Below are 1,032,726 nucleotides of genomic sequence, written 5' to 3'. Positions count from 1 at the left end.
CTTGGATAATATACTAGCCAAAATACTGGAAAATTCTATAAGCAACTTGCTCATAAGGCTCCATTTTCCTTAGCTATAGAAAGAAGATACATGGTCACCAAAGTGTAGTGTTAGGGTAGACAGTTGGGCAAAACAAGTTTTAACATAATGTCATTGGGTTGTATTCACAGAACATTTTCCCCTTCTCCTCCCCCCGTGCACCAATTAAATATGTTCTGTGGCTTTCCCTAATACTTTGAAGTATATTTTGGTTAGGGAGGGGGAGGGAAAGTCCTGTTGCCCAGGTGGAACTTGGGCTTGCACAGTTACTTAATTTAATACCACCCATTAATTGTAGAAATTATTAAACCTCTGCAAGTCTTGCCTCTTCCTCTTGAGCTATTCAATAGCGCAGGCCAATGAAGAGCCCATTGACAAGATGTGAGGAAGTAAGAGGAGGGCAACCAAAATGGTCAAAGGCCTGGAAACGATGCCTTATGAGGAACGGCTGAGGGAGCTGGGCATGTTTAGCCTGGAGAAGAGGAGGTTAAGGGGTGATATGATAGCCATGTTCAAATATATAAAAGGATGTCACATAGAGGAGGGTGAAAGGTTGTTTTCTGCTGCTCCAGAAAAGCGGACACGGAGCAATGGATCCAAACTACAAGAAAGAAGATTCCACCTAAACATTAGGAAGAACTTCCTGACAGTAAGAGCTGTTCGACAGTGGAATTTGCTGCCAAGGAGTGTGGTGGAGTCTCCTTCTTTGGAGGTCTTTAAGCAGAGGCTTGACAACCATATGTCAGGAGTGCTCTGATGGTGTTTCCTGCTTGGCAGGGGGTTGGACTCGATGGCCCTTGTGGTCTTTTCCAATTCTATGATTCTAAGATAAGACAATAAATATGTAGGAAATCTGCAACCTTTCATCTGGCAAATAGTGTCTCCCCCCTGTCTATTTAGCACCTTTGCTAAATGCTACTTGAGGGAGACCCTGCCTTTTCATATTCATGGTCATTACACTACACCTGACCCTCACTTCCTACCCATTTAGGTATCAAACAGGTGATGCATAGGAAGGAAAGGGGTCTGTGACTTGCATTAACAAGCCACAAAGTAAAGGATAAAGAATTGAAGCTGGGCATTCAAATGAGATGGCTATTGTCTGGAAGTACTATCTCAGGCTTGGACAATGCAGTAGTTACTTTGCTAACAAATTGAAGGTGGGTTCTATTTGAATAGGAAACAGCTAAGAGCAGCAGATGTATGCAAGTGAAGGAACCAATGGGAAAATCACAGGCTAAGGAAAAGAAAGTGGTGTGGGAGCTAGCTTTAAAGGGAACCTGAATTTGCACTATCCCTCCCACTCGGGTGCAGCTCTTTTCTCCTTATATACACACACACAGAGCACACTTGGTGGGCATTTTATGTATTTATTCAAAGCATTTATAGCCCACTCTTCAGCCAGAAAAACTGCCAGAGTGGCTTACAAGTAAACAGAAATAACATCTATATATAATCCTACTTTGAATACTGTTAAAACTCTATTATAATAAAGATCAAATTCAAACTACACATAACATTGTGTAGAACATAACATTTGTCAGAACGTTCTCAGAGGGTTAGAGTAGGGTCACATATGTCCACAGCCCTTAGCCTTAACACCGGCTCACCACAGGGTTGTGTGTTGAGTCCCCTGCTCTATACTCTCTATACGTATGATTGTACAGCCATTTATTCCAGCAACAAAATCATCAAGTTTGCTGATGACACTACGGTGGTGGGGCTCATTTCAGGAGGGGATGAGTCCGCCTATCGGGACGAGGTGGAGCGGCTTTGTGCTTGGTGTGGAGAGAACAATCTGGCTCTTAATACGGCTAAGACCAAGGAATTGGTGGTGGATTACAGGAAAAAAAAGGCGGACATTCAGCCCTTGTATATCAACAGGGAACGGGTGGAGAGGGTGGCGGAATTCAGGTTTTTGGGAGTGACTATCGATCAGGGCATGACTTGGAGCGCAAATACCACTGCTCTGGTGAAGAAGGCCCAGCAGAGAATTTATTTCCTCAGACTTTTAAAGAAGAACAATCTGAGTGAGAGACTGCTGGTGTCCTTCTACCGAGGTTTCATAGAGAGCGTTCTTACATACTGTATTTGTGCCTGGTTCTCCAGTTGTACAGCTAGGAAGAGGAAGGTGCTCCAGAAGGTCATAACCACAGCCCAAAGGATTATTGGTCATCCCCTCCCATCTTTGGAAGAACTGTACGGTTCCCGTTGTCTTAGGAAAGCAAACAATATCCTGCAGGATGTATCTCACCCGGGATACAGTCTGTTTGTACTACTGCCTTCTGGCAGGAGATACAGAAACATCAAGTCAAGGACAAACAGACTGAAAAATAGTTTCTACCCAAGAGCTGTGGCCTTCTTAAATGCTGTAACTCGATAGTGTGATCTGGGAGTTTGATGGGTGTGGGTGTGGGTGTGGCTGGAATGTGGTTTGTTTGGTTGTTGTTGTTTTGCTTTTGTTTTTAAGGGATGGCATCCAATTTCGTTGCACTTGTGCAATGTTGCACTTGTGTAATGACAATAAAGAATCTATCTATCTATCTAACATGGTTTGAGGTGAAACTGGTGACTGGCTCAAGAGATTCTTGCACTTGCTGCATCTCTTCACTGTGGTTTTGACTTCTACAACTCTTGCATTTATTAGATCTTGTATGAGTTTTTGCAACGGCACGGTTTCCTCACATTTCCTTTTCTTGTATTTGATACCCCTATTTCAGTTCTCCTGGGACCTTTTATCTGATTATCACCTTAATAGTGGGAGGCTTTCTGCTTGGTGCGTAGTTCTTCTATATTGCAAAGATCAGTGTGTTTGGCTTTCCAAACAGAAGAACATTTCAGGTGTTGGTGTCAAGTGGCATTTGGCATTTTCTGAGTTAAATTTTTCCTTCCTCGTGAGCCATAAAACTGAAATACAAAAAGCAAATTCTTGTCATATGAAAGGCAATCAAAGTTGCAATAGCAAGAAACATGTTAAAGAGTAAAATCAGAGACAAGTGGGACAAATTTAAAACAAAATAAGGCTAAAATTCAATCATGAACCTAGAGCAGCATCCATCCTTTTTTTTGCCTGCACTAGAGAATTTACGGATATATCCATTACCTTATTCTACCACTTTAGTTGATCATGTTTAATTTTGTGCTCATAATCTTGTCTCTGTTCATGTCCTCTCCTTTCATAACTAACCTGATAATAATTAACCTGAGATTTGTAGGTGCTAAATTAAATTAAGTTACTGATTATTTAAACAGATAGCAATTAGGAAGATAAACACAGGACAGTCCTGCCATAAGGAAATACTGGACTGTCTTTTAACACTAGCAGACAAGACATTTGCCAGAGAACTGGATTTCAGAATGCCGTCAGAACACTGGATGGTAACACTAAATAAAGTGTTCTATCCACTTCTAGCAATAATCGGGATCCCATGTAAGTATGCTGGACGCAAGCAGCAATTAGAAATGTCTTCCAAAATTGGGCTGTCTTCCTGAGCAAGGGATGCAACCACAGAAGCAACAAAGATTTAATGTCTGGTAGAGCAACAGCCAGCGATGCGGGGGGGGGGGGGGGCTTCTCACTGAAAGGGGAGAAGAAAAATACAGTTTTGAATGAGGAGAGAAAAACAGTCCTTAAAGCTGGGTCGTGCGTTAGAAGCTGCTCTCCCTCTTGTGTCCTTGGGATTTCTGACAGCCTGTATAATGTCTGTAAGTGATTCTCATGCAGTTCTTCCATCTTCTGACAGCCATTAGAGATGTTTACAAATCAGTATTCCAGCTGAGCCTGCTTTGAGCTTATTTCTTGGTGATCTTCAGCTGACATATCATGACTTGCAACTGTCTTGAAATTTACTTCAAATGTGTTTACACTGATAGCATTGGAACCATTTAAAAATAATATGAGAGAAACAGTCATAGATGTTATAGGATGCTGAATGATAATCTAAATAACTCTTCTTCCCAATTTGCAGGGGATAGAACAGGGTAGAATTTAGCTCCTGGAGGACCACCAGTGGCCTGAGAAAATTCTGTTGACTTACTCCACAGTTGTAGTGTCAGAACATAAAAAGTGCCTTTCTGCCAATGTATTCACACAAGGTGGTTTGGTATCTTTATTTTAGATACCTTGTGTGAGTACATTGGCAGAAATGCACTTTTATATTCTGACTCTACAACTGGAGAACTTGTTGAAAAGCTTACTCGGTTGGATGCCAAATGCTGGATACAACCCCTTAGCATAGTGCTATGAAAGAGGAAGCTCTATTGGCTTTATTTTCTCTTGGAACCTGATCCTTGGTTGCCAGCTGAGCAATAGTTTACCCAACATGTACGATGGACTTATCTGCAGTAATAATTGCAATGGGGAAGCCAATTGAGTGAGCTGATGGGACAGTGTTTCCAAATATTTGAATTGCTCAGGGAGAAGGAAACAGCAACGGAATGTTTGTAGCTCAACATCTATGAGAGAGGAGAATGTCATATATTTGGAATCCATACTTCATACAGATTTTGGGGAGGTATGTGGAGAGTAAACGGGCTGCTAAACTGAGACGAGATCCTCAGTTGAGGTGAAGGGTAGCTGAAGGAATAAACAGAAGAAGCAGATATAAGGGTTAGCGGAGGAAACAGGTCTAGGGAACGGCAGAGTGGAGGGGACACAAGAAGACAAAAGTGTTGTGAAAATACAGGGCCAAGGCACAAAGCGGGTGGGGTCAGGGCTACACTGACGTGTATTAGGCATACGGTTTATTGATTACAGGCTTCCAGGTACGGAATTTGGTCCTGGTTCTTGGGTTACATGGTCTTGTTTTTCATTGCAGCAAATATTATGACATTGTTCATCTTGTGGCGAAAGAACTGTCGTATTGCCCCTTCCAGTCGGTACCACCTCATGGCCATGTCCTTCTCAGACACAGTGGTCCTTGTTCTTTTCGTCCTCCTTGAGATGGTCACAGAACATTTCAGTGAAAGACCATTCTGGTACAGTGACCCCTGGTGTACCCTGCGGGATGTTTTCTGTTATGGCGCAGTCAACACTTCTGTCTGGCTGGTGGTCTCCTTCACCACTGAGCGCTTTATCACTATCAACACCTTCAGGCTAAAGATGAGAATCTGTTCTGCCAGGAACACACTGTATGCTATTGGTGTGATCCATGTCTGCAGCTACATTGTGGCCATCCCCCATTACTGGTCAAACTATTCGGCGGTGGAGAATGCTACAGGACTTTCTATCTGCAAGTATAACCCTAAGCTCTCCAGAACATATGTTGAAGCGCTTGTGTGGTTTCAGACTTCTCTGCTCTATATTATCCCATACACCATCATCATCACCTTGAACAGCCTCATTCTAAGACAGATAATGCGCCATAACAAAGTGCACTGTCTCTCTCGAGAGATGTTGCATAGAACCCCACCTAAAACCCACTTGGGGAAACCAAAAAAGAAGTCCGTGATCCTCCTGGTGACAGTTTCAATGACATTTGCCTATCTCTGTACCACAAGGTTTGTTACCCAAATCATCATCAAGACCTGCTACTATGACATAGAAAGGAAAGATTACTCCAAGACCATAAACATTGTGGCAGATATAGGGACCATGCTGGAAATGACCAACACTGCTGCCAATATGTATCTCTATGCCTGCACCCAATCTGCCTTCCGAAGGGAGCTTATCAGGTATCTGAAGATCATTGTGCATCCCTGGCAAGCAAAAAGAAAAACCCTACCTGTTGTTTTCCAGGCATAGAACAACATACCATCCAACAGAGATGTTAGGATACATCTATTTTGCAGCTGAGTCAGGCCACCTGAGCTCTGCCTTCAGTGCTCTTGCAAGTGGGAAAATGCAACTGGTTCCATGTCCCAATGGCTCACAGCTTCAGCCTACCTGGATGCCTGCTTTTCAGTGACATAGAATCATAGAATCATAGAGTTGGAAGAGACCACAAGGGCCATCGAGTCCAACCCCCTGCCAAGCAGGAAACACCATCAGAGCACTCCTGACATATGGTTGTCAAGCCTCTGCTTAAAGACCTCCAAAGAAGGAGACTCCACCACACTCCTTGGCAGCAAATTCCACTGTCGAACAGCTCTTACTGTCAGGAAGTTCTTCCTAATGTTTAGGTGGAATCTTCTTTCTTGTAGTTTGGAACCATTGCTCCGTGTCCGCTTCTCTGGAGCAGCAGAAAACAACCTTTCTCCCTCCTCTATGTGACATCCTTTTATATATTTGAACATGGCTATCATATCACCCCTTAACCTCCTCTTCTCCAGGCTAAACATGCCCAGCTCCCTTAGCCGTTCCTCATAAGGCATCGTTTCCAGGCCTTGGACCATTTTGGTTGCCCTCCTCTGGACACGTTCCAGTTTGTCAGTGTCCTTCTTGAACTATGGTGCCCAGAACTGGACACAGTACTCCAGGTGAGGTCTGACCAGAGCAGAATACAGTGGCACTATGACTTCCCTTGATCTAGATGCTATAGTGACAGCAGCATAGGCACCCAAATGGATGAGTTTCTCCCATGATTTTGAAAGAATTTGCTGGACCATTACCAATCCACTGATATATATATATATATTCACACTGCCTCCCATTATTTAAACAGCCTCTGCACGTACACACACACACACCACATGTACCAGCACCGTCTGCTTCATTTGATCACCAGCCTCCTACTCTTTCAGGCAGAGAGAAGGGTCTTTATTTGTGAACCGCCCTGAGATCTTTTGATGAATGGTGGTATATAAATTGAATAAATAACAGCAGCAGCAGCAACAACAACAGTACTGTTGTTACAGTACAGTGGTACCTCAGGTTACATACGCTTCTGGTTACATACACTTCAGGTTACAGACTCCGCTAACCCAGAAATAGTGCTTCAGGTTAAGAACTTTGCTTCAGGATGAGAACAAAAATCGTGCTCTGGTGGCAGCAGGAGGCCCCATTAGCTAAAGTGGTGCTTCAGGTTAAGAACAGTTTCAGGTTAAGAATGGACCTCCGGAACGAATTAAATACTTAACCCGAGGTACCACTGTAAGTGCATTTTAACATTTTCCGGGGGGGGGGGGTGTTGGTACTGCATACCCTTGTGTACCCCCAGAAAAAAGCACTGAATAATAATAACTATAATTGTGCATTCTGTGTAGCTGAAGCCCAGCCTAAAATAGCAACAGCCCACTGCCTGAAGTAGCAGAAGCCAATAGCGCTGACTTTGCTTCTTGTAGAGAAATCTGTTTCTTCCTCCCACACACTACTAATAACCCTTACATTTGCTCAGTAATGTGTACCTTTCTGAATCTAGCAGAATTCTACTGCTTAGTTCTGCTTTGCCTTGGTGTCAAATTGTGTACGGTAAAACGCTGCACTTGGTAAGCTTGTCCAACCTTGTGGTGGATTGGACATCTGTATCATTTCAGAGCCACAATACAGATCTAAACAGCACAGCCCTGACACTGGAAGCAGAAATCATGGATTAAATGGCCGCCTCTCTGCCCTTGTACTTGATTCCTGTGAGATTTAACACCCACATGCTTTATTAATGCTGAACAAACATACAGGGAAGCGGGGAGGGAAATATATTTGTACTATCAGTTCCCCATACATTTAATTTCCTGTAAGACTGCCGTTCTTTCCTCTGTTGCCAAGAATATGCTTGCTGGGAAACACGAAGGAAAAGATGGTTATTGGCATTGTGAAAGGAAGGAAGAAGGGGTGCTGCTAGAACCTGGCACAATTTGTAAACAGGGATGCGAACTTAGGCTTTCAGGGAGGGCAGGGGATGACAGATGCTGGTTCTCATCCTGAACTATGGGACATGAACAGGATTTTCTGCTCCCAGTACGTATGTGGATTGAGACCTCTGCAAATTAAAGTGGTGAGTGGCTCAGTTCTCACTGGCACTGAGCTTTGCAGCACGCCCAGCAGCTCTGTAAGTATTTTAAAATATCTATCAATAAACAACATGTTTTTAAAAGGCAGCAAAAGCTCTGGGGCCTGGTGCAAGAGATCTAGAGGCGGGGGGCGGGGGTTGGCAACAACATCCCTGAAGACATGTTCATTGTATGTATATCTTATGCTTGAAACAGCTGCTTTGCTCTTGCACAAAACAGCTGTATCAAAAATACAGCAGGAGTGCGGTGAGAGGGACCATCTACTGAAACATCACCAGACACATGAAAAACCATCAACCCGCCCCCAAATGTGCCAAAGGTTTCCCCACCAGCAGCTACTGCAGATGTGTCACAGATTATTTTTGCTTAACAGTTTTTCTGTAGTAAATGGAAATCTGAATTAAGAGCACTGTTGCCAGTCAGTTTAAACAACACTTACCTAGATGGACCAGTAACTAGATGGACGAGTGACGAGGCATAAAGCTTACTCTGATGGGTCATTGGTTGTTAACAAGTATACAAAAACCCGAAAGGTCTCTCTCTCTTCATTTGGTACAACCTAGGGTTGGCATACATCCGGAATTTCCTTGACATAGCTAGAATACTGCAGTCGGAAGCAGTGTCCAGGCGGAAATCTCAAAAAATGTCCGGGAAAATCTGGATGCATGGCAACTCACGTTGACAGTGTCATTTTTGGCGATTTCCCTTAAAAATAGCTCAAAAACTTCTCTTTTACACTTTTGTGCCCGGATTTGCACTGGATATGGCAACCCTAGCACTACCTGTTTTGTTTTGTTTATTTCTTAAATTTATACACCACGTTTTCCTGCAAGGAGCCCAAGGTGGCGTATATGGTTCTCCCCTCCCCACAACAACCCTGTGAGGTAGGTTAGGCTGAGAGACAGTGACTGGCCCAAGGTCGCCTAGGGAGCTTCATGGCATATAGCAATATAGTTGGGAAGGAACTTAATTTAAAAGAGAGAGAGAGTTTTTCAAAACAACCCATTGCGGGGGGTGGGGGGGGGACAATAACCAACAACCACTTGCTTAGCCATCTAGAAAATGCACCAAATTATCTTGCATTCCCTAACATAACTTACTCCTGAAGGTCAGGCCTGTAAATGGAGGAGCCTAGAATGTGCCCCCTGGTCATGGCTTTCTCTGGATTAGTGGACAATGTGATGCCTAGTCTTCTTCCCCTTTACCACGGTGCTCATTCATTTTATTTTCCTGACTGCACTCCTAGACAGGCTGGGGAGCTTGAATAATGGATAGGGGTAAGGTCAGCTGTAACCTGATTCAAGGGTGCTGCATTCCTCCAGAGTCTCTTTCCAGCTTTCATCTTATCTGCTCTTATCCCTACTTTTGTGGGATCAGGTTAGTCTATTGTCTTTGTGAGTTCTAGTGAAGGAGCAGACTGAGTGCTTGGGGCTGCAACGTGATGCTGCCTCTAAACTCAAACTGCTCCTGTGATGCATACCAAAACAGCCCTGGAGGCTGGAGAATTCCTGGAGGCTGCCGAACTGCATTTCTTAACATTCCTGGCAGCAACACCCAATAGCCCAGTGGGAAAAATTGAAGTTCAGGAGCTCATCGTGGCAGCCTTCATAGCAGCGCTTCAAAGGTAAGTCCCAAAATGCAAGCAAGATCCACTCATGCATGCATGCATATAAATCACAAATAAACAATTTATTATTAATCATAATAATTTATAATTTATATCCCACCCATCTGGCTGGGTTTCCCCAGCCACTCTAGGCGGCTCCCAACAGAATATTAAAACATGATAAAGCATCAAACATTAAAAACTTCCCTAAACAGGGCTGCCTTCAGATGCCTTCTAAAAGTCTGATACAGTAGTTTATTTCCTTGAAATCTGATGGGAGGGTGTTCCACAGGGCAGGCGCCACCACCAAGAAGGCCCTCTTCCTAGTTCCCTCACAGTGAGGGAACCACCAGAAGGCCCTCAGTGCTGGACCTCAGTGTCCGCGCTGAACAATGGGGGTGGAGACGCTCCTTCAGGTATACTGGGCCGAGGCTGTGTAGGGCTTTAAAAGGTCAGCACCAACACTTTGAACTGTGCTCGGAAATGTACTGGGAGCCAATGTAGGTCTTTAGAGACTTGAGACAGCCATGCTGAAATCCATCACTCCATGGTGTTAGAATCAAGTTGGTTAGAGTGTGGTGGTGGTGGTAATGCCAAGGTTGCAGACTCGATCCCCTTAAGGGACAGTTGTGTGGCATTGCATGGGGTTGGATGAGGGTTCCTTCCAACTCTGTGATTCTAAGAAGTGGGTCTGCACCTTCACCAAGGCTGAATAATTTTTTACTAGCAGCGTCCAGCATGGAGGGGTGCAATGCAAGCACATGGACTAGAGCACTAAATGAGCTCCACCAGTGTATCTGGTCACCATTCCCTCCACCCTGCCCCTCCTGGTAAGCAGCAGAAACTGCTGCAGGGAGACCAGGTGCATGGCAGGGCTCCTCCAGACCAGGCACTGCTTGTTTCTGCAGTTTTTGATAGACCCTGTATGAAGCATGCCTGCACATCCTCCGTGAGTTCAGTTTGGCACTTTGGAGGAGACCTGGAGAAGTTGGAAGCAAATGTTATCTATGCAAACCGGAAGATTATAATAATGCGGTTTTGCTGCATTGCACTGGTGACGAAGCATTTGAGCAGTGCCAGCCCCGTCCATGAGGCGGGGTGAAGCTGTTGCCTCAGGACTGCCAGGCTCCAGATAATTGGGAGAGGTGGCAGATCCATCTCCTGCACATGTCAGCCCCCTCCTCCTCTGCACACGCACCCTTATCTGCACACCCACCACTGCTACCTCCCTTGAGTATCTGTTGCAGTTGGCAGGTGGTGCACAGCAGAGGAGGAGGAGGGGGCGGCTGTGAGGGAGCACATTTTCCTCCAGCAGCAACAGCTTGTCCTGTATTCCAATCTTACAAGCATCGCTGGCAAAATACTGCTCCAGAAGATGGCGCCATTGCTCCTACTATGAAAAATAGAATTTCGCCTCACTGAGGAAATTCCCTTCCTCAGTGACAACTCTGCATGGAGACGCTCCCTCACATGGATTTCTATGTCTTTTACATTACTGTATATTGTTGGGCAGGCATGGAGGAGGAGAAGGAGGAGGCTGGGTCCTGTGGGACTCAAGGACCCCAAAATTGTTAGCCCGCTCCATCCCCTGTGCCAATCTAATTAAGAGCCAAAGGAAGGAGAGTCTCCAAAGGGCACTGCTGTCCCAAAACCTATTTATTTACATTTATTCTTTCTCACCTTTCCTCCAATGAGCTAATGCAGCACGCAAGGTGTTTTCACACCCCTTTCCCCTCACAACAACCCTGTGAGGTAGGTTAGACTAAGATACAGTGACTGTCCAAAGGTTGCCCAGTGAGCTTTATGGCTGAGTGGAGATTTGAATCCGTGTCTCCTGCACCCACAGCTCCACAAGGGACTGGATTTTCCCTAGGATTCACCCACAGTCGTGCCAGGGTGATTTTGAGAAACAGCAGTCCCCACAAATGCAGGTTGTGGGATACTGTTGGTTACTACTGGGATCTCTTAAAGATATCGTTACACTTTTCAGAGAATGCAAGTAGCCATTAAGCAATGGAGTCTGTGTGGAGTCGGGTCTCTGCATTACGGCTTCTCTCCCACTCAAGTAGTTTAAAATATATTCCTTATCTGAGATGCTGCTTGCATGGAAGAATGGGGCAATAATCAATCACTTGGGATTGACTTCGTTCTCCGACTGCTTCAGCTAAGTATGTAGCAGCCACTCTGTTAGCTGTGCAATATAGAACCACAACCCATTACTCAATCTTGCTTTGTGGCTGGGGCTGGAAGGAATACTCCTAAGTATTCAGGGTCATTTGAACATGTTTTAAAAACGAGGCAGGTAATATATAGAGTGCATATATTAAGTGACTGTGCAGCGTAAGTGACTTTTCTTACATTCAACAGTCTATCTGTCTGTATGTCTGGCTCCAGGCGAGTTAAGTCTATAATCTGAGGTGACATTTGCAAGCTTCACTTTGCAACCAGCAGGAAGAAAACCCTGTTAAAAAGTCCTTTAGAGTCATAAAGGCTTTCAGAAGCACTTGAGACTGGGACAGTTCAGGGCTGCCAACCTAGCCTGCTTAATTGTCTCTGAATATCTTTGGCCTTTCATTCTTGTCTGACGATCATAGGGCGTAAGCATTGTGGTGTTTTTCCAGGAGCTAGTGCTGTAAACTGATCCTTGCAATTTGGTTTTACAGTGACTCTGTTCACATAAAAGTAAGCGCTTCCTCTCAATTGTCCAGGCAACTGGGTCATGTGAAGCAGACAAGGCAGTTTCATTAGGCAACAGCAGATGGCCAGCTGGAAATGTTTAAGGGTAAGCCAGCCTCCTTGATATGTATTAATTGCCTTTCTAATAATGGCTTTGTGTGTGCGTGCATTTTAATAGATTTATATTTTGGTTTTTAAAACCACACAAGTGGGGGACAGTGATCACATTTGATTTCCAGAATGTTTGTGAAGATTAAATACGCACTGTTTCAGAAATTAAAGCAAAGATTCCCCTTCTTTCTATTGTTTTGTTGAGTACAGTTAGGGAGACTGGAAATACAAACAACTGTCATCTCAGTGACTTTTGACTTTAAACACCCACCTAGTTTAAGGGAAGTTTATTTCAACAAAAGCTGCATGGCCGGAAAGATCTGTGGCACTGACACACTAACACCACAGTCATTGAATAGCGCTACTTGCTCCTTTACTGTAAAAGAAAGGAAGTTCCACTTCTCAGGCCTGTAATATCACGAAAGGAAGGGGCGGAGGTGAGTCTAAAATAATTCATGTCAGGAAGTTTAATACACTACACAGCAAGAGATCAGCCCTGCAGGCATTCCCAAACAAGACGCTGACAAGCCCTTTCCAGGTAAGTTACAATTTCATTCAAGAGAAGCAACAAGGACTGATGTGGCACATTAAAGACCAACAAATCTACTATGGCATAAATTTTGTGAACTGCATTTCCTCAGAGTCATGAAGTGTTATGCTAGGTTCCAGGAGACTAACACAGCTTCCCCCTGGAAACGATTCAACAAAAGGGGATGCAACACAGAAATAAGACTCAACATGCAACTACATCACTTTTGGAGGTTTTTTTGAAACCAGTTAAGGTATTTGCCAGGTTACAAAGTAGCACCAGCTGTCACAAGAAGTCTGATTTTTTGCAACATAGATCAAATGCCACACACACACAAAGAGAACAAAAAACCTTTAGAACCTGTCTCCGGATCTCTGGCTAGGAAATACATTTTTTATGTCAGTAGGGGGGTTTTTTCCTGCTAAGTGTATTGTCAGTCATTTAAACTTTTTAAAGGCATATTTCCTGTATTTTTATTGCTGTGTGTGTGTGTGTGTGTGTGTGTGTATAAAATATATACCGGTAATTGTGTTGTGCTTTTAAGTAGTTGTTAATTGCCCCAAGTGGTGTACAGACACCAGAAGGGTGGCACAGAGCTCTTAAACAATATATACAATAATTAAAAAGGTGTGGCAGGCATTGCTGGTTTGCAAAAAGCTGGTTTATTCTGTGGCTCTGAATTATGAAGGATGCCTGATTCTGTCAGGAAGATGATGAAGTAGATTCTTTATTCATCCTGAAACCTCCAAACTCCAGTGTGAAAGAGAAGAGTTTAAGCCCAACTGGGTCAATGTTGCTGGTGATGAGCACGCAGTGTGCACATGGGACTTAAGCAGGATTTTGCATGATGTGGTGTTGATTTGTCACTGTGCTGCACTTCCTTGATTGTCAAGCCGTTTTAAAAAAACAAGCACATTTGATATCATTTGCTCTTATGCTGTCCCTCGTTCTGTTGTTCTTGCCAATCTCTACATTATGTTCATGATTTTGTGATGAAAATCGCCTCACTTCTTACCTCCGCTGTGCTTGACTTGACAGCTGCCTCCTTTGAAACAAACTTCCCTACCCATGCTTTGTACCTAATTCAGTTTACTGAAGGTGCACTCAGTGATATAACCGATAAGAGGGTGCAAATGCATATTTGCAGAAAAGATTTTCCAGGTCTCTGACGCAAATTCACAGCAACCCGTGTGCAGTTTTTGCCATGGCTTGTCAAACAATCCTGAGCCTTCTTTCAATTTTAACAAATCTTACATTACTCTATGCTATAGACTTGATCTGGTTGGATATATTCCGCTGAATAACTGAGTACAGGACATAATAATGGCTTCTTCAACTGCATCAGATGGCTGGATGAACACAATGCAGGGAGGGGTGTCACCCCTCTCAGCTCCCCTAGGCAGAGTTTGGTGAAGGGTTGTGGGTGGAGCTAGTGAGCAGAGTTGTTTCTGAAGGCACATAAAAAGTAAAGGCAGCAGTGTTAGTCCATGTGGGGGAGAGCGGAACCATGCATGTAGCCAAGGGGGGCAGGGGGGCAGATGCCCCCCCCATCAAGTAAAACAATAGAAATACTTAACTGACCAATCACTTCAGTTCTGCCCCCCCCCAACAAAAGTCTTGCCCCCCAAAAATATATTGGCTACGCTCATGAGGGGAACCTTCCAAAATCCACAGTTGAGCAGTACCTTTATTAAAACCAAGCAAACTGTCATGAAATAGTGGTATGTGGAGATGAGGACAAAGGAAGTAAGGAAGGAATGCTTTAAAAAAAAAAAAAAACCCACCTCAAATTTCCTGCTTTGTGCATGATGTTGCTTGGTGTTCTGGAGAACTTGAAGACATGCCACCATTTGGGACATTTTGGTTGGTCCTTATAAAGGTCCTTGCCTATTTGTAGATTTTACAGCTACTTTTGGTGGGTCTGAGGGCACAGCCCAAAGGGTTTTGGTGAGCCTAGGAGGAGCACCCATTTCTCTAGCATATTTGGGCAGCACCTTGATGAACCCAGCACAAAAGGTGCATATTTACCATAAATGTACATCTGTTTTTAAACACTGCTATAAGCATGGGATACGGGTGGAGCTGTGGGTTAAACCACAGAGCCTAGGACTTGCCGATCAGAAGGTCGGCGGTTCGAATCCCCGCAATGGGGTGAGCTCCCGTTGCTCGGTCCCTGCTCCTGCCCACCTAGCAGTTCGAAAGCACATCAAAGTGCAAGTAGATAAATTGGTACCACTCCGGCGGGAAGATAAATGGCGTTTCCGTGCACTGCTCTGATTCACCAGAAGTGGCTTAGTCATGCTGGCCACATGACCCAGAAACTGTACGCCGGCTCCCTCGGCCAGTAAAGCGAGATGAGCACCGCAACCCCAGAGTTGGTCACGACTGGACCTAATGGTCAGGGGTCCCTTTACCTTTATAAAGCAGGGTGGGGAGGGGGACAGCCTTGTCCCTTTCTTTCCTGGCAAATGGCCTCAAGCTGGTTGACAGGAGCCAGGGGGGCAGAGGGGGGGGGAGAGCACAAAATACTTACTGTGCCAGTTTTTTGTGGTTGCTTGGCAACAAATTCAGACGTTTGTTTTTCTGGTATATTGCACACCCTTTGGATTATGTACGTAGGTAATTGGACCTCTTCCCCACCACATGCTCCTCATTTATAACTTGACCTTGCTGGTTTTGCTGACATGACTCACAGGAAAGTCAGTTTATGAACAGGGAGTGTTGAGGAAACTTTGAACTACAAGGTTACCCCATGTAGAACCAAGAGCCACCAAGCTGGAACAGGTACCTGGGAGATTACTCAGACCTACCCTAATCCTGTAGCAATGTCAAAGAGACAGTGCCAGAAGCTCTGCAGGAAGAGAGAAATAGAATTTTTAAAACCGCTTTCTTGGATTTCCTCACCACCATCTAAGCTTCATACTGTTGCACACCTCCCCCGTCTCTGACTAGTGCAAGATTTCTGGGGTTCCAGACTCAAAGTTTGTGTCGCCTTTTGGGAGGCACAGCAGAAACTGGGGTGTCTTTATGAAATATGGTTTATTTACACACATATATATAACCTACGAAGGAGGGGTTCACAGCATCAATAGCCCCAAAGGGTCTTGTTTCTCCCATAGTCACAGCCTTGGACTCCAGCAGAAATCAGCAGACTCCAGCAGAAATCTACTAGAAGGGCTGCCTAGTGGCTCCAATGCTAAACAAAGATAAGAGCAGGAGTCTTGAAGCTGTTCATCAATGGTTAACACCTAATGAACAGACTGAGAAGCCATGGGCAAGTCACTTGCAAGTCACTTGCTCACAGACTTGCAAACCTGCCACTTTTCATTTGTGATATATAGTGTGCATACTCTATTCTTCTGTGGTCTTTCAAGTCTGGACTGGACCTGGTACCATCTGCAAGCCTAGCTGTGCCATGCCACTGAGCTGCAGCCTTTCCCCGAAGCATTGTAAAAGAAAAAAGACTAGTGAGCTATAAAACTAGTCCATGAGAATGGTTTTGATCTAGAAAGCTTTGTTACCTCTGTCCTGAAACAAAACAAATTCTGGTGGAAAGTTGTGCAGCCCTTGGAGTTACAAAGAATGCTTGTCAGCCGGAATAGAAATCTCAACCCAGAACCAGAATCTGCTTTAGAGCAGGTTCCCAGCATATGCAGATTGAAAGAATAAATAGACTTTACTCATTATGCTACAGGGCCCTACTACCGCTCATGACATTTCTGATTCCCTCGCTTTCACTCATTCATCTCAAGAATGGAAGTTGTGACTCACATTCTCAACCAGCCCACATTCTTTCCGGTGAGATAACAAGAACTGTATTTGTTCCCAAACATTTTGTAAAGGAATCTCTGGAGGCGGGTAGGGATAACAATGAAATTGCACAGAGTATATGAGAAAAGAGCTGCCTTTGGCGCTCAGGAGAGGTGTCAGATCAGAATGCAAGAGGCAGTAGGAGTGCTATGGCTTTGTGGCAGAGGCCCAGGGGCCTCACTCCACAGAATGCGTAGGAGGGTCCTCAAACAAGGTACCGTACACACCAGACTGGCTCATCACACTTTGAAGAAAGTGATGTAATACACATTACCATGGAGGGTGGGTGAAGACCGTTTAAGAAAAACAAAACACATTAGCATCTAAAGAGTCTCCTCCTATTATGTCCAGAGTCTACACACACCGTTGATTTAAAGCACCCCCAAAGAATCCTGGGAATTGTAGTTAAGGATGCTGGGAATTGTAGCTCTGTGAGTGGTGTACTATAGTTCCCAGGATTCTCTGGGATGGGGCTTTAAATACACACCATATATCTAAAGTTCATTTACAGCAGACCCTGTCCCTGGCCCCCATTAGCCTAGCCTGACCCCCCCAGCTTGCATTAATCAGAGTGGCAGCTGCCCACATGGAAGAGAATTAGGCAACCCATTGAAGTAATTTTATAGGAGGGGATCTAGGAGTGATTTGGAGTTTTAAAATGATTTATTCCTTGCACAATGTTAGTATTTCTATGCTAAATTTCATATACACATATATGCTGTTTTTTTAAACAATACAAGCAGTAATAATTTTGGAAATGCAAGTGTGGGGAGAAGCAGTTTCTTCTTGCTTTAGACCAACTTATCATTTGTCTCTCGGTGAAGGATCTACTTCCCCATATTTTTTGTGTTTGCAACTGTGGTCTCTTTAAATCGTTGCTTTCGGATGTGCTCCCCCACCTTTTCAACCCTGCTGTGAGCAAAAGGGCTTCCTCCCAGCATGCGGAGAGCATGGCTGCCTCCACAGAGGAGGATGGTAGCAGGAGTCCTGGGGACAGCACAGGCAGGCAGTCAGTGGGTGGCTCAGCCTGGGCTAATCACTCAGGAAGGAGTGGAGTCTGGGGGAAGCAGAAACAGATGCTTGATTGAACAAAAATGGCGAGAGAGGGAGATGGATAAATAAGAGAAAGTGTAAACAAGTGCTGGACAGGTGAATTGAGTCCTATTCACCCACGCATCTGCCGCTATATAAATATTACAAAAAGTGGCCAGCTCCCTTTGTGGTGGTTCCGGTCCTGCTTAGATAGCGGTTTCCAGAGGGGGATGCTTTTCAGCCCTGTGGAGCATTCAGTGTGGGGTTCCTCAGGGTTTGATTTTATCCCTCATGCTGTTTAACATCAATATGAAACCACAGAGTGAGCTTATCCAGAGTTTTGGAGTATCTGGTCAGCAATATGCTGGTGACACACAGCTCTACTTCTCCTTTACATCTGCAAGTGTGACTACTGGATGTGCTGGACTGTTGTCTTACCTCAGTAATGGACTGGATGAGAGCCAACAAACTGAAGCTCAGATGATGATGATGATCATGATTTATATACTGCCCTATACCCAGAGGTCTCAGGGAGGTTCACCTAAAAGGATCACAGTACATAAAATTAAAATAAAAGCAATAAACCAATACAGTGGTACCTCAGGTTACATACGCTTCAGGTTACATACGCTTCAGGTTACAGACTCCGCTAACCCAGAAATAGTGCTTCAGGTTAAGAACTTTGCTTCAGGATGAGAACAGAAATCGTGCTCTGGCGGCACGGCAGCAGGAGGAGGCCCCATTGGCTAAAGTGGTGCTTCAGGTTAAGAACAGTTTCAGGTTAAGAACGGACCTCCGGAACGAATTAAGTACTTAACCCGAGGTACCACTGTAATACTCCCCCCAAAAAAGAGCCACATCTAAAAGGGTATGGGATGTTGATCAGGTCAACCAAAGGCCTGGTTAAAAAGGAACGTTATTGCCTGGGGACAAAAGGTGTATAGTGAAGGCACCAGGTGAACTTCTCTGGGGAGAGCATTCCACAGACAGGGAGTCACTGAAGAGAAGGCCCGTTCTTGTGTTGCCACTTTCTGGACCTCTTGAGGAGACGGCACATGAAGGAGTGCCTCAGAAGATGATTATCAGGATCCAGGTAGGTTCATATGGAAAGAGGTGGTCCTTGAGGTATTGTGGTCCTGAGCCATTTAAGGCTTTATAGGTCAAAACCAGCAATTTGAATTGGGCCTGGAAACTAAGCCAGTACAGTTGGACCAGGATCAGTGTAATATGCTCAAACCGTCTTGCTCCAAAGAGCAACCTGGCTGCTGAATTCTGCACCAGCTGAAGTTTTCGAACCATCTTTAGAGGCAGCCCTACATATAACGCATCACAGTTATCTAACTTTGAAGTTTCCCTCTGAAGGAGTAGCATGGAGGTGCCACTGGATCCATTGCTGTCACTTGAGGTTCAAGTAGCTTTGCTGGCATGGAGTGCCTTCCATCAACTTCAGCTAGTGGTCCAGCTGTGCTCCTATCTGGATAGGGATAGCCTGTTGTCTACACTCTTGTAACCTCTGTGTTAGATTATTGCAATGTGTTTTACTTGGGGCTACCTCTGAAGTTGGTTCAGAACATGGGCGTAGCCAGGATTTATGGGGAGGGAGCAGAACCAAGCTATCTGCAACTCTATTGGTCAGTTAGTAAAGTATTTTTTTTATTGATTTGATTTTAGGGGGGAAGCTTCCTCTCCCCCACCTATGCCCATGGTTCAAAAACTTCACCTGGTGCAGAATTCAGTGGCCAGCTTGCTCACTAGGGCAAGACAATCCTGGTCTGACTGCACTGGCTGCTAATCAGTCTCCCAGCCCAATTCAAAGTGCTGGTTTTGGCCTAGTAAAGGTAAAGATACCCCTGACAGTTAAGTCCAGTCGCGAATGACTCCGGGGTTGCGGCACTCATCTCGCTTTACAGGCCGAGGGAGCCGGCATTTGTGGCATGTGCCCAGCATGACTGACCTATGAAGCTTTAAATGGCTCAGGACTGCAATATCTCAAGGATTGCCTCTGCCCGTATGAAATTTTCTTTATCCACTTTCTTCATGTCACGCATAACTTTATAATATTATATCCTGTCATCTCTTTCTCACCCTTTATATAAAGGTCCCAAATGCTGCAACCTTTGCTCCACTTTGGGATTTTTTTCTACTGGAAATTGGGGGCACAGGTGATCAGTGACTTCTCATCTTTTCCCTGAAAGAATCTGTCAGTGGTTCAAAAATATGGCTTGAGAGCTATCTGTGTACATTTAAAGCACACCCTCCCTCCCTGGGAGTCCTAGGAAATGTAGCTTACCCCTCAGAAAGTTACAAGTCCCAGCATCCTTAACAAGCTACATTTCCCAGAATTATTGGGTGTGTGCACACTTTAAATGTATGTTTAAATGTATTTTAAATGTATTTAAATGTATGTTTACACAGACCTAGTTTGTAACCCATGTTCCTCAATACCTGCTGAATAGGTATGGACAACGCACCTAACAAAATTCCCAGAGATCTGATCGCTCAGCTCAGATCTCACTACCTCATTGCCTTTGGAGTTTTGATAGCTCTTTAAGTGACATGCAAGCTGCATGTTGCAGAAGGGACCATCTCTCCATTCCTGTTGCAATAACTCACCCACAAGGCAAACCATTCCTATCCTACAGTTATGTCTTCCAAATGTCGGTTTTGTCCATATTTATGGAGGATGGAATTTTATGCCCACTCACCTGGGAGTAAGGACACTTTCAGACAGTTGCTATTTTCTGTTGGGATTCAACTGCAAATTCACGTTGCACAATTGATGTTGATTTGGTGTTCTTGCACAACAAGCCTGCTTTCCCCACCCACCCAGAATCAGACTTTTTGCAAACAGGGAAGCAATGCACAAGGAAGTGTAGGACAGCACTTGGTTGCCACAACTTGCTTGTTTAATATCCCTGCAAATGAATCAGAATGAGTGCTCAATAAACTGGATTGGCCAGAATCTCACACAATTCAGTGGGGCTTACTTCTTCTGAGTAGGTACGCGTAAGATCGTGTTCTTCTAAATACACAAGTGCAGGCTGCAGATGTTTATCCTGCTCTGGGTTTCAGTGTCTTGAGAGTTGCTTCCTCCAATTCTTTCTGTATTTGCTTTCCTTTCTTCAATGTACAACAAAGGCCTTATTGACTGGCTCTGCCTTGGGCCAATGGGGAGGCTTCTGACCACACATCTGTTCACTGATTTGTCATGGATAGTCTCTGCTGAAACTGCCGGGAAGTGGTTAAGCAATAAAAGCTAAGTGGAAAGAGCATTAGCTGTGCTGACTCTGTAGTATAAATAATATATGGAGAGAGCTCTATAGGTGTATAATGTTTCTGAGACAAACATTTGCTTTCTCCGCAGGCATTTCCCCTCGTATTATCTGCCTAAGACTGGGGCAAAGAGCCACCTGATGTGGAGAAGAGAGCAAATGATGAGAGAATCTTGAAAATACCTGGGTCCTTGCCAGCTGCCAGTGGAAAGGATGGTTGTGGAAGTCTGGTTGCATCACTCGGCTCTTGGAAGAGCATTCTGAATCCTGTGCTTTGCTGGAAAGCACTTGTCCCTCCCTTGGCTAGGATGATGCCTTTCTCTATAGCCAACCTATCTGGGAGACTTTGAAGACTGGGGTCCTTCACAATACATCACTTCTCAATGGAGCATGACTTTCAGGTTCCTTCTTTTGCTGCTGTCACTTCCAGCCACCTGCTCAGCCACACCCATGACAGGAACCCACTGGATGAAGAAATAGAGAGGTGCACTCTGCCCTGCTGGGACGGGACAAAGGTCTGTGAAAAGGTAGGCTGAGTAGTGCTTAGGCTATGCTAGTTTGCATCTCATTTTGGTGCTAAATGGAAACACTAACGTCTGATTGCCAAATGCACTGAGCAGGAAGTGGCTGGGTAAGAGCAGCACTGATTTTGCTTTCGGGCTGGGAGATCTTATTAAAGAAAGGAGAGCTTGCCTTGTGTGAGTGTTGGCTGCACAGGGAATAGTATTGTGGGCAGATGTGCAGCCCTGTCCTGTGCTTTTTTTACTTTGAAGCAGAGTCGTTGAATTCAGTGGGACTTCCTCCCGACTTGAAAGGGGGTGTAGAGTTACAATCTTAAACCTCTCTAGCATCACTTTAAAAGGTGAGGTGCAGATATTAGGCCAATCAGAATTAATTGATATTTTTGGATGTTTTATGGCTGTTTTATTAGTATTTTGTTGACATTATCCTGATGTTTTGTACTCTGCCTTGTTTCATATTTATAAATGTGCAGATTATCAATTTATAGAAAAAATAAAATAAATGAAAATATTCTACCATATACTTTGTTTGTGGTCTAACCTATTTTGCTTTCATTCCCTTCTGTTTATTTTCTTTACAGGGAGTTTCCCAGTGTCAGCCACATACTAGTTCAGGTAGATATTTATAAAGAGAGTTGGGTAAAGGAACCTTAAACTTACGTTGTTTCAGGGTTACTATATATGGCAATGTGAAATTCTGCATTTTATCTGATCCATCCACTGCATTTATTAAGTTTGCAGATGATATCACCATAATGGGTCTAATTACAGGTGGAGATGAATCAGCGTATAGGGAGCAGGTTCAAAAAGTCTCCACATGGTGGCTAGAGAAGAACTTGCACCTAAATATCAGCAAGACAAAGGAGATGGTGTTGGACTTTTGGAGGAAGAGAGAGGAACTAGCCCGTTGTATATCGGGGGGGGGGGTGTGGAGAGAGTCTCTTCCTTTAAATTCCTGGGAGTTTACCTTAGTGAAGACCTCACTTGGAAAATCAATACAACCCAGGTGGTTAGGAAGGCCCAACAGAGACTCCATTTCCTCAGGGTCTTGCAAAAGAACAATGTCAAACAAAAATTGATGATCTCCTTCTACCGGGCCACAATAGAAAGTGTCCTTTCATACTGTATAACAATGTGGTATGCTGGTTTGACAGCCACGGACAGGAAGTCCCTACGGAGGGTGGTGAATACAGCACATGACATCATGGGCTGTCCTCAGAGTTCACTAGATGACATCGTGGGAGACCGCTGCCTCAGGAGAGCGAGGAAAATTCTTAGAGACGACTCACACCCTGGCCAGCACTTCTTTAATCTCCTACCTTTGGGCAGGAGATACAGAAGTATAGTCAGCCGCACCAAGAGATTAGAGAACAGTTTGGGCTGTTGGGCTGCTGAATGGAAAAAAAAAATAGTGGTGTAATTGACTTCCGACAAGCACACAGAGCGTGAACAACACTGAGTGTATAGTGGGACTTGTTTAATTTCACTGCACACAGGTGGTGTAGTGACAATAAAGGTTTATTATTATTATTATTATTATTATTACTACTACTACTACTACTACTACTATTTATTAGAAGAAAAGAAAAGAACACAGATCTCAGCCTTTCTACTCAGATCTTCATTACCACCCCCCAGGTAACAGCGTGAGGACCCAGGGCCTGTGGAGTTGCCAGCCTCTAGGAAGGAGCCCTCATATCCAGGCTTCCAGTTGCCATGCGGTTCTTCTTAAGGCGTTCACTTGCAGCAGCTATTTCCCTGCTTGTGTTCCTGCTCCTCGTAAGTCTGTCTCCTTGGACCCAAGAGGATTCTGAGACGGTGAGTATAGCATAAACCACATGTTCTGGGCAGAATAAAAGGAAACTGATACCCAACAGGCCTTGCTGCTCCCATCCTGTTGTTCTGCTGTTTGGCTAGAAGCCAGGGATTCTGTCGAGACATTTCTGCAAAATATCTTCAGGGATTATAGGGACCTGACTCCCCACGCCCACCCCCGTCTTTGTGGCAGGGGGGTGGGGATCCAGATTCTTACATTTAACTGGTGACACGTCCTTCATTGGGGAGAGGGGATCAAAGGCAGCTGTGGACACTCTGATGACTGAGGCAGAAAAGCCAAAAGGTGCTTCATTGGGGATAAACAATTAATAACTGATGGGATTGAAAATGTTAAGCCTTTGTAATGGTACCCTGAAATCAGATGTAGGGTCTTCTTCCTCTTTTCCTCAGAAACTGGTCTTGCACCCACTCTCTCACTCGATAGCAGGAACATGGATTGAACGTGACAAGCATCAAATCACCATATATATGTTGGATTCTGATTCCTCATTCTAATCCTTCCAAGTGATTCCTACAAAAATACATTGTGGTGAATCCCCACCCCCTAAGAAAAGTACTCTTGTTCAGGGCTGCTTAGACCTCTTGGGACAGGGGGAGGTTTTGAAAGGTAGAAGGGACTCCTACATCCACCTGTGTTATGTAGCTCTAGAGGGCTCAGGTTGCAGCGGGCAGGCAGTGGGGGAGGGGGAGGCTGCCAACCCTAAACTTCACATTGTATTGCTAAATAGCAGCCGGTGGAGTGTGACTGGCTCTAAAGACTAGGAAAGGCAAAAGGTGTCATTTCCTTCTTTTCTCCCTCCTGAAACATGCCACAATATATTGCAGGGAAGGCTTGTACTGTACCCAACAACCTCTCCTCCAGCATTCTTTCTCAACTGCAAGCAGCTCGAACAAACCATTCCCTCTGCTACCCATTTTCTTCCTACTCCTCTGAAAATTAACACCCAACATTATTATGTGTGTCGACTTCCCTTGGTGGTTTATGTCATTGATAGGCACACATAATCAGCTGTTCATTACAGATAATGGAGAAACCCGGGGTTTTCATGTAGCTGTAGCTAGGAAGCAAGTATGCTTACACACAACAACAACAACAACAGGAGTTTATGCTGACTGCATACACACCATACATTTAAGGCAGGTCCCTCTCTGCAATTCTATGATTCTACAAACTTATCATTCCGCATACCTTGGGAGTCCCTTGAGTATGAAGCCCATTTTCCACCTTGGACCTGGGGGCAGGTCCCATACTCACCACCACAACTTATAAGGCTCCAAGGAGGCCTCGGGGTGTGATGGATGTTTAGTCGGGTGTGGGAATTTGTTTAATTTTGGTGTGTTTGTATCTTTTACTGTTTTTGGTTTTTATTGTTTTGTTGTTGTTGTTGTATAGGTTTTAATTTGATTTTAAGGGGTGGGGTCAGGGCTGCCTGGGAGTGGGTCCCAGCCAACAAAATGGCTGGGGCAGGTTCCACAGGGGGGGATGCACTGGGACAACCGATCTCAGTGATCACGGGTAGGAGGAGGAGTTACGCTAAGACCAGACCACGTCATTACCGAGGAGGCAGGCTTAGTCGTTGTTTGAGGACTATCCCTGCCTCCAGGTCTGGTCTTGACCGGACGGTTACTGAAATCAGCAAGGGATACCCACACGACCTGAAGGTGCTGCTGTGCAATAACAGGTCAATGATCCATAAAACCATTGTGATCCATCACTTGATTGTGGATGGAGGACTTGATCTGGCATGTGTAACAGAGACTTGGTTGGATGAAGCAGATGGGCCTGTCCTAGCTGCTGCTTGTCCATCAGGTTTCTCCTATGCACAGCAACCCAGGCCTTGTGGGTGGGGGGGGGGGTTGCAGTGATTTTTAGGAAGTCATTAGTTTGCACCAGGTGTCCTATTGGGAAGATCCAGTTCTCTGAGTGCATGTTCTGGAGGTTGGGCAATAGGGACTACTGCAATGTGCTCTATGTGGGGCTACCTTTGAAGGTGACCCGGAAGTTAATCCAGAATGCTAATCCAGAATGCAGCAGCCAGACTGGTGACTGGGTGCAGCTGCTGAGACCACATAACTCCAGTCTTGAAAAACCTACATTGGCTCCCAGTACATTTCTAAGCACAAATCAAAGTGTTGGTGCTGACCTTTAAAGCCCTAAATGGCCTCAGTCCAGTATACCTGAAGGAGCGTCTCCACCCCCATCGTTCTACCTGGACACTGAGGTCCAGCGCCAAGGGCCTTCTGGCAGTTCCCTCACTGCGAGAAGCCAAGTTACAGGGAACCAGGTAAAGGGCCTTCTCAGTAGTGGCACCTGCCCTGTGGAACGCCCTCCCACCAGATGTCAAAGAGAACAACAATCAGACTTTTAGAAGACATCCGAAGGCAGCCCTGTTTAGGGAAGCTTAATATTTTCTTGGAAGCCGCTAAGAGTGGCCGGAGAAGCCCAGCCAGAAGGGCAGGGTATAAATAAATTATTATTATTATTATTAGCCATCCCCTTTCTGCTTCCAAACTGATAGGCACTCAGCTACCCTGTTTTGAGCAGTGATAGTGGTAACGTTGGGAGTTGCCAAGAACCTACCTTGCTTGTTGTCTCCATATCTAGAGATGTAGAGCCCATTGTGTTGGTCCACAGATGTGCTCCGGAACATATACTTTCTTCTAAGTGTTGTTGTCCTGTTTTTTCACAGAGGGAAGTACGACAGTGGGCCCAGGATGTAGGGCTACAGCAATTGCACACTGACTGGAACCAACGTAGCCTCCAAAAGCTAGGGAATGCCACCAACTTCCCGAACATCTCTTATCGCTATCTTGCTGGCATCCCCCCACCCCAGAAAAGTGAGTACAGCACACCTCCCAAAGGGCAGATCAAAATTAGAAGGTGCAAAGCAGGCAATGGGTCCATTTCAGAAGTCCATGTTTGCATAGAAGAAATTTGCATTTCAGGCTGTCGCAAGAGAATGTGGACTGTGCATGCACAGATCTGTCACATCGGCACCATGCCTTTTATGTATTCTTGTACCACTTTAACAGTCATAGCTCTCACCCAAAGAATCCTGGGAACTGCAGGTCTTTGTGGTCAGTGCCCTTAACAGACCACAGCTCCCAGGAGTCTTTGGAGGAAGTCATGACAGCTAAAGTTCCATGAGAGTGCTTTAAATTTATGGTGCGGATGTGATCAGAGAGAACTGGGAATGTGGGGTGCCTTTGTGGGCTCACTACTAGGACTTCATCTTTTGCTAAGCTCAGACTTCTGCAGTGGAACCATGTTTCTGCCTTTAATTCTAGGGCAAGGGTCAGCAAACTTTTTAAGCAGGGGGCTGGTCCACCGTCCCTCAGACCTTGTGGGGGGCCAGACTATATTTTTTGGGGGGGAAATATGAACGAATTTCTATGCCCCACAAATAACTCAGAGATGCATTTTAAATAAAAGTACACATTCTACTCATGTAAAAACACGCTGATTCCCGGACATTCTGCGGGCCAGATTTAGAAGGTGATTGGGCCTTAGTTTGCCTTTGTTGCTGTTTAGTTGTTTAGTCATGTCCAAGTCTTTGTGACCCCATGGACCAGAGCACGCCAGGCACTTCTGTCTTCCACTGCCTCCCGCAGTTTGGTCAAACTCATGTTAGTAGCTTTGAGAACACTGTCCAACCATCACGTCCTCTGTTGTCCCCTTCTCTTTGTGCCCTCCATCTTTCCCAACATTAGGGCCTTTTCCAGGGAGTCTTCTCTTCTCATGAGGTGGCCAAAGTATTGGAGCCTCAGCTTCATGATCTGTCCTTCCAGTGAGCACTCAGGGCTGATTTCCTTCAGAATGGAGAGGTTTGATCTTCTTGCAGTCCATGGGACTCTCAAGAGTCTCCTCCAGCAACATAATTCAAAAGCATCAATTCTTTGGTGATCAGCCTTCTTTATGGTCCAGCTCTCACTTCCATACATCACTACTGGGAAAAGCATAGCTTTAACTATGCGGACCTTTGTCAGCAAGGTGATGTCTCTGCTTTTTAAGATGCTGTCTAGGTTTGTCATTGCTTTTCTCCCAAGAAGCAGGCGTCTTTTAATTTTGTGGCTGCTGTCACCATCTGCAGTGATCATGGAACCCGAGAAAGTAAAATCTCTCACTGCCTCCATTTCTTCTCCTTCTATTTGCCAGGAGGTGATGGGACCAGTGGCCATGATCTTAGTTTTTTTGATGTTGAGCTTCAGACCATATTTTGTGCTCTCTTCTTTCACTCTCTCATTAAAAGGTTCTTTAATTCCTCCTCACTTTCTGCCAGCAAGGTTGTAAATCTGAGACAGAAGAGAGCCCCTTGTGGCTGCTTCCTTCTTTACCTGGATGGGTTTTCTGTTCATTTCTGGCCTTACACTGCCACCCAGTGGGGAAATAGAGCTGGAAGCTTACAGTGTACAGGAACGCATAGCTTTCCTCAACTATTGTGCTTGCTATCAGGGAAAGAAGGAAAGGGGCAATTGCCCCTTCTGTCCATTTGCTCATTTTCCAAGGCAACAGGTGAGGATGTGGTTGATGCATCTCATAAGAACGGAAGGCAAGCCTGATGGATCAGGCCTGTTCCCATCTAGAACATCATCCTGTTCTCACAGTGGCTGACCTGTGGGAAACCTGTAAATTGAACATGGGTGTATCAGCACTCTGCCCACCTGCAATTCACAGCAATTGGTATTCAGAGGCATAGTGGCTCAGACAATGGAAAATCTTTCTTCCCATCCAAAAAACATATTTTTGCTCACCTGCCTTCCTTGTCCACCGTACTCAGGAGGCCACTGGGTTCCTATAGTACCACAGATGTGGGGAAGGAAATGGAGGGAGAGGCAGTGGAAAGGGGTATGAGGCACTGCAGCTATATCCTCTCCCACTGCCTCGGTGTTGGAGGATCACTGGCTTGCAATGCACCAAAAGTAGTCAGGTGTGCATGGGCACAAACAACAACACCTTCATGTCCTCTTTGTGTGCACGCACATTCAAGGCAACCTATGCCCTGCATAGACGCATGATGGTCCCTCACCTCCCTTCTCAGCAAATGGAAATGATAGCGGAACAAACCTGGGCCATCCTCTCAGCCTTATGCTCACCTGTGCTTTGCTGTCACTTCATGTGTGGGTGATTTTTCCTATGTTTTCTGATTTGATGCTGGGACAGGTACAGAAACATTCGTGCTGCTGTACCACAGGTAAAATTCACAGGGTGTGTTTTTTTAAGAGAGCGAAGGAGCATATATATCATATTCTTTTCACTTTTGCTCAGATTGCCCAGATCTTCCAGGCAACCTCGTTTCAAAACTTCTAATTGTCGTGTTTCCTAAAACATTCTGATTTTTAAAATCCCATTGGCACTCAACAATGTTGTTGTGAACCCAAGCCGCAGGCTCCGAGCTGGAAAAAAGCCTATGGGGGTTTGCGAGAAGCAGGAGTTCCAAGAAGAGTCTTAACCACCAGAGTTCTGAGGCTTTATTGAAGACAGGTATGGGCTTACAGCAAAGCAGCCTGCCTGTTCCCCTTGCCCTGGCTCAAAGCCTTCTGTGGGACGGACTCTACAGCAAGGAGACAGCTTGTCTGCACCCAAGCAAAGATATATACAGTATTTATACAGCAGGGCAGTCTGTGTCAGCCACCTAACCAAGTTGCAGATAGCCAATACTCAAAACATGATAGGTAGTTCTTCTTCTGGGCTCTGCGCCCAACATCCCAGTTCCCACTGATAAGGGTACCATCAAAGCAAACCAATTAGGATATCAAATCAGGCATGTGTAAACATATATGAGCTCAGAGCCATAGCAACTACCAATTAATTGTAGGCGTATCGTGAGTGCCAAGATTATGTAAGCATAGCTTCCAGAGCCGTCCACCTTTGGTACAACACAACCATCTTATGGGTCAAAAGTGCACACTATCACTTTCTTGCTACTAGTGAATAGGACTTGTGCAACAAACATGTCTATGTTAGCCAGGACCTATCTAAATTTGAAATTTAGGATTTCAGAACATTCTGAAATTAACAGAAGAATTCATCTCCAGGCGAGTTACATAAAAGCCAGTTGAAGATGTAGAGCACAAAGGTTTTGATCTGGGCTGATCATTTCATACACAAAGATGGTCATTTGTTGGCCTCATCCAGGCGCATGTTGAGTGAGCAGAGTTTGAAATCCAAACTCATAAAGCTAACAGGGTGGGAAAAATCATCCCCAGACATGCAACCCTTTAATGGTCAAGTTTATTTTTAATATACTAAGCTGACCTTGAATTCTTCATATATTCCAAGTCCGTTTTGTCAACTTCAGCAAAAAATTATGGTCAGAAATGTCCTGAGATGACATTTTAGCAGAAATTGAATAACTCTGCATCAAACAGTAACAACACTGTACTTAGCCTTTTCTATTCTGCAACTCTAAACAACAGTTTTGCTAAATGTTGGTCTGACATTAGCTAGAGATTTTTCCAGAATAAAATCCTGGATTCACAAATGCATGCTTTGAAAGAAGCCTACTTCAGTGAAAAAGCACTTTCATTTGTCTGTCTTGAATTTACTGCCAGCCACTTTGATTTAGCGATGTTCTTGCGGATTTGTGTAGATGCAAGGAACTGCTTTTCCCATTGATTGGAAACAATATGCCTGTTATAATCTGCTGTCTTGCGTTCATGAGGTGTCTCCCCTTTGGCTCCTGATTTCAGAGTTTCTGACTGTGGGGCTGTGTTCTGTCAAGCGGAAGCAAGAGAACTACCTTCTGGAAACCCTGCAGTCCATCTTTCAACAATCAACGCGTGAAGAGCTGAGAGAGATGGTGGTGGTGGTCCACTTAGCTGATCCAGACCAGGAGTGGAATTCTCAAGCACTGGAGAAAATTGCCAAGAGGTTTGCTCCGCAAGTCTTGCTGGGCCGCCTGCTGGTCATCCATGCGCCTTCTGAATACTACCCTCCCTTGGAAGGCCTGAAACGGAATTTCAACGATGCCGAAGACCGTGTGCGATTCAGATCGAAGCAGAATGTGGATTACGCCTACCTCATGAACTTTGCAGCCAACCTCTCCACCTACTTTCTCATGATTGAGGATGACGTCCGTTGTTCCAAGTCCTTCTCCACGGCCATCAGAAAGTCTGTGGTATCTCGGGAAGGCTCCCCCTGGGTTACCCTGGAGTTCTCCAAGCTTGGCTACATTGGCAAGCTTTACCACTCCAGCGACCTGCCCCGTCTCGCTCAGTTCCTTCTGCTCTTTTACCAAGAGATGCCCTGCGACTGGCTTTTCGTGCATTTCCGCCTCCTTCTTACCCAGAAGGACGCAATCCGTTTCAAGCCATCCCTCTTTCAGCACATTGGCCACTACTCTTCCTTCCAGGGCACAGTAAACAAGCTGAAAGATGAAGACTTTGAAGAGGACCTCTCCACACACCCCGACAACCCTCCTGCAGATATGACTACAGATATTAAGACGTTTGAGAATTACCTTCCCAGCAAGGCTTACAGCAACATGGAAGACTACTTCTGGGGCAAGGACCCCTCTGCTGGGAATTCATTCACGATTGTTTTTAAGCAAGCTACCCAAATCTTCCGCATCCAGATCCTCACAGGCTCCAAACAGCGCCCAGGAGACTATCTCCGGGCGGGGATTGTGGAGTTGGGCACCCAGAAGGGCCGGGGTGGCTTGCGCTGTACTAGCTACACCCCAATTGGACACTTTGAGCATGGAAGCTTTGACAAGCAAGGCCTGGAAGGCAGGACTGCCTCTGCCCCTGAGTGTGTGCGCATTACAGTAACTACGACTCAGAGTGAGTGGCTGATCATAAGCAGCATAAGCATCTGGACAAAGGCTGGTCCCTGAACTGGATGACAATTTTAGTTCAAGCGCTCTCATGACAATCTTGTGATACTAAGGGTGGTAGACCGATGGGGTTTTAATTTAGCCAAAGCCAGTAATTAAACATCCTACACCAGATCTGTAATTCAACAGAGGGGAGATTAGCCTCCAAGCGCAAAAAAGCATTTGGAACACAGGATGGAACAGAGAATTTTTTTTGCCTTAGGAACTTAGATTTTCAGATGGCAATCAACATGATGGACAGTACTAGAGCTAGAGAACTGGTGGACAGTGTCCTTCCTCCACTCTTTTGCCTCCCTGATGCACAGATGTGATTGCAAAATCACAGCTCACTTCCTTCCTAGGCTGAGTAGCTATGGGTGGCAGTAAGCCAAGAAAAGTCCTGTGAGGTGGTTTCTCTCTTTCATCCTCCAGTTACGTTAACATTTCTATGTGCAGCTACACACTATTTTTAAAAAAGGGAATGTCAATGGGATCATGAATATGAAGATGGGCACAAGCTGTGCCAATCTGGTGACACAGAGAACTTAAGGAGAGAATATCACTCTTTGGGTGCAGTTCAAAATACTGCATGATTGGTGAATGCAAAGATTTGTAACTACCATAGCAGCTTTATTATGACCAAGAATGCAAACTCTGATGTTGATGATGATGATGATTTATTACTTATATCCCACCCATCTGACTGGGTTGCTGCAGCCACGCTGGGTGGCTTCCAATAGAATATAAAAACCATCAAGCATCAAAAACTTCCTGAAACAGATGTTACCTTCAGATGTCTTCTGAAAGTCATGTAGTTGTTTATCTCTTTGACATCTGATGGGAGGGCATTCCACAGGGTGGATGTCACTACCGAGAAGGCCCTCTGCCTGGTTCCCTGTAACCTCACTTCTCTCAGTGAGTGGAAAGACACTTATGCCCATTTGGAGATGGCAATATTGAGTCTGTAGTTCATGTGCTTCTAGCTTGCACTCTTTATAAAGATTTCAGGAGTGAGGTTACTACTATCCATACCAGGTCACTCAACCATTGCTATTGTGTCCTTTCTTCTAGCAGATCAAGATCATCAGGTGACAGCAAAAACTGCCAAGTTTTTACCAGGGGCAATCAGAATAAGATCTATTATTTGATTATTAATGCAAACTTCCAGAATGTATTTTGTATAGTTAAGTTTTTACCTCTGTCTTCAGTACATTGTCTTTTACTTTATTGCTACGGCTACCGGCTGATGCAAATAAAGATTATTCTGATTCTGGCACCTGATACAATGTACTAGGGTCAAAAATGTAGCACAGCGACCCCACCAATGACAGTGCAACAAGACAGTAGCAGTGAGTGGTATCGTACTTCTCATCAAAATGACTTGAAGAACATTTTTGCAAAAAAAAATTGTCTCTAAAGATGCTTCCCCTAAACAGCCATGTTTGTTCACGTGTGTTATCCTTGCTGCATTTAAGATTTCCCATTATTTAGCCAGATAGGCTCTATGGTTCAGTGGGGTAACGAGATTTAACTTTTTAAATTCTATCATATTATCTGCCTTTTAATTCATCTGCTCGACTAGTGCTCAAAATGCAGTCCTGAACTAAGCCACTACCAGTTTTGATCAACATGAAATAGTATGTCATTGTACCTTAAATCTATGTCATTGTACTGTAAATCTGAGAAACCCCTTCCTACAAAGGACATACGGTACTTCAGTCTCGTATATCTAAAAAAACTCTTGATGACCAGGAGACTTTCCTTTGGAAGAATATATGTTAATGGCACAGAATGACTGCTAGATTTTTAGAATGCATGGGACCTGAAACAAAAAGTTTTAAGTATGGAGTGTTCCTGCTCAATGCCAGCCAGCCAATCCTGCCCTATTCTAGGGTGCTCCATTCCATCCCCCCTTCCAGATTTCCTTTCCCATTCCCCTCAAACACCACTCAGCATTGTGTGGCCTTTGGGCACCATTTTGGAACTCCCCGTACACAAAGTTGTTTGTACTTCTGCACACCCAAAACCTGCTGCTACCTCTCTTGTGCACATATGGAACCACACCCAGTGATCTTTGCTATTTGTATCTATGATGGTTGAGCAGATATCAACTCTGAAATGCAAAAGCTCCCTCCCTGGACTAATGGTAGGTCTCTCTGTGTGAAGTAACAACTCAAGCAGTTTCACAGAATCATAAAATTGTAGAGTTGGAAGGGACCATAAGGGTCATCTGATTCAACCCCTGCAATGCAGGAATCTCTTGCCCAATGTGGGGCTTGAACCCACAACTCTGACATTAAGAGAATCATGCTCAACCAACTGAGCAAAGAGAAGGAGGCAGAGAATTAGCAAAGAACCTAGGAGTATTTTGGGGTGCAGTGTGCCTCTCTGAGGATCTGATGTGGGACAGTGGACTATGAATGCAGTGGTGCTTGTAGCCATCTATGTTCTACTACGTCTATGTTTTTGTGAATAAACCAAATATTCCAACATGCTGTAAGTATCCAGTGTTCCTTCAGGAGCTTACTCTCACTTAGGGAAGTCATAATTGGGAGGTATAGTCCAATAATGTATTGAGGACATCATGTTGGCCATTAGTGCTCTAGGCCAAACTCATGCCACCTGCTTCCATGTCAGCCATTTTCTGTGGATTAGCCACACTTTGTTCACTCACTTCTATGAGGCGTTAGCATGACATTGTGCTCAAAAACATCCCTCTCCCTTGTTTTCCCTGTTCAGTTTTCTCCAGAGCTTATAAAAGCCAACATTTTCAACACTACGGAACAACTGCATGATTTTCTCAGGTGCAGGCAATCCATTGCATAGCTATTCTGTAGGTTTGGGGCTAGTTATGGGCCTATATGGATTGCTCTTGCCTGATCTGTGTCGTCTCTTTAGAAATCCGCTCTTATCGTTTTTACCATTCCCTTTCCAAAGACTAGTTTATCTGAAAGCCATGTGGATTTATCTGGGGCTAGAGTCTGACAATATTGCTTGCCCCTCTTGCCATGCCAAAGGGCAGGCTAGTGAGTGAGATCCACACAAGGTTTCCTCCCAATGCTGGAGCCATAAAGGGGGGGGTGATGCCAATTCCCTCCGCAGCCCCCAAATTTGTATCTCTGCACTTGCTGAGAGCCAAAACAAACCTCTAATTGACTTGGCTTCTGAAGCTTTTCACCTTGTACGTTCAAGTTCTTCATTCACATAATTAGGTCAAAGACAAATGACATTTATAAATAACCACATTTAATGGAAAAGCACGGTCAGTAACGAGGAACACTGAACAATGCTGAATGTCTGGAATAGCAGGAGTATTTCAGCTTGTTCAATTTTCCACATTTATAGACACCTGCAAACAGATTTTAATTTAGGCAAAAGTAATCATCATTGATCCAGTTAAGAAGACTGTGGATGTCAATTCATATTGGGATGTGGAAAGTCCATTCAAAGTGTTAAAGAGATATTCAGGCTGTGCAAGTGTTGAATATGTTTTGGGGGTAATAGATTTACTCTGAATACTTCTCTTGTTTGAGAAGTAGACCCTACAATGTGCAAATTACACCATAAAATGATCAACATTCCACTCTTACATTAATATGTGAATTACATACAAGATCTAATTGTAAAGGATGAAAAATGGCCATTCAAACTTGAGTGTCCTGTAGCCCGGGACAACTCTGGAGAAAGCAAACTGAAGTCCTTAGGTAGTCTGCAAAGAAATGGTAGAATTTTTATGAACTATCTTCAGTAGTTCTGCTATGAATATATCCCTTTGAGTGCTTATGTTGGACCACTGTATTAAGAAAAATAATTACCACCTCTCACACCTGTCTGTGCATTAAAGATAGTAAGGAGGAGGAAGAAAATAAATACTCCCTATTCACTTCTGTCCCTAATTCCAATTGTCTAGCATAAAACTGAAAGCAGACAGCCTCATTTGCCCTGATACTAGTCCACTCTTTGTGGAAGACATCAGATCTTGGGCTAGGCAGCTCTGTAGCAGTATGACTGTTCTTTTCCTTAAAATTGGGGCACCAGTGTGATAAATGCTACACTGTAAAGGCCACAGATTCCTTTCTTTCTGTAATACATTGCTTGATGCTCTTACCACAAGGCTTAATTAGAGAGTTTTTCAAGCACCTCATGTCCACTTTGCAATAATAGAATCCTACTATTCATAATTATCTTTTAAATATTGTGAAAAGTACAGAAAACCAATGTGCACACATCCAACGAAAAGTCTTCAAATAATGCTGCATTTTGCTCGTTCATAAAGGATGACAATTTGTTGTACCGCACAAAATCATTGATACTGCCTATAGTCCCCAAATGGAGAGGGCTGCAACTGAGATGGGTCTTCTGTAAACTGAGGGCCTGCATTTGAAACACAAAACAAAATTAAGTATTCAATGCTCTGCGGCATGTTAACAGTGGGTATGTCTTCAGATCAAGCATTTATAACTTATTCTACACACTTGTTTTAAGTACCTACTAGTAGACCAAACATAAACCGCAAACACAGACTGAGATTAATCTGTTTCATACCCAGTGCTGTGCAATAGGAGATTTTGAGTATGAAAAGGGGCATGGATTAGCTCCTCAGCACTGTAAAATAACACTGGAGCTGACAGAAAGGAAGCCAGGCCATAGAGCCCACAAAGCATCTAGAGGATCTACGGTGCAGGCTCTATGGCTGGAAACAGGAAGAAGGAAGATCAGACGGGGCAGCAGGATCAAATATGAGTTTAGTGCAGCAATGAACCACCCCTAAAACTTCTGAGTGGGAGGGAAAGCAAGCAGAAGATCTTTTATGTTGAACTTGGCTGCTGCAGCAGCAAGTATGGCAGTAATGGTGGCAATGGGGAACTGGCAGGCCACACCACATGAGGGGTACATGCAACTTACTGGTTGCTCACGTATGCCCTATCAGCTTATAGTAAGGATCTTGAAGGTGGGAATTACGGTCAGGAGGATATAGTGCAGGAGGTTAGTGGAGAAATAGTGGACTTTCAGCTACAAGCTGTATATTTCAGTGGGAAGTTAAATGCACATGGACATTTGCAAGTTGCCAAGGAAACATTCACAGTCCTGATTGTAGGAGTGCAAATATCCAGAGTGTGGGGTCAGGTGGGATTACTATGAGGAATTATAAAATATGCATCAAGCCATTGTGTCCACGATGAATGCGTTGTGTTGACTGGGTTTAATTCATTGACAAGAATTTCTGATCAAATCCCACAGCCCTCTGCATCTCTGGCCATTTCCTCTACTGCCCATTTCTCTTTCTTGACAAGTCAGGTACACAGCATACACAGCCCAGTTGCTTTGGCAGGCATGCATCCTGGGCTGTGAAAGATAGTGGGCAGCTTCTTTTGATGTAGCTTTTCTGATATGTTAATCTTATGATGTTAATCTTAGGGCCAGGAAACAGATCTCACCTGAAGGTGATAATGATCGCTGTCTTCCTGGCCATCCTTCTTATCATGTGTATTGCTTGTTTCTGACCTCAGGGGTTGCCAGATGGCACTCCTTTGTAGTTCTGTTCTTTATTTACCCCAGAAGTGCATGCTTAATTAGTGTTTGTAGTTTAACTTTGTCCCCACGTGGGGTTTGTTGAAATGCTCAGAAGAAATCTGATTGGTTCTTACGAACACTCTGTAAAAAGCTCTTTTGTTAATAAAATGACCTGGGCCGGAGATTATTATACACACTCTTCCCAGAGTCTTGCTGGTTCAAGCCTCTGTATGTATTCTTATTAATCAGAGTTCAATCCTTCCTTTACTTTGAGAACGCCTCACTGATGAAGCAGGTAAGACTCAATGAAATCAACTGGACTACTCCTGGGTAAATCTGCATACTTGGACAATTTAGGCTATTCATACATATCTTTCCAAAGCATCTTTGCTGCTTTGGCTAAACAGATCCCATTACTGATTTTCATAGGCACTACACATGCCATTGTGGGCATCTTCCCATCAACTGTAAGCACAACCACTTATCCCACTGTATCCTCATGAAAGCCTAGGATAAAACCTGAAAAGTTTTTCTTTCTGACCATTTCTGTTGATAACCCAAGCTTTAGTGTAAATCATTAAAAGTTTAACGGTGTGCATAAAGGCAACCACCTCACTGAGAATTAATCCATATATGGTTCAAGAACCATGGTTCTTAATAGTTTGTTTATATCAGTTTTCATTTCCCAATTCTGTGAAGATCTCAAGATATAAATCTTATGGATTAATCCATAATTCATAAGAAAACTCATCTTGTCACACTCCTGGTCTCCCAGATTCCTCAATATTATACCATCTTAATTTCCATAACAAACCATTTGGTTTAAAGATCTTTACATAGTTTAGAATAGCCTTCCCTCAGATAAACAGAATTCAAATGGCTAAACAGCGGAAAGTCTCAAGGAATCATGACTAACACCTTGTGTTGCATCCCAAGCTGTGGTAGGCATCTTACCATTTGGAAACTGTGTAGACGCAAACCTCGTTAATAGAATACCAGCTCCTTCAATTAAAGCCAGAAGAATTCCTCCCATAGCTGCAGACCCAACCATGGCAACTGGCCCATCTGAAAAGAGGTAGAATATGAAAAAGGTTGCTTTTAAAAATATTTTATAATGGTACAGCAGATTATTTCACAAACACTATTGGAAATGTCAGCTATGTGTTATGTGCGCATCTTTGCTAGGAGAATAATTGAGCTAATACAGGAAAGAAATAGCAGTACGGATTGTTTACCAAATAAAAGGCATTCAATGATTCTATTCTTGAGTGAATTTACAACTCAATTTTTTCCCCTCTCAATGCTAAAATTGTCGAAGTTCCTATCTTAGCAATATTGATGCAATCATGTGTTCATTATAAATTCTTACTTTTATAAACAATACAACCCTTACCGCGGAAAGAATGGTCAAGCGCATATGTGCACATAAGACTGTCTAACATTTTTTTAAAGTGACATTAAAATATTTTCAATGAAATATTTCCAATAAACATTCACTCCAAACTGGTGTTCTTACTTCTTGCAGCTAATATAGCTCCGGTTAAGGCACCACTAGTGATGGAATTCCAAGGATCTTCTTTTCCTCTTGCTTTCACCATACTGCAGTCAATCATGGAGAAGAGACCACCCCACACAGCAAAGCTACCTATTTGAAGGGGAAAGATACCTGGGTTCAGAACTGGCAAAAACAGTACTTAACAGCAGTTTCCTTATTTGGGTTTCTGGATATTAGTTTCATGTTCCCAGCAAAGGCAATGGTTACTGTAGATATTCCGCTTATAGCCCACAACAGAAGCAAAGGCAAATTCACGACAAAATCTGCCAATAATTATTCAGGAAGCTGACAATACACAAATGTCTTCATAAGTATAATTCCTAAAAAGATAAAGGACCCCTGACTGGGGTTGCGGCGCTCATCTCGCTTTACTGGCCGAGGGAGCCGACGTTTGTCCATAGACATATAGCCAGCATGACTAAGCTGCTTCTGGCGAAACCAGAGCAGAATACAGAAACACCGTTTACCTTCCCGTTGGAGTGGTAGCTATTTATCTACTTGCACTTTGATGTGCTTTCGAACTGCTAGGTTGGCAGGAGCAGGGACCAAACAACAGGAGCTCACCCCGTTGCGGGGATTCGAACTGCCAACCTTCCGACCGGCAAGCCCAAGGCTCAGTGGTTTACACCACAGCGCCACCCGCGTCCCATAATTCCTATCACGTTAACTAAAATTCCTGAAATAACAATAAAGCCTCTCACTATTCAGATTCTCCTTTCCTAACAGATTCTATTCACTGCACTCTACAACTGAATCTACTGGCCGCCACCAGTCATTTCCCATCAACAGTTCAAAGCTCTGGAGTACTATATTATGTGCAAGTCCTCAATCTGCTTAGAAATATTAATAAAATGCAATTAGTATGTGAAAAACCAGGCACTTCAAAACAAAATCAGTTGAAACAAGACAATTGTTTTATTTGGCTGCCTGCCCAGTGGCAGGAGAACAGGAGCAAATGCCTGATGTTGGCTGTGCTTGCACATTGCACTAAACCACAGTTTGGCATGACATGCATGAGTTACGAGACGTTGATTTTTAAAAACAAACAAACATGAGAAAAGGCACCCTGCTCATTTTCAGAAAAGCACCAAGTAGATATTTTGGTCAGGGCCACAATCCCACACACATCCTTAAAATGTGTGCAGGTGCCTCTGATTTCCATAGATTCTACGTACAATTACCTGTGCACATTAGATTCTTTCATTTTAAAAAATGGAAGCATAACCCTGAACAAGTCTCATCCGCACTTTTTCCAGACCGTGCAACAGTACATATTATTAAGTACCTCATAAAGTTGGAGAACAAGCTATGTAAAGCCCAAGATAGGCTTACAGAGCTAAAAACTGGTATTGGATATGGGTTGTGTTTTCAAAAAGGGAAATGTTAAGAGGTAGCAGTGAGGGGAAACATAGAAAGCAGAAAACAACATAGTCCATAAGAAACCAGTTGTATGAATCAATACGCATGTGCTCTTGAAACAGAAATGTTTCATCATCACATTCATTTCAGAATGATTATGTACTGAAGGTAAACTAATGGAAGTGAGAACTGTTACCAATATCCCTTTAAAAACAGAATAGAAAAAGATTATGTAAATAGTGCAATTACCTCCCAACTGTGGTGCTCTGGTTTTAATAGCTGTCAAACTACCCCGCAACCGATAATTTACACCCTGCAACAGATAAAAGAACGAAATTGGAACAATTTCAATAGTTGAAGCTCTTCACATACTGAATTTAGGATGCATTTAGCCTGAAAACAACACACTTCATATTTTGCTTGCTGCAAGTTGCATGTTTTGTCAGTAAATAGGGTTGTTGGTTGTTGTTGTTTTTTTTAAAAAAACCCCTGTTTTTATTTGCATATTGGTGTCATCTTCTGAGCTAAGCTCAAGAGGTTCTAAGCATCTAATTTTCTCTCTCATGGAAGGCCCTTCTATGCCTGATTCTGCCACATCCTGAAATAGACCTTGATAGAGTTGTCTCCGTTTAAAAAAAATAAGTGCATTAATTTTCACTATCACTAAAATAAATATCATCATAAACCTTACCCACAATAAATCATTTTAACTCACCACTGGAGAATTTCTGAATCCTTTGACAGCTTGAAAGATGCCACCGCCAATGGCTCCCATTGTGAAAGCGCCACCGCAGTCGTCCACTATTCTCCAAGGGCTAAATGAAAGAACACATACATTAATATACTCAGTCACGCAAACATCACAGCATAGTAAAACAAACAAATGGATCACTTCATTATTTTATAACCTTATTCACTAAACCTAAAAAAGATTATCTACCTAAAAGACTGTCTCACCTCTTGCATATTCAAGAGATCACTGCGCTCTGCAGGAGAGGGCCTACTGCAGATTACATCTCATCAAGGCATCTGTTCTGTATAATGTCATAATTGGCCATTTCGTGTGGCAGTGCCCACCATTTACAATACTTTCCCATTACATATCAGGCAGGCGCTGTCTCTATTGTCTTTTTGGCACCTACTGAAGACTCTTCTTTTTCCACAATCCTTTTAAGTGGAGATCCCCCCCCACCAGGTCTGGTTTTAAACATTGATGTTATTATTGCTAATTGCTTTGTTATGTTTCATAGGAAGCTATTCATAAATGGAAATAAATGAAGGAAGGACATATGACATTGTAAAAGTATAACAGCAATTTCCCATTAACTATATAATCAAAATCTCTCCTCCGTTTTTTGCCATTGCAGAAAATTATTGGGTCTGGAACACTTAAGCTTTAAACTATACTTCAGAGCTCAACAACCAGTTTGGACTCATCTGTAAACTAGAGAAGCTCCTGTGGGCACAACACACCACGAAGCAGACATATGTATTATACTGGCTATAATTTCAGGACTATTTTTTTCCAAGAGGGGGGAAACCTGTGGGTGCCAGGGAAGGTCTTTGAAGGTGATGTCTGTCTGCGCACCCTGTGTCTCTCCAATTCTCCATCCACTATGGTCCGTCCGTCCCATTCATTAACACAGGTCAGAACTGATGACTTGCAGAGGTTTCCCTTCTTCCATTGCTCCAAGCACTTCAATTGTCCCCCTTCCATTCTCCTTCTCTCCCCTCCAATACTAGGTCAAAGGCTGCATGCTCCTCATGAATGATTTACAAATGCAAGCCATCTCCCCACCCCAACCCATGTACAGTGAATCTAGCAACCTCATCCATAAAGTGCTGGCAAGGTGTGCGCTGTTCTGCAGTATTATATTTTTTGTTTGCATAATCCTACAATGTCTTTTTAATCTTATAAAGCAAAAGTGTACACTCAGCATCTCTTAAACCAACCCGCTTTTAAGTGTAAGCTGAGCATGCACCATGTTGCTGAAGAATACACATAATGCACTGGTGGTATCAGCCCAGCAATTTCCTACAAAGCCTCAGCAAATTGGAAGCAACATGGGTGAAGGACGCACGAGAAACTGGCCAGTATTGCCCCCATGGACCTGCAGAGCACCTTCTCTTATAGCCAGTTATAAACCCGAGTTGCCACATGGGAGATTAAAAGGGCACTCCGAGGAGCTTCCGGTTTAGCAAAAAGACGCCCTCCTTTCTGCAATTGCGTTCCGCCAAAGGACAAGATGGACCTGCCCATTTTGCCCGGGCACAGGGAGCTTCAGCCCATCCCGCGTCTCTGGGATCCCTTGGGATCGGGTACTTCATCCACCCGCCAGGGAGCTGGCCAAGGCAGAAGCAAGGCGCTCCCCGCCGCCCCGGCCAAGAGAGGCTTCCCCGGCCCCTGCAACCGGTCAGGCGGCGGCGGCGGCTGACCCACTCGCGGCTCCCCAAGGTCACTTGCCCGCCGCCGGTCCCGAAGAAAGGGAGGCTAAGCAAGTCTGCCAGCCCTGCCTGCTAAGGACCACACCCGCCGCCCCTCCGTCTCGCTCTTCGTCTCTCCCGGGAGAAGCGGGAGGCGGAAATGCGGCTCCTCACCAAGGCTCGCGCGCGTACTCCTCCATCTTGGCTCCCGGCTTCCGTACCTCACGCGCTCGCTCAGCCGGCTGCCGGCATGCGAGTCACGTGGGCTCCGCACCTCCGCTTCCCCGCGAGACTCCTCTGAGCAAGGCCATTGGTCGTCCGGCTTCCAGGAGCCGAGCCAATAGGAATGAGGAGAAGGGGGGGGGAAGAGAGCGACACACTGTAGAATGATACGTATCTAGACAGCATCTTAAAAAGCAGAGACATCACTTTGCCAACAAAGGTCCCTATAGTTAAAGCTCTGGTTTTCCCAGTAGTGATGTATGGAAGTGAGAGCTGGAGCATCAAGAAGGCTGATCGCCAAAGAATGGATGCTTTTGAATTATGGTGCCGGAGGAGACTCTTGAGAGTCCATTCCTATCCCTTCTTAAGGAAATCAGCCCTGAGTGCTCACTGGAAGGACAGATAGTGAAGCTGAGGCTCCAATACTTTGGCCACCTCATGAGAAGAGAAGACTCCCTGGAAAAGACCCTGATGTTGGGAAAGATGGAGGGCACAAGGAGAAGGGGATGACAGGGGAAGAGATGGTTGGACAGTGTTATAGAAGCTACAAACATGAGTCTGACCAAACTGCGGGAGGCAGTGGAAGACAGGAGTGCCTGGCGTGCTCTGGTCCATGGGGTCATGAAGAGTCGGACACGGCTAAACAACAACAAATTAACATTTGGTGAAGGACGCGGGCTGGGGGGCGGGAACGGTCATAATTCTGGCAAGTGTGGTGTCTCTCACGTATGTGGTACACCAAGAGAGTAACTTTCTGTACTTTGCAGAGTGGGACACTAGTCCGATTTGAGAGCAAGAGTGCCGATTATGTCTGCGAAAGAGCGTGACTCTACCTTTATATCTCTATGTTTACAAACGAGGAGCGCCTCCTGAAGAGACGGCAAAGTGGGGGCGAGAGGCTAACACGGAGTCTCTTTTGAAATTCCGCCATAGAACTAGAAATAGTATTTCTTCCTTGGTTTTCCACTTGCTCTTCCAAAGCAAAAGACAGAGAAGTCTCCGACGGTGGAGATGCTGCGGCAGAACAACTCTGAGTCAATGTCGGCAGTTTTTTATGGGGAGTTCATTTCGTGCGCCGCTTTAAATATTCAAAAAGCAACAAATGATGTTTTACTAACGCATTTATTATGACATAAACCTTCCTGGATTACAGCCTATTTCATCAGATGTAGGAAGATATATCCTGAGTATCTGGCGCCCAAATACATGGGGCGGGTTAGTGTAGAAAGTGAGGTGGTGCGGGAGGAGGGAGGGAAGGAAGAAAAGCACAAACAGGAGTACCGTAATTACGTGGCAATTCACGAAACAGTTGAGTGAAAAAGCAATGTTAAAACAAAGCAAAACAAAAAAATACTTTGAGATCCAAACCAGGTATCCTCAAATGATCATAAAAAGCTGTGGATGGGGTCCAGTGGGTTTCTGTTTGCTTCTTTTTTCAGAAGAAAAAATAAAATAACAATAATAAAAACAAAAAATAACAAAAGCCGCCAGCAGATGGGGCACATAGTTTGTATTGCTTCTGGGCTCGTCCACACTGGAATTTAATGAGTGTTTGCAGCTGTTTGCTTTTCCGTTTAATTTGTGTAGCCTACAAAGTGTTGGTGCTGACCTTTAAAGCCCTAAATGGCCTCGGTCCAGTATATCTGAAGGAGCGTCTCCTCCCCCATCGTTCTGCCGGACACTGAGGTCCAGCTCCGAGGGCCTTCTGGCGGTTCCCTCACTGCGAGAGGCCAAGTTACAGGGAACCAGGCAGAGGGCCTTCTCGGTAGTGGCGCTCCCCCTGTGGAACACCCTCCCATCAGATGTCAAAGCGATAAACAACTACCTGACATTCAGAAGACATCTGAAGGCAGCCCTGTTCAGGGAAGTTTTTAATATGTGACATTTTAGTGTATTTTTCATCTCTGTTGGAAGCCGCCCAGAGTGGCTGGGGAAACCCAGCCAGATGGGCAGGGTACAAATAATAAATTATTATTATTATTATTATTATACCTCAAGCAACACCAGCACCAGTGTTGACGCTTTGCTCCTAAAAAATCAGGATTACTCAAAACAGGGATAATCTGATAAGGAGGGGGGAAATCAGGCTCTAAACTGTTCTACTATGGATTGCAGGCTATTTGTTTTGGTGTTTTGAGTTGGTGGTTTAGTTGTCACTTTCTGCTACTCCTGTTTCTGTGCCCACTCAATGCTTTCATTTCTTTTCCAGCTTTGCTCATAACTATCTCCAGTATGTTCCTGATTGGAGGATTTTTATTTTTTTATTCCTCCGATTTGCACAAAACCAGAAAACTGCACAAGCAAACCACAAAGTCCTACACCAAAAATATTGAGCAGCAATCTGAAAGCGAGTGCTGAGAATTTACAGTTAATTTCTTTTTCACTGGTCAGGAGCTTAGCCTTTTGGTGCCTAAGATTTGCAGAAAACTGGAAAACTGCAAAAGCAAATTTACCAGAAGGGAGAAGTAAGCAGAACTCCATGAGCACTGGATGGGAGAGGCTGAACCAAGAGGTCAGGAACCGTAGCTGGCTGCTGCTTTATACCCAAGCTTACTGAAACTATGAGAGGAGCAAGGAGAGACACTCTTGCGGTGTAATTTTGTGTGCCTGCTCCATTGAAGGCTTCAGGTGTAAATATGAGTAAAATAACCATATTTATCTGTGATTCTTGCACTGCAGGGTCTTGAACTAGATGACCCCTGGGGTCTCTTCCCGCTCTATAGTTCTATGATTTTATAATTCCTTTGTAAATCTAAATAACAAATGTAATGAGCCAGATTCAACTACCAGGTCCCAAGAGCCTCAGAATGCAGAAACAGATTGGATGGATGATCTGCAGTTGTGATTGGTGGGGGAGGACAGTGGCATTAACCTAACCTCCCATCTCCTGCATCACTGAAGCTTACTGGTAGCAAAAGGGGCCAAGCAGTGCAAGGTCAGTACAGTGGAAACACACCAGTGGTTCCAGACTGATTCTACTGGTGTGTCAGCACCACACCAGTCTTGCCGCTGTCTTGCCCCTCTTCCTACTGGTATCCTGCACTGATGCCTGTGACAGGAGGTCAGGTACCGTAAGTGCCACTGCTCCACTCCCTTGACCACTACTGCAGATCATCCAAACCATTTCTGTGTTCTGAGGCAGTAGGAGAAGATGCAACTGTCACACCTTCTTCATTGTACACCCTCTCCTCTTGCTTGCTGTAGTAGCAAAGTAGGACTCCAGTTTTGTTCCACAGCAGCAGGCAAAACAGGAAGACAAGCAAAGGAAACTCTGGGGAAATGGGACAGGAAGGGGACCTTTTGCTTTTAAATGGCGTATGAGGAACCTGTGGCCATCCAGATGTTGTTGGACTCCAAATTCTTTCAACCCTACTGAAATATACTCAGAGTCGCAAAGTGATTTCATGCTCTTTATTCAGCTCATAGTGGTGAGGAGGAATGAATGTCCCCTCAAGTATCTGCTTTATATACATTATTTACACAATGGGCTGCACATGATTGGCTAATTCCGGAATTCTACTGTAAGCCAATCAGGTTGTGGATTCACTTCAATCTGGAGCATGATTGGGTGGTTCCTGCCAACCAATCATACTGCTGCATTGTTCTAGGACCAATCAGATTGCTGCATTCTGAATCCTATTGTTCTAGGACCAATCAGACTGCTGCCTTTTGGATCCTATTGTTCTAGGACCAATCAGACTGCTGCAGTTTGGGTCCTATTCGACTCAGTACATAACACCCCTCCCCTCTAAGTTCCAGTCCTGCCCGGGAGGTCGCATTCATAGTCCTCAAGGTACGCTGGCGGCCTACGTGTGCGTTGTGGCCTGGGGTGTTCCCTCGTCCGGGGTTCAGGTTCTGGCTCGTGTTCCAAGGATGCTGGCTGTGATGGGGCTGTTTGGTCTGGTGCAACCGACTCGCTCAGTCGTGGTTCTGGTTCCGGTGTCCTTTCGGCCTCACGGGTCCTCTCTGTATTTACTGATTCTGCCTCTCCTGCTGGCCCCTGCTGCTCTATGAGCCTCACTGCCCCACTGTTCCCTTGGGACTCCTCTGACCCGTCCTCCTCCTCCTGGTTTTCTCCCGGGAATCGTCGGCGTATCTGGTCGCAGTGGCGGCGCCAGCATTGCCCCCCATCTGTTAGCACCTCGTACGACACGGGGCCAGTGACTCTGGTGACTGTGGCGGGTACCCATGCAGGGCCTGCCCCAAAATTCTTTGCGTACACTGGGTCCTGGGCCTCAAAGGTCCGGGGGTTCCAGCCTTCCCCCACCACTACCTCATCCTGAGCTCTATCGGGGTGAAGGCGGTCCAATCTGATTGCAAGGCGCCGACCCATTAGTAGTTCAGCGGGGCTCCGGCCAGTCGTTGAGCTGGGGGTGCTGTGCTGTGCTAGGAGGAATGTGGCAAGGCGGTACTCCCAATCCCCTTGTGTCATGCGGCGAAGGGTGTCCTTGGTGGTCCGCACCATGCGTTCTGCTTGGCCATTGGTGGCAGGGTGGAATGGCGCCGAACGGATGTGGCGGATGGCGTTCTGCGCTGTGAAGGTTTGGAATTCTCCTGACGTAAATGCAGTCCCGTTGTCTGAGACGAGAGTGTCAGGGAGCCCGTGGGTTGCAAACAGCTTACGTAGTACCCGGATGGCTGCAGACGTAGAAGTGGATGGTACCAGTGCGACTTCCAGCCATTTGGTGTAGGAGTCCACCACTATGAAGAATGTTTTCCCCTGAAAGGGGCCAGCGAAGTCCACATGCAGGCGTGACCATGGTGCTCGGGCGGACTCCCAGGACTGGACTGGGGCCCTTGGGGGATCTGGGCGGGATTCTTGGCAGGCCTGGCAGTGTTTGACCCAGGCCTCTATCTCTCCGTCGATCCCCGGCCACCACACATAACTCCTGGCCAGGGCCTTCATTCTTACTACCCCTGGGTGTGTCTCGTGTAGGGCTGTGAGGACCCTTTTGCGGAGGGGCTGGGGAACAACGACCCTGCTTCCCCATAACAGGCACCCCTTGTGGGCCGACAGTTCATGTTTGCGGGTTGTGTAGCCGGCGAATTCTGGCCCAGGGCTGCTGCTGGGCCATCCCCTCCACACCCAGTCCAGGACCCGGGAGATGACCCTATCTTTCTTGGAATGGTGTGCAACTTCTTGTGCCTGAATAGGGCGGTCGGGAAGCAGCTCCAGGCTCATAACCTCTTGTGCTGGTGCTGGGTCGGGGCCTGTTTCCGGTAGTGGTAGCCTGCTGAGGGCGTCCGCATGGCCCATCGCCTTCCCAGGGCGGTGAATCAGTGCATACTGGTAGCTGGCAAGGAAAATTGACCACCTGAGGACACGAGGAGACAGCACTTGGGGGGTCTGCTTTTCGGGGGCAAACAAGCCAAGCAACGGTTTGTGGTCAGTCACCACGGTGAAGGGCCGCCCGTACAAGAAATCATGGAATTTTTTAACTCCCTTCACGATTGCCAGACCCTCCTTGTCGATTTGTGAGTAGTTCCGCTCGGTTGCGTTGAGTGTCTGGGAAAAGTATGCCACCGGTACCTCTCTTCCATCTGGGAGTTGGTGTCCCAGGACAGCGCCAATGCCATAGGGCGAGGCGTCGCATGCTAGCACCACCGGCAGCCTCTCGTCGAAGTGTGCCAAGACCGAGTTTGAGACAAGCAAGTCCTTGACTGCCTGGAATGCGGCCTCCTGGCGCTGGCCCCACACCCAAGGGGCCCGCTTGTCCAGGAGCCTGTGTAGGGGCTCCGCTACCGCCGCCTTGTGGGGAAGGAAGGAATGGTAAAAGTTCAATAGTCCCAAGAAGGCCTGCAGTTCAGTCTTGTTCTTGGGCGCTGGGGCATCACAAATGGCCCGTACCTTGTCCCCAGTCGGGTGGACCCCTTCTGCGTCCACCATAAATCCCAGAAAGTCCACCTGGGGCACTCCAAGTAGACATTTTTCCCGCTTCACCTTGAGGCCCGCTGTCTGGAAACGGTGCAGAACGGTGCGGAGGCGGTCCTCAAACTCCTCTGGTGTGGGCCCGGCAATCAACACATCATCGAAGAAGGGGGTGACGCCAGGAATCCCTTTAAGAAGAGAGTCCATTAGATTCTGGAAGATGCCTGGCGCCACGCTGACACCGAATTGCAGCCGCTTTACCCTGAATGCTCCTCTGTGCGTCACAATTGTCTGTGCCTCTGCTGTGGCCTCATCTACTGGCAGCTGTTGATATGCTTGGGCCAAGTCCAGCTTGCCAAAAATTTTCGACCCAGCCAGGGTGGCAAGGACATGGCTGACCACTGGCACTGGGTATGCATGGGCCATGAGGGCCTTGTTTATGGTACATTTGTAGTCTGCGCAGATGCGGACTGAACCATTAGGCTTGACAGGTGTGACGATTGGGGTTTCCCAGGGGGCATTAGGCACCGGTTCCAACACTCCTTGCTCCATGAGCCGGTCCAATTCCTCGTCGATACGGGGTTTCAGGGCGAACGGGACCCGGCGGGCCTTGAGCCTGACCGGTCGTACTGCGGGGTCAAGCTGTAGAGCAATGGGGGGGCCCGTATACTGTCCCAATTTCCCGTCGAAAACCCCCGGAAATTCCTTGCATATGGCATCCACGTCCACTTGTAAGCTAGTGTGGTTCACCCTAGTGACAGCTAGCCCCAGTGGTCCAAACCATGCCAATCCCAGTAGGCTAATGTAGGGGCCCTTGACCACAAGTAAGTCCAGTTGCCGCGTCCGCCCTCGGTATTGCACCCTGAAGGTCCCCACCCCCATTGTGGGGACCTTGCGTTTCTGGAAGTCCCGGAGGGTGAATGGGGCCGGCCTGAGTTTGGGACCCCCAGTAGGACACAGTTTCCTTAAGGTCCTTGCCGAGATTATGGATAGAGTTGAACCCGTGTCAAGCTCCATGCGGCATGGGGCCCCCTCTATCTTTACCTCTACATAAATTTTCTCTACATTGGGGTGGGGCAACTGGTATACCTGAAAGTCCGTGAGCTCCGTCGAGTTGCCTTGGTGCGTTGGGCCCCGGGACCTGGGGTTCTTGGATTGGTCATCTGATGCCTGGCGTCGGGTGGGCCGAGCCCGACACACCCGGGCGATGTGTCCCACTTTTCTGCACTGCCTGCACTCTGCGTTGCGGAAACGGCAGGTCCTCCTCTCGTGACTTTCACCACAGCTTGCGCAGTTCCCTCCTTCTCGTCGAGGCAGCTGTGGTATGTGGGCTGCTTGAGTGCGCTGCTGTACTCGGTGCACCTCCTCCCTGTCAGATCCTGAGTCGTCGGTGAGGTCTTCGTGGTGGACCCTCGGTTGGGATGGCTGGCTCGGCCGTGCCTCTTGCGTCGACCTCTCGGCAGCTTCCGTTGCCAGGGCCTCCTCCAGAGCGACCTGGAACGTTAGGTTCTTCTTAGCGTAGAGGCGTCGTTGCAGCTTCTCATCCCTCAGGCCACCGACGAGGCGGTCACGAAGCATGTTCTCCAGCTCTGAGAAGTTGCAGAACCGGGCGGCTTGGCGGAGAGAGGTCACAAACCCAGTTATGGTTTCCCCAGGGGCTTGCCGCTTTGCGTAGAAGGCATTTCGACGAGCCACCACTGAGGGCTGTGGCGAAAAGTGCCCCTTCAGCTGTTCCATTATTGTTTTGTATGGAACAGTAGCAACGTCTTCAGGCGCAAGGAGAGCCCGGGCGATTTCAAATGTCTCCTCTCCGCAAACGCTGAAGAATATTGCCCTCTTCTTGGCGTCTTCCTCATCGGTGACCCCTTTGGCTTCTAGGAGGAAGGCGAAACGGGAGGCGTACGCTTCCCAGTCTCCAGATGCTGGGTTGAACGGTGTGAAGCTGCTGTCAGTGGCCATTCTGAGTTCCTTGGGTCCCGGAGCTGAAGCCTGGATACACGGTGCGAGGCAGCGGTGCGGCAGGTGGCGGTGCTGCGGTGCTGTGTGTGGCAGTCAGCTCAGCGGGATCCCATCCTCGTCGCCAGTGAAATATACTCAGAGTCGCAAAGTGATTTCATGCTCTTTATTCAGCTCATAGTGGTGAGGAGGAATGAATGTCCCCTCAAGTATCTGCTTTATATACATTATTTACACAATGGGCTGCACATGATTGGCTAATTCCGGAATTCTACTGTAAGCCAATCAGGTTGTGGATTCACTTCAATCTGGAGCATGATTGGGTGGTTCCTGCCAACCAATCATACTGCTGCATTGTTCTAGGACCAATCAGATTGCTGCATTCTGAATCCTATTGTTCTAGGACCAATCAGACTGCTGCCTTTTGGATCCTATTGTTCTAGGACCAATCAGACTGCTGCAGTTTGGGTCCTATTCGACTCAGTACATAACACCTACCCAGCATGGCCAAAGGTCAGAGAGGGTGGGACCTGCAGTCTTAACAAGATCAGGAGGGTCACAAGTTCCCTATCCCTGATTTAAAGGCATAGGCACCTTAGGTTAGCTTAAGGCCCAGCAACCTGCAGGGTAGAAGAGATGCACCATTTAATTTGCTCTTCATCTCACCAGATCAGAAAACCATATCAAAATACGTTTGACAATGTGAATTAAACCATGTTCAAAGGAAGACTGAATGATCTAATTTGTATTTTCACATGCACATAGTGACAATGTGCTAGAAATGTGTAATCTAATATTACAGCCTAATCTGTGTGCTTGGTTGGAGTATGTGTGTGCTTTGCAGTGCTTTGAAAGTGTGCCATACCATACATAGCAGAGAAATGGCTGTCATTTTCTACAGAGGAAACTGCCTTATACTGAATCCATCAGTCCTCCAGTCCTAGCTTAGCATCCATGGACAGGCAGCAGCTCTCCAGGATTTTAGACCTACCTGTAGGTCCCACCCAACCCTACCTAGAGATGCCAGATTGAAGGAGGAAATGCTTGCATGCAAAGCAGAGGCTGAACTATGGCCCTCCCCCAATTGTTTGTTTCGTTCATAGAAGCACATTGTGTTGCATAACATTCCACAGAAAGACCCAGATGCTCATATACTATAAAGAGCAGAGCATGTGTTATTCTTTTTAAAATGGAAACATTTAGTGAAAATGAAAGCTACAAGCATGTCCTGGATCTCCTACATTCTCTTGCAAATTGACTGTTAATTAAAAGGATGCTAAGTGCCAACAATACTTTGTGAATAAATGTGATGTTGAAGTAGAGGATGTCCTGCAAACAGTTCTGATACTTTTCATGCAGCGTTTGTTTAATCTCTTGTTTGGGGGTGGGGGTTTTTTCTTCTTCTTTTTCTTTTTTACATGTTTTCTTTCCCATTTAAAAAGCTAAATGTGCAGGACTAAATTTGGTCATGCAGCACTTGAAGATTCCCTGGAATGTCCTCAGGTTTCAAACTCCTCTGATAGACACCAGCTCCGCCTCCTGCCATGTCTGATTGGCCTATCTGAACCAGGCCGCACCGCTTTGACTCTCATTGGCCAACTGTTCTTCAACTGCATATCCATTATACTCAAGGCTGTGGGGAAGTCACAGCTGCTTTCATGTAACATCTCAACACCTCCAAAGTAAGAGAAAGAAGAACCTGGTTTCACTGGACTGCTTCCCCTGAAAGCCTATTAATTTGGCACTTTTCCTTTTCAATATATAGACATACTGTGCTTCAGCTGCAAGCTACCAAAATGTCTAGGGTAGCAAGATTCCGAAGTCAAGTCAGTGAGGATCCAGATATTGACAACTTATTGTCCACGCTCTCTGCTGAGGAGATGGAAGAGCTAGAAAAAGAGCTGGATGCCTCTGATACAGATGCAAACATTCCTGTGGGGTTGCGGCAGAGAGACCAAACTGACAAGCAACCAAGTGGCAAATACAATCGAGAGGCAATGCTCAATTATTGTGAGAAGGAGAGCAAGAAAATTCTTCAGAGGGAACAATCAATGGATGTAAGTTGTTGCTCTTACTGAGTGTTGGGAAAGGGAGTATTTGTGCAGTTTGAGGGGGTGGGGAGGCAGGAACAGGACTTATGTGTTATGAAAACCACTTAAGGGTCACTAGCAGATCAATGAGTCAAAAGCTGAACACTGTCCCTCCTAGAGAATAGTAATGAGCATGGTGAGATGCAGCAGAATTAATACAACCGTCTTTTAAATGTTAGCTCTTCCAAAAGGGGATAATCAAGAAACCCAGCAGGGAACATCAAGGTGTCAGTGTTTTACTGCTAACCGTTACCTCTATTATTAATATTATTTCATTGTATTAGTTAGTGCTTCACACATAAAGAGTCTCCAAGTGGCTTCAGAATTTTTAAAGCATAACATGAACTCAGCAAGGAAAGAACAATGCATCACAATAAAAGGCACACAATAAGCTGCAAAACAAGTCCAATAGAACAGCAGCAAAACATTCAGCAACATACACATGCCGTATATAGATAGCAATAATCCATCAAATGGCTGGGAGAAGGGGTGCGTTTTAACTTGGTGCCAAAAGGATGCTTATGATTGTGTCAGGAGAATCTTGTTGCCTTCCACTCTCGCAAATATGTCCCCAAGAGTTATGAAATATAAGTCACAGTCACAATACAGTATCTTTGTTTCTGCCATTTGGACTCTGCTGCTCTGTGTCCTCCAGCCCAGCAGGCGGCAGGAACATATAAGGGTCAGGAGGCCATTCTGTCTCAGGCCTGACTGGGGTTCCAGGTCTGTTTGCTTCCTGCCACATTCCTTACTAAAGGCTGTGATACTGACCTTGGGAATCTAGCCTCAATGTTTGTACCAGCTGTGCCTGAGAGCAGAAACTGAGGCAATGGCACATGGGTACTTTCTGGTACTCTGATGGGGTGGAGCATGTTGTGGTGAGGATGGCACAAGCACCAAGTTGGCAGAGGTGGCAGGTTCTCATGCATCTGTGCCCACCACTGCCAGCACTGCTACCCCTCCATCCCTACCACTGCTGTGCCTCATCCTGGTCCTGGCAAATGGCAGCATCAACACAGCTGGGGGGGCAGTGCAGTTGCAGTGACACTCAATTTCATACACACTAAAATGGTAAATAAATGGGATAAAACAGCAAAATGAGAAAGGAAAGCAAGGCCATGGAGGAGTCTGACAGCAAGAGGAAGAAATCTGAGAACAGACAGGAAGCCAGGGCAGGAATAAAAACTGGTGTAAAATAAATGTTCTACCTTCATTATTGTTGGTGTATTTTATAAAATTAGATAATATTGTGTGCATAGCAGTAGCCTTTGCAAGCTGTCCAGTTCTATATTCTGATAGGATGCCTCCTCCTGCTGCTGCTTTGATGCTGGAATTTGACTTGGGGTAGCATAGGCCACTGAGCAAGAAAAGCTGGAGAAAGGAGATGTGTTTATTATTAGTGGTGATTTGCTTCACAAAATCAGAGCCACAGTAATGTTGACTTCACACAACTAAAAAGTTGCAATATTTTGTCTTGGAGGGGTTGCTACCAGTCTGTGCAGGGTTGTCCATGGTTTTTTTAAATAATTGCATAGCAGGCAGAAATTCATCAGGTTAAGTAATTCCCATAATTGAACCTCCGTGCTTAGCGAAGCGGGACCTGTTCTATTTCTGTCTGCCATGGAGCTGGAAAAAGTGGCTTGATCTCTCCCCACTGCACGCACACTGATCACTTTTGCAGAACTAAGTGTTCACTACACAAGCGTGTGGTTGTGGGGGCTCAAAAGAATTTAGTTACTTGCGAGGGAAGTGGGGAATTGTAAGAGTTTTCAGGGGCATAGGCTTATCTTTAACATTAACATCAGTAGTCGTGCGAAATTCTGTTTGTAATTTGGGGCACAATGCCGCGTTGAAACATGCTTTTTTCTGTTTAAAAGCAACAACAGAAAAACTTACGAAATGTAACAGACAACTTATAAAAAACCATTTTCAGTGACTTGGTCTCTGTTGAATTTGTTTTGAGACAACAGGGAGCAATCCTCCCCGCAGATCTTCAGTGCCCATGATGGATAGGCATTATAGCTTGAAATCATCAACACTGAGTGGCAGTGACTGTACAGGCAGGCGTCTTTCCCAGCCGTACCTGGAGAACCCAGGCATTGGTTGGCATCTATCTGTCTCGGGAGACAATAGAGGAGTGTGCTTTTCAAGGTGAAGTCAAACTGTTTGAAGGTTGCAGCGCCTGCTGTGGCTGTAGAGACTGGTGGGGGAAAGACATGTTTTGTTGCAGCTGGGGCAGAAGAAGGCATTCGGTTGTTCTGCTGCAGATGCACCATGGCGTTTCTTCTCTCTGCGCTCCATCCAGCAGTCATTCCTCCTAGGCTGGGCTTTTGCATGCAAAGAATGGATGTCCTCTTCCACTGAGCTTGGACCCTGTGTTCATGCATACGAATAAAGTTGGCAATAGTTAATTGATTTCGAGTATCAAAATATATAAAACGTGTTTTTCTTTGCACTGGCTGTTCTGTTTGGAAACTAAAACATGTGATGTGTATGAAACTAGCAACAAGGAAAATGTGGCTTTTAAAGTGCAGGTTCTGTATTTGTTTGTATTTAGACTGCTAGGCTATTTGGTCCAGCCTAGAGGCTTGGAGCATGTAACTGGGAATGCATGCCTGTTTTTCTGCTCCAGGATGAGCTGAACGAAAGCCAGAACAACAACAACACAACTGTGGTATTTCAATGAACAGTCATTCTTGACAGTTCATTTTTCAGTCTCACCCTAGATCAACAGGAAGTATTCTGAACTGCAAAGCTGATGAAAACCAATGAGACAAACAGAAAACATAGCTGCTTGTGGATGGGGCCTTGCATGGCTTGTGACCCACCGGACTCAATCTAGCCCACCAGCCATCCTTGTCAGCCAGGTGCTTGATAAATCCCCTGTGTGTTTTCAGTCCCAGGAAGCAGCAACAAGTTCATTGAGCCCCTGGGACTGTGGGCTGATTGGCTGTCTTTTGGTGAGTCACAGGCTCTTTCATGTATGCACAGTTCATGCCTCCTTTATAGCTCTAGTCCTGCAAATAATTATGCAGTGTTTCTCTTTATTTCTTTGGTTTCCCACTAGATAAAGTTAAGCACACTGTGTATGCAGCACAATTCTTTGTAAGCATCCAGTTTAAGGGCATCTTCTTAAAAAATGAGTTTAACTAGAGCATGCAGGATGATTAAAAAAAAACCTCCGTAATAGGAGGTAGACAGTTAAAGGCACTGTTAACCCTTATTATTATTTTTATTTGTAGCTCAGGGTTGAATTGAATGCTATGGAGAAAATACATCTCTCCTAGAGAGTGTTTCTTTAGCAGAGGAGCTTCATGAACACTGTCCTGCCAAGTTGTGTGCTGCAAAGAGTGCACAAGCAGTTCAATCCTATTTAAAGCTTCCATCATTGTAGCCAAACATTTCCTTCCACCCAGTTGCTAAAGCAGCTGTGCCACCCTTTGCCAGGCAAACAGGGCAGGTGGACAGCTCTGTCCCACTTGCCTCTCCTTAAAACTACGCATGACATTAGGAGATTTGTGATGGTAAGAAACTAAGAGGAGCCTGTTAGAAGAGGCAAATCACCCATTTAGCCCAGCATCACTATTCCCACAGTGGCCACCCAGACACCTGTGGGAAACCCATGAGCAGAACCATACACAAGAGCAGTCTCCCCCGCTCCTCCATGGGTTCCAGTATCTGGTATTCTGAAGCATTACTGCCTCTGACCATGAAGGCAGAGCACAGTAATCACCAATAGCCTTAAGCTCCACAACTTGTCCAGTCTATAGTGGTACCTCGGGTTAAGTACTTAATTCATTCCGGAGGTCCGTTCTTAACCTGAAACTGTTCTTAACCTGAAGCACCACTTTAGCTAATGGGGCCTCCTGCTGCCGCCGCACAGCTGGAGCACGATTTCTGTTCTCATCCTGAAGCAAAGTTCTTAACCTGAAGCACTATTTCTGGGTTAGCAGAGTCTGTAACCTGAAGCGTATGTAACCTGAGGTACACTGCACTTTTAAAGTCATCCAAGTTGGTGGCCATCAGTGCCCCCTGTGGGGAGTGAGTTCCACAGTTTATGCACTGAGTAATGAAGTACTTTCTTTTATCTGCCCTGAATTCTCCAGAGTTCAGCTCCATGGAAATTATCAATCTCATGTTTCTTTGTTTGTAGGGAAATTCATCATTCAGATTGGGGAAATTCATCATTCAGATTGGGGTATGTGTGTGGAAATTTGACCACAGCCACAGCATTAGTGAACATAACAGCAAAAAATTTGAGTTTATTTAAGGATAATTATGAGAAATGTTGGCTAGAAATTAAGAGAGATTTAGAAAGTTGGTCAAGACTGAAACTTTCCTTGTTAGGCCGGATTGCTGCTATAAAGATGAATGTATTGCCAAAAATGCTGTTTTTGTTTCAAACTTTACAGATTGTGGACAAAACAGAGTGCTTTGGGAAGTGGCAGAGAGATATTTCTAAATTTGTCTGGCAGGGCAAAAAGCCCAGAATCAAGTTTAAGATATTAACTGATGCGAAAGAAAGAGGGGGCTTTGCCCTGCCAGACTTAAGGTTGTACTACGAATCAGCAGCTTTCTGCTGGCTAAAAGATTGGCTGCTTCTCGAAAACACTGATGTACTGGATTTGGAAGGTTTTAATAATGCTTTTGGTTGGCATGCATATCTGTGGTATGACAAGGTTAAGATTAACAAGGCTTTCAAGAACCATATTGTCAGAAAAGCAGTGTTTAATGTCTGGACAAAATACAAAGACTTATTGGAAAATAAAACTCCAAGGTGGCTCTCACCATTGGAAGCTAAGGCCCGGAAAAGACTCAATATGGAGGCCGAATGGCCGAAGTATTGGGAAATATTAGAAAAAGATGGAGATAATTGGAAATGGCAGAGTATGGAAAAAATGAAAGACAAAGTGCGAGATTGGCTACATTACGCTCAGATTAAAGAAGTTTTTAAACTTGATAAAAAGTTAGGATTCCAGGTGGAAAAATCGAAGTTGGAAACAGAATTGTTAGAGCCTAAGACTAAGGTACTTTCAAGAATGTATAACTTGCTGTTAAAATGGAATACACAAGATGAAACGGTCAAATCGACTATGATAAAGTGGGCACAGGACATTGGGTATAATATCATGTTTGAAGACTGGGAAAGGTTGTGGACCGTTGGGTTGAACTTCACTGCATGTAATGCTTTGAAAGAAAATGTTATGAAAATGATATATAGATGGTACATGACCCCAGTCAAACTTGCAATCAGATAGCTTTAGTTGAGATCCCTGCATTGCAGCAGATTGGAGTAGATGATCCTCAAAGTCCTTTCCAACTCTACAATTCTATAATTTTCCTACAGACCATTTTTGTGATCACTTTTTTTTTTTTTAAATATCTTTATTAGACAGTTTAAAAAAAAAAAAAAAACACATACCAAGAAGAAAATACACACACCAAAAAGCAAAAAGGAAAAAAGAAAAGAAACTTAAACAGACTTATACAAACTTGTACAAACAGTAGACCTCCATCCACTCGATTTAGGGTTATGTAATCTTGTATAGTTTCTGCAGTTGTTCTAACAGTAGCTCTAAACGTCGCAGGTATTAATTATCGTCTGCTGTTAAATTATTAATTCCCAGATTAATCTCAATATAACTTAAAAATTTAGTCCATTCACCTTTTATTTTTGCCAAATTATGATGCCTAATTCTTTGTGTTAATCTCGCTAGTTCTATGTATTGAAACAACCTCACCTGCCTCATTTTTGTGATCACAATTGTACACATACACCCAGCTGGTTTCCCGTTGGTCAGTGTCTCTCTGTGTGTGCGTGCGCATGTATATGCACACACAAACACACACAAACACACACTTGTGCGCAGGGAACTTCTTTACTAACACCAACTTATGTTGGTGCCAAGATTGTGAGGTTGCTATCAGCCCTCCTGATTGGGTTCAAAATGTTTCTTATTCTACCTGCCCACGACCTGGTCAAAAATCAAACACACATAGGACAGAAGAAGAGCCTTTCTAGATCAGATCAAATGTCCATCTGATCCAACATCCTGTTTCTCACAGTGACCAGTCCAGGGATGGAGAACCTGTGGCCCTCCAGATGTTGCTGAACTAACTTCCATCGTCCCTGACCATTGGCCATGCTGGAAGAACCTTATGGAAGTCTCAGCAACATCTGGAGGGCCACAGGTTCCCCATACTTGGTCAGGTTAGATTCTTCTAGGAACATAAATGCAATAGCTTTCCCCTCGTGTTTTCCTATCTGAATACTGAGGTTCCATTTAACTATTGTTGCTAATAGCTATTGACAAGACTACTATGAATTTGCCTCCATGCCTTTTTAAAGCTCCTGAACCACAGAGACGTCCCCCTAGGATCAATGCTGTAGTGTCAATGGTTGGTGCTACCCCAGTGTTACTTTTATATTTGTGCACCATGGGAAGTCATAAGCTTTGCTCTGTGATTGTTTGTTGCTGTGAAGCAATAACATAGGGTTGGTTTCAACATTGTTCTGGACTTAAGAGCCAGCTATAGAGAATCAGTTAATGTAAAGCAACCAAAGTCCAAGGAATAAATACTTACAATATAGTGAGAGTAAAAAGGGAGTTAGAAGAGCCAGCGGAAAGGCATTTAAAAAGTGCCAATTGTAGCTACTCTTTGTTTAGTAGATTTTTGTTACTTCAGGTGATCAACCTCCCTGCCTGTTTATTGCTCCATCGTTTGTCTTTGATGAAATCAGTTTCATGTGTAGTCCTACAAAAAGTACAGTGGTACCTCGGGTTACATACGCTTCAGGTTACATACGCTTCAGGTTACAGACTCCACTAACCCAGAAATTGTGCTTCAGGTTAAGAACTTTGCTTCAGGATGAGAACAGAAATGGTGCTCTGGCGGTGTGGCAGCCGCAGGAGGCCCCATTAGCTAAAGTGGTGCTTCAGGTTAAGAACAGTTTCAGGTTAAGAACAGACCTCCGGAAGAAATTAAGTACTTAACCCGAGGTACCACTGTACTTATTATTTCATTGAGGTTTTGTTCATAGTAATAATACTGATTAAAATAAGCTGCTCAAGGGGTTAGGTAATACAGTATAAGAAGGGCTCCTTTCAAGACTTCAACTGTTCAGCAAGTTATTTAAGGTATGACAGCTAAATTTTGCTGAAGGTGAACCAGGTAAGTGTAAAATGTAAAGCTTTTGAAGTAAGAGAGAAATCTGGGGTTGCATCCAATGTCAACCCTACTCAAAGCAGACCCATTACACAACTAACTTTGCTCCATTAAATTCACTGGATCTACTCTGAGTAGGACAATCTGTACACATTTTTTAAAAAAATCTGTCTCAAGGGCACTCCCACCTCTGGTGTTTGGAGTCATCAGGTGCATAGAATGTAAGCTGCCATCCATACGTATCCTGTAGTTTCTTGAGAAATACCGCTGGTTGGTGCCCTTTCTCTCAAACTTCCATCCAATTTGAAAATGTAAGCCACATTCACTTCTCAGTTCAGCTGAGGTGTGCACATTTGAGGTAGCTGTTCTGTGTGCACAGATGACAGCTCTCGTGCAGATGACAGCTTTGTGAATAGGAGTTCGGGGTTTTGTGTGCAGCGAAACCAAACGGATAATGTGCATTGGGTGAAAGTGTCCAAACCCCCTCTCCAGTGTGTACAGCAATGGGCAAATGCAACTTGAAACATAATGAAAGGAAACAACCTCATTGCATTTTAGGCCACTAATGTATACATAGCCTTAGTTGGATACAGCCCCTACTAAGGTCCCCATGTAGACAGCACATGTGTGCCTTCATGGTACCTTGAATAATATAACCCTATCCACACAATAAATGTGTACTGAATCATCACATGGAGGATGGGGCCAGGATCATACCTGATGCCCCCCACCCCAATATCCTCATATAGATTATCAATGCTAGAGGTCAGTGAAGCATTATTTGTTATTTTTAACAATGTTCCCTCCTCGCCCCCCAAAAAAGTTTGTTCCTAAGAAATGATAATGGTGTGCCTTTGGATCATATGGTTTTGTTCCTTTTTTCTTTGAATGGTGAGTCCAAGGGTAAGGTTAAATGCCACCAAATAAACTGGTCATTTGGATTTGTTTTATTGCTCTTAAAAGCCTGGGAACCTCACCTTAAGATATCCTTTGCCAGAGGACATCTGCAGCCTATTAAGAAAAGAATGCATATGGCACAATCGGATTTCCAAGTTTTTGCTTTCTAAAATCCATTTAATAACAGTATCTGAAAGAAAGCACATTTCCAAATAACATACCCAGTTTCACTGGATTTACTTCCATTGTAGTGCAAAGCTCTGCAAAGAGTAGATTTCATGGAATAGTTATTTCATGGACCAAGCTAAAGAAAGGCCCCAAATACACATTTTTAAAATATTGAACAGCATCAGCATCTTCAAAGAGTTACCAACTTGCTTAATTTGATGTATGTCCTACAGAGCTAAACTGTAGAAGACAAAGAACTTATGCTGGTGGTCAAGCTGCCTGGTAAATCTGCCCCTTCAGATCATGTTGCAGTAATAAGATCTTGCCTAGCTGACTCTCTTCTCTTTCCATCCCCGGAGAGAAAGAAAAAATACCCTGTCCAATCCCTTCCTCCTCCTTGGGCTTGTTAGTAATAGGGGGATTAACACTCCTGAAACCCCAGATCCCAGCAGCAGCGGGGCTGAAACCAGGGCCAAATTTCTTATGACATGAAGATCTCTCACAGGCTGAGAAGTTCATCATCCGAATGCAGTCTTCCTTGTGCTCCTCTGGTTCTTCCATAAGTAGAGGAGGGACTTTAGCATTCTTCTCTTGTTTCAGCCGAACCCTTTTGAATGGTTGGAACTTTTTAAGTTCTGTTAGTTTGGAATTTTCTCAAGGCTGAAATTAATTCTGGGCTACTTCAATCTAGTCACAGCTGAGATTCTAGTGTCACTATTTGGCATGTTGCTATCGTCTCCTCCCACCCTTAGCTCCACCCCCGGTATGCAGAACCTCCCATCTCCCCTGGGTTATACAAGAATAACATGTGAATCAGTCTTTGTTAATGCTGTGACTTCTGTCATGATCATCTGAGACACTGGACTGTATTTTGAGCAGGGATGGGCAACCTGTGGCCCTCCAGCTGTTTGTTTATATATTTATTGTATTCATACCTTGCTTTTCTCCCAAATTGGAGTTTAAGGTGGCTCACAGCATTTTAAAACACCATTATAAAATACATAGTACTATAGTATAAACAAACTAGTTAAAAACAATACAATACCTTGGTTCTCAAACTTAATCCATTCCAGGAGTCTGTTCAACTCCTGAAACTGTTCGAAAACCAAGGCACAACTTCCGATTGGCTCCAGGAGCTTCCTGTACTCAATTGGAAGCCGTGTCGGACAGTCGGCTTCTGAAAAACGTTCGCAAACCAGAACACTTACTTCCGGGTTTGTGGTGTTCGGGAGCTGATTTGTTCAGGAACTAAGCCATTTGAGTGCCAAGATACCACTGTAGTTGAAATATATTGAAACACATGTAACATTATAGTTGTTCTATAGTTTGTAATAACATGAAGATCTCTCACACATTGAGATCATCATCCCATTTCTCTTGACCGGAGACCCACAGATTCCCCATCAGTTTTTCTTACCTCATGGAAATGCAATATGTCAAACCAGAGAGCTTTTAGTCCTGTGTCAATGGTTTGTTCTCGACAGCTGATTAAGTGAATTAATACAATAATGAAACAGATGTAGAAGTCCAGAGTGAAGGCTTGGTTGAAGGCCTGCTTAGCAGGTGACAGTGCTCAGGCTGAGACTCAAAGCATCCTTAGAGCTGAGGGATGGTCCATAGAGCTGCCCAGTTCACGGCTACTTCCTTTTCTCTTAGCCCATGCAAATCACCACTTGTGGCAATGCATTTGCCTGAAGGAAATATTTCCTCATTGATTTGCCAGGAGCGACCCTCCAGTTATGCTGCAATAATCTGTCTAAATGCTCTGCTTGTAAGTTCCCCAAAGGCATCTTACTAGTGCTGTTGGTGACAGAGTGTGAGATTAAGTGGAGGTTTGATCTGATCCATCAAGGCAGTTCTTTCATATTCAGTTTTGCATGCCAACAATTGACAGGCCTTTGGGTGGTATTTATAATGTGCTTATTACATTTTTATCACACCCTGCAAGGCAGTGCACCTACAAGGAGCCCAGGGCAGCATATACTGTTCCTTCTTGTCCCTGCTTGTATGCTCACAACAAATCTGGAAGGTAGGTTAAGCCGAGATATAATGATGAACCAACAGCAAGTTTCGTGGCTGGAAAGGGATTTGAGCTGACAGCTCCCCCAACCTAGTCCAACATGCTAAGCACCATACAACACGGGAGAAGCAGCACCTTCTGCTTGTGGCAGATGAGTTCATTGCAAGCAGAGATGCCCTAGGTGGAGAATAAAGCCACTGCCGCAACTCAGGATAGCCACATGCTTTGCCTCTGCCTTCAAGTCACCGAAGTCTGTGTGATAAATGCACACAGGAGCTTCTTAAAGTCCTTAGTTGGCAAATCAAAATCAAACCAGACATGCCGGAAGCAATACCTCACAAAAAGGCACCATGTTGAATGGTGCTTTATACACACTATTCTTCTGGGTGGACCATGCAACTTGCATGTACTCCACAATCCCATCATTTGCTTGAACTGCCCCATCACAGCATCCTTGCTCCCTTTCCCAACTCTGTGCACGCATGCACAAGGGCCATAGTTTAGTGGTGGAACAACTGCTTTCCATACAGAAGATCCCAGGTCCCATCGTTGGCATCTCCATGTACTGCTGAGAGACACTCCTTGTCTGAAACCTGAAGAGACACTGCCAGTCGGTGTTGACAGTCCAGAGCTGATGGACCAATGATCTAACATAGTAGAAACCAGCTTCCTGTGTTCCTCTGTTTGCCTCATGTTTCCACCTCCACGCTGGATGTCAGTCTGTAGCCTTTTCTTCTGTGTAGGTATATGAGTTGAAGGAACCCCATATATTATTGTGATGTTTTCAGATGCTGTTTGGTTAACAAGGCAAAATATTGAAGGGCTGAGAGATACTTCACAGTAAGCTGACTAATCTGGAGTTTACGACTTTGCTGCTATCTAAAATATGCACCTTTGATCAGACCAGACATCCACAATCCAATACCTGCCAGCTGTGCTGGAGATTGCTAACCCAATGTCCATTCCTCCCAAACAGCTTTACCTACTCTGCTCCTTTGAGCTGGTGGAGGAACGGGGGTGGTCTTGCATCTGCTTAACCTTGTATGGGAAATACCAATCATTTTCCTGGAATGAAAGAAAAAGACAGAAGCCAGGTCCATGAGGTTCATTTGGAATTTATCAGGGATGGGAAAGTAGCAGGCATTTATGATCTTGGTTCTCTACTGAATCTCAGAAGAGCAAGTTATATTTGGAACTACTTTGACTACATAATAACAGGTCTTCTTTTTCTCTGATGGTTAGGACAACCATAGGTAACCAAGAAGCTGTTTATAAACAACCTAAAATAGAAATGAGCATCTCTATGACTTCTTCATACTCAAGGAGCCAAATGCACACAGCTCAGGAGGCGTCAATTAACCTTATTGGTAGTGAAAGGATTGCTATTATAATTGTGTTTATTCATCACTAACTACATAAAATGTTTCAAAGCCTTTCCGCTGTGGACAAACACCGGCTCCCTCTGCCTGAAGCGAGATGAGCACCGCACTCCACAGTTGACTATGACTGGACTTAATCGTCCAGGGGTCATTTACCTTTACCTTTTACCTTTTACCTTACCTAGTTATCAATGAAGTTTAACTCAGAACAGACCCATTAAAATTAAAGCACATTAGGTCTGTTACTTCTAGTGGGTCTACTACTTCATTTCATAACATCTGCAGAATACAAAACTTAAATCATCAAAAAGATAAAATTCACCCAGCAACGTTATAAAAAGACAAATCTACCCCAACCCACTAAAGGAGGAACATGATAAAATTATTTAGTAAAAGAGCTTATCCTGCAATAAAGGGTGAATTGTGCCATACCCTATTAAAAGACTGGTCCAGACTAGAGTAACATACCGTATGATCCCGGTTAAGAACTGAATGCTACAGTAAACAAGAATGTATTTGCCTGGTGTCTAAAAGCTGATGATGATGGTGCTAGGGACATCTCTCTAGAGATGACCCTCTCACTCCCCAATTTTAGCAAAGCGTCTCTCTAGGAAAGGACCATAACAGCTCTCAGATCTGCAAAGAAAATCAGGCCCAAGGGAAACCTAAGAGGTGAACAGGTTGTGTAGCATCTACACCAGAGCTTTCCAAACTGTGTGTCACGACATGTTAGTGTGTTGGCTGCAGTGTGTAGGTGTGTCGCACAAACGCTCCCCGTGCTCCTCCCAGGGCTGGAAAGGGATTAGTTTAATCTCCGGTTTGCTAGTAAAACTGAATTACTGTGTCGCAAAATTATGCATGTGCATCACCGACATGAAAAGTTCGGAAAGCACTGTTCTAATTATTTCCTCTAATAGCAAACTCAGGCAGTGAGTTCCTATTCAGGCATATAGCCCAAACTGGAGAAACAAAAGGAAGATATTTGATTAGAAGCAGGACCTAAACAGCCTTTCTCTGTGGAACCAGTGAACATAAGAATTTACGTAAGTACTTAAGTAATTCTCTAATACCTGTACTTGTTACAATCCAGGAAAAGAAGCCAAGAGAGGTACCCGAAAGCATATTCTGTTGTGTGTGATCAGGGTCAGAATGAGGAACAGAGTTAACCTCTGTGACATCTCTGGCTGATGCTGGTGTGGCAGCCAATGTCAATTCACCATTCCCATAATCACACTATGTCCAGCCAGAAAGTCCAAAGACATGAGTCAGCTGGAGCCTGTGAATTGCTTTGTTGGGGGGGGGGATAGAAGGACCATAAAAGGAAACTTCTCAACGAAAAAGGACAATTGAGGTTAGTGGTAGCGTATAGGAATCTGGAAGGGGTTTATCAGTTACTTGTCCAATAGGTTGTTGCTTATAGAGCCTACAAACGTGGTGATGCATAAGGAGAAGAAAGTGTAAGTAATGCTTGCCGAGGACAAAAATCTTGATTTCTCATATATACTCATTGTGGTGACTGACTGGGAATGAGACCTAGGGGTCATAGTGGCCACCCCAATAAAGATGCCAACCTGGTAAGGCTTCAGAAGTCATGCTTCTGAATCAATGGCTACCAACTGCAGTGGCATTGTTCTGCCTTCACTGCTGGAGGCAGTATGCTTGGAGGATATCAGTTGGTGGAAACCACAAGAGGAGAAATTGTCCCTGTGCTTGGCTCCTGCCTGAGGGTTTCCCTATGAGAGCAGGATGCTGGACTGGAGGGGCCCAGCAGGGTCTTCTTATGTTCCTAGTGACAGGTGTCTGCCCCAGGTTTAGTTGCTCTGTTAGCTCTTTCACAATATCCATTGTCTGCAAAGTCATTCAGGCAGAGAATGAGCAAGTTACAGTATTTGAATAGGGGTAAACAGCTGGATTCAGAGAGAGCACAAAAACCAGCAAGTGAATTTTGCACCTGACAAAATGATGAAGACATCAAGTTGATCATCCTCAAGTTTGTTTTGGGGCAACAATGTTATTTAGCCATATTCTTTTTTTCACACCGTCTGAACGGTTCACATTGAAAGGTAATTGAATATCAGTTGACATTTGAGGAACTGTTGACACCTTCAAGTTGAGAGATGCAGTTGGCACTGCATAAGCTGTTGCTAACTGCATAATCTTTCTGCAGCTTGGCACCACCAACTCATCTATGATGGAAGTGCATTGATCTGAATGCGGTAGTTTAGCTGGATGCTGCACAATTGAAATGTTTCTTCATGGAAATAGGCTTTTGGATGTTACGGAGCTAGTTCTGTGGTCAACATTATCCGCAGTCATGTTTCTGAATGCATCTCTTCTCAGAGAAGAAGAATAAGCTGCACTTTCTTGTTAGCAATGTTCATAAATAGCATTAGAGAGATCTGTTGTGATTGTGAGTAGTCATATAAAATACAGTGGTACCTCAGGTTACATACGCTTCAGGTTACATACGCTTCAGATTACAGATTCCGCTAACCCAGAAATAGTGCTTCAGGTTAAGAACTTTGCTTCAGGATGAGAACAGAAATCGTGCTCCGGCGGTGTGGCGGCAGCAGGAGGCCCCATTAGCTAAAGTGGTGCTTCAGGTTAAGAACAGTTTCAGGTTAAGTACGGACCTCCGGAACGAATTAAGTACTTAACCTGAGGTACCACTGTACATAGACCAAGATGAGTTATAGAATTAGTTTTCATGACTTAGATACACTTTGCCTCCTTTGAGTCCTCCTGTAATGAACATCCTCAGATACTGTGTATCATGCCCCTTTTCCCAATGTGAAGTGGTGTTTCATTTTCTGCTGTGCCATGTGGTGTGTGACTGGCTTACTTCCTTGGATTATTTAGATTGTTTTACTGAATTATTCCTCACAAATCCTTTTCTTTAGAAAAAAAATATCCTGCAGCCAATGAAGTTTTCCATCTCTATGCTGAGAAAATGCCTGTTGAGTTTTGGTCTTACATCTGTTAAAAGCAAATCTTTTCCTTTGTAAAAGACTTATTCTTATTTGCTCGCCCTTTTTTGGGGGGGGGGCGAACCTCACATTTTTAATAGCAACTGGAGACTACCAGAAAATCTTTAGCAAAGGAAATAGAATAGAATCTCAAACTGGGAGCAGTCCTAAGCATAGTGCATTAGTGTCAGATTTATTCTGGACTGTCCACACATCATTCTGCTTTATTAGTTGTTCTGTGATGCTTTGCCAATGTCACTATATTGTTGCAGTTGAGAGGGACGCTCTTGCACCATAATGTAACAAAGAAGGACAATGAACTCACTCTGGAACATTTGTGGTCTGAAAAGTTTCAGGGATTCAGCAAGAAGTACACATGTACTGACTGGAAACGAAGTAGTATGTCTGCCCCAAAACTTGCAGATGCAAACAGTATTGAAATCAGGATCCCGTATAACCACCTCCATACCATCATGAGCACAAATCCTTGTAAGTAAAAAGATGTCCAGAGGGAACAACAAGGAGAGGCAGGACTGAGATTTGGAAATATGCTTCAGAGGTCCAGACTATGGGGAGCCCCCCAAAAAATCAACAATTATAATTTGGATTATAATTTGGTCTTTTTATTTTAATTGGATTATGATTGGATATGTTAATTGGATTTTTTTATTGGAAAATTAATAAAAAAGATTTTTTTAAAAAAGATGTCCAGAGGGGCCTTTCTTCTTTGTTTAGAATTGGTGCCTGCCTTGCGTCTGCATTGCAGAGATGGGTGGGATAGATATTATTATTATTAAATACATAATTAGAGGGTTAATGTGGAATACAGAGATGCTTGTTGGGGTGTGTTTATATGTGACAGCATACATTTTTTCCTTGGGTGCTCTTATAAACCCTCTGATTATAGTCCTCTGATAAATGACTAGGTTGGATCGGGTCAGTCAAGGTATGTTCCCATTACCATTTACTCCACATCAGCGCATTCCCGCTGTTAGTTTTTGCAGCAACTTTCACATGACGATCGATATTGATCCCGTAGTTCCCTCTGCAAAGGTGTTTTGGCTTGGAGAAGTAGAAGAATCATAGAGGTGGAAGTGACCGTGAGGGCCATCTAGTCCAACCCCCTGCAATGCAGGAATCCCACCCACAGCCATCCCTGGGTGGACTCGAACCACCAGCATTCTGCTTAATAGCCAGATGCACTGACCTATGGTGGCACTGGGTAGTAAGTGGCAGGTGATGTGGTAGAGGGTGCATGCCTCTTGCTCAAAGGGTTCCACGCAACCCAACACAAATGTGGCCTGTATCTGAGGAAACCATTTTGAGCTCCTCAGTTTCAAATGTTTGCCCTGTGCCTACTTCAGATCCCAGTTGTAAGCCAAGCAACAATGTGGAAAGCCCAATTTAAGACAGGAATGAAGACCAGGAAGGAGATCAGATTCATGTTTTCCAGACATATGCTTAATGTGCACACGCCATTCCAGAAATAGTAATGCTTTTGGGGGGGAGGAAATCCCTGCCCAACCATCCCTGCGCAGGCACTTCTTAGAGTAAAGGAATCATTGGCAAGATTTGATGCCTGCCATAATTACCCCTAGGAGTTATTTCCTGTCCCATGTGGGCCGAGCTGGTGGCTCCTGGGATTCTGGGTTTCCTGACCTTCAGAATTTTGCCAAGGTCATGTCTTTTCAGGCTACAGCTTGGGCTGTGTACACATTACCATTTACTCTGGCTCTTGCGTGCTCCCACCACTGGTGTTTAAAGTCGAGTACCCATGACCTTGGCCACAATCCATATAGTTGTAGTTTCTCGAGGAATACTCCTAATGGGTTGCAGCTTCAATCTGATTTGAAAATGCAAGAAAGGCTTAAGCAGTGTTCAGACACTTGTGCAGACGATGATTTCTTTGAATAGGAGTGCAGGGGGTGTTTGGGCACATGGAAACAAATAGGGTAATGTACATCGAGTGAAGACCCTCCCTCTCTGGTGTGTACAGCAAGTGCAATTGCAACTTGAAAGATATACACCCTTTCTTGCACTGTGTACACACACACACACCTTTTGGTTTTTTTTACTCTGCATCCATTATGCTCCAGCTGCTAGTTTGGGAAGCAATGTACACACGGTGTTAGCCACAATCCTGCATCTATACTATCCTGCATCTATCCTGTCACTCCTTACAAAATACTGCATTTTTATATGTTCTTCCTCAAACCAGCATCAATCCGAATTGAGAGAAAGAACTACCTAGCTGTGTTTTAAGCTGGTCCTGTGTCCACAGCCTTGATTTAAGGATAATTGCTTGAGGGTTATTGAGGACTGTTTTAGTGTAGTACTGTCTTCCACTGGATGTTTAATGCAAATAATCTTTTCTTCTCTGTGACCAATCTAGATTTGCTGCTAGGGGTTGCATTCATACTTACATAGTCGTTGTTACTGACTCTCTGCAAGGCTGAAGAGCAGAGATGTCGCTTAGTAAGTATTGGCTGTTAACAACCCTCGAACCCAAGTGTGCCTTTCACATCCCTTGCCAAACACCTGCCAAGCTCTGCAGCTCAGTTAAGTCACTCTGTTGGTACCTGCTGAATAATACCACTTGCACACAGCCACCCCTGGGCACCAGTCCAGCAGGCTAGCTGCACCAGCGAGAGGACCAAGGAGGGGATCATTAGTGCCTCAATGCCCAGATTCCAAACAAGAAGTTCCCAAGTCTCCTTTTCCTTTTAAGGAAACATCTGAGTGGGGCTGCGGAACAGTAATTGCCAGCAAGCAGCAGCAATGCTCATTTTAGTATGTTTAGGAGGAACTTGAAGCGCTTTAGTTTGTCAAAACATTTGTGATTAATCGGCGCAAGCAACAGGCTGGTTCTTTTTAAAGAAAGGCCAGGGTCAGAGCATAATAAGTTTGTGCCAATCGCTGCAAGGCATGGTGACTAGGGAGACATTTTGTCCACTCATGGGATGGTATAAGAGGGTAGGTCAGAGGTAGGGCTGCAAGTGAATTGCATAGCCTCCAGCATTTCTCCGATGAAAATAGGGACGTCCTTTTCAGCGACGACAACAACAATTGTATTAATTTATACCCCACCCATCTGACTGGGTTGCCCAGCCACTCTGGGTGGCTTCCAACTTATATAAAAACACAATAAATTACTGTTTACTGTCAAAGCTACCAATATAGGTTCTTGCCTGTTGTCCCTCTCTGCTTTTTCACTTTGGCATTTTTTTTTTAAAAAAAGGAATTATCCTATTTCCTTTCTTGTTTTTAAATTTAAAAATAATTGTAAAGGCTAGCAAGAGAAAGGGCTGTTGTTGCATTTATAGGTGGCATGGGGCTATAGGTTGCCTTTCTGACCCAGCAGCAAACCATGTCTGAGGGTTTGGTCCACTTGTTTGCATTCCAGTCCTGGAAGGGCAGCTCTACATACTGGACTCAAATGAGTCTCGTAATCTCTTAACTAAATACAGGGATCCTTGCTTTTTCAAAAGGGAGTCTGTTTATGGCCATAATGTAAATAATGTCTTAAGGCAAATTTGTTTTAACTATGTGCTGGGTTGTTGTTTTTCCAGATTTCTTAGACCAAAGTCATATAAAAGATTGCCTTTTCTATGGGTGTCCTTATCTAGAGGGCATGTTGAAGCTGGATATGCAGATTCTAGAAAGTTTGGGTCCTGGCCATGCCAGAAATGAAATCCGTGTAAGCCAAAGAGATTCAGATGTAGGATTTTGGCTCATAAGGGACAGCAAGACCTGATGTTTATAGAAATGCTCATTGAGATCCAAAGGGCAAGTTCATTATGTGGAGGGTTTGGCATGAGCTGATTGTGGATCCACGTCAGAGTCAAATGAGTGTTAATAAGATCTCTCTCTAGTTTTCATTGTACACATTCCTATCTTAAAATGCATCTAGGTTATTCTTCTTCTCAATTCTAATTAAAGCTGATTTGGGGAGGAAATGGATAGGCTCTCCTTAACCACTGTCATTTTCTCCTATTAAATATGACAAACATAGCCTCCAGGAGCAAACTGCATTTTTGCTGCTTCGTCGGCATGCTATTGTCTCAACAAACATTTCTTTCTGCATTTCTCCCCTTGCTCTAGGAAGAGAAAGCAGCAGAGAGGAAGAAAGATGTGAAGATTGTCGAAGAAAAACGAAAGGAAACCCATGGTAGAGATCTGAAAAGAAACAAATCTTCTGATCTCGGAAAAGAAGGGGGGAAAGAAGAAAACGTCCAGAAAGCTAATCAGAAAGGGAAGGATGAACTGGACACTACTAAGAACACTGGGCCAGTCAATGAAGAGAAGAAGGAGGCAAAGAAGTTACCCAAAGACAAATACAAAGCCATCTCAGTGGACAACAATGAAATTAAAGGAAGATGGGAAGAAAAGGGCCTGGCAGCCAAGATCAAAGAAGTTGAGGAAAAAAGGAAAGAAGAAAAGGCTACAGAGCTGAAGAGGGGGACTGAAAAGGACAAAAAGATGGGGGAGAAAAAAGAACCCGAAAAAACAGGAGCAAAGGTCTCAGCTTTAAAGTCAGGCTTAGACAGAAAGGGAGAAGACAAAAAGGAACCTGAAAAAACTGGAGAAAAAGGTTCCGCTTTAAAGTCAGGCTTAGACAGAAAGGGAGATGATAAAAAGGCATCTGAAAAAACAGGAGAAAAAGATTCCGCTTTAAAGTCAGGCTTAGACAGAAAGGGAGACGACAAAAAGGAATCTGAAAAAACAGGAGAAAAAGGTTCCGCTTTAAAGTCTGGCTTAGACAGGCGGAGAGATGACAAAAAGGAATCGGAGAGAAATGGAGGGAAAAGTCCAGCTTTAAAGCAAGGATCAAAGGTTGGCAGTGAGGCAAAATCCCCAACAGATAGCAAAGGAACCTCTGAGGGGAAAACCTCAATGTCAGGGCAAGAGAAAGGGACAACAGAGGCTCCTGAGAGCAGCCCCTCTAAACTGGCAGACGGCTCTTCCAGCCAGGGCACGGAAGAGGAAGCCACCAGCATCTTTGATGAGCCCTTGGAGAAAGTGAAGAATAACGACCCAGAGATGATAGAGATCAATGTCAATAACTCCGACTGCATCAACAACGAGATCCTGGTGCGTTTTGCCGAGGCCTTGGAATTCAACACCGTCGCCAAGGTCTTTGCCCTGGCCAACACACGCGCAGATGACCATGTTGCTTTTGCCATTGCCATCATGCTGAAGGCCAACAAGACGCTGACCAGCATCAACCTGGATTCCAATCACATCACGGGCAAAGGGATCCTGGCCATCTTCCGTGCTCTGCTGCAGAACAACACTCTGACCGAGCTCCGCTTTCACAACCAGAGGCATATCTGCGGAGGGAAGACGGAGATGGAGATAGCCACTCTGCTGAAGGAAAACACCACCCTCCTGAAGCTGGGCTACCACTTTGAACTGGCAGGGCCCCGGATGACTGTGACCAACCTGCTGAGCCGCAACATGGACAAGCAGCGGCAGAAGCGCCTGCAGGAGCAGAAGCAGGCTCAGGGAAAAGGGGAGAAGAAAGACTTATTGGAGGTGCCAAAGGCAGGAGGCCTGCCAGCTGCTTCTTCACCTAAGGCCTCACCAAAGCCATCCCCCAAAACATCCCCTAAAGTTTCCCCTAAGAAAGCTGGAGCCCCAGAAGTACCACCTCCACCTCCTCTGGCTCCTCCTCTGGCTCCTCTCCTGGCTCCTCCCCTGATCAATGAAAACTTACGGTTGTCGCTCTCTCCGGCATCTCAGAGGAAGATGGTAGAGAAAGCTCTCCCACCGCAAGAGAAGAACTCCAGAGACCAGCTTCTGGCAGCCATTCGCTCCACCAATGTCAAACAGCTGAAGAAGGCAAGTAAAGGGCAAATGTAGGAAGCATCCTGGGGTGAAGTCCTTGCTGGGTTCATTGAAGCTACACTCTTAATAATGCCAGCTATCTAGGATTAGTGCTACATACACACACTCCCCCTAGCCCATCCCAATCTCCTGTGTTTGATAAAAGGCATATTTTCCATCACTTGCGTTCTAAAGAAGTATGGAGTGTTGTTGAGAACTGCCCAATGAGTACCAAGCCCAGAATGGCTCATTACTGTTAAATAACATGTGCATTTATTTATTAATAGTATTTGTAGGCCACCTTGCTCTAAAAGCAGCTCACAACTTATGATATTCTTCTGGAAGCTGCCCAGAGTAGCTGGCAAAACCTAGCCAGATGGGCGGGGTATAAACAATAGTAATAATTATTATTAAAGATAAAGCCACTGAAAACTCAATAACAATTGAACAAGCACAAGTGTTGTGCAGAGACAAAAAAACACCTTAAAGCTGAGACAGCTTAAAAGGCCTGGGAAAATTAAAAGGTACCAAAATGGCAACAAAATAAAAGGAAATGAGCCTCTCTGGGGTCCTTGCAAGGATGATAGCTGGATTATCAGGTTCACACTGGGAACTGATTTCATAGAATACCGGTAATTTAAAGGAAGGAAGAGGGGAAGAGGTGAGAACTGGAAACAAACATGATCCCTTTTTGATACATGAAACGTTTCTTGCACTGATGTAAAATCCACAAAATATGTAGACATATATGACAGTTTTGTGACATCTATGCATCTGCTCAGCTTTCCAGTATGTGAACTCAGGGCTAAATAGATACTTTCATACTTCACCATTGATGCACTACACACTTCATACATTGCTTCCTAGTTCAGACAACATGCCAAACCATGGTAAAGGAAGCTTTGCCATGTTTGAACACCATTGTTTGCAATTGACAAAAGAAACAGAATCATAAATTACTGAATTGACAAACTAGACTTTGTGCAAACAAGGTTCAATTGATAAGCTATAGTTACCGTGGTAGTTCTGTCTTCAGAGACTGCTGTGCAGTTGAGATAAGAGTGTCATTGTGGATCTTAGGTGCTTAAAGAATGGAAAATGAAAGCAGACAAATACTTCTTAACCATGGTTTGCTGTACATTTGGAAGCTCAGACCATGGTTTGGGATGTTCAAATCAAATCTGGTATGATGCCTGAACTAAGTCATTGTACAAAATATGTAAACTAAAATATGAGGAACCACTATGAGGAATCTACTTTGCCAGTATTATGCATGTTGTGATGCTCATGCACCAATAGGCTTCTTAAAACATTTCCAGGACATATTTAATCTTTAAAACCCTAACTGATAATGAACCTGGGTTCCTAAATGACCACCTGCACTCACATGGACTTCTTGGTTATTAAGATAATCCCCGAAAATAAGAGGTGCCCCCCCCACAGTGCCCCCCCAAACAGGGATATGAACTATCAGGTGGTGGCTCCCTTTGTTTTGAATGCTTTCCTGGTGAATATTACCTTGAACCAAGTTTCATGTTCTTTGTATGGGTAAATCAATTATTTACCTAGGTCTTGTGGAGGTTTTATTATATTATGCCCTGTTAACACTATTTTTTTCTGCTTTGGTGTTATACTGTATATACTTTCAAAAATACTGCATTGGTTTAGTTATGCTCTGGGAGTTTTAACTGAAGAGCAGCTTATAATATCTCAGACCACTAACCAGCCAAATCCATAATAATCATAACAACAACAACAACAACAACAACAACAACAACAACAACAACAAGTTTATTATTTCTACCCTGCCCATCTGACACTCTGGGCGGCTTCCAACAGAAGGTTTAAAATACATTAAAACATTAGTCATTAAAAACTTTCCTAAACAGGGCTGCCTTCAGATGTCTTCTAAATGTCATATAGTTGTTTATTTCTTTGACATCTGGTGGGAGGGCGTTCCACAGGGCGGGCACCACTACTGAGAAGGCCCTCTGCCTGGTTCCCAGTAACCTGGCTTCTCACAGTGAGGGAACCACCAGAAGGCCATTGGAGCTGGGCCTCAGTGTCCAGGCTGAATGATGGGGGTGGAGACTCTCCTTCAGGCATACTGGACCGAGGCTGTTTAGGGCTTTAAAGGTCAGCACCAACACTTTCAGTTGTGCTCGGAAACATACTGGGAGCATATCCATGGCATATACCTCAGAGACTGTGTTCTTAAATATATGTTGTAGATGCTTGTAGATCCATGCAGGAAAAAACACATACAGAAAAATAAAATGAACGGCCCTTCATATGTGAAGCAAGGTTCACATAGATGCAATTAACAAGCACATTTTTATAATGTAAATAGCAGATGTGGTGCACATGGGGAGCACTACTAGAATTGCAGGTCTGGATGAAAATTGCTCCCCCTTCCTGCAAGCTGCTATTTGCATCACCAATAGCTTTCTTTGGTCTTAGATCTTGCATTAACAAGCACACCTTTTATCTTGGCAGGTGGAGGTTCCCAAGATACTGCAATAGGGAGCAGAATCCAGATTTCCCTGGAAGGATGAGATTGCCAAGGCTGAATCACTATGTTTGTCTCTCAGGTGACTGTTTACACGAGAAGGACTCAGCTGGAGCAGGAAGCTGCTTTGCTCCAGTCCCAAATGAGCAGTGTTCTCTACGGGGTTGAACTGAATTGGATGGAAGGACTGAATGAGCTGCCAAGGAGACGTTGTGGCAGGAAGAAGCAATATTTTTATTTTTATTTTTAGAGCTTTTCAACCACGAAACTTTTTTTCCCCATGAGAGGAGAGGTCTGCAGATGCTCAGAGTGTTATGTAGCTGGGTTAATTGTCCAATTCCCTCCCCCCTTTTCCGAGTTTTGAAAGAAAAGTGGGAAGTATTGAAGAAGCCTATATTTGCAGCATCCCTGCTTATCTTAAGACAGCACGGCAATCACTTGCCACTAGAAATATATACAAGAGTAAAGCCACACTGGGGTAGCAGCACAGAAGAAGAAAACTGCCAGGCTCATCTTCAGCACAAAATGACTCCAAAATTGTGTGTGTTTGCGCACGCACACACAAAGCAGCAGCATGTTCTTGCCATTTGCTGCTAAATCTAACTGGTAGCACCAATGTTACTCTACCTGGAATATTATGAAGCAGAAGGTTGGAGGAGAAATCACTGGGCCAAATCTAATTTCCTAATGTCTCTGTGATCTCAAGGATTCCATTTCTCTGATAGATGATCGTGCAAAGGCTGGCTTTGTTCCCTGAAGAAGCATGAAAAGCATTGCATGTTTCTGTGTTTTGAATGTGTGTGTATGTAAATGGCTTCTCACCCTACTGCAATCAAACCTTTAAGCACACGCGTGGGCAATGGCTCTGAAAGGATTACGGATTGTGCTGCCGTGATGGGGGGAGGGGGGAGCTACATGGTGCTTGAACCTCTGACATAAGCAGCATCTTCCAAACTATTATTGTGATGCCTAATCTTAAGAGGCCTGATGGGAGGGAAGGTGCACATTATGGTTGGCCATGTAATGGAGGTGATGGCAAACGCAAGCAGTGGCTGTTATGTGTACAACAGAATGGGGCGGAGGGAGCTTGAAAGCTTGCACTGGGAAACCTTCATTCAGAATCTCCAGTGCTCAGGGCACACAAGTTCTCATTCATATATTTCTGGCACTTGGGACTTGATAGTCAAGATCAGGCTTCCTCAATCTCGGCCCTCCATATGTTTTTGGCCTACAACTCCCATTACCCCTAGCTAGCAGGACCAGTGGTCAGGGATGATGGGAATTGTAGTCTCAAAACATCTGGAGGGCCGAGGTTGAGGAAGCCTGGTCAAGATGACAGTAACCTAGCAGAGAGTACAGAACTCCTGCTTCACTCGTTTGCTACAGAAACAGCATAAGGCTTGTTTTTGGGACCAGAAGGTTTCTGTGCCAATTCAGAACTTTTCAAAATAGCTCAACATCTGCTCATTTGAAGTGAAAGAGGCACTCCCAAGGGAGTAGCATTTGTGGCCTGTTGACCAATGTCTCCTGAACTATGGTCAACAAGCCATGGCATGTGGGCTGTGAAGATACTATGTCTTCCAACCAACCTATGTGTCAGAGTCAGCTTCCGTGTCTCTTCTCTTTGCAGGCAAGCGGAGCCCAGCTCATACGTTACCTTTGCAGCATGGTGGCTGCCCAATGCTCTCCTGAGGTTGCTTCCCATTATGCACTGGTAACATGTTGGTGTTCTGCATCTCCACAGATAGCCTGGATTGCAGGAGTATTTCCCATGCCAGCAACAGCAGTTCCAGTGGAGGGGCACTGCCAAGGGAGACTCCATGTGTAGCGTGCAGGAACATCCATATGCTGCTGATAGGCATTTGGGTCAACCACATGGAAGCACTTTTGAAGTAGCAAATGTGCCACAAAGAGAATGTATGGAGGGGGCCTGCAAGAAGAAGAGTAACCAATGCCATCATCTTTCTTCCTTACTCCTGCATGGAGTGAATGATGGATAATAGAGCAGCTGTAGCTGTATACCAGTTCAGCTACAAGGATGTTGCCCAGTTCAGTTCCCTGCAGCTTAACTAGTTTGTGGCTCAGCCTGTACATAAAGAAAGATTATCTATGCATTTGTGTGGCTGTAAGAGTTTAATATATAGACAGATGGATATATATCTTAATAGATGTACTCTCTAAGGAGCAGAGTTTTATTTCTCACACAAACTGCCAAAGCTTGTCTGCACTGAGATGGTGCCAAGTGACTGGGAAGTGATTTGCTTACCGGTCTGTTTAAATCAGTTTCCAGATCAGGAAACTCATTCATGGTTCCTCTGCGGTAGGAGAGAAACCAGCAAGATTTCTCACCCAGGAACAGGTAGTATAGAACACTCTCTCCCCCAAGCTGCACATGTGTTCATCCTTCCATGAAGGACAAGTGGAACTCCTGTTAATGTGTCTATGGAGATCCTCGCAACTCAAAAAGGCTTTCCCTGCCTCTTCTCTTATCCAGCTGAGCATGCAAACTCTGCAGTTAGAGGGGTCCTAATAAGTGAGGGTAAAATACAGGAGGGGGTTTATGTAGCACTTGAAAGAGAACTGTTCTTTGTGGGTTTTAGTTTTTTAAAATCAGTCTTTGGAGAGGGAATCTGTGCTTGCTTACTGAAAAAGAAAGTAGTATTGGATTTAGATCTGTAGCACATTTTGGACAAATGTTGGAGGAGGAGAGAGAAATAACAAGAGACAAATCGCTTGAGCAGGTGATCTCGGGTGCAGAAGCTGCTGCAGTTTTCAGTTCCAACTCATGAATGTAAATCTTATTTGAAATATGTACAAAATCACCCACACTTTCATTAATAAAGCTCACAAAATGCTGCTGATGGCGAGTAGTGGAAAATTCTGAGGCTGTGGGCAGTGAATACCTTTAGACTTATGCAAGTACGTGCAGATTTGGGCAGCCTTGTAGGTGTGTCAACGGGCATCTGGCATCAGAATCATGTTTCAAATACCCCATGAACTCATTTGTTACTGATACCCACTTGACACGTGGGCAACTGAGGTTAAGAAGCAATGGTTTTCTTGCAATTGTAGTTGCTGTGATCACAGAGTCCAGAATTTGCATTTCGGGTCAGGCTCAAAATAGGTGATAAAATAAGTGGAGAATTGGTTCCTTTTCTCTGTTCTTTTTAAAAACTAACCAGAGCATGTCAGGAACTTGCAGAAATCCACAGCTGGGATGGAACGTTTCTCTTTGTGTACAAACACAAGAAGCCCACCCTGCAGCCTGAGTGTGTTGGGCACTGGGCCAGAGAGGAGCTTCTCCCTCCTGTTGCTGCCAGTTCAGAGGGTTGCCTGCCAGCTCTGTGAAGAAGTCAATCACTGCTGACGAGGGTCTGGCTGACTCCAAAGGCAGCTGAACTGCTCCTCAAGAGTCCAGAGAAATGTCTATATTTGGGCATTTTGCATAGACTAGCCCAAGCAAAACTTCATTCCTTTGCTCTTCCTAATAGTGGGAAGCCTTCCAACTGCCCAGAGCGGCCAAGAAGAGGAGAGAAAACAAGGCTTAGTTCACAAGGACCTCTTCCTTGGTTACCAAGCTACACTCACAGCAGCACTGCGGTCCTCCCTCATCTGGCGCTTCTTCCACCTGTGGTTCTCCTGTCATTGCCACCAGGTTCTTTGCCATCAGCACACAGCTGTCCTCGGTCATAAGAGCACCCGGCAGTCTCTGCTATCCTATCACAGATGCCCCTTGACTTCTGTAAGTCGGTGCCACATTGCAAACAGTCCCACAGGTGGCAGATGAAAATAGAAAAGAAGGGCAAGTGATGTGAAAGCAAAGGAGGAGATTTACTTTCATGCTATTGGGTTGCATGACCCGCCTAAAACGACCGGCTGATGAAGTCACAAAGACTTCATTTCCCACCCACCTAGAAAGCAATCCCCCCCCCTACAAATCCTCAGTATGGGTCTGAATTTCATGGTGTCACACAAATTATCCCGTTTCTCCCACACTGCTACAGTGATATCCAAGACCAAAATGTTGTCTGGTATTGTCCCAGCCAATGAGGTGAAGTTGGAGAAAATGCCACAATATTAGAAACAGATTCAGTGCACACCACCAGCCATATTCTGAGGTATTTCAATAAACATAAAATTGGAAGACTGAGCACTCGGTGGCATGAGGAATTTGCAAGTAAGCCAGGCTTAAACACTCATATGGGGTGTTCCTATTTGCAGACCCAGACTTCATTTTTTCATACAGTTTCGTAAATGGAATTGCTTATATTTCTATGATATCAGTGAGTTTACACTGTTTTGCACACAAAACAACCATGAAAAATTGTGGCTAATGTTGAGAAAGGTAGTGGAGGAAAAGAGGGATGCCTAACTGATTATTTGGGGGGCGGACTTTTCAGTCTGTGCAGGCCAAATAACTTGTGCCATAGTATTTGTGTCTGCAATCTGCACAGAACTTGGGAACTTAATAAATGAAGATGTTTATACTTAAAACAGTTTTACATGAGCATCTATGAGGGAGCCATTCCAGCCGTGACTCAGAGCCAGATAACAATGTCTCGGGGCTACGGGAAACCATAAATGCTAATTGCTTGAGTGGCGCAGTCCCTGAACGGAGCAACTGTAGTCACTTAAAGAGGAATTTCTGTGCTCTTCCCTTCCCTCTAATATTAAAAATGTAATAATAATAATAATAATAATAATAATAATAATACCTTAAGATACCTTGAGATGAGGACAATTCCCTACCCTTGGTGGTCTCTCTCTGCACTGCAGTGCATAAAATGAAGCAATTTGGAGTCATAGCACCATCACTTCCCCTTGGCCACTCAGAGCTGTGGAACTTCTGCTTTCCACTGAAAATAATAAAAAATGGATGGCCTTGTCTTTCCTCGGTAAACACTATGGATTTCTCCATCTAATGCTGGAAAGTATACAAGGGGACTTTAGCACCCTTTGTTATTTATGGCACTGAATTATGCTGTCCCAGGATTACTAGAGGGATTTCCAAAGGATTCGCCATGCTGGTTTGTTGCAGCAGAAACAACAAAGGTGCCTTAAAGACCAAAAAATGTTATTACGGCATAAGCTTTCATGAACCGCAGCCCACATCATCAGATGCAGGGCAAGTGGTCCTCAGTTGTCGGGTATACTGTATATACACACGGACAAGGGTTATGTAGGAGTTATATGGCAACTGAATTTTAAAAGTACAGTCTGTGACAATTCAGTTAGATCACAAATGTATGCAAAATGACCCCAGCAGGAATGATTGGGGATGGACTCATCTTAGCATTGTGGGTAATTTAATACTTTAAGTGAGGCAGAAAACCACAATCTCTATTCAGACTCAGAACAGAATTGAATGTTTTGATAATTTAATTTGGAAAAGAGATCCTGTTCTTTGGTTTGATCAGTGACAATCTCTTCTGCCCCTTTTCTGGGTGGATATCTGCAAGTTCCCTGGAATGCAAAATATAGCTTGGAAGTGGGAATACTGATCATGAAAACAGTAGGAGGAAAGGAGTTATCCTTTCCAACACCACTGTCCCAAATGCACAATTTTTAAATTTTAAAAAGAATGAGGATTATTGGATCATGGATCTCCCAATGTCTCAGGAGCTCAACATGACATAGCCATGGTCTTTTCATCTCTGATGCTCAATTACTGATTAAAAAACAAACAAACAAAATGGGCAGAAACCTGCATTCCAGGAAGCTTTCTGTCCTCCCAAGTGCAACCACCCCATGTACATCCAAAATCTGTTTCATAGACTCATAGAGTTGGAAGAGGCCACAAGGGTCATCTAGTCCAACCCCCTGAAATGAAGAATACTTTGCCCAACATGGGGCTTGAACACATGACCCTCAGATGAAGAGACCCTCAGATGAAGAGCTCTACTGACTGAGCTATCCCAATCCTCCAGACCAAATTTTGAGGGCACACAGAGGGTGCAGGGAGAGGAAAGGAACATGGGCGTAGCCAGAATTTTTGTTAGGACGGGAAACCTCAGATTTGTATTGATTTTTATCAGTACAACCCCCTTGACTACACCCATGGAGAGGAAGGTGAAGTTCAATGGGGCTAGCGCACTGTTTAATCAGTTATCACTTTTTTTCTTTTTTCCAGAACTGATTAAAATGTGCAGGGTTGCCAGCTCTTTCTGAGTGAATATTGTCTGCCAAATTCCAGACAAATAGATACATTTGTTTTTCTGCTGGGCACCTTTTAAGTAGGGGTTGTTGTTGTTTTTTGTTGTTGTTTTTGCAGGGGGCAGTAAAAATGGAATCATCTGTAAAGGGGCCTGCTTTTTATTGGGAAGAGGGCAGAAATAAAAGAAATATATGGGAATTCTTGTTCAGCTTCATTTCCACATTCATCTCCTGGTGAAAGGATCAGTAGAAAGATCAGGGTCCTTAGATCCCACTTTCATTAGAGCACCAGTAGTAGTAACCATTATCACAAGTTGTGGAACACAACACTTAGGGGAAAAACACAAGTGGCAGGGGCAGAGCAATGGATTTTAATCAAGGCTGGACACTGTCTTACTCCAGTGTTAGTTAATCTTGAATAACTATCATCAACCCCGACACTTTGATTTCACCAATCAGCATGCACTGAAAGGATGGAGAAATAGTCTGGGACTTCGCTTTCCGCTTGGCTAATGCAGCCCTGCCCTCAAGTGGTGGGATTCTTGCCTCACATGCTCAAGGAAAAGCACATTGCTATTAGTTGAAGGGCGGTGGTTTTGTTTTGTTGTTGTTGTTTTTTAAATGGTTTGCAGAGGTATTTTGGTTTTAATATTCTGGGATTCAATTAAGGCACAATCCAGGCACAATTAAGGAATTTTAAGACCTATTAAGCACATGTTTACCTGTGCAAATGATGGGAATTTATTGAACCAAGTGATAGCCCTAATGCACGTAATGTACGACGAAGGAAATCCTTAACGAACCTGCTCCTGGCTAGAGCTGAAGGAAGTTGAAGCCCAAAACAGTGGCGGCTGCAGAACACCAGGTAAGCTAAAGCGGAAGTAAGTTCATCTCTACGCACCAGACAAGCGGGGTTCCCTTGTCAACAAAAGTTTATGTCACAATATATTAATTAGTCTTTAAGATGGGATTCCGGGCCTTTTACTACACGTGTGATGTGCAGGAGAAATTACAGCAGGGAGCACCTTTCACATCACTGCCTCTCCGTGAAAAGCATCACCTGCTGAGCTTCTGCCCGCCACGTGGGAGAACTTCTGCCGGGTGGGAGAGCGGGGATTCCACATGGATCAGATTTAGCCTGCAGGGGGACAGAGCCGGGGTCCAGCTCCTTTAGAGGAGCAAACACAAACACGCGCACGCCGATTCCCACGCCGCCCATCTCCTTTCTCTGCGCCAAGTGCCTCCGCCAGGGGGCGAGAGACGGGCTGGCCCGGCGCAGCCAGCAGCAGACAAAAGGCCCTTGCGCTCTCGCTCTCTCTCCGCGCCGCCGCCCGCGCGTTTGTCCTGCCGGCGGCGGAGAGCGATGTGTCTGGGGCCGGCGCGCCGCCGGGCGGAGGCCGCGCAATGGCCGGGCGCCGCGGGCTGCTGAAGCGCAAGCCCAACTTCACGCTGCAGGAGATCGACGTGCTGATGAGCGAGGTGCTCCGCTACGAGCAGCTGCTCTTCGGCGCCGCCACCGTCAACGCCTACGAGAAGCAGAAGATCTGGTGGCGCATCACCCACAAGATCAACGCGGCTGGGCGCAACCAGCGCGACATCGGCGAGGTCAAGAACCGCTGGCGGGGACTGCGGCGCCGCGCCAACGACAAGATCGCCCGGCACCGCCTCCTGCAACGCCAGGCCCTGGCCGGGGGGCGACCCCGCCTCGCCCACCTCCCCGGCAGCGACGGCAGCAGCAGCAGCAGCAGCAGCGAGCCCCACAGCTCACCGGAGCTCGGCCCCGAGTGGGCCTCGCCCAGCGTGCGCCCCTCGGATGCGCCGCCGTCGCCTGCCGCTATGGAGGTTGTGGCTCTTCAGGGTGAGTGTTCTCCGCCCACAGCCAAAGGTGGGGGAACCCTCAGGCGCAGGGACCCAATGAGGCCTCTCCATTTGGCCCGCTGGATGCCATTTGGCCCTCGGGATGCTCTGGTTTAGCACCGCCCCCTCCGTAGGCCACGCCCCTCGCAGACCCTGTCACGCCTTCTCATATGTCTTTCTGGAATGTGTGTCCTTTGGGAGTGACGAATACCTTTTGCTTGCCCGAATAGATGTATGAGTGTGTGATATGCCCTGTGCATTTAAAAGTGCATGTGGTGTGCTTTTAAAGCACATGGCTTCCCCCCAAAATAATCCTGGGAACGATTGTTTCCCACCCACAAACCTCACATTCCCAGTACGCTCAACAGAGTTCTGAGGATTCTATGTGTGTGTGTGTAGAAACCTCTGGATTTCATCTCTAGAATGTAGCTTTCCTCTCAAACTAGAAATCACAGCCATTGGCCCACTCATCACTGACATGTGGCTCCTGGAAGGTTGGCCCACAAAGCTTCCCCACCTCTGAACTGACCAGTGACCCTTTTCATCCACCCAGTGGTGACACCAGAAAAAAACGTTTCTGGGTAGGAGGCACAGAACGGGCAAAGTATATTTTTAGATGGGCAAGTTGTAACCCACATCACTGAAAGAAAATCAACAGCATATATTGATGACAGGAGTCCAGCAATGGGAGTGGGGCTTGTTTGGAGGGTGATTGCCCCCCCACCCCTCTCTGGCGCCACCCATGTAGCAGCCTCATGAAAGTTGAGTCATCGCTCTAGCAGCACTTAACTCCATTTGGGCTAGCATACTCACGGCATGCCCATAAGACACATGTATCCAATGCACATTTAAAGCACATGACTTCCCTCAAAGAATGCTAGGAGCTGTAGTTTAAGGGCACTGTGAATTTTAACTCTGGGAGGGGGAAAACTACAATTCCCAGGAGTCTTGGGGGGCAGGAGCCATGTGCTTTAAATGTACAGTGGTACCTCGGGTTAATTCATTCTGGAGGTCCGTTCTTAACCTGAAACTGTTCTTAACCTGAAGCACCACTTTAGCTAATGGGGCTTCCTGCTACTGACGTGCCGCTGGAGCACAATTTCTGTTCTCATCCTGTAGCAAAGTTCTTAACCCGAGGTGCTATTTCTGAGTTAGCAGAGTCTGTAACCTGAAGCGTATGTAACCTGAAGCGTATGTAACCCGAGGTACCTCTGTATGGTGTGGAATTGCCCCTGGACAGGTTTAAAACAGGGATGGGGAGCTTGCAGGCCTCCACACATTGAATTACAGTTCCCATCATCCCTCACCAATGACATTGCTGGCTGAGGCTGGTAGGAATTGGGCATAAAGGCACCTGACCACTGATGTAAAAAGTCACCTGGGGTGTATTTGTTGGACCAGCAAAACAAGATTTTGGTATAGCTAAGAAACACGAGCATCCACTTAGCGATGAGAAGTATTTTGATAATAGGTTTACAGTTGCTGAAATTAGAGAAGCAAATATATTTTCCCATGTATCCATTTGTGCAATAAAAATCAATCCAAAATCTCTTTAGTAGTTCCATTATTGCACACCCAACATAAATTTGTTATTGCTGCTTGCAGACACTGTGGGGAGGCGTGTGAAATCAAAGCCCTATCAAAGGGCTAAGCTGCACTGGGAATAACACATTTAAATACCTCTGCTTACACAAAGCCTACCAAACTGGAGGCATGTGGGGAAACAGAACTGTAATTAACTAGCAAGTTGTTATCACATTTGCCACTAGTTTATATATACCGGTATAAAAATATAAAAAGTTCTCTTACTGCTGGAGTGTGAACTCTGGAAGTCTCATTGCACTTTATATTATTGGGATGTTGGGTGAAGGCAATTATTTTTCCAAACAGAGGCCACATCCGCACCCTGATTTAAAGCGGTATCATCCCACTATAAGCAGTCATGGCTTCCCCCAGAGAATCCTGGGAAACGTCATTTGTTAAGGGATGTTAAGATTTGTTAAGAGATGCCTATTCCCCTCACAAAATTATAATTCCAATAATACTCTGGGAAGAGGACTTGACTGTTTAGCCACCCTGCCAATTGCAGCACCCTTAACAAACTACACTTCTCAGAATTCTTTGGTGTGACTAAGGTGGCACCGTAGCACTTTAAATGTATGGTGCGAATATGGCCAGCATTTGCTTTCATAGCCTGCTCTTTCAGCTTTCTGTTCATTTGTGCCGCCGCCGCCTCTGCCTTGATGTATTTCCTGTTCTTTTGCCCTCTTGGCCTTCAGGCTAGGTTCATTTTTATCAAAATCACTATTTTTAACAGCATGGATTGGTCTTTGAAGTGCTGACATTGCCATGCATATCACATGACAAGATAGGAAGAAGTTGCATTGATGATACAATGTAGTAGAGAGTGGTATCCTGATAATGCGGAGAGTTATTTCTTCACAGCAACAACGGATAAGGGAAGTTATATACAGCAAGACAAGAGCCTTTTAGATTGAGGGGGAAAGCATTTCTTCCTATGGCTATGTACACATATTTTTGTCAAACTGTTTTTACAGGTTGTTGACATAGTGGAAAGCTCGTGGTTTTTTCCCAGAGGTAAAAATGGCCCAAGGACATGCATACAATTAGAAATCCCTCTTTCAAGCTACCTTTGACTGCCTGAAAAAAAAACCTATTACAAGGACCAGTGGTCTAACGTGGTACAAGGCAGCTTCTTATACTCCATCTTGCAGTGCATATTTTTCTTTTCCACTTTCTTGTCTCCCTGTACCAAAACATTTCTGTATGATGATAGAGCCTTTGATATAGGTTCTTGGGACAACTTGAAGTTGGCTTTCTCTCTCTACACCAGTGTGGTGTAGTGGTTAAGAGCGGTGGACTCGTAATCTGGGGAACCAGGTTTGCATCTCCGCTCCTCCACATGCAGCTGCTGGGTGACCTTGGGCCAGTCACACTTCTCTGAAGTCTCTCAGCCCCACTCACCTCACAGAGTGTTTGTTGTGGGGGAGGAAGGGAAAGGAGAATGTTAGCCGCTTTGAGACTCCTTCAGGTAGTGATAAAGCGGGATATCAAATCCAAACTCATCTTCTTCTCTCTCTTTTTAACTGCATGTTCGGATGTCAGGAAAGCCCTGAAAGGGCTCGTGGTTCTAGCTGGCTGCTACTTTGAGTTAACCTGATCTGTCCTCTCTGCTCTGGGCAGGTGTGAAGGAGGAGCCAGTGAAAGAAGAACCAGTAGATGTGAAGTCAGAGCCATCCCACTTCCTTCCCACTAAGGCCATCCACCAGCGTGGGAGCCAGGGGGCTGAGACGCAGCTGCTCAGGAGCTCTGCCCATGCCCCCAATGATCCTTGTGAGGGCTGGAGGAGAAGCCCCTCAAATTCCTCACAGACTGAGCTCTCAGAGGCCCTGGGTTCAGATTATGCAAGCATCACATTTGACCATGAGTCACCACCACCTGGGCACCTAAGCGACTGCAACATAGGAGATATGGTTGCTCCTGAGACTGTGCCGATTCAGGAAGGGCTGTCAGAAAGCAGCCATCTGAGCCTAGCAGAGAGGCGGATTGTCCAGTCAAATGAGCAGCTGGCACAGGAGGTGCGTGCCTTCCGGCAGGAATATACTGAGAGCCACAGGGAGACTGCCTCCATCTTGCACAGCATTGCTGAAGCCCTGAGTGGTGTCTGCAGCAGCCTGTCCGAGATCCGGGACCTCTACCTCCGCCAGCAGGTGGTACCCAAGCAATGAGGGGTCCACCGGCAGAAGATCCCGAGCAATCTGGATGCACATGCCCTTTCGCGGAAAGGTGCCAGCTACTCCAGAAGTGACTAATATGGGGAAGAATTTATTCAGCTATTGTGGAGTTACAGGTTTGTTTGTTTTCAGGACAGGTTTTCCTTTGGATTCTCCTTCCATTCCCAGCTCAATAAAACAGTGAAATTGATATCTCTGCTTAAGAATCAGTTACCATATTTTTCGCTCTATAAGACGCACCAGACCACAAGACGCACCTAGTTTTTGAGGAGGAAAACAAGAAAAAAAAATATTCTGAATATCAGAAGCCAGAACAGTAAGAGGGATCGCTGTGCAGTGAAAGCAGCAATCCCTCTTGCTGTTCTGGCTTCTGTGATAGCTGTGCAGCCTGCATTCGCTCCATAAGACGCACACACATTTCCCCTTACTTTTTAGGAGGGAAAAAAGTGAGTCTTACAGAGCAAAAAATACGGTACCAAGCAGAGCATGTCTGTGCTATTGGTGGACCATCTAGCTAAACAGTAGTTTGTGCACTGCGTCACCCTGCTTCTGTCTCCACTGAAAATCCAGAGTCCTTTTTCTAAGGGGTGAACAACCCTGATTTTTCTACCTCCATTTTACTTACTTGGTCTTATTGCTCCAACTGCCCCTCCACAGTGCTCTTTTTTTTGCCTCTGCCGATCACAGTTATCAGCAGAAGGGGCTTGGTTTGCCCTGCTGAAAATCATCAAAAGCTAAAACTTGTTGTGGAGTCCACTTATGGTTGCCCTGGGGGCAAGAACAGTGGCCACTACAACAGAATTATTGATTGTTGATCTAGATGGCAACATACAGTACTTTTAAGCTTACAGCCTCAGATTGAAGTGGCAGTGGCAGGAATACAGAAATCCAGTTAGATTCCTATGGCTGGGTAAGACACCATTCAGAGGCAGAAGAAAGATTTCTCATGACAAAATTTGATCCAAAATTAAAACGTCTGTTAAGTGGTTGTCCTTGCAAATGAAGTCAGTTACATGGGGGAAATGTGTGCCCACTTGGGAAGGAATGCTTCAGGGGGAGAGAAAGAGAAAGCTCTGAGGGTCAAGGAGGAGAGCAAACCTGTACCTCTGTGATGGGGAACATGAGTGCCTTCACCTATTGTTGAACTGTCAACGCCCATCAGCCCAACTGGGGAGACTGATGAGTTGCAGTCCAGTAACATCCGAAGGTCTACAGGTTTCTCAAACAGTGCTGTAATTAAAACATGGGGCTGCAGTTCAGGGAAACGCTGTAGGGATATTTTTGTACACCAAGAGCACTGTTCCAAATTCAAGCCTGTGTTACCATGGCAACCAGGCTTTAGTTAGCTATTTTATACTGGCTGGGCTACTTTGGCCTATATTCCCCCCCCCAGCTTGCTTGAGAATTTACACTTTAGAAGTGGGAGAAGCTTACCTTTGCAGCTGTTTGTAAACATTAATACTCTGAGTGGCCTGTGAGTGCACACCTCAGTGCAGAATCACACTGACTCACTTTCCTTCCTTTCTCCAACATACTCGTATTTTCCCCATATCAAGCTCTTAATCCTTCCAAAAGTGAGAAAAGCGCTCTTAAGTGTTGTTATTCTCCCAGAACCAGCTTCAGGTTTATGTACCATCCTGTACGCCTCACAGAGAGGAAGAACACACACGTAAAACAGTTGCTTTATCAGTATTTACAAGTTTAATCCACATTTTAGCCAACATTTTGTGATGCCAACACTTGTCATTCTGACTATAACATGAGCTCCCAGAAAATAGCAGGGCCATGCCCCCCACACAGTGGGAACAAGGCTTGACCTAGGGTAGGGGTGGGGAACCTGGGGTCCTCCAGATCATCCTTTGCCAACTTTGGATTCCCAGCTGGTTGGACTACAATTCCCATCATCCCTGACCACTGGCTTTGGCTGATGGGAGTTGTAGTCCAGCAACGTTTGGGGACTCAAGGTGGGGGCAGGCTGTGCTAGATGTTGCTAGACTACTGCTTCCATCATCCCTGCCTATTAGCCATGTTAGCTGGTGTTGATGGAGTCCAGCAGTGGAGGGCACAGGTTATTTATTTAAGCTATTTCTATACTGCCCCATACTTCAAATAAATATTTGCGAGATTCCCCACCCTAGAGACAGAGGTCTGAGCTCTCTCCTGAGATGTACTCCCAGACAACGTTCTCGGCAGCCCAGCTCCATAAGACAGCAACACACCATGTAAAGTTGTGCTCTGGTCTTGCAGTAAAGGTCACATGCATGGTGCATTTTCCCTCTTGACAATGGGCCCGTTGGCCTCATCCGTTCCTAAGAGCCATGAGCTCAAGGGGAACTGCTTCACTGCTGTGACATCAACATTTTCTTTTTTGCACACAATGACCGCCTTTGTACCCTGACTGGTATATTGTGCCTTTGTTCCACACTCTTGCCTTGCTCCCTGTGCCATGATTCTACTCCAGAGAATTAAAATGTAAGAGTCAGTTTCCAATGCTATCCGCTCCAAAGGTTGGCGTCAATGAATCAGGAGAGAGACATCACCCTGGACCTTGCATCCTCATCTCCACAGACCGAAGGTTGCTATCGTTTGAGAAGAAGGGCTGGTTTAAGCCTGCAGGAGCAAATTGGTGAGCTGCTCAGCCAAGACAAAGAGCCATGCAGCCAGAATACGGGCAAAGCTGCAGGGAGCACCAATAACTTCCTGGGGAAAATGTGAAATAATGGCTACGCTGCAAAGAACCTCATTTAAAGTAGATGCTCTAAGCTCCACCCACCCCTCAAAGGCCACAGACAAAGCTGAAGTGGAAAGGGTTTGGGTAAGGGATGCTGGATAAGTACCCAGCTTAGCTGTTTTTGTAAAAAAAGAAGGGACACTGGGTGAGTAAGTTTAATGGCGTATAACAGCCACATGTGGTATCAGGCTCCTGGGGTATTTGCGTATCCTCCCATCCCCTTTACCCAAAGTTTCAGGACTTCCTTAAGAGACAAAACTTCAACCTGGGGCCATGAACAGCAGGCGTAATGGATCCTTGTGCTTTGTCAGGGAACAGGGTGGACCAATGTCCTTCTGTGAGATACAGACCATTGCACTTTGCTCTTCGTTGCCACCTTGAGACACCTCTTCCTTTCCCATCGAAGAGCCTCAGCTGAACAGTCAATGGAACAGTCAAGTGACACATATGGCATTTGTGGCAGTCTTAACACATGCTCTTTCCTGAGCCCAGGTGGAAAGCAAGGGGGACTATCAGCTTCCCCACAGTGACACAGGCAGGAATTGCAAGAATTGGGGGTGGCGGGTGCGCAGGCAAAGATGTAGAGAGTCATGATGCCTCCTACCATGCAGAGCAAAAGGTAACTAGTAGGGACACTGGCAAATGCTGAAGCTTGGGCTGGAGTTTCAGTGCAGCGGGAAACCCAATATAGGTTCTGTGGAAACAGCAGACCCAGAGAGAAAGGGCTCCTTTGGATAGTCTCTGCAAGGTCCTCCTCAGGTGCTGGGCTGTGACGGCTGTGTTGGGATGTAGGGTGGGGGAGCTGCAGCAGAAAGAGAGGGGCAATCAGGATGTGGCCAGAGGCATGGAAGGTTAAAGTGAGACTAGCCTCAGAGGGAGGGGTGGATGTGAAAGTCATCATTCAGCAGATGCATACTGCATAAGGATAAGGGAGGTGTTGTCCCCCCACATCTCAGGAACAACCAGAAGAAGCTCTTGCGCAACATTCACACCACAGATTTAAAGCACTATGATACCGTTTTAAAGAGTCATGGCTTCCCCTAAAGAATACTGGGAGCTGAAGTGTGCTGAGAGTCATGAGAAGACCCAGATTCTGCCTCCAGAGCTACAATTCCCAGAGCTCTCTGTGAAGAGGAATTTATCATTAAACCACCCTGGTAGTGATGGCTAGTGCGCCCATTGGGACTGGTAAGACAGAAGGCAGGGAGGCCAACAACACATGGAGCCAGAGCCAAGTACAGTCGTACCTTGGAAGTTGAACGGAATCCGTTTCAGAAGTCCGCTTGACTTCCAAAATGTTCAGAAATCAAAGCGTGGCTTCTGATTGGCTGCAGAAAGCTCCTGCAGCCAATCAGAAGCTGCAGAAGCCCCATCAGACATTCGGATTCACTTGCGGGTTTGCGGCGTTTGGGAGCCAAAACTTTCGAGAACTAAGCTGTTCAAAAACCAAGGTACAACTGCAGAGCCAACTAATTTGAGTTTCCCACCTCCCCAACCTCCTCCCTGCTGAGTTGGCAATGGCTGAAATGCAGCCTACTCTACAGATGTAGGAGTCAATAGCAACCCTGATACTTGGGAGGAGACAGTGCCACCCCCTGGAATGAATGTAAGTTAAGAAGGCAGGCAGAGGCTAGCCAATGTTGGTAGAAGAGTTCACCATTCGCCCTGTTGGACCATCTTCCACTTCCCGGTAGTAACCTCTGTTCTGGAGATGTTGGTCTAGAATGGGGCGGCTAATCTCAGAAACCTGCAGAAGTTTCTGGACCACAATTGCCGTGATCCCTGAGTATTGTCCATGGTAGCTGAGGGAGATGGGAGTTTATGTCTAACAAAACCTGAAGGTTCCCAACACCAGCCCCCTCTTTCCCCATTTGGTGGCTGAATGAAATGTAACACTTCAATTCCTAAGGCAGGTTCTCTATACAGAAGGAGAGGATAAGACAAACCTTTAACTAAGGCCCACTTGTCTTCAAGTCTGATTTCCCCCTCCTTTCTTACCTGCAGGGTTGTAGTATGGTGGCCCAGGTGGGTATAGAGGATACTGTGCAGCTGGTGCTGTGGGAGGATAGGAAACAACTGGTGTATAGCCAGGATGATACGGTGCTGGCCCAGCTTTGGGATCCATAGGGTAAGGCCCTGGAGGCTGGGCAGGGTAGCCAGAAAGTGGGATCTCTTGACCTGGGACAAAGGAAACAGACTCTGTGAGCATATGCTGGGCTGATGAGTCTACAAGTCAGGCAAGGAGAACCTGTGGTGCTCTAGATGTGGTTGGACTGCAGCTCCCTTCACATTTGGCATGCTGGTTAGTGTTGATAGGACTTTGGAATGTGAAGAGCCACAGATTCACCTCCATGCCTCCCCTAACTTGCTTTCCACCCCCCTAAACTAAACAGCCCCAGACACTGTACCTCTTAGGGGAGGTGTTCTAGCCTCTGGTCTTTTGGGAGTCTGGTCCTGCAACTTTTTGAGATGTCCTGTATTGTTTCTTAAGTGCACAGATCAGAACTGTGCACAGTATTCTTAGTGTGGTCTCACCATGGATTTGTATTAAGGCATTATGATATCAGCAGGCTTGTTTTCAAACCCTTTCCTAAGCTTTCCTAACATGAAATTTACTATTATTATTATTATTACTATTATTATTATTAAAGTGGCATACTGAGCCAATGTTTTCATTGAGCTTTCCTGGTCAGTCACTTGCCAGCTCAGACCATATCGGTGTAAACATGAATGTAGGATGTTCATCATTTTACACACATTTTGGAATTATTTATTTTGGGGGACCAAAGCTTTCCCATTTAATCCCCATAGCTTCATTTGCTGTTGTTTATGCTTTCACATAAGCTTTTCAGGGAAAGACCCTGATGCTGGGAAAGATTGAGGGCACAAGGAGAAGGGGACGACAGAGGACGAGATGGTGAGACAGTGTTCTCGAAGCTACCAACATGAGTCTGACCAAACTGCAGGAGGCAGTGGAAGACAAGAGTGCCTGGCATGCTCTGGTCCATGGGGTCACGAAGAGTCGGACACGACTAAATGACTAAACAACAAGCATGCTTTCACAGTCCACACATGCAAAGAAAAGCACAGCTAAGTGCCCCAATCTACTAATGTGTAGGTCTTCTCTTGCAGGTCAGTTGTCTTGATAAATATCCTTGCAGAAGAGGCTACATAGCATATTTAACTGGGCAACAAACACAGTATGCTATAGATAGATTAACATCTCCAAGACAGAGAACATCAAGGTTTAAGCCAAATGTTCTGTAAGGCCTGCCTTGCTGGATCTGACCAAAGTTCCATTTACTCTAACACTCTCTGTCTTCCACAGTAGCTAGTCAAATGCCACAGGAAAGATTCCCCATTGGAAAGCACATCTGAACTGTAAAAGTCCCATTGCAAATATGAATGCATTTTATAGAAAATGGGCTGATCCCCAGCTGAAGCCCTCTCTGCGTGTTATATGCTCCATTATGAGACATGAATATATCTTGTTATCCAGAACAGGTTTAAAACCAAAGAAAATTTGATTTGTTTTTGCTTTGCATGACCTTGCACATCCAATTGCTGCCTTAAGAAAAATAAAAAACATTGATATTATCAGACCTGCAGCTTACCAGAAGACTTCCACAAAAGCATATAAACAGTATCTGCATAAGAATTTGCAGATTGTGGAGATTCATATCATCTCTAATCCTGAGCTACTTGTGAGAAAGAAGGTCATGGCCCACATCACCAGGACTTCTCCTACCTTGATAGGGTGTCTGAAGGTGATGCCGTCGCTGGTACAAGTAGCAACAGGAGCACAGGAAGCAGCAGACAATTGTGGCAACAATAGCCACAAAGAGAATCACAGCTGAAGCGATGCCAGCAATGGTTTTGGGGCTATAGGATACAGACAGAGGTGATAAATGAGCTGTGTATACAATAGCATCTGATACCAAACCAGACACCGGAGATTCCAGAAGTAGACTTGATTGAGGTAGAAATAAATGGAGTTTTTCTTAATAATAACAGGAGGAAATTGTGTTGTCAATATAGATGAGCTAAGTGACAGATTACTTTTAGCTGTACGTAAAAAAAAAAGCGCTCTCCCTCTACCCTATACCTATAATTACATGATTAAGAATAACAGTTTCATGTATTAGCCTGCATTAAATGTGTAGTCAAATGCTTCTTCTAGTTTTTAGCTACCCTGATTGTGGGTTAAATGGAATAAATAGTTAACTCACCAGGGCATCAACAGGAAGCCTTGATAAGCTAACTGGAAGCTGATAAGGGCAGAGTAGAACCCTACTGGATCCAACAACCTTTGGGGCAGAAAATTTTAATATATGTGTGTAGAGAGACTATAGAAACTATGCCAGGAGTGGAGAACATTTTATAGTCAAAAGGTTGCAATCCTTCCTGGGCACCCTTTGGAGGGAGCAGGGCACATGCCATTGATGGACAGGGGCAGAGGCAAAAAGTAGGTGGGGTCAGAGGCTAAAAATGGGTGGAGCAACCTTTGCATAGTAGGCTGCACTCCAGCCGCACAAATGTCAGAAGTTGCTCATACAGCTCTCCATCTTCTAGCCAGGCAATCCAGAGGTAATATCAGAATTCAAGGATATGTTCCAGCTAGGCAGAAGTACTTAAGGAGGACATGGAGCAGACCTGAGGGCCAGACAGAGAGGCCTGGCGGGCCACATTCAGCCCTTGGGCTTGTGGTTTTCCAACTCTGGAGTAGGAGATCCCATGAGGTTCACCTCCACTAGGGATTGATCTTACCTATATCCATGATTTCTAACTGAGGTATGAGCTCTGTACTTTATGCTCAAATCAGTGAGGTGTGTTGATCACAGTGTGTGTATACATGCACGTGTCTGCAGTAGGGATGTTATTCCTCTCGCTGTCCATTGTAGCGAATTTATGTAACTTACATCATTTATGTAATTAATTAAGTAAATTATGCCATTACCTTGTCACTGCATTACTCCACCCCGATCATTTCAATGCAAAGAGATGCAATGCAAATAGGGGGAGGGATGTAATTAATTGCTTATCGTTTGAGGATGGAAAGCAGCAGCAGCAGCAAATAACAATCATGTTCACTGGATGGATGTTTGTTTTGGACATGAGGCAAATAAATGAACCTTGGCAAATCCCACTCCCATTTCTGTTTTGTCAGAATTTTCCAGCATCCCTCAGGGGCCATCTCCATGGTGAAAGCCATTCCCACCTGCACAGCAGGAATTTTGATTATAAAAACCACTCAGAGGAGATTATTCCCCTACCCCCCCCACAGCCACTATTATGATCTGATCAAATTTGCAACCCCTCCATGGCTGCATATCAGGAACAAAAAGGAGTGGGGGATAATAAGAAGTCTGCTCACTTCTTTCCTCCTCAGCTCCATCTGGTTTAGCCTTTTCAAGTATTGAAGCACAACCTTGACCCTTTCTTCCTCTCTCTCTTTTTCTCCCAGCCCCTCCTTCCCTTTCTTGGCACACATCTTGCCTGTTCTTACCCAAATGCTATGCAGTGCTTTTGTTGCCGTTCAGTGAGGAGTTTCCTGAGGTCAATGCAGCAGTAACGCTGATAGCAGTCACCACAGCAGAAGGAGGGGAAGTGGCAGTCGAAGCCGGGATGCCATGAGCCATTTCGGTCCATGTACCACTTGCAGTCCTCATCAGCTGAGACTGTAGGGAGGTTGAATAAGTCATTTGTTAGTCTTTACCTGCCTCTGAACATGTGCAGAGTACATTTCCCTCACCACTTGTCAACTGCAACCTGTCTGCTTCCCTACCCACATGCTTAAAATAAATGGCAGTGATGCCATATAACAGCACAACTTTATCACTGCTAGCATTCATACCAGAAATAAAACCAACCATCTATTTTCTTTCACCACTGGAACACAGCCTAAGGAATGCACTAGAATGCAATCCAATAATACAAGATGAAGTCTTTGTAATCTAGCTATTCCCTTCTCAAGATCCACTTTTACAAGGACCAGGATATAGGATATACTGCACATCTTCTTCTAAATGCAGTATAAATTTCCTGCATGAATGCATACAAATGGAAAATTCGTATCGCAATTCCATATCACAATTCTCTGTTCTTTCTCTGCGATTGCTTTCAGACGTGGACAATTTAGCAGCAACCAAAACGCTGATGCTTGAAGTAGAACAGCAAATCTGTTTCCAAACTTCTAACACTCTTCAGCCAAGGGGACACTCCGCTTTTCCACAGCCCAAATGTTGGAGTGGGGCCATTTTCCTTGGGGCCATTATGTGTGAGGGAATACTCCCCTTTCACTGCACTGCCAATCATGATTGCCTCTCCACCATAGAAATGGAGGGGTTAATGTGATAGTGTTTATTCCTGACAGAGAAGAAAATGACTAGGACAATATATGCAGGCCATAAGTGGCCAAAATAGCCACCCAGCAGGTCATCTACACATGGGGAAATTATGCACCTATTCTATAGAGCTTTAAAAAGTTGGATTTTAGGACTGCTGGGAGGAAAACAAACAAACCAGAAGCTAAACAGACAAAACATGAGATAGGGGTATTTTGTTCACTGTGCAGATACCTTCATTAAAAAAAAGTGACTATTTCACAGTAAATTCCCTACCAAAGTAAGAACAGCCAGGTCACACTAAGTGAGACAGCAACACTTTCAAATTCTCTGTGGCTAAAGAAGTCCCATAAATAGAAATGGTGTGCAACATAATAACATAATAACATAAAGGGTACTTTAACCAAAAACTTCCATTTCCACTGAAGGGAGCTAGTAAAGATATAGCAGGCCAAGATAAAATGCACTTGAAAGTTTCCACTGAAGCCCTCTGTTTAAATGGACAAGGCAGTATTGACACCCTCTATACATTGGCTGGGACTCCTAAAATAGCTAATGATTAATCTTCATCCAGTTTCCAATCCAATCAAAGCAACACTGTATCACCTAACAAGTGATCAAGAGTCCTAATGCTAGTAGTGTCCTTTGCAATAAATGCACTAAACCTCACATGAACTCCTCTCCTTTGTAAACCAGGTAAAGGTAATAGTCTTTATTCCACACTGGAGGGGAGCCCCATCTGATGAAGGATCTTGGGCCCAGTGGCAAAGCTTCAAAGTGACAGGTGAGGTGGGAAGCTGGGCAAGGAGACCAGGGCAGGCTATTCTCTCCAACCTGCTATTCTCTCTGTAACAAATCCCAAGCTCCAAAACAAATTAGCATAACAAACCATAATATCAGAGATGAAGCAAGGATGTTAGGCCTATTCAGAATGTCAGAAGTATGACTGTCTGCCTGCTGGACAGATGTTGTGGGTGCTCAATGCAATGAGCTCCTGGCCTCCAGGTAACATGTTTGTTGTTCTAGAGCAGGGATGTCCAACCTGTAGATCACCGGGGTGCTCCAGGTAGATTGCGGGACAATAGAAAGTGATCACTGAGAAACAACTCTGGCCTCCCCCCCCCAAAAAAAAAGCTAAACAACCCTTGGCAAATCTCCCCCATTTAGTTGCCACCTTTGATAGATCACTGCCAGTTTTTTTATACTGGGAGTAGGATCACAGTCTCTTGGGAGTTGGACCTGTCTGTTCTAGAGTAAACATCTCCCAATGGGGATATGTAAGAAGCCTTTGGCACACTTTCGCCCTCTTCACTTTTTCAATTCCTACTTCAATTCCCTTCTCCTTTTCCCTCGGAAGCAGAAACAATTAACCAGACAGCCTCCAATTCCCTATGTCCTGAGCAAAAGAAGTAACAGATCACTGGGACTGTCCAATAAAGCCAAATGTTGGAAGGACAGACACAGCACATAGTTAAACAGCCCACTGTTGAAAGGTGTTGTGATGGCCACCAGTCTGAATGGTTTTAAAAGGAAATAAGACAAATTCACGCAGACAACTCTATGGCAATGCTTGCTAGCCATTATGGATATCAGAAGGAGTGTGCTTTGGCATACCAGTTGCTGAACATTGCAAGTTGCGGGAAAGAGTGCTGTAGACTAGGTGGGGCTTTGGTCTGATCCCGCAGGCTCTTCTTTTATTTTTTTCATGGGCTGTATTAACTCATTGTCACCCCTTATCTGCAGTTGAACAAAATGTAGGACAAAACTACTTTTCCTGTTGTCCAGACAACATGGTGCACATGTAGCCATTCTGCTTTTAAAATAAATAGACGAGGGGGCAGGTGCTGAAGTCACATGCATGTCCTTCCTTCTTGGAAATGTAGATGAGCATGCATATATAAAGCCTGTCGCAGGCGAGAAAAATCAGGCACACATAGATCATATTACATCAGACCTGGCCGTGAGTCAGGGCAGCAGGGGAACAGGAAACTGAAACTCCTCCGCTCTTTGAGACATGTAGACTGGGCAGCTGCCGTGGTTTTATATTGCCACCTAGAGTATCATGTTTTGGGAGTTCACACTCACGCTCCAAGTCCCCTTCTCTTCCAAATGTAATCTCCACATATGGAACATGATCAGCCGCGTTGGAATGGATGGAAATGATGCATGCCCTGCTCTATACACACAGTGCGGCTTTGATTCATGAAACCTGCCTTATCCAGCCAGGTCCAGCTCCTTACTCAGGAATCCCACCCTCCTGTCGTTCTGCCTGTGACCTTTGGGCCATAGCAACTGTCATAAGCTCTCAAATCTTTTAGGAAGCTGTATCGATGCATGAGGTGCACGCAGGGTCTGCTTGTATTTTAGCAGTGAGGAAACTATCTAGTACTTTTGGGCAATGATGGGGCAAATTGGTAAATCCATCCAGTTCAAGCTTATTTCAATGCCCTCATAATGACCTGCACTTAAACCATAAGTTATTTTAATACATTTTGTTTTCAAACTATGCTGAGCTTCTGAAGGAACCCCCACTGTCCCACCCACAATACAGACTGACTGAGAAACATTAGCTAGAAGTTGCATGGGTTTGTGGGTTAAGAAAGTTGAAAAACAGCCATGAGACCACAGAACTACAGGGCTGACAGACACCTAAAGGTCATAGACACCTGGTCCAAAAAAAAGAAAAAGAAATGGAAATATACTGGGTCTCAGGGAAAACAATCTCATCAAGGGCCCATATTTGCTGTGCTCACTCATTGAGCCAAGACTAGCAGCTAGGATAGGCAATATGTAAGTTTTGTGGTTTTTTTGTAAGCGGAACAGCTGCACCTCCCTTTCTCTCTCTCTCTGCAGACCACAGCATCACTCTTTCCCCTGGCACTGGAAGCCCAGAAAAAGAGAAAAGGGTGTGCATAGACACCATTAACACTCTCATATTACTTCTTCTATAGGGTTTGAGGCATGCAGTAGGAATAGCTCTGCGGTGACAGGATGGAAAGGTAGAAAAGCAAACTAATACAAGCGTAGCCTTCTAACATGTAAGCTATCCATCTGTAGGAAGATTTGGACATCGGAAAGGAATTTCTTCAGTGTCTTCCAACCAGAAATCTGAATCATATACCTCCCTGTCTATTTCAATATGATCTTAGAGACGCTCGTACAACAGACTTGTTTTTGGCTAGATAGTCGATTTACTGAGTTTAATCACTCTTTAGTATTTTGTGGAGAGATATTGCCAAGCATGGAAAAAGCACTCTTGCAACAGAGCTTGAATAATTAACGTTTCTGGCACCAACTCCTTTAGTGCAGTAAAAACATCTCTTCCTTATACAAAACTGGAAAAAAGGAAAAACCACCCTCCTAGTATTATTGGGGTCATAAGCAACACAGATCCAAGACAGAAACAAATGTCTATAGAAAGATAAGTGTAGGTATGGACATTTTTAACAGAAGCATCTAGCCAGATCCACTCATAAATTTTTCAGAATAAAAAGGTCTTCACCACCCACCCAAAGACTAAGACAGATCCAATCAACTTGTTAAAAAAATTCTGCTTCTACAGCTTGCAGATCACAAGTGCACAGAATGTGGGGGTGGGAGTAGGAACCTCAATATGGAAGTTGCCCCACGTTGGCTCTGAAGCAATACCTCACAGTACTGTACCTGGTCATTAAAATGGTACCACAGATGGTACCATGGACAGCACCACCAAGATGCAAGAAACTCACATTAAATCTAATACAGTGGTACCTCGGGTTACAAACTTAATTCATTCCGGAGGTCCGTTCTTAACCCAAAACCATTCTTAACCTGAGGTGCGTTTTTGCTAATGGGGCCTCCCGTTGCCACTGCGCCATGATTTCCGTTCTCATCCTGGGGCAAAGATCGCAACCCAAGGTACTACTTCGGGGTTAGTGGAGTTTGTAACCCCAAGTGTTTGTAACCTGAAGTACCACTGTACTGAGGTAAAGAGCAAGAGACCCTGGCAATCATTATATGACTGGCAGATGGATGGATAGATAAATTCAACCAAACTCATGACAGTGGCAACCTTCTTAAGGCAATTCAGCACTTGACCTCTTACAAGGCTTCTGTCATGAGCCATGATCTCAAATGTCATATTTCTGCTCAGTCTCCCCCTTAGAAGCATAAACTGGTAGTATTGGGAGGACTCACAAGGGTCATCTAGTCCAACTCCCTGCAATGCAGGGATCTCTTGCCAGATGTGGGACTTGAACCACAACACTGAGATTAAAAGTTTCGTGCTCTGCTCTGCCAACTGATATCTGCCTTCTTTCATGCCTCTCCCATGCTTTATTTTTCCTCCCTTGCTGATTTCCCTCCCTTTCTGGGAACCCTTAAAGCTTCCCCCAGCTTCCCCCACCCCCAACAGCAATTTTTCATTCAGCCTTTCACATTTAGCTAGCTACAAAAGAATCCACTCTTGTTACTGTAAGTAGATTCATTTCCTGTACTGTCTCCACCATGGGATTATCTTGTCTTCCTTTGATTAATATTTGTCTGATATACATCTTCATCTGATTATCCTCAATTAAAGCATTTAGCTCTGAAGCCACCAACTCTCTCTCTCCCTCCCCAAGCACACACCAACAGCAAATGAATACATCCGTGATCCTCTAAGAAGGTGACAAGGAGCAGCTCAGCTGCAAGAACATAGGCATCATTTAATGACTAGAAGTCTCTTATCTTCCAGATAGTTTTGGACAACACAAAGCATCTGTTTTTCAAGAATTCCAAGTTTTTGTTCTGATTCTTCCTTCTCTTTCAATTCCATTATTTTTTGGTGTTGCTACAGATAATGAGGGGGGAAATAAACCGTTATCAAAACAAAACAAAACAGAAAACCCAGACAACCAATCTGTAGAAAGGACTCTATGAATTGCAAACAGATATGCTGTACAGTATGTACTTTTGTTATCCAAGAAAATATTTTAATGTTTAATTGTTATTAAACAGGAAACCCACACAAGTGGCACTGCATTGTACATATAATTCTAGAGGCTGAGTTCTTTAACCAGCTTTTAAATGTATCTGACAGAGGGGAATCTCAAATCTATAACTTCTATGCAGTATTTCAAATAGTTATTTAGCAAGGAAAAGATGGAACAGCTACTTTTGAAATCTGTGGGATAGTGAACAGAAGAAGAATGTTTGCTTTAGAAAAAATACAGTTCTAATGAAAGATTACACTGAGCCCACTTAAGGCACCTGCTTTTGTGTGCTGGTGATAGGGGTGATGTGTTTCTCCTCGGGGGGGGGGGCTGCTTCCTCCTCTGGCCTTTTTATCAGTAAGTTAGCCCCTGTTAGGGACGCGGGTGGCGCCGTGGGTTAAACCACAGAGCCTAGGACTTGCTGATCAGAAGGTCGGCAGTTCGAATCCCCGCGACAGGGTGAGCTCCCGTTGCTCGGTCCCTGCTCCTGCCAACCTAGCAGTTCAAAAGCACGTCAAAGTGCAAGTAGATAAATAGGTACCGCTCCAGCAGGAAGATAAACGGCGTTTCCGTGTGCTGCTCTGGTTTGCCAGAAGCGGCTTAGTCATGCTGGCCACATGACCCGGAAGCTGTACGCCGGCTCCCTCAGCCAATAAAGCGAGATGAGCACCGCAACCCCAGAGTGGGTCACGAGTGGACCTAATGGTCAGGGGTCCCTTTACCTTTACCTTTAAGCCCCTGCTGCCCAAGCTGCTTTTCTACCCAAGAAAGGAAAGAAATATAGGTATCACAGATGAAAAAGCAGTCAAAAGAATAATTTTGAACAGTAAAATGGCCATGGTTAAAAAGACTCTTCTACTCTTGATCACAGCCTTCCATGGCTGATTTGATTTTTAAAGGAAGAGGCTATCATTGATCCAGAGACCAACCCTCCAGATGTTGCTGGACTACAATTCCCATCATTCCTGACAGCCAGATATGGTTGGAGTTGATGGGAGTTGGAGTCCAACAACAACTGGAGGATCATAGGCTCTCCTTCCTGTCTGGCCTACACCCCACCCGCACACTCTTTGTGCTCTATAAATTAGGTCTTCACCCCCTCCTTTTTGGGCAATGAGGAGAGCCCCTGGTTTTAAACTGATTGGTCTGCCACCATTATGCGTAGTTTGAGCCTCAGTAACTTAGATTTGTGGCTCACATTTTCTCCTACCACGCTGACTTGCTCTTGCCAGAACCTTTCCTTGATTTTTTTTATTAAAAAGCCCATCTCTTTGCAGCTGTATTTTGTGTTGGGAATAGCAGCATAACTTCTGTATGTGTTTTTAATTGTCGCAAATTGAAAACTGCTTTGAAAACTTTTTTTAATCTCAAGTGTGAGGCAGAGACTGTGGGTGGAACTCAATTCAATGTAGCACTAATAGAGGAAACAAGGATTACTTACACAGTGGGACATTTTCCCCTGCACAGTCCCTAAATCTGTTCTGGGATTCCCGCCCCCAACCCTCCAGAGAAGATTTAGGGGGCAGAGGGGATAGGAAAGGAGGGAAATCCCACTGCATGAGCAGAGCTCATTCCATGCATGCAATGCCTCCATTGAATTCCACCCTATATCTAGATCTAAGGCAGAGTCATCTGACTTGCCATAGATCTTAGATTACTCCTCTACTGAACAAAACTACTGCCACAGACCAAACACAACAGACTGTTACAGAGAGAGCCCCTAACACTCCATCTGCCAAAGCACTGGAGAGGTTTTTCTGCCCAGTAAGTACTGTAGCTTCAAGAATAAAGGGTTTTTCTGCTCCTCAGTAGGAAAACAGGACTAATAAACATTGGGGTGCAAGAAAAATAAGCTTTCTTCTGTCTCTAGGAACTGTTATGGAACTGTTTATTTACATAAAGAAGCTGGGTAGAAATCAGTGTCTGAAATCAGCAGTAAAATTGTGACTTACTAGTAAGTCAGTTTGGTGGTTGGACGGTAAAATAAAAAAAAGGTAAAGGACCCCTGGGTGGTTGAGTCCAGTCAAAAGCAACTGTGGGGTGCAGTGCTCATCTCGCTTCAGGCCAAGGGAGCCAGCGTTTGTCCACAGACAGCTTTCCAGATCATGTGGCCAGGGTGACTAAACCGCTACTGGCGCAATGGAACACAGTGATGGAAACCAGAGCGCACAGAAAAGTCATTTACCTTTCTGCCACAGAGGTACCTATTTATGTACTTGCACTGGTGTGCCTTCCAACTGCTAGGTTGGTCGAAGCCGGGACAGAGCAACAGGAGCTCACCCCGTCGCACGGATTCAAACCGCTGATCTTCCGATTGGCAAGCCCAAGAGACTCAGTGGTTTGGACTGGGACCCGGGAGATCAGGGTTCAAATCTCCATTCATGAGACTCACTGGGGGACCTTGGGCCAGAGTTGTTGTGAGGTCGGAATGAGGAGGGGAAGAACCATGTATGGCACCCTTAATTCCTTAGAGGAGAGTTGGGATATAAATGTAACAAACAAGTACCAGTAATAACTCTAATGGGTATGTTAAGGGATAAGTAATCTATATTAAGTTAATCTGAGACAGCAGTCTGGGACAACACTCTGAGGAGAGACCATTTTTCAGGATTGAGGAATCAATTCTGTATCTCTCTCTTGTAAATATCACTGCTGGCATTTACTTTGTTAATCACAGGCCCATCATAGTTATCAGCACAATTTTGAAAATGGCACCCCACAAGAGAGACAGAGTTTATAGATTCCATACAGATACTGTTTTCATAAAACATGCAGAAATATATTTGAGGCTCTCAGTACTACTTGTTCCATATAGCAATAGTTGTTACCATAGGATAAAACATGTAAAAGAAATAAGAAGTGCATTCCTGCCGATACAGGCTTTCCATTTGCTTCAGATTTAAGGAAAAGCAACTACAGGCAAATTATTGGAGGGGCCTTAGTTCAGTGACAGAGCACGTAACTGGTACATAGAAAGCCTCATCAACCCCTGGCACCTCCAGTTAAGCAGAAATACTTCTGCCTTAAAACAGCGGAGAGTTGCAGCCAGTCAGAATAGACAGTATTGGGGTCATAGGAGCCATTTCCTAGGGGCTGTGGGGGCTTCGGCCCCCACAATAAAATATTTTAGGGGGCCAGGTCCCTGCAAAGTTGATGGGCATTCCCATTCAAATGGTGTGCCTGCATGGTATCATGTGATCAAGAGCCTAAGGCTTGCCGATCGGAAGGTTGGCGGTTCGAATCCCTGCGACGGGATGAGCTCCCGTTGCTTGGTCCCTGCTCTTCCCAACCTAGCAGTTCGAAAGCACCTCAAAGTGCAAGTAGATAAATAGGTACCACTCTGGCGGGAAGGTAAACGGTGTTTCTGTGCGCTGCTCTGGTTTGCCAGAAGTGGCTTAGTCATGCTGGCCACATGACCTGGAAGCTGTACGCCGGCTCCCTCGGCCAATAAAGCGAGATGAGCGCCGCAACCCCAGAGTCGGCCACGACTGGACCTAACGGTCAGGGGTCCCTTTACCTATACCTTACCTGGGCCCCCACAATATTTTATTCAAGTTGGCACCCCTGGTTGGGGTAGATGGCCCAATGCTCTGAATAAGGCAGCTTCATATGGTCACAGAGGCACCTAATGTGGAAATGCTCGGCGTTTCAAGCGTACAAAAGTACGCTTAGTATGTTTCACTCCCAGTTCTTCCATAACATCGAACATGTTAGCTTTCAATAAGCTTTCAGTGTGGGAGTGTATTAAAATATGTGGTCCCCCACTTCTACATTCTGAAGTGGTACATTATGTGGTAAGTAGCATTGGGAAGTGCCACAGCTCAGCAGTTCAGAGTCCGATTTGCAAGCAGAAGGCTCCAGGTTCAATCTCTAGCATCTCCAAGTAGGGCTGAGAGCCCCCCCCCAAGTCTGAAACTAGGAGAGTTGCTGCCAGTCAGTGTAGACAATACTGAGCCAGATGAACCAGTGGTCTGACTCAGTATCTGGCTGTTTCCTGTGTCACAATTTTTTTCCTGAGTATTTGAATCAGCTCTGCAAACCTCAAACTGCAAAGCAACAATCTGAATAGTCAATTAAAAGAGCATTAGCAATTACACTCTGGCTGTTTCTATAGTATAATCAGATAACCCCACTTTTTGGGAAAATAGAAAGGAATTATTGAGAGAATCAGTCAGCAGCATGTTCAGCTGCCAGGGATAAGTTACTACATGCACTCAAGTCAATGCACAAATCCACATTTCTAAAAAAAGAAAGGCATGGTTATTTTTGAAACTCACACTGAATAAGACATTTAATTCTCTTGGTCCCCTCTAATTACAGGTTCAACATCCTTCCTTAGCCACAGACAAAAACTACCCACAAAGAACTCAATGGGGACGTGGCAGGAAATGGAAAAAGGGTTCATCAGGTAGGCATTGGTATTGTATGTGCATTTTCAGTGGCTTCCAAGAGGAGCCCAAGATGCAGCAACAGAATGCATGGATTGGTGGCAGTGATCACAATACCTACAAAGTGCAAATACCATTTAAAGTTTTTCCCTGCACAAACTCCACTGAGATGAATGCTCACATTCTTGCACAGCTCCCATTCACTTCAATGGAGCACACTCAGAAATTTTCAGTGTTTAGTACGGCAAGTTTCTTCTAGTATTTGACTCTTTTCTGGCTCCTAAAACCAATCCATGAATTCTACTTGTTTACTTGGGAAGATTATATACCATTTAATACAAAAAATAAGGATTGTACTGGTAATTCAGTGACAGAGCATTTGCTGTGCATGCAGAAGGAGCCTGGTTCAATCCCTGACATCTCCAGGTAGGCCTGGGAATGTCTGAAGTCCTGGAGATCCACATTGTGGATGATACTGAGCAAGATGGACCCATGTTCTGGCTTGGTATAATGTAGCTTCTTAATATATATAAAAGTGGTTTAAGATCCTCAGTTTAAAAATAATAATAATGTTTCCTGCTTGGCAGGGGGTTGGACTCGATGGCCCTTGTGGTCTCTTCCAACTCTTATGATTCTATGATTCTATGATTCTAATTGAGGGAATACATAGTTTTAAGTCAAAACTCTAAGAAGACTTAGTAGATTCCTGTTGGGTTTGTTTCTAGGCAATCCATATGGTCAAGGACCAGTTTGGGCGTGATACTCTCCATAGGGTGTCTGCCTCCATAGGAACAAATCCAGAGAAATTCTACAGAGGCAAACATCACAACACATATAGGAACATAAGAAGAGCTGTGCTGGATCAGACCAAAGGCCCATCAAGTCCAGCATTTTGCCCCTACAAGGGCCAGCCATATGCTTATAGGAAGTCAACAAGCAGGACATGAGTGCATTGTGATAGCCCTTTCCCCAGGGCTCTGATTCTCCAGCAAGTGAGTTTCAGAGGCTTATTGCCTCTGACAATGGAGGCAATAGATAGTCATCATTAGCAGCCATTGACAGCCCTATCCACTACTATCTATTGTTCCTCTGGTACCCCTTTTAAAGCCGTCCAGATTGGTGGCCATCACCACATCTACCTGTACCAGCGGTTCTCAACCTGTGGGGTCCCCAGATGTTGTTGGACTACAACTCCCATCATCCCTGAGCTCTGGCCTTGCTAGCTAGGGGTGATGGGAGTTGTAGTTCAACAACATCTGGGGACCCAAAGGTTGAGAAAGGTTGCGTGCAACCAATTCCAGTTTTAACTATCTGTGCTTTCAAAAGCGCTTCCTCTCTGCAGTGGCGTAGCGTGGGGGGTGCAGGGGGGGCCGGCCGCACCGGGCGCAACATCTGGGGGTTAGGGTTAGGGATAGGGTTAGGGGGCGCAAATCCAGGGTTAGGGGGCGCAAATTACTTGCCTTGCCCCGGGTGCTGACAACCCACGCTACGCCACTGCCTCTCTGTCCTGAATCTCCTACCACCCAGCTTCCTATACTCAGAGAGGGGTTAGGAAACTTCTCTAGATCCACTTTCTCGCCACACCAATCCATACACAACTCTGGTTAGCTTCAGTCTAAGACGTAACTCCCAAGGCAGAAAACCTTGAGGAATATATGGGGTGCGGGCAGCCTACAATTCACAAGCAAGCAGCAGCAAAGGGCACACAGACAGAGCCACCAAGTGGGGATCCGCTGGCCTCCAGGCTTCCTCCCAACTAATGAGAGCTGGGGGCTGAGAGCTGGGGGAACAGAGGAACAATAGATAGTAGTGGATAGGGCCGTCAATGGCTACTAATGATGACTATCTATTGCCTCCATTGTCAGAGGCAATAAGCCTCTGAAACTCACTTGCTGGAGACTCAAAGCCCTGGGGAAAAGGTTATCACAATGTACTCATGTCCTGCTTGTCCTGCTATAAACATATGGCTGGCCACTGTAGGGGCTGGCGGGCTTCTTTAACCCAGTCGCGATATAGGCATTTTGCACATGCTCAGAGGCGTGGCTTCTCAGGTTGAAAAAAACAATCTGGGGAACAACTTGCCCCGGGTTCGAATTCCGGGGAAGAAACAGGTTTCCCCCCCCCGCAAGCTTTTCCTCCTCCCAGCAGAGGGGAGCCCAGACCCGTGACCCATATTTCCAGGGGGCGCCAGGACAAGGCAGGGCTTCGGCTCCACAGGTCGGGCCCGAAGCAGGCGCGCCCCCCAGCGCCCCTGTTGTTCTCCTGGGGCGGGAGGAGGAGAAAGGCACCTCGGGCGGGGCAGCGTGTAGCCCTGGGGCGGCCCATCCTCCTGCCCCCCTCCCCACCTCGCCCGGGCCCCCTTGCCTTCCCTTCCCCTCGCTTCTCTCGCCTCCACCGCCTCACCGAAGCTTGCAGCAGCCAGACTGCAGAGCACCATCGCCGCCAGGCCCCAGGCTCCCATCGCGGCAGCTCCCGACGGCTCAGACCAGCTCGGCGCGCCCCAGGGCGACGCTGCGGGAGAGGGCGGGAGCCGAGAAACCGGATCCGGGGGGGGGGGGGCGGGAGGCGACGCCTCCTCCTCCTCTTTTCCCGGGAAGGGCGGAGATCCTCACCCCACCCCACTGGCGAGCACGACGACCGGCCTTGGGGAGCCAGACGCGCAGGCTGCTCCGCGGTGCTTCCCCTCGGTGTGTCTCCTTGGCGCCGCTGGTGGCGGGGGGCGAGATCGGGGGGGGGGGGGAGAGAGAAGGACTAGTCTACTCGGCAGCGGAAGGCTGGGAATCGATGGCGAGAGGTTGGAAACTGGAGGGCTCTTAGAGCCCCACGTTTTGCTAGGTATGCGAGAGAAGAGAGCTGTGGAGGGCGGGAAGGATGTCCCCCCCCCCCCACTGCAGAATTTATAGTATACCTACTGCGATTTTTGCGCGTCGTGCGTTAGTTGGCGACGTGTAATAGCACCATCAAACACCATAGAAAACTAACACAATTACGGTCGAGTCCAGTCAACATGCTGAACATTTCCACAGCCGCCAGCATCAACAGCGGGCAAAGGCTGTGTTGAACAAGGGAGAGTTTTAACGTGCGCCGAAATTGTATCCACGCATCATTTTCTAAGTGCTTGCAGACTGTTTAATTCTCTGTTCTAGGACCTTTCCTGGTATGAACGTCAAGCTAACCAGTTGGTAGTTGCTTGGTCGTCGTCCCTCCTCCTCCTCCTCCTTCTCCTTCTTCTTCTTTTGGAAGATGGGGACATTTGCCTGCCTTCAGCCCACAGGAACCCCAAAGAATTCTCAAAGAATATGGAGCCTATAAAATTGCATCTGCAAGTTCCTTTAGTATCCCTGGGAGCAGTTTATCAGGCCCTGGAGGTACGAATTCATTTACAGTAGCTAGGTGTTCTCTTATCACCTCCTGGGCTGCAGCTCCCCTTATGAATAATTTATTCTATCATCACCGGTTGTTGGGGACTGTTTTCTTTTTGGGCAAAGCAAAGGCAGAGGCAAAGTAGGTTTTGAGCAGTTCCACTTTCTCCTCTGCCACTCAGTAGCATCTCTCCATGCTTAAGAGTCACCTGTGTGGCACACATACACCTAGGTCCCCAGGTACATACTTGGGAGCATCAGACTTGAGAACAACCAAAACCCTCCCCACTATGGTTCCTTAGTATCATCTCACCATGGCCTGAAAGAAATGTATTCAGCTCAGTTATCAGAGGGCAAGGTCCTTTGTTGCAGAAGGAGCTTCTGAAGTCATCCAGGTGAACCAAGCTTACCAAGCTTCCACCAAACCTATTCTCATTCACATACTAAGCCTGTGGGCAAAATCATCCAAAACAATGAATTCTACAGTTCCTTGATCATATTACAAAAGCCCAGGTCCTTATTCTGGGTAAAATGAGAATTTCAACTTTTATTTGAAAATATATAGCTAGCCCTTAAAGCAGAAATGGCTAGTTCATGGGCAGTATGTGGCCTGCCAAGATAATTTTGCTGGCCCATAGGACCCCCAACATTTATTGGTGGCAAATTCAGTGGTGCTGGTTGGGGGGGGGGATTTTCCTAGGTTTCCCCAAGAACCCTTGGGTATAATATGGGTAATTTTCATCTCTGTAATTTTCTAAATACACCCCCAAAATGGCTCCCTTTTAGCTCTTTATAGTTCCATGTTGTAAAGAATGCTTTGCCTTAATTTCTGGCAGCACTATTAACAGTGATACTTACTGCGTTCAATAAATGAAACAGTCCAAATATTTTCTTTGCACCATCTACATCTGTTGTTGCTGCTTTTTGGTACTGTTTCTATTCTTTTGCATGCGCACACACAAGATAAGATAAAAATAAACACAGCACTACTCAGTAGCTGCCTGCGATGCTGTCAGCAGCCAAAGTGTGGACCTTCAGCAATCTGTCCAGAGTTCTGCTGAATACATCAGAGTGGGGACAAGCAGTTGCAGCCAGCAGCACCACTTTAGCACTTAACAATAAGCACTGGTGAGCAAATTGTGTGTTGTGATTTGTAGTCTTTGTAATGCAGAACAAATGGTGTTGGGTAGGGAGGGGCAGTTGGACTGCTGTCAAATAAGCTTGAAGGCAAGGAAATGAATTTTGGAAGAAGAGATTTATTAAATAACTTTTAGAGGGAAGAGGAAGTTAAATGTATTAAATTCATTGGGGAGGGGGAGAATAGAAGTCAAGAATTTAATTCTTGACCTGGAAAGTTAATGGAATGAATTTGGGTAAAGGATGGAGCATAAATTGGTGTCCTTTTGGAGGTTTAGACAGCATGTTTTGGTGAGTTTTGGTTGTACTCCAATGATTTTAGAGGGGTGGGATTTTGCTAGCAAGGTACTGTTAGAGTAGTAGGGAATTAAAAAAAAACATTGATGTTCAGGCAATTCACCAGAAACATCACCTACACATCCCCCAATCCAGAATTATATACAAAATTGTTTCAACCAAAGTAACACCATGTACATCTCTAACTGCTGTTAAAATAATCCACATTGTAACCCGATTCAAAAAGCAAGTAAGAACAGTGCAAAAACATTGTTGAGATGGATATACTTTGAGCCAAGCATCTTCTCATGCACCCACCCCCAGGCTTGGTTTGTACATGTTGAGAAACGGAGTGGCAATGTAAACCATAGGAAGGTTGAGAAGCTAGGAAGCTCCTTTGTTTCTTAACCTCATAGTAAGACCAGAAGCTTTCCTGGCCCATTTAAAATGTGCAGGAGGCAGGAACACACACTGATGCGGAACTAGTGCAAAACTTGAAGGTGAGCCCATAAACAAGGGCTCACCTTCCCAGCTGTGGCACCCAGTATTTCACAGCAGACTCCTACAGGAGTCATCTTGCAAGAGAGCAATCCTAACTGTAGGAATTCTGCGCCAATTACACCAGCATAAATTGCATTGGCACAATTTAGCCCCTATTCCATTCTGGAAGCATTTGATTTACACCACCCTTTCTGCTGGTTACGTCCTGCTGCGCCACATGATGGAGCTGAAAGCGGTTTCCCAGGGGTGCCAACTTGAATAAAATATTGGGGAGGAGTTGTGATGATACATTGGGCTAAAGCAGGCATAGGCAACCTTCGGCCCTCCAGATGTTTTGGCCTGCAACTCCCATGATTCCCAGGTAACAGGACCAGTGGTCAGGGATGATGGGAATTGTAGTTCAAAACATCTGGAGGGCCGAAGGTTGCTTATGCCTGGGCTAAAGATTTTGGATATAATATTCAATTAGAATCATGGGAATGGTTATGGAAGGAAGGTATTAATTTTACTGCATGCAGCGCACTTAAAGAAAATGTTATGAAAATGATGTATAGATGGTATTTAACATCAGCTCAACTTGCCAAAATGTATAGGACAAGAACTAATGAGTGCTGGAAATGTAAAGAAAAGGAAGGTATCTTTTTCCACATGTGGTGGACTTGTAAGGAAGTAAATGCTTTCTGGGAAATTATATATAATGAGTTAAAGAAAATGTTTAAAAATATTTTTGTTTAAAAACCAGAAGCCTTTTTATTGGGTTTAGTGGGTGAAGAGATATCAAGGGAAGATGAAAGACTGTTTATGTATGCAACAACTGCAGCAAGAATTCTTCTTAGCTCAAAAATGGAGACAACAAGAAGTAGCAACGAAAGAAGAGTGGCAGATGAAGATGATGGACTTTGCAGAACTGGCAAAGCTGACAGGAAAAATCCAAAACAAGCAAGATCAAGTATTCCAAAAGGACTAGAGTAAATTCATACAATATTTGAAAGATTATTGTAAGCAGTTAACATCACTGGCAGGGTTGTTTGAAGACTTGTAATGAGAAGCTTTCTACATTCATTTAAATTTTGAGTTATTTTGTAATGTGTGCAATTAGAACTGGAAAAGGTACAAAATGCAAAGATATAAAGGTTAATTTTGAAAGCCATGAGGCGGGAAGGAAGTTGACAGCCTCTATAGAGCCAGGGACGTAAAGTGGGGTGGCGTGTAATGATGTGAACATATATTATTACATGGAAAATAAAGAAAAATTGTGTGTGTGTGTATAATATATAATATATATAATTAATATAACATAATATAATATAATATAGGGGGAGGACAGGTAAGCCCCGCCCCACATAATCGATCACATGATACGGCACATGCACACTATTTGAATGGCAATGCCCATCAACTTGGGGGGGGGGGAGGCGTCCCAAAGTTTTATTTGGAGGGACCTCGGCCCCTAGGAGTAGGCTCCTATGGGTTTGACACGGATGCGAATCTCTCCTTGCTCCTTCCCACCACGATGTTGCCGTGAGAGCAGCGCGGGATTGGGGGGCGGGAAGGCCATGACATCCAGCCAGCTGTCGAGGAGTTAAGCGTAGGGATGCAGAAAGGTATTGCCCAGGCTCCTCCTGATCCTCGCACCCGCGAGCTGCTCCCTCTCCCCTCCCGGCCCGCTAGCCCCACTTCCCCCAAGGCTGCACCGCCATCCACGTGGTCCCTTGCGCCCTCCGCGCCTTTCTGCTCCGCCCCCCGCCTCGACGCTCCCTGATTGGCTCCGCCCTCTCCAGAATGCCGGCCACGAGGGAAGGAACCGGCCCAATGCGCAGAAGTGCTCGCCTCTCCTCGAGGCCTGCTGGGGGGCGAGGTCACGTGGAGGACCCGGTCCCTCCTGCAAATCGCCTCGCATATCTCACGTCGGTTATAGCAGCTTTTTATTTCATGCATGCACCCCAAAGCACTTCTCTGGGAAATGCAGTGAAGTGCCACATGAGACAATAGGAGAGCATCATAAAAGTTTTTGTTTTTATTTTTAAGGGAAATCCTTGGCCACCCAAGGATGGATCATGCCTGAGGTGTCATGAGCCAGAATTCGGGAGCTTAAACGGAACTAGTTCTCCGTCCTGAAAACTGAACAGCAGGGCATGCAGAGCAAGCCAACTGTCAGACAAGAAGAAAGGGACTTAGCACACATGCAAAATGTGTTCTCCCCCCCTTCTTCAATGAATAAGCACTGTTAGCTAGTGTAGCCCTTTTAATCCATGGGTAGGAATAATTGTTGCACCCGAGCAGAGACAAAAGGAGTCAAACAACACCAAGGGGTTAATCCAGAGAAAGAGCGTTTTATTCTGCCATGGGGCACCTGTGTGATTCAGTTCACAAAAGACAGGCCGCACCGAAAACATTTTACAAGCAGGTTTTATCCTTTTTTCAAACCCCTTTTTTCCTCTCCCACTTCACAGATTCTTACATAGAAATGTTGCTTTTCGGTCTCTGGCCCTGTTCCCGGAAGTATGTTGCAAATCAATGTACCAGGACAAGGTTATCTGGGATCTGGGAAGCGAAAGCTTTTACTGTTCTCAGCTATGGGTTTGTTACAGTGTTTTTGTTACAGAGGACTGCTTAGCTCGTGCTTTTTGTCTTAGAGGAAAATGCAGTTTTTAAAATGCGTACGCCGAGGCCTGGCTGGGGGGGGGGGAATTCACAAACAGGGTTTTTTTTAGGGCTTTCTGGGGTAACCCTAACTGTACCCCTTCATTCCATACCTCTCAAATGGGGTATGGAATGAAGGGGTACAGTTAGGGTTACCCCTGACATTACAGACTTGTGCATATGTGCATTCTCAACTAGGCTTGAACCTAGCACCCATGTGGGGTTTTTTTTATTTCCAGAAAGTAAGCATTGCCATGATTGTATGCCACAAAATTATGTTCTCTTTCAGTTTACTTGTTTATTCAGTTTCATAGGCAGTATCAACTATCAATTTGTGAGCAGCGACTGCTGCAGTAACTAGCAGCCTCTTATGCCCAGATTTTCTGGCTCTTCATCGAAAGCTGATGGCATTTCCTAGGCAAGCAAAATGTGTGAGACACCCCCAATCCTAGATGGTTTGTGAACAAGTTAAAAAGCAGATGTCCCACTACTGATCCTGTCTTAGAAAAGGTAAAGCTCTGAATAGGACCAAAGCTTTTCTTCCAGGTACAGTCTAGAATTATTTATAGTGTATTTATATTACTAATCTTGTTGTTGTTGTTTAGTCGTTTCCGACTCTTTGTGATGCCATGGACCAGAGCACGCCAGGCCCTCCTGTCTTCCACTGCCTCCCGCAGTTTGGTCAAACTCATGTTGGTAGCCAGCCATATCATCAGCTCTGAATCTACTTGTACTTGTCCTCCGCTCCTCCTCACTAGCATGTTGGGTGCCTTTCAACTTGAGGGGCTCATCTTCTAGCATCACAACTTTTATATGCCTGTTGTCTTTGTCCATGGAGTTTTCTTGGCAGGGATACTTACCAGTTCCCACTCCAGGTGGATCACATTTAGTCAAAACTCTCCACTATGACCTGTCCATCTTGGGTGGCCCGGGACAGCATAGCTCATAGCTTCTCTGAGTTATTCAAACCCCTTCACCACGACAAGGCAGTGATCCATTAAGGAGTTACTAATCTTACTGAATGGCTGGAATAGCACAAATGTTATTAAACTTACTTTCTTTCTCTCTTTCTCTCTTTCTTTCTTTCTTGTCTACAATGTCTCTCCCTCTCCCAGTCAACCAAGAAAGTGTTTTGCTAAATTTGTACAGCTAAATGTGAAACAATTAGGAAAGTCTGCCATCTTCTGGAAGAAAAAGGGATTCCCAAGTTGGTAATTTCCAGAATAGTAGCATGTTGCCGCAAAAACAACAATATTGTGGCACTATCAGTGTGGGTCCATGGGGGTGGGAGAGGGTGTGTGGGTGTTTGTTTGTTTAATTAATTAATTTCTATCCTGCTTTTTCTTCCAGAGGAGCCCACACCAAAGTAGTAAAACAGTACAATTAGGACTGTGTGACTTGTTATCATTTCTATTATATAAAAAGTCTGGAATGTGTTACTGATGTCTCTGGCCTGCTTTTTGTCTCTTTTTCAAATTTCATACCTGTTTTCTGTGATAATTTTGTTCTGTGCTTGCTTTTGAATTTTAATATATACCAGAGTCACTAAAGACAAACAAAAATCATTTGGCCTCCCAATTAGGAAGATGTGACAGAACAGAACATGCTGATTAGCTCCCTCCCTCCATCAAATTAGCATCTCATTTGTATGCATAAGGTCACAGGTCCAGGTAGTACTGTCAGAAGCCCCTGTCAGCTGTTGTCAGTCAGTGTAATGGTGAGCTAAATGGACCAGTGGTCTGACTCAGTAGAAGACAACTCCCCATGTTACCCTCCATGTGTTTGACGGGTAACTTCTGCATTGGGGAGGCTATTATACTGCTGTATGATTTAGAACCCCAATAACCCAATGAATACAGCAGGCTCCCCATTACATAAGTTGCCCCTCCAATGTATAGAGAGCAAAATAAGTACAATGGGGGTGGTAATAAGCACATCTCCACTCAGGAACTCTGTCTCTAGTTTCGGATGTCATGTATCTGATCCTGCAAGGAAAAATCAGTCATGAACGTCCATCCAGCAATATGTGGTGTAGGATCAAAGTACATGTCTAGAAAAATGAGTCATGTGAAGCCCTGATCCAGATCAGAACCATGCTGCACAGCCAAGGAGTGAGCCTACACTTCCCTCCACTTACTGTTCTCCCACTAAAAGGTCCCCCAGTTGTTGCTAACACCCAAAGGTGCTTTGCCAAAAAGAAAAAAGAAAAGAAAACCAAAACATCAAAAAAAGCAGTCACTGGGGAAAGGCATGGGGCAGCAGGAAAACAGCATTTGGAGGAAAGGGTGAAATCTCCATTATCCAAATCCTAAGTGGGATCCACACGGTTTGTTGTTTTTAAAGTGGTCTGAGAATATTGTTTTTAAATGCACACTTAGTATGCAGATTAGGCCCTTAGTGGTTCACCAACATGGTAACTGCACTCCCCATTACCTTCTCTCCATGGTGAGAGTGTATCATACTGGGCTAGATTAATAGTTTCCCCTGCAACACCTGAAAGATTCATTTATTTAAAACAACAACAATAACAGTAATAATAATGAGTTTGACCAAACTGCGGGAGCCAGTGGAAGACAGAAGTGCCTGGCGTGCTCTGGTCCATGGGGTCACGAAGAGTCGGACACGACTAAACAACAACAAAAGTCGTGGCTTTTTCCATGCCTCTGCATGCAATCTGACCAGCCCGGAAATTGAGGCTGCTTTTTTTTTTTTGCAAATTCTCCCCCAAAATGAAGTTTTTTACCTATTTTTAGGAAAATCGCAAAAAAAAAAAAAGAAAATCAACACTTCTTATTTGGGCTGCCATATGCCCGTTAACCGCTTTTCCAAAACTCCGCTCGACGATTACTAGTTATGTCCGGGAAATTCGGGACGTATGGCAGACCAACGACGGCAAGAAAAGAACAGCCTTTTTTATTTCTTTTTCTTTTGCAGCGTTCGGGCGGAGTTATCCAACGGGCGGGAGCTGACATCGCACAGCTTCGTTGTGAATCTCTGTTGCCTAGCAACCGAGGCGGAGCCGAATCCATCCGCCGCCGCGCTTCTTCCTATTTAAAAGATGGTTCCCGAAGCCTGAGGCTTGGCGTCCACCATAGTGACGTCATCGAGGCGCGCCAGATGCGAAGGAGGAAGGAGACGTGTGGGCCTGAGGAGCCGAGCCGGGAATCTCTCCCCTCACGGGGAGGGTGCGGCGGTGAGTTTGGACGGGGGAGGAGGCCCCGAGGGCAGAAATGCTGCGCGGCCCGCCCCCTTCCATGTGCTGCTGAGCGGAGCTCCTGAGCCCCCGCTCCCTCCGAGGGCTTCCAGGGGAAGAGGTCCATGAAGCCCAGGGGAAGCTTCCCTTTTCGCTGAGCCACAGCTCCCTTCCCAGCCGCTGCTGCTGAATAGCCAAATCTATAGGTACCAGTATTTCAAAATAGAGGTCTTGCCCTGCTGTGGGTTTTGGCGACCGCACCGGGAATAGTACCAAATTGAGTACCTAAACCTTATCCTAAGCACTGATGGTTGTGGTAGGTCAGGAGTGGGAGCCCCTTTCAGTCAGAGGGCCATATTTATTGCCTTCTGGGCAACCTTCTGGGAGCCGCATGCCTGTGGTGGGTGGGGCCAAAGGGGGCAAAGTAGCAAATTTAAATTTTGCCTTTGTACTTTTAGGCTAGTTTATACTGTAGCTCTCAACTTTTACCTTTTTAAAAGGGAAATTCCCTTATTCCAAATAGGATTCCTTGCAAGAAGAGGGAAAAGTTGACAGGTATGGTTTATACACACACTCACACGGCTCTCCAACCGCCACCCGGAAAAGCATGAGGCATGATCAGGGGTGAGTTCCGACTAGGATAAATACTTGGGTGTGAAGCAGGGGAATTGGCAGGTGTGGCATGGCGAGGCACCTGAAGGTCCAACTGAGAGAGCCCTGGGGAACTGCATTTGGCCTCTGGGCTGAGATTCCCCAATTTAGTGCTAGGTAATGGGACCCATTGCTTGAGCTGAGGTCTATGTATCTCATTTAGGAATGCCCAAGAATTGCAATGTTATGAGGGAAGTTCTGTAGGTTCATTGGAGAATTCAACTCCAAGAGAATATTATTCCCACACTGGAATGCCACTGGAATGGTCAATAAATCTCTTCAGTTAACAACTGTTTGTGGTAGGGAGCAGAATTAGCTCTGAAGTGGATGTTCTCTGCTCACATTATTTCCAAATGCATATGTCTTTGAACCATTACTTCAGTTGCTGCAACTAAACACCAAGTAAAACATGTGTGCACAGTAAGTTACCTGTCATTATACTGATAAGCTAGGGGTGGCTAGGAGGTATAGCCTTAACATCCTTTGAAACAAGAAAGATTAGGCTACTATATTCTGAGTTGTGCACCCTTGTTTTGGAGTGAGTTCCATCAGATTCAGTGGTACTTGCTTCTAAGAAATTACTACAGCAGATAATGATTTTTTGAGTATCTGCTATAGTAAGTTCTTGAAGGTTTATTAACATACATCTATACACTTTATAAAACAAAGGCAGAGGCTTTCATTGTAGAAGTCTTGTTCTATTGATCTACATTAGGATATATTCATATATTTGTCTTTTTTAATTTCCAAATAAAATTGAAGTAATTGACATGGGGGAAAGTTAAATAGGTGGCAATATATGGTTTAACTTTGGCCACACTGTTGTGCTTTCCTGGACAGGTGGTGCTCCACCATTGTCCTTGCACTTAATCTTGTCTTTGTCTTTATTAGTCTGTAGTTCTGAAATGCTTTGATGTTCTACAGTTTGCCTAGCACACATCTCAGTGTAAATAAATGTGTACTGTTCTGAGATTTTACTGTATTAAAACATAGAATTTCTATGTTTTGTGGTATGCCTATGCTTCTGTTAAGTAGGGATGGTGGTCATCTGAATGTAGTTGAGTAGCACAATTAGAAGTGAATCAAGGTAGATGACAGGCTCATGGGATAGAAGAACCGGCAGAAACCAAGATCCTCATTCTCCACCTCTTTCAAGCTTGATGCCATTAGTGAAGCAGACTCTTCTCTTAACAGGTTACTCAAACTCTGAACCTACCTTCTCAACGCTATTGTTGACTGGAGTAATTCACTATGGCTCCTAAAGATATAATGACTAATTCTCATGCCAAGTCCATTCTCAATGCAATGAACTCTCTACGAAAAAGTAACACACTTTGTGATGTGACCCTTCGTGTGGAGCAGAAAGACTTTCCAGCCCATCGTATTGTGTTAGCTGCTTGCAGTGACTACTTCTGTGCTATGTTCACCAGTGAGGTAGGCAAGATGCAGAGTACACACATTTTTGTTTTTATTCATGCAAATAAGAAAGTAGCTTGTAATACAACTTAGAAGTGCAAAAATGTCATTAAGGTTGCAATTCTGTATGCATTTATAGCTTGCTCTTCACCAAGCAGCCCTAATGCACATTATGCACAAAGCTATGTAATGCTTTTCACTTACTTAGCAATTAAATCCATCTTAAATTGCAATCAAGGTCAACAACAGCACTGCAGTAGGGAACATCAGGTCTTATCCTGTACCCCTAAAGATCTAGACACCTGCCATCAAAAATCATACTAAGACAAGGCTATTTGCCCCTTGGATGGGGGCATTCCACAGCCTGGGGGCCACCACAGAATTGGCCCTCTCCCGCACTGCCACAAGAATCATATGGTGGCAGTGTTGTTAGCAGATCTCAACATCCCAGTATAAGAAAAGTTAAATTGTAGGCTTCCTAATGTTTCAACTTTATATACAATTTAGCTTTCTTGGATATCTAGGCTTAAAAAAATATTATCTCTGTTGCAAATCCACACTATTAAATTGTTACTAAGCTGGCTGGCAAATGTGTTTTGTCTTCTGGTCTACTAAGAAGGAAGCTTTACAAATGTTGGTGGTTCTTTTTTAATTTGGTTGTAAGTGACCCATGTAAGTACATAATGGGTAAACAAGCCATGCAGAATTTTTGTAGGATAGAAAGGCATTACTATGTTCTCCTCTCAACCCTGAACTCAGTGTAATGAGGACATTGCTGTAATTTATATATAGAGGTGCATGTTAATTACTTTTGGTGAATTAATTTGCCTGCCCCTTGACAGAATATATTTAAGGCATGTTATTAAAGTTTTTGTTTCTCTGATATTTAAAATAACACTTTTCAAAGTCGAAACAAAATAAATAAAAATTCCTTCCAGTAGCACCTTGGAGACCAGCTAAGTTTGTTATTGGTACGAGCTTTCGTGTGCATGCACACTTCTTCAGATACATGCACACGAAAGCTTGTACCAATAACAAGCTTAGCTGGTCTCCAAGGTGCTACTGGAAGGAATTTTTATTTATTTATTTTGTTTCAACTACAGCAGACCAACACAGCTACCTACCTGTAACTAGAACTTTTCAAAGTATTATCCTTGCACCAAAATGTCTGTAGGGTATTTGTTATATGTTCCATTTGCTGAAATATTCATGTGAGATTATTAATGCTTTATATCTCTTCTCCATTGCCCACACTGTAGTTTTCCAGGTTATGTTTTGGAACCCTATAAAACCCAGAGAATAAAAAAGTACTTCCCTTGTTTATAATTCACAGCTTTCAGAGAAGGATAAACCCTATGTGGATATTCAAGGGCTAACAGCATCAACTATGGAAATATTGCTGGACTTCGTGTACACAGAGACCGTTCATGTGACAGTGGAGAATGTTCAGGAGTTGCTTCCAGCAGCCTGTTTGCTTCAGCTGAAAGGTAATGACAAAAACATACAGTGTAGATCAGGAGCAAAGAGCTTCTGAGAATCCTTGATCTGTATTGCCCATTTTTTAAGAGATTTACAAAGTGGTGAACACAATAAGAAAACAAATATATTTAGACTAATAAACAAATATAAAACCAGCAGCTTCTAATACAACATGAGCCTAACCTTGTCTAAAAGCCCACATGAACAAAAGCATTGTAGCTTGAGTGAACCTATTCAATTGAATGTGTCAACCACTCGGGTAATATGATTGAAAATGCCACATTGCAGGTACCAGTGGGTGATACTTTAGTGGGCTGGGGTCTGAAGAAATATTTTGAACCATGCTCTCAACGGGCAGAAGGTTTTCCAAGGATTCACCAGAAGTGTAGCTTGATTAATAAGGAAAGCCAAGAACAATATAAAAGTCAAGGAGGGTTCCTTTTTAAAAGTAGAAATTTTGCCATAATGAATAAAAGGATCACAAACATCTCTGCTTGTTCTTATTCAAGCACAGTAAAACATTCAGGTGATGTTGGTGGGGATGTGGTATTTCTGTGGTTTCATGCCTCATGCATTGATTTTGTAATTGGACAGCAAATAGGAACTGTTCTCTAGTGCCACACTTTTTATATAGAAACTGAAACTTATAAACTGACAATCATAATGCATTCAGAGGCAATGTACAGAAAATTATACTGCCAGCATTACATATAAAATCATTAAAACCCAGATTACACCATAGTAAAAGGTATATACTTTTGCAAATTTTTATACAGGGACTCTTTAGTGAGAGAGTCTCCCCATTTTAAGATTGTTAAACTTGAAAGTATATGCATACTAGGAACTGCATCCCTGCTAGCACTTCTCGCCAGCCCCACTGCTCCTTACCAACCACCCTCCTTTTAAGCCTGGCCAAACCCCCCTCCCTTTTATGTCACATTTTGCATGGCTGCCCATTGGCCACACAGACTTTAGCTTGATGACATCCTTACAATTTTATTATATACTAAGATACTGAACAGTCAGTTATCTGAGTTCTGGCGGAAATGCAATCGTGAGAACAAATGAAAATATAAAATTGTAAAACTGCTGTTGATTAGTACAGTGGTACCTCGGGTTACATACGCTTCAGCTTACAGACTCCGCTAACCCAGAAATAGTACCTCGGGTTTAGAACGTTTTCTCAGGATGAGAAAAGAAATTGCACGACGGCGACGTGGTGGCAGCAGAAGGCCCCATTAGCTAAAGTGGTGCTTCAGGTTAAGAACAGTTTCAGGTTAAGAACGGACCTCCGGAACGAATTAAGTACTTAACCCAAGGTACCACTGTAGTTTGGGAGCGTTTTCTGGGTAGTAAGATATTTATGTCTTTGTGAAAGGGTAGATGCTGTTTTTGTAATATGAATAAAATACAATAGTTAATTAAGAATGTATTTTACTGATGTCACACCATTTTTAGAATTTATTACCACCAAAAAGAGCCTCAATATTAACTACCAAGGAAAATGACAGGCTGGTTAAGATAAAAAGATGGCTTTTTATTTACCAGATTTGGTGTTTGTTAGGAAAATGGATGGATTTGTTAAGCACAGTTTCCCCCCCCCCCCCTCTTAAACACTTTTCAGAACAGTGACTTAGCCCTCTGAAGTGCAAATCATGTCATTTCTCACAGGAGTGAAGCAGGCTTGCTGTGAGTTCCTGGAAAGCCAGCTGGATCCTTCCAACTGTTTGGGGATTCGAGATTTTGCTGAAACACACAATTGTGTTGACTTAATGCAGGCAGCTGAAGTTTTTAGCCAGAAGCACTTCCCAGATGTAGTTCAACATGAAGAATTTATTCTCCTAAATCAAGAAGAAGTGGAAAAGCTAATAAAATGTGATGAGATTCAGGTAAAATATGCCTTCTTGTTGTCCAAAGCAATGCTATTAAGTTCTAGTATTTGATACAGGAACCAAACACAACCTAGGAATTAACCAGTAAAATACTGTGGAGCTGACCGATGGAATTCATACTTTGGAGGTTAGCAATTTACAATCCATGAGCACTTGTAAGATCTTACTAGAATTCTGAGAATCCTAGTTTTCATTTCAATAGAAAAGCAAGTTGGTAGCCTTTACAGTTACCAAGATCTGTTTAAAGAAGCAATGGCAAAAGAGAATGTGAACAAAAAGGGGTTAGAATGGATGGAAGGCTAAAATTCAGAATTCATGGCAGAAAGGGGGGCAGGGTGTAGGAGGATGTACAAGATGGAAGTCTGGAATAATCAATACAGATTTGCAAGGAAAGTCCCTGGAAGACCTAGAGAAGAGCTCTGCACTCAAGAGGAGCCCTTACTTGCTTCTCCAGGAATGCTCCCTGTGACACAATGTGGGGTGGTGTCTCCACAAGTACAGGAGGTTTCCTGTTGCAAACAGTAGCCCTTGAACTCTCAGAGGAACATGGGGGTGACCAGAGCTCATGCCCTTGTGCCCCTTTTCCCACCGTGTGTGTGTGTTAAACCAAGATTCTGAATGTTCAAACAGGGCTTTTGAGGCACAGGGTGTGGGGGTTTTTTTAACAGTTGGTCCATCCTCTTAAATAGTTATAAATCAATACTTAATTTTGTGCTACAAAATCATTGGCAGTAAATGAATGATTTAAAATTTGTGGAAGCTGTTGAGGAATGTTAAAGTGAGAAGTGCAGTCTTGTTAGTTACTTTGAAAGATTTTGGAGCATTTTGTAAGGCACCAACCAGATCTTAAGCACATTTGTGCTTGTAAATATGATCACCCTTTTATCAGTGGGAAAGAGCTCTCTTTGCACTACACTCATGCTAACCCTATCTTGTTAAATATATGTTTGTCAAGGTTAACATTATGGGAGATATTTGCTTTATGAACAAAACCCTTAAAAGAGCAAACCCAAAGTTGAGTTGGGTGTGTGTGTGTTATTTTTTTTTACTTTGATATGGATTTTTGTGTTTTTATGTTGTAAACTGCCATGAGATCCTCAGACAGAGGTTTAGTATAGAAATTTAATAAAGAATAAAAATAAAAGTGACTGCACTTTCTTCAGAGAAAATGCTTTTTAAAAGAAAAAAATTTGCATGGTCATGGTGAGGAATGTGTGCTGGTCTTGGGTTAGGGTACTGTTTATGGAGGGTTGCAGGGGTGTTTGTTGCTGTTAACTGATTATTATTTTTACCCTTATTTTTAAATCTTGCTGTGATTTATGTGGAAATTGTTCAATTTGGTTGTGTACTTTTTGATGTGTTTATTGTTTTTGACTGCTATGGTTATATTTGTAACTATGTAATTTGTTTCATGCTGTAAGCCACCTTGAGCATGGTTTTAGCTATGGAAAGGCGGCATACAAATAAAAGGATGCATATCACATCATTGACATTGCACATTATATGCTTGTCACAGTTACACGATAAAGTTACACATTTCCCCCTCTAGAGAGCTGCCTGTGCTTGCTTTGCAAGGTGGATCTTCCTTTCCAACCACCATAATTTTCTGTGCAAATGCAGCTTCCCCACACCAGAAGTACAATCTATGCTGCACTGCCCTTAAGGCAATTCCTCCTCCCGTGTCATAGCCATCTATTTTTCAAAAGACTGATTAATTCCATGCCTTTTCTTATAGGTGGATTCTGAAGAGCCTGTCTTTGAGGCTGTTATCAATTGGGTAAAGCATTCAAAGAAGGAACGGGAAGCATCCCTGCCAGAGCTTCTGCAGTATGTGCGCATGCCACTACTCACCCCACGCTACATTACCGATGTCATAGACACTGAGGTAGGGCCAGTTGCCCTATTAAGCAGCTCATGGAATAAGTCCTGCAGAACAACTGCTGTATTTAGGAAAACCTCACTTATAATAGTACCTTTGTAATGTGTTCTTGCTGATTCTTTTCATATATACATGTTAGAATATGAAAACAAAGATTAGTACCCCTACAATTCCTCCTTAAGAGAAACCCTAACCCCAAACCCATCTACTTTACTGTGTAAGAACTTGAAAAATTATCTAAAGCAAGTCAGCTGAACATTCCTCTCAGCAGTGAAATGAATGACCCAGCCTAACTGCTCCCCATTTCCCCGCCTTCCTTCAGTAACATGTGTTAATACTGGAGGTAGCCATGAGTTTTGTGATGCCTAAATATAGAAATGAGAAAGACAATCCAATTCTGGTGTAGCCTTTGTGCAGAAAAAGGGGGAAACTCTGGTCTGTACATCATTAGTTGTGTATTTTTAATTTCCCCATCCATGTAAAAAAAACCCCCATAATTTTCAGTTATTTAGCCACATGCCTTAGCTATTCAGATGACTTAATATAACAAAATAACATCAGTTTTAATAAATGTAATACAGCTAATTTGCAATCTACTACACAAGTCAAGGTTCCTTTGACAAATATTTGCAGCTGCCATAGAAAAGTTAGGCTGCTTTCAGAGTGGCCTTCTTTTTAGTATTAGCAAGTAGGTAAACAATATTTTTGAAATTTTGGCCAATGGGTTCTTCCCTCCAGTAACTGAGGAAGGAATTTCTGTGCTGTATCCTTGAAAATTAGGACAATAGAAGGAAGCTCACAGAAGGCTACCTGCTACCCTACCCCAGGCAGTCCTTTGCATTGCCTCAAAAAGGGGACCTTCCTGAGTGGTGTGGGATAAGGCACAGGGCTTAGCTAAAGGATGAGAGAATGGGCCAAAATCAAATTCACAAATCAGTATCCTTGGTATATAATTTTACATTCAAACCAATTAAGTTAATGCAAAGGTCTTCTGGAACCAGTGTTTTAAGTTTTAATCCTGGAAACTGTATTTGAATAAAGAGTTCTATTGCATGCTCCACCAGCTTGATTTTTCCATATCTTTTATATTGCAGTACTTGAATTAATGTAACTGGACTAATTTTAGATTAATTTCATTAAATATTAGGGTTTTTTGCAGTGGGTCATAATGTGCAAGTATATCCATTCTTCTACTAGCTATAGGGTATTTTGAAGAGTTGTAAAAGTGTATAAAGAATTGGATAAAGTGAAAATAATGCCTGTATGTCTTCTGCAGCCTTTTATTCGATGTAGTTTGCAATGCAGAGACCTTGTAGATGAAGCAAAGAAGTTTCATCTAAGACCTGAACTTCGGAGTCAGATGCAAGGTCCCAGAACCAGAGCACGTTTGGGTAAGCATCAGAGAAGTGCATATAAAAATAGCTGGGAAAGAGTATGGTTTAATGTCTTCTGCCAATTGGCAGGCTCAGAATGAAGCAATGCTTCAAGTTTATAAGGAGTCTGTTCTCTAGTGTACCTGAACTTTGGAACTCCCTGCCTGTTGACATTACACAGGTACTGTGTCACTGTAATCCTTTAGATGCCTGTTGAAAACTTTTGTTTCAGTGGGCCTATCCAGACATATAATTTTGATACGTAATCTGTTCTTAATTTGTTATGCTTTTATTGCTTTTAGATGTTTTAACCATTCTTGAAATATTTTAAATATGTGTTATTTTATGTTTAATAATGTTTTTATTATGGAAATGTTTGCCGCCCAGGACCTTTTGGGAGGAAGGGCAGGATATGATTTTTAAAAGTAAATAAAGCTGTGCCTTCAGACCATCCCCCGGAGATATAGGGAAGGATGTGGGGGGATGCTGCTCGTTTGCACAGACCTAATAAACATGTGGGTACAAAGACCCAGATAGCAGCTGTATGATACAAAAGAAGCACCTTCACAGCTTCGTCTAAATAACTGCTTTATAAGAATAACCAGTTCTTTTTTTCTAAAAAAAAAATGTTTAGGGGTACTCTCATTTTGACTTAAGAAAATCACCATTTTCTAGTTCAAATTGGGGAAAATAAACACAGTAAATGGACACAAGTACAAAGATTCACAAAATGTTTAGGGGTATGTTTATCCTTGTGTATCCCCAGAAAAAAGCACTGGGAATAGCAGCTGTTGCCCCAAACACACCTTTGGGGAAGTAAAATTGTTGAAAGCTACCTGTAGTTAGCCAACATATTCATTTACATACCTCAGGTCCTGCACAAACATAAACAATGCTCAGAAAGCAAATAATTGTCAGCTAGGTCTTTTAATTACTTGGATTAGTGTGTCTCTATGTGTGGTATAGATGGATGTTAACTGCCTTGCAAATACTTCTACAAACTGTCTAGCCTCAGAAAATTTTGCTAGCCTGTCTGTCCATACTTGCCCACATAGCATATGTGACTTAAAAGAGAATGAAATTGGTTAATACTAGCTTGCTTGCTTGCTTGCATGCATGCCTGGAAGCTATTGTTAATCATGAAAGACAGCCATATAAATTGCATCTTTCAAACCTGGTATAAATGATAAATATAATTCTTAACATGTGTTCCAAGCAAAAGAGAATCTCTGTATATGATAAGCAAGCATATAAAAATACTTCTGCTGCAGTGTGGTATTTAATATTACTCTCAACTGAAGCATTGTGTAATGAAGGCTTGTTAGAAGAAAATGGAAGTAAGTTATTAGATGATATTACAGCTCAGTGGTAATTTTCAGATACTCAAGCCTTTGCCTATGACAGGCATACAGATACTTACTATTCTTAGATTCTGTATAAAGCTGAAAATTCAACATAAATTTGTTAATGACAAACTGATGATGCTGAGAGAAAGTCAAAGCATATTTTTTTAAGACAAAATGTTCAGGATGTTCTGGAAAGTGAGCAGAAAGGCTTCTCATGTGGTATGACAAACATCCTTGAAGCTTCACTATTATCTTCTGGATTGGAGCAATTAACTGGAAATTAATAGAATGGACTTGCCAAGGGCAAATATGGTTGGGAAACAAAGCCCAAGTGCACAGCTGCAAAATGGGCTGTAAGGTTGTCAAGAGAGAGAGATGAAGATTATATGGCACAAGCTAAGCATGAGTCATCTGTGGTGGTGGTGTTGAAAAGAAAAGAGCAAGGGTTATTGGCTTGGATTCACAGACATAGGATATTAATACAGTTCAGTTTGGCGTTAAACCAAAACTAGATTCTTATTGTCACATTTATCTAGCCTTTAGTAGATTGATGGGCAAAATAGAAATCTTAAGGCTGTTGTTAAAACAGGATTAACTATTCCTCACAATTATGTAAGAAAAAGCAAAATGCAGTGAAATACAGCAACTCGTAGATAGGTTTGCTTAGATGCTATTGAAATATTTTTTTTAAAAAAATGCTTAAGCTTCATGATTTGCAAATTATGTCCTGTGTTTAAAATGGAAGCAGTATAGATTTAGGCATAATTCAAGGGTGGCAAGTGGAGGGGGGGACTACTAAGACTACAAAGTGCAATGAAATCAGTTGCTTAATAAAATAGTCAGGTGTCTCTTGCTGGAGAGTTTGAAAAGGTTAGGCAATCTGTCAAGAGTGGCTTAAGAATATGTAGCCTTATATTTAACAACTTACCTAGCAGCCATAGGAATTCTATGTAGATGTGTTAAAGGCCTGACTGAGAGACGGATTTCTCCATCCTCCTCAGCCAGCCCACTTGGTTTCCAGTCTAGCAACAGAGGAAGGAAAGTCTCTTCCTCCACAACCATCACAGAAATGCAGTGGGAGAATGAAACACCCTATCCTTTCACCAGTCTGCAGTGTTTTTAGTAGCGTGCATTTCCATGCTGACCACGGGTGATGGACTTCTGTTCTCCACAGCTGGCATGAAAATGCAGGCCACTTAGCAAGTTATCAAAAAATAAAACAAAGGCTAGTAGCACTTGTGCTTTTATTTTCAAGGCTGAACTAGTGTGTCACTCAGTTCTACTATTCTTGACCCACTACTTAGAGTTAAAGTGAGGATCAGTACACCAATAATGGAAATAAAAAGTATATACTCTAGGATATTAACCTTAAAGTGGTCCGTTTTTATTCAGGTGCCAATGAGGTTCTCTTAGTAATTGGGGGCTTTGGAAGTCAGCAGTCACCTATTGATGTGGTGGAGAAATATGATCCGAAGACACAGGAGTGGAGTTTCCTACCAGTATGTAATTGTTTGCTTTATCACATTTTTTTTGCAACAGTAAAATACCAGGTATATACTTTAATAACACATGTTTGACCAGTCTGATTAAGCTTACTAAGGGGCTAACTGCACTTACTAGCTGATGCATGTAAGTGCCTCAACACCTTTTTTAAAAAAAGAGATGAGGGAATTTAAAACAGGGAAGCAGCAGCTGGGAGTGCTTTACCATCTCCCTGCCCTCTGTTTTTCCTCTCAGATTGCTTTTCCTCTGTGGGGTGGACATACGTTTGCAATTGGAAATGCTTCTTTAAAACCTTGTGGTTGGAAGAGTTGCTGCAGGGAGGGCTTCACAAAGATGTTTATAATGCAGGCATCTTCTTCACGTAGGAAAATGGATAAACCCTGTAGTCCCGCTGTTGTGAAATTGTGGGCTGGATTCGGCCTGCTAAACCAATGCAGGTAGCTCACCACACATTGGCAAAATCTAACCATCCCTTGCAGCCCTGGGCTGAGAGGTGTTTAACTCTCTGCAATGTGTGTATCTCACATCTGTGTCTCAGTAGCATGGAGCTGGCTAACATCTGGCTGAAAAAAGGGTTAGCCAGCTCTGCTGTACAGCATCATCTGTGGGCAATAATACATGTGTCTCTGACCAGGAGCTGGATGGTGACTTCACAACAAGCATGTGGGTGGCAACATAGTCTTGCACACATGCTAGGATAATAATTACCAAGAACGAACTGCGAGTCAGAAGTCCCCAGTTCAAATCTCATCTCTTCCTTGAATTTACTGGGTAATCTTGCGCAAGCCACACTCTTCCATTCCCTCCAACACTCCCCTAATAATTTCCACCATCAACTCTTTTGGGAGGAAGAGTGACATAGGCTTTTAATGAAATACTGCCCTTTTTTGCCTTCATAGGGCTATTATAAGGATTGTCCAGAAAAGGCATGTGAAACTATTTGAACCTACGAAAGCATTGTACGTACATAAATGTTAGGCCTCTTGTGTAAAGTAGTCTGAGATGAAGAATTGGGGAGGTTCTGGATGATGACTCACAGAGCCACCTGAAATTTAAATTAATGGAAAAAGGAACACGACAAGGCTGCCCTATTTCCCCTTTGTTATTTATTTCGGTTCTGGAGGTGCTCTTGAATATGATTAGAGGGGACCGGTTGGTGGAAGGAATTCAGGTCGGAGCGAAACAATATAAACTTAAAGCTTTTGCAGATGACCTAGTTTTGACCCTGCAGGAGCCAGAATCTAGTACGAAAAGAGTATTACAATTGATTCAGGACTTTGGTCGGGTGGCGGGATTTAAATTAAACAAACAGAAAACCAAGGTGTTGGAAAAAAACTTGACAGATACAGAGTCAGAACGGTTTCAGAGAGAGACAGAATTAAATGTGGTTAAAAAAGTAAAGTACCTAGGGGTAAACATAACAGCAAAAAATCTGAGTCTATTTAAGGATAACTATGAAAAATGTTGGTCAGAAATTAAGAGAGACTTAGACAGTTGGACAAAATTGAAACTTTCTTTGTTAGGCCGAATTGCTGCTATTAAGATGAATGTATTGCCAAAAATGTTGTTTTTGTTTCAAACACTACAGATTGTGGACAAGACGGAGTGCTTCTGGAAGTGGCAGAGAGATATCTCTAAGTTTGTCTGGCAGGGCAAAAAGCCCAGAATTAAGTTTAAGATATTAACTGATGCGAAAGAAAGAGGGGGCTTTGCCCTGCCAGACTTAAAGTTGTATTACGAGGCCGCAGCTTTCTGCTGGCTAAAAGATTCGCTACTTCTTGAAGACACTGATGTACTGGATTTGGAAGGTTTTAACAATGCTTTTGGTTGGCATGCATACTTATGGTACGACAAAGTTAAGATCAATAAGGCCTTTAAGAACCATATTGTCAGAAAAGCAGTGTTCAATGTCTGGACAAAATATAAAGACTTATTGGAAAACAAAACTCCAAGGTGGCTATCACCTCTGGAAGCTAAGGCCCGAAAAAGACCCAATATGGAGGCCAAATGGCCAAAATATTGGGAAATATTAGAAAAAGATGGAGACAATTGGAAATTGCAGAGTTTGGAGAAAATGAAGGATAAAGTGCGAGACTGGCTACACTACGCTCAGATTAAAGAAGTCTTTAAAAATGACAAAAAGTTAGGGTTCCAGGTGGAGAAATCGAAATTGGAAACAGAATTGTTAGAACCTAAGACTAAGGTAATCTCAAGAATGTATAACTTGCTGTTAAAATGGAACACACAAGACGAAATGGTTAAATCAGCTATGATAAAGTGGGCACAGGATATTGGCTATAACATCATGTTTGAGGACTGGGAAAGGTTGTGGACCACTGGGTTGAACTTCACTGCATGTAATGCTTTGAAGGAAAATGTAATGAAAATGATATATAGATGGTACATGACCCCAGTTAAACTTGCCAAAATATACCATTTGTCTGACAACAAATGTTGGAAATGTAAAGGAAATGAAGGAACATTCTTTCACCTCTGGTGGACCTGCCCTAGAGTGAAGGCCTTCTGGGAAATGATATATAATGAGTTGAAAAAGGTATTTAAGTATACTTTCCCCAAGAAACCAGAGGCCTTCCTCCTGGGTATTGTCGGCCAGAGGGTGATAAAGAAGGACAGAACTTTTTTCCTGTACGCAACAACAGCAGCAAGGATACTCATCGCTAAGCATTGGAAAACCAAAGATCTACCCACCCTGGAAGAATGGCAGATGCAACTGATAGACTATATGGAACTAGCCGAGATGACCGGCAGAATCCGAGACCTGGGAGAGGAGAGGGTTGAAGAAGATTGGAAGAAATTTAAGATGTATTTGCAAAAATACTGTAATTTGGTTGAATGTTAAGAAGGATGCTAGATCATAAATAATTGAGCACCACTAAATTAGATGGAATTGGGATGACAAGTGAGAAATATAAATCTTCCGGAGAACTATTAGACTATATTTAAATGAATGGGGCACAAGAATGTAAACAAGATGATAAATTGCTGGTAAAAATTTACAATGATGTAAGTGGGAGCGGGAGACGTGAGGGAGTTCAAAGAAGTTATGAAACTATGCTACGATACATGTTATATTGGTTATTATGTTTATACTTGTATTTAAAAATCTTAATAAACATTTTTAAAAAAAAGAAATTTAAATTAATGTTTTCTAAATCCCCTGGTGAGCTGTTTGCTTTCTGTATGTCAAAACCTTTTGATACTGCATTCCATTGAGGCTCTTCTCGTCTCATGCAGAGAACCTCAAAAGTGTGCTGCGTACTGAAGATGTGAGCGTGTGAAATTGAATATATTGAACATATTGTTGTAGATAAACAGAATATATAGAAATGATAAGCCCTGACACATTAGTGCAGCATTGTCTGTATTGATCGCACTATCTCTGTATGGCATCACTAGGAAATTGCAGGTGCCCATCATACCTAAAGATACCCAAAAAAATTGCTTCCATTTTTTTCTTTATGCATAGAGTATCAGCCGTAAAAGACGCTATGTTGCCACAGTTTCCTTGCATGATCGGATATATGTAATAGGTGGTTATGATGGCCGTTCTCGCCTCAGTTCTGTGGAATGCTTGGATTATACATCTGATGAAGACAGTATCTGGTACTCTGTGGCTCCCATGAACGTTCGTCGGGGCCTAGCAGGGGCTACAACCCTAGGAGGTATGTATTGGTAAATGTATTCTAATTCCACTACTGATAATCATTGCTGGAAACAATCTTAAGTACATTCATTTTGTGGGGAAATTAATTCATTTATTCAACCAACGTAAGTGCATATTTGTAAAATACTGATTTCAAATACTGTGATTTCTTTAATTCAGTTAACTGTTGTGTTACAGACATGATCTATGTTTCTGGAGGTTTTGATGGAAGTCGGCGCCACACCAGTATGGAAAGATATGATCCCAACATTGATCAGTGGAGTATGTTGGGAGATATGCAGACAGCTCGAGAAGGAGCAGGACTGGTGGTTGCTAATAATGTTATCTATTGTCTTGGTAGGTAACCTCCGTGTATTTACAAATTTTTATATGGTAGTGCCTCAGCTGCAGTCTGGTGAAAAGACTATGCAAGAAGCTGTAATTAGGAAGTGATCTTGCAAATTTCACAGCATTTGTAAGTTCTGTTTTGCCCTGGAATGCCCATCAAGTATGAAAGGTTTCTTCCGTGGAAAGCCTTTAAATTCAGAATTCCAATATCTGAAAGCAGTAGGCTCCATATATAAACGTAGAAACAGAGCAAAGGCAATGAATTTTGCAGGACAGAGCTCAGAAATTGTTGCACTGCATTGGTCCTGTATCTTTTGGTTTTTAAGAGGTGACTTAATATTTAAGAAACCATCCCAAAGAAATCCTTAGTAGGTGCTTGAGTTGTTCAGCACAGTAGATGCAGCAGCCCTCAGCTCCACAGGCTTCTCAGTCTACCAACCCTGAAGCCTCTGCCTCCAGGATCCAGATGCCCAAGCCAGCCACTGCCACTACTGGCCACCTTACTTCGCCAGCCAGCTTGGGGATCTGCTGCTTCTTCTACTGCTGCCAGCTGGCCAGTTAGGAGTCAGTCTGACAGGAGGAGTGTGGGAACAAGGAAAGTTGGTAGAAGCAGTGGACAGCTGGCCTGATAATCCACTGCTGCAGTCGCCACCGCCAATCCCTAGGCTGGCTTGCTGCTGCCTTCCTCTTCCTGCAGTCCTCCTCCTGCCAGTCTGACTCTTCATTCGAAAACGTTTTGGCAACAGCACAAGAAAGTCTAAGCCTTTCATGATCCTCCCTGCACTCTTCCTTTGCACCTCTTGACATCAGGAGAGGCAAAGGAGAAGTGGTGGCAACCAAGGCTTTTGGTGAGCTCTTAAGGAGATGTGGGTGTTTTTTGTGCAGAGGTTGGCTTGGTGAGTGAAGTGAAGCGAGCAGGGGCAATAGCCCCTCGTAAAAGTAATACAAGTAATTTAATGGGTTCCTCTGTTTTCAGGTGGTTATGATGGTCTGAACATCTTAAATTCTGTGGAGCGATATGATCCCCACACTGGGCACTGGACAAATGTCACTCCAATGGCCACAAAGCGCTCAGGTGAGAGTCCTGATCAAGGTGGGGAGCCGTTGGCAGTATACCAGCTGTCTGGTTTAATAGGGACCATCTGATTAGAGTGAGAATTTTGTTCTTGCTTCTCCCTGCAACTGTACTCCTACAGAGTAGAGCTCCTGAAGCTTCCAAATAATGAATGTGGAATTTGCCTAGGACACCAGGAACCAGCCCTCTCTTCCCAGCAGCTCTCCAACTACCACAGGGTTGTATCAAACAGTGCATGGAGTTCTGCTCATGCAATGTGGGGTCCACTTCTCCTCTCCCTGCATGCTCCCAACATCTGCTCCAGACTTCCTGGAGCAGATTTTTTTTTGGGTAGTGGTGGTTAGGATTAGGGTTAGAGAAGATGTCCTATTACACTGCACAAGCCTGTTTTGTGAGGACTGTTAGATACAATTCATACTATCTGAATAGCCTTCACAATATAAAACATCTGTTTGCTCTCATTCCTTTATACAGTGAAGACAGTTTGCATGCTGTCTTTAAATGTATATAAATATATACTTTTCTTGGATATCTTTAAGCAACTTTGACATCCTGTGCAAACATTACAGTTCTGGGAAGATTACTTTCCCCCTGTCACCTTTGCAGTGAGAGACTGTGACTATTAAAAGAGGCAGGCATTATGATAACTTCACCCACCAAGGGGCTTGTTCATTTTCAGAAGGTGTCCAGATATGCCTTATTGTGGGATTTGGTGCTACATTCCATGGTTTTTCTTTCCCAGGAGCTGGAGTAGCCTTGCTGAATGATCATATCTATGTGGTTGGAGGATTTGATGGAACAGCACATCTCTCCTCTGTGGAGGCGTATAACATTCGCACAGACTCATGGACCACAGTGACCAGCATGACAACCCCCCGCTGTTATGTGGGAGCAACAGTCCTGAGGGGACGCCTTTATGCCATAGCAGGGTAAGGGGGCCAAGCTTCACTCAGAAATACCTTTAAGCCCTAGCATAGCTGGGGCAGTCTATCTATACTTTTATATAAGTGTATTAGATGCCCAGTATCAAGGCAAAAGGCCCATCTGATAGTGTTTGTTTTTGCGCACTGAGGCACATGATCAAGATAAAAAATGCAGGCAGGGTGAATGCTGTTGGCTAAGGCCTTGCTTGCAGCCTCCCTATAGGTATCTGTGAGAACAGGATGCCGAAATAGATGAGCTACCGGCATACCAGGCGTGAGTCTTCCTTCTGTGAAATTGTAAGCTGTGGATTGGTCCATAGGGTGGGTTTGTGGTAACATGATCAAAGATGGACATGGTAAGTGTTTCCTTGCACTGACCTCTCACAAAATACAAGAGTTCTGTCATTGTATAACTTAATAGGGATGGGTGTGCCACCGCTCCAAACTATTATCAAGTCATCATCTCCTTTTTAAGAGTTCCAGACTTCAACATGTTCTCATCAGTAATCTTCTCTCACGTGTAGGTACGATGGGAACTCGCTTCTGAGCAGTATTGAGTGCTATGACCCTATCATTGACAGCTGGGAAGTGGTGACATCACTGGGAACCCAACGGTGTGATGCTGGCGTTTGTGTGCTGCGTGAGAAGTGACTTTAGGGGGAAGGCCTTGCGAGAGCACTTCTGTGGAACAGAGACTATGGGAGAAAGTACTGGCTCACTTGCAGCTATTGCTCTTGTAGCTGTGGATGCAGTGACCATTGCTACCTGGCCTGCGCTGCAGACCTCCAGGCTCATCTTCAAAGCTACTGATTCCATTTAAAAAACAATCCACACACAAGGCACTTTGAACCGAAAACAGAGAAATCACATCCTCATGTAATGATAACCCTGTGAAAGTGAGTTGCCTAAAGCAGTAAAGATGTCTGTGCTTTCTGGCCTTCTGCATCTCTAGAACATTGGCACATACAAGGAAGTTAGAGCATGGCACCAACGATTTGTGCCTGAATGTTTCCATGTACCAAATATGCTGCAGTGCAGACATACTGTTAGTGAGCATTGTGTGGGCACACTGTGTTTGTTTTTGGACACTTTTTAAGTTCTGCACAGACTTGCCCATGGTGCTGGGGAAAAGAGCCAGAGGCTGATGCATGCAACTGATAAAGACTCTGTGTGTTGGTATAAGCAACCTGGCCTTCCACCATAACGGAAAAGGGGGCAGCGGAGACTATACCCTGCTGGAATATTCAGTCTTAACTGCTGGGAAGAAAGGCAAGCAGACAGGAAGAAAATACTGAATTTCGTGTTTTTACCAATTTTACCTGAAGAGAGGGTGTGTGTTCTAGTACTTGTGAACAAAAACCTGTTTACATCTGCTATCTAAGCCAAGTTTTTTTTTAGTGTTAGTGGAGCAGTGAAGTAGCAAATCTTGACATATTGGCGGGAAAGCGTATAATGTGCTCTGGAAAGGGTGCATCTGCCCAGGCCACTTAGGCTGCATTGTGAATGTCCCTTCAATCTCCACAAATCACTGAACATCTCTTCTCAACCCCACACTGGTCTTAAGCCTGATACCCTGTGCAGGCCTTCTGCATGAGCATTGTCAGCACAGGTTGTCTTACACTCAGCTTTTATTGTGCTTCTGCTTTAGCTTCAAAGTAGGAGCATGATACGTTATATTTCGTTAAAAGCACACTAATGTTTACAGTGCATTGTAGGTTTACCTGGTGTCATTTCTCTCCAGACCCAGTTACAACAAGGCATTTCACATGAACTGGAACATTTGCTCAAGGCATCTCTTTCATGGCATATTTATGATTCTCCTTGCCTATTTTAATACCCCTCTGGTGTGTTATGCAGCTTGTACTAGATATGTGAATTCACACCACATTGCTGAAATGGACACCTGAGCCTGTGGATAATGCGCCTCCAACCCCTCATGGATGTGCCCTAAACTTTCAGCATGATCCTGGAGCTCTCTCTCTCCCATGACCCACTGAGCCTCTTCCTGTGTCACACAGCTCTATTGGGAGCCAAGGGGTGAATGTATTTATTTGCTGGGTGATATTGACTCCTTGCTTTGGGGATATGGTAGCATGGGAGAATGATGCACTTTCGAATAACACTGAGTTTATAAGTCCTGTCCTATCACATCAGTGTTTGTGATTCATTTCTTACGTATTTTTTTTAATAAAAGTATCTCTGGTACATGTGAACATTTGGTTTCTCCAAGTGGGTTGCCTTTATTATTGCAGTAGCATTTATTATTTAAACCATTTTAAAAAATCTAAAGTATTTGTTGAAGTGTGCCTTTTATGTAGGCTTCTTCTGAAGAGGTGCCAACTGGGCATTGGTGGAGTCTACATTTGCCCACTTTTCTCTTAAGTCCCTCTTTTTTTTACAGCTTATTTCTTAAAGAGAAAGTAAAGTGATGGGAATTAAGAAAATGTTTATAGAGTAATAGAATTGTAGAGTTGGAAGGGACCTTGAGGATCATCTAGTCCAACCCCCTGCAATGCAGGAATATGCAGCTGCCCCATATGGGGATCGAACCTGCAGCCTTGGCGTTATCAGCACCACACTCTTAACTGAAGATTATTTTTACTTTGATGCGCAAACTGCATTTGCAGCTTTCTTAATCTTGCATATCTTCAGATCTCCCTTTCCACTCCTGCTTACATTATAGTATGACCCCATTGCTCCTTTCAGGGAGGGAGCTGTCATCTATTGAGGCAGGCTCTAAATGAAATGAATAATGCATCTCATCATCTGGTAAAGAAGTTGCCAAGAAATAATTCTGTGTCTTTTCCTACTCTTTTCAGCCCTTCCACTTTTCTCTGTAATATCTTACCATAAAAGGGAGGCAGGGAGCTTTAGCCAGGTATCAATCTCCTTACACAAGAAGCCATATTCTTCCTCTTTAGTACTGTATTTTAATCGAACTCAGTAAAAGACATTACAGGAGAGAAAACTGAGTAGTATTCTGAACAGAGAACCCATGAGCACAATGAGTTGTTTGGAAGGCGCAATGGCCGCATGTGTGAATGGAGTCACGTTTTATTTTGGGACAACTCTTTCCTTTCGGTTACTTACATCTACCCCTCTAATCCCACCCGCCTAAACACACACGCGCACACACACACACACACACACACATATTACGGCATCTATGCCAGCCTTCAATAATTCCCCAGTTAGCAAACACGAACAAAGAAGAATCGGCACTAGCAGGGCGTTCTTCCCAAAACGAAAGTGGGATGTGCGCGCTACCACCTTTCCTGGCATAACGGGAAGCTGCCTTCCATCCACGCAGACGTGTTCCTAACATCTTGCAAGCTGCCGGTACTGTGAACAAGGGCGCAGAGCCATTTGCTCATCTTCCCCCCCCCCCCCCACTGGGTTCGTAGCTGATGAATTCAGCCGGCGTCTACTTTTACTATTTCCGTTCGATATTATATTAGTACTAAAACAAAAACAAAAACCCGAACTGGTGCAATGGCAGGATTGCAAAAGGAAGAAAAGAGCTTTAGCGTTGAGGAGCGCTGGACTGCGCCGCTCGCTCGGTCTCCTCTCCGCTTTCCCGTTCCAGAGCCGCCGCGCAAATTGCGCGCGCGCCTTGCAGAGCCGGCCGAGGGGAACAAAGCGGGGCGCCTCGCTCGTCCCCGCTGGTGTCGCCCCGCCCTCGCCCTCGTGCGCCTGCGTGGCTATGGCGGCGCCCGGTTCGGAGATGGAGGCGGCGGGCGCGGCGGGGCCGGAGGAGCTGGTGTGCGCGCGGGGCCGGAACCGCAAGGCCGTCCTGTGCCAGCGCTGCAGCTCCCGCGTGCTTCTGCCTGGCACCGCCACCTTCACCCGCCGGGAGGTAGGCAGCGGGCGGGAGAAGGGCTTGCTGGGCGCCGCGAGACCGGCTTGCCAAGGCCAGGGCGGGGTTTTCGGAGGAGCTGCCCCGGAAATCTCCCGTTCCTCCGGTGGTGCTTTGCTTAATAAGAGCCAGAGGTAGAAATCTCTGCCTAGCCCTGAAGATCCCTCCGTTATTTGGGGCCAGTCATTCTCTCAGACTCAACTATGCTACATTGCAGGCAGGTTGCGAGTTAAAAATGGGATATATTGCGGTGGGGGGGGGGTTTGATATCTGCAATATTGAGCTTGTTAAAGTCCGAGGTATAAGTGAAAATAATGGCTATGAAAGGAAAGGCGCTTGGCGACTTGTCTGGCTGCAGAATGGGAAGAGACACCCTGCAGATCCTAAGAGGCATACTTATTATTAACACGTGCAGATCCTAAGAGGCATACTTGTTATTAACACATGCTTTACAGTTATGAAGATAAGTCTTGCCTAAAATGAAGCTCTGAATCCAAAATCTAGATGGAGAGCCAACTTTGCAGCCAGAGGCCTACCCAGGCTCCCTTGCACCCTTTGCAGTGAGCTGTCTCGCCCCTGTCTTCCCTTGCACCCTTGGCAAAGAGATCTATTGGTGTGGAGAGGCACAATTTTTGCACCCTCCCGGGCCTGCACCCTTGGCAGGGGCCAATCTGCCCAGCCCCTAGGTACGCCCCTGTTTGCAGCTAGTCACCTTGTGTATGCTAGGGGAGGCTAACTAGTGTTACTGGACTCCAATTCCCATCAGCCCCAGCCAGCATGGTCAGTAGTCAGGGGTGATGGGAGCTGTAGTCCAACAACACCTGGAGGGCCACAAGTTAGCCACTCTTGATGCATATTCAAAGTAACAGTGAAGAGACAGGGAGTTGTGTGCTTGGGAAACTGTAGAGAGCTCTAACTATCCCATAGTAAGTACCAGCATATCATGCCAGCCCTGTCGCTACTTTCACGATAAAAGCAGCTGACTTGCTTGTTTTGTTGCCTGACAGCTTTTCCTCCCTGCTATGAAGAAGAAGACCGCCCTGGTGGGTAACAGTGACTTGGATGGGGATGTCCTACAGGACCACTGGCTGGTTGATGACATGTTCTCTTTTGAAAATGTTGGCTTCACCAAGGATGTTGGAAATATAAAGTTCCTGATCTGTGCAGACTGTGAAATCGGTCCTATTGGCTGGCACTGCTTGGATGACAAAAAGAGTTTTTACGTGGCCTTGGACCGTGTGTCCCATGAATGATGTGCTGGCTGGTGACCAAAAGATCAATGATCTTCCTGTCGGCTGGTTCAGACATGTTATAGCTACTCTTCTCTCTAGCAGACTAATGTCTACTTTGTAATGCCAACATGCAGCCTTGAAAACAGCTCAAGAATGGTGCCCTAACATGTTGCATTGAAAGAAGTGTCTGCTTATATTGCTTGTCAAGTGACTTACGACTCCCTTGAACCCCTTCTTCCCCATTTAATTATTGCAGATTACATTGGCGTAGTTTGAAGCAAAGACCTCGCTTTATTTAATTATTGAGTGAAAGAAAAATATTGAGATACACTGAACCATCTATCCCCTGTAAAGTGAGCATATTAATGCAACTGGAATAATTCTTCTAGCCTTTTTTTCTTTTCTTTTTTTTTTGCTTTTGGGCAGTATCATATCCAGATTTATGGTTTTCTGCTGTATTTTGGACCAAAGGGTGCATACTTTTGACTTTAATGTTTACAGACTTGACTGCTATATCTCTGTCAATTGACATTTTATAATTGACATTTTATAATTTCTATCTTATAACTGTTATTGAAAGCCAAGTCTTGGTTGCGGGACTTTTTAAATGTGGGAAAATAAAACGAAGCTTTTGAGAGTGCAGAAGAAAAGTACAAGAAAAGAATGTCCTTGGATGAGCTAACCTTCTAATCCTTTACAAATATTTGTATTTAATTAAATGTAAACCAAGCTTTTCAATTTGTATGTTGTGATCTTTCTATAAAATGTTGCCAGAGATAATGAACCTAATGAATCTTAGCTAATTAAAAACACAGCAAATCTTGACAAAGAAAGAATGCTTCAGTTGGATTTACTTCCACTTCTCCGCATAGTCCTTTTCGATTTTTATCCATTTTCCTTGCCAAAAATGACCCACTAGTTCTATAGAAACAGAATTCTGATGTTAAAACAAAACAATTATCTGATAATATATATTAAATGAAAATCTCACTACTTTTGTGGAAATGAGAATTATGTTCAATAACAGTGATGGATAAAAACAAAGTAGCACATGTAGAAACACCCATCAGAGGAAGGGTTGAGGGAGTTGAGACTGTTTAACCTGGAGAAGAGGAGACTGAGAGGAGAGATGATATCCATCTTTAAATATCTAAAGGGCTGTCACATGGAGGATGGAGCACACTTGTTTCCTTCTCCCAAAGCTAGGACCTGAACCAATGGATTCAAGTTACAAGAAATGAGATTCCAACTAAACATCAGGAAGAACTTTCTGAGAGTAAGAGCTGTTTGACAGTGCAAGGACTCCCTCAAGAGGGTGTGGACTCTCCCTCCTTGGAGGTTTTTAAGCAGAGATTGGGTGGCCACCTGTCATGGATGCTTTAGTTGAGATTCCTGCGTTGCAGGGGGTTAGGACTAGATGACCCTCGGGATCCCTTCCAATGCTATGATTCTGTGATAGATCAAAGGAACTGTTTGTAAATTAGAACTACAAAACATTGCTAAAGGACTTCATGAAGAGAAATGTCCAATGCTTTTGTTAGGCAAAAATATCCTAGACCAGCAATAGCCAATGTGCTGTTTTCTAGCTATTGCTGGACTACAACTCCCATAATCCCTGACTGCTGACCATATTGGCAGGGGTGGTGGCAGTTGGGAGCAACATCTGGATTTTGGGCTACCCCTGTCTAGTGAGTAGATTTCTAGTGCCAACACCCTGCTTAGTTGAGAAAACCCAGCTTTAGAGCATCCCCAACCTCTCCTCTAGCCCTCTAAGGAATTAGTTCTATTGTTGACATGCTCTTAACCATCAAAACATTTCTCCTAATTTAGTTAAAGTCTGTCCTCCTATCGTTTAAACCCATTAGATCTTGCCCTGTCCTCTGGGACACCAGAGAAGAAGCCATTGCCCTTCTTGGCAAGCATCTGAAATGACCTGGAAAGTAAAACGGAGAGGGCATGATGACATTTCCATTTCAAATGTACACCTCATGGTGGCACCACTGCTCCAGGGCTGTAGTATGGATTTTTTTGCTTCTGGGATCCAGCACTTGTCTTGCAAATAAGTGAATGTGTCGTCGTTAAAGCAGTGGTTATTTCCAGTGCAGCTTCTTCCTTCGTACCTCTTTACTACATTTCCTTAAGTGGCTGATTCTCCTTGACCTGTCAGTGGCCTTTGATACCGTTGGCCATGTTATCCTTCTGGGCCATCTGTGGGAGGTAGGAAGCACTCCTTTGCAGGGCTTCCATTCATATTCTGTGGCAGCTTCAGACAATAGCCCTGGGTGACTTCTGCTTGGGCCAGAGCTAGCTTTCTTGCGGAGTCACGCACGGTTTACTCTTAATTGTCCATGCTGTTTGTACGAAGCCACTGGAAGCAGCCATCAGGATTGGAGCACCAAGTCATCAATATGGTGATCTCACACACAGGGTTCTCTTTTCCACTTGTACCATGCAAGGCACTGCAACTGCTCAGTCAGGGCCTGGTGGTGGTAGTGAGCTAGATCTGGCCCAATAATTCATCCTCAGTGTAGTGTAGTAGTTACAGTGTTGGACTGGGACCTGGGAGATGGGCTCAAATCCCCAATCAGCCATGAAGTTCACTGAGTAGCCTTGGACCAGTTCACTGTTTCTCAGCCTAACCTACCTCACAGGGTTGTGAGGATAAAATGGAGACCCAATATATCTGCTGCCTTGATTTCCTTGGAGGAAAGATGGGATAGAAATGTAATACAGTGGTACCTCGGGTTAAGTACTTAATTTGTTCAGGAGGTCCGGTCTTAACCTGAAACTGTTCTTAACCTGAAGACCACTTTAGCTAATGGGGCCTCCTGCTGCTGCTGTGCCGCCGGAGCCCGATTTCTGTACTTATCCTGAAGCAAAGTTCTTAACCTGAAGGACTATTTCTGGGTTAGCGGAGTGTGTAACCTGAAGCATATGTAACCTGAAGCGTATGTAACTCGAGGTACCACTGTATAAATAAATTGAAGCTGACTCCAAACAAGGCAAAAGTGCTCTGGGTGTCCAGGAGGTGGCAGAATTAGCTGTTCTTGATAGGGTGCCTTCTTTTGAAGAGTGTGTATTTTGGGGACTCCTGGAATCGTCTTTTGTCACTCAGGGCCAATGTGGCCGTGGCTAAGAAAGCCTATGTCCAGCTTCAGCTTATGTACCAACATAGCCATTTCTGGATAGGAATACCTTGGCCGTAGTTATTCACAATCTGATAAGCTACAACCTGATTTGCTGTGCATGGGGCTGTCTTTGAAAACTGTCTCGAAATCACAACTAATGAAAAATGTTGCAGTAATAATATTAATTGGAACAGCAGGCCGTAAGCACATTACTCCTATCTTGAAAAAACTACACTGGTTGCCAGTTGTTTTCTGGGCCAGAATCAAGGTGCTTACTCTGATGTTTGAAGGCCGAAATGGCGTGGGACCCAAATAGCTGCAGGAATGCCTCCTTTCAACTCAACCTACCTGTGTTTTAAGATCAGCAGGTGACACCCTCTTGGTGGTCCCTAAGCAAGACTGTGAGTGGCCCAGGGAAGGGCCTTTTCTATGGTGGTGCCTTGCAAGTGGACACCTTTCCTAAAAAGGTACACCTGGCCCCACCTCTTTATAGTTTTAGGCACCTGGTTAAGATGCACCTCTTTCAGTAGGCATTTGGAAGATAAATGGATTACAGTGCTACCTCAGGTTAAGTACTTAATTCGTTCCAGAGGTCTGTTCTTAACCTGAAACTGTTCTTAACCTGAAGCACTACTTTAGCTAATGGGGCCTCCCGCTGCGCCGCCTGATTTCTGTTCTCATCCTGAAGCAAAGTTCTTAACCCGAGGTACTATTTCTGGGTCTGTAACCTGAAGCGTATGTAACCTGAGGCGTTTGTAACTCAAGGTACCACAGTATTGGCAATATTATCATCATCATCATCATCATCATCATTATTTATTATTTATACCCCACCCATCTGGCTTAATTTCTGCAAGCAAATTAGTTCAGGCCTCTAACAAGAGTGATGTGCCCCTCTTACAGCAGCCTGCTGGACAGGCAACAGTGGGATAGAGAGAACAGAGTGGCCTCCCACCAGCTGCTTGTTCAGCCCTACCCATAGTCAACATGTGGCCCCAGACAGACTACCCTCAAGGGAATGTGGCCTTTGAGAGGAAGCTGTTTGGCCGCTCCTGTTTGAACTGAACTGGACTGGTGCACCATAGTGTGTTTGTCCCCCAGCCAAAAGAGCTGCCTCTAAGAACAGTGAGGAAAGGGATGCCATATCAACAGTTTTCAGCGCAGGCACCTGTCAGGGGAGGCTGCTTCAGGCAGCACCATCCTGCGATGGAACAAAAGGCCCCTAGCTACTGTTTAGTGCTAGCCGGAGAACATTCCTTCACGAGATACGATGTGTGGAGCATCAGGAAATTTTTCCTTTCCTTCATTATGGAATGATTCCTGTTTCTCCTTTCTATGCAGATCATGACTTGGCTCATTCTGCCAGGACAGGCTGAAGAAGAGGAAGTAGTACTGGCTCTTTAGGCAGTGAGTACCAAAGGAAAATTTGGCAGGCGGAGGGTTATTATAAGGGAACTAGATTTGAAGAACATTGCAGTGGGCCAGATTCAACTAAGTAGGTCTGCTGGCTGGAGCCAGTGCCAGGACTTCTGCTAGCACAATGGGGCTTTGATTTCAGTGGGAAGCATGTTTAGAATTGGAGTTTTACTCCCAATCAACCAAGTTTCCCTTGTTTTCAGTGGAACTTAACTCATGACTAACATTTGCTAGACTGGGGACTTCTTCTTTAACAACAACAAAAAAAAGGAATATCAAATATCAAGCAGCTTTCCTTTAAAACAAGTTTATCATATTTTTAATCAATACTTTTTATATGCTCATGAACCATTGCATATACATCCATTTATGACAGGCTACAGTTCTAAGTGCCTAAAAGGAAGCCCCACTGACCCCGGCTTAAAGTGGAATTATAAAGTAGCCATGCTAGCCCATTTAAAGGTTTTGTGTGAGAGAGGCATTGGGATGCAACTCATCTTGCTTTGTAGACTGGCATGGGAAGGGTAAATAGGGAGGAACCTCCAGTCTTCCTTTTGCTGATCTATTTATTCAGTATTATACTGATACTCTCAGAGCCCCTGGCCTCATTTCCTACTTCCTTTTCTTCATGCTCATCCTGGGAGATGAGACATCTTCATGAGTCTCTCCAGCAGACATCAGTGAGCAAACATAGCTCTATGTATCTCCAACTGAGTGAGAACTAGGATCTTTCCTATCAAGAATGTGTTTCCTTTAATAAGCCTAGCTTTCTTATATTCAAAACTCAAGAGTCTCAGTGTAAAGTGTGCTTCTTCACCAGTGTTTCAGTTAAGCTTCCAAGTTGCATGTTAACGCCAAATACCATGAGAAAGTTTCTTATTGACCTTGGAGCAGCAAGGCATAAGAGCAAATTTAAAGCATGCATTATGGTATTGCAATAAAAAACTTTTATTAACTATTAAATTCTACCCCTAGAGACAGAGATCTATTTGTGTACTAGCGCTCTATTTGTGAACTGGCAGAAATCCAAGAACATGTTAACTCCTGGGCTGTCTCCTTTGACAGCCACCTATTACAATACTGAATTTGAAGAAGAAGAAGAAGAAGAAGAAGAAGAAGAAGAAGAAGAAGAAGAAGAAGAGTTGTTGTTAAGCAATAGGTATATGTGGGGAACATCTGGTACGATTAAATTTAGAAGGGATACTTAAAACATGCTATCAGATAAGAAAAAAGTACACTGTCCACTGCACAACATAAAAATACAAAATGAAAATGCAAAATACATAACATTATAACATAAAAATTAAAGACAACATAAAAAAACCCCTCCTACAAGCACATTTAAAAGCCCATCTTTCTTTGGCAATCACTTGTAGCCGAATAAGATTGTTTTCCAATAAAACAGTCTTAACAGTGAGTGTGTAAGTGACTGTGGAGGCCAATTCTGGATCCACACGTCCTTCCACAGTGGGGACATAGATTTCCGCTGAGGGTTTGCCAAAAGTGCTTTATTCTTGGCTCCTTTCTCCTTTTTGCCCTGTGTTCGTGCTTCTTCAAAATCCATGGCGCCTTTGGTAAAGTATATTCTCCAATTGGAATGCTTGCAGGCCAGTGTTCCCCAGTTATCTTTTTTTCTAAATCATTTTTATTAAGTTTTCCATTTTAACAATCCAATCAAATCACATTAAATATTCCAAATTATACGTATACATATCAAATAATCCAAATATTCTGCCGAATTATAATTTTTTTATTGGGACTTCCCATGCTTCAAGTTTGGCAGGGCTCTGATCATCTCATATCTCTACTGCTTTTAATAGTAATTTCTAATAGTTCCTTTAAATCTTCCTGTTGTTTTCCTTCTTTCATGGCCTCTGAGTTGTTTCCACAAGCAAAATGATGTGTTTCTGTGTGAATTTTATGTGTATGATTCCCCTCTGTCTGTTGCAGCATCTCCTCACACACTGGTGTTTCTGCCAAATCAATCCAAAAGTCTTTTCACTGCTGGCAGCTGCCATCTTCTCTCAGTCCCAATGAAATCAATTCTAGGCGTCTGCTCATTAATTTTCCCAGACCAGTTGCATCAAACATTAGCCTTTCCCGGGGAGATTTACCAAATTGGACTTGAAATACAAATATAACAACATATTAAAGGCTCACCTCCCCCTATGACTATTTATAATTCTGCAGCTCGGTCTTATTCCATCATGGCGGATTTCAAATTAAAAAGTGTTCCCCAGTTATCAGTGTTTATACTACATTTTTAAAGATTTGCCTTAAGAGCATCTTTAAACTTCTTTTGTTGTCCATTTTGCTTTCCATTCTTAAGTTGGGAATAGAGTAGTTGCTTTGGAAGGCATCCGAACAACGTGACCAGTCCAACGAAGTTGATGTTGAGGAATCATTGCTTCAACACTGGTGATTGTTGCTTCTTCCGGTACATTGTCATTAGTTCTCCTGTCTTCCCAAGTGATGTGTAAAACTTTTCGGAGACACAGTTGATGGAATCTTTCGAGGAATTGGAGATGGAGTTTATAAGTGGTCCATGTTTCGATTATTTAATCAGGCAAAGACCTAACGGAAGAGGAACAATTTGGCCTGGTGCCTAAAGATATGTAATGAAGGCACCAGGTGATTCCCACTGGGGAGAGCTTGCACAAATGCAGAGCCACCACCGAAAAGGCCCTTTCTCTTGTTGGCACATGAAGAATATCAGCTTCAGTAAGAAGTAGATTCAGCTAAAGAAGTACCACATTGTATTTATTAAAATGTGTTACCTGTTGCTTTTTATTACAAAATAATCCCAAAGTGGAGGTGCAGTACCATAAAACACCATAAAACCATGCAAGCCATCAACAAACAGTAAAACCAGACCCCAACTCTATCTGAGGAATAACCAGAGTGCCCTTGCTTGGGTTGCAGCATTTTCAATCCCTGACAAGTGTGGCGCTGTCAAGAGGGTGCCCCTATTAGCACTTAATACTTGGGCAGGCCCATAAGTTAGAAGCTGCTCCCTCAGGTATCCAAGTTCTAAGCCAGGGTGAAGAACCTTTTTGGCTTGGCAAACCAGATCTTTATCTCCCTACCCCACCCCTGTGCAGGCCAGCTTTGACTAGTGAACATTACTACCCACCTGTCAGTCACTGGACATCATTGCTGGTATGCAGCCCCTGGAGGGCTGCCCAAGGTTAGCCAAATATGGTTAGCCACCCCTAGTTTACTGCATACTCAAATGTTTATTCATTTTTGCATTGCATTTATTACCTGGACAATATACCTTAATTTATTGATGGATATATAGAGATTTTGGGAACAATGTCCGTCCCCCCCCCCCCCCGTAATAACAAAGAAAGGAAAAAAGTGAGGAAAGATGAAAGACCCGCGGACATCTTATTTACAGCTAGCAGCATTGTGTCCTCTGCTGCTCAGTAATTCTAAGAAACCGAAACATCAGCGCTGGTTTGAAAAGTTCAGTCTGCTATTTTGATCGAAACTGCCATCCCATTGCATCCAAACATATTTGAAAACCTGCTCCTTGCTCTCCGCAATTCCATGTAAAATTTGGTTATGATATCTTGAGCTGTATCTAAATGCATAGCAAAGCAGGCAACATTGCAAAGTATTTAGTAGATTGGGAGGTAAATCTCTGTTCACTCAAAAATCAGGTATCTACTTTACCAATTTAATATAATATTTATACTATTGTTCAGAATTCTTTGCCATTTGTGAAAATTGTGCATCAGAAACATTCATTACAATGATCAACTTCTTTAGAAGTTCTTTAGAAATCTATAATGTCCTTATGTAATATTAAAGGGGAACCTTATGTAATATTAAAGGGGAAAGTGGGGAATTTATAAATAATTAAAAACACAGAGGAAGTGCTGATTCGTTATGGAGTGATATCTGTATCTGTCATAGATTCCTAAAACCCACTGATGAAACTAGACACCATTTTGGCACAATAAATGCAAATCATATGTAAAAATTAGACCCAGGCATATCTCCACTATGATATACGCCAGAGAATTTCACCTCATCATTCTTCTTGCAAACTCAGAACATCTGGTTGAACAGAAAGAGGCCCTTTGCAAGATATCACTATCTTGCAGAAGGAAGTATATAATTATGCATTGCCTGGAGAGAATGGAGAGAGAAAAGCTTTACTCCCTCCTCTTGTAATATTAGAACCTGGAGACATCCCATAGTGTTGGAAGATTCGGGATAGCCAAACGAAAGTACTTCTTCACACACACATAGCATTTATCCACACTTAACTTTCCTCCATGCTTTCAAGGCACAGACTGCGCCTTAAAGCTCTGTGCCTAAGCACCCTTTTTCCACTCTAGATCTTTCCCCGTGAAAACCCACTCTTTAAAGCTCAATCGGAGCAAGCGAAAATCCACAGAAAACCTAAATTGACGTCTGCTCTGATTATGCACTAAAGGGCAGATTTCTGTGGGGAAAGCTCCGGGGTAGGGGGACAATCCAACTTGGACACTGAGCTTTTAAGCGTGGGCCTGTGCCTGGAAAGAGAAGGGCAAAAGCTAAGTGTGGATAATAGTTAAACTATAGAATTCGCTCCCACAAGAAGTAGTGATGGCCACCAGCTTGGCTGGCTTAAAAAATGGATTAGGCAAATTCGTGCGGGATAAGGCAAACAACATCTACTTGCCACCTTCACTGTTGGAAGCAGTATGCCTCTGAATTCCAGTTACTGAACCATGTGGCAGTCCTGAAGTGACAGGTTTAGTGTGGTTACCAGGGGTCAGCAAACTTTTTCAGCTGTGGGCCGGTCCACTGTCCCTCAGACCTTGTGGGGGGCTGGACTATATTTTGGAGGGGGGAAATGAACAAATTCCTATGCTCCACAAATAACCAGAGATGCATTTTAAATAAAAGCATAAGTTCTACTCATGTAAAAACAGGCTGATTCCCAGACCGTTTGTGGGCCAGATTTAGAAAGCGATTGGGCCAGATCCAACCCCGGGCCTTAGTTTGCCTAACCATGGCTTAGATATTGCATTCAGGTTTGCTACCTGTTGGCCACTGTGCGAACAGAGACACTGGCCTGGATGTGCCATTAGTCAGAACCAGCAGGCTTTTCTCATGTTCTTCTGAAAGAGCAGCAATTTCACTCAGAGAGCCCATGCAGACAGATAAGCTATTTTGTCACGTATTCACTCAAGTGTATTATATTGCCAATTAATTAGGGAATGTGCAAACTTCAGGTGCAAACGTGTTTTAAATTTGCATTGAATGTGCTTGAAATGTGTGGATCCATGTAACAACTGTGCTTTCCTTCTGCAACAAAGCAGTCATGTGATATATGTTGAACCCTAAATGTTGCAATTCATTCCTAATTATGGTTAACATTGTTGTAGGGATTAAGACATATTTAAAAGAGCAGGTTTTCTGAAATACATTTGATGGAGTTTTTGTACTGGATGAAAGACTAAAAAGACATTTGGTAATGAATGGATTAAGAAATATTATGATGCAATTACGTAGGCCCGATTCCTTCCTAACAGGTTAAACAAGAAATAAAATTCTGCAGTCTTTGGTATGCAAAATAATATGGTACGGTTGCAAGTCTCATTTTTAAATATAGTGGAAATCTCTTAAAATCATGCATTAAAATTTAAATTAAAGAGAAGCTGTCTATACTCTTTGATTTTCAGCTGACAAGATAAAATTAGGTGTTTGATAGTGATATATAAATATTTTATATGCCGAGAGGAAATGTCCACATGGAATCATAGCTTAAACACTCCACATGAGAGCCAAAGTTCAATGCTCTCACTTCAGGACTCCAGCCAGGGGGGGGGAACTAGCACTCCAAAACACTGCCAGCTTACAAAGTCCAAAAGCTAAGCAGTTCTGTGTCTCTGGGCTTTTCTGAAAACTCTGGTCTCACTCAAAACTGCAGTCAACTGTTCTTCTCACAGAGAGACACCTTGTCATGCTTCCCTTGACTAAAAGGAAGAAAATTTCCCAAGGCTCACTTAGTTTTCTTGGGCTATCTTAGTTAACACAGATACACACCATCTTAATATAGCTATCAATTGTCTTGTCAAATCTAAGAGGCTAGTCAGGTATTTCTTCAAGGCAACTCACATGGGCAGAAAACCCACTCATAGTGATCTAATAGAAAACCCATAACAATCCAGCATTGCTGTTTTACACCTCATAAATCACACATTTATTATATCAACTCTTGCAATGATTAAATTGAGGAAGACTGTCCTGCAAACAGCCAAGAGTGCCCTGGGGCCCTGTTTTTGTCATGGAATATTTCTCAAGTTTGAGCTGGATATAGCCCAATGTAAGTGTAAAGTTCACATTGCAGAGTATAGTCAAACCTCAGTTTTTGAACGTCTCGGCTGCCGAATGCCGAAAACCCAGAAGTGAATGCTTCCATTTTCGAACACACCTCAGAAGTCAAATGTCTTCTGAGGCACATTTCTCCATTTTTTTCAATGGTTTTTGCTGCCAGCCCTTTGATCCTCAGTTTTCGAACGTTTCAGAAGTCGAATGGACTTCTGGAACAGAATACATTCGAAAACCGAGGTTCCACTGTACCAGAGGCTGATCAAGAATGTGAGAAGAGAGCCAGGTCTAGCATCAAGGTAACTCAAACCTCCCGGTCTGCAATAGCAAAAGTCTGAAGAGAAATTAAACAGTTATGCTAGCTGAAGCTGATGGGAGTTGTCGTCTAAAACACACAGAGGGCACCAGACTGGGAAATTCTGCAGTAAGACATATTCAAATGTATTTCATTGGCCAATATTTACTCCCAGTTGCATCTTCTCTACTACACAAACCCATGTATTGGGAGCTCATGTAGTTCAAAACAGGCACATCAGTTATTCACACATGTGGTGGCAAACTTGCGCGTAAAACCAGTTACCATTGCTATAAACGTTTAGGGTGCACAAAGATAGCAGACACACAAAATATTCCCTGAGAAAAATTACACTTTATTTTAGCAGACAGAACAATCCCAAAAAGCCATCTTGGCTTTCCTAATGATACCAAATATTTCCTCTGTAGAAGGAAATGTATTGGGGAAATCTTTCCCAACAGTTTTTTCACTTACAAATCCTTCAAATCCTGTCTTGAGGGCATATTTTGTGTATGAATAGGGTATGCCTGTTACCTAGATTCGAGAACTAAAGTATTTACCATCTCAAAAGCATGGTCAGGCTGTCCAGGTAATGCAGTCAGTAAAACATTATAGGGTATCTTGACAGACAGGAGAGAAGTCATGTACTCAAATTTCTGCTGTGGACAGCCTCCTTCTGTGATGTATGTATGGTGCTTTTGGGGTGGTCTTTGGCTAAGGGGTTGGGCAATTTCAAAAGTCTTTAAAGGGGCTTGCACACCTTTGTTCTTGGGTGCTCATCTCCTTGCAAAGGGTGGAGGGGAGGACTCTGTTGCAACAGAAAAATAAATATCTTCCTTCTTTCACTGGATTTTGCCGCCATCCATTCTTCTCTGACCAATCATAGTCTTAGAGGGCTCTAAGTCTATTTGGAATTTGGGTTGCAAAAGCCAACCCCAATTTTTCTAAAACACCATGCACAGATTCAAGCAGACTCATAAATAAAATCTACAGCCAAAAAAGTAGCCAGATGCCATCAAAAATTGATTTATTTGTTCACCCAATGGCTCTGAAACCAAAGGGGAAAAACCACTGAAATGTATTATGTGGGTGTTTAAAAATCCCTCAGCCTTACCTAACACACTCAAGAATGCAAAATAATCCCTGGTCTATCTTGCCTGGCCTGTCTGACTGGTTAATAAGTAAGTCACATACAGCAATTACAGCAGGCAGGCAACTCCCAGAGCTGTAAATACTCCTCCTGTGTTTCTCTTGCCAATACCAACCCACATTCCCCTTGCACACACACATACCATGTTAATTCCTGGTCAGGTTCCTTCCTTCCAGAAACCATGAAGCAATAATTAAATTCTCTATAGTAAGAGTCTCCTACTGGGAAAAAGCCAAGGACAAACCAGGTTACATTTGCTGGGCTGCTTTAAACGAGAAAGAGGCTTGCTCTCACACACAAAAACAATCAAGAACAGAGTCTTTGGAAATCTTGCATTCAAATTCTGCTGTGACCTCATTAGGCTATCTTGAACAATCTATTATTATCTTAGCCTCTTGTACAAATCCCTTCTGCAGTATAGGGATAATAATTCTGATCTCCCTAAAGATGGTTATTGTAAGGAGGATTTTTGAGATAATGTTTGGGAAGTGCTAAATATCATTGAAAAATGATATTTAAATACTTCTGTTATCATTTACAGTGATTATGGCTCCTCCATAACCATGGTGCAGAAACTGGTGGTATTGTTGCTAAATGCCAGGTCTGTCCAGAAAAAAACATCAAGCATCCATGATTTGATTGTGGATGAAGGGGCAGACTTGGTATATTTAACTGAGACCTGGGTGGATGGGTTGGGTGGCCCTGTGCTAATACAGACATGCCCATTCCAGAATTAGTCAGGAGATAAAAACCTATAACAGGCCCAGCTGCAAGATGTTACTAGTTAGGAATAGGTGGGTGTCCTAGAAACTTGGGTACCAGCCTTGAGATAAGGCGCTGTAAATCTCCAGAAGCTGGCAGCTATTTCATGAGACATTCAATTCCCAAGAGCCCTTGATCTACCCAGACCTCCCCTGCTGCTGCCAATGAACCTCAATTTGTCCAAAGTAAATAATAAAACATAACTACCCTAACTAATATTTACATATCACAGGATTTTACTAAATGGTGACAGGGAGCTACTACCAAAAAATCCATTCTCTTATTATCATTCCTGGATATAATAGTTTATCTATCAGCATAATCCTATACATGTTTACTTTGACAGGTATGTATTCCCAAACTCAATGGGACTTACTAGTTAGTAAGTGTGTTTGGAATGACAATTCACAGTATGTAACATATTGGCACAACATCAGTTATATTGTATCCGTTTTCTATCAGATTTCTGTCAGCTGTCTGTGTTGCCCTGAGGCAATAAGTAGACTTGACAAGAGTGCTGGTAATGTGTTGGCATGGGAACTAATAAATAATTAGCCAACTGATTGTTGATTTGGACAACTATCAGAGAAGATGCTAGCTAAGGATGTGTCAATCCATGTGTAAACATACACTGCAGTTTGAGGAAAAACAGAGAAATATACAGAGAACTCAGCTTCGGCTTTAGCAATATTTTAGGGTGCTACACCTGCCTCCCTGCTACAAGTGTAGGGAACCTTTGACCCTTGAGATGCCACTGAACTACAATTTCTATCATCCCTGGGCTTTTGCTGTGCTAGCTGGGGCTCATGGAAATCATAGCTTAGGAACATCTGGGAGGCTGAAGGTTCCCCACACCTGTCTTACTAGATGAAAGAGTGGACAAGACTCCAACACCTTTAATAGTTATGTAGGAGAGAGAATTTTGGCATGTGTAACTTGCATGGCAAGCCCAACCTGCTGAATTCCCTACACAATTATTAACAGAGTGGGAGCTCTGCCTGATATTTCACGCAAGAGCCCAGCTAGATCAGAGTAAATATCTTATAGTTCAGCATCTTGTTTCCCACAGATGCCCAGAGGAAGCCCACAAGCAGGGCAAAAGCACAATCTTTATCTTCTGCTTGGGCTCCCCAGTGAATGACACTGAAAAGCAGGAAGCCTCAGATTCTAGAGGGAGAAATACTACACAGCCACCATGACTAGTAGCCAATGGCAGCTTTATTCTCTTGTTGAGTTGTCCAATTCTTTTTTTAAAGTTCTCTAAGCTGGTTGCCATCACCATAGTTGTGGTAGCTAAATTCCATGGTTTAGTATTGTGCGGAAAAAGTAGCCCCTCTTCTCTGTCCCAAATCTTCCACTATTCAAGCTTCTAGTATGGGGTTGGCGGGGGCGGGGAGAGACTTCCCTCTATCCATTTTCTCTATACTGTGCATACATTTATACACCTTTATCATATACACCCCCAACACACACACCTTACTCTTCTTTTCTCCCAACCTTAAAAAAAGGTCCAAATTGTGTTAGGGTATTTACTCCAGTTCCCTGATGATATTGGTTATCCCTTCCTTCAACTCTGCAAACTTCTTTTTGGAATACAGCAATGGGAACTATATGCAGTATGGCTCTACCATAGATTTCCATCAAGGGCAGTTTTTTTTTCTCTTTCCTAATGATCGCTGATATAGAGTTAAGCCACCCACCCTGCTCTCATTCTTGGAGACCTCACACGAGAGCAGCGGCCTTTGTGTGCCTGCTGGAGTGTTTAAACTGGGCAGCGGGCAAATTTGTCCCCAAATGCAAATGTTACAAAGTGCCAGTGAGCCTCTAGTAACCTCCTCCCAAAAGGGACCCAAACCTGGCAACTCTTGGAGAAGTTCATCACAACCATATAGAGCGCTGGGTTCAACCTAATTTAAAGTGGATTTGTTTCCCAATAGCATCGATGGTTCAAAGTGTGTCGGGAATGAATCGATCAGTGTGCATCTCTTGGCACCCGTCCGATTCACGTCCAACCCACCTCCCGCCGGCTTTCATTCTTCAACCTGATCCGTCTCGCAAGCTCGCGGGATGTCGCCAAGTTGTGCAGAAAAGCGCAGCCAAAACAGGAGCGCCAGCGGTTCGGCACAAGGTGGGCGGAAGGTTTGCCTGCTCGAGGGACACGTCCAGAAACAACTGACCAACCCCCAGCCTCTGGGGGACGACGCACTTGGAAATTTTCCAAAATCAAGGAAGCAACGCCTTGTGCCGGACTCCGCAAGGCCGCAGTCAACCCCAGGTATATGAACCTGACATAGAAGCAGGTTCTGCCAGTGATGGAAATAGCACGAGAGAGCGAGAGCTTGCGGGGTTCGCTCCTATCCCGATCATTTGGGATTTGGCGGGAACTCGTCTCCCAGTTTTGCCTCGTTACGAATTATCCTATGGCTGTCCGCGAATGGGCAAATTCATATCCGCTGCCCAATGGCGGCGGGCCGGGGGCGTCTCCCTTTGGCTCCCTATTCAATGGGGCGCGTGGGGCGGGGCAAGGGGACTCTGGCGCTGTCCAATCGGCTGCGAGGAGAGAAGCGCTCCTTCGGAGCCCCTTATATAAGGGATGCCCGGTCCTCAGAGCAGCTGTTTCGTGGTGCTGATCAGACCCGTAGCGCGTCTGCTGAAGCCAGAGCACCGACAACCTCACAGACTCCTCGTAGCCTGGCGGAGACATGGTGAGGGTTGCTTGGTTTTTCCTTCCCGCCGGGTTCCTGCCTCTCCCCTCGGTGCCTATTAAGAAAGGCGCGCGTTATGGGGGGGGGGGTTTGCCTTACGTAATGTCATGCCGTCGGGCTTTCCAACATCTCCCTTTCCGTTTTCTGTGCCGCGCTAGCGACGTTGGGGCGAGTGGGGACGTCGCAGGGCTTCTCCGCGTCCTTCGGGGCGCTTCTTTCTGCTGTGCGGGGAAGAGGGCTGTAGATCGGTGTGTAATGAGCGGAAAGTCTTTGCTAAGACAACGACCCTATCCCCGCTTACACAGGAGGAAGCCCTGCTTAACGCAGCGGGCCTTACTTCTGAGTAGACGCGGTTAGGACCGCAGCTACGACAGAGATGCGGGACTATTCAGAGCGGGGGGGGGGTCCCCTCGATCTCGGAAGGCCCACAGGTTTCCCCAAGGGTGCCCTCTGTGAAGCTAGTAAAGTAGGATCGGGCCCTTCTTCGTTTCCTGGTTCCCCGCCCGAGTCGCGCGTCCAGCTGGTGTAGGCTGAGTTGGCGGGGTGAGTTTCGGGTTTTTGCAAAAGGTCAGTGTCCAAAGTCCTCGCGTGGGAGACCAGCCAACAGCTGCTGCTGCACTTGGACTCTTCGATTCAGTGTCTCGTTTTGCCTCAACCTCGAGTTGTCCCGCATGTCCTTTCTGCCAGCTCCTCTTGAAACCTCCGCTGCTGAGATTCTCAGTCTTAATCGTCTCTGGGCCTAGACATGCATTTGGGGATATGCAAGAGATGCCTACATGCCCTCAAATCAAATCAAAGGACAAAAAAAAGGAAGCTGAGACTTAAAATGGCTTGGGCATGACTCATTTGTCTGGGAGACTTCGAGCTGACATCTCCGAGCCCCCTTCCTTTGTCTGGAATGGGAAGGAGGGGCAGCAGGGGCGAGAGTTTTTGATCCACCACCCTCTGTCCTGCTTGCCTCCGTTTTAAGTCCTTCAAGACTTAATTGGTTATTTTTGACCAGGTAGTGGTTTTTTGTGGTTTTTTAAAGAATGCTGGAAGCTTTCTTGGGTATCAGAACTAGTTTGATGCTGCGTTGGCCACTCACTGCACTCCCCTTTTTACAAGTTTATAAAGCAGCATTGCTGCAAAATGGTGGGAAGTTTTTAAAGAAGATGGCTGCCTCTCTCAGTCCTTCCCTTCCCTGGTATTTCAACATCCTGGGGTTTTAGGGTTGTTGTTTTTAAGTCTGTCTCTTTGATTTTTAGCCCAAAGTTCACATTGCTATTTTGTGTTATCCCTTAATGTGAATTGCTCCATCCTGTCAAACTGACGTGTGTGTGTGTGTGTGTGTGTGTGTGTACACGTACACACATGCACAATTACACACTTCATTCTTTCAAAATTGGCACCAGGGCTTTCTTGTTATGTTCCATCCTTTTTTGCTAGTGAGTTCTCCAAGTACAACTTTGTGAACACACACCAAAAAACCCCAAAAGGCAAGAGAAACATTGCTGTGATGGTGATAGACACTAAATCTTGAAATGACTACAGAGACCTGAATTCTGTCTTAGAGGGCATTTCTTAACATCTGGCTAAAGTGCTGTACTCTGTCCATCAAAATTATGGCCTTAGTTGAATTTTATATTACAAATGTCTTGCATCAAGAGTGACTTGCCAACAATTCTGATTATGCCAGTTAAATAACTGCAGTAAGAGATGTGTTCCCCCCCCCCCGCCCTGCAGACACGAAATAGCAGGGAGCAGTGTAACAGGTAGCAGAAATTATTGATCATTCCTCCTCATGATTCCTTAGGCAAAGAAATCAACAACTGAAGATTTTATCTGCTGTCCTAATATTCTTGAGAGTATATTCCATTATGAAGCCAGTAAGCCTCATACACAAGCACACACACTCAGGGTTGCAGTTTTGATATGCTTTAACTCCCATGTATGATATTTTGACTGAACTAATGTTTGCAGGTTTCCACTATAGCTACAGCCACTGCCAGCTAGCTGTGGACCTATTTCCCTTACTTTGATTACAGCATCTTTCTGTCTGTGATTCATATTTTTCATTCTGCCTTAGCTGAGGTGTGCCTGCGTTCCATCGACAGCTGTCCCTGACTTTGGGGGTGTGCAGTAAAAGACTTGGGGTTGTAAACCAATGTTAGTTCCACTCAGATAAAAACTTGAGTACAAACCTTGAATGTGCACAGATGTCTGAGAACTAAATCTCCAGATTTTTTTGTTGTGGATGCAAATCCTGACAATGCTGCTGGATTGCCCAGTAAGCCACCACCACTCTCGATGGGTGTCCTATGAAGTGCACTGCTTAAGAGATGAAAGGCAGATAGCAGGAACATGAATCAGCCATGAGGCTGTTTTCTCAGTGTTGGCAAGCCAGGGACTGGATGTTCCTGTTCTGTGCCTCCCAGCTTGCTGCTGAAATGAAGTGAGAATCCTGTGGCACTTTTTACACTAAGCAAATACTCAGCTTGAAAGATGGTGGGGGCATTAAACCTCATGCACTATATCCTTGGCCATTTATCCAGGAACCACTAATAAGGTGTCAGCAATGTGGAAGGTGGAAAGACAGAGACCTTCTGAAAGGGGAGACAAGTTTTGATGGGGAAAGAGCAGAATGAGATTTAAGGCACTTACTAACATTAAAAATATATACAATTAAGTTATTAACTGCTGCTTAAGCTAAAACTGAAATACCGTTGGGAGCTGTATAATTTAGATCATTATCCTTCTGTGGTAGAAGAAAATTACCTAGTATGGATAATTGATGAGAGAAATATCTAAATGTAAGAACTGGAGGGATATCTCAAAATAGGTCTTACAAGAGAGCATCACCTGAGCTTTGAGACACAAGGGAGTAAAGTTAACAAATTAGGACAGCTAATTAATAGCTTGCTAATTGAGTTAGCTTCATCATTATTTCTAGATAAAGAATACTTTTGGGGACAAGCTTAACTTCTTTTTTGTATTAAAAATCAATAAACCAAGAAAAAGCATCAGTCAACAAGTAGTATGAGAGATGAATATTTAAATTACATTGGGGGGGAGGACCTTGAAAAAAACAGTAACTGGAATGGGGAAAACCTTAACTAGGGTAGATTTAGGACTTGTGTTAGCCCAATTGAAACATAATTTCTGTATGGCAACATATCACCATCTGGCTTGATGTTTGCACATGAACATCACAATCCAAACTGATGACAACTTCCTTGGAAAAAGACCACTTTTCTCTTTAAATGGACTAATCTGAGCTTTAAAGGTACCCCTGCCCGTATGGGCCAGTCGTGTCCGACTCTAGGGTTGTGCGCCCATCTCACTTAAAAGGCCGGGGGCGAGCGCTGTCCGGAGACACTTCCGGGTCACGTGGCCAGCGTGACGAAGCTGCTCTGGCGAGCCAGCACCAGCGCAGCACACGGAAACGCCGTTTACCTTCCTGCTATAAAGCGGTACCTATTTATCTACTTGCACTTAGGGGTGCTTTCGAACTGCTAGGTGGGCAGGAGCTGGGACCGAAAGACGGGAGCTCACCCCGCCGTGGGGATTCGAACCGCCGACCATGCGATCGGCATGCCCTAGGCGCTAAGTATTTACCCACAGCGCCACCCGCGTCCCTAATCTGAGCTTTATTTGGCATATTTGTATACCATTCTTTAGTCAAGGCTCCCTGGGTGACTCACAATAAAAAATTATTAATGCTGTACACAGTGCATTATAGGAATGTATATAGGAATCTAATTACAAAGCTCAAGCATCTTGGGTTTCTAATATTGTTCTCTTGATTGGTTCTAGAAAAGCAGAGCTGCCAGATATTCTAGATGGCCATGGACCTTTTCTACTTCCTTCTTGGGCAAGATAGTAACTGGGAAATAATTTGAGCAGTAGACATCCTATACCCTTTTAAAATGTGGCTCTTTGGGGGGGTGTTATTGGGTTATTTTATTTTATTTTGTATACATTGTGATCTTTTCTGTGAACCACCCTGAGACCTCTAGGTACAGGGCGGTATATAAATTCAAAATTAATTGTACAGTTGGAAGAAAATATGAGGTTCACCTAGTCCAACCCCCTGCAATGTAGGAATCTTTTGTCCAGTGTGGGGCTTGAACCCACAACCCTGAGATTAAGAGTCTCAACTGAGCTGCACACCAGCTAGAGAGGTGGTTATTGGCAAGCTGAGTTTTCAACCTAAATTAGATGGGTTTATTTGTTTTCAACTGAATAATTCATATGTTGTATATGCATTCAATGATGGACCATCTGCTATCAGTACTATTTCAACAGTGACTAGGTTGGCAGTTACGGGACACAGAGACTATTGAAACTTTTTTTTTTTTAATCCCACAGGACATTGGTAACTGTAAATTGAATTGTGCTTGGCAGCTTCTCTTTAAGTGCATGTTCCCCTTTTAATGGGTTTGGTGGCAGTTTGCATTTCAGTTTCAGTAAAGAACAAAGGAGGAGGAAACTGGGCACTAACCTTTTCTGTCTGTCTCCCTTCCCCATAGCGTGAGTGCATCTCAATTCACGTTGGCCAAGCTGGTGTGCAAATCGGCAATGGATGCTGGGAACTCTACTGCTTGGAGCATGGGATCCAGCCTAATGGCACCATGCCAAGTGACAAAACAATTGGTGGTGGAGATGACTCATTCAACACCTTCTTCAGTGAAACTGGTGCAGGAAAACATGTCCCTCGTGCTGTGTTTGTGGATTTGGAGCCAGCAGTGATAGGTAAAGTAAATACAGCCTGTGTGGTTGGAATGGATGTGAGATGGGATGTGGGACAGTTGTATAATAAAAAGTCTGGAACGTGAGGATTCAGTTTTTCTCTGTTGTATTTTAGATTCTGTATTAAACACATTGCATGACCTTAACTGTAGACATAGCCAGAGCAAGGCACAGTATTTCTAAACATGTGGTTAACATATTTATCATTATTTAAGTTTAGATACAGTAATCCTTGAGAAATTAGGTAGTACTTTGCTGTGACTTGGATGGAAGTGAAGCCTGGGTTAAGATGTTACTTATGAATATCTGTAATGCTTGGTATGTGAAATACTGGATTGCAGGACTTTTGCATCAGTTTTTACAAGAAAGTGTTTACAGATGGGGGGGCGGGATAATTCTTGTGGTGAAAGGTTATATCCAAGTAATTATTACTCAGAGTAGACCAATTTACATTACTGGACTATGTCATGCCCATTTATTTCAGTGGATTTACTCTGAGTGTAACTAACGGGTAAAACACTTAACATACTTACTAATCTTTAAGGCAGGCATAGCCAAACTTGGCTCTCCAGATGTTTTAGGACTACAACTCCCATCATCCTTAGCTAACAGGACCAGTGGTCAGGGATGATGGGAATTGTATTCCCAAAACATCTGGAGGGCCAAGTTTGGCCATGCCTGCTTTAAGGTGTTTCAAGACTCTGTTCCACTCTGCTACAACAGACTAGCATGGCTACCCTGTGGAAATTGTAGCTGGAAAAACATTTTAACCCACATACTGGATACTGTTGCCAGCTGCTTATACTTCTATGTATATTGTTTAAAAATCAGTTGTTCTTGTACTAACAAAACCTGTTCTAGGCAATCACTAGCAGTGCCTGTCAGTAGAAAAAAAAGTTCTCTTCAAGTTCTATAAACCTGCAAAACTACTTAGGGTGCTTCAAGCACAAGCAAAATTGTAAATTTTATTTGTTTCATTTTTATTGTACAATAACTTGTGGTTTTGTTTTCAGACGAAGTGCGGACTGGGACATATAAACAGCTCTTTCACCCAGAACAGCTGATTTCTGGCAAGGAAGATGCTGCTAATAATTATGCAAGAGGTCACTACACTGTAGGCAAAGAAATAATTGATCTCGTACTGGAGCGCGTCAGGAAACTGGTAAGTTCTGTTGCTTTTGCACAGTCAAACTTGCATTGAAACATTTTGCCCTGTTTAAAAATTAATTCTGAATGTTCAGTGTTCACTTGTCAATCTGTGCCTGTCAAAATGTAAATATCCTCGAGCTCTTTTGTACCTCCATCTAAATTTCTTGGGGGGGGGTATTTAACTTTTGATGCTACTAGAACACGGACTGTTGCTTCATGTATTTTTTACTCTGGTTAGAACCATGTGGCAGTCCTGAAGTGACCGGTTTGGTGTGGTTGCCAGGGGTCAGCAAACTTTTTCAGCAGGTGGCCGGTCCACTGCCCCTCAGACCTTATGGGGGGCGGACTATATTTTTGGGGGGGACATGAACAAATTCCTATGCCCCACCAATAACCCAGAGGTGCATTTTAAATAAAAATAGACATTCTACTCATGTAAAAACACCAGGCAGGCCCCAGAAATAACCCAGAGATATATTTTAAATAAAAGGACACATTCTACTCATGTAAAAACACACTAAATCAGCAGGCCAGATTTAGAAGGCGATTGGGCCATATCCGGCCCCTGGGCCTTAGTTTGCCTATGTTTTGAGCAAACATACCCTCTTCCTTCCCTAGCCACTGTACAACCTCTTTGTCTAGGAGGTCCATGTAAGGACTAATGCAATGTTTTACATTGGTTTCTGCCATTTGTTATGGATTTGGTCTCATCTCTCATGGTTTTAGAATTGAGTCAGAGGAATGAGGCTATAGCTAACTACAGCAAGAGAATTCTGGGAGCTATGGCTTTCTTACTCTCTAAAATATTTAGATTGCAATCTTTGTTGGTCTGGTATAGATTTTCGCTTTCTCAATTTTTATGTATAAAATAGTATTGGGTTAGAGAACTGAAGCAGGGTGGGTGTGTGGGTGTATTTTGTGAGTTTAAAAAATATTTTTCGGCTGTGATTGCCCAAAGAATGTAAGTTATTGGGTGACTGAAATACACTAAATAAATAAAACTACATATGGCCTGCTCAGTCGATGAACTTGCAAAATTTTCTTGTGACCTCCATGTAATAAGAAATATCTACCTCCGACTGGCAGATCTGTTTGGTTGGTGTGGGAACTGCTCACAGTTCCTGCTGATGAGTTCTACATTTGGTCTCTGCTTTTTTCTTACAAATGCTTAGTGGTTGAGTTGAACGATAAATAAACTTTTTGTTGCTGGGCAGAATAGTACACAAGAAGGTATAAAAGTGAATCGGCAAAACCCATTCTCAAATATTAGGATTACTAGCCTGCTATAATGTCCTTTCCCCCCTCCCCAGGCTGACCAGTGTACTGGCTTGCAAGGATTCCTGATCTTCCACAGCTTTGGAGGTGGCACTGGGTCAGGATTCACTTCTCTGCTGATGGAACGCCTCTCAGTCGACTATGGAAAGAAATCAAAATTGGAATTTGCCATATACCCAGCTCCCCAAGTTTCAACTGCTGTTGTCGAGCCATATAACTCCATCCTGACAACCCACACCACCCTCGAACATTCTGACTGTGCCTTCATGGTTGATAACGAAGCAATCTATGACATTTGTCGTAGGAATCTGGACATCGAACGCCCAACCTACACTAACCTCAACCGCCTCATTGGTCAGATTGTTTCTTCAATCACCGCCTCTCTCAGATTTGATGGTGCCTTAAATGTGGATCTGACAGAGTTCCAGACAAACCTGGTGCCTTACCCCAGGATCCACTTCCCTCTGGTAACCTATTCCCCCATTATCTCAGCAGAGAAGGCCTACCATGAGCAGCTCTCTGTCTCTGAGATCACCAATGCCTGCTTTGAGCCATCCAACCAGATGGTGAAATGTGATCCCCGCCATGGCAAGTACATGGCTTGTTGTATGCTGTATCGTGGAGATGTTGTCCCCAAGGATGTCAATGTTGCTATTGCCGCTATCAAAACGAAGCGTACCATTCAATTTGTTGACTGGTGTCCTACTGGTTTTAAGGTAAGCACTGCTGATTGCATTCAAAATGGTCTTGTTTCATGTCAAGATTTATAGGTGGTTGAATAAGCACATCTCAAGTATATAATTTTACAAATGGTGTAGGCAGGCTTAATTAACTGTATTTCAGTTGTAAGATGACCTAAAGGCATGCAGCCATCCCCTGAACTGGATGGTTGATCACAACCTTGGTGGAAGGGCATCTACCATTTCATGCTTTTGCAGAACCTACATGAAGGAGGTTGGAAATACTCAGTCAATACTCAGCTTGCCATATATATGAACTAACTAAAGCTGATTCGAACGTTAACAATCAGGACTTTTCAATATAAAAATGCCTTCTAACGTTAGTCATGGTAGATTAATGTACTGTTTGTGAAGGCAGTTTAAAATGGGAGCACTAGCTCCTAACAAAATTATAAAATGATGTAGGCCTGTAGAGAAAAGAGAATTATGTTGATGACTAATGATGTTTCAGCTTCTAATGTAGGAGTTGGAAACCTGCATCCCTCGTGAGAGGTGCCACATGAGAGAAGTGGGCAGGAAACAAAGGAAAGCTAAAATGGAAGGTGGTAGAAAATCTCTCTGTTCTGACTTCTGCCAAGAGCTATTTGTCAGTCCTTCCCACTGGGTCAGGAGAAAAGGGTGCAAGAAAGAACATGCAGCCTTTGGAAAAAGAGATCCCCCCCACTTTGCTCTAATAGGTATCTGAAAGTCCCAACCATGTGTCAGTTATCAGAGCTGCCCACTATGCTAGCTGTGAAGAAGAATAGCAGCGCAAAATACTGCACTTTGCAAATGGGTAAAAGGTTCCCCATAACACAAATTCTACTTTGTTGGGAACGTATCAGGATGCCCCCGGGAAATGGATATAGCTAGACATCTCTTACATTTAAATGTGAAGTTCTACACTCCCAGTGTTCTTAATGCAGGGTGATCTTGACCTTGAGCTTGCTGGCCTTGTGTACAGATGCAGCTCCTTTCTGACTTGCAAATACACACAAATTAGATATGATTGTGATATAGGAAACTTTACATTGTCTGCATATCTATTGATTGTTTTCTAGGTGGGCATTAATTACCAGCCTCCGACCGTTGTTCCTGGTGGTGACTTGGCCAAAGTCCAGCGTGCGGTCTGTATGCTCAGTAACACCACAGCCATTGCGGAGGCCTGGGCCCGCCTGGACCACAAATTCGACTTGATGTATGCCAAGCGTGCTTTTGTCCATTGGTATGTTGGAGAAGGAATGGAGGAAGGGGAGTTTTCGGAGGCCCGAGAAGATCTGGCTGCACTTGAGAAGGATTATGAAGAAGTGGGCACAGACTCCTTGGATGGTGATGATGAAGGCGAGGAGTATTAGACTTGCACACATGTCTGTTGTATGGCTGTTACCATTTGCTACTTTGTAATAAAGTAAATGGGGAGCAAATCTCAAATGTAAACAGAACACCTGGTATTCCATGCCAGAGCGCTTGGAATAAACACTTTTATAACTGAGGTTTCTTGCCAGTTGATGATGATGATGATGCAAGCATTAAAGCATCCAGCTGGATGCAAACAAATAAACCCACCTTGCTATTTACTAACACGGAGTACTTGTCTCATTGCTGCATGCCCTAAACACCTGAAGCAGGCAGATTTTAGGGAGAGGAGATACATCACTGGGAAGAAGTTGGGTTACGTTGGTGGCTTAGCCACTAACAAACTTCGGTAGTCAATTTGCTTGCTCCTGCACTAGCAAGTAGCTGTTAACAAACAAACAAAAAGCCAAGCTGTTTTCAAACGTGCTTGAAAATTTTAATCATTGTTGTGAGTAGTGCATATAAATTCTACTTGTAGCTAATGAAATACTCCAGTCCTAGACGTGCTTATTTGGAATTGCAAAATGCTAAATAACCAAAACTTTTAAATATTGTAATTGGTCTAATTAAAAGCAGCAACAAAAGAATAAATGGCTAGCCCCTCACAACCTGCCCACCCACTGGAGGGAAAATACACCTCCAGAAAAAGATACCACATGCGATAGGATGAAAGAGGGTGTAGAAGATGAGAAAAGGGGAAGAGAAGCTGCAGAGGAATCCAGGTAAGATGAAATTGCTGGTTGAAATGAAAATTTGGATATACTGTATCAACTGCAGAGCTGCTCCCCTAATTATGTGAACCACTTGATGCCTGTTCGTATTGTATGAAGATGGCATATTTTAGCAGCCTACCTATTATTTGTAAAGAGTTTTGCTTAGCTACAGGTGGCAATCTAAAGTAATCTGATAGTATTGAAGGTCTGTCTGTTTGTGGCACATGGCTGCTCAAATTATACTTAGTTATATAAAATGTCTGAGGAGGCAGGAGATAGGCCTTAAAATCACATATATTTACTAGATCACTTAAATAGTGGAGTTCTGCCACTGGTTACTGTTTGGCAATGTGCCAGAAATGTAATAAATTTGGTATTTGTTACTATTGCTAACCAATTCCTGATGTTAAAAAATATGGAATATTTTAAAAACTATTTGTTAATGGGGGTTGTGGGAGGAGAAAACTAAATTTCTGATCAGATCTACTTTTGTAAACACATCATGCTATTGGTGTGTATTTATATTTCCACATTTCACAGAGCTATGATGTGATGGTGTGGGTACAGTCTGAGTTCCCTGTTTATAATTTTCTGTCATTGCCTAAAGCAGGCAAGGCCTTTTTTAATATGTCACTTTCCAGTCACATGCTGTTCCTGGCACAAAAAGAAAAAAGCTTAAGACTCCCGAAAATAGGTCATGCTCTTATTTGCCCAAGCTTCAGTGGAGGCATGGAACAGAATGGGTTTGATGTATGTTTAGTCTTGTATGTTTGGCCTTGACTACCAGTAACAGACATTTTGCAGAAAGCTATGGGGAGTTCATGATTGTAGTAATTTTGTAGGCATCTTTATTTTTCCTTTAGCTTATTTTATGGGGAGAGATACTTCTCTGTCACAGGGAGCATTGATGCCTTCATAGGAAATACTTTGGCAAAACAGTCTGCCTAGATTAAATTGGCATATACTGCAGGATCCTGTTCTTAAACCTTGCAGATCAAAGAGGCATGATATCCCTAAATTACTTTATATGGCAATACACTTGTCAATACAGTGGTACCTCAGGTTACAGACGCTTCAGGTTACAGACTCTGCTAACCCAGAAATAGTACCTCGGGTTAAGAACTTTCCTTCAGGATGAGAGCAGAAATCGTGCAGCCCCATTAGCTAAAGTGGTACCTCAGGTTAAGAACAGTTTCAGGTTAAGTACAGACCTCCAGAACGAATTAAATTCTTAACCCGAGGTACCACTGTAAAGTAAAGCATGCTGGGACTCAGTGTTGGGTCAGCTGGGGGCTAGGATGACCCCCAGGCATACGACAGGAACGTTTCCAGCCTGACTCTCCCTTCAGCGTTCAGCATTCAGCTCTAGGAAGTTTCTACAGCCTTCCCTGACGATTTATAACGACTCAAGTCCTGGAGACACTGAGCACATATTCAGAGTCCAGCAGAGATAAACGCAGACAGCTAGGCTGGAGTTGTGAGCACTAAAAGCTACTGTATTAAGCATTATGCAGAACAAAAGAAAAACATGTCTCCTCTCTCTCACTCATCTTCCTCAGAGAGAAGTCAGAAGTGAAAGCAAAAACAAATGGAAACAGTACAGTAAACATCCGTTCCGCTGATTCCAACAATTGGTGCTGGAATGCATAACACAGACATGTGATGAGCCAATCCTACACACTATCTGCACGGTGAAAGGAATAGAAATCCAACACTGAGTAGGTGGGTCCTAAGCAAAAAAAAAAGTGGGGTCAGAGCAAAAGGGAAGCCAGCCAACCCCTTCTCTCAATAACTGCTGGCCACTGCCCTATGTGGTGAGCTGCATGAGCCTCTTTGAGAAGAATCTTCTAGTTCTGACCTGGTTCTCTCAGCCCAGGCTTCCCATTAGACTCTTTCCAGCCTAAGAGGAGCCAAAGGACTTCTTTTTCCAGTTGGATTAGCTCATGGGAAGCCCTGCTTGTGACCTGTAGGCATCAAGTTGGCCACAGTAAGGCCACTGTTATGTTCCTTCTTGAACAAGGCCTACCAGAGCTCTAGCATGTCCTACATTTCTCACCATGCTGCTCTAGCAGAGTCCTGCTGTCTTGTGGTTTGATCTCTGATCCTGATTTTTCTTCAGCATTCCTTACTTTGTTTTCCAGCTCAGCCACTTGATCACTTTTGGATCCTGGTAAGTCATCTGACACTGGACTCTTGTTCCTGGCTTTTGATATTCTCCAGACTGCTGCCCATTGGCATACTCTGGCACCCTTGCCTTGGCCCCTGCTCACCACCACCACTCCAGCCCTATTTGAGGCCAGTGTGGTATAGTGGTTAAGAGCGGTGGACTCGTAATCTGGTGAACTGGGTTCGTGTCTCTGCTCCTCCACATGCAGCTGCTGGGTGACCTTGGGCTAGCCACACTTCTCTGAAGTCTCTCAGCCTCACTCACCTCACAGAGTGTTTGTTGTGGGGGAGGAAGGGAAAGGAGATTGTTAGCCGCTTAGAGACTCCTTAGGGTAGTGATAAAGCGGAATATCAAATACAAACTCTACGAAACTAGGCCACATGTTGCAAGCTGCCCACCCTGTCCTAGGGCCTATGTTTGTAATAATAATAATTGTACCCCACCCATCTGACTGGGCTTCCCCAGCCACTCTGGGCGGCTTCCAACAAAGATTAAAAACACACTAAAACACCAGTCATTAAAAACCTCCCTAAACAGGGCTGCCTTCAGATGTCTTCTAAACGTCAGATAGTTGTTTATCTCTTTGACATCTGATGAGAGGGCATTCCACAGTGCAGGCACCACTACCAAGAAAGCCCTCTGCCTGGTTCCCTGTAACTTGGCTTCTCAGAGTGAGGGAACTACCAGAAGGCCCTCAGCACTGGATATCAGTGTCCGGGCAGAACAATGGGGGTGGAGATGCTCCTTCAGGTATACTGGGCCGAGGCCATTTAGGGCTTTAAAGGTGAACACCAACACTATGAATTGTGCTCGGAAATGAACTGGGAGCCAATATAGGTCTTTCAAGACCGGAGTTATGTGGTCTCAGTGGCTGCTCCCAGTCACCAGTCTGGCTGCTGCATTCTGGATTAGCTGTAGATTCCGGGTCACCTTCAAAGGTAGCCCCACGTAGAGCGTGTTGCAGTAGTCCAAGCGGGAGATAACTAGAGCATGCACCACTCTGGTGAGACAGTCTGCGGGCAGGTAGGGTCTCTACCTGCATATCAGATGGAGCTGGTAGACAGCTGCCCTGGACACATAATTGACCTGTGCCTCCATGAACAGCTGTGAGTCCAAAATGACTCCTAGGCTGAGCACCTGGTCCTTCAGGGGCACAGTTGCCCCATTCAGGAACAGGGAGTCCTCCACACCCGCCTGCCTCCTGTCCCCCCAAAATACTACTTCTGTCTTGTCAGGATTCAACCTCAATCTGTTAGCTGCCATCCATCCTCCAACCACCTCCAGACACTCACACAGGACCTTCACTGCCTTCACTGGTTCCAATTTGAAAGAGGCATAGCGCTGGGTATCATCCACATACTGATAGTAGTATGTAGTAACAGTGTAGATTTCGGCACGTCTACACAGAAGTATGTGCCACCGTGTGGGGTTCCTCCCAGGGAAAGGTGTATAGTGGTGATCCTTACAGCTTCAAAATCTGGCTAAAGCTGAAGCAAACCTGAAGCCCAATTATTACTTCCAAAAAGTAATGACTGTTGTTTTAGAAACGTTGATACTTTTTAAAACACACAAATACTCACACTGGAGGCCCTTTTGGACATTGTTTTGTGTTGGTTTTTATAACTGTTTACAGACTGCTGCCAAAAGCATGATAGGACTTCCTTCCTGTGTTGATCATTTCCCGACAAGTCTTTTTTTGCCGCTGTTGCTTCTTGTTCCATGACCCATGTGGTCTGGTTTCTTGTCGCCCACATTAATTCAAGAGAGTTTCGTGCCGTGGTGATAGATGGCTGCAACTAGGTTCCTTTGAAGGTCTAGAATCCCAGACCAGCATATTAAACATCAGTCGTCAGAGCTTAACAAAGAAACTGAATTTGAACTAGAAGGGGGAAGGAAAGGAAACTGCAAACTTAATCCTTCTTGCCATACAAATGACTAAAGCAGGGTTGGTGAACCTGTGAGCCTCCCTTTTTTTTTTATCCTCTTACTCCAAGGAGTGCAGGGATCCAGAACTGGCCTCCACAGTCACTGATGGACTCACTGTTAAAACCGTGTTTATGGAAGACAATCTTACTCGGCTATGAGTGATCGCCAAACAAGAAGAAGATGATATTTCCACATTGCTCCCCACAACAATAACCCTCTGGAGTCCATTAGCCAGAGTGACTGGCCCAAGGGCACTACATGAGCTCTGTGACTGAGAAGAAATGTGAAGCTGGGTCACCCTTGCCTAAGTAAAACACTTTAGCCATTACTTCACACTGGCTCTCTTTTTGCATCTCTGCACTTGCTGTCTACCTCTTAATGCATCCAGACCTTTTAATACATTGGGGGGGGATCCAGCACCCAGTTAAGCTCTAGTACAGTGGTTCTCAACCTGTGGGTCTTCATATGTTGTTGGACTACAACTCCCATCATTCCTGGGCTCTGGCCTTGCTAGCTAGGGGTGATGGGAGTTGTAGTTCAACAACATCTGGGGACCCACGGGTTGAGAAAGGCTGCTCTAGTACAAGGCCAGAAGCCAGTTTTGGCTCTTGATCCTCATTCAGTGGGACTACATCAGTTTACAGAGGGGAATGAGAAATCCTCTTTCTTCATGTGCGTGTATGCATTGAATTATGCAGCATACATGTTTCATTAATGCACATCTGAAGCTGCAGCAGCCTTAAAGAAAAAAGAGGAGGAGAGAAATGAGTGGCCAAAAAATAATTTCAGCTGCCTTAAACTGAAGACAGCGTGCCTAAAGTGCTGCCTGTAGAAACTGTTGAATTGGCGCAGTGCAATCAACCTCCTCAGAAAGCAATGCAAGCAGACAAACTCTGACCACAAGCCGCCTTGTGATCCACAATCAGCTATTAGGGGACCAACTACCAGCTCAGCTGTGATTGGGCCAGAGCAATGGTTTCTGCCAGAGGTTAATATGGGTGTTAACACCAGTGGTGGAGCTTCAAGCTCCAGAGAAAGGGGAGGAGAGCAGGCAGGGGCGTGGCTGGTGTGCATCCCCGGGGGCATAGAACACTACCTGCAGGGGCGTGTCATGTGTCCTGGTGGTGTGGCGTGCTGCCTGCAGGGCATGGCGCCCAGCATGGGTGGGGGGCAGCTATGATGGTACCCCACCGGGATCGTGCCACCGGGGGCGGTGTGCTCCCCCCCCACCCCTGTTCCTCCACCAGTGGTTAACACCAGTCTCAATAGTATGTCTTGCCATGGCTCATGGCTCTTTGGTTGGTTGTGAAGTCTCTGGATGCTATCTATGTTTGGGGTTTGCAGACTTTGAAGGTGCCAGGGAGGTATCAGTGCACTGTGCAACAATTACAGATTATGCTTCTAGATAAAACTCATCCAGTCCTTTTAGAAGTTAAAAGCTGAGGTCCTGTTGAGGTGCAAAGTCTGAAATGAAAGCTGTTAACTGCCATTCCGTATGATAGATGGTGAAAGTACAAGGGAAACTTATGCCACAGCTGATGACTCAGTGCTATGTGGGAAAAGGTATGTGTAGGTAGGTTGTGTGCCTAGCAAAACTGGTCTGGCCTGATCAGAAACAGATGCTCTTCATTTCTAAATTAATTTGTTCCCAGGAGGCTATTTGGCAGAATGAGTTTTCTAAAATTCCATGTGCATTGTGGCAATTGAATGCCCTTACTTGCAAATTTATTTAAGCCCCCAAGTGGACAGAGAGAATACTTTTGATGTTTGGTCTCAGATAACTGGGTTCCATTCATACAAACAATCAGCTACTTGGTAGTTGGTTGAACTTCCTGCATGAAGGCTGCTCTGCTTAACAAGCATTTTATTTTCTGATGGTTGCTGGATAAATCAGCTACTTGCCATCACAAAGCCAATGCAAACAGTCTCTTATGATGTGTAGAGCAGTGTTTTTCAACCTTTTCTGGGCAAAGGCACACTTGTTTCATGAAAAAAATCACGAGGCACACCACCATTAGAAAATGTTAAAAAATTTAACTCTGTGCCTATATTGACTATATATAAAGTAATTCTCTTGAATAGGAATCAAATAAACACAAAGAAAGTATTTTATAATTACTTTATTATGAAATAGTAAGTAAACAGAAATATGAAAAATTATAAAATACTTTATTTTTAAATCTTTCGAATTTTTCAATTTTTCCCACGGCACACCAGGCAACATCTCGCGGCACACTAGTGTGCCGCGGAACAGTGGTTGAAAAACACTGGTGTAGAGACATGCAGTTGATGGAACTACTTGGTAATTTAACTGGCTACAAACAGACTTCTCCCATATAAAGCATCATACATGCAGTCACAAATTTAAGTAGCCACAAAATGCGTGTTTTCTTAGTTGTGTAAAGGTACATCTCAATCTTTCTATATTGCAGAGATATTTGTGGAATACTATGTGAGATCTGGCCTCTTTTTCTTTGTACACAGCATAGGGGTTTGCAGAAGGGAGATACTTGGTTACTGGAATTAATTGCTATCTCACAGCCTTCTCCAAGTTGGTGCTCTCCAGATGTTTTGAACCACAGCTCCCATCAGCTGTGCTGGCTGGGCCCATGTAAAACTTTCACCTGCTGGTTTTAACAGAACAGGCTGCTGTTGAAAGTACACATGCAACCCTGGCTGCTCTTTTCTGGTTAATTGGCAAACCTACATTGTGTATGTCATGTCTGTTTTCTCTACAATAACTACCAACCCCCTTGCCAAAAAATAAATAAATAGAAATGCAATACATATTAAAAACTAATATTTATAGTGCAGCATTTAAGATGTTGAGATTATTTATTTGCCACACTTATACACCTTTCCGCCAAAGCAGAACAAGCATTATGGGAATCATAGAATGAGAAAAGGAAATAAATTCCTTGAATCACACAGCCAGAAAATAAGTTCCAGACATTCAAAAACTTTCCTAAGAGATAACCTATCCCTCTCTTAAGCAGAGACCACTTTAAGGGGAAGATTATTTGAGCTGTTACAAGAGAGATATCAGAACAGAAATATAGATGTGTTTGCATAGCTTGTTGCAGATGGCAGGAGCTTTAAAGAGAATCTTGTGTCCTGCCAGGGTAGATACATATCTGGCTGCCGATAAAAACTCCCTCCACAAATCCAAGTCCTGATAAAAGCATGTGAAAGAGGATGTTGTCTGTATGTGTGGCTTGTTTGATTCTTAGATGTTTGTTTCTTATTGCCATTGAATATTCTTTCTTCCCCAATCTGAGGCTGCTGTGTTTGTGTGTGAGAGACAGAGAGCAAACTCTCACTGCCTAACATCCCATTCCATTTGTCACTCAGCTTGCTTTGTGCTGGCCTGTATTCCAAGCAAACTTTTTGTGTCCTATCTTTTGACCATTAGAGGCAAATGCATCCTGTTTTATATGTTGCCATCTAGTGGAACATGTGAATAAGAACAGATCTGGTATATGAGGAGTTTATATGATGAGTTGGCTAGTTTGCCAGAAATCGTCATTTTACTATAAACACTACAAATGGTTTCCTGTGGATTCTTGTTGCCTGGCCGTTGCTAGTCCCAAATCTGCAAAGAAATCAAGATTGGATTATTTTCGGTTTGGTTTCAGATTCTATGCATAAATTTGTCCTCCAAGGATGGATCTTTATGTAGTAGCCAAAATAGCACCATCCACACATGAGTGTGAGATTATGAGTAGGCATGTAGGCTTGGGGGAACCAATATCTATATATAGATAAAATGATCACACCATTTTACTCTGAATACCCAGCATCCTTTCAGGATTTGGTCTGAAGGCATATGGCACAGCCTCTTTAGTGATATTTTGCACATCTCAGTCTGGTGAGATCTAACTGTGGCCTGGATAGGAGACTGCCTGCGAATCCCATTACGTTGCTGCGATTTCTGTAATGGAAGAAAGGTGGGATAGAAATGTAATAAAATAATGTCAGACATTCACTGGCCGCCCTTTTGGCCCTTTTTGCGTGCTTTAACTTGGATGGAATGTGTCCGTGAACTGTGATAATGCCTCTTGCATGTGTAGATGGCAAGACTGGCCTGCCCATGAGGAAGACTGAAGCAGCCGCCTCGGGCGACGGAATCCTGTGGGTGGCATGACTGCAAACTCCTTGCCTACCACCTCACAAGATCTCACCAGAAGACACTGCTGCTTAACCTCAGTAAGCATGACCTTGACAGGAGGTGGCATCTTTCTGTTTCGCTTCAGGCAGCAAAATGGGACAGGTGGAGAGATGTATGTAGAGACACATTGATTTTTTAGTGGTTGGCATTTAGCCTTTTGTGTAAAGCTAAGAGTTGTATCCATTGCTCTGCCCCCTTTTACTTATGTTCCCCATAATGTTCTGGTCTAAGGACACAGAACAGAGTGAAGAAGTCTGGCTAGAATTTGAAGGCCATTCTGGTCCATTATATAGGAGTTGTAGGGAACCAGTCAGTGGGGGAAGTGGATTATCAAGAATATGTTGGTCGTTTCTTTTTGCTATGTTTTTTTATTGCAGGAGGAGATTGCCTTGGAATTATTCAAGCCTTGGAGTCAGCTGGGAAGATGTTTGCAAGAGAGCTGAAACAGAATTTCTCAAGATGTCAATGGCTGTTGAAATTTAAAAATTCAGCTTTGATTTTGAAATTTTATTTCAAAACGTGTGTGCTTTAGACTGTGGGCTGCATGCTTTTTTTTACTGGCAATGCAGACAATGTTTCTTGATTGGTTCCTTAATCCTACTTTACCCCTTTCAAGAGTGGCCGATTTTGCTTTGTTGCTCTATTACAGTTATTTCTGCTGCTTTTTCTGCGGCTTTTCTATTGCTTTTAGATGTTCTATGGTGGTTTTGTATTTTTATCAAATATGATTCTGTATTTGTCTAATGGAAGTTGCCTTGTCAGGATCCTAGTCCTAAAAGACAGCCTAAAATATCTTAACGGATAAATATTGAATGCCAAATATCAAGTAGCATTAAATATTGTATACAGAAGTGCTGAGCATTGGATCAGTATAAGGTCTACAGAGGAGGAATAGGATTTTAAGGCTGTGGATTTGTTTTTAATGCAGGCACATATATTTGACCTTTATCATGATCATACAAAAGCCTTCTTAGCATAATGCATTTGATGAAAGCTTTCTTTACATCTGTTTAATTCTGTGCATTCTCACTTGGAAATAAGCCACACTGAAATCATTAGCATTGGCTTCTGTGGTTAGAATTGTGCTGTTACCTGGGCCTTACTTTCGGGCATAATGGCCCTTACTTCTGAGCAAACATACAAAGGATTGTGCTCCACTGTAGCTTTTAATACACACATGCCCTTTTTGCTAATTTTTTTATTTATCCATCATAAAAACAAACCACTCCCTGATTCTGTAGACACAGCAACTAACTTAGATTACAGCTGTGCTGAACTTCACCCACAGCGTGTACTGGGAGGTGGGGCAACGCCTTGCTTTCCGTAACTCCGTAACTTCCTCGCGAAGATGACCCGCGAGGATAAAAGGCCCACGCTTTAGAGCTGGCAAACCCGGCCCCGCAGTGTAGAAACGACGTCCCCTCGAAATTCAGGGTGGCGCTGTAAGTTAAAAGACCTGATCCCATGTGGCTCGACGGCAAAGGCTCCCCTTAAGCTGTTGCTATGCTGGAGAAGTTGCCTAGCGCATACTTAGAGAAGGGCGCGGGGCAATGGAGAAGTCGGGATAATAGAGGGGGCGGTGTCAGGACCGCGGAGAAAGAGGAGTGATGGCTGCAAGGTTGGACGGCGGCGGGGGGGGGGTGTGGAGGGAGGAGGAGCAGGCTGGCCCAGAAATGCGGGAGCGAATACACGTGTGCTACGTGCAGCGCCGGCTGCTCCCCTGGGTCCTAGAGAGTTCCTCAATGGGGAGCCACCTCCGTGGGGTGCGGTGGGGTGGCTGCCTTGTCGATCGGCTTTTTGGCTCCACCATCCCACTTTGCTGGAGCGACCCCCGAGGGGAGCCTCATGCCCCCCCGCCAGCCCAACACGCCCTCCCTCCCTTTGGTAATAATGCTCGATGTGTTTCTTCACCAATGGAGGCGCTTCCTTCGACTCCCCTCGCCGGCCTCCATAAGGCAGACCCCTGCCAGATGCGGAGGGGGTGGGGAGGGGGCCTGGCTGCGTCCGGGGTGGGTTGCGCCTCCCTTGGAGAAGCTGACACCAGAGGGGGCTTGCCCCTTCCCTTTGTCCTCTTCAGCGGCCTCGACGGGGGCAGTGGCCGGAGTAGGGGCCCGAGGGGGTGTCTGTTTGCTAACCTGCACGCCTTTAGGGCTGCTCACCCCCCAGGATCGCCCGGCCGAACCCCAAGATCCTCACCCTCTCCCAGTAATGAAATTGGGGGTGCGGAGGCAGGATTAGAGTAGCATGGAAGACTACACAAGGGGGGAGCGATACTCATCCGGAGGGTTGGGACAGCTGCTGCAGGATTGCTGGAAGTGATACAGGGGTAGGTGTGGGGTAGGTAGCGGAACCCATGAGCTTTGTGCAATACTAAAGGAGGGAGGCATAACTACTAAGGAGTTCAGGGTGGGAAGAGATTACAATGGGCGTCTCCAGATTTGGAGTGTGTGTGTGTTGGGGTACTATTGAGAAGATGGCTTGATCTGTTTTCTCTTAAGGGTAGGAAACAGTACAGCCACCTCCGCCCCCGCCCACCTCTGAGGACACACCATGGGTGCTGAAGGAGGAGGTCTGGAGCGGACCCCCTCAGCAACCTTTGTCAGTGGCTCCATTTGGGGATGGGGGGGGCGAGAAGAGGAGGAACCTCTTTTGTGCACAACTTTTGGAACAGTTCCAATATCTCCCCCACCCCCTTGGAAGGGAGCCCGGTCTTTGCTGGAAGCGAAGGGGTTCTGCTGGGGAAGGAAGGATTATAAAACGGGGGGCGGGGGTGACGGTGTCAGTTCATCTCATGGAGAATGTATGGGGCGGGGAGGGGAAAGGTTGTGGCCCGGTGTGGGGAGAGGAGCAGCGACAAAGCTACCTTTTTTGGGGGGGGGGGAGCCCCAGCAGGGAGAACAGATCAGTGGGCGGAGCACTGTTAACAACTGCCAGCTCCCCGGTGGATCACCGCCCCTCCCCCTGAAGCGTGGCACCGTTTATCAAAATAGCCTAGACGTTAAGGCTGCAGCCTTACGCTGGAGAATAAATGCTCTTGAGCTCAGTGGGGTGGTAGGATTGTACGATAGTTGCGCCGAGCAATGCCCCCCCGCCCCCTTCCTCCCATCCAACCATCAATTCCCATTGTCCTGGGGACTCCAGTGATCTGCCTACAGTCCCCTCTGAACCAAGGGGCCTCCACGTCTTGTATGAGAGCTAGGAAGCGACGGGGATAGCAGCGTTACAGTGCGGTCCCCCCCCCCCTTTGCCCCACGCACTGCTTTGCACTGGAAAGGGAAGGCTTCCCCACTGCACAGAGCCAGGCGCGGACAATGAAACAGCTCGGCCTCCCTCCCCCTCTGACGTCCCCCCAAGCCCTGGCCTATCCCAGAGAATAGAGAGGCTCTTTAAAAAAAGAAGTGCCGGCACTGAGGTGGCTGTCAGCTGTGAAGGATCCCTCCGCACATGTAAACATAGATCATAAAGGCGAAGAAGGTGGATTAGAGAGTAGAGACCCATGTGGTTGGCGTTCTCTGCATGGAGCTCATTAGCTTAGAGGCCTCTAGTGATCCCCCTGTTGCTGGCGAAACTGAAGGGAATCTGTCATTGCAGCAGTCACGTTGTACGTCCCCACCCCCACGCCACAAAGACAAATCCTAAAGTTTTGCACAACAGGACTAAACGAGGAGATTGTGCCAATCCTGCGGTACTCTTGCTCTACTTGATTTAATAAGAAGTTTGGAAAAAGGCCTCTATCTTCTGGTTGAGGAGCCATTAACTTATACAGAACATAATATTTTAGGGATAAAATAATTCTTGTGGTTTAATACTGGAGTCCTCTCTCTCTCTCTCTCTCTCACACACACACACACACACACGGGATAGATTATATGTATCATTTCATTCCTCATTAGTTCTAAATTTAAAACAGCAGTATTACTCTGAAGGAAATGGACTAAAGATTGCAGTCTTGTAACAAAATGCATGGTACTAAAAAATGATCCATACCTACTTGAAAGGCCACCCACAATTTATATCCTGTGATGTTGACTATGGTGATCAAATGTATAATCTGTGCATGACTTAAAATGTACAAGCCACACAATAAACTTCCCTCAGTGCACATGGTATCCTCCCCCACCCCACTATTAGAGCTAAAATGCAAGCATAAACGTATATACCCAGAAGGAAGTCCTACTGAGTTAAATGGGGATTACTCCCAAGTAAATAAGTTATAATTGCAGCCTTAAGCATTCTCTTGGAAGCAATACAAAACCACCTGATTTTGATCATTGCTTTAGACAGAACTTCCCCAATTTTTCATGTTGGTGATACACTTCTTAGACATGCATCATTTAGAGAAACAGTGATCCAGTTTTCCTAGCAAACCTGAGGTTAAACTAACCCCTTTCCAGCCCCAGCAGAAGCACTGGGAGCGTTTGTGCGGACACACCTACACACTGCAGCCAACACACTAACGTTTTGCAACACACAATTTGGAAAGCTCTAGCTTTAGAAGTCAAGATCAAGAAATAATTGGGTTATGGGAAGTTACAAAATTAAACAAATAACTGAAGTTGGTGGGCTTTACCCATACAATATACGTAATCAGGCTGTTATTTGGTTTAATTTAAAAAAAGCAAAGGTAATATTAGAAATGCATGAGAAATAAATAAAACTAATGTGAGAGAAAACATACTGCTAACCCTATTGGCTCAATCTCCATTTTGAATTAGGAATGGTTTGCACATAAAGAAACCAAAATTCTATCTATGAAACAGTATAAAGTATGAATATAAAGCAAACCCAAATTCAGTTTTAAATGTCAGACTATTATTTGTTTCATGTACTGTACCTTGCTGAGACACATTAATATATTTTTACAATGAAGTATTTTTAAAACAATGCATGGCTAAATAAAACCACGGAGTCCTAATCTTCCTTGCACGTGCCTTATTCTCTTGTAGAATTAACTACTGCATCTGAAAACACATGTGGATTTGTTGTAAGTTTATAAAAAAATGTAAGAATCCTGCCTAATGAAGCATATTTAAACATGTGAAGCATATTTAGGCATATTTAAGTATTTCAACAATAGCACATTTAAAACATTTAAAGTTTTTCCGAATTAAGTAATTGCTAATCATTTGGCAGTATCAATGTGAGAATACAGCATCCTTATAAAACAAAATGTGATTTTCATCCCACCATATGTGAAACAAACTTAATTTAAATGCAGAAATATGTTGTGCTTTGTTTTAAAGGTGCCTCGGGCTGGCAAAATTAAAGCTACTTCACTTAAAACCAGCAAGAAAATATGCTCATAATCAGAATGTCAATCTTTGCACATTTGGGTGTTATCACATAAAAATGGACATTTTCCTGTTATGGACAAACCGTTCTGTCGTAATAAGTGCCGAGTAAGTCAGAAACAGATATTTAAAGCACAGCTAGTTGAAGCATTTTATTAGTTATTAATTGTTGAAAAAACGATTAAATTAAGTTATAAATAGATTTTAGAGTGGAAGGCATGTAATGAAGAAGATTGTTAGGGGTTCCTGGTTTTGTCAGAGAAACAAAATGGAGTGACTATGTTGAGTGTACTGTGTACCCTGAAACAAAATAATGGGTACCCAAGCGAAGAACGTCCAGATCCTTAGCGAACTGCAAAGGTGGCTCCTTTTTCCTCAGTCCCATTTTGTCAGCAAACAGGAGTCCAAATGGACTCCTGGAACACTGGATCGATCCCACCAAAACAATGAAAGCCTACCATGGGGCTGAAGGCCTAACCTCGTAGGGAGAACACGCTCCCTCTTTCCAAAACAGACACATTCCCTTTGGGGGACGGAGAAAGAAACCCAGCTGAACTAGTCCCGGCTGCAACACTTTCTCTGCTCCTGCTGCAGCCCCATTACTTTTCACGCATATGGGCCCCGTGGGCGTAGCCAAGACGGGCCCTATACTCGGCCGTCCCAGAAGAGGCCTTTCTGCAAAGAGCAGCGAGCACGCCCGCACGCAGGCAACCCGTGTTTTGCGCAAGCTCTTTCGGACGAGAGAGTTGGGCGTCCGCGAGCCAACCCGAACAAAGGGGTGCGGCGGAGAAAAGGGGCTGGCCCCCCATGTGGCGTGGGGGAGCGGACGGGCGGGTCCCTCAGGAGGCACTTTCCATAGGGCCGGGCCTCCTCCTCCTCCTCGGGACTCTTTTTCTCCCCCTCCCCTCCGCCCTCGCTTTGGCGGAGGCACACAGGCCGTTCCAGCGGCGCTCGGCGACGCTTTGGCTGTTGGGGGATTGTTCGGAACGGCTGCCTGACTCGGCGCTGCCCGTCCTGCCGGCGACCCAGGGCTGACCATGGCCGAGTTCCTGCCGCCGCCCGAGTGCCCCGTCTTCGAGCCCAGCTGGGAGGAGTTCGCCGACCCCTTCGCCTTCATCCACAAGATCCGGCCCATCGCCGAGCAGACCGGGATCTGCAAGGTGCGGCCGCCGCCGGTGAGTGAGCCTGGGCGACCGACCTGTGCGCCGCCTTCAACCCCCCAGCAGCGACGCCGCAGACGGCCGAGCAGGAACTTGGGGGGGGGGGCGCCTGCGTGCAGAGTCTGGGGGCAACAACAACATCTCTTTCCCCCCTTCGAGCCTTTTGCCCCCCCCCCGCCGTCCAAGTTCCTAAAAACTCCCGGTCCCTGCATGGGGGGGGGGCAGGTATCATTTAACACATCCCCACTCTAAGTAAACTTGTACATCTTCCGTCGGTCCCCCTCCCCCCTTTAATCTTCAGCGCGTCTCGGGGGGCTTCCATTCCCCCCCCCGCACGCCTTCATGGGGGGAAAGAGCCCCCCACCTCCACCCATTGACCCTTCAATGATGGGCAAGCGTTGGGTTTCTGGACGAGCTCAGAGAGAGTCCTCAAAGGCGTCCTTGTCCCCATATGGACTCGCTTTGGAGGCCAGGCTGGCGTTTACCCCACAGAAATGGGGTCATGGGTTGGAGTGCAGAATGGCCCTCTTGTGTCGCTTCAGCCCAGCGGACTTTTGAGGTTTGGCTCCCCGAGGGAGACCCACTCTAATATGGCTGCCAGTGAGCTTTCTGCCTCTCTCTCTCTCTCTCTCGCCTCCCTCCCTCCCTCCTTTCCTCCCCCCCCCTCTCTCGCCCCCATGGCTCTTCTCTCACTTTGGCCCCTGGCTCACTTTCCACTCCCGCGTCTCCCCCATCTCCTCCTCTTCCACGACCCAGATAAAGTTGCCTTGTGTGTCGTATCCCGCGGGTTGGAAAAAAGAGAGAGAAAAAGCAAGAAACGCACACCGTTCACACAATGAGGCACGTTTCTTCAGCTGCTAGTTTTCCAAATCAAACCGGGAAGTTGGTCCCGAAGTGCTTCCTTTGGGATAACTCGTGCTAGTGTAGCTCCAGTGGCAAAAGCCTCTCAAGACCCAGTTGAGGCTTTTGTTTCTCTGCACAGGATCATATTAGGAGCTAGTTAAGTAATAAGAGTGTAGCTTTTAGAATGAGTGAGGAAGGGGGAGGTGGAAGAAACTTTATTAAGGCTCAAAACCTGCCTTGCAAGCCCACTTTTAAATTGAGGGAACAAGTTTTACCTCACAGGCAACTACAGTGAAGAAAGAACACATTATTTATTTATTTCCTAAAGACTTAATGCAGCAGAAGTAGTTGATTTTTTTTATGGCTAGAAAGAGGCAGCCATTGTCACCGTTTTATCTTTTTTATAGTAGGGTATTTTGAAGGTAAATAAGTGTTTGTTCCACATAGTTTGTCTAACAAAGTTTAAGCATTGTCAAATTCTTGGGGACTGGGCTACTAATATCAAGAGAAATACTTTATAGCAGTCACTGTGTTAAAACCTGAGACAGCTGCTTGGGTGTTGCCCTCCATGTTGGCATTGTGGTTGAGCTAGGACTGTGGATTTTCTTATTTCCATGTTTTCTGTACCCACAAAAAGCTTTTCTGTGGCCACTTTAGTTCCATCTGGGTTAATTTTAATACTGGCACCCATATTTTAAAGTTGGGAATATATAAATAGAAGCCATTGAGTTTTCAGAGATATTTTCTTTCAGAATCCTAGGCAGACATGGCCACCATTTTAGAGTGCGATACATAGTGGGAAGGGTGATAAGTCTTCATCATTACCAGTATAAACAGACACTACAGAGGGCTATAGAAGGGGTGATTTTGAGCCACTAACTCAATTCAGTTTTTAAAAAATTGTTTCTCAGTATAATTTACTTCAGTTTTATTACCCCAGTTATTTGCACTTCCTTTTTAAAAAAGGTAAACTGTGATTGAGGAAGGATTTGAAGAAACAAAGATTTGTTTGTTACAAGGGGTATACACTACTTTCACTAAAAAGAAGGCAATCTTCATTTAGGGAGATGTATTGGTAAATATGGATTCAAACAACTTACATTCTAGTTAAATACTTGAAATGTTAATTTGGAGCTGTGTATAAATCAGACATATTGCTGAACTTGAGTTCTGCAATGAAACTTGAATTTTATTCATTCTCTGTATCCAGTTACATTTCAGTATGACTTTCAGTCCTAACTGGAAAACATAACTGAAGATTGACCCTTGACTGAAGAAAGTAGCTTGTAGGAACTTTCCTTATTCTACTAGGTGAAATCTTGTCAACCTTTGTTCCTGTTAAATTCCATTTATTTCACTAAGGTTTGGGTGCAAAGAGTGATTGGTGGGTGGAACTCACATATACACTTAAGTAGGGCAGCCTTTTGATTTGAAAGTAACTCCGTTTAATATATGATCTTTTAAAGTTTCTCTTCAGTTTCATTTTTATGTTTTAATTGTACATGTGTATGCATTAAAAAGTCTGTGGCTGAACAAGATAAAAACTGCACCTAAGATTGTGTATCATACCTACCTACATGACATCCATTTTAAATTCCTGTGTTTGTAAAATTATTGTTGGTGGTTGGTTGTAGTTTTAGCGCCTTTGAATAGGGTGGAGGTAAAGTATGTGTGTGTTATGTATGTTGTTAATGCTGAGATGGCCTGGCTTGATTGTTTGGTCCCAGTGGTCCTACCAATCAAGATTTACTTTTTAGGAAAATAAGTCATGAGACATGCATTTCACAGAAATTACCAAGCTTAGGTGCATTCTAGAAAGGTAAAGTATTGCCAGGCTGCCCTTTGAGGTGATTTTTTTAGGAAGCACATACCACAGGCCTTTTATCATATAAAAGCATTGTGTCCCATACATTTGAGATCCTTGCTGGTAGGTGACACCATATTTATAAAAGGGCCTGCTCATCCCTGAGTGGGTCAGAGCGCACAAAATATTGATGGCCCATGGATTAGTATCTAGACTATAATATGACCCTCAAGGACACAAGTTGGCCATCTCTGTTCCAAAGGATTCATTGCTGGGTGTTTGCCTGGGTTTTTTTTTTGTCACTTAATTTTGGCAGCGCTTGGTAGCAAATAATTGTTTATAGGAGCCTGCTTTCTTGCTTCCAGCTCTACAGAGACAAAATGACATCCCTTTTGTTTCTGTTGCCTTGATGAAGAGCTTTTTAAAAAAAGGGGGGGGGAGGAGCAATGAGAATTGTATGTATGTAATAATCCCTCCAACCCATAACACTAATGCTTTGTTCTGACTCAAGATGCAGTCTGCTGCCATTTTGAATGAGGTACACACTACCACCATGTTCTTTGAGTGTGTTTCTTTTAAACTTGTTACTCCAACTTTTGTTGGTTATATAAGCAGACAAATATTTTTTAAAAGAGTGACATTTGTGAGAATTGTATGTTTTCAAATGAAGGTGTTGAATAATGAAGCACACAAATAATGATGTACAAGACAAAATGCCCATGGAATTTAATGTCGCCAAATAATGCTACTCATATTGGTGTATTTGATGTGAAATTAAACTCTGGACCGTAGGTTCCATCTGCTTTTAAACCGAAGATTTTTTTGCACTGGTCTCAGAATACTTAATATTATAGGCTGCAGTCCAGCACACAGCCTGATTGTGTGCTTAGGCATGCCTAAGACCATGGATTTCAAAGGGTTTAGATGATCCTAACTCTGATCAGGGTGATTGTTACGGATAATTGAGTCTCACTGAAATTAGTGCAACTTGTGTACTGAATTAAATCTACAGACTTAAAATCCTATACACCAAGGAGGGAGGGGGGGATAAAGGAAGCCAAAAAAGAAAAAATGGGGTGGTAACCTTTCTATTTTTTAAAAAGAAAAGAAATGCTCACACCATAAATTACCAGTCCAAAATGCCACCCAAAGGATAGTGGGTTTTGTGGACACCATCTGCTAAATGCCTACTTGTTGTAGAGATGCTGTAAAGTTAAGTGGGATGGATGATTGTTTCTCTGGAGCTCTATCCAGAAGGCAGATGAATCTTCACTCCCAGGCCTTCCCTGGAAAAGGTGCTGTAGCAAGCGATGTTCTGAAAATTAAAGCTTGTTCCCAGCTGTAATTGTGTTGATGTCTAGCAGGCAGGTAAAATGACTTCCAGATCTCCAAATGTTTCTTTCCATCTGCACCAGAACTATAAAGGCAATGTTGAAGAAGTGTGCATGCACACGAAAGCTCATACCAAGAACTGACTTAGTTGGTCTTTAAGGTGCTACTGGAAGGAATTTGTTTTGTTTTGACTATGGCAGACCAACACGGCTACCTATCTGTAATGTTGATAATGTAACTGAAAACCTCCTTTCTGGACTAAGAATTCGTTTTCCTAATAGCCCAACCAGAACTCATCAAATGGGAATGTTTGGATTCAAATAATGTTCATTTCACAGAAAAAAGAGAGTTAAAATGGCTTAAATGTACACATTTCAGCATTTGACATTGCCTTCTTGGTGGCGGCACAGAAGTAGGTTGTTGTTACTTGAATGAGCTGGCACAAGCCTTGGATCAGACCCAGGTTTTGAGCCTAACTTATTAACAAACCACCATTTGCCAAGTTTGTAAACCAACAAACCACAATTTGTTTCTAACCAGGAATAGAAGCTTTACATCTTTATTTTTTTTGTATGAAGGGGAAAGGAAGTGCACATACCTAAGATTTGTTTGAGCTTGTTCATGTAACAACACACTATGGTTTTTTTATTACCCCTGATGAAGCCCTTACTCTGAACATAAAGAATATGCATCTTGCTTCCAATTTTATTTATTATCAAATGATCCTTTGATGTGAACAACTTTTATTTAACTGGGATAGCAGAATCACTCTCAACATCACATGCTTTATTCCTTCCAGTTGTAGAAGACTTAATATACATACCTTCATAAAAAGGTGAAACTTAGTCTGTTTCTTAGGCATTTTGCTTCCTGAAATGAGGTTATGATAGTATTGTTTACTATTCTGTATGAAGTGTCATATCTATAGCAGCATGGAGTACAGTCTTCTAGCATTACCATAAGACGATAGCTTTCAATCAAGCTTGTGACCTCTTGACTGTATTTGCCTGGCATAGACATTGTACTTTTGACAGCAAAAAAGGAATTCAACAGGTGCTTCTCTTGGAATGGAGTTAGGAGGTCATGCATATTAGATTTTTGCTGTCAAAAGGGCATGATCTTTGCCAAGAAAAACACTTTCACCAGACTTAAACTTGCCAAAGCTTGGCACACTGGTACTTTGATTAAGTTCTAGCAGTTCCCTGTGTCTATACATTCAGGTGGTATAAATGTTAATTTCAAAATATATGCATAGCTGTCAACTTACAGATTTGAAAATAAGGGACCAGCAGCCAAAATAAGGGACCTGCAGTCTCACCTGTTCCAGGCACTCCAGTCTTCCTGTCCTCCTGCCGTCTGGTCAAACTCATGCTGGGTAGCTTCGAGAACACTGTCCAACCAACTTTGTAACCAGAGGTTCAGCTGAATAGAATCTGAATCATATGCACCACAAGGCCTATGCAGCCTCAACTTAACGTGGCTCCCCGGCCTGGCTTTGCACTGCAAAGTTTGCTGTAGCACATGCAACAAAATGGCGTCCAGCATTCAAAAACCTCCTCAGCTTCCATTAACTAGCCACACACAAGGCATGCAAGCTCCACCCCCCAGTCGTTCTTAGACTTCTTACTGGGTGAGCAACGCAGCCAAGCAACACAGTTGGAGCCTCCCTCCTCCCTGGCTGGCAGGGAGGGAGGGAGAGGAGCTGCTTCCTTTGAAATTTAAGGGACATCCATCAATAAGGGACAGCAGCGGGACATGGTGCTGGAATAAGGGACTGTCCCTTCAAATAAGGGACACTTGACAGCTATGATATATGCCTTTCAAAATATGAACATTTGGAAAATCTGAAGCAGGGACCTACCTGCTGATGATGGACATTACCTTAAATCTAATCTGTATCTTAGTTTTCATATTCTACTGTTGGGATGGCACAATCAGATGAAAAACTTGTAATTCTGGAATAGTTTTCAACAGTTTTCTTGTGCATGCTATTGGTCTCAAGAGTACACTCTTATTTTTGGGAGGTCCAACAAAGGGATGTGGGAATCAACTCTACATTGCATGACTTTAAATTGGGGCTGTGCAATTTTGCAAATGATAGCTTCTGTTTCTCTAAGAAAATTTGTAACATGGTCCTTTTAAGTTTTCTTTTCAAGCCATTGTTAGTAAAGGATCACCAGTTGCATTGCAGTTCATTTGCTAAATACCACTTCTCTGAACTTGCTTCTTAGTAGTCTCAATTTGGTTGACTAGTTGTGAAAATCTGCAGTTCTTGGTGAAGGAGGTTTTTCCCAATTGCTTTCTTGTCCTTGGAAAGTCCTCATAAACCCAACATCCTACCTGAAGAAATTCCAGCCAACCTCTACCTTCAGGTTATATCCCCAATCTTGGTCTAACTATAAAAAACTTTTAGGAGTTTGGTCTAGGGCTTGATCAGTGATGCCTTATTGAACATCAGTCCTCCCCTCTTTCTCAGAGACCTAGAAGTGAATTTTGCAGAGACTATACCTTACATGTCTGATTTATATTAATGTAATTTAATATTGCAATTTCATTCCCAAGAGAAACTTCAACTGGTAATACACAAGTCTTGCTAAAAGGGCATACATAGATCAAAGTGATTTCTTGTGCAAAACCTGTGCATTATTATCACATCCCTGTAGAAACATGTAGAAACCAATCTGGTTATTTGTATGAACTGTGGCATGCTGAGGCATGCCTAATGTGTTATGAACCAGACAGAGACAAGTGAATGTACCTAAGGCAGTGAACACAGCCTGGAGTTGGTGTACTGCACAAACTAAGAAGCTTGGTGTACATACACACCTTAAAACAACCTGGGCTGGAGAGTTCAGTATGAAGCACTAATTGGGTAGTACTTGTAAGATGGCACTTGAATACAAAGTACTTTTTGAATGATCAAGCTTTTTTGGGTTATCTGTGTGGGGCAATTTTTTTTTTTAAAAAAGGCAAATTTAGTATTTGAAATGCTGGATTTATGCAGGTAATGAAGTCTTCAAGACTTCATTGACCCTTTTCAATGCTATTAAAACAATTCCAGAGCATGCCATCAAATATATCTTTTAGATATTCCTACCAGTAATTACCCTTATTATTATTATCTTTAAGTTGGCACATCACTGTTTTATACCATGGACCATGTATTTTCATGTTTTCTTATCTTGAAGGAACATACTAGAAAAATAATTTCATCACTGTACCACAGTCCCTCTCTGTCTGATGTTCATACAGCAAGACTCAGTTCTGTGAAGGAAAACAACAGTTTATCATTAATCCTTCTATATTAAGGAAAAGGACTCAAGCAAATTTTTGATTAATTTCATGGCTTTGTGATGAGCTAGAAATTATACACACAATATTGTTGTAGCTGATTTATAACTCATTCCAAAGTAGTTGTGGGAGTGACAGCTACTTTGCATAAGTGAAGAGAAAAGGGAGAACAAATGTAGAGAAAATTAACATAAATCAGCATTGGAAAAGTTAGCAATATTTTAAAATCCAAGTCAGGAAAAGGGATGATAGGTTTGCTAAATTTTCAGTGTGGTAACATGTGTGAAAAGGTTATGTAGCAGAGAAAAATAGCACTTGCAGTCTACAGAATTGGAAAACCTTATGGAGATTTCAGAACATACACTTAACAGGAAACAGAGAGTTACCAGAGTGGGCTTGTATCAGGACCACTTTCCATACGTCTGCTTCACAAGTCACATTAAACCACACTTCAATTTTTTTAAAAAAATGAATGCACTGTAGTGAATGCCACTGGAAAGTTTTTGTTCTCTTTGCTTGCTCCTGATGAACCATTAGGAAACAAGCAATGTTGGCCACTGCTTGTGCTTTTGAAAGAACCAGGAATCCTTGTTTGGATATAATCACAAGCCAGACTCTGGCAGGAGCTGGGAAGGTAGAGTGAGAAATCCTTAGCTGCATGTGATAGCATGATGAGCATTCATATTAAACCATAGTTAACTTTGAACTATGGCTTAATGTGATGTGTGAACTAGACCATTTGAAAGCCATCTTTATATAGGGGGGGGGGGGAAATGCCATGTGTGAAGTGGGCCAAACCTGATATTATGGGAGAAAAACTAGTTTTCCAGTATTTTCCCTTCTAAGGCAATGTGGACTAGGGAATATTTGCAGAAGAAAACTAGTGGGTTGTTGTGTATGGGGTGGGGTGTTCTTACCCATCGGTTCTCTCCTGTAGATACTGTCTGGGCACTTACTTTCCCTCTCTGATTTTTGATTTTAGGACTTGCAGAGGGGGAGGAGAAAATTACGTTGTGGGTAGCATTTGTAGGAGAAATTGGCAGGTCTTGGAGAGGTTACATAGCCCTCCTTTCTGCTTTCTGATCAGCACCTCCTGTGTTCCCCACTCTATCAGAAAATTTGGGATTGGAACCTTATTGTTCCTGAGAATGTATACTTTAGCCCTTAATGTCAGTATGCTTGCTGTAGCAGAGAAGTGGTAGCTGTTGGATTCACTTTCACCAGTATGGGACTAGATTAATTCTTAAATCTGTAGCTCTTATACAGAGGGTTGGGGAGAAACATAAGTGATGTAGCCATCTTGAGTTTAAATAGATCCACCTCTGATTTCTAGTTTAGGCTGTCCTTACATATTAGTGTGGCAGTTGTGTAACTCTCCCCTTAAATTTAAATTTCTGCTGCCTTGTCTTTCTGGATGACAACAGAGGCTAACTATACTTCCTTCTCCTTCCATATTTATGGCTAGAGAAGGTTAAGATGGGATTGTGATGCTTCTCTGCTGGCCTCTGACATTAGAGTGAAGCACAGTTAGTGGGAGAGGTAGCTGTGTTCAGCCTGGTGGAAGGCTCCCACTGATGGTTCTCCCATTGGCAGAAGCAGGCAGTACATTCTGAAATGAGGTATTTTGAGGTTGGGTCCACAAATTCCCTGAGGAGTTTAATCCTAAGGCTCTTTTGGCTGCTTGAGCAGTGGATCCACCACTCCATCACTCATTGAAAAGATCACAAAGCAGTATGCAAAGAAAAAGCAAAAAATACAATAAAAATAGATACATTATGGAAAATACCAAAATCTATAAATAATACAATATAAGCGAATATAAGAGATCAACCTCCAAAATGTAGAATTGCACTCACTCAGTACACTTATCCTCTCTCAGTATCCACATCTACAAACTCCTCTGTACATCAGTCAGCCTACTGCTGCACACGTTCACTCATAGAATCTATGTTCTCTATATAGATTTCCATACTTCAAAATATTTCCATATAAATACATATTTACTTTGACTTGGTACAGATTGTTTTACTTTTAATTTTTATTACTAAATTTTAGAGAGCATTATAAAAAAAAATTAAAACAAGGAAACAGTGAGTTGTATCCAACTTAATCACTGTGCAAGTGAAACAATTTCTACCCGCACGGTGCAACTTCTCTTTCCTCTCCTCTCTCCACGTGCCCTCCCTACTCGCACCTGTTCTGGGCCTTCCCCTGGAACAGATTTGGGGGTGGTGTGTGGTTGGAGAAGGATGAGAGGTTCCATTATGCAAGCTAAAGTTCTGCTCATGCAATGACTTGGATTAATTCCAGTGTTTGAAAAGATTAAAAAGGTAGTAATATTGGTGATGACAGCATTCTACTGTATTTGACTAGATTTCCAGCACTAGTGGTTTTTGGCATGCATTTTCTAATGCCAATGAGATCTGCACTGTATGGTGTGAGGTAGCATTTTTACCCCATATAATATTTGTGTTTGTAGTAGCGGATGAAGTGTGCTCAGCAGAACCCAAACACCCAGAGCCAGAAAACATATTCATGGGATATTGTATAAACAAGAAAGTAATGTTTTTAATTTAAATTGCAAACAATTCCAAAGTGCAAAAACTATATTTTAAAAATGTTCTGGAAATACTGTAAAATGTCTAGAAAATGCTGTAAAATGTCTAGAAATTACAACTGAGAATTAACATTAATTTTTTTTGGGGGGGGGAGGGAATGATTTTCTTACCCCATTTAGAAACCTACAAGAAAACTCTTTCTGGTTAGAGAAAGGTCCCCCAAACGGTGTTAACATAGTTTGTGCCAACCGACTGACATTTGCTTGACCTTTCCATGACCATTTGTCTATGAAAAAACAGTGAAGTGTTTTACTACCCCAATCCACTAAATTGGCTGGAGTAATAAACACACCCCAGTGGCAAAATTCAATGCTTTTCTGGGCCATTTTATGCTGCAGGTGGTTTTTGTTTACACTACTAAATCAGTAAGTGGTAACTGGCTCAAACTTGGGAATGCTGTACAGCTGACAATTTGTGTGTGGTTTTGTGTGTGAGTAAATTGCACAGTTAGAAATGTGCCTGCAGTAAGTGTCTTACCCTGCAAAGCTGGATGAAGGTTAATGCTAGTAAGAAGTAACTGTGAACTATTTTTTTCTGTTAGATTTTTCTACATCTGAAAATAAAGTGAACAAGATCTTTTAAATTGTATATCAGTTTTGGTCTGTCAAACAATTCTCTTCTCTGTACTGAATTATTTTTCCCCCCTTTCCTAGGATTGGCAGCCTCCATTTGCATGTGATGTTGATAAACTTCACTTTACTCCACGGATCCAAAGGCTGAATGAGTTGGAGGTAATGAATTAACTAATCGTAAATACTTCCCAGTGGCCACTGATGGATTGGGTGCCTAAAACTGTTGAGAAAAATGCAGTATTTTAAATTAAAATAGCAGATCTCCTTTTCAGACAAAAAGAGGAAACAGGTGTGGTGATTAGCCACCATTCTGTTGTGATCTGTAAGGCTGCATAGAGAAGTTCTAGAATGCTACTTCTCCCTCAACAGTTTGAGGATCTGACAAAGACATAAATTCTAGCTGGAGAGCCTCAGCTGCTAGCTCTCTGACTGGCTTCTCAAACATTTTGACCTTTTAAAGATGTCTCTTTGGAGACAGTATACACCATATTTTTCTGCCTAATGTTCAGCTTCCCGGGGATATATTATTTAAGTATGCTTTCTTTCATTTGGCATCTCATGGTATATACAAAGGTATAAACAGATTAAACAATTAAGAACAATTAAAATCAGTAAAGATCCATTCCCAAAATATTAAAAATACAAAAGTGATCCAAGGAAAATTAAAGTTTGATACCCTATAGTGGAATCAAACACCAACAAAAGCCTGGGGGCATTGGTATGTTTTTTATGAGTGCTGAAATACACTAGTGTTGGTCTGCAGAAGATGTAAATAGTTCCATAGGGAAGGTGCTGCTACAGAGAAGGCCCTCTTCCTGGTTACTGCCAAATTCACCTCTCTAAAGTGTAACGCAACCAAGAGGGCCTCCTCATCTAAGTGTAATGAACATGAGGATATCCTAAAATAATATCCGCGTAGGAGTGAGATGGGAAATAAGATACAGAAAAGTGGAAAGTTTCAAATGTTCTAGAAATGTGAAGAAGGGGTACTTCATAAGCCTGGAAAAACCACACTACTTATATTCATCTGGGAAGGACTTCAGGAGAAGTCAATCTTAGATTGTATTTCTACCACTTTTCCTCTAAATATCTTGGCTGTTACATGTTTTATGTGACATTGAATCATGCCTACCCCGTTCCAGTGGTTAAGATGTGGAGGTGCTTTAGAAGTGCCAGTTGATGCATTTTGTTGGTGTGTTGACAGCTATTTTGTTTTGAACAGTCATTAAGCTTGTTCTGCTCATTCTTCAAGCTCCTTTTGACTACTTTTAACGTTCTATTCTACCAAAAATATCAGATGATTATTATTTTTGTCATTTTAAAGAAGCACGAGTAATTTAAATAAATATATGTAGTGTGTATTAAAATGCTATACAGTATTTGCATTTGTTCACAAGTCTTTTCCTGTGCATGCAAGACATCAGGTGGGACTTAAATGCCACCTAGTGGTAGCAGGCAGAATTCACTGTTTTAAAATTCTGAATGCTCTGGAGCGTTAATTCTCTCATGGACCTGGTCTAAAATTCTATCTCGCCACTGTGGAAGCATTTTTTTGACCTCTTCTGATTGCATGGTTCAAGCCTTCCATTGCAGCACATTCTTCATCTGGGAGCCCTGGTGGACTCTGTTGTGGAAACAATGTCCTTGTCTCCAGAGAGGATAGGCAAGGTCAAAGCGGCACTCAGTTCTGTCAAAATCATGAGTGAACCTCATGGTGCAAATTCTGGGTCTCATGGCAATACCTCTTCAGTGGCTGCTGCTCTCTCATCAAAGTTCCATAGCTGCCAAGTGACATATCCTCATTTCCCTGCCAAGATTGGTGTGTCACTCTTTTCAGTGGTGGCTTCAGAAATCCTCCCTTCACCAGGGATTCCCTCTCAGACAACCCCCTTGGACAGTCAAAAGGATTGAAAATGCTCAAGCCAGCTGACTGAACAGGGAGCACCTCCTTTGTGGAGAATGAATGCTTCATCTTGAGGTGTTTAGAAAAATTGTGTCCCGCTTTTGGGACAGTCCAGGTGGACCTCTTCACCTCTGTCCTCACCATGGCCTCCAGGAATGCTTTATGCCTTCCCCCCATTCCTACTCCTCTCCCAAGTCTTGAAGAAGGTGAGAAAAGAGTGGGTTCAGTTCACTTTGTGACCCCATACTGGCCTTAAAGGCCATGGTTTTCCGAGATGGGGACGGCATTCCCATTGACTCTTCTTTTGCATGACAACCTCTTGACTTAGGGAGAGCTTCATTATCCAGTTCCAGTGTGGCAGAACCTGCATGTTTGAAGACTGAGTGGAAGTATCTCAATCAGGTTGGGCCTTTCTCCCAGCAGCTGATACCATGTTGACCTCCAGCATCCTTCTTCCTTGGATATATCAAAGCACTTGGAAAGTGCTCTCTAAATGGTGTAATAAGAAAGGGCTCTTGCACGCACACAAAAGGTTGGAATCTCTGAATTGTTATTACCTCTAGTCGGTTTGAGCACGGGCTTCAAACCTAACACCTTACAGTCCTTTCAGCTGTGCTGTCAGAGAATCTGAGCAAGACTCAAAGCTCTCATCCATATGTCAAACATTTCCTTTGTGGTGCTTTGCTCAAATGTTCTTCTACTCACCATAGATTCTACCCATCTATGGGAATCCACATGGTGCTCCTAGCTCTTCAAAGATCTAGCTTCATGAAAGGACTAGAGCTCTAGAACATTCAGAATTTTAAAACAGCATATTCTGCTTGCTACAGGTAGGTAGAGCTCAAGTCCCACCAGATGTAGTTTTTACATGCACCGAGAACAACTCACATTTGGGTGGTGTACATGGTTGCTTAAAAGCACAGTAGATTCTTCTTCCATACTTCTGCTTGCATCCCAGGATAATGAGTGCTTCTTAACCTGAAGAGACAGTAATCACCTTTATTTTCACTTTCTTTGTTCATTATGCATAATAGATTGGAGAATATTAAATTGGTACTTGAAAATAATAACTAAACTGTATAATAAATCCACACTCTGAACAGGCTCAGACCCGCGTAAAACTGAATTTTCTGGACCAGATTGCAAAGTTTTGGGAACTTCAGGGATGCACACTGAAAATTCCACATGTAGAAAGAAAGATCTTGGATTTATTCCAGCTTAATAGGGTAAGTTTCACATGCTTTTAGGTGATTTGCTAATTTTCAGTCGTAAGCAAGTAAAAATAAACTTGTTTGTTCCTGAAGGCCCTTGCGTTGATAAATATTTTACAATGTAGTATCTAGATAAACGGGGATTAAGTAGTTGTATTAATTACTTAAAGCTTTGTTTTTGTCTGATACACAGTAATTGTGTTAAGGTAATAACTTCCTCTGGATCTAACATTTATTTATAAGATAGCACCTGCTCACTGGAGCTAAGCAGTTTCCTTTTCTGAGTTATATTTGTCGAAAATGACCCTGTAAATTTGTAAATCTTGATGTGCAATCCTTTTCATTTGCAGCTAGTTGCAGAAGAAGGTGGATTTGACTTGGTGTGTAAGGACAGAAAATGGACTAAAATAGCTACTAAAATGGGGTTTGCTCCTGGAAAAGCTGTGGGCTCACATATTCGTGCTCATTATGAGCGCATTCTTTACCCTTACAATTTATTTCAGACTGGAGCTAGTCTGCTGGTGAGTATTGACTACTTTTCCTAGATTGTGTACTTCTTTACAAATTGACTGTTTTCCATTGTGGGAAAGAGTTCTCCAATGTTTCAACATTGCTTTCAATTTTCTTTTTTAGTGAATGCTTTTAGAGTTCTAAAAAAGACTTACTACAGCAGAGTCATGGAAATTTTAATATAATTTTTTAAGGTTTCACTGAACACAAAGACATAGTTGTATATTAGCTGCTGTTTTTAGGGTTTTTATCTTCTTGCTTGATCAAGAAGTTGATACTTACAATGGCTATTCTTGCCTAGTAGAAAGGAAGTGGTTTAGACTGCTTTGCTCCTTCCTCACAGTTAGAAACAAGGTAGTTAGCTTTTGAACCACATCTAAAGCTGTACTTTGCTTTGAGGGCTCTATGCAGCAGTTTTTTACAGTACACATTTTCAGTGTGCTAGTCTTCTTAGCTTACATTTGTGCAGTTCTAGCCTGCTTGGGTTCCTTCCCTACCTTCCATTGAATGGGAGTAAGCTTCTTACTTTATCAGACCCCAAAGTGGTTAAAGTTTATCTGCAGTTTCTGAGGAAGTTGTGCAGTTGGTATATAGAAAGCTGGTATGTCTGAAAAGACATGACACTGCTTTACTGAAAGAGTAGAAATGTATGTAGAAAGGATAGGCTTCATCTGATCAAAAACCAGTTTAGACCATCTATAGGAACATAGGCAGCTGTCCTATCCTTAGGCCATTGGGCCATTTAACTACAGCAGCTGGCAGCAGCTCTCCAGGGGTTCTGACAGGACAATACCAGCCCTATGTGGAGATTCTGGAGATTGAACCTGGGACTTTCTGCTTGCAAAGCAGATGCTATATTTCACTGAGCTGCAGTTCTTTTATGGCCAAGAACTCAATACACATGCACTGGGTACATCCAGACTAGACTACTGTAATTTTCTGTATGTATTGTTTCTGAAGACAGTCTGGAAACAGATGCCAGGATGCTTGTGAGGATTAGGCAGTTTGATTATATAACACTAATTTTGTATTGGTTGCGTTGGTTTACCTTTTTGTTTCTGGACTTAGTGTTGGTGCTGATTTCTAAAGTCCTATCTCAGCCCCATCATTCAGGCAGCAAGGTCCCAGGGACATGGCCTATATAGTGATGTCCCTACCCTTGTAGAATTCCTTCTCCCTAGAACTCTTTAATTGGGTCCTAAATATTTATTCTGTCTAGATTTTGATTTTTTGTTCCCTTCCCATCAACTTTATCAAATGCTATTTTTGTTATGCTGTATGTCAGTTCTGTTCTAAAATTGTTTATTGCAAGCCCTAAAACGCAGGGTAGAAATTTATCCGATAAATAAGTGAACAGAAGGGGAAGAACTTCATGACCCAGGCAGATTTCCCAGACACCTCTCTCTCTCTCTCTCTCTCTCTCTCTCTCTGTCTGTCTCTCTGTCTCTCTGTCTCTCTGTCTCTTGTCAAATGAAAATCATAAAGGGTTCCCCCCTTACCCACAAATACAGGAGTTTTAAAGATTTACAAATCACTTCTGGCAATTTCTAAATAATTGAAGTATTTTGAGCAAAAGGAGAGATCCAAATTATATATGTAACACTAGCTTTAAAACTAGTTTGGTCTGCTAAAAGGCATTTTTATTTTGGAATTTGAGAGAAGTTGTATCCCTGTCTGTACATACAGACTCCTCTGTACCCTTCCTTCCTTTCTTTTACACTGATCTTGTTTTCTTTCTCCTTAAAAAAAAGAAAAATAAGTTGAAATTATTTGGTTTGATATAAATTCAGAAGGTGGATAGGCTTTTAAACTGAAGTCTGAAGTTGCAAGGAAAGCTGCACATTTTAGTGCAAGGTTTCTTTATCACAATTAAAAGACTGTGCTTGCATTACCTCCCATCTTGAGAATAGCTTACTTTGAATTAGTCTTTGTTTATTCTTCATAGTAGTTGTGCTGTTTGATAGCACATTAGAGGTCATTCTAAATATCCATAGTATTGTTTTTTAGAATTTGTCTTTTAAGACATTTACTAACCTATCTGTAGGTCTGTGTGGCACTGTGGTGCTTATTCACTAAGTCAGCCTACACAGGAAAGGCTATGGGTGTATGGTAGTAATCAAAATAGCCGTCAAACTCTAGCTGTGTCTGTAATAACAGGGATCTCTTCATATTCAAGGATCGTGCAGAAAGCTGTTGTTACTAAGTTTATCCCATTCTCCAATATGATAGGCCCTTTAAACTTGATGGTCTTTGTGTCATAAGCTTACTTACAGTGGCTGTGTTTGCACAACATGCATAGAACCACCTCATTCTGGGGGGACTGTAATAGGCCAACTGAAACATAGCTGCTGATGAGCTAAAAGGTTTAATTAACTCATAGAAAGTAGATTCCTTTGTTTCTACTAAATAACCATAATGGTATATTGTAGGTTGTAAAAATAAAACTCATATTTTCTCAATTAAGTATATCTATATGTGGTTTTTTTCAAAGTTCTGAATGTTTTGGTTATTAATTTGTAAAAATGCTAATGATGCAAGGACAAAACCTTTGAAGTAAAAATACTAGATTTTTGTATCAGAAAAGCAATTTTAGTGTTTCTGTCATTATCTTTGTTAATACATTCCTATTGTTTGTCCAGCAGAAGCCAGTAAATCATTGCAGTCTGTGTTTTGCTCTAAAGGCTATATAGTCATGTTAGCATCTTACGAAGATCTGCTGCTTTGGCCTTGTGTAATCAGGTTTTTATAGTTATTGTAATAGGAACTTATAGAAGAGGATCTTTTCGTTCCATCTTAAAGCAGGGCTGTCTTAATGCCCATGTACTTACTGAAAATCTAGTCCTGGTATAGGTGTCTTTATATTCCTGAAATGAAAACTTGCAGCTTTTCAGAAAAGGACCACTTAGAAGGAAATGACTTTCAAATAGCTACTTGTGACCCCACTTCACAGGGTCACAAATTCTTTAAATTGTAACTCTCCAAGCTCTCTCTTGCAATAGGCGCCAGACATTTGTTCCAAACTGATGTGTTTAGTGGATGATGCAGTTCTGGAAAAGGTATGTTCAACATTTTTTTAAATGATGATCCTTTCCCGTTTCTCTTCTAAGCTGTTTTAGGTGCTTCCTCTATATCCACCTGTGCAAAATAGTTCTATATTCTGTGAAGTGTATCAAGGAATTGTGTGAATCTGTGTTTTGGGCACAGGATTTCAATTATATGCTTTTCAATAATGTTTCTATAAAAGCATGTTACATTAACTTGGTTTATCCTTGATCCATTGACTCAGGCCTATTCACTGTATTTTAATTTAGTGTGGAGTGTTCATTGCCTAACACAGACAGTATTTCCTGTATTCCGTGATTGTGTGTTAGTGTATAATACAGAGAGGGAGAACTGGAGGCAAATGCTGTATAAAAAATTAGTTGCCTTTTATTAATATCTTGCATTCATTTTTAAGCAGCTATATATTTATGATATTATGGAGTATTGTGGTATTTGTTGTTGTATATACCTTTGCAATTATTTGCAATACTTAAGATTTTATTTTTTCATATGTAAAGCTTCTACCCTTCAAGCAAGTGCTGTTGTTGGATGCAAAATGATTCTTTAGCAGCTATGATTATTCTTCTCTCCTGTCTATTACTTGTATCTTCATAGCTTTTCGTTTGAAGTCTAAATGTTCCTCAGGAGAACAATTAGCATTGTGATGAGAATGGACAACCTTCTATGGAATTTTGTTTTATTGGTGCTTCTGTAACTTTTGGATTCTTGAAAGCTGTGTGGAAAAAAGTTAAATGCCATTTTGTGCATGTAGAGGTTTATAAGTAGTTTGGTGAATGATTAAAATTATGGTTATTTAAAAGGCATGGTGTACATGGTCAGGCAGAGAGAGAACTTTCAGATGCATCCAGGCCATTTTGCCTTTTTCCTTGTCTGGGCATCCCTGTGCTACCACCATGTGGTATTTACCTATGTACCACATTTGATCAGGCAACACTTCAGTTCAATTGTAGATTTGTAAGTTCAGTTGTAGATTTGCTAGGAAACATTTCAATGCACACCTGGCAGAAGAGGAATGATCAAAAGGTTGAGAACTGTTTCTTACTGTCTCTGTTAAATCTACAAAGAATTCAGGTTTAGCTTTTTATGACAATGGCACCTTGGTGTCAAAACAGATGTGCATTTCTTTCTTTCTTTCTTTTTAATACTGGGAAAAACAACACTCTCTGTTTAATATCCCCCTGCTGCAAATCTGCTGCTAATCATGCTGGGGGAAGGTACAGGTACATGTACGTTGACTTAATCTTCCCCTCCATTAGAATAGCAGTCAATATTTTTTTATTTTTAAAAGTGTATTTCTACATCAAGCGGTATATAACTTTAGTGAAATAAATAAATATAAATATTGTTCTCTTTTTTTCCTAGCAGTAAAACATTTATGCTTGGTAACTGCTTGTGTTCTTTGCTTCTTCAGCAAAACATTTAATGATTTGTGCCTACCTGAGAGCCAGTGGTTGGAGGGCTGCAGTTAGTATGTTGTACCAGGACTGACCCAATTTCAGATTCCTTTCTCTTTCATGACACTCCTTGGGAGACCTTGGGCCAGTCACCACTCTATTCCTAACCTTATCTCACAGCATTGTTGTGACAATAAAATCTGCATGGTAGGGAATAAATGTACACTATCCTTCTCTCTAGGAATGAAAAAAACATGTAATACTTCAGTATATTCATAGCAGATTTGTATTTTCTTCCTGCTGCCCAGAAAACTCAAATGTTATTATCAATAGCAATCCACAGAAATGGTGAAATTGTCAAGAATTCTATTGCAGGTCCCATGCAGAGTACCTTGGATGTAAATGATTGCAATCTACTTCTCTTCTATCCACTGTCATTAGTCGCCACCACTGCAAAACTGCCAGATTGTTGGATCCAGATTTACTTCTGCAGTTACTGTTGGAATGCCGTATAGAACACAAAACTTGTAACAGATTTATTTTCAAAAAAAATTGCCATTATTAAACCATTTTAGAAAGTACAGATTGGTCATTCCAATCCATCTGTAGTGAATATAATCACATATGGTTTTTTATTTTAGCTACTAAAAATACTTTACATTGGGAGTTTGTTTTTTTTAATGTGTGAAATATTTGTTAGAAAATATAGAGAGGAAAAAATCACTTTTGCTTGTTTTTTTAGTGTCTTCAGAAGCCAGATATTACCAGTGGCACAAAGGACAAGGAATATAAACCACATGATATTCCTCAAAGACAGTCTGTTCAGCTGTCTGAAACTTGTCCACCTGCTCGTCGAGCAAAACGCATGAGAGCAGAGGTAGGATTGACTTTTCATGTATTGATTTCTAAAATGACCATAATTCAAAGCCACAGAAGAACTTTATAAGTAGTTATTTTCCTTGCCAGAAATTAAAAAGCAGTTCCAATATTTCCACATCATCTCTGCCTATGGTTCTGAGGAGCACATACAGTTTTATTTATGGACTGATGCAGACATACTCTTTAATGTGGTTAAGAGATTATGAGTGGGCTGTAGGATCACATTGCCTTTCCTTGTGGAAACAAATCTTTCAGCCTTAACCACAGTGAAGTCTTGTGTTGGCACTAGCAGTAACTGGATAATAAGGGTTCCCATTTAACAAGGATTTGAAACTAGGATCTAGATTTCACTAGCATTTCCTCCTATTGTCTGAAGCTGTTGACATCTTAAATAATACAGTTTATATTCATACAACATTTCTGATACACATTGGGGTTTAGAATCTCTGGTAGTCATCTATACAACAGCTCTGTAGAATATATGTCATAATTTCCACTTTTGAGTAAACTGAGGCTGAGAAATACTATCCAGAAATCATGAGTCACACACAATTTTTGTTGCCCTTGAAAGCCAAAGGCCTTAAGCAACATAACATTCTTTTGAATTCCTACTAGAATCTAGTTTAGGAAAAACTTCCATTTGGGTGCCTTAGATTAAGTGTAGCATCCCTGAAGCTTTACATTTCTCTGGAGAACCACCAAAGGTGACTTATCAATTGTCTGAATTTTTTTTTTGTAATTTTAATAATATACTAGCACATCTGTTTTAAAGCAGCTGAATCTAAACTTTCTGAATAGTCTAGGATGCAGCTTTAGCCTGGATTGTGTGAATTGCCTTGACTTTGACTTAGGCATCCACCTACAGCTGTGCAGGAGCAATATCAGTACATGAAACTCCTACCTACTTTTAGTAGGGAACAAAATGTCTATGAATGGGACTTCTTCATTCTTCTAGTTTATCAGTAAAATATTAATTGTAGGTGTTGGATACTTAAGGCAAACATTCCTCAGCATTGTCGTTACTGTGCTTCCATAAGAGAAAATCAAATGCCAGCAGTTGAGGAAGGAGTCAGATGCACTCCTTCCTTTTCACCTTTGCATAATCTTACTATTGTCATCAATAAGTTATGGGGCAGACTATACATTTGAACACATCCAAATAACTATTCCAGCAGTGGTCTACTGTTGCATATTATAAGCTCATGACAGGTAATTCTGTACTGAACAAAAAGGAAGAATAAAAAAAGATTAAGCTTAATTCCCCTCCCCTCTAGGCTACTAATATTAAAACTGATTTGGAGGAAACTACAGAAACCAAAACTCACAATTTGAGACGTAGAATGGGAACCACACCTCCAAAGCTTGAACCTGAAAGTGGTAAGTGTATCAATGGGGTGGGGGTGGGGAATAAAATAGTAGGCATTTGCTTTTTAACATCCAAATTATAGCTTGACCAGTATTCATTTGGATGTAGTATTTGCCAAAATGGTGGTGGCTTTGAAGCAAAATATTTTATTTTAAAATAAAGCTTTGAAATTTATGAACTTGCTGACCTTTAACAAGAGAAAATACATTGCTGAGACTGTTGGTTTTTTAAAATGTAACTTCTGTAAAAAAAATTAATTAACAAATTGTAAGTAGGTTGGTAGGCACCATCTTAGAAGAACCTATTCCCTTTCTCTTTCTCTTTGTTTTTACCTGACTTGCAGATTTAATAAATTAATAAATATTCACACAATTTAATCACTTAAGGATTCTTTAAGTGGGTGACAGCCCCATTTAAACTCTTTTAAAAGCAGTTCTATTTTGTCTCAAACACTTCTGAGTAATATTTTCTAAATGTATTTTGCTGAATCAGATAAAGAGTCTCAAGGCCTTGTGAAACGGGAAACTGTTGAAAAAAAACAACCCATCTGGGAAACAGAAAGAGAAAAACCAAAGGGACGTTCTAAGAAAAGCTTTAATGCAGTGAGTACTCTTCTCCCCCGCCCCCTTTAATGCTGATTGTAGAAAATTATGGGCTTGTAGTTTGAACTTAGTAGTCAGAAGAAAAATAATTTCTTGGTATTTTGTATTGTGAAATACAGTGATGCAATACTTTTGATTCTTGGTTAATATAGAAAAGATATTATGTGTTAACTGTAACAGGTTTTTGCAAAAAGTTGATCCAAATGAGGTTCTACAATTACCTCATTCATTTAGAATGAGATCTCAATTTTGGCATTCAGCTGTCCAGTAGCCATATGGCAAATTCCATCTGATATCTGTGTCATGTGCTCCATCTTGCTATGCAATGGGAAAGCTGCTTTTTCTGAAAAGCTGAGATGCAGGAAGCTTTGTAACTGTCACTGGATCCTTTTTCTGTTCTAGGAGACGGACTGACTGCATATTTCTTTATAGCAGCCACAGCTGAGATGATAAAATGAGATGGCCCATGCATCCCATTGTGCTCCTTGATGGAAGGGTGGGATAACTATTAGAAAATAAGGGTGTTTTTGATGGTAGCCCACCAGGTTTTCTTTACTCTTTTTTTTATCCATCTATTCATAGATAACACACTCCAAACAACTGGGCCATTAATGGTGCAATGCAAACCTGGCCTGGCAGGAGTAGGGTTTAATGAAGTGGCAGGATGCTTCTGCATCCCTGCCACTCAAGCTGCCCAGGACCGAAGGTTGCACCAGTTGGGAGTTGGCACAGCTATCAGGCTTGAGCCCAGTGCCATCAAGTCACAGCAGTGAAGTCCTGGGGCAACACAACTGTTTTGTGCCCTGTTTTGGAGCTTTCTGTGGAGCGCTGCTAGTAGGTTATACTTCTTCTCAAACATTCAGTTCATGAATCTTCTCACCAGTTCAAAGGGTGTTTGGATCACAGTGCTTCTAGCTTGAGATGTTTGTAAGAATAAATAAATGAAATGTGTTTCTGCATACACATGACATGCCTACATCATATCTATCTGTCAAGTGTTTTCTTACCAAGAACCATGCATAGAAGTAAGCAAGGTAATGATGGGACGAATCCCCCATCCCTCACTTTGGCAATTTTTTTTACAGGTGGATTTGTATGTCTGTCTCTTGTGCGGCAGTGGTAATGATGAGGATCGTCTGCTCCTATGTGATGGCTGTGATGACAGTTACCATACCTTTTGCTTAATACCACCTCTTCATGATGTTCCCAAGGGAGACTGGAGATGCCCCCAATGTCTAGCTCAGGTAATAATAAAATATGGGTGAAATGTTCCCCCCCCCCTCAGGTCTCACAAATATAAAGGGTCAGCACCCAAGTAGACTAAAATACATTAAGCAAAAATCTGTTTTTCTTTGACTTCTCCTCTACCTTGGAGGTTACTGAGTGGTATCCAAGTAATATGTCCCATCAACACAAGGGTTTCCAGAGGTACTTTATCTGCACAAGTGCCTTGTGCCTTCCCCAGATCTGCTGTACAGGGTGTATGGAGGTGTGGGGGGAGGAGTTCTGTTGCACAAGTAGTAATCCAAGTAGTAATCCTTCTTCTGATGGGACTGCAACTTAAGGCTACTCTGGAGACAATCCACTGTTGTACACCTTCATCCTACCCAACCCCATGGTGCAATTACTCATTCAGTATAAGAGTTCGTTTAGATTCAGCATACTCCTAGAGCCCCATACCCTTCTTATCATTCAACAAAGGGTTCTGGTGGCTCCATTGTTCCTCCTGGAGACAATTTAAGATTCTTCTCATCATAGGGCACCTGCACATATCTAATATAGTGTGTGTCTGCCTGGGACTTGTTACAAAACCCCTTCCAATACTGTCCTGTATTTATGGAGTTAATTTCACTCCTCTCATCAGTAGCTTTCCCACTTACCTTTTAGGCAGTTCCCTCTCCAAGGTTAATTTATGGGTCTGGGATGTTAAAAGTGGCCTTCTACTAATTAACTTTTAAAGTCAGTTGCTCTGTGTCCCGGTCCAGCCTCATTCTCTCCACACACACCCCAGCCACACTATTTTATGTTGTCAGAAGGGTACAGAACATGTGCATGCTTGACATCTTCTCTTACTCAGGTGATTTGTTTTACCACTATGGTAAATGTACACTGCTGCACTCCATCCAGTTATGGTTAGTTTTTAATACATGCCTCACAGGGACCTTTGGTTTAGATAATTAGATGTGAGTGATTGAACCCTGTGACCCAGGATTGATGGGAAGCTCCCACTGTCAGCCCTCTGTCCCCCAAACTGCCAATGAGCATTCTCCCCAATGGTTTGTACTCATTTTGAGAAAAAGGTGGTGGGGCTTTTGAAGACCACCATCTACATTTCTCTACTCCTTGTTTATCCTTGTAGTGTAACCTGCAGTTCCTTTTGTCAACCTGTAAAAATGGATCCATGCTAGTCCATCTTGGATGAAGTCCATTTTGTTGTTTGTTTAAAAAAAATACTTTATGTATGGTATGTTTTCTCTTTGTTAATTCAGTGCTGTATTTTAATTACACAGGAGTGTAATAAACCACAAGAAGCATTTGGTTTTGAACAGGCAGCAAGAGACTACACACTTCGCACATTTGGAGAAATGGCAGATGCCTTCAAGTCAGATTATTTCAATATGCCAGTGCATGTATGTTCACACTTCTAATGAGTCTGTTAACTTGGGTTTCATTATTGGGTTTATTAAAATTTGCATTCGGGGGAAACTCTTGTGTTGGTATCTAGAAAACAAAAATGGAGAATTTAGTTATGAATTTGGAGTGGGAAACTAAACGCTGGCAGTAGGGTTTCTATCTCATCCTTATAAAGTGGGTGGCGATGCGATTATTTATAAGACAGAATGGCAGCTGTTTCCCATTTGGTTTTTTACGTGATAAAGTTGAAGATTCAGAATTGACACTCCCTGGGCAGAACCAGTGTGGGGAAGGAGTTAAGGTGTCGAAAGATTCTTGCCTCCCTCTCCCACTGCTATCCTGGCATTTTAAAGGAATTCAGTGTAACTTGCATTTTAATGAACAGGTGGCTACTTTAACAACTTGACGGCCCCAGAAAGGATTTATATCCTGCTTGGTACTTATTTATTTGCCATGACACTTCCATACTGCCCATCAGCTAAGTCCTTTGGTACTAGTTACTACCTGACAAACTTATCTTGTCACCTTTTCTAATGTTTTCTCTAGCATTTATTCTGATTTAATGCATTTGTTAAAAGAGTTTAACACTGAGTTGTGGAGTACAATATCTTCTAACAGTACCAATGTAAATAATAATTTTTTTTTACTGACTCCCTAAAACTGCATGTGTTTGTAGTAACAGAAAGCGAGTACTGACCCCTGCAAAATGTTGAAATGACCAGTGATACTTGCATGCATGTATAATTCTTATTGATGCCCATTAGAGACTATTAAATCTATGACCCTAGGAATAGGATTCCCCCAACCTAAAATATTTTAACTATTAACCTGAGATACCTGAATCATCCACTGGTCCATCTCATCTTTCTCATTGGCATGTCTCTATTCATGCAAGGACCCCCAAGTTTCTTTCTATGTGGCACTTCAACTGGTCCAGGGAAAGTATGAAAGTGGTATTTTCCTTTGTTTTCATGGTTTTCACCACTAAGGTGCACTTCTAGTTCCTTTCCAGCTCTCTTTGTCTGTCTTGTTTCATTGTGGCCTCTCCTACTTATATTTGCAGCATACCTGCTACATTCCCCCTGTTTTTTGATAGGGGATGGCATTCTGTGTTAAGGATAGTAACACTTAACCCTCACCACCTTACAATTCCGTTTCGACCCTTTATATTTATAACATGCTGCTGTTTTATTTTTTGTTAGTGAGTAACTTTTACCTGCCTCTTGTTCAGATGGTTCCTACAGAATTGGTTGAGAAAGAGTTTTGGCGTCTTGTTAGCACAATTGAAGAAGATGTTACAGTGGAATATGGTGCTGATATTGCTTCAAAGGAGTTTGGCAGTGGGTTTCCTGTGAGAGGTGGGAAAATCAAATTAAAACCAGAAGAAGAGGTAAGATTTGATTATTAACTAATATTTGGCATGTAGGCTGTTAGGAAACATATATAAAATTTCATGGATTCAAAGTAAGAAATGAGCAACTCAGACTGGCCCCAGCCTTTTGGCGGTTTCTCTGCTTGTGAATTAGGTGGTGGTTATGGTATTTTTCAGTTCCAAAATGACCATCTTGCTGATTCTTCAAGAGGAGGGAGGAAAGCACTTTGCTATCACTTTAGACGTGAATGAAATTCTGGAACAACAATATACTCCCCCAGATCAAGTACTTCCTTCCAATGTGGTAAAATAAGCCAAAAATTTCCCAGATGGGAATAATTTGAAGCCAATTGCTTAGCTGCTCAGAGTTTCTATGCTTATTTCAACCATGAAAGCTTTTAAACTAGCTATTTAGTCCAAAATCACAATCTTTTGTTCACATACTATTTTTTTAACAAATCATCCAGATGACTTGGCCATCAAATTTTTGTTCTTTTGGCTTTGTCTTGTTTGTCTTTCATTCCTTTTTGGAGCACATAAATTCCAACTGTTGCAAAGGGGGGCGGGAATCAGAAGACCATTGTAGCCCTGGCTGGTGTACATCACCTTTGTCCTACAGTCCCATACCTCCCTTCATTACATTTTTAGCCCAGGTTTCCCACCCACCCTTCCTTGTTGCACTGGAATAGAACTACTGTCATAATTCCACCCGACCCCCTGCCCTTAGACTCCAATTTGAAGGAAGAGGACTTTGTGTGGCACAAAGCTGGGGAGGTTTGCAAAACAGTGAAATACCTTTTGCAAATGATTCAAGGTAAAGGTAAAGGTACCGCTGCCCGTACGGGCCAGTCGTGTCCGACTCTAGGGTTGTGCACCCATCTCACTTAAGAGGCCGGCGGCCAGCGCTGTCCGGTGACACTTCGGGGTCATGTGACCAGCATGACAAAGCTGCTCTGGCGAGCCAGCACCAGTGCAGCACATGGAAACACCGTTTACCTTCCCGCTAGAAAGTGGTACCTATTTATCTACTTGCACTTAGGGGTGCTTTCGAACTGCTAGGTGGGGGGTGCTTTCGAACTGCTAGGTGGGCAGGAGCTGGGACCGAAAGACGGGAGCTCACCCCGCCGCAGGGATTCGAACCGCCGACCATGCGATTGGCAAGCCCTAGGTGCTGAGGTTTTACCCACAGTGCCACACGCGATTCAAAGACACTATGAAATCCCCCTCCTTTCTCTGATTCACATGGCACCGGAATTAGTGGTGCCCGCCCTGTGGAACACCCTCCCATCAGATACCAAGGAAATAAACAACTATCTGACTTTTAGAAGACATCTGAAGGCAGCCCTGCTTATAGAAGTTTTTAATGTTTAATGTTTTATCGTGCTTTTAATATTCTGTTGGGAGCCACCCAGAGTGACTGGGGAAACCTAGTCAGATGGATGGGGTATAAATAATAATGTTGTTTGTTTGTTTGTTTGTTTGTTTGTTTGTTTGTTTGTTTGTTTGTTTGTTTGCTTGTTTGTTGAAATCAGTAAGAGGTCCTGCTGCTTTTCAAGGCTGAGAAGGGAAGATCTCGCTCTGTCTTGCACTGGGCTGTGATGGAAAGCAGCAGGATCTCTTGTTGCTTTCTGATTTCTGCAGCTTCATGTGAGTTAGAAAAGGCAGGGGGAAATCCATGCCATCTGCACTGAGAGATATTTTACTGTTCTGATGTTCAGCACACCAAGGAAATGTGGGAGGAAGGAGTAATCCAGGGTGGGAAAACCTGTGGCTCTTCTGATGTTATTGGATTCCCATCAGCCTCAGTCAGTATGGCTTGTGGCATGGGATTATGGGAGTTGGAGCCCAGAGAAACACAATTTTCCTGCTCCTGGATGAACGCTTCTTGCATCCCCTTCTCTTCATAAGTTCTGTAAAATTACAGTTGTGTGTGGACATCCACATGTACCCATCTTCATTTGGCCCTTCAGCATACGGGTGGGCATTCCTGGATGCTAATGGAAATGAAGTACATAACTGCAGTATGGAACCATTATTTTTATTTTATTTTACAGCTGAGAATTATGCCTCAGCAATGCTAAGACATCCTACTTCCAAGCAGCCCAGGTGATCTGTAATACATGTATTAGGACACAAGTGCAATCAGAACTTAATAGGAATATAAATTTATTTTACTGGAAAAGCTAATGTTAAAGCAATAGCTAGACTTAGGGTGGTAAAGTACCCATGCAATATTCTTATGGCATTTTTTAGAGTTACGAAATTAGAAAAATGTCCTCCTCAAATAGAAAACTGCTTTTAAAATGTGGTTTATATTAAACCTGTGGACTCTTCCATTTGCTTTGCTTTCAGGAGTATCTTGATAGTGGATGGAATTTGAACAATATGCCTGTGATGGAACAGTCTGTACTTGCTCACATCACTGCAGATATATGTGGAATGAAGTTGCCTTGGCTATATGTAGGGATGTGCTTTTCCTCATTTTGCTGGCATATTGAGGATCACTGGAGCTATTCCATCAACTATCTGCACTGGTGAGTTTATAGGGAATGGAGCATATAGATATGTTTGTGCAACCTGATATTTATAGGTCACCAGACTATAATGTTTCCTTTCCTTTTAACATTAATATCTAGGTATTTGTATCTCTGCATACCTAAATTGTCTCCCCACTTATAGGGCATAATTATGATCCTAAAACCTGCAAATGGTTGATTATTGTAGTTTATCTGCTTTTTTTATGTTTGCAGGGGGGAGCCTAAAACATGGTATGGAGCCCCAGGATATGCAGCTGAGCAACTGGAAGATGTAATGAAGAAGTTGGCTCCTGAGCTATTTGAATCTCAGCCAGACCTTTTACACCAGCTGGTTACAATTATGAATCCCAATACATTAATGTCTCATGGTGTGCCTGTATGTCATTGAGCTTTTGTTTTCACCCCCTACCCCTTCTAGTGTAAGGTTCATAGTTTAAGCAGTTGTTTTGTAGTACCTGACAAACTTCAAGCTTTTTTGCAAACACTAATAGTTGTGATGTTTCATGAGCTATAGCTATAGAAAGAGCAATACTGTCCTTGCTTCTCAATAATTGATTTGAAACTAGCAAAACCAATTTTTGTTTGCTGTTCCAAGCTCGTATTGTGCACAAAAATGAGCACAATTCGATAGTGGATGATTATTAATTCCTCTGTTGCATATTGCTTGCTTTTTGTGCAAATTATAGTCTCCAGGTAGGAATTCTGTGTCTGTAAAATGATGTAATGAATTTTCTTCAAGGGCACTACTTTGGAGTAATTCCTATAAAGGAATAAATGTGGAAAGTTACATCAGAATGGAAAATCTAAATGGAAAGAGTTATTACCGTATATACTTGAGTATAAGCCAACCTGGATATAAGCTGAGGCACCTTATTTTAGCACAAAAAAATGGGAAAACTTACTGACTCTAATATAAACTGGTTCACCACACCACAAACCTGGTGGTAGCAGCATTGGTGGAGGAAGAACAAGTAGTCTGAAAGGGCTGCTTTCAGGCTGCTCGTTCCTCCTCTGCTGCCGCTGACAGCGGCAAAGGTGGAGGAGGAGGAGGAAGGAGCAGCCCGCTCGTCCCTCCGTCACCGCCTCTGCCGCTCGCAAGAGCAGGCATAGGAGCTGCGGTTGGGAGAGGCACGTGCACCGCCTCTCCCAACCGTGGCTCCTGTGCCTGCCCTTGAGAAAGGCAGGCGGTGGCGGCGGGACCAGTGGCGAGAAAGGGCTCCTTTTGGGGCGCTCCACCCTCCGCCTCCTGCCTTGAATATAAGCCAAGGGGGGCCTTTTCAGCATTAAAAATGTGCTGAAAATTTGGCTTATACTTGAGTATATACGGTATTAGTCTTTCTTCTCCCTCTCCCTCACCAGATACTACAAAGCTTTAAAGGTGACTTGCAGCAAAGAAGTAAGATATAAACATTCTATGCAACAAAACATCTGTGTGGATAATACTGAGCTAGATGGACCAGTGCTCTGACTTTATGTGAAGATAGAAGCATCCTTATAACAGTGATTATATACCAATTATGAGCTATTGAAATCCCCTTCCCCAGCTGCAACAGTAAGATAACCATTACAACAGGGAGCTAACAAAACTCTTCAAGCAGCGGAAGGAAACATTTTACAATAAAATGCCGAGGTGTCTTGGCCTGGTGCCAAAAGATGTGGAGTTATGGGTTGTTTACATACCACTTTTTGGCTCAAAACCCCCCAAAGCAGTGAATGACGTGGTAGTACAAAAGAAATATACAATAGGTAAATCAAAACAATATAAAATAGCTAAAGCACCAAACACTCCTGATCACATTTGAGAGCTGCATTCATGTTTTCGCCACAAAAGCAGCTCCACAGCATTACGCATCTCATTTAATTTGCATCTTGTGCAGCACCAGTAGCATGTTGTCACTGGAAAACAGGTTGTAGGCTGGGTAAAACAGGTTGTGTCCAACTTGGTTTTACTCGTAGCAGAGACATTGATTACTTACTTTATTTGAATGTTCTCTTTGTACTATTACAAAACTTTAATAAACATGTTTAAATAAAAAAGAGCAAACCTGTTGCAATGACTAGCTCTGGGCTAGTCATGTTCATTAATTTCAGTGGCTCTACGCTGAGTAAAAGCTTAGTTGAATAGCTTCCTTAATATTTAGCCCCTTTATGTTTGCCAACATAATGTGACAGAGAGCGTATTAGAGTTAGAGGCTGAATCACCTGGATAATTGAACCCCTCAGGATCCATGGGTTTCGACAGCTGTCCCATTTTGTGAGCAGCAATGACTTATTTCTGACGGTGATGATGATGATGGCTGTCATCATAGATAGCTTGAAAAAAAGGCTTGGACAAACTCACGGGATATTTCTGTCAGCACCAAATAGATTTGATAGGTAAATGTACAGAAGCAGTCCATACTTCTGGACACCAGATGGTGGGGACAAAGAACATGGAGGGTTGTTTCTCCCTTTACACCACATTTATGGGTTTCCTGGATGCAACTGAGTAACTATGGTTAGAATCCAAATGGATACTTGGTCTGATCTAGATGGCTTTTTAAAAGATTCCTAAAAATTCTAAATTTTCAACTTCAGCATTTTCTGGTTTGCTTTGCTTTGCCATAGATTTACCGTACCAACCAGTGTGCTGGTGAATTTGTGATTACATTTCCAAGAGCCTATCATAGTGGCTTTAATCAAGGTTTCAACTTTGCTGAAGCTGTTAATTTTTGCACTGTTGACTGGGTAAGTTTTCCATTTTATTGCCATCTTGTTAGAAAGCATATTCTGAAATGTGAAGGTATGGCCATTGTTTCCTTTAACCTTCAAAACACTTCTGTGAGTTGGATCACGGTGTGGATAGTATGAGTTTTATTCTTTTTTTAGAATATGAAATCAGGTTTTAAAAGATCTTGCTGTATTCTTTGGACACCTTGTCATCATCTCACCTTAAGAAGCAAACTAATGTTATACATTTTGTTTCTGATTCAAAATTTTGTAGAAGGGCTTCATTGTGCATATAGCATTCTTGACTGCTGAGGTCTTCCAATCCACTGAAGTAAAATGGATATATCCTTGCCGATGTATTCCAAATGCTGTGAATGGTTGAAACATTTCAGCTGGAAGTGTGCTGCCAAGTTTCTGGTTATGCTTCAGTTTTACACATAGCACTGTACAATCTTAATTAGCATTGAATTCCTTTCTGCAGAGAATGGTTTTAAATACTTATTTGTACAGGGTCCTAGAATGGACTGTGCTTACTTTGTTTATTCTGGATCAAGTGGACTGCATTAATTTAATAATTTGGCCAGTGATGTATTGGCAAGAATCTGTTGCTTTATACAGCTTCACCTCTCCTGAGAACATTAAGAAAATCTGTTTATTGTATTTTTTCTTCTAGTTGCCATTGGGACGTCAGTGTGTGGAGCACTATCGTTTATTAAACCGCTACTGTGTGTTTTCTCATGATGAGATGATATGCAGAATGGCTGCCAAAGCAGAGACTCTTGATGTAGTGGTAGCGTCTACTGTTGAGAAAGACATGGCTATTATGATTGAAGATGAAAAGGCTTTACGGGAGGCTGTGTGTAAACTGGTATGTTTTATGAAGTTAAGCGATTAGCAGTGAAATTGTTTCAAAGCAAGCAGCTCAGTGGTAGCCACCTACTTTGCTTGCAGGTCTCTCTAAGCAAGCCATCTCAAAGCCCTGAGCCACTTACAAACTTTTGAGGCCCCCTAGCCAGTGGTGGCCTCTCTCCTTTATTATTCGACCGATAGTCAGAAATAAACATTACACAATACAGAGTTATAAACTAAACATCATAGGGGTACATAAATAAGGTAGGGCCACAATACTAGACCGCCAGTGGTGGCTTACTTCTGAGACCCACTGAGTTCCATGGGGATTGTTCTCTGATAAGTATGTACAAGATTGCAGCCTGAAACCGCTAGTGTTAAAGGTGCCCCATGAACTTCCAAGCTATGGGGGGGGGGATTCCTCCCAAGGTATTCACTTCAATACTTAAACTGGTGTTGAATATTGAGTGGAATGGGACTTGGGAGATAAAGGGTTAAAAACACAGCTCAGATGGATGAGACCTCCTGGCCATAGCAGTACTTTTGGACTGAGTGACTGTGTTGTGCAGAGAGTTGATAGGCCAGTGAACAGGAGCTGGAGAAGGTCCTCCTGGAGAATACACACTTCTCTCAGAGTTTAAATTGGTTGTGGAAGAATATATGGAACAGGAAAAAATGTGCCTTTGCAAAAAAAATTGGGAGGGGTGTTAAAAAGCACTTGGTGTTTTAAGCCCTGGTTGCCCTAATGGCTCCACTGCCCCAGCCATAATAACTATGAAACATGACAACAAACAAAAACAAAATAAGGAACCACAACAGAAAAATAGACATATTTTGATTTTTTTAAATTTAGGCTTTTCTACCCTTTTCCTGTGGAAATGCATAAATTACTGAGGTAAAATAGTAGTTTCATGTAAAACGGCAGTTGATATTAAGCATATGACAGAACTCCATATCAGTTAACCAAAAATGGTGTCTTTTAGCAAATCATCCATTTGTTTAAATTTGCATTTCTAAGCTGGGAGGGTGTGTCGCAATCTGGTCCAATGTACATAAAAACGAGTTGTGAAACATCAAATTTCCCCAAAATAACAAGTGTTGAATTAAATTTGAGGCTTCCTTTGAACTTGAGGCCTCGGGGCAAATGGCCCTCCTAGGTACCTCTCTGTTTGGCCCTGCTTCCAGGTTCAATTTCAGCATCTCTAGGTATGGCAGGGAATGTCCCTTCTCTCAAATATGCCAACAGTAATGAGGTAGATGGATCAATGTTCTGACACTGCATAAGGCAGCTTCCTACATTTCTATGTCCTGTACTCTCAACTAGCAAGGAGAGAGATTCCTACTTCTATTGCTTGCATAGTAGCTGCCTCATGGGTAGTCCATATTAGAAAAAACAATCAGAATGTTTGGTCGTTAATGCAGGTAACGTTTATTTTTTTTGAAAAGTTTAATTATTTGTTTACTAACTTTGGTAAGGTAATTAATGTCTTAGCTGTTTAACTTCACTATTTAAAATCCTTAATTCCAAAAAATGATAATAATTTTAATTTGCATGATGGGGTAATTTACTCATAAATGTACAGTTTACATGCAGTGAATCAATTTATTTTTATGGAAAGTAGCTATGCCTGAATCTCTCAGGATGGTACCTTGCCATTCTTGAAATTTACTAACATCCATGAACTGTTTTGTTTTTACTTTCCTATGAAGTGAATGACTGTTGTTTATTACAGGGGGTTACAGATTTAGAGAGAGTGAATTTGGAAATATTGCCCGATGATGAACGACAGTGCATAAAGTGTAAAACCACTTGTTACATGTCTGCAGTCTACTGTTCTTGTAATCCTGACTTATTGGCATGCCTGTATCATGTAGAGGACCTCTGCACATGTCCCGCTTATAAATACAAAATGGGGTAAGATTTTGTTTGCAAAATCTATTCCGAGGAATAGAAATGTTTTTCTTAAAGTATAATTGCATTTCTTTTTCCTGCTTTTGCTGAATATTGTGTGTAGTAAAAGATTGCATATTAGAAGCTTAAACAACAAATTTTGTTTGGTTTCTTATCACAGCCAATAATAGGTTAGATTTTTAAATAAACAGCAACAGAGCATAGTTGTATGTATAGGAGGGAGGGAAGTTACAGAAGCATAGCTTTTTCTGGGGTAGTTCTAGGTGAATTCTTTGCATTTTCAGTTTCATTTGGGGACAGGCAGTGTATCTTTTGGATTTGCTCCCCCCTCAGTGTTTAGCTAATAAATACCTTAATATTGTAATACATTATTTTGGAAGAAGCTGTTGGATTGAAAAAATGATATGCTTGGTCCTTTCTAGCTTATGTCACTTAAGTTATGTATAGCTTTTCTCTGTAGTTGATTTTATGACTTCCTTCCCAAGTTTTCCCCATCCTTATTGCTCTAAAATACTGTATCTCTGAAAAGCAGGTACAAACTACCAGGAAGTGTTTCCATGCTGCTGTTTGCCACTGTGTAGGTTATGGGGGGGGGTGTTATATAGACATGGTTGTGTTGCACACCTGTTGCTGCGGCTATCACACTTTAGGTATACATATATATATACCTGCATATATATATGCAGCCCTGCCATTTGATTTACCTGTTATCCCTTCCTTCTAAAGCAGGGGTTGAGGAGAAATTTAAAGAGTAGAGTGACGCATCATCTCCAGAGGAGGAAAAAACTTAAACACGTAGCAGAGTTCCCATAAAATAGACCAGAGGCAATTGTACTTCATCCAGCAGAGCTTTACTTGCTACTGAAGGCAAATGGGCATAATCTCATTTGCATGGAATAATAATAATTTTATTATTTATACCCCGCCCATCTGGCTGGGTTTCCCCAGCCACTCTGGGTGGCTTATAGCACATATAAAAACGTCGTAGAATGTCAGACATTAAAAAATTTCCTGATACATGGCTGCCTTCAGATGTCTTCTAAAAGTTGTATGGTTCTTTATCTCCTTGACATCTGATGGGAGGGTGTTCCACAGGGAGGGCAAAGGTGAAAGCAAATCCCTCCCCATCCCATTGTTTTCGGAATCACTTCTCCACAGCTGTCTGGACCTTTGGACCACTTCTGTGGTCAGAAGTAACTCTTGATGAGAGAAGAATAGATGGGGGAAACTGTACAGCCAAGTTCAGTTCCCTGTTGTCCTGCACTTTAAAACTTGTCCTACCCCATAGGGAATTGACAGAGTGTGGTCAACCCCACATCTTTTCTCCTTTCCTTTTCCTCCCCCATCAATTAGTAAATAAAAATGTGTCAATATGACGAAACTGCATCACAGGCTCAGTGATCCCCAGTTCACATTATTGAATTCTGGCTGTGGAGGTGGGAAAGCTTTAAAACACAGTGACATTGCATCATTCATTTTTGTTTCTTAGCTCTTAGAAAGGGGAGAAGTGGGGCTGCTACCTTTGGCAGTGGCTACAGTCTCCGTAACATTTCAGCTTACTGTGCAGATTGTAGTAGAATAGTACATGCCAAAATGCTTCACTTAGAATTTCAAATTTGCAAGTATTTATAGAAATTCTGTTCTATTTCCAGATATCGTTACACATTAGATGAACTCTATCCAATGATGAATGCACTTAAGCTGCGGGCTGAATCCTACAATGAATGGGCTTCTAATGTAAATGAAGCTTTGGAGGCAAAAGTTAATAATAAAAAAAGTATGTATCTTTACCTTTTTGTTTTTGTGCTATGACTACATATTGTCAAATGTTGTTAGTTTGATATTATCAGGCTGTTATTTATCACATGTACCCAGAAATACCACTAAGTTCAGTGATACTTACTTTCCACTAAATGTACATATGACTGCAGCCTAGTTCTGTATAGGTTGAAGATGAGCAACCTCATCTGTTACCAAGCCAGGTTCAAGCTTTTTGTATTAATTTACAAAGCCCGGAACAACTTAGGTCGAGGGTACCCCAGAGCTCTCCTGAACCCTTTCCCCCCAGCTCAGTCACTGAAATCAACTGCAGGAATGCCATTGGTCGTTCGCAAAGTTAATGAAGGCTCATTTTACAACTATCAAAGGCCCAATCCTGTGGAATACTTTGCTAATAGAGATTCACCAGGCCACGTAGGCAACTAAGAATACATTCTTCCACAGGGTTTATTTAATGTCTGTTTTATACTTTTTTTATATGGTTTTTATTGTACAGTTTTATATTTTATTGCTGTAAACTGCTTTGATAAACCATATTTCACAGTGTATAAGACTAGGTTTTTTCCTAAAAAATAATGTCAAAATTTAGGAGGCGTCTTATAAATCTGAGTCCCCCAAAATAGGGGGGGGGGGTCTTATACATGGGGGCATCTTACAGACGGAAAAATATGGGATATATTTTTAAGACTTTGCAGTATTTTAAATAAATAAATAAAATAAATAAATAAATAAATAAATAAGAAAGTAGAATAGTTTACTATAAAAGTGCAGACCCAAAACAGCGCACTTTACTATTCTAATTACCAAAAATTTTGGTTCTCCCAAAGGTCTCATGAATTTCAAAGCTTTAATTGAAGAATCTGAAATGAGGAAGTTTCCAGACAATGATTTGCTGCGACACCTTCGTTTAGTTACTCAGGACGCAGAGAAATGTGCCTCAGTTGCACAACAGCTTCTTAATGGCAAACGGCAAACTAGGTATGTTTAATATGTGTCTTGTAGCTTGATTTCAAATTCCCAGGGGGTTTATTAGGAAAACTTGCTTCATGTCTTTAAATTATTGTGAGTGTTTAAACATTTTTTGCTTCTAAAAATGCTGAATACAACCCTACAGCATAAAGTGCTGAAAATAGCTAAATTACCTACATTTTTATTGAGGTTAAATGTGATAGAAACGTGCATATCTATGCTTGGCATCATCAGTTACTATGATGATGGGCATTAAAGGTAAAGGGACCCCTGACCATTAGGTCCAGTCGTGACCGACTCTGGGGTTGCGGCGCTCATCTCGCTTTATTGGCCAAGGGAGCCGGCGTACAGCATGACTAAGCAGCTTCTGGCGAAGCAGAGCAGCACACGGAAACGGCGTTTACCTTCCCGCCGGAGCGGTACCTATTTATCTACTTGCACTTTGACGTGCTTTTGAACTGCTAGGTTGGCAGGAGCAGGGACTGAGCAACGGGAGCTCACCCTGTCGCGGGGATTTGAACGGCTGACCTTCTGATCGGCAAGCCCTAGGCTCTGTGGTTTAACCCACAGCACCACCCGCGTTGGTGATGGGCATTACCTGGAGCTATAAGAGAGCTGAGCAATGTTCAGTTTTCCTTTGGGAGGAGTGCATGTTTGCAGCAAATAACACAATGAAGTAATTGTTTGTTCGTTCTGCTGTTCTCAGATAGCCACATTGACCTAATTAATAGGAAATAGCTGCAGACAGTCCTGCATTATCAAAGGAACCTTGGTGGCAATCTCCCATATCTTGAGGGGAGGGGTGTTGGCAGGAACAGAGTGTAACTTTCTTAGGCTTCTTTTAGCAATGGTAAACACCAAAGGAGATTAGAAGGAGCAAAACGCGAGTGGGAAAAGACATAGAGGCAAGCATCACATGGTGCTGAAGAAAATACTTTCTTTCAAAAGCACTCAAGTTTTCTATTTTTACACTTAATGTATTTTGAGTGCACCAGTTCTTTCAGTGGCAGAAGCAGCTTCTCAGTTTTTGAATGAGGAATTTATGTTTGGTGTAGCAGTAGACAATTGGAATGAGCATGGTAAGCAGTAAGATGGCCAACAGCAACACCAAATTATTCAAGGTAGTAAAAATAAAAGATATGTCTCCTAACAGGGCATTAAAATGGGAAATACAGCTCAGTGCATGTAAGTTTAAGGTAACACACATTGGCACTAAATAAAACGTCACCAGTGATGTCAGCTGATGGGCGGTTGGACGGGGTTTAGAGAAAATGGCCTTGTAGACCAGTTTTGACTCAGTAGTGGACCAGGTTTGGCCTGCAAACTGGATGTTCTCCACCCCTAGTGTACAGAAAGTGGAGAGATGTCATCCAATGAGGCTAAATGATGGGAGGTTCAAGACAGATAAAAGGGAGTACTTCATATAGCTAAACCTTGGAATTCACCATTGCAGGATCTGATGGTGGCCATCAGTTTAGCTTTTAAAGGAGATTAGGCAGATACATGGACAATAGGACTTGTAATGGCTACTACTCATGGCTACATGCTGTCTGCAGGTTCCAAGGGTGGCATGCCTCTAAATATTAATAATTGTGGGGTAACATGTGACTGAGAACTTTCCCCATGATGTCCTCCTTGTGGGCTACCCATAGACACTGGGTTGGCCACAGTGGGAAACAGGATTCTGGACTAATAGACTTTTGGTCTGATCCAGCAGGCTTCTTCTAATGTTCATGTGTTGCAGTGTTTGTAAAAAAAATTAGACCATTTTCTTCTGCACCTTTAAGATTTGCTATTGTTGTATGAAACTTGTGTTGGCTTCATTATTCTCTCAGAAGAGTAAAATTAACACATTCACACTTAACTTGGCATTGACCACATGCTGTTCCCCACCCCTAGCTTATAGTAAGTTTAAATAGCAGGTGAAAAAGTATCAATTGCAACAAAATTCCATCTGCTGTAGGAATTTCATTGAACAGTGGGGCAGAAATCCCTTTTTTAAAAAAATCATTTCTGATTATGCAAATAATTGGAAGCATGTTGTAATTATGTCTGTGCGATTGCAGGTATCGGTCTGGAGGAGGAAAATCTCAAAATCAGCTGACTGTGAATGAACTCCGTTTATTTGTTAGGCAGCTCTATGCTTTACCATGTGTCATCAGCCAAACAACATTGCTGAAGGTAAATTAGAGCATTCCAGATAATAAATCCTAAGAAAACAGACTCAGATTTCTGAATGTTCCAAGAATTTGGATAGAGAAACAAATGCCACTAGAGCCAACAACTTATTGGGACTAAACAAACCGTAGTTAAGCTTGTTGGGCAGGGTTCGGGCAATCAAGCAGTCAAGTCAAGTAACCTTTATTGGCATCACATAAGAACATTCAGAATACATTTAGACTAGATAGGCCAGTACGATCTCGTCGCCACCCCAACAGCACAGTCGCCTGCCAAAGGGCAGAAGAGGCGAGCAATCTGCCTCATCTCTGTGGGTTTCCAGCAAGGGCAGGATCCTGTAGCATACTTCGGCAACAAAAAATCAAATAGAGGAACTTTGCTACTGTCTTGGTGAGCTCCTGGTCTCTCCCCTGTAATAATATGTGCTCGATTCAGCAGCACATATACTAAAATTGGAACGATACAGAGAAGATTAGCATGGCCCCTGCGCAATCAAACAAAGAGTGGTTTTAATAAACGATGGGTTAGTGTTTTGTGAAAACCAGACATATATCATATTTTGGTGTATGTATTTGAACATAGTTTTAAATGAATGTAAATTGGCAGGTCTGCATTTCTGATTTTCTATGCTTTCTTGGTGTAGAAACCTTACCCCAGGGAGTTGTCACTTCCTAAGAACAGGAAGAATATGAATTCCTATTGGAGCTCTCCCTGACCAAAATCCAAATCTAATAAAGTTGACTTGGTTAACTCATACAAAATTCTGAAACACATCAGAATTTTTGGTCATTATTTATTTAAGCAGATCTTGGCAAAGTTGATAAGCTCTTAAAATGAGATTTGTTCAGAAATCTTAAAATCTGAGGAATTGTTATTTTTTTACTTCTTGGAAACAAATACGCCTGGCATTCTGAAAAACCTGCTAGGTGGCTTGCTGTTCAGGTGAAAATGACAGAATAGATTTCATGATATTTTGGTGGGAGAGTTTTAAACCCTTGACATATTTTTCTGCTTTATATTTCAGGATCTTCTTAATCGTGTGGAAGACTTTCAGAAGTATAGCCAAAAACTCCTCTCTGAAGAAATTCCCAGTGCTTCAGAAATACAGGAACTGTTGGATGTCAGTTTTGACTTTGATGTTGATCTTCCCCAGCTAAGTGAATTACGGATACGTCTAGAGCAAGCCCACTGGCTGGAAGATGTGCAGCATGTTTGCTTGGACCAAAATTCTCTTACTCTGGATGATATGAGAAGACTTATAGACTCTGGTGTTGGGCTCGCTCCTCATCCTGCTGTTGAGAAGGCAATGGCTAAGCTGCAAGAGCTGTTGACAGTATCTGAACACTGGGATGACAAGGCTAGAACCCTGATAAAAGCCAGGTAAAAACTGAATCTTCCTCTTTCAGAACTATTGCAGTTACCACACACTGCTTTCAAGTAATTATTTTCCCAAACTTTCACAAAAATGAGGAAAGGTGAGTCTGTAGCACTCTGTGTATAGGAAAGAAAGTGAGATGGTATATTCTCTGTCCCAGCAGGCAGGAAATGGCTACCCCATCTTCCTCTTGAAGGCATTTGGGTGAAGACGAGTCCTACAATAATGTATTGAGCCTAGTTTTAACTACAGGCATTAACTTGTTTCTGACCTGTACCACTTTAGACTTCAAGATGAAGCCTTATGTGTCTCCATGCTTCTCTGTATGTATGTACAGTATACATGCATACAGAATCTCTGCACATAAAAAACTGTTGTCAGGAAAGTGACCAGGCTAGAACTCTGCCCCGATTCAGGTAACCATGTGCACTAGTGAAGACCAGCACAAGGGCTCTCACTAGTGTATATGCTTCGCTCCTCCCCCACTTCCCCAAATCCACTCAGAAGGGTCAGGAATACTCCCCAGAGCAGCACATAGGACGAGGAAAGATCAGAAGAGTGCAATGTTGAATTCCTCCCACTTATGTTTATGTTATCACCATTGGGCTGAGAGGATCCTCCAACGCTTGGTCCCCATTCCCCTGGTTAAAATGTAAAAATTGCATCTGTGGGGGATATTTTCCTTAGCAAAAAAGCGTTTTGGGGTGGGGGAATGGAGTCTGTGTGTGTATGCATGTGTTTGCTGAACTGCCTTGCAAGCAGCATATGCAGGCAAAGAGAGCATGGAAGGAGACAGCTGCTTTGGCTTGCTCCTGCTCCCCAGCTGGACAAGGCAGTGGCAGCCCAGTAGCAGCATCACAACAGAGCCCTTGCACTGCCTTCAGGGCACTCTGATGCAAATGCTGGGCTGCCTCTGCCTTGCCCAACCCATGTACCAAGCCGGCCTTGGATGGGGGAAGTGCGCTGGCCTGTCTCAGCTGCTGCTGCCTGTGGGGGGGGGTCTAATGGATCCCCCACCCAGTCTGCCGGAGACATGGTGGGGGTCTCCTTTAAACTTCTCCATTGAGAGGCAGGCAGCTGCACACCCCCAGTGGGGAAGTTTAAAGGAGCCCCCACCTCCCCATAATCCCTCCCCCCGCGTCCTCCTTATTGGCCTTCAAGATATGGGAACCTTATGCAGGCAGTTCTCAATTTGTGCATGTTCAGCGTTGGAAGAGAAGCAGGGTGGGCTTACACGTGTGATGACCTGGAATGTGACCCCCACATAAATGGGGGATTGCCTGTAAATTAAACTGAATTATATATTCATTTAATTTGTCTGTTGACATCCCATACTGACAATAAGTGCCTTATGATACTATAATTGTAGCAATTTTGCACTAGTGTTTGAGTAATAATACAACATTGTGATCATATATGTTTGTTTATTTTAAGACCACGGCAGTCATTAAGTAGTCTTGAAGCAGCAGTGAAGGGGATTGAGGAAATTCCTGCTTACCTTCCAAATGGCATAGCTCTGAAAGAGGCTGTAAAAAAGGCCAGAGACTGGCTACAGGAAGTGGAGGGCTTACAGGTAGGAAAGATATATTTACTCATCATCAGTGATGTTCATTAGTGATTTCACTCTGACTTCATTTGTTTCCGTAGACTGTGTGGTCTTCAACTGCTGGCAGAAATTTAAGTTGTACAACTGATGTTTCCTTAGGGTAGGGATGGGGAGCCTGTGATCCTTCAGATCTTGTTGGGACTCCCATCAACCCCAGCCAGCATGTAGTCCAGCAATATCAGGAGTCCCACAAGTTCTCCGTATCTGCCTTAGGTAGGCATGCAGCAGAATAATACAATTACTTTAATGTTTTTTTTAAATAATGTTTCTACACTGTTAGGTTGGTGGACGTGTGCCTGTGTTAGATACACTTGTGGAACTTGTGTCTAGAAGTCGCTCTATTCCAGTACATCTTGAATATCTGCCAAGATTAGAATCATTAGTTGCTGAGGTTCAAACTTGGAAAGAGTGTGCAAGCAATACTTTTTTGACTGAGAATTCACCTTATTCTCTTCTTGAGGTAAGCAGTTTATGGTGTATACATGTTTGCTTTCAATTCAGTATTTGTGATATATACCCACCACATAGAAATTAAGAGTCAAAGGCTGACTGAAATACCACAAGTATCTTGTTCACATCCACAGGGTACATCAACTGAAACTATCCCACAAAACTGGACAAGACACCTGACATAGATTTGTCCCAACTATGGTATTTGGATCACTATGAAATCAGTAATTTTGGCCTAAAATTGCCTAGCAAAACTCCCATAGCAGGCTTCTGAGGGTTCCAGCATACTGTTTCCTGTGGCAGATATCAGCAAACCTTTCACCTCTTTCAAAAGCTCTGCTGGACAGCTACTCGAGGATTTGATGGAGGCTGCAAACTAAGCCTTAATTGTTGCCTTCACCACTATGCAGTAGGCAGAATTATGTGTTCTAGTAGTAAATGTTCAGTTACCCTCACAGCAGGCCTTATGCCTATTGTGCTTAAGCCATTGTCTGGCCTGAAGCTCCACAGAAAACCACAGGGGCATTCAGGCTCCATTGTGCCAATGGCCTGTCACATCTCACCATTCCACAGTGAAACTAAGGCCTCCACATCTTATGCTGCCAGGAATTCACCTAGAATGCAAGAATCCATATTGACAAGTTCCTCACCAAGGCAAAGACAAAAGTATATGCTTTCTGTGTCAGGCCAGTGACAAACTTATGACTGATCCATGGTTGTCATGGAAGCCATGAAGTCCTGAGCTGGACCACATTAATCCTAATTGCCCCTCCAAAAGGTGGCTTTCATGGTTCAGAGAGGTCTATCAGGACGATGTTATACATGACTGTGTGCAGTAACTAGTTTGGCCCTTGAGATTCCCAGATAACTATGATATGGGAAGTGGGATTATACAAGAAGTAAGTGCTGGAACTGACCGCCCTCAAGGTTCAGGTGACTGATGACTATCAGATTTTAAAAGATGTATTTGCAATCTTCTGTTTAGTGTATGCCCCCTCCCATGTTTGTTCTTGGCTACAGCTCATGTTTAGTGATCAGTTAGCTTAACCATGAGTAAAAGGTAAGGTAAAGGTAAAGGACCCCTGGACCATGAGTAGCACTTCTGGTAAAGCATTAAGCCAAACCTTGGTTTAACGAGGTGTGGCACAATAGTAAAAAGTACTTGGGAGGAGTAAAATTATTGTGAGCTCCTCTCCAGGAGCCTACAAGTTTGTCTTGCTGTGTTTAGCTAAACAGGTCAGTGTCTTGTTGCATCTCTCTTTTTTTGACAGCGTGACCTTGCATAGAACATCCTGATTCGGATGGATCTTTATTGCTTTTGCCACAACAGACTAACACAGCTACTGTGGGTTGGTCATTTACAAGGAGGATACGATTATGTTGTTTTACACCAGGATGAATAATGGTTGTTCTGACTCTTCACCAGGTGTTGTGTCCAAGATGTGATATTGGAACATTGGGATTTAAAAGAAAAATGAAGAAATTAAAAGAGCCTGTCCCAAATGGAAAAAAGAAGAACACCAAATTAGAGAGTTTAAATGATTTGGAAAGAGCTTTATCTGAGAGTAAGGAAACTGCTGCTGCGGTATGTATACTGTTAGAAATGGGTTTGGAAATAGGTGTTCAGTAGATTAAGCTTTTCTCTTGCTTTGTTCTTTTATGATGCTTCATTTCTTCCATTTCCTTCGGTGTGGAGATGCACACTAATCCTTTTTTGTCTAGTACAGTCATACCTTGGGTCGTGAACGTGATCCATGCAGGAGGCACATTTGCAACCTGCAGCACCACGTCTGCTCATGCTCATGAGGCGATTTGGCGCTTCTGTGCATGACGTCATTTTGTGCTTCTGCACGAGCGCCAAAACCTGGAAGTAACCCGTTCCGGTACTTCTGGGTTCGGCACGGTTCGGAGCATTCGTAACCCGAGGTATGACTGTATATCTTTTTGTTTTCTCTCCCAAATAAAGAGGGCATGTTTTAATACATTTTTAAAAATGGACTTTCTGAGGATTGAGATAAGATGTGTTTGGGATGGATCTTCTGTTAATGAAAGTCAAGCCTCTTACTCTACATGTAAGAGTATCCCTTAACATTTGATGAAGTGTCAGACAATATGCCATTAAAAAAAAAGGTTCAAAAAGAATGCATCTGGTTTGACTACCTAGTTGGAATCATAGAATTGTAGAGTTTGCAGGGACCCTGAGGATCATCTAAAGCTTTCTTGCAAGATTTGGAGAAAATTATAGTTGAGCCCTTCAGTTTAAAAACCTTGCTCTGAGGAATTTGACTGTTTTCATCTCATTTTCTTCCAGATGGCCACACTTGGTGAAGCCCGCTTAAAGGAGATGGAAGCACTGCATTCGCTTAGAGCAGCAAATGAAAAAAAAATATTCTCCACTGAACAGGATGTAGAGATCAAAGTTTGTCTCTGCCAGAGTGAGCCCGCAGCACCAATGATACAGTGTGAACTATGCAGAGCGGTCTTCCATACCAGCTGTGTTTCAGTGCCCAGAACTTTGCAGGAACCTCGGGTGTGGCTCTGCCCTCACTGTCATAGATCTGAAAAGCCACCTTTAGAAAAGATTCTACCTTTACTGGCTTCCTTGCAGCGTATTCGAGTGAGACTGCCTGAGGGAGATGCTTTACGGTATATGATAGAGAGAACCGTGAACTGGCAACATAGAGCACAGCAGATGTTGTCCTCAGGGAATATAAAACTTATACAAGACAAAGTGGGCTCAGGTATACTGTACAGCAGATGGCAAACCATGGCAGGCCAGTTGCAAGAGACAAGTAAGGTAAGGTTCTCCTTGATAAGGGGAGCTCACCAGGATGTGTTGCGCAACATCCAACTGACACATTTATCTAAACTCTGAGCTAACAATACTGTGGTAAATTATTAAGGAATAAATTCCTTAATATGCTAATTCCCAGCCTTGGTTCACACACATTACTTAATGGATTGTCCTATTAGGCCATGAATTCTACTCTCCCTCCTTGATACGTAGCCTTGTTGTGGATTTAAGCTGCCTTATGTTCCTGTCCTAAACTGTATCATTTAGAATAAAGTAAATCCTCCTTATCAGTCTTGCATCTCTGGCCCTTCATCAGCTCCTCTGTCATGGACCTCCAGTCTGCTTGTGGACAAGCTGATCTGATGTCAGTCTGTTTAGCTGGGTTGGGATGAAACTTGTTTGACTATTTGTCTTGGGGGGGGGGTAACACCCCCTCCCCCAAGGTCTAATTAGATTTGACTATGTGGTATCACAAGGCCAAACTGGAGAGAAGGCAAAAATTTGCCATCATTTTAAAGTGGTGTAAATGTTGACCGCTCTAGTGTCTTCCCGAAATGAAATGGTTATGTGTTTTTCATGGAAAATGAGGCTCCTTTCTCCCCTACCTTAATGTGATAGTCTTTTGTCTGCAAAGGACAGGCACATCTTGCATGGCAATGTGAGATAAGCTTTGCTCAATCAGACTAAAGGTCTAGTGTGGTATCCTGTGTAGTACTTAATTTTGTATGTCATGAATCTACTGCCAAGGAATTTCATTGAGTTACCCCAATTTCTGATGTTATAAGAGAGAGTAAAAAATAAAACACTTTCACTTTCTCCATAACGTACAGTATAACATTGTTAACTTCTGTCACATTCCCATTTAATCATTTATTCTTATCTAAAAAGCCCCAAATCCATTCAGGAAGGTGATCAACAATGTTGGTTGCCCTTTTCTTTCCTGTTTTCTATGTGCCTTTTTTGAGACGAGGCAATCATAACATGGAATTTGCTTTTGTTACTTCTACACACAAGAGTTGACATTTTTCATTAGTTGTCTCTTTAACCCCCTAAAACTTTTTCCCCCAAGTCACAGACAGATTAGACCCTGTTACTGAATGTGTGGTTAGAATGTTTTGCCCCTTCACATTTCAATGGCTTTTCATTTGCTACTTTTTGCTGGCCGTCCACCCAGTTTGGTGAGATGCTTTTTGGAGTTCCTCACATGTTTGTTGAGTTTTCACAATCCTGGATAAATTGGTACTGTATTTACTGCAAACTTTGCTACGTCACCCCTAACTCCAGATCACTTATGACTAAATTAAATAGCATCTGCTCCAATACTGATAATGCCTACATGCATTACTCTGTTGTGGAAAATTGTTTATTCTTCACTTCTGCTTCCTGTTCCTTAATCAGTTTCCAGTCCAAAAGAGGACCTAATCCAGTGACTTCAGTTTGTTTTAGATGGTTATAATATTGTGTTTTAAATTGTTGTAGCCAGACATAGCACCTTATGGTGAAGAGTGGCTAATAAATTGAAATAATAATAATAGAACTTTCTAAAACTAAGATATTGGGCATGTCATTTTAATCAATTGTCAATTTAAAGTTACGTTTTAACACCATGATCATTCAAGTTCACAGCATGTTAAAGAAATAAGGTGGTGTTTAATTGCTTCTCTTTAATTAGGTTTCACAGACAATTGGTGCGACATCTTTCTCTTTGCCACATGACTGGAATAACAGACCCATGCATTTACACTCTCCTTTCTCTACAGGACAAAACTGCATCCCCCTTCATGGTAAGTATGCTGTACTTATCATTCATCAGTGTGAAATCCTAAACATAACATTATGAGCTCCTTTGTGTAGGGTCTTGTAGGCAGAGAGTTTGTAAAAATAATTTCAATTTGCTTGATGTGCTTTGGAAAGAAAAGTTTTAAAGCTTCACCATTTTTAAACTTCACCACTGATAATTAAAAATTATTTTGTTTGTCACTCTAGCCATTAGTGCAGAGCTGAATGAACTGATGATGGAAGCCCAACTACTACAGGTTTCACTACCCGAAATACAAGAGTTGTATGAGATCTTATTCACAAAGCAAAGCCCAGTTGCAAAGACAGAACAGAGGTCACCAGTAGGACCAACAAGTGAAAAGGTAAGCATTTAGGACTGGGGGCCATCTCAGAAAGGGAGTGATTGCTTGAATCTGCTGGTTTTGAAAATCTTGTTTTAATTGCTGTAATGTAAATATAGGCTCCCCCCCCCCTCATCAACAGTGCACATGCACACACAGAAGCATTTTCCTGTGTATCACTTTTATTTCTCCCCTCCCTCAACATCAGCCACCAGGAGATGATAGAGAGGGCACACTAGAAATCCAGCTCAGTTGTTTCTCTGTACCCCTTCCCCCCAAAAAAACATACCAGATGTGCAGTTGCAATGGAATTCTTACAAATGTTCTGTTGCATAAGCTTTGCCAAACCAAAGCTCTAATGTCCAGGTTTTTGTGACATTGCTCACAAGCTCCAAAAGTGGTTAGGGATAGCTTGCATGCTGTGGCAGTTCACAGCCGATATGTGTGCTCTCAATATTAATTCCCTTGCACTTAAAAGGTGACAGGAGGTTTTTTGTGTCTGTGTTGAAAAAATGGTAAAACTTTTCAAAAAAAAAATCTCATTCTTAAGTGCTATAAGAAAGAGATGCTGAAGTATTATGCTTAATATGTGCTTCTCATTAAATGTGTGAATGGTTACTGCATAGCATGCAGAAGTATAAGGAACTGGCTACGTGGTACTTTATGAACTTCTAATGCATGTTTCTTGTAGACTGATTTTTGTCGAGGGAAGAGAGATGGAATTTGCTCTGTGGAAAGGAAGCTGAAGAGACATTTTGAGAGAGGAGATTTCTGCGGTGAGATGAGAACACGAGTCAGAAAAATAGCTCCCAACAAGAAAAAACTGAAATTATCTCATTTGAGGGAACTGGGTACTAGCAAGCTGGAAAGAAACAGGTTGTTTGACATACAGCGGTCTGGTGAAAGCCAGTTGCTTCTTTCGGATATGTCCTTTTCTGAACAAGAAGAATCTGAAGATGAGGATGCCATCTGCCCAGCTGTCAACTGCCTGCAACCTGAAGGTGATGAGGTAAGTTGAAGGAAATATCTGTAAAGGATGTAAAAATGCATGGTTTGGTAGAATCATAGAGATGGAGGGGACATTGTAGGCCACCCAGGGCAAACAAACCCAGTTCTTTCAGCCTTTCACCCTAAGACTATTTTCTGAACACCAGTTTTTCTATCTCCTCAAAGTATTGTGCCCAGTACAGGATATGGTACTAGTAGACTGCTAGACTTGTAGCTACAGAAAACTTGCTAGCAAACAGATATAAAAGTGATGTACTATATTTGTTGTTGTGTGAAGACTTTTAACTCTCTCTTTGTGTCTAGGTGGACTGGGTCCAGTGTGATGGCTGCTGCAATCAGTGGTTCCATCAAGTATGTGTGGGTGTCTCTCCAGAAATGGCAGAAAAAGAAGACTACATATGTGTGAGCTGTACGGGAAAGGACTCCCCATATCGAAAGTAACATGCCTGATGAACATAAGGACTCTACAACAGAAGATTAGCTTTTTTCCCCCTCCATAAAGCCACTGGGCTGGTTTTAGAGCCAAGTTGCAAATGGTGCTACTTCTATCCTAATGGGATCATTTTTCAGACCTTAAAACAATTTGACACTTTTGTATTTTTATCCTTTAAGCTGTTTGTGGTTATTGAGGTTTGAAATGCTGACTGTTCAGACAGGGGTTTTTCGCCAGTTTGAAGGCATCAAAACATGCACCTTTTCATGTATAGCATTAAATTACCTCTTTGAAATTTACCAGCACATTTAATCAACTCTGTTTAGGTGCAAAACACTGCACTAAGAATTCCCATAATTCCTCTTTTTGAAGAAATCCCTGTTTACTCTTTTGAACATTTTTGAAAACTTTAGATTCCCCCCCCCCCTTTGATTTTGTAGACTAGGTTTATTTATCTGAGCAATAACTTCTGTGTCTGGTTTCAGTGACTGGAATTCTATTTCTGAACAGCGTGTGGTGCTTTTAGCATTGGTTAATGTACAGAAAGCAAATGTTTAGGTTCTAGTGTCACTGATGGACTAGTGATGTAGGAGACAAGAAAGCTCTGTAAAGTAATGGCCACAGCTGTATTTTGGCTTTTTCTTCTTTTTTGGTAGCTTGTATCAAATGTTGCAGTTTATATTGTGGAATAAACCCTTGGTTATGTTACAAAATTCAATGCTGGTGTCTTCAAAGATGTTGCATTGCAGCCGTTTCCCACCTTGATCACTTTTATGATGCATGTTTTCACATAATTATGTTTTTAAAAGCATCCATGCCATTGCATTTTGAGACGTCTTTCTTTCCTTAATCCCACAGAGCCTAGATCTGCCTTGTAAAAACCTACTTCTTCATTACCTGTGGCAAATAGGTGTAGAAACTTAACAAATCTGTTTTTTTTCTAAGACCACGAATGTGTAGGCAAGTGGGTTTTATGAGGTAGTAACTTTTGTAGATCTGTTTTACAAAGGTCTCTCAGATGATATAAATGATGGAAGGGCCTTGCTCAGTGTAGAGTCCATGCTCTGCAGGCAAAACATCCCAGGTTCAGTCCTCAGCATCTCTAGACTTGTCACAGAATTCTGATGGAAATTGGTGTGGAAAATGCCAATGTTCACTTATTTGTCCCATGTCTGAAACAGAAATCAATTCAGTGAATATGATTGGTATTTGCTCTTGTTTTGAGTTCGCCAGTGGTGCATGATTGATTGAGTCTTTCCCCATTTGTATTGAGTTCCCTGTGTATTGAAATGAATGACCATTGCATTGAAATGGTGTGTAATAACGTAATAATAGCAATTAATGTAAAACTCTGCCAAATTGGAAAGTGAGTCTAATAATGCAGTTTGTGTCAGAAGACAAACTGCAGCAGAATGGACATAAATGTCTTCTTCCATCCCTAGCATCTCCAGGTATGGGTGGGAGAGACCACTGCTTTAAACCCTGAGTGCCACTGCTAGTCAATACCTGAGCTAGATGGACTAATGGTCTGATTCAATATGAGAGTCAGGATTCATCTGTGAGCTTTGTCAGTACAAGCCCTGCCCAAGGCTATCTTATGTATTGGACTGGTGTTCCTTTTGGTGTCAATTCCTCATGGTATATATTTGCTCACTTCTGACTTCGGTAAGTTTTTGGACAGCAGTCTTCACAACCAGATGCCATTCTTTCCCAATTCATGGGTGACGAGAATACAGTTTGGAACTCTTGACCAGTGAGAAAAAGGACAGAAATATTCCTATCAGCTTTGATCTTCTTGCTTCTATCTCTATATAACTGCCACTACTAACATGTCCGACTGAGTTCAGAATCAATGTTATGTTAGATGATAGCTCAGTCAGCGGAGAATGAGACTCTTGACATACATTTGGCCTAAAATGTAACTTGCTAGCAGAACGAAAAAACATTGGCTGGCTGTTATTATTTTTTTTTAATGCCAAAAAATGCCAATACATTTAAAGCATAAAACATATTTGTAACACAAAAATCAAAAACTGGAATTCTTATTTACAGGCTTCTTATTTCATTTTAACTTCTGGAATTAGTGGTGGGAATATGCTATGGGATTAGTTCTTAAGACTTGCGCTGAATCTGACAGCTAGTGAGTACAAGCAGTACAAATTATGGATGCTATAGTCCAGGAGTTTCTTCTGTCTACCTTCAGCCCTTGTATTGGTTCCAGAATAGCAATGGAAACTGTGTTTTATAATAAAGTATTGTCCCAACTGCAATGGGTTGGCTGCACTGACCAGTAGCACTTTCAGAATTCCCATTACTTGAGAACAAAGCATATTAAGACAGCCTTCCCCAGCCTGGCACTTGCCAAATGTTGGGACTGCAGTTCTCATAATCCTTTACCCATTGTCGTGATGGCTGGGGTTGAGGGCAATTGGGAGTCTCAACATTTGGAGCACCAGCCTGAGGAAGGCTACCTGAGGGAAAGCCTTTCCTTGAAAGCCATGCCCAAAACAATCCTAATGCCACATTTATTTATTTATTTTAATAAATAAAGAGCATATTGATCAACACTTGGGCGGAGGGGCAGAATGAAAAATATTTTGCTCCTTTATGAAGAAACCTGTTCCAGAACTGTGTAGAAAAAGATTGTGTGTGAGAGAAATACTGTCCTAGGTGTGTTCCTTTCCAAAATGCTGTGTTGCTTGGGTGGAAAATCAGTGGACACCTCTGCTAGCAGATTCTGAGGGAACGTGATTTTTGCAGACTAGCTCTTCCTGCTGTAGTCAACCTATGCCACCTCCCATATTTTCAGAAGTGTCCCTCAACATTCGCTCTGATTTTGGGGAAATGCTTGTACCTGTGGGGGCAAGGAGGAAATGGTGAACAACCCCCTCTGTGATCATCCATTGGCTTAGCAGGAGCACCTGCTGAATCAAAAGTCCTCTTGTGAGCTTAAGAACACCAACGCGTATCTTTGAGTTGGCACAACTCATCCAAGTTATACAGTGGTACCTCGGGTTACAGACGCTTCAGGTTACAGACTCCGCTAACCCAGAAATAGTACCTTGGGTTAAGAACTTTGCTTCAGGATGAGAACAGAAATCACATGGCTGCGGCTTGGCAGCAGTTGGAGGCCCCATTAGCTAAAGTGATACCTCTAGGTTAAGAACGGACCTCCAGAACGAATTAAGTTCTTAACCGAAGGTACCACTGTACCATGAAAACACAAAGTAGCAGCATCAATAGAGTAGTAACAAAAGTTTTGTAGACTGTTCAGCCCTTAGATTTTCAGAAATGTACCCTCTTCGGACCAATAAACATCTCATTTCAATCAACAATGTTACCTTGGAGCCAGTGCTGCCAGCCTTTCCCCTTATGAGAGATGCATGTTTAAAGGTAAAAACATTATTTGCCCATGACAGTGTTTTTATTTTGGGGAGAGGGGAGCACCTATTGTATGGGAGTGTGAGAAAGAGTGGCCAATATTACATTGTTTTGCCAAGTTCCTGCAAAGGCCCTCAGCTTTGAAAGCACTGCATTGTGGGAAGGAAACAAAAAACCAGACTTTATCATATCACCACTGCACAGCCAGCATGAGATTGGGTTACATACAGTGGTCTGGTTGGTTCCCTGTACAATAGTGAGGTTATTACAGAGAGATTGCCATCATTTTGACAGAGTCAGATCTAGAACATAAGGACGCTGGTATAAGAAAACACTGTGATCTTTCATATGGAAGCACTTAAATAGGGTTGTTTTGTCACCATGCCGGTCTATGCAAAGCAGTGTTTTCAAGCATTTACTCTAGAACGCATGGGTGCTGATGTAACAAGCCAGTGCTGGAAACATTTAAATTGTCACCGTGTTGATCTGTGCAAAGCGTTGTCCTCTCAGGCATTCTCTTTTGTGAAAGCCATTGCACAACAAAGCCAGTTAGGGAGCTTTGTCTTAAAATAGCAACAATGAAATTGGGTTAGTACAAACACTGTATTGGTAATAGGCCAGAAATAATAATGTCTCTGTTCATCTGGATGTTTATAGGCTCTGTCATGCACTTCACTGGCATGACACATGTCTCACTACTGCCTGCTCATGAGATCTGAACTGGCATATTTAATTCTGGCTACAACCCAACTTTACCTCAGAATGTGCTAGTTCAAAAGAAAGATGCCTATAGTCAGACCATGCTTGTGGTTTCATGCATCCATCTGCAGGACAAACAATGGGATATTTATAGGACATGTTGGATTTGTGAAAAATCCACACATTTTTGTCTGTGGTTTTTGCATGTTTAATTAAATGCATTTCAGCCACTCTCAGAAGAGCATTGCAAGCCCTTCAGCAGTTTGCTTCAGCATGCAATGGGGGGTGGGGTGGAGGAAAAAGAACTTTGCTACGTATTGATGCTGCAGGACATTTGTTAAACGTGCCACATAATACTTGTTCTGCACTTGTAATAAATCTGTCTTTTAGTGTGGCAGCACATACATTGGAACTTCCTGTGAATGAGGTCAGGTAGTAGGCACTTTCACTGTAATCTTAATGGTGCCTGTTTGAAACATCTTTTGTTTAGGCAAGCCCTCCAGGCATGTAGAAGTTGCAAGTATTTTTTTCTTTTCAGCTCTGATTAATAAAAGTCTCTCATCATCATCATTATTATATTTATATATCAACTTCGATTTGAAATTACAAGGCAATGTACAATAAAAAACACACAGTACAAAATAAATCAGCAGACAATAGACAAGGACAGACATAAAATTTATAAATGCAACCACATTCTGGTCAATTCTTAGGGCCTCTTGGTGCAGCCTTTGTATTTTGTATCCTCCATAGCACCCGTCCAATCCATATAAGGGAAGTCAGCTGTGGCAATACAGTGTAGCCCTTCAGTTCTCCTGTTCTTCCAGGGCTGTATGAGCAGTTGGCTTAAGAAAGCAGCCCTTATTGGGCTTTCAGCAATCTTCTCTCTTTACTGCCTCACCACTATGTGAAGTACAGTCAAGAGAATCATGCCAAGCTACAGCTCTGCTTGCTTTTAGCTCATAGTTCACTACTGAGAAGGATGGGTGAGTGGGAGGGCATTTTAATTCTGATGGTGGCAGTGAGGGGAAAAATGCTTGGTTTTTTAGAGACACAATATTGTGTATGCACAGTGATGGCTGTTCATTAATAGCAATCATGCATGCTATCCAGCAGGGGCCCATGACATGTATACAACCATGTGCCATCTCAAATAAATTTTTTTTCTGGTCACCACTGACCTAACTTTTGATATCAGGGACACCCAGAGGAGCTCTGATTACCTTAATATCCAGACAGTGGGAGCTTGCAGTCCTTTCAGATGCCCCTTCAGTACATCTCCACATTTTACCACTGCTCAGCTGACTGTCCAGAGCTTTGCAATGGCCAGAACAAATCAGAATGAATGTAAAGAATGAGAGTAAGCCCATTTCAATCAGGGTTCCCTAACTGGTCAGAAATAAGTTCGTATAGTCCCTCGGCAGTCAAGAAGCAAGGTCATTTCTCCTCCCTTTTGTCTTGTTATTTATTTTAAATTTTATTGATTAAATTTGTATACCACCCTTCATCTGATGATCGCAGGGCCGTTTGCAACATACAAAATGAAAACAAAAAACACATCATAATTATCCTCATTCTCATCAACAAACAAACCAATAACCAGTAGGGAGGAACATGTGATCTTCGTTGGACTCCAACTCCCACCATTCCCAGCCAGCGTAACCAATGGTCAGGGGGTGAAGGAAGCAAAACATTCCCCACCCCCTGCTTTAAGATGTAGGTGAACAGTCAATTTTTGTATTGTATCTGCCCATCCCTGTTTCCAGCAAAAGCTATTGAGCTGGACCCCTAAGCCAGGCAAAAATGGATGGATCCCACCGTCCATTTTTTTATTTCAAAAGTCAGCCTGTTCAGTCAAGGCGGGCGAGTCTGAATGGGGTCAAGAAAGGAGCATGGTAGCGGGGACATGCTGGAGACCTGCGAAAGGGGATCCATCTTCACCCTGGACAAAGTGGTGAAGCGAAACACCAACAAGGAGACCTGGCTGGTCATCAGTGGGCGTGTGTACAACGTCACCCGCTTCCTCAGTGAGCATCCAGGTGGAGAGGAGATTCTGCTCTCAATGCCATTGAGAACTTTGAAGATGTTGGCCACTCTTTGGATGCCCGAGAGATGCTTGACCAATGCCTTATAGGAGAGTTTCGTCCGTATGGCAGTAATCCTAATGCCTCCAAGGTTCCAAACAAGTCTTCCTCGAAAGAATGAAGTTTCTGGACAGTCTGGCTGATCCCTGTTTTGGGAGCCATAGTCTTGGGACTGATGTATCCCTACTACATGATGGATGGGAAATTCTGATTTGACCTTGCTGAACCTTTAGGACTGGAAACCATGCCTTGCCACTAAAAATGGGGTTTTACTAAATTTGATGAACATAGATTTTGTCCTTCACTTGCACCAGCCAGTCCAGCAGCCCTGCTGTCTGCAAAGCTAAGCAGGAATTTGGTGGGGCTCACTGCTATCTTTCTTGTAACTGCAGAAACAGCAACTTCCTGCCATTCCATGGCATGGCATTTCTGTCACCATTGACCATGAGTCACTTTTCATCCAGCAGCTTCTGGCTTGTCGTGATGGTGCCTCTGACCCATGCCAGCCTGTCCCATTAAGTACCAGCAGAATGAGATGACATGCTGTCAACATTTCTCTTTAGCAGACCAGCAAGAGAAATAGCTTCACCAGCACAGCGCAGACTGGGAACAGCGGTACACCTGCCTCTTCTCGGGTGTTTTCCTTCAGCTTCTTTCCGTACATGGTTTTTTGAAACGGTTAAATGGGTACATTTTTCTTTCAGTCTTCTGCTTTACATAGTCTACCTTTTTAATCTGCCTGATCTGTAATAAAGGACTCCTCCAATTTTTTTTTTAAAAAGTAAAAGTTGTCAGCCTAAGGATGCGATGCTTCCATCCGAGCTGCAGGGGGCGTTCTCCGAGAACCGGTTCCGGCGGGATCCTCGCCGGCGCCGCTCTCCGCGCGAGAGCACGTCGTTGCGTGCGCGTTTGGCGCGCGGTGGCGGCAGCAGCCGCGGCCCTCAGCCCGCCTAGTGCCGCCTCACCCGCACCCGCTGCTGCCTTTCCTCCCGCCTCGCGCTTCCTCCCCGCCCCCCCCCAGCCCCGCGGAGCTTCTCCCTCGCCCTTGCTGCTGCTCTCCTCAGGGGCGCGGCGGGATGGCGGGCGTCGCGTCGGGCGTGGGGCCGGGCCCTGTGGCTCAGGGGCTGAAGGAGGCGCTGGTGGAGACCCTGAACGGCATCCTGTGCCCGGTGCAAGGGGTGCGCGCCGCTGCCGAGGAGCAGGTGAAGGTGCTGGAGGTCACGGAGGGTGAGTGTGGGGGCAGCAACGGCCGACCGGGCGGCGGGGGGGGGGAGGCTCTGAGGGGAGCCGAGCCTCCCGCTTCTTCCCTTTTGTGGGCCTCGGGTCTCCCCGGCCAGGGCGATGGGCAGAGGAGGAGATGGAGCTGCTCCTCGGTTTCCCAGTTCTGGATTAACTCCTTTTTTTGGGATGGCCTTTTGTGGGGCAGGGGCTGGAAGGGACTTTTCGCAGAGCTCGAGGTGGGCGGGGAAACTCGGGTCCTGCCTCTGCTGCCACCGGTTCCGCGCTCTCTTCAGGGTCCTGCCCCAGTCTCGCCTCTTCTTCGGCACCGGAGATGCCGAGGCTTCCTTTCCAAGTCGTCCGGAGTTTATATGTCTCGGAGTGGGCTTCCTCCGGCGGCCCCGCTCCTCCTTTCGTGCCCATTGTGTATGTAAGGCATAAATCGGCCTTCGTCTGGTGAGTGTCGTCGGCCAGACCCTAAGGGGCGCCGCAGCTGTGCGACCACACAACTACTACAGGGTGCAGTTAAAAAGTGGCTCCCTCCCTTTTGTGCTAACGGCGGGTCCTTGGTCAGAAAAGGTTGAAGAGGGTTCCTCATGGGATAAGGTTGGGTGATGGGGGAGGAGGGGGCTTTGTCTGGGCGCCTTGCTGAAGTTCGCCTATAAAGCAGCCTTAAGGGTTTCCAAGCTAAATTATTCAGACTTTAAAGAGCAACACTGAACTGAGTGAGATAGTAATATCTCTGTAGTAAAATTGGTTGGCCTAAAGGGTTGCGTACAGCCGGGTTTTAATGAGAAAAAGCTGTGCTCATTAAGTGTAATAGAATTAAATAGAGATGTAGATCTTAAAGCCTTCTGCAGAAATGTTTCTAAAAGGTGTTCTCTCCTACTTAAGACTAGCTTAGGTGTATACAGTACCTGTCACAGGGTATACTGTCTTTCTCCCACTTCTCCTCTGGAGCATTGTTATGCTCACTGTGATAAGCTAGCTGTGGGAGTGCCTGGTATGTAAATATTCCCACACAGATTGTGATCTACCATGTGAACTGGTGAAGATCAACAAGGTCTGAAGCATTGCATGTCTGAATTGCAGAGTCTGAATGTGTTGATACTTCACTCCATAATTTCCAAATTAGGCTTTTTAAATGTCCTCTAAAACCCATTTAAACTCCATAGATTTAGACATAGCAGTTCCATAAACATAATAAATTACTTCAGTTTAATGTAGAGAGTTATAATAAGTTCTGAATTCTGTGTGGTTATCAGTTGTTTGTGTGTGTGTTATATGTGTTGATATATACCCATATGCATACATACATACATACATACATGTGTGCTTATATGTGGTTAGATCCAACTCCCACCAGTCTCAGCCAGGACAATCAGTCATCAGGGGTAATAAGACGTGTATTCCAACCATTAGCTGATGGACACCATGTGTCCCAACCCTGTTCTAAGGAAATTAATTTCTCCTGCCAAAATACCACAATAGAAAAAAAATCTGCTTTAGCTTTATTTATCGATTTTTGAATTATTTATGTGCTTATACGTTAGGAATATTTTGTTAAAATATTTAAAAACTATGTTTTCCATAGCAAATTCAAGTTAAATAAGCCTTTAAGAAATTTATCTCCTTTCCCTCTCTTGCCACCCCCAGTCTGGTAACTTAAATGACTAATGAGAAGAAAATTCCTGAGATTGTAGTATGTAATGTGTTGTGGGCAGATAGGATTGCTACTTGGTCACTGTTGTGCAAACGTGTTATGCAGGCAAGTGGAGCTATATGGGGGTGGGAGGCATAACTACCTACCGTATTTTTTGCTCTATAGGGTGCACCGGACCATAGGGCGCGCCTAGTTTTTAGGGGGGGAAATAAAGGAAAAAAATTATCCCCCCCCCCAGCCCCAAAGAGCAAAGAAGCCAAGACAGCGAGCAGGATCCATCCCGCTGGCTGTTTTGGCTTCCTCCGAAGACTTGCGGATAGCTGCCTGAAGCCTGGAGAGCGAGAGGGGTTGGTGCGCACCGACCCCTCTTGCTCTCCAGGCTTCAGCGAAAGCCTGCATTCGCTCCATAGGACGCACCATAGGACGCACACAAATTTCCCCTTCATTTTTGGAGGGGAAAAAGTGCGTCCTATAGATTGAAAAATACGGTACTTTCAGAAGCAAGTTATGAACAATATAGCACTTTTGTGATGCTGTTCTTGTTGTTTGAAAGCTGTCATTGCTTGAAGGAGAAGTACCAATATTTATGCGTATTTGTACTATATTTTCTGGTTTTGTCTGTTTTAAGCAGTTTGATTATGTCACTTCAAAGGGAACTTCCTTCAGACACCCAACCCAGCTGAAGCTTCTCCCAATGTGGTTTCTTTCAGTTGATGAACTTTTATCTCTGGCACAACTTAATTGGAGATGTCTGCTGAGTAAAGTACAAATGTGTGTTGAGGTATTGGTGGAGAGGGCAGAAAGATTAATCGTACAAAGAGGACAGAGATGGCACTATTAAAGTGTCACTAATTATTGCAATAAAAGAAATCAGTTGTATAGCCTTCTGAGAAGGCTTATCCATGAGGCTTCTTCACATAGGATTAAGCTTTAATGATGTATATTTTAAGATCAGAAGTAAGTTGTGCATGTTTTCTTTGTAACTTAGCTTTATCCGTACCTATCCTGCAAGCCAGCCCACTTTTTTTGCTTAATTCTTACATTTCAAGAGCTGATTGCACTAAGGAATGCTGGATTGAAGAGAATTTATAGCAAACTATTGTGTATGAAAGTATGAGAGTGCCATAGGTCATCACAATAGGATAATACTAGCCTGCTGAAAACTCTAGGCTGCCTCATTATTTTTTTTGAGAGCTCGTAAAAATATTAAACAGGAAACAGCTTTGGACTCACTTTTCCAATGCTTAGAGTACACCAAGTCATAAACTATCCTTAAAACACAAAACTTAACCATATTCTTGAGCATGTGGGGAAGAGACATTATGAGACACTCCAGATAATGGCCTTTTAAAACAATTGAAGCCAAATGTCAAACTATATGAAATTTCATTTGGTGAAAGGTGGGGAGAAAGAAAAGGGAAGGCAAAAACACACAGAGAGACTTAAAATGAACTAAGTAAATATCTTGACTTAGCTAGTTAGATATTTCAGAGCACCTAGCAGAAAAGAGATTCAGAGAGAAATCATCTGTGGTCACCTGGCTGAAAGGTTTCAAAACACTGTTGATGGAAACTTATTTTTTTATATATATAATTTTTATTAAATTTTATTTTTAAAAATTGACAAAACGTCCATCTTACATATAATATATAAAAACCACTTCACCATCTTTGCTTAAGACTTCCCTCCTACTTAACTAATGGTTTTCCTAATTATACTCTGATATTGCATTTTGTCCCTTCATGGATCACTGCCTTGTTGTGGTGCAGGGGCTTGAATACTCAGAGATGCTATGAGCTATGCCATGCAGGGCCACCCAAGATGGACAGCTCATAGTGGAGAGTTTTGACCAAACGTGATCCACCTGGAGCAGGAACCGGCAAGCCACTCCAGTATCCCTGCCAAGAAAACTCCATGTACAAAGACAACAGACATATAAAAGTTATGACGCTGGAAGATGAGCCCCTCAGGTCAGAAGGCGTCTAACATGCTACTGAGGAAGAGCAGAGGACAAGTACAAGTAGATTCAGAGCTGATGAAGCGGCTGGACCAAAGCTGAAAGGTCGCTCAGTTGCGGATATGCTTGGAAGCAAAAGGAAAATCCAATGCTGTAAAGAAAAATATTGCATAGGAACCTGGAATTTAAGAACCATGAACCTTGGTAAGTTGGATGTGGTCAAAAATGAGATGGCAAGAATAAATATTGATATCCTGGGCATCAGTGAACTAAAATGGACGGGAATGGGCGAATTCAGTTCGGATTACCACCATATCTACTACTGTGGGCAAGAATCCCGTAAAAGAAATGGAGTGACCCTCATAGTCAACAAAAGAGTGGCAAAAGCTGTACTGGGATGCAATCTCCAAAATGATAGAAAGATCTTGATATAAATCTAAGGCAGACCTTTTAACATCACAGTAATCCAAGTTTATGCACCAACCACTGGTGCTAAAGAAACTGAAATTGACCAATTCTATGAAGACTTACAACACCTTCTAGAAATGACACCAAAGAAGGATGTTCTTCTCATTATAGGGGATTGGAATGCTAAAGTAGGGAGTCAAGAGATAAAAGGAACAACTTTTCCAACAACACAAGAGACAACTCTACAAATGGACATCACCAGATGGGCAGCATTGAAATCAGATTGATTATATTCTCTGCAGCCAAAGATGGAGAAGCTCTATACAATCAGCAAAAACAAAACCTGGAGCTGACTGTGGCTCAGATCATCAGCTTCTTATAGCAAAATTCAAGCTTAAACTGAAGAAAGTAGGAAAAACCACTGGGCCGGTAAGATACAATCTAAATCAAAATCCCCGGCATGTAATGCCTTAAGAGAGAATATTATGAAAATGATATACAGGTGGTACATGACACCAGTCAAGCTTGCAAAAATATATCATTTGCCCGAGAATAAATGTTGGAAATGTAAAGAAAATGAAGGTACATTCTTTCACCTTTGGTGGACATGCCCAAGGATTAAGGCTTTCTGGGAGATGATTTATAACGAAATGAAAAAGATATTTAAATATACTTTCTTGAAAAAACCAGAGGCCTTTCTCCTGGGCATGGTTGGCCAATTGGTGCCAAAGAAGGATAGAACTTTCTTTATGTATGCTACAACAGCAGCAAGAATACTCATTGCGAAGTATTGGAAGACACAAGATCTACCCACCCGGGAAGAATGGCAGATGAAGGTGATGGAGTACATGGAACTGGCGGAAATGACTGGCAGAATCCGAGACCAGGGAGAAGAGTCGGTAGAAGAAGATTGGAAGAAATTTAAAGTCTATTTACAGAAGCACTGTAAAATTAAGGAATGTTAGAGGGAGGTTGGAATGAAGTTAAGTGGTTTTAGCAATAATGTTGTTAAGGGGTACGTAAAAATGGATTGCTAACATGTAAAAATGTAAAATTATAATTTATTTTGATAAAGTATCAAGATAAATGTAAAAAGGGTAAGAACTTGTTGAAACAACTATTGAACTAGAATACAAAAGAGGGAGGTGCGAGGAGGTCAGGGAAATAAGTAAATGAAAGACAAGATATGGAAAGATTGAAATGTTTTTAATTGTGTTTTTTTTACTCTTTTTGTACTTTGTATTTTTTTGTTTTCTTTTTTTCTCTTTTTTCAATTTTGTAATCTTTTTGAAACTTTAATAAATATTATTATTAAAAAAAAAAAACAAATCCCTTATGAATACACCGTGGAAGTGAGGAATAGGTTTAAGGATTTAGATTTGGTGGTCAGGGTGCCTGAAGAACTATGGATGGAGGCTCGTAACATTATACAGGAGGCAGCAACGAAAACCATCCCAATGAAAAGGAAATGCAAGAAAGCAAAGTGGCTGTCCAACGAGGCCTTACAAATAGTGGGGGAGAGAAGGCAAGCGAAATGCAAGGGAAGATAGTGAAAGATACAGGAAATTGAATGCAGATTTCAAAAAATAGCCAAGAGAGACAAGAAGGCCTTCTTAAACGAGCAATGCAAAGAAATAGAGGAAAAAAATAGAATGGGAAAAACCAGAGATCTGTTAAAAAAAATTGGAGATATGAAAGGAACATTTCGTACAAAGATTACCATAATAAAGGACAAAAGTGGTAAGGACCTAACAGAAGCAGAAGACATCAAGAAGAGGTGGCAAGAATACACAGAGGAATTATACCAGAAAGATATGGATGGCTCGTACACCCCAGGTAGTCTGGTTGCTGACCTTGAGCCAGACATCCTGGAGAGTGACGTCAAATGGGCCTTAGAAAGCACTGCAAATAACAAGGCCAGTGGAAGTGATGGTATTCCAGCTGAACTATTTAAAATTTTAAAAGATGATGCTGTTAGGGTGCTACACTCAATACACCAGCAAATTTGGAAAACTCAGCAGTGGCCAGAGGATTGGAGAAGATCAGTCTACATCCCAATCCCAAAGAAGGGCAGTGCCAAAGAATGCTCCAACTACCGCACAATTGCACTCATTTCACATGCTAGCAAGATTATGCTTAAAATTCTACAAGGCAGCCTTAAGCAGTATGTGGACCGAGAACTCCCAGAAGTGCAAGCTGGATTTCGAAGGGGCAGAGGAACCAGAGACCAAATTGCAAACATGCGCTGGATTATGGAGAAAGCTAGAGAGTTCCAGAAAGACATCTACTTCTGCTTCATTGACTGCAAAAGCCTTTGACTGTGTCGACCACAGCAAACTATGGCAAGTTCTTAAAGAAATGGGAGTGCCTGATCACCTCATCTGTCTCCTGAGAAATCTCTATGTGGGACAAGAAGCTACAGTTAGAACTGGATATGGAACAACTGATTGGTTCAAAATTGGGAAAGGAGTATGACAAGGCTGTATATTGTCTCCCTGCTTATTTAACTTACATGCAGAATTCATCATGCGAAAGGCTGGGCTGGATGAATCCCAAGCCAGAATTAAGATTGCCGGAAGAAATATTAACAACCTCACATATGCAGATGACACAACCTTGATGGCAGAAAGTGAGGAGGAATTAAAGAACCTTTTAATGAGGGTGAAAGAGGAGAGTGCAAAATATGGTCTGAAGCTCAACATCGAAAAAACGAAGATCATGGCCACTGGGCCCATCACCTCCTGGCAAATGGAGGCAGTGAGAGATTTTACTTTCCTGGGCTCCATGATCACTGCAGATGGTGACAGCCTGTTTCTTGGGAGAAAAGCAATGACAAACCTAGACAGCATCTTAAAAAGCAGAGACATCACCTTGCCAACGAAGGTCCGTATAGTTAAAGCCATGGTTTTCCCAGTAGTGATGTATGGAAGTGAGAGCTGGACCATAAAGAAGGCTGGTCACTGAAGAATTGATGTTTTTGAATTATGGTGCTGGACTCTTGAGAGTCCCATGGACTGCAAGAAGATCAAACCTATCCATTCTGAAGGAAATCAGCCCTGAGTGCTCACTGGAAGGACAGATCCTGAAGCTGAGGCTCCAATATTTTGGCCACCACATGAGAAGAGAAGACTCCCTGGAAAAGACCCTGATGTTGGGAAAGATTGAGGGCACAAGGAGAAGGGGATGACAGAGGACGAGATGGTTGGACAGTGTTCTCGAAGCGACCAGCATGAGTTTGACCAAACTGCGGGAGGCAGTGGAAGACAGGAGTGCCTGGCGTGCTCTGGTCCATGGGGTCACGAAGAGTCGGACACGACTAAAGAACAATTGCATTTTGTTATTACGCATTGTTTTTACCCTTAAATCCAAATCTTAAATACACCATTTAAACATCATATTGATAATAATTGATATCTCTAACCTTACAAAACTTCTTGTAGCCCTACTAACGATGTCAATTGTTTACAGTTGTCTCTCAAATACAATGTAAATTTATTCCAGTCTTTTGTAAATGTCTGGTCCTGCTGGTTCCGAATTTTCCCAGTTAGTTTCACCAACACGGCATAGTCCATTAACTTCATCTGCCACTCTTCTTTTGTTGGGATCTCTTCCCGTTTCCATTTTTGGGCTAATAATATCTTTGCTGCAGTTGTTGCATACAAAAGCAATATTTTATCTTGCTTATGTATTTATCTACAATGCCCAATAGAAAGGCTTCTGGTTTCTTTACAAATGTATATTTCAACATTATTTAAAGTTCATTATATATTATTTCCCGGAAAGCCTTCACTTTCTTACAAACCCACCACATATGGTAGAACGTTCCTTCTTTTTCTTTAGATTTCCAACATTGATTATTTCGTCTGTACATTTTTGCTAACTTCACTGGTGTTATATACCTCCTATACATCATTTCCATTACATTTTCTTAAACGAACTGCAAGCTGTAAAATTTATTTCATCTTTCCAAAGTTTTCCCCAATCCTCTAATTGTATATTATAACCAGTATCCTTTGCCCAGTGTATCATAACTGATTTAACTTCCTCATCTTTCACATGCCATTCTAAAAGTAGTTTATACATTTTTGACAATATTTAAATTTTAGAACTCAACAAATCTACTTCAAACCTTGATTTTGTATATTCAAATCCATTGTTTTTCTTATCTTCTTTAAATATTTCACTTATTTGACAATAATGCAACCAATCTTTCACGAAGTTTTAATTTCTTCATAGATTTTAATTTCCTCTGATTCTCTATTTCGATCACCAAATCTTCATAGGTGGCCCAATTTCCTTCCATATTTAACTTTTTTTACACTTGTAGCCTCCAATGGTGATAACCACCATGGTGTTTTATGTTCTAACAAACTCTCATATCTACTTATTGGTGGAAACTTAAACCCATATAAACCATTCTCTTAATGAGGGCTGATGGTCGTTTGGCCCAATCATGAGTTAATGCTCCTGATGATAGTGATGACTGGTCATAAATTTATTTAGACACTGGGTCCACCTCAACAGCACTGAACTTATATTACATAAGGCAAGCCACTTCAGATTAGCTGACCCACTGGAAATACAGTGGTCAGGTTAAGTACTTAATTCGTTCTGGAGGTCCGTTCTTAACCTGAAACTGTTCTTAACCTGAAGCACCACTTTAGCTAATGGGGCCTCCAGCTGCCGCCGCGCCGCTGGAGCACAATTTCTGTTCTTATCCTGAAGCAAAGTTCTTAACCTGAAGCACTATTTCTGGGTTAGCGGAGTGTGTAACCTGAAGCGTATGTAACCTGAAGCGTATGTAACCCAAGGTACCACTGTAAAGGATTAATCTGAGTATGTACTATTGAAAATTAAACGCAGTATATATTCAGGGGCTGTAGGCAAATTGACAGAGGTGCAGGATTTCAGACTCTTGAAAGGATAGTATTGGTCTGTTCACACACACTCTTACCCTCCTCCCCATATAAATTCAACAATTCCTAACCTATTTCTCACATAACCCAAGTGTCAGGTGCTCGCACCTACAGGGAAAATTTATATGCAGCTTGTAGTATCAAATATGAGCTGATAGCTGCTTTGAAGATCTGAGGTCAGCCCTCCTGTTACAGAGCAAATGAGAATTGCTCATTCTAGGAGTGGCTGCTTCAAGCAAGCTTGGGGACATGTCACACTTCTACTTTTAGCAGCAAGCCCAGACTCTTTCGCATTATATGATCATGTAATTATGGGGTGAACAACCACCATTGGGCCCTCTGATGTGTTGTAGCTTACATACATCATTCAAAACTGTCACATTTTCATCCTGTGCCTTCTGAATAGGTTATTTATTTTAAAAGTAGTAGTAGTAGTAGTATTTGGCAGAACCTGCAGATTTTGTTATGCTGAAACTGGAAACACAGGCAAATTAACACTAGTTTGCCCTAGCAATTATTCAAGTAGTTTCTTTTCCGCCCTAGCAATTATTCAGGTAGTTATTTCCTATCCAAAGGGCTCTGAGTTGAATTTTAAGAGTTGTGAACCTATTGCTAGCTGAGGTGGGCCCTGAATCTTTTTCAGGTTTGAAAACGGGGGCATTTTTGACCCATATCACAGCCAAAGATACCTCTTCACAGAGTCCATTTGATGGGAAAGCAATGGCTGTGAGATTGCAATTTAGTGAAAATAGTTAATGGTTTTAAGTAATAACCTTGAGAATAGGCTAGTGTGAAGCTTTCTACATAGCATTGCTCAGGAAGAGTTTTGCAAGCTTCAGTTGAGATAGCATATGACAGTATCACTGTCAGAGCACTTAGATTATGTGAAAGAGCATGTCACACGAGATGTATCTCAGTGGCCACCCCTATTTCCCTGGAGACTTTCTAGGACTGCCCTCAGTCTTGACTCACCGCAAATCACCAATATGTTTTAAACATATAAAACAAGGGTGGCTAACCCGAGATCCTCCAGATGCTGGACTACAGCTTCCATCATTCCTGACCATTGACCATACTGATTGAGGCTAATGGAATTGAGAGTCCAAAGCCATGTGGAGAGTCACTGGTTAGTCACCTCTGGTCTAAATCAAGTCTGCATAATTAATCTGTGCTATATGATCCTGAGTATGCACTTTTTATGACAGCATAGGAAGCTGCCTTATACCATGGTTGGGCCATTATTTCATCTAGCTCAGTATTGTCTACACTGACTGGCAGTGGCTCTCCAGATTTCAGGCAGGAGTCTCTCTCAACCCTAACTGGTAGTGCCAGGGATTGAACCTGGGACTTTCTGCTTGCAAGCCAAACCATGTACCACTGAGCTAGGTTTTGCTGGATTAGATCAAGGTCCATGCAAGAATGTCAACAATCAGCATTAAGGATGTCATCTTCTGCTGTTATGTGAATAAGTTAAAGTACTTAGTTTCATTTAAAACAGTTTGAATGCAGTATTGCTTCTCAGTAGTTATGTCTTTGCTTCATTATATATGTTTGTCTGCAGTGATAGCATAGTTTGAACTTTACAGTAAACAAATATCTTTTTCAAAATATTTTTGTCTTTTGTTTCTGTCTTAGGTAAATATTCAGCTGCTAACAAAATATAATCAAATTGAAGTATACATTTAAATTAAAAAACAAATGTAACCACAATTTTAAAATATTAGGAATCAGTATTTTTTTAAATGGCAGTATCAGCACCCTATAATTAAAGTGTAGCGCCCAAAAAGTCTTTTGTAAGGATGTATGTTTACATATTTTGTACATACCTTTTTGGGGAGGGTGTTCAGTATTCTTTGCGGCACAACAGAAGATCCTGTCCCTAATGTCCACCAGCTTCACTTCTTATGGTAGAGGGGCATAGAGTTGGGATTCTGAAGTTGACTTCTGTGTTCAGCTGGATTCTTAAGACTGTTCTTAGTATCTGGTCCTATGCTGTTTAACATCAAAAGCAGAACTTTGAATTTAGCCCAGGGACAAATTGGTAACCAATGGAAATCAGATGATAATAGAGAGATGATCCAAACTGTGAGTCCTACATAATGCCTTGGTTCACAGTGTAGCTGCCCATTTACTACAGCATGAATGAAAGAGGCCATGTGCCAGCTGAAACCATAAAATGCATTCTACCCACCCTCACTATCTGGCTTCTAGGCACAGAGCTGAATCCAGGAGCACTCCAGTATTGAGTCTGATGTTCAGGGTGGTGCAGTCCCATCCAAAACAAGTTTTACACCTACCTCCCAGTTTCCAATCTCCTCACCCAACAATATTTCCACTTTGTCTGGATTAAGTTGCAGCTTGTTTGCTCACTGCCAATCCAAAATTGACACCAAGCAGTGCTTTAAATCCTCCTCAGTCTTCCTGAGTTCAGATTACTCCTATGGTTACAAGACTAGGTAACCATAGTGGTCATATAATGATTCCACTAACTTGGAATTGGAGGGGGAAATTGCTTTCCTATTCTCACTTGAGGTTTTCTGGATCTCTTCCAGTATAGCCTAAACAATGTTCTTCTGCGAAGGGAGAACCCTCGGGGATCAAGACTCAGTCCTGAGCATGTGGTGTTCACTGAGCCTAGCTGATGGAGCCTGTACTTGGATAAAGGCCAGTTTTGCAGTTTTTTACTACTAGTATTGGCTTTGGTTCCACAAGTAGTTTGAGAAAATATTTCTGAACAAAAGAAACATTTAACATTGCTTCTTCTTTTAATTAGGATGCTCCTGCTTTTATAGGAACTGTGCCCCATAAAAATTCAGGAGCAAGAAAGAAAGATTGACTCATTTTGAATTTTGCATTGCATTCTCTATATCAGGGTGGGGAACCTACAGCCCATGGGCCTCCCTGTATGTCCTGCCAGGCAATTTTGATCGATGCATGCGTATCTGCTCTTCTGGTGTCAAATGTGGGACACGTAAAGTCACCACTGGGCCAGAAAGGTGCCAGCAAAGCCCTCTTCATGGTGCTTTGAAGTCCCAATTATCAGCTGATTGTTGGGGTTTTGAAGCACAGCTTAGGGCTCTCTGCAGTCACAGATGATCAGTTAATATTTTGGTGTTGGAGAGAGCCCTGCACAGCTGCAGCCTATACATTCAGCTGGAAATAGCTGCACAGAAAGCCTTGTTAGAGAGTGCTAGAAGAAGTGATTTGAATACAAAAGTGTTCTCTGCAGAGGAAAAGGTGCTCAGTTTTTAGGATCATTTACCCCTCCTTCCTGCATAATGGTCAGCATATTTTGAATGTTGATGGCTGTCAGTCACCTGACATAATGATGTGAGGCAGGGCAGTCCAACTTTTCATACCAAATGGGCTACAAGAGTACTTTGACACGGAACCCATGGGCTGCACACTGCCTTGTCATGCAGGGTTGTAGGAATGAGGCCAATCTTGATGTTGGGAAATCTTTTTTGCCCCCCAAGGGCCTCATTCTTTTGGGGAAAACCTGTCTAATGCTGGAGCCAAGAAGTGGATAGGTAAACAGGGAAGCATGACTTGATTGAATGACTCTTTCAGTTACCCTATCCCCCCTCTCTCTCTCTCTCTCTCTCTCTCTCTCTCTCTCTCTCTCTCCCCCTCTCCCCCTCTCCCCCTCCCTCCCTCCCTCCCTCCCTCCTACCCCATCTATCTCTGCTTAGATGTGTGGAGTAGAGGAAAAGTTATGGTTAAGGTTTGCATCAGCAAAAGGGGAACCATTTCTCTGATTTGTGGGGAAGTGATTAAAGTCCATTTACAAACAAAAGGGTTGTTTTGTTGGAAAGCTCAGCATACAAATTACATTTCCTGCAAAGATATCACATATCTTGGCAAAAGAAAGAATTAGTACACAGGTTGGGGAGCAGAAATACTTAACAGCTCTGCTGCAAAGCAACATCTTCCCATTTTTCTTTGTGAAATTGTGGGAATTGCAAAGGGGGTGACTGGATGGGAACACCCTGTGAGCCAGAAGTCCCACCCCTGAATTAAAAAACTACATATATAAATTTGAATAATATGTCTTATTGGAGAGGGAGATAAGAAACTGCAGAGATGATGTTGGTGGAAATATTGAGGGACTGTACTAGCACTGCATCAATCATCAGTGGATTTTGCATAGGATAATTACAGGATGTGAACGTGATCAGTACATACCTGCTGCAATGGTGTCCAAGTGCAGAAGCTTCTCTTGTGCCATAGAACTGGCAGAACTGGAATCTAGCCATAGAACTGGGAGACATTAGGAATTATTTGTTTTAATTGAATGTTTACAGTTTTAAACTCATATTTATGTTAGTATAGTTATAAGTTCCTTTGTGAAGCTTTTTACCTTATAAAGGAGGTAGAAATACAAAATTAGGGTGGGGAATCTCACACCTCAAGGCCACATGTGACTCTCCAGGCCCTTTGATTTCTTCTTGGGCCACATAGCCTAGCAACCATGCTCCATTTCCTCCTTGTGAGTTGATGCTTGACTGGAATGCTTGTTTATCTGGATGGATGATTGAGAAAGGTGATATATATGCATGTGCTTGTGGAAACTTAAGCATTTTGTGTGACTGGGTCATGTTTGTTGCTCTACGTACTTCTGCTTTTAGCCCCACTCACTACTGGCATGTGGCCCTCCACCTGAAAGCAGTTTGCTGTCTCTGATCTAAATAAATAAAATATTTACTGCTTAGATACACACAGGATTGTAATTTTAAAGCTTCACTTTCAAATTGTATGAGCTTATTGCTTTGTAATGACCTTTTTGCTTTGTAAATCATTTGGTTGGGATGTCTGGTCCAACCAGACATTTTTATCATCTATATTTGTGTATTAGTGGCAAAGTAACGACAAAGTGTTATTTTCTTCAAATGGTTCAAATTTCTAGATGTCCCCTCTTTTCTCCAACTTTCTGCTATAACCCACTGATTGAAAATATCTTTTGTTCATAGGATTTTTGAATTAAAAGGTTGGTGGAGAGAAGCTAGGAACTATAGGGAATGGACTGTGCAAGGAATAAAGGGTCACACATGAAAAATGACAGTGTAGTTTCCCCAGCGTTATAACCTCTGAAACATGATATTGTGTTACCAGTAGCTTACTTTTTTTTCTTTTAATTTCAGAATTTGGTGTTCACTTGGCAGAATTGACTGTAGATCCCCAAGGAGCACTGGCCATTCGTCAGGTCAGTCTCAAATAATTTAAAGTTAAAGTATTTGTTTGCTGAGCAGCTTCCTGTTATCCCTATAACCAGGTGAGCAATTATTTTGGTACAGAGGATGTTCACTTTCATGTATTACGACTCACTTCTCCCTGCCGCTTCCAGAGATTTTAAAACCACAGAGCTGAGTAGGAGTCCCTTAGCACCACTTTCTAGAAACAGCTGCCCAAATAGGAGTAGAACCACTGTAAAACAGTGCCCCAGTCTTCAACCTAGAGAACCAGTGCAGAAGAATGCAGTCATCAGAACCTTGCCCAAGAAGGGAGTATTAGCTACGTTGAGATAGAAGCAGAACATACATATTACAAAATAGTAAGCTACTGCTGAAGTACGTCACATTTTCTGGTATAATCATGATGTCTTTCTTAAAATAGACAGACTGACATGAATAAAGACATTCAATTTCTAGCATTTTAAAATTAAGCACATTTAAGTCCCATTAAATCAAATGAGAGAGAGAGCACATGCTTAAATTTCTCTCCTTGAAAACAAAAGTGCTTAACTTAGGAAGGATCATGCCAGTCCAAAGGCGAGTGACTTCACTGGAATGTTGATACTGGCAGTCCTTATCTCCCTTGTCAGAGTGAAGAATGTAAGAAAGCTAACTCTTGAACATGGTATCATGTAAGACAGGATGGTGTCCTTGTAAAAAGTGTTCTTTTTGTCTATTGAAAAGTGCATTTATTGCCTTGCCTCTGAATGTTTACATTGTTTTATTACTGAAGCACAGACCACAACAAAATCCTCACTCTTTGCACATACCGTAGATTCTGGTGTATAAGACTACTTTTTAACCGCGGAAAAGAGGTGTGTGTGGAGCTGCCCAGCATATTAAGCGACTGAGCTTATAAGATGAACCCCCAAATTGCAGCTGCCAATTTGGGGGGGGGGGCGTCTAATACGCCCAGTCGCCTAATACGCCAGAATCTACGGTATCTATGATGGCTGACATTCCTTTTCTTGTACTTTGACACCAAAGAAGCAGGCATCTTCTGAATTAGCATGTTTATCTAATGTTGAGAGCTTTGCGCTTTCTGTGGGCAATCTAAGAGATAAAAAGGACCTTTGAAGACCTAAATTTCAACAGCTCAGTTTTGTTTTATCTTCCTTGCTTTCCTTCGCAGCTGGCTTCTGTGATCTTGAAACAATATGTGGAAACTCATTGGTGTTCCCAGTCAGACAAGTTTAGACCTCCCGAGACTACAGAAAGGGTAATACTTTCATTAATTGCTCAGTTACATAATGCTCAAGTTTGGAAGAGAGATGTGTTTCCTTGATTTCCAAGTTAAAGCCATTTATAAATGTATAGAGAACTTTTTGTATAGGATACATCTCAGCTGGATATTTACTGATATGTGACTTGGAATAGTATATCATCTGTACATCCTACTGTGTTGTGCAAATGATTGGTGTCCCTTGCTAAGTTCCTCCACCATTCATTTTCCACAGGCAAAAGCTGCCATTAGGGAACTGCTTCCCAATGGGTTGCGAGAATCTATTAGCAAAGTACGTTCAAGTGTTGCGTATGCCGTTTCAGCGATAGCTCATTGGGATTGGCCTGAAGCTTGGCCTGAGCTTTTCAATCTGTTGATGGAAATGCTTGTCAGTGGGGATCTGAATGCAGTGCATGGAGCTATGCGAGTGCTTACAGGTATGTGAGGATTGTGTCGTCTTAACTGAGTAGTTCTTCCCAACTTGTTTTGGGGCTTCCAAACCATTTTAATATGTTGACTTTTTTTTTAGAAAGGAAACTTGATGTTGCCTTCTTTCTTTGCCTTATAAATTACATTGTTCATACTGCAGCTTGTAATATTGGAAATACTTTTAGTTCCCCGCTCCTTGTACAAATTTCTGGAAGCTGCATAATGATAAAAGAATTTAGGTGTAGTAGTAGATGAGACTGTTGATTCCAGTAAATCTTCAGCAAATAATCCACTCTAGCCATCTCCCTTGCACGTAGTCACTACTTCATCTGTCTAGCAGGGTACATATAACTATGGTGTTCATAAATGTTAAATTAAAACAGAAAAAAATCCAGTAGAACTGGGATTTATTTTTTATTACCTCTGCAGGGTTGGGTTTTTACAGAAGATTGTAATATAGCATCAGGCTAACAGCATTTTTTTGTCAAATTTGTTCCCAATTGAATCTTGTAGTCCCCTGTGCCGTTTCAACTACACTGAATTCTTGAAACTCTGTTGAGTGAAATAAGGATGTTAGATACTTTGGGTTTACTCAAAGGGCAATCAGTGATTGCTCTGTTCATGGACGCCACCATCCTCTTTTTGCGGATTTTCATAATGAACCTCTGTAGTGCTATCAAGCCTGAGCCTTGGCTATACAATATGAGAATTAGGGTGAATGTTAAGTGGATAATTTCAAAGCAGTTGCGTGTAACTCCTTAGAGAAAATTAATGCTGAATTCTGAATGACTCCTGTACTGGATATAAGCCTAGTTCTCACTGAGGTTGTAAAACTATGGCTGGTTTAGATGTTGGGGAGAAGGCTAGGCTAGAACTCTTCAGCCTCATAGTTTAGTCCTCTGTGTACAAATATTTGTTATCTGAGCAACCACCTGTAGTCTGAAACAATACAACCCAGATGCAGTTTAACACCTCAGAAGGAAGTTGACTTCTGCTTTATGTAATCCTAAAAGGAAACTTAACCCTTGCTCATTTGTGAATGTGTGTGTCTTTAGACTGAACAATATGGAAGTGAGAATTTACTCTGAATAATCTCTAAATAAGTACTTTGCTACTTTTCTTTTTTCTAGAGTTTACTCGGGAGGTGACAGATACACAGATGCCCCTTGTAGCTCCTGTTATTCTTCCAGAGATGTACAAGATTTTTACAATGGCAGAGGTACGGGTGAAAATGGATGACTTCCATCTAGTAGGAACCATCCTACTAAGTACAGTCATACCTCAGGTTGAATGTGCTTCGGGATGAGCGTGTTCGAGTTGTGCTCTGCGGCAACCCGGAAGCAACGGAGTGCATTACTTCCAGGTTTCGCCGCTTGCGCATGCGCAGACGCTCAAAATGATGTCACGCGCATGCACAGAAGCGGCGAAAAGCAACGCATGTGCGCGCAGACGTGCCGTCGCTGGTTATGTTTGCTTCTAGATGCAAACGGGGTTCTGGAACAGATCCCGTTCGCATCTAGAGGTACCACTGTACTGATATGTTTAGATCTATGCTCTTGCATAGTTAACATATACTTCCTCTAGCTTCTCTTCTAAATATGTACTTAGAGGATCCCTAGACAAGTTAAAATGTGGATGTATGGCATGGGTGTAGCCAGGATTTTTATTAGAGGGGACAGGCCCTTTGTTGGAGGGGGGCAGAACCTCAGTTAGCTATGTATTTTTATTGATGGGGGGCAGCTGCCCCTCCCTGTCCCCCCTTGACTACGCTCATGGTGCGTGGCAAGAACTATCCTCTAGGTGTGTTTTTGGCTCTGCTACAAGAAGCTGGTAGCCACTATGTAGTAGTTTCTGCATAATATAGACAGAGAAGATGCCTTTGGGCTTTGTTTTCATATTTCCAGGTCTAGAGTGATATTTATAAATATACTATTAGCTACATGCTATATCAAGGATTACACCAACACAAGTTGTATATAATGGTTTCTTCAATGCTTATCTGCCTCCTAAGCCAATTCTCACAGAGTGTGGTGTAGTGGTTAAGAGCAGTGGACTCGTAATCTGGTGAAACGGGTTCGATTCCCTGCTCTTCCACATGCAACTGCTGGGTTAGTCACACCTTGGGCTAGTCACACCTTGGGCTAGTCTCTCAGCCTCACTCACCTCACAGTGTTTGTTGTGAGGGAGGAAGGGAAAAGGAGATTGTTAGCCGCTTTGAGACTCCTTAGGGTAGTGATAAAGTGGGATATCAAATCCAAAGTCGTCGTCGTCGTCGTCGTCCTCCTCCTCCTCCTCCTCCTCCTCTTCTTCTTCTTCTTCTTCTTCTCCTCCTCCTCCTCCTCCTCTAAACATCCCAGTCTTCAGTTATGTGATAATTCTAGATGAATATCTTACAAAAGGGAAATTTCTTACAAAAATGAGTGTTTTGCTTATTTTGGTTGTACAAGGAAATGATTTTCTCTCTCAATAGAAACAAAGTATGCTTGATAGAAAATTAAATGTCAGAACATTTCAGTTAGGAGTGCTTTGAAAGGCTAGTTTGAAAGTATATATTATTCTATCTTAAAATATCTATTGAGGAAAATCTAGTACTAATTTTAGGTTGTCTGCACAGTGAAAAATTAGAAAGCTAACTACTTTTTACTAGATACAATTCTGCAGTATTGTGAAGCAGGGAGAACTAGTATTGTGGGGGGCAGCTGCTGATAACACATTAACAAACGCTAGTTGTTTTCATATTTTGACAAGTTGCTTTTCCTGTTAGGTTTACGGTATTCGTACAAGATCACGTGCTGTGGAAATCTTCACTACTTGTGCCCATATGATCTGTAACATGGAGGAGTTAGAAAAGGTAAATTCTTGATTCCTTATCTATGAGTTGTGTTGATTGTAGTAGTATAATATTCTTTCCATTATACTTGACACAGGGTTGTACTAACTCTGTGATAGGTTAGAAAAGAGGTGACAAGATCAAAAATTTATTCTAGCATCATGACTGAAAGGAAATCTGAATGTGAATTTTTATGTCCAAACCCTCTGATCTATACCCTGCATTGTATAAGACTAGAGTGTATGGAAGGTGGCCTGTCGGTGCAAAATGTGTTGCCAAATTGAGAGACTGGTAATTTTTATAATTTTTAGCATGACAGTCAAGGAACCTTTAACTTGGTTATAATGTGGGGCAAGGGGAGACCTCCAGCAGTCTCCCAGGAATGGCAGCTGGTATGCTTAGTCCATTTTTAGAGCCCATCTTGAGAGTAAAAAGGTAAAGGGACCCCTGACCGTTAGGTCTAGTCACGGACGACTGTGCGGTTGCAGTGCTCATCTCGCATTACTGGCCGAGGGAGCCGGCGTACAGCTTCCACGTCATGTGGCCAGCATGACTAAGCCGCTTCTGGCAAACCAGAGCAGCACACGGAAACACCGTTTACCTTCCCGCCGGAGCGGTACCTATTAATCTACTTGCACTTCGTGCTTTTGAACTACTAGGTTGGCAGGAGCAGGGACCGAGCAATGGGAGCTCACCCTGTGGCGGAGATTCAAACCGCCAACCTTCTGATCAGCAAGCCCTGGGCTCTGTAGTTTAACCCACAGTGCCACCCGCGTGCCTTCATCTTGAGAGTAGTTGGATTCAAATGAGGCTTGCTGAATATGCAATCCAATTGGTTGATGATATTTGAGTGTACTGTATTGTGTTTGGGGGTATAGGGAGAAGCCAAGTAATTGAGGGTTTATAAAGGCAGCTGCTGGAACACCAAGAGAGAGGGGGAAGCCAAGGGCAAGCTGAGCCATTTTGGGTGGGATTCAACCAACATAGGTGGGTCTACTGTAAGTCTTAGTTGCATACAAAGCTTGGAAGCTAAGTGACAAATAAATGAGATGTAGAGATTATGTGTAGTTTTAAAATCTGCAGCAATTAGAACCAGTTAGTTGTTTTTAAGGAGGAGGGAGACCATGAAGAGCTTTGGGGCATATGAGTCACAAGTTTCCTTCACTGTTTTTTCCAGGGATAAGCAGTTTACACATTGCTGTAACTGAAAACCAAATGATACTTTTTATTCTGGTAGGGAGCAGCCAAAGTCCTTATTTTCCCTGTGGTGCAGCAATTCACTGAAGCCTTTGTTCAGGCCCTACAACTGCCTGATGGACCTACATCAGATAGTGGACTTAAAATGGAGGTTTTAAAGGTAAGTATATAAAATACACCTGCATGTAAGCAGAGAACCTTTTTTTGAAAGTCTTGCTGTAGTGGGCAACAAAAATTGTGTTCTTAAGCTTTGTTTTTATTTACATGGTATGTGACATTATAACAATACTAATATAGCAGTTAATAACAGGTGCCATTAAATTTAGGTAAACAAAACACAACAGAACAGAGTTACAGGAAATATCTTTCTTTAGAAACCCTTACATAGGAGTAAAATAGCTCTGTTAGGGATCAAAAATAAGTATTCATTTTACAAATGCTACTCCTGCCGAAGTGGTATGCATGCCTTGTTAGAAATTACTCCAGGATATTTTATAATATAGTTAATTTATCTAGAATGAGATTGGAGCTTATAAGGCTAGGGGTTTGTGTGCAACCCTTTGCTCGTCCTTTTGTCAGAACCCATGAATTAGCTTTTTGTAAGCCTGTAATATGTTTCCGGTTGGGTTCTTAAAGATGGACATGGCTTTCTAGATCTCCCATCAATTGTCATCTGCTACCTCCTAATGACATAAATGAATCTATGGGTCATACTATGTCTATGGATCATAGAATCAGAGAATAATTCACGTTTGTGTTCATTTAATTACCCATTTCAGTATTAATATTCACTTGCATATATATATTAGACAAGTCTATTCTTCAGATGGAGAAATGTGAATATAGTGGTTTTTAGAGGGAAAATTACTAATTTTGTAAAAAAAATGATTCTAAGGATCCTTTCCTTCTGCAGGCAGTGACAGCCTTAGTGAAAAACTACCCAAGGCATATGATTTCCTCCATGCAACAGATCCTTCCTATTGTGTGGAATACGCTTACAGAAAGTGCAGCCTTATATCCTTTTTTCTGCATTTTGAAATAAGAGAAGATTTTCTAGAAAGAAGTACTAAGGCAGGAAAAAGTAAATAGCAGTGGTGGTGTAAATTTGAACATGCAACAAGCATTTTACTCACAAGCAAATGAGTGCTGTTGAAAGAATTAGTTCAGTGGCATTTCTGAATAATATATCTTACTGAGAAGATTGACATGAGAAGGTGAAGGCATGCTTGAATATTTTGGCTACTGGAACAAATAGCAGCTTTGAGGGGACACCCTCAACCTAGGTCTGGTACAGAATGGGCCTCCTCAAAGAACATAGATGCATCTGTGTCATAACTTGTTGTTTGGATCTTAGATTATCTCATTATCACTTTCTTTGTATATTGCCTCTTCACAAAAAGATTATGCTCTAAGTGGCTTACAACCCTGAGAAAAAAGTATCACATAATTAACAGTTGCAAGAAAAAAAATCATTTTAACGTCTGTAATAAAGATGGCTGTGATATGCAGCCAGTTTGTCTATTTTTTAAAAAATAATTACCCACAATATGGTATTGATTTCCTGTTCAAGGGGTATTGTTGCTCACTTACGCTGACTGAAGTATAGTAATTTCATTGCAAAGGATTTGGTCCTAAAAAAAGGTGCCATGATCTGGTAGTATGTCAACTGAATCTATTTTTCCTTAACTAACATACCTATGTGAGAACAGAAGTAAATTACACAGAAGAAGTAGAAGACCCAGTGGATTCTGATGGTAAGAAACTCACTGTTACAGGTGTGATTGAAATGCTATCTAAACATCTATAAGAAACATCTGTAAGAAACTCACAGCACATGGATCGCTAGAAGAAAGAAGTCATCCTTGAAAAGCATGCTGTGTGAATATTATAAGATTAAGTACTATTTGCTGAAAACCTTGGAAAAAAATTAAAAACTGACTAACTTAGGTGAAGCCAATAATTTTTAATATATTTCTATATAACTATAGTTGAGATTTTAAATGTTAAAACAGCAACATAAACAACAAGATACTTGCTGTTGGCAAAGATTTGAAACTGTAAAAAAAAAAAAAGAAATAGTTCGACTGTCATGCAATAAGTTGAGTTAATTTTGAAAACTATTCATAATTTTTTCCTATCACAGAATAAGTTTGACTTTAACAATCTTTACTTTTTTCAAATTTAGGTGAAGTTTTGGGCTTTGAAAACCTAGTATTCAGCATATTTGAGTTTGTTCATGCTCTGTTGGAAAACCACAAATTTAAAAGCACAGTGAAGAAAGCGTTGCCAGAGCTAATATATTACATCATTCTCTATATGCAGATTACAGAAGAGCAGGTAAATATATTTACTGTACATTATTATTTAGAAAATGATTTTTTAACGCTTTGGTATACAGCCTTTAAAGCTGGTTAGAACTTAGTGGTAGAAGAAACAATATTTATGATTATTGAATCAGTTCCTTTGTAATAGTCTCCAGTGATCTGAAAAATAACATTGGAACCTTTCTGCATGTTTTGGTTAATTTAGTTGCATGTATTCCTGAATAGGCTAAGGGTTTCCTATAAGTTACTGACGTATTGTGCTCTCCTTCTTAGATAAAAGTCTGGACTGCAAACCCACAACAGTTTGTTGAAGATGAAGATGATGATACATTTTCCTACACAGTTAGGATTGCTGCACAGGACTTACTGCTGGTAAGAAATAATATGCAGTGTTTTTGCAGTAATGGTAAATAGTAGTGATTTTTCACATGCAGCTTATACACAAATACAAACCCTATATACATGGAACTTAAGTATTTTCTTTAGAGCCACTTCATGTATGATTTAGTTGAGATTCCTACATTGCAGGTGGTTGTATTAGATGGCCCTTAAAATCCCTTCCAACTCGTATGATTCTGTGATTTCATTCTCTTTGGATATTCCACTAAGCATCTTGGAAAAAGTCAATCTGAAACAGAGAATGAAGAGTTGAGGGCATTTCTACCATGCCCAGATTCTCTGTGTTCTGGGACTATGTACTTAAACATCTAGCTTGATTTTCAACAAGGTGTAGTGTGAAATGAGTTCCCTTTTTTCTTGTCTGCAAAATGTATCTTATTGTCATATTTCTGTGTAGGCTGTTGCGACTGATTTCCAGAATGAGAGTGCAACAGCATTGGCTGCAGCAGCTACAAGACACTTGCAGGAAGCTGAGCAAGCTAAAAACAGTGGTGCTGAGCATTGGTAAGACTGGGTGGCAGCTATTCATTTGATGGTACTATCTCAGATTATTTAGCAGGCAACGAAAACAAATCAGTTTCATTGATTGATGTAGTCAGAAATGATATTAACTGACAGTCTTAACTATTCCAGTTTCCAGCTGTTAAATTTGTATTTATAGTGCATGTGCACTATATTGGTACTATTCAAATGCCAGTCAGATTATCCAAATTATTGTAGGATTTTTTTGGGGGGGGGGAACTATGCATCTTATAATCTAAATTCCCAATTGGGGGTCCATGTAATACACCTAGTGGGTCTGTGACACCATTCACATAACAAAAGCTACCATAGAGATATCAAAATTTTCAAGAGTAGGGGTTCAGTGGCTTGACTCTTGAAAACGGGGCCCTCAGTACTTAGCTAATTGGGAACCACTGATCTGATTAAATCTATTAATGGAGTCAGATTAATAGAGAAGCATAAATTCATTCATAATATAATTTACAGCCGTTTTGAATGGCTTAACTTTCCTCCAGTCCCCCCCAGTACAGCATTTTATAGAAATTCTTTTCCACTTTCTTTTTCATTATACAGTACTCCATGTTTACAGTTAATATATACAAATATTTACCTTTTGTGTTATTAAGGGTAACAAAAGATATTTGTATAATTTCTCCAGAAGTAAAATAGAAAAATGAATATTGGAAGACCTAAGTAACTTATTTATTTATTACAGGTGGAAGATACATGAAGCTTGCATGCTGGCTTTAGGTTCTGTCAAATCTCTTATCACAGACAGTGTGAAGAATGGTAGAATACACTTTGATATGCATGGATTTCTAACAAATGTAGTTCTTGCAGACCTCAACCTGTCAGGTACTTCATCATTTGGTTTACTGATTGGTTCCTAGAAAATAACCTGAAACTCAAGCTGTATTGGAGAAATTGTTACCCATAGATTTCTAAACTTAAAAAAGATAAACTAGCCTAAAACATTAACATCAAAATATTAACGCAGGAGGGAGACATTTGCTAAAATGAAGTCCATAAAATGTAAACAGCGGGAGCTTCAGTGTGGGAGAGGCGCTTTACTCTGAGTAGACCCATTGCAATTCATGAAGATGACTAATTTAAGTCCATTAATTTCAGTAAAGTTACAATGAGCAAACAGTTGAAGACCATTCTGTAACTCTGTTATACAGCTCTTCTCAATAATATATTGGATCCTTCTGTTTAATGGTAATGAGGGAGAAATGCAGGAACACTTTTTTCCTTCTTCCAGTGTCTCCTTTCCTCCTTGGTCGTGCTCTTTGGGCTGCCAGTCGTTTCACAGTCGCAATGTCTCCAGAGCTCATCCAGCAGTTCCTACAAGCCACAGTTAGTGGTCTTCATGAAACTCAACCCCCTTCTGTTCGAATTTCTGCAGTACGGGCTATTTGGGGGTAAGTAGGTCAAGAAATAGAACCTATATTAGTTTATTGTAGGCTGATAGAAGGAAATGTTCACAATTTCTTGCTGTGACAGGTGAAATGTTGAAGCTGTAATCTTGACACTGTGATTATGACAGTGCATATGTACTCAGAAATAAGCCCTAACCAGACTTATGTCTGGATAAGTATGGATAGGATTGCAGCCTGAAAGAAATATTGGATACCATTACTGTATTACTGACTGTTGATTTTTTTTGGGTTTTCCCTCCTAGGTACTGTGACCAGTTGAAGATATCTGAAAGCACCCACGTCTTGCAGCCTTTCCTTCCCAGTATCCTTGATGGACTAATTCACTTAGCAGCTCAGTTTAGTTCTGAGGTCCTCAATCTTGTGATGGAAACACTTTGCATTGTTTGCACAGTAGATCCAGCCTTTACAGCAAGCGTAGAGAACAAGATCTGCCCCTTCACCATTGCCATCTTTCTCAAATATAGTAATGGTATGTGCTCAGGCAAAACTATTAATGATCATATTATGGATACAGATAATCTTCATGAAACTATCTTCAGTTAACAGGGTTATGTATGTGTTGGCTGTCCCAATGCCTTGTTGTGAAAGAACAGTGAAATTTCCATGGATAGGAAAATCCATCAAGAAATTGTATTTGACATGCTTGGTGAACTTGTAGAGCTTGGTGAACTTGTAGTTATAATAATTAGAGCTATATATTATTTCAATCCTGTTTTCTCGTAAATAATGCCAGAAATTTTGAGGTGTGGTTGATCAGAATCTCTGCATCTTTCTTCACCCAGTTCTGGTAGCACCTCTTCCGCCCTTTGCATTTAATAATTACTGTTAGTAGCTAGGAGCAAGGGACATATTTTAAGTATGTGGAAATCAAGCATTCTTTCCCACTGTTTAGTCTTTTACTCTTGATTGTTGATACTTCTAACCAGATATCATGACATTGGGACTGCAGATGAGTCAAGCTAAGGCATCCCCACATATAATGCATGAATCACCAAAGGCAAACATCACAGCTGTGACTTTCTTTCCGACCTTTATAATTTAAAATAAACTGCTTTGTTTAGGCAGAAAGGAGGAACCCAGATATAATGGAATATATAATCTTTCACATATAATGGAAGACTATCATATTTGATCTAGGAGGATTTAAAATTAGCACGCCTCATTTCCTTACTTCAGTAATATAATTTGATGTAATTTTATACTCTTGGTAATTGGGCATTTTTCTTGCTTTAGATCCTGTTGTGGCCTCACTTGCCCAAGATATCTTTAAGGAATTAGCGCAAATAGAAGCCTGCCAAGATGCAATGCAGATGCGATTGATCCCAACCCTTGTCAGCATCATGCAGGCTCCTGCTGATAAGATTCCAGCAGGGCTTTGTGCAGTAAGTATGAGGGTATCTTCTCAGAACATGAAATGCTTTATATAGCCTAATGTGGTTTATAAAAACAAATACTTTTTATTACTGAAAAATACATAATCATGGAAGAGAAGGGCATACAGTTGGATCATGTCTTATGTGTGGGTTTGGTTTCTGACAAAGCACATATACACAAAATTGTGTACAGGCAATTCCCAACTTGCACGCAATCTACTTGCGTACAACCGCACACATGCACAGTGCCAGGAACCTGAAAGTAGTGGGAGAGACCTGGAAAGTCTGGCTCACAGGGAGACTCCAGAGCCCCAAAAGGACGACCTCTTTGCGCTCTGGGGATGGTCTCTTTGCAAGCCACAAGGACTCTCCAGGGTGCTCCCCACTTATGCGCATTTCACTTATGCATGCAGGGGCTCGGAACATAACCCCTGTGTAAGTGGAGAGTTGCCTGTAGGAAGAAGAACCTCCATCACCAGCAGCAACAGGTCATTCTTCCTCTCACTGGCAGCAACAAGCACTTGAGCAACCCGCAACTGCTGCTACAACCCAGCAGCCTTTCCCAGCTTCTTTGGCACTTGCAGATGTGCCCTGCCTCTTCATCCCTTCTCCCTGTCCCCTGCCACTATGAACCCTAGCACCTCCAGCTACCTAATGGCTTCCAGAAGTACAGCACTGCTGGGTTCACCTTCTCTTTTATTGGCAGCCAGCAGGGTGGCAGAGGCTCGGCACCGCTGCTCTCCCACCTTCCAAACACAGCATGTTGCTGGCACATACTGGAGGAAGTGAGGCAGGGATAAGGTGCTGTGAGTTCAGTATTGTACAATAAAGTGGAACCAGTCTTTGCACAGCTACACAGTGCCGAGCTCCCTGTGCCTCTCCCTCCCATTCAAGCAACATGCTATGTTTGGAAGCCAGGAGAGCAGTGGTACCTCACCTCTGTTGCCAAGGCACATGTGGAGAGGGATAGAGTGATGGGGCCAGGTGGGGTGGGCCATTGCTAACTGGGAAGCCCCCGGAGGTGCCCTTCTCCACTGGGAGCTATTCGTTGTGGAGAAGTGATGGGAACACCATTTTGAAACGGGATCCCCCCCTCCGCTCCCCACTTGAGGAAGACCCACTGCAGCTGGATCTGCATAAACAGAATGCATGTAAGATGTGCTCCCACTGTATATATTTTGAGAACAATGCACATACCTTGTCTTTGTTCCTTTAGGTATCACAGTTAGTTATTTCAGTAACTGTTTCTTTGTGAAAAATGAACTATTAACCAGATTGAGAGGATTTTTCACAGTGTTTGGACCAGGACATGTTAGTTGAATTTAAATATAATTTATTTCCATGAGAGCTAGTCATGACTAATGTAACACTTCAAGTTCAACAGGACCTAAGTTCAACATCTTAATTTGGTTCCAGCTGGCACACTAAAACTACCACTCTTCTGACTACTCTTGATGTGACCATCTGGAAGAATGTCTGCAAGAATATTTTGCAGATGACAAAAATGTTTTCTGCAAATTGATCTGCTCCTTTCCTGACTTTGTGCTGTGTCTCCTTATTCCAAAACTACTCACCATCTATCTGAATTTTTCTTTTTCAGACTTCAATAGACATATTAACAACTGTTGTGAGGAATACTAAACCTCCCCTTTCACAGCTCCTAATTTGCCAAGCTTTTCCTGCTGTGGCTCAGTGTAGTCTGCACACAGATGACCATGCTACCATGCAGGTAATCATTTTTTGGAAGAGGGAAGTTTTAGTTAGATCTTACATTGTCTGTAAGCTTCTGAGGTGAAGCCAGCCACTTCATACTGCATATCATGTTTAGGTTTATGGACTGGAAATTGCAACTGGATCTGTTATTGAAAGCACAAGTATCTTGTTTTTATTATAATTCTTGGTCATGGTAACTTGAAATTTACCTTGCTTAAGCCCCCAAAATACTAGAGCGAGTGAGTACCTTGTGCTCCTCTCTTTTTCTTTTGGTAATTTATAATAGAATGAATTAAGAGAAATAAATGGGTTTTATAGTACTCTGAGAATATTTTTAGTAGCTTTTTATTGTAGACTGATACAACTTTTCATAGGAGACTTAGACTATTAACACAACTCAAATTATATGAATGAATTGGAGAGAAGCAAGAAACCTAAAGACGTAATATATTCACAGAAGAATATTTGAAAGGAGGTTGTGAGTTAAGTCCAAGCTCCTCACATAAACCAACCTGGACATTGTGATCATCATCTGAGACCCTTCTCCATGTACCCCTTCCACAGAAATTCTGAAGGGTGGAAACATGAGAATGGGCCTTTTCAGTGGTGGCTCCTGTTTGTGGAATGCTCCCAGAGGCTTGCCTGGCATCATCTTTATCTATTTTTAGGTGGCAGGCAAAAACGTTCCTTTTTACATGGGCTTTTGACCATTAATTTGAGTGTTATTAAGTACTTACGATTTCTTGTAGTGGGGCAGGATCTTTAAGATCTGTCTTCTGTTTATGTAGATTTTAAAAATAGTTTTTTGTTGTTTTTGGTTGTGCTCTTGTAATTGGTTTAAGTAGGTCACTTTTGTGAGCAAAGTGATGAATAAATAAAATAAATAATACATAATAGAGTTTGCATGTACTTGGGGCAAGCTTCACTGACCTTGATTTCCTAGGAAAGGTAGTTCCCATTCAAATCCAAAACAATAACTCATAAAGCACAAACTAATGAATTATGGGGTCCTGTCCATCATGTCTTTGTTGGCACTGGTACTACTGTGCCTGCAATACAGGTAAGTTGTCATTGCTTAATAAGTAACATTTCCCCAGTTGAGTCCTTCATAGCTGGCTGGCTGTAGTTCATGTTTATATTCAGATATAGTTCCAGGATTTGTCTCCCATGTATGCAGCAGCTAACAGGACCAGAAATGCATCCTGTGTTTTCATAGCACTCTCTCAATGTTAAGTGCATGAGCTCAGAATATTGTCATCATAACAGATTGTTCCCAAGTACAAGTTTTGCCAGATAAAAATGTTTTGGTGGCACTCAGGACTATTTCCTAGCCCTCGCATAAAAGGAAAGGAGCAAGTTTGCATGAAAAAAATATTCCACATACAGTGGTGCCTCGCAAGACGAAATTAATCCGTTCCGTGAGGCTCTTCGTATAGCGGTTTTTTGTCTTGCGAAGCAAGCCCATTGACAGTTTAGCGGATTAGCGCTATTAGCGGTTTAGCGGCTTTTAGCGGATCAGCTGATAAGCGGCTTAGGGCTTAGGAAAAGGGGGGAAAAACCCCACAGGAACTCGCAAGACATTTTCGTCTTGCGAAGCAAGCCCATAGGGAAATTCGTTTTGCGAAGCGCCTCCAAAACGGAAAACCCTTTCGTCTAGCGGGTTTTCCGTCTTGCGAGGCGTTCGTCTTGCAGGGCACCACTGTACAATTTTTGACTCGTACAATCTCTTGCCAGTTAATTTGTTTCCTTTGGGCCTATAATGCTGTTTGTTAAATGTCTGAAGCACTTGGTAGGTTGAAGTGTGTGTTCTCACGTGCTTTGTTCTTTCAGAATGGTGGTGAGTGTCTTCGTGCATATATTTCAGTCGCTCTGGAGCAAATTGCACAGTGGCATGATGAGCAAGGCCACAATGGACTGTGGTATGTGATGCAGGTGGTGAGCCAGCTTCTTGATCCACGCACTTCAGAATTCACAGCTGCCTTTGTAGGCAGATTAGTTTCCACGTTGATTTCTAAAGCAGGGAGTGAATTAGGAGAGAATCTCGACCAGATTCTGAGAGCAATTCTTAGTAAAATGCAGCAAGCAGAAACACTCACTGTAATGCAGGTAAGAGGCTCAAAACTTAAATTGATAAAATGAGTTGCCTTGCCCAAACCCCTTGATGTATTTAGCTATCCTGTAGTTTTATACATGAAGATGATCTGGCTTAGAGCAAAGCCAATTTGGTGAGGGATATGTTCACTAATGCCTGGCGGGATGGCATTCCAGTTGTAAGTGGGTGTTCTGAACTGAACTCACTAGTTTGTTTATCCATTGCTTATCAAACAGTATATTCCCTATGATTACCACAAATATTGTATTAGCGTACAAAACAACTTGTATTCATTACTGCTACTTAAGCAGAGAACTTCTAAAATTCTAAAATTATATTTGAGATGCATCATGAAAGATGACTAAGCTTCTTAGCAGGGTGCATGGGGACTAGGTGCTTTGTAACTTTTTCAGTCAAGTTCAGTGACTGATCCTGCAATTCCTTTTTGGTTTTGCAGCATGTTATTGTTGAGTTCAGTTTCAAGCATTGGTAAAACCACTGAAATTCCCAAAATACAAAAGTCAAAATGTCTATCTTACTTTATCTCTCTTGCAGTCTTTGATCATGGTATTTGCTCACCTGGTTCATTCTCAACTTGAACCACTACTAGAGTTTCTTTGTAGTCTACCTGGGCCAACAGGCAAGCCTGCCCTGGAGTTTGTAATGTCAGAGTGGATGAGTCGACAACATTTGTTCTATGGACAATATGAAGGCAAGGTTAGGTAAGGTGTCCCTTGATCACATGTATGCCTTGAAATACTTGAGCATGCTCATACCTTTCATTTTAAAAGACTCCTATGTCATTGTAGATAGTTGTTTGTTCCTGGTTTTGTTTTAATAACCTGCTCTTTGAACAAACCACTCTGCCCCAAATTTGTAGATAAGGGGAAACTATAGTTCTAAAGTCTATCATCTAAATAGGATGATAGTAAGAATGGAGCTGATCTTCAAGTATGTGACTCTTAAAATTTTCAGCTCTGTAGCCCTGTGTAAACTCCTCCAGCATGGTATCAATACAGATGACAAGCGACTGCAGGATATCAGGGTAAAGGGAGAAGAAATATTTAATATGGAAGAAGGAATACGCACACGCTCAAAAGCAGCTAAAAGTAAGTGTTAAAATATTATTTCAAGATTGAATCAGCCAGAAGTAAGAGGCATAGAAAGTCCATTAAAATATGCTACAACTCCCATCAAAACCAGTGGGACTTAAGTGCCACTGACAGAGAATTAAAAGCTTTGAAAGTTATGACATGTACATCTTTTTCTGGTCTTTTTCAGACTAATGTACAATGCAAGGCTTACATAGACATAAGAGATTTGATAGTAGTTGAATGCATTAAATGCATGTTGGTCAGAAACAGTGAACAATTGCTGACTTATAAATAGCAATCGTATATAGAAGAGTGCCATCTTTTAAACAATAAGATAAAGTGATGGTGACTGTGCAAAGGATTGGCATTTAGTCATCCAGTTCTCTTTGATGCTGCAAATGTAACTGCTCAACAGGATGTATACTCAGTCATTAGTTTAGAAAACAATGTTAAAGGGATCATTTGTTGTTTAGTCATTTAGTCATGTCCGACTCTTTGTGACCCCATGGACCAGTGCATACCAGGCACTCCTGTCTTCCACTGCCTCCCGCAGCTTGGTCAAACTCATGGGATCATAGTGAATGTATAGTGTTGAAAAGAGTTGACTACTGCTGCTTTTTGTGACAACTTTAAAAACTGAAGAGTTTAACAGATTTGGGATGCCTCTTCAGACAGTTGTGAACGTTTACGTAATTGCATTGAGTTTCCTAAATTCTTAGCTGTATGTATAGATTTTTTTTTCTCTCTGTTCCTCTCAGATCCTGAACGCTGGACAAACATTCCCTTGTTAGTTAAAATCTTAAAACTGATAATAAATGAACTTTCTAATGCAATGGAAGCAAGCTCTTCTCGACAAACTGCTGCAGAATGGAGTCAAGGTACAACACTGATTTGACTTTTTATCATTTGGTGCCATCCAATATGTTGCAGTGGTAAAGAGTTTCGGACTAGGCCTAGGAAGACCAGGTTCATGTTTCTATTCAGACATGAATCTCACACTAGGGCCCGTCACTGTCTCTCAACCTAGCCTACCTCACAAGGTAGTGGTGATGATAAAATGGAGGGATAGGGACCCAAGTATGCTGCAATGAGCTCCTTGGTAAGATATAAATGTAATACATTAAAATATATGACTGTTGCTTCTGTAGCACAAAATGTCAACTATGCCCGCATGGGTGTGTGTGTGTCTGTCTTTGGTTTTAATTTTTTAACCCATAAATCATAGAGAATGCTCACATGCTGTGGACAATCTTAGATTTGCACTAAGCTGCATGAAAGTTCAGGTGTTTAGAGAATAGGAGTTCTGGGTATAGGTCTTCTTACTTAGCAGTGAGAGCTCTGCCCCCTTTCTATGTCCCAATTCTATGTAATTTTCCTCAGTGACTAGAAATACTAAGTATTCCATGGAACAAATATTTTCAATTAGAAGTATGTGAATTACTAACCAAAATAATATAACAAATTTTCTTGGAAATAAATACAATTTTAAAATAGTACTTAATTGTAGGTATATGTGCTTAGAATTGAGTTTTCTATGTACCTATATAGAGCATTCCATTGTCAACCATGGCACTTTCAGTATATTTTTCTTTTTGGTGAGAATTGCAGCTTCCTTGGTAATATTCTGCTTGCTTAGAAATGTACAGCTCTGTCCAAATTGAAATTTCCAGTATGCCCCCTAGTTAAAAAGGGATGTCCAGGTGGTGAACATCAAAGAAAAAAAAAAACACTCCTCATGGCAAAACTATTCTCTCTTAATCAACAGAGGAATCCAATGATATGTGGGAAGATCAAGAAGAGGAAGAGGAGGAGGAGGAAGAAGGGTTAACAGGGCAGCTATTGTCTGATATTCTTGCTACAAACAAGTATGGTGAGCAAAGCTGTTCTAAACTTGTGAAGATTATTTGTGCAGGGAGCGGTAGACCCAAACCTTTAGTAAAAGTATTTTACAAACCACTTTCACTGTGTTGCTTAGAAATGCGACTTGTATAAGAACTGAAATAACACCAATTTATTTCTTCTTTCAAATGTATTCAGTGTCTAAATAAAAGTGTTGTAGTTCATTTCACTGCAAAAAGTGTATGCAAAAAAGACAGATTTCTGTAATTCTGCATCTTGGTGTTTTCTTGCCAATATGATGGATCACATATCACATTGTTTGTTTACAGATGACGATTATTATGAAGATGATGATGAAGACGATCCGGATGCGCTGAAGGATCCTTTGTATCAGATAGACCTACAGGTAGGTTGAATGATCAAGGTTTCATTGCTGTTTACTAATCTTTTTAAATACTTATTCTAATAAATACTTACTCTAATCTTTTAAAATACTTATTCAAATACCTGAAATACAGTTAATACTGTTGAATGCTGACTTGAATATTTATTCTCATCTGTTTAACATGCCCTCACAACAGCATGAAGCTACTGTAATTACCTTTATAATAATAATAATTTATTATTTATACCCCGCCCATCTGGCTAAGCCTCCCCAGCCACTCTGGGGAGCTTTATCTCACAGTAATGCATAGCACCACACATAAGGCTGTAGACAAAAATCAGTACATCCACCTGGTGGTCAGTAAATAAGGGGACTCGGAAAGAACAATCTAGATTTCTCTGGGTTGCCAACCAGTGGTCCTGAATATTGGGATGTAATAGTGCTCTGCTGCTGTTCTTTAAAGAGGGAGGCTTTTTAAATTTTGGGACAGGAAGCATCTGGAGTTCTAATTTTGAGTGGGAAAATGATTGGAAAAGGTTCTGCTTCTTTCCCCCTTCCCAAACTGCTTTGCTGTTATATTATCCCAACACAAATTTTGTAACTGATGATTAATGCCATAGAGTTGTTGTAGTCAGTGGAGGGTATGTATTTGGAGAGGAAGGTTCATCTTTCAGGAAAGTTTCTTTTAACAGCAAGAGAGCTATATAAAACTGAGTCTGATGTATAAGAAAATGAAATACGTAAATCAAAATTGAAATTAGAATTCAATAAAACTCCTCTTTGGGGTTAAAATGCAATCATTTATTTTAAAATAACTGGTAAAATCACCAAAACAAAATAAACTAAAACAACAGAAGCAATAAAAGCAATAAAAGCAAAGCAGTGACAGATTAGTATTAGTATTAGTATTAGTATTAGTATTAGTATCTGACAGGGAGCAATTCAGGTGGAAAAATAAAAAGGTATTTTGCCTGGCATGAAAAGAACATTGCAGTAGGCACAAGGCTTAAGGTTTTAAGACCTTTAAACTAAGGTCTTGAGCATTTTATATTGTTATCACTCTCTTGCATTAATATATTGTTCTTCTGCATTATAGAATAATTTCACGTATAAATAATTGTGCAGTATCCTGTGGAAATGAATTGACAACTATTTGTCTTCCTTATAGGCTTACCTTACAAACTTCTTATGTCAGTTTGCACAGCAGCCTTGCTATGCAATGTTCTCAGACCACCTCAATGAGAATGAAAGAAGAGTTCTTCAGACCATTGGCTTATAAATCCTGAGCATTGTGAACATATCTGGAAAATATTTTTCTGGTTTATTTCACGTTTTGTGACTTGAAACATGAAACATCTTCCATTATTCACCAGATGTGATTATCTTTATTTTGAGGAACTGTTCCTTATCTTATCATGATGTAGGGTTAAGAGAAGGATTGTTGAAGGCAACAAGAGGCAGATGTGCATAGAATTTTGCACACTGGATTTGCACAACGGGAACACTATTCTTCAGATCAGCTTTTCAGGAGAAATAAGTATCGTGCCCTAAAGCCAACTTTCTCTCCTCCACTGAAAAAGCACTTCACTGACTTTACTGAAATGAGGAAGACATCGCCATTCGTTCGGATGTGTATTGAAACTGGAAGTTTTGTCCCACTTTGCACTTCTGTTACACAGGGTAAATTATCTTGATCTTACCATATGGCATCTTTTTACCGACACTTGAGTGGAAATGGAATCCAGTTACAATACAAGAGCTTGGATTAAAACCTGAAAAATAAAATTGTTTACCGTTCATATATAGAAGTAAACGACTCCTATGTGAGCTCCATTATTCTCATGATTCTTTACTAAAGCTATCATGAACCCATTCTCAGCAGCCTTGCTAAAAACTCAGTTCCTGTGGTTACTGATGACTGGTTTTGCAACCAAACACTTTTATACAAAATCTTGATTGTATTTACCTTGTCTATTTACTCCATGAATACAGCTTTCATATACTTTTTGCTTCCTTCACATGCACAAATCACACAATATGGCTAAGCTGTAGTCCACAAATTAGTATGTGTATTTTTATAGGGCCATAAAATTAACATTTACTGGCTAATCTTCAAGTACAGTGATGCATCTCACAACACCTCTTTGCCTTTTTCCTCCCTTTTTGGGAAAGAAATTAAAAATAAAACTGTTCAAACCTCCATTGTTATCATTCTTTTTAAAATATCCAGGTAACAAAGTTACATCCTTTGGTAATCTCTTTAAAATTCACGTGTGAAAAGCATACCAGCCTTTAATTGCCACTGCATTGAACGAGGTATAGGCATCTTTAATTTAAGGTATTGCACAGCTTGTTTCACTGGTTTTTATGTTAAAGGTTATATGAGTCTTCCAAAATTAAACCCAGAGTTAATGATGTAATTTAGTCATGATCTATCAACTTTATAAAAATACAGTAGAGACAAAACAAAATAAAAAAATTCCTTCCAGTAGCACCTTAAAGACCAACTGAGTTAGTTCTAGGTATGAGCTTTCGTGTGCATGCACACTTCTTCAGATACGCACACGAAAGCTCATACCTAGAACTAACTCAGTTGGTCTTTAAGGTGCTACTGGAAGGAATTTTTTTATTTTGTTTTGACCATGGCAGACCAACACGGCTACCTATCTGTAACAGTAGAGACAGTTCATGTGTGTATTACAACAGTTTGGATGAGATACTGTATGATGGAGGAGAGTGATGGCTGCCAGGTCTGAAAACTGGATTTATAATACTTTATTCATGTTCAATGGATAAAATTTAATGAATCATGAGAAGCTGGAGGTTTGGGGAGTGTTTCAGTTTAATAGCTGTCAGATCTTTCAGCCCCAACTTGAGACTTCAACTGCGTAATTGCAGGACACTGCCAAGGAGGAAAAAGCAGGGGTTCAGCAAGGGAAATAAGATCTCAAACGTGCTGTGGCCAAGCTTAGCTTTGCATGCTGAGTGTAAAAAAACAGACTGTTAATTGAGGGACCAATATTAACTGTAGTTCCACCCTCCCCGTAATTCAATCGGAATGTATGAGCACATTTGGACCAGGTTATTATTTATTCATCAATGAATTGCTGTTTGCATATGCCTTAAGGCAATTTACAAATATACCATAAAACCAGCTAAAATAGTTTTAAGAACAGTACAAAAAACAATTGAAGGTAAGTTTATTTTGTATTTTTGTTAAATCTAATTGAGATACAGTATGTAGGATGCATGTCTCTCCAACTCAAGTTGTTTCCTGACAGCATTTTTATACTCAAGCCTAATTTGCCAGTAAGAAGCAGTCTCATTGAAGTTCTGTTCTGCATTAGAGGCTGTTGCCTGAGTTACAGAGTTTTACAAAATAATAAACTTTTTTAAAAATCTACAGAGCAACAATGTCTAATTTTCTTTGTAGCATCAGAAGCTATAACTTCACTTTCTTATTGTCAGTCCATACCAACTTAATCTATTACTGCACAACATGATTTTTTAAAAAAATGCTTATTGCATGAAGATTTAAAAAAAATAACCTGTTTGCTATGTATCCACTTCCAGAAAATTGCGAAAATAGCAGTTAACCACATGTGTATCTTCAGGCAAATATTAGGCTAGGGCAAAGAAGCTGAAGTGAAAGCAATGGTCTGACCTATCAGTCATCTCTCTCATAGTCGTATATGAGAGAGTGGCATAAAACATGCAATTTCTAGCACTCCATAAATTTAGGACCACTGTGCCTAGACAAATCATATAGATAGCTGACATTCTTGTGAAGTTAGCGATCTTAAATGTCTTCCTAATAAAAACCTATGTATATATGTTAAGTATAGTGAGGGGTATTCCTCCTCCTTATTCCTGTAACAACCATCTAGGCGGCAAGACTGGAGATAGCTGAGAAAAATATTTTTTTTTAATAGTTATAAACCATTTCTAAATTGAAGCTGAATTTAGACTATTTTATGGAAATGGTGTCAAATAATGACACCAACTTCTTGAAGAGGGCAGTATCGAAAGCTACGACATTTGCAATTCTTTAAAAGATAATCTTTGTTTTTATTGTCTTGCCAAAAATATTCTGTTGAACTGTAAAAAATAAATGCCTTAAGGCTTTTTTGTGCAAGTTAGGAAACTTGAAAAAAGACCAGTTAGCTGAGAACAATCTTGTGAAACAACCAACTTTAAAGACTACAGATGGGATTCAACTACCATGCCCTGCTAGCACAAGGATTTTTGCTTGTGCAACAGGAATCTCCCCAAAAATGTTCTAGAGTACATGGGGTGGGGAGAGGAAGAAGAGGTTCCATTGTGCAAGATTTAGTGCTATGTTTGGTTCTACCCCAAGTGTGAAACATCCACTTGAATGGTTTCCCTTCTGTTTCCTTTTCTAAGGTATGTCTATAAAATGTGTTTTACATAGGAGAACTGTAAAAATCACAACATCCTGTGTTTGAAGTACATAAAGCTAAAATGTAAACTCAGGAGTTAATAGCTCAGGATAGCATATTAAACTATTATTTAGGATACTAGAAACAGCTTATGTCTCATACATTCATCAAAAAATCATCCTGTAACCTTAAACTATCTTTGCACACTAAAGGATGGACTTTGAGTACCTCATGTTTTTATTGCTCCTTAAAATGAATGCCTGCTATACATCTATGCCAGACTCCTTGATGAAAAAAAATGCAAGCAGCTAACCCCTTTTTATATGTATTTATCTTGCTGAGGAACTCTCCGAGCTTCATATAAATTGAACAGAGGTTAGATCTGGTCAAATGCAATTTTAGAAACTGAGCTAAAGCTATCCATAAATATTGTTTGTGTCTTGATTCTATGTAGATAAAATTTAATAAACACTATAAATGTTCAGTGTCTGCTTTATTCTACACACAAAAGCCTTCCTGTGCTACTATGCATCTATTTGCTTAAATGATGCAGGAACTGCCTGCCTGCATTCTGACGACTAATCCTGGATATGTTCTATATTTAGTTTTACAACAAGGCTTACCGTTTGGTTAACTTTGCACTGTTGTCTGGCCAGCATCTGTACATGTGCATGTTGCCTTATCAATCTAGCAGGTAAAGAATCATAACAAGCAATTTAGAGTGGAATTCTATTCATGTTTACTCAGAAGTCCTGCATTGAATGCGTATTACTCCCAGCTAAGTACATAGGACTGCTGCCTTAGTTCCTGATGTTCTTTAGCCCTGGCAGGGAGAAGCATAATACAATCCAGGCTACATAAGGGCTCTCAGGAAAAGATAACTGGAAGGATGTATTTATCCAATAGAGAATTTAATTGCCATAAAATTGTTAAATACAAGGATGCGGTATCTTGCCCTCCAGATGTATCTCCCATCAACCTCAACCACCATGGCCAGTGATCCGCTGCCGGAAAGCCATTAGTTCCTCAGCCCTGGTTTACCGGCTACTAGCTATCTGATATTAGAAGGTGTGGCACTGGTGCCTAAAAATTACATCTATTTGTTGCCATACACCCACAATATTTGGCAAGCACTGCATTTCTAGCTATCATGCCTGGTTTGCAAGCTTTTTCCAGGGCATCTGCCTGCCCTTTTAAAAAGCAGTCTGCGACTAACTATTGTTCTACTATTCTAATGCAGGGAAAATGCTTGCCAATCTTGATCTTTCCAAGACTCAAAATTCCAATCCTTTTTTTTTTTTTAATAATAATTTTTATTAGGTTTTCACATTTTACACACAAAAATAATCAAAAACAAAACATGTATAATTTCATAACTTTCTTAACCCCCCTCCCTGACTTCCCCCCACCCCCCCTTCATACATCCCAATTCCAACAATTGACTCAGCAAATTCTTATCTCTCATCCTTAACATATTATTATTATTTTTACAGTTGGTTCTTATTACTTGGCCAAATTTTACTTATCCAATTTTCTTATGAATAATAAATTCTTTTCTAAGGTCGACCCAAATTCCCTTCCATGAATTCCCTTTCATATATTAAATGTAGGTCATAATAGACAAACATAGAAATCATAAAAATTTTAAAATTCTGTTTCCCCCCCCCCCTCCCTACCCCGGTTTCTGTCCCTTCCCAACTGAATGTCCGCAAAACAGTTCCTAGCCTGGATTCCTCACATCAGAGGCCTTCAAGTCAGTCTCTCTGCCGGTTTTGTTGGTAGCCCTCTTTGTTGATCCTCGGGTCTCGAAGGAGCTCAAACACAGTCTCATCAAATTTTCTCCCATCCAAGAAACTTGGTAACAACTGCTGCAAAAGGTCAACTGATCTCCCATGCACAAAGAGGAAGCCCCAATCATATTTCTTATTTCTTTTAAGCTCCAATATTCCAAGTGTTCCAGGGGCTTCCTCTTTCCTCTTTCGCATCTTTCGCAGGTTGGTAATCCCAAAATCATCTTCTTTATATTCTAACAATGTAGGCTTGAAGTTGGTACTCTCCTGTACTTTCTTAGCTCCTTCTTCCCTCTCCCCTAGTTCCAAAGATGTCTCTTCTTGTTCAGCTACAGCTTCTGTTTCAGTCATATCCTTTGTGCATTCAGCAGAGTTGCTTGTTTTAGAGTTCAAGGTTATAAGTTGTTTGTTCATAGCCGTGCTCTGCTCCTGCAGTATTCCCACGAGAAAGAACATTCTTTCTATCTCTGCCTGTAGTTTTCCATCTGTAGCCATTGCAATGTTTCAAAGTTTCCCCTAGGGGGATTCTGGTTACTTAATAGTCCTTTCCCAACAGTCTGATACTTTGTTGTTTATAACTTTTTTGTTCCCAAACACTTTAATTCAAATGTAACAAATTTAGTCCAGAGAGATGTTAAACAATAAAATTTTTAACTTTAACTGCCCGTTTGACAGCTCTTTTGACAGCTGTCAAACTCCTTGTTCCTTTTCCTCCAGCTCACACACAGGGCGCTCCCGGGTCTAGGGGGGGGGGGGTTAAACAAAAGCTTCTAAAATTCGACTCTTACTCTCCAACACAAATCTTCTTCTGTCAAATTCGTGGAATTAATGTCTTTTGACTCATACCAAAAAAGAGATCTCTCCACCTTAGTTCTCCTATCTTTGCTTTAAGTCTTTTTGTAGATAGAGGGGGTGCGGACTTCCCTTTATCACATCCCCCGGTCGTACCGAATTCAAAGGTGAAAATTTTTAAAGTCCAAATTCCCTTCGACTCACGGGTTGCTTCAAGTCCAAATTTCAGGGGGAAAAGTCAGCGCTCTCCGGCCATGGCTCGCGGCTTCGCTTCACTGCAGTAGCGGTCTACTCACAGCACCACGCCACTCTCCGTACCCTCTCTGTAGCCTTTAAAAAGGCTCTTCGTGGGTCGGGGGGGCGCTTGAGGTGCCCACCGAGTCACCAAGTCCGCAGGCTTCCGCGCCTGCGGTTTCTGAGGGTCCCCGCTTCGCCGTCGCGGTAAGACCCGTCTGCAGCAAAGCCGATTCCCTCCGGAGCTCGGAGGGAATCTGCCATTAGCCGATCGCGCTAACCCGGAAGTCTCCTCAAAATTCCAATCCTGAGTGTGCTGCATCATCAAGATTTTGCCTAGTGTTAGCTAATGCTCTTGATAACAGTTCCACAAATAATACAACTTGATTAGGTACAATTTGATTAGGTACAACTCTGATTCTGTGCATTCTAACGAAACAGGGCTGCAGGAGGCACACAGCCTCCAACGGCTCTTAATCTTATCTCCTCTATTCACAAGAACTTGATACCTGTTTCATGTGATTCTTTTGCCTTACTGGACATAGGGAAGCTTGATAAGCACTAGTTAAATGCTATCCGGAGTCTTAGTGAGAAATAAATAAATAAATTAAAAAACCGTCCAGTAGCACCTGGAAAGTATAAGCTTTCGTGTGCATGCAGAAGTGTGCATGCACACCAAAGCTTATACTCAGAACAAACTTAGTTGGTCTCTAAGGTGCTACTGGACAATTTCTTAATTTATTTCGACTGCATCAGACCAGCACCTGAATCTTAGTGAGAAAATTCAAGTTAAGACTGGTTTTTCTGGATTTGCTTCTTAAGGGTTTTAGCACCAGTGTGGAAAGCAGGCTGTCTTTCTCGGGGCTTACAGAGCAGAGCAGAGTTTTCTGTTTGCTAAAGATGGTTAAATGCTTCTTAAGAACGTTCGAAGAGCCCGAATTAAAATAAAGGCGCATGTAGTCCAGCATCCTGCGCTCACAAGGGCCAGCCAGCTGCGCTCTTCTCTCCCAGCTTACGATTCCTAAACTGCCTCCGATACTAGTAGGCATGGAAAGCCCTGTTCTCCATGATTTTGGCTAACGCCCTTTTAAATGTTTGTGGCTGAATGCCACAGTTAAACCAAGAGCTACGTTTCTTGCATTAACTCTCCACCACAGTGCTCTTATTTATCTTTATGACCATTTCTGAAGCAAACATCCAGGTCTTGTCTGGCGCGCTGGGAAGAAAGTGCTGCACGTCTGGCCCGGTAGGACCTTCAATGTGGCAGTTCCTAAGATTTTTATTAAAGCTCGGGGTCTTCTTCGTTGTGTCTGTTCTTTGGGGCAACTCTGAAACCGACAGAGCCAAGAAAGGCCATTTCCAGGCGACGTTTCTGCGCGGCTGCTTTATTCCGCGTTCTAGTTTACGGCCCGGCCCTCCGAATGCCTGCCTCAGAACGCGCTTGGCATGCTGGGGATGGTAGTCTCACGTGGCCACGACGACGACGACGACGAAAAGCGCTCCTGGGTAGCGTCAGTTCCTCTGAGGCGAGACGGGAATGCCGGGAAGTGTAGTTTCTGCTCCGCCCGGGCCTCTACCGGCCGTCGTTGGCCCTCCTCCTCCTCTCTTGCCCGGGCCATGGCGGATGCGGCCGGCTCGGGCGGGCGCTCCAAAGTGGCGCCCAGCGTGGATTTCGACCACAGCTGCTCGGACAGCGTCGAATACCTGACTCTGAACTTCGGGCCCTTCGAGGCCGTGCACCGGTGGCGCCGCCTCCCGCCCTGCGACGAGTTCGTCGGGGCTCGGTGAGGAGGCTGCTGGGCGGCGGTGTGAGCGGGGGGGGGGGGCGTTGTCGCTGAGGGGGAGCCCTGAGGGGGCGGCGGCGGCGGCTGACGAGTTATTGGAGGGATCAATAAGGCCGTTTTTTCTTCTTCGTCCTCTCAGCCGCAGCAAACACACCGTGGTCGCCTATCGAGACGCCATCTACGTCTTCGGCGGGGATAATGGGTGAGTCCTCCTGCCGGGAATTGCGGATACCCCGTTGCAGCCGGCAGTTCATAATCCCCAGGTCGCCTTCGCGTAGGCGAGGCTGATGCCGCCGTCGCTTTCTCTCTCCCTTCCCTCTGTGCCTTTTAGCAGAGCGATGGGGGGAAAGGTTTTCACAAACTCCCCAGCCTTCCCTATCACTGTCTCTCTACCAGAAAGGCTCCCCTGTGGAACTGTTGCTTGTCACACGCTTATATTCGCAGGAGCCCCGCTAGGGAGAAGAAAAAAAGTGAGTAGCAACCCTAAACCCAACTGGAAAGTGTGGGGTGATTGATGGGGAAGGGTTTTTTTTTTGCCGGAGAGATTTGCCGTGGAAATCAAAAGCTACGCATGCAAATAAAAATACTTTGGTTTCTGATGTTTGGTATCTAAAACAGGAAATAGGAAAAAACAAAGAGCAGCCCAGAGGAGCTGAATTTTCTGTTGCTTGCTGTTGTGATTTGGGGGTTAGGGTAGGGGAAAATATATACAGTGTGTATATATATATATATATATATACACACACACACACATCATTATTTCATTTTATAATGTATATAAAACTAAGAGAACAGTTATAACAACAGACAAAAATTAAAATACGAAAAACAAAGCTATAAAATAGGCATGTAGCAGTTGCATGTGAGTTAAAATAACAAATAAAGACTTATCCACTTTATCAGATCATTAAGCATCCTTCCAGCTTTGCTAGGCTTGTGACAGGGGTTGTCCTGAAAATGATGGTTCCTCTTTATGTGTCATATAAGAATGCCAAATCATATTATAAGTGTCTAGAGGTTCTTGGGTGGGGGTGTTACTGGATTGTTGTTTTTATTTTGATTATATATTTTGTGGTTTTATATTTTGATTTTGTTCTGTGAACCGCCCTGAGACCTCCAGTTATAGGGCGGTATATAAATTAATTAATTAAATAAATAAATAGTCCTTGTCAAAAGCTCAAATTATGTGTGATTTTAGAAACTGTTTTCACAAATTACAGTTAACAGAGATCAACCTCTAGTTTTGCTTTCTGCTGAATATAAAGAAGTTCTGACACAAACTCCACTAAGGAAGCAAAAAACCAAAAGCCTACTTATTATCTTTTGGTTTCTTATGTTTGGTATCTAAAATCTCTGTTTCAGAGCAAATCCAGGCAATATGGGAATAATAACAATGTTATTATGGGTAGTGTTATTATGGGTACCAGGATTATATTCCTCTGATCCTGCGTTGACTGCCAATTTGCTACTGAGCCACATTCAGAGTATTAGTACTGTGATGACTTGTCAAGTCCTGTACAACTTGGGATTTAAGTATTTGGAGCATCGCCTTACATATTGACTTGCTGATGTGGTAAGATCATTGGTGGGGGACAATAGAAGTCTACTATGCAGGAAGCTGGGAAAGAGCCCGCTCTGTGGTGGCACCTCAACTATAAAATGCTTGAGGGTTGGGGATGATGCCTGCAAATTACTAAAATCATGAATTTTCCTTCAGTCTCTCGTATGATAAGCTGTCATTATTGCCACTGTAATAAAGAGAAGGCAAAGGCTTCAAAGATAGCTAGGAAAAATCATTTGCAAACAAAATAACCCTCTGTCCTGGTGTTGTCATATCTCTCCCGTAACTGCTGAAACTTGGTAAGATATTAGAAGTGGATACGCTGGAAGAAATTTATGTTTAATAACATTTTGATTATAAAATTGGATCTTGATTATGGGATTCAAAGCGAGTGGTAGAATTATTGTGGGAGAAAATTGTAATCTTGACTTAGTCCACGTTGAGGGATGGCAGATCTGTATAATTTCTCAAAGCAATTTACTAATAGAGACAAATGCACATTATATGTGTGTGGCAAATTAGTTAACAGTAATTAAATCCAAATTACGATAGGCATAGCCAGGACAGTTTCAGCAAATAATAAATGTGTAATATTTTAGCAAATCAGTGTAATAGCTGGTAAAGTTAATTGTAATATAAACAAGTGCTATAAATAGCAACATTCACATATATTGCTTAGCCATTTTTTGGGTTAACAATGGTTCAGCAAACCATCTCACAGATGAGAAAACACACTATGGCTTGTTTCACCAAATCTTGGTTTGTGTTTTGTCTGCTCTTGTCTTATGCCCCTGTAGCTTGGCAAAGTCTGGGCCAGAGTAGCCAAACAAACCAATGTTCATCAAGATGGTTGTATTCAGACATAATGATAGGCCATAGTTTAAAAAAGCCAAGATTTGTAACCCACCAACAAACAATGGTTCAATATTTTGGCTTGTTACCAGAAAACAAATCCTGGTAGGCCCATAGGCTGGTTCAAATATTCAAACAAACTATACTCTGGTTAAACAAACCAAGGCTTTGTGTTGTGAGTGAACCAGGCCAGTGTGAATTACTGTGTTTGCTCTCATTTATTTTGGGTACAAAGCATCTCTTTTGTACTGTCTGCTGCTTGGAATGGTTGGAGACTAAAAACTAAATAATGTGGAGGTTGGCATTATGCCTGTATATTTCATCTTATATCTGAAGATAACTGTATATATTATTTCCCTTATTCTGAAGGAAAACCATGTTGAATGACCTATTGAGATTTGACGTGAAGGACTGTTCTTGGTGCAGGTACAGCTATATTTCTAGTGAATATTTCATATATTATTTTGGCATCTATTTTAAAGCCTAACCACTTAGACCTTCTAAATGGCTGACAAAATTAGATATTATTGGCATGCGGCATTTTTTTAATGGCTAATGTATACTTGATAACTATCTACTTTGGGTTTGTAATCAAATTATGTTGAAGTGCTATAGATGGGGAAAGAAGGCAATTTTGAAACTTGTAATAAGGCCTCAACCCTTTGTTTATAAAATTAGGATACAATCCTAAACTTGGAAGTTTGCTAAAAATCTATATTTACAATAATGCTTTCTTATAGTAAAACAAAATATATCTAGTGGCTGCTGTTTTCTGCAGTTCAAAGACTCTAAAATGTTCTAAGAAAATTCTCAAAATACCACAAATTGCATGCATCTGTAACAGTGTGAAATGAACAAATTATTTAATGAGTTTAGAGTCAATAGTGCAATAGAAAATGCACTTAAAATCCACACCAAACTATGAATAATTAAATATCCTTACAAATAAAATATTGTCACATTAATGAGTACTCTTGCATTTGTACTGCTTTGTGTTACATTGCGCAGGGCTTTTACTACAGGGACCCCTCCAGCTCCCAGATATCACCATTCAGCAGTAGTCTATGGAAGCAGTATGTTTGTATTTGGTAAGTTATTAGTAAGCTACATCATTATCTGTGAGCAAGTCTGAATAAATATACGTTTGAGGTCTTGCTGGATTTGTGAAAGTGCTGTCCAGCAAATACTAGTGCAAGAACTGACAAGTGGAATCATAAAAGTGTTTGTGTCATCATATAGTAGATAATTGCCAATTTGCCAGTTTTGTAGAGAGGGCACACAACTTAATTCAAACAGGTAGCATGAATATGGATATCCAAACGAACAGCTTAATTCTTGATAATTTATGTACAGTGTTCAGGATACTAAAATATATGAATAATGCTGTATTGAGCAATGGAAATTATAGGTGGTTATGAAATCATATAGATGCAGTAGATCAAAACTCTGTGTGTGTGTGTGTGTGTGTTTTAAAAAAGCATCAAAGTTGAATTTTGGGCTGTGTTCTCTACTGATAGCTATATAGCGGTCTGCACCCCAGTTGGTTTGCCTTGTTCAGCTCCATAATTTTATTAAATAATATTTTCAATCTGAAATTGTGCCTAATATCCCTTTTACTGCAACCACATTATCATCATCTAGGTGGCTATACTGGAGACATTTATTCCAATTCCAATTTGAAGAATAAAAATGACCTTTTTGAATACAAGCTTGCAACTGGTCAGTGGACTGAGTGGAAGATTGAAGGAAGGTAAAAGCCTGTGCATCAGTGTAAACCTTTTAAAAGGAGATTGTTATTATACTATAGTGAATATGATTGTAAAGCCTGCAAAGATACTTGCAATTTATTGTCCTTTTAAAAAAAGGTTTTTAGGACCCCACCCCCAGTGCTATGCACCACAGCCTAACCCATTCAGCAGGGTTCCTGACCCTCAAGCAGTAGCATAGTGTGGGGGCCCCAGGGGGGCAATGCCCCTATGCCTGCCTGTCAACTGATAGGGTGAGTGCAGAGAGTGCTGTTCACCCTCTGTGCCCCTGCTCTGATCTAGCAGCGGTGAGGGCTGTGTTGGTGCTCTCCATCCCTGCTGGCGGGGGGGGGGGGGGGGCAAGCACACGCTCCTGCACCCGGTGCCGGCAGACAGCACTTTGGCACTGCCCTTGAGAGCCTTATGTGGGGACTGCCATGTTGTGAGTAGGGGGACACGAATGTTACCTTTTCCCTTCTTCTAGCATTTCTCTAGATCCAGTTATTAAAGTTTAGATACTATTAACCACTTCTTTAGGCATCAAGGCAAATATTGGGGGGTGGCGAGATATTCATTGGAAGTTTACTCAGTGGACTAATTGAAAATAATGGATCTAACTCAGATGTGTTCATTTATTTCATTGGGTATGTTCAGAGAAAAACTTAGTTGAATACCACATATTGCCTTTATTATAAATGTGTGTTCACGTTGTCATGTAAAATGATTGATAGGTCTGTTCTTATTTCAGATTACCTGTTGCCCGGTCAGCTCATGGTGCAACAGTCTATAGTGACAAATTGTGGATCTTTGCAGGATATGATGGGAATGCACGGTAGGTAGCATTTTTCTGGTCTCTTCTGGTTCACACACAATAATCCAGCTTCAGTATTGCTAAATATGAAACAGGGTTTCTTGTCTTTCTGAGTTGTAACAAAAACTCTTCTCTCTTAGGCCATCTGTGCTAGAGCCTACTGTTTTCTTAATTAGTATTTTAAGTTTAGAGTCGGACCATGATGACATCTAGAAACTTGTAGTTAATAAGACCTGATCTGGCATGTGTGCAGCTTATTGAGCAACTGAAACCGATGTGAAGGAAGATCAAATAACATGTTTAAAGTAGTTTTGAAATATTTTCATTGTTGGTAATTGATAATTCCCATCCTTTAGAGCCTCTTGTACAGACAAGAACAAACTAGAAGTAATATACTTTGTGCCAAATGCCTTGCTAAGCACTTTTATTTATTTAAACATTAGAAACCACATTTTCATAACATACAGAAAGGCAGTGTAACTCATAAAATGAGGCGAGAGTATGAGTTCCACAGGACAGGGTTTGCCACACTTAAGGCTCAGTCCCTAATAAAAGGCTTGCTGACGTCAGGAGTGTGGGGAGCAGCACAAAGGAAGTGGCTAATTCCCATACTGTCTCTCCATTTCATATTCCCCTCTCCCCACAGCTGCTTTTTGTAGGGGGAAAGGTGAGAGAGGTTTGCTGTATGCATGTATCTGTAATGTCTAGGTTGGTCTTTATTCAGTCTCCAAATTGGAAGGAATCTTATTATATATGTGAAAGGAGTAAAATATACTCCAGTCTGGTTGTGATCAGCTTTTAAAGAGTATTTTAAAATTGATCTTTCTTCTTGATGCAGACTCAATGACATGTGGACCATTAGTTTACAAGACAGGGATTTAACTTGTTGGGAAGAGGTAAGAGGAATTGATATTTTAAAAACTAACTATTCATTTTAATGCTTGATATGGTTTGTGTCACTTATGTGATCTAGAAAAGCTTAGTCTTGTCAAAATAAAATTCCTCGGTAACAGTGAAGGTTAACCATTTCTCCAGAACACCCTGATGGCTTTGATATACATTTATAATGGAGCATTTGCCACACATTCTTTATTGAATCCAAGGGCCCACAAATTGTGATTTGGGTTATCACAGAGCCTTCTCATAGAATTTTAAAGTTGGAAGGACCCCAAGGGTCATCTAGTCCAACTCCCTGCAACGCAGAAATCTCAGCTAAAGCATCTATGAGAGATGGCCATCCATTCTCTTCTTCCAAGTTCTTTGCACTTGCCAGAGAATTGGGGAAGAGGGAGCTTATTGTATCAAGAGCTTAGCAGCACAGCATGAGTAGCCTTTCTCTTCCCCTGCCTCCTTCATGTGGAGAGGAAGGTGTCTTTTAGTGCTGAGCAAGGGTTCTTGCTAGAGAACCATGGATACAGAAGGCTGTTTGGATCATTCCCAGGTTGGAGAAAATATGGAATAGCATACTTTTTAATTTTAATAAAAGGGGAGATGCATTCAGATGGACCCAAATAACCTGAGCCACCAATAGATATTGCTTACATACTTTCAACATTTCTTCATAATAACAAGGGCTATGAACTTACTAAAGCTGAATGTTTTCAAAGCTTAAAACTTTTTCAGGATTCGGAAATCTACTCCTGCATATTTGCATGACCTAAACTCTTACATTTTCATACAACCGAACACCTGTGCTGCTATCCTTCTCAGTTGATGTCTTTACTACTTAACTCAGTAGTTTAAGTTAAATAATGACTGAATTTTATATGTTTTGGTGTAGTAGTAAACAATGAATAGTTGAATTTGCCAAGAATATTCTTGATCCATATGCGTCATTGTTACAATATAATTTATCACCAACATTCAGTGCAAAAACTGTTGGCAATATCTTATTAGTGAAGTTTCCAAAGTTTCAAACTTAGTTCATCATGTGACACTGATAGTAGAGAACCAATGTTCATAACTAGGTGTGTGCAGTTACTTCCATTCCACCTATGTATTTCCTGGTAGATTGTACCTTAAGTAAACAAGGCTGCAGTCCTATGCCTGCTTACATGAGAGTAAACCTCGTTGACCTCAGTGGCTCATATTTCTTAGTGAATATGTATAGGATTGTATTGCAAGATATTAGTAAGGTTTATGTTTTTAATACATTTGGGGCATGTTAACAATTGCATGGTTTGCTAAGAACATAGTTGTTGTATATGTTTTGTATATGTATTTGTTTTGAGTGAGCAGTCCAAACTTGAAATTGACCTTTGACTTAATTTCAAGATGAAATATGGTCTATTTTGTGTTGCTGCTTTTCAGATTAAGCAAACAGGTGAGATTCCTCCTTCGTGTTGCAATTTTCCTGTAGCTGTTTGCAAAGAGAAGATGTTTGTCTTCTCTGGTCAGAGCGGAGCAAAGATCACCAATAATCTTTTTCAGTTTGAATTCAAGGAAAAAATGTGAGTATCAAAATACCCAACCCAATCCAAATTGTGGCTGAATTAAAAATAATACAGGAACAACCATTTTGTGCATGTTCAAAGCACATGTGATGGTGCATGTGTGTGTCATTTTTGGACCCAGACGAGGGTGTAAAAGGCAGGGTGCTCTGCCATCGCACGTGACAACCAGGAAGAAAACCCCCACTCAAATTGGGGGTTGCCTGTACTGTGAAATAGAAGCAGTTGAAGTATTTAATGTGATTTTTATAATGTGCCCACAAAAATATTGGGGGGGGGAGGTTTTCAATTCAATAGGAAAAAGTATGAAAATACTAATAAAAATGTAAAGGGGGCTGTAGCTGCTGCTGATTGTCATTTGGACTGGGTGGAGCAGTTTTAAGCCTCTTCTTCCTACCCCAGCACTGTGTCTGCTTTTATATTTTTTCTGCTCCCATCAAAGTTAGTGGGACCGTGAGAGTATAAACACTTTTTTGGGTACTGAATTAGGCCCCCAGTTTGGGAGTAGCCACCCCTGCTTTTGTGTAATAATATTGTGAGATGACATCATGCATTGTTAATGCATTTGACACACCAGGTTGGGGCCAGAAAGCCAAAGCACTGTAGCTCTCCTCGCTCATGAAGGGCAAGGATTGTCATTACAGACTGTTGTTCTGCTCTCTTGATGTATATTGGGGCACCTATAATATATGCACCTACTAAAGTCACTTACTCAGACAAAAGCTTGTACTTCTTTCCCATATGTTGCAAATGTTTACATTATTGCTTACAAGCAAAATTTATTGTACCAATGCATTTAAAATAAGTTTAAAAGAAATAGCACAATCGTATGTCTGTTCAGAAATAATCCCACTGTATTCAGAATTGTCATTAGGATTGCAGTCTGAGTGACTATTGCATCTTAGACAAGACAACAGATCCAAAACACATAATATACACATAAAAAAAAGCTATAGAATTGATATCATACTACAGCTTCTGGTATGCTATGAGAATGAAAGATAACATAGTTGTGTATATGGATTCATGTGTGTCTTTAGGGACTGAGCCACTAAAACCTTTTGTTTTCTACTTCAGTTGGACAAGAATTCCGACTGAGCATTTACTACGGGGCTCTCCTCCTCCCCCACAGCGGAGATATGGTCACACAATGGTTGCCTTCGATCGCCATCTCTATGTGTTTGGTGGCGCTGCGGACAACACATTGCCTAATGAACTTCACTGCTATGATGTAGATTCTCAGACATGGGAAGTTATCCAGCCAAGCCCAGATAGCGAGGTAAAAAATATATTAAGATTTAAATCTGGTGTGGGGAACCTTTAGCCCTCCAGATGTTGCTGAATAACCCCCCCCAGAAAGTTGCCATCAGGGAAATGTGGCCTTTGGGTTGAAAAATCTCTGTTTTATATATTTGACAGATACAATGTCTGCTCATGTTGTGTGTCTTCCCCCCAACCTCCCCTTCTAGCTACCAACTGGAAGACTTTTTCATGCTGCAGCAGTCATCTGTGATGCAATGTACATCTTTGGTGGAACAGTGGATAACAACATTAGGAGTGGAGAAATGTACAGATTTCAGGTAACACGTTAAAACCACTGGTGTTCATTTCATTTAAGATTATGATAACTATTATTTTTTCCCAATGACCAAGTTTAACAGCAAAGAACAATTTATTTTAAAAGTTTTTATGTTTGGCTTCATTCTAAATTATAACGTGAAACTTTAATCAATGTAAGTTCGACCATTTCATCAACATTTCAAACAATGTTCTTTAAATAACTCATCTTGAAGCATGGCCCTGTGACCAGGAAGAGAGTGCCACATATATGTCAACATTCATATCCATAACAATAGCATTAGGCAGCTCTCCAAAATAGTTGCCAGTATGAGTTTGCACCCATATGAATCGAAAACAAAGATGCTTAAATGTAACAGGAGCTTCATATTAATTTTTGCTGCACCTGGCTGATATATGCAAACTTCCCAGCCAGAGCATATATCCTTCTACCTGAGCACATTGCATCTCATCATAGAATCACAAGTACATCATGGAAATGTGTTATCCTCTGCCTACTTAGCGAAAACCTGATTTGCAAATATAAGAAGTGATGTGGGTGGCTGCTTGAACACAGCTATTCTGAGATGGCTCAGTGCAACAAGCTGTTCATGTGAAATACTTTTATTCTAGCTATTCATATATTCCTGATTTTTTTATTTTTTTATTTTGTATATTTGTGTTGATGTATGTTGAAATTCACTAATACTACACACATTTCAGATAGCTTTCCATGCAGAGTTGCCCCCACTTGGTTATATTTCAAGTGGCCACCTACACCGCTGTTGGCACCTGTGAATTAGGCCTGGATGCTTCTTTCGCTCTGTTCCTGTTCAAATGTTGTAAGTCATTCTACAGCTGGCTGCTATATACTGCAACAAAACATTGGTTCCAATGGCAACTTTAATAATTACACTTTTGTAATACGGCAACACAACGACAGAACCTTTCCATTTCAGACTTTTAACAGGACTTCAACTCTCATTTTCAGTTTTCTTGTTATCCCAAATGCACTTTACATGATGACTATGGAAGACTGTGGGAAAACAGGCAATTCAGTGACCTGGAATTTGTTCTTGGAGAGGTGAGTGTGTTCTAATGGAAATGTTGAGCAGAAGTTGTTTCCTTCCTGGCTAAAGAGATACAGTTGTGATACAATACTACATCAGATACTTTTAATTATATACAGTACTTTGATGGAGAGGGAGAGAAACAGATGTTGCAAATTGGCTTTTTATGTGCTTTTTCACTGAAGAGTTTTCTCTATGTATAGGTTATAGGGGTACGTATGATAGTGGCACATTCCACTGTTATTTAGGAAATAGGGAAATGGAGTAGTACATTGAGTGAGGTCCAGTCAGAGTAGACCCATTGAACTTAAATGCATTGATTTCTGTGGATATACTTGTAGTATCCTTAACTGGATATTGCCCATTATCTCTGCTTGTCACTTTTTATACCCCTGGTTTCAGGATTTAAAAGTTGCCAGCAAGAATATGTTAACATTTGCATGATATCAACATGGATGGTGTAATATTGATGTTGGAAAATGTTGAAATAATGTTAGGTTTATACTAGCTATTGCACATCTGTAGCAATCTCCTCATTTTGTACAGGTACCTCCCCATTTCGCACAGTTGGCATGTGCGTCGCCGCTGATGCACGTGCCATTTTTGGCACTGCAAAGGGGCAGCATGGGGTGGGCTTATGGGCTTCCCGGTGCCTTGGAACATAACTCCCATGTAAATGGAGAATTGCATGTATTTAAAAATGAATATAAGGGGTTTTTTTGCTGTGTTGCCTCTCATCAGCTGTTACTGCAGCAAGTTAAAAGATTTTAAAATTCAGCTATCTGTCAAATCCTATAACTGTCAAAGAATGCAATTCTTTTTCTCTCGACTGTTTGACAGAAGGAAGAAAGAGTGCGAGGACATACAGCCATTGTCACAGCCCGCTGTAAGTGGCTCAGGAAGAAAATTACACAGGCAAGAGAGAGATTGAAGCAGGTATGATTTGCTGAGAAGGTTTCCTTGTGGGACGATTAGCTATTATAGCAGTCATTGTCATGGCATGCATTCTGAAAAACATTTTGAAGAATTGATTCTGTGATTAATCTCATGACTTCCAGATTTGCAGTTTCATTGACATGGCACAGCAATATCTATCATAAGTTTGTCTTGATAAATTGAAAGACAGAGGCTGTGATTGGATTCCGTTAACCTGGATGAGCACCTATGTCAGAATTGTTTGTTTTGTTTAAGAAACAGGATGTTCTAGGTGAGGGATAGCTAGCATGATTACCTGAATGCTGTTGGACTATAACTGTCATTATCCCTGCACACTGGCCATCCTGGCTGGGGTTGATAGGAGTTCTAGCCTAACAACATCTGGAGAGCACAACATTGGTGACCCCATTCTAGGTTTTTAGTACTGAAGTTACGTTAAAAACAAAAGTTGGTTTGTGTGATATTGTCTGTACATGGTTAAATGCATGAATGGTTTTGGGGTGCTGTTGTGCTGTAAGATTGCCCAGATGGTTCAGTCTTTCCTTGTTCCCATTGTGATGTTAGAAATCTAAGCAAGATGTTGATGAAGAAGGAGAAGGGACACCCCAGATGGAGACAGCAGGCAACAATGTCAAGCTGTGCCGCCTGCAGCCGCTGCTGGAGGTGACCATCCGGGAAGCTGAAGCCCAGCCTTTTGAGGTGCTCATGCAGTTCCTGTACACCGACAAAATCAAATACCCACGCAGAGGTAGGGTAGCAGAATGGCTTCCTGGGAGAAGAAGTGTAAATTTTCTGTCTCAGCCTCTTTCAGAGTTTCTTCACATAATAACTATGTAGTTTCAATCCATAAACACATTGTTATTTATCTGTGCTTCAAGGGCATTTTAATACTATGCTAGTAGAGCCCAATTAAGTTGTTCTTAATACTGGAACAGGGAACCTTTCCCTGCCTGCTGTCACACTTTTCTCTCTGTCTTCAGTACATTAAATTAAATTATTTTATATATATATTTTTGTGTTGTACAGGGCATGTGCAAGATGTATTGCTAATCATGGATGTGTACAAATTGGCCCTTAACTTCAAACTCTCACGATTGGAACAGCTGTGTGTCCAGTATATTGAGGCCTCAGTCGATCTGCAGAATGTGCTTGTTGTGTGCGAAAATGCGAACAAACTTCAGTTAGATCAGCTAAAGGTAGGTGTGTGCAAGACTGAGTAAGATTTCATTAAAAAACCCTAGTCCAAATAGAACCAACCTAATTGGTTAAATCCCATTCTAGAACATTCTGAGGGAGAATAGACTTGCTGGTAGATTCTTCAAAGATAACTTGCAGGAGAAATATGACAGACTTGTGTTTTTCTTAAAGTGGTGGTGGTTCTTCAGATGACAAGCAACTATTTGTTTCCTTTAGGAACACTGCCTGAATTTTGTAGTAAAAGAATCACACTTTAATCAAGTAATAATGATGAAAGAATTTGAACACCTTTCCTCAGCTTTGATCGTGGAGATAGTACGAAGAAAACAGCAACCTCCACTTCGAACACATTCCGATCAGCCTCTCGATATTGGTAACGCACCTTTCATCTTGAATGAAAGATAGTTTGTGGCTCTTGATGAATGTAAATAATGACCCAGGTCCTGAACATGACTGACTCCAGTTGTTGCTGTCATTTAATTCTGCTTGCACAACTACTTTAACTCTTTCAAGAGTTGATAGAGGGATGTAGAACAAAATTCAGTAAAAAAGTTATTTTGAAATAAAATGTATCTTAAGAGGATAGTGTAATAATAATAATAATAATAATAATAATAATAATAATAATAAAATTTATTTATATCCCACCCTCCCCAGCCGAAGCCGGGCTCAGGGCGGCTAAAAACAATAATAGTGTAGTGGCACTTCATAGTTTTTAGCGGGGAGAGAATGGAAATCTTATTGTTGGCTAGCTCTTATTGATGGGCTGACAAGAGGTTACCATCCACTAAAGGGTCATGAAGACCAGAGACCTTGTTGCTGGTCTTAGTAGCTGGGTTGAGTGATGGTGTAACTTTTACCCAGATTGAGAACTGGAGTACCTATCAGTATCTGGTTCTGCATACATAGTTAGTTCCATTGCATTTTATTGCATAATGCTGGTAGAGGGCCGTCCTTAAAATAAAACTCAGTGGCTTGCTGAAGAGAATCATTTGACCAAACTATAGGATAGGAAAGAGTGAAACTCTTGGATACCAATTTTCTGTTTGCAAATTCTATTTTTAATCCATGCAAGTCCCCCTCATTACTGATGGTGATCAATTTGGTTGATTTGAGGTGATTATCTCTCAACACCCCTAGCAGTTGTGCTAAGGGGGATCACAGTGTACTCTCCTATTTAATATCTACATGAAGCTGTTGTGAGTGGTCATTAGGGGATCTGGAGTGAGGTGTCATGTGTATGCTAATGGTTCCAGTTCTTTTTCTCTCTAACATCTGATTTGGGAGAGGCTGGGCAAACCTTGGACTGGCACCTGGATTTGGCAGTGAGCTGGACAAACTAAGTCAGAATTCTGACAAGACAGAAACACTGTTGGTAGGGTGGTTTCCGATACCGGATCTGTGGATGTGCCTGCATCCATCTCTTTCACTAGAGACCCAGGTGACCTTGATGCCTTGTGCTTTCAGCTGGTAATACATTTACAACCATTTCTAGAATGGGGTAGTCTGACACCCACGTGTGGAAAATCCAGTTTGGATTGCTGCAGTGCACTCTACATGGAGCTGCCCTTTAGGTTGACCCAGAAGCTGCAACTCGTGTAAAATGTGGTGGCTTCCTACCATCATATTACACCACTTCTGAAAGAATTTCGCTGGTGGCCAGTTAGTTTCCAGGCTAAGTTCAGGATGCTGGTACAAAGTCCTAAACAGCTTGGGACCAGGATACGTAAAAGACTCCTTACATACCCAATCAGTCACTGTGCTCTGCAGATGAGGGCATCCTGCAAATACCATCTTATCAGGAGGTCTGTTCTGCACAACGTTGAAATCTGGCCTTTAGTCTGGTGGCACCTAGCCTTTGGAACTCCCTCCCCACCTTTCATATCAAAGAGGCACTGTTTGTTGTTTTTTTTAGTTCCTGTTGAAAACTTTCCTCTTTCAAAAAACTTTCTAAGTGGAGATTTTTATCCCAAACAGTGTCTATATTGGCTTTGAAACTGTTTTATATATATAATTATTGTTTGTATACATGCAGTATTGTGAAGCCACTTTGAGATGCTTCATAGGAAGTTAAATGAAATAAGTACTAATAATTTTGGACTAAATTTTCCTTTAATGTGATATTTTGCTTACTTCCTCCTTCAAAGGAAAGCAGTATACAACTGTGACTCATTATTATTTTTATTTTATTTTATATTTTATATTTTATATTTTATATTTTATATTTTATATATTTTATATATTTTATATATTTTATTTTATTTTATTTTATTTTTATTTTATTTTTATTTTATTTTATTTTATACTGCCCTATACCCAGGGGTCTCAGGGCGGTTCACAGAAAAGATAAAAGATTCATATTCATTTGAACTGTACATTGATCCATTCTTGTGTGTTACATTTATTCTCTGTGTGTTCATGTTCAGGAACCTCATTGATTCAGGATATGAAGGCCTATCTGGAAGGTGCTGGACTAGAATTCTGTGATATAACTCTACTCTTAGATGGTCACCCAAGACCAGCTCATAAAGCTATTCTTGCAGCCCGCTCCAGGTATGTTCACTTAGATGTTTTATTATGTTTTTGTATATGCTAGAAGCTGCCCAGAGTGGCTGGGGCAACCCAGTCACATGGGCAAGGTGCAAATAATAACATTATTATTAATTATTATTGCTAAATCAGTCATTCAGTGGTACAGAGTTATACTTTCAGCTGTTGGGGCTTTACTTTCTCCTTTCATTTCTCTTAGGTTTCTGTTTCCTTTCTGTTCTCCTTGTTCTTTTTATGGCAAGTTCCTGAATGGAGGGAGTTCCTGAGTGGAGTTCCGCTGCTGTTGGAATGGGGATCTCCCTTGATGTGTTATGGATATTGAATACACAGTGCAAAACAGATTTGATATCCAGGAACATCGGAGATCCATGTTAAAATAATTGTGACCTCTGCCCCAGTTTGGATGTTGGCTTATATGCAGAGATTGGGGGGGGGGGGGAGTATACTGAAATCTGCTCCTGTTCTCACAATCAGGAGTAATGTCAAACAGTCTCTAAGAAAGATAGTATCTTACCATAGTCTTTAAGATGCCACAGGACTATTGCTTTTGCTGCAACATACTAACCAGGCTACCTGTCTGGAAAGCATACGTAACTTTGATTGTAAATTTGACTGGATACCTGTGCCACTACCACACTTAAACTACCAACTTTTGATGGAATGTTTTGCTAAGAGAGGTTGCAGAAATTATTGGGGAATGAGAAATACAAAAGTAACTTTTTTCTCTGGGATATCCAACTTAGTGTGTTGCAGGGGAAACAACACTGTCTTGTTGCACCTTAGAAGATTAGCATATTTATTACAGTGGAATCTCGGGTTATGTACCATCCTCCTTATGAATGGTCCGGGTAACGAGCTCCGCTAACCCGGAAGTAGGTGCTCCCAGTAGCGAAGTTTGCCCCAGCATGTGAGCGGAATTCGCGTGGCAGTGGGAAGCCCCATTAGCGAAAGCGCAGCTCAGGTTAAGAATGGTTTTGGGTTAAGAACGGACCTCCGGAACAAATTAAGTTTGTAACTGGAGGTACCACTGTATAGCAAAGGCTTTTTTGGACCCGAGTCCACTTCATCGGGTGTTTGATGTAAATTGGTCAGCTTGTGCACACATGTGGGGAAGAGTGAAGTTAGAGGGGAACCAAATGCAAAAACAATATTAAGAATTATGTAAAAGCAAAACAGATCAAGTGGCAATTGACAAAACAGCGTTGGTTATAACACAAACATCCTGGCACTGGTACAATAATCAACACATTGTGATAAAAATCCGTAAGGTTGTATCTAAAGCAACACTAAATAACTTACTGCATGAGTCGAACAACAGATTTGTAGGTGGCACAGGGGGAGGATGAGGGCATTGTTCAAGTCACATTGTCAAGTGGAAGTCATTCTGCTTATGCAGTGATTTAGTTTGAAACCCACTTTCTGAAGTCAAGCTACAAGGGACAGCGTTGAATTTCTTGAAGAATTGTAATACGGCATAAGCTTTCTTAGAGCAGAGGCTACTTTATAGATGCATGTAGTATAATCCTAAAGCAAATTTGCTGAAGGAAAGTATAGGGAAATAGGTTATTAAGAAATAAATTTAGAAATGCTAGTTAGTTGGTATTCATTAATCATTGTTTGTTCAAGACATGATATGGGATGTGTTTCTGAAACAGCTTGTTAAAATTCTGCATTTTGATAAGCCTAGACTTAAGCAATTTAATATATAAAAGAGGCATTTAGAAATGCCTTAGGCCTCCCACCATCCACTTTTTTTCTTGCTGGCTAAAAATTAGTGAAACAATCTTATGAAAAGCAGACAGTAGCAGAAAAATGCCTTAATTATTTTGGCTGACCCTGTTTCTTCTTGCATCACCACATTTGCATTTTTTCCAGTTACTTTGAAGCTATGTTTCGTTCTTTTATGCCAGAAGATGGGCAAGTTAATATTTCAATAGGTGAGATGGTTCCAAGCAAACAAGCATTTGAGTCTATGCTAAGATATATTTATTATGGTGAAGTGAACATGCCTCCTGAAGATTCTCTGTATCCTTTATCTGACTATATAGGCTGGATCTATTTCCTTGATACTTTTATAAAAATGTACTTAACATTTTAGTGTTTCCATTTCACACATTTTTCTCAGCTATAAATATGCAAAAACCATACTGAGGTGAACAGTAATTCTTTGTCAATCAATATATTGTACATCTAGGCTAAGTCTTTGAATGAATCTTAAAGGGTATAATAGGATTTTGTGGAAAGGGCTAGCTTTGCATAGTCAAACGGAACAGTAAATAGAATATGTTTTTTTGTGAGCATTAACCTAAAAGCTCAGATGAGTTCATTTTTCTTTTGTGTCTCAGCATATTCCAAACACAGTTAAGACTGTAGAATCACTGAATATTTGCTTTGGTTCTCCCATCTGGTGTAAAAATATAGGGTAGTTTTCCCAGGGCACCTTTCCCAGACTTTTTGTATAGTTTATTATTTTCCTTAGTGCTGTTCCTGGCCAAAATCCTTGGACAGACAAACAGATAGTTTCAGTTCAGGAAGCCAGTTAGTTGGCAGTTTACTATAAGAATTGATCCTCTTCAAGGACACCAGTTCTGTTTTTTTGTTCCACTTTTTGCTTATTCTGTCTCTCCAGAATGTTTGAGTTCACAGAAAACCTGGAAACAGCTGCTGCATATATAGCATGGTTGATGTGGCAGTGCTATGCATGGCCCAGAGCCAAAGACAACTTTCAAGGAGGCAGCCAGCAGCAATTATAACAATAACACATTAGAGAGAATGCAGCAGACAGAGGTCAAATCTCTGTTCATCCTTATTGCCATTCCATTTAGGTTTATGGTACCTCTGTTCCTTGCAACTTGAAACATGAATTCTCTTTAACTGGCTTTTTTAAGCTACCTCTTTGCTGCCCCTTATTATTATGGATTCTACAATAACCGACTCCAGGCATATTGTAAGCAGAACCTAGAAATGAATGTTACTGTGGAAAACGTGCTCCAGGTACTTATTACCACCTAATCAGGAACTAACTGTAATTACAATTACAATTAATAACTGTAATTACAATTAGCTCCTAACGTATTTTTTTCTATGGAAACTTGTCAAATAAAAGACCCATAAATTTTTGTCTTGGAGGCTTGTAAGATGAATTCACATTCCCAGATGAACATTACGGCCACTGCCCAAAGAGGGTTAAATGCACTCCTTCCCATAGAAAATGGTGCATAGGTTGGGATTGCATCCTACTGGCCCCATGGTGTAAAGACACCCTACAAAGTGGCTAAATCCTTAATATATTTCTACAACAGACTTGAGCTGATGCAGTATCATAGGAATTGCCCCAATTACTATTTTATTTTCTAAATGAAAACTTTTTAAATAAAGTTTTGTGGTTGTTGTTTTTAAAATGTTTGTTTGTTTGTTTGTTTGTTTGTTAAGTTTTATGGAAGTGCCCCAATTACTTTATGACTGCCATAAGATTAAAAATGGAAGGTGCATAATCAGTATCTAGTTCTATGCTGTTTTCTGCCTCAAATACAAGAAAACACGAAAATCCTGGGAGCGATCCTATACACAAGAAGCTGGAATAAAGCATGCCTGGCGTAAATTAAGCCAGTGCAAATACACTAGGATTCAAACTCATTTCAGGAGTCAGGCTACAGCTGGCTGAGGCAGCCTAAGCCTAGCAGAGGGAAAACAAGCTTTTAAAGCCTAGCAGAGGGAAAACAAGCTTTTTAGTGTGTTACACCACCCTTTTGATGGCTTAATTTACACTCAGTTGCCAGTTTCCTTGACTGAGCTGTATGCAACTCCCCTTTCTCAGGGCTTACATTGGCTTAAGAGTCACTGGGCTTGTCTCAGCCAGCTGGGTCCTGGTTCTGTTGGTGTCTCTGTACCTGAGCTGCAGATGGGGGAAGCCAGTGTAGCCAGTCTGTACTGGGAACCTCTCAGCACAGCTGGAGATCTTTTGGATCCTAATCCTGCTCACCCCAGTGGATCTTACAATAGGATTGCACCATTAATCTATAAAGACTGCTCTTAAACAATTAAACATTTAAAGTGGTTTGGTTTGTTGTTGTTTTTAACATAGTAAAAATGTAGAAACTCTGTTTCAGATTTTAGAGGCAGCTGACAAGACCCAGGCTCTGGATATGAAGAGACACTGCCTGCATATCATTGTTCACCAGTTCACCAAGGTTGGTTGGATGTTTTCTTGGGTTCTGGGCATCTGCTGTCCCCTTTCACTGCCATGGTTGAAAACAGCTTAAGGTAGTCCTCCATTTCATTCTTGTTCCTCCCTTTGGACTGTGTGCTATGCTTTTATAACTTGTCTTTAACACTGATAAATATATAGTCACTAACATTATTTTTACATGTTTGTGGTTGTGTTTTCCATTTCTTCAGTGCCTCTTTACCTTTTATTTGTTGTCTTCTTAAATACTGACTGTTCTATGTACCTTGTTTCCATGTGTTTCATTTGGCCATATAGCATACAATGTCCTTTCTGGTAATGAATGTAAATAGAACTCTCAGTTTTCTATCCCAGGGAAAAGATCTTCTGCAACTTTGCAAAATGCTATTTTCATGGAACTGCAATATACTTTTGTGTTGGTCAAGATTTTTTAAAAAATCTCTGAAAATATTCTGAGAATCTAAGGAGACTTTAGATATGTGTTTCACAAGCAGGAGCTCTGCCACCCACCCCCAGACACACAGCATGACAACCTGCTCTTGAAATGCAGGGAATGTGATATGTCATAGAAAGGTCACCTGCTCAAAGGAACAAATCCTCAAAATTCCATATTGCTACCTCTAGCCCATTTCAAGAGCCCAATAAGGATGAATAAATGCATAGCATTTAACAGCAGTGAAGCTGATTTGAAGTACCTTTGCAGTGTTTAATCCAAACATGCCTTTCCTTTCTCAGGGGTGTTGTTGTTGTTGTTGTTTTTTTTTTTTTTTTTTTTTGGTGGGGGGGAGAATCTACAGGGCTGTAGTAGAAGCTGTTGTGCATTGGGCTGATGGGCTAGTGTCTGTGATGTCAGTAATAAACTGCCTGTCCAACCGCAGACCAGTTTTATATATATATATATATTTACATTTTTACAGTGTTTTGAAATATTTATAAAACCTCTTTCTGTTGACTTCTGAAAAATATCATAAAGAGTTCCAGAAGCACCCTCTGCTTAGTCGCAGAGGGATGAAAACTAGAAGAGACGAAGGGAGATGCTTTTGTGGGGGGGGTGGAGGTTCCATCTTCACTAAACCCGCTTGCTTAACAAGTAAAAAGTGTTTCATTATATTGGAATTCTGTTTCCTGAACAGATCAGTTTTATTAAGCTAAAGAAAGGTTGGTTTTTTAAGAATAAAGCTTTATGCCTCATTACAAAATCTTGTTCAGAGTTTAGTAAGTGTTAAATTGTGTGTCGTTGCCCCCCCCCCCCCCGGAGTTTTATGTTCTGTCATTTCTTTGTGTTGGAGACCTAACTGTCCAGTACAATGCAGTACCTTTTTTCCTCCTTGGTAAATGGCAGATTTCCATCGATGTTAACAGCACTACTCTCTTTTATCCCTTGATAATGCTACTGTCCCCTTTTTGGGGACCTTTAAAGTCAAATACATATGCTGAGGGTATATTAGATTCCTGAAATAGAATTTTTATATATGAATAAGCCAATGTATTGTAATCTTAGTGAAAAGCCTTTTCCACCCTTGATGCAGAAATTGGTGGATGAAACTAGCAATATTTAATGGTCAAGAGGGTATTATGAGTTTCTTGTGATTTCAGTGGCGGGGTTTTTTGGGGGGTAAAGCTTTTTATTATAATGTATAGAAAACACAGTATAATTATAACAACAGAAGAAAATTAAAAGATGAAAGCTATAAAATAAGCAAGTAGAATGAGTAGTTGCATGTGAGTTTAAATAACAAAGTCCAAGTAAAGACACTTGTGATTTCAGTTTGAGAAGCAGAATGCGTTATTACTTTACACATACCCACACTCTTTTATTATGAATATTAGGTATTGACACATAAGAAAAATGTAAAATGTTTTTGATGCTGTTTGCTTGCTTGCTTGCTTGCTTGCTTGCTTGCTTACTTCAGAAGTGAGATTGTACTGTCTACTAGGAAAAGTATGGCTGTTGCTCAGAATTTAAAAGGAGTCAATTAAAAGCAAGTCTGTTGCAAGTGCTGTGGTCTTTTGAAACTGGTTGCAAATGACACCAATGTGAGGACTTTTTAAAGTAGGGAAAAGAATACAAAGTTTCAAAATACAAGGGTGCACACTTGCTTTTTTAAAAACAACAACAACCCTACAGAATCTTTCATGTTGCTTCCAATATTTAATTTTGAGATGTTTGGAAACCTAATCCCTGACTATGTAAATATTCTGGTACACAATGCTTAGTGCTCTTGTGTGTATGTTTTTGAACAAATTAAGTGCTGTATTATATTAAAACTAATAATAAAAATGTACCTGTACAAACAGGATACAATGAGGCTGAAAGAAGGCATTACAAAACTTGCCCATATGCCCTTGACGTTCATCAGTTCCAGCACAGCTCTGTGAGCGTGGGCTGATTAGAGTTGTAGTCCAAAACATTTGTAGGGCATCAGATGGGCATGGGCTATGGTGCCTACAAAATAAACTAATATTGTTTTTATTATTCTATGTGTTTCAAACATTGTTGTGTTACAGTGAAAACTAATTCTCTCCCCCTCTTTTTTCCTCTTGAAGGTTTCAAAATTGCCAAACCTTCGGTCCCTCGGTCAGCCTCTCTTACTTGACATCATAGAATCATTAGCAAATCACATATCAGACAAGCAATGTGCTGAACTTGGCTCAGATATCTAGGATTTCCCGTATTCTTCATATTGCACTTTTTCTTCAAGAGATGGCACTTTTCCTACCTGTACCACCAGTCTGTCTAACCTTTGTTACCATTCCACGTTGATCTGGTGAAGAACGTCCTCAAAGCATGAAAACCTTTGAATGTGTGAAAGGTAAATTTGAACCTGAACTTGACCACAGGGATACAAAGAGAAGATGATACGACAGTTCTCAAGCATGTTGGCACTACTAAGAAACAAGCCTGATATTTACTTAACTTTATTACTGATAATGCCTCTTTGATTCTTTGTCCTTGAGAGCATCACATTTGAACTACGACAAGATGGTTTTATTCAAACACAGAAGTTGCTTCCTTTTCCCATCAGTACTGCCTGGCACATTTAATCAGGTGGACTGAGATATAGAAGCTGAAGGAAAAACGATTCAGTGCCTGATGGTTTCAGGTAATTATGAATGCAGTAGAGCAGCCAAAACTGTGTTCTGCTTCTCCGTCAGTGTAACAAGTCACTACATGGAGCATCTGTTGACAAGGTGCATCCAGCATATATTTGTCAAGTCGTAGATGTTTTTCCTTTCCCAGCATCTAAGCAGATGTCACCAAAGACTCTTTTCGAAACAATGTTATCCCTTTCATTGTGTCTGTTTGTAGTTTAAAGGTTGAATATACTTTCTGAAAAGCAGAGTGGCAAAGAAATGTAAATGTATATTGGAATGTGGTGTACTCTCGAAAGCCTTTGACGCAATCTTTTAATTAGGGAACATTAATGCCTGATATTTTGCACACTTAAGTTCTCAGTATACCTTGAAACATTCACATAGAAATTGATCAAATAAAAGTTGTCTCCTTGTTTGTCTGCATTTTTTTTAATTAAATGTGTTTTCATTAGCAACCTCAACATTCCCCCCCTCCCCCCGCCGCAAAGGGAGTATAGCTGAATTGCTGGCTTGCTTTCTTTTTGGTTGCTTCTCTACTCTCACTGTACTGCTTTTGGAAACAAAAATGTATTTGAATAAAGCAGACCTTTCAATTAACTAATAGAGCATGTTTTGCAGTTGAATCAAAATGTCAGTTACAAGTTTCAGTAACAGAGGCATGCACAGGTATGCCATATTGGAGAACTCAGAAGGTGATCTCAGGGTCTGGGTAGGTTCATATGGAAATAGGTATCTTGAGGTATTGTGGTGCTGAGCCATTTAAGGCTTTATAGGTCAAAGCCAGCACTTTGAATTGGGCCCGTCTTAATTCTGCACAAACCGTCTTAATTCTGCATAGGCTGAAGTTTCCGAACCGTCTTCAGAGACAGCCCTATGTATAATGCATTGAAGTTATCTAACTTTGAGGTTACCAGAGCATAGACAACAGTAGTTAGGCTATCCCTGTCCAGATAGGGGTGTAGCTGGGCCACCAGCCGAAGCTGATGGAAGGCACTCTGGCTCACTGAGGCCACCTGACCCTCGAGCAACAGCAATGGATCCGGGAGTACCCCCAAGCTAGAAACCTGCTTCTTCAGAGGAAGTGTAACCCCATCAAGAGGCAGGCGATCTCCCACCCATCTGGTCTAGGGAACCACCCGCTAACAGTGCCTCAGTCTTATCTGGATTGAGTTCCTGTTTATTGGCTCTCATCCAGTCCATTACCGAGGCAAGACACTGGTCCAGTACTTCCACTGCCTCACCTGCAGATGTGAGAAATAGTGCTGAGGGCCATCAGCATACTGCTGACAACGTACTCTGAACCTCTGGATAACCCCACCCATCAACCTGTGAGAGAGATAACTTATTATCCAATTGTAACCATTACTTGAGCAAAGCACTTATTTTTAATAGGTGGGGTTTCCACTAGATCTGACTAAGTGTCATCCATGCCAAGGTGACTGGCTCTGGAGTGATTCTGCTGAAAACTAGCAGTCACAGCTGGCTAGGCAGGGAGGTGATGAATGCCTCCTTGTGAGAGGGAGTAGTCCCTGCCTGCTTGAAGGAGGCAGTGGTAAAACCACTCCTCAAGAAACCCTGGACTTGGAAAATCTAAGTAACTACTGGCCAGTTGCCAATTTCTCCTCCTTGGGCAAGGTTCTTGAGTGGGTGGTTGCAGACCACATCCATGTGCTCTTGGAGGAAACTGATTTTCTAGATCTATTTCAATAGGTTTAACACCGAAAAACTCCTCAGAGTGCCCGATCGGTACCTTTAAAGTCCCAATACATTGTTACATGAAAAAAAAAGTGTGACCGTGATACCTATTGGTCACATACATGCGTGATCATAGAAATACATAAATGATTGTCTAAAAACAAGCATTCAACTTGTTAATTAGCATCCATCTTAGACATGGGTATCAAAATGGAAAAAACACTGTGGTCAGCATTCAGTTAGGACTAGGCTTAGGTCCCTAAAAAGCAGGCTTCCACAGGTTTCTACCATCTCCTTGGACGTTGCCTTTTTGACACTGACAGTAAACTTCCAACCACAAAGTGTTGGTTAACAGTGTAGCTTTTTCTAAGACCACAAAGTGTTGGTTAACAGTGTAGCTTTTTCTAAGAAGGGCAGGTACCAGCTAAATAGGTCATGCTGCTTGCGAGCAAAGTCTGACTGAGAGAGAAGCAATCATGGCTGAACTTACCGTACATCAAGACGGTCTCTCTCTGTCTCTTTCAACACAATTGGTCCTCCAGGCCACCTTTAAGAGAATTGGAAAACTGGAGTGGTGGTCCCATCACTCCTCCCTGGGCTCTGAGCCTTCTCTTGGTGGTTCTCCAGCTCGTTCCTCCCACCATTCGTCTGCGTCCAACCAGACCATGACATTGTGGCACAGTCATCATAGATCTCTAACCTGCTAATTTAGCATTCCATATCTAGAATGAAAAAGCTAAAGGATATTTCTCAGAACTTGGTTTACCCCTGCTTTCTCACTTGGTATGAGAGCCACAAGTTTGCACATTTAAAATTACTTAGGTTACCTCTTAATACACTTAAACCTCAGTGGGGGGTGGGGTGGGGGGTCATAATACTCAGTACCAGCACTGCACCTTTTTTTCTAGGGAAAAAAAGCACTGGTCATAATAATTAGGGAGATGGAAGTGATAAGCATGACCTTGAAGCAAATTTACTAGTAAATAAAGGGATTCTGAGACACAAGTAAAAAGGATAATAATGGGAAAAAATCACTTGAAAGTTAGCCCCATACAATGTTATACAATGTTACTTAGTCATTGTGTTTAATAGAATTGGGTTGTAATTCAAGTCTGCATGTATTAAAAAATAAAAAATAAAAATACCAAAGACGCCAGTGGTGGATAATTTCAGATTGAATAATCCAAGATAACAGCATCAGGAACTTTCACACGGTGACCACCTGCAATCAAGACACTTGATATCTAAGGTTGCAAGCGCCACTGAATTCAAAAGGACTGACTTCCAAGTAGGCATGGTGAGGATTGCGCGCCAAAAGAACTTTAGAGCCCGTTCTGTTGCTGATACTCCCCCCCCCATGCTTTGGCGAGCATCTTGGAGCCCTTCAGCCTTATTTTTTCTTTTCTTTTTTGAGTGCCGTCTTTCCAACCCGGTCTAAGACCAAACCTCGCCCGCCCGCCCTTCTCCTCAAGCGGCGCCGCGTTTGCCACCCATGGTGCCCACCCTTGGCGAGCTTCTCCAAGGCGCGCCCTTCAGACAGGGAGACCTGGAACGGAAATCTTTCTTTCCCGCCACCTGGGAAGGAGGCTCCCAGGGCGGGCGGTGGGCACTGTCTGCGTGTGCGTCTCTCTCTCTCTGTGTGTGTGTCCCTGGGTTTGCGCGCGCGCGCGAAATTACCTCAAGGAACCAGCGGGGTTGAGTTGCATCGCGTCCCCTTCCCACCTCTGTGGCCGGGCGCATGCGCGGTCGGCCAGGCCCTGCTCTCCCTGCCTGAGCAGGTGCAGGGATGGGCCCCGCCATGGAGCGGAGGCAGCGGGGATGCCGTGGAGCCCCTGCCTGGGGGTGCCGCCGCCTGCTCCTCCTCCTCCTCCTCTGCGCCCCCCTGCTCTGCGCTTCTGGGGACACCAGCGTCGGCCCGGTAGGGACAGGGAGCGGCGAGCCGCCTGGCTGGGTGGGTGCCGTGAGGGAGACAAATGGGAAGCTGCTCCTTCCTCTCCATCCCCGGGCGTCGCCCCCGCTCCCAGCCCCCGGGCACGGAAACCTGGGCGGGGGGGGGGCGGCCTGCTGGGTCGCCCCCCGGCTGAAGGGGAGGGCAGGTGGAGGCGAGGTGGAGCTGGACCTTGCCCAGCCTGGCAAGGCTGGCAAGGCTGGCAGAGACAGGGAGGGGCTGCTGGGGTGCCCCCCTTCCTCGCTCTCCTCCTGGCACGGCAGCGTTGTCTCCAATTAAATGAAGGTGGACGCGGGTCGAGGGGCTCCTCCCGGCGCCTGGGGGGTGTTGTTGGCTGTTTTCCTTCCCCCAGAGGAAGGAGTGGGGATCTCCAGGAAGGCTGCTGATGGGGGGAGATATGTTTGGGTGCCGCTGCCTCGGAGGTCTGGCGTGGGGTCCTCAGGGGAAGGGGCCTGAGCTGCTCTCTTCCGCCTGCAGGGAATCAGGGACGGCGGCGGCGATTGTGGGGGTCAGGGGCAATGCCATGATGCCATGGAGGACGGTGGCTAGGATGCGCGAGGGAGGAAAAGGTGAATCGGGGTGCCCTGGTCTAATGGAAATGGGCACTTGAAACATGTGAGCCAGCTTCTCCCGGGGGGGGGGGGGGGGACGACGACGACTCGAAAATGTTCTTTCTTTTACGCCCCTAATGGTGCGTTCATGGGAAAGATCTGCCAGTATGTAAGAACGTGCATACATGTTATTGAGCAGCATGCACCGCTTTTGTGGCCAGCAGCGCAGGCACAGAGGGAGAAGCACGGCGCTGCCTAAACGTTAATGGTGCTGTTGATTTTGGGTCTGTAAATTATATTCCTGTACCCTTTTCCTTTTGCTAGCTTTTTATGGTGTTGTTTGGTACATGTCTCAGTGTTAATGCCTTCCATCAATAATAGGAATAATAGAAAAACATGGTGTGAAAATGCAACCAGGCACAACTTTTAAGGACGAAGATACGCATGGTTGACAATGCACATTTTAGCGTTTAGGATGCGGTTGGCCAGTTAAATGAGGTGTGCAGTTTTGTTTGTCAATATAGCTGAGTGTTATTACCTACTCCGTCTTGAATATACCGATTTAGAAGGGTTAAATTAATGAGGTGGGTAGGAGGTAAGGACAGTCCAGTTAACTGCAACTGTAGAACCTTCACAGAGCAGTGACAGGCTAGCAAACCTGTGCATAAAACTTCTGATACATGGGAACTGCTGGTCTGTTTGTTAACATTGACTGCTACTGACCAATGGCTGCTGGTGAGATGCCCCAAGGATCTTGTAGCTGACATTGCTCTAACAGCAGCAGCAGCCCCTCACATCACATGCTAAACCACTATTGACCCTGAGATAGGACTGGGGAAGACATTTTTATTGTTTGCATTTAAGAGCAAATCTGCCTAATCCACGTTTTCTGCAGCAATACATGAACAACCATTCTTCGAAATAAGCACTTTCTCAGATCTTGCAGTGCTGTCCTTCAGACAAGTACTATGTACAGAAATGCATATACTCTAGTAAAATGTGCATTCAGATATATATATTCTTGAAAATAATATACAAAATGCATTAGGGAAATTTGTTTGGCAAAAAAGGTATATTTTAGGCAATATTACCCGGAAGCTGTATGCCGTCTCAATTGGTCAATAAAGCAAGATGAGTGCCGCAACCCCAGAGTTGGTCATGACTGGACCTAATGGTCAGGGGTTCCTTTACCTTTTTTACATACAAGAGTGTATACTGTATTAGGAGAAATTTGTACAAAAAGGCCAAATTTTCATGAACTTTTAAAAATAAATAAATCTCAAGCTGCTGTGAGGATATGGATAACTGAATTTAAGACTGGAAGAAAGTGGAATTGGCAGGTTTACACATCCATAGACTGAGGAAACTTTCTAAAGTAATTTGGGAGAGGGGTGGGGATGTTGTATCATTATGGGTGCAGCCAAGCATTTGGGCATGCCTCAAGTAGCTGAAATAAGTTCCACTAGTTCCATCATCCCTGGCCACTGGTCCTACTAGCTAGGGTTAATGGGTGTTGTAGTCCAACATCTGGGGACCCAAGGCTGAGAAAGGCTGATCTGTAGAGTTGGGTGTGTATGTGCAGGTGAATGTTCCTGTAATGAAGGAGCTTGTGCTAATTACATTTAATATGCTACAGTTCCGTGGCCCCAATTTGGAGAAAGTTACATTTTGGCCATTTGAAATCAATGGGACAAGTGGATCACATCACAGCTAATGTTAAGTGAAACAAATAGTGCATTCTTAAAGATGTTTCCTTAGAAGGAATTCCATTCAGTTCAATAGGATTTACTCCCATGTAAGTGTGTGTAGGACTGTAGCCTAACATTCTCTGGATAGGATTCTATGAGCAGAGAAACTACCATGGCATGTGTGCACCCCCAGTGGTAGTGCTGCTGTGTGATAGCTGTGGATGCATTCCTGCCCTTAATTATGCATGGTTAAGTTTCCTTTAATTTAATGAGTTCTGTACCCGAGTAACTAGATGCAGGGTTGCAATTGCAGAGAGATCCTCCTTTATAGTGAAATATATGCATATCTGTTCAGAAGTAATTCCCATCCAAGTTCAGTTGGATGTGCCCCAAGGTAAGTGGGTATAGGATTGCAGTCTTATACTGTATTCCCAACCCCATTTAACTGTGAGTAAACCCCATTGAATTAAATGGGACTGACTTCTGAGTAGCTGTGGTTAGGATTTATATATTTATTTAGAGCGTTTGTACCCTGCTCTTTAGCCAAAAAGGCTCCCATACAATACATTTTAATATATATATAGTCCCTTCCTGCACACAGAATCAAACTCAGGCCCCAATTCTTAAACAGCTGTTCTTATAATGACCAGCTTCTGGTACAATTCAGAGGTAGGATGTGCCTGATAGCAATGAGCCCTGCTTCCTATCTTTCTCACAGAGGCAGTCTGATGAAATGGCTGCTTCAAGGTGAAAGTTGAGGGAGAGGAGTCCTGATGGAGCTGGTCTGTCACAGCAGAGCTGATGGAGTGAGCTCTGCTTTCCATCTCCCACTGACAAGCAGAAGGGGACAGATGGATTACAGCCTTAGTTGCAAACATAGGCTAATGGAGCCAAGTTTAATTGACAATGTGAATGATCAATAGATTAATTACATGCTATGCAATCAATAAATATATGTAAAACTATGCAGTTATGCTATCTGGATTTATGATATGGAGCAGGGGAAGAGTAGAGGAGAGCAATGAAAGCTAGAAACATAGATGTAAAGAAGCATAAAATGAATTGAAACAATAGAGTCATTAACAGCATTTACCCAAGTATTTTTAAACTAGATTTTGGGAAGAACTATGGTCCTCCTGGGTGCCATTTTTCATGAAGTTTGAACCATTAGTTCTCAAGCCATTTGAACTAGGAGTAGCTACCATTCTCAAGTTCATTCAAATGATAGAAAATAATATGACATAATTTGCTCGAGTTTTATAGAAGCATTTACGATAAATCTATTTGAATATAGAAATATTTGAACGAATAGTTGGGTCTCTAGCCCAGAATTATATTGTTAATGGGCAAGGTTGTACACACTACCTGGCACAGGTTCATACTGGTTGTTGTTGTTGTTGTTGTTGTTGTTGCGTTGTATTGTGGAGGCAGCATAGCCGTGTATGAAAAGTATAGAGAAAAGCCATCCTCATAAGCAATTCATAAGCAATAAAAATGAGAAGCAAATATACTACAGGTACCATTAGACATGCAATTTTCAAGTAAATGTATAGCTCCTCCCCCCCCCCTTGGGTTTGACAGTTAGTCTACAGATGCATGAAGTCCCTGGTGCTTTACTTTATATTCACTTGCTAAGTACTGAAGTACTAAGTACTTTGTGGACTTCAGCATCAGATCAATGAACACAAGGTGCAGATACTGTGTAGGGTGACATTAACTAGTCTCCTTGCAGAGAATGTAATTCTGGGTTAGAAATGAGTAGTTGCAAAGTAGCTTTCTGGCATTTTTGAGTAAGACCCATTTGTATACAGGTAAATCCTGCTATTTCCATAAATGATATTTCTACTAGGCACTTATGTGAATTGTTGAAACAGGCCCACAACCTAAAAGGTAAATACAAAGATATGTATATATTGCCATTTTAGGGCAATTGTCTGTTTGCTTTGAGCCTTAATTCAAATCTCTGAATATTTATTCTAAAGTTCAGTTTACATTGCTAGACATTTGTTCATGGTTGGTAGTCCTTTGAAACAAAAATATTTCTCCCCTTACACAAACTCTTGAGTTTGTCTTGAGTGACAATAGCAGAAAGATTTCATCCAACAGAAATTACACCATAGTTCTTCCCAAAATCCAAACACGGATGTGAACCAAAGTCAGTTTAGGTGATAATGAATTTTTTTATCTGCCCAGATCCTTTTTGTGATATGTTGAAACAGCAGTCAATATATTCCATCTGAAGGAATTGTTTGCTGATGCAGCAAGTGTTGAGATTGGGCTGTTAGTCATTTGAGGCATGCATTGTAGAACTCATAGAAGCTTTCCTTCAGGTATCGGTTTGTCTGCTCATAATTAAAATATAATGCAAGATAATATAAATTATTTAAATCTCCATGAAACTGAAATTGTTGCAGAGCAGTTATGGCTGTCCTGCTTCAAGCTACTGGTCAACTGAGGCAATCCTTATGGGGAATACAAAATGTTGGAAGGAGTGTTTAGCACAGGTGTATGGAGCCAGCTCTGTGGTTTTTTAGATCATAGCCATTTTACTCTAACCATAAGATTCAATATCATGCAGTTTCTAACACTAATTGTAGAGTGAAAAGATGATCATGTTAAAATATTCTGTTGGATCATTAGGCGTCCATGTCTCAGCTTCTATTTTAAAGGAGTAAATAAATACTGTAACTGTAACTTTCTCCATAATCACAGTAATGTTATGTGGTTACTGCTCTCTCCTTTATGGTTCAGTTGTTTATTTCTGTTCTTAATGTATCTTGAGAAGCTTTAAACATTGTCCTCTACTCTATTGACTTGATGTCTTCATAAAAATAATTTTCACATTTAAGTTTGGTTTTCTTTGACTTTGAAGTAGCTTTGACTTTAGTAGTTTTGAAGAAGCTACTAAAAGTGTTATTAAATACCTTTCCTCCACAGCAAGCTCTGTTTAATGTTTCCAAAATTATAGGCAGCATCAAAAATAAGTTGCATTAGCACAAGGATTTGTGTTTGTGCAATGGAGCTCCCCTTCCTCTCTTTCCCCCTCTTACACACCACAAATCTTCTCCAGAGGGTTGGGGGGGGGATGACACAGAATAGGTTTAGGGGTGTAGGGGGAGGAGGGGGTGGAGAAGTTCTGTTATACAACCCGAAATCCTTGCACTAACATAACTAATTCATTGGATATTGTCCTATGTTACTTCTTTTTCTTTTGGGAAATGTTTGTACATAGCATACGTGTGTGTATGAATAGCATGATCAATTAGGCTGCAATGTATGCTAACGTCTATCATAGTTTGTCTAATATCAATCTAAATTGGATACATCAGTTTACCAGTTTTTGGCAGTTCACCAAAGACCTCCACTAAACACATTCTTATTATGTAGTCCATGTTCTTTCACCTTGCCATAATCTGTTATAATTTTGATATTGAATTCCTGTCTACTGTATCAATGACTGAATATTTAAAACATTGGGCATTTGGGGGGCAATAAGTTAAAGATAGATCCAAGCATTAGCGTAGCCAGGATTTTTGTGGGGGGGGGGGCAGGCCTTTTGTTAGCAGCAGGGGGAGGCAGAACCTCAGTTTGCCATGTATTTTTATTGAATTTTATTGATGGGGGCAGCTGCCCCGCCCTGCCACCCTTGGCTGATCTGCTTCACATGCAACACTAAGCTATGGCTCGTATAAGAAACCATGAGTTACTGTAGCTACCAGTTGTCCCACAGTCAATCAACAAACCATGGCTTATTTATTTGAAGCTTGGTTTGTTTTTCAGCTACTTGAACCTTTGTAAGCGTGATGAGCTCTGAGGTTAGGTGGCCAAACATCTCATGGTTAAGGAAGGGTGCTAGTTTTCCACATAATATCAAGTCATAGTTAAAACAAATCAAGATTCATAAGCCAACAACAAGCCATGGCGTCAGATTGTGGTTTGTTGGCTATAATCACGCCATAGTTGAGCCACTGGGCAATGTTCACACAGAACACTAAAAAATGACTTAATAATCCATGTGAATCAGGTCAGTGTTAGCTGGTTTACCCCTTTTCATCTATCCAACAGGAAAAGTGAGTTCTGTTCACTGAATTGAGATTCTTACAGAGGCAACACTAATATTAGAAAATTATTTAATATAGCCAACTAAGGAATTAAATAGTGTTTCATAGCTGAAGCTAGAAAAAATTGAAACAAAGTGAGAAACATTTTTCCGATGACAGCAAAAGGCTTTTTGACCACTGTCTTCCAGGGTGGTACATAAAATGCCAACTGTTTCAATTTCCCAGTACAGAGATGAGTTTTCTAGAATATTTGTTCCACCTATAGTTTTAATGTGAGAAATCCAGTGAACTGTTTCAGGCAGGCATTAGGATTCTCAGTTTTTTCCCCGTTTTTCTTCTGTTAACATTTTGTTTGAGTACATTTCCCCATACATTTCTGGCAGTATCATTTATATGAACTCATGCACCTGAATGTTTTAAGTTCTCTGCTTTCTGAAAAGTTAATCAGATTAAAAGTATATAGAAGAGGGGGAAAATGCTTTGTGCATATTAAAATACCTTGGTCCTATAATTCAGACCTCAAAACTCATAAATGAGTTTTTATTATTGAATCCAAAAGAAATACTGTAACCCTGGGGGGGGGGGAGTTTCAGATGTTTGGGTGAAACACGAGTTTCTGCCTTAGCTCTGCCACTGCAGGAATCAAAGTACTAAATTGGTCATTTTCCTAGGTTTCAGGGAAAACTGTAAGAAATGTTAATGCACTGTGGGGTTTTGAATGCCACTTTACTGATTCTGAAGGGGAAGCTGTCAATCCTGTCAAAAAACTCATTTTAACCCATTTTATATGGCTATTCTTTTTTATATAGTTTATGGTCACCTGAAGACTGAAAAAAACAAACATATTCTCACTTTCAAGCTTTCTTTTGCAGTGTCTAATCATCCTTGATATGCTGTTGTTGGCATTTGTCTGTGTTGGTAGATGGGGCAGAGTGTGCCTTTGGCGGTGAAGTCACTGTTAGAAATTTACAGCACCTGCTGTGGCTGTAGAGACCGATACAGGAGAGACATGTTTTGTTGCAGTTGGGGCAGATGAAGGTATCTGGTTATGATGCCGTAGATGCACCATGACGTTTCTTCTCTGCACTCCTCCCAGTGGTCATTCCCCCTCTGGTGGCTGCGATGGATGCACAACCTGACTGCCTGTCTCCAGGCACTGCGGTTGTTGATGCTGCCAGCCTTCAAATCACGTTTGCAGACATCTTTGTAACACAGAGGTGGTCTGCCAATGGGTTTGGTGCCACCCATAATAATCCTCTAACTTAAATGTGTTATAGTTTTGGAAATTGTCTTCCTGCAGTTGTTCTGCTAGAGTTGGAGAAAGTAATGATGTGCCTAGTAAACAGAGGCAAATTTTTAAACATCCTAAGAAAGCTGAAAGATTTCTGAGACCCGTCTTAAGGTCAAAAGCGAGTGCAGGTAAAATCAATCTTTTGCATCCTGAAATAATGGGCATAATTCTTAGTTCTCCAAAATGTACAGTTACAGGAGAGTAACAAGGGGAGAGAATATGGGGGATCCATCTGTGTGGAATGCCAACTGCCTTGAAGGCAAGGCCAGCCTGCAACACTGCCATTTATGTCTACCATTACCTTTATGGGTTGATTTTCTGCCTGGGAGGGTGCAGCTATACAATTCCCTTGTCATCACTAAGTGATTTCAGCCTGCTTTCTCTTGTCTCCCCTTGTCGCCTAGCTCTGCCCAATAATTGCTTTAAGTGCTTTTTATTTTTGCTCTCTTGTTTGATTATCACACACACACAAATGTGAAGAGAGATGCTAAAAGTTTAAAGCTGAAATTAAAAGGGAAACTCGTAGTGGTGGGGGAAGTAGCCCAGTAAAATGCAACTTACCAGGAAAGTCATGCCTTTTTAGTTGGTGCTAAAACACCAACAATTATTTTAATAATTAAACAAGCAAAAGTGCGTTTTAGTGCAAATAAGACAGATTTTTAAAATTATCATCATCATCATCACACTCACAAAAATGGCATGCATCGGGTGTACCAGGAATGGGGAACCTGTGGCCCTTTGGATACTGCTAGACTACAACTCCCATCACCCCTCACCACTGGCCATGTTTGCTGAAACTGAGGGCAGCTGGAGTCCAACAATATTTTTTATGGCTGCAGGTTCTCCATCTCCTAGTATAGATGCATGGGGATAGCCTCACTTGCTCGATAAAGCACTGCACATATTACAGCTAAGGGCTGTATCCGTACCACCCGACTTTTTCAGACTCAAGACAGGGACATACATCTTCTGAGATGATCTTCTGGGTGAGTCACATGACCCATGCCTTGCTCTTGCCACCCCCAAAAGGCAAGGGCAAGGGTATGGCACTCAAAAGGGTTGCCGCAATCTTGCATGAAAAAATGGGATATCCCATTTTCTTCTGGGGCACGTACTGTAGCAGGTTTCTGGTGCTGTGCATGTTTCTGGTGCTAGCATAAAGGGGCTTAACATTTCCTTTCCTCCGCAAATCTGCTCTGCAGGGTCCCCAGCCCTTTGGAGGGTGCACGTGAGGGCTGGAAGGAACAGGGTAGGAAGAAGAACGTCTGTTCCACAGGTAGAACTGCATTGTTGTTCAATACAATCAGGTTTTCTGCAGAAAAAAAGATGGGGAAATCCTACAAAATGATGATAACGACATATAGATGCCCCAATTAAAAAATGAGTTCCAAAAACATGATAATTTGGCTTGGTAATTTGGTAAAATGTTGGTGTGAAAGAATTCTAATACTTCCTGCTTTTAATAAACACACCTTGAAAAAATATGAAGGGCCCAGCTTCTTTCTCTGAGGAATAAGGTTGCCTACCATTGATGTGTTTTTATTTATTTATATTTTAATAACCACTTACACACAGTTCTCAATGTGATGTGAAATAAAAGCACCTTAAAAACAATCAAACAATTGAAGATAAACACACAAATAACATATATCCCAATACAGAATAGACACCCATGGCAGAAACCCATTCATGTAGCTGGAATAAAAATGTCCTCAATTGTTTCCAGAAAGTGTAGCCAGTGGGCACTTGCTGTATCTTGTCAGGAATACTGTAACACAGAGCAGGGCTTTCAGTGTGGCTGCCCCTGTTCAGAATTACTGTGGAGCAGGCCTCTGATAGCTTTGGAACTTGCAGAATAAGCCCTCTCACAGATCACAGTGACCTAATAGGGGCATAAAAGATAAAGGTGTATTGGTTTCTCCTCTTGTATGGTTAGAGGAAGCTTACCCAAGCCCTGAGAGAAGAAGGCTTGTTGACATTGTTGTTGAGCTGGATTTGTGGTAAATTGAGATCAATATGTCAGAACTTTTTGGATTGAAAAATTGGGCTTTTGTGATCAAAGATACCTATGATCTTAGTTTGGAGTGTTTAGCAATTGAGATCCTAGATAATTAGCAGAGACAAATAAAGTAGGATTTTAGTTTTGAAAGCATACCCCAAGAACAATCCTCCTTGATGAGCAATATAGGAGAACACTGCCTTTCAATGGAACCAACAGCTAGCCCTAAAATTGATGATACCTTATCCTGGAAGCCCCCAAAATTATTTGTGTAGCTAACTGATGAGCAGATGTTGTGTCTGCCTAATAGCCTTTCTATGGCTTAATGACTCAGGATTTTGTTTTTGTCATTTTAATACATCTGGAATCTAAAAACTGGCTGGCTGATACCTCTGCCCACCCCCACCCCTTTTTACTGCCTTTATATATTTTCAATAATGCAAAACGAGAATCAAAGGAAAAAGAAAAACCCATAACAATAAAGCACCTCTGCCTTGAAAAAAACAAGGGCATTTTCATGTAGGAATCCTACCAGTATGTAGATTTGATTCACAAGACCTCAGGTATATTCAGGTGCTTGAGGCACTTATAGTAGTGCTGCATGAATTTTGTGTTTTGTCCATTAAGACCAGAGCTTTTAGTGTCATGATACCTGCCCTTCAAAATGTGCTTGCAATGAACACTAGGCAGAGACCTACAATATGGCATTTAGGTACCTGCTTAACATATACCTCTTCTCCCAAGCTTTCCCTGAGAGGTGATCCACCTATATTGACATACTAATTGGTTTATCCTGTATTCTGCAGTGTAGGTGATAATGGAAATGGCTGCAAATAAATAAATATGTGGTCACCCTGGGCTGTCATTTAGTAAATCCTCTTAAATGGATGCAAGTCAGCGTTGCGACACCATTGTGCATTATTATTTTTTATAAAATCTGTCTTATTAGACCTAATGACATAAATTGAGACAACTTGTGTATTTTTATGTATTAAGTTAACAGCAGAGCAGGATTATGCAGCTTTCAAATTAAAGCAAAATACATTTCTAAAATATACTCAACAATGTGCAAATTACCTAGGTGGGCTGGCTGTATAGTTGAGGCAGAGGGACCAATGCCTTTCAGAATGTATTGGCTCAAATCAATGAAGTTTTGTTTCTCAGGCTTCGGGTGAGACATTTGTTTAGGATTTCATTAAATTGAACTGTCTTTAAATATTTTTCATTGTTAACTGCAAATATAAAATCATGTTGCAAATGGCTCAAGTGATTATGATCAGTGCCTACCTACTGAAAATTAGTGGCCATGTATCCAATGGGTGTAAGTTTTAATCTAGATTGTTATGGTACGGTAATTCCTCTATATGTCTAACCCCATTTAATTTTTTATTTCTTCAACTCTTTGCCATATCATTATTTGCTGTTATTTTTGTCCTGGACTGTTGTTCTGGGATTGAGTTATTTAGCATTTTAAATACAACATAAATATATTAATATATGTGTGTGTGTATATATATATATATATATATATATATATATATATGAACAAAGTCATGCGAGTGAAAATCCATTGCACGAGTAGATGCGCACAACTGGATATTGCTATGTATTTATGAAAGAGAAAATACAAGTATAATTGGAGAAATGTTGCAGTATATAACAGCTTTGTGGGGATATTTTATATAGAAACAGTATGGAAGAAAGAGTTCAATCCTAACCCTCTTTCCAAGTCCCAAGCATGATCTCTTCCCTGCCTCTTCTCACCCTGTCCTTCTCCTGGTGTGGCTGCTTTTTGTTAAGAAAGAAAGGTCCTAAGCATGCTATTTTTAAAAAATGTCATCAACGCAACATTTTTAGTCCTCAGAATGTAGACTATTTTGAGTAAATTACTACTGTAGTCTGTAATAGTTGTGCAATAGAGTTACATTGGTTGATGTCAAAACCTAAGACATTACTGCTACATTGAAAATATGTTGAATTGGTTTAACTTGTGAGCTCTGCTCTATACATGACAGGTCTGTAAACATCTTATCATCAGAATTTGCAAACATTGTGTGTGTTATGCTGGTAAATCCTATTAGGTAGCAACACCAGTTAAGGTTGCTTTATGACTTACTTTCAATAGAGAACTAACTTTTTCACTTTTTAATCTAATATCAAATTTTAATCCTAGCTGTTTACCTAAGAGTACATATTCCTTTTAGAATTCTATGGACTAATGGTGACTTTATTCCCTTCCCCCATTTTATATGCAGTAGAGGGAGATCTTGAACAGGCACTGTCACATATAGTTTGAACCAAAGCTTTGTTTGGAAACAGGACAGTCCTTTGCTTGAGGCTTCCTCCAGTCAGACTGGACAGCCATGGTCGAGACTAGAGGAACAAATAGTCTGATCTGTTATAAGACAATGTTTTAATTTTTTCCTTTGAATGTGTTCTTAAAGTCTTTCAAATATTGGTCATATTTAAATGCATTAATTTCCTACATTGTCTTGTCACACCCTAATTTGATTCTCATTGGAACTCTATGTAGTCTGCAGCACTTTGATAACACAAAAACCATGCGGACTACTATTGTAAACAGGTTTATACATTTTGGGTATGACAAAAAAAAAACACAAGAGTGTGAAACAAAAATGTGTGGGCAATCTACCCTCCACCCTCAGAACCACCTGGCATATACTTTAAAATAAGCACATCAGCTGAAATTGAGATATGTACACTAATGACCTGTATGCAGACAAAAGAGATAAATTTGCACACAAACTGTAATTCAACCACCCCTGGGAGGTTAGCAAACTAGCACTGATTATGGCAATCAGGCTTTGCTCATGTTGTACTTTTATTGTTATCCTCAAAACAGCATGTATTCAGATATACCAAGCAGAATGAATGAGCTCAAAATATGCAGCAAAATGTTTCAGCTTTGGATTTACAGTGGTACCTCGGGTTAAGTACTTAATTCGTTCCGGAGGTCCGTTCTTAACCTGAAACTGTTCTTAACCTGAAGCACCACTTTAGCTAATGGGGCCTCCTGCTGCTGCCATGCCGCCGGAGCACTATTTCTGTTCTCATCCTGAAACAAATTCTTAACCTGAAGCACTATTTCTGGGTCAGCGGAGTCTGTAACCTGAAGCGTCTGTAACCCAAGGTACCACTGTACATTAAAACTAATAGAGTGTAACACTTTAAAAATAACACATCTAACCTGCTTATATATACTGTCAAATCAGACTATGTTGTAAACGTGGTTTCGCTTTACCATATTTTTCAGAGCTGGTTAAAAACCTATGGTTATCTGCTCCCTTCTGACACCCGAATGTCTGCTCTGCACTCAGGAAAAGTTATGCAGTCTGCAGTCACCACTATGCAGCAGTTTTATGGCATCCCTGTGACAGGAGTGTTGGACCCAACGACTATTGAGTAAGAGTTACTTTTGTAAACAGTTGAAAGCATTGTATTCACCAAAATCATCATTAATTGCTGGATGAAATCCTGTATAATGTGGACCTGCATAAATTCACGTGGTGCTTATGTATTCTCTGGAACAGAACATGTCTCTGACTCCTGGCTCAAATGGCCAACCAAGCCCCATTTCTTGCTAAATAAATTTAACTGGAAATGAACTGATCAACTAACATAATCCATGTTAAATCCAAAATAAGTGTGTTCATACAGGGATTTGTGCTGGTTTAATTAAATCGGTTTAACAACTGGAACTCTGTGCATCACAGAGACATGCAAAAATAACATTGTGTGCAATGTATAATATAACCATTATTGTGTTTTGTCTAAATCCCATATATACAGAGGTATTGCAGTTCTATATCTTAAACCATTCTATATTCTGGAAGATATGCTATTTCAAAATGCGTCTCTGACATAATCTGAGCCTGATCTTTACTGATTTGTGTAGTGCCAAACTGCATGAGATGTTATTAATGCACACACAATTTTTCTTGCAGAAATAACTAGCAGAGCAGGACGGTTGTGGGGAGTGATGTTCCATATTGGAACTCTGGCATGGAGCGGAGAGTTCTTTAGCCCTCTAGTGTGCTGCAATTGCAATCTGGAACAGGGGAACCCCATTCCTGAAATTTACATGGGCAGAGGAGCATTAGCTACTTCTGAAAGAAAAATCACACATTAAGAGCAAATAGTTTGGCTCTTATGTACACATAGTTATATGAATGTCAACTTTCCTCCCTTCCTGCTTCCTACAGCTCAGAATGTAGATAAACTGATTGGTAAATGTATTGGTATTTTTACTTTTGTCTAATCTATAATGGAGGGACGCAGGTGGCGCTGTGGGTTAAACCACAGAGCCTAGGACTTGCCGATCAGAAGGTCAGCGGTTCGAATCCCCGCGACGGGGTGAGCTCCTGTTGCTCAGTCCCTGCTCCTGCCAACCTAGCAGTTTGAAAGCACATCAAAGTGCAAGTAGATAAATAGGTACCGCTCTGGCGGAAAGGTAAACAGCGTTTCCTTGTGCTGCTCTGGTTCACCGGAAGCGGCTTAGTCATGCTGGCCACACGACAACGGAAGCTGTATGCCAGCTCCCTCGGCCAATAAAGCGAGATGAGCACCGCAACCCCAGAGTCGGCCATGACTGGACCTAATGGTCAGGGTCCTTTAATCTATAATGGATCCAAGTCATTGTTAAAATATTGTTTTAAGCTCCCTCCCCACTTTCCTGAGTGATTTGGAAATTCCAGAGACAGGTGCTTTTTTTGTTTGTTGTTGCTGTTGTTTTGCAGTTTCCCTGTGAAGAAAGAGAATCCTGAAAATGTGTGGAGCCTTGAAAGGATAGGAGAAACTGCATGCATGAAAGTGGCACTAGTTCTTAAACATCTTCAGTCTCCAAAAGCAACAGCAAGCCCTCAAGATTGCTTCTTGCTACCCTGCTTCAAAAACTCTAAAAGCTCTTTTTCTGGCCCAGTTCAAGCTGCCCTTTTCTTTATTCCATTTCAGCGCCGGCCCTCCGGGCAGAACACCCTTAGGCAGGCAGGTGTAATCTGCATTCCTAGTTTATCTCGGTTGCCCATTAATTAGCATTCATTATTTGTAGCTGAACCACCAAACAGGACAGCCTAGCTCATAACCATGTCATTTAGCATATTTCCCAGACTCACTAGGGAATATTTCGCTTTCTAGGTGGATGAAGAAGCCTCGCTGTGGTGTTCCTGATCATCCCCACCTAAGCCATAGACGAAGGAGCAAGCGATATGCACTAACTGGACAAAAGTGGAGGCAGAAGCATATCACATACAGGTGTGTATAATCCAGTATTTTAAAGTTCAATACATAGATATTCAACTGAGTTCTATAGGGTGCATGTTTGTATGTTATGTAGCAATCAATATCCCTAGGTAATTTTGACTTATTTAATAGCCTGCTGCATATAAATGCCCAGGATACACATTTTCAGTAAGGATAAGCAATTGGAGGCACCTAGTCCAAATCTCTTCCCTTCAGAGATACTGCCTACTCCCAAATTGCCCCAGAAGACATGTGACAGGAGTGGCAAGTCAAACCACTGTCTCCCAGCTTCTGTTTCCTATCTATAAAATGAAAATACAAACAATTATGGAAGCATTATATTATATTGTATTATATTAGTCACCATAGCATGGGTTTGAGTCCCACAAAAGATTCCTGCATTGCAGGGGGTTGGATTGGATGACCCTTGTGGGCCCTTCCAACTCTACCATTCTGTGATTCTAAGCATTCACACAAAAATGATATAACTCTTTAAAAATATTTATTTGTTTATACTTATAAAATTGTGCTGCCTCCACTGTCAGAGGCAGTATGCTTCTGAATTCTAGTTGTTGGAAGGGAGAGTGCTGTTGCACTCGGGTTCTGCTTGTGGGTTTCCCAGGGGCATCTGGTGGGCCACTGTGAGAACAAGGCTGTGTCACTAGATGGGCCACTGCCTGGTCCAAAAGGGCATTTATTATGTCTTATGCAAATATAGCACCACACGGGGCTTGATACTTTTATGTGTTATACATATTGTATACATAGAGATGTGGGCGGCAATGTGGTCTAAACCACGGAGCCTCTTGGGCTTGCCAATCAGAAGGTCGTGGTTCAGATCCCCACGACGGTGTGAGCTCCCGTTGCTCTGCCCCAACTCCTGCCAACCTAGCAGTTTGAAAGCATACCAGTGCAAGTAGATAAACAGGTACCACTGTGGCGGGAAGGTAAATGGCATTTCTGTGTGCTCTGGCTTCCGTCATAGTATTCTGTGCACCAGAAGCGGTTTAGTCATGCTGGTCACATGATCTGGAAAGCTGTCTGTGGACAAACACCAGCTCCCTTGGCCTGAAAGTGAGATGAGCACCGCAACCACATTGGCCTTTGATTGGACTTAACTGTCCAGGGGTCCTTTACCTTTACCTTTACCTTTACCCATTTATTTTTTTTGCTCACATTTTTTGGATATACTTAGTCAGACATTTTGTTAAAAAACAACACAATTAATGAGTGACTTGGACATAAGCGGGCATTCAATGCAGCAGGTAGTCTGACCCAGGCAAAGCTTGACTGTCAAATTCCATGTATAAAATTAGCTTAAAATGGATTTCTCCTTCATTGCTAACTGCAAAGGAATTTATAAGTAAAAAGACAACAGGGTATTTTCTTTCTTTCTTTCTTTCTTTCTTTCTTTCTTTAAAGCCCGTTAATCATTTATTTTTGCTATCTTTAATCTGATGTCTGACACACTTACTCCCTCTAAACTTAGCTGAAAAGGTGACTTTGTTAGTTATTTTATCTTAATTTATTCCAACCTTGCAAGATGGAAGTGATTGCAAAGTCTGCTTCAGGGAGAATGCTACATTTCAGTCTGCCTAAGTGATGAATTTCAATAGATAATGGTATTTTTAGCTTACTTTATTAAAAAAAAAAAAAGTAGGAGCCAAAAGTTCCATGTTAAAATTGGACTTAAATTAGGCTCTCCATTCCCCTGTATTCTTTGCTTAGTTATTGGTAGAATGTCCATGAATGCATTCCTTTGTGTGTGTTGCCCCTTTCATTGAAGTAAATGGGGAAATCCCTTTGAAGTCTGACAGCTCCATATGTACCTTTACAATTTGCCAATTCCTTCCTCGGCCTCCAAGCATGCAGCAATATGGCTTCGCCACGCTTCTCTCAAGCTTGCTGTGGCACAAGCAGAGAGTGTTGTTTGCCTGTTTGTTACCCTGGATTGGGATGAAAGTGGACAAATTGAACACTGTCCAAGAGCCAAAGATTCATACAGATTTTCTGTACTGGTGTTCTTAAAGCAACAGATTGAGATTTGGGATTCTTCAAGATTTGGGATTCTTTAGGACACCTGAAAGACTTTGTACACACCTCTAGTATGGACACAGCTATCAATCTAATGATAGCTGCTATAGTAACAAGATCCTTCTTTTAGAAAAGAAATAGATTGCTCCACCTCTCTTGGGTTGTGTTCAGGTTTAGAATCATAGTTTGGTGGCCAGGAACAAAATAGGACAGGGCCCCTGCACCTTTACACCTGCTGAAATTTAGCCTTCTATACAATTATCAAAAGCGCTGAACCCCTGCTTTCTTTTGCATCTGGCGACCCTAAACTCATCATGTGATAAGATAAGCCACTTAGTACAGATCAGAGAAGGACAAGCACTAGACTACAGTTTCATGCAAAAGTGCTTACTTACTGTTTGTAACGCGTTGGTGCTTCTGGAAATAGATGTCTGTGTTTGTTATTTATTTGTGCATGCTTTATGTTGTTTATGGGATGGCATTAAATGGTATCAGCCCACATGTGCAACTGGCTTCCACTCCATGTGCAACACAGGACTTCCATTCTATTTCCTTCCCTGTACTTCTAGCAAAAAGCGTGCTAGAATGTCCCTGTTTTCTGAGGAATGTTGGAGGCTATGTGTTCGTAAAGAAATTGCCATCTTGTATGCATTACCATAGTGTGATACAAGTTTTACAGAAATGTTTGTATTTAAAACTATTTGGAATTTTTAAATGCAGATTAGGGTTATTTGCATAAGTCAATTTGTATTGGAACATTTTAAAATTTTCTGATGCCCTAGATTTGAACATGATCTAATTTAGTACTATTTTTATTTTACTTGCATTTGGTAAACCAGAGATGGCTAAGCTCTAACTCTCTGGACCTTGCTCAACTATAGGTCCCAAAACTAAAGATAATAGCAATGAAAATAATTAATTACAACCTTGAGACTGCTAAACTTGCCTAATACTGCATTTACAGTCGGAAAAATAAAGCTCTGGACCCCACACCACCGTTTATATGGAGATAATCTTTTCCTTTTAGTTGCCTTGATAGGCAGCTATTGATTTAGTCCCCTGTTGATAATTCCTTGTACAATTTCAGGCTGCAGCTACTTTTTAACTAGAGACTGACAACTACTAATGTATAGCCATGCTTCCCTCTAGTGGTTGATGCTGGTGACTACAACAAATTTTTAAGTGCTGGTATTTTAAAGGTTTTCAGACTTTGCTTTGGTTTCTGTGTTTATTCTTTTAATTAGGAACTCTTGGGCATGCCATGGAACATTAAGTATTGCTGAGGATTCAAAGATATGGAGGTGTGACCATGTCTGTTGTTGGCTCTGCCTTTAGTGAGCAGAGTGTGTTCCAGAGATTATGCCTGTTGTCCATGAATGCATGGAGCTAACAAAGGCTGGAAGTCAACATGGTTCTACAGCAATCCTTCCATCAGCACAAACATTTCAGCTTGCCAGGTGGAACACTCTCTGGCCTCTTCCCCCTGCATGTTGTTCTGGTGGTTCTCCTGTCCTCCACAGAGCCAAATGGGGGGTACGGAGGGGGGAGGGAAGACTCAATGCACTAGCAGCACTTCTTGTGCTGACTGCTCCTAGTGCAACTGCTTAGTTTAATCCAGGCCAGAATATTTTAATAGGTAGTCTAAAATAAAATATTATAGAGTCAAATTGATCAATTGTAACTATTTTTAGTTACAATTAATTGCAATTTAAGGGCCATTACAGACCCAATCCTTTTCATTCAGGTCCAAAGAATGTTGGCCATATTGATAAAATAGGAGTTTCCACCCTGAAGGGTTATAAAGTTGGCTTATTGAACAAACCATGCTTTAAGGTTAAGCTGTATTGCAAAACTATGATTAAACAAACAAAAAAAAAAAGGAGTGAAAACCTCTGACCTCATGCCTATGTCATCTGAATGTCAGAAAACTCGTTCCTGTAAAGATGTCATCTATCCTTTCTTTCTTGTAATTCACTGTACCTTACTTTGCATGTGAGGTGATTTCCCAGTCTCCCTTTCCTGTCACCTAACATTGTTTTTTATCAACATTTATTAATTTTTGCCTTTCTGGTTTTCCTAAACCCTGATTCTTCTCTCTCTTACTCTTCTCGTGTTAGAATCTATCAACATTCTCATCCTTTACTGTCATTACTCTAATTCTGTGATATCCTGTGGTTAAATCATCTGTGCTAATCACAGTATTCTAGATGAAGGCAATCCATTGATTTTGTACAATGGTGTAACATTTCATATGCCTTTTCCACCCCGCACATTATCAATGGCAACATGCTTTTTAGACTATAGTCTGCTAACATTCCTGACCTGGTTTGAATAAAGACATTGGATTCTTATCTCATTATACATGACAAAGCCATTTTTCACCTTCTCACCCCTTGCTTTTTCCTGTTAGACCTATTGCAGTCGTTAAGAGTCGTCAACAGGCTCATCACAGCTATCTGCCAATCACCCATTCCCACCACCCTTCTGAGTAATACCCCTCCCCACCTTCTCACTATATAGAAAGGTCCGGTGACTTCTGTTTCAGTGTATCTGAAGAAGTGTGCATGCACACGAAAGCTCATACCTAAAACTAACTCAGTTGGTCTTTAAGGTGCTACTGGAAGGAATTTTTTTATTTTGTTTTGACCATGGCAGACCAACACGGCTACCTATCTGTAACTGATTCCTGAGTCAGTCACTTTTACCCATATAAGAAGCAAATGGTACTAGTAATAGATTCTGCAGTCGTTGTGGACAAAGTTGAGCATTCCGGTAGGATGGGATGCTAAGCAGTTACACTATAGAGACAGTTCTGTATTACATATGGGGATTATCTGGGATTAATTCCACCAAGTGACCACACTGACAAGCTGATTGGCTTTCTGTATAGCAGCTTGTGGAGTTTATCCCACTGCCAGGTTTGCTGCTGTGTAGGGTTTTGAATAGAGAGATGATGTATTGGGGCCTCTAAACTATAGCCAAATAGGTTCCTGTTTCTGGGCTGAGACAACATTGCGAGGAGAGGTTACACTGAATCAACCCGTCCAGTCTCCAGTATTCAGAAATGCTTTGCCAGTCTGGTAGCCGAAAGGGTTGAGCACAGCCTTCATAATTTGCATTCCAGATTCAGTGCAGAACTGTGATTAGGAAATAAAGGTATATTACTGTGTTCAGTTGCGAGTTCAGGAACCTGTCCAGTTGAGAGCTCAGGAACCTGTCATCTGACCAAGCCTTGAGTATTCATATTGAGAGGACAGTAAATGGCTCTTATCAGTGGTGGCCTTGTTGTTGTGGATTAGCTGTTGGAATGCAATACTTTTAAGTCATTATGTTTTCTGAATTTTGTTAACTCTCTAGTTATTATTATGTAGGAAATATTTGTAAACCTCATAATGTGTACCGTACCTGAAAGGACTCTCAAAAGATATCAAAGTGCTCAAAATGTAGTATTACGGTTGTGTCGATCTGAGTCCTGAAACATGTTTGTTAACATCAGAGAATATGAAATTCTCAGAATGAATCCTCCTAAATAAACCCCTTCTCATCTTCTTCACAGTGTTCACAACTACACCCCCAAGGTTGGAGAGCTTGACACAAGGAAAGCCATCCGGCAAGCATTTGATGTTTGGCAGAGGGTGACTCCGCTCACCTTTGAAGAAGTTCCTTACCATGAAATTAAAAGTGACAGAAAAGAGGCAGATATTATGATATTTTTTGCTTCTGGTTTCCATGGTGACAGCTCTCCTTTTGATGGGGAGGGTGGATTCCTAGCCCATGCCTATTTTCCTGGACCAGGGATAGGAGGCGATACTCATTTTGATTCAGATGAACCATGGACACTGGGAAATTCTAACCATGATGGTAAGATGACGTGGGGTTTTTATAACAGTATTTTTGATATGATATTTCATGAGGCAGTTGGCTTGCAGAAAGGAAGAGGTGTCATCACAGGACTTCCTGTAAGAATGTGGTCCAAAGTTTGGTGATACTGAGGTGGACAAAAATCCGTGCTCCGCCCAAGAACATGAGTTTGCCCTCCAAAAAATAATGCCAGTTTTGCTTATAAATCCAAAGCAATATGAACCGACAGATGAAATTTAAATGGCACTCTGATCTAGCTGCCTGAGAAACTAGAACAATTCTCAGGGAAAAGGGAAAAGGGAAAAGGGAAAAGAGAGAAAATTGGTGAAATTAAGTTTACACAAAAAGATTAATTATTGTAAGTACTAAGTAGATATTATATCAAATGTTTCAGATGCATTTGAGATCCAAACTGCACTCAGATCTGTGTAATTGACATTTGAACAGGATGTACATTTCTAACACCCTACATACAACAGTCCAAATAGAAGAATTAATTCCTGGATTTGGGGATCTGTGTCTATGCTAGTTGGACTTTAGGGATGTGCAATCTGTTCAAACATCATTCTTGTGCATCAATGTTCAGAAGACTCTTGGGATAAAACAACCCATTAGTTGGGGCAAAAAGGCCCATTGATGGTAGAAAAGACTGTTGTCCAATCTGGGTTCAAATAAATTTTAAGTGAGTGATTCTGTAGCCCAAGGTCTGATGATAGCATCTTTTGCAGAGACGATGCTGTGCAGTGATGCTTTTCCAGTAAAGTCCGTGCTATAAATACAATTATTATTTTTTAACAAGGCTTCACTGTGAAATGTTCTCCTCTAATTATGGTGATTATGTGGGAAATACAAATATTTTAAATCCCAGTATATTCTTCAAGTAGGTAATACCACAGTATGAAGCCACCCACCCTCTGAGGCTGTTACCCAGAGGCTGGGGGGAAATAACTGGATGTAGAGTGCTCAGCTGTGATGAGGGTACTTGGAGAAAATAGATACACTACTTGATTGTTTCAGGGATTTTGTTAAAACAATGGTTCTCAGAAGTCTCTCTCTCTATATATATTTGTACCGATTCTTCTGATTTTGTATTATTGTTCCCCACCACTGTATTTTTCTGGTTTCATGTTGTGTGATGAGGTTGCCTTACTCCACTGTAGAAATTACATAAATATAACATAAACATAGTATCTCCTCCATGAATGTGGGGCTGTGGTTGCTCCTAAAATTGGCTTCTGCATGGTTGGGACGCCACAGGACTCTCATTATATATACAATTGCTTAAGAAGCCACTGTGGGAGTCTTAGTGTCCTATGGAGTTGCAGTGCTAGTATGGGGACTTGCTATACATTTCAGTTGCTTCATGTAGGAAGCCTGATATAAGTGGAAAGGCAGTGGTATAGTTACTGCCCAAAACTGCTTTCAGGGCTCCTTGTGAATGCTGTAATATGGATATTAAGCATTTGTTGTTTATGTACTACTCACACTTCGTATCAGATCATTGTGAAGTTGCCATTTCTCAGCTACCTCGAGTTAATGAAACCATATCCTATTTTACCACCACATTGAGCCATTATCATTTAAAAAATATTTTGTATGCCCCAATCCTAAGCATCTTACTTTGGTGCCTCTCCCAGTAAGCAGGGAGCTCCTCATGTTTAATTATTGAAAATGAAAATGTATTTTTAAAGATTAGAGAGAAGGCAGAATAAATATGGAACAACTGCACAGCAAAATAAACTACAAATTCAGAGTTCTTAAGTGCATTGGTTAACTCCTATATGCCATCCTGGTTGAGACAGAGGTGGCACCCCCCACCCATGATAAAGTAGACTTTCAAAATCTGTATCCCAGGCAGGTGAACCCTTGTCCTCAGTTTCCTCAAATAATATCCTTTCAAAACTGGCAGTGAAGTCCCTTTCTCCCTTGCTTTGAAAATTATACTGATTACCAAATCATACTTCTTTAGCCCCCACCGCTTCCATCAGCTATACAGCCAAACATACAGGGAAGGGCTGTAGCTCAGTGGTAAAACAGCTCCAGGTTCTGCTGGTACAGACTCCTGCTGGAAATATTGGAGAGCAGTCAGTGAAGCCAAACTAGATGGAACAATGGTCTCACGCGGTATAATGCAGATTTTGATGGTCCTGGACCTAGATCCACAGCAGGCTGAATCCTGGGCATTGACATTTGCATTGATTTTATATAAATATATATATGCAGGCTGTTGTTGGTGTGGCAGGTATAGAGATTTATTTGATTAACCTGACTGCTGGTGACCTGAGATGAATTCTGGATCACTTAGTACTTTTGAAAGGTGGTGAAAAGCATGAAAAGCCCAGTGTGTAATTAGGGGCTCCAGGTGCTCTGCAACAAAATTGTTCTATTACACAAACCAGTCATTTAATGGATTATTAGCTTCTCATGAACAATTGGGTACAGAGAAATCCTGGGCCTCCGCAGCCTTCCTGTAACTCAAGATGGCTTTGCTTCACCCATAATGCCCCAAGGACTGTTGATTGGGGGTGGTATCTTAACTAAGGCTGTGTGAACCATTTACTCAGCACTCACTATGTTTCTGGTGCTAGGCTGTAATTCCATGTTCACATGGCATTATCCAAAATGCATTCGTATCCTGTGCTTTGCCATGAAATATTACTGTCTGGTGTGTTTTTTCTCAAATCAGCCTCTCTCCGTCTGGAATCCTTAAGTCATTCCTAATTCATCTCTAGCCAAGCTGTGAAACATCTTGGCATACAAATCTGAAACAAATGAAGCCATGAAGCTGTGCTAATGTGAACAGTTGGGGTGGCATTGGGGAAGGGGGAGAGCCGTGAAATGCACAATAGTGGTATGGGGGGGGGACACTCACTGCAGTCTGAGCCAGTAATGTCAGCACCCCCAAACTATACTTGGAGAAGTCCATTGATGTTAGGGAGTCTATTCTTAGTATGATTTCATTGGGTACCACACCACATGATTTAGATAAGGCTGTTCCACATTTTGCTGTCATACCCTAAATTCAGATAGCAACTGTACTTTATTCAAACATTATACTGCAAGAACTAAAAAAGACAGTCACTAGTGACAAAATAAATGCCTATGTCTTGACGCTATACTAAATTAGGAGCTTTTCTTCAGACCTTACCGCACCTTTCAGAGGACACATCAGTTTTTTTGCAGTTCCTAAACAATTTTGATTTCTCAGGTTGTTTTAAGATCTGCTCTTAGAACTCTCCTCTGTTGCCTTTCTGAAAATCAGGCAGCTATTACAACAGAAAAAAAATTGACTTAAGTGGATGAAACCATTTCAACATTCTATCCACTTTCTTTTATCTACTTTGCTATATTATCTGCTTTGCTATCCTATTAAAGGGGCTCATTTAATCTTTGCCATCGTATTAAAACTATCTCCCTTGTGTCATCCCTACTTGTTTAGACCCCGGTCACATGTTTGTTTCATTTCTCTTACTTTTCAATGTGCTGCTACACGGTTAGGACTGCCTTTCACTTATTTTCAACTTACAGAACTGAAATAAATGAAGTGTGTCTCATTAATAATATTGTTGCCATGCTGGCAAAGCTTAATTCTCAGTTTAATAACAAAGTAGGGCAGTTATAGACAGATTAGGATCAGCCACATTTTACTTTAAATAATCATGGTTTTGTTGTCATTACTCTCAACCACACATGTGATTAATTTATGGCCTACTTGTTTAATAACCTTGTCTTTATTTATCAGATTACTCCTGTTTTGACCGCTAACCACCCCTCACTCTTTGAGGACATCCATTTTCATGTTGATAAGAATCAGTCCTCCCGATTTCCTAAATGAAACTGTTGTACTGTTTGTAACTGTTTATTTGATTTTATTTGCTCTGATCCCTAGACTCCAAATTGATTTTTTAAAGGCACAATTTTGTACTGAAAAACAGAATTCCAAAATCCATAGCCACAAAACTTTTAATACCCTTTGCCTCAGTCCTTTGCTTCATGAGATGTCATTGAGCAACAAAGCCATTTGATGCAAGAAAGGGCATGTCTAGGATGCATTTTTGCCTCCCTTATTTTGATGCTGTTCTGACTCTCATTAGTTTCTAGTCATTACTTTCCCTAAACTCCAAAAGCCCAGTGCTACATATTTTACTTTTAAGATGCTGATCAGGGACTTCTTCACAAACAGTTAATTGAATCTGGGGCACATGTCTTTAGACTGAGGTTTTATATTCTCTCTCTCTCTCTCTCTCTCTCTCTCTCTCTCTCTCTCTGACTTCTCAAAATATATTCTCTCAATTTTGCAGAGTGATTCAGTCATTGTCTCTTTTGCTGGTTTAATTACACATTGTCAACAGTCTTTTGCAAACTCCTATCACATTATATTTAGCGGACAACAAAGAATCTGTTGGTGCCTTAAAAGATGAATGTGTCTGTTGTACCATAAATATGAACCAGGGACTTCCTGGTCATACTCTTACCAATTGCAATGCACCAGCTACTGCATCTGATGTTCATCTAATTAGACCAGGTGCATTGCAAGACTTATTTTTAAAAGTATTCCTGCTGAGCCTCTATAGTTGTTGGATAAACTGCTTTATCTTCTTCTTTAGAATTTTGTTAAGCTTGTTTGTTAATGTTGTTAACAGCCTATGGATGTTGACACTGATGCTTGTAACATCTTGTCTCTGTAGGAAATGACCTCTTTCTCGTTGCGGTGCATGAACTGGGCCATGCCCTAGGCCTTGAGCACTCCAATGACCCCAGCGCCATCATGGCTCCTTTTTATCAATATATGGAAACGCACAACTTTAAGTTACCACAGGATGACCTTCAAGGAATCCAGAAGATCTATGGTAAGATGGAACCTGGTTTATTAATTGCCATTGGCAGGATGCCAATTCCTCATCGCCTCCCATAAGCTCAGGCAACTTAAGTTACTGAAATATACAGATGTATATATTTATCTGGGATGTGTGAGCATGTGGTGACTGTGCCCATGTTTTTGTTTTTTAAATAAAGCTTATAGCAAGGGAAAGCGCCCTTAAAATAACTCCCACTTATTTTTCATTACCAATCAATTGTTCATGTAAATAAACCTCTTCAGGAAAATGATCAAGGTCTGGGTTTGACACACTGCAGTAAAAACAAAGTTGACTTCCAAAGCTGAAAGGCAGTCACCGAAAACTGCCTCTTCCCATGTCTTGCATCTTGGTAACTGATAAACAGGGCACTCTTAGAATACTGTCATCAGGGAACCTTGAGGCCTTTCCAGATGTTCACTGTGAGCAATGAACAGGTCACAGAGCAGGTGAGCAGGATGCATATGAAGTGACTTTCCCTTGTAATTGCATGGGGAAATTGCATTCCCCCCCTACTGTAATATGCTGCTGACTGGTAATATTCCATTTCCATCCTGCGCAACTGTTGTGAGTATAACCAACCAGTAGAATAGTTGCTCAAGTCTGATAAATATTTCAGTGTTCAATCTTCCTCTTTTACTCCCCCCCTTCCCCCAAACTGTCAGCATTTTAAGAAGTATTTCAGACTGCAATATCAATACGGAAAGGAATTCTTAGCCAGATTTTAAAATGAAATCATTTACATAGTGCCAATTCCAGCGATGCTGCCCTTTCTCCCACAGCAACACTCTGCCACTGTTTGATTCTTTGCCTCCTTTTTCTGTTTCCATGTAGTTCTATGGACTCCCCCTTTCCAGTACTGGAACACACATCTTTACTGACAACCACCCCCTTAAATTAACAATGAAGAGAAGAGCAGCAAAACACACACAAACACACACACACGAGCCATGAAAAGAGCTCTCCCTTTCAGTGTTATCCTACTTGCAGCAAGGCCACACCCTTCCAATGGGATATTGTGGTGCTGGTACCATGTAACAGTGTTCCAAAAAACAAACAAAAAAACAAAAAAACTAACTTGTGAGGGTTTCTAATACCTCAGTGATTATGACATGAGAAGCAGCATAAAAATGAGAACTCAGTCAAGATGAAGAGTGTTCCACTGTCAGGATGTCACCACCGAGAAGGTTTTCCCCCTGGCAGCCAGTTCTGCTGTCTTTTGGATGTTGAAGAATAAGGAAAACGAATAATAGATTACAGCCAACATGTGGAGACAGGCAGTCCTTCAGGTACCCTAGCCCCAAGTTGTGAAGAGCTTTAAAAACCCAAACTGGCACTTTGACGTAGGAGTTAGTGCAGTTGAACCACCAACATATGACCTTAATGCCTAGTCTCAGTTAGCTCAAGAGTACCAGGGGCTAGCTAGATTGCCAATGCAGTCAATGTCTGAGCAATCGTCAGAGGCGGACGCATGTATGAGATACTTCAGTGGCCTAATGAGGATACTAGAATGCAGGAAAATAAATTGGTAAGAATTTACCATGTGTGAATCAGCCCTCTTTATCATGCTGCCAAGTTGCCGGGGTGCAGAGTGGGGAGAGACTTATGATACACCCAGTGCAGTTGTGTGGTTAAATGGTCACCTGTATCCAACCAGATACACTACTCCTTTTGCAAAGGGCCCAACACTTTTTTCTTTGGCTCCAGCCTGAGACAGCTTCAATTTGCAGAATCTGGAGCTGGCTCCTACTGTTCACCACCTGAAAATAGCCACTTCCACCTTATACAGCTCTCCTGACTCCAGCTATAGGACATTCCTTTACAAGGTTTGTGGCGAAGGAATAGAAAGTATATGTATAAACTATGTGAATTTGATGTATGCTTTTGCAGAGGGTTGCTTCTGAGGGCCTTATTGCTATGCAGTGAGAGCAGTTAGCTCTCATTGGGATTTTAGATCCTGATATTCTATACAGCAGATACAACAGCAAATTTTGGAAACAGCAACCTAGACAAGCGGAACTTTAAAAACCTAGATTACTTGGGGGGAACCTTTAGGTTAGACTCTTGGATTAAGTTTTTGAGGTACTGGGATGCAAAGGAGTAAAATAGAGTGGCTTTGGGGACAAGTTAGAGTCTTATCATTTATTAGATTTCCTACCTATCCTTCACCATGAGGTCCAGGGTAGGAAAGAGATCTAATAATAATTAACTATGAGGTCCCAGGCAAATGGACAGGCCAATTCCAATGCAAAGGTCAGGTGCTGTTGCTAGATGATGTTACACAAAAGTAGGAGCATGATTGGGATGAGAGAGCAGGAGACTCTTAATTTCAGGGTCTTGGCTTCAAGCCCCACATTGGAAAAAGATTCCTGCATTGCCGGGGTTGGACTAGATGACCCTCGTGATCCCTTCCAACTCTACAATTCTATGATTCTGTGATCTACAGCCAATAATTTTGACAGCAAGTTGAGGATGGTGAATATGTCTGTGGTGGAAGGAAAGATTTTGAGAAAAAAATGAGGAGTGTTCAAGCTTTGTGATGGTCTTTCAAATGATGGGTACAATATTCAAGCTGCTAATCAGTTTTCTCTCTTCCCTCTTTTTTTATTATTTAGGCCCACCTGCTGAGCCACTAGAACCCACTAGACCTTTACCAACTCTTCCTGTTCGTAGAATCCATTCTACTTCAGAAAGAAAGCATGACAGACATTCGAGACCTCCCAGACCTCCTCTAGGAGACAGGCCTTCTACCCCAGGCAGTAAACCAAACATTTGTGATGGGAACTTCAATACTGTGGCTCTCTTCAGAGGAGAAATGTTTGTTTTTAAGGTAGTGAAAATCATCCTGTCAAAGCTGTTTTCATTAATCTTTATATATTACAAATGCATGTATTATTAATTAAATGCCACCAAAATTTCTTGGTATTTTAATCTCTGCAGTTTTTTTATTGGTAGATGTCTTGGTTTGAAGAAATGATAATAAAGTAGAATGTTTGTTGTGATAGCTGAAAGAATGTGTTTCCTTCAGTAACACTTAAATTAAGTGAAACTTCTTAAATCTAGGACAAAAATATATATCAATTTTTCACTTGCTTCCAAATGAGCTCTGCAGATGTAGTTCCTGTTTTCAGCATTTGTCCTGATCAAGGAATCTTCTCTAGTATTCCAGAATTCTACCTTCTTAATGAACAGTGTGTGTATATCAGACGTGTGTGAGACTCTTTGGATTGTATTCAATTATCTTTTACTCAGAGTAGACCCATTGGTCTGCTCAGAGTAAAAGATGAACACATCCCTCTGTGATTCACTCTGGTGCTGCTACTGAATTTTATTTTGAGACTTTAAACATATGTTTATCATGTTTAAACGTATCGAACATAATAAAGTACACTATTATTTTGTCTGGGGTAATGATTTGGTCGCAGGAATAGTGAGAGAAGTTCTGAGCAGGGCAGGAAATTACAGCTTTTGGAGGTGGCAGTTAGTGGCACTCTGGCATTTTTTTGAGGTGTCAGTTATTGCTTAGTAAGACTGGTTTTTTTATGACTGGTGCCAAATATAAGATAACAAAGCAGAGGAGGAGTCTAATTCTGCCTGAGAGGAACACTGAGTGATCTGAAAGTTAAAGGGATGTCTGACGTTAGTAAATCTGTGGGTGCTGTGATATTATAAAATGAACTTCATCACTTCATGTTGGAATCTGATGTAGGCATTTAACAAGACTCTTCTTTTTCCTTCTTCTTTTTCTTTTAGGACCGCTGGTTTTGGCGTCTCCGTAACAACCGAGTGCAAGAAGGCTACCCCATGCAGATCGAACAGTTCTGGAAAGGGCTCCCTGCAAAAATTGATGCTGCCTATGAAAGATCTGATGGGAAATTTGTTTTCTTTAAAGGTAAACATTTTGAGGTTATATCCAATGCTGCGTGAGTGAACTTCCCCTTCCTGTTGTCCCTCAAACCTGCTCCAGAGGAAGGCAAAGTCTCATTGACTGTTTCTGATTATAGCTGTCTTACCTACCCTCCTCTGCTGCTTTCTTGCCTAGGAGATAAATACTGGGTTTTCAAGGAGGTGACTGCAGAGCCAGGGTACCCCCACAACCTAGTGGAATTGGGCAGCTGTCTTCCCCGGGAAGGGATCGACACAGCTTTAAGGTGGGAGCCTGTAGGCAAAACCTATTTCTTCAAAGGAGACCGATATTGGAGGTATAACGAAGACAAGAGAGCAACAGATCCCGGCTACCCCAAACCCATCACTGTGTGGAAAGGAATCCCACAAGCCCCGCAAGGAGCTTTTGTTAGTAAAGAAGGCTGTAAGTATTAAGCTTATTTAGCAGCTTAGTAGTGTTTAATAATCCTCCATGTGTTGAACTTTGCATTCAGATTGCATTAAAGCCTGAACATTTACAAGATTACAGACACATATAGTCATGGACATTTTCTTGCCCTTATAACACGTATCCACCCACCTCAAAGTAAACTTGAGGCAGATATTTCTTTCATAGCACATGATATTCTTCCTAAACTGGGTGATTGATTGGTTTTCATCTGAGTTTTTCTCTGATTTTAATAATAATAAAAATATATATCAGTTTTTCTTATCCCCATGAATGCAAGTACAGAAGCAAAAGTTATTTTCTTTGCATAAGGTAAGATAGATTTCCCTCCCTGCTGTTATCCAATAAATATCATACAAACCATCTGTATTTCCAACATAACCACTCCTGCCATATACAGAATATTTTCTCTTCGCTGCATACCTCCAGAATATGTGAATGGCACAGAATGGAATAATATCTGTTTTCTTTTCCAGTTTATACCTACTTTTATAAAGGTAAGGAATACTGGAAGTTTGATAACCAGAGGCTGACTGTGGAGCCGGGATACCCCAGGTCAATCCTCAAAGACTGGATGGGCTGCAACCAAAAGGAGGTTGAAAGGAGCAAAGACCGGCGGCTCTCTCACGAAGATGTGGATATTATGGTGACTATAAACGATGTGCCTAGCACTGTCAATGCAATTGCAGTCGTGATCCCCTGCATTTTATCGCTGTGTATCCTTGTCCTGGTATACACAATCTTCCAGTTCAAGAACAAAGAGGTCCAGCAAAGTGTGACCTATTACAGACGACCCGTACAAGAGTGGGTATGACAGGCTCACCAGCTCGTTGGGGCTGACAAGATGGAAGAAGACTTAGACGACTATTGAGGATGGTGGCAACAGGCTGCAGACATTTTGAAAAAGGGGGAGATTGAAGGATAGCCTGCCAAACAAACATACATAACTCTTCAAGAGACTTAGATGAGTCAGAGAGAATTCTGGGACTGAAAGAACAGGAACAAAATTCAATTAAACCCAGGTGGCCTTGCACGGTGGAGCCGCTTTCCTTCTGACTGACTGACTGCCTCAGTGCCGTTTATGTCTTGGTGTGACATTTTTCACCAACCCACTCAGTGAGTGTCAGAGACCTCAAGAGGAGTTTGCTTCAACCTTTTTTCAACTCACCCAAGCAATCTTCTTCAGTGCCCTCTTTCAAACCCAGCATTTGCCAGTGTAGCCAAACACCTCTCAACAAATTGTTTTTTTCTACACTTGTCTCATCCAAAAGAGAGATAATACTGTGGGACACAAAAGGAACACTTCAGGACCTTGTGAAGAAGACATTCTGAGGCTGAGTCATTCTGAAATATTTTAATTTATTACAGGAACCAGGCAATTACCTGGATACCGTTTTTTTCCAATACCTGCTGGTCAGATGTTTTGTACATTCATGGTAATTAGCTGATGTTTCCACTCTGCAATGGCAGACACACATAAAGAGCTCTTAGGAGATAATTCTGTGTAGACCACGACTTCAAACAGCTCTAAAGCCAGATCAAATCACAACAGCAACTAGGAACCGAAATTTGTGAATACAACCAGTCTGCAAGACTAAGCAATTGGGTTTGAACACTAACATGAATGCAGCCCTTAAAACTCTTTGTTTTTAAGAACCTGTCATGTACTAAATATTTAAATGTCATATTACCACTATTTTAAGTTGGCAACAATAAATTGTTACCATTATAAGATTAAAGGCAAATTCTGTGATATTTAAGAATGTAAGAAGGTTCCTGCTGAATAAGGCCAAAGGTCCATCCAGCCCAACATTGTTCTTACAGTGGCCAACCAGATGCAAGCCACAAGGACATGCAGGTTCCCCAGTGATTGGCACTCGGAAACATACCACCTTTGATACTGTATATGGTACTCTGCAAATACAAGTCCCCTTGATCCTTTTTCTTTTATAAATGGAGGCCAAGTGGCATGTACATTAGGATGCTTGATATTCTTTAACAATATTATGATGAGAATTGTAGTTGCAGTAGTGCAGGAAAGGAGTGGCATTTAGAAGGAAATTCATGTTTTTAAAATCTGATTTGTTTATTCAAGAGACACTTAATCATGAGTGGGAGGTTATCCTAAAGGTTGCAATTTAAAAATTTTAATCTGACAAATTCTCCAAAATGTATAAAGTAAATTGCAATATTTTATAGTATCGGTGCTTAAATGATCTTGGTGTGCCACATGTATCTTTAAAACAAGAGAGAAAGCTGCACGTATCTTTTAGGCTACTACAGCGGATGGCATTCACTAGTTGTGCTCTTGATGTCCTGGTAGAAACTATCCAACTCTGCTTTCCAGGTAGGTATAAAAACTAAGTATTTCTGGTTTATTCATAGGCTAGACAAACCAAGGTGGTTTATTTTGATGCAGTATATTTTTGTCATTCCTGTTGGCAATACATCAATCTTTTTTACCTTTTCAGGAGATTCTCTACTTGCTGTTATGCTAGAGACCTATTGGAAATTACGGTATAGGAATGTAATAAGAGAAAAACCTTTTGGGGTTTTAATTTTTATTTTCATTATCACAAGTTCATGTTGCCAAAACTCTTCAGGACGACACCCATCACAGAGACCTTCCTTTCCTAAATTTCCCCAAAATCTGCTATGAAGGGTTCCCCAATCCTCTGGACCTGATTTTGAGATGGGACAATCCATTCTGCCAACTGTGTCTGTTCTGCTAGTGGCCTGATCCCAACCTTTTTTATGCAAAAATAATGGAGATGCAGGGTCCACTTGTGAGGAGAGGTGCTTATCCCATGTCCACTGACTGTAGTCTGCACATCCACTCTAGGCTTTCCACCCCCTCAAATTGGGGCAAAAATCATCAACTATTCAAGGTGGGGTTTCCATTCCTTTCCCTCCTCCACAACTATCCCAAATCCATCAAATTGGTATTATGGGTGAGACACTGGATTGTCCCAGTTTCAGCATGTAACAGTAACTAGAAGATACTTCCCTTATATTACCTTCACTTTCAGGTGAAAGTTTAGAAAAGCAAAGCCATGTCATACTTAAAAGCCGATACACTTAATACATTTGATGTTGCCTTGAAAGCTCATGCCACAAAAAGGCAGTCTGTAAGGTGCTACAGCATTTTGCCTTTTTTGCAGCTATTGATTAAGTATCAACTCAGGGGAGGATGGCAAGCATGGTTTTTAGATAGGCTATGTTGACTTTTAGCAGTGCATGCAAGGAGTTGCTTCTGTGAACCAACATAAACCTCAGTAAATTGTGTGTGGTTTGCATGCAATCACTATTAATACAATGAACCTGAACAGATGTGAAAGTGCTACAAACAGTGAAATGCAGGTTGACAGGACTTGCTCATATGCATTTTGCCACCCCCAAATACTGATTTATATGTGAATTTAATTGTAGCACTGCAAAGGCTTCAAAGAGTTGGGCAGAGTAAAATATTCATACAAGTTGCAAGCTTGGGACTCGGCTATTCTATGGAACTCTTAATATGGTTTTGTTGTGCACCCAGGAATAACTTTCACACTATCAAGCTTTTTTTCAGCACAATTCCAAACACTTGTCCAGTAGCACCTTAGAAACCAACTAAGTTTGTTCTGGGTATAAGATTTTGTGTGCATGCACACTTCTTCAGATACCATCTGAAGTGTGCATGCAATGAAAGCTTATACCCAGAACAAACTTAGTTGGTCTCCAGGGTGCTACTGGACAATTTTTTAATTTATTTCAACTGTGTCAGACCAACACAGCTACCCACCTTAATCTAATTCCAAACACTGCTACTGTTCTGAAATTACTCACCTGAGAAGCATAAAATTTCCAGAGCAAATACTTGATATAATCTAGAAGTTGCATAACTGTCTTATGGTGATCCATTTTTGCTTTAAAAATAATTAAAATTGCCCCTAAAGCTTTATCTGCTTTCAACATCTTAGAAGCCTCCTGCTAATAGCTGAGTGGTCCCTATGTAACACATCATCAAGATCACATATGGTATTAACTAGATTTACAGTTTTGCCCCATATCTAATTCTGTCAGACTATCCACTTATTTAAAAGATGCTGCCATCATACGGACTCAATAGGATTTCATCCTTGTCTTGCAGCTCTGCTTTGAAAACACCTCCTTGCTGATACTTGATCTTACCCTAGTACCTAAAATTTTTATCTTACTCAATCTATTATAATGTCCCATCTTATTATTATTTGAGTCAGATCTAAATTTGATAAAATCACATTATTTATTAATTCCTTATCTACACTGTTATGTATCTAAATCTACTTGTTACAATGCAAATCGACACATTTATTAAAGGAGTTTGTCATTTTGCCATACCACACAAAGTGCTCATGAAATCAAACACCAGCACATTCATTAAAGGAGTTTGTCATCTTGTCATACATTTTTAAATGAATGCTTGTCAGGACACTTGAACAGCATCTGTTGTTTCCAAACTCTCTAAAAATTTGAGACTGGCCAGTTTATTAATATTCCAATAAATCTGCCAGCTCCTAAGGTGTTACATTTCTGGTTCTCCTGGATTTCAGAGTTTTTGTTTTTTGCTATTTTCAGGAAGAAATATTTTGCTTTTCTAATCTGTTGATGGGAGCTTGTTTCTAGATTCCACACTTAAGGTGTTAAATGTATTTTCCATTTCTTCCATATTCATAATAGATTTTTTAAAAAACCAAGTAGTCTCTTTCCAACTGGTTACTGCGCAAGTTATTTGTTCCCCTTTTCTTAAACATTCTACCCATCACTTTTGCTAACATTTAAAGGCTGCTGCAGAAGGTTACATTTGCTTCACAGAGCAGTCTGGCTACTCTCAGAAAAACAGCCACATGGCAGAAGAAAATGTCTAGTCCTCTGTGCACACTCAATCTCTTAGTTGTCATCTGTGGGTCAGATAGCTAAATCAAATGCCACTGCACTCACATCTGGGATACAGTGGTTTAGCAATTATTATTCAATGTGGCTGCACTTCAAGGCATAGTCATATGGATGCTAGATATTTACAAGATGTTCCAATGCAAGCACGTATGGTGAGTGCAAGTTTTATATATATATAAACATGCTTGAAAGCTGTTGCAGCAGGGCATTTTGCGTAACGTCAGTAAGGAAGTACTATAGCTATAAAGGAGCTTTCAATAGCCTATGCTAAGAACTTGTTACCTTTTATTTATTTATTACTGCCTTGGACCACTACAGTTCATAAAGAAAATATGTTGTGAGCTGAACAATTTATTGTCGCACTAGATTCCCTTAACATCATCAACACGTTAAGAACTGCAAAACCCCACTATTGTGGGAGGTGGGGAAAGTAATATATTTGGGAAATAAATGTAAGCAAATAGTGTAAGACTGGAGGATTAAATGTGTAATACAGGAGCAAGAAACCCGTGGCCCTCTAGATGTTACTGAACTCCCAACTCCTGCCAGCCTAGCCAATAATCAGAGATGATGGGAGCTGTATTTTAGAACTGTCTGGAGGATCAAAGATTCCCCACTCCAGTGTAATACACCTTCAGCTGCTTTTAACTTGCACCATGCTTCATTACTGGGATGTGTTTGAGCTAGATGTAGTAAAACATGGAGTAGAGCGTGCTGAATCACCTTACAGAGGAAGACAAGAGTGATTTTGTGATAGCCAGGAACAATGAGAAAAGACAGATGGCACAATTGAAACAGGTACTTTGGCCAGTAAACTGTAGCAGGGGAAAAAAAGCTATGAAATCATAAAGTAGCTATGGAAAGCTTTCAAGTAAAAGCCAGATTGTTTAACAAAACATGTGTTCTTTCAAAACTCTTAAGTTTGATGCAGCCCTTATCCCTTATATTGAATTCCAGTATCAATGTCCAGAACAACGGTTTCTAGCTTTAAGGTTTATTAGTTTTAACTGCCTTTGGCATTAAGCTTCAACCAAGTGACACCATCACCTACTTCCAAGGATTGCTTCTATCGCTGCGCAACAAAGCAGAGCCTCATAAGAGGCTTAAGATACAGGTTGCAAAGTAGTTTCTTATGACTGAATTGTTAAGGAAGTGTGCATTCAACGAAGAGGTCAAAATAAATTATTTCCACCCAGGCTATTTCCTCTAAAGTAAATGCTCTTCATAACTTCAGCAGATGGATGGATTGGTCTTTCACCTGGTCTTCCTCCACAGATAAAGGCCAGTGCCGTTTCAGAGAACTGCTAGCACATGTTGGCTTTACAGAATTATAGGAATATGGCAAAAAGCTCCATGGCTTATTTCAGTCCTTTTAACAGGCAGTGTCTGACTACCAAATTTACATAAGACAGCTACATTAATCTAGGCTGCAGGCTATGTAAAAATGATCCAGTAGAAATCCCAGCTGTGTCTGATCGAGAAATGATAGCTGGTTCAGGCACATGCCGGTGAATGCAGAAGGAGAAAACCATTTTTTAAAAACCATTATTACATGTAATGACATCTTTAAACATTTTTCTAAAACATACACTCGCAATTTGAAAATTATGAATTAATGAAAGCAGGCCATATTAGCAGAAGTAACAAAAAGGGACACAGGTGTGTAACATTGTAGTTTAGAAATGCTGATTGTTGTATACCCTTCCTGGTCTAGGTCTGCAGAGTAATAAACAGAGCATTTACTTCAGTGAGCAATCAAGATCATAATCTGGCCTTCAGTGCTTCTGTGGTGGTCAGGAAGCAGCAGATCATGTCAAGCTAAAAAAGGAAACAGAAATGAAGGTTAGCCAAAAATACTTTTGGGGCTCCAGCACGGCTGTCTTATTTTCATCTCCGTAATCTAAAAAACCAGGCAAGGTGCAACAGAGAATTCAAAACCTGTCACACTAATTGGACTGCATTGTGAAGGTCACTAACTGGATGCATGTAGAAATATCAGCTATACAGCCATGTCAGTACTGAATTCTCACAATGGTCAAGAGATTAGACATGCCACATAAAGGCAAAGAGTACAGTGACCTCCCACTTTATTCACTGCCCCTTTTGGCGATTCTGTAAGCCAGTAGCAAAGCACAATGTGCTCACACAGGTACAGTGGTGCCCCGCAAGACAAACGCCTCGCAAGACGGAAAACCCGCTAGACGAAAGGGTTTTCCATTTTGGAGGCGCTTCGCTAAACAAATTTCCCTATGGGCTTGCTTTGCAAGACGAAATGTCTTGCAAGTTCCTGCGGGTTCCCCCCCCTTTTCCTAAGCCGCTTATCAGCTGATCCGCTAAAAGCCGCTAAACCGCTAATAGCGCTAATCCGCTAAGCTGTCAATGGGCTTGCTTCGCAAGACGAAAAAACCGAAATACGAAGAGCCTCACGGAACGGATTAATTTTGTCTTGCGAGGCACCACTGTAGCAGATGCACGAGAAGCTGCAAGTTGTTTTTTTAAAAAAAAACTGACAAAGTTTATTATTGTTGAATCGAGTCGTGGATCAAGTCACTGCAAATATTAATTACAGGCACTTTGCCTGGATACACACTTACACGCATCCCACTTGCATGCCTCACAATCTTTTTGCAACACAAAATCAATGTTTACGCGGGTCGTCACAAAATAAATAGGCCTTGCCTCACTCTGGGCTGCTGCCTGGAAGTTGCTCTGGGCTGCTGCCTTGAGTGAGGGAAGGTGGCCTTTCACTGGCCAGCATCATGGGGCAGGAGGTGCCTTCTCCCCACCTCTACACACCCATCCTGGCAACAGTTCTGCTGGGCGTCCTTCTCAGCCCTCGTCCTCTGTGGCCATCCACCACCACGTGTACTAGCTCCCCTTAGGCAGTGGCCCCAAACGATTTCCAGGATGAGTCTCTCTCTCTCGCTCCTCCCTGTGCTCCCCCCCATTAAAGTGGTTTGCTCCCCACTTTATGCAATTTCACTTATGTGCATGAGCCCCCAAAATGTAACCCTCATGTAAGTGGAGTGAAAATGGTGAGTGGGATATATAGAAAAAGTGTTCCCTTTGCAAATGATGAAAGTGGTACTAGAACTTCTAGCAGATCAGTTTCACAGACCGTGACAAGCAGGTGAAAGTACTGAGACAACTGAAGAAAATGAACTATCATCACCACCAATTGTGATTAATCACAGGAAAGTTATAATAAGCAAAATGAGAATCCAGGCAGTCACCGACCTTGAGGCATTTACTGGATTTGCGAGAAAACAAGTGTCAAACCTACCTGTCAATCAAAGAATCTCTCATAGTAGTAGCAATGGTACTTGGCTGTGATTCATTGAGTTTAAAGACACTCTCAATAACAGATAACTCTGTGCTGGTTGTGTCCAGGCCACAGAAGGCACACCAGTCATTCACAACCATTCCAGCTGCAATCACCTCACTGCCACGGTTAACAGTTCCAGCCTGGTAAAAAAAGAGAGAGACATTCATGACAATACCTCTGGCTAAGAGAGATTTTTTTTCCTTCCCCTCATCTATAACAGGAATACCCAATGCACTAACATCAGAGTTAATACCTCCCACCACCCAGGGTTGGATGTATTATGAGCCAGAAGTAAAGTATATGTAACTGATAATTTAGTTTGGAACCAGTAGCCTTGAATACTTTTTAGTGGAAAGGCAGGATAGAAATATTTTAAGTAAAATATTTGAAAAGGCAATAGAAGCCAAGCCCTCCAGAACCAGGAAGGCATATGTAAGTTAGCTCTTTATGTTTTATCATTATTTCAAAAATATAGCCCAGCATTCAGAAATGTCAGAAAAGCCAGGCCCCAATTCTCCAGCCCACAATTCTCATTGAGTGGCCTTGGGGAAACCACTGGGTCTTTGCAAACAATTTACAGCACAAGTGCTCATCTACTGTGTGGAATTTAAACACAGGGTGTGTTTCTGTTTTGGGATTCTGCATTTCCACACCCCACTCCACGTAGGCTCCAACTACACATAACATAGATTTCTCTATGTTATTCTCCACTTGTTTCAATCCTTTAAGACTGGAACCAGTTCCACCTATGCAGAAAATGGGTGGCTTAACCCCTTACAGCTTAAAACCACACTATGTCAGCTTTTTTTTTTCCAGCTTAGGGGACAAATATACTGGTACATGTAAGATATGGAAACTTCATATCACAACCCCATCCCCTGACTCCCATGGCTGAGAAAGCAACTTGCTAAGAAGGGACCAGAGAGGATAGAGTTAACCTCATTTTCCTCACACCCACTTTTGCTCAGAAACAGGCTGCCCTGGCTGCTGATTAATATGTAGAAATAATCATCAATATATGTGATCAACATAACTGTTAATGTACACATCACTTTTCAGTGTTAGCTATAGTAACTGATAGGATTCTTTTTACAGTGTGTGGATTCTAAAAGGCAGACAATGTGGGTAAGTGAAGAGTTGAATCAAAAGAAGACTGGCAAAACACGAAATCACTTTCTAACGCCAGTTCTAACCATTCCTAAATTAAACTATTTCTTAGTATGATGCTAGTAGTATTTAATCAATGTTATTCCCAAAGCACATTTCAAACCCCTCTCCCCAAGACACTCTAAAACACTCAGTCTTGGATGTCTTTCAAGTCATTAAGCATTTCTTGTTAATGTAAACATTCACTCAAATTCTTCATTGCTCTTCATATTCTTCTCCCAACCCCACCCATACTCTTAATTTAGGAATGGTTAGAACTGGCGTTAGAAAGTGATTTCGTGTTTTGAATTGGCCAGGGTGTGGCTATGGTAACTCAGTCATAAATACAGAGGGTATGGTCTCTGATCTCAGTCTTCTGAGACCACTAGGTGTGTGGGGGGGGGGGGCGGCAGCAGACAACTCAAACTCAGCCTGTTAACTTTTTCACAGTGTAAGAAAAATGGGCACTCAAAAATAAATAAATAAATAAATAAATAAATAAATAAATAAATCAGCAAAAGAGTAGTTACCACAAGTGGGACTTGTAGCAATGAGGAGAGCTCATCCTGGTCTTCAATGGAAGTCTTGGGGTGCACAAGTCCTCCCTGGTTGCTGAAAGCACAATAACTTCCCACCAACACTTGTTCTGCTACCGTCTGCCTAAATACTTCCACTTTTAGTACGTCTGCTAAAATCTCTTCTGTCTCCTGTAAAAAAATAAAATGAAATGTTTAAAACCAGCACTGTGAACACATTAAACCTTTCCTAATTAATTAAAAGCAAATGCCAAATAAATTTAGCTCATTAAGAAATGTATACATGATCACAATATTAATATAAAGGCCTTTTTGAGAACTAAACTCTCAGTTTAATAAACAAAAACCACCACTCATGTTTAGAAGAGCCTGTGTTTAGATACTGGCCATGGAAGGGTTGTTGCTCTGTGCCAGTGCACCACCAGAGACATCCAGGTCTCAGATTCAATTCAGGGCTGAGGAAGACTCTTGCCTTCAACAATGGACAGCCACTGACAGACAGTACAGACAGTACTGACTTCTGTGAACCAATGAAATAAAACAGCTTCCTAGGTTGCTAGGTGATTTCAACTGAGCATGATCAGTTTCCATTGCCTCTGACCATAGAATCTCAAGTCAGTAGCGATCAATAGCACACAGCATATAGTTCTTACTGCTGGAAGGAAAGCCATATTAAAAGCATTTACTACAACTAGAATAGAATTAGCATGCTGCTGCCACCAACTTTTTTGTGTTTTTATATTGTAAATCATCCTGTGATCCTCAGTTGAAGGGCAGTATAGAAATTTAATAAAATAAAAAATAATAGTTTAAATGATAACTCCTTTCTTCCATTCTGCCAACTGTCTCTGTAACTATGTCTCTGGCATCCTGCCTTCCAGTTGTTGTAAAATTCAGCTGATGGTGTCAAGAGCCTGGAAGAGAGGATGTCAAAGTTCGCAGGCAGCTCAGCTACTGAACCTTGTGTGGAAGAAGGAGGCTCCTTTAACTACTATCACTACTTAACATAAGTAGCGGTAGCATGCCAATTTCTGAAAAATTCAGATCAAAATGAACTCATTTACTCTGTCAATGTCTGGATGGACAAGTGCTACATAGTCATTGCACGTAGTGACATTGCCCAAGGCAGAGAGGCGCTCTTCCACTCGCTGAATTCGTACGGAGTCTGGAAGACTGTTTCGGATGTGCTGAAGCTCCTGGTCCGTGGTATTGTTTGGGACTAACAAGCCATGCCGGTTTCCTAAAAGAAAAGGGATGGGGGAGAAAAGAGACACAATTCAAGATTCAGAAGTAACAGGTCTTTCATTTTCTTTCTCCCCCAAACCTGGATGCCATAAAGCAATGAATGAAAAAAATCACTGGTTGAGTTCACAGGTCATAGTAAACAATACTTAACTGTTTACCATGAACACACAGATGGCTTCACTCCTCCCCTAGTGGTAGCAGAAACAAACCATGATCCCTGGCTTACGTAGGGACTGGGATGTGTAGTTTCTTTTGCTCAAACAATTGGGAAGACAAGAACAAACTGACTTAAGATCATGGTTTGTTTGAAGAAACACAAACAGCCACTACCCAGAAAACAAATCCTGGGATCATGGTTTGAAGGTCCCATTTGCACTAGGGGAGAAGAAAAGTGGGGCCACCTGCATGTTCACAGTAAACTATTAACTGTGTGAACTCTGCCACAGAATCACAGAAATGGATCTAACCCAACTTCCTATGACACCTTTCTTGCTTTTAATGGAGTACAGAAATACATTCACAAAGCAAATAACTACAGACAGCGAATGCAAGTAAACTAAGCCATATACTCCCGCCCCAGTATAGGGTCACCGAATACTCATTCAGATATGTAAAATTTTATATAATAAATGCAATATATCTAGCTAACAAACTAGTGCCAGGAGAACTAAATTCTTTTTTAAAAAATAATTTTTATTAACCGGCCAATCAAATCAAATCAAATCAAATCAAATCAAATCACATAAATTCCGAATTACAAAGCCGAATTTTAAATTTTGTTGAGGGAACCCATATTTCAAGATCCGAAGAACTAAATTCTTAATTTACATAACTTAAACAAGTTTATATTATTTTTTAAAAAATATATCGTCTTTCTGCTAGATAACAGGTTTCTAAGGTACAAAAAACATTTTTTTTAAATAGAAAGCAGTGAAAATAGTCTCCACCTTTAATTTTTATTCCTGGACCTGGAGTACCTCCTCTTGGGAATTGGACATTCTGCAGCTGCTAGATATTCCTGGAAACAGTGGTGACTTAAGTCGCAAGAGGACAGTGATATTAGCTATCTGCTTCCCAGCTCTTAGATAACATTATGTAAGAGCACTTTAACAGTAATAATAACCATCAGTTCACATTGCTGTTTACTGTTAATATTAATATTGTCTGAAAATTATTTTTCTCTTCCTTTTTCCATCCAGCTCAGTGTTGTCTACATTAACCAGTGGCGGCTTTCCAGAGTTTCAGGCAGGGGACATTCCCTGCCCTACCTGAAGATGGTGGAGATCGAATCTGGGAAGCAGATGCTGTATCACTGAGCTACAGCATTTATATTTTAAGAAGGATTAAGACAACCCAATTGGAGAATGCAACTTACCCACACACATTCTGCCAATGATTCGACATCCGGCAATTGAAGCATGAACTACAGGGATGGTATCCGAAAGCTCCCCTTCAAAAACACTAAAGCACAGCAGAATGAAAATTGTAAAACGGTACCAAATTCAACATGACTACATTGTTAAGGAATCAAATAAAGGAGAAACTTTCACAAGGATAGTCAGTCACATGAGCCTCTTGCAGCAAATACAAATAGCTCTCGCAGCATCTTAACCAGTAACAGATTTATCCTGGCATATGGCTTTATTGTGGCATAAACCAACATGGCATGACATGAGCTTGTTGCTAAACTGGAAGAACAATTTATCAACTGAAGAGGCAAACAGCCTTTGATGAAAACGGAGAAACCAACCAACAATAATAATGGGTCAGTGACTCTTTTTCAATGCTGGAGATGGACTCTGAATTCCATTCCATCTCTTGCCATTCTCCAAGGCTCAAAAAAAGAAGAGAAGATACTAAATTGCAGGTATATAACAACAACAATTTATTTCTTATACCCCACCCATCTGACTGGGTTGCCGCAGCCACTATGGGCAGCTTCCAACAAAACACAGGGGTCGATGACGCATCAAACATTAAAAGCTTCCCCAAACAAGGGCTGCCTTCAGATGTCTATGAAAAGTCATACAGCTGTTTATCACTTTAACATCTGACGGGAGAAAATTACATAAAGCCAAAACGTTGCTACAGCTCCTTTACAGATCCTTTCTGGGCCCGCCTCCCTCCTCATTCATTCCCCTTGAAAGAGTGCAATCCAAACTCCTCAGAGCCCTTCTACAAGTTCCTAGATGCATTTCAAATCCATGGGTCAGACTAAAAATAGGGATGATGAAGCTCATATCAGTCTAACATCAATAGATAAGTGGCTAACTCTGAAACTGCTCCCCCGAGGAATAGCCCCATTGATTCTGAGTGACCAGTTTCAGTCTGGCTGGCAGACAGCAGTCGTAAACACTCTTCAGAAACTGGGCCTTGCTCCCCAAACCCTCATAACTATGGGTCTGGGCCAAGCTAGATCCGTGGTTAGGCAAATAATCATGGACATAGAGAGACAACAGGACTGTACAAGGGTCCCCGATTATAAAATCATAGAAAATGGGAGATAAGTAGCCGCTCCAGCTACATATCTCGTATTTCCTCGCATCCAGAAAAACAAGAAGGGCTTTCACTCTTGCTAGAAGCTTGGCCTTGCCCTCACCGGTTCTGGAAGGCTCCTATAGAAGAGTCCCATACGCACAGAGACTTCGCGCCTGCTCATTAGGGGAAATAGGAAGCCCCGACCATATATTTTTTAGATGTCCTTTTTACGCTGAGATTCATAGAGACACCACTGATCCTTTGCTGAAGAGGCTCGCCAATCTTTCAGACAAGTTTAAAGTTAAGTCTCTCCTCTTAGGCAAAGACCACAAGACGACCTGGCTGGTAGCCAGATTCTGCTCCCAGATTTGTAGGCACAAATCTAGAATAAAATAGCTTACTAGGGAAAAGCTTAAGTCGCCCTTTGGGGTGCCTCAGGGTCAATTTTTATGGTAGCCCAAATCTCAGTTTTACAGGTTATGTATATATCTCAATTTTAACTCATGAGCTACTGCTGCAATCCGATCTAATTGTATATTTTATCTTTATGAACACTGTTTTTATTGTGTTATGCGAGCTGGTCTTTGACCTTAATAAATTATCTCATCTGAGGGGAGGATGTGCCACTGGGGGATGTGTGACTACTGAGAAGGCCTCCTCGCAATGAGGAAACAGCCAGAAGGCCCTCAGTGTCCTTCGGATATACAGGGCGCTGGCCATTTAGGGCTTTAATGGTCATCACCAGTACTTTGAGTGGTGCTTGGAAACAGGCCGGGAGAGCCAATAATAGATCTTTTAGGACTGGTGTGATGTGGTCCCACAGTCACCAGTGCGGAAGCTGCATTGGGGATTAAGAACAGTTCAAAACCTGCCACCCATAACTTGCCCAGGGCCTTAATGGATTCCCTCATAGTTTTAGCAATATTTGGGGGGGGGGGAGGGAAAGAAGCCCGGCTTCCGAGCGGCAGCTTCCTTTTCACGGACCAGGCCTGGCTCCTGGTTTCAGGGTCCGAGTCCGGAGTTCGAAGGGCAGGAGAAAAGGGTGACAGAAATAGCCTGGAGAGACTCGAGGTGCGGCCAGGCTGAGGGGAAGGCCTTTTTTTGGGGGGGTTACCTGTAGAAGCCCTCTGAGCCCCCGATGGCCACCAGGCAGTAGGCGTTCGTGAGCTTGGCGAAACAGCCGATCTCGTTGTTATTCTCGAAGCTGGCCCGCACCGCCATTGCTGTCAAGGAGCCCCCGAGCAGAAAGCAGAGAGAAAGGGGGAAACCGCCCAACGTCGCCCTCCGTCCGTTGCCTTAGACACGCGGACAGGCCGCAAGCCCCGTCGCCCGGAAACGCAACGCGCCGCGACGTCACTTCCGCTTCTTCACAGTCTCGCGCCGCCGTCACGCACAGACGCAGAAGCACGTCGTGCGTACGGAGGCCGCCTCCCGGTGGGGGCACTTCGGAGATTGGGTTCCTCGCTTCCTCAGTAACTCGAAGAAAACAGCGGAGAAGTCCTGGGTCCCCCCCCCCGTGTTTGTGACTGGGCATTAACGTGTCTCACATCCCCAGTAAAAAAAGAAAAGTTCCAAGTTTTAATTTTATGTGGAAAAAAACACGGCAGTATGCAAATGAGCGCTGGATTCGGGCGCCGAGAGGGCGCGAGGGGGAAATGTAAGGAGGCCGGTCTTCGTTGCAATTTGATGGGACCTTCCTGTGAGGGATTTTTTTTGTTGGGCATCCTCATCAGTCTAGCCCCGCAATAATAGTAATGGGTTGCACTCCAGGGCTGTTAGCCGCTCTTTCAACCCCTACAACCTGTAGTTGTGGAAATAATGGACTTCGTTTGTACTGGTAGGGATTGTTCCTTTAAATGTTTACAAGCCCCAGAATTGTTTTTACCACATGAATAAGATCTAGGTTTGAAAAAGCAGACACTTCCTGTTGCTATATATTTTATTTTTCAGTGCTGCTGACCAATCGCAGTTATGCTAAAATCCTTTCTACTCCCATCGATTTCTGTAGCAGCTCCCATCTCCACCCCACAGGAGAGGCTGCAGTTCAAACCTGGAAATTCCCCAATCCAGATGAATCACTTTTCAGTGTCTCTGATTGCCACCTGCCTTCAGGTTGCCAGAGGCCATGACCCTTTCCCAGCGCCACTTGGTGCTGAAAAGGCTTTCTCTCAATGTTGGGTAATGGAAAGAAGCAAGGCTTTTTTTCAGTCAAAACTTGCTGGAACTCAGTTCCAGCACATCTCAGGTGGGTGTCATTGCCATTATAAGAGAACGAAGGAGGTGTTCCTGGTGAGTTCCGGCACCTCTTTCTCTAGAAAAATAGCACTGGAAAGTAGGACATTAAGCATCATATTGTTTGGTCTGTGTAGTAGGCAGAAGACCAGAGGTCTGCCTTAAAAGGAGTGGTGAGGGACTTTGTTGTCCCAGAGTGGTTGCAACTCAATGTTCTCCTCTGAGGCGTTGTCCACACTGGAGTTTAATGGGAATTTAAGGTTGCTTATGTCTCTGTTAATTTAGCAATGCCCTCATGATGCCCTCCCCACTCAGCCCCTATCTCACACATTCTCACTTGTAAATCCGGGTTTTCCCAATCTGAGAATAAGCCAAAAATTGGGAATGGTGTGTGTGTTGCCAAACCAATCACGGCCAAAGGGATTGGGATGGGGCAGTGGTGGTGGTGTTGCACTCAGTAAGACACCCAGTCCCTATAATCTAGTGGTTCTTGCAAGGGCACAATGCACTAGATGTTAATTCGTTAGCATTATTTCTGATGTCTAAAAGTCGGAACACCTGAGAACTGTAGCACCTTTGCTTCCCCAGAGCCTCCTGCATCTGCTAGCAGCAGCCCAGTAGCAAAGCCTTGACTTCAAAGGGAGAAACATCTGGCTGTTTCAGCATCTGTTTTCAAGCCAGAAGATTAAGCAGCAGAGAAGTTACTGGTATCATGGGCCAGGAGTCAGCTTTGCCTGCTGAACAGCCTGAAAAGGGAGAAGGTGGAGTGACTCTACTTGCAGCTGATCAGCTTTCAAGGATACAGAGGAGAAGGCACTGATGAGAAACAGCTGGCTTCCGCCTTCTTAAGCAGAGCATCCAGCTGCAGTCAGTAGTGCCTGGCCCTACTTTGCTGCTCCTGTTCACCTTGATCCTTGATCATTGGATTCCCTGGCCCCTGGACCATTTGACCACATGGATTGCTGTTCACCTGACCCTAGGACTGGACCTGACTTTGGATGATGACCCTGCCTACAGGCAAGTAAACCGTTGAGACTCTTCTGGTTCACTGGTCTCCCATTCCATTGAGCTCTGCACGTTGTTGCTCAGTATGAGACTGTGACAGTTGGAACATTTGAAAACTGTAAGGAAAATTATCCCATACATAAACCTTTATTCTACTCTAGTAACTCCTACTCTAGTGATGGCCCAGTTTGCACATCACTTTAAGCCATATTTAAATTATCATTTAAAGGTGAATGCACAGTGTGCTGCTGTACAGGCAGAAAATCATGGCTGCTCCACTCCTCTGCTGTTGCACCCTCCCAAAAATCTCTCCCATCAATCCCAGAAAACTTTGCTGAACTAGTGCAACTCTCAAGCAGCACATCCAGTCTTGATTTTGAGAAATAACAGGCATCGGTGGTGACAGCCTGCTTCTCTCTACTAAGTAAGGGTTTAAGTTAGTCAAAGCTAAATGTGTGTCACTGATTTCAGATTGGTAAGCATGCAATTAATCCTCCCACTGAAATCAGTGGAACTTCCAAGTGCGTAACTTTGGACTGTGACCTAATTCTGTTCCATTGACTCAGGTGGAATGAGGTATTCTAGGATTGTGTAAACCCTTTATTAAAATCTGGTTGACCACCTATTTGGGATAAATACAACATGTGTTCATGTAATTAAACACACACGGACACACACACACAGAGCACAGTCTCAAGGAATTCAGAATTCAGGTTGTATAGGCTGCTGTTCAGGACATTTCCAGGCATCTGCATCAAACTTTGGAAAGGCTTCTTGTATATGTGACACCAGTGCTCAGTACTCAGAGGCCCAACTTGTGCAACACAAAAGTGTTTATTAAACACAAAGAGTCAATAATTATAGCCCTTCCCATGCTATCTTTCATCACAGGGTTCACAGGCTATTTTTCAGAGATACAATCAAAGCAAACCAATGTATTCTCGGTGTTTTCTTCCTGCAAGAGCAGATTTATTTATTTTTACAGGAGCAAAACCTATGACTGACAAGGCACTGGGATTTATACAGTAGCTTTGCATAATTTCATATGATGAATCCCCCTACCACTAAGCATTTTTCATATTATCTGCTGCTTCATCCATTAGAATTAATAGCTTTATGCAGGGCTGGCCCAAAACATTTTGGCACTTGAGGCAAACCTCAAAATGGCGCCTCCTTGCCACCATGGAAGAATGGCTGAGTGAAGATCTACATTGGGAACAAGGGGGGAATAAAGACCTATATTGGAAATGAGTGGGAGGAGACCAGGAGCACCTTCTATTCACCAAGAGGGTGCTGCAGAGGTAGCAGTTCCAGCCTCCACAGAGTGCACCGTAGCTGTTGCTGCTACTGTGGCGGCGGCAGCGGGCAATGCATTAATTGGAGGCCAGATATTCTGCCCCTGTGGATCCTGCTGCCTGATCACATTGCCTCATGCATGGGTCAGCCCTGACTGACATTTCTGGGGGAGAAGGAAAGAGAAGTGGGCAAGTAACAACTGGGAGGTGGTGGGAGCATAGCTTTTACTTTGGCTTCTGCTGATCTTTACAACTTTTAACTCTGTGAACTCTTCCCCTTGGTAGCAATGATTTCTCGCAGCTCTGACTAGAGAGTTCTTCTGATTCCACTAACAAGCTGCACTGAAGTCTCTCTACCAGTATTTTAAAGTGGGTGGTTTGTGTGCCTCATGTTACTTTTTTATGGATTGATTACATTTTTATCCTGTTTTCCTCCACTGAGCTTGGTATGACATACAGGTCCACTCTACTCCCTCATTTACCCTAACAACAACCCTACATTTTGCTGAGAGATAGCAGTTGGTTCAAGATCCCCAATGAATCTCACCAAAGAGACTTCCTAGTCATGATTCAATACTCTTAACTTCTACAAATGAGAGATTTAGTCAACCCCACCCATTATTTCAGGAGTCACTACTTATGCAATGGTGCAGAAGTACAGATTAACCATTTTTCCAGCTTTCAGAATATGCCATCCTTTATATTACCGTATTTTTTGCTCTATAAGACTCACTTTTTCCCTCCTAAAAAGTAAGGGGAAATGTGTGTGCGTCTTATGGAGCAAATGCAGGCTGCGCAACTATCCCAGAAGCCAGAACAGCAAGAGGGATTTCTGCTTTCACTGCGCAGCGATCCCTCTTGCTGTTCTGGCTTCTGAGATTCAGAATATTTTTTTCTTGTTTTCCTCCTCCAAAAACTAGGTGCATATTGTGGTCTGGTGCGTCTTATAGTGCGAAAAATACAGCAATTCTAGCACCCTACAATATCAAGAGTTCATCCTATAGCTGTCACATAGCTATGGGTTTATATTTCTGGACTCCTTTTTAAGACTATTCAGGTTTTTTGTTTTTTAAAACTAAGTCTGATACACCCAACTATGAATGGGAGATTTGGGACTTCCATATTTTTGTATTATTACAGATATAATTAACCATTTGAATCAGGTCATATGTTTTTGCTAAAATGATAATACAAAATTACATCTCAAATCGACTGTGAACTAGCTTTGGTTTTGACTTGTTATAGTTGGTAATGAGATCCAATTTACTGTGACCAAGAGTCATTCTTTTTTCATCCCTGTGTATTTTGCTGCTGTTTTTCGTTGGCACATCATCAGAGGAGCAATAGGAACTAGAATCCGTGGTCTTCGGCTCAAAATGTACTGATTTAGTAGGCTTGTTACTGAGATCTAGTCTGCTGTAGCCATGAGATGCTGGTTTTTCATCCTTCTGTATTTTGTTTACATCTTCCATAGCTTGAACAGTATAAGGGAACTTTTTGTTGACTTTCATTCCTATACTCTCAGGCAGAAGCTTCAAATCGTGCCCATTTCTTGTGTTGTTGCTTAGTATTGGTGAAGATGTTGACAGCAAAGATGTCTTAAGTCTTAGTAGATTAGGTGCATCATTTAATTTAGCTGATGCACTGCAGCTAGAGTCCAGCAGCTCCCTGGGCTGGTATTTCAAGTCATTAAGTCCCAGGAAGCCTGAAACATTCATTCTTGTTTCACCGGGAGTCCATTCTTTAATTTCACAGTGTGCATTAGAAGTTGTCAGGTCTAGATATGGTGATCTCCTTATGCTTACTACGCTTGAATTTGAGAGGCTAGTTGAGGGGCTTGTGGTCTCGCTCTCATTCATTTGAATACGCTTAGAAACTGGCTCAAGTTTCTGCAACAGTCTGTGGGGAGAGGTGGTGGATTTTTCAGCTTTGGGGATGCTGAGTTTGTTCACAGATCTAGACTCGGCATATATGCATCGGAACTCTCTGTCAAAGTCCTCAACAATTTTTCCTTTGAAGTGTGTCACCAGGCCAGTGTGGACGTGACTGCACAGCCACGTAAAACTGAAAAGGAAAGGATTCAGAGACCCTGTGAATCATCAACATACCAAATAACTCTGATTTCAAATAGTTATCTATTTGGATACTATGGAAATGCATTGGACAGGATAGTTAGTTGAACACATCAGTATTATTTCAGTGCATGAAAATAATGGGTGGAGCAGTTTGAGGAGCAGTGATTCAGGATGAGTTCACAAGCATTAGGTTTGTTGGGCAATAATTGAAGCTATTACCTAAAAATGCCAAGCTATTATATTTCATGGTTGTTATAAGATCCTAGTAACAGATATGGGGGAAAAGCTGGTAGGTTTGTTTGTTGTTGTCATATATTCAGTATGTCACAGAAAAAGACCTTGCGGGCCATTCCATCCACACCAGTATTCCCTAGATTTGTTTTTGATTTGCTCCCCAGTCTACAGTGTAAGGAAATATCATTGGCCCTACCACTTGGCAACTCCAGGTGGTGCTGTGTTGGCAGCACATGTTACAGAGGTGACTGTTCAGAAATAGAAATCGAAGCAAAAATGGGATGTTTGCTGCAGAATGTGAATAATCCTTTACAAGGGTTTAGCCCTGGACTTTATTTTCAATATTAAGGGCCAGCTCTGGGATATGAAAAAGTAATGGGTGTTCCTGAACATGTGTAAAGCACTTTCTGCTCAAGATGAGTTACTGGAGCTAATCTCCATATACAGTGGTACCTCGCAAGACGAATGCCTCGCAAGACGAAAAACGTGCAAGACGAAAGAGTTTTCCATTTTTTGAGTCGTTCCACAAGACGAATTTCCCTATGGGCTTGCTTCGCAAGACGAAACGTCTTGTGAGTTCTTGCGAGTTTGTTTCCTTTTTCTTAAAGCCGCTAAGCCGCTAATAGCCGCTAAGCCGCTAATAGCCGTGCTTCGCAAGACGAAAAAACCGCAAGACTAAGAGACGACTCGCGGAACGGATTAATTTCGTCTTGCGAGGCACTACTGTATATTGGTATAAAATTTAGTTTAGAGGACAAGGTGTCTAGGGAGGCTTGACCTCCATCTTCCTCCAAAAGGTTTGCTCCAGGTCTGTGTGCCGTTGGGGTTACAGTGGAAATCATCAGCTTACGATATGGCATTCTTACAATGGCAGCACCCTGTCAGAGAAGCTCACTCCATCTCCGCTCTAATTATCTTTCAGATTCTGAGTTTGGGACTCTTGAGTTTTTTGGTTCACTGTTCCCGTTGGTTGTTTCCTGCTGCTGAATTGAATTAGTTAACAGTGTTCTGCTGTGATTTACAGTTTATTTTATCATGTTATTATTTTTGTTCTTATTTACTGTTGTATTATGCATTTTTAAATTTTTTTTTAGCCATTTTCCAGAACTTTTTATAAAGAAACCGTTTCTTTTAGAGATTTCCCACTGGCCTGGCATTGTGGGCAAACAAGGGAAGGACAACATGTGAATAATCCCACAAGTATTGTTGGGATGAGGGGCTAGTGCAGGGGTCAGCAAACTTTTTTAGCAGGGGGCCGGTCCACTGTCCCTCAGACCTTGTGGTGGTGGGACTGGACTATTTTTTTGGGGGGTGGATGAACAAATTCCTATGCCCCACAAATAACCCAGAGATGTATTGTTTTTAATACTGATTGGGAGCCGCCCAGAGTGGCTGGGGAAACTCAGCCAGATGGGCGGGGTATAAATAATAAATTATTATTATTATTATTATTATTATTATTATTATTATTATTATTATTATTATGTGTTTTAAATAAAAGCATACAGTCTACTCATGTAAAAACACACTGATTCCTGGACCGGATTTAGAAGACAGTTGGGCCGGATCTGGCACCCGGGCCTTAGTTTGCCTACCCATGGGGTAGTGGATCCAGGACCTGATGCGAGGCAGGAATAGATTAGTAGCATCAGTTGCTCCCTCTTCTAACTGGGGATCATTGAAATGCAAGGAGGAGGGTTAGTGAACCAAGAGCCCCAAAAGAGTGGCATCGGAGGGTGGAACTTCTGGACCCTTAATAATGATGTAGAAGAAGGGATTTCAGGAGTTGTAGGTTTTCAGCTCTGGATGACAAGCTGCAATTGCTAAAACATCCTCTTCTACATAAATATTAAAGGTACAGGAGACTTGTCCCGTTTTGTCTGGTTTATTTGAAATTGGAAATGGGTAAATGGATTCTGAGTAGAATACCGGTAGTTGAAGTGCAACTAATCCCAGCAACACAAGAATCCAGTGGGTGGGGTTTTAATACTGCATCAATGGTGTCTTGTGCTGGTGCAATAAGTTACCCTGTTCCTAAATGCCCTTGACAATTAACAGGTCTGACTGCCAAGTTATTATAAACTTCCACACCCAAGTATCCCTTCCTATTAAAAGCCATTAAGAAAAAAAATGCCATTTTGGAATGCATGCATTGTAGTTCTTTGAGATGGCTTCATGATATGGGAACATTCCACTGGGTTCCCAGGCTTCCTGTAAGTTAAAATGAGAGGGAAAGGCAGCTATTAAAGTGTTGATGAATCTGTCTGGGTGGAAAGGAGTGAGTTGTATCAGTCAAGGAAGTCCTCTTGGCAGCAGTTAAAACAAGACAGGGCTGTTTCCTCCTGAAGGCAAAGCCAAGGGATTGGCATGTGTGGCAGGGTAATTGAGGCATGCAGATAAAAAGGAAGCTGCACTTACTGATGATGAAATACAGATGCTATGGCATCAGCAAGGAAAGGGACAAGATCAATGAGTGGACAGTCAACTTGTGAAACTTATCTCTTTTATATAAATGTTTGTGTCAGTGTCACATTATCTCTGTTTACTTGGAAGAAGATTAGAGAGAGCCATGTTCAACCACAATGTCTGGGTCAGTCATACTCTCAACACAATCTATTTCTGTGGAAGAACTGCCCTGCAAAATTCTGAGAAGTGTGAATTTCAAAGGATTGGCTGTGTTTTGGTTCTCATATACCCCACTGCCAAATTGCATGAACGAAGTAGCAAGCATATCAATCCTATTCACAGGGCCTAAAATAGCACTGGTCCTAAAGAAAGAGGTGGCCATATCTTAGATGCATTGTTCATGATATCTCACCTGTAGGTCCCTGCAAGGACTTCTTCGCCATCTATCAACACAAATTTCTCAAGTGCTTGTCCTGTAAGCTTCTTGCCAGCTTTGCTGTAGTATGTGTCTCCACTCACACAGCGTATGCGCATATTCTGAAATGGGAACAAGGCACAGTAGAGATCAAAGGGAGCAAAGACAAATATCCCGTCTTTTCTGTGCTGAGCTTAAATATGTATGCAATATGTATAGATTAATATGAAACTTGGAATTTGCCATTGCAATATATATATATCTACATCAACAGTGTGTTTGGATTTAAGGGAATGTTTCTTTAAAAAATCCCATGTACATGTTTCCTTACCCCATGAAGATTAACAGCACAATTATATACAGTAAATATCAACTTGGAAGTAGGGCTCAGTGAGTTCATTGGGGCTTAATCCCAGGTGAGGATGCATAGTTGCAGTTTAAATATATATCTCAAAATATAATAACTGCTGCAGATATGAAAGACCAGGAGCTGTTTTGCCTCAGGTTTTGAGGCAAAATACTCTAAAATTATAAAATACTGGAAACCGGTTGTAGGGCCTCTATCATTTGACTCCTTTCAAATCCTATTTAGATATTTGAAAACTATAGTAGCTGTAGGCATAACTCTTTATCAATAAATGTGCAATACGTTCGAACAGCCAAAATTGCAGTAACCCAAAAGTGACAGAAAAGAAAAACCTCTATGATACAGAATGGTTATTAAGAGTGATGGATCAGGCTCATATTGACAAATATAGTATAGGTTAAATAATGTAGACAAGCAGGCTATTTGATTATTAGAAAATGGAAATAGAATGCTGTTGAACTGGATGAACTTGGTCTGATCCACCAAGGCAGAACTTGTATTTTAATTCCTGAAGAAAGTGCTTTGAAGAAGAACATAGTTTCAGAAGACAAAGGGCACAATTAGACATGACACCAGCAGGCCCATAAGTTTAGCCTGCTGTTTGCCCCAATTGTATTTAAAATATTTTCAATTGTATTGCTCCCTCAGGCAGTTTTCTTTTCAGTTGAGTTACCATACCAGAAATGAGCATAGATGGAAGAAAAGGGATGTGTGTGTGTGATTCACTCTCTGGCCCCATGTGCTTCAAGCACGAGCTTTCCATAAATCCGTCTTTATATGTGATCAAGGCATATAAACAAATGTTTCTGTTGCCATCCTATCTGGTTTCACCCAAAATGGATGGATGGAAATATTTGGGTAAAGACCTCACAGTGTGTCACTGAGCCTGATGCATGGTATGTGCCTTTGTGACTTAGCCCTGATAATTGTCACTGTCTCTGCTCTTGGGGTGTTCAGCTGCTCCTGAGTGGTAGAAATGACATGTGAAGCCTCCTCTGCGAAAGCACAACCTCTGCTTTAAAGGCTGTACTTGTCCTGTTTGCTTTTCTGTCTGTCATCCAGCTGAACAAACATTCGGCAACACATTGTACTTTTTCACCTACATTGTAAGGAGGCAGGGATCAAAATTCAATTTTCTTTTTTAAATGACAGTATAGCAAAACTGCAAACTCATATTGGTGTTATACAAGTTTAACTGTTAAGTCTTCCAAAAAAGCCTGGGGTTTAGGTCTGGTGAGGATGCTAAGAATTGTTAGAGGTCTCTAGCCCCCACCCCCTCTCACAGCACTAGAATGACAGGCATATAACTGTCTTCCCCCTTTAATGTCCATATATTTTCTCACAGGTTGTTTTAACTTAGTAGTACTATACTAGCAAAACTAACTAGAAACGTACTGGGAAGTCATCCATAGTGAGTTCCATTTTATTGCACATTTCTGCAAAGTGCCTCAAGTTCTTTTCATCAAGGATCAGGTAAACCGGAACACGCCGTCTGCTTGATGCCTCCATCAGGTCACTGAGGATCTCCATATCTGTGAAGAGATCCATCATAATCGCAATCACCTGCACAGATGGGGGTGAAAGTGATAGGAGACATGTTAAAAAATACCAGCAGTAGATCTGTACTATTAAAAATTATTTTCAAAACATAGCAATGAGTTCCAGTATCTCTATAAGTGATTTAGTTTGCTTTGGGGAAATGGAAGAGCAAGAGTACTTTGCAGATAAAGTGAGACAGACAAAGTGAGATTCTTCTGGCCCTTTATCCTAGGCTGCTCCCACACTACCTCTTTTGTATGGAATATCGGTCCTTTGGTCACTCACTTTTTATGGAGAGCCTATGCAATACCGCTGACAAATAGGTACATCTTAGTGTTCTCTCTGCTGTTCATTCATGGTGGGTTTTTTTTTCTTTCTTTCTAGATTTGACTTAGCAGTGTTGTTGTTTGCAATAAAATACCACTGCAGCACCAGTCTTTCGGATAATCCTGGGATTTATGTATTATCCAAACAGTGAGCATTAGAAAGCATTTTGGCTAAGTGTAATTTCCAGACACACTTCAAGGGAAGCCCCATGTAGAACACATTGTGGTGATATGACTGAGGCATGTGTCACTGTGGCTAGATTTGCCTTCTCAGCTTGAGCAAAGGCACTCCTAGCCACAGCAGCTGCCTGGATAGCCAGGTGTAATGCTAGGCCAGGAGCTACAAGCCTGGGGCTTCAGGTAAAGGCCATCCCCATCACAACAGGTCATATTTCTGTTCCCAAATCACTTTATCTACTAACCATCATTAATGCTATCTTGGATGCATTAGAATCACAGAATAAGAATTGTAGAGTTGGAAGCTACATACACCCAGGAATTTCCGTGTTTGGCACAGTTTAATCAAACTTTGATTCTAACTTTTATTTATTATAAGAATTATGGGTGCCTTGCACCCACAAAACTCTGGTACCCCAACACATATCAGTATACAATGCCACATTAAGCAATTGTTTCTCTACAGTTTTCAGTTCATTTCCTCAACACTCCTTATAGCAGAAAGTTCAGGGCTTGTTTGTTTTGCAAGCGGGTTGGGTGTGCAGTCTGAATTTGTCAGTATGCAATAGAATCCTGCCCACAAAATGGTGACAATCTGGAAATGCCCCAAGGCTTGCATGTGGAGGGAGTTTCATAACTCAGTTTGGCAGGCCAGGACCTGATGGGAATCCTGTACTTCAAAGTTCTTCTCATATCAAATAGATGGATTAATCTAAAGTATTTGTATGCTGCCTTTCATTCAAATATATCCCAGACTGGTTCCTAATAGTAAATTACAATAAAACACAATTACTTAATGAAATACCAGGGTGGGGGTGGAGCCAACAATAACTCTATAAATAAAAACCACCCCACAAATTAACCACAACTTTAAAACAAATTCAGGGAGGATAATGGAAGTCTCAATTACAGTGTTTCAAATATAACATCTTTTACCATAAGAGCGAAACCATCCATTTTATATACAGTACCTGAGGGAATTAAAAATGCCTTAACCTGGCAACAGTATAGATGAAGAGTAATACTTTACATATGAAGTATTTCTGTTTCACCATGAGTATTAAATATTAATTTAATAGAGTTAAATATTAATATTAGGAGATTGGCCATAGCTCAATGATAGCGCGCACACAGGAGTTATAGCCGTGAAGGAGGAGTATGAGCTGAAAAGTCCCATTGTCTAGCTCCCTTGGTATATTTGCTTGTAGAGTTGGTAGGGACCCCGAGGATCATTTAGTTTAGTCCAACCCCCTGTAATGCAGCTGTCCCATATGGGGATCAAACCTGCAGACTTGATGTTATCAGCACCATTTTCTAACCAGCTGAGCGATCTAGAGCACAAGTGATCTTCACGTATTTTTTGGATTTAGTTATATTTACAGTTTTGGAATGTGCTTCTTGTATGTTATTGTTTTTCTATGTTATTTTGAAATTGTTTTTGTAGTGTTTGAAACGCCTTCCCATTTCTTTGTTGTAAGTGCTTTGAGCATGTTTTTGTGTATGGAAAAATGGCAGACAAATAAAATGAAATGAGTGGCTTAGAACAAGTGATATGTGGATTATATATGCATGCGTGTGCGCATGTGCATACATGCATTTGTAATCATGGGTTTGTAAGCCACCCTCGGAACTGTCCTGTCTCATCTGCTTCAAATGCAAAAGTGTACAACACATGTACAGTCAATCTGTGATATGCAAAGCTGCTATAAGAATTGAATAGAAATATTAATTTCTCAAGGTGTGTCTTTCCCACCACAATGATAGTGACATTTCTTCTCTTCTATTCAATTCTTTAGCATCCATAGATCTGGCAGCCCTGCCAACTAATGAGCTTAATTTCAGTGTCACACTCTTATTTCTGTAGGGGTTTTGTTATGACACCAATATTACAACAACATTCCAGTAAGCAGCTGAATTAACTGATCTCAACCATAAATGTCGATTAGCACTAAGTATTTGTACAAACTGGGAGTGCACTTCATCCTTCCACCCGTCATGTGTCCTTGCCACCTCTTCCTCAGGCAATACAGTCACACAGCTCTTGTCGGTTCTTATTATTGTTGGCATCTGAGACAATGGAGGAGTGCACCTTTGGGGGTGAAGCCAAACCACACTGGAGACTTACAGCGCCTGCTGTGACTGTATGGATTGTTATATTCCTCCAGAGAATCATGGGAGTTGTGATCTGTTTAGCGCCTCCTCACAACTCTCAGTGCCTTTAACAAACTACAGTTTTTAGGATTCTTTGGGGAAAACCATCAATGTTAAAGTGGTAGTGTTTGGTGTGAATGTCATAGACGATTAAAGGGAAATTAATTCTGTTCAAATGAATAACAGATCTACATGTAAATGTATTTAGGAAACAAATCTATTCACAGATGTGTTGCAAGCTCTGTTAAGTACTTTCAGCAGTTACCAGAGCACGGTCTGTAGACATCTTGACATAGCACACACATGCACAAACACTTTGGAATTACGCCTTTGAGAGAATAAACATCAAACATTTTACACTGAAGAGGAAAAACTACTATGGAGGCAAGTTTTGAGGAGATATCCTAGAAAATGAACTAGCAGGAACCTGGCATCCTATTCATGGTTCTTTCCTAGAAAAGCCACATGGACTGTGGTATAACATTTTCCACATACAATTCTTGACTGACTCATCCCAAATAACTCTCCTGTCTTGAGATTCTGCTGGGCTACAGTTTAGGAATGGCCAAGAGGAGACTGAAGGGCTAGGTATGGTCCGGGAAGCCATTTTATTTGGTCCTTGGAGACCACACCAAATTTAATGATTGTATGATAACCATTTTCTCTACTGTTTCATGCTTTAGGGAAAACATTTTCAGAAGCTGGGAGAGATTATTTACAGTTTAATGTTGCTTCTGTTTTTGAGTTTTGCACGTAATACCTGGGCCATGCATACACCCATCTACTCCATGATGGTGAAGTTCTCACTTCTAGGTTGCAAGGATGACTTTATACTAAAGAATAATATAAGTGAATCTAATAATTTCTAAGGTGTGCAGCAAAATATTATTCTTCTGCTAGAATTCTTATAATGGTGTTGAAAATATAGACTGGCCACTTCTGCAATAGCTAAATATGACATACTTTCTACTACAATACTGAGCAATCGAGCGTCAAAGCCTGTCATGTAACCCATCAGATAAAAAACTCATACAAGGTTAAAATACTAACACACAAACACACATGGAGTTGACATAATACATAAATAATTGTATCCAATGCTGTCCAAATCCAAACCAAAATCCCAACCATCTGGAGTAGAGGTGCTGTTTGGGAGACTGCTGGGCACATGAAAGGAGGGAGAAGTTCAGATGTGGAAGTTGAAATCTGCTGCGTGAGCAGAGCAGTGGTGTTGGCTTTAACCCAAAAATTCTAAGTAGGATATCATAAAAATGGGAGCAAACTACCAGGACTGGCCAAAGACAGTTTTCTGTCAGAGATGAAGGACAAAAAGGCACCCCACTCTTGCTCCACCTGCAGAAGGCAGCTGCATTTTACTACAATATTAGGAACAGGATGGTGTCCCCCACCACACCTGGGACAGACTGTAGGGCACATGCAGCTTTGTTTGCCAACAGAAAAGTACAGAAATGGGGCTCAGAGGGAACAGGAGGGGGAACTGCTCACTTGAAGCAGTCAACTTATTCTTCCTAATGGTAGGACTAGCCTTGCAAACATATAAGTACAGTGGTACCTCAGGTTACATACGCTTCAGGTTACAGACTCCACTAACCCAGAAATAGTACCTTGGGTTAAGAACTTTGCTTCAGGATGAGAACAGAAATCGGGCTCCAGTGGCACGGCAGCAGCAGGAGGCCCCATAAGCTAAAGTGGTGCTTCAGGTTAAGAACAGTTTCAGGTTAAGAACAGACCTCTGGAACGAATTAAGTACTTAACCCGAGGTACCACTGTAATTCCAGTGCAACACCAGAACCCCAATGATCAGCCCCATCTTCCCCTTTTGGATTATATATCAAATGCTCTACTTACTGTCTTGGCCTTGCCTATCAGAGACCGAAGTAATTCCTTTACATTGTGTGTCTTGTCCCTTTGGAAATACAAAGTGACTTCTGTTTGGCCAAATGATGAGACTGTGGGAACCTCTGGCCAACCGAGCTCCAGATCTGGGGGATCGATGTCTGACATAAATGGGAAGTATGTCCCAGATGTGACTTCAGAGAGGAGGGAAGCCCCGTCACCACTGTCTTCTCTCGTCAGCCCTGCCTCTCGTCTTTTAATCGGAGACCCTGTGATGCTTTGACTGTGTTGGCTCATGTAATCCATATCTAAGGTGGAAAGAAATGACAGCTCCTTTTCCTTAGTAATGGCTTGCCGGTAGCCACCTTCTCCCTGTTCCAGAAAGGCATCCACAGCCAGCCTGGCTGTCTCGCTATGCTGCAGCATTGAAGGGGTGATTTCCACCCTCCAGGGCTTTTTCAGATCATCCAGACGGCTTTTCAGTTGCCCTGTGGTCCCTTGGGAGCTCCCATAGCCCCTGTGGAGCCAGCTCATTGCCTCTGCTGTTGGGTAGCCAAACATGATAGTACTCAGAGTTGCCCCTCTTGAGAAAAATTCTGCTGCTTTTTCAGTCAGGAGTCCTCCTGTTTGTTGTTTGGTTTTTGCTGGGTTCTTCGACAACGTAGCTCACAACGACTCTCTAGCTCCTGAGGATCCGTATCCTTTGTCCTCCTCAGCCTCTTCTAAACATCCATTCCTTCCAGGAAGAAGGAAACTTCTCTGGTTGTTCCAATTTGTCTGCTGAAGGAAGAAGTAGTTGCTGGAAATTTTGGTGTCCAGGGCCTGTTTCGATGTTGCCTTCCTCATGGAAATGTCAAGAAGGATTTCCCCATCTTTTCTGCAGTAGCTGCTTTTAGATATGCTTCTTCAAGCAGTGAGACTCAAATAAGTTCCCGCCCTAACTAACCGTGAACAAATTTCTCTGTTGCAGTCAAAACCCTGAAACCTGTTCAGGCAGTTCTCATGCCTCGAGAGGAAAGAGGAATGCTGGGACCTGTTCTAAGGTCAGTGTGGATTTATGTGACTATAATAACTATACACAAATGAAAAAAGAATGTAGTAACACTGAGCCAGGCTCGAAATAGGAAGGAAGATGATAGTGCATTCTTTAGTGTACATTAGTATTCTTTTTTTCTTTTGGTGTTAATGGGTGCACACCTGTGCAATAAATTCTGCAAATTGCTGTAATTCAGGGCAGGGCAGTGGTTGCTTAGGGTCTCCGGAGCACATATTTTCTTTGAAGTGCACCAGAAAAGTATTAGGCAAACTTATTTTTTCACAATGTTTTAATAACCATGGTTTTTAGATTTAGGACAAGTGTAGTCAGCATTCTGACTATTTCTAGGTTATTTCATCTGAAGCTTTCCTCTGGAACTTATTCTGAGGGAAACTTGGAGGGTGATGTTGAGTTAGGGCCTTTTTGGCTGTGGCTCCTTGTCTCTGGAATGCTCTTCCCAGTGAGGTCTGTCTGGCTCCTTCACTGACATATTTTTGATGTTAGGTAAAGACTTAGCTTTTGCTCAGCTTTTGACAGTCTGAGTCGATTTTGTTCTGGTGCTAGTGTGCTGCTAAAACTTCCTGCAGCTGTTACAGGCTGCGTGTGCTGTTTTTTTAAAAAGGAATTGTAGGTGTTCGCTTGAAAATTAAAGTTTGATATGACGTTTAAATGATATTATGTATTTATGTGTATTTTAAAAAATGTAAGCTTCTTGAAAACATTTTAAGTAACAAGCAACTAATATGTCTAAACAATGTTGATAATGTGGTGGTGGGGGGGGATGCATAAGTAGCTTCTGCTAATACTTTCAGGGTCAGCCCAAGACATTTTGTTGCCTGAGGCAAAGGCCAAAATGGTGCTGCTCCCCATTTAATGTACAGAACCTCATTGAACTGGCAACTGAATCTTATTTCTGCACTGACAATGGTATAGCCTCCTGCACTGTATCTGAGGCAGCAGGCCAGTTTAGGGGTCCCAGTGGAGGCCATGAGTCATACCCAGTGGCATCCTCCAGCTAGGAAGAGGGAACATTTGGTGGGCTTAAGAGAAACAGCCAGAGGGCTGCCATTGCTACTCTACAGCACCTTCTGCCTGAGGCAGTTGCCTCTCTCTGCCTAATGGTAGGGCCAGCCTTGATCAATTTGTATTTGTTCATTGTTATATCATACTGTTCTCATGGGCTAATAATATTGATATATAAATAGCATACATTATGCATTATATGAAAATGCCCATAAGAGCAAGCATTGCCCCCGAGGATATTCAGTGTTCCTTACTTAGTAACAAATGTTTATGTTATGAACTGCCCTGAGATCTACAGGTACAGGGCGGTATATAAAATTTAGTAATAGTAATAATAGTAATAGAAATACAAAAAAGGAAGGGCAGAATATACACTGTGAAGTTGCATTGGTTTCAACGAGAGAGTTGAATGTATGCTTGTATATTTCCTATTGAAGTAAATGGAACTTTACTATACTTTTTTTGACTGGATCATTACCTAAGGATCAGCCATGGTTGAATTCCATTTGTGTGTATGTGTGTGTGTGTGTTTATTGCATCCTTCCCCAGTTTGGTACCCTCCAGACGTTTTCGACTACATCTCCAATCAACCCCAGCCAGTATAGCTAATTGTCAGAGACAATGTGAATTATAGTTCAAAATATCTAGACAGCACCAAGTTGGAGAATAAAACCTATTTGAAGTATTTTCTAGTCTTTAACTAATATTCCAGATACATTTTCTTAATAATAACAACCTAATTTTAAGGTTTGCAAAGCATATTGCCTTTGGATACGAGAGCAGCAATTAATCCTCGCAGCTGACAGTTAGAACTGACATGTAGCTACTTAAAACTATTGCATTTTTATCAATGTTTCTGAACTGTGGGCATTACAAAAATATGGTGGTGCGTGATTGCCGATTGTTACACATGTAGAAATGTTCATTTTTCAACGGTGACATCTGGAATCAGAGTAACCCAAGTGTACTTTGGCTTACAAAGCTATCTGTTTTCCTGCTTCCTCCTTTGTCCTTTGTCCCGCTTTCCCCCAAGGCTACTCCTAAAGGCCAACAACACTCTGGGATGTGATGCAATGGTTTCAGTGGGGGTAGAAATCTGGGCGGCAGGGAGGCAGGGCTGACGTGTCTTCTCTTCACTCAATAAGCTCTTTGGACCCCAGACACTGATTTGCTTTAGCAGTTTGCATTCATTTTAATAAGAACATGAGATGAGCCTGCTGCATCAAGCCAATTGGCCATCTCATCCATCATCATCTTCTCCTAGTGGCCCAGCAGATGCCTGTGGGAAGCCCACAAGCTGGATTCAACCAGAAGAGCACTCTCCCCTCCTGTGGGTTCCAGCAACTGGTACACAGAAGCATTGCTATGGAAGCAGAGCAGATCCATCATGACTAGTAGCTATTGATAGCCCTCTTCTACATGAATTTGGAAGACCACATTTAAATACTGCTTCTGAGCACAAGCTTCTGCCTCTTTCTCCTCCTTTGTTGCCACCACAGGCACTGTACTCATCATAAAGGGGGCTGGAGCTGCAGAATTACTAATGGTGTCCTGGTGATGTGACCTAGCCTAAAAAAGGGAAGCCATATCTAGAGGCATGTTTGCCAGGTGCTACTTTGGTCAGGATGGCTTTTGTTAGGGGAAACATCATTTTAATTTCTAAGCCTTCCAAGTCCACCTAGCTTATGGTCAAACGAGACATGAAATTTGGAGATCTATGATTAGATTCCTCCATTGCTATAATGATGATAATAGTCCCACTAGTGTGGTGGTAATGGGGGGTGCAATATTGTTGGGGTTGTGGTGCTGGATCAGAGAACTTAACTCTTTCTTCCATTTTTCTCTTGGCTTGAGGCCAAGCTTGTGAGCTGAATCAGCCTTGCTCTTCACCCAAGGGGAGATAGAAGCAGTAGGAAGGAAGGGCTGCAGGGTAGGGTGATGTGGAGAGCTTTGTTGCCACGCTGCAAGCAAGAGGAGAGGTCAGATCCAGCCCTGCTCACTTCAACACAGCAACAGTGTCAGGGATGAAGGTACAGCGGGAGAGCATAGCAATAACTCTGTCTTCTTCCTAGGGCCATTTTCTCCTATCCAGTGTTCAACAACCTTAGGTCCCCAGATGTTGTTGGGACTACAACTCCCATCAACCATCACTGGCTAAACTGGGTAGAGTTTATGAGAGATGTGGTCCAACAATAGCCAAGGACCCAAAGTTTAAGAACACTGCCCTAATGAAGATAATTGAGCAATTGAAAGAAGCAGGCTTGGAGAGTAAGTAGATCCTAGCTTTGCTTGTGAGTCTGGCAGGTATAAGAAGAGATGAAGGCAGAAAGAAAGAGAAAGCAAGCAAGCAAGCAAGCAAGCAAGCAAGCATACACCAATGTAGCAGCTTGGAGCTTCCCCATTGAATTGATGCTAGATAAATAGATATGCATGCAGTTGTGAGTTGCAATATTAAAATATTGCAGAATCCCTAATGAGAGGAAGAGAGTCCCAGCCGTGAAGGAGACACGCACTGCTCACAACATATTGTTGTTAGAGATTTTTGCAAACATCTGGGTGTGTATAGTTACAGCCCTGGTGGCACATTCGAAAACAGTATTAATAAGGATAATAATAGTAATTAGAAATAATAGGCAGTATTATCTACTGCCCTGCAGTCACTGCTCTGCAGTGATACTCTTGGGGTGGTCTTGACCAAGTTTAGCTATGATTCCTGCATTGTAGGGGTTTGGACTAGATGACCCTTGGGGTCCCTATGATTCTATGTGATAAAAATTCTGTGATTAAAAATTAGGAAGAAGTACATGGTGGCTAACTCCATGGGATGTCTTTTCTAATGTTGGACCTATATCAAATCCCTACAATAGCCTACTTTGCAGGGTTGTTGAAACCATGCACAGAAAGACTGTACAGCACCATTAAATTAAAAGTACAAAAAATGCCAAAAGAAATTAATCTATTGATATAGTTTCCGGTTATGATAAAGCCCTTTCTACTGGAACTTTCTAAACAAAAACTCAGTCACACCCTCTGATTCATTTTGAAAAGTGCTGCTGTGTGAAATTAGTTTCTGCCTGTCATCTTGGCAAGCATGCAGTGACTATTTATTTTTCAACTACCTTCTCGGTAGTAATTGCGACATCAACTTTCCCCCCAACCAAGTCCCGTTCCAGGAAGCTTTGAGGCTATTTTATCACAAGAGAAAACATTTTTGTAGCCAAACAGTGGGATAGAAATCTTCTAAATAACAATAAACGTTTGAGGAAAAACATAACTACATATTCACATATCGGAACCCTAAACCTAAAAGGAAACATTCGTCTAAAGTGAACAGACATGGGAGCACAGTTGAATGTACTGTCTACTGACTGCTGTAGGAAATGGAACAGGCTTGCTTCAAAGACATGTTGCAACAGACACCTTTCAATTATAGATTGCAGTTGTTTGCACAGGAGGAGGTATGATGCATATAGCGCTCTTAATGTGCCAACTGTTTCATGATCTCCATTTTACATGCCTTCACAGTGAACCTCTTCCTCTATTCTAATGAGATTAAATCATAGAGCCTTATCTAGATATCTAAGGAAATTCATGACTATGCTAGGATTTGCCCCCAGGTGTTGCAGAACCACCTGCACTCAATGTGTTGGACTCAAGCTGGAAAGACTAAAGTTCAAATCCCCCACTTGGTTGTGAAGGGCCCAGCCTTTTCAACCCAAAACCCCTGTCCAGGCCATCAGAGCCTTCTGCTAAAGCACTCTGGGTAAGGGAGGAGGATAACATGCATTTGCCTCAAAAGTGTGGTCCTCCCTGGATCTAGCCTGTCTCTAATATTCCCTTCTGGATCCAGTGGGTGGTAGCTGACAGCTGCAGGTACACCTGGAGAAAATAAGTTATCTAGATATATTCAACTTTCAGGCCTGATTTTGCCACCAATGCAGCCTTGGTCACCCTGACTGATGACCTTTCTTGGGAGAAAAAGGGGACTGTGATCCTTCTTGACCGCTCAGGAACCTTTTGACATTATTGACCATGGTGACCTGGAGGGACTCAGGGAGGTGGAAACTGGAAGCACTACATTAAAGTGGTTTTACTCCTACCTGCTGAGTTGCTGCCTACTGTTGCTTGGCCCCATGGCTTTTGAGCTGTGGGGTCCTGCAAGGGTACATTATGTCCATTATGTATATGAAAATGTTGAGAACTGTCACCCAGGGATTTGGAGCCTGGTGCCATCAATATTCTGATGACATGCAGTTCTCTCTCTCCTCTCCCCATTCCATCACAACCAGCAGAGGCTGTGATGGCTGGATGGGGGTCAATAAACTGAGGCTGAATCCTGACAAGAAGGTGGTCTGTGGGTCTGGGACTTAGGCACTGCACTCCCCCTGAAAGAACAGGTTTGTAGTCCATGACTACCGTATTTTTCGCACCATAGGACGCACCGGACAATAGGATGCACCTTGTTTTAGAGGGGGGAGAACAAGAAAAAAAAATTCTCCCCCTCTCTGCCCAGCGCGCCTTCAGTGAAGCAGCAGGAGGCGCTGCGCAGAGAGGGGGAGAATTTCCCCCCTCTTGTTTTCCCGCTCTAAAACAAGGTGCCGTTCAGGCGGCTACCTTGGAAGCCTGGAGAGCGAGAGGGCTCGGTGTGCACTGACCCCTCTCACTCTCCAGGTTTCAGGTTCCTTTCGACCTGCTCTTTGGGGCTGGCGGGGGAAGCCCATCACCAGCCCCAAAGAGCAGGTCAGGGAGCAGCGGAAAGGCGCAGTGGAGAGGCTGCTGCCATAGTCGCGCGTCACCTCTCCAGCTGGGAGAGGGTCATGGGGCTATGGCTTCTTTAGCCCCTCACGCGCTCTCCCAGCTGGAGCGGTGGCGTCCAGCTAAAGAGGATCCTGCCATAGCCGCGCATCACCTCTCCAGCTAGGAGAGGGTCGTGGGGCTATGGCTTCTTTAGCCCCGCGCGCGCTCTCCTGGCTGGAGAGGTGACGCGCGGCTATAGAGGCTCCAGCCATAGCCGCGCATCACCTCTCCAGCCGGGAGAGGGTCGCGGGGCTATGGCGTCTTCGCTCCATAGGATGCACACACATTTCCCCTTCATTTTTGAAGGGGAAAAAGTGCGTCCTATAGAGCGAAAAATACGGTACTTCTGGATTCCAACCTGTCACAGGAGTCTCAAGTGGCTTCTGTGGCTAGGGGTGCTAGCTCAGCTTAGGTTGGTTCATCAGCTATGGCCAGCCCTGGATTGTGATAGCCTGGCTTCAGTGGTCCAGGCTTTGGTGACCTCCAACCTGGACTACTGTAATGTGCTCTACATGGTGCTACCCTTGAAGACAGTATGGAGGTTTCAGCTAGTGCAGAATGTGGCTGCCAGGTTGGGACAGCCCAATGGGACCATTGTCTTCAGAGCAGTGCACTGACTACCAATGAGCTACCGTGCCCAATTCAAGGTATGAGCAGATAAAGCCCTAAATGGCTTGGGACCCAACACCAGCCATCTTGGCTCCTATACTTAGCAGGGGAGACCCTGTTGGTGATTACCTGTGAGAGGGCCTTTTTGGTGGCGGCTCCCCATTTGTAGAATGTCTTCCTTAGTGAGATCTATCAATTTCCCTCGTTATTAACTTTAGGAAGAATTGTGAAGCATTTCAGTTTACTCAGGCATTTGATGGCTGAAAGTCCTATCCCTGTCAACCCCGAAATTATTGGTAGCTGTAGGGTTCCAAATATTAGATGGCTCACTGTCGGATTGTGTGCTGTGTTGGGCCCACTGTAAATATGTGAGACAAATTAACAATCTGTGCAGTGTTTCTTGCAACCCAATTGTCACAGGATTCTACCAATGAGTAATCACACTGTTCAAAGTTGGAGTTAACTCTTTTTTGGCTGGGGCAACTGTCAGATGGGCAACATATAAATTGTTGTTGTTAGCAAATACATGATCTCTACAGACTTGGTTGAGTGTCAGGAATAATGAGCAGAGCAGGCATTCCCAGAGCTCTTGCTCCATGAAAATTTATGGAGTAAATTGATGAAAATTAGTTGCTGAGACTAAAAGTCCCCACCTCCTCACAGCCGTCTTAAGTCTCCTCTCAAGGGATTTCCCCAAGCAACCAGAGACTCTGCCTGCAGGCAGCCAACCTTTCCTCTGCCCTTTTCAGGCCTCTTCTGGTTCTGGGAGAAAAGAGGGGAGCTTGTCGCAGCAGGAGGGGGAGACACCCATGACTCTTCACCAGCCTGGCTCATCTTTGCCTCTTGGCCTCCCTCTTCCCACTTCAGCCTCTGCCTCTGATTCTAGACTTCTCTCTGCCACAGACCCTCCCTGCTCACTAAGCCCTGTTACCTCTTCAGCTTCCAACCCCTCGTCTTCCCATTAGTCTCCCTCTGACCACTCATCATTGTCCCACCACCATTCCCCAGGCTCTAAGCCTTCTTCCCTTGGTCTTTCCCCAGCTGGTTCTTCCTGCCACTCATCTGTATACAACCAGTCCACGTCACCAGTATCTTACCTTCCTCTGTTGACTGCAACTGTACACTGACAGCCAAGATAACACTGTCATGGTTCATTTCTTTTTTGCCTCCATTTGCAGCTCAACCGCCATGTGGCATTTTCTGGGGCCATAGAATATTAATATGGATCTAGAACTTGACACTCAATTCACTAAGAGAGGTGCCAATATTTGAGTAGCCAATAACAAAACCAATAGTATTTAAATATGCTGAGGTCAGGGTCCCCTGGGCTCCACATGGTCCCATGGCTTAGAAGTAAGACTTCAACAATTCTAGACTGTAAACTGTGTATCTGATGCATGACAACTTTGTACATCCCAGGCCTCCACTAAGGTTGGCTGGCAGTATTGTGCTCCCATGGCATTGCCGGATGACAAGACAGTCCTGGGTTCAGGAGTGGGGGTTAATGTTTAAGTGAGTATTTTGAATATGAATTAATGTATGTAGCTTTGTGCCAAAATATCTACCATTACTTTTTCCATCTATTCCAGGAGCAGCAAGATACACACAGTAAAGTTTATTTTGGTCCTAGGTATACTTCACTCCCATTAAAAATAAATTAATCAGCAAATTCCTACACAGCTAAGCCTTCTTTTATGTAAATACAACACAGCTGTAATGAATTACAAGGTGTTATTATCTCTCTCACACACACTGCATAATACTTCACACATAAGAGGTTTTCTCTCCTTAGCTCAGTTTGCAACAAAAGCATCTTAAATAAACTGAGAAAAAAATGTTTGGTTTGTAATGTTTTCACAGAAGTGGAATATACCTCACACATATAAAGTTTCTTTATATGACTCATTTTATAACAAGTTAAACTGAGGAAGTTTGCTTTGGGGAAAAAAATAACAAATTGACTTTTTTTTGTACAAAGAAAATTGGTAGCTGTTGCTGGAGCAGAGGCCTAAGGGTACATTCAGAGCAGCCAGCTTGTTGTACTTCATTTCATTGTAGTTTTGTTCGTTCTTGTCTTCATACTAATTTGCACACATCTCCCATGCATGCCTGCTTCCCGAGCTTGGAGTTGGGGCTTTGGTTTTCAGTTTCCCCCTAACACATTGAATTTGTAGAGTTACCAGTGTACTCAGACACCCCCCCTCCTCCAACAGAGTCGATTCAGTGTGTCTCAGCAAGGGATAGTGGTGTTGCAAGCTTTTAAAAGAAGCTAATTTCCATTAATAGGTACACAGGTGCAACAGATTTAATACAACACTTTTTCAAAAAAAATACAGGGATTGGGTTGGTAACCTGTGACAAATGTTGTTAGACTCCCATCATCCCTGATATTGGGCAATGCTGGCTGGGGTTGCTGGGAGGGTTGAAGGTTCCCCATCCCTACAATAATGAATGAGGAGAGGAGCAGGACAATTACCAGGAAGGCAGCTAAGGTGAAACTTCTATGAAAGCCAGTCATTGAAAGACGTCTGCCTTTACTTAAAAGAAGTACAAGCTTCTTTCATGCAACCACCTCCCCAGGAATAATAGCACTAAATAATGCATTTTCTAGTCCACCCCATCACATAATTATCTGCCAGTAGCAAATACTGCTTGCCATAAGACTGCTTGCCTGGATGCACCCACTGAAGAGCAGGTTTGTGTGCTGGGGGTCATATTTGAGTCTCCCCAAGAGGATTAAACTTGACAGCCCTTTGGAAGGTATGAGGAAGAGCACAGACACATGCATGGACCTGGTTAAGCATCAAAAGCCAACTTCTGTGAATGCGCATGCTGCACAAAATGAAAGACTTATTTCTATATTGTTTTCAGTACATTTATTTGGACCAAATTTTAAAATGTGTGTGGAGAACTATTCTCCAGGTTTTCAGCAAAGGCATTACATGGTAAGGAAAAACATGAGAATTGTTTCTCGGGTTACATGTTGTACCATAAGAGAAACAAAATAGGTTGTGCCTCCAGAATGGAATAATGCGCTAACCTTAATGCAGCACATACAAGGGCTGTTTTGAAGCGAATGAACTCTTGTTAGTCACGTAGGATCTTGAGCCACTATTTTATAAAGAGGTGAGCAAAACAAACCCATGAATAGGAAATGTTGCTCATACTGCAAAAACCTTCAGAACAGAGTGTGGAGACATGGAACCCTGAAGTGTTTTTTAGTCACAAGTCTCAGGCCCAAACCAGCCTGACATGACAAGCATAATGTGCAGCTTTAAAAAATGCAAATAGCATCAGCTAGGGTGGGGCTGACAATAATCAAGATTGCATCAGGCATGGAGGAGAAATGTAACACCTTCCTCCCATGCTGTAATCCTCAGGTAAATTTCTCAAATGCAAATGGAACATTCAGTGGAAAGAAATTCCCAATTAATGCCAGCCGATGTTCTGCATTTTTTAAAACCTGCACATTACTATCATGCCTAGTTTGGCTCTCTGCCTCCCATGGGGTCATTTAAAAAAGAAACAAAAACTCTTCCATCTATTGGGTCATAAAAACTATTACAGAGGCAAGGAAGGAAACTGTCCCTCACTATTTGGATCAGCGTCATACTAACCTTAGTTGGGAAAGGGCAGGCAATCCTTTCAAAAACTTCCGCATTTTTTCAAGCTTTGGAATTCTAGTTTCTCATTTGTCCCAAGACGCACAATACTTGTACCGAAGAACATCTTTCACATCCATGCTTGTGCTTACGAGTTTTATGGAAGACAGAATTATGGTATGTTTAGACAGCTGATCCCCTCTTACTAGATGAAAAGCATATTGCCTGTCACTTTGGTAAACTATTTTGCTCTCAAGAAAAGGAAGCTCCATTCAAGAACCTGTGTGTTGGAACAGCCAGATAATGGAACTGAGAGGGATTCCTGAAATGAACTAGCAGCATTTAACCACAGATATAATACTATAAAAGTAGCATGTTAATATTTCTAAGGTGAAAATAATTACAAAAAGAGGAGTTCTAATCACTCTTTCAAACAGCAAATACAGCATTTATTCCTTTCTTTCCTGGAAATCCCCACATTATAAATCAAGTCTCACTTCCAGGAATTGTTCCACATATAGAATTAAACACAGTCAGCAGCAAACGTTTTCAAGCAGGGTGATGAAGATTTCAGAGTCCTTCATCATTATACGTGGGTAAAGCAGGTTTCACGATGCTTTGAGCATTTGTTTCCACAAGGGGGCGCCAGGTCACTTCACCAGACAGCAGCAGGTCTTCTCCAGGAATAGCATCCAGGTGCTGCACCTGACAATCACAACAAAATAATGCAAGTCACCCAAGAGAGATTCTAAATATGATACCACTCATCAGAAGTCTACCTGTGCAACCACTAAGGAAGTAAAGAGAGGGAATTTGGGATCTCATGGTATTTCAGGATAAAAAAAAGGTAAAGGACCCCTGACAGTTAAGTCCAGTCGCGAACGACTCGGGGGTTGCGGCGCTGATCTCACTTTACAAGCCAAGGGAGCCGATGTTTGTCCACAGGCAGTTTTTCTGGGTCATGTGGCCAGCATGACTAAGCCGCTTCTGGCAAAACCAGAGCGGCACATGGAAACGCCGTTTACCTTCCCGCCGGAGCGGTACCTATTTATCTACTTGCACTTTGATGAGCTTTTGAACTGCTAGGTTGGCAGGAGCTGGGACCAAGCAACGGGAACCCACCCCATTGTTGTGGGGATTTGAACCGCTGACCTTCCGATCGGCAAGCCCTAGGCTCAGTGGTTTAGACCACAGCGCCACCAGGTGTTAGTAAGTAAACCAGACATTTGTAAGATAAATAGGTAAAGGTAAAAGGTAAAGGACCCCTGGACAGTTAAGTTCAGTCAAATGCGACAATGGGGTGCGGCGCTCTTCAGTCTTCAGGCCAAGGGAGTCAGCATTTGTCCAGACAGCTTTCTAGGTCATGTGACCAGCATGACTAAACTTCTGGTGCAACAGGACACTGTGATGGAAACCAGAGCACACAGAAATGCCGTTTACCTTCCCGCTGCAGCGCTACCTATATAGGTACTTGCACTAGCATGCTTTCGAACTGCTAGGTTGACAGGAGTTGGGACAGAGCAACGGGAGCTCACCCCATCGCGAGGATTCGAAGTCTAATGATGATCAGAAGTCTAAGGACTGACCTGCTTCTCTCCACCTAGTTTGAGGCTCCATAAAGGACTATTGCTGCTGCTGGGCAGAGAGGCCTCTGTTGTTTTTGGTTTTTTTTAATTGCTATTATTTTTTATCTATATCATTTTAAAATTGTGATTGATATTAATATTGTATTCTTAGTTTTAGATTTTATGATTTATGTGGAAATTGTTTTCCATTTGGTTGTGTACTTTTGATGTGTTCTATTTATTGTTTATGACTTTTGTTATGTTGGTAATTATGTAAATCTTGTCATGTTGTAATCCGCCTTGAGCATTGTTTTAACTATGGAAAGGCGGCATACAAATAAAATGATAATGATGATTGTGATTTCTCCAATATGCCTTCTTGGTCCAGGTCCTACACTCTAACCATTATGCCAATTGCCTGTGTGCAAGTGATTGGCATCTAGAGTAACCAAAACCACAGATCTTATTCTTTATGTATCAGTTTTCATTTATAGTGGTAGGGATCATTCAAATGCCATTTCCTTTTTGCTTCTATGGGTGGTTTTTCTTTCTACAAAGCAAAAACTCTAACTATCTCATTAAAATGAATATATCTCATTTTGGTTTAATGATGTTTGCAACCCCCCACCCCTGCAAAAACGCTTTACATTTAGAAAAGCATTTCTACTGGGTATTAGGGTACTGAAATATATGGTTAGTAGGATGGTAAAATTATTGCTAGGTGTGACTGGACAATTTCCATATGGCTTTGAATCTTTGTTTGTTTTATAATTGCCCTTACATGAGCCTATGTAGGTTGACAAAAACTTGATCCCTTAACCACAGTTAAGGAATTGGAACTATGTACCGTATTTTTCTGTGTACAAGACAATATCCCTTTAGTCAAAAATTGGAGGTCATCTTATACACAGATTTATACAATAAGTACTGGGTGATCTGACTGGAGAAACAAGGCTGTTCCGAGGTGCGGTGGATCAAAAAAAGCTCAACAGCTTTTGGGGTGATTTCCCCCAAAACTGAACAACTTTAAAATAATGATTTCTATCTTTTGGGCTCCCTTAAGTAGGGGTCGTCTTATACATGGGTCGTGTTATACATGGGAAAATAAGGTATTTCTACATGCTTTCCCCTGGTTAAGGATTGTGTCAATGCTGCCCATAACCATGTTTGAAAATAAGTGCCTGTAAACTAGTGTTTGAAGCAGATTTCAAAGGCTTAACAATGGTTAAGGAATTTGGGTGTGTGTGTGAAGAAAGGCCATTATTCCACAGTTGCAAGTACACCAAGCATGCATATTGTTTTAAGTGTAGTGAGAACATCCACATTATAAATAGTTGCCCACCTGCTTGCGTATATATTCCACCATTATTTCCAGCTGCCTTGGGTCTTCACAATGCTTGTTGAACAGATTTCTCCAGATGGCTGCTGCAAGCACATGATCATCTGATAAAATTCCCTAAAACGAAAGAAAAACAGCAAATTAGGAAAATGTAAACACTAAATAGGAAGTGGTTTGACCTTACAAATGGCTATTTAGCTGGACATTCCCTCTAGACTCTAAAGTGTAGCAATGTACGAATACAGCTTCAAACTTTCAAATAATAACAGTTTAAATGTTATGCTTTTAAACTAGCTTTTTATTGTGTAGTTTAATTGTGTGTAGATATTTTATAATTGATTTTATACTTGTAAACAGATCGGAAGCCGTTTTGGCTTGTAAGTGGCATATGAATACTACTACTATTACTGCTTTTTTATGGTGTGTACATTGCCTTCCTTTATTGGTAGGAGAAGACAAAGCATCAGAGAACTTATTAGCAGAGGAAAAACAAGCAGCAGATATAGTGATGAAACCAATGAAAACTTGAGCACAGTTCTGAGAAGCAGATTCAGTAGCCTCAGGGATCAGGTGCTGATACTCTATATTTCAAAAAAAAAATTAAACAAGTTGTACAAAAGTCTGCATGAGGCACAAAATCTTTACCCAGATTCATGCTACCTATGAACAACACATTCCCCACTAACATGCAGCACGATATGGGCAAAAGACAGCTCCCTTATGACCTCATCGCACTCCCTAGCTTTAGTCAATGAGCATCATTAGCAGAAGCAGAACAAATTAGCCAAGACAAGCAAGTATGCACAAACACACTTCCATTGGAATAATCTCTATGGTTTGGAAAACACAGTATATTCAGCACAGAAATAATGCATCTTTTTTGTAGTGCGTAATATGCGCCTGCCATTTATCTTGTCTGCATACATTAGTATTACCTCATCATATCCAAAAATAGCTGCATAGAAATTTTCTGTCATGCTTCTCATACTCGTTTTCAGGGCAACAGAATCAATCTGAAAAATAAAACAGCAGTCAATAGTAGTACTGGGGAAATCAGAAGTGAGCAGTTTCTTGCTTATCCAACCCACATCTAGATAGAACAGAACAAGCACCCTTGTTGGCCAGGGTTTGGTGGAAACATGTCTGGATAAACGAATTTCACAGAAGAGCCTTGGAATACATAAGGAAGGAGGAAGGTGCATGTTCAGCACCACATTCTGCATGTATTTGCAATGCATGGGCAATATACTACTAAACAAAACTAAGGCAGGAAGAGTATCTTCCAAATATGGCTCCTAATATGGCAAGTAAACTACATGAAGCCACTTGGAGAACTCAACATTGACAGGGTGGGATACCTGTGGTGGTCCTGATTTTGCTAGGCTACAACTCCCACCATTGCTGACTATTGGTTATGATGGCTGGGCCTGACAAGAGATGGAATCCAGCAATGTTTGAAGGGGCAGCAGATTACTGTTGGGCCACCTTTTACTATAAGTAAAAGGGAGACCGAGCAGAATTTGAATGTCTAGCCCCCAAAGATCATGCTGGACCATCAGTTGCTGAATCTGACACACAAAAGAAAGCTATGAATAACACCATACACAAATCTCAACACTTTGATAAAAGAAACCAGTACTGCTTCATCAATGATGTCATCAAAGCCCTATTAATATGCATATAGCCCTGCGGTTACTGCCTTGTAATAATTTCCCCCTCCAACAGCTAATTAGTTCATGTCATACTATCAAACCTATGGCTTATATATAGTCCTCCATTAAACTGTTATCCTTCATAACATTATTTTTATAATACACGCATACAGTGGAACCACAAGGAAAAAGTTCTTTTATGTCAGTTACTCATATTTTTCCATTTATATAAACTATGAAAATTCATGCATATATTTTATAGGCCATCAAGATTTGGTCACTGGCTATTACTGAATGTTTAATGAAAAAAGCGCTAAATAGAAGAAATCACAGGGTTAAATGATGACTGCAACCTCTGTAATGACTTAATTAAATTTTTATTGAGTACATAAACTATGATGTCACTTTTAGCCAACCAGGCTTGTACTTTCTAGGCATGTCAGAGACCATGGCTTTTCTCAATAGAACATACTCCTAAATAAGCAGCATTTCTATACTCTAATAAGGGGGAGCAGCTCTCATGTAACACACTCAATAAATTATCCTTCCATTTTTAAAACAAACAAATTCCATGAGTTATAATATATTTGCCATGCACTTTTTATGACATAATAAAAATGTTACCTTAAGGATTACTTAACACATACTACAAATGTTACAGCAGGCAATTGCAAGGGGGCAAAGAAAATAAACAGCACCATTACAGGGACAGGTCCTGGACTTTGTATCCCTAGGGGAGCAGCTCACTATATAAAAGCAAAAAGCAGCAGCTTTAAGAAAGAGATTAATAAGGAGATAACAAAGCTAAATAAACATGGCAATAAATAAAAATATGACTCTTACATTGGAGGGGGGGCAGTATCCTTGATAACATCACATTTTTTAAGAGGGCTATCGTAGTATTTGGAGGAAACTGGTTAATACTAGAGAAACACCATCTCATTAAAATAAGTAAATAAACTTAAAGAAGGGTTCTTTAGAAACATTCTTTTCTCAATCCCGTCTTCCCAGCACTGGCAATTCTCAACACCTGGCTTTCAATAGAAATGACTTCACTGACTACAAGCTTGTCTCAAGTGTCAAGGGCACTAGAAAAGTTTAAACTGCTACTCAATGCTAATGCTGCTAATAGCCACTGGATTTCTCCTGTAAATTTAAGCTCCTTCACACTTTGTCAAAAAACAGACCTTGGACTCCAGTACCTGCTTTGGTTCAAAATAGACAAGGATTCTTAGGAGCGATGAACAACAAATACAGTGGTACTTCAGGTTACAGACGCTTCCGGTTACATACGCTTCAGGTTACAGACTCCACTAACCCAGAAATATTACCTCGGGTTAAGAACTTTGCTTCAGGATGAGAACAGAAATCGTGCAGCAGCAGCGCAGCGGCAGTGGGAGGCCCCATTAGCTAAAGTGGTGCTTCAGGTTAAGAACAGTTTCAGGTTAAGAACGGACCTCTGGAACGAATTAAGTACTTAACCCGAGGTATCACTGTACTAGGTGTATGGAATCTTCAGAATTTCACCAAAGGGTATATATTAAAGGTTATATTCAAGAATCTCATAGCAATTTTGGAGTATACCTGCATATAAGACCACTGAGATCTATTTAGTTTTGAAAGAAGCCATTTAGTTTTAAGCAAGTCACTCAGAAGTAAGTTCCACTAATTCACCTGGACTTACTCCTAGGTAAATGTGTAGAGCTCCAGGTCTTAAGAACTATTCCCAGTCTCTAAGCCTAAGGATTTCAATGGCACTCATTTAAAATTTATTTTTGTTTCTTAGCAGTATGGTATCTATCAAGGACAATATAGAGGGACACCTTAGCTGCATTCAGGCATAGCAAGATCTCAAGCTCTCATGCTTTCCCCTCCACTGTCTTCCTCAGGCACGGCTGTAAGAAGACTGGAAGCTTTTCCTTCCACTCTGTATTAACTGTCTTTTTCCTCTACAACTAAATGTGAACAAAGTGTAGTTAACTTTAACTATGGTTTATTGAAATAAGCCACCTTCAAACCTTGGGCTATGAAGCTGGTTTCTTTTAATACACCATAGCGAAGTTTAACCACAGTGTAGGGTTCTGGTGCAATGCTAAACTGCTGTTAATCAAAAACAGAAACAAAAGTTTCCTATAGCTTCCTCATGGTTGTAGTACTAGAAGAAGGGGGGGGGGAGGGGGAAGCCTGGGAGCCCAAGGACCGTTATGGATTGTTCCTGTAACAATAAATAATAGTTTATTGATACATCTGAATACAGTGGTACCTCGGGTTACATACACTTCAGGTTACATACGCTTCAGGTTAAAGAAGTTATTTCATGCTCCAATATATAACTATATCATAAGATACTGAATACAGTGGTACCTTGGATTACATACACTTCAGGTTACAGACTCTGCTAACCCAGAAATAGTACCTCGGGTTAAGAACTTTGTTTCAGGATGAGAACAGAAATCATGCTCCGGCGGCGCAGCAGCAGCGGGAGGCCCCATTAGCTAAAGTGGTGCTTCAGGTTAAGAACAGTTTCAGGTTAAGTACGGACCTCCGGAACGAATTAAGTACTTAACCCAAGGTACCACTGTACAGTGTTTTATCAAAGTTTTCACCTAATGTCTTCTGGTGTCATACATTTGTCTTAACCGTTTCAATCTCTAGTCACATTACAATGTTTGCCCATAACGTTTGTTATATTTGAACATTGCATTTGTAAAAGTGAAAGTTTCATATGTAGCCTTGAAATATTGTCATATACACTGCAGGATTTCCCCCTCCTCTCTCAAATGTAGAGGGATTTCTAGATCAAATAAAGCTTAGCTCCCCTTAAGCGCTCCTTCTACCCAAGGCATCATATTCATGCTTGCCACAAAACAGTTAACAGTTAAATATTTTCTTGCCAATATTTTAAGAGTGCAGAAGGTTCCAAATTGCTGGTAAAATAAACAATGCCAGACTGTGAAAACTCCTGGCTGCCATGCTCTCTGATGTTAACAAGAGTTCCTTTATTACTATAACCTTTCTGAAGTGAATAAAAATTACTTCTCTGCCCTACTTCTGCCCTCAACTAAAAGGAAAAGAAGGAAAGTGAACCACAAAAAAGTTACACAGTAAGATGTTGAGAATCCTGGAGGATTCTTAAGTTTTAAACATTTGTTTATATGTTATGTAAACACATTGTACCTTTGTTGCAAAATGTATGTCCCACCAATGCAACAGTTTCTGCAAATCTCCAAAATGTTTGTTCAATTCCGTTGAAAAAAATTATGTGCAAAGGACCCTTTATGATAAAGTGTTCATCTGCTCTTTAGCTGTGTTCATCTTTTGGCGGTACAGTGGTACCTCAGGTTACATACGCTTCAGGTTACAGACTCCACTAACTCAGAAATAGTGCTTCAGGTTAAGAACTTTGCTTCAGGATGAGAACAGAAATCGTGCTCCAGCGGCGTGGCGGCAGCAGGAGGCCCCATTAGCTAAAGTGGTGCTTCAGGTTAAGAACAGTTTCAGGTTAAGTACGGACCTCCGGAATGAATTAAGTACTTAACCTGAGGTACCACTGTATGTGATTCTTAATTTGTAGCAAAAATTGCCACAACAAAATAAAGATTGCCAGTGCCAAAATACCAACTGCGTTTTATTTGCTGGGCTTTCTTAACAGGCCTCAAACTTGCACATTTGTGGTTCAATCTAGCCAAGTTTAAGCACCTTAAACCACTGCAGAGTTCGGTGACAGAGTTAAGCACATGCTTAATATCCCATTTAAATGAATGGGACTGGCAGTGAGAAGCACAGAGTGACAATTCATAACATCTTTGAGGGGAAGGTAAGAAAAGAGTACACATGGCTAAGCTAGGAAAGTATATCATCATTATCAGGGAAAACAAATGAGATAACATTTATGATAAATTGGTTGTCTTTCATTGATTCACTTGCAGAACTAACTGCTTACTTAAAGCTTTGCTTTAAGATGTTATAGCTAAATTACTTTATGTCCTCAGTTTATAGATGGGGGATATAAGTGATTAGCACATAACACTGACATGTAGTCTTTTGCATGTTATCTGGATCTCATTTAATGATATGATATACTTTTAGGCAGCTGATTGATACCACCACCACAATCCCAGAGAGAAGGATCATCTTCCCCAGCTATTTTTCTTAAGCAATAACATAATTGAGCTCAAGTGGTTCAGAATACAGCTGCAATTTGCAAGTTTGTTCTCTCTTTCTCTCTCTTAAAATACTCTGCTGTATAATTTACCATACGTTATCTGTACATCATGGTATTTGCTGACAAATGTTTTATTTAACAGTTGAGATTTCTATGTCATGTTGTATTTGCTGGTATTTAATGGTGTGGATGAAATACGTATAAGCAAGAGGTGGGCAAATAGTGGCTTGTAACATCTGGCCTGCAGCAGCTTGAGAAACACTCAGCTCCTCCTGCTGGCTCATTCCTGGGCCACTTTCAGTGGACAAGGAAGGACAGCAGCCTCCTTCCTGTTCTCTTGTAAAGCTGGCCTGTCTATTTCAAAAATGAAATTCAGAAGCTAACAAATGAAAAGCATCAGAACACAGGCTAAATTTCAGATCTCAACCTAAAATTCAAAAACCATTTTCAAAACCTGAAGAGCAGAATTAGAAATTTTGGCAAATGCTGTATATTTGTAATACTTGTTCTAGGTCTCTACAGGGCTATAACATTGCAGCAGGTCCCAACCCATCAGCTGAAAATCTATTATCTAGAACACATCCTGCAGAAAAAGAGTGGTGAGATCTTGGAGTTTGGTTAGCTATATAAATGAAGGGGCAGCTATGTTAGGAATTTAAATGTACCAACAGAAGTAGTGGGATGGATGCTGGGAGGTAATTTAATGATATGTAACAGAAAGTGGGAAACAGTGCAGTCAGGAAAGGGAGGATTAAAGACATGCAGACACACACACACACACACACACAAGCAAGCGAAACAATACATTTGGATGTCAAAAGAAGTTGAGAGCACAACTGGAGAATTACTGGGGAAATGCGAGACCTTAAGAATGAATGAGTTAAGAAACTTTAGAAAGGAAAAAGAAGTAGCAACAAGGGAGGGTATGGAAAGGCAGAGATATGAAGAGCATCGTATGGACAGCAGATTGATGGAGGTACAAGAAGAGTACTATCAACATTGAATGACAGTATGGTTGAGCTCTAGGAGCAAGATCTTCTCTGGGATAGCTCAGTCAATAATAAATAGTAATAATAATAATAATAATAATAATAATAATAATAATAAATTTTATTTATATCCCACCCTCCCCAGCCGAAGCCGGGCTCAGGGCGGCTAACAACAATCAAATAATCAAACAATCAAATAATCCAACATTCTAAAAACATTTCATTATAAAAATTAATTAAAATCAAATTAATGGCAACCGTTAAGCAAAATTCTGTGCAGGTTGCCAGAGGAGGGAGTCAGGCTGCGCCCTGACCAAAGGCCTGGTGGAACAACTCTGTCTTGCAGGCCCTGCGGAAAGATGTCAGGTCCCGCAGGGCCCTAGTCTCTTGTGACAGAGCGTTCCACCAGATTGGAGCCTCAGCCGAGAAAGCCCTGGCTCTAGTTGAGGCCAGCCTAACCTCTCTGAGGCCTGGGACTTTCAGGATGTTTTTATTTGCAGACCGTAGGTTCCTCTGTGGGGCATACCAGGAGAGGCGGCCCCGTAGGTATGAGGGTCCTAGGCCGTATAGGGCTTTAAAGGTTAAAACCAGCACCTTAAACCTGATCCTGTACTCCACCGGGAGCCAGTGCAGCTGGTATAGTACCAGATGAATGTGATCTCGCAGCGAAGACCCCATAAGGAGTCTCGCCGCGGCATTCTGCACCCGCTGGAGTTTCTGGGTCAGTCTCAAGGGCAGCCCCACGTAGAGCGAGTTACAATAATTCAGTCTGGAGGTGACCGTCGCGTGGATCACAGTGGCTAGGTCAGGGCGAGAGAGATAAGGGGCCAACTGCTTAGCTTGGCGGAGATGAAAAAATGTCGCCTTTGTTATAGCTGTAATCTGCGCCTCCATAGAGAGGGAGGTATCAAAAATTACACCCAAACTCTTAACGGACGGTGCTGGCACTAATTGCACCCCCGCAAGAGATGGGAGTTGCCCCCTCAATCCCATATCGTCCCGTCCCAGCCAGAGGACTTTTGTCTTCGAAGGATTTAACTTCAGTACTGTATGAGACTCTTAATCTCATGAGTTGAGGGTTCAAGCCCTGCGTTGAGCAAGAAGATTCCTGCATTGCAGGGGGCTGGCCGCTTCCAACTCTTCAATTCTAGGATTCTACAACAGTTCACAAGAGGGAGGGTCATGGCACTTCTGAAAAAATGAATCTGAGGGCTCAATCATGATACCCTGATGCTAAATCAGGAGAACCCAGGGTGATCAGAAGCAGTATGTGGAACATCACCTCAGAGCACCTTCTCATGTGGCTATACCTCTGTCATAGTTTCCCATAATTTTCAATGATGTAAATTCTATTTGACCTTTCATAGACAAGTTACCAATGAAAAGCCCTTTCACAGTAACCAATGAGCTACCCACTACTGTTTATACCAGCCCATCTTCCCACCACTAGGAACTGACCTTTTGAAGCATGGAATCTCTTTCATACAAATATGTGGCTTTGGGTGGAGGCAATTCCAAGAAATCTATATAAGCCACCCTCGCTATACTGACTTACTGAGATGTATTGGCACTCCTAATGAACATTATAGCCTCTGACCACAAGTAAGAGAAGAGTAGCACAAAAGACAGAACTGTAAGAAGTGGATGTTTGGAATATAGTCTATGAGCCTACAACTCTCACAGTCCCCCTTTGATTGGTATACTATCTCCTGTATGTGCTCATTAGCTGCAATTTTGGAGTTGGAATTGCCATTCCCATAGTAAATATACCCAATAGAAACCTGCAGTGAAGTGAGAGCAGATCTGTGGGCTTTGACTGGCATTTTTGGTATAAAAAATAAAAAACCAAGGCTGTTTGGGCTGAATAGAAGAGACTGGTGGAAGCATTTTGCATCCAGGGGACCTTTACCTTTACCTTTTACATGCAAAATCTAACACTAGATTAGTTTTCTGTGCCAGACATGCACCTTCATTGGGATGCAGACCAGGAGGGACTAAGAATAACAGACATGAGCTCTCCTCAAGCTGTATGTTGAGAGAAGTGGCACTGTGGCTGTTTGTCCCACAACCTCCACGTATTGGGTACAATGTGAGAACAGGTATGTGAACACGGTTTCACATCATTCATAAAGGCCCTACATCTGTAAAATTGTGTATGCAGGACCTGTTCTCATCTCTCACACAGTGTTTGAAGGTTGTGGGAAAGAACAGTAAATGTGCAGAGCTCAGAGCCAGCTAGGGTGATCCTGATTTCCCTCCAGGGTTTTATTAAATGCATGAAGAATAAGGTAAGATCTTGGGGCTAACTCAAAGAAGAAAACCAACGAATGAGAAATAGTTTCCATACTTTGTCAAGTTGAGAGAACAACTCAAATACTGTATCTTCAATAGTGAAGATTTGTTTATTGAATCCATACCTCACCTCTCCTCCTGAAAACTCAGGGTGGCAAACATACCCACATTTCAAAAAAGAATTCTAAAACAGTTAAAGCATTCTAAAAACAGCTACAGTTATAAATATTATTCCTTCCAGTGATCTCAGGGTTGTTGCAAACAGTATTCTTTAGTATTCACCAAATGCCTGGGTAAACAAGAATGTTTTCAAATTCCTTCTAAATATTAATGATGGAGAGAGGGAGACACACCTCAAAGTTCTACCCCAAAATGGACTTAATTCGTGTTCAGTTCACCTGCAAATTATGGGAACTGCTTTCAGATGTAGTTCTGAGATTTTAAAATGAATTTTGGGAACTTGGTTAAACCGAACTAGTTCATTCCAAGCACCACAAATGGCCAAATTCACACAAGCAGTCACTCTGCCACTATTTTAAATTAAACTACGTAGAAGTTTTTTATGCACTCTGTTGTTCATATGCAGTGACTCACTGCATGGGTCCAAATGTTTCCCTTGTTAAACTTACCCTCCTTTTATTTCGAGGGCTGAAAACTCTCCAGATATGTATTGCTAACTTACCACATGGAAGGGTTTCCATAAATTTAGCTGGAGTTTAAAGTCACCGTTATCCCATTGTTTCTGTGCATTAGTCTAGTCTTTCACTGGGATCAAACATGAGGGAACACAGTGACCATGTTTTCCTGTCACCATATGTCAAGATTGTTGGCTTATCATAGTTTACCAGAAATGAGCAATGTGTTCCTGCATGCTGCCCAACTGTTCCTATTTCACTGCTATGCAGCATGCTGTCCGAACCCTGGACCCTAGTCTGTTGCTCTTTAAGAAGTCAGCAATTTCAAGCTTTTTAAAAATGACATGGTAGAGAGCAACAATAATAATAATAATAATAAATAATAAAAAAATTTATTTATATCCCGCCCTCCCCAGCCGAAGCCGGGCTCAGCTTCCAAACTAGGATCCTGGGTTGGATGTAATGGGAAGCCAAGCTTAATTGCGGCTTCCTGGTGTTTTGCTCCTCCCTTAGCGTGAGCAAGTGAGAACAACTGGAAAGCATGCACTAGCACACTGCCTGTTTCTGATAAGCCAGCAATAATGGCTTACTGTGACATGTGAATTAGGCAGTTTTTACTCTCTTGCTCATACAGAGAAAAGCAACAGTACTATCAATTAAGTGGTTCTGGGTTACATTGTTTGGTCCTGTGATTCCTTTCCTTGCTATCATTGGATCTGTTTGTAACCAGGAGAGATCCTTCTGAATTGGAAGTGTGGCATCTATGAAATAGATTAAGACTGTGATTTGTATACTAACCTCTAGTGCCATTATAGTCTAGTGTTACTAGAAATTAATCCTCAATGTACTGGTGGGGGAGAAGAAAGAAAGAAAGAAAGAAAGAAAGAAAGAAAGAAAGAAGCATGAGTTTTATTTCAATTAATTGCAGAACTTCAGGCAAAACTCTCCTTTTAGCCGCTCTGGTGTAATATGAAGTAATCCCAGTAAACTTCATCTGAACCACTCCAGAGTAACTGAATATAGAATAGGGGCTACTGTGTATAAATAGCTCTACCTAAAAACATAACAAAGACTTCATTGTATTCCACAGTGCAGGGCCAATAAATGAATTCAAGAGACACTTAGATGTGTTTCTGGAAAAGGAGGGGCCTGAGTGGTCTGGTGGGAAAGCAGGAAGGTGGGATTAAGTTAAATTAAAATGCGGTTGGCATGTTGGGCTGGACGGCCTCTTCCTGCTCCTATCATCTTGTACAGCTTTTAAAACAGGCTCAGCTACAAATCAGGATTTTACACTGAACAAACAAGTCTTGTACATTGTGGGATAAGAGCAGCACTCAAACTTGAAGGCAAGGTTTTTGTTAGAAAGATGTTTGCCATTAGGAATGCTTATTTCAGATGTGATTTTAAGTCATGTTTTCCACAGTTTTTAAGTTTCTGTATAGAAAGTGAGAGCTTTGAAATTTTAAGCAGAAGATAACATTTCTAAGAACTGGGGCAGAAATAAAAAATAACTAGGGCTTAGGGATCAGGAACAGGTTGTGGGATTCTGTGCTTCCTACTTCTCTCTAGTTTGGTATTGCATGCTATAGCCATCAATATACAGATGCACCTAGATTCTCCGTATGTGTTCAGAAGCATTGTGGGGATCAGCTTAATGGGGGTCAGTGAATTCAAGAGACTCACTTGATAGATTTGGGGGGGGATCAAACAGGGTGGGGTGGGGGTGCAGAGCATGCACAATTGCATAGCAGACTTCCAAAATCCTAGTTAAAAATTTACATCAGCGAGTAGCCTATAAGTGCATTCAAATGAACATCTCTCCATTTGTTAAGCTGAGATATACAAAACCTTTTGCCCATGCAAGAACTCCTTCACAGCAAACAGAGACTGAACCAAGAAGACTCTAATTAAACATGGTTTCCTATTTTGTCTGAACTGGGAAACTGTATTTACAATCTTTTGGAACAAGACGGAATATTCAGTTACAATGTGAACATATCAGCTTAATAAGCAAAGATGTGACAATCCAAACTAGGCCTATAACTCACTCAGTGACATATACCAACATCTACCATTTATTTTAATCCCACCCATCCCCAGTTCAGATGTTTTGAAAATGAAAAGATGATTCAGGGTTTTTCTTTTTCTAGAAGCATCTTAGCAGATTTATTTATTTGTTTCGGTAGAACATTAATTTGTGTTTTCAGGTTCCGTCCCTGGCTCTCACCTACGAAAACTACTGAGCAGCTGACAGATTAGACAGTTCATGCCTATAAAATGCAAGACAGACACAAGAGCAGAGCAGGATCAAAAGGAAATCTTTTATCGAGCCTAATGTTACTAGTAATACTTTGAATCACTGCATCAAGCCAATTTTCATGCTTGTTTTTAAGTTTGGTAGAAAAGTCACAAGTGGAAAAATTAAGTAAAGAACACTGGTTAGCCACAAAACTGGACACACCTGGCTGCATAACCACCAAAAGAAACTGACTTCATTAGTTCTAGGGGCAGGAGAGTAAAATTTATATATGAAATCTGCCTGCACCAGTAGAATTGCTGAGGCCAAAGGCTTTCTTTCTGTTTTTACAGCTGTGTCAAGTTTTGGGTCTCAACTCTTGCCAACAATCAAGAGTGCTGAAGGAGCCCAGGTTAAAGGGTCCCAAAACTTTGCAGCTGAGATTCAGATTGCAACAATTTTAACAACTAGTCTATGAATTAATACACCATTTAAAACAGGGATAAGCATAAATTTGAAGTGAAAATGCAATGGATTGCATTGGTTCAAACCATGATATCCTTACATCTGTAATACCAGATGGCATGTTCTAAAACTAAACAAAGCCACCAGATCTGAAATATATAATTTTAACATCCATTTTCTCTACACATTGCCAGCTATGAAAGCAATGTTTCACTTGCCTTGCCAAAATATTATCTAAGTTTTATTTTCTTCAGCATAGTTATCTTTCAAAAGTATTTCAATTAACTACAGACCTTTTTATAATTTCTTTATAAAGCTTTCCCCTAAATGGGGTTTCTTTGTAAAAGTATAGCTGACTTTCCTTGTGCCTGTTACTTATACTGCTATATCTATATACTATGTTAGTATGAAATTACCGATTTATACTTTTGTATAGAACTCAAAACGGATAGATCTCAAATCAAAATTATGAAAGTCGAAAGCCCTTCTAACTTTGAGTAAACAAGTTTCATAGGTTGAAATCCCCCTTTTGGCCTAGAAAGGTATCATCTTTGTTCTGGAATGAGCACTCATTGCTTTGAGCTAGTTTACTTTCTCTGCCATGAATTCTTAACATAAAAGTGAGTCCTTCTGTTTTAAGGAACATCATTGTTTGGGTCAGCAGAACAAGAAAACTATGGAATCAGACTTCCTTACAAGCTAACGATAACAAAAATTCTCAGGTAATATTAATATAATTAATATAATTAATAATAATTGAACTTTTCTGTATGTGAAAATTCAGAAAAATATGTATAAAGCAAACAGTGACTTCACAAGTTTTATTCTGGCCTTCATATACAGCTTAAGAAGCCAGCGCCAGATATCTATCTACAAAAAGGACAAGAACTTAGGGCTTTACAAATGTTATTCAATCTACACTCTGTCTTTCAATACCACTCCATTTTCTTCTTTATTACTAACCCATAACTGAAATAAAGCTTGCAGTAGTTTCAACCACACAAAGTCACATTATAGTTAAATGATCCTCTAAATTAATTAATAAAGCAGGTATAATAGTTTGCAAAATGAGACATCCCCATGCCTATTAGGGCTGTGGAACCAGAGAGTCTTCAAATGCTGTTGGGAGTCCAGCTCCCCTCAGCTCCAGGCAGAATGGTCAATGAGCAGGAAGGAAGGAAGCTGGAATCCTACAACATCTGGAAGGCTTCAGCTTCCTCATCAATGACCCATAGGTTTGCAATATTTTTTTCTTGTACAAGTATTTTTATTTCTCAGGTAGGAAATAGCAATGTTTTGAACTTTAATCTTGGCTACATTTAGAGATGCAACACTTCCAGAGATTTCGAAGCCATGGAGAATAATTGCTCTAGAATCTCAAAACTAAATCAAACATTGCCAGAAGGAAGCATGGAGCAATTAAAAGAAAGCTAGGCCATGTATGGTCTTTTCATCATGATGGCAGCGCTCTCTAGATTCAGAAATGCATAAGGTATTTGTGTGCTATATATGCCTACAGTTTACTCAGGAATAAGGCACTCTACTGTAGACTATCTGATATAAAAATAACAGTATTATACATCCTTTTCTTAAAAACCATATCACTCATTCAAAGAGGAAAAAATATTGCATGAGAAGTTTTCTCCTTATAGTGTTCCCCAAAATTTTCAATGTTCCCACTGGAAAGTTATTTTAAAGTTCTTGAAAAAATATTTCCGTGTTTCCTCCAGGCCTTCACATCATTAACTATGAGTTGGTAGAATTACTACTGAGAAAGTAAAACTGAATACCTTATAAAAAATATCCCATGGCAATGCCAGGAGGGTTTTTTCTTTTTCTTCTTCTTTTTGCCTTCCCCTTTATTACATGATAGGCTTTGCCTTTTAAATCACATTGGTGAAACTGACCAAATCGAGCATATTTTCAGAAAGCATAATTTGATTGGATTTGACTTTCTGAAATAAATACTGCTTGATTAGCTAATTGTTAGCTTGTTTCTCTGGGCAGCTGATGGTATATCATTGACCTTCCAATGCTCTGACTGCTCCTTACTATAATTAGTTCTCAGCATTAGGCGGCACACTTTTATAGGCTGGAAGGATGATTTAAAAACCTCCACTGTGAGTACATCTTAGGAGCAGCAAGCTGACTTTTTCTCAGGTACGGAATGATGGGAGTGTCTAAGAGAGTGGCTAACACCTCTCTACAGCAACCCATGAAGTCATAGCAACTGCTGTCCATTCTGTATAAGTAGTCAGAATGCAATTTTTTCCCATCAAGGATGAACACTTGCAAAGAATCAATCCACAGTGCAATAACTGGACACCATCATTAGATTATTGCTGGTAACAAGAAATCACTGGCCAGTTGGTCAAACCTAGCATTTATACCTCATTTTGCTAAGGTCTGCCTACCTACTCTCCAATGGTTGAGGAGTTGCCTGCTAATCTCACACAGCTATGCTAAGGATTTCAGCCGAACCTAACAACCTACAGGGCTGCGGTGAAAATAAAATGGAGAGGGGATGCCACCTTGAGCTCCTTGAAGGTAAGGCAGGTGGGATATAAATTCAATAAACAAAAACAAAAACACATGGATGAATACATATTAGCTGTTGAAGTTACCTCAGTGTGAGATATTTAAATTTAGCTTAAGATGAAATTTAGCTTAAGATGGCTAGCTGTACTTGCACGTGAGAAAAGATCATGGGAAACATCATCTGTTCACTCTTCTGCTCAGTCATTCTTCCAAATATATTAAATACAGAGGTGCCTTGCAAGACGAAATTAATCCGTTCCGTGAGGCTCTTCGTATAGCGGTTTTTTCGTCTTGCGAAGCAAGTCCATTGACAGGTTAGCGGATTAGCACTATTAGCGGTTAAGCGGCTTTTAGCGGATCCGCTGATAAGCGGCTTATCAGCGGATCAGCTGATAAGCGGCTTAGGGCTTAGGAAAAGGGGGGGAAAACCCCGCAGGAACTCGCAAGACATTTTCGTCTTGCGAAGCAAGTCCATAGGGAAATTCGTTTTGCGAAGCGCCTCCAAAACGGAAAACCCTTTCGTCTAGCGGGTTTTCCATCTTGCGAGGCATTCATCTTGCGGGGCACCACTGTAGTAAAATTTTAGATGGACCACATGGCTAAGGCAATCTGAATTCTGAAGCACTGGCTTCCTGACACTGACACAACATGAGAGTCATGTGATAAAGGAATCTGTGCCAAAGACTACTTACTCCCATGACCTTCCCACGTTGTTCAACATCTTCCCACATAGAATGAACTATATAGCGACACATGTATTTTCCTGTTCGTCCTTCCTGCTTCATTCGTACTAAACACATCCTAGAGGATAGCAAGGGAAACACATTAGATTCTGGAAATCTTGACTTAAAAGAGTACGAGAAGTACAAAGGGGAGACAAAGAAGGAGATGCAGCTGGTGCATGGTCCAGGAATATAGAGCAGCAGTGTGTCTGATAACAACATAAGCACCATCCTGTAGACTGTAAGCTTCGTGGGACCATGGACATGCCTCTTTTTACTATAAAACTTTGGTCAAATGTTCCCTGTATTAATAACAACAACAACAAAAGAGGATCCAAAAGTGGCAGAGACCAAGCACCATAAGCTCTCACTGATGGAACAAGAACCAAATGTTTTTTTCAAGTAACACTTAGCCCAACGCTTTAAAAGATGCTGTATATTTGGATGTTTAGTGCTGTCACAGAGCAGTGTTGCAGCACCCTGAATGAGGTCATGGAATCTGGAGAGTTTATTTTTTAAAAAACAGTACCTCGTTTACAACAACTGCCACTTGAGGTTAAATGACACACGTTCTTAGATTTTCTAACTACATCAACACAGCTGCAAAACTTTTTATTGTTTCACCATAAGGTCATGTTTTGTAATATATTCAATTATTCAACAACCAAACCATATTTTGAGTACAGGGAAGTTTTGCTTTAGAGATGTATTAATATCTGGGATTTTAAAAAAGACTATCCATGTTATTTTCAAAAGATAATTACTTTAGAAATATGAACAGGACAAGTTTATTCTATGCTATGGGCGCATATCTGTGGAACATATAACAGGCCCTCAAGAGAGGATATTTATTTATTTATTGAACTTATATGCCGCCCTATACCCAGAGGTCTCAGGGTGGTTTACAGACCTACAGGCAGGTATCAACAGGAAAAGCAACCTTTCAGGTGGCACTTCCTCTCCTTACCTGCTGCAATCCTAATAATTATCATGCTTCAGCTGATGCTATTTGCATTTTTTTAAACCTGCTAATTAAATGCAAAGATCCATTTAATGACTAGCTTGGTCCTCAGATATCTTTGGTTTCCAACACCTCAGCCTGGAGCAAGTTGGTGTACAAGCTGTAGGATGTGTGTCCAAAATGCACGGCTTGTACTTGCCCACTGAAGACGGCTTCTGAGTACTATCCATCTCTTGGGATAGCCATCCTCAGTTTTGTTTTGGGGGTTTTATTTTAGTCAGCATTAAGCAGCTAGAGCTGTCTAATAAAACATCACAGTTTCCCACTCTCCTGTTCAGCATTTTAGAAAGAGGTACATAAAGGAGGCTTGCACAATAAAATTGATGAGCACAGGGCTGCCTCAACCTGGCATCTTCAGCCTTAGGGCAAAGTGCAATCTGAGTTGTGAATGCAGACAACACATAATAGCTTGAATGATTAAAGTATCATTGAGATGTAAGTGGCTGCAAGGGTACCAGAAATATTTGGAATACATTCAACACTTACTTTTAAAATACAAGTACAGCAATTAGCATGGCTGCTTTCGGCTGCTGTGATGGCCATCTACAGAGCTAGTTACTAGCAATTCTGTGAGTCTAACAGCAGCAATGAAGAATGAACATTCAGAGGATAAGATCATTACTTTTATTATTATTTATTGCACTTATTTGTCAATTTTATTTACAAAATGTAACCCAAAGCAACTTGCAAAATTGGTTTCTGGCCACAAGATTCAGTTTCAACTTAAATTTGGTGCAGGGTCCAAGGCACAGTCCACTTCAGAAAAAGCAAGGCTCCCCTTGCCCCTGCTCCAGGGGAGATAAATAAAGCCTGTCACAGTGCAGGCAACTCGCTCCGGGACTTTTTGTGTTGCACTCAAAATGAAATATCTGTAACTTTTATTTGGGGGGTGTGTGTGTGGAATTTAAGGAAATGGTATATCCTTATTAGGGAGTGAATTCTGACAAATTTCAGAAGGATACAAGCTGTGGTTTTCCAGCAAGGGTAGCCGCTGCAGTTGGGCGGAGGGGAGAGATAAAAAAGGAATCACATAAAGTTAGTATGAGTTATTATTTTTTTAGTCTATTGTGATTTTTACTTTCTCTATGTTTTAAATTATGGCTGTAAATTTTTAGTGATAATTTCATTGTTTTATCATTTTTGTAAACTGCTTTGATTTTCCTCCCTACAGGTGGTATATAAATTGCATGAAACAAACAAACAAATAGGTACTGGGAGTGGGGTGGGGAAACAATCTTTTATTTTCGCAGCACTCACACTTCTGAACTCCCTGCCTATTGACACCAGGCAGGTACCGTTGCTGTATTCTTTTCAGCGCCTTATTAACACATTTTTGTTCAGGCAAGTCTTTCCAGACATGCATGTGATGAATGCATATGATTTAAGCTGTTTCATCTTAACTGTTGATTTTAATTATACAGTGGAACCTCGGTTTTCGAACATAATCTGTTCTGGAAGACCGTTCGAGTTCCGAAACATTCAAAAACTGAGGATCAATGGGCGATCTGCAAATTCCATTGAAAAAATGGAGAAATGTGCCTCGTAAGCTGTTCAACTTCCAAGGCATGTTTGAAAATGGAAGCAATTAATTCTTGGTTTTTGTCATTTGGCCTTCGGCTTCCGAGATGCTCGAAAACCGAGGTTCCACTGTATTTGAATTCTTTAAATACTTTGTCTTTTATTAAAATGTTAATGCTTGTTTCTTGTAAACCGCTTAGAGAGTCTATTTCCAATCAAGTGAAATATAAGTTTGTTAAATAAATAAAAATAATTAAATAAACAAGATAGATATATGCTCCAGCGCTTTTGCTCATATACGGCAAAGGTTATTTTTCTTCAACATTCCTCCTCAAGAACACAGATTGGAGAGTCAAAGTAAAACAATTCCATTTGATTACAAGCTTGACCTGTCAATCACGAGAGCATTCCGCTTAGCTTTCCATCCTGGTGTCTACTCTCCCTTACCTCACAGCCTACCTAGTATTTCCCTTTCAAGGTAAGCTTAAATACATTAGTTTTGCTGTTAGCAGAAAAATTTCTGCAACATTTTTAGACATCTTAATCACTGAGGCACCACGGGACCTCACTTTACTTCAGGTACCTGGTCAGATCCCCAGTTCACCTTGGGACATAACCAAAATCCCCTCAAAGCACCCTATATTAGCTCAGGATTCACATGTCTGCGTCACACCTTTATTTCCCCAACCCAGTGATTGATGTGCTCTAATAAGGGGCTTTCTTAAATGCACTCATGAGATGCATACACACTTTAATCTTTCAGGTGTCTCATTTTCTGAATGCCTGTTGTAAGCTAACACCACACACCACTGGAATAAAGTTCATAATATCAGTTGGAACCCTGAAGTAATTGAGAAAGCTTGGAAAAGGAGAGATGAAAAAAAGTACACATGCTATCTGGGTCATGTGGTTACACTTTGTTCGGTGACACCTTTTGAGCGTCTATATTGGTAGACTCAAATCTAGTGCTATTAACTTTCAGAGAGGCAAGCAATTGGAAAAATAATTTCCTTCCTTCTGCATCATTGCTATATCACTTTGACCTTTTCAAACACGTAACTTTAGATGAAAACTATATTTTGCCTAATTATTTTTCTTGGCCAGTTATTTAACAAATGAAGGAAAAACTCACTTTCTGAGGTGTTAAATATTCTACATGCAACCAACCTGGCATTCACTTAATCTGTAGGTACATTTTAGAGGTGCAAATGTAAATGTCAATGGTATAATTTGTTAAAGGCTTCTGACAACCAGAAAGTAAAATCACCACAGGTTCTCACAATTCAAACCACTTTTACGTAAATGTGAGATTTTCCTATAACAGCTAAATAAGAGACCTTTCCATTCAAGGTGAATGAAACCTTTATATATTTATTTATTTTAAAGTTATTCCTAGCCATATCCTTCCCCCTACTAGACTTTAGAAATAACTACAAATATTAGGCTTCTTTGACCTTTGTTTTTTTAAAAAAACTGCCCACAAGTCCAATATTTTTGTCACTTGCAGTGACAGACTTCTGTAGTTGGTATAGATGTTGCAGAATTCAGAAAATACAGCTTTTGAGGGGCAGAAAATATAGCTTTAAAGTTTTGCTTACCAGACGTGAAGCTGTGCTACTAAAAACCATGAGTTCAACGTGTCAGGCATCTGAAATTCTTAAAAAATATATATAATTATTTTAAAAATCCATTACTTTAATCTTTTTTTTAAAGTAAATGAATTTACACAAATGAATTTTTTAATGTTTGATGCTTTATTATGTTTTTATATGTATTGGAAGCCACCCAGAGTGGCAGGGGAAACCAAGCCAGATGGGCAGGGTATAAATAATAACAACATAAAATACAATAATAAATATTCTAACAAAATCAAATCTCTTCCTATGCAAAGTTTAAAAATGAATGATAATTTGCTATGCAGTTAATACCACAAGGAAGATAAATTGCCCACCAACAAAACCTCCATCCTATCTGGATTGAGCTTCAGCTTATTGCTCCTTATCAGGTTTTAGACTGACCTATGACACTGTTTCACTGTTGGTGGGCAGTTCATAGAACAGGAGATGTCCAAACTGTTCTGGATGGGGCTGGATACAGTGGGGGTTCACGGGGCACCCACAGCATGCAGCAGCTTCAAGTGGTTAAGCCTGATACACCAGCTGCAGCCATGGGCGTAGCCACAGGGGTGCAGCTGTACCCCATTAAGTAAATAAACAGAAAGCTTAACTAGCTGCCTGATTGTATTGCAGGTATTTTGATTTTGCCCCCCCCCCCCAGCATAAAGCCTGCCTCCCCCTTAAAATAAATCCTGGCTATGCCCATGGCTACAGCCTGTCTTTAAAACAAACAAACAAAAAATGGGCAGCAGCTATCCACACCCTGGTAACTTCTCATCTATATTATTGCAATGTGCTGTAGTGCTTTTTAAGACTTTTTGGAAACTTTTGTTACTGGACAATTGAAGAACTAGGCTACTAACTAGGATCACTTCTTAAATAACTGTAGTGGCTGCAGTATATTTCCAGGAACAGTTCAAGGGCATTTAATGGCTTAGGACTCAAGACACTTGACCACACAAGCCTGCCCAAATTTTACATTATATGAAGGCCCTTCTCTAAGTTCCTATCTCCTGAAATTAGGTGATTACCAGGCAGAGGCAGTTTTATCACCCATTATGTGGAATGCCCTCTTGAAGGACTTTTGCCTGGTACCCAGTCTCATGTCTTTTCCAGCATATTTGCCCAGGCTTTTCAGCATGTTACCAAAGCTGTTTTAAACCAATGGTTCTGCTAGACTTAATACTCTCCTGTGCTTCTATTGCTTCATGTGCATTTTAAGTTTAATTTTGTTTGCTATTTTATTGTCGGAGTCTACTTTGGTTTTTCTTAAACTGGAGAATCGTAGAATCACAGAATTGTGGAGCTGAGAGGAACCTCAAGGTTCATCTAGTCCAAACCCCTGCAATGCAGGAGTCATAGCTAAATGCAGGAATCACAGCTAAGCATATAAACATTTTAAATAAACAACAAATGCTGTATTTTGAGTGAGCAAGGTGTTAACATAAGAATGCAGTACCAAGATCATGAACTGTCAGCATGAATATACTTGCCTTAAAATGTGTCCTATGACTTCTCACCTCTGCAGAGGAGGAAGACAACCCCCACTGTATCCCTATGGCTCTGGGAGATTTTCTCAGCTGTGACTAGTGGTGGTTCTGTCAAAGAATGCTCCCTTTTCAGCCTCAGAGGATTGGTCCATATAGCTCAAAATCATCTGCATGCAGACTGACAGCAGATCTTCAGGGTTTCAGACAGGAAACAGGCCTACCTGAAGATGGCAAGGACTAAAACTGGGATGCATATACAGTGGTGCCCTGCAAGACGAATGCCTCGCAAGACGGAAAACCCGCTAGACGAAAGGGTTTTCCGTTTTGGAGGTGCTTCGCAAAACGAATTTCCTATGGGCTTGCTTCGCAAGACGAAAATGTCTTGCAAGTTCCTGTGGGTTTTTTTCCTTTCCCTCCCCTTTTTCTAAGCCGCTAAGCCGCTTATCAGCTGATCCACTAAGCCGCTTATCAGCTGATCCGCTAAGCCGCTAATGGGCTTGCTTCGCAAGACGAAAAAACCGCAAGACGAAGAGACTCGCGGAACAGATTCTTTTCGTCTTGCGAGGCACTACTGTACTCTAACACTGAACTATGGCCCCCTCCCTTCAAGCTGTAGCTGACCTCTGGAATGGAGAAATGATTATCACTCTCAAAATTATCACTCTCAAATATCCACTCTTATGAGTGAGAACCAGATTGGCTCTCTAGTTTCTGGGAGCTTTGATTAATTAAAAAACTACAGGGATGAGAGTGGCAGCAAGCAAGGCTTATGATGAACCCAACTGGTGTAGTCCACTTGTGTGTTTGATCCTTGCTCTTCATGGCTTAAGATGGGGTGGAGAAGCTGGCCTAGTAGATTTCCTAAACAGCCTACATCAAGGATACTTAAAGGATCAATTCCTTCTACCAATCTTGCCAATCTACCCAAATCACTGGGAGAGGTCTTCCTACATCTCCCCCCATTTGAGCATGATTAGTGGGAACATGTGGGGAAACTCTGTTACAGCAACTGTTCTAGAACTCCGTATCTTCAGAGATTCATATGACACCTTCTCTGGTGACATCTCACCACCTTCTGAAATTTTTTATTCATTAGGCAAGCCTTTTGTCTGCAACTTGGTTAATTTTACATGTTTACTTCTTTAGTTTTTGTGGTTTTATTGATTCTATTATAAACTAGAAAGGTGAGGAAAAATGGATTGATGATTTCTGGTTGTCCACTCAATTGCTCATTATACACTGATCTATTAGTTGAAAACCACTCTCTTGTTTAACAGCCAAGTCATTAATTATTATTGCAGGGCCATATTAATGATAGCTCTCTTCCGAACATGGGCTTCACATTCCATTCTGTGCTTGAATAATTAAAGGATCATAGGATGGTTGAAAAACAAGTTGAGCATACAGGAGTGGCAACAGGGCAGGAAACTCAGTGCCTAGGTTACCTGCAGTGACAGTGAAGACTAGTGTTTTCATATTGGTAAGATTTGGTTTTTTTAAAAGAGTAGGTTGGATATGAATGACCTCTTTCTTTTCCTTTTAAATATGCAATATGTTGGCTGTATAGCGGGCTTTGTTTCATAAGAACTGTTCCTTATAACCGGCAGAAATAAGTGTAGGCATACACACTTATAAGGAAATAAGCAAAATTTGAGCATTAAACCCACGCTGCAGGCTGTCCTGCTTCCTCCATAACCTAAGGGTGGGGATGTAATAGAAGTGAATAAGAGATGAGAGATGGAAAACTTACTGTTAAAGAATTCCTCATAGTCTGTTTTCTCCACACAGCATGTGTACATTCGCAGGGCTGCTATTTTGATTTTCTGGAGAGGAAAAACAATTGCTTTTAGTACTCACAACATGCATAATGTGAGTGTTTTCATTAATCACACCAAATACACTTCTTCTGCTATCAAAACTATACATTTGTTTAGGGAGTGTAATAAAATAGTCTGGCTACCTTAAAACATTTGCATAAATAATTGTGGAGATGGCCTTCAGTCTTCTGAGATACTTATATTATTGTGCTATGTTTGTTGCTATTTAACTGTGAAGCACTCTCCCATACTGAAAACAAACCAAAATACTAAATTAACTTTTGGGTTATCATATCGATGACTCCAAATGCTCAAACTGTCTAGTCAGCAGTGCACCATTTTTATCAATATCTGTCAAGGTTTTTTGCATGCATTTCAGCTCTTCACACATTTAGGCCATCTAAATTCCTGTTAAAGACAATCATGGGCAATACTGTTTTCTAATGTGTTTGCTGTTTCATTCCATTATATGGAGATCTGATGAGTAAGTTCATAAATGAAAAAATATTTGCATACTGTACTCACTTCTAAGACTAGCCCTTCCAAGGTCTCGTTTCATGTATACCATTTATACATTGACACATTAGTCAATATTCCAGCCAATATTTTTTTCTACTCCGCCAATAAGATTTGACACAGTTCCATGTTCTTAAGTCAAGAAACACATTCTGTTTACTGGATTTTCCTGCCACAGAATGATATTTTGTTGGGCTGGCAATATTCTTAAACTTATACTGGCTAGTAGCCACCATCTCTTTTCAGTCCTGGAAATTATGACTAACCAATTTATTATTTACACTAACAATTTCTTGGGCAGTAAAAATTATAGCAATTGATTAATTAGTTCTTCAGGTCCTCTAATCCTAACCCTTCCCCTTTCTAAGAACTCCAACTTGTCTAGACCAGGATTTTTTGTGTGTTTTTTAAAACAAACAACAGTGTAGAAGACTGCAAGCCAATTTCCAGACAGGTTTCTGGTGAGCCTCTGCAAAGTTAAAATAAAGACAAAGAAAGAGCAGGACGCTCAATACTACTCCATCTCAGATCTGGGAAAAAGCAAGAGCAGCAAGAGAAAAAGACCCTCAAAGGGCCCATAAAGGAAATTATAATGAAAACAAAGATCATCTGGAAAATAAGCTGAATGAGCCCACAATGACAACATATCAGAGAATATATGGCACATGTGAAGGAGCAAATGCTCTGTGCAGTTTTGAGTACTAGGCTCAATGAATGCACGTATACAAAAGATGGACTGAGGATCTTCACCCTATGCAAATCACCCCACAAGATTCAGCCCCATTCTATTCCCTATTATACTTGTTGCAGTGCAAGCACAAGATGTGCAAGAGAAGCAGATGAGAAAACCTCTGACTCAGTTGCTGAAATACAAAACTCACTTCTTCACTACAGCAAAAGTGTGCTCTGGCATTAGCTCAGGCTCCACCCACTCCAGATTTTTTTAAGCCCCTTGTGTTGGCATTCCTGTGCTATGTAGACCTCTTTTTTTTTTTTTTTTTGGAGAACCAGAGCCAAAGGATTCAAAAGCACAAGGAGTCCCTTTGTGCTGCTGCTAGAAGCCCAGAGCCTAATGCTATATTCCAGAATCTAGATTGGGCTCTTTAGTTCCAATTTGATTGGCCAAGTATTTATTTAAACCGCATCTCACAAGGTCGCAGAAGCACCCAGAAATCCAGGTGCTATTTAGTGAACTAGTTGACATTCTTTTTTTTTTCCTGTGTTGTTGGCAGTAAAAGTGGAAGCACACATGCTTAGTATGAAACAAGAACCCAAATGTAATCCCTGCCATCGCCAGCTAAAAGTGTCAGGTTGTGTGTAATGTGAAAGACCCTGGCCAACATCCCTAGAGAGCCAATATAAGTCAGATGAGGCAATGCAAGACTATATGGGCCAAAAATGTCTGATCTGGTATAAGGCAGCTTCCTATAGGGCAAGCATAGGGAACACCTGGCCCATGGGGCAAACCAGGCCTGCCAGGGGTCCTCATTTGGTATGTAAATCCATTTCTCCTCAGCTACACGCATGTGACATCAAGGTAAAGCTGTGGGTACAAAGAACAAAAAGGAGTGTCGGAGTGCACTCCTGATCATTCTTCTGCAAATGGGACTTGTATTTAGCACATTTTAAATTTGGTTCCAAATTCAATAATTGCTGGGATTGGCTCCATTAAGGAAAAAAATCTTCCTTTCCATATGAACCCTGAATTTAAGCTGCACTTGCAAAGGAAGGAAAAAAAGAATCCATGTGTACTAAATCACCAGACACAACAATGGAATCAAGGTAGCTGATAGGCAGGCAGAATAACTCAAGTTATATCTAAAACATATTGCTAACCATATTGCTATGTGAATTATCTATATGAAGCCACAGGGAGAAGTCATTTTTCTCTTCTGCAAGCTTATTCTGAGGAGACTGTGGAGCTCCTAAACCATTTGGGGAGAATGAGGGAGAAGCTTAATCCAGATATGACACAGGTACTGTGGGTGGGACAGTAGACACCTTTGTATAGAGCTTTTCAGCCTGTCCTTGACACTGTTGCACTAAACCTAAAGGATCAGTTGGCAGTTAGTCGGTATTTCCGGAATTATTGCTGTCTGGGAAAGTTCTGGTGGTGATGGTAGCTTAGGCTGGTACTCCAACTGCAACCCTATGTAAAGAGAGCTCAGATCTCGCCTCAGTCATTCATGCATTTGTCACATCCAGATGGACTACTGTAATGTTCTACATGGGGCTGCCTTTGAAGATGGGTGGGAAACCTCAGCTGGAACAAAGTGTAACCAACCGGTTACAGGTGGGTATAGTCAGAACATACTACACTGATATTGTATCAGTTGCACTGGTTGCCAGTTCATTTCCAGGCCCAATCCAAGGTTCTGGTTCTTACATTTTAAGTCCTGAATGATCTTGAAAAGAATGCCTATACTCATTACCTGAACCGTGATCTGTGTCACAGTAACAGCAAGCAGGCTAGTAGTACAGTGGTACCTCATTTTAAGATCAGCCCTGTTTACGAACTGTTTGGTATAAGAACTCCGCAAAACCGGAAGTAGTGTTCTGGTTAGTGGATTTTACCTCGGTCTAAGAACAGAAGCCAAATGGTAGAAGGGGACCGGCAGCGGGAGACCTCATTAGGGAAAGCATGCCTCAGTTTAAAAATGGCTTTGGTTTAAGAACGTACTTCTGGAACGGATTAAGTTCATAAACCGAGGTACCACTGTATAGGCCCTTCTTGCTCCACTACTAAGTTCAGTAGTAGAGTTATGGAACTGGAAAAATTAATCCCAAATGGAACTGTAATAACTGACAAGTAACTTCAGTGCGCTTTCTTTCGAATAACCTCTCAAAGTATTGTTGCACTCTGACACCATACTAACATTCCAACTATCTTCTACCATGTTTTCCCTCAAGTACAGTAATTAGAACAGCAAACATCTAGATTTTACTTCCATCTGCCTTTGTAAAATTTCTGATAGTTGGTGCAGGCGTAGAAGCTAAGCTTTTAGTTCTCATAAGATTCTTAGTTCTTTCAAGAAGACCAGCTCAAATAAGTATCTAGCACTTATTTTTAAGAACCTTCCTTTAAAGAAATAGTATTTAATTTTACAGATTGAACAACTCCATATTACAGGAATGTTTATGGTATTTTGACTACATGAAAAATTATAAGTATGACAGTTATAGAAATGCTTAATTTAGTGAAAACTCCCATTTTCACATCCCAATTCGATAGGCAGTTTGACAGTATAGCACATCCAATTCCAACTTGGCAGCATGGGCCGGAGGGTGAATTGTGGTACTGAAGAGAAGCACTATAACATAAACCGTGCTTTTGATTGATATAACACTAGACGTAGGTAGGTACAACTTTCTAGTTCTCTTTAAAAACATAGTTGAAATCCCAGGAAATTGGTATCTGGAGGGCTCAGAAAGGAGGCAGATTTTTTTTAACCAGTGAGGATAGTTAGTGGATGAAATGAATCCAAGAGAGGTGATGGAATAATCATTTCCAGACCTCAGACTAAGTGACCATAGGCTTGCTTGTGAACACTATTGTTGGTGCTTACTATGGAATGCAATGTTTGTGAGAGTCAAGGAATCCCATGTATGCTAGCCAAACCATCTGCTCAGTCAGTTTTTATAGATTCAGCTATATCCAGGTCTATAAAACATAAAATCACGATGCAATCCAAGCCAGCCAGATCAAAATTTCACAGGGCCCAGGATGGAGCTTCATACTAGCCCATGATGGTATATGGGGTCATTACTAGACATGGGCCCTCTGAGAACTTTCCGTGTTAGTAAGGTGCCAGGCCAGCAGCAGAAGTGGTCCAATAATGCCAGCGGCATTATCCTTATCTTCAAGTAATAACATCTTAAAAGATCAACAGGCTTATCAAATCAGTGATTGTAGAGATGGGTTGGCAGACAGTTATTTTGTTGTGTAACATCAGTATACAGTGGTACCTTGGGTTAAGTACTTAATTCGTTCCGGAGGTCCGTTCTTAACCTGAAACTGTTCTTAACCTGAAGCACCACTTTAGGTAATGTGGCCTCCTGCTGCCGCCGCAGCACAATTTCTGTTCTCATCCTGAAACAGAGTTCTTAACCTGAAGCACTATTTCTGGGTTAGCGGAGTCTGTAACCTGAAGCGTATGTAACCTGAAGCGTATGTAACCTGAGGTACCACTCTATGCTCTTGAGATGTTTTCATCTAATCTAATTTTGATTAATTGTTGTATCTGGATAAAATTTTACTGCAGTGCTTTTTATATTATATTTATTGTGTTATTTCACTGTACACTACCTTGTCATGGCAACTACCCTGAAAGGAGGTCTATAAATCTTTTAATAAAATAAAATACGCACACAGGAGAAGACTAAAAGGAACTGAAATTAAAAATAAAGCTTCAAAACAAAAGCAGCTGGTGCATTTGCTGCTGGAAGAGGAGCATTCCAGAGGCTGGGGGGTGAAGATCAATCTATCTCCTGGACAAAGCTCAAGAGATACCATCACCACCACACCCGGAACTGCCCCCTTTCCCAGCCTCTTTAACAAATTTAGCAAGTCACAAATAACACAGGGTACACCCCCACCCCATCCTTTCAATGTATTTTCAGACAGGTCATTCAAGGTGAGATATGAGCTCTGTTGTTGCTTTAGACATATTTTATGTTTATAATGTATTTTTACTTCATTTGGCCTTTTTTCACCGAAAGACTTTTAGTGCCTTTGAGCCCATGGGGGGGTCAGACATATTGATAATAAGAAAAAAAACTGCTGTAAGACACTCTGGGATTAAGTGGAATATCAATAAATAAATCAGATGGTAGTTCCACCAGAAAATGTGACACAAATGTCCAGCCAGTCCACTATAAATGGCTGAAATCCACACATACACAAGCTTTTAGCCATTCAGATACAAATATGAAGTAGCATTGCAATCCTACAGATGTGTACCTGAGAGTCAGTCCCTACTGTACTCAGGGGGACTTCCTTCTAAGCAGACATACGTAGGATTGCACCGTAAAAGACATTCAGACATGTGCTTGTAAGCAGAAGTTTGAACTACTTTATTCTGGTAGTCCTTCCTGATTTAGAGCCACTGAAAACAAGATGAATGTTTTACCCATTTGTTATATTTTAGTGGTCCTGTGAAACCCATTGCTTCTATTATCTTCGTGAAAGCACCTACTTTCTCTTCAGATGGCTGAGGGGAATCTTTGGCTGTAAAAACCTATAATAAAAGCAAAGAAATGTGTTAACAGGAGTCACATCTTAATCACCAAAGCACTGTCTGCAAATTAAAGCTACATTAAGCCAAAAGGGATGCTTCACATGTTGGAGGAAAGGTATTGTCCAGGCCAGGCCAATCTGGAGTAGGAGGTGAAGGCTGCCATGCCTATCTGCCATATGCATGGTCCTATTTGACCAGGCCACACAAATGTGAAATCCGGTGTCTGTGTAGCCTTGGCGGTGTAAGTGACTGTGCAATGTGGGCTCGTCTGTGTTAGACTTTATGCTTCTATATCACATTTACATGTTATACACGTTTGTGGACCTCCAGTAGTCCTGAAGATGGGATAAGTGTATCCCACGAGGTGGGAAAACATGATCTTTCCACATTGTTGGGAAGAAATCAAAGCCATTACATGACAATAAAAACAATGTTTCTGATTACCTTTGTCACTTCAATAATATTCTTAAGCCGTAAAAAAACAACCATTGTTCCTAACATGGGAACACATAAAAACCACAGAGCATGGTCTGCAGCAGTAACTCTGTGTTCCAACTGGGGGCTGGACTAGTTGAAGAGAGTTAGGAATGAAGGCCACATGGTTGCCTATGAGAAATAAGATGTCCAACCCTATGAGATAATATATTATTGGCAACACATTTGGCCTTCCTGTTCTAATTAACCAGTTAATTTATGCTTACATGAACTTGAAGAAGCCAATGTGAGGCTGGCACTTTAAAGAAATAGAGAAATCCATGACCAAAATCACTATATGCAACATGAAAAACAAGATTCGACAAATTCATGGATATACCTATAGCTATAAGTCAGGATGAGAGGTTGCTGATCGCTGTCTAAATCTACTTTCACAACCCTGAAATGAACAATCGGAGATGGAAGATCTTACAAAATAGCTTATTCCTGTACAGTTAAGTTTTATCTTAACAACTTTTACTGTTAAATGCTTATTTGTCCCTTTAAAACTAGCATTATATTGCCTACTAATAGCAGCATACAAGAACTTCATTAAAAATCCTAACGTGTGTGTAAAAGGAACTGGGCTCTGAAATGTAGTTCACATAGTACATTGTATATGCTCTTCCTTCTAGAAGACTGTTAAGAACTTTGCAGTTGTTAATTTTATATGCCTTAAACTATCACAAGTTAAAATGAGAATACCTTAGGTTCAATTCAGACCTGAAAAAAGGTGAAGCAAATTGTTTGCCACTAAGCACATGTGATAATGCATTCTGGAATAGACTCCTCTTTTAAGAATATTCAGTTCACTACATTTTCAAATTGTCTACCCAAACTCTTGAGCTCTCTTTTCATCAGTCTAAATACCATAATAGACTTCAAGTCTTTCGAGGTTAGTAGTTTCATGGGCGCCGCTTCAGAAGAAAAGCATGAAAGAATATGGTATAAAGATATTAAGCAGTTCAAATGTATCTACTCTGAGATACATTTTATCTGTTTTCATGTCTTGTACAGTGGTGCCCCGCAAGACGAACGCCTCGCAAGACGGAAAACCCACTAGACAAAAGGGTTTTCCGTTTTGGAGGCGCTTCGCAAAACGAATTTCCCTATGGGCTTCCTTCGCAAGACAAAAGCCCATAGGGAAATCTCCGGGACAGCGGGGAAGCGCAGCGCGTCTTCCCCACTGTCCTCCGACCTCCTCCGAAGGCTGGCGGTGGGGCGGAGAGACCTCCTCCCGCCGCCAGCCTTCGGAAGGCTGCTCCGAAGGCTGGCGGCGGGAGGAGGTCTCTCCGCCCCACCGGCAGCCTTCGGAAGGCTGCTCCGATGGCTGGCGGTGGGGCGGAGAGACCTTCTCCCCGCGCCAGCCTTCGGATGGCTGTCCTGAAGACTTGCGGTGGGAGGAGGGTTTTCCTTCCCACCGCCAACTTTCAGAATGCTGTTCTGAATGTTGGCGTGGGGAGGAAAAACCCTCCTCCCACCGCAAGCCCCGGGAACAGAGGAGAAGCGCTGCACGCCTTCCCCTCTGTTCCCGTACCTGTCCTGAAGGCTTGCGGTGGGGAGAAAAGCCCTTCTCCGCACCGCCAGCCTGGCAAGTGGTCTCCATAGGAACGCATTAATTGATTTTCAATGCATTCCTATGGGAAACCGTGCTTCGCAAGACGAAAAACTCGCAAGAAGAAAAAACTTGCGGAACGAATTAATTTCGTCTTGCGAGGCACCACTGTAATAAAAACAAGAAAAACACAGCATGGTGACTTTTTTTGTAAGCAGCAAAGATTCCCTTTGGCATGTAAGCATAGCACACAAGACCATTTATTTGTTTTCTAAGAGGATATGGCAGTATGTGAAGCCGTGTGATGGTCCGAAATACAAGTGTTTCTGATGAATAGTCAATGTGATCTGCAATTCCAGGGTAAGGAAAGCAGACATTGTCCATATCTACCCTCTAGAAATGGTACACCTAAACAATTATTTATTTTATTTAACAAAATGCTTATATTATTTGATTGTAATAAAATCTCAAAACGGCTCACAAAAAAATTAATATATTAAATTAAAATGATTGATAGAAGTTAAAAACATATATATAAATAATAAAAAGTAATTAAAATGAACAATAAACTAAAGTATCCTGATAATACCTTGTCATATAAGTTAGTGGACATACTGACTAAAGTGTCTTCAACAGCTAGCTCTGCTACTGTCATTGCAGGAGATGGTGGATTGATGCTGGCAGCTGCCTGGAGCAACTGAGCCACTTACAAAGTGTACATATGAAGTGCCCTGTCCCTGCCCATACTGCTCCCTTTTTCTGTGAAGATACTCCATGGGTGCATCTCTCTGAGCCAAGTAGTCTTCGACAGGCATCAAGGACACTGGATGGATGGCCCTCACACTAGAGGGTTTCCTAATGAAGATCCAATAACAACAACAAAACTATGAAAATAAATCACAGCAGTAGGCTCTACAATTAGGCATACACCTCATTTCTTAATTCCCCATGTTGGTTTCTTACTGTAGATATGAGCCTCTTCAGACAATTATTGTAGTGCCCCCCAAGTTGAACAAATCATAAGTCAGGGGGCAGAACCTATGACTCACAGGCCAGATGTGGCCCTCAGGGCCTCTCTATTAGGACTTTGACTCTCCTTGAGAGACACCTCTCCTTGGCTCTTTACCCTTACCAGCCCCACTTTGTCCCCTCCTGCACCCCACAGTTTACCTATTAAGTGGCTGACAATATGCCCACCCTTATGTTTACAATATGGATGGGGGAATAGATTAACTGAAGGCAGTGGATCTGGGATGATTAATGATGTGAGACAATATGAAAAGAACAAAATGCTTGTGTGGGGATGGGTGTGTGAGAGAATAACTAGGGCATGTGATTGTGAAGGGGGTGTGTGTGTGTGTGAGAGAGAGAGAGAGAGAGAGAGAGAAAGAAAGAGAGAGAGAGTGAGTAAGTAATGCATGCCTGTGTATAGGTGTGTGAGAAAATAAATGAACTGAATGGCTGTAGCCTCACCTACTTTTGACACCAGCCCCCAGAAAGTTAGCTACAAGGGAATGCAGTCCTTGGCTTGAAAAACATCACCCATCCCTGTCACCAAGATAGAAAACACTTTTCATGTTTTCATAAAGAGTAAGAAGTTAAGAGAAAACCCAGTCTGACATTTTCTTTACATTCTGGAAAGAGGAAAGGTGAGGAGGTGGGGCTAGAGAAATATATGGGCCTGTTCCAGCTGTGAAGCTTGCCAACTTGGCTTTTTAAAAAAGTATTCAACCAGATGAACAAGTGAAATACAGTGTGCATTTAGCTGTGAAACTGCTTCAATATTTAACAGCTTATGTATCTGAATTACTATGCAGGGCCCTTAGCATGTGACATAACCTAACTCACAATTAATGTCTCAAAGGCAGCTGAGTGAAAACGGACATACTCAGGACCAAAATTTTGTAACTGCATCTCAAGCACTTCCTAAACTACTTTCCAGATTAGGTTTAGTCAGATGATTTTTTAATTTTTTTTAAAAAGTACTGGCTATGATTATTCCAGGTTGTTGAGAAACCACTCACCCAGTATGGAGAGGAGGAAGAATCAACTATTCGCTTCAGGCAACTTGACAACAGCAAGTTGTGCCCATTGTTAAAGAGTGTTTGGGGTTTGTTGTTTCAAGCCCAAGTGCCGCAAATTATTAGCACAGGTACATGTGGGCTGACAAGCTAGAAACCATTTTTGTGTCTTTAAAAAATATATATATATATATTTTTTTGCAAAGCCGGCTTACGTCGGTAACTGCAATTTAGCACTCCCTTGTCAGTGTTTCCCCTCCTCTACACCAGTGCTCACAACTTTTTGGTCATTCAGTCTCCTTCCCCCTTTTGCTTTATTCTCCCAATCTGTTAACCCTCCTCACAGAATATGGCATAGAAAGCATACGGACTTTCACACACCAAAGGAATTTGGGATATATGTGGGCCATGCCATATGGCTGGCTTCAACAGACTACAAGCCAAGTCATTTCTACTGCACACCTCCAAATCTAGAAAAAGGAGCAGTAGAACCCTAGTGACAAGATTCTTAGCCTTATATCTCCCCACAAACGGGCAAGAGGATTATACCTAGTGTACATTATGAATTTACCAAGGTGCAAAAATAGCTCATGCCATGGTGTGTGTGATAGCAAATCTACAGGATTTTTTTTTTAAATTGCTTAAAATATCAGCCTGGTAGCCATGAGATCAGCAGATAAGAATTTTTAAGCTTTTCAATATATTTCCCCCCCGTAACTTAAAAGAATGGTTTTAGTTGTTTTTTAAAAAAATGTTTTATCATTGCTACGCCTGCCACCCTGGGCCCCTTTGGTAAGAGGGCATATATAATTAAATTAAATCACAAACACCATCAGGCACAATAAAGATACGTTGACATAAGAATTGCTTTGGATAGCTATTAGCTGAATCAGACAAGATGCTATGCAAGATGCAACTAAAAACAGTTCTCAGAGATCATTTGCCCACTCTGATTTTGAATGCATAAAAAATTGTAGTATAAAAAGCAATCTCATTTTTCTTCCTTGTGGATCTTAGTAGTCAGAATAACTTAGTACCCTATTTGTGCCATCTCACCCCTTAGCATTCTGGTTTATAGCCATTTAAGATCTTCCATGAATTTGTCTGAATCATTGAAAGTATTCTGCCAGTTTCAGCAGGTGTCACTTCCTCAGATTACTCTGGGATTTAATGCTTCTCCTGCATAATAAGACAACAAAGACTGTGCATTTAAAGTTTTGCTTGAAACCTGTTAACTCAAAAAATCCCAACCCCCAATAGAACCACAGTCCTAGTTCAATAGGGGCAGACAGCATTTCTGAAATACAAGACTTCACTTTGGTCTGACCTTGTTTGTGTGATGAAGTGTTCTGTTTGGCTGCTTTACTATACCAATGGTTTGTATTAATCCACAGCAAACTTGGGTTAGTTGTGACTGGCCATTCTTGCGTCTCTGATAAAACAACAAAGAGAAATAACCAAGCATAAAAAATAGTAGTATAGAAGGGCAACACTGGATCATACAATTAGGCACACAAATTACACATTAGTGTTTCCCTATGGAAGAATTTCAGATCATAGACTTGCAGAGTTATCAGGTTTATTATACACATGAGCACAGATGAAGAAAAGTGGCAAATACAGAAGGAAAGAGTTACATTGCCTTGGCCTTCTAAACTTACCAGCTTCATACACCAGAAAAGATGAAAAGGTCATGAAGACACCACATACCCTGGACCTAAGAAATATTGCAACTATCAGGAATCTCTTAAAAACATAAGAAGAGCCTGATGGATCAGGCCAAAGGCCCATCTTTTCCAACATCCTGTTTTTACAGTGGCCAACCAGATACCCATAGGAAATCTGCAAGCAGAATCTTCACACAACAGCACTCTCCCTTCTTGTGATTCCCAGCAACTGGGAACAATTACAGTAAAAGTTATCTCAATGAAACTGAAAAGTCTGCATTCCTCATTACAGTGGTGCCTTGCAAGACGAAAAGAATCTGTTCCGCGAGTCTCTTCGTCTAGCGGTTTTTTCGTCTTGCGAAGCAAGCCCATTGACGGCTTAGCGGATTAGCGCTATTAGCGGTTTAGCAGCTTTTAGTGGCTTTTAGGATAAGCGGATAAGCGGCTTAGCAAAAGGGGGGAGGAAAAAAAACCTGCAGGAACTTGCAAGACATTTTCGTCTTGCAAAGCAAGCCCATAGGAAATTCGTTTTGCGAAGCACCTCCAAAACGGAAAACTCTTTCGTCTAGCGAGTTTTCCGTCTTGCGAGGCATTCGTCTTGCGGGTCACCACTGTATCTTTTGAACCAAAATCCCTTTTGTATATGCTTGGATGTGGTATAGAGCCTATGGTATTTATTATTTACTTCCTATTTCATCAACATTCAAATAGCAAATACCCATGTCAGACCATTTAAAATATTGATAACTGTCCCATATCCTTGAGGCACTCATAGGCTAAAGCAAATGATGAGCAGCCACACAGCTTTCCTTTAGACTGTCTTTCTGACACAAGGCTTTAGTCTGATACCATTTCCAGTTAGTGCACCCATAAAACCACTGAGGAGAGCTGTAAGCCTAAAGAATTACACTCAATATTTCATCTGTTTTGCAAGGAGTAATGTTCCATATTGTATATATCACGCTGGGCCCCGAGAAAGGGTAAATACTAGCAATGGCAAGTCACACCTGGCTCAAACTATTCAGTTCCCTGAAATAAAAGAGTAAATACAAGCCATGGAAAGTTAATATTGGAATGTTAGAGAGTAGACTTGCTGGATCAGCTCTCAGACCTATCTAGCCCAGCATTCTGTTCCCACAGTGGCCAACCAAATACCTGTGGGAAGCTCACAAGCAGGACATGAGGGGATGAACACTCTCACACTCATGTTCTCCAGAAGTTTTATTCAGAGGCAGCAATATATAGCCATTATGAAATACTAACCATTGAACCACTACAGATTTGCAAAGCATTTCTCTTAGGGCTCTGAAAACAACAACTGAACAGTTATTAATTCCACGATAAGCTCTAGCAAATTTCTCATTCTTGCAATTAAAAAAAAATCATACCTGGAGAGTACCATGGAGCATCCTGCCCCATTGTTGCTGAGCTAATGTTGTTTGTATCAATCCACTGCATAATGCAATCCATTGTGGTACTCCAGCTCGATGAGTCTATAAAATAATAGCCACTAATCAGCAATGATTATTTTGACCAGCATTATCAAACACCCACCTTCCTATAACCCCATGTTTGAATAATACTGTAAAAACACAAGTGCTGCTCATCTGAAGATTCTGTATCTCCTCAGCACGATTCAGTATGAACAATTATAGTTCAAAGTAACATATTGCTAGAAGTTCAAATATGTAATGGGCATGCAGAAGTAACTGCTCAGGCAAACTGATACATTCTCTACTAAGAACTATGAAGTCTTAACTAAAATCACAAAGATATGAAGAAAAACAACTAAAGGTTCCCAGTGTAAAAGGACCCACAATCATTCTACATGACTGATACAAGCAAAAGTCAGGAAATTATAACTGGCTCCATGTGTCTAAATTACTTCCTGCCTCAAGACATTGTGTGTCTTACCACACCTTGCTCACTGCTATTCTTACATAATGATTATATCCTAGATTATATAATCAGGGTAACATGGCTTAATTTCTAAAAGATCCTGCCTGGCCAAAGAAGATTGGATAAATCAACCCACATGTCCCTTCCAGTTCCAGTCCTTTTGCTGACTACATAGCCCATAAGAAGAATGTTATAACAGACAATGAGGCTTAAAGGGCTGCTGCTAGTAAGCAAGCAGAAAAGCCAAAAAGAGGTTTAGCTTCCTATTCTTTAGGTTTAAGCCAGGAGTGGGGAGCCTTGGCCATTAATATGACTCTCCCCAGACTCACACCTCACCAGCCCTGTTTCATACCCCAAATGTCTTTGCTTGGCTGGAATATGTGTTTGAACTCTGATAATGCTTCTTGCTTCCCTGAATGGAGGGGTGGGTGGGTGTTTACAAATATAAACTCTCTATGTGTTGCTCTCCCCACATTTGCCTCTGGCCCTTTCCACCACTGGCACACAGCTCTCAGAAGGTGGCCCAGAAGGATATACAGCTCTCCAGCTGACACGTATGCCCCATTTCTGATTTAAGCCATACAGACACAGAGAACCAGGCATGAAATGGTGCAGTGAAAACAGAGCTGAAAAATGTGGCGCTTAAGTCAAGACCATCTCTGCAAAGAGCTTTGACTCAGAGCCCACCTCCATTGCCATTACAAATATTTAAAAAATAGCACTACTGTACTACTAATTATGACAGAGCATGAGCCAGACTATTAAATTTAAGAGCTGAAGATCCTGGTTATACAATCAGAGTTTCTGCCTCAGCTGCTGAAGTTACTTTACAAGCATTGTAATGTTTAGTGTTGGACTAGGACCTCGGAGACCAGGCTTCAAATTCCCCACTGAGCCATGAAGCTCACTGGGTGATCTTGGGTCAGTCACCATCTCTCAACCTAACCTACCTCACAGGGTTGTTGTGGGGATTAACTATGGGGGGGGGACTATGTATGCCACCTTGAGCTCTCTGGAGAAAAAGGTGGGACATAAATGGAACTAATAATTTTATGCCTAATTCTGGGAAGGCCGGTGATGCTTTGGCCTTTCTACGACGGGTCCCAACAGGAGCAGCTACGGCGCTTTCGTCCTTCCCACAGCAACGTCTGTCACCTCGCCGAAGCCTCCAAGGGCAAAGCCTTCCATGGGCAGCAGGAACCCCCGCTCCCGATTTCCTCAGCCTTCCCATCGCCAACCGGGTCGCAGCTTGCGGGGCTGCCCACCGACAGCCCCCTGCGGACCCTTCTCTCCCCCCCCCCCGCAACACACGCCCACCCCGCGCCCTTGCCTGGCTCAAGCCCATGGCCCCGGAGAGGCTGCCCGAAGCCGGCCTCCCCAGCCCTCTCCCTCGGGCCCTGCAGGCCGAGAGAGCGGTGCCGGCACGCCGAGCTCGCGAAGGCAGCCGCCAACCTCACTCACCACAACCCTCACCAGCGCCGCCATAATCCTTCAAGGACGAGCTTCCGCTTCCGCCAAACTTCAAAGTGCTTCCGCTCCTTCATCCGATGCCGGCGCCGCCACCTAGTCCCCCCGGGATGCTCTCGCGGAGCCTGTCTGGCCGGGGGCGGCGGGGCATGCGCCTGAAGAAGCTACTTCGTAGCCTCGATGGTAGTTTTGCGCCAGGGGCGTAATAACGGAGCTGTATTTGCGGGAGCTGCCATAGGGGCGACCTGTGCCTGTGGGGCAGCTCGTATTTATTATGGGGAAGCCAGGAGACTTTCCGTAGGGGGTGAGGGGGGGGGCTGGCTATTGGGAAACGCCGTGAAGGTTTCTTTTAATTTTATCCTCAAAATCTGTTCCCCGTAAAGCCTCGGAAACTTGATGTATGGTGAGGAAGGTGCTTTCTAGCAGTGCTGGATTTACGTATAAGCTAAACAAGCTATAGTTTAGGGCCCCACTCTTTTGGCCCCCCCCAAAAAAAAAGTTATAAAGGAAAAAAACAACTGGATGTACATTTCCAAAATATAAGATAAAAAACAAATGAAACAAAACAAAATAAAGATTATGAGTCTTTGTAAATTGTGTTTCTAAAGGAACTTTTGTTATTGCCAAATGCCAATGTGTTTGCATTATTAAGTTTGTTATGAATAAAAGTCATTTTAAGTTAGAGCTTAATAATTATTTCACTATTAATATACTTTTTCTTAATTGTATTTCAGTTCAGCAATTACTTTGAAAAAATACATATTTTGTTATGTGCAAATGGCTTTAGATACCTATTAGGTCCATAAATTACCATGTAGCATATATTCAACACAAAAGACAGCGACAATTTGTTGTTGACAAAGGACAGCTGGACATATAAAGGGCCCCATTAACCTTCAGTAGCTTAGTTAGTCCCACCAGTTAGTAGCCACAACCAGCTCCCCCAACACACATACCAAGGATGAAGGGGCAGGACCTAATTCTGGCCACGTTCTCTGTTCTCCTCACCCTCTTGTGCGCTTAACCAGTGCCATAACTAGCCATAACTGCACCTGGTGCAAACCATACATTTGGTGTGACACCCATGTCAATTGCTGTCAATGTATGTTTAGATTAGAACCACAGATTTATAATTACCCAGTAACATAAGAAAAGCTAAAAAAAAAATCAATGGCAACTGGTAAGATTTTGTCTAGGCAGGGCTGCAATTTTTAATCTTGTGGTTTTCTTCACAATAAGACTAGTACAGTATAGCACTCATTTTGGAAAGTGTACCATTTCATATTTACACTGTCTCACTAAAAAAACAACCTCCATCAATTATTCTCTGCACTTTTATGGACAGGGGAAGAGGTTCTATATAAGAGAGCAACAGCATTTCCTCCGTGCTGCATTCAATATATTTTGAACTTTCCTCTGACAGGGGCATGTTGGAAGCAGATACACACACTTTTTCTGGAAATACAACAACAATAATTTATTTATTAAACCTTGCTCATCTGACTTGGTTGCCCCAGCCATTCTGGGAGGCTTCCTATAAAAATACAAGGGGAAAACCAACATAAAACATTAAAAGCTTCCTAAAACAGGGTTGCTTTCAGATGTCTATGAAAATTTTTACAGTTGTTTAACTCTTTGACATCCGCAATCAAGCAGTCTTTCCTTACTAAACAGCTGCTGCTGCAGTAGCTTTTAATGAGTGAATGCAGGAAAATGGTTAATACAGACCCTTGTTGCTACATAAGCCAGCAACCATTTCTCCTCCAATCAAATTCACAAAAATAAATACAAAATTGATAGATATAGAGACACACAGTGTCCACAGTTCTCTCTCTTACCCCCCACCCCACCTCTAGAAAGGGCTACAAAACAAATACTATATAAGTATTTGGAAACACACTCTGTTGCTTTTCTGGTTTACCAGAACATGCTAAAAAGTATGAGGAGCTCTGGCCTTCAAGGAAAGATTGGAACCTATAATGTTTGGAGGGGAGATGTTAACATGTAGTAAACATGTACTCTGAGGCTGTGAATGACCAGTGATCCTTTTCATATACGTGACTCCCACATAATACATGAACCATGCAATGTACAAGTACAGATTCATATTTGGCATAATGTGTGAAGCAGCCCTAAACTCATTTGCAACCCAGCTATAAATCACTTTTCCATCTTCTGAATGGTGGCATTATTAATGATCATAACTTTCAACTCTGAATGCCAAAGATGCAGGATGCTATCAGTCAGATGCCCAGGCCTTGAAAGTTTCCTTAAGGCTACTTCTGCAAGTTCTGCCTCTGAAAGGAGCTGTGAGGAGCCATTCATTGTGTCAGTCTTGGCCTCCTGTGGTAAAAGGCCCATTTGTGAAAGAGGAGCTGGCAAGAATGGAGTCATGATGAACGTGGAACAGTAGGAAGGAAAGACTTTCTTTAGCCATAAAATATTTGTGTTGTGAACAAACTCCATTCTTAAACTGTTTATGCTTCTGAAGTTCTATACTCCAAAAAGCTAGACCATTTTCGGCAGTGTATTGGCAAGTTCCCAGATAGGCACACTGCCAAATCATATTGGCAGATGCTTTTCCCTGGCCTATTTTAAAATAATTTCCAATGAAAGGAATTCCATAATCACCACTATTAACTTCTTCCACTCTCCAACAATTTTATATTTACAATTCTTTTTGTAATATTTAAGCTGAAAATGTTCTTGTAACTCAAAAACCATTGCTTCCTCCCTTACCTTCAGTAGCTATGGAGAACAATTGATCTCCATCAACCTTATAGCAGCTGTTTAGATATGTATTTGAAAAGAGTTGCCAGCTTTCTGATAGCATAGGCGATTTCAAGACTGGAACTCCTGTTGTTTTCTCCTTGATAAATATTTTCAGTGCCTTCAGCTTCAACTTAACCAGCTCTCAGATGCCTGGTTAAAACTATTTTATTCCAGGAGGCCTTTGCAGAGTGAATGCTGTTCTGGTATGTTAATCTCTGATGTTTTAAATCTCTCATGTTTAATTATTGTTTTGAATTTTTGTATATTTTATGTTTCCATTTTGTAAGCCACTTTGAAACCCAGATGGGGAATAGTTTAATAAAATAAGTAAATAAGTTAAAAAGTTGCCTTCTAAATCCAATATATTCCTGCTTTCTTTTAAATTATCCACTTATTTCTTAAAGTCATTGCCTGAACCTAGACACAATATTTTACTAGACGCTAATGGCGCATTGGTTCTAAACAGTTGCCAGGCATTAAGATGATGCTACAATTCTTTTGTGACATGGTACCAGCTAGCTATTGATACGCTCCATTTTAAGTAGGAAATCAGCCTTTGCCAGCTTGGTACCCTCCAGATGTTTTGAATTACAACTCCCTTCAGCCCATTATCATAGCTGTGATGGCTAAGGGCAGTGCTTATTTTCTGAGGGGACGCAGGGGTGCACATACCCCTAAACATTTTGTGAATCTAAGTTTGGCCTCATTGAGGAGCACTATTTCAATATGAGCAGGAAAATGAGAGTACTCCTAAACATTTTTTTTAGAAGCAAAGCACTGCTGAGAGTGACAGAATTTGTAGCAGAAGACATCTGGAGAATACCAGGTTGGCAAATGCTGTACTAAATAAAGGGCTGGTATGGCAATATAAGGTTTGAGAACTAGATCATGTATTGAAATCTAAGTATTGAATTCCCCCTCCCCTAATTTTGTGGTGCCTCTCAAGGAGGGGGTATAAATAACATTATACAATAGTTTTTGTCACTGAGAGCAAAATTCACTGAAGTTTATTAGCACATTTTTGTGTTTGGGTAACTTAGTGACATTACAAAACAAATTCCTTCCAGTAGCACCTTAAAGACCAACTAAGTCAGTTCTTGGTATGAGCTTTCGTGTGCATGCACACTTCTTCAGATACCTGCATGCACACGAAAGCTCATACCAAGAACTGACTTAGTTGGTCTTTAAGGTGCTACTGGAAGGAATTTGTTTTGTTTTGACTATGGCAGACCAACACGGCTACCTATCTGTACTTAGTGACATTAATTCTACCTGTCATTGACTGGTTGGATGCAGAGGAACGGTGGGAGCAACCAACTGGGAAATCCCCAAGGGAGTAAGACTCAGGGCCCGGGGATTGGTGGTGGGACAACGATGAGTGATCATAGTAAGAAGACTGGGAAGAGGAGGTGTCAGAAGCTGAAGGGGTAACAGGACTTAGTGAGCTGGGAGAGTCTGTGTCAGAGAGAAGTCCTGAATCAGAGGAAGAAGCTGTGTGAGTTGGGGGAGGGAAGCTAAGAGGCAGAGATGAGTCAGGCTGGTGAAGACTCCTGGGTTGTTTCCCTCTTCTGCTGTTCCCTCCTCTCCATCTCCCAGAACTTGAAGAGGTCTGAAACTGGCAGAGCTATGGCAGGCTGCATGCAGGCATGGTGTCCGATTGCTTGGGGAAAGCTCTGGAGAGGGGGAGACTTAGACAGCTGTGGAGAGGCAAGGACTTTCAGTCTCGGCAGCTGATTCATGGGATAAGACACTCAGCTAAGTCTGAGTCATTTTTCTTTTTTCTTGTAATAAAGTAATCTCCAACTTTGAACAGTGTGATTTACTGCCGGTTCTCTCTTTGACACCACCACAACCCTGTTTCCATTTGCTCCTCACCTGAGCACAAGATGGCCATTTTGTTTTAAGTACATTCCCCCCCCCCCATATTAGCATGCCTGTTTCCACCAGCTGGCAATGTTGAAGACATGTTCAGATCTCAACAACCTGTTTAGGGGAGCTGTATTCTTAAGATAAGGGACGCGGGTGGCACTGTGGGTAAAACCTCAGTGCCTAGGACTTGCCGATCATATGGTCGGCAGTTCGAATCCCCGTGGTGGGGTGAGCTCCCGTCGTTCGGTCCCAGCTCCTGCCCACCTAGCAGTTCGAAAGCACTCTTAAGTGCAAGTAGATAAATAGGGACCGCTTTATAGTGGGAAGGTAAACGGCGTTTCCGTGTGCTGCGCTGGCTCGCCAGCTGCAGCTTCGTCACACTGGCCATGTGACCCGGAAGTGTCTTCGGACAGCGCCGGCTCACGGCCTCTAGAGCGAGATGAGCACGCAACCCTAGAGTCGGACACAACTGGCAGGGGTACCTTTACCTATTCTTAAGATACTTAAATAACAACAACAACAACAACAACACAAGGGTCTTCAACAATACCTCTTTATCATTTGGGTGCAAGCCTAACCCAGATAAATGCAATTTAGCCTATTTTGATATTAAGTAACATTTTTAAATGAAAATTCACACATCCACATATAAAAAGACAGCACAAACCTTCATTTTACCCATTAGGAAACATGATAATTAGTAGGTCTTGTAACATTTGCTCTTGCACACTTCCTGAAAATTATCTATCTGTGTGTATGCCCAGAACAGAAAAGGGTTGTGGAAAGGGAAAGGAGCAACTGAAGGGAGTGACAAGCTTCTGAATAAGATCAGCATAGCAATGAAGATTCATGACTCAAAAAAAAAGTGTGTTTGGAGCTAATGTGCAGGCAGACAGACACTAAAATCAAATCTAAATGACGCATTTGAAAGCACCTTTAATGCATGTTGCAATATGTTTGTGTGTGTGAGTCTTGCATTCCTTAAAATTAGGTTTATGTTTTGGTTATGTATACTGCTCTGGTGTTGCAGTACATAAATTGTGGCCTATTAATACTTTTATAAATGAAATAAATAAATAAAACGCCCAACTCAGGTACACTCCACCTGGAAGCTCTCTTCTGCAAGACAAAAGCAGGTACAGTGGTACCTCGGGTTACATAAGCTTCAGGTTACAGACTCCGCTAACCCAGAAATATTACCTCAGGTTAAGAACTTTGCTTCAGGATGAGAACAGAAATCGTGCTCCGGCGGTGCAGTGGCAGCAGGAGGCCCCATTAGCTAAAGTGATGCTTCAGGTTAAGAACAGTTTCAAATTAAGAATGGACCTCCGGAATGAATTAAGTACTTAACCCGAGGTACCACTGTATAGCCCAGCTTTGATTTTAAACAAATCAACTGCTCCTGGCACTTCAAATGCAAGAATAAACATTGATACCATCTTAATAAGCATGACCCCCAGATGTTAAGCAAATGCATAGAAATAGCTGTACAAAGATTAATCTGGAATTGAGGTGAAGTTTAAGCTCTAATATTCATTAACACTGAGGTCTTTCCAGACTTGTCCCCTCCAGAGAAACATATGTTTGGCATTTAGAAATAAAAGTGTTTTAAAAAAATATTGAGGATTGCCATATGCTAGATGGAACACATCCGAACTTGAAGATGTGGTTACCATAGAAGGCTAGAATCCATTATCCAATTTGACTTGTTAAAGCTACCTTGGGCATTAGAGCAGTCTACCTCTATTGCCAATGTAACAACCCCTCTGTCCCAAGCGCCTGTATGAAATTGTAAAAGACTGAGAATGTTCTGTTGTGAACATTCCATGACATTTCATCAGCTCAATCACTGCCAGAGGTTTCACCACCACAAAATTCTTTAGGGTATTACAATATAAAATTCTTGAAACCAACAAATTTAACACAGTTAGTGGAATTAATGTATTTGACACCAAAAGCAGTTTAATAATTACATTGTTTTTCGCTCCATAAGACACACTTTTTTCCTCCTAAAATGTAAGGGGGAATGTCTGTGTGTCTTATGGAGCGAATGCATGGTCCCTGGAGCCGAATTGCCCAGTGGCAAATAGCAGATCGTGCTTTTTTTTTTTTAGAAAGAGGGAAGGTGGTGGTGAAACAAAGCCACTGAGTAGCTGATCGGCAAGCAACCGGGAGGGCAGATGAGGGACTCAAGCGATAAAGGAGGCTGCCTGGGAGGTGGGAGGTAAAGACAGCGAACTTGCAAGGAGAGCAGACAGGAAGATTAAAGCAATGAGGAGAGAAATTAGAAGAAAAGGAGGAGCAAAAAACTGCTCCAGCTAAGGAAAAGACACTAAAGCAAAAAAGAGGGAAGGGGGTGTTGAAACAAAGCCGCCGAGCAGCTGATCAGCAAGGGATCGGGAGGGAGATAAGGGACTCTAGAGATAAAGGAGGCTGCCTGGGAGGGGGGAGGTAAAAGCACATGGATCCTCAGGATTTTTGCATTGGGTCACCCCAAATTAACCATCAGATCACATAGCATTTCCATGGCTACAGCCTACACCAAAAAAATCACGCATCCACTGTTTCGTGGGGCCGCAATGGCGCAAAAACATGGTTACAAAGCACAGATCCACATGGATTCTCAGGATTTTTGCACTGGGCTACCCGAAACTCACCATCAAATCACATATCATGTCTGTGGCCACAGCATGAACCACAAAAATCATACATCCACTGTTTCATTCAGAATATTTTTTTTATCGTTTTCCTCCTCTAAAAACTAGGTGTGTCTTATGGTCAGGTGCTCTTATGGAGCGAAAAATACGGTAGTAATGCTTCTGGAACCTCCATTTTCACTTTTGGTCTGCACTTCCTTGAGGACAAGTACATATCAAGGAAGTTGCGGAGTGTTTTTCAGGACTGAGCTAATTTAATTGAGGTTTGTTTTGTTTTTATTTGCTGTAATGCTTTCCACTATGTAGCTGTGCCTTGTCTCATGTTCTGTGATCTCAGGTCTTGCTCAGTAGATTCCCCACAAATTAGTCATTGATCATTCAGTTGCTACTCTGGACTAGACTCTGTACTTTCTGCCAGTTCCAATCTGCTTTTATCCTGTTGGGACTTTTCTTTCACAGTTCTGAAGCCAAAATCAACCCACAGCACAAGTTTCTTGACTTCCGTACTGCTTGTTGTCACCATCCGTTTTCTATCAATCATGCCAAGATTTTTCCTTCCCTTTTCCAGCCCATGGATTCAGGGTAATAACAAAATAGGTTGGCATTTTTGTTTGTGTTTTTCATGCCAAAGTTTATCCTTCCTTTGCCTCATGGCCAGGGTGTATGCGGTTAAAATTAAAGCAGATTCCTCACAAGTCCTCTAATTTGTAATTTGCTTACCTTCAGTAAGAAAATAATTTGGACCTTTCAGGTATCAGGAAAACTTTGGGGTTTGGGAATTAATAGGTGACAAAAACTAGAGCTATCAAACACAGAAGGCAAGGTTTTGCAATCGTATTGGTTCTTGGAACGGTTAGTGATGTTCAAGATTGAAGCTGCAGTGGGTGATAGTCCAAAAATGGTGGAGCAAGTAAAGCAAGTGGAAAGAATAGCTTGGAGGGAAGAGTGGCTGTCATTTCCCACCCCCTTCCTTTGTTGTTGCAAAAGTGGGATGGTGACATTTAGGGTATGGTGCCAATTAGCACAAAATACGGCAGCCAGACTTGTCTGGTACTCTTAGGCTGGAGCATTGAACTGATTTTACATCAACTTCATCAGCTTTCCATTTGCTTCTAGGTCCAATTCAATGTTCTAGTTCCATCCTTTAGTGTGGAATGGCAAAGAGCAGAGTGGTCCAATGTGTGGGCCGCAAGGCCTTTTTTGGCAGCCCTTGGTAATCTTAAAATACATTTAGGGCTCTAATCCTGGCTGGAAAGCCATACACACAAGCCCAATCCCCATGTTCCCAAACTATCTCAAGGCAGCAGAGGTTGGCAGGGAAGTTGACAGACAACGACATGAGGCCAAGCTGCCACTGCGTGCCTCTAACTTTTCTCCCACACATATCAACTGCAGATTAGTGGGTACAGTGGTACCTCGGCTTAAGTACTAAATTCGTTCCGGAGGTCTGTTCTTAACCTGAAACTGTTCTTAACCTGAAGCACCACTTTAGCTTATGGGGCCTCCTGCTGCTGCTGCACCGCCGGAGCACAATTTCTGTTCTCATCCTGAAGCAAAGTTCTGAACCCGAGGTACTATTTCTGGTTTGGCGGAGTCTGTAACCTGAAGCGTATGTAACCTGAAGCGTATGTAACCCGAGGTACCACTGTATTCAGTATCTTATGATATAGTTATATATTGGAGCATGAAATAACACCCAGGGATAGGATCATAATATCCCCCATGTCATGGCACACTTCCAGATTAAAGTTTGTTCTGGGATTGGTGCTACTCATGTGTGCTTGCATTTCCCCCCAGCATCCACACAACATTGTTGGCAACAAAATACCTTTCTCCCCCCCCCCCCATTTTCCCATTTAATCTGCATCTCCTGACAATAACTCAACAAATGTCCAGAGCAGGGTCATTGGAGACCAGTGTCCGCAGAACGTTACCCTTGGCCAAGCAAACCTGGATTTTGGCAAATGCAAGCTTGTTCTATAGACAAGCCCTGTTCCATATTAGATTGTTTTGATCATATGCATGAATGCATTTGGTGTGAAAAAGAAGGTCAAGAAGGCTGAGGTACCATCTATGAGAAAACATTTTCCAGATTTTGGCTTTCTCTAAGGTAATATGCAAGTGCAATTAAAACAGAACCTGGAAATACAGAGTACAGTAGCCTATTCAAAGCTTGTTGTATGAGCTGAACTCCCTTCATTGATAGTTTTCCAAAACACACAGCTGCAATAATCTTTATCCAGGGGCAGGGAATAAATTAAGTCTGAACACCTCCTCTACATATAGTGTGGTACAGTGTGCAGCCCTGTACGCTGTATAACCTCTTATTGGTAATGGAAAGCTAAAGCAGGCAGGAGTGAAAAACCTGTCTGACCAGCAAAGGTTCTCTTCTTTAAACAGCACACAAATGAGAAGAAAAATCTGACAAAGCAGAGGGCAGCTTAATCACTGTTCTGTTCTGTTGCTGTAACAATGTCTGCTGGAGTCATCAAACCTTCCAGTTGGGCACTGGGCCAAAACATATTCAGAAATTGACAGGGAGGGATGAAATGCCAGGAGCATCGTGCTGGGCAGGTAATCGCAAACAGAGCCCCCACAGATGATCAGCTAAAGTAAATAAATGTGCCATTCTAACAGGAGTAGCAGGAACCACTAGCCTTAAAGTTGGGTAAAGTTTTCCATTCGCTTCCTATGATTTTTGCCTCCATCCTTTTATTTTAAAAAGTCCACTCCTGGGACTGAAATCTGAAGACGGATCCTCTCAAAACCATGTAGTGGAGTGTGCATTAGTGACCTCTGCCCTGATATATTTGGTTTCATTATTCCAAGTTGCGGTGTTCAGACAGGGGAGTCTTACAACAGAGAGGAGAGCGTGTTCCAGTAAAACTGAACCAACTATATCCAGATAGTAAAACATTTTACAGTATTTGCTGCTTGTGCTAAGCGAGTGGTCTAAAAAACTTGGTGAGCAGAGCTCATGCATAGCATACGTCTAAAACTAAGAATCGACGACAATATTATGAGTTAATTGCATTTTAATAAGTGATATCAAGATTGGTTTTGATTTCAAAGCCATATTTATCACTCCTATAATTGAGCTTGAAAAGTTTGCTCTCATAAATACACTGCCTTATTCAATGGCGGTTGGAGTCATCATCACTTCTTTTTAAAAAAGAAAATTATTCGCCTCCCTGTCATTGCATTGAAGTATGACAGTCTAGTCAATAAATATGTTTAATTGATTAATTCATACAATATTTAAAACATCTATGGGGATCCAGATTTTGTATGACACAGCATTCAAAATGCACCACAGTACTGCTGGTAGGATAATTAATGTTTTAGAGGAGTCCCATTGCACCCCACATTTCTTACTGTAGGCTAGTCATAAAGTCATTCTGTGTAAACCTGAGGGCTTGTAACCAAACAGCATGATCTTCAGAATGTGTGTCTGCTATATCAAAGGAACATGAAGCTAGCATAGGAACACACAAAGCTGTCTGATTCAGAATCAGACCATTGGCTCATTTAGCTCAGTGTATTTTCTACACTGACAGGCAGCAGCTTTCCAGTGTTTCTGTTAAGTTGTGGGTGAGCATGTCAGACAACACAGCAATTCTTCAGACAGCTCTTGTTTATTCACAGGCCAGAACAGAACTGAACTGAAGGGTTCAGCCAGCCTGCTTATATAGAGCTCCACTACAACACAACAGTAACAACTTTCTGTAACTATCCAATCACTGAACGTCACTTTCAATTCATTATTTGCATATGTGGACCCGAGTGAAAACTATCTACAGTATCCCCCTGCTGGCCCAGGGTGAGAACTTCAGTACATAACAGTTTCAGATAGAAGTCTTTTCCAATCCTACCTGGAGAAGCCAGAACACGGGGTCATCTGCATGCAAAGGAGCTGCTCTATCACTGAGCTATAGCCAACCCCACTGAAATGTCTATAAAGGTATAAATCATGAGGGACAGCACAAGTGCCATAGCTAGGGGGTGGGGTTAGCTGGGGTTTTTTTTTTTTTTTTTTTGCCCCGGGTGAAGTCTCCAGAGGGGTGACATTGAGGCTCCCAATCTATGTGTGTACGTAAATGGGGTTTGTGTGTGCTAAACTGGGTCTTTGACCAGGATGAAATAAATCCTAGTTTTGCCCCTGGACGGCACAACTATTCAAATAGGGAACTTGAAAAAGCAAGCAATCCCATTCAGATGTTAACAAGGTATGACAAAGTGGACCCTGCTCACCTTGAAAGTGAGTGCCACACACCCCTTCCTGTATCCCCAAATCTCAGTAACTTACCTTGGGCATAGGAAGGATGCAGGTACTGCCAGGACTCCAGTAAAGCATCTTCTCCCTCACTCAGCAGTCATTCATACCCTGTCTCTCATTGCTCAGGAGGGGTTCCCAAACCCCAGAGAGGGGTGCATGTGGTTGCTGAGTGGGGAAGGTTGCCTGCTGAGTACTTCCTGAGGTAACTTTCCTTTGGATCCAAGGCACTTTTTAAAAACAACTAACAGAAAACTGCACATTTATAATAACAATATCAAGGATAATATGTTCCAGCCGCTACTGCAGATGAGCAGATATTCTCTGCTGTGCATTGGATAAACACATGTTCTTTACACGTTATTTTCTGGAGAGAAAAAGAAAACTGGGTGGAGTGGGTACCCATCGCCCATGATATCATGGGCACTAACATCTAGTACAGTGATACCTCGGGTTACATACACTTCAGGTTACATACGCTTCAGGTTACACACTCTGCTAACCCAGAAATAGTGCTTCAGGTTAAGAACTTTGCTTCAGGATAAGAACAGAAATCAGGCTCCGGCAGCGCAGCGGCAGTGGGAGGCCCCATTAGCTAAAGTGGTGCTTCAGGTTAAGAACAGTTTCAGGTTAAGAACGGACCTCCAGAATGAATTAAGTACTTAACCTGAGGTACCACTGTACTGCAAAACTGGCCTCATAGCTGGGAACTAGTTTCGTGTTTCCTCAGGCACTGCTTACAGAGTTACAGAAATCTGCAAAGTTGGTTTGTGCCAGGAGCTGTGGTGGGAGAGTTTAAAAGAACCACACGAATGGGGATTGAAGCAATGATGGCTCTGTTACACCACATCTAAGTCCCTAAAAACTTGCTGTCCACACAGTCTTATGAATTTTAGTGGCACAAAGCTGTTTCTTTGCTTCTGCACCTTTGCAGTCCCTGAGGATTAGGCGGCCTGTCAACTAATTTGACTGTTCATGCTTGACAATTATTTAACAATTGTTGAAAACCATCGTTACCTGATATGTAACTTTATGTCAAACTTGTAAAAAAAATACCCCTACACTATGCAACAAGAATAACAATTCCTAAAATAAGATTAACCAAAACCACAGAGTAAAAGTTTTTAACAGCAAAAGGAAAAGGAAAAAAAAATCTTATCAGGCTTGGTTAAGATGTTGTAAAAGCAGTATCTTTTAACACCTTTTATTATACAAGGGCCAAGGGGGTTTTATGTTTCTTAAAAGCAGCTTCAAATAGCCCACATACTGGGTTACTGCATCTTTCATATGGCTGCTGTATAAACAAGCACATTTTATACAGGAAATGACATAACCATGTAAAAGTGTACATGGAGTTTAGGCGCATATTCAAACACTAATGGGAATGCATTGTTTTAAATGGCATACTTTTATGTTTACCTATTCAGCTTAGTGTTCATATTTTAGCCAAATGCAACAAAAATTACCGACACATACCTGTCTCATAGTGTACTGTTTATTTGAAATTTGGACCTTTACAAAGACTCACTAGGGACAGATAATGACCCTAGAAAGTAAATACAAATGAGACATTTTCAGTAAGAGGGAGAGAGAGGAGAGAAACCTGCCATCATAAAGGTGGAAAGCTGAACTTTTAACCTGTATTATTTTACCACTCATGTTTCTTCTCATTTTTACCATTTGGCTAATGTCAATTCCCCAGTGGACAGCAGGGCACTTGGCAATAACAATAATATGGGACGCCAGTCTTCACACTCTGTATCAGAATCCAACAGCTGATAAGAGAGTAATAGCTGTGGGATTGTAAGCCTTTGGCGTATTTCGGTATAGCTTTTCATGCTTCTAGATATGGGCTGCACATGCAACATATATAAATGTATATATTGTCATTAAATAGGACATACTTAAAGGAGAACGTGCTCATGGCTGCAGCCACATAGCATCATGAAAGCTCAGAGTTAACAATTAAAGTTAATGTGGGAACTTGAACTTGGACAAGTGACATGTTGGATCAGACCAATGGTTCACTGTAGACCAGTGTTGTGTCTTTCGAACCGTCAAACTTCCCCAAGGAAGTTCACAAGAAGGGTGAGTTGTTGATATCCATTTCTTGTTTGCTTCCAAAATCCATTAGATGGAAGTGCTACCACCAATAAATATATTCAGGAAACGTCTCTGGGGGTTTCTTAAGCCATTTGTGCTATTGGCTAACATAATTTGAATTCTATAATGTAGTTTATGTGTTATGAGAAGTACTTTAGGCTGCAGTCCTATAAAGACTTACCTGGGATGAAGTCTCATTAAATTAAATGTGTCTCACAATGGGGGCACGTGTATAGGTTTCTGCTGTTAATTATGTGAAATCAGTTTAATAAGGGGCCCTGACTAATTAAGAGTGAATTATTTCTTTGCTCAGTCTCTTTATACTAGATCTCATTTTATCATTCTTTCTTTTCTGCTTTGCTAGAACAATAAATATTTATTGCTCATAGCCATAGCCATTGCAAAAAAAGAAGAAAATGTGTAAAACACAAACACACACGAGCAATGAAGCTTCCTAGTTCTTATTTAACATACAGAGTTTAGCTAAAATAAATCCTTAACAATACCTTATTGAAGGTTTCCATTTCTTAGGTTGTTCAAATTCATGAATCACTTTTACAGTCCAATTACACTTTATTGAAAAAATCCACATAGATTCTCTCCACTGCTCTTGCAAATAATGTAGCTTGGTATGATCTTTCTTTCTTTCTTTCTTTCTTTCTTTCTTTCTTTCTTTCTTTTGCCTGCTTGCTTGCTTGCTTGCTTTTATATATCACCAACTCATGTACAAGAAAACATAAAACACTATAAAATAGTACAAAACCACCGTTAAAATGCATGGCTAATCAAGAAAATGTAAACCACTGCATTGGCCTATTGGCATAAAGAAAAGTCTTCAATAGATGCCTCAAGGTTAATAGCAAGGATGCCTGACAAATTCCTGCTGGAAGAGGATTCCACAGCATGGGACTGGCACTCAATCTTCAACTTCAAGTTGAGGCCAATGAGGCCTCTGTAACACGCCCTCCAAATTAGAACAAATTGTGGGGCGCAAACAACGAACAGCCCCAAAAGATGCAATGACACTGAATGCCGACTGAGGGAGGGACCGGGTAGAAGGGAGAAAAGAATGGAGTGGCTGGGAAGAAAGGAAGGAAGCAGGGATACACAGATGGCAAAAGTATAGAATGTGTAGAAAATTCCTGCTTCAAACGGAGGCCAACTAACAGTACGGGCTTAGCAGCAGACACAGAATCCAGGAATCACAATTTCAGGAGTACAGGAGCAGGACAAGAAGTTCAGAACTGGTCAGAAGCAACGAAGATGTCTCAAGAGTTTCCACATCCTGCCTGTCAAGCTTTTTAAAAACAGAGTGTTACACTCTCACTCATGAGATTCGCTTGCTTTGCAGGTTTGCAGATGCACACTCCTCTGGGGAGGGTGGGTCTGCTCCGGTCTGCAGGATTGGTGCTTGGTTCTAGGGGAAAATACTGCACTCTCCTATTCAGGCTCCTGATCAGATACTGCTGCCTCCTGAATTGCCTTCCTCCACAGCTGCCCACAGCCCAGCACAGCCTCCAGTAAGGCTCTCCACTCAGCCAGGAGAACAGAGTATGGAGCTGGCATCCTTTCCCTCACTTCCAAAGTGGCTGAAGTTGAGTCCCCTTCCCCAATCCTTGCTCTCACCAGTCAGCTCCCCCTACTGGTCGGTCGTTTCTTCCTTCTCCTGCGTTGGGGCCTGTCAACCCAAACAATCCTGTTATTACTGTGAGGTGTACTACAGGTGTCACAACACTTATGGTTTTCAAAAGCATGAAGCACAACTTCTCAGGAAGGTATGGCCATTTTGCCATTTTATTTATTTGGGCAGTATATTTATTTGGATATGTGTATCCTGCTGTTGAAGGAAAAAGCAACAGTATAGCTACGCTAATTTAGAAACAATAAACAATTAAATTTTAAAAGCCAAAGAATTTCCCCGAAGCTCTCTTTTGATTTCCCCAGATAGGGACTCAGGGCTGTTTAAAGCAAAGGACAAGACTATTCTCCTCCCAGACCATTTACCTCTTATGTTGTGTCTTTTTCAATTGTAAGCCTGATGGAAGGGTCTTTTATTTTTTAGCAATCTGTAAACTTCTCTGGGATCCTTTTTTGGCTTAAGAGCAGGGTGATCTTTTAAATATTTATATAATTGGCAGCTGAATCTCAACATGGGTCCTGGGACAGCATCCTCCACTGTACATTGCCATAGCAGGGTAGCTTTTTAGGGGACTTGGGGGGAATGGTGGTGTTGGGCTTGCCTCCAGTGGCTGCCTCCTTCTGCCTAGTAGGGCCAGCACTAGATAGATCCTGGAGTCCGCCAGCAACTACCAGTTAGTGCAACACACCCTTTTGTTTCACCCTTATCCTGAATGTTATCAGGCATAATGGGGCAACATTTTAGTTTTCACAGCCAGTTTGTGTTCCAAATTGTTTCACGAGGCTCTTCTCCCAGGTGCTGTAAAGACTTCTATGGGGCCATGTGATCTTGCTCCCATCCTTTACCTGCTGATGAAATCCAGATGTTGTTATATCAAAAAGAAACCCTAGTGGCTTAGGCGTGTGCTGTCTAGACATAAAGCAAGCCTTCACCGTTCTCTTTGGGGTTTGAGTGTAGTATTAATGGGTTATAGCTAAGGGTACAATAGCTATTTATGAATGGATTGACATGACCACTTTCTCCTGGCTATGAACAGAACGTCCCATGTGTTTTGTGGAGATACATATGAAGATCAGTCCTGTGATTGTGAATGGATCAAATGTGTATGTACTACAAACACTTGGGACGGACTCCATCCTTTGGGAGTAATGCAGCTGAAGTTCTTCAGCAAATTAATTATTGGGCCAGCACTGAACTAGCCTCGGAGGCTTAGAAGGTATACTGGCTGGGTGTATCCTGACCTGATGAAAGTGCTCAGGTCACTGTGCCATCCAGATGCTTTGGACTACAGCTCTCACCAGACCCAGCCAGCAGGGATGCATGGCTGGCTGAGAAGGATGGGAGCTGCAATCCCAAACAGCTGGAGAGCACCAGGCTGGAGAAGGCTGCTGTCAAGCCACCCATGCATACTCTAGTTTAGTCAAGCATACAATCTCTTCTCTACAGGATAGTATAGGCATACCTTGGACATATTGTGGGTTTGGTTCCAGACCACCATGATAAAGCAAATACTGCAATAAAGTGAGCCACACATTCCCCCCCCCGTTTCCCAGTGTGCATAAAAGTTATGTTCACACTATACTATAATCCAGTGGTTTTCAACCGATGCGCCACAGCACCCTGGGGTGCCTTGAATGATGGTCAGGTTTTTCCCAGGTATCACACAGGAGAGCTGCAGAAAGAATATAGTGAAGGGAGCTTGTAAACCTCTGCTGTAGTCTAGTAAGCCAGCACCTGCCACTGGCTGCAGGGGCAGGAGGGGGGAAGCCCAGCACCAGCTCCAGGCAGGAGGCTTCCTTCCCCTGAAAGTGGCCGGGCTGCCTGCAGCTGCAGCCACAGCCTTGTAAGGAGCAATATCTGTGAAGAGCAATAAAGCAAAGATCAATAAAATGAGGTATGTCTGTATTTTGCTAGTAGCCAGTTGTGCACAGTTCTGATGGGATAGGCTTTGTGGCAGCATTAAGCCTCTCCTCTTCCTCTCTTCAGAAAGTTTTTCAAGCTTTTTATTTTTTTAAAAAACCCGATTTTCAAATAGGCACAATACAAGCCTTTGATCAAAAATTGCACAAGGGAAGGGAAGAGAAAATGAGCTTTGTATTCAGAGGCAAGTATGTCTTTCGAGGAGCAAGGCAGATGAAGCTTGTATGTGTGTTTGAATGCATCCAGTGTCCCCTATCACTTATTTTGTCACAGTGTGTAAGTAACAAAAATAAAAAGAAACACGTTTTCACAAACACCATGACTGCAATATTCACCTTTTTGAGGGAAATTAAATCAATGTTCAGTTCTGCACCGAAGACAATTTCTCTACAGTCCCTCAAGAGCAGTCATAAAGTATGGGGAAGAAAGGTGGACTGAGGCTACATTTTTTATTTATATTTTTTATTTCCCAAACTTCTTCAGATATTGACTCAGACAAAAGCCAGAGCTAGCAGCCCAGAGTCACTCAATAGCTATTTACTGAAATGAAGGTAACACCCACAGAAATGTAAGTAAATACGAATATATGAAGCTGGCAAACTGTCTTATTCCACCCGATCTAAGGTCCATTTAGGGACACAGGTGAGGCTGTGGGTTAAACCACAGAGCCTAGGACTTGCTGATCAGAAGGTTGGCGGTTCGAATCCCCGCAATGGGGTGAGCTCCCGTTGCTCGGTCCCTGCTCCTGCCAACCTAGCAGTTCGAAAGCACGTCAAAGTGCAAGTAGATAAATAGGTACCATTTTGGCAGGAAGGTAAACGGCGTTTCCATGTGCTGCTCTGGTTCGCCAGAAGCGGCTTACTCATGCTGGCCACATGACCCGGAAGATGTACGCCGGCTCCCTCGGCCAATAAAGTGAGATGACCACCGCAACCCCAGAGTTGGTCACGACTGGACCTAATGGTCAGGGGTCCCTTTACCTTTTCCTTTTCAGGTCCATTTAATCCACTGCTGAATACTCTGACTAGCAATAACCTTTTATGGTCTTCAGCATAAACCTTTCCAGCAATGTTGCTTGAAATCTTTTAACACAAAATGCCAGGAGATACTTAGGTTTTTACTATATGCTATCCATGTCCTCTGTTATTGGGCGATGTCTACCTCCTTCCTTTAGGGATTGTCTCGATCATCCACACATTATTGAAACCATTGTTCACTCTGGACATTGGCTGCCTAGTGCTATGCAGAAGCATTAGGTTCACCTAGATTTCATCACATGCTCAGTTCTGCATGCATTAATCATTCTAGACTTCACAAACAGCTTGTTACAAAGTACTAGAGCAGCAAGCAATGAAACATCTGAGAATCAACTGCTACTCTTTTCTCATGCATACTTTGATGTTTTGTTGCTAGAGAAGCAAGGTGAAGCCTCCACAGCAAATTGTCTTGTAGCCACCATAAATTGTTAGAACAGCCTACACTAGTCCTTTGACAGCTGTTAAAACAGTGGTACCTTGGTTCTCGAACTTAATCTGTTCCAGGAGTCCGTTCGACTCCTGAAACTGTTCGAATACCAAGGCACGGCTTCCGATTGGCTGCAGGAGCTTCCTGCACTCAATTGGAAGCTGTGGAAGAAGCGTCGGATGTTCGGCTTTCGAAAAACATTCACAAACTGGAACACTTACTTCCAAGTTTGCGGCGTTTAGGAGCCGATTTGTTCGGGAGCCAAGCCGTTCGGGAACCAAGGTACCACTGTAACTGGTTATTGTTCCCCCCCTTTTCTACCCCGTTGAGTTCAAGTGAAAGAAGCAACTAGACTTCTGGTACTCGTATATCAGATGCATTAGTAATCCATAAATCCCCACTTGCCACTCTTTGCAGTGGGCTGTCTTGTGCTGCTAGCACAGGGTGTGGGAAGGAGCCAATAGGATTCTCAATGTGGCAGCCCACTGGTGGGAGCCAATAACAGATTCTGGCTGGAAGATGGGGGCGTTGCCTGAGGTAGACTGACAAGAGAACCTTCCTATAGGCCGCTCCAAGGGTATAAATTCCAAGTACAACCACAGCAATTTCCTCACCCATGAACCCTCTAGAGAAGATACAACTGCCTGCAATCAAACATTTGCGCAAAACCATAATTACTCAGAAACAGAGCCCACCTTGGTCCTAGGTTCTCTTGTTTTGTTTTCATTAATTGAACAAAACATTCAGAACAAATAGCTTTTTAAAATAAAATTATATTTATGGTAACTATGGCACCTAGATACACTTAACACTGTCAATAATTTAGTACATCTTAAGCTGTTATTTTACTACGAGCAATAGAGAACAGTGTGAATTAGAAGCAGAATAATACAACAGTTTGAACGTTAACATGAAAAAGATGGATATTTAATAAAGATATGAAGCTGAAATAAAATATACATTGAAAGAAATAGGTTTGTCTGAAGTTCTCTAAATCCATGTATAATGCGTACAATTTAAAACAAATTCAACATTTATTTATTTATTTATTTATTGGTAAATATACAGTTTTAAGAATTATGAAATGTTGCTCATACCTATTTGTGTTAAACTAGTTAGTTTAAACACTGTGGGTAGAATTAAACATGCTCTTCCAGTCATTCCATCTGTACAAGCCTTCTGGCTACCAGATGGAATGATACCCCTCCCCCTTTCTCCATGTGCTGTTCTGGGGGTTCTTCTGACACCCCCTTCCCCAGTCAATTTTTGGGATCATGGGAGCAGGAGGTGAGGCAATGTTCCATTGCACAAATGGGGCTAATGGGGTTCGTTATGTGAATCTTGTCCACTGTTTTGTAGAGATATCCTAAAGCCCATATGAAAGATATATATATGATGATGAAAACAGAGGATTAATCCTGCAAAGATGGATTGTTCAGGCTTTGAAACAGTGCCAGAAGGAGAAAGTGAAAATGTACCGAAGCAACTTGCACTGAATTTGCCAGTGTCCTTAGGAATTCAAAAAACTGTATCATGTGAAAATGAAATGTCCTTTGAAGAAGGTTTTCATAGGAAAGTTGTTACTCTGGTGAGTCTGTGCAACTCTAGGCCTGCACTACTGTATGTCAAAGTGAATCAAGCTGCTTCAGGCAGAGGAATTTAGGTGGCTAGATGAAGGCAGGAACTGACTTTCAGAAGTGTTGGCTCTAGTATCTGGAGCACCAGAGAGCAAAATGTCTTGATCTAGAACAGAGTCTGGAAGCAATAAATTAGTGTTGGAATGAGTCCAAAAGGTAGATACAAAAACAATTACATTTCAGTAGATTTTTCGTGTCACTTCTTCTATAAATCTATTCTAACTATTAGAAAACATACAGCCTGGTCCTATGAGTTGTGTCACTAGTACAAACATTTAGGGTGCAGTGCAACAGATGCTGCACTGATGCAACAACATTGTCTATGGCTTGGCACCATGAGCTGATCCAAGGTTTTAATGGCTACATCAGCATATTTCAAGATGCTGTGTTGGCAGCTGTGAGCCTCTCCAAATGTGGCACAACAGCACTGCATACAATTGCTAATTAGTGTTGAACAGGACAGACAAGAAGCATGATGGAGGCATGGTTGATGTATGGCAGGGAACAACTGAAAAATGTAGCACCACAAACAGAATTTCAGCCACCATAGGGTATGCAGTATTACACAGTCCGCCATGCCGCTGAGCTTTGATAGTAGCTTGTAGAGGCAACTGAGAGGCAGCAGAGCAAAATAGGCTTGCATTAATTGCCAACCAATGCATTGCTTATGACAGATGCCACAACAGCTATCGACCAGCGCAAACCACTCTGAGTGATATCACAGTGCTGATCTGTGTCAGTTCATTTTTGTCAGCTGCTAGGAAAGGCTTTGCAGTTAATACTGTGAGAGATTGCGCTGCTGCTACCTGCAGCCGCAGGACTCCACTACCATGTCTTCATATTGTTTGTAGACTACATTATTAGCAGAGTCAATAAACAGGATGCTAATAGGACTCAGTCTTGTCGGAACACAACAAGTTGGAGGTGTCGACTCTGGGTCCATAGAGTTCATTAATGTTTGGATAACAGCATGATTGGTGGGTTCCAGATGGGACCGAAGAGGAAATTCGCAAAGTCCTTCACAATGATAAGCTTCATATTCAAGAGGGGCTATTATCCAGTCATCCCAGCCCATATCCTTAAAATTCACATGAAGTGCTTTTTTGCTGCATCTTGTCTTCAGATTCTTGTTGGGCCTCTTTCCTTGCCGAGTTGCTAGAGGAGCCCTTCTCTTTCTTCTTTGATTGAATAGGTATTCATAAACAGTTTTGTCATCCTGGCCAGATCTGGCTTTTATTTCATTGAAGAACAAGTCTCTTTTCTTTGTCCTACCAAATACTAAGAAGAGAGCTTTTTCATTGACTTGCCTCCCTGTTCTGTTAAATCCCACAGTCCTTAAATCAACAGGCCTTCCCCTTTCAAAAGCCTCCAGTTCAAAACACAAGTTAGCAGAGTTTTTAAAATTCCTAAAAAGCTTCCAAATGTCAAAGACTTCCCATTTTGCGGTATCTAAGATGTTGACTGTCCGAGAGTCCAAGAGGATGGATGCTTGCCTGCTTATGGAGCAACTGAATAGTTTCATTTGACATGTTTTCCCATGAGAAGTAGGCTTCCAGTTGTCAGAAGGTTTTTTTCTTAAAATACGCAGTTCTGCCCCCAGTAAGCCATCTTTTTCTAATGCACTGATATCAAAAATGTATTTCTGCTTTTTAACAGCTGGAGCACGGTCATCTAAAGAGAGAAAGAGGGAGAGATGTATGTATACTGAACAGAAATTTGTTCAAAATTTCAATTTCTCTTAATAACACACAATGACCTTCACTATTCGTTTGCAGCCTTGGGAATTATAAAACAATGCTATGGAAATGCTACAAGTTCATACTCCATGGAGATTTATTAAAACAACACTTCCAATTCAGACATAGAAATATTTCTGCATTATTTTAGTCTGTGTTCTTGTCCCCCAAAGTTAATCCAACAGTACATTGAGGCTAATCAATAGGACTTAGTTTCCATTTGACTGCATTTGGTATTAAGATTCCAGACGGCAAATTTAATACATTTTGTTTTATTGTACTTTTGGTGATTTATGTGCTGTCACTTGATTTAGCATTTGAAGGCATGCGTTCTCTTTTATATACTATCTACCTATTGAGATACATAAAGAAAGTGTGTGTGAGAGAGTCTTTGTTGTCCATTAGCATGACACTTCCTTTAGTCTAGATAAAGTTGGGTTGCATCTCTTCTGAATCACTACACTTCTTTATATGACTTCAAAACTCTCAACATAAAATTGTATGATCCATTGACTGATCCAAGCTAAATTTACCAAGCATGGTTGCACAAATCATTCATTCCAATGGTGCTTGTGTCAGAGACCTGTGCACCCAACAGCACTGTCACTTGATCCACCCAGCATTCACAGGTTGCTGTGGGGCCCTGTGAGGGTCTAAGGAAGAATGTGGATGGACTCCTGAGGTCTTGGAGACATCACTGAAATATTAAATCTCCTGCTTATTTCTTATAACAAGGTACATCTAAATTTGTTTGATTCATAACAACAGACAAACAACAAAATCAGAAAGGACTGACTGACTGACTGAAAATCAGAAAGACTCGAGAGTCTTCTTCCCCCCAAGTCTAACCCTTTAAACTGGTATTTTAGCTGAAATGGACTAATTGGGTATTGTTTGCTGCAGCAGATATACTGCCACCATACACTTTTAGTAGCATGTTCTGCAGGAAATAAAAGCATTTTATTTCACTGTAAAACAACAACAACATAATCCTAAAATTACTAATATCACTGGGATAAAAGCATGACCGTTTTGTTTGGTAACATACCAAAAAACTGATGTGAAAAATGCTCTTTAAATCTATATTGCAAGGATGAAAATGCCTGGAGTCTGCCCAGATTTTTGGAAATACAGATCCCCTCTGCCCTTTAACTTCTGACATGGATTTCATACACTTGAAAGATAGGCAAACATTCTGTTTTCTTACCTTGCCCCTTGTCTATGAAGCTTGTAATTGTATTGGCAAGCCCAGTCTCCAGTTTTACGCTTCCATTAACGCCTTTCCGTTCTGCATCAGAAAGAGTCCTGTACAGGGAGAGCATGTATTCATGTGGGGTGATCGCAGGATGCCTGAACGCCTCCTTAGATTCCCTTTGGGCAATAGCTTCTTTAGTCTTTTTGGTTTTGAAGGAGCTGGCATCTGAATTGCTGGTGCCAGTTTTCTTCAGTGGGGCCTTGGGGCCAAAGTTCTGTAGCTTCGGGGTCACCGTCCTTATTCCCGATTGTCTGTTTGAAGATTGAACTCCTACCTTTTTGTCTGTGCTCCCTGCTTTGGAGAGAGTCTTCTTTGAGTCATCAGTCTTTGCCAAGAGAAGTCCGGCTTGAGCATTATTATTTTTTGCCCTAGACTTTGAATTCCCAGCACTATATCCATGGTTCCCCGTTCTAAATGTACCTGCCCTTGGCAAGGGGTTTCTCTCTTTTCCATCTATGTTTGACAATCCTAATTTGGATCCTGGATTGCCTTGACTCGCTTCAGCAGGACTCAGTGCTAAGGAAATGAAAACGAGGTAAAACCAGCTAAAGTGCCAAAGCAGTAGAGTAAGAAAGTGCAGGATTTTCATCCTCTGGTCTTCCTTTGAATGCCACCAAAGAAAAAATCAGAAAAGGTTCCTCCAGTTTGGCATAAGAAAACATGAAAAAAATTAAGAACCAAAGTCAGCAGAAAGCGTTTTATTTTAAGCTTAAAGCACTTTAAATCTACTTGTTTAATATTTGTATCCAGTCCCATAGTGGAAATGCTAATTTAGTCAATTTGGTCTTCTCCTGGTTTCTGCTAGCAGCTTGTTCTTGAAAAGAGAAAGTTTACCACCCCCCTTTCTTCTGTAAAAGTGACTAAAAACTTGAAGGACTCTTGTTTAAATCGGAGAGGGTTTTTTTTCCAAGAAGGAAGAATGGCGTAATGCTGCCTCTGTATTAAAAGGTTTTTTAAAAAGTTTTGAATCCCTTCCAGTGAAAATATTTCACACACAGAAACCTGCAGGTGCTCAGAAATCTTTTACAAACCTGAACTCAGGAATTGGAAGCGGAATTCCAACAAAAACCTATTTAATTACTCTCTGATGTCATGCTGTCTAAACTAATTTAAGTGTGATATATTTCTTTTAAAAAGTCTTCTTTGCCCTTTCCATTAGCATGAGTCATACTCTGCTTCGTGTAAAACAACTCTGTAGGACCCAAACTCTATAGAATATGCAATTTAAAGTGGCAACTTGTTGCCTCTTTTAGCCTTAAATGAACTTCTCATTTTAAACAAGACAAAGCCGTGTAAGAGAAAAAGTAGAAGCCTTTGACAAAATCAGTTGGAATAAATGCATTAAAGCATGCTCTAATTCACAGAGATGTTTTATAAAGTTCTTCTGAACATAGACGCTGAACTTTATTAGCAGCAATTTCCTTCTGTCACTGGGTGATGAAAGGATGAGAGTTAACAAGAGTATTAACAAAATAAAGTCTTCTTTAATAAGCACGTTAAAACATTTATTATGACATATTTTTAAAAGTCTTTAAGAAATTAAGCAAAATCTCATGTGATGCCTAGCTAAGGGAATATTTGCTAGCGCTGCATAAAGCTTTTTAGAGTCTTTTATTTAACTGGTTCTCTTTACCAGGATTAGTCAATGTTTAAGCAGCAGTGTCCCCTGCAGGAACCTAGAGCTCATGTGAAAGAAAAGACAGCTTGTTTAAATAGTTTAGTATAAATGTGATATTTTACAGAAAAATTAAAAATTGCTATTACAAAACAGACTGCTGGAACTGTGAAGGTACTATATATCATAAATACCTTTATATGTGGAATGAAGCTTTCTTGCTGCATTGATTCCAGAAAACAGGATATAAACTTTGGGAAAGCAGACTGTGAATTGGGCAAATAATGTCTTCTAGATTGTAACAAAAACAGGTGAGCTTTGCTGAGCAATGTCTTCTGCGTGAAGAAGAGCATCCCAAATCTTTAATCTTGTACATGTTGCTCAACAAAATTTGGCCCCAAGATGAATTCTGCTGCATAGGGAATGTTTCAGGGGCTTCTTGTCCACCTGTGCACCACAACCTACATCACCTGCTGAAATATGCCCGAAGTTATGACTGCTTTGTCCAATGCTTATTTTTGTTCTTATTTATTTATTTACTTTAGATGGAGGAAATGTCTGATTAGGGCTGTGTCCACATTAGGCATTCATATGCACCTGGGTCACTGTTTCCCTGTGTATATTTTCTATGCATCCAAATGTGAGTGCTTTTAGTTTTAAACCTCTGAAATCTCTCTCAGTGTTTCCCATCCACATCAGTTGGTGGTGTTTGATGGGATTTATTCACAGAGTGTGTTGCTGTCTCCTCCTCTTGATTAGGACTCCACCACCCACCATCTTTTCCAGGAACCTGTGGTCCACTGTAGACATGTGCACAGATATTATTTACCTTAATTTAAGATGAAATTATAGGTTTTTTGAGTTACCAAATTTGTGCAAAAGAGCAGGCAAGTAAAAAAAAAGTGTGTGTCGCTCCAAAATGAAAACAAAACGGAAGAAGTGTGGCAATAGATGGCACACAGTGAAACATCACCATGTATGTAAACAAACTTGCCCATGCAATGTACACAATGTGCTTCAGTGCCTTCACAGTTGGGTCACATGGGATTTTATATTGGATCTTATTCCCTTATCAGATGATTAGCATATCAGGAAAATCCGAATGGGGGGCAGGGAGGAGCTCAGGGTAGCATTCGAATGAGGAGAATGTCATTTGTCAGACAAAAATACAGAGGCACAAACAGCTTCAAATCCACATTAAATTTCAGTGTGTAAACAATTACAATCCCATATATACTTATCTAATGCATATATACAGGGTGATTCATAATGAAGTATACAGTTTCCATTTACTATGAATGGAAACTGTATACTTCATTATGAATCACCCTGTATATATATTATTGTTAACTCCTGTAAAAATATAGTAGACCTTTTTCTTTTTTTTTCTTTTTCTTTTTATGTTGTTCAATTAAAACTGTTCTTTACAAATATTGTTTAAAAAAATTAAACTCCAGTATGAATAAGTCCTGGATCTTCCGTTAACCTTAAGGCACAAAACAAAACAAAAAACTGTGTGTGTCGCTCCAAGTCAGGCAAAAAACAAAACAAAATTCAAAGCAGAGCTGGTGGATTACTGATTTGACTGGGTAAGCAGGCTGGAGAGGGTTAACCCTTCTCTACTATGCCATCCCAACTCCAAAAAAAAAAAAAATGCCCTCTAAAGCTGTTATTAGGATGGCATAGTGTATTAGGATGGCAATTACTGATGCACCTTGGCACTACAGACGTTGCTGTTAAGTCTCCCAGTTGCTGCAGAAACACCACAGCTTTGTCACATGTAGTCAAGTTTTTAAATTCAGAATAATTACAAGATTTCTCCTGTATATGTCAGAAAAGTGACTTGTTTCTATTAGAAAAAGGAATGAGCCCCACCAGCTCAGAGAAAATAAAAAATAAAGGAGGTGTTAATTGGGGTTGAGGGTGTCATTTGATCCCTAAACCATTTTTTTCCTGCCAACAGTTGGTTTTGACCATGACCAGAAGCAGAAATGTTTAAAGAAAGTACTACTTCAAACATTAATTTTCTTACTAACTGTGCTCTAATAGCCTGAGCAAGCTGCATGATCTCCATTGTACAAATAGAGATTGCCGTTCTCAAACCACTAATGAGCGCTATAGTTTTTTATGCTGACACAGCTGTTTGGGGACTGAGCAGTTCTTTAGAAGTTGAAGCACAGGGAATTTCAGCAGTTTGACAAAGAACACGTGAGGTGCAGTGTTAGAAACTCAGATATATAAGCTAGGCACCAAAGCTCCTTAAACCAGGCTTACTGTCACCAAAACGGAACGTCTAGTTGCCATTTTTATGCCAGAAGGCCCCAAAGTCACCTTTTTCAATGACTTTTTGGTTCCTGACATTAATTCTGATTGTGCAAATAAAATATAAAGAATAGAATTCTACAGGATATGTTGCTAGTGTGTGAAAACAGTCAAGATCCAAGGATCCCCAGGCATGCACCTCCAGATGGTGGAGACGTCAGGCACCATTCTGACACCCGGGCATCTTCACTTGGTCACAAGTAGCCGATATCCAGCTGCAAAATGTGCCTAGCACCTGGTGAATTTTGAGCGCTGGTGATGAGAAAGAAAAGCCTGAAGTAGGGTATATAGTTATCCTGACTCCCCAAGGCAAGGCATTTCCCAATCTCCTCATTTTACCAGATTTTAATATGAAAACTTACTATATTTTCAGATGAACAATGTAGACTTGCTTGGGCTCAAGAGACTTTAAAGTCAGACACAGGCAGAGGGTACAGAGGAAGGAGAGGAAGATGGAGACAAGGGTAATGGGAAGAATATGCACTTAGGATTGGTTTAAGTGGAACAGGAATGGAAAACCCGTGACCTCCAGATCTTGTTGGACTCCATCAGCCAATGGTCAGGAATGGTAGGAGTTGTAGTTCAGAAACCTTTTCAGGGCTGCAGGTTCCCCACCTGTAGAGGATGAGGCCTAAGGGGTTCTACTATTATATGAGGACATACCCCTCATCCTAGTGTTGGGCTGGACCCTACTCCCTTTAAATGCAGGGTTTTTTAATACTTGGAAAGTTTGAAATGGCTAGGATAAAAAAACCCACATTTAAGGTGGCGAAACATTGGAGTGAGGATGTCCCCATATTAATGGGGAGACAGGCTGGTGCAAATCCACATATTGCTTCATGGTGCAAATCCACATATTGCTTCATGGTGCAAATCCACATATTGCTTCAGTGTGGATAAGCCCTTCAGTCTAATCTCCAGTTAAGACTTTTGGACTGCTTGCTAGAGGCCAAACCCTAGGATCTCTCATGAGTACTTTACAAGGGTCAACCCAGTTGTTAGTTTCCCAGCATTCAGTCTGCTGGATTTTTGCCATTCTCAGTCCAGCACACCAACTATCCTCCTCATTCTGCTGAGGGAATTGACTATGTATGTTTCCAATCGGGGCCTTACTCTGCAAATGGGTTGTTGAGACGTTTTAAACAGGCAACAAATTTGTCTTGACTGGATTTTCTGTGGGAAGAGTAAATCTAGAGGGGAAAATATGGCTGGTGTTTTGATGCCAATGATGTGGCTACTGCAAAAACAAACAAACACACCAAAACAAAAACAAAAACATACATGCATGAGGTGCACTGATCCCACAATAAATGTGTCTGGAAGCATTCTATGGTAGCATAACAAATTCTTATTGTATGTCCATGGTATTACTGGTAGGTATCTCGCTCATTTTTTTCACCTACCTAGCTGTGCAATTTGAAACAATTTCCATGCTCTGTTTCCCCCTTCTTCGTTTCAGAGGCTGTGTGCTTTCTGAACCAGTGCTTGGGTACAAAACTCTAGCCATTAAATTCCCCCCCTGGCTATCTCCAGCACAAAAGCTTGTTCCTGGGTAACTAGGCAATTCCACCCATTAAGTGGGAATAAGTCTCATTAGAGCTGTTTAGTGCTGTTACAGCAAAACCTTCAGTTTCATTAGCTATACGGACAGAAACTCTTCATGATAGGAGCTGTCCATAAATTGTACAAGCAGAAAGTGGAGGCCGAGGGACTGCCTAGATGTATGCCAAATATATGCCACAGCAGGCTATGGCGCCCAAGAATGATTGCAAACTTTTAGAATGTCTCACTATATGGAATATCCTGGCGTAACCTTAGCTATGGCAGGGCTTGAGCTTCACTAAAGTAAACAGAAAAGTGAAGAAAGAATAGTGTGTTTCAGTGTCAAGAGGCTTAGCAAATATATGCAGGCAATGTACTCAGACTGCAACAGTACTCCGGAGGGAGCAGTTTTAAAAATGGTTCCTATCTACAAATCACTACTCTTCAGACCTTATGTTTAGCTAGTTTCAGAGAGAAAAATCCCTTTGCTAACTTAGGAAGCCACCATACGATATAGTTTAAGCCGTCACAAAAAGACATATGGCCAACCATCTTCTTTGGAAGGAAATAATAAGTTGTACAGCACTAGAATGACACACTCTCTGCTTTGTAATAAAGCTAAGAAAACGTTCTCTGCAGGATTCTAAAGAACTACAACTTGGGTTTCATGCTCCCTAACTACTGGGAACACCTGCTGAAGTAGCCACTGATGTGAGTTTTATGCCATAGTTGAGAGGTAGCCCTTTATGACCAAGGAACCAAAAGGCTGCAAATACATTTTCTAAAATGTGCTCTCATAGTGGAGGCCCCTCAAGGGTACAGTATGGATACTGACAGCTTCTGTGAGTTGTTACAAGAGACCTGAGGAAGAAAGGGGCCTCTAAGGGGCATGGATACTGTGGGCTTCTTTGGCATTCACAAAAAAGGTTACCAATAATTTCTGTCCCTTTAAATAATAGAAACCAGATGTTGCTGTTGGCAGTGTCTAACAAATGACATTTCTAATAATTGGAAAGCAGAGTCCAAGGTCTCCAGCTTCTTGGGCTTATAAATCAATAACATTAGTGTCTTAATGCAAACAGAAGCATAAGAATCTGAAGAAGCAAGTGGCTGAGTACAATAATCCAAGGCGTGGAAACTTGGAGACAGAATCATGTGATTTGCTTGTCTGCAGCAGCGCCAGAACGTTATAGAAACAAGCTGCAACCAGTCTACAGAAATCATGAGTGTATCCAACAGAATTTATGCTAGATCTGAAGCACATGCAACAATCTTCTACATCTTTGAGCCAAAGTTAACATTATCCGAATATTTTCCTGATCTGTTCCATGTGGTTTTTCTTCTGAAATCAGTACTAACTTGAGAAATTATATTTTATTATTAGGGTTTGTTTAATGCTTCATATGAAAAAACAATTTCAGCAGGGCAAAACACAGATAGTACTTATGTAGCAGGACAGATGTGTGGCAGAAGAAATTTTACATTTTTAAGGAAGACTTTTCAGGAAAAATAATACAGTAGTATCTTGGTTTGCAACTGCTTTGGATTACAACCATTTTGGATTACAACCACATCAAACCTTGAAGTGCGTGTCCCCTTTTTGGGGGGATTACAACCAATTTTTTTTGGAAGGCCCCATTGGCAAAAGTGTGCCTTGGGTTACAACCTGTTTTGGTTTACAACCAGACCTCCGGAACGGATTATGGTTGTAAACCAAGGTACCACTGTATGATGGAAGAAGTCTTTGGAGCCTGACAGAAACTGTTTGCAGTGAATGGGAGGCTGATACCACTACTGTATTTATTTGGAAAGAAGTTCAGCTGAAATAAAGTTGTCTGCCGGTGAACAGGTTTAGGCTTTGCCATGTCTGAAGTCTGGTATGGTCAACTGTAGAGGCACTAAGATGGCAATTATTATATGGATGCTGAAAGGCAAGGCCTGTTGGTCGAGTAAAGAACTGCTCAGCTTTGAAATTTCAACAGTGTTCATACATTTTGAACCTTTGGCACAATCAAGTTTTTAACGGTACTTCTTTAAAACAAACCATGAAACTGGAGATTCTCAGGTGCTGAATTCTTCATATATACCAAATTCTGTGCTTAAGTAGTATGATTCACAAGAGGGGTTCATATGAACACCCGTGTGCTGACAGAGCAAGCAGTTGTTCAGCCAGTGTGAAAGGCCCTACAGGCATACCTTCTTATACATAGAATGCTTCTAGTATAACTTCCCATTTTATGTCTGTGTTAATTAACTTGGAATAACTACCCCAGTTCTGTTTTCACAATCCCTAAAGAGATTAGAATCAGTACTCTTAAAAGTAGTTTATATTATTATTATTCATTGTACACGTTAATTACATGCTCTCAGGGCAGGTTACAAAAAACGATCAGAACTGCTAAATGCTACCAAAATACACATTTACAGCAACCAGTTCACAGGAGATAATTTACAACTCAGCTATCAGGTCAATTCCAACAGAGGTACTGAGAGCAACTAACATGTTATTGGGCACAGCTTGAATCTGGGCACTGAAATTTCTGCGTTCTTACACCTGACACCATAATCCTAATCAACCTCTTTTGGAAATGTGTCCTATTACTTTTCAATGAGACTTACTTCTAAGCAAGCATGTAACCGGATTCAAAGGCCTAAAGTGGCAATTCTAATCCCATTTACCTAAAAGCAAGCTCCATTAGCATTCAATAAAACATAATTTCTGGGGTGTTAGGGTTGCATTGTTCCTCTCCAGTTAAGACTGCTGCCTCATCCAGCCGATCCTGGGTCCCTATTGAAAGCAGGGAGACATCCTACCATGGTACTTGCATAAACCCCATTTCATGACTCAGATTTTGGCAACCTTAAAGGTATTATCTGGGAGCATATGTGATTGTTTTACATGTTTTAAATATGTTAACTTGTTTTAACTGCCTCATGTTGGGGAAAAGGTGGGGCATAAATGTTGTTTAGTCGTTTAGTCGTGTCCGACTCTTCGTGACCCCATGGACCAGAGCACGCCAGGCACTCCTGTCTTCCACTGCCTCCCGCAGTTTGGTCAGACTCATGTTTGTAGCTTCGAGAACACTGTCCAACCATCTCGTCCTCTGTTGTCCCCTTCTCCTTGTGCCCTCCATCTTTCCCAACATCAGGGTCTTTTCCAGGGATTCCATTTATTTATATTAGTATAAATAAATAAATATATACTAATAATAGTAATAAGGTAAATAAGTAAACAACGTGAAAGAGAACCCCTCTGTACTTTGAGCACAGGTTTGTAGCCTATCTTATGGAGAGCTTCTGTGGGCTTAAGAGCCTAACTCCGCATAGGAATGAGCTGTCCCTCGGGACGAACCAGACGCTTATGTACCCCAAACTGCGAACAGCGGGGTCAGCGCTTGCCCAGACTTCCCGTCGCGGCCTGGACGGCCTTCGGGGCGCTGTGTACGTGAACTGGCGGCGGCGAGAAGCCGAGATCTGAGGGCCCAAACGGCAAGCGCTCTACAACCGACAAGGGTGCTTGTGTTTCGCTGGAGGGGTTGCCGTGAGAGGCCTAGCCTCGTCGCTCAGGAAATAACCGCGCAGCTCGAACTTCCGAAAAGCCACTGCTATTGCCTCGCGCTATTCCGCTCCCCGCCCCCCCCCCGCCTTTCCTGCCGGCGGCATTGGCTACTGGGAGTCGGAGCTTCGCACTAGGCCTGTCCTGCCTGTGGGGATAATGCACCAGGCCTAGACAGTCCCCTTCATGGGCTCACAGGGGGAACGTGCGCCCTCATACGCCCGGGCAGCCAAGAGTCTCTTAACGGTGGAAAAGCGGGGCGGCACAAACGAGTCGCTTGCCCGCTTCCACTAAGCGAGCGAGCAGGCGGGTTTCCGTTGCCGGAGCGGAGAGAAGAAATGTAATAGGACTCCGGCGGCCCCCTTTCCCCGCCCACGAAAGCCTGCAGGCGGCAGCGGAAAGGAAGTTTCACCATCTCTGTGGAGGTGAGCATCCCAGGTGCACGTTGAGGCGTGCTCAGGTGAGGGCGGGGAGGCTTGCTTGCTGTTCTATACTAGGCAGGGCAGAACAGGTGAGGGATAACGTGCTGCTATTGAGAATTATAACGGAGTGCCATCACCTCGCTCCGCCTCCGCTTCTGAGCCCAACCCGTTTGCAGAAAGGGAAACTACAGTTTGCGATCTTCCCGGACTCTGGATTGGAAGAATCTGCCATTAATAGAGGACACACACACACAACCGCCTCAAAATTCGTGCAGATATATGTGGCTGCTTACTGTTGTTGCAAACTCAAAAGTCCTAAGGTTAAAAATGCTAAGCACTTGCAAGTAAGCCCCATTGGATTCAGCGGAACTTGTTTTTGAGTAAGCAGGCATGAGATAGTGCCAATCTGCATTACAAGATTGTTGTAAATAGTCTTGAGGTGCATTAGGTTAGGGAAAGTACCAGAGATGCATTTCTATGCAATTTCCAGCAAGTAAAAGGCTTGGAAATCCATTATACTTTCAAATAAATGCACAGAGGAATAGGTTATGGACTCTGCACCATGAAAGCTTGGGTCTTGATAAGTTTGTAAGTGCCACAAGACAAAAAAAGTTGTTTTTTGCTTCCACAGACTAACATGGCTAGGATGTATAATGTTATCCTCTGTAAAGTTGAGATGGATAATTATCTTGTCAAGGACAAGTGGTGAGAAAAGAGAATTAATATTTATTTGTGCTTTTCACACGTGGAATTCTTGCATAGATTTAGTTTGGTGTTGGAATTCGTACTTACTCCACGTGCATGTGTGACAATCCCGCATGTTGTGATCTGCTACTATACAGAATGGACTGTAGGAATTTGTTTCAGAATATTGACAGAGTTGTGCAAAATCATAGATTATTGACAAACCATAACGTTATATTGAAATTACAATTTCTAAAAATGCAGACTGATGCATTTACTTGAGAATAAGCAGCATAGCAGGAATTGTTTTTGAAAACAAACAAACATAGGATCGTACTTCCTTTGTAAGAAAAATGTATTGGATCAGTTGATGCAAAGAAGATTTCCATTTGAAATGTATTAGGCACATTTTTGCTTTTACTCAATCATATTAAAACTTTTAAAAATGTCAGCTTGAGGTTGGTCTCTTGCATCTCCACCTGCTTTTTCTTGACTGTAACGCACCGCTTTATGGTTTGTTTGTGTTTTTTGGTAATATCCCCATTCTCATAAAATATGACTAAAAAATGGCTTGACAAATGTCATAACTAATGCTTTTTCATTCTTTATACAGAATGGAAGCCTGCAACAAGACTGTTGAAATGGCTTTCCAGCTAACAACATTTATTTTTCTTCTGTTGGAAACAAAGCAAATTATTTCCCATCTTTGTGCATTTTTCCTTTTGAGGAAGTAGAGCCATCAGGGCCATCTTGTCTGCTAGATTAATTAAACCAGTCTTGCTTCTTTCTGCTTTGACCTTTAGATGGAAGGAGACCAAGCAGCAAGCAGTATGAAAACACAGACAGTTCACTTACTTCCAGAAGAGCAACTAGTGGCACTACATCACCAGATGGTGGAAAATCAGGCATCCTATCAACACAGACTACAGAATTCCCAGGAGGCACAGCATAGGCAGGCAGTACTTGTACAAAAGTTACAGGCAAAGGTAAAACCAGTATATTTCTAGTGATATCTGAAACAAGGAGATGATGAATTTTGAGTAGAGAGCTGTTGGTGGATGGAAGAAGGGTACATTAAGAATAAAGTGCTTGCTTGAAAACAAATTTCCTTCTGTTCTTCTAAATATACATTTTGGGCATAGAACCTTTTTCCTGACTTGGCAAATTGCTCAGTTCTAAACTTGCGATATCCCCCGTTTTTCTGTTTTTCTGAAAACCTGTACCCCCCCGCCTCCCCAAAGCAATGAGCTGCTGTGCCAACTGGTAAATATTAGCACCATTGTACTACTTCAAAGGCACTCTGCTGTGCTTGCTGGAAGTTAAGCTGATGCATCAATAACCAGCTAATTTGCCATTTGATATAAATGGCAGTACTGTATTGCTGTATATTTCGCAGAAAATATTCTTGAAATGCTTGCTTAAAAATTTATTCTTTCCCATTTATTTTAAGAATATTGAATATTGAATATACACTGTGTTTAAGCCTGGTTTTAAAAGAAAACTATTCATAGCCATTACATATGTATGTATGTATTTTTGTATGTATGTATGTATGTGCAATGCACAAAATCATCCCTAAACAACTTGGAACAAACTCAGAACTCTTAGAATTTCATGAAGGGTGTTGCTGCATAAACACTCTAAGAGGTAATAATAATATACCAACTTTTCCTGTTTTATTGCAGGTGCTGCAATATCGTAATTGGTGCAAGGAGTTAGAAATGCGTCTGGAAGCAAATAGGGTAAGTTTCAAAGTATGTGAGTACCATTTTTTGTGATTTTGCTATTGGTAACAAAGTGTTTGTTGGAGAAATTGGTGCCCTTGTCCTTGCTATTTTTCCTTGTAGTGTTCTACTTCCCTTTTGTGATCACTGTTAAAAGAAATTAGCATAGTTCAGTATATGCTGTAATGTCCCAAACAATGGGCATGCTTATTTACATGGAAACTAGCAAGGAAATCAAATTATGACATAGCTTTGACTAGTCTTCTATTATGAACAGCAGGTGTGTGTGGAGGGGTGGATTCTCACTGGGATAATAGTGGGGCCAAGTGATTATAGTTCAATTTTCTCCAGTTATTTTCAAAAATAAGCCACACAAGGACTAAAGTTGTGAATGACACTGTGTCTTGTTTGGCCCTTAAGTATCTTTCATTAAGCAAGAAAGACCCTAAAAATGCAAACAAATGCACTTCAAGTTGTGCTCATCTCAGCTGTTCACTGGCTTATTGATTCATGGGACGTTAACAAGGAGATCCTGAAGTGAGGGAATAGACTTAATATGGATGTTGTTTAGATTAAATTGTCTGCCTTTTTCGCAAAGGGGTCCCATCCACACCAGTGGGATCGTAAAGAGGACCGTAGTCTAGAGAAAGCACTGATCCAGTTGGAAGAAGAGCAGCAGAGGTGAGTGAGCTTTTGCAGAAGCTTTATCTTAGCTGGTTTTTGGGGAAAGCTGTGCAACAGCTGCAGCACCATCATTTCATCTTATCGGGACCTTTACAATAGAGATTTGTTAATCCATTGCCATTCTCCTGTGCTTCAGATGTGAGAATTTGGCTGGGGTGAACAACTTGCTCCGTGAGCACTTGGACAAAGCCAATGAGGTGAATGGGGCTCTCCGAGAGGATGTCAGCAAGCTGATAGCTGACTGGACAAGGGCCAGAGATGAGCTAGAGCACAAGGAGAGTGAATGGCATAAAGAGCGGGAGGTAGGAATGTGTCACTAATAAGATACTGGGTAGGGAAGGTGGATTTCCTTATTGATTAACCTTATATTCTAGGCACAAATACTCATTTCTGGTTTGGCAGGCATTGGCTGGGATTAAGAAAACAGTAGAATATTAATTCAGGGTACGTACAGATGTACATTGTTCTAGAAGTCAAGACACTGCGGAAATTGTTTCATATACTGTATGTTATACCGACATGCAGTTCCCAGTGAATGATTTTCAGAGGTAGTATCGTGAAGAAAAAACAACTCCTGTATTCAATATAGATCTGAACATCTTTTATTGATGTGGAAAATGCTGTGTATTATGAGGTTATCCTATACGATCCATGCATTCTAAGGTTAGAAAAGTATTTCTCAACCATTTGACTTCTTTGCAGACTTCTCAATAATTGGTCAGTCCTAAACAATATAATAAAATCTTTTTCAAATTTCAGAGAAATGTATTTTTTAACAATTTAAAGAGACTCAGTTTTGTCAGTTCTGAAAGTCTTTAACATGATTCTGAATGCTGCTGGCAATAATTAAATATGCATTTTTGAAAGAAAGCAGTTTTTGTTTTAGGCTGGGAAAATAAAGCTGTGACTTGCTGTTGTCTTTACATATATAGTTCTTTGAGAGTTATATGCGGACTGAACATGATCGTCTCTTTGGCATATGGCGGCAAGTAGTGACCTTGCACCGTTATTTTGTGGAAATGAAGACAGCAACTGACAGGTGAGGTTTTTCTGTCAGTTGAATGTGAAATCATTTGCCGAGCTAAAATAGCTGACTCTAAAACTGACTCTAGCTTTTCACGTCTTTAAATCTGTAATTTAATTTTTTTTGTCCAGTACAGTATTATTTGTTTCTGTTTCAGGGATCTGTCTGAACTAAGGGCTGAGCAAGCAAGACTTTCTGGCTGTATACTTGTCAGTTGCTTACACTTAAGTTCAGGCACACAGCTCTTGGATACTAATAGTTTTGAAAAACTTACCCTGAGGGGACAGGCCCAACAGCAGCAACTTCATATCAGGCCCAAGAAGTTGGATATGGAAAAGGAAATATACCAGCAAGCACAAGCAATTGTGAGTTTGCATGTCAAAGGAGAATTAGCAAAGGAGGATCTTCATAACAGGTAAAGTACCTCCTTAAAAGGCCCCACTAGCTGCTGTCCTCATTTACTGTAGATTTTTTAAAGAGTCAGATGGGACATAATAACATAACAGTGCTGCTGAATCAGACCAAAGGCCTATTGAATCTAGTATTCTCTTAAAGTGGCCATCTAGAAGCTCCTGCAGCTAATCGGAAGCTACACCTTGGTTTTCGAATGGTTCCGGGAGTTCAACAGACTCCTGGAATGGATTGAGTTCGACAACCAAGGTACCACTGTACTAGAATCTCAGAGATCAGTCGCTGATCCAGAGAAGGGATTCAACCCAGTGTGGTTTTGTCTCTTAAAAAAATATTGACCGGTGATTCTTGAGCTGGGGGTGGTGATTCTTAAGCTGGGGGTGAGGGGGGTGGTGAGGAAGAGGATAAAAAAGACAAAGGCTATATTTTAAGCTAGTGTAGTTGATGTGAAATGAGTTGTGAAGTATAGACTAAGTGGTTTGGTGTCTGCAACTTTGGGCATGTGAAGTTGGATAGGAGTATGTGTCGCACAATTTGCTTCATAACTTTTTTCCTAAGGTGGCTGGAGATTTACATTTTTTTAAAAAATGAAAGCTCAAAATCTGTGGGCCCTGCCTAGGGCCACCAGTGAAGACTTTCACAGGTGCAAGGTTGGCAACCTCTGTGCTAATGTGTTAGTGAAAAGCCTAGTGTTGTAAATGCTTCTCTTCTTTTTCCAAGGGTGATAGAGTTGACTGCCTTGCTTGAACAATCTCAAAAACAGAACGAGGAGAAGGAAATGTCAATGAAGACTCTCAGAGACACTGTGGAGATTCTGGTATGTTAGCAACTGTTTGAAAAATAATCCAGTGGCTGTGGTGGAGAAACGTTCTTTTGTCCTGTCAGCACTTAGCACTGTCAGCACTTAGAATAGAGGTGTCTAAGAACTAGTTGTTGCGAAGGGTTGCAATTCTCAAGTGATTCTATAGTATAGAATGCAACAACTGGAAAAAGGTTATCTGGAGTTTCTGAGGAAATCTGCTTTGCTTCTTTCTTCTGGACTTGAATATAGACAGACTTTTTTTTACATATTTTCTTTGGCACCTTAGTTCTAGTTAGTGACGTAGCAGGCATTTGGAGACATTCCACTGATATGATGCTGTCATTCAGTACTCTTCTTAAACCTGTGCTCTAAAATATGAGCTATGTCTGAGGGAATTGCACCTCTGGAAGAAGATGTAAAGGTAAAGGTAAAGGGACCCCTGACCATTAGGTCCAGTCTCGGACGACTCTGGGGTTGCGGTGCTCATCTCGTTTTACTAGCCGAGGGAGCCGGTGTACAGCTGCTGGGTCATGTGGCCAGCATGACTAAGCCACTTCTGGCAAACCAGAGCAGTGCATGGAAACGCTGTTTACCTTCCTGCTGGAGCAGTACCTATTTATCTACTTGCACTTTGACATGCTTTTGAACTGCTAGGTGGGCAGTAGCTCCCTCTTAATCTCCCTTATTCTTTTTCTAGGAGGCTGATCGCTTGCCGAAAGAATATGAACAATCACTGAGCAATAATACACATGAAGAGATACTTTCCCTTCAGCATGTGATAAAAGAAATAACTGAGGTAGACCTAACTGGAATCTGTCTTCATGTTGCTTCTGTAGAATTTCCCATGTCTGTATTTAAAAACAAAATTAATGAAAGCAGATGTGGTATAAACATATGATCTAAACTTTAAACACAGGTTTTACATATTTTGCGCCTGCTCAGGGCACTTCCATTTGTTCATGTATTTCAGTGTTTAAAAACTCTGATTTCAAGACTTTTGTGAGGACTAAGCGCTGCTAAGGCCTGACACAAATTAAGCCCTGATACTACTACTACTACTACTACTATTATTATTATTAGTTGATTTCCCTTGGCTGATTATGTAATCCTAGATTTTGCTGCTGCCATTTTGCTGGGTTGTATTCTGCCCCATCATCATAATTTCCCATCCTTGAAAATGCAGTGGATCACTATTTTCCAGCAGAAGTGAAAGACAAATAGGTAGTGAGGTGCAGTGTTTTGATTGTACAGAACTGAGAAAGTAATGTTGGTCTTGGATTTCAGGCAGTAATCAATGAGAGTGATGCAACGATTGGCACCCCACAGGATGAGAACTATGCTGAGCCTTGTAGCTTCTTGCAGTTGAACCCAGGTGACCCAGATAGGGCTGTCCTGCTGGTGCGTGAGGTGCTGACTAGGAGAAGCAATGAAGTGCAGGTGAGAACTTCAGAGGCTCCCTTGCCAGTAAGACTTTCACATCACCAGTAGTAAAACTCCACACCTCGTATAGCACTTTTCTCTGCCTTTGATGCTCTGCCTTATAAATTTCAGCCTCTTCCTCTTCCTGCTAATAAGTATTCCTAGTTCCCTCAAGCTGGTTTTGACAGTCATTTCTTTCCCAGACAGGTCTTGCATTGGTGATTTGTTCTTTCCACCTTTCTAATCATTCCCTTTCCCCATGAGCATTCTGCTTATGTCCAATCTTACGACTTTCTCTTTTTTATTTTATTATTTTAATTTTTATTAAGTTTTCAGTTTTACATTTCAAAATAAGCATTTTGCAAACTTTAAAATACCCAATGATTTCCCTCCTTCTCCTTCCATGGTTCATTTTACATGTCATACATTCCTGCATATTTTACTATAACCAAATATTATTTACACTGTTGAATTTATCTTAAAGATGCCATCTTTTTCAGCTGTGTACAGTTATTTTCCATTTACAGTGGTGCCTCGCAAGACGAATGCCTCGCAAGACGAAAAACGCGCAAGACGAAAGAGTTTTCCGTTTTTTGAGTCGTTCCGCAAGACGAATTTCCCTATGGGCTTGCTTCGCAAGACGAAATGTTTTGCAAGTTCTTGCGAGTCTGTTTCCTTTTTCTTAAAGCCGCTAAGCCGTTAATAGCCGCTAAGCCGCTAATAGCCGTGCTTCGCAAGACGAAAAAACCGCAAGACGAAGAGACTCGCGGAATGGATTACTTTCGTCTTGCGAGGCACCACTGTATTCAATAAATGTTTTCTACTCTTATTTAAATATATGTTCTTCTTGCTCTCTTATTCTGTGTGTTAAATTTGCAAATTCTGCATATTCAATCAACTTAAGTTGCCAATCCTCTTTTGTTAGGATCTTGCTCAGTTGCCATTTTTGGGCTAACAGAACATGGGCCGCAGTTGTTGCGTACATAAATAACCTTTTATGACACCTTGGAATTTCTGTCTGGGTTATTCCCAATAAAAAGGACTCTGTTTTGGGGGGGGGGGATAATTTTAAACATTTTTTTCAACTCATTAGAAATCATTTCCCAATAAACTTTTTACCTTTTTACGTGTCCACCACATATGAAAAAAGGTTCCCTCCGCTTCTTTACATTTCCAATGCGTATCTGATCTTAGCCAACCTATCTGGAGTTAAACACTATCTTTGGATCATTTATAAATACTTCTCTTTTAGTGAGTAACATGCAATAAATTTCAGATAATTTTCCCAAAGTTTCTCCCAGAGGTTGAAATCTATATTGTGTCCTATATCTATTGCCTATTGAAATTTTAATAAGCTCTTTTGTTTCCCATTCTAATAAAAATTACACATTTTAGACAGAAGTTTACCCTTATTTTGTAAAAGTTCTTTTTCAAATTGTGAGCTTTGGTCCAGAAATCCATTATTTTAATCTAATTTAAACATATTATGTGTCTGTTGATATTGTAGCCAATCCGTAACTTGGCTCTTTAAGTTTTCCATTGGTTTCAGTTTGGGTTCCCTCCCTGTAAAATCCAGCAGTTCCCTGTAAGTCGCCCATTGTCTATCCATATTAATTCTCTTAATTGTAATTGCTTCGATGGGAGTTAGCCATAAAGGGTTTTTTATTTCCAGCAGATTTTTGTATTTCTCCCAGACTCTATACAGATTCTTTCTAAGAATGTGGTTCCTGAAACTTTAGCCTTCCCATACCAAAGACATGCATGCCAGCTAAATTCTACATCATGGCCTACTAAATCTAAAATGTCTGCATTGCCCAATACTATTCATTCTTTTAACCAACTCAAACAAGCTGCCTCATAATACGATTGCAGGTCTGGCAGGGCAAAGCTTCCTCTTTCTTTTGCATCTATCAGAATTTTTTGTTTAATTCTTTGCTTTCCCCCCTGCCATATGAATTTAGAAATATCTTTTTTTCCATTCTTTGAAGCAGCTTGGATTATTTATAATCAGATCAGAATAAAAACAGGATCCTAGGGAATATATTCATTTTAATGGCTGAAATTCTACCTAACATGGGGGAGAATGAAACTTTCCCTATCTCCAACTCTTTCTTAACCTATTTCCACAATTAAATATAATTATTTTCAAATAGGTTGAATTTGGGAATTTGTCAGCCAAATTTCCAAACACTTAATTTTTTTGCTTATTTTTAAATCAAACATCCTTTCTAAAAAATTATCAACTGCTCATCCATGTTTTTGACCAACATATTGGTTTTATATGGGTTTATCGTGAAACCCACCACTTCTCCAAACCTTTTAATTTCTTCTAATGTTTTGGGAACACTCTCCAAAGGTTGTTCTTGTGTCAACTCCACATCATCAGCAAATGCCCTTAATTTACAGTCTCTACATCCCACTTCAATACTTTTAATTTCCCTATTTCTCCTTACATTCTGAAGCAATATTTCTAGTGTCATAATAAACAACAGTGGAAATAGGGGACAGCCTTGTCTCGTTTATTTTTCTAGTTGGCATTTATCTGAAAGAATATTGTTTACTAATATATTTGAAGATTGATCAGTATAGATTGCTTTAATTCCTGCTAGGAAAGCACTACCTATTTCCATTTTCTCCAGAACCTTAATCACAAATGACCATGAAATATTGTCAAAAGCTTTCTCCACATCTAGAAAGATTAGGGCAGCCTGTTTTTCATTTCTTACTTCCAGGTAAATTGATTGCATTCCTTATATTGTCTTTCATTTGTCAGCCTGGTCTCTGTGAACTGACTCAGTGTCTACTAGCCAAGATTGTAGCAAATAGTTTATAATCACAGTTCAATAATGAAATTGGTCTGTAAATTTTAGTCTTTGTTAAGTCACTGTCTTGGTTTGGGATCTGGGTAATGAATGTGTCTTTCCATGAAGCTGGAACTACTGCTGTCACCAGAATTCTATTTATGGTGACCCCAACCTTACAACTTTCTCTGCCTGTACATAGCATTCCTTCAGTCTTCAGCTGCTGCTTCTCTGTGGACTAATGCTTAACCACCTCTGTCTGTATATAATACCTCTTCAGTCTCTTACTTTCTCCCTAATCATTATATTTTGCCTTCTTCTGCAGCACCTGAGACAGCAACTCTTGTCTAGTCAAAATTCTGTCAGCTCCTTGGAGAAGCAACAAGAGCAGCAAAAAGACCACTGTAAGTTCCTAAGACAAAAACTTGAGCAGCTAGAAGGAGAGCAAGACACACTCATTAGCCAACTTCAGCATCTGCAGTCCATGGTGGAGACTTACCGCAGGTCAGACATGTAATGCTTTCCCCATCTTTAAAGACTTATATTGTAAAATAGATCCATATGCTTCTCTTGGCTTGCAGTGTGCTTTCCTCTTGTCAAGTCAGTAGGTTGTCTCCAGTGCTAGTCCTACTCAGAGTAGACCCATTGTAATTAATGGACGAAAGTGGCTTTTCCAATGGATCTACTCTGAGTAGCAGTTAGCTGGATGCAGCCCAATATCTCTCTGGATTTGAAGCACCTACTTAAATTGTGAATAAACCTTCATGTGTGGTCTGGACTCTTCAAAGTTTGCCTGGGGCAGTTTGCATCCACAGGTTGGAGAGCGACAGTACTCAAGAAGTCACTCTGCCTTTCAGATGTGATGGTGTCCTCATTTCCCTGTATTCTCCAGTAGCCCAGATAGGAAAAGGAGGATGCTCAGTCAGTAGTAGCTAAACAAGTGCAATGAAACTTTGCAGTGTATCTCTGTTTTTTGTTTTTCTCTAACTGGAGACTTTTTCTTCTCAGTGACCATGTCACCCTGGATAAATCCAAGATAGAATTACAGCAACAGCTGGAAGTCTTGGAACAGGAAGTCCAGCACTTGCGCCGAAGCAATACCGAGCTACAGCTGAAAGGAGACATGGTGGATGGCCAAAAAGAAGAACAGCAGCATCAATTGGAAAGGATGCTGCGGGAGAGAGAATATATGTGAGCCTTTTGTCTCCCCCCCCCCAAAGGGCAGTAAGTTTGTTGCTAGGGAAATGCAGGAAAAAGAGAAGCTGGCAAGAGCATTCACAAACCCAGTTCTTACAACAATCCCTCTCCATTTTATGAAGGTTGTGGAAATTTGGAATCTTTGCACTTTCTTCACCCTCTTGTCAGGATTGTGTATGGGCTCTGCCAATTTCACTTTTAAAAATGAGCCCCTCTGGATAGCATTTGTGAAATTTGCAAAAAAAAATATTAATGGTGCTGTATGAGGATTATTATGTTAGAAAATGAAATTTGCAGCCCCGGTTAAGCTTTGGAGCTCTCATGTACTTCACTACTTAAAATAAATAAGTGTATGTGTTCATTCAGTCAGGAAGACCGAAATGCTCTTGAAGGAAAGCATTCATTGTTAAAGAGTGAGTTGGTAGCCATGAAAGAAGCACTGGAAAAATCTCACCTTGATGGAGAACTGGTGAAACAAGAAAAACATGAACTTGCTACAGCGCTGGAGCAGGTACAGTTATTTTCTTTTCCTAGTAATAGCCAAACACACTCTTGAATTTAAACAGGAAACTACATAGACACTCACTGTAGACAGACACTGGCATGTTCATTAAACTGCTGTAAAGTGGTGGTCAGTGAGCATAACAGTAGAGTTTACAAAAAAAAAAAAAAAATCAAAATTCTGGTATTGTCCTGTTCTGGGCAAGAGGCTGAGCTGCAAATCCAGTTCCCACAGCAAGTTTCCATGTTTCCTGGCCACCACATGCTCCCATCTCTTTCCCCATGGTTTAGTAAAGCCTGTGAAGGACAGTTATGGAAAAACAACATTGTAGCAGCATTTGACATTAGTGCATGTATATTGGCTATATGGCTTAAATATATGCATCTGGGGCAATTCTTTATAACTTACCTTTGATTAATTTTGGGAGGCTAAAAACAGGAACAGCTGCAACTTTCCTTCTTCTTTCCTGCCTGGCTCCATTGCAGCCATTCTTCCACTGAAAGTCAGAACTTCTTGGACTGCATTTGATTTTGAAAAGAAAAGAAAAAAAGAGGAAGTTCAACAAGTAATGTGTAATGTCTAGTTCCAGTCTAAGTAAAACGGTGCTAAAGATTTCTACTCAGAAGTGTTCTGGTTGTACTAAAAAAAGGAAAATATATATATATGGCAATTGGAACGTGTTTCTGACACAAGCATGTGATCCTTGTGACTGGCCCAGAGATTTTTTTAAAAAAACAAACATACACATTTGGATTGGTTTTTTCATGATCAATCAGAATAGTGGTTTTTTCATGGCATTTAAGCTACATACTCATACATTAGTAAAGTCATTGGGTTTCTATTTAAGGAAGAAAAGGAGACATACTGATGGAAAACCAGTGACATAATGGAAGATTGAGAGGGTATATTCTAAATAATCCAACAGATATTAATCTAGTCTTTTCCCCATTAGAACCCTCAGTGAAGGTTCCATGCCACAGGGAGGCATTGAGGATGGAAGTTATCTTAAAAAATATGTATGTATCTTAAATTTTACTCAAGAGTACTGCCATTGAAATTAATTGTTCTAAGTTAGCTATGTCCATTAATTTCAAAGGCTGTATTCTAACTGTGACTAATACAAGACACAACACATTGCCTTGAATGGCTTCAGAGAGTGAATCTTTGGTAAGTGGGAGGCATTTGACCTTCCTCAATGGGGAATTTGAAATATCCAGCTGTAAGCCCTGCATACTATTCGGGGGGGGGGTGTCTCCTCACCTTCAGGGACAACCTTTTAGGGAGTGCAAGAAGTTGCTGCAGGAAAGTCCATTTGGACAGCATGATAAAATATGGTTTATTGTAAGTCAACAAAGTTAGGGGCAAGTCTTATTCTGCTTTTATTGACTGGTATTTCTTTGTTTTGTGTTTTTGGGTCCACAAGGCTGAGCAGTCCTTTGCAAAGTTAACTGGTGCACACAATAAGCTAAAAGCAGAAACTGCTCACCTTCATGATGCAGTTGCAAAGATGAGTGCCCTTAATGAAGCTCTAGCATTGGACAAAGTGGGTTTGAATCAACTTCTCTTGAAGGTAAGAAGACTGTTGCAGCTGAACTATTCTTATTCTGTGCAGCCTACAAAATATATGTAAGGAATTTGCTAATATGTAGGTTGCATTTTTAGCAGTTTGAAAGCACGTCAAAGTGCAAGTACCTTCCAGTGGGAAGGTAAACGGCGTTTCTGTGCACTGTTCTGGTTTGCCAGAAGCGGCTTAGTCATGCTGGCCACAGGACCCGGAAGCTGTCTGTGGACAAACGCCAGCTCCCTCGGCCAATAAAGCGAGATGACTGGACTTACAACTGGACTTAATGGTCAGGGGTCCCTTTACCTTTACCTAGGTTGCATTTTATTCAGAACGGGGGAAAGGAAGGCTGCTGTTTTTTTAAAAAAAATAAATAAATTTTGAATATAGAAACAATCATACAATCAATTACAGTTCCCCCCATAACAACCCCAACTATGTCCAGCTTTATTAGTAGTAATAAACTGAAACATAAATTCAATAACTGTCAATTTAAAAAATGTTGTTCCACAAGTTCCCATTGCCTATACACATGTTTTTTCTTCATTGCAAATGAAGTAAAAGTGGACCACATTTTGTAAAACTTTTGTAGATTCTTGTGTTGTCTTCTTTCTTGTACTTTATCTCTCAACCTTCCCATTAAGATAAAGGCCCAAACAATAAGCATACCAAATTTCATATGTTTGCATTCCATATCGTCCAGTGCCTTGCAAGAGCAAGAAGTGCTGCAGTTATAATATGCATAATTAAGTCTCTGTATCAAAGATAATTTGCTTCAGCTGCAGATATTGAAATAGTGCCATTTTCACATCTAATCAATTTAAAAGTAATTTGTTCCATTTCCTAAAATACCCTTAACTAGAAGTTTTTAATCTGTGGCATTTTCAACACATGTGTATAAATGTTCCTTTATCCCCACAGTTTCTCCAACATTGTAGAAAGGTATTTTTGCATATTTTACTTAGTAACGTGGAGTGCTGGTACCATCTGTGAGTTAGCTTTAAGATGTTTTCTCGTACACGAGCAGAATTAGCTCAAAAAGGAAATATTTTCTCACATTCTTTCCCATAAAACATAATAAATTTATTTTAAATCTTTCCCATCTAGTCTTCAAATTGGAAGATTTTGATGTTTAAAAATTAACGATAGATTTATAAGCTATAAAACATTTTAAAACAAGGTTAATGAATTTGTCCCTTGTTTGCAAATTTCTGTGATACTGATGAAGTGAATGACTTGAGCGTTTACCATCCAATTGTGGGAGAAGTTTGTTGTATAGCTTTTCCAGACAAAGGGGTACCTCTGGTCTTTAAGCCAGAATATGCCCATTGAAGCTGCTCTTTTATCAGTTGCATCCATTTCCTTAAATGTAGATGGAGCAGGAAAAACAGGCACTTTTGGACAAAGTTGATCACCTGGAAAGACTAAGGACCTCTTCACAGAAACAGCTCAACCAGATGGCGAGAACAAATGAGGAACTAAGTGCAGACAAGACTCGATTACAGCAGTTCCTACACAAGGCTGAGGGAATGCAGGAAAGTTTACAGGAAGAGTTAAGAGTACTGAGAGATGAACAGAAAGAGACTTGTGAGAAGCTGAGCCAGGTGAGTGTTAGCAGCAGACTTGGACATTGGGCAGCAGCAGTGTTGTGCTTCTGAAGTTGGGTTCAGTTAGATCAGTGTTTCCCAACCTTTTTTGGGCAAAGGCACACTTGTTTCATGAAAAAAATCTCGAGGCACACCACCATTACAGCCCCGTGACGTCAGCGCGCAGCGTCACGCCGGGAGGGACGCACGAAAGTGTAAGTTTCAATTTTTTCCCCTCCCCCTTGCCTTCCTTCTGTGCCAACCGCCAAAAAGCCAAGAAAAAAGCCAAGACTTTAGGGCAGCAGGTCGACACGGAAGAAGCTCCTACCTAAGGACAGGTGCGACGGCCGTGTCCTCTTCTGCCACACTTGGCAGCCCTGCCTCACGGTCGTGACTCCCACCCTGATTTCTCCCCGCAGGTCGAGCGGCACAGGCAGCCCAATGTGTCCAGCCCAGACACAAGCCCCGCTTCCCCACTCTAGATCCTGAATGCGACCAAGTGCTCTGGACTCCCGAGCAGGGTGGGAAAGAGGACTCGCATCTGGTAGCCTCCGGGCTCCTCGCCTGCTCGAGGGATGGCATTGCAGGCAAGCTGCCGGCCGTCGCCATCGCCGCCCCCTCATGCGAGTGGACCTGCCCGGAGTGGTGGGCCGGGGGAGGCTCGCTCTCTGTGGGGATGTGGCCCGCACGCGCGGCCCCGCTTCCTCCTGCCCAGGGCTGAGCTCCTTACCCGCGATCTCGGTCTCGCGCACGCGGATCCCACTTATTCCGAAGCTCGCGCCACTAGCCGGGGCTCTCACACCGTGCCAGGGCGAGGCGGCGCGGCCCACTGACGTCATCGCGGCTCGCCGCCGCCCTCAACTTCCCTGTTCCCTCCCCTCCCTCGGGTCGCCGTGGTTACCGAGGACTGCAAGCTGCTCGGGCGAGCGTGGGGCATTAAGTGGGAGAAGGAAAATTAAAATTAAAACTCGCCCGAAGGCCGCCTCTCCGGATATCTTTCGAATTTTTTAATTTTTCCCGCGGCACACCAGGCAACGTCTCGCGGCACACTAGTGTGCCGTGGAACACCGGTTGGGAAACACTGAGTTAGATTATGGAATTCTGCTTGAATAGTGAATAGCTCAGTTAGTTTGAAGGTGGTGCTGATAACACCAAGGTTGCAGGTTTAATCTCCATAAGTGACCGCTGCATATTCCTGCATTGCAGGGGGTTGGACTAGATGATTCCAACTCTACAATTCTAGGATTCTAGGAATCTTTTCAATAGCTAGTGCTGCTCATCACAAAGTTCATTTTACTATTCTTGCATAAGACAATCTTTTCAATCTTTCTTATTTGTGCTCCGTAAGTGTTTCTGGGTAAAGTATGTTTTGCAGCCATTGTAACACTCATCTAGATTTTCTTCTTTTCCAATACACATTCTTTCTAAAATCTGGCCACTGGTGAAGTGTCACAGTAAAACATTAAGTGCAGTGGCCTTCAGGCAATTATATATTTTGTGCTCTGGTTCTCTCCTGTGTATAGATAATCAAACTTCTCCATAGCAGTCCATCTGTAACAGATCCATTTTTCTTTGTAATGTGCAGTTAGGCAGTTCCATCTCTTCTGTGAAAACAATTTCCTATCCTTCAAAAGTTGCTATAGATCTATTTCTTCTTACAGTGCATTATTTCTTAATGTGACAGAGCTTTAACTTGTGCTATAAATTGATTTTCTTTCTCCTTCATAGGCTCATCACCAGCATGAGACATCTAGTACTGATTTGGAGCATGCACATCAGGAGTCAAGTCGTCTTGGAGAGGTGCTGGCCAAGACGTCCAAAGAAAAGGAATCATTAATGCGTGAGAAAGCCGCATTGGAAGTACGACTAGGGGCTGTCGAACGAGAGAGGTGGAGTTTTTCAGAGCAAGTGGCAGAGTACAGGTAAGAGACTGACAACGAGAAGGGCCTTGCATATTCAAATAATTATTTAATGCAATCATTGTAGCTCTGGATTCTGAGAGATGCCTTTCCATCAGAGGACTATGCAGCTTTTTGTGTCTTGGCTGTTCAACCATGTGGCAGAAGTAGTTCCACATCTGCAAAAAGAAATTCAACAAATGCACAACAGGAAAAATGTTTAAGTCAAGCCCAAGTTTGAAATCCTGCACACAGTTTGACAGGCTGTTTTCCATAAAGCTGCAAAACTTACACTTAATATCTGAAGAAGTATCTGAAGAAGTGTATCTGAAGAAGTGTGCATGCACACGAAAGCTCATACCAAGAACTGACTTAGTTGGTCTTTAAGGTGCTACTGGAAGGAATTTGTTTTATTGTTTCTTGTATCAGCATGACAAATGGCCTGTGATTGTTGTCCTTGTTGTCTGTATATTTAGACTCTAACTGACTGGTGCACTGCTACAAATGAATGACCTCCTTTTGTTCATAGTGTTTCCAGGGTACTCAAACTGGCTTTGCTGGGATTACATTTATCATGTCATGAGCAAGAGATTAAAGTCACACCAATTCTGTATATGTAATTTGTAGATCAACGAAGGATCTTCTGGAATCAAGCCTCCTTCAAGCTCAGCTGCAGGTGTCTGACCTGGAAGTTACCAAGGGTCAACTGGAAATGAAAATCCAGGCAATCAACCAGGCCAAAGAAGTGATACAAGGTAAGATGTTTTCAAAGGCTTCCAGCAAAAGGTAGTATGAACAGAGCATCCTCCCTTCATGTCTGACTCCTGCTCTTTGTTTATTCTTACAGGAGAGGTGAGATGCCTTTGCACTGAACTGGAAGCTGAAAAGTCAAAATTTAAGCAAGAAAAGGAAGAAAAAGCACAACAGCTCTTGCAGGCCGAGCAGAAGTACCAAGAAATGCTTGACCACAGTCAAATTGTACATAAGGAGGAAGTTAATACACTGCGTCAAGAGTTGGTAAGCAACCATACGGTCACCTCTTTAATTCATGATATAATTTTTTTTGGGGGGGGGGGAAATTGAGCAGAAGATAGAATTAATAAAGTGGCTCAAAATAATAGATGATTACCAAGACTTACTTTTCCATTCAACTATTATGCCTTGTACTAATTAAACTATTAGTCTTTTAAACTACCTTGCTTTGGATGGGTTGTTTTCAGCATAGTGCTAAGGTGAATTGTTTGTCAGCTCAAGGATATCTCTGTGCACAATCAAGTGCTCCCCCCTCTCCTCTCCCTGTGCACCCTCTAAATCTGTTCCGGGGAACCCCTAACACTCTGGAGTAGAATTGGTGTGGGACAGATGCAGGGGGAGGAAAGGTGGGGAAGCCAGGTTTTGATGGACACAGAAATAAGAATCTTACCTTAGATTGCCAGGAATTTCCCATTACAGCAAACCTTAGCAGAGGTGACGAGAGGTGTTTTGTACACATAATGGTCCAGTGTCTTGATCCCTAAACTGTGGTTCTCTTATACATCTGCATCAGGATGCTCTCTCTGCCTTAGGTGATATGATGTTATTAAAGTGTTTGAAGAGCTCTGAATACCTGACATGCACATAGGCCATGTTGTAGTGAATGGAGGGGAGGGGTGGGTAGCTTCCTTATACTATCCACTACATCATAGTTAGTGTTATGGCTATAATAGTATGCTGCCTTGTTAAATGGATCTGGAGTAGTTGTGAGTGTGCATTTGTGCCTCCAGTTGCATGATATGTCATGTCTAAAATGTTGCTCCAAATCTTTACTCTTTGTTGTTGTTGTTGTTTACTTCTAGTGTGTTTTTCAATATAAAACAAATTCATGAGGTGCTTGTATTATTGTTGCATATAATTTTTACTTTAGTCCAAAATCTCCCAGTCTTCTGGCATCGTTCAATTCAGGAAAAATCTGTGCCTGGCAACCTTGTGGTACAACTAATTTGGCTTCTGCTACATCCAACTTTGCATAGACGCCTAGCTATTTTGTATTTTAGCTTGCCTCAACATCAAACATATAACAGCCGCAGAAAATGGAGAAAATATTCTGTTGCAACAAAGTCCCTAACAGCTCTCCACACCCATCTATTGCAGTGTTACTCATGACTCTTTCATATTAGCTAGGCTTGGAAAGCACCAAGTAACATTTGGAAACTGGAAAAATCATGATATTACTTAATCCATTCCATGTTCCCCACCTCATACACACACATAAAAGGCACAAAATTCTGCCAAGAAGAGCTCACAGTGCCTCTGGCATAGCTTATGCCACATCCAGTGGTTAGGAGAACAGCAGCTGATGTCTGCAGCCACAAGCACCAAATTTCCCAGTCTTTGAAACCCCTAGGAGCTCAAGCAGATCCTGTTTGTAAACAGTCACCCTTTTGGCATGGCTGCACAGAGAAAGGAGGACTGGCATTCCAGTTGAACAGTCTGCCAGTTCCATAGGCCAGTGACTAATAGGAAACCTTCATTTAGTACCCATAGGTGATAATTATTACTCTCAGAGCAAAGTTTGATAAATATCCTTCCCAGAAGCAAAACTCATAACACTATACACAGCATCTGCTAAGGTAAGTAGTAAACCTTACCTTAAATCAGTGGCTAGAAGTGGGACTGTTTTTTCCTTTCTTTTTGGTCATTTATTGGAATTGGCTGAAATGCTTCCAGGAAGGTGAACGAGAACGCCACCGTTTAGAACTGGAGCAGGTGTTGGAGCGCATAGTCAAGGAAAAGGAAGAGAGTGAAAGTGTCTATGAGAGGAAGCTGCTGGAACTACAACAGGAGGTCATTGCTGTAAAAACGCATATGGAAGACGAGCTCATTAAGGCTGAAAATGCCAAGCAAGAGGTAAAGTTTGACAGGTGCTTTTGACCTACAGACATCCCCCCACTCCTGCCTTTCTCTTTTGGGACCTTGTGATAGAATGGTATCTGCAGGAGGCTGTCTCCTGCAGAGCATGATTGGATTTTGTATATAAAGGGTGAGACAATCTTTTAGGTATCCTAAAAGCATGGGCGTGGTCAGGTTTTATGTTGGGGAGGCAGGCTTTATGTTGGGGGATAACCTCAGATAGTTAAGTATTTTTTATTGATTTACTTGTTAGGGGGAGGCAACTGCTCCCCTTAGCTATGTCCATGCCTAAAGGTATTATATGAGGATTGCTTAGGTGTTGTATGAGAAATGATGTATTTTAGGTATTATGTGAGAAAGAGAAAAGCTTTTCTCTATCCACTTATACTGCACCATGCATAATTTTATGCATCTATTTCATGTCCTCATTATTCACCTTTTCTCTAACTAAAAAGCCCCCATTTTCTGTAATCTTTCCTCCCAGGGGACCTGCTCCAATCTTTTGATCAGTTAGGAGTTCATCTGGAATGTTTTAAATTCTCTGCTTGCTAATATCTAGGTGCTGCTAGAAAAAGAGAATGAGAAGAAATCATTACAAGAGTTTCACCTCCAAACAAAACAGGAACTCACTAGTACTTGCCAGCAACTAGATCATCTCCGTCAGGAAATAAAGAAGAATAAAGAGAGGGAGCAGGTAGGAGTAGACCAGAGCAGAAAAGCTTATGAAATCTACCAAGAATCCAGCAGAAAGCTATGGAGCAAATATGAAATAAAGTATATTAACATGATAGAAAGTTGGCTCAATAAATGGATAGTTTGGACCAATTACATGGTGTATGAAAGGTTTTCCTAGGATTATGTGCACATGACTGATTTCAGAACTCTTGCCCAATCCAACCACATTTGATAATTCAGTTGCTTCATTTTTGAAGAACTGCTTGTTGAATGTCTGTTAATTAAGGTTCAGACAGTTCCTGCATTTTTCCAAAGTTGTGACGTGTGATAGAACCAAAAGCAAGAAGATGGGTTCTAATTCTAATGCAAAATTGCATCTTATTAGCACCTATCAAATTTTGGCTTACATTTGATAACTAAGGCATATATGAAATCGTTACACAAAAGTTTACCCAATGAAGCTACTTGCAGCTTTTTCTTGTTCTGCCCTCCATTTTTCCAATATAATTTGAGTAAGTTATATCCAAAAGCTGCCACCTTGTTCTTTTTTTAGAGTTCATTTTGATGCCAGTGCAAAGATTTTATCTTTCATTGCATGCTCCTCATGAACCCCATTTCTCTTTGTAGAGTATAATCCTTAATTATGCCCTACATTTCCCCTAGATACTTGCTATGATTGTTAATATGCTATATTGAAATTTGCATTTTATGTCTGTTTCATAATTGTTCATCTTATTGTCATTTATTGATTTTTGACTGAAGTACTAAGTCTTCATCCCACAAGATTTGTGGCCTGACTGTTGTGAGATGTAGATCATTTTATCTTGTGCAACAGTTGCTGTACATGTATTATAATTGCACATTATAATTCTCTAATTTGACCAAACCTGAACCTTGGAAAATAACTCAACTTTTTTGGCTGGGTGGGGAGTGCAGGATACTTTGCAAGATTTGGAAGCTAAGCTGAAGGAGGCCCAAAGTACTACAGAAGCACTAGAAAAAAAGTACAAGGAGGAGCTCAAGTCTCTCAAAGAAGAAGTCAACTTTCTCCGTAAACAACGAGACTCTTTGCAAAGTCAGGTGATTTTACTTAAAACTATGTGCTAAGTACTTCGTTCAGTGCCAAATGTGTGGTTTTTCACAAGCTGCTTCAACAAGTAGAAATGGAAATCTCTTTGTGGGGTAAAACTAAGTTATGGGAACCTTTCCCAAACCATTGTGGAAAATTACTTGAAGTACTAGGGAAACCAAAAAGCCATTATTTGAAACAGTTTTGGAAAATTTTTGATGCAATACTCCAAGAAAAGCCATATGTTTGGTTCTGTATAAGAAGTCATAGGCATGCTAAAAATGTATTCTGTTTCACCAGAGTTCTTTCATGTTACTCAAATGGGGCGATGTCTCTATCATGCTTATAAAAAAGTCTGGCTTGGTTTATGAAGCAAATAAAAAACTGCATTCTGTTAAAGTGGATGTTTGAATTGACATGAAACTCTGTTTCTTGAAATAAGATGCTTGTATCTATATTATCTCCTCATGTGTACTAAAATAAGTGGATACTGTAACTGCTGCATCTTTGCTGTTCTCCTGTCTATTTCTAGGTACAAGAGTTGCAGTCACAACTACTGACAGAAAAAGATTCTTGCCATTTGATTAGCCAGGAGGCTCAGCAGCATTTACGTGACATACAAGAGTTGTCCAGACAGAAAGCATTGGAAGTTGCACACCTCCAGAAGATGATGGAAGCAGAAAGAAAACTTCGAGAAGAGAGAGAACATCAAAACATGGAGTTGCAGAATCAGAAAGAAGAGATGGAGCACAGAAACACAGAACTGCATAATATGCTGCAAAGTCAATGGGAGGAAGAACAGCATCTGAACAGAGAGCTGCAAAGCAAGCAGGAAGAAATTGAGCACCAATGTGCCACAGTTCAGGCCCTGGAAAGGAAGCAGAGCCAGTGGGAGGAGGCAAAGCGCCAGAGTTCAGAGCAGCATTCTGCACTCCAGAGGCAGTGGGAGGAGGCAAAATGTCAAAATAAGCAACTGCAAAATCAGAACATAGAGCTGCGGCACCAAAAAGAGGAGGTAGAACGTCAGAATGCACAGCTGAAGGCTGTGCTCCAGAGACAGCAGGAGGAAGCGGAACATGAGAGTGCGGTGCGTCAAAACCGTTGGGAGGAGGCAGAACAACGTTATTTAGAGTTGCAGGGTTGGAAAGAGAAAGTTGAACATCAGAATTCAGATTTGCAGGCCCTTCTCCATACCCAGCAAGAGGAGTTGCAATGTCGGACCAAGGAGCTGCAGGCAAAGCAGAAGGAGATGGAACAGCAGAGCACTGCTCTACAGAAGATGAAGAAAGAACGGACTCAGTGGGAGGAAGTTGAACATCAGAATTCAGATCTTAAAGTAGCATTGCATGCTTTGGAGCAGAAACACACCAGGTGAGCCCAACTTTCATAATTTGTGGCTGGACTAATTGTCTCATATAGCTATCTCACCTCCACACACCCGGTGTCTAAACAGTTAGGTATGTACAGTGGTACCTCAGGTTACATACGCTTCAGGTTACAGACTCCGCTAACCCAGAAATATTACCTCAGGTTAAGAACTTTGCTTCAGGATGAGAACAGAAATCGTGCTCCAGTGGCGCGGTGGCAGCAGGAGGCCCCATTAGCTAAAGTGTTGCTTCAGGTTAAGAACAGTTTCAGGTTAAGTATGGACCTCTGGAACGAATTAAGTACTTAACCCGAGGTACCACTATATACATAATTTTTCAGAAACTGCACTTTTCAAAGCTTCTCTTGGAGAAATACAGGGTATTAATTGTCTACTTCAGATTGCCTGATCTGGAACTTTTAGCAAAAAGGGGTCCTCCTAAAATCCCAGCCTTGGCTGGGATCAAATAGTGCACGGCGGTTGTGTCTTTCTCACACCGCCCTGCCAGCTCTGAGCTGCTTTGCGATGCTGGGATCTGATCTGAATGATTTGCCTAGTGAATCATATCCCAGCCTCACAAAGGAGTGCAGGGCTGACAGGGTGGTGTGAGCAGCACCCCCCAGAAAAATGCACCCAGGGCCATTGCCCCCAGCCCCTCCTCCAACACTATGCCCCAGCTCCCCACCCCATTTATGAAGTTTGTAACTGGAATGCCTCCTTTTCACTTAAATTCCCCTTTTTGTCCAGTTACATAGAAATTATATATACAAGATACATAGTCTGCACTTGAAATTATCATTTGTTTATTTTTGCATAATTTCAGGGTCTTGTGCACATACGTTGGCACACTGTTTGTTTGCCATAGCCAAGTCTTTCATAAGTGTGTCATGGAAGAGAACCAAGGTGAAAAGCCAAGTCTTGTACTTGCTTGCATAGGGTTGTTTTTTTTCAATCTGTAATAGAAGTCCTGCTTTTTTTCCGGTTTCAGTTTGGCTGCATCCTTGGAGGAGAAGGAACTCAGGCTCAAGAGACTGCAAGACAGTGATAGTGCTCACCAGGGTGAAGTCACCAAATTGAATACTGCACTACAGCAAGCAGAGCAGCTGCTTGCTGAGCATAGCCGAGAAGAGCAGGAGCTCACTAGACAGGTATTACCTGAAAAAAACTCAATACAGGGTGCAATACTGCTTTTTATTTTTCTACTGCCAGCCCCCATCTGCTTCACATGGTGCTTCTGTTATACAGCCCCCCTCCCAAACATGGCTTCTTTTCCATAACACACTGGCTTCCAAATATACGTGTGTGTGTGTGTGTGTGTATATATGTATAGAACTCATATTAATACCTGATACCTGGTCCTTTTCACAAGCGAATTATATCCTTATCTCCTTTCTATGCAAATTATATCCAGCTTCTCTTCTTTGTTTGGTTGATTATTCACCCGGTGCTAACTTCTTTGCATTCCAATCCACCATTCCAAAATCATTGCAAGCTGTGTTGTTTTCCCCCAGATACAATCCCTCAAGGAAATTGTGCTAGAGAAGGAGGCTGCCTTGGTAGCTCATAAGGAGCAGCTCGCCCGGAACCTGGAAGAGTCCCGTGCTAGTGAGCAGTCTTTGAAGGACTCCGTGAAAATGCTGGAAGGTGAAGTATCTCAGCTACGCCTGAGCCTGAGCAGCACGGAGAGTCGGGCAGTGGCATTGGCATCGGAATGTCAGCGTGCTTGTTCTGCCCGCTGGGAGGCACAGTCTCACTTGACTAAGCTACACTCGGTTCTGCAGTACATGTTGTGCAAAAGCCCCGAGACAAAGCTGGAGCATGGAGGGAGAGGAGACAAAGCTATTCGAAGCTCATTGTTCAGTGCAAGAGGTGAGTCTAATAAGTGGACTAGTATTATGTCCTTTGCAAGTAAATTGTTGAACATGTGACAGAGCCAGAACTCTGCAATAGGGGAAGGTACCTTTTTGTGTGTGCTTTGGTGCTTACTTATTTTCTAATATGATGTCTTGAAATGGCACACCCTTTCACGTTGATTCAACTTCAAATGGATTTGCTAAGGAGTGGCAAAATGCCCTAATGTTGCCATCTTTGCCTAAAGCTAAGATAGTGAGTGACACCTTGCTCCTTTCAATAGCAGTGGTATAAATTGCTTATTTAAGCAGCCCCTGCCAACATGTAGCACATGTCAAGCCATTGGCTTTCTCAGGTATACAGGATGGAATTGATCTTTACTGAGATTAGTTGGGATAGCCCAGAGGAAAGAACAGGCTGCTGTTGGAGGCAGAGCTGACTGATAGCACCAAAAGTCTTGAGGCCACTTCCTTGTAGGGATGGTACAAGGTTTTGTGTAGAAGGAAAACTCAACTGTGCCAAACAGGAACCATCAAATAACGGAGGAGTGTCAACTGTGTCCTGAGATTTGAATCAGACACAGAAGATTGGGGTGGTGGAGACTGGCCAAGGTGTGTAGATTAGATGGGATGGCAACACTATCATTTTTCTGTGGAATACTGCTGAAAATAAGTCATAGTGACAAGTCTTGGGCCTAGCTACAAATTACAGTGATACCTTGGATTCTTGTTTGTGTGACAGCACTGACATCTTGTGGACTGTGTAGATAATGCACTGGGTATGATGGTTACCCTGTGAGGTCAAACTTTTCAAGAGCTATGAAGCTGTTGCTTTGTGGGTACTTCCACATGGAACCCCTCTGCTGATTTCTTTCCCTTCTCATTCCACTTTTGTCAGAATACAGGGTAGCGTGGCATCATTTCCACCTTTCCAAATTTTTTGTTTTTACACCTATGGTATTCCATCCGCATCAGTAGGTGGTGCATATCTGAAAGTGCCTATCTTGTTCTTGGTGATTCTTGCCCACTATTACACCTCACTGAGCATGCACAGAAAGTATGAAGCAGGGTCTGATTTTTGTAATTGTCCAGCCACAGGAAATGTTTGACATACAGTTGTACAATTGCCCATACATTTCGTAGTACATCTCTCTTGCTGCACCTGCAGAGTTGGGTTTTTTTTAATAATAACTGGATGGGACTTGCACCTTGCCAACAAGCCCAGCTTATGCACAGCAGAATTGCCATCTCTTTCTCCTTCCTTTCAAAGTAAAAGCAACAGATGTGGCTGTTCTGGAAATAAAATGGTTCAGATGTGCCAAACTGGAACCAGGCAGAAGTGGCTATAGAGCTCACCTCAATAAATGCCATATGATGTGTCAGAAACTACATTCAAAAATGGAATAGCTTTGCTCTGAAACAGCTGCATCTTCAGAGTTTTCGCATTTATACTGGACTTAACAGTAATACTTAGATTCTTCCAGGGAGAAACTGCGTTAACAAGGGTGGCAGGGTAGGGGGCAGATGGACTGGAATGCATACAATTCAAGCACACGGTCATGTGGATCTCCCCACCCCAGAAGTGTGCTCGGGGACACTACAAATAGGCGGTAAATAGGAATCCTCTGTGTCTTTTTGCTATATTTTTCTTGGAATATGCAGTGTCATACATTATTGGTACTATGTCATGCACCTCTTCCATCTCCCCACCCTTATCTTGCACTGAAGAGTTCTTGCATTACAAGAAAAAGTGGACAGTAGCAGCAGCTCCATATCTCTTGCAGCATCTAGTTCTGCCTTCAATGAAAAATAATCCTAGAATTTTCTATATCTTGTCTAACAACCCTTCAGCTAGACGCTGTTACAGAGGAGGTTTATTTCTTCAGAACAGGATAATGGGACGGGACTGTCTTTATCTCAGCTGAAGGACCTTTCTGCTGAGCTTACAGTGGAGAGAGTGGCAGAAGCTATTCAGGACCTGCGGCAAGAACTCTGGCAGACTCGCCTAGAACGGGTAATTGTTTCACTTTCTTAAAAATAAATAAATCATATCACTGTCCTTTCTTGGCATCCAAGCTTAAAAGGATATAGTAAACTTTTGAAACATAAATATATTTCCCATGGATTAAAATAAAAATAAAAAGCATGTAGTTTCAGCCTTACTATAAATCCTCCATGTGGTGCCTAATATACATTAAGTCAGCCTTGGTCAATCTGGTGCTCTCCAGACGTTTTGGTTACAACTCCCATCAGTCTCAACCAGCTGATGGTTGTCATCCAAAACATATGGAGAACACTAGGTTACCCAAGGCTGCACTAAGCACTATAGTAATAATTATCAAGATGTACCATTGTATTGAATTTACTTTTTCACTTGTTGTGTTTAGCAAATGAATCTCTAGCTTGCTTAATATAATAATATATGCCATATCTGTTCTCTGTCATACTAATGGTTCTATGTGGCTCACTAGGAATGGAGATAAATATATGCCTTAAAAATATTATAGTTGGTTCTGTCCATCTGAATTTTCCGCTGCTGCTTGTACTAAAAAATTCTGAGCTTAGCAAAACTTGTTGCTCTGTGATTCAGCTAACATCTGTCTTTTCAATAAACTTTGCTTTCTTTTAGTACAACTAGTTAACAGCTAGATATGCAGGAACTCACAATGCATTTTCCTATCAAAGTGACAAAACTGTGTCCAACAAAGACTGACGACTCTGTCTTCTAAAGCAACTAAGGCAACTGCCTAGGCCTCAATGTATTGGGATTTTGCCGTAGTGCCATTTGCTGTGGAGAGAAGATAACTTTAGGAACATAGGAAGCTGTCATATGCTGAGTCAGACCATAAGTCTATCCAGTTCAGTATTGTCTACATTGACTATCAGGAGCTCTCCAGGGTTTCAGATGGAGAAAATTCCAAGTTCTACACAGCTTTTTACTGCTGACTTGGCCCTAAGATGCTACTGGGGGCCAAACTATATAATACACAGTTTTATGTAACTTTCCCCAGATGTTTTTTATGTTTAATTTTTTAAGAAAAGTAGTTGGTAGACCCTGTAGCCTAGAGTAGAGATTTGGTGGGTGGGGAAGTAGAACAGTGTTTTTCTTAGTAGGCAGTTTTCATCTCACAATTTCTTCTCACAGGAGAAAAAGATTTTGGAACCTCTACTTTTTCCTGCAAAAGGAAAAGTGGTTCAAATGGGGCAATTTTTGAGATAAAAACTAGTTGGCGAAGAAAAGGTTTACAGTATACTTTATACAGAATTCTGTGTGACATATAGTTTGGCCCTGAAAAGGGGGTTTTGTTCATAGTCTTTGGGGGTTCCTGGTCTTTCTCCTTGTTTTACTGTGCTCTTCTTTGGACATGCATATCTTTCCGCAGGGCCTACAAGACAGAGCTGTTCTACCAGGCCTTTGGCCAGGGCACAGCCTGACTCCCTCCTTTGGCAATCTTCACAGAACTCTAGCCCAACGGTTGCCATCAATTTGATTTGAATTAATTTTATAATGGAATGATTTTAGAATGTTGTATTATTTTATTGTTGTTAGCTGCCCTGAGCCCGGCTTCGGCTGGGGAGGGCGGGATATAAATATATTATTATTATTATTATTATTATTATTATTATTATTATTATACCCCTTGCTTTTCTTGCAGGATGAGATGAGAAAGAATTCAGAAAAGCTGAAGCAAGACCTCAGTGAAAAGGAAGCAGAAAGAGACCGCGTCAGTGCCAAAGCCGAAGAGCTTCAAAAGTGGCTAGATCAAAGCCAAGAAGGTATAGACTCCTCATTTTCACTATGGTGCTCAGAAGTGTCATAAATCTCCCAGAAGTAGAGATGTCTGCTCAAAAAGTGGAAGCTGGGGGAAATCCACGATATAAAAAACATTAGATGTCAATAAAACGTGCTGTGTCATGCATAGCAGGGGTTGGAGACAAAAAGATACCCTTTTTATGCAGAAAGTTTTGGGTGAAATATAGGAAGGAATAAAGGGAGGTATCTAGCAGCTGCGGGACATTAAGTTTTCCAGACCAGACATCTACAGTGTTTTTTTTTAGAGAAATGGTTCCAAAATAGTTTCCCTTGCAGGGGACGGGGTCACTGTTCAAAATAGCTGCAGCTTATTATGTTTTTTTGTCTAGTTATGCCATTTCTATCCCACACTTCATTGCCAGGTGCTTTCAGGGTGAAAAGCAAAAAGCAGGTGCACACAATAAAGTTGAACCAATAAAACATTAACCAGCAGTCAAGGTATTCAAGTATGCTCACTTAAATCTATTCATTGTCATATAAGAATATGTAAGTCTCAAAACAATGACCTCTATCTTCACTAGAAGTCTGGAGGAAGAGGTAGATCTTTCACTGGTGCCAAAAACAAAAAATTTACTTTTCTTCTTACATTCTCCATTTCAGAAAAAAATGTGAAAGAAGGCAGACGAGGCTCCCTAGAGTCTGCCTTGAAGGCAGAGGTCATTGCTTTCAAAGAAGAGAATGTGACTTTGCATGGGAAGGTGACTGCTTTGGAGAAGACTCTTGAGAGTACAGAGAAGCAAAGAAAGGATGTAATGGTAAGGCTAGCAGGTGGTCTGCAGAGGTCCAGTTATGAAATTGGACAGACTCATGAATATCTGATGGGGAGTGTTACTGTTCTAGATGTGAGACAGCATCTATTAGGGATTTACTTTCCATCTCTTACAGCTTTTGCAGAGCCATGCCCACTGAACCTACAGCATCCTCTACTTTTTGATAATGCTATACTTATCTCCCACAGCCAGTTTAATGCTTCCAGCTAATTCTTTTGCATTTAACTGCAGGGACTGAACAGTTTTTGATAAGCAACTATCACTAACACAAATGAAGAAAACCCAGAAGAAATAATAATAAAAATAATAAAATTCAGTGAAGTGTCATAGTGCTGTAGTCTTCTATTATTCAGAGTCTGATTTTTAATTAGTGTCTTATGATAAATCAAATAGTTGTTTGCTCCTTGTGTTATTCTGTTATGGCTTAAAAATTCTCTCCATCTGGAAGAGATATTGCATGCCCTCTTGTAAACATTTCAGAAAGTTATTTTCAAATAACTTGTCTATTATGTGAAGTGATGCCACTTCAGCAGAATTTGGTTAAAAAGAGAGGTTATCAGTTCGGTTTTTATGTAAAGCTTATGTTGAAAACCATCCTATTTCCTGTTAATATATATAGTTAATAATAAAAGCAGGGTGGTTTAGCTAACATCATGGCCAGCTTAGCACTCTGCATAAAGAAAGCAAAGAGCTGCAGTTTGCTTCTGCATTTTGAGTAATTATATTTCTGTTTCAGAATGAACGAGACATGCTACAAATGGCCAAGGAAAAGCTGACATGGGAACTGGATCTTCTTCGGGAATCTGTCACAGCCTCTGAAATTCGAGCAAATGCCATGGAGAAGATGAATCAATCCCTAGAACAAGAGCTTCAGGCAACTCTCTCCACTCTCAAAATTAAACAGGAGGAAGCAGAGACTCAACAAAAGAGATTTATGACTTTGCAGCAAGATGCAGAAGTGCGAAAAGGTTTGCAAGAAAATCTGGATTGCCTAACTGTTACTCTAGGAAAAAGAGATGAAGAAATAAAATCCCTGCTACAACAAAACAGAGAACTGGACAGGCACAGGGAAGTGCAAAAATCTGCCGTAGAACATCTCACTAAAGATCTAGAAAAGAGAGAGCAAGAAATTGAATCTCAAAACAAACAGATTAAAGACTTGGGAAAGCAGAATAAAACACAGGAGGCTGCTCTAGAGAGACTGAATAAAGATCTAGAAGAGACACTCCAAAATGTGAAATCTCAACAGGACAAGATCCAAATACTAGAAGACCTGTTACAAAACCAAAGCACTATAATGGAAAGCCTGAATTTGAATCTGGAGCAAAAAGTCAATGAAATGAAAATCATGGAGGAAAAAATCCATATTGCTGAAGAGAATGAGTCAGCACAAATTGGTGCTCTGCTGAAAGAGTTGGGTGACTTGAAAATAAGGTTGAGTGAGAAAGATTGGGAACTCGCATCTCAAAAGCAGCTACTTCAGGAACGGGAAGAACAGGGGGGGAAGCGGGAAAAGTCTCTTCACACCAGCCTAGAACACATGAAGGCCATTCTCAGGAACAAAGAAAGGGAGGTAGAATCCCAGAGGGGACAGATAACAAGATTCCAGCAGTGCGAGGCTCAGCGTGAGAACCATCTCCATGAACTGCAAGAGAAAGTAAAACAGATGACATTCATGTTGACCCAGAAAGATCAAGAGCTTGAGTCACAAAAGCAGCAGATAAAAGAGCTGGAAGGAGAAATGGAAACAGAACTAAAGGCTCTTCGTGAACTTTTGGGTAAGACGGAGGCATCCTTGAAGGAAAAGAACACGGAGTTGGTGTTTCAAATGAAACATGAAGAAGAACTGAAAAGGCAGTTAGGAGTTCTGCTTGGAGATGTCCAGCACAGTGCAGCAGTATTAAAGGAGAGAGATGGTAGTGCAGAGTTTCAGAAAGAGCAAATGCAGCAGCTGAAGCAAAAAGAGCTGCAAGAAACAACTATTGATATGTTGGAGCAACTCAGGGTATTGCTGAAGGAGAGAATGCGAGAAATTGAGTCCCTGAAAGAGCAGCAAGAAGAACACAAGGAGGAGAAAGAAAGGCTTGTGAGAGAAATGCAGACAAATCTTGAATTAGCAGAGCATGCTCAGAGAAATGGTGAGAGGCAACTGGAGTCCTTCAAGGAGGAGAATTGCCAGCTTAAGCAACAAGCGCAAAAAGCAGCAGCACACACTAAATCTCTATTGGAGAAACTGGAGTTGAACAGATCTTCTCTTCAAGACAGAGACAAGGAGATAGAATCTTTACAAGGGCACATAAAGGAACTCTTGAGGCAGAAAGAATTGGAACAGAAAAGTATAGCGAGCCTAAAGCAGGAGCTAGATAAAATGAAGCAATTAATGTCAGAAAAGGAAGATGAGCTTCACAAGCAGGCTGAGCAAATTAGCACATACCAGGTTAAAGTAGACGTCACTCTTGCAGAATTACAGGTATGCCAGAATCGGGCAAGTCATCTGGAGGAAGTAATTAAACAGAGAGAAGAAGAATGTGAGAGAGGCCACCAAAAGCTTCAGCACCAACACAAGCAGTTAAAAGAGGATGAAAAAGAAGACTTTTTAGAAGAAGGGGAGAAAGAGAAGAGAACTCAAGATGAGAGAGTGCAAAGGCTAATGAAAGATGAGATGAAGGAACTTCTTGAGAACATACAGCATCTTCAACATGCACTGAAGAAAAAAGATGAGGAAGCTGAGCGGCAGAGAGAGAAGGTTAAGCAGCTGGAAGAGAGAGTTAGAGTTAAAGAGAAGGAATTGTTAACCTGCAGTGAACAGCTGAAGGAAATTGTTTCTGCTCTGAAATTGGAAGAGAAGGGAGACTGTAATTTACAGAGCTATATCCAAAAAATTGTTATGTGGAAGGAAGAGGAGGCAGCCAAGAACAAGTCTCTTCAGGAAAAGGACCAGCAGTTGCAACGGCAAAATGAAAAAATTCAACACTTGGAAGATGAGAAAAGAGTAAAGAGACAGGAATTTGATCGTCTGACCGTTATTCTGAAACAGACAGAAAGTGAAGAGATAGAATGGAGAGAGAGAGCACAGAAGCTGGGTTTGTCCCTGGCCCAGAGTGAAGAGGCCTTGAGAGCCCTGAGAGAAGAAATGGCTATTGTACAGAGCATGGTTTCGGAAAGGGATAAGGACAGGCTTCATCTTCAAGTAAGGATTTCAGTGGTGGTATTTAAAAACCCTGCAAGTTGATCTGTTATAACAAAGGGGATTGGACAAATTCATGGAGGATAAGGCTGTGAATGACTACTAGAATGATGGCTATGTTCTAGCTCCACTAATGGAGGCAGCACGTCCCTGAATAGCAGGAAATCACCAGTAGAGAGGGTATAGTTGCACTTGTGTCCTGTTTGTGAACTTCCCACAGACATCTGTTTGGCTGCTATGACAGAATGCTGGACTAGATGAACCTTGGGCCTCATTCAGCATGGCTCTTCTTACACACTCTATAAAAATAAAGAAAGATTATATGTCGTGCTAAGGTTGTATCTGTCCTTCAGTTCATTTTGTACTTTGTAGCAGGAGACTGTCTTGGCTAGATAGCATTATAAAAATGGGATTTTAGTGAGGTACCTCTGTGTTGCTCTCCAGATTTTGCTGGACTACAACTCCCATCAGGCCCAGTTATTACAGCTAGTGGCCACGGGTGATGGGAGTTGTAGTCCAGCAACAATGGGTGGGCACCACCTTAGTTACCCCTGCTCTGGGGTGTAATTAGCAGGACGTGAGTAATTCATAAAATGAAGTAGGAGAGAGAAAGAACCCAAGTAGCTGTGGGTTGAACCCTGACAGACACATCCGCATTTAGATATAGTTCACTTGTGCATAACACTCTAGGGACACAGTAATAATGTGTTTAAAAAGTCTGTGTAACTACTTAGATAAGTGAGTAATATGGCTTGTTCCACAGGAGCAGTTAGATACAGCTTCCAGAGCTCTGGAGGAAGAGAAACTAGTTACTAAAGCTCTGGCAAGAGATGCAAGTCTGCTACCCAGAGAAAATGACATGCCAGAAGTAAGGCAAAAGGAGGCTGGAAAGGTAAGATAAAGGAACAGGTGGGAAGGATACCAAAGTAGAGAAGAACACTTGAATTCTGATGTAGAAGGGGGAGTTGTTGAGTTCCCCAATTGATGGCACATGTCTAGTTTAAGGGGCTAATTGCCTGATTCTAAAATTTCCAGTAACAATAGTGCTGAGACAAGGAGCTTCTTTCCAAGAGAAGGAAAAGACTCTGCCCTATCCATGGAGTAAAGTGTCTGTTCTGCATATACTGTATATCAATTCCAGTATCCTTTATGGTCCCTTCTTTACCCCACCCTGTTTTCTTCATCATGCAGGCTGTGAGAAAAGAGGGAGAGCTGACATGGATAGCTGAAAGGAGACTCTTATGCAAACGCCTGCAGCTTCTGCAGCAAGCTGTTGCCAGGCTGGAGAATGATAAACATGGCCTAAAGCAGCACAATATGCAGCTTAGAGGTGCGCTGGAGCAGGTGAGATTACAAAAAGAAGAAGAATCAGACTTAGTTCATGTGCCTCCTCCCCATTTCCCAGTGAAATTTAAACCTACCTTATCACTCATTGCCCACCCCTTAAGATACTGTAACGGTGCCTGCTCCTGATTTTTCCAGTGCAGACTTGTACTGCTTTACTGATTTAATGGGCCGGTGATCTTTTTGTTCTTTTCTCTCATACTCTGTCTTCAGAGATTCAGTGCTTTCTAGAATACCAATGCAACCTAGCCTGCTCAGCTCCTGTGCTTGGGGTCATCCATTTTCACAACCTTCTTCTGCTTTGTCCTGATGATCATTGTCATAGTCTCTTTTGTGAATGCCCTTGCCTGCTTTTTCTCTTGTCTTCAGGTAGAACGTGAACGTAGGAGACTGAAAAGAAGTCATGGAGACCTTTCTCTGAGCTCTGGACTCTCCCAGGCTGATTCTGGCACTCAGAAGGTTCCATCTCTAGCAAAGGTCTGAATACTTGCATACTCTTAAAACCCATCCATTATTTTTGTCCTGTAATATATTTTCTTCTGGATATTAGCATGCTGGTCTCTAAACTCTTTTTCAGTGCTATTGTTGTCTTCAGTTGTCCTTGGATAAATGGGAGAAAAAAATAAATTTCCTCTTTAGTACTTTTCTCCCATGTTGTAGGCATCTTGAAAATAAGCAAGTGGCTGAATCTTGTCACTTTTCTCTCTCTAGGAAGAAATTCAGGTTCTCCATAAGCAACTGGAAGAGTTACAAAAGCAGGTGAGCAGTTCATTTCTGTAGCACTCTGAGGCTTTCAGAATGGTGTGCCTCTTTCTCTACCTTTTCTTCCGTTTTGCATCTCCACTGTAGATGAGCCCCTATAGTAGAGATGGCTAACCTGTAGCATCTGCCCCTACAAGCCGTCCTTTAAAAGTAATAATAATCGGAGCTAACAGAGATTCATTGAAGCATTTTACCATCAGTGGCATCTGGACAAATCTTTTAAGGGAGAGAGGATGTATGCTTCCTCCCCACCTTAATCTGTTGAAAATTTAGTCCCTCCTTTAACATAGCTGTTTATTGCCGATCATATCACTTTGCTCTTGTTCTTGTATAAAATGTTTACTTACATAGCTTACTATGCAAACATTGAAAAATGTTAGAAATGATTAATAATAATAAACCTGGATGATAAAAAATGGGACTGAAGGTGTTCTTTGCTGAGATGCAGAACTGTTGAAAGCAAGATACTCAGAATCAAACTATCTTTTTCTTTTTTAGGTTTCTGTTCTACAAAAGCAGCTGTCACTGGAGCGGAAGCAGAAGCAGGATTATGTTGACTGCTGTGCCAAAACAAGCCAGGAGCTTTCCTGCCTACACCAAGAGCTTTCTGATTCTTTAGCTGCTGTGGCTAAGGAGCCCGAGGCTGCTGTCCTGGAACTGGAGACTCGCAAGTTGGATGAAACCCTGAACCACAGCTTGGCAATAGGCTGGGATGGTTTCTTTTCTGGAAAACAACCAATAAACTCAACACCCAAAACAGTCCAGAAGACCTCAAGATAGCATGAAGGAAATGGCAGGAGTCAGAAGCTCTGCAGAAGTGCCTCCATCAGAACAATCTGGAAAGACTCTTTCATCAACATGAACTTCAACCCACATTGAACTGCATATAATCATTAATATGCAGGGGGCTTCACCTCACTCAACTAAGCCTGGACTCTAGGACCCATGCTGGCAATTTGTCTGTTCATTGTTTGGAGTCAATCATGTTAAAACAAGCTGTGGAATAACAAGAATAGCTGGTGGGCTGCAAAATAAGTAGCTGAAGATATGTATTGTGGAGATTGTGTCATAGAACAGAACTCTGAGCTAAGGATGAGAATCAAACAAAAAAAGAGAACTGAATTTCTGGTGGGGAGAGTAGAAGTGAATTGCTGAAACTGAGTCCTGAGGGAGATGGGAGTTCACTAAAAAAAGTTCCAGCCAGATTTTACATAGAAGTCAGGTCAGAACTGTATGTTGGGGGGGGGGATTCTAACCAAAGCAGCATTATCTGAATTCCTTAATAATTTTATTGGGTAATGAGATTTTTTTCAGAATTGATGTCTTACCCTGTTCTGAAAGCAGCAGCTCATTGTAAAATATTGTTAAAGTTGTTCAATATTTTTGTACTAAATATTTTCTTACTATTTATAAATATATTCACTTTAACTTTTTTAACTCAAATCCCCTTCCACATTAAATATGTCTACTTTACTTGATCACTTCAGTTCCTATCATGTTTGTTTCTGTTTGTTAGGAAGCTGTACTTCCTATGCTGATTTTAGCCCTTAATGTCAGTATAAGGGTATAAGCTTGTGCTGCTGGACCTGCAACTGCAAAAAGAAACACACTCATACCTCTGAAATAAGTATGTGCTTGTCTCATACACTCCTTTTTTGAGATTTTCCCTCAGATCCTGTCACTGGTTGTTTTTGTAATGCACAGTGTCCTTTCTTCACAGCTTCATCAGCATGGCAAGAACTCCTAGGTAAGCTGAGTTAAAATTGCACTCTTATTTTATGTGAAACTTCTCTTTTTAAGTTTGCTTATTCCAGTAACTGCCCATGATCCCCATTTTGCTGGCTGGGAGAGCAGAGTTTGGTAGAAAGTTGCTTTTACAGTCTATTTTCGGGTTACACAGTCTGAAGCCAGGTACCATATCATCTGAAACATACTCCTGTTTATCTATAAAAAATTAACTTGCCGTATATCAAATTGATCTCAGACTAGGGTTCATTTAAGACAAGTAATCCATCAAGAAAGAGATAATTTCTCCAATTTATTGTTTTATCTTAAATACAGAGTGACTAGTTCCTCTAGCACAGGGGTGGGGAACCTTTATTCTCCTGTAGTTGTCCTGGTACCACTTTTCCTACTCAGGCAAGAAAGAGAAAAACAGAACTGGATATCACTAGCATGTTTAATGAGAGGTGCAGGCTAAAGCTGGTCTGGGTGTCCAGCCAAAAACCTCTCCTACAAAATGTTCGGGTTGCCAACAAAAGTACGTCTTCTTCAATTGATCCCCCAAAGCCCTTTCCATTCCGCAGAATGCAGAATATATATATACACACACCCCTGGCAAAACCACTGCATTCATTCCTCTCTACATGGAAACAAGCCCCTTTCTTTCAATGGGACTTCCATTTTCAGTTGTCGCTTTAGGATTGCGGTTCACAACCCGAGTTGGGGTGAGGGGAGAGGAAAAACCCCCGTTGCTACTTTTAAATTCCTTGATGAGGAGGGAAATACGCTGTCCGGCCAGGGCTGCACTAAAAATCCTAACCGTCTAAAAAAAGCGGGACCGCATGTCTTCTTAGGGGGGTTGTACGGCATCCCACTCCTCTCTATCGTGGCTGCCATAGCAACGGGGGGCGGAGCGGCAGAGCCCCAACCGGAAGCAGGTTGTTTTTCCGGGTCACGGGGAGGGCGGGGTGGGAGTGCCCGTCATGGAGTCGCTCGGGAGGCTGAAGCGGTTCGATGCGTTTCCCAAGACGCTGGAGGATTTTCGGGTTAAGACCTGCGGCGGGGCGCTCGGTGAGAGGCGTCGCTTGCGGGGGGGGGGCGGCCTAAATTGTGCTCCGGCGAGGAGCGCCTTCCTTGCGGCGGGAGCGGTCTTGCGGCTCGCGGGACTCAGACGCGACTTCACTCACGCTGTGCTGCTTTCATTTGCGTGTCCCGTGTGCGAGTCTGTTACGTGCAGTCGCGTGTTCGCGTGTTCAGGTGACGGGCTTGGTTCTCACGTGATGTTTCATCACTTTAGCGACTTGCAGCTGAGCTTTCCTTCCCGGAAAGCCTCTCGTGGTTGAGATGTGGCCCTTCTGTCTACGGTGTTTTTAATCCGCGCTGGTTTACTCGCACGTGTAAGTCTCCTCGATGGCAGCGGCAGCAGCATCAGGAAGGCTGGGCATGTGGGTGCGAATGAACCAGCTCTGGAAGAGATGCAAAACATATAGGAAGCGGCGTCCTTTTACTATACTGCTCCGAGCGGCATAGCAGGTGTGTGGTCGGTTTGGTTGTTGTGCAGAGCCTCTTCGTGATCAGGCAGGAGTGGGAAGAGGACTAATTCTCAAGAGATGCCCTTAGTCAACTCAAGACAGCGACTGGTTTAAAGAGATTTTAGTATTTAATCAGGAAATGTCTTGGGTAACACTCCTTCAGTTTAATAATAATAATAATAATAATAATAATAATAATAATAATTTATTATTTGTACCCCGCCCATCTGGCTGGGTTTCCCCAGCCACTCTGGGCGGCTTCCAACAAAGATGAAAAATACACTAAAATGTCACATATTAAAAACTTCCCTGAACAGGGCTGCCTTCAGATGTCTTCTGAATGTCAAAACAAAACAAATTCCTTCCAGTAGCACCTTAAAGACCAACTAAGTCAGTTCTTGGTATGAGCTTTCATGTGCATGCACACTTCTTCAGATACACTGAAACAGAAGTTTTATCTGAAGAAGTGTGCATGCACACGAAAGCTCATACCAAGAACTGACTTAGTTGGTCTTTAAGGTGCTACTGGAAGGAATTTGTTTTGTTTTGACTATGGCAGACCAACACGGCTACCTATCTGTTCTGAATGTCAGGTAGTTGTTTATCGCTTTGACATCTGATGGGAGGGCATTTAGTAAACTTACTCTCCAGCAGATGTCTTTTGCTAGCCTGGCTTGTTAAGAGTCTCCAGTATTTCCATGCTGGCTGCAGAGGATGGGAATCTCCCATTTTTGTGTGCCCATTATGAAGACGCAAGAAACTAGTCTCTTAGCAACTAGTTAGAAATCTATCAAGTGTGCTGGCAGAGGAAGAAAAGAGCTTAAGGGAACCATCTTCCCTTTCTGCTCATCCAACATAAAAACCAAGCAGAGAAATCCATTGCTTCTCTACTAGCCCACTATGCTCTCCCCCTACCTCACTTTCTCTTATTAATAAAACCTTAGTTCTGTAAACACCTACAGGGAAAGGAGTAAGAGGGTAAATCAAACCCCTAGCAAGTCTTGATGGAGCAGTATAGCTACCATTGCTACCACAGTACCACAGCTTGTGCTGAGGAAGCCCCTTTCCTGTTCAGTGGTACCTCGGGTTAAGAACTTAATTTGTTCCGGAGGTCCGTTCTTAAGATGAAACTGTTCTTAACCTGAAGCACCACTTTAGCTAATGGAGCCTTGTGCTGCTAGAGCACAATTTCTGTTCTCATCCTGAAGCAAAGTTCTTAACCCGAGGTACTATTTCTGGGTTAGCAGAGTCTGTAACCTGAAGCATATGTAACCTGAGGTAGCACTGTACTATCTCTTGTGGCAGCAAGGCTAGCTCAGAATCCAGTTGGTCTTTTGCCAGCCTAGTTTCAGCCCTCGAATGCTCTGTTTCATGGGTTTCCCCATGGCTACTACCTTCAATAATATCCATCTGCCATTTGAGGTGGAGTCACAGATAGAGTCAGGCAGGCTGGGTAGAGGGACAGTTGGCCCTATTCACACCCCTATTCAACATTGCAGATTGAGGAGTTGGATTACTCTCTAAACTCTACTGGACAGTATGGGGCTAACTTCTGAGTAAATATGCATAGGATTTCCCTGCAAGGCTGGATTTTCCATCTATTTTTGCTATTTTCCTGGTAGATACCAACACTGAACCAGCATAGTTTATATTTATAAATAAGCACATTGGAAGCTTTATACAAAACTTTTTGTAGTATTTCTTTGCATGTTCATATGGCTATACGAGGGGTTTTCAGCCAGTGTGCCATGGTGCCTGGGTTGCCTTGAATGGTGGTCAGGGGTGTTGCAGGCAACACTGGCCTCTGCCCTTCTTTCCTTCCCTCCCTCCTCTGATGCCCTCTCACGTCTTTGCCTCCCCAAGGCTTACACAGCTGTTTGTTGCAGCAGCCCTGGCTTCAAGCTCCCCAGGCAAATTGTGCCTCTGGAGAGGAGAGGAGAAGAGGCTGAGGGAACACTCCAGAAAGGCAGGTGTTCAAAAAGGGCTGAGGGGCTGCTGGCTCTGCAGGCAAAAGTTGACATAACTGGGATCCTAAGTCCCACAGAGGTGCTACAGAAAGGATGTAGTTGGGTCAAGGGAGCCGTAGACTTGAAAAGGTTGAGAACCTCTGTGCTATACTATTCAGAAAAGCCTATTGCATGTATCTTCCTTTATAAGAAAGTTACTGTATTTTTCGCTCTATAGGACACACTTTTTCCCCTCCAAAAATGAAGGGGAAATGTGTGTGCATCCTATGGAGCGAATGCAGGCTTTTGCTGAAGCCTGGAGAGCGAGAGGGGTCGGTGCGCTCCAGGCTTCAGGAAGCTATCCGCAAGCCTTGGGAGCCCAGCGGGAACTCCCGCCGTGCTCCCAAGGCTTGCAGATAGCAGCCTGTTCTGGGGGCTGGGGGGGAATAAGAATTTTTTTCTTTATTCCCCCCCCCCAAAAAAAACTAGGTGCGCCCTATGGGCCAGTGAGCTCTATAGAGCGAAAAATACGGTAATGCCCTATAGATGAGGGTAAATAACTCATAAGACCTAGTATGCCTTTGACTTAAATTAAACTGTTGGATTAGCACCCATCTTCTAATAGTAACAGAACTGGAACCCTTGCCTGGCACCTTCACTCCATATCTTTAAACACCAAGTGAAAACATTTCTCTTTAAACAGGCCTTGGGCTAATTAACATTCTATGTCCCTTTAAATGTGTTAGGGGTGTTATTGGTTTGCTTTTCTTTTTGTTTTATTATTTATTTTGTGTTCTTATTCATTTTTGCTGTTGTAAACCACCCTGGGATCTTCAGACTAAGGGCAGTATACAAATTGAATAAATAAGAACAATAACAATAGTGAAGCCGCAACTTCCAACCAAAGGACAACATACTTACTATGTATTTTTAAAAAAATCCACCCCTGTTTAGTATGTAATCAGTTTGTTCCAGGAAACAATGCCTAAGCCAACAACCTGCTTGCTGTGCTTTCTAGCGGCTTTCTACTGCACAGTAGATTATTTTTGGAGAGAACCTTGGGGCTTATTTGCCAAGTGTTGTATTCTAATTGGTGCTTGTTTTGAGAGCACACCTCTTTTACTGAACACAGGAAACAAGGAAGTAGGATTTTCTTCCTTTTATCTTTTACTTTGGTGTAATTCCAGTTCCTTGGAAGTAGTTAAGCAGGAAAAGAATTAAAACTGATTCTACCAAGATGCTTCATTCTGTTCTTAATGGTTTTTGTTTTATTGTATTCATATTATTGTACACTGCCCTGATATTTTATGAGAGGGCAGTATACAAATACTTTTACAAATACATAAAGAGAAGAGATTTTTAGTGGGTGGATTGAAGACGTAATGACCACTAAAGTAGAAAGTGATCACTTAATCTAACTTAGGCCACTCAAGTACATATCTGTTAAGGCTGGGTGATATCTGGTTTTCAGCATCATGATCTATCAACAGCTAAATATAGCTGTCTGAAAAGTATCTCGGCTGTGTCTTCCTCCCCACCTTTCTGGGCTGGAGAAGAGTGCAGCATTTTGCAAAGGGTTCAGGGATATTTTTCAGCATGCTGAACAATTCATGTGGGGGTGCTGACCAGGTCTGTTGAGCCTTGCAATCAAACTAAATGTACTAAGAGTGTACCGGCAAAAGAACACATGCAGAGCTCTCTTGTTTGCTGTGTGTTTCATGGAAAGATTAGAGGTGATGGGCATCAGATTTTTGAGAAAGCTTATCTGACTGTTAATCTTCATGAGTTCATTATTTAGAAGATATCAAATCAGTTCCTGCTATCTCCAGGAAAAGACCCATTTGAAACCCAGGAGAGCCACTGTCATTCAGTAAAGACAATATCAAGCTAGAGGAACCAATAGTGTGACTTGGTATAAGTCAGCTTCCTATGTTCCCTAAAATATTGATAAGATCATGTGTAGTAGAAGTTGCAAGATATGACAATATGTTACTTGTGTTTTCCCTTTTCTCTCTCTGTAGTAACTGTAGTCAGTGGACTTGTCATGCTCTTACTGTTCTTCTCGGAGCTCCAGTACTATCTCACAAAGGAGGTAAATAAGTCTGTTTTTCTCATCCCCTGTGCACACACTCCCAAATACAGATTTTGCTTTGTCTTTTTTTTATGCTAGAGATTTCGATAATTGTGGATAGTGTGCTAGACTAAGGCTGAAGCGATCCAGCCATGATGCTCATGGAGTTATTTGGAACATAGGAAGCTGCTTTCTACCAAGTCAGGTCATTGATGGGCCAGCCACCATCTTTTAGCCAAACTTACTTACCTCACAGAATGGTTGGGAAGATAAAGGGGAATCCAGCAAAGTCGTTGGGTGAGCAGAGCAGCTTCCATTCACGCAATGGAAGTTCACCTTCCCCTCCTCCCCCTGCACCCGTGCCATCTGCTCCAGAGGGTTGGAAGAACCTCAAGCAGATTGAAGGAAGAGATGGAGAAGTTTCATTGCATGAATGAAAGTTGCTTTACTTGTGCAATTACTTCGTTAGATGTCTCCTTGAATTACTTGAGGACAGGGTGGAATAATAGTCAAATACTAGCCACAGCTTTAGTGTACAGTTTATGTAAAAAATCAACCAGAATTTTCATTCATGCTTTAGCTTAGGTTTCCTAACTATTTTTGAATAGTCTTTTATTCTATAATGGGATAAAATAGACTTAGAAAATCTCCTGCCTCAGCCTGCATGCTTAGTGTCAAACCTTTGGTGTTGTTTTCATAGATTAATGCAGTTGGAATTGTAAGATGCTATGCTGTCCCTATATAAACAATATTTTACTTGCTTGCTCATTTAAGATCCTCCATCTAGGCCTCTTTCACACTTGCTTAATCAAAGGGAGAAATCAATATTGTTATTATTTTTTCCACTCTGAAGGCGTCCTACCAATGATCATTGTGCCTCAATGGGTTTTTTTCTTTCTTCACTACATACAGTTTCAGAAAGAGGAGCAAGATAGAGATCTAGTCCATGTTCTGGGATTTGGTCATGATTGTGCCTTAAACTAAAGTCTATAATTCTGTTAGCCTGGTTATTCTAATTCTTATTCATGTCGACCTCTGACACTGTTTCTCTTAACGTTCCTGGAAATTTCCCTCCCTTTTTAGTTCGCTGAATGTGGAATGCTTATAAACAAACATTTACAAATCTGAACAGATGAAAATAAAACTGATTTATTTTTTATTTTTATTTTTTTGCAATTAGGTGACTTTTCATTTTCTTCATTTTTAGATTCACCCAGAATTATATGTTGACAAATCAAGGGGAGACAAACTACGGATAAACATAGATGTTTCCTTTCCACATATGCCGTGTGCTTGTGAGTATCTTCTTTAACACTTGGCTTTTAATTATATGAAACCATGACAATATGGTATGGCTTGGCACATGGCTTGGCACATCTCATAGCACATTATATAACTTACATGAACTTCATTGGAGTTGGTCATAAACGTCTTTACAGAGAAAATGAGTGAGACACCAGGGGTTCAACCTGGTCCCTTACACAGAATGCCATTTTCTGTTCCTCTAGTGCAGGCTTCCTCAGACTCAGCCCTCCAAATGTTTTTGGCCTACAACTCCCAAGATCCCTAGCTAGCAGGACCAGTGGTCAGGGGTGATAGGAATTATAGTCTCAAAACGTCTGGAGGGCTGAGGTTGAGGAAGCCTGCTCTAGTGAATTATTGTCCCTTCCCTGTGCCCAGCTAATGTGGATATAAGGGGTCTACATTGCTGTTTTTGGATGCTTAGTCCTCTCATCAAATCCTCTTCAGTGAATTGGCCTAATTCTTAGAAAGGTCCTCTCAGAAAACCTTTATATTTTGTACCATTTGATATTTGATAGCTCAGTGGGTATATCACAGTGGTGGGGGACTTCGGCCCACAGGCCTGATTAGGTTTACCTGGCCTCCTCATTTGGCCTGCAAGGCCATTTTGGCCAAGCAATGCCCACTTGCCATCGCTTATGGTATCAGGTGTGGTGCAAGGAAAGATGTGGCTGAACTGAAGGGAGGTTTGCAGGCACTGACAATCAGCTGATTGACGGCGTCAGTAAAGCCCTGTGAAGAGTGCTTTCCAAGTGCTGCTGATTAGCAGTGCCTGCTGTGCATGATATAATTTCAAACGATGTGGCTTGACAGGTGATTGGCAGGTGGGTGTCCCCCCACACTTGTAGCCCTTGGCTCTTGGAAGTGGGGGAGAGAAGGATGTGGCTTATCTCCCAGAGCCAGATCCGCACCCCTGGTTTATCATAAAGTAAAGGAATCATCTGATGTCTCAAGAAATCTGCCTTCGCTTGTCCATTCTTGTTTTTCAGATTTGAGCATTGATGCAATGGACGTAGCTGGAGAGCAACAGCTAGACGTTGAACACAACCTCTACAAGCAGCGCTTGGATAAAGATGGCAAGCATGTGACTCCAGAGGCAGAAAGACATGGTAGAATACACTGCTCCCCCCGTGTGGGAACAGTATTGCAGACAAGATGCTAATACTGTGGCATCTGATTTAAAGGCAGCTAAAGTGAGAAGCTCACACTCTTGTCTACTGTAGGGCCAGACATTTGCTGCTTCTCATGGAGGTGCACCACTGCTAACAATGGTTGGGTGTGCTTTAGATTGATAGTTCCATGCTGGGAATCTGGGGGTTGCTAGTACAAGGACCTTGTCTGTCTTTGTTTCAGAGTTGGGAAAAGAAGAGGAGATACTGTTTGATCCAAACTCTTTAGACCCTGATCGATGTGAAAGTTGTTACGGGGCAGAATCTGAGGACATCAGGTATGCCTTAATTCCCTCGCTATTACCTAGAGGCAAAGAGATGAAGTTGGGAGGGAGCTGCATAATCACAGCATTTCCTGAACCTTCTAGGAAGGAGTGAGCTCCAGATTGCTTTTAGTCAAACACCATGTGCTCTACTATTCTGCTTACTCTGGAGGTCAGGTTGAGGATGATACTGGTTTCCTCATAGTTAATTGGAAGAGAGGATAAATAGGCAATGCGTAGATTTCATTAACCTTCTGTCTTTCGGATAACAATGGGCCGGCTGCATTTAATATTTATTTTAAATTGTTGTAACCTGTCCTGGGATCTTAGGTTGAAGGGTGGGTAAAGAATTAAAATAAATACAAAATCATCATAAGATGATGATGGTGATTTGTTATTATTATTCTATGTACAGAGCTCTGCAATGGTTCAGGTTGCCTGTTTCACCGATTAGAAAGGTCCTGCAGGTTGCTTCTGTGAGTGAAGCCATAGAATGATGAAGAGGTTACCACTTGTCTGTCAGCCATGTGCTAGTAATCTGGGAACAGCTCAGCATGCTGCATCTGAGATAGGGAGATACATTTTTCCACATTATTTTACTTATGGGAAGACCTATGGGGCACATCTTTTTGTGTCCCTGCTGGTGGCTATTTCTTGCTCAGCAACCTTCGCCCTCTCCCAGCTGTGAGTTTTCTGAAGCTCCGTGAAGCACACAGGAAGCAACTGGCAGGGTTTACACAGCTTAGTCCATTTCAGATGGAAGTATAGACTTTTATGACTTCCGGGTTAGCGCGAACGGCTAATGGCGGATTCCCTCCGAGCTCCGGAGGGAATCGGCTCTGCTGAGGACGGGTCTTGCCGTGCCGGCGACACGGGGACCCTCAGAAACCGCAGGCGCGGAAGCCTGCGGACTTGGTGACTCGGTGGGCACCTTAAGCGCCCTCCCCGACCCACGAAGAGCCTTTTTAAAGGCTGCGGAGAGGGTACGGAGAGTGGCGTGGTGCTGAGAGTAGACCGCTACCTCAGCAGAGCGAAGCCGCAAGCCATGGCCGGAGAGCGCTGACTTTCTTCCCAAAATTTGGACTGGATAACAAAGGACCCGTGAGTAGTGGAATTTGGACTTTAAAAATTTTATCCTGTGAATTCGGCACGATCGGGGGATGTGTTAAAGGGAAGTCCGCACCCCCTCTACTTATAGACGTTTCAAAGCAAGGAACGGAGAATTAAGGCGGAATGAATACTGTTTTGATGATTTAAAAGTTTCTCACAAATTTGATAGAACAAGATTTTTGTGCTGGAGAGAAAGGGAATTTGGAACTTTGTGTGTATCCCCCCCAAAAAACCCGGGAGTGTCCTATTTGGGTCCCGGAGGAAGAAGTGAAAGGAGTTTGACAGCTGTCAAAGAAGCTGTCAAACGGGCGGACAAAGTAAAGAATTTTGCTATTTAATGACTCTTGGAATTAAAGCTGATACATTTGGACTGAGGCGATTGGAAACAAAGTATTGATAATAACAAAGTAACAGATTATTGGAAAAGGACTACTAAATAACTGAAAGCCCCCTAGGGGGAATTAGTGACATTACAATGGCTGCAGAGGGAAAATTACTGGCGGAGATAGAAAAAATGTTTTTTCTCGTGGGAATCCTGCAGGAGCAGAGTATGGCTCTGAGTAAAGTTTTTATGACCTTGAATCTTGAAACAAACAACTCTGCTGAATGCACAAAGGAGATGTACGATAAAAATTCTGCAGCTGAGCAGGAAGAGATGCCTTTGGAATTGACAGAGAAAAAAGAAGGAGTTCAGACACTACAAGTGGAAAATATCAACCAGAAATCTGCAGCGTTAGAGTATGAGCAAGAAGACCTCTGGATTACAGACCTGCGAAAGATGAGAAAGAAGAAGAGAGAAGCCCCTGGAGTATTTGGAATATTAAAACTAGAAAGAACAAAGCAATATGATTGGGACTTTTCTCTTGAGTATGGAAAACTAGATGGTCTTTCGCAGCAAACACTCTTCAACATTCTGAATGAAAGAAAATATGATCTGACTCTGACTGAACTCCTTCGGGGTCTTAGGACCATCAAAGAGGACTACCAATATAGCTGGCAGAGAGGGACTGACAGAGAATCAGACGCCTCGGACGTGAGGAATCCGGGCTAGAAATATTTTTTGTTTGTTTTCTGGACATTGGTCTAGGAAGGGACAGAAACCGGGGCAGGGGGGGGAGAGAATAGAATTATAAAATGTTATGTTTTGTTTTACTTGGTCAATGTGACCTATAATTAATATAATAAAGGGAAAATTTGTGAAGGGGAAGTTAGATCGACCTTAAAAAAAAAGAAATTAATGATTATAAGAGAATTGGATAGTTGAATATAGATAAACAAAAGATTTTAATTTTTAAAAGCAATGTGAATATCTTTAAGAGGTTAGGTAAGAACTTGCTGAATTAATTTTGGAATTGGGATGTAAGAGGAGGGGGTGGGGGGAAGTCAATGAAAGTGGGTAAAGAAACTTAGGGTATGTAATTGTATTTGTGTGTTTGTTTGTCTTTGTCTTTGTGTGTGTGTCTGTTGTTATAAAATGTAAAAACCCAATAAAAATTATTTAAAAAAAAAAAAAAAAAAAGTATAGACTTTTATGAAGAACGCCATTTTCTTACTATGTGGTTCATAGGTGACCATTTTTGCTGATTTACATGCTTATTCTTTTTCACAGATGCTGTAATACTTGTGACGATGTGAGAGAAGCATACAGGCGGCGTGGCTGGGCTTTCAAAAATCCAGACACAATAGAACAATGCAAGAGAGAAGGGTTTAGCCAGAAAATGCAGGAGCAGAAAAATGAAGGCTGCAAAGTATATGGCTTCTTAGAAGTCAACAAAGTAAGTGAGTCAATTTTTATCACCTTACTCCAAAAGGTATATTGAAATCCCAGTGACACAAGTGACCAAGAAACAAGGGAAACTAGAAAAATGGGATCCGCACTCTGGTGTTGCCATAGTTTGAGTGTCAGTCTCTAGATTTTTGCAGGCATGCATATTACTGTTGAGCAACATACAAGATAGATACCACGTAGAATAGAAATTAATATAGTGATTAGCAAAAGTTCACTGCCAGTTTTAGAGCCAGAACGTAAACTCTTTATTTAACCCCATGGAGAATACGGGTTGCATGTGGAGTATGCTTTTATACGCTTTGGTCTACCACAAGTTTTTGGCAGCTTAAATCTTTACTGTACTTTGTTTAATCTTACAAAGAGGAATGCCAGTGTCTCCCTCTAAGCTCTCTTCCAGATTCCTTATAAGTTAGATAGTTCCTAATAAAACTGCTTATTCCTTCAGTATTTGGCACTAGCTTCTCTCCTGTAACTGACACCTCTGTAGCAGGAAGTGACTTTTTCGGACCAAATTTACATATGTAGACTACTAAATACTAGGTTGTATCGCTAAATGATAGCTTGTACCACTTCAGACTTCTGGGTGAAGGGTACTTCATTTCTGAATATAACATATATACATTTCTGTGTACCCAACATACACAATAGGGAGACCAGGCTAGAATCTTTTCTTTGATTTGTGATAGTATTCAGACCAGTTTTATTCATCATATGAGGGGGGATGGATCTAGCCCTGTTTGCTTTCTTCTGTGCTAATCTACTTTCAAATAGTGTGGTTTTGATGGAGGGAAAGATTCAAAAATGTGGTTCCCCACTTGCAGACTGCTGGATTTTGTGGGTTTGGGGTTTTGTTTTGTTTTTACTTAATATTACATATCTTTGGCAAAGATTGAGATGGTGCCATAAAAACATTACTTCCAATCCAGAGGACCTGATTAGTTTATGAACATGTGAGCTGATTTACTTCCATGAAGGAAATGTATGTGAAGTCCAAAAGCAGTAAGCCTGGAATGGGGAAAGGGAGCTACTTCTGATGAGAGGGGCTGTTTTTCCCCCAAAGGCTTCCATGAGTCCAGAGTATGTGGTGATGCATAGTTTGGGCTGTATCTGTTCAAGTTGAGTATTCTTATCTCTTCAGTGGTCAGTGTAGCAAGCAATCTGCATTTGCAGTTTGGAGGAGGGGTTCAAAGCCTTGGATATCATTTTTGTATCTTTCTCAATTTGGTGTCTCTAAAATATCAACTGTATGTTGATATAGTAATTCTCATAATAAAGACTGACTGTTTTCAATTTGCAGAGAAAGGCAATAAGATTTGTACATTGCTGTGCTTTGGACATTAGCAACTCCTGCTTGGATCTAGTTTGGGTGAAAGTGTATTGAAATACAGTATATATGTTAAACACTTCACCTTCACATTCCTTTTTAAGTTTTACAGCTTCACTTTTAAAAGTTGTTACAATCTTCTATGGAGAGCAGGGCAGTTTAATAAAATGTAGCTGTCTTTTACAGGTAGCTGGCAATTTTCACTTTGCACCAGGAAAAAGCTTTCAGCAATCTCATGTTCATGGTAAAGTAGTTTCCATTCTTCTGAGTGGGTTTTTTGTAATGTTCCCTTTTTACTAAATATCAGGAAATAATTGTAACTCATGCACTAAAGTAGATATATAGAATATACAGTTAAGGAGGAACTTTCTGAAGGGATGTTCTGAGAAGTATGTTGGAAAACTGTGATGTTTCTATTCACATGAGGAAAAAAAGTTGTAACATTAGATCCTTTGAGGCAGTGCCTTTCTTCTAAAATGGGTTTTTATCAATAGCCACTTCTGTCCTGGCAGTGGTAAGACTAGCATTTCAAAGCAGTTCAAATCCTGTTAATAATATGCTTCCTTATATACAGGGTTATTTGACAACATAAATGTTTTAAGTAATGAAATTTAAAATATTGTTATCCTCAGAGCCACGCCGCTCAGAGTGGCTTACAAAATTAAACAAAAAATAAGCACAAGTATACTTACCATGCACAGCACACATTATATTTCAAAACAAATAAATAGGATATTTTAAGACCAAGATTGAAATTGCATGCAGTAGTTTGAAGCATCAAAATTTTAAAGCATACATTTTATGGCAGGCTGTAGCATAGTTCTGTGAGCATGCTGAGCTTATTCCATTGCCATACAAGACGAGCGGAAATTCGGCTTGAATGTGCACTTCCAGTATGTTAAGATTTTGATACAAATGTTAGACTAGATCGACTAACACAGTTCAGGAAAAAAGTGCTTTGGCATCTGCAGCTTTTTCAAAATTCAGAATGCACATAATGCATGTATATACTGTCTGCAATCACTGTCTGAAGGTTTCCTCTTCAATTTTGTACTGAATATTCTCCATTTCTGGTTTTCACTCTTGCAACATAGAAATGGTTCTTGCCAAAGTTTCTGTGTGACAGTGCTATAGAACAGTGGAGTGTGGGGAACCTTTGGCCTGGCATGGGTCCCAATGTTAGACTGTAAAACTGTTTTCCTCAGAACACGTCCAGCTGCATTATGTGATCTCAGGTGTGGGCAGGTAGAAATGTGGCTGGATCAGCTGCAGAACTGAGTTTCCAGAGAGAACTCAATTGTGCAGCCAATCCCTGCAGGAAAGATCTTTGCCAGCCCTGTGATTGGCACTTGGGAAGCACCAAGCACAAGCTTTGCAAAGCACTTTATGCAGTGCTATCCAAAGGACCAACTGCTACCTAGTTGTCTGGTACTTGCCAAGTGCTGAGCACAGGGCTAGCAAAGCCTATTGCACTGCACTTTCCAGTTGCCCAACAACCCTTTGACTTTCAGACACCTGTGAAATGCTGTGCAATAAACTTTGACAGGTGGGTGGGACAACCCAACTGTAAATTGTCTGACATAATAATGGTAGTTGTCAGAGTTGGCCAGAGGGGTGGTGGTGACAGATAAGGCACTGGCCCACTGGGCCAAAATGGTTCCCCCCCTCTACTATAGAATATTACTCCTTATTGCTTCTGTTAACTTGTTGAATGTTTTCTGCTCTAGCCCTTAATCAAAGGAAGATGAGCTTTATTATTTTCTGTTCCTCCCTCTCCTCTCAAATGGGAACTTTGTCAGGGAATTTCCCCTTCTCCTTTTCTGTCTTGACATCTTAGTCTTTTACCAAAAGTTTCACAAATGACACTTTATTACTGATGAGTTCTTATACATCTGACTCGAAAAATCTCTGCTGCTAAAAGGAAGTCAGTGCTGAAATTCTCATCTTTTTCTGGAATCGTGTTTTAGATATCCTGCCAGTAGTTTAAGATCAACATGATTGTGTTTCTTTTGCAAACCATCCAGCTTCTTCCTCCTAGTCCAGAACAGCATAACATGGGATACAATAAAAAAAATTGATTTTGAACAACTGTGCTCTTGCCTTCATGTTCCCCTTAAACCATAGCCTGTGCTAGAGGAAGCTTGTGGGGGGGGGGGGGAGAGTATCTAATGTTGAGAGGCTGCTTCTTTTGCAATAACGTATATTATCTCTGCTTTAGATCCTTCTGGAACAGTTGAGAGCAACCACCACTTACTGATAATACTGATTTGTTTAGTTAAATTTTAATCGTAGCTTCATAGGGTTTGGACTCTTCTTTTCAGAATATGAGCATTGCTCTACAGCTAATATTTTATCAGCCGAACTACATAGGTCAACCAACTGTCATTTAAAAAACTATTAATCTTTTATCTTTTTTAAGTTGGGAAAATATGAAGGTATAAAGAATTATGAGCCAAAGCATTCTGCTTCTTTTCTGTGCACTGTCTTTTTAATTTTTCCTGTAATAATTGATTCAGTTTAAACATGATTACACTGGTCCAAGCTCATCACTTCCCTGCATAAACCTTGTTCTACCTGTTTCAGTTGCATGAGCTCCCTTCTGAAGGGAATAGGTTTCAGAGTCTAGCAATCCGCATGACCTCAGTTGTAGTTCATGGGGCTGATCTTTGCTTTTCAGCATCTCCTCCATCTGTTAAGGATAATGGATGTCGTAATTCTGGTCCATTATTAGGCTGTTAAATATCACTTATATCAGATGGAACTTCTGTAGCTGAAGTTTGTGAAGGACTGTGGCCATGTGCATTAACCCTTGTGGCTGTAGAGAGAAGATGTACAGCATAGGTGTTTTCCAGTGATTAGGGTACAGAGGTTGTGCATGGTGCTCAGCTCCCTGGCTCACAGTCTCATCACCCCAAATAGTTGATCCTTTGCTTATTACTGTTTCTTTGCATTACTAGCTGACAAAGAAATATGAGTTGTTAGGGAGGTTTAACCAAATTCTGATGTGGATGATTTGCATCACTTATTCCGGCTGCTCAGTGGTGTATGTGGTGAAGGACTTGAGATTTATCCCAAATATGTGATACTAGGACAGCTAAAGTCATGCCCATTTTTCTTTCACAGTTGAGAGGCAGTTGGCCAGAGGCAAAATAATTCCTTGGTAGAATTCCTGTGCTGTAAGTGTCAAGATCCAACTTGCTAATTGTGTTGCTTGTGAAGGGCCTTTGCCAGTGCAAAATGTTTCACTATGCACAGAAGCATTGGCCGGGCAAAAGATGGAGATTGGTTGAGATTTATTTGAAACTAGTGATCAGTGCCAATTCATAACGTTTTCCATCCTCTAATCTTTGCTTACAAGACTGAGCAATATAGACTTCTGTGTTCCACAAGGCCATTCTTACCCCAGCCCCTAAAAGACCTAGAGCAGGGACAGCTTAGCCTTGGGAGGGCTGTATAAACACATGCATTCAGATCATCATATAGCATGCTGGTTTCCTCTGTGGGCTTGTAGTTGGTGCCCTGCAGCATCTGAATGGGCAGCCAATGCTGTATCTTTAGGAAGCAACACAGTGTTCCTTTTTAGTCCTCAGGCCACAGGTATATGTGAAGGTTCACATGCGCGATTCAGTGCTGCTTTGTGTCCCTTCACAAATTGCTCCAAGCCCAGAGTTTTGTTGGCGGAGTAGCCAGTGCCTCCTGAAAGCCAAACTAATGTCAAGTATTGCCTTTGTTTTTACATCCTTGCTTTTCAGTATGGAGCTCTGAATGTTTCTCTCTTTCTTTTCTTAACCCTGCTCATTTTTGCAGTTCACGCTGTTGAGAGTAAGTGTTGCTGACTTATTTTCTTTACTATTTCTGTGCTGTCTGTAATTAAACCAGTTAATTTCTCCAATTCAACCTTGGTGCTCCCTAAAGATTTGACAGAATTAAAGTATCAGTAGACACTGCATGTTTTCAGTCAAGGAACTGCAAATGGTTTTCACGTGGCTTTAGAAGGTCTCTTTTGTATAAAAAATGTCAGGTCATTTCCATTCTTATCTTCAAAATAATGTTCGTTGAACATATGGAAGGGAGTGCAGGATTAAGCCCTCTGCCCAGCCAATTGGATCTCACAGCATGTTAGGAAAAAAGAGGACAGCATATAATAGTTTAAAAAGTCAGAAACAAAATTTAGCTTAGCTTTATATTGCGCTCATCTTAATACTGAATGAAATGTCTCCATACCCTGTAAAGGCATTGTGCCTAGACAGGAGAAACCTAATGCGTTCAAGGACCTTGGGACGTATATCAGGCTATACATGTTCAGCCAAGCACAGAAGCCCCTTGGAGACTTTCTTCCGCAACTGGGGGGTGGAGCAGGTTTGCGGTGCAGGGTACATTGAAGGCAGGGCCAGTGCAATTTGCCCCAAGGGCTATATCTGTGTTGCCATAATGCTTGAACAGCACATTTCTTTCTTCCCATTAAAGTGTGAATGTGCCTTCTGAAACTGAAGATACATATTTTACTTTAGTTTGCAAATGCAAAGACCTAGGCAGACTGACTGGTTTGGGAAGCTTTGCAGACAATTGAAGGCAGCTTCACACATTTTAAAAATGCAAACCTAAAGACCTTGCATGGCATATTTAAAAAAGAAATGGACAAACTTGTGTTTTTCAGCTAAACCTCTGATAGGAATACATACTCCAGACAGCAGGGATTGGTCTTAGCCGCCACATCTACACACAGTAGAACATGCATATACACACAGATACCCCTTAGTTGTAAGCCTGAGAGTGGAACATCTAGTATCTCTGTCCTAAATTCTCAAAATGTTAGTAGCTTCATTCCCAGTTGGATCTGACACTTACTGCTGAATTGCCTTGCTCAAATCCCTATCTTATATTAGTCATCTTAATATTGTATTACTATTATAGATTTGGTTGATAATTTGCAGTGGATTCCACTTACTTAGATTTCCAAATGTTAGTTTGCATAGAGCTAAATAGCATAAAAAAGCAGGAAGTATTCTATTTATTTAGTAGAACCTATTTAGAGGGATTAACAACTTGCTATCTCAAAACTCCTAAAGAGGAATTACAACTAAACTGGGATAATTTGGCAAAGTTAAAAGCCTGCTCTGAATGCATTCAGAAATTAACATAAGCTGTATTTGCAGGTTGGGAAAGAATAAAGAGCTGCAACCTTGAAAGCACAGTTGAGAATTATGGTGGGCAGTATCTGGCGATGGAACAAATAGGTGTCTTCTAATCCTTGTGTGTATGCTTAGAATGTGGCATATGAGTTGAAAAGTTGTAAACTGTTCTGAGGTTTTGTTTACAATTAAGGTATACATATTTTGTTCAACAAATAAAATATCTTCCAGTTGCACAAGGAAGTTTGTCATGTCCTTTACTTGGAAACATGCTAGGTTTGTGAAAATTTGCAGCCTTTTCTCATTCTTTTAAAAAAGAACAGAGCAGTTAAATAACTTTAGGAAGTCTTTTCCTTTATGTAACATTTTGTTGTCTTGCCTCTCTTACAGTTCATGATCTGCAGAGCTTTGGACTTGACAATGTAAGTATCTGGGAGAGACATATTGCGTTTGAGATACTGATTCACATCTGCAGAGAAGGGAGTAAAGTGTCAGTGCAGATGATTTCCCCTTGTGCATACTGGTGTATCACTTCTAGCTTTGGCAGCAGCTGTGTAAATGATAGGCAAAAAGAACAAAAAGCAACATTTAGAACAAAACTGTTTCCCCCCAAAAGGTGACCACATAATTCATTGTATACTGGTGCTTTCAGAATCCAGTGAGTCACTAAGCATCTATCCTGAGCTCCTTGCCTTATTGCATTCTCACCCTGTATGCCAGTGAGCACGAACATCTCCTTCCTGTGACTGCAGTTCCCAGAGGAGAAGAGGTGTGTAATTACAGGGCGAGGAGTGTATTTCTAGCAGGGCTTCTACCCTAAGGTGGTGTATGCATGAAAATTGCGCAGAAGAGAAAACATCATTAGCTGTGCTCAACTTGCATAAGCAGGCACAGGTGCTAAAATCCTGCTGCTCTTATTGGAGAGAGTTGGTGAAAAACACCTACCTACCTTTTGATCATAGGCTTAGTACTCCTTCTCCTCTGCCCTTTGCTGGTTCTGTTTGAACATGTTTCCCTTTTTTTGTTTCAGATAAACATGACCCATTTTATCAAGCACCTTTCATTTGGGAGGGATTATCCTGGCATCGTGAACCCACTTGATGGGACAGTTGTCACAGCACACCAAGGTAGTGGTCTGAAAATAAGTTCTGTTATAGTTTGCTTATATACTGATTTTCCCCCCAAAGTGATGTATACTATATTAATACAAAGAAAGGTGCAGTAAAATACAGTAAGTCAGCCATAAAAGCAATATAAGATAGCTACTAATAATAGTACCATACTTTTCTGTGTATAATACTATGTTTTTTTCTTTAAAAATCATGCTAAAAAGTTGAGGTGGACTTATACATGGATAGTGCATAGGATGGACGTTTGATTGATTGCTTCCACGGCTGTCAGCGGCTATTGTGCGTGTTATTGGTTGCTGCGTCAATGGGTGGTGTTGATTGGCTGACGCTGGGGAAGTTGGGTGGGTGATTGGCAGCTCCTGCCATTGACGGGACAGCCAGGAGGTGGAGTTTGTGACGTCTGCAGGTGAGTGATTCTTGGCAATCCCCCCCTAAAAAAAGCTCAACCACCCTGGGCAATCCTTCGCAACTAAAGCTCAACAACTCTGTGCCACCTCCCCCCATTTTCTTAAATTTGAGTCCCCCAAATAGTCTTATAGACAGAAAAGTACGGTGGTGGTGGTGGTAGTAGTAGTAGTAGTAGTAGTAAATTATTCCCTTCCCTTATAATAGTACCTAAACGATGAACTGGCCAAAATATGATGGCTACTGTCTAACCTAGGACTGTCTCACTTAATCCAGTCACCGTCTTTTAGCTCTTTTAGATTTTATCCCCCTCTCACTACATCAGGGTAAGCAAGCAGACCCTCATGTTTAGTTCATCAACCTACTTGCTGGTCCAATGTGCAGGATCCTGGTAATCTGCTTTCTAAACAATAGGCCATAGGAGATTTAAAATAAAAAAAATTAAAAACAAAAATGCATGCTTCTAATACCACCCACAAATCACACTGAACATTGCTTCTTAGGCTGTAGTCGTGCTCTCACCACAGACACAGCTCTTGGGTGTTTCTGCTCACATGCACTGAAGGGTTTTTTATAAATACTAATTGTAATATATAAAATATTTTAATTAACAATATTAAATTTAGGTTTGCATGAGAAGGGAATAAAACCTTGTAAGTAAAGACCGTCACATTGGTGATAATGCCACACAAGTTATGTATATATGTATTTATTTTAATATAAAGTTGGGCAACTAACTGGCTAGCTTCTGGCTCAGTAAAATGGGAAAGATGCCAGCAAGCTTCCTCTTCCTCCTGGCTGACAGTAAGTTACAGGCAGGGGTGCATGCATGAAAGAATTGTCTTTTCTCTTTTTTCCACCCCCTTTTTTTCTTTTACTTTCTAAGCCACTCCCAGCTCAGAAAGATGGAGTTATAGGGACACACCCCACAGCAAAATAAATCTGGATAGGGAGAGGGAACTAGCCTTGCCTTCCTAAACATTAGGAAGAACTTCCTGACAGTAAGAGCTGTTTGACAGTGGAATTTGCTGCCAAGGCGTGTGGTGGAGTCTCCTTCTTTGGAGGTCTTTAAGCAGAGGCTTGACAACCATCTGTCAGGAGTGCTCTGATGGTGTTTCCTGCTTGGCAGGGGGTTGGACTCGATGGCCCTTGTGGTCTTTTCCAATTCTATGATTCTATGATTCTTCCCTGGGAATGAAATCTTGAGTTTCTTTTCTCTCCCTCCCTCACCTGCTCTTTCATAAGACCCTGCTGGTAAGATTGTAGACTAAAGTCATTATAGCAGATATTATTACCATGTAGCTTGGACCTCAATAGAATTCTAACTTCCCACTTCAAAGTTACTGCTGCTTACTAATTATCTATTCAAATTCCTTCTTGCCCCACATCCATTTTGTTAAGTTCTGTATAAGGGGACTTCCCCCCCCCCCCAAAGTGCCTCCTATTAACACTGTATTTTGCACTTAGCATCCATGATGTTCCAGTACTTCGTAAAAGTGGTCCCCACAGTGTATATGAAGGTCGATGGTGAGGTAAGATCCCCACATTTTCTTTTAAAAACAAACAAACACACCAAAACCTAGTATTATATTTTAATATAGAACAGTGCTGTCCAGGTTATTGCAGTGTAATTAGGGGTTGGGACATGAGGAAATGAAATTGCAAAGAGTTTTGTATATCTTATTACCAATAAGCCTCTAAACAATCAAAGCTCCAGATTTGCAAAAGTGTGGATGACAACCACATGGGGATTTCTGAAAGAGAGAAGTCTTTATTGCTGTGGACCCAGTTTCCTCAGGCTAGAGAATGTAGTGTGACGACAGGACAGTTATGAGTCATGGGGGGGAATTATCTTGAGTGTATTGTAGGTTTCTTTGTGTTGGGCAGAGGGGGGTGGAGAGAGATGACAAACTAAGGTATACTTAATGCTTCCTGCTGGATGCATTGTGCATTGTGGCAAAATTCAACCCAGCTCCAAATCCTATATAGTCAATTGTGTGTCTTAACTTGTTTAATTAGAAAGAGTAACATTATGTTTTACTTATGTTTTACTAGGTGGTGAGATCAAATCAGTTTTCAGTAACACGACATGAGAAAGTAGCTAACGGGCTAATTGGAGACCAGGGTCTCCCTGGAGTATTTGTGCTCTATGAGCTTTCTCCCATGATGGTGAAACTAACAGAGAAACACAGGTGAGAAGTTTTCACATGAACCCATTTTACAACTTGCTTATAAAATTATGTTTCATTTATTCATCATGTGATGCATACAAATAGGTTGTAGAGGTAGTTGCAAAAAGCTTCCATTTGAAGCAGTTAACATTTTGACTGCCTTTTGAACCTAAGTGTTCATTGGACATGGTCAAGTGGGATTGAATTACTGTATTTACTTGAGTCTAATGCACCATTGCACACCTTAATTTTTGCAATGTGATTTGGCCAAAAAGGTGAGCATTAGATTAGAGTAAATACGGTAATCCATGGGTTTCATCCCCCTGCCCCCAAGTTTTAACTTGTTCATTCATAATGTACACATTACATGGTAATCAACGTTTTTCCCCCCTCACCCCATATAGGTCCTTTACACATTTTCTCACAGGAGTCTGTGCCATCATTGGAGGGGTATTTACAGGTATTTGGATATTTTAATTGTTCTCCTCACCCATCTTGGATCTTAAGTTTAGCTTGCAAATGTTCTGATCAATACATCCTAGGCATTTTCAAAACTTGTTTTACAAAGATGGCAGAATGTTTTCTATACATATAAAATGAGCAAAAATGCAACTGAAGGGTGCTTATCAAACAGTGTCTCCTACTAGTATTTAGTGAGCAGCATATTTTGGTTGTGTGATATGGCTCTTTGGGCAGTGCACTCTTTCCTCACTGCTTTGACAAGTTTAGGAATTCCCCCCCCCCGAACACCTAAAAGCAACTTTTTGGAAGAAAGAGGGAGGGGGCATCTTTTTTTTTTTTCCCTTTACATGCAGTGTCAATATGGAACATATATAACCTGACCTTCCTTTTCCTCCTTCTTCCAGTGGCAGGACTCATTGATTCTTTGATCTATCATTCAGCTCGGGTCATTCAAAAGAAAATAGAACTTGGAAAAACAACATAGATTATCAGGTGCAATCCCCTCTGAAGAACTTGAAGGAATTAAAAACAAATGGTCAGTGGTCATTTTGAGGGTGCCAAGAAGATCCCTGGACTTGTACCAAGACTGGAACTATCATCAGTCTCTCTTCACAAGTAAAATGGGGGATTAATTTAAACATCCATCTTTTGTGGCAGTGCTGTATACCCTAGATTTCAGTACTTGTCTTATATGTTGGCCTATCTCTCAACTTCTAGATCATGAAATGAAGAATATGGAACACAAGACCTTTTACATGTGTAAAACAAATATTTTCTATTTAATTTGTACGCAGTGCTACCCTTAGGATGTTTGTTTGGACCAAATTCTCAGGAAAAAAGTTTTAATAAAGTCGTGTAATATTTGCTTTCTTTTTACTTACATTTCAACACTCTGTATCAAATAGCATTGCAGCCAAGAATATCCGTGCTTGCTTCCCTGCTCCTCTGATACCTTATAATTAGCAATACTTAGCATACCACTTAAATAACAGTGGCTTTAGCACAAATGTAGGCCTGGGAGGGACTGTCAATATCAGCTTTTTGAAATCTCTGTCCAAGGATAAAGCAACCTATATTGTCCATAAAATGCAATGAAAGAGAAGCACAAAGTCAGCTATCGGAGATAGCCGATGTTGTCCAAATTTAAAGAAAAACATTTCAAGTTGACCATCTTGCTAAGAAAGTAATTGTTCAGAAGTGGTGTTACATGTGTATGTATGTGTACATACATACATACCTGCGCCGGGTGCAGTAGCGCTGGGCTGCTGAACTGTGCTTCGATCTCTAATCCATCCACCTTGTTTCTCTTGTGGCTCAAAAGACCATCATTGGTCCTAGGATTTGGGTTCCTCTTTCTTGGATTAGTGACGAGCTATTTATAAAATGATATTCTGCCTTCAACTGCTAGTCTCTCAATGAGTGCCAGTTCAAAAGTGCCATTGTGGACTCCAGTCCTGCGGAAAGCTCCAGCGTACCGATTCTTTTCCCAGTAGTGGTGCCAGTTCCCTCTGCTGTCTGCTCCGAAACCAAATGCAGAGACCTGCCACACAAAACATTATGGGGAAAGAAATGAGAGTATGAGGCCTATGTAGCCCAAAAGCTGCTACCTAATCTAGCATTCTGTTTCTCAGAAGTCTGCAGGCTGGGCACAAGTGCAACAGACCTTTCCCACTGAGTGGTGGTCAGCTACATGCAGCCATCAATAATAAAAAATTCTTTAAAACACAACAAAAAAAGTAAGTTTTGCAAAAAAAAATTTGTTCATCCACAATAACATTGTTGCAATAAAAAGGATAAATACAGTGCCCCCACCCTGCTCCCCATGACTTTCCTCCACTCCCTCTTCTGTTTCATAACATATTAACTTCTCCTGCTTGTTTTGTTCTCTCTCAATAAAGCTGTGTTAAATTTAATAATCAATAATCTAACCCTGTAAGGAGTGGCCACATTTTACGGAAGCAGACTCCTTTATATAAAGATTGCTGAAATTAACCTCGTCACTGCTAAGATTTTTAAATGTGAAACATACCCTACTACATTAACAAACAGAATTTACTGTAATAGCTGCTTAATAGATACCCTTCCTCCAGCGTCACTCCTAATTTAATTTGGGGCTTTGTGGAATTTTGGCAGGTTTAGTTAGTTCATTCTTTAAGAGGAGATGGATTTTTATGCAAAGACAATGAAACAAAAATGGAAAGTCACACTGCCAGCTTGTAGCATATTCAGCTTATTATCAGGGCCTGCTTCTTTCTGTATAATTTGAGTAATTTTTAGGGTGTGTGTTTTTTTAAAAAAATCTCATTATATTGCAACTTAGTGATCAAGACATAAGACATCCAGCACAGTTTCAATACCAGTCAACTTCAGTGTTTCAAAACATGGGAGAGGACTATCTTGTTTTCTGAGGGACTCTGCCCATGTACTTTCTGAACTACCATTCTGTCACCAAATCAGTTGTGAGAAAAGTTGCTTTTTTAAACATGGCCCAAAGAGGCAAGTTGCCTCACAATCAAATGCACTACACCCCAATAGCAACATCAGCCTGTATCTGTAGAAATCTGGAGATCACTGTACATACCTGTTTGCAAGTATGGATAGCAAAAAGCAGCGCGGCGAATCCAGTGGATGGATACCTTCCAAAGCACTTCATCCATTTATCGTGAATATATTTTAGGAAGGCAGGGTTCAGTATTAAGACCTGAGAAGAAAAACATTTGGACTGAGAAGCTCTCGCCTATTGTCATAGCCTCCTCTTCCTCAAATTGTCCCACCTGCCACAAGCATAGCTAATGAGAATGAGATGGTTTGTGACTCTTATGCTCAACATATTAAAAGCAAAGGTGTTGGTCTTTACTTAAAGCAAATTCATGCTGCTTGATAAAATTAAATCTCCCAAGTTCACATAAACACATGAAACATCAGTTCATATAAAAGTACTAAATAACCTTCAATAAATATTTCCTTAAAACTTAAGTAAAAGCAATCACAACAGCCCTTGCCTTTTTAAACATTAGTCGCTCCAGTCATGAGTAACCTAAGCCCAATATGCATTAGTTTTTCATTTCTGAACTTGTGCTATAGGGCTCAGGAGTGTTGAACTGGGACCTGGGAGAACAGGGTTCAAATCCTGACACAGTCGAGAATCTGTGTCAGAGATCAGTCACACTATCTCTCAGCCTAACCCACCTCACAGGGGTCACGTGATGACAATGTGCGGAGCAGGGGAACCATGTGCCGCCTGGAGCTCCTTGGAGGGAGGAAAGGATGTAAATAATACAAATACAAGTTTTCCAGTACAGTGTTTCATTAGACTCAAAGGCCTAATGCAGTGGTTTTCAACCAATGTGCCGTGGCACGCTGGGGTGCCTTGAATGATGGTCAGGGGTGCTGTGGGCAACACTGCCCTCTGCCCCTCTTTCCTTCCCTCCTTCCTCTGATGCCTTCTCGCGTCTCTTCCTCCCAAAGGCTTGCACAGCTGTTTGTTGGAGCAGCCCTGGCTATGAGCTCCTCAGCCAAATGGTGCCTCTGGGGCTGGCCAGGGAGTACTTCCCAGGCCCCTGTGGGGCAGTGAGAAAAGGCACCTCTCTCTGTGGGGGGGGGGGCAGCTCAAAGACCGGGGGGGGGGCAGCTGCAGCTGCTCAGAGGACTCCTAAAGAGAAGAGAGGAAGCTGAGAGAACACTCCGCAATGGAGGGTGTTCAAAAAAGGGTGAGGGGCTGCCAGCTATGTAGGCAAGGGGTGACATAACTGGGCCTCTGAGCCCCACAGGGTGCCACAGAAAGAATGCAGTTGGTCATGGAAGCTATGGACCCAATGATTTATTTCAGAAAGTAAAACAGAATTTTATTCTTGTATTGTTGAAATTAATGAAGCTGTTCATTTTATGCTGGAAACCTCAAGACTTCTGTTGTTCTACTCCATAACCTTTTCCTCGCCCCTAAGAGCTGTCCCATTAAGACTACATTTTATGTGAGCTCTGTAGTTGTGCTTTTAAGTGCTAAGGTCTTTTTTGTGTCTTCTTTTGTTTACAGAAATTGCCAATGTGGGGGCCCCAGTCTGGATCAAGATTCTAGCATAGGGGTTGGATGGCTTTATACCCACTACCCATCCTCACTTGAGGATGAAAAGGCCTCCGTTCAATTTGCACTGTAGTGAAATCTTCCATTTGCTTCAATGCTATCCCTTCCACCCCCCTCCAAATTGCAGGGGAGGATATGGATTGGGAACATAGTTGGGGCAGGAAGTGATTAAAGCTCCTCTACAGAGATTAAAGCTCCATTCTTGGGTGGTGCCATGGGTTAAACGTTTACACAGAGCCTAGGACTTGCCGATCAGAAGGTTGGCGGTTCAAATCCCTGTGACGGGGTGAGCTCCCGTTGCTCAGTCCCAGCTCCTGCCAACCTAGCAGTTCGAAAGCACATCAAAGTGCAAGTAGATAAATAGGTACCGCTACGGAGGGGAAGGTAAACGGCGTTTCCGTGCGCTGCTCTGGTTCGCCAGACGTGGCTGAGTCATGCTGGCCACATGACCTGGAAGCTGTACGCCGGCTCCCTCGTCTGATAAAGCGAGATGAGCGCCGCAACCCCAGAGTCCTTCACGACTGGACCTAATGGTCAGGGATCCCTTTACCTTTACCTTTTACCTCCATTCTAGGGTCCTGGAATAAGACTGTGGGGTCCACACTGACAATTTTTGTAAAAACAAACACTGCAGTTGCACATATCAGTCCTTAAATTCACAGAATAAACAAGCAATGACAGATCCGAATCAATGTATTGCCTGCATTCACAACTTACTTTGCTTTTGTCAGCTTCAATGAAGGGCTTGACTCTTTGGTATGTACTATGAAAGAAATGGAAGAATAGCATTCATCATTTTATTACTCTTACCATCAAACTTCCTATTTTTCTCCCTTCAGTGTTCAGTATACATAAAACCCATTCCTGGAGAGTCAGCAACTCCCTGAATAATGATTGACCGGGTGCGCTCCTGTTCTTACAAGCATATTTCCCTACATTTGCAGCACTGATCTAAGCCCATAGTGGTCAAATTTGTAGTCTCAATGAAGCTTTTAAGGGTCACTTCAAGATTTCCCTACTGACTGAATGTAAAGGCAAAAAGAAACCAACTCTGCTCTTAGCAAAGGATGTTTATCGTGAGGAATGAAATCCTCATCATGCACTGTTTGGAGAAGTACTTCATTTTGTTTGTCCTGAAATGCCCACCATTTAGCTTCATTGGATGACCTCAGATTCTAATACCATGGGAGAGGAAGAAATAAAGCTCTCTCTTCATCCACATTTTATCTATGATGTCTCCCTTATAAATCCCTTCTAAACAACCCCCCCCCACACAAACATCATAACATTTATTCACATAGGACATGCTCCAGCCCCTTGATATTCTGATTTCTTTTTTTCTGCACCTTTTCCAGTTCTATGCTGTCTTTTTAAGGGGTTCAAGCAGACCTGTACAGAATATCCTCTCACAGTGCAGAAGTTGTGCCCAAAGGAACCTGCCCCATAAATGAATGCTTAAGGTTTTGTTCCCGCTGTAGTACTTGCCTAGCTTTTTGTACTCCAGTTAGACAAAGTGCTCACCGCTTAATTTCTCCTGAGGAAAAAGCACTAGCTAGCCATTTGAGATCCAGAGGTTTGAAGGGGACGAGCACAAGATGGACGCCAGCACGCAGGTTCACAGCACTCTCTGGGTACATGAAATGGTGTGTGGTTCTTGTACCAACATCTTCCTCAAAGCCTGCAGTTTGTGCTGTGTTCATCCTCAAAGGACATAAGAAACATGATCAGATGCTTCACAAAATATCCAGTCCAGAAACATGGGGACGGTCAAAGTCTGAACCTGACACTTGATGGGCTGAGGCCTAGGGACATCAGTCAGATGCCATTCTTCAGGACTGTAGATTACCAGATTTTATTTTCAAAAATAGATAATATTTCAGGATTTTCAAATCTGGAGTTGGGATTATTATTCCCAGCAACTATTCCCATACATTACAGCATATGCAACTTTTGTCACACACATCCCAACTTCTCTAGCCGCCTCTGCCTTTGCATCTCCCCACCATTTCAGAATTTAGACTGTAATCCCTGTTCTGGCACAAGGAACTGTTCTTCTTATTTGCTTATGCTAATGCCTTATGCCAGGGGTAGGCAACCTAAGGCCCGGGGGCCAGATGCAGCCCAATCACCACCTCAATCCGGCCCGCAGATGGTCCAGGAATCAGAGTGTTTTTACATGAGTAGAATGTGTCCTTTTTTTAAAAAATGCATCTCTGGGTTATTTGTGGGGCATAGGAATTCGTTCATTATTTTTTTCCAAAACATAGTCCAGCCCACCACATAGTCTGAGGGACGGTGGACCGGCTGACCCCTGCCTTATGCTCTCGAAGGGTCTAAATGATGCTGATGATAGGAATAGCAGCAACCATAGTAATCCTGTCGAATAACAATTACTGCTCAACAATATTTTGTTGGGTAATAATCCTATTAACCCTATTGGAAGGTGATGGCTTCATTAAGAGAAACATTAATTAGTAAATGATAAATGGTCCCTTCCAACTATGATTCTGTGGCTGTGGCTGTGGCTGAGTCTTCAGTGTTAACCATCAGAGAGAGAGAGAGAGATTTAAAGTATCAAGAGATCATACCCCCAACAATTATTTCTCACCAGCCAATCACTCTGACCTATTAACAAATAATCTCCCTAGCAAAGGAATGGTTTCTCATCAGCCATAATACTACAATACATTATAGCAGCCACACAAAAATACTTTTCAGCATTATTCACACTAATGTAATGAAACCCAACGTAGGGCGTACAGTATATACTTTACTCCACTAACCTCAGCACAAAGTGGTGAGAGTCAATCTTTTTTCCATATTTAGAGCCCTTCAGCCTCCCTGAATTGCCCACCACAGCACATGTTCCACACTGGCTAAAATCCTGGGCTGTAACAGGAGGGGAGTGAAGGATGTCAAACAAGTGCTTTATTATCTTCTGGAGTTGGCTTCCATCCTGATATCCTTGCAGCCTCTAATGGAACAAAGCATGATTTTAGTTGTGTGTGTGTGTGTGTGTGTGTGTGTGTGTATATATATATATATATGCTTTCGTAGATTTTCACGGGTACAGGAATGCAGGTTTTGGTGTCCTCGGGTGTCTTCCCGTGTAAAAGTTGGGGTGTCTAGGCGACGTTTCGACGAGGTCTCACTCGTCATCTTCAGGCTAGTGCTTTCGGCTTCTTGTTACTGGAACAGAGCAGGATCTCAGTGTTTGAGTTCCTATAAATACTGTAGAGGGGGTGTGGTGTATAGCCTCCAATGTTCTGGGCAGAGAGGAAGTTCCCAGGCTAGTGTGCCTTTTCTTCTTTTGTTCCTTAATTACTTGAGAGATATCTTGAGTGATTTCTTGAGTGATATCCTGAGTACCACTTAGGTGGGTCATTAGGTGTGGATTAGTTGTTAAAGTCTTTGTGTCTTGACCTCTTGAACTTTGTGAAGAGTTTTCCTGAGAAGATGGCTGTACTGTACTTAGTTGTGCTCTGGCTTGGCTTCGTGTATAGGGGCGAGCTGTAGTTTTGTGGCTTGTGTCAGCCAGATCTGTGTAGGGATTGCAGGGGGGTGCAGCATCCGGAGGTGCCACCATGGATTGGCTACTGGATGGTGTCTGTAATTCATCTGTGGAGAGGGTCTGGGTTTGGGTCTGGTGTGGTTGATTGGTGTTGGCGTTCTGTGTGCCTCTGGATCTGGTGTCAGTTTTTGTGGGGAGGGCTAATTTCCAGATGTCTGGCAAGCGGGATGTTTTGGCTCAGATATGTTGACGACACCTTTGTAATTTGGCCACACGGGAAAGAAAAACTGGATAGCTTCCTCACACATCTCAACAACTTACACCCCAAAATACAATTCACTATGGAAATAGAAGCCAACAACCAACTTCCCTTCCTTGACGTCCTAATCTACAAAAAACCTGATGGCTCCCTAGGACACACTATCTACCGGAAAAAAACACACACCAACCGCTACTTACATGCACAATCACACCACCACCCTGCACAAATAAACTCCGTAGCCAAGACTCTCATCTCCAGAACCAAACGCCTGGCTGACAAAGACCACTTGACAACTGAGTTACAGAATCTCTCAAACGTGTTAATTGCCAATGGATACCAGCAAAACAGGATTACGAAGCTAATCCAAAAGGAAACACCCCCCAAAAACCAAGACACAGAAGAAAACAATGGCATGGCCCTCCTTCCTTATATCAAGGGCACTACAGATAAAATTAGCAAAATCCTCCATAAACACAATATCAAAACAGCCTTTTGCACCAACCAAAAAATAGCCAATATCCTCAGAAACCCCAAGGATAAAATCCAGTTGGAAAACCAAGGGATCTATGAAATACCCTGCAAAGTCTGCCCAGCCACGTACATTGGACAAACAAACAGACGAATAAATGCACGTATCGCAGAACACAAGAATGCCGTCAAAAAAGAAGAAAAAACTTCCTCTCTTTTCCAACACATGAAAGAAACAGGACACGAAATTAATTTTGCAGATTCCAAATTGCTCTTTAACACGGAACATCACCACAAGAGAATAATCATGGAAGCCATCGAGATAGAAAAACACCCTCACAACATGAACAAGCGTGACGACACATCCCGCTTGCCAGACATCTGGAAATTAGCCCTCCCCACAAAAACTGACACCAGATCCAGAGGCACACAGAACGCCAACACCAATCAACCACACCAGACCCAAACCCAGACCCTCTCCACAGATGAATTACAGACACCATCCAGTAGCCAATCCATGGTGGCACCTCCGGATGCTGCACCCCCCTGCAATCCCTACACAGATCTGGCTGACACAAGCCACAAAACCACAGCTCGCCCCTATACACGAAGCCAAGCCAGAGCACAACTAAGTACAGTACAGCCATCTTCTCAGGAAAACTCTTCACAAAGTTCAAGAGGTCAAGACACAAAGACTTTAACAACTAATCCACACCTAATGACCCACCTAAGTGGTACTCAGGATATCACTCAAGAAATCACTCAAGATATCTCTCAACTAATTAAGGAACAAAAGAAGAAAAGGCACACTAGCCTGGGAACTTCCTCTCTGCCCAGAACATTGGAGGCTATACACCACACCCCCTCTACAGTATTTATAGGAACTCAAACACTGAGATCCTGCTCTGTTCCAGTAACAAGAAGCCGAAAGCACCAGCCTGAAGATGACGAGTGAGACCTCGTCGAAACGTCGCCTAGACACCCCAACTTTTACACGGGAAGACACCCGAGGACACCAAAACCTGCATATATATATATATATATATATATATATATATATATATATATATATATATATATATATATTTCCTCCCAGTATGTTGTTATGACCACCCTGGGCTCCTTGAGGAGGATGAGATAAAATTATTTTTATTATTAATAAATACTAACAGAGGACATTAAGGGAGGGGGTGTAGAACCTGCTTTCCAATAGCATCTTTTTTATATATAAAAAATGGAACTGCCTGCTTAAACAGATCACAAAAGAGAAATATTTGATGGTACAATTGACTGACTGCAAACTATTCTGAATAGAGATACAGAACAAAGGCAAATATCTTTAGCGAGAATGCCTCATGCAAAGGTGGCTCCTGTGCTGTCAATCAGGAAAGCATTGTTCATGTGCTGTTACTGCTGCTTTTTTTATCTCAGAAATGGAAGACGTTTCTGCTGGGTGGCTTCTCCCTGCCATGCAACTATGAAATCACAGGAGCTCTCTTTGGGTAAAGCAGTTGGCCTCTGTACATCTCCCACCCAGTGGCTTTCCTGGTGCTGCAGCCAGGACTCTTTCCTCATTATTGAGAGACTCCCGGGTATATGTACAAGAGAGAGTTAATGGAGCTGGAAGGACTGCTTAAGATTGGTCAAACCAGCTCACCAGATCGTCCTTTGGTTAGGGATATTATGACCATGGGCTAAATTATGAGTAATGGTTGCTTTAATAAATAGTTATAAAGCAATAAATAGTGACTTTATTTATTGAATTTATGGGGCCACCAGGGGGCGCATTGGAAGATGGCCGACAATAACATCTCTCCGACCCACATGAGGTAATTAAGAGGCTGCTATGGGAAGTATGCAGCCTTCCCGGCCCCCCCCCCCAAGGGGATGGGGGGACTGCCTTGCCAGTGGTGTCCATAATTCACCCCCGGATTCGAAAGAAGGGGGTGCGGACACTTGGCACAAGCACTCGTGTGAAGTCGGCTCCTCCTGACGCTGTCTCCAATTAGCGCACTGGTTCGCTTTGGCTTGAAATATATAATTGGAAATACATAAGTGGAAAGAAGCTACAGCACATACATCAAGCAAAGATTGGGAGAAAGACTGCTGATTAATGGATCTCTGTGAGCGGAGCAACAGGCGGGACAAATAAATCAAGTGATGAATCACCATTAAAAGACTGGTATGTTTGGAGTGAAACGGAAAGGGGGTGGAGGAAAAAACTTTTCTTTTTTTTTGCCTTATGTGAGTATTAATAACCCTCCACTCCAGAGAGAAGAATCGTTGCAATTTATTAATCACAAGCAGGAATTTAAGAACTGTGTGGAGTGAATCATTGATCAAAGAGAGGATTGGTAAACATCAGAGAACAGAGGAAAGTTTTATGACGCAGTTTCAAATGGCCAGCGGCGTAGCGTGGGTTATCAGCACCAGGGGCAAGGCAAGTAATTTGCGCCCCCTAACCCGGGGCAAGGCAAGTAATTTGCGCCCCCTAACCCGGGGCAAGGCAAGTACAGTAATTTACTCTCCCAAGCAGCAGCAGCGAGGCTTCTCTTTCCCCCGCGCTCTCCCGGAGCTGCCTCTTTTCTTTCCTTTTTTCCCTTTCTCCAAGGCTTTTCGCTTTCTCTCCTTAATTGATTCCCCCTCCACACCGCCGCGTTTCCTGGCTGCTTTCCCCCCCTTCCCCTCTCTCTCCTCCTCGCTCTGCTTGCCTTGCCCTGCCCTGCCTGAGGGCGCCCTGAGGAGACTCCGCTCTCCTTTTTGACCAGGCGAGGTGGAAAAAAGGGGGGAAAGTCTCTTCCCGCCCCCTCGCCAGACTCCCTGCTCGGCTCGGCTCACTACCCAGGCGGCCAGTGGAGAGAGAACCGCAATTACCATAAAGCTCCTCTCCCTCCGCTTCGCCAAGCTGTCAAAGCCCGGCAGCAGCGGCAACGGCAGCAGCAGGCGCAGCCAGACCCCTGCCAGCCAGCCAGCCCACCCGCCCGGCTTCCTCTCCTTTTTTTGCCCGTGGCAGAAGGCTTTGCTCTCCCCCTTCCGCGACCTCCTCGCCAAGCCGAGCGAGCGTGGGCTCCCTAACCCGTGGATTTTAGTAGGGGCAGAGAGCTGCTAGTGCGAGCGCGCCCCCCGCCCATGTTGCGCCCGGTGCGGCCGGCCCCCCTGGCACCCCCCACGCTACGCCACTGCAAATGGCGTCTCACCAAGACAGGCTTGCCTAAGAAGGATGGGGGGGAGGAGGACCAGGGTCATCGGAATACGAATGGTTATTGGAATGTGATCTAGACCTGGCAGAGCCCTCTGAGATATGTTTGGCAAGCCTGGAGAAATCAACGGACAGACTGAGGGAAAGTTCTTTACGGAGGTGTGGAAATGGCGTCTGTCCTTATGTGATATGATTTTTGGAGAGTGTAAAACCCACACAGAGGATGTTTGTTTTCAACCCGCTTGTGAAGATTATCAGAGATCGCAAAGAAAGGAACATATGATAACAACAAGAAGATGAGGAAAGTAATAAAGAGACTATTTGGATAGAACTGGATAGAACTGTCTAATTAAAGCAGCAATATAAGTGATGTTTGGACCCCTTTTCGGAGCTTGAAGTATGGATACCCCAAACAAAAATTTTAAAATCTGGCTGTATAATTTGGAACTAATGTGATTTGGAAATAATGTGATTTAATTGGCCTGTTAATAAAAATTATATTAAAAAATATATATTTATTGAATTTATATCCGTGCCTTCCTCCCAGAGTTGCTCAGGGAGACAGTTTGCCCGGCTAAATATTAGCAAATATCATAGCAGTGTACAACACTGCAATAAATAAAAATGGTTTCCCAGAAAAACTGACCCATGAGTCAACTTATCCTTTTAAGGTAAAAGGGAAAGGACCCCTGGATGGTTAAGTTCAGTCAAAGGTGACTGTGGAGTTGTGGTGCTCATCTCACTTTCAGGCCAAGGGAGCTGGTGTTTGTCCACAGACAGCTTTCCAGGTCATGTGGCCAGCATGACTAAACCGCTTTTGTCACAACAGAACACCGTGACGGAAACCAGAGTGCACGGAAACACCATGTGCTGTCCTTCTAAGAAAGCCTGTAGTAATAGGAGAGACTTTGGTATCTGATGGTTGGACTTCATTAATATTTTTTAATCTGACGCCTGGTGCGAGGCCAAAATTGGGCACTCCCAAATGGATCTTCTCAGTTATGGATCTTCTCAATTTTGCGCTCCCTCAGCATAATGCCCTGTGTGGGGGAACTGCCCACACCACCCAAAACCCAGTGCTGATCTGATGAAATGTAGATAATGTCAAAGCCTGTCTAATTCCAATGGGCTGGACCTCCAGCACAGACAGGTGAAGATTAGTGGCCTGAACAAATGCAGAGCAGGTAAAACACTTGCCAACTCTTCCTGCTCTGCATTTGGTGCTGCTATTCCTGTATGAGAGGGGAACTGCAGGACCATTCTGGGAGAAGGACCCACCTCAAAGTAATTTATAGCAGCTGGCCTTGATGCTGGACCTCCTGGAGAAGTTGGGAGTTAAAAACAAAACAAACACCAAACAAAAAAAGGGAATGCAGTGTACTGCTAGAACCTCTGAGCACTCAAAGAAGTAAGGAGAAGCTCTGTGTTTCATTTCGCTCAATGGACACAGCAGGGAGGAGCCTTTCTGCGTGTTTGTCATTAATGTGGTGCAACACTCACCAGCCACCACTGCAGAACCTCCGAGGGGACCTCTGGATTTCTAAGAGTCAGCAGGCAGTTTACTGAGGCATCAAAGTGATCACAAAACCAGTCCAACTTGCTATGCTCTGTGCACCTGTTCTGGCTGCACATCTTTCCCTCCCAGGGAGACTCCATCGGTGGCCATTCTCCAGAGGAAGGCGAAGGGTCCATATACACAGCTTTGTAAAGCTTCCAAAGGAAAAACACAAGGCAGAGGGCCAGGATGCACCACAGCTTTTTCCTGAACTGCATTCTTCACTCAATCAACTGGATCTCATAGTTTAAAAACCTTCTATGAGGCAAAAGCATCCTGCAGTGTGGTTTAACTTTATTGCCTATGTCAGACTTTTTGCTCTGGGAGTTTCCTGTTCACATATGATGAGCAGGTCGCTTCTTGAGTAGATACTGCTCCACACAGATGCGCAGCTCAGCAGCTAAACACTCAGAAAAATCAAGGTCCGACTCATTCTCCATTTATTCAGCCAGCCAGTGTTCTGTGGGTGTGAACCAGTTAAGGCCTCACATCAAATGAATGCTGAAACGCACAGAAAAAGTGTGATGTGACGTTAGTATGGACTACAGATGGCAGAGGGAAATGCTTGTGGCAAGATAAAGTTATTAATTTCAGACATCGTTCTGTACATTAATAAGTTTAACGGTGTAATATTTTCCTAAATGTCCATGCTGTTGGTCCCAAGCTTTCCTCCAGTTATGCTTCATGCAATTCAGTAGCAGTTTACCAGATGGGGCAGAACTGCAACACTACCTTCCCAGCAGTAGCATTGCTGCCATTTACTGAAAGGGCTGAGTTGGTGAACAGGTCAAGGCTGTTCAGGTGTTCTACAGCAGTGTTTCCCAACCTTGGGCCTCCAGCTGTTTTTGAACTACAATTCCCATCATCCCTGACCACTGGTCTTGCTAGCTAGGGATGATGGGAGTTGTAGTCCAAAAACAGCTGGAGGCTCAAGGTTGGGAAACACTGCTCTACAGAACTGCTGGTTTGGCTTCAGAATCACAGAGTTGTAGAGTTGGAAGGGACCACAAGGGTCATCTAGTCCAACCACCTGCAATGCAGGAATCTTTCAGCCAACATGGGGCTCAAACCTACAACCCTGAGATTAAGAATCTCATGCTCTACTGACTGAGCTATCCCTCAACTTCCAAAATCACTGGTGCATCTGCACAGCCCCAACCTCCCTCCTGCCTCCCCATCTATGTTCTGGTAAGCAGCAGCAAGACCATGGCCAGGAAACTAGAATTGTGGCTCTGGGTGAGCCACTTCGAGTGTGATTTATACCCAACTGTAAAGCACTGTCTGCAACCCATCCAGTTTCTATTTCTGGTCATATCCAAGATTTGTGTTAGTAATCAAGTTAGCATCTCTTTAAACACATCCTGACATTTCCATAATTTGCTTCATACTTTCTGTATTGTCCCTCATCCCAGCCAGTTAAAAAGACAGCTTGTTCACTTATTCACCCATCCCCATCAATACCTGTGTTTTCCTTTCCCTCTTATTGCAGGGTTTGCAGATGATTTTTATTATATTATACGACCCTAGCTATTTTTAGATGGAGATTCCTCTCCTCCAGCACTCCAGTAAGGAGTGTATCCACTGGTGTATCCATGCTAAAAACCGAGATGACTAAAAATAACCCATTCCAAAGCAATAAAGCAAAAGACTTGTAAAGAGCATGTCATTTTGGGGGGTTTTGGTTTCAAAACTAGACTCATCAAAAACTTGCTTTTTTGCTTCAGAAACTGCCACGTGTAAGTGGGTCAAATATTAACAGAAAGCATAAGGGTCTGTTTTGTGCTGGAAGTTGTTCAAAGGAGGGTCAAAGGTTTTTCCTTAAAAGAAGGTCAAAGGTTAATCCTTGTTCTTAACCAAGACTGTCCTTGTGCCTAGTTAAAAGGGTGGAAGGGGGAGTGAAAATATGGTCTACAAGTCCAGCTAAAGAATATGGGAGTTCAGCAAAAGGTTGTGGAGTTATAAATGTAAAAAGATGCAAGAGGGAGAAAGTGATGAAACCATTTCAGAGACCTGAAACACTGGGAAGTGTTAGGAAACCACAGTTAGGAATCACAGCAAAGGAGCCCAGAGAAAACTACAAAGGGATGCAGAAGCTGAACTGAGGATACAAATTTTAAGTATTGGTTTGGTCAGAGAAGCAGACTGGTTTGTTTTGTGGTTTGTTTATTGTTTGTTTGTTTTTAAAGTATTGTTTCAATAAAGTATTTAAAGATTTAAAAAACCAAAATAGATAAATCAACTACTCTTATGGGCAACTGCTAAAAATGTAAAAACTGGGGTTCCCCCTATAAGAAACCATTTTCTCAAAAATGTTTTGCCTTGCTAAACCTGTAAGTAAATACACAATGTGTTTTGGAAAAGCTTGGTGTGAGGTCTTGTTATTCACTCCACAAACAACTGCCATCACACACTACCTAGTATTGAGAGTAGGATGGGTCAGCTGACGTCCAGGTGGTTAAATAGCTGTTCAGTGGGGATGGGGGTGGGTTAGGGGAAAATGCGTGGGTGGGGAGATATTTTCACCTGGTGGCAGCAGTGAAATTAGCAAGGATGAAAGGTTAGTTTGCTTACAGGCTACAGCCTGTACAGTCAAAGGAGAAATCAAACTAAACTGGAAGAACATGAAAATAAAATCCAGGCTTGTGCAAACATACCCTAAGCATTCTAACATAAAGCTTTAGTAATGTGAAATGTTCTCATTTCAGGAACGACTTCTAAATATTAAAATAGTGATGCAGAAAGGTTATCTAGAAATGTTCCTTTAAAGTGCTCTGAGTAATATATGTGCTGTTATCAAGAAGAAGGAAAGCTAACAAAAATCCCTGCAAGGCAAATACACACTGGTGCCACTAGATCATTTTGAACTCTGGACCTAATGATTTTGAGAGGAGGGTTTCAATGGTAAAGTTACTGCAAATGAGAAACACAAAATGCACCCATCACCTCCAAAGGTACACAATGCACTGTGCCACCTACATAGGGTTGTATGCAATGTTAGTCCTACTCAGATGCATTAAAAATAATGGTCATGGCTAACATTGATTTCAGTAGGTCTGCTCTTTAGTATAACCTAATTGGACACAATTCACATGGTATAAACTGATCCTGTGCAAAATAAATCCCACTATGCTCAGTAGGGATTATTCCAGAGTAAAAGTTTGTGTCAGGTTACAACAATTAAATCACAGCCTCATCGCACAAAGTGAGATGTTGAGCTGGGACACCAGAAAAAAACAAAACACACAATGCCAGAAAGAGGGGCATTTTATCTTACCCATCCCTTTAACTCTATACTTTGGAACTACTGATATGTTGTTAGAGCAAAAGAATCAAGTGCATAAGTTTCTCTGGGTCAATAGTCAAGAACACTGTTGGATCTGAAATGCAATTATGCAGGACTGAAGGAAACACACTCTGTACATGTTTTGCGACTTTCATCTAATGACTTCACAATCCTAGGCACATTGCTTAGGAGCGAGTCCTATGAAACTCAGCAATATATTCTTCTGAATAAAAGGTGCCTAGGATCTGGCTGTAACTGAAGGGGGAACGGGTGTGTGGAAGGAATTAAAAACACAAATAACAGCTGCAAACACACTACACCTTTAATGCACGTTTGAAGCACGTTTCCTACTCAAAGAATTCTGGGCACTGTAGTTTATCCATCACAAACAATTCCCAGCCACTCTGAACAAACTACTGTGCCCAAAATTATTTGAGGGGAGGAAATGTACTCCGAATGTGTTTTAAAGATATGCTCACCGGATGGCAGGAAGTGAATGAAGACCAGTTTGTGAGCAATGAACAAGCAAATAAGAGAGAGGAAGAAGGCAAGGGGGGATATTAACAAAAATGAAAGAAAGACACAACCCTCTGCACACTTACCCGGGAAGAGCAAGCCCCACTGAACGCATTGGGATTTACTGGTGAGAGTCAATACGCACAGGCACCGGTGGTTGCCCCAAACGGAAGTTTTGTTGCAAATTCAGCTGAGATAGTGGAGTTCCTCTATCGAGGGAGAAGCACTGGTTCCAGCGACGAGGGAATTGTTTCCCGTTTCCTGCTAGTTTATCGCTGCAGCGTGGAAAGTTGCTGCAAGCACAACTATGACTCACTTGGAAAAGGAGGTTGCTGCGCTTGGCACCACTGCAAATAACAGCTTCCGAGGAGGGATCTTCTTCAGGACCTCAGCAGCAGATTGTCCCCTTCCCCACCTGGCTGAGATAATCACTAGCCCCCCCCCCCACCTTGCACTAAGGGTATTTGCATTTCAAAAACAAAAACTAATGCAGACACTTTCTGCTAAAGAAAAAACTGGCTCTTTCCCATCCTTTGTTAACCAGGCAAACTTTTTAGCATAATTGAGGTTATGTTTCAACAAGTTCAAGGACACCTCAGCAGACTCTACAGTGTTTTCAAAAAAACAAGGATCTGCAGCGAAGACTGAACAGGCTGTTGTTTCAAAGTCTTCAGCTACGTTATCTCGTGTCCCTGAAGTCTCTTATCAAGTCAAGCGACATGTTGCTACTATCTTTCAAGCAAAAAACATAGCCATGAGAGTCAATTACTGCTCTCCAAGGCAGCTCTGCATGACAGTCCTCAACTTCTGAGGGGAAAAACTAGGGAAGGAATTGTGTGGGAGGAGGAAATCCTGCTTGCACCCCGCCAACTACCGCAAGAGGTGATTCAGTGGAGGCAGGAGTTTGTTTTCCCACACGAAGCTTTCATTGTTTGATTAGTCTAAATCACTCTGTAAGGTAAGCGTAAAACCTATAATGGCCAGGCTCCATATTATTTCACACAAATCAGAGTTAAAATCTCCTATTTGTTTATTCACATTTACATGGATTTTTGCACATTTCATTGGAAAGCACTACAGCTAGCAAATGCACTGTGAAAAATGCTACAAGGCAAGTCCTATTCTCATCTATCCTTTCAGAGGGTGTCTTAAATGGTGGAGGATGCAGAAATGATCATCCTCTGAGACCCTTCTTTGTGTGCCTCCTCCATGAGAGATCTGGAGGGTGGCAACATGAGAACGGGGCTCGTCTGGAACCTTCCTTACATATCTTTAGGCACCAGGTGAAAATGTTTCTCTATAGCCAGGCCTTTGGCTGATTAACATCCTATGGCCTTTTAAATTGTTTGTGGGAGGGGAGTTATTGGTTTGCTTTATTGCATATTTTGTGCTCTCATTTTTCATTTCTTATGTTGTGAGCTGCCCTGTGATCTTTGGATGAAGGGTGGTATATAAATTTAATTAATAATGATAATAATAATGCTGACAGTGGAAAGAGATTCGTGCTGGTTGTCAATACAAGCTTTTATTCATTATTTCCAAGCACTGTGGAAATATGGGCTACAGATAAGCAACTTCTACTAAAAAATAATTTAAGGCATTAGGCAGAGTACTTGTCAGATTACTGGTACATGGTTATGTATTTATTTTATTAATTTCATAAAATGTATACACTGCCTGTTTGTGTCTGGGTTTTTTTTTTAAACAACCCTCAGAGCATTTTACAAATACTGCAAAGGAACATTTGCTCTTCTTATGCAAATACTTACTTTCAGTTTACAAACCGCCAGAATGTCCCATTGATTTCCTGCATTAGCAACATTTGTGTGTGTCCAAATGCTAGTTTAATGGGGCCTCTCCCTTCTGTGCAGTGACAAAGCAGCATTGCTTTGGAATATAATATGACATTTTACAGCAGCTTGTGAAGCAGAGCACAATTACTCCTGAAACACACTGTTACAGAGATACATGCACTATGTCTGATGCTACTCATTGCACTGAATAGTGTCACAGACCCTACACTGAGAATCCTAACTGTAGCTGCTGAAAGATAGTTTGCTAGTGTTACCAACTGCTTACCTTACCCAAGTGTTGGAGATCACACAGTCCAGGCAAACTGAATTATTGTTCTTCCTCTTCCTTGGTTGCACTCAGAATATTAATGAAGATTGAAGCCACCTCCCATGGCTGCATGTGGTAAGTGACTCATTTTGAAATAGTGCTTTCGAACAGGAACTGTTGCAAAAATAGAAGGGGAAGATAACAACCCAATGCCAACCACATCAGACTGAAGACACATGCTTTAAAAGCAAATGGTATTCTTTAAGCTGCAAGAAATTCTTCCTGCAGCATAGAGGAAGCCACTGTGTGGTTGGTCACACCTGCAGGCAGGCAGCCACTGTTGACTGCATTAGGCACATAGGAGGCTGCCTTATACTGAGTCAGATCATTTGTCCATCTACACTGACTGGCAGCTGCTCTCCAGGGTTTCAGGCCAGAGTGTTTGCCAGCTGTGTCTGCTGATGCCGGAGACTGAACTACTAACCACTGAGCTACAATCCTTCCCCAAATCACACTCTCCTCCTGCTGTTGCAAAATTGGCTCACACAGCTGTTCTGCTTAACCAATCAGAATTATCAACCAACTTTGGCCGCAATAGGCACCAACCCAACTCTCCTTATTTGTCTTCTGAAAGTAGGTTATCTCATATATTTTCAAGCCCTGTTGGTGGGAAATATTGGAATTCCTTGAAAGTTTCAGGAGGCTCCACAGTGAGAAGATCAGTAATGGTGGGCATCCACCAGACCTTTCGTCACTGCTAGGAAATCCATTGGAATTCACAACAGCTGGGGAGTGTTGGGTGTATTCTAGGTACACTCTCAGTTTGCCAGGGGAAATGGCTAATTCCAGCAGGCTTATTCAGCACCCTGTAAGAAAAGAACATGTACCACAGAATACATACCAAAATCCTCTTTAACATACAGAGTTAAGAGGAGGGTACTCCACAAGCAGGCTGCCACTACAGAAAAGACCTGTTTTCCATTCCCTAACTCAGTGGATCTTGGTAAGTGAAGGGAGCCCCCCCACCCCACCCCAAGTGGCGTCTTACCAGATCTTAGGGCTTTGAGAGGCATGTATGCAAACAGGTGGTCCTAATAGCAATCTGCCAGCAAAAGCTTCCTGCAACATGAACCCTTTAAATTGCTGCTTGCTAGAGAGGTAGCTAAGTGAGTTTCCTTTATAAGACACGAGGAGTCAAAAGAAGTCCCTGATCCTTGTTCTTACAGGTTTCACTTGTGCAAAAGAAGGAACATGGTTAAACAGAGGGTCAGATACTTTCACTTTCTCTTATAGGGTTCCTATTTTAGGATAACAGTTTGAACAATAACATTTATTTGCCTGCAAGCTAGACTGCATTTCTGATTAAAAACTGAAGGTGGCATTTCAGCTGCCTGAATATACTTGTTTTAAATGTAATCTGTTGTGTGTGTGTGTGTGTGTGTGTGTTACACTCCAGATCAGGATGTTTAGTTTTAAAAGCCATTAATTTATACAGCCTATATAGGCTTCCAGTTATCAGCCAATTTATTAACCTAACCTGCTCCCCCCTCCCCATTTTGCAAGAGTTTCTTCTCTCTTTTGTAGCAACACAATAACAGCAATGATTTGGGTATTCCAGAAAGTGGTGATGTCCATTGTATGAAAAGTGACTGTCATACTTGGCCTCTGCAGGTGGGAAGAGATAAGGATCTGACCCACTGGCCAGATCCAAGTTTCTCACTATAGTGATCTAATTTAGTAAGTTTAGTTTACTTGTATTTAGTAAACAAAGTTGAAAGCTCTAAAACTGCCAAGCTTGTCTAATATTTATTTGTAGTTGCCATTCATTCATTGTTACCAATGAACTTTGGAAATGGAAAAATAAAGTGCTGGAGAAATTTATGTCACTAATTAACATTCATGATACTATTCTTAACAAAGTTTGATTTATAAAAAGGTGTCACATTCCCCCTCACATAATAGGGGGGGGGGACCGAATTTGATGAGGTTGTATATGTGAGTGTGGGAATCCATAGTGGTTTGATGGTGATGGGCAAAGTATCTGATGAAGCTGGAACTTCAGACTACCTGGAACATCCACAGATGTGGAGGCTATGAGAATATGCAATTCTCTTTTGTCAGTTTTTCTTACTATGCTTTCAAGGAGAGGCCAGTAACTCTAGACTGTATTTTTAGCTTTCAGGCATTTGTCTATAAGTAAGTAAGTAAGTAAGTAAGTAAGTAAGTAAGTAAATGCATCATATGTAAGTATTTAAACTTAACGTTTATTCTTGTGTTTTTTTATATTGTATGTTTATGTTGTGAACTGCCCAGAGATCTATGGATGCAGGATGGTATACATATTTAAATAAATAAACAAACAATGATTGATTGATTGTACCAGGTGCATGAGTTTCCAGTTTATTTCCAGGTCCATTTTAAAGTACAGAGCTTATTCTTTAAAGGTTTGGGACCAGGTTACCTTAGAGTAGGGCTAGGAAACCTTTTTTAGCCTCAACTACATGCCACTGGTGGGTAGGGTTAAAGATATAAAGTGGGTGGGGCTGAGGCCAAAGTGGGTGGAGCAACAGATATAACTCTTACCTTTTGTACAGAAGGCTTCATTGCAGCTATGCAAAAGTCTCCATCCTTCATCCAGGCAAAAGCAGTCAGAGAGTGTGCAGTAAGGTTGGTGGAAAGGGGGTATGGGTACTTGTGAGGGGGCTTGTTCTTGGAGAGTGCCAAGGCCTAGAGAGCTGCATTCAGCCCCTGAGGTTCACTCTTCCTGCCTTCACCTGTAGTCTGCTCACACTTTTTTTATATATATATATAAATATTTATTAAGGTTTTTAAATATAAATGCACACATAATAAACAATCTTACTTCTTTTACAACAATTTCAACACTTCTTTGGACTCCCTCACGTCTCCCGCTCCCATTTACATCGTTAAAAAAAAATTTCCAAACAAATTATCAACTTGTTTACAATCTCATGTCAACTCATTCAAATATAATCTAGCACTTCTTCCAAAAAATTTTTATATTTTCTTTAGTCTCACTTATCATCAAATTTAAATCTAGTTTAGTGGTGGCCAATTTTTTATAATCTAGCATCCTTCTTAACATTCAACCAAATTACAATGTTTTTGTAGATACATCTTAAATTTCTCCCAGTCTTCCTCCATCTTCTCTTCTCCCAGATCACGGATTCTGCCGGTCATCTCGGCCAGTTGCATATAGTCCATCAGCTGCATCTGCCACTCTTCCAGTGTGGGTAGATCTTGAGTTTTCCAGTTTTTTGCAATAAGAATCCTTGCTGCCGTTGTTGCATACATAAAAAATGTTCGATCCTTCTTTAACACCTTCTGGCCGACAATACCCAGAAGGAAGGCCTCTGGTTTCTTTGTGAAGGTATACTTAAATACCTTTTTCAGCTCATTATATATCATTTCCCAGAAGGCCTTCACCTTAGGGCATGTCCACCAGAGGTGAAAGAATGTTCCTTCATTTTCTCTGCATTTCCAACATTTATTATCAGACGAATGGTATATTTTGGCAAGTTTAACTGGGGTCATGTACCATCTATATATCATTTTCATTACATTTTCCTTCAGAGCATTACATGCGGTGAAGTTCAGCCCAGTGGTCCACAACCTTTCCCAGTCCTCAAACATAATGTTATGCCCAATGTCCTGTGCCCATTTTATCATAGCCGATTTAACCATTTCGTCTTGTGTATTCCATTTTAGCAGCAAGTTATACATTCTAGATAAGTCTGCTCACACTTTTAGATCAGCTTCAGAGACTCTGCTTGTGTGCCTGACTGTAAGAGCAATTAGGCTAATGGGAATTTGGGAGAGGGCCTTTTTGGCAGTGGCCCCATGCCCGTGGAACTCTGTTTCAGCTGAAATATATAAGGCTCCATTATTGTAGACCTTTAAGCAAGCCCCAAAGATCCACCTATTTGCAACTGCCTCCTCTTAAATAGTAATTTTATTGAGTTGAACTATATATGGTGCAGGTGTACAAAGTTATTTACTATCTACATTTCTTTTTTACTATTTAACACACAAAGCAGGTTTTCAACTTCCCTCAAAACCTTCCACTCAGAAGTAACACAGGAAAAGTGTGATTTCCAATCTCCCTTGATAGTCTGACTAAGCAGCATGAGACGTAAGCAAAAGAAAATTTATTACAGGGGTAGTGGTGGTGGGGATAAAACATGCATTCAGGTGTACCAAAATTTTTAGGAAATAAAGAAACATGAGACAAAAATTAAATAGTACAGTACTGCAGTACGTTTTCTTCTCAGGTGGAATCATATCATTTGAAAAGACAGATAGGAAAGAGCTCTGATGATTCAGGCAATCCAGATTATATCTATCAATTCAAGGCAGCTGTAAAGATGTCAACCGCAATTCTTGGATATTTCAGGTTGGGCAGTCTTAGTAAGAATAGGTAAATAGGGTTACTGTTATGTAAAGCAACGGTAAGACTTTATTTGGAATGAAGTGTTTAATGCCTGTCCTGTTCAATAAGGATATACAGGGTGAGTCTTTTAAAAGAGGCCACGTGGAACATGTGTACTCTGTATCCACGAGGCCTCTTTTAAAGGACTCACCCTGTAATTAGATCAGTTAGAACTATCATTTCTGAAATCACTGGTATGAATGGTAAAACTGTCCCGTTAAGATTGGAGTGGGATTAGAGATGGCTTGGAAAGCCTTCTAAGGAACAGGAACCAATGGCCCTCCAGAGGTTGCTAAACTCCAACTTCCATCAGCCATAGTCAGCAAGGTCAAGGATGCTGGGAGTTGAAATCTAACAACATCTGAAGGGTCAAAGATTCACCATCCTTGTGTTATATAAGCAGCAAAATTTGAATTTATTCACAGAGTGGGATACATTTGCAAAAACTGAAATATATTTTATGTGAGGGTTGTTGTTTTTTTAAAGGAAGGTGGGGCTCCTTGCATCACTAGAAAAAGGTTGCTGCATGGGGTGCACATGGGATTGGAGACTTAGCTGATGGATTGTGTTTCATGGACTGGTTGATTGCTATGTTGGAATTCAAAAAGAATGTTTCCCATAGCTTGTGGAGGGGAATGAAAGGGGGCTATTATGATTTTGTCCCACTTGTTTCTGCCATCAGGACCTATAGGCTCAGCAAGTATCTTCCGTCTAACTTCTGCTGGTTAACATTTGGGTTGAGCTTCATAGCCTTTTAGTCCTTCAGGTCATTTGAACTCACAAAGGGAGCGCCACATTGTTGAAGGTGCCTATTTTTCCGTGCAGTGGAAGGGAGTAACAGTGAAGAGGTGGAGCTTTCCAAACAGAATACCTGGAACATATTGACCCCATTCACAGATACACAATGTGGACCCTGCTTTCCTGTGGAACAACTGCTGCCAGAGTGTGCATGAATGAAGCAACCACCTAGAGAGGTAATCTAGAGGATCTTTCCCACCCAATTATTACCTAGCTGTGAGGTTTGAGAATGATTCAGTTGGAAAAGACGCATGGAGTTGGCTTCACTCTTGGATGTCTGGCATTCATACATAAACCATAGCAATGACGGATTGAACCACCAAAGAAAGGGCTCCTGTGCCACTCTGAGTGTGTATGAAAGAGGCCAGTGAGTTTGTCAGATAATACAGATTAGCTACAATTCTATTTAAATCAATGGACATTTTACCAGTGGCTTGAATGAGAAGTGGATTGCACTTTAGTCTATGATGACATTTCTGCATCAGTGAGCCCGATTCCTGGTCCAGCATGTTGTCCTACAGATTGGTGACCAAGTTAGTAGATGTGAGAGGAACACTACTGAAGTCTTGGCATGCTGCCTTCAGAGGCCACTCTTAAAGCAGAGGATTATATTTTCAGTAAATAATACAGTGTTCTTTCATCAACCCATCCTTCTATTCATGCAGAATGTAAACAAACGATGCTGGGAATAAACCTTTCCTGGAAGGCTGCCCTTCAATCCTGCCACACTGCAAAGAAAGAAAGAGCAGAAGGTGAGGCAGTTTTAACACAGAGAGAAAAACCTCAGTGCATTGTAATTGCAAGTCTTACGACTGTATTTCTGAGACCATCATTCCCTATATTTATGGGATTGGGATGCGATGCGATATGATGGCTGGAGGCAGCACCCGGCGTCATTGGGAAACTATTGGAGCTCCAGAGCCCTGACCAGGGTCATTGCCAATGATGCAGACCTGACTTTCTGAGCAGTACTGGGTCTGCCTGCCATTTTAATATTCAATACACAATATTCCCTCATGCTCCGAGGCATTGTGGGAAATTAAAATTGTGTCTGGCAGCATTGTTGAAAATAAATGGTGGATAGATCCCCTGTCTGGTGCTGAAGCTGTTGTAGGACACAGCCCATCACTGCTAACTCCCGCCAAGGCCCACTGACCACAGGACACTTTGCTGAAGACCCCCACAAACCTGAAGCCAGTCCCATGGGGTAGGGTAACGATCAGTGCCATGATAAGGAATCCCCAGCAATCACCCAGAAGAAACTGTCACATACCCACCAATTGGAGTCCTCCTGTCCTTCTACTACAATTATCTCTCCGGTCTGGAAGGTTAGCTCATCTTCATGGTCAGCCTGGCAGTCATAAAGGGCTCTGACCCGACACACACTGGAGTGTTTCTGAAAATGGGCACCAGAAAGCAATATCAAGCTTGCAGACACAGATAATGTAGTTCAGGGTTGGGGGAACCTGTGGCCCTTTAGATGTTTTTGGGACTCCTAACTTCCATCAGCCCCAGCCAGCACAACCAATAGGAATGATGGGAGCTGTAGTCGAGTAACATCTGGAAGGACACAGGTTCCCTCAAATGTGGAAGGCCTCAGTCACTTACACATGAAGAAGCTTTATAGCAAGAAGGAAATGCTCAGAATGGAAGGAGTCTTTGAATTGTTATTTTCGGCAACTTGTTGTGGATTCTTAGCAAGCGGGGCTGAACGGTACATTTGCAAGCAACTGGCATCAATTTAGTGAGTGAAGTCTCTCCTCAGTTATATTGTGATGCAGACCTCATCACAATATGGCTGAGGAGAGGGGCCACCACCATGCAATTAATTTCTTCACCCCTGAATCCTGTTAGTGACAGACAGACTTCATTACCTCATTGCTTTGGCTCACTTGGTGATTCATAACATCCCCGGGGTTGACAATTTCACATTAAAAGTGGTGTACAGACCACCCCCCATTCTTCAGAAGCTTAATTCACACACACACACACACACACACACACACACACACACTCCTACAGTAGTCAGAGGCAGCTTAGGTCGGTGAAAGGCAACCATCCTTAGCTAATAGTACACTAAAATGAAGAGGGAAAATGAAAGCACTTAGTAAAAAAATGTAAATTTAAATGAAGAACACACCAAACCCCCCCTTTTGGGCAGTGGTGGTGGGACATCATCTGATGATTCAAAGGATGATTCCAGTGAGGGGGAGGAAGTCCACTGGCTTTTTCTTGCATGTTGATTTTGCTCACAAATTGTCCCCTCTTCCTTTAAGGCAGCTGCAACACAAAACACGGCCCTGTTGTGTTATTTCATGTTGGAAGTGCAACAGTGGTGATCATTCTGTGTGCAACTTGTAGGTGAATTCTGTCAGTGTTAAAGTCAACTAGCTAAGAGGAGGACAGGTTAAGGTGTTGTTTAGCAACCATGCAGAGTACCATGATGTTTGCTGAGGTATAACATGCTCTTACTGAATGTGTATTGAATGTCTCCCTGCTATGTTCAAGGCCTGAAGTAAGAAAAACAAACCTCTCCATCCCTTTCTGCTCAAATTATATTTTCTCTGTGGAATCTGGCACTAGAGTAAGGTTGCATTACATATACTACATATTTCAGTTTTAAAAAAATGAAATTAGCAAGTGTTGTAGTTTACCCCTGCAGCCAGTCCACACACAGTCTAAAGACAAAAAGAAAATTGACACAGTATTAATAATTTACACCTGTTTTTTGCCTTGCAAGTATAGCAGGATTTCTACACAGTTTCAGGAAAATCCAGAACAAGAAGGATGGCATTTTAAACCACCTAGTAGTGGAGGTGCAGTCAGGTAATAAATAGAGGCAAGGTTACACATCACCAGCAAGCACTTCGGAACCAAGTGAGACGATGGTACTATACTGGTTCACATCTGAAAGGATTGAACTACAATTCAACAGAAGCTCCCCACAAAGTACTTGCAAAACCAGAGCAATAGCTTGGGCGAGGAAACACAGGGATGCAACAGTTAGGGGAACATATCTCCTAAGGCACTTCCAGACTGTTGCTATTTTGGGGTGGGATTCAATCACATAACAGCAAATTTAGCTTGTGCAATCCTAGGTGACTGGAAGTTATGTGCAACAAACCTGGTTTCCCACAAAGATTTGACTTTTTGCAGTAAGGAAAGTGATAGGAAAATGCACTTTAAAGTGTGGATAACATTTGCTTTGATGCAATGTCATTTAATCTCTCCAAAAGCAAGTCAGGCTGAATGTTCATCAAAAGCCAATCATACTGCAAATAGGAGGAATGCACAATAAACAGGTCATTTGGAAGTGCCCCTAGATTCTGAAATGGTGTCAAAACGGAAGAACAAGGCTGATGTAGGAACACTTTGTGCAATTGAATACAAGAAAGTAAAATTCACAAAACTAATAATATAGTAGAAGTCCCTAAGTTCAAAAAGAAATCAACTTTAAAAGGAAAGAATATGTGAAATATTGTTGGAGGACTGTAGAAGGGAAATGGAAGTAGCTCAGATGGCATTTGCTGGGTTTTACCTTGTTGCCAGGAATCCACCATCACTTCAGGGAGTTCAGAAGAATCAGAACTAAAGGAAATAAGGGGGTGGGGAGTGTTCATTCACCTTGAAGAAACCCTCATTTCCTAATCGATGTGCGTGAAAAACAGCAGCCACCTAGAAGCTCATACCAACTGACAGGTGAGCAGAAGAAAGGCAGCTGTCTTGCAATGAGGATTCTGACCAATATAAGTTTTATATTCACAATGCAAGTTAAAGTTGCTTCCATATTGTCACTATATTGCGGGTATGATTCCATCATATACCAAAAACTTCAGTTTGCACAATTAAAGTAAATTTGGTGCTCTTGCAGAACAAAACAAAAATTTTGGTGGGCAGGAAAGTATACTGGAAAGAATGGGATGACAGCAAAGTTGGGCAACACTACCGTATTTTTCGCCCTATAGGGCACACCGGCCCATAGGGCGCACTTATTTTTTGTGGGCCGAAATAAAGGGGAAAAAAATATTTCTCCCCCGAGCACCAAAGAGCAAAGAAGCCATGACAGCGAGCGGGATGGATCCTGCTAGCTGTCCTGGCATTGTTTTTAGCCTCGGGGCTGGGGGTCTGGGAGCGAAGGCAAGGTTGCTCAACCTCACCATCACTTCTGGAGCTTGCCGGGCTGGGGCGGGGGAAGCCCGAGCTTCCCCCGACCCCAGCCCCCAGAACAGGCTGCTATCCGCAAGCCTTGGGAGCCCGGCGGGAACTCCCGCAGGGCTCTCCATGCCTGCGGATATCTGCCCGAAGCCTGGAGCGCGCCCCGCTGCGCTCCCCGGGTTTCGGGCTGCAGGCTGCTGTCCGCAAGCCTTGGGAGCCTGGCGGAACTCCCGCCGGGCTCCCAAGGCTTGCGGATAGCTTCCTGAAGCCTGGAGAGCGAAAGGGGTCAGTGCGCACCGACCCCTCTCGCTCTCCAGGCTTCAGCGAAAGCCTGCATTCGCCCCATAGGACACACGCACATTTCCCCTTCATTTTTGGAGGGGGAAAAGTGCGTCCTATAGGGCAAAAAATACAGTACATAACCTCTGTGTAAATTCTGTGCAAATGAATCAGGATGAACAAACAGGAAATCTGGAAGAGCCCTAACTGAACTGCTTTAAACCTCATTCTCTGCTCTTGAGCAGTATATACAGAGACAGGCAGATTGACAAAGACAAAGATTGCCCAACCACCCTATTTCAAAACACAGCTGGGCTGCACCAGGCAATCAGCTCTGCATCACAGGGCCTCTCCAGAACTGTGTTTTATCGCAGAGGCATTCTGCAACATGTTCTTGACACAACAGTAGTGGTGGATTTATTCTGCTTTAGTTTGTTCTGCAGTGCTGCCCCAATGCTACCACATTATTGCTGTCCAGGAAGGTTGCAACAGTGCAACAAAAGCAGGACAAAAATAAACCGGAACAATTGTAGTATGCAAAGTTACTGAATTTCAGCAGTAAGTTACGATATATGAGCTGACCAAAAATGAAGCCGGGAGACTGCTGCAAAACATTTGCAGCTGCAAACAGTATTGAAAGTGGGATCACATATGACAGCCCCAATAGCTTCATGAGCACAAATCATGAATGTGCAATAAAAAGGATGTCTGGAGGAACCCCCAGACACACATGGTTACCTCAACCTCCTAGAAGAGGCTCCTTCTGGAGAGTAACGTCTTGGAAGCGAGAAAGATCTAGGATCTAAGACAGAGACAAAAGGGACTTTTCTGTTTACAAGCTGGCATCAGGTCAGTTTACTATAGCCTAAACTTATGATCCTTTGATGACATAGTAAAACCAGTTGAGTCCCCCCCACCTTGTTTGCCACAGTGACTAATTTTGTGAATGTTCTGACCTTCCTCTGATATGCACATGCCCAAAACACATCTCACAATCTCTCAAAAATCCTTAAAAATGTGAATCCACCAAGGAGGCATTATAAAATCACCATCTCAACATGTCAGAGGATTCACAAATCCAGTCACTGCAGCAAAAAAAACCACAACAAATCCCAACTTTTGGACACTTTACAGCATCAATGACATGTCAAAATGGTTGTGAATTAGAGTGATGCATTCAAGATTGTTGTGGTCCATTCTCACTATCGTGCCATGTCCCTGACTTTCATGTAATCAACCTGAAGGTTATTTGCTACCTCAAAAGAATGCATTCATCCTCTCTCCACTCTGGATTGTTTGGAATGCTTCTGAAGTGATTCAGTATATGAACTGATGGGCATTTTTAAAGAAATAGCTATTGTGCTAAAATAAACCCAATTTGATTTTTAAAGGGAATTTTAGCCAGATGAACTGAATTTGTGAACCCGCCACATCTTGATTAAAATCATATTTTTTGCAGGTTTGCAAGATGTGGTGGCCTACATATTCAAAGTGTGTCAGAGCATTCACAGATAATCAACATTTAGAAATGGTGCAGGAAGGCGTATAAAAAAAATCACCCGTGTTTCCTAACTTCATATACCTAGAGCTGTGTTTCCAGATTTTAGCACACTGGTGTCCTGTGGTAGTTTGTGAATAAGAAGAGTTAATGTCCCTAGTCAATGTCAATAGTGGACCAATGATATACCTCAGCATAAAGCCTCCCCCCGCCCCAATAAATCTAGATTTAGATATATTCCTGTTCCTCATTTTTATAATCAATGCAGCAATCCTCAGCTGATTCAGTGAGCTCTCTTACCTGCAGTTGGGCTGGTAGGATTGAGTGGTGTGCTGGGAGAAGGCTCCGAGGAGGTCCGCTTATGTCGAATTGTCAGAGGTGGAGGCAGGATCTTTCTAGGTGCTGTGTCTGCAGGGAGGACTGACCAGCTGGATGGGGGCAGTGGAGGAGGGAAGCTGGGGGCTGACAAAAAAAAGAGAAAAAGTCAGTGATAACACTCTTGTTGAAGGTTGTTGGACTGCAGGTCCCATCAGCCTCAGCCAACATGCCCAGTGGTGAGGCTTGATGGGACTTGTATGTCAACAATGTCTGGACAGCCATGAGTTCTGCACCCATGCCCTAAAAATAAAGGAGCTGGCCATCCATACCTAGGTGCAAAATTTAAGATATATTGTATAGTTTGCATATAAATAGGAGATGCACAACACTGCTCACCATGGCAGTATTTACACTTGAAAGTAGCAATCAGTTACATCTTCTTCACACCCACAGAGATATGTGAAAGAAAGGATATCAACCTCTGCCTCCCTGTCTTCTAGGTCTCCAAAATCCCCATTAAAATACATTCTTGACCAGAGTGAAAAGTGGATATGAATAATGCACCTTTGGCCTTACCACCCTTACACTCCCCTCCGCCCTGCGCCCCCCCCCCCCGCATAAAAGCTGTAGGGTACACTTTGCACATTGTGGAGAGACAGAAGCCAACATCTCTACTCAGGCAAAATGGGAGTACAGTAATTAGACGGCTCATATGGTACATCAGGGAATTAGCTAACACAGGAATGGTGCAGTTATAGCACTATAATTCTGTAGCTATAAAGGCAGTGATGAAATAGGACATTATCAACGCTGTCTAACCTTTAGGTGCATTGCGCGGTGGCAGCGGTGGGCCTGTACAGGCAGGGGGCGATGTTGCCACAGTGGGTCTAGAGGCAGAAACATGTGGCACAGCGTATAGCTCACGGAGCTTCTCTGGGGATAGTGGACTGGCTCCCTTGGAGAAGTCAGCTGGATTTTTCCATGACTGAGAGGCTGTTCCAGGCAGATTGTAGCAGCTCTGAGGACGATGAAAGCGATCTTTTTTCGCTGGACTAAGCTGAAACAAATAAATGTAAACCATGTTAATAGAGAGCAGAATAAAATACTAGAAACCTTACCCAAGAACAGCATTGCTGGATCAGCAGCCCAATTTAATTTAGTATTCTGCTTCCAAGAGCCTCCAGCCACCAGGACGCTTTCAAGAGGTCACAAAGGGCAACAGCAGTTCTCTGTTGTTTGGTATACTACTTCTGTACATGGAAGTTCCAGCTGACAGGATGCACACAATGCATGTAGAATAAATGGATGAAGGGCTTCTCCTTGAGATGTATTCATTTTTTACACTTCTGAGGTCCTTGTTCAAATAAGAACTAATAATTATAGTCAGTGCCTGATCCTGGAAACCAGATGCTTGTCTATTTTGGATCTAAGTTTGAAACACTTAAGTTGTGTGATGGCTTTTTAAATGAACTTTTTCTCTTCAGGCAAGCGCCTCATGGTGAAGACTGAAGCCTTATTCATGTTTAATGCTTAGCATGTGTGCACAGGATTGCAGCCCTATTTAATAATAATAATAATAATAATAATAATAATAATAATAATAATGAAGTAGCTCTCCTTAAAAAAAAAAGTAATAATTGTAGTCTTGAGCATGATAAAGAGCTTTCCTCTGTGGTGAATAGCTCCCTGCAATCTTTGATTAAAACATGCAGGCCTGTATTCAACTAACTTGTTGCAGAGAAGCAAGTGCAAGGGTCCCCACTAATGCAACAGGATTCCAACCCCACTCTCCTGTTCCCTCTCCTATGCCCTCCCCAAGTCTGTTCCAGATTGTTTGGAGAATCCCTAGAACAGGGAGCGGGAGAGGAAAGGGAAAATTATTTCCTTGTGCAGGCAGAAATCTTTGTGCTAATGGAATGACCTCCTTAGCACTATGTTGACCACAACCCGTGGGCTGCAGCCTAGCACAAAATCAAGTATGCTGAAATCATTGGCTTTGAGTGGCCTAGGAATACATTGATTAAAATGATTCACATTAATAACTCCAGTAGTGGATCATTCTTGGGATTCTGCCAGTTCTATAATTCAATGACTACAGAAATATCCATTCGGTTTTGCCTATTTTCACAAACTCCCTGCTGGAAGAGGCACCCAACTTTAAGCGACCAAATGTGTTTTAGGAAGTGAAATATACTCAGAGTCGCAAAGTGATTTCATGCTCTTTATTCAGCTCATAGTGGTGAGGAGGAATGAATGAAAGTCCCCTCAAGGTATCTGCTTTATATACATTATTTACACAATGGGCTGCACATGATTGGCTAATTCCGGAATTCTACTGTAAGCCAATCAGGTTGTGGATTCACTTCTATCTGGAGCATGATTGGGTAGTTCCTGCCAACCAATCATACTGCTGCATTGTTCTAGGACCAATCAGACTGCTGCATTCTGAATCCTATTGTTCTAGGACCAATCAGACTGCTGCCTTTTGGATCCTATTGTTCTAGGGCCAATCAGACTGCTGCAGTTTGGATCCTATTCAACCCAGTACATAACAGGAAGGTGCTGAGAAATGGGAAGCAATGGGCAGACCTCCAGCTCACAAAGCAACTGATCAAAAGTGCTGGGACTTTACCTTCTCATCCAGATCATCATCGCTTTCGAACATGTCTTCTTGGCCCAGCCGCCACTCATATTCCACATGAGCTCGCATGTTGAACTGATCATTTTGAGCCTGCAATAGCTGCAAGAGAGATGACACTCACTCTAGTATCTCTTCACATTCTTTCTTATTACAGTTTGGAAAAGTTCCAAAGCAAACTTTAAGTTTGCTGGAGTCCTAACTGCTCTCTTTTGTATTCCAGGGTTCTAGTGGGGAAGTGGAAAATAGTACTGCCGAAGGACAAAAGGTGCTTCCAGCTTAATATGGAGGTTTAATATTGTAAACAGGTCACTGAGATATCACAAATGGGTCATTGTTGTTTTTTTTTTAGTTTATCAGATTTTCCCTGGAAAAGGTAAATCCAAATTAAAAGAGGGACAGGTCAGGATGCAGGCTGCCATATTAATGCCAATGATGTTGTGTGGATGCTGCAATATTTTTTTTAAACTTGCGGGCATGATGAGCAGGTATCCCACAATAAATAACCATCTGGAAGCACCCAGAAGAGAAGGGGTAGTGGGGGCTATAATCCCAACACCACAAATTGCCAATAAATTGTTGGTGAATTGGGGCTGTATTTCTGTCACTTCCTTAACTACTCACACAGAAGCATGTTTTTCACTAAAGCAGAAAAAGCTTTTACAAAATGCAAATGAAGAGATACCAGCCTTTATCTGAAGATCACAGGGCGGTTTACAATATAAAAACCCAAAACTATATAACATAGTAACAAAAACAATACCCCCTTCCAGTTTAGAAGGCCATAGATTGTTTAATTGGCCAAAGGCCTGGGAGAAGAGGAATATGTCTAACTTGGTGGCTACCGTCTCCCAACTTCTCTTCTCTCGTTTTCATAGGTGAATTCACACAACTGCACTACTTTTACAGGGTATAGTTTTAAAGTGCTAGGTAAACCTGATAACCTTGTTTTCAGCAAAGACCAAGTGAGAGTGCGCACACAAAATAAGCACAGGAGCAATGGGCAATGATAGTTTCATAGTAATTTGAATCTCTTGAAAATACAGAGCACTAGATATTTAATTTTGCCAAGAGCTCAATATTTGGGTATGTCCAGATTCCAGACACAGGAACATAGGAAGCTACCTTACCATTCGTACATCTGCCTCAGTATTGCCTACACTGACTGGTAGAGGCTCATCTGCATTTCAGACAGAGGCCTTATTCAGTCCAATATGGAGATGCCAGAGTCTGAACCAGGCCCTTTCTAAATACTTCTCAAGTTCATTACTTTTCTATAGTGGCAAAGCAGAAATAAACCTCCCATTTCTTACCAGATTTTCACACACATCGTGATTCATTTGCCTAGCAATATCGAGGGCTGTCTCTCCAGCTTCATTCGCTGTTAAGAAATATCAGATGACACCAAATGAGTAATAATGAGAGCAACAGACTAAGCTCTACTGATATCACCATACTTTTAGGAACAGGGAAGAAATTAGATTCAGTTCACATTTAAAGGTGAATCTTTCAAATTGGCACTTTCCAAAAGAATATGGAAACTGAAACATGGCCACCTGTCAAAATTTACATTTATCTGAATTTTTTGACTCAGTTCTCCAACCAAATAATTACAAGAATGCATATATTAGGAGGAAATGTGCACAGGGGGAAATGAGGGGAGCTTGCCACAGCAGGAGAGGGGAGACACTGCATGACTCTTCACTATCCTGATTCATCTCTGCCTCGTGATCTCTCTTCTCACACTCACCTGCTTTTGCTTCTGCCTCTGGTTCTTGATTCTCTCTGCCACAGACTTTCCTAACTCACTAAGCCCTGTTGCCCCTTCAACCTCTGACACCTCCTCCTTCCAGGGCTTCTCCCTCTGACCACTCAGTGTCACCAATCCCTGGGCTCTGAGCCTTCGTCCCTTGGTGGGTTCTCCAGCAGGTTCCTACTACCATTCCTCTGTGTCCAACCAGTCTGTGACAAGTAAGGAGTTATTTCCCCTCCTAACTCAAACGGTAATTTTTGTTTGGTAACCACTTACTGATTGTGATGTTGGCTCTGGCCCGTAGAAGGAGTTTTATGCATTCAGGTTTATTGTGAAGGCTGCAGTAATGAAGTGGGGTGTTGCCCTTGGAGGTCTGCTTCACCAGGCTCCCACTGGATGAGAGACAATTATTAGCCAGGCAGATTGTTTCCCATTTATAGAATGCCGTATTTTTCATCCTATAGGGCGCACCGGCCCATAGGACGCACCTCGGGTTTTTTTTTGGGGGGGGAATGAATTAAAAAAATTTATTTCCCTCCCCCCAGCTGCGGCTGCCGCCCCAAGCCTTGCGCACACCTGCCTGAAGCACGGGGCGCCCTCCAGAGGGCGCCCCGTGCTTTGGGCTGCAGACCGCCGCCCCAAGCCTCACGCGCCCGGCGGCACTTCTGGCTTGTGGACACCTGTGCTTCGGGCTGCAGGCTGCCACCCCAAGCCTCGCGCGCCTGGTGGGACCTCCCGCTGGGCGCGCAAGGCTTTGTGACACCCGCCCGAAGTAGGTCTTGCCTCACTTAATTCATCATGAGGCCTAGGGAGTCAGCTTACCTATTCTGCACCAGAAAATCTACAATATGCAAAGATGTTCGGTCACACACTAGAACCGCCAGATGGAGAAGTGTCTCGCCTGGCTCCTTTAAACAAAGAAGAAGAAGACAAAGTGATTGTGCAACTATGTTTTGCTGCTTTCTTTGCTTACTGATAAGTCCTAGCCACTGTTCTTTAGCATCATGGAAATCACTTCCTGATGGCGTTCATATCGCTCTAAAAACTTCAGGGGAAGGCTTAGGCAGGCTCTTAATTGTATTTTTCTATAACCAGTTCCTGGCATAAAGTTCAGGCTAAACTACATGCTATGTGTTGTGTATTTATTTTATTAAAATGTTTATACGCTGCAAATTATGCAGGCAACTCAAGACAGTTCAACAGCAATATCCAAAAATATAATCTAAATAACCATTAAATAAATAAAGTACAGTGGATCTGCCATTATTTCTCCCTGACAGGTTTTTTTTAAAAAAGGGGAAGGGAGGCAATACTGTATATGAGATGCAAGAGGCAATGGGAGAAGTACATAGAACACACAGAGGCAAAGGGGAATATGACCTTGGGCGCCAAATGCTGAGTCAAAAATAATGAAGAGGAAACAACTGTGTGCTTTATTATGCAACCAAAAGGCCTTGGAGAACTAGCCAAATAACTAAAGCAATGCTATTCAGTGACTCAGAGTTTATGAATCTCCTTAGTGTATAGCCTAGGCACAAATACCTTCTTACAGGGTTCAATAAAACCTGTTCTGGTTGGACTGTGTGTGCTGCTTTCCTCCTGCAACATTGGTGTTATCTCTGCTAAAGTGTAGGTGTGCTTGTCAGCTCTTTAGGGCAGCAGAAGCCTCACCTGCCTGTACTCCAGAAGGGCCTGGTTTAAATCCACCTTTTCAGCATATGCCTGAAGCAAGATAAATATATCCTTGTCTTTGACAGCATCCTGCAGGTCCTTGAGCCTGGCAGCTGGGCTTTCTGTGGTCCTCCGAGCAACATACTTCCTATCAACATACTTGGAGATGATAAAATCCTTCCGGAGAGCCCTGTAATGGTGCAAAGCACAAATTGGAAACCATGGCTCTGATGGGACATTTTGATGCAAAGCCAGCAGAAAAGCCGATGTCAAGAATAGCCTCTAAGTCAACAAGCAGCAGAAGTTCAGAGCTTCAGTCTATGGGTAGAGACTATGGGCTTCAGCAGATTACCTATTTATTGAGCATTCATCATGATTTGCTTACACAAAACCTACATGGTATTTAGGCTATGCCTGACCTCTAGTGAGCATCTGTTCTGATTTGTTTGCAGGGTGGTTATACAACAATGCATTCATGTTGAATTTGTCCTGATTTACTGACACGGCAGTTATAGATCTTCCTGTTTATAATTTGTTCATCCCACACATCTTAGTTCATTTCCCTGTCACTTTCCTAACTGCAAAAATATGTTTTCTTGAACAAACAAAAAATAAATAAATAGATGGAGTCATTGTGTCAGACTGCTACGATCCACTTTAACTGTGCAAACCTATATTCCTGAAATGTGCTAGAATTCCTCCTCCAAAACATTGACAGTCTAGAGGCAACCTATTCTTTTCTTTCCCACTCCCTGCTCTGGCTCCCCATCACAGCTTCGGGTGGGAAGAAGAAAGACATTTTCAGAATTTTTCTCTGTGGAGTGCCAAATGTCACACCTGCAGATCCATAGAGCTAGAGGATCAGAAGGTCATACAGACCGATGGCTCTGGCTTTCTTATCTTAGAAATCTTCAACCCTGTTCTAGTACTCCAAAGTCAAAGTGCTCTTATCACTTGACAAAGGTGGTAAGGACCAGTTTAGGATATGCTTTATATTTTATGTAAAACATCTCACACCTTGCCCTTTCAGAAGCAGAAAATAAATCATTGTTTTAAAGTGTTCTCCGATAAGGGAATTAAGATCAACATATGAAACCTGGCTTCTTTTTCCTTAACCTAATTATTATTGGCTTGCGGTAACACAGAGACAGGTTTTTTCACTAGTGTCATTGAGAACGCTGACCTTGCTGAAATACAAGAGAGGCCCATCAGTATTGGCATGCTGCTGGTTTTTGAAGTCACACCTGTTTAGACAAGCATTTGTTTGAACTTCTGCTTTAAACCTCCTGCTTTAATTGTTTTAATTGCTGTTTCAGCTCTTTTAATTGTGCTGTTTTAATAGTCTTGTCTTAGGGCTTATCTATACTTAACTGTCCTCTGTGCTTTCTCATAATGGTCCACACTTTAAAACTCTGTGTCTGAGCACTCTTTCTTTCTGCCCTGCGAAAACCTACGTACCCTTGAGTACCCCCCAGAAAAAAGCATTTACTACTACTACAACTACACAGCAGGGTTCCTATGTTTAACAGGAGTTGGGGGCAGGGTAGGCTAAAAAACTACCAGGATTTTACCAGGGATCTTCCTATATACCTGGCTCTCTACATCAAATCAGCAGTGCAGGAAAGTCTGTGTCCAGACAATCTCTAAAACCCAAGTCCTCAAGTGTTAACCTCATATCCTTATTACACATTCACTCTCTACTAATTTAACCCACATCATTTGTAAGATATTATGTCACAAGTAGTACAAGATATTCCTATAAATTAGTCAGGCAAAATCTACCTATAGTGACACCATGCTGCCTTATTGTCTATCTGCTATCTTCTCCTACATATCTAAGAATGCACTCTAATAACATTGACAGTAGGACCTTGCAAACAGAGAGGTAGGAATTTTGCCTTCGTTCCCTGCTTTTACATTTCTCAACTGGATTATGGACTTGATGAGTCATTGGGTCTGACCAAAGTATACCAACAAAGTATAAAATATCTATTTTAATAGATTCCATAGTTGCCATCTCTCACAATATAACCACTTAATGCACTGGGTGTAATAAACCCTCTTTGAAAGTTCTTGCCACAATCAATTATAGACAATAAATCAATGGGTGTCACCAAAATTTGTTTTGTTTTGACATTTGGCTTGCGGTGTAATGTCCGACATGCTTGTGCTTCTCCCACTGCCCACTCCCCAACACTCTTTCCCACTCACCAGAAAAAAACAAGGAAAAAAAAAACAGAATTAAGATTATTTACATTGCACTATCAGTAGAAGGCTTTAGAGATGCACTGGGAAGATTGGCTTCAACAATGTCATTAAACTGTGTGTTTCCAATATTCTTTGCCAACTGCAAAACAAATAAGATGTAATTTAACACACAACAGGAAATAAAAATATAGCTACGTCAACGCCAAGCATGTGCTTGCCCACAAGCTGCATCCTGGATGAGTCTTATGACAGAGAAAATCAGGTTAGAGTAGGAGAAATGTTGAACTATGGCAACATTTGAGGAGTACCTCTGTGTTATTTATGCCCTGCTTAGCTTAAATGTAAAGGAAGGAGGAAAGTAACAACAGACACAGACACTCTGTGTGTGTGTGTGTGTGTGTGTGTGTGTGTGTGTGTGTGTGTACACACTATGCATTTAAAGTACATTTAAACCCCATGATGCCCCCCAAAGAATCCTGAAAAATGAAGTTTGTCAAGGCTGCTGGGAATTGTAGCTTTGTGAGTGGCAAACTACAATTCCCAAGATTCTCTGAGGGGAAGCTATGTGCTTTAAATGTATGGTCTGGGTTAGCAGGCAAGGTGAAACCATGGTAACATCACAGAATGTGGCAGACTGCAAAATAATTGGGGTAGAGAGGAAAACAGCATAATCACCGAAGGAATGTTGGAACCAAAACAGAGCTTATTAAAGAGGTGAATCAGTTGTACTTGGAAGGGGAAATGCCATCATGAACTTTGAATGGAAGGTGGTTGTAGTAGTGCAGAACACAGTCAGAACACCCTTACCAGAAGCTCTGAGGTTGCCAGTTTGTCCAAGGCTACTGACTGAATACGGGAATGATGGACACCCATCTCTCGGTGAATGCCAGAGCATTCAATGCAAATCAGGATTCCCAAATTAATGGAGAGCCAAGCTGGGTCTGTGCGGAGTAAACAAGAACAAAACAGGTATTGTCACCTTGCTGAAGGTGATGGACAGTATGGTAATAAATCTTCACACTTTCACCTCATGGAATGTTCTCAACACCTCTGAGGGCCCTCAAAAATGTCAGTGGAAGGGGTGAACATTTGCTCAGTTCATTATAGAACAATTATCTTCAAAGCTTCAAAGACATAAAAATGAAATGAAATAATAGGATGCTTAGTGAAAACTAATGACTTCCTAAAAATCACTGCAACCTCCCCATCCCCCGCCCACATGCCCTGGGTTGCTGTGCGAAAGAGAAACCTGGCGGACAAGCAGCGGCAAAAGAGACCCATCTGCCATGTCCAACAAAGTCTCTTGCCAGGACAATTCCTCCATCCACGATCACGTCATGAATGGCAATGGTCTTATGAATCATTGACCTGGCATTGACCAGACCCTGAGGCAGGGATAGTCCTCAGACAATGACAGTCCTCAATAATGACATGATCTGGTCATAGCATAAGTCCTCCTTCTGCTCGTGATCACTGAGATTGGGTATCCCAATGCATCTCCCTTTGTAGAACCTGCCCCAGCCATTCAGGGTCAAAATGGGAAGTAGTTCAGCTGTCTCCTTTTGCACCTGATGCTGAGCAGTCACAGCACATGCTGTTTCCTGGCATGCGCTTTATCTCCTTGATGATAGCTCCGGTCAGGTCGTCCATGCTGCACTCTTCCCTGCCTTGTGCTTGTTTGAATGCCACGTTGAGAGCCTCTTCTTTACTATTGCTGAGGACAGAGACCCATCTGCAAGGCAGAAGGAAACTGCTGTCAGATAAACTGAACTTCCTCACCCTTTCAGTCGGCCTAGGCCTCTGTACTGTGGACTGCATGCATGGCTGCAAGTGGAAGTAAATCGAAGCCACAATCTGTAAGGAATCCAAAGTAAATATCTTCCGCATGCATGCCACTTCCTTAAGCAAAGGGATGCAAGGCAACAGATGAGCTTGAAGATGGCACTTCAAACCACGCTATGATGTTGTTAGGACACTTTGCTAAGATGGAAGATGCTGGACCCATAAGCAGAGGTCCCACCTGCACCTGGGCCATTATAGCAGGAGACTGCAGTTCCCATCATTCCTGACCACTGACTGTGCTGGATGGGGCTAATGGAAGTTGGTGTCCAGCAACATCTGGAGGGCCACAGGTGCCCCATTCCTGCAGCTGGGGGATGCAGGCACACATATATCCTTGTGAGTTCTGTAGGTTTAATGTGACGGAGGTCAGCCTCCCCCTTCAAATTCAGTCTCAGTATATTTTGTTTTGTTTTTTTAAAAGTCTACAGGAAGAATAACAGAACCATGCATAATGTGTAGTTCTGCTCAAAGCCCTGTTAATAGATCAAAAATAAATGGTTGGGGCTTTCCCCTAACATGAGAAAACAATAAACATAGGAGAAGTGTCACCTGTTGCACTTTTTACAATAAACAAGAAGTGTCACTTTTTACAATAAACAAGAAGTGTCACCTGTTGCACACAGGTCTTAAGGGCTCCATCCCTCCTCCCCAATACTTACATGGTACATTCCTGTTCGTCCTCTGCTAGAAAGTGGTATGTTCGGTTATCTGAAATAAACACACACACACACACACACACAGAGAGAGAGAGAGAGAAAGAAAATTTGTTTTAGAAATATTATAAGAACACAAAATGATCCCACGGAATCTCCCAACAAACCATGAGCTGTAAACCAAGGTTTGTTTTTGATTTACCACTCATGGTTAATTAGGAGGTGATGAAACATGAGCCATGCCTTGGCCCTAGGTTGCACAACTGCAGCACAGCTGGGGAGGAGCAAAATGCTCTGGGGACCTGCATGTTTGCTTATTCTTACTAAACCATGATTAGGCTTACATTATGTGTAAATGAGGCCAATGGCTAGCCAAGGTCGCCCAGTGAGAAAGGAATGAAATTCAAAGATAAGGTAAGGTTTAAGATGCATTCCCTCCCCGGACTCCTACAAAAAAACCCCTCTTCACCTGTACCTTTCCTATGAAGCACTATAGAAAAAGGGTGCTCTTTGAAATGCTTCCTCAGAAAATGAGGACTTACGTGAAATAAGATCAAAGCACTTCCTGTCATCCACGTTTGGCTTCACTTGGCAAGTGAGCAAATTCAGCTTGACTGGAGTGCGATTTAGCTAGGTGATGAAAAAGAAAAGAATATTGTAAGTCAGTTTCAACACTGTCCAGCTGCACAACCTGCATACAATATGGATTATGCACATACGAAACAGAAGTCAGGTGGATCTCCACTACACACTCATCATTCTAATCACCACTAGACCAAACACTGGGGTACGAAGAGCAACAGCAAACATTGTCCAGAACCAGGAAAAACTCACTCCTGACCCCTGGGATAACAAGTACTTCTTTTAAAGGGATACTTCCTGTTTCACTTTTGTAGGGAAGGTGAGCTTTGGAAGTACCCTAATAAAGTTATTGTACGTAACTGGTTTCTGAAGAAGCTTATTCTCTAATCCATCTACACTGAACAGGTTCTAAGACGAAGAATGATGCCTACCGTGCTGTGTGAGATGGTCAGGTAGCCATACCTGACTGTGCATTTTCTCTTCTGCCAGACCTTTCTTAAGCTGAAAGTTAAAGGTAACATTACATTAAACAGAAAGTCTCAGGTAGGAGACCCAACCTGTCAAATACTAATTCCAACCACTTCACTAGGGTAAGTGCATCAAAGGGCATGATGGAAATAAACACGATGGCTGCCATCCTAAATTAATTTACAGAAGTTCATGGGAGGAGTGTCTACTGTTGTTTTCCCCTCTTACACTCACAAAAGTCTCTCCGGAAGACTCACTTGAACAAGCATCTTAGTGGCAACATCACATCTCTTACTTAGCCCTTGTTACAACCACATAGGATATTTCTAAAATGATATCGGGTTACATATAAACATGACACAACTCAGTCTGCCAATTTTTGTGAGGGTAAGGCATGGACCTTTCACCAGCAGCATAACAAGCAGGAATTCAGCACCACATGTCCCTCTTCTCAACATGGAAATGCATGATGAGAAATTTCATCCACTAAAGTTTGGCTTGTTCGGTAGTTGCTTGTTTCTTTGTTTTGTTTATTTATAGTCCGCCGTGCCATATAAAATCTTTCCAGGGCAAGCCTGAAGAATGATTTGGTTCACATGTCACATTAAATCATAGTTAAAACAAACAAACAAACAAACAAACAAACAATGGTTTAATGTGAGCACATGGTGTGCTGGTGCATGCTGCTGAAAGGGTAGACACTTCTCTACTCTTTCACTACCACTGCTGGGAAGCAAGCCAGAGTCTGTTTTGTCATGCTGCCCAAATCCAGGTTTGTGGTTTGCTTCTCTCCAAACAAACCATGAGCAGTGAAACTAAGGCTTGCTTTTGGCTTGCTACTCATGGTCTGTTTAGAGGAGAAAAATCATGAGCCCAGGTTTAAATATCACAACAAGCCAAACTCTGGCTTCTTTCCTGGCAGAGTGGTAACAGCATGGGTGCAAGAGGAGTAGGCAGAACTTTTCAGCAGCATGTGCCAACACACTGTGCATCCACATCAACCCATTGGCTGCTTTAAACTCTGGTTTAATGTGATGTGTGAACCAGACCTATGAGTGTGGAGAATGCTGCTGAGTTCAGGTTCTGCTTGCAGGCTTCCCATAAGCATCTGGTTGGCCACTGTGAGAACTGGACTTACGTGAACCATTAGCCTGATTCAGCAGGCTCTTCTTATGATTTTGTTGCTGTAAACTGAGCTCATAAAATATATTTGCAGTTGCCAGATCTGAAGTGGTTTCACTTACCCATCACTTTTCTTAAAGAGACTCCCAGATCTCTCTGTGCCATACTGCTTATTTCCCTGTAACTGGTGCATGCTGTATCTCAATGGCTTACTAACAGAATTCTGTTGGGAAACAGAACAGGTTTGCAGCACTTTGTAGTTTTTCTCAAGTACAAATCTAATATTGGCCCAGGGTTCAAAAATCCAAGCATCATGCTCTTACAATTATTCTAAACCTCTGTTCACATTCACCAAAAACATTTGTGAAATAGAGTTCCTTATTTTCTGACTCCAGCACACTAGAATTTTAATGTAAACCCACCCAATTTGCACATTCTGAACCAAGATGGAAACTGAAACACAGCTATCTCTCAAAATCTGTCCAAATTTTGCAATACAGATCTCAAACCAAACAAGATACACAGAACTGCACATATTAAGGGAAAGTGTGCACACAAAATGAGCTTATTAGTGAAAGTAACATGGAAAAATACATATTGGGGGAAATGACTTGCCCAAATCCATATCAATGGCCACAATGCATACAAAATATGTATATTAGGAGAAATGTGCACAAAATTGCATGAAGATTTTTGAGTACTTTTTTTTTAATCACACTGATGAAGAAACTGAATTTAAGATTGAAACAATGTGGAACTAAGGGAAACCAAATTAGCTAATTCATCCATCCCTATTCCTAGGCAAAAGGAAGTGCTCCCTCACCAGTTTTACCTCTTTGGGCTCCAGCTGCAGCGCTGCTTTCAGCTGATCGCGAAGAGAGCACAACTGCTTTTTCTCCTCATCCTGCTTGGCCTTCATCTGAAAGGGCAGCGCAACAAACATTCCATCAAGCAAGGGAGTTCTTCCATCTGCTGCTGCTAAATCCCTTCAGTAGGCATTTCCTTCCTCTTTTTACATTCTGCACCGAGTAACTCTGCTATGTTTACTGCAGAGATGGGGAGGCTGTGGCCCTCCAATTCCCAAAACAGTTCCCAGCCAGCTTGGTTAATGGTCACTCCCAATGGGAGCTAGTGTCTAACACCAGTATCACTTGGAGAGCCATAGGCTTCCCACACTTGGTCTGTAGACTCTATAGGAATGACCAAGCTCCCACTATTTCATATTATTTAAACAAAGACTAAAAGTAACTAAGGTTGATCACCACTTGCACAAGCCCCAGCTTAGATGTTCATATGCCTGCACTTTTGGGCCACATCCAGTTCTGTCACACTATTACAGTGCTCTTCTATGGATCCACATGGCTGACAGGTACCAGGGCAGGTGAAAAAACAGGATATGCATTTTGTATTAATAATAGTTGTGTCATCTGCACCTGAATAGAATATCACAGGTCAGTGACCTGACAATGGGTATTTTCTGCTCCTCCTCCTCCTGTACTGTATAATGCCTCTTCTTCTGTCATACATGGAGCAGCAACCATCAATTGTTTCAGAAGTCTTGTCAAGACTTACCGTACCCTTTTGCCTCTACCTGGCTCATAACATTGCAACCTGTTTTACATGTTTGAATACTCTCATTTTCTGTTTTATTTCCTTTTATGTGTTTATAATATTGCTGTTTTATTGGTTTTAGTTCAATGATATTATACTATGCCTTAAAAGCAGTAGACATGGTGACAATATTATTGTGAAGGGGGAAATACATAAAATTTGCCTATTCTCCGGCTGTAGCTTTTATGATTTGATTATGTTCTGATTTTTAGATAGCTTTTGAGTTTTTGGTTGCTTTCATTTAATTCTGTTAGCCAGCTTAGATCCTTTTTAATGAAAGAAAGGCAGGATATAAATCTTTTACAGCACAATCATTTACCTGTCTACTCAGAAGTAAGCTCCACTGATTTCAATGTGACTTACTTCAGGGAAAGTGTGTATAGAATTGCAGCCCTACAGTAAGGGCCTACTGTGACTTTATCCCAGTAAGCATGCATAGAATTGCAGCCTTAGTATCTTAGAATAAAAAGTAAGACTTAGCATCATGTTACAGTGAAAAGTGCTCTGAGAAAGATACAAAAATAATGACCATTCAAAATCTCAGGGTGCCTCCAGACCATCAGCAATTTGCCCAAACAACTCAGGGGCATACTGGAACTAAAGGTTTGCACAATTAAAGTGGACTGAAGTGCTCTGTCACCCCAGCACAAGAAATCAGCTTAAAAGCCAACAGAGTTTTTGTAGTTTTGAAAATGATGTGGAAATGCATAGAAAAGTATGGGATGAATGACTGATTATAACAGGAAGACATCTAAACACTCAACAAGCAAATCAGGATGGATGTTCATTGCCTTTTAACTACCCTGTTAAAAAACCCCCACACAGAACAAATGCTCCACTACCTATGGATGAATGAGGAATCAACACATCGTCTGGAGGAGCCCTGACATACTCTCTAGTGCTGCTGTATTCAACTAATGTTTACTCAGACTACACACACTGAAATTAATGGACCTAAGTTAGTCACGACTATTAATTTCAGCAAAGTCTGCTCTCAGTGAATGTTAGTCGAACACAACCCTCTGAAACTGATGAAGCATACTCACACTTTGAAGCTCAGGAGTAAGATTCTCTATAAACTGTTTGTGCTTCTCTGTTGCCTTTAAACATGCCTGGAAAAAACTGTCAGAAAAACATTGTGGAACAAAAGTAGAAAAAGGATATTCCCAGTTCCCAACCCAGAGGCAAAGCACAGTCATCATAGCTAGTAACCACTGATACCCTTTATCCTCCATGAATTTGTATAATCCTCTTTTAACACATTCTGAGTTGGTAGCCATCACTGCCTCCTGTGCGAGTGAGTTCCATAGTTTAACTATGCACTGCACGGAAAAGGGCATTATTTAATCAGTCCTGAATCTTCCATCATTCAACTTGGTTGGACAACCACAAGTTTTAGTGGTATGAGGGAGAAAAACTTTATCCACTTATTCCATTCCGTGCACAATTATATAAACTTCCATCACGTCACTTCTTACTCACTTTTTATCAGGAATATAAAATCCTAAATGCAACCTTTCCTCATAGGGGAGCCACTCCACCCCCTTGATTATTTTGCTTGCCCTTTTCTGAGCCTTTACCAGCTCTACAATGTCCCTTGGAGGTATTCCAAACATGGTTGCATAATCCAGGGCTTAATCCAGATTGGAATGTTCTGGAACTCCCTTAAGGCTGGGATGGGACCTTTTTTGAGTCTGGGGGCTGCAGTGAAAAACTGTAAGGGGCCACATTTCATAAGCAAGCAGGGCCAGAATCAAACGTGGGTGAAGTTGGGAAGCGCAGTATCGCACATCTTGAACACACAGGCACAATCACACAAGTTACTTAATGCAGACGTACACTTAAGGGCAAGGCTTAAGGGTTGTAAAGATGTAATGTGGGGAAGCTCTGCTATGGGGAAAGAAGACTGTTCAGAATAAAAAAAAAGGTGTGTGGAGAGAGAGATCTCACACACACTATAAATGAAAAATAAATGAATATCATAAGGCTCTCCTACAGAAGCTCATGATGTAATACTGTTGTTAATATTTAAGATGCTCAAGAATTTATTGCAACATTGTGAGGAATGAGAATATAGCATCTGATTGCACTTACTTGAACTGGGAGTTGCAGTGATTGATGTTGTTCTGCAGCAAGTCAACTCCTTTCTTGGTGTTAATCTCATTCACTTTAATTAGGTACTGGAGGGAAAGGGAACATGGACCTGCTGAGTTTACTTATTTTGTTTTGTTTACTTATGCCTCCTCTGCTCAAATAGAAAACAATGTTCTGCAGTGATTTGTTTTGTTTAAAAATGCTTCCCCCAAATTACATGACTTTTTTTTTTGTAAATTGTACCTTGCATCATTAGCATAATTAATTTGCTACATGAACTATATAATACACTAATTGTTTTTCAAAGACAGCACAATAAACTGGCTAAGATCTAGATTTCTTGTAAGCAGAACTCCAAGGAGGTTCCTGCTGCTGGAAAGTGAGCACATAGGTAATTTTCCACTTATTCCCCCTCCCCTCTGCAGCTCCTGTGCCATCCAAAAAGCTGCTCTTAAGGACCAGGAGACTCACAGAACAAAATGGAAGGTGGTACAAAGTAAGAGGGCAACAATCAGGAAAAATTGCCTCAAATTCTAAAAAAATCAGTTCCATCCCCCCCTTCAAATTCTAAAAAAGGCAGATATTATACAGTGTTTACATTGTCTTTTAATTTACCCTTGACAACTCATTCTTACTTCCACAGCTACTAGTGTAGAAGGAGTATTTTCCCCCTAAAAGTGAACAGCAAACACATTCAGTTGCTGCTGGTGGATATGTTGTTAAGATATTCCTTTAAAAGTAAAGGACCTCTGGACAGTTATGTCCAGTCAAATGCAACTATGGGGTGTGGTGCTCATCTCACTTTTCAGGCTGAGGGAGCCAGCATTAGTCCACAGACAGCTTTCCAGGTCATGTGGCCATCATGACTAAACCACTACTAGTGCACCGAGGACCGTGACGAATGCCAGAATGCACCTATATAACCACATTGCATTGTACCAAAGAGAATACACTCTCTGGGGGAAGCATTGCATTTCCCCAGGTACAAAACACAAAGCATTAAGACTTTAAATGCTGGAGAAATCTGATATCCTGGCAACTGAGCCACAATCCTGAAAACTGCACAGAAACAAAATAGAGGTTCAGCGCCGAGGGCCTTCTGGCTGTCCCCTCACTGCAAGAAGCCAAGTTACAGGGAACCAGGCAGAGGGCCTTCTCGGTAGTGACACCTGCCCTGTGGAACGCCCTCCCCCCAGATGTCAAAGAGAACAGCTACCAGACTTTTAGAAGACATCTGAAGGCAGCCCTGTTTAGGAAAGCTTTTAATGTTTGATGCATTACTGTATTTTAATATTTTGTTGGAAGCTGCCCAGAGTGGCTGGGGAAGCCCAGCCAGATGTGCGGGGTATAAATAATACATTATTATTATTATTATTATTATTATTATTATTATTGCAAGCACACATTTATTGTAGAGAAATGTCTTACATCCAGACTCAACTTCTGTTTGTACTGTAATTTTTTTTTCTAGGTTGGGCACAATATCATGTAGGACCCACTGTTTCATTCCATCAACAATGAAAGTAAAATCTTTAGCAGAGGAAAATTCCTTCTTAAAAAAATTATTGCCTCTACTTGGCCTGCAAGTGCCCTGCTTATGGAGTTCAGAGATGCTTCATTTTTCCTAGATGAAGTAATAGTTTGCAACTCTTATTATTATTTACATAACAATTTAAATAATCTGATATGGGTATCTGTCCTATAAAGGGAAATAGACAGGCTATATCATGTTTTAACATGCAGGAAACAATAGGAAGAAGCACTTTTTCATCTGCCCCACTCACCTCACACATGTGTAACTGGAACATCCTTCGTTCCTTTTCCATCTCCTCAGCGATCTCCCCTCCTGCAACCTCTGTCCGTACCATCCCATACTGTTTTGCCAGCTCTCGTTTTTCCTTCTCTATCTTTGCACTGAAATTTAGAAAGAGACAGTATTTATTAATGGCTGCGTGCAGGTGTATTTTGCTAGAAACAATTCCAGGTACAGAAGCAATCATTGGCTTAAGAGGAAAAAGGCCAACTTACAGTTTGCTCTCATAGTCTTTATAGGCTTTCTCAAAAGGCTTTTTAAAGTCCTATCAAGAGACAAAGAAACTAAGACTTAATAAATCTAGTTGTTGTTTTATTTCTTCTTCCCTATTTCAGTCCTTTCAAGATTCCTCACATTTCATACAGATTGCTAAACTGTTATGCTGCCCTATATGGGGTGAAAAGAATCAAACCTTTATTTTCCCTGCCTGCTATTTTCATGCTTTTTATAGTGCATCTCAATACTTGATCCCACAGGATCAGTTTAAAACATTGCATTGCATTGCAATGAGAACAAGGTTAGGCAACAAAGTCTTGCAGCACATAAAGATTAAAAAATGGAAAGAGTGCCATTTGTGCCTCCTTGAAGTTCTTGGAGGAAAGGCAGAATATAAATGTAAAAATGAATGAATGAACAAAAATCTAAGCAATCTCACAGTAATAACCAGACAGAAACACATTTTTCAGCATCTATTTACTCACCCCTTTAAAGTCTCCCTTGATCAGTGAGTCCAGGGAAAAGTGAATGTTGTGATACAGGCTCAGCAACTACAAAAAGAGAGAGTTCAATATGTAGCTAGCACTAATGGCTTCTTCATATTATTGAGTGCTCTCCAGCAATAGATGATAATCTCAGACATCATTTTCATTTAGAGAATACAATACTGCAGATTTAGGGCTTTGTTTGCTTGTAACAACCTAAATAAAAACATACAGATCCAACTCACACTATGGGAATGCAAAAACAAGTGCAACAAGCAGGCAATCTCAATCCTTTGAGTATTATCCCAAACTCCTAAAACACAGGTGTCAAACACAAGGCCCGCGGGCCGAATCCGGCCTGCCAGACCTCGTCATGTGGCCTGTGTAGCTGCCACCGGCCGCCAGCCTTCACCTATTATTCTCGCGCTTTTTTTTTTACACAAGAAAGCCGCCTCTTCAGCGCATGTGCGGCAGCCTACAAGCCAGAGAACGTCTGCCCTCTAACGGCGCCGCGGCCCCCAATGAATTTGAGTTTGACACCCCTGTCCTAAAGCATCTCTGTAGTCCAGTCCGAAACTTTACAGATCTCCTCAGAGGCAATGTCTTTTCTCAGAGATGCCAAACCAATTTCAGTAAAGGAAAACCAGAAGGCCTTTTGTATGAGAGGCATTAACACCAGTCTATTTGATATAGCAAAACACCAGTATTATGTGGCTTATAATGCCACCTAGTCCAGGCACCTGCTGGAATCTGCTGGATCAACCCAGTGGCCCATTTCTCACAGTGGACATCCTGGAGGTCCTTGAGCATTTTGTGCTTTAGAAATGTGTGTTGTATTTATGATTTTTATTGTAAGCCCCCTTTGGAGATCCAAATTTTAATTGAAAGGTGGGGATGGAAGCGTTTAAAATAAAGTAGAACAAATAAAACAAAAAATGATTGCATTATTGTTTTAGCTTGTCAAAAAGGAATGGGAAAGGAGGGATCAAACTGTAGGCTTATTTGCAAGCCCTAATTTCAGTAAGTAAAGGCAAGGTAGCCTTTTGAGATTCTCCCATGGCCTTTGATCTTCTCCTCAGGGCCTGGAAGGGAAGACTGACACCATTGACCATGCCCCTGTCATCATGCTTCTGTTTTTCAGACAAATCTGTGGGTGCGGAGAACAGTTTCATACCAGGCTCTTGACAGCATCTAGCAGCTCCCGTGAGAATGAAGCAAAGGTGATGAAGGCTTCAGCTAGCTTCTCATCACTGTTGTTGTGATAGTTCCCTGAAAACCTCTCCTGGGTAATAATGTGAGCTTCTAAGTGGTTAATGAGATCTGCAGAAGCAAAATTTGTTTGAACATTCATGTACGCCTTTCTGAAACAAACAAACAAAATTCCCTAAAATGATAAAACAGTGAGCTACCTGTTTGACTGAATTAGCAATGAAAGCCCTGACACATTAATTCAGGATTAAGTCAAGTGGTTATGCTTTGTTGAGTTGCTTTCTTGCTAATAATCAATAAATTATGGAGTGATATTTTCTTAATGGCAGCTATTAACTACAATTTGTTTGTACGTGGCAAAAGAAAGGTACAATTTGGGCAGAGTCAAATGGAGGAGAGGGGCAGATGGAGAGAGCTGCCAATACGATGAAGGATTTTGACATTGTGCAACTGCTGCCTTTGGGAACCTGACCCAACTGCAGGACCAGCAATTCTGCAACCTGTTTTTAGGAATCCATTTGTTTCCATGGAACTCTATTATTTTAAACAGCTGTTGTAAAGATGCCACCCCTGGATTTCACATTGCTCAGGGAAGTGAGGAACATGGGGAACTACTGATAGTGGTACATCGGTTTAAGAACAGTCCGGTTTAAGAACAATTTGGTTTACAAACTCCGCAAAACCGGAAATAGTGTTTCGGTTTGCAAACTTTACCTCAGTCTAAGAACAGAATCTGAACGGTGGAAGGGCACTGGCGACGGGAGGCCTCATTAGGGAAAGTGCGCCTCGGTTTTAGAATGGTTTCAGTTTAAGAATGGACTTCCGGAATGGATTAAGTTCGTAAACTGAGGTACCACTGTACAGAGTTCTGATCATTGGTCTGTCTTGCCTATGCTGCCTGGCAGTGACTTTCCAGAGTTCCAGACAAGAGTCTTTTCTAGCTCCATCTGGAAAAGTCAGGAGCATTGCCTGGGACCCACCACATGCAAGGAATGTGCTCTACCACTGTTGCCAAATTATAAAAATTTCGTTATCATTTTAATGTGGTTATCACACATTTTAAAATATAGGGTAAAGGTTCCCTGCATGGAGTATTCTAAGCACAATATGACTTGTTATGAGTAAAGTTTTTGAGTGTGCACACATCAATAATAATAATAATAATAATAATAATGATGATGATGATGATGATGTTGCACTCCACCCCAACCTCCAAGTGGTGCTTACTCAGAGTTCTGTTTCCTTGGAATGAGGGACAGCACCGTCTGTAGTGTCTTTAGGATATATGGTTTAGTAACACATATGTACAACCTGAGCCTAAAATGAGGCGGTTCACAGCATTAAAACCTCAAAAGATCTTGCTTCTCCCATAGCCACAGCCATGGTTTCTAGCAGAAATCAAGCATGCCTCTCCCTCTCCAGCTTCTGCCTGCAGCCTGCTTTCCTCTCTCACACACAAGTGCCCTGGCACTTCCAACTACTGTACCAATGAAGTGAGGGAGGGGGCCCACCCATTTGTTCTCTGGCACAGAGCAACTTGATCCTTATGGCCATTAACTCACACACAAAAAACCCCTTGCCTGACTAGTTCAACAATGAGATCTTCCAAGATATTTTAACCCTTGCTGGTTCCATGACCCCAGGAATTAGAAGGGACTCAGGCATCATGCAGATCAACCCCCCACATCAATATTATTAATGCAGTATGCCATTTAATTGCCCAAGCGGCTTGCAAGTTGTTTACAAAATCAATTGCAAAAATATTAGCACATATATCTAAAATACTGTTATAAGTTTGAGGTGTTAAGGTATGTGCCAGACTCCTCTAATCTCTGGATCCAGCAAGTGTTAGAATTTAATCAAGGCTTTTAATTCTTGGAATAGTCAGGCTAGCCACCTGGTGAGGCGATAACCTGGATTACAGGCCATGAAGAGGGAATAAGGGGTTTAGGCAGAAGCTGGCAAATGGGTGGAGCCCCCTCCCTCAACAAATGAAGTCAGAGTTTAGAGTGGAGAGTGGGAGCAGTAATGTGACACAGAATTAAAGCAGTGCACAGAGACAGAGACAGACGAGAGAGAGAGAGAGAGAGAGAGAGAGAGAGAGAGAGAGAGAGAGAGAGAGAGTCATCTGCTTGAATCCAAGATTGCAGCTATGGGAGAAACAACACCCTTTTGGGGTGTTGATGCTGTGAAATGCCCCCCCCCCATTATAGGCTTAGGTATATATGGGTAAATAAACCATATACTGTATCATAAAAGCACAACACCACAGTCTCCACCGTGACTCATTCCAAAAGGAAACACGAACCCTGAATAAGCGCCTGGAATCTCACAACACTAGGAGATTGGGATGGCATGCAATAAAAGAAATCCATTAAAACAACACAACAATTAAAAGAACAAATTAGAACTATTAAAACAGGAGGCTCCGGTCAGGAGATTAGGGAATGCTTGTTTAAACAGGTGTGTGTATGCATAAAAGCAAGATGTGTCTTTCAAGATCTCATCCTATCAACTACATCTGTGATTGCCAAATTCTGTCTGCAATCCTATACATACTTGCCAAAGAGTAATTATTACCATTCTATTAATTTAACAGGATTTAATAGGACTAGTAGACATGTATAATATTGCATTGTAAGACTCTGAGATGGATCGTCTTCCTATAAGAATTGATAAGTGGACACTGGTAAAATTAGCCCTTTTAAGCAACCCTTAAAGGTACAGGAAAATTCTCAGGGCCTCTGGGCTGGGCAGCCCATAGCACATCCCCAATGACAGTCTGACCTTGTCCAGTTGTGTGCTCTGCTTTCACTGCTTTCCTCATTTTTTGCAGAACGATTCGATCAGAATCTAAAGCCTAAAGGCATTAAAGAAAAAAAGAAAAAGACATCCTAAGCACAAGCTGTTCTCCCAAAGCAAAACAAAGTTTATAAATATGCAAAAATTATTATACATGATAAGGTGATATTTTTCTAGGTGTAAAACAGAATTCAAGTTGCCCCAAGGGCTACAGGGATAAACAAACCAGTAATAACCACTCTCCTCTATTTGGAAAATCAAATCATGTTGGTCTTCTATATCACGTCCAGCTGTATACCCACCCCCATTGTTTTGAGGAGGAACTCTGGATAACTCAAAAGCTTTGTGCCCCTCACCCTCATTACTTAACATTCTAAAGCTGCTCTCTTGAAGTTGTGGATGCTGCTTTCGATATTCCTGCCTCTCGTGCACACTGAGTTCATGCAACATTTCCGTTTCCTGATGTGCAAGCTTTTCTTTTCAGCCCTCAAACTATTCATATTTCTAAATGGTTTCCTGTTTCCAGCTTTTCATTTTATCTTAACAAACTGCCCTAAGGCAGTAGTTTTGTGGGTTCTGCTAAACTGCATTATGCAAAGCTTGATCAGGCATCCTGGCCTTTGGATTTCGCTTCACAAATGAGTCCAACATTTGGAAACTGAAGGGCAGATATGCAACGGATTTCATAAGAGGAAATGAGAAGGTAAGAAGGGCAGAAGTGGTTTCGAGTTAGTCAGAGGACAGTTTGGTGGTGACTCCCACATGCCTACACAGATAGCTGTGAGATATGATTGCATTTTGAAAGGGTGCCCTATACAGGTCAATGGAGCTCTCCAGGTTTTCAGACATGGGACTGCTTGGAGAGGCTGAGATCTGAAACTTGGACATTTTGCATGCTCTACCACTGAGCCACAGCCCTTCCCTTATAGATGTAAGAACAATGTGGTTTAGTTAGTATCAGAGCAAAGCAAACAGATAGATCACATGGACAACAGTGCAATTTATTTATTTCTTTTAACACCAACAGTGCAATCCTATACATGCTTTCTTGCCCCATTTTAGCCCTAGGTATACAATTGCCTTGCTTGCCAGTCTTCTAATAAATGCAAAGTTGCTGAGGACAAGGACTTAAGCCACCAAGCCACTGAATAGGGATGAGAATAATTCCGAAGGCAATTTTATGTCCTAGGTCACTGTGACAAAGGGGCACGTCAGCATGTCTTAGGATGTGCTTTCTCCCAGGTGACTTTGGTACCCATGGAAGGGGCATTCCTTTGGGTTCCTTCTGTCAGTGAGGAGAAATCTGACAAGATATCAAGTAGAGGCTCTTGCCTGCAACATAGCTATGGAATCTGTTCCCCCAGATCTGGTCCTTCAGTCATTAGAAGGCAAGTGAATACTGCCTGTTTAGAAGAAGTGGTTTCTGTTAATTTCATTGGCTGGATGGGCAGTTTTGTATTGAATAAAAGTTCCCCTGAAGCTTGTGCTATTTGGTTTTTCGAGCTCATTTATGGGAATTGGTTGTTCTCTGTTAATCTCTATGGACATTGTGCAAGCTGTTTTTAGCTTCCTCTTTTGAAGGAAATGTGGGGTACAAATCCTTAAATAAATAAAAATAATTGCATCCATATTCGCTCCTCAGTTTGTCTATTTCCCTGCACAGAGTGAGGAACACCCAGCAGCAAATTCTCCTCATGGGATCCCAAAATCTCCCCCTCCGCTTTGGCTTCGGCCCAGCCACTGCCACCTCCTTCCTTGAACCCTCTCTTACCTCCTCTAGGCTGCAAACAGTGTTCCTGCATTTGCCCATGTGGCTGGAAAAGGAGGAGGTGGTGGGCGAGCTGAGATCCTCTTGGGTCTGGGATATAAAGTCCTGGACAGAGATAAGCTCAGGCATCCTGCTTCCTTAACGCCCCGTTGCAGATCAGATCCAGAGAAGAAGCAGCGTCAGACTGCCAGGCCACAGAAAAAGGGGAACTCAGGATTGAGAGGAAGCAGCTAAGGGTAGCTGAGAAGGCCACAAACACCAGAAAGGCAGAGCATCGGCCGCTGTCCCTCCATGTCCACAAGTTGCAAAGAGCTGGCCTCTTGCCGCTGCTTCCCTGCCCCCAAACACACTCAGAGTTTGTTAAATACTGTTTAACATGGGAGCCGACTGCTAGGGGCTGGGGTCCCTTCAGCCTCCCCAATAAAATATTTGAGGGGACTCCCACCCAAAAAAGTTGATTCAAATGGTGTGTGTGTGCCATGTCTAGTGATTGATTATGTGGGGTGGGGCTTACCTGCCCCTCCCCCCAATATTTTATTCAAGTTGGCACCCCTGACTGTTTCTGAATCCTCACTGAAACCTAGTAATTCTCTCTCTCTCTCTCTCTCTCTCTCTCTCAGTAGGGTTATTCATTATGTTTACTACTTGAACAGCTACATTCTGTTTAAACCATCCAGTCCTACTTCAAATATAAAGAATCAAAATATGGGGGAGCAGGAGAGGCCTTGAAGTCACCCATCAACACTTAGTACCTGAATAGTACAGACCAGGTTACCTGGTCACAATTTTCTCCACTATAGTGAGGTGTATTGCATTTCTAGTCGGCTGCTTAACCCTTGAGTTGCTTTTTAAGCTTAAAACTGCTCACCCTCAGTTGCTTCTTCATCTGCAGGAGAGAGAAAACACACACACACACACAGAGAGAGAGAGAGAGAGAGAGAGAGAGAGAGAAGATACGGGAACCCCAGAGCTTCATCAGAGTTTTAATTCAAAATTGTTAGAGGGCACAAGGTCACAGAAGGCTAATCTACTTTTTCAAGAGCACAAGTAGGTTGTTGGACTGACACAGTGTGTGTCTCTCCCCCGCACAATTGCCCCAGCAGAGCAGATCTGCATTTGGAAATTTGCCTCTATGTGTGAATCACTCTGGTTGTATCAAAAAACACATCTGTAGAAATATGCATTTCTGGGAAAAAACACCACCCTGTAATTTGCAAAAGTGGCAGTGTTATTTATTTTTAAAGTGCATGTACCCATGTAATCTTTAAAGAACAGCAAAAATCATGTTATATCAATGTCACTATTTCACAGGGTAAAAAGACACAAGCAGCATTTCAGCTACTACAGGCAATATGGGGGGGGGGGGCATTACCTTTGTCCAAGACAGTTTTCTGTTGCCAAGACAACACATTTTCTTTGCTCCAAAAGTGCAGTATCTTGCTGGGAAAATCGAATTGCTTTGCTAGATAATGCTGAATAGTTCTTCACACAATGAGGTTGCACAAATGTCAGAGGCACCTTTTAGGCAGTGCTTGCAATGCTTAGGAGTAACATAACCCTACTCATCCCTCCAATCTGTGATTTATATATTTACAAATATCATTTGATGGATGAACTTGTGATCCAGCTGCCCTGCTCTACTAACAAAAATGGAAAACAGCACAGCTGTCTCCCACTTCCAAACATGATGATGGCATGTATACTGCTAATTGCACTAGAGTGTAGGGATGGATGAGAAATGTGATCCGCATTTTAATGCAAATTTAGCAAATCTACATTTCTCAAACCAATACATTAAGGAATGGGGAACTGCCAACCCACAGACCAACTGTGAACCACTAGGGGTATCAATTGGACCTGCCAGGAAATTCCTAGCAAACCACACCCGCATACCAGACTCATATGATTTGGAGACACAGACAGCAGTGGCATAAAACTATAAATTCCTTTCCATTTTGCTAGGTTCCCATGCTTCTATATCTATTGCTATAGGTGGCCTCTTCTTATTTTCTTCTTAAGTGGCAGTTGATTGCTTTAGCTATAAAGAATTGCAGGGTCATAGAACGAGCATACCATCTTAAGAGCTAATGAAAGGCAAAGCGTTTAATGAATAATTCCAAAGGCGCTTCAGAGATAATTGTCATCACATCACAGATGTGGGCAGGATGCCTGACTGCCTAAATATGGGCAGTCTCTTCCCTTACTCTGACAGTTGCATTTTCAAAGTGCTCCAGGCACAATCAGCCAGCTGCACATGCTCCTTAATGTCTTTGGCACAAAAGTCACTGTTATCTTCCTTTGTCAAGTCCCAACTTGGGGAAGAGGACAGAAAGCACTGTCTTTAGCCGTTTATTATCTTCTCGCTGATGTATCCTGGCATTGTGTAGAGTATGAGAACCAAGAATATGGTCAAAATTGCAATAATAAGTAGTGCAATTATGTACTTCTTGTACCGCTTCCAAATGAAGAAGACAAACGTCTTCATGGGATTCACAAACCAGTTGAAGGATGTTTTTGGGCGGCTGGGGAGAAAAGAAAGGGCAAGACTCAATGCAGGTTTGGACAAGGGTATAGCAACAAAGTTAATGTTGGTAGCACATAGCTAGCCCCCCCCCCCAGCTGATAATAGGTCAATGCTCACAGTGAAGACAAGTCAACCTATGCTTGAAAGCCTGGAAATCCAAAGGTCATTTTGCATTTAATCAGCTTTCCTGTTATATAGTGTGTTCCAACAATATTAATGTATTCCCTTTAATTCACAACAGTACAAAGCAAGAATGGGGAACCTATGGCCCTCCAGATGCTGCTGGACTATAACTCCCATCATCCCTGGCTGATGGCCATGACAGCTGGACTGATGGTGGTTGGAGTCCACAGATTCCCCTATCCCTAGTATAGAGCAGGGGCTTCCCATAGGCTTGTATGCTTCCCATAGGCACCTGACCACCATATAACAGGATGCTGCATTAGACGGACCACGGCCTGATCCGGCCTGGTCTTCTCATTTACAAAGTCATTTATATAAATCGTTAGATACTTACTTGGGTTTCTCTAAGGGTTCAGGCTCTTTCCGTGCCCGACCAACTGGAGCATTCTCAGCCTCCTCTACAGTCAGTAGCTGGAATTCTGCTTCCACTTTTCCCTGGAGAGAAGCACACTGTGAGCAAAATGTCTGACATACTTCAAGAGTCTGCTGTGCTTCAGAGACTCCCATCCGCTTGCGGCCAATGGTGGAGATCCTGCCAGCGGCAGTTCTGCCTTACACAGAGTGACGTTGGCATCGCTCTGCAGGTGGAGGCCAGTGGAGCTCAGCAGGACTTGATGGAAGGGGAGTCCCACTCAGCTCAGGCCACAACAAGTGGGTGTGGATTGCACCCTCAATGTACTACAGTGGTACCTCTGTTTACGTACTTAATTCGTTCCAGAGGTCCATTCTTAACCTGAAACTGTTCTTAATCTGAGGTACCACTTTAGCTAATGGGGCCTCCCTCTGCTGCTGCGCCACCACCGTGCGATTTCTGTTCTCATCCTGAAGCAAAGTTCTTAACCCGAGGTACTATTTCTGGGTTAGCGGAGTCTGTAACCTTAAGCGTATGTAACCTGAGGTACCACTGTATTTGATTTGTGTTGTATGCTGCCTAGAGAAACGGCTTAACAGATAGCTAATAAATGTAAATAATTATAAAAATAAGTGCATCTTCAGTGAAGTTCTCTTACTGTAAGGATGAAGATATTTCCACTAGGATCTGAAAACTCAACGTCTTCTGGTTTTACAGAGCTCCTCCACTTCTTCTTCTTCTTCTTCTTCCTCTTCTGCTTAGCCTCCCTCTCTTCCCTTTCAATATCTTCCTGGCCCTTGAGTTTGATGAATGGCCACCAGCCTCTCATTCGTTTGTTTCGGAAGATGGAGAAGCGGGGCATGGCCTTCTCCTTGGCCATCTTGATGGTGCACTGCTCTGAACTCTTGGCGGCTCTCACCATATCGTTCAGCTTCAACTCAATGGCTCCTTGAAACACAACAAAGTTGGAATAATATCATATACAGGCCACTTATAATGGGAGATTTGACAATTTCCCCCCCAGATGGCTAGGAAACACAGCATTTCCATCCATAGGGAATTGCAGGAATTTTGCTTGCAGCTATTGGGCTACGATATGATTTACAGAATGCAGCCACTACATTTTTGTAGAGATCACAGCATTAGACTGGAGCAAATAGTCCCCTGGTTCAAAACAGAACTTCCATCATAATAGAAGTTGTTAGAAAATGTACTGCAAAAAGGTGCTTACAGTACGGTTACCAGGACACCCCAAAAGTTGTTGAGCTTTTGGTTTTTTGATTGACTTGCCTAACATCCAGGACAAGGCACCAGCTTTCAGAAACTCCCACCGGACATCAATTCCGCCTTCGAAATCCCAGTAATGTATGGCAGCCCTAGCTTACAGGGTAGGGAAGCCTGAGATCATTGTCAATCTGACTGGGTGGAAAAAATATTTGCAAACCCAAATACAGCAGTTTGCCTCAGTAGACAAACTGAGACACAGTCAGCATAGCTGGATCAGGGGGGAAATTAAGGACCATCTGGCAAGGAATGAGCAAACAAAATGAGCAGTATTCAGGGAACAGCAAGGCAAAGGAAACAAAGAGTCAGAAAACAGATTCAAGGCATAGCCCAGGAACTACTGACCAGCCTCTTCCACTTCCTTTTATAATAGCTACTAGGAGGCTGGAAGGCACAAAAGTAGGGAAGTTCAAGTAAGCCTGCATTCCAAGGCAGGGTGGGGCAGAGGAACTCTTCCTCAGCAACCAAGACATTTTACTTCTGGAGACAGCACAATGGCGCTGCCCCACAACTCCACATAAGAAAGCCAGCCAGACTAGCAACTGAATGCAATAATGCTTTGTGGTTCATGGGGCACCACAACAATGCTGGTGCCCCTTGCAACAGGGTGTCACAGAAATTTGAGAGCCCCAAGTCCACCACTGCAAAATGCATCCACTAAATCACCCCCTGGTGTATTTGTACACCACACAACATTACATTAAAAGGGGAGGGGTGAAGGAACACAATCGCCTAAGCAGAAAGATACCTGGGAAAATCTTAAATGATCCTAACAGGTCACAACAGAGGCATCAAGAAAAAACTACATGATATCCTCCACGTGCTTCTTTCCTTCCATCTCAAGCTTTGTGATGTTCTTTGCCCTCACAGCTATTCCAGAACGTTACATCTTCATTGGTTAAAAACATTATTCTTCAACCTAAATTTGTCGTTAGCGTGCAATTTCTTACCACTAGGATGTTGTAAATCCCCATATTACATGAGGAAACAGTGGGATGTACAGAAAGAGGAAATATGCAAAAAGACGGCATAGTAGGAAATACAGCTGAGATCTCTTTGTTGCTGTCCACTTTCATGCATTCAATGTAACTGATATCTGGGCAGCAAACCATGTTCAGAATTTGCAACTTCAGCCCAACAAATTTAGAATGAAGTTCAAAAATATGCAGTACCTTGGTTAACCACTAGATGGTGCTGCCTATTAGTTTTCCCTTGTTAGAGCTTGTTGTTGCCCCAGTGTATTTACAAAATTTCATCCATTATCCCATCTTGTTTTGATTCAGTTCCATGCAATTTAATCAATAGGAACTGAAACCAAATCAAAACAATATGGAGTCATGAATGAAAGGCTTTGAGTGGTGTTTTACCATTTGTTTGCTTGCAGCAGACAAGCTTTTAATAGCTGTACTGAGAATTTGGACACAAATGGGCTAGATTACTTTTACTGAATATAAATTATTTGTATATGAAGGTGAAAAACAGATGGACTATAGAAAGATGTGCTTGCCGAGCACATGCACTCTCCTTTTCCTATCCCTGGAAGCCTCCTCAATTCAGATTAGCCGTTTTAGGAAATTGCACTGCTAAAAAAGCCTCTAAATGGATGAGTTTTATGCAGGCAGGGAAGGAGGAGTAGAAAGAAAAGGAGAGTTTCAGAAGCTTTGTAGGGCCAGTTTTTAACTTCCCTGCAATATATTTGTTGCACACCCTTCTGGAAACAACTAAGAAGAAGAAGAAAAACATTTATATATGCCCCAAACCTTTAAAAGGCACAGTGAGCATTAAAATACCTAGAAAGTCATTTGCTGCAATCCTATCATAGTCCCAGACCTGGAGGACCAAGACAGCTGGCTCCCGAAATTCCGATTCCTCCAGAGAGAAGATGGAATCCTTCTTCTTGTAAGTTATCTCTTTTTCTGTTGGGAGGTAGTCAAAGCGAAACACAAATCTCCAGTTGAAGTTGCCTTCCCCAGTCAAAGAGTTAAAGTGAACATCTGTCTCTTGCTTGTCCTTCTCCAGTCCTTTGATCCAACTGCAGAAGAACCTTTATTAGAATCTAGCAATAATTTAGCATCAGTTCCTGGCCCCACCTCACAAAAGGCACAAAACCCATAATTTAGGGAGTACGTGTGGGAGAAGGAGGAGGGGGTCCCATTGTGCAGGTGAAAATGGGACAGTTAGTTAGCACTACATTGGATACAACCCAATATTACTTATTAATCAAAAGTTTTAACTCCTGCTAAACTAGCAACCCACTGTATTGAAACCAGAACAGTTGGCTTCTTATTCCATCAGGAAAATTCTCATGTTTCTAAAGAAATGATAAGCTATACTTATCATTTCTTTATCATTTCGGACTATCTGAATCTGTTGGTGAAAGCACCTTTTCACATAGATGTCACTGGAGATTTCTCCTGTTATTGGATTGACGTCGTCAAGGACCACATCGTCCGTGTTCCAGATAATGACACGCAGCTCATAGCTAGAAAGAATGAGAAAATGCAAGGTTCTGTTCAAAACTTATTTTCTGCATCTGTAAATTCTGGACAAAACTTTCCACAAGGAACGAAGAGTACCCTTTACCAATATGAGGGGCCAGACTACCCAGTATGTGAACCACAACAGAAGCATGCCAAATGATCGTAGGGTAGACAGGGTGCAACTGAGTAATTTTAGTCCTTAGACCAGGGGTAGGGAACTGCATCAGGAAGGGAGGCCAGATCCTTCTCTCTTCCACCCCCTGTGGGCCAGCTTGTAATGACATCAGGTGGGTGAAACCTATCAAAGCTCAAAAGAGGTTGTTGTAACCATCAGTCAGTTGACAGTTACAATAACCTTTTTTTTTTTGCAGCGGGTTTAGTGTCAATGAGCTGGGTTTGTGGCTTTAGAGAGGCTCCCTGTAACTTCCAATCAGCTGATCGCTAGATAAAGTGTGAAGTTTCTGCAGCAGAGGAAATGCTTTCAAAGCCAGGTAATTTCCCCTTCTGCAGAGAAAGGGTGCGTGCAGAAATACTCCATTTTGAGTCCAAGCTGTTCCTCCCTTTTTGCTGCACTAGCTGTAACACCCACTGCCATCCAAGAGCATCAGGTCACCTGCCCAAACAAAGGCCTTGTCAGCTGACTTTGAGTTGGTGGTGGTGCAGCTCCTTGGTGGAAATGCACCCAAGTGCCACCAATGCCACCAATGCCAACTGACAGTGTGTTTGTAGGAGGGAAGGTTATTGTGTTGTTTTGGCTTTCTTCTAACTATTTCTTTGTGCTTTTATTCTGTATTTTTTATCTTGTGAACAACCCTGAGATTTTCGGATGAAGGGTAGTATATAAATTTTAATAATAATAATAATAATAATAATAATAATAATAATAATAATATAGTAGTTGGGGCTTCAACTGTTCAGGGCTCTCTTTAATCAATAGTTGGTGCTTGTTGAGAACCTTACACTGTGCTTTGAAGCCCCAACAATCAGTTGATCGCTGGAGCTTCGAAACATCTTCCAAAGGACTCTGCGTTTAAACTTGCTTCATTTGCATTTCACCGGCATGTTAAAACAGAAGAGACTCCTCCTCTTTAAGGGGATACCATTTGCATAGTGGCAGCCATTCACATAGCAATTCCTATACATTATTAGCACAGGCACCAGCAGGTCAGGTGCCTGTTGCAGATGTTTTTCTGCAATAGTTCCTACCAGGCAGCACACAATGTAAGAAAACATTCTATAAAAGGCAAAGCAACAAATAGCTTAGGAATTGGTTCTCTTCCAGTTCACAGAGGGCCTTTACCTGATTGGGAGTCGTGGTTTGATGTTGACAGGAGGTGGTGCAGGGACATCGTTTGGAAACATATCGATCCACATGTGGAGAGCACCCTGGGAGAAAACAAGGGGTTTGTTTCTGCGATTCAAGAGCAGTTGAATCTATCTAATGAAGGGAGAGGGAAACGTCCAGAATGGTGCTAACAAGTATTTATGAAATATTGCAGACATATTTTAAAACTCAGGGAAATGATTTTTACTCAACTTCAATGTTCAGGAGCTAATTTTCTTTTTGTTTCAAAGTGGCCTGGGATTAGTGCAACAACTCTCACTCATACATTCCAAAATCTCTGCATAAGGTTTTACAAACAACGTCTACGTTGACACAGGTATGATTTCCCAAGGCTTCAATGGAAAGGGAAGAAGCTAAGCCAATCTTTGCCAACCTAGTGTCCTCTGGTGGCTGGGGCTGATGGGACTTATAGTTCAAAGCACCTAGGGGACCCTACATTGGTAATGGCTGGCCTAAAGACCTTTATGATGTTGGAAGAAGGTATGCATTTTTGGTCTCGAGTGCTGCCTCTTGCCATACCACCCTTTCTGTCTATATCTGCTATGTATAACAGCCTTGCCCTCCTTACAATGGATATAACAGGGGTGTGTTTTCCCCGCTGTGGTTGTGCTAGTGCAACATTCCTTACACATGATCCTATAGTACCAATGTGCAGAAGTTGTATTATGAGTAAACCAACAGTCTCGTCTCACCTGTAGGAGACCCGGGCTGTCTGGATTGTAAAGGGACCGAACTTCTACATGTTCTGGTACTAATTTATATCCATATTCTGGCATTTCATCCCAGTGTTGAAGAACATACAAAGCCTTGTGCTCATCATAAGCAGACCAGGTTTCATCTTCATTTTCTTTCTTGTCTTTTACAAAGGCTTCTAAAATAAATGATGATGATAACGATAACGATGATGATGATGATAATAATAATAATAATAATAATAATAATAATAATAATAATAACAACCAGAAGCCCCTAAGAAAGGGGACCAGACACAATCAGTACTGTTTATCAGTATCAACCAATGAAGAATGCCATGGCAAAGCCTAGGAATTATATAACCTTTAGGAGGCATCTGAAGGCAGTCCTGTACTGTATAGGGAAGCTTTTTAAGGTTCAATGTTTTACTGTGTTTTTATATATACTGGAAACCAGCCAGAGTGGCTGAGGCAGCCCATTCAGATGGGTGGGGTACAAATAATCAATTATTATCATTATTATAAATAAATTATATAGGAATCTCAAACCGATCTCACCACTGCTCACTTTAGCAGCTTTGGCTTTATGTTCTCCTTTGAAACACTGAACAAGTGTGTTGTAGTGGTTAGAGTGTTGGACTAGAATTTGGTAGACCCATAGTCAAATCTCCACTGAGCTGGGATGTTCACTGGATGACCTTGGGCTAGTCACTGCCTCTCAGCTTAACCCGCCTCACAGTGTTGTGAAAATGAAATAGGGAGCATGAGAACAATGTATATCACCTTGAGCAACTTGTCAGAAAAGTTGGGTAAAAAAAGGGTTTTTTATTTTTATTTTTTAGCATAAACCAGTACCTTCAGGAAAAGCTTCAGGAGGGATCTTAAAAATCTTGTTGTTTACTTTGACTTCCTCCCGCCTGTACTCAGCTGAGGGGAGTGAATTCTTCTTACACAAACTGTCCAAGATATGTGTGGGTTTGAAAGCATCGCGCCACATGTTGTAGCCCTCTCTGTAAGGAAGGAACAGGATCAAACTTATTGGCCTGGTCTGCACATAATACTACACCATGGTTTGTTAAGTCAAAGTATGGTTTGTTTGAACATCTGAACCTAGCAGACGAACCATGGTTTGTTTTCTGACAACAAACCACAGTGTGAAACCATGGTTTGTTATTGGTTTAACTCATCATGGCTTGTTTTAACTTTAGCATGACATTATGTCTGAACACAACTACCTTGATTAACCTTGTTTCATTTGGTGCTCATCTAAGCTACAAGGCAAGATCAGATGGAGAACAAACTAAGCCTTGGAGAAATAAGCTGTGGCTTGTCAACTCATCTGTAAGATGACCTGTGGTTTGCTGAACAGTTACATCAAATGATGGCTTAGTGTCATGTGAGGCCATAGCCATTACCTCCTAATGGGTATAGAACTGAATGTGAAGCTGGTTTATTTCATCTTAGTGCTAGGATTCCAGGAGACATTTCTATAGAGCAGGGAGCACAGAGTCCAACCCCTATCCACCACTATAGAAACAGGCTTCCTTGGGAAGGCTACAGAGTTGCTACCAGCCACTTGAAAGAGCAATACTTTCTGCAAAATAATAATTTAAAAAATACTAACAAAATGACTAGAAGGGTTTGTGGTTGCCTTGCTAACTCCTCCTACATTACATACGTGTCATATTGCGAGGCCACCCCACAGTTGGCTCTGTGATTGCTGTAGAATCGGTTCTCCAAGTCGATTTTTGTTTCCCCAATTAAGTCATCTGATCCAACCAAATCATGGTCAAATATCGATATGGTGAGTTCTGATTCTATGGGAAACGATATGCTCAGCTCCAGCACTCTGAAGAAGAGAGAGGCAGACAGGATGAGAATATATATGGGCAACTAGAGGATGGGAAACAACCTATAGAAGTAGGTTCTGTACAACCACCACTACTTTAATTCTTGTTGTAATAGAACCTGCACCATTTTAAACCTATGTATCGTATCTGGGTAAAGTCACACACATCCATCCATGACATCCAACTGGCACAAGCCCTCTTTAACAGACCCTTCACACTGAAGACCCTGAACTTGCCAATTTCCCTCCCCCATCTCATGTGGCCAAGTCATTGGCAGAACCCAACAATGCTCTTGTTTGTTCGCCCCTCATTTCCGCTATCCTTTGATAACTGCTATACCCTTCCTAATCTTCCTATAGATCCAGCCCTCTTTCCTTCTTTGCTGCACCGCCATCTTGTTAGAGATGCATGCACACCTAGGTGGTGCTGAGAATATGAATCCCTCCCTTTTGCATCTCCAACAATGGGACCAACACAAGCTACCCTTTGAAGTTACTTAGGTTCACCTAGTGGTAAGGCAAAGTCTGCTATAAGCAATGTGGAGAGAATACAACACAGATGCAAAGTAAAGCTGTGTTCTTACTCTCCAAAGACTGGATGCAGCTGCTTTGGGATGTACCGCTCCTTAGTGTCTTTCTGTTGCTGCCCAATTTTAACCACAAGATAGGGATCTGCCTTGCCATTGGGGTCTGCTGGACTCAGATTAGTTGCCTAAAAAACATAATACGTGGCACTATAACATTGGTGGAACAAAACCATATAGCATTACATATATTTGTCTGGAAACACCTTCATGAAACTTCAGGTTGAATCGGTAAAGGAAAACTACTATTGCAAAAGATCACTGATCTGTGTTACATGATCAAAACATCAAGAGTTATAAAATCATAGAGTTACAAGGAACTCGAAGACCATCATTTTCAGCCTCAGGAGGCAGAGCGACCTAGAAGATAGCCGCTTTTCCCCTTCCCCAAAAAATTATTTCCTGCCAGCCAGACCAATATGTCCCAAGCAGGAGCAGAACAATGATTGAAGTGCCTGTCACTTCAGAAGGCTTGCTCGCTGAAGCCAGGACACATGTTACAGGCAAAACTATGGTCACTAGCCAATCGAACCGGAATGGAGTGGGGAGGAACCTAGGGTTGCCATACTTCAAAAAGTAAAAACCAGGATGCTCTGAAGGAGTGAGACAACCCCTGAGAGTGAGACAACCCCACTTTCCCTCGAAAGGGAACTTCAATGAAGCAGTACTGTTCTAAAGTGGAAAAGAACTGCTATGTTTTTATGGTGTGCTGAGATATATTTCAGGCTCTTGTTTATTTAGCATTCATCCTGATTATTTTGCACAAAGGTTATGTAGCATTTGTTCTGATTTCTATATAGGACAGTTATATGACAATGAGCAGTCAGCCTGAGTTCATTCTGGTTTGCTTTTGGGGCATTTACATGTCCTCCCATTAATTATTCATCCATCCCTCACTTTTCAATGCATTTCCCTGTCACTTTCCAAACTGCAAAAAGGCTGCTTAAAATGGAGAGGGAGATTTGATGCATTGGGATGATAGAGCACTTTAATCTACTTTAACTGTGCAAACCTAACATTTTCATATGCACTTGAATGCCTCCTGCAAAACAATGACAGTCTGGAGGCTCCCTGCAAAATACAGAACATTTTAGAATGCTGTTTGCATCTCGGAATGGAATCGATGGCACTAGCAGTCCCAAGTCTCCCCAATCTAAAGGCAGAGTCTGGAAATTCCAGGGGCTCCTTCTGTGACATCTCATCTTCAAATTCATGAAAGCACAATTATTAGGAGCAGCTTGAATTGAATGGATTTAAATCACAGAGCTACTATCCATCTTGGGAGATCATCCTTGCCATAGCTCAAAGGAGATACAAACAGTGACAACAGAATCCCAGGGGACTTTGCAGGTTGCGGGATGGTTATGAATTCATTATCTGGTAATTGTAGCACAGTATAAACTCATGCCATTCAGTACAAATACTTACTTTTACAATATAAATTCGGACAAGGACCTTAATGGGTCTGTTTCTGGGGATGCCCTGGGAGATCTTGTGCTCTGCACCTGCCTCTTCAGCCCGATAGACATAGAATGAGCCCTGCAAAAGAGGGATTAAATAAAAGGCAATCTATATCACTCTTTGCGTGGACAGGCGGAGTCCCCAGGTCCTGAGTGCCCCCCCCCCGTCATGTGGAATAACGACCCAAGACAACGTGCTATGGGATTAAATTGGCCACAACTTTATTAAATTTCAAATGTGGGTAGACCTTGGCTCAGGCATTGGGCGTTCTCCCTCCCCAGTCCCCAGCTGGGAGCATCAGGGTTATCCAGTGTTTGTGTGGGGGGTGGGCCGGCTCTGGAGAACATATGTTCAAGCAGAGATAGCCGCCCCCGTTATGCCGCCGCCGCAGGGGAGAGCAATGACGACCTTTCGGCGTACGGTCAAAGCCTCCCTTCAGAAACCCCTTTAACGGGGAACCCTGGTATCGCCGCTGCAAGAGGAAGATGGACAAAAGGATTCCGCCCAAGGTCTGATACTGCCAAAGTTGTGACGTTTTGCTACAGGAAAGGCAAAACCTGCTAATGCAGGGAAATTCCCTTCCGGCCCTTTGACAGTGACCTTAACGTACCAGCGCCCGCATACCTGTAAGTAAAGTTAACCTGCAAAACCTGTGAAGAAAGTTAACCTGCAAAATAAGGCATTAACTGAGGGTGGGTGGGGTGGGAGAAGCTCTGGAGCCAAGTGAGGATTCCCAGGTAAGATCCTCCCTCTATTGTGTGGGCAGGTAATCCCTCCCCCACCTGGCCTGAACTCCTTGGCAATGCTTCCCCCAGGAGGGATTGGACAACTGACTGGGGTAGGCGGAGACCTCCAGGTATCCCACCTGAGGGAAGGCAAAGCCAAGCCTATGCTGAATGGAGCTGCTCCAGATCCAGGGGCTGCGTGTGTCCACGCAAAGGTCACCCCCCGTTTTATGCGGGGAGCAGTCATTCTAGTAGAATGATATTTTGAATAGCGCTACACCTGTCAGAAGATTTTTCTTCTTGTTTCCTAGGAGACTGCAGCATGTTGAGTCCTGCAGTATCACAGATCTACTACACCTCTGGTGACACATATATTGGAGAGACAGGAGAGACAGGAGAAGGAAAAGCACAGTAAAAATAAAGCTACAACTCCATAAGGAATAGACACAAGGAGGTTTATTACTACTGCATTCTGAGCAAAGTATTAGCCTTCATTCTACAGAGCAGGCTAGATCCGCCATTGCGTTAGTGCACAGGGTTAGTTGAATCCAGTCAATTACCTTGTATTTCCCCACTAAATTATCCTCTTCATTTCCATCTTCATCTTCATTGGCTTTCCCACGATGAAGTGGAAAAATACAGAGCCAGTCCTCAAAATTGTCAAACTCGTTTTCCAGCTCTGAACTGTAGATCTGAAATGAGAGACGTGTTAATTTTAGAGCTTTTTTGCCATAACAGCTGATAATAAAAACTAGTAGTACAGAGAACAGTTAGTGCAACCAGAGGCCTCTCCCCTCTAGTGATCTGTTTTCAGTTCTATCACCGATCAAGTGAATAGGTTATGTCATGTCACTCCAGGTGCTACAGGTCACTACAGGTCTCTACATCATTTTTTAAGTGGATCCATTAAATCCATTAAAACTTGTGACATAACAAATATGTAGTCTTGAAGATGTTATAAGATGATCTTTGTTGGTTTTGAAGAGCTAATAAAAGAGCAGTCATCCACATCTCCCCTTATCATTCTTCACTGTGTTCTTAACCTCAAAGGCTGACAGAATACAGCATTATGAACATTGGTGCCTTAGTCAAAAAAATTATGAGACGGTGGTATATAAATACTTTTATAAACAAATATCAATACACACATAAATAAGGCAGGCCACTCTTTCCTGGCCTGAGCAAATAGTGAAGTAAACAATTATTTGCACTACTCCTTTCCCATTTTTGTTTGTTTTTTGTGGTAAATGTCAGGAGCAGACACAAAACAACTGGCAGGAAATGCCCAAATTGATGTGCATAATATACAAATTGGGGGGGGGGGGCTGAAATACACCAGCCCTAGTCTCACAGAAACCAATAGGAATATAGGCAGCACCTTGTATCTTGTCAGACCATTTGGAAGTTAGCTCAGTATTGCTGACACTGATTGGCAGCAGCTCTTGAGGGTTTCAGGTGGGAATCTTTTCCAGCCCTACCTGGAAACACTAGGGATTGAACCTGGTGCCTTTTGCATGTAACCAATGTGTTCTGCCAATGAGCCATGGCCCTTCCCTTACTTATCCTTAATAGGACATACCCTTGATTACTTAGGACAGGATTCTGTCTCTGAAAGACCTACCTTTAATGTAGCTATAAGTTTCCTTTTGGGACGAGGTGGCTCAACCTCAACTATCACGCCATCGTCCGCTTCCACGTCAAGAGAAGCAACATTTAAATTCCCTCCATCTAAATAAGACATTGAGAAATTAATGGGATAATTTGCTCAACTCATACAGTCAAATATCACACAGATTTTCCATTCAACCCCTGCAGCTTTGAACAATTTCCAACAAAGTCAATGACCAGATTGTTGCTCTCCTTTATTCTTTCTAGCGTCAGGCATTCATGCTTGCAATTGAGAATTCAGTGTGAGCACAGGGCAAAGAAAGGCTGAAAGTGGTTCCACTGCAGACACCTGTCGCAGCTGACAGAACCAGGGCACACTGTAGGTAGGTACTGGGAGGTTTCTGCAAGCATAGTGCTTCATTAAGATGGCTGTGTGTGAACCAATCCTATGAAATCTGAAAGGAGCAGTTTGCCAGCCAAAACCAGTGTTACTAAGAGGTTCTAGATGGAGAAAGAGGATTTTGAGAGACTGAACACCTATTACTGTGAGTTGACTCTGTGCCCAGTTATAATTCCTGTTCATTTTGTACATTTGCAAATAGACCGATATTCACAAAAAGCACCACTGGTCTCTCTCCTGCAAAAGATGTTAGACACATCCTTTGGGGGCCCCCCTCTGTTGTCGATACTACAGTGGTACCTCGAGTTACAAATGCCTCGGGTTACAAATGCTACAGGTTACAAACTCTGCTAACCTGGAAGAGTTACCTCGAGTTGAGAACTTTGCCCCAGGATGAGAATGGAAATCGTGTGCTGGCGGCGCAGCGGCAGCAAGAGGCCCCATTAGTGAAAGCATGCCTCTAGTTAAGAACAGTTTCAGGTTAAGAACGGACCTCCAGAACGAATTAAGTTCGTAACTAGAGGTACCACTGTACACCACACTTTGACTAGGTTGAGCAGCAAAGTATGCACAACTCCAGCAGAGTCTTCCAGCAGAACATCAGAGTCTTCCTGCTTTCCAATAGTCAGTCTTTTCCAGAATCCCCGGTTCAGAAAACTCCTTTTCCACACAGTCCAGTTCAAAGTATAAAGTGTGTTTTGTCTCATGGTGCAAGACAAGCATAAACACACTATCTACATTAACTTTAAGAGACGCTGGTACATCATGAACTAATCTACTATAATACGGTTCTTTGGTTTTAGAAATAAACCTCATAAAGATCCAAGTTTACAGAGAGATTCACTAGCACTTTACTATGCTAGCTCACCATGCTGTACTTGACCATATAGCATGTAACCTTTGCATTTGGCAAATACCGCACAATCATGCCAATATGGCTGAATCCAGCCTTGGCTTTAACCGATCACTGCATGTATAAACATTCCCTAGAGAAAGGGAGAGTGGATGAGTAATGCTTTAGGCATTTGGTCTTGAGTGGATACAAATAACCCAAAGATGTTTTTAACCACCCAATGCAGCTGACATGCTAACCCTGAACAGAACCCAGGCGCAATTTCACCTATTTTTTCCAAATTACACCAACATAGGGAACCGTGCTTCTCACAGCTCAGGGAAGGGGAGCACAGACAGAACAATAATAAAAACACCACTTTGGGATGGGTAGGTCATTTGAACACCAGATATTCAGGAAAGTTCAGGTCCTTGTCCTGGCAATTTCTACAGTATGAAGATCTCACCTGGATCATTTGGGTCCTCTTCCTCTTCCTCATCACTGTAGGACTGTAAAATGGGATAGTTATTAATCAGACTACGACAAATAACCATCAGTCACTACTAACTGAGCAAATCTATTAACAATGTGAGATGAATTTCACAATATCACCACCCCAACACTCCAGAAACCCATAAATTTTGCTGCAGAAAACAGAAGCTATATAACACAAATTTTGAGTTGCCTCCACTATTAGACCTACTCAGAGTAGTCCCATTGAAATTAATGGATATGACCAACTTTGATTTGTTAATGGTTGGCAGGAGAAATGCAAAAGAGGTAACTTTAGCTTATTAGAGTACATCAGAGTGGAGCCCTCCCACCACCAGTGCTTCTCTCCTAGACTCTGGGCACCATTATAACCCCCACCCACCCACCCCTCATCCCAATTCAGTTTTTAAAGAATCCTGCTTTGTACTAGAACAGGGATGTCCAACTCCCCAGAGACTGCGATCTACTCCCACTATACAAATACTGGCAGTGATCTAAGCATTGGATTGACCAAAGTTGTTAAGCTTTTTTGGGGAGGCCCTCACCAAAGTTCTTGAGCTTTTTGGGGGGAGGAACACCCAAAGTTGACCTGTTGGACATCCCTGTACTAGAACACAAAGCTTCACAGGATATGACAGTTTTTCGTTGTGGCCTTGCTGGGAATCCTGCAAGGATTTGTGTATGCTAGGGAGACCTAAACTGATTTATTAATGTGTGATGTTCTAGAAACAATGCACCCTTTACTTCACATCCTAATCTCATATATTGAATTGTAAACAAAATACAATAAGGCAGGACTCTTTTTGTGATGATACAGAATACTGCCACCTCTTTTGCACCTGCCCATTTTGTGCTGGCTGGCAAACACAGCATTTCTATCAAGATATGATTACTGGCACCTTATTTTTTTTAACCAAAAAAGCACTTTAGTATTTGAAATAAACTGTTTGTTTGTTTTTTCATCATTTAATTGCCTTCCTGTTTTTTAAGTAGTTCTCAATCCATAAAAGAACCCATCTTCTTGCTAAGTTTACTTAAGGACCTTTCCTACTCTCCTCCCATTCTTCTTTCTTCTCCTTCTCCAAATCCCATGAGGGGTTTGCAGTATCCTGACGGAATATGGTTTTTCCTGCTTCCTCCTACCTGTCCTATGTAGTTCTCTACTGCAGTCATTTGCTTCACACCTGAGTCCCTCCCCCCTCCCCAATCTGCTGCCATTCAGATTTTTTGGACTACAGCTCCTATCAGCCACAGCCAGCATGACCAATGCTCAGGGATGAAGGGAGCTGTAGTCCAAAGCATATGGACGGCAGCAGGTTACCTTCTATTGCAAATACAATTCAGTAGTTGAAATCCCATTACCTGGTTGTTTAATTCCTTTAACGATTCATAGTACTTAGACCACCAATCCAGCTCTTCTTTCTCAGGCTTTTCCTCCTCAAATTCTTCCTCCTTCGGCATGAGTTTATCAATTGGGAGTTTCTTCAGAGGTGCCTGAGAATAAATTATCTCAATCTATCAAAGGCATGTGTGAACATAAGGGCCCGACTGGGTTGGCCCAGAAGCTCCATCAGGTCCAGTGTCCTTCTTCCAAAAGTGCCAAGCCAGATGGCTCAATGAAGCCTATAGGCAAGCTCTCCTCTATCCCCCCAGCAATGAGTAAAACTGCTCCCAAACATGGAGGTTCCATTTAGCAATCTGGAATAACAGCTGATGGGAACTGGAGTTCAACAATACCTGGAGGGCACCTAGATTCTGAATTCTGGTCCACATGTTGCTGCTTTACTACATCATTGCTTTCCCTAATTCCAGATCACTTATGAATACATTAAATGGTACCAATTTCAATAGCAAATCATTGGCAGACCCTGTTGCTTATATCCCTTCTTTGTGAAAATTATCCTTTTACTGGATTTCACTGGATTCTTAGTCTTCAGTTAGTTACAAGTCCAGAAGAGGACCCATCCTCTTATCCCTGTTATGGTCACCCAGAAGTCATTCATGAAGGACTGTGTAGAATGTTTGCTACTAAAATTCTTCTACCGACACTCAAAAAATTCTAAAAGATTAGTGAAGCAGAAATTCCATTTGGGGGAAGCCATGCTGATTCTTCCTTAGCAAAGCTTGTTCTATAGGTTTGATAATTCTAACTTTAATCATGCTTTCCACCGATTTTCTGAGCTTCTTATCTCCCAGATTCTCCTGGTTTTATGTTGACTGCTTACTAATGCTCTGATATGGAAATGACTCACATCCCTTACACCATATTACCTCCCACAGTTTGTTGCAAGGCTTTTCCTACAAAGGAAATTTTTGACAGGAAAGATCAAAATGCTTTCCCTGGGGCAGATGTGCATGTGTAGCATGCATAGCTCTCTCACATACACACCACAACCCATGCCTACTGCTAGAGAAGAAGAAGAAGAGTTTGGATTTGATATCCTGCTTTATCACTACCGGAAGGAGTCTCAAAGTGGCTAACATTCTCCTTTCCCTTCCTCCCCCCACAACAAACACTCTGTGAGGTTAGTGGGGCTGAGAGACTTCAGAGAAGTGTGACTGGCCCAAGGTCACCCAGCAGCTGCATGTTGAAGAGCAGGGAATCGAAGCCGGTTCACCAGATTACGGGTCCACCGCTCTTAACCACTACACCACACAGTAACAAAGGACTGCAACTCAGCACTCCCTTTTGTGATAAATACCTGGGATTTAGGATAAAAGGATGTGTCTGAGAATCTTCCCTGGGGACCCTACTGAAATCTGTGAGGATCTGTTTCCAATGATATCTATTTGCATTTATACCCCTGCTGTTTGTATTCCCTCCCTTTTCTGCTGCTCAGTAAGGTTCCCCCACCATGAAGTACCTAAGCTTTTTGAATGATTCAGCTATGTGGAAAATCCATTTCTGCAATGTGGATTTAGAAAGGCACTTCCTATGAGCCACAACACTCCTCTAACAGCAGAATCTGTGACCATCCAATTGCTGCACTCACCTTTGCAAGCTTAAGGGGATTTACTTTGCTACCTATGTCTCCAGCAGCTGCACCAATGTTTATTACTGTCTGACCAGCAGCTGCACCAATGTTTATCACCGTCTTCCCAGCAGCTGCACCAAGATTCAGAACTGATTTGGAGATTTTCGGCCGTGAGGCTTTCCGTGCTGTAAGAAAACAGTATAAATTGTATACTTTAGTATGAATACATGCCTTCACCTGCTGAATCATTTCTGCTTTACTAACCCACGCCATACATTTAAAGCACATTCAGTGCAAATTTAAAGCACACAACTCCCCCCAAAGATTTCTGGGAACTGTAGTTTCAACCCCCCTGAGCTGCAATTCCCAACACCCTTAACAAATTATAGCTCTCAGGATTCTTTGGGGGAAGCTATATGCTTTAAATGTGTGTTTAATGTGCTTTAATTGTATGGTGTGGCCCTGCCCTTTGCCACCCACCCACAACTTTCCTCTAATTAACTGACAAAGAGAAAGGATATTGCATTTAGATGTACCACTGGCCTGACTCATCTTAAAACTCCTTCATGAAATACAGTCTCTATATGTTCACAGCATGGGTGACTGTGACTCTGAGAAGATATTAAAAAAGCAAAATGGAGAAATACTGAAGCTCAGGTTGCTTGCACAGTCTTGCTACCATGCTCGACTTAGATTTTTCTTTCAAAGCATGGTGCTTTGAATGTTTTCTGCCTTGGCTTTGACCTTCTGGCATAGGAATGCCAAGAAATTAGATATGGCCATGAGCAGCAGAGTAGCTCTAGTCCAATGCCATGTGCAGGGTGTCATACTCTGCAAATGTTAAATCCCAGCACATAAAACCCTAACTTGACCGTCACACAATTCCACCCCATTGAAAGGTCCCTTAAAGGAGTTGGGATTCTAAAGACTCACTTTTGGATGGGCTGTCGTCCTCCTCTTCCAACTCATCTAGCTCTTTAGGAGCAAATTTCATAATATGGGAAACTATGTGAGTTCCCACCATGACAGAGCGTCCAAAGGCCCTCTTTTCCACCACGAAGATACTGAGAGGTGGGTGCAAGTACACCTGCTCTGGAAGCTCCTGTGGAATACAATCAGGTGCCACAAAGCAGATTATTTATTCATTATTAGTCATTTATTGACTATACATTGCTTGATGCCCAGATGACTTCTAAGCAGTGTACAAAGCACACATACATATAGCACAACATTGTTAATATGCAGAAAATTTTAAAATACACCAGGATCAAAATACAGGCAGCAACCATTTTGCGTGCATCCAATTGACACACGACTGAAGGGGGCAGAACAGGGGCAGGGGGGCGGCGGAATGGGCTTATGCTTAACCACTGACATGTGCAATGACCTGGCATGCAGCCCCCGCACAAACAGGGAGTTGCCTGTACCCAATAAAACAATGCAGTTAAAACTAACATCCATGAATAAAGTATACAATAAAGCAATCCTTTTAAAACAGCCCAGCAATGACAGCAGAAATTAAAACAGTAAACTGAATTAGTAATCTTGGTCAGCAGTTAATATAAGGTCCCAAATAAGATTATTTACTGTATAAAGTGATTTGATAACTGGTGGGATGGTTCTATATCCTAGTTCAACAAGATACAGTGAATGTTTCACATCAACCCTGGCAACATTAGGAAGGGAGGTCAAGTCAAGTAAAAGGTATGGATTAAGAGTCAAAATATCAGAAATAAATCCAAAGCTGCTATAAGTAATCAATTCAGGCATTAATCACATAAACTGGTTGGGTTGCATGTTTGCATGTATGTTTTAGTGGTCTTTTTAATGCATCTTTTTTATTGTGGCATGGCCTTTCAAGAGGAGCAGGTTGTTCCATCATTGGAGCTTCCACAGCTATGATAGCAGAATTCTACAGCTCTGCTCAAGACCAAAGTATCAGCCATTCAGCAACATTCAGGTTGTTGCTCAGCCATTTCTACTCAAGCACACAGAAACCTCAAAGGTTCTCAGTGGCTGGGAACATTATTTAGCAGAAATTTATACAATTTGGAGGCTAACTCAAGATAATGGGATTTTCTAAATTACTGCCGTACAACTCTGGTTTTGTTAATCAGGTAATGGAAGGCGATCCCAGTCTTTTGAGATCTGCCTCTTACTCACCACATCAACAAATTTGACAAGTTCATTGAAATTTGGGTTCTCTTTGTACACTGTAATCACTTCAGATTCCACTTTCTTCCCAGCACATTCAATGATCACCTGTGGCTGGTCAACCTCAAACAAGTTCACACGCTTCAGATCTCTCAGGCCCCAAAACAAGATCTAAAAAGAGAAAGAAAGCAGAAGAGTTGACTCTTCTGGGTACTCCGCACAGGGTCCAATATCCTCCTTCTCTAAAATGGTCCTCTTCTCAAAAACCACTGAAGTACCTTTCCCAATGCCCACTCACAGATGCATTCTAGATTAACAGACCTATATGACACCCACCTACTCTCTCCTGTTCTCTGTTTGTTGCAAACTAGCCTACGGTTGCAAGCCAAACCCCAGCTGAGGAACAATGGATCTTAACACGGTGGTGGTGCTGGCCTGGACAGAAGGCAGGGGAGTAGGCAAATCTCTGTGCTGATGTAGCGATTGGGCCTGGATTAGGCCTCATGTAAACACATGATGGTCGTGGCCTCAGTTCATCTCTGCCCCAGAACACCACCAGCAAGGATCCCACCAGCAGCATTTTCACTCACCCACACATTTGGTGGGCAGAACAGAGAGTTCTGTGCTATTGGAGTGACACTGGTGGAGACACCTCCATCCAATCCCTCCCACAGCCAGGTGCAAAGGGAATTTGGATTGCATTCTTAGTTCCTGTGTGTCAAGCTAGATTCCTTTATTCTCTCCTCTGTTTATTTCCTTGCTGCTTTTTCACAAAATTGTGCCCAAATTGGCTCATACAACATGCTAAATGAGCAACAATTAATATGATGATTGCAATTGCATATTAGGAATGAATCATGTCAATACGTAAGGGGGAGAATCCCTATAATACTGATATATCTGAACAGGTTAAAAACAAAATGGTTAGGTTAAATAAATTCTTTACTAAAAGAAGAACAAATAATGTTACCTCTATACGAAACTCTTTAAGGATTGGTCGGATACCTTCAGGGATAATGAATCGTCCAGAACGGGGGTCTCCCAGATATTCCGGCTCCTTGGGTTCTACATCACTAGGCACGGATGGCTGGACAGCACAGAACAACAATTTTAAAGTCTTCTCTATAGCTATATAGACTTAAATGCCCACCTGTCAATTTATCCACCAATTACCATCATAACCAATCCTCACTTTCTAAAGTGAAAGCTGTCAAGCCTTTCCCCTCTAATCCCAGATGTATGAGCAGCACTGGTTGTGGGTGGTCAGCAGTGAGAGATGGTCATTGGTTATATACTGAAAGGCACTTGGGCACTACCTGTCTCATATCAAGTCTTCCCATAAAATTCTTTCCCATCAATGCTTCAGGATCCTGTTCTAAAACACAAGGCCCCTCTGCTAGAACATGATGATCCTGAGAACTTGGTTTTATCACAAATTCTGGTTAGTTTTAAAACAAGCCAACATCAAACCAGGGAATATGAAGCAGGCTTGTTTAACTAGCCAGAGTTTATGATAAATCACAATCCCTGGTTTACACACAAGGCAAAATTAAATTACAGTTAGGGATAAGTACATCTATCAATGTTGGTGCCTCTCTGTTTCTCCTTACTCCAATCTTAAATTCACTTCTCCACATTTCCATATCCATTTGCAATTTCTTTTTTTTAAAAAAAAGTCCTCACAATAGAGATGTCCGTATGATATTTTGCCTAATATGCACATCGCTGCAAGCAAATATTACACATTTTGTATGTTATTTTCACTAATAAATGCATTATAATAAATATTTTTTACACCAGTGTATACATTTTTGCACACATTTCTTGGCTGGAGAACTGCATTGCAAAATTTGGAGAAGGGGGAATATTGAAGGATGGTTGTGTTTCAGTTCATGTGGAAAGTGTGAATGCAGTAGATCTGCCTTTAAATGCAAACTGAAACAGATTTCTCCCCCATCCTTAATTACAATGAAATGAAACACTGGCAAAGTCCTCCAGCAGTGCACAGGATGAGGTGATGGAGCACATGTCCATGAGGTTTTTCACTTAAGCTCAGTCCAGCTCATCAGCACAAAACTTTACTGTTACATGAGATTTGGACCATTTTTTATTATTATAGGACTATTTGCAGGCTGTTCACAACCTATTTGAGCTGCCAAACACATCCCTGTAGCCATGAGGTGGCAATGAGCCCACTTACCTCTAAGTAGCCACTATAATCCAGTTCAATCAGCTCAAAGACAGCAATTAATTCCCCAGCTGCTTTGTGTCCCTTGTAAATGTCAAAAAACTGGAGAGAAGGTTTGCTGTATGGCTCATCTACCAGCTTCACCAGTGGTGTAACAAAGGCTCGGCCAAGGAACACAGGTGAACCCTGGAGAGAAGAGGAAGCAGCTATCAGATATGGCAAGAAACATTATTTCAGGAACCCAGTTTCCCATTAGATTCAATGATGGGCAATTTACCCACACTGCAGCACCCTTTGTATCTAAGAGCAATGAGCTCCCTTACCTCCATCTTCACTGTATCACAATCCTGCCTCTGCTTTTTACTTTACTCATGCAGAAAATTCACACAAATGAGCACTGCCCAGCAAGCCTGCTTCTAGAGTGACTTAACCTCTTCCCCAACTCATTGTTTAGATTAGGAACTACCGGTAGATTAGTATGCACATTCAGCCCACCCAAGTGCTTGACTAGATCAACTGTATCGGTGTAGGTTTTTCTGCAATATGCCATGTATATTATTCCTTCAACCTGGTGATGGTTCCCAAACCATTCTGAATTGCTTCTGCAGGAAAGCGGGGTTATGGCCTATGTGAGTTCCTGGTCCCCAAGAAGCTATTGCAGCAAAATAGAAAATTACAGCCACACAAAACAGGTGAGAGTTTATATGTTCAAACTTACAAATTTATTGTAGTCAAAGATATTGACAACAGCAATTGGAGTCTCTGTCTTCAAGTCCTCCTTCTTTCCATCGATAATGAGCTGGTCATACAGAAGTAATTCATTCCACATTGGGCTGAGTGTCTCTTCCAAGATCTGAATTAACAGAGATCAAAGCTGCTGTTTAAACAGCACCTTTAGGACCAGGCTAGACCCATGCAATCCACAGTCATATATATCTTTCACCCAACTTACTTTTTAAAACAAAAGCTGCCCCAGGAGTCTGTGAAATTAAGTAAAGGGATGGACTGCTTAACCATTTCCCTTCCATTCTGCTTGTGGGCTTTTCATCGGTATCAGGTTGAGCAACCTGGAAACTAGTGCTGGACTAGATGGGCCATTGGTCTCATCCAACAGGACTCTTATAGTCTTTTACTATTGTTACAAAACACAGGCACACACACAGGGCCTGTGTCCCTTTGGAGAATGAAAGACATGGCAGAGACTGTCGTACTTTAAGAAATATGGTTTATTCACCTATTTACACCTTTAGTCTGCATGGAGGGGGTCCAGATCTTATGGCATAGTCATTCCAAGAGGCAGCAGCATAAGCTGCTTGAGGTCAGCACACTCCAAAGATGGTTCTCCCCTCTTCTTCTTTCTTCCTCCCAGAAACACCTTGCTCCCCTCCCCCAACAGTTACCCTGGCAACCTTCCAAATCCCCATTTTCAGGTCACACCTGGGGCAAGAAGTTTGTAACGACCCTCAATGGCTCTCTATTGTTTCCTTAACAGCCCTAGCTTGGCCAGGCTACCCTTTGCAGCTTATATTTCTACTTTCATACCAAAAATAACCAAAATAACCATTTATTAATTTTATCCACATCTATAACACCATTTCCCCACTAAAACACAAACAAAAACATCTCCCTGAGCCTTTTCCCCACCTCTATCCTGTACCATTTCAATATTCATCTGGGCTATCAAATTTGTTTACTCACAAGTCTGCTGCAAATACACTTACACATGTAGTCTGGCACTGAGTTGAAAACACCACTTTTGCAAATGGATCAGAAAGGCCATTTTCATCAGCTGGGAGAATCCCCCGAGCCTGGTACAAATGGGCTCGCAGCTGAAAGTAACTGAAGTCTGCAAAAAGCAAAATGCATCTGTCAGCTTTCCAAGATGACAGCCATGTGTGAGGCTCACGCATTAGACAGGACTTTTATGTGAATCATTGCTGTTTCCAACAAGTTTACAATGGGGCGGAATGATAAGTATATCCAACAGCATTTATGGTAATCATGAAAGAGAAACTGCTAGAACTAAAAAAAAAGCTCCACATGAACATTTCATTTTTAAAGCTCATTGGAGTCTTGTGGCACTTTGAATAACTGACTAATTTATTATGGTGATACAAACTTTCATGGACCAGGATCCACTTCAGATCCATTGAATGCTACCTTAACTAAGTTGGTAGGTATATGTTTGTGTGTGTGTGTCACACAAACATACACCTGCCAACTTAGCTAAGGTAACACACACACACTTGAGTGATGAGGGGATGTTAGCAGTGAGCTCACTAAGGAGTCTTCCTTTAACATATCAGAGGCTGTATTTCTTCACTCTGGTATGAAATTGTTGAACAGTAACATACCAAAAAAATTCAGTTCTGTGTGCATGAACGTATGTTGCAGGTTCTTATCTCACTACGGCGTTTGACAATAGTGGCATGTGTGATAAGGTGGAGCCGCTCTCCTAGCACTGATGTCACTGCTGTTTACTGGAATGGGATAGGATCACTGCCACCAATCAGCTGTGCCACAGCTTTGTACAACCAGCCATGATGGTTAGGGCTGATGGGAGTTGGAGTCCAACAACATCTGGCTACCCTTACATCAGAATCTTCTATCTTGCGCTAGTTTTGAGTTATGATATCTTTTCATTTCTGAAAGGACTGGGAGGTAACAAAAAGCAATATGGGCTTACCATCTCTGTTGAGCTGACTGGGTGGGATGTACGCTGGAATCCTTGCGGCCTGCACAGCCTTATCATATATTGGTTTGAACTCCTCTGGTAGCTCTGCGGTGCTGTTCTTCACATATTTAGTTACCCCAAGCCACATGTAGATTTCCAGTTTTGCAAAGATGTCACCACTCCGTGACCCTGGAACCTTTAAGCCCCAAATAATATTTTTTTAGTTAAAATATGGTGAGGGCAAGAAGTGTTGATATAGTAAAAGCATGAAATAAATTATTAGGTCTGCTTCCACACAAAGAGCAATGTTCTAAGTGTGTGGGGGGGGGGTGTCAGACCGGGTGATAAACATGGGTCCCTTCCAAACCTATGATCCTGTGTATGTGAAGTTAGAATCTATGAGAGAAAACCTGCCATTTATGTGTCAAAAGAGGTTGCCCTGTTGCATAGGGAAAAAAGGATGGGCCTTTTCTCACCTCACCTGGCGGGATGCTATGCCACCCTAAGAGGGAGAGCAATAGGCCAAGTGGGGGTTTTGAGTGTGTGAGTTTGTGGCTGGTGCTGGAAGCTGGAGACACAGAGGCTTTATCTTGCTCTATGCTAGATCCCAAAGCTATGGCCTGGGGCTCTCCCTAGGAACCTAATGGGAGGCAAGAGCTGTGGTGCCCCTCTGTCCTATGCTCGGGTTGTATATGTGTGTAAATAACACCATATATCCTAAAGATACTAGTCTCCAATGACCATTCCAATACAGTGGTACTTCGGGTTACATACACTTCAGGTTACATACACTTCAGGTTACAGACTCCGCTAACCCAGAAATAGTACCTTGGGTTAAGAACTTTGCCTCAGGATGAGAACAGAAATCGTGCTCTGGCGGCGTGGCAGCAGCAGGAGGCCCCATTAGCTAAAGTGGTGCTTCAGGTTAAGAACAGTTTCAGGTTAAGAACGGACCTCCAGAACGAATTAAGTACTTAACCCGCGGTACCACTGTAGCACTGTATCAGGAATTTAAAGAAATGTTTTGTTTTGTTTTGTTTTGTTTTTATATGTGGTGGAAGCTGTTCAGAGTGGCTGGGGAAACCCAGACAGATGTGAGGGGTATAAATAAACAAGTTGTTGTTGTTGTTGTTGTTGTTGTTGTTGTTGTTCCAAGGAAGCTGAACCATTGGTAAATAAGTTCTGGAACCCCTAGAGTCTCTTGCTGCTTGGAGGGTCAGGTGCATGCAACAGAAATTTAATGAGCAAAAATGGTGAGCACCCACCTTGAGAAAGACCGTTTGTATCTTGGCACAGTCCTTGCCTTTCTCCTCTTCTACCACTGCATAAAGGATGTGTTGGGCAGGGATCCGAGTGTATGCGACACGCTTGTTGTTGCTAAACATCCAGATCAGGACATCAGGGATAGGACATTGGGGCTGGGGGCAGGAATGAGAGGGAAAGCTGAAATAAAACTAGCTTAATTTTTTTTTTAAAGTGCAAACATTCTTTTTCCTTATCTGTGGGGGGGAAGAGTTGAGTTTTTGTTTTTTGTTTTTAAATGGAACTTTTTGTTTGAGACCGAGAAGTGAAGGAAGGTGTGGTTCATGGGCGTAGGCAACAGATGTAGGGACCAGAGTGGGAGCTGAGCTTCTTCGAATTCATCTTAACCCTTGATCCTTTCATGCACCATCCATACACCTTTTGGTTTGGAAAGCATCACACTGAATTTCTCACATGCACTCATATTTCCCCGCACCCCACTACCAAAAGGACTAGAAACATGTTTGCTTTCTTCTTTCAAAACATAAACAGAAATTCTAAGGATTCTAGGGTATTACTAGAATATCATGCTCTCTGGTGCAGTGTTTCCTTTCTCAGTTGCTTGAGCTACCCAGCTTTAATGTATAAAGTATAGGAGCTCCCAAACCTGATTGCATTCCCACACCTGCAATTACATACCTCTTTAGCCAGGAAGCGCAGCTTTGACAAGATTATCTTTGTCTCATTTACTTTCTCCTTGACATTGGTGCGAGTCAGGCGCCTTCTTATGCGCATCCCCTGTTTTGCATATAGTATCTGAAGACAAAAAGATCACATCTTCTAACCATGAATTTAACCACACAGGGGACCAGGCTGAGAGGTCCGATCTTTTTCCCTCCATCTGCTCTCCCACACCTCCTTGCAAACTGCCCATAGCAGAGAATCTCCAAATTCTATAGCTCTAAGCTGTAGATTGCTGAGGAATTTGTGTTTTCATAAGTAGAAAGTACTACTGTAATTTTAGAAATGTTTATTTCACTCAGAGAAAGGGCCTCTCTAGGTGGGATCACGTATGACTGCCCCAATACCATCATGAGGACAAATAATAATTAATGCACAATAAAAAAGACATCTGGAGGGGCCCTGAACTTGGGGAATGGAGCAGTAAGGGGAGAATAGTATGGGATGGAACAGTCAAGGCAGAATGCAGCAAGGGGAAGGATGGAGGCCATGCACTGATACCAAGGGTTAAAATGAAACAAAACAAGGAAGAGAGGCAGGATAAAGCATAGGGGAAAAAATAAGCCAAAGTGTTCAGAATAAGGAGGCAGTTATTCCTTGCTTGGAACTTTTTCAGGTCCTTTGATCAGTAGGTCCTTTGACAAGTAGACTCTACTTGTTAGAGAGACACATATGTTTTCAAGTAGGACCTGGCTGCAGCCTGATTATGTGGGGTTCCTATGATTTACTTCTCCCTTGCAATATTTTTTTCAGCAAGTGCAATTAGTAGCTGTAAGTTGGGTGGGGGAGTCTCCTTATGAATAATTAATTGCTACATGAATGGATGCCAATTGGTAATTTAGATCCACCTCGCCAATGGGTTTCAAAGCTATGCACTGATCTGGGGAAACTCTGATAGCCACTGAACCTGGCAACACAATGAGGGTTCCATGTTTACATTGGGCTAGATGAAGGTCAGAGTATTTGTTGTCACATGGAACATTCAAATTCCTTTCTGCTCCTCAAGAGTGCATGCACACAGCTTGATCACATGACTTACAATGTTTTGTGGGAGAGATTTCATCCGGCAACGATCAAGGTTGTTTGGACGGGCCATGGGCTTTTTGTCCACGTTAAGAGAATACTGCCTGGAATCAGAGAAGCTGTGAGTTCTGAGCTCATGACAGTAGCACACACATACCACACAGGCTGTAGCTACACATATCACATGAAAACATGAGCTGAATTTAATACAGGGTTGGGGACGATTCCTGTTCACTCTGCATTTTGGAGAGAACTTTCCCATTTCACCTCCCTTGGCCCATGCTTGGATCGAAATGCTGGCCTGTGGATTAAGCACCATAATCAACAGCCCAAACCACACATGGGTCTGTACTGTACCTATAAGATGGTCTGAGGGTTGCCTCTTTCTCCCTTTTAGCTTCTAGGATTTGTAGTTCTTGGACTCCAGGATATTATTTCAAGATGATTGCAATTATCTGTGGCTGAGGGAGCTAAAAAGCCAGCTTTATGTGAAAAGAAATCAAATATGTAGTACTAACCTACATCCAGCTACAAACTCCTCTAGCACCTGCCGAAGCCTCTCATCTGCCTTTGATCTTGGTCTCCTCAGGAGCTTCTCCACCTCTTCTAGTCCATGTTCCTGTTACGGCAAATACAATAATGATATCAGTCCCAGAAGCAACATGTATTCTCCTATGTTCTTGAAGTGTTCATTTATTACACTACATAATTGTGCAGAAGGGGGGAAATGATTAAAGCAAGCTGTTCTCACATGCATAAGGAGGAAGAATCCAGCTGGTCATTAACTTGTCCATGAAGTTATTCAACCCATACATCTGGATTTTCTCTCTGGCCAGATTTAAAAACAAAGGGAGGTGCTTGCAGAAACCACTGGCCTAACTCACATTGCAGTTGTGGGCAATGCTTTGTAACAGCAATTAAAACAAGCCAAGAGCTAAAACAATTGGTCTACTGCCACATTGCTAAAATATTGTTATGAGTTTACTGTATGCATAGACTATATACTGTATGCAGTTACCCTCCCACCCACTGGGATCCTGCAAGTGTTAAAATACAAGCCAGGCTAGCTTCCTGTGTTGAAGTGATAACCTGGATGATGAGCTATTAATGGAAACAAAGGAAAGGAGCTCTGTGTGATACGGCAAATGGGTGTGGCCCCTCCCTAGCTCATGGTTAGTTTGGGGGGGAAAGTCAGAGTTGATTTGCAATGATGCAACCTAGAAGGAAAGCAGCAAGCTGGGGAAAGAGTCAGAGCAATGTTTGATTTCTGTTTCAATCCAAGGTTGCAGCTATGGGAGAAACAAGACCTTTTTGGGGGTGCGGATGCAGTGAACCCCTCCACTGAAGACGAAGGTTGTATATATGTGCAAATAAGCCATATATGATAAAGACACCACAGTCTCTGCTGTACCTCGTTTCCAAAAGGAAACATAAATCCTGGGTAAGCGCCTGGAATCCCTGGAATCTCGCACCGCTCAGAGATGGGGGTGGGGAATACAAGTCAGTATAAAATCAACAGAGTTCAATAGAAAAGCTAAACGAAGCAGGGGGGGGAAAGATCTCCTTAAAAGTTGGAAGTGCAGGGGCCATACATACTTCCTGGTGTAAGGAATTCCAAAGATAACAAAGTAAGTATCTCATATATAAGCAGCAAGGATATCATCCTTCATCAGCAACAGAGCTGAGAGTACTCTGAATCGAATCTCAATCATGCTTTTTCTCAGTCCACTTAAGGATGTGTGGTGCAAATAAAACAAGTATATTAGGAAAAAAGTATCAGGGATTGACAGAGCCTTTAAAGGTAGAGCAATACTTTACCAAACGCTCTGCTATTTTGACAATCCAGTTGGAATTACAGAGTCTCCAGCTATAATCTTCCCAGTAGCTCCAAACATACACACAGGGCTTCTCATGCAGCATTGGCACGCAGCTGTAAGAGCTAAGAGCAGCAAACAGAGAAGTTTTACAAACTTTCTACTAATAGCTAACAACTGTCTGCATACCAGAGTTATACTCAGATATATAATATCAGTAAGGTAAAGGACCCCTGAATGGTTAAGTCCAGTCAAAGTGACTATGTCTAGTCCAGTGACTATGGGGTGCAGCACTCATCTCGCTTCAGGCCGAGGGAGATGGCGTTTGTTTGCAGACAGCTTTCTGGGTCATGTGGCTAGCATGACTAAACCACTTCTGGCACATGGAAACGCCATTTACCTTCCTGCTGCAGCAGTACCTATTTATCTACTCGCACTGGTATGCTTTCAAACTGCTAGGTTGGCAGGAGCTGGGACAGAGCAACGGGAGCCCACCCTGTCGCATGGATTTGAACTGCCAACCTTCTGATCAGCAAGTCCAAGAGGCTCAGTGGTTTAAACCACAGCACCACCCACTCCCTAATATCAGTAGGGGTGGCTTTACAGGATAAAGAACTGCTTTTCCCTTGGTGTTTTCTTTTTTTAAAAAAAAGCAGTGCAGAAATATAGAAAACTGTGTTTCTGCTAACCAAATTTGACATAGATGAAAATCCTTTCCACTTTCCCATGCTAAAACTAGATTGTAGCATTGAACAGTTCCTTAGTGGATAATAATAATGAAAAGGCTTTCCTGATCAGAAGGGCTTATAAAGTTCTATGCAATAAGGAAGTTTGGGGAAACATTGCGGGGGGCAAAACTTGCGAGTGTGTTCCTGTCCCCTTATAGTTTTGCACTCAGGTGTTCAGACAAATGCCTCAACATAATTTTTTGAATGTATTACATTAGAAATGAATGAACGAACATGAAGACACAAACAGGGCTAAAAGTATGAAGAGTAATTACTTGTCATATTCAGTGGGTTCAGGTCTTTGGTTCTCAGTCATAGATTTATCAAGCAAAGGTGTACTTGGTGCAATGACTTCAATATCCAGCTCATCATCTGAACTGGTTTCCAGCAAAGGTTGCTTGTCTTCACTCTTTTCTCCCTTCTCATCTTTCTTGGAAATTTTGGTCATCACTTCTTCAGCTTTGCCATAGTTCCCTTGAAGATGTGTATAGTTATTCTTTATTCTCATTAACATTTCATATTTATAATGTTATATAATTATAAAAATAAATTTATAATATTATAAATATCTCTGGAGCATTAACAACTTGTGTTCATAACAATGCATGCTCTAGTATATTATAATCTATGGTCTGAGTTAGAGAGCCGGGAGAAATTCAAATCAGTTTGTATTAAAAGCCAAACCTATCAAATTCACACTGATGAGAACCAAAGCACAGCTTTCCTTAAAAATTCTTATTTCTCCGAGTTTTGCAATGCAGTTCTCCAACCAAAAATGCATATATTGGGGAAAACTGCATAAAAATTTAGATTTTAATGAAAGTAGCATGCATTATGTTAGGGGAATATTTTTTTTTTGAAAAAAAATGTACATTAAAATGGCTTAGAAAGATGTGTTTATTAGGATAAATTCACATGAAAATACTGATGAATTCCCATGAGGATTTTAAAAATAAATAAACAAATAAGTCTGCAAATTGCTGCAAAATATTTTCCAAGCCATTTTGCGAGTGCTAATCCTTAAGCAAAATGTGCCAGGCTGCAAACCTGGCCAATTTCACTGTGGCCTATTGCAGACAAGGCTGTATATTTGGTGTAGTTGCAGAGCTAAGCGTACAAGGTAGTAACAAAGAGAGGGGCATTTATATAAGAGAATACGAGAATAGAAAGCATGAGAGAGAAACAAAAAAGGAGACGCATTGGAAAGAAACTGTTTTAAAGTGAACACAAGTCTATGTGAAATTTACCTATGGAGATCTCAAACTTCACAGGCTTGCTACCTATTGCTGGCTCCATCATAGTCACCTCAAAGAAGGAGGCAAAGAGAAGGAATTCTTCTTTCACTCCCAGGGCATTCTGAACAACAACAAAGAAATATAGTTTCGAGACAGCCTAGGTATACAATATTGACCTCCTCAAATAATGATTCAGAAAACTAACTTGCGGAAAATTCCAAGTACTGATTTGTGATGGCTGCTAAACATTGACACCAATTCAGGCTTCACACATCTATTGCTTGTATTGCAGGTTTATTCGTGGCCTATTCATAGCCCCTTTGGGCTGGGCTCTAAAGAGAGACCCGTAGTAGGGTTTCTCCTCGTCCAAGAGAAGGCTGGGTGGGGAAAACTGGAAGCTGTTTTCTAACTGAAGAGTCAAGGCAAAGTTAATTCACTGTGTCTTAATACAGCACACTTAATACAAATGCCACCCAAGTCAAACAAGGGCAAACAGCTGTGAGGTTCCATAGGTAATTAGATTAATGACTGGCTGGCTCAGCTCGGTTTCTGTTTTACAGGTCAGTATATGGATGATATCATCTTGGGAGAAGGATGTGAATATTGGAGAAATAAGTCAACCACTTGATCTAGAGTTCTGAGTGCAAAAGAACACTCATGCAGAAGTTGATGCATTAGATGATCTGTCTTCCTTATATGTAAAGGATGCAAGTGCCTGTGAAGGCCAGAATATTATGGGACCCTTATGACACTTTCTTTTGTTCAGGGGACTTAAGCAGCAACTAGTGGTAGCTACAGACACACAAAGCAATAGAGGCATGTATCCTGCCTTAGTCCCATTAACCCCACATCTGAAATCTGTCATAAAAGACAGCTCAGTTGTTTGTTTGATCCAAAAGTAGGGTTGCCACCCATCCCTTAAAATATGGGTTTGTCCCATTTTGGGGGCACAGAGTCCCTTGCCTGTTTGTCTGCCCATTTGTCCAATTTTTGAAGTCATCATCCTCCATGAAAAAATAAAATCGTCATTTGCTCACTCCCCCTAACTTGCTTGTTTGGTGCAGCCTAAATGCTAGGCATCTCAGAAGCTGAGCCTGCCCTCTGGTTAATTGACATTCCAGACTCAAGCCAATGGCTCAAAGAGAATGAGGGAAACGTTTGCTGGAGCCTAAGTCTATAGTTTCAAAGGTCCATAGCTGTTTTGATTAAAAGAAAAAAGAAAAAAACTTCCTTGGAACTGTAAGTAGGCAGCCTACTATATTTACTTATTTCATAAAATGTTATTAGATTTGCAGCCAGACCAGGAAGGGAAGGCTCTATGACATGGGTGTGGTGCTTTTCTCATTTCATTTGCCCTTTTCGCTATGATAGAGCAGGTCAGAGCTCTTTGTCCTTATCTATATAATTCTGTTGTATAATCACCATCTCTACCTGCTCACTGTTCCCATTGCAAACACTGTATGAATTGTAAAGTGCTGCATAGTTTCTGTAAAAGCACATGTGTACCAAACACTTTCCTTTCTTCCACAGAGTCTAAGGGGAGCGTTATCTGCTAGATCAGGGATGGGGAAACCTTTGGTCCTTCAGATGTTGTTGAACTATCATTGACTATGCTGGCTAGAGTGGCTTTGAGCTGGTGTCAAACATCTGGAGGGGCAACATATTTGCTTAAGCGTCTTGAAGCAATTTATCACAACTCTTTAAATTTGAAATGTGAAAGAGATGCTTACAATTTCAAGATTTCAGAATTTCAACTTAGTACCTACCTTGCAACATAGTACATTTGTCTTACATAGTGCCTTTGTAAGAGACAATTATATTACTTTTGTAGCTGTCCAGGAAACGTTTCATCTCTATTCTGGAATTAACATATATGTGTGTATAGAGGAAGGCAATGCACACAGCCAGAGCTTTGCTTTAAGATCTAAATATGAGACTTACCTCTGGGAGAGGATGGAGGTCCTCTACCTCCACAATCACCTCACTTGGCTGGTCAGACTCCTCCAGGACGTCACCCTCAGCTTGGCTTCGTTGCTGCTCTTTGACAGAAGCTTTGGATTTCTCCTTGGCCTTTTTGCTCTTTTTCTTCAGCTTCAGCTTACTTAGGGCACCTTTGAGAGCTTCCACAGGCTTTTTCTCTGCTGCCTGGATAGTGCTAAAGATCTCCACACTAATGGCCATGAGAAGACGCCCGCGATAGAATATGCCTTCACCCAGACCTTCATTGAGATCTTTGTGCACATCTCGCAGGGCAGAATTCTTGGGTGATCCATATAAATTCACCCAGGTTGGGCCAAAGGTGGGATTAAAGCCTGTGGGAAAAGACATTTCTGAATTTGGTTCAGAATTTCACACATGTCATTCCCCACTATGGAGCAGAGCAGAGCAGAGACTCTTGGTGACCCTCCTAGATACTGGCTATAACCAAACAGAATTCAGCAGGAATGACTGTGGCCATATCCCATGGATTGCCTATGTACCATACACGTAAAGCACACATCCCCAAATTTTGGAAACTGTAGTTTGTTAAGGGTGCTGGGAATTACAGTTCTGTGAGGGGTAAACTATAGTTCCCATGATTATTTGCGGGTATATGCTTTAAAAGTGCTCTAACTGTATTGTGTACATGCAGCCATAGATTTGGGTGCCCATCAGATCTCCCCTACTTGTGCTTCTACACACACAGAGATGGACATATTTGCATACCCGGCCAGCTGAGCTGTAGTACATAAATTAATATTTATTATATGCTTGTATGTATTCCATCCTTCAAATATATTCCCCGGACAGGGAAGAATATAAGATTAAAGATATAATCAAAATATTTAAAAACAAAAAACCCCACTCCAGACCAATCGGCAATGAGTGAAAGAATCATGTGAACATTCAGAAGTGCCTGCTGCTCTGAGGGGGCTCACCATTTCTGCCAGGATCAGATATTTGCTGCAGATCAATAAAGTGTGTGGCAAGGGCAACATCTCCAATGTTGGCATCATCCAACATTTGGACTTTTATTTTTCTGACAAGAGGCGGGAACATTTCAATGAAGCTGATCTGTTCGTTCCACACTGGTTCTGTGGTACTGCTTTCAACTGAAGTTTCTCCCTGAACCAAAGAAATGAATCAAAATTGCACAAAAGGGAAAACAGTAGAAGTTTCCACTTTGAAACAACACAACATTAATTTTCCATTCATAATAACGTGTGGACATCCAATGAGGTGAATGTTGTAAGATTCAGGACAGATTTTTGAAAGCACTTCTTCACACAGCACATATTTAAACTATGGAACTTACTCCAACAGGAAGTAGTGATGGCCACCAACTTGGATGGTTTAAAAAAGGATTAGGCGAAGTAATGGAGGAGAAGGCTGTCTCTCTAATCAGTTTTCTAATCAGCTTCCTACATTCTTAGTACATACCCTCTCTCTATTATGATGCATTAGAAAAGCATTTGTTCAAGTTACATAGACTGGACTGTTGCGAGCCACAGAACAATGAACCAAACATTTCACAGAAATCAGTTGCTCAAGCTTAAACTTACCTGCTGACCAGAAAAAACAACTTGCACATATGGATCAATGAAGACTTTCTTCTCACCCACAATCTTTGAAAAACCACCCATGATTCCTGCACTCATGCTGGGCAGACCCTCTGCCTTGTACATTTTGATGCAGAATTTCGCCCATGGCCTTTCAGCTGGGACTCTTTTAGGCAGCAGCAAGTTCCTGAAAGGAATATATTTGAGCTCTAAATAGTGTTCACAGCTCCTAGAAAACCAGAGGCTAACTAAAATTGAAGGAAAGAAGATCACTGAATCAGAACAATGGCCAATTCCATCAGTTCTCTAATCTTGAATAACATTAGCTATCAATCCATTGCCAATCCTTTGGGAGAACACACTACATACCTCTCCATAACACAAACTTACTTTTCAATGTCTTCATTCTGACTTGCTGAGGTAGTAGGAAGGGAACTCATTACATCCCCCCGTGCAATGACAGAAATGTTGCATTTCACAAAGCCTTTGACTCCTGCCCTGGTGTCCTTGGGGTCATGAATAACAGCCCACTTCTGGTAAAATCTGTGATCTAAAAAGGACATAAAGAGAGAATATCTGATTTACAATTTTCCTGGATCCAATACATATTATGATGACAACTTCCATCACAAGTTCAAAGCCTCAGAGAAAAGCCAGCAGAGTTGTATTATCCTCACAAAGTACCAGGGAAGACACTTAGCAAGCAAAAATCAATATCCATTCCCTGAAACCAACAGAGCTCTGCAGATTTACGGGAGGTTATGCACAGGAAATATGAGCTTTACTGAGGTCTTTCCATGGGCACGGTAGAAATTCCATGGAGCTTTCAGTTTTGATGAGGCAACACTTTGCACAATAAGGCTCATATATCCCCTGAAGAGTCAGAATCCTGGCCAAGAGGGCTGTAGAGGGTTCAGAATCATGAGCGCTGGAGGCAGAGCCAAGCTAGCTTTACCGTAGAGCAAAGTAAGATTGGCTGACAGACAACAAATGCTGCATACACTCCAACATTTCTCTGATGAAAATAGGGACATTCCATGATGATAACCTGGGCAGCTTCCAACATATAAAAATAATATTAAAACATTAAAAAAATCCCTATACAGGATTGCCTTCAGACCGCTTGGGGGTTGAATAACTCCATTCGCTCCAATGCAAATAGGGACAACCTAAGGAAAAGTTGGACATTCTGGGATCAAATCAGAAACCAGGGTGGCTTGTCTAAATCAGGGACATCGCTGGAAAATAGGGACACTTGGAGGGTCTGTTGCTGGCAAGAGGCAACAAGTTGTTGGAGGTCAGAGTTGTGTGAGCTATGCAGCCCTGCACCCTCCTCCCCACTTGCAAGTCTGCTACCCTTCACCAATGTTCAAGTAAGATTCAGCTGCCGCCAGTCTGGTTGCCTTTTGTACATGGAATAGGGAAAGGCACAATGTTATCCTTAGTTTTCAGCAAAAATGTATTGGGGCTGCCTTGACTAGGCAGATGAAAACCCATTTTACAATGTTCTCATTCATTACTTAATTGTAAATTATGTTGTTGTGAAAGAAAGAGTTCAAAATAGACCATAATGCAAGGGCGACTCATATCATAGGCTCAAAGCAGATAATGGAAAAGGAAATCAAGAATCACTTCCAAGTACTGTACCTGGCTGGTTGTATATAGTCGCTAGATCAACCTTGAATATCCCTATGAGTGCACCTAAGAATCGGATCTTCTTTGAATGGAAGACCTGCACAGTAATACAAACCACTTTCTCAGTATTGTCAAAAGGTGTGCAGAACGTGTTTAATGCTACATTAGTAGCCCTCTATCAGCAGTGGTGGAGGGAACTGAGCTAATAGAATTGTTCGGTGGTTCCAAAGGATAGGGGAAGTGGCAAAAAAATGGCCAAGTTAAACTGTACTATATGAAACAGAGACAAGTTTAAAGGATGAGGGGTGTATTTCAATGTTGTCAGTCTTCGCTAATCTTGTGTTATAAGTCTACAAATAAATTGTAAAGCTATTTTTATCAACAATGGTATGATTTGTCTGGTGCTTCTTTTCAATTTAGAAGTTTAATCAAATTATTTTTCCTTCTGGCAATGTCAGGATGTTAAATATTAATAAAGTATTTGAAACAGAGTGTGGAACACATATGTATGTCGTTTATAAAAGCAGCCTCTATTTCAGCATTCCAGAGGACAGATACGAGGCATCGTCACACAGATGATCAAACCGTCCCATGGAGATGTTGCAAGGTTGGGATGTTGCAAGGATTTTACAAGGCAACCAGCTCATTTCTTCCACCCAATATAGAATGCATTAGAAAACTGTTTCCTAGGTACTTAGAATTCCTACCTCCTAGGACCAAGGCAGCCCAGTATAGCTGAGGTTCAGATTACTTTAGCTGCTCCTTCAAATTTCTCCTAGAACACACCATTTTCACTGGACATTTGGCTTAACCCATGAATCCTCATTTTCAGCCATAACAAATTGGTGCACATAATTACATTTTATCTCATTTGTCCCTCTCCCACCCCTTTGTTTGTTGTCTCTCGCACTTCTAGATTGCATGCTCATTGCAGGGAGGGACCTCTCTGATCCTCCTGCAAAGTGCCACCTACACTTAAGGCACTATAAAATATCATGAACAAAAATAGTACAGTAATGCCTACATTGGTTTGGATTGTAATGGTTTCCACTGAGGCAGTCATTCTTATGAAACTAAGAATCAGCAAAACTTTGGAAAAAGAGGAAGGAAACCTAAAGCAGAGGCATGGCTTAGTATCCCACCTATTTTGTTATGGTTCTTAGCACCCATGTTGCTATGCAATAGGCTCATGTTAGCTCTCTCCCCATAACAGTGACCCACAATGGCTGATACTTACAGAAATCTCTATGAGTCTGTGGAACAAAACATCTCTCGGTTCATGGAATTCAAATGTAAAATACTGGAAGGGAAAGGTGAAGAATTCTGACTCATGAGTGCTATCATATTCCAAGGACCACAGTTGTGCCCCCCCATGAGATGCTTTCTTTAAAGCAGGGGTCATCAAACTTTTTCATCTCATGTGCAAATTTGCAAACTGGGGAAGCTGCCATGAGCAACACGCAAGCACTGCAACCATCCGCATACTGAAGCCATTCACACCTGCACACTTTACAGCCACACATATATGCACACATGGCATAAGGTAAAGGGACCCCTGACCGTTAGGTCCAGTCGTGGATGACTCTGGGGTTGTGGCTCTCATCTCACTTTACTGGCTGAGGGAGCCAGCATACAGCTTCTGGGTCATGTGGCCAGCATGACTAAGCCGCTTCTGGTGAACCAGAGCAGCGCATGGAAACACCGTTTACCTTCCAGCCAGAGCAGTACCTATTTATCTGCTTGCACTGTGTGCTTTCGAACTGCTAGGTTGGCAGGAGCAGGGACTGAGCAAAGGGAGCTCACCCCGTCACGGGGATTCAAACCACCAACCTTCTGTTTAACCCACAGCGCCACATTGCATACACACATGCATTTGCTGCAATCTTGCACACACCAGTCACAACAATGCGCATACCAGCAATTAGGCTTGACAAAAGTGTTTTTGCTTCCCGCCCCCCTCCAAGTCTAACTGAAGGCAGAAGGTGGTATTCCTGGAGAAGACACCCTTCCCTCCCCAACTGCAACCCCTCCATCATCCCTCTTCCATTGTAATTAGGCCTGGGGGGAAACATTCCATTGTAGTCAACAGAGGACCTCTTGTGTGGGAGGCATTTTGAGTCAGGAGGCTCACAAGTGGGGGGCGGTCACCATTAACTCACCCTTCCCTATTTGAGACCCCCCTGCTGCAAATGTTCCCCACCCCCACAGTTAGGCTTCATTGAAACTTTTTGGCTACAATAAGTTTGGCAGCCACTTCTCTAAACTTTTGAACCCATACCCAGCCCACCTCACTGAACCCTTCCCTCCACCCATCAGTTGGCATTGCCCAGTGAAGAGAGCTGATTGACATGGTTTTGGGGGAAATGGCCTCACAGGGAAAATTGGACGTGGCAGGGCAAGATTTGTCCATAGGCCAGAGGTTCCCCACTCATGCTCTACAGAGGTGCATAAGCGTAGGACTTTCTCACATGTTGCGAAATTTCTGTAAAGAAAGCACTCTCCCGAAGGAATAAATGGTTGACCCACATGCTGATAATCCAATAGGTGATCATGAACACAGGGTAATTTGATTTATATACTCCTGGCCTCCACGTGCTAGTAGGCTGCAGCAAAATTTTAGCAACTGTACACAGAACCATTACTCAAGTGTGCAGCTGCCAACCTTGATAATTTAGTTATGACTTGCATGTTAATGCAACATCTTTTGTGGCATATGCAAGAGCATGCGAGTCTTTTGAGAGTCTTTTGCAGCCTGCAGTCAGCTGCCTAACAGTGGCCAGGATATGTACAAAACTAGAAGTTCTGAGTGGTGGAGTCATGGAATCTTGCCTGTACATTACATACCTCATTGTAAAAGGGACAGTTGGTTGACTTTTGTGTTGCTGTGCGTCTCTTCTCATCTCCGATTTTCACAACTACAAAAGGGTCAATATTCACTCCTACCAATTTCTGGGCTTCAATAATGTTTATGCCAATCTGTGGAGACAATACACTTCCTAGGATCAGTCTGAGGATGTCATCATTATGGGAGATGGAATTAAATAAGAGGAAGGAGAAAATTGCTTGTTTCAAAGGCGCAGGTGTCTGAGTTTTTTCACAAGTTACAAGTATGTCAGGGTCACTTGGGAATTTTCTTTCAATCTGCAGGCAGAGATGGGGAAGCCATGGCCCTCCAGATGTTGTTGGAATCCAACTCCCACCAGCCCCAGGCAGCACGGCTAATGGTCAGGGATGATGGGAGTTGTAGTTCATCATCAAGAGGGGCACAGGTTCCCCCACTCCTGATCTAACATGTCCTGGGCTAGTCTAATAGGAGTTTGATAACTTGGGAATAGTCCCATAAAATATCGCATGCCCTCCCAGAAATCTTAAGGCAATATGAACATTCCCTTAAACCAGTGGTTCTTAAAGAGTGTGGCATGACACACTGGTGTGGCAGGAGAAAATGGCAAGTGTGGCCAGAAAATTCAAGGGCATTTGAACAATTCATTTCTATTGTTGAGGAAATGAGAGTTTATCTCAGATTAGACCTAATATAAATGAGGTTTAGACCCGGCAAAAGCAAATTTACATCTCTCATTGAGTTTGTATACATACTTAAGGTACATACAGTATATCAGAGGCACATTTATAATTGTATTTTGGGAATGGTTCATGTTCTTTTGTAGCTGCAATATTTTATACTTTCTGGATGTCCTATAATCATATTATAAAATAGTTGTGTTCTATCTTATAAATCAAGCACTGCTAGGAGTTGTTTCTTTTTGTTTTCCAATGTATTTCCTACCAATACAAAATTTGATGTGGTATAGCGGGGGACCCCTAAAATCACAGGCGCTGAAGCCTGTGAGCAAGGAGATTCGGTGGGCACCTTTGCGCCCCCCCGGCATCGTGAAAGAGCCTTTTTAAAGGCTCCGGAGCGGCATCGGGGTGAGCGCGGTGCTGAGGATCGCTACCCAGCTTACGGAGTGAAGCCGCGTCGCCATTAACGGAGAGCGCCGATTCCTTTCTGAAACTAAAGATTGGCAACAACAATACCCGTGAGTAAGAACGCAAAATTAAAAACGGGACTTAAAAATCTAGAAGATTTGGCTGAAAACGGGAAGGCAAAAATTAAGGAAGTCAGCCTCCCGGATCTGCATGATTAACGGAGCAATGAAAGACTGAGCTGTGATTAAACGGACTTTCCTTTTAACTCTTATTAAACCAGACATCGAAAGGATCTCCCCCCTGTAGTGCAGGAGAAGGGGGGGAGGAAACAGAATTAATTTAACCTGCAAAAGAAAGGGATAAGGAATAAAAAACCTCTGCTGCTGACACTTCTGGTCAGGCTGCCGGAGCAGCGATCGCCTGAAAAAGGAACTGTCAAGTGAGCTGTCAAAAGACAGTGGCTACAAAATAAGACTTATTTGAAACATATTAACGGGACTTTGGTGGATTACAACTTTAACAGTAAAGTGCTACAAATTAAAGACTCTTAGTGGGACTTTTGCCTTTGGACTTTCTGTTTCTTTGTTGTGGGTGCCTTTGGATGGTTACAATTGCCTCCTCTAGAGGGCTTCAGTTGTATTACGGTGTATCCAGCGGGATTTTCCACTTGCAACTTTCCTGTGTGAATGACCTTGAGTTATGAGCAACCCGCCAGAAGAAATTTCAACAAGAAGTAAAACAAAGCAGGCTCAAAAACAAGCTCAAAAAAGAGGCTCTTTATCAGGAGCAGCAGCTGCACAAGAAAAAATAACAGCAGCATCAATGGAGTCAATGACACAGGCTCTGCTCAAAATAAATCAGTCATTAGAAGTACTCACCAAGCAATCTGCAGAACTTACTAAACAGTCTACAGAGAACTCTAAGAAACTGACGGAGCTGACAACAAGACTAGACCTGAACACAACAACAATCTCATCTAATACAGATTCTATAAACCGTTTGGTTCAAGAGTCTACGGAAACAAGGAGAATAGCTGAGAGTGCTAGGTCTACTGCCGAAGAAACCAAAGGAAAGTTTGCGCCTATTGCAAAAAAAGTACATGAACATGATACAGCATTAGCCCTACTAGAACTGGAAAGGAAAAGCAAGAACCTGAAATTAAGACTGGTTCCAGAAGAGGAAGAGGACAAGCTTGGGGAATTCCTCACAGATAAATTTCAAGATTTTTGGAATGATGAGTTAGATGGAGAAGAAGATGAATTTGTGATAACCTCAGCCTTTCGGATTGGCAGGAAGCAAGGGAAGAAGCCAAGAGACTGTTTAATTACCTTGGGATCAAAGGAACAAAGAGACAAAATACTGAACCTACATTTCCAGAAGGCCTTGGTCATTAAAAATTCTCAGATCCAGATTTTTAAGGATATTCCCAAATACTTTTTGGAGGTTAGATCTCAATTTAAAGAATTAGTTGATCTACTTAAACAGAATAATATCCCATTCAGGTGGGAATTTCCACAAGGGTTGTCCTTTAACTTTAAAGGGAAGAAAATTAAAATAAAAACAAACCAGGATAAAGAACTCTTTTTGGAAAGAAATCAAGAGGATCTTCAGAAAGGAACTGTTAGTGAGGGGGAAGTACCGGACATTTCAAATCTATCATTTGGACTGAACCGAGCACCGACCGAGGAGGAACAACAACTTGGTGCAGTCGGTGGAAGAGCTACCCAGTAACAAAAAAATGTCTCTGCAACTCTTCAGCTGGAATTGTAATGGTTTGAACCACCCTCGAAAAAGGGGTCAAGTATTCCATCTATTAAAGAAGGAACATCTAGATGTAATCTGTCTACAAGAAACTCACATTGCCAGGACACATAGAAAACTTTTAACAAATAAGAGATTAGGACAAGAATTTATTTCATCAGATAGAGTTAAGAAAAGAGGAGTTGTGATCTATGTCAAGGAAAAATTTGAACCAAAACTGATCTTTAAGGATGACCAAGGAAGATACCTGGCAGTGGAAATTCAAATTCATGGAGAAAAGATTTTGATTGTTGGAGTATATGCACCAAATGAGGGGAAGGCTGAATTCTTCAAGAAGTTGCATGAGACTTTAATGGACTTTTTGGATTTTAAAATTATAATGATGGGTGATATGAATGGAGTTGTCTCCACAAACATGGACAAGGCCCAAAGACAAATAATATCTAATGATGGAAGACTACCAAAGACATTCTTTGAACTGACGGACACTATGGACCTGATTGACATTTGGAGAACTAGGAACCCTCTGGAAAGGGAGGGGACCTTCTTCTCTGAAGCAAAAATGACATGGACTAGAATTGATCAAATATGGACTTCTAGTAATCTGGCATTAAAAGTTAAAAAAATAGAAATCTGCCCAAAGACCTGTTCTGACCACAATGCTGTCAAGATGGAAATGAAACTGACAACAGCTGGAACCTTTAGATGGAGAATGAATGACACTCTCTTTGGAGATGAAGAAATTTGTAAAAAGGCTCAAAAGACACTTAAAGACTACTTCGAGATTAACCTGAGATCAGACACTGAAAAAAGAGTTATTTGGGATGCAAGTAAAGCCGTGATGCGTGGCTTCCTAATACAACAGAATTCAATAAAGAGGAAAAAACAGAATGAGAAGAAAGAGAAAATTTGGAACCTAATAAAAGAAGGGGAGAAGAAATTGAGATCTAAGCCTAAATCTCAAGAGATATTAAGAGAAATAAAATTTTATCAAACACAATATATGGAATTGATGAATCAGGAAATAGAATGGAAAATTAAACAAATGAGACAAAAGACTTTTGAGTCCGCAGATAAATGTGGGAAGCTACTGTCTTGGCAATTGAAAAAGAGGCAAAAATTGAATACAGTGACATCACTCGAAGTAGATGGGAAGTCTATTAATAAACCAAATGAGATAAGTAATTGTTTTCAAAGTTTCTTCAAGAAATTATACAAACAAGGGCCAAAAAACGAACAGGAGATAGAAGAATTTATTGGAAAATACGGCTTACCAAAAATCTCTGAAAATAATAGAAGGAGTTTAAATGAGAAAATTACAGATCAAGAAATAGAGAGCGCCATTCAGGATATGCAGCTGGGAAAATCACCAGGACCAGATGGACTAACTGCGAGATACTATAAAGCACTGAAGGATTGGTTAATACAACCATTGAAAGAAGTTTGCAATCAAATTTTGGAAGGGAAAAAGGCTCCCGAATCGTGGAAGGAAGCATTCATCTCACTTATACCGAAGACAGAAACTGAGAAACATCAAGTTAAGAATTACCGCCCTATATCACTCTTGAATGTGGATTATAAAATTTTTGCAGACATTTTAGCAAAAAGATTCAAAAAAGTTTTGTTAGAGGAGATTCACAGGGACCAAACTGGCTTTCTACCAGGCAGGCAATTGTCAGACAATGTGAGGAATATTATAGACATTTTAGAACTTCTGGAAACTGACATAAATAGAAAAGCTGTTTTGATTTTTGTGGATGCAGAGAAAGCCTTTGACAACATTTGTTGGAGCTTTATGAAGAGGAATCTCCAAGGGATGGGGGTAGGCAAAAACTTTGAAAATGGTATAAGTGCAATTTACTCTGAGCAAAAGGCCAAACTAATTGTAAATGGTATGGTTATGGACGAAATTCCAATAGAGAAAGGGACACGACAGGGATGCCCAATTTCCCCTCTATTGTTTATATCGGTACTGGAGGTTTTCCTAAATATGATTAGAAGAGACCAGCTGGTTAAAGGTATACAGGTCGGAACTAAACATTATAAGTTAAGAGCATTTGCAGATGATCTAGTCTTGACATTACAACAGCCAGAAACCAGTACAAAAAGAGTTTTGGAACTTATTGAAATATTTGGTCAGGTAGCAGGTTTTAAATTAAACAAACATAAGACAAAGGTGTTGGAAAAAAATCTCACGGTGGGGGAAAAAGATAGTTTTCAAAGAGAAACTGGTTTGGAAATTACTAAAAAGGTAAAATATCTGGGGGTGAATTTAACATCTAAGAATGTGAACCTATTTAAAGACAATTATGAGAAATGCTGGGCCGAAGTGAAGAAAGATTTCGATATATGGTCAAGATTGAGACTTTCCTTGTTAGGCCGAATTGCTGTTATCAAGATGAATGTATTGCCGAGATTGTTGTTTCTGTTCCAGACATTGCAAATTTTAGATAAGATGGACTGTTTCAAGAAGTGGCAGAAAGATATATCTAAATTTGTCTGGCAGGGCAAAAAACCCAGAATAAAATTTAAGATTTTGACTGATGCAAAGGATAGAGGGGGCTTTGCCCTGCCGGACTTAAAACTTTATTATGAAGCAGCGGCTTTTTGCTGGCTGAAACCATGGCTACTTCTTGAGAATACAGACATTCTGGACCTGGAAGGTTATGATAATAGTTTTGGTTGGCATGCATATTTATGGTATGACAAGGTAAAGGTACATAGAAATTTTAAAAACCATATTGTTAGGAAAGCATTGTATAATGTATGGAATCGATATAAAGATTTGCTTGAAAGTAAAACCCCCAGGTGGTTGTCACCAATGGAAGCCAAGTCGGTAAAAAGACTGAACATGGATACAGAGTGGCCAAAATATTGTGAAATTATAGAATATGATGGTGAAAAGTTGAAACTACAGAGTTTTGAGAAATTGAAACCTAAAGTTCGAGATTGGTTACATTATTTCCAGATCAATGAAACTTTTAAGCAGGACAGAAAACTAGGATTTCAGAAGGAGAGGTCAAAGTTAGAAACAGAATTGCTGGAACCCAATACCAAGAATTTGTCTAGAATGTATAATCTGCTGCTAAAATGGAATACACAGGATGAAACGGTTAAATCAGCTATGATTAAGTGGGCACAGGATATTGGTCATGATATCATGTTTGCTGACTGGGAGCAGTTATGGACCACAGGTATTAAATTTACGGCATGCAGTGCCCTGAAAGAGAACATAATGAAAATGATCTATAGGTGGTACATGACTCCAGTCAAGCTTGCAAAGATATATCATTTGCCCAATAACAATTGTTGGAAGTGCAATGAATGTGAAGGAACTTTTTATCACCTTTGGTGGACCTGCCCAAAGATTAAGGCCTACTGGGAAATGATCTATAATGAAATTAAGAAAATCCTTAAGTGGACATTTGTAAAGAAACCGGAGGCTTTTCTCTTGGGCATGGTCGGCCAATTGGTACCAAAGAAAGATAGGACCTTTTTTATGTATGCAACAACAGCAGCAAGAATCCTTTTGGCGAAGTATTGGAAGACTAAAGAATTACCTACTCTGGAAGAATGGCAGACCAAGGTGACTGAATTTATGGGATTGGCAGAGATGACCGGCAGAATTCGTGACCAGAAGAAAGAGACAGTGGAGGAGGACTGGAAAAAATTTAAAATCTATCTTAAAAATTGTTGTAAAATTTCGGAATGTTAAGATGTCAAGGGATTGGATACAAAGAATTACAGCTATAAATTGAAATTTATAAAATAGAATTTTTTTAAAGAGAATTAAATATAAAAATGGGATGAAGAATTGCTAAAAATTTTTAAAATATGGATGCAGGGAAGGGGAGGTTTGGGGAAGTCGTGTTATGTTTATTTGTTTTTTGTTTATGTTGTAAAATCAATAAAAATTATTTAAAAAAAAAAAAACAAAATTTGATGTGGTATGAGCATATTTTTATTCTGAAAGTGTGGCCTCGAAATATATATATATTTTAAAAAGTTTGAGAGCCACTGCCTTAAATAGTTTACACAAGAAGACTGGCAAGTATAGTACCTGGAAGTTCTGTGGTCTAGGAGTAGCATACAGGTCCCATTTGGAAAAGACCCTAGAACGGCTGCAATGGAAAGAAAACACTGATTAAACACTTCAGCAATGCCATTCTCTGTAAGCCATTATTTTATTTTGGGGGTAAATAAGTAAAGCTTTTAGTTTGAACTGTGACCCTTGTTAACACAATTTAAAAGGGAAGGATAATAGAAGAAAACGAAATGTTGACTTCAAAATTTAATCAAATGTTTTTATTGTCATCGCTCTCTCAACAGAAATTCAGCAAGCGCTTTCCGCTTTAACTTTTAAACATTTCTGTGCCATCATTTTGTATTTTTATGTTATGAACCACCTTGTAATCTTCAGATGAAAAGCAGTGTACAAATTTAGTAAATAATACTAATCAGGTTTATGCAAACAATTAAGAATCTGTAATAATATGCAGACAAGTAAGAATTTGGAATAAGTGATTATCTGTAATAATCACTTATTCCGATTTTTTTAGTGGTATTCTAGATGCTCCTCAGGGTCCCTTCCAACTATGAAATATGCTATTCCTGTTGATAAATAATGAAAGATCCTCATACAGCACATACACACTGTTCTGAAAGGTACACTGTGCTTAACACCAGTTCCTTTTTTGAAGGGATATCAAATACGGTAGCTATGTGATGACGTGCCAAGCTAGCTAGGAACATGAAGACAGACCCTTTTGTGTTAAAGTGCTTTCAGAAAAGTACCTCTTGACAGGAGTGAAGACAATGCCGGAGAACTCCATGTCAGACACATCATAATAATCATCCTCATCATCATCAGTCTCCAAGCCTTTGACAAGTTTCCTGCCAAGTACTACAGCCTTCCTATCCAGATCAGCAGCTCGCTTCACTTCATCAGGGCTGCAACAAACACAAGCTCATGCTACATGTAAAGGGAACTTTAAGAAGCACAAGATATATGCAGTTCCTACAGCCTATCAGCCTCTGAAGCTTTAAAAAATCTTATCTATATCATTCATGACCAAAACTGAGCATCTAGTTCTTCCCTTTTTATTCATTTTTATCATCATCATCATCATCATCATCATCATCAATAACAACAACACAATCCACTCCAAGTTAATCAATTTTAATCAATTATTACAGTGTCAGAGGTTTAAGGATGTCTTCTTTTCCTCTCGATCTATAAGACATAATAATGCTTAACTATGGCTAGACCTGGAGTTTCCCACCCCCCTGCTTTCCAGTGAAACAAAACAAAAGAAACACAAACCAACTAAAAACAGCATACAGAATATAAAAGCAATTTAAATCAACCCAGTATTGAAACAACACAATGAAACATCCAAAGTTGTGCAGAGACAAAACATACTATAACTTTGAGTTTCTGGAGTAAAATGTTTACATATTGTGGGTCCTTCTGTTGCTTGTGTATTCCATCACAGGCCCATTGCAAGCACTTTTTGCCCACTATGTGTCATATCACAACTATGCTTGGCATTGCTACACTGCATCTAGCAAATATGGTAAGTCACCAACTTTGCAGTGTTGATCTCCCAGTGCTATCCTGTTGTAGTGCCCCAAGCTGACTCACAATGTAAGAGCAATGCCCCAACTCAAGGGCGTTGCATCCCTGATTGCTGCCCAGGGTGTGCGTACGGGCATGCAGAGGGGGATGTACGCACCAAGTGGGTGGGACATGCTGGGGGCGCAAAACTCACTCACTGGAGCCTGCCGGAAGCGCCCGGCTCCCTCCCGTGCCAGATCATCGCAGCATTGGAGAGGGGCAGTGGCAGCGCCCCTCTGATGCTTCCAAGCTGTGTGTGATCACAGCATCTGAGAGGGGCAGCAAGGTCACCTCTCTGACGCTTTCGCGCCTGGGTCAGGCCTGACCTGGCAGTGGAGCAGCTACCGCCCATGTGCCCCCAGCCCCAAAGGCCAGCCTGGGCATGGCTTCATTCCATAAGGGAACTATAGTGGTTGCGCCCCCTCAAAAAATGCACCCAGGGCAACGGCCCCCTCCCAGCCCCCCATGCTACGCCGCTGCCCCAACTTGTGGTTTTGAACCAGTGCATAAAAGCTTTTGTATTTGATCGAGTAACTCAGAATATCAGGTTATAAAATGGAATAGGACACTTACTCCAGCTCTTCAAATCCAGGGTTGCGGATTATAATCTCTGAGCTATAGTAAACAGGGGGAGAAAAGGAATAATGACAAGCATGCACCTACTGCAGAAAATAGCTCTCTATCCAATTTAACCTTTCTTGGGTTATTTCCATAATAGGGCCCTTTATCCCTGCTGAGGGATCAAATTTCTGCAGTTAACTAGAAGCTGAATAATGACTATGAGTACACACACAGTTTAAACTGTTGCTCTAGTCTATTTCCCAGTTGGGACAGGGGCGTCATAAACAAGACATTTAAAAAGAAAGGATGTCAACAGTGAAAATCCTGGAATGCAATTGTTTTGTCTCCACTCTCTGGAAAACCTGAGTGAGTGAATGATATCAATGTTGGCTACACTGACTGGTGAATCTTCTTAATGGCTTGCAGTCTCTCTTGGCCTAACATTTATATCAACAGAGTGATTCTGATGGCAATCAGAACTCCTCAGATTAGTGGTTGAGAGAGGCCAGTTATGGCGCAATTGCTTCCAAAGCAACATTATGCAGTAATATGCTTAACTGCGACAATTTCTCTTTCATGCCTCAAAACCCACATTGCCTGGGGATAGTCATTCAATTTGCACTTGCATGAGCCCTGCATGTGCTAAAATCTTATCCTTGCTGATCTTACATTTCTGTGCTCATTGTAGGAATACTTTGAAATCTCCTAACAGGGGAGAGTACGGTGGAGACATGCCTGTAGGAATGCTGATTGAATAGCAGACATCTAAGTCCGTGCTTTAAAACTAAGGGTCCAATCTAAACTCTCCCCTCCCACTGGTGGGACTTTGTAGAGCAGTGGAGCCACTCCCACATTTGTAACCCTGCTGGTTTCAGCAAATATGGGGAGGATGATCAGAGTTGATGCCATCTTTCTGGCTATAAACTGGCTCCCAGGCAAGCTCAGTCCAGCTCTAGCCTTTCTCAGCCCTTGGAACACCCATTTTGGGATTCTGCCAGCTGTTGGTAGGGATCCTGCCCACCTGTTTGGTAACTGGGAGGAAGCTGACTGAGCTGGGTTTCCTGAGTGGAAGGACACTTCTGCCTAGTCCTACCTTCTGCCCAGTGTAATTTTCTTCTCACATTATATCCAGTACCTGTCTTTCATCTGATAGACAAAATCTTCTTCAGCCCATGTTCCTGCGGCTCCATCAGGAGGCTGGTATCGCAGCTCTAGTTCAATATATATCTATATGGGAAAGGCAAACCATAGGAAGACCACAACTGTTATAAGGAAGCTGGCTTGGGGAGGTTTTTTGTCCTGAAATACAGGATGTAAATTGGTACGGACAGTGTTTTTTTTTCTTTAAAAAAATGTTTAGGGGTACTCTCATTTTGACTCAAGAAGAACACTATTTTATAGATCAAATAAGGAAAAAAAAAATACAGTAAATGGACAAAAGTACAAAGATTCACAAAATATTTAGGAGTATGCATCCCTGCATCCCCCCCATAAAAAAGTATTGGGTATGGATAAATGCATGCACAAAATATGTAAGAATATTTTAAAACAGAAGAGAATATAGTAAATGCACATACAAAAGTAAGTAAAAAATAACAGTGAGCTAAATTAAGTGGAGAACTAGTATCTCAGTCTAACCCACCTCGCAGGACAGTTGTGAGGTAGGGACCATGTATGCTGTTCTGAGCTCTTTGGAGGAATGGCGGAATTAAACATATAATAAATGGACCATTTTTTTGTGCATGCCCAAAACCAAAATCTAAGCATGTTAGCAATGGAGGATGTCTGCAGAAAGAATCTTCCATAACTCATGTAGGATCTCTTTCTAGCAAATAGGAGCCTAACACATATTAAGTGCTTTGTCAAGTTAGCTGTGGCACTCAAAAGCCAGCTCACTGGTTCTTTTCAAGTATCCCTGGGCATAGCCAGGATTTTTGTTGGGGGGGGCAGGACTTTGATAGGGGGCAGGACTTTTGTTAGGGGGAAGAACTGATGTGATTGGTCAGTTAGTTAAGTATTTCTATTGTTTTACTTGAACTGGGGGGGGGTGCAGTTGCCCCCCAGCCCCACCCTTGGCTACACCCATGCAAGTATCCCAATATTCTGATGATAGTCAAACTACTTACACCTGTGATACTGTGGTTTTTGTCAACCAGAGCCTCTCTGATGTTTAGTCGTCCAGATGTTACTAAGTGCTGAAGGCTTATAACTAAGGAACCAAGTAATCTACAACGAAATAATAAGCAATGTTGAAACAGAGTACTAAAGTATGCTGGGGGATGATGAGACATGAATACAAACAAATCGGTGTGAGCTGGTAATTCTGCATCATGGGTAGCCAATGCGGTACCCTCCAGATGCTATTGGACATCAACCCCATCCAGCATGACCAACAGTCAGGGAATCAGGGATGTGGAGCTCAGCAGTCCATCTGACTATTCCTGTTCCACCCATTGAAAAGACTGAGGAAGACTGCATTTCTTTGTGTGCAGGCAGGCATGTATACACATGTGACCATTAGGGTACCCAGGTATCAACCAAGAGATCATGGATATATCTTTAACAGGTTAAAAGCATTTGAGTCTCCTGCACTTGTGCCACTGCTTCTCCAGTGCCTTTGCCACCTCCTCCCATGTCTCTCTTGCTGTTTTGGAATGTTTAAAGGTGGCTGAGTTGAAGTGCTGGGACAGGAGAAAGGTTAGACTACCATGTGAGCCCTTCTTCTTCCCTGCTTAAAACGGACCCCCTAGGAATGCACCTTTTGCCGTGCACTGGTGGGTGTTGAATTCAGGTGGAGGCCATTTTACATGCATCCAATTGACACATGACCACTGACCTCTGGGTCCTTTTGTCCTGGAAGAGGGCATAATGGGGATGGAATGGGAGGCAGAATAGGGTGCAGTGGGTGGGGCGTAATGGGCTGTTATGGGGCAGGGCAGGGCAAGCTTATGCATGCTCTGCTGATGCGTGGGGGGGGGGCAAGGAACAGAACGCCTGCTCAAAATGGTTGCCATTTGTACAAGCAAAGGAGTAGTGTTTGCAATCTCAACCAGCTCTAGTGCTCGTACAACTTGATTGCCTTGCAATTGTTCAGTGGCAATGTTTCTCAACAATGTCCACTTATGTACCTGCCATTGCACCTCCCACACCCTGGTGACTTCACAAAATGTGATCCCATATTGACATTTGACCTCTCTGGGGTGGCTGCCTGTATGTGTCAAAGCATGAGTATTTGGCTGTAGGCAAAGAAGAGAGTGAATATGGATTAGGGATTCATCAGGTCAGTTTAGAACCCACCATCTGCTTCAGTTGAGCTCTGATTTAGACAACTCGCAATACTCCTCCATCCAAATCACCAAAATTTAATTCTGTTGATATTTAAGCCAAGGGCATATATTTTAACTCCACTTAACCCAGTTGTGCCATCCAGAGTCCACTGGAAGGTCATAAAGTCATAAAGAACACAATTTGCCTGAGGCAAAGTGCAGCAACAAGACCTTCCCAGTGGAGGCATGTGTTGATTTCTGTGAAATTTGTGAAATGGACACACATTGGTGACATCAGCCAGGCTTGTTGCCCTAAGCCTAAATCTAGCTAGTGCCTCACAGTCACCCACTTGAAATAAATATGAACTTACCTATTACTGAATACCTTACTGCAGTTGTAAACTTTAACAATCAGCATCTCTTCCATAATCAGCTTTCCATAGTGTGGCCAGCGAAAAAGCTAAAAAGAAAAGATGAGCAGCAGAATTCATGGTGGGCTCCTGGAGCTCCTGAAGAGCCCACTTTCCCAGTTCTTCATGACATATACCAGCCTTCACCAACCTGGTGCCCTCCAGATATTTTGGACTATAACTCCCACCAGCCCCAGCCATGTTGTTGAGGCAAGTCATCCGAAACATCTGGAGGGTAGTGAGGGCTGTCATATATAGTTAGATGGGTACCAAGGTATGGGGTATCTTAAAAGAACACATGAGAGTAATGCAGTCATCACATCTTTTGAGTCACAGAACTTTACACATTAAACAATGGTGAGAGAAGGCTTGTTATCATTTTCTCTTATTGCTTAATAACCTAGCTTAATATACTGGGGAAATTATAACAATATATGATTTAATAAAAGTAGACTGTAGGGCAGAATGAGATTCTGTGGCTAAGAGCACAAGCATGCCTTCAGCCAGATCATGCTGCTTCATGCTATACAGCAGCCTGGGGACACTATTTTGCTGTGGTAGACATGTCAAGTGTGAAGACGCTTGTCCACAAACACTTTGGGAGCATATGCTAATGTGTCATAACTGAAAACTCAATCCTCTTTGAGCACAATGTAATGCTTCCTTACCTCTCCAAAGACTACTTCCTGGCCACACTGTATCTTCTTTGTCTTCTGAGTAAAACCTTAGAACAAAATGCAGAGTTTGTCATTCTAGAATAGTGGTGAACCTGTTCTCACAACAGCCAACCCAAATGCCTATGGCAGGAATGAGGAACCTCTGGCCCTCCAGATCTTGTTGGACTCCAGCTCCCATCAGCCCCAGGTAGTATGACTGACCAACAGTCAGGGACGATGAGTGTTGTACTTCAATGAACATCTGGAGGGCCACATCTAGACAGTATATCTGTATCTTCCATTGGGGAATACACATCCTCCAAGGATGCTGGTTTTGTTTTTTGTTTTTTGAAAACCAGATATTTCTACAGAAAAATAGTACATCAATATGAAATGTTCTGGGGCTCAAATAATATGGAAACATCTAGTGGAGTTCCTAAGAATCCCTATTATTATCCAACGAAAGATGGAGTGATGTGAAACTGCAGCTGTGTACACATTGCCAACTTAAAATGCAGCAAGGTCGTTCTTTTTCTCAATTGGGATTGAAGATGATTGCGGGGGGGGGGGTGTTGCATAAACATGCAGTATTTCATAAGAAACAACAATATAAATATGGATTGTGGCTAATGTTGTGTGTTCACCGCTTTCCAAACCAGTGGTGGGAGCACACTGAATGCAGGGAAAATGGAAGTGTGTATACAGCCTATGACTGATAATAACTTTATGGAGATTTTGACTCTCATACTTTTGTTTAGCTCAGCACCCCTCATGCTAGAATCTGATATTAACAGAAGCTTCTCTCTAGCCTTAGCATGCTGCTACTAGCATGTGTTTAGAAAACAGAGATCCAAATAATTTTGCCTAGAAAAGCACCACACCTCAGAAAACATTCCTGGTCACCCTTTGCCTTGCACCTGAGTTACCTGGTAAGGTCTCCCTGATAGGACTTCCCATGCTGCTGTGCAGGGAGAACTCAGAGCACTGACACCTTTGATAAAGCCACCTGTGTCTTTTTGAGGTATATACCAGACTTAATCACAATAGCACACCTAAAGCCAATTGCTATCTAAAGAGTGTTTTGGAAACCAGTTGTCTGAAGGGATATGCACAGGTGATGTCTCAGACTTCACCATCCCACTGTTGTTATTTAAAAGAAACAGAAACGTTATCCTTGCCATTGTGTATGCCCCCTTGCATTTTATCCACACAACAATGCTGTGAGTATGTGGCTGGCCCAGTATCACCCATAAAGCTTTGTGGCTGAATGGGGATTTGAAGCTGGGTATTCCTGATCTAAGTCAAGCATTCTAATTATTGTTAGTACCCTCTGTTACTAATTACTGTTAGTACTGTTAGTATAGATAACAAAATGTTCCAAGTTTTCCCCCCTAGCCATGGTAGAATACATGCAAGGAGGAAGACTAAATAATGGTGACTTTAGAAGCTTTCCCCAGAATTGAAAGCAAAACTCTAGCCTGCATTCGGTGGTCTGAGCTTTTAATTCACTGTCATACTGGACTTTTGTACACAAATAACTTTCTTTTAGCATAAGAGGAATTATCCCTGGATATACGGAGACGAAGCCTCTGCATAGTGTTAGAAGTTGTTGTATGACATGAATGCTCTAAATAAGGGGGAACCAGGGCACAAGGATTTCTGGGATTATTGAGAGTGTGACACAGCGGAGGAAGACAGGTTGCTAGATGAAATTATCATAATTTTGGGTTTTAATTTAGAGGGGAAAACTGTTCACCTATCTGGGTTTCTTGGTTGTTCAAAGGAAACAAAGCTTACCACACGGATTATCACCATAACTAAGACATGAACTGATAATTCACTGCCACTTTTTAACAAGCAGATGGGAACACCTCTTTCCTTTAGCAAATATTTCATTGCAGTGGAATGTACACAAAGGATACTAGGCTGTTATCAGCTACTGAGTCAACAACTACTGGTGAGTTGCTGGACTTAAATAGAGACCAAAGAGGAAATGACTGACTGACAAAAAAGCTGCAAGAGAAATCCCTCCTTGGACAGAGAAGTGAAAATGTTTCTGAGGTGGGTAATTCAAATCACTGGAAGTATTGCCTAAAAGATCTAACAGACTCCTTGTAGCCAGAGCATAGTTACTTAGAGGTGAATGTTACTTCATACATTATGTTTTTCCTGCACAAGAAGTAATCTTCTAGGAAAAGTGGGATCTTTTCATAATTCCTATATCTTGCTGACCTCCATTAAATTAACCTCTAATTAAGATTAACACTGCAGAATGAGTTTCTATATATATATATATATATATATATTGCTGTCCCATCTCCATTACAAAATATTGTCCATTCAGGTGATTCAATATGAATTCTGTCTCCACATCTTGTTACTAGTAATGTGTACATATATGAGGAACGAACAGGCCTTTTTTTAAAGCTAATTTAGATTTTTTTTTAAATAGCTGGAATTCACCAGAGCTCAGTTCTGGCACCTCTCAGGTGGGAAACCATTGTCATTATAAGAGAACAAGGGAAGCGTTCATGGTGAGTTCCGGCACCTTTTTTTTCTAGAAAAATAGGACTGGGAATATTTGCTCCTAAGTGGTTATAAGATTTAAGAGATGTTTCTTTTGAGGGTGTGTGTGACTGAGGAGAAAGGTTTTCTTTTTTTCTTAAAGAGAGCCGCTTCCCACAACAAATTTTCCATACAGCTAAGTACATCCTTGTAAGAAATTAAGTATGTGCATATACAGTCCTGTGTATTTTACATACACTATTTCACCACATATTTAAGTTGAGGGAAGCCCTAAATGGGGGCCAGCTCTCATAGCACACTCTTGCAGTGAAACAGACAGAGATCAGTATGTTTGTTACATGTGATGTTGTACACACAGATGCAGGCACTTTCAAAAAAGAGAAGAAGAAGAAGAAGAAGAAGAAGAAGAAGAAGAAGAAGAAGAGTAGTAGTAGTAGTAGTAGTTTGGATTTGATATCCCACCTTTCACTCCCCTTCAGGAGTCTCAAAGCGGCTAACATTCTCCTTTCCCTTCCTGCCCCACAACAAACACTCTGTGAGGTGAGTGGGGCTGAGAGACGTCAAAGAAGTGTGACTGGCCCAAGGTCACCCAGCAGCTGCATGTGGGAGAGCGGAGACGCGAACCCGGTTCCCCAGATTACAAGACTACCGCTCTTAACCACTACACCACACTGGCTCTCAAGAGTGCTATCTGTGTTGTTGTTTTTTAAATGTATCATGTATGAAGATTTCCTTGGTTTCAGAACTTTCTTCAAAGTTATATGAACAAGCATATTCCATGACAGAACAAGCAGGACCACAGCTCACATAACAGACATGTTCATATAACTGAAAAGGAAAGGCAGTGGTACCTCTACACAGTGCACAGAGTCCTACACACCTGCATCTTGGCCCCCTGATGCATTTTCATCACCTCAGGCTAAAGCAAACAGATTCCTGGGCTACCAGTTCCTTCCCCCCCTTCCCCAAACCTGGGATGCATTTCCTTTCCTTCCCACCTCACCCCGACCTCCTTCCCCGCGCCTCCCCATGCTCCGCACCTCGGAAATTCAGTTGCACCTGCCGCTCCCCTGTCCCTGGCAGGTGGGTGACCCTCTTGACGCTGACACTCAGGGCCATGGTGCTGCCAGGGCTTGGCTCGCTTCAGCACTGACCAGGCGTGAGGGCTGGCTGCTAAACAGTCCAGGGCTCCACCTGTCTCGTCACTCAGTGAGTCAGGCCTGGGGACTCACCAAGCAGGTTTGGCTGCCCAGACCCCACCTGCAAGTCACACATTATCCAATATTGGCAAGTACGTTCAAAGTGGGTAGGCACCAATCACTCCAGGCTGTATTCAGTACTACAGTGGTACCTCAGGTTACATACGCTTCAGGTTACAGACTCTGCTAACCCAGAAATAGTCCTTCAGGTTAAGAACTTTGCTTCAGGATGAGAACAGAAATCGGGCTCCGGCGGCGCGGCAGCAGCAGGAGGCCCCATTAGCTAAAGTGGTGCTTCAGGTTAAGAACAGTTTCAGGTTAAGTACGGACCTCCGGAACGAATTAAGTACTTAACCTGAGGTACCACTGTAGTGCTTCTCAGAGTAGGCCCATTGAAATTAATAAGACATGACAGAATTCCTAGCATTAGCTATAGCCCTCTATCCTGCCCACTCTGATTCTCCTTAATACAAGCCATGTGCCTAACGAGCATGAGTCACAGCCAGCTGAGGAACAGGAGCCATTTCCCCCTCAGCGGGTCAATGAGGTAATTTTAAATTCTGGACTTAAATGGTCTGATTGAGGATGGGGGCTCTTCAGATATGTGTATTATTCACAGACTTTCGACCCTTTCATCCATTCTTTTTATCACACATTCATGATTTGTGCTCCTCATGCTATCCAGGTGCTCATACATAATCTCATTTTCAATACTACTTATGCCTGCAAAAATTTTGGGGTGGTCACACTGCTTCATTTCCAGTCAGTGCATGTCCCATATCTTTCTGCTAAAACCTTGTGGCTTTTTATACCACAAATATTATGGTTTATTTTTGCCACACTTTTCTTGCACGAAAGCTCATCTGGACAGTAATTATATGGTAGGACTGGGGAAGTGTTGCAGAACTAATAACGCAGAATAAATTCACCACTGATCCATTACTATTGTGTCACCAACATGTAGCAGAATCCACCCATAATAAAGCAACAGTCTGCAGGGTCCTTTCATGATAAGTAGGTCCTGTTATGTTTGGGGGCCCTCATTCTGCTATGGGGCTCAAGACTTCTCTCCCCCGCCCCCCTGCCGCCTTTCTCTGACTCCACCACAGTTCTTTGTTCAATATGTCTGGGGCCCCATCTATCTCTCCACTTGACCTTCTATATAATGCCCCCTCCACATAACCAGTGGAGGTAAAGAATCAGATCAGAAGCTGTAAATTTACTTCAAGTGATGTATTCAGGTCTGGAGCAGTGTGCAAGAGCCCTAATACAGTGATACCTCAGGTTACAGACTCCGCTAATCCAGAAATAGTACCTTGGGTTAAGAACTTTTCCTCAGGATGTGGGAAACTGCAGAAATGGAACATTATTATGACTACAGAGGCCACTACACCGAAGAAGACAATGGAATCATCTGTTGTGGAATGAAAGGAACTTGACGTAATGTTTTGTTTCTGAATAACAAGCCTCTGTAAAGGAACTAACTTTTGGAATTAGGACATTTGTGCAGGAAAGCAGGGACAATAAGAACAATAAAATAACAAGAATTGGACCAAGTTAAAAGTGGGGACATTTGGGACATCCAGATTTGACAAGCTTAAGGATTATAATTTGGAGTTTTTTACTCCTGGATATAAAAATCTGGATGGAAAAAATGGGCCTCTCTTTGAGACAGAATTCTTCCATGATTGGACATTCGAAACTAAAGAGGACTGGCAAAGGACTATGATTTAGAGAGACGTGGAAATATCGGACATTGAGGAACATTGGGAACGCAACCGGGAAAAGGGGGGGTGGGAAATGTGGAATCCTTAAAGGCGTAAACTATGTTTTATTTAGGCTATATACATCTACATGGTATTCTAAAGTGGGGAACTCGTGGTGGGAATAAGCCGATTTTAGGGGAATGGAAAATAATGTTGTTGTTTTTTTTTTTAAAAAAAAAAATTGGGTTAAGGATAACAAGTTTGAATTGAGGAGAAGAACTTGTTGAGATCATTTGAGAGATTTGGAATACAAGGGGGGGAGGGAAGGGGAAGTCCTGAAAGGATGTAATTGGAAAAAGATTTGAAATTGGATGTTTTATTAATTTGTAATTAATTGGAAAACTTTAATAAATATTATTAAAAAAAAAAAAAAAAAGAACTTTTCCTCAGGATGAGAACAGAAATCGCACGGCGACCCCATTAGCTAAAGTGGTACCTCAGGTTAAGAACACTTTCAGGTTAAGAATGGACCTCCAGAATGAATTAAGTTCTTAACCAGCGGTACCACTGTATTAGTATCATTTCTTCATATATATTTAGAATATCTAGTGAATAACATAAATTCACCGCCAATCCTAAATACATTTGGAGGTTCCATAATTTCTGCTTGAGTGCCATAAACACTTCCCACAGTCCATATTGTGTTTCCCCTCTCTTTTCTAGTTGTTGACAGAATAGGTGGAGCACATGTGACTTGCCTCCTGCTTAGTTCCAAGATTCTGTTTGCTTCCTTGGCTGAGAAACTTGAAAATGAATTCCCTTGTCATGTACATGTTTACAGTATTATTCTGTCCTGTTTCTTTCTCAGACCATTTAATCTCTCTCAACATTTTAGTTAGTTCTAGCCACAAGGGCTGGCCCACCTGTGAGGGAAGGTGAGGTAACCTCCTCAGGTAGCAGATTCCATTGTAGAACTTCATTCACCCTTTATTCCCTGGCAGGGAAGGGGGCACCATTTTGTGGTTCATCTCAGGTGCCCAAATGTCTTGGGCTGGCCCTGCTGTTTGTTCTGAGGAACGAACTGAAGAATTATCAGATCAGGAGCTGTAAATTTGCACACATTTTCCTATATTGAACCTGCTTTGTGGTTGTACCTCAGTGTAGTTGGGACAATGTGCTGGGAATCAGTATGTGAATGGTCCTGCTTTGCAGCAGGGGCTTGGTCTTTCTGACCTCTTGGTCTCTTTTACCCCTAAAACACATAACCAGGGGTGTAGCATGTTGGGGGGGGGGCTTCTGGAACGATTGCCCTGGGTGCATTTTTCGGGGGGGGGCATGAAGCTCTGCACTGCTTTCCAAGGTCTGAGGGACTGGGATCGATGCATGGCTGTTGCGTCCTCACGCCACTTACCCCAGATTCCAGTCTTGCAAAGTGAGTTCACAGTCAGAAATGTAGCTGGCTAGTACTCAGCAGAGTTATCTCTCATCAGTCTACCACTGATGAGAGAAAATCAATCTGCCATGAGGCTCCCTCTCCCGGAAGTTTAATTTAATTGGTTTTCTCCTCCCTCCCCCCTCTCGAACACAGCTGTGCCACACTGGGATTTATCTAGGCAAAGGGTGCTTTCATATTGCACATGAACCCTCGGTCCACCCTTTCTCTGTTGGAGCCAAGCAGTGATGATTTATATATGGCATGGAATGAATACCTAAGGCAATTTTCTCTTTTTCTTGTGTTTACACCTTCTGGAAACAAAGCTCATGGGTGTGTGGAGTGTGATTTATGATCGAGAGAAAAAGGGCGATGTCACGAGTTGCCACTTCTGTGTATGCCAAACAGCTGCCTACTAGGAAGCAGGGTAGCACAGAGGACTTGCTTACATCTGGGTTCTCAACAAAAAACATCAGTTTTAGGATTGATTTCGTTAGCTGCTTTTTTCATATAATTTGGTGATGTTTGAAATCACAACTTGGTGAGCTCAAGTCCAAAACTGAATAATAGATCTCTCCTCCATGAATTTATCTAATCCCATATTAAAGCCATCTAAGCTAATGATCAACACAACTTGCCGCCTTTGCAGACTACCTCAGTGTAACAGGTTTACATTGGCTCTGCATTGTTATTTTTACTGATTTTTATTTTAGTACTCTTGCTTGCTGAATACTGACAAGGAATATTTTTTTTAAAGAATGGTAACGAATGCTACCTTGCAGAAATAGGAGCTTGTGCAACTTGAAGCAACCTGATTGACGCAAGGATTGTGATTCAGTACTTCTCCAGTGCTGTGCCAAATAGGAACTACGTGGTTGACTTGAATGACATTAAGTTTATAAGGACTTCTACACATACTGGAGGTAAGACTATTAAAAGGGGAAACTGAAGCGCCTGTAGGCTACAAATATGCTGTATAACTGCATTCCAACCACTCCCCGTTAGGCTAGAGGTATAAGCCAAGTAGGAAGGCAGCTGCATGCGTCACAAGTGCACAGCACCAGAGGAACATGGATCCTGTGTTACAGGCTTTGCCACCATTGAGAATAGCTCTAAGTCAAATCACATTTTGGGGAACTTTTAAGCTTAGCAATTTAGCACCACTAGTGGACAGATAACTGCATACACTCAGCTCAGATGTGCTTCTTACTGCGCCCCTTTTAGTTTGCAGCACACCTAAATGCAAGGAAGTCACACCTCTCTCTTCTGCTCACCTTGTGTATGACTTAATTAACACATGAGCACACATAGCCCAACATAAAAGACATTACCCCCATTTGGGCATTCTTGCTCCTGTGTTTGTCAATATGAGAGTGATGTGCCGAGGAGCTATGCACCCCTCCCTCCAATAACCTTTGCAATAAGAACCTAACAGTTTGTAATGGCAGAGTCTTTGCACATAGTAATGGGGGTTTCAAGTAACAAAGAAGCCTTAACATCAATTTCTATCTATACCTGTGAAATTTTATTAAAATTAAGAGACTGAAGACACCTTGAATTTGATAAAGAAATTTAATGGAGTTTGTGGTACACAAGATGATAATTCTTACATGAAGAACTGAATCTTTTCGGCATTAATCAACCAAACCAAGCAGTGCAATAGAATATCAATGTAATAGTTTCCAAAAAAGCAAAGCTTACTTTGGTAAAATACTCCATTTTCTACCAAAGAACCAGGCTGTCATTCCAAGTTGGCCAATAATATTTCCAGTGAAACAGTATGTGTGTAGTATTTCTCCCATGAGAAGGCCCTGCCAGTTATGCCAGCTGAATTCTGCCAGACCAGCAAGAACTGATAAAGAGACCCCCAGACTGCTACAGCCATGATGTACAAAAGGCATAACTTATTCTGGCTGCAATCAAGACTGTCTTAAAAGGGACTATAGTTTAGTAGCAGTGCATCTGCTTTGCATGCAGAAGGTTCCAGGTTCAATCACCAAAATTTCTAGTTAAAGGATCAGATGAGAAAGTCCTCTGCCTGAGACCTTAAAGAGATGTTGCAAGTCAAGAGTCAACAATACTGGGGTAGATCCATAAACAGCATTATCTGGAGAGCTAGTCATACATATATTCTGGCATATAGTATTGGGGATTACCAAACTATGTGCCAATAGGGCACACTAGTATACTGCAAAATAACACACAGCTCACACTAGCTACCCACAAAGCATCACAATTGCTCAAAAAGCACTTGGCTAAAAGGAGAGCAAGATGCTAAGATGCATTATTAACTCAATTTGCAAGAGGTATACCTCCCAATTTTCCACAGAACTGATTAAGAATATTTATGTTTCTGAATGTTAAATGGTGTGTGCTTCTCCTGTTACTCCAGGAGAAAAACCAGTGTTGTGCCCTAGGTACCAAAAGTATTGACTACATTGACATCTGCAGAAAATCAGGACCGCTATAAAAGAATGGCAGCTTTCATAAGGAAAGGCACAAGCATTTCAGACTTCAACATTCTCCAGTACAGACCAGCGTTTGAGTTCAAAAAGTACCTGTTCAGCCAGTAAATTACTGTTTAGCTTTGGAAAAGTCACTATCTGCAAAATGGAAATGTGAATGACAGAAATAAGTGGTAGAGCAATGTAAGCATTGTATCACAGTGGTTTATACAGGCCAGAAGAAAAAGAAGCAAGCAGCTTTCATCATAATGCATTATCACTTTTATTGTACTGAAGAAAATAATAATCACATTAGAGTTTAATTCGTCTGCACATAGCATCTTTCTTAAGGTTCAGAAATGGATAACTTTCAATTGTAACAGATTCAGCTTCCTCAACCTTGGCCCTCCAGATGTTTTGAGACTACAATTCCCAACATCCCTGACCACTGGTCCTGCTAGCTAGGGATCATGGGAGTTGTAGGCCAAAAACATCGGGAGGGCCGAGGTTGAGGAAGCCTGGTGTAGCATATACCTGCAACAGAACAGCATTCTGAGGTGGCGACAGGAATTATACTATTTCAGAATGCTTGAAGGAGGTGTCATTTTTAAATGTTACCCCAGATAATTTTTTAAAGGAAATCTCTGCTAAGTTTTCTACCTGCAGGAAGATGTTTGTTTGTTAGTTTTTGTTTTTAAATGCAAGGAAGCATTGAAAACACTGAATGCTACTTACTGTGCATGCAGTCTGGTGATACGGTCCATTCTCCCACTTTAGAAATCTACCACCTCATTCTTAGAAACTGCTTGAACACATGTAACCCACCAGAAGTAACAGCAAAGGAAGGTCCTAGGCTTGTAATATTCACTGTATATTTTGTTCCTGGAGAACTAAGTGTACATTTCACATAGCTGTTGAATTGATAAATATTGCAGTTCTAATTGAAACATCTATAATTTGTATATCTAATTTATACAGGATGAAATTTATGCATGGATCAAATTGCAGTTTCAAAAGAAGAGGCTATTTAGGTATTGTGCAGGGGTTTTACTCTAATGTAATTTTCTTATATTTTGGAACAGTAATTAGTAATAGTTGGTAGTATTAAATATTAAAGTTCTCCATATACTGTTTTCCTTAAATCCAATAAAGATTTTATATGATGTTTTAAAGTGCTTAAATCCAAAAGCTGTAGGAAGCATGTAATACATTTTATAAACAATACAGCTAAAATAATGTTGCCTAAAGCAAGCATCCAAGCTTTTGCTACAAATAAAACTACAGGATTGTAAATATTGCAATAAACCTGGGACAGATAGTGCAGCAGTTGCTTAACAGTACATCCACACACACCCCTTTTCCTAAGTGATAATTCAGAGACAGAAACACAAATTATCTCACTTGCTCTCCCCTGCATATCAGTACATAGCCCAGTTTGAAACACACTGACCAAAATGCCCTTGAGAAAGAATTTTTATATGTAAACAGCACCTTTGAAGCAAGAATCTCTTGATTTGCAATTGATTTTGGGACCTGAAGCTTAAGGTTTCATTGTAAATAAAGTACTAAAAAATTCATTGGCATTCCATAAAGGCATAGTAGAAATTAAGGCAATCAGTGATTTTGGTATATATCAATGCAAAATGATTTCTCTTTCTAGACACAGAAGAGACCATCCAGCAATACATGGTAAGTAATATATAACTATATATGTAAACTTTATAGCAGCTAGATTTCAAATACATTCTAAACTGAGAGAAGCAACCACTCACAAGACAATTCTTTTTAGTGAGCTGTGTGAATACCTGGCCATTTTTCCCCTTTAAGTTTTTTTTTGTAATTTTAGTACAAATATTTGGTGTTTTCATAATTTGTTATGAATGAACCTTCACAACTGACTCAAAAATGCAGTGAAGGGTTGAGCAGATTAAATAATAATATGGGAATGGGAAATAAATCAGCAAAGGACAGAAGCAAGCATTAGCAGCCATTTTGTGATATAAGAAGTTTCACCGCCTTCTGAAAGCCATGTCCCAAGCTCCATTCAGGTTCTGCGACTTCAGCAGAAAAATTAAAATTAAAAAAGCTTTCTTTTAAATCAAGGGCTAGGATCTTGACTTTTAAAAAACAAACAAACCCAAGATTCTTCACTAGGATTGTGTGCTGCACAGCATGGGCAGGTAGACAGAATGCAAATGGATTTGGCCATAAGGTATTCGTCAGTTTTCTAATAAGAACTGCCAAGAGCACTAGTATTCCTATATATTGTCTGCAAGTATATCATATTCCCTGTATATGTTGGAAGTACAGAAATATTGTTTTGAATGCAGAGTAATACATAGGGGACAGGACTATTCACTGGAAAGCTCTATATGCAGTATTCTTTTCCTTGTAAATGAAAGGTATTGTGCTTTATGGCTGTTTTTCTGAAGGCAACTTCATGGGATTCAGGCCAAGCATCTTGAAGTAGGATACCAGTTGCTTAGGAACTTCAGCTAACACTGACTGGTTAAGTGCCTCACGAGGAGCCTGTAATGAAGAAAGAGCAAGACAACATCAGTGACGACAAGAGCAAGAAAAGGAATAGTTTTCATAGTTGGCTTTGGACATTGTTATTATTAATTTTTTAAAAAAATGTACAAACAATGCTATGAGAAATTCTGGGTCAAACAACGGATTATGGTTTACTAAACCATGGTTTAGCATTACATGTGAACTGTGTCCAGCAGCCTCACTATGATTTGCTTACTGCCAACAAACCACAATCTGAAGTTATAGTTTGTGGTTGGATTATGAAACTTGGCTTGTTTTGCCTACATTGTAGCATTATGTGTGAACCAAAGAGTTTTCAAGAAGTAAATAATATTGCCTGCTGACAAAGTATAACTCTCTGGAAGAGTTAGGTATTCTTCAACTTACATTCTGGAACCTCCTGAAGGGCACAAACTGGACAATATCTCGTGCAGCTGGTTCCCCTGACAAGGACTTTAGAACACCATCGTCTCCATCAAGGAATTCCATGGCTTGGAACTCAGCGCTCCCAACTCCAATGATAATGATAGACATGGGCAGCTTGGAGGCATTGACAATGGCTTGCCTGGTTTGGTCCAGATCAGTGATCTCCCCATCTGTGATTATCAGCAAGACAAAGTATTGCTGCAAGAAAATTAGATTAGTCAATAGAGGTTGACTTCAAATCTTAGGCAAGAGTTAAGGAAGGGACTGAAAGGCTGATGTTTTTATACTTCTGTGTTTGCTCAATTATAAAGAACGATCAGCACACTGTGTCTCACAACTTCGTAAAGCATGAAAGAGTAAAAAAAAAAACTGGATTGAAAACAATAAAATACAGTAAAGTAACTTTAAAAACCCAGTTCAATTCTCAAACCAGCTATTTCACGTTAGCTTTATTTGAAATTATTTTGGATAGAATTAATAACCTAGGCTTTAGTACTTCAAGGGTTCACGCACACTTCCATTTGTCCCGTGATTTCAAGTTGTGGGTCCAATAGGTTTTAGGTTTGTCCCACTGCTTTCTCATGGAAAACCTGTTGTTTATTGCTGAATCAGAACAAACATCAATCAGGTTTTCTGTGGATTGACTTTGTTCTGATTCAGCAGTAAACAGGTTTTCCCGGGGAAAGCAGTGGGAGAAATGTAAAGCGTCTTGGACCCATGACTTGAAAGCACCAGACAAACAGAAGTACAGTATGTCCTAACTCTACCACATGGGAATGAATTGCAGAGAAAACACAGAATTCAGAGGGTAGAGCCTGATTACAAATCCATTCAGTATGTGAAGTTTCATGGTAGACTATGGCTTCACAACAGTGAAGTAATGAGAGAATACTAGCACACCTTTAAATAAATGCCTCTTGTGACTCCCCCCCCCCCCCCCCCGCAATCCATCACTTAAAAACAAAAACATCCAAAATATTAAATCAAACAGACTCACAGAAGCAGTATTTTGCTGTGCTGCCTGAGCAGCAAACCTGGCAACATGATTTATAATTGGGGAGAAATTTGTTGGACCATAGAGACGAATCTGAGGCAGTGCCTGGCGATATGCATCCACAATTCCCTGGATTCCTGAAAAATGGAAACACCAATTGTTATTGCAATAGTTCGTGTGTATGTATGCTGCTTATTTCCCAGTGTTCTCCATAAATCCTCCCACAGTTATTCAACTTTTATCCTTTCTGTCACAAAATGGAAATGGCAATCTAATGTGTGCACAATAACTGAAGCTGAGCAGACACGCCTTCCCCCCATTTCACCACATTTGTAGGGTGTGTGAATCAGTTATTTTCAGAGGATGGCAAAACATGTACTGCCTGCATCACACAGCATAATTCTTGGAGCCTTGCAGAGGTGGTCACTGGCTGCCAAGAGGACTGTGGCTACAGAACAGGTGGAGTAGCAAAGAAAATATACCAAAAGTCATGCACAAAAGTCCTGACAAAAACTCTAGAAGCTCTGCTGGTCCTATTCTTTATTTTTAATGGAACATACTCTCTGATGCACACTTTGTCAAATTCGATTACTGGGTCATGAAGATTACTAAATGCTTACCTTGGCAATAGGGATTTGTAGGGTTAAAGTTCAATGCAAATTCATGGGATACCTGGGAAAGAGACACACTTAGTCATGTAGCCAAATACCAAGGCATTTGAATTAAGAAACACTTGAGCTAAGAAACTCACCTTCCAGTCTGGAGGAACTTGAGCTCCAAACCCAAAGGCAGGGAACAGTTTGTCACTGAAAGATGTAGGGGGTAGAGGAGGAGGAAAGACAGACATGTTACCTTCAACTGAACAAAAACAATTCATAGTTACCACTGCTGCAAGCTGGCAGAAACTGCATGCTATCTCAGAAACCAAAACTGCTAAAAGCGAAGCAAGCAGTAAGAGTGCAGGCTTCCAGGAGCCAATGTTGTAATCGAGTTGACTCCTCCTCCTTCAGTTTAAAATGCCAGGGGAAAATGCACTCATCCCATGAGCAGTGATCATTTTAATTTATACCTGACTGTCTACAGCTCTTGCTCTCAAGTACCGAGACTCAGCAGTGTCATTTTATGAGCAAGCAGAAAAGCAAAACAATCACTTTCTCTCATGAAGGAACCAACAAAACAAAGAACAATCTACTGCAACTCTCACTGAATTACCATTCTCAGCAATAACCTGAGATGCAGGAGATGCATAATACATAAAGGTTGAAGGGACTGAAGTTACTCAGTCAAATACATCACATTTAACTCTATTAAATTTCACTTATTACTAATGCTCGCAGCTAGAGCAGCTAAAAATAGTTTTAACATACGTGTCATAATCCTGTACCACGTTCCCCACACACCAGATGGCGGTCAGGTATTCATTTATCCCATTTGGACTGATATAGTGAAGAGAATCTGGTGACTTTGGATCTCCATTGGAGCCGGTGAAATCTACACCCACCTGACACAATAACAAAGAACACAAAGATAAGATTTCTTTCTAGAAACAGGCAACCAAAGAAAGCCCAACATTCATGGAAGTTGACTTCAAGCATACCTAACACCAGTGAAGAATGCTGCTGAAATAATCACTAAAAAACTCAAGGCAGCTGAAGAAAGGTCAAACATTAGGTTCCCCCAAAATGCAACCAGGGAGACTATGTATTAGAAAGATCAGTGAATTCATTTTATTTAGTCTGGCAGATATACAAGCAGCAGACTTATTCACTGACAGATCTAGTAAACTGGGTTTTGTGCAGTTTAAGTGCAATGGCTTTTTCACAGGAATATATAAATGCTTGAGTTGTTTTAACTTAGGTGGAAAAGGCATGTAAACAGGTGACCCAACTCACAGTGAAATTAATTTGGCAGCCTCCCATGATGTAATCCAGGAAAGAATATTCCATTTCAATCTGAAAAAAACAGCACACAACTGTTACAACTTCTACCCTACAATCACAGAATAGCAAACTCTTCTGTATGAAATGCTCCTTACTTTGCAAGACTTGACTCGAACAATGCCAGAGTTTTTATAGCTCTTCTTCTTTCTCTTCTTCTCAGGGTGAATACACTCAAATTCCACCTACAAAGAAAGCAACACACACCAAAGGAACTTGTTCTAGTTAATGAAATGAAACCACATAGTTCACATTTTAAGATACACAGGACAAGACCCAAGCTAGAAAAAATAATGGTAGCCATGCATACTGGCAAGTGATCACAGCTTGACCGCCGGGTCAGCCCGACACCAAATGGAACCATGCAGACCCGTTGGGAGCTCGCTTTTGACCTCTGCGGGAACCCTCAATGTCCTGGTCGTCCCCAGGACCTTCTCTGGGGCACTCGTTGCCTGCGAGCTGCCTAAAAACTCCAAAAAGCAGCAACCAGTTCGCTGCGATAGCAAACCTGGCTTCCTTTCCCCCTCGCGGTAAACCAGGAAGCAGAAATTAGATATCTTGGGTTGCTGAACACAGATGACTTAAAATACAACATCTATTGCTTCCTAGGAACTGTAAAGGGTGCTGGGAATTGTAGCTCTGTGAGAATCAATTTATTGTTTCTATGATTCTTCTTTGCAATGAGAAATAGGTTCAATTAGTTAATAAAAGAAGGTAAAAGTAAAAGCTCACCGGAGAGCTGCCACCTGCCTTCTGTAGCTGGGAGAGGTTAGTTTCAAAAATGCCTATCAAGTCATGTGACCCATCACTATCATAATCTGAACAGTGCACCTGAAAGGAAAGAAACAGCAGGCAATGGACAAGCAGAACTTTATAAGAGAGAATGACTGCTGCTCACCACTTGGTCTCTCGCTTCCAACAGCTTTGCAGTGATGCATGTGAACTCCCCTATCAAATCTGAACTGGTGCTGTCATCCATATCACTAACTGAAACCTAATAGTAAGAGAAAGACCCAAAAATGAGTCCTTGAGGAGAGCCATGGGTACGAACCTGTTTAGTAGGCAATGGAAATGCAACTAAAATGCTGAGCAGATAAAAAAAGAAGAAAATGACTGCTCCAAGGCTAAATTAAGTAAAAATCCAGTTATAGAAGCCAAGCAATCAACTGAAATTAAGTCTTATATAAGCCTTATAAAAAGAAACAATGGGAACAAAACAAAAACAGCACAAAAAACCAAGACATTCAACAGCAAAGAAGAGCCTTAACACAAACCGTATAATCCAAAGTTCCCTCTTATTTTAAGAACTTTGCATGAATACTCTTCCCAGGTGATATCTAGTCATGCAAAAACCTGCAAGCCTCATTCTCAAAAGTCAAATGAAATATGACCTGAATGTCCATGCTAAGCCATTTAGATAGTCTCCAATGGAAGGAACACAGGACTCAATTGAGAACTGCTATGTGTTTGGGGCTTAAAATAACTTTGAGTAATGCTATAGTTTAAACAAGAGGTAGCTTTCAACACTGCCCTTGTTTACCAGCAGATTTAAAAGATAGGAATTACGTCTAGATACAATATACAGCTTACATATAAATGGCTTGATCGTAAATATATTATCTTGAATGCACATCCCTCTAATTTGTTTGTGACCAACATTCAGTGATGTGTTTTTAGGAGTAAAGTAAGATTTAAAACAGCACAAGCCAACAGTGTGCATCCTAGAACACCATCAATTGAAAAGCAGTACCTTTCAGTAATGGCATAGATGGGGGGGGGATGCAGCCTTCTCACCAGATTAGGAGGTGACAAGTGCTCCTGGTTTACACTTGAAAATCAAATTGCAAACCTGACTGAACCAAGGAGGCGGTGCTCTTTTCATCTTTTATCCCCTGGTCTATCTACACACCAACCATTATCACTCTTGTCTTGGATTTAGTTTCAATTGGCTCTGCTTAGTTTCAATCTCCCTCTGCTCAGGCAGGGAAAGCTTTTGCAAGTGCAGATCCAGAAAGATACATGAATGTAAAATGCTCTTCTCTCCCTGCTTGGATGGGAAGGACATGCCCTTTATAGGTGCAAATTTGGTGCTGTCATCCAGCATGCTCATGCATATTCTGAATAAACAAAGAAGAATGAAAGCACTCCAGCCCAACCCCAAGGACAGTTACTAGAAGGTTATTAGAATGACTGTTCACCTGATTCCCCTGGGAATGGCTGGGCAGGTCAAGAGCTGAGTCAACTTACCGCAGGCCTATTTACACATGCCGGGTCCCACAGTTGTACTATCAACTGCTCTTGCTGTAAGTTCTTACAAACCCCCTAGAGTCATAATTTCCTTCATTAATCTCCAAGTACAAATAATCTACTGACACTGCTAACACACCTTCAGTTACATAACCAGGACATGACCCTGGTTAGAAATACCCAATCTAGTTGTGATCGCCAAAAATAGAAGGTCTGACAATGAGCAACAGCTGAGGGGATCCTCAACATTTATGTTTTATTCCTCCAATTGTGACTATCTCACTAAAGGTATCTAGCATCTTCCATTCCTTTACGTGAGTATAATACTCCCTCTTCCACATATACAGCTCAGCTTCTCCCAAGCAGCCTTAATTTACCAAGACAGCCAGCACAAAAATAAGAGCTGCCCATCTGGATTGGATCAAAGGACCATCTAAGTCCAGTATTCTGTTGTGACAGTAGCCAATGCCAAGGGTGGAGACCTGTGGCACCTAGATGTTGTTGGACACCAATTACCGTAAGTCCCAGATAGTATGGGCTAACAAGCAGGGGTGATGGGAGTTGCAGCCCAGCAACATCTGGAGGGCCAAATGTTGCCCACCCAAGGGCTGTGGGAAGCCTGCAAGCAGGCTAGAAAGTCCAGGTTGTGAAATTTGGTTGGCCGATATATTAAAAATCCTATCTTAAATGGCAATTTTACCGGGCAGTGGATATGACTTCACTTCTGAACATCAGCAAATTAAGCATATTTAACAACTGCATTAGATACTTGGAAGTGCATTTTTTAAAAAAGCAATGGACTCGGGGAGGCTTTGCAGTCACTATATAGTTTAGAATGTTTGGGTATGAAGATAATAATTTCATTAATTAAGCCACAAAAACCATAGCTTAAAAACAGAGCCAAGCATCCTCCAAAGGGCATTTGGGTACACTCAGGTCATATTTTCAAGCTTTCCCACAGAACCAGCAATACTACAGACTTACTTTTGAAAATTCAAGCCGCTATTTAGGTCTTCATGATCTTGGTCTTCCATAAAACTACATTTAAGCGTGTAGGATTAAATAATATTATTTATTATTTTCAGAGATAGTTGTAGTCCACAGTGGATGTACTGCAAAAACTAGTCTATACAGAAAGACATCTCCGGCAGATGATGTTTCCAGGTTAACCAATAAACAGAACAAGGGTTCCTGCTCAGTTAGAGGGATGGAGAATAGCTCATATTGCCAGTATTTTCAGTGCTGCAAGTATATTTCAAAGAAATAAATGGGTAAGCACACAGAAGGAAATCTGGTGCAAAAATAATGTCAATCTAATTAAATTATTGGGCAGCCACACATTATTTGGTTTTAGTTCTTTCACAGTCAGACTTCATATTGCAAAAGATGTTTATAATTAAATCAAATGGGTTCTCTAACCTGTATTTTATTTTTATTTTTTAAAGTTAAATCATTGTCATCACCTTCATTGGTTTGTTGAAGTCACCACCACAGAATGTTTGCAGAGGAACACTGAACTTTCTCCAGCAGGGATTTAAATTGTTCTTAATTACCTGTGAAAGAAATCCAATTACAATCAAGCGCCTGAGATCTCTCCTCATCCTACAAGTACATTATGACAATGGCATTCCCTCACCTAGATTTCCGCAGCTTATTATTATTTAAATAATAATTCTGTTCCAATAGCTGCATAATAATTTTCAGGATGAAAAGTAGAGTACCATTATGATAAGACATAACTCATTGCTTATAGGCAAAAATCTATTAATACACTTGATGTGTAATAAACATGTATGTATTTTCTGTATTTTTAAAGCCAATTTCTAGTGTCATACCTAGATAAATTTAAACATGCATCTCAGCTGAATGTGCACACTTTGGCATAAGGATGAGATTTTGGGTGGCTACAGCTGCAAAATTTAAGAGCTGCTGCAGTGCCTTCCAGACATCCCAACTGGCTTGTACATCACTGCCCAAATATGAGGAACTTATAGTGGGTTGAAGTCTGAGAACCACTAGCAGAAGAAATTACTATGTAATGCAGCCCACTCTGCCCACTGAAAAGGTGTTTCTGAAGGTCGGAAGCCCTCCGGAAGAGTGTGGGATCAGGAGGTATCACCCAAAGTCTAGCCGAAGAACCTTGGATTGGCAGAGCTCCATTTATGCATAATGCCTCTGCCTGATTTTGTCCAAAGAAGTAGCAGTTCCATTTTTTTGCAACTGAGTTCATTCAGAGTTCATTAACATATAGCAGCTCCTGAAGTTCAAAAGTTGAATCACTGTGTAAATCCTACCTCTGATCGGTAGACAAGCTGCCATTTTCCACCATCACTCTCCTTATAAAACTCCAAAAATGGATCAGATTTGCCCAAAAAATCCTGCATAGAAAAAGAACCTTGATCTTTATACAAATAATAATTCAGGATGTAAGAACTTCTAGAGCAATATACCTTTCTGCTATTCATATTATATCTATTATTACTGGCAACCCCCCCCAAAAAAAAACATTCAACGAATAACAGCTTATTTTCAGTCACAGATGTTTCTGTTGGGTCCTTTTGTTCATTTAGTAGCCTGCAAATAATGCACGCCTATGCTCAGCTAAGGCAAACTATAAAGTGCTTTAAGCACCAAAATCCATGGTAGCGAGAGCTGAAATTATTATGCTTCTCTAGGAAATCTTTGCTTCAAGAATTAACTTCAATAAATGAAAAAAGCTTTACAAAATAAAAATAATAATCACCTTTAATTTCAAGTGTGGTCTACACACTTGCCTCTCACATTCAACCTTCCCCCCCCCCCACACCCCCTTCGAAGCAACAGACAGGTCCATTCTCATGTAAGCCCTTAATTACTACACTTATTGCCATTTCCTTCTTGATGGTTCTGTCATGACATACCTTGTGAAACCTATTCACACAGGTACTGCTATAGAGCCAGTGTGGGGAAGTGTCCAGGAATCTAGTCCCCACTCAACCATAAAGCTCAGTGGGCCAGTCAAGCCTCTCAGCCTAACCTACCTCACAAGGTTGGTGCGAGGATAAAATGGAGTGGGGAGAGCTCTGTACGCCACCTTGAGCTCCTTGGAGGAAAGATGGGATATAAATGTTGGTTCAAGTACGGAATGAACTGGAAAGAGAGTTACTTTCAATATACCATTTACCTTTTTGTCTAAATTCCGGGCTTCAACATCTAAGGACACAACTCTAGTGTCTTTAATCTCTTCTGCAGAAATCTAAAAATTCAAGGGGAAATAATTTCAGTGAGATTTTGGAAAGTAGTTCTAATGTGAATAATGCAGGCCGTTCAAATACACAAATTATAAAACAAATTCACCAATGTACTTCACAGTTAGCTTAACCAAAGGAGAAATATGTGAAGCTATTATGTTCCAAATACATTTGCATGAAGCAGCAGTGTTATTTACTTCCTAAATTCCTCCTGTGATAATGTGACTGCTGTGGAATCCAGAAGCTGTCTGAATTACTTGCAAAACGGTTTTGGTTTTTTTAAAGCAAACCTGAACCACTTCATACTCCACACTTACATTTGACAATAATGAGGTTTGTTGTCCTGTTTCACTCCCCTCATCTTTTCATTGTTTTTTAAAAAAAGTTTAACTATCAGAGGTCTGATTTAGCCCTATTGAAATGAATGGGAATGGGAAACTACAAAATTTCTATACTATTCCCAGCAACTTCTCAAAATAGGATAGGCAAACCCTTAGCATGTATGCCTATTGTAATGGTTCTAGGGGGTTGCTCATGCGTAAGTCCTCGCCACCCCTGGCTGAGTTACCTGGGTGAACCCTTTCTGTCCGGACAGCCACCTATCCATGGCTGTCTCAATCGCTGGCAGAATCCGTCAGTGGGCATTTCTTAAACTTCTTCCAGCAAAGAAGTTCTTTGACGCCAAGTCTCCTCCTACTCTCCCTGCGCGGAAGTCTTCTGCGCAGGGAGGGTGTGGGCAGCGGAGTACCCGTGCTCTCCCCACTTGTCTCCGGTGAAGAGTCCTGGAGCCTTCTCTCCGATTTCCCCATCTGCCCCCCTTCACCCCTGGTGTTACGCTGATTTCCTTCCCCAGCAGATGGGCTGCCTCTCTCCCTGCTGGGACCCTCTCCGGCATCACTCTGGAGCCTTCCCTCCGCCTCTGGCTCCGATGGCAGTTCCCTGACACCTATATAATGAATTCTGTAGCACTTACCGTATTTTTCGCCCCATAGGGCGCACCTAGTTTTTTTTTGGGGGGGGGAATAAAGAAAAAAAATTATTTCCCCCCCAGGTGCGGGGCTGGGGCGGGGGAAGCTATCCGCAAGTGGTGGGAGAGCTGCGTGACTTTGTGCAGCTCTCCCACGGCTAGCGGAGAGCTGCGCAAAGCCCGAAGCCTGGGGTGTGCTGAGCTTCTGGGTACAGGCAAGCTCTCTGCTAGCCGTGGGAGAGCTTCCTGAAGCCTGGAGAGCGACAGGGGTCTGTGCGCACCGACCCCCTCGCTCTCCAGGCTTCAGCGAAAGCCTGCATTCGCCCCATAGGACGCACACATATTTCCCCTTCATTTTTGGAGGGGGAAAAGTGCATCCTATAGGGTGAAAAATACGGTACCTATTTTGATTTTTTTAAAAGGCCTGTACATTCCTGTGTACACACAGCACACCCACCAACAATTACAAAAAGGATCACAGGGGTTTGTTGGTCTCCAGGAGTAAATTTCAACCTAGGGTTAATTCTGCTTTGCTTTGACACAGGAGTTAACATAGTCTAAACTTGAAATGTTTATTTCTTATTTGGAAAAAGAAAATACAAACAGCAAACCTCATTAGGCCATTGAGGTTACTGAGGTACATTGGCCCACTTCCACTATTTACTATGAGGCCAGTATTTCACTTAGATATTATTTGGTTTCTGTGTTGTTTCTTCTTCTGTTATAAGCCAATATCTCATAGTTTCCTTTTTCTCCTCCAGGGCTTCATGATAGCCCAATAAAGAATTTAAATAGACATTTGAGATTTCCAATGTACCCCAATAGCTTTTGTATTGGATCACTTTTTTTAATATGATACTTAAAAAACACTATTTTGTCTGTTAAACTGGAGTAATTCTGAAATCGATCATAATTTTTAAATTTCTGTTTATTTCAGATAGTTCTATATCACTTAATATTTAAAATTAATGGTATATATATTCTTAAAAGAAAAACACTCACATTTCGATTTGTTCATAAAACCAGAAAATTACCTTAAAATGCCTGCTGAAATAAGGAAGACTTTGTCATGTGATTGAAGTTCAGCAAAGGATGCCTGTCTAATCTCAGTTGGGCGGGAATTCCATAAACGTGGAACACGCCCCCCCAAACACGGAATGAATGGCTCCTAGTAGTTATGAGCCACAGAGTTGAGCTATGGGGGACCACTAACAAGGATTTTAAAGGGTTCCCCAAAGCAATTATTGGTGAAAAAAATTGTAGAGGAACCTTAAACTAGCCAGAAATGAGTTTCTTACCGTAACAGTGCCTTTTCCTGCAGGTTTTCCTTTCTTCAGCATTAAAGGCTGAGTGACAGTTTTACTCGACACAATCTAAAGAAGAATGAAATCTATGCATCCATTACAAAAGTCACATAAAGTGATATATTCTACCCTGAGGCAGAAATGTGAAGGAAGAAATATCATCGGCAAGAAGCCAATTAACATGCTGTGAACACAACAGACATTTTTGCAGCTGTCAGTTATAACAGCCAATCATAACTATTTACATAGTGTGAAATTTTACCAAAAGCATTTGCCAAGATACATGTCAATGTAACTATATAAGTGTAATGAGAAACAGATTTGAACTTTTAAGTGATTTAACCATTTGGATTTTCAGACAGTTCCCAAAGCCTCAGGATGCTTTATTTTAAATTAAAAGGACAAACACTATAAGGATCAAGTAAACTCACATGCCAAGGTGCTGAAAGGATTGTGTAACTCAGCCCTAAGAACAACATCCAATGCTGTAACAACAATGTTATGGCAGATGACTTGCTGCCACCAGCGCAGCAGCCCCTTATCCTGAGCTTTCATTGTCGGCAATGTAATACTTCTCCTTTACATCCACAGGTGTGGCAGTGGGTGTGCCGGACTGTTGCCTTGCCTTGGTAATGGACTGGATAAGAGCCAATAAAGTGAAGCTCAATCCAGATAAGACAGAGGCTCTGTTAGTGGGTGGTTCCCTAGACCGCATGGATGGGAGGTGGCCTGCTCTTGATGGGGTTCCACTCCCTCTGAAGGAATAGCATGGAGGTGCCACTGGATCCATTGCTGTCGCTTGAGGCTAAGGTGGCCTTGGTGGCATGGAGTGCCTTCCATCAGCTTTGGCTGGGGACCCAGCTACATCCCTATCCGGACAGGGATAGCCTAACTTCTGTTGTCTATGTTCTGGTACTTGGGGTTGCCTCTGAAGACGGTTCAGCTGGTGCAGAATTCAGCGGCCAGGTTGCTTACAAGGGCAAGACGGTTGGAGCATATAGCACCAATCTTGCCTGAACTGCACTGGTTGCCAATTAGTTTTCAGGCCCAATTCAAAGCACTGGTTTCAACCTATAAAACCTTAAAGGGCTAAGGACTGCAATACCTCAAGGGTCGCTTTCCATCATATGAAACAACTCAGACCCTGCAATCACTATCCGAGGCCCTCTTAATGTGCCTCCTCCAGGAATGGTCAGGAGGGCAGCAACATGAGAACTGGCCTTTTCTACTCCCTGCTTGTGGAATGCTGTTCCCAGGGACTGGGGAGGCTCGCCTGGTGACTTTGTTATATATTTTTAGGCAGCAGGTAAACATATTCCTCTATGGCCTTTTAAACTCCCCCCCCTCTCTCTGTGTGTGTGTTTGTGTGTGCGTGTGTTTATATTGTAAATCACCCAGTGATCTTTGAATAAAGGGTGGGATAGAAATTTAATAAATAATAATAATAATTGTTATTATCCTTGCTGGCAACATAACATTGCTGCATTGTAAGTTTTCCTACCCTATTTCATTGGCACATGTGGGGGTGAGCACTCCTGCAATGCCATGCCACACCTCACATTTTGGGTTACTTAGAGTCAGCATACATCAGGCATAAGGTCAACATCTATTTCGAAGCCGAGGGGTGGGACTGAGAACAACTCTATTATGGAATTATTGTCATGTGCAATAGTCACAGTGAGGTCTGGTTTTAGGGTTGGCAAGACTGATGTTTGCTAGTGTCCAGCAAACAAGCAGGCCCATAGAGTCCTGCACCACCACGCAAAAGGAGGCAATTGATGCAAGTACTTCTACACTTAACTGAAAGCTTTCAGAATATTAACTCCTCCTTTCATCTGTGTAATTAAAAGATTAAAAAATAGCATGTAGCATTACAGTACATGTTTTCCAGTACCTGTCCCAAGGTGCACTCTGCCCCTCCAAGAAAGTCGTCATCATTTAAGTCATAGGATTTGTTATCAATGTCGTAAATGCCAAATTTCAGTTTCTGAACTTTCTCAAAATAATAATCAATTCGCAGCTTCTTTGAAAATTGAGGATTCTGGCAATTCTTTATTTTTTCAGTTCGATCCAACTGTAACAATACAACAAGAAAAGGAAATGTCATGCTTAACGCTCACATTCTTCAACAGAAAACTAAAGGTGCGATCTAACCAAAGTTAAGTACTTTCTAAGTTCTACTTTCAGTGGGAGAGATTTAAGACTGTTCTTAATCCCTCTGAAACTATTTGGATTTACAAGTGCTTCGTTTTAAGTTAAGAGGAAGAAAAATGGTTGAATATGCCAAAGTTATGCAATTTTAGGTGTTTAACTTTGGCTGCATCTCCTGTTTGAAATTCTAGAGCACCTCTGCCAGCCAGTGACAAAAAATACTGAGCTAGAGGAACGAATCATCTGACTTGATATAAAGCAGTTTCCTACACAACACTTTCCTGTGGCTGCTTACCACAGGGGAAACAGTTCATGGAAGCATATCTTCCATGGTGGTCTTCTTGTTAAGGACCAAAGAAGCAAAAATACAAAGGAAAACACTAATGTCCTTTTTTTCCTGTAGGTTGTTCAGGTCATAAAGTGGCCTGAGTCACATGGAATGCTAAATCAAACTATGACATATTTTGAACAAGCAAGCATGCAAATACACAAAGCAAAAAATCATGGCCACTTTGCTCCTCCCCTAAACCATAGTATGAGATTAAAATTATGTCTGATCCTAAGATCATTGTTTGCCTCACTCCAAGTAAACCACAAAGTGCAGATAGTTTGTTTTTGGCTTGCTGCTCATGGCTTGTTCGGAGGAGACAAAACCATGAACCTGGGTTCCCATGTAATGATATGCTAAACCATGGCATGGCTTAGTTTTGATTAGTGCATCAGCAGTAAGCCTGGGGGGCAGCTGCAGATTGTGCTCTGTGTGCCCACATACTTGCTTCCTCAGGCTTAGTCATTATTTGGAATTGGCACTACATGTGACCCAGGCCAGTACAGAAATATACTGCCTTCAATCTTTCCACCATCAATTATTTGTAGAAGTTACAAAAATGAACAAGAGTTTTAGGCAATCATGCTGGTCCATTGTATATATAAAAATCCCCACAAGTTGCATAATAGTAATAGTTTTTTGTTAGGAAAAACCAAAACGCCAAAGTTGTGAACAGGCTTCTGATTTCTCCTGAACACTTTTTCAGGTTGGATGTTGAGTAAAACCAGAAGGGGAGGAGAAGAAAAAGTTGGGTATGTTGACTCTGGGGCAACTAAAGATGTATTGTCTCCAAATGCAACTTCAAACAGTAAAAAAATTTGATAACATAGTGGAACTTTCTGCATTACAATGGGAATATTAAAAATGCTGATGCTATGTTGTTGCCGGCCTCCTTTCTCCACCAAAAGCCAGAGGGAATGAATTAGCAAATACAAAATTCAGTTAAAAATAATTTATAAAAACTTCCATGATTAAAAAGCTTGGGCTACGTAAAAGCCCTGTATTATTTTTTTTTAAATAGGACATAGAAACAAAACTTGTGATATTTTGTTGTCATTTAGCTCATTTAATTGCTTAAACCTGTAAAATATTAATCCTTAATTAATTTTAATCAAAACGTCAAGTGTTCAGATGTGTTCACATTGCCAACTTCTGGTAGTTTTCAAATTACTAGAAACAATTCCTTACTTCGGTCCATTGGTTTCCACCAACATCTTGAAGCAGGACACATAGAGGGTCAGATTTTGAGCCAACATCTTTATCAAGCAGATTATCGCATGATATGGACAGTTCCACCTTTGTCACGCAGTGCGCCATCTGTTAACAGAGTGAAAGGAGAATGTTGAATACTCATTAAACAATTAGGTCATAATAGTAAAAAATATGCATACAGAATCACAACAATTTTTCAGAAAATTTCATCCCTGCAAACTGTTTTAGTTTCCTAATACTTTCTTTGGACTGCCATGTATTCTCTTGTCTTAACAGACCATAAAGCTAAATACATTTTCCTCCAAAAATAAAATAAAGAAATAAAAAAGTAATGCTTTAACTACTTGTCTGACACTCGCAGAAAGATTTGGCCAAATGCCATTTAATACGATGGTGTTCGGGTTGCTTCATAGTCAGGTTTTCTAGAACATGAAAACTGCATGAAGCTGCACTTTGCTTGTACACATGCATATTTCCCTGCAAAAAAGCCTCTCCTCCTGCAAATGAGGGGAGGGGTTGTGGGCGGGAGCCGAGCTCCGCCTCAAGAAGGGGTCGTTAGCCCCCTGCCACCCACTCACCTGGCTGGCGCACCACGCCCACGGGCAAGCGCCCAATCAGGTGCCTTGGAAGGGGCGTGGACTGCAGCTTAACTCGCTGCTGCGCCAGCCACGCAGCCCTCACTTTTCGCCGTCCCGTCGCGAGTCACCCACCCTCCACTCCCTTAGAGCTCAGGGTTTCAGTTTTTCTCTTGGCCTTGCTATGGGCCTTAGGTTGGTCGCCCTGGTTGTCCGGGGGGCCTGGTAGGAATTTTTCCATTTGGCATTAGGCTTTGTGGTTTTTTCGCCTACCTCGTAGCAATCGTCACAACTTTCGTGGTATTGGTGGGTAGGTTAGGCATTGGAATAATGTGTTTGTGATGTGTGGAAGGGCTAGGTGTGGCCATCGCCTACGCCTTCAATTTTGGGTATTCCGTTAAAGGAATCCGGCGGTCGTGTATTCTGTCCGATGCCTGTGTGGCGGGAGGCCATGGCACGACCCTCGGTGAGATCAGGGGAGAGCTTATAGTTGGATTAGCATCAACAGGCTCCACCTACTGGTGAATAAACCCCCCTTTTAGACTCACCCCTCTCCGAGTGGGTGGAGTCAACTGACGTGATCCAATGCCTAAGCCAATACCTTTTCACTTGCTGTAATCAATAAAGTTGCGGCCTTTTCTTGCTCATTAACCTTATATCACGTGTCCGTGTGTTTTCATTCCACTACGCGGTCCTCGAACCACAACATGTAGTGTAACATTCAAATGGACCAAATGCAAAATGTGATAATCTGCATATCAGTTTCACACTAATGTCAATGGAAGGTAAGCAGGAAGAGATGAAGCCCTGCTTCAGATGCTACAGAAGCAACACCTGGCCCAACCAACCCTTTCATGCATCTAAATTTAGCTGATGTAAAAAAGGATTGTGTGGGGACACCATTTAGGCTTCCCAAACGACTGCAAAGAATAGCTGTGCACACCTGAGAAGGTGCAAGAGCAACCAGAAGGTCCCAAGAACAGTTAATGTCTGTTTTGTCTCCATTTTTTTTACTGGACACCCTCTCTCTTGTCTATAGGGCCCAGCCACCACACAGGCTTAACCTGTGACAGTAGTTATTTTACCATGGGTAAATATAAATGAGGAAAACCACCACTAAATATTTCATTGTTCATGTTTCATTCCTTGTAGCTCACACTCCTTCACACATTGCCTCCACAACTCGCAAAGTCAGGACATGATAAGCAAATCACTTTCTCACACAAATACAAAAGGCAATTCATAAGTAATAATCATCCACGAGTTCAGAAATATCCAAAAGAAAAGGAAGCCTCTGGGCAGACAGGACACCTTCTACAAGACGGGCACTCAAATCACGTGACTATGCACACTCAGAGGAGATATCAGGGCCTGACAGGCAGATATCTCTGATTGGTCTGTAATCCAACAGATGAAAGGGGCTAAATAGGTTTGAGGCCCTGCTAGATTTGTTCATACTTCATGGAATGGCAGATTCAACCCTGTCAGTTTGTTCTGGTTTCAGAGCCTCATAGATCTTCATTTCCTTTCAGAACTCCCACACTGGAAAGGTGGAAGGGAAAGACTTCACCAAAACCTATCTTCCCTCTCATAGCAGCACCATACGACAATTAATCTGAAAGCATATGCCTTGGCAGAATAGCTATGTTCCTTTAAAAAAAAAAAGCATTTTTATTCAAAATTTCAATAGCATACAAACGTAAATGGACGCAACACAAAACTCAGTACATCTGTTGTTATATTTGCCATATAGTCCCAAGCCAGCTATGTTTCTTCAAAAAATGTCCTTTTCTTAAATCACACTATTATCAGTTTATGCTGGTTCCAGGCAAATCTGCTATCCCTTGCAGTTAACTAAGTTTAAATGAGTTGCAAAGTTCCCATTCTCCTCTCACTTAAAGAAGCATTAGCTACTTTCCCAAAGGCACTGCTAGAAGCGAGTAGCCTGCGACTCACCTACATCAGGTACTGGCAGACTTCAGGCTTGTGGGATCTTGCTTTTTTACTAGAACCCCAAGATCCTCGAAACACACACACTAAGAATTAAAGAATTCAGAGCCTAGGAACTCATTTTGAGAGCCTGAATCGAACAAAGCTCACAGTCCTTCCACACAGGTTTCCCAACCATTCTTCATTCCAGCAGTATAATGTGTTGGCAGCACTTGTTAATTCTGTTACTGCTTTTTTCAAGCAACTGAGAGTCAGAAATTCTTGTAGAATGTCCTGAGATCTACCAGCAGACACAGATCTATCTTCTGCCCACCCTAAAAGGAAGGAAATTCACCACAAGTGCTACTGCTGAGAAGGGCAAGGGACACTCAACCAGAACGTTTCTTTGAAAATCACCCCCAAGTTAGGGCAATAACAGCAGTAAAGTAGAGAAAACTCATCTTCTTTCCAGCCACTGATCAAACTCTTGTCTGAGATTGCCTGGTCATTCTACAATTTACTATGGTGCTGCCCAAGGCAGGCTGGACTAAGCAATCTTGCATTCTAACTAGGGGGCTGGTGAGAGTTGTAGCCCAAAACATGTGGAGGGCATTAGGTTTTGCAAAGGGTGCTTTAAATATTACAAGCTACCCATGAATGTCACTTCCAGATAATATTCAAGTGTCCTTTTGCAACATTTCTTTCTGAAGAAGTATATATATATATTTTTTAAATAATATTTATTAAAAATTTCCAATAATGTAAAAAAAACAAAACATCCAAGTTTAAGATCTTATTTTCCATAACATCTTTCCAGGACTTCCCCTCCCCCCCCCTCTTGTATTCCAATTCTTACAAATAAATTCAGCAATTTATTATCCCAAATTTTAACCTTGTTATCATTAGCCCTATTTAAAAATATTTTCCCATCTCCTAAGATCGACCTATTCCCTTCCGCGCGTTCCCCTCTTTAATATACATAATAGATTAAATATAATAAAATAAAATATGATTTTGATTTTACAGCCTTTGGATTCCAAATCCCTCCCCCTTTTCCTGGTTGCGTTTCCCGTATTAATCAACATCTAATGTCTTCCTGGAGTTCCCACATTTATTTAAGCCATAGTCCTTTACCAGTCTTCTTTAATTTTAAATGTCCAATCTTGGAAGGAGTCTGTCTCAAAAAGGCCCATTTTTTCCATCCAGATTTTTATATACTTGGGAGTAAAACTCCAATTTTATTTCTTAAACCTTTCAAATCTGGATTTCCCAAATGTTCCCACTTCCAACTTTGTCCAATTCTTTCTGAAGAAGTATAAACCAGGATGTGTCCATCCAGCAGAAGTTCACCCCACCTTGGGTCAGGTTATAGAGATAAGGCCCCTGATAGCTTCTACTTGTGTTGACCATTTTACCTGGAACATCTTACAATGCTCTTCCCAGTGACTGGATTCAATAGCCTATTGGTTTCTAGTGGTGGGTGATGATGCTGTTTGCTCTTTTGAGTTGTGTCCACAAAATACGAAAGCCCTGGGAATAGCTTGTTGGTAAATCTTTCTGCCTGGATTGAAGTATGCCACCAGCTTATCTCCAATCATCCTTTGCATTTGCCTTAATATCACCATTATAGAGTCTCATAAGAGGAGCAATTTCCAGCCTCTGGAAAATTAGGAAGCTGCCATATACCAAAACAGGACAATTAGCGCCTTACTGTCTACACTGACTGACAGCAGGACTAACATTCCTAGCCATGCCTGGAGATGATCAGGATTGACCTGAGACCTTCTGCATGCAAAGCAGATACTCTACCAATGAGCTACGCCCCTTCCTCTTTGATGGTTTGGTCAAGTGCTTTAATAAAACCCTCCTTTATATACCACCTAAACCACAAAGATACAATTCCTGATCCTGTGTTGTTTGCTTTTCAGGCAGGCCCACAGGTCTCCCTGGAATTATCCCCTTCCTCTCTCCCACAGCGCACAATCTTCCATAGGGGAATCATGGGACAGAACAAACACAGCAACCCTGGAGCCTCAGATACAGAAATCAGTAGTGTTTATAGATGTTGTTGATTACATACAGAATAGCTTGACTAGGGTTCGGATAAGAAAAGGTACCACAAGAAGGAACGACAATATACCTGGGGATAAGGATTTTTAATAAGCCTAAGGTTACACAATACTTGTCAGATGTCTGAAGTATTTACTCTGAATTTGTTGCATGGCTGGCATGGGAGGAGCATTTCTCTCAACTCACCAGGGACAGATGAATTCACCAGCTGAATTCCAGTTTTCAGCTAATAGGGATAAACATAATGCAGCCCAGGCAGAATAAGGGCAGTGTGCTAAAAGAATAGGCAGCCTCACTGATGTCAAATTTGCACCACAATTTCTTTAATCCAACAATACAATACCACTCCCAGGAAGGTGCAACTGCCCAAAAGAAAGCAGGATGCAACATACAACAACAACAATAAACTTTTATTTATATCCTGCCCTCCCCAGCCGAAGTCGGGCTCAGGGTGGCTAACATCAGATATATAACGTTGGTATAAAATCAAACAATAATTAAATTACCTCCTAAAAACATGTCAAAATCAAATTAAAATCTAATTAGATGGCTTTCTGCAGGGTTAGGGTTAGGAAATGTAAGTGCTCATCGATTATCTTATATGGGCCTGTGAGAATGCTGGGAGGCCTCTTTCATATTAGTTCTTATACAAAAAGAAAAGGGGAGTCAGGCTGAGCCCTGACCAAAGGCCTGGCAGAACAACTCCATCTTGCAGGCCCTGCGGAAAGATGTCAGATCCCACAGGGCCCTGATTTCTTGTGACACAGTGTTCCACCAGGCCGGGGCCAAGGCCGAAAAGGCCCTGGCCCTGGTCAAGGCCAGCCTAATCTCTCTGAGGCCTGGGATGTCCAAGGTGTTATTATTTGCAGATCATAAGGTCCTCCAGGGGGCGTACCAGGAGAGGCAGTCCCGTAGGTATGAGGGTCCTAGGCCATATAGGGCTTTATAGAGTTTCAGGAAATGCTGAGTTAGAATACTGTGGAATTATGGTGTAGCCTTATTGTATTGGTCCTCAAGCCTAATGGCTCAACTTGGATCCGGCGAGATTTCTGGCAGGTCAATGCTGATCCTATGTTTTGTGTTGGTACAGGCTGAGTAAAGCCTGTTTCATCCACATTCATCCTTTTCAACGGAAGACTATTGCTTTAAGAGCATGTAACTTCAAGACTAGTCGACTGCAATGTCCTCTATATGGGATTTCCCATTTTTGTCTGGAAACTGCAGTTAGTGCAAAATGCAGCGGCATGATTGCTGAAAGGAGTCTGTTGGCATATTACACCTGTGCTTGAAGATCTGCACTGACTGCCAGTTCACTACCAGCCTGAGTTGTTCTTATTGGTATATAAAGTTCTTAACTGTTTGGAACCAGTTTACTTAAGGGATTGTCATACCTCATGCGTGCAGTTTCACTTTGATCTGCAAAAGAGGCACTTCTGCTAGCGCCATACAATATCCTTTCTGTGTCTGTAAGGAGTCTTCCTTTGGCACCTATACTTTGCAGCTCACTACTGACATTAAGCTAGAACCATCACTATACTCCTTTTGATGCCTATTGAAAACTTTTCTGTTTTGGCAAGTCTATCCAGGCAGACGGTTTGGTTATATCTGTTCTAAATTTTGCTTCAGATGTTTTATTGTGATTAGATGCTTTTAATATATTTTTTAAAATTAAAAGGTCCCCTTTCAATAAAATTTGTAAGCCAGTTTCATGGCTCCTCTAATGTAAAAGTGCAGAGTAAGCACTAAAATAAATTAAGCTATTTTTGCCTGTCTTGCTCTCACACATAGCCAGCTCAGAAACTGATCAAAGCAATAATGTAAGAATATTTATCCAAGTCAGACCTAAGTTTTAGGTAAGCTAACAAGAGAAACTACTCACTTCGAAAGCTCTAATCCAATTGTCAGTGCATACTGAATTATTAGCATATGGTATTAAGGGAACATAAAGTACAATTAAATTTTATATTGATATAAATGCTGTATGATCAAGGTCTGATCACAGAATCTGTAGAGAATACATACAATTAAAAACCATTCACACAAACAGAAGCAATATATAAAAGCTTGCATTAGAAGAACAAAGAATACTTTATTCTTCCTATTAAAGAAAACATACATCTTCTCTTTCTTGCTCACAAACTAAAGTAGATGATCAATGGTATAATCTAGTGTGTTATTATTTGTGCTATTGTATTTGAATTGTCTTTTATGGACCACTTTGAGCGCAATGTATTTGTGTAAAATGCAGAACATAAATACATAAATACTATCGGCAACTTCCTATGTTGCATCATTTCAGCAAATACACTGGTGGTTACAGCTTGTGATTTGTCTGGCGTGAGACAAACCACATGTCCAGGTTCAGATGATGCACTAAGCCAAATTGTGGCTTAGCTCACAGTAACACAGCAGCAGTACCAGTGAGGACAAGCAAAGCAGACACTATCTATTCTCAAGAACTGCACCTTAGCGCCAAGCCATGATTAGACTTAGCATTACATGTTAACTGAGACAATGTCTCAATACGCCCCCACAATTAAGGAGAAACTCCCTACAAATAGAAAGCTAGAATACCAGGGTGGCTAGGTTAAAACCTTCTCTGCAAATGTGCAATTTGTTATTGGAAGCGGGGCCAGTATGGTTGCAAGTGTCCACCAACAATCTGAAAGTTAAGCTCTGTCATCTTTCTTTTACATTATGCAGTTCCTTTAATTGCTACTATGTTCATCCAGTTTTAAATAATTGCTGCCTTTGATAAGATGAATAAATAAGCTTCTCTTTAACTCTAATTCTATGCAGACCTCAAAACATATTCCCCTAGGCATATTATTACACTAGAAAAAAGGAAAAGGTTTAAAGGTAAGATACCATTTTGTACACTCATATGAAGTATGCTACACTTCCGAAGCAAGTAATTCTTTTCAAAGGAAGGAATAGCTCCTAAGGTCACAGAACAAGGCAGAAGCAAGTTTTTATAGTTTTTATAAAGGAGTGGGGAAATCTGTTAGGTGCTTACTCTGCAAAGTGAACTTGTATTTAATTTGAGCAAGACGTAAGATCCTCATCCACTGTATTCTACACGATACGAAATTGACTTCTTATTTGTGGTTCTAGGAATGCATAATCCTATAACTACACAATGGATGGTGGTGTTATTTGCTACTTTGCTATGCAGGTCCCACTTAACAAATGGTATGTGTTCTCTGGAAATTGTTCATTAGGCGAGCCAGATCTACAATTTACACTATTTCCTATGAAAATATTTCTAATGCAGGATTTTCCAACCTTTCCCCATTTCTCTCCATGGTTTCTTCCTGAAATGGCTGCAGCCAATCAGCAAAAGAAAGAGAAAGGGGGAAAACGGATTTATCTGATCTCACCTGCTCCCCAATTTGTCCACTCTCTTGCTCTCTGATTTGTCCTATCTTGCCCCACCTCCCAGCCCTCTTTCTGTGGTTTCTACCCAAAAATGGCTGCCACCAACCAGCAAAGCACAAACAAGGATGTTGTTTGTTTGGATAAGTGAATTTGGAAAGTGTACAGCAGGTTTGGGCATAATTCTTTATGTGTGACTAAGTGAATCTTCGGCTAGCGGATAGCCGGACCTGTGTATATTGTTAAAGCCCTAGGAAGGGAGAACTAAAATCAAGCAGCATGAACAAAAACATTTTTAAATCACATTTAAAATCTAAGTTTAGAATTACTGTCTTGAAAAAAGTATTCTATTTTAAACATATCTGAGGGGTAGGCATGTTAGTCATTTGCAGCAAAAACAAAGATTCTTGTGACATCTTAGAAATTAACCAATTTATTATGTTAAAAGCTTTCTTGGATTACAGCTCACTTCATCAGTCGCAAGACTTGGAAGGAGAGAGGAATTGGAGTCACAGTGGTCTATCATTATTCTACCCACTGACCCAGGTGCCCAAGAACTGTCTTCCCGTTTAGATTGTGTCTATCTAAGGTGTGTATTTAGGACAGAATATGGGTTTTGCTGGTGTACCGTGCTGCCCATTAATCTCCACTCTTGAGCTAAGGTATAGTCTCAGTGGTAGTACTACAGTCCCATCATCATGGTAGGGTTTAAGCTTACTGAGGCTCCAAACCTCTGCTGGTGTGAGGCACCAATTAAAACGGCCCATCAGCTGATGGTTCTTGGAGGCTTGCCTTTCACTTCAAGAGGCAATCCTGTTAAAGCACTGGTCCGCCTTTGAAAAGGGGAAAAGGCCTGAATAGTGGACAAAATTACTCATGAGAGCTCTCGCTGGGATTTTTCTTTTTTTGGTGGGGGGGAAGCAGGGAGTGATGTAATAAAGAAGAACAATAGCTAGAGCAATACTGGCAAAAGACTTGAGCAAGTCCAAATGAATACAGGGTAGAAACCATCTGAAAACCTACTCTATGGCAGAGATGGTAGCAAAGAAAGTGCATTTCTGCCACCACTGCATTCCACAGTCATCCAGTGCAACTTTTTTGGGTGGTCAATGATCAGTTACATCTTGTTTCATGAAATAATAAAGACAGTACCAAATGATTTCCATCCAGTCTCCAATACTCCATTCTTGGGAAAGGTGCTTAAGCATGTGGTGGCATCTTAACATCAGGATTTTTTTAAATTTAAGACTGATTATCTAGAGCCATTTGAATGCAGTTTCAGGTTGGTTATGGGATGGAGGCAGCTTTGATCCTCTTGGTGGACAATCTACTCCAGGAACTGGACAGGGAGAGCATGTCCTTGGTGGTTCTGCCAGACTTCTCTGTGGCTTTTGTTACAGTGGTGCCCCGCAAGACGAACGCCTCGCAAGACGGAAAATCCGCTAGCCGAAAGGGTTTTCCGTTTTGGAGGCACTTCGCAAAACGAATTTCCCTATGGGCTTGCTTCGCAAGACGAAAATGTCTTGCGAGTTCCTGCGGTTTTTTCCCCCTTTCCCCCCCTTTTTCTAAGCAGCTAAGTCGCTTATCAGCTGATCCGCTAAGCTGATAAACCGCTAAAAGCCGCTAAAAGCCGCTAATCCGCTAAGCTGTCAATGGGCTTGCTTTGCAAGACGAAAAAACCGCTATACGAAGAGACTCATGGAACAGATTAATTTCGTCTTGCGAAGCACCACTGTATTATCAACCATGGAATCCTATTTTTGTGAACTGCCTGGTTGTGATAGGACTTGGAGGCACTGATTTATGGTGGTTCTAGTCCTTTGTGCAGGGTCAGTTCCAGAAGGTGGTGCTAGGGGACTCCTGTTTGATGATTTGGCCATTGGGCTATAGAATCCCTCATGACTCCATCTTGCCTCAGTGCTAACCACTGTGTGAGAGCATCCGTGGTTTTGAGATTCTGTGTTAACAATATGCTGATGATGCTCAATGCTACCTTTCCTTTCCATTTAAATCCAAGAAAGCTGTTCAGATTCTGAATCATTTTTTGACACCTATAAGACTGGATAAGAGTGAATACACTGAAGCCTGATTCAGACAAAGCAGACTTGGTCCTGGCCTTAGTCTATCTTAGATGATAGCAGACCTCTTGGACACAGGTTTGCAGTTTGGGTGTGTTCCTAGCTTCAACCCTGAACCTGGAAGCCTGAGTTTCAGTGGTGGCCAAGTGCACTTTTGCATAGCTAAAGTTAGAATGCCATTTGCATCTTTCCCTGGCTATATCAGGTCTTCTCACAGTGACACATGCTGCTCTTCTATGCCACAAACTGCTTTCAACACACAACCAAAATATATTATATATAGTATTGTATATCAGTATCACAAACACCTGCATGTTGGTGTGTATGTGTGTGTAGAGATCTGATTTCCAAGGTTAGGCATTATAAATGCAAGAAAAAGGCCTTGTAATGTATCATTTTGCCTTTCCATTTGACCGAGAAAGTCATGAAACATGACCCAGAGACATGAGAATACAGGAATGGCATCTTGCACTGCACCAAAATTGTCCACTAAGCCCTTGTAGTCATCTGCAGCCTTAGCCTTCAGGTAAGTGATCCTGTAAGTGATCTTTGTCTCTAAAAAGATACAATTGTTTAGTGCACACAAACTGCATGACCAGACATTTTGGATCATATACTTAGGATGTATAACAAGTTTCAATTTTGTAGCAAACCAAAGCTTTAATCGCCACAAGCAATTGCTTGTCCAGAAAACAGGGATTTCAAAAAGGGAGACTTAAACTGGCCTTTTTTCATGGAAATGTAAATCAGGAACATCTACAATGGCTGTTGGATGACCCCTGCCAATGGGAAATAGGGAACGCCTGGCAATCATTAGTGCTTCTGAAGAAGTACAGCAGTAAAAAATCAAAGTAAAAAAACTTCCTTAGAATGGATGGATGGGGAGAGAAATGTGTAACTTATCACCAGTGATGCTACAGACACTAGCCACAGGCTGCCAACCAAACTATATTCAATGCAAAAGGTACATTAGCTAGCTTCTAAAAACCCAAACACCACATTACTGAGAATGGCAGTAAAATGTTTGGCTCACATATGCAACTGTAACTGGGTTATAGTTACAGTGCAATAAGACAGTCTGAAAAAGCCCTAGAACTGTAAAATGCATTCAAAGTCAAATGATTTTCTGAATATCCTCCCCTTTAGCACAGAAGAGTATGAAGATAAACAGGACTGCTGTACTATACAGTTGCTTTTTCCTGCAACACTTCAACTGTTTTGTAGGTTTTGTGCTTTAGAGACCTCTTTTGGAGTCTAGAGGTTCAGAGTCTATTAAACCCTCAAATTTTAGATTTGTTGCTTTTATCTTGATGTCAGAGTTTATGAACAGGTAGCCCACCAACAATTTGTAAGATTGAGAATCAGCTCAAAAGTTTGCATTTACTTATTAAAAGCTGAAGAATGAGTCACAAACATATGTCTGAAAACATGTTCTGGAAGCAGTAAGAATTATTTCATTAGTTTACAAGCATTCAGACAAGTAATACTGATCTTTTTACTGAAAAAGTCTAATAAGGAGAAATATGTAAATAATTACTGTGTAAGGTAAGGTCTAAACCCAAAATGAGTGATGCCACCCATGGATTCAACAGTGGTCAAGCTAACAAATTTTTTCAAATGCTCATTCTAACTAGTCAAATGGTACAATAATGAGAGACAGATGCCTTTTATAATCATATTTCTCTCTGCCCCAAATAGTTTCTTAATCTGCATTTCAGACAGGTGCTAAGAGTTTACAAGAGAAAGGAGCTAAGAACACTAATTTACAAGTTAAAATATACAATGGGTGGCAAACCTGAAAGCAGGGTGCAATGTGGCAGAGAAACCAACAGCTAGCTATCACATAACATAGCCTAATCTACACTATTTGCTACTCTCATCTCATTCGACTGCATCAAAGGATAAATGCTCTAGTTTGTTACACTCTTTGAACTCTGCATGTGACACATATGCCAAGAAGTTGTCTGATACTCCTTGATGAATTCACCATATTTCCTTTCTACAACTGAACAGTGCCAAGATTTAGTTTCCACAAATGCTTACTAGGTAAGGTCTAAACCTGAGCCAGAGTTTCTAACCTAAACCTTTGAACAGGGATTTTTATGCATCATAACCCTAACTGACTGAATAGGTTAGTTTCTTTTCTAGAAGATAGGAAATTGAACCAAGTGCCATCATGGAGCAATATATCTTTTGTTTACTCCCATTTAGTAATGTTAAGTCAGATCACATATATGCAGTGCTTTTTTTCTATATATATAAAAATGTTTCCTACTCATATTGAAATACTGCCCCCAATGAGGTCAAAGTTAGATTCACAAAATGTTTAGGGCTATGCATACCCCTGCGTACCCCCAGAAAAAGGCACTGCATATATGCATGAGGTTTCAGGTACTTCTTGGCAAAGAGCCAATAAGATGTTCTATGTTATTTCCATTTTCTAGACCTTTTGAATATAATAGTGTCACTAGACTTTATAATGTAATTTATACAGCAAAAGCCATTTCTTTGTGCCTCTTTGTTAAGTTCATTTTTTCAGAATGGGCATACGAATCTTCCCTACTACACTACCGACACATCAGTCTGGTCAATTAATTATATTTTAGAATCAATAGAGAATCATGAATTTGGGTGCTCATCTTAAATTGTTTCTATTTTCATTTTCGTATGTTTTTGATAAGGCAAAGCTAAGATGATTTGGCCAGAGACTGTGTTGTACTGGTTACATCTTATACTTGTACTATTTTTTAGCTTCTAATAACTTTTGACCACAGAAATGGCCTGCTGATATTCTAGTAAATCACTTTCCTGTCTATTTAAAATTGAAAACTGTGTAGTTGGAATAATTATCAATAATTCTCAACAGATGGACATTATTTTGCATTTCTCAGTCAGAAGCATTGCTTGCTTTTTGTTCATCAGCTTAATCCAGACTGTTCAGAATGTTCCTTCTGCATTTTGGTTTGTATTTGATGCATTTCTCATACTTATACCCATTTTCCAGATGTGAAAAAAGGAAAGCAGTAGTAAGCAATAATGTGACATGTATCTCAGCATCATTGGATCACCACAGTACTTAATTGAAGTGGTGGAAGAAATTGCTCAAGAGAACAGCACAGCAGTGAAAATGTTCAGAGATCAATTTATGTAGCAGCAGTTCACTTGTTTCACTACACTCATGGTTTTATTTATTTACAGATTTCTACTGCACTCTCTAAACAAATCCCCAGGGTCACAATATGCACAGAATATGGATAGCAGCATTGTTCAGTGAATCAATACACAATGCCGTGTTATTTAGTCTGCTGCACTCAACAGGTGATTCCCTTCTATGAGGAAGGTGGATTCTATAGAAATGGGGCAACAGAGCAGGCAGGTAACTAGGTGAATAACCCAAACCCCTATCCTTTTCATTACCCACAGACGCTATAATGCTAGGCCTATATTTGAGGTTATCTACCACACTTTGATTAGCTTAAGAATTCAAAGACTTGCTGTGTGAGCTTTAGATGCTTAAATGAAGCATCTCATATCCCACCCCCTGACCTATCCCAAAACACTACCCACAACATACATACTTCATTTAGCGCTGCAGAAAGAATCAACTGCACCATTCTAATCCCTCCCCCCAGTCACAGAATCATAGAATTGTAGAGTTGGAAATGGCCCTGAGGATCATCCAGTCCAAGTCCCCTGTAATGCAGGAATATGCAAACCTGCAACCTTGGTGTTATTAGCACCACACTCTAACCAACTGAGCAATCCTTTATATGTGAGCACTTACCGGCAAGTACATTGCTGCTGATTATGGTATTGCAAGATGAAAAACCTTACTTGGTTGAACCATCATTTACTGCTTCCAATGTATTCCCGATCATAGAATCATACTGTTGGGAACTTGAGGATCATCTAGTCCAGTGTTTCCCAACCTTGTGCCTCCAGCTGTTTTTGGACTACAATTCCCATCATCCCTTGCCACTGGTCTTGCTAGTCAGGGATGGTGGGCGTTGTAGTTCAAAAACAGGTGGAGGCACAAGGTTGGGAAACACTGATTCTAGTCCAACCCCTGCAACGCAGGAATCATTTTCAATTACCCAGGCCACTGCATACTACAATCCCTACTAATCCATTCCTAATTCTCAAACCTCATTAAAGTTATAGATTGTGGCTTGAGTTTTACTGAGAGTAGACCCATTGAAATTAATGGGCATGTTAGCCATGTTTATTATTTTCAACAGGTCTACTCTGGGTGGAATGAGCATCTTTAGTGGCTTTCTACGCTCCCCCCCCCCAACTGTCAATACGGCAAGTTTATGGTGTCATGAACCACTTATTTCCTTTGCCATGAGCTTGTTGAATGCTAAGGAACTTTGATTGTATGAAAGGGGTTTTTAAAAGAAGTTTTCCACTAAGTTTTCTTAACTCTTACCGCCTAAGCTTTCCAGATCAGTAACTCCCTGATCTGTAGTTTGCAGTTTCATACAGTTGAGTTAAGCTGACCAGAACTTCATGTACTACTTAAGATCAAGAAATGCTATTATTTTCTATCACTTCCTAGCCTGGGCTTATTCCTTAAGTGATATAATCATCACACAATAAACTAAGTTGAATTCCATATTTCACTTGCGTTTTTCAATGTTGCGGTCTCATTTTAGATTCTCCGATTTGTTGCCGCACATGTAAACAAACGTTGCTCAAATTTCATTTTCAAAAACTAGTTTAGCACAATGCTAAACTATTCAGACTTTCTAAAAAGCTGGTCTTACAAGCCACAATATTGGTAGGTAACTATTATATTTGCTAACTAGAAGGGGTGAGAAGAGATTTGTGGCTAGTATACAACCTAGTTCAGCAATGTTTTCATTGCCTTCATAGCTTTGGCATGAATGTAACTTAAGAGTCTCTCATCTGCAAAATAGTTCTTTAGTTAAGTAGAAATGTATTGAGTCTCTGATGAATTACATTTTCACCTGTGAGTGTTCTATTTTAAACATGTCTTAAACATGTCTGTTTAAGCTATCTACTTAATAATGTCTTTGAATTCACTTGACAAGGTCTTTTTTTTTCATTCCTACTTTTCGTGTGTGTGTGGGGCGTGCCTTTTTCACTTTTAATACTGCTGTTATTACTGGGCTCCTTCAACCTGCCTATATAGTGTAATATTATTAGCATTTCATGTTTGCAATATATTGTAGATACAAATTTTGGAACTTCTGTCCCATCGCAGCAGGCTGTGTGTGCAACCTGATGCAAATGCTCATTCAGATGGAAGCAAGACATGGATGCACATTGCTATCCACATTTCATGTTTCTGATTTCAGGATGCTCATTGGTGTCTGCATCACAGTGTCGATGAGAACACACATCCATGCTGCTAATCTCATTCAACACTTTATACGATGGCTGAACTGAAATCCGTTTCCTCCTCTCATTTTCTGTTATTCTCTTTCTCGCACAGCGACTTCAGTGTTTCATCCAAAAATGGCACTTCATAGGGTATTTATGTTTGAGTGTATTTGCTTTAGAAGTACAATACCCTGTATTACTCAAGAAGCTGAAGCAGTGGAACCGTGGTGGGAGATTTCACCTCAATGACAGGCTTCTCTGCTTTCCAGATACAGAGCACTCTTTCACAGACAGGGTAAAACATATAGATCACTTTTGTTTAGAAGCATGCAACTAGCCTTCCATATGGGAAATTTGTCAGAGGTTACATTGAAGAGGAAGCTGAGTGTTTATTACTTTTCAAAGTTCAGCTTATTAGCTGCACAGTCAATGCATCTGGCCATGCATATCACTCATCTGGCCATTTCCCTCACTACAGCTGAAGATACAATAGGAAATGATGCTCCATCTCTCATTGTAGTTATGAACGACGGACAACGGGCAACGTTCTCCTGCAATATTCTTGATTCCAAAGTGCCTGACAGGCAAAACAGTGTGACTTTTTGAAAAAAATAACAAACTGCTTTGTGCTGCATATACAAACCCCAGCTGTGCCTTCAAGAAAAGAATCTGAAATCTGTTTTAATCTCCTTCTTGACTTGGACTCAGGTTTTATTTTACAATTAATCCTCTAAATGCCTATTGTTTGACCAGCTTCAAATCTCAGCATACCCAAGACTCTTCATGAATTTAGGCACAGTAGCAGACGTTTAATCAAAAACTGTAGCGTGAACACATTGGGGGACAGCCCAACTGCCAAATCAGCTTTGCAACATTGGCAGCAATAGTTAAGACCACAAATAATTCCCATAAGCAGGATACTCTTGCTTTATAGTTCTACTAAATGGGTATCTTTATCCAAACTCTATATACATCTAACAACCACGAATATAGGCTAAGCTTATGCCAGTGCAAATCCAGTGACATCTGGTTAGTCAGTCTCCTCCATGAGAACAAGTTTTCTACTACGCTTAAAGGAGTAATCCCTGTGCCTATCACTGCTGCATTTACATTTTTCTGCTGCTATTTAGCAGTAAGGATTCCGAATTAGAACATACAGCATTAGTTATTCCTGCTCCAGATTCAAAGCTGTGCAACTAGTGGTAGAAATGGATCCCCTTGTAGAGTTATAGAGTAGAAGGCTGAATTAATTTTTCATTAACTTCTGCTAAGGTGTTCTGAGGAGGTCATATATTTAGAAGAATACATAAAAATCATTCACCAGAGTAACTATGGATAGTGCAGCACGGAGGTGCAATCCGACAATTAAAATACTCCTACGCTGGATGAAAACACTAAGCTTAAATGCCAAGGACTCCTTTGTATGAGACATTATGGCTATAGGTGAAAGAAGCAAATACCAACATAAACCAGTCTTATCTGAGTATGTTATACATACCCAAACATACAGCTACACATAGCAAACATGTTTATGCAAAAACGTTCAGTTTGAATGTCATTTCTACTTTTCCTCCATCCCAAACTCCCTTAATATTGCAACACTACTTTTTTAAGTTTACTGTATCCTTCCTTGCAGCACATTATTGACTATACTTGTATCATTTTACTTCCAAGTAATATATGATTTCAAGAAGGATATTGTCACAAGCCAAACCACCTTAATGTACATTTAAAACAGTTTACACACAAACCTAAAAATGCATGTATGATGGGGCATATAGAGTGGAACACACATTTGCAACCAGACAAGTGAAACAGCTGTCAAGTCATCTGTCACCTGCTCTGTATTCTCCGAAAGGCTACCAGCAGAGAATGCTAACTAGCTAGTTTCTGCCCTGTAATCCCACAGAAACCATTAAGCCAGTGGTTCCCATGCTGGGCCTTTTGAAAATTGCTGAAGGTCTTGGAGGACCACTTACCGACTTTTCTGTTGGTTGTGGTAATTGTATTAAATTATGATATATGCTGTATGATTTTAATTGTATTTTAATTGCATCTTTTATTTTACATATTGTATTACAATTTGATTTCCATAGAATGTATTAAATAAAAGAAGCAATTAAAATACAATTAAAGATCAGTATGGCTATTTAATGAAATGGATGTGCAGACCCCCACATTCAACCACAAATCCACAAACACACTGTGGACCACCTGAAAGAAGCTCAGTCCCCAGGCGAATTTGGGAACCCCTGCAATAAGCCATTATAGATGCAGTTTCATTATCTCAGTGAAACCTTCAGTTCCCATTTGTGATGATGATCAACATATCCTCTTCCCTTAACTATAGAGAAAACAGCTGCTCAACTTAGAACCTTATTTGTTATTTCCTGTTTGAAAGTTGGGGGATTTTACAAGCCTCCTCTAGCTGAAAACCGACCAAACGCCAGGATGTATTACTGTTTAGTGTATTTCCCACCATTTCTCATTGTGTATGCTTAGTTCATTCTTTAGCCACTTGTTTCTTTCCAGCACCAGATCTATACTGAAAGTACTACATGGTAAATTTGTTACAAAGACAACACTGGTAATGGTTCATGGTTGTCTTTAAGATACCATTTTAACAAAACCTGAGTCTTGTAACTCACCTGTCATCGACTGGCAATCAATGTCTAATCTTCACCTTTTAGAAGTTACTGTACTGAATGCCTGGAAACACTGTAAGCTTGGATACAAAGCAGCTTCTGTAGGCAGCATGAAATGCTTCTGCATACATGTGAGGAAATTCAATGGCCACCTCTCAGTTTCATTAGAAAAATTATGCATTGGTTAAATAAAAAACTCTCCCTACTAAGCAAGTGCATAATTTGCATATAGTTACTGTTAGCATTTCTCTTTGGAGTAGCTCTATTAGGAAAATCTATCATTTATAATTTTTATTTATTAAATTTGTATACCACCCTTCAACTGGAGATCACTGGAGTGAAGCTAAGCAAGAGTGAATCAAATTACTGGGTGGGTAGGCAGTAGGCTGCTACTTAAGCTGCTCTGAGCCTTCATTCTAAAGAAGAATTCCGAACAGCCAGCCCTGCACAGAAATGAAACAAAAGAATTCTCAATTCTTAGCAGCACCAAATTTTAGGTGGTTAACTTTGAGTGAAGCATTTTTACAGTGTTGACTGCACATTCCTTATTACATGGAAATGTGTTCTCTAGTTTGGTCTAATTTGAATTTCTACCAAATTTGATAATCTGCTTTGAGATTATGCAGAACTCTTCCCTACTGAATTTCAGGTTCTTGACAGACTTTCCTGTTTCAGCAGGCACTTTATTTATTTATTATTCTTATTTCATAAAATGTATACCTGTATGCCAGGTTTAAAGGTAAGATACGCACAATAATGATGAGAGGGGCAGACTATTCTTTGTTCCTGGTGCATTTCAAAATCTATTTTTTCAAGGGATGTAGTCTTTACAATGACCTTAAGGTAGCTGGTATTGCTCATCCACACAATGACCACAATTTTTTCTGCACTAGTATTAAGTCCGCAAAGTTCAAATCTATCATAGTATCTGTTCTTTAGGAGATTTGACACTTGTACTGTCTTGTGATAGAGTGGGAAATATTTTTGGTCATCATCACTGAGTGAGTAAGCAGAGCCAACTGCCTTACAGCTTATAGACCTTTGAGGTGGTTTAGGAATACTACCATGAGGGCCACATGAGTCATAGATATGAACAAAACACTTTGCTAGAACCCTGAGAGCTAATCCAAGCAAATTAAATGCACCGACTGCCAATCAACCATGTAGCTAGACGTTTTACCTACCTTAAAGTGATGTATATTAAATGTGATGTAATTCTCTGGATTCTTTAGCATCATAACCGTATTCTTGATAGGCCAGTGTCAAAATACCACCATTTTCCAGTGATAGAACCAACAGACAAAGGATGACTGACAACACTGATTTGCTAAAGGAAGTTTTCAATCTATACAGTATAATTTCTAGTATTCTATAGTCAAAGTTTAGATTTTAATTTTATTGTCCATAGTAATAACCAGATCCAATACACAACACTACACCTACAGCTTAACAGTAAAGAATGCAAGAAAAAAATGTTTGAATAATCCAAGCAAAAAAGGATAGTTCTCCCAAGGGCCATGCATGCACCTTAAATTAAGCATCGCATTACTTGTATGCAAAGTTTCAATGTTCTGAAAACTTTAACAAGGTTCTATAGCAAGGGTTTCTGAACTGTGGTCTGTGAGCTTCACCCAGGTGATCCATAGCATGTCCACAATAAATATTCATTTGAATTTTATCTTTTCATTTCTCATATAGTATTACAATTTTATTCTCTGGAATACAAGTTGTAATACAAGTAAATACAAGTAAAAATCACACAGCATCTGCAAGTGCATGACAATTGCTACAACAGGAAGAAAAATAACTAAGTGGTCTGCCATCCAATTTTCAAGTGGCCCATGGGGGGGGGGGAGTTTGGGAACAACTATTCTGGAATTAATCTATACGTATTTGAGAAATATCTGTTAACTACACCTAAACAAGTTTAAGAGAAAGCATCATTCAGCAAATCCTGGTTTAAAAGGTAGAGAACAAACCTCATATTGAACCTGCAAACTAATGTTCTGCTGCACCATAGTAACCAATTTTAGCACAAAAATACCTGTCTCTCACATATGACACATTCGGTTTTTGGTGGAAGGCCCATGTATTAATGAACTTGTGAGGTAAACCATCTAAGTGCTGAATACATTTAAACTTGTTCTGAGTAAAAGAAGTAAAATTCAGAAGAAAGGAATAACAACAATTTTCTAAACTTGTTACTAAGTAATTATTTCACCAAACTCTGTACTGCAAAGGCCAAAGCTAGCTAACCTAAAAATCTCAAAATCCACAGAAAGGACCTGAAATCAAAAGAAAAGCTGCCAAAAAAAGTTCTCAATTGCCGCAATTGTAGCTTGAGTACCTGCAACCTATCACCTTACATATGCTCAGGCATATTTTGCAATAAACCTTATTGCTACCAATTAGAACTTAGTATTGCACCAAAAATAATAGTTACAACAGGGGACAGTTGTGCACACACGCCTAAGCTACAACAGAATTTTGTTGGACCTAGGAGAGACCCACATTCAAATCCCCACTAAGCCATGAAGAACACTGTGCAAATCCTTGGACAGTCACTATTCTTCATAAAGGCAGCTGTGAAGATATACTGGGAGAGACATATGTCCTTGGCCACACACACAACAAATAAAATAATAAAGCTGCCTGTACACAAGTCTGCATAAATACATAAAACCATGAATTACATGAAAACGTTGAATATAAAGTCCAAGTCTCTAGGTATCATGGACAGAGATTAAGTGCATGGGCAATAAATAAGGAGAAGCAGAAGCAAGCAAAATTAAGTTGTGTAATTTAGGCAGGCTGCAGGAATTTTCTTCTTTTAATGCAGAATTTTGCTTTTTAAAAAATACAAACACAAAGCCAAGTTCCTCGCACAAGTAACCATGCTATGTAGAATAGAAACACCAAAATAAAGCATTTTTCACTACGAGAAATTATCACAATTTCAGAAATCTGGCAGTGTCCCTTCCATATGCTCTTTACAATCAATCACTTATGCAGTGTAAGGACTAATGTCTTATGCATCGGCAGACTAACAACAGATCAAAAACAAATTTCTGTATGCTGCAAGTCAGCAGTGTTTTCCTCTCACTTTAATGAGTGGATGCTTATTTGCCAAAATCCCACATGCAGTCCCTAAAAAGTGGCCTGCCAGCAAGCTGATGCCACAGATATTGCAGCCTCAACATCTCTTCTGCCTCTGTGTTGCTGGCTGGCTGAATTTGGCACAAGCACTTCCAGCTGCTGACCCCTATTTAGTGTACTGAACTCAATACTGCCTACAATGCTGTTAATGCCGCACCTCCTCTGGAACGCAATTCCTTTTGGCATTATACAGGTGCCTTTGCTGTACTATTTTTGGTGCCTGCTAAAAACTTCTTTGTTCAGGCAATATTTATTTATTCTTTGTTGTAATATTTATTATATATTTTATGTAAACTTCTTAGAGGTGCTTACAATTAAACATGATATAAATTGTTAAATTAAACAGAAATCTGATTAAATAAAAAATACACAGAAACCTGCTTACGTGCATAGGTTTCCTTAACTGAATCACCAAGTGGTAGCTTTATTTTCTAACACAATATCTGAAATATATTTTTTTAAAATGGAAGTCCTTTGTTTTAACACAACAGCGTCTTCTAACGGAAATTATTTTAAGTCATTATAAATAGTTGCTTTTACAGTGAAGTGTCATAACATTGGGCACCATCATGTTTGGTGTCCTCTGCTTCCCAAAAGCCACTAGCTCACTTAAATGGCTCTACTGTTTGCTCCTCTTTATAAATCAATATTGTATCACATCTCAAAAGGTCTATCTTCCATAAAGGCTTCTCACCCAAAGACAAAATGCCTAAATGTGTGCATCTGAACACAAAAATTATTCCTTCCACCTTTGTCTCTCTTCTATACGTTTTTCTTCTTTCTCATAGTTAGAATTTAATAAGTAGCTTCCTCATGGTGAATAACTGTGTAGTATTTGATTTAATAAAGTGCCGTATACTCTGGCAGTGTACTGTTAGGTGTTTTTCCTGAACACTGCTTCAAATACTCTAAAGCAGAAAGGCAGTTTATAAAATTCTAATCAAAATCTAGAAAACTGTATTATAGAATCACAGAATTGTACAGTTGGAAGGTACCTCAAGGGTCATCTAGTCCAACCTCCTGCAATGCAGGAATCTCAGTTAAAGAATCCACAGCACCCAATCTTTGCTTAAAACCCTCCAAGGAAGGAGGGTCCACAACCTCCCGAAGGAGACCGTTCCACCGTCGAACAGCTCTTACTGTGAGTTTTTTTCTGATGTTTAGTTGGAATCTCCTTTCTTGTAACTTGAAGCCACTGGTTCATATAGAAGTATATTAATTTCATACTCTTAGAGAACATCAGCTACATGTTTAGAAACAAGACTCACTATGCCTTCTACAATATTGCTCCTTAAATAACGTTAGCAGAGCAAAAAATATAATTAAATCCATCTAATGCTCCCCAATGTTAGCTAAAGGCTAGCAAAGTTAGGGGCTAGCTAAGTGGTTCTATCAATTTATTCCATCAATTCGACATCACCACTCACAGTACTCTATCCCCATTAGTCATGCACTGAATCTCCAAAAGCAGGGGTACTCACAGTAGGTTCTCTAAAGATCTCAATGAATTTAGACGTTTGCACAGAATCAGACGCCCTTCAGAAGCCCCAATTCTGAACTTTCAATCAAGACCAGTACTTTACTTGTACTCAATGGCTTGGATCCAAAGATATTTCCTAAAAGCAGAAAGGCACTTCCATTTGTACAAGGCAGCCCTCTCAAGCGGTACCCATTTCCTGCTGCAGTCACATGCCCCATCAAAGAGTGTTCAAAAAGACCCTTGACCTTCAGGAACAGCTTTCCAGGTGGCACAGAGGATTGATGTGTGGAAGATGAGCCAAGAAAACCCCATTGTGCGAGCAGAGTTCCACTCATTTTCTCTCAGGATCCAACCAACAGAATTAAGATTAAAACATAATATATACTGGCAGGATAAGTTCCAAGCAGCTATTTAAAGTGAAGTTTGGACATCCTACATACAACACTATGCAGTATGGATGTTAACAGCAAAGATAACTGTAGAAAGGCATATTATGCCCAGGAGGCACTGCAGCAGGCACACTAGGTGAAACTGGTGAAAAGTGTTTCATTTAACAGATGCCACTGGGACCTCCAATATTAAAGACAAATCTAACTGGAATCTGAAAGACATATTGCTTGTATTTCTCTGGCCTTTCATCTCTAAACAAATATTATTTCGCTACTCCAATGAGGGTGACAATCTGTTGTACACTGGAAATCCTACTGCGAATATAATCTTATACATAATTACCTAAGAATAAGTCCCACTGAACTCAATGGGGATGACTTCTGAGTAAATAGGCATAAGATTGCACTGTAAAGTTTTCTTAGAGCAAAATTTAGCTGTTTGTTCTACTCATTTATTTGGAATAAAAAGGGACTCTAGTATGGGAAGAATAAATTTCTGTTAATGCAAGGTGGGTTCTGTGGTGTCTTGTAACTCCCTTCTCCATATACATAAAGATCGCCTAATCCTGGAGTGGGTGAGACAGCACATTCTGTAAGTGGTTTCTAGGATCCAATCCATCTTGCAGAATTTTCCAGGAAAACATTGTCTTCTTGTCAAAACTTTAACACAAGCTCCCAAATTAATTTTAGCTTGTACACCACTAAGAAAACCCCTACAATAACATCACTTGAATTTTCCAATATCTGATATGTATACTGATGTGTTAAAGTGTCAATATAGCCACTGACCAGAGGACATGATTAACTGGAGAGTATATAAACACCAAATATAAATATTAAGCTTTGAGTATAGCTTTAGCAAGATCAGCTGCAATTTAAAAAACTTCAGACAAATATATCCTCTCATTTTAAAAGAGATTTACTAGTGCACTATTTTTTTAATTTTTAAACAGTATACAGGATATGAATCAGATGGGATTTCAAACACCATCTGCATAACAATCTGAAGAAACACGTCTACAAGAGTTTCCTAGTACCCTGCTGTGTTTTCTAGAGTATTTGCAGAAGTATCCTAACAATCCCACTTCAAAGTGAAAGGAAGCGTTCAAAACCATTAAGTGAGAGAGGACTAAAAACCACCAGTTTAATTGAAGTTAACATCAACAAAAGCAATGCTAGGATTTTTCAATATTTAAGTACGGTTACCAATTCATCTACATACTACTTTCAAAATTCAACCAATTCTTGAAATAAAACATTGGGCTAAATCCAAAGGTTCCATTCCACTCATTAAAGGGACTGCCTATCCATGGAAATAGCCACCAGTGATTGAAAGAAGTCATTTCATTCATGAAACAGAACTTTTCAGTTCAACCTCATTATTTTACTTTTCAGGATTTGTCTTCCTGCAGTCATACCCATATGATTGCAAACTAGTTGGCAATTAGAGAACAAACTTTAAAAATAGAAGTAGAAAATGCTCATTCCCTATTCAGGCCATTTCCTCAAAATGTAATATTTTTATTGACCATTCAATAAAAGAAGTCTGCTGTTGAAACACACCAGACAATTAAAAATAGATAGCAAGAAACTTCAGAAAGACAGTTTTATTAACAGGAGGCTTAGTAATTTTAACAGTGTAGTACAATCATGTCATTTTTCAGGAATGCACCATCTCTGTTCCTGTCAAAACAGTTTCAAATCCATGAATTACAAAATTAGTAATACAGCCACCACTTCATTGCAACACTTTCACACAATCCTTGAAATTACTGTACTGCAAAATCCTCTCATGATGCAGCAATTCAGCATGTTTTTTCATTCACCTAACACACTGCATGACTAGAATAGAATGGTTGCCACTTGCACGTCTACATTATGCCAGGCTGTGCACTTCAGATGTTCCATCATACCCAACTCAAATGGACACTGTTTCCCTTTAACTGGGATCAGAATAGCTTAAAATGTTTTTTAAATATACAATGATTTGCAAGTGTTTTTTCAGGCAACTTGTTGAATCTAATCATGGACAGTCTTTGATTTGCATCTTCCCTCTTTCATAAGAGAGTTCTACCAAGAAAGTGACAATTCTACACAGAATTTGAACAATGTAATCTATTGGAAAGACTTTAAGAACTCAATTTGTGACGGGAGACATTTCAATGCTTTAATATCTTAAGTGATCATAGCAATAATTCACAAGATTTCATGGAATCATAGTAACACAAATGATTGCTAACATTAACACTTTGCATCAGTCCCTTATGTTCACTTAATAAACCAAGAGATTTCAGAAGGGTGTGGTTCAAAAATATACACAACATACAGAGTGTACAAAAACCAAGTGATGAGGATCCTATCCCAACTGTAACATACAATCCTAACAAATCCATCTAATCAAACAGTTATACTTTCAAATTGTGGCATGGTATGGCACCTCCATGTATTCAATATTAAGCATACAGTAAAGATGCAGAGTAATAAATGAAGGTATCTGCACTTGTGGCAAAAGCCTTATTCTATACAGTCAGTTGAAATATGAACTAAAATTATTCCACAAAAGCTGGAATTTTACAGATTGTTCTGTTTATGTATAGGAAAACTGCCTATATGTTTCTCAATGTACATAATTTCACTGTCCATACACCAAGAATCTTTGAAAAAATAAGGTACATAAACAATCTGTGTATACTTAGACTTTATTCAGTTGCAAAGTTAAACTCGGGACTTTTAAGCAAAATAACCCCCAAAAAAACAAAAACAAAAAAACTTTGACCAGTGTAAACAAAGAAATTCAGCCAGCTTTTAACCAACTCTAGAAATAGCTACTTCCTATTTTACAATAGCTTGCAACAGCACCCACTAAGAGATCACTAACTTCATCAAGACAGTTTTCCTCATCCAAGATTTCAAAAAAAACAAAAACACAATCTAGACTCCTTGATAAACATTGCATGGTTAATTTAGCATTAGCAAACTTTTTCTACTTATGAGAATCCTCCTTTATGTATCTGTACTGGTAGAACAACTGCACATTTCCCCTTGCAGTGATTGCTCTGTAAACAATTAAACCAGTCAAATTAAAACAAATGGAAAGTTTAAACAATTTATAGGTTCTAACCTGGAGCTACTATAAAACAGTCTGAATGCATAAATCACAGCACTAAAATCTATTCTACAAACATTTTATATTACCAGCTACCCTAGAACAAGTTTGACTTTTCTTGAGCCTATTGGCCTGTCATTCAGATCAACAACAGCTGCCATTGCTTCATCACGAGATTCAAATGCAACCATTGCTTCACCTGTTGGCATGCCCTTTTCATTGTATTTTAAGCACACTGAACCTGGGATTACTTGGTAACCATAGAAGAAATCCAAAATTTCATCCACTGATACAGTAAAGGGCATATTCTGAACTTTAATGACAGTTGGCCCTGGCTTTCCAGAGCCAGCTCCAAACCCAGGTGGCCCAGCAATATGCAAGTTTCCAGGTCCAGGTCCAAACCCTGGAGGTCCACTTAAATGTCCAAGCGCACCACCAAGACCTGGAGGTCCACTACCAAAGTTAGGAGGAACAGTTAAATTACCAGGCCCATTTCCAAAGTTCTGAGGGCCTCCTGTGAAACCTGATGGCCCAGTTAAATTGCTAGGCCCACCTCCAAAACCCGGAACATCAATTCCTGAACCAGGCAGACCAGGCAGGCCACTATTTCCAATAGAAGGCATCCCTGGCCTTGAATCACCAAAGCCACCACCTATTCCTGGAGGTGGAAGAGGGGGGCCAAATGCATTAGACCCACTGAAATTGCTGGGGAAATGAAAAGGAGGACCACTGTTTGCATCTTTGGGGCTATTACCTATGAAAGAATGTTTATCCCCACCAGCATTCTGCACTCCTGGCATTAGTGCACTCCCTTGCAATGGCATTTTCAACATTTTTTTCCCCTGGGAGGGAGGATTTCTCTCAATTTCTCTCATTTCTTCAAGGGAAATAACTCTTAGCACAACATCTCTCCCATTTAGTTTCTTTCGATGCAGGCGCTCTGATTTACGAGCATCTTCTTCAGCTTTGAATTGGACCAGTGCTTGTCCTAAACCTTGCCCATTAGTATCAACAAGAATTTGTATAGAGTTCTCTTCCACTGCCAGTCCCTCTAGAAACTGAAGGATTTCCATTTTAGTAATGTTGTAGGGGATATTGGATATATGTGCACATAGTTTAGAAGGGCCAGTCTCCCCTTCAGTATTCATAATGATCTCACGCTGATCATAGTTGAAGTTCTGCAGTCTTTTCCGAATCATTTCTATCTTTTCTAACATAGCTTTTTTTGTTATGGGATGTACTTGAATGAAACGATTTCCAATGTACTGCTTATGATGACATAAAGCTGCTTTGTAGTCAGTTTCATTTCTGAACTCAACAAAACCTTCACCAAGTGCTTTCCCATTGGGTCCATAAGCTATGTAAATACTGTCTTCCACAATATCAAGCTTTTTAAAGAAATCTATTACATGCTTGTTCTCAGATTCAAAAGGAAGTCCTTTTAAATAAACACAGAAGCCCTGGTCATGTGGTGATCTGGATCTGGATCTTTTCTGACCATTAGGTGATTTAGACAGAGAGAGAGTCTGAGGAGAAGGATGATTTTGTCCAGAAGGACCCATGGTTTGCTTGAATGTTATATGGCCTCCTGCAGACACCCACTGTCTCTCTGTTGCAGGACCAACTTCGACATAGCGCTGAATCATCAGCATCCTGTTTCGCTTCAAGGCTTCAAATGTATCTTGAGGAGAACAAAACTTAACTAATCCATTTCCATTATTTCGTCCTACATGATCTTTCAGTATATGCACTGCATCCACACGAAGTCCATGAAAAAAGTCTTTCACGTCAGATTCTGTTGCTGAGAATGGCATTCCATGCACACTGACATACAGATCATCTGGATTGATAGGAAGTGATTTCACACCACTTTGAGAATTGATCTGAATAGGATTTATGGGACTCATGAACATTGGATTCAAGTTAGTGCTCAGATTCATGGCTGTTCCAGATCCATTCATTCCTGTAGGCAAAGGTGCTACAGGTGGGGGATTCATTGGAGGCATTCCTGATAAAGGAGGCAGAGGGGTCATAGGTGGCACAGGAGGTACAGGAGGTATTGGGGGAACTGGGGGAACAGGAGGCAGTGTAGGTACTGGAGGTGGGACAGGGATGGGAGGAATGGAAGGCATTGGGGGCAATGATGGCAGAGCTGGAATTGGAGGTATTGGTGGAGGTGGTACTGTATTCATTGAGGATGCTGTACTAGGTATGGTGGAACTAAAGGTGGGACTTCCAAAAGTAGCACCAATATTAGGAGGAGCAGTTCCCATACTGGCAGTGGAGAATGTTGGTATGTTTTTGTTGCTTTCATGAACTGAAGTAGCTGCAGTAACTACACTAGGAGAGGGACTGTTAAAGTTAGGTACTGTCGTAGGAAGAGTCACCCTGCTACTTATTCCAGAACTAGGTGGAGGCCCAGACCTGCTAGCATTTGCTGGTGGCATATCTAGATTTGCTGTTTCAAAGCGCCTGCGACTGAGTTCAATCATATTCTGCATTTCAGTTTTACTGCTCAGCAACAGTGTTACTTTGGACCCTTTAATGGTACCACCTGTGCGCATCATACCCAGCCTTGCATCTTCATCAGTGGCAAAGACGATGAAAGCCTCACCCAGCTCACCCCCTACAATATGCACGCCCCCATCAGGAATGGTCAATCCAGAGAAGAAGTGGCGAATGTCCATAGTCCCCGCCACAATTGGGAGACCTTGTAAGCGGATGACCACAGCCATGCTGCGCTGAAACACACACACCTGCAGATGAGAAAAGGCAACGGCTAGGTCAGACTATTTAAGACACCATATGCTTAACCTAGATACTTATGTTTAAAAGCTCCTGCAGATCTTAAATCAATTTACAATTTGTGATCTTTATTCATGCAGCTTTCTCTACAAAGTACTTTTAAAGCACAATTGCATCAAAGCTTTCCAGTAAATTGCAATATGGAATGTTAAAGGCTGTTAACAAGAACACAGTCAAAAACTGGAACCAAGACAAATCCTTCTGGAGAACACCAGCTTCAGATATGACAATCCAAAAGCAAACTTCCTGCATTAAGCTCATTTAGCTCAAGGCTGGAATAATATTTTAGGCTCCTGTGCACCAACGAACTTTTTATTTTTAAAACACTTATCTTATGTCACAATCTTATACTTCAGTCCCACACAGGAATGCATAACTACTTCAAAATTCCTATACATCACATTGCTTGGTATCTAGAGACATGAAATCTCTCCAGCCTATTCCTTGCTCCTCACTTTTGTTCTTTTTTTTTTTTTTTAAAGAATCTCCTCCTACTCTGCAGCTTTCACAAAGCCATTAATTCCTTTATACAAGCAAGCCAATACTTGGTTTGGTGTTTGGATGGAAAACTCTAGTTACCAGGCACTGCAAGATGTATTTTAGAAGTCAGATAGGAACCAGTAATACACCTCTCCTGCACCCTGTGTTTGATTATGTTGCTGTTTCAGATAATGCCACTCTGAAATAGCTACATAGTTCTGTTAAAAGCCTTCCTAAATTAAAAAAGGACTGGCATCTCTAGGAAAAATAATGTGATAAAGGAAATAGTATTTAAAATGTTCATGATTACTTTTTTTAAAAAACACACACTCTTTTTTGTTAAAAGAAAATGTTTTTAAAACCATTCATCAGCTTGCTAACATGAAGGGATAAAAACTTACATAATTGCTTTTGAAGTATCATAAAATTTTCAATAAATTGGCTTTGATTTAGTTGAAGCTCATCAGAAGAACCTTCCTTTTTCCTTATGGTTGCAGAGAGAACTATAAAATGAACTTTAGCTGAAACAACCAAGTAGCCAGTAGCCAGAAGTATGAAAAATAAATGCTCCAAAGGTGCCATGTTGCCTGGGATTTACAAGCACATTTTCCCATTACTAAACAAATCAGGAAACCAGCTTATGCCACCAGAATACTGGAAGCAAATTTCATTTAAACATTTTTTCAATATATCTATGCTAGGTCAAAGAGGCAACGTTCAAAGTCATCCACTAATAATGCTAAATCTCATGAATATACAGAGAGTACTTCACATTCATCCTAATGTCTAAGTGCTGGAAGGGCTTTTAATTATAATTATAATAGTTATTGTTTTATTTAAACCCTTCCTTTCAGGCTAATAACAGTGGTTTGTGTTGTAATATATTTTGTCCAGTTTTACAATGTTGCTTATATTTACTGTAGTAAGTACTCTTAATTAAAGAGTTTTCTTTTAAAATAAAACAGGTTTGAAATCTGCAGTGTCACCTTTAAGATGTTATGACAGTCACAGATACAAATTACTATGCAATAGATTTGCAAATGAGAAATAGGAAAAGGCTTTTAAAAAGTTTATTAATCCCTAATTTAAAAGCATAAGAAAATGTAGATTATTCAAATGCAAGCAAACAATTTAATACAAGTTAAAGCAAGCATTCAAAACTAGTACAACATATTAGTGGAAGATGCTGTATTGTTTTTAATATTCAGTTGGAAGCCACCCAGAATGGCTGGGGAAACCCAGCCAGATGGGCGGGGTATAAACTATTATTATTATTATTATTATTATTATTATTATTTGGACAGCAACATCTACAAAACATTTATTCTGCAGAAGTGTTATAATCATAACCTAAGCAGCAAAATCAAAAGAGTGAATAGGCCTATTCAGTAGATACAGACCTCAGCACATCATTTTTGTTAAAAGATCGAATAAACTGTAAACCATGTTATATAATATTGAGGGTGTCTATGACTGGAACCTTTGCACAGAGCCTCAAGTTCTATTATCTTCAACTGGTTTTTGAAGAACATTCAATTTTGCATGTTCAAGACCCACCACAAATATACAGTGGTACCTTGGTTTAAGAACAGCTTAGTTTATGAACAACTTGGATTAAGAATGCTGCATACCCAGAAGTAGGTGTTTTGGTTTGTGAACTTTGCCTTGGAAGCAGAACATGTTCTGCTTCCTGTTGAGAGTGTTGCATTTGTAAATTGAGGCCCCCGCTGATATGGGAAAGCACGCCTTGGTTTAAGAACGCTTTGGTTTAAGAACGGACTTCCGGATTAAGTCCATAAATCAAGGTGTATTGTCTGAAGATACCTTGTTGCATACCTTATTACCACAGTTATTCAACTGGTGCTCCACGATCTAAAGCAGACTGAAACAGCAGAACTACTGCCAAACAAATGTGGTCTGTGGAAGTGGTCTGAACACAAGTTGGGGGCGTAAAAGAGTATGCTTATGTATGCTCCGATGTGTGCAGGCACCAGGAATGCAACCCTGCACAAATAGGACAAAGCCTGTATGATGAAAATTAAGTATAAATGCCCAAACACATGTCTGCACTTTAGACTGGTCCTTGGTCTGAAAAAAGTAGAAGCCTCCTAATCTGACCTACATAATTATTTCACTTGCACTATGTGCAACAAAATTCTGATCTTACACAAAAACAGGGACATGCTTTCAATCATCACAGGTAAGCAATAGTATTGTTTACAGCCAAATCTTTCTCTGCAACCATAAGGAGTTTTGAGATAAACCAGTCCAAATATATACATTCTATTAATCAAAACTATTAAGTCTGTTTTAGGAACCTGCTGAAATATTGAGACACCAAAGTCTTGTTCCATACTTCATCACCAGAAATGTCACTGGTAGACCATAGGAACAGGGCCTTTTCTGACAATGTGCAAATATTTTGGAACGTCATTTTGAGAGATGTCTACTTGGCTCCATCTTTATTTGTTTTCATGTGGGTAGTTCACAAAGCTTTTGTCTTTTATACTTACCAAAAAGCTATGCTGTGCTGTTTATTTTATACCAAACCGTAGTTACTGATGTTTTAGATTTAATAGCTGCTTTGATTATATTTTAGATAGAGAGAAGGATAAAAATATTTGAAACTAAATTATTAATCTTTGGGCCATTATCTCAAAGAATGCATTTCTTCCATAATGTCATAAAGCTGCCTAACATGGCCTTCCATTTTAAATAATTCATTCATCTGGAGATACTTATTAAAAAATACAAGACACAAATGTTTGCACAGCCATTTAACAACAGTTCATAAATGTTACATAGAAGACTGAGCAGCAAAATAGTACAGTTCTCCAGAAATAGTAGAGTTCTCCAGAAAACAACAGGCTGTAGATATAACCATCATGGTATATGTAAAGAATGTATTTTGGGGGGCACGGATATATAAAAATCTGACTTTGTAAATATATAGCTAACACTGATATGCATCACAAAATGTATTAATTATTTCAGACTAAACACCAAAGAGCTACAATTATATTAAAAATGTATTCAAACACCAAATGCAAATTAAAGACTTAGCTGCCAAGCTTCAGCTAGGAGAGTAGAACTCACCTGCGTTTTGTTTGTTTTTAAACCTACATGACTAGACAATTTGGGTAACTACACAAAACTTGCTATACAGAAGAGTTAATGGTGTTTTAAAAACCACATAACCCTAAAAAGACCTCAATCTTAAAGAATTCTACCCACAGAAAGTTTTACCAAAAAAATCACAACTTGAGGCCAACAAAGGGGGGGGACCTCCATATATTTTTGGTGATTTAAACTTTTTAAAGTAACTCATGTACTGGCTCTATCTTCCTGAGTACTTTGAATTATCCAAGCGTGTTCAGTAAGCATAAATACATCTTCAGTATCTTACCTGCCAAGAGAGGTGTGTTTTTTTTCCTTAACAAGTAGTAGAAGCCAAGGCAATCCTGTGGGCAACCAATTAAAACCAACTTTTAGACTGAAATAAAGAATAAATGGAGGCAAAAATCAATGCAAGCAACACATAACTAAAAGTTAGCAGTCCACAATGTGCTGTGTATTATGACAGTCTGGGACAATGTCCATCATAAGGCACTCCAATACATTAGAACCACAAGTTTGAGAGTGCATGAAATATACATTCCTTGGTCTTTTCCACAGCTTCACACATTTTGATAGCAACAATTACTTTTATTTTAAAACAAAAAATATTCAACATGAGAACGAATACAAACAAAAAGCCAGAACACATTCATTACAGAAATTAACTTTGCATTCTCTCTTCAGATAGCTGATTTGTCTCATTTCATAAAGAGGGCTAGTTTATTTTTCCTGATCAAGAAAACTAGAATAGTTTCTTATGCTACAACTTCTCACCCAATTAAGAATTACTTTAAATAAACCAAAACACAACATCCTTTCAAAGTCATTTCACATTTGCTGAAGCCAAATCAGACTGCAAATACCTTACAATACACTTCCTTCTATTTCTTTAACTTTGCTTATTTTAGAGTTGCAGAATCAAAATACAATCCAACATAAATTGCAAACAGGACAATCTTCTTCTCAAAGCACAGGACCAAACAGTATTTCAAACAATCATTGTGTCCAACGTTCAGCAAGTTTATATACACTTAGTACTTAAACACACACAACCCTAATGTAATCTGGAAATCCTGATCTGCAGATCCTGAAAATATTTTCCATTGAAAGAAAAGAAACAAAAACGAATACTGAATTCCACACATCTCATGAATGGCTTGACAGGCAGTTCTATGAACAGGTGATATCTGTAATTATGCCTTATTTTAAGAAAACCGTATATTTGCTGACCACAGGAAATAACAATTAATCGAAACAAAGACTTTCAAGGAACAAATCAACATCAGCACCACAAAACTTACACAGTGTGAATTCCCGCATAAAATCTGAAGTAAAACACCTGTCTGAACAGCAAAACCCAAGAACTCATTCACTACCTGACCTTATAAACTATTTACAATGCAAGATTAGGACATATGTTAATTCATGTGAGAATTATTCAGCACAAGCCAAACTTCAGCATCTGAAATCTTTCAATTATCCTGGTGACAAATTTTTGTACAATTCGAGAGATCGCCTTTTTTCATTTCTAAATAGCTTAATAATGTTCCACATGGTCATTTCACTGCAAAATATAAATGCTAACAGATATTTTTCTCCAACCAGTTCCCAGTGCACATTTCTATTCAACAAAAGGGTCAGCCGTCATGCTCAGTTTTTCCAATAACTATTTTCTGTGGTTTATGCCGCATGCATAATTCCAAGCAAGAATGTTCAGAAATCAAAAACCTTTTCAAAAAAAGCATACTACCAGATATGCTGAGATGTTCTGTCATATTAATTTATCCCTGGTCTTAATGACTCCTTCGTGCCCAATGAATACTCTTTGTATGTTGGCCTTGAGTTCCGAAATATACACCAAAATCCTATAGAACCTATGATAAGCTTCTTTTTTACTCATGAGGTAAGCAAAACATTCCTAAGTACAAAGTAACTTTCCAACACCAAGCATTTTCTTGGAGCTTTGTTTCAAACAAACAGTATTAAAAATGTATGATTACTATGCTTATCAGTAGCTGGGGAAGGGGAAGGGAAAGTGTGCTGGAATAAAGGGATTCACAACTGAAGACTCAAAGTCAACACAAAACTAAAGCCAGTATTTCCTAATAATCAAAATACATAAGAACAAATACTTTTTAAAAAAATGAAAAGCCTTTTTATAGCATCTTAACAGTTTGTACCTATATGTAAGTTTAGCTGTTCTATTGTCAATTGGCAAATTTAATTCCTATCACCTTCCTTTATCTTTGGCTAATAATCATCAATTACTTTACCTACTTACAGCAGCCCTATTGTTTAAAAAGCAAATATCCTTCCATTTATGTCCCTCAGAGGAAATAAAGAAACTAGGAAAATACAGCAAACAATGAAGCTCTCTTTCATGAAGTCAAATTTCGGAACGATAAATTAATTTTGTATACAAATGATGTCCTTATAGCTCTATAACAAATGAATTTGTTATATAACCTGATGAGCACGCCCATGTCAGTGAAGATATGAAACAGATCCACCCCAGGAGTCCTAAAGAACCACCATAAACTCTGAAGTCATCCTCCAGAACCAAATGTTTCTTAAAACCTTTTTAGCCAACTTAAAACAGCGACACCGGGTTTCACATGTAAGGTATCATTTCATGCCGCGAATTTAAATTTTTGTTAACCACGAAGGGCCCAGAAATTTCACAGAGCGCAGTTAGCCAAAATAACAACCAGTGGTGTGTGTACCTGGAGACCACCCCACCAAAACAAAACCGTGAAAACAGGACGCTAGATCTCAATCGAAAGCTTTCGAAAATTCATCACGGCGTTGTTCACACTGAGTCCAGTACCACTTCGAATCTGCACAAGGACGAGTCTTTATTTGACTTGGACGCCAGAGAATCGGGCGTACTGCGACAGCTTTTGGTCGATGCAAAAAAAAAATAAGAGGAAAAAAATCCCCGCAGCTCAGGCCATTTTGTTTTACACTACCGAGTTCGCTTCCATTCGCCCCCGTCATCCCCTACAATGGGAGCGCCTGCACCGCCCTAAGACCCGGCGATGCTCCCAGGGAAGCCCGGCTTAGTCAGGCCACTTATGAAGGGAGCCGCCGATACTCACCTACCCCCAAAAGAAACGGGGGTCACAAACCCACGGGGCGCATAGGCGGCTCTTCCACTACCCCGAACCAGCACCGTCGCTCAGGCGCAGCCAAGCAACCCTGCGCACCAGGCCCAAAATGCCTTAGCGAGGCTAAATGCCTGTCCAACCTACAGACCCCACGCGAGAGTTACAGGCCAAGGCCTTGAGGAGCCAACGAGGCTCCGGAGCGCGGCCCTCACCCCCCGCTCCCTTCAGGCCTCGTTCCCGCCCTCCCGCCCTTTGTGCAAGCTGAGGTGGGAGGGGAACACGCTCCCCCTCGCAGCCGAGCCGGACAAGCCCGGCTTTCCCCACCTATTATTATTCCCCGGCGAGCCGGAGGCGCCGCCAGGGTAGTGCTAAGTTCTTACCGAGGGGCCTGTACGGGAAAAAAAGTGGGTTAGAAAGGAAACTAACTCGCCACTCAGGCCCCGCTCCCCGCGCTGAGCCCCAGCGCCAGCGACCGAGCAGCGCCACAAAATGGCCGCCCGCCTGCACCGCCTCCGGGCCGTCTGCGGCGAGGAGAGGAGGGTGTGGCCTGCGGTAGGCGGCGCCGCGAGAGCGTGTGTGGCGAAGGCAAGCGGAGCGAGCGAGGGGGATCTTCCCTGGTGAGGGAAAAGCGCGGGCGCATCTTCGAGGGGGCGTCCTGTGGTACCTTCGCAGGCTTCGCACGTTTGGTGCGGCGAAAGCTTTCAGGTGGTCAAAGCCACTCCGCCGAAGACAACAGAAACGTAATCAGCAGTAGCCGAAAGGGGGTGGGGTGGGGAAAGTTTTGTAAACATTAGGACCGACCTGCCATGAAATACAATAGGTGCCAATACTTCTGTCACATTTCCATGTGATCAAACCCAAATATATACAACATAAAAACAGAGAAAAAGCAGTCCCGTGCATGCTTACCCGGCAGTAAATTCCGCTGAGCTTCACAGGGGTTACTCACAATGGTGTTCAGAATCGCAGCCCCATTCACTTATAGCTGCAAGGAGGGTGCTTAAGGTCTGTCATTTCTCTTCCTGCTTCTGTTTATCTTCTTCTGCTCATGGTAGAAGTTAGCCTCGCAAGAGCAGCTGGGTCATACGTTTCTGCTAACCCGACATTTCTGTTTACCAAGATAGTCCTTTCCCCCGTGTTATCGCCTGTAAATCACTGTATCTGTGTTGCCATAAGGGGAGAGTTGAGTTGCCTTTTCTTTTCCTAAGAAGAACGGTGGTGGATTATGGAACAGTTCTTTTCTATGCATGTTTAACTAAAATATAGTTATAAACTATATTTAACTGATGAGTGCAACATTTCCAGGTTGCCTGGGTGGGTCGCTTGCTGTTTTTCAATGTACCTTTGTTCAAAGTTCATATTAGTAGTAGCAATGGGCAGCAGTGTTTTCCACTAGGTACCTCTTGATAGGACTGTTGTTGTTTAGTTGATAAGTCGTGTCCAACTCTTCATGACCCCATGGACCAGAGCACGCCAGGCACTCCTGTCTTCCACTGCCTCCCGCAGTTTGGTCAGACTCATGTTTGTAGCTTCTATAACACTGTACAACCATCTTGTCCTCTGTCGTCCCCTTCTCCTTGTGCCCTCCATCTTACCCAACATCAGAGTTTTTTCCAGAGAGTCTTCTCTTCTCATGAGGTGGCCAAAGTATTGGAGCCTCAGCTTCACAATCTGTCCTTCCAGTGAGCACTCAGGGCTGATTTGCTTCAGAATGGATAGGTTTGATCTTTTTGCAGTCCATGGGACTCTCAAGAGTCTCCTCCAGCACAATTCAAAAGCATCAATTCTCCGGCGATCAGCCTTTGTGGTCCAGCTCTCACTTCCATACATCACTACTGGGAAAACCATAGCTTTCACTATATAGATCTTTGTCGGCAAGGTAATGCCTCTGCTTTTTAAGATGCTGTCTAGGTTTCTCATTGCTTTTCTCCCAAGAAGCAGGGGTCTTTTAATTTTGTGGCTGCTGTCACCATCTGCATTGATCATGGAGCCCAAGAAGGTAAAATCTGTCACTGCTTCCATTTCTTCCCCTTCTGTTTGCCAGGAGGTGATGGGACCAATGGCCCTGATTTTAGTTTTTTTGATGTTGAGCTTCAGACCATATTTTTCCCTCTCCTCTTTCACCCTCATTACAAGGTTCTTTAATTCCTCCTCACTTTCTGCCATCAAAGTTGTGTCATCTGCATATCTGAGGTTGTCAATATTTCTTCCGGCAATCTTAATAGGACTACACAACTTTTTTAAAAAATGCAGATCTGCTAGATTTCATTCATATTTTTACAACTTCCAGGCTACAGTATACAAGTGCATTGTATATATTATGTTGTAAGTATGTTGGACCTCAATGATCCACCTTTCTCTTCTGTCCAATTATCTAAAACTGTTGAAGAGCACCCTCAAATGTCAAAGTCAGCAATATTTTTATTTATTGAAGGTTAATTTCTGAAATCATGGAACTAGATAGATGCCTGTTCATGAATGTCCTGGAATTAGGGGTGAGCAGTGAGGAGGCCATGTTTGCTGATAATACATTATCACATTATTCAAAGTGGCAAGAACAAATTGAGAGGATCTTCAAAAAGGATCTCTCCAAACTCTGCACAATAGCAAATATATTGCAACATACGCAAGTGCAAAGTGATGCACATTCAGACAAAAATTCCTACCATCTCATATATGCTTATGAGAACTACTTGCTCAGTAAATCAGTGTATATATTTTCCATCCCAATGAACAAGAATTCACAACTCAAACAAGTAAAAGCTGCTTTTATCTCTTTATTAATAGATGAGTGCCACATTACTAAGTTAAACATAGAAAAGCATTTTTGTGCCAATTTTAACTCAGTATTTTGTTTTTAACACATTATCTTTTCTCTTCTGCCTGTAATATGTCGCTTCTCTTTCACTGTACTTATATTGCACAGAATTCCTCTAAAACAACAAAAATAAATGTCTGAAAAAGTCTATGTGTACAGTGTAAGAAACAGTGTACAGTGTAAAAAGTGTTCCAAAGCTGTTTGGTTTTTTTAAAAATTACCGGGGGGGGGGGCAGGGAAGTAATGGCTTGCCCACAAAATTAAATTTAATTTTGTGATATGGTAATAAAACTGTCATCATTGCAGTATCAATGCTTCTTCCGTTTTAAACCATGCTTTTGAAAACTTCTGTAACAATTTTGCAAATTAAGAACTCTCCTACATGAAGCAGTTTTGCCAGAACAGGTTTGCAATAAACATTATCTCAAGGAAGCTGATACAATTTCAATGGGAGTATATGCGTTTTGTGTATAGGACTCGTAGTTAAGGCAAGTGATACTTCATTGATTGAGTGCTAACAGTCCATTGCCTAGGGTCAGCAGCCATTTCCTTCAAAATGGTGTGCACACAAAGCTGCATAAGACAAGCGTTCATGTATTATAGACAGTTAAATTTCCTTCCTGCATTTATTTCAGAAAGCAGTAAAAAAACTAAAAACTTCCCTTAAATAGATGTTTTCTTTCTACTACTAGAAAAAGTAATACCAGTAAAAAAAAAAATCCGATACAAATGAGGGCACACATTTCTGAGTACCAAAAATACTAGCCTCACCAGTTTAACTTAATTTAGCACTGTCAGGCACCCTGAAGTGAAAGGCAATGACACTGTTTTATTTTTTTAAGTGATGGGATATTTCTATAACTGGGATATTTCTAGACAGACACAATCTCATTCTCAAGACCATAGCTTCTTATCAGCAAAAAACAAAATATGTTGCTCTACAGGAAAAACATTACATAGAAATCTTCCATCGTCATTCAAAAATAAATCAATAAATAGCTCAGAAAAAATTATTCTGGAAACCAGGAGAAAAAAATTGTGATAACAAATCAAGGGTAAAGGTAAGGAAAAGGTGAATTTGTGAAAAAGTGAATGTGATCTGTATTTGGGAGCTAGTAAACCTTAGGCACAGTTGAATTCATTGCTATGTAGCAAATGCCACTGCTTAAATATAAAACATGGACTTTTTAGATGGAAGACTGCCTTCTGTAAGAGGATTACTTCTGACCATACTGTCTGTTTGAACACAAGTTTTGCAATAAGACAGATGTTGCTGAAACAGATGCAAATTATTCTAGGGAAAACCAACAGTAGAAACAAACTACTTTTTTATTATTTTTACAATAAGACAGCTGAAGATTTGGCATATCAAGCTGCACCAATGTCACCTCCAAAATAAAAGTACTGCAACTTCTTTGGTTCCAGGAAACTAATGTCCATTCGTATTTGATGATTTGTAAGCACAGTTATTTACCTGAACAAACATTGCCTTAGATTTAGTTTTCAGGCTCTAGATTTAGAAAGCGTAACTGATTACCCAAAGATTTTGTATTTTTAATACAAGCACAACATGGTTTTACTCAGGAATGTAGAGAAAATATTACTTTAATCTATATCCAAGCAGTCCAAGATAACAAGTGATTTCCTTGCTTAATGTTGTGTCCATTTAATGCTCTTCAAATCAACTCCATCCTGTACCATTTCCCACAGTGGGCTGTGAATGAGAAGGAAAATTCAATGACAGTCAGAAATACAAATAATTTGACATCAACAGAACTTTCAGGAAATAATTAATAAGAACAAACTATTATTTTAAACGAAGTTCCACAAAGAACACTTTCTAACTACATAAAGTAATTATGTCTAAGAATGCCTCCTATCTTCCGAAATACGCAATTAAGATGTTTTGTTATGGCAAAATTTCACCAAGGTTGAATGCCTGAACCCACGATGGGTATTACAGTATATTGAGACACTAGCAATGGAAATAAAGAGATTTATATATGAATTTCCACCCTTCTAAATGCGTATTTACCCTGGCCTTTGACACCTGAGAAATATATATATTAGGACCCACCTGATTCTGTGACTTAAATAATGGGACTGCATGCATATTTGGGCTTTATAAGGATTGTGCCAGTTTGCTGTAAATATCTGGCTGGACCACAGCTACAGAGATAACAAATAGTATATTCCTTCCCCTATCTTGATCTGCTCTAACCACTGAGATTCCGTGACTTCTGGCAGTATTTCTTTACCACAGACAGACTTTTAAAGAAATCCTGTGATGGTTAATGTCTAATATTCAGATTTATATTTTTTTACCTCATCTCCCTTAATCTCTTCACATGCTGTATGCATTTTTTAACGGTATAATCTACCTCTTCTTCAGTAGTGAAACGGCCAATGCCAAACCTGAAATTAAAGCAAAGAGCTTATCAGATGCAACATAGCACACATAAAAAGATAAAAAGGGATTCTTCTCTTGATGGATGTAATATAATTGAATGTGACTGTCTAGAACCGGCATAGGCAAAGTTGGCCCTCCAGATGTTTTTCAGACTACAACTCCCATCATCCCTAGCTAACAGGGCCAGTGGTCAGTGATGATGGGAGTTGTAGTCCCAAAACATCTGGAGGACCGAGTTTGCCTATGCTTAATTTAGAACTATAAGCCTTGCCTTATGGATGAGTGAGCCAAGTCTTCATCAGTTCCAATTGCACGCAACACATATGATGGTTCCAGAGACGCAGATGTGCAAGCACTAATGAGAAAAAACAATATGTTGGCATTTTGTCCTTACACAGAACTGGTATAGAAATCAAAATTGCAGACAGCTCTAGAGTAATATGCTCTTCTTATAACTCTATCACTGCCCCCTAAAGATTTACTGACTACAGAAACAAACCAAGAAGACTAATTATGCAAGAGAAGGGTGTGTAATTGCATAATTAATAGAAGGTAAGGCATTTCAACCGCAGAAGCAGAAAATAAGGCAGAGTACAGCAACAGATTGATGTTAGAAAAAGAAGTGTGAGGTAGGGGGAAAGATCAGACAGGGTGGGTAATATATTAAAAAGTGTGTTATGTGATCAGGAAAATAAGAATGCCCAAAGTTGTTCTTATAACTTAGGGGGACTAAAATACTGGAAGGAAAGGGCAAAAAGATATTAGCAGCAGGAATTAACCATCTAGTAGATCCAGTTATAACTAATAAAGCTTGGTTAAATTATGTAATTTGACATTTGCCAATTGAATTTTAAAAGGAATCAGAAAAATTTGAAAGGAGTCAGAAATGCTAACACTCCTTATAAATGGAAGTAAATCAGCCCTGGTCAGAATAAAGAAAGATTCTGGATTAGATGGCTCATAGATTTGTTCTAGATCATCAATTCTAGTGACTTGAAGTGGAAAAGGCCACTTTTATTGTGCACTCCTTTAAATATCTGGCATGGGAGTTCCAGGCAATCTCTCATCTGCACACTGACCAGACTAAGACTTGCATAGCTTTAACAATAGACCGCATAATGTGTCCTTAGACCATATTCCAGGCTCTCTCTTCTCTCTCACATATGTAATAGAAGTCAGTTGGCCCATAACCTGTTATACCTGGGTCCACCATCTGTTGTTAATACTACAACACACTTTGACCAGTGTCATCAGCAGAGTATGCACAGCTCCAGCAGAGTCTTCTAGCACAACATCAGAGTTTTCCTGCTTTTTAGTAGTCAGTCTTTTTCACAGTTCCCCTATCCATTTCAGTTCAGTTCAAAGTATGTAGTGTCTATTGTCTCATGGCACAAGACAAGCATAAATACACTAGCTACATTAACTTTAAGAGATGCTGGTATATCATGAACTAATCTAGTATAATAGAGTTCTCTAGTCCCAGAAACAAACCTTGTAGTGATCACTTGCCCTTACCATGCTAGCTCACCATACTATACGGAACCGAACCATATAGCATGTAACATTCACCAAGATGATAAAACCTCACACTTGGCAAATACCTCACATTGATGCCAATGTTGCTGAATTCAACCTTGGCATTATACCTGCCTCTGCATGTACACACATTCCTTAGAAAAGGGGAGGATGAATGAGTCATGTTTTAAGTATTTAGCCTTCAACTGTTTCTAACCACCCTGTGTAGCTGAGTCTTTCTCTAAACAGAATCCAGAAATGAGGGATGGCCTGCTGAAGAAGAAGAAGAAGAAGAAGAAGAAGAAGAGGAGGTGTTTGGACTTGATATCCCGCCTTTCACTCCCTTTAAGGAGTCTCAAAGTGGCTAACAATCTCCTTTACCTTCCTCCCTCACAACAAACACTCTATGAGGTGAGTGAGGCTGAGAGACTTCAGAGAAGTGTGACTAGCCCAAGGTCATCCAGCAACTGCATGTGGAGGAGCGGGGAATCAAACCCGGTTCACCAGATTACGAGTCCACTGCTCTTAACCACTACACCATGTTGGCTCAAGACACGGTCCAAGTGCTTAGTGCAATTTCACCCATTCTTTCCAATTTACACCAACAATATTACCTTCCAGAAGACAGAGCCACGTCTTTAAGTGCCATCAGCAGGCTTTCTCCTTCCACATATGCAAAGGATAAGTTAATGCAGCCTGCAAAGTTAACAAAGCAGTGTCAGCTTCTTTTAAGATTGCACTTTAGACAACAGGGTTTTTGCAGAATCATAGAATGATAGTATACGAAGGGACTACAAGGGTCATCTAGTCCAACCCCCTGCAATGCAGGAATTTTTAGCCTAACATGGGGGTTGAACTCAAGACCCTGCTCTTAAATAATCTGAGTCTATTTTCCCTTTATGGAATGTTTCTTTTTCATTTCCTTTGAATGTGAATGTCACTACAGCTCTGATCACTAGAGAGCTAAATGCTAATTCCAGAAATGCATGCAGAACAACTGTCTCACCAGCACACCCATAATTTTTATTTCTAAACAACCTAAAACTGGCTAACTGTGCAGAAGACAATGAAGTGGAAGAAAATATTGAGCAGCTCTTTGGACCATTACAGAATTCTTCAGTCAGTCTTTAACACAGTGATTTATCCTAGTGCTCTACCTAAAACATACAAGTCAGAACTAAGATGTAAAACAATAAAAAAAGCTTGTGCATAATGTGCTATTCACTGGGATTGATTTATGCAGTGATTTAAGGTCAGTACAGAAGCAGAAGACATATCTGAATTAGTTTAAACATCGTGTTTCAGTGACTACAATCTCTACTTAATTTCATGTTGACTTCATATGCTTAACAGAGCAACAGTGAAACTATTTAGAGTCAACCAAAGCTTTAGCACTGATGCTGTTATAATATTATCTCAGTTTTCATCTAGTCATGAATATATAGAACATTGTATAACAGAGGATGAGAATTTTGCAATATTCAAGCTATGTGTTAAGTTTCTGGGCTAGTACCCGATGAGCACAAGATTGATTTCAATTCTAAAACAATACTGCTGTACCAGATTAACACTTAAATCTGTTTTAAAATTTCCAATGCTATATTCATTTTAAAAAGAAACCCTAAATGGTCAAAGGCAATTTCTGAAGTAAAGAGGAACTCAACATTATGCTAATAATACCTGGATAACGATGAACTGGATCGCCGTTCATTACTACATCAGGAATTTCAGACATTATGTTTGTAACTAATCTGCCAGCTAATAAACTAATTCGCTTATGGTCATACTGAAAAAGAAACAAGAGAACTTATTAGCTATTCTACAAACATGCAGATGAGCCTTGATTGATGTACTAAAAATGTTCTATCAGTCAAATCTGGCCTGTTAACCAAAAAGACAAGGCAAAATAACACAATATTTGTCAGAGCAATTTCTCACACAAATAACAACCATAGCAAAATTCAGCCCCAAGTTAAATATGAGAGTTATGGTTATCAAGCTGATGCGGGCTATGTGCAAGTGGAATAGACTTCCGCCTGCACCTACCTCTCCTCTCCCTTCCAGGCTCTAATACCCCCAAATATGCCCCACATTTTCAGGGTACATGGGGGGATGGAGGAAAGAAAGAAAGGATAGATTAATTATGTGAACAGAAGTCTGCTTGCACAACATTGGATTCCACCCCCTGAGTTTGCTCTACTATCCCACAATTGCTGCTGTAAAATTCAGAAATATGTAGTAGGAAAATTCTATAAGAAATTGCCTCCATAATTTTTTGAAAATTCTATGCTCGAGAAGAAAGAGAGATGCCCTTGAAATAGAGGCACATCTCTGTACAATTATTATAATCAATAAACACTAGTTGTTCTAGAAACTGCTTGCCTTCTCTTACCAACAGCAAGACAGAGACCAGAAAGGTTCTAACTGTAAGGTTAGAGTTTGTAAGAAATATGGCACAGAGAACTACTTAATGAATGAACATAGCACTACTAAAATATCTCAGAAATACTCAAAACCATCTCAGAAAATTGTTCTGCCAAGAAGGCCAAGTTTGCTTTGCTTATATAACTGCTTTTACATATTATAGGAAAATAAAGGCTGAATTATGGAGCATGATTAGTTCTCTACAGTACAGAGAAGGGCATCATATTAAACCCTAATCATTATTGTTAAAGGAATGTGTTGCAGACTTTCAACCATCAACAAGGCTTCAAAGAACATGGTAAAATAAATGGATCAAGAAAAGTTACACAACTAGAACTGCTCTTTATACCTCCATCTCTTGTTGTGCCAATTCGCAAGCTGCTCCAAGACCAACTGCTAAAGGAGTTGGCACAGTCCCAGAACGTAATCCTCGCTCCTGGCCTCCCCCACTTTGTATAGGTTCCAGTCTTACTCTTGGTCGCCGCCGAACATAAATTGCACCAACCCCTTAGAAACAAGAAGTTACTTCTGTTCAGTACACAGGTAGACTTTCCATACTGTATGTATCCTAGCATATTTAGAAACATTTAGAAAAAATCCTTCAGGAACTTTTAATCAAGATTCTTCGTCACAAGAGATGCATTTTAAACATTCAGGGCAACATCCAGTGATGTTCCGCCACTTGTGCAATGGGAATCTGGTTGCACAACAGAACTTCCAGTTTCTCATTTGAGCTTGCAGCCCCCTATGCACCCCCAAAAATCTACTCCAGAGGGTATCCAACCCTCTGGAGAAGATTTTTGGGGGATCACTGTAGGGACCTGCAGTGGGGGGAAGAGAGGAAGAAGAAGCTCTGTTACATGAACAGAACCATTCACATTTTGTTGGATCTCATCTTCAGATATTCAATTTACATTTCTAATTGGAAGAATCCTCATTTGCTAATTTCTATAAAATAAATATCTTCTCCTAAAATTTATCAAAATCCTTGAGGTGTTCTTCAGCAGGATCTTCCTTTGTCATTATTTAACTCCAGAAAATGAAAAATAACTGGCATCCTAATCTAATATTCTGGCAGAAAGTCATGCATACTGCCACATCCATACACACAGTCTATTATAGACTGTGCCTTTAGTGCCCTGTGTAGTAGTTTGCATGGAGGCTGCTGCATATAAATCTGTATAGTGTAAGGTATGTGATCAGGCATAGCTTAATCCATTTGTAGATGTAGCTTGTTCAACATATAGCTGTCTCCACATCTTGGATAGCAGACTAGTGTTTAGGAACCAAGTTGTGTTCAAAGTGCTCATATGGAAGAAGAGCAGGAGTTTGGATTTGATATCCCGCTTTATCACTACCCAAAGGAGTCTCAAAGTGGCTAACATTCTCCTTTCCCTTCCTCCCCCACAACAAACACTCTGTGAGGTGAGTGGGGCTGAGAGACTTGAAAGAAGTGTGACTAGCCCAAGGTCATCCAGCAGCTGCATGTGGAGGAGCAGGGAAGTGAACCCGGTTCACCAGATTACAAGTCTACCGCTCTTAACCACTACACCACACTGGAAGTACTTATTTCGAAGAAAGCTATTTTGAATGAAGCGCTCATCCCTGCAAGACTGTTGCAGGCTTTCCTCTGCTATTCTTGTTTCCTCCTTAAATACTATTGCAGGGATAGGGAGCCTGTGGCCCTCCATATATTTCTGGACTATAAGTCCCATCATCCTTGATCATTGGCTATAATTGCTAGGGCTGATTAGAGCTGTAGGCCAGCAACATCTGGAAGGCCACAGGTTCTCCAGCCCTGTACTAAGGTCTCTGTTTTTCATGGTGCCTTGACAAGGGTTAGCGATTTCTCCAAATGTTTATTTGACTACCAAATCAAATAAACCTGGCCACCTTTATTAGTAAAAATGAAGTAGTATCTAATATAAGAAATATCAATACCTTTGGGACCATAGATTTTATGGCCACTGATGCTCATTAAATCAATTTTCATATCATTGACATTTAGAGGAATTTTCCCAACTGCCTGTGCAGCATCTGTATGAAAGAAAATTTTATGGGAACTGCAGATCTGACCTACAATGCAAAAACAACATGGTTCAGAATGAAATATTATTTATATTTTATAAAAATGTTGAAAGATTTTAAACATACTGATTTTATCAATCAATTCAAATGTATTGCTAAAACCCAGAGGTCATCACAAAATAAATCTGGGAACAGATATAATACAAATGATGTCTGTGTTTCACTGTACTGTTAGCTTTCAACTGCTGGGAGGTGGGCATTTAGATGGGAGTGAAATGGCTCAAAATAAAAAGGGGCGGGGGAAATCCTCCACGGTCCTGCTCCAAGAGTAGACACATAAACAACAACCTTGAAGTGCTTTTTTTAAAAGGTTTGGAAATCTGGTCACAGATCTCACATGTAACATCTATTTTGACCTTCACAAATTATTGACAGACATAGAAAAGCTGTCAGATATTGATTGTGAGCCAGTGATTTGTTTCTAAGTCACCACAATTATGTAGCTATTCTATGCTTCAACAGTGGGTGCTTCATTGTCGAGCTTTATAAGTATTTGGAATTTTAGCTCAAGATATGACGTTTGTTTGTTTGTTTGATTTAGTATTTATTTCAAATTTCATAACCAGTTTTTTGAGGAACTTCTTCCATAAAGCATCTTACAATCTTTCATAAAATCAATTCCACCCAAACTGTCAACTTACCAATGTCCTTAACTGGCTGTACCACTCCTATTTCATTATTCACAGTCATTACTGAAACCAATCCTGTGTCTGGTTGTATTGCATTTTTTAGATCCTGGTGGAAATCATAGAAGAGAATTAATTCGAACTGCATTAGCACTGCAAATGAAACTTATTTTACAATTACACTGCACTTTTAACATATAAGCACCATTATATTCAATAGGGCATACTCCCTGTGCTAAGATGTGCACTCTAAATGGTTAGAGATATAAATCAATTTATTATACTAGCACATAAAGTGTCCTTTCTTTGAATGCACCTGCTAAACTGATCCAATTTTGTACAATATACTAGGTAAACAGTAAACCTCACCTTTTTGTCACTGCAACCCAACAAACATTTCACCAGTTTTTACTTAGACAGCTCTCTGTAGCATCCATATTCTAAGTGGAAGACTGCATTTTTGTTAACATTCCATTGCAAAGGACTGAAAAAGGGAGAAGCTGCAATCACATGAATACAAATTTGGAAACAAGTGATTTACCTTTAAATCTATAATCCCATTTTTCTGTACAGGCAAGTATGTGACTTGAAATCCCTCAGCTTCTAGGGCACGGCATGAATCCAGCACACACTTGTGTTCTGTTTGTGTTGTAATTATATGTTTCTTTCTGGATTTATAGAATCTTCCAACACCCTTTACACAGATAAAACGGAAAAAAAAATTAGATCAAAACTGCTGGAAATCCGTAGTTTCTATAAGTATCAAGTAAAAAAATGTAAAACGCCCAGTTACCTTGAAGCTTCAGGCAATAGACAACAAATCCTAGGCACATTTACTCAGAACTAGGTCCCACCAAGTGCAGGGGGGTTTACTCCCAAAAGTGTGCATAGGATTGCAGCCCAAACCGGTACACACTTACATGGGAGTAAGCCCCACTGAACACAATAAGATTTACTTGTGAGTAAATATGCAAAGGATTGCATATGAAAAACTATTCAAGTAATCTTGGCAATTTTCAACTTTAGCTCAGTTTTGTAAGTAAGTGTCATGGTTTCATTTTTACATATTTTCATTTTTTACATATTTTCACAACATTTTTCCTCAGTGCAATTATGGGAAATAGCTACAAAGCAAAACTGTAGCCACAGAAACCTTACAAACTGCAGTGCAGAGAAGAATCTTGAAAAGAGACCTGTCGGTTAGTTTTGATAATGCAACTCTCTCTTTGCATAACTGTTTTAAGTACAAAGCAGGCAGAATTAGGTTTGGTTATACAATAGGCCTCTTAACATCAAGAAACATTAGTGCAATCTACTTTAAGGAAGGCAGAAGTTTAATTCAACTACCAGTACAATCTTACATGCATGTCTGCACAGAAGGAAGTCCCACTGTGTTCAATAGGGCTTACCTCCTAATAAGTGCCTGAGGCTCTTATGCACACTTACCCAAAGAAGTCCCACGGAATTCAGTAGGACTTACTTTTGAGTAGACGTGCATAGGAGTGTGCTGTGAACCTGGTTAAGTTTACACCAAGTTGTTTTAGGAACTTACAGTATATCACTATACGATCTCAACCAAGTTACAATTACAATTCATTTATATCAGAAACAACAAAGTATCTCTAGATATTTAACATGACCCAGTATGCTCATCCTCCAAATGCAAAAACAATAACATTATCCAAATAACTTTATGTAGAGAATTGTGACTTCCACAGACTTTAAAAAAAACTGCACACAAGGTATTAGGTTTAGCACTTTTTAAGACTTGCCAATACTTTTATTTATTCTCAGGTAAAGCCAAAAAATATACACAGGATTGCACTGTTAGTTGCTGCAATTGTATTAAGCTTCTGCCTTAATTATAACACAAGACAGGACAGTAATATTTGAACATCCAGACTACTGTGAATTGTTTTTACATTACCATCACTTGGCATTACAATATACTCATTTACCTTAATTGCTATGTTGTTTGATTCTGTTGCCCCACTGGTAAAAATAATTTCTCTAGGATCTGCTCCTATTAACGATGCAACTTGCTGTTTAAAAAAAGACAGAACACAGTAATATGATGTTACTACTTTGAGGCAGAAAACCACATTCACCAGACAATTTTTGTAGCATCTTTCAAAACCCAACTGCTTCATAAGTCAGCAAAGGCAGATTTAGAATTAAACTGCATTTTTATGCCCACAGGTGGTGGTGCAGCCACTTCTTTATATTAAAAACAAAACAAAACTTGGTCCAGTAGCATTTGCCACCTACTGCCTGGTCACTAGTACCCTCTTTTAGAGGGAAGGTAGCAGCAGCACATATACAGGCATTCTTGGAGGACAGATTACCTTAACCCACTAACCCACTGCAATCTTGATTCAGGTCTGATTTCATTGGCTGAATTGCCTCGGTTGCTGATGGGTTGTCTTTATCAAAAAAGGGACAGGGGAGTGTGACCCTGTTGCTATTACTTGATGTCCCAGAGGCTTTTGATGCCATTAACAATAGTAACCTCCTGGGATGAGTGTTGGAGGCACTGTGTTGCAGTGGTTTTGCTCCTATCTCCAGGGCTGATTTCAAAGAGTAGCACCGCATGGGAGTTTTGTTGGCCCCCCACAAAGTGTGCTATGGGGTGCCACAGGAAACCGTCCTGACCCCTGGGCTGTTTAACATCTGTATGAAGCTGTTAGGTGTCGTTGTTAGGAGATTTGGAGTAAGGTGTTACCAGTATGCTGATGACACCCTGCTCTATCTATTTCTCTCCGAAATCTAAATCAGATGAGGCTATGCAAATATTAAACATGCTTGGATGAAGTTGTGGGATGGATGATAGCCAATAAACTGAAAATGAATCCTGACAAGATAGAAGCTCTGTGGGTAACTGGTACCCAAGTCCAGAAGGCAGCTCAGTTGCCTATTCTGGGTTGGACTGCATTCTTCCTGAACAATCAGGTATGTAGCTTAGGTGTACTGCTGACTCCAACTTTGTCACTATAGGCCCAAGTAGTCTTGGGTTCAGAGCACCTTCTTTCAGTTTTCTATCAGTTTTGGCTGCACAAGGATAGCTTGGCCACAGTGGTCCATATATTTATCCCCTCAAGGTTGAATTACTAGAATGTGCTCTACGTGAAGCTGCCCTTGAGGTTTGTCTGGAAGCTGCAACTGGCACTGAATGCCAGGCTTTTTCAGGATAGCACTACTGGCTATTGTTCATGTTGGTTTTACATTGGGTTTAATGTACTCTTAACTGTTTTATGTTTGTATCTTGCTTTTCTTTATTTTGTATACTGTCTTGCCAAAGGCAAGGTGATTCTTTTAAAATAAGATTCAGAAGCAATACAAAATACACAGGTGAGTGAGAAGATTAAAGATTTTATTCTAAAACAGCAAGCAATGTATACAAAGCAAGCACTTCAATCTGCTACTTGGAAGCCCACAAGAAGTGGCAAAGTGACTCCCCAGGTAGTCTCAGTTTGCACGGCCCTGCAGCCAATCAGTCCGTGCATGAGCTTCAGAGAAACTCTGCCCAAACCACCTGATTTTATAGATAGCCTTGTGCCTTCCTAGATTGGCTACCTGCAGATAATCCATTAGCTGCCCCCTCCCTCCCTCCCAATGTCTCACTTTCTCAAAACAATGTCCAATAGCAAAGAAGGTACCCGGCATTATCCTCCACAACTGATTAAGGCAGCTGGGGGGGGGCATCACCTTCTTGTTCTCAGGACATTAAAGACTGTTCTCACACCAGCAAAAAAAATTAACAACAGCGAGGTAGGGGGAAGGAACAGAGGCAGGAAGGGTAACCATGTCAGATCACTAACTCCTCGATACAATTTGTCTTCTGGATGAAATTCCCATACATATACTGCCATGAGATTTGACTGATAAGCAGTTCATAAACAAATTATAAGAAAAATGCAGAAATCTCACCTGTCTAGCTTTTTCCATAGCAGATTCACTCTCCCAACCATAAGCATGAGTTCTTGAGTGTGGGTTACCATAAAAATGCACAAGATAGGGAAGCATGGTATCCAAAACCCTAGGATCCTAGAACAAATATTAATAGTTATTCTATTTCATTTCATCATTAAAAAAAAAATCTGTATCGAAGAGTTTTCCCCTACACACCCAAATGCTTGGAACACACCCAGACCTGTTATTAAGGCTACAATCTTCTTTCTGTTTGTGTACACAAGACAGTACGGCCAGTATGGCAGCAGTCTTTATTTCAGAGTAAATAGGATTAAAATGTGATTAAGAAAAGGCTGTAAATGTTCAGCCATGTTCTCTTACTACTAGATCCAATGAGAAGTATCTGACTCAGTCAGACTCTAGGAATTATCATTTCTACAGTTCTAGCCTGAGTACATCTTAGTCAGATATCACATTGTATTATTCTCTCACCTATCAAACATCTCAGGGTAGACAGGAAACTTGGGCTGTGATCCTATGCACTTACCTAGCAGTAAGCCCCCACTGAACATAGTAGGATTTACCTCTGAGTAAATAGTGCAGGACTACTCTGTAAACAATGTGTTTGTTTAAACAAATGCTCCTCAAAAGAGTACAGTACTTAGTTCACAAACCAGAGGAGTAGTTGCTTGGACATCCATGTACAATGGTCGAAGCGAAGTTTCATCAGCACTGCTTATGCCTAGGGAAAGACAACTATATGAGTGACAAATGCAAATTTGCAGAAGATATCATTTCTACTATGGGGTGGAGGACTTATTCCAGTATGTTGTATAATACAGTGGCGTAGCGTGGGGGGTGCAGGGGGGACCGGCCACACCGAGCGCAACATCTGGGGGTTAGGGTTAGGGGGCGCAAATCCACGGGTTAGGGGGTGCAAATCCACAGGTTAGGGGGCGCAAATTACTTGCCTTGCCCCGGGTGCTGACAACCCACGCTACGCCACTGGTATAATATGAAGATTAATTAATGCACAAGCAATTCAGACAGGTGGTTAAAACATATTTTTCAAAAATACTTCCACTTTAAGTTCAGCTTCAGAAGCTGATACACAGGACTATATTGTTCAGGCAGCTATAACAAAGCATTTCAACAAGAAAGTGGCATTTTAAAAGTTTGAAACTGAACCACCAGCAGAAATCAATTGAACTGAGCTCACACAATAGTGAAGTGTTCAAAGAGCAAGATTATCTCCATAGCTTAGCTATATGTAACATATAAAACATTTTCAGATTCAGAATGTTTGGTTCCTATTAGGATTGCTGAGAAAAGGTTTCCAACCAGTGATGCAGTGGAGCAGGAACATGGGAGCTTCAGTAGTTATTCATACCTGGAGCAATGGCATCTGACTGGGCAGTATTTGCCAGCACTGCAAGCTTGGAAGTTGGATCTGGTCTGGCACATAATACTTTTATTAGGTAGGCTAGGCTCAGACTTTAACTGGCCCAAGGTCACCCAGTGAACTTCATGGCTGATTGAAGATGTGAACCCAAGTCCCTCCCATTCTAAAAATGGGCATTATGCAATGTATTGCTGATCAACAAAGAAGCCTACTCCCCACCCTTTAACTGTTCTTAGGAATGTAACCATGTGAGCTGTCGCGATGAGTTCCTGCCCTTCCAACATTACTAACTACGCCACTTTTGCAAACCCAAGGTTGGGCCTGTAACTTTCAAAGGGCTGTAATCCCACCCCCGTCATCTCAACGATCCCTTGGGCTGCGACAGTAGGACTCAATCGCAATGCCGTTTGCTGCAGCTGACGGGAGAGAAAGTTGGACGGACCACCACAACACCGGGAGGCGTAGCTATTTATTTACACGTTCTCTTTCTGCGCTTGAGCTCTTCGCATCGTGCCCGGGGCTAGTAGTAGCGTCGCTGCGGCGGCTCTACCCCGTCGGATCTTGCGGCTCTACGGCCCCGATCCTCTACTACTTTCTCATTCAGCCAAGGTTGTTTCCAGATGACAGCAAACCCACTTCAGAGAGTAAGCCCTCAACAGGGAAAAAAATGAAATACTGAGCAAGCTGCCTTAGGAAGAAGGGACCAGGCGACTCTCAGTCGTGTTTGGTTTTTTCCCCCTGCGCGAGCTTCCCAAGCCCGCAGCAGCGGAAAACATAACATTGCCCAGGAGGCAGATGCCAGCGCAGCAGCGGAAGGGAGCCGCCTACCAGCTGCTTCTGCTGAAACTCGCGATCTGCCGGGCGTCCCGCAAGGCTCGCTCGCCCTTCTGGCGGGATTGCAAAGGACAGAGCGCCGTCGTTACCTTGCTGCTGCGGAGCCCCTGAGAGCCGCCTCCTTTGGCCGGCTAGCAGTCCTCTCAGAGCCCGCCATGTCGCCGGCCGCACCGCCATCATCGTCCCTCCGCCTCCCGTCCTTCGCCCAGCCGACAGGCACCCACAGCAACGACGCTCGCCTCTTCGCCTCCCCCCCCCCCGGGAGAGCCGTTTCCTGCGACGTAATCGGAGTGCGACGGAAGCGCAGGCCGCGCTGAGGGAAACTCGGGTGGAACGAAGCGCGGAGTGGTCGAGGTGAGGGGGGGGGGCGAGGGAAGAAGCAGGGAAAAGGCTGTGTGCAGGCGGGCCCAGAGAGCGAGGTGGTCCAGGGGGGGCTTTCTGACGTTGGGTATCCGGGTGGGGGTGGGGTGGGGTCTCTTTCGGTTGCCATAGCGATGCCGCCGTTTGCGTCGTTCTCGCCTCCCGAGCCTTTCCCCGCGTCGTTGGCCTTCGTGGTTTCAGCGAAACTGAGAAACTCAATAAGCAAGTGGGACAGAAAGATAACGCGGGCCCTTAAACGCACGATATTTAAAGACCTCGGTGTTCGTTGTCACGTAACCTAAAAATTATAAAGTCGCGGGTGTTATTCTGGAGCCCATCTTATTGCGCCCCCTCCCCCGCACATCCCCAACAAAGATCTGTCAGTCTTTTGTGAATTATTCCTCTTTTCGTCTCTGTATCCCTTTAAAAGCAGCAGTGTTTCCAGAAACTGGTCCGTTTCTCCATATTGGAGGAAATTGCTGGTACTCGCACAAGAGATAAGCAAGAATATAGGGATTTTAATCTTTAAATTAGAATGGCTATGCTGCTGGCTTTTTGGTGTGTTGTTTTTTAAATATAAAAAGCATTACGTAAGCGTCTGCGAGTTCAAGGTCTAGATTGCACCACATTACAAATAATGGCTAAGGCAGCTGAACTCCCTGGAAGATTCAGTGGGGATATAGATCCTTCAAGCTAATGTTAACAATATATTTGCCCTGTTGTCAGGCCCTTTTGGTTTGGGATTGTTTGGCAACTTGTGTGTTTGAACTTCTGCTTGCTAAACTACTACAAGTGTTACATAGTGGGAAAGTATTGCTCCTTAATTTAAACATTTAATAATTTAAACAGTTGCAAAGTAGAACTTTGTCTAAGTATTTCTTAAGAGACCAGACAGGGTAGTAAATGGAAATAGCTTAAAATCTCAAAGTTTATAGTTCATTTCTAAGTTGCTGTTCATTCAATGAAGTTGATTTGTAACAGTTAAATTTTGCAAAATGAAATTAAAACTTTTTTTAAAAAATTAATAATGTTGAGTTCAAAGTGCTTTTCAGCCTAGTCCTTAACTGACTCGCATTCATCATTTGTACATTTCTATCACACAGTTGATTGGCAATCCCAAAGAAAATGTGACAGACTAATACAGTACTAGGTTTAGTGCAGGAAACTAATTACCGTATCTTCACACAGGTAGTGATTACTGCATGTTTAACTCATTTGCCTACCTGGGGCATTTTGAGAAAATCTTTGTGGTCTAAATAGAACCGCATTCCCCCATAACTACAACTTCCATAAAAAGAGACATTTGTAGCAAGTTTTATTTTGGATGAAGCAAATCAAATTATGAATTCTTATGGTGCTACTGTTGAAAATTTCTTGGTGCAGGGACTTCTTTTTCACCTTTGTTATTCATAACAGTCATGTACATTGATCACACTTTCATATTTGGAGTGGTCCATCCACACTGGTGATGTGGATTATCTTCTGCATGGAAGCGATAGATATTCTTAATTTTTTTATATTTTTAGATGCCTGTGACAGTGGGGCCATATGGCCAATCCCAACCCAGTTGCTTTGACAGAGTGAAAATGGGCTTCATGATGGGCTTTGCTGTTGGTATGGCAGCAGGTGCACTGTTCGGCACATTTTCTTGTCTCAGGTATGTTGGAATGTAGTTGAATGCAACATAAATCCTACGAAGAATCTTCTTCGTTACCTTTCCTGGCTTAGAAACAGAGCAAAATAATGCAATATGATCATATCACAAGGGGTAACCATTTTGAGCAGGGATTCAATTTCCAGCCCAGCATGAATCAGAGATGCAGATATAAGTGTGTCCCGCCCTCATTACGGCCATGGACTGCACTCTTCCAAGTCCATAAGGACCCATGTGTCAGCGATTGCATGTTAATTGGATGTGCCCCAAATGGCCACCACCTGTACTTAACAATCTTTTATGCTTACTTCCCCATCTGTTCTGCGGATTGTTGCCAGATAACGGACCATGACCGCAATCCTGTACATTTCTGAGAGCAAGACACATTCATGAGTATAAAGCTTTAGATAAAATCTATAGAAATTACTTCAGCTGGAGAATAATTAGTACTAAAACTTTGTAGTCTTAAACTGTGTTGGTGTATATGTAGTAGCAAAATAAAGGATGGGGTTTGGGATTAATACTAAATCTTAAAAGATGTGTTTTCAAATGACCTATCATTAACCTCTTCTCTTTGAATTAGAGTTTAGTTTATGGGAAGTGCTTCTGTTTGTTAAGTTGCACTGGCTGGCAGACCACCCAGTGCTTACTATGAGCTAATTTGCTGTATAGGTCACTCCAAAGTACCCACTCAAAATTAGTGAAGTTTTTTTACGTTGATTGCATTTCCCAGTAATCAGATACAAAATTATTTTCCCGTGATTATTGTGGGAAGTAACCACCTCTGTCATTGTTTCTTCTCTTTTAGGTTTGGCATGAGAGGGCGAGAACTGATGGGTGGTGTTGGCAAAACCATGATGCAGAGTGGTGGAACTTTTGGGACATTTATGGCAATTGGCATGGGAATCCGCTGTTAATGTTACTTTTCTATCACGAAGACCAATGCCCCTACAAGTTGGAAGTTCTGCTATGTAGTAGAATAAAAATCTCTGCACCAGGATTGAATAATCCATCAAAATAAGTTTCGGCCTTTATTGCTTTGGCAAGAGTTTGTAAATCTTTTTCTCCATAACAAAAGTGGCAAAGGCAGTGGAGATTTAGAAGTAATGGAATCTCTGTATACAGTGAATCTCTATGGATGTGACCTCAAATAAATGATCAGTTATAGGAATCATACCTATTAGAAGATGCTTTTTAATTGGTATCAAGTGTTTCCTGCGTGGGTATGATTAGTTTATTACAAGATCAGCCATTGTTTATCAAAGGAATCTTCTGTCCGTGATTTTGTAAGCCAAACCAGGGAGGCTTGAATTTTTGCAAAAATCCCAAGTTTATGGAGGTGGAATAAAATTGGACAAAAGCGTGTATGTGACAGGATTAATTTGAATCATTGCATGGATAATCAAAAGACGTTGGTACCAAGTGTTTGCAGTGTAAGCCTAATAACAGTTTCATGTTTAAGTTGCACTTATTCTGGGAGAGTAAAAGTAATTTTCATTGCATGTTTACAGAAGTCCATAGCTTTCCACTTGGTGATAACAAGAACTTCCTACTGTAGGATTGGATCACTACTATTATAGAAGGGGAGTTCAGGCCCTCTTATGCCTTTGAGAGAAGGGGATAATTAAATAACACAAGAAAATGAGATCTTGTTTGGGTATGTTGTGAATTGATTTGGCATATTCACCAGATTAACTATTTTCACTTAACAGACATAGTTAGTTATATAGGGTGCCACCCAGCTGAATGGTGTCACTTATAAAATAATTCATTTTTACAGTTTCTCATTTAGCTTCAAATTTGTCTGAACATAGCCTTCTCAAGATATAACCAAATTAACAAAACTTTTAGTTTAAAAATGTTGTTTAGTTTAAAAATGCTTTCCATCAGTTGCCAAGGGCCACACACTTTACAGATAGGTTATTTAGGTGATATAGTATCCTGTGTTGCAATTCGAGCTTTAACAGCTGCATGGCTGTTAGCGGCAGAGAGGTGAACCCAAGTTCGATTTTTTTGTGTTCACTGGAATTGACACATGGGAGTTATAAGTACCCAACTGGCAACCTTTGCCATCCACATAGACATTATAGAGTAGTCCAGAAGTAAAGGCCATCAAAATCATTGTGAGGAGTAAGAGATGATACAACACTGGGTATGGACTTGCTTCTGCACTACTTGTGCTGAGCAGAGTAGTACACTGCTCCAACTAACAGGCAGGCCTCACTAGGTTTTCCCCCTCCATTGGTGAACTTCGTCTGTCCCATGTCTCATTTGGGCAAGAGAAGATGATAGCTGCGTATGCTTCCAACATTTAGTAACAGCAGCAGTCAATCTGTGGTCATGCAAACACTCCTGAAATTCCAAATGTGCCTGTAGGCCCAAGGTGGTTAGGGACCCCTCCTCTACACAGTGACAAATGTAGCTTGGTTTTTAAACTAAGAAATTCTGGTGGATGTGTGTAAGGAAAAACTGAGTGCACTAAGGTGAACAGAGGGGGGGAGGGAAAGAGAAGCTCAAACTTGCTGATTTTCCAGCATTTTAACTATACACAATTTGCATTTTTCTGGTTACACCTAATTTGAGTTCTCAAAAATAATGCTTTTGGAGGCCTTTAGGAGAATTTTATTGAGTGGTTCTTACAAAGATCATTGCAATATGAAAGTCATTTGTTGATAGAAATATCAAGCTGTTTTGTCAAACACATTGAAGTAACCCAAAAATATATTTCAGAGCTCACAGAGCTTAAAAAAGAGCAGATTATATGCAACCAGACAAAATATATTCCTGCATTTCCTACTTCAACTTTCAAACTTAGGTACATTCCCTGCAATCAATGGAACTTTAATCTGGAAATGCAGAGATAGCTTTGTTTGGAATTCTAAACACACCTTACACCTTATTTACAAGAAACTTTTACAGAGACAATCAAAAGTTACCATCTAGAAATAAAATCTTCTATAATCCTCCAAATTTTGCCAACTGGTCAACATTAAGTGAGCAGAACAGCTGGCCAAAGAAATCACTCAGTAGCCTCTCAAATTTTTGATCCATACAAAACACACTAAATATGTCCAGTTAAATCTGATATTAACCTTTAGCAGAGCATCTACATTTAGGTGAATGTAAAATGTAATACCTGCATTAAAAGAAAAGGCTTGTGAAACATTAAAATTTATGTCCTGTCCACCTTTTACAGAAAAATCTTTTCTATGAGCTACATCTGTTCCTACAGATCACTTTAGCCAAATGTTCTAAATGTACAAGAATTACAAGGCAGAACAAGTAGTCAGCTTTGTATACAGTGGGAATGCTAATCAAGAGAATGAACACACAGCATTCCTGCTTACTCTATTTTTTGTTTTTCGTTTAAAAGTAACAGGAAATGTACACAAAAGGACTTTACAACCTTTCCTTTTGTCTTCTTCTAATTAAAAAGGTAACTCAAGTCTTCCTTCAAAAATAGCTATGTACAAAACTGACTAAATCCATCTTCATCGCCGAGCAGGAACCAAGAGCTGGGTTGCATTCATAGAATCAGGGAAAAGGTTGTGGTATGTTGGAAGTGGTACGTACGCTGCTGTGATCATTTTACCTAAAAGAAACGAGAGAGGGAAAAACTGCTTAAAATTCTTGCTTACTTTTTAAACAAGAATGAACAAAATGAGAAAGGTGCAATGCCTATGAAGTTCATTACAAGACCTCCAAGGACTACTGTTTTAGTAAACTTCTATCCTCACAATGCATCTGCAATGCTCAGGGAGGTTTTCAACAACAAAAAGAAGAAAAAACCATAAAAATCATCTGTCCAACAAGAGCAATACTTTCCAGAATTAGAACTTGTTAATCAGTCCAATGAAAAAAATATTAAGGTTACAGTAAGTTAACAGTAAAATATCACTGAGTAAGGCAGGGGTTTTCAACCAGTGTGCCGTGGCACCCGGGGGGGCCTTGAATGATGGTCAGGTGCTGCAGGGAAAGGTGCCTCCTTACACTGTCTTACAGGGGCCTGGGAAGCACCCCCTGGCCAGCCCCAGAGAAACCGGGGAGCTTATAGTCGGTTCTACTGCAACTAACAGCTGTGCAAGCCTTCTGAGAGGCAGAGATGCAAGAAGGCATCAGAAGGGGGAGGGAAAGAAAGACGGACAGGGGCCAGTGTTGCCCGTGGCACCCCGGACCATCATTCAAGGCACCCCAGGGTGACACAGCACACTGGTTGAAAACCACTGCTGTAACGTACAAAAATCTGGCAAAGAAGGATGGGGCATCAAAGGCTACACTAAACTTAAATGGAACTGTTGATACTCTTGTAATATAATTGTTGGGAAAGTATCCTGGGTAAGGGATGGCAAACTGAAAACAGGTGGAAGGGTTATATATCTCACCCAGCAATTGCCCAAGTGGGAAGAAATAACCTTCTTCCCCAAAATGTCAATCCCATCTGAGTTCAACTGCAAATCATCAATCTAGACAATTAAAAGTATTAGAACTTATTTAAGCAGCCCAAATCAACATGTGTTCTAAGGGCACTGGCTTACTAGCTCTGAAGATAAATTTGCAAGAAGTATGGTAGAGATGCTGTCGTTCTCAGTGGAAGCCTGCAAACTGATACCACTTCCCCCAAGTACTTGTGATTACCTAGTTTTATAGGTGGTGTTCTAAGAAACAACTCCCCTAACTATTTATTTCTCAAAGTCCCAGCTGCTTATCTATACCTATTACCTGTTAGACAGCAACAAGGCAAATATTACCTGAGGGTAATAGGGCGGTATATAAATTCTAATTCTAATAATAGTAGTAATGAACAACTTCAGCTCACATACCTGCAAACCACCTTCCATGTAATGCATTGACAGCTGCAATTGCTGCAGCTATTGAAGGGCATTTGACATACACATTACCCTGAAATACAAACAACATTTACTGCATTTAACAGAACCGTTCACTTGCAGATGAACAGAAATCAACAATTCAAGTTGCTGGAACAAAACTACAGATTAAATGTGAATAAATATTTTAATCCATCAAATGAATTTAATATACTTATACCCTGCCTTTTCTGCACAAAGTTAATTCAAGGCAGCTTATGCTAAAGTACAGTGGTACCCCGCAAGACGAACGCCTCGCAAGACGGAAAACCCGCTAGACGAAAGGGTTTTCCGTTTTGGAGGCGCTTCGCAAGACGAAATGTCTTGCGAGTTCCTGCGGTTCCCCCCCCTTTTCCTAAGCCGCTAAGCCGCTTATCAGCTGATCCGCTAAAAGCCGCTAAACCGCTAATAGCGCTAATCCGCTAAGCTGTCAATGGGCTTGCTTTGCAAGTCGAAAAAAACGCTATACGAAGAGCCTCACGGAACGGATTAATTTCGTCTTGCGAGGCACCACTGTACATCATGCAAGTAATAAAAAAAAAGGAATTTGTTCTGAATGTTTAACCTGATACAAAGGTCTGATGGTAGCATTTTGTACCAACTGAAGTTTCCAAAAGCTTTTAAAGGGCAGTGCCACAAAAAGCATGAGGTAACGAAGGCTTGAAAGACTGTGGCATGGTCCAGTTTCATCAGGAACGGTTGTATCTGGCATATCAGTCAAAGGTGAGCACATAGCCACCTGTGCATCTGAAAGCAGAACTAGATTAAGGAACACTCCTACATGATTTTGTAGGGCAGAGATGGGGAATCTGTGGTATTTCAGTTGTTTCTGGACTACAATTCCCATCATCTCTGACCACTAGCCATGTTGGCTGAGGTAGGTTGGGAGTTCAACAACATCTGGAGTACTACAGGTTCCCCATCAAAGTTTTAGGTGCATGCAAATCTCATTTAGGTTTCAAAGTGTCATCTTTTTTCCTTTAACTGAGATGGTCTATGGCAGAGTTTTCCAAACTGTGTCATGACATGTTAGTGTGTCAGCTGTGGTGTGGTGTGTCACATGAACACTCCCCACACTCCTCTCAGGGTTGGAAAGGGGATAGTCTAACCTCCGGTTTGCTAGTAAAACTGAATTACTGTGCCCATGCAGTACTTACTGAACCTATATTCTTTGCAGCCAGTGATTCAGGATTCATAAGCATGTATTTTAACCTTGCAATGATGTAAATAGTAATTGAATCAATGTCTGTACAGTGGTACCTCGGGTTACATATGCTTCAGGTTACATACGCTTTAGGTTACAGACTCCGCTAACCCAGAAATAGTACCTCGGGTTAAGAACTTTGCTTCAGGATGAGAACAGAAATCGTGCTCTGGACCTCCGGAACGAATTAAGTACTTAATCTGAGGTACCACTGTATAGACGTTTTGTTCACTGACAACTGAGTAACAGAGTTTTCTGGCATCACACAGAGAATACTTTAGTCTGGTCTGTTTGCAGAACATAAAATGCTCCCAAAGTACTTGACCATACTATTAGTAGTACAGTGGTGTATAGCCACATCTTGTAGAAGTATAGGAACAGATAGAAGTTACCACCTTTGGGTACTGATTTAATCAACATACCTGAGCTGAATTTTTGTCTACATAAATATGGACAACGCCTCCATGTTTGTTACACTCCTCAATCACATCATCCTTAATTTCTGTATCCCAGCCAGCGTCTTCTTCACTGAAGAGTAAGACAATACACAAATTAATTAACTATTCTTCATATGTATACTGAAAATAGAGAAATAAAATAGATTTTACAAAAAGAGAGAGAGAGAGATTAACTTACGTTTGAGGATTAAACATATTGGAGAGCTGGAAGCACTGTGTTGCAAGTGGTTGTACAGAAGCAGCTGCAGCCAACACTGGAGAGGAAAGTGTAGAGTAAGTTTCTCCTTATTTTAAGAAGCACAAAATTCAGGGTGGGATACACCTAAAAGCCCTGTCAGCAGAAGCCCTGTGCGTAATAGACTTTCTTCATTTCTTTCCCTCCCCCGCAATTGGCTGTGAGAGGCATGCCAGCGGAGGCAGATTGGTCCCCCTGGCAAGCTGATACACTTGCACAGGCAGAACATTTGTAATATCACAATGCCAAATTCCACCCTCAGATTACAACTAAGACTTTAAAAGTATCAGGGCAAACTCTATTGAAAATTTATCATAATGCGACGTTACAAAATAGAAAACCAAGGTTTACAAAATATGATTCTGTTGCAAGAATACAGTTCCTAATAAGCAGTCTTTCACATTCAAATTTTTAAAAACTGGAGTTCTAGTTCAAAGGCTTTAATATGGGCAAGGAGGTCAGGAGATATATTTTGCATTCAATTTGTTGAGCACTGTGCTAACAAGTAAACTGACTGCATTATGTCCCTGTCAAGAAGCACCAAGTAACTTGAACAGCGATCTGAATTCACGGGTTGTAATAAACTAAGTCCTACTTAGAGCAGAGGTGCCAAAGTTAATGAACCTAATTTTAACATGCCTTATTAACTTCAATAGGCCTACTCCCATCCCCTTTTCTGAGGACAAGATACTGTCTGAAACATATAGGGAGGAATTCAACATTGTGCTAAGCAGATTGCTCTGTTGGAATTTCTAATGCAATGATCTCTCTTTTTCTCCCCCTGTGCACTGTTTCCAGGGTGTTCCCTGCCCCTCAACCAATTTAGGAGAAGGATAAGTTCTTGCAAAGGCTTCCATTGGCAGGGCTTGTTATTTGAATATTGCACATACATTTTGCTTTACTAAAATCGTAAATAATGCCCGGGGTGTGTATGTTAAAGGGGCTCCAATAAAACAACATATGGCTCCTTTAACTAGGGAGACTGTCAACTGTTTATTTCTTCCTTCATCTTGCACCAGACAAATAAGTTTGCATAAATGTCCTTAGATCAAAAGAGCCTATGCTTTACAAAATTAAGATCCAACTCAGAAATGGCCCTGGAGCAAGTAGAGTACAACTGAGTGGACTGCCTGAGAACAATAAGACTACACCCAAAATCCCAATAGTGTATGTATAGGTTTTTGAGTGTCAGCACGTCCACACCAGAATTGGTGAAAAATGAAATTCTTTTAGAAGAGGAACTGGAAAATAGAAATAAACCTTTTCTATCTGACCCAGTGCTTTATTATTTACTTTAACAAAAGACAACAGCTCAAATGTCATCTTCATACTGGATCCACTAATATCACCTTATCTTAACTAGGTGAGCATCCATTTCTCCTTGCTACCAAGTTCTGTAACCAAGTATGATAGGCTGAATGCAGTGGAAGTTTTCTCCTGTGTCCAAGGCTTGGACAGGGAAAGAAACAGGATACCGTATTTTTCGCTCTATAACACGCACCTGACCATAACACGCACATCGTTTTTAGAGGAGGAAAACAAGGGAAAAAACATTCTGAATGAAACAGTGGATGTATCATTTTTGTGCTTCATGCTGTGGCCACAGACATGTGATCTGATGGTGAATTTGGGCTGACCCAATGCAAAAATCCTGAGAATCCCTGTGCATCCATGGTTTGTAACCACGTTTTTGCACCATTGCAGCCCCAGGCAACAGTGGGTGCGTGATTTTTGGGGGGCAGGCTGTAGCCATGGACATGCTATGTGCTCTGATGGTGAATTTGGGCTGACCCAATGCAAAGATCCTGAGGATCCATGTGGATCCATGGTTTGTAACCACGTTTTTGCACCATTGCAGCCCCAGGCAACAGTGGGTATGTGATTTGGGGGGGGGGCAGGCTGTAGCCATGGACATGCTATGTGATCTGATGGTGAATTTGGGGTGACCCAATGCCAAAATCCTGAGAATTCCTGTGGATCCATGCTTTTTAACCACATTTTTGCACCATTGCAGCCCCAGGCAACAGTGGGTGCGTGATTTTGGGGGGGCAGGCTGTAGCCATGGACATGCTATGTGATCTGATGGTGAATTTGGGGTGACCCAATGCAAGGATCCTGAGAATCCCTGGGGATCCATGCTTTTTAACCACATTTTTGCACCATTGCAGCCCCAGGCAACAGTGGGTGCGTGATTTTGGGGGGGCAGGCTGTAGCCATGGACATGCTATGTGATCTGATGGTGAATTTGGGGTGACCCAATGCAAAGATCCTGAGAATCCCTGTGGATCCATGCTTTGTAACCACATTTTTGCACCATTGCAGCCCCAGGCAACAGTGGGTGCGTGATTTTTTTGGTGCAGGCTGTAGCCATGGACATGCTATGTGATCTGATGGTGAATTTGGGGTGACCCAATGCAAGGATCCTGAGAATCCCTGTGGATCCATGCTTTTAAACCACATTTTTGCACCACTGCAGCCCCAAGCAACAGTGGGTGCCTGATTTTTTTGGTGCAGGCTGTAGCCATGGACATGCTATGTGATCTGATGGTGAATTTGGGGTGACCCAATGCAAAGATCCTGAGGATCCCTGTGGATCCATGCTTTGTAACCACATTTTAAGTGGGGAGCGAAGGAAAAACAAAGAAGGGACATTAGAGGGGTGTGCAGAGAAGCAGCTGGCTAAGAATGCAGGAGAGGGATTTAACGGGAGGGAGGAAAGAAAGGCAAAAGTTTTCCCCCACCCAAGCCAGCCATCTCTCTCTCTCTCTCTCTCTCTCTCTCTCTCTCCCCTCCCTCCCTCCCTCCCCCTCTCTCGCCCTCCCCCCCTCTCTCCCTCCCCCTCCCCCCTCTCTCTCCCTTCCCCCCTCTCTCTCCCTCTCCCCCAGCAGCACCGGAGCTTGCCTGGAGGGGAGGGGCTTTCCCTGCTCTTTGTTCCGTTTCAGCAAACACAGCAACGAAACAGAGGGGGGTGGGCAGTAAGACCCTGAGGCAGAATGCAGGAAAGCAGCCGCTTCCTCTTTTCAGGTTTCGCTTCTCCGTGCAGCGTGCAGCGCCGCGATTTGATTTTTGCATGATTTTTCGGCTCCAGGGACCACACATTCGCTCTATAACACGCACAGACATTTCCCCTTCCTTTTTAGAAGAAAAAATCTGCGTGTTATAGAAGGAAAAATACGGTAAATTCATGCTGTATCTTTTCTTATCCAAACTGTTGGGAACTGTCTAAAGCTTCTGAGAGTTCCTCTCACAATTAGTAAGGAGCACCTGTCCTTGCTCTCAGGCAGGTGGAATTGTAAATGCCTGTCTTTCTAGCAATACACAACTCTATTCAAAATCAGTCTCACCTTCACTCTGCTGTGAAAGTCGTGTCTGTAAATCTAAAGAAAAATATTGCAGAGAACATTTCAATATAATATTTGGAATGCAAATTTCTCTCTCACACCCCTTAATGCTCTAAAGAGTACCAACCATTCCTCTAAGAAAATTTGTCACTGTGTATTGCATAAGCTAGCAGACAAGAAGCAATAAAAGAAAGAGGTCATATGAAAATTTCACATGCAATTCAAGACTGGTTATGCGAAATGTGTCCTGTATATCCTGCCTATTCTGGACATGATTATATGTACTCTCTCTGAAAGAACAGGTTCATAATTCAGGGGTTCTCTGTCACTTTAGGCTCAGGTAGACTCAGTGACTAGGAGTGCCTTTTACAAGTTATAGTTATCAACTATGGCTGTTCTTGGACAGGGATAGCCTGATCACTAGTAGCCTCAAAACTCATTACTACAATGTGCTCTATGTGGGGCTATAATTGGGCAGGGTATGTATGTATGTATATATAAATAAATTATTATTATTACTACTACTACTACTACTACCATCATCATCATCATCATCATGTCTAGAAGCTCCAGCAGGTGCTAAATCCTGTGGCTAGAATGCTAGTAGGGACAGATTATCATCAGCACATAAATCTGGCACTTCAAAGCTCACACTGGCTGTCCATGTTACTAGGCCAAGTTCAAGGTTCTTGTATAATTTACAAAGCCCTTAACATTCTGAGCCCAGGATACCTTATATCCCTGCTTGATCTCTGAAATCTTCAGAGTAATCTGTTTTAGTGGTCTCCCATGGCTCAGATACGCAGTTCATATCCCCCTGGAGCTGCACATTCAGTACTGTGGGCCTGATTCTGTAGAACTCCCTCACATCTGATATTATACAGGGCCCTCTGATAGTTGAACTTCAGGTGCCTGAAAACCTTTCTATTTCAGCAAGCATTTAAATACATTCTGTTTTTATGATTAATTTTATTTCCTGCATAAAATTTTATTCACTGTTACTTTTGTAATCTGTTTGTACCCCACTTAGCAATTTCTGTGACTAAGTGGTATATAATTGAAATAAATTAAATAAAGTGATACAGAAAATTGCTGTGGTTGTGCAAATCAGCTAACATATCATAATCAACAGGTGAGTAAGTTATCTTCCTTAAGAAGAACTTCCAGAATACAGTATTTAGAAAAAACAATTTTACCTGCTACAGCGCTAAATGCTAATGATCCACTCATCTGCAGAGCTTGCTGTGCAGCTGGAGGAATTTGCAAGCCAGTACCTGGAATAGAAAGCCATTAATCTATCTTGTACTAGAGGCTCTACATTTAACTAGGATACTAAAATTATGAAAAATTGTTTTGTGCTACAAGTACAAACCAGAATGAGCCCAATCAAAGTTACTAGCTTTACAGTTATCCCTTCCCACTTCCACAAGGTTTGGGAAGACTTCTGCTGTGTTTAATTACCAGACAGCACAGTTTAATAACAAACTCTGATTAGTTAAAGCCAGTGTCATTACCCATGGTTTAAATTTTACTAACTTTGAAGCTTACAAGTTTATTTTAAACCTTGATTCTGATTAGCACCTCATGATAAGCTAGGATTCACAAAACTCAAAGAAAATGCAGCAGGCATTTATTTCCCAGCTGCACAGAAGGAGGAAAGAGAAATAGGAAGTGCAGCTTTAGATTTGCTCACCTCATGCCCATAGTACTAAATCATGGTTTTAGCACTGTATGCAAACCAGCTTAAAGTCTTGGGAATCAATGTAGCCAAACTAGAAGGTCTACAACATGGAGATGACTATGTCCCACTTAGCTAGAAAAACTTGGCAGTGAGCTTTCCTTTAGACTGAAATCATATAGTAGTATGCTAAAAAAATACGTTAGAAGAAAATACCATATGTACTATGCTTTTTACAAATGTACTTACCCTCAGCAAGTCTTGCCATCAACTGAAGACGGCCAGTTGTTCCCAAGTCAATTCCAGTCCTTTCCAGTTCATCACTGTCCAAAAACGAGCTAGCACTGGATGCATCTGTACGTTCAGTTACATGACCTACTTTCATTGGCCTGCCAGCTAGTTCAAACCCATTTAGTTGTTCCAAGGCCTTTTTAGCACACTCAGAGTCTGAAAACTAAACAAATTAATCTATGGTCATTTAAAATACAGTTGTTAGCAGACTTTTATTTCAGCATTTATTTATTTTTTTAAAAATGAAACTATTAAGTTTCAGTCATCAAGCTAATACTAGAACCCTTCAAATAACTGGTTTAGTGTGACAGAAGCCACAATGTGTTTGATTTTTTTTGCTATAAAACCGATAGGTACAGACATTTACATGGGAGCCCAAACTACCAGGCAATGCAAACCATGGCATACTTCCACCGGGTTTAAGGGGTTGTAGAGTTTGTCAACTTGATGTTTGCATTTAGTAATTTTATGTAACTTGAGAAGTTGCACACTTGTCTATGGACAATTTTGCCTTCATCCTTTCATTTTCAATTTGCTTTTATCAACACAGCAACATACAGTCGTACCTTGGAAGTCGAACGAAATCCGTTCCGGAAGTCCGTTCAACTTCCAAAACGTTCGGAAACCACAGCTGCAGAAGCCCCGTTGGGCATTCGGGTTTCAAAGAATATTTGCAAACCGGAATACTCACTTCCGGGTTTGCAGCATTTGGGAGCCAAAACGTCCAAGTACCAAGGCATTCAGGATCCATGATATGACTGTACTCTACTGAATGCTATTATCTGGTAGTGAAGCAGCCATCTTCATTTAGCACACTCCAACTTGAAGTCCAGTACAATAGCAGTGGTTGCTCATGTTTAATAAAAACTAGAATTATTCTACCATTGTGAACATGCCCAAAACTTGGGGCTTAGTACCTAACTTTCAGAATTATTCATGTTTATGACTTAAAATATTTTATCTTCAACTTCTTTCAGGGCACATTATAAAAGGTGTAGTACATATTGTAATTTTACACATTTAACTAAAACTAAGTTAAGGATCACAAGTCTAAAAAAATCAGAACATCTTAAGATCTAAGAATTTTTACTTGGAAACAATATATTCAATTGACATCAGTAGAACCTGTTTGCCACAATAAACTTTATAAACTTACAGTAATAAATCCATATCCTTTGGAACGTCCAGTTTCACTGTCCATCATCAGCTGAATGCTTTCAATCTGCAAAGACCAGTACTAATTAGTATATAAGACCTACTGTCATCAATTTTTATTTTAGAGAACAGGATGTAGAAGAAAACAAAGTCTGTTTGTCCAGGACCATAATGCAAATTGGAATATGCACAGAATGTTCTAATAGCTCCCCTGGATGTTTGAAATCCTCAAGATTTGGATTGTGAAATCCTAAAGAATAGATGTGTCACACATAATACTAAATCATACTTTGGTGCTATGCCTAAGTGCTCCGTTCTCAGACCATCAACTGCAGTTACAACCAAACATTCCAATTGTGATATTGCCTGAAAACTGGGACTGTAAACTGGAGAGTGTGAGGAGGAAAGGGAGCACAAGATGTGATCCCATGGTGCAATACCATGGTTTGATGTTATCACAGTGTTGTTGAAAGCACAAACCAGAATAATATTGCAGTTGAAATATTATTTTAATTTTTACAATCTGCTATGAAAGCAGTCTACGCAACTTGGCATCCACTACTATAGAAGTGCAACTGTAAGTTACTCAATCAAGACTGGTGTTTAGTATCAAATGAATACATGTAGTTTTTATTTCTACTTGAACTAACATTTTTAAAAATCAGAGAAAGGAAGTTAGCCAATTAAACCTTTCAGGAATTCATAATTCTGTCACTACTACTAGGTGCAGTTGTCCCCAATGAACTAAAAAACTTACCCGCCCAAAAGGTTCAAAGATTCCACGAAGCATGTCTTCAGTTATATTGAAGTGTAATGATCCCACATACAGTCTCATGGGGCCTGCGCTTCCTTTTTGTAGGTTATTAGCCATTGCTGCTGCTCGGTTTTTCTCTGCCTAGAAAAGTTATCCCAAATAGAAACAATACACATAACTAAATAAAGTTTAACAGTTAACTGTCCTACATTTAACTGAGGAATGCTTCAGACTGTATTCAAAACTGGGTGGGTGTGGGAGGGAGAGGGAGAGGGAGAGAAGTACACTACAGAGTAGGTCAAGTTCAAAAATTGTATTCTTACATTAAGCAAAAAAACAAAGCATGCATATTAGCAGAAGCGCACCAACTCACTGTATGTTTAGTGCACTCAAAAATAAATACTAAAAAAAAAGGGGGGGGCTTCCAATTATTCAAGATTAGGAGTTTGCTGTCATCACCAGTATTTTTAGTGCCAAACAAGTTTTAACTAAGCATTCACCATCTTAAAAATGCAACTGTTGATAAATTAGAAGTGATTTCCACCTTTTGGTCTACTATCAAGTACTGTTTATCGTAAGTAACTAGGCACAAGCGTTAAGAAATATACTACTATTATTATTAACAATAATATTCAAGTAGATGGCATTTAAATTTGCAAATAGGCATGCTAGTTTATTCTAATAAACTTTTTTATCTGCCATCTCTGTCTCTTAGCTGTTATCAATCATTGTTTGGTCAAACTACTTTTGAAAAGTCCCCTAATCTTCAACAGCACTTTGAGGTATGGCACAGGTTGACAAACTCAAACAACTGAAGTAAAAAATATACTGGACATATTCAAGTGCCTTGTATAACCCTAAGTGACACTTCAGATCTATCCAGAGTTGAGAATGGAATGTAAGGACTCGATCACAAGTGACTCATAGAATTGTAGAGTTGCAAGGGACCCGGAGGGTCATCTACTCCACCCCCTGCAATGCAAGAATAAAGTGCACATGAAGAAAGATTTACTGATCATAACGGAGCTAGAACAGAAATTAGTATCAACTTACTTGAGATGCTTGTACAATAATTGGTACCCCCAAAACTCGTTGTCCTGTTAATCCAATTGCCAAAGGTACTGAACTAACATCAACAAATTCCACATAAGCAATTCCCTTGGAACGTCTGGAGTTTCTGTCTGAAATCATGCGTACATCACGGACCTAGAAAGATGGGAACAGTTAAAACTTGTTTTACCTATTTGAAAAGTTTAATCTGCATTTCCTACAGAGTGCCTTCAAATTAAAAATTATGTTTGAAACAAAATTGAATCATTTTTCAATCCTCTCTCATGCCTGCAGATAAACTTGTGAAAACATACAAGCAGTGCCATTTTTCAGTATTCAAGGAATGGTGCTTCAGTGCCCTAACAGGTACCCTACTGTCCCTCAAAGACTTTCAATTGTTCCTTCAAATAATTAGCCAAGTATTTCCCAAATTTTGCTACAATGTTACCATCTTATTTTGAAAGCAAGACACAAAACAGGGACATACTGAGGAAGCCAGCTTGCCTTCATTCGTGACACCCGCTCTGCACTGAGCTCGGGGTGTGTGTTAGAGCACCGGGGTGTGTGTGTGAGGGGGACACGGTGCCCTGAGGGAGGGCTGGTGTCTATGTGTGTGTGGGGGGGTGTTCCTGCAGGGTACTACCTTAGGGATGGGGCATGACTGGACTCGAAACGAAAAGATGCAGAAGGAGAAAGACTGAGGTGGAGGGAAAGAGCGAGGATGCCGTGTGCGTGGGGGGGGGGGGAGGCAGGGAAGGAGAATCGCAGAGCAAGGAAGAAGCAACTCAGAAGAGTTAAGAGAGAGAGAGAGAGAGAAGCTGGCTTCTCAGATCTGTGCAAACTAATATAAAAATATAGTTTGACTTTTCTCACTTGCTTAGTTACTTGTTCATCTAGTAACTAATTGAATCTATCATGATGATATCCAAACATAACTACTGTATCTGTGAAATCAAGATCCCTTTATCACTCTCTCTATCTTAAACGACTTTGGAGGGTAGTAGATCGCCACCAGTTTTTATTACTTGTTGGTAGATTGCAACCTACTTGAGGTTGGACATGCCTGTTCTGGACAATCTGGTGTAGTAACAACCGTGAAACTTTCAGAGTCAAAAGTGTCAGCATCTTACAGCATCAGAAAAGCAAGCAAATTATGGATGGATCCTGAGATTCTGTTTTTGCCAAATCCCCTCTCCCCACACCCCTGAAAGTCTACTCCAGAGGGGAAGAGAGGGAAATCAACAAAACTGTGTTTCCCCCTGACGTTAGATGGAGGCTGCACAGAATGGCACCTTAGGATCCAATCACATTTTTTTGCCAACACGCACAAGTTATTTACTTTCTCCTGTTTCCAAAGTGTTGCAAAAATAATGGAACAGGACAATCCTACTGTAACTTGGTTTTGTGTATGTCAGACATGTCCAATCAGTCAACCGCAATCGACCAATAGATCACAGAAGTCATCCTAGTCGATCGTGGGATTAAATAAAGTGGGCAAGGAATGTCGCCGCCCCTTCCCCTGGCTCCTGCCGCAGCCGCAGGGAAGGCAAGCACAAGGAATATTGACCAGCTCAACCTTCCCGCCAGCAGCAGGACCCAGCGCCAGGGGGAGGGACATTCCTTGCCTGCTCACTTGCTGTCCAGGCCGGTTGCAGTGGCGGCCCCATGGGTCCCTCCACCACTGGGAAGGCAGGGTTGGGCAATATTCCTTGCGCTTTCTGCCCGGCCTTCACTGCTGCAGCAGCGGCCCTGGGTCCCTCCACTGCCGCCGGGAAGGCCAGGCCGGGCAGCAAGTGCAAGGAATGTCACCCAGCCTAGCCGTCACTGCTGCAGTGGTGGCCCTGGCACTGGGTCCACCTGCCGCCGCAGGGAAGACCAGGACAGGTGGAAAGAACAAGGAATGTCGCCTGGTCCAGTCTTCCCAGATGTGGGGGTAAAAGGGGGGGGCAGGCACGATCGGGATGCACGTCAGTTATGCGACTACCTTTGATGGGGGGGAGAGAAAGGGCTGCGGGGGTGGAGAGCTGGATAAGTGGAGGGAGAGGGAGAGGGGCTGGCTGAGGGTGGGAAGAGAAGCCAGCTGGTTCATCAGAGAGAGAGAACTTTTGCCTCCCTTTCCTTCCCACCGCCACTTAAACTCACCCCTCCCACATCCACTTTCCTTCCACACACGCACCCCACACATGTACCTCGTCCCTCCAAAGACAATGGGTAGATCACTGCCTGCATTTTAAACTGGGAATAGATCGTAGTCTCTTGTGAGTTGGTCGTGCCTGGTCTATGTTACTTTAGCTAGCAAGTCCTCATGTGGAAGCTTCTTTAGATTTAGGCTAAAAATTCAGCAGCTCAATCTTGCAAATCATCCCAAATACACCACTGTATCTTAAATGGAATTTAATATACAGAAAGTTTGAAAAAATTCTGCTCAGTTATTCTGCTTTAAAAATATTAGGATGACACCAGAAGAAATTTGAGTTATTGATGCCTCACCTTTCCTACAGTAGAGAAAAACTCTTCCAAATCTCTTGGCCTAATTCTTGCAGCAAGCTGCATACAGAATACTGTTCGAGCATCTCTCTCCTCTGGAGTTAGATTATCAATAGGTTCTCTGAAAATAATAGATAAACCATGGTCAGTAATTTTCAATTTTAAAAGATAATTTGAACAAATTTGTTCTGATATTCATTAAATCCATTTACACTCAGACACAGATGGAGGTTTAACATTCAAATAGCACATGCTTCAAGTAAGGCAGACAGGTACCCCTGTTTTTCAACTGCACCAGATATCTACAGTCCCCTTTAATGAGATGTGTCAATGTCTCAATATCTCAGAATTCATTATTTATAGTGCAAAAAAGGTATTGCCCTCAGAAAAGGGCTCTTTCCTGTGTAATGTATATTCCTACCCCAATATACAAGAATGTGTAACGCAGATGAAAAAGACAAAATAGGGTTGGGAGAAGGTGCTCGGGGTTAACAAAGGATGTTTTAGAGGTCTTGCACCCCGATTCTACAAGTATGCCTGGAAAAATCTGTTAATTTAATGGACATACTTCTAAGTACGTACACCTTACCTAATCCCAGCATTAGAAAGGAAATGCTTTTAACCTCAACGTACTTTAATAGTTGTGTATGTCTGAAATGAAAGAACGTATTCAGCCATTTTACAAATTTATGTCTTTCGATATTCTATCCATACAAAGGCAGTAATCAGTATAGCACTGGGCAGCAAGAGAAATGCAATGATGCATAGAAAAAATGAAGGCATATCACTGTATTTATCAAGCTTAAGCAGAATAGCACTTTTTACACACAAAAATGCATTATCATATACTTTGCAACTGAAAGGCAATATTACAAAATGTTTCAATCTCCCTCCAAACATTATTTACACCTTACCCTTGCAAAATGTCCACATTTTGCGGACTATGGCAAGAATGGGAGTAAGGTCTAAACCTAACAGCACTCTGTTCGCAAAGTAACCATGACTCCAGTTACAAGACTGCTAATCTATGCCTGACATTGTGATCACTCTTTAATTTAATCAATCCCCCTATTTTCAAAGCAAGTCCCCTATATGTGGATAGGCCAGACAAGAACACACAGGGGCCAAGATCTATACATGGGTGCCGCTAGCAAATTTTGGCAGGAGAGATGAATTAACAAGCTTAAGCTCACAGGAGCCCAAAGATAGTAGCTAGGATGAATGCAAGAAAACAGCCCAATGATTGTTTTCTTTCAGCCTGGCCTGATGGGGAATGACCCTAATTGCCTGCCGCAAGTACTGAATTAAGCAGTGAAGGATGGCTTTTCAAAAAATGGAGGAGCAGGCCGCTGAGGCTAACATGACATTTGCCCATTGGGTCCATGAAACTGCGAGTTAAGAATAATCTCTGTAGGCCATAACTGCACCCCAAGCTCCTGCAGCTTAGCTGCCATTTGGGTCATCTTACCCAATGGTTCCATAGAGCCTAACTTAGGGAGACATTCCAGCGCCTCTACTCAGACCAGATAGTTCCTTCCTTCAGCAGAGGTTGTTCCCACAGACCTGAGACACATCAGTGTGGTATGGAGAACAGCTGAAAGGAGCACAATATCTCTTGCTGCTCCATCTGTGAAAATTTTACAATAATCTACTTATAGCTCGGGATATGGGTGGCGCTGTGGGTTAAACCACAGAGCCTAGGACTTGGCGGTTCGAATCCCCATGACGGGGTGAGCTCCCATTGCTCGGTCCCTGCTCCTCCCAACCTAGCAGTTCGAAAGCACATTAAAATAGGTATCACTCCGGCGGGAAGGTAAATGGCGTTTCCGTGCGCTGCTCTGGTTTGCCAGAAGCGGCTTAGTCATGCTGGCCACATGACCCAGAAGCTGTACGCCGGCTCCCTCAGCCAATAAAGCGAGATGAGCGCCGCAACCCCAGAGTTGGCCACGACTGGACCTAATGGTCATGGGTCCCTTTACCTTTACTTATAGCTCATTAATGTCAAATGCATAAGTCACCTTCACACAGAGGTGTATCACAGATGCCTTTGAAAGGACGTTCCTATTAATGGCCAGAGAAAGCAAAAGGTCGTACAACCAGTAATAAAAGAACATCAAATTCTGTAGTGCTACCAACATCCACAACACTTAAGAACTGCCACAATCAATCAAAATAGGTGCATTCTATGCTACTCATGCCAAATTAAAATACTAACAATAACCTTGGCTTGCAGAGGCAGCACACTAAACATGCACAGAAAGCATGTTCTGGAAGCTGAAAGGTGAGAATGAGATTTGCACAGAAAGCAACTGAGACACCTCATATAATATTCAACACTGCACAGGCAATTTAAATAGTAGTATTCAACTGCCTACCTCACAGGACTCTTGTCTTTTCTAAATGGACTTTTGCTCCTGGATCGTCGTCTACTGTGGAAAAAAGGATACAACCAATTATGAAGGTATTAAATACATCAAAATAGATAATTAAATAGTCACCATAAAATGAGAGAAGGAAACCTTATTTTAATGTTGTGAGGCAAGCCGATCTTTCCTCTGATGGCACTGTTAAATTTTGGACCAGAACTAGATTAAAAAAAAAAAAAGACAATGTATTACTAAGCAAGTTCATTATTGGCAGGAACAATCTTGAAAGAAACTAAATGCTAACTGGTGTTCACTTTACAAGTATATTTGAAAGCAAGTGGGATGCAGTAAGGCAGATATGTGAAGCATATCCAAAATTAACCTGAGATATCATTTTGACATTATGAGAAAGTCTGGGCTAGTTCTCAGATGATTTAGTGTGACATATATATGAACAAGAAGGCGCACAAGCAAAGTCTCAGGCTTGCATGGTCTGTCTTATCCTCCCCCTGTATGGCAAGGACTTTTAGTTTCATGGACTTGGCATTATGAACCAAATATTGTTATTCCACCATTACAGTGATTACCCACTCTGATACTGCAAAAGAAAATTGTGTCACTGCTACAGTCATACTGTGATTTCAGATCCCACATGATACTGGAAGCAGATTTCTCTTAAGTTGTCTGCTTAAAAGTATTTTGAAAAACCTAAGCCAAGGTACAGAAATGTATACATCTTAAAATTGAGGCTTATGCAGCTATATTAAAAGGTTAGTTTGCCTTTTTTAAAAAAATAAAACTTATACTTTTATTACATTTCCTGCTTATTCAGCAATGAAATATTAGAACTAAAATGACAATTTTGCGCAACATACTAGGGGCTTCTGTAACGGCCTCTGAATCGCCGTTCTCTACTTCTTGAACGGCTGCGTCTCCGTTCTTTACTTCTACTGCGCTTCCTCTCCCGACTTTTGCTCTTCTTCCTCTCACGATCACGACTTCGTTTGCGCTCCTTACTTCTACTCCTCTTCCTGTCATGGCTACGACTTCTGCTCTTGCTCTTTTTTCTCCTGAACAGGACAAACAACACAAGTTTAGGTGTCTTTTTTTCAAAAGCAGCAAATAATAAGATCCACTTAAAAGTTAGACTATGAATTGGGTAGGTAGGCAAGTTTAAAAAATCCCCATCAAGTAAGTTATGGCAACTGCAGCATGAATGCAAATTTTCTTTCTAATGTACATTATTTTTTAAATAATGCAATCATTCTTTAATCAAATTACATAATTTATTTTAATTCTCTCTAAACCATTTATACAATAGTTAAAAGCAATGCACTGGGTATGTACAAGCCTTCAAGGTGACAGCACACATTCACAAGCATACCCTCAACCAGGATAAACATACGGGCACAGTGGTGCCCCGCAAGACGAATGCCTCGCAAGATGAAAAACTCGCTAGACGAAAGGGTTTTCCGTTTTTCGAGGTGCTTCGCAAGACGAATTTCCCTATGGGCTTGCTTCGCAAGATGAAAACATCTTGCGGGTTTGCTTCCTTTTTCTTAAAGCCGTTAATACCCGGGGAATCTGCGCTCCGCAAGACGAAAAAATCGCAAGGCGAAGCAACTCGCGGAACGAATTAATTTTGTCTTGCGAGGCACCACTGTACCTCACTCTTTAAAATATCTACCTCCCTCCTAGGAGGAGGAATATTTTATCATACAGAAGACACAAAAATGTTTAAACTGCAGATAACTATACCTACCAAGTTCCTTTGCAGAAATGTCAGGTTCATAGTTGATTCTGAACTGTTCATTTAATGAGACTCTCTTTCCACTCTACTGCCTGCTCACGCTAGATATGTTCCAAATGGAGAAGGTCCCATTGGAGCAAGTAGCTTGGATCCCAGGTGCCCTTCTGCTAGCGGAAAGCCTCTTCCACTCACAGAAGGGCTGTTTCCGACCTAGCGGAAGAGCATTGCATGAGAAAAGCAACCCCAAATCCAAAGAATTGCTTCTGTTTGCATAAGCTATTTTCAAGACATTATTACGGCCCACTAGTTTATCCTACAGCTTCCTTATTCACTATTTCTCTCATACTGTAGACATAGTATGCTACCTTGTGCTGCTGGCTTGTGAGAAATATTTTACCATCACTTGCAAGAAAATTCAAACAGCACGAATACCTTGTCTTCTTCCCCTCGTTTATCTGGATCCAAGTCAATGATTTAGCCCCTTAAGACTTATATATTCTAAACCATTTGCTGCTTATAACAGAAATGCAAAGTATTTTTAAGAGGGGAAAAACCTACAGAAGTAACATAAGGACCCAAAGACAGGTTCAAATGTAAGAACATATACATACTGCATTACCCCAAAAGACATAATTAGTCTATATTAGGGTTTCTCCATGCTTAAAAGCAGGGACAAATAATGTTTCCACTGTAAAGAGGCAGACATGTACCAAGAACTAAGGAACTGGTTGCCTCTAAGTACACGTCTCAGAACAGGAAGATATTTTTAGTAGCAGAACTGAGCTCACAATCCTTTCACATGAAAATTCATCCTTAATTCCCCTTAATTACTTTTTTCAGTAGCATAATATGGGGAGCCCTTTTGGTTTGCTGGTAAACAGTTGGAGTCAGAAACAGTTGCAGTTCTATTGCAAAAAATCCAGAGGTACTCCCTCCTGTGCCTCTGCTTTAAAGGATTTAGAGCATAAGTGTTCATGAAACTCTATTTGTTGACCCTGGTTTATTAGAGTGGTGCATTTATTTTTTACTTAAGCTGTAATATCTTAACAAGAGTACTGAATTTCTTAAAAGTTGTTTAAGCTAACACCACCTGCCTATAATTTGCACTTTTCATTTCACATGGTTTATTGCATCCAGAGTATTCAACCTTGTCCAGGAGTAAGGTCACTAGCTAAACTGGACAACTGGAATTAATTCAAGAGTTAAGATCTCACTCAGATTCTATTCTAAACAAAGAGATTGAACGAATTCACAGTACTATTTGAATCAGTTATGTTTCTACCCCGTACATAGGAAGACAAGTAGGTTATGAATCAGATAGCTTCAGTGAGCAAAAACCAGGGCCTTGGTTTGTAATCACAAGGACGACCATTTGTTTCTACTGTGATTTGTTAATTAAAATTCAAGAAATCCATAGGCTAAATAATCAACTCAAACCTAAGGAGTTTACCTAGCATGATATTAGTGAGATATTATGGATGGTATTCCTCTTTGCAGTCAGATATCCTCAAGAAACATCCTTATAGAAAGCACTTCTTCTTTGATTCCCAGATGACAAAAACTGTCAATACAGGAATAACCAGATGAAATATTGCCAATATCCCCCTTCCCAAGGAAAATGTATAGATTTGAGACCTAATACCTAGGTAAGGAATTATTGCAACATGTACCTTTTCATTTACCTGGAACCTACAAGCCCAGTAACTTAAGGCTGCCTGCTAGTTATGATATGTGGGGGGTTTTTCTAGTTCGCCTTTTCTTTTAAGCTGTAAGACTCTTGTATCAGTTATGTACCAAACATGAATGTGGCAAGTAAAACATTTATGGGAACTACAAGAATTTTCCTACTGCAGGAATAAAAAGAAACTCTGAGAAGATACTGAAGTTCAAACTTGGACCTACAATTAATGTTCATATCATTATTATTAAATAACAAGTGTGACCAATTGTTTCTCCATTAAAATATAAAACATAGCATGTGAAATTTACCCAAGTTGAAAATTAGGGTTTCAACTCCTTTCTACCACAAGTCAAATAATTTAAATTTCTAATAAATCTGTCACATCAAGAATGCATAATGCATGCTTGCATATGCCATCAGGAGAAAGCTGCAGTTTACTCTCATAACAAAAGATTTCATCCCAGTACTGCCTACACTACAGGAATGAACTTCTGTAAAGAAAAGATAAGGGCTTTCTTAATTTGTCTTTCTTCCTTGTGGCAGCACATTGCGAACGCAACACACAGTTACAAGTTGCAGCTCAAGAACATGATTTTCATCCAACAAACAATTTGTTGGGTATATAGATAGGCTTATGGTTGCAGCAAATGTGCAAACCAACCCGCTTTTTATGTTGATGGCAATAACTCTACCTGTATCAAATGACCTGTTGGAACTTTGAGAGACTGGTATACTAGCAATAGCATTAAAAGTGGGCTGGTTTGTATGCAGCACTAAAATATAGCTTAGTGCTACATGGGATAAGAATAAAAAAAGCTTCAGGTTCACAGACTCCCGTTCTAGTTAACAGTGATTTAAAATAAGCCATCTTCATAACCCATGGTTTGAAATTAGCTTGCTCCGAGAAGTCAGAAATTATGGAAAGTGAACCAAAACACTGAGGAAATCTTTCTCCCAACTGCATGGAAGCAGAGGAACAAGAGACCTCAAAGCTTTACTCAGGCTCATTTCAATTCATACATGTAAAACTAAACCGCTGTTGTGCGTGTACAAGTTGAATAAGAAAGTATTACTGAGCAGATTGCTCATTTCCAAATATTTTAATAGCTTGGGAACAGCAAAGACCAATTAAGTGGAAGAGCTTCTTTCGAATCATGAGAATGAAGAAGCACTTCAGAAAACCTTATACACTATATGAGAAAAAATTAATGCTTGGAACTAGACAAAAAATCACTTTCATGCTGTGCATGGGAGGTCAGTGATAGTGCATCCTAAAGATTAACTATGAAGAATGTAATAAAATAAAACCACTTCATGTGCAGCATGCTGCCCCAAACTGAATATAAAGAAAAATGTAATAAATGGGCACCAGTCATGCCTAATACAGGCTTCAAATCATCATTTCTTAACAGCATGCCAATAATACAAAATGCTCCACAACACAGTACATATGTACATACATACATACATACATACATACATACATACATACATACATAATCAGGCTACTATAATGAAGCAGACAAACTGGTAAAAAGGTATGTTCCTTCTAATCAACAATTCCTAACCAAGCTGGTGCAGCAATAAAACTGCTAGCACATTTGCAAAGCTAAGCTAGGTCCAATATGGTTTCAAATTAGATGGAGGACCACCTGTTGAAATTCCTGCATTGCAGAGGGTTGGACTAGATGACTCAGGGTCCCTTCTACAATTCTTTGATTCTATGAGTATGATACCACTTTGGAGGATTTGCTTTTTTATTATTTCTGCAGGAGTGTGTGTGTGTGTGTGTGTGTGTGTGTATCAAATTACACACTTTCCATTGGATTTGTAAGCTTGAGAGTTAGTGTGGTGTAACTGTTAAGAGTATCAGACTAGGACCTGAAACTTGAATGCCCACTTGGCTATGAAGCTTACTGGGTGACCATAGGCCGGTCACTGCCTCTTAGCCCAACCTACCTCACAGGGTTGTTGTGGGGAATAAATGAGGTGGGAGAGAGCTATGTACACCATCTTGAGCTCCTTAGAGAATAAGGTGTTCCAAATTGCAACAAATGATTAATGTATTTAACGTAAGCAGTAGTGCACACAGTGACAAAGGTTTTCTGGAAAACTAGGGTAATATGCATAGGTTAATTTCCCATTTGCACCAGAAAATTTTTTTATGCCCAGGAGCATGGGTGGTGGACAATCTAGCCTGTGGGCCAATCTTGTCCTGTCAGGAGGTTTCAAGTTGGTCCATGAGGTCATTTTCCTGAAACCACACTGCCTGCCTATCAGCTGACAATAGTTGTGATGTCATCTAATGGGCTTGAGGATGGGGTTGATTTAACACATTCCTGTTCTGAGCAAGGAATGAGTCTACAGCCAAAGCAGCAAGATTTAACCCCTACTTGTGAGCCGAAAACTGTGGGGGGGCGCATTCCTGATTCTGGAAGGGTTTTGCATGGAACTCCCTGATAAAACAGAGCGGGGGATTTATTTTAGCAGAAACCACTTCCTGGGGTTTAGCCTTCCCAGAATGTAGGAAAATACTTTTTAATTTTAGCTGCACCTTTGGGACTTTAAAGCACTTTGCATCATTGTGACATCAGGTGGTTGATGGGTTGGTGGCTTCTGATAAAAATCTAGCTCACGGAGCCAAAAAGGTTCCTCAACACCTGCCCTAGAGAGTCATCTAATCATGTTTATTTTACTTGTATTTAGTAAACAAAAGACAAAAATTCTGAAAATGCCAAACATGCCTAATATTGTATTTGAAATTGATATCCATAATGAAAGAAAAGCTCTGGAACTTTTTCCACCCTACATAAAACCAAATAATGCTGTTTTCCTAATAAAATACATGCAGTCATCATGACTGTAAAAGCTTGTGCATTTGCTACGATTCTATTTTGCTTCAAGTTAAATTACAGCACACATCTGCAAGGAACTGAAAAGACTGGTATCAATAGGTAAATAACATGTTTATTAGTCACCCGCCCAGAAAATTAACCTTAATCCAAATTGTATTTGTTGCAGTTAGTTTTTGCTTAGTTTATACTAAAATGTATCCTTTTTGCATATGGTAAATGGCTAACTGTTCATTAGAACATTATAGGCAACTGAGGTTTTGGTATAAACAAAATCTGTGTTGTTTTATGCATATTGAATGTTTTGCACCATCCATTCTTCACTTTTGGGATCTTACCCCATATATACCCACTCAATTGCTTCAATCTGCAGAACTGGCACTGTTACAGGTGCCACGTAATACTCATTCCACACTTGTAGTAATCAAACTTTTAGTGGCAGCACCTACAGCTTGGAACTCCAGGCCTGACAGGTTCCTTCGTTGTATTCCTCTGTGCCTGCTTAAAGCATTTCTGTTTAGACAACTCTATCCATAAATGTAGAACCTACATGAGATTTCTGTCTTTTGGCTACTGTGGCTTTAATAATCTCTGAATGTTTAAATAACATGTTTTTAATAGAGGATTTTAATGTTGTATGTTAGGTAAAGTTACCCATGACTGTTAGGTCCAGTCGCAGACAACTCTTGGGTTGTGCGCTCATCTCGCTCTATAGGCCGAGGGAGCCGGCGTTTGTCCGCAGACAGCTTCCGGGTCATGTGGCCAGCATGACTAAGCCGGTTTGGGTGAACCAGAGCAGCACACGGAAATGGCGTTTACCTTCCCGCTGGTGCGTTACCTATTTATCTACTTGCACTGCATGCTTTCGAGCTGCTAGGTGGGCAAGAAGTTCTCTTAAATTAATTTAAATAAACTTTTTTTTGGCATAATGCTTTCACTAAGCACTTTGTTTTTTGTAGATCATTTCCCATCATTTTGGGCCTTTTTAGCTATGAATTAAGCAAAAGGTCAGGATTTTAAAGCCCTGAACAAACCAACAGGGTATGAAGTCTACACCTTTTAATGCACCCAGACAGGAAAAAACCTTCATGAAATTCTCCATGTCCATAAAAGTTTAGCTCAGGGATGGGGAACCTCTTACCCTCTTGGCATGGCCTATTGTGAGGGATGGAAGGTGTAGTCCAGCAACATCTGAAGGGCCACAGGTTCCCCATCCCAGATTTAGCCCATGAGATCAGTGAGGCTACATAAAACTACATTAAAAAAACAAAAACGTTTAGCACTTTTTCCCTGTTCACCCAATGGCTGACAGAACAAAGTCTCTTGTAAATTCTTGAGGGTGACAGGAGACGGCAGAACATTCCTCAACACCTAGGACAAGCAACAAAAAGCTAAGTTAACATCTTCCCACCAAGATAACATTTAATAAAAAGGAGACTGTCCAGCCAGTTTTTTGTTGCCTGCTGTGGTTGTAAGACCATGAGTTTCAGGCTGCCTTGCAGTTAGGTTAGTACAGCAAAGGGTCCAAAAGGCTTTAATGAAATATTAACGCATATTTCCTCAAGTAAACTACTACAAAGGAATTAAAAAGGTTCTGAAAAGTAACTTACTGTGAGCTTTTGTAAAAAAACACAGCCTTTTTGAGAGTAAATCCTCTTTCTTATCCCACTGACCTATGACATTATTAACTTTTCATACAACACCGTCAACCTATTATTGTGGCTTGCAGTCTTAAGATATGAACAAACAGGGGTTTTTCTCTAATAAAAGCAAGTCAGGAAGCCCACAATAGTATTATTCAGGGTATTTAAATTTTCACTTTGGGTGGTATCCAGTGGAGACTGTCAGCAGACAAAAGGGAATCTGTCAATGGAAGGGAGAGAAAAGTTTTATTAATCTCCCATTCCCCCTAAGGTACCCCACATACTATCTAAATCTGCTCCAGAAGGTTGGGGGAGCAGAAATAATTAAAAATAACCTTTCAACAGCTGATAGTCACCACTGGACACCATCCACTGAAAAAAATGGCCAACAAGGCTGGTAGAGAAGCTGGTTTCCTTCTAACACCATTACATTTGGATAAGAGAGAATACAGCATGACTCCTTCTTCTATGTACTGTGTTCCACTTTATAAAAGTAAAACCACCAGGGAAAGGAAATTAGAAGTTTCCAGTTACTTCCACTATCAAATACTGCAAAGAGAAAGGAGCTATCTACCTCCCCAATACAAGCTGTCTTTACATGAACAAGGCAATCTACCTCAGATACTCCCCAAGTGTAATTTAGGAAAATGAGTCTTATTTCTATATTATGCACATTTTTAAACATTAGTTTAGTCCTCTCATTTCCACAAGAAGGGCCACATTCTGCACAGGTAGCAAAGACATGCTCTCAGAAGGCAAGAGTAGACTGTACTTTTCCAGTAGTGGTTTTTTGATAGGGTAGCTCTGGGAAGAAACATATTATTCTTTTTAAGAACAAAGTTCAGTCTCTTGTGCTCTCTCGTCTCTCAGCAGTAAGTTTAAGTAAACGTTTATATGAATGAAACAAACCACTATCCAAAAAGGATCTGTTCAGCAGGGAGTGGGGAAATGATTCTGTTTTCCACCACAGAAAGACTAGCATTTGAGTTTTTATTGCTTAGAAAAGCACAGCCCTATGCAAAGGCAGTTTTGCTTAAAGTGGTATTTTGTTTGTTTGTTTTCTCAGCTAACCATTGCTAAACAAACGAACTGATGCCTCAGAAATTGACTTTTTTTCCCCTGGAGATATTTAAAGAAAGGATATGCAAGTTGACCCCAAGAGTCCCTTTTATTTAAAAGAAGCAGATCATCTCACTGGAAAACTATTTAATTTAGTTTTTAGAACTACTCCAGTTCTGTTTCATTAGCCCTCTCTGTTATATTAAAATATTTTGCTTCCATTTTCTAGAAGAGGAAAGAAACTAGTGGAAACCAGCAACTCTCACTGTGTTTCCAAATAGCTTATCAAGATACTGCCAAACACTGTTCTTTTGTCCTGCCACTATGAGGCATGACTGGCTGGAACTCGAGGCAAAGACTGTTCTGTGGTGACTCCAACCTTACAGAATTAGCTTAAAAGTCACCTTAAACCAACCCACACATACTTCTCAACATTCCAGAAAGATAGGTATGCTTGCCTAAAGTAGTTCCAAGGTGTTTCAACAATACAAGTTCTTGTGACCCAAGTTTCCACAGTCAAATTTATTCCATTTGGAAATTTACCTTAAAAAGTTCATACCAGATTCACTTGGGCTACAATCCCATGTCCACTTATCTGGAAATAAGCACCAATGAACGCAATGGAACTTACTTCTGAGCAGACATATTATGCCATCAGTCTTTTAATGTACTGTTTTTTTAAAAGTTAGGTAAACTGTTACAAAAATCTAAAATTATGTATCTGTCATAGACTATATATTTAGCTGTATTTAATTTCTTTTGAAAGATGACCCGGCGGAAATTTTTGGAATTGAACAAGGATTCCAGTTGTCTCTTTCAAAAGTTTACGTTGGGAGTAAAATATTCTGTTTGCTTAAAAACTGAAGAACACTAATATTACTGAGGGAAGAGGGCCTGGCTGCCAAGAATGTTTCCTAGGAATAACGACAAATTCAGTAATACCAATGGATACTTACTTCTTGCTGCGCTCTTCATGGCCATTGGCACTGCTCAATTTGTTCTCATCCTAAGCAGGGTTGATAGAAGAACATCGTGAGGACGAAGTGGAAACATTTCAAGTGGTCAAAAGGGTAATGGGAATAGGGATAAGAAAATACAAAACAAAAATTTTAATACTAAAATTATTTTACATTTAATATGGAGTGCTACTAGTTAATGTAGACTTGTTTAACCACTTTGTTGCTTATAGTTAAGTCATACAATTACAAATACAAGAATTACTATTAAAAATATATATTTAAATCGTACAAGCTTCCTTACGTGACTTTAAAGTTATCCTGAAGTTTTCAGCACTCAAGTGGTTAAATAAATAAAATTTAAGAAGAAATTTCACGTTTAAAACATTTTCATGTACTATAATCCCTTTGACCAGTACCAAGGCTATATCTCTGCCTAAGCCCCAAGTGGCCATGCTAGCAGCCAGCCACTATCGATTTCCTGTGACCGATGCCAGTCCTGAGATCTTCGCCCATTTTCGTTGGAGGGTTGGGACTGTAAGAGCTTGATGCCACCTCTGTCACACATCTCGCCCTGAAGCAAACAGGGATTCACACTGCTTTAGTAACGTCGACTCCCAAGTAAGTCATCAATAATCCAACCAGTCCAGCCTAAATATTCCCTATTTCCATACCTGTTTACATGGAAAATATCCATGTTAAACTAGCACACAAGATTCTTAACATTACAAATTATGATTTGTTTCAAAATGTTACATAGCTAATAAATATTACATAAAACTAAACATGAAAATTTAAAAGGTTACAAACACTTGTTCAAAACTCATACCGCATAGCTGTACTAAACATACTTCAAAATGAACTAATAGTTGCTGTTATGTTTATTGTAGTTATCACACCAGTTACACCATGAGTTCAACTGCTACATTACTTAATTTTTTGTATATATAGATTTGTGAAGCCAGTGCTACTGCATGCATAATTTAATAGTTTCACCAATATCCAGTGAAAAATTAATACATTTGCTGCCTGTTTAGATCTAGAAGCTAGGTATTAAATATTCAGAAATGTAGAAAATTATATCAAAGTTGCTAAATTAAATAAATAGAAGAGTACTCTGTCACAACGAACGGTAGACTGCAACAATATTTTGTTTTACTAATACTAAAATGTGAACTATTCAGGGATCCAAGAATTTTTGGAAAGGTCTTTCACACAACAGTTAATTGACTCCTGTCCTGTTAAAGATTAATCACCCGTCTATCTTTTTTTTAAAAAAAGAGGTCATTCTTCTTCCATTAAGCAGTCCAAGTATTTGCTTGCCATGAACTTGGGGAAGAGATTATTCTTGGAACCCTGCTATTTGCCCAAACCACTGCATTCACCTTGTTGCTAATCCAAAATTGAGCTGGTAGTTTTTAGGAGTGTTTTCCGTTTGTTTGTTTTTTTGTTTTTACCTAGGGGGACCACGGTACAGCGATACGTCACTCAATTACTACCTTATGATTGACAGTTCACACTGGAATCAAAGGTGAATTCATGGGAGTAGAGGTGAGATATCGTTAGGCAAGTCTACAAAGAGAGATAGATGGGCATTTATTCATCACGCTGAAGTGAAACTACTGCACAATATAATTACATTAACAGCATATAGTTACTCGTAAGATACACGTAACGCACGTCCAATAAGATAAATCATGAGGGCTCCGGGGATGTTAGTTTACAGTTCAGCAGTAGTTTCATGAATAATGCTAAATGAATAGTGATAAAGCCCTTATTAGCATATTTTCTCACCTTCTTATAAGGAGCTTCAAGCATTGCTTCAATATCAATATCATCAGCCATTTTTCACGACACCTAGAAAGAGGAAAAAGTTCCTTTAGTCAAGCATGTACTAATCCAGACTAGTTCAAAAATTAAGAGCTTGATGATTCTGATGGTGACAAAAGTTGCATCAGTCCACACTTCCAAATGATTCATAGATTTATATTCTGAACATTCTTGAAACTCTAGGTCAGTTTTGACATAACACTGTTAAAGTGAATGAACCAATCTTCTTCCTACTTTTTACACCCTTTCTTCTTTCTCTAGTGCAAATGAAAGGTACCAGTGTCCACAAGCGTTCATTTCCATTTTTAATTAACATTAGCTTTTGTTTTACCAAACTCTGGACCAACTGTGATTAATTTTAACTATGGCTAATGGAAACAAGCCAACCTCAAACCATAGCAGGCTGGCTTTCATTAACTATAGATAAGATTTACCAGAGCTTAGGGTTCAAACATGCTAAACTGTAGTAAAGCTAAAATTTCAAGTGATAACTTATAATCTCCTAGGTGTAACTATGCTGGAGGAGAGGGAAGTGTGTGAGCTCAAAGAGAGGCTAGGCTTAATCCTGTAACACTAAAGCACGGCTTCAGCATGTCTGCAAAAAGTCACCGTCTCTGGAAGCATATAACACATTCAGCCAAACACAAAACTATGCAGTTTTCCTATTATCCAGAGAAAAAGTAAACCCGGTTCCCATGTTTGTAAATTACTTTTGTAAATACCATATTTTTCGCCCTATAGGACGCACCGTCTCATAAGGTACACCTAGTTTTTTTGGGGGGGGAATAAAGGGGAAAAAATTATTTTTCCCCCAGGCGCGGGGCGGGGGAGGGGGAGGCCAGAGCTTCCCCCGACCCCAGCCCCCAAACAGGCAGCTCTCTGCAAGCCGTGGGAGCCCAGCGCTGGCTCCCGCTGCTTGCTGAGAGGTCTGCGAAGCCTGGACGTGCTGATCTCAGCGCGCGCAGGCTTCGGCATGCAGGCAACTCTCCGCAAGCAGCGGGAGCACTCCCACTGCTTGCAGAGAGGTCCGCGAAGCCTGGAGAGCGAGAGGGGTCGGTGCGCAAAGCAGCGAAAGCCTGCATTCGCCCCATAGGACGCACACACATTTCCCCTTCATTTTTGGAGGGGGAAAAGTGCGTCCTATAGGGCAAAAAATACGGTACCTACCCAACATACATAAACAGAAGCATATTTGCTAATAAAACATACTAAAATATCCCTTCTCCAAATAGCCATAATAGGTTTTATTACTCCAGTAATACCTGTGTAATTAAGATAATAATTTGCCTCACCAAGTCTTTTGACTTTCAAAAACAACAAACTTATAATTCTCTGTTGGCTTTCTGACTAACAGAGGTAAGGATTTCTTAAAATAAATGTGATATTCAGCTCAGGTTACAGTTTCTCTCTCTCAATTTCTCTATCATGAAGAGCCCAGACTTTGTCAATGGGCAAGAACACAGATGCTGCAGGCTCCAAGCAACTGCTGAAAGCAAAACAAGCAAGAGCATTTCATACTCTTGTTAAAACAGATATGCACTAATATCAAACTTCTGGAACCAATTCAATTATCAATTCAATGTAACAAATAACAATAATCTAGAAATTCCAATTGTTTAACCACATTTTGAAAAATGAACTCTTGAAAATGCATATATGCATATACCCTCCCATAAAACTGTCCCTGGAATGCTCTAACATTTTTGGTTGAGCATTTTGTTACTGGAAATGCTGTTTGCTCAAGGTTAAAAGTTGACTGATGGAAAACATTTCCCTAAAATCAACAGTGGATACAGCTATGCAGAATTATAAAAGGGAAGCCATTTTGTGTTGTTGCCTTACCTCCAGGGTGTGGGAGAAACATCCCTGTGGTGAAAAAAAGCTCAATAGAGCTTCAGATTAGAAGTTCCTCACGAATCTGATGATTTCCCATCACCTGAAATCTGCCATGAATCATTGACTCCTTGGGTCAAAAATTCGAAACAGATTAGTTAAAACTATCCCAGAAAATATTTCGTATGGAATCAGCTGTTGCAGATTTCCCAATTGCAAGGTATCAGCAATCCTGAGCTTGTTATAATAAGGATTATGGGTAGACTACTCTCAGCTACTCTCTGAAGAATGGAGAAAAGACCCTCTTAAGAATATTAGGGGGTGGGCAGGGGAAGGACTAGACCATGTGAAAAATGAACATAATATTTTAGCTGCAGTTCATTTTCAGCTTTGTATTCTTGTTATTAAAAAAGTGTGATTCAACATTTTGTAGATGCACTCATAACCTAGGTTTAACGTGGCATTTAGCTCCTAGCTTTCATATCTCAATTTCTAACACTGAACTTTTTTATGACTGCTTTTATACAGCACAGTAATATTGTTTTAGGGGTTTCAAAGACTGTTGAAAGCAACATAATTATTGCACTCACGTAATTACTCCCACTTGTGCAACAAAAGTGCTCCCTCTCCTGTTCACACATGCAGACCCCCAAATCTCCTTCAGAAGGTGGGGGAGGGGGGAAGCATTAGAAACTCAGAAATGTAAACTAATCACCAAATGCCATCTTAAACCTGGGTTATGGTCGCCACACAGGAATGTCTAGGTACCTTTTTTCCTGCAGTGAATTTTATTATTTTTGTTACTTTTTATTCATTTCCCTTCTGTACTGCTTTATATTTTAAAGAAAAAAATCTCAAAGTGGTTTACAGCACATTAAAACATCAAATAAAATAGTCCAGAATAAAACAGCTGAAGCTTCAAGGAAAGTATTTCAGATGCTTCCCTAAGGGATATTTTGCTTTCCCCATATTTATTTACCTACAGTACTTAATTTATATAGCTGCCCCAAAGCAGAAGCACTCTAGGAAGCCAGTGTTGTGTACTTGTTAAGAGTGTTGGACTAGGATCCGGGAAATGAGGGTTCAAATCCCCACTCATCATGAAGCTCACTAGGTGACCTTGGGCAAATCACAGCCTCTTAACCTACCTTACAGGGTTGTTGTGAGGATTAACTGAAGAGGGGTGAACCATGTACTCCTTGGATAAAAGGGTGAGATATAAATGCAAAAAGCTCTTCTGCATACCTAGTAAAGAAAGCTGGAGGGGCCAGCCAGATGGAGATGTCAGTCGCCAGCCTGGCATCCAGAGATCTCCATATGGTCACAATTGGACCCATGCCTGTCGCAAAACGTGCCAGGGGTATTTCAAACACTGTTTGGGAGCCCTCAGAGCAAATGTGAAGGGCACGTGAGAAAGAAAGGGAGAGGAAGTTCCACTGCTTAAGTGTGAGAGTTCAGAGAATACAACACTGTGTTGATAACTAGTGAAGTTAAAGATAGTGGAGAGTACTAACTAATGTGTACAGTGATGTTAGTGCAAGCTTATCTGCTTTGCATTACTTCTTAGCATGTGTCGAGTTGGATGCATTTGGGAAAAGTGTCTTTCAAGTTTGCATTTATTAAAGAAGATGTGCCAGTAAGTAAAATGGTAATGCCATGCCAGAAATACCCAATGTAGAACAAATAACAGAAATTTTAAGATACTGTACACCAATTTCTTCTCTGTAAAGCAAACTCAGAAACATGAGAAAATCCCCAGAGGCAAAAAACATGCTGGCAGAAGGGAAATTATTGTACGCAAAAAACAGGTTTGGCCAAAATTTATTCTATCCGTTTAAATTTGAAAAATGCACGAAACTCAAAAACCTAACTCTGACCGATCTTTTACTATACTTTAACAAAGCCAAACCACAAACTAAATTATTAGACAAACCTGAAATAGTGGAGGCAGGTAACTAAGAACAGGAGCTGAAAATACCTGGTGAAATCTTAATTAAGCCAAGAGCTTACATTTTCTCTCTGCCTCCCATTACATTAACACCAATACAGTACAGGAATAATACTGCCCAAAGGTTAGGCAAAGTTAATGATTGCTAGTGAGTATAGCTCATTGTTCAAACATAGCTGTTCTTGGGGGCCCTTTTGGAAGACTGAAATATGATATAAAATAATTTAAATTTGCTAAAGAGATTTTGGATAGCCACAAGAGGCAAAATATTACTGTCCGATTGTACAAGTTGGACATATAGGTATCCATATTAACTTAGGGCAGGTATGCCAAAATAGTTGTATAATTAAGGGTTAAGAAACTGATTACACAAGTAATTCAAGATATTCAACTTTTAAAGAACGCTGCAATTTTCTAGCATTTCACATTTTTATTGAGACACATTTTGACATTGTCTAAAATTTGCTACATTAGCATAACTTTTTCAAAACAAATAATCCTATTGAAAATGGAAACATAATATAAGCTTGATAAAGTCAACAGTTTCAGTCCCTTAAAACTGAATCCAAGACCCTCTATCAAAAAACAAGTCAAATGTCTGTTTTCTTTCTTTGTAGAAGAGTGAACGATGATGTCAAGCATTATAAACGTGTCACAATAATGACTTTACATGCTTATGGAAAATTATGAGTAAGCGTGCCTATCCTAACAATAGCATAGCTATTTACTTTTCACTGAACATTAGAAACAATCTGCTCCCTTGTGTGAAGTGTGGACTTTCAGACCAGAATCCAAATAACTGCTCAAGCCCAATGCAATGGGCTTGTACCAGTCCAGGGGCATGTCTATGGAGAATATATGTTAATCATTCTCAAATAAGTCATTATTTCAGTGGGTCTACTCTGAGTAGACCAATGTTAAGGAAGTGTTGGCATATGAAATTTCAGATGTGGTTTGAAGAGGCATAAACTACATAACAAAAAAATTGAATTATGATCTTATTCAATATAAAGGTTCTGTTTGGTTGCCAACTGATGGTTTAATAATTTAAGAATGATAAAATGGAAAACTTTACTTAAAATGAATCCATTTATCCTAATAGGATTCTAACTCTTAAACTTACAGGCTTTTCATGCTTTTGTAATTAAACAAACTACAAACTCTGCAGAAAAGGGGGAGTTCATTCCTCCTCCCAATATGCCTGGGGGGGGGGACACAAAGAAAACAAGTTTTCCTACTCTCCTTCCAGCATGTATTACGTCGGCTTTTTATTAACTGCCCTTATTAGCTCACGGCATCAACCTTTCGTAAACACACAACACAAAGTTTTATGGCGCTTGGCACGAAAACATATGAACTAAAACGTGGCTAGAAATCTTGTGTTTTGGAAAGTGGTCCGATCACCCTGAAGTAAAGTCGATCGGGTCCATGAAAACTGACGTGTTAAGACTACAAGCCAATTCCTTATAACCAAGTCCCAGTCGACTTCCCCTTCCTACCCTCCCCCACCCCGCAGCCACTGGCAACTCGTTGCGAAACAGAGGCGAATACCGTGCCTCAAAAAACCAAGCGGTTGAACACCGAGTCTGTCGGGCCAGGCTCGCACGCTTCCAGGGGGAAGGGGAACGAGACTGGCCCGCCACCTAGAAGGCCCAACGCAAAAGCAGGGCCTCCTCCGGGCCTTACGGAAAGCGCGCGGCCCCTTGAGTCGCCCCTCAAAAAGGAGGCCTTCAAAGAGACGGAGGCAGTTACCTGCGCTGCTGGGGGTCCCGCTTCTAGCTCAGGTGTCTGTGAGGAGGGCGGCTGCTGCAACTACCTCAGGCTTCGGATGTTTCGGGCGGTGGGGAAGTAGGCCCCCCAACGGCAAAATTACCCCGTCAACGACGGGAAAGAGAGATGGGGAAAATCTAGGCCTCAAAAGATATTTTACGGATAAGGCCAAAGCCGAGGAAGTTCCACAACGAGGAGATTCGGACTCGGCTCTAGCAGAAACGACTGCTCCCTGAAATGGCGCCCGCCGCGTCCTGCTGCTTGGAGGAGGGTCCGTGCTGGAGATATGGGGACACCCAGAGCTCTCCGCACGGGCTCTCGCGAGATCTCGGCACAAGAGGGCTGGATGCTGTGCAAATGGCGGGTGTCCGCCAAGCACATCTCGCGAGGAAAGGCGTCTCGCACAAACGCGCCTAGTAACTCGCGAGAGTAACGTGTTGTTTGTGTAGCCTCCTTCAGAACCACCGTCTCTCTCAAGGGCCTAAGACTCTCGCGAGAACAGAAGGCTCTGCGAGCGTCACAATAAAAGGTTCAAAGGTTAAGTACTGAGCCTATGGGTCAAAAAATAATCTCATTCTAGGCATAATTCTTTTGCAGTGCAATTCTAGGCATGTTTATTCAGAAGTAAGTATCAGTGAGTTCAATGGAGCTTACGCCCAGGTAAGTGGGCATATTATCGTAAGCTCAATAATTTACTGTAACTGCAAATTTAATTTTCCCTGACATTTCATTATACGTATGGGCTGTTAGTACCTTTGAAAGAGACCTATACTGTTTAAGAAGTATATTTACGTATCAGGATTAAGTCCTTGAAGTCCAACATGTTATTACTTACTTGGACAGTGAAATGCAATATAATTATGAAAGTACACATACTTATATATTATAAATATTATAAGTTAAATGTGATAATGTTCATGCTGAGCTAAAGGTAAAGTTATAATAGCATTTTAAAAAGGGAATGTTTTGGTGGGCCATGCTGGCAACTCCCATAAAAATGGCTTGTTCATTTGGCTTGTGCAATCAATCTCATCCAATAAACACTAATAAACACCAACTGATTGATTTAAAAATTGATGCTTTTTTCAGAGATGCTACAAAAATCACACCAAAAGGCAAAGACAAAACAGAACAGTTTTTGTTTATTTTGTTTACTACTTAAGAAGTTTTGCTTTGGACATATATATGTACCAGAATTAAACTTATATGGATTTTAGCTTGCCACCACTGGCACTGCTCTTCCTGCACATCCTGGGTAAATGTGCAGGCATGCTGCCATGATGGGAGTAGGGGGGAAACAGAGATGTTCCACCAAATGGTCATCTTGGATCACCTGCTTCTCGCGGAATTTGTGTATTTTCCAGAGCAGACCCCAAAAAGAGAATGGCTAAGTACTAATGAAAAATGGGGACAGACTCATTAGAGGAAAATTAAAATGCATAGCAATAAACATGAAGATGGGGAGAAGGAATAAAGAGGAGTGGGCATTTGTTGGGATATCTGTTCTGGATTCTGCCAGAGATGAGTTCTGTTACAAACAGCTGCCACAACTAAATGCCAACATACAATATGATACAGAAGGGGGGGCATGTCTTCTTTACCTTCTTCTTCGCTACAATATATCCATTTATTTCCAATTGTCAATGTCAAAAGGAACTAAAATCTATAAAATTCATAGAAAATCAACGTGCCAATTTGCTCAATTTCTCTAGGACTCCATGACACCTCCCCTGTCCTCCATAATCCCTCAAGCAAGGTGTCAAGACCCTAATCCTGTCAAATCACTCTGCCAAGCCTTTCCTCCGGGCAATGCCAGGTGGCAGACTATACATATTTGGACCATTGTCTTCTCATCACCAGTACTCAGGAAGTGTTTATCTGCGCATATCTCCAACTCTGCATATCCCCGCTCCCTCCTCCATATGTTAATCCTGTGTAACCCAACCTCTTCTTAACGTATTCATGATGTAACTGGGATGTATTTTGCACTGTATTCTGGGACATGGAGGGAAGTTTCAAAAGTTCATGTCACCCCTTTCTTGCTGTTCAATCTTGCCTTTAACCTGTTGCGCAATAAATCTGGATTTTCTGCAGCTTGCTTCTGTCTCCGGCTGAGCTCATTTTCCTCCGCAGGGACCCGCGGACTTAGTCCGACGAGCTGGGTGGCAGAGCAGCCTCGCACCCAGATTTTACCATAACAGATATGATTAGGAAATATGAAGTAAGTAACTAGGAAAATATGAAACAAATGTCACATCCACACCATACATTGCTCTTAAACCATTTTAAAAGTGGTTTACACATAGTATATGTTATTCTATATAAATATTTCCGTTATTGCCTGATAGACCTACTCAACTGTATTTAATATTCTGTATTGAAATCCCAAACAAAAGACAAGGGAAGTTAACTGAAAATCAAAATTATATTTAGCATTCACAAACTTCCTGAAATTCAAATGCTAGACATTCTCTTTTACACCACAATCCTAATCTTGTTTACTTAGACTTAATAAGGCTTACACCCAGGTAAGTAGGGTTAGCGTTGATGCCATAATAATTCTTACTTGGAGGTATGAGTCACATAATTAGTTTAGTAAACCCGGTAGCATGCCCAATAATGGCTGGTGAATCATTTTACTTCATAAATCTAAATTCTGTATTTTGTGTTACCATTTTTTAGCAAGCTTAATTAGACATATGTGGCAGAAGCTTTGTCAGTCTCTCAAATACAACATATTGATTAATATCATTAAAGTCATTAATTTGTTTTTTTTTAAATAATATTTATTGAACATTTTCAAATATAACAGAAAAAATAAAAAAAAATAAAACATCCATTTTATATTTTCATTAGCATCTTTCCAGGACTTCCCCACCTCACCCCCTCTTGTATTCCAATTCCTTCAAATAAATTCAGCAAGTTCTTACCCCAAATTTTAAACTTATTATAGTTAACCCAATGTTAAGAATGTTTTTCCATCCCCTAAAATCGACCCTGCTCCCTTCCACGAATTCCCCACTTTAATATGCAAAACAGATTAAAATAAAATAAAATAGAAAAAAGAATAAAGTATAATTTAACACCCTTTGGATTCCAAATTTCCCTCCCCCCTTTCCCGGTTGCGTTCCCCAATGTCCATCAATGCCTGTTGTCATCCTGGAGATCCCACATCTAGGCCGAAATCCTTCACAAGTCCACTTTGCCGTCTTTTTAATAGTCTTTGCCGTCTTTTTGATCATCTTTAGTTTCAAACGTCCAATCTTGGAAAAACTCTATCTCAAAAAGGTCCATTTTTTCCATCCAGATCTCTGTATTTAAGAGTAAAAACTCCAATTTTGTTTCTTTAGACCTTTCAAATCTGGATGTCCCAAATGTTCCCACTTCCAGCTTTGTCCAATTCTTGTTGTTCATGTTGTTCTTATTATTCTCTCTCCTCACTTTCCTCTAGTTTCTTTTCCTGCTCTCCTGCAAAAATGTTCCAATTCCAAAAGCTTCTAAATCCCCTACAGAGGCTTTGTTCCAGTTTGCTCATTCTTAAATTTAAATCTGCAGGGCTGTGGGTCTCTTTCCCTCACACAACCATTTTTGTTTAAAGCACTAAAATGTATTTGTCCAGCCATGTCAAGCTATGCAAGTAGATTGCCTTTTCATGGTGAGGTGGGAGATATCCTAATGATTAGCTCCCACTGTGGGAATTTAACTGTCTGACTGTAGACATGACACTGAACTATGGTTAATTGTGTCAAGAATGTGCCTAGGTGAGCCTCAGGTTCACAATCTCCATCTTCCCCTCTTCTCCTGTGGCGCAGCCACGAAGTGGAATTTATAAGCTTTGGCTTTCATTTTCAATAAACCACAGTTTTGTGTTACATCCAAACTTTAAAGTGATTAATCTTAATTACTATTTGAAATGAGACAGCTTCAAACCATAGATAATAACACCAGCTTGTTTCAACCAATGAGTACATAAATGGTTGAAAACAAACAAGAGAATTAAAAGGAAACTCTTTAGCTAAAAACAAAACAGTAGAAAAGGAATGAAGTATGTACCGGTACTTAATATATTCCTCTGCTTATGAATGAAAGGTCGAAGGAAAATGGAAAAGCCTCCCCATTGTCTTTTTGTTCACAAATCCTTTCTTAAGGGTATGTCTGTGTATGAATAGGGTGACCTGGCTCAGGAACTAAGTATTTATCATTACAAAGGACTGGCCAGGCTCCCCAGGTAATCCAATCAAGTGACCATTAACAAGTAACCTGCCAAACAGGAGATAACGCACTCAGATTTCTGTGGCGTAGTTATGATGTATCTGGAGGGTGGTCTTGAGTTACACCCATTCTGTGATGTATGTATGATGTTTCTGGGGGTGGTCTTGAGCTCCAGGGCAGGGAATTTAAAATATTTATATAAGGGCAACTCAGCAGTGGCCAGAGGATTGGAGAAGATCAGTCTACATCCCAATCCCAAAAAAGGGAAGTGCCAAAGAATGCTCCAACTACCGCACAATTGCACTAATTTCACACGTTAGCTTATGCTTAAAATTCTACAAGGCAGGCTTAAGCAGTATGTGGACTGAGAACTCCCAGAAGTGCCAGCTGGATTTCGAAGGGGCAGAGGAACCAGAGACCAAATTGCAAACATGCGCTGGATTATGGAGAAAGCTAGAGAGTTCCAGAAAGACATCTACTTCTGCTTCATTGACTACGCAAAAGCATTTGACCGTGTCGACCACAGCAAACTATGGCAAGTTCTTAAAGAAATGGGAGTGCCTGATCATCTCATCTGTCTCCTGAGAAATCTCTATGTGGGACAAGAAGCTACAGTTAGAACTGGATATGGAACAACTGATTGGTTCAAAATTGGGAAAGGAGTACGGCAAGGCTGTATATTGTCTCCCTGCTTATTTAACTTATATGCAGAATTCATCAGGACTATTCCTGCCTCCGGGTCTGGTCCTGACCGGATGGATACTAGAATCAGCAAGGGATACCCACATGACCTGAAAGTGTTGCTGTGCAATGCCAGGTCAATGATTCATAAGACCACTGCCATCCATGACTTGATCATGGATGGAGGATTTGATCTGGCATGTGTAACAGAGACTTGGTTGGATGAAGCAGATGGGCCTGTCCTTGCCGCTGCTTGCCCACCAGGTTTCTCTTACGCACAGCAACCCAGGTCATGTGGGCGGGGAGGGGGGGTTGCAATGATTTTTAGGAAGTCATTAGTCTGCACCAGGCGTCCTATTGGGAAGACCCAGTTTTCTGAGTGCATGTTCTGGAAGTTGGGCAATAGGGGCAGTACAGGATTCCTATTGGTGTACCGACCTCCCCGCTGCACCAAGGATTCCCTGCCCGAGCTGCTTCAGGTCGTGGCGGATATGCTCCTGGAGACACCTAGCTTGGTTGTCCTGGGGGATTTTAACATCCATGCCGACACGACCTTACAAGGGGCCGCTTGGGACTTCGTGGAAAGCATGGCCTCCATGGGGCTGTCCCTGAATAAGTCTGGCCCAACTCATAACCACGGACATGCCTTAGACTTGGTGTTTACCTCTACGGATGCTGGTGATCTGACATTAACTAAAAGCGAAACAAAAGAAGTGCCATGGTCAGATCACTTCCTGGTGCAACTGGACTTCTCCGCAACCCTTCCCCTCCGCAGGGAGGTGGGACCGATTCGGATGGTCCGCCCCCGCCACTTAATGGATCCAATTGGCTTCCAGAGAGTGGTAGGGGATGCTTTATCCCAAGTTGATGGCCTTTCAGCTGATTCCCTGGTGGCCCGCTGGAATGCGGAGTTAACCAGGGCTATTGACTGTCTGGCTCCGAAGCGCCCTCTCCGATTGCATGGAGCCCGGACAGCCCCGTGGTTTTCCCCGGAGCTGAGGGTGATGAAACAATCGTTGAGACGGCTAGAGCGCCGGTGGCAGAAAACTCATTCTGAATCAGACCGGACACGGGTTAGAGCTCAACGTCGAGCCTACCAAGTGGCAATGGCGACGGCGAAGAGGGCCTTCTTCACCGCCTCCATTGCATCTGCAGAAAACAGCAGCAGGAGACTTTTTCAGGTGGTTCGCAATCTATCAGAACCACCTGTACCACCGGGGCCTGGTAGGGACCCCAAGATCTCCTGCAATGCTTTTGCAAAGTTTTTTGCAGATAAAATCGCTCAGATTCAGAAGGAGGTAGACTCCACCGTGGGAGCAGGGCCAGGGCGGGAGAGTGCTAGAGTTCTGTCTGGTCCTGTTACATGGGATCAATTCCAATCTGTTACCTCCGAGGATGTGGACAGGCTGCTTGGACAAGTGAAACCGACCACCTGTCTCTTTGATCCTTGCCCATCCTGGCTGATAAAAGCGAGCCGGGAAGGGCTGGGCGATGGGATCTGCGGGGTGGTGAATGCTTCCCTCTGTGAGGGAGCCTTCCCAGACCCGCTGAAAGAGGCGGTCATTAAACCGCTTCTTAAAAAAACATCTTTAGACCCGGCCAATTTGGCCAACTATCGCCCAGTCTCAAATCTGCCATTCTTGGGCAAGGTGATTGAGCGGGTGGTTGCTGAACAACTCCAAGCACGCCTGGAGGAAACGGACCATTTGGATCCCTTCCAATCGGGATTCAGGCCTCACCATGGGACTGAAACTGCCTTGGTCGCGCTGGTTGATGATCTCCGGCGGGCTAGGGACAAAGGTGAGAGCTGTTTCCTAGTTCTGCTGGATCTCTCAGCGGCCTTTGACACCATCGACCATAATAACATCCTTCTGGACCGTCTAGAGGGGCTGGGAGCTGGGGGCCCTGTTATACAGTGGTTCTGCTCCTTCCTCCTGGGCCGTGTCCAGAAGGTGGTGGTGGGGGGTGAGTGTTCAGACCCCTGGGCTCTCACTTGTGGGGTGCCTCAGGGTTCTGTCCTCTCCCCCATGCTTTTTAATATCTATATGAAGCCGCTGGGAGAGATCATCAGGGGGTTTGGACTGGGTGTTCATCAGTATGCAGATGACACCCAGCTCTACCTCTCCTTTAAATCAGAACCAGTGAAGGCGGTGAAGGTCCTGTGTGAGTGCCTGGAGGCGGTTGGAGGTTGGATGGCGGCTAACAGATTGAGGTTGAATCCTGACAAGACAGAAGTACTGTTTTTGGGGGACAGGAGGCGGGCAGGTGTGGAGGATTCCCTGGTCCTGAATGGGGTAACTGTGCCCCTGAAGGACCAGGTGCGCAGCCTGGGAGTCATTTTGGACTCACAGCTGTCCATGGAGGCGCAGATTAACTCTGTGTCCAGGGCAGCTGTCTACCAGCTCCACCTGGTACGCAGGCTAAGACCCTACCTCCCCGCGGACTGTCTCGCCAGAGTGGTGCATGCTCTAGTTATCTCACGCTTGGACTACTGCAATGCGCTCTACGTGGGGCTACCTTTGAAGGTGACCCGGAAACTGCAATTAATCCAGAATGCGGCAGCTAGACTGGTGACTGGGAGTGGCCGCCGGGACCACATAACACCGGTTCTGAGAGATCTGCATTGGCTCCCAGTACGTTTCCGAGCACGATTCAAAGTGTTGGTGCTGACCTTTAAAGCCCTAAACGGCCTCGGTCCTGTATACCTGAAGGAGCGTCTCCACCCCCATCGTTCAGCCCGGACATTGAGATCCAGCGCCGAGGGCCTTCTGGCGGTTCCCTCATTGCGAGAAGTGAGGCTACAGGGAACCAGACAGAGGGCCTTCTCGGTAGTGGCGCCCGCCCTGTGGAACGCCCTCCCATCAGATGTCAAAGAGATAAAGAATTACCTGACGTTCAGAAGACATCTTAAGGCAGCCCTGTTCAGGGATGTTTTTAATATGTAATGCTGTATTGTTTTTGATACTGATTGGGAGCCGCCCAGAGTGGCTGGGGAAACTCAGCCAGATGGGCGGGGTATAAATAATAAATTATTATTATTATTATTATTATTATTATTATTATTATTATTATGTAAAAGGCAGGGCTGGATGAATCCCAAGCCGCAATTAAGATTGCCGGAAGAAATATCAACAACCTCAGATATGCAGATGACACAACCTTGATGGCAGAAAGTGAGGAGGAATTAAATAACCTTTTAATGAGGGTGAAAGAGGAGAGCGCAAAATATGGTCTGAAGCTCAACATCAAAAAAACGAAGATCATGGCCACTGGGCCCATCACCTCCTGGCAAATAGAAGGGGAAGAAATGGAGGCAGTGAGAGATTTTACTTTCTTGGGCTCCATGATCACTGCAGATGGTGACAGCAGTCACAAAATTAAAAGACGCCTGCTCCTTGGGAGAAAGGCGATGGCAAACCTAGACAACATCTTAAAAAGCAGAGACATCACCTTGCCAACAAATGTCCGTATAGTAAAAGCCATGGTTTTCCCAGTAGTGATGTATGGAAGTGAGAGCTGGACCATAAAGAAGGCTGATCGCCGAAGAATTGATGCTTTTGAACTATGGTGCTGGAGGAGCCTCTTGAGAGTCCCATGGACTGCAAGAAGATCAAACGTATCCATTCTTAAGGAAATCAGCCCTGAGTGCTCACTGGAAGGACAGATAGTGAAGCTGAGGCTCCAATACTTTGGCCACCTCATGAGAAGAGAAGACTCCCTGGAAAAGACCCTGATGTTGGGAAAGATTGAGGGCACAAGAAGAAGGGGACGACAAAGGACAAGATGGTTAGACAGTGTTCTCGAAGCTACAAACATGAGTCTGACCAAACTGCGGGAGGCAGTGGAAGATAGGAGTGCCTGGCATGCTCTGGTCCATGGAGTCACGAAGAGTCGGACACGACTAAACGACTAAACAACAACAACATATAAGGGCAGGCACACCTTGCTTCTGGGTCCTCCTCCTTTCCTGCGTGTGAGGGGAGCACCCTGTTGCAGCAGTCAATAAAGATTAGGCTTACTAGCTGTTTTGCTTCTCAATATTCTCTGATTGGCCTCTGTTATTTTCTCCGACCGATGGAGAACCTACAAAGGACTCTATAAGGGCTCTTGTGTCCCCCATAAGGGAATAAGGGCAGATTTTTGTTTATTACAGTTGTCTTTGAAGCTGTTTTTCTACAACAGACTTCCACTTACTCAACAGAACATCACCCTCACTTCTTTTTCCCTGCAGCCCCCAGCACACACTCAAAATCCAGAAGGTAGAGGACCCTCCAAGGCAAAATAGGCAGGGGGCACAAAGGGAGGTGAGGAAGGCTAAGTCCAGTTTTGTGAGTGGAACTCAGTGCATGCAGCACTGGATACAACCCTGTGATTTTTACAAAAATATTTTTACGTATTAATTAATATGCTCATTAAGTGCCAAAATCACCTCTTCGTGCTTTACTGGTTTACTGGTGTAAAGCCAGATACAAAACACATAATTAAAATTTGAACCAAACACATTCATACAGATGAGCACAGAAACAAAGATGTTATTATGTTAAGAAAATTAATACAATTTTACATATAATCTGTTTTATTACAACTTAAGTTAGGGAAAATATTGTTTCCTGATGATGGTGTTATATTAATGAAGTAATAATATATGTTTAAAATTAAAACATTGGATGTTTATTTTTATTTAAGCTGACTGGTTATTTTTACATTCAGTGGGATGCACTTAAAAAAAAAGGCTGAGGACTACAGCCTTAGTTGTTGTTGTTTTTAAGTTAACCAGTCTCTTGGCTCTTGACTTGAACATAGGCCAGGTAGCAGCTGGACAAGCTCATCTCTAAGAAATGACTCTATCCCTGGGAGGGTAGCATCCCTGGACAGATTGTGGAGGTTTTTAATTAAACAGGGTAAGCTGTAGGGGAACAGAAGACACAACAAGGATCTGTCTGAAGCAAAGCTGCTTTAAGCAGTTTTATTTTATCCTGTGTTGGTGTATGCACAAGTTATCCAGAGGAAGAGATTTATGAATTAAGAGACAAAGCATAGGGCGGGGTGGAGCTTTGGCAGCTATAAGGATATGTCTTTTTCATTTGGACGGCTTGTACTCTCCTGTGTGATAACTACCCTAATAAGCTGTTTCCCCCTTTGTGGGCTTTTAGGAGGCATTTAGGGGAAGACCTGAATTATTTAACATGCAGAACTGTGTAACACAATCTTCTCTTTAAAAGAAACCATAGTTTTCCAGCTCTTGAGGCAATCCGTTTTTCTCCTTCCTTGCCTATTCCAGAGGGTTTAAAAAACAAAACCTCTCACACAGAGGGGAAACAGTTTAAAATTATTAACCAAATCTAGGCAGACATAGTTTAAAGAATGTCCTGGTTGAGCTGTTTACAGTTCGTTGCACATAAGGATTCAAAAGGATTTCACAATATGACTCCTCTAAGTCCTGATAAATAATTTACCAAAGCACAAAGTGTATCACTAAAAAGCAAATAATACACGATAACCAAAAAAAGCACAACAGCACTGAGTACCTCAACAAAGTTTATAAACTAGCTATTTCATTTTTTAAAAGCAACTAAGTACTGGAGCTCCTCCAGTAACACATACTCTCCAACATTTCTCTGATGAAAATAAGGATGTCCCATTCCATGGTGCTAATTTTATTTTTTATACACCACACATCTTATTGGGTTGCCCCAGCACTCTGAACAGCTTCCAACAAATATAAAAGCATAAATAGGACTTCCGGGTTAGTGCGATCGGCTAATGGCGGATTCCCTCCGAGCTCCGGAGGGAATCGGCTCTACTGGAGACGGGTCTTGCCGCGACAGCGACGCAGAGACCCTCAGAAACCGCAGACGCGGAAGCAGGTGGGTACCTTAAGCTCCCCCCTGACCCACGAAGAGCCTTATTAAAGGCTGCGGAGAGGGTACGGAGAGTGGCGTGGTGCTGTGAGTAGACCGCTACTTCAGTGGAGCGAAGCCGCGTGCCATGGCCGGAGAGCGCTGACTTTTCCCCCTGAAATTTGGACTTGAAACAACCCGTGAGTAGAATGGAATTTGGACTTTAAAAATTTTACCCTTGAATTCGGTACGACCGGGGGATGTGCTAAAGGGAAGTCCGCACCCCCCCCACACACCTACAAAAGATTTAAAGCAAGGATCGGAGAACTAAGGTGGAGAGATTATTTTTTTCGGTGTGAGTTAAAAGATAAAAATTCCATGAATTTGACAGAAGAAGTTTAGTGCTGGAGAGTAAGAGCGGAATTCTAGAAGTTTTTGTGTAAACCCCCCCCCCCCCCGGACCCGGGAGCGTCCTGTGTGTGAGCTGGAGGAAAAGGAACAAGGAGTTTGACAGCTGTCAAAGGAGCTGTCAAACGGGCAGTTAAAGTTAAAAATTTTATTACATAATATCTCTCTGGACTAAATGTGTTACATTTGAATCAAAGTGGTTGGGAACAAAGTAGTAATTAATTACAAAGTAACGGACTGTTGGGAAAGGACCATTAAGCAATCAGAATCCCCCTAGGGGGAATTCTGAGACATTACAATGGCTGCAGATGGAAAATTACAGGCAGAGATAGAAAGAATGTTTTTTCTCGTGGGAATACTGCAAGAGCAGAGCATGGCTATGAACAAAGAACTTATGACCTTGAACTCTAAAACAAGTAGCTCTGCTGAATGCAAAAAGGACCTGACTGGGAAAAAATCTGCAGCTGAATCAGAAGAGACATCTTTGGAACTGGAGGAGAGGGAAGAAGGAGTGGAGAAAGGACAGGTGGAGAGTACCAACCAGAAGCTTATATTGCTAGAACACAAAGAAGAAGATCTTGGGATTACAAATCTGCGAAAGATGCGAAAGAGGAAGGAGGAAGCCCCTGGAACACTTGGAACACTGGAATTTAAAAGAAATAAGAAATATGATTGGGACTTCCTCTTTGAGTATGGGAGATCAGTTGTCCTTTTGCAGCAGCTGTTTTTAAGTATTTTGGACGGAAGAAAATTTGATGTGGCAGTGCCAGAGCTCCTTCGAGACCTGAGGACCAACAAAAAGGGCTACCAACAAAACCGGCAGAGAGAGACTGACAGAGATTTGAAGGCCTCAGATGTGAGGAATCCAGGCTAAGAACTGTTTTTGTGGACATTTATTTGGGAAGGGACGGAAACCGGGGTGGGGAAGGAGGGGAGAATAGAATTTTAAAATTTTTATGACTTTTGTATTTGGTGATTATGACCTATATTTAATATAAAAAGGTGGAAATTTATGGAAGGGAATTTGGGTCGACCTTAGAAAAGGATTTAATATTTATAAGAGAATTGGATAAGTAAAATTTGGCCAAGTAATAAGAACTAATTTTAAAAATAACAACAATATGTAAAGGATGAGAGATAAGAACTTGTTGAGTTAATTATTGGAATTGGGATGTATGAAGGGGGGGTGGGGGGAGGTCAGGGAATAGGGTTAAGAAAGTAAGGACATGAAATGATACATGTTTTGTCTTTGTCCTTTTTTGTGTGTGTGTGTTTATAAAATGTGAAAATTCAATAAAAATTTAATAATAATAATAAAAAGCATAAATAAAATTTTAAACATTAAAAGAAACTTCCCTACAGGGTTGCCTTCAGACGGCTTGGGGGTCAAATAACTCTATACCCTCCAATATTTCTCCGGTGAAAATAGGGACATCCTAAGGAAAAGCGGGACATTCTGGGATCAAATCAGAATCCAGGACAGCTTCTCTAAATCAGGGACGTCCCTGGAAAATAGGGACACTCGGTGGGTCCGGTAACAATGCTACATGTTGGTACATGTACACTTTATCCTCTTACAGGCATGGTGAATTTCTGGCCTGCAGACAATATTAATCCCACCAGAAATCCTAATTTGGCCCACAATACCATGTTTCCCCAGTCACACCAACCTTTCCTACATCTGTCACCACATCTGATATCAGGTCAGGTTGGACAGGTAAAGCTGCAATTTCAAAGGACCAACAAGCACCATTAGAAAGCACACCCGATTGTTCCTCTGCAAGTTGTCATCTTTTAAATTTGGCACCAAATGCAAGCTCATCTGGGATCGCTTTCTCTCAGAAGCTGCTAGTCAGAGAAGAATTGTTGGCATCAATCTGTCTAGAGAGACAGTGGAATGTTCCTCTAAGAAAGAAGTCAAACAGCTGCATTAGCAGCACCAACGTGAGCTCCTTGGGACACAAGCCTAGGCAGTGTGTATGGAGGTCCTGGCCTGCTCAGATGATAACACCCGCCCTCTCAGCCTTGCTGATGTGCAAAGGAAGGCAGAGCAATGTGTCTGTCACCAGCTTGGCTGCAGGAGTTGACAAAAGGCAGTGTACAAAACACCATCCAACTGTCTTAGGGACTCCGGTCCAGATTTGTGTAAGGTTTACTCCTTAGCCTTTTCTTCTCCTGAAGATATCCCACAAGGCAGCAGAGGTTTAGGATCAGTGTTTCCTTGCCCTAAATGGGCTACCTTTCCGGGCCCCATCTACCCCTCACTACAGCACAAGTAGAAACCATGTTATTGGCAGTTGAACCCACTATTGGTCAAGTCCACTGCAATCAGCTGCAGCTTGTCTTTGCATGCAGGGAGGTCCCTAACTCACTGAGGATTGAGACCCATTGACTACTCTCACCTGGTTTAGCCGGCCAGTCAAGCCATTACCTGGGGGTGGGCCGCTGTTGCATGCTGGCAGCTTGTAGGAGCTACAGGTGAGAGCTGAGTGCAGGGTGGGAACCAAAGGTGGACAAACTACCACAAAAGGAGCACAGCATGTCCCCCACCAGTGTATATGGTACAACTGTCATATTGGGGCTTAAATATTTGTATGTGTCAATCTACAGGATTGTGATCTATGCTGTTTGAGATACTGTTAACTGCATGCTTGAACAAATATATTATTTATAGCATTCTGTTTCAAAGCCCCTGAAAAACAATTCTGGTGAGTCTCCCAAAATGGGAATAAATATTTGAGGGGTTCAGTTTATCAAAGTACATATGGATCTCAAAGTTTCTCATGCAGAATATGCCAAAGTTAGTTTCAAGTTTTTACTGATATAATGCCAGCTGTTTTACTACAAAGGAATTTCAGAAATAGACTGGAAAGAGAAGCTGCTGAATTACAACTTATTACCAAACTTAAAACCATGGAGAAACCTGGTCTGAACAAAGACCTTGGATTCTTATCTCATTATACATGACAAAGCCATTTTTCACCTTTTCACCCCTTGCTTTTTCCTGTAAGACCTATTGCAGTCGTTAAGAGTCGTCAACAGGCTCATCACAGCTATCTGCCAATCACCCATTCCCACCACCCTTCTGAGTAATACCCCTCCCCACCTTCTCACTATATAGAAGGGTCTGGAAACTTCTGTTTCAGTGTATCTGAAGAAGTGTGCATGCACACTAAAGCTCATACCAAGAACTGACTTAGTTGGTCTTTAAGGTGCTACTGGAAGGAATTTGTTTTGTTTTGACTATGGCAGACCAACACGGCTACCTATCTGTAACTAGATGAGAGTTCCAGTTACAGATAGGTAGCCGGTAGATGAGAGTTGTAATTTAATTGGAAAGAGCTGCCACCAGGGGCTGCAATTGCATTATATTTGAAAGAAGTCCACAATAATTGGCATGCTTTCCTAAGGAAGAAAGTTGGCTGTCAAGTGACTTGTTCAAGGCCATTAGACCTTGTTAGTGAGAATAGGATGCTGGCCTGAATTATTGTGGTTTAATGAGTCTCAATAAATGTCCCATTGGGGTTTCCACACACAGCACTCTCCTTTCATATCAGTAATGCAGATATGCTTTATTGCAATATAACACAGTATATGGTGCCCTATATCCCATAAACCATAGAACACAATGAATACTTTATTTCACCTGTTTCCAAGCATGACAGCCCTGTTGCTTGATGAGCAGTGTTCTGGCAGAAAACTAATTGGGGAACACATCCTCCTTATTAGGCTATTCATAAGGAAATAATACAGCATAATTCTAAAAGGAAGAAAATTCTTTTATGTTCAGAGTTCCCAATAAACTGTATGAAATATCCTAATTTCACGGTGACATAGTTCTATTAAGTTTCTATAAAGAAAGTTCCATACTATATAAAGCAAAGGTATGTCTCATATATATATTCTTATTAGATGTTTTCCTTAAGTGTGACAATATATTGCCATCAAACTGGTACTTACCTTTTTTATACCATCACATACACATTATTTTGTGCATATATTTTCTGACATGAATCTTAATGTTCAAAACAGTAAAGTGAAATAGCTTTCCATATTCCTCATATGGGAACTGTAATGTTGATAGCGCAGTGTATACCTGAGAAGTTAGGATAATTTTACTGTGGATCATTTAATGTAGATTTGGTATCCCCAAAATTACTTCAACTATCCTTTTATATTTATTCTATTTATAGGGATAAGAATGTTGAGATTCCCACCCACCCATCCTCTATGTTAAAGACTGCAAGAATCAAATCAAGTGGTTTGGATAATCTAATCTGAAGTAAAAAGGAGGCAATACTGAACCAGTTATAAAGATATCCCCAAAGTTACATTTCCCAAATTTAGTTCATGCCTAATCCTTGTTTGTGATCACGGAACCATGAATACCTCTTCTTTGCTAATGTATGTAGCAGAATAGCTGTGCATAAAGACATTTTGCTTCTTATTAATCCAGAATAACCATTACCGCCTGCTTGTCTAGGGCCTAGGCAATCATTAAAACGGATAAAATAAAACAAACACGCTCTGAAAGAGCAAAAATAAATGAAATATTTCCTCTTCAGCTATCTCTTAGGGAAAAAAGTGGTTATTAAAACGGTTTACAAGATGAGGTGGTTTTGATTTGGGCATGTAGTGCTGAAAAGCGTGACCTTCGATTGACGGGGAAGGAGAACCGACCGTGTGCTGCCGCATCTAGAAAGCTTCGCCGACTCGGGAAAGGAGCAACAAGCGCTTTTAGCACACTAAACTCCCGCAGCCCCTCGCTAATGTTTAATCCCAGGTCCGCTTTCCTTTCCAGATTTCACTACCAGGCCTGAGCTGGCTTTCCCCACCAGAGGGACTGGAGAGCGGGGTCCCTCCGCTCCACGGGAAGCCGGGAGGGGCGGCGGCGGCGGCGGCAGCAGGCGGGATCGGGTTTCACATCCTGATCCCGACTCGCTCAGGAGCAGCAGCAGCCTTCGCTCAGCCGGAGGGGCACAAGGAGGGAAGCCCGGGCGGCGCGGCCCGAGCGGAGGACATGGCGGAAAGGTGAGTGCGGCCGTCGGATCCCAGCCAGCAACTTCGGGACGGAGGGGATCCCCTGTCCGACCGCTCGCCTCCCTACCTGTTGCGCTGGGTGGGGCGCAGGGCTGGGCCCCAGACGCAGAGAAAAGTATGGAGAAGCCTCCGCCGCCATTCCGCGCTCCTTTCCCCGGCGAGCGCGCGGCTGAGGGGAGGAAAGAAAAGTGTGCGGGAACTTTTGGGCGTCCCATTTGGGGGGGGGGTATGAACGGCAAAAGGGCACTTGGCGCTCTTCGGGAGCTCCTCTTGGCTTTGGGCTCCTGAGGGAATTTCCTAAAACTGGGGGAAGGGGAGCGGGACAATGGGCGGGAGGCGGCGGCGGAGGGGAAAGTATTGGGATTGTGGTGAAAGAATAGTTGCGCGACCCTGCTGGAAATGAAGTTTAATCCGCCCCCCGCCTCGGCACAGACCGGCTAAGTGTCCCCCCACGAAGGTGGCATGGTGCATTTTCACATGTTCTGGTTTTTGGTCGACTTATCGTGGGAGTGAGTGGCTTTAGGCGGCGGCGGCGGATTACCGCGCTATGTCGGTGGTTGCTCCGGTGGGGGCATATAGTCTTACAGGCGAAGAATGGATGATGATGCGCTGGTGCATCATGCAGCCTTGCACACTTGCAAGTACTGTAATGACTCTCGCCAGCCATACTTCCAGTAGCTAACAAGGATTGCAATTCCTGCTTCATCCAGAACCGTGCCCGGAAAAGCGCTGGAAAGATCACCTTTGCATAACTGAGTTAAGTTAACCACGCTGGTTGTGAGCGTGACAAAGGGAGCTAAAGGTCAACGGATCTGCATTGTGATCTTGAGTGGGTACTTTTAGAAATCACATGTGTTTAGGGTTACTACAGAGCACAAGTATGCCGTGGCTGACATATGCAGTAGGATGTCACCAAGCCCCTTCTTATTTCTGGGACTCCATTTACCATCTGCAAACTTGGCATGCGGGAATGTATGTACAGGGTCTTGGGTTCTAAACTGCAGTGGAACATAGTATAGATGCATGCAATCCATGCACATGTTTATGAACAGTAGTGCTGCTTCTATAGGGACTGATCATGCACTTGGAAAAGTCGTATCTTATGTATTGACCGGGACAGGCACCCATTTGGTTCTTTTGTCCTATGCTGGGATCCATGAATAGGTTAGTATACAGATCTAGCAGTTCTAGTCAGGAGGCTATTTTATTTGGCTGATCAGCCACTGACCTTCCGAGCCTCTCTTCTGTGATGTTGGCAGCTTTGCGCTGTTGGTGCCAGAATATGGAATGCAAAATAGGCAACCTGATACTTTTTAATGGAATGGATTCTATTTTTATAAGTGTGCATGTGTTTGTAGTTGTACTTTCTGAGTAGTATAGATACACAAAAATATAGCTTGTATGTGTGCACATACTCTTATATCAACAGAAGTTGCTGGACGAATAAAAGATATACCAATACTCATTTTTTTTATCATTAGTATATCGTTACTTGATAATGTACTCTTACAGAACACAACTTTTAAGAAAACATGGAGAAGTAAATTGTTTTACAACAAGGGTTCCCAAACTGTGGTCCGCAGTAAATATTCTTGTTGATTTTTAAATTTATTTTTATTGTTTCTTTTTCTTGCATTGTATTTTATTATTTATGCATAGAATTGTCTAATTGGAAGGGACCACAAGGGTTGTCTAGTCCAACCGCCTGCAATGCAGGAATCTTGTTATATTTTAAATTTTATTTTATGGAATTAAAATTGTGATATAGTAAAATGCAATGGAAGTAATAAAAACAAATTTAAAATCATACAGCATTCTACCTTGGGTAGAAAAATTAAGTGGTCTGCCAAGATTGTTGGCAGTTCTCCATTGGTCCATGGAGGAAATGTTTGGGAGCCACTGTTCTACAACATAGGGCTATGATCCAAAGAACTGCCCAAATTAAAGAGTTCATGCCCAATATGCCTTTGGCATTTTTCTCTGAAGAACAGTCACCACACTCACACAGAGGAAATACGGTATATAACAATCAATAGTGTGTGTCTCAAACTGGTTTCCCAGTGTGACATGGGGGACTGCTGTTTAGCGCAGAAGTGCAGTTTATTTCTGGGCATATAGGCTTTGGGACTTACTTCCATGTGACTTGCTCCTTAGTAAGTGTGCACAAGATTGAAACCTCAATGTAAACATGTTGATCCAAGCTGTTTGTACTAGAAAGGTCTTTGTGCACTTCTTTTGGATATACCCTTTTATCTTTTTGTACTTTTTTTTTTACCTTTTATGCTAGTGTGCTTTTGTTTCTTTTGTAACCCACTCCCATGTAGAACTATTACTTCCAAGATAAAAGTGAAGGCCATGTGTACTTGAATAGGATCATTTTCTTGGAAACATTGAAAACCAAATATGTACTGTTTTTACTCTGCTTGGAGACATGTACATTCTTCAGAGGGATTCAGCAATGTCATTATATCTACAGCTCTTAAATTCAGGATAAACTGCTGTGATTTGTATGTCTAGATTGGTTTCACCATTTGACATTTTGAAAATCATGCCTTCATTGAAATGTTTGAGGTACTGGTTCTGGGCCAACAGTTCTGTTTGAAGGGGTCATCTTATTATTATTATTTTTTTAAAAAATAGGTTAAAGGTGAAGCTTCCAGAAGGTGTACCATAATATAGAAATATAGAAAAGTGTTGTAGAGTGAGCCTCTCCATGTGTAAAACAGTGCAGATAATGAAATGCTTTGTATGCGTGTTTTTTGAAACTGCTACAATGTTTAAATATGTTGTGACCTGTCTACATCAAAGTTGTTAATGATCCTTGAAAAGAATCCTCCCTGACTACCATGGGATTCACTTGCTTTGTGTGAGGAAAAAGGAAGACAAGTTCTTAAAAGCAAGACCAAAGTAAATATCACAGCAACTGCTTTTATTACTTCACAGTATGTAAAGGCTTATTGGGACAAAAGAAGAAGAAACAAAAAATGGTGATTCCTCATACTTTTTAAAAATAAAAAATAATATAAAATCTTAATCACTATCTAGATTTTACTGAATACATGAATTTCTAAAAACTTTGATCAGATCAACACACACACACATATTTACTACAGATAGGTAGCCGTGTTGGTCTGCCATGGTCAAAACAAAATAAAAAAAAATCCTTCCAGTAGCACCTTAAAGACCAACTGAGTTAGTTCTAGGTATGAGCTTTCGTGTGCATGCACACTTCTTCAGATACACTGAAACAGAAGTCACCGGACCTTTCTATATAGTGAGAAGGTGGGGAGGGGTATTACTCAGAAGGGTGGTGGGAATGGGTGATTGGCAGATAGCTGCGAATCATTATCTGCGAATTGGCAGATAACAGGCTCATCGCAGCTATCTGCCAATCACCCATTCCCACCACCCTTCTGAGTAATACCCCTCCCCACCTTCTCACTATATAGAAAGGTCCGGTGACTTCTGTTTCAGTGTATCTGAAGAAGTGTGCATGCACACGAAAGCTCATACCTAGAACTAACTCAGTTGGTCTTTAAGGTGCTACTGGAAGGATTTTTTTTTATTTTGTTTTGAACATATTTACTACAATATGGTAGTTATCTATTTCGTCCATTTTTGTCCCAAGTACTCCTGGATACATCTTACAATCTGTTTCAGAACCTAAGAGGTTAATAAGGTTATATGTCTGCAAAACGCTTCCTGTATTGCAGCTCAAGTTCAGTTACAATCAAGAGCGGCTTACTGGGAGGAACAAGGCAGCAGGAATGGTGGCACTGCAGAAGCACAACCAGGACCAGTGTACGTTCCCAGCAGTGTGTCCACACGGCACTGACTTCCCTGCCACCTTGTCCCTCTCTTCTATTAAGCTGCAGCTATCCTAATACCAGGAGGTGATGTGGTGTGCACCTTTGGTAACTGTTCTTTCAATCTAGTTTATTAGTCACTGAGCTGTGTATTTGTGGGAAATGTAGTCTAATTCTTTGGATCCAGATAGTCTGAAAATGGTGATGTGAGCTGAGATGTCAGTGGATTATTGGAATGTGGGGATTTGGGCCATGTTCAGGTTTCAGAATGGGTTTAACTAATTGGAAAATATGGGGACATACCTGTAAGTATATGTTAAAGAAAGTACATTTGAGATTTTATAGAATCATAGAATTGTAGAGTTGGAAGGGACCCCAAGGGTCATCTAGAGTTTTATGATACTTCCTGTTATTAAAAGAATCAGCTTTGGGCCATAGATTGTTGGATTCAGATTTCTATAGGTAGGTAGCATGTGCCAGTAAGACGACGCATCAAGTCAGTTGACATATGAGACATTTTAGCTTTATTGAGATTGAGAACAAGGTCTTGCTTGCTCCAAACAAAAAGAGCAGAGATTTAAAAAACTTAGATAAAAAGCAAGTTGTTCTCCTGTTCTTGTTCTGTATTCTGGTTGTACTAGAAGTAGTGGATAGGCCTCTGGAGCACTTGGCAACATGCTGTGACCAGTTTCATGACACTTGAGGATAAAGTTGCTCAGTCCCATAGTGTCTCAAATATTGTTGTTGCAGTTCCAGCTGAGGTATCCAGTGCAGTGTGTTCTGTGGGATCAATTTTGGATTATGCAGCCCAGTGATGCGGACAGGTTTCATGCAGTGATGCAGTTGGCTTCTTGCACTCTTGACCTCTGTCCATCCTGGCTGGTGAAAGCCAGTTGGTGGGGGGTGTTAACTGGATAGATCCAGGGTGTGGTGAGCACAACTTTACACAGTGGAAAGCTGCCTGCTGCTGTTAAACACTCCTGAAGATGCCCACTTCAGAATCTATGGTTTATTATAACAACTACCATCTGGTTGCAAGTCCCCCCTTTTTTCATATGGTGGTGGAAATAGTGGTGGCTGAGAAGGCCGCAGCATTTCCTGGAGAATATGACTCAATTAGATCCGTTTCAGTCAGGTGCAGTTTTGGGACTGAATCATCCTTTGTTGCTCTGGTGAATGACCTATATTGAGAGCAGGACAGGAGGAATGCAACTCTTGCTTCTTGATCTTTTAATACCATTCACCATCGTATCCTTCTGCTATCCTTTCTGGGATGGAAATTGGGCGTGCTGTTCTATAGTAGTTCTGCTACTACTTACAGGGTCATATCCAGAGAGCAGCATTGGGAGACTGTGTTTCAGCCCCATGCTCATTGCACTATGGTGTCCTACAGGGTACAGTCTGCTCAACATCTGCATGAAGCCATTGTGTGTGGTCATTTGGAGTTTGGGGGCAAAGTGTCACCAGAACAATGGTGACACACAGTTCTACTTCTCTGTAACATCTGAGTCACAAGAGGCTGCACATGATCTGGACTGTTGTGTGGGCACAGTGGTGGAGTTGACCAGAAAGTTGAGGATGAATGCTGCGAAGACAAAGGCACTGTGGGTTGGTAGTTCCTGTGTCCGGGGAATTTTCCAGTTGCCTGTCTGGATGGGGTTGTACTCTCTCTGAATGAACAAGTTTGGAGTTGTGGTGTGTTCTTGAGACTATTTTTGTCACTGGAAGCTCGGGTAGCCTCAGTGGCTATGAATGCCTTTTTGCAACTATGGCTGGTACACCAACTACAGCCCTTATTGAGCAGGGATAGTCTGGCCACAGTGATTCATGCACTGGTAACCTCAAGACTTGGTTATTGCAGTGTGCCCTATGTTGAGCTACCCTTGGACCTGGTCTGGAGGCTCCAGCTGGTGCAAAATGTTGCAGCTAGACTGTTGATGGGGACAGCCTATCACCAGCACACAACTCCAGTGTTCAAAAGCTTCCACAGGGAAAAAAAATAAAAAAATAAAAAATAATAATTAAAAAAAAAAGCTTCCACAGGGTGCCCATACACTACTAGGCCACCTATAACTTTTTATTGTATTAACTTACAGAGCCCTTAATAACTTGGATCCAGGATACCCCAGGAACCACCTGATTTGTTATATCCCTTCTTAATCACTGAGATCTTTGCAGGAGTCACTGTTAGTGGTCCCCCATGGCTCAGATGCAGAGCCCATATCCACAAAGAGCTATGTCTTCAGTATTATGGGCCCAATTTTGTGGCATTCCCTTCCAGTTGAGGTCAGAAAGGCCCTCTCCCTGTTGCAGTTCATTTACTGAAGACTTTGTATTCCAGCAGGTTTTTGTAATTAAGTTGTTATTTTATAGTTTTAATTCATTTGTAGACTATTTTATTGCGTCTCCTGTACATTCCTTAGAGATGACTGTAATTAAGCAGTATATGTATTGTTGAAATATTGCTGCTACTACTACTACTATTACTACTACTACAACAACTAATAATAGCTAGCTAGCTACCTAGACAATAACCAAGTAATAGCTGTGTAAGCCTCTCAGCAATAACTTGTATCTCTCTGCTTTTTAAATGCTTATTTCTGTGTAGTGTTTGTTACCTAATAAATATATATATATATTTTAAAAATGGCATGAGTCTGCACTAATGCATGTTTTCCTAATCTTTCTGTTTGAAGTAGTTCTTTACATGTTTTATAAATATTGCTCGTTCTTTAATCTGGTCTGTGTTTAGCCTACAGCCTCCCCACCTGTGCAGATCAGCAAATTGTAGGATTAGAGCCTCTTGTCCAACAAAAGGGAACAAATGGCCTGTATCATAAATCTTTCTGAACAACTTTAGTGCAACAGGAAAATCCGTATTACAGAGTGAAGACTAACAAGTCACGTGTTAGCCGGTACAATTCTATACATGCGTGGCTACTCAGAAATAAGCCCCACTGAATTCAATGATGCAAAACCCAGGTAAGTGTATATAGGATTGCAGCCCAAGCTTTGTATATTTTAAAAGTTTTAAAATAAAGAAATTAAGATTTGGTTGCTTCCTCTCCTCCCTGCTTTACAGCTGAATAATGCCCAGGGTAATGTTGTCAAGGCAAAATGACTTTCTAGTTTAGAATATGTGTCAGTTTTCGGGTGGCAGAGTGATCAAAACTACCTTCTGATAACTTTGTCCTCTCTGGGTTTTAGTCCTGTAGTGTTTAAAAAGCAGTTTAGGTAAGTCATAGTAGTGGTGTTAGGCAATAGAGGGCACTGAGTGTCTCTTGCTGGTATGACGTGTGTGGTGTCGATCTGACAGCTCTTGTATTTAACATTAATTTTATTAAAGAAGTGCTTTAGGAGCCTTGTAACCACTGGTTTAACAAAGCAGTGTGCACCTCTAAGAAGAACCTGACATTAGATTTCACCCTGGAGGAAGGTTAATAATCCACATTACCTAGAGAGTGAGTTAAATAGTGCTGATATTTCAGCCTTGGTTGTGAAAATACTGAATATGCTATGTATCTAAATAGGCTTGGGGCCTTATTTGAGGTGAGACACATAGCTGCTGAACATATAAAGCTTTGCTATACCAAGCTAGTTCACAATTCACGCTTAGCAATGATTCGTTTTCAACTATTTATTTATTGAATTTGTAAGCTCCCCTCCTCCCAAAGGAAACTACAGTGAAAACAGATCCACAGTTTAAAAACAGAAACAAAGCATTTACTCCCCCCCCCCCACTATGACTTCACTATGAATGTGGTTTCTACCCCTTGCAGGGATTTATCCTGTGGGTGTCATCCGTGGCACAAAAAAGCCATGATATGGCTTGTCGTGTTGCACAGTCCTGGATTGGGGTGTCCCCCCCGCCCCGCAACAAACCAATGAGTGGTATGCCAGAAATAAGCCAGAAATACAACTTCTAGCTTACCGCTTGTAGTTTTGAAATAAGCAGTCATGTTCCAGGATTGTGCAGTGTGGCAAACCATACTAAGTTTTGTTTGTGTCATGCATGGCACCCATGATAGGAAGGCACAAAAGGTGTATTCACAGTTAAGCCACAGTTTAAAACAAACTATGGTTTAGCATGGCATACAAACCAACATACTTTGTCATTAGTCACTGTGACATTGGCCAGTATGATTTTACTCTGTGACTTGAAGTGGATCTCCAGGGTCTTGGTCAGAACTATCTTTTTCAGTTTTGCTACCTGAGATTACTTACTTTCTTTTAATTGAAAATGCTGAGAGTTTAATTAAATATCTTCCAGATACAACACATATTATCTACCACTGAACTACATTCCCTTCCCATTGTGTTGACCTTTATTTCAGTGATTTTTTCCCCATAATAGCATAATTTTAATGTCAAAAACCCTCAAATGCTTATTTGGTTAAGTTTAGTTGTTCTTAATGTTATAATTTTACACTAGTTTAAAAGTAGATAAAATTATATAAACATAGGTCCTTGAAAACCAGCAGCTCCCAAAAAGAAAAAAAGAGCCAACACTGATTACCTAGTATAAAAAATATAAAACCAAGTAAAATTTACAGCCTGGTCATAAACACATTTGCATGTAAATCAATTTCAGTGGCACTTATTCCCAAGTATGATTAGACTTGTTTGTTTGGGAGTGTCCCTTTGAAATCAGTGAGATGTATTTCCAAATAAATGTGTTCATGTTGCAGCATAAATTAATAAGTGCATTTCTTTACTTAAAAGATTCTTCTAAATCCAGAACCAGGTGCTTCCATAAGCTCCTTCATGCTACTGAACTTATTTTGACTGAATATTTGCTAAGGGCTGGTATGATGGACTGTATTCTACAATTATCATTATTCCCATCATTACCTTCCTGGTAGACCTGCTTTCTCCTTAAACTTGATTTGAATTAATGTATGTCCCAATCCTTAGCATAATTTACTTTGAAGTAATTAAATCACTTACATAATGTCATCTTGGGACTCATTTTTTTTTTAAAAAAAAATTTGCCTTCTTTGGCAACAGCATCAAGGAGACAATCTGCTCTGATTATCATGTGGTCATCTTGCAAGTGAATCAGATATCTGGCCTGCATCACCCTCCCAGCTGCCTTTGGTGTAGCGGCTCTGGCCTCACTGAGCATCTGCTATGCTTTCACCTAGGATGCTTGAACACAGAAGGGAATGGAGAATTTGAATTTTGAAGTCAGTGGCTGTTGTGAGAAATTAAACCTCTGCATTTACATCATTAGATAGCACCTTGTGGGTGCAGTCTCAAAACCTTTGTTGAAAAGAACAGTCAGTTCTAGCTGTTCAGAAGTTACAGCGGAGGTGGGTAATATTCTTGTATCCACCCAGTACAAGAACTCTTCAGTCCTTTTGATGCTGAAAGAACCTTCATGCAGGGAGCTTAACTGTCCTGTAGATAAAAAGAATTCTTTATCTGTTAGTGTATTATCTGGCTACACCACATCTACTCTTGATAAGTAGGAAAACTCCCTCTGCCAAAACTGGAAATGCTTCCAGCTTGTAAGCGTTCAGTTGTATATTTGACATGTAGCCCACAAGCTTATTCTAGAACCAACTCCATATTTGCCTCCTGGTATGGAACAGTGTATAAGCTTTATAACAAAGTGATGATGTGGAGAATGCAAAGTAGAATGTTGCAAGTGCTACAGATCATAAAATGGCAGGTAAAAAAGATTCATATTGACGGTAACTTATGTTAATGAACAAATTTATCAGAGTTGGTATAGAATTGGTTTCCTGTGCTTTTAATAATTACATAGATGAGGGATTATGTAAGGAGAAGCTCAAGTCTTCTGTGCAGGTATTAAAGGTACAGTACCACTCATACTTGTTGAATCTGGGTGCCCAAGCTGATGCAATTAGGCTTGGACAAGTTCATGGTGGAACAGACAGCTGTGTAATGCATACTTGTTTCACAAGAACTTAGTTTCACAACCTCTGAAATTTTTAAAAATAGAATCCTTTGTAGACAGACACCGAGTATCTAGAAGATTTCCACCATCAACCTCATAATGTGAGTTGATGCAAAACTAATCAAATTGTGTGTGTGTTTTCCTGAAATGCAATTGAAGATTTGAAAAATAAACACACATTTTTTTTAAAAAAAATGTATTCCTCTATTGCCTCTTTCACATATCCCTTAGTAGTCCCCCAACTTTTGCCTTTTTCCTGGTTCACAATTAGGTAGCTGTCATTAGAATACATACATTTTCCTAATGCTTTACTTGGTCTTAAGTCTGTGTTGCCTCACTGGAATAGTGTCTTGTTCTAACATGCATACTACATGAAAATCCCCTTAGGGCCTTAGGTAGTCAAAACAGCCAGTAATGTCATCCTTTAGAATATAAATTAAAACTAGGGTAAACATGATGATCTGGTTTAATCTGCATTTATGAAAGGTTTCTGTGGGTAATTTTTTTTTAGGATGGTCTACCTGGAGGTTTTTAATGCCTCATTAAACTCTCATGTGTAAATTAACCTTATATGCTAAAATTGGCTTTTTCAGCAGGAATATAAAATTATCTTTGCATTTAATTCAAGAGCAGAAGCCTACACACAGTGCATTTGTAGGTGTCAACTATTATTGCTAGGCTGAAATCTGAAAAACACTTTCCTGAGTGTAAGCAACTTTGAAGACATTAGGACTTAACTTTCAAGTAAACATGCATGGATTTATGGCATAATAAATTTGTTAATCTTCAGAGTGCTACAAGACCCTTTGTTGGTTTTGCTCCAACTGACGAACATGGCTAACCCCTCTGGAAATTATTTGTAACTAAGTATCATTAGGCATAATTGCCCATTCCCTTCTGTGTAAAAGTAGGCAAATACCTGTACAATTTCTCAGTCTCTGTAGGAAATTATTTGGAGGGGGAACACCTCTAACTTACTGTACTCTCTTTTTCCTTCCCTCGCTGTGCTTTCTTTTTCCTCCCCCCTTGCATTGATCCAGCTGTCCCTCATTTTATATATTAATTCATCTAAAATTGCTCCTTTGCCCTTCTGTACATACAAACACTAATGCAGATTAGAACCTCAAGGCAACCCATAAGCAAGGATGGAAAGGACTTCCTGTTTATCACACTGAGGGGTTTTAAGTTTACCTGCATTAGATGTTTTGCTATAAACCAAAGTTGTTTTAAAGGTACCTTATTGACCCAATTAACTGGTCAGTTATTTAAAAGTATTGCAAGGTTTTGAGACCAAAAAGCCCTTCAGTCATGGATGTTTCAACGAAGAGTTAAAGAAGGTTTTCCTCATTGGTGATTTACCTCTGTGGTGCTAAACTGGAAGTGTACATGAGGTGGAAGCATTCTTTAGCAGAGATAACAACTAGGGCAGATGTTTTTCAGCCACAATACCTCTTTTAGCCTCTTCCATCTACACCGATCCTGTCTTTGTGGCTAGTAGTCATTAGTATGAAGATTGGCACAACCCGCATGTGGTGTCCGGTTATAGATATAGAATCTGTAGACCTGATAATTGTAAAATGCTTCATCTGGTGCCAGTTGAAGAAGTTTAGAAGCATTGCATCTATGTGGCTCAGTCCTATTCTCAGACTTACTCTGGGTATTCAAGGCAGCTACTATCTGCCATCCTCTCAGATGTAGGTAGATGTTTTCCACAGTCTGCTGTGTCATTAGTGCACTAAGGTACAACTAAAAATGAACAGCAAGATTGATGATAGTGTACAGTACAAATGCTTCCCATGGATTCATATTTGAGAAGCTGTGTTCTTTTTTGCACAGTCCAGAATGTTGTAAAGGAAAGATTGTTGCTTTGAACACAAAAGCAGCTAATAGAAATTGATCAGTGTGAGAGATGCAGGCAAGATCACATCAAGAGTAGGACTGGAGAGGCAGGGACCCTAGTTAAAGAGTAAAAAGGGCTTATGCACAAATTCTGCCTGCTACTTGTCTGTCTACAACTGTTCTGCTCAGCTACTTTTTTCACCATCAAGTTGCTATTTCCAATATCAGATACTGTCCCGAGGAAAAGTCCCAGATGGATGGGCTCATGACAAAAGCGGGAGAATGCTAGACACCCTCTGCCATGTCCCACCTTTGCATTTTAAATGGAACCCTACTCCTGCTTTATATGTGGTTGAGGCAGGCCTCTATTGAAATATGTGGCTGCTAATATCACATTTTATTTGGGGCCCCTTTTTAAATGTTTCTGATAGTTCCTTTTAGAAACTTTTCAGTAAGAGTCTATCTCTTTCAGACGTACTGCAGCTTGGATTTAGAGCCATAGTCTGGAAAGCAGTGCCACTTGGGACTTCACACTGCAACTGAGAGAAAATCCTGAAAGAACTAATTCAGAGTGACTTATTTTCTTAAAAAGCAGTTGACTGGGATATGGTTTTTGAAGGAAGCTGGCTTTCTCTTGAGTTCTGTTTCCCATCATTGCTTTCTCATAAAAGCAGAGTGTGAAGTCAGAGTTTCCATTTACAAAACAACAAAATTTTACATGTTGCTGAAAGCCAGGGGCCCTAAAATCCTTCAGTAACAAAATCCACCATTTCCTTCAACCTCTGAACCCAAATTCTGCGATTGTAATAAAATGAGCATAAATATATATATGTGAGGTCCCATGTGTTTCTATGTATTACACAACTTTGTGTAGGTGCATTGTTCTGGTTTTATAGAATGTAGAAATCCAGTTTGAGCTTCTGAACAAAACATGGAAATAATATAATAGCACGGACAAGGGAGAATGTGGCGTGTAGTTTTGTGGGATGCCACTAATGCTAAGTGAAGAATCTCCTGCAGGCTTCATTTTTCTTCTGTGGCACAACAGGGAGCATTGTTAAGTGTGGTTAAGTGCCTTTAACTCGATGGTGATTTAAGCACATTAACTGTGCACCCGCTTATACCTTTTTTTAACTATGTATTTTTAGGTGGCTCCAGGGTTTAATCAATTAAAGCTTTTATTTTGTAATCCGTGATAGCAAAGTTTTAATCAGTTAGTTAAAAGCACATGGGTTTTTTTAGGTTAAGTTGAAATAAAAGTGTGTACAGTACTCAAGTCTTCAAGACGGGCTCATCAAGAGCTGCATTATCAGTGATCTTGACAAGTCCATGCACCAGTGGAGATTTAGCATCCTGTTTTGCTGGGATCAAGGTGTCATCTTTGATAAGATACTCCTGTGCCCCATGTCCATGTGGGGCATGGCTTGGCAAAAGAGGCATTGTGGTCTATAGTGGATAGCTCAGTTGATTAGAGCATGATGCTGATAACAGCAAGGTGACAGCTACTACTACTAAAATGAAAACTAACACACATACAAGAAACAAGTGTTAGTTTTCATTTTCCTTTATGGAATTAATTAATAAAAAGAATGATGAAAAAAAACCAAAAAACAGCAAGGTGACAGGTTCAATTCCCATGTGGGACAGCTGCACATTGCAGGGGGTTGAACTAGATGATCTTCAAGGTCTCTTCAAACTCCATAGTTCTATCATTCTATGAAATTAGGGCCCTGCCTAAAGGCTAGAGCTTTCCCACTGCTGTCAGAGAGGATGTAGTGACTGCTGTGCTCCTCCTCTGGAGAGTTGCCTAGAGCTAAGCCAAACACAGGCTTGTGGTTTGTCTTGCTCCAAACAAAGCATGGACTTTACAGCTTCCTTCAGGCAAGATCTGAAGGAGATGACACACGAAGTGAACCAGGGCTTATCTAATGGGAGCACAGCAGTAGGAGACCTGGGGAAGGAGAGGAGTGCAGCAGCCAATCTCCACACTTGTGCATTTGTGCTAAGCCATGGTAACTGAGTCACTTTTAAGGTCTCCTTTGGCTGAAAGGTAGCTTGGAACTACGTATATATCACTTTAGCACAATTTAGAATTACCAGGTCTTCTCAACAAATCAAAAACTTTTTAAAGGCTCTTGGTCACCTGCAAAGATTCTGTGCTTCTCTCACCTTCAATAAGGAAAAACAGCACAGCATAAGAATAGGCAGGTGGATGTTGTGGCCAGTGGACACTTACAGGAATCCTGTCGAAAGCCACCTTCCTAGAGCAGCCTACACAAAATTTAGTATGCGATCCTGGCAGTTGGGGTCAAAGAATTCAGGATGCATCCCAGGCATGGGGAACCGTTGACCCTCCAGTTATTGCTGAACTACAATCCCAGCCATCCCTGGCCATTGGCCATGCTTGCTGGGGCAGATGGGAGTTGTAGTTCATCAACATCTGGAGGGCTAAAGGTTCCCACACTTGCTTTATCCACATGGTTAGAGTGAAAGACATGTTGCCATTGTGCTTTAAATAAAAGTGGTTTTCAGTATGTTGCTGAGTTTTCCAGCATAATCTCACAATGTTACTTCGAGCTGGAAGCATCCTTAAACAGACTCTGCATTTGTGAAACCCGAAAGGGGGGTTGGGAAAAAAAGTGCTTGTTTGCATAAGTTTGTTAGCCCTCCGAAAGGGCTAAGTTGTATTCTTAGAGCAGGTTTGAAAAGAAAGAAAAGAAAAAGAAAGGGATAACTAAAGCTGTTAGTTTGACAGGGTTATATGGTGGTTTAATTAGGAGCAGTGGTCCGTGCTAGGAGACATAATCTTATTAAGCCAGGGACAAACCTGCCAGCAAAGACCTATTTGGTCATACCCATCAGACTCCACTGAAACTTAGCAACTGCAATTAATCTCTCTGCGCAAGGAAGCCGAAGCTATAAAAGGGAATGTGTAGTATCTGCTAGGAAACTGCTGTTGGTAAAATGTTGTACGTGGGGCTGCACCCCACAACAATGAAACAATAGCAGTGAATGTTTATTTAGTGAAATGGTGGTCTGATCATACATCAAGATATCTGAAATACATGGCAGCTGGCACCAAGGCCCTTTGGATGAGGTGTAGGGTTCTTTAACAGCTTGCCAGAGATTTCACAATAGCCAGCAAAGGTTTATTTTGGCTTAACACAGCAGGGAAAATGTAAATTTAGGGCAGTATGCCACCCCAGAGGTGCAACCCACTCCAAAAAGCACACACAGAGAACTCAAAGCTCCTTTTTTAAGTAAGTCAAAGATAACTTACGTTCCTTTTGCCTTGTTTATGGATTTTGGACACTGTTTTCTTAAATGTAGTAGATGAAAGTTTAGGGAAAGAAGCAATGTTTTACTGGGGCATCAGTCTCAAATGACTAGATTTATGTCCAGCTCTCAATTATAGAGAGGAAAAGATGCAAACACAGATGTCACAGTGTAGAGGGACGTCGAGATCAGGGATTCCCAAACTGTGGTTTGCAAGCTTCTTTCAGGTGGTTCAGGGTGACTCTGAATTTGTGGTTGTGGTTCATCCATTAATATTTATATTGATTTTTATTGTTTCTTTTATTATGTTGTATTTTATGGTATTAAAATTTAAATTCTATGTAATTCTGTGTAATCATGCAGCATCCAGCACAGTGCACAACACAGTTGCTACAGCACAAAGACCAATAATTAAGTAGTCCACCAAGACGCTCCGAAGTTTTTAAATGGTCCAAAGGGAAGAAAGTTCGACAGCCACTGATCTAGATTTTCCAGCTGAAATGCTAAATTAAGGGCAGCACCATTCAAAACAAGTAAAAGGGCCTAGAGTGTCTTGTAAGCTTGCTATTACATTCCTCCTGCAGCTATCACAGTTCAGGGGAAGTATTCTGAATGTGTTGGAATCCCACAATCCATACAGTCTGAAGTCATCCCTTCTGTTTAGAATTTGACTACTTAATGGAATAACAGAAGACTAATACAATGCAAAATCACGGAGGAACCCAACTTATTAGACTAATAAATTATTTTTCTTAATTATTTCTGAGTGTACAGGTATAGATAGAGAGTGCACCAGGAAGTCCTCTACTTTATACTCTTTGCTTAAATTACTGTTGCTCTGGGTATGTGTAGGTTCATAATTAAATCTGCTCTACAGCAGACCAGTTCTTCCTGGTCTATGGATGAACCACAAGAAATAAGATTCCTTATAAATATGAAAATTAGGCTGTGATTGCAGCCGTGTTGGCAGGACTGTCTTTTGTGCCAGGTGTGCATAAGGACTAATTTCATCTTGCTGCTATGTATGGAAATACATTGTTTGAACTCCAAGTGCAAAGGTTTTGTTTTGTTCTTCACGGGCAGCCCTCTGGTGCTAAACACTATTTCCAGAACAGCATGCAACAACACCTTGGGATCTAGTTATATTTCTGTAGATTATTTATAGAATAAAAGGGCTTGTAAGGGTATTGGGTCATCTGTCTCATTCTTTGAGACAGATTAAACCATTCTTAATGCTAATCTAGCTTAATTGAAGGGTCCTGTTTTGTTGCCTCAATGGAAGAATCTTGTTCTTTTGCCCATCTGCCCTTTCCATAATGTTTAAGGTTTCTATAATGTTTAAGATTGGTTTCTGTCTTCTGCAGTCTTAGCTTTTTTCTTTGACCTCAGCTATTATGGACGCTTTCTTTCTCCATGTTGCCTTCCCTCCAAGATGAATCTATACTGTGCCAAAGAAAAATCACACTAATGTTCCAAGTAAGACAGATATAACGTAAGGCTATGTACATACTAAAGCACACGGCTTACCCCAAAGAATGCTAGAAATGGCAGCGTGTTAAGGGTGCTAGGAATTGTAGCTTTGTGAAGAGTAAGCCACATTTCCCAGAATTCTTTTAAAGGTGCTTTACGGAGTCATACAATATCCTGTTTGCTTAAAGTTGATTGATTTGCATGTTTGAAAATGTAGAAGTCTTTTGCCCGAAATTTAGAGTTGAGCAATTGAGTGGAAGAAAGGGTTGGCTAAGTGAAGGATCTATGTGAGGAATAAGCAGTTAATGCTGCCTCAATACAGTCCCTTAAAAGGTCACCAAAAATAGCTTTTTGTTTATAAGCGAAGTGAGGCTTGGAATCTATAGCACCTGTGAATATAAAAGTTCCATGTGCCTATTTTGGGGGGACTTCCGTTCCTTTACATTTGATGTGCCCACACCAGACTTTCTGTGATGATTCAGAGAAAGGTGGTATGCTGAATTATGATGAGTGGCTAGGGACAACTACATCAGACAGCCACCATAGCTAGCAAACTTGTTGGCATCTGCCTGTCTCGGGGGACAAAAGAGAATGTGCCTTAGTTAACATTTAGGTACCCTAAGTGTGAGCTGGCCTCTTTTAATTTTATTCCCCTATATGATGAGATAGGAACAAGGAATCATGGGTGCTGTAGAAGAGAAGCAGTGGTATGGAATGTACCACTTGCACTGTGGACATCTGAAGGCAGCCCTGTTTAGGGAAGCTTTTCATATCTGAAGGACTATTGTATTTTAAAATTTTGTTGGAAGCCGCCCAGAGTGGCTGGGGAAACCCAGCCAGATGGGCGGGGTATAAATAAATTATTAGTATAAATTATTATTATTATTATTATTATTATTATTATTATTATTATTATTATTATTAGGTAGTGTATACATGGAATTAACAGCATAATTGCTTCCGATATCAAACTAATTTGGGATTCTTGGCATCTTTTCCAGATTCCAAGTTAGTTTTGAAGATTCAGAGTCCTACAGTAGCTTCTTAAATCAGCAGATGATTAGCATGAAAGAACCCTGTAAACATGATTCCAGTAAAACATATTCTAGTACTTCTCCTAGTATATATTCTTGCTCTTTTTTGATACCTATTCATTTGAGATCTGCCAAATTCTCCTCTCCTCCTCCTTAACATCCTAAATACTACTATTATCCTCCCTGTTATTACCCATTTTATATTATGTACATCTATGAAACTGCTATTAAATGTTAGAGCAGGTTACTATTGGCTGTTTGGAAGGATTGTAAAAGTGAGTAATTTGCTGACTAACCAACCCCCACAAAAGAAACCCTTATCATTTGTTGGTGGCCTCTGTAATTACCACAGAGTATATATTTCAGTGTGCATATTCATTATCTAAAGTTTCTAAACAGATAAGCCAGTGTTTCTCTCATTCATTCACAATGGAGTTCGCATTTTTCTAGTTAGTTTGCCTAGATTAGTTACATTAGATTAACTACTAAAGAGCAACATCTGTTATGAGAAGTCATCTCTCTGGGTATAATCTCATCTGCATATTCCTGTTTCTCTGGATGCATCTGTTAGCCATAGCATCATGCTGGCCACCAATAAACCACTTTTGGCCCAGTTGTTAACTACAGAAATAAGAAAACATTTCATTTCATTCCATTTCACTTTTAATTTATATACCACCTTTCTATATTATTATACACAAGGCGGTTTACAACAACAAAATATATCACAAAAATCACACCCCTTACAATAATCTGATCCAATACAAAAAAAAAATCTTAATAGAAACACAACTTTAAAATAAACAACTTATATCAAATAAAGTAATATTCAACAATCGATTAGAATATAATAGTACACAATAAAATTAACTCTCAAAATATCAGCAAATAATAATTACACAGAAATTTACTCTTAACAATTACAGTAAATAATTGCTAAAGTATAATCAATTAAAAAAAACAGCAAGTCGCAACACATAAAATACCACCATACATACATAACCAAATAAAAGGGTGAAATTGAGAAACAAAGACATGCAACTTATAATTAAAACAAAAACATGTTTTAATAATTTAGCAACGTGCCCTCATAGGCCTTTCCCTACAGTCCTTGTGGACAGAAGATGTGTTAAAAGTACCATCACAGACCCTTGCTGCCTCCAAACCTTTATGATCTCAGAATCTCAAATTACCAGAGTTTTGCCATAATTTGTGGTGGTTAGTGGACTCCAAGCCTTTCTTGACAAAGTGCAGGTCAGGCTTCCTCAGCCTCGGCCCTCCAGATGTTTTTGGCCTACAACTCCCATGATCCCTAGCTAGCAGGACCAGTGATCAGGGATGATGGGAATTGTAGTCTAAAAAACATCTGGAGGGCCGAGGTTGAGGAAGCCTGGTGTAGGTTGATGCTGCATAGTTTTTATTTGCCAGAGTTCATTGTTGTGCAGCAGCTATCAGAGTTGGATGAGCCAGTGATCTGTAAAAAGGTTGGGTGAAATGGTGATGCCTGCTAAAGTGGTAGCTGAACATTTAAAAGAGTGCACTCTCCCCTGTTTAGAGGTAACTGAAAAGGGCCATATTTCATTTCCTCAGAATCAGAGCTGGCTAGCTATGGCTGCAACTGAATAGAACAGTAACTGTCTTGGCAAGTGGCCATTCAAGACACAGTCAGGAAATTCTAACGGATACAGCATAACCTCAGCTGCTAACACTTTGTTGCCACTCACTTTCTTTTTACACAATGCATTTCCATTCCTTCTGGGATAGACTTGTTTGAAAACCAGTCAAGAGAGAAGTTATATTTCAGATGCTGTCCTTTGCATCTGAGTTTTGGACTGCATAAAGTGCTGAATTGGACCCTAGGCATCCATACCCAGGACAATTACTGGTAAATATTTATTAAGCAGATACTATGTGTGACTTAATAGAAAGAAATGGAATGTGTTTGTTTTCCAGCCTGGCACTGAAATATGAAGACATTACTTAAACACACTTGTGCTTGACTCTGTCTGAACTTGAACTAAGTCGCAGGGGTAGGGAGAATGGCGGGAAGGGGGGCAGAGAGACTGGCAATGAATTTATTGGCCCAGCACTATGCAGTGAGTGGAGCTTTGAATCTGTAAGAGAGAATATGCCCATACTTTACTATCTCTTCATTTTGTGATGCAGCAAACCATAGAAAGAGTTTTGGTAGCTTTCACTTGGAACTCTTGTGTTGCCTAGTGGGAATAATACATATGAAATTTAGGCTGTGTATAAGCCACATCTTCTAGTACTGCATAATTTAAGTTTTAAACTAGAAGCAGTGTCCAAAAAAATGAAGGTGCACAGATATGTGGGGTTTTGCATGATCTGCAGGGAAATGTTGTTTTGGACTGTGAACACCTGTGCTGTTCCAGCTAATCTCCTGGTCTGCTGTTTAGACTAATAAGGATCAGCACAGCAAGATTTGGCACAGTCCCTGTTGGCACATCATTGATATTTGGTTTGCTGAATAGGCATGGCTGACACTAAGGAAATCTTCTGGTTAGAAATGCCTTTAAGAAAGCTGGGAGAAATTGATCTGTGTTGTCCTTCACGTGATAATTGTAAATGTTATCCAGTCGCCTGATCACTGTTGCCTTGATATTTCTGTCATGTGAGTTGTTGAGAGAACGTCAATGGAAGCGGCATATTCTATAATAGAAAGGGAAGCTTTCCCATTATAGGTTTTAATTCAAAAGAAGACAAAAAGAGCCTGCCAATGGCCCATCTAGTCCAGCATCCTGTTCTTACAGTGGCCAAACCTGCAATGGGAAAACTGCAAGCAGGACTTGAGCACAACAGCTCTCAGACTTGGGATTCCCAGTAACTGGTATTCAGAGGTACCCTGCCTCTGACAGTGGAGATAGAATGAGCCATAGTGAGCTCATAGCCTTTGATAGCCTAGATAGCTCAGTTGGTTAGATTGTGGTGCTGATAATGCCAAGTTGCAGGTTTGATCCCTGTATGGGACAACTGCATATTCTTGCATTGTTTGGGGTCTAGATGATTCTCAAGGTCCCTTCCAACTCTATGACAGCTTTATCCTCCATAAGTTTGTCTAATCCTCTTTTAAAACCATCCAAGTTGATGGCCATCACTGTTTCATGTGGGATCATGATCTATAGTTTAGCTATGCACTGCATGAATAAATACTTTATTTTATCTGTCCCAAATCTTCCAACATTTATCTTCATTGAGTGTCCACAAGTTCTAGTCTTAGAAGAGAGGGAGAAAAACTTTTTTTCTTTCCACTTTCCTCACACTGTGCATAATTTTATAAATTTCTATGAGGTCACCTCTTGCTTGCCTTCTCCCTAAACCAAAAAGTCCCAAAATGCGATGATATTTTTCTTTTTTTTTATAAATATTTATTAAAGTTTTTGAATACAAATACACAAATAATAAACAATCTTACTTCCAACGCAACGTGGTTTCATCAATTCTTTGGACTCCCTCACGTCTCCCGCTCCCATTTTCATCGTAAAACGTTTTTCCAAGCAAATTATCAACTTGTTTACGGTCTTGTATCCACTTATTTAATTATAATCTAGCAATTCTCCCAAAAAATTATGTTATCTTTAATCTCACTTATCATCGAATTCAAATCTAATTTAGTGGTGGCCAATTTTTTATAAAATGCTATGATATTTTTCATAGGGGAGTAACTCCACCCCCTTGATAATTTTGGTTGCCCTTTTCTGAACCTTTTCCAACTCTGCATTATCCCTTTTGAGGTAGGGCGATCAGAACTATACACAGTATTCCAAATACAGTGACGCCATAGATTTGTATGATGGCATTATGATATTGGCAGGTTTTTTTTTGCTTCTCTCTGTTCCACCAGGTTCCTGTTATTCACACTATATCAATGCCATCCTCTAAGACCAAGCACTCTGGTTCACCCATCTTGGCTCAGAGGCTTCTAGCATTAGCATATAAACACTTGTTTACAGTCCCTCTCCAAATGTCCTTGGCACTTTCAATTTGATCTGTGGTGCTTTGTGTTGCCAGTTAACTCTGGTCAACAATCAAGCTGTGTTGTGCTTGCCTGCTGTGGGATAAAAAGTATTGCTCACCCCAACACATGTTTTTTTCTTATCCTTCTCCTCCTCAGTTATCAAATGTGCTCTTGTTTGAAAATAGATCTGTTTTTCACAATAAAAATATCTGAAAACTGGATGCAGAATTAAACCCCAAGGTATTCCACCCGAGCCTTTAAAGTAGCAGTTTTACTTATGTGTTTGTGTCCTACAATATAAACAATGACCGACTATGTTTAGATTGGTTTGTTTACGGCAAATGCTGAAGAAGCCCATAGTTTGAAAATGTTTTGCTAGACCTACACCTTGTGCCTTTCATTTGCCGATTTATTAACCTCTCTCTGTTTATGGAACAAACATTTATGTCACATTATTCAGTGCAGTTTTGTAAACAGATCTTTACTTTTTCATTTGGTTAGCCATTTGGCTTCCTTTCTGTAGTTTAGCACCATCAGGAAAATGGTTGTTCTTCCCCCTGTTCAAAAGTCACAATGTGCCTCTATTTGGATTTACAAAGTAATTGGAAGTTGAAGGAAACGTGTAATTTTGGATCCTTGTGGACTAAGCAGTTTTCTCCTTGTTGTATGGCTTATCGCCAAATTCCTACACTATCCCAGAGTTGTAGTGATTTAGTTGAGTCACACTTAACAAGCTTGGACAGCTAATATGTTCAAGAGTGCTCGGCTTTGAGAGACAGAGGGAAACAACTGTGGATAGGGACAGCTGCAATCTGAGAGAGTTCCCGAAAAATGAAACTACATAAGTTGCAGTGAAAACAACATTTATCTTTGTTTGATAGCTTTAATGACTAGTCTCTTGTGGACTTTGCTACCTGAAAAATAGCCAAATCCTTCTCAAAGTACACAAGTATTTGCAGGTTTTCAATGAGTTCTCTCTTTTGGCTCATAAAAGACTGGCAACTTCAAAATCCCAGAAAGAAAGAAAAAAGACAGAAGGCTATTATTTGCTGATAGCAGATGCTGAGGAATGTCACACAACATTTTGGTTTGTTCTGGGACTTGAATATGTAACTTCAGAGTCAGAGTCCTTTAACTGGCTTGCTGCAAATCTTTACTCTGTTGAAGTTAAGTCTTCCAGAATGGAAAGTACATTTCCTGCAAGACTGAGTCCCAGGCCTTTGCATGGAGCATATGCAAAGTGGTTGTTTTGTTTGAAGATCTGTTTGGTAAATAGAGGGCTTTGGCAGGGAAGCAAACAACTGACTCTTTGGCATTTGGATAATGTGTGGGGTGATCAGGAGGGAAAAAAGCTACAATAGTGTCCCTTGCAGAGCAACTGCAAATTAGACAGAGCCATGCTACAGTAAATAACCCATGCCTAGTTCATACTCTGCATTAAAAGAAACTCCAGACTTTATATTGGGAATCACTATTAGAATATACAAAGGATGGCAAGCTGGAAATAAAAGCTGTGTCTTCTAAACACAGGAGGCTTTTTCCCCCAGGTTTGCTTCCATAAATTTAAAGGTAGGTTTAAAAAACAAAAACAAAAGTTGACACTGTCAATAATTAAAATCCTGCATCAAACTGTATATGGCATTTTAGAACATAAGCAGCCCAGTTTGTAATGTTTATCGTTGATATAAGATGGCCCATTTTTAATTTATTTACCACACTTAAACCCCACATTTCCTCCAAGGATTTGAAGGCAGCGTATATAGTTTCCCCCCTCTGGTTTTTCCTCACAAAAAACCTGTAGCGTAGCTTAGGAAGTAGTACTGTCTCACAGAGGCGGAGCTAGCTGCTCTGGCACCCGGAACGGCACACATGCTGTGCACCCGGGGGCGTGGCGAGCATCCCAGGGGGCACCTCCCATGGCGAGTGTCCTGGGGGGGTGGCAATGTCACCCCCCCTCAGGGATTACACCTGGGGCGGATCACACCCACCACACACCCCTTCCTCTGCCAGTGCTGTTTCAAGGTCACCAAGTGAGCTTTGTGCTTAGGAGGGAATTTCAGCCCGGGTCTTTCAGTCCTGGCCTAATACTCTAACCATTTGAAAGTTGTTTTTCACCTATAATGACTTTATCCAGCCCTGCCAATAGTTCAGGAAATATTTGTCTGTGATCTGGTCCTGCACCCAGGAGACGTATCACTTTTTAAGTGCCCCTGTTTCCATCCAGAGAACTCTTCCTTCATTATTTGAAAGTGAGTGAGCTTTGGCTTGAATATTCAGGGGAAGTTGTGGGTGCTAAATCTGTCTGGCCTTCTCTTATCTTGGGCAGTCATAGCACAGCACCTCCTGCCCATGTGCACACACCACATACCTTTGCCTGTTTTTTATTGGTCAAGTTCCCCATATTTTCCAATCAAACTGCCTCCTGAAAACACTGGGGAAAAGGGGGTGGATTTTATTTCACAGTGATATCACAGTAACTCACATAATGCTTTTTCAAAAGTTACCAAGTTTTCAGGTTTATTATTATCATTATTTTATTTATTAGTTCCTTTATACCACAAAGGTCTCAAAGTGACTTACAAAAGCCACATATATATATCTCAGTGAGTTGAGTGCATGCTTTGCCGGCAAAAGAAGCCAAATTCAGGCCTGGTATCTCCTGTTGTTGTTTAGTCGTTTAGTCGTGTCCGACTCTTCGTGACCCCATGGACCAGAGAACACCAGGCACTTCTGTCTTCCACTGCCTCCCGCAGTTTGGTCAAACTCATGCTGGTAGCTTCGAGAACACCATCCAACCATCTCGTCCTCTGTCATCCCCTTCTCCTTGTGCCCTCCATCTTTCCCAACATCAGGGTCTTTTCCAGGGAGTCTTCTCTTCTCATCAGGTGGCCAAAGCATTGGAGCCTCAGCTTTACGATCTGTCCTTCCAGTGAGCACTCAGGGCTGATTTCCTTAAGAATGGATAGGTTTGATCTTCTTGCAGTCCATGGGACTCTCAAGAGTCTCCTCCAGCACCATAATTCAAAAGCATCAATTCTTTTGATGGTATCTCCTAGTAGGTTAGAAAAGCCCTGTCTCTGAAACTTTGGAGAGCTCCAGCCAATCAGTACAGACAATACTGAGCTAGGTGGACCAACAGTCCAATTTAATATATGGCAGCTTTCTGTTGTCTATGACTTGCCTGAAAAGCATGTACTCTCAGCTGTGTACCCTCATTTTGCCTCTGCAGGGAGGAGCTAATAGCTTGTGTGTAGCCTAGTGGTAGCTTGCCTTGACATTTAAATGTGTGTTGCATTATGTATGGTGGTGTTAAGTCATATTTTTAGTGTACAGTGTTGCATTTATGCAAGGTGGATAACAGGTTTTGTACTGATGGATAAAATGCTGACGGTTGTTTCCTATAACGTCCCTACTTTTGTTCCCGACGGAGATGGCAATGGGTCCTGTGTTCACACTCCTTGTTGTTGTTCAGAGCACACGCTGCACTGTAATACAATCTGTGATGGTCAAAATAGTTTGCAGCTGTGTAGAGACTTGGAAGGTTTAACTAATTACACAAGCAGCTTGTCCAGCACAGAAAATCTATTTATAAAATTCAGTTGTATCCCTTACAGTCTCATTCACATTGCAGCTGAGTGACAGGGCCTGATGCCAAATCACCTGAGCAGTTTCTGAGGTTATGTCTGGATGGTTCCTAACCTGCTTGGCTAGGATTCCAAAAAAGCAGGCAATGGTCACTAGATGCTGCCCTCCATACAAACGCTTGAAACATCAGCCAGCAGCACTGAAGAGAGGAGAGTTAAGAGGGAAATTATTTAAAACAGCAGCTCCAAATGACAAAGACCCAGATTGTCTAGATTCAAATAACAGCAACCTGCCTTGATCAGAATCTCCTGAATGCTACTAAAGAATTATGGGCACATCTGTGTTCTCAAAATAAGGATATTGTTTGTGCATGATGAGTAGCATTTAGCAGCTGTTCACCTTCCAGCAGTTCAGAGGAGCGTGACAGCAGTGGAAGGACATCAAGCCCCTGGCCACTTTCCAGTATTCCAGGAATTCTGATGGAACTTTATTTGCTTCAGTCAGACTCTGGCCTGTTACCTTTCCATTCAGTGCTGAGTCTCGCTTGCTGCTGTTACGGGGGGGGGGGGAGAGTTCTAAGCATACCTTCTCTGTTCCAGTTGAACTAGGACTCTGGACACATTCCTCAGGACTGGGCCAGGGAAATGAGCTCTGCCAGGGCCAGCGTGATATTTATATTTAATGTGCAGGAGTAAGAGTGAGAGAGTAAGATCCACAAAACCCCTTAGGAGATTCTGGATGAATAGACTAGGACCAGAACCTGGAGGGGTGTGGGAAGGTGTGGTCGGTGGGAGGCAGGATCAGGAACCACAAGGGCAATCCTTTCAAGATAAGAAGCAGAAGGGAGTTGGAGCCAAGGTCAGGAGACACAAAGGTCAGTTCATTTGTGTGTGTGTGTGTTCTGTTGAGTTTCGCTGATTCTCCCCCGCCCCTTAAATCATCTCCCACAGAGGTGGTGGGATGGGAGAGAAAGGAGACATTCTGCAGTTTGATGATAGTGGTTTTTGTTCTTTGCCTAATCCCTTCTGGCAGCATGTTTGCTTTTCTGTAGAGCTTTTGCCCCCTTGTTTGGAAATTAGCGAATGGCAGAAATTTCATTTGCTAGGAAGGTAAGCTTCTCTGTACATGTCCTTATGTCTATAATGTGCGGAGAACTTGATCTTCAAATAATTCCTTCAGTGTTAATCCTGTTTGTTCCAAAATTTGCTACTGGTGTTTCTGTTAAACCTTCTAGTTACACCTACCTGAAGAATCATAGTCATACAAAACACATGCTAAGGCCTCAGACAATAACAGTAATCTGAAAAAACTTTAGTATTGCATCAGCTCAAGGTTTTAATCAGCAGATAAAATTCCTTTAGTAGGCTCCCTGTCCCAGTTCTGGCTTCAAAAGGGGAGGTAGAGAAAGATGGTCAGGCTGGCAAGCTTTGCTTTAAGTGATCAATTTTCCCTGCAGACACTATTTGGCATTGCACCTATTCTTTGAGCATAACACTGTGGCCTGCATTTTGTAGATTTGTTTGTTTTTAGTGGGTTTGTGGATGTGTGCATGTTCACCACTTGATTTAGGAAATCAAACTCAGAGACCCTGGTCCTATTCAGCATCACATTTGTATGACAAGGATGATCAGACACTAATTTGAGGGTTAGGCAGGCTGCAGGGTTCATAAGCCAGGAAAGGAAATCAGGCCAAAAGAGCCAGGACAAAAGGCAACAAGACCTTTCTCTCTCATCTCTTTCATCACCATGCAGCATCGTAGTTGTTGGTGTTTAGAGGTGCCATTGTGCAAATTCAACTTTTATTTTAGAAGAAATGTTGAAAGTTGGAGCCCAGAACTCTGAAGACAGGGAAGCACCTGTGTATCAAAATGTACAAATATAAATATATCAGGATACTGAAGAACAAACTGATGTTTAAATGGATTTCTGTAATAAGCACTGGTACAGATACTACGGTACTTTGGAGACATTCAGAGATCAAAGTGAGGCAGATCCAATATAAGGCAGGAGAATCTAGAATCAGTAATTAAATAAAACAATGTTGGGCAAAAAGATTCCTGAATTGCAGGGGGTTGGATGACCCTTGTGGTACCTTCCAACTCTACAAATCTATAATTCTATGAAATCCACAGTTTTCTGGGAATCCTTTTCTGTGTCCCAAATAATCAGCTACAGTTTAGTTAGGCAGGTAGAACAAGGACCAGCAGTTGAGGAATGAATCATTCTGAAATCATTGGAACTAGGCAAATATGTCCAAGTATAAAGATTCTGATTGTATTCCCCCACCCAGGAAACTGACTACATTAGCCTGTGCTGACTAGGTTAAAGGGACACAGCCTGAAATCCTATTCACACTTGGGATAAGCCTCACTGAACCCAATGGGATTTATTTCCAAGTAGCTACACATAAGATTGCACTCTGAAGTAGAGTGCATTGTACCACTTGCCAATATGTAGTAGAAACCATTTCTTAATGTATGCATTAAATACCTCTTGCAAGTAAAAGTGACTAGCATATTATTAAAAATGTTCACACAACCTAAAGTACTATATATTATGTATATGAAACCAATGGTCATTTCCCAAAGTTTTCTTGTGATCCAGGCTGGAAAGTATTTTCCAATAAATGTCTCTTTGAGGTATTGTAGCATATGCTGTATATTTTCTACTCTAATCTTCTCTGTGTTAAGCAAGAAAGGCCCATGATACTAACTTTTAAATACCAATTTCAATGGGAGTACAGCATTTCAAAAATCCAGCTCTGGAGCAGGTCCCAGGCTTTTTTGAAGCCGTCAGCCCAGAGACATACCCTGGGGCTTCTAGAGCTTGTGCTCATAACAACATGCAATTAAACTAAGGATTGGTTGTTTGTGAATCTGGCTGCATTTCCCTCTGTTTTTCTTATTACTTAGGCTCTTGTGTGAATCCTGATCTTCAAAAGTTGAAGGAGAGGTGAGTGTAAGGCACTATGCTGTGTGCCTTACCTTGTAAAAAACCCCACTCCGCCCAAGAGCTTTCAGTTCAGAAGTTGATTAAAGGAGACAAGGACAGAAATCAGTGTATATTTTCAGTGCTTACTCTGCATAGTACTCACAGACCCCACAGAAAATATACACTTGTTTTCTGCCCTTATGTCTTTTTGCAGTGTAGGACAAAGTAAAGGTAAAGGGACCCCTAACCATTAGGTCCAGTCGTGACCAACTCTGGGGTTGCGGCGCTCATCTCGCTTTATTGGCCAAGGGAGCCGGCGTACAGCTTCCAGGTCATGTGGCCAGCATGACTAAGCCGCTTCTGGCGAACCAGAGCAGCGCATGGAAATACCGTTTACCTTCCCGCCGAAGCGGTACCTATTTATCTACTTGCACTTTGACGTGCTTTCGAACTGCTAGGTTGGCAGGAGCAGGGACCGAGCAACGGGAGCTCACCCCCATCGCGGGGATTCAAACCGCCAACCTTCTGATCGGCAAGTCCTAGGCTCTGTGGTTTAACCCACAGCGGTAGGACAAAGTAGTTGTGTTTAATTAATTTATGCCTATTGGACACAGTATGTGGATATCTTACTGCAAATATACCCCTTAGTGCACTTCATTCAGTTATTCTGTAATCAGCACTGCAGATAAGTTGTACAGTGGTACCTCTGGTTGTAGATGGGATCCGTTCCAGAGGTCTGGTTGGATCTCGAGGTTTCTGCAACCTGAGGACCGCTTCTGCATATATGCGCGCACGGCGAAACCCGTTAAAATACTTCTGGGTTTGTCACGTGCACATCCCAAAGTGTACATAACCAGAGGGTTACATAAACAGAGGTTGGACTGTATTGGTTATTCAGAGATGTAGAGTTGCATCGGAATAAGCTTCTGTATCGGTTTGCTTCGTGGGATCAAGGACACAGTTCTCCTTCATACTTCTTTTCTCTTTATGTGAAATAGGACTATTTTGCCTTACAATTGCCTTAGATAGCTGGGTATTGATTATAAATTTATTATTAATTATGATATCACCAGGCTGTACTTGTATGTAGTGTCTTTGCAGGCACATGTCTCAGATCTGTATGTGTGTTCACTCTACAGACATTTAGTATTGGAGATGACAGGAAGCTCTGAGGTGGGGCTGCTAAATGGCAGCTTGTGTCTAGCTAAATTATTTAGGGCAGCCCCCCAACAATTTAGCATATATATTTTACTGAGCAGAAGTTGGCATTGTCAAGGCCCATCATTGTGCTATTGTGATCACAGATCTATGATGGGGAACCTGTGGTTCTCCAGAAGTTGTTGGACTCTAGTTCCCATCAGCCACATGCCCAGTGGTCAAGGAAATGGAGCCCAGTATCTGGAAGGCCACAGGTTCCCTGCCCCATCATAGAGATTTCAGTCTCTCTGTGCAGTCCAGCACAACAATGGGAATGCAAATCTCTCCATTCCCTAAGTTTCTCTCTCTCTCTTTCTCTCTCTCTCTCTCTCTCTCTCTCTCTCTGTGTGTGTGTGTGTGTGTCCTTCTCCTGAGCTGCTAAGCTAGGTCCAGAGGGGGAGGCCTTCAACACTGCTTTTTCGTGCCTGAATATATATCATAGACAGAAATAATATGTGCTGTATCCCTATTTGGGCAGGTCCTCAGTATGTCTGGGTTTGTGGGTCTTCCATGCCATGAGGCTCTCGTAGGGCTGGCTGAAGAAAGGTTGGCTACCCTTGTTCTAGTTAACAGTATTTATTCTATATTTTTGCAGAACAGGAATATATATATGCCTAACTAAACAGACTCTGGTGTATTTTGATGATACCTATTTACAAAGGCAACAGACACTTTGTGAAACTGGCTGCAGTTATATTTACCATGGTTTCTCTATAATTTTCCTGACAATGTGCATGATAAGTGTGGGCATATATATAATTGCTTGCTTTAGGGGTTTCAAATTATAGCTTTTCCTGGTTTTGGCAGAAAATCCAGACAGAGAGTATCATGATGTTGGAAATAGAATTTGTTTTCCTCTAGGAACTGACTGACCATAGCAGCTGGTAAAGTTGTATGGCGAAATAAAGTGTTCAAAGAGAGCACAAATTTGAAGACCTTCTTGGAGCAGCCTTTCTTAAATCTCAGTGTTCATATATTTATTGTTCCAGGAAAGGGACAAGACTTGACCGCGGATCCAAATGAAAGCAGATGCAGGTTAGATGTTTTGCTATATTATACGGCAGCATATTTAGAACACTGCTAATAGACTGGATGAGAGGATTGTGCCCTTACATCTTGTCTCTTACTAAGAGAATAAGCACCAGCGTTGGATCACAGTAAAGGATAAATGCTAGAAACTGGAAGACAGGTGTTCACTAGTTCCACCAGTTTGAAACATTATGGTATCTCAGGTTAAGTACTTAATTGGTTCCGGAAGTCCGTTCTTAACCTGAAGCGCACTTTCCCATTGAAAGTAATGGAAAAGTGGATTGATCCGTTCCAGATGATGAAAAACATCCCCTAAAACAGCAATTTAACACAAATTTTACTGTCTAACGAGACCATCGATCTATAAAATGAAGGGAATAAACAATGTACTGTACTATAAAATAAATAAGACAGTATTGTAGATGAAAAAATTAACATTTCCCCCCCTTACGTTCACTGATGATAGTCATTGTTTGGATGGAGGGCTTTTATCCATTTCTGCAGTCACACAATCAACCAGTAGCTGAACTGGGCTCCACACAATCCCCAAAACAATGGCAGAAGGCAGAGTCCCCCAGAAGTCCCCCAAACGAAGGAGCAAAGCAGAGACAAAGGCACAGGGCAGACTCACATAAACAAACCCCAGAATCCCTTGCAGAATCTTCCCCCCCCCCACAGGGTAGGTGGGCTTACCTGGCTAGGTGCCACCCATCTTGCTACAGCTGGGGGGTGGGGCAAGGGCTAGTGAAGGGCTTTTCGGCCCAGGCTCATCTTTGTTTTCTTAACAGCTTCACTGCTCCTGGTCTTCGTTAGGTAAGTGTTCCTTACCTAACTGTGGGGTTGGGATGCGACCTGCTGGGCATCCTGCAGATGTCGGGGCCTGGTTCTGGGCATTCGTGGAGGCCTCCAAGAGCTCCCACGGCTGGAGGCTAATCGTGGAGCCTCCATAGGCCCTGCGGATGTCTAGGCTTGGCTCCAGGCAGCGGCAAGGCCTCCGAGAGCTCAGAACACTCACTTCCGGGTTAAAAACGTTCGTAACCTGAAAAAATGTAACTCAAGGTGTTCATAACCAGAGCTACCACTGTACTGTGTACCCTTGGAGTCTGAGCCACATTCTTTGGGAGCTTTATCACTTAGTGAAGCATTACAAGATTCTGCCCACCCCCCTTCCAATCTGTTAATTTGACTACTGTAATCTTTGAACCAGTGGGTTTTTTTATGCCTTTTAAAAGACATTTTCATGTAAAAAAACCCCCTATTTATTATCTCTGGCAAAAAAACACAAAAGAACCTTCATTAGCTTCTTCCTGGGTATATCTTTAAACAACATTGGCAAGACTATGTCTCCAAAATAGCACTATCTATATTTCTAGGTTCTCCCATTTTAAATGTTTTTCTTACATTAGTCCTGCTTTCCCTTTCATTATAGGGTTGGGTTTTTTAGGAACTTGGGTTGACTGCAAAGGTTAGATGTCTAATTTAGGAACCCATCTTTAAATGTTAATCTATCTGTAGCTCTCTGCATTTGTTTTACAACAGCCTGTTCCCAAAAAAGCAAATCTGGATTGTATATGTGCACCCTTTTTACTTCCCACTATACTGCTTGTTACTTACTTGAGGATGTTGTAGGAGTTCCTAAACTGCAGTTTACTATATTGTATAGCACTGTTTGTAGTAAATTTTGTTTGCAGATCTTCTTGCATTTCTGCTGCCATGTGGGTGTCTGCTTAAAATACTTCTGAAATAAAAGTCTACTGTGCTTCTCTGATGGGACTATATTGTGTATTCAAACCAAAACAACTGAGTGTGAGATGAAGAGAATGGAGAAGTATAGCTAGGTCTGCACATCCTCGATATCACTGAAACATTTTCAAAATAGGATACACCGAAAAGTCACAAATGCCATTGAGGTTTCTCGTAAGAATAGCGATTGCCCTGCTGCATCAAATGGGAGATTTGTCTGTTGTTGTTATTACCATCATTTTCTATATTTATATAATACTGGCTCTCCGGGCTGCACACAATATTAAAAAACAACACTATATTATAAAAATACAATTAGCAGCATAAAATGCTTCCATCAGAAAGAAGCATAAAGACAGCTGACTAAAAGACACAGAACACCAAGCATGATTCATAACAATAAGACTTTTGTGTGTGAGGGGGGAGGTGACAATATCAGTACCAGGGCACCACCACCAAGAAGGCCCTCATCTTAGTACTCACTCATTTTACTTCACTTGGGAAGTGCTTCTGGAACAGAACTTAAAGAGGATCTCATGATGTGGATTTAAAAAATGGTATTTCAGGTATCCTAATCTCAACTTGTTAAGGGCTTTTAAGGCGAAAACCAGCACTTTAATCTTGGGCCCAGAAATGAACTAGAAACTAGAGCAGTTAGTGTAGCACTTGCGTCATATGGTCACATAGCCCAGGCCCAGTTAACAATCTCACAGTTCTGGTTTGGGCCAGCTGCACTTTCCAGACAGTGTCCAAAGTGGCCTCATGCAGAGCACATTCCTAGTCTGCATACTGTTTCCAAAGCAACCATCCGGAGGCGGCGCGAAGGGTAATGGCTGCCCTTTCCTAACGGGAAGGGAAGCTCCGCACGAGAAAGGGTCGTCCGCTACGGCGCAGCGGAGACCCAAAAACGGAAAACCGCAGGCAGCAGAAGCCTGCGGTCCCGGGACCCGGCGGGCGCCAGAAGCGGCCACCGAAACGTTGAGGGAGCCTCGTAAGGGGCTCCGGATCGCGGAGGAGGCTGCGGCGCTGTGGGTCGTTCCGCAATCGGCGGAGTGAAGCCGCGTAGCTGTTGCCAGTGAGCGCTGACCTTTCTTCCTGAAATTTATGCTTTAAAAACAACAACCCGTGAGTAAATAACTGACTGTATGTAATTCGGGACTTTAAAACATTAAATTTGGCTGAAAGCGGATTGACGAAAAACAGGAAGTCCGTCTTCCGCTCCCATTGAACTTGAACGCAAAGAGCGTGGAGGAGTGGAGGCAAAGAGAGACCTTTTAAACTATTTGATCTGAGCACCCATTGAACTTTATTTTAAGTGGAATAAATAACCTCATGTGCTGGACTCTTATGAATTTTAGTTATATTTTAATCTTTCTCCCTTTGGAGCTACATTTTAACTAAAAACCCCAGGCGCTGGAACTGCCTGAGAAACTGAGCTGGTTTGCAGCTTGGATACTTTGAATCTGAACCTTGAAACAATCTGAGAGAGTCTGAACTTGTTACTTTGAAGCATTTGGATTACCAGCTTACACCATCAGAAATACTGTTGTTGTACTAAACCTTAACTCTGCTGAAAAATCTCTTTATTGAAGGTTCTTGGACTTAGAAATTTGACTTTATTTTAACTGAAATTGATTTCTTCCCTGAAATATTTTAAACTCCCCCTAGAGGATTTGGGACTTATAACAGTGACTTTTATTTTACTTTCTTTTTCCCGGCCCCTTATTGACTGTGACCATCTGTGTCGGGGCTTTCTCATGGGAACAACTCAGCTTGACCTTGAATTTTAGATAACTTTGGAATGAGTGGTACAAGAAGGAGAGGAAGAACTAAACAAACAACTTTGACAACTTTAACCGCAGCCTCACAGGCACGTAGATCATCTGTGCCTACTTTGCCCTCTGAGGTCGAAACTGTTTCTCTGCCACGGGCAGGGGAGGGAGAAACTGAGGAATTACAACTGGAAGATATGGCCTCAGGGGCAAGCACTACTATTTTAGAGAAAATTTTTGAAAAATTAGAATCTTTGGATAAGAAAGTAGAATCTTTGGACAAGAAAGCTGATGAGCAAACATATAAAATTGAGCAGAACATAGAATGTTTAAATAAATTATCTGGACAAGTCGCACAGAATACTCAAGCAATCGGAGAATTGAAGGAGGCTGCAGGGGAAAATCGGAAATTGGCTGAAGATACCAGCCAAAAACTTGAAAATTTAGAACAAGAGGTAAGACCACTCTGCAAGCAAGTAGGCGAACATCAGACCTATTTGTCCATGCTTGAACTGCGGAACAGGGAGAGCAATTTAAGGATAAGAGCAATACCAGAAGTGGAAGAAGGCAACCTAGCTGAGTTTCTGACTAAAGAATTCTCCAAATTTTGGAGTTTAGAGGAAAAGGACTTTAAAATTGTTTCAGCTTTTAGGCTCGGAAGACTTCTAAAGAAAGAGAAGCCCAGAGACTGTTTGATAATATTGAGGTCAAAGGAGGAAAGGGATAAGATTTTGGGCCTACACTACGGAAAGTCACTGGACATTTTGGACAAAAGAATTGAGATCTACAAGGATATTCCTAAACAACTGCTAGATCTTAGATCTGACTATTTGGAGTTGACAAGACTACTAAGGAAGAATTCAATCATCTTTAGGTGGGAATTTCCTCAAGGACTATCTTTTACCTTTAGAGGGAAGAAGATCAAAATCAGAACATCGGAAGACAGAGATAAATTTTTGAACGTATACGGAGAGGACCTTCACAAAGGAATTGACCAACTTCCAGGGCCTGAAACACCAGAGGTATCTGCACCCTTGGACTCTGAAGATTCTCTGAACAAGATACCACCCCTGGAAAAATAACCAGATTTATTCAGGATGTCTCTGCAACTTTTGAGTTGGAACATTAATGGCTGTAATATCCCGGAAAAAAGGAGAAAAATTTTTCATATACTAAAAAAAGAACAATTGGATATTATCTGCTTACAAGAAACACACGTGACTAGGCTCCATAGAAAGGTGTTAATAAACAAAAGACTTGGCCAAGAATTTATATCTTCGGACAGAGTAAAGAAGCGAGGAGTGGTGATATATGCAAAAGAGAGCCTGTCACCTAAATTCTTATTCAAAGATGAACATGGAAGAATATTAGGAATTGAGATACAACATCAAGGAGAAAAGATTCTGATATTAGGAATCTACGCACCAAATGACGGGAAATCGGAATTTTACAAGAAGTTGCATGAGACTATGCTGGACTATCTGGACTACAACAACATCATTATGATGGGAGATATGAATGGGGTCGTATCGACAAACATGGATAAGTCACAAAATCAAAACGTTACAAAAGACGGCAGACTACCAAAGACCTTTTTTGAAATGGCTGACAATATGGACTGGATTGATATTTGGAGAACTAAGAACCCCCTGGGAAGAGAGGGAACATTCTTCTCTGAAGCCCAACTGACTTGGACAAGAATCGACCAAATATGGATATCTAGAGGTCTGGCACCCAAGGTCAGAAAAGTGGAAATCTGCCCAAAGACCTGCTCCGACCATAATGCGCTGAAGATGGATATGACACTATTGCCAACCGGCTCCTTTAGATGGAAGATGAATGATAGCTTGTTTAGAGATCAGGAGATTGTCAAGAAGGCCCAAAAAACTTTGAAGGATTATTTTGAAATAAATATGAACACTACGGTGGAAAAAAGAACTATCTGGGACGCAAGCAAAGCTGTGATGAGGGGGTTCTTGATACAACAGAACACTGTAAAGAAAAGAACACAAAATGAAAGGAAAGATAAGATTTTGCAGAAAATTAAAGAATTGGAGAAGAAATTAAGATCAAACCCGAAGTCACAGCCGATTCTGAGAGAAATTAAACTATATCAAGCCCAATATTCTAAATTGATAAACCAAGAAATAGAATGGAAGATTAAATTAATGAAACAAAAAACTTTTGAATCGGCAAATAAATGTGGAAAACTGCTAGCTTGGCAGTTGAAGAAGAGACAGAAATTAAATACAGTTACAAACCTAGAAATTGAAGGAAGAAATATCCAGAACCCCATGGAAATTAGAAAGTGCTTCCAGAGATACTTTAAAAAATTATACACTCAAGGGCCGCAAGATGAGGTTGAGATTAAACAATTTCTGGAAAGAAATGGATTAACAAAGTTGTCACAAAAAAACAGATTAATCCTGAACAACAAAATAACACAACAAGAGATTGAACAAGCTATTCAGAACATGCAACTGGGCAAATCTCCAGGGCCAGACGGTTTGACCTCCAAGTATTACAAGACATTAAAAGACTATCTGACCCAACCAATGATGGAGGTCTGTAATGAAATTATGGAAGGGAAGAAGGCGCCGGAATCGTGGAAGGAAGCCTTTATCACATTGATACCAAAATCTGAAGCTGAAAAGACACAACTCAAAAACTATCGTCCCATCTCCCTTTTGAATGTGGATTACAAAATATTTGCAGACATTTTGGCAAGTAGATTCAAAAGAGTGCTTAATGAAGTAATTCATAAAGACCAGGCAGGCTTTCTCCCAGGTAGACATATGTTTGCAAATACTAGGAACATTATTGACGTTTTGGAACTTTTGCAAACAGACATAAATACAAAAGCAGTGTTAATTTTCATAGATGCGGAGAAGGCCTTTGACAATATTTCTTGGAAATTTATGAAGGGAAATTTGAATGAAATGGGAGTGGGACGGGGGTTTGAGAATGGGATTGACGCAATATATTCAGAACAAAAGGCCAAACTGATAGTTAACAATGTGGTTACAGAAGAGTTCAAAATTGAAAAAGGAACACGACAAGGCTGCCCGATTTCCCCTTTGTTATTTATTTCGGTTCTGGAGGTGCTCTTGAACTTGATCAGAGGGGACCGGTTGGTGGAAGGGATTCAGGTCGGAGCGAAACAATATAAATTGAAAGCTTTTGCAGATGACCTAGTTTTGACCCTGCAGGAGCCAGAGTCTAGTACGAAAAGAGTATTACAATTGATACAGGATTTTGGTCGGGTGGCGGGATTTAAATTAAACAAACAGAAAACTAAAGTGTTGGGGAAAAATTTGACAGATATAGAGTCGGAACGGTTTCAGAGAGAAACAGAACTAACTATGGTTAAAAAAGTAAAATACCTAGGGGTAAACATAACAGTAAAAAACCTGAGCCTATTTAAGGATAATTATGAAAAATGTTGGTCTGAAATTAAGAGAGACTTGGATAGTTGGACAAAATTGAAGCTTTCTTTGTTAGGCCGAATTGCTGCTATTAAGATGAATGTATTGCCAAAAATGTTGTTTTTGTTTCAAACATTACAGATTGTGGACAAAACGGAGTGCTTCCGGAAGTGGCAGAAAGATATATCTAAATTTGTCTGGCAGGGCAAAAAGCCCAGAATTAAGTTTAAGATATTAACAGATGCGAAAGAAAGAGGTGGCTTTGCCCTGCCGGACTTAAAGTTGTACTATGAAGCCGCAGCTTTCTGCTGGCTAAAAGATTGGCTACTTCTCGAAGACACTGACGTGCTGGATTTGGAAGGTTTTAACAATGCTTTTGGTTGGCATGCATACTTATGGTATGACAAAGTTAAGATCAATAAGGCCTTTAAGAACCATATTGTCAGGAAAGCACTGTTCAATGTCTGGACGAAATATAAAGACTTATTGGAAAACAAAACTCCAAGGTGGCTCTCACCTCTGGAGGCTAAGGCCCGAAAAAGACCCAATATGGAGGCCAAATGGCCAAAATATTGGGAATTATTAGAAAAAGATGGAGACAATTGGAAATTGCAGAGTTTGGAGAAAATGAAGGATAAGGTGCGAGACTGGTTACATTATGCTCAGATTAAAGAAGTTTTTAAAAATGACAAAAAGTTAGGGTTCCAGGTGGAGAAATCGAAGTTAGAAACAGAATTGTTAGAACCCAAAACCAAGGTACTATCTAGAATGTATAACTTGCTGCTAAAATGGAACACACAAGACGAAATGGTTAAATCGGCTATGATAAAATGGGCACAGGATATTGGGCATAACATTATGTTTGAGGACTGGGAAAGGTTGTGGACCACTGGGTTGAACTTCACTGCATGTAATGCTCTGAAGGAAAATGTTATGAAAATGATATATAGATGGTACATGACCCCAGTTAAACTTGCCAAAATATACCATTCGTCTGACAATAAATGTTGGAAATGTAAAGAAAATGAAGGAACATTCTTCCACCTCTGGTGGACATGCCCTAAGGTGAAGGCCTTCTGGGAAATGATATACAATGAGCTGAAAAAGGTATTTAAGTATACCTTTACTAAGAAACCAGAGGCCTTCCTTCTGGGTATTGTCGGCCAGAAGGTGTTAAAGAAGGATCGAACATTTTTCATGTATGCAACAACGGCAGCAAGGATTCTCATCGCAAAAAATTGGAAAACTCAAGATTTACCCACACTGGAAGAGTGGCAGATGCAGCTGATGGACTATATGCAACTGGCCGAGATGACTGGCAGAATCCGAGATCTGGGAGAAGAAAAGATGGAGGAAGACTGGGAGAAATTCAAGATGTATCTACAAAAACATTGTAATTTGTTTGAATGTTAAGAAGGATGCTAGATTATAAAAAACTGGCCACCACTAAACTAGATTTAAATTTGATGATAAGTGAGACTAAAGAAAATATAAAAATTTTATTGGAAAAAGTGTTAAATCATATTGGAATGTGTGGACATGAGATTGTAAACAAGTTGATAATTTGTTTGGAAAATTTTTTTTTAATGATGTAAATGGGAGAGGGGGACGTGAGGGAGTCCAAAGAAGTGAAGAATTTGTTGTTATAAAAGTAAGATTGTTTTATGTGTGCATTTATATTTTAAAAAAAACCTTAATAAATATTTATAAAAAAAAAAAAAAAACAAATGCTTCTTGAACCTTGCAAGCAAGGCTTCAAGTCACTGGTTACCCTTTGTTAATCCATAGATTGCAGCTTGCTGTTGGCATGGCAGTGCAAAGGACAATTTTTTAATTTGTAGCAAAAGTGTGTCAGAACTAACCTACTGGGTATGCATTTCTGAAACATTCCATTTCATAAATACAAGCAGCTATTGTAGAAACAGCAAAGAAACCTCTGGCATATCAGCATTTTTATTTAATTTCCCTTGTGATTTCAGAGAGCAGTCCATCTTGAGCACACCATTCATGGTCCTTGGATTACTGTTTAAGAATTACTGGTGTATTGCCCATGTAATTTCACCTTATTTGCAAGGGACAAAGCAGAGTGTTTCCTTCTTATAATTAATTGTCTGTACAAAGTTCACCTACAAAAGCAAATCCATAAGCATTCTGAAGGGTTACAAACACAGCTGCTGAAACCTTGGAATTCTTGGTTGCAAGTAAAAAATAGGTATAAAAGGAAAATTCCTGGATGCCAAGAGCAAAGTTTGGGGCAAGTACTCTTTGGTGAGAGAACTCCAACAGAGATTAAAAATCACAAAATATGCAGCAAAGTAAAGCATGAAGCATAGGTTGTTAGACCTTTAAAATGTGCCCTTCCAATATCCTTCCAAAGTTTTGCTCTTCCCCTAGCAAAAGACCATATGTTTGGTAAGCTAAAAATGATAAACTCACAAACTCCCCAAAGGTCAGCTTTGTGTGCTTTTCTATACAGCATTCAGAAAAAGTTGCACAGGCAGGGAGACTTGACTTGGTTTCAGTGGTGAGAGAGCCATACAGTCTGAGCTTGGAGCAACCAGCTCAGACCTCCTCGCATGTTGAGCTTCTCAGGTAGACTAAAAGGGAACAAAGGCTTGATTATAGTACCTCCCAGGGTGAGCTCAGCCTCACAGGACAGCTTACTCCTGTATGGCTTTAACCTGTTCATGCATTAATTAGACTTAAGCATGTTGGTTATATGAGGCTGGTTATCCCACAGGAATGATGTACAGTGATGAAGGGAGAAGCTGATAAGTTTGCAACGCATGGCTTAGCAGGCTTTGTTTTCAAATTGTCCTGTTTTTTCTCATGAGCAAGGAGAAGCTTGCAGCTGTAAGCTAAATCCGGTATTTAGATTAGCTGGAGGATTGAAAACAATAGGCTCACCTTTTTATTTCCCTTCTGCAAAAGAACTTCTAAAGCAATATATTCACCTTAAAGGATCTCTTAAGGTGGGAGACAGCTTCATCCATGAGAGGCCACTTCAAGGTACTTTAATGAGTATTCCCACTCTACCAATCTCTGTTAAGACACAAATAAGTAAATGTGAATCTTAATTAAGTCACTGTCTCATCTGCAAAACTTAAGTGACATAGCCTTCATTTTTATCCTTCTAAGCCAGGCTTTGTTTGAACTGCTCTTTATTTTCCAAACTTTTGCATTTAGCAAACATATTGCCCCACTGGTGTGGTAAGTCATTAACAAGGAATGCTTATGTTTGCTGGGTGACGTATCGTGTTGTATCTAGCTTTTTCATATACCATCTGGAAGCTCTCAATCAAGAGTATATTTAAGTCAAGGAAAAGCTTTTTCATTTACTAAAGGAGGACATAGTTGGAAGAAGAACAAGAATAATTACTAAATTGGAAGCACTTGGTTTGGTGTGGTGTGTAGGGGGCATATCCAGATGTTAATATTTTTGATTTTAAGAATTATTAACATGAATGTGTGAATTGTCTAGAAAGTGTTGGGTGGGTGGCGAGCACATTGCTTTCTGGATCTATTAAAAGTGTGGAGCACATTCTCAACTAAAATGAGTTAAAGAGGCCTGCCTTTGAGTAACCACATCACTCTTTTGTTCTGCTTATAGAGCTACCTAAATCCTAGTTGTAAAGTGGAGAAATATTCAAAGCTGGTTGAGAAGTTCTTTTGCACTCCCTCTTTGCAGTTCATTTGGCAGTTCTACATGCTTGAACAATATGTTTTGCAATCCAGGAGCTTGTGGATCTTGGCCCACAACATTACTGTTCTCTGAGGCTCTGAGAATACTTACTGAGACGTCTTGCTCACATTACGCAACTTGTGCAAATTAAAATGCCAGGTGGACATTCACAAGTGCAGAAGAAGGTGGCCCCAATCTGAATTGGGTCTCACTCTTCAAATATCCTTCGGCTCTCATCAAACCTGGATCATACAATGTTGGCATGCTTTGATCAAATGCCTGAGTGCCATTGGGTGTTATATTTTGTTTTTGTCTTGCTCAGGAAGTTCCCCAGTAGCAAACTGTCCAGAGCTGTGGTTTATTTTGACAGGCTGTAGCTTAGTGGAAAGAATTTTTATATTTATGAATGCAGAGGAAATGCCTGAGATCTATAAAACAACACAGAGAAAAGAGACAGTACAAATGGCTATTTGGCTTGTGATGTAACAGAAGTTTGATTCAGGAACCAAATTAATCAATAACCCAACTCCTTCAATTAATAGACAAGCTTGTTACTAAGTTACTGAATGAGAGGGGAATTTGACAGTTTGCCCCATAAAATACTGAGCACTGGATAAAGAAAGATTTTATCCTAATTTATTTAGTATTCCTATATTTTATTTTAAAAGGAAGTCTTAATGCACTAACGTTCATAGTGCCTTATGCATTTAGGGACAGGTTACATATTTTGTCATGATTTTGCCTTCGTTTCAATTTCTGTTGTTACTAATGCAATGGTAACTGCCTTTGGGTGTACCAAGATAAATGTTTGTTTCTGAGCTAGAGTAATTATATATTGGTGTGCAAAGAATGCTTAGGCGGAAACTGCAGAGAACAGCTGGCCCTGAATTATGTTGTATTAAGCATTTTCCCTGAACTTATTTTCTGATGTAAACATGTTTAATCTTTAGAATGTATGAAATGCCTTCTGTGATTTCCTTTCCTTTCTTTCCTCATACATGACCTTGTTTTTGAAGGTCTTTTAGCCATTTCTAGCTTTATCAGAAATAGCTGGGATGAGGAAGAAGAGTTGCCGCCATTCATGCTCATCCTACAAATTCCCCTTCCCCTTCCTCACACAGCAAAGTCAGGGCTTTGAAAGAGTAAGGAGCAGTGGCACTTTAGGGAAATTTAGGGAAGTACAGAGTCACAATAATATTTTATTGTTCTCTTGCTTTTTTAATGATGGGAAGGAAAACCTAAATCCTGAAGGTAAGTTAAGCACAGTTTAGATCATTAAATAAAATTTATGTGGCCTAAAACACTTTTCTTCCACCCAGATGTTTGGCAGAAGTTGCTTTACGACTTTCTAACTTGTGGCCCATGACCATGTCCATTTTATAAAGTAGTGGCTGTCTTCTATAAATATTCACATTTTTATTACTTGGGTGGAATCTACACATGCATAAAAAATGCTGTGAAAATGCTTTTTAAAAAAACATTTTGAAAAATATATTGAATTTTGCATAGCTCACTTTCGCCATCTAGTGTCGCATTTGTATATTGCACTTTACAACCCATTTAAAACGTTTTATTTGCAGCTGTGTAACTTGAGTCCTTAGTTTCCAGATGTGGTTCCTTGCCCTGAATATGTCTTCAAAGTTTGCTTTAATAAGCTAGGATCAAACTGGTTTCAGATTCTGAAACTATCTTCTCTTAAGAACAAATCACAACTCTCCTACGTTCAGCTGTAAGATGGAACTGTGATTTGTTTTTAAAGTGAAAGCATGAAAGGGGGAGAGTGGAAGAAAGCTGAGTGATACTGAGGCTCATTGCAACTTGCTCCCAAATCATATAAACCATGGTTTATGTGATTGTCTGTACCAGCCCAGAAGATCAGTTCCAGCCATATGAGTCATCTTTGTATATGTTCAGTCAAGGTTATTAACATATGAGTACTATTTTGAACAAAACTAGCAAGAAGACTTGTAGAAGACTTCCCTGCAATACATTTTAACCATGGGAGTGACCTGGTGCAGTACTATTTCTGAATACTATTACTTAAATTGAAAGCTCCTCTTTTGTTTCCTCTCTCTTCTGTGTTAAGCTGCATGAGTTAGAATGAGGAACACACAAATTTCTTTCCAATGAACGTTCTTGAAACAGTTCTGATAAATCCATAGATTTCTTTATATTACATCATACTGTACTATCTTTTGACAGGGTTGGGATTTAGATTGCAACTTCATCGCTCGGGCACGTTATCTGAAAGCCTGTAGATTTCTTTACGGTTTAGGTGCTTATTTCTCATTCTCTCAGACTCCTGCCAGCAATTTTCTTTGTTTTGTCTTTAATGGTAGTGGAATTGTGTGTTTTTGTGAGCAATTGCAGTACATTGTCTAAGGCTATAATCCAGTGTGCACACTTGGGAGTAAGCTTCACTAAGTACAGTGGAATTACTGGCAAGGAAACATGTATAGGATTGGAGTTCATAGCTTTTCAGTTTCTCATCTTTTCAAACTTAGAGCACAAACCTAACCATGTCTTTTCAGAAGGAAGTCATATTGAATTCAATAGGGCTAACTCACAGGGAAGTAGGATTGTTACCTTAGATTGTTATATTCCAGTGCAGATTTCCTATTCCTTATGTTCTTCTTTACACATAAAGTGGTACCTCAGGATGTGAACGGGATCTGTTCCGGAGCCCCGTTTGCATCCCAAACGAAACGCAAGACGCGTCTGCGCGTGTGTGGGTCGCGTTTTGGCGCTTCCACGCATGCGCGTGATGTCATTTTGCGTGTCTGCACATGCGTGAGCGGCAAAACCTGGAAGTAACCCGCTCCATTACTTCCGGGTTGCCGAGGAGCGCAACTCGAACGCTCTCAACCCGAAGCACATTCAACTCGAGGTATGACTGTACATACACCTGGAGGGGGAAAAGAAAGAATACATAAGATATATGCTCGCCCACGATACCTACCCCCACCCCTTCCCCTTCCCTGCTGACAAAATCAGCAGCCCCCTCCCTTTGGAGCTCGCCAAATAAGCTACCCATAGAGCTTGCCACCTATCTGCCTCAGTCTCCCTTCTCCACTAAACTTCTCCTTGCCCTCCGATGCTGCTTTGATGACCCAGCAGCTCTCAGAAGGCTGTTATAACGCTGTTGTTTGCTGAGCCACCTATTGGTAGCCAAGCAAACTGTGTGATGACAGCCATACCTTTTTATTATATGTAAGGTTTTGTGTATGTATACACACACACACACACACACACACACACACACACACACACACACACAAATAAAATATGGTTTGTCATGACCCTTGTTAAATGTTTCATTGTTTTTAACCTGTGGACACGGAAGTGAATGTTGGCCACCAACTAAACCCTTGTGTTAGAACTGCCTCTGCGGTCAAAGGTTAATGTAGCCAGGAGAGGAAAACAAGCTATAGTTAGCAACAATGCAAACAAACTTATGGATGAATGCCATTGGAATAGTTTTTGAAGTTGCTTTCTATAGCATACCCCCTAGCTGCAAATATTCCATCCTCCCTCTTTCCCAGGAAATAACAATGCTTCAAATGACAGGTTTTGTTTTTAGAGCCAAATTCTTGCCAGTTTTGCTCCTGGCTAGAGCACAATGCCATGTCTCAAATTGTTTCATCACATAACCATTATATGCTTGCCATTTTTTCGTTTTTAGGTAGAGGTAGTTTATTTTATTTTTTTTTTTGTCCTTTCCGCACATTACTCTTTAATTGTGAACATTTTGTTTAAAACCTTTGAAGTAGATCTCCCTCTGAAAGCACAAGTTTTTGCTATTCAGTCAAGGTGCATGCTTTTGTCAGGTCCTCAACCAAGAGTTTGAACAGCATTAACCTTTTGTTTTCCTCAGCCTTAATTGCAGTAACACAGGCAGGTGTGGGGCTGCCACACTTCTGTTGAATAGTGATGGGGATGAATTGAGCAATCCACTATTTTTTTTTGAAATATATATTTTAATCCAAAATATCCTGTTAAATTTTATAGCTCCAGATCTTACACCCTACAATTATTTTCATTTTAGGACATGACACGCACCTTGTTCTATCTTAGTTATAGGTATGGAGAATCAAAACATATGTTTCCTGACAAAGTTTGGGAATCTATTTACATTGCTTCCCCTGCTTGACCTTGGTCCCAACACCTCAGGGGGTTTTTTTTATCTCTTCATTTTTGTGTATATAAGCATTCTCTGGGTTTTATATTCCAAAGCTGTTGGTTTTAAGATTTTTTTACTCTGCTCTTCAGAACAGCTTACATATATAAGTTCAGTAAACAAGACAGTTTAGGCTTACAGTCAAAATGACTCAACGCAAAAGGAAGACACGTGGAGGGAAGAGGAAAAAAGCAAACTTAGCCACCAGTTATTAAATTTACAAAATTATTCTAAGAGCCAGTTTGAACACAAATAATCCAGAGAGAGAATAAACAAAATGCAGTTGGTCTTTGTCCTGTTTCCTCCCTCTCTCTGCTGCATCTAGATGGACTGGCATTACCAGATTATTTCTCATCGCTGACTAGTTCTCCTTTCCCATCAAAATCTGTCCAAGCTACACTTTTATTTATTTATTTTAAATAATAGGTAGAAATACATGATAACCAACTGAAATGAATGTCTTTACAGTTATACTTCACAAATGGACTCAAGGAAAAAACCAGGCCATTTCCCCCAAGATGTTAGAGGCTGATTACAGCCCTTCTCTGAGATGAACTAACGAAATGTGATACCATTTTTCTTCTAACCATTTTTTATTCATATAGTGTATGAGATTTTCAATGCTTGGCTTAGAAAAACAAGAGATTAGTGCAGCAAATAGAATACTGGTTTGGACAATATATTAAATAGCAGATACAGTTAATTGTATGGGGTTAGAGTTTTATCCTTCCCACAACCATCTCCAGATTTCACCTGGGAATTGACCATGCATTTTTGGCCTATGCAGATGGTCTAGTAGGGGACTTATGTCGCAGTTCTGAGCGTGATTGTTGGAATTTTACATCTGTGAAGACGGTTTTGCATCGATTACCTCTCCTGCCCTGGTGTGCTTGGCTTTCTTGATAGGTTGTAAACACCATAAACATGATAAATTTGAATCCTAGGTTGTTAACATCCCCTTAAAATACTAGTGTTTTGTATGATTATTTTGCAAAAGCGTAATTCAAACTATAGTTTGACCTGTCACAGGACAGTACTGTGCAGCAGTGCACTGACTTGGCGAGGTGGTAATGGATAGTAATTCGTCAATGGTGTGTCTCTCGGTACTCCCATCGAAGTTTTTTATCCCCCTTCTTTTCACTGCTTTTGTTGTTGGTAGATTAGAATATAGGCATCCTTTGTTATTGTTGAGCAACTAAAATAAATGAGAAATATTCTAAAAATCAGAGGAAAGATGGAAATGGCTCTCCTGCTTTGCTTACTCTTAAAAGGCTTCACAGAATGTGAGACAAATTGTTCTTGTGCTCTTTTATAATCGTCTGATTCTTTGTAACTCTTCCGAGTTGGAAAACCAGCACCACAGGCATAAGTAGCAGACTCTGTGCTGCTTTCTTTAAAAAAAAAAAAATCAAAGAGCAAGGACAGTAAAACTAAATTAGGTGCTTATATTTTGTTTTCTTTTTGTCCTCATGATTTCTGACATTTGTCTTTTCACATTTTTCCAATTGGCAAGACTTGAAGGAGGTCAGAAAAGGGAGAAATGATGAGGTCATTTTGAGATATTACTGAATCCTCTGTGAGTTCTCATTGTGCTTTTGTTCCTTTCCAGCACTGCGAGTTTGTACTTGTAACTTGGAAAATCTTTGGCCTAGTTCTCACAAACTAACGATAAAGAGGTAAACCTGTGTCCTAGACTGTACTGCTTTAGCCGCCAGTTGAGGACTAACAGGACTGAATGTTTATTCAAACAAAATAATTCCCTGCATGATAGACTGAATAAAATTAACTGTTTAGTTTACAAATGTACACCTACTTGTATCTACATTGTGATGTTGCTGTATCATGTAATGTTCTTATTAGAAACTATCTATCTATCTATCTATCTATCTATCTATCTATCTATCTATCTGGAAATCCTCCGCAGATAGAAAGCTAACCTAAGAGACAGAAGGCTAAGCTAGAACCCCTAGTCAGTGTGAGAAGGAATCATCCATTATTACATTTCCTCCTTTGGCTGCCCCATGTTTTCTTTAATATAGATGAAATTGCCCTCAGAACTTGGTTTGGGGCAGAGGGATGGTCTTATTAAACTATTTTCACCACCAGCAATTCTGGGGTTTACTAAGACCCTCTTCTCAACTGACTTGACTGGAATCCTTCGCTAGGCTATAAATCTTCTGCTGCAGTAGCTAAGATCTGTTTAGGATTATGCAAAATCTTTCCCCCCCTTTTAAAGATTTGTCCCACATATGCTTTTTGAAATTGTCTTTAGTCGGGGGGGGGGTCACTCCTATTCAGAAATATCAATTCTAAAATTGCTTGCCTTACTTCATGTTCACAGAACTAGTTTTACAGTACTTCAGACTGTGGCCATTGGATGGAACTTCCCACAGCCATTATGAACACCAATGGTCAGCTAGCCACCTGCTCCATATTATACAGCTGTGAGGAAAGAAACATATGGGCACAGTGCCATGTATATACTGTGTGCTGTTTAGTGTGCCAGCCTGCTTCCATACAGATCTGTTTCCTCTCCCACACAGACATCTGGTATCCCTGCATCCGTACTCCATGTGTCACAAGATTGGGTAGATTGGTTGAGAAGCAGTCATATGCAGTGCTGTGTCTCAGCCATAAGATTGGGCCTCATGATCTGCTGGGTCAAAAAAGTGTATGAACACTCTGCGCCTTATGACTGTCTAAAGGGGAAGTGGTGCAGGTAGATATGGGGAAGTTTTTATACAAAGTATTCTCTACAAATTAGTGATACCAATGTTGTTTGTACCTAATGAGATTTTAAAAATAATAATTCTGGCTACTGTTAAATACAGATTTTTTCCCAAATTTATTTTATGTAGTGTGATGCTTGCAACCAGTTCTTCCTTTTATCTTGCCACAGATAACAGCACCTTGCAATTAGCATGTTGGAAAGCTTAACGCTGGATGATGCAAGAGAACCAGTCAAAAACTAAAGCTGCTTATTGGACCTTAAATAGCACGTTATACAAACATAGTAGATTCCTGTTCGCTGCTAGGCATGATTCATGGTCCACATTCATGCCAGTGCGGAGATTATGTTGCTGCGCTTTGCAGTCTGATATTTAAACTATGAGAATTCATAAAATCCTCTTCATTCTAAGGCCAGCTGTGTCTGCTGAGTGGAAAAAGTACTTGGGCTTCATTTGAAAGGGGGTATATCATCACAGCAAGCTCCTGCAAATACCTTGTGATGACATGCAAAGGATTATGAATCATACTAAGCGAAGTCAAGGAGTTAAAAGCCGTACAAGGTACTGACCTCTTGTCCACCATCCCATTTGCTGCCATGCAAACCGATTTTTCTGGCAGCAGGACCTGGTACCAGATCATTCTCTGGAGGACCACTGACTGGAATTTGTTTTCCTAAGCGGTATTCTAGGCTCCCAGGCTGCTCTCTTTTCAACTCTCTCTCTGGTTTGGTGGGTATAACTTGAGTGTGTAGTCTGACTAGCTGAGCAGACATTTGTTGGCTTTGGGGTTTCTGGAAAACATGTCAAAGTGCTCAGTTGAAACTGGGGGTATGGCTGAAAAAGCTACTCCTGAACAAAGTGTCTTTTCGTATAGATCTTGGAACAAATGGCGTTTATAGCATAATTATAGGGGCATATATTCACTGGAGCATTTTGTGCTCCTGGTTTGATATTTTTAGTACAGAAGCAGAAGCACAAAAATTGTCAGAAGAAAGCAAGTCCTATATTAGGCAGGATTTTGCTTTCCCCTGTGCTTCTTGGACTCAGGTTGAATGCTAAAGGAGAGCAGAGCTCTGATGTGGATACAGCAACAGTCAAACTTAAACTGAGCCCTGTGAAGGAACAGCGGCTCTGTCCTAATTGTAAAGTCCACCTTCATTGAAAAGTGTGACATCCTCAGGCTGGAGTGAGAACCAATTATTCACTGAACCATCTGAGAAGGATTAATAGTAGATAGAACAGCCTTGCACATAGTTATTTAAGGGGCAGCCTCTCACAGGCAGCATTAAACTATACTTTAAAATACAGTATGGTTTAATGAACACAAGTGCTTTGTGCCTTCCTTGCTCTTGACTGTGCCGTGCAGGGAGGGAAGAAGACTGGAGGGGTGTCATGTGGAGGTGTGTGTGCCAGAGGGCCCTGGGTGCACAAATTTCTGAGGGCATGAACCAGGCGCCCTCACCTGGGTGCTCCTCCATCCACCAAGGGTCTCGTCGGCCAGTCAGGTTCCCCAGTGCATGGGTGGGCAGGCAGATCAGCGCAGCCATGCTTTCCTCTGGTTGGGGTAGAGTTGTTCCGGCAGCATCAGTGGCAAGGGCTGGGCAGAGGTCCCCCCATCCGGTGCAGGCGCCCCTCGCCTGGTTCACACAAGCCGCTGGACCGGAGCAAGGCACAGTCTGACTTGGCATTCAATTTGCATTAGATGTGAACCCAGGTCTTTGCAGGTTCATGATTTGTTTCCTCCAAATAAACCAATGAGAAATTGTGGCCTCTTGTGGTTTGTTTGGAGAGAAACAAACCATGAGTCCAGTTTCAGACAGAACAGGCAAGACAGACTCTGACTTGCTCCCAGTGTGTTTCCTCTGCCATGCAGCACAGTCAGGAGTAAGGATGGAGCAAATGCTTATTAAACCATAATTTATTTCAAACTATTGTTCAGCCTTATGTGTGAACCAGCTCACTGCCTGCTTTGCTTTACTGTGGAGGTGGTGAGGCTGTAGCTCCTCCCAACCTCAGCAGTGTATAAAGTCTAGAAGAGGGTGTGCGTTGAGTTTGCAGCTGCTGTGGCAGGATATTCATATACTGTCTTGCTGGTGGGAGAGAAATATGTGGAGTTTACCAGTCAAGGGCTCACCATAGTTATTCACCTCTTTGCCCTGGCTTTTTGACACTTATTTTTAGGACCCACCTTATTTTTGTGATTGTAAGTTGTTTAAAACCGTTTCTAAAATTGTGTTTTAACGTTGTAACCCATCCATCCTGGGACCTTAGGGTGAAGGACAGGCAACAAATAAACAACAACAATGCAGGAGAATAGCAAATTGCCCAATATTTATTCTTAATCCAGCTGTGCATTGCAATTTGAGACCTGTAAATAAATGGGTTGCGGAAACTGTAAAATCTACAGGCCAGCAATAAAAGGTTGGATAGGCATCTGCTAGGAATCTTTTAAGTAGGGCAGTGTCTGTTCCAGTTCTCTCATTCCTTTTTTGTGGACCATTCTAGCATCTTCAGAATGATGTTAAATGCCAAAAGTGTGACAAAGAAAGCTGGAGATGACAGTGCAGGAAATAACACTCACAGACTCACTAACCACTTTATAGGCAAAGCATTAGACCTGGTGCCTGGTCATTGCTACATGATGTGATTATCTATCCCACAGAGCACTTGGCTGATTTATTTCTTGTTCATACAGGCTCTAGTCCTGGAGCCAGGTGGGGGAGGGGGAGAGAAGAGAGCTCATTGCAAGGATATTAATAGCCCTTAGATCAGTTGGTTTTCTTTTAAGCACATCTGGGTTATTCCATACATTAAGGCTTCCCCTTTCTGAGTCACTACACTCAGTCAAACGATTGCACTTTCTCTTTGCAAAGTTACTCATTCTCCAGGCTTCTTGTATCAATCAGACTGTATCCATAGTTTTCACCAAATAAGGTTTTAGAAGATTATAAATTAAGCGGGGGGGGGTACATGAACATAATATGCATATTGTTTCTAGCAGGAGAACAAACCTTTATTCGGAATAGTTTTATTGACATGATAGTATGCATTTATTAACAATATTTCTATCCCACCTTTCTGCCCAAGCGTTGGTCTCCTGAGCAATTTACATTAAATAAATATAAGATTTTTGTTTAAATAAGAAGGCAGAAGTGACTGTGCTCCATCTGCCGCTCTTTAAAAGTTCTGTAGTAGCTAGATGGGGAAATAGTGTTTGTCCCCATTGGAAGTGAACTACCCAGCGACCAAGGCCAGGTAGCACTAGATATTTTTGACCCTGGGGCTGGTTCACCTCCTTTTGGGGCAGCTGCATAGACTGAGGCTACTAGCTTTTCCTGGCAGTAAGGGTGCTTCAAGCAACTGGTGGACTATAATGTTAACTGTTTGCTCCCAATGTCTGTACCTCAGATTTGTGACTTTCTGTTTACTGAAATTGAATTTGGTTCCTTTTCTGCCTCCTCCTGCAAAGCTGAACAAACCCAAACCCCTGTGTTGCAAAATGTGACAATCTACAAAAATGGAAACGCAACACACTGGCTAATAACTTTTGGTAAATATATAATCGGTATGATGTCATTCAAAATATACGAATATATACATACTAGTGAAGATCATACTGGTGGATCAGTGCTCACTGAATAATTATGTATATTTCATTGATAATTATTCGCTGATGAAGACTTTATTCTGAAACTGTTGAACTATTCTGGATGCACTGTCCTTTTGAGACTTTGGAGAGACGTCTTCCTTTGAGAATTTTGTGAGACGTCTTTCTCTGAGAGACAGTTTGGCGTTCCTTGCTATTCATTGGTTGGTTGAATCTTTGTTTGACTCTGATACATATAATAACTTGCAGTTACTTGTATATTTTGTGAGATGTGTTGTATGATATATATATATTGTTTTGAAGTGGCTTATTCGTACATTTTGAATGACATCATACTGATTATATATTTACTAACCTCAGTGCCTAGGACTTGCCGATCGTATGGTCGGCGGTTCGAATCCCCGCGGCGGGGTGAGCTCCCGTCTTTCGGTCCCAGCTCCTGCCCACCTAGCAGTTCGAAAGCACCCCTAAGTGCAAGTAGATAAATAGGTACCGCTTTATAGTGGGAAGGTAAATGGCGTTTCCGTGTGCTGCGCTGGTGCTGGCTCGCCAGAGCAGCTTTGTCACGCTGGCCACGTGACCCGGAAGTGTCTCCGGACAGCGCTGGCCCCCGGCCTCTTAAGTGAGATGGGTGCACAACCCTAGAGTCGGACACGACTGGCCCGTACGGGCAGGGTACCTTTACCTTTTATTAGCCAGCATGTTGCATTTCCATCCTTCTGCGAAGCTAGCAGATATTTTCAATAAAAGAGGCAGCTTTGAATGGTTCTTGATATAACTTGCTTTGTCCTAATATCCAACATTATCATACCTGCCTTGGGTTTTTGGAGTGATGCATGCATGTGTGGTGTAGTGGTTAGGAGTGGTAGTCTCGTAATCTGGGGAACCGGGTTCGCGTCTCTGCTCCTCCACATGCAGCTGCTGGGTGACCTTGGGCCAGTCACACTTCTTTGAAATCTCTCAGCCCCACTCACCTCACAGAGTGTTTGTTGTGGGGGAGGAAGGGAAAGGAGAATGTTAGCCGCTTTGAGACTCCTTAAAGGGAGTGAAAGGCGGGATATCAAATCCAAACTCCTCCTCCTCTTCTTCTTCTTCTTCTTCTTCTTCTTCTTCTTCTTCATGTTGCTCTTTACCCATGTAACTTGAGCACCTTTACTAAATCACAGTCTAGTTCAGGCTTTTGTAGTTAGTCACTTACCTGATCTACTTTGTTGAATAAAAAATGGACTCCTATGGAAAGAAATAAGAAAGGTAGCATAGCAGTGAGGGGAGAGAGTAGTTGAGACAAGGGAAAGGATGGTAAAGAATCATGCTCGAGTTGGAACTACAGTAATTAGACGTTACAGAGGAAATCACTGGTTCCCAACCCTGGATTTGCCCCTGTAGTTAATGTGAGAGTTGGATATGGCATTTGCAGAACAGAAAATTGGTGAATGGAAGGGAGTATTTAACTCTTCCCCCACTCACAATACTTAAAAGTTTGGTCGCGCCCCCCCAGCCAAGCTCCAAAATTGTAAGTTAATTCAGCTAGCAAAATGGCAGCTGAGGTGGGGTGGGTGGGGTTTGCAAGCATTGGCATAGGAGGCATAAAGCATTTGCTCCTCCCACCTGCCAATCATCTCTACATTTTAAATGGTCTCATCCAATTTGGGAGGTGGTTGAAACCATGCATTTGCCCAAATGACGTCTGGTTCCAGCCTCAGCAAATAGAAAGGAAGTGTGCATGATTGTCCCTGGAACTTCAGTTGCCCACTGGATTCAGCTGGCCTCCTCAAGATGTAGTATACGCAAACGGTGCTTAATCCTGAATTTAACTCTCAATAGTATTTGAATGATGCCGGCATTGATCTGCTGCTTTCTCTCTGACATTATAAAGGAGGCAGTACTCCACAGAGCCACTGGTGTTCTGTTTACTTCAGTGTTGTTTCAGTTCATGGGCATTCAGCAATAGTGCTGCTAGCGCTAGCGCTTTCACATGGTAGCAAATCACTAGGGGACTTGGGCAGAGAGACCATCACTGCTTATTTGAGGTGGAACATCTGCTGAGTTGCACTTGCAACAGAATAGCTTGTGGTTAGCTCTGGTTGTCAGAAATAGTTGTTAAGTTTCTATTCACAAAAATGGTAGAAGGATGCATGGCACTGTCGATTACTGTATAGGAAATAAAATATCATCTAAGAGTGAGCCTGAGCTATGTCTCCAGCTACCAGTTCCTTGTTTGCCTGACTCTAAATCTTTGGGTGATCTATGCTATAGGAATTCCTAATTTTGTATAGGATATTTTCTTTCTAGGCTGTATCCGACTTCTCTTGTTGATTTGTAGGGCATTTGTTGTCTGTATAATATCAGGAACTTACTGAAAAACAAAGGATTCCACCAATGAAAGGGAAACTCTTGACCAAAAACAACTCCCTTTTATTCCAAGGACACCTAGTGTGTGGATTTTATTATTGCAGGCATATTGTTAAACACATTCCACAGGCAAACTCAACCATGATTGCCAGTTCTTGTAATTTTAGTAGCTCTCAACCCTTACAAACCTTTTTGAAGAAGTTTTACATCCTTCATGGTTGTGAAGGACAACAGTATTCCATACATGCTTAAAAGCAAAACTTCAGGCTAAAAGACTGGGTTTAGAAATCATGAACAATCATGGTTTGTGCGTTCAGCCTAAACATTTTGATTTTGTTTGAACATTGAGATTTGAAAACAATTGGCATAAACTCCTGAACTACGTTTATTTAAGTTCTTTTTGTGTAGAGTAGTTTACGCATCTGCAGTTGAGGACACCTTTTAAAACATACATAGCTTTAGCAGCCCTAGAGCTGGGGTGAGAAACGTTTCTGCCCCCCCCCATGCCAGTGGTGGGGAGGGCTGCAGCCAAAAGTGAATGGGGCAACCCCACTCCATTTCTTTCTTACTCACTTGCACACCACCCATTCACATACGCGTAAGCCTGCAATTTGTGTTGAAGGTGGAAATGCCACTCGCTGCTCTCCAAAGTAAATTGCAGGTGCAGGCCCCCTAATCCACACTGAGATCCTGGCATAGGGATCCTGCTCAAAGATTAGAATTGCATACAAGTTACTGGTAGACATAGTGAAAGGGGCACATTTGAAGGATGTGAGGAATTAAGCCTAGAAGTCAAATGGGACACCATATAGGTTCTCAAAACACGAGTCTTGAAGTTCCTGCTGACATTTCAGAAAATCCAACAATGTGCATTCAGGTCTTATTATGTATTTTGAAGTCTGATGTTAAGATCCAAGGGTTAGTATATTGTCTTAGAATGGAGAGTCGGTCAGAGGAAGATAGACAAAACGTAAAGAAAAATGAAATTTGATTTGACTGATCTTCTGAATGAAGCAAAGCATGCATAAATAAATATATCGTATCATATACCTCTGCCCCTTCCCTTGTCATAAGCACACATGCGGTAGACACATTCTTACATATCCTCTCACAGACCAAGCCATGCAGGCACACACACTCATACATTCACTCTCAGAGGGAGTGCTGAATTCACAGCACTGAGATCCCTATGCCTGTTTAAGAGATGATGTGGGATGACTGACAGGTGGGTAAGGGCCACTGACATGGGCCTGGCTTGCTAGATTGAGGGAACCGGTGGGCCAGAGGTTCCCCATTTACATAAATGAAAAGATTAAGGAAATGTGAGAAGCTGCAAATGCCTTAATGCAGACAGAACGTTTGTTAATGACTTCCACAGCTGTGTGCGTAATTATGCAGCACATTTTTGTAGCGATTTCTTGGTCTGTTGTAAAGTTGCTTTCATTACAGAGGCCCTGCATACAGATTTTCAATGGGGACATTTTTCTGTGGCATGCTGAATATTACAAAGTGGAATCTGAGCGTACTAAGAATTTCCCTGACAAAGCAGTAGCATTCAGGTCAGACAAAGTTGGAGCCACTGTTGTTTACACTTGTGAGAACAATGCTTTGGTATTTAAAGGCTCCCAGGCATTAATTCCCATAGCATTGCCCCCTTCCCTAGGGTGAGGGACTGGTACAATTTACTGCTAACTCTGCCTAAGCCCAGATCATCTCAACAAATACAGTTTATTCTGTCTAAATGTTGAGCTTAAAGGAGTCCATAGTGGAGAATAATAAGTTTGCATTGCTTTTTTGAATTAGATTTAATAGTTGAGATTGCACGTTATTAATACTTTGCTGTCCTTTATTTCTTCTTACAAAAGAAAAACCCCTATAAGGTAGAAAAATGTGCTTTTTCTGTCCTGCATGCAGATTGTAGCGGGGGGGGGTGTCTAAAATATAGCCATGCGGTAGAAACTCCCTATGTGGCAAGCACTTTGTTTAAATTACTTTGTATGTAACTTGCCATCGTGATAATTTTCTAAACCACATGGGAAACCACTTCATACAAATTGCTTATCGTGTGAAATTCTGTCTGTTGTACTTCATGTGGCTACAAATATGCAATTTGCAGGTTGGGATTGGACATATTAACAAATATTTTACCAGGAATCTGATGTGGCTAAACTTTGTTTTGCACAAGGCTGGCAAATCCATGTTTTAAACATGGTAGGTTGTCTGCGTAATCATTGTTAGATGTAGGTTTGACTTGGGCTCTACAATCAGTTGGTTCTTACGCTGTGGCCATGAGCCCGTAAGACCGCCTAAGCAGCCATTTGCCTTGCTGGACAAGATTATATTGTGTGTTGGCTCCAACCAACATTGCCTTTTTCTTTTGCTATTTCAGCTCAGATTGGGTGGAGATCATCGAGCCCCGTTCTCGAGAGAGAATGTATGTCAACTTGACAACCGGCGAGTGTGGCTGGGAGCCACCGTCCAACCTCAGAGTTCGGCAGTCAGATGAGAACCAGTGGTGGGAGCTCTTTGACCAAAACAACAACCGTTTCTACTACTACAATGCCATCACACAGCAGACAGTGTGGCATAGGCCACAAGGTTGTGACATTGTGCCACTGGCTCAGCTCCAAGCCATGAAACGCAATTCCAAGTCTGACTTCAGGACATCCCAGCACAGGGGCAGCACAAGTAGTGATGGGCGAAACACTCCCGTCCAGATGGCTCTCTTGCAGGAGATGGAGAAGGGTAAAGAGGACAACAGCCTGGAGAAGAGACCAGAGACTGGAAGGTAACAGTATTCTCTTTTATATGACTAATTAAAGGGGCCCATCCACATTCCAGCTTCTAGAAAAAGTCATAGGACAGAGATAGTCCCAAGGTGATCTGGTTGCTGACTATGGAAAAGAAGGCAAGTTGAAGTTGTCTGTCCTACTCAGGAAGTGCCCCTTGAGAAAGATTTTTGAGAAAAAGTAACTGGAATCAAGGGTCTATAAAACAATCTCAGCAAATCTCATTGTAAGAACTTTTGAATGCTGTGTGAATCAGGGTGTTTGAGCTGGATTAAGGAGACCTCAGCCCAGTATATCTGAAGGAGCGTCTCCACCCCCTTCGTTCTACACTGAGGTCCAGTGCCAAGGGCCTTCTGGCAGTTTCCTCACTGCGAGAAGCCAAGTTACAGGGAACCAGGCAGAGGGCCTTCTTGGTAGTGGCACCTGCCCTGTGGAACGCCCTCCCACCAGAGGTCAAAGAAAACAACAACTACCAGACTTTCTGAAGGCAGCCCTGTTTAGGGAAGTTTTTAATGTTTGAGGCATTACTGTATTTTAGTATTGTGTTGGAAGCCACCCAGAGTGGCTGGGGAAACCCAGCCAGATGGGTGGGGTATAAATAATTATTATTATTATTATTATTATTATTATTATTATTATTAAAAAAAATCACCCAGTCAGGGTGATATTGGGACATGAACTGGTCTCCTTGGGGAAGTGGTAAAATATGAATGTAATAAGCAATAGTCAGTAAACCAACACTTGAAGGAAATTTTGCTGAACATAGCTTGCATGGGAAAGACAGAGTTGGAGAGCAACTGCAGAGGTTGAAGTTCATTTGCTTAACTAGGCTTTTGTTTTTGAATTTGAGAGAAAGGACTTGAAATAATCTCTTATGCATCAATATGAATGAGCATCTCCCCCCCCCCCCGTTCTGTTCTTCATGAGATTAGCATGGTTGTGTGAAGAACGGGTAAAGGCTGTAGGTTGGCATGAGATGTGTAACACATTCCTTTGCATGTTTACTCAGAAGTAAACCCCATTGTGTTTGACAGGCTTGGTTACAGTTACATGTGTGTAGGATTGCAGCTTTAAAGTGTCCCCCTGAGAGTGGGTGATCTATGCCTTTACAAGTTAATATATCCGTGAAGGATTGTGATTCAGAGCAGAGAATAAACTTAATAACAATATCATTTTGTAAAAATAATTATGTCTAGAAAAACTTGGGGCAGTTGCAGAAATCGTCATGAAATGTTTTCAAAACATTTCTAGTCTGTTGTGTGTTGTTATTGATTGTTGTTTGTGTTTCATTGTCCTCTATTTTGTAAGATTTCTGTGAACACAAAAGCAACTTGGAAGTTATTCTTGATTTTGCTGATATTGAAAGCTTTTTAGTCTTTGTCATCTTACTTTGTGGATAAGGATTACATGAACTCCAACTCATTTGACTTACAGTCAGTTCAGACATAATAAACTGTCACTAATATTTTGGTACTATCATATCCTGGAATGCAATCCAAGCCTCTTTCCAACTGCCTATGACAATTGCGTTCATTGCCTTCAGAATCCACTAAATCATTTGATGGAGAGCAGAGCACTGCAGAATGGCCACAAATGTGGAAATATGTCATGTGATGTTTTCCACAAACAAGGCCATCTTAAGCATATCCGGAGCCGTGGTGCAAAGATCCCTCTGCCCCCCCTCCCCGTTTCCCAGAGTTGCTAACCTTTTTTAGGGTGGACGGTGCCGCCAGCAACACTCCCAGCTTTGTTGTACTGGAGGAGGCGGGCAGCAGCTGGAGGGCAGCTCCTCCAGCGGGGAAGAGGCGGAGGCTGGAGGAGGCGGCTCCCAGCTCAGCTGGCTGCTTTGTGCTGTGGTGGCCACGGCAGGCGGAGGCTCCGGGCGCGGCGCGGCGCTGTTTCGGCGTGGCATGGCGAAGGCAGGCAAGGGCGGAGAACTGATGCTGGGAGGCGCCACATCCAGCCTCCTTCTCTTCCCTGGCACCCTCCAGAACCTGATGCCCTGCGCCACTAGCCTCTATGGATAAGACGCCCCTGTCCAGGTTTTACCCAGGCAGATTTCCTGAGTGCTAATTATGAGGCCTAAAAATTGAATAAAGTAATTAACTTCCCTTTATTCTTCCTGTGAACACTGGTACCTGAAGCCCTTGTAAGGTGTTTAGAATGGACTCAGCAAGTAATTTTTTAGCTAAGTACTGCCCCTATGGAAAGCCCCCCAAAAATGTAGAGTCCAGTATTCTGTTTCCAGGAGAATCCAGCTCAATGATTCATAAGCAGGGCATGAAGGCAGCAGACATCCCTGTTGTCTCGTCCCCGCACCCTAAGTATATGGTTTCTAGTCTGAACCTATTCTGTCCTCCATTCTGGTGGATTGACAAAGCTATAACTCTCTGAAAAGTGAGATCACATTCTGTAAGCAGAGTTTCCAGATTTTGGCCAGGACTTGGAATGGCAAAATCCTTTCTTCAGGCTGCAGCTGTCAGCCCATTCTTTCTTTTGCTGGCTAAGCCTTGCTGGAGTGTTGTGCTGGAGGCACTGAGAGCCGTGCTTGAAGTTGTAGTGCTTAAACTTGTCAACAACTTGCTGAAGAAACTCAAAGTGGCATTTCATTTGTTTAGGTAGCTCACAGTTTTCTGTCCCCCAATAAGTCAGCCCAAAAATCATGGAATTTATTTCTTGCGCAGACTTGGCCAGCTGCCTGTGTGCGTTTTGGTAGCAAGTAACACTGCATTGTAAGAAAACAAGTTCGTTGCTTCTAGCCAAGGATGTTTCCCTAACACTATCTACTCCAGTTTTAAGCAATATTAAAACCTTCCCCCGTTGTCACAAGTTTTAACAACTCTACTATAGGGCATATAGACACAAAAAAATCTTTATTACAAGTATCATTACACAACTGGCATGCATTTTAATGTATATAATGTAGAGCTCAGTTTAATTATATATAAAGAGTATTTTATTGATGATTAGTTTTTCTGTTACCAGTAAGATAATACGTGGATCCTATTTGTTCTGAAGTTTTATATGTAAAGAAACCTACAGATCTTGCATCCTTAATCTAGAGGGCTTGCTGAAGGGCAATCAGGATTTATTCCTTTCTTTGTGCCACCCGAAATGAAATTTGTTGTTTTATGCAGGCAAGAGAGGGGATCACGTAAGGCAACAATGAAGGAATTTATCCCAAGTACAGACCAACACAAGGGGACAATAGGTTCTGTTCAGCATAGCACTGAGCAAAATGTTCTGTCAGTGCAAGGATTTCTCCTTGTGCAATGGAATGTACTGCCCCCATGTGCTCCCTAAAATATGTTCTGGGACTTCACCCAATGCATGGGAGCAGATCTGGGACAGCACAGAGCTCACATGGGGGAAAGGAAAGCAGGGGAATCCCATTGCATTAGCACTAATTGTGCTGATGTGACTATTATTTGAATGCCACCCAGTGATTTTAATCAAAGTTATATAGTTCTATCAAGGACTGTTAGCCCTGCTAGCTAACCAGAACCTCCATGTTCAGAGACAATATGCAACTGAATACCAATTGCCAGGTGTTTCTCCTGGCCTTGGCTATGACAAAATCACGAGTGATGTAATAATAGTTCAGAAATCTGATAAATTCACTGCTGGTGACCAAGAGGGACAAAGCTGTGAAAGGATCTTTCATGACGGATCAGAAGACATTCTTTACCCATTTTATAAAAGAGAAGGAACATTTTACCATTAGTACCCAAAAGCAGTTGTGACATTTGGGAAACGTTCTGTCATGCTTAGCTCTGACATGGCGTCAAACAGAATCGTCAGAGGACAAACTAGCCACCTTGCAGGTCAAGGACTTAGAGGATCAGACAAGGTCCCCTGGAACCAGTGCCGAGAATCCTCTTGAGTTGCCTTTCAGTTGCTGGAAACAATGGAGATTTCTGGCTCCTTGGTCCCAAACCAATTCTCCCCTCCTTGCCGAGCTGCACCTTGCCTGGGATCCCTGTGGCAATGACCTTGGACTATTGCCTAACCTTGCTTTTAGATCATGTTTTGAACCTAAAGTGAGTTTTCCTGGCTTAACCCTGGTTTGTTTGGACTGCACCACACCTTCAACCCCACTCACCTTTGTGAATGTTTTGCTGAAAGGATTATACCATTCTCTCACATTGGATTCTATAATAACATGGTCCAGCCAAGTAGACTTTCTTCACTGCTGGCACTTCAGCAAACCAACATGTCCCAAAAAAAGGATTTGAGCATTATGCATGTGTTTGGTATATTGGGGGTGGGGGGGTGGGAGAGGCAAATCTCCCAAATGAAACTGCTTCAGGATATCAATCCACAACACATGATACTTCTGCTATGTGTATTAGACTTTGAAGATTAGACTACTATAGCCCATTTCCACACATAACACTTTAAAATGTTTACAGAGACAGTCTTCGGGGTTTTTTTTTTAATGCCTTATTTATTCTTCCCTGGGTCCAAGATGGCATACCTGGATTTCCCTAAGAGTGACAGGCCCAAGGTCTCAAATGGAAAATTGAGGAATTACAAAATATAATGGCCTTATTAGCCTAATAGCCTTATTAGCCTAATAGCCTTATTAGCCCAGCCCTGCCTGCTCCTGGAACATGGAACTGTGCATAATGAAGTGTAGATTGTGCTAAAAAAAAAGTTGATCCCATCCACACCTATGGGGAGCTCAGTGGGAACTGGGCTTTTTCAAACCACACTCACCTGAAAACACTGTTTTCGGAAAGAAATTGACACCTTTAAAACCGTTTTTTCAGCCTTGGGATCACATCTGCTGAGCACATAGGCATTTGTATGTTTTTTTCCAAGGCACAGTGGCAAAGTAAATACTCTCCCTACCCTAAAAACTAAAAGATGGTCATATTGTTATGCAATCACTTAAAATGCCAGTATGGAAGATAATTGGGAAGAAACCGGCAACTGTACCCTATGCAGAATTTTAAATGGACAGGTGGTTTCATGCCAAAACAAATGTTTAGCAGCACATTTTTGGCTGGTAAATAAAATAAAACTTTTAAATTATTTTATAGCAGTGACTACATGCTAATTCAAAAACCACAAAAATGGTAGGATGCTACTTTGTGTTTGTATTATGACTAACTTGCAGATCAAAATGCATATACAGTGGTGCCCCGCAAGACGAATGCCTCGCTAAGCGAAAAACCCGCAAGACGAAAGGGTTTTCCGATTTAGCAGCTTCGCAAGACGAATTTCCCTATGGGCTTGCTTCGCAAGATGAAAGCCCATAGGGAAATCTCCGGGGACAGCCGGGAAGCGCAGCGCGCCTTCTCCTCTGTTCCCGGACCTGTCCTGAAGGCTTGCGGTGGGAGGTCCGGGAACAGAGGAGAAGGTGCGCAGCGCTTCTCCTCTGTTCCCGGGGCTTGCGGTGGGAGGAGGGTTTTCCTCCCCACCGCCAACATTCAGAACAGCATTCTGAATGTTGGCGGTGGGGAGGAAAGCCCTCCTCCCACCGCAAGCCTTCAGGACAGGTCCGGGAACAGAGGGGAAGGTGCGCAGCGCTTCTCCTCTGTTCCCGGACCTGTATTGAAGACTTGCGGTGGGAGGAAGGCTGTTCTGAAGGCTGGCGGTGGGAAGAAAAGCCCTTCTCCCCCGCCAGCCTTTAGAAGAGTTCCCCACAGGGCTCTCCAAGCTGCGGATAGCAGCCTGCTGCCCCTATCCGCAGTTTGGAGAGCCCTGCGGGGAAGTCCTGCAGGGCTCCCCAAGCTGCGAATGTCTGCCCCGTGCGAGGGGCGCTCTGCTTAAGAGCGCCCCTCGCGCGGGGCAGCAGGCTGCTATCCGCAGCTTGGAGAGCCCTGCGGGGAAGTCCTGCAGGGCTCCCCAAGCTGCGAATGTCTGCCCCGCAGCCTAGGCAGCCCTGCAGGAACTCTTCTGAAGGCTGGCGGCGGGAGAAGGGCTTTTCTTCCCACCGCCAGCCTTCAGAAGGCTGTTCTGAAGGCTAGCTGTGGGGAGAAAAGTCCTTCTCCCCGCCAGCCTTCAGAAGAGGTCCGGGGACAGACTGTCCCCGGACCTGGTCTGAAGGCGGTCTCCCTAGGAACGCATTAATTGATTTTCAATGCATTCCTATGGGAAACCGTGCTTCGCAAGACGAAAAACTCGCAAGAAGAAAAAACTTGCGGAACGAATTAATTTCGTCTTGCGAGGCACCACTGTATGGGCTTTTAAATTATTCAGAATTCTTATTTAGGTAAGATAGTTCTCTCTCTCTCTCTCTCTCTCTCTCTCTCTCTCTGTGTGTGTGTGTGTGTGTAGATAAGTAGATGGGTGTGGGGAAAAGTAGGTGTTTCTGGTATGATATAAAGTCCAGCTTATCCTTAGTGCTATTTTGCTTTGGTTCTCCCTCCCCACCCCTGCCAGCCTTAGAATGGTGGAATTATTCACAGATATGATTAAGTATACTTATATACACAAAGCCCACTGGGACTAAGCAGAAATGGACATGGCTCCTTTTGAAAATACAAAAACCAGTCGGTGTCTGTCCCTGACATTCATTATGCTCAAATCTAAATGCAACATTAACTTCAGCCTGATAAATATCTCTATGAAAATCTCCCCCCTCCCAAATATAATCCAACAAGTGTCTTTTCTGTATCTTGTGCCTTAAAGATAGGTAGCCGTGTTGGTCTGCCATAGTCAAAACAAAATAAAAAACTTCCTTCCAGTAGCACCTTAAAGACCAACTAAGTTAGTTCTTGGTATGAGCTTTCGTGTGCACTTCTTCATGGTATCTGAAGAAGTGTGCATGCACACGAAAGCTCATACCAAGAACTAACTTAGTTGGTCTTTAAGGTGCTACTGGAAGGAATTTTTTTATTTTGTTGTGCCTTAAAACAAAACAAAAAACTTGGTCTTCTTCCGATTTTTGTTGACTTTTGGCCATGCAAAAAACCAACAATGAAATAGAAACGGGCTGTGTAGGTTTATCTTCTTCCCAATCGCTAGATGTGAAGGCTTACAGTGTACCCCGCTTCCCCCTCCCAGAGCTGGGGGAGTCCTTACCCAGATTTGGTGCCAATATGTATACGGGAATACAGTGGGGGTGAAAACTGTACACTGACTTTAAAATAAACAGTTCCAATAAAGATGCACATGATAGACACACACACACACACACACACACACACACACACACACACACACACAAAGGCTTTGCAAGCTGCATTTTGAAACCTTGGCTGGTCCTCATAAAAAGGGTATTACATTCACTGACTGGCAACCCAGTTGAAGTCAGACATATGATTGTATTTGAAAAAAGGGTTTGTTTGCTAAAACTAAGTCTACAAGGTTAATCATTTCCATGGTGATATTTCTCCATGTTCTGAGCGGGTGTTTCGGAGCAATAAGGTGAGCTTTTGCTACTGATTGCTCTTCTTCCAACTGTTAATTTGTGTATCTTTTGTGTATGAAGCTGAGAGTTTTTCAGGTAGTGAGAGCACTTCTTTTAGTCTCCCTTCTTCTTTGGATCCCAAACGTAACAGCTAAACTCCATTTCTCATCTTCTTTCCCAATGGATTTCTGTCTCTTTAAAAATCTTCTTCCCTGCTCCATGGCAGATTTGAATTAGTTAGTAGGGCCCCTCTTAAATCTCCCAGCTATTGCATGAGCCCGAGAATACTAGGGTCTGCTGCTTGAAGAAAAATAAAACAAATCTGATGACACAGAATTTCAGTGAGGCAGAACTGAGACAGAAGTGCAGACAAAATATTATAAAGCCATAAGTTCACATAATCCCATATGAACAGCTGCCTATGACGTTTTTTAATCGTCTGATATAGAGAAAGACAACTGCACAAAAAGGATATAACACCTGTTGAAAACTGTGCAGAATGCAAGCCCTTTTGCATTTTTGACACACGTATAGAGTTGGCACCTATGAGGCTATTTTTCTAAACGAAAGCTGGCAAAGCCTAAAAGAATTATGCAAGCTGGCAGCCTTTCCCCCTGGTGGTATTGAGACGCATCTGTTCTAACCTATCAGTCTCTTACATGGAGAGTTCTCAGGTTTCAACAACGTGGCAGGTGGAAGAGCTTGCCTTGAGACCAGCTTTCATAGAGGAGGAAGAAAGTGGTGCTTAAAATAGAGAGGTGAAATAGCAGGCTTTGCACTAGCTGCATTCATTTCTTAGGGCATAATCTTGACTTTTGCACACTTGTGCGGTGTTTTTTTTTTTAAGGCCAGTCTTTTGCACCAACAGTGCTGTAGCTTTGCCATTACAAAGTAGTATGTTAATTCACAGGGTTGCACTTGAGAAATGCCCTTGTCCGAAGATGTCGGGGTGGGGTGGGGGGAATCCTGACATTGCCTGCCTTCTGAAGTACTTCTACTGCTCCTTAGAGTCTTTTGCTCTACCAACCAAGCTACCAAGGCGGATAGCTGAAGTTCTCGAGGCAGCTTAGAATATATTTCAAACACAATAAAAAGGACAATGGAACAATGTTTTCTAGAGCTGAGCAAAGGTGTATAGAAATCTCCCTCCCTTCCCCACCCACCAGTTCTCTGTTGTTGCAACGTGGCACTCTGCAGCTGGAACTCCTGGCCTAGAACTGACTGTTGAAGCAACCAGGTATTAATTAGTCCCTCACAGGCCAAGGCCTCCTCATTGGGCGGTGGCTGTGGCTGCTGCTGCTGCTATATTGCTATCTCTCCTCACAGCCTTAGGCTCTGATGGTAGATGAAGGAGGAACTGTGGGAGTAGAAATGTTAGGCGGCTCCCAATCCTCAAATGTTCCAGCTGTGTACAGTGGTACCTCGGGTTAAGAACTTAATTCGTTCCGCAGGTCCATTCTTAACCTGAAACTGTTCTTAACATGAAGCACCACTTTAGCTAATGGGGCCCCCCGCTGCCGCCATGCCGCTCCTGCGCGATTTCTGTTCTCATCCTGAAGCAAAGTTCTTAACCCAAGGTACTATTTCTGGGTTAGCAGAGTTTGTAACCTGTAACTGAAGTGTCTGTAACCTGAGGTGTCTGTAACCTGAGGTACCACTGTAAAATATACACTCTAAAGTTGTTTTTAAAAAATCATAATCAACAGTATGGCTGTGTCAGATGTACAGTGGTACCTCAGGTTAAGTACTTAATTTGTTCCGGAGGTCCGTTCTTAACCTGAAACTGTTCTTAACCTGAAACACCACTTTAGCTAATGGGGCCTCCTGCTGCTGCTGCGACACCGGAGCCCAAGTCCTGTTCATATCCTGAAGCAAAGTTCTTAACCTGAAGCACTATTTCTGGGTTAGCGGAGTGTGTAACCTGAAGCATATGTAACCTGAAGCGTATGTAACCTGAGGTACCACTGTAATGGGTTGAAGCCAATGAAATATTGCACTTGAAAAATGACTTCCGATTAAACTTTCCCTACTTCTCCTTTCCCTGTGTGCCCCTCAGATCTGCTCTGGAGGGTTAGGAGGACCCCAAAAGCAGATTTAGGGAAGCAGAGGAGAGGAATGGAAAGTTTGATTGTATGTGCAGAAGTTTTGTGAGTGCAATGCCTTCACTTGATACAGGCCAGGTTGTTTTATTTACTTATTTGCTGTAGTAATTTATATTGCGCTTCACCATCATGCTCAATATCCAAAATGACTGGACTTAATCCACATGCAAGTTTTTTTCTGAGGACTTGTTTGTGTATTAAGTGAACAGCGCCTGTTTGTGCAATGAGAGTATTCAGGTGACAGTTTGTGGAAGATGTTGCAGCAGAATCTCTCTCACCCAGCAATGGTTCACCCACCTTTTAGGTTTTACTATTTCTCTGTGCAAATCTTGAGCACGGTGAGAGTTTTGCTGAAAATTCAAGATGGCATCCAGCATGGCTGTTCTAAATGCTAATAAAATTCAGTCATAAATCTTTGTTGAGGGAAGGGGGGAGAGATGTGTCATGTCTAGTTAGATTGTAAGTGTGATTATACTAGATCTTTCTCAACTTTGTGTTCTTCAAATGTATTTTGAGCCATTGGTAAATATGCTTTTGAGTTACAACTTTGGGGTTTTTTGTGGAAACAGTGACTCTTGCCTCTCCATAAGCTTTTCCTGAGCAAACTTGGCGTAGTTGTGTTTGCCATGCCAGTTTATATTAAGGATATTTTGCTCGCTTGTATCCTATCATATGCAGGATGCAGCCCTGTGTGTTTCCCTTTGTTTCTTTGTTGTGAATTTAAAAATATTTCCTTTTCTGAAGACAAGCTAAAAATAATTTTGGGGAGTCATCAAATTAACTGTTCTCTGTTGTAATTGCTACTAATTCTTCTGAAGAGCAGAACTGGGGATTAAATTCCTTGGGTTTCCTGACCATTTATTCTAACTACCCAACTCTCTCTGCCACTGCCACTTGGATTCATTTGTCATCAGACCATCACAAAGCAAGAGGGTTTAACAAAGAGAAGTACATAGCCATATGGAAGTAACACAAGTCAAGGTAAACCAAACCGAGAGAGTTCCAAATAAAATATATATATTGTGCAACATAAACAAATGTAAGATTCTAAAATTCACAGGCAAATCAGTGTTTACCATGAAAAAGTGTCCCCTATTTTAAAACATGTTCAAATAAATCAAAGTTACACAAATCTGAATAAAATAAAAACAGTAACAAACTTAAAATTCTGAATACCTCTGGCAAGACGCAGTATTCTCCTTTAAAAAATTTCTCCTATCATCACTTACTAGGGTTAAAAAACATTCAGTCTTTACAGTAACGTGCCTGTGTTGGCTACAGAGCGGAAAGTTTATAGCCTCATGGAAGGACCTCTCTACATACCTCCCAAAAATTTGTTCCAAGAATTGTTCCCTCAGTACTTTATACAAAAAGCAATATATAATAAAATGTACCAGGTATTCAACCAAATTTAAACTCTGCTGCTTCATCAAAAGACCACTTGGTTAACTAACTGATGCAATTAATTAATTCATTAAATTACTCAGTCTTCATCCAGATAGATTTGACCCACTTTGAGTCTGGCATAAGTTCCTGTAAACTTTGTATGAGCAACCCCTGCTTGGTTGAGCAGAAAACTGATTTAGGGGTGGGGGTTAGTGTTACATATTTACAAGTGCAATCTGCAATAAGATGTTGCAGTGTGAAGTGTTGCCCAACTACTCTATTCCCTCCCCCCACAACAGCCAGCCAGCATTCCATCACCACTGAGCATGCTACGCCCTTGTTGGACTGTTTTGGAATATTTTGTGGGTGGGTGGTGCCATGGAACGGCACTCGGATAATTGAGTTCGCTCCTAGTATATATGATATAGTTTGGTTAATCTGTGGTGAGTCTTATTGCAGGTAGCTTAACTCAAGACTAGGACCATGAGGCCTAAGCAACCACACAAAAGCTATAATTAACTGGAAACAGAAATGAAAGCATTATGTAGGTTAACCAGACTGCATTTCATGCTGCAGACCGATGAATTTGGAATAAAGCTTTCACATAGGCAAAACTTGAAGAATAGACTAACATTTCCTGGTCGTGCTGGTTCTTGTATTGGCAACTGTTTGGTAATAGGAAATAGAAGGAAACTGTTCATTAGCTTCAGCTGATGCCATCTGATATTTGCAAACAAGTGTTCTGCCTGTCACCTGCTCTGCTCACCTGCCCAGATTATGTCCCCACCCCAGCTGTCATACAACAGTGCTGTACAGTGGTACCTCCAGTTATGAACTTAATTAATTCCGGAGGTCCGTTCTTAAGCCCAAACCGTTCATAACCCAAGGTGCGCTTTCGCTAATGGCGCCTCCCGTCTACTCGCATCCCCGGGGAAAGTTCGCAACTGGGTGCTCATAACCCGAAGTGTTCCCAAAGAGGACAGTACGTAACACGAGGTTCCATTGTACAGTAGTACCTTGGGTTACATACGCTTCAGGTTACAGACTCTGCTAACCCAGAAATACTACCTCGGGTTAAGAACTTTGCTTGAGGATGAGAACAGAAATCATGCTCCGGTGGCGCAGCGGCAGCGGGAGGCCCCATTAGCTAAAGTGGTGCTTCATGTTAAGAACAGTTTCAGGTTAAGAACGGACCTCTGGAACGAATTAAGTACTTAACCCAAAGTACCACTGTATTTCCCTGAAATGCTAGTCTTGTCACTCTGGACTCTGTATTCTTAACAAGATAGAGAGACTGCTGTTTTGTTTCCTCCACTTGGAAAATAACAGCAGAAGTATCTATCCAGATGCCAGTCTTTGTCCTCCTCTTACTCTTTCTGTCTCATAAGAACATAAGAGTGCCGTTGGATCAAAACAAAGGCAACATCTAGTCCAGCATCCTGTTCTCACAATGTCTAACCAGATGCCTTCAAGCAGAAACCTGCATACAACACCACTGGTGTCACTTTTGATTACTATCAGCTAGTATTCATGTTGCCCCCAACTGTGGAGGTAAAACATATCAGTAGCCATTATCCTTCATGGTAGCCTTATTCACCATGAATTTGTCTAATCCTCTTTTAAGCCATCCAAGTTGACAGCCATCCCTACAATTTAGGAATTTGGGGGTTTTAATGCAATTCTCTGGATTTGGTGAGAAGATGGGCAAGTGCTAATTGCCTGGGCAAATAAATTGGTGGTGAGTTGCATGACTGTTACAACACATGATTTTCTGGAGTTCATACTAGTAGTGTGGAACTGCATATGGACCTGGATCGAATCCCAAGACTCATTTGAAAGAGAACTCATTTATTTACTATGCTGGGAGGAGCAGCATAAAAAAACCTTCTCATAAGCAAGAATAATCCTACAATATGAGAAAGCAGCCAGATCCTCTGTAGCAATGAGCAAACTCTGTAGCAAACTCTGAATATATGCAAATTATGTGGGTGGAAATCAATGGAGTGCCGCTAAGCCAATCATTATGTCAGCACATGCATTTCTGTTTGCCCTTCTCCACCCCACCAAATGCACTGTTCTGTGGGTTTTCCCTATCCTCCAGAGTGGATTTGGGGAGGAAAGCCCAGTTATGCTAGTGGGAATCTTTATATTGGCTTCTGCTAGTGGAAAAGGGGTAGTTGAATCCAGCCTACTGACATTAGTAAGATGTGCATGTTTAAAATCAAATTCACTTATATAATATTTCTAAAGGACCTGAGGTTTACTAGGTGTTAAATAAAGTTTTTAGTTTTTTTAAGGAAAACCTGCCCTGCTCACAAGCTGTAGAATCTAATAGAGATGGGGAAGGAAAAGGAAAAATAAGCAAACTCTTATTCTTAAAGGTTTGCTCATTAGAGCCCATCGTTTATTGTAGTTCCTAGATGACATAAGAAGAAAAGAAATGACTGCTGTTACAGTATAGAAGTAAAATGCATACAAGGGGAAACAAACAGGTGTTGAACTTGTAGATTCCTCAGCATTCATTAGAAGAGCAAGGGAGGACACTGCTTAAAAATTAAGCCCACAGGTTTTTTCTTTGCTGAATGGGACAAAGTCTTCGTTTCCCTCAAGACTCAACAGAAATCAGCAGACAACAAAAATATGATCTTTACTCACAACTGAAAAGTAGCACGGTAGAGACCATATGCAGTATTTGGATGTTGAAAAATAAATGCCTGGTGTCCTATGGAGTTAAACAGGGGAGGGCTTGTCCAAGGGATAGGGGACCGACTCCCTGAGAGCAGCATTTTCCTGTTGCAGGTATGATTTATTATTTTTCCATTACTAACTTGAATAGCTCCGATAGAAACAAAGGAAATGCCTGCACAATGGTTTGATATGGAAGTTGTTCCTAAGACAATAATTGTGGACAGAACAATACTAAGTGTGTTGTATCCTGGGGAGCAGGATTAACCTCCAGGCTGGCATAGATGATGGGGCTCTCAATCCTAGGGCCTCTCAGAGCAAATAAGAATCTTTGAAGCCATTTGGTTCAAGGCCACTCACCAAAACATCTCAGAAATGCACTGTTTGGGGGCCTACTCCTGACAGAAGCACCACCAGCAGTAGATCTCTGCCCACATATCATTCCATGGACATACCATCCTCCTCCATGGCTGATGCATGCATACCCAACCTAAGCTCCTCTTCACTGGAGGTCCAGTTAGATATTTGGATAAAACTTTTGACTGTATTTTACACTTGAAGGTAGTACTGCATTTTTTGCTCTATTTTCCTAAATGCTTTATTTTCCCCATACAGAGACACCCCTACCCGGTGGCAGCCTTTACCAGGGACTAAAGCAGCCATGCTGGTCAAAGTCAACAGCCTGAGACAAGTTAATTCCACCTCGAGCAATTCGCTTCAGATGCAGAACAGCGCGGAAACCAGCAGCCAGAAATCTCTGCATTCAAAACAAGTTATTTATGCCCAACCTCAGGCTATAACCCCAAATCCAGCAATGCAGAAACCAGCAGCTTCAGCAGAAACAAAACAGTCAATGCAGATTAAGAAGACAGAGAATGGAGGGTTTTGTCTAGTGTTAACCAATGGGCTCAGTAGTCCTTCAGGAAGTCAGACGCAAACATCACAGCCTTCATCTCCCAAGTATGCTTCTCCAGCACCAATATATGATGAGCCATCTATTGATTCCCCAATTTATGATGAGCCCCCTGTAGATATGGACACTGGGAGTGTAAATGTGAATGGGACAACTCCACAAATGTCGCCAAGCAACAGCTTAAATAAGAAACCCCAACCAGTTAAATTATTACAGCATCCAAGTATGCAGCAGCACCAAGCTGGAAAAAAGCATGTGAGAAACCCATCGGCAACAGAGTACAGCCCTGTTGGAAGAGAGTATATTAAACATATGGTCAATGTTGACCAATCATCCAGAAATCCTAACGCTACAGGTGTGATTGTTGAGGGCGTTGCTAAACCACAGCTAGGGCCGCTTAGTTCCAGGGACAGCTTCAAACACTCTTGGAAAATCTTGGAGGCAAACGTTCTCAAAAATATGGAGGCCCACCACAGTCGGCAAAACAGTCTTCAGGTTCAAGAGTATCCTACAGTTATAAGTCAGCAAGACTCTGGCTATTCAACAGGGCCTTCCCCAAGCCTGAGAAAGAGAAAAGGAAGGCGACAGGCTCCTGGCCAGGGAAGACCTGGCTCTGTGGGCAGCAACAGTGAACTCAGTGCTCTGAATGACAAGCTGATTGCAGAAATGCGTGCTGTGGTGAATCGATCAGCAGCCTGCAGAGGAAGTAAAGGTAGCTTAGATGCAGAAATGCTGGAAAATGCTAGTTTGCCAGAGGGTAACAAAATTAAGTTTCAGTCGGAGCGCTTGAAAAAATGTAATAGCAGGAGCTCAAGAGATGATGTGACTTCTAGTAACAGGTCATTATACAGACCTCGAATGGACAGTAGAGGGAGCCTCTCAAATGATCCAGCAGTACAGCAAGACACTGTGAGGCAGAAGAGAACCTACGAAAAAATAGATTCTTTAGAAAAGAATGTGTCCAGTCAGATAAATATGTCTTCGTCTGAATCAGCACAGATACCATCCCAGGTATTCTTTTATTAACAATCTTCTCTTATCAGGCAGCAAGGCATTTTGTGGAAATGGAGTTGATGAAGCCTTTGGGTGCAATTGGCCAAGTGGTGGTGGGTTGGAGAGTTTTGGGGCACCTGTGGTGGGGTTACGTTTAAAAGGGTGTCACTAATTATCAAATCATTTGGGCCCTCTTAAAATTGCTTTAGAAGAGATGTTGCTAAATAAATCTGTCAGGATAGCCAACAGAAAGTCTACATTCCTAAAGGAGCCACAAGCCACTTCTCCTTGCTCCACTTCTGAAGCCGTTAGTGGGACCTGAAAGGCCCTCTTGACTCCATGCCTCATGCCACTCATTCAACCGTGGAACAGACTGCCTCAAAAGGAGGTAGACTTTGTTAGGGAAGCAAAGACTGGATGGTCACCTGCAGGAACACATCAGCAGGGGAATGAACTGGATAACCTTTAGGTCTTTTCCAGACTCTATAATTCTATCGTGTGTGTGTCTATACATTATACGATGTCTGTATCGTATTTGTCATATCCTATAAAAACTTAACAATTAGGACAACATTGTCATCTTTAGAGAATTTTTGGAAAGTGTTTTATTTTTATGTTTGGACACACCTGGAATCATTCTTATATTACCTAGTTTGCTAAACCTAAAGGATTAGAACCTGTGACTAGTGAATCTGTAGATCCTGACCCCTCCAATCCCCCAGACAGGTTTTCTCCCATTCTGTAGCATGCCCTTCACTGTAGACCAGTCAACTGCTTCTGGAAGACATTATACTCTTCCTAGCTACCTCCAAAGTCTGAACTGGAGCTTCCTCCCCTCCATTTTCCCTCTAGCTGTTGTCACCACGCAAACAAGCTGTGAAGACACCTCCCTGTTCTTCCACAAGCCCATTTCAGCTCTTTGTGGAGGCTACTTTGCAACTGTCATGCTTTATATAACACATAAGATATTTAGTTAGTGCTTTTTAACAAGCTCTATGAATTAAAACAATCCAACGCAGGGTAATTTAAAAAACAAAACAAAATAAAACTATGGTATTTTGTCCTTCTACAGCAATGCTTTGAAATGTTAAATGCTCTGAGCTAAAAAGCAAATAAAAAAATCCAAAATACGAATTTGAAAAGTAAAAAAAAAAGTTGATGGTGCTAATAATTTTTAGGATGAGCTGACAGTATTGAAAAAAATCTACTTCTGGAGGACTCCTTATGGGTTTCCCTTACAGCCTAATGCACTGAGGCAACAACTAAGAGAATCCAGCATGACAAACCTGTCACTAGCACAAGGGACAGCTGTCCTCCTTGTGACAACACCAGGACCCATCCCTGAGGCTGTTGTTCATCTGTGAGCACCCAGATCTCCCCAGCTGTTCTTTTGTGACAGAGAACAGAGATCATTGCACCTCATAAGGAACAAAATAAACAAAATTACCAGTAATAGGGCTCCATGTTTTTCCCTGCCTTCTTACAGAGACAAATATGTAAGGAAGATGTTGTTCAATGAAAACTGGAGCTTCGTAGTAACAGTAACAATAAGTATTATTACTGCATTTATTTGTTGTTTACTACAAAAATGTGTCAAAGCAAAGTACAGTTCTATAAAAGCATGTGTACACAACATTTAGAATGCACCAGGAAAGATAAATGAATAAGAATTGAGTAAAGGTGCTCATTCTGCAATAACATAAATAGGAAGAATCCTATTCAACCCTATTAAAAGAGTATCATACCCTATGACCCCAATTAAGAGCCAAATGCCTGAGTAAACATCCTTGCCTAGCATCTAAACATTGATAAGGATGGCCTAAGATGCGTATTTCTGAAGAGAGCCTTCCATTATTGGGGAGCTACCACTGAAAAGGCCTGTTCTTATTTTGCCACTTCCCTCTGAGAGGACATACGAAGAAAGGCCTCATATTACAAAAGCAGGAACTGAGTTAGAAGGGTGGGTTTGAGTTGAACTTTCAGACATTGACACAAGGAGATAGTGGAGAGGTACGGAGAGAGGGAGAGAGAAAGCTTCTCAAGTTGTCAGTAGACACTGGGACTCATAGAAAGACTGCCCCCTCTTTTGGAAGTGACTATAGTTAGCTGTTCTGCTCAGGGAAATATGAGTAGCTCAGCTTTTTTTTTTTAACCATTTTCTTTCTGTTCTCCATTGCAGCCTGGAACAATAAGGCCTGATTCCCAGCAAGAAAATAATGACCAGCCTGGCACCAACATGGGGTATCAGTTTCCCTTCCACACCATACGAAAGCCTATCTCTCAAAGCAGCATGGCCGACTGGGCCTCGAAAAACCTAAATATGCACACTCAGGGCATCTTTCGCCGAAGGCTCTCCATTGCCAACATGCTCTCCTGGAACGGTGGCTCCATCAAAAAGCCAATGCTCATCACCAGCAACCACACCATTAAAAAGGAAGCTTGCGAGATATTTAAACTGGTGCAAATCTACATGGGTGACCGCCAGGCTCGGATGGACAGGGATCATGTGGCTTTGATAACCGTTGCCAAGTGCTGGAGCATTCAAGGTTTACGGGATGAGCTGTACATACAACTGATTAGACAAACAACAGACAATATGTGCTACCGAAGCCTGGCATGGGGCTGGGAACTCATGGCCATCAGTCTGGCCTTTTTCTCCCCATCACCCAAGTTCCAGTCTTATCTAGAAGGCTATATCTATCGTCATCTCAACCAGGTCAATGATGAAAATAGTAAGTGCCTTATCTAATAAGGGTGAAGTACATTGCAGCACAATAGCAAATAAAATGAAGTAAAGATCCTGTTCAGCAGGAGTAGGCAACCTTTTCATTTCCAGATTTAGGGAAAAGGAAGTTTTAGAATTATTATCTATGTAATTTTTAATATATTTTATTCTTACTGTAATATATTAGATACTGTAAGTGAAAAGTAATAACAAAGCTCAGTACATTCTGATTAGTAAAGGAGCTCAAAAGGATGCAGCAGGATTAAAAGCTGTTTCTTTGCTAGTAAGTGAAATATAGCTGGTGTTACAACAAAAGGTTTAGCTGACTTTTTGCACAAAGCAGACTTCTTCTTTTAATACATTTTTCTTAGTTTTCCAATGAACCCCAATAATAGCCAAATTTTAGCAATAACAATTACAAAGCAGATTTCTCTCTCCACTCCAGTCTTGGAAAACAACTAAGAAGAAAAACATTTATTCTATTTTAAGGTGTTGATCTGCTCCCATTGAGTTTGTTTCTTTGAGTGAAAATATCCAGCCTCTTTTGGGGGGGCAGCAATTTGGAATGTTCCTTTAGAACTTGGTGATAAGCTATTCTAAGAATTCTAAGGCAAGGCAGACATAATTAAGTAGATGGAAAAAACAGTGACATAACTAATTGCATCAGATGTATCACATTTTTTTAGATCACAGCTGGCAAGCTCACTCAGAGTAAATGGCCAAATGTCTTTCATGTTGCTCTGTTTGTCAAGATATACATTTGGGGAGTTGTGTTAACTCGGTTCAAGAACTTTTGATCTATATCATGTTAAATGCTTTAGAAAGTGAAGAGAAAGCATTCAGTGCAATGGTTTTATTCCAAGTACACTGTTCTGAAGGTTGCTGAAATAAAATAATTGGTTAGGAGACTTCATTAGTAAGAAATCAGGCCCTTTTTTTGTCCCTGGCATCAGATATAACCCCATCAGCAGCCATAATCCTGAAAAATTTCCATCCATGAATGGTAAACATTCCGGCTGATTTTTAATCAAATTAATAAACCGAAAAAGATTTTTTTAGAATCTGAACTTCCTTCTTCTTACATTTATTGTTAAACTGATCTTGATGTTTGTAATGAAAACTGATCTTGACATGTAATGAAAAGGAGATGGATAGAGCTGATTTTGTGATGTGTGAATTCAGTAAATATGGGCCCCTCTTCTGCCATGGCTGAGAAAAACAGGGCAGTGAGCATTTAATGTTTTTGCCATCACTCAATCAACGATGCTTTGGATTTTCAGTTACCCAGCGCATTAAGGAGCTTCTGGATATGAAAAACAAAAAGAACTCAAAATCCAGGAAAAAGAGGAAGCAAAATACAGAGGATGAAGGTAAAAATAACTGAATTATGAGGAGGGCTAATAATAGAGGAGACACAACTACACATGTCTGTGTTTGTGTGCCATTGACCTCAGATATAGTTGTACGGGCTTTATTGTAGAAAGATAAGACCCAGGAGTTGTACAAGCATCAACATTTTGGGAATGGAGGAAATTGCAAAATGGCTACAGATAAAAATTTGTATGCAACACTTGATAGAGCAGTATTTAATGATTAACAGCACATCTTAAACACACTTAAGATCCAATTGATTTCAGTGTTTCCAAATAAAGATGTGTTGCCGTCTTAACTTTCACAGAGCAAACTGGATCCCTCCATTCAGATGGGATTAGTTAATAATTGACTTTCAACTGCAGGGTTTAGGAGAAACCTTTATTTAGCTATATTTGTACCCTACATTTATGGTAGATGGGTGGGCTTCCTTCCCTTCTCTTCTAGTCTGAGAACTTTGATAGCAAAAGTCCTGAGATGGATTCATTGGATTCAGTGTAGACAGGCAGCACTGCATTCCCATCTTATCTAGCAGCTAAAGAGTTCCTTTTGAATTTAGAGAGGGCTGGATAAGCCTCCTGTGAAATTAGGACAATACTGAGGTAGATGGAGCAATGGTGCCCTCGCTATGAGTTAGCTTCCTGTGTTCTGTGTTCCTTTGGTTTCAGAGACATGTTGTCTCTGATCCTCAAGGTAGCACACAACCATCATGACTAGTCGTTGATAGCCTTATCGTCCATGAATTTGTTTAATCCTCTTTTAAGGTGGCGGCCATCACCACATCTTGTGATAGGGAACTCCATAGATTACCTATGCACTGTGTGAATAAGTACTTCTGTTTGTTTTGAATGTTCAGCTTCACTTAATGTTCTTGGCTACTAGTTATGAGAGAGGAAGAAATACCCTATTCACTTTCCTCACACCATGCAGTTTTATATCTCTCTATGTGTCCCCCCTTCCCTTACATGTCTTTTCTCTAAATTAAAAAGCCCTCAACTAAACTATAACATTTCTCCTCATAGGAGAGTTACATTATCTGAAACTGTGCATTTGATTCTTATGTTGAACTACTTTTGTCATTTTATTGCCTCCAAATTACTCAATTTGGAGAGTTCCTTTTGGAGCTCTTCACAATTCATGTATGTTTTTCCAATCCCAAATAATTCAGTGTTAACCTTCAGTGATTTGCTTTAATATTGCCCAGGGTACCTCATTTTGGCTTCCTTAGGATGACCCTGTTTCTGGAAGCACAGGGCAGTAAGAAGACCTCTCACACATGGAGCTGCTTACCTGCTCCAGAACTGTACTGGTGCTCCCTCAGCACTCATCCACAAAACACTATGTCAGCCCAAGCTCAAGTCTCACTGAAATTAATTGGACTTGATCTGGCAAAGTAATTTAGGGGTCTGGAGCTTTGATTTCCATCAAGGATTATGAATGCACTAGGAGGTGCTCCTCAATATAAGTGATGACAGAACCCGGCTGGTTCCATTATCTGAAGCCAGAAGATGCCCAGAGTTGTCCATTCACCATGCCCTTTTCTGTATTCCCAGAAGAGCGTTCTTCGTCACCTGGACCCCAGACTTGTCAGAAAACGTGATTAAGTGAGGGCATTTCAGGAAAGAGAATGTATCTGTACTTTGTTACGTTCATGACTGCAGCACTGGAGGGCTTTTGTATGCCATTTTGAATAGCAGCAGGAGGTGGGATAATAATCCAAAGAAATTAGAGGGTTGCCATTTCCAGCTTTATGTGCCTATATGAGACTGTGAAGCATGTATGCAAGTGAAATAATGCACATCTATATTATCTCATGTTAAGAGGCAGAACTGCACATGCAGTTTGTAAGACCTGTTCAACTCATTTCTCACAGACACCTCAGCCTAGCAGCTCCCTCTGAGTGCTTTTCCAGACACTGGCCAAATGACATTTTATACTAAAGTCTGTCAGAAACGAATATTAGTCCTACAAAGTGCGGGAGAAAGTGATCTGTTCATTGCTTTGTTTTTGTTTTAAGCAGGGGAAGTCTAAGCACTAGTGCTGGAGAAAAAGTACATACAGTTTAGTATTATATGTATTTTTGATGGGTAAAGGTTTACAAAATGTAGAACATTGCTATGGGGAAAATATTGCCTTTCTGATGTTCATCAGAACTTTTCTCCCTTCTAGAATACTGTATGTGTTTTCCTGCACTGGAAAAAAATCCCTCTTTTAAAAAATAAAAATTCACAAAATGCCATGGACTTTAAGGAGTTCTATCACTTGACCCCAATTCAATTACATTTCTCACAGCACTCCAAACTGCAATGGATGTGATAGTTGGAGGGGAAGACTATTTTGAGTGCCAGGCTAATGAAATAACCCTGCGGCAGAAGTGCTATCTTGAGAAAGGATATCTAGATCTGCCACAACAAGTGCACATTTATTGCACAGTAAAACAGTAATAAGGCCTTTATAGCACTTATTTTATCACTTGCTCAGAAGGATAAGCTTGAGGGTCAGTTAGGGAGAATACAAACATTTGTGCTCTGGGGCCATCTCCTCTTAAGTTCTCCACAACTATTCTAAAACTCCCATTTTCTTTATTTCCATTTGTTAGGTCTGCCTATCAGCACTTATGCCAGATACTGCTACCGGAAGCTGCAAAAAGTTGCAGTCACTGGAGGCAAAAAGGTGAGCGAGTGTCATATTCTCATCTAGTAGTTTAAGTGAACTGTTCTCTTGCCCCTTTGGCATTATTTTGATGATGATCAGAAGCATAGATTGGAAAGCTGCAGACATTAATGGAAAAGTCAGTGGTAGATGTGGGAATGATATGCCTGAAATCTTCTACTTTTCCTTTTTTAAGACAGAAAAATTCAGTGGAAAGACAAAATAACATGAAATCTTCATTTTCATAGGTCTTGAATATTTATACAACAAATGGGTGGGAAGACGCCCTGGTAATCAGAATTAAGATAGGGGGCCTTAGAATTGTACTTATAAAACACATGCTGCAGAATTGGGTGAGCAAGGTCACATATAGTAAAACACTTATGTGAGTTCTGGAAATCTCCTTATTTTTTCCAAAGTGAAGAATGAATTTCTAGCACTCACGGTTTTTGAGATCAATTTCATTACGATGCAGACATTTTCAGCATATTTATCATTACTGGAAAAATGGCGTACTCTTGCCTGGCATAGATGTGATCATCTGACTGTGCACACTGAGGTTGAATTCTTCCTGTTACGCATGACATCAAAGTACCATAGAGGAATTATACAAGTTCTTGTCTGGATTGGAAATGTTCCATTACCTTACGTTTGCAAAAACGATGAATAAATAGCTAATATGAGTGCACGCTCCACTAACTTATCAGCAGCAATTGAAGGCCAGAATTACATTTACAGAGGAATAGTACTAGGATGACAGTTCCATGGACACACATTTTTTATGCTATGACCATTTAAAAATGTGTATCATTTTAGAAGTACTTTTCTTGGGAAAGTGCATTAGCTCAGTGGCAGATGCATGGAGACACTCCCAATCTTATCTCTGCTGGCATCTCTAGGCAGGGTTGCGAAAGACTCCTGTCTGAAGCTACGGAGAACTGCTGCCAACTCAGTGTAGAAATAATGAGCTCAATGGATCAATGGTCTGATTTCATGTAAGGCAGCTTCCAGTGTGTGACACAGTCATCATATTGAGTCTCTATGCCCCCACTGCAGCTTTTTTCCCCAGTGGAGAAGTGGGTAGGCTGGTTAGCATGTCACACTAAGCCAAGGGAGAGCAACATGGTACCCTCCAGATGTTGCTGGACTAAAACTTCCATTGCTCATGCTTGCTAGAGCTGATGGGCATCAGAATCCAAAATCTGGAGGGCACTGCATAAACTACCCATGGCTTAATTGTGAATATGCATCCCCCCCCTCCATGGGTGCTGCATACAGCACAAACAGGCCACAGCTAACATGCTCATCCACACAGGTTCTGACATAGATAATTATTTTTAAAAATTCAGAGCAAACACAAAATGCTTTCCTAGGATGCATGTGATTGTTCCTTATGCAAATCTGTTCATCATTGTTTCCTATCCTTTCTTTTCTTTTTCCTTTTTTGCTTATAGGGTCTCCGGAAGCCTACAATTGAAGAGATAATACATGCCAAGAATGCTATTGTAACACCTTCACTGTTTGGCAGTTCTCTGGAGGAAATCATGTTACGGCAGCAGGACATGTATCCTGATAACAAGCTACCTTGGGTACAAACACAGCTGTCTCAGCAAGTTTTGGAACTGGGGGGAGAACAGACTGAGGGAATATTCAGGTGAGGTTGGCTGACCGGAGCTACATAAAGGATTACTGTATAGCTGAACGGATAGTTGGAGATGCATGGCATTTCTGCTCCTTGCCCTAGTGGAACTGCATCCTCTCAAGCCTCATTTTTAGAAACAGTTTTAGGAGAGGAAGCAGCTTTCAAACCACAGCAAAAGATTTATGAGGTCTCCAGGGACTTGTGCCACCTTCTCAGTTGCTTCCAAACAAATAGGCTTATGCTAGTACATATGAACTTGCTCCTAAAACCTGAGGCTAAAATATCTAATCTACCCATCTGCATATTTTGGATTGGGGGTGGGGAGAGAACTGTGGTACATGTATATCAGCTGTGCATGTTTTCTGTGATTTAATCTCCTCCTTTCCTAGAATATCACTGTGTCTGCGAAGGCCATTTAGCCGTTGCTAGCTTTGTCAGAGTTAGCTAGGGTGGGAAGAGGAATTGCCACTGCTCACCCCCCGCACACACAGTATAGATGCTACCTAATCTAAGGCCTTGAGAGTGAGGAACTTAAGTTGTTTTTGCACTCTGTTCTGAAAATCAAGGGCAAGGAATTGCATCTGGAAACAACTAATAAAAATAAAAATATTTATAGAATGAAGAAGCCACTACAAAAAAACTGGACTGGCCCCGTAGACCACAAGTTGAAAAGTTGTAAAGAAACTTCTCTTGTATAACATGGGGAAGGGGGTGCATTTTTAGCTGCTTAGCTTGTTTAAACCATATAGAGCCAGAGCTTGATTTATGTCAGTGCTGACATCTGCATCATAGTTGAAGGAAGGAAGTTTCATTGTGGTAGTTTGTATCCTCATACTAGGGCTGCTGCTGATAAAGGCATTTTTAGAAATATAACATGCCCCCAACATGTCTACCATACCAATAAGGCCATTGTTTGGGCAAAAACTGTTTAAAAATGAATCCTCTATACTAATTAAATATTCGTTCTCAAAACATGACTCTTCATTTAGCCACAGCCGCCTTGCTCAAGAGGGAGGAATTAGTAGATTAATGAGACCCCCCAAATATTGCGGCTTGGTCTGTTTGTTTATAGCATTTTTAAATCACATTCTTCTGCCATAAAAGGCTCCCAGAACAGTTTACAAATGTTGATGATAATGATGCCTTGAGGCTTAGTCTAAAAGTTTATAAAAGTCATGACCTGAAAGGAAAAGAGTTTGGGAGATAAGAGGGGAAAAGCAAACTCTGGCACTGTTTCTTAGTTAACAGAGTTCTTGTAATGACCAGTTGGAATCGAAAGACTCAAGGAGAGGAAGAGTCAAGGTTTCTGGTCCTTAAGCAGAGCAGGTAGAGACACCTGTAGGAGTACCCCTCTCCCTACCCACCCCACCCCCCAATTTACATCATACAGATGCACTCTAAACTGCAATATTTTGGTTCGTGTCCTACTTGTTTAACACTATGTCATTCTTGTCAAACAACTCTGTACATGGCTTTCTGAAATATGTAGTCTCGTCTGTTCCTCTGGTTCCTGGATCTGTGGGATTTGCTTCCTCTGTTCAATTGGTCTTTATTGATGAATCTCTGTGTCTGCTTTCAGAATTCCTGGTGACATTGATGAAGTCAATGCACTCAAGCTACAGGTTGATCAGTGGAAAATTCCTAACAACGTTGGTGATCCCAATATACCAGGTATGGATAAACAACGCAGCTGCTGTATTCTCACCCAGATTATTTGTTTGTTTCTTGATTACTTTATGAAAAGGTCTCGCAACAACTTACAAATTAAAAGCAGAATCACACCATAAAACAGTCCCACCATCCCCTGACCTCTGCAGAACAGCACCACCCCACCCCCCATCCCCACATTTGCCAACTGTTGCAAGAAAAAATATTACTCAATCATCTGGGAGAACATTCCAACCAGCAAGAGGAAGGCTGCACTGCTGAAAAGGCCTGTTTTCTTTTTGTGATCCTGTCCCCTGTCACAGCCTCACCATTAATACATTACTTTTGTGGGGAGGTACTTAAATCCTTCAATTCTGTGGAAAGTAGACCCAGATTGACAATATAACTGTTTTCATTCATGAGAGAATGAGAATCAAATAAATAGCAGGAACTTACTTTTATTCAGAAGCCTTCAAAACAGGAGATCTTTGATTTGGGACCTTTTCCTAACCCAAGAAACTCATTCCCTCCCCACCCACCCTCGTTCCATACCCACTTCCTTCTTTAAGTGCCAAATCCCAACTGCTCCATTTCCAGCATTCTGCCCCCCAGTAGATTCCCTCTTGCCTTAACATTTCAGTCACACTCCAAATCACAGTACACTGAGATAGATCCATCTTGTGTTCTTTTGTTTCTTCCCTCCTATTTAAACCAAAACTTTTAGTAACTACTTCTGAAGCCACAGCCCATTGCTACCCTAGCCCCTTTAGGATTTGTGTCCTGTGATTTCAAAGGTCTCAAACCATAAATCTCAATGAATTGGGTGATGCTATCTTTCCTCTGGGGAAGTACAGAGTCTTATTTAGCATAAGATGGAGGAGCAGGAGTGTTGTGCCCTTATTCAATTAAATATCTGCTTCAGGACAGATGTCTCTGACCCAGATACCTTATTTGTTAAGTTGTTGTTGTTGAAAGTGCCTGTTTTTCCCCTTCTTGCCCTTGCAGCTTCTTTGCTGAAGCTGTGGTACCGGGAGCTGGAGGAGCCTGTCATCCCACAGCAATTCTACAAAGAGTGTATCAGCAACTATGAGAACCCTGATGCTGCTGTAGCAGTAGTGGAGCTCCTGCCTGAGCTCAACAAATTGGTTTTGTGTTACCTCATCCACTTCTTACAGGTATGTAGGAAACTGCATTTCTGAGACTAGGAATCATTCTGAAGCAGAAGACAGGCCACAGGCATTCTGAAGCAGTATATGGTAGCTGCACTCTGGAATGTCTCGCTTTACTCTGCATTGCAAATATTCTGGATTATATCCAGTTGATATACTTCCACTGATGGAAGGCTCTTTAATCCAGCACAGCCTTCCATCAATGGAACAGGGATTAAGAATCTCTTGAAGTATTTCCTCTCCGCATGTTGCCACCTCCCATGCTGTTCTAAAGGGCTTGCCAACTCCCCAGAGCAGATTTGTGGTGGGGTGGGAGCTGCCGAAAAAAAGGGAAGTAGCCGATGAATGTTTCTATCTCTGCTCCAATGAGAAAAGGCATTGCTAATTCAAAGAACCTTCCACTAGGGGAAGAATGACAATTGAATAAAACCCTCTGAAGATTCAATCTTCATTTCTTCTAATGTGTATCAGAGGCAGTCTTGGCTGCAGGTCTTAGGACTCACAATAATAATATAATTAGATCTCCTATATGAAATTCTTTCTTAAAGTTGACAGCATATAAATACTAGCAGGAGCAAGTGATTCTTTGTGGGACAACTAAATCTTCTGGGCTATTTTCCAGAATTTTACATCTATATATCTTTGAGTTTATTTGAGCTGCACCTTCTTTATTTCACAGATTTTTGCTCAGCCAACCAATGTGGGCAAAACCAAGATGGACGTAAACAACTTGGCCATGGTGATGGCCCCAAACTGTCTGCGATGCCAATCTGATGATCCCAGAGTTATCTTTGAAAACACTCGCAAAGAGATGTCTTTCTTGCGCATGCTAATTGTGCACTTGGACACCAGCTTTATCAAAGGAGTGGTGTGAAGGGTTGGCTTCAGGCAACACCATGTGAAGGGAGTAAGGATCTCTTGCCAGTATTACCTTCTTTGAGCCATGGATCTTCCCCTCTGCAGGCTCCAGGCTCCTCGGGTTGCTTCTGTTGCTTCGACAGCTGTTTCCTCGCCCCAGCAACACCGCTAATGTCTCCAAGGAAACCCTATAATAATGAAGTCATCATACTAGAAAGGGTTTTGAGGCATCAGGGAGCCAACTCTCAGACCATGCTGTGAGGGCACTCCTAAGAACCTGCAGCAGTTGATTCCTAGGAAGTCAAGATGCCAGAGGCAGCAGCCAGTGCATTGTCAAAGTACAAAAGTTGGAACCGCTTTGCATTACACTGGGAATCCACTGCACATTCAAAGTGGAATGTTCATTGGGAACCAACTGCTCTCAGATACTGGGATTTTGCTTCTACCACCTGAAGATTGGAAACTTCTCTAATCAAGCTTCACCCCCAGAAGGAAAAGGGTTGTTGTCTCAGGCTACTATAGCACATATCCTGCCTTGGAGCAAACCTGCTGCAGCCAGTACTGCCATTCAAACTGCTGACTGCATCCTTCTCCAACTCTTCTACCTGTCTTTGCTACCTTAAAACACACCACTCTTACCAAAGGTTCAGTTTGGCAGCACTGGATGAGCTGTGGCTTCCGATCCAGGTTGACTCTCCTCATGCCTGGAGTACTTTTACTACTCAATTCATATTAGAAGGACCAAGTGGAAGGCATTGTTGGAAACAAGGTCAAGCTATTTAACTGCAACCTTTTCCCACAGTGAAAAGCAGTCATGGACTGGAGTTTGGGAGACTGCCTGTTGTTGTTTTCTTCTCCTGCTGTATAGTACCTTAGAAAGAGGCTGATTAAATTTCAAGCTTTTTTTTTTTAGCCCAAACATACTTTTTCATTGTTTGGGTTAGATGTCTCAAATGGCAATGATCCTTGTCCCCTTGAGTTTAAGCTAGGTCACAGCAATGAAATAGCTTACAGATTATTTCTCCAGAATGGAACTTTCTCTATACTGTATGTTTAAAAATGCAGTCAGTTATGATTCCTGCTGCCTTTCTCCTTACTTCAACATAGACTAAAATCGGGTATCAAGTTGTTGTGAAGATGTTATGAGCAAACATGATCAGCATGAAGGCTTTTACTGAGCTCAAGATATGCCTTTTGTTTTCTGCTTCGCACTCAGGCTTACAAAGCCAAACTAGACACAACACGAGAACTCCTTGATCAGATCTCCTGATATCTATTTCTTTGGTAAAAAGAAGCTGTAGGGAGGCTGAACTGGTTTGGAGCTGAACCCTTCATGTCCATTGCACTTTCCAGACTTACATTGCCCTTCCAAGGCTGCTGTTAGCTGAGAAGCATGATCCAGTGCGGTAGGAAAATCAGTATCCGTATAATACCTGTCTCTTCCCTCATCTCTGAACTTTAAATTGGGCAAATAGTGAGAGGAGTAAAGCGTTAAGTCCCCGCCAGTGACTGCTTTTTAAATGAAAGAAAAAGACATTGGGAGATCTGATCATGGATTTCCTTCATCCATATTAGTTAGGACCTCAGTCAGTACTTCTGGTTTGAAAAACACAGGTTGTAGTCTTAAGGTAGAAGAGAGCAATTATGCTAAGCAAGAAGAGCAGTTTGATGCCATAATACTCTGAACTTCATTTCACCCTTTCACAGAAAGTTGGATTTTTCTCACCGAGGCTGAAGTCTTCTGACCACTTTGCCCTTCCACTAGTCAGGGAGTCCTTGCTGATTAAGGGGAAGGGGTAGGAGTAGGGCTGCTGCCTCAGTACTTCTACACCTTTCTCTTGCCACTTTCCTGACACATACCTGAAACAGGAGCCTTCCATGTCCTTGCCTCTCCGTCATTTTGGAAGTGGGTGTCGCTCCTTCAGAAAGCCCTTGAACAGACTTGCAGGCTTGGGTTCCTTGAGAAGAGGCCAGTTGATGGAAATGACAAGGACAGAATCTTGGAAAATTGAGTCAGGTTGTATATTCTTTTACAGTCAGTGCTTTGAGCCTTTCCTGTGCCAGTGTGATGAGTCTTCGGAACGAATTAGTACTTCTCAGATAGTGGTTGATGTGATCTTAATGGATAGAGGAATGCACATTATCCTTTGATCTCCAGACACTGTGACTCTTACTAGATTATTCCATCTCATTATGTGGAACCAAAGTATGCTACTGTTTCCCTGTTTGAGCCAGTTCTGCTGTAAAAGATCCTTTAGCTTGGTTTATTTGGTAATGCCAAAGTTCCCATTCACCTTTATAGTGTGCCTTTTTCTAGGTATCTTTTGAGAGTTAGCTTCTTTTCAATTAAATTATCGAGAAACTTGGGGATTCTGATTTCTTGTATCTGAACAGAGCCATTCTCTGGGACCCAAACTACATGTTATTTGAACATGCACATCTCACTAGTAATGTGAGGAATAGGTGATGCAATTTGCATTCATGTTTCCCTACTTTACATAAGGCAGGTGGCTACAGAAACTGCATTGCAGCATGTCATATGTCTTTTCCGCCCCTTACATTGCCAGAGAGACACATGTGGGTGATATCCACACAACTGCCCATAACATATTGTCTGAGCTGAATCCAGAATTCAGGCAATCACTGTGACATGTGCAGAACGCTCCTTGCTATCTCTTACTGAGCTGCACTTGATGAAGTAGATTAGCCTGAGTCTTCCGAGGAGCTGGGTGCTATTCAAAAAGGCTCCTTTTTCAGAATTTGGCCAGTGCTGTTCACTCTTTGTGCCAGGTTGTTAGAACTGGAATCCTACAAACACTTATTTGGAAGCAAGTCCCATCAAACTCAAACTTATTCCCAAACAGAGTACCTTGGGCCTGCTTCTATTACAAATCTTGATATAAAGTTATTTTCTCTGTTTCACACAGAGCTCATATCCGTGCAGCATACTAAGGACTTGACTCTGTTTGAGGCCATACCATAGAGCAACTACATTTTACACAAATAATTTTTTTGAAAAATGGGAAGTGTTGACCAATTTTTAGTATGCCATACACCCCCGCTCCTTTAAAAAAGGCTTTTAAAAATTGTTTCGGGATGTCCTCTGGGTGCACAGGTTTCCCAGATTTAAACACTGCAGCCAACTACAGGGTGGGTAATGATTAAAATTCTCCCTGGCACTTAAGTATAACAGAAGCATAGACAGGCTGTTATATTAATGCTTTCCCCCAAGGGCTGTAAAATAGGCTAAAAATTACACTGGATATTGTTTTCTTTTTGCCAACATGTTTGTAAATGTGAATCAGCAAAACATACTGTCCCTTACTGTTGTTAAAGAATAATTAAACATCTGTGGTTCATCATTGTTTTCTATGTGTTTTTAAACACCGATTTAGATTTAGTCAAACTGTGCCTTGACTAAGGGCATGAATTTAAACTGCCTTTCATAATATCTGCTTTATCCCCACCTTTTCTCCTGGCTGAATAGTGACTATAACTTATTTACATTGTTAATGGCAGACAGTCTTTTAAAAAAACATCCTACTTTTGAGTTCTTTGTGGTGGTGTCTCTTTTGTGGTTTTGGGTCATAGCAGAGTACTCATTTTACCAGAACCTCAGGTACCACCTCTTCCCATATGAACCGATATGGACCATCATCTGAGTCCCTTCTTTGTATGCCCCCTCCATAGGAGGTCTGGAGGGTAACAACACAAGAATTGGCCTTTTCAGTGGTTGTTCCCCGTTTGTGGAATGCTCTCCCCTCCGAGGATCACCTGGTAGCATCATTCTATATTTTTCAATGCCAAGCAAAATATTTCCTCTTTAACCAGGCCTCTAGCTTCTTAACTATCTGTGGCCTTTTAGAGTGGATGTATATATTTTTGTTTCTCAGTTTTAATGTATGTATTGAGGGGGAGTTGTTGTTTGGTTATAAGCCACTTTGAGTTGCCTTGGCCGATAAAAAGTTAGATGGTGATGATGATAATAATAAATGTTAAGCACATGCAAACAGTTAATACTATATAGGTTTGTATAAAAATTGGTCCTCACCCTCCACAGATCGTTTTCCAGGTTACAGTACCAGGGAATGCATATTAGCTCCTAATCTTAGTGCTAATGCAAATAACAGCAAGGTTATCTCAGTCAGAAGGTTGATACTGTACACTGCAGGTCAATATTTGTGAACTCTGCAGCTTGAAGTTTTCTGGTTAGGAATATCTAGAGGAGTGTATGAAAACAGGCTTTATCCCCCCTCCAATTCTGTTAGCTGACTGTTTACCAGCCATTCCTGCTTGCAATTTGTTGTTTGTCTTCTAACAGTAGTGATTTCAGCTCATTGGCTTAGTCCAGAAAAGTGAAATAATAGAATGTGTTCTTGAGCGTGCGGGAAGCACCCTTCCCTCATTGCAAGAGCTGTCTCAAAGCTGCAAATAGTCCCACATGGTCACAATTATTTAAGGACATAAGTGAAGCAGGATGGTCAAGGGTGGATAGCACTTCTCAGCCCGAGGTCCACATTCCCTCATGGGCAATCTGGAGGCCACACGTTTGTGGCGAGGCAGAACCATTTTAAAAATAGGTGGAACAACAGGTAAAAGTCACACACCCCTCCATCGCAACAAGCAAGAGGCATTAACACAGTTCGAGGACACATTCTGGCTAGTCAAGAGCACTCAAGGGCATGAAGCATGGCTGGTGAGAGGTGTGACGTGGGGAGAGCCACAGGGACTCCTAGAGGGCTACACTTGGCCCAAAGTTTCTCATCTGTGCAGTAGTGGATATATGCCAGACCCTGTTGCAATATTCCATAGCTCTCAGATGATGCATGGCTGTGAATGCTCCCACTGCTGCACCCTGACATTTCAAAAGATTGCACAGCTAATAGATCTGATGTATCCTATTATTTTCACCTTTGAGTTCAAGGGGCAGAATTTTCAACTTAAAGCCTGTAGCTTCCAGCCAAAAACGAGCTCTAGAAGCTAACACTGGGTGTTCACGTTCCAGTTTCTGTGCAGAACTGGATATTAGCTTCTCATTGTGGACATCAGAGCTGAGAACAAATTGTGATGGTAGACATGAGAACATGGAATTTTCACTTCAATCTACCATCTATTTAGCCCCCACCCCACCTGGAAGTACTCAGTACTTCAGGGGAGATGCAACTTTTTTTAAAAAAATGCATATGTGTAAAAACACACAAAAGCAATGGTTCCACATCATCTAATAAATAGGTGTTGATGCTCCCAAATAGACAAGCTGCTTGGGGCAGTTTCCACCAGCCAAACAGGGCAGGGATCAAAGGGGTATATGATTGGGCTCAATCTTCAACAACTTGTCCATATTATTAGGCAGAATAAGTAAAATTCTGCCCATCAAAACTTGGCAGGGAGAGAGTACCCCTAAACATTTTTTTAAGCTGCTCATTCTCGATAATCTGCAGCTGATTTCTTCAGTTAATGGAATGAAAACAAAGGATGTGTTTAGGGAAATACTGCCACCCTATGGCCAGTGTAAGAATCTTAACTACGGTATATATGAAGAGGTCTCTAAAGTCGGCGGAACTCGGCTCCGTAACGCTTTACGCTGTATTCTGATTATGGTCAGTGATCCCGTCGCCAACATCAGAGATTCTGATTCCTGCTCAGAGCAGCGGACTGAGGAGGAGTTATGTTATATAACCTTATTTATTTGTTTCCTCCAAAACCTGAAAGGGGAGAATCTGGTCCTGATTTTCTCCTGGAAAATGTTGAGAAGAAACATTAAAATAAACATTAAAACATTTTAAAAAAACCCCAGAAAAATCACAAACAAGGATAACCTGCATTTTAAAAGAAAAGAGCACCCTAAATAGCAAGATTCTAAACCAACTTGCTTCTCCTCCCAGCAAAATGGCTCCTAGCCACTCCAAACCAGAGTGGAGAGAAGCAATATTTTTTTTTGCACACCCACCCACCCACCCACCCACCCTTGGAAGGGGGGCTAAGAGCCAACATGGCCAACTTCAAAGTACGCCCCTGGTTGGAAGAGCGAGTGAGCAGAAAATTGCCTTGATACCAAAGCCGTAATGTCTGCATTGGTCAAAAAATTCATATTTAATTTGGGTTGTTGTATAAGCTCACAAGCCAAGGTGCAACGCTATCTTTGAAGAGTGCCTGCACTTTAGAGTGGACCACTACACCAGTGGCTGTGGTTGGGATCAGAGAGAACTTGCTGTGTACAGTGGTACCTCGGGTTACATACGCTTCAGGTTACATACGCTTCGGGTTACAGACTCTGCTAACCCAGAAATAGTACCTCGGGTTAAAAACTTAGCTTCAAGATGAGAACCGAAATCGTGCTCCTGCGGCGCGGCGGCAGCAGGAGGCCCCATTAGCTAAAGTGGTGCTTCAGGTTAAGAACAGTGTCAGGTTAAGAACGGACCTCTGGAACGAATTAAGTACTTAACCCGAGGTACCACTGTATACGAAGCACGTACTCCAGTTACTGACCTCTGCCCTGTTCCCCGCGTGAAGGAGGAAAAGGTTTGGTATGTTTTAAACGTGGCCTTAAAAGCGGTTCATAATTTGCTGCTGCTGGTACCCTCTCTCCAAGGATTCAATACACCCGAGTCCAGCAGCAGCGGGTATTGAAAAAAGCACGCGCTCGTTGCCTGCGTCGCGAGTTCCTCTCACTGGCCAACTCACACTGGACAACGGGAAGGCAGCGACGCCTTCCGGGTCCCCAGAGACGGATGCGCGCGTGACGGGCCGCCGCCGCCTGGATTTTGCGCGAGGGCCCCCGAGCCCTCTCCGCCGGAGCCACGCCCCCTGGCCCTTTCGCCCCTCCCACAGGAGGACCCTCCCCTCCCCTCCCCTCGCGGCAGGCAGGCGGGCGGGCGGGCGAGCTAGCGGCGCCGCAGTCGCGTCGGCCATTTTGTGGCGCTGCTCAGTCGGCGGCGCTGGGCTGGACTCGGCGAGCGGATCATTGGCGGCCCCTGCCCCCGCGGCTCGAGCCCCTGGCACGTACGAGAAGCAACCCCCCCTCCCCGGTAAGGACATGGCGCTCCCTAGGCGGCCCGCGGAGAGAGGGAGGCGGCGGGGGGGAGCCCGGCAGCGAGCGCAGAAGAGTTCCCGCCGCGGCCTCACAAAGGCGGAGAGGGGCGGGGACCAGCCGCGGCTGTGGCAGAGAGGAGGGAGTCCCTCTTCCCTCCGGGCTCGGGGTGCCCGGAGGCTCCTTCAGCGGGAGCCGGGAAGGGGGTTGGCTGGCTCGCCGGTCCGTCCGAGCGGCTTTCGGCGCCCGCGTGGGACCGGCGCTCGGCTTCCCGGAGGGGCCCGTCACGTCTCCCGCGCCGCCTCTTGCCCTGCGAAGGGGCGGGCGGGCGGGTGTCGGCGGCGGCGTGTCTCTTCGCAGCGCTCGGCTTCCTCCCGGCACCATGCTTCTTGTTCGTAGGAGGCTGCTGCTGACGCCGCTCGGCCCCCGTCAGCGGAGGAAAGCCAAAAGGGCAGGCGAGCTTCTCCTCCTCTTGGGCAAGAAGGGATGCTGTGTTTCTAGGATGTCAGTAACGTGACCTTGATCGTGGCAGGTTCTGCATCAGCCAAGACTCCGCTCATCCCTTTCAAGGCGCAGCGTCCGGTTTGGATCGAGGCGCAGTTGCGCTTTCATTCCCCGCCCCCCCCTTTAATAACACGCCAACTTGCGCATCTTTTTGTACCACAGGACTGGCGCGCGTGGTTTGTTTCATTGGCTACTTTGGCTTCATTGAGAGCCCCACGATTAGTGGGGGGTTTTTATAAGGAAAGTGATCTAGTAGTGGCCGCAATAATTGCCACTTAGGGCGTAGTGACACCCTTGATAATTGTTCCCTCTTCTCCTTGGGCAGAGATTATCTCTTGTAATAATTAAAGGTGGTGATGAATTGCTGGGACCTGGAGTCTGTATTATTTTCTTGACAGTCATAATGGGCGTTGCAGTTACATAACACATGTTTTCCTAATTGCTCGCCCTTAGGGCTTATATTGTTAGAATAGGTCAGTGCCCTTCATGTTGGCTGTGGGTATTTGTTTGTAAGGCCTTTTGAGAAATGTGGTTTCACTTTGCCTGTTTCAAATTCACTTTGCTTACCTTTTCTGTGCCTATGGGAAAATAGGCTGCAGTGGCAAGTATTCTTGGGTATTTTACCTAGAAACCTGGATATATTTTGTTCCCAAAGAATTGAAAATATTCAATCTGCCACAGAAAACCACGGGAGGATGTATTTTAACTTCTTGTACAATAAACATTGCCTGTGGGATCAAAGTAAGTTCAGGACCAAGATACTCAGAAGAGCTTTTATCCAGAGTTGCTAAAACTTTAGTATATCACCTGCTTGTAAACTATATTTACTTTTCCATTCTTGTTAATGCTACTGCATTATAATTAGATCCTCTTTTACTTGGAAGCTAAGATATCAGCACACAGTGTGTTTCAGTGGCAAGATGACATAGCTGATCTGTAAATCAAACAGAATACTGCCATCATCCATGTTATTTTTTTAATGAAGGGAAAATATAATGATATTTAAATAAATAGTAGATTGAAGACATAATTAGCTGGATAGTTTTACTGACCCTCCTCATTTTTCTAAATGCAACAATAGATAACTTTTTAAGCAAATGTGCCACGGTATTTCAAACCCAAAGAATGAAAAGGTGTATGGTACATTTGTGTATGCTAAATTTGTGTATGCTAGATTTATTATACAGTACAGGCAACTTCTCTACAATGGTTTGATTTTGCCTCAGACCCTACTAACCTTAGAAGTATGCAGCACAGGAGAGGCCAGCAGAGCATGGGGGCTGTTTCCTGCTTGGCAGGGGGTTGGACTCGATGGCCCTTGTGGTCTCTTCCAACTCTATGATTCGATGATTCGATTCTATGATGACACTTTGCTGTAGCCAGGCTCCCAGTGCTTCTTGCCCCTGCTCAGATGTGCCACAAACTCCTGTTGTTTATGCAACTTGTGGTGTGTATGCTGCAGACTGACCACACAGCCTGATAAATACCTTCAAGGAAATTGTACAAATATAATCCTGTTGCTTTGTGTGATTATCGGAAAAATCAAAGTAGCTGTATTTGCAGTACCTTCATTTACCCACTCAGTCCTTTAAACTGCTATGTATGTAGACTTAGGGAATGAAAGTAATTAAAGTGGTACAGCACTTGGTTTGTATGTAAAATATCCCAGGTTTAATTAATGGCATTTCCTGAAACCCTGGAGCGTCATTGCCAGTCAGTGTAGGCAGTACTGAACTAGATCCAGCAATGGTCTGACTCGTAAGGCAGCTTCATATGTTGCTATGATATGCAAACTGAGCAGGGGCAGAGGAGGAAGAATTAGTAGCTGGTGGTTCTAGTAAGCTGGAAGTTTCAGTTTTTCAAGTGGGGTGGTAGCAGAAATCAGTGGCTGAATACAGTTGTAATTTGCTCTATAACAGCAGCAAATTTATTCCTCTAGTGTGGGTACTGTTTTGAATACGCTGTCTAGGCCGAACCTTAGCGCCGCATTTGTAGTTACTCTCTTTTAAAGGATTGTATCAGTGGGCATTACAGAGCATAACTGATCGTCTCCAGTTAACATGAATTTAAATTAATTTAAATCACTACAAATACTTGATAGACTCAATCATAGAGTGCAGAACTAATGCACTTTTAGAACAGGAAAATGCAATTGGTGGCAATGTATAAATTCATCACACACTATATACAGTATGTTACAATATGATATGAATATATTTTGTACTTGGATATTGGTACCCAAATAGGGAAGAGGTCTTTTAGATGCAGAAATGGTAAATAAAATTTACTATAGATTTATGAGGAACAGCTTTTGCAAATGCAGCAGAAAAACAGAAATATTGATGACTTCTGCTAAACATTTTTCCCTAGATAAATTTTTATTATTTTCTTTAAATATTCTTTTTCCAACAATCCTTATTATCACAATATATTCCCTTTGACTCTGCCAAACATTTACTGTTACTAGAATCAGCCTTGGGGAATTAAAACCTTTCCCAGTAGTTTTGTGTTTTTCTGTTGTATAATATTCAGGTTGTATCTTCTCTTCAAACAACAAGCAATTCTCAAAAAACAATGTACACAGACATGCCAGTCTTGAGCATTAAGCTACATGCGCTCACATATTGTCAATTTTATTTCTTAAGCATTGACAGAGCAATTTAAAGTAATATATAACAATATCTTAGTGATAATCACATGGGGGAAATGCTGATTTTATGCAGTGGTAAAAATGCCAGGGCAGGTCTTTCCAAAGTGCTGTCATATACTATTGGTAGGTAGCTCCACTCAGCAACATAACAGCAGCAATCTGCACAAGCTGCAGTTTCCAGACCAACCTTAAGTGCGTCCCCACAAAGAGTGTATTAACAGAAATCCTGCCTTGACGTTACCAATGTATGAAGCTCTGTGTCTAGGTTGTCCAGGAACTGTCACTAGCCAAAGTTGGTAAAAGGCACGCTGGCTACCATGGCCACTTGGGCCCCCAGTAACAATAGTGGATGAAGGTGTGCCCTCAGACTTTGCAGAGAGAGTGCAGCCCCCCCCCCCCCCAGAACAGGCAATGTGTCCACTACCCAGACCCGGGAACCTCCTACTGGATCCCTTCCAGTCGGGATTCAGGCCTCATCATGGGACTGAAACTGCCTTGGTCGCACTGGTTGATGATCTCCGGCGGGCTAGGGACAAAGGTGAGAGCTGTTTCCTAGTTCTGCTGGATCTCTCAGCGGCGTTTGATACCATCGACCATGACATCCTTCTGGACCGTCTTGAGGGGCTGGGAGCTGGGGGCACTGTCATACAGTGGTTCCGCTCCTTCCTCCTGGGCCGTGTTCAGAAAGTGGTGGTGGGGGATGAGTGTTCAGACCCCTGGCCGCTCACTTGTGGGGTGCCTCAGGGTTCTGTCCTCTCCCCCATGCTTTTCAACATCTACATGCAGCCGCTGGGAGGGATCATCAGGAGGTTTGGGCTGGGTGTTCATCAGTATGCAGATGATACCCAGCTCTACCTCTCTTTTAAATCAGAACCAGTGAAGGCGGTAAAGGTCCTGTGTGAGTGTCTGGAAGCGGTTGGAGGATGGATGGCGGCTAACAGATTGAGGTTGAATCCTGACAAGACAGAAGTACTGTTTTTGGGGGACAGGAGGCGGGCAGGTGTGGAGGATTCCCTGGTCCTGAATGGGGTAACTGTGCCCCTGAAGGACCAGGTGCGCAGCCTGGGAGTCATTTTGGACTCACAGCTGTCCATGGAGGCACAGGTCAAATCTGTATCCAGGGCAGCTGTTTACCAGCTCCATCTGGTACGTAGGCTGAGACCCTATCTGCCTGCGGACTGTCTCGCCAGAGTGGTACATGCTCTGGTTATCTCCCGCTTGGACTACTGCAATGCGCTCTACGTGGGGCTACCTTTGAAGGTGACCCGGAAACTGCAATTAATCCAGAATGCGGCAGCTAGACTGGTGACTGGGAGTGGCCGCCGGGACCACATAACACCGGTTCTGAGAGATCTGCATTGGCTCCCAGTACGTTTCCGAGCACGATTCAAAGTGTTGGTGCTGACCTTTAAAGCCCTAAATGGCCTTGGTCCAGTATATCTGAAGGAGCGGCTCCTCCCCCATCGTTCTGCCCGGACACTGAGGTCCAGCTCCGAGGGCCTTCTGGCAGTTCCCTCACTGCGAGAGGCCAAGTTGCAGGGAACCAGGCAGAGGGCCTTCTCGGTGGTGGCGCCCGCCCTGTGGAATGCCCTCCCATCGGATGTCAAGGCGATGGACAACTACCTGACATTCAGAAGACATCTGAAGGCAGCCCTGTTCAGGGAAGTTTTTAATATGTGACATTTTAGTGTATTTTTTATCTCTGTTGGAAGCCGCCCAGAGTGGCTGGGGAAACCCAGCCAGATGGGCGGGGTACAAATAATAAATAATTATTATTATTATTACTGACAAAGCCTTTATTTTATCAAGATTTATCTTATTGACGCTCATCAATCCCTTTGTCCAGGGAGACTTGCATACAGTGGTGCCCCGCAAGACGAACGCCTCGCAAGATGGAAAACCCGCTAGATGAAAGGGTTTTCCGTTTTGGAGGCGCTTCGCAAAACGGATTTCCCTATGGGCTTCCTTCGCAAGACGAAAGCCCATAAGGAAATCTCCGGGACAGCGGGGAAGCGCAGCGCGTCTTCCCCACTGTCCTCGGACCTCCTCCGAAGGCTGGCGGTGGGGCAAAGAGACCTCCTCCCGCCGCCAGCCTTTGGAAGGCTGCTCCGAAGGCTGGCGGCGGGAGGAGGTCTCTCCGCCCCACCGGCAGCCCTCGGAAGGCTGCTCCGAAGGCTGGCGGTGGGAGGAGGTCTCTCCGCCCCACCGGCAGCCTTCGGAAGGCTGCTCCGAAGGCTGGCGGTGGGAGGAGGTCTCTCCGCCCCACCAGCAGCCTTTGGAAGGCTGCTCCGAAGGCTGGCGGTGGGGCGGAGAGACCTCCTCCCGCCGCCAGCCTTCGGAAGGCTGCTCCGAAGGCTGGCGGTGGGGTGGAGAGACCTTCTCCCACCGCCAGCCTTCGGATGGCTGTCCTGAAGACTTGCGGTGGGAGGAGGGTTTTCCTTCCCACGGCCAACTTTCAGAATGCGGTTCTGAATGTTGGCGTGGGGAGGAAAAACCCTCCTCCCACCACAAGCCCCGGGAAGAGAGGAGAAGCGCTGCACGCCTTCCCCTCTGTTCCCGTACCTGTCCTGAAGGCTTGCGGTGGGGAGAAAAGCCCTTCTCCGCACCGCCAGCCTGGCAAGCGGTCTCCATAGGAACGCATTAATTGATTTTCAATGCATTCCTATGGGAAACCGTGCTTCGCAAGACGAAAAACTCGCAAGAAGAAAAAACTTGCGGAACGAATTAATTTCGTCTTGCGAAGCACCACTGTATCTATTCCTGACTGATGTAACAGAGAAGTAGAGCTGGGTGTCATTTGCATACTGATGACATCACACCCCAAATTTGCTAATGACTACCTTGAACAGTTTCATATTCAACAGCAATAGAGACAAGAAGTTACCTGCTTCACCCCCCACAAGGCCAAGATGCAGGCACCCAATGCCATGCTGTAAAACAGGCCTTGTAGGTATGCATGGAACCACTATAATACAGTGGTTTACTGAAGACTTAGCCACTATTTTTGGATAAGCTATATGATCAGCCTACCTCTTTCATGTACCACGGGACAAAGCATTCCCCTCCTCAAGATTAAAAAACTTGCCGGCTTAGTTCCTGCAAGTATGGAAAACTGCCTGTGAAACAGCAGAATATTTACCACTTTTTGTTGTCAAGCAATTTAGCTTCATCAATACAATTTGCATGTTTACCATTAAAAGAGGGAGGGTGACATCATTTTGAGGGTCTGCGCATGCGTGAGCGGCGAAACCCGGAAGTAACGCACTCCGTTACTTCCGGGTTGCCATGTAGCGCAACCCGAAAGCGCTCAACCTGAAACACATTCAACCTGAGGTATGACTGTATAAGCTTATGTGTGCATGCACACTTCTTCAGATACTAGTGTATTGTGTGCATGCACACAAAAGCTTATACCAAAAACAAATTTAGTTGGGCTCTAAGGTGCTACTGGACATTTATATATATATATTCATATATATATAGAGAGAGAGAGAGAGACTGCATCAGACCAACACGGCTACCTACCTGAATCTCTGTGAAAGTAAATGATTAGGCAACCAAGGCCAAATCAGTTCTGAACCCAGACTGGAATGAGTGTAGATAATCAGTTTCCTCTAGGACAGCATGATCCAACACACGGCCCAAGGCCTAGGGCTTTTTTTGGCAGCCATCAGCAACACTTGACCCCTCCCAGCCCTCACACTGCCTTCTCAGAGCTGGGTAAGTGAGGCACTGGACTTTGGAAAGGATGCATGAGGGCTCTGATAGGGTCCTAGAGTCAGCACCTCACTTACTTGGCTTTTGGAAGGCAGCATGAGAGGTGGGGGGAGTGGCATCAAATTTTGGCCTCCCCATCTCTGCATGACAAGACAGTGTGTGGCCCATGGGTTCCCAAACAAAGTATTCTTGTGGCCCACTGGGTATGAAAATATTGGCCCACCTTGCTCTTGGAGCACCTGGAGCCAAACTGCTGTCACCACCACCCTTCTTAAGCATCTTCCCTAAAAAGTAGTTATCATAAGCCCCTGTGACCAAGTTGTTGTTTTTCTTCTTCTTCAAGAGTGGCTGCACTACTGCTTCTTTAAGGATGGCAGGCACTGCTTCTGCACACAAATATGCATTTACCATGCCTTGGACTTACCCAGTAAAACACAACACCCGTCACAAGCTTGTTCAGATCAACCACAATGAGAAAAGGTTGAGAAGTTGCCAGGTCAGTCAAACAGCTACAAGCACCTTGTCCCACATCCCCAGACCTCAAAGGCTAAAACTGTTCTCACAAAAGCAGATTACACTTTATCTAGACTTTTCACAGCTGTGTTGTCCAAATCATCATGGATTCAGTAAATTTCATCATTGAAGTGTCTTGTAAACTTACCACAGCAGACTTCCTATGCTCCTGTTTATTGGGATGGATGTTAACCTCTGTTCCATGGCTACTTAAGGATGAGATGGAGGTGACAGAATATACTTTCTCTGCCACCCGTTATCACCTCACAGTAGGCACAGTCATGCCCTTTAGCATGCACTCAATTGCATTTGTGGCAAGTCTTGCACCATATGTGCTCTAGCTGTCATCTGACCTGCTTCATTCTTGAAATCTCTGGAGGCAGACATTCTTAATGGGTTACTTACCTCTGCAGGGGAGAGCTGCCAGCTGCTGCTGTAAGACCAAATCTCACGAAATGGTTGGACCATAACAATTAGTTATTTCAAGTCTCTCCCCCCCCCCTTCCCGATTATACTTCCCATACTTGGAGGCAGTAACTAAATTGAGGGTCTGCCCTGCACAGTTAAAAGTGTGCATGAATCCTCAGTAAGTAGTCAGTCTGGATAAGCAGATCTAGGTAATAAAAAGAAATGTGGAAGCAGAATCCTGGGGGAAGAGATACGGAAACTGGACAGGAACAAAGAGTAGTCAGCCATAGTGGGAATGGGATCACCACCTGTTAATTTGTTGCCCATAGGTGCAGTGTCACCTGCAGAACCTCCATCTGTCTCCATGCCTGCTAGTGCCAGATATCTAATGGGGATGAGGTAATCGTCTCATCTGCCACTGCCTCAGCTCTCTTCATACAAGTATTTATTTAACAGTTTCTTAAATGTAATCAATACAAATCTACATTTTTAGAGCTTTGAATTTCAAGAAAATAATTAAAGTATATTGGGTTATATACCAGGCAACAACTTTTTTAAAAAATACATTAATGTGTCAGTAAAGACTTAAAGGATCATATGTGCTTAAATTACATGCTAAATGGAGAAATAAACATTTGAATGTAGCCCATTAGTTTTTGATGTTTTGTGTAGTTAAGAATACTTTTCTCATCCCTAATCCACAGCATTTTTAAGAATACTTTTCTCATCCCTAATCCCACAGCATTATTTAAAGATAAGGAAATTCAATTCAAGGAGAATCCTTTTATTTTTGCCTTCAAAATTCCACTTTGGGGTTGAGATCAGTGTGTATACCTAGAATTGTTAATACATTTCTGCATTTGGGACAGGGTGTGGGTCAAGGAAGATATTTTCTAAATCTTTGCTCCAGGAATGCTGCCTGTTTTTATAGGAATGTTAAAACCATAGTAGGTGATGGTCTTAGCCTTATGTAGCAATTGCCTTTTCTTACCTGCAGGTGTGTTTTTCAGCGCAGCCTGGCTGTGGCCATCCACTTGCAAGGGATCCTAATTGTGTCAGGCATCATGGACATTCACCACTCCTACTTTGGACTGACCAATTCTGATGAGGGCATGCAAATTGCGGGGGGTGAACTGGGTGAGATTTTATTTGTTCTTGCCATTACTTATGGTATGATGCACAACACATGTCGCCACTGAGTATTTATGATTATATTACTTATCTCAGTGTATCTCAAACTTCTTGATTTTATTGTGCCATGTAGCTCTGTAAACCAACTCCAGTAATGTGTGCTACATGTGATTGTGTGGAGAATCTCGTTGTGTTCATTCTGCTGCTTCATTAGTATATGTTTGCTACTAATCAAATATTGCTATTAGAGAAGAATATGCTTCCTAAAGTTCCACACAAGGCACCCTATCTATCTTAGCAACCTTCTTCTCTGATAAAGAGTGGTATGATGAGATAGTGGGGATGCAGTCACTCTTACAAACTCAGTGTGCATCCAGTGAGTGAGTGGTGTCTGCCAGAAGGCATTCAGCCCACAAACCTTGGCTAGTGAAAGGAGAAAGATTCCATATCTTCAATGATACTATCTTGCCTTTGAATGTTTTACCCCATTCAGGTGTTCTGTCTCTTCCACCCTCCAATTTGAGAACCACTGATATACTAATAAAACAGAAATCATAATCATCATGAAATAAGTATTATCACTGATTTATTAATTGGTTAACCACCATCTCAAGGCAATTTGCACATAAGGTGTATGACTAATATAAATATAAATTGGACCAATATATCACTAGGCACATTCATCAGAAAAAAGTATAGTATACAGTGGTACCTCTGGTTACGAACTTAATTCGTTTCGGAGGTCCATTCTTAACATGAAACCATTCTTATCCTGAGCTGCGCTTTTGCTAATGGGGCCTCCCACTGCACGCGTGCTACCAGGATGCGCTCACATCCCAGAGGCAAAGTTCACTACCAGAAGCAACTATTTCCGGGTTAGTGGAGCTCGTTACCTGAAGCGTTTGCAAGGAGTACGGTACGTAACACGAGGTTCCACTGTAGTATAGTAAAAGCACATTATGTAATTACTTCAGTGACAAAATGGTGGAGTGAGTGGGAATGAAGGCATGCAGAAACATTGTAGGACATTGATTTGCTCCAATTCATAAACCACCATGAAATTTTACAGCCAAACTTGAAAATACCCAGTTTCATACAGTGGTACTAAGCACAGTTAATGCTAATCGTATAAAAAGGTCCCTTCATAACTGCACTTAAGACTATTTCCAAACCCTGGTCAGCATTAATCATGGCAAATATCAGTACAGATGCAATGATAACCTACAGTTAAGTGAACAAGAGAAAAAATAGGAAAACCTGTGCCAAAAAATGGAGGAGAAAGAGGGCAGTTTGTATATTCCCAAGCATGGGTCACTTCCACCTAGAGTTTAGGGAGCTAGCATTATGTCTGTACTGGGTCCCATAATGTCTACCACACATTCACATGAGTAAACTAGCAGGAGCAGTTAATATGAAAAATAGTGTGATCATCTGTGGTTTCTTTAAATCTGTAAATCATTACTGCAGTATAAAACCATTCTTTTTTAACCTGGCACTTGGAGTCCATGGCTGCTTGTCAAGAACAGAGCTTGATGTGCAGGTACTATCCCTCTCTCTTGGATTGGTCTTCAGACAGAGACATAGTATTACAGACATTCTGTGCATTGTGGAAATGGAACGTAAAGGTTATGAGTGCTGAATCTTTTCCAGGCTGGATACAGCAAAGGAAATAGAATATGCAGTTGTATGGAAGCATGATTATTATCATAGAATCGGTTTAGGGTGTTGAAGAACAGAATTAGAATCTGGAGACAGGCCTTTGGTGAGACCAGGAACAAAGTGCAAGGAGAAATAAATAAAATGAATAATGCAGGATGATAATAGTCCAATAATAAACTGACTTGACCAAAGTCAGTTGGATCTAGTCAGTTCCATTGTGGGAGGAAATAGCCTTTGGACTCCAGTAATAAAGCATAGCTGTCCATAGACAAATGCTAGCCTTGGTGCATGTCCTGAACTCACCTGGCTGTGGTATGTTCAAGCTCAACATGACAGAATAAATAAAATGCAGTGCTCTTGAAAACTAGGTTACTTTTCAGTGCTATTAAGAAGTTGATGGTGGAAAGCACTTATCTGGTGGGAAAGTCACTAATATGAGCAGCTCAGCATTCTGTAATACATTTAATTGCATCTACATATTAAATGTCTTAAAGCTTTTGGGGGAAAACCCAAGTTTTGAGGGAGAACCACCTAGGAAGTGGAGACCACACATTTTAAGCATATTATGCTCTGTGCATGAGGATTCAGCACACACTCAATTCACACAGATGGTTTAAAATGTATTCAGGCTCCTTCATTCAATTGGAAAGCCCGTGAAGGCTTTTGATTTATCTCGTAGTTATATTCCACTGGCGAGGTGTCATGGTCCCTTTGGTGACTATTGGATTAGCTGCTTTGGGTTACAGCCTCTGGCTAGGCATTACAGTGGTGCCTCGCAAGACGAAATTAATTCGTTCCGCAAGTTTTTTCGTCTTGCGAGTTTTTCATCTTGCGAAGCACGGTTTCCCATAGGAATGCATTGAAAATCAATTAATGCGTTCCTATGGAAACCGCCTTCAGACCAGGTCCGGGGGCGAAAGTCTTTGCTCCCCCCAGCCTGCCTTCAAAAGCCGTCCGGGATAGCGGAGAAAGCGCTGCGTTTCTCCGCTCTCCCGGGAAGGCAGGCAGGGGGGAGCAAAGACTTTTGCCCCCCGCCGGCCTTCAGAAGAGGTCCAGGACCTCTTTTGAAGGCCGGCGGGGGGCGAAAGTCTTTGCTCCCCCCCCCCCGCCTGCCTTCAAAAGCCGTCCGGGATAGCGGGAAGCGCTTCCCTGCTATCCCAGACCGCTTTTAAAATGCTGGCGGTGGGGAGCAAAGCCTTTCGGCCCCCGCCGGCCTTCCTGGACCTCTTCTAAAGGCCGGAGGGGGGGGGAAGGCTTTGCTCCCCACCGCCAGCATTTAAAAGAGGTCCCCGGAGATTTCCCTATGGGCTTTCTTCTTGCAAAGCAAGCCCATAGGGAAATTCGTCTTGCGAAGCGCCTCGAAAAACGGAAAACCCTTTCGTCTTGCAGGTTTTTCGTCTTGCGAGGCATTCGTCTTGCGGGGCACCACTGTACATGCAAAGGGGACTTAGGAGACCTTAAAACTTACTTTTTAAAAAAATACTTGCTGCTTATGTACCTGATAGCTGCTACTGGAGGCCTGCTTGACAGTTTCCGTACAGTAATTCTTTCTAATAGTGCTCAGTAGGCTTAGAAATGTAGGCAGTTATTTCTTTGACCTAAAGACAAAATTTTTAGTAACCCACCCTGAACCAAAAAGAGAACAGGATAGATAGAAATATCAGTCACCCCCTTTTTTTCTCACATGAAATCTGCTCTGTCAAAGCTTTCCTGTCCCTTCATTCATTTTTCCCATATGCAGAGCTGAGCTAAGTTGCTACATATCTCTGTCTATGCCTTCTGGGCCCAGAATCCAGTGACACAGATGGACAAGACTTCCTTTCTTTTGTGTTGTATATTGAATACATAGTATTGTATTAAGGGAGAAACCCTGTCTGCCTGGTTTACAAAGAGGTGTGGGAAATTATACCTTGTACAGGTGTCTAATAGGTTGGTTTTCTGGGTAAGAAACAGTAGGACACTCTGCAGCTGTTGTCTGGAGCTAGTTGCCAGCATCTTGCTTAAGGTTTGCTATACATACTGACCTTTTAAGTCAGAGAAGGGAGGCACATGGTTATAAATGTCCCATTCTAGTGTGTTCCACAGTAGCAGGGTTGGCTGTCCACATATACATCTTTGATAGTTTGCCGCTTGTGTGTTTGTTTGTTTGTTTGTGTGTGTGTGTGTGTGTGTGTGTGGGAGAGAGAGAGTGCGCACTGCAAGACCAATAAAATAAGCTGACATGTAAAATTATGGAATCTTGTTTTGAATCTTTCATACCTTTTTGTCTGATAAAACATAGTGTTCATCAAAGTGGTGATCTGGCAGGCAAAATACAGTTACCACAAATAATTGTGTTAACCAAGACCAGATTTTCACCAGCAACAAGTTACAGAAGGAGAAACCTTAGCTGTGTGTGTGTGTGTGTGTGTGTGTGTGTGTTAGTCTTCTATTTCTGCCTAAATTGGGAACAAATTACATTCATTAAATGTGTATTTGGTTGCATCACTGCACCATATAGGCCTTGGGTAGGGGTCCAGTTTCAGAAGCTTATGGAAGCCTCAATTCTCTTTTCGGTTGTGCAGCTATTTCGGAGGAGAGGGTGTCATTCTTTTTCACATGCTTAGTAGAGGTCTTCAAGTTATATTTTAGCTCATGGTTCCATATGTCTCAGTAATTTTTTTTTAGATGTGCAGAGAAGGCTAAGCAGGATCATGTTTGCATTGCATTTAAGATGGGAGATGTGTTGCCACTCTTCAGTTGTATTAAGACACTCTACTCAGTGTGTGTCTCATCACTTGCTGGTATGCATGACAAGACAAAGCCCAGCCCTCCTCTCTGCCTTGGACGTGGATGGCGAGTAGGGATTGTCCCTGATGTTGGACTGTACTGGAAGCACAGCCCAGCTATGGGGAAGATCCCTGTCACACCAGCTCCCAGTTGGAGAAGGCTAGGGCTGCTATTTTTGGTGCTGGGCTGTCCAGAAAAGCAAGCACTGGCTCACCTAACACCTTTAGTTCAGAGCTTGATGGGTGGCAATGTTTCCTACACTTGTGCTGGGCTTACTGATCTGCGTGCCTCTAAAGCCTTTCAAAGGCACTGCATGAGTAGAATGACTTCTGTTAGTGCAATGGGACGTCCCCTATCATCTTCTTCCTGCACCCCCAACCTTCTGAAGCAGATTTGGGCGGTATGAGGAGCACAGGGGAAAATCTGTTACATGAGCAGTCTTTCCACCCACACAGTGACTTCATTGGATTCAGCGGGTTTGGCAGGCTACTGGCAACTGCAAATTTTGGCTTGGCTATCAAATGTTGGCTTGTCTCTGTGTGTATAGGATTTGTTACTGTAGTCCAATTGTTATGTTGTTGACAGAGCCATGTAAACCAGCAAAACATATTTTTAATATTTGAAACATTGTTAATGCCCACTGCTTCTTGGTAGCTCACATTTATAGCACCTCAAATTTCAGCAAAAAATTGTAGTTTACTTCACAATAGCATGTTAAAATTATGATTTTAAGCTGTAATCAAACTTAGAACTGAAAATAAAAACAACTCTAGGAGTCAACAAATGTTCCAGTTTACGGGGGGGGGGGTGAAAGCTTTTAGAAAAAGGCGTTGCAGTTCTATTGTAATGTCTAAAACACGTCGAGGCTGTTTCATTTTGCAAATGATTTTCATGTTCTAGATCAGTGGTGTGCATGTTCCAGATCACTGTTCCAGAACAGTTCTTTTATATGCCACTGTTCATTAGTTTGAGACTTATGGTGTTAATGAAGGAGTTGATAAATCACAAAACAACATTAACAAAATTGCAGCAGTAAAAGCCTGTAGTGCTGTTAGCATGAACTTGAAGCAAAAAGTGCAAGAACAAAGGCATTTGCAGGAAAGATAATATATTTAGCAGTATATATCAGATAACCCAGATAATCCAGTAGCATCTGTTCAGTTCTCTGTAAGACACTACATACACTAAATCTAAGATTCCTGTACTGTGTAAAAGCTAGCACTGTTCAGTGCATCATATCTGTAAACTTGCAGGACTGAAATTAAGGACCTCTTCAGACAATGCATGAGCTTTGTGATTACTCAAAATTTGTTCTGCATGATACCTGGTCCATATGGCAAGGATTGTTGTGGTTTTTTTAAAAAAAGATACGTACTATTAGAGAAACATTTAGAGATGACAATCCAGGTGGTAAGCCAACAACATGTTACGTGGCAACAACACAGTAAACTCTAAAGGTGGTGGCCATAGCACATGGATCAAAGTGTAGACAAGGTAGCACTGGAAACAACAAACAGTGACGTACAAAATTGTGCTGAATTATCAATAAAATATTGACCACAAAGAATTTAATTTGAGAAGCATTACAGATATGTTGGCACCTGAACACCGGAGGGAGCCCCTCAACAATGATGCTGTTTCCACAGTATACCCAGGTGCTCCACTTTGACATCCAGAGATGAGTTTTAGTAAGAACTGGGGTATACAAAGCCAGTCTTTGTAATGAAGAGACTATATATTTAAGGGCACTCTTTTCAACATACAGTATAAAGAATGCAAAGAGAACTTACATAACTGAAACATTGGAATATGAATTATTTTATCTGATTAGACAGATTAGCAATTGACACAGGTTCTGGTGATTGATATTTAATTGCATTTTTCAGGGGAATAAAAGCAGCGGCTTATAACAAAATGAGAAAACATCCACCAAACAGAAGAGGTATCAGCTTTGAAGTGGGAGCCCAGTTGGAAGCCCGAGACAGATTAAAAAACTGGTATTTCTTATTTCATGATAAAACTTGGATACATTTTTGTGATGCTGTCACATTGTGCTACAAACAGGGAGTCAAACCAACAAAAGTTCCAGTTCAGGTCTGGTTCTGATTCAACTGCAATCAGACCAGTAGCATTTCAGTAACTGGTTCAGAGTATCCGAACCACTTAGTCATGTTCTACTTTATGTGAGAAAACGTAAATGGTGGTTCACATATATGATAAGGTGATTAGTATCAACATGATAATTATCCTAATGTCAATAATACAAAATGTTTAAATATATTATACAGATGCAGCTATTTATCTGACAATCTTTATGCCACATTGTAAAAGTAGAAAGTTTCAAAAACTTAAAGGCCTAGTTTGGGTGTAATGGTATTGTGCACTGAACTTTAGTATTCCTATCTTCCCTTCGTTTACACGCTCAGCTTGGGGAAAAACTGCCTGGTTAATTCACAGTTCCTGTGATATCTAAACCAGAAAAATAGTTTTATCTCTGCCTGCAAACCATATTGGCTGCATTTGTACACAGTCCTAAACTATTGTTTAGCAGTACTATATGCACTAGCTGGAGTGAGGCAGAGCAGAGGCTCATGCTCCCACACTTCCTTCATTTCTTCTTCATTGACCAGGAAAAGGACATTTACTTTCCACAATCTGGTTTATTACAAATGCTGGCAAACGTCCTGACTGCATTGACAGTGGGGAAGCACTCAAGCCTAAGGCTTTCCTTAATACTTTTACAGCTTGTTCTTATAGCAGTAAACCATGATTTTAGCATTGCATTCTTCTCAATATTAGTTCTGTGAATGCATTAGTAGTTTATTATAATTCTTTGTTTTTGGAGTCAGTAAGTGCTATCTTTTCAGTTTTTAGTCAAACCCTTATTCCAAACTAATAACCTGCCCTTTTTTCTGATTGCGTTCTCATTCTTGTTTCAAACAGTGATGTGGGAAAGGATATTTTCGGTAATGGAAAAAATTCCATTGCTATGTTTTTCCACATTAAAAAAGACCCATCTCTAAAACTGCATTGTTTCATAAAATTAATTTGTAAAAATAATGACTGGATAAAAATAACTAGTCAAAATGGATGGTTCCCCTGAAAGTGTGCATGCATACATCTTAGCAGATATATTACTGAGTATGCTAAAACTGAGCATGTTAACCATTTTTAGTGGCTTCATTGTCCACCTTAAAATTTGAGGAAGCGTATGTTACCGAATTGTAATGTCAATATTGATAAGTATTTCATTAAAAATTAGTACAGCTTTGCATTCACTTGAATATAACATCAAACATTTCAGTTCAGATACTTTTGGCTGTTTAGGAAATGAGATATTTATACAGCACATAATATTAGCATGGTATTCTTTAATAAAGATGATAAATAAATAAAAATGACATTTTAAAATAATTTTGCTTAATAAATACGGCAGAAATTATAAAGTGGATCACAGTTGAATTTGGGCATAATAAAAGTTTGCAGACAGCTAACATCACCAATGATGTAGGTTCTAATTATGCTGGGTTTTCAGTTTTTTTAAAAAAGGGTTCGGTTTGACTCCCTGACATTAACTTTGTTCTGATTGCAAATGTTCATATAGTATTTGTTGATTTTGCTCCCCTCACCTAATGTCTGCTGATCTGTAATACAGTGCAATCCTATACATGTCTACTCAGAAGTAAGTCTCATTGAGCCTAATGGTGCTTACTCCCAGGTAAGTGGGTATAGGATTGCAGCCTTTGTGTTAAATCTGTTGTGAAGTTGGTACAGGGTTCAGCCTGAGTTTCCTGCACAAAGAACACCCATCTGCACTTTCTTGAAAAATAATCTCTGATTCAGGGTCTGGAATCTCCATGACTATTTAGAGTAGACAGTACTAGACTACATGGACAAATAGTCCGATCTGGCGTGAGGCTGTTTCCTAAGCCACAGTGAGACCTTCTGCTTTACACCATTTTAATTGTTCTCACAGTATTACTCTTTTTGAGGTGCCAAGTGTAAGGGATCTAGGAAGAGGCTCTGAAAAAGACATTTGAGTCAACAAGTCAATCATTTGGGGATTGCCTTCTCCCATGCATCTCCCATGCGCACCGACCCCTCTCGCTCTCCAGGCTTCAGGAAGACATCCGCAGCCTAGGCAGCCCTGCAGGAGGTCCGGCAGGGCTGTCTAGGCTGCGGATAGCAGCCTGCTTCCCGGAGCGTCAGGCGCCCTGAAAGCAGAGCGCCTGGCGCTTTGGGAGCACATCCGCAGCCTGGGCAGCCCTGCAGGAGGTCCGGCAGGGATGTCTAGGCTGCGGATAGCAGCCTGCTTCCCCGAGCATCGGGCGCCCGGAAAGCAGAGCGCCCGGCGCTTCGGGAGCGCGTCCGCAGCCTGGGCAGCCCTGCAGGAGTTCCCCGCAGGGCTCCCCATGCTGCGGATAGCAGCCAGCCGCCCGGTGGGTGGGGCGCCCTGAAGCAGAGCGCCCCGCGCGCCGGACAGACATCCGCAGCGTGGGGAGCCCTGCAGGAGTTCCCCGCAGGGTTCCCCACACTGCGGATAGCAGCCTGCCACCCGGCGGGCGGTTGCCCTGAAGCAGAGCACCCCGCGCGCCGGGCAGACATCCGCAGCGTGGGGAGCCCTGCAGGAGTTCCCCGCAGGGCTCCCCACACTGCGGATAGCAGCCTGCCGCCTGAGGCAGACATCGGCCAGCCCCACAAGCTCGGGGGACAGCAGGGAGCGCAGCGCTGTTCCTCGACCTGGTTCGGTTTCCCCGACCCGCTTTTGGGGGGGAAATAAAGGGAAAAAAAATTTCCTTTATTTCCCCCCAAAAAACTAGGTGCGTCCTATGGGACGGAGCGTCCTATGGGACGAAAAATACAGTATCCCATTCCCCTGAGGTATAGTGTCCTTACTCTTCAATACCCTGTATCTTGAAATGAAGGACACCTGTCAAGTGGCTGAATTAAAAGCTTTGATCATGAGGAATTCTTTAAAAGGGGGTAAACTAGTGGATTACTTTTTCATTCTAACTTTATGGAAGTTGAAAGTAGAATGTGATATTGTAATAATGAGAATAATGAGAATAATAATAATAATAATAATAATAATAATAATTTATTTGTACCCCAGCCACTCTGGGCGGCTTCCAACAAAAATTAAAATACATTAAAATGTCACACATTAAAAACAAATAATAGTAATTTATTATTTGTATTGTTCTGAATTGATAAGTAGAACTTTGTTTTATGTTATATGAATAGAGAATACTGGAAAGTTCGCTTTTTGATGTTGCTTCTTGAGGACCACCATGTATAGGAAAACTGAGAATCAATCTTTTTAAAGAGACTGAGCTGAACCTTGACACTGCAGAACACTGATACTAGACATTTGTATACACATTTCATTTTTAATCATTATGTCTCTCTTGGGTTAATGTATTATGGAAAAATGCTTTCATGAGAACTTGTTTTGGCTAGATCAAGGCTATAGCAAATGATGTATCTAAAACGATGCATTCTGGACAGTTTGCAGTCTGCTGAAGATGAGGGTTGGTAGCATTGGAAGTATATAAAAAAATAGAGTTTATTTTTGAAATGTTTCAATGAATAAACTAGTGTCTCTTGATAATATTTCCATTTCCTCAGTTTTGTCACTGAAGACAATGTATACCACTTAGAAATTTGAATAATTAAGTGGTATATAAATGTCTTAAATTTGTTTGTTAAATTTATTGGTCACTTTTTTTAATCAAAGGACCACAAAGTGACTTACATTGTATAAACAAACAAACACACACACACACACATACATACATACATACATACATACATACATACATTAAGCCAGGCATGAAAGAAAAACCAAGAAAAACAATCCTCTTTTTAAAGGCAAGATTAAAAATGCCCCATCCACTAAAGGGGAACACAGATAATTAAGAGCCAAAGCCCTGGTGAAAAATATTTTTTTTTTATTTGGTGTCTACATCTCTACAATGATGATGGCAGGTGAGCCACCCCTAAGGAGAGCATTCTAAGCACAAGGAGTCACCACTGAAAAGCACTGTTCTAATTTTGGCACCCTTCAGACCTTCTGAGGAGGGGCACACACAAAGAAGGGCTTCAGATGATGGTTGCAGGGTCGAGGTTGGTTCATATGAGGAAAGGTTGTCCTTGATGCATTGAGGTTCCCAGCTGCATAAAGCTTTATAGGTCAAAACCAGCATTTGAATTGGACCTGGAATCTAATCGGTAGCCAGTGCAGTTTGGCCAGGATTAGTGTTAACTACCTAGAGTCTCTTGCCCCAAGCAACCTGGCCATTGAATTCTATGCCAGCTGTAAATAATAAAATAATCAGCTCAGACCAAGGGCTCCTAATACGTTAGGGAGCTCTGATGTGAATATGAGACTCCTGTATAAGCTGGTGGGTCACTGTTGCATAACGATACAAACCTACTTGCAGATGAGCTTTTTCTGTCTATTTGAATGTATGAAAGTGTGTGTTGATTTTATCGGTTCTTGCTGCCTATGTGCTGCTTACCTTTTCATTTGTTATTTAAAATATCTGAACAACTGGAAACATAATACTGAACAGCTAGTTAATTATAGTTTCCTTGACAGTAGGCCTTATAAACAGAAACCTTTTGAATAAACACTTCATTGCACATAATGTGCAAGTAAAAAACAGCAATACTGAGTTGCGAGAGAAAATTGTAGCTTGTTAGGCAGATGCTGGTGTTATGTCATTCTCCTTGCAAGTATAGATGGGGGGGTGTATAATCAGTATATTTGACATAACCCTAGCAAGAATTCTATTAGACTTCATGATACAGTGGTGCCTCGCCAGACAAAATTAATCTGTTCCATGAGGCTCTTTGTATAGCGTTTTTTTCGTCTTGCGAAGCAAGCCCATTGACAACTTAGCGGATTAGCGCAATTAGCGGTTTAGCGGCTTTTAGCGGATCAGCTGATAAGCGGCTTATCAGCGGGTCAGCTGATAAGCGGCTTAGGGCTTAGGAAAGGGGGGGGGGAGGGAAAAAACCCTGCAGGAACTCGCAAGACATTTTCGTCTTGCGAAGCAAGCCCATAGGGAAATTCGTTTAGCGAAGCGCCTCCAAAATGGAAAACCCTTTCGTCTAGCGGCTTTTCCGTCTTGCGAGGCGTTCGTCTTGCGGGGCACCACTGTAATTGGAGGCAGAAAGTGGGTTGCCGTTGTCAAGTTATAAAGTAACCTGGTCTGCCCTTTATTGAACTTGAGTTTATATGCAAAACTATGATTCTAGGTTTGAAAAGAACAGCATTAATTTTCTGAGAATTGTAAACTTAGTAAACACTTGACTACAGAATGATTTCTTGGGAAAGTGGGACCTGCGTGTATCATTCTGCACTGGTGTTTCCTCAATTACCAATGTAGTGTCTTCAATTTCTGTTGGACTCCCAACTTCCATAAGTGCTGATTGACTAGGGCTCATGGGAGTTGTAGTCCAATGACGAAGAAAATACCAGTCCATGATTTTAATGGCAGGTTTATTGTAGCTGTGAGAGACAGAATAACAACAGGAGGTATTTTGTCCCACTCCTCTTTGCAGATCCTCTCCAAGTCAGTAAGATTTCAAGGCTGATGTGTAGATACTCAAACCTTCACTTCCCTCCACAGATTTTGGGTGGATTAAGGCAGGGGTCAGCAAACTTTTTCAGCAGGGGGCCGGTCCACTGTCCCTCAGACCTTGTGGAGGACCAGACTATATTTTTGGGGGGTGGGAATGAACGAATTCCTATGCTCCACAAATAACCCAGAGATGCATTTTAAATAAAAGGACACATCCTACTCATGTAAAAACACGCTGATTTCCCGGACCGTCCACGGGCTGGATTGAGAAGGTGATTGGGCTGGATCCGGCCCCCGGGCCCTAGTTTGCCTGTCCATGGATTAAGGTCTGGAGACTGGCTAGGCTACTCCAGGACCTTAATGTGCTTTTTCTTGAGCCACTCCTTTGTTGCCTCGGCCGTGTGTTTTGGGTCATTGTCATGCTGGAATACCCATCCTCGACCCATTTTCAATGCCCTGGCTGAGGGAAGGAGGTGCTCACCCAAGATTTGACGATACATGGTCCCGTCCATCATCCCTTCGATGCGGTGAATGTGTCCTGTCCCCTTAGCAGAAAAACACCCCCAAAGCATAATATGTCCCCCCCCCCCATGTTTGATGGTGGGGATGGTGTTCTTGGGGTCGTAGGCAGCATTCCTCCTCCTCCAAACACGGTGAGTTGAGTTGATGCCAAAGAACTTGATTTTGGTCTCATCTGAGCACAACACTTTCATCCAGTTCTCCTCCGAGTCATTCAGATGTGCATTGGCAAACTGCAGACGGGCCTGTACATGTGCTGTCTTGAGCAAGGGGACCTTGCGGGCTCTGCAAGATCTCAGTCCTTCACGGCGTAGTGTGTTGCCAACTGTTTTCATAGTGACTATGGTCCCAGCTGCCCTGAGATCATTGACAAATTCCCCCCATGTAGTTCTGGGCTGCTTCATCACCGTTCTCATGATCATTGCAACTCTACGAGATGAGATCCTGCATGGAGCCCCAGACCGAGGGAGGTTGACAGTTATTTTGTTTTTCTTCCATTTTTGAATTATTGCACCAACCTTCTCACCAAGCTGCTTGGCAATAGTCTTGTAGCCCAGTCCAGCCTTGTGCAGGTCTACAATCCTGTCCCTGACATCCTTGGACAGCTCTTTGGTCTTGGTTATGGTGGCTACTTTGGAATCTGCTGGATTGATTGCTTCAAAAGTTACTTTTGTACAGGTATTGTAACGAGCTGGGATTACAGTTAAAACCTCTCCCTTGCAGCAGGTACGTCTCAGCTCGTTACATACAGTGAAGATACAAGGTAGCCTGACATCTGGCTGGTTGATAGGGGATCAAATACTTATTTCACTCATTATAATGCACATCAATCTCTGACTTTTGTCTTCAGGTTTTCTGGGGTTTTTCCTGTTGTTACTCTGTCTCTCACGGCTACAATAGACCTACCATTAAAATTATGGAGTGGTCATTAAAATTATGGACTGGTCAGAGAGCAAATGGGCAAATTTAGCAGGGGATTAAATACTTTCCCCCCCTCACTGTAGGAAATAGTTTTGTGGGTTGTTTGTTTGTTTTCTGCAGTATAGGCTTCTAGGCAATTTCACAAGTTTTAAACAAGGGAACTTGTCCTAAATTTTAATATAGATGTGATTGCAATTGTATAGCACAAAGAAAGAACATATTCACATGCCATTTTGTTCTGTACTTTGAGACTAAACAATCTAAATATGTAGGGTATGAACATCATGCATTTTATTTAACATTCTAGTAGCATGATCTAGTAGCAAGAGATCAGATATGCTTTAGAAAGGTTCCACTGGTGAACTTTCTCCCCTTTCTGTCTGTCCTCATAATTTATTCTGAACAAACTTCTGCTTTGAGATAAAAAATTGCCAGAACCATCTCCCAAGCTAAGGTGCTTTTGCTCGTCTCATCTGATATCAGTAGGGGATGATGAAAATGTTCTCTGCTTGAAGATGGATTGATTAATATGATTTGCTAAAAAGGCTCTTGCTCCATAATGGTTGAGGACCAATCAGGAGGAACTGATTATTCTGTAGGTATAGGTCTAGGAGTCCTTCTCAGCTTCTGTACACACATGATTATTGCACGCTTGAAAATTCCCCAGTTACTTTGTCATATGGGATAAGCCCTTGTTTGTTACTTTTGGAGTTACCCTTAACAAAAGCGTAGATTAAGCTATTGTAGAGATGTACATGTTGTATGGATTTGTGTTTAATTTTTTAAAAAGACCAATTCTTAACACTACTGACATCAAACATTACAAAAGTAGATTTCCTATTCTTCTTTATCCTCCTTCAGCCCCCTCCCCATATTTCCACAAAGTCCTGTACCTTGCCAAGGCAGATTTGGAGGGTATGCAGTCTGTCTGCCAGCACTTGGGAACAATTCGATGTCAGCCACCGATAACAGCAGTGTCAGGTCGTGGTGCTGACAAATTAGCATTGCCTATTGTCATCATCATGAGGATACCAAACAGCTATTCCTCGGGGTCTTTTTGTTGTTCTCCGATGGCATAAGATTTTTAACTTTCTTTCATATACTGCTGATAGCACCAGCAAGGTTGTTTAGTTAGAACATTACCGTATTTTTCGCCCTATAGGACGCACTTTTTCCCCTCCAAAAATGAAGGGGAAATGTGTGTGCGTCCTATGGGGCGAATGCAGACTTTCGCTGAAGCCTGGAGAGCGAGAGGGGTCGGTGCGCACCGACCCCTCTCGCTCTGCAGGCTTCGCGGACCTCTCCGCAAGCAGCGGGAGCACTCCCGCTGCTTGCGGAGAGTTGCTTGCATGCAGAAGCCTGCGCGCGCTGAGCTCAGCGTGTCCAGGCTTCGCGGACCTCTCCGCGAGCAGCGGGAGCCAGCACTGGGCTCCCACGGCTTGCAGAGAGCTGCCTGTTTGGGGGCTGGGGCGGGGGAAGCTCGGGCCTCCCCTGCCCCAGCCCCGCACCTGGGGGGGGGAATAATTTCCCCCCCTTTATTTCCCCCCCAAAAAACTAGGTGCACCTTATGGGACGGTGCGTCCTATAGGGCGAAAAATACGGTAGTTATGGCGAAAAGTGCAAAGTCTGCACACCAAAAGCATGGATAAAAACTGTGACTGGAAACCATGACTTAAGAATTCAAAAGACACAACCATAAGCACATAAACTGTCGGCTCTTTGTTAACGTTGATTTCAGGTGTTTGTCATATTTCCTAGAAAAAGAAAGCAGTTTTACTTAATAATAAAAAAGCAGCAAGATTAAATCAATCACAAAAAGTTGGAAATTGAAGCTATTTGTATATCATATTCATATATTTACCAAAATGTATGGCTTTGTAATATGGTTACTCCTTTTTCAAGACAATTATTTCCATATTTTTTTTTATTTTTTTTTGGCAAGAATATTTTAAATTAACTTTCTTTGCATAGGTATCCAGCTCACATTGAAGAAATTGATTATGAAGAAGGAAAAGTGCTAATCCATTTCAAACGCTGGAATCACCGCTATGATGAATGGTTTTGTTGGGACAGTCCTTATTTGCGTCCTTTAGAAAAAATACAGTTAAGGAAAGAAGGATTACATGATGACGAAGGATCTTCTGTAAGTAAAAGCAACCTAAGTTAAAGCTTGCAGTGAACCCAATTCTTTGCAAACTGTGAATGCAGATTTAATTGTTTTTTATAAATATTTTTGGTATAATAAAATAAACTTGCATACTGTTTTTTCTTAGCTGGGGTGGGATAGAAAAAATGATAAATGAAATATGGTAACCTTGGGCAACATTGCTGTTTATAGACATGTTGTTTGTGACTGTAAGGCATGTGTGGGCAGTCCATGGACCTATTTGGGCCCAACACAGATGCCAATGTAGTCCTCAAGGCTTTGTCCCCTCCAAACCGCGCCCACACCTGACTTCAAATGTGACATCAGGTGTGGGGCAGAAAAGCATGTGGGTATAAGTAGGTATAAGTCATTGCCTGTTTGTTTATAAGCAGGGCTTTCAAGTGTCACCTCAACAGTGAGACCTCCACTGAGAACTTTCAGAGTGCATCTCAGAAGGTTCTTGCTGTGATCCCTTTTGAAATCTATTCGCATGTGCAAATGGACATATCTTCTCTACTGTCCCACCCACCTGTTACTGACCCACAGGGGATGAAGGAGTTAGAGATGCAGCCCATTTGCCTGATTAGTTCTCCACACCTGCTGTGAAGTTTTCTTTACAGTTCAGTCTGGTGGGCCAGATTCTTCTTACCCCAACTCCGTGTGGTCCAATTTGATAGGTGGATGTCACAGTAACATCAGGCGATGAAGCACTCGACATTCCAACAATCAGCTGATAAGCCATGCTTCAAAGCACTTTTGAACTCCTGCCAATCAGGTGATCGGCAACATTTCAGAAGACCCCTTTGGCCCTGTCTGGTCACCTTTTTACCTTCCCATATATGGCATTGTGTATGATGTAGGTGATTGGCATGTGGGTGTGGTTTAGCCAAAGTGGCCTGTTGGCTTTAATTAGGCCTGCAGAGGTTCTACTCTGTTTTTTACTCAGAAGTAATTCCCTTTGACTTCAGTGAAGTTTACTCCCAGATATGGGGGTATAGGATCGTATCCTTATTATTGTCGTTTTTCATGGCAATTTCCCATTTTTTATACGAATAACACACTCTTCTGCATCCAAGTGTTCAATAATCTTGCTGCTTATGATGATCATCCTGCCTTGACAATATGTTTAGAATATCACAGCTATTGTGCCCCATAGGCTGAGTAGAATTATTAAAATCCTTTGTAAAGTAATTGGTGGGAAAGTCTGCTGCAGGAATGTTTTGTTTACTGCATAGATTATTTTATTATTGCTATGATGCAGCAGTGTATCCTGAACACTGGTTTCTATGTTTCCATTTTTTAGGGATTTCATATAAATGATCAAGTGTTGGCTTGCTGGTCTGATTGTCGTTTTTATCCAGCCAAAGTTACTTCTGTTAACAAGGATGGTAAGGCATAATTGTTAATTTCAGAGTACACTGTAGAAAAACATCCTTTATGACTGCTTTCAGAAGTCGTCTTTAAAATGAGTAGCTTTTGTATATGTTCCATACTATTCCCAATTTTTCTGACCACTGCTTATGAATGTTATGAATAATTAAATTGGTATGAACACTAATTATGTGAGAGTGAAAAGGTAATGTGAGACACTTTTGTGGATTAATTTCTAGTAGTATGGGCATGTGTAAGTTCCATTGCTTGGATCCAGACATTTCTTCTGGTGGAAGAAGGGTGTGGAGGCAACTTCTCAGATTCCCCCCTGCAGCTCCTTATGCTCTCTCAAAACCTGCTCCGGAGATTTGGTGAACTCTCAAGAAAAAGAGGTTTTTGGCTAAAATTGCCCTTACCTCCTTTTACCAACAAGATCTCACCACTGCATCAAAGGTGTCCATGGAATGAAGGAGCCTTTCTGTTTATAGAAAGCTAAGTTTCACTGCAATGCAATAGCTTTTTGTATTTATTTCCACTCGATGGAAATAAAAGCTATTAAGCAGATTTGAAATCTCAACATTTTCCTTGATCAAAATAGAATTTATTGCAATCAAACCCAGTTTTTCACAGTGATAGAAACTTGTGATCTGGAACTTCTGAAAATTGCTTTTACCCCACTCTTGCCTATTGCCCATGATGTCTGAGGTTGATTGAGTTGTAATTCAAAACACCTGAAGGACACCAGGTTGGGGAAGACTACTCTTAAGTGTGAATCACTTTGTGTTTATGCTTTGAGTAATTAGCACACTGTAAAGTTGCTGCTTCAGTTTATAAGCGGAGTTTCTTTTAAATTTCAGGTACTTACACTGTAAAATTTTATGATGGTGTAATTCAGACAGTCAAGAATATACACGTCAAAGCTTTTTCCAAAGATCAGGTATGAACTTATTTTTATATTTTGATTTAGTTAAACTGATTTGGGGCCAGAACATAAATTACAGGGTCGTTAATTCATGTGTTTTATTAGAGGACATACAGTCTAAGATGTAGGGATGAAGTAGATTCTGGTTCACACAACATCTTGGATAAAATCTACACATTTTACCCACTGAGGACCCATGCACAGATCGGAACATGGATCTCAGATTAAACTGCATGATTGTTTTATGAATCTGTGCATATGTTTGCACTGTATTTACAAGATTGTCCAAGGGCAGCTTTTCCCTACAGTGTCCTTCCACATAATCTTTTTAAATGTTCCCAGGAAGCAACTGTATCTTAAGACATGCGGTTCCTGCCTGGGGAATTGTAAGGATAAAGAGGTGACTGCCTTCATGACCTATGAGAACTGCCATATTTTTCCCCTGATACAATGTCCCTGTAAGGGAACAAGGCAGTTATTGTGAGAGGACTAGACAAATTAACGGAGGCTATCAGTGGCTGTGAGTCATATGTTCTATATCTACTGTTGGAGGCAATTTTCTTCTCAATACCCATTGCTGGAAATCCACAAGTGAGGTGAATGTTGTTATACTTAGGTCTTGTTTGTGGGCATTCCTTACATATCAACATAGCGCTAAGTAGATCACTCACTAAGTGGATCTCCTTGCCTGAAGGAGTGATCTGCCCTCTCCTCCTTTCATGCAGTGTTCCAGGGGTCTTCCCAACCCTCACAGAGCCAGCTGGGGTGGGTGGGTAAAAGCAGTAAGTTGCTTTGAGAGTACTTTTGTGTGTGACAAGTGACAAGTAAACATAATAAATCATAATAACCTTTGCTGGAGGTCCTTCTCTGGGTTCCCATTCTGAACCAAGATCTGGTGTGTGTTTACCAGGCAGAGGACCTTTTCAGTTCTGCTCTGACATTTTAGAACCCATTCTGCAACAAGGTCTCAACTGGTACCTACTTGGGTATCTTTTCAGCATGAGGCAAAGACTATTTCATTTTCCCAAGCTTTTAATCTTTTGATTATCGGCTTTATTCTGCATTATGTATTACTTATTTCTGCTTTTATAAATCTAAGTTTATTTTTATGTATTTGTTTTATTGTGTGTTAAAAATTAATTTTATGTCACCCTGCTAATTTGATTAAAACACAGATTATAAATTTTAATAAATGTAGAAATTCCAGACACTCTAACCAGTTGTCCCACATGTAATTTCCCATGATCACTGAGTGTTGTCATATGGTACTTGTTTCCTTATGTACTGCTCTATAGCTTTTAACTTTTTTTATATGTGCATGCAGTCATATTAGGAAAAAGGAACCAGACAATAGTATTAAAGCTGTACAGTCACAGGATTCTTTTAATTGTATATTGTGTGTCTTATTAATTGGCTTATTTTAGTGCCTCCCCCTTCCCAGTTCTGTAAGTAAGTTTAATTTACAATGGAAAGCAATCACAATTTTTAAACTTGCTTTTAGTCTATTGTGAGTAATTCAAGACCCAAGGAGAGAGGTAATGAAATCCCTTCATCTCCTGAAAGATGGGAAAAGTTTAAAGAACCGAGGAAAGCAACTGAGAATAGTAAGAAAGACAAGGATGAAAAGACGTTAAAGACTGAACGAAGGTCTAAACCTGATAAAGAAGGGAAACTAATAGTTCCTTCAGAAAAGAGCAAGGTGTCTGAAAAGGCTCTTCCAAAGGATGGCAAAGAAGACAAAGAGAACATATCTGAAAATGACAGAGAATTCTCAATAGATACCCAGATTGAAAAGAAACCTGAAAATGATAATGTGAATAGCCCACCAGAAAACCTCAAAGAAACTAAAAGACGACGTGGTCGACCACCTGTGGTGCCTCCTGCAGGTCAGTGGTAACAGTCAAGGCTGTGTCTCATTCATATAGGACGGGTGGAGAATCTGTGGCCTGCCAGATGTTGAACGTCAACTCTCAGCAGCGCACAAGCATGGCCAGTTGCCAGGGGTGGCAGGAGCTGTAGTTCAGCATCATCTGGAGGGTCACAGGATCCCCCATCTCTTCCTTCTCCTTGTGTAGATATCCCAGTTTAGGTGATACAACAGATTTAACTAGTTATTATGCTACTTTAATTTGAACTGACCATCAATACTCGCAAATTAGTGTAAGTTTTCTACACTTGTTAAAGCCAAGAGTTACAACAATGATTGGGGTGCAAGATCTGTCATCCAGTTCCTAAGGAGCTTGTGATGTTAATGATATATGGCTATTATCTCAGTTGGTACCACTACATGTCATAGAATACTTCCCTCCCCCCCCTCCAAAGGAAGGTGAAACTAGAGAATTCAGATCCTAAGCTCCATAAAAGTTTTATAAAACAGTAGAAAAATGTCATTTCTCTTTAAAAAAGAAGGAAAAAATATGGTTACCTCTTCTCTTGGTATGTTTAGAAACCTTTTCCTTGCTCTATTTACATATTTAGAGCAAGGCTCTCAAACATTGCAGCCAATTACTTTAGAACTGAGAAGGCGGAAAATACCTAAAGGAGGAGAGATCCCCTCAAAACGTCCCCGACTCCAGAAGAACATGTGTGAGTATTTTATTCATTTACTTAAATAAGATTTTTTTGCATTTAACTGGAATAGGAAATATTCTTAAAGTGACAGAGAGTGCAAATTTTAGCAAAACTGGGTGGCATTCAACTAATTTTTACCCTGAATAGACACACTGAAATTAATGGACCTAACTTAGCCATGTTCACTAATTTCAGTGGGTCAACTCTTAAGTAAAGCTTAGTTGACTATCTCCCATTACATTTTGAATTTAGGCACATGGAGGCTTTTTCATGTATTTCTATTAGCAGTGGTAGATTCCTTTTCTGGTTTTAGTGGGGAACCAAAGGACAAAAATACTTCAGATGTGCAAATCTATCCTCTCTTGCCACGAAAGCCGAAGTAATGCCTTTTCTGTGTCAGTTCCCTAGAACAAGGGGAACAGGATCTGGCCAATGGCCCACATTGTAATCTTGGACATGCCTCGTGGGTCAAGTTTGACCCACCAGCTATCACAATGATTTTGGGTCACTTTCCCCCCACGAACCTGCAGAGCCCCTTTCAAGAGATTCTGAAAAATGACGCTTTGTAAGGAACGTGGAAACCCTGAAAATCAGCTGATTTCAGTCCTGCTAATCCCTTTTTAAAACACTTTGCAAATGCAAAAACTATACAGTCATTGCTTTTTCTTGCAGTTCTCTTTGCTCACCAATGAACCAAGGTGATATATAAAATATAGGGATGTGTGTAATGATAAATAAGCAGAGATGGGACTATTTTTATGCTCTACTGGTCTATCTCTCTCTCAAAAATGCTTAAACTTACATTGCCAATCTTCAATTGTTTTTTAATATGCTCTGATCTTTTTAAGTACATGGTTATCTGAATACTTGGACCTTATTTTGACTCATTTTCTGATTTTTTGTAATAACTGAATTGTATGAGGATGCTTAGCTTGAGCAACTTTAGCTTTTTTGCATACATTTCATCCGTTTATATAAATAATAGTTTAGAAAGTAAACATAAGTTTTTAAAAAAACAAAAATCCAGAGAACACTTGAGATGTACCTGTTTTGATGAGGTTCAGTCTCATGTTTCCTGCATAATTTGGCATGATAGGCATTGTGTCATCTTTAACATTTTTGTTTTGTTTGTTTTTCCTCTCCCAGTGTTTGGGCATGCATTTCAGGCCCTGAAACTCTTTTGTTTCAGTAGCATACAGCTTATGGAAATGGCACAGGCAGGATTGATAACTTGAGGGCAGACCTCTAACACAGCAACATCAGGGACACTAGAGAGCTGGTGAGAGGCTTTTAATATCATGCTCCCCGCCCCAGCATCTCAGCTGCCCCATCATCAAATTATGAGCCAGAAGCCAGCCTTCTATCTGCTCTGCATGAGGAAGAGTTCCACTACTGAGTGACAGTTACATCTTCCCAAAGGGGTGCAGCTTGCTTGGGTTTGCTATTGGCCTCTAAGGCCCGTAGCATCAAGAGCAACACACAGCTGAGGGGGAGCCTTGAATATCACATTTACTCAAAACTGATTACATGTCACACCATCATCTTGTATTGTATTGAATTGTATTATCTTAGAAATGCTAGATCAAAAAACTGTGTGTAAATATATAAATAAAATTCTGAAGTACTAGCCTTTTTTTTGTGTGTGTGAGAACCACCATCTAACTATTTAGACAGCATGAGAGGTCAGATTTATGGCACTTGGGTCAGCTGGAGAAGCTGTTCATTGTACATCAGCATTCAGCTCTCCTGACTGGATATTCTCAGCTGACTAGTGCACTAGCCTTTAAGTTCTGTGAGTGAATTTGATTCTCTAAGAATTGCAGTCTAATATTCAGACTTTGTTCATATTTGGTCCATTGAGTCAGTTTTATTCCACACAGCAGACAATCTTACAATCTTTAAACAGCTGACCCACTTTCTGTTACAATAGTTTTACATTCTTTTTATGAAATCGTAATTTTATATCTTATAGCCTGCCCTAAGTGGTGTGTATTCACACTAGAACAGTGAGATAAATGCTTTAATAAAGAATTTAACAATAGTGAAGGGAAAGGACTGGGCATTTCCCTTTCTATATTGAGTTTGGCATGTAGCTTAGAGCTGCTGGTCACTTCCCTCATGTTCGTTTTAATGACCTTTATTGATTAATAGTGTAGATACTTGATAGGAACACCTACTAACAGAAGGAGCCAGTGACAGTGACAAAAGGGGTCAGGGGAAAAGTTTGCAGATTTATGGATAAAATATAAAGTAAAGGTAGTTCACTATTTGCCTGAGTATTTTTTTTAATTTCTTTAAAAAAAAATACTACATGGGACATATCTAATGGTGTCATTTCAATTGTGCAGCAGACTTCCACTCACACAAATGGGACTTCCCCTTCCTCTCTCGCCCACCCCTCAACTCTGCTCTGACGGCTGAGGGAACCCTCTGAAGTAGATTGTGGGGCAAAGGGGGTGAGGAGAGGAGAAAACAAAGGGGAAACCCTGTTGTGTTCACTGGCACAGCTGTCTTATCTGTAACAACCCCCAGCACCATCAAGAAGATCCATTAATTCAAAGACTGCTTCTCACTGGACTGTGTTTGACCCTAAGAACAACATGCCTTTCACTAACCATTGGCAGTGGATATAATACCTTTTTTAAAATGTCCATTTATAATAACAAGCTATTGCTAGTCAATAGGTTTGGAGACTGAGAACCTACATCCATGCTTCTGGGGAAGCCAGAAGGGAAGAGGAATTGTGTTACATGAAGAAGAATGGATGTGGTCATAAAGATGAATGATAATTGCCACAAGGTCAACACATTGTGTATAATTTTATGTGTATATGAATGTATGTAGCTGTTTGGTGAAATACCTTTGGTGGTGTAATAGGTTGCATTTGAATTAAATATGTAAATACTATGATAAAATTTTAAGATAAAATTTGATTGCTAAGAGTTTAAAAATAAATGGTCTTAAAATTATTTTTAGCTCAAGAAAAGTTGAAAAATGCTCCGGACAATGAAAAGGATTCTGTAAAGAGACGATCAAGACATTCTACCAGTAGCAGTCATGAAACTTTAGATACTGACTTCATTGCACCACTACTAGATGAAGTTGGATCTTTAAAAGAGCCAGAATCTATCCCAAAAGAAGTTGTAGAAGGTAAGTAAGCTGATTTTATAAGTGCCTGTCTTTAATTATAAGCCACCCCTTGAACTTAATTTTTTTTTTAAAAAAAAAAATCTGCATATTAGTTGTAAAGATGCATTGAATGTCATGTGTAGTATTGGTCCTCATTCTAGTTTATTTCTTGCTTGAGTTCTCTTAAGGTTTTAACTTAAAATGTAGATTTGGCTGTTAAAGACTTTATGTTAACCTAAGTGTTTTGTATCTGTGTGTTCTATTCTTCACTTACCCACCCTTTTGACTTTTAGGTCCATTAGAAGCATGTGCTGAGTCTGACCAAAAGATTAATGAAGAGTTGCCTCCATCTTCTGAAGTATCTCAGACTTCAGTACCTCAGGTTTCAGTAGATGACACCAGATTAAAGGAAGAAAATACGGCAGAGCCTTCCTCTACACCTGAATTGCAGGAGATTTCAGGGGCATCTGTTACAGGTTAAGTTTTTACTAATTATATTTTTCAGGCTAGGCTTGCTTAAAAGTTAGTATTAAGGGCTTTGGGCAGTGCAGTCCTGATTACCCACTGTGCAAAAGGCTTTACATGTCTACACAAGGCTAGTGTGTTACAGTTAAAATGCATGTGTTTCTTAAGTTTACATCTTGTGTTCTTACAGTAACCACTTCTTCAAAGAGAGCTGATGTTTTTACTGCTTCAAAAGCTGCAATAGAACATGAACCCAAGTTTAGATGCAAATTCTTGGATTGTTCCAAATCCTTTCGGAAAGCCAAACTGTTGCATTATCATATGAAGTATTTTCATGGTATTGAGAAGTCACCAGAACCACAACAGAGTCCAGCAACAAGAAGCATTCAAACAAGAGGCTCTGTAGCTTCTGAAAAGGCCAGTCAAGAATGTTCTAATAGAAGACGGACGACATCTGGTTGCTTATGTGAGTGTTTTGCCAAAAGTATTCTTTCCCGTAACTATTTTGAATTGGCCTTTAACACTCTAGTTACATTTATGAGCCCGAATCACTTGAGTTACATTTAATCATTAAAATTCAGCTTGTTATTTTTCTATTAATCACTTAATTTACAACATGGAGTTGTGCAAATTAAGTATAACCTTTAAGGGCACAATATAATGAGCCAGCAATTTGAGGAGGAGGAAACACACATTTATAGCAAATGAGTAAAGATTGGTACTGGAACACACACAGATGACTAAAATGAAATTTTACATGACTAAAGGTAAAGGTAAAGGTACCCCTGCCTGTACGGGCCAGTCGTGACCGACTGGGGTTGTGTGCTCATCTCGCTTAAGAGGCCGGGAGCCAGCACTGTCCAAAGACACTTCCAGGTCACGTGGCCAGCGTGATGAAGCTGCTCTGGCGAGCCAGCACCAGCGCAGCGCACGGAAACGCCATTTACCTTCCCGCTATAAAGCGGTACCTATTTATCTACTTGCACTTAGGGGTGCTTTCGAACTGCTAGGTGGGCAGGAGCACACCCCGCCACGGGGATTCGAACCACCGACCATACGATCGGCAAGTCCTAGTTACTGAGGTTTTACCCACAGCGCCTCCCGCCTCCCTAGTTTACATGACTACTGATCTAGAAACACCCTAATCATGCATAAATACACCCAGTACTTTTTTCTTGGGGGATGCATGGGTTCGCATACTCCTAAACATTTTGTGAATCTAAGTTTGGCCTCATTGAGGGGCAGTATTTCAATATGTGTAGGAAAATGAGAGCACCCCTAAACATTTTTTTAGAAAAAAAACACTGAGTATACCTGAGTAAAAGCTTACTATTTTATCCTGTAAGAAATAATATAGATTTTTAAAATTCTCTTAAGCTAATAAAGAAAAGGAGAAGAGCAAAGAGAAAAAACCCAGAGACATTGTAAGATCAAAATCAAAGAAGAAGAAAAAGAAGAAAAAGAAAACAAAATCAGGTAATAATGGGGGATATGACTTCATTTAATTGTCTTTCCTTTCTTGATCAACGTCATTTTCTTAGCAGAAAACACTACTAAGACAATGTTACACTGGAGACATCAATGTAAACAAGTATATATGCAATTGTCTTTTTAACAGAGAAGTGTCACTGTTTGCTTCAGAGACAGGTGATGATGGCATCTAGCAAAGGACGAGGCAGATCAGTCCAGCCTCTGATTAAGCTTGTATTCTGTGACAATGTTGTTGGACTCCAACTCCCGTTAGCTCCAGCCAGCATGGCCAGTAATCTGGTTACAGAGAGATTTAGTCCTACAATATATGGAGGACACAGGTTTCCCACCCCTGTTCTAAGAAGAGACCCTGCCTCCTACTGAATGGAGAGCACAGCATCTTAGCATTCTGGAGTGGTTGTTGGTGATGGGCAAATAATGTGGATGGGGGTCTAAACTTGTAGGCAGAGGAGCCTACAAGTATGAACACTATCTAAACTAACTACTTGTTTGTTAGAGGTGTAGAACCAGTGCAAACATAGTACTGTTAATTCTTTAACCATGGAATCTTGGGTATATTCATTTTTAAAGTGTTAACACTTCCTAATGTTTACAGAGCATTCAGGGAGTGAAGAAAATGTTGACTTTCCCCAAGATCTTTCCCCTACGAGATCTGCCATTGCAACGAGATACAATTCAGCAAATCGGCCTTGTGCACATTCGAGTACACAACTGCAGGGTGCTGATTCTGGGCATCGTAAACACAAATCAAAAACGAATGGTGAGATTGATTTAGTTTCTACTTCAATAGTCTTCACTTTAGAACTTTGAAATGCTAGTAAAGGAATTGAAAATTTGCAAAGACTTGCTGCCTAGGATGGAGCACATTGACTACTGCAACAGCACATTATCATAAAGCATGATGTATTTGCCTTGCAGAGACATGCCAGCTCAAAGACCTAAGACTGATTTATCAGTTTTAGTTAAAGGGATTCTTTAACTCTTCTTTAACTATCAGTTTTAGTTAAAGGGATTCTTGCTATTCTTCCTTAGGTTTGCTTGAGCCTGGCTTGTTTTTGTAACTTTCCCCTTTCTTCCAGTTTTCTATTCTTTAGAAGTGTTAAATTTGGTGTGTTTGCACATAATAGTAAGTCAAGAAGCTTGATTTAATAACTACTGTGCAAAACTTCATGCTGGTGCATGCAACCCAGTTCTGCTGTGCAAAAGCTTCTGTTCTGCTCCTCTCCTGGCATGAGTTGATAAGCAAACTAGGAAGGTGATAGCTTGGTGTTACATCCAAATATGAAATTATGGTCTGTTGCTTCATAATAAGCCCCGATCACTGGCTACTCTTAAACCATGGTTTGTTGTTGACTTATTGATTGTGGCTTGTTACAGTCCAACAAACCATGGTCCTGCGTTGACACATAAAGCTAAGCTATCCTCATTGTTTACTGTGCCAAAAGAGGAGAAAAGCAGGAGTGATTGGGCCGCATGCACAGTATGGCTTTACTAAGATAAGCATGGCTTCACATGTCAGAATGCAGTCATTGTTTTAGACAGTTGGGTACTATGTGTCTATTCTCTATATTTGTTGATGGCTTAGAATAGCCAGAGCTAAGCAACAACGTAGAAAAGGGGGGAACCACTAATGAATATTGAACAAATGTTTTAGAAGCACCTGAAGGTTACACAGATTTTTAGGTGTAGGGTAGTACTAAGGAAAGAAGTATTAAGGTGAATATCCGGAGAGGATAAATTCTCTGCCTAGCCTAAGAAGCAATGACAGGAGCAACCGGGCCTTAAATATGGCAAGGCTGATAATATCCAGGGGTCTTAAATAGCAGCAGTGGATGTTAATACACAACTGCTAGCACCTGTGAAACACTGTTGAAGCTGAAATGAAGTTTTTGTAAGAGGTAAATAGTAAAAAGCAGACCATATGATCAGCCCTGAACAAGGATCAGCACTGAAAAACAGGCATAGTTTATACTTTATGTAGCTGCCATAAACATCCTTGAACCATCAACCATTGATACAGAAAGAACATGGCTAAAAATGACACTCAACTTTCTTTTCCTGGTCCCGTTGCACATGTAGACATGTCCATGTGTAGTTATTTCAGTGAAGGAGAAGGCATCCTAATCATAAATCTTTAATCTTGATAATTTCCTCCAATTTGCAGATAAGTCATTCAATATATGACTCTGTTAATTTAAAGAAGTATTGTTAAGTAATATCTGATGCTTCTATACACTAATAGTTTATAGATATATTAGAAAATATTCAGTTGTATTAACAAAAGATCCAGTTACTCCCTAGCTGCATCAGCCGGTAACGTCTTTGTGCTACAATATCGCTTGCCTCTGCATTAGTTTCCCATATAAAGCTTTGACTTATAAAAGTATTGTGTTATGGGCATGGGGTATACAGGTGTGTTTGTGTGTGAGCTCAGAAGAAAAATGATCACCTTATTACTTGTGGGCTATTGTGGAAAGAAGGTTGTTTATCTTGTAAAGAGAGCAGCACTTTAAGTAAACTAATTGTATATGGAAGTCAGTTCCTGTTTTTTCTTTTGGATTTGTCTCATAGTATTTAATAATATCTGAAAGCATTCTTACAACAACTGTGAAGAATAACATTTTTTTGTGTATTCGAGTCCTTGTTAATAGAACCACACTGTGACCTAGTGTGGCTCAGAATTGTGTGCTTCACTGTTCCTAGATCAGCCACTCATCTATGAACATTAAGTCCTTGATACTTACTTTAAAATGAATTGGATTCCACCAGTTTCCATTCTAAATTCTTGCATTTAAATCATTTGTATCTTTCCAGAATGCTCAACCTTCAGGCTGAAATCTTCTAGATTTGGTTTCTGCTTAAAGGTGACTTACATTTTTCTAATCTTAAACCAACCTTTACCTACTTATAAGAGGTAATGTCCACTGCTACTCTAAAGCAAATTAGAATTTGAGGTTAAATGCATTTTCCATTTCAATCACTATATGACATCTTTAAAAAAGCTGAAGACTTGAAAATAAGTTCTCCACAGCAAATTACTTTGGATACAAAAATTGAGAAATTATATCTCTAGATCCAGATCTAAATATTTCCTGAGCAAACTCATTGAAATCATAGGGAACTTGGAACTTTTGTTGCAAACCACCTAAAGAGATGCCAAGCCTCAATGACAAATTAAGTGTGTGTAACATGAAAATCACATACCTCTGTTCTTGGAGAGGAGTTTTGTATTTATTCAGCTCACTTACTTTAATCTACTTTTCTGTTGCTTCCCACATTATTCTCTGTGTGTGCTAAAATGGTGTAATAGTCACAAGGGATATGATAATATATTTACTACATTTTTTGTTCCTCTTACTAAGTTCTCACTGCTGTAATAGCTGTTTTTCATAAGTGTTTTTGTTCAGTGTAAGAAAAGTAGAAACAGCCAGTTTAAATAAACAGCTCTTTATCGTCTCTTGAAAACATGGATGATATCTTAAAGAGTCATGCAGTTGTGAAATTGAATGTTGTGTGAGTGGACATCCTTTCTTCCCCATGTGCTCACAGAATATTCTCCTGAGGGTTGCGGGACACTCTGGAGTAGATTTGGTACAGTTAACAACAAGTGCAGCGCTTTTAACTTTCCTCAAATGAGTAATTGTCAGAGCATCCAAGGGCACTATTGATCTGGGGGTTGAACCTTTCTCCTGCCCCTGGTGATCCTTGAGCCTGGGTTAGTTTTTTATCCAGATTGCCATCCATTTGCTTTGTAGTCCTCAAGAACAGAAGCAACTAACCACTACATGCTGGTCTCTAGCATTAGAATCTGTTTGGTTTAGTGTCCCCTTAGGAACCAGCTTTTGTGTAGATGGAAGTGGTGTAACCATTGCTTCCATGAGTAGGCAGTATAAACAGATTACTATTGGGCTATGGCCAGAGAAAATACTTGGTGTCAGAAACTTTCCTTGCAGCTATGATAACACAGGAGCAAGCCATTATTACTTGATGGCAAGCTCTACAGAAAAAGTAAGCATGTGTAGGATTGTAGTTGCATGTTGACATGATCCAGTCAAAGCAAAGCATACAAGTTTCATTGATTTCAGTGAGACTGGCTTCCTTTTATTACATTGTTTCTTGGCCCAGTTTTCAGTCAAGAAATTGAGGGTTTGGCTGGGTTTTACCTTATGTCTCGCATTTGTTTAGTAATGGATACAAATTTAACAAAGCATCTGAGTCTGGCACAGAAACACAATTTTAAGCATAATCTGGAATGTGTGAAAGTCTTATCAATGGATATTCTTTTGCTAACATTGTTTAGAATGACCACCTCCTTTGGCAGCTTTCTGGAATTACTCACACAGATTTTATTCCTATTAAATTCTTTGTACACAGAGGATGATACCTTGAGTGAGTCATCTGCAGATAGTTTGCTTTGGAGCGACGATGACTGCAGTCAGGACATTGATGTAACAACTAATCCTGATGAGGATCTTGAATATGACGATAATGACTTTGAAATTGTTCGGTGCATTTGTGAAGTGGAGGAAGAAAATGACTTTATGATTCAGGTACATGGTTGTAGATTGTGAGCGTAATGAAGTAAATTGAAACACATAAGTAATTATCAAGTACAAATTGAAGTTTTATTGATATATTTATGGATTTGTATGGTTCTACTTTGCTATATTTTCATGAAAGTCTAGGTTGCATATTTGTAAATAAATAAATATATTGCAGTGCTCTCCTGCATGCCCCAAACAGTACTTAATTAGGAAGATTCATTTGTGCATGTTTTATAATAATGTGTGTGCATAGATAGATAGATAGATAGATAGATAGCAGAGAATCCTCATTACCAAACCCCAAAATGGTGATGCTATGGAGCTTAACTGTTACCTGAAATTGCTTTATAATAGAGTAGATTGTGTCAGATATGAAAAACTTTAATTGTTTGCATTTGCCTCTTCTTCTATTACTTTCTGACTTCTTTTATTGTGTTGAAAATATTATCCCTAAGAATGTTCTGAATTGTTCTTACCTGTAACCCGTGCTTGTGCAATTCATGCTTAGGTGAATGCTAAGGTGAATCACTTAGAACAAATTCTTAAGATTTTAGAATGACATAGAGCTCTTTTAATCTTCCTAAGAAAACCCCCAAAATTCCATTACTGTACAAACAAGTTGTGTCCTCCCTCCCTGTAACTCAAGGCTGTACTTCGCTTGTGTAAAGAAGGGGTAGGCATTTTTCACTCAGGAAGCTGGAGAAATAAGCCCTCCTCCCTACCATCCAAGTTTACCTGGCTTGTTAACTATAATGGTGGTAGTGATAGAGGATGGCCTACTTCTCCCATTCTGATGCCTGGCTTGGGAGCAGGTAGTGATGTAGTCTTTTCATTTAACATAGTCCTGAGGATGACATATCTAAGTCTCCTGGTATCTGGCTCACATTCCAGCCATTCAACTGCTGCTAGAGCAGCAGTTTAGATAAATAGGTGAGGGAGATGCAGGCTGAGAGTTTTGAGATTCATAAGGGAAAGACCAGAAGATCCTGGTGGAAACAGAAGATCCATTAATAACACAGGAAAAAATGGGATTAGATTCGAAATAGTTCAGTTTATTGAGGGAAATAGTTTGGTATGCTTAGCTTGATACAGCAGGTGTTGGGGCCGATTTGGCCTCCACTACTTCTAATACACAAGACTATATGTCGTATTTTCCTTCCAAAGGTGTTACATTCACATGGGAAAACTTAAGCTTTTGCTTCTGACATAATTTCTCTATAGATATATTGACCTGATATTTCCTGATTAATTTTCTTGCTACCTGATTTCCATGTTGCATAGTTTGTAATTTTCCAGTTTAAGGGAAAAAAGAATAATTTCCCATAACAACTCTTCTCTTTTTCATTTATTCTGTTTGTAAAAGAAATATGCACCAGCAATATACAGTCATGTATTTAGGCCTCTAAAATACCTTTAAAGTGTTTGTTTGTGTGTGTGATGCATACTTTGTATTGATCTAGTTCTGTTTATTTGACTTACAACAGTGTGAAGAATGTCTCTGTTGGCAGCATGGAGTCTGTATGGGTCTATTAGAAGATAATGTACCTGAGAAATATACCTGCTATATTTGTCAAGATCCTCCAGGTACAAAGATTTCTAAGGTTGCAGAGTCTTCTAATAGTATGTAGTAATTATTATTATTATTGTCTTGTCTCTTTTAAATACGACCTATTAGATTTTGTTATTGACTTGTCTCCTGTTAATTTGCAAGTTTACATTATTATACATCTGAAGTGATTTCCTTGTCATTTAATTCATACTGTTTGCAGCATTCCAAATGAAACAACTTACAATGATTGTAATGGAAGTGAGGTAAATAACTTATTACTCCCTTGGTTCCACGACTGCCATTCTGGGGAGACCAGTAGTGCCAGAGGCTACCAGGCATGTTCCTTGTAACCCCAGATGGGCGTGGTTTCCAGGGATCCAAGACAAATGCTTGCAAAGGGAAAGCAGAGATTGCATCCAGTTTATCTGTTCCTCCCTCTCATAGCACACACATAGCATGAATCAAGTGACTATAACTTGAGAGGTTGGAATAACCCTGAGAGTTTGGGCTCAAATGCATTCAGGACCCCAACAGCTAAATTTTATGAAGACTCTTAAGAATAGAAAAGGAAGGAAGGGGGCAAATGGAAGAGGCAGAAAATAACAAAAATAACATTTTAGTTCAAGTCTCATCTATTCCAGTATAGCTACTTTGATAAGGGCTTCTGGTCTCCTCACATATAGCAGCAGATGGTCACTTGAGGAACAAAAGACTGTTTGGCAACAGTCATCTTTTGAAGAGTTTCTGACCTAGCTGGGTCTTGATTGACAGGTGGCTGTATCCAGCCAGTCAGAAGTCAATCGTATCCCTCAGGGACGTAGCTTGACACCTTATGGGAAATGCATTATGCATTATTATCGGCCAAATCTCCATCTCCCTGCCAGACAGAACCTATTCTGTTTGCATATTCAAGGGGAGATGTGACTTCTCCACTAAAGGAGAATGGAGAATAAGCAATTTGGGGCCCTCACTGCAATGACAGTTGTATATAATAGCATGTGGAAAAGAGGTTAAACTGACCTGTTTTCAGCCAAATGACTTCTGTCAGTATAATTTGTACCTTTTGAAAAGGAAAAACTGTTCTTGTGCCACTAGGATACAGCTGTGTAGAGATGGTGACCAGAATACACCACTGCAACAGGCGAGCCCAGTTCTGGCTTTTCCCTTCTCTCGCCCTCCTCACAAGGAAGGTGCTGCTGAAACCAAAACAAACTCACTGTCACAGCAGCACCTATCTTTTCATTGCCATAAGAAAACAGGTTTTTTTGTGCAGTGGCGGCAGTAGCTTTCTCCTCACTTGGAGCCAAGGATTTTGTGTGTTTATATTCAAGTGCAAAGATGTGGTTAACTAAGTTTCAGATAAAGATTTCTGTGTGTGTGTGTTTATACAGAAGAAAGTTCCACTATGTTCAGTAGGCTAGTGTAGATCTGATTACATCCTTTGTGTCTTTTACCAGCTTCCAAGCCTTCTTAGACTGGCTTCAAATGAAATTCTGAATCATAGGTCTTGCATTTTGATACTCGCTAGTTTTTACTTTAATTAAACGATATCCAATTCACTATTTTTTTAAAAACCAAGAGAGAATTTGAGTATTACTAAATGTCATCCTTGTTTGAAGCAAATGGGTGGGGAGTAGATTTTTTTCTTTTGCAATCACACTTTAAAGTTGACTTTGTACTATTCCTTTTTAGAAGTTACTATTATTGGGGAGTAGGGGAAGAGAATAAAGATTAAGTAGTAGAATATGAGAATTTTTTGATCAAGAGTTTTCATATATTTACTTTTGTAATCTTACCCTCTCATTCTGCTTCAGGTAAGAGATCCAGTTTGAAATACTGGTATGAGAAGGAGTGGTTATGCAGTGGTCACATGCATGGCTTAACATTTTTGGGAGAAAATTATTCCCACCAGAATGCTAAGAAAATAGTTGCTACGCACCAACTTCTTGGCGATGTGCAAAAAGTGATAGAAGTACTGCATGGACTTCAACTGAAGATGAGCATTTTGCAGTAAGCATTGTTTTTGCAAGTTCTCATTTGAATCATACCGCTAGATTTTTGAATAAGCAAGTGTGGTTAGCATTGCAGATCTCTGTTGTGTATGGCGTTCTGTACTGTAGACCTGAATTTGTAATAGGCTAGTGTGGCCTTGCTGCTAACCCATCTTGAGAACTGGACACAGTGACCTTCCATCTCATGTGCTTTTCCCCTCTTCTAGTATAGCTGCAACGGGAGAGTTCAGAAACTGTCACTTTCATCTTAAATTAACCACAGCTGGCCATGCTGATCTCAACTATAGTTAGTTGAAATAAACCAACTTTAAACCATACTTTATTAAGCTGACCATAGTTTATTGACTACAGTTGACTGCACACTTGACCATGGTTAATCTTAGCAGAAGTGAAAACTTCTGATGTTCTTGGAGAAAAGGGGTAGGTCATCTGAATCGTCTGTAAAAGTTTCTAGTCTTGACTCCCACTTATTTACTTTTTTCATCAGAAGCAAAGAACATCCTGACTTGAAGCTCTGGTGTCAGCCTTGGAAACATCTTGAAGTAGATGAAAAATCACACAGCACGCGCCTCATTCATATTGATGAAAACTGTTGCAAAGAGGAGACTACAAGTTACAGAACTTTTAATGGAACCATTGAGAAACCTTCAACCATTCCTTCTGTAGAGGAATCATATATCACTAGTGAACACTGTTACCAAAAACCTCGAGCCTACTATCCTGCTATAGAACAGAGACTTGTCGTGGAAACCAGAAATTCAGACATTGATGATGGTGTCAATAGGATAAGAGAGAATGGAGATGATACTATAGTAGAGAGATTAGGATGGGAGCTGGATAGAGAAATACACAAGTTTGAAAATGAATCGAAACATAACTACTCTAAGGTATGTTGCATTGAAGTATTTCTGAGTTTCTGCAGCTGGGAGAAGGAAAATCTTATCTCCAACACAAACAGATATGATAATCCCTGCACAGGGAAGAGCCGAGCTTGTATACGGAGGATGAGGCAGCATACCTGTCCATACAACTTGGAAATTCTGAGTAGTTGGTAATGGAAATAGAAATAGAAATATAATACATTGCTGGCCAACAATAGAAAATAAAAAGCAAAAGTGAGAATTGCAGGCTGTATCTAATGCTGCTCCTTGCACTAACAGAAGGCTCTTTGATCAATTGTAGAGGAAACTGGAAGGGAAGTGATTTCCCCCACATCTTAGACTGTTCCGGAGGTTCTCTTAACTCCTTAAAGTAGATTTTGGACACATACAGAGGGCATCACCAGGAGGGGGAATCGGTAATATCATCTCCCTCCCTATTTCACTGGCAAAATCCTCTGCTGATTCAAAAAGCCTTCTGTCAGCACAAGGGACTCCATTTGATACAACCTGTGCAACCGAAAACCCCTCACATCGGAAAATCGTGATGAAATTTCAGAGTATAGACTATTTGTCAGGAGAGCTGTATAGAACTAACGTCCCTATCTATTATTTAGAAAGGTTACATTCTGTTCTAATTTGGGTGTCCCCTTTTTTTTAAAAAAAGAAAAGTTAACTAGCTTTCAGAGTGGAAGTATTTTCTATGTAATACAACAGTATTTTTTCTGTGTGATTCTCTTAGGCCTTACTTCTGTGATGACTGTACAGTGGTGCCTCGCAAGACGAAAAGAATCCGTTCCGCGAATCTCTTCGTCTTGCGGTTTTTTCGTCTTGCGAAGCAACCCTATTAGCGGATTAGCGCTATTAGCAGCTTAGCGGCAAAGCGGCTATTAGCCGCTTAGCAGCTTAGAAAAAGGGGGGGGAGCGAAAAAAAATCGCAAGACTCGCAAGACGTTTTCGAAGCAAGCCCATAGAGAAATTCGTCTTGCGAAGCGCCTCAAAAAACGGAAAACCCTTTCGTCTAGCGGGTTTTTCGTCTTGCGGGGCACCACTGTATATGAACCATATATTAAGACATGTCCATAAGAGTACACAAGCTTTAATATGTGTTGTTTTAATGTTTTATTAATACTCCATATTATTTTCCCAAATGTACTCTGAAAAACAGCTTGTAGTCATAAAACCCAGCGTTCTGCAGCATCTGACAAAGGAACTTACTGATATACAGTGGAACCTTGGTTCTCAAACTTAATCCGTTCCAGAAGTCCATTTGACTCCCGAAACGTTTGAAAACCAAGGAGCAGCTTCCAATTAGTGCAGGCACCCCGGAAACAGCCGACAGCTGCATTGGACATTCAGCTTCCAAAAAAAAAAGGTTTAAAAACCAGAACACTTCTGGGTTTTCAGCGTTCGGGAGCCAATTTGTTAGTCAACTAAGCCGTTCGAGAACCAAGGTTCCACTGTATCTATTTATACTCTGTCTTTTGATCCAGAAGTAGCCCCATTTATAGAGCCAGATTATTCAGTAAACCTTTAACTTTCCCTTTAAATTACATTGACTGATTTAATGCCTATAAGCATCATTAATTTGTGTATTTTGATAGGTAAGAGAAAAAGTCACATCGGAGGAAGCTATTGAAGTAAAACTGATGGAGAAAGACAAGGAAGGAGTTGTGAATTCCCAGCTGCAGTGGCAACTTAACCTTCTGGCCCACGTTGAGTCTCTGCAAGATGAAGTTACTCATAGGATGGATTTAATTGAAAAGGAGCTGGATGGTAATGATTTGTTCTTCCCTTTTCTACAACCTTTGCCAGCTTACAAAGTTATCTTTCCAGCAGCTGGTGCAGCATGAGACTCTTAATCTCAGGGTCATGGGTTTGAGCCCCATGTTGGGCAAAGAGATTCCTGCATTGCAGGGGGTTGGATCAGAAGACCCTTGTGCTTCCTTCCAACTCTATCATTCTATGTAATGTGTAAACACATTCAATTTTCTTTCAACCTCTTTCCTAATAATTCTTTGGCATAGCTGCCATGCTCAGAATTCATATTGTCATTGAGCTATCCACCACAGCCCAATATATGTCTTTCCTGTGTAGCCATTGCCACTTGAAATCCCAAGAGTGTACTTTGGAAGTTACGAATTTTTTTGCCTTAATTGTGCACCACTTTATAGTTTTGAACCCCATTTGCCATTTTCTTGCTCATTCATCTAGAATGAGGAGAGTCTTTTGGAGCTGTCACAGTCTACCTGAATTTTCACTATAGTAAATCCAGATAATTTGGTTTCTGCAAATTTGCCCACTTCAGTGTTCATCCCTAATCCAGATCTATGGATGAAGAGGTTAAATAGCACTGGTTCCGATAACACCATCACTCCATAGTGGATAAGTGGTGGGAGCTTATTCCTGTTCTCTGTTTTCTTTTTAGCCTTTTACTAATCTTAGCACTGCCTGCCTTCTTACTCTATGACTTTACTTACAAACCTTTGGGGAACCATCCTGACAAAAAGCTTTTGGCAAGTCCAAGCATATGATCCTACTGGATCACCACATCCATGTTCTTATTGGCACAATTTCAAAATGTGATGAGGCAGAACTTTCTTCCCTTTGTAGAACCCATTCTGATCTGTTCTTTTTATATACTTCGTTTTTCTAGCAGATACCCTGGTACAAATGTTAAGCTAACTGGCCTGTGATTTCCCAGAGCCTTTTAAAAAAATTGACATTTTGTTGGCTATTTTCCAATCTTCTTGAATTACAAGAGGATCTGTCCTGGAGTGTCAACACAAGGGGGCTTGTGAAGAAGGCGCAGCAGAGACTGTACTTTTTGAGAATCCTAAGGAAAAACCATCTTCCGCAGAAACTGCTGCTTGCCTTCTATCACTGTGCCATTGAGAGCGTGCTCACTTATGGCTTATGTGTGTGGTACGGAAGCTGTACTACCCAGGACAGGATGGGGTTGTGCAGAGTTGTTAAGGCAGCAGAGAGCATTGTTGGCTGCCCACTTTCCACCTTAGAGCAGATTTATGCCACAAGGTGCCATAAGAAGGCACTGGACATAGTAAAAGATCCATCGCATCCTGGTCACTGTCTCTTCGAGCTCCTGCCGTCGGGACGGAGATACAGGATGATGAAGACAAGAACGAGCCGTCTCAAGAACAGCTTCTTCTCCAGAGCGATCTCGGCCCTGAATGGGAAACCTGGACTTTGAAAGTCATCTAATCTTCCTTGCTGTATTATACTGTATTGTTTTAATTAGTGTTTTTATAGTTGTTTTGATTTTGAGTGGAGTGCCCTACCTGGGTGGATGGAGCAGCCAAGTAATTTTGTTGTCCCCGAGAGGGGGCAATGACAATAAAGATATTATTATTATTATTATTATTATTATTATTATTATTATTATAGTACAAATTAGTTACCAGTGACTGATGTGTGCACATTTTTAAACATTATTCTTTTTTTCTTCCAGTTTTGGAGAGCTGGTTGGATTATACTGGAGAGCTGGAGCCACCAGAACCACTAGCTAGACTCCCCCAACTCAAACATTGTATAAAACAACTCCTCACAGACTTGGGCAAAGTGCAACAAATAGCACTTTGCTGTTCCACATGATACTGGAGACTTCTACGTGATGGCTGGAGCGCATCACATGAATTGATCACTCTCTGTTAAATGGAATAGCATGCTTGTTGCATGTGATGCAGAACTGACTTCAGGGAATTGTTTAGGGACAAGGGTCACTCTTCAGAAAAGTGATGGGGTTGCCCTTACCTTTTGTTCATTTGGCTTTTGCTAGGCATTTTTAACATTATGGAAAGGGATTTAGTCTTGTCTTCAGAGGCTAGGAGCAGGCTGGTAATAAGACTTTTCACTCCTTGTATCAAGTTGTTGAATTCAACATTCATGTTCTTTGCATACATACACTGACAAAATTGTGCCACTGGAGAACAAAGTTCTAAGAGCCAAAAATGATTAGTTGACCAAGGCTGTAAATTACATTCTGCATAGTTTATTTAAATAACTAGTGCACCAGACAGTCATACTTTATTTCTAATGGTTTATGCATAACCACAGTATTTAATCAATAGAGAAGATGTTATTTTCAAGCCTAGCAAGTATGAATGTCTAATTTAATTGTAAACTGTTACAAGAGGTTTGCAGATTATGACCTGAAACTTGTCTACTATTTTGAATAGATGTAGTAGAAGGTCACAACTTGGTTGCACTTCTTTTCTTAGTAAATGATTGTTTTCCGTATTTATCATGTCACTGTAGCATGACTTAAGGTACTGGGAAACCCTCTTTTTTGTTGTACTTCTGTACATTCTTGAATTTCTAAATCTGGCCATGCTGTGCCTCTCATGACCTAGTGCTGACGAGACACCCTCATGGCAGGGGACAGGGCGGTCGGTGAGATATAAGGTGTACTACAGATTCAGATTTGTCTGTGATGGACACGGTGTAGTTTTCTACCCTACTGTTAATAATTGCCATTCCGGTTATAGTTTGAAAAGTAGTCTTTTTCAATATTATAAACTTTCTCATTGTAGAGACTTGTAAATGTGTGGTTTTGGGAATCAGTTTATTTTATATTTGTGTAAATGGAACCTCAAGATCTATGCATGAGGTACTGTCCCCAAAGCATGGGGACATTATGTTAAAACAGTATGTTTCAGAATCCCTTTTTGTACTTTTATTTAGTTTCCTTATTTGTATTATTTGTGAGATCAAAGTGAAAATGCTGCTTATGTTGAAGCTACATTATACAGTACCTTTTGGAAACATTGGTGTATTGTAAGTATTCGTTATGTTTTTAAAAAAGGTTTGCCTGCAGATCATATTTCCATAATTGATTTTTGTGTTGGACAACACCTGGGACAAAAGTTACTTCAAGCTGGACAAGAATGAACTATTTTTCATTGATGGTGTTCTGAATGTTGGATTTTTTATTACCTTGATATCAGTTGTTTTTGACACCACCAAAGTTTTAAAATTAAAGCACATTTGTGAGTTGAAGACCTGTTAAGTGACAAATTGATAATTATGGATATAAATCTGTAATGTTTATATGCTGCAGAATTGATTATGTAAATTTCAGTTAGCCAATGTTTGTCATAGGAGTAACAATTACTTCAGTTAACATTTTGACCAGCTAATTTTTTCAGAAAGAATTATTACACTATTCTGAGTTGAAACGAAGGCTTTTGTGCCAAGACTAATTTCAGGGAATAATTTGTCTCCAATTTATTGGCACTTATTGATATGAGTGTAACATCTGTACAGCAGATAAACTTATTTTGCTGTAATAATTTGGAATAAAGCTTATGTGACCATTAAATGACACCTGGTTGTCTCAAAGTAGCATAGTGCTTGTATTACAGGAGTGTTCACAGCAATAGTTCGTTACGTAGCCAACACCAGCTTTATATCTTTCCCATTGTGAACAATGAAGGTGAGTGATTTAACAGTTGTGGTGATCTGCTGATGTTTGAGTGGCTTGCGGTTCTTCTTGTTTTGCCATGTAAATATCCTTTACAGATGTTGAGCGAAGTGAACTTTGCTGAAATGCAGGGCTTTATAGGAGTAGTCATAAATACACAGCCAAGCTTTATTATTTAAAAATATTATTATAAATACATATATGTATAGTCCTCGTAAATGAAGCCCATCAAGGCCATGTGTAACTACATGAGGCCGCTATCTTGCTGAAGCTGAGCAGGTCTGGGTTTGGTCAGTAGTTGCAATGGGATCCACATGATGGAAGACCAGCAGAATATAATTATTAAGTAGATAAATTAATGTGAGAGAGCATTAAAAACTGTAGAAAGAGGTCAGTACTGAAGTCCTGTCTTCCACATTCCAGAAGTGCTTCCCAACAGTAGCCTTATTTGCATCTTTCTCACTTTTCACTGATTGTGTTCTCTGGCGGCAGCTCTTCAGTCATTAACAGGTAGGAAGTGACAGCTTCCCTCAGGCCCAAGCTAATTGGCGAGTCGTCTGCTAGCGGATTTTCTGCCAACAAGTCTGAGCTAGACAGGAGAAAACATTGAAATATTAAAATATGCTGTGAAGCAGAAGGATAAACATCCTTCTCTTGCAAAGACGTTCTCATTATAGCATTCTGGTAGATTGTTCCCACACAAAAGCAGGCAGACTTCCCCACTGCTTATCCCAATCATACCACTGTCAGAAACTTGCTTTTATCTCTTGTTGCTATTAGCAAGTGCAACCAAATGCTTCTCTTGCAGCAGAAGTATTTACCCACTACAGATTAAATGGTCTTATGCTTGCTGCAACCAGTGAATCATCACAGCAGCGACCGTCTGCAAAAATTGCTGTCTTCTCCTTAGAGGAAGGATGCCCGACCAGAACATGGTTTTGAAGGCTGATAGTGCAGCAACATGAATTCATACAAGCCAGAGCCCAGATAAAGAGATTGCTTAGGAACTCTGTCCTGAGTTCTGTGCTAGAAGAAAAGAGGATAACAATAAAGTACCTGCTGATCTCCTCCCAGTTGAGAGCTGGCTTCTTTACTACCATTGGTTGGGAAAGATTAGACTTCTGCCACAATGTAGAGCCTTGGATGAAGCACGGCTCCTTCAAGCAGCAACATAAACCATCTCCAACTTCTGTTAACAAAAGGAGGAAAGAATCTCCTAATCTGGGCCTTCCATGCATAGCCACTAGGTATTCCAGACCAAGCGCATAGCAGTAAACAAAGCTAAACCGCACTGATCGCCACATACTTGTTTCAACCTTGCTATTTTAAACCAGTGTGTTGGTGGCAGCACAAGAGGTGAGGAGCCTTTTCCAGCTCAAGGGCCACATTCCCCTGTGGGCATCTTGGAGGTTGCATGCCAGAGCAAAAGATGCAGCTCCTAATTTTGTGCAGTAGACTGACTTGCATGTAAAGAAGGTGGAGGTTTCTACACACACACAGGCATTCAAGGCATGGTCACAATTCAAGGATACATCCTAGCCAAGCCAAAGTACTTGGAAGGATGCAGAGCAAGCTTGTGAGTCAGATAGAAGCGACTGGAGGGCCCACCACCACCACTTTAGCATGAGCAAGGAAAAGGCATCCTGTTGCGTTCCCTAAGGCAAAGAAGCAGGCTGCAATTTGTGTGAGTGGCAGCACACTTGCACACCACCCAGAACTAGTTTTACCAAGCATAGGATTGAAACCCATGTGCTGAATGAAGTTGAGCAGTGCAAAAAGTACAAAATAAGATGGGTATCAAATTGTGATTTCTCGTGGCCAGGGAAGCTCAGCTTTCCCACTCATTCTACAGAAGCAACATGAGCCTCTTTTCCGTCTGCTGCCCAGCCAGGAAGTTTAGCAGAGGAATAGCAGGCAGTGTGTACAATCGCATGTGTGAAGAGCAACCATCCAACCCGTTAAAGTCATGGATGAGGAATTTGTATTGCTCCAGTGGTTGAACTTCCAACTCCCATCATCTCCAGGCAGTATAGCTAATGGTCAAGGATGATGAGAGTTTGTAGGCTGTTAACATCCAGAAAATCAGAGTTTCTTGTGCATGAAATGTAATTCCAAGTACAAAGTGCACAAACAGAGTCAGTCTGTTATCATAGACTGGAGTCTGTTACGGTAATTCTTTTAAGGTAGTCTTATGGCAGCGTATACTACAGGCTTTTCCTGCATTGATAGCTGCTGCTTATAGAGCCCTGATGATGCCTCTTTAAGCACACATTTGTTTTTTCTGACAGGAGTGCATGGCAGTTATTCTCTTCTATGGCAGAAACTAAAGATATTACACTTGGGTCAAACCTGCTGATATGAGAGATGCCTCTTTCATCAAGAGCCCTCTCATTCTCTACATCCATCTATCCCTCACTTGCTAGTGCAAAATGACTGCCTACACAGGTATAACAGATGGACTGGTCCACCTACTTACCCACTGGGCTTTAGCACAACTCTCATCTTTTTACACAAGAGGATTTGTCAAGGCCTGACTTCAGTTTTGGGGAGGACTTGGGCAGGCTGATCTCCATAGAGCTTCCCAGTGCCCTCTGGCATTTGGGCTCACCTGCTGCAGCCTCCCTTCTCGAGGGAGCCAGTGTATCCAACCCACTACAGGCTCCTACGCACTACAGCAGGTGTCAGCAACCTAAGGCCCATGGGACACAGGTGGCCCATGGGGAGGTCATTTAACTGGCCGCTGAGCCACCCGCTCGGTGAGTCCCCACGTGCTGCACCAAACCAGCACGGTGTAGGGACTCACTTTTGTAGCGCCAAAAATCGAGTCTGCGCAGACACCAAAAATTGTGGGCACGCACGCGATCCGGCCCACGGAGGGATCTCCGCTGGAGTGAACTGGCCCAGGCAAGGTAAACCTTGCCGACCCCTGCACTACAGCAACAAGGTGGGAGACTGCCATCCTCCCCCCTCATACACTGGCACTCACAGGCTTAGCTGGTGGCTGAGTAAAGGGCTGCTGCTGCAGTAGCAGGGCATGAGCAGGTCAGGAAGAAGTGGCTGGCTGCTGTGAGAATACAGCCACCAGAGGGCCCAAGGTGTCAGCCCAGTATGCCAGGTGCTGACACCAGGACTGCGTCGTAACTACTGGAGGCCGCCTCAAGCAGGAACAAAACAGAATTTAATCTCTCCCTTTTATCAACCCGGAAGCAGGGAAAAACAAAATTACCAGAATAGTACTCCACCAGCTCCTGCAAGCTCGAGAAGGTGAGGCGAGGGGAGATGTACAGCCAGCCATTTTCCATGCAGTTAATGCGATAGTGTTTCACGCAATCCCAGGAAGCACGATTTGCGTGTCTGATAGACAAAGAGTAGCAACCTGCATGTGAGAGAGAACACCATCAGGCCACAAAGTAGTATAAAATCATCACCTCTGAACTTTCTGAGCCACACTCTTCAGCCCACTTTGTTCCCTAGAATCCAGCGAGTCAGAAGATTTCTGAAGAGACTCAATACCTTTCTTCATTTGGCTCTCTCTGATCAGAAAATAACCTTCACTGTTGGAAGGCAGCAGCAACAGCTCCTCAGCCTTTGATCGGCTGATGCCCTCATAGAGCCACCTGGAAGAGAAACACACGCCACTGTTACAGCCCAGAACGCTTGTCCCATGCAGGCTAAGACTGGGTCCTCCAGGGATAGGCACTCTTAGGCAGCTCTTGGGGGGGGGGGCACACATCCTGAACTGCCCTACTGCTGCCCAAATTACTCCCAACCAGATCATTTATATTGCTGCAGCATAAACAGGAAAGCAGAAACTCCTACCCGTGAGAGATTTTGGCAACATGGTTGCTGGGAACATAGCAGCCTTTGCCCGTAGTTACTGACTCCACTTTCCACCATTCACCATCTCTGTTAAAAGAAAAGCATATTGTAAAATTGAGCATCAAGACTTTCCAATGACCTCTTCCTTGAAGATCTTCCCTATTCATAATTGAGAACTAGGGAAAGGGGCTGGCCATTACCGTGACAAAAATGCTTATACTGTTTCCAGCAGCTTTCCTTTTTAAATACAGTAGTGCCCCGCAAGACGAATGCCTCGCAAGACGGAAAACCCACTAGACGAAAGGGTTTTCCGTTTTGGAGGCGCTTCGCAAAACGAATTTCCCTATGGGCTTGCTTCGCAAGACGAAAATGTATTGCGAGTTCCTGCAGGGTTTCCCCCCCCCCCCTTTTCCTAAGCCCTAAGCCGCTTATCAGCTGATCCGCTAAAAGCCGCTAAACCGCTAATAGCGCTAATCCGCTAAGCTGTCAATGGGCTTGCTTCACAAGATGAAAAAACCGCTATACGAAGAGCCTCACGGAACGGATTAATTTCGTCTTGCGAGGCACCACTGTAACAGGGAGAAAATCTGTTATTTGTTGATAGATGGGGATAAATTCGACACAGCACTACGAGAATGTTCAGTCGGTGTAAGGATTTCTGCTTATACAATGGAACATTCTCCCTCTCTCCTTCCCCCGTGCCCCCTAACTGTTCTAGGGGTTCCCCCAACCCTCTGGAGCAGATATGGGGAGGGTGTGGCTGGGGGAGGAGTGGAGGGGAAGTCCCATCACACAAGCAGAAATCCTTGAGATCAGGGGATTCCTTAGTTGGATAGTACCCAATGTTTCTCAGTTTCCTTAGCAGCCCAGATGGATCACACAAAATTTCATCATATAACATGAGGTCTCATGTGCTGGAGACCATCTATGTGAAAATGTATTTATATACTATTTGTATTTCTGTGGTGACAAATGGTTTCTAAAAATTAAGATTGACTGGCTGACTTGTTTCTTACATTTGTATACCACCTTTTTCTCCAATGAGCTAAAGGTGGTCTACATGGTTCTCCCCTTTCCATTTCTCCTTACAACACCTCTGTGAGATCGGCTAGGCTGAGGGACTTTGACTGGGCCAAGGTCACCCAATGAGCAGGGAATTCAACCACTGGTCTCCCAGGTCATAGTCCAATTCTGTTATACCACATTGGCTCTCAATTATCTTTTATATATTTTGTGGAGACTCAAGTAGAAGCCAAAGGAACTGGGCCTTAAGCACAAACGACAGAGAGCTTAGCCATATCACACTTCCAAAAGTCTCAGAGTTCAGGCCAGTTCCACAAGGACACCCCTGTTCCGCACCTTCGTGTATGTCTCAAGATGGGTAGGGGGAATTCTGTCATTCATCATCTCAGTGCAAGAACTCACTCAGATAGCAAATTCAGCTGCTCTCCCATCCACAGTATTGGCTCTGCATGTCCAGAAGGGAAATTACACACAGCAACAGCTATAGGGGTACTCTCACCTACAAGTTAATAAATAAAGACATAGTTAACAAACGACTTACAATCTTTCCATGCCTTGAACTTTCCTACGAGCTTTCCCACTGCCCTTGAAGAGTATCAGGAAACTTCAGGTGTCCTAGGAGCAGGGTTCACTCTTATTATAACAGCTGCACTGGCTTCTAGTTCATTTCCAGACACAATTCAAAGTGCCCTAAATTCAGGCCCTAAATAGCTTAGGCTTAGATTATTTAGCTGGTACAGGGGCTGCTGTTAATTTTTAGAGCTCTAGTTGACTGGGTTTTATGGGTTTTTAGCCTTTCTTTGTTAACTGCCCAGAGAACATTGATGATAAGCCAAGTACAGTAGTACCTCGGGTTACAGACACTTCAGGTTACAGACTCCGCTAACCCAGAAATAGTACCTCTGGTTAAGAACTTTGCTTCAGGATGAGAACAGAAATCGTGTGGCGGCGGTGGCAGGAGGTCCTATTAGCTAAAGTGGCACCTCAGGTTAAGAACAGTTTCAGGTTAAGAACGGACCTCCAGAAGGAATTAAGTTCTTAACCTGAGGTACCACTGTACTGGCAACAAATGATCTAAAAGGCTTCCCATACAGAAGCTGTGCAAACCTTCAAATAAACAGAGGCGGCTTCTCTTGACATCCCATTGGTGGCTGGGGCACCGCAAAAGGCTTATTGATTGTGGGACTCCCTCCCCAGGGAGTTTTGTTTTGCCCCCTCTTGGCTGCCTTCCCCTGCCTGATTAAGACATTCCTGCTTCACCAGTTAGTTAGCCAGCAAAGCTGAGAAGTGTTTAAACTAGTAGTGGCAGCCAACATGGTGCCTTCCATATAGGGTTGGGACTTCCAATTCCCATCAGTCCTAGCCAACACATCACCAATGGTCAGCAGTGGTAGGAGTTGTAGTCCGAGACTATCCAGAAGGCACCACTTTGATTCTCCTAGTCCCAGATCATCCTTCCCCCACCTGGTACCTTCCACTGTGCTGATGGTCCCAAGTTAGCAGTGGTCATTCATTTCAGTGGATCTACCCTGAGTAGGACTAGCATTGGATGCAACCCTAAGCTTTCTATGTCCAGGGATCGGTAGCACAGAACAACCTCCCACCTTGTGGCCTGACACCCCGGCTGAGGCCAAGGGCCTGGCTGTTCTGCACGTTGGACTGTGGGCTTGGCTGAGTAGCAATCTGCTTCCTCCTGCTGGGCAAACTTCCCATCACAGTCTGCCGTCAGCTGGTAGATTTAAGTAATAGTGGTCTAAAATCACAGTATTGAGAGAGACCTTTTAACAAGAGAGAAAACAGAGGGTCATCAGCATCAACTTCAAGGTTGCATCCAGCCTCCTGTTGAGCTTCCATTCAGTTGCTCACCAATGATATAAGAGCTTTTTCTACATGCTAAAACTAAATGCCAATCTAGGTTCCCAGCTTGGAGTCCTCTGTCCTTGGCTCCACTCAGTCACATGCTCCAAAGGACCTTGTGCTCAGCACCTCTTCTATCAGCCATTATTCATCATTTGCTCTGAACTAAGTTATCTGCCAAGTGTTTGAAGTGTCCTTGCATTGTGTTAGGGAAAGAGGCAAGAAGCCGCAAAGCCATTTGCTGCCTCTTTAAGAAGTTACTGGCTTCATCATTGGTTTGGTTATTGATTTGAGTCCGCAAGGCAAGTTAACATTAATAGCCCAAGCAAGAATTAGTTAACCCTGGAAATAGACTCAAAATCAGAGGGGTCATGAGGACGTAAGCTGGCCTGGCCTGTGAAAACAAGCTAGAGTTATGCCTCTGTAAAGCATTATAGTCAGGCTAGATTAAGAAGGACTGAAGCCTTGGAGTTGTACTACTCTGCAAGACTGCAGTACCAAGAAAAATATGGATCTTTATAGTACAAAGGTACACCATCCTGGTTAAAGGAAACAAAATTGGATGTCTAGGATGCTAGCACTGAGCCCTCGCCTTGCCTTCTTTTGTATCTTTAGCCATGTGAAGTAAGTTGGTGGGCAAAAGTGAGCAAAAACCATGAGAAGCGAGTTTAAAAATGAAACTACACTTGCTCAGAGTGTTGTGGTGTTGTTTTTGTAGTCCATGAAAGCTTATGCAACAATAAATTGCTTAGTCTTTCTCTGAGGTATCTGATAGCTCAGTCAGTAGGGCATGACACTCGACTAGGTGACCTTTGGAATCCCTTCCAACTCTACACAATTCTATGATTCTATGTATTTCCTTACTTCGTGCATTCATTTTTTGGATAAGAGGGGCCATATTTGGGAAACTGGTGTAGGAACCCCCAACCACTTTAATCCAGCCTTGAGTTGCCCAGTAGGGGGTGATTAACACTGTGATAGGAATTTTATGGTCTTAGATATATGGCAACGTTCATAACCACACGTACATAGATCAGCACAGGAAAGCCAACCTGGAACCATTTTGATTCCTAAACTGAGCAAATGTTTCTCTGCATGGTCAAAATGGAAAAGCCTCCCCATTGTCTCTTCCTTCACGAATCCTGTCTTAATCTGTGTTTGAATAAAGGTGTGAGCCTGTTTGAATAAAGGATTGCCTGTGACCTGGCCCAGGAAATAAGTATTTTACCACTACAAAAGAATGGCCAGGCTCCCCAGGCAATCCAATCAAGTAACCTGCCAGACAAGAGATAAACAAGGACAAGAGAAAAACAACATTTAAATTTCTGTGATGTAGGTGGGATGTATCTGAGGGGCTGTCTTAGGTAACACCCCTTCTGTGATGTATGCATAATGTTTCTGAGGGTGGTCTTGATCTAGAGAATGGGAATTTCAAAAGTCTTTTTAAGCCCTTGCACAGCAATTTTGGGGGTCCTCCTCCTCTCCTGCGTGTGAGGGGAGTACCCTGTTGCAACAGATCAATAAAGACCAAGCTTACTAGCTGCTTTGCTTCTCAATATTCTCTGGTTGGCCTCTGTTATTTTCTCCTACCAATAGGGAACCTATGTAAGGACTCTATATGGGCTCTTGGATACCCCATAAGGGAAAAGGGCATATTTTTATTTACAACAACACTCTTCAGTGAAGACTACCCTACAGTAGAGGTGAACAAATGAGGAATCTCTGCAGCACAAAACACAGCCAAGTTAGGACATGTCACACTCATTTGAAAAGATGGAATTTATAGCCTTAGCCATAAGTTTGATGTACTCCCAAGTACTTTGCAAATCAGTTTGGACTGTACTGCTGAGAGCAAATGCCTAGGATGGCAGTGTTAAGATACCATCCATTTCTAACCTGGTTACAATATACACTGGCTAATCGTGTTTGGAAGTGATGGCTCCACTATCTTTGAAACTTATGTCTCACCCACAGCTTGGAAGCTAAACAGATTACCTATTGATAAAATAATCTTTGAGTAGAGTTTAAGTCCGTACTCAGTATGACCAGGCAACAAAGATCAGTTCTGGATCTCAGCCCTGGTGGCCAGTAACATAGCTATCTGCCCCAACAATTAAAAAAGGCTTTCCTAAAGTTAACCTGTAGTGCTGTTTTTTTGTTAGTAGACTAAGCCTCATGGTTACTCTTCACACCTCTGTGGTTTCCACCTTGGTACCAGGGACATTCAAGGCTCCTCTTTCACTATTCTCCTACTTATCTTAATCCTACAACGAAGCACACTTCAGCAAAGCATTTATTCACCTACAGTGGCCTCTTTGCCCCACCAGTCTTCTACTACTATCACCATAAAATCTGCCAAACCCTTGGTTCCATTTCTCAAAAGCATCATGGTCTCTAGCTCCATAACAGTTCCTTCTGCTCCCAGTGATGCGACTGTGAGCACCACTCACCTGTCTATCCCAGCACCAAATGGCCACAGGCTCTTCAGAAATCACAGCAAGATGGTGATGTGACAAGAAAGAAGCTCTCTTGCAAAACAGAACCCTTGAGGACAGTTGGTAGGGTAGAGCCCAACCCCAGTTCCCCTGGCTGTAATAGTTTCTGGATAGGAGTCAGAACACTGGGTCGCATCACTCAATACATAGGGATGCACCAACACAAATCTAGACCTATTCCTTTAATGAACAGTGTCCAAAGATAAACACACCTGACCAGATTCTCTGCATTCAGTGCTCTTCAGTAGTTTGGATTTCTTGCTGCAGCGTCTTCCAAGCAACAGGCTGTCCTCTTGTTCTGTACACAAGTACACAAGTAAAATCCAAGCAGCAGAATCCTCTTGGCCCTTCTTCCCTGAAGCACAGCTTAAGCCAACAGCCGGTGAGTTTGTGCCGCTCTTGTTGTTTGACTGCATGTTCTTGAGAAGAGCCGAATCTCGAGAACCCACAAGCTGCTCAATTTCCTTTTGACGCAAGTGGAAAAATGGTTGGTGTGACAGAAAAAAAGGGGGGAGGAAACCACACAGAAAACAGATGCTTCTACAACCGTGTTTGACTTTATTTTACCACAAAGTAGAGTCAGGTAATTGTAGCAGGCTAGATACTACCTGTGGACTGGTGGCCAATTATGGAGAATGGCCTTTCTTGTCCCCCAAAGGAACACCATTGTTCTAGAATCTAGACAGCCAGGTACACACTGCATGGAATTGCAAGTTTTAAATCCAGAAAGTGTCTCGTGTAGCGGAGGTGGTTCAGTTTAGACAACCAAAGGGCATAGATGTGGAGGTGGCATACCTGCCCTGCAGTCTCTTTTCTCCGGCATCTATTTTGCAGCCAGGCTCACACCAGGCATCAGAGTCTGACTGAGGGGAAAGGGATGCTGAGAGAGGTTGCAATGGAGAAAGCAGCAGGGAATGTGAGGGCTTTGCGCTCCTCACAACCTGCCCTGTTTACTCCCTAAAACGGGGCAGCAGGTCAACTGTTTACTCCCTAAAACGGGGCAGCATCAACCTGCTCGGGCCTTTGGTGGCCAAAGCATACTGCTTTAAGATCACTGGATGAATTAATGTTTTCAATTGCTTTTAGAATGCTTTTGCTTTGTTTTTAAGTGGTACATCTGTTTGCCTCCCTGGGCTCCTTGGGGAGGGGAGGACTGGATATAAATTCAGTAAATAATGACAACAACAGCCCTACTTTGGTCCTTAAGCAATGCAGTTGGTTGGTTAGCTTATACAAACTTTCATGTGCTAGGAGGCCTCAGTACTATTAAGTTCCTGCCTACCTGCCATTTATGAGATTGTATCTTTCACAGCAGCCTAAAATAAACTCCTATCATCACCACCATCTCCAGCTGGTGGTGAGTATAGACCTCACAACCAACCAAACACCTCACAAAAACAAACAATGGGTGAAACAAAAGTGGAGCAAGTGGTCAGTGGAATAAACCTATTTTCTGCTCTTTCAGGTCAATACTTGATGGTATAATAACCATTTTATCCAACTATTTTCAAGTTGTTTTCTTACCATGAGATGTAGTTCTGATAACACCTCTGCAGTTTCCTCAGTCCCATGGAAAGTAACGTGAGTAGCAAACATCATGAACATTTTCCATGAGCACTCGTATTTCAATGTATTTAGAGATCCCGATGAAGCACTTTGTTCCCTGATGTTCCTGTCAACTAGTCACAGCCCCCAGATTGCTACATCAGGAAGTTTAGATGTCCAATGTAGATTTCTTTTATATTAAAAAAAAAATCATCCATGGACAAGTGGAGCTTTCTGGCAGTATTAGTCATAAATATTATGTATGCAAAGACCTCACAAAGCTACCCTCAGAATAACGTGAGGCTGCATTTGCGTAGGCAGCACCCAAAGGTCACAAGGGCACATTGAAAAGTAGATGGAAGAATCTGGGTTAATAAGGTGTCAGACGTATATTTGTAACATATTCAAAACAGCCACTCAAAATCATTTTGATCAAGAAACCTGGAACCTCCACAATGCTTCTCCATATGGTAATATACATCGTATGTACCTTAGCGGATCATTCCAGGTGTTAAGACCTCTGGTACTATCAATTCTGTAATGGTGTGTGTTGAGACACAAGCAACTGCAATTGTAAATAGCAAGGGAGTGTACACATTTCAGCAGCAGGCATGGTTTTGTTAACTCCGTCTCGAAGAATTTACTATGCTTATGAAGTTCCGTGGTAATGCTGTCCCAAGCAGAGAGAGCCATACTCTCATGTGAGAATTACTTTTGCTCACCCTTTTTTTGGTTCAATCTGTTGATTTTTAGTTACAGAAACCACTCTTTGGGGAAATTCTCTTGCGCAATATAAACGATCTGGAGGTGGGGGAGAGTCAGGGATCTCTGAGAAAACCACATCCACCTGAGGACATTTCCCCCCCCCCCCCGAAGGTCTTTGCCCACCCCCACCCCCAGCGGCAGCATAACTCCTAGTGCATGCTGCTTTCTGTTGTCCATGTGCAATTTTTTTTTTGGGGGGGGGGAGAAACCAGTGTGCTTTTCTTTTTTAATGGACTTTCCTGCATACCTCATGGATCTCTCCACATCTTAAAGGACCCAATAGAGCCTTGTTTCTTTCACATTTCTGGTACTTGCCCAAACTGAAATACTAAAGTTTATGAATGGAGACTGTACTAGGTCAAGGTGGTATCATAGCCCTGGGCATGAGTCCAAAGGTGAGCTGATTAAGTCTGGAGCAGCTGTACTGGTGCTGGCCTTGAGCTCACGGAGTCCAAGCAAGGAATCTTAAATAGCTGCCTCCTGCACTGTGCCTGCCCAACAATATGGGGAGTGCATCAGGTGGGAGGCCACTGGAAGAGAGATTAACACTTATTTTCTAGTTACAGATAGGTAGCCGTGTTGGTCTGCCATAGTCAAAACAAAATAAAAAAAATCCTTCCAGTAGCACCTTAAAGACCAACTAAGTTAGTTCTTGGTATGAGCTTTCGTGTGCATGCACACTTCTTCAGATACACTACCAGTGTATCTGAAGTGTATCTGAAGAAGTGTGCATGCACACGAAAGCTCATACCAAGAACTAACTTAGTTGGTCTTTAAGGTGCTACTGGAAGGATTTTTTTTATTTTGTTTTGACTTATTTTCTAGATGTAGCCCTTTAAGATCCACATTCTTCAGGCCAACAGGGTGGGAACAGTGGTGTGTGTGTGTGTGTGTGTGTGTGTGTGTGTGTGTGTGTGTGTGGACTCATAAGGCCTCAGTAAGAACAATATGCTTGCTTAGAAATATCTTTGGTGTTGTAACTACTGATCTGCCTCATAACCATGGGTTCCAGCTCAGAACAAAATATGAAACGTCATGAGTAGTCTAGGAAAGAGCAGTTCCCATGGGGCAGGGACGTCCAACTCCCAAGAGGCTGCTATCTACTCCGGGGGGGGGGGTGGTCTAGCAGTGATCTACACATTTTGGGGGGCGAACCCAAAGTTGTTAAGCTTTTTCGGGGGAGCAGGCCAAAGCAGTTGAGCTTTTTTTCGTTTCGTTTTCGTAATCGTGTGCCATTGAAGGGAAGAACAAGGGGCTGGGTCAGATGCTCTTTTTCCCACGCGGAGGGAAGGGGTCCTGTGACCAACAGCAATAAACCGCAATCTACCACTATCATCTGGGGGTTGACCTGTCAATTGTGGTTGACCGGTTGGACATCCCTGCCATAGGGTAAGGGAACTTTCAGCACCGTGTTACACTTTATTTGTTCATACTCTTCCCTCCACCACCCCAATCTCAAAATTCTGGATGGAATTTACATGCTATAACTACACAACCTGATTTTTTTATATTATCTACACCTCAGCCTCTCTACCATGGCACTCAAAAACGACTCAAAAATATATGCACTGCATAGAAACATTGACGGGATACTAGCTATGCTGTCCATTGGGTTTTGTGTTTTTGAACATCGGAGAAACTCACTGTTTCATTTGATGACCAAGTCATTTGATGACAAAATCTGATAGTTCTGAGCTCTGGAAATTAATGGAGACTAGTCCAAACATGGAATAAACACACAGAGCCACATTAACAATGAGACTCGATTATAGCTTTATTTAATTGGTACGAATTTTCCCTCCCAAGCAGAATCTTCCAGTTCCCTATTTGAAACAGAGCTGAACCTGGTTTTTCCAAGGATCTTGGCCCCATGAGCCAAGTATATTCTGCCACCATATTATGAATAAGTCAGCAGCACATCAGCAATTATTTCACCCTCTTAGCAGATCAGAAATCACACACTTCTGGTCTTCTGTGACCCAACGGGAAGCAGAAAAGCAGCAACCTTTCGAATTCAGGAGATCAATATAATCTGGGAACTATCTAGCTCCCAGGGCAAACCTACCCACTTCTATCAAGACTGCTGAATTTGTCAAGACAATAGAGTTTAATATCAGCCTATGAAAAATATATAAAAAAACAGGCCCTAAACAGAGCACACTGTTACATTATACAGTACACAGATGCATTCCCTTAGCTCAATACAAGCTCAAGACGCCTGCATGATGCAAGCAGAACAAATCATAGACCCAATATAGTCCCACCCGCACCCCAAGTTTTTGTAGCAACATAACTGCTTGGGGAAAGGCTATAAAATTGGCTTGTCTGTCCCTCCATATGTCCAAAACCATAATCTGAAGTCTCCGCTGACCAGTTTGCTAAGTTACTCCCACATATTGCAAACAGCATGTTTCATAATTAAAAGGCTTGGGGATTTCCCATGAGGAGGCTATAGCAGTGAATAGGGAAGTTTGCAGAATGCCAGTTTTAAACCAGGAAAATGGGGGTGGGATTGGACTACATACACTTTAATAGAACTGGCATTGCAAATATAGAATAAACACTTCCCAGTTGTTGAACATCAAAATTGCTGCTACATCAAAACTGACATTATTACCAGAGAACACCGTGTGACTACTTGGACCTAGGCTGAAAAAACAATCCTCCATCAATGATTTAGAATTCTATGGTTTTTCAGTTAATATATAGTTCACTTTACTCAACCATTAAATATATTAAATATATTTTGGAAAATTCATTTCATTTTTGGAGAGTGGCTGTCTAACAGGTGTAATTGATTGTGCAAGTCACTATCATGAAACAGTCAGGGTAAGATATCTGTATGAACATCTTAAGCCAACTGTTTTCTTCTTCTTCTTCTTCTTCTCCAGCTTGGGAAAGCACTGGCCCCCCTGCTGCCCACCCCCAGGGTAGCAGAAGTCAGTCATTCTAAATATAATCCAGCTCCCTTTCTAAAGCCTCTACAACCCAGCACTCTGGCTATCGCAGAACGTATAAAATCCCTTGTACACTGCTGAATAGGACACTTTCATCAGAGAGAGCTAAGCTCATGAGAAACCTTGCTCTTTCTTTAATTGGTGTCCCAGCAGCCCTGGTAGGAGATCCTTTTGCATGCCTTTCACCCACCTCAGCTATGAAAGACTTACACTTCCCTACAGTGTGAAAATATGCAGCATATATGCCGGGATGCACTCAAGAATTCAGACAGTGCAGGATTCAAGACCCACCCACCCCTGAAGTTTTAAAACACTGAATCTTCACCCCCGCCCCAAAGACATTGTAAAGACTGCAGGCAAGAGCCCTAATAACCTTCAGCAGAAGCACGACTAGAAAGCAGTTCTAAGTGCACAAGCCACAGAAATTATTTGGATTCAAAACAAAACAGGAGACCCACCACTTTCACATGGTTTGACAACACAGGAATCGGGGCCCGGGGGGTGGGGAGGAATGGCACAGTACAGTAACTCTCTCCATTAGCACCAATGGAATGTTAGCGCAATGGATGCGTACAGATGTGACGAGCGCGCTGGGGAAGCTCATTTGCCACACTTGTGCCACACACACAGTCTGAGCTCAGGAGGTTTCTGCTTTTCCAGCTTGAGTAGAAGCTAGATTAGCACAGCACTGATTGGCCAGCCCTTGAGTCACTCGTAAATATTCCCCACCCGCCCAAAGCATTGCTCTGTGCAGCGCCGATTAGCTGACAGCCATGGTTGAGTCATGAAACCTCCCCACTTTCTAAGAGCATGTTCCAAAAAGTAAAAAAACAACAACCAAGACTGAGCAAATACCCGCACAGTAAAATCCTTTTTGTCAAAATGCAGGTTACGTATGAAGGCCGGGAGCGGTGGTGGCGTGGAATAAAACGCAAAGCAGACAGCTCACCTGAAACATGGCGGCCGTGTGGTGAGAAAGGAGAGAGAGACTGCTTTAGATTGTGTGTCAGCAAAGGAGCAAAGGTAGGGGAAAAGTGTTACTCACCCTGCACAACCAACCCAACCCACCCCAAAGGCCCACAAGCCCACTCCTGTTTTCAAGAATGTCTGTACACAGCCTATGTTTCTGTAGCCAATGCAGGAAAAAAAGAAAAGATTCGGAACATAATGCCAAAGAGACAAATAGCTGAGAAGGTGGCAAGTAAGATGGGCAGGCACAAGGTTGGGAGGGGGACTTATTAATGCCACATGTTTGGGTGAACACTGGATTCTGGGTGGGTTCAGAAGGGGAGAAGAGGGATTGTCTGGATACAGAAGATGGTTGCTTGCTTAGCAGGATACTTCCATAGTCTGAGGAGCGCCAGCTGCTCCAGGAATTCCAGTCGCTGCCTCCCCTGGGTTGCTGGCTTGAGACCGTGTTTGGCTGCTCTCTCCAGAGCCAACGCTGGAGGACGACTGGGTCCGGGAGCGGATCAGTCTGGTCATACTTGCAGATGGCACTGGAAAGAGAGAGGCAGTGAAGACCAGAAATAAGCAAGTTTTGTTTTACCTTACTAGAAAATGCCTTCGAAATGAAAGAAGCGTAAAGTGGAAGGGGGGGGGGGAGTGGTGCTGCAGGAAAACAAACAAAAAAACCGCATCGCCTTTTCGGAGCTGCCTCCAAGGCGATAGCACAATGTTACACTGGCAAATGCAAGTTTCCAAAACCCATGTTTACCATGGTGAAACAAATGTGGGGGACATTGTAAAGGAGAAACAGCAGGTGGGAATAGGTGCTTAATCCCTCCAACGTCCCCTGCAGATACAATCCCAGCCAGTTGCTCCACCCCCACATTCCCTAGTTGTGCTTTCATTTTGTACCCCTCCAACTTGCAAGTGCCCTCTCCCCCCACATCTGCTGTATGATAGGGTTGCCGTATTTCAAACAGTGACAACCCGGACAGAAAAGTTGTTGAGTTTTGCCCAACGCTGTTGGACAGACATTGCTAGAGACAGCGGTCTTCTGGAAATTCCAGACATATGGCAAACCTATGTATGAGGAAATTCCGGGGTTGAGAATTCCGTTTTATTTTTAGCATATGATTCCATTCTCAGATATGAAAATGAAATGCACGCGTATGATTGAGGATGCTTAAGGCCTGATGTGCATAACTGCCGAAGACTCATTGCAATGCAGTCACCTCTCTGTGTGTGCATAAGAGTGCATAAACTACTATGCTCACATAGTAGTTTAACAAAAGAAGAAGCCAGGAATCATAGATTTTACTCCTGGATCATCACTGAGCTGCAGAACCATGCAACAGTCAACCAAATGCAAATGAAACCACTAAGAAAATCGTAGCGCAAAAAGCGTACAGTGGGATGGCCTAAGAATGCAAAATGTCGCCAGGCCATGCTAGAAGCAGAGTAACACGTCAGAAAAAAAGTAACTCAGTCAAACCAGCCACACACTTGTAGGTACCTGACTCAGTGCTCAGGTGACTGAGCTGCACGTAAGGGACTGGAAGCAAAGACAAGAGAGGGAATGGGAAATACAGGTTAGTGAAGAAATGACATGCCTAGAAGAATGTACGCTGCTTGAGCACCAAGCCTGAACACTCAGTCTTTCAGTATTTGCAACATGGTAGAACTTCAGGCAATGTGCTTAACACCACACTAGATGGTCTGCAAATATAGTTTCTACTTTCTTGGGCCTTTAAATGTCAAGTTATTCCCCCCCCCACCCTAAAATTAATTTCTTTCAATGTACCTTCTTTTTGCTACAGGCACACAGATCAGGAAGACAGGTGATGTAGGAGTCCCCCCCCCCATGAAGTTACCTGTAGCAAAAGGCTTGATCCTGTTTTGAATACAAGTTCAGGGCTGCCAATCTAACCACAAGACAGACCTTGGCAATTAACATTTTCCTTTCTGGAACCCTCCCAATTTAACCCACTCACTGAGGAATTTGGGAATCGGGACAAATATGCCTACAGTTCAGACAAGGCCTTCTTCTAAATCCAGCAATATGCATGGCCCTTATTGGCCAATAGTGAAAAACACAAAGTCTCAATGGGGAACAAAATAGACCTCTCAGCAGCCTAGTGGGGTCTGAATGACAGGTAATTCCCAATCCTGCCCTCTGTGAAATAAAACAGTGTTGTTATAACTTACTGTAGCCCATTCCCTGCACGAAATACTTGAAGGCTTCAGTCAGTTTCCCAGGCTGAAAAAATAAATATAAATAGAAGCATAAGCATAAGCATAAATATAAATATAGCCATTATTCATACCCCTAAAAGCATACAAGATGCAGGAGACCCACTAAAATGAGAGCTCACCTGAACGACTTGAGGGAGCCCTCCACAGTCTGCCATCTGCAAGAAGAAATGGGAAAGGAGAGAGTCAAAACCAAGATAAAATGACATTCAGCTGAAAATGCTGAGCAAACAAATGAAGCCTAAATTAGCCCAGCAAGTAGTGGGTTATAGCATCAAGCTGAGACACAGTGTCTATTTCCAGCAAACATAGCTTTAAATTGAAGTTTCCTCAGGGAAAGATAACGAATGGCATGCTGAGATGGGGGGCCTTCAGTGACATTAGCCACTGGGAAAGATGGCGAAAGGGAAGTATATTTAATAGGGTTGAGGTTAGCCCTCATTTCTGGATTTGGACTAAGAGGAAGCACAGCTGTTCACAAACCCATTCCCTGCTGCCATTTCAGCCTCCAGAGTACACTTAAATGCAGGTATACAACTCTGATTTCTTCCTCTGTCATAACAGTAGAACTCAGGGACCTCAAATGAAGACTCAAGGCAGGCAAAAGAAAATACTTCTTCATGCAGGGCATTATTAAACTATGGCATTCATTCTTGCGTGAGATAGTGAAAGATATAAACTTGGATGGCTTTAAAAGAGTATCACACATGTCAATGGAGAATAAGGCTATCAGGGTTGCCCTCTGGATCTGCTTACATGCTTCCCATAGGCATCTGGTCAGCCATTGTGAGAACAGAGTTATGAACTAGATGGGGCCTTTTGGTCCAATGCAGCAGGCTCTTTCTTATGTAGTGGAGGATGGCAAACCAGGAACCACAATGAACTCTGGAATGGCAGCCCCCAAGACAGCTACTCATAGTTGATGGTTACCTTCAAGAGTGTTGTATTCATTGGATCCAGCCGTGAATTGCATTCAACCTACAAAGCACAAAACAGCATTTATTTTCCCCTCTCTGTTATTTATCTAATTCATAGTTATTACCAAGGATCCAGCAAAGGTGGGGACTGGATACAGGAATATCATACTTCAGCAGCAGCACATCGAAGTATGGGATTTGGTAAATAAGATACAATGCCCTTGTTCTTTCTCGGTAGTAGCGCCCGCCCTGTGGAACGCCCTCCCGTCAGATGTCAAGGAAAGAAACAACTATCTGACTTTTAGAAGACATCTGAAGGCAACCCTGTTCAGGGAAATGTTTAATGTTTGATGTCGTATTGTGTTTTAATTTGTTGGAAGCCGCCCAGAGTGGCTAGGGGAACCCAGTCAGATGGGCAACATAAGGAGGAGGAGGAGGAGGAGGAGGAGGAGGAAGAAGTAGTAGTAGTAGTAGAAGTTAGGATTGAGAGTTTTTCCGGGTATCTAATGTGACTGATATACCAGCCCCCATATGAAAGATGCATGAACATGTAGACCAGAGGTACCCAATGTGGGGAACTCCAGATGTTGTTGGACTCCAATTCCCATAATCCTCAGACAGCACGGACAAAGATGATGGGAACTGTAGTCCCAAAACACAGAGTGCACAATGTTGGTTATATCTAATAAAGTCTAGTTATGACATCAAAAGCCAATACAGTGAATAAAAACAAAAAATTCCTTCCAGTAGCACCTTAAAGACCAACTAAGTTAGTTCTAGGTATGAGCTTTCGTGTGCATGCACACTTCTTCAGATACACTGAAACAGAAGTCCAGTGTATCTGAAGAAGCGTGTATGCACACGAAAGCTCATACCTAGAACTAACTTAGTTGGTCTTTAAGGTGCTACTGGAAGGAATTTTTTGTTTTGACTATGGCGGACCAACACGGCTACCTATCTGTAAGTGAATAAAAAGTTGGACTTGGAAGTCCTGTGTTCAAATTTCTGCTCAGCCATTAAGCTTGAACAGCCTTATCTAATCTGTTAACTATAGCAGCCAAAGAAACTATGGTACTGAAAACTCATTTGATTTGAGAACAGAGAATTTGAGAGTGAAGTGGCAACACCAATTCACACAACCACATCTCTCAGGGCTGGTGTTGATGTTATTTTACCCACTGAAATCTTTGTGAGAGCAGAAGGGAATGAACTGAGAGACAGAGAGACAAAAAGAGTCGCTCAATATACATTGCCTTCATAACATCAGAATGGGCTGCATGGATCTAGACACAAGTATCTAATCACCAGCACCCCAATCTGTGCCTAACTGGTAGGATATGTATGCTGAAACTTGCCCAGATATTAACTACAGTTCAGGGCTGAGATCCTCCACCCTCCCCTTGAACGTTACGACACCAGGAGGAGAAATTATACCTGTGTCAAAGAGCTTTGACAGCTCACCAGTAATTAAAAGTATTTCATAACTCAGCTTATGACAGCTGTCAGACTTACTGTTGCTAAATTTTGGAGCACTTGGAATGGCAATCTTTTTGAAATCTGATTTTTACAGATTTGGGACTTGGCTCTGATGGACAAGCTAACAGATAAAGTATGGCAATGATGGATTAATAACAAAAATCAGACTAAGTTTATTTAAAAAATGGTTCCGCTTTCTTTCTTATGCCGTCACAAAAGAACATGAATACAGACCACTGGCAAATTCAAGGAGATCTCTGGAAGGACACCTTCATTTGCCCAGCAGAATAAAAGTAAAGGTAAAGGTACCCCTGCCTGTACGGGCCAGTCGTGACCGACTCTAGGGTTGCGCGCTCATCTCGCTCAAGAGGCCGGGAGCCGGCGCCATCCAAAGACACTTCCAGGTCACGTGGCCAGCGTGAAGAAGCTGCAACTGGTGAGCCAGCACCAGTGCCGCACACAGAAATGCCGTTTACCTTGCTGCTATAAAGCAGTACCTATTTATCTACTTGCACTTAGGGGTGCTTTCAAACTGCTATGTGGGCAGGAGCTGGGACCGAACAACGGGAGCTCACCCTGCCGCGGGGATTCGAACCGCCGACCTTACGATCAGCAATAATTCCTTGACTATTCTGCTATCACAAAACTGTATATGGGGGGTGGGAAAATGGGAACTTTGTTATGAGTATATATTGTGATATATGAAAATCAATAAGCGAATAGTTTAAAAAGCAATGGCCTGTATTTTATCCTCACACAAATTCAAGACTCGTGGATAGAAGCAAACATCTCACTTGATACTACTTGAACGGATTGTGTGAAATTTGCAGTTCTATCTTCCAAGAAAGGAAGGAAGTGGAGAGTAAGGAGTATAATAACCAGGCATACTTACCACAGCTTCAACTGCTGGTGAGCTGTCCCCAACCACTAATAAGACAGGACACCTATACAAAACCCACAGAATAAAGTTGTAGTCTGCACAACTTAAACAAGCACCAACTCCTGCTATCACAAATTCTGCTGTTTTATTTTTTTTCTAAGAGTTGCTAGCATTTCTATAAAGCAACCCTAAACTAAGAAAATACCATCATTTGTATTACAGTTCCTGTTCATTTGAATACCCTACATTTCTGGTCTGCAATACACCTCCATTGTTTTGCAACAAACCATCCCACCATACTAGCTATTGCTAGTCTTGGGAGAACCCCCAGAGAAGATTTGGGGAGATGCAGGAGGTATGTAGGGGAGGGAAAGGTTTGTTGTGCAAGCAGAAGACATTCCGTGCACACAGTGACTTCACCGGATACAACGTCATGTTCATGAATACTTCATTATGCTATATTTCTAAATTAGACCACTATTTCTTAATGTACTTAATGCCAGTGTACATCCATCCATCCATTCATTCATTCATTCATTCATTCAAACATGCATGTACCAACTGATAGAGCCACTGGGAATGTGAACTCACCATATTTTGTTCACATGTACAACTTTCCCCCCATGATGGAGCTTGGGGAAATAATTATCTGTGCTTTAGGGCAGATACCCACTGTGCAGTGCAATGACTGGCTGAAGGCCTGTGACATGAAACATCCATCACCCCAGCAACAGTTTTTCAAACATCAGAAGGGCTATGACATAAATGGATCACATTTGTTTTTTGTTGTTCCAGAGGGTAGGACCAGAACCAATTGGTTTGAATTACAAAAAAGGGGGATTTCAATTGAACTTTAGGAAGAATCGCCACGGTGAAACAGAATGCCTAGAAGGCATTCCTTTGTTAGAGGTTTTTAAGCGGAGTCTGCAGAGCCATGTATCTATCAATGGATTTCCTGCATCAGCAACAGGTTGGGGTTTAACTGACTTGGAGGTCTTTTTCAACTTTAGGAGAGAGAAATGAATTAAATAAAAATAAAGGCAGTTAGATAGCCTGAAGTAGATATTTGGGGTGCAGATAACTCAATTAGTGTCCAATTTGCAAGTTGTTCTACCAAAAGCAATGCAACAGGAGATAAATCATGTACTACATTAATATTTTTAAAGGACATGGAACTCTGGGTACACGGGCAATGGGGAAACAGAGGAAACAGAATATGGCTAAACTTAGAAAAGGAATTCCACATAATTTCAAGCACAGGTTCAAAGATGACCAAGATAAACTTACTTGAGTGTTTTTCCTGCCTCTTCAGTCATACCCAAGACTGGCCTCTCAATGTCCAGATCTCTACGGCTACGAAGACAATAGGAGAGGACCAAATCAAGGAAGGAAGCAACGTGGGAATCGCCTAACTCAGGCATCCCCCAATTCGGCCCTCCAGATGTTTTGGGACCAGAACTCCCATCATCCCTAGCTAACAGGAGCAGTGGTCAGGGATAATGGGAACTGTAGTCCCAAAACATCTGGAGGGCCGAGTTAATACTCTGCGAGGTGCACGATTTCCCCCTTGTTACCCAACAAGAGGCACATGTGCTTTAGTCCCCATCCACCCCTCAGCTTGCCGCATGACTACTTTATCTCCTAGTTGGTTGCTCTATTCATAAGCTAGAAAGCATAAAAAGAATGAAGCAACCAGACTAAGATTTTGCTTAGATAAAAAAGCCCTGACAACTAGAACAACATTATAGGGTCACATGTCGATGGCACTGGATCTTAAATTGAAGAAGGGAGCCTGGTAAGCTTCTTGAACGAGGGAAGCTCTTTGATTATTTTAAATCAAAGGCTATTCCAATATACATGCTGTCAACTGCTGCAGAAGCACTATGTATGCACAATTATACTTTCAAGGTTGGGGTGGGGGGTGAAACAGGATTCTATACCAGTCATGTACCTGTTATAGGAGGTGACAAAGAGCTGTAAGTTCTCCTGATTGATGTCCTGGGCAATATGAAGTCTGTAGGTCTGGATCAGCTCCAAGTTAGCTTGCAGTTCTTCCTGGTGAAGAATGACAAATATTCTAATTAGTTGTCTTGCTAACCATGCTATTAAAAAAAAAAAGCAAATATGCGAGGAATTTGTCATATGAAACTACAAAAAAACCCTTTCAATACAAACTTTCAAACATGCCCTTTAAGACTCATTTGCTCTAGTTTGCCTTTTACAATGTTTTTAATGGAACTGATTCCTGAAACTTGGCACTTCTTTATAATTCTGGATTATTATGTGTGTTTTTTTAACACTCTGATGTATTTCAAATTAAACTCCTTTAGTTGTACACCACATTGAGAGGCCTATGCCCTAAGAGACAGAATATAAATATTACAAATAAAACACATGTATGAAGAGCTTGCTGTAAAGGAAGGAGAGATAGCGGGAGGTCACATATACATGTACTTGCATCATGAATATACACATAAAGAATCAACACACGGGAAATATTCCAATGCTGGAATGTTTAGTAATGCCTGGTCATCCCAGAATGCTCAAGAAAAGGGCAGTAGAATGTCAACACACACTTTTTTTTACTGACCCAACCCAAAACTGAGACAGTAATAATGTTATTGTAAGCAGCTACTGAGGTTAGGATCAAAGCAGTTCATTTTTATTTAAAGTTCTTTATATTAAGAGGCATTTTCGATATTGGATCCAGCAGTTGACTTACATGACCAAAATGGTGAGCCAGAACAATGTCCACAATGTTTGTTGTCCACCCAGAAACCTGGGGAAAAAGAAAAGTCAAGTTATTTCAAGTGGTGGTACTACACAGTAGTCAAGCAACACAGAACAGGCTGCAGTCACAACTCCAACACCCATTTGCTTTTGAGGAAACCACATTAAATCCAGTGGGATTTTACTTCTGCGCAGACATGATGGGGCTAATGAAAGATGTAATCCAAGATATGGAGGGGACCACGCTGGCTACCCTGATGTGCATAAATCTGGCAAACAATTATACAACAGTGCATATGAAGGCAAAAGTAAGTATTTTTTTTCTTGTTTAAAAGCTCCATCCCACTGGCTCTTTTTTATTTATTTTTTAAACTGCCTGTTGCATTCCATATGCATTGCCATAGAAAAAGTACCGTATTTTTCCGTTTATAAGACTAATTCCCCCCCCTTAAAAATTAGGAAAAATTAGGGGGCGTCTTATACTCTGGGCCATGAGTAGGCAAGCTAAGACCCGGGGGCCGGATCTGGCCCAATCGCCTTCTAAATCTGGCCTGCGGAGGGTCCTGGAATCAGCGTGTTTTCACATGAATAGAATGTGTCCTTTTATTTAAAATGCATCTCTGGATTATTTGTGGGGCATAGGAATTCATTCATTTCCCCTCCAATAAATATAGTCCGGTCCCCCACAATGTCTGAGGGACCGTGAACTGGCCCCCTGCTGAAAACGTTTGCTGACCCTTGCTCTGGGCCATCTCCCCCCCCCCCATTTTCTCAAATCTGAGTCCCCCAAAATAGGGGGCGTCTTATAGACGGGAAAATATGGTATATAGAAAAGTATATTCTTTGGCTCTGTGTCAGCTATATGGCTGGGTATCTCTAGTGATACAATGTAAGTAATTAGAATAAAGAACAGAAGAGTTTGACCTGTGCTTAAAAAAAGCAAACAAATGAAAGGCAAAGCAGTAATCAATAATATCAAAGCATTCACTAAAACATAATTCCAGTAACTAAATAATGTAAGTCAGCTTTGGCATCCCAATTATGGAAGAGCAATTCTACCTTGGATGCTGCCCAGTCCATCCATCCTTTTCCGCATGGGTCAATGTTAACAAGTACCAGACCTTCCACCAAGTCAGGGTGATGCAACTAAAAAAATAAAAAAAACCACTTGTAAATTGCAGGTGGAAAAAGATTTAATCCTCCCTTTCCCCCAAAGATTGGCATGAGAATCTGGGACACGGCTTATATGACTCAGCTGTCTAATATGATAAGAGTAAGGAAAGAGAGTTTTTAAAGCTGAAAAACAGACCACTTTTGTTATATAATGTAATAATAAGGTTCAAGATATGGTACAACCTTACTCTTCACTAGCAGTAACTGAATTATTTATTTCAGTCTCGATTAGTAAAGCGTACTTGATTATATATAATTTTGTTCCTAAAAGCAAGATAACACGAGCCAGAAAGATGAAACTTTTATAAAATAACTTAATTGTTTTTCTTAAGTTCTGGTTAGATAAAAAAAAAAATGGAAATGGAAAATGAGGATTTAATACATTTTAATTCAAAGTGAATTTCTTCTTTTTTGAGGAACATGTCTAGTGTGTATGTTCCCAAATATTGTGCTTTAAAATGCAAAGGAGTATGAATGACTAGCCTAGACCACATTAACTATAAGGCAACCAAGTATGAGCAATGTATACCTCCTTGTGCTCCTTGAAAGGTGGTATATAAATGCAATGCAAGAAAACGAAATGAAATAGCCACAATATTAAGGGTGTATGCCAAAGAGCTCAGTTTAGCCTGGGAAATAATACATGAGAAGACTAGTAGACTGGCACTTAAGGGATGCGGGTTGTGCTGTGGGTTAAACCACAGAGCCTAGGACTTGCCAATTCGAAGGTCGGCAGTTCGAATCCCCGCGACAGGGTGAGCTCCCGTTGCTCGGTCCCTGCTCCTGCCAACCTAGCAGTTCAAAAGCACGTCAAAGTGCAAGTAGATAAATAGGTACTCCTCCGGCAGGAAGGTAAACGGTGTTTCCGTGCGCTCCTCTGGTTCGCCAGAAGCGGCTTTGTCATGCTGGGCACATGACCCGGAAACTGTACACCGGATCCATTGGCCAATAAAGTGAGATGAGCGCCGCAACCCCAGAGTCGGCCACGACTGGACCTAATGGTCAGGGGTCCCTTTACCTTTAACAGTAAATTTACTGGTTTGTTGAGTGATCATCCTCCTGGAATTGAATTAACTGTCTCACCTTTCATCAACTTTTAATGGAAGCCCTTCCTCCAGAGGGGTTGGGACATCCATGATTCAGGCCACTTGCTCTTACCAGTATTTCTCATTACTGCACTCATCTCTGCTACGTGTGTTTTTATAAACAGGTAGCCCTATTCATGGAGCACACAGGGAAAGAATTTGTTCACACAGGGAAATCAACAGTCAGAAGCTACTTACTGCAAACTTGCTAAGGATATAAGCGCCAGCTCCAACGCCAATACCAATTACGCTTTTCAGACTGAAAGAGAGTTCAAAGTGAGAACATGCTTCAAAGCCCGTAACATACCCAGCCATCGTCCTTTAGATCAGCAATGAGATGGGTGATCTGCTGGGAGGGAGCTACTGTGGTTCATGGTGAAGAACAATGGGGTGGTTACAAAAATGCTGCATGTATAATTTAAATGAAACTGAGCAACTGCTTCATTTCTATGCATCCTAAACACATGTCTCTCCTCTATTCCTGGGGAAGATTCTGGGGAATGGGGACATGCTATGTGGACATCCTGCAGTGAAGCAAATTATTAAAGGTCTGGGTGTCTTTGTATACTTGCCTCAGGTGTGTAAGAACAGCAGGGAGCATTTCAGCTAATTCATCAATAGAGGGATACTGGTATCTGAAACCATAAAAAGGGGGTGTTAGTTAACAAGAGAGGCTGCCAATAGCTGACATACATTAACTCAAAACCTAAAGATGTTATTTCAAGGCACATTGTCAAACACACAATTCTGCAAGGAGGTTCCAATTATAATAGATCCTGGGGCTGAAGCATGACATATGGGAATAAATATGTGTACTGACCAAAACCACACAATTTAAAAGCCAAAGTAGCTCACAAGAGACCTTCGTCTTGCAGGCAACACTCCCAATAGCATACATCTCCCCCATCTACCTCCACAGCAAAGACGCAAAAACACAGCAAAGACGCAAAAACAGGCATGGCAAGTCTGGCTCTATTTGTTTGCCTTTGTATTTCAAGCTCTCTCAACAATAGCGGTAGAATTGTGTACAGCAAAAGGAGATCAAGGAACTAGGTACAGCCCTTGCCCCAAATCCTTCCAATCCATACAGTATCACATCTACATAACTTCCACCTCATTAAGGAATGCTACAACATTATATAGGGGACGCGGGTGGTGCTGTGGGTTAAACCACAGAGCCTAGGACTTGCCGATCAGAAGGTTGGCAGTTTGAATCCCCGTGTCGGGGTGAGCTCCCATTGCTCAGTCCCTGCTCCTGCCAACCTAGCAGTTCGAAAGCACATCAAAGTGCAAGTAGATAAATAGGTACCGCTCCAGCGGGAAAGTAAACAGCGTTTCCGTGCACTGCTCTGGTTCACCAGAAGCGGCTTAGTCATGACCCGGAAGCTATCTGCGGACAAATGGCGGCTCCCTCAGCCAGTAAAGCAAGATGAGCGCCGCAACCCCAGAGTCATCCGTGATTGGACCTAACAGTCAGGGGTACCTTTACCTTTACAACATTATATAGCAGAAGTACTATAGAAAACTACAAAATGGAGACCACATAAAAAAATGAGAGTAGCAATTAAACTACAATGCAGCAATTAATGAAATTTGGATTGAAGAATTCTCTTTAAAGCCAGGCTTTCTTTTTTCCCAGTGGAGAGAACTGCACAAATAGGGTGTCACCACTGAAAAAGCTTCGTCTCAATCTGTCTGACGTGTCTTATCAACATGCCATACAACAGGACCTCAGAGACTGGTCTTAAAACCTGGCGCAGGCAACCCCAGGGAAAGAGACCAGAGAGATGCTACTGCACTTACCCAGAGGGGAAAGGGGGAGCCCCTTCTTGCTGTCCTGGTGCATCAACATGGCACACAGCAAAGTGCTGAGTGATTTCCTGCATGTCTTCAAAGTTGAAAAAAGCATTGAAGCAGGACTTATCTGTAAGAAAAACACTGGGAATGACCACGTGTGAAAGTAGTGCTCCATTCTGACTTTAGGCTCATGTTTTGAACTGTGACCACACCAAACAAGAACAAAAGAAAGAAAGAAAGAAAGAAAGAAAGAAAGAAAGAAAGAAAGAAAGAAAGAAAGGCTGGAACCGAATGTGTGCCATGGTTCTCTCTTGTCCTTGCAAACCAAAAATTGCCTAGGTCTGCTTACCTAGAAATAAAGAGGACTTACGGTTTAGGCCAATATCATGGTATGTGAGGATGGCGGGCCTGTTTCCTTTTGGGGTGCCCCGCATAGTGACATGAACAACTCCACAAGCTGTCTCGATGTCATGCTCCTACAGGGAAAAAACAACAACAAATAACCCACCTGGCTATTAGAGAAAACAAGCCCTGAGGAGACATCTTGGCTGGGAAGCAGTGAGCCCCCAGCAACAGGCTTATTAATCATTGAGGAAGTGTGTTTCCTGTTTAGACATGGAGCACTCAAGGTGACTTACAAATAATTAAAAAAGAGTTTAAAAATGGTCACACTAAAACAAGTTGGAATACTGCTTTTCCTTTGTCAACTAAAAGAGAGATGATAACAAAACATACATATTACCACTGGCAAGTTGTGGAGGGGGAGGGTATATAGTTTAAGTTTTATTCTGTCCATGTTTCATTCTATCAATAAAAACCTTAAAAAAAAACACAGGCACAATTCAATATATGCTCTTAAAAAACCAAACATTTCCAGTGGCTGGTAGAACTTGCATAGCAAAGGTGCCAGCTGGATCTCTCAAGGAAGAGAATTCCACATAGCCAGTGTCACAACAGAAAAAGCCCAGATGTATACCCTCTTATTTCTCATGAAGGGATGCAGAGAATATGTGTTCTCTATGGTATGGTAGATGTCCCATCCACAATATCATATACTTGCTACCTACATCAGCAGTTCAGGAACCTGACGACCAATCAGGTGCCTGATACATGAGATCTCATGTTGCACACCAAAGCAGTCTGAGTGAAAGCAGCAATGGATGCACTGAACTGAAAGACACTGGCAGTTATTCTAATCTATCCCAAGCCCTAATCGGAACTCACGGGACTCTTGTAAAGCAGATAGCAGATACAGTGGTACCTCTGGTTACGAACTTAATTCGTTCCGGAGGTCGCTTCTTAACCCGAGGTACCACTTTAGCTAATGGGGCCTACCGCGCCATTAACCCGAGGTACTACTTCCAGGTTAGTGGCGTCTGTAACCTGATGTGTTTGTAACCCAAGGTGTTTGTAACCCGAGGTACCACTGTATAGAGGAAAACACAAACGTTGTTGATACACCTGGCACAGCAGCTTTTATGAAAGCAGATACTCTATGATGATTAGGAAACAAAAAAGGCCCCTTAAGATAGAAACAGCAGATGAGTTACTGAAATTTAACATGCCCAAATAGTGCATTGTGAGCTATGCCTGGCTCAAAACCTATTTGGGTGCATGTAAGTTTCACTAGTTTATATGGAAATTGCTTCTCCATATTAATACATGGTATCTGCTTCTCTCTCTGAAAGCCACCTGGTCAGCCTTTCTCAGTCATTTAGTGACCCCTCCAAACTGTCCTCTGAAGAAGACGCAGACATGCAAAAAGGATGCCAAGCAATAATGAAAGCAAACTAGCAACTATGAAGTATACAAAGTTAACAGGGATGGAAGACCTCGGTTAGTCATTTACATATAAATGGCAAAGGTGGTAGCAAAGATGGAAGGAATTAAAACGAAAGTCAGAGCAGGATCTTGGCAACCCTCCTTGCAAATGCAGAATGTAGAAGCACCGTACGAGCCTCTAAGACAGATTCCCCTGGCCTGAAATCCTCCAGTTGTGGATAGACCAGAACTCCCATCATCCCTGACCACTAGTCATGCTGGCTGGGACTGATAAGGAGTTGGGAGTCCAAAATCATCTAGAGGGCACTAGATTTCAGGAAGATTGCTCTAGCCTACTAGATCTTAAGGCGATATTTCATTTTTATTAAGGTCATGGAATATTATCATAATATGGCTAAAGGTCAACTGTATTTCACAAACAGGAAAAAGGTTGTGACGTACACACTACAAAAGATCTGTGTTAAAAATAAACTGCGTATGTGAAAGTGTGCCCACCAGAAACTATTGTTGTGGCATCTGTCTGTCTCAACAGACAATGGAGTGCATATTCAGGGGTGAAGTCAAACTGCTGCATTAGTAGCACCCAAGTAACCTGCCTGAGGTGAAAGCCTGGGTAGTGTGTGTGGAGGTCCTGGGCTGCCCAGATGTTAAGAACCCCCTCTTGGCCTCACTGATGTGGTCCAAAGGAAAGTAGAGCAATACGTTTGGCACCAGCTTGGAGTTGCCAGAAGGAAGCATAAAAGCTGCCATCCCATGGTCTTAGGGACTCCACTTTGATTTGTATAAGGGTGTACTCCTTTGTCTTTTCTTTTCCCAGGTCAACTGACAGTATGACCACAGCAGTCTGCTTTTATGGGATACAACTGTTGTTTTCTAGCAGCTGGGCACTGCAGCTAAGCAACTGCAGGTATGTTCAGAAAAATAATTTGGAGTGGGCAAAGCAATGTAGGCAGGGAAAGTAAAGCCTCAGCAACCCCCCCCCCAAAAAAAACCCCTAATAAATCTAAAAAGAAATGAAAGGTAACAAAGGGCTTATCCACACTTGTCCTGCTATCCCCCATCACCAGAAAACTTCTCTTTAGCGCTCAGTCAGAGCAACCGCCTCTTCTCCATGTTCTGATCTATTGTGGAAGTGTGGATAAGGCCAAAGAGTGTGAAAGAAGAGTTGGGACATCTGATCTCCCGGTGGCTTGGGGAAAGATCCTTACAGCCTGGACAGAAGGCGTCATCTTTTGACAAGAACTCAGCGTCCACTTGGAGCAACATGACACAGCTGATTCTACGGCTCAAATCCTTCCTTTTCGCCTTCACTCTGAACTCCTAAGCTAGCAATCAAGTGGTCAGTGTGCCACTCCTGATTAGGAGTTGGTGTCAATAAATGTGTGTCTGAGTGTGTGTGTATATATTATTTTTTACATATAAATTAAAAGCTATTTGATGTTCTGAACTGCATTCAGCGGACATGGTGTTCTTACCTCCACCTCTCATTAAATATTGAGGTTGGGCTTTATGCACAAAACCTTCTACAGACATGCCTTACTAAGTTTTACTCAGATGAAGATGACTATTGCTCATATCAGTGCATGTAATGCAACAGCACAGCCTGTTATAAGGACTCCGAGACTTAAGCTCTGTTCATGTGCTACTTGCATGTAGAGCGAAAGCACGGGAAAAGTAGCCATGCATTTAGTAGGTCATGCATTTAGTCCCACCCCCAGTAGTGAACTGCTCCTACATCTGCACCATGTTGAGTATAACATCTGCAGGGAGGAGCTTTCTCTGTGCAGGAGTTAGTGTCCTGCATCGTAAATCAAAAGGGGAGCTCCATGCACAGAAAAGACTCCCTGCTGCAGACATTATGCTCAACAGGACAATGGTGGGAACAGCAGCATGTCTTCGGGGGTTGTGCTAAATGCGTGGCCTGAAGGTCCCCTTCACCACACTTGCCCTTTACACATGAGTACTGCATGAACAGGGCTTAAGTCACAACTGAAATAGACCAAGTTTCAGGTATAGGAACTGACATTGCCTGAAAATACTGAAATAATATTGATGTTACTCCCAAACATTTCCACCAAAGGCGGTGTGGGGTAACTAACAGGTTTGGATTGGATTTAAACAGCAGATGGCACTAATCCTCCATTTAGTTTGCAGTGCTTCCCGCCCACTTGGGGGAGACAGCAGCCCTGCCCTAGAAGATTCATTAGGTGAACATGGTGTGAAGTCTGATTGCTTTCTCAAGATCAGCCTGCTGGCATCCCACGTGAGGCTATCAAGAGCAGCTCTGACGTCTGCTTCCACATTTGAAGTGTGAGCAAGCTGGTGTATGTTATGTACAGGAAGGGTGAAGACACAAGTTGCACATTATCTGCAGGAGGCTGCACAGATTACAGTGACACATCTGCACCGTTGTTTTTAAAGACAAAGAGGTTTAATTAACAAGAGCAAGAGATTTAGCAAAAGGTATTTAAGAAGCAGATCAGCAACACTTTCCTAACTTTGAGCACACATGCAGTAAGTCTCAGAGGATTACTATTTCTGGTAGGAAAAATATTAAGCAAGTTTGAGATGTGTGCAACAGAAATACAAGGTGTTAAAAAACCCCCACCCCTATGTATTTTGCCTTGGTGACAATTATACAAAAAATACTGAAGAAATGGGTCATTTCAGGGACTAAAGTAGGAAACCTACAGAAAGTTTTAGCCTATAAACTCTGCAAACACAGTTCAAAGTCCTGTCTTTCTGTTAGCGAGTATGCATTCCATGGTCTGGCCACACATGGATGTTTCTGCTCTGCACTGTAAAATTAGCACATGTGACAGTATCAGCTTCATGAGCACAATAAAAGGGACAGCTCATGCCACTCATGGCAAGAGCTATGAAAAGCTGCATGGCTGTAATTGTCTGGCATCTATTACAGAACCCAAGCTAACAATTTTACGAAACTGAGTGCAGTGTTGCAGAATAAAGCCTAAAGACAGTCTGGCCAGTTTTGATGCAGAAATTAAAATCAGGATGGGATAATGGGTCTGGAAAGAATGCAAAACCTCATGTAAACTCAGAGCTTAACAATACCATTTCACAAAGCAACTGGCAGCTTTAAAGCAAAGCAGTTTTAGCTAGAGAAAATGCTGTCAGGCTTGCAAAGTAGGCAGGAGGGAAAAAAAGATATCCATGTATTCCATGATAAATGGGCCATGGGCATAATTAGGCCCAGCACAGGTCCCAATTTGGCCCACCGGGCTGTCTTCCCTAAACCACACCCACCTGTCTGAGGAGCAGGTAGAGATGCAGCTGCCAATGCCCAATTTAGTTCCTTAAAAGTATGCTCCTGGTTGTTCATCAACAAGAGAGGCTTACTGACACCAATGATCAGCTGACAGGTAGGCAGAGCAAGCCCACCTTGGAGAACTCTCAGCAGCACAGCAGACTTCTACAGAAAAGCACAGCTTGAAACCAGCATCTATCAGCTGCCTGGCAGTAAATTCAAGTCCTGCCTGGCTGATCTTGGATTTTTCTTCCATGTGGCTTGCTGCACTACAAAGGAAAAACGGGTCACCTGGAGTCATAATGACTTCACGTGATTGACAGGTGGGCAGGCTCCACTAACCTCTCAAAACTGCCAACTGATGAATTCATTTACCCATCCCAGCATTTACCCAAACAAAAACAAAACTACCCCATACCAAAGCTAGTTGTTATGCCCTGCTTGACCAAGGTACTTAAAAGGCTTCACACCAAGTCGTCTTTCAGCATACACAATAACCCAAGCTTTTAAGAACAATCAATCAAAGCAAATAAATCTCTGTTACAGACACTTAGCACAATCCAGACTCAACTGATTTCAGTCCTCTTTGGCCCATTTGGCTTTAAAAAGCATTTAGACAGAGAAAGTTCTGCAGATGACATCTTTGGCTCCTGACCAGCAAGGGAAATGCTTACAGCGGAATGGAACCAACCACTATTCAAGTGAGAAAAGGGCAAACTAATAAATTTTACAATGTGCTCAACAATCCAGAGCAAGGGCAAGAGCAAGATTGCTTATGTTCCTCACAGCATATGACCTTAGTCCTCTTCACTTGTAGATTTTCCTTGGACTCCCAACTGATAAGAGGACAGAAGGGTAAGTGGCGAATTCATCCCAACTGCTTTTCTTTCTTAAAAATCTGTCCTCAGATTCAGTGTGTTGAAGTAGTGGTTACAGCATTGGACTAGGACCTGAGACAACAGAGTTTGAATCCCCATGCAGGCAGCTATAAAGCTCAAGGGGTGACCTTGGGGCAGTCAACTTGTCTTAGCTTAAGCTCACGGGGTTGCGTTGTTGTGAGGATAAAATAGGGAGGGATAGAATGATGCATTCCATCTTGTGTTCCTTGGAGAAATGCAGAACATGGATGTAACAAGGAAACTAAAATATTCACATGACTATGATAGCCTACGTATTTACTGCTTTGTGGCCACAAAGTTATGTTTGTTCAGAAGAACTGTGGGAAGCTAGTTGCTCAGATTTTAAAACTAGCACACCGAACTAAATTATTCATACCCACACAGAGCTGAAATATTAATAGAAAAACAGCACAGTCTATGCAAGCAGGCACTGGTTTCTATGGTATTTTGTATAAATAGATCAAGGTGTAAATTAAGAGTGATGTTTTGTGAAATCCAAGCATTGTCGAGAGAGAAAATATGCAATCTAATGATGTGAGGTCCTCAAACACACAGCATGCACCCAAGGGCACAGTCCAGTCAGCAATTGTCTCTGCACACATCACATCCCTGTTAAAACTTTGCTTGGGCCCCATGCTGCCTTATACACCCGTTTTTAAATTACCACAGCAGAATGCTGAAAGAATGAGGTGAAGCCAAGTCTTCCCCAGAACACACAATACTGTACAAGCTTGAAACCACTCTGAAATCAGTAAACCACTTCTTAGGTGAGACAGCTTTGGGGAACTAGTCTTATAAAGATTGGACCAGAAGGCGTTCCTACACCAAGATTGTGTTGATTAATTTTTCCAATCCCTGCATCCCTTGTTCAGCAAAATATAGATTTCAAAATTATGAGCAATAAGCAAATTAGTCTGAACAAAACGCTGCTCTTAGAAAAATAAACTGGAAACAGGGCAATTTAGGAGGGAAGAATCTATTCCTTCATCAAAGTCAGGAATCTGTTTAATCTGGAGATGCGGCTGCTTGAAGACCAGAAAGGATAAGCCCTAGAAATATGTTTATTTACAGCACAATCGTATGGACGTCTATTCAGAAGTAAGCACCTTCCCTGAATTCAATGGTTGGGATTACTGCAATAAGATCAGTGTGAGACTACAGCAGCTAGGTTGCTTGTGGGGCAAACTACCGTCAGCATACAGCACCTCACTTATGGGATTTTCACTGGCTGCCAATGTGCTACCAGGCACTAGCAAATCTCAGGAACAGGTTACTTGAGAGACTACCTTATCCCTTGTATACCAGTAGATCCCCGTGGTCTGTAGGAAAGTTTCTCCTGGATGCTTATCTGCAGTAACACTGAGCAGGGCTTTCAGAATGGCTCCCTCATTTTGTGGAATAACATTCCTTTTGATACAATAGGTTCTCACTATCTACACTTTCTGGAAACAAGTGAATACATTTTTGTTCTGATAAGCTTTTGCCACGAGTGTCTATTTTGCATTGTTTTAGCTATAAAATATGTTCAGGTAGTGCAGAATGCAGCAGCCAAACTGTTCACAAGAGCAGGCTGATGGCAACTTGTTATTCCACTGTCTGAAAGAGTTGCACTGGTTACCAGTCTGCTACTGGACCAGGTTCAAGGGTTTGTGCTAATTCAGAAAGCCCTAAATAACTTGGGCCCGAGGGACCTTGAGGATCTCCCGATTCCTCATGCTCTGCCTTGATCACTGAGGTCTTCTGATGGGGCATTTCTGGTGGCCCCATGTGCCCCTAAGGTTTGGCTGGCCTTACTACTACTACTACTACTACTACTACTACATGTGTTACCCATCCTTCACCCTAAGGTCTTAGGGCGGGTTACAACATTAAAACACAACATAACAAGGCAATATGAAAAACAGCTTAGAGCAACTTACAAATACAGTGGGTCCTAAAGATATAGAGCACAAGCATCAAAAGCCAGGGAAAAGAGGTGCATCTTCAGCATTCGTTGGAATGTGTATAATAAAGTTGCCAGATGCACCTTTGCAGGGAGCGAGTTCCACTGTTTAAGGGTTGCCACAGAGAATGCCCTTTCCAGGGTCACCACCCCTCAAAGCTTTTGAAGGTGGAAGAACATACCAATCATCTGAGAGGGTCTGTAGGGAAGAAAATGGTCTTTCAGGTATTTGGGGCCTGAGTCATTTAGGGTTTTGAACATTAATGTGAGCAAGCACCTTGAATTGAGCCCAGAAACAAACTGGCAACCAGTGTGGCTGTTTGAGCACAGGGGATATATGGGACCTAAACTGAACCCCAACCAGTAATCCAGCTGTTGCATTTTGGAACTGCACATTCCAATACAAGAGCAGATTGCAATTACTAGAGTCCAAGGCTTTAGTGTGGCTGACCCTGCTCTATGGAGCTCCTTGTCTATACGGGTTTGGCAGGAGTCACCCCTGTTTTTAGATACCTTCTGAAAACCGTATTATTCAGACAGACCTTTTCAAATCTGAAATTCTTTGCCAACTAGCTCTCACTACTGTGTATTCATTCCATATCCTGCTTTGTGATATATTATATGAAAGTGTGGCTTATAAATACTTTAAATAAATAAAGGGCACCTGGTTGGGGAAAGGAAAAACATCTTGATGTTCATTCACCTTGACAGATGAGAGATATAGAATATGTCTCTCCTATGGTTTCCTGCTGTTACAAGCAAACTACTACAGATGTTAACATAAGGAAAGGAAGCAAAGGCATGGACAAGGTGTCCTTCAATTTCTGAAAATAGCAGCCAGTAGATCTCGTGAAACAATAAATGCATGAAGTCCAAAGCAATTTGGAGTAAGCGGCCCCCACCCACCCCATTCCCCTGCAGCTTCATCTGTGCCTCTGAAATAATGGCTGTCACTGTTATCATCAAACACCCATGGCAACTACTCTGAAACATTCTTGGTGATGTTTCATAATGTAATCAATTAATATAGATAGGTTATATATATATATTACACTGCTGGGGTTTTCACAGATTCTCTTTTTGCCTGCTGGGGTCACGAATTCCCCATGCAAAATCAATACCTGGCAAGGCAGGAGCATTGGACAGGAATATTTTAGTGTGGTCATAACTATCTCCATCCTTTCTCCCTCAATTCCCATGCATAACGACAATCTCCTGAAACAATGCTCTATGGGCTGTATCAAGCCCCCAAAGTTTTTTGTGGCTTCCACAAGATTCACCCATAATGTTTAATTTTATTTAAATCTTTCAGTTGAGTTGAGTTGAGTTGGATCTCCTACCGTGATGTTATGATGCCAAAACGTTTTGGGAAGGCCGGGCCCACCAAATTTGTCAATTTAGAATTTAACTTAAAAAAATAATTGATCTGCTCTTTTTTTACTCAAATGTTTTGTGCCTCCAGGGACCTAGACAAAATTTTAAATGCTTTTTTTTAAAACTCAATTTAATACTGAATATTTCTTTTTCTTTTAAAGGGAGAGCCTTTGTGAAGGCAGCCTTGGGAACTGCACTTCTCACTGCACATCCTTTTCCACCGTGACCACACTATCTTTGACCTGCAGCCCCCTTAGGGCTGACCATGTAACAATACAGCCCTTGGACCAAAAACAAGTTAGCTACCCTAAGGGGTTAGAAAAAGAATGTTCCAAATTAAAAGGACTACCAGTAGCATTATTTGCACCACATAAGAAGTGAACTAATCTCTACAGTTTCTGTGATGCCTCGAGAGCTCAGAGAGTTATTACAAACAGCTTTTAGAGGAGCAGTTTGGTGCGCTCACTCATGAGACAGTCACTCAACAAGACTGACGCACTTGGAGACACAGGCTTAGAGGCTATTCCAGCTGTCCAACCTCCCCCACTGTCTGACTGACACCCACCCTGTTGATAAGGAACCCCTCCACCCCATGAATGGGGACTGAGAGGCAGCCAGTAGGACTGCCTCCCCTTCCCCCTCTCTAAAGGAAACAGGAGTGGGTTGGTGTGTCAGTCTTCTTCTGCACTCTCCACTTTCCTCCTCCTCTGACTCTTCTTCCAGCAACTGCCCTGAACCAGTCGTGATCATGGGGCTCATGACAAGCACAAAGCATTTTTTAAAATTTATTTATTATTTATACCCCGCCCATCTGGCTGAGTTTCCCCAGCCACTCTGGGCGGCTCCCAATCAAATGTTAAAAACAGTACAGCATTAAATATTAAAAACTTCCCTGAACAGGGCTGCCTTCAGATGTCTTTTAAAGATAGGATAGCTGCTTATTTCCCTCACATCAGAAGGGAGGGTGTTCCACAGGGCGGGAGCCACTACCGAGAAGGCCCTCTGTCTGGTTCCCTGTAACCTCACTTCTCGCAATGAGGGAACCGCCAGAAGGCCCTTGGCGCTGGATCTCAGTGTCCAGGCTGAACGATGGGGGTGGAGACGCTCCTTCAGGTATACAGGACCAAGGCCGTTCAGGGCTTTAAAGGTCAGCACCAACACTTTGGATTGTGCTCAGAAATGTACTGGGAGCCAATGCAGATCTCTCAGGACCGGTGTTATGTGGTCCCGGAGGCCACTCCCAGTCACCAGTCTAGCTGCCACATTCTGGATTAATTGCAGTTTCCGGGTCACCTTCAAGGGTAGCCCCACGTAGAGTGCATTGCAGTAGTCCAAGCGGGAGATAACTAGAGCATGCACCACTGGCGAGACAGTCCGCGGGCAGGTAGGGTCTTAGCCTGCGTACCAGATTGAGCTGGTAAGACAGCCGCCCTGGACACAATTCACATTTTCAGGAGTAATCGTCATGTTTTTAGACAGTAGCCATGGAAGGAACTCCTTGGCTGAAATTCCTCCACACCAGTGTGAAATCTCTCAGAACCTTGCTTGTCCCAACCTTGTTCTGTGGACAGTGTCAGAATATAAACATTTATTGCTCATCTTTATTCACTTATTCATTGCTCAATGCTTCCTAGGTCCCTCATAATAAGGTTTGTTCCAAGTGTTAGCGATTGGGTCAGATTAAACATATGACTGGCAGCAACTGCAAAACAGAAGCATAGGCAGACTAAATGTAACACGGAACTCTTAAAGACAGGCACAATAATGCAGATGCACCCATGACTTTACTAGCAGCGGAGGTCACAGACACCATCTGCTCACCCACAGACAACCCTTGCAGATCATTTAATGTATCATCTGCTCAAGAAGTAGGACAAGCTCCTACATTCTCATATTTCAATTGTACAAAGGGATAGAAATATATTTAAAAGTTTATATGGTCTGAGCAGGGTTTGGCTAATTGAGAACAAGCCTTAACCGCAAAAAGAAGAAGAGTTTTAAACTCCACTCTTTGCAATGGCAAGCTCAGGTGGTAAGTAGCAAAGTGACTGCAGGCAGATTGGAGCTGCTGGGAAAGATGAGCAAGGTATCCTCACATTTTTTGAGAAGTCTAAAATAGGGCTGCTTTTTGTCCAGAATTTCCCAGACATAGCCAGGATTCATCAGTTAAAAATGGCATCTGGGTGGAATTTTCGCGAATCAGTTAAAATGTCCAGGAAAACCATATCCAGGCTGCCCATATAGGAAGCTAAAAAATAGTTTTAAAACTTCAAAAAAAGCTCAACAACTTTTGTGTCTGGATTTTCACTTTTTGAAATATGGCAACCCTACACGAAATGTATTCGAAAGGGGGCAGGACCCCAATGAGGACTGAGCATGCTTAGTTGCCATGGGTTGTAGAGTGACACTGGGAACAAAAAGTGGAATTGCTAGGTGGAAGCAAAGAGCAAACCCTGATTGGAGGGAATGGTTGGGTAGAAACCTGAGCAGAATACAGTGGTACCTTGGGTTACATACGCTTCAGGTTACAGACTCCGCTAACCCAGAAATAGTACCTCGGGTTAAGAACTTTGCTTCAGGATGAGAACAGAAATTGCGTGGCAGCAGCGGGAGGCCCCATTAGCTAAAGTGGTGCTTCAAGTCAAGAACAGTTTCAGGTAAAGAACGGACCTCCAGAACGAATTAAGTACTTAACCCGAGGTCCCACTGTAACTCCTTTTAGGAAGTAGGATACACTGGGACATTTTGTTGCGGGTTCCAGTCACAACATGATATCTTGTTTGATATAAGAATGGGAATTAGGTTGCACAAACCTGGAGATATCAAATTTTATATTTAATAGCAAAGCTACTCCATATGATACAAATATGAGTCCATAGGGTCTTGACTTCATTCATAAAGAGCAGCTCTAGGGGGAAACACAAAACTGAGGCTATTTTCTTCTGTCCAATCAGGACAGAACACACCCCAGCAATTATTCAGTGCTGTTTCTAGTAAAGGAATAAGAACCAGGGTATACACATCATTACTAGGCGGGCCAGGAGAAACAGGTCTCAACCAGGCCCTTCACAAGATATAGCTGCTATTGTGGTTCTGCTTCCTCCCTATTCTACCCTCAGAGAATCAAGAGAAAGTGAAGTAGTCAGCCAAAACTCTTTTTGGTGCTCTTTCCTATCTGGAGAACCTTGACTGCATCCACAAAGTGGCTTTCGCACTTATCTACTCACCCACAAGCAATTGCCACTTGCCCCCAGATTATGGTTACTTGAACTATAATCTGTAAGCGAAGTCTAAGATGCAAATTATTTAAGAGCTGCCCAAGGAAAACAAAATTGAGCAGCTATTACACCAGTAACACTGGACTTTAGATATAAAGAACATTCTTAATTAAGAACACATTATTTCAGGAACAAAGACAAACACTTTTTTGGGGGGGGGTATGGTTTCCGTTAGAGTAGCAATGAAAACGACTCCTTCAGTCAAGTGTTTGTAGCAACATGAAGTATTTTTTCCCAGGTTGAGTCCTATAATCTCTTGGTGAATAGATCAACAAAATCTCAATGGCTTTGTCGGACTGTAATCTATGAAGTGCCTGCCAGATGTTGTTGGAGTTCAATACCCGTCAGCCTCAGCCAGCGAAGCCAATAATGGGAGTCAGAGCCTAGCAACATGTGGGGGGCATCACAGTGGCAATCCCTGTTTCTGATAGTATCTATCTATCTGGCATTCTTCCACAAACATAGAACTCAGATTCAAGGTTGCCATATTGTCCCATAACCAGCCAACAACTAGACCCAGAACTGCTTAGTTTTTCACACAATTGCTGCCTCATGTGCCTTCAGAATGTTCCCTTGGACTGTGACCTATTTTCAAGGTTAACCCACTACATAAAGGCAGGCTCCAAGGCACTTCCTGCAGGTCTCAACCTAGTAGAGGCTTCAAAGCATACATGTTCAACGGATGCACATTAACAGCTGCCTTGTGGAGTCGGTCAAATATAAGGAAGCAATATCCATTAAAGTTTTGACAGATGCTGCTGCCTGAGGTTCTGATGCTACAGAACTAAATTCTTTCCAAAATTCTTGATGTGACTATTATCTATGAGAAAGAGTGTTAGCCATGCAGATTCAGTATTTGACAGCTGAAGGAGTTAAGATGCAGTTCAAAGTCCTTGCTTGCTCAGCTGCCCACTTCCTTCCCCCCTCAAATTTCCTTTGAAGCTAAATGTGAGCATGTCCCCTTCCTTTACCATTATCTAATTGCAGAGACCCTCTGCATCTATGCCTAAGCTTCTGGTGTGCCCACATGATTTCTAAAAATGGTGCCGCTCTAATTAACCCAGGTATGAGAGACCATTTGCACTGTCTTTGACTCAAAGGGACATCACCTAGGTTAAAATAGTGGAATGCCACTTGAACCTAATAAAGGATATGTGCATTTGTTTTTCCAGTGAGGTACATTATATCTTACTGTGTAGTTCTTTGGCTTATCAAGAGCACCTTAGCCTGAAGCAGCTAAAGGCTATGGGAAATTTTAAGATTCAATCTTGCCCACGCAACCCTTCTTAAATATGTTGTAATTCATGCGCAGTGTTTAACTTGTGTAAATAAAAGGCTGAAGCAGGCAGTCCTCAGAAGTTGTCGTTCGTATCATACAAGGCAAAGAAGCTTTATCAACACACAAAGGCTGTACATAGCTCAATTTTAGGAGCAGCTAAAATTAATAAAGTGGCAGTAAGGAACATCCTGTTCAGTGGTTGCTATGGACACAAGTTCACTGTTCATCCACTCTAGGAGATTAAGAAAAAGAAGTGGCAAGCATCACCTGGTTTATGCTCAATTCGTGTCACACTCACCAGTTTTGTTTTACATTAATTATAGTGCAATTGCCCTGGGTAATTTTCTTAAGCTCTCAAATGTGCATTTTCTCTATTTCTGTGCCTGCTTGTGTTGAGTTATGCTAGGATGGCTGGGTGGTTTTGTGGTGTGTGTGTGTGTGTGTGTGTGTGTGTGTGTGTGTGAATGCTTGAGAGATTCTCTTAAATCCTTTTCAAACTTAAATTCACCTTTGCACAACACTGAACACCAAATTGGTCCAACAAATGAGGTAAGTGGAGGGAGCTTCAAGTCAAGCCAAAGGGCATAAAAGGATGTTCAATTTCACTGCTGTCTGATCTTAGCGCCCTGAAGCTGAGATTCTGGTCCCATTTTAATTCAAAGTTATTCTAAGCATATGTCAGGTGTTAACAATTCCTAGCCATGCCTTGTACAGATGCCATATCAAGACTGTTGGTTAAAATTCACATCACACTCTGCTCATGTTTGACAAGACATCTGTGAAGACAAGCTCTTAAGCCAGAAGTAGAGTGGCATTCCTACCTTCAGGACAGATGTGGCTAAGACCCAAAACAGGGAATTTATATATTTTTAAAATATAAATTGCTACCAAAATGTGTTAAAAAATAAAAATCTACTTTAATCTATGATGGTGGATAGCTGACATCGATAACCAGAAATCTGGAGGATGCCCTAAAACATGGATGGACACTAGTAGAAAGATATCACCTTTTTCAGATACATTTTCAATGGTTACCATGTGCATACAGGAATATTATTGGCCAGCTCCCCTTATCTATGCAGATCAGCCAAAATACTAATTTCGGGTGACAAAATTGTATGGTATACACTCATTGATCACTAAAGAAGATTCCTTGGGGATTCAAATGCATTTGGTCTTTAGAACTAATCTAATGCTGGATGTTAAGGCATTGTCCTGTACAGTGGTACCTTGGTTTACAAACTTAATCCGTTCCGGAAGTCCGTTCTTAAACCAAAGCATTCTTAAACCAAGGCGTGCTTTCCCATAGCAGTGGGGGACTCGATTTACAAATGGAACACACTCAACAGGAAGTGAAACATGTTCTGCTTCCAAGGGAAGAATTGTAGAATTGAAGTCAAATTTTACTTTTTGTACAAATTTTAGTAGCAACTGATACTGCATTTTTGGTCCTATCCAATTTTGTTCCTAATTCCACCTTTTGAGGTTGGCTTGGCATTTCCGTTTTTCTGTATCTTGCCAGTGTGGCTAAGACAAGATAGGACAATAGGCCAAGCCACAGAATGCAATAAACTGGCTACTTCATATAATAATTTTTTAAACACTGAAAACACCACTTTATGGTTTGAGGATTACAAGCCCTTCCTACTTCATTAATTTCTGAGATGTAGAGCTTCAACACAGATTTACATCTTACAAAAATTACACACACACACCACTGCAGTAATTTAACTCTATGGTGCTTCAAAAGTCCATGGTGATCAACTCCAAAATCTGGAAGCAGACAAGTCCTGTTCAACACATAATAACAATAACAATAACAATAACAATAACAATAATAATAATAATAATAATAAATTTTATTTATATCCCGCCCTCCCCAGCCGAAGCTGGGCTCAGGGCTGCTAACAACAATCAAAATAATCCAACGATTCTAAAAACATTTCATTATAAAAATTAATTAAAATCAAATTTAAAATCAAATACTGCCGAAAACACTGTTAAATGTACAGAAAATCAGCAAAAGGTATATGGGAGCCAATGGACTCTTAGGTTTCTCAAGTTCTTTTTTATTTTTAATTCAGGCAACTATCTGGTCAACAGAGATCCATTGTCGTTCTCCAAGGAAAGCCTGACAATGCATGCCCGTTTTGGTTTCAGGTACTTACCTGACAGTCAAAGTCCTGGAAATTTCGAGCTGAATTCTGTCAAAATAAGAATAAGAGCCAATGAATAGCCCAGATTCCAGAACAGCCTCATAAACTTTGCTTTGCAGCTGAGTTTTCCGAAAACTCTGCTCCATCATATCACTTTGCAGCAAACTATTGTCAGAATTGAAGCTTCTTGTACTTCATTAGTATGAATAAATGCAAAGGACGAGGTCATTACTATTAGCTTTCCTCCACCCCCAACAGCTGATGCCAGAAACAAAATTATTGTACGAATCACCAAGGGTAGAAGAGAGGCAAGTGCCACAATTCCACATGAGTCGGTACACATTTATCAGTCCCAGAAATAATCATTTTCAAACACTTTCAAGCATAGACAAACCTGCTCATTTTTCAAAGGCACTGTGAAAATGCCATTCAAAATTATTTCTATTCCAACATTTAGTCAATATATATTAGGAACTGGTGGCACGGCTGCTCAGTTCATGCAAAAGGTTAGAACACATGTTTTGCATGCAAAGGGTTCCAGATTCAATCCCTGGCATCTTCATGAAGGGCTAGGAAATAATTAACTGAAAACCTGGGTGTTTTCTACCCGTAACTGAAGAAAATGCTGAGCTAGATGGATCAATCAGTGGTCTGATTTGGTAGTTTCTATACAGTCATACCTCAGGTTGTGAACGTGATCCGTGCAGGAGGCGCGTTCGCAACCTGCAGTGCCGCTGCACACGCGTGTGACATGATTAGGCGCTTCTGCGCATGCGCGTGACACCATTTTGTGCTTCTGCACATGCGTGAGCACCGAAACCTGGAAGTAACCCATTCTGGTACTTCCAGGTTCGGTGTGGTCCATAACCCAAAATTGCGCAACCTGCAGCGTTCGTAACCCAAGGTATGACTGCATTCCTATATATTGTAATTTTTGCTCTATAAGTGTGTGCGTCTTATGGAGCAAATGCAGGCTGCACAGCTATCACAGAAGCCAGAACAGAAAGAGGGACTCCTGCTTTCACTGCGCAACTATCCCACTTGCTGTTCTGGCTTCTGAGATTCTGATTTTCCCCCCCCTGTTTTCCTCCTCCAAAAACTAGGTGCGCCTTGTGGTCTGGTGTGTCTTATAGAGCGAAAAATACAATAACTTCTTAAACATGCATGGTCATTTAGACAAAACACTCAACCTCTGGCTACTATGTAATTTATCACTGGATCTGGCTATGGCTTTCTGTCTATATTGATATAAAACTACTAGTTCAACTCCCTTTAAAAAGAGGAAAGACTTTTTGTAGTGTGCGGGCTTGGTAAAACGAATATTTGTTACCGCCATTCATTTCTTTTAAAAAACCCAAGAGTGGTTTACAACAATTATATATAAAACCATACAATAAAAGCCACATACAAAGTTAAAACCAGAAACCAGCTATTATGGAAATATATATTCTTAATTGCCCACATAAGCCTGATGGAATAAAAAGTTTTTTAGCAGGCATCTAAAAGTTGAAACTGAAATATGTTAAAATAGTAAGTGGACGAGACAGACACGGTAGCGAGAGGAAAAACCGGACGGCCCATAAGTGTTCAAGGCACACCACAAGCTAAAAAGAGAAGGCCAGTATAAGACTGGATTTTGCAGAAATAGCTGGAAAACATTGGCTCATCACTGTAAATCACCAGAGAAAATTTAGTGATCACACTATTCACCCACACACTTGCACACCCTTGGAAAATGCTAAGAACTGAACCAAAATAAGAACCAAAGTTAAAACTGAAATGAGAAAGATATCCTATGCATTCTTTGTGAAAGGTACCTCAAATTATGTACTAAAGAAAGGCTGAAATCATAATTAACGGGCTGGATCCTGAGAAGAGTGAATGCAACTCCACTCATGCAACGGGCTTTCCTGTGCCCTCCCTGCACCAAGCCCCCCCCCGGGCCACTCCTGAGGATCAAGGGATGGAGAAATCAAGAATCCTGAAGGTCTGTCTTTTGCAAGAAGTGCCCTTCCACTTACTCTTGCATAATGCATTCTTCTTATGCTACTTGTAGGGAAGAGCAAGAAACAATGCAGGGCACTGAAGTCCTTTGCCCTTCCCAACCAGTAATCCCACCCCAGCCCGGCTTTGGAGATTTCATCAGACGTTGGTCTGAAAGTGTATGGTATTATCTTTACAGCTCATTCTTTACGTATTCCGTGCTATTATGGATTGATGCATTGGAATCTAGCCCAACAAACTTATTTATTTTAAAGTGTCGTAGGACTCTTTATCATCAATGTTCAAAGAGATGATGGAAGCTACAACAGAAGGAAGAGCACCCATCCCAGGGAGTTTGCAATCTATAATTTGCAAAAGGCAACAGAGACAATATTTAAGGGCGAGGGGTTGTGTTCAGTTACATTGAAGTGATGGACTTTAGGGGGGGGGAGGAATACGTAGAGCTTCTCATAACGTTAAGTTCTATTTCTTAATACCAAACAGTACAGAATTCTAAATTACACACAACCCTTATGTACTGCTCACAGATAACATAAAATGACTAGTGCTTTGCTAATGCTCAAACACAGCCAGAATTACCTTATCATTCAGGAGGGGCTTGATCTCCGTCAATTGGACATCTTGCAATTCTTCCATGTTTACCGAGAACACCGACGTTAGCTTTCAAACAGCAAAACACTCTATGAGAGAGCAAGAGAAAAGACCAGCGTTAAGATTGCAAACACTGAAAAAGATGCCAGGACCCCACAGAATGAATTGAAAGCATGGACTAGGTACTTGAACACAGCCATGGAATAGGTTTGTGCCTCCTGAACAGAAAGGCACCTGCTCCCTTCACAATGCAGCACTAAAGAAGGTATTATTTGTGCCTGACTGAATCATAAACAAATGACCTCTCCTGCAAGGCATCCCTGTTAAAATACCGGTAGACCAGAGGTCTAATCTGACAAACTTCCTCCTTCAGAAGAAGTGCAACCCAATTTCATGAACATGTGAACCCTCCACCCAAAGAATCCACAATTTCCCAGGATCATTGGTCCTCATCCAGTCCACCACTGCATCCAGAAACTGGTCCAAAGCTCTCATGACCTCTCCTGATTCAGATGTTATGGAGAAGTAGAGCTGTGTATCATAAGCATACTGGAGACACCTTGCTCTAAAACTCCTAATAATCACACCCAATGGCTTCATACATGTATTAAACAGAACTGGGGAGAGAACAGCACCATGCAAAACCCCATAGCACAAATGCCAGGGGAGAGAGGTGAGAAACACAAACCCAGTGCTACTCGCTGGGTACAACCTTAAAGATACAAACAGAACCACTGTAATATAGTGCCTCCAACACCCATCTCACTAATTTGGTCCAGGAGGATATCATGGTTGATGGGTTTCAAAGGCTGCTAAGCAATCAAGCAGAAGTAATAAGGTTGTACTCATCCTGTCCCTCTCATGATAAAGGTCACCTATGAGGGCACCCAATTCAGTTCCAAAATCAGGTCTGAACCCAGACTGTACTTGATCCAGATACAGTGGTACCTCGGGTTACAGACGCTTCAGGTTACATACGGTTCAGGTTACAGACTCCACTAACCCAGAAATAGTACCTTGGGTTAAGAACTTTGCTTCAGGATGAGAACAGAAATTGTGCTCCGGCGGCGCAGCAGCAGCAGGAGGCCACATTAGCTAAAGTGGTACCTCAGGTTAAGAACAGTTTCAGTTTAAGAACGGACCTCTGGAATGAATTAAGTACTTAACCTGAGGTACCACTGTAATCAGTCTCTTCCAGGAATATCTGCAGTTGCTCTACAACCACCCTCTCTATCACCTTTGTCAATAAAGGGATGTTAGTAACTGGGTGGGCTTTCTGAGCCGTGGATCCACCACTGCCTCTTTAAGCACAAAATGTTTAAATATGTCTATAGTTTTGAATAAGTAAAATAAGGCTACTGTTTCCTTGCCACCACTAGCTTGGTGTTAATCTCTTCAAAATGTGTGTTGGCACTGTTGAAAACCTGCTATTTCTTTAACAGGTTTTTTCCCTTGCTACTGTCTCCTCCTTTGGTGAAATGATTCACTAATGAAAATGGTGAGAGGCTTGTAATGGTAGCCTTGCAAGCATCTCAATCTGCAAGTGCCTAAGAGTTTAAGAACACTGTTTAAAATTAAACTCTTTTCAATTTTATCTGCAAATAGCTAATTTAACACTAGCAAACAATGTAACCTGATGATGGACCAGACAGGTCCCTGGGAAGGGGAGTAAAAATCTGTGTGTGTGTGTAAAATTAAGGAAGGTTTGAAGACAAGGAGGTCTTTGGTGGGGGCGTGCAGGAGAACAGAGGAGAGTAGGAAGGGAAAGAGAAGAGGAGTATTGACTTGCAATCCCATTAGCGAGCAAGAAGAAGGGAGGAGGCAGGGAAAGGACAAAGGTTTAGGAAAAGCCATTACAGTACAATAACTATATTTAAAGGGACAGGATCCAGTGATTAAAAGTGTACCTAAACTAGCAGAGTACAGGTCCCATCAAATAGTGATTTGAATTGAAGACACACCCTGAAACTGAGTTTTAGTTGCAGGTAAATGTAGCACTAAAAATAAACTGCTGATAAATAAGTGATACAATCTAGTGCAAACTTGATGCACCGTTAAAAAACTAGCGGCTTCTTTACTGTTTGGATTATAAAATATCCAGGTGTCAATTAAACGGGCAGTTCTCAAATGAGCACCTCTGTCATTCATCACCTTTTAGTTGAAAGTGTTTGAGGGCAATTTGCCTTTTAAACAGTCCGTAGAGAAGTCAACATTAAATTCCACATTACGCAGGTGTAGCCATACGGACAGTCTCTCTGCTTTGACCAGAAATTATCACTGGAGTCCATAAACACTTGTGAATTCTCCCAGAAAGGAATTAGCAAAACCCTTCCCATTTCCTTAATGTGTACGCTGCTACTGATAATTAGATTCATGTCTCTAACACACTTTTTTCCAGAGTTGATACTATTACAGGTCTAACACCTGGAATGATTGAATATAACTCTTTATACATATGGTGCTGTGGAAAAACAGTGTCCAGGGGGAATTCAAGCCTTGTTCTCCACAACTGGTAAATATAGTCAGCTGACGTTTCCAAGGCAACTGTGTGTGCTCTCTGTGGATATGGAAGAGAAGACTGGCGTAAGGCTGGCCAAAAAGCTCTCCTGCATAAACCTTGCTAGCCCTTATTTTGGGACTGGTATTTAGGTTCTTAAGCCTCCGAGGCCCAAAGCACACAAACTTAATAGAGGGTGATGAAGCCTCCAGATGGGTGTCCTTGAGGTTCCCAGCCTCTGTGTGTTTGTGTACACAAATATGCAAAAACTGGGTCTTGGCCCAGGTGAAATAAAGTCTTGTTTCGCCCCCACTAACTCTAGAACAGCATCCTCCTAGAACAAATTGTGCCTGGAGGCAGTAAACAGAGCAAGGAGACAAAAGGGGGCTCTGCTGCCATCTCTAGATCAAAATTGGAATTGCTTTTTGTCACTCAACTCATTTTGGACTAAGGAGAGTCGACATAAAAACAGACATGCCAGCTCTGTTAACCCCAACTGAGTAGGCAGTGGAGGACTTAAAAGAAAGGTGATGGAAACTCCCACAGAGCCTAAACTTAGACTTTGAAATAACCACAGAAAAATGATTCCAAAGTTCTGCAGAACGACAAACTGAATGGTGCTGGGAACCATTCTAGAAGGTGAAACCTGCCTCTTTGCATATTTAAAGGAGCAAGTTACATCAGTGAAGGCTTTCCCAGCAAAAAAACTTGCTGCTACATTTAATCTGGAGGTACGTCTCAGAGTAGCACCTAGCACTCCACAAGATTAAACTATAAAATTTTTGAACTATGAGGAAAAGTTAAAAAATAAAAATAAACAAAGTGGAAATCACATCTGAAACAACTGACTGCAATTTTCCTAGATCTGTCCTGGAAATGCTTCAATGACAAGATTTTAAGTTGCTTGTTATCTCAAGGACATGCTATATTCACTAGAGATATGAGTGATGGATAGCTATAGAGGTAACCAAGAGACACTAGACAATCAGCTAGCAGTGACACATAAAGGAGAAATACCCAATGAAGTAGCTCCATTAGCACAAGAACTTGCATTTGTGCAACAGAACTTCTCCTCTCTCTACTCCTCCTGCAATGACCTCCCCAAATCTGGGTTGCAGAAAACCCCAGAATGAGGAGAGAATTATTCTATTATTATTGCACTAATGGAACTATTTTATTGGATACCTCCCTACATCTAGATGCAACCAAATGCAAACATCAGAGTCATTAGCTCACAGAATTGTAGAGTTGGAAGGGACCACGAGGGTCATCTAGTCCAACCCCCTGCAATGCAGGAATTTTTTTGCCCAATGTGGCGCTTAAATCCATGACCTTGAGATTAAGAGTCTCATGCTCTACCAACTAAGCTATTCTGACACAGAAAGACAAGCAGATTAGTCCTATTAACAGTTTACAGTTAATGTTTTCTGGAGTAATTACACCTACCCAATAGTTAAAGTTGTGTCACCAACTTTGCACCACTCTTGAAAAATGCACTGAATTATTTGGTATTCAAAGAGGAAGATGTGCTAGTTTAGGAGGATAGCATAATAATAAAAATAATAATGGTACTTTTTACAAAAAGTCTCAGAGAAGTTAAATACGTATAAAAATTTTGTTTTTTAAAAAACCAAAATAAAAACATACACAATACTGAAAGAATTTATCTACCAACAAACAAGCCAGAGGTTTAGGAGCAGGGCTTTAAAAAGCAAAAACTAGAGTCCATGATAAAAGAGACAAAATAATGATTGCATCATGCAAATGATCAGGAATATAAAAGGGAATGTTGAACCACCAAGATTGTTCTGCCTGTTATGAAAAAAGCTTTTACTCGGTTACACTAGCAGCTTGTAAACACCTGCACAAGGGAGCAGAACATACGGTGGAAAATTCCATTTGTCAACATAGTTCAGCTACAAATCTAAGGCCTGGTTCATGTGTATCACTAAGCCGAACCACGCCCCAGCATGAACCCACAACCACGCAGGTGATCACAGCAAAATTTATGGCCACTTCACTCCTCCCTCAGTTATGTTGCTGCTGCTACACAACCTGGAGCTAAGCCATAGTTTGGCTGAGTGTTATGTCCAAACCCAAGCTCCTGGTTTGTCTTGCTTCAGACCATGCAGCCAAAGTTTGTTCCTTACGTGTGGTCTGTAGTTTGTCTGAGGAAGACAAGTCATAAGTCCGAGTTTTGCTTTTTAAAAATATCTTTTACTAAAGTTTTTCACAATACAATAACAGCTACAAAACAACAACAACAACAACAAACAGAACAAGTAAAATATGGAGTCCTCTCCTAGAGGCTGTTCTCAGTGTCTACCACCACAGAAGGTAGCAACCTCTCCCAGCTGTCACCTGTGGTCCCTCCTTTTTCCTCCCAGCCTCTCATCCTAGGAGACTAACATTTCCCTGTCTCCCACCCAAGGTTTTCCATCAACCACCCACCAACCATATAAGTACACAATTCCTTTAACAAACACCCAACACATAGGACTCCAAAGAACCCACAAGTCTGACTTCTGATGTACCTTGTACCCACCTTAAACTGTAAAGCCTGAACAATACAAGGTATTTTAATCTTCAAACTTATAGAAGACAGGTACACATAATCCAGTCTGCAAAACTCATTGTGTGTGGTTGTGTGTGGTCAGACCAAATACCCATCTTGTCCAGCATTCTGTTCCACAGTGGCCTATGACTTGTCAACACTCTCTCATGTGCAAAACCATGTCCAAAACCATACAATATATACATTTCATTAAACTGACGCAGACCTGGTGATAAAAACAACCCAATCAAATCTGTCGCACTCTGCTTCGCTTTCTTGCTCCACTCTTGCTAATTCTACTTCCTATCCCTTTATTTCATTTAACAGCCAGGTTCACGTCTGCTGAGTGAAAGCTCCCCCCCCCCCCACGCTTTAAGTGCTGGAGCTGCAATATAGAGGCACTGTGAGGTGGGCAGGCTTGTGATGAACAGCTAAGGTTGATCACAATTCTTTGATTACTGCTCTTGATCTTCACTTGACTACCTCTGTACAGTAGTACCTTGGTTGTCTAACTTAATCCGTTCAAAAACCAAGGCATGGCTTCTGATTGGCTGCAGGAGCTTCCTGCGCTCAATTGGAAGCCACGGAAACCACATCAGATGTTCAGCTTCCAAAAAAAGTTCGCAAACTGGAACACTTCTGGGTCTGCGCTGTTCGGGAGCCAAGTCGTTCGAGAACCAAGGTACCACTGTACTACCACAGAACTTGTTGGGAACAAGAAGCCACCAAATGATCAAATATAATTATTTTGAAGTAGGCAGCCTTCTGCCTCAAGAAACAATGGAGTGTGTGGTGGTTCTGTGGGGGGTGTGTGTGTGTGTGTGTGTGATGTTAAACTGCTGTGTTAGTAGCACTGAAATGACCTCCTGGGGCGCAAGCCTGGGCAGTGCGTTTGAAGGATGAATGAGTGTAAATTGAAATAAATGCCCACAATATAGGAAATGTAGGAAGGCAGTGGGAAAATGGTGCAGGCAATGCCAACAACTGAATATAAGGTCCCCAGAATGGAAAGGACAGATGGTACTGGAGGAAGCACTACATTGTCTGAGCTAAAGATGACAGATTTCAATGACTTATTACAGGGAGCATCCCCTATATTGCTGAAGGTAGCAATTCAAGGAAAAATAACCAGGGATTTATTATAAACTAAAGTAAGTGGAAATATCGATGCAAATCAGGATGTCAGCAAGTATATTGGGAAAGTTGATTTCTTTAACTCTAAATGGGTTGGATAAATGTAAACTCAAGTCACAGTCAAAAAAGTGCATCAATCATAACTCATTTGCTCCACCTGGAAGCTCATCTTTCAATATCTTTCACAAAAGATACATTTACTGTTGCTTACAGTGCCTTCTGTTCAGAAAATCAAATGGCCAGCAGGGTCTTTTTCTTACCTAGTTGGGTATTTTATAAATATCAAAAGACACAGATTCAATATTTTGGGGGGAATGAATAGCTGCTCTTGAAATTAGAAGCAAGCTGTCTACCAGGATTATACAATGTTTGTGTATGTAGGTAAGAGACTACTATATATAGTTCTCTCTCCATGGGAAAAACAATTATCCCTTTGTAATGTCATAATTATATATCCTTAAGTTTCTCCTAGATTTTCATGTATCTTTTCAAACTTAAATTCACTACAAGAGCTTTCCTGAGAACATACAAAATCTTATACACTCAGTTCAAAACCTGTTTTTAAAATGAAAATTAAGGATGCTAAATTCTGTTCCCACAACCAGATTCTGCACTTGGACAGAATAAAGGCACACACACACAGTCCTGAATTTACCTCTTTGTATTACAATACACAGTATTTTGATTAGAGAGAATGGGCAATTGCAAGGGGGAAATATTATTAGAGCAGAACACAACATTTCTGTGTAACTGAATAATTATTGTTGTCGTCATAACATTTTTTTCAGTGTAAATGCTTCTTCCGAAAGTGTGCAAACTCCCAGTTCGTTCTCCCTGCCTCCTTTAAGTCAGGGAACCGCAACCAATAGAACCAGGAGAGTCCTCAGACTATCCAGGCCAACGGCACAATGATCAGTGAATGCAGGGACCATCTAACAAATGAGATTTTCTATCATCTCTGTACATAATTCATTGTGTGTGTGTGTGTGTGTGTGTGTGTGTGTGTGTGTGTACACAAGACATTATGTCCATTTAAGTCACTGAGAACTTTTTAATGAACTGGCAACTATGGCTAGAAGAAGAGAAAGCTTATATGGCTGGCAGCCTAGAATTTTGAGGTTAGAATAAGATTTTTTTGTATGGGTTTAATAGATTTTATATAATTCTGTCACTGTTTAATTGTTTTTTAATTATTGTTTACTTGTGCTGTTAGTGCTTGTTTTTATCTCTAAGCTACCTTGTGGTGGGATAGAAACAACAACAACAACAACAACACAGAGTACTGTCTATACTAGAGCTAGTGTGTGCATTTGGATATATTTACTGTAGCAGTTACTCATCTCATGTTGAGAAGTCTCTGAGCAGCACTGTCCATGAACCAGCTAGGTTTAGTGTTATCTCTAACCTGGAGCCCTCAGATGTTTTTGACTCCCATCAGCCCCACCCAGCATGGCCAGGTAAGATAGCCAAGGACCTGCAAATTCAACATATTCAAAATTATGATGAGGCTTTGAGTTCTTGCAATGTAAACTACATTAATTCCAAAAGAATGGAGTCACCAATATACAGTTTAATCTCCACTCTCAAACTTATGGTGTTGGGGTATTCGCAGTACGGTCAACTGTGCAGGGGTTCTGCTCTCTGAACACGTATAAGCTCGCTCCACCCCACCCCCTACCATGTTTTAGGGTCACTTCCAGGTTTGGCGCCGTGCACAATCGTGCATCTTTTGGACATGTGTTAATCTGTCACCACTGCCAGTACTGGTCATGTGTCATCAGAGCCTTTGTTTTAATATAAGCTCTTATTATTTTTATTATTTAACCTGTGCTTCATTTCATGGCAATAAGCTTCCTTTTTTTCACACTTCTAAGCGACTATTTTTTCCACACATAATGTCTTATAAAGGTTTTTAAAAATCTGTTTAAATATGGGTTCACTGGGTTTTTTATTTAGTATTAATATTAGTATTACTGGAATTTATATACCGCCCTATACCCGAAGTCTCAGGGTGGTTTTAATACTATATTTTTCTGCAACAAATACATTCTTTAGGTGCCTGATGTAACAATTCTTAATGTGCTGAATATTCCTTCTTTGTAAATAAATCCAGATTTTTTATTAGATTAAGACTTCACAGGGACACAGCATAGCAGAACTAGGAGAGAAACACAACATGTTAAGCGGGATTGGCAGGCTGCTGCAACTATTTTAAATAGAAGTGGGGGCTGCCTTTTCTCTCTTCCCTCTCAGAAAGTAAGATGAGAGCAGAGGTTTAAGCCCTTTATAAGCTGACAAAAAGCACCAGCTTATAAAAAGGACTTACTTGGTGCCTCATGTGAAAGCTGACCGAGAAGGGCAAGGCTGTTTTTGTTTTGTTTTATTAAAGTACATAATATACTCCTCTCGCATGTTTTGTTTCCCAGCACAAGACACTTACTGGTCAACGCCACATCTGGACAGAAGAGAAAGGAGAAGCCTTCATCTCACTTATACTTTAAGAACAGCACGATCCCAAAATGCTTTACATGCAGGAAGAAAACAACCCATGGGAGTTGGTAGCTTTGAGAACTAGCCTAATACATTTGTCAGTTCAAGAGCAAGTGATTTCATTTTTTTGTAGGGTGAAAAATAATGAAGTGAGTATGGTGTTCTCCCCTTGCTAAGTGCCTTTATTATGTTTACTTCTAAAAACTCATATAAGATCTCTGTTTAAGAGTTAATATTATTCCTTATCTCAAAGTCACCAGAAGCTTAGCATGCCATGCTGAAAATACTTGCTGGTTACTGGAAGATAAAATAAGTCATTACTTGCAGTAGCTAAACATTATTGTAATCTGATTTTGGCTATTAACACCAGGAGCAGTGGCAAGAGGGTTGGCTACCAATTAGCATGAAATCCAATAAATGTTGTCAAGCTTACTCTGGAACATATGAACTAAAATGATGAGAAATGGGTAGCGAACACAAATAAAAGGAAGGGAGACTTCTGGACTAGGGAAAAATATAGGAGAAATGAGAGCTGTTAGTATATTTTTACTGCAGTCAAGGTCATAAACCATGCAACTGACCTGTACAAATACCCTTCATGAGATTATCCTGCTTACAATGAAGAAAACGTACCATTGCCAACTTATTTATACTGAATCATCTCTGCAGCAAAGCTTCTGAACAGCAGTCTCCTATTTTCAGAGAATCAACAGCTACAAATTTGTAAACATATTTGAACCTGTTTTAAATAATCACGTATGAAGAGATTACAGGACATGGTTTTAAGTGTTCAGTTCAATTGTAATTGTTATATTTTCACAACTCAACAGAGGTGAGAAGAGGTGATTAATTTCTACAGAGCCTAGGTCAGTTATCAATGTATGATTGCTTTAATTTCCCATAAAAATTATGTATGATGTACAATCAGGTTACACCATCCTCCACTGTTCAAAACTCCTTCTTGCTACCGAAGCACTGGCTGGAAATTTATCCACTAGGGAAGACACAAAGTAATAGAGCACAGAGCAACATGCATTATGAAAAGCCTTACCTATCAAAGGAATTGGGTGCAGCTGTCCAAAAAATGCACCTCTATTCCCCTTTACCTAGTATCAACAAGTGCTTGTACGCAGCTCAGAAGCACAACCTTAGATCAGCATTCCTCAGTCTGGTGCTCTCAATATTTGTTCAGACTACAACTCCCAGAGGCCTACACTCTTGGAAAGGAGCCCAACCAACACCGTGTGCCCTTGGCAAGGAGCTCCACCAAGGTGCCTAGGGAGCATGTAGAACAGCGAGCTCCTAGCCACTCCAAGCCAGAGTGGAGAGGCACAATTTTTGCACCCTTGGTGAGGGCCAACCCTAGGTACACCCTTGTTACTCCCATGAGCTCCAGCCAGCTTGGCCAATGGCCAGGAATAATTACCGTAAGAGTTGTGGTCCAAAAGCTATTGAGGGCACCAGATTGGGGAAGGCTGGCTTAGTTATGAGAACTTCTCTCCAGCTCATTTCACATAGACTGCATACACACTTACACAGAAGTAAGTTCCAGCGACTTCCACTGAACTAATCAGGATGCATTTCTGAATAGACATATTTAGGATTGACTGGGGTTTTTTCCACCTTAGAAGCTCAGTGTGCCTATATCCAAACAATAATTTATTACAGGGTGGGAATACCTACTAGGTGCAAGAATCCACTTGTTTATAAAGTTCCATGTATACATCTAGCATCGCACGAACAGTAACCTGTATGAACGTTTCCATATCAGATTATTTTTGTAGAGTCCAACTAGCATTTAACATTTCAGTAGCCAAGTAAACTATCTAGCTTTCCCCATCCATATAGGGCACTAGCCTTAAAGAAAATAAGCAGCATCTTGAGCCACAAAAGAACTCAGATATCCAGATCATTTTTGCAAAAAGTATTACAGTGGTGCCTCGCAAGATGAAATTAATCCGTTCCGCGAATCTCTTTGTCTAGCGGTTTTTTCGTCTTGCAAAGCATGGCTATTAGCGGCTTAGCGGCTATAAGAAAAAGGAAAAAAACTCGCAAGAACTCGCAAGACGTTTCGTCTTGGGAAGCAAGCCCATAGGGAAATTCGTCTTGCGGAATGACTCAAAAGACGGAAAACTCTTTCGTCTAGCGAGTTTTTCGTCTTGCGAGGCATTCGTCTTGCGAGGCACCACTGTACATATAGGTGAGACAGTGATTAAGAATATTAAAAGTAGTTGATGGCCTACTTTGAAACACTGTTTTTAGATAATTATGTCTCATTTATTTCCATGGAATGTGTATGTATGCGTAAGATTACAAACAATTGATAGTGAAGAAGCATGAGGGCAATTAAAGGTGTGTCCCCAAGGGTACCAAAGGTGGTTTAATTGACCATCCTTAGCTTTGTCTGGATCACACTGGCAAAGAGAAGTTTACTTTACATTTACCCTCTCACTGGAAACAATGAAGGAAAAGGAGACCTGGTCTAAAATGTCTCTAAGTCTGGGGGGATATTAGGGAACTAGGAGGACTTTAGAGCCAACTGATTTTCTGGTCCTCTCCTGACATGTCTCTGAACAAACAACCTTTAACATGTCCCTTTCAGCACTACCAATCTTGGGAATTCCAAAGGCATTGCTGGCTTTCTGTGGTGGTGGTATTACCAGAAAAGTGCTCATTGCCTTCACTTGATTTCTGCCTCAGCTCATTTATCTTTGGCAGGTAATGAACCTGGGGAGTTGGGTCCTTCTTTTCTGGTAACAGTAAAGGGGCAGGATTGGACATCAAGCTCTATCTTCAACCATGGCCAAGAGACTCCTATATGTCCTATGGCCCTTGGGACACTCTCCAGGGCATCACAGAGATGCAGGCTTAAATATCTGCACCAGTCAATTACTGGTGATTTAGTTACCACTTAAACCAACTTGTAACTGGTAATTGGCACAACACAGCAATCAATCCCAAGTGCAAATGTAGGATTTTAATTTAGCTTTAAAGCACAGCTGCTCTCCAAAGAGAAACATCTCTTGAATCAAGCAACATAGAAGCAATTTCCTCTACTATATGAAACATGTTCATTAACCAGCTTCAAAAATATTTCCTCAGTGCCTTATTTACCCAGTAATCTGTTGAATAGGACAGTTACTTAAATTATGGGGAATTACCTTCAGTGAAATACACTAGCACCCCCTCTCACACACACACCCATTTTAAAAATATAACAATCCCTCACCTTCAAAAATAAAAATAAAACCAGTAACTAAGGCCATCACAAAAGGCAAGGGGCTGCCTCCTTTTATGTACGTGTGGGAAAGATTACCCGCTAACAATACGGCTGCAGTGTGTGTTTTAACTAGTAACGAGCTTCCATCGGTTAAAATGACAATTTCTGAACCATGCGAAGACAGCCCAGTCTAGATACAACGGTAGTTACATCTGAATGGAAAAACACTCAAAACTATTAATCCTCCCGGCAAGCAGGGAAGCCTAGCGCGGCTGCTTATTAACTCTGCTGGAATTGCCTGCAAACGCCACAAATGCTTCTGTTTATATGAATAGCCTTCGGCACATTTCCTTCTTTCTCCAAAGAAAAACAAGAACAGCACACGCACGCACACTGGAGAAAATGGAGGAAAGAGTGAAAACGGCCCGCGCAAGGCGCAAAAAACACACCCTTTGCTGAAATTGCCTATCCTAGGGAGACTCACAGCCCGATCCCAAACGAACATTTAGAGGGAAGTTCAACGGGGCTTCCTATTTAGGATCGCAGCCTTCAACTGTTCACTCGGTCCCCAGGCAGTTTCCCTTTCCCTACAATGCTCGAGTTAAAGCAGCACCGTAGACCCTCTGTATCCTCTCCAAGTAACTCTCCCAGGGAGAGTCTACTACGACGCCGTTTACTCTTAACTTAACTGGTGGTCGGATACGAGCAATCCGCTAGGTGTCCTTTCTCCTTTCCCTGCATTGCATTCCCCCCACCCTGCCCTCGGGCGGCGGGCTGAGCTCCCACAGCTGAAACGGGCACGGTGCAAACCTGCATCACCCGAAGGGGCCCAGGATGCAAAGCCCCCAATAATGCACAGCAAGAGCAGGAACCAAAGCGACAGGTAGCCCCCCGCTTAGGAGGACACCCGCACCCCTCCCTCCCCAAAGCGCGCCTCAATGTTGTCTCCGGGAGGACGGAGAGAAAGGGAGGACAAGGCCGAGACCTTCCCGCCAGCTTTCTCCGGGGACAGAGGCAGGGAAGCGAAGGGAGACCAGGGAGCGGAAGACGCGGAATACTCCGGCCGGAGAGGAAGAGGCGTCGCGCCTCAGTCGCTACCCGAGGAGTTCCGAAAGCACAACAAGCGCCGCCCCAGCGCCGAAGCACAAGGGGAGCAGCCACAGCAAGCAAAGCGGGCGCGGAGGCACCAGAGCGAGCAGCGCAAGACACAGCCTAGAAGCAGCCACCTACCTCCTCCTCCTCCTCCCAGGAAGACACGACCGCGCAGGTGAACCTGAGCCGCTGCAGCTGCCTCTCCCAGCAGCAGCAGCAGCAATGCCAGCATGTATGGGGAAGCGACTACGCAGGCGCGCTGCGCCTCGGTGCGAGTTCCCCAGCTCTCGCGCAAGCGCAGAGTCGCGTCAATGTTTAGGACCACAAAAGAATATTGCTCGTTCGGCTTGGAGGGAAATCGGGGAGGGGAAGGAGTTGGGTTGGCAGCGGCGTTTAGGGTGGGTTTTAGTACTTGCAAGAGGTACAGTTGCGCTTTGGTAGAAAAGCAAGGTGTCAGGTGCATTTGGAGCATTTGAGAACATGTTTCTCCTGAGCTCGGGGATTTGTTTATTTAGTAAAGTTCACCATCCTTCCATCCCCTGTTGCACTAATGTTTCTTCACTTAAGCAGTCTAATAGCATAGGGAAAGTAATTTTTGTTGTTCCTTTCAGAGGTGTTAACTTTGGGGGTGGGGCTCAAGATCCCTCTACCCCAGGGGCGCTACCTGCCCCCCCCCACACAGGCAACAGCCCCTGCCAAGCATATTGACAGGCTGACTTGATGGGTTCAGTTACAACAGCAGCACCGGACTAACCCATCTCTCTGTTGTGTCATACTACAGTTTTCATGATTCTTTGAGGCTTTGTACCTGTCTGCCAGTATTTGTTTTTGTAGAGCTGACAGGCCTTTGGAGATGGGGAACATTTGCCCACCTCCAGTCTGCAGGGACCTCACCTGTTCTCCAAGAATCCTCATAGATTATAGGCAGAGGCTCTGAGATTGCACCAAGAAGCTCCTTTAGTACCCTTGGGTGCAGCTCACCAGGCCCTGGAGATTTGCATTCATTTAAAGTAGCTTGGTGTTCCCTTACCACTTTTCCTATCTTGGGCTGCAGCTCCCTCCCTGCATCATTTATTCTGTTATCACCAGGTTGGGCACTGCTTTCCTTTTGAGTGAGGACAGAAATAAAGTAAGTGTTGAGCAGTTCTGTCACCCAACTTGCTTATTCTTCCTCTTGCTTTGAACATAGCAGAAGAAACCGTTTGATTTTTTAATTTTAACCTCTCTTTAATTTTAACCTCTAGAATAAGCCTAGGCTTATTCTGAGCTTTGACCCACCTGACTCCCTTTAACTGTTGGGTACTCATGTATACTCTTCCTTCATGATTTCCCCTTTCTTTCATTTCTTATACATGCCCTTCTTAAATCTCAGCTCATCTGTAAGCTCATGCAACTACACTGGCTTCTTTAGATGCCTCCCAGTTTTCTTTCTTGTTGGAATTGTCTGCATTTGGGCCTTCAATATTTCACCTTTAAGAAACTCCAATCCCATCTTGGACCCGCTTCTCTTTGAGTATTTCTGACCATGGGATATCACCCAGTAGTTCCTTAAGCTGTTTGAAATCAGCCTTCTTAAAGTCAAGAGTAGTTGTACACTCAGTTTTCTTTTGTCTCTGCATCCGGCTTTCTATTGTTAAACAATTGCATTTCAGAAATCCTTGCACCCCTGGGTAGATGGGAGAGAGTTTGCTGGGTGAGGCATGCTAAAATGAAAGATGCAGCAGTGCTTTTTGGAATACAGTTGGAATTAATGAATGCAATTGATGGGGTGGAAGGATGATAAAGGCTGCTGTGGTAGTAAGATGCAGTACAAAGGGGAAAGTATGGTTTAGCTGCCACTGCAAGGCTAGCAAAACAGGAGCCAACCAAGATTCCCTCAAATTACTAATTCATCTGGACCATATAATGTTTACAAGGAAGTAAACCCCATGAGACTTATTCACAAGAAGCTAATCATATGATTGCAGCCTTCAAGGACAATGTCCTCTTCACGTATTTGGAAACACAGGCACCCTTCTTCATTATATTATTTCGTAGATCCCTTTGTCAAACCTTGATGTTGATTTTTCAGGACTGAGTCATGGCTCAAACCAAGCCCTAAGGAATTTAATATTTCTTTTTCGTTGTTGGGGGCAGGGTGGAGAAGGTTTGCTTTAGAGAACAACAATTGAAGCAGGCGTTCATGATAAAATAGGCTGAGGATCAGGTTAACATGTGTCAAAGAACAAAAATGTATATTTTTGTGATGCATAGGGGTGGGAATATTCATTCTCAAAATAAGTTCTGTATTGAAGCTGATATGTAGCAAGTTTAAGACAAAGACAAATAAACAAAATGTTACCAGGAGATAGATATCATGATCATGTTCTGCTTGTGAACTTTTCGTAGGACCTGACTAGGTGCTGAAATTAAAAATGGTGTTCCCCCAACTTGGTGACTTCCAGATGTTATGGAACTACAATTCCTATCAGCCCCAGCCAAATACAACATTGGGAGGGCAGCCTGTTGGAGAAAGTTCCAGAATGGAAAGTCTAAATTTGAGGGGTGAGGAACAATTTCAGATCCAACACGGTATAGTATGGATTTGCACATGTAGAGAGGGTTGTAGTTCTAGGATTTCATTTTCTCAAGTAGTGCAGCCATTTCAGAGAATTTTCTCAGGACAGCCAGAATGCTCTCCATATTAGTGATCATCTGTAACACTAGGCTGACGAAGCCTCATATATTGCCTGACCTACAAAAAGAACAGGATTGTTTAGAAAGGATTAAAGGGTCAATGGCCTTTTGCTGTCACCAGCTGAGCTGCAGCAGTATTATTTACAAGCTTATTTTACTCCAGAGTGATTACTATTGAAGATTTCTAAATTTAAAACTATGTACAGAATGTCATGGCTAGTGGAGTCCCCTTATACACAAGGCAAACACAGGAGAGTTGCCATACCACTATAAAAACACATAGCCCTAAACAGTGGTACCTCAGGTTAAGTACTTAATTCGTTCTGGAGGTCCGTTCTTAACCTGAAACTGTTCTTAACCTGAAGCACCACATTAGCTAATGGGGCCTCCTGCTGCCGCCGCGCCGCCGGAGCACAATTTCTGTTCTCATCCTGAAGCAAAGTTCTTAACCTGAAGCACTATTTCTGGGTTAGCGGAGTCTGTAACCTGAAGCGTATGTAACCTGAGGTACCACTGTATATGAAGTGTAACTGTAATGAATGCAGGTCAGATGAGGACCAGGAGACCAAACAGTAACATTAACTTTATAGAGCAGGTGGGATTCCCCCCACCCCCTCAGCTCAACATAGTTGCAGTTGTAGAACAATAAAATGCACATAGCACTTTGAGTGAGTATGAAATAGTGTAATCCTTCCCAGATTTGAATGCCCTGTTAAATTAGTGGGCAGAGGAGAAATCAACACACCCAACAGCAGTACAGAACAAAGCTGCCAAACCACATGTTCCACTGTGAAAAATCATGGGAACCCAAACTCAACAAGGGCAGGCATTGCCCTAGGAGGTAAATTTGTTGGCTGAGTGATTACATTGGATTTGGAATCAGTCATGGTTTCAACAAATGTATTGAACGGTTACAGTACAATCCTATACGTGCCTAATCAGAAGTAATCCCTGTTGACTTCAATGCGACTCTAGCAAGTGTGGACTGCAGGTTTAATTAACCAGTAGAAAAGCTATGGTGCTATTCCTATGAAGTAAAAATTACTTAAAGGTAAAATCTTAAGGATTATTATTTTAGTTTTTAACATGCAATGCAGGGACTCTGTAGAGATAGGAACAGCAATTTATTTCACACTAACTCCATGGCAATTTATAGCACAGGTGGCGTTCAATCATACTTTCCTTACTGTCAAAGCATGCAGATAAGTCATATGACTGTTGTCCTTTTCGCTAGCGATGATGTATTGTTTAGCCATTGATTCGAAGGCATACCAAATCAACTATTCAAAAACTAAACCAAAATAGTGTTTGGAGCTTCTCCCTACTCTGCAAAATAATAACAAAGCCTGTTTTTAGAAACTATAATGATAGCATGTGTGCTATCTGTAAGAATGAGAGTCTAAAGATAAGGGATGTGAATTAATTTGGTATGTTCTTTGGTCAGTTTTATTTTTCTGGATGCATAAGCAGTAAAACAAAGAGACTGTGAGTGCTAGGATTTCATTCTAGTTCAGGAGAACTATGAATATTCGCAACACAAGGCTGCCTGGATTTGGCTGAAGTGGAGAGTGTTTTTGCTGTCTGCATTAACCTAGTTTGTTAACCCTATGCCTAATTAAGCAAACTGCCTCCAGGAAAAGAGAATGGTAATTAATTTTAAAATAGATAAAAGGGAGGAGGGGAATGCAATGTAAGAAACAGCCATGTTGTGAGGGCTGCAAACCTACAACCAAGACTGGCAAAATAAATTAACAAAATCAAGGTTATGTAAAACAGGCTTCTATCGGTGCCAGTTCTAATGAGTTACACAGTATCGTGTAAGCAAAAAAAAGGAAGTTGGTGGACCTGTCCATACTGCACATAGATTAGAACTGTGGAGTTGGAAGGGACCCTGAGAGTCATCTAGTCCAACCCCCTGCAATGCAGGAATCCTGCACACAGCCATCCTAGGTGGGCTCCAACCACCAGCCTTCTGGTTAGCAGCCAGATGCACTGACCCATTGCCAATAGGGAAGAAGTCTCAAGATTGGAAAGCTTTAATTGCTGGAATCCTGCATTGCTTCTTCCTCTACTGTATTTCAGTTTCTCCTTTGCCTTATATATGCTGCTGGTCAGGGAATTCAGAAGTGTTTTTAAGGGGGCCCTGTCAAGACAGGATGAATGCTACCTACTTTTTGGACACGTTTCTGTCTCCTTAATTTAGTGGACAAAAACGTTATATAAGCTCTTATATTCAACATTGATGAAATTAGTCATATGTACGACTATGAATAAATATTCATATTTGCACATCTGAATAAATAAATGTAATAACTAGCAGTTGATGCTCTGAATTTTTTATGTTAATCTGGCAGCGGTGAGACTCTAGCGCTTTCTGCTTTATCACCCCAGCACCACCTCTGGCCTCCATCCTATTGGTTCTGTACTGACAGGGTGGGGAAAACCCATAATGGGTTTTTACATTCATTTGGGGACTGTTTCATTTTTGTGTGGTAGGAATTGCCACCAACAGGAAACCCCGCCCCCACTTAAATTATATCAAGGCACCTCACTTCCACATAGCTGTGGTTCCTTCCACTGCATGCAGTGTTGCCAGATGCTGGAATTCCCTCTTCTACACAACTATGCAACTATTAAAGGTGAAGGGGCCCTGCTCTCTTTTAGGTACAGCCACCTGTTCGCATGCTACACTTTGGAAGGAATGGAGGAACTATTCTTCGAGGGAAAACCCTGATTTAATTTAAAATCAGAAGAAATCCTGATTTAAATTAAAATCATGATAGACATTATTTTTAATTGGCTTGAAATTAAACTTGTCTCTTTGAGCTGTGCAGTATGCATGGCACAATCCTATGCATATCTACTCAGAAGTCCCCCATTGGATTCAATGAACTCACTCTCAGGAAAGTGGGCATCATATCCTACCCTCATGCTGCAGTCTGATAGCACTTAACTGGGAATAGGTCTTTTGTGGGACATACAAAGCAAACCAATCAGAAAAGAAAGAATGACATCTGTTGACATCAAAGAGACATGAAATGTAGAAGTTCCTTGATACGATATGCCCCTCAAGCTTGTTTGTGCAATGTCTGCATCCATAAGAAAATGTAGGCTGCTATCCTTAATTGACCCAGCCTTGCAAACTTTCAAGCTAAACACAAATGTTGATCAAATTCCAGAGGAGCAGCCATATGGGCCAGAACTGGAGGCAGGCAGCATACACACATGTATACATCCTGAAGATGGTCCCATGCAGCAATGAGCCTTCTTTGAGCCTAATTGTGGCTCATTTTATTTTATGATTCCCTTAAGCTGAAGATCTCAAGGTGGTTCACAGTATAAAATAAAAACAAAAACACAAAATGCATAGTAAGAACAAAACAAAGACACATTTACAAAGAATGTTAAACAGCTAAAGCCCTGGTTGAACAGAAATGTTTTTGCCTGGTGCTTAAAGCTGTATAATGAAGGCTCCAAGCAAGCCTTCCAGGGGAGAGCATTCCACAAATGGGGAGCCACTGCAGAAAATATCTATTGTCACGTTGCCACCCTCCAAACCTCTCGTGGAGGAGGCACACGAAAAAGGGCCTCAGATGATGCTCACAAAGCCTGGGTCAGTTCATATGGGGAGAGGCAATCCTTGAGGTACTGCTGCAGTCCTTAGCCACTTAAAGGTTTCATGGGTCAAAATCAGCACTTTGAATTGGTCCCAGGAACTCAATGGGAACTGGTGCAGTTGGGCTACTGATATGCTCAAACTGTCTTGCCCCAATGAGCAACTGTATTCTGCACCAACTGAAGTTCCCAAACCACCTTCAGAGGCAGCCCCATCTATAACACGTTGCAGTAATCTAACCTAGAGGTTACCAGAGCATAGGTGATGGACGTTTGGCTATCCCTGTCCAGATAAGGGAGCAGGTGGGCCACCAACAAAGCTGATGGAAGGCACTCCACACCATTGAGGCTACCTGAGCCTCAAGCCACCTTCAAAGGGAGTGTAAAACCCCGTTAAGAGCAGGCAACCTCCCAGCCATATGGTATAGGGAACCACCCACTAGCGGTGCCTCTGTCTTATATGGATTGAGCTTCAGTTTATTGGTTTTCATCCAGTCCATGACTGAGGCAAGACACCAGTCCAGCACATCTATTGCCATACCTGCAAATGTAAAGGAATAAGTAGAGCTGTGTGTCTTCAGCATATTGCTGACCACCTACTCCAAAACTCCAGATAACCCCACTTAACAGTTTAATGTAGCACAGGGGATAAAATTGAATCCTGAGGAACCCCACATTGAAGGCTCTACAGGGCCACAGAGCACTCCCCAAGCATCATTCTCTGGAAACGACCATCCAAGTAAGAACAGAACCACCACAAAGCGATGCTACCAACCTCTATCGTGGAAAGCTGCTACAGAAAGATACCATGGGTAATAGTATTGAAAGCTGCTGAGAAGTCAAGGAGAATTAACAAGGGCACATTTCTTCTGTTTCTCTACTGACTGATGTCATCATACATGGCAGTTTCTGTGCCAAAACTGGGCCTAAATGCCAACTGAAATGGATCTAGAAGATCAGTTTCCTCCAAGATGGTCTGGATCTTTTCTGCAACCACCTGCTCAAGAACCTTGCCGAAGAAGGGGAGATTAGCAACTGGCCAGTAGTTACTTGGATTTTACAAGTGCAGGGAGTGTTTATTAAGGAATGGTTTTACTACTGCCTCCTTCAAGCAGGCAGCGACAACTCCCTCTTGGAGGGAGGCATTCATAACCACCCTGGCCCAGCCAGCTGTCCCCTCTCTGATAGTTTCTTTCAACCAAGAGGGGCAAGGGTTCAGAGTGCAAGTGTTTGCCCTGACCGATCCAAGCACCTTGTCCACATCCTCGAACCTTACCAACTGAAACCCATCCAACACAACAAGACTAGACCGTGCTCTAGATTCCCCATGAAATTCATGTGCTGTAACAGTGGAGTCAAGATCCCTGTGGATGCAAGCAATTTTATCCTAAAAATGCTTTGCAAACAAGTCAGTGAGTCTCCAGTACTCTTTTCTTTCATGGAGACTGATCCTTTAAAAGTCTGAAATCTCTTAGCCTTTGGATAAGTGTTTATATGTGTGAGGAGGAAGAGTTTGAAACACAATGTTTTTCATGTTTTGTGAGATCAACATAGCAGAAATAGCAGCTTACATTTATGTTACAAGTTCAGCATTTTTACCATTGCATTTTGCTTCCTGCTGATCATTTCCAAGTAAAATACCATGAAAAAGAAAGTAAACACACCTGCACACCCCTACACACATAAAAAGGCTAGCAGGAATCCAAATTCTGGTTCCTAACGCCATCTAGTGTCTGGCTTCTGTACTAAAATATAGGAGTAAATAGTCTACCAAGAGCTAATTCAATGCTTTTTTAATTAGGACTGTGTGGAACCCCCAGTCTGAAGGTATCTCCAAGGGGTTCCACAACTTTTAAAATCTCTTCACCTTTCCTTCCTGCACCAGCCTGTCACTCACACTCTTAAGAGTGGGAATGTCTGTTTGTAACATGTGGCCTAGTCTTAGTAAAAGCTAAAGGGACCCCTGACCATTAGGTCCAGTCGTGACCGACTCTGGGGTTGTGGCGCTCATCTCGCTTTATTGGCCGAGGGAGCCGGCGTTTGTTCCGCAGACAGCTTCCGGGTCATGTGGCCAGCATGACTAAGCCGCTTCTGGCGAACCAGAGCAGCACACAGAAACGCTGTTTATCTTCCCACCAGAGTGGTACCTATTTATCTACTTACACTTTGATGTGCTTTCAAACTGCTAGGTTGGCAGGAGCTGGGACCGAACAATGGGATCTCACCCCGTCGTGGGGATTCAAACCATGACCTTCTGATCGGCAAGTCCTAGGCTCTGTGGTTTAACCCACAGTGCCACCCGCGTCCCCTCTAGTCTTAGTACTAACACCTTAAATCGGGTCTGGTAGTTCCCTGACAGTTAGTGCAGGGCTTTCAGAACAGGTGTGCTACTGGAATGGTTTTAATGAAATGTATTGTTTTATATGTCTTTTTTGTAGTTAAGTGAAGAGTAAGTCAAATAGATAATAATGATTTATTAAATCAAATTTCCATCACAGCTTCTAGTAGAAATTACCTTTCACATCTTGATATTCTCAGTGAGGTATCTTTTAACTCCTGGGCCCAGTTCTGTAATGGAAGGGAGAGTGAAGGGAGAGTGCAGCTCCAGACTTTTTTGTGCTGACTGATGGGAGTTGTAGTACATCTGGAGGGTATTGTGTTGGTGAAGGCTGTTCTGAACTTTCTTTTTGGGTTTTTTAGCCATCCAGTTTGGGCTTGTTAAAGTTATAACTAAATTCCACAACAGAATTGCTCTTAGGCTGAGGACAGCATAGTGCAGCAGTACTAACTATTCCTCCTTGTTGGCTATAGTCATATGCCTTCTCAGACATTGCTTTTTATAATTGTGCAAATGGTTTGTGCATCCATTATGCATGTGTTTAAAACATTAGCAAACTTTGATTTATTGTTGTATTAAAGGTAAGCTTTCTAACCTCCTTAAAGTGTGATGTAACGGCAGTGTCAGCCCAATACATTTTGGTACCAGAGGCAAACCACAAAATGCTTTCTCCCCTCCCATTAGGGAAGAAGGGGTGGGTTACGATTTACAATGTGACCAAGTGAGGGAGGTGGAATCAAATCAAGCTTGCCTGACGGTTGATGTGGGAATCAAAGCCCATCATGGGCATAGCTGTCAACTTACAGATTTGAAAATAAGGGACCAGCAGCCTTGAAAATAAGGGACCAGCAGCCAAAATAAGGGACCTGTAGCTTCGAGAACATTGTCCAACCAACTTTGTAACCAGAGGTTCAACTTCATAGAATCTGAATCACATGCACCACAAGGCCTATGCAGCCTCAACTTAAGATGGCTCCCCGGCCTGGCTTTGCACTGCAAAGTTTGCAGCAGCACGTGCAACAAAATGACGCCCAGCATTCAAAAACCCCCTCAGCTTGTATTAACTAGCCACACACAAGGCATTCAAGCTCCACCCCCCAGTCGTTCTTAGACTTCTTATTGGGTGAGCAACACAGCCAAGCAACACAGTTGGAGCCTCCCTCCTCCCTGGCCGGCAGGGAGGGAGGGAGAGGAGCTGCTTCCTTTGAAATTTAAGGGACATCATTTAAGGGACATCCATCAATAAGGGACAGCAGCGGGACATGGCGCTGGAATAAGGGACTGTCCCTTCAAATAAGGGACACTTGACAGCTATGCATGGGTGCGAAAGAGGCCCAGTCTAAATCATGACAGGAGAATGCAGAGCACAAGAGACTTCAGAGGGCAGCCCCATGGGCATAGCTATCAAGTAAATAAAAACACTTAACTAAAAATAGAAATTGTAGAGACTTTGACAGATTTTCCTGAGCACTGGGAGTCAATATAAAGTAATCTAAAACAACTGCTGTTGAGACATTTCATTCCAAATCTAGAGCTGGACAGAGGTTAATGGCAGGTAGATGTCTGGCCCCAGCCTAACAAAAATCCTGGCTTCCTGCCTTCCTAACATAAAACCTGTGTGGGGGACTATGTCTGGTCCTTCAAGGGGCAAACCTTTGCACTTGTGCTCCATCGCCACCTGCTTAGGACCCTTCTAGGAGCTGCTCCCTGCAAGGTCTCTAATTAAAGGCCTACTGTTCTAGGGGGTGCATGGGTGGCGGTGGGTCTTTGTCGTTAAGCTTGGATAGTATGGCTTTTGAGGGGTTTTTACAAAAACTCTTGAGATTTTGCTGACTTAAATTTTTGCAAGCTGCTTGTTATTGCTTGAATTCTGCACATTTGAAAACTTTTTGTGGGCTGTATTGGGGGGCCTTATGCCTATACCACTAATAACACAGCGTGGCTTACCTCCGCGTAGACATGTACGCATAGGATTGCATTGTTAGGAATTTTAACAACAAGGACGCAACAGCAGGACAAATTAAAACGAAACCGGCCCCTTTAAAAGTGTCAACGAAAGGGATGAGCACAGAACGGCATTGCGCATGCGCACACCGCCCAAGCCTGCCTGAAAATTCTTCCCTTCACCTTACTCTCCCACCGCTTTTCAAGGGAAATATCACGCACGCGTACTTCCGGTGGAGAACGACCGTAGGGGGAATATGAGGACTTATTTCGCGCGGCACGGAAGGTTCTCAAAGCGCGTGCGCGCCGCGTAGGGTGGAAACAGGGGCTCCAGGGTGTGAATTTTCTGGCGCGGCCGGAAGTGTCCGGAGAGACCTGAGCGCAGCGTCCGATTTCTCTCCCGCACCCCCCGCCCCTCACCCACTGCGGGCACTATGGAACCGGGAGCTTGAAGGAGGAGCTGCTTGCCTTTGCCCCAGACATGCTAGCCGGCCCCCTTGGTGCAGGTAAGCGCGGCCAGGCGACCCCCCCCTCCGCAAAAGAACCACGGCCCACGACGCGCTCTCCCTTCGCTGGGCCCGCTCCCTCACCCGCTCTGACCTCTGCGCTCCGGGCTGCCTCGCTCCTTTATTATTCCCGGGTTGGAGGCCTCGACGCCCGATGCTGCCGCCTCCTTTCCCGGGAGGGTGTAGCCGGAGCGGGGGGCTCTTCTCCGGGCTGCCTCCCACAACGGTGTGCGCGGTTGTCCCTGGCCGGGAAGCAGCTCCTCTTTCCCGGCAGACCGCTCCTGGGAGAAAGTGCTCCCTGCGGGAGAGGAGTTGCTCTTGTTTCCGGTGGATCCTGGAGCCCCCCATGGGGCGCTTAAGCAAAGCTAAGGCCCTGCCGAGGCGAAGCAATATCCCATTCCCCGCTCCCACCCTCTCGAGGAAGAGCCCCTACAGCAGCTGCCTGAGTGAGTTAACGATTGCACTCCAGTTTGTAGTTGTTGTTGTTGTTGCTGCTGGGCAAGGTTGGCCAGCTGGCAAATTCTGGGTTCACTTCTTCTCCCAACTCGGAAATAGGTAGCAGGATTTAAACTTAAACAGCCAGAGACACATGTTTATTAGGCAAAGATGCTGACACTGTTGGTCAAGCTCAGGTGGATGGAAACTATACTGATGGCATGTCATCAAGAGGGACTTGAGGTATAAATGGAGACATGTGTTGTCATGAATTTGTTTGCGCCTGTTGCTGCACTCCACAGCTTTCTGCAAAAAAAGAGGGGTAATTATAGTGCTTTGCGACAGAGGAGTTGTAAAAATCGGCAACACTGATGTACAAGAAGCACTTTGAAAAAAGCGCTATGTATAAATGCTACGTATTAATACTGTTTGTGGAAAGAGTTTATTCCCTTAAAGCAGGGGAGCAGAACCTGTGGGTCTCCTGTTATGGTTGGCTCCTCATGCCCATCAGGTCCAGCCAGCATAGCCACAGTCACAGATTATAGGAGTTATTGCTGAACATTTGGAGGGCGAGAGGCTGGGGACGGCTGTCTCATTCCATTTGGGGCAGCTGTAGTCTGTAATCCAGTCTGTGTATTTACTGCCTTTCATCCTAGTTGTTTGAAAACCTAACTTGAAATCCTGGCTTCTTTGAAGCTAGAAGTTATACTCTTACTGACAGGATTTTGCAGTTTTGTCTCATGCCTGAAGGCAAACAGCCAGTTACTCTACTCGCTGATTTCCCCAATTTAGTTGTTTTTTAAAGTTATTGCTATGAAGATCCTGTTTTTACTAAAAAAACAGGTTTGCAAAAGGACTGCTTTTCAAAACCTGGTAATGTAATACCTCGGACATATTCATAAAAAAGAATTCAGTGTTGCACTCTTCTGATTGTTCTATCTGTGCAAGTATTGTATTCTCTCCCATGCAGTTCTGGGGGCTTTCCTGACCCTCCCCAAGCCAGTTTCAAAGGCAGGAGGAGAAAGCCTCATTCTGCAAGTAGAAGTCCTTATGAAAGTAGAAGTAGAATCCTGCCCACAATACCTATGAATTTGTATGTGGTTATATATTGGTTTGTTTTGTTTTGAAGTTCTAAAAAATAAAAGTAAAAATGCAGCAATTAACCTAAGAACCTGGCAAATTATAGGCTCAGATCATGTGCACATAAGCCATTTTCAGCCCTCAGCAACCCAATCGGAAAAAGTACTCAGAATAGTAACACTTATTGAAAGACCATACATAAAATAACTTAAGATAATTATTGCGGATTAGCTGAATAGCATTTCTTCCCACTCTATATCCCTTCAGTGGTCTACATGCCATTCTGAATATATGTGTGAGCTGTGTCCAAAGCAGCTTACAACAAACATTCAAAATATCAAAATACAAAGCAATGGGGTGGGGTTGTTGCTCTTGCAAAAACATGCAGTTGTGGTATTTCTGCTGTGGCAAAGCAGTGTGGTTGTACATCTATGAACAAAAAACTCCACATGAAGCAGATCGAAAATAAGTATACCAGAGAGTATGTGTCATTGTTCTTGTTATGTGAAAATGCAGAAGAGCAAAAAGGAGATCTTTGTTTGGGAGCACAATATACCATAGTAAAATTTTGTAAGAGAGAATGGGGAAGGTGTCTACCTTTATGGTGTGGTGCTGAAGGGGCATTTTTGCATACTCCCTCCCCTTCCATAACAATACAATGCACTAAGTAAGGAATCCTCTGGAGCACTATTCTTTTGTAAGCATAATGGTAGCAGACATAATGAACAACACAACAGTTATGCAAATATATAAGAAAAACTCAGCATTTGAGAAAAATAATGCAACATGTGGATGCATTTCTTCATTTCTTGTATTATAAACTTAAGACCCCAGATAAGCTGGAAGCCGGGAATGCTTTTTGTCAATTATGTTTCGTGCGTAGGCTGTGCACATTTGGAGGTCAGTTATCTTGCTTTATTTATCTGCTTTTTGTAACATGTAAGGTTTACTACTGTAATGCAATTATGTGAATCTGCCTGTTAGACTATTGTGCAGAATGCCACTACTAATTTCCTGACAGGGAAGTGGGAGCATATTCAACAATGTGGCAAATACATTGGCTTGTTGTTTGCATCTGTGTCCAGCTTAAGCTTATGGCACTTGCCCTTTAAAGCCTTTCATTTTTTGAGACCTAAATACTTGAGAGACTCCCCCCTCTTGTTTTGAACCTCCATACTGTCTGCATTCTGTAGATCCCATGCTCTTATGATCCTCTTCCCTTTGTGGGTAGACTAGAAGTAGTGTCCATACTGTAACGGCCCTAAGTATTACCCATTTCCAAGAGGTACATTGTTAATCTCATTGCCTTCTTGAAGGTGTACGAAACCATTTATCTTGGTAGGCATTCACAAAAAAGGTTGTGTTTCTGCTCTTACTACATTTTTGTTTTTATATTATACTTATGTAAATGTTTGGGTTGTGTGAAGTCTGTTGATTTCAAGCAGACAGACTGCTTGGTAAATATGTTTAGGATTGAAGTGAGTGGCTCTGTTTGGTCTTATATATGGAGATTTAAAAGCTTAGAAATACTATCCTGGCTCCAATATAATCGGAACAATAATAAACAAATAGTAGTAGTTAAAATGTTCCTTAGGTGAGTTCTATAGGAAAGGCTTACATTCAAAGCCCAAAGGAACCAGCTCTGAAAAGAAAATACTTGGCTTGCCCTCAAGGCTCTACAAACTTTGTTTGGAAAAAGCCAGCAGATTTAATTAAATCTTTATTACTTTTAAAAAAACCACACACACAACCAAAACTATTCTGTAGGACTAGGAGAAGCTTTGGGCATGGTCAAGTAAGTTACATATGTTGTTGCCTCCCTTCACATCAACTGTCCTGGGAACTCTCAGGTTGAAAGGAGGAATACAAATCAAATAATAACGGAGTAGCCTCTCCTACAGCTCTGTGTGCAAGATATGTCATCAACTTCTCCATAATGTACTGGCCCTCTTCACCAGCTCCCTGCTCTAAAGCTCCTCCTAGAACTGGGGAGTTAAGAATTTTAAGTGTTAGTACAGGGTCTGCTGGTGTTTGGGGTTTTTTAAACTCCATCCTCTTCTTTCTTCTTTCCTATCTTTTGGGTCTCAACCGTTCTGCTTCTCAAGCTATTTTGGCTCTCTGATCGCCCTTCAGTACATAGCGCTAATTGTCCTTGGGCCTTCTGTGAAGTTCCCCCAAAGTGTGCAATGGGGAACCTGTGGAGTGTGGACCTTCATATGTTGTTTGAATACAACTACTGCCATCCCTGAACATTGGCCGTGCGGCTGGGACTGATGGGGTTGGAGTCAAACAATACCTATAGGACCATAGGTTCCCTATTCCATCCATGTTACGTGTTTGAAGAGGTTGCCAAGGAAGCAAGATGACACACAATATTTCAGTACATTATTAAATTCTCCATTAGGCTATAATTACTGATGTTTGGATTTTTGATGTTAGGGAACAAATTAACAGTGGCTGTGTTTGGACGATAATACCATGGCTCAGTATGCACAGACCTTCTTGCCCCTGTACTTAGCCCCATGGCTCCCATTCTTGGTGTACCACAGTGAGCCAGGAAGTGCTCAATTGATCATAGTTGCCTGTTTCATATGAAATGGGAAACGTTGCCTAGTTTGGAATGAGGTGGTATTCTAGACTAACTTCAAAATACAGTTTTAGGTTCCTGGCTTATTTGAAATCTGCTAATGACCATTTCCTATTTCAGCCAAAACAGGCAACTATGTTCAGTTAACTTAATGTGGTACAGCAAGAGTGGGTGCCATGGGGACCAAACTACAGCACACTGAGAGACTGGACTACATGCACGTGCTTGGTCATTTCTCAGCTTAGCTAATAAAGATGAATTATGTTTCTATTTCTGCCTATTTCTAAAGTTGAATTAATGTGTAGTGTACAAACTTTAAAGTGAAGAAAAATCTGTTGGCATCCAATAGATCTTGTCTGCTTACACAAGTAGTACACCAATTGGGCATGGAGGGAAATAATTCCCTCCCTGCTTGCTGCAATGCCCCCTGAATTGGGTTTAAAGAGTCCCCCAACCCTTCAGAACAGATTTAGGGATGTGTGGTACTGCAGGGGGGGGGGGAGTACTGATACTTGCCTGCCTCCCTATTCTGCTGGTGTTTTCTTTCTGTCAGCCGACAGTTACAGTAAAACCTGTATAATAATTAGCCTAACAGTAAGAAGGGTATAAAAATAGAATGACACCAGGGGGGAAATGCAACAGAGAAGAGATGAGCTTATATTAAAGGAGGACAAGAGGATGCTTGCTGAGAGGAGAGAATTCCATGCATCAAGGGCCAGGGGAGTGAAAGAGATAGCATCTGCACAGGAAATGGCACAAGGAAATGAAGGTTTAATAATAATAATAATATTATCATTTCATGAATGAAGGGAGAAAGGAAAAAGTAACTAAGACAGATAAGGGGTAAGAGCAGGAAAATACTTGTAAATTGAAACTTAATTGGGTCAGTAAAGGAAGACCGCGAAGAGAACACATGGGCTTGCATTGCATGTCACGCTAAGCCAAATAATGGTAAAGCATAAACCTAGTGGTTCCCACAGGGCAGATTCTGGCCACTTTGCTCCTTTCCAGTCATTTCACTGCTGTGCTAAGCCATAGTGTGGCTTATCGTGTCATCTGAAGGTTAAGCTCCCTCCAGACTAACCATGTATAACCAAGGTTTGTCCTATGGCTTAGCCGATTTATAATTAGCATATTTAAAGGACTACATGTTCTAATGATCCCACCCACTTATTGAGGACCCTGGGGAGGTCCTGTTCTGTGTTCCACTATTGTGGCTGGGAAGTGCAGTTGGAAATGTGGAACAATGCCTTCTCAGTTGTAGCAACCAGACTCTGGAACTTCCTCCTTCCCCTATTAATTTTTCACCACTGTTTTCTGTCCTTTAACATGTCCTTTAGTTGCCCCTCCTGTATTTGGTAGTTTTGATGCGGCTGACTTTTTCTGTGGCTGATTTTGCTTCATTCTGTGCTGCTCAAAATTTTATCTCGTCTGTCTTTTCTTAATAAAGCATCATGGTTTTTGAAAATTCTGCTAACTTTGTTTTCTTGTATGCTATCTTGAGGATACCTTAAACAGAAAAGCAGTTTTAAAACTTCAGTTTACACAGAGCAGAAACCAGATTGGAAAGTGTCAAAAGGGGAATTGGAGAAACAAAGCTGAGGCATTGGTTGTTGAAGTGTAGGAATGAGAGAACAGAAAAAGAATAACAGTTCTAGGGAGGAGGAGGATTCAGAAGGCTTTTTAAAGTATCAGGGGAAATAGCATAGCGTATATAAAAGCAAAGGGAACAACACCATAAGAGAGAAAGAAATGGAGAAAAGGACAGGGAGGCGGGGACAGAACAAGAGATATACTGGATAAAGTAAAGAAGTACTGGTGGGTTTAACTAAAGAAGAATGTTGTCAGAAGCAGAATATAGAGAATAGCAAAAGGAGGATGAAGATTCAGCAAGAGTGACAGAGAATTATATCAGAATATTGCAACCCAACGAAGAAGAGCATAGTTAAAGAGAACACTTTTACTGATAAAAATAAGGCGAGATGAGTAATATTGCTTAGAATTAAAGCACGTGAGCAGAATGAACGCATTAATTCATAATGAGTGGAGTTACTGAGATTTGCAGAGATGTTCAGCAGCTTTGATGTAGGAATAAAAATAAGATAAAAAGGGAGACTCCTAAAGCAGAATATTAGTTGTATGACGGAAACCAGAGCAAAATAGTCTAATGTGTGACCATTCAGAACACAAAATACACAACTGCAGAATAAGGAGATTGCAAGAGAAAAGACTGATGAGTTCCCACAGATATCCAAGTGTAGAAAACGAAGTTCTCAAATGGTTCAGAAACTTTGGGACATGTCCAACACTGCAGTTCTGCTAGTGCAGCAAACTTCTGCTTGTGCAGCAGAACTTTCCCCACTCCCCAACTCTCAAATCCACTTCAGACAGCTGGAGCACTCTCTGGAGCATATTTTTAGGAGGCACAGGGGGAGGAAGAGGAAAACGTGTTGCATTAGTGCACAGTGTTGGATACAGCCTTAGAGGAAAAATTAAATGGAAGAAATTAAAGCAAACAAAATGATTTGAGAGAGGAAAATGAGCAGAATGAAGACTAACAATCAATTCATTTCTTCATATTGCAAGATCTAAGACTGGGTGATGAACCTTTTTTGGTCCAAGGGTCACATTTCCTCATTGTCACACCCACCACTCAGGGCTGTTTAGACCAAACATGGCATGATCACACTGCATATCCTCTGCCTTCCTGCAGCTCAGCTGATCTGTGAAGATCAACAGAGGAGCATGGAGTATTTTATTTCCCATTGTGGTGCTCAACTGGGCGGAGAGGTTTAAACCACTCTGCCCTGCCCAGCACTGTGATGCTACGCTCCAGCTCCCAGCCCAGTTTACCGTTGGTAATGATGCTGAACAAAGCTCCTTTCCTCTAGCCACCATTGGTCTGAGCAGATTGGAGTTCTTAGGAAATGTCTGAGCACTCTATACAGTTTATGGAGCACTTGGCTCAGTGGTGGCTGGTGGAGTGGCATTTCATTCTGTGCCACTGGTAAACTGACTTGGGGTCTAGCAGACATTAAAAACAAAAGACTAGGCAGGCTGTAGTCTTGTTTTGCCAACGCAGAATAAATTGGTGTATAGAAGAGTGGGTGAAAGCAAAAGAACTTGTGTGAGGAAGTGCTGAACAAGATTCAGAATGTGAGTCAATATGGATATTGAAGTTGCTAAGAATAAGAGTGGGAGTGGAGAAGAATGAGGCAACTGTAGACTCAAGGATAACAGTAGCTGGCTTCAAAGAGAGAAGGTGATGACAGGCTTAGCTCTCCTGTCTACAACTGATTCCTCTCATCTGAGAAATGCATATGAAAACCAAAAGAAGTGGTTGCAAGTAGGACAGCAAGTACAAAGCAGAAGAAACTTTTTTTTAACCCACCTCCCCCAGCAAATGTCTTAATTTCCTCCCCCACCCTGGACCAAATGAATATTCTTGCTCTAAGTCTACTCCTGCTTCTTAGTGATCCGCTGGATGTGGGACTGCTCTCTCCTTGTCAGAAGGCGGCATTTTATACTTCATTATCCTGAACTAGTTGGAATGTCTACCATCCTAATGTACAGTCCTTCTGACAGAGAAGTGGCAAGCATGTGACTGTTTCCTATTCTTCCACACAGGAAATTTCTGGCTGTAAGCCATTTTCTTGTCCAGGAAATAAAAGTTGATTCCTTAGGAAGTGTGTGGGAGTGGAGGATATCCTTCTGAATGTATCAGCTTTGTTCTGAGTACAGTACTTTCTCTGTTTGTGACAAAGGTGAAAGAATATATTTGTGGGAGGAGGTTATACTGCTAAAGGGTTTTAGTTCAGCTCCCCACCCCACCCCTTTGGATAAATGTTATTTATATACATCTCCCAATTTTATGGCAGTCCTGATTGAAAGGCCACTTTCTGTCAACTCTTTTCTTTTGGTGCTGAGTGGAAGATAGACATCTATTCAAGAGAAGAAGAAAATCAATTTCACTACTGCAGATTTTTCTTTTAGACTTGTAGGGGAAGTAGTACCTCTGATACGTTTCCTTCTCTAATATACATGGCCAAGCATAGTGAGCAGGCTTAGATACACTTGGGATTAGGGGCTGGCGCTTCCAGATCGGAAGATGCAAGTTCCAAGGATTCCTGAGTTCTGCCACTTCCATTTTTAGAAGTTAACCAGTTTTATGTCAACATAGTGACTGGCACTGAAGGGACACAAGTTATTAGTACTTTTTGAGACAGGCTTTCTTAATGTAGCATGTGTACACGCTACTTAACTACCAGAATCACAGAGGTATCCTTTTGCGTAAGCACGTGAAACACAAGATGACTAGTTGAGCTGTTTGTGAAGTTCCAGGTATATAACCTACTGTAATACATTTGGTCACTGTGCTACATTTTCCATGGATACAATGCATCATTCATGAGGTTCTGCTGATCACTGCACAGACCATGCCTAGCATAGTGTAGGCCACGGGTCCTCAAACTTTTTAAACAGAGGGCCGGTTCACTGTCCCTCAGACACTGTTGGGGGCCGGACTATAGTTTGAAAAAAATATGAACGAATTCCTATGCACACTGCAGATATCTTATTTGTAGTGCACAAAAAACAGGAAAAAAATACAATATTTAAATGCAAGAATGATTTTAATCAACATAAACTTATATGAATTTAAAAAATAATAATTTCCAACTGCGTCAGACCAACATGGCTACCTACTTGAATCATAAACTTATAAGTATTTCAATGGGAAGTATGGGCCTGCTTTTGGCTAATGAGATGGTCAATATCTGGTTCCATATTTCTCACTGCTAGTTGTAGCAAGTGATGCAAGTGTTCATCAGTTAGTCCGGATCTGGTTGGAGATTTCACATGTTTCATTTGGGAAAAACTCTGTTCACAGACATAGGTGCTGCCAAAGATGGTTGCAATTTTGAGTGCATGGTTCCTGAGATTAAGAAATGTCTCAGAGGGGAGAGATGCATAGAAATTAGTGAGGCTGCTTGATCTGAACGTGTCTCATTGGGGGTTTCGCGGAATAAATGCGGAGGGCAAAAACCACAGACCTTGAGCTCCTGGGAGAAAAAATGTGGGATGGAAATCCTGCTTCTGAGGGGTGGGGTGGGATTCAGATGAACCCATACCCATTTTTTTTTTTTCAAAGCCTGCCTCCGCCTGGGCTCCTCTTGGATGGCAGGCAGACGTTTACTCGTGAGCTACCCAATGCTGAGGGGGATTCCTCACGAGCAAGCGTGCCTTGGATCGCATCCCAGCCCCCGAGCACTTTTCCCAGGACAAAAACTCGCTAGGATGGTGGTGGCTGTCTTTTTCCTCAGACACAATCCCCAGCGGCCCCAAGGGGGGCTTCCTCTTGAGTAAGCGCAGGAGCCCTGCGGTCCTTGCGAACGACCTTCTTCCCCCTTTCCCTGCCCTCCATGCGTAGCTCACCATCAGTGTGGAGGCCACTGCAGGCGCAGGAGACAGAGGGCGAGCCTGGCTGGAGGAGGAGGAGGCTGGGACCTCCGAGCTGGACTGCAAGGACAACAGAGGCCAGGGCTGGATCGGGCGGCATGCCACAGTGGAGAGTGTGGTGGAGCGCAGGGCGCAAGCGAGCAGCATGGTGGCTGGGATCGAGGGAGGTGGACATACATGGGGAGAGACAGGCCAGAAGGCAGGGCCAGGAGGGGGGAAATCTGACCCACCTCTTTCCCTCCCACCTGCTCTGCTTAAAGGCATCATGGTGCAAGCTCTCCAAAGCGCATTGAGTCTCCTCAACAGCTTCGCGGTGGGTTCTGCAATGGCCAGGCGGGCCAGATTTAGGAGCCTGGCGGGCTGTAGTTTGAGGACCCCTGGTGTAGGCCATGCTCCACATGCACTATAGCTTTTATATGCAGCACTCTATTAGAAACAATGTGCCTTTATTCCAGCATTGTCTGTATACAGCAAACTCACTGCCATATTATCCCATTTTAATAGCTTTCCTGAACTATTAACTAGTGTTTCTTCTAAGGCTTAAAGCCAAAACAAAGCAGCTCTTTATTTATTTATGGCATTTATATACCACACCTCGTAAATATTCCAGGGCGCTTTACAATGCACTTCTATATCTACATTATACTAAAATTTCTATTTCATTTTCCCAGTCCAGTGGAGATGGCTTAAAGTGGCTAACTGTTATAGTAAACCACATCAAAAGCAAAAATAACCACAACCCCCCTCAACTGAAATATTCAAATAACATATGTAGACTGAAAACAGCACACAATAGCCTTCAGTCATGTCTCAATATGGCAGCAACTGCATCTTCCCATATAGTCTCTCTGAAGTTCCTTCACTGTGGGCAACTAAACTGGGTGCACCTTCTAGCCTTTAAGAAGGGTTTACTTGTATAGGCCTTTGTGGCTAGAAGGCGGAAACCCAGGGCAGCAGTAATGGGGAGAAGAACCAAGGTAAATGTGGCAGGTTATGTGCAACTGCCTCCCCAAGTGCAATACTGACTTAACATACAGAATGAAGTCTATCTCCTAACCCTAGCCTGCTCCTTAGCATGCACTTATTTCGTGTGGGGTGCTTGGAGTTGCCTCCATGGGATACATGGTGCACTGCTGTCTCTTTGAGGTTCAACTTCTTCCTTTTTCTGTGCTCCCTCTTCTGAATATTTTTCAGTAATGTGGAGCTAAAATGTGTGATGAGACCCAATCACCATGGCAAGCTTGTGGAAGTGCATGGCTTTTCTGCACAGAAGAGGTTTCAAGCAGCTTCTGTGTATTAGTGAGAGGTGGCTCTTTGTTGGTCTGAGTGATAGTTGAGAAAGAAGTGCCAGTATACTCTGACACTACAATAATATTATTGCACTCCAGTGTTGTCAGTTGCATGAACTGTTTCCAGTGGCCATAATAGGAACCAAAGTTACAATCTGGATAAAAATGGAAAGTAACTATTAAAAGCACATTCTTAAGTGTCAGAGAGGCTTGCTGGTTCTGCTTTCCAGCTAAAGCAAACTAAAGAATAAACCATGGTGAGTGGAAGAGTTATGTCAGCTGATAAAAGTTCAAGGGGTGGCAAAATAACAGCAACTTCTGTACTGCAGGATACACATCTGCACATGAAAAACTATACGTTCACATTGGGCTAAGGGTTGCACTTCTTAGTGCCAAGTGTTTGCAATATGCATGGCTATATTTTGTGGAAACAGTGTCCTTTGCAACCAAAGTAATATCAATTAAAATTAATTTTAAATCTGTTTTCTCCTTTCCCCCCTTCCAGGTACAGTCTACTCTGCAGTATAGAGGCATTATGTACTCAGAGTGGAGGTCCCTACATCTTGTACTTCAAAATGATAAGGGTCACACCAGTGTACTTCACAGCTATCCTGACAATGTGGGGAGAGAAGTGGCAAATGCTGTTGTGCGTCCCCTTGGCCAAGTCTTAAATGCTCCATCAGCAGCTGGCAGTGAGAGTTTACTGAAAACAGACAGAGAAGTGAGTATACAAAACCTGTAGTTCCCCAGTTGAAGTACATATAGTCTCATCATTACAGGCATTTAAGAGGGCTATAAAGACCCATTTGTTTAGAACAACCTTCTCATTTATAGTTTCTATGATGTTCTGGTTTGATTTGGTGCTGAAATTATTTTAAAGCTTTTTTCTTTCTTTTGTAAGACTGTGTGTTGCTTATACGGCTGTGTTTGTTGGTATTTTATTGTTAATTGCGCTGTTCTTTTATGGTAGGGATGGGGAACCTGTGGCTTTCAAGAGGTTGCTGGACTACTTTTTGTATCCCTGACCATTGGCCATACTGGCTGGTACTGAAGGGAGTCCAATACCATCTGAAGGACCACAGGTTTGCAAGCTGTGCTGCATGGCAGAAATTTAGTTAGTTATAGTGCTCATTATATTTGATATGTTGGAAGTCGTCCTGTGAGGGTTTAACCATAAAAAGTGGCATAAAAGTATATCTGATAAGTAGATTGGCTCAGCAACCCTATGTACAAGCACTTTATCTCTCGCACAACACAAAGTGTGATCTTGGCATGAGCAACCTGGCTTGAATGTCAAGGTAACTTAACTGAAGGAAGTTAATGGAATCTACCTGATATTGGGTGATTCTCCCAGCAGACTCCCATCTCATGTTATTTGGGAGAGTTCTACCTTCTCGAGAGGCTTTTTGAGGTCTTCAAGTGTATGTGGGGCGAGAGGGTACAGGAAACTTGCATTTAGGCTACAATCCTGTACCCACTTAACTGTGAGCCCCCTTCAGCTGAGTGGTATTTACTCCTGAGTAGACATGTATTAGATCCAAAGTCAGGTGGATCTTAGAATCCAGGCCTACATGCTATGGTATTTCCAGGTTTAAAATAATACAGTTGTTAGAGGATGAATTTTCTGTTATCTCTTACTGTGTATCCTTTGTATTTTCAGTGTTAACAGTGCTATGCTGTGGTGCTGGTTTTCATTTGGAAGAATCTACCAAATGGGGACACGTTAAAATATGGTCATGTAACTTTCCACTTCTTCTTCTCTTAGGTAAAATGGACCATGGAGGTAGTTTGTTATGGACTGACCCTCCCTTTAGACGGTGATACTGTAAAACACTGTGTTGATGTGTACACAGACTGGATTATGGCTCTGGTCTTTCCTAAGGACTCAATTCCTCTACCTGTTATTAAAGAACCAAACCTTTATATTCAGAGCATTCTCAAACATCTACAAAATCTATTTGTACCAAGGTGAGAGCAGTGGAGAGTGAATTATTTCATGTAGGCAACTTGATTACAAGCCAAGTTTAATTGTAACCAGCAGACATTTATTTAGAAGTGTAGTTAAAAGAACTGTTGTTGTATTAACATGGAGGGTAAAAGAGCCCCATAATCTACTGTTTTGGAGGTTGGATTTTAACACTTGTGTATTTAAGAAAGCATATGTCCATAATTTGCAGCTGCAAAAAAAGAGGGGGAAAAAGGATTTGAGAGGGTGCATGCTCTCTCTGGTGAAGATGTCAAAACTGGAATAAAAAGTTCATTTTGAAATTATCCAAATTTTATATGTGCATATCTCTGTTGTTGGATTTTGTGCTAATTGAAGTTGAAGCTTATTTGTCTTTCCTTTTTGTTTTTGTTAACGTGAGCAACAAAAAAGCAAAATGTATGTCTCTACTGCAGCAGGAATAGAGAAAAGAAAGCTGTCTGAGAATGTAAAATATTTATTCTAAACTATACCCTACACATTTTGAAGTATTGGGAACAGTCCCTGAAAAATAGTTTATCAACAATAATATTTTGTTACTTTCAAATATAATGGTCATCTACATTAATTCTTGCTTTGGGTACATTATAAGTGTGGAGGAAAGTGGGTTTTTATAGCCTTTCTGCTTTAAGTATGTGGATTAATATCTGTCCTGAGCATTAGGCAATTTGAATACCATTGTCATGTGAACAGTATGAATGCACAGATGTACTTGTGGTATGCAGAAGCACAGACCCTGCATTTTCAGTGTCTTCTGTACAGACTGCATGGCAATTGGAATACCTAGGGCTGCCTAGTGGCTTGAACAAGAAGCAGAACAATAATCTGTTTGCCATTCAGTTTTCCCTGTAGGGAAGGAGTGAATGTCGGGGCAATCCATTGCCTCTTGGCTCCAGTGAAGTCTGGTGGCCACTGGCCACCAAAGAGCAAACAAGCTGCAGGCAGCTTTCATATTGGCATGCAAACATCACAATTCATTTACTTAGATTTTGCTGCCCTTCGGGCTCTACTTCATCTGATGCAATTTACTATATTTGTCTAATGAACAAGCCTAATGCAAACCAACACTCATGTATTCTGGCCCACAGGAGTTCGGTAGCTCCTGCCTTTGAAAACAGGAGATTTATTGTTCTCCTGTTAGGCCTACTATATGGAATTGGTAGTTTGTGTTCAACCTGGTGGATTACAAACTATCCTAGTCTATTGTGAATTTAGATGTTTTGCAAATCTTTTGAAGATGAGTGGCTTTTCTAAGATTGCGTGAAGATAGTTTAGCTCCAGCTTCATTTAAAAACAATTCTTATTAGAGGTGCAAAACATCTGTTGTAAGGATGCCTCCAATCTCTTGTCTAATTTATCTTTGGTGGGGGGGAAGTACTCTGCTTATGCAGGTGTAAGTAATGTTTTTCTTCTTCTACAGGCAGGATCAGGGTACCAGTCAGATTAAACTATGTCTTCAAGTTTTGAAAGCTGTCCAGAAATTGGCTCGTGAGTCAAGCACTATGTCTAGAGAAACATGGGAGGTTTTATTATTGTTTCTACTACAGATTAATGATATTCTACTGGCAGCTCCAACAGTGCAAGGTTTGGGTCTTTACCTTTTCCCCATAACTGTTTATAGTGTGTGGCTTTGGCCTGAGTGTGACAATTAAAGAACCTTATCTTTTTTTCTTTCCTACCATTCAAAATTTAGAGGGACTATTGTCATGAAATGAATGGTGTTGAAATAATTATTCTCCAATTCTGATTCTGTTTAAATTCTTAATTTGGAATTGCTACAGGAATTGAATGATACTTCCATTTCTATTACCATTGGAAGCAGATGCCGCTTTTAAGACGGGAAGACGGGAGCCAGTGTGGTGTAGTGGTTAAGAGCGGTAGTCTCCTAATCTGGGGAACCGGGTTCGCGTCTCCGCTCCTCCACATGCAGCTGGGTGACCTTGGGCCAGTCACACTTCTGTGAAGTCTCTCAGCCCCACTCACCTCACAGAGTGTTTGTTGTGGGGGAGGAAGGGAAAGGAGAATGTTAGCCGCTTTGAGACTCCTTAAAGGGAGTGAAAGGCGGGATATCAAATCCAAACTCTTCTTCTTCTTCTTCTTCTTCTTTTACTGACATGTTGTTGCTAAGGCCTTTTTACTACCTCTCGTTTATTCATTCAGAGATGCTCTAGGGCTAGGCAGTGATTTCTAGGCTTCAACACTGTCATGGGGAGTGGAGCCGCCCTCTGACAAGCAGCCATCTTTTCTTGTAATGGTGAAGTTGAAGTAGCAGGCAGAGCTTGTGCCATCAGCTGTGCAGTGCTCTTCCCCAACTCCAAAAATGGGAGGAAAGATGAAGGTTATTTGCTAGCTTCATAGCCAAGGCACCTGGAGAGCCTTGGCCATTCAGAGTCTAACGAGCAAAAAATCCCTCTTTCTGCTAAGTTGAATGTAGCCTAAAAGCTACTCAAGATGCCTTCAAACAGTGCACAGACCTGGCATACTGCCTCTCTGCCTGCTTTCCCTTGAGAAAAGGCAGAAAGGGCTTGCTGGGAGAGAAGGGACACAGGGCTTGACAGGCAGGAGGCTGGTGGCTGCAACTTCTGTCTTGTCCAGCAAGAGCCCTAGCACTGAGAAGCTGAGAAACTGCCCTGGCTGTGGATGCATCCACTTGTTACTGTTTTCTAATAAGTTTGCAATCTTTAGGCATACATTAAGGCTGCCATATACTGCATACCAGTGCTGCATTGTTTTTGGAATTCATGCATAAATTAAGATAGGATATTTCCCTCCACATCCATTCCTATGTTTCATCTGGTTAGAGTGTTCTGTCTTGTCTCCCAATTCTTAAATTTGAAATTCTTACATTTTTAAGTGCATGAACATTCTAGAGTGTTCTTGATGTTCTCTATGATAGATCTTTAGCTGTGTTAACATTTGCCATCTAATAATACGTGAATTACTTATTTTAGATTAATATTTAAAAATAGGAATAGGATTTGAGGTAATTATTCTTTTTAATCACGGAAAGTCTACAAACCCAAGACAATTTTAACTTTACTTTTCCATTCAAATAATTTCACACTTTGCTCATCAGTTTATTTTGATAAGATCCCCAATATCCGATTGCTGTTTTTCTCCAAGGAATATTTGGAAATATTTTCTTCAGTGATGATAAAAAGAAACCCCACAGCTAATTTTTTTAAGCCTTTTTCTCTGTTTTATTTCTTTTGTAGGCGGTATTGCTGAGAATTTGGCAGAGAAGCTGATTGGTGTGCTGTTTGAAGTCTGGTTACTAGCCTGTTCCCGGTGCTTCCCCACACCACCTTATTGGAAAACTGCCAAAGAGATGGTAGCAAACTGGAGGCATCATTCTGCAGTGGTGGAGCAATGGAGCAAAGTAATCTGCGCCCTTACAGCCAGGTAGCTGAAAACCTATTGCTTTTTTTTTCATACGTCAGCCTGCCACTGTACACTAATGTAGTTATTTCCATTTTCATTTTTACATACGCTTCAGGTTACATACGCTTCAGGTTACAGACTCCACTAACCCAGAAATAGTGCTTCAGGTTAAGAACTTTGCTTCAGGATGAGAACAAAAATCATGCACTGGCTGCGCGGCGGCAGCAGGAGGCCCCATTAGCTAAAGCGGTGCTTCAGGTTAAGAACAGTTTGAGGTTAAGTACGGACCTCCGGAAAGAATTAAGTACTTAACCCGAGGTACCACTGTTTAGGGCTATGTGTTTTTATACTGGTATGGCAACTCTCCTGTGTTACTTCTGGGTTTGCCACGGACATCCGCCGAAATGGACAATTGAGGGGGCGGACATTCGCAGAGGTATGACTGTATTTCACAATATAGGTCAGAGCTCCTATGATGGAATGCTCCACCATATATTTAAAAAGAATGCCAGCACATAGTAAATTGACAAGTCAGGGAGAAGCCTGCATTCTGACTCGGGATTGCCACCTCAATGAGAACTTGGCACCAGTGTCCTGTCCAGCCTGGAATGCATATCATTGTTGGTCAATGAACTGAGGTGGAGAGAAGGGACTCTTTACAGTGTGTGTTTTTATTTTTAAGGAAGACCTGAAATAGACCTAATCTATCTGATCTTATTTTATGAAAGGCAGGGGCTGAGAGAACACTCTCAACATTTTTGTTCTCCTTTGTTTCTGTTTAACATCCTGATCCAAAGTGTGAACTCTTTGACAACTGACATAACCAGACAGTATTTGTTTCTGGTACAGCTTTTTCTTGTCACTTTTGTTCGTAGTAAATGGCAAGCTCTGTGTCTCCCTTTCACAAAACACTTCTTTGCACATATTTTGGTTTCTCTGTTGGCCCTATTTGTATCTGGAGTTAGCTTTTTTTGGATGCAGGAACTGCAGCATTAATTCAACTCTTTATTAGGTTGAAAATGGCATACTTTCTGGGCAAACCACATGTCAAAAATGATAGAAAGAGCACAATTGTAAAATCTCAAGTTGATGGTTGGTGAATGGTTTAGAATGACACACACGGGCTTCTCTTCACTGGCCTCCACCAGTGAGGTGGATTCCAACCTGGAGGAAGCCCCATGCTTCACCATAGTGAGAGGGAAGCAGATATCTCCAATGAAATATGGATGCATCGTTTATAATTAGGCAGAGTGAAATCATGCAGAACTACAAACTCACCGATAGTCTGACTTTTCCTCCAGATTGCTACGTTTTACATACGGGCCATCATTCCCACCTTTTAAAATCCCTGATGAAGATGCCAGTCTGATTCCTCCTGAAATGGATAATGAGTGTGTTGCCCAGACTTGGTTTCGCTTTTTACATATGCTGAGGTACTGTATGTAACAAAAAGCATGCAATGTTAGTAGCGTATTTATCAAAATTTGATACGTTTTATATATATATATATATATATATATATATATATATATATATATATATGTCTAGGGGGTGTGGTTTATTGGAATCAGATGCCCTAGTTGTGGAAGGGGTGTATAATATTGTGGCAGATAATGCCTCACAGGTGCCTGTGACAAGATCCAACTCATAGTAGGTTCAGTTCCTAGATCTGTCTGCCTAGCTTGCCTGTGATAGAGATACAGTAGTACCTCTACTTGCGTTCACCTCCGGTTACGTATCCTTTGGGATACATACGCTGCAAACCCAGAAGTATTTTTCTGGGTTTCATCCCATGCGCATGTGCAAAAGCACTAAACCACACCATGTGTAGAAGCAGCACCTCTGGTTGTGAATTCCTCGGGATGCGACCGGAGCTCTGGAATGGATCCCGTTCGCAACCAGAGGTACCACTGTATAGTCATTCTGGAATTTAGTACCTGATACTTGTTTGTCTTCAACTATTCTCCTGAACACCATGTATTGTTTTGCCCTTCAGCATTTCATTCATGGTTTCAGGTGCTTTTTGTTTGCAATTCTGTATGCCCTTCATTTTTGTTCCCTTCAGATATTTAGCAGTTGCATGGGGTCTTGCAATACTGTCTCATTTCATGCTCCTCAGCTGGAGGCAAAGATCATGTGCCCCAGGGTAACTGCTGCTAATAGTACTTTTAATTTGCAGAAGACTTCAGCATTTTTGTTTGCTGGGTGTAGTTGATCACTGTTCTTATAAACAGATGTTGTCAACTTCTTTAAAACTTCCATAAAATTTAAAGCAACTTTGAAAAGTAGTGTGAGAGAAGGTAGCTAAATAATAATAGGAAGTGGATACTTGTGAAATATTCAAAAGTGGCAAACATAGTACAGTGATTTGTCTATCTTTTAATTGGTAGGTTTAATCTTATAAAGGCTACTTGTTTTTCGACATCTCTAACTCGTAGCAGAGCTTTTTTTTAAAAATGAACATTTTATAATTTCAATATTTAGTGTGTTTTACTTTTTACATCTGTTAAATGTATTATGATTAAACAGAGTCTTTTCTCTCCCTTGTAGTAATCCTGTGGATTTGAGTAATCCAGCAATTATAAGCTCAACCCCCAAATTTCAGGAACAGTTCCTGAATGTGAGTGGAATGGCTCAGGAATTGAATCAGTATCCCTGCCTTAAACATCTGCCTCAAATATTCTTTCGTGCTATGCGTGGGATCAGTTGCTTAGTGGATGCATTTTTAGGTAACATTTTCTACCCTTAATATATAGGATGTTACTTGCCTTTTTGTAAGCAACTCAAATAGATGTTAATACTTTGTATTGGTACATCTAATATTTCAGATGTTTGTCTGCGGGGCTGTTTGTGTTAATCATCATTTTCTCCTTGTCATCTGTGCAGCAACTGTATTCTATTTTCATCAGTTGGGAACCAGTGACTTCTGGATCAAATTGAGCTCCCAGTTCTGGTACCATCTGCCCCTCTCACCTATCCAACCCCACAATCTCAAAATAGGTTTGGATGAACAGCTTTGGGGGCAATGAGGCCCTTCCAACAAGATATTGGGGTTTGATCTGCAACCTCCCCTATTCCCTTTTTGGAGTGGTCCCCAGCAAAACTAATTCCTAAATAGGGCTCTCATATCTTGCTTAGAGGTTCTGAAAAGTAATTGATAATATGTTCAGCTAGATGCCTTAAAACTTGTCATGATTTCAACTTGTTACCTCCAATAGAATTTCATTCTCAGGAGTTTCTCAGCAGTTGTGTTTGGTGTTAATTAACTTTTTGTGAAACCATAAATGCTTTTACTAAATATTCATTTTCCTGAAAAACTGCTTTATGGAAATGTTTCCATTGCAGTACATAATATAGTAGCAATATAATTTCTTTTTTCTCCAGGAGTTGCTGTCTTTACAACCAGTGGGTGTGAAAGATTACCCAGATATGGTATTAAAACTTGTTGGACTCTCCTGGGTGGCAAGAATCTGGGGCAGGGGTGATGATTTTAACAGTGGTTGGGGTTTGCATCAAATCCTGGAAAGCTGCAGTATTCTGTCATGATAGAAATTTTCTATTAAATTGATGTGGTTCTTCTTAAAGACAATGCTTCAAAAGTTTCTAGTTCTATTTTAAAAAATGGTTGGCATACAGATACTCTTGCAACAAAAAATCTGCTTGCTTGCAGCATTATGGGTTACACATTTTAAATATGAACAATAGGTTGGTCATTTAAAAAATAACCACCACCCAAATTGTTAGTATCTCTTGCAATATGGTGTAAGTCTCTCTCACTGTAACAAGCAGACGTGCTATTTTAAAACATAATTTTAATACCTTGTCCATGATTAAATATGTGAGGTCTTGCAATTAAGAGGTTGAATCCAATGTAGTGCTAAATAAGTCACTCTGTTAATGCAAGCATTTTGTGCAGATTTGGAGACAACCTGGGGGCAGGGGGAAGGGGCAGTCTGTTGCGTAAATCCTTGCGCTAATGGAATGTGTGCATTGGATACCACCCAACCTTTCTACTGAGATTTGTCTATATGCAGATTTATGACACAGCTATGATGAAATGATCTCTGTCTTGAAGCTGGGCTGATGGATATTGGATTATGGAGAATTGATTATTTAATTTTTATACTGCTAAATATATTAAAAATATATCTATAAGCGGTGTACAAAAAACTGAAGCAACAACTGACAACTTAAAATACTACAAAAACACACAGTTAAATATAAAAACATTACATTAATATAAAGTGACACACACACACACACACACACACACACACACACATATATATATATATCTCAATCAATCAATATCGGTTCCTTTCCTTCCTAACACTAACACACCCTCCCTCTCAGCCTCCAGGTTCTCACCTAGGGCCCAAACAAACTCTCAGCTTACCCACAAAGGTCTCACAATGAGAAGAGTTCTTGGAACTCTTCAGTGAACATCGCCCTAGTTTCTTATTTTAGACTTGCTCTTTATGGGCAGGCCCAAAGTGGATGGAACTTCCTCAGGATGCCCACAGCTGTGTCCCATCCGCTGCATGCTCCACACCCAGTTCCAGGTATAGCAGGCCTTGTTGAGTTTTCCAGAGGGTCCAAAGATAGGAAAAGCCCTCCCCCCTCTCTCACAGCTCTTTCTTTGTACTCTGTCCTGTCCTCCTCTTCCAGCTGCCGGAGAAGGTGGACTCTTTAAGAAAAGTACAGTAAACTGAACAGTTTGGTCCTTCTACTTTGAAGAATGCTGTTTAAAGCCTGTTGCAGTATGAGAGAGAGAGCGCTTCTTCTTAATTATGAGGAAACCGTATAATTCATATTAACATGACCATTTAATTTTTTTTATTTTTAATAACAAAGTCTGAATTCTTGGATGAATTGTTCCTCATAACAGAATACTGCTTCTTTGTTTATGAAATGTAGCACAGTTCCTTTTCAATTGTGCTAATCATTATACCAAGGCAGATGGAAGAGTACTGCCAATCACAGACTTGTAAATTGCTTCTGTCCTCTTCTTATCCATTACTTAAGGTTGTTTTTTTCCTGATACTCTGCTTGTCAGTAAAGAACTGTTGTATGAATAGCATGCACTTGTGACTTGAAAATGTTATAGAACTGTGGGTATTTAACAAACCTGAGTCCTTCATGCATCATGAATAGCGCTTATCTTGATGCAGATGCTTTATACTCCTCCATGAGTAATACCCGAAATGTTGAAAACAGAACAAAGAGGATAATTTGCCTGAGAGGGAGATGCAAGCGAGCACTGAGGCCTTGTTATGTAATGTTGCAATGCTATTTACACTTAGCTGGGAGAGTAGGATAGTATAGGTTTGGGGAATGTCAGGTTGGCAGTGGTCCTGTGATACATGAGAATTCACCAAAATTAGAGAGATGAAACTGCCGGACCCTTTTAGTAGCTTTACCTTCTATACTAATCTCTGCCACTACAAATATCTGTGTCACCATTCCCTGTATGTGTACTTTTCTTACAATAAACGAGTGTAGAGGGCCCTCCAAAATATTAATAAGATCAACATTTGCCTGCCTATTAAATATTGTGAAAGAACTGTTTGAACTAATTGCTTCTCAAAGATAAGTATTGTTTTTACTGTCATTTTGCTTTCCAAAGGATTAAATGTGATATCCAGTGTAACGGTGGCACAAAAGAAATTAGCATTTGTGTTGTTTCACTAGTGATTTCTGTTTGTGCAAGCAGTTGCACAAACGCTTCTTTACCGAGTAGCACACAATAATGTTATAAACAATGTACACTAGCAGTTAGTAGTATCTTTCAGAAGTAGAAATCGGCCATTTGATACACCAGTTGGAGAAGGTTGAAAACAGGGTTTCCACTAGGGGCAGACAAACCAGGAACAGGGCTTAGACACAGAGCTGCTAAGCCAAACTGTGTGTTAGTTCACAGCAACACAGTGGCAGCAGGACCAAAGCTCCAGGAATGTACATGTTTGCTTGTTAGCACTAAGCTATGGTTTGGCTTAACATTATGCCTGACTCAAGCTGGAGGCTTGTCTGGGAGAGATAAGCTGCGAGCCTGGATTTAGACATCATGCTGAGCCAAACTTGCAGCAAGACTAGATGAGGAGCAAATCTGTTGTAGTCTGCTCCCGAGGAACCTGCGTGCTTGCTTGATAGCACTAAGCCACCATTTGGCTTAAGCTTATATTCCTTAGCTATCTTAGTTTAATGGAAAGAGATTTATCCTTTAAAAAAAAGTCAATTGCAGCCTGTTTCTGCTAGATCAAAATGAACTGACAGTGGCAATAACATGGCTGGAAAGAAAGTGGCTTTCGGGGCCTTTGTTCCTCTTTGCTTCCTGTTGGTCTTCTTACTCTTCCCACCTTTAGGTGCAAATGTGCGTGTTGCTCCCTTTTGAAAGGTAAGCAGCAGTCTTGTATGTAGTTACCTAAATACTTTCCTCGATCACTTTTCAATCTTAACTAAAAACTAATTTCAAAACAAGATATTTTTTAACACTGGTGTTGGTATGGGAGGAATTAATGGATATGTGTGCGTTACTACTTTGCTGTTTAAATGCCCAGTGCGTTGGGTTTTAAAAGAACTTAATGCTGAGATTCCCCTTTTTCTTTTAGGTATTTCAAGGCCTCGGGCAGATAGTGCTCCGCCCACACCAGTAAACAGATTGAGCATGCCCCAGACTACAGCTGTCAACACAACTCCACCTCACAACCGAAGGCATCGAGCTGTAACTGTAAATAAGCCAATGCTGAAAAACAGCACAGTGAGTATTTACGCTTAGTAAAGCAATGGTTTTATATGGTTTATGTAAGAGAAGATTGTGGTGTCAGACATGACTGAGTATATGACTTTTCAAAAAATATTCTCTAATGGGATTGTTCCCATCTCTCATTCCAATAGGCTAACACCGCTCACGCTTCCAAAGTACAACACCAGCCATCTTCCACTTCTCCACTATCGAGCCCAAACCAGACTAGTTCTGAGCCTCGACCGCTTCCTGCTCCCCACAGGCCAAAAGTCAACAGTATATTGAACCTCTTTGGATCGTGGCTATTTGATGCAGCCTTTGTTCACTGTAAGCTTCATAATGGAATTAACAGAGACAGCAGTATGACTGGTAAATATTGCCTTTCCATTCTGAACCCTCCCTTCCTCCTTTGCTGGCACTTCCTACCTGCAAGATTAACTCCTCTGGCTAACCAAAACAGAAATCTGACAAAGCAGCATGATTAACTGATGTCCAATATCATGTTAACCTCTTGCTTTTCTACATAATATAGGAGCTAAAATAGCTAATTTGTGATTGGGTCAAATGTTACTGCAGAAACGAAATTTAAGTTTTACCCGCATGTTAGCCTGAAGAATATAATAAAGCTGAGGGAAGCATTAAAAAGCACCATTTTGGGAGCAACTTCCCATACTTTGAATCACTTAAAGCAGTTCATTAGTAGGGGTGGCAGGCAAGCATCATAACAGGACCTGCCTGCATTATTTGGTCTTTGTTTAACTTTACTTTTGAGAGATAATTAGTTTAGTTTTCATAAATGGCCCCACAGTGAAGCATGTGCATTCCAGTGGTTGGTCAAATACTTAAACTTCAAGGGTTCTGTAAGTTGTAGCTTTCAAATCTCCCTAACTACTGCACCAATTTCATTTTTTTGTTTTCTCATTGTTTTCCTAATTTCTGTTTTCGGAGCTATCCGTGGACATATGACAGAGGTGATCTCCAACTGAGATAAATGAGTTCATTACAGCAAATGTGTTGTGTTGGGGTTCGTTGCAGGAAACAAAAAGGCTTGTCGTCACAATCATATTATGCCAAAGTTGAATTCCTTGTTGCTCTGCCATGAAATGTTCTATCTGAATAAGACAATTCATAATAGCAAGGACTAGTGGTAAAGGTGGGGTTTCAAGTCTAGCTAGTTTACATAACTTTCATTAACATCTTACAGCCTGTCTGTTCCCACGTGTGTAGAAAATATATGTCTGTCCTGGTGAATGGCATGTGTAGACCCAAAGAGCTTTAGTGGAGAATGAATTCCAGTAGTCCACAGAGCTTGCACAAGGGCAGCTCAGTTGCCTTTAGGAAATCAAAGCAAAACCACATATTATATCCTCTAGAGTTGTCCGCTTAACCATATAGATTTAATAGAAATCATATACAACTGTGAACTACTATTGGGTTGAAAGAAAAATTACATCTCTAAAATTTCACATGTTGATCTATTATTCTCTCTCTTTTGAGGTCTTGAGGCTTATTTAAAAGTGTTACAAAACACTTTTGCAAGTGTTTGATCCTATGATGAAAATATAAAACAATTATTGAGTGCAAATGTCAGCATTGCATTAGTCAATATCACTTTAGTTTGCTTTCCTAGTGCTCAGATTATATTGAGAAATCTGGCTTTAGGGAGGCATGTTTACTAGAGTATTGAGAGCCATGTTGTCTTTTCTATGTATTGGCCATTTTTCATTACTTCATCTAAATCTGATTCAGTAACTACAATTCTATTTTGATGTTGTCGAGGCAGTAGCAGTACCATCTTGTTTTTCACTCTCCAAAGAAATATGTGGTGCATAAATTGCCACACATCTTTCTCTGTCCTAGATTTATTGATATAACATGCCCATGGGGTATTGTGGAGCACGTGTCCGTGATTCATAATTTTCACTTGTGTGTTATCTCCACTTTGTAGTCCTGTATCTCCTTAGTTCTTAGATAAGGGGCTCTGGTCCAGTGGTAGACCCCATGCTTTATTATTTGTTGGTTTCAATTTGTGTGCCGCTTTTCCATATAAATGTGCCCAGGGCACAATATGGCAACAAACCACCTCCAAATAAATACATCATTCAGTAATACTCTAAATGCAAATTCACTTCAAAAAAAATATGACAGCCCAAATATTATAATATTTTAAATTCATTATAGAATAAATTATAAATCATTATACAAGTAAATTGATACCAGGAAGTTAAAACATATAAACCAGAATGATGAACATTTCCAGTAGTTAGTACACGGCAGTGCTAGTAAATAAAGTGCATGATATTTTTTTTCTATAGTGTGCACATCGTACCTAACAGCTTGGTCATATACTCTTAAAGTGCACAAGGATCACCTCTCATTCATCCTTGTAGGGAGCCACAATTTCGTTGACAACAGATGGCTTCAATCACCTCTTTCAGTCTGGCTTCTCACCCCAAACTGCTATTAAAGCCATCAGAAAAGCACAGAAATTTAGATTGTGTATATGAAGCACACCTCTTACATGGGGGGGGGGGGAGGCACACCCAGCATTCCTCCCTTTCCTGTCCGAAAGAATGAGATCTGTAACTAACAAAACAATGAGAGTGCTCACCCACTGCCTTCTGAGGCTTCCCAAACTTCTGGCTTCATTTAAAACAAAGCAACATAGGCCTATATACTGCTGTGATGCTCAAAGGGAGACTTGTGACCTGCCAAGGCCCCCCTAAATTTGTCCATTAAAAAAGCTTAAAAAAAAATATTAACAGACCATTTCCACGGTCCCCTGTTGTGATTCTGTAATGCCAATTTTGGGGGGAGAACTTCCCAAGACCACTTTAAATTTGTTAATAATAATAATAAATTGTCCACAGCCATTCCTACACTTTGGTCACACCCACTTTTGGACTTTGTCCATGCCATCTCCCTTTATAATTGAAACATTACTTTGTTCCAATATTTTGAGAGTTGTGTGTCTTTCCCCCCTGCAGAATTGTAGTGGAAAACTTAAGTTGAGTGTTTCATCACTTTGCAGTGTTACCTGTCTACCCATTTGCATAATCACATACTGTTTGGAATAAGCTTTCCCCCTTCAGTGTAGCCACTATTTTATTTTATTTTATTTTATTTTATTTTATTTTATTTTATTTTATTTTATTTTATTTTATTTTATTTTATTTTATTTTATTTTATTTTATTTTATTTTATTTTAATTGCTTCAAAGATTCTTTGTCGTTTGACCCTTCAGCAGTAGACTAGAAAGTGAATCATGCATTGATGAAAAAAATTCCCTGATGTTGATGTCTTTTTGTAACCCTTGCATCTGAATAGACAAGCAGTTGTGGCCAATGCAAAGCAAGCAGTTGCTTAAAAGAAGCATTGGTCTTTTGCTGTAGGAGGTGTAGAAGTGCAATTCAAAACACCTCCACAGTAGAATATGGAAGGTACCTGTTGACAGCAACTACAGATTGCAGAACCCTTGAAGAAACAGAGGAAGAGCCCTCACTTTCTATCTGAATTATTCTCATATTCTTAAGAGTTGCAGGGAACCCTTTGATAGAACACAGAGAAACTAGATGGCCGTTCACACAATATTTGAAGCCAGGTGGGATGGGGTGGGGTTTGGGGGAGAGAAGCTGTGACCCAGATGTTGAAATGTAATTCCCATCATCCCTGCCTGATAGACAGGCTGGCTGGGGGCTGATAGAAGTTAGAATCCAACAATATCTGGAGGGCCACAGGTTTACCATCCATGTGGGAACTGCTTTGTACAAATAGTTATTTGGGATTCATTGAAAACAAGCAGTGGGTTGTAGCAGGCTAAGTTTTACTCATAGTAGAGCCATTGAAATTAATGGACCTAAATTAGCTATGTCTCTTAATTTCTGAACAGGGCTAACATTGAATTCAACTCAGCACCTCCCCACTCCCACATGAATCCCTTTTCATGATTGGTGACACTACAATGGGAAAAATCTTCCAATGCCATCTACAAAGCCAAGCAAGGCACTTGGCTCTTTTTATACTAAGAAACTAGCAGGCTGAAACAACGAGTTTCTAAGATTATTTGCAATCTTCTAGCTTTCCCTTTTCCACAAAGTGAGGATAAGCCTGAGTTCCATTCTACCCTGTACTTCTTTTGACTAAAAGGAAATGGTTGGGCCATCTTGTATGGAAATTTCATATAAGTAATGTGTGGGATAATCAGACAGTGGTGAGCTGGTTGCTTGTATTTTTTTCTCCTCCACCCCCAATGATTTCCTTCTAGTGCAGATTTTCAGCTGGTGGTATATGAAATAAAGCAAAATACTGCCTGAATTGTGAAGGGGCAATATTTCTACTACAAATATTGAATGTACATTAATATAGATACCTAACCCTTACAGCAGTATATTTTTTCTAACTTTTGTTCATTGTTCTGCATGAAATCATAATTTTAGACCCTAATGCTAATTTCCTGTGTGTTTAACAAGCCTACTAGACCATAAGCTTTGAATCAGTTTTTCAAAAACCTAAAAAGCTGCTTAACTTGTTGTTACAATTTCACCATCTTTAAAGTATTTTATAACTACTGCTGTCCTTTGATTTGTTTCCATTTTATTTCTATTATCTTGCAGCATCTTTTATCCAAATTCTTCTTTCTTATAAATCTTGTAAGTAGGAACTAGTAGCTTCTCTTTAATTGCAGTCATTTTTTTCTTTTTTCCATAATCCCATTTTTTTTTAATTTTTATCATCCTCATCCCTTGTAGCTTTTGCTCTTTACATGGGAAAGACAAATAACTGTGTGTGGCTTTTTAAATGGGGAAGATTGTTGGCAAAAGCAAATTAATCTGCCTGAATCAGTCCCATCATTTTCTGTACTCTAGTCTGTGATCATGTCATGAATTTAAGGACTTTGCACTAACCGTGTTCTTTTCTTAAAGCTTATTTTTATACAGAACTAGTATTTTGATTTGTATGCATTTTGCATGTAGTTTCCCCCCCTAATTATAATAATTTGCTGGATAGTTTATTCAGGACAAAAATGGCTCATGGGAAGACACATAAAGATTTGGGCTTAGCTTTCTAAAAGATTTTTTATTTTAAAAAAATCAGTGAAGAATTTTTTTAAAAAACAACAGTACATCTGACCTTGGCATGCTTCTAAATTGTCAATCTGTAAAATTTGTAACATTCAACAAAATCATGAGCAGAGCTTCTGTTTGTAAGACTAGCTGATTTAGGCTGCAATCCTATGCACACTTACTTGCGAGCAAGTCTGATTTGAATTCAGCGAGACTTCCTTTTGAGTAAACATGCTTAGGATCAGACTGCAAATGACTTGTGCCCGGAGTTCCCTTAATAGCGTAGGCTTGTTCTTACTTAGTTGCTTTAGGATTGGTGGAATTAGACTTGTGAATGTCGATCCAATTTTATAATTGGATTATAAAATTCTCTAGAAATTTCAAAGTAGCTTTCAGAAATCGGGCAAACCACTATGGAAATGACATTCTTCTTGACCACTTCCTCCTATCTGGCTGACAATGAGAATTTTTTTGTATAGGGCATCACTGACAATATAGGATTATAAATGTATGAAACTAGACTTTTGTTGAGGAAAAGATAGTCAGAGCTTCTGGGTGGCTTTTAAAATAAATTGATTGAAGAGATTCAGGCACAGCTTCTACATATGCGCAGGAGCTTCCATCTTTGCTCTTAGCTTCTGAGGTCCCACCTTTCCACCATCACCCCTCGTGCTTCTCACAAAAAGGAATCCAGAAGGTGGTAGGGCTATGGGGCAGTCTCTGATAGAGCGTGAAGATCTGTAGACCAAAAGGGGGCATCTTTATATGAATGTGGAGGGCACCGGCATTTTCTGTAGGGCTGTGGATCCTAACCCTTCTTCCTGAATAGCACACCCTGCTCATTGGTGATCGTCCCTTTTTGGGTTTTTTTCTTTTTGTTTTAAGCAGCGTGAGAGGAGAAAGTTCTGAAGTCAACCACCCATTATTTTCTTTTCCCAAACACGGTTTTCGTTAGAATTTGGCCTATGTCTTAAACTCACGAAATTGCAGTCTTAGTTTCTGTAGCACAGATGGTACCTAGAGTAGATTCATGACGGTGTCAAAAGTTGAAGGGAGATCACTAGGGCATTAAGATCGATTTGTGCTATTGAAAGCGTAGAACTAGCTTTTCGAATGGCAAAGAATTTATGGAGCAGGCTAGGAAAATGAGTAGCCTAGACCTGAAAAAAATATTAGGGGCTCTATTGAGGGACCTCCTTGTTTAATGCATGTTGCTGGGAATGTGAATGGAGTCGAGGCTTCTGTGCTTGGCAGCATGGATTGTGCAGCATAGAATACTGTGGGAAGAGATGATTACACTTGTGCGTGGAGATTAAAGGGATATAATTTCTCACTTCTTACCGAAGTAGTCAAATGATCCCTAAATGCTTTATAAACAGAGGCAGCAACTCAAATGCAATGAACTAGTGGCTTTTATGATGACTACATTTTACTTGATCTTTGTGTCCCAGATCCCATGAGCCTATTGAGTATGTTGACAAATATAATGAAACTCTGTGCTTCTCGTTTTGTTTTAGCTATAGCAACACAAGCTAGTGTGGAGTTTCGCCGGAAAGGATCACAAATGTCTGCAGACGCTATGACATCCAATCCCATGTTTGATGCAGGCGAGTTTTCAGACAACTATGAATCGGGCAGAGCAGAGGCATGTGGAACACTTTGTAGGATATTTTGTAGCAAAAAGACTGGGGAGGATATACTGCCAGCCTACTTATCCCGGTAATTATTTAATCTTAATTATCTTCTCAGAAGCCCTGTTCGGGGGAACTGTTCCCGCAGTCTGTCAGCGCATGACATCTGCCAATTAGCTCCGCCCTTGACATCACACACTTGAGGTAGCTTGGCTCCTGGCATTTGTGCATACAGGAAGTACATCTGCAGGGTGAGAGTGCTTGCCGAAGGCTCTCTCCTTGCAGAAGTTTGCATTGTACTTGCAGATGCCAGAGCACAAGGCTAGCAGGAATGTATGATGATGTGGGCAGAGCTAGTTTGCATGGCCCTCCTTGCTCATGGATTGAACACATGAGCAGTTCACCTGAGTACAGCTCGAATCTGCTGCTGCGTATCTGTGTTAGATAAGAAGGGGTTCTACAACTTTTGAAAGCTCCTTTATGCCCAAATGTTGAGGTTGTATCAATCCTAAGTAAGAGACCCATTGAAATTAATGAGTCTCCCCGGTTTAGAGTGAGTAAATAAAACAAATCTGGCCAATTGTATGTTTGTAGGATAAGTTACTGTCCTTGCCATTTAGATATAATCAGTCAAAGGGGATGAATAGAAGAGGTTACTTCACAGGTTCCATTTTTCCCCCAGGTGATGAAAATACAGTATTTCACCCACAATGCGCTTTTTTTCTACCTGTGGTAGAACTTTAATATGCTGAATGTATACTTGGAAACTTTTAATATAAGGGAAATGGAGCAAATAGAAACACTTTGATCATTATGTTTCAACAGCTGTATTGGACAGTGGAAGAGAGTGGGTACAATGCAGCTCATCATTATAATTGCCTTTATATTTATATGCATTTAAATACAGAAGCCCATGTTCATTTTTTTTATGTCACTTGGAGAGAATGTTCAACTAAAAGCAAGCAATGCATCCTTTATTTGAAACATTAAAATGTTGGGTACAGCTATGTTATCGGTGACAGTAGTAAGATAGAACTTCATATTGAGCTTTCTTCCTATTTTCCATGTAATTTTGAGCAAAATGCTGCGGCATCATATTGTGTATTTCCCCCCATTCTGTATCGCATGGAATACTATGTTTGGGTAACTGTGTTTCAGAAAGAATATTGTAGAACTGGAAAAGGTGCAACCAAAATGATTAGAGGGCTGGAGCAACTCCCCTATGAGGAAAGCTCAGAGTGTTTGGGCCTTTTCAATTAAGGAAATTTCTTCGATGTCTGAAGATTATTTGCACTACTCCAAAATGTTAGAGAGATTCCCTTTATATCCCTGAGAACTGAATGACATTTTGGTACAGAATAAGTAATCAAATTGTCTAAAGGACATTTATTGTGCTGTTCAGCCTGTGCCTTTGCTTAAACAGACAAGGTGACAGATATTGTTATATCCACCTGAAAATGCTTCTGTGCTTCTGACCCAGCCCCAATAGCATTGGATTACAAATGTTTTCTTTCTTACAACTCATTAAGCCTGTCTTTCTCTGCCAGATTTTACATGCTTTTAATTCAGGGTTTGCAGATAGCGGATTCCGTTTGCCATCCGGTTCTGGCTAGCGTTATTCTAAACTCTCCTGCGTTATTCTGCTGTGACCTGAAAGGGATTGATGTCTTAGTTCCATACTTTATTTCAGCCATGGAAACTATATTACCTGACAGGTAATTATATATATATATATATTCATTTTTCTGTTTTGTCTTAGTAAGTGAGAGAGAGAGAGAGAGAGCGCCTGTCTATGTGGCCTTAAGAAATTATCTAATGCCAGTTTGCTTTTATGTCTTCCCACTTTCTGCTTCATTGACCATGCTTGTGAGCGTTCCTATTTTCAAGAAATAGACAGGTAGCCTTGGGAATCAGATTAGCTTTAAGCCATACAAGTGCTTCAACAGACCACATGCATCTTGCCCATGTAACAGTGCAAAGCTTGAAACATATTCAGATTCTGAGGGAATGTTAACTGTTTTAATACCAAGTTGGGGATCTTGCTTTTTAGCTTTAGGCATAAGTACTGCAATCCCCTATGTTGCTTTCTGCTTACGAATTCTTACAATAAAGTGAACACACTGGGCTCTTATGCAAAGCCAGCACTACCAGGACATCAGAAAACCCTGATGCACACACTGACTGTTTATGACATAGGTGAAATTTGCGCAGCAGCAGCTGTCCTTTAAAGTAGGGTGGGTTTTGCTTTGAAATCAAATGTGTTGGTGGTGATTTTGTTTAAAAACTGTTTTTTAATTTCAGGGAACTCTCAAAATTTAAAACATACGTGAATCCTACAGAATTAAGAAGAGCCTCCATCAATATCTTACTCTCCTTGTTGCCACTTCCCCATCATTTTGGAACCATAAAATCAGAGGTAATGAATTAGTTTTTCAGTGACAATTTATAAAGATTTAACTTGGGCTTAATGTATGATTGTACTTTCAAATCAACAGGATGAATTACTTCTGCAATGATGTTGATTTTTAAAAACTTCACTGCTGTTGTATAGGGGAAAAAAGAAAGAAATTCACAGAATGGGTAATTATTTGTCGTCTTAACATAAGAGTTCTTGCAGCAGTGAACATATGCTTACAAAGGAACATTTCAGGATTCGAAAAAGTGTATATTACACTGTTACAGTCATTTCTAGTAGAGAGCAGATATGACTGGCAGTGACACTACAATAGGACTCAGGCTAAAATCTATGTTTGTTGGGCATAAATCAGGTTTGTTGAGTGAGAAAATTGTGTTATACTTCATTGATCTGCTGGTTTCATTTTGCTAGAGTTGAATCAAGTCCAATTTTGCAGTCTGTTTAAGGGCTCCGTTTAGCATTCTTCCTGTGTCAAGTTTTTCACTTTCTTTTTTGGGTGGGGCATATATTAGAAAAATTAGATGGGACTAAAGTAGATTTGTGAACTTTGTAAAAGGTCACTAAGAATACATGGTAGTACTGCTAGTGCTAATTCATGCTTATGACTACAGATTATAAAAACAATTTATTATTTTTCAGATTGTTCTGGAAGGAAAATTCAGCAACGATGAGAGCTCGTCCTATGATAAACCAGTAACTTTCCTTTCCTTGAAACTGAGGCTTGTGAATATACTAATAGGAGCACTGCAGACAGAAACTGATCCCAACAACACCCAGATGATACTAGGTTGGTATTTCTACTTGATCTGTGGGATGTGCATTTGAAAATGTGCATGCCCTTGGTAGTTTATAGTTTACAGTAGCCTTACCTGAGTGGTGTCACATTCCAGTGGCAGGAGGCAGAATTTACGAGCGCAGAGAGAAAAACTGCAGCCAACCAAAGCTTCCATGGTTGAAGGAAACAGCAGAATGCATCATAGTGGGGCAAGCCATGGAACTGATTAAGAGGCAGATACAGTAACAAATGTCCAGGAAGCAGAGTGGGGAATGGCCTCGATGTGGCTTCACTCCCTGAGAATAATCCAGACCAAGAGAGTGCCACAAGTATTGGAGGTACTAAACAGTGCTACACGATTGGCTCTTCTGGATCGTGTTATTCCTGGGATCAGAAGAATATTCAAGGATTTTGCCCTTAACCTCCAAGGGGGTGCTCTTCATGTAAATGTTCTAGCCCTACAATAATTTAGCAAGTATTTTAGCAATGACTCCTGTCATTGTAAGGATCATCGCTATGTGAAAAAGAAGAAACAATCAAAGACGTGTGTAAAAGATATTGCATGTTTTGCAGGGGGGCGGCAGAACTCTCGGCACTTTTGGACAATGGCTTTGCAAACATCATATTACTGAGCTGAAGGAATAATTTGGCTTATGGTATGATATTGGTATGGTGGCTGGGGACAAGTTCTAGAACCGGTAGCATTCTAGTTCAGCCTTGTTTTAAGAGCCACACCTGTTTTGCCATTAAAACTGAACACCATATTTTTCTGAGAACTCTCTACAGTTTTAGCTCTCGTTGATTACGTTCCTGTGTTAATGTATGCCATTCTCTGTCTCTTTTGTTTTATCTAGTTCTGTATTTCTGGGAAAATCTTCAAAGCTGCCTTTTGCTTTTGGCTTATAATGTTCATATAAATTATATCACTGGGTTAAATTCAAAGCATATACAGTAGATAGGTTTGCAACTTCTGCTGTAACATTCTGCATTATAATTTGCATTCTCCAGGTGCCATCCTTATATAGGCAGGAAGGCACCATCCATACACAAAAGGGGGGTATCAACAGGCTTATTTCAGAGCTGTTCACCCCTAAAAAAACCACAAAGGAGGAACTCCAAAACAGCCCAATGAAGACTGAACATGCTCAGAGCAAGTAGAAGTAAAATGTGGGGGTGGAATGGAGTATCTTAGAGGGCATGGGTGGATGACCGGAATACTAAACTGGTGCATCCCATTCTGCAACATTTCTGTTTTAGGACCCCTTTGTATCATTAGATTTTTTTTTCTTTCCTTATGCTCTAAATTTGTAGTAGCACATAAATGTCTGATCTTTTCAGAACATTCCCTCTGGGCTTTCACTGCAGTGACTTATTTTTAATGCAATCTGAATAAGAATTTTAGTGGAGTTTTTGCAGAACACTCTGGCCTTCATCTTTAAAGGTAGTGAGACCTCAGAGGAATTGAAGGGGTGATGACTGCAATAAGTCATACTCAGCGGGTTTATTCTAACACTGGATTTCATCCAAAAGTGTGTCTTCATCAGCTAAGGTGGAATTTAAGTAAGTGGAAAGGAAGTTTTATAGAAACTTGAAAGCAAGTTTGTTTAGGGCCAGATTCAACTACTTGGTTCCCTAAGTGGAAGCCAGTCTCCTCCTCTCCTCGCCTGCAGCCCTCCCTCCCCCAAGCCTCTCCCAAATCCATTCTAGGAAGTTGGGAGAATGGAACCGATGAGACGATCTCCTTAGTGCTACATTTTATTCTACCCTTAGACTTGTATTATGACATAAAATTTGGATCATGATTGTTAGCTATCCTAGATCAGTATCCAGTTAATGCATCCTGTTAGCGGATGGATTTCCACTTGTGCAACGGGACCTTCCCCCTTCCTCTCTTGCCTGCAGCCTGTAGGATTGGGGGAAACTGTAGAACAGTTTTAGCTAAGGTTGGGGTGGGGTGGGGGGTTCCACTACCCATGGAGAAATCCTTCTGCTGATGGACCGTGACTTACTACTGCTTTGCATACAATCCCAAGTGTTAGGTATACCTATATTATTTTTAACTCACTTACAAAAATGCTAAGATGATAAAATGTGAAACAGTAGTAGCTTAGAAACAGCAAAATATAATTTGAAGGTGGGGGATCTGAGACTTTCTATTTTCCTAGCAGATTTCCACTGAGCTTCTCCTTGGAGTGGGATTCGTCAAACTTTGAAATTTCTTTCCAAGTTGTTATTTACTATTTCCAAAAATAGGGAGGATAGCCCTCCTATTGCAGGGTGGGGATGGGTGTTACTTGATGGATCGTCACAAAAAGATGAGGTGGATGTCCATCTGGCCAGTACTACTAAAATACCAGTTTGCAAGATGAAACAGAATTTTACCAAAATTTGAGGTAATTCTCACAAAATTCAAAGCAGAGTGTTCACACATATATCATTGCCCTTGGATATATTGGTATAAGGGGTCTTTTTAAAAAAAATTGTACATACTTTAAATATAAAATTCTATAATTTTTAACTCTACAGGTGCAATGCTGAACATCGTCCAAGATTCTGCACTCCTAGAAGCCATCGGCTGCCAGATGGAGACGGTAAGATGGGTTGTTTTCATTGTTTTGGAAAAGGGTGCCAGATTCCTTGTTGGGTTATATCAGGTTATCACATAGCCAGAGCACAAAGGAGGCCTGACTCAGTTGTGGAAGGGTAATCTTCAGCCCTTCAACAGCATGTTTTCTAACTTGACAGAATGGCGGCGAGAATACTGTCTTGAAGAGCCACAGTCGCACTAACAGCGGCATTAGCACGGCAAGTGGAGGAAGCACAGAGCCCACTACTCCTGACAGTGAGAGACCAGCGCAGGCTCTGTTAAGGGATTATGGTAAGGAATTGAACTTCTTAAACATTTGCATTCATGCCCTGGTATGCAGTTCCCATTTTTAAAATGATTTTTTTTTTTAATGCTAAGGAGATTTCCATTTGAAATAATGTAGACAGCTTGTAGTCCTTAATAATATAAAAAGCAAGGGAAAGAGTGTAATAGATGCTTTATTATGAACTAGCAAAATTGTTATTGTGGGTTAGTGAGGAAGGATCATGGGTAGCAGTGGGAGTGCTGGGAGCTTTCCAACTCTTTATTTAGTCAACCCACCAGTTCCCTTGCTGCAGCTTTTCTGTTCCTTCACCTCAATCCCAGGGACTGCCACCACTGCTTTCTCATTAGACTAAAAGCCTTCAAGATACTGCCTGATAACACAGGATGTAGTTTGGTTTCTCTGAGATGGTGCCATTATCTGTGACCTCTTCTGCTCAGCTGCTCCTTTGTCGGAGCACTCTGACCCCATTGCAACTTCAGGGAAGATAAAACTGAATATATCATGTGGTGTCCCAGTTCTTCATTGTTGCTTCAGTTTCATGCACTTTTTATGTTTCCTTCTATCGAGGGCTGATTACGGAGTGTCGGCTAATTGTTGTATGCCATGTTCTAGCGCTCCAGTTTTGTGCCTGCTACAAATGTGTTAAAAAGCAGTGTCCTGCAATTAAAAATTAAAAATTTGCTACAGAAAGCGGGAGAGCAATACAGTATTTGTTTCATCTGCAGCAGTTTTATACGTCTTTCTTCAGCAGTTGAGTTTAACCTGAAATGTCTGTTTTGACAAGAAATGCTTCTGTTTCACATATTTAACCCAGTTTGCTGTGAGATGCTGCTGTTTTATGGTTTGTCATATATGTGCCTGGGGTTCATAGTGACTACCCAGCTGTCTGGATTTATACATGTCTGAATTTGATAAACCAAAGAGCTCAGTCAAGTGAGGGTTTGAAGCAACCTAGGTGGGTGAAGGCAGGAGACCTCAGACAATCAACTTCCCAGAAAACACAATAGGAGCCTACATTCAAAGTTGAAAGGGAGGAAATTGGCAAACAGGCAGTTCTCCTTCCTCTACACGAAAGATTCCTCACCGTTTTTACTTGGCAGAAACCTCACCTTAGGGATACCACCTTTCTTAAGAGCAGCAACCTGCCTCAACTACTTAAATATTTAAATGGCTCACTCATGCCACTGCCTGTCCTTAACAGGCAGAAAACTTAGCACCCAGATAAAGTACCAGGTAGGTTATTGAAACACAGGCAGTTGAAGGTCCAGGTAGACTCTTCAGAGAGTTTCCCACATTGTGCCTTTGTTGAAGCAATGCAACATGTAAGCTGTTTTTGAACCCAGCTTGATTTTGAACCAGATGCTTTAATGAAGTGACATCGCCAGTCCATTAATTAAAACCCATACGGGCTGCTTGAAACTGATTATTTGGCTTAGAAATATGGAGACAGTCATGATCAATTGACCCAGTTTTGGACATTCAGCTAAATTGTTGTTGTTGTTACTACTACTACTACTACTACTACTACTATGTGGTTTTTCACCCAAAGGTCTCCAAGTGACTCACAGCAAAGGAAAATATATAATGCATAATGCAGTAGGGAATAGGAGGGGGGGAGAATCAAATAATACATGATTTTCACATCACGAGCTAACGACATGTTAAATGGAAATGAATCCCAACAGTGTTTTTAAAAAGCAGTGAAGCTTTAGGCAAGGGAAACTTCAGAGTAGAGAAACAGCAGGGTTCTTTCCTAGTCCTTTCCTTGGCCATAATTTATCCGTTGAGGAGGGCAGGGCTTAATAAAGCCATTCCAGAGAACCGATTTGGAGCAGATAGACAGGATAAAGCTCACTCATTTCTGCTGTAGCGATCCCTCTCTCAGAATTGCTTGGCTTTGCATCAGAACCAGTTCTGTGGATATATAGTTAATGAATATTATTTGTATAGCCCCTTTTCTCTTCAGATCAATTAATACAACCAAACAACAACAACATTCATTTTGGAATTCAGTTCCATTGTGATCCTATTTTTTTATTTTTTATTTTTGAGCCTAAGCTTATCCTTCCAATAAATTTTTTGAAACACTTAATTCTAACTATGCAGTTTAGAAAGATCAGTTGTCTAGAATTTTATTGTTCTATCCTGAGGGCAGAATTCACAAGCTGTAGCACCACATATTGAATGGACAAAGATAAAGATAATGAATTTCCCTTTCTAAATTTTCATGTAACAAATTTCTGGCCGCAATGAAATGCTGTTTAAAACTGTAACAAATTGGTTTCCACAAGAGATCTGATTTATCAACATTTATAAAGTGACATTTCCCAGCAGTATTTTACAGCATCAGATACTTTGTTTTCAAGTATGAAGTTCACTCTGACATGTTTAAGTGTCTCTCTTACCAAATAGCAGCGGCCTTAAAGTGCATCTGCAGCTGGCAAAACCTGCTGGATTAACATAGGGGAAAACAATGTTTTGGAGACATCAGCCTGTGTGTTCCCAAAAATTTCTTTATTAATTTCTCAAAACCAAACAAAACCCACATACCTAAATCAGTAAATAGCTTCTTTAGTTAACATTCATAGTCTAAAGAAGTTACTTAATCTGTGTGGATTTTGAATGTTTTGCTTCCCAAATGGATGTGTTTTCTGTGTGTACTGTGGCTGCTTGAGCTTCTGCCCGATGGACTGCTTTGCTGACTGTTACTAATGCTTAGTTGTTTTCCCTCCCTGTGGTGTGTGGTATTGGGGTTTATATCCTAGCTCTTCATACAGATACAGCTGCCGGACTCCTGATTCGCAGCATTCATCTGGTAACACAAAGACTCAATGCACAGTGGCGCCAGGAAATGAGCATCTCATTAGCTGCACTAGAGCTTCTTTCTGGTTTGGCAAAGGTGAGCATCAGGCAGTCTGTTGGGCTATGGGATTTGGGCTCAGGTTTTCTGTCTCTCCCAGCCACAAGTTCTTACCTGATGATAATTGTAGAGAGTTTTGCCACTTCTTTAGTGAAAAGAACATCTGGCAGAGCTGGCAAAAATAATTTGTTCTGCGCTGAGGAGCCAACTCCTCCCACACAGTGTGTGATTTTCGTTTTTCCTCTTGGAAAAGAAATTGCCCTGGATAAATAATTCAAGGTGAAGAGTATGTTTACTGAAATAAAATAAATGGCTAAAAGACAGCAGGGTTTTTTCAATCCAGCTAGCTAGAAAGGCACCAAATTCCAGCACTCCTATGTGTCTCTTCTTTCTATATCATCATTTAAGCTTTTCGGTTGTGCTTTTACGGCTTCAGAGAGTATTGATTTACATTGTTTCTTAGTTTTGTTGTTATCAACTGCAAGCCTAATTTGAGAGGTTTCCAGCTGAACATCTGCCTTTGCTGCTTGCTTCAGGTGAAGGTTGGTGTTGATTCTTCTGACAGGAAGAGAGCAATTAGCTCTGTGTGCTGTTATATTGTGTACCAGTGCAGTCGTCCAGCTCCTCTCCACTCCAGAGATCTGCACTCCATGATCGTAGCAGCATTTCAGTGTCTCTGTGTCTGGCTCACGGAACATCCAGACATGCTTGATGAAAAGGCAAGTGAAATCGCACTGTTTATCTATCTATTAATGTGCAAACCACATTATTTTTCTCTAAACGTTAAAAAAATGACCAGAACAGCCGCTCCTCCTTTCACTGGGTATAATAATGTGTCCCCGTGTTTTGTTTCTAGTACCAGACTAGAGGCTGTACAACAGAAGTGTAAAACTCAAGTGGGCTGGAGGATCAGATTTCGCCACCCAGCCCCGTTTTCCCCATCACTGTTCACTTGTAAAATATCAATTTTGACAGCAGCTCATCTACCTTAATTAGACAGTAAAGTTGCGGGGGAAGGTGGGCATAGAAATGGTTCCTGTGGGTCTGTCAAGCTATCTGTTTTTAAATATTTATTAGAGTTAACAGATCACCAAAAAGTCTGACACACACACACACACACACACACACACACACACACACACCATGCTATATCCTAGAAGCCACAGACGTAAGCATTTGTATACCCCCGAATCCAGCTATCGTACTTGTCAGTGGCTGCTACTGTGGCATAATGCAGTAGGCACTCTTTTGTTAGCAGAACAGTAGTGTGATAGGGTGCCAAATTGGGAGGCCTAGAGGGTCTAATTTTCTTTTTTAAATTTATATGCTGCCCTCCATCAGAGGACCATAGGGTGGTTTACAGTATAAAAACACAAAATACATGACCTAATAAACAAAGCAATACACCCCCTGCAAAAAAAAATGTGAGCACAAGTTCTCTGTTTGACACTTCTGGTGCACTCTGATCACTCTGATCTCTGCCTCTGCCCTCTCCCTCTTGGAGTTTGAGGCAACACTCCAAAGACTTTCTGTCCCATCACTCTCTTCCCCAAATTCACCTACCAGGATGTGTCAAAGAAGGGGCGCGGACCAGCTTACAAAGTCCAGGAACCACGAGTGAAATCCTTTAACAACACAAGGGCTGCATTCCTATAAGCTAGTGTTGGATAGCATCTTGTAGATCAGGGGTAGACAACATGGTGCCTTCCAGATGTCATAGAAGAACACTAAATTAAGAATACATGAAAGCAGTGTAAAGTTCTTCCAGAGATTTTAGTCCTCATAAGTTCAGTGAATTTGCCAGACAGCTGAACATTATGGCTTTTCTCTATCCCCAGGACTGTTTAAAAGAAGTATTGGAGATTGTGGAACTGGGCATCTCAGGAAGTAAGTCCAGGAACAGTGAACAAGAATTCAAGAACAAAGGAGATAAGGAGCCCAATCCTGCTTCCATGAGGGTGAAGGATGCAGCTGAAGCCACTCTCACATGGTATGGAAAATAGTTCAGTCGGCTGGTGGTAGGAAATTGCTTAATTTAGAAGTGAGAGTCAGGAGTATTAGGAAATGGTCTTTTGGAAAAGTGGTTTTCATTTATATAGGTTCTAAGAGTAGAAAATGTGTTTATGTTCTCTCTGTGTTAAATGTTGTTTTCTTTGCAGATGAGCAGGATTTTATCTGTTTCTGCAATCTTCTTTTGAATCTCACTTGTCTGTTTGTAGTTCTAGCTAACATTACACCATCAGTGTATCTGACGAGATGTCATAGCAATGTGTGAGTGTATTTTTATGTGATACGTATTTTGACTGAGCCGTTTTCTTTGGTTTACAGCATCATGCAAATACTTGGAGCATTTCCTTCACCCAGTGGCCCTGCCTCACCTTGCAGCTTGGTGAATGAAATCACATTAATTAAATGCTCCCGTCTTCCTTCCATAAACAAATTCAGCTTCCGCTACTTCGTCTTGGACAACAGCGTCATCCTTGCAATGTTGGAGCAGCCTCTAGGGAATGAGCAAAGTGAGTCTCAGCTGACAGTAGGGTGATGGTAAAAATTTGTATGCCGTGTTATCAAGTGTCTACCTGTTTCATTACACTGGTGTCCTGCTCTACAGAACATTGTGGAGTATTATGCAAAGTATTAGGAAACTCTGGCACAGTAAAAATTCAGACAACAAGAATGTTCACATAATCACTGGGTATACAATAATATTTTTTATAACTATGCAAAATCCAGCCTTCAGTTTTCTCCAGATATTTCTCCATTTTCAGTGTCTCACTTTCATAATACTATATAATGTTATCCTCCCCACACACCCCAAAAAGCCCTCTTTTCTTAAAATCCTCCCTGGATTGATTTCTCCATGTAGTGAAGTCTCTGGTATGGAGCTCGGCCGATCAATACCTGAATCTATAGTTGCCTTTTTATTTAAAATATTTATGCTTTGACTTTCTGAAAGCCAGAAACATATCATAAATAAAACTGCAACAGACTAATCAGTAGTAGTCAGCACAGAACGAATAACCAACAAAACACTTGAAATTCAATAACCTGCTGCGAAAGCTATTAGACAGCACAAATTAATCAGTTTAACCCACCTCTGGAATAAAACAGATTTACCTTGCCACCTGAAAACTAATCTGGCAGAATAAAACAGCCCTCTCTGGAAAGCTTGTTCCAGTGTTACATATTCACACTTATTTCCGTTGTAACTAAAGTCTAGATGCATACAGTCGGTGTGCTACTGAGACAATCTAAAGGATGATCACAGCAAACACTGGAAAAACTCCGTCAAGCCAAGCTCTCTGTTGAATATTCTGTCTCAGTTTGTTGTGCAATTTGAATAAATTATGCAGTAGAGTCTGAATTTTCCATGTTTTGCTAACTCGGATTTTTATTTTCAAATAATAATACATTTTGACCATCCTTGCACCAGGAGGTGGGCTATTCGTAATACTTTTGGGGCATCGAAAGCACTTTGCATACAGTGGCCTGGCTCACACATTGCACTAAGCCAAACAATGGCAGCACAGCAGCAGAACCAAGCAGGAAGGAGCAAAGTGGTCAGAATCTTCTCTTTGAGAGCCAGCATTCACACTAAGCTATTGTTTGGTTTAACATGATGTGCGAGCCAGGACATTATCTAGGTAATCTTTTCAACAATCCCATTAGACACATCAGTGCTCTTAACCCCATGATGCAGATGGGTTGGCGCTGCGATTAAGGGAAAGTGGACTACGGTCAACTGTCATGCTCTTGTATCTTGGCTTTGAACACCTGAGATGCTCAATGCAGTTTTTACTGTATCAGGTCATTTTTATTGACCGCATTATTGGCCAGCTTAATCTCAACCCCTCCATCCTTTCTTTCAACTAAGAGAAACTTCCCATGGTGTTTTCAGTTCCAAACTGGTGGCGAAAGAGCCTTCCAATTCTTCTCACCAGCAACAGCACATTTCTACCCACAGAGGGCAGGATTATTCTGCTGCTTACAGATTTGTTTGTTCAGCTTGCATATCCGCAGGTAGTAGGGCTGACCGTTTTTCTTTGCTTGCTTACACATATGCACAGTTTCATGTTTAATTTCTCACTTCTGTTATATTGGGATACTTTTTCATGCGTGTGTGTTTTCTTCTTCAGATGACTTTTTCCCTTCAGTCACAATTTTGATCCGTGGGATGTCTGGAAGACATGCCTGGGCCCAACAACTCTGCCTCTTGCCTAGAGGAGCCAAGGCAAATCAAAAGGTCTTTATCACAGCCCATAGTGAAAACTATGCATAATGTTGCCTCCAAACTGCTGTGAGATATATGCAGAGAAAAAGTAGTAACGCTATACAGTGGTACCTCGGGTTACATACTCTTCAGGTTACATACTTCAGGTTACAGACTCCACTAACCCAGAAATAGTGCTTCAGGTTAAGAACTTTGCTTCAGGATGAGAACAGAAATTGTGCTTCAGCGGCGCGGCAGCAGCAGGAGGCCCCATTAACTAAAGTGGTGCTTCAGGTTAAGAACAGTTTCAAGTTAAGAACTGACCTCCGGAACGAATTAAGTACTTAACCCGAGGTACCACTGAAGTATCCTTGATGAGTTACTAGCTTTTCCACCCTGTCACTTTTCACACCTCTGAGGTGCCTTCTAGAAGACTACAATATTATTCAGTCAAATGATCAGAGATGGGTACACATGGATGCATGTATATAAATGTACAGTATGCACATGGTGTGTGTTGAATGTCCCATTTAATTCAAACATAGATTCATCATATCTAATGGAAGAAATCTACCCTTTGCATGCCTAGCTGCAGCTGGAACCATGCAGTGGGGTTTCGTTTTTGTAACTTGCGTTGCTTGATTGGGAGCTCTGTGTGCCAAAAATATATCAGGCTGTGCAAAATAATATTCTTTATTGGCATTTAGTGTGTAAATATTTTCAGACATGGGTGTGACATGTTAATACATACTCTTGTTTCCTAAAAAGATGGTAAAAGCAGTATTCTTTCTACATCTGTAGCTTTCCATATTTTTCGGCTTTGAATTTTGTATTCAGATTTGGGGCACATTCTTAGTTAAGGTCCAGGCAGAGACTACCAAAGTCAGCTCAGGATCTCTAATTTTGGTATGGAAGAAGCCATTCTGGAAGCTACTATAAGTGTTGCTTTAGTTATAACCTAAAAGTACAGCTCAGTCTAACCACCACCCCTGCCCCTTCTCCAAAACTCTTGACACCTGTTTCAGCAATAAACCATTGCTTCAGAAATATCATCCAATATTTGACACAATAAGAAAATTATGACATTGTTCTGTTTCTTGAACAGATGTTTGTCCCAGAGCCTCGTCCTGCACCTAAGAATGATGTTGGACTCAAATACAGCGTGAAACACCGGCCATTTCCTGAGGAAGTGGACAAGATTCCTTTCGTGAAAGCAGACCTGAGCATTCCAGACTTGCATGAAATAGTTACAGAGGAAGTAAGAGACTTGAAGTATTTTGATTTCTTAACCCCTGTGTGTTTCGCTCCACAAAACGTGTTAGTCATTACCTCTCAAGTAGAATGTGTTTTTTCTCAGCGACTTTTACTGCTTTACCTGTACTCAACGTTGGTGTTACTGGCCAAAAGGGTGGGAGCCTGACACAAAGTGTGCATTTCCATAGCCCCATACATCAAAATGCTCCCTGCCTGTTCATCTTATAAACCCAAGTAAAGCATTTCTGGAGCAGATGCTTTTCAGGAAGCTGCTGCCAAAGTGAGCTAAAATGTCCTATTGTTCTTATCCCTGTGAAGGTGAAAAGTCAGCTTGTTGCTTCTGTTAACACTTCTTGCAGCTGTTCTTTGAAATCAGGCACTGATTTAGGAGTGTCACAGTACACGTGCTGAACAGCAGGTGTATCCATCTCTCTTAACCCAGCAGCTGAAGAACATCAGCGGTCACAATTTGATTAGAAAGCTGGGGGGAAATTACAGCAGCTTTTTCAGGCGCTCGTTGTCAGTGCTGTTTGGCTTGGCAAACAGGTACCACCATGTGTTGTAGGCTGCTACTGCGCTCAGCAATTTCTGATGTCTAAAATGAGGGTGTTAAATATATGTTTCAGCTGGAGGAGCGGCATGAGAAGCTGAGAAATGGTATGGATCAGCAAGTTCTTTATGAGAAGTCTATAGATCAGCAGATGGAGGAAGACTGGAGAAAGAAGAATTTCCCTGACCCAGTCACAGAGTGTAAGCCGCCGCCTCCTGCACAGGAGTTCCAAACAGCACGCCTTTTCCTTTCTCACTTTGGATTTCTGTCACTAGAAGCACTGAAGGTGACTGGAGGCTTCCCTTAATTGCTTCAAATGCTGCCATTATTAGAGACTATTACTGTTTAATATTGGGTCCAACCGCTTATAGCCTACATTAGACAGAGCTGTGCAGGAAAGCAGAACAAATTTGGGTACAAATAACAAAGATGTTTGTGGCATCCTGAATATTATAAATTTGTTGGTCTTCAAGGTGCCACAAGACTCTTTGTAAGGTTTTCTTTTTCTTGCAACAGACTTAGCACAGCTACTCCTGAATATTTATCTAAATTACTTTCAGAAAGTGTTAACCATTGTGATGCCATCAGTCTATGCGGGTGTAAGGCTGGCTATTGTATCTACATGGTTTTTTAAAATTGGGTTTATGTGTATGGGCGGAGGGGCTCCTTTTCTTCAGATTTTAAAATTAGGTCCTTGTTTCATTGTTGTATGTAGAAGAAATGTGCCTGTCATTTTTATTAATTAGTACAATTCCTTTTTTGCATCCGCACACCTCTATGTGTTGCTATATAATAAAGCTGTAAGGCTGTTGTCAAGTTGCAGTTAGTGTGGCTGCCAGTAGATGGCCATAGCAATTCCAGCATCATGACAGAACAGGTGGAAAATCAAGCAACGTGGGTGATAAATGGCACAGCGGTTTAAAGGAGAAGGGTAAAAGGAACTTCAGAAAGCAGTTTGGCAAACTCTGAAGTGCCTTTCCCCCTTCTGTTAAGCATCTCTCCCTTGGTGTTTGAAGAGGGCGGGGTGCGCTTCAGAGAGCAATTTGGCAAACCATTCTCTGAACTTCCTTCCCATCCTCCTTTAAAAGGGGGTTGGAGGGGAGGGGAGGTTTGGGTGAGCTGTGAAGCGATAGACAAAGACATGTATACGAGACTACTAATGTGGGCTCTTCCTCTTGGATCTTCTTTAGCAAGCTGATTGCATATTAACAAATTTAAGTGACTGATAACAATTTATAGGTAACCACAAAAGGTGATTATGTAGAGGTATAAAATCTACGTTGCTTTTTGTTTGGTTAGGAACCTGCTAACAGCAGACTACCTCCTCACCTGATTGCACTTGATTCTACTATACCCGGGTTTTTTGATGACATTGGCTACCTGGATTTACTACCATGTCGTCCTTTTGATACAGTTTTCATTTTCTATATGAAGGCAGGTCAGAAAACAAGCCAAGAAGTAAGTGGCATGCTTCTAATTTAAACTCTATCAAAAAGTGTATTCAAAACATAAATATATATTCTCTTGAACTAGAGGAGTAGAAGAGTGTGTCTTTCACATCACTGGATGTGTATCATCGCTAAAACCCCTTAGAACTGGGTAGCACGATGCTGTGATGGCACACGGTGCATATGCAGTTTCTTTGCATTGCCTAGTCCAAGCTTTCCCCAACCTGATACCTTCGAGATGTCTTGGACTACATTCCCGTCACCATTGGTCAGGGACAATGGGAGTTCTAGAATTGTGGAATACATACTGCCCTGGGGTAGATTACCAGTTAACATCTGCTCCAGTGTTGTTTACTCTGCTAACTAGATGGCTTGATACTTCAGGCCAGCACTTCTAAACACCTTAAAAATGTGCATATATAGCCTTCTTAACTGCACTGCTGGCCTATTTTCTTCCAGATTTTGAAGAATGTAGAGTCTTCCAGAAATGTCCAGCCACACTTCCTAGAGTTCTTGCTCTCCCTTGGCTGGTCAGTTGATGTAGGGAAACACCCTGGATGGACGGGGCATGTCTCAACTAGCTGGTCCATTAACAGTTTCTGTGATGAGGAGGGATCTGAGCAAGGTGAGAAGTGTTTGTGGAGGTTTCTGTCTGCTTTAATACTTTGGGTCACCTTAGTGTTCTAGAGAGGGATAAAGGCAGAAGGTGCCTTCTTCCCCCTCTACCCCAAGACCTGGTAGATTGCATGCTCCTCCAGAAGACCACTGCAGATTTGCATTGGATTTGGAGAGGGGGCGACTGCATATTCACCGCTATCATCCCATTGTGATTTGGGAAGAAGGAGGTTTAGCACTGCCCCTTTGTCCTTAGGATGCTTCCTTATGCATAGTTTTAGAAGGGGTGGCCAGAGAGCTGTTCTTATACTGCTTTTCTTACATCACTGCTGAGATTACTATCCCCAGATATTCTGGTGCAGCAGCAAGTGGTATGCAGAGAAGAGCCTGCAAGGATCTCTCCATATTCATCTGTGGAACAGATTCATGAAAGGTTTGGGGTGGGTGTCCTAGAAAGTAGAATAAGTTGTAAAATTGGGGGGGGGGATGATGAAGTGCATAACGAGACTGGAAGTCCTTCCCTTTAACCCCATCTTTTATTTGCTGTGTTCTCAGATGAAATAATTCCTTCAGAAGACATTGGGGCAAGTATCTTCAATGGGCAAAAGAAAGCACTATATTATGCAGATGCTCTTACAGAAATAGCTTTTGTGGTTCCCTCACCTGTGGAGTCCTTAAGTAAGTGTTCTCTGTGTGTATCTGTTGATTCCGTAGCTAATTCCAAAGAGATTTCCTCAGTTGTGTCACAAGCGTATCAAATATTTGCAAAAGAAATGGGTGTGCCTTGAAAATTCTAGAGTTGTATCCAATGCTGCACCAAGGAGTTCTCCTGGCGCAATGAGTGTTTGCTTTCCTCTCTTCACCCTGTGTATTTGTTACATCTGAAGTGCAATTGCCACTCATGTCTTTGTGCCTAACTTCTCCCTTTTGGCTTTCAGCTGATTCCTTGGAAAGCAATGCTTCAGACCAGGAAAGTGACTCCAATATGGATCTTCTGCCTGGAATACTAAAGCAGCCTGCACTGACACTTGAGCTCTTCCCCAATCATACAGACAATCTCAGTTCTTCGCAGAGGGCAAGTTTATGCACATTGACCAATGAAGTGTACTTGATATGCAAGTGATAGTCTTAAAGTCAAATAGCCTCTTCCTATATTAAATAATATGAACTGTTTCATGATACACTAAATAATACTTGCAAAAAAAATGTTAATTCAGAAATAGAATAATTTAGTAGGAGCGAGCTTCCCATTTTATAGTAATTAAGGTCCTGTCTTCCCCTTGGGTTGTGTTGGGTTCTTTTTTTTAGGACTATCACAGTTATCAGACGCTTAAAGTACAGTATTTTGTACCTGAGGAAATTTTCCCCAGCAAGTGCCTCCATTGCCACGGTGCATCAGAAACAAATCAAAAGGAATCTAAAATCATTGGAGATGTTTAGGCCTCAGTCTGACAACAGTACAATATTTATTGTCTTTTTAATGAAGTGTTCACAATAGGTTGTATGCATTATAATTATTTTTCCCAAAACTTTTGAAAAGGACAGTCTGAATTGCACACCTGTAGCTTTGATTATTTGGTGACTGTCTTCTTTTTTCTTTTGTATTTTCAACAGCTCAGTCCAACTTCCAGATGCAAGAGGTTACCGCATGGCCGGGCTGTTCCACCAATGGGACCTGAAACCAAGGTGTATGTGGTCTGGGTTGAACGTTATGATGATATAGGTGGGTGAATCTTAGGCTTTTATTATGGACTTTGCATGAGCAGGCGGGAGCTGACATAAAAGCCTTAGGTTTCTACTCTCCCCCTTCCCTTCTTCGCCTCCTGGCTGGGGGAAGGACTCCACTAGTGTTTACACTTGGTAACCGGACTCAGCATTCTGTGTCAGCCACAGATTGTGGTTTAAAACAGCCCTTGTCAGTTTCTAAGCAAACCATCTTCATAACCCAGGCCCCCATGTCCAGTTCTTGTTTTATTAATTTGCTTGTTTCAGCCATTTGAGGGTAGTATAGAAAGTGTTTTACTTAAGATTATTGCAAGAAGCATTGGTTTTAAAAATATAAACTGGGAAAAAACCCCAACTTGTTTATTTAGAAGAAGCTGGTGCTGCATCTTCTTGCTCCTCTCGGGGGCAAACTGGTTCTGCAGCAATCCCCATGGTGGCATTTGGAGGAGGGCTGGGCTGCTGTGGCAGCTGGATGGTGACAATTCGTCAAGCTCCTCCTTTCTCCACTCTGCTCAGGGCACGATGGTCCTTCAGACCAATTCTAGTTACATGTTTTTAAATACCAGGCACTTAACATGATTTGGTTTCTCATTTTGTACTATCTCTTACAACATGAAAAGGGAATATTTAATCTATCGTGAATATGTTTATCTTGCAGAGAACTTCCCTCTCTCCGACTTGGTTTCAGAGACCAGCACTGGAGTAGAAACTGCAACAAACAGCAGCACTTCATTGAGGTATGGCCTGAATTTATCCGCATTTCCACCTCTGCCATTTGCATAGAAGTTAATTCAGGTTAATGCATTGCTTCCTGCTATTTCTTTCACTCTTGGAAATACTCTGCTCACATGCAAGCTGCGTGTTGAGTGTTCAAGGATTTTAGTCCCAGCAGCCCTTAGAAAGCTGTGTTGGCACTTGAGAAATGTTGCAGAAATTCATGAGTCCAAAGGGTGTGGTTACATGGTCCTTCCCCTTCTTTCAAACACGTATTTTGGGCCCAGAAAACTGTCAGTCTGATGCCTTATATTCCTCCTATCACGCAATATTTTTATGGCATTGCCCAGATTTTGTTCCTTCAAGTAACATTCAAGGTGTACCCAATTTCTACACTTTTGTGTATTTTTCAAGTTTTTATTTAATTTTGAAAAAATGTTGGCTGTCCCAGCTGTTTCCATTTTGAAATGTTTGCTTACATTGGTAACGTTTATGTGTTTAAGGTCCGCCACTCCTGAAAAAGAGGTTCCAGTTATTTTCATCCACCCCCTAAATACTGGATTATTCAGGGTTAAAGTGCAAGGAGCTACTGGGAAATTCAACATGGTCATCCCACTGGTGGATGGAATGATAGTAAGCAGGAGAGCATTAGGTAGGTGCTTTTAATTAACATTGGATGATTAAGCAACGCTGACACAAAACCCTACACATATTAAGTAAAATAGAAACATTGCCACCCAATCCCAACCCCCTTCTTCCCCCCACACCTCCTTCCTCCTTTTCTTCCTAATGTCTCAACAAATGAAACTGATTTGTAAAAATGTTACATGGTAAAAATATGAGAGAGAGAGCCATTACACATACTTTTGTAAATCAAGAAAATATTCAATAAAAATACATTAAAACAAAACAAAAACAAAACAGAGCTTCCCTTGGAGTAAGGGAGGAATAATGATAAAAAACATTGGATGATTAACGTAACTCTTCTCTTTGGGGCTATGAGTGCAATTTAATAATGCTATCCCTTGCCACATCGCCAGACTATTTCTGATGTTGCAAATTGTTCTGCCTGGAAAGAAAAATGCCCCCATTTCTCCTTTTCCAATGAAGGAGATAACCTGGAGTGCTTGGCTGGGATTCTCAGCAACCATAGCCATGTCGAAAGGCATCGGTTTGTGGGTGGCTGAATGAATGACAAATGTTCAGATACTGTGTTCATATACCATCTTTGATCTTGTTGGGTAAGGTGCTTTCCCAAGAAGGCAGGGAACTAGCCTTTTCATACTAAGGCAGAGTAGCACTTACGTTTCAAGACAGTCTCTTCGTCCAGATTTATTCCTAAGTAAAGTTGACAAGTATGAGAAGATTCCAAACCTCACAAGTGTCACTGACTTGAGGATGCAGAGAACACTTTTTCCTTTTAGCCTCAGAAAGTCCTAAAAATAACTTTCCTGGGGGAAGAAGTAAGCGGCATTAACATGTTCTTTTTTTCCATTTAAGGCTTCTTAGTGAGACAGACAGTAATAAATATTTGTCGAAGAAAACGGCTGGAAAGTGACTCGTACAATCCTCCACATGTCCGTCGAAAACAGAAAATAGCTGACATTGTCAATAAATACAGGAACAAACAGCTGGAGCCAGAGTTTTATACCTCTCTTTTCCAGGAGGCTGGGCTCAAAAACTGCAATCCTTAGACCAATATCCTCCCTGAACAATTAGATCAGAGCTTGGTGTCTACGGTAATGGGGGGGGGGACCCTTCCCCACCTTGCAAGTCCTGTATAAAGAAACCACAACCTGAGCATGACTTCTGCTTCTGCTGCAAAGAAGAAATGAGGACACAATATAGGCACTTTCCCTGAAAACCAGCTTCACTCCATCAGCTGCTGCAGAGGGACAAACTTTCACCATCAGTCACTATTTAGTAATATGTAGTGGATGTGTAGTAGAGAGAGGGGGGTTAACTGCACTTCTCATAGCTTTCTATGTTGACCTAAAATGCCAGATTCTGAACGTAAAGAACTAGCACCTGAAGTTTGGTACTTGGCTTCATAGCAGGTTGGGTTAGGTGCATTTTTTTTCCAGACAGAGACCATGAAATTGCAATAAATTATTGTGCTATATCTTGTTTGGTTTGCTTTCCCACCTGCAAGCAGGCCTATTTATTTATTTTTAGCTCCACTCAGAGGCTCCATTTCTGACTCTCCTCCTCTAGATCCAAGATGCATGTACCCATGGGTCCGTTGCTCAAAGTTTCTTTACTTTTGTAGTTTGCAAGCACCCTCTACCTACTGCTGGCCAGTCCAGGATAAAAGCTCTGGGGTATTGGTGAGGGATGGGGAAGCAAAGAAGATTGGCTCTTTGAGCTAAGGATGGTCCATTTAAGTCAGCTTTGAGACAAAGAAAAGCCTGTATAGTGGTTCATCCCGATTGTATTTATGACCAGTACATAATTTCACCTGTATCTTATGAATGCTAAAAATGTGATTTCTCATCTGACCAGTCCACCCTTATAGAAAGAAGTGAAATCCTTGTCCTGGAAAAGGTGCAATGAGAATGTATGTCCATCTCTGCATGTAAGAACTAGTTACAACCACCCTATTGTGAAATCTGATTTCTGAATTGCAAATGTTCTTTACAGAAAGGGATAGATGCTTCTTTTCATGTCCCACAGTTCGTTCATTCATTTTACTGAAAGAGGTGGGTTTCTTTTTTTAAAAAGGAATTATTCAAACCCTGGCACACCATAGCTGTCCAGTATCATTGGAAGTGAAGACCCATGCAAGTTAAGGTCATTAAAAAGTGTACTAGAAATTATCTGATAACTATGTGCCCTTCAGAATTGTTACAAGTGTTTGAAATTAAATGGTTTCATCCTTGCTTTGCACTGATATCAGTCTGGAACCATATATTACATGCATGGCTTCTGCCAAAAAGAACCGGGAATGTTGTCCCCACCCTTAACATCTAGTAATACAAAGTCAAGCAGCTTCAAATTTCCCTGGTGTCCCTCCACTTCATTGGTTAATGTGTGTTGTATTACTGGATGTTACTGGAGAGGAAAGAAATAGCTACCCTGTCCAGATTTAAAGAATAAATTATTAGATCACTTGGTTTTCTTGTGCTTGATACTTGGATGCAAGACAGGGTATCATTTTCTTAATAAAACCTTTTTGGAAGCTGATAAAACCTTTTAAAAATCTACCTGCACATTTTATAAATGGAGGCCATGTTTTCCAAAAGGGAATCCAGAAAATAATGCTTTGTGCAAGAATTTTCTTGATAGCTATTAAAAAGTCAAATTGCATTTTCAGAAATAAGAGATACAAACCTAGTCCACATTTATTTGGAAACAAGTCCTATTGATTTGAATATATTTGATTCATAGTAGGCATATAGTATGATATTTAAGCAAGCAAGAATTAAGTTCCTAAGTTCCCAACACAGTTTACGTTTGAGGTTTTTCAATGGTTCTCTTCTCTTTTTTTACCATCAGCCATAATAGAATGCATGCAGATTAGCACACTTTGCTTTACTATTGCCTAATTGCAGGAAGTTGCTGGAACGCGTTCAAGGATAAAATGTGAAGAATACCTATTTAGAAGCAAACACTCCCAAGATCAAGATGATTCACTTCATAGCAGCCCCTTAGTATTTAAGATTCATCATTGGGGAGCCAGTATAATATCCTTACAAGTCTTAACCTAGTACTGAAACAAGGCTGAGAAATTCTAGAGCAAAATTAACTCTTGATTTTTCAGAAGCATATATAATATTAATAATAATAATGCAAGCGGCTTACAATTGACAATACAATTTTTGTTTTACTTTAATTTGTTCATTTTTTGCTTATGGAACACATGGCCAGTAGTCTTCTGAAGCAAGTGAACTACTCTCCCAGTGATAGTGAAACACAAGTTGGTGGGCCTTTTCAATGTCTAAAATTAATATGGTCTGTTCAGTTTCTGTGCCCTTTTGCTTTTAAATACAACATTGGAATGTCCTTTGAACAACAGTTGACTTCCACTTGTCTATTTATTTATTTTTTAAATACCCAGTGTTCCCAGTATGCATAGCATGGAACTTTGAAAACTTTTAACTGATGTGTTAGCCATAAGAAACATAGACATGAAAGCTTTCATTTTGTTAAAACCTTTACCTTTCTCAATGTTGCTATGCAATCTGATACTTCAGGGAAGGAAGCAAACTGTCCATTAATAGAACGTGCAAAAGTAAGTTATATTTTGACTCTTTGAGATCCTGAAGAAAAGCTCTTTTGAAACTGGCCTACAGCAGCAGTATTCCCCTATATCTTTTGATGTAGTTGAATTATGACAAAGAAAGCAGAGTGGCAAGGTCTGGAGCAATTGGCGAAGGGCTTAGCAAAAAGAAACTTGGTCGCTTTTGATGGATTTCCAGTGAGGCTATGTGTGTTAAGGCTAATCTTTGAGGCAGTACTTGCTTCATAACGGTTATAGCAAAAATATTTTATTACACAGCACTCCTCTGAGAGGTGTACTTTTTGTTCATAAAAGCTGCCAGGGTGGTCATTTAAAAACCCTAAAGAGCTTCCTGGTTTCTTAGGGAAGATTAAACAATGGAGCCTGCGGCTTACTTTGAATTAGCATGCTAGCGTCTTGTCAGCTTGTGGTGTGGGTCCACATATGAAAAATAAGGGCGCATCATAAAATCACTCTCAAAGTCTGGCATGTTTAGCTGTCCTGCTTAATTGATGCACAGATTGGAACAGCAAATAGCACTGCTAGTGGGGATGCAGGTTGTTCTGATACTTGCATAGCAGTTACTTAGTACTGAACATTTGCCAGTATTAACCTAGTGCACGAACACTAAACTTAATTGAACCCTCTTAGATACTGTTCTGATCTAGATGATGATCTGTCACATTTAGTCCATGGATTAAATGGCACAACCAATGCATGCGTACCACAAGAGCCGTGCAATAAAAGGTTGAGCAGTTGGGCAACTGCATATAAAAATCAATGGTTTGAACCATGTATGTACTTTGGGTGAAGCCATTAGTTTGTTTTAACTAATGACCTGCCAAAACCATCCTTTTGAGTTACACAGACAGGACAGAAATGTATTAAATCTACAACAGCTTTTGAACTGGGTTAGACGCATGGCCCAGTTTGGTGTTCAAGAGTTTAAATAATTTGCTTTTAATTACAGCCTCTCATGTTCAAAAACCTTCTGTTTAGTAAAAGAAATTTCAGTTTGTTAAACTCTGCTGTGAAAATAAGGGCCGTATGCTTGTAAAGGTCCCCCCTCCCCCAGGAACTCATTTCTATTAAGCCAGTGTATTCTTGCCCCCAGGAATTTACTTCTCCAAACTTTATAATTTGCTTGATGCAGCCTTAACTTAGCCTGTATTTTATTTTATTTTTTAAAAAACCCTGCTCTGGAGCAGACACGCTGCCCTGAATCCACATTTGTGTTATACTTACTTTTTCTTCCGTTGTGTACTTAACAGCACACAAGTGGACTTGGAAGTTGTGGCCTAAATCTGCATGCAGGAATTCTTTTGATTCTGTTAATAAAAATACTATGGAGGGAAATAACAGCAGTGATTTCTCCAAACAGCACTGAGCAATTAATGGAAATGTATAAGGGCTCACTTTCGCTGTGTTCTCCCAAATGTGTGTGATGTGATCCTTTAGTACAGATGCTGGTTGTCTGTTTTTGTATGTGTGTAAATGAGAAGGCTTCCAAGTGCACTGATAGCTTCCTGTCCCCTGTGCAGAACTATTGACTGACCAATTAACTGCAATACAATGTTCTGTCTAGAGCTCTCTAAACATGACTGCCTTTGAAAAATTGGTTCTTTTTAGGTCAGGTTGAGGCATCAGGCTTGTAAAACTCAATATAACATTTAAATTTCCAACTTTTGTTTTGGATACCATTGCACAGGATAATCAAAAGAATCGAAGTTTGTAGACCAGGCTTGGTTCTTAACATTTAAGTTGCTTGTTTCCTATTACCGTTTCCTTTGGGTATCTTAACTACCATGTATTATTTGTTTTCACTCTGGTCTCTTGAAGAGATAAAATATTAGGGCTGCAGTATTTACCACATAAACACATACAAGGGTTGTACTCAAGTCCTCTTAATAAAGCACCATACACTTGGAAGTTAGTCATCTTCACAACAATTTCAAATCAAAAATGTCAGTTTTAGTACCTTTTTGATAGAGTTTCCATTTAAGAAATATAAAGCACCTTTAAGCTGGTCCTTCAAATATATTTTAAATGTAAAGAAAAAATCAAATGGGGAGGGAGCTGAGTGGAATCATGTCTGAAAGAGTAGCTATTTTGTATGGAGAGCAGCTGTAAAGCAGCTATAGAAAACGCAGCTTGCTTCTGGTCCTCAGTACCAGCCCTATTTTCTTCAGTGGGTCATAAACTGTTAGGAGTGCCTTGAGGATTGGACTGCCCATTATCTGTAGCCGCTTCCCAGGAGGGAAGTATACAATTGTCATGCAGTGTTCATAATATTTAGCCCAGGTGGATTCTAGAACTATAATTCAACATGAATAGTGAACAGAAGTATAACACGGTGATAGTTACACAATTAATAGAGTGCATCTTTGAAAGACAACTGGGTTTTTGCAGGAGTACTTGGAAGGAGATGGCTAGATACCATGTGCTTAATCATGTACAATTGTGTATAAAGTTCTGTATGTTGCCAAGACATGATCTTTTTGTTCTTATTGTATTTTCTGTAAATATTCCTACCATTAAGTTGTAAAGGCAGACTGTAAATACAGAGATGTGAAGCTATGTTCCTCTGTCTCTAGTACTTGATCTCTTGTTTAGGGAAGGCACAAAGGCTTGTTTGTATTTATGCCAACTCTTTGTCTAGAAGAAACACATCAGATCTTGAATGTAACACAATTAGTCAAATAAATTTTAAAGATTATTCTTATGTATGAAGCTGATGGTCTTCAGTGTGTGAGCTCCTTCTCCTGTTATCCTTCATATACAAATGAGAATGGGGAATTGCTTAGTGTCTACGGTGCTTCCAGGTTGGCACCAATGGCAGTAGCATAGAAATTATAGAAGACAAAGATATTTCATTGGGTAATTTAAACTTCCTATCCCTTTTTTTTAATATGATACAAGAACATAGGGAAGACTTCAATGCCACTCTTCTGATCATCCTGTCGGCACAAGCAATTATGCTTGCCACATGGGACAGCCCCCACACTCTTTCCCCCCTCCCCAATTGTTCTCGAGCTTTTCCTGACCTTCCAGAATGGATTTGGGCGAGGTGGGGGAGGCAGAGAAGGTGGAGAAGCCCTCTTGCACTCTCAGGAGCCCTTGTGCTGGCTTCTGGTAGCACATTGAGTTAGCTGAATCTAGGGCCAACAGAGCCCTGCTAGCTCAGACCAAAGGCTCATCTACTCTCGTGTCCTGTTCTCAGATCGGTCAACCAGATAACAATTTCTGTCCTGTCTGTGCTCATAATAATATCCTATTATATGGTAGAGTTACATTTTGTTGTTGTTTAGTCGTTTAGTCGTGTCCGACTCTTCGTGACCCCATGGACCAGAGCACGCCAGGCACTCCTGTCTTCCACTGCCTCCCGCAGTTTGGTCAGACTCATGTTTGTAGCTTCGAGAACAGTGTCCAACCAAGAGTTACATTAGTAATCTCTTTTTTAAAAAAACCTAAAAAGGAAGGTGTGTGCTGTCCCCTTAATAGGGCTGAGGCAGAAAGCTAGGGATTATCTAAGAAGTGATTTCATAGCAAAGACAAGATTCACAACAGGGACTTCCTCATTCATATTACATGTTACAACATAGGAAACTGCATTATGCAGAGACAAACCATTTGGTCCATCTAGCTCAGGCATCCCTAACCTTCAGCCCTCCAGATGTTTTGGACTACAATTCCCATCATCCCTGACCACTGGTCCTGTTAGCTAGGGATCATGGGAGTTGTAGGCCAATACCTCTGAAGGGCCGCAGGTTGGGGATGCCTGTTCTAGCTCATAACTGTCTACAGTAGCAGCTCTCCAGAGTTTTAGAGAGGAGTCTTTGCTGGCCCTGCCTGGAGATACCCAGGACTAGACCTGAGTCCTGAGTGCAAGACATATGTGCTGCCCACTGAGCTAAGGGAGTGACTCTCCATCCTGTGAAACCATCTGGACCAGCATCAATTTACACCATGAACATGTGGGTTTGTACGACTGATGTGCTATCCCTTGCAAAACGCTGCTGCTGGAGTTGCCCTAAGTCACCATAAATCTGTGAATAATTAATCTGATCACCAGCTCATGGATAATGCAGGTCTTTAAAATCTCTCAAAATAGAAATTGGGAGATGATAAAAGTTTGTGGCAGTCCCACTTTGTTAAATTTATCACTAATAATGCAGGGATGGTTTACAAGCAAGCTTCAGTGTACAGACACCTTTTTATTTTTACGGTTTTCTAGCTAATTGCTCGCAGAAGTGCAAATCAATGTAGCTCACAGTCTATCACATAACAGAGCTGAATACAGCTTCTCATTTCTAAAAGCACAGCTGCAATGTTCTCAGAAATCTCTAAATAAAGCAACTTCACCTTCCATCTAAGTAGCTCAGCCTTGGACATACAGTTTGCTTGCATGACATGGAGAAGAAGAAGAAGAAGAGTTTGGGTTTGATATCCCACTTTATCACTACCCAACGGAGTCTCAAAGCGGCTAACATTCTCCTTTCCCTTCCTCCCCCACAACAAACACTCTGTGAGGTGAGTGAGGCTGAGAGACTTCAGAGAAGTGTGACTGGCCCAAGGTCACCCAGCAGCTGCATGTGGAGGAGCGGAGATGCGAACCCGGTTCCCCAGATTACAAATCTACTGCTCTTAACCACTACACCACACTGGCTCTCGCATGGAGGGCTCTTGCAAGTATTCATGGAACAAAGAAGCCACATCTATATATATTTTTCTTGTAAAAGTATACACATTCAATTTCAGTGGGGCATTTCCCTCTCCTTAAATGCACCTCAAGGCTCCTATTTTCCAAGATCTGGATTTTACTTTGTATTCATACTGCACTACCAAAATGCTCACCAAATGTGGTTGGCTTTCCCAAAAAAGAACCACACACATAAGCAACAAGAACTAATGGAACAGCCCCAACATGGGAGGTCATGCACAAGTCAGGAGGAACATGTACTGAACATGTTACAGAGCCTGTTTGATTGTACAAAGCAACATCAAATTGTTAAAACGTCTTGGCTGCTGTTGGCAGGTAGTATTGTACATTTGGTTTAGAGACATACGAGATGAAGTCCCGCCATATGGCACTAAATGCTTGTGGTTTTTCCTTGCCTTGCATCAAATGTATTCACCTTTAGATCACTCTTAAGGTCAACTTCACCCATTCCATACACTGGAAAAACTACAGGTAAGAGAGGGTTTAGACTCAGCCTCTTGATGTCAATGTCCATGTCTCATCGCCGCCGCCGCCCCTGCTTCCACAGCCGCTGTTCCAGATTGTTGCTGCTTCAATGGATCTTCCCCTTTCCTTTCCTAGCCCCCCTATCTTTTATGTTGCTGCACATATGCGCACAGCTTAAATCATGGCAATTAAATGCCCATTAAATGCAGCAGCCGCAGCAACAGCACAACACAGAGAAGGAGTGCTATAACGGTGTGAATTCAAGAGCTTTGTCAAAAAGAGTGTGGCTGTGCTGCTTGAATCCATAGATCTCACATGCCTGGCCATCTGTACATTTGTGTTCCAAGTGTTTTTCCTCATGCAAGCCAGGTGCCTTAAATATGGCTATTAAATATTGACTGCAAGATTCAAAAGACTATGGGTGGTTCTTTCAGCCTTGCTTTCATATAGCACACTCTTTTCCTGCAATGCACACTACACCGAAGTGGTTCTTGTGCAAGGGGAAAGTCTGTAACAAGGCAGATATCTGTATACTGCAGGCATTACCCTTATCACACCTATATTGCTACACCAGAAATAAAAAATGTCCCATATGGTTACACTGGCTGCTATCCTTTTTTCACCAAAACCTTTCACAGATTTGCTTGTCTTGCTTGACTAGGAAAAAGGATGCTACAACTCACACAAATGCTTCACTGCATATCTGTGCTAGTTTCTGGGTTGGTTTGCCAGGAAATTTAAAACTGCTGTTTTATAAAAAAAACTCCGTCAATGAACCTAGCCTGACTTGCCTCTAACACTGCAAATGTTCTATGCAGCTCTGCAGTCCCCTGGCTGTCAATGGTTATCAACGGCTGCTTTGCTAATGTTTTATTTTGAAATAGGTACAACCCGCTCTTGTGAAGAGGCAGGTGCAATTAAATTCTATTAGGTGTTAGAAACAAGAAGAAGATATACCAATTTAAACAACAAGATAATTGGGATATGCTTATTGTGTGGATATTTTTTTAAAGTTACTTTGCACAAAGACATTAAGAACGTATCTCTGTAGTTTACACCACTGTTTTCTCTTTGCAGATGACTACCGAAGCATTAAGTGGCATTAATCGTAGCGCCCAAATGCATTCAAATTCTGTGTGTGTTCTCAAAAGCAGTCTTTCAGATTTCAGAATAACCATTTGTATGCAAGCACCTATATTGCAGAGCACTGAAGTTCCCTGTTTTCTATAAATCAGCATCTAATGCTGTGCATAAATGCAATTTGTCCCAATGGAGTTTTGCTGCTGTGCAAGAGCTGTGGCACTCTCAGCTATGCCCAAATTGTACCCAAACTCACCAGCACAATCCAATGGTCAGAAGGTTGGAGGGATGCAAATACTTTCTAAGATTTATTGGACTTGAGGGGAGGATGGAATATCCCACAAAAGTGACCCATTTGACAAACAATTGCTTTAGAAGATAGTTGGTCGTAATGTAGAAAATTATGAAAGCCCAAGAAGCATGGCATTACAGTGCAAAATGTTTTTCTGGGCAAGAAAGCATTAAGCTGATCAGTTTGCAGCAGAGCAAATATCCTGCAAATGGTTGCTCATTCATTGCATCAAAAACATCTTAAATTAACTTAAAGACAAAGGATGATAGTCAACATTAGTCACCCACAGTGTAGATGATTGAAATCAATGGATTTTTAGTCCATTTATTTCCATGGATCTACTCTGAGAATGAGTAACATTGGATGTTGTCAATGTAATTATGACATAAGTTTTCACAGACCATTTTATTAATCAGATTCATTACCTTCAGCTGGAAGATCTATACATGGATGAATGAAGAGGGGCGGGGAGGAATCTTTTCTTAAAAAACTGCCTCTGTTTGGGAGACAATTGCATTTCGCTGGCATTCAAACAGGGCCTGGTCTAAAAAGACAGGCAGTTTCAGGTCAGCACCTAGAGCATTTTATTAATAAATGAAACATAGTGGGTTGTAGCCAATATTTTAAAGTCTGGGTCTATTATTGTTAATATTGGGTCGACTACATCTTACTGTAGCTGAGAAAATACAGCTCTGCACCAGCTAGCAAAGCAACTGCAATTTGGAATAGCAGCTACATCACAGCCAATAAGCAACCAAACTATCTCCCCAGGCTCAGTTCAAATTGCAGGTTTTGACCTTTTAAAACAGTGGCTGGCAGAAGATAGATTGGGATCTACTGGTAGGTCTCTTGCTGACATGTAGACTTTCCTCATGCAGATAGACAATGGCAACACATGGGCATGTGTGATGCCTAATGCCAAGGCAGTGCCAGCAGCATGGCCCCATTACTGGTAACCAGATGAGGCCTCCCATGGCAATTACGTTACGCCATCCATAAGAAATTCCATCTAGGCAGAAGGGGGAGTTAAGATGCCCTTTTTAAAAAGGACTTTGATTAGTTTGGCACAGTTGAAGGTTGGTTGTTGTTGTTATTATTGTTGTTGTTGTTATCTTTGTTGGCTGGTTGTTTGCTTTGTGGATTTACACCCTGTCTTTCCAATGCCACAAGGCAGTGCTCAAGGTGACCTACATAACCATAAAACTAATTAACAATGTTTAGAAATCAAACTACAAAGAGAATTAAGCGAAACCAATTAAACACAAAAGCAGTAGATAAGAGCACAGAGGAGACAACAGTAAAATGATGAACACCAGGCAGAATAAACACTTGCTACTCACCAGCGGGACACTAGCAAAGAACGTTCCAAATGAACTTCCTGAGGCAGGGGATTTCACATTCTGGATGCCACTGCAGAAAAGACCCTCTCACACATCCCTGTCCCTGAAAACCTGGTAGTCAAAAAGGCCTTACCAGATGTGGTTGTTCTTGTCGTGTTGCTGCAGCTGTTTTGAACGGAATTTTATTATTTACAAGTTGTTGCTTTTTATTCTAAGTTGGGGACACAGAAGAAGGTGATTGTTCTGAGGGTGTCCTCTGAATGCAATTTCATCCCATCAGTCCTCCAAAGTGCATGGGCAGATTCTTTCAACTTGAAGTGCCCTGAGACCAATCCTCCCATATTTCCCAGGCTGAAGGTAATCAAGGGACAAATTCCTTACTTGCCATCAGCCTGACTCTCAGTGTATGTTAGCTGAGGGTTCAGTTACATACTGTTGTCTGATGTATGGCCTGGGAGTATTAGTCTTTGGTTGAGGGCCTCTCCTACCCTGCACCCTCTCCTTTTTCTTTTGTTCTTTTTACTCCTAGTGCATCTGTAGTCTACTCATATATGGTTGACGTTTCCAACCCTATTTTTGGTATTCTGCCTAGGGAACAAATTTACCTGCAAGGCACTGCACAGATAGACACATTGATTAATGGTCTGACTCCATATAATATGGCCCACAAGAAAGAATCGAGCTATCTAATCCAAATCTAGGAAGCTGCCTTGTACCAAGTAATGCCCTTAGTCCATCTAACTCAGCATGGACTAGCAGATGCTCTCCAAGGATTAAGATGAGGCCTTTCCCAGTCCTACCTGGAGATACCAGGAATTAAACTTGAGTTTATGTTCTACCACTGACCTACAGGGCACTTGTGATGCGGCCTTGCTCTGAAGCATAGTTAATCAAGCTCTATATCAAAGCAGCTTAATTTATTTCATTCAGAAAACCTGGAAGAACAGAACTTTTCTGTTAAGCTTTCTCTCCAGGGTAGTTTCCTGGGCTCTAGAAGCTGCATGACTGCTTGCAGCAGGTACCATCTGGCTCCTCTGAATAATATTTAATATAAATTTAGACACAGCCAATGTGCTGGTGGTTTAATTGTGTGGTTTAATTGAGCAAGACTTACACTAATTTACTTAATAACATTTTAGCTGTTTGCTTAGCTGGAGGAAAATGTGAATATTATTCTTGGTTGAAGCAATTCAGATGGGTATGAGTCTTCAAGTTCGGCAGAAATTGTGTTTGCGGGCAATCTCGTGGCGGGTGCAGTTGTGCGGCGCTCACATCTGTTAATGTTGGCAGCGCAGAAAGCATGAATTATGAACTCAGAGGCTTCTATGGCTTAAGTCCCACCCTGCATATGCATAGAGCTGCAATGAGAGTAAGGTAATAAGAAGTAAGTGTTAGAGTGAATTGTACCAGTTCATATTGTAGATGTAAAGACACATTTTTCAATGTTTCCACATCAAAAACAAAACAAAAACCTCTACAAGCAAAAACTAAAACATCAGGGAGAACGATTTTATTAGGATTCTGCTGTCTGTTATCTACTTACACATATATATTACATAGGGAACATTTAAAAATGTGATCCTCCACCCTGAAATTTGAAGTAGTACCATCCATTCTATTAACTCAGAACTTTACCACAACCATGTTTATTCCTGTCTCGGAATTGTGATTTGGGTTGGGCTCCACAAGACCTATTAAATTACCCTTCCTAGTCTGGTTCAGTTTCCAAGTACTAAATGCAAAGTTTGCAACCTACAAAATATCTAGATAATTACATTTTCTGGAATCATAGTAGAAAGCTATTATCATATAAGCTACAACATCACCCACTAGATGGTGCTGTTATATATACCTGTACATAGGGTGCTTTGGCCTTGTATACCTGAAGGAGCATCTCTACCCACATTGTTCCGCCTGGACACTGAGATCCAGCTCTGAGACGCCTTCTGGGGGTGCCCTCATTGTGAGAAGTGAGGTTACAGGGAACCAGGCAGAGGGCCTTCTCGGTAGTGGTGCCTGCCCTCTGCAATGCCCTCCCATCAGATGTCAAGGAAATAAACAACTATCTGACTTTTAGAAGACATCTGAAGGCAACCCTATTTAGGAAAATTTTAAATGTTTGATATTTTATTGTGTTTTTAATATTTTGTTGGAAGCCACTTAGAGTAGCTGGGACAACTCAGTCAGATGGGTGGCATATAAACAAATTACTATTACTATTACTATTACTATTACTATTCCTTAGTGCTTAGCTTTGTTTTATGTAGGTACTGGGGTCTGAAAAGGTTAAAGATACATGATCTAGAACCCCCAGAATCAGTAAGCACTCAGGAACAACCCAGAACAATATTCAAGGAGGACCCAAGACCCTTGGGGGAGACTGGCAGAAACGCAGCTTGGCCTCTGAAGTAGAGGCATAACAAACCCCAAGTCCCAGCATCTTAAGAGGCAAACCAATATCCTTAAAGTCAGGATAAGTGTTCAGTTACAAAGGAAGACTCCTAGTGAGTAAAGTGCAAGTCCTCACAAGGAGAACCTTCTGCATAAACCTCTAAGGGGCTTCAGCTAAGCTCTGGGTAGGATTCTGGCAGCTCTTAAAAGTCTCAAAACAAGACTGGAATAATGTCTTCCAAGCCTGTGCATTCACTTGAACTACGGCCATTGCATCACCAGACCATGGACTGCCAGTTGACCTTGTCTTTGTCTGTGCCCTTGCCTGAACTGCTAGCTGTGTGCCCAGTCTCTCGGTGGCTTGAGGGCCTTGCCCAGCCTGGGCATGGCCTAAAACAGGACAGTGAGGCAATGGGGAAGTTGGCATGGTGCAAACACGCTGGCAGAGCCAATCTGATGTTCCTGCCAGTGTATTTGCACTTTGCCAACCTCCCAGCTGCCGCCTCACTCTTCCTCCCTGTAAGCAGCAATGACCCACTTGCCAGGAAGGCTAAGGACAATATAGCCGAAAAACACACTATCCCCTGGAAAGGCTGTCTCATTAAACATCTATGGATCTGAGTAACTCAGAATTTGAAAGATATGGTTATATTTCACCATGATAAACTTATGAATGAGGTCAATAATGATATATAAAAAAGTGGATGCAGCCCCAAATCTCTCCTTTTATTGTCAAACGTTCCTTAAAAATAGTGAACACTTTGCTTTCAAACTGGCAAAAGTTTATGTTAGATTTTTTTGTGGAATTGAGAAAGCCAGGATCACAGCCAAAACACTGTGCCAATAAGCTTTCACAGGCTGCCTTCCATTTCCTTATGTTACATAGAATTAAAAGTGGCCATGCCATCACTTTTGAAATTTTGGTATGAAAAGACACAACAATTAATCTTGAGCAAAAAGATTTGTCAGCATATTAAGAACACTTTCTGTCACTGAAGCAAATAAGATCTTACTAAGATTAAAATATATCCCTGCTAGGGAAATGTATTTACTATATGGCAAAGATTTAAAAGTCAATTTAGCCCTGGTTTATCACCTCTCACGACAATATATTACAATGCTGAAATGGAAAGAAAGAGGTTTTGGGAAATATTAAACCTTGAGGGGACCATGGTTGAATTAAATGCTTTTTAAAAAATTAATTATTTGATCACACTGAACTTATTTTTTTCCCCAATTCCTACAGATTAAAAACACAACCAATAGTGCACCATTTGCTGAGAGACTGTGCAGATTTTGAACTAATAGTATCTACTGAACAATTGAAGGTCATAATTAGCTGCTTGTCCAAATACTTATTACCACCCAAACTATAACAAATAAATACCAGCTAAAATGGGGATGAGACCCCAAGAGAAATATAAATTGACATTTGGAAATGGACTTGCCAAAATATCCTCTAACTTACATTATGCATAAAGCTTTTATAAGTTACTATGTGGGGTAATATCTGACACCAGCAAAACTGCATGCAGATTTTCCAGTTGTGTACAGAGACACTACACATACACCATATCTATATGAAGTAAAGAATGTCAGGTCACAGTAGCAATATGAATAATCCATCAATCCTTATTGAAACATACATACAGTGGTACCTTGGGTTAAGAACTTAATTCGTTCCGGAGGTCCATTCTTAACCTGAAACTGTTCTTAACCTGAGGTGCGCTTTTGCTAATGGGGCCTCCCGCTGCCGCCCCGTCGCCGGCGCATGATTTCTGTTCTTATCCTGAGGTAAAATTCTCAACCCAAGGTACTACTTCCAGGTTAGCCGAGTTTGTAACCTGAAGTGTTTGTAACCCGAGGTACCACTGTATTTATATAAGCAATCCATATGTCCAAATAGAAATCCAGATGAGATTACTGATTATAACATATAGTTTGAATTTGATTTTAATAGAAATAAAAAAGTATAATCACATATGCAGTTCTAATGTTGCCTTGAATGTTTTTTTCCTGGATTTTCTGATATGAATACTTTGTCGTCAGCCTATAAATTGATTTTACAATAATGTTATATTTTAATCCAATTGTTTTTGTATTTGATCTTATAGTTTCTGCCAGCAGTTCTATTAACAAAGTGATTGTGTATTATTTATGCATACTGATGCTGTGAGATTAGTATAAATCATTCTAAACCAGCTAATGAATTCAACACCCAGCCCAAATCTACTAAAAACTTGAAAGAAGTCATGCCACTCAACCCTATCAAATGCCTTTTCTGCATCAAGAAATAACACAGTTGCAGTTTTTGCTTATGAATTATATTTATGCACTTGTATATATTTGTTGCTGATTTTCACCTTTAATTAATCCTGTTTGGACTTCATGTGTGTAATTATCTATAAAATTATTTAGCTTCTTAGCCAAAAACATACACCAGATTTTAAAGCATTGATTAAGAAGGTTGATAGGCCAGTATGACTGTCATGAACTAGCAGGATGACAGGGAGAAGAAGAGGATCCCAGTGAGGGGTAGCCAGGACTGGGACACACCACAGCAAGCAGGGGATGGGCAAGGAAGTACTCACAGGGTGGTAGAGAATGGCAAGGGGATGAAGATCAATGCACAGGAACAAGACCAGCAGAACACATCACAAGAGCCAGAGGGGGCCCAGTCCCCACAAACATGACAGGCTCTGAGGCACAGGGAGCAGCAGGAGTGGTGCTCTAAGAAGCTGAGGCAAGTAAGGGCCCACATCCCAGCTCCTGAGCTGGTCAGGTGGGGCTAACTAGCTCTGAGAGTAGGGGTGTGATTCCTCAGCTGGAGTAGGCTTGGAACAGGTGAGGTCACATGCCTCAACAACCACAGACGCTGAAATCAGCATGCAAAGTACAAAAGGGAAGCAGAATTTGTTTGCTATATCTATATGATATACTGTTTCATCCATCATGTAGATGTCCCTTCAGATTTTGGTCTTTTTAAATTGAACTGATTACAATTTGCCTATTTATTACCTTTTAAAAATATACACTGAAAGTCTAGTTGTTCCTGTACTGCTTCCAGATTCCTTGTGAAAATGTCCCTTTATGCTACTCCTCCTATTGTTTTATTTGTGAGGCAATTTTTAATTATTTCCTTTTTTCTTTTTAAAAAGGAAGTTTTTGTATTAAAATTTTTGTGGATTTCCCCCAAATAGTAGCTTGATTTAGTTCTGAAGATTTTAGTTCTGAATTAGTTATGAGGATCTTGCTTAAGCTCAGCTTCATTAGTCTTTTTCTACAACCACCAATTTCTTCCTTAATAACACATTCAATCCAAAGGGGCATCCCATCTGTACATTATCTTTCTTTCTTAGAGTAAATAATTTAAAAAAAATTTTAATATCCCTGAATTTATGTTCCACATGTTTTCAAAGGATATATTGCCTTTCCTTCAAATGGCTTCCTTCACTGTCTTACTGATTAAGTGTATAAAAAGATCTCTAGGTAACTTTTTCCTTTTTAAAAAAGTCAAAATTAATTCTGAAAGCAGCTTCTATCACAATAACACATTCATTAACAACTTCCAAATAATCTTTCAAAATTTCCTTTTATGGGTTGTCTTTCCTCTTTTTTTCCCAGGACACATCCTCTTTTTCATGGGTATGTAAAATGAGTCATCATAGTGATCCAAGTAGAAGTCTGCAAATGTGTCCCCTTTTTTGCTCTTCAAAATATGACAACCCTACAAGTATCCTACTAGATCTTATTGTTTAACTTCTTCCTGAATATTCCTTAAAATTATATTTTATGAATAACAGATCTGATTTCTTCCTTTGACCTTAACTATGTCAGCCTTATGTTCATGCTGCTTGCATCTTTTAGCTGTAACTTTTGTTGCTCTTTCTGTTTTAATTCTTCAAGATCCTCACGATACTTCTGAACTTTATTTTAATAAACATTTTAGAGTTTGCTAATTGTTTAATATTCTCACTCAAGCCTTCAGTTTTCCCAACCCACCATCACTAATTACTACCCTTCTATTTTTTCTCAACTGCTTTTATTGCAACTAAATTCTATTGCTTTGGTTATGCATAGTGATTCCACATAAGCATGGATTTGCTATGTGGTAACTATGGGGTAACTGGGACATGGGTAGTGCTGTGGGTTAAACCACAGAGCCTAGGGCTTGCCGATCAGAAAGTTGGTGGTTCAAATCCCCTTGATGGGGTGAGCTCCCATTGCTCGGTCCCTGCTCCTGCCAACCTAGCAGTTCGAAAGCACATCAAAGTGCAAGTAGATAAATAGGTACCGCTCTGGCGAGAAGGTAAATGGCATTTCCGTGCGCTGCTCTGGTTCGCCAGAAGTGGCTTAGTCATGTTGGCCACATGACCCGGAAGCTGTACACTGGCTCCCTCGGCCAGTAAAGCAAGATGAGCGCTGCCACCCCAGAGTGGTCCGCGATTGGACCTAACGGTCAGGAGTCCCATTACCTCTACCTTAACTTGTGAAAGGACCTTTTCCACCAAGGCAATGGTGCAATGCTCACCCTCTTGAGATTTGGTTAATACCAGCACTGTGGGTTTGAGGCTTCAAATTCTTTAAATCTGAAAGGAGCCAAAGCTGTTGCACAGCTCTGCTGTATAAATTCGTTATTTGTCTTTGTAACATATGTTATCTTTGTATAATATATTGCATAATACAATTGTCAGTCCGTGTTGTGGTGGCCTCGGGTGATTATCCTACATGCATATAAACCACTGTTTGTATACATATGGAAATCCCTGATTCTGTAGCTTTGTTTACATCAACTAATCACATAGGAAATCCCATCTCTAATTACATGTTCATATAAGAAGGACACGATGCCTCTCCGACAAAATTCTGAGCTGAACGTTCCGGCAAAGCATTCACATCTGTTAATGGATGTTTGTGTTTGCCCAGAATGTTCTCTTCTCTGCAAAGGAAAGGGGAGGGGGAGAGCTAGGAGCTGCCACATCAAGAGTGCTCTGAGTGTTAAAGCCTTGTGCACAGATGATGGGAGGTTCTACACATCCCAATCTAAGGATATCCATAAGCCACGATGAATCGGTGACCAATGCGGTCCACTTGTGCAGGTAGAGGCTGCCCAAACAAAGATTGTGTAGGTAGCCAGTTTCCAAGAAAATGGCTCTTCTCCACTCTCTGCTTCGTTCTGCAGTTCGTTGCATGCCGCATGACTGCCTTCTTTTCTCCAAGAGCCAGCGGCAAAGTGGAATACACATGCTGAGCACATGGATATCAGGGGAGTCGTTTCCGTAGCAACAGAAATCATGTGACAGGAACACATGGAGACCAAGAAAGTTGTCGCTTAGCAACAATAATCAGATAAAAGATCTCTGAAGTTCTCTGCTCACTCACTTGTTTTTGTTTCTGTTGCTGCTTTTTTTAAAAAAAAACCACACATTTCAATAGGAAACCCCTTTTATCCTCTTTAAGAGAGAGGGATATCTTCAGCCATCTAACCCAATAGCACACTAGCATATTACCTCCTGTAGAAATGGAGCAAAATTGAAATAGCAAGGTTCTCCAGAAATCACGTAATGCTTACACAGTGGAGTCCAGAAGGAGATCCTTGTTGCGGGTTTTACAACGGTCCTGTAGTTCCTACAGCAGAATATTATAGCAAAGTTTAAATATTATTTGGTTAAATTAATATTTTGAATACTGTACTTTGCAGTATTGTATTCAAAGATGCTTCTATATCTAGAGTATATAGTGACTTCAGAGGCAAAGAGACTCAACTTAGCTATGTTTATTAATTCCAGTGGGTCCTCTCTGAGTAAAACGTAGTAGCTGAATACCACCCAATACCAGGAATGGCATACTTGATAGACTTTATAGAAAGATATAGGATGACAGAGTCAAATAGGATAATCCAAATAACTGTGCCTCCATTCTAAAATATATTTTGGATTAATAAATATGGAAGATGTTTTAATGTTTCACTGGATCTATATTTCCATATTGGAGCCATCATTAATAATAATAATAGTAATAGTAATAGTAATAGTAATAGTAATAGTAATAGTAATAGTAATAATAATATTCCTACCCCGCCCATCTGGCTGGGTTTCCCCAGTCACTCTGGGTGGCTTTCAACAGAAGAGATTTAGGCTGCTGCGTACATATTTAAATCACACTTCCCTCCTCTGAATAATCCTGGGAGTTGTAGTTTACCTATGAGCTACACTTCCCAGAATCCTTAACAAACTACAGCTTCCAATACATGTACCAAAACACAGCAATTCTTTTAAATTTGCACTTCTCTGAATGTTGTAAATGCAGTTCTCCAGCGAAATAATGTGTGCAAAAAATGCTTTTACGGGCATAACATTTGCATAAAAATGCAAATATTAGAAAAATAACATAAACTAGGGGAAATTATTCTGCAAATATGTGTATGTTAGAGAAAATTGGATACAAATGTGTATATTAGGATAAATTTGCACTAAAATGGTGGTGGTTTTTATGAGGACTCTTTAAAATAATTCACCAACTGATGTGGAAATGTGAGAAACTGAACTTAAGAATGTCAGAAAACTGAAACTGGCAAGGTTTGCCCACCCCTAGTTGTGGGGAAGAAAGTGAGAGGGGAGTCATTTGGGTCTCTGTGCCAGCTTCAGTGAGAGTGCTTTAGCCTCTGTGACCACTAATATTGCATCATATTATCTCAGGACCAACCACTGAGGCAGCACAGGCTCTGAACTAACTTCCACTCATCCCTGCTCCATCTGGTTTCCCCCCTTGCACTGCTAGTGGTCAATGGATAGTGGATACCTGCTAGTGAAGCAGAGAGCTAGTGTGGTGTAGTGGTTAAAAGCGATAGACTTGTAATCTGGGGAACCGGGTTCGCTTCCCCGCTCCTCCACATGCAGCTGCTGGGTGACCTTGGGCCAGTCACACTTCTCTGAAGTCTCTCAGCCCCACTCACCTCAAAGAGTGTTTGTTCTGGGGGAGGAAAGGAAAGGAGAATGTTAGCCGCTTTGAGACTCCTTCAGGTGGTAATAAAGCGGGATATCAAATCCAAATTATTATTCTTCTGCTTCTAGTGCTAAGCTAGCAGAGCTTCCCTACAACAGTGTAACTTTGTGGTGTAGTGGTTAAGAGCGGTGGACTCGTAATCTGGTGAACCAGATTCGCTTCCCCGCTCCTCCACATGCAGCTGCTGGGTGACCTTGGGCCAGTCACACTTCTCTGAAGTCTCTCAGCCCCACTCACCTCACAGAGTGTTTGTTGTGGGGGAGGAAGGGAAAGGAGAATGTTAGCCGCTTTGAGACTCCTTCAGGTAGTAATAAAGCGGGATATCAAATCCAAATTATTATTCTTCTGCTTCTAGTGCTAAGCTAGCAGAGCTTCCCTACAACAGTGTAACTTTGTGGTGTAGTGGTTAAGAGCGGTGGACTCGTAATCTGGTGAACCAGATTCGCTTCCCCGCTCCTCCGCATGCAGCTGCTGGGTGACCTTGGGCCAGTCACACTTCTGTGAAGTCTCTCAGCCCCACTCACCTCACAGAGTGTTTGTTGTGGGGGAGGAAGGGAAAGGAGAATGTTAGCCGCTTTGAGACTCCTTTGGGTAGTGATAAAGCGGGATATCAAATCCAAACTCTTCTTCTTCTTCTTCTTTGTCCTTGCCTGTGTACAGGGTCATCGGTGAAATCCTGACTTAGCCTCCTGGAAACAGATTTACTCCGTAAGAACTAAACAATATACAGTGGTACCTCTGGTTATGTCAGGTCCCATATGAAACCTCTATTTTGACAACTGTGAAGTTGAACCGGGTGCCACCCCTCTTTAGCATGTTGCTGACCCACAAACATTAGGCCAACAAGCAGTTCTAAATTTTTATGGGTAACTCAATGGCTATCTTTTTCCATTGGTAGAACCAATGCAGAGAAAAACCTGTTAACTTTCATGACTGAGGATTATTTTCCTAACATTGCTAAACTATGGCATTCGTTTTCTCTCTTTAAAGTGTTCACTACATATGTGGGCCTGATTCATTATTATTATCTAATAAAAGATTATGTGACTTGCTTTCATGTTTTTTCCCCCAATTACACATTGAAATTGTTACCACTATGACCTTGCAGCTGCTGGATTTTCTAAAATTAGCCGTAATGATGCATTTCTCTGCGATAATTAATTATCTAAACTGAGGAAATTGAGTAGTAGAACTGGTGCACATGCTGCTAATTATCCTTTATTATGTCATTTTTCTATGCAAATAAAGAAATATTATGATAGCTTTAAATATGGTTTTTATTAGCTAATGTTCTTGTTAATGTAGCAAAGAGTCTTTCCTCAATTTAATAGCAAAACATTGGCTGCAGCAATCTTATTTATGCATTAATAAATGATGATTAATCCAAATTAAGTTTGTTTTGTAC

The 1,032,726-nt window shown here is 41.7% G+C and overlaps 32 protein-coding genes and 8 long non-coding RNA genes across 95 annotated transcripts; 22 read left to right on the top strand and 18 right to left on the bottom strand.

Moving 5' to 3' along the window:
• Nucleotides 1–3,300: 3,300 nt before the first annotated feature.
• Nucleotides 3,301–5,939, top strand: LOC309344547 (putative G-protein coupled receptor 139). Its single transcript, XM_081867041.1, has 2 exons — nucleotides 3,301–3,469; nucleotides 4,857–5,939. The coding sequence occupies exons 1-2, from the start codon at nucleotides 3,397–3,399 to the stop codon at nucleotides 5,780–5,782; spliced, it is 999 nt and encodes a 332-aa protein (XP_081723167.1). The 5' UTR covers nucleotides 3,301–3,396; the 3' UTR covers nucleotides 5,783–5,939.
• Nucleotides 5,940–21,352: 15,413 nt separating this feature from the next.
• LOC309344539 (alpha-1,6-mannosyl-glycoprotein 4-beta-N-acetylglucosaminyltransferase-like) lies at nucleotides 21,353–33,628 on the top strand. Of its 4 annotated transcripts, XM_081867016.1 has the most exons (5): nucleotides 21,393–21,489; nucleotides 22,065–22,098; nucleotides 23,122–23,301; nucleotides 26,010–26,157; nucleotides 30,010–33,628. In XM_081867016.1, the coding sequence occupies exons 3-5, from the start codon at nucleotides 23,200–23,202 to the stop codon at nucleotides 31,152–31,154; spliced, it is 1,395 nt and encodes a 464-aa protein (XP_081723142.1). In that variant the 5' UTR covers nucleotides 21,393–21,489; nucleotides 22,065–22,098; nucleotides 23,122–23,199; the 3' UTR covers nucleotides 31,155–33,628. The 4 variants fall into 4 exon arrangements, with proteins under 4 accessions (XP_081723140.1, XP_081723142.1, XP_081723143.1 ...); XM_081867014.1 differs by lacking the exon at nucleotides 22,065–22,098 and having other exon boundaries at nucleotides 21,353–21,489; XM_081867017.1 differs by lacking the exons at nucleotides 21,393–21,489; nucleotides 22,065–22,098 and adding an exon at nucleotides 21,517–21,593.
• Nucleotides 33,629–34,357: 729 nt separating this feature from the next.
• On the bottom strand, nucleotides 34,358–42,306 carry TIMM17A (translocase of inner mitochondrial membrane 17A). Its single transcript, XM_081867056.1, has 6 exons — nucleotides 42,160–42,306; nucleotides 40,277–40,376; nucleotides 39,811–39,874; nucleotides 38,164–38,292; nucleotides 37,602–37,712; nucleotides 34,358–35,507 (listed from the first exon to the last, which is right to left on the bottom strand). Exons 1-6 carry the CDS (start codon nucleotides 42,183–42,185, stop codon nucleotides 35,437–35,439), a joined length of 501 nt encoding a protein of 166 aa, XP_081723182.1. The 5' UTR covers nucleotides 42,186–42,306; the 3' UTR covers nucleotides 34,358–35,436.
• On the top strand, nucleotides 35,519–37,694 carry LOC309344559. The gene is made up of 2 exons (XR_014157767.1): nucleotides 35,519–36,233; nucleotides 36,943–37,694. It is a non-coding gene; the product is annotated as an uncharacterized lncRNA (long non-coding RNA).
• Nucleotides 42,307–51,643: 9,337 nt separating the features above from the next.
• Nucleotides 51,644–77,915, top strand: LMOD1 (leiomodin 1). The gene is made up of 3 exons (XM_081866455.1): nucleotides 51,644–52,089; nucleotides 70,821–72,560; nucleotides 75,042–77,915. Exons 1-3 carry the CDS (start codon nucleotides 51,829–51,831, stop codon nucleotides 75,066–75,068), a joined length of 2,028 nt encoding a protein of 675 aa, XP_081722581.1. The 5' UTR covers nucleotides 51,644–51,828; the 3' UTR covers nucleotides 75,069–77,915.
• Nucleotides 77,916–81,885: 3,970 nt separating this feature from the next.
• On the top strand, nucleotides 81,886–87,009 carry LOC309344206 (uncharacterized protein). The gene is made up of 2 exons (XM_081866456.1): nucleotides 81,886–83,065; nucleotides 86,269–87,009. The coding sequence occupies exons 1-2, from the start codon at nucleotides 82,612–82,614 to the stop codon at nucleotides 86,811–86,813; spliced, it is 999 nt and encodes a 332-aa protein (XP_081722582.1). The 5' UTR covers nucleotides 81,886–82,611; the 3' UTR covers nucleotides 86,814–87,009.
• A 1,492-nt stretch (nucleotides 87,010–88,501) lies between these two features.
• Nucleotides 88,502–107,812, bottom strand: SHISA4 (shisa family member 4). Its single transcript, XM_081866285.1, has 5 exons — nucleotides 107,638–107,812; nucleotides 95,057–95,228; nucleotides 93,299–93,432; nucleotides 91,549–91,728; nucleotides 88,502–90,352 (listed from the first exon to the last, which is right to left on the bottom strand). Exons 1-5 carry the CDS (start codon nucleotides 107,693–107,695, stop codon nucleotides 90,306–90,308), a joined length of 591 nt encoding a protein of 196 aa, XP_081722411.1. The 5' UTR covers nucleotides 107,696–107,812; the 3' UTR covers nucleotides 88,502–90,305.
• Nucleotides 107,813–116,224: 8,412 nt separating this feature from the next.
• On the top strand, nucleotides 116,225–136,108 carry KLHL12 (kelch like family member 12). Of its 9 annotated transcripts, none has more exons than XM_081864770.1 (13): nucleotides 116,235–116,346; nucleotides 117,161–117,262; nucleotides 118,192–118,431; nucleotides 119,747–119,900; nucleotides 121,564–121,781; nucleotides 123,520–123,669; nucleotides 124,940–125,054; nucleotides 127,775–127,881; nucleotides 131,373–131,568; nucleotides 131,748–131,906; nucleotides 132,874–132,972; nucleotides 133,715–133,901; nucleotides 134,420–136,108. In XM_081864770.1, the coding sequence occupies exons 3-13, from the start codon at nucleotides 118,249–118,251 to the stop codon at nucleotides 134,544–134,546; spliced, it is 1,695 nt and encodes a 564-aa protein (XP_081720896.1). In that variant the 5' UTR covers nucleotides 116,235–116,346; nucleotides 117,161–117,262; nucleotides 118,192–118,248; the 3' UTR covers nucleotides 134,547–136,108. The 9 variants fall into 9 exon arrangements, with proteins under 9 accessions (XP_081720898.1, XP_081720896.1, XP_081720894.1 ...); XM_081864768.1 differs by having other exon boundaries at nucleotides 117,161–117,296; XM_081864767.1 differs by lacking the exon at nucleotides 116,235–116,346 and adding an exon at nucleotides 116,490–116,552.
• Nucleotides 136,109–137,582: 1,474 nt separating this feature from the next.
• Nucleotides 137,583–139,232, top strand: RABIF (RAB interacting factor). The gene is made up of 2 exons (XM_081868318.1): nucleotides 137,583–137,751; nucleotides 138,759–139,232. The coding sequence occupies exons 1-2, from the start codon at nucleotides 137,599–137,601 to the stop codon at nucleotides 139,002–139,004; spliced, it is 399 nt and encodes a 132-aa protein (XP_081724444.1). The 5' UTR covers nucleotides 137,583–137,598; the 3' UTR covers nucleotides 139,005–139,232.
• Nucleotides 139,233–154,622: 15,390 nt separating this feature from the next.
• On the top strand, nucleotides 154,623–164,224 carry LOC309344095 (tubulin alpha-1C chain-like). The gene is made up of 5 exons (XM_081866261.1): nucleotides 154,623–154,769; nucleotides 159,281–159,503; nucleotides 160,514–160,662; nucleotides 161,960–162,640; nucleotides 163,705–164,224. Exons 1-5 carry the CDS (start codon nucleotides 154,767–154,769, stop codon nucleotides 163,996–163,998), a joined length of 1,350 nt encoding a protein of 449 aa, XP_081722387.1. The 5' UTR covers nucleotides 154,623–154,766; the 3' UTR covers nucleotides 163,999–164,224.
• Nucleotides 164,225–172,251: 8,027 nt separating this feature from the next.
• Nucleotides 172,252–176,398, bottom strand: LOC309344411. The gene is made up of 3 exons (XR_014157711.1): nucleotides 176,231–176,398; nucleotides 172,582–172,736; nucleotides 172,252–172,397 (listed from the first exon to the last, which is right to left on the bottom strand). It is a non-coding gene; the product is annotated as an uncharacterized lncRNA (long non-coding RNA).
• A 2,818-nt stretch (nucleotides 176,399–179,216) lies between these two features.
• On the top strand, nucleotides 179,217–228,255 carry KDM5B (lysine demethylase 5B). 2 transcript variants are annotated; one of them, XM_081866589.1, is made up of 28 exons: nucleotides 179,217–179,439; nucleotides 189,966–190,043; nucleotides 192,891–193,013; nucleotides 193,349–193,519; nucleotides 196,508–196,564; nucleotides 198,708–198,842; nucleotides 200,119–200,221; nucleotides 200,703–200,812; nucleotides 201,898–202,056; nucleotides 203,323–203,442; nucleotides 204,678–204,836; nucleotides 207,171–207,352; nucleotides 207,569–207,731; nucleotides 209,963–210,082; nucleotides 210,738–210,932; nucleotides 212,647–212,828; nucleotides 214,478–214,602; nucleotides 215,432–215,582; nucleotides 217,640–217,754; nucleotides 218,776–219,131; nucleotides 220,561–220,699; nucleotides 221,013–221,192; nucleotides 222,609–222,767; nucleotides 223,494–223,979; nucleotides 225,649–225,760; nucleotides 225,963–226,117; nucleotides 226,788–227,105; nucleotides 227,408–228,255. In XM_081866589.1, exons 1-28 carry the CDS (start codon nucleotides 179,302–179,304, stop codon nucleotides 227,543–227,545), a joined length of 4,629 nt encoding a protein of 1,542 aa, XP_081722715.1. In that variant the 5' UTR covers nucleotides 179,217–179,301; the 3' UTR covers nucleotides 227,546–228,255. The 2 variants fall into 2 exon arrangements, with proteins under 2 accessions (XP_081722715.1, XP_081722716.1); XM_081866590.1 differs by lacking the exon at nucleotides 196,508–196,564.
• On the bottom strand, nucleotides 227,596–232,975 carry LOC309344319. The gene is made up of 2 exons (XR_014157685.1): nucleotides 232,841–232,975; nucleotides 227,596–230,391 (listed from the first exon to the last, which is right to left on the bottom strand). It is a non-coding gene; the product is annotated as an uncharacterized lncRNA (long non-coding RNA).
• A 1,651-nt stretch (nucleotides 232,976–234,626) lies between these two features.
• IPO9 (importin 9) lies at nucleotides 234,627–270,134 on the top strand. The gene is made up of 24 exons (XM_081864734.1): nucleotides 234,627–234,928; nucleotides 249,005–249,066; nucleotides 250,227–250,313; nucleotides 250,552–250,753; nucleotides 251,876–251,964; nucleotides 253,510–253,596; nucleotides 254,813–254,932; nucleotides 255,686–255,786; nucleotides 256,468–256,526; nucleotides 256,958–257,109; nucleotides 257,370–257,468; nucleotides 257,893–257,999; nucleotides 258,715–258,854; nucleotides 259,261–259,420; nucleotides 259,681–259,907; nucleotides 260,672–260,820; nucleotides 262,412–262,540; nucleotides 264,355–264,630; nucleotides 265,172–265,338; nucleotides 265,592–265,725; nucleotides 266,469–266,588; nucleotides 267,476–267,580; nucleotides 267,879–267,955; nucleotides 269,103–270,134. The coding sequence occupies exons 1-24, from the start codon at nucleotides 234,778–234,780 to the stop codon at nucleotides 269,211–269,213; spliced, it is 3,111 nt and encodes a 1,036-aa protein (XP_081720860.1). The 5' UTR covers nucleotides 234,627–234,777; the 3' UTR covers nucleotides 269,214–270,134.
• A 1,339-nt stretch (nucleotides 270,135–271,473) lies between these two features.
• LOC309343403 lies at nucleotides 271,474–276,005 on the bottom strand. The gene is made up of 2 exons (XR_014157265.1): nucleotides 275,915–276,005; nucleotides 271,474–273,021 (listed from the first exon to the last, which is right to left on the bottom strand). It is a non-coding gene; the product is annotated as an uncharacterized lncRNA (long non-coding RNA).
• A 576-nt stretch (nucleotides 276,006–276,581) lies between these two features.
• Nucleotides 276,582–299,542, top strand: LZTR1 (leucine zipper like post translational regulator 1). 2 transcript variants are annotated; one of them, XM_081864752.1, is made up of 20 exons: nucleotides 276,582–276,934; nucleotides 277,074–277,136; nucleotides 279,717–279,773; nucleotides 280,356–280,435; nucleotides 280,989–281,097; nucleotides 281,841–281,924; nucleotides 282,742–282,799; nucleotides 284,214–284,353; nucleotides 285,431–285,632; nucleotides 285,823–285,933; nucleotides 286,902–286,994; nucleotides 287,821–287,916; nucleotides 288,481–288,664; nucleotides 288,943–289,112; nucleotides 289,330–289,486; nucleotides 291,540–291,666; nucleotides 293,539–293,688; nucleotides 294,552–294,657; nucleotides 295,773–295,853; nucleotides 298,397–299,542. In XM_081864752.1, the coding sequence occupies exons 1-20, from the start codon at nucleotides 276,597–276,599 to the stop codon at nucleotides 298,511–298,513; spliced, it is 2,523 nt and encodes an 840-aa protein (XP_081720878.1). In that variant the 5' UTR covers nucleotides 276,582–276,596; the 3' UTR covers nucleotides 298,514–299,542. The 2 variants fall into 2 exon arrangements, with proteins under 2 accessions (XP_081720878.1, XP_081720879.1); XM_081864753.1 differs by lacking the exon at nucleotides 293,539–293,688.
• A 2,814-nt stretch (nucleotides 299,543–302,356) lies between these two features.
• Nucleotides 302,357–336,599, top strand: MMP24 (matrix metallopeptidase 24). 2 transcript variants are annotated; one of them, XM_081864762.1, is made up of 9 exons: nucleotides 302,357–302,591; nucleotides 315,453–315,601; nucleotides 317,333–317,449; nucleotides 323,028–323,332; nucleotides 328,021–328,182; nucleotides 330,804–331,018; nucleotides 331,942–332,080; nucleotides 332,231–332,497; nucleotides 332,998–336,599. In XM_081864762.1, the coding sequence occupies exons 1-9, from the start codon at nucleotides 302,427–302,429 to the stop codon at nucleotides 333,333–333,335; spliced, it is 1,857 nt and encodes a 618-aa protein (XP_081720888.1). In that variant the 5' UTR covers nucleotides 302,357–302,426; the 3' UTR covers nucleotides 333,336–336,599. The 2 variants fall into 2 exon arrangements, with proteins under 2 accessions (XP_081720888.1, XP_081720889.1); XM_081864763.1 differs by having other exon boundaries at nucleotides 302,359–302,558.
• A 299-nt stretch (nucleotides 336,600–336,898) lies between these two features.
• EIF6 (eukaryotic translation initiation factor 6) lies at nucleotides 336,899–347,521 on the bottom strand. 2 transcript variants are annotated; one of them, XM_081864816.1, is made up of 7 exons: nucleotides 347,283–347,521; nucleotides 345,066–345,151; nucleotides 343,510–343,685; nucleotides 342,440–342,616; nucleotides 340,722–340,903; nucleotides 337,752–339,256; nucleotides 336,899–337,712 (listed from the first exon to the last, which is right to left on the bottom strand). In XM_081864816.1, exons 1-6 carry the CDS (start codon nucleotides 347,387–347,389, stop codon nucleotides 339,247–339,249), a joined length of 738 nt encoding a protein of 245 aa, XP_081720942.1. In that variant the 5' UTR covers nucleotides 347,390–347,521; the 3' UTR covers nucleotides 336,899–337,712; nucleotides 337,752–339,246. The 2 variants fall into 2 exon arrangements, with proteins under 2 accessions (XP_081720942.1, XP_081720943.1); XM_081864817.1 differs by having other exon boundaries at nucleotides 337,755–339,256.
• Nucleotides 347,522–347,582: 61 nt separating this feature from the next.
• Nucleotides 347,583–376,787, top strand: LOC309343394. The gene is made up of 4 exons (XR_014157257.1): nucleotides 347,583–347,825; nucleotides 348,989–349,417; nucleotides 363,218–363,290; nucleotides 376,668–376,787. It is a non-coding gene; the product is annotated as an uncharacterized lncRNA (long non-coding RNA).
• Nucleotides 350,221–363,198, bottom strand: FAM83C (family with sequence similarity 83 member C). Its single transcript, XM_081864764.1, has 5 exons — nucleotides 362,260–363,198; nucleotides 357,593–357,760; nucleotides 355,828–355,952; nucleotides 351,677–352,764; nucleotides 350,221–351,418 (listed from the first exon to the last, which is right to left on the bottom strand). Exons 1-4 carry the CDS (start codon nucleotides 362,806–362,808, stop codon nucleotides 351,897–351,899), a joined length of 1,710 nt encoding a protein of 569 aa, XP_081720890.1. The 5' UTR covers nucleotides 362,809–363,198; the 3' UTR covers nucleotides 350,221–351,418; nucleotides 351,677–351,896.
• On the bottom strand, nucleotides 373,742–414,364 carry UQCC1 (ubiquinol-cytochrome c reductase complex assembly factor 1). Of its 5 annotated transcripts, none has more exons than XM_081864802.1 (10): nucleotides 414,205–414,364; nucleotides 412,233–412,337; nucleotides 410,505–410,609; nucleotides 405,020–405,127; nucleotides 399,308–399,380; nucleotides 396,050–396,107; nucleotides 391,883–391,991; nucleotides 377,154–377,231; nucleotides 376,222–376,335; nucleotides 373,742–374,019 (listed from the first exon to the last, which is right to left on the bottom strand). In XM_081864802.1, the coding sequence occupies exons 1-10, from the start codon at nucleotides 414,226–414,228 to the stop codon at nucleotides 373,885–373,887; spliced, it is 909 nt and encodes a 302-aa protein (XP_081720928.1). In that variant the 5' UTR covers nucleotides 414,229–414,364; the 3' UTR covers nucleotides 373,742–373,884. The 5 variants fall into 5 exon arrangements, with proteins under 5 accessions (XP_081720928.1, XP_081720929.1, XP_081720927.1 ...); XM_081864803.1 differs by having other exon boundaries at nucleotides 414,217–414,333; XM_081864801.1 differs by lacking the exon at nucleotides 414,205–414,364 and adding an exon at nucleotides 413,899–413,946.
• A 19,300-nt stretch (nucleotides 414,365–433,664) lies between these two features.
• GDF5 (growth differentiation factor 5) lies at nucleotides 433,665–439,098 on the bottom strand. The gene is made up of 2 exons (XM_081866519.1): nucleotides 437,488–439,098; nucleotides 433,665–436,215 (listed from the first exon to the last, which is right to left on the bottom strand). Exons 1-2 carry the CDS (start codon nucleotides 438,122–438,124, stop codon nucleotides 435,347–435,349), a joined length of 1,506 nt encoding a protein of 501 aa, XP_081722645.1. The 5' UTR covers nucleotides 438,125–439,098; the 3' UTR covers nucleotides 433,665–435,346.
• A 7,110-nt stretch (nucleotides 439,099–446,208) lies between these two features.
• Nucleotides 446,209–482,489, top strand: CEP250 (centrosomal protein 250). The gene is given in 34 exon segments (XM_081864714.1): nucleotides 446,209–446,852; nucleotides 446,854–447,030; nucleotides 448,480–448,662; nucleotides 449,362–449,418; nucleotides 449,999–450,081; nucleotides 450,221–450,386; nucleotides 451,017–451,123; nucleotides 451,266–451,523; nucleotides 452,240–452,336; nucleotides 453,019–453,117; nucleotides 453,606–453,758; nucleotides 456,867–457,045; nucleotides 457,550–457,732; nucleotides 458,105–458,249; nucleotides 459,664–459,810; nucleotides 461,175–461,405; nucleotides 463,116–463,309; nucleotides 463,913–464,040; nucleotides 464,133–464,302; nucleotides 465,992–466,171; nucleotides 466,734–466,868; nucleotides 467,786–467,929; nucleotides 468,451–469,289; nucleotides 470,273–470,432; nucleotides 470,796–471,153; nucleotides 473,021–473,148; nucleotides 474,791–474,911; nucleotides 475,549–475,703; nucleotides 476,455–478,908; nucleotides 479,669–479,797; nucleotides 480,097–480,249; nucleotides 480,619–480,726; nucleotides 480,961–481,008; nucleotides 481,510–482,489. Coding segments are annotated over 34 exon segments (8,247 nt in total). The 5' UTR covers nucleotides 446,209–446,756; the 3' UTR covers nucleotides 481,792–482,489.
• A 1,181-nt stretch (nucleotides 482,490–483,670) lies between these two features.
• Nucleotides 483,671–505,405, top strand: ERGIC3 (ERGIC and golgi 3). Of its 3 annotated transcripts, none has more exons than XM_081864796.1 (14): nucleotides 483,671–483,804; nucleotides 488,233–488,303; nucleotides 489,490–489,577; nucleotides 490,574–490,660; nucleotides 490,938–491,031; nucleotides 493,736–493,901; nucleotides 495,426–495,483; nucleotides 499,047–499,061; nucleotides 500,762–500,793; nucleotides 501,402–501,498; nucleotides 503,374–503,438; nucleotides 503,962–504,098; nucleotides 504,482–504,537; nucleotides 504,944–505,405. In XM_081864796.1, the coding sequence occupies exons 1-14, from the start codon at nucleotides 483,717–483,719 to the stop codon at nucleotides 505,021–505,023; spliced, it is 1,134 nt and encodes a 377-aa protein (XP_081720922.1). In that variant the 5' UTR covers nucleotides 483,671–483,716; the 3' UTR covers nucleotides 505,024–505,405. The 3 variants fall into 3 exon arrangements, with proteins under 3 accessions (XP_081720922.1, XP_081720920.1, XP_081720921.1); XM_081864794.1 differs by having other exon boundaries at nucleotides 490,574–490,693; XM_081864795.1 differs by lacking the exon at nucleotides 499,047–499,061 and having other exon boundaries at nucleotides 490,574–490,693.
• On the top strand, nucleotides 501,505–502,325 carry LOC309343404. Its single transcript, XR_014157266.1, has 2 exons — nucleotides 501,505–502,019; nucleotides 502,088–502,325. It is a non-coding gene; the product is annotated as an uncharacterized lncRNA (long non-coding RNA).
• LOC309343386 (CMP-N-acetylneuraminate-beta-galactosamide-alpha-2,3-sialyltransferase 2-like) lies at nucleotides 505,289–523,624 on the bottom strand. Of its 4 annotated transcripts, none has more exons than XM_081864799.1 (7): nucleotides 523,487–523,624; nucleotides 517,561–518,099; nucleotides 511,404–511,594; nucleotides 510,142–510,321; nucleotides 509,338–509,383; nucleotides 507,121–507,240; nucleotides 505,289–506,079 (listed from the first exon to the last, which is right to left on the bottom strand). In XM_081864799.1, exons 2-7 carry the CDS (start codon nucleotides 517,831–517,833, stop codon nucleotides 505,912–505,914), a joined length of 978 nt encoding a protein of 325 aa, XP_081720925.1. In that variant the 5' UTR covers nucleotides 517,834–518,099; nucleotides 523,487–523,624; the 3' UTR covers nucleotides 505,289–505,911. The 4 variants fall into 4 exon arrangements, with proteins under 4 accessions (XP_081720925.1, XP_081720926.1, XP_081720923.1 ...); XM_081864800.1 differs by having other exon boundaries at nucleotides 517,561–518,116; nucleotides 523,494–523,575; XM_081864797.1 differs by lacking the exon at nucleotides 523,487–523,624 and adding an exon at nucleotides 521,495–521,881.
• Nucleotides 523,625–527,430: 3,806 nt separating this feature from the next.
• LOC309343370 (arf-GAP with SH3 domain, ANK repeat and PH domain-containing protein 1-like) lies at nucleotides 527,431–560,766 on the bottom strand. 5 transcript variants are annotated; one of them, XM_081864739.1, is made up of 29 exons: nucleotides 560,684–560,766; nucleotides 559,912–560,092; nucleotides 558,126–558,198; nucleotides 555,304–555,449; nucleotides 554,130–554,195; nucleotides 553,644–553,693; nucleotides 553,400–553,529; nucleotides 551,616–551,701; nucleotides 550,568–550,643; nucleotides 548,734–548,829; nucleotides 548,033–548,133; nucleotides 546,752–546,821; nucleotides 546,281–546,368; nucleotides 545,745–545,793; nucleotides 544,812–544,975; nucleotides 544,051–544,184; nucleotides 543,291–543,382; nucleotides 541,036–541,225; nucleotides 540,187–540,272; nucleotides 539,641–539,756; nucleotides 538,925–538,992; nucleotides 537,606–537,713; nucleotides 535,793–536,030; nucleotides 534,956–535,117; nucleotides 533,896–533,959; nucleotides 532,262–532,311; nucleotides 530,864–531,003; nucleotides 530,001–530,119; nucleotides 527,431–529,451 (listed from the first exon to the last, which is right to left on the bottom strand). In XM_081864739.1, the coding sequence occupies exons 2-29, from the start codon at nucleotides 560,035–560,037 to the stop codon at nucleotides 529,364–529,366; spliced, it is 2,976 nt and encodes a 991-aa protein (XP_081720865.1). In that variant the 5' UTR covers nucleotides 560,038–560,092; nucleotides 560,684–560,766; the 3' UTR covers nucleotides 527,431–529,363. The 5 variants fall into 5 exon arrangements, with proteins under 5 accessions (XP_081720865.1, XP_081720864.1, XP_081720866.1 ...); XM_081864738.1 differs by having other exon boundaries at nucleotides 560,661–560,762; XM_081864740.1 differs by lacking the exon at nucleotides 560,684–560,766 and having other exon boundaries at nucleotides 529,997–530,119; nucleotides 559,912–560,244.
• A 358-nt stretch (nucleotides 560,767–561,124) lies between these two features.
• LOC309343363 (fer-1-like protein 4) lies at nucleotides 561,125–621,582 on the bottom strand. 2 transcript variants are annotated; one of them, XM_081864716.1, is made up of 45 exons: nucleotides 621,223–621,582; nucleotides 614,881–614,936; nucleotides 614,174–614,262; nucleotides 612,663–612,762; nucleotides 611,672–611,763; nucleotides 610,549–610,590; nucleotides 609,153–609,308; nucleotides 608,419–608,479; nucleotides 601,512–601,643; nucleotides 599,905–599,967; nucleotides 598,680–598,764; nucleotides 597,423–597,582; nucleotides 597,036–597,219; nucleotides 596,412–596,598; nucleotides 595,435–595,805; nucleotides 593,506–593,614; nucleotides 592,534–592,732; nucleotides 591,535–591,655; nucleotides 590,235–590,335; nucleotides 589,733–589,820; nucleotides 588,652–588,768; nucleotides 587,976–588,128; nucleotides 586,723–586,906; nucleotides 585,758–585,882; nucleotides 584,755–584,889; nucleotides 584,049–584,222; nucleotides 582,819–582,935; nucleotides 581,858–582,019; nucleotides 580,628–580,796; nucleotides 579,713–579,879; nucleotides 578,082–578,213; nucleotides 576,694–576,736; nucleotides 575,009–575,115; nucleotides 573,948–574,079; nucleotides 572,630–572,740; nucleotides 571,202–571,329; nucleotides 570,447–570,617; nucleotides 569,624–569,778; nucleotides 568,769–568,947; nucleotides 568,032–568,117; nucleotides 566,635–566,733; nucleotides 566,042–566,283; nucleotides 563,626–563,915; nucleotides 562,950–563,050; nucleotides 561,125–562,430 (listed from the first exon to the last, which is right to left on the bottom strand). In XM_081864716.1, the coding sequence occupies exons 3-45, from the start codon at nucleotides 614,227–614,229 to the stop codon at nucleotides 562,250–562,252; spliced, it is 5,967 nt and encodes a 1,988-aa protein (XP_081720842.1). In that variant the 5' UTR covers nucleotides 614,230–614,262; nucleotides 614,881–614,936; nucleotides 621,223–621,582; the 3' UTR covers nucleotides 561,125–562,249. The 2 variants fall into 2 exon arrangements, with proteins under 2 accessions (XP_081720842.1, XP_081720841.1); XM_081864715.1 differs by lacking the exon at nucleotides 621,223–621,582 and adding an exon at nucleotides 618,435–618,730.
• Nucleotides 621,583–623,284: 1,702 nt separating this feature from the next.
• Nucleotides 623,285–677,670, bottom strand: CPNE1 (copine 1). 7 transcript variants are annotated; one of them, XM_081864776.1, is made up of 17 exons: nucleotides 677,542–677,628; nucleotides 674,344–674,398; nucleotides 641,480–641,608; nucleotides 639,707–639,886; nucleotides 637,807–637,881; nucleotides 635,475–635,546; nucleotides 634,606–634,689; nucleotides 633,775–633,864; nucleotides 630,797–630,895; nucleotides 630,163–630,249; nucleotides 630,020–630,079; nucleotides 629,495–629,628; nucleotides 628,879–628,933; nucleotides 628,748–628,799; nucleotides 628,131–628,264; nucleotides 627,095–627,331; nucleotides 623,285–626,704 (listed from the first exon to the last, which is right to left on the bottom strand). In XM_081864776.1, exons 3-17 carry the CDS (start codon nucleotides 641,606–641,608, stop codon nucleotides 626,588–626,590), a joined length of 1,605 nt encoding a protein of 534 aa, XP_081720902.1. In that variant the 5' UTR covers nucleotides 674,344–674,398; nucleotides 677,542–677,628; the 3' UTR covers nucleotides 623,285–626,587. The 7 variants fall into 7 exon arrangements, with proteins under 7 accessions (XP_081720902.1, XP_081720901.1, XP_081720906.1 ...); XM_081864775.1 differs by having other exon boundaries at nucleotides 674,344–674,430; nucleotides 677,542–677,593; XM_081864780.1 differs by lacking the exons at nucleotides 630,797–630,895; nucleotides 674,344–674,398 and adding an exon at nucleotides 630,963–631,058 and having other exon boundaries at nucleotides 677,542–677,670.
• RBM12 (RNA binding motif protein 12) lies at nucleotides 666,139–670,387 on the bottom strand (the record flags this gene model as incomplete). The annotated part of the gene is made up of 1 exon (XM_081864751.1): nucleotides 666,139–670,387. The coding sequence occupies one exon, from the start codon at nucleotides 670,385–670,387 to the stop codon at nucleotides 667,745–667,747; it is 2,643 nt and encodes an 880-aa protein (XP_081720877.1). The 3' UTR covers nucleotides 666,139–667,744.
• Nucleotides 677,671–679,918: 2,248 nt separating the features above from the next.
• Nucleotides 679,919–695,404, bottom strand: NFS1 (NFS1 cysteine desulfurase). Its single transcript, XM_081864793.1, has 13 exons — nucleotides 695,277–695,404; nucleotides 693,626–693,693; nucleotides 692,970–693,086; nucleotides 691,001–691,084; nucleotides 689,584–689,736; nucleotides 689,058–689,151; nucleotides 688,270–688,404; nucleotides 686,678–686,835; nucleotides 685,585–685,690; nucleotides 684,519–684,600; nucleotides 682,661–682,744; nucleotides 682,305–682,394; nucleotides 679,919–681,693 (listed from the first exon to the last, which is right to left on the bottom strand). Exons 1-13 carry the CDS (start codon nucleotides 695,365–695,367, stop codon nucleotides 681,630–681,632), a joined length of 1,326 nt encoding a protein of 441 aa, XP_081720919.1. The 5' UTR covers nucleotides 695,368–695,404; the 3' UTR covers nucleotides 679,919–681,629.
• Nucleotides 695,405–695,408: 4 nt separating this feature from the next.
• ROMO1 (reactive oxygen species modulator 1) lies at nucleotides 695,409–698,377 on the top strand. 2 transcript variants are annotated; one of them, XM_081864818.1, is made up of 3 exons: nucleotides 695,409–695,541; nucleotides 697,074–697,204; nucleotides 698,010–698,377. In XM_081864818.1, the coding sequence occupies exons 2-3, from the start codon at nucleotides 697,074–697,076 to the stop codon at nucleotides 698,116–698,118; spliced, it is 240 nt and encodes a 79-aa protein (XP_081720944.1). In that variant the 5' UTR covers nucleotides 695,409–695,541; the 3' UTR covers nucleotides 698,119–698,377. The 2 variants fall into 2 exon arrangements, with proteins under 2 accessions (XP_081720944.1, XP_081720945.1); XM_081864819.1 differs by lacking the exon at nucleotides 695,409–695,541 and adding an exon at nucleotides 695,546–695,606.
• Nucleotides 698,378–699,800: 1,423 nt separating this feature from the next.
• On the bottom strand, nucleotides 699,801–734,695 carry RBM39 (RNA binding motif protein 39). 6 transcript variants are annotated; one of them, XM_081864783.1, is made up of 19 exons: nucleotides 734,390–734,694; nucleotides 728,821–728,883; nucleotides 728,526–728,598; nucleotides 727,446–727,600; nucleotides 727,027–727,076; nucleotides 717,961–718,155; nucleotides 717,239–717,304; nucleotides 717,095–717,148; nucleotides 714,723–714,840; nucleotides 712,236–712,388; nucleotides 711,186–711,323; nucleotides 710,430–710,495; nucleotides 709,232–709,436; nucleotides 708,501–708,578; nucleotides 707,308–707,340; nucleotides 703,907–703,982; nucleotides 703,693–703,798; nucleotides 702,022–702,100; nucleotides 699,801–700,793 (listed from the first exon to the last, which is right to left on the bottom strand). In XM_081864783.1, exons 4-19 carry the CDS (start codon nucleotides 727,479–727,481, stop codon nucleotides 700,693–700,695), a joined length of 1,554 nt encoding a protein of 517 aa, XP_081720909.1. In that variant the 5' UTR covers nucleotides 727,482–727,600; nucleotides 728,526–728,598; nucleotides 728,821–728,883; nucleotides 734,390–734,694; the 3' UTR covers nucleotides 699,801–700,692. The 6 variants fall into 6 exon arrangements, with proteins under 6 accessions (XP_081720909.1, XP_081720910.1, XP_081720908.1 ...); XM_081864784.1 differs by lacking the exon at nucleotides 727,446–727,600 and adding an exon at nucleotides 724,510–724,621; XM_081864782.1 differs by having other exon boundaries at nucleotides 727,446–728,598.
• On the top strand, nucleotides 703,989–705,431 carry LOC309343395. The gene is made up of 3 exons (XR_014157258.1): nucleotides 703,989–704,355; nucleotides 704,394–704,705; nucleotides 704,945–705,431. It is a non-coding gene; the product is annotated as an uncharacterized lncRNA (long non-coding RNA).
• Nucleotides 734,696–743,482: 8,787 nt separating the features above from the next.
• LOC309343366 (rho GTPase-activating protein 39-like) lies at nucleotides 743,483–837,798 on the top strand. Of its 6 annotated transcripts, none has more exons than XM_081864730.1 (11): nucleotides 743,483–743,604; nucleotides 750,350–750,579; nucleotides 806,534–806,932; nucleotides 821,082–822,390; nucleotides 824,552–825,104; nucleotides 826,378–826,467; nucleotides 829,068–829,141; nucleotides 830,575–830,774; nucleotides 832,342–832,433; nucleotides 833,415–833,584; nucleotides 834,258–837,798. In XM_081864730.1, exons 2-11 carry the CDS (start codon nucleotides 750,569–750,571, stop codon nucleotides 834,450–834,452), a joined length of 3,093 nt encoding a protein of 1,030 aa, XP_081720856.1. In that variant the 5' UTR covers nucleotides 743,483–743,604; nucleotides 750,350–750,568; the 3' UTR covers nucleotides 834,453–837,798. The 6 variants fall into 6 exon arrangements, with proteins under 6 accessions (XP_081720856.1, XP_081720854.1, XP_081720853.1 ...); XM_081864728.1 differs by lacking the exon at nucleotides 743,483–743,604 and adding an exon at nucleotides 757,147–757,376 and having other exon boundaries at nucleotides 750,344–750,579; XM_081864725.1 differs by lacking the exons at nucleotides 743,483–743,604; nucleotides 750,350–750,579 and adding exons at nucleotides 776,048–776,374; nucleotides 780,618–780,663.
• Nucleotides 837,799–841,313: 3,515 nt separating this feature from the next.
• PHF20 (PHD finger protein 20) lies at nucleotides 841,314–890,267 on the top strand. 3 transcript variants are annotated; one of them, XM_081864737.1, is made up of 19 exons: nucleotides 841,323–841,464; nucleotides 850,256–850,395; nucleotides 856,704–856,814; nucleotides 865,818–865,989; nucleotides 867,296–867,380; nucleotides 868,221–868,300; nucleotides 869,787–870,171; nucleotides 870,764–870,871; nucleotides 873,833–874,006; nucleotides 874,279–874,461; nucleotides 874,641–874,916; nucleotides 875,828–875,926; nucleotides 876,537–876,701; nucleotides 880,316–880,491; nucleotides 881,970–882,069; nucleotides 883,849–884,044; nucleotides 884,534–884,933; nucleotides 886,529–886,700; nucleotides 888,394–890,267. In XM_081864737.1, exons 3-19 carry the CDS (start codon nucleotides 856,732–856,734, stop codon nucleotides 888,534–888,536), a joined length of 2,997 nt encoding a protein of 998 aa, XP_081720863.1. In that variant the 5' UTR covers nucleotides 841,323–841,464; nucleotides 850,256–850,395; nucleotides 856,704–856,731; the 3' UTR covers nucleotides 888,537–890,267. The 3 variants fall into 3 exon arrangements, with proteins under 3 accessions (XP_081720862.1, XP_081720863.1, XP_081720861.1); XM_081864735.1 differs by having other exon boundaries at nucleotides 881,970–882,105; XM_081864736.1 differs by lacking the exon at nucleotides 850,256–850,395 and having other exon boundaries at nucleotides 841,314–841,464; nucleotides 881,970–882,105.
• On the top strand, nucleotides 887,681–888,302 carry LOC309343401. The gene is made up of 2 exons (XR_014157264.1): nucleotides 887,681–888,196; nucleotides 888,238–888,302. It is a non-coding gene; the product is annotated as an uncharacterized lncRNA (long non-coding RNA).
• Nucleotides 890,268–890,498: 231 nt separating the features above from the next.
• Nucleotides 890,499–902,422, bottom strand: SLA2 (Src like adaptor 2). 5 transcript variants are annotated; one of them, XM_081864814.1, is made up of 8 exons: nucleotides 899,771–902,422; nucleotides 896,811–896,984; nucleotides 895,609–895,711; nucleotides 894,184–894,270; nucleotides 893,878–893,981; nucleotides 893,591–893,740; nucleotides 891,421–891,553; nucleotides 890,499–890,948 (listed from the first exon to the last, which is right to left on the bottom strand). In XM_081864814.1, the coding sequence occupies exons 2-8, from the start codon at nucleotides 896,917–896,919 to the stop codon at nucleotides 890,906–890,908; spliced, it is 729 nt and encodes a 242-aa protein (XP_081720940.1). In that variant the 5' UTR covers nucleotides 896,920–896,984; nucleotides 899,771–902,422; the 3' UTR covers nucleotides 890,499–890,905. The 5 variants fall into 5 exon arrangements, with proteins under 5 accessions (XP_081720940.1, XP_081720937.1, XP_081720938.1 ...); XM_081864811.1 differs by having other exon boundaries at nucleotides 890,499–890,953; nucleotides 896,811–896,959; nucleotides 899,514–900,551; XM_081864812.1 differs by having other exon boundaries at nucleotides 890,499–890,953; nucleotides 896,811–896,959; nucleotides 899,771–900,551.
• A 2,536-nt stretch (nucleotides 902,423–904,958) lies between these two features.
• Nucleotides 904,959–960,954, bottom strand: NDRG3 (NDRG family member 3). Its single transcript, XM_081864820.1, has 16 exons — nucleotides 960,815–960,954; nucleotides 936,643–936,743; nucleotides 934,072–934,107; nucleotides 918,452–918,557; nucleotides 918,088–918,208; nucleotides 916,857–916,919; nucleotides 916,483–916,543; nucleotides 915,086–915,172; nucleotides 914,019–914,075; nucleotides 913,248–913,351; nucleotides 912,584–912,649; nucleotides 911,309–911,360; nucleotides 908,954–909,001; nucleotides 908,146–908,181; nucleotides 907,979–908,030; nucleotides 904,959–906,324 (listed from the first exon to the last, which is right to left on the bottom strand). The coding sequence occupies exons 2-16, from the start codon at nucleotides 936,697–936,699 to the stop codon at nucleotides 906,155–906,157; spliced, it is 1,116 nt and encodes a 371-aa protein (XP_081720946.1). The 5' UTR covers nucleotides 936,700–936,743; nucleotides 960,815–960,954; the 3' UTR covers nucleotides 904,959–906,154.
• On the top strand, nucleotides 960,492–1,016,758 carry RALGAPB (Ral GTPase activating protein non-catalytic subunit beta). Of its 4 annotated transcripts, none has more exons than XM_081864722.1 (31): nucleotides 960,492–960,720; nucleotides 972,074–972,289; nucleotides 973,334–973,536; nucleotides 974,973–975,136; nucleotides 976,768–976,954; nucleotides 978,235–978,366; nucleotides 979,484–979,662; nucleotides 983,542–983,690; nucleotides 983,828–984,044; nucleotides 988,289–988,324; nucleotides 990,256–990,457; nucleotides 991,917–992,084; nucleotides 992,671–992,785; nucleotides 993,425–993,572; nucleotides 996,087–996,151; nucleotides 996,306–996,438; nucleotides 999,211–999,332; nucleotides 999,830–1,000,012; nucleotides 1,001,132–1,001,283; nucleotides 1,001,622–1,001,809; nucleotides 1,003,430–1,003,536; nucleotides 1,004,609–1,004,761; nucleotides 1,005,384–1,005,593; nucleotides 1,006,607–1,006,765; nucleotides 1,007,215–1,007,380; nucleotides 1,007,926–1,008,048; nucleotides 1,008,309–1,008,445; nucleotides 1,008,985–1,009,093; nucleotides 1,009,754–1,009,832; nucleotides 1,010,313–1,010,461; nucleotides 1,011,310–1,016,758. In XM_081864722.1, the coding sequence occupies exons 2-31, from the start codon at nucleotides 972,104–972,106 to the stop codon at nucleotides 1,011,501–1,011,503; spliced, it is 4,515 nt and encodes a 1,504-aa protein (XP_081720848.1). In that variant the 5' UTR covers nucleotides 960,492–960,720; nucleotides 972,074–972,103; the 3' UTR covers nucleotides 1,011,504–1,016,758. The 4 variants fall into 4 exon arrangements, with proteins under 4 accessions (XP_081720848.1, XP_081720847.1, XP_081720850.1 ...); XM_081864721.1 differs by having other exon boundaries at nucleotides 960,493–960,720; nucleotides 999,199–999,332; XM_081864724.1 differs by lacking the exon at nucleotides 988,289–988,324 and having other exon boundaries at nucleotides 960,494–960,720.
• Nucleotides 1,016,759–1,032,726: the final 15,968 nt, after the last annotated feature.

This window comes from Podarcis erhardii (assembly GCF_964252035.2).
Source record: "Podarcis erhardii genome assembly, chromosome: 6".
NCBI lineage: Eukaryota > Metazoa > Chordata > Lepidosauria > Squamata > Lacertidae > Podarcis > Podarcis erhardii.
The sequence above is the reverse complement of the archived record's forward strand: the minus strand, read 5'-3'. Positions and strand labels throughout refer to the sequence as shown.

What these genes read in the sequence shown, in the direction of transcription:
- NDRG3 (XM_081864820.1), bottom strand. Translation starts at nt 936,699, where the DNA reads ATGGAAGAATTGCAAGATGTCCAATTGACGGAGATCAAGCCCCTCCTG. An exon ending in GCTGTTCTTACACACCTGAG is followed by an intron (nt 916,544 to 916,856) that starts GCAAGTATACAA and finishes ACTCTCTTTCAG; the next exon opens with TCTGAAAAGCGTAATTGGTA. An exon ending in CACCAGCAGTTGAAGCTGTG is followed by an intron (nt 909,002 to 911,308) that starts GTAAGTATGCCT and finishes TGTGCTTTGTAG; the next exon opens with GTTGAATGCAATTCACGGCT.
- KLHL12 (XM_081864770.1), top strand. Translation starts at nt 118,249, where the DNA reads ATGGCTCCTAAAGATATAATGACTAATTCTCATGCCAAGTCCATTCTC. An exon ending in CTGTTTGCTTCAGCTGAAAG is followed by an intron (nt 119,901 to 121,563) that starts GTAATGACAAAA and finishes CATTTCTCACAG; the next exon opens with GAGTGAAGCAGGCTTGCTGT. An exon ending in TAATGTTATCTATTGTCTTG is followed by an intron (nt 131,907 to 132,873) that starts GTAGGTAACCTC and finishes CTCTGTTTTCAG; the next exon opens with GTGGTTATGATGGTCTGAAC.
- ERGIC3 (XM_081864794.1), top strand. Translation starts at nt 483,717, where the DNA reads ATGGAGTCGCTCGGGAGGCTGAAGCGGTTCGATGCGTTTCCCAAGACG. An exon ending in GCTTCTTAGAAGTCAACAAA is followed by an intron (nt 493,902 to 495,425) that starts GTAAGTGAGTCA and finishes TGTCTTTTACAG; the next exon opens with GTAGCTGGCAATTTTCACTT. An exon ending in AAACTAACAGAGAAACACAG is followed by an intron (nt 504,099 to 504,481) that starts GTGAGAAGTTTT and finishes CACCCCATATAG; the next exon opens with GTCCTTTACACATTTTCTCA.
- LMOD1 (XM_081866455.1), top strand. Translation starts at nt 51,829, where the DNA reads ATGTCTAGGGTAGCAAGATTCCGAAGTCAAGTCAGTGAGGATCCAGAT. An exon ending in AGAGGGAACAATCAATGGAT is followed by an intron (nt 52,090 to 70,820) that starts GTAAGTTGTTGC and finishes CCCTTGCTCTAG; the next exon opens with GAAGAGAAAGCAGCAGAGAG. An exon ending in ATGTCAAACAGCTGAAGAAG is followed by an intron (nt 72,561 to 75,041) that starts GCAAGTAAAGGG and finishes TTATCTTGGCAG; the next exon opens with GTGGAGGTTCCCAAGATACT.
- NFS1 (XM_081864793.1), bottom strand. Translation starts at nt 695,367, where the DNA reads ATGATGGCGGTGCGGCCGGCGACATGGCGGGCTCTGAGAGGACTGCTA. An exon ending in TCCAAGCAACTACTCCTCTG is followed by an intron (nt 693,087 to 693,625) that starts GTTTGTGAACTA and finishes TATTTGTTCTAG; the next exon opens with GATCCTAGGGTTTTGGATAC. An exon ending in TAAAATCTATGGTCCCAAAG is followed by an intron (nt 686,836 to 688,269) that starts GTATTGATATTT and finishes CTTGTTTCTAAG; the next exon opens with GGGTTGGTGCAATTTATGTT.
- GDF5 (XM_081866519.1), bottom strand. Translation starts at nt 438,124, where the DNA reads ATGAAAATCCTGCACTTTCTTACTCTACTGCTTTGGCACTTTAGCTGG. An exon ending in CTTCATAGACAAGGGGCAAG is followed by an intron (nt 436,216 to 437,487) that starts GTAAGAAAACAG and finishes TTCTCTCTTTAG; the next exon opens with ATGACCGTGCTCCAGCTGTT.
- LOC309343366 (XM_081864725.1), top strand. Translation starts at nt 776,182, where the DNA reads ATGTGCAGGAGTAAGAGTGAGAGAGTAAGATCCACAAAACCCCTTAGG. An exon ending in CCAAATGAAAGCAGATGCAG is followed by an intron (nt 780,664 to 806,533) that starts GTTAGATGTTTT and finishes TTGCTATTTCAG; the next exon opens with CTCAGATTGGGTGGAGATCA. An exon ending in GCAAAATACAGAGGATGAAG is followed by an intron (nt 826,468 to 829,067) that starts GTAAAAATAACT and finishes TCCATTTGTTAG; the next exon opens with GTCTGCCTATCAGCACTTAT.
- SLA2 (XM_081864811.1), bottom strand. Translation starts at nt 896,919, where the DNA reads ATGGGAAGTTTGCCCAGCAGGAGGAAGCAGATTGCTACTCAGCCAAGC. An exon ending in CCGGGGTGTCAGGCCACAAG is followed by an intron (nt 895,712 to 896,810) that starts GTGGGAGGTTGT and finishes TTATTTATTAAC; the next exon opens with TTGTAGGTGAGAGTACCCCT. An exon ending in AGAGAGCCAAATGAAGAAAG is followed by an intron (nt 893,741 to 893,877) that starts GTATTGAGTCTC and finishes TCTCACATGCAG; the next exon opens with GTTGCTACTCTTTGTCTATC.
- FAM83C (XM_081864764.1), bottom strand. Translation starts at nt 362,808, where the DNA reads ATGTTTGGCTACCCAACAGCAGAGGCAATGAGCTGGCTCCACAGGGGC. An exon ending in TGATAGGCAAGGCCAAGACA is followed by an intron (nt 357,761 to 362,259) that starts GTAAGTAGAGCA and finishes CCATCTGTGCAG; the next exon opens with GTGATTGCGATTATGATGGA. An exon ending in TCACTATGGATGACTTCCCA is followed by an intron (nt 355,953 to 357,592) that starts GTACGTTTCTAG and finishes TTCCCATTTCAG; the next exon opens with AATATGCGCATACGCTGTGT.
- RABIF (XM_081868318.1), top strand. Translation starts at nt 137,599, where the DNA reads ATGGCGGCGCCCGGTTCGGAGATGGAGGCGGCGGGCGCGGCGGGGCCG. An exon ending in CCACCTTCACCCGCCGGGAG is followed by an intron (nt 137,752 to 138,758) that starts GTAGGCAGCGGG and finishes GTTGCCTGACAG; the next exon opens with CTTTTCCTCCCTGCTATGAA.
- LZTR1 (XM_081864752.1), top strand. Translation starts at nt 276,597, where the DNA reads ATGCTGGGGATGGTAGTCTCACGTGGCCACGACGACGACGACGACGAA. An exon ending in GAGTGGAAGATTGAAGGAAG is followed by an intron (nt 281,098 to 281,840) that starts GTAAAAGCCTGT and finishes TTCTTATTTCAG; the next exon opens with ATTACCTGTTGCCCGGTCAG. An exon ending in TTTGAATTCAAGGAAAAAAT is followed by an intron (nt 284,354 to 285,430) that starts GTGAGTATCAAA and finishes TTTCTACTTCAG; the next exon opens with TTGGACAAGAATTCCGACTG.
- KDM5B (XM_081866589.1), top strand. Translation starts at nt 179,302, where the DNA reads ATGGCCGAGTTCCTGCCGCCGCCCGAGTGCCCCGTCTTCGAGCCCAGC. An exon ending in AAAGCTTGAACCTGAAAGTG is followed by an intron (nt 200,222 to 200,702) that starts GTAAGTGTATCA and finishes TTGCTGAATCAG; the next exon opens with ATAAAGAGTCTCAAGGCCTT. An exon ending in ATTTCAATATGCCAGTGCAT is followed by an intron (nt 203,443 to 204,677) that starts GTATGTTCACAC and finishes CCTCTTGTTCAG; the next exon opens with ATGGTTCCTACAGAATTGGT.
- CPNE1 (XM_081864774.1), bottom strand. Translation starts at nt 641,608, where the DNA reads ATGGCGCACTGCGTGACAAAGGTGGAACTGTCCATATCATGCGATAAT. An exon ending in GCTGCCAAATTAATTTCACT is followed by an intron (nt 629,629 to 630,019) that starts GTGAGTTGGGTC and finishes TTATTGTGTCAG; the next exon opens with GTGGGTGTAGATTTCACCGG. An exon ending in AAGTTCCTCCAGACTGGAAG is followed by an intron (nt 628,800 to 628,878) that starts GTGAGTTTCTTA and finishes TCTCTTTCCCAG; the next exon opens with GTATCCCATGAATTTGCATT.
- LOC309344206 (XM_081866456.1), top strand. Translation starts at nt 82,612, where the DNA reads ATGGCCGGGCGCCGCGGGCTGCTGAAGCGCAAGCCCAACTTCACGCTG. An exon ending in GGAGGTTGTGGCTCTTCAGG is followed by an intron (nt 83,066 to 86,268) that starts GTGAGTGTTCTC and finishes TGCTCTGGGCAG; the next exon opens with GTGTGAAGGAGGAGCCAGTG.
- LOC309343370 (XM_081864739.1), bottom strand. Translation starts at nt 560,037, where the DNA reads ATGCCTGAGCTTATCTCTGTCCAGGACTTTATATCCCAGACCCAAGAG. An exon ending in CCTTCTACTGATAGTGCAAT is followed by an intron (nt 541,226 to 543,290) that starts GTAAATAATCTT and finishes GCACCATTACAG; the next exon opens with GGCTCTCCGGAAGGATTTTA. An exon ending in GCCTCTTCTAGGAGGTTGAG is followed by an intron (nt 532,312 to 533,895) that starts GTAACCATGTGT and finishes TATTTCCTTTAG; the next exon opens with TTCTGATTCTTCTGAACTCC.
- LOC309344547 (XM_081867041.1), top strand. Translation starts at nt 3,397, where the DNA reads ATGCCGTCAGAACACTGGATGGTAACACTAAATAAAGTGTTCTATCCA. An exon ending in AGCAATAATCGGGATCCCAT is followed by an intron (nt 3,470 to 4,856) that starts GTAAGTATGCTG and finishes TTTTCATTGCAG; the next exon opens with CAAATATTATGACATTGTTC.
- UQCC1 (XM_081864801.1), bottom strand. Translation starts at nt 413,931, where the DNA reads ATGGAAGGCTTTGCCCTTGGAGGCTTCGGCGAG. An exon ending in GTAGCACAGCTTCACGTCTG is followed by an intron (nt 391,992 to 396,049) that starts GTAAGCAAAACT and finishes GCTATCCTCTAG; the next exon opens with GATGTGTTTAGTACGAATGA. An exon ending in CTATTTTTGGATATGATGAG is followed by an intron (nt 376,336 to 377,153) that starts GTAATACTAATG and finishes CTTTCGTTTTAG; the next exon opens with GGAATTTTATCAGATGATCA.
- LOC309343386 (XM_081864799.1), bottom strand. Translation starts at nt 517,833, where the DNA reads ATGCAGTTCAGGAAAAAGCTGTGGTGCATCCTGGCCCTCTGCCTTGTG. An exon ending in TCTCACCACTTTGTGCTGAG is followed by an intron (nt 510,322 to 511,403) that starts GTTAGTGGAGTA and finishes ATGTCCTTTGAG; the next exon opens with GATGAACACAGCACAAACTG. An exon ending in TTGAAGCTGACAAAAGCAAA is followed by an intron (nt 507,241 to 509,337) that starts GTAAGTTGTGAA and finishes TTTTCTTCTCAG; the next exon opens with GTCTTAATACTGAACCCTGC.
- RALGAPB (XM_081864721.1), top strand. Translation starts at nt 972,104, where the DNA reads ATGTACTCAGAGTGGAGGTCCCTACATCTTGTACTTCAAAATGATAAG. An exon ending in GGCAGCTCCAACAGTGCAAG is followed by an intron (nt 975,137 to 976,767) that starts GTTTGGGTCTTT and finishes TTTCTTTTGTAG; the next exon opens with GCGGTATTGCTGAGAATTTG. An exon ending in ATCTGCGCCCTTACAGCCAG is followed by an intron (nt 976,955 to 978,234) that starts GTAGCTGAAAAC and finishes CTTTTCCTCCAG; the next exon opens with ATTGCTACGTTTTACATACG.
- TIMM17A (XM_081867056.1), bottom strand. Translation starts at nt 42,185, where the DNA reads ATGGAGGAGTACGCGCGCGAGCCTTG. An exon ending in GAGTACGCGCGCGAGCCTTG is followed by an intron (nt 40,377 to 42,159) that starts GTGAGGAGCCGC and finishes TCTTTCATTTAG; the next exon opens with CCCTTGGAGAATAGTGGACG. An exon ending in AGCTATATTAGCTGCAAGAA is followed by an intron (nt 37,713 to 38,163) that starts GTAAGAACACCA and finishes ACCTCTTTTCAG; the next exon opens with ATGGGCCAGTTGCCATGGTT.
- PHF20 (XM_081864736.1), top strand. Translation starts at nt 856,732, where the DNA reads ATGAGAAAACATCCACCAAACAGAAGAGGTATCAGCTTTGAAGTGGGA. An exon ending in CGAGACAGATTAAAAAACTG is followed by an intron (nt 856,815 to 865,817) that starts GTATTTCTTATT and finishes TTCTTTGCATAG; the next exon opens with GTATCCAGCTCACATTGAAG. An exon ending in CTGAAGATGAGCATTTTGCA is followed by an intron (nt 884,045 to 884,533) that starts GTAAGCATTGTT and finishes TTTTTTCATCAG; the next exon opens with AAGCAAAGAACATCCTGACT.
- LOC309344095 (XM_081866261.1), top strand. An exon ending in TGGAGCGCGTCAGGAAACTG is followed by an intron (nt 160,663 to 161,959) that starts GTAAGTTCTGTT and finishes CCCCCTCCCCAG; the next exon opens with GCTGACCAGTGTACTGGCTT. An exon ending in GGTGTCCTACTGGTTTTAAG is followed by an intron (nt 162,641 to 163,704) that starts GTAAGCACTGCT and finishes ATTGTTTTCTAG; the next exon opens with GTGGGCATTAATTACCAGCC.
- MMP24 (XM_081864762.1), top strand. Translation starts at nt 302,427, where the DNA reads ATGGGCCCCGCCATGGAGCGGAGGCAGCGGGGATGCCGTGGAGCCCCT. An exon ending in TTGGACCCAACGACTATTGA is followed by an intron (nt 315,602 to 317,332) that starts GTAAGAGTTACT and finishes TTCGCTTTCTAG; the next exon opens with GTGGATGAAGAAGCCTCGCT. An exon ending in GAGAAATGTTTGTTTTTAAG is followed by an intron (nt 331,019 to 331,941) that starts GTAGTGAAAATC and finishes TTTTTCTTTTAG; the next exon opens with GACCGCTGGTTTTGGCGTCT.
- IPO9 (XM_081864734.1), top strand. Translation starts at nt 234,778, where the DNA reads ATGGCGGGCGTCGCGTCGGGCGTGGGGCCGGGCCCTGTGGCTCAGGGG. An exon ending in AGATTTTTACAATGGCAGAG is followed by an intron (nt 251,965 to 253,509) that starts GTACGGGTGAAA and finishes TTTTCCTGTTAG; the next exon opens with GTTTACGGTATTCGTACAAG. An exon ending in CTTACAGAAAGTGCAGCCTT is followed by an intron (nt 255,787 to 256,467) that starts ATATCCTTTTTT and finishes TAACTAACATAC; the next exon opens with CTATGTGAGAACAGAAGTAA.
- RBM39 (XM_081864781.1), bottom strand. Translation starts at nt 728,871, where the DNA reads ATGGCTGATGATATTGATATTGAAGCAATGCTTGAAGCTCCTTATAAG. An exon ending in TTTTCTCTACTGTAGGAAAG is followed by an intron (nt 712,389 to 714,722) that starts GTGAGGCATCAA and finishes CCATCTTTCTAG; the next exon opens with GTCCGTGATGTACGCATGAT. An exon ending in TAGACAAAAATTCAGCTCAG is followed by an intron (nt 702,101 to 703,692) that starts GTATGTTGATTA and finishes TTTGTATTTCAG; the next exon opens with GGTAATGTGTATGTCAAATG.
- SHISA4 (XM_081866285.1), bottom strand. Translation starts at nt 107,695, where the DNA reads ATGGGAGCCTGGGGCCTGGCGGCGATGGTGCTCTGCAGTCTGGCTGCT. An exon ending in TCTGGCTGCTGCAAGCTTCG is followed by an intron (nt 95,229 to 107,637) that starts GTGAGGCGGTGG and finishes ACCTCCCTACAG; the next exon opens with TCTCAGCTGATGAGGACTGC. An exon ending in CCTTCAGACACCCTATCAAG is followed by an intron (nt 91,729 to 93,298) that starts GTAGGAGAAGTC and finishes CCTTTGTCCCAG; the next exon opens with GTCAAGAGATCCCACTTTCT.
- EIF6 (XM_081864816.1), bottom strand. Translation starts at nt 347,389, where the DNA reads ATGGCGGTGCGGGCCAGCTTCGAGAATAACAACGAGATCGGCTGTTTC. An exon ending in GGCTCAGAGGGCTTCTACAG is followed by an intron (nt 345,152 to 347,282) that starts GTAACCCCCCCA and finishes GCTGTGCTTTAG; the next exon opens with TGTTTTTGAAGGGGAGCTTT. An exon ending in CATTGGCAGAATGTGTGTGG is followed by an intron (nt 343,686 to 345,065) that starts GTAAGTTGCATT and finishes CTTTTCTTTTAG; the next exon opens with GAAACCGGCATGGCTTGTTA.
- LOC309344539 (XM_081867014.1), top strand. Translation starts at nt 23,200, where the DNA reads ATGCGGTTCTTCTTAAGGCGTTCACTTGCAGCAGCTATTTCCCTGCTT. An exon ending in CCCAAGAGGATTCTGAGACG is followed by an intron (nt 23,302 to 26,009) that starts GTGAGTATAGCA and finishes GTTTTTTCACAG; the next exon opens with AGGGAAGTACGACAGTGGGC. An exon ending in CATCCCCCCACCCCAGAAAA is followed by an intron (nt 26,158 to 30,009) that starts GTGAGTACAGCA and finishes TCCTGATTTCAG; the next exon opens with AGTTTCTGACTGTGGGGCTG.
- LOC309343363 (XM_081864715.1), bottom strand. Translation starts at nt 618,513, where the DNA reads ATGGCCCTGAGTGTCAGCGTCAAGAGGGTCACCCACCTGCCAGGGACA. An exon ending in AATCTCTCCCACAAAACATT is followed by an intron (nt 588,769 to 589,732) that starts GTAAGTCATGTG and finishes TTTTGTCTTCAG; the next exon opens with ATACTATATGCAAAACAGGG. An exon ending in ATTATAGTGGCTACTTAGAG is followed by an intron (nt 582,936 to 584,048) that starts GTAAGTGGGCTC and finishes TGTGCTGTCCAG; the next exon opens with CCATCCGTGCCTAGTGATGT.
- ROMO1 (XM_081864818.1), top strand. Translation starts at nt 697,074, where the DNA reads ATGCCTGTGACAGTGGGGCCATATGGCCAATCCCAACCCAGTTGCTTT. An exon ending in GGCACATTTTCTTGTCTCAG is followed by an intron (nt 697,205 to 698,009) that starts GTATGTTGGAAT and finishes CTTCTCTTTTAG; the next exon opens with GTTTGGCATGAGAGGGCGAG.